The 1039203-nt window shown below is 33.9% G+C and overlaps 64 protein-coding genes and 2 non-coding genes across 105 annotated transcripts; 29 read left to right on the forward strand and 37 right to left on the reverse strand.

The window, feature by feature from the left end:
• The first annotated feature begins 3500 nt into the window (after positions 1–3500).
• LOC129802670 (uncharacterized) lies at positions 3501–157814 on the forward strand. Of its 3 annotated transcripts, XM_055848665.1 has the most exons (12): positions 3501–4238; positions 64941–65017; positions 116612–116874; positions 117208–117338; positions 121488–121758; positions 121959–122467; positions 130217–130511; positions 130582–130701; positions 145136–145484; positions 150216–150497; positions 150570–151038; positions 153716–157814. In XM_055848665.1, the coding sequence occupies exons 3-12, from the start codon at positions 116625–116627 to the stop codon at positions 154046–154048; spliced, it is 3009 nt and encodes a 1002-aa protein (XP_055704640.1). In that variant the 5' UTR covers positions 3501–4238; positions 64941–65017; positions 116612–116624; the 3' UTR covers positions 154049–157814. The 3 variants fall into 3 exon arrangements, with proteins under 3 accessions (XP_055704640.1, XP_055704639.1, XP_055704638.1); XM_055848664.1 differs by lacking the exons at positions 3501–4238; positions 64941–65017 and having other exon boundaries at positions 116550–116874; XM_055848663.1 differs by lacking the exons at positions 3501–4238; positions 64941–65017 and having other exon boundaries at positions 116550–116874; positions 130217–130489; positions 130557–130701.
• Positions 157815–177024: 19210 nt separating this feature from the next.
• LOC129802672 (BLOC-3 complex member HPS1) lies at positions 177025–183669 on the reverse strand. Its single transcript, XM_055848669.1, has 2 exons — positions 183539–183669; positions 177025–178913 (listed from the first exon to the last, which is right to left on the reverse strand). Exons 1-2 carry the CDS (start codon positions 183659–183661, stop codon positions 177303–177305), a joined length of 1734 nt encoding a protein of 577 aa, XP_055704644.1. The 5' UTR covers positions 183662–183669; the 3' UTR covers positions 177025–177302.
• A 106-nt stretch (positions 183670–183775) lies between these two features.
• On the forward strand, positions 183776–189229 carry LOC129802671 (TBC1 domain family member 16). 2 transcript variants are annotated; one of them, XM_055848668.1, is made up of 4 exons: positions 183776–185690; positions 188332–188476; positions 188534–188822; positions 188897–189229. In XM_055848668.1, exons 1-4 carry the CDS (start codon positions 184090–184092, stop codon positions 189094–189096), a joined length of 2235 nt encoding a protein of 744 aa, XP_055704643.1. In that variant the 5' UTR covers positions 183776–184089; the 3' UTR covers positions 189097–189229. The 2 variants fall into 2 exon arrangements, with proteins under 2 accessions (XP_055704643.1, XP_055704641.1); XM_055848666.1 differs by having other exon boundaries at positions 183927–185690; positions 188317–188476.
• Positions 189230–190657: 1428 nt separating this feature from the next.
• On the forward strand, positions 190658–198666 carry LOC129802674 (eukaryotic translation initiation factor 2 subunit 1). The gene is made up of 4 exons (XM_055848673.1): positions 190658–193140; positions 193308–193367; positions 193522–194179; positions 198250–198666. Exons 2-4 carry the CDS (start codon positions 193326–193328, stop codon positions 198561–198563), a joined length of 1014 nt encoding a protein of 337 aa, XP_055704648.1. The 5' UTR covers positions 190658–193140; positions 193308–193325; the 3' UTR covers positions 198564–198666.
• LOC129802673 (reticulon-4-interacting protein 1, mitochondrial-like) lies at positions 198647–210301 on the reverse strand. 3 transcript variants are annotated; one of them, XM_055848670.1, is made up of 6 exons: positions 210064–210301; positions 209649–209729; positions 209428–209584; positions 208986–209371; positions 208618–208930; positions 198647–199285 (listed from the first exon to the last, which is right to left on the reverse strand). In XM_055848670.1, the coding sequence occupies exons 1-6, from the start codon at positions 210109–210111 to the stop codon at positions 198780–198782; spliced, it is 1491 nt and encodes a 496-aa protein (XP_055704645.1). In that variant the 5' UTR covers positions 210112–210301; the 3' UTR covers positions 198647–198779. The 3 variants fall into 3 exon arrangements, with proteins under 3 accessions (XP_055704645.1, XP_055704646.1, XP_055704647.1); XM_055848671.1 differs by having other exon boundaries at positions 209649–209810; positions 210064–210129; XM_055848672.1 differs by having other exon boundaries at positions 209649–209834; positions 210064–210128.
• LOC129802675 (farnesol dehydrogenase-like) lies at positions 202033–203115 on the forward strand. Its single transcript, XM_055848674.1, has 2 exons — positions 202033–202331; positions 202392–203115. The coding sequence occupies exons 1-2, from the start codon at positions 202283–202285 to the stop codon at positions 203093–203095; spliced, it is 753 nt and encodes a 250-aa protein (XP_055704649.1). The 5' UTR covers positions 202033–202282; the 3' UTR covers positions 203096–203115.
• Positions 210302–214718: 4417 nt separating the features above from the next.
• On the reverse strand, positions 214719–238664 carry LOC129802676 (uncharacterized). Of its 2 annotated transcripts, none has more exons than XM_055848677.1 (10): positions 238524–238664; positions 229930–230227; positions 228622–229317; positions 228149–228556; positions 227958–228091; positions 227588–227899; positions 222229–222456; positions 219731–220281; positions 216328–216577; positions 214719–216034 (listed from the first exon to the last, which is right to left on the reverse strand). In XM_055848677.1, the coding sequence occupies exons 2-10, from the start codon at positions 230152–230154 to the stop codon at positions 215974–215976; spliced, it is 2865 nt and encodes a 954-aa protein (XP_055704652.1). In that variant the 5' UTR covers positions 230155–230227; positions 238524–238664; the 3' UTR covers positions 214719–215973. The 2 variants fall into 2 exon arrangements, with proteins under 2 accessions (XP_055704652.1, XP_055704651.1); XM_055848676.1 differs by having other exon boundaries at positions 238333–238658.
• Positions 238665–241423: 2759 nt separating this feature from the next.
• On the forward strand, positions 241424–245550 carry LOC129802677 (medium-chain acyl-CoA ligase ACSF2, mitochondrial-like). The gene is made up of 2 exons (XM_055848678.1): positions 241424–242544; positions 244598–245550. Exons 1-2 carry the CDS (start codon positions 241429–241431, stop codon positions 245252–245254), a joined length of 1773 nt encoding a protein of 590 aa, XP_055704653.1. The 5' UTR covers positions 241424–241428; the 3' UTR covers positions 245255–245550.
• Positions 245551–249604: 4054 nt separating this feature from the next.
• Positions 249605–317283, forward strand: LOC129802683 (calpain-A-like). Of its 5 annotated transcripts, none has more exons than XM_055848688.1 (10): positions 249605–249990; positions 259473–259864; positions 289908–290164; positions 295546–295748; positions 301811–302016; positions 302077–302443; positions 312774–313092; positions 313152–313427; positions 316348–316810; positions 316879–317283. In XM_055848688.1, exons 2-10 carry the CDS (start codon positions 259801–259803, stop codon positions 316959–316961), a joined length of 2238 nt encoding a protein of 745 aa, XP_055704663.1. In that variant the 5' UTR covers positions 249605–249990; positions 259473–259800; the 3' UTR covers positions 316962–317283. The 5 variants fall into 5 exon arrangements, with proteins under 5 accessions (XP_055704663.1, XP_055704665.1, XP_055704664.1 ...); XM_055848690.1 differs by having other exon boundaries at positions 249605–249973; XM_055848689.1 differs by having other exon boundaries at positions 249605–249845.
• Positions 270636–536356, reverse strand: LOC129802702 (parathymosin-like). The gene is made up of 6 exons (XM_055848721.1): positions 536353–536356; positions 274614–274682; positions 271931–271960; positions 271841–271858; positions 271113–271160; positions 270636–271036 (listed from the first exon to the last, which is right to left on the reverse strand). Exons 2-6 carry the CDS (start codon positions 274675–274677, stop codon positions 270915–270917), a joined length of 282 nt encoding a protein of 93 aa, XP_055704696.1. The 5' UTR covers positions 274678–274682; positions 536353–536356; the 3' UTR covers positions 270636–270914.
• LOC129802680 (glucose dehydrogenase [FAD, quinone]-like) lies at positions 302544–312034 on the reverse strand. Its single transcript, XM_055848681.1, has 3 exons — positions 309234–312034; positions 308881–309166; positions 302544–303903 (listed from the first exon to the last, which is right to left on the reverse strand). The coding sequence occupies exons 1-3, from the start codon at positions 310129–310131 to the stop codon at positions 302571–302573; spliced, it is 2517 nt and encodes an 838-aa protein (XP_055704656.1). The 5' UTR covers positions 310132–312034; the 3' UTR covers positions 302544–302570.
• On the reverse strand, positions 317217–323254 carry LOC129802687 (SET domain-containing protein SmydA-8-like). The gene is made up of 3 exons (XM_055848699.1): positions 322508–323254; positions 320037–321093; positions 317217–317568 (listed from the first exon to the last, which is right to left on the reverse strand). Exons 1-3 carry the CDS (start codon positions 322787–322789, stop codon positions 317318–317320), a joined length of 1590 nt encoding a protein of 529 aa, XP_055704674.1. The 5' UTR covers positions 322790–323254; the 3' UTR covers positions 317217–317317.
• Positions 334454–357649, forward strand: LOC129802684 (SET domain-containing protein SmydA-8). The gene is made up of 4 exons (XM_055848692.1): positions 334454–334721; positions 354854–355534; positions 355596–355963; positions 356878–357649. The coding sequence occupies exons 1-4, from the start codon at positions 334689–334691 to the stop codon at positions 357431–357433; spliced, it is 1638 nt and encodes a 545-aa protein (XP_055704667.1). The 5' UTR covers positions 334454–334688; the 3' UTR covers positions 357434–357649.
• Positions 352294–462055, forward strand: LOC129802697 (tRNA N(3)-methylcytidine methyltransferase METTL6). The gene is made up of 3 exons (XM_055848716.1): positions 352294–352298; positions 461197–461822; positions 461888–462055. Exons 2-3 carry the CDS (start codon positions 461197–461199, stop codon positions 462042–462044), a joined length of 783 nt encoding a protein of 260 aa, XP_055704691.1. The 5' UTR covers positions 352294–352298; the 3' UTR covers positions 462045–462055.
• On the forward strand, positions 360819–368643 carry LOC129802690 (calcium uptake protein 3, mitochondrial). Of its 4 annotated transcripts, none has more exons than XM_055848705.1 (9): positions 360819–361045; positions 361114–361354; positions 365810–365857; positions 367103–367185; positions 367284–367346; positions 367528–367593; positions 367656–368058; positions 368115–368272; positions 368341–368643. In XM_055848705.1, exons 1-9 carry the CDS (start codon positions 360950–360952, stop codon positions 368413–368415), a joined length of 1233 nt encoding a protein of 410 aa, XP_055704680.1. In that variant the 5' UTR covers positions 360819–360949; the 3' UTR covers positions 368416–368643. The 4 variants fall into 4 exon arrangements, with proteins under 4 accessions (XP_055704680.1, XP_055704681.1, XP_055704682.1 ...); XM_055848704.1 differs by having other exon boundaries at positions 360847–361045; positions 361090–361354; XM_055848706.1 differs by lacking the exon at positions 367284–367346 and having other exon boundaries at positions 361090–361354.
• On the reverse strand, positions 361087–362699 carry LOC129802692 (sialic acid synthase). Its single transcript, XM_055848709.1, has 2 exons — positions 362475–362699; positions 361087–362405 (listed from the first exon to the last, which is right to left on the reverse strand). Exons 1-2 carry the CDS (start codon positions 362595–362597, stop codon positions 361362–361364), a joined length of 1167 nt encoding a protein of 388 aa, XP_055704684.1. The 5' UTR covers positions 362598–362699; the 3' UTR covers positions 361087–361361.
• On the reverse strand, positions 368538–375701 carry LOC129802703 (protein anon-73B1-like). Its single transcript, XM_055848722.1, has 3 exons — positions 375600–375701; positions 370442–370623; positions 368538–368863 (listed from the first exon to the last, which is right to left on the reverse strand). The coding sequence occupies exons 2-3, from the start codon at positions 370616–370618 to the stop codon at positions 368759–368761; spliced, it is 282 nt and encodes a 93-aa protein (XP_055704697.1). The 5' UTR covers positions 370619–370623; positions 375600–375701; the 3' UTR covers positions 368538–368758.
• On the forward strand, positions 374323–375606 carry LOC129802698 (L-xylulose reductase). The gene is made up of 3 exons (XM_055848717.1): positions 374323–374661; positions 374726–374978; positions 375039–375606. The coding sequence occupies exons 1-3, from the start codon at positions 374610–374612 to the stop codon at positions 375460–375462; spliced, it is 729 nt and encodes a 242-aa protein (XP_055704692.1). The 5' UTR covers positions 374323–374609; the 3' UTR covers positions 375463–375606.
• Positions 382002–399913, reverse strand: LOC129802689 (E3 ubiquitin-protein ligase Kcmf1). Its single transcript, XM_055848703.1, has 5 exons — positions 399672–399913; positions 390715–391139; positions 386909–387169; positions 386487–386821; positions 382002–382820 (listed from the first exon to the last, which is right to left on the reverse strand). The coding sequence occupies exons 1-5, from the start codon at positions 399685–399687 to the stop codon at positions 382454–382456; spliced, it is 1404 nt and encodes a 467-aa protein (XP_055704678.1). The 5' UTR covers positions 399688–399913; the 3' UTR covers positions 382002–382453.
• On the forward strand, positions 399995–411887 carry LOC129802682 (protein lines). The gene is made up of 4 exons (XM_055848686.1): positions 399995–400269; positions 400845–401210; positions 406314–407561; positions 410773–411887. The coding sequence occupies exons 2-4, from the start codon at positions 400962–400964 to the stop codon at positions 411595–411597; spliced, it is 2322 nt and encodes a 773-aa protein (XP_055704661.1). The 5' UTR covers positions 399995–400269; positions 400845–400961; the 3' UTR covers positions 411598–411887.
• LOC129802696 (uncharacterized) lies at positions 416487–418306 on the reverse strand. The gene is made up of 3 exons (XM_055848715.1): positions 418182–418306; positions 417975–418047; positions 416487–417586 (listed from the first exon to the last, which is right to left on the reverse strand). The coding sequence occupies exons 1-3, from the start codon at positions 418221–418223 to the stop codon at positions 416769–416771; spliced, it is 933 nt and encodes a 310-aa protein (XP_055704690.1). The 5' UTR covers positions 418224–418306; the 3' UTR covers positions 416487–416768.
• On the forward strand, positions 418322–418959 carry LOC129802699 (peptidyl-prolyl cis-trans isomerase FKBP2). Its single transcript, XM_055848718.1, has one exon. The coding sequence runs from the start codon at positions 418486–418488 to the stop codon at positions 418900–418902; it is 417 nt and encodes a 138-aa protein (XP_055704693.1). The 5' UTR covers positions 418322–418485; the 3' UTR covers positions 418903–418959.
• LOC129802688 (allantoinase) lies at positions 423984–430121 on the forward strand. Of its 2 annotated transcripts, none has more exons than XM_055848700.1 (6): positions 423984–424350; positions 424453–424526; positions 426093–426170; positions 426242–426503; positions 426584–426729; positions 429283–430121. In XM_055848700.1, the coding sequence occupies exons 1-6, from the start codon at positions 424201–424203 to the stop codon at positions 429977–429979; spliced, it is 1407 nt and encodes a 468-aa protein (XP_055704675.1). In that variant the 5' UTR covers positions 423984–424200; the 3' UTR covers positions 429980–430121. The 2 variants fall into 2 exon arrangements, with proteins under 2 accessions (XP_055704675.1, XP_055704676.1); XM_055848701.1 differs by having other exon boundaries at positions 424060–424279.
• On the reverse strand, positions 430105–435333 carry LOC129802691 (probable cytochrome P450 6g2). Its single transcript, XM_055848708.1, has 2 exons — positions 434052–435333; positions 430105–430639 (listed from the first exon to the last, which is right to left on the reverse strand). The coding sequence occupies exons 1-2, from the start codon at positions 435136–435138 to the stop codon at positions 430206–430208; spliced, it is 1521 nt and encodes a 506-aa protein (XP_055704683.1). The 5' UTR covers positions 435139–435333; the 3' UTR covers positions 430105–430205.
• LOC129802679 (uncharacterized) lies at positions 435371–457239 on the reverse strand. The gene is made up of 7 exons (XM_055848680.1): positions 456213–457239; positions 451758–452612; positions 448750–448816; positions 447510–448447; positions 439687–439817; positions 439155–439611; positions 435371–435682 (listed from the first exon to the last, which is right to left on the reverse strand). Exons 1-7 carry the CDS (start codon positions 457062–457064, stop codon positions 435605–435607), a joined length of 3378 nt encoding a protein of 1125 aa, XP_055704655.1. The 5' UTR covers positions 457065–457239; the 3' UTR covers positions 435371–435604.
• Trnak-cuu (transfer RNA lysine (anticodon CUU)) lies at positions 439862–439934 on the reverse strand. Its single transcript has one exon. It is a non-coding gene; the product is annotated as a tRNA-Lys (tRNA).
• Positions 440841–440913, forward strand: Trnak-cuu (transfer RNA lysine (anticodon CUU)). Its single transcript has one exon. It is a non-coding gene; the product is annotated as a tRNA-Lys (tRNA).
• Positions 457328–458425, reverse strand: LOC129802694 (zinc finger protein 814-like). The gene is made up of 2 exons (XM_055848712.1): positions 458316–458425; positions 457328–458255 (listed from the first exon to the last, which is right to left on the reverse strand). Exons 1-2 carry the CDS (start codon positions 458423–458425, stop codon positions 457388–457390), a joined length of 978 nt encoding a protein of 325 aa, XP_055704687.1. The 3' UTR covers positions 457328–457387.
• LOC129802701 (39S ribosomal protein L55, mitochondrial) lies at positions 458618–459066 on the forward strand. Its single transcript, XM_055848720.1, has 2 exons — positions 458618–458795; positions 458858–459066. The coding sequence occupies exons 1-2, from the start codon at positions 458619–458621 to the stop codon at positions 459002–459004; spliced, it is 324 nt and encodes a 107-aa protein (XP_055704695.1). The 5' UTR covers position 458618; the 3' UTR covers positions 459005–459066.
• On the reverse strand, positions 461816–463827 carry LOC129802686 (protein Red). 2 transcript variants are annotated; one of them, XM_055848697.1, is made up of 4 exons: positions 463733–463827; positions 462560–463661; positions 462057–462477; positions 461816–461959 (listed from the first exon to the last, which is right to left on the reverse strand). In XM_055848697.1, the coding sequence occupies exons 1-3, from the start codon at positions 463811–463813 to the stop codon at positions 462059–462061; spliced, it is 1602 nt and encodes a 533-aa protein (XP_055704672.1). In that variant the 5' UTR covers positions 463814–463827; the 3' UTR covers positions 461816–461959; positions 462057–462058. The 2 variants fall into 2 exon arrangements, with proteins under 2 accessions (XP_055704672.1, XP_055704673.1); XM_055848698.1 differs by having other exon boundaries at positions 462560–463666.
• LOC129802695 (protein FAM151B) lies at positions 467727–469257 on the reverse strand. 2 transcript variants are annotated; one of them, XM_055848713.1, is made up of 3 exons: positions 469041–469257; positions 468440–468792; positions 467727–468381 (listed from the first exon to the last, which is right to left on the reverse strand). In XM_055848713.1, exons 1-3 carry the CDS (start codon positions 469078–469080, stop codon positions 467818–467820), a joined length of 957 nt encoding a protein of 318 aa, XP_055704688.1. In that variant the 5' UTR covers positions 469081–469257; the 3' UTR covers positions 467727–467817. The 2 variants fall into 2 exon arrangements, with proteins under 2 accessions (XP_055704688.1, XP_055704689.1); XM_055848714.1 differs by lacking the exon at positions 469041–469257 and adding an exon at positions 468908–469032.
• Positions 472542–476152, forward strand: LOC129802693 (guanine nucleotide-binding protein subunit beta-2). The gene is made up of 4 exons (XM_055848710.1): positions 472542–472949; positions 473007–473172; positions 475454–475785; positions 475857–476152. Exons 1-4 carry the CDS (start codon positions 472601–472603, stop codon positions 476048–476050), a joined length of 1041 nt encoding a protein of 346 aa, XP_055704685.1. The 5' UTR covers positions 472542–472600; the 3' UTR covers positions 476051–476152.
• Positions 477660–526814, forward strand: LOC129802681 (N-acetylneuraminate 9-O-acetyltransferase). 3 transcript variants are annotated; one of them, XM_055848685.1, is made up of 9 exons: positions 489547–489649; positions 494862–495072; positions 506405–506524; positions 510055–510191; positions 510259–510446; positions 510531–510802; positions 515276–515835; positions 523150–523773; positions 526556–526814. In XM_055848685.1, the coding sequence occupies exons 1-9, from the start codon at positions 489620–489622 to the stop codon at positions 526679–526681; spliced, it is 2268 nt and encodes a 755-aa protein (XP_055704660.1). In that variant the 5' UTR covers positions 489547–489619; the 3' UTR covers positions 526682–526814. The 3 variants fall into 3 exon arrangements, with proteins under 3 accessions (XP_055704658.1, XP_055704657.1, XP_055704660.1); XM_055848683.1 differs by lacking the exons at positions 506405–506524; positions 510055–510191; positions 510259–510446; ... (2 more) ...; positions 523150–523773; positions 526556–526814 and adding exons at positions 477660–477899; positions 477960–478044; positions 478170–478908; positions 484306–485156 and having other exon boundaries at positions 489041–489649; positions 494862–494920; XM_055848682.1 differs by lacking the exons at positions 494862–495072; positions 506405–506524; positions 510055–510191; ... (3 more) ...; positions 523150–523773; positions 526556–526814 and adding exons at positions 477660–477899; positions 477960–478044; positions 478170–478908; positions 484306–485156; positions 489731–490336 and having other exon boundaries at positions 489041–489649.
• Positions 532530–539460, forward strand: LOC129802678 (WD repeat-containing protein 35). The gene is made up of 8 exons (XM_055848679.1): positions 532530–532692; positions 532751–533459; positions 533516–533658; positions 533724–534127; positions 536144–536765; positions 537107–538239; positions 538311–538828; positions 539318–539460. The coding sequence occupies exons 1-8, from the start codon at positions 532669–532671 to the stop codon at positions 539389–539391; spliced, it is 3627 nt and encodes a 1208-aa protein (XP_055704654.1). The 5' UTR covers positions 532530–532668; the 3' UTR covers positions 539392–539460.
• A 3890-nt stretch (positions 539461–543350) lies between these two features.
• On the reverse strand, positions 543351–556219 carry LOC129802685 (eukaryotic translation initiation factor 5A). 3 transcript variants are annotated; one of them, XM_055848695.1, is made up of 4 exons: positions 556121–556208; positions 554446–554824; positions 545436–545637; positions 543351–545354 (listed from the first exon to the last, which is right to left on the reverse strand). In XM_055848695.1, the coding sequence occupies exons 2-4, from the start codon at positions 554652–554654 to the stop codon at positions 545283–545285; spliced, it is 483 nt and encodes a 160-aa protein (XP_055704670.1). In that variant the 5' UTR covers positions 554655–554824; positions 556121–556208; the 3' UTR covers positions 543351–545282. The 3 variants fall into 3 exon arrangements, with proteins under 3 accessions (XP_055704670.1, XP_055704671.1, XP_055704669.1); XM_055848696.1 differs by having other exon boundaries at positions 556018–556160; XM_055848694.1 differs by lacking the exons at positions 543351–545354; positions 545436–545637 and having other exon boundaries at positions 547593–554824; positions 556121–556219.
• A 261-nt stretch (positions 556220–556480) lies between these two features.
• Positions 556481–569497, forward strand: LOC129802706 (dynamin-like 120 kDa protein, mitochondrial). 2 transcript variants are annotated; one of them, XM_055848737.1, is made up of 11 exons: positions 556481–556659; positions 556870–557122; positions 557183–557435; positions 557565–557609; positions 557750–558038; positions 561911–562520; positions 563787–563932; positions 563992–564344; positions 564404–564876; positions 568651–569068; positions 569152–569497. In XM_055848737.1, exons 1-11 carry the CDS (start codon positions 556631–556633, stop codon positions 569214–569216), a joined length of 2934 nt encoding a protein of 977 aa, XP_055704712.1. In that variant the 5' UTR covers positions 556481–556630; the 3' UTR covers positions 569217–569497. The 2 variants fall into 2 exon arrangements, with proteins under 2 accessions (XP_055704712.1, XP_055704714.1); XM_055848739.1 differs by lacking the exon at positions 557565–557609 and having other exon boundaries at positions 556490–556659.
• LOC129802705 (toll-like receptor 2) lies at positions 569444–579338 on the reverse strand. Of its 2 annotated transcripts, none has more exons than XM_055848736.1 (7): positions 578389–579338; positions 578292–578330; positions 573549–573987; positions 573134–573469; positions 572773–573077; positions 569882–570740; positions 569444–569817 (listed from the first exon to the last, which is right to left on the reverse strand). In XM_055848736.1, exons 1-7 carry the CDS (start codon positions 578930–578932, stop codon positions 569544–569546), a joined length of 2796 nt encoding a protein of 931 aa, XP_055704711.1. In that variant the 5' UTR covers positions 578933–579338; the 3' UTR covers positions 569444–569543. The 2 variants fall into 2 exon arrangements, with proteins under 2 accessions (XP_055704711.1, XP_055704710.1); XM_055848735.1 differs by having other exon boundaries at positions 578091–578330.
• LOC129802704 (dystonin) lies at positions 571240–721819 on the reverse strand. Of its 11 annotated transcripts, none has more exons than XM_055848726.1 (18): positions 721634–721690; positions 704212–704642; positions 701092–701243; positions 697407–697577; positions 680347–682822; positions 675153–675783; positions 674926–675061; positions 652572–652718; positions 645507–652504; positions 641349–643700; positions 637021–637757; positions 636721–636950; positions 636512–636629; positions 630978–631153; positions 627060–627202; positions 626882–626988; positions 626669–626795; positions 619559–620581 (listed from the first exon to the last, which is right to left on the reverse strand). In XM_055848726.1, exons 2-18 carry the CDS (start codon positions 704396–704398, stop codon positions 620452–620454), a joined length of 15018 nt encoding a protein of 5005 aa, XP_055704701.1. In that variant the 5' UTR covers positions 704399–704642; positions 721634–721690; the 3' UTR covers positions 619559–620451. The 11 variants fall into 11 exon arrangements, with proteins under 11 accessions (XP_055704706.1, XP_055704707.1, XP_055704701.1 ...); XM_055848724.1 differs by lacking the exon at positions 721634–721690 and adding an exon at positions 712779–712992; XM_055848723.1 differs by lacking the exon at positions 721634–721690 and adding an exon at positions 712732–712992.
• Positions 579493–580311, forward strand: LOC129802714 (39S ribosomal protein L22, mitochondrial). Its single transcript, XM_055848749.1, has 2 exons — positions 579493–579696; positions 579772–580311. The coding sequence occupies exons 1-2, from the start codon at positions 579529–579531 to the stop codon at positions 580201–580203; spliced, it is 600 nt and encodes a 199-aa protein (XP_055704724.1). The 5' UTR covers positions 579493–579528; the 3' UTR covers positions 580204–580311.
• On the reverse strand, positions 580251–581577 carry LOC129802711 (zinc finger protein 665). Its single transcript, XM_055848745.1, has 2 exons — positions 581346–581577; positions 580251–581284 (listed from the first exon to the last, which is right to left on the reverse strand). The coding sequence occupies exons 1-2, from the start codon at positions 581496–581498 to the stop codon at positions 580322–580324; spliced, it is 1116 nt and encodes a 371-aa protein (XP_055704720.1). The 5' UTR covers positions 581499–581577; the 3' UTR covers positions 580251–580321.
• On the reverse strand, positions 584914–586113 carry LOC129802713 (proteasome subunit alpha type-3). The gene is made up of 3 exons (XM_055848748.1): positions 585881–586113; positions 585357–585812; positions 584914–585280 (listed from the first exon to the last, which is right to left on the reverse strand). Exons 1-3 carry the CDS (start codon positions 585899–585901, stop codon positions 584984–584986), a joined length of 774 nt encoding a protein of 257 aa, XP_055704723.1. The 5' UTR covers positions 585902–586113; the 3' UTR covers positions 584914–584983.
• On the forward strand, positions 586171–587410 carry LOC129802712 (caspase-like). Its single transcript, XM_055848747.1, has 2 exons — positions 586171–586360; positions 586506–587410. Exons 1-2 carry the CDS (start codon positions 586275–586277, stop codon positions 587302–587304), a joined length of 885 nt encoding a protein of 294 aa, XP_055704722.1. The 5' UTR covers positions 586171–586274; the 3' UTR covers positions 587305–587410.
• Positions 590800–596236, reverse strand: LOC129802708 (tRNA (uracil-5-)-methyltransferase homolog A). The gene is made up of 5 exons (XM_055848741.1): positions 595961–596236; positions 595024–595895; positions 594749–594954; positions 591203–591427; positions 590800–591133 (listed from the first exon to the last, which is right to left on the reverse strand). Exons 1-5 carry the CDS (start codon positions 596144–596146, stop codon positions 590916–590918), a joined length of 1707 nt encoding a protein of 568 aa, XP_055704716.1. The 5' UTR covers positions 596147–596236; the 3' UTR covers positions 590800–590915.
• On the forward strand, positions 596307–607126 carry LOC129802709 (protein disulfide-isomerase). 2 transcript variants are annotated; one of them, XM_055848743.1, is made up of 5 exons: positions 596307–596489; positions 596755–596992; positions 603430–604462; positions 604533–604791; positions 606240–607126. In XM_055848743.1, the coding sequence occupies exons 2-5, from the start codon at positions 596839–596841 to the stop codon at positions 606288–606290; spliced, it is 1497 nt and encodes a 498-aa protein (XP_055704718.1). In that variant the 5' UTR covers positions 596307–596489; positions 596755–596838; the 3' UTR covers positions 606291–607126. The 2 variants fall into 2 exon arrangements, with proteins under 2 accessions (XP_055704718.1, XP_055704717.1); XM_055848742.1 differs by having other exon boundaries at positions 596371–596489; positions 604533–607126.
• LOC129802707 (uncharacterized) lies at positions 610181–619526 on the forward strand. Its single transcript, XM_055848740.1, has 5 exons — positions 610181–610431; positions 610499–610595; positions 610664–611293; positions 615219–616040; positions 619067–619526. Exons 1-5 carry the CDS (start codon positions 610292–610294, stop codon positions 619346–619348), a joined length of 1971 nt encoding a protein of 656 aa, XP_055704715.1. The 5' UTR covers positions 610181–610291; the 3' UTR covers positions 619349–619526.
• Positions 689070–693396, reverse strand: LOC129802716 (uncharacterized). The gene has a single exon (XM_055848751.1). It carries the CDS (start codon positions 692906–692908, stop codon positions 692396–692398), a length of 513 nt encoding a protein of 170 aa, XP_055704726.1. The 5' UTR covers positions 692909–693396; the 3' UTR covers positions 689070–692395.
• A 2314-nt stretch (positions 721820–724133) lies between the features above and the next one.
• On the forward strand, positions 724134–733978 carry LOC129802710 (uncharacterized). Its single transcript, XM_055848744.1, has 4 exons — positions 724134–724572; positions 724678–724793; positions 728181–728756; positions 732768–733978. The coding sequence occupies exons 1-4, from the start codon at positions 724554–724556 to the stop codon at positions 733374–733376; spliced, it is 1320 nt and encodes a 439-aa protein (XP_055704719.1). The 5' UTR covers positions 724134–724553; the 3' UTR covers positions 733377–733978.
• A 226-nt stretch (positions 733979–734204) lies between these two features.
• LOC129802715 (cyclin-dependent kinase 2-associated protein 1) lies at positions 734205–735093 on the reverse strand. Its single transcript, XM_055848750.1, has 2 exons — positions 734915–735093; positions 734205–734849 (listed from the first exon to the last, which is right to left on the reverse strand). The coding sequence occupies exons 1-2, from the start codon at positions 735070–735072 to the stop codon at positions 734444–734446; spliced, it is 564 nt and encodes a 187-aa protein (XP_055704725.1). The 5' UTR covers positions 735073–735093; the 3' UTR covers positions 734205–734443.
• A 2232-nt stretch (positions 735094–737325) lies between these two features.
• Positions 737326–742683, reverse strand: LOC129802717 (probable ATP-dependent RNA helicase DDX27). The gene is made up of 4 exons (XM_055848752.1): positions 742499–742683; positions 741618–742427; positions 737539–738536; positions 737326–737473 (listed from the first exon to the last, which is right to left on the reverse strand). Exons 1-4 carry the CDS (start codon positions 742625–742627, stop codon positions 737419–737421), a joined length of 1992 nt encoding a protein of 663 aa, XP_055704727.1. The 5' UTR covers positions 742628–742683; the 3' UTR covers positions 737326–737418.
• A 4515-nt stretch (positions 742684–747198) lies between these two features.
• LOC129802718 (uncharacterized) lies at positions 747199–756560 on the reverse strand. Its single transcript, XM_055848753.1, has 7 exons — positions 756160–756560; positions 753006–753292; positions 751897–752944; positions 751472–751822; positions 749508–749966; positions 749058–749441; positions 747199–748019 (listed from the first exon to the last, which is right to left on the reverse strand). The coding sequence occupies exons 1-6, from the start codon at positions 756182–756184 to the stop codon at positions 749083–749085; spliced, it is 2529 nt and encodes an 842-aa protein (XP_055704728.1). The 5' UTR covers positions 756185–756560; the 3' UTR covers positions 747199–748019; positions 749058–749082.
• A 3723-nt stretch (positions 756561–760283) lies between these two features.
• LOC129802719 (mitogen-activated protein kinase p38b-like) lies at positions 760284–765622 on the reverse strand. The gene is made up of 4 exons (XM_055848755.1): positions 765424–765622; positions 765223–765334; positions 764622–764953; positions 760284–760964 (listed from the first exon to the last, which is right to left on the reverse strand). Exons 1-4 carry the CDS (start codon positions 765525–765527, stop codon positions 760439–760441), a joined length of 1074 nt encoding a protein of 357 aa, XP_055704730.1. The 5' UTR covers positions 765528–765622; the 3' UTR covers positions 760284–760438.
• A 2533-nt stretch (positions 765623–768155) lies between these two features.
• LOC129802722 (microfibrillar-associated protein 1) lies at positions 768156–773390 on the forward strand. Its single transcript, XM_055848758.1, has 3 exons — positions 768156–768349; positions 768419–769723; positions 772985–773390. The coding sequence occupies exons 1-2, from the start codon at positions 768277–768279 to the stop codon at positions 769690–769692; spliced, it is 1347 nt and encodes a 448-aa protein (XP_055704733.1). The 5' UTR covers positions 768156–768276; the 3' UTR covers positions 769693–769723; positions 772985–773390.
• LOC129802721 (translation factor GUF1 homolog, mitochondrial) lies at positions 773021–775493 on the reverse strand. Its single transcript, XM_055848757.1, has 5 exons — positions 775320–775493; positions 775071–775257; positions 774665–775006; positions 773400–774602; positions 773021–773146 (listed from the first exon to the last, which is right to left on the reverse strand). The coding sequence occupies exons 1-5, from the start codon at positions 775373–775375 to the stop codon at positions 773021–773023; spliced, it is 1914 nt and encodes a 637-aa protein (XP_055704732.1). The 5' UTR covers positions 775376–775493.
• On the forward strand, positions 775481–814651 carry LOC129802720 (AP-3 complex subunit beta-1). The gene is made up of 4 exons (XM_055848756.1): positions 775481–775737; positions 808095–809115; positions 809187–809675; positions 812995–814651. The coding sequence occupies exons 1-4, from the start codon at positions 775601–775603 to the stop codon at positions 814546–814548; spliced, it is 3201 nt and encodes a 1066-aa protein (XP_055704731.1). The 5' UTR covers positions 775481–775600; the 3' UTR covers positions 814549–814651.
• Positions 780938–787297, reverse strand: LOC129802723 (venom allergen 5-like). The gene is made up of 4 exons (XM_055848759.1): positions 786852–787297; positions 781963–782163; positions 781631–781889; positions 780938–781563 (listed from the first exon to the last, which is right to left on the reverse strand). The coding sequence occupies exons 1-4, from the start codon at positions 786931–786933 to the stop codon at positions 781131–781133; spliced, it is 975 nt and encodes a 324-aa protein (XP_055704734.1). The 5' UTR covers positions 786934–787297; the 3' UTR covers positions 780938–781130.
• A 10149-nt stretch (positions 814652–824800) lies between the features above and the next one.
• LOC129802724 (astacin-like) lies at positions 824801–829302 on the reverse strand. Its single transcript, XM_055848760.1, has 4 exons — positions 829093–829302; positions 828875–829027; positions 825211–825647; positions 824801–825145 (listed from the first exon to the last, which is right to left on the reverse strand). The coding sequence occupies exons 1-4, from the start codon at positions 829175–829177 to the stop codon at positions 825062–825064; spliced, it is 759 nt and encodes a 252-aa protein (XP_055704735.1). The 5' UTR covers positions 829178–829302; the 3' UTR covers positions 824801–825061.
• Positions 829303–832914: 3612 nt separating this feature from the next.
• LOC129802725 (dolichol kinase) lies at positions 832915–838659 on the reverse strand. Its single transcript, XM_055848763.1, has 6 exons — positions 838455–838659; positions 838200–838387; positions 837864–838117; positions 837186–837796; positions 833234–833588; positions 832915–833176 (listed from the first exon to the last, which is right to left on the reverse strand). Exons 2-6 carry the CDS (start codon positions 838325–838327, stop codon positions 833034–833036), a joined length of 1491 nt encoding a protein of 496 aa, XP_055704738.1. The 5' UTR covers positions 838328–838387; positions 838455–838659; the 3' UTR covers positions 832915–833033.
• Positions 838660–842243: 3584 nt separating this feature from the next.
• On the reverse strand, positions 842244–849456 carry LOC129802726 (gamma-aminobutyric acid receptor-associated protein). Its single transcript, XM_055848764.1, has 2 exons — positions 849248–849456; positions 842244–843119 (listed from the first exon to the last, which is right to left on the reverse strand). The coding sequence occupies exons 1-2, from the start codon at positions 849335–849337 to the stop codon at positions 842850–842852; spliced, it is 360 nt and encodes a 119-aa protein (XP_055704739.1). The 5' UTR covers positions 849338–849456; the 3' UTR covers positions 842244–842849.
• A 339-nt stretch (positions 849457–849795) lies between these two features.
• Positions 849796–879307, forward strand: LOC129802727 (nuclear factor 1 X-type). Of its 2 annotated transcripts, XM_055848766.1 has the most exons (10): positions 849796–850212; positions 855855–856135; positions 864398–864637; positions 869311–869466; positions 871445–871820; positions 871881–871940; positions 872002–872112; positions 872191–872367; positions 872432–873475; positions 877897–879307. In XM_055848766.1, exons 3-10 carry the CDS (start codon positions 864557–864559, stop codon positions 878058–878060), a joined length of 2169 nt encoding a protein of 722 aa, XP_055704741.1. In that variant the 5' UTR covers positions 849796–850212; positions 855855–856135; positions 864398–864556; the 3' UTR covers positions 878061–879307. The 2 variants fall into 2 exon arrangements, with proteins under 2 accessions (XP_055704741.1, XP_055704740.1); XM_055848765.1 differs by having other exon boundaries at positions 871445–871940.
• A 6727-nt stretch (positions 879308–886034) lies between these two features.
• Positions 886035–892958, reverse strand: LOC129802728 (60S ribosomal protein L22). Its single transcript, XM_055848767.1, has 3 exons — positions 892882–892958; positions 891744–892496; positions 886035–886388 (listed from the first exon to the last, which is right to left on the reverse strand). Exons 1-3 carry the CDS (start codon positions 892891–892893, stop codon positions 886122–886124), a joined length of 1032 nt encoding a protein of 343 aa, XP_055704742.1. The 5' UTR covers positions 892894–892958; the 3' UTR covers positions 886035–886121.
• A 2404-nt stretch (positions 892959–895362) lies between these two features.
• LOC129802731 (general odorant-binding protein 56d-like) lies at positions 895363–896046 on the reverse strand. Its single transcript, XM_055848773.1, has 2 exons — positions 895903–896046; positions 895363–895842 (listed from the first exon to the last, which is right to left on the reverse strand). Exons 1-2 carry the CDS (start codon positions 895957–895959, stop codon positions 895492–895494), a joined length of 408 nt encoding a protein of 135 aa, XP_055704748.1. The 5' UTR covers positions 895960–896046; the 3' UTR covers positions 895363–895491.
• Positions 896047–899712: 3666 nt separating this feature from the next.
• Positions 899713–929296, reverse strand: LOC129802729 (dynamin). 5 transcript variants are annotated; one of them, XM_055848770.1, is made up of 13 exons: positions 928882–929290; positions 928144–928367; positions 923334–923537; positions 918366–918768; positions 917931–918276; positions 917711–917868; positions 913881–913987; positions 913619–913806; positions 910038–910157; positions 909842–909856; positions 908979–909419; positions 905713–905879; positions 899713–905553 (listed from the first exon to the last, which is right to left on the reverse strand). In XM_055848770.1, exons 1-13 carry the CDS (start codon positions 929043–929045, stop codon positions 905544–905546), a joined length of 2547 nt encoding a protein of 848 aa, XP_055704745.1. In that variant the 5' UTR covers positions 929046–929290; the 3' UTR covers positions 899713–905543. The 5 variants fall into 5 exon arrangements, with proteins under 5 accessions (XP_055704745.1, XP_055704743.1, XP_055704744.1 ...); XM_055848768.1 differs by having other exon boundaries at positions 899713–901223; positions 928882–929289; XM_055848769.1 differs by lacking the exon at positions 909842–909856 and having other exon boundaries at positions 899713–901223; positions 928882–929296.
• Positions 929297–929799: 503 nt separating this feature from the next.
• On the reverse strand, positions 929800–984773 carry LOC129802735 (coiled-coil-helix-coiled-coil-helix domain-containing protein 7). 2 transcript variants are annotated; one of them, XM_055848779.1, is made up of 4 exons: positions 984770–984773; positions 930206–930255; positions 930038–930136; positions 929800–929975 (listed from the first exon to the last, which is right to left on the reverse strand). In XM_055848779.1, the coding sequence occupies exons 2-4, from the start codon at positions 930248–930250 to the stop codon at positions 929868–929870; spliced, it is 252 nt and encodes an 83-aa protein (XP_055704754.1). In that variant the 5' UTR covers positions 930251–930255; positions 984770–984773; the 3' UTR covers positions 929800–929867. The 2 variants fall into 2 exon arrangements, with proteins under 2 accessions (XP_055704754.1, XP_055704753.1); XM_055848778.1 differs by lacking the exon at positions 984770–984773 and having other exon boundaries at positions 930206–930310.
• On the forward strand, positions 976021–1010972 carry LOC129802736 (liprin-beta-1). Its single transcript, XM_055848780.1, is given in 15 exon segments — positions 976021–976445; positions 978644–979233; positions 981725–981901; positions 993318–993620; positions 997195–997357; positions 1000611–1000710; positions 1000713–1000738; positions 1000741–1000881; positions 1000884–1001132; positions 1001135–1001353; positions 1003596–1003606; positions 1004885–1005178; positions 1005242–1005376; positions 1006611–1007056; positions 1009941–1010972. Coding segments are annotated over 14 exon segments (2901 nt in total). The 5' UTR covers positions 976021–976054; the 3' UTR covers positions 1006713–1007056; positions 1009941–1010972.
• A 42-nt stretch (positions 1010973–1011014) lies between these two features.
• LOC129800255 (testis-specific serine/threonine-protein kinase 3-like) lies at positions 1011015–1012092 on the forward strand. The gene is made up of 2 exons (XM_055844523.1): positions 1011015–1011557; positions 1011623–1012092. Exons 1-2 carry the CDS (start codon positions 1011015–1011017, stop codon positions 1011977–1011979), a joined length of 900 nt encoding a protein of 299 aa, XP_055700498.1. The 3' UTR covers positions 1011980–1012092.
• Positions 1012093–1034873: 22781 nt separating this feature from the next.
• On the reverse strand, positions 1034874–1037998 carry LOC129802732 (four-domain proteases inhibitor). The gene is made up of 6 exons (XM_055848774.1): positions 1037930–1037998; positions 1036104–1036250; positions 1035674–1035838; positions 1035446–1035610; positions 1035199–1035372; positions 1034874–1035136 (listed from the first exon to the last, which is right to left on the reverse strand). The coding sequence occupies exons 1-6, from the start codon at positions 1037976–1037978 to the stop codon at positions 1035093–1035095; spliced, it is 744 nt and encodes a 247-aa protein (XP_055704749.1). The 5' UTR covers positions 1037979–1037998; the 3' UTR covers positions 1034874–1035092.
• Positions 1037999–1039203: the final 1205 nt, after the last annotated feature.

Below are 1039203 nucleotides of genomic sequence, written 5' to 3' on the forward strand. Positions count from 1 at the left end.
GCGGCGATCGGCAAAATAATGCTGATTTGAAGTTAAAATCGGAGATCGGTATTATTTTTCTATGAAATTGACAGATCGGCATAATTTTAATGAAAGATCGACAGATCGGCACTCGAGTGAACGGTTAGCGGCACAGTTATCTACCCCTTGATTATGACAATGTCATATGACGAATTTTCACGATGAATTCGGGAGCAGAACGATCTTAAAGGCCAGAGAGCATCGAATCACATTGGCATAGAGTTTAAATGAAGCTCTCAGTCCCCTCAGTAATTGACATGAATCGTATTTTCGAATTGTTTTCCTAGTTTTTCTGATCTTACCACATAAAAACAACTTAATTTGACATATGACATTGTCATACCTTACGATTTCCCTACTGGTAGGGAAAGTACCCTCTCTTCGAACGTTCATGTGTTCGAATAATGTGAATTTTCTTTCAGATTTCATAAGAGACTCACACATTTCTATTAAATATTAGTTGGCTTATCGTCAGTTTTTGATAATTTAGTGTAAATCTCTTACGAAAAACAAAAGAAATTCACATTATTCGAAGGCAGGAACGTTCGAAGGGAGAGCACTTTCCCCTAATAAATTGTTGTAAGAATTTTTGCGGAGTGAAATTTTGATTATTTTTTTATTATGGTACACCAAGCCAAAAATAATTGATTGTGTGCACCTTGGAGGTCTGGCGAGCGCTAGTGTTTGCGCGGTGGCTTCTAAAGGGCGGCAGCGGGAATGTTTCTGGGACTGTGAGAGGAACTGGATGGGGTGGAGGACAGCAGCTCTCTCTAGCTGCTGCTTCCTGCCGGAATATTAAAAGATTTTGACAGAATTGTGCTGTTGCGCAATGTTCCGATTTATTGTTATTTAGTTTTATTGGCACGGTCAGCGCGTTCGCAGAATCTGTGCGAGATTTTTTGGGGGTTGAAAAAGGCGCCAAAGAGATGGCCAAAGTTTTGGTTTTTCTGGTTGTTCAGGACCAATTCTATTTATCCTTAAGCCTTTCTATTTTCACTCCAAGCTTATGCCTCGTGAGTTTGCATTCCTCATAGGACTTGGCTTTGGCTCTGAAATTCCGGGGAAGGGGGATCATTCTAAAGGTATGGGTGAGATGTAGGGGGGCTGATTGTAAGGGATTTTCTCTAGCTCGTTTTTTCTTGCCTCATTCTCTCATTATTCGCCCACGGTGCTGTGTGCTGGGGAACATAAATTGGGAATTAAGATAAAATTTATTGAATTGATTCTTTTTTTTTACAGGGCAATCAAAAAAGTATCTTACAATCTTGAAGGGGTATTTTTTGCTATAGGGGAATGGGTAAAGTCTTTAACTCAATTTTCTCCCACTCTTTAATTCAATTACTTTTTATGATACTCTGGATTCTGAATTGGTGCTTTTTCTGCTTGTTCGGCAAATCCATTTGTGGTCAGGGGAGCTTTTTCCTTCTTTCCCTTCAGCAAAATTCTGGGGATAAAAATTGATGTATAGTTAACTGTAAACCCAGGAGAAAAAAAGGAAAACACAATTTAAGTTTCTATTTGCTTTACATTTCTTTTCTAGTTGCTAGTTCATTTGATATGAATTCAATTGCAAATGTTGGTTGTTTATGTGTTTACTTGAGGAGATTTACAATCTGTAATGGCATCATTCGCATATGTTTTCCTTCCGTCTAGTTTACTCACTCCCAATTTTCCAGATCAATCTTTCAAATTGGGGTATTTGGTGCGAGAAATTCTGTATGATTTTCAATTTGGAAATCTCTCCTGCTCAATTTGGTATGAGGTTGTATATACTTGGGTATTATGTATGCTCTTCATCTCCAATTTGTGGAATAACAAGGAATAATTTCACAAATTTTCCCCTTACAATTTTTCCCCATTTGCCATTATTTCTCCTGTGGCCACTCTCTCTCATGCTGGGAAGCTCACTCTCCCTGTGTCCTGGAATCTTCTGGGTTTCCTGTATTGGTAGCTTTTTTGTTCTGCTACTGTTACACTGCTGCTGAACGAGGGAAAATTGCTCTTCATCTCGTCATATTTTTACTGATGCTTGAATTAGCAATTGTCGTATTGTAAAATTAACATTTTCTAAAAATATTTTTGAAAGCTTCTTGCTCTAACATTTTGCTTTAATGCTTTGCTTTCAGGCTTAATGGCTAAAAATGTGCCGGAAGTAAGTAAATATTTGTACGATAATTAAGTGATGTGATGCTCTTCAATGGACTGAAGTTATGAAGAAAAATCTCAAAATTGGTAAGTCTGCTATTCTTTATACTTTTTTTTTTAAATTTGTATAAAAAGGATGTATAAAAATTCGTACTATTCGAACTTAACGAACGTTAAGGGCTAAGAGATTCACTGAGAAAAAAAAACGGGGGTGCGATTAACTTCTTTTCCTCATAAATTTAACAATTTTTAGGTGTAAAAATATATCAACATTTTTTAATGTTAATTTTACACCTTTTTAAGGGGAAAATTAACATGAAAAAGTCTAACTTTAACCCCTAATATACCTAAAAAGCATAATATTTACACCGATTTCGGATCAATACTGCAGGGTAAAATTAACATATCCGGAATGTTATTTTAACTTTTTCGGATTTCTCTCACTGTGTAGAAGCTCTTGAGAATAGTAAAGATCTTCTGCATTATCGACTTTTCTTGGTGTTTGATCCTATCTTGATTATTTTCCACAGTTATCTCCGAGTTTCAAAGTCACTATAATGGTGCTGTTGCAATAAAAAAATAACATGTTTTTTCAGCACTTGACTGTTATCAAGTCCTTCTGGATTATCGACTTTTCTTTGTGTTGGTTCCTGTCTGGACTATTTTCTACAGTCCTCACAGTGTTCTAAAATTATCAAACAGGCGAAACATGTTACTTTTTCATTGGAATAACACCATAACCCTTTCGCGTTCTTTCGGATTCTGGCAGAAACATTTTATATAGAATCGAAAAAAATCGATTCTTGTGACAAATTACAAACTGTTACAATGTCCAAATCTAGGATATTTTTTAAAGGATTCCGATTAAAATCGTACCAAAAATATTTTTGATTAAAAATTCTAAAATTGGTTCGCTGGATATTTCACGGTTTGGAAAGAGTATACCTAAGAGATAGCTTAGTGGGAAATTGATGGAAATAAAATTTAATATTCGATCATAATCACATCGATCCTTAGATGCTCTGTGCAATTTGATAAGCACTGTTCTCATTGAAGTTTATTTATTCAATTTTTTACTCTCTCTGTTGATGGCTTATTGAGACGTCCATCCGATAACCTTTCCAGAGTGTAAGAGCACAGTGAGAGTAAATCAACATCCCCTAACTCACTGCCCTCCTTCATCAAGTGTTACTGTATTTGTGAATTTTCCTCGCTCTCTCATTTTCCGTGCTCTATTCTCTCCCTGCGAGGAAATTTCCCCTGTACGGCGAAGGGAGTCCCAGTTCCCAGTTTTTCGCTGATTTACATCAAATTTAGTTGGTTCTTGAGTTTGATCCTGTCTGCAAGGGATTTCTCAATTGCGGTAGCTGGAAAGGTTGATTGAATATTGAGTGTGTGGAAAAGTGTGTGAAACTTTTGTGTGCATCATTTTCACATGAACTTGACTATTTTTCACTTTTCCATGGATGAGATGTGAGAAAGGGACATTTCTGCGGAAGGTGCAATTGAGGTGAACATTTTTTTCTTGCCTCTGCAGAGGTCCTTTTTTTCTTGAGTTCTCTTCCCAGAATTTTTTGGAGAGGAGAAGAAGGTGTTAAAAAAAATGTTGGTTTTGAGGTTAGTGATGATGGTGAATAAAATCAGGACAATGTATAAGGGATTTTCGGTTATTTTCTCATTTTCGTCCTTGCGCTCTCTCAATGAACAGTGAATTGTCTCAGGACAGAATATTGTGTTTTTTGCGCTGTTGAGAGACACATTGGCGTAGTCTGCAAGATTTCTCATTCCCTGTGTGATGTGTTGCAAGATGCACCATCGTATGAGTTGTCTGGTTTAGAAGGAGAATCCAATAACAGAAAAATCGAAAGAATTATTCATATGACTGTTGTAAGAAAATTTACTCAGTGAAGGACACAACAAAGGAGTGAGAAATTGACAAGAGATTGTGAGAGAAGATATTTGTGTGCGGTAGAAATAAAGAGAGAGAGAAAGACAGATACTTGAAGAAAAACAAGAACAATTTACATGAAACCTGGGAATACATAATTACAGAGCCTTTTCTCCTCTTCATTGTGAGTATCTCGTTGAATTTTACTCTTCTATATTGTCACTCGTAGATTTTTTTTTCGTCCCTGGCATTGTATGTTGAGGATGGTGGTATAAAGTTGTGGATGAAAGCTGGAAAATCATATGTGTATGTGTAGTGAATGGGAAAAATTTTCCCGTGTGAATAGATGTGCTAGCTAAAGGGAAGTGGGTTTTTCCAAGGGACAACGACTTTTTCCCTTTTTCAGCTTACCCCCATCTTTCCAAAATATTTAACAACTCTACACAGTAAAAAAAAGAATGGATTTTTGACCCAAAATATCAAGAATTATTCAAAATTGCAAAACAAAAATATGCCGGTAAGCTAAGACACATACCATTTTTTACCAAAAACTATTATAATCTACGGTAATTCATTTTTAATACTTAAATCAGAAGCAACATTAGATGTATCTTTTGGTCTTACATAAATTGCAATTTATAGATTCAAAGTGGCAAACAAAACTGTTGATAGCAGGGCATTTATTTATTTTATGGAGCGTGTATTGGCTAATTTTGACAGCAGTGCTATTTGCATAACTTTGTTTTAGTGTTTCAATTTTTTCAGCTTAATCCCTCCCTAACTAATTGAAAAATTACTAAAAAAATATTTAAACAATTTTTTTTTGTCTTTTTACTTAATAAATCGAGTTTATTAAGCTTATTCTCGCTTATAATCATCAACGATGCCAACATACTATATTATTTTCGGGGAAAGTGTTTCTATTTTGGTAGTAAAAACAATCTCTTTTCTTGTATTTTCTCAAATTAGCTGGAAAAATAATTATGATAACAATAAAAATAAAATAACAATATATAGAGTTCCCTTTTGATTAAATGTAGGGGAACTGCTTGTAATTTTGGACACTTTGAGGCTAATGTTGGACATTACGAATACAGTAGAGTCTCTCAAATCTGAATCTCTCAAATTCGAACGCCGTTTGGATTCAAAATGTCAATTGTGAGGTTATGTTAGAAAGTTCGTATTCTTTGGTTAATGAAAATAATATTTATGTGCTTCTTCCTGAATGTTTACATACAATATGGTCATGTAAAATGAAAAGGAAGTATGTTACCACTAAAACTTGTGAGAAAGTACGAGAATTTGATTCAAAGTACAATTAAATCTCACACAAATTTCGTTAGTTTTGAGAAAAAAAATCGTTCGAATTTGGGAGGTGAGAAATGTCAAAAATACCCCCCGAGCGTTCGAATTTAGGAGACTCTACTGTAAATTGATCAAAATTATAAAATTTTCTTCGAATGTTTAATGAATAATGTATTCATCTAAATATTCAGGAGAACTGCTTGTAATTTGGGACAGCTTGTAATTTTGGACACTTTGAGGGTAACATTAAACACTACAAATAATTTGATTTAACTACAAATAAGTTGATTAAAATTATAAAATTTTCTTTGAATGTTTAATGAATAATGTATTTTATATAAATCTTCAGGAGAAGTGCTTTTAATTTTGGACACTTTAAGGGTAACATTGAACACTATAAATAATTTGATTAAAATTATGGAATTTTCTTTGAATATTTAAAGAATAATGTATTCTTTTTAGAAAATATTAACACTAAATTCGTGTAATTTGAATATTATTTGAATTAAAATTGCTCTGTTGACGTATCAGTGTGAGCAATTCCTTACAAGAAATATGACAGAACATTGTAATATTATTAAATATTCATTGAATGTTGTGTTAATTCATGTTGACAGTGATTTGTTCATTAGAAATGAAGTGAAATATGCTTTGAGAATTACGTTTTCCATGATAAAAAAAAACAATTTAGTCACAGGTTTATCAGTGAGATTGTGTTGCTTATTTCAGGCAGTTATTAATGTTTCCCGTAGAGCTGTGCATTTTTTCGACGAGGTTATGCAATGCCTAGAGAAATACAGAAGCATTACATCTACAAAGAGATGCTATGCTAGAAGATTTAGAATAGTTCTGGAACGGTAAGGCATTGCGTGAATCTGCGCATACTTACTGAGAGTGATGAAGTTTATTCTATTAAAACAATTATATGAAAAGTTTTTAGGCTTCTTGAGACCAGTTTTTTCACATAAATAAGTTGAGTTTTTGAAATTCACGAGAATGATACTTCTATTGCGAAATATCAAATGTCCAAAATTACAAGCAAAGGGTCCAGAATTACAAGCAAGGTGTCCAAAATTACAGTTAAATTTTTGTCTAACCCAATTGACATAAGGCTTTTAATAAGCACCCAACTATGGGTATTATTTAGTGACTTAATTCTAAGATTTTAACTATAGGTCTTAATTAACGACGGGATTTTTCACGGATATCAATGGTGGACGACTTAAATTGTCAAATACACCTCCTATTTTTAGTTCCAAATATTGTATAAACGGTTGAAATTACAAAGACAACAATTTGTTTTTTATTTAACATTTCAAAAACCTAAAAAATTTGTATAAAAAAACAGTTTTTCAATAATATTACTGAAAAATAATTAAGAACACGTATTTTAGGTTAGAAAGAAATTTGCATACATTTAAAATCAAGAAAATTTGGTAAATACTTCATTTTGTCAGTAACAGCTGAGTAACACAATTTTATAAGTTCCGATGCTTGTCACTACAAACGCAAAACGGAATGCTTAACATACATTTGATAAGGGAGGATTTTTTATGGGAGCTTCTTAAAAGTAAGGCGTTAAGGGTTAATTCTGGTTTTAATTTACGGCTGTTTTTTTATTTACGGATCTTTTTATTTATTTGTCAGCGTATTAAAAATATTTTTAGAAAAAGCAAAAACGATAAACTATTGTTCAAGATGCCAAATAACCCTCCCGAAAAGGAAATAAGAAAAAACTTCAATTTTTATTGAAAATATTGCACCTTAACCCTTTAACGACGAGACACTTTTTGCGGACCGAAAATCAACTATAAAAATTTAACCGATAAATAAAATCAATGAAACGTGTTACATCTGACTTTGAAAAATCCAACAGAATCTGATTCGGCGGTACATTTTTTACCTCTAGGAGCGATAGGGACAGAAATAGTCCAAAAATTTAAATCAATTTTCTGACAATACCAATGAATAATATTTTTTAGTCTAATGAAAAATTTTATGTATGAGTATTGTGGTTTCTTTTCCCAAAACGGTTTTGCTTAAAAAATTGAAAGTATAAAAAATAATTAAGAACATTTTTCAATATCAGAATTTAAAAATTCGCCATTTTTAAACTTAAATATTTACTATATAGCAAATAGCTGGAGTGTTGCAAAAAATATCCTAGATTTCTTCAACCTTCTACTTTGCAATTACGTACAAACGTATGAAAAAAATAACTTGGAGTAGTAAGGAAAAATTATTTTCTCCATGGGACACCGGTGTTCCAATCGTCCTTAAAGGGTTAAACTTTGAACATTGTCCAAAATTTCAATTAATTTCCCTATGAAATGTTAATTTTCATTATTTATGATTTGTTTTTGTAATTTGATTTAGGTAAAAATGTGGGATTTTTTGACAAACATTTTTTTCGAAAATGTTCGTAAACACACCAAAAACATACGTAAAATTTTGTCATTTGTTCGAAAATTTTTGCTAATCAAACAAAAATGTATAAACAAATATTTGTGAAAGAACAAAAATGCCCCTCAAGTGATCATGTTACAAAACAAACAAAGTTAATGAAAAATACAAACTTTTTAGTGCGTTATCCCTTTAAGGACGATTGGGTCACCGGTGACCCAAAAATGAAATTATTCCTACGGCCATCTAAAGGTATATTTTGCTCTAAAAAGTCAGAAAAGGTGATTTATTCCTACCGCCGATTTTTGACCTTGTCGTCCTTAAAGGGTTATACAATTTAGGGCAGAATCACATTGACAATAAAATTCTCGCCGTAGCCTCACCGTATTTCGTTAATTTATGCATTTTCATTGCAATTCTTACTCAAATTCTCGATTACCGTATTACCTTGTCTCATACTCGGTGGCACTAGATGAAAATAATGTAAGAAAATTGAAGAAATAAAACGAAAATGCGATAAAGGGTGAACAAAAAAACTGTACGATTAATTTGTCTTACAGTTTTTTTGCTCTCCGTTTATCGCATTGTCGTTTTATTTATTCAATTTTCTCATATCACATAGGGCCACCGAGTATAAGACAAGGTAATACGGTAATAGAGAATTTGCGTAAGAATTGCAATGAAAATTTGTAAATTAACGAAATACGGTGAGCATTTTACTGTCAATGTGATTCTGCCCTTACGAGCATTTCGTAAATCCCCAGTAAGAATTTACAAACATTTGCGAATAATTTTACGAAATATTTTTTTCTGTGTGACACTATATATCGAAATATATCAAGTTTTTGAGATATTTTGCACTCTATAATTTATTTTTAACTGCTTATCCCTATAGGGGTCGCGAGCCTAGGGTATTCAGGTTAGCAGCCTAAGCCTATCGATCCTCCATTACTTTAGAAATATTTTTTGTGCTCGACCCAAGGCGCTCCAAGGCAAGATTTTGAATTTGATTCAGCCATATTGTCCTAGATCTGCCCCGATAAGGAGATACCTCCGCAATGGCTTGCACAGATTTTTGGGGAATTCTTAATTTTAATTGAATCTTTTTGTCCAATTTTTGAAAATTAATTGTTCTATTTTAGAACCCATTTTATTTGGATGGTTTACGAAATCCCTTAATTTTATTTAAAATAAAAAAAAATCATTTTTGCATTTCATAATAAAATTGAGCATTTTTTCCTTTTATTCTATAAATTTTAAGTAATAATACTATCGCGATAGTAAATTTGGTACAAAAAAATAGGGCCAATTTATGTTGTTTAATTTATTTTTCTTTTTGTTTGTTGGAAAGTTTATACTAATTTTATCTCTGTTTTAGTTGGATATTATTTTTTTATGATAGCAATTTTTATTAATTTTTAATTTAACCGTGTATCCTTCACTATATGAAAATTCATCCATTACCATTTTTTGTACGTTGTAACACAGTTTGTGGGACCCGAGTGAGTAAGGGGTAAAGAATGGAGGACCCTCATAGAAAATAACATTTTATCCACACAAATCACTGTGTGAGTGCGATTTTACATAATATTATTATTATAACTCTACTGCTCCTAGCTTTTCCTCAGTTTTCACATTGTTCTGTGGGTGGGAACCATCTAAGCCCATTTTCCTCCCAACTTCCATTCTTTTATCACCTCCTGTGTGTTTGTTTGGTGCTTGTGTGGAAAATTGTGTTGTGTAATTTTGTGACTTGTGACATATTTTGTGTTTTAAAGAGATAGTCTATATCATATCTAGTTTTTTTTTTATTATTCAGTATTCTGTGTGAACATATCTCTTTGTCACGTTTTTTTTTAAAATTTCTTTTGCTAATTTTCCCGCACTTTTCGTGCTTTGAAAGTCATAACCATGTGGTTTTATTTTAAAGTTCTTTCAATTTTCTATCATGTTTCTGCTCCTTTTCTGAGAGATGAAAAATCTCAGCTACGTGGATTTTCTGTCCAGAAGAAAACTTGGGGATTGGGGAATGAAACAAAAATTCATAGAACTTCTTTTCATCAGGATTTTTTTACTGTATGAAAATGGGGAAGGGGTGGCTGAGTGTGTTAGAGAAGGGGGTGGATTTTACAAAAATGATGATTATGGAGTTTTGCTCCCAAAGGTGTAGTTGCACCCTTGAAACGATGTACTTCTTTCTCTTATATTCTCATTGTGTATGGAAAATTTCCCAGAGACAATACGATGGTTATGAAAGGGTTGTAGTTGTGAATTGTGGGAAAGATATTAAATCCATATGAAAGAGGAATTAAAAAGTTGAGTTTTCGCAATATTTGCCCTGGACAAAAGTCATCACAATGTCATTAAGAGATTAGAAAGATGTTGTTTTTAGTATTCAATAAGTCATGTTTATGTTTAACCCTTTTAAAACGATATAAGATCGAAATAGAAGCCACGTAAATTTACAGATTTACTTTACCGTTCTAGAACTCACAACTTAAAATGCTATGTACCTCTCAAAAGTAGATTTGCATTAATTATTAGGATTGGGTAGTAGGTGTGTATTGTAATATAACACATAAGGCTTAGTCATGTGGCTTAACTGCTATAATTTTTCAATTAGAAAGATTTTTGCGGAAATTTTGCCTATTTGGTAAGAGTGGGCTAAACCTTTATTCCGAAGGTTGTATTTAGATCATTTCAAAATTTGTCTGAAATTGCATAGGAGAAACTGGGGCACCACTAAACACGGGATAGCACCAAACACTAATTTTTACTTCTAAACTACTCGGACTATTTTGACCATTTCTTCAGTGGACAAACATTCCTAGAATGCCTATAAATTTCTATAAGTTTTGTCCTCTGAAGTTGAATATCTGATTAAGAAATCGCAGTGTTTGGTACTACCCCGTGTTTGGTGGTGCCCCAGTTTCCTCTAGTTTTAATAATTAGTTTATTACAACTAGCAAGTGTTCCTTGCTTATTTAACTAATCGGCGCTACAACAAATGGCTGGTCTTGGCCAGGCTTGGAACTCTTTGCCACTCGAGACTATTACGCGACCCCGGAATTTCTGAATCGTTCCTTTTCACATACGAGGCCATAAATCCGTCGTAGAATCCTCCTCTCAAACGCCGGTAAGATTTCGCAAGTTTACAGAGGTTCTACGTTTCAGACGAATACGTGAGTATTGGCAGAATCATAGACTTATGCCCTAGACTCCCTAGACTAGACACACTTACGACTTAAGTCGAGAGACGGCTTAATGGAAAATAATGGAAATGTACTTTGACCGTTATTTCTAATATAATTACGTTATGCCGTCTCTCGGCTAATCCTCAGGTCTGTCGAGGCTCTTACACAGTAGTAGCTTATACGAGCTTCAGACCTAGGGTTTAGCTATCTGTCTTAATTCCTCGTCAAGCATGATATTTTAGGAAATTGTTGTTTAGGATTGGATGTTAAGGGCAAATGATTCAATAGGTTTTGAAAAATTGTTCGTTATTAAGATTTTTGAGACCTTCGGAAACTGGGCTAAACCTCCAGTCTGAAGCCGCCATTAGTCTTTATGCTTAAGGTTCTGGACCAGACATCTGTTGAGATGTTGTTCTCGGCTGTGATAGTTGACCCAATGTAGGCAAAGGAGTTAACAACTTCAAAGTTGTAGTCCCCTATCGGATACCTTGCTTGACCGATGCTCTCCGTAGATGTTGCCAGAGTTGCTGCTGACGAGACACTATGTAGGGTCGGAGGAACGTCTGTTCGACAGGGAACCCCTATTGACACTTTTGTCAAAACATTGAAAATTATTTAATGTATTTAGTAAAATATAAGAAATATAACGTTTTTTCTGTAATACACCTTTTACTATAAACAGAGATGTTCAAATTTCATATCCCAAATGGTACAGAGTAGGGTGTCAATAGGTGCTGACACGAGTTCTTAAAGTGTCAATAGACGTTCCTTTCACCCTACTTTGTTTTGCCTTCACTTATCTGCAGCCCTTAGTCCCAGACTTCATGCCATAACTTTATTGTACACCTCTGAGATTGCGTCCCATGATATACATATCGTTAGCATAGGCTAGGAGTTGCGTGGAACTATTGAAAGTGACCCCTCTCATGCTTTCGACTTTTAGATTTGAAAATCCACGATAGGCCGTCCCCCTGTTTGAGACTGATGTTCACACGGAACTCCCGTGACAACGATTCGTAGACCTTAACTTTGATCCTCATATCGATCATCGATTAGTTTACCCTGATGACTATGCTATCATAGGCTACCTTTCATCTTCTCCATTAAGAGCTGAATGAAAATGATTTGGTTTATTGTTGATTTGTCTGAAGTGAAAACACATTAGTATTGTCCAATTTACAGCTTTTCCAGCGAATTAAAATTTGCCCAATCGGCTAAGAAATAACCAGACATACGCTCTCTCGAGTCTCTTTGATTTTTGACCTTGAAAAATAGTTATTAGGAATGATTGAAGGACATTTTTGTCTACGGAAAAAGATGTGGCAATACAACCTCTAAAAGCTCGACGCGAGCAATTTTTTCACAATTTTATTAGAGGGACGAGGAAAAATTGAAGGTAATGTCAGTGATCCTTATTAATTCGAAAAATTACTATACTTAAAACTTTTTTTTTAAACTTCTGATGAGTTGTGAAGATGTCCTAAATTTGATCCTTGAGGGCTCAAAGTTAAAATTTCCAGGGGTCAAAAATTAAAGCTATTATAATTAAATACTACTTTCTCTGTAGAGTTCAAGCAATAAATTCGATGCTATACCTCGAAAGTATTTTTGCATTATTTACCGTTTACCAGTTCTCAACCGATTTGAAACTATTCATAAATCACTGTAAAGATAACACAAAATAATTTTAAAAATAATAAAATAGATTTTCGGACAAAAATTACTTCTTGCTTCATAACCGTCTCATTACCGGTTCACAACCGGTTTGAACCGATTTAAAAATCATTCAAAATATTGCCCAAAATACTGAAGGAGTAACATAATTGAAAAATCACGATTTTCTATATCTTTTACGTTTCTACGTCTGTGCAAAAGTTTTTCTCAGGATTATTAAAAGGTTTTTTCTTCTTTAGCTTTGAGAAAATGTCTTTAATGTTTTTTTTTTAAGCGGAACTTTTAGTAGAAAATTAAGTTTAAGAGTTACCATCTGCTCGCCCAACAATTTTAAGGTTTTTAGACGTTCAAGATTTTAGAACTGGCTAGGATTTACTTAACTATTCTTTTCTGTTATTCCTAATGTTGGAATAAATAATGTCATTGGCCGAAAATCAGTTTGTATTGAAAAGAGGATACTAAAACGCTTAAGTTATATCGCTGCTTGGAAATTACAAGAGATCAACTCACTTTTTTGCGATTTTGAGATTCTAATGCACTTAGAAAGTCAATTTAATAAATTTTCAGATGATATAAGTCATTAAATTTCGTTATTAGAAAAGTTTTCAAAATTTTAATCTTTTTATTAACTTGCATAATTTTGTTTGAAGTAAAGGGGCACAAAATATATTCATCGTTCAAATTTTTGTGAAACAGGGGACTAACTCAAGCAAGTTGATCCCTTGTCATTCTTATTTCAGCAAAATTTGCACATAATTTAGAACGACAAGGAGCTAACTCATTAAAAAGCCTATTTTGAAAGGTAAAAATATAAAAGTTTCGATGTTTACATTAGTGCTCATACAAATAGAAAAGAAATAAATTGTTTTTGTTCAGTCATTTAGGGTGAAAGGAACGTCTATTGACACTTTAAGAATTCGTGTCAGCACCTTTTGACACCCTACTCTGTACCATTCCGGATATGAAATTTAAACATCTCTGTTTATAGTAAAAGGTATATTACAGAAAAAACGTTATATTACTTATGTTTTACTAGATACATTAAAAAATTTTCAAGATTTTGGCAAAAGTGTCAATAGGGGTTCCCTGTCGAACAGACGTTCCTCCGACCCTAATTGAGATACTTATTTACACAAAGTTGAATCTTTTATGCTGTCTCCTGAAAAATGGCCGAAAATTAGTTGGCGCCTTGTAATTTCCAAGGAGCGATATGTAGAAAGTTTTTTTCGAGGCACCCCAATTAGAAAATTATCCTTTTTGTTTTATACATCTATACTTTTTATTTAGCAAAATTATTGATTGAAATAAAAAGCGAGTTAAAAAAAGTATACTAAAAAAGTGCAATACTGAAAGCTCAGATAGTTCGCAACAATAAAATATTTCTAAATTTGACTTTTTCAGTTTATTGCGCAATTGGGATTTATTGCACGCTGATCTTATACTTACCATAAAAGTTATGTTTTTTTTTATATATTATACAATATGCAAACAAGTCATAGAGTGGTGGTATCGTTGGCATCCTTTATTGCACTATATACCATTTACTATGATTTTTTTTAAAATAATATTTTAATATTAAATTTAAGTATTGAAGTATTATGAGCATTTTATTTTTTATTATTATTCCCGTAGAATATTTCTTGCTCCTATTAAAAATTTTGCAGTTTTTTCGATATCAGCAATGTTAATATCTGGATTGAAAATCTTATTTTATTATTAATCTTCAATCTATTAAAAATTTTTATGTCCATCATACAACTCTCTCAAAGCTTGCTCATAATTTTATGTATTTTACTGAAATGACAACTGTTCATCATTTATCTCGTACTGCAGGGCCAGGGCTATATTCCTAAAATACGAACAGTTCAACATTATGCAAATTAATCCATGTGAATTTTGGTGGAAAATGTTTGGTTTTCTGATTTATCGTTGGGGTTATTTTCTTTAGACGAAAAGACATGCACTTTGCCTCCCATACTCGAGACTTCTCCTATATAGTGGATGAGGAAAATCCCAACACCTCCTCTGGAGTTGATATAAATGATTTGGGAATTGTGGTGGATGTATGTAAGTGCGTTTTTTCACCATCCACTATGTCTCTCGGGGTTTTCCATATTAAATACAGAGATTATCCCTGAGTGTCGTATAGGTTTTCTCTCCCTGAATATTTAACGATGATTCTGGGGCGGAGATCTTGCATGGGAATATGGTTTGTGTGGGTTGAAGCAACCCCTGGATTCTGCCTGATTTTCATCCACTCTCTCCCTCAAGCTCCAGACACCATTAATGTGAAAAGTATCTTTAATTAAATATCACTTTTACCCCCATTTCTCATTGTCCAATAAGCGAAACACTTTAAATATACACGAAGGGGGTGGATAGAGAATGGTTTTTGGTTGAAGAAGGAGACTGCGTGGGTTCTGGGGCCGTTGCTGGAAAATTCGTGGGATTAAATTTCACAAGAGAAGGTAGAAAGAGAAAAAGCGTTTCTCTTTCACCATAGAATATTGCGTCTCTTGATACAGTTTATTCAATTTTTATTTGCATATGTTCTCATTGAAATACAAAATATTTTATCCCGTATGACCACGGTCTCCTATGAAATAAATCCTGAAACTTAATTGACTCGCGAAGTGACTAACGAAATCAGAATTATTTTCAAAGCATATTCAAACATGATTCTGAGAGTCTTTCATAAATGTAATTAACATTTTAACTCTTTAATCCTCTAACGTTGTTTACTTTAAAATGCAAAAAGTAGTGAGGTAATTTTTTCTACGCTAATAAATATATGGTCTAATAAATTAGAAAAATGGTTTGCGGTTAAATCTAAATTGAATTCCTTGTGATGCCTATAAGAAAAAGAAGAAGAAGAGTGCGAAAGAGTCAGACATATACACTGTGTTTGAGAGAGAAAGTAATAGAAATTTTGATTTCATGAAATTTTCTTCAATAAAAATACATTAGGAAAGACGGAACACATACAAAAATTTCCCGCCAAAAACTTTCCCGGTTTTAAGACTTTAGTTAAATCATCTGAAAAAAATGTATTTTAATGATTACAAATAATCATAATAGTAATAAAAAGAAAACCTTTAGAAGAAAATCGAAAAATAATTTATTTGAAATATCGGACCTCGTTTTCTGACAATACATACCCCGATGATAAAATGAAACATTCGTGGATCAAAACCATTCCTACACGCTATTTTCCACCACGAAACGACTAAGTATGGAGGATACAACGGGGGTAGTGGTAGTGTATCCTAGTTTAGCCTTTTAATGTCCTGTACCGTTCAAGTATTATTCCATGAAACATTGCCGTGTTGCAATATTACACACTTGTGCTTTTCTTCTTTTGATCGATTTTCATCGTTTTTCGCCTAATGAAGGATTCAAATCAGTAAAAAGTTGTTAATAACAATCCCCATTGACAGTTTCTCTCAATTTTAGTAGCTAATAATGCATAATTCCTCGTCAGTCTCCCCCAAATGATGAGCATTGTTTTCTTCCTAGAGATAATTGGCTGTTTTTCCGATTTTGATCCTTTACAGGGTAAAAAAACTACGACGTTTTGGGACCAGGGCTAACTCATTTCCATTTTTTCTGGGAAGGGTTTCTGGTTTCTCAGGTTTCGCGATGCAATTCTTGAGTTTCTCGGGCTTCGCAATGCAAAAAGTGTGTTTCTCGGGTTTCGCGATGTAATTCTTGGGTTTCTCTGGTTTCACGATGCAATTTTTGGGTTTATCGGGTTTCGCGATGCAATTCTTGGGTTTCTCTATTTTCGCGATGCGAAAATTGCGTTTTTCGGAATTCGCGATGCAAAAAGCGGGTTTTTCAGGTTTCGCGATGCATTTTTTGGGTTTCTCGAGTTTCGCGATGCAATTTTTGGTTTTCTCGGGTTTTGCGATGCAAAAATTGGATTTCTCGGGCTTCGCGATGCGAAAAGTGGGTTTCTCGGGTTTCATGCAGTAAAAATATGTTTTTTTTCGGGTTTCGCGATGCAATTCTTTGGTTTCTCGGGTTTCGTGACGCAATTTTTGAGTTACTAGGGTATCGCGATGTAATACTTGAGTTTCTCGGGGTTCGCGATGCAAAAAGTGGGTTTCTCGGGGTTCGCGATGCAATTTTTAGGATTCCCGGACAATTGACGAGGGTTTCCTTATATGAGTTACCCCTTGTTTTGTGTATAAGATATTCAAACAATATCCATTTCTCATCGCCTGTACCACTTCGATGCTGAAAAATCCATTGTTCATACCGCGAAGGCAAAATTTTAAAAGTGAATTTTTAAATTTTTGCTTGTTTTTTCGTCAACTCATGCGGCACCCATTTTCTTTCATTTTGATTTTTTTTAGTGACATGCAAGAAAATATTTTATCAAGTCACGTTTAATGCCCCGTAAGCTAATTTTACAATCTTTATTCAGAAACGCTTACAGATAGGCGCCATTAATTGTTTTTGGTCTTTTGGTTCTTTATGTTGAAAATACCATTTCCGATGAATTTAACCAATTTCTTGAGGTGATTTTCTGGTACATGTTCCCTGGAGAGATATTTTTGCACTAAACTCGACATTTTCTTAGTTGGCATTTTTTTAGTTGCGACATCTGTCGGTAATGTAACTGAGAAAAAATGCTCAAAATGAGTTAGGCCCTTGTAATATCCCTGGAGTGGAATGTAACGATTTTATAGTTGTTCTTTTTTTTAGTTATAAATTACAAATGTTTCATTTTTATTTACTTTATAGGAAATTGCTCAAAAAATGCAAAAATGATTGATAGGTAATTTTATGTTTCTATTTTTTTAATTCTTTGTGCCACGTAGCAGATGATTTTTCTGTTCATCTATTTTATATGGAAATATTCTTTTGAATATTACAGTAGGGTAATTGGCCTAATGCGAGACAGTTTGGAAAGTTGGACAAAGCAGTGTGGAATGTGAGACACCTCCTTAAAAACTTGATAATAAATCAATTAAATATTTCAATTTTCGATAAAAAGATTATTAAACCTAATTTTATGATTATTCGAGAAGTTAAAAATGCAAAAATCGTTATAAAACAATCAAAGGGTGACTTACATGAAGAATTTAAAAAGTGTATTGCATGCGTGATATTCATAACCTTGACACGGTAGTTGTCATTTTCACTGTTTCTTAGGGAAGTTGCTAGGAAAATATCAAAGTGTTTTGTTTGATTTTTCGTCATATTTTGTGAACTGTTAAGTCCGCAGTGAAAATCGAAGGACACACATCCATTTAAAAGGTGAATAAAAAAGATTTGTGAAATATTACATTTAAAAAGGATAGAAAAGTGATTTAATTTCGCGTTGCTTTCAAAACAAGTTTTATGAAATCCTGGACAAGTTGATTTTGTGAATGAATTTGGTGGTTTTGTGCAGTGAAATAATGTTAACAAGAACAACAAAGATCCTAAAGTATCCGGAGAAATAGTTGCAACAGCAGTTAGCAGCTGATAAGGAGAAAATCTCATGGAGAAAGGCTGCAAAGATTTCCAGATTCCGAAGACCACTTTTTCTGACAGAATGGATAGTAAATATCGCAAAAAATCCTAGAGAAAACAAATAGGAGCCTCTGCAGAACTCTCAAAGCAAGTGGAAAAGATCCTGGCCGGATGAGGAATCCAAATCTGCTAAGAAGTTGCATCCGCTTTAAAGCTATAACTGCTGGACAGCGCGAGGCGTCTGTGAAATTTACAGAACCTCTTTTTGGTTGGACGTCCAGGAAGTCCTTGGTAATTAGCGTTCCTCAACTGTTACCCGGCCATAAAGGAGGGATTAGCATAACCATCAAATGTGCAAGTATACAGAGAAAACCCTCAACATTTGATTATCTACATATTTTGTATAATATTTTGTCATTAATATCACTATGTCCAACTTTCCAAAAGTTTTTGTCCGACTTTCCAAAATTTTGTCTATCTTTTCAAAATGTGTTATTTTTTAATTTCCGTGAATTTTCCGATTATTCGGTTGCAATATTTAATAACAACTGTTAAGATTCTGTTAAAATATTTGTCAAAGAATCCCATGATACAAAAAAATGGTAAAAAATAATTATTTATTCAGTTTAAAAATGGATTTGAAATTGAATTTTTTCTTAAGTGTCTCGCTTTCCACCATTTACCCTAAATATGAAAATGAACTCTACGAGAATAATTACAAAACATGTGTAAAAAAAAATACCTTCTTCAGGATAAGAGGCAATAATGAGTTTATGATCAATTGAGAATTAATTTGCGGTCAGTCGAGTATTTGATTTTATTTGCATATGCGCTTTCTTTAATATTCAAAGTAGTACGGGGACTAGGGTAAAGGAGGGTAATTTTGAACAGAGTTTAATTTGAAGTTCGAAATGTCTTCTTCACTGTTTTATATTGGGAAATAAAAAAGGTCTTGAAGGAGTACTCTTCATGATCTTTTTCTCTTTTCCCATTTGAAACAGTGAGGAAATCACTAAGCTTTTTAGATTCTGTTCAAAGTTACCCCCAATGTACCCTATATGAGTCAATTTTGTATTCATTTTATTGTTGTTCCTCCATCAGAGACAGTTCTTGCCAGTGGCACAAGAAGAGTAGAGATGAAAAAAAGAGTAGTTGTCTGAAAGATTTTAAATTAAAATGAGGAATTTTATCAATTAAAATTCAGTTTAATTTTTATTCAGTATTTTAATTAATGCAGCACTAGCTGAAGCTTTTGGTGGCGTTCTTTTCCTACTATTCTTCTTTGGCCTCTTCAAAGCATTTTTGAACTGATTCAATTCATTCTTGGTTCTTCATATATTCAATAGACTGTGTTATGTATTAATATGGAAATATATGATATATAGAGATTTTTTCTTTCCTAATGAAACTCTGTTTTTTTTTTTATTTCAACCCTATACATAAAAGTTCGCGTTTTCCATTTCCGCTAATGACACTCTTTCTGATTGTGTTTAATTTCCCACTCAGTTTTTGCTTGGGTTTCTTGTTGGCTGCTTTCAACAGTATAGAAAACGTTCAAATGGCATTTAGTCGTACCTATATGACCTTTTTTTAACTCTTGACAAATATGCCATCCCAGTCAAAGATTTTTACATCCTTTTGCGGGAGGAATTGCATCAAAAAGTCAATTGCTATTTCAGTATATTTTCTAAAATGCTAAAAGTCATCCATCTCGTTCATTTTCACCGCAGTTTCCCCATCAAAAAGGAAGCAAGAAGGGAAAATAGCCATCAAATATAAACTCAAGCATCATTTCCTTGTTCGATGTTTTGCGTGATTTTCACGACATGTTTTCCTATCTCCATTTTCTGCCCCAACCCTTGCCCCTCTTAGAAGTCCATCTGGTGTAATTTTAAAATGACGAGGGTTCAAATGCGAAAAGGCAAGAGGTTTGGTGGAGTGAAAAAATCGTGTGTAACTAATCTGAAAGATGAGCTCGTTGGCCCTTGAAAAGGAAGTAAGAAATGGGAGAATGAGTGGAAGAACTATTGATTTCAGCAATTAAGTTCTATGAGTTAACGGGGGAAAATGCTGAGAATTTTTTCATTTACTCCCACTTTGTTGGTGGATTTTTTTTATTATGACCTTTTCCGTCTGTCGAGTGGTGGGAAATTGGTAAGAGTGTTAGATGTAGTATAAGAGAGAGAGAAAATAAAACAACCGGCCGAGTAGGAAACTAGAGCCAGAAACAAGGATTTCCCAAAGGGGTTTCACCAAGTCAATGTCTGTAGAAAATTTGTGTCACACATCTCTGACCAGTGTTACAAGATTAACGGTCTGTAAAACATAAAGATTTGTCAGTGAAATGTTAAAAATATGGCAGTATAAAATTTGCAATGGGCCTCTTTAAACTACGATATTTTGAAATTGGAGGCAGCCAAAATGCCGATAGCCAAAATTTCGAAAGATCCAAAATCCTGAAAGGGTCAAAATCCAAAAAAATCGCGAATGTTCAGAATCCTGACAGGGGTGAAATTATATGGAGGATAATGTGTAGAATAATTTCCCAAGACTCAGACAACTTCCCTTTGCCAGCAAGCTCGGGTGCAATCGTGGGAGTAGCTATGACACTTTTAAAAATTCGGAATTTTGGCTTTCGGGATTTTGGCTTTCAGATTTTAGCTTTCGGGATTTGACCGGCACCCTTTGAAATATATCCCGCTGATCTGTACATCAGTGTCTCGCAAAATATCTTCATTAGTGGTTTGTTCCTTGGATAAAATCTCCCTGTTGTCTGTTATAATCCCCCATGTGTCTTGGCTAATATAGGAAGTTTGGCAGAGTTGTGAATTTGTAGAAATATGTAATTTATAAAGAGAAATTTAATTATAAAAATTTAATAAAAAAGAGAATTAATTATTATTTCTGAATAATGGTGTCTACACACTAGAAGCAATTTTCGTCAAAAATTGCCTTTTTTTAAATTCTGACGTTTCTGCCTACAAGGATAGGGGAAATTTTCTTTAAAATGGCATTTTTTAAAGAAATTGCTCCTAGTGTGTAGAGGGCTTAACTAAATTGACTGAGGAAAAGCTTAATGGATGTGTTTTTCAAAAGATAATGCACAATGCACAATAACTTTTATAAACATGTTTTCGAAACTGCCTCAGAGAGTGTTCGAGATGAATAGGTCTATATTTTATTCACTCTCACTGAAATGCCAAAAAACAAAAGTAATTTTGCGAATAGCATTATGCCCAAAGCACAAACCTTCCTTATGAGAGACCGGGGTAGAATTAACCACCAAATGAAATTTTTCATTGCGTATAATTTGTACAAAAAAAGTTTGTATCAGACTGAAGAATATTTAAATGAATAAGAAGGGAAGTATAGATTTAGAATAAAAAGTGATTTCCTCAATATTTCTTCGCAGGCAAACTATAAGATACCACTATCTTATACTATACGTGGCCAATGCTGCCCCGGTCTTCCTTATTGCCCAACGCACAGACACCTGGAAAAGATCTAAATCACAAGACATGTTTTGTAAGACATGTTCACAAATACAAGGTTTTTGTGAGTTGGTCTTTATGTCTAATGCCCAACGTACAATAACTTTTGTTTTTTAAACATGTTTTTGACATTTCAACGAGAGTAAATGAAACAGAGCTCTAGTCATCTCTCCCACTCTTGTAGAAAATTTTGAAAACAGGTTTACAAACAAAAGCTATTGTGCGCTCTGCATAATGGTCAGCGCACAATAACTTTTGTCTGTAAACATCTTTTCAAAATTTTTATGAGAGAGAGCGAGATGACAAAATTTACATTTCATTCACTGTCATAGGAAATTTTAAAAACATGTTTATTTAAACAAAACTTATTGTGCGTTGGGCATAATGCCCTACGCACAATAACTTTTCTTTAGTAAACATCTTTTTGACATTTCAATGAGAGTGGGTGAGATCTAAAACATGTTTACTAAACAAATGTTATTTTGCGTTGGGCATTATGCCCAACGTATAATAATTTTTGTTTAGTAAATATGTTTTTGACATATCAATGAGAATAAGTGAGATCTAGATCTAGTCATCTTGCTCATTCTCATAGGAAATTTTGAAAACATATTTACAAACAAAAGTTATTGTGCGCTGGTCATAACGCACAATAACATTTGTATTGTAAACATGTTTTCGGAATTGCCTATGATAGTGAGGGAGATGACTAGATCTTAATCTCACTCACTCTCACTGAGATGTCAAAAACATGTTTACAAAACAAAAGTCACTGTTCGTTGGACATAAATCTTGAATTTAAATTATATTGTGATTTATTTTGACAAAAATAAAACATGACAAATAATGTGATTTGATTTGTTTATATCAATGCCAATGGGATAAATTAACATTAAACCAAGATTTTTTGGTTTCTATTATTTGGCTTTTGTGGTAAGGATAAACATAACCTCACTTTTCAAAATAATATCTCTGCCAAAAGTCAGTGATGTCACACATGACAATTTTGTGTCAATCAATCTCTTTCAGATTTCAGTAAACATGAGCTTTATTGTTGTTGTTTTGTATAAAAACATCAATTAAAACTTTTAAAAATTTGAGGTTAGAGTATAACGTAACTACAATTTGATAAGATATTTTAACAAAAATGTTGCGTATTGGAAAATATTGAATCACATTATTTTCCTAATCTTGACAAAGTAAATTCGTTCTGGTAATTATGAGAAAAGTAAAGACATTGTACTGATTGTTTTGATGATACTTAGGAACCCCTTCAAGATTTTTTTTCCTGATGATCCCTGGGCACTTTTTTTTTTCTTTAAAGCTATAGCTGACAATGAAACTCGGCAAAATGAGTCTATGAGGATGGATTTTAGCAAGGAAAGTAAATTGTGTAGTAGGGGTTTTCAAGTGGGTGGCAGAAGGGCGGAGAATGTACACATTGGAAAAGTCCACAAGTTAATTAAATTTTCCGTCTTGTACGGTTGTGCTTTCTCTCTTTCACTTGGAGGTCGTTTTTGACTCCTTCCTGTGATTGTGATTAAGAGTTTTACCGGATTTTCAGGGGGAGGAATCAGATCGTTCCTGGGCTGTGAGAAAAGGCCGATAAAATGGGTAAAAATGAAGCTGTGAAAATGCTTTTCTCTGTTTTTGCCATCCACTCTTGGTGTGTTTTCTTCAAAATAACACAGAGGAAAAGGGTTTTCTTTTTTTTTCATTCTATCAATCTCCTTTTTGTCTCGCATCTCTTTGTGGATTTAAAAATACAAAATGGATAAAATTGTTTGGTGTTGGAAAAAGGATTTTCACGTCTTATGCCATCACATTTCGTTGTCTTTATTTTCACCATGAAGAAAATTGAGTAATTTGGTACGATATGTGGTAAAATATTTCTCTTTATGGATATGTATCTAGAAAAGTTGTGAGATAGAAAGAAAATTCTTTGTGCAAGAGTGAGAGAAAGAGAAATTCGTGGAAAAAGGTCCTTTTGCGTCACTTCCGTACACAATAATTGGACAGTTTTGGAGCAAAACAGTAAATTGGGGCTCGTTCAATGTGACATTTCAATACTTTATATCGCATATTAGGTCATGTGTTGGGGTTTTCCTTCTCAAAAAAGCACCAGAGAGCCTCAATTTTCTCACTCCTACGAAAAAATACGGTCACCATATCGATTGAGATACAATTTGAAGACATGAATTGGATTATCAATTTTTACGATGACCATTTCAGACCATTTTATTCAATTTTCCTTTCCCGCACGGTGGAAAAATATGGTTGTAGAGGGACAGGGATGGTTTTCTATAGAGTAATTTTCATTAAACCTGATTTTTAATGTGGCAATTGTCATAATTTTTCCATTAATAATGACGATGGGGAAGGAGATAATTTTCAGTGGGGAAATTTTTGAGTTCTCTTGTGGCTACACTCGGAGAAAATCACTGTTACACGCGAAGAAGCTTAAACAGGACTTATTTTAAAGAAATAATGGGAATTTCAATGAGGTTTAGGTACGTTATGCCCAACGCACAATAACATTTGTTTGTAAACATGTTTTTAAAATGTCCTATGAGAGTGAGCGAGATGACTAGATCTGTGTCTCATTCGCTCATATAGAAAAATCAAAAACATGTTTACAAATCAAAATTTTTTGTTCGTTGAGCATTAAATTCCAATAAATATGATTTATTATTTTGTAATTACTCTTTCGAAATTTTTATATCTATTTAATATTTATTTCTTTATAAAAGAAATGTTTAAAAAATAATTGTCAGTTAAAATAAGTAAAGATGAAACTTGTTAAAAAGTAGGAGGCGTTTTCGAAATAATTAAAAAAACATGGTTTTGGTGGGGAAGCAGGGGATGGGGGGAAAAATAAAAAAAAAACTGTCCCAGATAATGTTGACTTATAGGGGGGGGGGTCGTCGAAGACCGTAAGTCGATATCTCGTACCGTTTGGCCTTTAGCCGTGTTACACATTGAAAAAAAGGTAGATTATGTAACTACTGCTCTCTCTTTGAGTTCGAACAGTAAAATGAGAAGTGTTTAATAGGCAATAAAACGGTTGCTATATATAAGTATTTGGTAAAATCTAAGAATTAATTAGTAAATTCTACTATTTCATTTTTTCTTTATTCTAAATATCTGCCTTTCGGTGTTTTATTCCTGTTTTATTATTTTGATGCTATTATATTCTTTATGAGCACATTATATATAAGTTAATGTAAAATAAATTATATAATATATTTTATATTAAAAAGTTCTGTGCGAGGTCTATAATGCGACTGATATTAAATAACAAAACAAACTAAAACAACTTCTAGCAACTTTTAACAAACTAAAACAAACTTTATTTGGAAATTTATGTATTAAAGTAGCTTGTTAATCTAAACCGTGAAGAATTTTCGTGTTTTTCTTTATCGCTGTGTGAATATTATACTTGAGTGCTTGAGTGAGAAAAATTTCCTGCAAATGAATGTAAAATATATTTGCTGAATGTTTAATTTGCTCTTATCTCACCCAGTCTGTGGCTTCTTTTCTCAGACCATTTCTTCATCATCTTTTTTCCCTTGAAGCAATTGGAGCACATTTCAATGTAATTTGTTCCTTGTGTACAAATTTGTGGCGGGAAAAGTGATAATTTTCTCGTCTTTGAGCCAAAGGGGCCGCTGGGGGGAGGGGTGATGGGAGACCCAAGGAAAAAGATGGAAAAAAGGTGAAATCGAGGGAGAGTAAATGATAAAAGTAAGACGTGAATTTTTTGACTGAAAATTGTCTTCTTTCCATCTTAACGACCTTGTCGTGTGGGTGTAGGATGGGCTTTCTGGGTGACTCTGATATCATCCTCCTTCTACGTGCCGCCAGACTCGTAAAAGATCGAAAGAGGATGTCAAGAATGCTGTAATAGTAAAAATATGATGTATGATAAATTTGTTTTTTATTACAATAATATTTTCTCTCACCTCCTGAGTAAAATTGGTGTCTCCACGATGCTGAGGCAATTTTGAGGGTTGCCGTACAATATCGTATTTTGGTGAAGGTTTACTACACTGAAAAGAAAAAATGTTTCTAATCTTTGCGGGAATTAAATATAAAGTCTGTTTTCAATATAATATTCTCCCTTACTTTTGCTTTCTAATTAGCATGAAGAGGCAAATTAGGACTTTAAACGTGATGCCAGGAAGTTCCTAAGCATTAAACTGCATTTTTTAATCAAAATATTCCCAAGTAACATAAATATGAAAAATTGTGTTTTAACATTAGTAAATGAACAAAGATACACCACTTTAACCCCTTAAGAACGATTGGAACACTGGTCCTCATAAAAAGTCATAAAAAGTGAAGAATTACTTATTGGTTATGAATCGGTTTATTACCGGTTCAAAAGGTATTAGAACCGGTTCAGACTTATCATAAATTCCAAGACCCTTCCAACGAGCCCAAATATGACCCCATTCTGTTGATAAATGCGCACTCTAGAGCCTTTTTAGCCTTTGACCTTGAAAAACGTTATTAGGAATCATTCAACGTTATTTTCGTATGACGAAATGTCCGCTTGGGTTATCTCTAACACATATCCAAAAATGAAAAAGACTTCTAAGACCGCCACCTAATTTATTAACGTGATAATTATGTAAGATTTACCTCAGTAGTGTTCATCTATAACGAGAATAATTTTAATAACGTAAAAATTACGTTAACAATGAATGGTATTGGATGCTAATATAGGGGAAAGCCCCCTACTTTCGCACGACTCAAGCTTTGAACTTTTCATTCTTTTCAATATGTTTTTCATGAATTTCAACTAATATTAAATTATAATTTAATGTCCGGTGTTTCAAATTAAGTTGTCCGAAGGCAGCGCGTTTTCCCCTATTTACCTTTTCGTCAGCTGGATCAGCAATTGTCGTAAATTCCTCACCTCCATGTTGTTCCTCACCATGTTGTTAGAAGAATTGCTGGTGAGATGATGAGGAAGTTACGATAATTAATGATCCAACTGACGATTTACTAAACATGACTTTTTACGAAAGCATCTTTTTGAAGTAACGAGCAATTTCTTTTACTACTTGAACTCTAGAAAGAGTTTGTAGTACATATGATAATCTCTTAATTTCATTACCCCTCACCTCAAATTTCCATTTTCCGGGGATCATTTTTTCAACATACGATCGTGTTTTTTCTAAAAGAAAAATCTAAGGCTGTTTGTCCGCATCTTCGTACGGTCCTCGCCAGGTACAGTGACCAAACGGTTAGAAATAGCGACTTGGGATCTTCAGGAAACCTTCCTCCCCCCTCAGTAAGTCTACGCAGGGACCGTTAATATATCTCTAATTTTCCCCCACCTCTCCTCTTTTTCAGCAAAACCATATTTTTGGGATTGTTCGAAAACACGTCGTGAGATTTTTAAAAATTCTTTTAGATAATGTTTTTGAGGTTACCCAGGCGAACATTTCGTAACCGTTGTATTACAGTAGATTCTCGCTTATCCGTAGACTCTTTTTCCGGGTGACATAAAAAAATCCGTGAGGCAGTTGAATTTTCAAAATTTTGATGACATTGTTCCCGTTTTGGGTTTTTTTTTTGTTAAGCAAATGTGCTCTATCTACTGTAATTCTTACTCACTGTAACTTTTTTGGACAGTACGCATGTTTAGAGAGACTGTCGGATTCAGTCAGGTCAGGATTCACTCCATAAATTTTCAATGTAAACAAAAAAATCGTAGGACTTCAAACAATTTGATGGGTATCACTCTCAAAATCCGGGTGACATTTTGTTCCCGCTCTCACGGATAAGCGAGAGTCTACTGTATTCCTAATGTTGATCCAATTTCTTTTTTATCTAAAATATTTAAAATGACCTTTTTATGTTATTTTTTAACGAATACTGTATCTGACGCAGTTGTATATTCTCTTCAGTTTCTTCCGGTGTTCGTCAGAGGATTGTCTTCTTCTCAAACCAAAGACTAAATCCGAACTAAACCGAAGACCCATACCAAGGGTTCAAAGCTTTGGTATGGGTTGGATGGTTTGGATTTTCTCTGACGAACACCGGAAGAAACTGAAGAGAAGTTATTTAATAACGTCCACTCTGTTCAGCGTCCAATCCAAGTCTGTCTATCCTTCGTTGTTCGTCCATCTTCGTCTGTTGTGAATACCATCTCGCGGAAATTATTCTAAGTATCGTCAGTCTCGTCCAACCACACCAATAACGAATTTCAAGGTCAAAGGTCAAATAACGGTTTTCCAAAGTCAGTTAAATAAAAGCTTTATACAGCGTATTTCTCAACCGAACCGGGTCATATTTAGGCTCTTTCGAAAGGTTTTGGAATTTCTAACAAATCTAAACTCATTGCAATAGGTTATGAAGCAGTTATGCAACGATACATTTTATCCAAAAATAAAATGTATTACTCCTAAGCTATTTTAGGCGAAGTTTTCGAGTGATTTATAAATCAGTTCAAATCGGTTATGAACCGGTACACGGTAAATGATATGCTAAAGTACTTTTGTGGTGTAGCATCTAAGTCACGAGTGTTTGAGGATTTCGCTTGTTTAGTTAGAGGTTACGCTTGTTAATCATTTGACGGAGTGTGTAAAATATTATATATACCATTGCTAACCGTGTTGCTTAACAAGTAGGATAGGGTCTAGAGAAGTTCTCTGGTTTCTCTTGGAGCAAAATTCACGTCTCTCTGTGTTTTGTTTCAAGATCGGGTATGTGTTTGTGGACTGAGGAGGAAAATCGAGCCGAAAATAATGCATGTGTGTGTGTATCTGTTGTGTGGAAAATTCTCATAGAGAGATCTCGAGGATATTTGAGAGTGGGGTGGAAACTTACGATACTTTACCTAATGAAATATGCTTTTTCCCCGGGAATTTTCTGTCCTGAACTTATATGAGATGCCGTAAAATAAACTTTTTCGCTTTTTTTGCTCTCTTCAGTTTTCTATAGACAGGATATTTATTTCTGTGAAGTATGCTCAGTTTATTTTGTTTATATATGAGTTTATATATAGCTGGACATCTATGTAGTTGTTAGTTTGTTAGGGTAATTTAGTTTATGTTATGCTCATTTTTTGATACCAATGTCCCAAGTTCGAAGCACATTTCAGTTATTAGAAAATTTCAGGAATTGAAGGTGTTTGTTTGTGTTCATTGAGCTTCACTTCACTTAATGCTATAAACTTTGGCGTTCAATCCACAGATGTGACAAGAGATTGATTTCAGTAACTAATTATTGGTAAATTTACGAACATTTGTCTTAATTTATTAAATTTTTATACGGTGATTTTAGGTGGTTTGGTTCTTTGTGGAAAAGAAATCATTTTTGCAATGACGTTGGGGAAGGTTTTGCACCTTCGTAATGTTGCAGCTTCGTAAAAATTGATTTTTCTCCAAGTTACTAAATGAATTTCATCCATGGATACATAATCTATAAGCTAGTCCTATATCCCACATTTCCTGACAAACTTGGAAGCCTAGGCCTTTTTTCTTGGGTCCAAAAGGAAAAATAAAAAATTGACCAAAATCGTAATTCTAATCTGGAATATTTTGTGCATTTCTGCACACTTTAAGTGTCTTTTCGAAAAAACAACTATTCCAAGATATAGAGAGTTTATTAGGGTTATTGTTTACCGTGAAAATCTTTTGCTTGAAGGGGGTTGTTTTTAAGGGTGTAGGAAAATTCATGAAATTTACCACCCTTGCAGCTCAGGAAAATTGAATTTTGCAGCTTCGTAAAAACATCTGTCAAAATTACTGACCATCGAATTTGAGAATTCACTGTTTTGGGTCACACTGCGCATGCCACTCGGGATATTTAACCCATCAGAGATTCCACTGAATAAATTCACAAGAAAATTGGGATATTAAACAATTTTCACTAAAATCTCGAAGGAAAGCACCTCGCACTTCCCCATCAAAATGAGACTTCATCAGATGTTTTTATTTCACTTCTGTCAAATTAAACATTAAGACTGAATCTGGTTATGGTATGTGTGATTCTTTCATTGCCCATGCGGTGCGTTTTGAGAATTTTTCATCCTATTTTGCTTTTTTTTTAAGCGGAATTTTTACATTTTACTTTAAATTAATCACTGGTAATTCTAAGAATCATAGATGTTCAAAAAATGTTTTGTAAGACAATTTCGAGACGTTAGAGAAAAAACAAGGATTACAATAGGTGTGATTACTACTTTCTGATTTGTGCAGTGATAAAACTAGACTGCTTATTGTAGATGTGATTCTTTAATTGCCACTTCGATGTATTTTGAGTATTTCTCATTCAATTTTCCTTGTTTTAAAGTGGAATTTCCCACATTTCACTTTAAATAGGTGACTGGTCATTTTTGAAATCAGTTACGTCCGAAATATGTTCGGTAAGACCAATTGGAGGCGTTAGAGAAAGTCTGAGGATTACAATAGGTGTGATTATGAGAGAATCATACCTAACCAAACTCTTAACTGACACTGTCAGAATGCAGGGAAAAAATGGTTTTCCGAGTTTTAAAAAACATGTGTTAGAAAAATAGCTTAAAATTGATTTTTAATGCGTGATACCTCCTACATATGGTGAAAACAAGTAGATGAAAGTTCCATCTAAGTAGTGATGCCCAAATTTTTGTGTCCAATGTAATGTTTTCGAGGAAAATGAGGCCTACAGAGGTGGGAAAAGTGGTACGACGCTGAGTTAACCAGGGCACATTCGTAAAAAATGCCGCTACATTTTCATTTTCATGTAGAGGAAAATCCAAGGACTTCCAGAAATTTTATGAGGCAGAATTATGAACCCAATAAGTAAGAGATTTTTTTGATATAGTGATATAATTGATTCGGTTTGTGTGGCATTCAGTAAAAAATCTTAAATCTTGGACTTCTTTTTTAATACGAACCTTCAAAACCTTCCCCTAGTAGGGAAAGGTTTTTATGCTTCGCACACACTCTGGCTTCGAATATTTTTTTCAAAATTCCTTCAATGAATCTGATCTAATTTTTCAGAAAATATGTGACTTAGAACTAGCTATTGGGAAAATATCAATTGTTCGAAACCAGAGTGTGTGCGAAGCCTGAAAGCCTTCTCCTACCAGACGCGCTGCGCCTATAAGATATTATACATTCGTGCAGTAACAATATATTTTCCTTTTTTCCCTACTTTTCTACTATGTGTTTTTTATGCTCTGGTTTTCTCTATGGAAAAATGGGAGAGAGACTTTATCTACAGACCTGATGGTAGATTATACATATAAGGAATGTTTTATTTTTCCTCCGTACAGCCATTCGTGTTTTCTTTGTGCCTTGATCTCAAAAGTTACACCACGAAAATATAGCATTTGCTTGTGCAAAATATATAACAACAAAAGAATATCTCTTTCGCCTTGCCTCTTGTGTCCGATTTCCTATTGGGGTGTCAGTGAATATTTCGCGCTAAGAAACATGGATAAAGTTGTGTGACGCGAGTTTATTTTTGTACCATTTTCCTGGTTCTTTTTTTTCTTTTCCTTTTTTTCCTGCTGTGTCTGCTTTCTGCACAGTCAGACTTGTGAATTTTCTCGGATTATTAAAGAAAAAAACAGCGCCTCATATGGATTCAGAGGAAGTCTGGGGGGAAGGTTTATCTCTGGTTTGGATGGTATTAAAGAGAGATAATTTGTGAAATGTTTTAGATGAATTTAATATATTTCGGTTATTACGGTTATATGACTGTCATATGACAGTTATTTTTTTTTAAACTGACAGGCGCTCTTTTGTTTTTGCTGTAAATGAAAATCAGCTAAATTTATTTTCTTAAGTATACCCACCAATTATTACACCATTTTCTCCTAAGAAGAAAAAGTGATGCTTAGTAGAAGACAATTCTACTGACTCTATATCAATCTCCTTAATTCCTCAATTATTTTCTTTTGCTGAAACATCTTTCGTGTCTCCGTTGTCGCACACTTTTCACGGGGGAGTTGTTGGGAGAAGTGGGGAGAAAAAGATGGTAAAAAAAAAACACTTTCTAAAAGTATATATATGTGGGTGTGAGTGAAAACTGTGAAGAGAAAGTTTTGTTAGCTGCCAGACTTTAGTCTAGGCTTCAAATTCTCTTCTAAAGTTCTGGTAAGCTTGTCTATTTTTGGGGTTTAAAAGTATCCGGCAGAAATATTTTATTTTAATTATGATTAATTAAACACAATGCATTTACATTGGAATCTCAACTTTGTTTTACTCTGCTCCGCATTTAAATTTTTCAATATTTTCCCTGGGCACAATTGTTGAAGGTATTTCTCCGTGGAATATTGTTTTTCCCAAACAAGAGAAAAAAAAAATTCTCTCCATTCTGACCAGTAAAAGGTGAGCTTCTATTTTGGTGGGTGGGGCTGCATTAAATGGAAAAGCGTTTAATTATGAAAAATGGGAAAAGAAGTAATATACTCGGGAGGAGAAAAATAAAGTTGAATGGGATAAGTGTGTCGCCATTGGGGGAAAATTATCGGAAATGACAACGCCACTTTTGAATATTTTATTGTAAGTTGGTTGGAGAAAATTTTCATAGCCATCCTCTTCAATTTATACCTCTTCCTTATCGTCTTTTTCATACTGTGTGGGTGGGATGTGTCGAAAAAAAATAAGACGAAATGTTAGGGAAATTTCATTCTGTCACACCTGGTGTTTTTTTCCTCGTCTCCCTTTCCCAAATTTTCTTCAGGGGTAAAATTCACAAGTAACTCTTTTATCGAGTGAATTGAATTGATGCTTAGAAATAGGGGTATAGAGTTTACCATCGAAAAGCCACAGATTTAAATCAAATTTCTCGCTTCTAGGGTGGAATAACCACTTCTCACCACTTATTTGATAGGGACCAAACTCTCTTATTGTTAAATATTATTAAAAGAATGCATTCAGCGTTGTTTTAATTGCTGATGACTTTTTTTATCACTCACTTTATGTGATAAGTCACGAGAAGTAGATCACACCACCATAAGGATGGTCCAGAGACCGTAAAGTGGTCTTCAGACTAGAGGTTTAGCCCAGTTCCCGGAGATCTCAAAATCCTAAATAGCAAGTATTTTTATTGCTCTTTGTGAACCTAATAGGTCAATTATTTTCAAAACTCCAATTCTAATTTCAAATTTTCCAAAAAAAATGTGAATGGCCCGAATGACTTAAGAATGGTTTAAAGATCATCCTTAAGTGCTAGAATTAAAGAAAAGCTTACGAAAACCAGGAGAGCAAAATCACCCCCTGAGTACAAAGTCCCCTGCCTCTACAGTAATATTTCTATATTCGCGATAATAAAAAAAGACCAAAAGAATTAATCATAACGGATTTTGGGGAAGTGGGGTACTACTGCTCACTTTTGGGAGCTACGAATTGAGTAATGATGTAATTGCAAAGCTAACGTTTTACTTTTGATTACTGTAAAATTTTAATTGTGACCTGCTTGTGCAATCGATTGGTGTGGGTTCCAGGCTGTTGCGAGCTGTCTACACTAGGGGGAAGTGGGGCACTTTTGAAAGTGGTGCACCTTTGAAATTGGGATTTTTCTCCTATGTTTAAGTGGAATTGAGCCATATCATAATGCAATTTAGCTTCTCAATCTGTTTGTGCAGCTAAATTATATCATTACAAGGCTCAATTTTATTTAAAGATAGGTGAAAAATTCCAATTTCAAAGGTGTTCCACTTTCAAAGGCACCCCATTTCCCCCTACAACCTACTATTTTTACAAAAGTCACTTCGTACTCAGTGATATATTATGATCGACTATAATGATAATACAGTCGTCTCCACAACAATCAGAGACGCTAGTATCCTAGTTATTCTTAAAACACCTAGTTGTTCAGGTTTCCTAATTTTCCCCCTAAGAGCAATGATAAGTAAGTCTGCAGCAGACGCACTAGAGCCGTAGGTGCTGACAATACGAATACACGAAATACATTCATATGGAGGCAGTGTATGTGTGTATATTGAACGAATAACTACGGTATTTGTCTTAAGAAAATCAATTTTCTTGAATCAAATCAAAAACTTGTTATCATTGATCCTTAATGTCACAGATTGAGTGATGAATTTAACTCAGAAAACAGAAAGAAACAGAGATTGTCAGTTGGCAAAAGAATTTCTGAGACATTCTCCTCTCTCTATCTCAATTATATTCTCTGAAGAATTTTTCAACGTTAATTCGCTGTCTCTGTCAGTTCGCTTCACCATCTTTGATCTATATTCTTAAAAATTGGGACATAGAAATAAGGCTACAGATACAAGCCCTTGATATTTTTTTCTCCATCAGAAGAATTACCATTTTTATTGACAGATTTTTCGAATTTAATTTTCCAAGGACTCAAATGGGTGAGAGACATTCACGAGGTTTTGGGGAAACTTTGAGGGAAAGAAGGTGGAAAAAAATTTATTTCACTCACCGACGAATCATCTTCATGGCAGTGAAAATTCCTCAAGTTTCACTCCTCAAACTCCAAGAATATACCACATTTTTTTTCTTTACCCAGTACTCTCTGTCCCCCTTTTTACCCACAACTGAAGACGTGAAACACCAAAGTGGCTCAAGAGAGGGATGGTTTGAAAGTGAAGAAGGTCTGTGTACAGCCATAATAACCATTCGCACCATTCGCATATAAAATAAACTAAAAGCGAATATGGGTGGGTGGATTTGTTGTTTGAGGGAGCCTTTTGACGGCATTTACACCTGACCGGAATTTCAATTGAAATTTCGTTAGATGCGCGAATATGGGATGATGTGGGAAATGTTGCCACGTGAGGTGGCTTGACTTACCATACCATCATATTCTCAATTCAGCATGGAAAATTTTCAATGTAAACCATCCCCCTTTCCTACCATCTAGTCAAATACGCACAAAATGTATACAATTTTACCCAGCCCATACCACCCATTGTGATGTGACACAACTCAAGATCATGACTTCGAAAATGGTGACGATATAAAAAGAAATCCCTAACACGAACATTTTCCCCAAATTCCAATCACAAGTTTGGCTTCTTTGTGGCATTTCTCTCTCCTTCGTCTATTTCTTACGTAAACTTCTTCTACGCAAATTTTACACACATCTCCACCCCCTGCTTACACCCCCTAATTGATGATTTGACTCCAATAGCTCTTTGTGCTTTCGCGTACCAATTCAAAACAATTGAGAAGAATCAAGAGTGAGAGTAGTAGAGTGATGAAAATAGGCTATTCGCAGCTCACTTTCAACAAATTTCTCAGCGGGAAATTCTTATGCTCAATGACAGGGATTTTTTTTAAGAGATCTCTAAGATAAATGAGGTCTTCCTCCTAATGCGTGAACTCAGATTATAGGAGGAGCTACAATGAACTATACATAGCCCTTTAGAGACGGTTCAGTGAATCATATTTGTACTATTTATACCCAATAGAACAACCTATCGCATAGTGCTAATGTTGTTCTCGTAAAGCGCAAGAATGATTGAATAGAAAACCTCTGCAGGCTATCATGGAGGGTCGTAGACTATGCAACAGACCTAGGAGAAGGTGGATGGTCAGGGTTGAAATCAGCCTATTTGATGGAATTTGTCCGAAGAACTGGGTGGCTCGATATACCCTGCACTCAATGGATCAAGTGGTAGAGCACTCGCTCTATGATGCAAGTGTCTCGGGTTCGAATCCCTTTTAGGTCACCAGGAATTTTTCTGACGTTAAAGGTGTTTGGATTGCATCCAGTGAGCTTTCACTGCACTTGATTCCATGGGCATGGGACTGACAACCTCATCCCGTACAAGAAAAAATAATAATGCATGTCTAGAAATCCCCTTGCGGGAAGGCCTTGTTTCTTCGTGGAATGTTGTGCCATCATTATTATATTATTATTATTAATGAGAGTAGTCTGGGGGATGCATAATGGGCCCAGATAGAGAGGCCTGGTTGCAGCGGTACCAAAAAATTTGAATCACTTCCTCCTTTTGTAATATAATTTAATCTAATTTAGAAGAAGGTGGCTGAATCAAAGGGAGCGCCTCGCATCGACTCCGAACACTTTAATGTAGTAACGAATAAGAAAGAGTTATGGAAGCCTAATCTAGCTAGATGTTCTAAGTTTACTACTCCTTAAGGGAGGAGTGGTTGAAAATGAATGTAAATCAAATGGTGATCAAAACATTGTAAATTTAAAAATCATAAAGTTTAGCTGAGATGCAAACTCGGGTTCGAAACTCGGCAGCTACACATTTTTTAGCCGTATCGAATTAGTCCAATGAATGGATGAAAAAGTAATGCCTAATGCATTGACAATGAACCGCCTAAAACAAGAGAGGCTGCACATTCACTGCAACTGATCCAACCAAGGCTGGTCTGCCGCAATATAGAAACGGCACTGTGTGTGTACCTCAGGCGCATAGAAGCCGAGATATGGAGCTGGAGGACCGTCTTGGGGGTTAAGATAAAGGTTTAAGCCGACCCATAGACAAATCTTAATCTTAATCCTCCATATAATTTCATCCTTTTCAGGATTTTGAATATTCTGGATTTTGGCTGCCTCCGGTTACGAAAAATGGTTTCGAAAGCATAACTTTGTTTTCGAAATTGAATATGACAGTAAGTGAAGCGCGACTGAAAGATTTAATTCACCTTCACCCAAAAGAATCAAATCACATATTTCCAAATAAACACGCACCTTATGCAAGATCAAACTACTTATGCGATGCGTATAAATTTTAATAATATTTTTGCAAGACCAAGTATTAGTCACATCCGGCAACCCTAATACTAGGGGAAAGTACTCTCCCCTTCGAATGTTCATGCCTTCGAATAATGTGAATTTCTGTTACGTTTCCTAAGAGATTTCCACATGATTGTCACATAATTATCAATCATCGATGACAAGCTAACTAATAATTAATAGAAACGTGTAAGTGTCTTAAGAAAAATAAAAGAAAATTCACATTATTCGAAGGCATGAACGTTCAAAGGGAGAGTACTTTCCCCTACCAGTTTACAACGGTACATATGTGCCTTTTTAAGAATGAAAAATTTAATGTATGACTATGTTCAAGGACGCCCTATTTTACCATCGGTCTGTTTCAAGATAGAGCAAAAATATATAAGAAGAAAGGACCGATAGGGGGAGGTGGGGCTACTTTGAACTCTGGGGCTACATTGTTATACGAGTTTTTCGCATATTTTCAAAGAAAGCTGGGTTTTAACATGATGTAATTTGGATAGACAAAATAATATTGTGGATCTACTAAATAAAATAATTGTAAGAACCAGCTTCATTTAGAAATAGGCGAAATAGTCGTATAACAATCTAGCCCCATAGCTCAAAGTAGCCCCACCTCCCCCTAGTTAAACTTTTTTTTTGTATTTCCCTATAAATTTTACATCTTTTATTGGCAAAAGTGTCTAAAAAAATTGAGGATCTGTTAATTAGAGCTACTTATTGACAGTTAATTAAGTGTGTGGGGCAGTTATGTACATTTCCTTTAAATGTACATTTTTTACACACTCATTTAATATTATATTTTGGAATTTTACACTATATTTTTACCCTAGAGAAATTAAGTGAACGAATAACTCATTTATTAAACAATTTATTGAACAAACGAGTAATGAAGGAAACTTCAGGTATATGAAACTGCCCCGTCATCACCCACAATTAAATTCTTCAATTTTCCTAATAAATTTTATAATGACTGTTTATGATTAAAATCAATTTTATGATATACACGTATTTATTAGGATTCAAAAGTGTGATACTGACAGTTTAACAATTTATGCCTAGATAGCAGTCAATTGATTCCAATTACAATGCAAAATGTTATTTTTTTGCTCTATTCATGCAAATATTTCAAATATACATCCAGTTAAAAATAGTTTTCTATAATCAAGAGTGAAAGGTTTAAAGTAAAGTGTCACAGTGACTTTCAATGCACATTGTGTCACTTTTGTTAGACAACACAAGTCAAAACAATATCCATATCAATTTTCATTTTATTGAGGCAAAACAATGCGATTGTTCTACAAATAAAAGAAAATTCCCCAGCATAATCATTAGTAGTCTGTTTATTAATAAAGGACTTAAGTAATACCAAACCCCTAATAAATTACATTCGAGCTGGAAGATTATGCCAGAGGGGAAATCGTGTTTGGGAAACTCTCGACTAACAGTTGCCCCAATATCCCCATTGTCAAGTAATCGGATAATAATTTAAATAGTCTCTTTTTTCAATGAGAAAAAAAAACTGACCCATCAAGACGACGATTATTATTGCACATGATTAGAGAGGATTACTCATTCTGATGCAACAAAAGACTTTCAACCCTTTCAGTCTAACTTTTTTTTTTGTTGTTTTCACCCCAATTGCTAGAGGGTGAAATTTCTACATTCAATTTGACATTCATTTGCGTGTTATTTCCACCCTAGTACATTTTCCAAATTCAACCCCTATATCGCTTGTAAGTTACAATTTTTGCAATAAAAATCATTTTACAATACAATTATGGTGGAAAATGGTCTCGTGCAAATTGGTTGCCTTTTCATCTATCGCTTCATTTTCCTCTGACAAATTGAATTTTAATTGAAGAATGCATTTTACGTGATCGGTGCTTTTTGACAGGGACTGTGCTTGTCCAACTGTAAATTTTCCGGGCATTTAGAGAAATTTCATAAAGGAATTATGAGTCCAATAATTTCATCAAGAGAACTGAAATTAAAAGTTCATAATATATTTTAGTTAGTTAGTGATAGGCTGTGGATTTTTTTTGGATTATTCCATATTATCGATTCTGGGATCATTCATAAAACTTTTATACCTTTTCCATTTGACATTTTGTTTTTCGTTTATCTTAAATGTATGTTTCAATGATTTCTTTCATATTTAAATATGTTTTGGAGATTGTCCAGACAGACGTTTTAGTTATATTTGCCAAAGACCGCTATCACTTTACACAATTTCTCGTGGTTTTCTTCTGTTTTTCTTCTGCTTTTGATAGGGTCGGACATTTAACTGATTTCTCAAACCCAATTTTCCAAAACAAAAGATTAAAGAGATGACAAAGCATCCCAGGTTTGCGAATTGATCGATTTCACGAGATAGAGATATCCTTGAATTATTTTTTTCTATGTTTTTAGGATGTATATACCGGTTTATTAACGATTAAATTCATTCACAAATCAGAAAATTATTCTGAACGAAGAAATTGACTAAGAAGTGTGCATGTTACAATATTCTTGACATTAGTAACATTACAGTCACTTGACCAATTCATTACTGATTGAGACTGATACACGCGGATAAAGAATGTTAAGACCTTTTCAAAAAATCCAAATTTAACCAAAACGGGTAAAAAATGAGCCCTCTAAAGTGACAAATCTTTGACATTCAATAATTCAAAATGGCGTTATTTTGATCATACACTGAGAGAAATCCGAAAAAGTTAAAATAACATTCCGGAAATGTTAATTTTACCCTGCAGTATTGATCCGAAATCGGTGTAAATATTACCCTATTTAGGTGTATTGGGGGTTAAAGTTACCCTTTTTTCATCTTGATTTTACCCTTAAAAATGTGTAAAATTAACATTAAAAAATGTTAATATATTTTTACACCTAAAAAGTGTTAAAGTTATGAGGAAAAAAAGTTAATCCCACCCTCTTTTTTTCTCAGTGTAGGTATGTTTGGACGAAATGTTTGCCTAGAGATTACCTCTAAAACATATCCGAAAATTATTGAAAAAGCTTGAGCCGATTTTGAAAAAAAAAAGGCCAAAAACATGTTTTTGATGAAAAAGATGGAAGAGGTCAAAGGAAAAGAAAAAAGAGCGTCCTAGATAATGCCCACTTATGGGGCGGACATCGAAGACCGGCAGTCTATCTCTTACCGTTTGACCTCTAGCTCGGGAATAAACTTAAGGTCAAGTAAAACATAATAATTTCTGGAAAAATAATTCAATTAACGGTATTTATTGATTCATTGCCGATAACAACCGTTGCACCCAAGTTCGAAATTTCAATACATTTTCAAAATCTTAGCTAAAAACCGAATTTAACCAAATCGGTTAAAAAATGAGTCCTCCAAAGTGAGTTACATTTAACCTCCAATAATTCAAAATGGCGATTTTTCTGGTTATAGGTATATATTGGCGAAATATTCACCTAGGCTACCACTAAAACATTCGGAAATAAAAGAAATCTATATATTTTAATTTCAGAAACAAACTAAAAACAATCGTTTTAGAGGGGTAGAAGGAGGCTATACTTTCCTGTCTTCCCGCAAAAGGGAACTTGAAAAATACTTTGTTAGGGCCTTGACAGACTTGAGGATTAGACGAGAGACGACTTAGCGTAATTTTATTCGAAATAATGTTTAAACCTCATTTCTATCAATTTCCACTAAGCCGTCTCTCGGCTTAAGTCGTAAGTGTGTCTAGGGCATTATTTTGCTTTACGCAGGGATGGGGTTGCCAGTCCCGTATCTCGCACTCTTACAAAAAATTAGTTCGTACAAGCTCATATTCTGTTATTAGAACTATAAAATATAGTAAATATAGACCCAACTATATATTTAGTTTGGGTAACTAAATGAAATAGTTGACCACAGTTAGTTAAAGTATCCTTTTCATTTAGTTATCACAACTAAATCAAAATAGTAATGGGTACTATAACATATTAGTTCCAATTCCTAAATAAATGGGGTTGATACCCATCTTATTGGCTGTAATAACTATATCATATTAGTTGTGGTTACTATATAGCATTCATTGTGATGCATATTTCTTATTAGTTGCTTAAAATTCGAAAGAGCTTCAACGCATTACTAAAATAAAAACCACTCTTTACTATTGGAAAAGTAGTCATAACTTTATGAAAATATAGGCCCATCTATTTACATTGGTTGTGAGAACTAAAAAGAATTAGTGACCAATATTAGTTGGGATAATGATTTCATTTAATTAACACAAGCAAATATAATTGTATGAAAGCATTATGAAATAATTGCCGCAACTTATCCACGTAAATATTGTCTTATATTCTCACTACTAATAAATTTATTATGAGTATAATGTTTTAAGAATATAAGAACTATTTTAAATAGATTTGATAATAATCGCCCGAACAACTAATTTTCATTAGTAATCACGTCTAAACTTTTCTAAGAGTGCGTGGAATCTAATGCTGTGAAGCTTCTGTGTATGCAATTTGAACACCTTTAAAGTCAGAAAAATTCTTAGTGACCTTAACACACGTGCATCATAGAGGGACTACTTAATCATAATATGAATAATTAGTTTGTGAGGTCTTCAAGTCCTTCACAGATTCAAATGTGTTATAATCGGTTGTGAACCTGTAATGAACCATCAGTAAATCCGTCTTTTACTTAAGAAATTTTTTTGACTTCTATGCAATTTTTTAAATCTTTTGAGGGTTATATATTGATTTAAGACGGTTTGAAGTTTCTTAGAAGAAAATTTCATTGATATAAGAAATTATAATTGAATTATATTATTAATGGCTTTAAAGTTCAAAAATGCTTTAGAAAGCTCATTTTCTCAACCTAATGTAGTCAAGTTTGATCTGGTTGGCAAAGTTTTGGGATCATTGGATAACTAATGTTTATCCGAAATTCAATTGGATTGTTTCTAAGCTCGTTTTGGCCATTTTTTAGTGATTAATAAATCGATTCAAATAAACCAGTAAACACATAAAAAAATCCCAGTAGTGGAAAAACGGGAAAAACCTTGCAAAATTCTTGAACTCGTTCGTGAGCATGATGCTTTTCCACATGAGTTATAGATTTCTAAAGAACTTTAAGAATACAGGTAAATTATACGAAGCTATTTTCGGAGTATTATATTTGAGTCTTGAGTTGGAATATTTTGTAGAGCTGGGACGCTTTACAACCCCTTTAAGTTTGTGTATATATTTCAAACGATTTCCAAAGAATTCATAAGTTTTTCATGAAATTCAACGTTAAATTTCTCAAAGTTTTGATGTGAAATGGTTGCAAAAACCCAAAGAGAAACCTCGAAACCACAACAAGTCAGAAGAAACCTCAAGATGATTCGGCATGTGAACAAAATGGCAAAATAGCATGGCTTGTAAGATATGGAGGTTTGAATGTGAATTCAAGTGTGAATATCTCTCCATTTCATATAAATATTTCTTGTTTAGTTTCCCTTTTCACCATCGATATGGGATGTGTTTGGCAATTGAAACAATAATTATTTTAATGCCTTCACTCCAATCGAATGCCAAAACCAAATGGGATTCTATATAGTCGAGTGGTGCTAACGAAGTACTTCTTTTTTTTGGAGGGTGGATGTGGGGAGGATTAGGAAATTGAGAGAGCATGGCTTTTACTTCAATAACGATAAATTCAATTGATGTGTATATTTTGTAAGAACGTGGCTTACCAATTGCTTTTGCAGACGATGAAGGTACGTGGTGGGAAAATTTCTAAATAGCCCATTTTAGGTAAAGTAAAAAAGCATCCTCAGGGGGATAACTTATTGAAAATAAAGAGAAAATGTTGCTCGATCAATAGAGCCATATTTTTTTTTTGCCAAGAAAACTTCCAACATTTTTAAGCTATTGTTGGTTGTTGTATGATGAAAAATAAAACTTTGTACTTTCTTCTATTATTCATGAGACTTTTTCTTGAATTTCCCTAAACTCCACTTAATGGATGGGTGTATGAGGTAGAAAATTAGTAATTTCTTATTCAACATATTTCTTTGCTTTTAAAACAAAATTCTCTAGTTTCAATTTTTAATAAAGTTGAGGAAATGGTTTCTTCATCAACCATTCCCGCATTGATATAGTCCTGGATTCTAAGAACAATTATTATAGAGTTCCTTAGTGATTGATTTATTAAAATGTGTGGGAATTTTCTCGTCTGTTGGTCAATGATTGGCTTTAGATTGAGCCATTTTTAGAATTAAAAATTCAAGTTAGAGTGTGATTATATTGCACTGTCTTTAAAATGATAAATCAATTCAAGCCAAAGGTTTCAATTTGTGGTATAGAGTGAAAGTGTTCTAAAATATGTTGGGTGTGTGATTATTTACTAATTTTTCAACTTTACCTGATCAATACTTATAAAACACGACGTGGAAAAATTAGAAAACAAATTTCAAAACCTTGTGTCTTTCGAATGACCTATGCAAAATCAAGGGGTAGATAATTGTGCCGCTCACGGTTCACTCGAGTGCCGATCTTTTGTAAAAATTATGCCGATTTGCTGATTTCGCACGGATTTGTCCATCTCGTTCCGGTATGCGCACAATTTTAACGAACGGTATACTTCATAAGAGCGAAGTGACATTTAAATATGCCGAGTCTTCGCTAAAATCGTGACGATCTGACGATTAATGCTAAGTAACATACCGATCTGTCAATTACTGGCCAAATTGCGCCGGTCTGTCAATTTTTAGCTCTAGATTGGTCAATTTTGTCGATCTTGTGCAAAATCCTTATACACCAATTTCCACTGAAGATGGATATCAATGTTACGGCGGCGGTGGACGGTATAAGTAAATAGTTTTTATATCTGTAAAACGTTGCATTTTGAAGCATTTGTCTGTAAATCAGATATCTTAAACGTAATAAAACTACCCCATCTAATATTGCCACACTTCTTAGACATTTTTCAGGGGTTCACATTTCTCAAAAAAGTTTTTATCTATTTAATTTTATGGTTTGCTTCTATAATACATATTTACGTTATATTTGATATGTGGATGGAACTCGAATTGTTCTTCCTTTAACGAACTAAATCACGCTCACTTATGCACATTGTTCCCATAAAAAGCTCTTTATTTTTATCTGCCACCCTGCAATACATTAAAAGTACAAAATATGGATAGGTTTGCAAAAGTATAGCGAGATAATAAAATGAATAGGGAAAACTGGGGCAAAAAGTCACAAATCAAAAATTTCAAAATTCAATATCTGCCAAAATAAATAAGATATATCAATTATTACCTACTTATTATTCAAAATTTATGCACTGATGATTATTTCCTAAATGACTTGAATTCTTTGAATACGAAGCCGCTATTTATTTTAGAATTTTACAAAGATTCTTCTCTCAATAAATCTTTTGATTAAGAACGACCATTTGGGGTAAAAAGTAACAAAAGCTATGGAGCAAAAAGTAACAAAAACCGATACAATTTCTTATGTCCCACGGTGAAAAGAAACGTCAATGCTATGTGTCGCCGCTTGTTGTTTGTCAAACGATTTGCAGTCTTTTGTGTGTTTTTTGTAAAATAGTTTAAAAAGCGCTTTTCTCGCTCAGATAGAGAAAACGGTGTTTTACAAAGGTGTAGAAGAATAAATTTCCTATGAAAATATGTCATCCAGGTATTTTACTTAAATTTACGGAATCTCGTATAAAGCGAAGCAAAATGTTATAGTATCTCATGCCTGATACTATTTGCCCCAGCATTTTTGAGAATGATCACAAAATTACCTTTTAGAAAACGGCTCGATAAATATATTTCCTTACAAAATAGAGGAAAATTACTTTCATAGAGTTGTAGAGTGGTAAATTTCCTATAATACTGTGCTAATTAGAAATTTCAGAGGTACACGGGTAGTTTGTAAAAAAATAAAATCTCCGTTTTGTGACTTTTTGCCCCAGTCTCTCCTACTTCATATTTCAATATTTACTCAAATCTCATTGGGGAGTTGTCTAATTTTTACTAAAAAAAACTTTTTTACGCTCCGCCTAAAAGTAAATTGACGTTAGTAGTTTACGTTCGTGGTGTTATAGCAGGTTATTAAATACTGAAGATGCAAAAAATCTATTTTTCAAATTAATTATATTTAATGAGAGCGTTTGCCCCAGCTTATGCAACATCAGATGAGTACTGCTAAGTAAAGCGATACTGTCTGATGAAGACCTATCAAGATTGAAGCCGCCCTGTTTAATGGAGTTTATCCCAAAAAACGGGCTGGCTTGAACCATCTTGCCCTTAACAGGGATTAATTTAACCGGGGGTGCATAATGGGCCCAAAAGGAGGCCTGGGTGCAGTGGTTCCGCGAGGAACCGCCTCCACTGTAATCTAATCTAATCTAATGGGAGCGTTATCTAAAGTTATTTTGGGTTGAAACAGAGGTCCAATACTATATTCAAGCAAAAGATAAAGGAGGACTTTCACACTTCGCACACATTCTGAACACTTCATATTTTTCTCAGATTTATTAATAGCATGAATTGTTCGAAAGGTGTGTATGAATCCTGGAAGCCCTCCCCTATGCCAAAAAATTGAGAAAAAGAAGTTTAATAAACTATAAAGCAAAAGCATCTAGGAAAAAGAATTTGCAAGAGAATAGAAATTGCAAAGCTTGAACCTCTACTGTTTATTCAGACATAAATGAAATTGTTGTCAACCGCAAAACTTGGAATTGTGTGACCTAGAAATAATCCGCATACGTCATACCATTCAAAATTCAATCCCATATCTTTCTCTCGTAACTTCGATTTTGACTCGAGATTAACCAACGAGGGACGCTCAATCTTAAATCTCAATTCATATCTCAATTGAATCTTTTTCATCTAACTCAAAGCTTGAACCTTTTCCAAAATATTCCCTTTCACAAAAAAAAAAAATTGATTCCGTCGGATTTCCCAATCAATAACGCCAAATATATATTTTTGGGAAGAGTTATAGGGGTTAGAAAACGGGGGAGATATTGGAAAATTATCCCATTTATATCACTTTAAAAAAAAATTCTATACCCCTTACTCCAATATCCTTTGATGTACAGCTCCAGCTTCCGTAATCGATGTGAAATCCTCGGAAAGCCCTTTTCCCTAGCATACAGACGCAAATGTTCTCCGAAAATTTTATGTGTATTGGCTCCTGAAGCAGAAAATCTCTTCGGTTTTTTTTTTCTGCTTCGGTTTGGGTCATTTGTCGAATCGAATATTTCAATTCTCATCATGTGTGCGTGTGCGAGGGTGGTTTTTGGTAAAACGACCAGCTTGGGTATATGTATATAATGCAACATATATATGGGGTAGTTCACCTTCGATGGTCTGTAGGGTATGGTAGGTGGATGCCGCCCAGACCGGTCGTCCGCTCGATAAATAGGATCCGACAACTCGGGTTGGGATTAAGTGATGGATTTAGTTGTGGGAAAACTTTTCAAATTGGTGGGTATATGATGGGGCTGAGTTGTATTTACTCCATACTGGGAAACGATCTCACTTTTTTCCCTTTGGTCACTCATTCAACCAAACCTCACTCTTGTTTGCCGTAATGCTTTAATTTCATAATTAATTCATTGATTCATGGTATGTTTTCTCCTCATCAAGCTCTCCATTCCACCGTTTTTTTTATGGTACCTCCTCTTCGGCAATTTTCTCCCTCATTCCTTACTTCCATTTTGGGGTCTGGAAGGTTTCTCTAACTAAGCTTGAGAAAATAGTGTCTCAATTGATTTTCCACTCAATCGGTGTCATTTCAATTGAAATGCTCCCTCAGCAAATTGGTGAGGCAAGAAATATGTTGATTTGGCTCAAGCAGAAACCATCAGTAAGACCACTGAAATTTCCTTTCCGCGCAATGTGTCAGCCCCAGAAATTCACCCTATATTCTCTGCCTTTCGATGACTTGGACATTTTCTCAAGAATCAGCGCTTTTAGCGTTAATTATCACCAGTAAATTTCACTTCAAATTATCTACTCAAGTGATCAAAAAACACATGATTTTGCAACAATATTTTCTGATTGAACATTCACTTGACTGGTGATTTAATATTTAAAGCAGAGTGTTAACAAAGTATTTGTTAAGCTAGAGAATTCCTTGAAAATTGATTTCAAATGATTTGTTTCTGTTTATAATATTGCAAAAGGTTAAATCATATCGAGATTACAAGCTAATCATATTATATTGATCCGGTATGGGAAGAATCTGATAAGTTATAGATCGCCGAGGAGCATTCCTCTGCAATGGAGATACGGGAGATACCTACTTTTGTGCTCCTGGATTTCGTTGGGCAAATGGTACGTTTTATTACGCTATGCAATGTATGAAAAAGTCTTATTTGTAAGATAAGGTTAAGGTCTCTGCCGTTATTATGAATACTCAAAACCTGATTGGGTACGTAATGTGCCTTGTCCCTATGTGAAATTTATGTCTATATTGAAGAGTTTTTCCTACATAAGCGTAGGGAATTTGCTTCTATATGTATAATATACATAAATTTCTCTAGTGTGTGTGTAGGGGCTATTAGGGTTAGCCCTCTGAATGAGGAGTGTCTTCCGATGAGCATAAGACTTTAGGCAGAGCTAATATGTTATAAACTAAATAATAAACTAAAATTTCACTTAACCGATTTTGATAATTTCAAAAGCAAAAGAAAGACAAAGAATAAGTCTAAAATCTCATTGATAAAATGTTTTGAGGTTATAAAGTTTAAAATCTGAATTAATAATATCTAAACATTGAGGAAATTGTTGAAGTTACAAGGTTTCAGGAAAACCTTTCTAGCTAAGCTTCTACATGACCGATTTTGATAATTCTACATCCAAAAGGGCGATTAAGAAATTGTGAAAGAGATGCTGATGGTGCGCTGCGCTCTCAATAGACAGTCAGTAGATCCTAAGCTACGAGTACTGCACACCCTTAATAAGAGGAATCTTATCGGGCCACCACCATTTGTGCTTCCCTCCCCGTTTTTAAAGTTCTCGGTTATTTTGATCTCACATATCCTATATTCAAAATGATCTGTGTCACACAAAATGATCTGTGTCAGCCTATTGGATGATGAACTTCTCCGTGAAAAATTGTGGAAAAGTCCAAGTGAAGTGCAACAGTAAAATTTCCCACTTGTACGTGATATTTCCTCCAATTCGAAACCTGATGAAGAGGACATTCATCCTCGAAACATCATGAAGAATTAAAGAGTAAAAATCAAGAGGGGTCTATCTATCCGTCGACTATCTGATACTGATATATCTTTAAATCGACTAGTTCAAGTATTTAGCGAAATGCTATCCATTTCATTAATCATATTTTAATATTCTTATTAATTTTAAAGCCTAGTTCGATATCACCTATAAATATTTACAAGATTCATAACCTCAGTATACACACTACTTATACTTGGCCGTGATCCAAGGGTTTTATAAATGGTTAAATACCCCTTGTGATATTCAAATAATTCGCGGGGCGTTTAACATTCTGTAGAATATGTTATCAATTAATCTGAAATCCATTAAGATCATTAAGGCTATTTACACCGCCGCATTAGATTGGGATTGAACTGTTCCAAAATCGGATTTCGGATATTTAAGTCTTAATCTAAGGCCGCAGTCTAAACGATTTCATTGAGGTCATTTAGACTGTCGTATTGGATTTTGACTGAATTGTCCCAAAAACCGATTTTGGGATAATTCAATCTCAATCCAATGCGGCGGTGTAAATGGCCTCATTGACTTATGCCGATAAAACGTCTGTTTTGATATTATGGATTAAAAACAAATTGTGATGGACCAAACGTAACTCAAAAGTATCGTTCGTTTGATATTAGATTAAGACTATTCTAGCTATAAATTTACACCAATTAAAACACTTAAATTTAAATAATTCTTAAGATAGAACACTTGTCCTGTAATATCAAATGACCGATATATTATTGAGGTTGTAATAATGTTTGGATGCACGGCCAGCTAAATATTGTGCTTTCGTTTTACTATAAATGTTAGTTAATCTAAAAATATATATTATACATCAAGTTTTTGTATCTTTACTTTTTTGCATTATAAATGACAGGTAACAAAAATAGGGCATCTATAAAGTAATTTACTAAACATAATTTCTAAATAAAACTTTTATTCATTAATTTTAAACCTATACTAAACATTACTTCCTTTTAGTGCAAGCAATAAAAGTATCATATTTAAAATTAATGTAACGTCGCGTTGGTCGTTTTGATTTGCAATTTATTGTACCTATCTAATTACATAGCAAATACAAGAACTGCTGGGGATAGTGATGGTACATAATTTTACGTTATGATTACTAAAATATTTAAATAACGTATCAGGCATTTAAATAGCAGGTTTGTCAGATTGAAGTATTTATATTTGATACATTATATTTCAGTGGGGCTCTTTAACTTGCCGACATTATCAGCAAAACATAGTATGAAGATTTGCAATTAAATTAGTGACGTTTTTCGTTACATTGTAACTAAAATCAATCGATAAATTATAAGACTTTTTTAAGGGTATTACTCATATCAAAAATTGCTTCTCTTAATCCTGTTAATAGACGAGAGCTTAAAAATTATTTTTAAAAAAATTCAAAATGCTATTTATACGTTGGATACCTTTACAATCTACACATTGAATAATGTGTAAAATTATTACACTCTACTAAAGGGCAACTGAATATTTAAATTGTTTTATTGCAAAATGTGTTAAATTTTCTTTAATTCTATAGTCACTAATATTTTCATCAAACTGGTGTTAATTTAAAATTGTTTCAAAATGTTAAAAATTAACATCATGTTTATACACTATTATGTTGTAAAAGTTGGTGAAAATATTTCAATCAAAATCGTTGATTTTTTAACAAAATTTTGTGCAAAGTATTGAATTTTCATCTAGGATGTATACTTCAGTCGAGATGTTTTTCATTAAGCAAGATTCAAATATTTAAATGCATGAGTATTTCGTAAAGACGCGAGGATATGGAGCTCGTGTCTCATATTCGGAGTGGTCATTCGGAATTAAAAAAAAGTATTCAAAACGTAATATAAGGAATACACAAATTTTTATTGTGAAGTGAGGGACTTGCAGTATTGATGTGCGTTGATGTGTATTGGAGTGTTATGATGTCATTCCAATGTAAAATGTAAAGGGGAAATCCTTTTTCCTCTACATTTTTAAGCACTTTACTGTTTTCAAGTGATTCTGCATTATCGACTTTGCTTTGTGTTGGTTCCTCTCTCGACTGCTTTCTTTAGACCTCGTCGTATTAAAATCACCAAGGTGTGATTATTAACGAATTAAGGTTAGGCTTCGCACTCACTCTGGCTTCGACCATTTTATATTTTTCCCATATTCCTTTAATGTTTCTGATGTATTTTTTCAGTAGATTTGTGACTTAAGAATATATTGCCATAGCTAGGTTTATTAAAGAAATATGGGAAAAATATGAAGTGTTCAAGGTCAGAGTGCGTGTGAATCCTTGGAAGTTTTCCCCTCTAATGTCGAAAAGGTTTAAAGTAGAAAATTAAAATGTTTTATTAAAATAATTAGAAAATACATTTTATTTTCTTCATTCGTTTAATGTAAGCCAACACCTAAATCACTTGTATCACCTGATAAGTACGAACACATCTACCTGCACTCTTAAGTAAGGATAAAGTAGAAACTATATAGAAACACTTTGATTACGAGGTTGACAAAGTTTTCCATTGAAATGAATTTCTGGGTTGAAATTTGCTTAGTTTTGAATTGGTACACTTATACGTTAGTTCCTTCACTTTTCATGCTAATCAATAGACTTTCTATTGAATCCCTTTTCCAGGAGAATTAATCACAAAATTTCGTTCCTATAGTATCAAAAGCGGGAGGAGATTAATGTTTTCTCGAAAGTGTTTTCATCACACCGAAGCACCAAAAATATTCAATTAACTTGGTGCTATTTTCAAAAACATCACAAAATTGGGTGTTTTAGGGCAAATGATTGGATACAATATTGATTGAGTCTGACCTCTGCAACCTAAATCTCGCAACCCAATTCCTATGTAGAATGTAAAATAAAAGCCTTCTGCACTGTGATTTGAATCTCACTCAAAAGTGGATGAATAAAAAAAAAAGTTGATCTAACTTTTTGGTAGAGTTTTACGTGAAAGAGATTAATTTTATTCAAAGCACATGTGTATCATTTCTCATACTTTTCCTACATGGTTAGTGATGAAAAAAAAATTGGATAACTTCAAGGAATACATTCCACCGATTTTATATTAAAAAGACTTTTTGAATAATAATCTCTGCAGAACTTGAAAAGGAACTTCCATAATAGAGATCTCAATATTTCTCTGAGTCTTTTCCATTAAATGTATTTCTCGATTCTTTTGAGAGGATTATCCTATAAATATTCATTAATTTCACAAAAGAAGAAAAAAATATCCTTGTGTTGAAGCTTTTTAGTTCGAGACAGTAACGAATTGCAACCGCAGTGGAATTTTACCCAAAATTCAAGTGAGGAAGATTTAGTGTTGAACGCGGTTGGTATTATGATTATTTATAAATGCCATTGAATGATGAAAAGCCAAATTAATTTTATTTCATTCGTTGTGGTAAAATGGGGATATGACGTATAATACTGTAGGCTTGACCTCAAACCCCTATCGCTCTTTTTGTGGCACCCAATAAACATTTATAGTATGTGTTGTAATTCCTAAATACATATTTGCTCACTGGACGTTTTAATCTATTAGTGATGTAAGGTTTAGTTGGTAGTGAATATGGAAATAATTCTTGGAAATTTTTGCCAAGCTAAAACTCGAAATTTATTATAAATTATTATTTATATTGCTCTTACGAAATTACAAGTATCTTTTGAGAGAAGGTCAATTCGTATATTGGATATTTTACCCTTATTAATGGGGGATCCATGTGTTAAGCTTCTTTAAGGCTTAGTGACTACATAAAATTCCATTAATTTAAAAAAAAACCTCTTTTGAATCAAATTAGAATATTACGCAGAATTTCATAAGCAAAAACTTGAATCTTATATCTCATTCGTATGACGCAAAGTTGTATAAAATTTTTCTTTTTAATTCTAAAATTAGTTTTCAAAAATTCCAAAATGTTTCATTCTAGTACAACTATGTGAACTTTCAGTTATTGAATATATCAACAAATCTATTAATTGTTTTTTTCTCATGTGAAAAAGGATAAATTCTTTATACACTGTGAGATTAATCTGAAAAAGTTAAAATAACATTCCGGATATGTTAATTTTACCCTGCAGTATTGATCAGAAAACGGTGTAAATATTACCCTTTTTTAGGTGTATTATGGGTTAAAGTTACCCTTTTTTCATGTTGATTTTATCCTTGAAAGGTGTAAAATTAACATTAAAAAATGTTGATATATTTTTACACCTAAAAAGTGTTAAAGTTATGACGAAAAAAAGTTAATCGCAGCCTCTTTTTTCTCAGAGTATGACAAAGAAAATCTTAAAAAAAACATCTTTAAAATTGTTGAAAAAAGAAGTCTCACAATTAAAAAATAGCGCATTCGCACTATGAGGAGTAATTTGGAATGGTTAAGAACTAATATGAAAATTGAAAAATAAAAATTCTATACAATTTTACATAGAGAAAACTGGGGCAGTTGTAAACGCGGGGTAGGTGTAAACAGTGATTTTTATGTCTATGCTAATTGGTTTCATGTCGACTATTTATTCAGGGAAACAAGGATCTCTATACTATTTATAAATTTGTATAGGTTTCACTTTCTGAAATTTAGGCGGTTACGTGGATTGCGCATTCTAAGAAAAAAAAAACAGTATATTTCCTTGACATATTTTTTCAACATAATGAACCAAAATTTGATTCAAGTTCTCAGCAAATAATAGTATAACATTTTAACTAATTTTTTTTTGAAATTCTCATTTCAAAATTTTAAAAATTCAGCCTGGGACCTGATTTTTAAAGACAGTTTTTGAAAAATTACATAGTTTTTGGTGGACGAGATTTCTCAGAATGTATTTTCTGACATCAAAACACTAAATATTTCCTGTTAGCTGATGAGTTATGCCCAACGCACAATAACTTTTGTTTAGTAAACATGTTTTTGACATTTCAATGAGAGTGAATGAGATCTAAATCTAGTCATCTCGCTCATTCTCATAGGAAATTTTGAAAACATGTTTACAAACAAAAGTTATTGTGCGCTGGTCATTAAACTCGTACTTAAACAGTGGATTTTTTTTATCTTGATCACAGCTTATTTTACAAGACAAAGCGTTTAAATTGTATTTATTTATATAAAATTCTGCCAAAAATCCAAATTTTATAAAAAAAAGTTCTACCATTCAAGTAACGAGTTTAACTCATAAGCTAACAGAAAATATTTAGTTTTTTGATTTCTGATAAATATATTGGATGATTGCATAAGTTCGTAGGACTGCCTAAGACAAATTTCAACTGATATTTTCTCTTAGAAATATAATTTATTTAATTAAGGATATAGTCTCCATTGATCTTAACACTTGTCCTCAAAAGATGTATATACTTATCAATCCTATTTTTTTTTTAGAAAGAACCTGTTTTTTTCTTGAAGAAAGTTTGCAAGGTCGTTTTAGACAGCTTCCAAGGACTCCATATTTTCGGGCACTAAACTATTCTGTAAAGATTAGAACAAATGATAATCTGAAGGGTCAATATCTGAAGAATATTCTTGGTTCAGGAGAATTTCCTATTGTAACTCCTGTAATTTTGACAGCGTCTGCTATTCGATGCATGATTTAGTGTTGTCATTTTGGAAAATCATGGCCTTTCTTTTGGCCGAAATCGGAAGTTTCTATTAAATAGGCGAATTGAATCTAATGAAATTGTCACGGTACTTATGTTTTATGATTGTTTCATCGTGTTGGAGTAGCTCAAAGTGATTAATTTCTCTAAAATCCTATCAAATTTACAGCAACTCTTTCAATAATAATAGATTCATTTCTTATCACCTATCACCAATCGATCCAGAAAAGTTTCTTCATCACAACATATCAGGAGAGAAATGGCTACATTCCCTACAATCATATGGTTCTCCTTATTCCTTTCAGTCAAAAAAATGTGACAAATCTATTAAGCTTTTAAACGTATCAAAGCTTTTCTAAATAGCAAAATACGATCGAATTATTATTTTTCCACAATCTTAACAATCTGTGTAATTGTTAATCACAAATTTTCTTCCGCTAGTATACTCACAATAATGCCATTAATGTTAGAGGCCATTTAAAGTGAAGATGATGTTTCAAAGGGTAAATCCTTATTTTGAAATTTTCAAAGACACCTTTTAATCATTCTAAGAGCAAGAACTTTATCTAAATAAATGCCAAAAATGCTTTTCCGTGGAAATTTATCACTTGAATTTTCCTAAAATTTGCCTAAAATTAAATGCCGCAAATGTAACTTTTTGTTCCACTTTTTGGAAATGTCCTCCAAGGGACATATCGACATATTTAAAGGATACTTGGCATCAGATGGATATAAGACACTATAGTCTTACCAGTACAAGCAGAAAAGTAAACATGAGTGGTGGAGGTAAGCTACGTTATAACCCTTAACGACCTGCGTGAAAAAGTCCCACGAACTTATGCAATCATCCAATACATACTCTGAGAAATCTTGTCCATCGAAAACTATGTAATTTTACAAAAGCTGTCTTCAATAATCAGGTCCGAACGGCTGAATTTTAAAGATTTTTAAATGAAAATTTCAGAGAATAGGGGGAGGTGGAGCTACGTTGTTATACGATATTTTCGCTTATTTCTAAATAAAGCTAGGCTTTCAAATTATTTTATTTAGATTCACAATTGTCTTGTCTATCCAAATTACATCATCTTAAAACCCTGTTTCCTATAGAAATATTAGTAGTGGTGATTATGAGAAGTTATGCAATTAGGCTGAAAATAAATTGCCATACAGCTGACTAGATTAGCTTGGCAATCTTGCTCTCTCTTTTTGACTGACCTATCCCCAATGAAATGTAAAACATATTGTAAAATCCGTAACATACAACCAGAGAAAGGACATTTCCACCGTTTAGTCCTGGAGGTTGGAATCAACGCTAAGACGGCGGTGGCCGCATGGGGGGGGGGGAAAGATCAAGAATGAGATGAAATAAATTCAATTCAATTCAATTCAATATTCGAAAAAATTGTATAACAATGTAGCTCCACAGCTCAAAGTACCCCACGTCCCCCTATAGTTTAAATGTTGTACTTTTATATGCTTAAGAACTTAAATTAAAATTAAATTTTTTTAAATCGAAAAAATTAGAGAAAATATGTTGTTTTTCAGTCTTTTTTGACCCACGTAACTCCTTAATATTTAATTAAGAGTATCTCAGTGTTTTCATCTACCCCATGTTTACAACTGCCCCAGTGTCCCCTAATAAGTATTCCACTTTATGTTGGATTCATATGATCAAAATATTGATTTTGTATATTTGCAATTTGATTTGATGATAGTTCAAAATCACACGTCTACACTAATGGCTAGATATTTAGAACTTTTGAGAATTTAATTAAAAATTACAATTTTCTTTATGGAAAATTTCTATGCAGTCTCACCCTCCTTTCAACTGGTTCTTTTTTAGTTTGTACATTTTTTTTTTCCTTTTCATCATATGAATGAGGCTTTATAGTTAACATTTATTTGTAATTTATACCTGGAAGATAATAAATAGAGCGATAAATTGTTTAAGTAGGAAAATATCGACTGTTAAATTGGAATGGCTAGGAATGATTTCTTGTGAAGTGTTTCTACCCGAAATGACCTTCTACACAAATGTATTTCCATGAAAAACCCATTGACTATTTTGGCTTTTTCCACGAAAGTCCTAAATTATCTATCATCTTCTCGTATCTTGCTGACTGAGACGACAATCTCATATATCATATAATATAGAAAGAGTGATGAAATAAATAACGTATGTTGTGTTTGGTACGTCCCTTACATCTAGTATATAGGCATGATTGTTGAAATGGTGAATTGAATGAGTATGTAGTGAGGAGGATGGGAGTATGGATGATTTAGGATAGACGGTATGAGGTGGCTTTTGTATGGAATTTTCATTCGTCTATGAAATGAGTTTGTAATTTGAAGTGTAGGGGCTTTCAGAGGGGGCTGATGTGAAAAGAGAAAAGCTAGATGAAGCACTGACCGGATTCAGAGCGAAGCATCCTGATGAGCTTTTCACTGTGCCAGCTAAAAAGTTCATGGGGGTAAATAAACAAAAAAAAAAGTAAACTTAACACACGAAAAACACATTGAGTGAGAATTTTGTGAATAGGATACTGCATAAATTCCTCGTTGAGTTAGGGCTTAAACTCTTCTTTTTTTTCTTATAGCATCATACATAGTATGTGGATATGTAGAGAAATGTGCAATATTGGAATTTCCCAGGGAGAGAGTTAAGGAGAGGCAGTGGAAAAGGGGAAAAAGTGAATTGTGAGAAAAAGAACTCAATTTACTGCCATATGCATTTCTTCCTCGTCTCGAGGATTTGCTCCTTTCTACACTGACATTTTTTTCCAATAAAGCTTTCCCATACCTTGTTCAATTTTCCGCTAAAGGGATCTTGTCTGTGCAACTTTTTTCCTTTTATTCCCGATTCTCAAGATGACTTGTAAGGAGATTTTTGCGACACTAATCGATTTATTATCTTAATAAAAAAAAATCTGCTTTTTTTTACCAAAAAAAAAAAATTCTTTTTTATACCAAAACCAGACCACGAAATTGCTAAAATTTTGGTGAATAAATTTTCAACAGGCAAGAAAAATTTCCCAGACTCGTTGAGCTTTAAATGTTTTGTGGTGGGAAATATAAATTCAATGTGGTGCATTTAGTCTGCAGAGGACTATAATTGTTTTCCTCCAGCATCTCCTTCCCTCATGGGCTTTTTTTAGGGTCTCCATTTTTCACCATCTCTGTGTCTGTTGTGTGTACATTTTGGATTCTGAAGGGGTGGCTTTTATTCATGATTCACTTTTAAGAGTCCCAGGTGAAAGCGATAGCCATTAACCACCCAGTAAGGTAAATACAGGGGATGATTCCCACTTTCCACCCTCAATTTTGCATCAGGTTCTCTCGCGTTCTTCAGGAAAAAAATCCACACTGAAAATTTATGTGAGGAAAAAAGCACAGTTACGTGCAAAAATATTTGTATCCAAATGGATTTCAGTTCAGACTTATGCCCAGCACACAATAACTTTTGTTTGTAAATATGTTTTCGGAAATTCCTGCGAGAGTGAGTGAGATCTAGATCTAGTCATCTCTCTCAATCTCATAGAAATTTTGAAAACATCTTTACAAACAAAAGTTATTGTGCGTTGGACATTATTCTAAGTCAACAGCAAATAAAAACAGTTCAGCCATTAGGCCTTAAAATAAAATTTTTACGGCCCTAAATTAAATACTTGAACTCGTGACTTAGATTCTATGCCCAAAAAGTATTTTTGAATTAGGAGTAGTACCATTCAATTTTAAATAAACCTTGAAATCAGTTCATATTTAGTACAGACTTGTCAGGAATTCCAAGACCTTTCTAATAACTCTGAATTTGTTTAAATCGGTTGAGCAATACCCTCTGTAAAACATTTTAAATTTTTAATTTTGAAAAAAATATTAGGAATGATTTCAACGTATTGTCTTGTATGAACAAAGCATCCGTCTAGGCTTCTCCCAAAAATATTCTACATTTTTTTGCGCTGCTGGGCAATAGTTTTAACATATTCTTCCAACACGGGGTATAGGACATACAGCATAAGTGGTTCATTTTCCATCCTTTCGGACTTTAAAATGAGCCAATCAGAGCAAAAACAGGCTATTTTAATAAGAAAATGCCCAAGAAGCAATTTTTTCTTAATATAGTCTTATGGAATTCCTTAAGTAAGGCACTATAGAACCAAAACTCTTTTTATTTGCTTAAAACGCTATTGGTTTCATCACTGAGATTACTATAAGTAAAGTGGTGCACTTTTAAAGAACTTAAGAGCTTCTATAGGAATTTCAACAGAAAATTTTTACTTTAAGTCTTTTAAAGGTGCACTAAAAGACTTGTTTAATACTCTTTCCGTACAGAAGTAGATCTTGAAAAATTCGAAAATCTATTTGAAGATCCAAAAAAGAGACTTTAGATAATTCCGCAAGGTGGCTGAGATACATTCTGTTCGAATTTCGAAGTGCTCAAGTGTCAAAATGTGACGGTCTTCATATTGTTGTCAGGAATAACACAGAACAACGACGCTTACTGTTCTTGCCCCATTACTTAATTACTCCATAATCACTGAGTAACTCTTTTGCCAGCTTTTTAGTGTGATATTTGATAAATTTTCCCCATCTTGTTCGAAAATTTAGTATGAAAATTCGAAATTGAATTTGAATTCTTCGATCATCAACGACTTTTTGTGCAAATGAAGTTCCGTTTACCTTTTATCCAAGACACTATTGGAGAATCAAAATCTACTTGTGTTAAGGCTCACTCGGTTCTGTAAGGCAGCTATTTTGCTTCTTGAGTGAATTGTTTTTACTCGCAGGATTTATCTTTTCAAAAGATTTATTTTGTCCATTTACAGTTTGATCAAATATGTTATGATATATAGGTTTCACATTTTAACACTTTCAAAGGATTACCCTAATATTTGTTTTATTTAAAAAAAATTCAGGGATCGTTTTTTTAATCAATTTTATCACTTAGGTTTACTTTCGTTTCTGCTAAGCAAGACTCCCACAGGGGAATTCTGTAACAGTATCACAATGTCATACGTCAAATTTAAAAATTTTTATGTGGTAAATTCAGAAGATATTATTAAAAATATAACTTATATCGGTTAGTGAGAGCTTCACGGAACTGCTTACAATGGCCATTAGATGCTCTCACTGGGCTTTGGCTTTACTGTTGTCCTACTCCAGAATTTACCATGGAAATTTGTCATATGACATTGTCATGCTATTATAGAATTCCCCTACTGGATTCGCGTAAAATTCTGAGCAAGAATTCTTCGCTTGTAGATTTTCGTTAAGCGCTTAAAAACCATTCAAGAATAAATCCGGAGGATTTAATCTGGAACCTTTGACTCAGATATTTTCCCTGTCGTGTAGGTGATATGGCACTGTACCACAAAGGGGGCTCTTCGGGGAATTGTCTAGGGGTTCTGTATGGTTTTTTCTCCCGAAGTATAGATTTAAAAGATGACTTGTTTCAAATGATCGAAATATGGAAGCTCTCAGCTCTCAAAGCGTTACTGTATAGGGTCGTTTACTGGAATCACTAAAGTGATACTTTACGAAGGATTACTTTTCAAAAGTGTTGATAAAAAGCATCCTTTTGGAACATGGTTCTTTTGGATGGATTCCCTGTAAACTTTTTATTTTTACTAGCGTACAAGGGGAGCAAGGAAGGAACGTCCACGCATATTTAGTGCTTTAATCGGAACTAAATCGGTGCTCCTGGACAGTCCCCGGGGACTGACTGATCCTTCCAGCACGAGGCTTAAATTTTGTGTCAAAAGAACATCAACACGCTTAATAAATAAGAACTAGCGTACTAATATATACTGCATTTATAAATTTTGGAACTCAATTTTGGTTAAGTTTGAGTGCACCATAAATGGATAGTCTTTATGGACTCAGTTTTACTGAACATTATACTTTGCCAAATTTACCACTAGGGACCGTTGAAGTCATGTACTCAAGACAATATGACTGGCATAACAAGTTCATTTTTATGCATGCCAGTGTCCACTTGAACCACATATAGAGAGACACGTGAAATTCAGCGTGGGGAGCTATCCATATAAATAAGGAGCAGCAATGGTTGGAATGGGGAATCCATGGTGAAGTGGAATGAGGATGAATTTGAGGATTGAGGTAAAATTCCCTCACACAAAAATCTACCATATATCACTGAAGCTACAACGATAAATAACACTGCGAATGAATCTATCATTCTTCCGTTTGCATCATCGAAAAGTGTAATATGGGGAAATTGAGGAGGAATTGGATGGGTGAATGAGGTAAAAAAAAATGGACGAAAGGAATGTATATCTTGGAAAGTAAACTTATTGATTCAGAGTGGGATTTAATATTTAAGTTGAAATTCGTGTGAAAGTAGACGAGTACATATAGTGGTCAAAAGCGCAATTTCTTCAACGATAGCATTGAATTGGGGTGAATGCTTGAAGAAAATGGTCCAAAGAGCTTTCTGCTGTATTGAGTTGGGATTTTGCTATTCAGCTGGGGAATTGGAAATTTTCCTCAATACATCAATTATTTTGTCAGGTATTTTATTAGCAAATTACTCCAAAAACTTTCTCATCTCGAGAATTTTCGCTCAATGGGTCTGCTAATGATGAGAAAACTGTTTCTGGAGACGTCAGCGCTTTTCCCTATATTTAGTCGGGTAAAAATGTTTGAAGGAAGTGCTTGGAAGTCTTTAGAAAATTATTCTAGGGAAAATTTATTAAATTAAATTGACCAATTAGTATCAATACTCTTGAAGGTGGACTTCTCACAGCTCAAATTCCACTGACTGAGCATAATTCCTCTATTTCGAATTATGAACTCTTCACAAGGGGTTACTTTTTGGAAGAATTTTGAAAATCTAAAGTTTCAGGGTTACTGAAATCACGATGTTTTCTATGTGATCTGTTTATTCCATCTGATTTATCTATCCGTCAGGCAATCGCCAGGCCTTGAGACCAAACCCTTAGAGTTAGCGACTTTGTATCTTCGTGGACCCCCCCCCATTATTTGACACAAATTGAAGAAACATGGAAAAGATTTGAAGTGGCTGAAGTCAAAGTATTTGCGAAGCCTGAAAGCCTTTCTCTATTACTCTTAGATGTTTTAAGTAATTTTATAAATCAATCCAAATCTTTTGTAAATCGGTGAACGTGAAAAAGCTCCATGCACCGAGAAAAATTTAGATGGTATTTTCTACAAATCGTGTCTTTAAATTCTACTGCCTCAAAAGATAGTAGAAAATACCATCCTCCATAGAAACTTTCCTTTAGAATCTACCATCTTGACATTTTAAAATTTACTATCCTATGGATAGTAAATTCTAACAGCCGGATAGTAAAATCTACTATCCTCCTTTAGATTTTACATTGACCTCTCTTAGATTCTAATATCCGGGAAGTAAATTTTACTGGCCGCATATTTTATGTTAAAATTTAACTGGAAGACAGTAAATTTTAACGGAGGATAGTAATTTGGATTGAAATTACTATCCAAGCCAATAAAATTTGCCATCCTGCTGTTAGAATGTCATTTTGGAATATCGTGGGTGCTGATGCAATGGTTCCCGATATGCTTTGAATACATTATAGCAATTCGTGGCGCAGCTGGAAGATGCTGGACTGTCATCACAAAGGTCGCGTGTTCAAATCTCGGCTGAGTCGTCAATGTTGGAAAAAGATTTTCACGCATCAAAATGGCTTGAAATACAGAGAATGTCATCCAGGAAGGGCCCCAAGCCCTCAAACAATGGCCAAAAATCAATGAAAATAAGGAAAAATAAATTTTTCCGACATTTTTCATTCTAATATCCGGCTAGTAAAATTTACTATCCTGCCAGTAAAATTTACCATCCGGATAGTAAAATCTAATATCCGGGGATATTAGAATTTACCATCCGGCTATTAGAATTTACTATCCATGCAATAGATTCTACAATTTTTGACAGTCCAATTTAATATCGCGTTTGCTGGGTGACTTTTTTACTATCCGGCCATTAGAATTTTGTATGGAGGATGGTAAATTTTACCATCCACATTTTTCTCGGTGTGGGAAAAAAGGAAAACAAGTGTACTTGTAATGCTCAAATTGATGAACACAATGATTTTTCTCATGAGTTGGATGGATTTCTAAAGGACTTTGTTAATAGGTAAAATATCTCACGATTTCGAGCATATCGTAAATCTGGGACATTTTTCCACCCCTTTTATTACTACAAAATAATTTCATGGTTTCTGGATAGAATTATTTCACCATCCTTATTCTTAACCTTAATTTCTTTTCTAAATCATCTTGTGGTCTTTATCGTACTTATCCTTAAGTGCGATGTAATAGAACAATCAATGTAATGTATACTGACAATGTGCTTATTAGTTTAATATACAGTGGCGGCCAAAATAATAGAATCAACTCCGCAAAGACCACTATTTTATCTTTAAAATTCTTGTATTTATTCCAAATTTGTTGAAATAATTTTGATATAGAAATGTTCAAATAATTAGTTCACGTCAAATAAGTATTGTTTTGGCCGCTAGGTGTCTCTATTTTTTCACAGAATATATCAATAGTGAAATTTGGTTTGAACAATACGATATGACCACTTTCGTTTAAATTTATGAATGTGGTCTATAAAACGAATAAGTTTAAAGCCATATTTAGAAACCATAAATGACAGTTTTCCAATTTTTTTGGCCGAACTGAATTTCACTATTGACGTATTCTGTGTAAAATAGAGACCTCTAGCGGTCAAAACAACCCTTATTCTACGATTCTAATAATTTGAAGATTTCTACTTCAGAATTATATCAACAAAATACAAAAGTTAAAAAAATATAAGCTTTGCAAAGTGATTCTATTATTTTGTCCGCCACTGTATATCCTACTTTGCAAGTAGAGTAGTAACATCATTTAGTGTAAATAAAATGATAATATTTTAATAAAATCTACACAGTAAAAAAATATTGACCGTTTTATCATGATTGCCATTGTGAAGTCATTCTCTAATGCGGCACGTTTATGTGATATTTACACATTTTGTGTAAAATCAATAAAAATTTTACACAAAATGTACATAATTGTGTAATCAGATGGTACTTTTGACATCTAATTACACATGTTTGCCATTACATTAAATTTATCATCATCATCATCGTCATTTTCAAGTGCGCTTATACCTATGGAATCGCGGGCCCATGACATTTAGTTCTGCAGCTCACGCTTGTCGATCCTTCGCCACTTCAGGAAGATGTTCGGGTTCGATTTCAAGGCCCTCGAAGGCAAGATTCTGAATTAGATTCAGCCACTATGTCCTAGGTCTGCCCTGAGGTCGAGGTATACTCACAACGGGTTGCAGAGCTTTTCTGAGGAATAATTCTCTCAACTCGAATTAAGCCACTCCTCGATTCTTAGCTCCTCACGAACGGCTACGTTCCTCACCAAGGGGAAAACAACTCGCGAGTCTAGAACATCTACCAACGTGAATATTGCGAATATCGGCATTTTTCGTGAATATTGCGAATATTTCACAAACATCGTGAATATCGCGAATAATTCCTGAATATTGCGAATCTCGAATATTTAGTGAAATATTCGAATATTTTCTTCTTCTCATATAAAACTGTGAATATTTTGTGAATATTGATTCTACGACATGAAATTTTGGTCAGTTGTTTGCCCCTCGTTCCTCACTCTATCTCGGCACATGATTCCCTTAAACGCCCGGAGGTACCTTATCTCCGCAGCTTGTACCCGCGATTTTAATTTTTCAGTCATTACTCAAATCTCATGACCATAAGTTATCCTTGAGGATAGGAATTAACACAGTTTTGAAAACCGATAATTTTGCCAAATGACTAATCGGCCTTCCTCACCACGCTTTTGCCAAACTCCCTCATTACTGCAGAAACTTGAGATACATGAACTCCTTCATCTTTTTCAATGAGACCCCACTAACATTAAGTTTATATTACACAACAGGGGCATTACGTTTCCTATGTTTCCCATATGTTTTTAGCGCGCCGAAAAAACTTTTGAGTTTATTAGATGTTTTCTGTCAATGTAGAATGATTTAGCAAATAATACTAATACAAAATAAAAGCCAATTTAATAACGAAAAGGCAACCGAAAACCTTAAATCGGCAAGCTACGTAGTTTTGGAGATATCTCGTGAAATGTGTACGAAAACAGGAAAACATTTACACTAAAACTGATCGCATTTTTCAGAGCTAATGTCACCCCCCTGTTACACAATTTTAATTACACAATTCGCTGAAGTACATTTTGTGTAACTTTACAACAGTAACTGTGTAAAAAAAAGAAACCAACGAATTATCGTTGCAATACAGTAGACTCTCTCTCAATTGGGCATTTGGAGCGAAATGTCATCCGGTTTATCGATAGATTTGGGCGTCAAAGCCTTTGAAAATTCCACAATAAGCGCTCAATTATAAAAAATCACGATAAAGTAGGAGGAACTACAGCGAATTTGAGGAAATTAGCTTCATAATTGAACGTGAAAATTGTCAACAAAATTTCCCGGCCGATTGAAAAAGAGCCGATTGAGTGAGAGTCTACTGTATTTCTTTGCTCTGTAACTATTAATCATTTTGTATATAGGAAAAAACGCGCTACCTTCGGACGACTCAAGCTTCGGACAACTCAATTCTTTTCCTATGTTCTTAATGGATTTTACACATAGCTATTTTTTGTAAATTTTAAGGCATTGGATCAGCTATTAAAATATAATATTATAATCGGCAAAATTAATTTAAAACACATTGAAAAAATGAATTATTCGAAGCTTCAGTCGTCCGAAGCTAGCCCGCTTTCCCCTAGCTATTTTCAAATACTGGAATATTGAAAAAAAAACCATTATTTATTTGAGGTCACCATTAAGAGGGTCACTGACTGAATGTATTTTCACTACTCTACTTGGAATTTCAGTAACTTTACATTTAATAATCTTTAATGTGTAGGGGTGCTGGTTTAAAAGGTTGGAATGCTTAAAATTGCCCCATTCCCTTTAATCGCAGTGAAGTGGAAATTTTCTTTCATGATGCAAAAAACAATTTTCAATGGAGCGTGCTCCAAAAATGTCAACTGTGCAATTAAATTCACAAAATAGATTTAGCATCAATGAAATATCGTATCAACGTCTTTGGATAGTGAAAAAGCTTTCCATTGAAAACCATTGGGAAGCAAATTATGCAGTTTAAACATTTTTTTTTTGTGTTCAAATTGTGTTGAAAACGTTTGCAACTGGTATTCACTCCTCCATCCTTCCGAAAAATGCAAATCTTGTACGTTTCCTTTCTCTCCTGATTGCCCCTTTTCTGAATTGAATTGATTCTATCAGTGTAAAAGCTCTGCCGGAAAATCTACCCTCATCATTTGGCGTGGTGTATGTGAAAATTGTTGTAGAGCTTTTTAACATAAAATTCACATGTGTATGAAAAAGGGTTATATGTCATTCACTATTATGGTGGTTTGGGGTGCTAGGTAGGGTATTGGTGGGTAAATGAATATTTTATTATTGGTGGAAACTTATTACTTTCCGCATTGAAAAGTGGCTCCATTTTCATCCTTTCGCCTTCTACCTTATACAATATCATCATATTGCGAGAAAAGCTCTTTCTCTACCTCACTTTTCTCCATCCACCAACAATTTTCCATTTCTACTCTGTGCACCACTGGTGGGCGCAAAATATAAATGCGGGGGGGGGGGGGGGGGTATATGGAGGACTTCTGGGTGTTTCCATACTGTGCACACCATGTGTATGAATTAATTAAATAAGAATTCTTAGCGAAATCATTAATTATTCCACCGCGAAAATTGTATAAAAGGCAACGTCTAATCTTATTTTGTATTATATATTTTTTTCTATTCATAGGATGTCTCCACCTTTTTGGGGCGAAACTTTCTTACACAGGCCCCGAGTGTAGTGAATTTTGATCCGCCAGTTTCGGGGTGAGTATTTGAAGATTTAAGGATGTTATTTATTGATTTTCACACATAAATAATAGAGGCAAAGAAAAGAAATAATGAAAAATGTACATGAATAGGAGAGCCAGTGAAAACGTGGTTGGAATATTTTTCTCGCCAAGCACAAATGATGAATGAGAAAAGTCGATAAATGCACAAGCTTTAATACTTAAGCTCCCAACTTGTTTGACTCTCTCAGGGGTGAAATTGTTTGTTCGCTGTAATTATGTTGGATTAACTACGGAGCATTTGCATAAGCTTCTGATTTTTCTTATCTGGGGGTGAATGTGACGTGAGAAATGTTGGGAAATTATTTTGAAAGTACTTTTCAATTGCTAAAACCATTTAATAAACACCCTACACAGTCTGCCATTCAGTTAATTACGATTTTATTTGATAGAGATGTAATAAAACTTCTCATTGAATGCTACAAAATTAATCACGGTTGTAATTTTGTACAATGCATTAAGTCAGTGTTGTACTTTAAAATATATGAATTCTTTTTTTTCTAATTTCCTTCACTTTTAAAAGTGAAAAATATAAATTATAAAAATTCAAATTATTTTAAAAGCTTAACTATGAAAATTTTATAAGTTGTGAAAAGTTTTCCGAAGAATATTTTCTTGAATATTTAAGTTAAATGAAACATGATGGAAAATTTGTCGTATAGAGAATATCCGTATTAAAAAGGAACTATTTTGAATAATATAACAAGTAATTTCAATATGAAAGAGTGTGCAAAAACGTTTCATCTTTGCGTAATGCCCGGACTCGTGACTTAGTTGCTATACACTTCAAGACTAGCTTGACAATCTTTAAAAGTTCAATTCATTGTAAAAAGCTCAGTTTCACAAGTTCGACGATTATTCAAAATTGTTCCGGTTCACGGCCGATTTGAACCTATTTATGAGTCACTGAAAATATCTCCCAAAATCCCATAGAACTAATACAATTAAATTTTAGATAAAAATCAGTTAGGGGACACCGGAGCAGAATAGACAACAGTAGAATTAGACATTGGGGTGTTACAGGTTTTCTAAGAAAGAACATTGAACAAACTAACTATACTCCCTTCCTATACAGGGCGAGTCAATTGAACTGTAACTTTTGAAAGTGCTGTAGGAGAGACTGGGGCAAAAAGTCACAAATCGAAAATTTCAAAATTCAATATCTTCCAAGATAAAGAAGATAGCGGCTTAAATTTTTTTTCAATAGATAGCTTTCACAGACCTTCTTCGATGTTGTATGTTTCTTACACCGAGAAAAATGTGGATGGTAAAATTTACCATCCTCCATACAAAATTCTAATGGCCGGATAGTAAAAAAGTCACCCAGCAAACGCGATATTAAATTGGACTGTCAAAAATTGTAGAATCTATTGCATGGATAGTAAATTCTAATAGCCGGATGTTAAATTCTAATATCCCGGATATTAGATTTTATTAGCCGGATGGTAAATTTTACTGGCAGGATAGTAAATTTTACTAGCCGGATATTAGAATGAAAAATGTCATAAAAATTTATTTTTCCTTATTTTCATTGTTTTTTGGCCATTGTTTGAGGGCTTGGGGCCCTTCTTGGATGACATTCTCTGTATTTCAAGCCATTTTGGTGCGTGAAAATTGACGACTGCGCCGAGATTTGAACACACGACCTTTGTGACGACAGTCCAGCATCTTCCAGCTGTGCCACGAATTGCTATAATGTATTCAAAGCATATCGGGAACCGTTGCATCGGCACCCACGATATTCCAAAATGACATTCTTACAGCAGGATGGCAAATTTTACTGGCTTGGATAGTAATTTCAATCCAAATTACTATCCTCCGTTAAAATTTACTGTCTTCCAGTTAAATTTTAACATCTAATATGCGGCCAGTAAAATTTACTTCGCGGATATTAGAATCTAAGAGAGGTCAAGGTAAAAGATGAGGATAGTAGATTTTACCATCCGGCTGTTGGAATTTACTATCCATATGATAGTAAATTTTAAAATGTCAAGATGGTAGATTCTAAAGGAAAGTTTCTATGGAGGATGGTATTTTCTACTATCTTTTGAGATAGTAGAATTTAAAGACACGATTTGTAGAAAACACCATCCAAATTTTTCTCGGTGTAGAATTCGAACAAGGAATTTAGAAAACAAAAAATATATTAAAATTTTTAGCCCTATTTTTGAAATATTTTCCTTGAAAAATATATCAATTACTACCCACTTATTATTCAAAATTTATGCACTGATGATTATTTCCTAAATCACTTGGATTCTTTGAATACAAAGCCGCTATTTATTTTATAATTTTTCAAAGATTTTTCTGTCAATAAATCTTTTTATTAAGAACGACCACTTGGGGTAAAAAGTAACAAAAGGTATAGAGCAAAAAGTAACAAAGACCGAAGCAATTTCTGATGTCTCACGGCGAAAAGAAACTTCATTTACATGTCTCGCCGCTTGTTGTTTACATTGGTCAAACGATTTGCAGTCTTTTGTGTGTTTTTTCTAAAATAGCTTGAAAAGCGCTTTTCTCGTTTTCTTACATTTCTCGAAGAGAAAACGGTGTTTTACAAAGATGTAGAGGAATAAATTTCCTATGAAAATATGTCCTCTAGGATTTTTTTTAATTTACGGAATCCCGTAATAAAGCGAATCAAAATGTGATAGCATCCTATGACTGATACTATTTGCCCCAGCATTTTTGAGAATGGTCACAAAATTACGTTTTATGAAACGGCTCGATAAATGTATTTCCTTACAAAATAGAGGAACATTACTTTCACAAAGTTGTAGAGCGGTAAATTTCCTATAAAACTGCGCTAATTAGAAATTTCTGGGGCGTTCGAGTAGTTTGTATAAAAATAAAATATCCATTTTGTGACTTTTTGTCCAAGTCTGCCCTATTCTTTTATTTGAAAAAAAAAAAAAAATTATTGGCGTAAACAAGAAAAATTCAGAAAATAGTCAACATTTGAGACTCTATTTAAAATTTTGAATAAAATCACCTTTGGAATGGATAATAGCCCTGTGTTAATCAATGAGCGCATCGCACGCTGCCGGAAGATGAGACTGTACTTTTTAGTCATGACATTGACCAACAAAATGCCTGTTTTGGACAACTCGAGTGAATTTGCATTCGCTGATCGTGAAGGCCAACGTGCGCTCGAAATCAATAACGAAACGTTATTTTTTAGCCAATATTTTTTGACGCGCGATTTCTGTAATGGTTCCGAGGCTTATTGGAATCTCCACTAATTCTAACCGATTTTTTTGTGTACTCAGAGCTTCTTCCAGGACAATTTTTCCCGATACACATTGATATTCATTTTGACCCCGTTGTCCAAAAATACCAAAGGAAAGCGATAATTTGACATCATGGAAGTCCATACCATAAAAAATGATAGTATTTGACTTCCGGTAGATGTTCAAATGTTGAAATTATAGTATGACCTTTCCCATAGGTAGACACAACCATTTCACTTGTTCACGGATTGCTCAATTGGATAATTTTGGCCATTAAAGCAGCTGATCTTCGGCAATTGGCCTCTAACGGCCAAGCGAAGCATCTCATTCACCCAATCGAACATAACTTTTTTTCTTTAAACATCGATAAAATCTTATGCTTTTTGGAATCTTTAAAGCTTCATATAGAGGTCTTTTTCGGATATTTGTCTCATTATTATTTGCGATATGTGCATCTCAGGGACTGTTTGCCTACCCTACAGCTGTGATGCGAATTTCGTTCAATTCGCTTCTTCACATTAAGAACGATGGTGGACAATGATGCAATTTTTTTCGACATCCACCATAGAGTTTTATAATACTGGCAGTAGCCCTGTATCGAGTTATAATTCAAGACTCAAAAGATTTCATCCCATTCAGGTTTTGAAGGGACCTAAAGATAATCGTTGAAACCTTTCCGGTCAAATATAGAGTAATCGCGCCATCATGTTTGAGTGCCATTACGGATAAAAAAAATCACAAAAAATTCATAAATGCTTTTGTTCCCTTGTGACCAATAAAATAAATTAACTTTATGCAAAATTTGAGCATGCTGTCCCGAACGGTTTCAAAGTTATAGCGATCTAAATATAACTGCAGGTCAATTAACTCACCCTGCACCCTGCACATTGAAATATTTTTCAATATACTTTAAAGATTTTTTTAAATAAATTATAAGCAAAGAAAAATGTCCTTTGCTGCCTAATTCTGCCCCGATCTCCTCTATTCATATAAAACCGAATCATAATTGATCGGAAACGGTTTTGACCTGTTAGTGGTCCATGGATCAATAGTTCTTTCGGTAGAGTTTCAGCACTAAAAGATTCAATTCGAGAAAAGGTAGGGGAAGGCTTTTAGGCTTCGCACAGTTCCGGCTTCGAACATTTCATATTTTTTCCATACTCCTTTAATGAATCTGCATTTCTTGAAAAAAGGACAGACTTATTAAATGAATATGGAAAAAATATAAAGTGTGGGAAGCCCGATAGCCTTCCCCTGTATAAATTGCGCATTTCTTTTACTCAGACGCAGTTTAAAAAGACAGAATAGTTAACAAAACTTTATTGGAAATACTGTGAGCTCAAAATTATTTATTCCTAGAAGATATGCCCTCCTTGATGTAGTAATACTGTGCGTGCAAAAGAACAATATAATTTCTCTGCGTGTGGAAATTGTTAGTCTTTTGTTGGGCCATTTTGTAGGGGGTTGTTCCCATTAAGATGCTGAAAAATATCTTCACTGTGAGAAAAGTATCTTAATTCAATCAATCACCATCCTGTTGTAGTATAATAATGGTAATATTAAATTAAATGTGTCCTCTGTGCTTCATGAGGAGCAGACCATTTTCCCAAGATTCTCTGTTCCGTTCAATGTTAGATTGAGATTCCTGCTGAGGACATTCGCGGAAATTGTGTGAAAAACAGGGAGAGACGAGAGATGGTTCCGCGTGGGAACGGTGGGGTTGATTAATTTAATTATGACCAGCTAAAGCTATTAATCTTTCTCTACATAATTGACCAAGATTAGGAGCGGATTTATTTCCGTGTTTTACATAATCCACCGACGCGAGAGTGCGGCAATTGGCCAGGTAACAAATTTCCCGCCAAATTAACCATGTGCGCGGGAGGATAAGTTTTTTTCCACACCATTCCTTCCCATTTTTATACCTTTCTGGTGTTTCTCTGATTAAATTAAACCTCCTGAGCTATTTAATTTATATTCCTTATGGGTGAAGAGTATAAGAGATAATATTGCTTTCTCACACTCTGCTCAGATGTTTTCTTTTTTTTTGTAAAATTTCAAGCATTATTTTGCATTAGTTCAATCCCTCAGCTGGAGGGACAGCTTTTTAGAGAATTTTGGATTCCAAATACTTTCTCTATATTGTGTTATATTGTACAATTCAGAGCTACCGAGGGGACTGTGAAAAACCATTTGGGAGTAATTTCTCCCTTTCTGAAAATCTCAATTTGCCAGAAAATATACGCCACAGTTGCTATTGATTAAAATGTTAATGAATGTTGGTGAAATAATTGCATTTTTAATGGGAGAATATTCAAATTTGAAAAAAAAAATAGAACAATTTTAGTCAAACACGCTTTGTAGCCTTTGTGTCATAATTGAAAAAAAAAAGCGAATAAAAGTCACCATCGGGCAATTTTTTTTTATTTTTTAACGAATAAAACTATTCAAAATCTTTCCTAATTAATATCTAAATATATTTGCTTTTTTATTGGTTATTTTATTCTACAGGAAGAATAGGATAGGCTTGTATTTGAGATAGTTTTGCACGAAAATAAAACATTCTTAACCAGTAGAATAGCAAATTTTGTAAGAAAAAAAAACATTTGATCAGTAAAAAATAAAATGCTTCATACTTTTTTTTTTAAATTATCCCTGTGCCATTTATGTCTCACTACCTATTTATTTTTTACGGTTCATTTTCACTAGAATACTGCCCAATCTTCTGCAACCGTTTTGCATTTAGAAGTTAAACGGCAAAAGATAGCTACTTGGAGTTTCCAAAGTCTTCCTTCCAACAAGTTAATGCGATCCCAGGGAAAGCTCATCAACTTTTTCCAGAGCTTCATTCCAGGAGTTGCTGGATACCTCGAAAAAACCCAAGAAAGAAGAAAAGTGGATAAAATTGTGAAAAATGGTGTTGGAGAAATCATAAAAAATTATAAAGAAGTGCCTCTATTTCCTCTACGTGCCATGTGAACATCCTGATCCAATTAATGAACGTATCTCAGAGAACATTTGACAGCATTGACCACTGATGGAGGCTTGGAGACCGAACCGAAAGCTCTGGAAAAAGTTTATGAATTTTCCCTGAGTCAATTGTATTTTCTCGACGACTTCCGGAATCCCTACCTCGTTAACTATGTTACGTCGGTTTGTGTTTTACAATTAATATGCGATTTATTTCTCACAAAACCTTTTTTGTAAGTACCGTAAAGCGGTCTTCAGACTAGAGGTTTAGCCTAGTTCCCGAAGATCACAGAATCCTAAATGGCAACCACTTTTATTGCTATTTCTGAATCTAGTGGATCATTTGTTCTTAATAATTCAATCATAAGTTAAATTTTCCAAAATAATCTTGACTAATAAGAAATTGTAACAGTTAAGCCATATGGCTAAGCCTTGGGTCTAAAGCCTGTATAGATGTCAGGGGATGATCAGCATTTTCACTTTTATTTTTCATAAGTTTTTCTTTAATTCTAGTTCTTAAAGATAATCGTTAGATCATCCTTAAGTATTTTTGTGATTTCTGGACCATCCTAAATTTCAATTTAAAGAAAAGCCTACGAAAAGTAAAGGTTCAAAATTCCCGCCGCCGGAGTAAAATGTACTATTTTTTGTTTTTAGAAGAGATGAGATCTTACGAAAAAAGAACTGCAACTGAATATCTAACCCGGATCCTGATCAAAAATCTGAAAACTAAGTTCCTAAGAACCGAAGGGGGAGATATTAGGGTCAGAAGTAGTGTACAGTTGAGAAAGAAGTGCTTGGAAGTCTGGAAGTGGGAGTACTCGTATATAAAGTCTTTTCTGTCTAATTTCGTATTTTTCAGACTACGTTACTTTTAGTTGAGATTTTTAATTCGGGCGGCAAACTGAAAAGGTTTGTTGACATTTTTAAGTTCGATTATGAGAATAAATGGAGCAAATATACTCAAATTTATTATGGCTTAATTGTGTTGCAATTTTTCCGAGGAAAATACTCAGTTAAATAATAATTTTCCTTAATTTTTCGAGGAATTTCAAATTCATTTAGTGGCTCGCAAATAATAACATAGATATTGAAATTGACTTTCAGTCAATTTTATATAATTTTTTTTATAACTTATAGTATTCGTGGGACTTTTTTGCGAATGTCGTTAAAGGGTATCCCATAGGTTACCTCCACCATTTTTTGTTTACCTTTTTGCATATACTGGAAAGATTTTAATGTATTACATCTCTTCAATGCCAAAAGTATTCGACAAAAAAGTAGATTTGTGCTTTTGAGGACTATTACAAAGAGGAACGAAAAGGTGCATTTGTAATATTTAATGCTAGACTAATTTTGGAAAGGTCTAAGTGATGAATTTCCATTAAAGAAACATATTGGGGGTTTATTTAGATCTCGTCCTTGCCCTAAGGATTGTTAAAAGTGGCTTTGAAAATTTAGAAATAGGATTTATTCTTCGAAATATCAATTCCATTTTAAACAGTCTCTAATATTGATGCCAATATTGTGAGTACTTAGTGGAAGAAAATCTGTGAATAACAATTGAAAAGATTTTTAGAATGTTGGAAAACAATAATTAAATCGTATTTCACTATTTAGAAAATCTTGAATGTGTTTGAAAGCTCAATACATGGGTGCCACATTCTTTCACTGAAAGGTATAAGGAGAACTTTAGTTGTTGCACTCGTACTTTTGGACTCTAATGCCCTAGACACACTTACGACTTAAGCCGAGAGGTGACTTAGTGGAAAATGATGGAAATGCACTTTAACCATTATTTCTAATATAATTACGCTAAGCCGTCTCTCGGCTAATCCTCATGTCTGTCAAGGCCCTAACAGACTTTCCAGCCCAGTTTCAATTTACAAATGGCAATACATTTTTTTTAGATATTCAATTTTCCAAAAGTAGCTTTGCTGGTCTCTTAGGAAAATTTAAAATATGTTGATACCCCTTCGTAAAATGCATATAATATTAAAATATTGAAAGTATGCAAGAATATCTGACGGTAGAAATTCAAAATATAAGCAAAATGTTAAAAATAAAAATAAATTTCTTGAGATTTTTTAAGAATTTTTCTAATTATATTTTTCATCAGATTAAGTAAATTATTGATTACTAAATATGAGAAGTGCAGGAAGTACTGGAAGTATTGCAACATTTTTGAGAGTGTTGCTAAGTTTTGGAAGTGCGAAGGCCTCTTCCATACAAGTTATGGAAGTGCCTGGAAGTGGTGTACACATTTTCACTAAAATATCTCCTCCTTGTAAGAACCAAAATCCTGAACGCCAAAATCTCGAAAGACCCAAAAGTCCTAAAAGGATTTTAATCATTCGCGATTTTGGCTTTTAAGATTTTGAGTTCAGGATTTAGGCTTTCAGGATTTTCGCAACAACAGATTTAAAAAAAAAAGAGTAATTTTAGAGTAAAAATTAAACTTATAAACTAATTACTTTCTTAAAACTTTACCCATTCAAAATTTGACTTTTTCAACAAAACCTTTAGTCATAAGTTATAAATTTTTGGTACATATTCAAAGAATTTGGCTCATATAAATTTCATGAAATACTTTTATAACCTCCATAACTTCTCATAAATTTGAGGTTAGATGTACGACATTTCCTGTATTTGTCTATGGGCTTACTTTTGCAATTGTTTTTTATTCTAAGGGTTTGGGACAAAAAAAATTGTGAGAGCTATACTTGGCAAATATCTTATTCGAGAAAATATAATGCTATATGGAAATGGTAAAAGTAAACTTTTCCACTCGTATCCACTCGATTCAGGATCTTTTACTACGCACAAAAAAAATGAAAAAAAAATGCGTGGAGGTGAGACAAAAGGAAATGCGAGGCGTAAGTTTGCACACATAGCAAAAATTTTTGTGAGAAAGATACATGAGCTCCATAGGAGAGCAATATTTGAGTTCCTTTTGCTTTTGGGGCTTTCCCTTGTGTGCTTTTTGGGGGAGGATGAGGTTAGGAAAAGTCGTATGAAGAGGGAAAATTATAATAAATGACAGTGTTACTCTTTTTCACTCTCTAGCCATTTTCATCTGAACCATTGTGACTCACTTGGGGTGTTTGTATTTTCTCCGTGATCTTTCTCCTCTCATCCAAAAACAGTCCCCATCCCTCATAAGACGACCCTGAAAGATGATGAAGAATCCTAAGGGTGTTAAGAATTATCCTGCGTGAGTGGAGATTCTATCAGTGGCTCCCAATCTTTAGGGAGGTCCTTTGCGCCCCCTAACTTATATGGTAAAGTGCTCAAGATATGGATCCCTTTGCTCAAGTGAGACACAAACATGAAAATTTGTCGTGTGGGATTTCCCTTTTCAAGTATCTCTCAATCTTTTGGGTTTCAGGCAAAGACCTTGCCTTAAAAAAAAGAGAAGAAAATTCTTAAGATTAATGAGATTCCTTGATGAGACAGTCAATTAATTATCGTAGGAATCTTAAAAAATTTCTCCCACCAAATTTAATTGAATTTCCCTCAAACATTTTGTAGACTTTAAGAAAATTTTATATATACACATTTTCCCATCATCTAATTAATATCTCCTTGGCAATGGATTTCTTTCATCCACAGGGCTAAATTTAACACTGATTTGATTAGCGAACATTTACAGACTTTTTCCTCCTCTGCCTTCCTCCACCTTATCTAATTAGTTACTTTAGCATTTTATTGTTAAAGTTTTTCAATTTTAAATCTAAATTTAAAATTCATCCAGACGTCGCAGTTTTTTCGTTTTTTTAGTTATTTGTTTCCCCTACTTTTTAATTGAGAAAACTCATCTATTTTTTTTGGTTTGGTACTTTTTTTTTACATGATTTCCACAGAGTTTTCGAATGCAGAATTGGTAAATGGTAAGGTGGGAAAATGTAAAATTTTCAGAATTTACCTGAAAAGTTTATTTATCGAGAGTTTTTAAACACCAGTATTTACTACATTGAAATGTGATATACTTGTCCTCAGGGATATGTACATATTGAGAGTTTTGTGTAACTTTTTGGCATGAGAACAGGCAAAAATTGAAACACATTTTTGTGCATTCTCATTAAGGTCAATACACGTACAATATTCAATCATTTTAACAGCAACCACCTACTAAAGATACCTATAGAAATGCAAGGAATATTTTAAATTTAAAGTTTATGAGGGAAATTGGGGCACCACTAAATACGGGGTGGCACCAAACACTGCGATTTTTAATCAGATATTCACCTTCACAGGTCAAGACTTATAAGAATTTATAGGCACTATAGGGATGATTGTCCACTGAAGAAATGCTCGAGATAGTCCAAGTAGTTTAGAAATAAAATTTAGTGTTTAGTTCTACCCCATGTTTGGTGGTGCCCCAGCTTCGCCTACTATTTTTTTATGTTTACAGTTCTCAGTATTTCACCTCATCAGATACATCAATAAATAATTGTAGATCACACCCCTTTAAAAACTAGTTTTATCTTAAAGTATCATCTCCGGTTATTTCATTAGTAATACTACTCAACAAATTTAAATAAAGAAACTCAGCCAAAGAATATTCAGGTGGCAAAGCATTTCTATTTTGGAAGATTTTGAAGAGGACAGGGAGATGTGTGAGAAAAATTAAGTTCATGTTAATGATACTTGAGTCGCATTATGGGGGTCCCCTACAGGTCCCAAGTCTCTATCTCAAACCGTTTGGCCTCTAGGTCTGATGATGGTCGAACGGATTGACGATTAATAGCGTGACTAATTTGTCAGAAATTAGCTGAAAAAAGGTGAAATGTAGAAATTTTGGGAGTAAAATAATCATGCTACACTACTCTTTCGGAAAAGTTCTAAATTATTATTATTAATCGGAATACTGCGTTACAATGTAATCATGTTATATTCCTGTTGTATTCCGCGGTGAAAGAATCCACTAAGTCCATGTGTAGACCGCCTATAGGAGCGCCTTCCCCGCAGTGTGGACGCTTCCTCCATGCTCCCAGAGTATTTTGGGCGAGGCGGTGCATTTATATTATTACGTATTATCACAGTGAAAATGTCTTTCCTGACATTCAGTTGCTCGCTCCAGACGGAACTCGAACTCACAATTTTGAGAGTTGTGTCAGAGATATCACCCGCCCAAGACCCAACGGTCTTACCTATTGCGCCACTGAGATCCCCAGTTCTAAATTATATGAAAAATACTGCAAGTAGGGGAATTATGTAATTTTTCTGACATTGTCACACATAACACTGAGAAAAAAAGGGGGTGCGATTAACTTTTTATCCTCATAATTTTAACACTTTTTAAGTGTAAAAATATATCAAAATTTTTTAATGTTAATTTTACACCTTTTTAATGGTAAAATTAACATGGAAAAGGGTAAATTTAACCCTTAATTACACCTAAAAAGTATAATATTTACACCGATTTCGGATCAATACTGCAGGGTAAAATAAACTTTTCCGGAATGTTATTTTGACTTTTTCGGATTTCTCTCACTCAGTGAAGTTCGAAGGCCGACAATGCTAATCTAGCTTTCTTGATTTTGTTACAAAATCTCTTTTCTTAGTGACATTTTGAAAATTCAGTCTTGTTTTATAAAGTTCTTTATCAGTTTAATTGCCACAAATTTCAAATACATGACTTCTGACAATGTCTCATAGCAATGTCACGGCTACAGAATCACTTTTATGAATAAGATCTTCTGAGATTTGAATGAAATTTGTCATAAATGGTATTGCCATAGTGTTACAGAATTCCCATGCAGGTTATATAACCTAACACGCCACTTTTAACTTAACCTTTTATCGTTTATTTGATTTCTTTGACGTTTACATATGGCTGTTTTACCATGATTCTGATTTAAAAGAGATGGCAAAACGTAACAGCTTTGCAGAATGCTCGAACTCACGAGATAGAGCTCTTGGTGAATTAGTTTTTCGCATGATCTTTTGGTGTTTACTGGTCTACTAGAGATCAAATTGATTCATAAATCACAAAAGCATTTGAGAATTTCAAAAAAAGGTTTTCATTAGCGATGCACTCCGATGCAGCCGGGTTTGAAATTTTAATACCTATCGAAAAAATCCAAATTTAATCAAATCGGTTAAAAATTGAGAACTCCAAAGTGATTATCTTTTGACTTTCAATAATTCAAAATGGCGAATTTTTCGGTCATAGGTATGTTCGGACGAAATGTTCGCCTGGGGTTCCTCTCTGTGCTATCACATTAGGATTTGTTTCAATTTGTAAATTCAATATAATTTTCAGATGAATTGTTCCTATGCGTTATTTTGCATTAAAAATCATTTGAACTGATAGATTATCACTTATTTATTGATATAAACTAATACTTGGCCCGCCAAAACATGTTTAAGCATGCTAAAATAGCATAAATGTGGTTGTTCAATTAAATTTTAATTCAGCAAATTAAAATGTTAAAATTGCTCATTATTTTCAATTTTTATTGCAGTTAAACAAGTAGCCTTTTGTACCAAATTGTTATTATTAAATTTATTCACTCGAAATTAATTATTATTTGTGGCTAAAAAAATAAGTACAGAGATTAGTGATAAACTTGTACGCGAGTGAAGCTTCAGTATCGGGAGTAATTTGCTGAGTTCCTCTAAAGCAATTCGAAGGAAATTGTTGTGTCAAGAAATCGCAGATGGAATGTCTTCATACAGATTTTCAAAAAGACTTTATGGGAATCTCTTCATGATCCCCTTGCCTGCAACCCTTTCTTCTGGCTTGGGGTTTTTTTGCACAACAGATAAGTGACTTGTGAGACATTTTAATGACTATCACACATTTTCCAGAGTCATTCACAATCAAAAATTTCGCGTCACTATTTAAAATTGAGCAAATTTCTTGCAAAATGTGTCTTGGCTGTGAGAATTTTTAAGTAAATCCTAGAAATCTTATATAATGCTCAATTGGCTCAATTGAATTTAAAATTAAATTATGAAAATCCTAGTTTGATAGCACCGTAAAGCATATCCGAAAATCATTGATAAAGCTTGGATCAATTTTGAAGAAAAAGCATGGTTTTAGAGGAGATTAAGGGGAGATAGGGGAAAAGGAAAAAAACCGTCCGGGATAATGTCCATTTAATGGGGCGGGGGGGGGGGGTGGTGTCATCGAAGACCGGAAGTCGAGATCCCTTACCGTTTGACCTCTAGCTAGGGAACAAACTTAAGGTCAAGTAAAAAGATAATTTCCGAAAAAGTTATTTCAGAATCGGTAATTAATTGATTCATTACAGGTGAAAACCGATGTAGCCGCGTTCAGAATTTCAATGCCTTTCCAAAAAATCCAAACTGGTTGACCATGGTATTGTTTGGACAAATTTGGTTTAAAAAAAAAAGCAAACCAATGGTGATCGTGCCATGTTCATTCCTATAATTAATTTGTTTTTAGTTCATTTTCTATAATATGGGAAAGCTCGTTTTGATATGTATGTATAGAAATTCCATTAAACTTTTTGAAAAGTTGTTTTGAGGATTCCTAACCTCAAAAACATTCATGTGATTTCAGCTTGGTTGAGATAGAAGTAAAATCTATTATATAAATGAAGAATCTCAGACAGAAAATCAAGTTGTGGTAATGTATAAAGACTTAATCTATTGTATTTTCTTCAATTTTCTCAAGTTTTCCCCATGGAACCTTTGCGTGAAAATATCCTTGTGAATGTTTACCCAAAAAAGAGAATCTGTGCTGTGGTGTTTTCGTGAGGAAGAAGCCTTATTATCCATTTTGGAAAAGTCACTTACAATTTCCTGCAATTAAAAGGGGATTTTCTCGAGGATTATCCTGGAGGTGCGGAATCCGGATTTTTTTTCTTCTTTCTATCCCATCCGGAAGTGGAGCTGGAGAATATCCCTCTTACCTCTCACTTATCAAAATCATCCTTAATCGTGTGCGTGCGTGCTTGGATTGAATTGAGGGTGAAATTCCTGGGGATGTTGGTGAAAAAAAAGAAGGGTATAGACTTACAGGATGGATAAAAGTTTGACTGACGCTGATACAAAAGTGTCGTGAAAAAGTGGGGGAAAAAATTGTGTCAAAGTATGGGAAGGAAGATTGTCAGGGATGCCTTAAGGGCAAATATCAATTTTTGTTGAGGGGGACAAATGTCTCCAGCTAAAGAAGACATTTTCTTCCCTCAACTTGCCATCACTTCATCTTTTCCCATTTTTTTCTTTGCCAATGCCATATACTTTTCCCCATTTGGAAAAGTCTGGTGGACGGTTATTTCAATCCCCAGGCGAATCATCATCTTCACTCGCACTGAGTATCTCCGTGGGGGATTTTTCCATTCAACTACATCCCGACCACATCTCTCACCTTGCTGCCCAGGGACCGGTAGATTTATATACTTAAAATTCTAGCGAAGTTTGATGAATTTGCTATGATTGGCGATATACGTGTATGTTGGTTTCGAAGTCGTTAAATCTCTCCTGTGGCCTGTTTTTTCCCCAATTGCTCTTCGCGTTTTTCTCAATTCAACATTCCCTGTCATCCACAAAGGTATACATATATATGTTCTTTTGGTAAATTCTAAAAGGAGAAAAAAAATCACCCTTCTCGGCACGCACAATCAAATCTCCAATCTAATTTCATCCTCTGGCATTTTCGACCCCAACCAATTTCTCTATGGTCCACCACAATCTAAGGGGGTTAGTAATTGTTGGAAAATTTCTGTTACGTATTAACACTTGTGCTTGACAAACTGTTAATTTGGCAGAAAATTGGCGCAAATAGGCAAACTGTCAAAGTTGACAGTAAATATTCTGTCATTTTAATACTTCAATTTTAAATTTGTGTCGTTCTATTTCTGTCAGTTGCACAATTCGGAAGCACGATAAACGACTGAAGACCACTTTTACATTAACAAAAATATAAAAGAACCCTTTCAGAAACTGGGGTGACATGATAACTTATTTTCGACACTATCGACTGTCGATTCTGAAAAATTTAAACAATAGCTGCACTTCCTGTAACTAATATAAATGTTTATTAACAGTTTCATTCTTTTAAGAATGTCACAATGAATGGTTCAACAATGCGTAAAATGTCGAGTTTCACTTAATCTAACAGATATTTATCGATACTATCGATTCGATAGTATCGAAAAGTTATCATTCCACCCCTGTTCTTTCGTTTGCAACTTTAATTATTTTTTAGTGTAATATTACTGCAGAATTTTCCATAGAGAAAAAGCTGACTGTGAATCAGTGCTTCAATTTTTTAACTTTACATTTTTTTCTTTTGGTGATTCCACTAAATCAGTATTAGAATTCAAAAAAAAAATAGTAGGGCGAAGTGGGAAAAGATGGAAAATGAGGTTATTTAGCTTCGCAACTTATTGTTATTAAGGGAAGAGTACCCCGGATCGGAATGTTAAGAGACATGCCCGATATTTAGTTGAAAATATGAGCCTCAAAATACTATTTGTTTTTTTTTGTGTATGCTAATCGGTATATTAGTGATCCATTTAACTATATCTTGCGTTTGAACTTTAAAATTTTACAATAAATTAATAAAAAATAGATGTATTTGCTACTGTGTACTCTGTACCTCGGATCGTCACGAATTTAATCAGGTGTCTCACGGAAAATTGGTTTTATAAATTAAATTTACACCAATGCACTGTCTGCACTGTATTCTTGTGAGAATTAAATAGTAAAAAGTAGCTAATAATTTTTAAAAGTTCATTTTAATTGGTGCAATAATATGACAATAACTTGACGATCCGAGGAACATTGCCGATCGCTGGTGCTCTTCCCTTATTATCATTATCATAATAAGGTTTAATTTCATTTAACTCTTTCCGGACCACAACATATCCAGCGAACGAATTTCAGTAAAACTCACTTTATTGTAAGTCTTACTGGTCAAATATGATACTTTTGTAGAGAAAGAATTTTCTCCGCCTCTGGGAAATTGGAAAACTCATGGGAACTCTCGGGTTCGCGGAAACCTCGTATTTTACATTTCGTATTTTACATCTTCGTATTGCACATTTCGTATTGCGGAAACTTCGTATTTCAGCACATTTCGTATTTTACCATTTCGTATTTCACATTTCGTCTTTCATACATTTTGTACAAAAATTGAACATTTCGTCTGCCATACATTTCATACAAGCATATCAACCAATAAAATAATAGAATTGTAGTTTTATAAGGTCAAGGGCGCTATGCGCCTCGGGTCTAAGTTTGAAGTCGAACATCATGCTTTTTAATTATTCATTTATTTAAAAATTTTATGTAAATTTCCAACTGCTTCAGCAAATATTTCAAATTTTACCACCAAGTCTGAGAAATATTGGTAAATGTTTACAATATGCTCTTAAAACCCATTTGAGCCTTTTATTCATAACTTTATCAAGACATTAGATGGAGATTTTATAAAAGGGAAACGTGACCATTAAAATGGATTTTATAATAATTCCTTAAGTTTTTTTTTGTAGATATATCTTGTGTAGCCGGGCTTTTGCCCTGAAAGATTCTTTATGGAGACCAAAGCTTTTCGCGGCCAATTGCCCAGCACCGCCCAGGCTCTGTGCCTCCATCCGATCTCTTCCAGGCCATGTTACCGACTGACTGACAGTTATCTCTTGTCTTTATCTCCTGTTATCCTGTTAACCAAGGCCAAGCTCATAGACGACGAGCAACCGAACCAGTAAAAGGCCTTGCTTGGAGCGGGAGGCGGGAAATATGAAGTTGCTGCGAACAGGGAAGGGATAGCCGAGCCATTGCCCTTAATTCGGGCCTACCCCCAGCAACGAAAGTTCCCTGTTTGAACACCATTTACCCTGTGTCAGACGTGTCGTTTTTATTTATTTTTTTTATTTTATATTCTTTTTATTTCTTTCGTTTTGTTTTTCTATATTTTTGTTTCCGTGCCTTATTGGTTTTTTTCATATCTGAATGTGGAATACGACGAAGTTGAAAGAAATTAAAATTCGTAAATTTTACTTTATATAGAAAAATTTTATTGCTAAGATAGTGAAAACTGAAAATTTTGAGAAATTCCGCGCAAAAATTTAATTATAGATCGGTTCGAATTGTCGTTTACGACTACTTTAATGCAATTTTCGACAGCCGCATACTTTTTCTTGTACGGATTTCATTAAAAAAAATGTTTGGCAAAAAAACGTAATATATAAATAGGCTGCAGTTTTATGTGATAAAAAATAGAAATTTTTAAGTGTTAGAGAAACTTTCCTCCTGATAGCGAAATTGAGCTCGGCCATTGCCGCTCTGAATAAGGATAGGGAAGTGAGCGTGTATGACAGCCTGCTGATGATAGCTGCGTTAGTGTGCGACTTTGAGAATGCTCAGTTGTTTGCATGCGAAATGCTCCCACATTTTCTTAGTTTTTCGATAATTTCTTAAGTTTTGGTGAAAAAATAACATTCAAATGTGGAGGTAAAATCCACTTTTGCCCGCCCTATAGGCAGAACTGGGGCTTGCTCTCGCTTGCTCGCAACCCCTCCTCGCTTGTTCCCGAAACTAATCTGACTGAATGGGCAGTAAGAGAACTCCTTTCTCGAACTTTTGGAGAGAATGTCTTCTTCTCTCGCTGTCTTGTGATCAACTAACACTGAGGGTGAGCGAGGATCGAACCGAGCAAGCGGCGCTAGCCGGCGATGATAACATCACGAAACGGAAGAATGCCACAAGCGGGAGATTTTAAGCTTTAGGTGTCGGGGGAACTACCACACAAATTCCTTAAAACAAGTAATTTTTTAACATATAGTGATGAAAAACTAGTGAAATCAGTCCAAGAAATGATTAAAATCGCTAAAAGAACGAAACATAACCTAAATTTTCAAATGTCAAATGGACTCCGATATTTTGCTTCGAAAATGGGGCTTCGAAATTGGTAAAACTTGGTTCTGTGATTCATGTCCAATTAGTCTTCAGTGATTTTTGCTCGAAATCTAGTCAATTTTTAATAGTTTTAACGAAATCAAAATACACGGTGTCAAAGGACGAAATGTTCACATGGACTACCTCCATCTCATATCCAATAATAATAATACAGAGCGGCAATGGCTCGGCTATCCCTTCCCTGTTCGCAGCAACTTCATATTTCCCGCCTCCCGCTTCAAGCAAGGCCTTTTACTGGTTCGGTTGCTCGTCGTCTATGAGCTTGGCCTTGGTTAACAGGATAACAGGAGATAAGACAAGAGATAACTGTCAGTCAGTCGGTAACATGGCCTGGAAGAGATCGGATGGAGGCACAGAGCCTGGGCGGTGCTGGGCAATTGGCCGCGAAAAGCTTTGGTCTCCATAAAGAATCTTTCAGGGCAAAAGCCCGGCTACACAAGATATATCTACAAAAAAAACTTAAGGAATTATTATAAAATCCATTTTAATGGTCACGTTTCCCTTTTATAAAATCTCCATCTAATGTCTTGATAAAGTTATGAATAAAAGGCTCAAATGGGTTTTAAGAGCATATTGTAAACATTTACCAATATTTCTCAGACTTGGTGGTAAAATTTGAAATATTTGCTGAAGCAGTTGGAAATTTACATAAAATTTTTAAATAAATGAATAATTAAAAAGCATGATGTTCGACTTCAAACTTAGACCCGCGCATAGCGCCCTTGACCTTATAAAACTACAATTCTATTATTTTATTGGTTGATATGCTTGTATGAAATGTATGGCAGACGAAATGTTCAATTTTTGTACAAAATGTATGAAAGACGAAATGTGAAATACGAAATGGTAAAATACGAAATGTGCTGAAATACGAAGTTTCCGCAATACGAAATGTGCAATACGAAGATGTAAAATACGAAATGTAAAATACGAGGTTTCCCAATCCCAACTCTCGTCCCCTAAAGAACGCAAAAGATAGAAACTTGGACAAACTTCAATTTTCCAAAAGCCAATAATATCAATTTTGTGAATTATTTTTGCATGTCAAATAACTCCTTTACAATGTTGATCACTAAAACAAGAAGAATTATTGACCAGTATCTTGTGGGATGTCCAGGAAGTGCTGAAAAGGACACTCAGCTCCTGCTTGCCAACAGATTCCTCAAAATATTTCACAGAATAGCACTTTAACACACATTTCTCTCAACAGGATGTTATTGCAGACACATTAAGCTTTCTCAAGAGCCAAAAAAACACTTCCTGGACAATCAGAATTCACCAAAATCTGGAAGAATAGGAAAAACTTCCCCGAAAGCAATCTCCTTCGCTGCCAAATGTCAAAATTATCGGCCATATTGACAAAAATTTCGCTCCCGCTTTAATTTTCTTACAAGGTTGGTGTCAAAAAGCAAATGGCGGACATTGGCGGGATAACCTTACATTTGACCTCTAGATTTTTGGGGACGAGAGTACCCATCAACTTTGAACAAGTTTTTTGAAAATTTATGAAAAAATTGTTTTTCGAATTTATGTAATCTGTAATTGATAGTTATCATACTTATTGGCCCCGAGAGGTTTTTCCTTATTCGGGTCTAGAAATATGAAAAAAGTCACAATATGTGCAAGGAAGCAGAAAATCGAAAATTCACGATTTTTGACCAAGAATATCTTAGCTCAGGAGTTAATTGGGATCCTGCAAAAAATATCCTAGATTTGGACATCCTTATAGTTTGTAATTATCCAGAAGAATCGGATTTTTATCGATTCTAGATAGTCTAAAAAAATTGTTGTTTCCATGGGTACCCAGTGTCCCAAAGGAGACGAAAGAGTTAAAAATAAGAGAAACAGCGCAATTTTAAAATTTCTCCAATTCAAAGGTGCCCCATTTCCTCCTTGTATGAAATTATTTTTTTACGTTATTAACGTGTGTAGTTTGCATAATAGGGAAAGGTGTGGTAGTTTTACGTAACATAACAACTCCTTCGTGAAATTAGTATCAATAGTATTCAGGTTACACTGGAAAAATAAAAGGATCATTGGGGATCCTTCTAAATGGGCCATTGTTTAAAATGTTCAATTTCATCAAACCAAGGTAAAATTATCTATATAAAATCACTTTAGTGATTCAAGTAAAGGATACCTTGCATTGGGCTTTTAAAGAGCTTTTGAATTCAAACCTTTCAAAGAGAACAACAGGAGCTTTTCAATGGATGAAATTGTGTGGAGTGTACGGCCTATTTGACACATGTCAACCCAGTCGACGGCTGTAACCCATCAGTCCTAATCCTTTATTTCTTTGATACGCCCAACCTCTACCATCCTTATGGGTACTGAAGGTTGCTTTGGAGCTCTTATTGTCAGGTAACTGTCCTCATTCTTCAGTGACTGAGTATCATTTGGCGTAGATGGTTCAGCAGGTGTTCATTTTGAAATGAACCACTTGAAAAGGTGGACCATATTTAAACGTCCGTTCTATACCCTTACGAAAGGATCGCGATAGGGTCAATTTAACCCTTTTATTTTTACCAGTGTCTTTTGAGTTCTTGATACTAACTTACTCCTGCAAAATTATGGTAATGGGTTTTAGTAGTGTGAGATGGCGTTAGAATGTAGATCAGTAGGGGAATTCTGTAATATTTGAGGCTTTGCCACGCGTGAGTTCGAAACCTGACAATGCCATTCGAGCTTTTTTGTCATAACATATGAGTTCGAAAATGTAATTCATTGATTTTTTAATGAAATCCCTTTGATGATTTTATGAAAATACAGTACGTCTTGATTGATTTGTTTAACAAAATTCATTGTCATTTGAATTGCCAGAAATCTCAAATATGTGACTTCTGACAATGCCACGTGAGCTGAAATGGGAATGTCACGGCTACAGAATCGCACTTTCGAAAAAGCTCTCCTAAGATTCGCACCCAATTTGTTATATGGCATTGCCAGAGCGTTACAGAATACCCCTTCAGGGGTGTACAAGAACCGCTGAAACCGAATAAACGTCAAAATAAGTTTGTTCAGGTAGCGTTTTGACCATTAACGTACAAATTTGATTTGTCGTTTGTTCCGTTTCACACGGTTCTTGCACGCCTCTGATGTAAATCATTAGGAAGAACGTTATCGGTTCTGGGATTATCCCTAATAGGATGCATCAAAAATTCCAATTGTCTTTTTTCGCGTTAGTTGTTCTTTTCCAGATCTAACAATATCATCACTGAGAAAAAAAAGAGGGTGCGATTAACTTTTTTTCCTCATAAATTTAACACTTTTTTGGTGTAAAAATATATCAACATTTTTAATGTTAATTTTACACCTTTTAAGGGTAAAATCAAGAAGAAAGAAGTGTAAATTTAACCCCCAATACACCTAAAAAGCATAAAATTTACACCGATTTCGGATCAATACTGCAGGGTAAAATTAACATTTCCGGAATGTTATTTTAACTTTTTCGGATTTCTCTCAGTGATTTTTTACAATGGATGAAGGAAACATAGTGTGTAAAATTGCCCCGCTTTCCCCTAAATAACTCGCTAATTTTTCTTCTGCAAGATTGATTTTCATGTAATTTTTACGGTACTAAATGAGAGTAAAGCTCAGCTTTGGAAAATATTCATCATAATCATCTCTTTCAGTGTAATTTCACTGAAAATCTCATTAAGTCTGTGAGGTGGTGAAAAATCAATTAATAATCATAGCGCAAAATGAGGTAGATTAATTAATCACAGTGATTAATTAAGTGTGAGCCAACAGCCGAAAAAATGCGCGTGAGTGGTGAAAATGTGAAGAATTCCATTTAAAAAATTCCTCGAGTTTTCACAATTTTTGGACTGAGGATGGCCAAATGAATTTCCCCTCGTACTTTTTTTTCATGGTCCTTCCCTGCAATTGGGGCTGATTGTGTGTGTACGGCCGGGATTGAGCCTTGGGTGATGAGAGCCGGAACGAAAAAGGGGAGACGTCCATTGTTTAATTGCGAGTCCAATTAGATGGAATATATCTCACTTTGTAGAGCACCTCCGGGTGCGGAGGTGGTTGTAGGAGGATTTTCGAGATATGAACAAATATCTCCTCATTCTTTCATGAATCCCTTCAACACGAAAATGTACCACTTGGGGTTTTACAGAGCGGTGCCCCTTTTCTCTTTACAAATGCCACAATGTTGTGTTTTCTCTTCTGAACCTTATAGCAATCCGATTCTGACTTCTCATTCGCATCATTTGCCAATGGTTTGGCACCCTTTTTCGTAAAACTAAGAGAAATAGGGGTACAAAGAAGGGAAATTGAAATGAAGGATGAGATACAATGAGAAATGAGTGAGCATGATGGAAAAATAATAATTGAAGCTCAAAATTATTGCCAGATATGCAGCCTGGAGAGCAAGAAAGTGCAAATGAACTTTTAGCTCTAGCACAAAAGTGATGATTCTCAATGATCATCACTTGAAAATATTGAGTTTTCTGCAATCAGACATGACGAGGGTATATATTAAGCTTTTGGTGCAAAAACCCGAGGGGAAATGATGGTGTGAATCTTTTGAATGTGTCACGTCTTTTTGACTTTGAGGGGGAACACATAAATGAGGACGCGTCAATTAAATGTTGTCGAGAGGATGCTTTGTGAAACATCAATATCCATCTTCAAATGGATTTCTAGCTGAAGAAGCAGTCCCTAGTGGAATAATATTCACCATGGGAATATTAATGTGCGATTGGAAATTCGTGGATATACGTCAGATGGGAATTGTTAAATTTTCCTCAATCACTCAAGCTCAAAATGTGTTATATGGGATTGGAAAGTAAAACAGGTATTGAGTGCACCTTAAGCTTGTAACATATCTTAGAAATATGGTAAAGTTAGAAGAAAATAATAAAAATTGTACATTTCACAATCTTGTTGAAAATTTCTTATCAGTGTAGTGTAGGGGAAGTTTGGCATGCTTCGCACGCGCGAGCCTTCGAACAATCCGAATTTTCTCTTTGTTGGGAAAGAGATGGACCCTAATTTCTTAGCCATAATATAGGTAATTATAAGACACATCTTTAGGACAAAAATAAGCAGTCTAACTCTTCTTTCCTAGGGTCTAGGATCATAAATATAAAATTGGTCCAAAATTGGTAATTATGATGGCGTACATTTCATGTGATTTCTTACAGTTAAGTTCATTTTCAGAAAAAAAAACCACTTACACCAATGGATGAAAGGTTAATGTGGATTGATATTAACGTAAAAATGTTTTGCATCGGAGGAAGTTTTTCCCTACTGGCGAAAAACTCGCAAATACTACACTGCGTATTGGTTCAACAGCTGAAAGTGTTATGGTTCGGCAACCCATTAGGCAACTCCAGCAGCTTGAAAATCAGAACCTAACCTCAATGAGTAATCTCAAAAAGTCTCAGGCTCTTTTAATTTCCTAAAATCCCTTAGGAGCTTCTCTCAATATCTATGAGCAATCCATCCCACTTTTTGATCGGATACGCAACCTAGGTATTATTTTAAACTCCTCCTTTACCTGGTCTGATTATCTCTATCATATTCTATCATATTCATCAAAAGATTTAGTGTACTCTCCGCACACTCCGACGCTTTCGTGAGATCACGTCGATCAACACTCGCCTGCTCCTCGTCAGATCTCTTTTCTTCCCAGTGATGACTTACGGTGCTTAACTCTTTTTCACAATTGACTGTGAAACACTACGGCGTTTGTAGTCTCGGCTCTCGTGATAATATCTCTAGACAACGCAACATGCTGGTGGCTTGTGATCTCCCATCGCACCTCCGTCAGAGAGCGGTTTCTTTTCTGTTTCGCCTGATATCATCGGGAGGGCTGCATTACTTGACCTCACTTCTGATTCCTATGGCCTCGACCAGGCTGCACAGACTCTTGGTGACAAGAGGTCACTCTAATCAGATATTCCGAACTATCCTTGTCGACAGGGTTCTTGTTCAACTCCCTTCCTTTTCATGCAAGATCATCACTGATTGGTATCGCTAGATTCTACCAGGCTCGGTCAGGTTATTCTTTTTTTCTTTGCTCTAATTTTTTGATTTTATATTTTCTTTTCTCTACCTTTCTATCTCTATTTCTATTTTCATATTTCCATAGATCAAATTCATTAAATGAATATGGGAAAAGTGAGAAGTGTTCGAAGCCAGAGTGTGTGCGAAGCCTCAAACCTTTCCTCTACTTTATATGGTTTTTAGTTGGATTAACTGCTCTAAAATGTTTCTATAAATATTTTTATTGCAAGAACTTTAGTGAATAGAACACATTTTTTTTCAAGTTTATTGTTACACATTTGATGTGCATATTTAGTAATTTTTTACAAGAAACCAAAGCTTGATCTATTGAGTGTCTTATCCAGTGTTTATTACCCATGATACAATAATTCCAATCCCTTTGTATAAAGGCGTGTTGTAAAAGGAAACAATTTTCATCAAAGATTGCATTTTTGACACAATTTTGTCGGTTTCTATATATTGTAAGGGAGACTTTAGCAAAAGGTCACAAATCGAAAAATTCAAAATTCAATATCTTCCAAGGTAAAAAAGATAGCGGTCCAATTTTTTTTTCTATAGATAGCCTCCATAGATATTCTTCAATATCTTAAGTTTCTGAGAATTCGAACAAGGAATTTAGAAAATAAAAAATATCGAAATTCTTAGCCCTATTTTTGAAATACTTTCCTTGCAGAAGATAACAATTATTACCTACTTATTTTCCAAAATTGATGCACTGGTGAATATTTTCTAAATAATTTGGATTTTTTTGAATACGAATCCGCTATCTATTTTAGAATTTCATAAAAGTTCTTTTGTCCAGAAATCCTTTTATTAAAAATGGCCACTTGGGGTAAAAAGTAACAAAAGGTATAGAGCAAAAAGTAACAAAAAAGCGAAACAATTTCTGATGTCTCACTGCGAAAAGAGACGCCATTATCATGTCTCGCCGCTTGTTGTTTGTATTTGTTAAACGATTTGCAGTCTTTTGTGTGTTTTTTTCTAAAATAGCTTGAAAGGCGCTTTTCTCGTTGTCTCACTTTTATCGTAGAAAAAACGGTGTTTTACAAAGGTGCAGATGAATAAATTTTCTATGAAAATATGTCCTCTAGGTATTTTTTCAAATTTACTTAAGCCCGTAATGAAGCGCATCAAAATATGATAATACCCCATGTCTGGTACTATTTGCCCCAGCATTTTTGAGAATAGTCACAAAATTACCTTTTAAAAATTGGCTCGATAAACGTATTTCCTTACAAAATAGAGGAAAATTACTTTCACAAAGTTGTAGAGCGGTAAATTTCCTATAAAACTGCGCTATTTAGAAATTTTTGAAGCGTTCGAGTAGCTTGTAAAAAAATAAAATATCCGTTTTGTGACTTTTTGCCCCAGTCTCCCCTACTGCAGGCAATTTCTTTCAAAATAGCAATTTTTGACAAAAATTGCTGCCAATGTGTAGAGGCCTTAAATCCCAGTTGAGATTTGAAAATTATCAATTTGTACTTCCGACACTTCTTGATGAAAGTGTCAGTATGTCCTGTGAGAGTGGAAAATATGTAAGTCAGGAAATCAAATTATAATCTAGCACAATTCTCCAAAGAGTTGCTGGGTAACTGATGTTCTTAGTGCGGAGATATGGTTCAAGGGAGCAGGAATGGGGCGTTTTAGTGGCCAGAGAATGGGAGTAATTTCACACGGCCAGGATTTTAATGGGTGGCTGGGAAAATGAAGGTCTTCTTTCTGCTCCTTTTTTTCATTTCTCGCCGGAATATTTGCATTTTTTCGTCATATAAGAATCCACAGGAGGAAATAATATCATGGTGTAGATGGTGGAGAAAAAAGAATTTATATTCATTGCTTCTTGTGAATCTTTTTTTATTTCTTACTGCTTGGGGGTGACTTGAGCGTCGTTTCTGGTCGCACGACTCGCGCGGGAAAATGCGTGGACGAGAGGAAAGTGTGGAAAATTGGGGTGGGATAAATTGCGAGATGTTTATAGTGAGAGATATTACAAGTGAGAGCCATTTAGGCTGTGGTTTTGGCTTTTTTTTTTGCTGGATCCTCTTCTCTCTTTTGATGCAAAATTATTTGTTTCTCTCTAAATCATTTCGGCCGCAATTTTGCCCGCCACTTTTACAACCATAACGCACACACTCTCGGAAATATAGTGAAATTAATGGGAAAAAATATGGATGGATATAAGAGAAAAATGTCTCTTTTTTGATTTAAACAATTTTTATTGATTTTTCCTTTCGATATTTTTCTGGGAGCAGTGCTTCACATTGTTTTCTCAATTTATTCTCAGTGATTTATCCTTCCATTTTCTCCTTTTTTTTCCTCGTAGAGAGCTTCACTTTCCATCATACCCAATGAAAATCAATTTATTTTTTTTGTATCCCTTTTGTATATCTCTTCTCAAAACTAACAAATTCCCACACGATGATATTAACTGCTATATAAATTGTAATTCAATAAATAATTGAATTGATTATCTACTAGTTGTATGTTATGTTATGTCAGGGTATGGAGGGCTTTTATAAAGTGAAAAAGCTCCCATGCAAAAGGCAGTGAATTTTGTGTAAATTCATGTATGTTTTGTGGATGTGCACAGAAGAGTGGGAAAGGATGAAAATCAACATTGAAAATGATTTAGTGGTTTAAATATTAATTGAAATATTGAAATAGCACACTGAGAATGTGGTTTATTGAATATCCTGGGAGATTGTCACAGGATATTTTACTTCCTCTCATACCAAAAGTGTTTTCCTATACTTAATGCCCTCTATATTGCACCCATACTTTCCTGCCTTACAATATGGTATTTAAAGCTGATTATTCAAACCAGCTATCTCCCTATCCATTGAGTAGTGCTTTAGTATTTTCTAAAATGTGTTTCCATCACGACAATTCAATACACTTCTCTATAAATACAGTTCTACAAAAGAACCCTTTGTAATTATTACAAATCTCACTATTGAGGACTTCCTCAGTTCAATCTTCAATGAAATCTGCATTGTACTTTATCGTATATTGTAAATTTAGTTTGTAGCTTACTTAGGAGTAACTTGGTATTATTGAGAATTGAAAACGTAGAGTGGAGTAAATACTTTACAGACATTATACACTTTTTGGCAGCTTGCAAAAATCTTAAATTTTTACCTAAAGCAGATTTCGAAAATTCATAAAATTTGCATCTTATTGTGTGATAACATTTTTGTAATTCTTCGAAATCATTTTAGGTAAAAATTGAAGATTAGTGGAAGCTGTCCAGTCCATAAGTGATAGCTCCACTCTTGAAAAAATCGTATTGTATCGATATCAGTCCTTAAAAATTTCCTGGCTAACATCACTTACCGATTTTCTATCGGATTTAAATCCTGAAAAAGCCCTGACTAGTTAATATCCTTCAATTCCATTTCATAAAACAATTGTAAAGCCGAACTGAAACTGCCATATAATGGAAGTAGAGTAAGTTTTGAGTTGAGACTCTTCAAAAACGATACGTGAGTATAACAAAACGCCTCCAGAATATTATTTTAAATAAGGATGACAAAAGGGGCCTCTCGACATTTCATTTTTCCATACGTTTTTGCATAAAGGCACTGAAGACTATTGGCAAGTTTATTCCTAAAGAGAATTGACTTATCAGTCTGATATATTTCGAAATCGTGCACTAAAAGCTATTTAAAAATACATATTTTATAATGCTCGCCGAAGTAATACAAGAACTACGAGCAGATTTGTTTAAGTCGCGGTGCAATAGCTGCAAAATTTTTACAAGGAAAAGTGAAAAATAGCTTCACTTTTTATTAGGCTTGATAGGCCCCTGGATGACAATAAAGAATTAAAACAAAAAACATAGGGGAAAGTAACCATGCTTGATACTGTAAAATGATGTCCAAGGTTTGTGATTTTTTTCTGATTAACATACAAACCGAAGCGATACTTCCACTATGACAAAAAATGTCTCACTTATTAGGTTCATAATCCCACCTCAAATAGTTCCCGGAAATCCTTAGATTTTCCTCAAGAAGAAAATAGAAATTCAGTGGCGATTTTTATACAAGTTGGGTCCGGGGCCTTCTTGTATAATAATTGTTTCGACAAATCGGAGGCCTATTTTCACTGCAAAAATTTCACCGGATACAAAAAATTGCACATCAATATTTAGACGGAACTCTAATCTATCTGCTTAAATCGTTTGTACGACTGGTTATTAGTTTTAAAATCACTTTTATGTAATTTTTGTAAGCCATGTTTTTATGGCATTTGGGCACTAACGAAAACCATTTTTTCACTTTGAGTCCATGAAAATGTCATTCTGCAACCTTAAAATTCAGGCAACAGGGTTTAAGGCTATGTCAATTGTCGATAAAATTGGCGGATTGCAATATGTGTAATTATGAAATAATCACATCTAATGATATAGTTGCCACATTAAAATTATCATTCATGGACCCTTCTTAGAATAGAATGGACACAAGTAGAATTTATGAATTTGTTACCACCCACAAAAACAGTGTCCCCAAGTAAAATTATTTTTACATAAATATTAATACTGATGAACCTTCTATGTGCCTATGATAGTAGTTTTCCTGAACAGCGACATTATTTAAGAAATACTTATAAAATATCATGTATCAAAATTTACTGTTTTGGACCTATTTTTGATTTTTGCTTCGTGAAACTAGGAAAAAAGAGCTAGGATCCTAATTTTTTTAGGAAATGTGAGGCTTAGCACCAGCTATTGAAATATATTGCGATAAGTCATAACTATTGATTAACATAGAAAATAAATAGTTATTATTAAGCTTGGATCGTATCAAGCATGGGCACTTTCCCCTATTTATAACATATTTTAGGGAATAGCTTACCTCGTGAACGGAAGAGGGAGCTTATCCTCAGATTTGAGACTGCTACGCACTCCTTAAATCCCTGACAATTAAGTGTATAGGGACAATTATTGTACAGAGGACAGTTTGTCCTATTTGGTAATATAATAAATTGAATTGAATTGAATAACTTTTCATTGAGTTTTGATTATAAAATTAAAAGCTGTATAAAAATAGAAAGTGTTCTTACACATGTCTTTTTTATACAAAAAGATTTTAGACTGACCGGATCGACTTAACACCCATTACGTGCATGTTTCTTAAACAAATTTCACTGGGTGTGTTATAAAATTGAACATTGATTGATGACACAAAAGATTTAAGTTGTTGATCAAAATAGTAATTTTTTATGTCTCACTTTTCCTCTTGGAACTTGGTATTTAGACTACTTCAGAGGTCATAAATACAATGGGAAATTTCGATGAAATCGTAAGCGGTACTCCAAAGGTTTTACTGTCAAAAAAGGAGAGACAGTTCTTTAACAATTTAAGTATTTTACGTAGTTTTCTATTGCCTGAATATGCGAAAAAATATGGAAAAAAAATGAGAAAAGTGTTCTCTCAGAGACGGTTGTTAAAACAGACTTAAAGAAAGTGTTGTAAAGATTAAAAAGCATCCGAAAAACTTCCAACTTTTCTGGATGGTGTATGGTATTAAAATATATGACTCTAGGAATAAGACTAAAACCAAGAAGCAAGTTTTTCTTAATATAGCCTTGTAGAATTCCCTAAGTAAGGCATTATAGCACCAAAAAACTTTTTATTTGCTTATAACGCTCTTGGTTCCATCACTGAGATTACTATAAGTAAAGTGGCACACTCTTAAGGATCTTAAAAGCTTCTATGAATTTCAACAGAAAATTCTCACTTTAAGTCTTTTAAAAGTGCACTAAAAGACTTGTGTAATACTTGGTTCTATATGGCAGCTGTTTTGCTTCTTGGGAAGTGATTTATAGTGTAATCCATGGATGAGATTGACCCCGAGGTCGTCCTTGACCCAGGACTGCAGCATCTTTTAGCCATAAATGCCGAATTGTGGTAAAAAATGCTTTTTTCTGAGCAACTCTTTTATTGTCTCATTTTGCCCCAATTCGGGTATTGAGAATAAAACGACAGACTAAATAAGTTGAGTTTATTAGTTTGTAACGTTTTGGGTATACCAATGCAGTTTCTTAGGTCTTAGGAATATTCTTATAAAGTCAAAACACAACAAAAAAAAACCCAAACATTCCACTCTCCCTTATAGGGGCAAAGTGGGGTACCTTTAAATTGGAGCAGCTGTTAAATGGAGTTTTTTTTCAGGATATCGCAATGGTATAATTTAGCTCTACAAAGCGTTTGTGAAACTAAAATACATCTTGAAAAAGCTCAATTCCATTTAAAATTTAAAAATGGTAGAAAAGTAATCCAATTCTAAAGCTGCCCCACTTTCCCCTATAGAGTTTTGCACAAAATTCCGGTGATTCTTTTGTGCTGGACACACTTGCGGCTTAAGCCAAGAGACGATTTAACGTAATTATAATTAAAATAATGAATAGTCTACATTTCAAATATTTTCCCTCTAAATCGTCTCTGGGCTTAACCCATTAACCCTTTAAAGACGATTGGAACACCGCTGTCCCATAAAAAAATAATTTTTCCTAACTACCTAAAATTATTTTTTTCTTATGTTTGTACGTAATTGCAAAGTAGAAGGTTAAAGGAATCTAGGATATTTATTGCAAGTCTTCAGCTATTTCCTATATAGTAAATTTTTAAGCTTAAAAATTACGAATTTTTTAATTTTCATATTGAAAATTGACTTTAATTATTTTTTATACTTCCAATTTTTTTTAAGCAAAACCGTTTTGGAACAAGAAACTACAATACTCAAACATAATATTTTTCATTAAGGTGAAAATTATCAGTCATTGGTATCGTCAGAAAAGTTACTTTAATTTATTGGCTATTTTTGTCCCTATCGTTCATAGAGGCAAGAAATATACTGAATAGGACTCTGTTGGCTTTTCGAAGGTTATATGCAAGACGTTTACCAAGTTTTGTTTATCGGTTTCATTTTTATTGCTGATTTTCGGTCAGCGAAAACTGTCTCGTCGTTAAAGGGTTAAAGATGAGTGGGACACTGGTGTCCCAAAAACAAAAACATTTTTTCAACAATTGAAAGTTATTTTGCACTCTAAATAGTCAGAAAACATTGTTTTTGTATTTGGGACACCAGTGTCCCACTCATCCTTATAGGGCTAAGTCCTATGCCTGTGTAGGGCATTAGGGATAAGTGGGGCACCTTTGAAATGGGACAGCTATAAAATTCGGCTCTTTCTTTTATTTTAAAATGGAATTTGACCTAACTATGATATAGTTTAGCTACATAAACAACTTGTAAAGCTAAATTACATAATGATAAGCCTTAATTCATTTTAAAATTAGGAGAAAAAAGTCCAATTTCAAAAATACCCCAATTCAAAGGTGCTCCACTTTCCCCTAATCTTATTGAGTAACTTTATAGGCTGGGTAAGGCAAGGCACGAGCACAATGTGGAGTGGAGATATCATCTTTCTGTTCTCCCTTTGATTTTGAACAATTAGAAGAAGATAATTAGTAATAGGGGGAAGTGTGGTACCTTTGAATTGAGGTATCTCTGAAATAGGGATTTTTTTCTCCTGTTTTTAAATGGAACAAGACTACCATAATTTAGGTTGAAAAATCAATTATGAAGCCAAACTGGAGTATGATAAGCCTCAATTTCAATTTTAAAAGTAAGTATCCCAATTCAAAGATGCACCACTTCCCCCTACAAAAGCCTAATAATCGCAAAAACCTAGATATATGATTCTAAGAAAGAACGTTTTTAGGACATTTCATAAAATTTAGACGATTCCAGAAAGTCTAACGGCAGCTGATTATATAGATATGAAGCAACTTAAAAGAATTTACTTTATGGTTGTATCTTGAGAGTTTCACACTTATTTCCCTGCCGTCAGTACGTCACTAGACAAGGACATTTAATCCTTGAAATCTTTAAAATCCAGTGAAAATCTTTAGATCCAGTTAAATCTTTAGACATAAACCCATGTGAAATTGCAAATAATCTGTTGAGCCTTCTGAAACTGAAAGATTAACTTTATGGTTTAACTTTTCTTACGAAACAGGAGATACTCTAAAAAAAAGTTTTGTATTAAATCTCTATCTTATGATACACATTTTTATTGCACGTTTTTACTGCACTAATGCATTCTTGTTTGCTGCTTAGAGTACTTCGGAAAAGGTAGTTAAATCCCCAGACTGAAGCCCGTATAATAGTTTGTGTCTAAAAGTTCTAAAGAAGCCAGGCATGAAATTTGATGACCTACTGCATTGTATTTAATACAGACTTGTCTTCCCATGTTCTATATTTTAGCAGAATGCTAATCTGTGAACATGGTAAAAATTTTTCTTGGTTTATTCGTTAACTTTTGGGTATGCTAACTCATAATCTGTTGCCTAGAAAAAAAAATTCACCTGTCTTGAGCTTATGATTTATGCAGATTTAAAACATTCACCGATGTAAATATTTATAATTCTTTGAAATGTTTATGTGCGAATTTGCGGGAAAAAACAACTGTTTTTAAGCCTTGATTCTCAATTCCATGGGATTAAAAATTACACTTTTTTTGTTGTTAGTGTTCACCTCATGCTCATTTCTGTTCTCTTTGTAGTTTCGCAAGTAGAGAGAAATAAATATAAAATCCATTTAATTGTGATTGGATTTTGCATATGTTGAATATTCAATTTCGTGTATATTTTGTTATTTTACATTTTGACTGTTTATTTATTTATTTGTTCATTCTGGTTATGTTAGTTTTTTTCCTACATAGTGGTCTTTTCCATATGTGGTGAAAATCCTGTATATTTTTGTTCAAGTGTACTGATTGTTTATAGGGAACAATTGAATGGAGATTACAGAAATTCGGTGCATTAGGTCATGTGTCGAATAAAAAGTGTATATATGCGAGCTTTTTTTTTTACTGGGATGAGGTAAAAATATTTCTAAAGTGAAAAGCTTTGCCAAAGAAAAGCTCTTTTGTTGTGTTATGCTTCAGTATATTTAAAACATGATTCTTTCTTCTTTTCATTGGGGAATTTTTACTGTAAGGTGGGTATTTATTGTGATTACACTTCCCTGGGTTTTCCCAGATGCCATTCTTCAGTGTGCAATTGTTGGGAAAGTATGGTGAAAATTCGGTTGAGGCCCATGAATAGAAGGGGGTACATAAGAAGCTTTTTCCAACCTTTTTTTTCCATTCAGACCAATTTTGATGAACAGATGCATTCGCCAGAGGATTTTTCATCCTTGCATATTCCTGTCGCGCGCACGAATCAAGAGAAATTGGTGAAACTTTTCACGTGACTCTTCCTCAACTTTTCCCTTCAAAGTCATCATTTGAAATATTTCACTGGTTCTCTCCTGTAATTTTTTCTTGTTCCACCATCTTAGGAGATGAAGAGTGTCTTCGTGGGGAAAAATGTATGAATGGGAAGAGAATTATAGCATAGTTTTTTTCTTCTTCTTACTCTGAAAAAGCTTTTGTGTATACATTTTGGGTGAAAAGGATTTCTCCCGCCTTTTTTGCCCCACCCATCCGTGAAAGTATTTGTATTTCACGTGATTGTCGTCTTTGGTGGAATTTTTTCCACTCCCAATCCAAAAGGAATTCCTTCGGTAGAGCATGCCAATTTTCAATAAAGGTGATTGAATTTTTGAATTTTCTCCCTCACTGGATGAATTTTATTGGAAATCCAATGATTATTTTTCAAGGGAATTCATATAAAGAAATTCCTATGAGGCGATTTCTTTTTTTTAATAACATAAAAAATATAAAAATATCTCGCATTAATGTGTAACTAAACGCAAGATTTTTTCCAATCTTATTCAAACAATTTCTGCTTCAAAAGTTGTTCTTTCAAAATATTTTCAATAGATATTCCATCCATTTTGCTTAATTAAATGTGTTTTTTCATGAAAATAATAAGATAAACAAATTTATCAAAATATATAGGGTAAGAGCTCATAATTTTGGACAGTTTCTAAATTTGGATACTTTGAGTATAAAATTGGACACTATAAATAAATTGATTAAAATTATGGATTTTATTCCAATATTTGATGAATAATGAATTCTATCTAAATATTTGTTCTTTTTGGAAGATTTTAACACTAAATACGTTAAATTTTGAATATGATTTGAGTTAAAATTGCTTTGTTGAAAATTCAGTGTAAGCAATTGCTTACGAGAAATAAGACATAACATCGTGTTTGGTCTTATTTAGCTGTGGTGAAGTACTAACAATTTTTCTTCGCTATTTTTAAGTGATATTATTAAATCGCTCCTTGGAAATTACAGGGGGCCAACTCACTTTTTGGCGATTTTTAGGTTTTAATGCACTCAGACAGAGAATTTAATAAAATTTCAGATGATATGAATCATTAAATTTCGTAATTACAAAAGTTTTTCAAAATTTTACTCTTTATTATTGCTTACACGGTTTTGTTTGAAGTCAAGGGGCACAAAATTTATCGTTCAAATTTTTGTAAAACAAGGGACGAACTCAAGCAAGTTGATCCCGTGTCATTCTAATTTCATGAAAATTTGCGCATCATTTAGAATGACAAAGAGCTAACTCATTAAAAAAACATATTTTGAAAGGTAAAAATATGTATGCTTCGATGTTTATAATAATGACCAGCGCACAATAACATTTGTTTGTAAATATGTTTTCAAAATTTTCCATGGGAATGAGAGAGATCACTAGATCTAGATCTCACTCACTCTCATTGAAATGTCAAAAACATGTTTAATAAACAAAAGTTATTGTGCGTTGGGCATAATGCTCATACAAATACAAAAGAATTAAATTGTTTTTATTAACATACTTAATTGAGATAATTATTTATACAAAGTTGAATCTTTTATGCTATCTCCTGAAAAATGGCTCAGATTGATTTGGCCCCTTGTAATTTCCAAGGAGCGAAATATTCGTTGAATATTGTGTTGATTCACATTTATAGTGACTTGTTGATTTGACCTGAAGTGAGATCTGCCTTGTGAATTACGTTTTTCGTGTGAAGAATGGGCAATTTTCTAAGAGATTCACCAGTGAGGTGATGCCCCTTATTTTCGACAGGTGTTTTTCTTTCGAAATTTCGTGAATTTTTAGCTTTTGTGATGACCAAGTTGTATAAATACCTGAAGAAACAAACGAGCATCATCTCTACGAACGAGATGTCATGAGAAAAGCCTTGAAAAGCACTTGGAAAGGCCAGGGAATGCGCGAATCCGCGGAGTACCGAAGTCAACTCACTTTACTGAATGATATGGAAAGTTTCCGGGCTTCTAGTGGCATTCTACGGTTCCCTTACATAAACAGGAAGAGGACTTTGTAAGATTGGTTCTTTAAATGGAGAAGAATGGGCATCCTATTGAGGCGGATTAACTGTCCAAATATAAGGCCAAGTTGTCCAAATTAAAAACCAAGTTGTCCAAAATTCGAGTTAAATTTACCTCTACATATCAATTCATTTTTAAAAGTATTAAGACTAATTTTAGTAAAAACAAAGACAATAAACCCTTACCAAGTTTCAAAACAACCCTTCTGAAAAGAGAGTAACAAAAAAAGTCAATTAGTATTGAAAATATCACACTTCAAACTCAGTACATTGATGCTTATAAGCACCCTGTCCAAAATTATGAGCCCTTACCCTAATCCTTCCTTATTAGCGGTTATATTTAGAATTTTCAGATTCGCAACTGATGCGTATGATTCTGAGAAAAGCTTTTAGCTGAAATTGTTATTTTGAAAATTATCCAAGCTGAAATTGCTTACTATTGAAGATACTAACTCATAAACTAATTGATTAAATGCTAAAAGCAAAGTAATTAATTAGAATATTTTGTATTAAAATAATTGAATTTCCAAAAAAGACACGCTTTCAATTGTCATGCTGGTATTACGAGTTGACCCAGTCTAGGGTGTAACCCTCAGATCGTATTAGCCTAATCCTCCTGAGTGACATTCGTATTCTAAATTCGTTATCCAACTGGAAAAATGATAGTCAAGTCATATCATAATTTACAATGAAAATATCTTTGTGGCCCAAGACTTATCTTTGAGAATAAAAGATTAAAGCTACTTCAAGCAAGCAAACTCTGACCAGCAAGCCTTTAGCTCTAGGGAAGATTTGTTAAATCGTAAAAGAGTAAAATTTCAATCCTTTTAATCGTTTAGTAATTATCATTAACTTACAAACTGTAAAGCAGTCTTCCTTCAGATTAGAGGTTTAGCCCAATTCCCGAAGATTTCAAAATCTTAAATGGCAACCAATTTTATTGTTTTTTCAGAATCTAATAGGGTAAAGTAGTACAAGTTAGACCATGGTACAAGTTGGACAATGGTACAATTTGGACAGGGCTTTTTGTCTTGATAAATTTAGTACTTCATTCTTATTTGTATATTTTTAATGCTTTAGTTTTATAATTTGGTTCCTTTTGCTTAAAAACAAATTTTGTACTGTATTTATCAAGAAAAAAGCCATGTCCAACTTGTACCGGCGAATTGTCCAACTTGTAACACTAATTCCAAATTATATCACTTTACCCTAGGTCATTTGTTTGGTCATTATAACAGTTAAGTTATATGGCTAAGCCTTAGTTCTGAAGCCCGTATAACTTACAGTTTTAGGTCACGCCTCAAAAAATCATTAACAACAAACTGTGTGAAATTCTTCTCAGTGAGTCTGACTCATTGAATCACGTTGCTGAAATAATTTCCATGGAATTTCTGTCTTAAAATTCTAAATGAATTTTCACAGCAATTTCCCACTGGGACTTTGGCATTGAAATTCAGTTGGATTATACCTCATCCATTGGTCATTTCTCCGTGGGATCTTGGGTTATTTCTCTGTGGACAATTGTGTGTACAAAATGTAATACTTTGTATGTAATTTTCGTTCTACGTGGGTGGTGGGTAGGTATGGGTAAAGAAAATTCACCAATCCCCCTTATTGTATTATATTGTATCCCCCTTGGAGTTTTCTTCGCCAAATCCACCCTGGAAAACTCATGTCTTTCTTGGCATTGTTGTCGCTCGTGGTTGAATGAGGAGGGCAACAACATACAAAAAAAAGGAGTTAGCTCGAGGAGCAACTTGATTATCCGTCACGCACGCTCGCACGAATAAATCCCTTGTGATGGGAGAGGGTGGCGGGAAATTAAAACGAGCGAAAATGCGAAGAAATTGCTGTAAGAGTTTGGGGGGAAAAAGAAGAAAAATCCAGCAACTTACTCACGGAGTAGAAGGAATTCTTGTCGATAATGTTGGGGAGGACTTTGCACGTATTTTGCGTCTCTTGCTTGTACCAATGATTCAAATAATCTGTGTTAAGGTGGTCTGGGTACCAGAGAAATATGGGAATCATGATGAAAATCACGGATGAAGTTGCTGGGAAAAATATGCACAAGGAATTTCTATTGCTATTTTATTAATATTTCACGTTCATTTTGTGGATAAATTTATTTTTCATACAAAATCACGCGTTGGTTGGCAAAAATATTTATTCTATTTTTAATATTTTACATTATACGAGGAACTTTTTTATTGCTGGAACTATGTAGATATGTAGAGAATGAAACGTAACAATTAATTTTTATTATACCCATTTAATAAAGCTAGGTCAAACGGTGAGAGACTGCTACTTAGAGTCTTCGAAGAATCTTAAGGTACTACTGTTTCTGGAGAGTTATTGGGGGAAGGCTTTACGGCGTTATCACACTTGCACATTAAAATTTTAATGTGATTCACATTAATTGTCGCTTGTGAGCGTCCAAATATGTTATTTGTGTCTTTGAGTCACTTAATATTTGGGGTTTTTCTATTTATTGGTAAAGAAGTGGACTTGGCCTGCAAAAATAAGTTTAAATTTACCTAAAGTATAAATATTTTTCACATTAAAAAATTAAAGAAAAAATCGCATTAATATTACGCATTAATGCTATAAATTAATTTATATCAAATTTTGCGGGCCAAGTCTACCTTTTTATCAACAAATAGATCAAATTTTGAATATAAAATGATTCAAACACACAAATTACATATTTGGATTCTCACCAGCGACAATTAATGTGAATCATATTAAAATTTTAATATGCAAGTGTGATAACACAGTTAGACTTTGCACATACTATAACTTTGAACACTTCATATTTTTTGCCATATTCCTTTAATGAATCTGAACTTACTTTTTTAGGAAATGTGTGACATTAAAGAAATATGGGAAAAATATAAAGTGTTAGAAGCCAGACTGTGTGCGAACCCTGAAAGCCTTCCCCTACCTATATTATTGAATTTATAATCAAATTGAAGAAATTAAAAAATGTATCTATAGGGTAAGTGTGCCAAATTTCGGCATATTTGCATATAAGCACTGAAGTCCTAAGTTTGAAATGTAATATTTTTAATTCATATTGATATTTTTTGTTACTTCCTTTTCGGGAAGGTCGTGTGGAACCTTGAAAACTAGCTTATCATATTTGTTTTCTTTAAATCACTTCCTAAAATATTGAAAAATTAATAATAATATGGACATAGCTTTGGGTAGTATCCCGGCCACTTTGAGTGAAATTCCGGCCACCTTTTTTCTGACCATCTTTTGTGACGGAACGGATAGAAAATTTCAAAACGTCAAGCGGAACGAGTTTAATACTTAGTTTAATACGTTTACATGACCCACAAGCCCTGAGATCTTCCGTGTAATTTGTCCTGAAGACTTGAAGAGTAGCATCTCAAATTTACGCGCAGATTCCCGTAGCAATTTGCCCTTCCTGAACTCTTCCAAGGCTTTTTCCACATCATCTTTTTCATAGAAGCAATGGTTTTTTTTCTCTGGACATTGTAGAACTCAGAAATTAAAAAAAAAACACACAAAATGAATAAGAAATTTAGGAAAGCAAAAGATGTTGCCGGAATAGGCAACAATACCTCACCGGAGAGACGCTGATAAAGTATATACTTTTTATAAGTATATACTACATCACCGGAGAGACGCTGACAAAGTATATACTTTTTTACGCGAAATACAGGATTCAGCTGGGAAATTTCACCCGAAATTTAAAGATTGATTCACTATTAATATAAACAGAAACAATCTTTAATGAAAACTAATGAATTTTCATGAAAAACACCAAAGGAAAACCTCTTGCACTTCACCACAAATCGTAAGACAGAAACACAATCGATCTGTCACATTTTTTGTAAGACTTTTTCTACACTGAGACAACGCAATTTAAATTCAAATTATGCCTAAAATTTAACAGTCTTTGTGTCAATACATCCTAAAATGAATAAATATTTAAAAGCAAAATGAATTCATTGACTATTCGAAGATAACATACATAATTTTAATTAATTTATTTGCATGGCCGAAATTACACTCAAAGTGGCCGAAATTAGAACCTGGCCGAAATTTGGTACACTTCCCCTAATTTCTTTTCTAAAAAGAAGCTCTTCTCATTTTATTGATCAAAAACTAATTATAATATTCATTAAATAATTTATTTAATCCACTTGCAACTTTACATGACAAAATGATCATTTGCAAGTTTTTTTTTATAAGTGTAATTCACATACATTGTCCTTTTGTCGACAATTACAAGGGCAAAGTAGTGAAATTGCTGAAGAAAAAAGCTGATGAAAAAAGACCATTGGAAAAAAGAGAGAAAGTATAAATTGTGCAAAGAAATGAACGAGTCGTTTGCCTTCTAGCTTGGATTGGATTTTGTCAATTCATTCTTCTCCTATCTCTCACTTCTTGGGGATTTTTCAGTGTGGAAAATGTGGCAGGAAGTAGCAGAAGAAAAAAAGGCGAAGCTTAGGGATCAAGAGGATGATTGCAAATCTTCAACTTGTTACCTTTTGACTCACTTCCATCTCCACTCACAATCTATGGCATTTTGCTCCAACACCAAAATGGAATTACAAATTGGACAAAATGTACAACAATGCAAAAGACTTCCCTGAAGAATATTTATTGCCGTGAGAAGAGAATTTTTCATTCTCCATTGGGGAGGATTTTCTCCACAGAGAGATATACTTTTACTACTGGCTCGCAATTGAGCAACAATATTGAGGGAATTTATATGCAATGTCCTGCATTTTTTCATAGGGATTTACTCCTCGATTTTTCAGCATGGATTTCATTGAGCTTTTAGGGTGGTTTACATGAAGAACTTTATGCTCATTTTACACGATAAATGTGGACTATTTGTTCCGGAAATTTCACAAGTTATCACCCTTAAAGAAAAAAATCTTTAATATATACCAAAGATCTTGTATCTCAAAATCATAAATAATACAGAACAGAAAAGCTTCGTAGTTTGTTTGTTCTTTAAAGTGGTTCTTGGAAATGATTTTACTGATTGATAAATTTTGTATCTTTAAAAAGATATATAAATTCTGTACAAAAGACATATTTTCCCTAATCACTATATGATACTTTCTTGAATTTTAGCTGTAATTTATATTTTTGATGTAAATCATATTAATGATTCCACAAAAGACTAATGGAATAGGGGTTTAAGGGTCTATTAAAAATTCTAAATCGAGTTTAAATTCTATATTGCAAAAAAGTGGACGGACAGGCGTGCTAACAACTTTTTCTCAAAACTTTTATCATTCACAAATGAATTCAAACTTATAGCGGGATTGAGAAGGATGCAAGTTAGCACAAGCAAAACTCGACACTATAGTTTTCCTTCTACGACTGTATACCATCAGACTTATAATAACAATAAGTACTTAATTCACCTAAGAAGATGACAAAAGTAAGTGTATAAAATATAAGGTATAATAGATATTAAGTGTATCAAACGTTTAGTGATGGTTTCTACAAAGCTTCAGATTAAGTAAGAACTATCTTAGATGTTCTTCTCTATAATCTTACTTGCTTTATTAAAGCCTCAAATTCCGCAGACCAATCCTCTTTGTAATCATTTTCCTCAATCTTAGTACGATTTTCGCTATAACTTGATTGCTTGTTTTGAAGTAGAGAGCTATACTAGGGTAAGTGTGCCAAATTTCGGCATAATTGCATGCAAGCGTCAAAGTCTCAAGTTTAAAATGTAATATTTTAAATACAAAATGTTTTTTTTTATTCTTTCTTCTGAAAGAGTGTTGCTTGGAACCTTGTAAAGAGTTTACCATCTTTATTTACCCTAAAATCATTCTTAATACATTTTAAAATGAATAAAAATATAGACATAGCTTTGGTGCCCTATTTTGGCCACCTTCATTCTCATAGTTTCTTGCCCTTCGGGAATTCTTCCAATGCCTTTTTCACGTCATCTCGTTTGTCGAAGCTACATTTTTTGTTATTCTTTTGCATTGTATAATCTCTAGAGTACGTAAAATCTAAAAGTTCATGGAAATTCGAGGAACAAAAAAGGTGGCCGAAATTGCAAGCTGGCCGGAATTTGGCGCACTTACCCTACATCGTAAATTTCGATATTTTCATTCTTTATCCCTGAGTTTAAATTCTAGCTAATTTTGTAACATTGTATAAGTTACTTAGAAGGCATACAATTAATTAAGTCTCAGCTTGTCTATTTTCTGATTGTTATGAGAGACCAAACGGTTAGTGATATTGATTTTGTGAGTCATTGATGACCCCTCAAGGGTCAAGGGCCCTCAAGGAGAGAACTTTAAGGCTTTGCATACTCTCTGGTTTCGAACACTTCATAGTTTTTCCATATTATTTCAATGAATTTGACCTATCTATGGCAATATATATTAATAGTTAAACTTAAATCACATATTTCTTTTAAAAAAATGTCAATTTCATTATAGGTGAAAGTATCAAGTGTGCGAAGCCCGAAACCCTTCTCTTACAATGATAAAACTGCTCTCTTTTAGTGATAAATTGATTTTTTTGTGGGAAAAAATTAAAGGATAGTTAACGATGCTTTTTACGGAGTGAATTTTATTAAAATTTACATTTTTCTCTATAATTCATGCGAGCAACTTATACCCACTCGGGCACTCAATGGGTCAAATGGTAGAGCACTCTCTCTATGATGAAAGTGTCCCGGGTTCGAATCCCTTTTAGGTCACCAGGAATTTTTCTAGCGTTAAAGGTGTTTGAATTGCATCCAGTGAGCTTCACTGCACTTGAAAGAAAAAATAATTATGATTGTCTAGAAATCCCCTTGCGGGAAGGCCTTGTTCCTTCATGGAATGTTGTGCCAGCATTATTATATTATTATTATTATAACTTATACCCACAACAAAGTAATTCGACTATGTGTTTGAGCTTGAAACTGTGGTGTAATCCTGTACTTCACTCACTTCTGTGTACACTATTAACTCCTTTAATCTATCCACAAATATACTTGAGATAGAATAGGGGAAAGTGGTCTGCCTTTGAATGCGGCAGCCTTTAAACATTTATTTTTTTCTCTTATTTCCCTAAGCAAAAATTCTATTTTGTTAATCGAGGTTGATAGAAAATAGTTTGTTGTATTGACTATAAGAGAATAAGAGAAAAAATGAATTACTCACAGGCTGCCGCATTTAGAGGCAAGGCCACTTTACCCTATTTATTTATTTATTTTTTTTGTAACTTTTTTTACATCATTTCAAAATGCATTTAGGCGTTCTCGAGATATCGTACTTAGAAAATTGAATTTTGATGAAATTTTTCAATTTTGGACCTTAAATTCTGATATTTGAGTTATTCCATCAAGTTGCAAGCACTTCGAGATTTTCTGTAAAACTTTTCGCTGCTACAAACCTATAAAATTTTCATGTTTGCAAATAAGTAAATCAACCCTCAAACTAAATTTTGTTTTAAAAGAATCACATCTACCATAAGCCGGCGTTGGCTTGAGTGATTAAGAGCCCAAATAGACTCAAAATAGTTCTCGAGAATATTTATCTTGTAAAATTTGGCAGTGAAGGGTTAAGTAAAGGAAACTTATGCAAAAAGCTTTCAATCGATGATCCTCAGCTCTCAAGTGTATGATACTTCGGGATAAATCCTTATCAGCCTGAGTCTATTTGAGTCCTAATTGTACTGAATTTCAATTTTTTTATTGCAAATTTACATAAATATGTCTAAGTTTTGTATACTGCTACATATATTTTAATTGTTTGTATACATTTTGTCTAAAATTTATGAAGTGTGACACGTAATGAGTAACAAAATGTATGTATATAGGCGCCAGCAGTGTAATCAGTTGTTAGTTTCGTTGTCTAATTACACAGTTTACTATTACATAATTTAGTATTAAACATTTTTGGATTACACATTAAAAAAGATTACGTAAGTTAAGTGTGCCAAATTTCGGCATAGTTGCATGCAAGCGCTAAAGTCTCAAGTTTGAAATGTAATATTTTTAATACAAATTGAATTTTTTGCTACTTTTTTATAAGTAGTGTTGCTTGGAAGCTTGTAGACACTCTATCGTCTTTATTTTCTCTAAATTCTTTCTTAATACATTTTAAAATGAATAAAAATGTAGACATAGCATTTGTTGCCTATTCCGGCCACCTTCAATCTCATAGTTCCTTGCCCTTCCGGAATTCTCCAATGTCTTTTTCAGATCATTTTGTTCGTGGAATCGAAATTTTTTGTTATTTTTTGAATTGTATAATCTCTAGAGTGTGCAAAAAACTAAAAATTCATGGAAATTCGAGTAATAAAAACTGTGGCCGAAATTGCAAGCTGGCCGGAATTTGGCACACTTACCCTATTTGTAAAAAAAAAACAAATCAACATTTAGTGTTGTAATATATTTTTCTGCTTACGAGCAATTGATCTTGAATAAACCCTTTTATTGGTTTTGAAGGTCAGAAGTAAAATCACTGAAAAATAGGCATTTCCATTACTAGGTCAGAAGCATTCACTGGTAAAAATAAAAGGATCAAATTGATCCAAATTTCATCCTTTTGCAAAGGATAGATCAAATTAACATGTTATATTATGATAAATGTGCATTCAGGGTTTGAAATTTGATCCATCTTTTGCAAAAGGATCAAATTTGAATCAATTTGATCTATTTATTTTTACCAGTGTTTTCATTTTTATTCAAATGGGAAATTTTAAGATAAAGCACAGTAAATGTATAATTATTACATGTGTTTATTAATTTGCGATTGACTTTCCTTGTTCGTTTTTTTTTGGCATATAAAAATTTTAATGTAAATTAGTTATTTTCAGGTTAAAAAATTCATTAAAATTCACTGTGAATATTCACATAAAACAGAAAAATTTTCACGCTCTTTCGTGCTTACAATTTTCCCTGCTGTTTCATGAGTTATATATAAATGTGTGTATTTTTACGAGTGGAAAATCATACATTTTTCCGCAGGGGGAACTTTTCACGCTTTTTCCCACGACGGCCCCAAGAGGAAAAAAAAAAGTTCGTTCCCTTTGAAATCACAAAATCTCACCTCCGGGCATTAGCCATTTCCACTGAATTTTGTATATACCATCAACTGATTGTGAACTTGCACTGATCAAACAGTCCGAGATAAATGGTGTGATTAATTGATAGTCAATGGAATCGGGTATCAATGTGACTAAACGGATAATTAATTGATTTAGAAATTAGATAAGTGGACGGAATTCATTATAATTATTGCCATTATTGGAATATTATTGCATTTCATCATTGAGTGTTGAGTTACTTTGGGGGCAGCTGTCGCGCTTGCTGGCTAAGAAATCAATCCAATTAGCTCGGTGATTGAGTTTCCGGTGGACATTCTTGCATGTAGCCCAGCCACCCCAGTCCAAGTGAACTTGTCTTTAGGGGGGGTTAGGGTGTTGGCGAAGAAATTAAAAAGGCAACCACCCATGAAACAATCACTCATAACTTGAACACAATAAGTGGCTATATAGCTGAAGGAGGAATTGGTCATAACGGAAAATTGTTACAGTGATTCGTTTACATTTTTCCCCTTTCTCAATGGCTATTTTGCACCCAAATGGGGAGAATGTGTGAGTAAATAGGGGATCTGTCTTCCGACACGCAATTCTCTTTCCACTGAAGAAAATGCACTCTAATTGAGGCATTTTCCGTGTTGCCTCCAGCAAAACTTCCCTTCGTGAGACGCTCTCCTTGCCAATTTTCCCTTCGACTTCCACCACTTTTCTTTCCTGGTCCCGCCACCCACTCGTTTGGGGGCTGTGTGGACGGTACAAGTACAAAAAAAAATCAGCCATCCAGAGAGAAATTGAGTAAATTAAGGGTTGTTTTGCTTGACTGATTGTTCTCCCCTTTTCTACTCGGCCATTGATTACACTTTACCTCACACTTAACACACCACACACTTCACAAAAAAAATTGGATGAACAAGTTGAAAGAACTTTGCAGGATACTCAAACTTGTAAATACGATCAATGGTGCCTTCACTTGGTTTCACAAGTTTCACATTGTTCAATTGCTTGATCAAAATCCTATTAGAAAACAAAATATAAGAGGTATACTGAATTAAACCCTTACACTTATCGAAGTATCTTAAACTTCGCTATAGGGGAAAGTACCCTTTCTTCGTACGATCCCAAGTTTTGTAATGACTAAAGTTTTCCTATGTTTCTCAATAAATGTGACTCATCGCACCCATAGGGGAAACTGGGGCACCACCAAACACGGGGTAGCACCAAACACTGCGATTTTTTAATCGGATATTCGACTTCAGAGGATAAGATCTATAGGAATTTATAGGCACTATAGGGATGCTTGTCTACTGAAGGAATGGTCGAGATAGTCCAAGTAGTTTAGAAATAAGAATTAGTGTTTGGTGTTACCCCATGTTTGGTGGTGCCCCAGTTTACCCTATTTTAAAAACCAAGGGGAAAAGTCTGAATTAGAACCATTTTTCTCAGGTGCTTCCTCAAAATTATCTTGTTATAATTAATTTCGACAAATTTCATTCATTTAGCAATAAATTGCAAAGATATATTCTCTAAACTTATTTTTCCTGATTTAGAGTAAATGCATTTCATATGAATGCCGTAATATTTATGAAAAAATCGCATTTGAGGATTGACGAATGTCATATATACCCCCAATCATTCATATTTAAGGAACTTTACTGTAAATATTGAGTTTTAATTCAGCAAACAAAAAATAAAGCGTATGGAAACTGAGGCGAATATCGGACAGCTTGCATTATGGTACTTGTTATGCCTTAAGCACACGACTTAAGTCGAGAGACGGCTTAACGTAATCATATTCCAAAATAATTATTTGACTAAATTTCTATCAGTTTCAGCCGAGAAACTGTCAGAAACTGATAGGAAAATTTGATTATAATTAGGTATGTTAAGCCGTCTCTCGAGTCTTGACTTAAGTTATAAGTGAGTCTATAGGGCATTAGATTTCTGAAGATTCCGTAAGTTTTGTCACTCTCTAAAGATTGTACAAAGCCAAAAAACGTAAAAGCCTAGCATCTACGAACAAGATGCCGTGTAAAAGCATTAAAAGACTTCCAAATGGGTAAGATGCAAACATTGTGTCTGATATTGCACATAAAGTATTTTTATATTTTTATTAATATTTAAACGTATATTGAGCAATATTTTAGAGAACACTTTAAACTCAGATCATGTTACTTATATGCAGCCTGTTGGCTCCAGACAGGCTACAGGAGCCAATATAGAGAAGGAAGATTTTTCAGATCTCGTCAAGAAATTCCCTGCTCTTTGGACTGTTGATTTATTGAAAGTTTTCTACCCTTTTGGTGTCGCTCAGCGTCTTTGAAAGACAGCCCCTGGTAACGACAATTGAATGCCACTGGGATACAGGCAGGAATGCCCCTCAGTGATGGCGACCAGACTAATCTGATGCCTCCAGAGCGTAAAACAGAGACTTGGTCTGTGCACAGGGAATGCCTCATGGAGAAAATATCTTCAATTCCTCAACGTCCGAGCTGCCACTTAAGATAGGTTATTTAAAGCCGCAGTGGTAGACAGCGGAGCCTCTTCTGGCTGCTGAAAGTAAGCAATCCTAATGCCGACGAACAGAGCCAGAAGATGTTGCCACTTTAGTCCTTAACCTTTATGTAAAGCCGCTGAGACAGGTAACAGAGCCGAGTGTCTGGCTACTGAGAGAAAGGCACTTTAGATGCCGCTAAAGACAAAGCCAGACTCTTTAGCCGCCGAAGTGGAAGGCACTGGAGTGCCGCTGGACTTGGCCAAAGTAGTCCTGAGAAATTGCAGAAGAGACAAAGGCAATTAAATGCCGAAAAGAAACGCTTGGTTCCCTGGTAATACGAAATCTGAATTTATTTACAAAAATGTTGGGCTTAAAGCATATTTGGATCATATATCTGCTTGATGAGACGGATAATTTCTAATATGGATCAATTATAGTGCAAAAAATCTAAGCCTAAACTTTATCATTTTTGCTCGTGGGATTTTACATACAATTTCTCATATATTGAAGAAAAGGTATGTTCCTATCCGGAACACAGCCTGTCCGAATTTTGGCACAGTATCCTTGCCAATTAGCCGTTTAAGGACGAGTTAATTAATATTACCCATAAGAAAAAATCACATTACACTCAGTCAAAGATTTAAATGTTCTTTACGCAAATGTTCAGTATGCTGATGAACGATTTAAGAAAAAATACATAACTAGCACAGTCGTAGCCAAAATCTCGAATGTTCAAAATCCTGATAGGGATAAAATTATACGGAGAAAAATGTTTAGAATAATTTCCCAAGACACAGAAGATTACCCTTTGCCTCCAGCAAACTCGGGTACAATCGTGGGAGTAGCTATGATATATTTAAGAATTCGGGATTTTGACTTTCGGGATTTTGGCCCTTTCGGGATTTTGGCTTTCGGGATTTTGGCGTTCGGGATTTTGGCTTTCGGGATTTTGACCGTGACCCAACTAGCACTATAAGTTACAATCAACACAATCTTATGTTACAAAAAATCTTCTAAACTTGATTTTTTTTTAAATTCATTTTATCTAGTTAAAGTAAATCATTTAATGACAAGATAGTTTGTCCACGAAAAACTTGAATTTCCAAAATTTGAATCGTTAAAACGGTATGAGTAGTTTGGCACTGTAGATGCTGGAAGCTTTGCCCCTCTGCTGTTCGTAAGCTTTTCTTTAATTTTAGCACTCCGTTCGTCTACGTACGATCAGTATAGGAAGACAGCTGTACGTACATAGAAGTTTTTCGAACATTTAAGTAAAAGAAATTTGTAATTTTATGATATCTGTTTTAGAAAAAAATCTTTTAGTATCGTTTGTTCTGGTAATAAGTAGTTTAAACCGGTGTGTATTTGTTAATGATTGAAAGACTTTTTAGACAAAATTATTTTGGTCAAATCTGATAAGAACTGTTTCTTTTAGATGAGCTGGCCTTTAACATTGTAGAACTTTGGAGCTTAGGAAGAAACACATAATCTCACTTATGATCTTAATATCATTTTAAGGGAAGATTACTAAAGGACTTTTGTTGCTATCTTTCATTGTTTAGCTTCAACATTTTTTATCAGGCGAAGAAACATTATTTCTCCCAAGGGTACAGGTTTCTAAAATTATTTTTATAATATTATCACATAGAGAATGGAAGTCGATTATATAGAGATGTAAATCAAGTATATTCTTCTTTGAATTCAAGCAATAAAAATAAAGAGTCTAAGCTAAATCTCTAGCTAGATTGTTCTGCGAGCAAACATTCTCCATTTTTTTGACGCGGCGAAAAATGATGATATTATAAAAAAAATAACAAGAGAAGAGTGAGATACATAAAAATTGATAGTCGATTATCAGTGTTTCGTTCCACTATGTGATTTTCCACCTCCCAACAAACGTAAAGAACAAAAAAAAATAACGCCTCAAGTCTTACTTCCCCTCCATCTTTCTGTAAATCGAAAAATTCCTTATCAGAAGTCCAAGAAATATCTTCCTGCAAGCATTTGGGTTCTATGGCAAAAATCGCTGTAAGGCATTAAATCAAAATCCCGCCTGTACTTTACACACCCATTTCACGAACAGCGGAAAATTTTTCTATTTTCCCAAGAAGGGAAAAGCGCCAAGTGATTTTCATGAAGTTTTCTTCCCCCCTTTGCTGCCCCTTACTCCTCCAGACTGTTGAGCTTTTCTTTGCCTTGACGCTTGTAATTTACACGCAAAAAAGAGGAACGACAAAAAAGATTGAGCATTATTTTAGCATTAAACATCGTCATGGTAACATAAAGTCACTCATTAGTTTTCTCAATAGCTTGAAATATTCCACAGAGATTTTCCCTTTAGCATTCAGCTCATAACAACTTTTTGAGCATGATTTCCATGGAATTTTCTCACGAAATTAAATTCAGTGCGGAATGTTGTACTGAGTCAATAAAAGGCGAGAATACTTGCCTAATTGAAAGTTTATTAATAACGTCTTTAAGAAAATTTAAAGGTAGATATTTTTAAATATGAAAAGAATTTCATAACATCATAACTGGTCATGATGAGTTTCATAAAATCACGGTGTGATATAATTTTATATGTACTCTTGGTATTACCGTAACAAGCTGATTAAATCATTCGTCGTATTTATTTAAGAAGAGATTTCTTTAAAAAATACTTCGGCAATTGATATGACTTCACATCAAAGAAATAAAATACTTCAATTTTCTATATAATTTCTGAGAAAGACTAATTTTATTTAAAATAGATAATAACAATTTTTCAAAGTGAAAAGTTTAAAAGGTATATAGATCATATTTTTCAATCTAAGGTGTTCGTGTTTGAGCTCGTTGGAAAGGTCTTGGAATTTCAGATAAGACTGAGCCGGTTAAAATCGGTTCTGAACCGGCAATGAACCGATTATAAATCGATAAGTACTTTTTATCCGAAAATCAATTCGTGCAGTTTTTTGAGTGATTTATGACTCGGTTTAAGTCATTTATGAACAAGAACCTATACGGTAAATGATGCGAAAGTACTTTTGAGGTATAACCTCTAAGTCACGAGTTCGATCATTTCGCAAAGCCTGGGACGCTTTGCCATTGCTTTATTTGAAAATTAATATTCCTATAGTTGCATTGTATAGTATTCTTTTGACAAATCAAATAAATTGGAAAAGTTGTTCCTTACGTATTCATAACCGTACTAAAATTTATTATTTCTTTTTGTGAAAAGCAGTGGTGTTAGGGGAATAAATTGAAGTTATTGGAGTATAGGGTAAAGGCTCATAATTTTGGACAGTCTGCTTATAATCATCGATGTTCCAAGTTTGAAGTGCGACATTTTCAATACTAATTTACTTTTTTTGTTACTCTCTTTTCAGAAGGGTTGTTTAGAAACTTGTCAAGGGTTTATTGTCTTTGTTTTTACTAAAACTAGTCTTAATACGTTTAAAAATGAATTGATATGTAGAGGTGAATTTGACTCTTATTTTGGACAACTTGGTTATTAATTTGGACAACTTGTCTGTAAATTTGGACAGCTAATCCGCCTCAACAGAATGCCCATTGTTCTTCATTTCATGAACCAATCTTACTAAGTCCTTTTCCTGTTCATGTAAGGGAAACGTAGATAGAATGTCAGAAGAAGCCCAGAAATTTGCTATATCATTCATTAAAGTGAGTTGACTTCGGTAATCCAAGTACTCGCGGATGCGCTCATTCCCTGGCCTTTCCGGGAGCCTTTCAAGGCTTTTCTCACTGCATCTCTTTCATAGAGATGATGCTCCTTTGTTTCTCCAGGCATTTGTCCAACCTAGTCATTACAAAAGCTAAAACTTCACGAAATTTCGTGGGAAAAACACCTGTCCAAAATAAGGAGTATCACCTCACTGGTAAATGTCTGAAAACATTTCCCATTTTTCACACGAAAAATCTAATTCACAAGGCAAATCTCACTTCAGGTCAAATGTACAGATCACCACTAACGTGAATCAACACACTATTCAATGAATATTCAATAATATCACTCAAAAAAAGCGAAGAAACATTGTTAGTACTTCACCACAGCTAAATAAGACTGAAGTAAACACGAAGTTCTGTCATCATTTCTCGTAAGCAATTGCTTACACTGAATTTTCAACAAAGCCATTTTAACTCAAATCATATTCAAAATTTAACGTATATAGTGTTTAGGTCTTCCAAAAAGAACAAGTATTTAGATGGAATTCATTATCCATCAAGTATTGGAATAAAACTCCATGATTTCAATCAATTTATTTTTAGTGTCCAATTTTATCCTCAAAGTGTCCAAAATAAGAAAATGGTTAAAATTATGAGCCTTTCCCCTACTACACACAGGATTTGCATTTGAATAAAAATTGATTTTTTATGTTATAGTTCTAATATGTACACAAAAAGAAGCTGATGATTGACAGATCAATATATAGATAGGGTAGTTAGAGCTTACGACCTATTTTCTTTCTATATCTTAAAAGACCTTTAATAAGATATAGAAAGAAAACAGGTCGTAAGCTCTAACGACCCTATCTGGTAGTTTTCATAGCAAATCGCTCACCTTTTTATTTTGTTGTTTTTTCGTTGAATTTATTTTTCAAAGTTATTTTTCATTTAAATTGCAGGACTCTCTAGCGGATGGATTGGTGGTATCGTTGGCTATTGGTCTTCTGGGCCCTCCTGGGCATCCCGTCGCCACCATTTAGTGACTGTCGGGCAAGCAATTTGGGTGGAAATGGGAAAAATAGTGAGACATCGACGATATCCTCGCGAAAATGCAGAGTGACAGAGTTTCCCTGTGAAAATGGGGGCTGTATACCGCTGTCCAAATACTGTGACCAGAAATACGACTGCTCAGACCGATCCGATGAGCCTAAATTGTGCACAGGTTAGTTGAAAATTTTTCTCTCAGGAGATTTCTTTTTCCTGCATCACCTTACCCCCTTCCCCACATTAGTTCTCTAACAAATCCACGATGTTCTTCCATCACTATAATACATTTCCGGAAACGAGAAAATGGATAGTGAAAGAGTAAGCGAATCTGTATCAATTGGAAAAAATATCTAGGTTGTCTTTTTTTTCATACCCCAGCCTCTTCATTCTCTTGGGTGAAAGCCCCCTCAGATGGCTCATTTTCCAAAGCATACCCCATCCACAGTAAGCCCCCAAAAACGTCCAACTATCACTAACACTCTGTTTTTCCAAACCATAAATATTCCAGTGTGCAATCGAACACTGTACGGCGAAGTAGGCAAGACTTATGAACTCGATGTCCGGCAACCGAAGGAGCTTCCATTTATTTGTGATTTCAATTTCACCGCTCTGGGCAACGAGCACGGAGACATAATCCAGGTAAGGGCATATATTGACTGTATTTTTCAAACCTCACTCCCCTAATGCCCTAGAAAAACACATTTATTCTCGGATGCACTCAGCCTGGTTACCATGGTCAAATTTTTTTATACTAGAGGATCTCTGGTGTGAAGTGTGCATGAATTACAGGGGGCAAATTTATCAGAACTTTTTCAGGAGATTTTCTTGGAAGACCCTTTTTTTTCAGTGAAAAATTTTCTCACATGAATCTTTCATTTAACAAGGGAGCTCTAATGCTTCCATTCGCTTTAGTAGTTTATTTTCTGTCAGGAAAAACAAAAAAAATATCCAAAAGAATGAGTGCAGGAATAACTATTCTGAATTAAATGCAGCAATATTCCAAATGATATCTCAGACGGAGTTACATATTTAGCACCATATAATAGAAATTTTATTTTTTTTTAATTTTAATAAAGCTGATGAATAATCATTCTATGATTATTTATAAACAACAATAATATTATGCTATAGAAAATAAACCTAAAATTTATTTCAGACTGAATTAATCCAGTTCTCAAAATAATTGATTTCTTCCTTTCAAAATCAATTGTTTTTTTAATAGTTGATCATTTTTTATCTTCCAAAAGTTTCTTGACACATTTGAATAGTTACTTAAAATGGTCAAATATGTGCAACGAATATGATGTCAACCAGTTAAATTTTGAATCAAACTCTGCTGTAAGCACATCATATCAATTATTAAAATATCTTTAGTATTTAAAAATGCAAAATATCATTGTGACCTTGATTATGACCGGATTTAAAGGGACAGATAATCCTAACCGGCTTATGTAGGTAAGATTCTTAACGTGAGCTAACTCGGAATGTATGCAAATTCGATTTAGAGTTAAAGTTGGGGGACGCCATTAGGTTATCTTGAATCAAATTCGTGGAATTATACAAATTTTGTATTTAAACCAAAATATAAAGGATTTGGATGGACTGACAGAAAAGTGATATATGGCTGAAATGTAGACCAGAATATTCTCTATAATTTTGCCATAGAACTTGATCTTATCGATTAATCAGAAGCCGAGATAATCGAGGTTGTTTGTTTCTGAACTCGTTTTTTCACCTAGAGCGCCCCAAGTGTTCATTTAATGAACTTCAATTATATCAAAGAATTGTTGTATTTTGTGACACTTTCCATTTAAAACTTTATTTTGTGTCTTGGTCGAGTAGAAGCAGTCAAATTGGCATCTAAGTGGTTTCAAAGCGTTATTATGGGAAAAATCAAGATCGCATTATCTGATCGAAAAATGATGTGTGGACGAAATGTAGACACAAATGTCTTCTACAATTATGTCGAAGTAATCATTAAAATCGGTACAGCGACAGTCGATATAATTAAGGTTATGTGATATTGAAATTGGTTTTTCGATTGTGGCGCCAATCGCGTTGGTCCTATGAAGTTCAAATGTTCTAAGAAGTTGTAGCATTTGGTGAGATCTTTCGTTTAAGCCCTCATTCATCAAAATCGGTCACATAGAACCGGAGATATGATTTTTTTGAATTTCGTGAAATTTGACCTTTCATATCTTCGGTTCTATTGTAACCACAGCGCACTTGCGCCCCATATTGGAAACGCTATAGACTAGACTACAACACTCTAAAATTTGATTAACTTGCACAAAGGAGTTTTTGCGAAAAATGAGTTTGAATTTTGATGGATTTTGACGCTATCGCAGCGCCACCTGTGGTGACTTTTTGAACTTTCATCTGAAAGTGCTCATCGATGCGAAATCAAAAACCCAAAATTTAACTCAAAATGTCTAATTAGAACCGGAGATAGAGGCCGGTCAATTTTCGAACTTTGACCCCTTATAGCTGGGGTCAGGGGTTATGGATCGACTTAAGTATGTTTTTGTTTGATAGGTATAATCAGCGGTTATAACATACTAAAATTTCAGCCCGATACACAAAGGAATTTTTGAGTTATTTAATTTAGAAAATTGAAAACTCTTCTTTTTAAAAATGGCGCCCCCTAGCGGTTGTTTTATGAATTTTCGATGTTAGAAGGGGAAGTGTCATTTCACGAGAGCTTTCCAGCTTTTCCTTCTATTGGAAAGATATTAGTCCAAATGGAGACAAGGGAAAGTTTCTAATTGGAGACAAATAGTGTAAGTGAAACCGTGACGAAAGGCTTCCAAAACCTTGTTGAGTTGCTCCTGAGTGCAGGATTTGTTCTTATTCCTGGTCTTTTCTCCTTTCCCATCTAAAATAATAAGAAAATCTCTCCAATACAATCATATTTCCGGGGTTTCCTATTGAAGCATTTGCAGACACTTCAGAAAAACCCTTTTTGTTCACGAAATAGGTAATTATTTCGTTTGAAAACTTCTCGTACTATTAGCAATAAGAATTTGTACTTAATTTAACTAAAATGATCCAGAAATATGACATAAATGTTAAACAAAACGAATAAACAAGAGTCACCTCATTGTGTTTTTCATTGGAAAACATGGTCGATCGATGAAAAATTCAATGGTGAAAAGGTACACTTTTAATTTTTCTTAGAAATTAATAAATTAAAATTTGTGAATGTGAATGGATTTTCGCTGTATTTGAAGGAAAATTAACTAAATAATGAAACTGTGGTATAGAATATATAAAATATAATAATTTAGTGCTGCATTTATCATGAAAACAATGACGTTTCCATTTGGAGTAGCGAAAAATTTCCATTTCGCTCCTTGGAAATTACAAGGGGCCAACTCAATCTGAGCCATTTTTCAGGAGACAGCATGAAAGATTCAACTTTGTATAAATAACTATCTCAATGAAGTATGTTAATAAAAACAATTTAATTCTTTTCTATTTGTATGAGCACTAATATAAACATCGATACTTTTATATTTTTACCTTTCAAAATATGTTTTTTTGTGAGTTAGCTCTTTGTCATTCTAAATGATGCGCAAATTTTCATGAAATTAGAATGACAAGGGATCAACTTGCTTGAGTTAGTCCCTTGTTTCACAAAAATTTGAACGATAAATCTATTTTATGCCCCTTGACTTCAAACAAAACCGCGTAAGCAATCATAAAGAGTAAAATTTTGAAAAACTTTTGTAATTACGAGATTTAATGATTCATATCATCTAAAATTTTATTAAATTCTCTGTCTGAGTGCATTAAAACCTCAAAATTGCCAAAAAGTGAGTTGGCCCCTTGTAATTTCCAAGGAGCGATTTGAAGCATGTTTTGAATTAGCTTAATTTTCCTTCCTTCATGAAGAGAAATCGGAGACAGGTCCGTACACCAGTAGAAGGTCGAACGGCAATAGACTCTACGCTGCGAAAGTACATCGATACTAATATGATCGCTTTCACTCAACCACGTTATTTAAAATTAGGTTTAAAAAAAAGTTTTCACAAATTTCGATTATTCTTTAATATTGTTGTAGTTCGTTACATGGCCACTGGGGCACTGTGGTCAAAAACGTGTTCTAAAACCATTTAATTGTATTATCTCGGCTACAGAACATCTGATGTTCATCGTTCTTTTAGTTTATCCTTTTCCTAGATATTTTGATTTAAATAGGAAATTGTAATTATTTTAGAAATCTAGTCTTGTAACCAGTTTTTTTTTATGTATTTCAATTTCTTTCCAGTGATATTTTATTAATTACTTTGAAATTTTTGTCTGAGGTTTTAATTATTGTTCCATTTATTGTTTCCCAATTATTGTTTAAATAAAATGTCGTAATTACATTTCGCGTTACGTTTAATTTTTATTTTTCATTTAATATGAATTCAGCAAAATTGCTAATAGAGAAATTGATATGAGCTCACTTATTAATCGCCGAATAATTAAAATAATAAATTAAAGTAAGTAATATAACAATTGGTTTAAATTTTATAGGATTTATTAATCTACTTTGGCCTTAATATCAATTTCAGTTACAATTTGAGTCTGCTTTTTGGGAAAATTTATAATGGAAAATCCAAAATTATGCAGATGGTGAATGTAGAATGAAAATTTCAGGGATAGATTACATAGTTTTCCTGTTCATAATTCAAGTGTTAAGTACATAGGTTTGTTTGAGACTTTGGGCAAAAGGGGAAGATGGAATTATTTGTCTGGAAATTTGTAGGCAAATCATCAAAATCTAAATTGTCTCTCTGTCAGATCAACTTTAATAAATTCAACGTGGGTCGCTTCACATCCTTCAAGGAGACTGGGTGCCATGATGGCTCTATGGCAATCCGGGAGGCACAATTGCCCACATCGGGTGGTGTATGGTGTGGTACAGCCTGGGGATTCAATTCCTACTACAGTGAGACACAATCCATTAATGTGTCACTGAGATTGTGGCGTCTGCCGGGAGGCTTGACCGCTGCATCGGGTGCATCTGCTGGAAACTTTGAGTTTGCTATCTCCTACAAGTTTCTCCGAAGGGGTGAGGAGAGACTTTGACCATTTTTATTTGGTTCTGTATATCTTTTTATATCAGCTTTTGTGCCATACTTTTTTTTATTGTTGTTGTATTTTTTGCCGCAACAGTGCGGACCTGAACAATAATTCACTCGGTGGATTAATCCATATGGAAGAGGGATTTCTGCATTTTCTCTCCGTGATGAATACCCTCTTATTTTTCAGGAGATGCTCTCTTGCGAAGCGATGTGGGTGCATGGATGGGTGAATCGGTGCCTGGAAGTTACTGCAATCGCCATCTCTATGATTGCGATCAACGCCGTGGGGGATGTGTCATAAGATCTCCCAATTTTCCAGGCATCTATCCCCGTAACATCACATGCCTCTATCGTATCAGTCAGCGCACAATCCCCAATGGATTGCATGCAATGATTGTCCTGAGGCAGAGTGATCGCCACAAGCTCCATATTAAGGATCAGGCACCGCAGATGGAGCAAAATAATCGGATGCTGCGGAGCTGGGAGCAATGTGATCTGGTGCAGGATTATATTTCTGTGAGAGATGGGAAGACACTCGATGCCCCGGAAATTGCAAGATTTTGTGGTGGAGATACTCTGCCAGAAATCATTGCCAGTGGCCCCGATATGGCCATTGAATTCAAGACATCACCATACGACAGTCTCTTCCACAATTTCCAAGCACCCAGTTTGATGGGATATGAATTGGAGATAAATGTAAGTTATTTAACGTTTTTTTTTTGATACAGCATTTCAGCATTTTCCTCCTCACAGAATTAGGGAAAGATATTTATTTATTTTTTTTTTTAATTTAAAATTTTATTATTAGAATGATTAGAATAGTCCTGGATAACAAAGGCTTTGCGAAGTGCTTGAACTCGTGACTTAGATGTTATACCTCAAAAGTATTTTCGCATCCTATAAATGGAGTATGAGTGCTTTCGCATCATTTACCATTTACCGGTTTTCAACCGATTTGAAACGATTTATAAATCATTCAAAAGATCCTCCAAAATTGGTTTTCGGATAAAATTTAGTTATCGGCTATGAACCGAATCATTACCGATCCAGAACCGATTCGAACCGGTTCGGTTTTATAGGAAATTCCAAGACCTTTCCAACGAGTCCAACATGATCCCATTCGCTTGATAAATGCGCTCTCTAGTGGCTCTTTAACCTTTGACCTTGAAAAAACGTTTTTAAGAATATATTCAATGTGTATCTGGCCAGTTCTACGTAGTTGCAGCTCTTCCGGTATTCGCCAGAGAATTCGTTTCTTTTCAAAATGAAAGACTTCGAAATTTTACCAAAGCTTTCGACCCTTGGTGTGGGTCTTCCTCAGTGGGTCAATTAAAGTCGTTTTACAATTTGAAATTTCGTCTGTCGTCTGCTAACAATTACACTTTGCCACTTAAACATTTATTTGGGATTTTTTCACTGGTATTTTAATGTATTACTAAAAATCTTTTAACTATTGGCGTTCTCTACGTTGGACGGTCTTTGTTCAACATTAATTGACCCTCTGAGGAAGACCCACATCAAGGGTCGAAAGCTTTGGTAAAAGCTTTGCGAAATACTCGAACTCGTGATCCTTCGCATAATTTATAGTTTACCGGTTCACAACCGATTTGAACCGATTTATAAATCGCTCAAAACGTTGCCCAAAATACCTTAAGGGTAATGTTTTGAAATTTTGGATAAAAATTAGTTTTCTTTTGTAAATCAGTTCATTACCGATTCATAACCGATTGAGATCGGTTCAGGCTTGTGAAGAATTCCAAGACCTTTCCAACGGGCCCGAACATGATATCATTCGGTTCAGAAATACTCTCTCTAGAGCCATTTTTAATTACAGTGAGAGTGAATGAAATCGATCTAGCCATCTTGCTCGCTCATATAGGTAATTTAGAAAACATGTTTACAAAACAAAAGTTATTGTGCTTTGGGCATTACTTGAGGAATTAATTCGAATTAAAGGTGTACAAAAATTAATTACTTTTCCTATTTTTGTGCAACAAAGGTAAACTGGTGAAACTGAAAGGATCACAGAGGATCCTTTGATAGTTATCCCTGTTTTGACGTTTATTTGAATCCAGAATAAATGAATAAAAACAATGAAAAAGGCATCTTTGATGTTCTCTCAGATGAGAGAAATATGATATAAATAATAATGACCAGCGCATTATAACTTTAGTTTGTAAACATGTTTTCAACATTTCGCATGAGAATGAGCGAGATGACTAGATCTAGATCTCACTCACTCTCATTGAAATGTCAAAAACATGTTTACTAAACAAAAGTTATTGTGCGTTGGGCATAAGTTTACAATGAAACAAAATCCATCCTTTTGAAAAGTATCAAATATCATCCAATTTGATACTTTGATTTTTGCCAGTGTACAACTCCAACGAGCTTTTACCCTATCACTCTTGATCCAGACAAGTGCCCGTGTCCAATATTTGTAATTAAGGTACACAAAAACTAAAATATAATATTCGAGAATTAAGCATTTCCAAATTATTCTCCTCAATGAATAGGGGAAATGCTTCTAATTTTGTCCAGTTTCTTATTTTGGACACTTTGAGGATAACATTGGACACTAAAAATAAATTGATTAAAATGATGGATTTTTATTCCAATATTTGATGAATAATGAATTTTATCTAAATATTTGTTCTTTTTGGAATATTTTAACACTAAATACGTTAAAATTTGAATATGATTTGAGTTGAAATTGCTTTGTTGAAAATTCAGTGTGAGCAATTGCTTACGAGAAATATGACAGAACTTCGTGGCTTACTTCAGTCTTATTTAGTTTTGGTGAAGTACTAACAAAGTTTGTTCGCTGTTTTTGAGTGATATTATTGAATATTCATTGAATATTGTGTTGATTCACGTTACTGATGATTTGTACATTTGACCTGAAGTGAGATTTGCCTTGTGAATTATATTTTTCGTGTGAAAAATGGGAAATTTTTTAAGACATTCACCAGTGAGGTGATGATTCTTATTTTGGACAGGTGTTTTTCTCACGAAATTTCGTGAAGTTTTAGCTTTTGTGATGACTAGGTTGGACAAATGCCTGGAGAAATGAAGGAGCATCATCTCTACGAAAGAGATGCAGTGAGAAATGCCTTGAAAGGCTCCCGGAAAGGGCAGGGAATGAGTGAATCCGCACGTACTTGGAGTACCGAAGTCAACTCACTTTAATGAATGATATGGAAAGTTTCTGGGCTTCTTGTGACATTCTACGTTTCCCTTACATGAACAGGAAGAGGACTTGGTAAGATTGGTTCATAAAATGAAGAACAATGGGCATCCTGTTGAGGCGGATTATCTGTCCAAATTTACAGACAAGTTGTAAAAATTAATAACCAAGTTGTCCAAAATAAGAGTCAAATTCACCTCTACATATCAATTCATTTTTAAACGTATTAAAATTAATTTTAGTAAAAATGAGATGATAAATAGCTTGCCAAGTTTCTAAACAATCCTTCTGAAAAGAGAGTAACAAGAAAAGTCAATTAGTATTGAAAATATGGCACTTCAAACTTAGGATATCGATGCTTATATGCAGACTGTCCAAAATTATAAGCACTTCCCCTACAACAGAAAAAAATCGAGAATCTTTTTTTTCTAAATTCAGAGAGTTCTATTACATGAAGTGAATATATTAAAGTAAATTTATAATCATTTAATTGGATTGAATTTTATTTTATCCTTCAAAATATCTTCCTCAAAGCATCACAGAGATTTTCTATGAATTTCCTTCAATTTATGATGTCTCATATTAAGACGACTTTTCCCATGTTTTATTCACCATAAAGCATCTTTCTCCTCCAAGTAATTTATCAAAAAATATTTCTCAACTTGTCGATGAATTTTCAATGAATATTCTCTCTATATAGTGGAAAATCCTTCAGCACTTAGGGTGTCCCCTTTTCTCCTTTTCCAACTAGAAGGAAAATCTTGACACATACATACTGGGAAGAAGCTGCAAGAAAAGGCAAGATACAAGAGACTTTGTAATTCAAAATGATTCCAAAAGTGTCTTTTCGGAGAAATCACATCGTATGTGCGTTCTTGGAACTTGCCAAAACTTTCTCTCACGACCATATTCTCCACTATAATACCATCTCTCGCACCCCCTAGAATGTGAGCAGATGTCCCGGGAGTTGGAAGTTTTAGATAAAGTACACAAAATTCCCATATGAAGGAGAGTATTTGGTGAATTGTGTCTTCTTCAACTTTTCCCAATGACTATCATTGAGTTGTCTTATCATCCCTTCCTTGATATTTTTTGTGGGTGTTTTCTCTCTTCTTTTTTTTTATTCACTGTAATACTTCTGGATTAACTCGACGAGAAATTCAACAGTCAACAAGAGTTTTCATACTCACTCCAACATTTGCTCAACTTTTCTTAGATGATTCTTCTGAGACTTCTTTTTTTTTTGCTTTTATACGCAATACTTTTATTGCACAAACATTAAAAGACTTAACATACATCGATGCTTGTATTAGGAATTGTCGTAAACGCAGTTATCTAATTTTCATCTTTCATTTGATCTGTAGTCTTTTAATAGCTTACAAATAAATTCAAAGATGCAAAATTTCTACCGGGGACTTACGAAATATTCCTAAATCGTATAACCCACAAAGAAGTTTGTAAAAGTTTGTACATTTTAACAAACTTTGTTCGTAACATAATCACATGACAAGCATTTTTTGTATAAGGGAAGAGCACCCCGGATCGGAATGTTAAGAGATATGTTCGATATTTAGTTGAAAATATAAGCCTCAAAATACTATTTGGTTTTGTGCATGCTAATTGGTATATTAGTGATCCATTTAACTATATCTGTGCATTTGAATTTTAAATTTTTACAATAAATTAATAAAAATTAGGTTTAATTGCAAACTTGCAATCTGTACCTCGGATCGTCACGAATTCAATCAGGTGTCTCACGGAAATTTGATTTTATAAATCAAATCAGAGCTAATGCAGTGCATTCTTGTAAGAGTTAATTGGTAAAAAGTAACTAATAATTTTTAAAAAATCATTTGATTTGGAGCAACAATACGGTAATAACCTGACGATCCGAGGAACACTGCCGATCGCTGGTACTCTTCCCTTATTTTTACTAAATTTGTTCGTAAATGTTTGTAAACACACAATCATCTTCGTACAATTTCGTCAATTGTAATTTGTTTATATTTAGAGTAGACTCTCGCTTATCCGTGGACTCTTTGTCTGGGTGACATAGAATAATCCGTAAAACAGTTGAATTTTCAAAATTTTATTGACAAATGCGGTTCACGTTTTGGAGGTTTTGTTAAAGCAAATGTGTTCTAATCTACGGTGATCCTTTCTCAATATGACTTTTCAGGAACGTATTCATACTGAGGGGGAATGTCCAGAATGAATAGAAGGGGGTGGGGAGGGGAAATTAAAAAAAGACTGTCCTAGATAATGTTGACTAATAGAGGGGGTCGTCGAAGACGGGAAATCGATATCTCTAACCGTTTGGCCTCTAGCCGTGTCACAAGCTTTCGAACAAATAAAAAAATATTTGAGAAGGATACATCAATTACGGGTACTATACTGTGCAAATTCAAGACACTCTGTAGCCTCGTGGTGGAAGGATTAGTCAATCCAAGAGAGTGTCCAGGAGGGGAATTGTGCAACGTTCTGGCAATGCCATATGACAAATTGGGTTCGAATCGTAGGAGAGCTTTTTCGAAACTGCGATTCTGTAGCCATAGCATTGACATTTCAGCTCATGTGACATTGTCAGAAGTCACATATTTGAGATTTCTGGCAATTAAAATGACAATGAATTTTGTTAAACAAATTAACCAAGACGTAGGGGAAAGTGACCATGCTTTATACTGTAAAATGATGTCCAAGGTTTGTGATTATTTTCTGATTAACAAACAAACCGAAGCGATTCTTCCACTATGACAAAAAAATGTCTCACTTATTAGGTTCATAATCCCACCTCAAATAGTTCCTAGAAATCATTGGATTTTCCTCAAGAAGAAAATGGAAATTCAGTAGCGATTTTTATACAAGTTGGGTCCGAGGCCTTCCTGTATAATAATTGATTCGACAATTCGGAGACCCATTTTCACTGCAAAAAATTCACCGGATACAAAAAATTGCACATCAATATTTAGACGGAACTCTATTCTATCTGCTTAAATCGTTTATATGACTGGTTATTAGTTTTAAAATCACTTTTATGTAATTTTTCTAAGCCATGTTTTTATGACATTAGGGCGCTAGCGAAAACCATTTTTTCACTTTGAGTCCAAGAAAATGTCACTTTGCAACCTTAAAATTCAGGCAACAGGGTTGAAGATTATGTCAATTGTCGATAAAATTGGCGGATTGCAATATGTGTAATTATGAAAGAATCACATCTAATGATATAGTTGCCACATTAAAATTATCATTCATGGACCCTTCTTAAAATATAGGATGGACATAAGTAGAATTTATGAATTTGTTACCACCCACAAAAACAGTGTCCACCAAGTAAAAATATTTTTACATAAATATTAGTACTGATGACCCCTCTATGTGCCTATGATAGTAGTTTTCCTGAACAGCGACATTAATTAAGAAATACTTATGAAATATCATGTATCGAAATTACAGTTTTGGGCCTATTTTTGATTTTTGCTTCCTGAAACTAGGAAAAAAGAGCTACGATCCTAATTTTTTAAGGAAATGTGAGGCTTAGCACCAGCTATTGAAATATATTGCGATGAGTCATAACTATTGATTAACATATGAAAAAAATAGTTATTATCAAGCTTGGATCGTATCAAGCATGGTCACTTTCCCCTACTGTATTTTCATAAAATCATCAAGTAAAGGGATTTCATTAAAAATTCAATGAATTGCATTTTCGAACTCATATGATATGACAAAAAAAGCTCGATTGGCATTGTTAGGTTTCGAACTCACGCGTGAAAATGCCACGAAAATTACAGAATTCCCCTACAGGAGTATCGACTTAATTTTAAAACCTAGCTCTAAATACGCGTGGAGATTCCTTCCTTTCTCCTGTAGGGGAATTCTGTAATTTTCATGGCATTGTCACGCGTGAGTTCGAAACCTGACAATGTCATTCGAGCTTTTTTTGTCATATCATATAAGTTCGAAAATTCAGTTTTCCTTTTACTTTCCTTTTACTTGATGAATTTATGAAAATACAGAACATCTTGGTTGATTTGTTTAACAAAATTCATTGTCATTTGAACTACCAGAAATCTCAAATATGTGACTTCTGACAATGCCACTTGAGCTGAAATGGCAATATCACGGCTACAGAATCGCATTTTCGAACTTTCCTAAGATTCGAACCCAATTTGTCATATGGCGTTGCCAGAGCGTTACAGAATTCCCCTCCTGGTACTACATTGACTCATGACCGATAAAGTCCGATGCAGTCGAATTCAAAATTTCAAAGTCTTTCAAAAAAACCAATTTTAAGGAAATCGGTTGAAAAATAGGCCCTCAAATTGATTAAACTTTGACCTTCGAAAATTCTATATTGCAATGTTTTTCGAACATAGGTGTCCAAGAATAAAATATTCGCCTTGTGACTAACTCTAAAATATATTCGAAAATGAAGGAAATCGTAGGAACTGTCTTCGAAATAAACCAAAAAACATGGTATTGGAGGAGAAGTAGAGGATGGGGAAGTAGAGGGATAAAAGTAAACTGTCCTATATAGTGTTTATTTATGGGACGAGGGGGGGGGGGGGTCGTCGAAGACCGGAAGTAGATATCTCTTACCGTTTAGCCTCTAGCCGTGTCATAGGTTGAAAAATAAGTGGATTACATAACTGATCTTTCTTTCTTTGAGTTTAGAACGTTCAAAGTGTTTTTTGCTTTTTTTCATGTAACGTTCCATTTGTTTTTCCATTGCTTTTTCCTTAAAATAAATTTCCAAAAGAGGTCTTTTACAAAAGAATCCCCGCTCTCATGTGCCAAAGCAAGCTTATCACTAGTTTTTAGCATATTTTATCAGCACTCTAGAGAGCAAGTCTGTTTGTGATGTGGCTATAAAATTTCCTCCTGTTTTTGGTAAAATTCTAACAACATTGCAATGAAGAGAAACATGCCGGAAAAGCATCGGAAATTAGTACATTTTATGTTTATATATTTCTTCCTACTAAAATCTCACCTGCATAACTGTAAATTTCTCTTGAAAAATTGAATTTACCTGAAAGGATGGTGGTAGTGGGCTAAAAGTGTCTTTTTCATGCACAAATAATATCGAGTTAAGTGAGAAGAGGTATTGAAAAGGCAAAGGAGGAAAATGTCTGAGATGGTGACTTGGGGGTATATAAACCTATGGCGGAATTGAAGGTGCATAAAGTTATGAGATTGTTCTCTTGTGTCATTTCCGGGGCTTCTGTGGACGATACACGTGCGCTCTATCCCAACATCAGGTGAAGTACGTGAATGCAAATTCTCAGTCCTTCGTAGCACCCGACAGTCGCTGTGAATTTACGATAAATGCTTTTGAAAATCCATTTGGTGAATTGGAGTCACCACGACATACACTGCCACCAAATACCCTCTGCCGCTATTATTTCCAAGGAAGACACCACGAAACTGTCTGGATATCATTTCTAAAATATAATTCAGCTTTGGACACAAGTGCTGTATTTGAGGCACAATCCGATTGTGCCCCACAGCTGAGGATATGGGATGGAAAACTGGTTACGAGCAATCGAACTCATGGTATTTCTTCATCATATACTAAATTCCCTTATTCATTCTTTCCAGATTAACAATCATTTTGTTACACTAGGCTCCCAGTATGACTTCACGCCAAATTCCAGCCTCTTGGCGGAGATTTGTCGCGAGGACGTGCCCAAACTCTGTTCTAGGTCACTGATCACCAAGAGAGCAAGACCATGTACAGCTGATGGTAAGTTTAAGCATGAATTCACCCATATAACCTGTAGAGACTTTCTGAATTTTCAATTTAGAAGAAATCTTTGAGATTTTAAGTGGGATAAAAAATCTCTAGAAAATTTTGATAAAAAAGAAATCAACTTAAAAGTCACGTTAGTTCTTTTAATCCTCAATTGATCTCAGATAAAACTCTCCATAATATGAGTGTAGAAACAAGAACATCCCATGAATTCAATATAATCCAATAAGTATGCTCTTTGTTTATTGATTATTTATATAATAGAAAATGCATTATTCACTTTCAAAGCTTTTCAGAAGATTCATAGTTCCTTCAACCAAAGAAAGTGGTAGAAGTCATAATAAAAAAATGAATATTATTTTAACTTTCTGCAATGCTTTTTAGTGCTATCACACTATTAAAATTTACATTTATTGTCATTAATATGTCTCCAAATATGCTTTATTAGGCTTTCGCTGTTATTGACTTTTAATTTTAGCTGAAATTCTTTACAATGTCAGCTTCTGTGGTCCAAGGTAAAATGCAACCTTGTCAGATCGTTGTACCTGTTTTGACTCTGATATAGGGTAAGTGTGCCAAATTCCGGCCAGCTTGCAATTTCGACCACTTTTTTTGTTCCTCGAATTTCCATGAATTTTTAGTTTTTACATACTCTAGAGATTATACAATGCAAAAGAATAACAAAAGATGTAGCTTTGGCAAACGAGATGACGTGAAAAAGATATTGGAAGGATTCCCGAAGGGCAAGGAACTATGAGAATGAAGGTGGCCGAAATAGGGCACCAAAGCCATGTCTATATTTTTATTCATTTTAAAATGTAATAAGAATGATTTTAGAGTTAATAAAGACGGTAAACTCTTTACAAGGTTCCAAGCAACACTCTTTGAGAAGAAAGAATTAAAAAAATCAATTTGTATTTAAAATATTACATTTTAAACTTGATACTTTGATGCTTGCATGCAACTATGCCGAAATTTGGCACACTTACCCTATTACGAAAATCATACCCCACAAAAAACCGATTTTCATGGCCGTTCAGCCGGTTCTACGTAGTACAAACGCTTCAGGCGAGAGAACGAAAAGATATATCGACAAGCGGTTTTCGGCGAAGGTTAAATATCGGTTAATCGTTATCAGATGGTGATGATAGATCTCAAATTTTGATATGTTATAGCTTCGTTTAAAAAAAAAAAACTTAAAAACCTCCGACTCCTCTGACCCGAGCAAAATTTTAGAAAATTTTGGTGATTTAGAAAGCTCTCTGTTGTGGTCGTCGTCAAAAGTGTCAAGTGGACTGTATTTTTGAATCTTTTATTGACGTCTAATTTGGCGAGACACGGCCTGATCGATTTTTATATTATTTACAAGAATATTAAGTATTAAGTATTAAGTATTAAGTATTAAGTAGTGGTGGTTCCTGAAATATAATTCCTCTTTAAATTCTAATTTTCCCAATATTATTCTAAACTCTTACTTTGAATTAACTGCTTGGACTTTCTAGCAACTAATTTCCACTCACTATTTTTCTCTCAAGGCAAATTATCTGAAATAAAGCTTCTGTTAAATCTCTAATCTTAATTCTTCTTCTTTTCCCATACCTATAAACTTCAATGTCGCCAGAATATAGATATCAATCTAAATGTCTTTTAGATCGTCTCTATGCCTATAAATCGATCACCTATCACAAGAAACAATGTCACAAATTAGAGTGAATTACATAAAAACGCTTAAATTGCTGACTTACTCAAGAAATATAAGAAATCCTAGGAGCTTCACAAAACGTGTCTCGCCATTACAAAGCACAGTTCCAAAAGAAAGACAAAATGCCGGAAGGGCTCAATTACAGGGTTGGAAAATATTAATTTCAAATAATTCCGCTAGTTGGCGTTGTCGCGTTTCCAACATTTCCCCTCTCTGGTGCTCCTGCACCCATCCCTAATCCTGTCTGCTGGTCTTCCGCTACATCCAATAATGCCAGCTTCGCCACGGGTCGTCGGTACAAGCCCTGAGCTGTCTTCACCATAACAGACCGGATCTTCCCATCGGGAGCGGTAAAGACATCAGTGACTCTTCCAAGAGGCCAGGAGTTTCGTGGAAGTTGTTCATCACAAATCACCACTATGTCACCAATCTTCAGGGGCTGAGTCTTCTGATGCCACTTCGTCCTACGTGTGAGCTCAGGAAGGTATTCATGAACCCATCTGTGCCAAAACATATCAGCAATCCGCTGACTTTTCCTCCAAGCCTTCCTGAGCACGAGATCTCCATCGTCAAAATTTCCAATAGGTCTATTGGCAGCTGAACGACCGATCAGGAAGTGATTTGGGGTGAGAGCCGTATCGTCCTCTGGCTCCACAGACACGTACGTCAGGGGGCGTCCGTTCACAACAAACTCAACTTCCGTGAACAAAGTCAAGAGCTCCTCATCGGTGGGGACATGATTTTTCAATAAATCTTTTAGGACATTTTTCACTGACCTGATTAGCCTTTCCCATGCTCCGCCCATGTGTGGTGCTGCAGGAGGATTGAAATGGAAGTCAATCTTTCGCTCGGAGAGGGCTTCTGTCATCCTGTCTGTCTCTAGAGCTTGGTACAGATGACGAAATTCATTATCTGCACCCCGCAGATTGGTCCCATTGTCACAAACCAAATCACTAATCGGGCCACGGCGTCCAAGAAATCGTCGTATAGCCATAATGGCTGAATCTGTAGTCAGGGAGTGTGCTATCTCCAGGTGCACAGCTCTGGTTGCGAGGCATGTAAAGAGAACACCCCACCTTTTCTCGTGTCGACGTCCAACTTTCACCATCAGGGGGCCGAAGTAATCCACACCACTTCTCACGAAGGGATACACTGAATCTGTCACACGGAACCTGGGTAAAGCTGCCATCTCCGGAACTACTGGGCGAGCTCTTTGATTCTTACACTGCTGACATTCATGCCAAGCTCTTTTCACTGCCACACGAACTCGCGGAATATGAAATCTTTCTCGCAAGTAATTCACCACTTGCTCACGTCCCTGGTGATGGTGTCTCTCATGAGCGTCTTTGATCAATAACTTGGTGGCCGGATGTTTTTGAGCTAAAATCACTGGATATTTCTCCCCCACATCACTATTCACAAGACGTGAATCAATTCGAAGGATTCCGTCCGAATCCAGGGTTGGTGAGAGAGTGAGCAGAGGGCTCTGTTTGTCGACGGATTCTCCTCTCTTAAGAGTCTCAATTTCAGCCCAAAATTCTGTCTGAATCTTCCGGAACCACTGCTTCTCAGCTGCCAACAAGTCTTTTACTGTCAGTGTAGGCCTTTTCGGGGGGCATCCACCAGACTTCTTGACCTTCCATCTGTCTATCCAATATTTCGCACAAATCATAGCTGTTGCCGTCACACGAATAAGACGATTCCACTGAGAAAATCTCTCAATTTTTGGCATTAGCTGGTCACCGCGAAACACTTCAACACTTGTCATAACGGTAAACACTTCAACGTCATTTGTCATAACCGGAAACACTTCAACGTCATTTGTTTTGTTTTCAATTGTCTCACTTTTCTCCTGGGGCCACCCACTCTCAAGTTGTCTGAGAAAGGGAGGTCCACAGAACCACATTGACGATTCGCTGAAATCACTTTTCACCATCCTGGTAGCCAAATCAGCTGGATTGAGTTTTGTGGGCACCCATCGCCACTGCCGGAACTCTGTCAACTCATCAATTTCACTGATTCTGTGACCAACAAATTGTTTGAAGCGTCGAGAATCACTTCTAATCCATCCCAGGACAGTCAGGGAATCACTCCAAAGCACTACGTCGTCAATCTTGACATCCAAGGTAGCTCGAATTGCTGCACTCATTCTAGAACTCATCACTGCGGCTTGTAGCTCAAGCCGGGGAATGCTTGTCGACTTCAAGGGGCTCACTTTTGTTCTGGCGCACACAAATGACACTTCAATTTCACTGTTAATTTCACTCACAATCCTCAGGTAAGCCACGGATGAGTATGCGTGTTCACTGGCATCGCCAAAGATGTGAAGTTGAACGGAAGTTGCTTGAGGCAAATTTGGAGAATAGCACCTGGAAACTCTCACTGTGCTGATCGTCTTCAATTCGTCTAGAAAAGTTTTCCAGTGCTGTAGTGCAATGCCCTCAATCGGATCGTCCCATCCAATTTTTAACCTCCAAATTTCCTGCAAGATCATTTTTCCCTTGACAGTGAACATGGCCAGAAACCCCAGAGGGTCAAATATAGACATGATGAGTCGCAGCACGTCTCGCATCGTCGGGATCTTCTCTCCAGAGAGTATTTCAGCAGGAACACGATGGAATTGTGTCTTAAAGGTGAAGATGTCAGCCGTCGAATCCCACCATAGGCCAAGAACACGGTCCAATTCGTCCAGTGTTTGAGATGCCAAATTCTTCATGGAGTCAGTGAAGGTATCCAAAATTCTCGAATCGTTCGCTGTCCAATTAACGATATCGAATCCTCCAGCCTTCTGGACATAGACAATATCTCTGATTAGCTTTCTGGCGTCCTCAATGCTGTCAGCACTGCCAAGATAATCATCACAATAGGTATTGTCTAATATTCCCTTCACAGCTTCCGGATAGTCCATTGCATGTTCCTCCGCATTGACATTCTTCACATAAGAGGCCAAAGTGGGAGAACAGGAAGCCCCAAACGTCATGACATCCATTTTGTACTCATCTGGTTCGACATCTCTCCTCATACCTCTGTAGAGAATTCTCTGATAATTTGTGTCGTCCTTTCTCACGTGAACACGGTGAAACATTTCACGGATATCACCCGTAAATGCGTACTTCCCTTTTCTAAAATTCTCCAGCACACCCGGAAGTGACTTCAAAAGATCAGGTCCCTTAGTCAGAAAGTCATTAAGGGAAAATCCATGAGACTTGGCAGCGCAATCAAAGACAACCCTAATCTTCTTTTTTGCAGGATGAAAGACTGAGAAATGCGGCAGATACCAGACATTCTCCATTGGCACTTGCAAATCTTCCTCTGTGAGCTTCACCAGATATTTCTTTTGTATGTGGTCTTCCATCTTTGCACAATACGCCTCTGCCAGCTCTGGGTCTCGATCCAACTTCCTCTCAGTGGCATGGAGTCGCCTGAGAGCTGCTTCCTTTGACTCAGGAACAGCCGGTTGCTTGCCGTCCTTCCACAGTAGCCCTGTCTCAAATCGTCCGTCATCAGTTCTGTGTGTCGTGCGCTTCATTATCTCTAGGGCTCTCTTGTCTTCACGAGAGGGGGCTTTCCCAAGAGACTCGGCGCCAAATGAGTCAATGGAGAAGGAATCCTTCACCATTTCGTAGAGATCATCACGTCGCTCCCACATAGAATAGTTTTTGGGGCCATTTATGGGTCTGCCGTCTATTTTCCCCATTACCACCCATCCCAGCCACGTTCTTACGAGGTAAGGGGCATTCCATGGGCCATGGATGATCTCTCGAGACACAATAAGGGGTGTATTGTCTAGACCTATCAACAACTCTGGCACTGCATCCTTCAGAGACTGTACTTGGCCGTCCGCCAAGTGCCTCCAGTCTCTCGAGAGAGCTGACATGTCCACAGTCTGGCTTGGGAGATTCAATTCAAAAACTGTTCTCACCCTTTGCATCAAATACTCCTTCGCATTTGGTAGCAACCCACGAACTCTACATTCGACAGTCTTGGATGTGAGATCGGTGTTTGCCACAGGACCTGCTCCTTGCCAGTGTAGAGGTATTTTAGGTCCGTCCAGTCCAAGTCTCTCTGCCAGAGAGGAAGTCATCATGGTGATGGTTGAACCCTCATCCAGAAAAGCATAAACCTTCTCAGTCCCTTTCGGCCCTGTCACATAGACTGGAAGAATCTTCATAAAGATTTGGTTATGGCTGCCGCCATGACCATGAGCCACAATTTCGCCGTCAATGGCCCCTCCCTGTGACAAAGGTGCATCCTTTGGAGCAGGCTTATCCTCTACTCTCGTTGGGGATTCTTCTGGGTTATCTGTCTCATTCTGTGCAAGTGTTGTATTTCTGACAGAACTTACATCACCGTGCAAAAGAATATTGTGTTTTCTATCGCATCCTGTCCTCGAACAAGTCTTGCTCTCCTTGCACATCCTTAGAGAGTGCTTGGGCTTGAGGCAGGAGAAGCACAAGCCCTGTCGTCTTACTTGTGCCCAGCGGTCGTCCACGGAAAGCTTCTGAAACCTCTCGCATTTGTCTAGAAAATGTTTTCCCTTGCACAGGCTACATTCGGGGGTTTTCTCCTTGACTTCCCGCAGCTCACTACTGACTACCGTTGCCACTGTCTTTTTATTTTTCATCTCTGGTAGCTTCTCCACCTTCGCTGCCTCTATCGTCCGGAGACGATAATTAGCGGCCTTTGCCTTCAGTCCAATCCATTCCGCAAAGGTTTTCACCGTCACAAATCCCCTGGAAGCATGAATCTCCGACCAAGCAATTTGCATAGTGAGGGGAAGCTTCGTGATCAGCTCGTCTAAGAGATGAGGATTGTCAACATAACCATTGTGGTTAAACGTTTCAATTGCAGCAATCATATTGGTGAGTGTCACGGAGAAGTTAACCAAACTTTCCGGTGTGTCATGCTTGACAGCCGGCAGTGCCTTCACCTGCGCAATCATCGTGCGGATTAAGTGCTCTGGCTGACCATATCTCTCTTGCAGAGAAAACATAACCTTATCCACATTGCATGGGGAAAACAGCAAGAATCTGACAGTCTCTCTTGCCTCTCCAATCAGACTTTTTTGCAAGACGGTAAGCTTTTCTGTGTTGTTGTATCCACAACTGTCACTCAGATTCTCAAACCATGCCTTGAAAATGGGCCATTCTTGTACATTTCCTTCAAATTTGTGCGTCTCATCACCCACAGATTGGCGCACCAAGAACTTCTTCATGATGTCCATGTACTCAGGAGTGGGTGTATGATGTCTGGTGTCGTCTTTGGCAACCTTCATGACCGTATGAAGTGCCGTTTCAAATTCATCAGTCGTCATGGTCACTCTCTTCGGCTCTGGTGGTTTCTCCGTGAACCCAAGAAACTTCTTCCTGTCGTCTGCTCCAGCTCCTCTCTGTGCAATGTCTCCGGCGGTCTTCCTCTGCAGCCTCTCTCGCAAGATGTCCTGGTCTAACTTCTTTTGAAAGTGCTGAAATCTATTGACCACTCCCTCCAACTCATCGTCACTTGAGGAATCCTTCAAAGTAGCCTTTTCATTGCCCGTCTGGCCCAAGATGTTTTTGTCGTCTACATCCGGGATGGGCTCGTCAGTTCCTTTGGCTTCTGGCTTGCCGGCCTCGTCCAAAAGAGGGTACTTCTCCAGCTTCATCAATGGAGTGGAAGTCTTGGCAGGTAGATCCTCATAGGAATCCGCAGAAATGTTTGCCAGAGATGCAGCTTTCGCCTCAATCACCATCGAATGACGAAGTGACAGTTCCTTTTCCCTCAAAGAGAGCAATTCCATTTCCTTTTTTGTCCTTTCCATCTGGGTCTGGACAATTGTGAGCTCCAGCTCAGTCAAGTCATCCCCGAATCCTAGCCGCTTCGGTGGCTGACCCTTATTTGCCCTTTCACTCCGCCTGAGTCCCTCCATGTCGTCGTCAGGGAACTCAGGAGTTAATCCACAGGCGCCAGTGCCGTCTATTCGGCGAGTATGGACCAGAATGTTGTGGTCGTCGTCAAAAGTGTCAAGTGGACTGTATTTTTGAATCTTTTATTGACGTCTAATTTGGCGAGACACGGCCTGATCGATTTTTATATTATTTACAAGAATATTAAGTATTAAGTATTAAGTATTAAGTATTAAGTAGTGGTGGTTCCTGAAATATAATTCCTCTTTAAATTCTAATTTTCCCAATATTATTCTAAACTCTTACTTTGAATTAACTGCTTGGACTTTCTAGCAACTAATTTCCACTCACTATTTTTCTCTCAAGGCAAATTATCTGAAATAAAGCTTCTGTTAAATCTCTAATCTTAATTCTTCTTCTTTTCCCATACCTATAAACTTCAATGTCGCCAGAATATAGATATCAATCTAAATGTCTTTTAGATCGTCTCTATGCCTATAAATCGATCACCTATCACAAGAAACAATGTCACAAATTAGAGTGAATTACATAAAAACGCTTAAATTGCTGACTTACTCAAGAAATATAAGAAATCCTAGGAGCTTCACAAAACGTGTCTCGCCATTACAAAGCACAGTTCCAAAAGAAAGACAAAATGCCGGAAGGGCTCAATTACAGGGTTGGAAAATATTAATTTCAAATAATTCCGCTAGTTGGCGTTGTCGCGTTTCCAACACTCTCGTAGCATATTACAACCATATTGACACCCCAATCTTGTCCGATTTAACCAAAGGCCCAATTAATCGAAAAATCGATTTTTGAAAATGCGATATCGAATTGATCGGAACTTCTATTTTCAATTTTGATGAAATTTTAGTATATTGTAGCTGAGGTCAAGGGTTTTCCAACAGTGGGTCGCACTTTGCTCTCGCTCTACCCTGACCCAAGCTATAAAAGAAAATAACCTGACTGGTGACCGAAAATAATATTTTCGGTGTTGATGAAGCAATTTTGGTGAAATTTCAGTATTAGATATTGCGATGTTATAGTTTGTCTTACAAGGAATTTTGAGGAAACCATAAGTTTATCGAAGTACAGTAGACTCTCTCTCAATTGGGCATTTGCGGCAAAATGTCAGCCGGTTTATCGATAGATTTGGACGTCAAAGCCTTTGTAAATTCCACAAAAAGCGCTCAATTATAAAGAATCACGGTAAAATAGGAAGAACTACAGCGAATTTGAGCAAATTAGCTTCATAATTAAGGATAGAATCACATTGACAATAAAATGCTCGCCGTAGCCTTACCGTATCTCGTTAATTTACGCAATTAAGAATTACGCAAATGTAAGAATTGCAATTATTACATAAATTTTTTATTACCGTATAACCTTATCTAATTCTCGGTGGCACTAGGTGAAAATTATATAAGAAAATTGAAGAAATAAAACGAAAATTCGATAAATGGTGAGCAAAAAAAACAGTAAGAGAAATTAATCCTACATTTTTTTTTGTTCACCGTTTATCGCATTTTCGTTTTATTTCTTTAATTTTCTTTTATTATTTTCAACTAGTGCCACCGAGTATGTCAGATTTTTTTTCAATTCTGACGTTTTTGCCTACAAGCATAGAGAAAATTTTCTTTAAAAAGATATTTTTTTTTTAAATTTCTCCTAGTGTGTAGAGGCCATAAACATGAAAATTGTCAACAAAATTTTTCGCCCGATTGACAAAGAGCCGATTGAGTGAGAGTCTACTGTAAACACCTGCCTTCATATTATTTAATATATTTATAAACCTGATACTAACATATATTTGCAAATAGTCTTTTGATAGCATTTAAGCTATGAGAACAATGCACTAGATTACTGGGAATACAATATAAATTTTGGAATTTGTTAAATAGAGATCATTGAATGTTTCGGCTCTGAACAACTGAAGAGATGAAGCTAGAGGGAGAGATTAATCCGAAGCTCATCAAATTGTTATTTCACTGATTGACTCTCGACCTCGACTGTTTTCACGACTTCTAGTAACAGTTCTTCCCACCCACTGGGCTTAAGGCAATAATGCTCCCTTGCGTAGGCCACCCCCACAGGGTTATCAAGAAGAGTTTTAAACCAATATGTTAAATAAATTCCAAACGTTGCAGTTCGGAATTGAAATTACTCAACAGTACGGGATAAATTACTCAGAATTTTCCTCTAGAAATATTTTCAAAATTCCGCCCTACGTATTAAGGCTAAAATTCCTGGCAGTAGGGAACCAATTAGCCTCTGGTAGTCTTTAGACAAAAGAATGCCACTGGTTATGACTAAATGTGAAATGCGATTTTACTGTTACCAAGCACAGACAAACTTATGCAAATCTTTTGAGAAAGAAATGGACACGAATTTTGATTTCATGAAATTATACCGAGCTCAAAAATGTGCCAGAGGCTTTACCTCTATCGAACTACAGTGGGTGTCAAAGTTTGTTACGGCTCGTATGTTTGGGAAACCAGGTGGAAAAAAAGATAGAAAAAAATACTTTTTAAAATTTTTCTTTTTGCAAATTGGTTGCCTGTCATCCGTAGATCTTATATATGTATTTTATAAAGTATTATAAATCTTATTTCATATGAAAAATAATTGTTTACCAAATGTTGATTTTTTTTTTTGCGTCAAAAGTTTGTTACGTCAATTGGAAAAGTACCTCAAAAAGATGAAATGCGTGCAACTAACTTCTTTTAATACAGTTATATTTTAAAGTTATGTCATTTGATAAGAAAATAGTACATTCACACATTTTTAAAATTTTCATAGGTCAATATATGCATGTAAACAAAATGATAAATAATAAGAAATAAAATGTTTTTTTGTTAATTTAAAATTTAGGCCAAAATAGCAAGTTACAAAAATTTAAAAGAAGAGAAATTGTTCAGAAACACTCCCGGAATGAATCTGCGTCATAAATTTTCGGTATGGATGGAAAATCCCTACAGGATGTACATAAAATCGTCAAAATTTATGTTGATAAAATATAAGTATATGTGGAAAATGCTACTGGCCAGACCCAGGGTTTGACTCAGAAGGTTTATAACTGTATTATAAGTATCTCTGATAGTGACCCCATGATATCTGTTCCATAAATTCAGAGTCAGTTGATTACCGAAGACATACAGGTCGCTACTATTACAAAAATCAAGATGAAATTGAAAAAAATGTCGAGAATGGTTGACTAACTTACGGGATTTCATGGGTAAGCAAGTCCAATATGACTAAAAAGTTGTATTTCTACTTAAAACACGTTAAAAAGTTAATTTGCAACATTTTAACCACATTAGTCTTGCCTACCCGTGAAATTTTAAGGACCAGTCAAACATTCTCACGATCTTTTGGAATTTCATATTGACTTTTGTAACAGTAGCGACCTGTATGCCTTCGGTAACCAACTGATTCTGAATTTTTGGAACAGATATCATGGGGTCACTATCAGAGATACTTACAATGCAGTTATAAACCTTCTGAGTCAAACCCTGGGTCTGGCCAGTAGCATTTTCCACATGTACTTATATTTTATCACAATGAATTTTGGCGATTTTATGTGCATCCTGTAGAGATTTTCCATCCATACCGAAAATTTATGACGAAGATTCATTCCGGGAGTGTTTCTGAACAATTTCTCTTCTTTTAAGTTTTTGTAACTTGCTATTTTGGCCTAAATTTTAAATTAACAAAAAACATTTTATTTCTTATTATTTATCATTTTGTTTATATGCATATATTGACCATTGAAAATTTTAAAAAAAGTGCGAATGTACTATTTTCTTATTAAATGACATAACTTTAAAATATAACTGTATTAAAAGAAGTTAGTTGCACGCATTTCATCTTTTTGAGGTACTTTTCCAATTGACGTAACAAACTTTTGACGCAAAAAAAAATCAACATTTGACAAACAATTATTTTTCATATGAAATAAGATTTATAATAATTTATAAAATACATATATAAGATCTACGGATGACAGGCAACCAATTTGCAAAAAGAAAAATTTTAAAAAGTATTTTTTTTCTATCTTTTTTTCCACTTGGTTTCCTGAAAATACAAGCCGTAACAAACTTTTTACACCCACTGTATTTTTCCCGCATCTTTGAAGGATTGAAGGTACTAAAAATCCTTTCCAGGCCACAATTGCTCAGAAATAAATTATCAAAAATTGCCTAATTCCGTATCATGTGTTGCTCAGCATAGTCACTAATGGATAAGGGGGAAGTACTCTTCCTTCGAACGTTCATGCCTTCGAATAATTTGAATTTCTATTACCTTTCCTAAAATATTTCTACACGATTGTTACGTAATTATCATTAATTGATAATGAACTACCTAATATTTAATAGAAATCTTTAAGTCGAAGAACGAACGTGCGAAGGGAGAGTACTTTTTTCTAATGGATTATGTCACGACTCCCAGAGTTCGAGCATTTCACAAAGCTTAGGGGAGACTGGGGCACATGTAACCATTTTCGATAGATGCGAATTTGAGGTGATTTTCCAAGGACACCGTGATTTTTTGGAAAATATTTCTTAGCTCATGTTTTACCCTTGGGTATAGGCAATTCGTCGAGGGTAGCGGATGCTGGAAAACAATTGAGTTTTCCATAAAAATAAAATTTGTGTCCCTGTGCATTTTTCTCTTTTCACAAAATACCTGGGGTAGAAGTAACCACTTTCTGGGGAGGAAGTAAACACCTTTTTTCCCACCCTTGAAATTAACTTTGCACCACTTTCGATTATTTTAATTACTTAAGAGATATATAAAGACTGTATATTTTTCAAAAAATCACGACACTTTTTACAAAGAATAATTAAAATAGCAAAAAAACTAAAAGCATGCATATCAAAGACATTTTTCAATGGATTTTCCCCATATTTTGACATCATGTGACTTTTTATTGAACACAGCGCCACCAATGTTTTTCGTAATCTATGAATTATAGATATTTCGCATGAAGGTCAATTTCCCGCTCTTTTACCTACTCATTTTGTGAAATTGAAATTGCCTGGTTACATCTACCCCAAATGCTGTTTTCTGACCAATTATTAATTCTTTTGAAATAATGAGAATCTCAATTTGTCTAGTAAATCCATAAATATAATCCTAAAAGATGTAGGAAAGAACTGGTATTGCTACATTTCGATTATTTTACACAATTTTTAATTTCCAGGTGGAAATCCAAATGATCAAAATAATCGAAATATCAACATTTTCAGGAAAATGATTTTTATTTTTAAAGTATATTAGGATTTTATTGACCAATTTATCTGTGGACATACATCCCCATGGTATCTATGAATGCTTATGGGTTTTATCCTCTGGAGTCTTAAAATTAATGAAAAAAATCACAGTGTTTACAACTACCCCAGATTACTACTGCCCCAGTTCCCCCTAGATGTTTTTCCACCTCTATTTCCTTATGATAGAAATATTCTTAAGCTTAAATTTCGAGAAGCAAACCTCATCTACTATAAATTTCTCAATATTTGATACAAATAAATGTCAATTAAATTGACAATGTTTCTTTAAAATTTCTTGGAAATTTAATAAAGAAAATATGGAATGTTATTTATAGCAACTAATTGGTTTTCACTGATACAAATATAGAGACAAAACTTTATCAAAAGGCACATTTATTTATTTATTGGTAGAGCAGCAATATGACGCAGAATTCTCCATCAATTAGTGCAAAAATAATACCATGATTATTGTATCTATAATTCACATTTGTTTTGCTGTTTTTGCATATTAAATGAAATATTTCTGAGTTACCGCACGATGGCAAACTTACAATCCGCAATGGTGGAGGCGGAAAAGTTGTTCCTCATCTTCCACTTTGAGCTTATTTAATTGTTCGCGCAAGATATATTTTCCACTCTCAGTGTCATCATGAAAGTTTTTCTATATGTAGAGAAATCTGGTATGCGAAATGAAAAGTTCCCTGGAACATAAGACAGATTTATATTTTTGGTTTGAAGCATCTTTTTTACAATTTCATACGTTTTTTTTTATATCACAGTTTTGAAGGATTGTTTTTTTGCCGTTGCGCTTAGTTTTCCTTCTGTGCTTTGAAAGAATGGGTTTTTTTTTTGGTTTTAAAAAAAAAAAAAGAAGTGATGTAAAAACTAACTGAGTTGTGAAATTTTTCAAATAAAACAGAACGCAGATCGTGTTCTATTTGGAGTTGGTGAAAAGAAAATTTCTTTTTCTCTATCTTTTCCCAACAATTTGCACAACTCTGTACAAGAGGGAAAAATGAAGGACAGGGAAAAATGCATTTTCCGCTCTCAACACTCTCTATCGTGTTGGGTATAATAAACAGAGTAGAGAAATTTTTCACAAATTCGACATGTCAAAGTTTTCTCGAGTGCACTGCAATGGATATTTTTGGAGTTGGTAAAAATGAGAATGAGTGAGACAAAGAAAGAAAAAAATTGATGTGGAAACTGAAGAGAAAAATTCACAAACTTCCTATTGCATAAAGAAAAAAGAAATCTATGTCACATAATTTAATTGGAAATTTCTCATTAATTTATTTAAATTATATTTTAAAAATATGTTTTGTTTTAGGATTCTATGTCTATCTTGAGAAATTGCATTTTTTTTGTTTCTCAACTATATCAAGGTAATCAAGTATCTCTAATAATCAAAGTTGGTAAAGTTTACTCCAAAATTGGTGTAATATGAGGAAATTTATTAAAGAGGGAAAATTTGTGAGGAATTCTTCCCCAGGAAAATTCCAGAAAGTCTCTCTCCCAAACCCCTTAAAATACCTTAAAAGCACTTCACTAATTGCCTTTTGCAGAGAGCTATCTTTCGAGTGGATCTGACCTAACGATGGAGTATAAGCCGAATCCCAGTGGCCCAGCAAGACTCTATGGGCCTGTGGCGGCATTTAGGCTGCGCTATGAATTTGTGGACACATCCCTGGGTGGAACACCGTTGGATCAACCATTCCAGGCTTCCCTGTTCGCCCCAGAACCAGCAGCCCTCACGCAGTCCCATTCAAAGTCATGCAATCGACTGTATCGCTCCATTTCCACGACTCGGGGCATCTTCCGGTCGCCCACGAATGTATTCTTCTATGGACGTGGCGGATCTGAGAACATTTCCTGCACAATTCGATTTGAGGCTCGACGTGGAGAGAGTGTTAGGTAAGTTTTCTCTGCATGCTCTCCTACCAACACATTTCTTCATGCAGGAAGAATCGCACTTTTCGCCAGTCGTCTGGCCCTTTTTTTTCAAACGTGCATAAAGGGGGATTTATCTTGAGGACAATAGTAAAAATATTGAGTGACTATTGAAATATGAAATGTGAAAGTACTCTTGAAATACATGATAAAATAAGGTAATTTTAACAATACAATTTTAAAAAGTGAAAAAATATTCAGTGATATTTTTATAGGTCAGTGACATACTCGTCTTTAATTCTTCGTATTTGTTCGTTTTTTTTTACATTCAGTACAATTTCATCCTCGGTTTAATATAGGTGCGACTGGGGCAAAATGTCCCAAAACGGATGCTTTATCTTTTTTTTTACTGGTTTCCATAAGACTACAGAAATTTGTAACTATAAAAATCTTATAGGAAATTTACCACTGAACAATTTTTGTTCAGTTGTTTTCCCTATACCTACCCCCCTAATTAAGGTCTAAGGCCTTTAGGCCTATTTTGACCAGTATCCTATGTTGAAAATCCTTTAAAAACTAAATAATCCATAAAAAAATATATACCAAAATTATCAATCTATAAAATTAATTTATGAAAAATGGTGAGAAAAAACAATAACAAAAAGGGGGACCTTACACATTAATAGCTGTAATGACTCACTGGTAAAAAATGTGGATCATATTGATTCAAAAATGGATCATATAGTCATTCAAGGAGAGTTGGAACAGTGGGAAAGATGGACCACTTTGCTATGCACGATCTCCACCTCATTTGGTCTATTTGTGCCCTTCAACATTCTAATAAAAACCCTCAAGTTACAGCTTTCTATTTTTAAAATTGTACGAGAAAATTGAAATCGAATTTTTTGGATGTCTGAAAAAAGGCCAAAAATTTTTATTTCGCCATAAGAATACGTGTGAGGGTTGGGTAGAGATGGAACTTAATAGTTTTGGCAACACTTCCTGTGTGAATTTTGGTCAATGTTCTTCAAAATCTTTTCAAGAAAATCTTAGAAATTATTTTCCCTAAATTTCTGGTAAAACTAACTTGATACACTCAGCGAAATTGCCATCGAAGTATATGAGCCACATATTCCACAAAATAAATCATTTATACTGAAAAAATAAAATAAACTCCAATAAATTCAATGAAATAGCGTTCATGTCTAAAATCACTTCCCTCTTATTCTAAATTAATTAAATAAACTATAAATATTTTGCTTTAATTAGGAGTGTTCCATCTCACTCTCACTTTTTTGAGTGCCTCAAAATGCAACTTTTTTTAAATCCTATTTTTCAAAGTGACTATTTTCATCTAGGCTTTTCTAATATTGATATCTTAAATTTAGAGTCTTCAAATGATAAACCAGTGAGATTCGTCTTTGTCTCGCATTCAAAACGTATCCGCAATATTGAATATATAAAAGGTGTTCCATCTCTCCTCGAATGACTATATTTGATCCATTTGCAAAGGATGGATCAAATGTGAAAATATAATTTTCTAGATTTTCTATGAAGTTAATTTGGGGAGACTCTCGAAATTTTTGTGGTTTTATTCCCGCAAATTAAAAAAAAGTTATATCCGGTTAACATATTATTACGAATTTGGGTAGCGGAGCTCCCACCTGAATAACAACTGCACCCTGACAGACTGAATACACCCTAGAGCGTGAAGAAACTCATTCATGTCTTCCATTGAGTAAAAATACATTAGCTTCCATACTGATTGCCTAGCTCTGTTTTAATTTGGATGATGTAGCTTGAAGATGGTTGAGGGAAAGCCCCAAAAATTACTTCACGAAGAGATGTCCTCAACTCCTACGACTCCATTTCCATATACATAGTAGCTGGAAACATTGGGACAATCTCCAAAGTGTTCAAAGTCTAATGCCCTACAATGCCCTAGTCATAGACACACACACGACTTAAGCCGAGAAATGGTTTAACGAAATTATATTCAAAATAATGATTAAATTACATTTCCATCAGTTTCTGACTAATTCGTTTTTCGGCTTAACCCGAGAAACGGCGTAGTTAATGGGAAACTGATGGGAATTTAGTCAAATAATTATTTTGATTACAATTTCGTTAAGCAGTCTCCCGGCTAAAGTCGTAAGTGTGTCCAGCACATAGGGTTTCATCTCTGTATATAGAAGAGGTTTCGATTCAACTTCCAATTAGCCCCAAGGCGACTCGCCTAGCCAAATGCTCTCTCGGAAGGCGAATTGAACCTGAACCGTAGAATCGTCGAGACTCGATTATTAGGAACAAGGGGATATGCGTGTCTAGTAAGGGTTGTCACGGTTATTGCAGTCCCAGTGAGCACATTTTGCTATTCAGGAGTTTATCACATGAATACAAAAATCAAGAAACACACTAAGTTTACTAAGGAATAATCGAGTAAACCTCACTTAAATAATGCACATTTCTCGATTTTCGTTCTCACGTGAGAAACTCCCGAATAGCGCAGAATATGCGCCCAGAAGCTTCGCCATTCACACATGACGTCTCCTCAAAATGAAACTGTTCTAATCGCATTCTCTTTCTATCCACAATCGTACCAAACGACGCTTCATGATGCGTCATTAGCAACAAATGCTGATACAAATTAAATGCAATTAGGACAGTTTCATTTTGAGGAGACGATGAGACGATTCACCATAAACGATGATTGGTATCACAGGTGATACAGGTGGTATCAAATGATTTGGTTTCCCTCTTCTGCATCAGGCTCATTTGGGTGAATAAGGTGGGGTTTTACGATAGACTTACTACAGAATACAGTGTGCGCAGTGTGCCATACTGTGAGCGCAACAAAATTAGGTCAGATTAATTAATGAAGCATGGAAAAAACGAAATGTTCAAAGCTACAGTATGTACAAAGCCTGAAAGGCTTCCCGTACTGAAATTTTCGCTCGGAAACAGGTGTTTGGAATCTGTCCTGAATAATTCACTACGCCTAGCTATATAAGAAGCAAATCCCTCACAATATTTCGCAAAATTATTCGTAAGTGTTTGTGAATTCCTACTGGGGACTTACGAGATATTCGTAAATTGTATAACCCACTTAAAAGTTCGTAAATGTTCGTACATTTTCACAAATATTGCTCGTAACATGATCACTTGACGAGCATTTTTTGTTCTTTAGCAAGCTTTTATACGTATATTTTTGTTAGTTTGGCAAAACTTGACGAACAAATGACAAAGTTTTACAAACATCTTTCTTTATGTTTACGAACATTAACAAACAAATATTTATGAAAGAACAAAAATTCTCATAAAGTGAACATGTTACGAATAATGTTTCTGAAAAAGTACAAACGTATTTTTACGTTTCTTATTGATAACAAATATATGGCAAAATTGCAAATTGAACTTGTTTTAGTTATTTTTAAGACAACTTGGTGTGTGGCTCAGCTTACTGTTTCCTTATTTAGATATTTAATATTTCCGTACAGAAGTAAATTTTGAAAAATTCAAAAATCTATTTGAAGATCCAAAAAAGAGACTTTTTTACTTTTTAAACTTTCGCAAGGTGGTGGAAGTTACATCCTGTTCGAATTTCGAAGTGCTCAAGTGTCAAAATGTGACGGTCTTCACATTGTTGTGAGGAAAAAAACAGAACAACGACATTTATTGTTCTTACCCCAGTGTTTAATCACTTCATAATCACTGAGTAACTCTTTTGCCAGCTTTTTAGTGTGATATTTGATAAATTTTCTTCACCTTGTTCGAAAATTTAGTATGAAAATTCGAAATTGAATTTGAATTCTTCGATCATCAACGACTTTTTGTGCAAATAGAGTTCCATTTACCTTTCATCCAAGACACTATTGAAGAATCAAAATCTACTTCTGTTTGGGCTCAATATGTCTTTGAACTTTGAGTAATAAAAAATCTTTAAGATAAGGATTTTCAGCAACCTTGAAATTTTGATAATGTCTCCACAATAATTCCAAGAAATTTTCAAACTATTCTAATCCATCCAAAATATTTTTTGTAAGTGGAATCAAGTTATGTCGATTGCCTTTGTGGTAGCGAATTTTTCAACAAGATATAAATCCCCCTTGGGATACGAATGATGGTGTAGTGTAAATGGCAAGAAAGGGCGGTATAGTCATACTTGGCAAAGTGAGTCTGAATAGAAAGTTTTCACTGGGTTTTCCCCCCTTTTGCCCTACACTTCTGTATTTGCAACTTTATCAAAATTGTGATAAATGGGAAAATGTTGGTAATATCCCGAGGGATGCATTAAAAATTTCCATAAGTCGGAAATCTTGGAATATATTAGAATTAATGTGGGGGGCCACGCTTCAGATATATATTTTATTTATTCATGAAAATCTTCTTCTATATTTTCCAACTCTATACATTTTGTCGTCCCTTTTTTTGGTGTGTTTGGGGAGAAAATTGGGCTTTTTGCGAAAGCAAGAAATATTCTCCAAGCAAAAGAAAAAAAAAACAAACTTTTCGATATCGCACACAATTTTCAATCAAGATTGTCGTCGAAGAAGAAGTTCAAGAGGAATGGGAAATACGAAGATCCTGAGGATGTTTCTCAAAAGTAGAAAGGGATTAGAAGTTGAGTGGTTGGAGTGGTTGTTTTTGGCAAATAAAACTTGGGTAATATTTTTAATTTTGCGTTACATCTTATTTTGAAGAATTTATTGTGAAATTGGGAAATATTGCAGTGCAATTCCCTTTTTCTCATTTAAGACTGACCATCACACGTGCCCGTTTTGGTGGCCGATCCTGCCAGAATGTCCAGAATCGTTCTGGACGCTGGCACTGTGACCACCATGGAGGTCCTGTAGCTGACCTTCGGATCGGTGAAGTGCCCTGGCTGGACGTGGGACCCCTTCCACGAGACTGTATTTGCTCAGATGTGTCCAGGTCTTTAATCCTGGCTCCCCTGGCTGCCAATGTAGTTGAGGTGCAGTTTAATACGCACAGTATGAGTGTGGATCAGGACTTCCGGGATTTCTATTTCGAAGGAAGGTGAGTTTACTGGGAAAATATTGTCAAGGAAGGATCTTTTGCATCTGAGAGATCTTTCCTTAAATGTTTCAGGTACGAGTTCACAGCTGATGGTTGTGCCACTGACTGGAGCATGAGACGGTTGAAGGGTCGCAGTGGAAATGCTTCCCTCTCAGCCTCAGAATGTGCTCCACTTATCCAACCATGGCTGTTGGAACCAGAAACTCCCGAAGGATATCTGGTGCTGAAGCTGAAAGGCTTTTGGATGCCTACGGTGATGCAATCAGTGGCACCTTGTCCAACTGATGCCAGGATCACTGTTTATTCCACCAATAATCCTGGCTACCAACGGGATTTGTGCCCAACGAGTGGTAATGACGTGGTGGCCTTCTCAGATGGCTGGGATAGTGCTTTTGAGTACAGCCCTGTGGAATTATCACGAAGTCTTGTGGTAGAGTACAGATCACCATGGAAGTCTGGGATTGATAACATGGAGTACAAGTTTGCCTGGATGGAAGTCTATCCGGCAATTGGATGCCACCACAAATGCACGGAATTGCAGGTAAGAAACTCGCATATATTCATTAATATTGAAACAATTTACCCCAGTTTGAGGTTTTAGAACCTATTGAATCAAACCCTTTATTAAATATAAGTATTATATTAAATTATACTGACGTACCATTAAATACGTTTTAAACACGTTTTTACGACCTCTTAATGACCTAAAGTAATGTTATACCTCTAGTTATCAAGTTTACAATTTTAAAATTGTTTTGAATGTTTTGAATCCTTAAACACGTCATTCATGATAATTATAAATAATTAAATGATTTTATGTTATTTAATTTCCATTTCATAATTTTCTACGGAAAGATGAGGCAATTCTGGGTTATTCATTCATGATTTTAAGGAAAAGGGCCAAATTTGAAATAATGTCAATTGGGTATTTGAGGAAATGTTTTTGGATATAATATCCCCTTAAGAAACATTTTTTGATCGAAAAAAACAACAATATTCTCTAAAATAATTTTAATTTAATCTCTATAAATTTGAGTTTATAGAAAAGTCATTAACACTAAACCTACCAAGACACGGTCAAAATGATCGGTTTAAAATTAATACAAATTTAAAAGGTGCAATGTCACTATCAAACTTTATTAATTTCTTAAAATATGCATGTAATATATTTTTCAGTGTTTAAATTTTAATTTTTTGCTCTTTTCCAAAACAAATTTGTTGAGTATCCTACCCTACCACGGTTTGTCATTTAACCGAAAAACGAACAAAAACAATCGGTAGGTTTAGTGTTAAAATCCTTTACTAGGGCTATGACCTTAATTTTTAGTAATTCTGTAAAAAAAACTTCACTTAGGAACTGGGCTTTGAGAAAATCCTGCTATTTGATTCATTTCATGATTCATTTATTTGATGATTTTAAAAGATTTAGATTTAGACAAAAGTAAAAAAACGTTCTCGTGGATTTGAATAGCTTTTCTTTTAGGAAATTGTGCTTTCATCTTGAGCATTATAACCTATAAGAAACGTTCTTTAAAAAACGTTTAGAAACTTAACTTAAAAAATCAATTTTGATGATTTTAATTGGTTCGAATTGTATTAAAATTGAAAATTGATAGGGGGAGGGCGATTCGACCAGTGTTTAAGAACTCATATTTCCTAAGGGCCCAAATAGATTCAAGCTGATCATTGAGAATATTTTGCTCGTAAAATTAGGCTCTCACTCGTAATATTTTATTTCAAACTGTGATACACCTAGTTCTTAGGATAATCGTTTAGAGGTCTTTTGCATAGATTTCCTTTACATTAACCATTTACTGCCAAATCTTGAAGCTTAAATACTCTCGAAGATCACCCTGAGTTGGGTCCTAAGGTTCAAAGAACGTCTATCGATCACTCATTGTAAAGGGCGTCACTTTATTTAATTCAATTCCCGGTAATGGCAGTTTTTTAGCGGCTGTAAATCCTGGATCCTGAAATATCTCTAATTTTAATTTAGTTTTTAAATTGATAACCTTATTTTTGTGATTAAATAAATGTTAATCTAAAATTTATTATAAATTCACTTTCACTTTGATTTTTTGGATCTCAGATTTTAGAAAACATTTTCAAATGATGGAAATTGCGATAAAAAATGTTCTTTATTTTATCATGTTAAGGAATCTAATTCAACCCCAATCTTAATGCGCCTTGTAGATTTCATAAGCTGGAAGCTTGCCAAAGCTAACAAAAAAAAGCTTTCTTGAAGAAAAATGCAGGAAAATTCATGAAAAAATTAATTAAAAAATAATCTTTAGATTAGAGCCTCAAAATTTTTTTTTTTGATAGTTTCTTACAGAAGTTCACAAAAATCAATACTAAAACAATTTTAATTATTTTTGGAGTCAGATGTGGAAAGCTTGAGAGATTTCCTGAAAGGTCTTCCAAATCAACATTGTAAACATTCTTTGAAGAAAGTTGATCAAAAGCTACCAAAAAGCTTCCAAAAACCTATTTGAAGTTTATAATTAGATTTTGTGAAAGATTTTTTCAATAAATTCACAATAAATCCATTTTTAATCCAAATTGAATGATTTCGGGTTTTTTGGAAACATTATAAGATTCAACAAGAGATCTTTCAGAAACGGTAAAAACGCTTTCTTTGGTGAGAATGATCTTAAAGTGAGCTAAAGCTTGAAGTTCTTGATTATTTTTAGTCTTATTGTTTTTTTCTAATTATTAAACATTGGAAAGAGAGGGGACTGCCCTTGTTTCGCTACGCCCTTATTTTAATATGCTGTTTATTTTTAAATATAATTACAATTAAGATTTAACTTTATTATAGTTTATTTATACCAAAATAAATGCGGAAGCAATAAAAAGCTGACCAAAACCTGCTCACTCTCAACAAACATTTAATGAGTTCAATGCTTGTGTTCTACCGTTATTAAATTTTTTAAATTAATTTTATTTATTTATTTTAAATGTTATCCTCTGTCTATCTAACTATAATACGGTTTTATTATCTGTAATTTAATGTTTAATCGATAACCAGAGTAATTGAAATTTACTCAGATTATTATTCGTATCAGATTTATTTAAAGATTATTTGAATGTTATTCGGTATTGAGTAAAATATATCCCTGGATTATTCGTTAGTCGGTTGGATTATGTCTGCGTACTCTTCGGATTAGTGAATTGCCATTTGATATTGTATCTTACGAGTATTATGATACTCTCAGGCCTGCATTGCGCCGGAACTCTGGTGCGACGGAGTCAATCACTGTCCGTCGGGACAGGATGAAAGTTCCGTGGAGTGTGACATAAACCTGCCTCTGTCTCCACTGTACGTGGGCATCGCGGCGGCCACATTCACGCTGTTGCTGTCGCTGACGGCGGGTCTGGCAGCGTGTGCCAAGCGTAAAAAGATCGAAGTGAAGCAGCACTATGATGCTCATGCGGATGCCAATGGCAGATTTCCGCCCCATCTGGCAGCACATCATCACCATCACCTGCCTCCGCATGCACTGCCGCCCATCTTCATCGACACGCCCGCCAAGGACAGCTTCTGTTGACAGGAGATCGAGACTTCGGTGTAGCTGCCGGAGTCGCGACAGCAACCGCCAAGACTCCTTCTTGCCACTGCTGTTACACTTCGTCGAGGTGAGTGAGCCACATTAAACTTATGCGCGGTAATTTATTAGTGTCACAATCCCCATCAACCAGTCACACTTGCTGCCCCAAAATTGCACATGGTTACTTATTCCAAAGAGGAGATAGAAATCCCCAAGCAATGATGATAAAAGGGCAAAAAACATAATGCAAATACTGTTTCAATTTGAATTTTTAATTTACACAGCGCGTGTTATTATTAAAAAAAAACCTAAAAATACATTTTAAAAAAATTAACCCGGAAAAATTGATGTAACCTTTTCCTTTATAGCCTCAAGTAAAAGGATGATTTTCATATCATTGTCATATCCATAATCAAATTACATTGTTCTGTTTTTTTCTCATAGTATAGTATTGCGTGTAAACTTCCATTCAATATCTCTATTAATGTTTCACATTTTTTATACATTGTACCTTTATATACATTTATGTATATCTCTATGTAGGTCAAATATTTGGATTATTTTCAATGAAGCATAGTTTGTTCTTTGTCTATCGAAAAATGAGACGAAAATGCAATGAAAACATTGTTTTACGTCATATAGAATTAGTTTGGTGTTTTTTTTTATTTAAAAAGGACAGAGGAAAATGTTGTCAATTTTAAAGAGGTTTACCATAGCATGAAATCGGAGACTGAAAAGTTTGAAGAGAATAACAAAAATTCCTTCCGTTCAGATGTAATTATTCGAAATTGAGAAATCGAGCAGAATCCTATTCGAACATTATTCGAAATTGTGGATGTCGCTTATATTTCAAAAATGAATTCATTGAAAACATTTTCGAAAGAGAAATGCTCCAGTCATGGCTAGAGTTTAAAAAATTTGAAGATCGGCTTTGAATGTCAAAGACTGACATCTCGTTTCATCCGGCATGGTGCTCGAAGTACTGCCTGTTCGAATTTCTAAGTGTCTCGAGTGGAAAATCAAAGCAACAAAGCTCATTTCATTATAATTCTCCTTTTAACAACTTCGAATTTATTTTGAAAATTCGAATATGATTTTGAATTTTTCGAACATCGACTACTTTTTGTGTAAATAGAATTCAAATTACCTTTTACCTAAGACACTATTGGAGAATCAAGCACCAGTTGTGAATACACTGAGAGAAATCAGAAAAAATTAAAATAACATTCCGGAAATATTTATTTTACCTTGCAGTATTGATCCGAAATCGCTGTAAATCGTTAAAAAGGTGTAAAATTAACATTAAAAAATGTTGATATATTTTTACACCTAAAAAGTGTTAAAGTTCTGAGGAAAAAAAGTTAATCGCATCCCCATTTTTTCTCAGTGTATGAAGAATCCTCTCGTTCAGTAATAATCTTACCGATTTGAAGGTTCCTTCTGGTTGAGGTTTTTCTCAAGGGTATATCAAAGAGAACTAACCTAACAACTCGTTCGAAATTCGAAAGTTTAAACCGACATTTACATAAAAGTGAGAAATTTCATGAAAAAGACATTTATTTGATTAAAATTGCAATTAAAACGTTCTGACATCCTTAAATTCCACAAAACTACACTAAAATTCTCTTTTTACAGCAAATTTACTCACTGTTTTTGACATTGTTGACAATTGAAGTGTCAAGTATACCGAAATTCGAAATAACAGAACAATCAACGTTAAAGCGGCGAATACGTGAATTTTCCCTTTAGGCTTCCGATGGATTTTCGAGCTGGTTTAGCTTGGCTTTAAAGTGAGTCTAAGAAAACAACATTGATAATCCCAAGTCGACATCTCTTACCGTTTGGCTTATAGATTTAACAAGTAAAATTACTTCGAATTACTTCAATTAAATACAAAACCGATCAAATTAAAACGGCAAATTTTCCAGACTAGTTTCCAAACATCCTCGAAAATGAAAGTGATCTGCAGGGCAATTTTGAAAATAAAAGACAGAAAATCATTTTAGAAGGGGAGTATATGGAGCTGAAGCAAAGGAGAAAAATGGTTCTAAATAATGTTGCAGTCAACAGGTTCTAAATAATAACGACTAATGGGGGGGTCACCGAAAACCCGATGTCGATATCTCTTACTCTTATCACACAGCCCCCCAGAAGAAAGTCGAACTTAGATTGTTCGAATACGATTCAATTTCTTGGAAAATGATTCTTGAAAAATAAGTTCATCTACATGAGACTACCCCACGCTACCTTATTTCAAAATCAATGGATTATATTGCTCTCACTTTGAGTTCGAACAAAAAACGTATAAAACGTGTTAGCACTAGCTTCTCCCCAAAAGTTAAACCTCCTGTTGATATTCAAATTAACATCATTAATGCCCCGAATGTGGCACTGGTTCTCCTTAAGAGCGCTCCTAACGCCCTTATACTTAAAAAGAAATCTACTATACGGAGAGGAGTATCTCAGCGAAGTTAGCCGATGAGACTTCAGTTCGTGTTAATGTTAAACCGTCAGGAGGTGAAGACACAGGCTAGGAGGAGCGCTGAGGGTTCTGGTTCTGGGAGAATTACTAGTGGCCAATGTACACATCCCCGCCTGTTGTCTTTGGGCTATCCGGCCTCTTTTCCTTAACGGTTCTAACAAACGGTTTGAACAAAAACTTCGAAAGATTACGTCTGAATGCAGGGATAATGTGTTACAGTAGACTCTCTCTCAATTGAGCATTTGGGGCAAAATGTCATCCGGTTTATCGATGGATTTGGGCGTCAAAGCCTTTGTAAATTCCACAAAAGGCGCTCAATTATAAAGAATCACGATAAAATAGGAAGAACCACAGCGAATTTGAGCAAATTAGCTTCATAATTAAACGTGAAAATTGTCAAGAAAATTTTTCGCCCGATTGAAAAAGAGCCGATTGAACGAAAGTCTACTGTATTTCAATAAAAAACGGAAATCTTTCACTTGGACTTTTTTAGTACATGACTGTCCTCATGTGCTTTATGTACAATAGACTTTTTTGAGTTGGTTCCTGTCACGACTATTTGGTGGTTTTGAAACATAACGAGAATTAAGAAAAACAGTCGAGATATGAACCAATACAAAGAAAAGTTGATAATACAGAAGCACAAGAGAATAATCATGTGCTAAAAAATTTTTTGGAGATAGATTTCCAATTTTCATTGGAAAAGAACCATAAGAATTTCAATGCCAAAGATAAATTTATCTATTTAATTTATCTATACTCTGAGAGAAATCCGAGAAAGGTAAAATAAAATTCCGGAAATGTTTATTTTACTATACAGTATTGATCCGAAATCGGTGTAAATATTATGCTTTTTAGGTGTATTAGGGATTAAAGTTACCCTATTTCATGTTAATTTTACCCTTAAAAATGTGTAAAATTAACATTAAAAAATGTTGATATATTTTTACACGTAAAAAGTGTTAGAGTTATGAGGAAAAAAAGGTTAATCGTACCCCTGTTTTTTCCTCAGTGTACATTATATCATCATTGCTTGAAGAATTATCTATCCCTCTTTCTTCCCCAAAATTTCCTCATATTCATTAACAGTGGCAGTGAGCAGAAGTTCAGGAGGTAGAAGGATTGTATTATGATAGAAGCTGAAGGGTTGTGAAAATCATAACAATTAAGTTCATCGTGGTGAAAAAAAATCAATCTAAATATAGTGAAAAAGAAAAGTGCGAAGCATTATTGAGAAAAAAAAATCATGTGAATTCTAAGAAGCAATACGTATTAATTTCAAAATTGAAAAATATCCATACTAGATGGATAAATATTTAAAAGAAAAACCGATAAAAAAGATATATTCTAATGCAGAGAAATCGCACATTCGATGAAAATGAAAAATAAAAAAAAAATTGGGAAATTGGGGAATATTTAGAACAGGATTATATTTTGAAGGTCTACCCTGTAAGGGTTTTTCTTCTCCCAAATCGACTAGCTAATGACTCTCCTTTGACCTACAATTTATAGAGTATTACATATGGTGCGAGCATAATTTTCTCAAGCACAAAAAAGGGGTTGCACATGAGAAAGACAAATTAGCTATATATTAAAGCTCAGCATTTCACAAGTCACGTTTTGATATTCTTTTTTTTTCCTTCTATTTTCCCTCACATGTGATGGGTGCGGAAGGCAAGAAAAAAAATCCTCAAGAACACGCATTTTCCTTTCAATTTAGCTCAAAAAGAAAAGCAACAGAAAAAATCCTGCTCAAGTTTTCCCCAATTTTTCCTCACACGCAAAAAAAAACCAAAAGGAAATTTGTGAGATAGAAAGAAAAGTGTGAGAAAATATTCAAAAGAGAGAGCACAACGAATATTAACTATTTGAACTTGTAAATAGAAAAAAAAAGAAAGAAGACACTTGTAGTCTCGAGAGTGATAAATTTTACTAAGAAAAAAAAATGTTTTTGTGGGTGTATAAAAAAATCGTAACTTTAGACGGAAAGAAAAAGTAGAAAAAAAAGTTTTTCTATTTATCTCCACAGAGAGAGAAAAAGAGAAAAAAAAATTATGTTGAGCAAAAAGGAAACTTACATAATTTTTTCACCTTTACATTCCATTTTCATTTTATGCCCCGCCCCCTCCTCTTGACACCTTTTTCACACGCAATTTCATCTCTCGGCAAAGTCAAAAATTTTTCATTAAACAGCCTTTTCCCAACAATCCAATTTAATAGAGTGTTAAATTACCCCAGCAATTCACATTTGTACACCAAGAGTCCCCCATTATCCATTGGCGAAGAATGAGAAATTCTGAATGAAATGGAATTTTATTTATTTCTACTACATTCCCTTTTTTCGATTTCGTCCGGAAAATTAGTTTAGTCTTTATTGACAATATTTTTTTCGGAATGAAATTTTCCATTGGCCAATTTTCTTTCTTATTCCGCAAAGAAAATCAATCTGCAACTGTTTTTCTTGTTTCCATCTCAAGGTATTGAAATAAATATATGAAATATTCATAATATAAATACCATGAATGGTAGGTAAATAAATTATTAATGGATAAATGAGGAGAATAGAGAAAAAGTTATTGGAAGATGAGAATGTGCCTAGCTAGATGTTTTCCCTAGGACACTCCTGGCAATAATTCTGAGGTCATTTTCTCTCATTTCATCGCATTAGGATCAGCTCAGAAAACGTCTCTTTCTATTAATTTTCTTGGTCATAGGGTCGAAGGAACACTTCTTCGACAGGGAACCCTTATTGACACTTTTATCAAAATCTTGAAATTTATTTAAAGTATTTAATAAAATGTAAATAGGGTAACTGTGCCAAATTTCGGCATAGTTGCGTGCAAGCGCAAAAGTCTCAAGTTTGAAATGTAATATTTTTAATACAAATTGATTTTTTTTATTCCTTCTTTTTTAAGGAGTGTTGCTTGGGACTTTATACGCAGTTAATCATCTTCATTTTCACACAAATCATTCTTATTCCATTTTAAAATAAATGAAAATGTAGACACAGTTTTGGCGGCCAATTTCGGCCACCTACATTCAAAGTTCCTTCCCTTTCCAGAAATTTTCCAGTGTCTTTTTCACATTATCTCGTTTGTCGAAACGACATTTTTGTAAAAGTTTTTGCATTGTATGATCTCTGGAGTACGCAAAAACTATAATTCGTCGAAATTCGAGGAACAAAAAAGTGGCCGGAATTGCAAGCCGGCCGGAATTTGGTACACTTACCCTAATATGAAGTTACGAAATGCTCGTGAATCATGTAACTCACAAACATGTTCGTAAAAGTTTGTACTTTTTTCACAAACATTGTTCGTAACATGACCACTTGACGAGCATTTTTTGTACTTTGACAAACATTTGTTCATAAATGTTTGTAAACATACAAAAAATGTTCGTAAAATTTTGTCATTTGTTCGTAAATGTTTGTTTTCCTGTCGAACATTTTACGAACATTTACGAACAAATGACAAAATTTTACGAACATTTTTTATGTGTTTACGAACATTTACGAACAAATGTTTGTAAAAGTACAAAAAATGTTCGTCAAATGATTATGTTACGAACAATGTTTGTGAAAAAAGTACAAACTTTTACGAACTTGTTTGTGGGTTATACGATTCACGAGCATTTTGTAACTACCCCATTGAAATTCATAAATATTTTCGAACATTTTTACAAATTATTTTTTTTCTGTGCAGTGTATGATAGTGGCCCACTGTCCCCTATAATCTTTTAAGTAATTTAACCCTTTAAAGACGAGACACTTTTCGCGGACCGAAAATCAGCAATAAAAATGAAATCGATAAACAAAATCAGTAAAAGATCTTACATCTAACCTTAGAAAATCCAAAAGAGTCTGATGCGGTGTATTTTTTACATGAGCAATAGGGACAAAAATGGTCTAAAAATTTAAGTATTTTTTTCTGACAATACCAATGATTGATAATTTTCACTCTAATGAAAATTGAGTATTGTAGTTCCTTTTTCCAAAACGGTTTTGCTTAAAAAAAATTGGAAGTATAAAATATAATTAAAATTAATTTTCATTATGAGAGTTTAAAAATTCGTCACTTTTGAGCTTAAAAATTTACTAATTACAAATAGCTGGAGATTTGCAAAAAATATCCTAGATTCCTTAAACCTTCTACTTTGCAAAAACGTACAAACATAAGGAAAAAATAACTTTAGGTAGTCGGGAAAAATTATTTTCTTTATGGGACACCGGTGTTCCAATCGTCCTTAAAGGGTTAAATGAAATTTCTTCTTCCTCTAATCACAACCATTTTTTTTTGCAAAATCTTAAGTACTTTTTTTCTGGGTAAATTTAAAGGAACTCTTTAAGTATCACAGTGAATAGCAATCTCCTATTCTTTCTTGCACATAACAAAATTTTAACAGACAATTTTCTTGCTCATATCGTCGTACATTAGTGCAGTTTTTCATGCAGACCACTTGGTGAAAATGCACCAAGAGTTCAACTGTGGATGTCTGTAGGAAAAATGATAATTTTTCTCCTCTACTGCTCAGCTAAATAATTTTCCAATTATCTGTTCACTTCTTTTGTGGTTGAATATGCAGAAAGAATTGAATGCAATGATGCTGGAAATGTTGCCACGAGTGTTCACATAAACATAGAGTCATTCTGAATTCCATCGTGTGTTCAATCATCAGAATTGTTGGCGTAAATCACTCTTTTTCGCCTCTTTCTCATTCTGCGATTCTTTCCCAAAGTCTCCTGAATTATTTTTTTTGTTTGTGGCAAAAACAGAATAATTCACAAAGGGGTGGAGGTAAAAAAAACTTAGTCAAGACGAAAGAGTTGATGTTGTGTGATAAGAAATTGCCAAGTTTGTGGAAGCAAAAGACAAAAAAAAGCACTTGAGGATTCTCTCGGTCTATTTATTTTATTTATATTGTGTCATATTGGCTATAATAAAATGGAGTGAAATGAATAATATAAAAGTTAAATTGCAATGAATACTGATATTACTTATCATGTGATTTTTCACATGTTGAAAAGCAAAGAGAAAATGAAAATGAGCCTGTGGAAAAGTCAGTTTTTTTTCTGCGAAAATTGAAGAAATGATTACAATTGTGATGAAAATAGGATGATTTAGAAATTTTACAATTGACTTTAAGAATTGTGGTAAATTCTGCATGTTTTCACTGTTAAATGTGTTAAATCGACAAAATTTTGTAATTTAAAATCATTAATCAAAAAGTCAGGATGGTGAGAGAAAAGAGACGAAACGGATCTTTGGTGGTATGAGAAGAGAAATTAATATTCCTTGTTAATTGTTTGTCTTGGATTTGGAAATTTGGGGGCACATCGTGTAATTCACGGGGTGCTTAATAGGCGAGAGAAATGGAGAAAATGGATAATGCAGCAATTAAGATCATTTAATGGGGTGAAAATGCAAAAAAAAAGTCTCAAGATCGAAAATGACTTTTAGTCAATGGAACTTACCTGTTTGGCTTCTGTTTCCTAAAAGCTGAAATGTTCCATTTAATTTCACCTCAAATATAAAACCCAGAGAGAATCACCAGACGCGTAATTAGGGGTTAAACCGGTTAAACGGTTAAAATTTTTAGATTTTATTTAAATTTTTTATGTTAGGTAAACGATTATATTAGAATTTGAGGTTATGTCAAATATAACCACAAAATATTCAAATAACTATTCAAACTTTCGCAACAAGATTTTCTACCTCTTTTAACGCATGGAAGCATATTGCACTGATAAAATCGACAGTATCCCGATAATTTGACGATAGTTTGATAAATAATTTTGTAATTTGGTGACCGAAATGTCACTCGAATTAGAGAGAAATTCGGGCGACAGAGTTTTTAGAATTTAAGGTTATGTCATATATAACCACAAAATATTCAAATAACTATTCAAACTTTCGCAACAAGATTTTCTACCTCTTTTAACGCTTGGAAGCATATTGCACTGATAAAATCGACAGTATCCCGATAATTTGACGATAATGTGATAAATAATTTTGTAATTTGGTGACCGAAATGTCACCCGAATTAGAGAGAAATTCGGGCGACAAACTTTTTGACATGCAACGATTTTTCATTCATCTGCGTACACATATTGAGTTTACACATTCGTATATATCGTAAATTGCATGAAAATCTCTTAATAATGCAAAATCACATCAAAACTAAGACAAATTATGCCAAATTTGAGCATATTTGATTCATTTTATAATCATAATCAAACTTGAAAAATGCCAACAAACTTTTTTCAAATGTTACTGCTGCCCGAATTAAAAAGTAGCCCGATCTTAAAAGAGCCGATTTAGCGAGAGTCTACTGTAATTATTAATTTAGAAAAATACTAATTTTAAATATTGTCAAAGGACAAAAACGATCCAAATTAAATTTTATACTTGACAGTCATCAACCGTAAAACGTATTTGTAATAGCAAGAGTAAGTGTGCCATATTTCGGCATAATTTTGCAAATTAGCACCAGTCCTAAATTTTATGCATAATATTTTAAATATATATTGAAATTTTTTGTTACATTTTTCGTGACGGTTCGTCGGAGCCTTAAAAAGTAATTTATCAACTTTGTTTTCTTTAAATCAATTTCTGCAATATTGAAAAATGAATAAAAATATTAACATTGACCACCTTGTGTGAAATAACGGACAGAAAATTTATCAAACGTCAAACGGAAAGTGTTTAATGTCCTGAGAAGTTGGCCTTAGCATCCCAAATTTACGCGTAGATTCTCGTACGAACTTGCCGTTCCTGAACTCTTCCAAAGCCTTGTTATTTATTTATATATTTGGTTATTTTGTGACCTAGACATTGAAAAAAACTAAAATAAATGAGAATTTTGGGGAAACAAAAGATGTGTCCGAAATAGTAAACATTACCTCTCTAGAGAGACACTCATAAACTGCCTATTTTTAAGCAGAATTTTTTTTCAAGAAGAATCTTTAATGAAAACAAATCAATTTAAATGAAAAACCTCGAAGGAAAATCATTTGTACTTCACTACAAATCACTGTTAACAAGAGAATTTTCATTCAAATTGTACCTAAATTTTAACGATTTTTGTGTTAATACTGAAGTCAAATCTCTAGAAGAGAGGATCTCAGGAGCAAGAGAGGCTTATGGTCGATAATTGTAGCCACAAACCACTGCTTCGATCGGGATCCAAGAGAAAACTGACTCCAATGTCTCGGGCCCGACTCGGAAGGAGCGAAAGGAGGTCACTGCTAGAACTTTAACCTCTCTTTCTAGCGTACCAATACCTACTCTCAGCGCTCTCTTGCGAAAAATAACGATTTTAGTGCTACAATAGAATCTAAAATAATAAATATTTAAAAGAAAAAAAATCATTAATACCTAATTTTAATTAATTTAGTTTCTTAGGCGAAGTTACACTCAATGTGGCCGAAATTTAAAGCTGGCCGAAATTTGGCACACTTACCCTAATTCAAATTTGCTCTTTTAACTGAAACTAACAGTTGGTACAACAAAAAGTCTTTATATAGCTTATTAACAACAAACCATAGGTCTTTTTTGTAATCACGATTTTGACACTTTAATGAGAGTAATGGCCTCTACACACTAGAGAAATTTATGTCCATATTGAAGCAAATTGCCTACGTTTTTGTAGGAAAAACTGTCCAATATGGACATGAATTTCTCTAGTGTGTAGAGAGGCCATAAGTGACATTTATCTTGTCATAGCTCATTCTAATGGCTAATTTCGAAAAAATGTGTTTACAAACAACTTTTGTTTTGTAAATATGCTTTGAAAACTGCTAATAAGAGTGAGTGAGATGACTAATCTAGATTTCACTCACTCCTATTAAAATGTGGAAAACATGTTTACAAAAGAAAAGTTATTGTACGTTGGGTATTATAATGCGCAGAGCACAATGATTTTTCTTTTATAAACATGTTTTTTGACTTTTCCATGAGAGTGAATGAAATCTACATCTAGTCATCTCGCTCATTCTCATGGGAAATTTTGAAAAGATATTTACAAAGAAAAGTTATTGTGCGCTAGACATTATAATGTCCAACGCATAATAACTTTTGTTTGTAAACATGTTTTTAAAATTTCCTATGAGAGTGAGCGAAATGACTAGATCTAGGTTTCATGCACTCTCACTGAAATGTCAAAAATATGTTTACAAAACAAAAGTTATTGTACGTTGGGCATCATAATGCGCAGCGCACAATGACTTTTCTTTTATAAACATGTTTTTGACTTTTCCATGAAAGTGAATGAAATCTACATCTAGTCATCTCGCTCACTCTCATAGGAAGTTTTGATAACGTGTTTACAAAACAAAAGCAGTTGTGTGACACTCATTGCAGTCATGATTTCGACCCTGTTAGCAACATAAGTTCCAAGTGTTGGAATGAACATTTTCTGCGATGCTTGGTAGGAAAATTGAAAGATTTAATTGAATTTTAATTGCAGGTAATTAAGGGATGCAAAATGTACCCTAAACCCACTCTTCCAAATTCATATGTGGGTGGAAAAAGGGGAATGTGGTTGGAAAATTGCAGAGGCTGGAAAAGTTCTCGTGTCGATTGAAATCGATTTGCCATCCAACGTCATTCTGGCAAAAGCCGGAAGGTGCACTCAAACCTTCCAATATTCTCTTCACTTGCAATTTCCAAATGGGGCATTGCAAGAGAGTAGAACAGAGAATGATGTAGGTCTTCAACCTTCCTCTTCTTCTTGAAAATAATTATGTATTCTATGTCTCTGTGTTGCTATGCTTCCTTGAGAACAATGTAGAGTTGAGGACAGAAAAAATTATCCACTCCATGAAGAATCCTCCTCGAATTTTCTTGTAAAATTTGCAAGACTCAATGGGGTGGTGCTCCATGTGAAGGTAAAATGAGGGAAGAAAAAAAAGCGTGAAATGCTCATACAATTGAATCTTTGATATTGGACGAAATGATGGGAAGACGAAGAAGAGAAAACGAGTGGCTCTTCATTGAATCACTTTTATCATTTTTCCCGCCATTGAAATTTCTTTGGGAATTCGTTCTTTTCCATAGTCACTTCATTGCTTCTCTTCACCATGAAGACATTTCAACTTTTTTCTGCTATTTTTTTTATCAAAATTCTCTTCGAGATCTTGACAATTTGTATTTCTGCTCATTTTCCATCAATTGTGACATAAAATGAGAATTTTTGTGTTTCCAAATGTTTGGGCAAAAGACAGGAGGAGGGAGGTGGAATCTTGGCTCAATTTGATAAATCTTTTTCTTCCTATACTGGCATATTTAGCTTTCAAAGTTACAATTTGATTTGCGCTATCCCTCATTCTCTTTAGTCAATTGGTTACTTTATAATATTTTTGGTTATGCTAGGTCTAACCTCGAATATTTACATTATGTGGCATTATCACTTAACCCAGCGTTTATACGAAATTTTCATTAAAGGATATAGCTATAGCATATTGGGCAATGGCATACAAATAGTAAAATATTGTTGGAAAAGGAAAAAATAAGAAGTTTTGAACTACCTTAACAGTTCAGATAGGGTTAGAAATCCTGTCTGATCAATTTTACATTTTTTACTGACCAACATGCAATATTTTACTGACAACAAATATTCTTGCCTTTGGCTAATCAATTAGTCATGATGAAAAATTATCCATTTTTTAATACATTCTATCAGATTCTAACCCCACAAATCTTATATTTCTTAATTTAAAATATTTCCGTAATGTTTACCAAATTCCAAAGATTTGCGAATTTATTGTATCGTAGATTTGCCCCCTGCTGTTCCTAAGCTTTTCTTTATTTCTAGCACTTAAGAATGGTCTTCTACCATGTTCGATCGGTATTAAATTATTCTAGAATGAAAACAAAGCTGAATAACAGCAGAGGGCAAAATCACCCACATCTACGGAACTTGGAAATTTACTTTCGTAAGATTGTGTTTTCTAGGTTATATCATACATAACCTCAAATTCTAAAATAACCTTATTCCCAATTAAGATATGTATTCCAAATATACGCGGTTTTATAAGGATATTTTCAAAATTTTGGATTAAAATAAACGAAGCAACTAAGAACTAGAAAAAGAACAGATTAGATTCTGATTGCATTTTTGAAGACATTTCTATTACAAAAATATTCTGGTTCGTGCATTATCGGAAGCGTGTAAACTGGCGGTCAATAAAATAGGACCACCCCTGGAAAGCTTACTTTTTTGCCTTTTGTATATTTTTTTATTAGAATTTGTTGAAATAATTTTTATATGGGAATGTTTAAATACTTACTTAAAGAGTTCCTGAAGCATTGTTGTAAGACATTTATTTAGGGGAAGTGATTGCAATTTTGGACAGGATATATATATATGCACTATAATGTCCTAAATTTGAAGTGCAATACTTTCAATACAAATTTAAGATTTTTTTCTTAATTCCGTTTTAGAAGTGTTGTTTGGAACCTTGAAGATTACTTTTCGTGCTTGATTTTGAATAGGATATCCAATTCTCGACAATTTCAAGAAGTCAGTTTAGCAAGTCTTTCTCTTACTTATGAAGAGGAACCGTAGAGTGCCCCCCCAAGGAGCCAAGAAATGTTCAATATAATTTATTGAAAAATGTTCAAGCTTTTTTTTTAGTCTCTTTATACCCAGAAAAAAATATTTCGTAAAATTGTTCGTAAATGTTTGTGAATTCCTACACACAGAAAAATGGAAAATTCTTAAACAAAAACACCCAGGAATTTAATTTCAAATCCCATCCAATGAATGCCAATGCCCTAATTCTAAATCCTTGATCGTTTAGTTTTAGTTGCAATTTGCAAATCTGTAGACATTTTTCATTTTCCAACTAATGCTGAACTTAAGTTCCCGACCTCTTAATTTGAGAGAGCTAGGAATTCTAGCACATTTCTTTTGCTCAGAGCTTCTAAACTTAAACGCCTCGGGTATTCACGTCCAATTTAAGTTCCCAGGATCTTATATATTCTTAAATTTAGAGACAAATTTTTTCTGTGTGTACTGGCGACTTACGAAATGTTCGTAAATCGTATAACCCACTAAATTAAATTAGTACTAGTTTAAATTTTTCACAAACATTGTTCGTAAAATGTTCGTAAAATTGTGTCATTTGTTCGTAAAGTTTTCGAAGTGTTTGCAAAGTGATCATGTTACGAACAATGTTTGTAAGAAAAAAGTACAAACTTTTACGAACTTTTTAGTGGGCCATACGATTTACGAGCACTTCAGAAGTCCCCAGTAGGAGTTCACAAACATTTGCGAACAATTTTACGAAATATTTTGTTCTGTGTAGGGGAATATTGACATGGTTCGCTCGCAGTGAGCCTTCAAACTATGTGAATTTTCACTTTGTTTATAAACATTTGTTTCGTTAATTCTCAGCCATAAAATAGGCAATTATATACCTCACGAGATCAGATGAGAAATAACTAAATAATCTTCACTTTTCGAACCAAAATAAAACTCATTAAAAACTTTTTCGCATATTTCTAAAATTATTTAGGCCTCAAAATTATTTTTCTTTACTTCCCCAATAATTGTTTTGTAGATCTAAATTAGGGGAAATCTTTGCAGCTTCATAAAAGTCGATTTTTTTCTATTTTACAAAATAAATCTAACTCATATACAAGGGGTCCCTAGATAAGGCCTATTTTCGGAATCGACAACAACTGAGCGAAATAGCTTTACGGCGTTATCACACTTGCACATTAAAATTTTAATGTGATTCACATTAATTGTCGCTTGTGAGCGTCCAAATATGTTATTTGTGTCTTTCAGTCACTTAATATTTGGGGTTTTTCTATTTATTGATAAAGTGGACTTGGCCTGCAAAAATAAGTTTAAATTTACCTAAAACACAAATATTTCTCAAATTAAAAAATTAAGGAGAAAATCGCATTAATTTTTCGCATTAATGCTATAAATCAATTTATATCAAATTTTGCGGGCCAAGTCTACCTTTTTATCAACAAATAGATCAAATTTTGAATATAAAATGATTCAAACACACAAATTACACATTTGGAATCTCACCAGCGACAATTAATGTGAATCATATTAAAATTTTAATGTGCAAGTGTGATAACACAGTTATGCATACAGAAATTTATTTTTATTTTGAATACTTCCTACAAACGGTTAAAGCAACTATAAATGGTTGAAAGGTGTAATGTTTACTGTGAAAATAAGGCGTACGAAAGTGAACAAATTTTGTACGTAGCTGAGCAAACCGGGGCAGCTTTAGAAAAATTGCCACTAAATTTTCATTTTGCTTTAGAAGAATATCCAAAGATTTTCAGAAATTTTGTGAAGTGTGATTACGAACCTAATAAGTGAGATATTGTTTTTCGATACAATTGATTCGACTTGTGTGGCATTCAGTAAAAAATCTCGAAACTTGGACATCATTTTTTGTACGAAGCTGCAAAGGTTCCTCTTATATTACGTTAAAACCCAGAAATATGCTTAGAAAAAAAGTATATCAATGCAGTCTCACCTACATTCACATATTTCAACAAACTGGAAAAAATTACATAAGTTGAAAAATAGAATTTGCAGGGTGATTCTATTTTATTGACCACCACTGTACGTAATTTACTTGTTTTTTTCGACATCTATCCAATTAGAATACACGTCGGAACTAAAATATTTAATCAGATTCAACATTTGATTGCATGGTTAATTTAAAGCACAGTTTCCAAGTACGATTTTGCTAAATTATCTATACCTCTCAATCTATGATACTATTATCCAGGAATTCATGGACAAACTGCTTGATGTAAAGTTTTCTCAAAACTTTAAAGTTGTAAAATCCTACCAAAGTATCACTTCTTTGACATTCCTTATGTACAAGTTAATATCTTTGAAGACTTCAAACTGAATTTAAAAAACACACGAAACTTTATGTTAAAATTAGGTCATTTACTAAAAAGAAAACATAGTCTTGAGAAGTAAATAAAGCGCAAAACTTAAGAAATAAAGAGGCTATCTTCATATTGCATTTCATTATTATTCAGAAAATAAACTTAACGTTGAATAATAACAATTTATTTTGAAAAATAAATTTTTAAAAGTTAAATATGCCTGTTAAACATTTTTTTCTCTTTTATTAGTAATAATTTAAATTTAATAATTTTAATTAAATATCTTTGCTCACCTTTTCTTCCACAAACAAAATATTTCCTTCACTTTGTGTATTAGAATGGAATTTATCCCAACCATCTTTCTATCTTTAATATTTATTTTCATTCTCCTAACGAAAGGAGAAAGACAATCTCAAAGAGGTGCCATAAAAAAAAAGATTTAGAAAAGAATTCACGATAAGTTATATTTTTGTGACTTATTTTTTCCTAAAATATTGGTTTTTAGGAAGAAAGAAAAAAAAAGAGATTTATGAAATAGTCAGACTAAAAATTTAGATGCTAAATACAAAAATGTAGGATGGAAAATCTCAGCTAAAAAGCTATATAGTGCTGCATATTTCCATCAGAAGAGAAAAAAAATTAGATAACAAAATGCATTTTATTTTTGAGATACTCCCAAAACAAAATATAGGATCGATAAAATATAATTGAAAAATTTAATTATAAAAGAACCCTAAAAAAACACGAGTATCATTGCATTTAGAGTAACCATGATAATCACTAAAGAAATAAAATAAATGAAAAATTAGTAAAATTAAACTATCAATTTAACTTTTTGTATATTAAGGCTAATAAGGCAAGATTCTGATTCTATTAGACATTTTACCTAATAGAATTGTTAGAACTAAATGAAAAAAAGAGATGATATTAAGGTAATAATTCATGTAAACGAAAAAAAAACATCTTTATACGCAGAAAATATCTTGAAATATTTGCAAGATTTTTCCCCCATTTTTTGTGAAAAAAAAAGAAAATAAAATGTATTTCAAGTGGTACACAGCAAATGAAAATAATTTTAGTAATTAAAATTAATTGTACTATAGGTAATAAAAAGTAAATAAAATCACACCCCAAATGAATGATGACTAAAAAAAGACGTAAATATACAATTAACAAAAAAATTTTTGCATGTTACACAATGTAAATATTATTGAAAAAGTATTCCCAAAAAAAAGAACACAATAAATGAAAACACTACACAAATGTTTATGCAGAATCACCATTTGGCGTTATTCCAATGGGCAATGCTGGCAAATTCAATGTACTGTGGAGTCTTTTCGTGGTTCAAGTGGATTCGCAGAAAACTTTCTCCAATTTGGGTGAGTATTTTTTTTCTTCTTTTTTATTATTTCACTTGAAACATTTGTCTCCTGAGCAACAGCAAAACGATTTTGAAAATTATTTAAAATTGCTTCAAAATAAAGATGTATATTATGCGATTTTGGGTCAAGAAATAAGTACAAAATAGAGGAGAATAGAGTAAGTTATAGCAATGTTATGGAGAATTTTTGGTGTAGGGGAAAGGCTCATAATTTTGACCAGTTTCTTATTTTGGACACTTTGAGGATAAAATTGGACACTAAAAATAAATTGATTAAAATTATGGATTTTTATTCAAATATTTGATGAATAATGAATTCTATCTAAATATTTGTTCTTTTTTGGAAGATTTTAACACTAAATACGTTAAATTTTGAATAAGATTTGAGTTGAAATTGCTTTGTTGAAAATTTAGTGTGAGCAATTGCTTACGAGAAATATGACAGAACTTCGTGTTTACTTCAACCTTATTTAGCTGTGGTGAAGTAGGGGAAAGTGGTCTGCCATTGAACGAAAAATGATGTTCACAATTTGAGATATTTTTCAGAGTAAACTACAACATGAGTTCTACTTTGCACTACACCAAAAAATTCTCTTGTTCATTGAGCTTCGATGCTTACCCCATTCAGGACTCGCAAGTCCTCAATTTTTCCTGGTGAGGAACTTGAAAATGTGATGTCGATATATTTAAAGGCAGCCTGCATGGTCTGCCTTTGAATGTGATTGAGGCAGCCTTTGAATCTTAATTTTTCACTGAGAATATTAGGGCTGTAACATTAAACGGCCCATAATTGATTAGTATGAACCCTAATGCACTCAATAAAGCCACCACTCTAGTCAAAAGTCATTATACAACAACATTTTTTATATTTTTCTGAAGCACTGTTTTTCACTTGAAAATTTATAAGAAAACGCCATTGAAGTTGACAATTGTCAGTTTGAAACATCCCGGCCGGAGCAAGATAGCATGTTATAAGTATTTATATGACATTCGTCAGACCAAAGTAGGAGTTCTATTCTGCTCCCGGACAGGAAGCTGTTAGATGTTTCAATGTATGAAAAGAGAGGGTTCAAAGGCACACAACATTAAAATTCAAAGGCTGCCGCAGAGCAATATTTGCAAACTTTTATCACCCACAAAAATTGTCTCATCTGAATCAAAATCACATGAATTGTGGAACATCAAAATTACAGTATAGAGTTCAGGCCAGGGAATGCGCAAATCCGAGCGTACTTGGAGTACCGAAGTCAACTCACTTTAATCAATGATATGGAAAGTTTCCGGGCTTCTTGTGACATTCTACGTTTCCCTTATATGAGCAGGAAGAGGACTTGATAAGATTGGTTCATGAAATGAAGAACAATGGGCATCCTGTTGAGGCGGATTAGTTGTCCAAATTTACAGCTAAGTTGTCCAAATTAATAACCAAATTGTCAAAAATAAGAGTCAAATTCACCTCTACATATCAATTCATTCTTAAACGTATTAAAACTAATTTTAGTAAAAGAGAGACAATAAATCCTTGCCAAGTTTCTAAGCAACCTTTCTGAAAAGACAGTAACAAAAAAATCAATTAGTATTGAAAATATCGCACTTCAAACTTGGAACATCGATGCTTATAAGCAGACTGTCCAAAATTATGAGCCTTTACCCTATTACATTGTATTGCCTCATATTTTCAGCCAAGGAAAATTTTACTGAGGCAAAAATTAATGTTGTGTGTTTTCCTTTATTGAGGTTTGCGCGAATTTTCGAAATATTTGTAAAATATCCGTAATATTTTCAGTAATTGCATTCTGTACTCACCAATCCTGGTCGGACAAAGTAAAAAAAGGCAGATCAACCAGTTCGCAAAGTCGGACAACCCCTTTAAAATTCTTAATAAAACATAAAGTAATATGTTTTAATTTTCCATCAAAAAGTTATGAATACTGGGGTGACATGATAACTTATTTTCGATACTATATCGACTGTCGATAAAAAATCAATATTCACTTAATCTAACAGATATAGATTTACCGATACTATCGATTCGATAGTGTTGAAAAGTTATCATTCCACCCCTGATTTTGATAATTTTTTAGAAGTCACTTTTAAGTTACCAATCAAATAATAACTTGCAACATTTGAAAAATGCGGTGCGTAAATGGCGTAATTGAGATTCATAATGAAACAAAGCGTCAAGGAGTTGTGAATTTCTCTGTTTTTCTTATGGAAGTTTCTAAGATAATTTCAAAGTGATCAAAGTATTTTATTTTTCTTTGTGAGTTAATAATAATGTTAGTTGCGCAACGAAAATCGAAGAAAACATGGTCTTTTATAAAATTGAATTTTACGTCGCATTCATATCATCTTTTAAAAACAATCTCGCATTAATTGTTTAAGAGGTGCTTTCATGGTTTCAGTGAATAAATTTGGTTTTTTTGTGAAATAAAAACTTTTTTAATGAGAAGAAAAAGACCCTTTATTAATTGGAAGTACATTTGAAATACGCAGTAATAGGTCTTACGGGGTTTCCTTAATTAGGAAGCTAAAAACGAGCTGTTTTCCACGATTTCTTTACAGAAGGAAACGACGAAGCTTCATAAAATTTTTGGTATGAGTTTATACATATTTAGAGTAGGGAGACTGGGGCAAAAAGTCACAAATTGATAATTTTAAAATTGAATATCTTCCAAGATAAAAGACATAGCGGCTTAAAAATTGTTCCATATATGGAATCCATAGACCTTCTTTAAAGTCGTAAGTTTCTTAGAATTCGAACAAAAAATTAAGAAATTAAAAAATATTGAAATTTTTAGCCCTATTTTGAAATGTTTTCTTTACAACAGACATCAATTTTGACTTACTTATTTTCAAAAATTGATGCGCTGGTACATATTTCCTAAATGATTTGGACTCTTTGAATACGAAACCACTATCTATTTTAGAATTTTACAAAGATTCTTTTCTCCAGAAATCCTTTTATTAATGGTAATTTGGGGTAAAAAGTAACAAAAGGTATGGAGCAAAAAGTAACAAAGACCGAAGCAATTTATGATGTCTCACGGAGAAGAGAAACGTCATTACCATGTCTCGCCGCTTGTTGTTTGCATTGGTCAAACGATTTGCAGTCTTTTGTGTGTGTGTGTTTTTTTTTCTAAAACAGCTTGAAAAGCGCTTTTCTCGTTTTCTCACTTTTCTCGCAGAGAAAAAGATGTAGATGAATAAATTTTCTATGAAAATATGTCCTCTAGGTATTTTTTTCAAATTTAAGGAAGCCTGTAATTAAGCGAATCAAAATATGATAATACTCTATGTCTGGTACTATTTGCCCCAGCATTTTTGAGAATAGTCACAAAATTACCTTTTAGAAAACAGCTCGATAAATGTATTTCCTTACACAATAGAGGAAAATGACTTTCACAAAGTTGTAGAGCAGTAAATTTCCTATAAAACTGCACTAATTAGAAATTTATGGGGCGCTAGGTTAGCTTGTAAAAAAATAAATTATTAGTTTTGTGAGTTTTTGCCCGAGTCTCCCCTACTTAAATAATTTTTTTCGAAAAAAAAATATTACAAAATGTCGGACTAATGAGTAGTTCAATGGGGCACCTCGTCGCAGTAATGGGAAGTGGGGCACCTTTGGGATTTTTCACCAATTTTTTAAATAAAATTGAGCCTTATCGTGATATAATTTAGCTGCACAAACAGATTGAGAAGCTAAATTACATGATTATATGGCTCAGTTCCACTTAAACATACGAGGAAAATCCCAATTTCAAAGGTGCCCCACTTCCTCCTACAAAAGTATTACATCGCACATTCGTAGTTAAAGTGGCAAAACTTGATTTTTTGCGATTTTAAATAAATTTTAGTACTCTTACAAAGTTTTTTTTAACCCTCTAACAGGTAAGACCGCCTTAGGGCGGTCATTCTATAAATCGCATTTACTGCGGTAATATTACTTATTTGAAGTTAAAATATCTACAGTGTCCTCATTTATAGTCTTACTAACTTATTTTCTGAAGCTGAACTCATTTTGACCTTTCGTTTTGCTTACCATCTTCAGTTTTGTGTGACAGGTCAGAGAAAAAACAACAAAATATCGTTCGCGACATTTTGCGTTTTCAAGTGCAAAAAAGATTGTTTTAAAGTAATCTAACTATAGTGAGAGTGTTATTTTCTGAAATATATGCTATTCTAGTTGTTCTTCTATTCTATTCTTGTTCTGGTAAAATATATTATTATTTTGCAAGATATTAATCATGGAAAGCAATTGAGATTGCACGAAGACTGTCCAGATTGAGTAAAATGGTCGATTTCTACGAATTAAGCGAAATTGATAAAGAAGCAGACTTCAACAGTGATGATGAATTCCCTAATTCGTCCTTTAATGCCCCAGATCGTGAAATAAAACCAGAAAATGAGCAATGTATTTCAAAGGACCTTCAAATTATACAAAAAATGACGTTTTCATAGGCGATATGTGACTTATTCGGTAAAAATCAGTCTTATTGAAACACCTTGAGCTTCATTAACGTCTAATTATAAAAATTATGAAAGTTTTTTTTCCTAAAAATTATCATTTCTTAGATAATCATACAACATTCATCCATAAAAAACGTTTAAAATTCATTTATTTTACTATTTGTTTACTATTTTTCAATTAAAATATTTCAGTCTGTTTATGCCTTAAACCGATATGACCGCCTGAATGCGGTTTTTACCTTTTCTCACCTGACGCCCAAACCGAAAGAGATGATGAAGAATGGATGGTTTTTTTGAGTTCAGTGGACCATTAATTACCCTAGACAAAATTATTTAACTACTTTTTTGCATATTAAAGAAAACACTGTTACTGTTTTATCACACTTGCACATTAAAATTTTAATATGATTCACATTAATTGTCGCTGGTGAGAGTCCAAATGTGTAATTTGTGTGTTTGAATCATTTTATATTCAAAATTTGATCTATTTGTTGATGAAAAGGTAGACTTGGCCCGCAAAATTTGATATAAATTGATTTATAGCATTAATGCGAAAAATTAATACGTTTTTCTCTTTAATTTTTTAATGTGAAAAATATTTATGCTTTAGGTAAATTTAAATTTATTTTTGCAGGCCAAGTTCACTTCTTTATCAATAAATAGAAAAACCCCAAATATTAAGTGACTCAAAGACACAAATAACATATTTTGACGCTCACAAGCGACAATTAATGTGAATCACATTAAAATTTTAATGTGCAAGTGTGATAACGCCGTTAGAGGGTTAATTCTCAAGAGACACTAAATAATTATTGACATCACACTAAAATTTTGTTATTTTTTAAATACTTGAAATAAATTTGAAATTATTACAGTGGTCCTATTTTATTGTCCGAACATATCACCATTCACATATTATATGTCAAAATAGAGATCTCTAATAGCCAAAGCAACACTTATTCTATACGTATGGATATCATTTGAAAATTTGTACATCAAAATCATTTCAACGCATTCTGGAATAAAAAATTACAAAAGTTAAAAAAAAAATATCGCACTTCAAATTTGGGACATTGATGCTTATAAGCACCCTGTCCAAAATTGTGAGCCTTTACCCTAGCTGTTAAATAATTGGCTAAATTGAAACACATTGAAAAAAAATGAATTGTTCAAAGCTAGAATCGTCCTACTTTAAAAAAAATAAGAAATCTTGTGAGAGAAGGCTTAGTTTTTCTATGAACCAAAAATTTATAAGGCTTTACATTCCTTCTGGGGCTTTTGATTGAACTACCTACCTTGAGCCAATTTTGAAAATTTCATTGGTTGATGTTTGACAAGAGCGATATGTCCTCGATTTTTCAATTCTTCTTATGACAATTCTCCATCCATTGAAAAATTATCGACAATACGTGATCAAATATTTAACCTCATTTAATATTTGAGTCCAATTGTATTCTCATTGTATTCTCATGGTTAGTTCTGCTTTTGAATTCTTTAGGATGCTTTCATGTACCTTCCCCAGAGAATCAAAATTTGCTTTTCTTACTGACCAAATTTAATAAATTACTTACCATTTTGTTTAATTTTGTTGATTGAAGACATCTTAAAAGCTCTTACCACAAAAAAAACATGACTAAAGCTGTGCATATTGCCCGTATTCACCTTATTAAATCTCATTGGAATTGATCTGAAAAGTTGTGAATGAGCATCATTTCAGTGAATAACTTATCATTGAAGTTTTACCATTGAAAATTCTAATCAAAATCACTTTTAGTCTGACTGGATAAAAACTTTATTGAGAAGACACAAATGAAATTTTGCACTCATCTTTGGTTTGCTTATTTTGGCACAATTTTCACTCAATGTTGGGGAGTGCTTTTGGGGGGGAAAATTGAATGTGCTGAAAGATGCAAATTCAGTTAAATGCAATATGCTGTACCTTGGTATATTGGTGGGATGGAATGTGAGTTTCAATTCAATGAAATACTGTGGTATTTAGTAAATAATTGGCATTATTTTCGCTTATGTGCACTTGTCTCTGTTTGTTCAGAGGATATCCAAAGGGTTCCCATTGATGCCAATTATATCATTGATTGTCACGGCAATTCGACGTGAGTGTTCCAAGCACAAATTTGAATTAACAAGACCCAAATGGACAAGATAGAGATCATAGGATTTAATTCTGGCCATTGGTGTCTTGGGAAACAGAGTTTCTGTGATTTTCTGGTAGTAATTGGCCGAAGTTGATGGATTTTCAACACTTGATGGTACATCCTTTGGATCCAAATACTGTCCACATTCATCTTCGTACCAGGTGAAGAAGGAAAAGGATAGAGCAGGACTTTTCCAAATCAATGAACTCCTTCCCTTTTTCCTGTACTTCAACATTAGGTCAATGGTAGTGAAGAATTTTGTCCTGGACAGCAATTTGGTATCTTCCCAATTGCGTTCAGGCGAAATAATCCTACCATCGCTGTTGTCCACGAAAATAAAATGAATCAATCCAGGATATTCATCAATATAAGCCTTCATTGCTGTTTTCTGCTGTTCCAACGAGATATTCCCGAGGATGCCCTCGAGGAAGGATTTAAGGGCAACAGATACTTCCATGAGAAGAGGATTGGAAGCTAAAGGATGGAAAGTGTCAAAGAAAAGGGTCTTGAACAAGAGTTTTAGACAATCTATGAGTCCAGGCAGGGAAGCTTCGAAGAACTTTGTCACTTCTCTGTACGATGAATTTTTGGCCAATTCATTGAATTTCTTCTTCATCCCACTCCATCGCATCTCCACACTCTTTCCCATCCGTTCAGACTCCACCTTGGCCATTCGATTCCCTTTCAATGCTTCCAGAATTTGCTTTATAGCCATGTCACTCTTCTCAATCATCGCTTTAATATTATCAGCATCCAAAGGATAATTGTGAATCTTACAGAGAAAAGTTAGAGTATCAAAAATTACATCAGCCACCTCGGCATTGTCATACTCAATGGCCAGGAGGAAGATCAAACTCTCCGTGATCCTATAGCCAAAGACAATGTGCGGAAGACAGGAATTCTGTGCTCCAGTCAAATAAATCAAATAGCAATTTGATGAATTTATCTGTGTACTCAGAATTCTGATTTGCAGCAAATCCCGTGATGACAGATCCCTAACAGAACGACTAGAATAAACCGACAGGAGTTTCCCATGGCTAAACAGAAGGGCATGATGCCGCGAAAAGAGTTGTTCTTCCTTGAGATTCTTCAAACTCTCCTGCACATTTGTCACTATCTGACTCCTAATCTCGCGCGAAATTAGAAAATACTCAACTTTCTCCAAATGCGTAGCCTGATCCTCCTCATCCATCTTCATCCACACCCTCATTAAATTCCTCAGCAGGGTTGATTTCTCAAAGTCCATCCTCAGCAACTGAATATCCGGTCCACAAATCAACTTACTAAACTCCCGACAAGCTGACAGGATTTTCTGTTCCTGCTCAGGCTCCCCAAAGCCCATTTTGAGGTAGAGAAAACCAAAGAATTCATCATAGATGACACAGAGACTCCCCATGGTCTGCAATCTAGTATATTTGTTGTCAAACTGACTGCACATGACCCTCTGGGACGTGACGATGGGATTCAGAACTTGCATTACGATATCACTGTCCAAGTCACATTCCTGCAAATACCATCAACGTCGAGAAAATTCAGAACTGTATTCAAATTTACTTTTAAAATAAAATCACGGATTAGAGTTGTAAAGGCTAGGAAAGGGCTTGATGGCTTCTTCTGGATTCTGGAGTCTGATGGAAACTAGGGGAAAGTACTCTCCCTTCAAATGTTCATGCCTTCGAATTTATTACACATTTTTATCAAATATTAGTTAGCTTATCATAAATTCTTGATAACTATATGATAATTGTGTATAAGTCTCTAGGAAAAAAGAAAATTCACATTATTCGAAGGCATGAACGTTCGAAGGAAGAGTACTTTCCCCTATATTCTCTTCTCAATACTTCCAGTGTTCATCAGAAGAGTATTTCTCTTTCAAATTAAAAGAATCAGGTTTTTCTCCAAACCTGAACCAGAAGAATTCAGAAGAGTTTCCAGGCTTCGCACACATTTTCTGGCTTCGAACACTTTATATTTTTCCTATATTCCTTTAAGAAACTTAGACATATTTTTTTTCTAAAAGTATGTTACTTAAGACTAGCTATTAAAATATATTTAGGGGAAGGTTTTGCAGGTTCGTAACGTCGCTGCTTCGTAAAAGTTGATTTTTTCCAAATTACACTGAGAGAAATCCGAAAAAAGTCAAAATAACATTCCGGAATGTTCCGGATGTCCGGATCATTTCCTGCAGTATTGATCCGAAATCAGTGTAAATATTATGCTTCTTAGGTGTATTATGGGTTAAAGTTACCCTTTTTCATGTTAATTTTACACTTAAAAAGGTGTAAAATTAACAATAAAAAATGTTGACATATTTTTACTCTCAAAAAGTGTTAAAGTTATGACGAAAAAAAGTTAATCGCATCCTCTTTTTTTCTCAGTGTACTAAATGAATATTATCTATGGTCATATATTCTAATAGCTAATCCCACATCTCACATTTGCTGTCAAACTTGGGAGCCTAGGCCTTTTTTCCTGGGTTCTAGAAGCAAAAATAAAAAAATGGGCCTAAAATCGTAATTCCGATGTGTATTATTTTATGCATTTTTTCACGCTTTAAATGTCTTTTGGAAGAAAAACAACATTCCAAATTATAGAGGACTTATCAGGGTCAACCTTTTAGCGACGAGACACTTTTTACGGACTGAAAATCAACAATAAAAATTAAACTGAGAAACATAATCAATGATAAGTCTTACATCTAAACTTAGAAAGTCCAACAGAGTCTGATTCGGTGTACTTTTTGCCTTTATAGGGACAAAAATAGCCCAAAAATTTAAGTAATTTTTCTGACAATACCAATGAATAATATTTTTCGCTTTAATGAAAAATATTACGTATGAGTATTGTAGTTTGTAGTGGCCAAAAAGGGTTTTGTTTAAAAAAAATTTAAAGTAGGGTAAAGTGATATAATTTGGAATTAGTGTTACAAGTTGGACAATTCGCCGGTACAAGTTGGACATGGCTTTTTTCTTGATAAATACAGTACAAAATTTGTTTTTAAACACAAGGAACCAAATTATAAATTTTCAATTGTATCCGTAAAATTGTGAATATTGAATTTAATAAACGGGAATTTAGTTGAAAAAAAAATTCCTAATTTAAAAAATTATTTATTCTCTCATTGCTATCCTTCAATTTTAATTCATCTTCCTTATTTCGAAATGAATGTTTTATATAGCAATTTCCCCGATTTTCGCAGCCAGATATATCACGCATATAATCCTCCAAGTTGTTCCTTTTGTAATGATAATGAAATATTCTCGATTAAACTAATTTATAAAATACGAAAATGAAATTAATTAGTTTTAAAATGAGTAGCAAATATTGTGGATTATTAAATTACCGGTGCAATATTGTAAAAAGTACGTACCAGAGAAGACCAAACACAACAATAAATCTAATTATCCTTTTTACATTGGTTTATTTTGAACATCCACAAAATCGACTTATTTTTAAATAAAAGATTTTTTTAATATTTATTATCACTGTTCTGAACACGATGAAATTTGCAACTTCGAGGAACATTTAAAAGATTTAAAATTGCACAATAGTTAATTAATAAATAATACACTCAATTAAATTTAGGTTAACCCTCTTACCGTGCTATCACACTATTTTTTTTTTCAATTTAATTTTCAGATGAATTATTCCTATGCGTTATTTTGCATTAAAAATCATTTGAATTGATAGATTTTCGCTTCTTTATTGATATAAACTAATACTTGGCCCACCAAAACATGTTTAAACATGCCAAAATAGCATAAATGTGGTTGCTCAATTAAATTTGAATTTAGCAAATTAAAATGTTAAAATTGCTCTTTAATTTCAATTTTATTGCAGTTAAACAAAGTAGCATTCTGACGAACATTATTCTTATTAAATTTATTTACTCGTAATTAATATTATTGGTAGCCAAAAAATAAGATAAGTATTTAAGTACAGTAGATCTAGTGATAAACTTGTACGCGAGTGAAGCTTCAGTATTATAGGAATAATTTTCTGAGTTTCTCCAAAGCAATTCGAAGGAAATTGTTGTGTTAAGAAATCGCATTTGGGATTACAGTAGAGTCTCGCTATAAGTCATCGCTCTATAGTCCACAATTTATCGACCGTTGATTTCAAAACACTGATTTTAAGTTAGGTTATGTTTTTTAGTATGCGACATGCATAATTATTTTAATATTTTTGTCAAACTTTATTAAGTAGTTGTGATAATTGTGATCCATAATGAAGAGAGCGAGGACAAGTACCACAATCGCAAAGAAAGTGGAAGCCGTCGAGCAATTTCAATACTAAAAATCGTTGATAATTTTAAAAAATGACATGGACTATAGTGCGACCCAAGTGTCAAATTTGAACCAAATATGGACTATAGCGAGACTCTACTGTATACAGATTTTTAACAAGACTGTACGAAAGTCTCTTCATGAGCCCCCTTGCCTACAACCCTTTTTTCTGGCTTTGGGGATTCTTTTTCATAACAGATAAGTGACTTCTAAGATATTTTGTATTATCACACATTTTCCGGAGTCATTCACAATTCAAAATCTCGTGGCACTATTTAAAATTGAGCACATTTCTTGCAAAATGTGTCCTGTCTGTGAGAATTTTCAAGTAAATTCTAGAAATCTTATAATGCTCAGTTGGCTCAATTGAATTTAAAATTGAATTGTGAAAATCATACTTATCCGCCCATACAACCCGTCCTCTCTACAATCCTATTTGAAAGGGGTGGTAAAGCGCCCAAAGCTTTGCGAAATGCTCGAACTTGCGATTTAGAAACTATATCCCTCAAAAGTACTTTCACATCATTTACCGTTTAGCGGTTCTCAACCGATTTGAACCGATTTATAAATCATTCAAACGATTCTCCAAAATTGTTTAAAAAGCAATAGAATTGATTTTCGGATAAAAATTATTTATTGGCTATGAGTCGGTTCATCACTGGTTCAAAACCGATTGGAACCGGCCCATTTTATAGGAAATTCCAAGACCTTTCCAACGAGCCCAATATGACCCCGTTTTTCTTGAGTAAAGCGCTCTCTAGTGCCTTTTTAACCTTTGACCTTGAAAAACCGATATTAGGAATGAATCAACGGTATTTTCGTATATGGTGGAATGTTCGCATGGGTAATCTCTAAAATATATCGTCTTTAGCAATTGTGCTAACTGTATTTGCATTGTGTCTGCATTCGTCGCAAAAGCCGCTCAGTGATGCATCGTTTACAACGAACGCTGACACAAAGAAAATGCAGTTAGCACAGTTGTTGATCCAACCGACGATATCCAAAAATGAAAAAATCGCACGATGCGTTTTCGAGCGTAGCAGTAATTAGTTTTTAACAAGATATAACCCAAGTAGGGACGTCAAAGGTTGTTTTTTTAAATGAAATTAGACTCTCCTAGCCCTCCTAGCCTTCCTTAAAATTTAGACGTTTAGTAATGTATTACTGTACGCGTAAAAGGCTAACCTAACTCTTCGAGAGAAGACATAGGGGAAAGCGCGCTACCTTCGGACGATTTATATTTCGTACAAATCTTTTTTTTTTTCAATGTATTATTAAAAGAATTTGGCCCATTATAATACTACATTTTAATAGCTAGTCCAATGCCTCAAATTTTCAGAAAAGGGCTATGGGTGAAATCCATAAGAAACATAGAGAAAAAAAATTGAATTGTCCGAAGCTTGAGTCGTCCGAAGGTAGCGCGCTTTCCCCTACATGTTGCCCAGACTCTCCTAAGACCTTGGCCAGGTAAAAGCAGTGAAAGCTTTTTGTGCTTATTTTATCAAAAGCTAAACACATTGCTCTCACCAGAAGACAGCTGAAGATAAAAACTCTTCAATATTTCTCTTGAATCCTGCATGAGATTTGTTAGGGCGTCTTTGAGAAAATAATTGTAAATTACCCCCGAGAAGCCCCAAAACAACAAAACATTGTGGCATTTCTACAACATCTCACAGCCAGAATCTCAAAAATACCTCAACATAATCAACATAAAAAGCCTCTAGAGCTAATTCTTGGGCAATGTGTTCAAAATATCTTCTTCTCAAAGCATGATTTGGGGCTCAAAAAAGAGCCCCAAATGCTTGACAAATTTTTCCAATCAATAATAAACAATGAAACTAACCTCAAAATTCTCCTCAAGCAATCCATTCGCTTTTCCCAGCTCTACAAATTTTTCTTTGAGAGAATCATTGTAATCCTGATAGAGGATGATATTCTGATGCCCTATGATGAACAATCCGTCCATTTTTTTCCAGGATTTCCACACAAAAACACAAACTTTTCTTGGGGGGCTTCAAATGACTTCAAGACAGCTGGAAAAGTTTTCTAGCACTTCACTGACGTCACGATTTAAAGAGCCAGAGGTCGGTGGCCTTTAAATTTGTTGTTTTTGCGCGTAAGTTTTTGGAACAATTTCCTGGACAGGAGACTTCCGAGAATTGTTTTTGCTACGTCAATTGATTGAGTGGGATGTGTCAGTGATTGTGGGTTGATGATGAATTGCGAGAATGTGTTTTTGCGCATGAATTTCGAGTGATGACATCTCCGGGTAATGTCAGGGTATCGATCGATAGACTCCTTGCCACACAGAATTGATTGATTTTGCTGGAGTAAAAAAAGGTGTTAGGAAGGTTGGTATAGTGCATAAGAGTGACTACTGGAAGATTTTGAGAGATGCCACTGGTGAGTATCCTGAGGAAGGCTTCCAGCTATGTTTTGGGTGGAGATGAGGAGGAACAAATTGATGAGGGTGGTGCCTCAGCTGAAGACAATGAAATTATGTTCTGCAAAAACAATGTATGTGTCCATCCACCTGCTGTTGTGAGGAGTGAATATGATGTACTGCATCATCCGGGATATTTAACAGTGGCCAGCAAGACATTCATTGATCAGCACACAAATGCAAAGAGGCATACCTTACTCCTGACCTGGATTCCCAATTCCACTCTTCGAAAGTGTCCAGCTACAATTGAGAAGGTCAGCCTGAGGGGTGAGATTGATGAGCAGGAACTGTGCAGGGAATTGAGTCAAATGAGTGAATCCACGGTGACATTCAACAGCAAGAATCCCTTTGCCAGTGACCTGATGAGTGTTAGCAATGGCTACACCTCAGATTACTCCGAAACGGTGAGTGTCAGCTCCAGCAGTGATAAGATGGAGAGGGATTCTGTGCTGGATTCAGAAATGGACAAACCCGAAGGTGAACAGGAAACTGAGGAGTCAAAGAAAGCTGAAGGGGAGATAAAAGAGTTGATCAATGAACTCCAACCACTTTTGGACAGTGCAGACCCCAATTTGGCCAGTATTCAGCTCAAGCCACCACCACCGCAGATGACTTCGGTGAACATCACAATAGCTAATCCGAGAATTGAGAATGTGGACATCTCTCCGACTGATGGATTGATAGAGAATCCGCAGCTAGCAGCGAGATTTGCCAGATCAATGAGTGAAGAAAGCAACAATCCCCATTGGATGACACCAGAAATGCTGGCTTTTAGGCACAATCTTGCCTTTCCCGAGACTTCAGCCACAAACAGCCCGGTTATTCAGCGTCGGACACCAATAGTGCTCAAGTGTCGACGATTCTCCGTCGATCTCAGCCAGATGCGCTCCCTTAGGCTCTTCTTCAGCGACACAGAGTGCACTTCGGGACAACTAGTGATCGCTTCGAGGGAATCTCAGTACAAGATCCTCCATTTTCATCACGGTGGCCTGGATCATCTGGCACAAGTTCTCCATCAGTGGCACAGTGTTCTGCACAACATCCGCCTGGCCCAGGAGGATCTCACCTGTCCCTATCGGCAGTTCATGGTATGTCGTCCTGAAGTCCGTAAATCCGAACTCCATCCAGAGGAAGAGAATGTCAGCAAAATCACCACGGACTACTTCTACGGGACACTGCTGAACAAAAAGGGTCAGATTGAGGATGATCTTCTGCTGAGAAAATGTGTCTTTTTCGGTGGACTTGAGAAGAAGCTACGAAAGACAGTTTGGCCATTCCTTCTGCAGTGCTATTCCTTCTATTCAACCTTCGAGGATCGCGCAACTTTAGCTGAGATCCGGAGGCAAGAATATGAGGAACTCACCAAACGACGTCTCTACTCAATGTCTCCTGAGGAACATGCTCATTTCTGGAGGACTGTGCAGTGTGTGATTGAGAAGGATGTTGTACGCACAGACAGGGGCAATCCCTTCTTCGCTGGCAACGATAATCCCAACATTGAGATAATGAAGAACATCCTGCTCAACTATGCTTTCTACAATCCCAATCTTTCGTAAGTTTCATCTCAAATTTTCAAGCTTTTTCCCCTTTTTCCCATTTGTGATCTTTAAATTTGGCAGATAATGACTTTCTAGTAATCACAGCTATTGCAATCGTCATGAAATTTTCTCTTAGGACTCAAACTTTGCCAAAAAAATTTTTTTACATATTATATTATTTTATTATTATTGAAAATCCCTTGGGAAAAAATATGACAATTGTTTGACTTACGATTTTCAGTGATAGTTAAATATCTAGAATCTAGATGAAAATTTAAATTCTTATCTAACTTGACATCGGCACATCCAACAATTTTAAGGATACTGGATATAGATTACATTACTCTCAGCCCTCAATACGGAACATTCGTGGAAAGAATAATTATATTATACAAATAAATATAGCTTAGTATCTGCAATTTTCTATTTGCCTAAGCTGTCTACATAGGCAAATTATTGAAATAATAACATTTCAAAGTGACATTGAAATAAAACTTCAATATTGAAGAGAATATTGAAACCAATATTTCAATATTCACCTACACAGTGAATAAATTGTCTTCAATTACAACTGAGTAGGTCTCTACACACTAGAGAAATTTATGTCCATATTGAAGAATTTTTTCTGGAAGAGCGTAGGGAATTTGCTTCAATATGGACATAAATTTCTCTAGTGTGTAGAGGCCATAATATACCATTCTAATCAGAGATTCAATTCCTTTCAAACATCGAAGAACTCTTGGAATTAACATGTTTATGAACAGGAAGACATCTCATAATATCATCGTAAACAGGACCAGATATTCTGCTCTATATCCTACTCAATTCTTCTCAGACACCCATCTTTGTCAGGACTTTTCCCCTACTTTCTCCAGAAAATCTCAGATCTTCTGGGATTTTGTTGTATCTTTTGTCGAGTGCGCCCGGAATACTCATGTTGGTCAGAAAATTTCTCCTAATTCCTCCAAGAAATCACAGATCTTCTGGGATTTTCTTCTGTATTTTATCAAGTACACCCAAAATAGCCAAGTTAATCAAAAGATTTCTCCTGGTTTCTTCAGGAAATCATAGATCTTCTGGGATCTACGAAACCAAGAGAAATCTTCTGACCAACTTTCGATAAATAAGATGGAAAAGATTATAGAAAAAAGAAAAATTGCTTTTTCAATTTTTTTCTGGACGTAATTAACAAAAAAAATAGGAAAATTCCAGAAGATCTGTGATTTCCTAGTGAAACCAGGAGAAATCTTCTGACCAATTTTGGTATCTCAAGTGTTCTTGATAAAATACAGAAGAAAATCCCAGTAGATCTGTGATTTCCTGGAAGAAGCTGGATAAATTTTCTGACCAACTTGAGTATTCTGGATGTATTCGACCAAGTGCACAACAAAATTCCAGAGAAACTGTGATTTTCTGGAGGAAGAAGGTAAAAAGTGCTAACAAAGCTGGGTTCTTGAGAAGATTTGATAAAATGTACAGCGAAATTCCAAGAATATGGGATTTTCTGGAGGAAACAGAAAGAGATGTGTCCTGACTTGGATTTTGATCTTGAATGTGTTTTCATTCATGAACAAGGAAATCCCAGGTGTTCTGTGATGTGTGAACGAAGAAGATTCCTGACCATTAAAAAATATTGAAGGAAATATCAAATCAATTTGATATTTAGAATTTCTTTCAAATTTTATTTCAATGTCACTTTGAAAATTTTTATTGACATTATATTTGGCCCAGTGTGTAGCCATTCCAAATAATGAAACAAAATATTGAAAAAATGCTTCATATTGAAACAAATATTTCAATAATTGCCTACACACTGGGCAATTTTCTTCAATATTGAAACTTTTATGTCAATAAATCTTTGCAATGTGGAAGCAATTCTTGTCAATATTGGATATTAAAAAGAAATATTGCAATAAATTTTGTTTAGTGTATAGCTAGCTTAAGAAAAATACTTTTATCTACTACATTTTTAGATCCGACTACGGAAGGTATGATGTCAATTTTTAAATACTAGCAGAGAATTTAACGGTTAGGGAGACAACATTGTGCTAACAAGTACAAGTTCTTTACATTCAATGAACGACGTTTTTTGTTCCTACTTAAAATTCTTGAGAGAAACTCAAACTCAGGTCCCAGGGGGCACCTTGGAGCACGGCTGGTAAAATAAATTTCAGGTGAAATTTACTCAAGAGGTCTAATACTTTTACATTTCAATGTAGTATAAACCTTAAACCTGCTTATATAATCGTTTGAAATATTTAAAACTTGTACCTTGAATTTTTGTTCGTTATAAAAAGTTTTCACATAAGGGAAGAGAACCACATTATATCGGAATGTTAAAATTAATGCTATTATCAAACGAATTTTTACAGGTCAAGTCTACCATCAATAAATAAATCAAATTTTGATCGTGAAAAATTAAATTTTAATCATGAAAATTTCTACATAAAATATCTCAGTATATGTGTTGGATCGAATAAAAATCTCATCTGCAATATGTTGATCTAGGTTTATCATTCGCTTTAGCCAAAGGATCACAGATATTTTAAAAGCTTTGCAGAGCTCATTTTAAGCTTTTGCTCATATTTCATCTGCTTTCGTGCTTTTTCCTCGATGTCTCACGATCACTTGCTGCTACAGCCAGGCCAATTTCAGATACACCCAGGGCATGAGTGATCTCCTGGCGCCAGTTCTCTGTGAAATCAAAAATGAATCTGAGACTTTTTGGTGTTTCGTTGGACTAATGCAACGAGCTGTCTTCGTCTGCCAGCCTTTGGACAATGACATCGACAGGAATCTGGTAGGAAGACTCCATCAAGCATCTTTTGCAGAACTTCTCTGACCAAGTGTCTTTCAGAGCTACCTGAGGGAACTCATCAGGATCATGATTCCTCAGTTTCATAGTCATCTGCAGAAGTTTGCAGATGCGACTGAGCTTCTATTCTGCCATCGATGGATACTCCTCTGTTTCAAGCGAGAATTCACCGAAGCTGTGGCCATTCGGATGTGGGAGGCATGTTGGTCAAATTATCTTACGGATTACTTTCACTTATTCCTCTGTCTTGCGATTATTGCTGTGTATGCAGATGATGTGATTGCCCAGAATCTCCGGACGGATGAGATGCTTCTCTATTTCAGCAGTTTGGGTGAGAATAATTTGATTTATATTTCTCACAGGAATGTTCTTTGCTTTGCCCACTAACCCATTCATCAATCCCAGCAATGTACATGGATGGGCAGTTGATTCTGCGAAAAGCTCGTGGATTGCTGCATCAATTCAGGCAATTGCCAAAGATTCCATGTACTCTGTCAACGCTGTGCAAACGCTGTGGTCCTGGAATGTGGGATTCTGGACATCATCCGGCTATTGAATGCATTGGACACTTGGACAATGAACACTGTGCTTTCGCTTTTGATTAGATACAGACACCAAACGCTTCTTCAGGTATATATACTATATAAAAAAAAAAAGAGTTCACAAAGTGATGGAAACACGCATTAATGTCTACTCTCTGTTGCTATTTTAAATTAATAAAACTATATTTCAATTGTCGATTGCGTTTCAGATGGATTAAGTTGCTAATAATTGGTAATATGGGTAATTAAACTCCTTGATTTTGCCATTTCAATGAAATATTTAATCTCGTCAAATATTTTGGGTTTATCGTATTTTCTGATTGGCTAGAGCTAGAGCTTTCAATCCTTTGAATATACTTTTGAGCACTGGCCAATCAGAGAACACGGATCGAGAACTAAATATTTTATGAGATGAAATATTTAATCAAAACTCGACATCGATTTCTCAATTTGAAATAAATCAATAGTTGTATATCAGAAATATCGCATGTCTATTTTTAAACATTGGTTTTTGTTTAATTTTTCAACTCTTACACTTATTAACTAAAGCTTATTGCTATTAACTTTGGAAATAAACTCATTAATTTTGCTAGATTTGGTAAAAGGGTTTTTGCATATTAATTAATGTAAAATTGGTTTTGGGAATGAATGTTTTCAATTCTGGAACTAAGACATTTCAGAAAATGAAAAACATTTTATAATTTACTAAAAACTAAAAAAAAAATATTAGGTCAGGTAAAAAGTTCTCAGGCATTTTCTGAGGCTTTGGTTTGTGCACCAAATACAGTATCAGATGCAACAGCAAAGAGGCGGTTCAAACGATTCCGTTCTGGGAAAATGGATGACAAAGATAAGGTACACTCCTAGTAAGCCCAATTGCCGAAAATGTCGATAAACTCATAGAAATCGTTGAATTCGTTGTGTTGGACCAGCACACGAGCACTTATTCTTTTGTCCAAGAACGGAAGATTAGCGGGAAAACAGTTTGGAACCATTTGCATAAAGCTAGCTATACACTAGACAAAAGTTATTGCAGTATTTCTTTTCAATATCCAATATTGACAAGGATTGCCTCCACATTGCAAAGACTTATTGATATAAAAGTTTCAATATGGAGCATTTTTTCAATATTTTATTTCATTATTTTGAATGGCTACACACTATGCCAAATAATGTCAATAAAAATTTTCAAAGTTACATTGAAATAAAATTTGAAAGAAATTCTAAATATCAAATTGATTTGATATTTCCCTCAATATTTTTTTAATGGTCAAGAATCTTCTTCATCCAGAACATCACAGATCTTCTGGGATTTTCTTCTGTATTTTGTCAAGAAGACCCAAAATACCCAAGTTGGTCAGAAGATTTCTCTTGGTTCCATAGATCCCAGAAGATCTGTGATTTCCTGGAGAAACCTGGAGAAATCTTTTGATTAACTTGGATATTTTGGGTGTTCTTGACAAAATACAGAAGAAAATTCCAGAAGATCTATGATTTCCTGGAGGGACCAGGACAAATCTTCTGACCAACTTGGATATTTCGGGTGTTCTTGACAAAATACAGAAAAATCCCAGAAAATATGTGATTTTCTGGAGGAAGTAGGGGAGAAGTCCTAACCAGCAGAATCTCTAGTCCTGTCTACAATGATATTCTGAGATGTCTTCCTGTTCATAAACATGATAATTCCAAGAGTTTTTCGATGTTTGAAAGGAACTGAATCATTGACCAGAATGGTATTTTAATAAGTTGTAATATTGAAGTCAATTTGTTCATTGTGTAGGCGAATATTGAAATATTGCTTTCAATATTCTTTTCAGTATTGAAGTTTTATTTGAATGTCACTTTGAAATGTTATTATTGCAATAATTTACCTAGTGTGTAGATAGCTTAAGGTTGGTTTCACGAAGAAGCTAGATGTAGGGAGGCCACACGAATTGTTGCGAAAGAACTTTTTGGACCGAATTGATGTCCGCGATCCTTTACATTATACTGAAAAGCAATAACAGCAACCGAATTTTGAAACGAATGATAACTGGCGATAAAAATGGGTCCAACAGTTAAAAAAAAAATCGTGGTCCTAGCATAACCGGTACAAACAATCGCCAAACCCGGATTAATGGCCAAAGACACCAAAACGGTTTTACTGTGTGTTTGATGGAATAGGGAGGGAATCATGGTTATCATCCACTATGAGCTACGGCCCACTGACACTAGCCAGATGCTCAAATCGGATATCTATTGTCAATAACAGATTGATGTAGGTAATCGACCGGAAGCGCTCAGAATTGGACAATAAGAAGTCTTGTGTTCCTTCAAGACATCGCCAGACCACACACATTTTTAACGACGTACCAGAAGCCCCGAGAGCTTTGATGGGAGGTTCCACCGCGTATCCGTCGTATAGTTCAGACCTGGAACCAGGCGATTATCACCCTTATCAGCCTTATACGCCTTATCATGGTGTATTTTAGCTTTACAAGTGCTTTGTGGAGCTAAATTACATCATATTAAATAAATTATACTATGTTAGCTCTATTTTAAAGCTGCCCCAATTCAAAGGTGTCCCACTTCCCCCTGGAGACGATGACTTCTTCAATCGTGAAATTATGAAATTGCTATCAAAATGGAAGAATCAAGCGCCTGGCATGTTGGCCTTTTTATATGGAGCTATTTTAAGCCAGTTAAATTGATCTCGGACTCAGCTCACAGTGCTCCAAGGAAAAAATTTACTTAAACAAAAATTTAGTATATTTATCCCTCCATACGGAAAGGTATCTTATAATACGGAAAAACTTCTCACTTTTTAAATATTTAGCATAACGATCACGAGTGCAGGAAAATGCCCATACGCATTTGTATGTGAAAGTAAGAAATTGGCTTCAACTTTGAAGGCCACTCGCCGGGGACTAGGGAAGAATATTTGATTTAATTCAGATAATTCTAACTACAGAACGACTACAAAAGAGTCAACCCCTGAAAATTTTAAACATCGTAAAAATTATGTGAAATTCCAGGTTTAGTGCTAACTTTTAAACGACTTTTGTTAAGTATATGAATCAGAGACAATTTTTTACGAGTGAAATAGTAACTACAACAATTTATAACTTAACCCTTTAAGGACGATTGGAACACCGGAGTCCCATAAAGAAAATTATTTTTCCTGACTATATCTAAAATTATTTTTTGTAATGTTTGTACGTCATTGCAAAGTAGAAGCGTTGAAGGAATCTAGGATATTTTTTGCAAGTCCCTAGCTATTTGCTATATAATAAATATTTAAGCTCAAAAATGACGAATTTTTAAATTCTCATAATAAAAATTGATTTTAATTATTTTATATACTTACAATTTTTTTTTAATCAAAACGGTTTTGGAAAAAGAAATTACAATATTCAAACATAATATTTTTCGTTATAGTAAAAAGTATCATTCATTAATATTGTCAGAAATGTTACTTGAATTTTTGGGCTATTTTTGACCCTATCGGTTATAGAGATAAAAAGTACACCGTATCAGACTCTGTTAGATTTTCTAAGGTTAGATATAAGACCTTTTACTGATTTTGTTTATCGGTTTCATTTTTATTGCTGATTTTCGGTCAGCGAAAACTGTCTCGTCGTTAAAGGGTTAAAATATTGCAGGTATATAAGAATCAAATATGTGGACTCTATTGGAGTCGTACTGTATGTTAATTTCACCTTCAAAATAAAACATAAAGTGCTCAGAACTTTTTACTTGACCCTCTCATAAATTTTAAGATAATGGATCTTAAAGAAAAATACGTATTTAATAATTGCAAATTTGCAATGGTTGTCTAAAGATTTTGCACACCACATAGTAATATCTTTATTTATCTTTTTAATTGAAGAAAGATTGCTAAAATCCCTAAAATCTCAAGAAAAAATTGAACAAAAACAACAAAATTCACACCACGAGCTCTTGTCCGTTACTTTTCAAAACTGCTAGAAACCCATTTTGAAGTGGAGGGCGACTACAGTGCACCAAGCGGCAATTTTCAGTTGACATTCGCCCGGTTGCCACATGTGTATTCGTGGTGCTTTGCCCTAAGAATTTTCGTGTTTTTACCTAGAAATTGCGTGAGAAAAGGTGAGTTTTTGCATTAAGCCAATTCCTGATATCCTTAGTTCAGAGATAAGTGCAAAATTTTTGGTGTAACTTGAGATTTTACATTGTTTTGGGAGGTAGAAATATTGGGTGTTTTCAGAGAAGTCCCCATCAACATAACCTCACAGTTTCTTTTTGTTGCATTTCAGTCTCAAAATTCCACAAAAATGGTCCTGTCGTGTAGATTCTACAAGGATAAATATCCTGAGGTTAGTATTTAGTGTTTCAATGTACTTTTATTAATATTAGTTGCTCGTAAATTAAGTAAGAAGCAGAAAAAAGTAGGCCAGAGATATTGCATATGTTTGCAATATTCCGGATGTCTTTGCAGCAGGAATTCTCAATGCTTTTATTTGTTTTCAGGTGGAGGATGTCGTGATGGTCAATGTACGTTCAATAGCCGAAATGGGAGCCTATGTGTATCTCTTGGAATACAACAACATCGAAGGTATGATATTGCTGTCAGAGCTCTCTAGACGACGCATTCGTTCAATCAATAAATTGATCCGGGTGGGAAAGACGGAACCTGCTGTGGTGATCAGAGTGGACAAGGATAAGGGCTACATTGATCTGTCCAAGCGACGAGTGTCCGTGGAGGATGTGGAGAAGTGCACAGAGAGATTCTCAAAGGCCAAGGCAGTTAATTCAATTTTGCGCCATGTAGCGGATATCCTGAATTTTGAGTCTGACGATCAACTGGAGGATCTCTACCAGAAGACAGCGTGGCACTTTGAGGAGAAATACAAGAGCAAAGCGCATGCTTTTGATATCTTCAAGCAAGCTGTCGTGGATCCCAGCATCCTGGCGGAATGTGGACTGGAGGAACGGACGCTGGACGTGCTTCTGGACAATATTAAGCGAAAGCTGACGTCGCAGCCCGTGAAGATTCGTGCGGATATTGAATGTGCATGCTATGGATATGAAGGAATTGATGCTGTCAAGGAGGCCCTGAGGTCCGGATTGGAATTGTCCACGGAGGAACTGCCCATTAAGATTAATCTCATCGCACCGCCGCTCTATGGTGAGTCTTTTACACTTTTCCTTCGGTTATCGTTTCTCCTGAAGTCATTCTGGTCACTTTCAACTTATTGCCATTTAATTGCATTTTAACTCAGGTAAAATTTGAAATTTAAATTCATACAGTAAAAAGATTATTAGCATGACAGAAGACTTTCACTTTTTGTACTCTGCAAAACTAATTTATTTGACTCATTGAGGAAAAATGATAGTTGAAAAAATTAAAAAAAAGATATGTTTTATTAAATTTTTGAGCTTTTAGTCCAGGAGGTAGTACCCTTTTAGTCCATCATTAAACTGTAGCTTAAAAATTGAAAAACAAACAGTCTTTTTGGTTTTGAGAAGAAGACAATTTTCTTACGAAAACCGGAAGAAATTAAAGATAATTTTTGGAGGTGGTCGAGGCGAAAATTTCGTCCAAACAAACCTCTTGAATTTTCGAAGAAAAAAATTTTTACTACTGGTTCAATCGATTTGTATAAATTTGGATTTTTTGGAAAGGTCTTGAAATTTTCAATTCGATTGCATCTTCACTTTTTACTGACTGAAAATCAACATTAAAAATTAAACTGAGAAACATAATCAATGATAAGTCTTACATCTAACCTTATAAAGTCCAAAAGAGTCTGATTCGGTGTATTTTGTGCTTCTATGAACGATAGGGACAAAAATAGCCCAAAAATTTAAGTAATTTTTCTGACAATACCAATGAATAATATTTTTCGCTTTAATGAAAAATATTACGTATGAGTATTGTAGTTTTTATTGCCAAAAGAGTTTTGATAAAAAAAATTGGTAGTATAAAAAATAAATAAAATCAATTATGAATTTGAGAATTTAAAAATTCGCTGTTTTTGAGCTCAAATATTTCCTAACATAGCAAATATCTAGAGACTTGCAAAAAATATTCTAGATTCCTTCAACCTTTTACTTTACAATTATGTACAGACATAAGAAAAAATAACTTTGGGTAGTCAGGAAAAATTATTTTCTTTATGGGACACCGGTGTTCCAATCGTCCTTAAAGGGTTAAGTACCCGTAAATGACCAAATTTTTAAAACATTCTTTTTTTCTGTCCGAAATACTTGTTACCCATCTAGAGGCCAAACGGTAAGAGATATGAACTTCTGATATTCGGATGACCCTCTATAAGGTCGGCCCAAGGAACATTATTATGATTTTTATTCCCACTCTCCTCCGTCACTTCCAAAACCATGTATTTTTTTTCTTCAAAAGCGGCTCCAACGATTCCTTTATTTTTGGATTTATTTTGCAGATAGTCCAAGTGAACATTTCGTCCAAACATTCCTACACTGAGAGAAATCCGGAAAAGTTAAAATAATATTCCGACCCTTTTCGTGTTAATTTTAACCATAAAAAGATGTGAAATTAGCATTAAAGTGTTGATATATTTTTACACCTAAAAAATGTTAAAGTTCTGAGGAAAAAAAGTTAATCGCACCCTCTTTTTTCTCAGTGTATGACATAAAAAAGGCCATCTTGAATTTTTGATGCTCAAAGTTTAAATAGTCTAGCGGGCATACTTTTTAACCGATTTGGTGAAATTTTGATTATTTGGAAAAATCTTGATATAATCCGTAAATTACTTAAAAATGTTAATTTTACCCTGCAGTATTGATCCGAATTCGGTGTAAATATTACCCTTTTTAGGTGTATTAGGGGTTAAGTTACCCTTTTCGTGTTAATTTTAACCATAAAAAGATGTGAAATTAGCATTAAAGTGTTGATATATTTTTACACCTAAAAAATGTTAAAGTTCTGAGGAAAAAAAGTTAATCGCACCCTCTTTTTTCTCAGTGTATGACATAAAAAAGGCCATCTTGAATTTTTGATGCTCAAAGTTTAAATAGTCTAGCGGGCATACTTTTTAACCGATTTGGTGAAATTTTGATTATTTGGAAAAATCTTGATATAATCCGTAAATTACTTATCTTTCTCGTATTTACATTTTTTGTTTTTTCGTATGTTTGTAACTCATGCCAGAACATTCTAGACTAGAATGATCACTTTCCCTAAACCCTATTCCCTAATGTTTGATTTTGAAATGCTTTTACAATTTATGAATCGATTTAATCGCTAGTAATTCACGGAGAGCTCTATATCGTGAGTTTGAGAATTCCGCATAGCTGGGAAGCTTAGCCACCTTTTTTTTTAACCAAGAAAAACTAGTACAACTTACTGCCTAATTCCACCTCGGTTCCCCTAATCTTCTCTAATTTAACGTACAGTAGACTCTCGCTTAATTGGTTCTTTTTCAATCAGGCGCAAAATTTTGTTGACGATTCTCACGTTTGATTTTAAAGCAAATTTGTTCAAATTCGCTGTAGTTCTTCTTATTTTATCGTGATTCTTTATAATTGAGCGCTTTTTGTGGAATTTACAAAGGCTTTGACGCCCAAATCTATCGATAAAACGGATGACATTTTGGCCCAAATGCCCAATTGAGAGAGAGTCTACTGTACTGTGAAATTACTTATAGACATCCAAAAAACATTGCCAGTGAGTGAATCCGATTCGGAGCATTCGGAGTACCAGGAATATTCGATAAACTAAGTTTAAAAATGTAGTTTTGTAGTGTATAGAAGTATATAATAATTTTATTTCCTACTGAATACGCTTCTTAAAAAATATTCAGCAACCTTTATTTAAGTTGGGCTATTCGAAAAACTAGTGTTTGTGTGTCTGTACGTTAGATTATCACCAGCTCTAGAGGCCAAACAGTTAGAGATAGAGACTTAGGACCTTCGGGGCACTCCCTCTCCGCAGTCGTTCCCATCCCACCTCTTTCCTTTCCCTCCAAAACCATGTTCTTTGGGACTGGGACTGATCAAAAACGCGTCGTGCGATTTTTTTTTTCATTTTTTGGATGTTTTAGAGAAATTCCCAACACTGAGAAAAAACGGGGTGCGATTAATTTTTTTTCCTCGTAATTTTAACACTTTTTTGGTGTAAAAATATATCAACATTTTTATATGTTAATTTTACACCTTTTTAAATGTAAAATTAACATGAAAAAGGGTAACATTAACTCCAAACATACCTAAAAAGCATAACATTTACACCATATTTAAATGTTCGTAAAATTTTGTCATTTGTTCGTAAATGTTTGTTGTCCTGTCGAACATTTTACGAACATTTACGAACAAATGACAAAATTTTACGAACATTTTTTATGTGTTTACGAACATTTAAGAACAAATGTTTGTAAAAGTATAAAAAATGTTCGTCAAATGATCATGTTGCGAACAATGTTTGTGAAAAAAGTACAAACTTTTACGAACTTGTTTGTGGGCTATACAATTCACGAGTATTTCGTAACTCCCCCATAGAAATTCACAAACATTTACGAACATTTTTACAAAATATTTTTTTTTCTGTGCAGATCTTTATTTATCCATAATATTCAATGCTAAGTCATATTTTCCAAAAGAAAAATCTTGACTGATAAGAAATAAAAGAATTTAGCCATATGGCTAAGCCTTAGACAGTCTCCAGACTATAGGTTTAGCCTAGTTTCCGAAGGTCTCAATATCCTAAATAGCAACCAATTTGATTTGTTTTTTTGATTCAAATAGATTAATTCCCCTTCTAGTCCATTTCTAAGTCAAAATTTTCCAAAAATTTTCGACTGATAACTATTTAAAGAAGTTAAGCCTTATGGCTAAGTCTTAGGTCTGAAGCCCGTCTAAGTCATGAGTTCGGGCAATTTGCAAAGCCTGGGATGCTTTGCTATCCCTATTTTATTACAAGGGATTTTGTGAAGGACAAAAAGTAAAGAATACATTAATTTCGAAAAGTAAAGTCCTGTGGGTTTCCTGGTAAAATAGAGTAAACTGTTATTCTTATCTCAGATTCTACGACAAAAAATAATCTCTAGCTCTACAAAAAAATAGTTTTATAAATGTGAATGACTGGAAGAAAGACATTTTTTAGTCATTGTCCTGATGGGTTCCTTGAATTCAAGAAGAAAAAAAAACGAGCTGGAATATTTGGATTTTTAATGATTGTCGTCTGATTGTTTTTCAAATCAAAATGGATTTTTTCTCTTCAAGTGATGACGACATCTACGCCAGAGAAAGCAGATGGTCTGAAGGCATTAGAGGTGGCGATTGACAAGATCAAGGAGACAATTACGGAATTGGGCGGTGTCTTCAATGTGCAAATGCCTCCTAAAGTCGTCACAGCGATCGACGAGGCTGATTTGGCGCGGCGCCTGGAGCGTGCTGAGCAGGAGAATGCCGAGATTGCGGGCGATGACGAGGAGGGCGATGAGGAGGGAATTCGCTTCGAGGGGGAGAATGATCGTGAGGAGGATGAAGAGGGGGAAGGTGGTGAAGAAGAGGAGGAAGAACCCAAGAAGAAATAAACAGGATGCGAGTTTTCCAACAATTCTTTCTAAATAAAACAAAAAAAAAAATAAATATGCGTAAGATTGAAGAAAGAGACACATTTCTTCTGTACATTTAAAACACGACTTTTATTTGTCCTTTCAACAATTTTTTCTTTTTGGATCTTTGCTAAATTGGTCCTAATAGCATCAAGAATCCTTTTTTTTTATTTGAACACAAAACACCAATGCACATTATTTGCTGTCCCGGAAAGTTACAATGGTGCTCCCAATGGCTTTTTCACTGCAAATGTGTTCGATGGCACGCTGAGCATCCTCAGGAGTGAACACCTGGTCCACAACAGTCTGCAGCAGGCCCTCATTGACATAGCCAGCAAGTCTGTCGAGGGTGAGGTGACACAGATGGGGACCACCCCAATCTGGTGGACTTCGTATCACCCATCCGGCAAATCGTCTCAGAGCCACAAAGCACGATAGAAAGCACCTGCCCAGAAAACCCAAATCATCCGACAGCAGCGGCATTTCGCACGTGTCAATGATCCTTCCGCCCGGTGACAGGTACTTGTGCAGGAAACTCTTGTCGTAGCTGACGAATGTGGTGAAGAAGATGACATCGAAGGTGACTTCGCGAGTGGCCAGAGCATGGCTGAGGTTAAATTTCTCCACCAGGCTCGAGTCGGTGGACAGGAAGAGGCCATCAGAGGGACTTTCGCCTCTCAGAGTGATAACATCATCAGCTCCTGCAAAACAAAGAGGAAAGGGGAGATAGAAATGGTCAGAACCTTCAAAGAAAAGTGTTTAAAGATAATAAATCAACCTTGTTCCTCTTGATTTTTTTTGTGTGGCAAAGACATGAAAAAATCATCCAATTGGTGAGTAAAAAAAATCATTTATAAAAGTCCTGCTGAAAATTATTGGCACATTAAAAATAAATAGAATTATTGTGCATTTTGTTTTTAAATTTTTATCAATTTATTTAATTGATTGGATTGCATTTTTTTATCTAAATAATTTTGCCTGCCAAAAGAAAAATATAAGAAAAGGAAATAGAAGAAAAAGACGAATGAGAAAAAAGGAAGTTTTTTTCATGATTTTTTTTTCTTTTCCTGATACAAAACGTACACTGAGAGAAATCCGAAAAAGTTAAAATAACATTCCGGAAATGTTAATTTTACCCTGCAGTGTTGATCCAAAATCGGTGTAAATATTACCCTTTTTAGGTGTATTGAAGGTTAAAGTTACCCTTCTTTCATGTTGATTTTACCCTTATATGGTGTAAAATTAACATTAAAAAATGTTGATATATTTTTACACCCAAAGTGTTAAAGTTATGACGAAAAAAAGTTAATCGCACCCTCTTTTTTTTCTCAATGTACAAAACAGAGGGGTTATTCTTAAGAAAATAGAGTGGCTTGAGTTCTCGGTTCCCCGAAAAAAATGTATGGGTTCCCTGAGTTCCCCGCGAGTTCCCTAAAAAAATATAAGACTTCTCCGGGTTCCCTGAAAAAATACATGCACTTAGTTAGAGAAATCCGAATATGTTAAAATAACATTCCTGCAATGTTTATTTTACCCTGCAGTATTGATCCGAAATCGGTGTAAATATTATGCTTTTTAGGTGTAGTAGGGGTTAAAGTTACCCTTTTCAATGTTAATTTACCCTTAAAAAATGTTGATATATTTTTACACCTAAAAAGTGTTAAAGTTATGAGGAAAAAAAAGTTAATCGCACCCCCATTTTTCTCAGTGTGGGTTCCCCGGGTTCCCTAAATATATATATGGGTTCCCTGAGTTCCCCGGGTCCCCCGTGGGTTCCCTGGTCAGATTGGCTCGAGTTCCCCGAAATGTGTTACCCCTTGAAATTATCCCATTTTATCCTAATGCCCTAGACAGACTTCCGACTTAAACCGGGAGACGGCTTAAAGGAAATTACCGAAATTACAATAAAAATTATGATCAGTAGGGGAATTCTGTAATTCTGGTGGCATTGTCACGCGTGAGTTCGAAATCTGACAATGCCATTCAAACTTTTTTTGTCATATCATATGAGTTCGAAAATGCAATTCATTGAATTTTTAATGAAATCCCTTTACTTGATGATTTTATGAAAATACAGTACGACTTGGTTGATTTGTTTAACAAAATTCATTGTCATTTGAATTGCCAGAAATCTCAAATATGTGACATCTGACAATGCCACGTGAGCTGAAATGACAATATCACAGCTACAGAATCGCATTTTCGAAAAAGCTCTCCTAGGATTCGAACCCAATGTGTCATATGGCATTGCCAGAGCGTTACAGAATTCCCTTCCAGGAGAAATGACAGTAAATTTTGGTAAACAAATCAACTAAGACGTACCGTATTTTCATAAAATCATCAAGTAGGGATTTCATTAAAAAATCAATGAATTGAATTTTCGAACTCATACGATATGACAAAAAAAGCCGGAATGGCATTGTCAGGCTTCGAACTCACACATGACAATGCCACGAAAATTACAGAATTCCTCTACAGATTATATTTCCATCAGTTTCTGACTAATTAGTTCTTCGGCTTAAGCCAAGAAACGGTTTAGTTAATGGGAAATTGATAGGAATTTAGTCTAATCATTATTTTGATTATAATTACGTAAAGCCGTATTTTGGCTTAACTCTTTCGTCTCTTTTGGGACTCTGAGTACACAAAGCAGCATATGAATGTTCTGTGAAAAATAATGTTTTTTTAATTATTCAGAACTGATAAAAATCCTATTCTTGTGGATGATTACAAACTATAAGGATGTCCAAATGTAAGATATTTTTTGTAAGACCTCAATTAATTCCTGAGCTTAGATATTTTTGATTAAAAAATTGTGAAATTGGCTTGCAGCATTTTTTAATCAAAAATATCTAAGCTCAGTAGGTTCTACAAAAAAAAATCTTGCATTTGGACACCCTTATAGTTTATAATCATCCACAAGAATAGAATTTTTCTCAGTTCTGAATAATTAAAAAACATTATTTTTCACAGAACATTCATATGCTGCTTTGGGTACTCAGAGTCCCAAGAGACGAAAGAGTTAAGCGCAGAATCACATTGACAATAAAATGCTCGCCATAGCCTCACCGTATTTCATTAATTTACACATTTTCATTGCAATTCTTACGCAAATTTTGCATTACTGTATTACCTTATCTCATTCTCAGTGGTACTATGTAAAAATAATAATAAAAAAAATTGAAAAAATATAACGAAAATTCGATAAACGATGAGCAAAAAAACTGTAAGAGAAATTAATCATAGTTTTTTTGCTTACCGTTTATCGCATTTTCGTTGTATACTTCTTCAATTTTCTTATATTATTTTCACCTAGTGCCACCGAATATGAGATAAGGTAAGTAATTGAGAATTTGCGTAAGAATTACAATGAAAATGCCTAAATTAACGAAATACGGTGAGCATTTTACTGTCAATGTGATTCTGCCCTAAGTCGTAAGTCTGTCTTAGACATAATACAAACTTCAGTTAAAATTTTCGCAAAAATCTCGCTGCTTGTAAAATTACAGAAGTTAAGCTACAACACGACCAAAGCTTAGATACTTAGAAGATAACAAGATCTTCTTGCGCAAAAAAAAGCCGAAATTTGTCGTCCATAATTCGCTTTTCACTCGACATCTTTATCATCAATTTTATGTAAGAATATTCTAATAATTCATCAAGTCGTTTTTTGGACGTCGTATGAACCAGTGAAAAAAATGGAACAGTGGAAAAATAGAGTGGCTGTAGTGACTGGGGCTTCTTCAGGTAGAAAAATCAAAAGATAATCCGTGAAACATCCATTATTGAAATTATTACAATATTTAGGGATTGGGGCTTCTATTGCAAAAGAACTCACGAAGTCAGGAATGATAACAATTGGATTAGCTCGAAGAGTTGAAAAAATTGATGAATTGAAAGTAGATCTCCCTGAAAATCTCCAAAATAATCTTCATGCGGTGAAATGCGATGTTTCCAAAGAAGATGAAATAATCGCAGTGTTTGCAGAGATTGATAGGAAATTCAATGGGATTGATGTCCTGATCAACAATGCTGGAACTGGGAAATTTGGAGGACTCCTTGATAAAGATAACTCGAGCTTTATGCGTCATGTGATTGATACAAATATTCTGGGCATTGTTTTCTGCACTAGAGAAGCCTACAAATCCATGGAGAAGCACGGAAGGAATTCCCATATTATACACATTAACAGCATCTTAGGCCATACAATTCCTCCAAGTGATCAACTATCACCGAGCAGTATGTACATTCCAAGTAAATTTGCCGTAACAGCAATGACCGAAATCCATCGGCAAGAATTTATTCGTAGTAAGCATCACATCAAAGTGACGTCAGTGAGTCCGGGATATGTGAAAACTCCGATTGTACCGCAGGAACTTCTTGAACAATATCCAGATTTGCCTTTACTAGAGCCCGAGGACATTGCTCACAGTGTTTTGTATGTTTTAGGAACTCCACCTCATGTTCAAGTTCACGAATTGACGATTAAGCCATTTGGGGAAACATTTTGAGGACGATGCATAACAAAACCTTTTTTTCTAAATTTTTCCCAAACTGAAAAAACGATACCCAGCTCATTTCTGATTGGCTCTGAAACAATTTTACCAGCCTAAAGAGCAATTTTCATCAAAAATTACATTTTTGACAGAATTTTGACGTTTCCATTGCATGCAATTTCCTTAAAAAAAAAAGCATTTTTGACAAAAAATCTTCCCAATGTATAGAGGTCTTTATGCCCTAGACACACTTACGATTTAAGCCAAGAGACGGCTTAGTGTAATTAGGTATAATCAAAATAATAATTTGACTAAATTCTCATCAGTTCACCACTAAGCCGTTTCTTGGCTTAAACCGAGAGATGAATGAGTGAGAAACTGATGGAAATGTGATCTGATTATTATTTTTGATTATAATTACTTTAAGCCGTCTCTCGGCTTAAGTCGTAAGTCTGTCTAGGGCATAAGGCATTAGACTGTCAAGGAATTTTGCGTGAAAATTTTTTGCAACCAGCTGGAAAACTCGAATTAATTTTTCTTTTAAGGCCTCTCTACACATTGAGAGCAATTTTTGGCCAAAAATTGCATTTTTGACAGAATTTTGACGTTTCCACCTACAGCATTGCATACAATTTCCTTAAAAAAAAAAAACAATTTTTGAACAAAAATGCTCCCAATGTGTTTGTAATTGTCAAGGGGTCATTATTTCAATATTCCAGAAAAATCTAAAATTTCATTTATGAAGTAAACGTAAAAAGTCAAGTAGGGGAAAGTCGTCTGCCTTCAAACGAAAAATGGAGTTCCAAATTTAAGATTTTTTTCTGAAGAATCCACAAATTGGATTTTATTTTCTACTACACCAAAAAATTCTCTTGTTCATTCGGCGTATATGATTACCTTATTTAGCACTTGCAAGTCCTCAGTTTTTCCCTCTGAGGAAATTAAAAAAGTGATGTCGATTTGTATGAAGGCAGCTGGCATAGTCTGCCTTCAAACGCGAGGCAGCTACCTTTAAATGTTTTTTTTCACTGAGAATATTGAATCAATAAAACTAAATGGGCTATAAATGATTAGGTTGAAGCCTAACGCACTCACTAAAATCATCACTGCAGTCAAAAGACATTACACAATAACTTTTCTTCACATTTTTCTGAAGCACTGTTTTGCACTTGAAAATTTGGAAGAAAAAGCCATTGAAGTTGACAATTGTCAACTTGAATCATCCCGGCCGGAGCAAGATAGCAGGTTATAAGTATTTGTATGACGTTCGTCAGAGAAAAGTAGGAGTTCGATTTCACATGTTTTGATGTATGGAAAGATAGGATTTAAAGGCACAAGACATTAGCATTTAAAGGCTGCTGCAGGGTGATATTTGCAAATTTTTGCCACCCACAAAAATTGTGTCATCTGAACCAAAATGTATTAACATAAATATTAAGCCTGATTAACCTTCTATGTGTCACAATGGAAGATTTATTTGTAAAATGATTTTTACTATGAAAAATCACATGATTTGTGGAACATCAAAATTACAGTATAGAGCTCATTTTCATTTTTTTTATCTACCATCTAGGAAATAGAAGCTAGGCTCTCCATTTTTTGATGATTTGTGAGGATGATGGATAGTTACCTAATAGTTAATAGAATATAATTTATGCTTTTGAGAACAACGAAAAAATCGCAACATTTGAAGGCTGCTGCATTTAAAGGCAGACGACTTTCCCCTAAATATTACAAAGTGCAATTTTTTGTCACTACAAAAGTATTGCGAACGGATTTTTCATAGTTAAAAATAGATTAATCAAAATTGATATCTCGTCGATAAAAAATTAAATAGAGGATTCAAGATTGACGCCAATCTTGAACAATTGATTCAATGTTGGAACAATGATTCAATCTTAGAAAATATCGAATTTCAAAATTTTCTATTTGTTACCATTTTACGCCGGGTTAACAAGGATTAAATTGTAGTTTTAATTAAGGTTTAAGACAAAAATAATCCATACGGTGTGCTGACCAAAATCCTGAAAGTCAAAATCCCAAATGGGTTGAAATCCAGAATAGCCAAAAATCCCGAATGGGTTAAAATCCCGAATGGGCCAAAATACCGAAAGAGCCAAAATCCCGAATGGATTAAAATCCCAAATAGCCTAAATCCAGAATGGACCAAAATCTCGAAAAGCAAAAATCCAAAAATTACAAAATCCTGAAAGCCAAAATCCTGACAGGGATGAAATTATTAAAGAGAATAATGTGTAGAATAATTTACTAAAACACAGAAAATTTTCCTTGGCCCTCAGGAATCGCGATTGCAATCGCGGAAGCAGCTAAATAGAACACTTTGAAATATTCCAGATTTTAGCCCTTCCGGAATTTTGTCTTACGGGATTTTTGCCTATACGGGATTTTGTCTTTTAGGAACTTTGGACGATTCCGGATTTTGGTTTTTCAGTATTTCAGCTTTCTGAATTTTGTCTTTTGGGATTTCGCCAATTCGGGATTTTGGTTTGGAGTTCGGAATTTTGGTGATCTGGATTTTGGCTTTTCGAGATTTTGACCCATACGGCTTTTTGGTTTTTTGGGATTTTGGTTTTTCGGGATCTTGGCTTTCAGGATTTTGTCTTTTCGAAACATTAGGTGATTCGGGATTCTAGCTTTTTGGGGTTTTGGCTTTCTGAATTTTACCTTCCGCGATTTTGGCCTCGTGATTTTGGCTCTTTCAGAATTTAGTCTTTCGTGATTTTAGCCTATGCAGGATTTTGGATTTCAATATCTTCGAGTTCGGAATTTTGTTGATCGAGATTTTGGCTTTTCGAGATTTTGACCCATTCGCCTTTTTGGTTTTTCGAGATTTTGTCTTTCAGGATTTTGGCCTATTCGAGATTTTAGCTTTCAGGACGTTGGCTTCCGGGATTTTGGTCTTCGGGATTTCGGCTTTTGGGGATTTTAGATTTCGGGATTTTGGAGTTCGGGATTTTGGCTTTCGCTATTTTGACCCATTCTGGATTTTGGCTTATTCGGAATTTTGGCTTTCCGTGATTTTGGCTTTCGGGATTTTTACCTATTCTGGATTTTGGCTATTCTGCAGTTCGACCTACACAGTTTTTCGGCTTTTGGGGATTTTACCAATCCGGATTTTGTCCTTTTCGACATTTTGGCTTTCGGATTTTGACCGGAACCTAAACCATAATTTTAGGTTTAATCTGTGTACATTTGAAGTAACTTGAAAAAATGCGTTTTTTTTTACTTATTTAATCAAAAAAATCCTTGTTGTCCTTTAATGATTAGCATTGCTATATTACAGAAAATACTTTCATTACATTTTAGCTTTTTTTAAATGGGCACAAAAATAAAATTTTGGACAAATATTTACTAGAAGAGAAATTTAGAAATATTGTTTTCGGATGAGTCACAATCCTTTAAAAACAAGGAATAAAAACAAAACAAAAAATTCTCAAAACTTTCGGGGTTGCAAGTAAAGTTTGTAACAAAAAAAAGGATGAACACCCCTGATCTCACGCATCTGGAAGGAGTCCGTCTCTCATTTTCCTGAATTATTAGCGTCACTGCAGAATAATTGTCAGTTTTACAAAACTTAAGCCACGCCCCTTTAGAAAAAGAAATTAAAAAAATGTAATTTGTATGTCGTGTTTTTGCAATTTTTCCACGTAGATACTAATTGATAAAATTTGAAAATTACTCTGTGACGTTCATTTCAACAAGTAGGCGTGATCTCTAAATAGGCGTGGCTTATTTTTCCATAGACGTAACATTTGGATACAACTTATAACATATTTGAAAAAATGAGGATAATTAGTGTACCAAATATATTAAATATTTAAAATTTTGAATTTCTGACTTTATTTAAATATTAATACTTAAAACAGGCGTGGCCTAAAATTATTTAATGGGCGGGACTTATACACTAAAAGACCAAATATCAACTCTACGATACAAATGCAATAAATAAATTGTTATTGGAGAAAAAAATCATGTTTAGCGCTCCAGAAAGATGATTAACCCTTTAAGGACGATTGGAACACCGGTGTCGTATAAAGAAAATAATTTTTCCTGACTACCTAAAGTTATTTTTTTCTTATGTCTGTACATAATTGCAAAGTAGAAGGTTGAATTAAACTAGAATAATTTTTGCAAGTCTCTAGCTATTTCCTATGTAGGGTGGAATCACCAGTTCTCGCCAGTGCCCCACTTCTCGCCACTTACATTGAAATCGCTATTTTTCGCAATTTATGAAATAAATGAGTCGCAATTTTTTTGTATTGTTTCTGCTTCTACGCATAGAATCGAAAAATAATAAATATTCGTTTTGGATTCACGATTTTGATCACTTTTTAGAGCAATATTTTAAGCAAGTGCATCGAATCCAACATCTCTTACCAAATGTACTAAGTGTCGTCAAATTTTCATCAGGCCAAAAATACCTATTTGGGTAAATAATTTGTCTATTGAATATTTAATTGCACTTATGGAATACATAAAATTTGTATTTAGTCAATTAATATTTCATTTTATATTATTTTTGTATAAAAATGAGGCATGGCGAGAAGTGGTAATATTCTGGAATTGATTTTACCACCTGTCGCCATATCTATTCAATAGGCGACGCTAACTTCACTTCGTACATTCTCTGTTGTCAAATCTGCATTGTTTACTTTGTGCAAAAGCCCCATAATTTGATTTCTCAAATAAAAGTGAAGAAAAATCATTTAAAGAGAGTAATAATAAAGTGATAACAAGGAAAGAGAAATGGTGAATGTATTCTTTTCATAGCATTGCCTAAAATAACCGAGTGTGGTTCTTTTTCAAGTGGGTGGTGAGAAGTGGTTACTAAACTGGCAAAAAGTGGTAAAAGATGGCGACGAAGTGGTTATTTTTGCATTATTAATAAAAATCAGTTTTTTAAGTAGTCCAGCGTTATGTTCTAGGATTATTGTTTTCACGTATCTAGAGCCAATACATCGAAGTAACTTTGTGTCAAATTTGACTTATCTTGTAACAAGGATTCAAAAGTTATGATTAAATGAATTTAATTTTTTCCTAAACATGGCGATAGCCGGTTATTCCACCCTAGTAAATATTTAAGCTCAAAAATGGCAAAATTTTAAATTCTCAAATTCATGATTTTATTTATTTTTTATTCTTCCATATTTTTTTAAACAAAGCCCTTTTGGCAATAAAAACTACAATACTTATACGTAATACTTTTCATTAAAGCGAAAAAAATTATTCATTGGTATTGTCAGAAAAATTACTTAAATTTTTGGGCTATTTTTGTCCCTATCATTCATAGAAGCACAAAATACACCGAATCAGACTCTGTTGGACATTCCAAGATTAGATGTAAGACTTATTGATTATGTTTCTCAGTTTAATTTTTATTGTTGATTTTCAGTCCGTAAAAAGTGTCTCGTCGTTAAAGGGTTAACATTAGGATTTGAATTAATTCAGTAAAATAGATTAGATAATGTGCCAATAATTCAAACCAGGAGTTTTTCGCTGAGGAATTTTTTACTTACCAAGAGCCCGGATGACAGGAACTGATCTCACGTAGCATGTAGCTGTTACAGTGGCTCCCCATTTCTTGGCCAGTTGAGTCAAGACACATCCCACAGGTGAGCATCCGTCCTGCACGAGAATGCGCTTCCCGGCGCAATTGTGTTCCCCCAGATCAGCCTGCTTGAGCGCCCCCATCGCCACGCAGCCACTGTAAGGGAGGCTGGCAGCCCCCTCGAAACCCGTGATGAAGGGTTTCCTTCCCACGCGACTTTCTGGCACCACAGCCACCTCTGCAGCCACTCCGGGAGCATACCAGGGAGCCACTAGCCATACCTGCAAGTTTCCTGGAATTATCGAGGGAACCGTCTTGGGAAGGAATTGCCTTTACCTCATCCCCAATCTCTAGGCCACTGCGACAATCTCTGCCGACAGCCTCAACGACCCCGGCGGCAGCGCGCCCCAGAACCAGAGGAGTTTCTGGAGTGTTGCTGATCATCCGCCGGAGAGTTCTGCCATAGCCACGGGTTATTTGCTCATCCAGTCGATGGAACGAAGCTGCTCGAATACGAATGAGGATATCTGTGTCTGAGAACATCTGTGGAACTGATACCCTGGTCAGGGAGACACTTTCCGCGGCACCAAAGTAGGAGCATGAGATGGATTTCATAACGGGAGCAGAGACTGAGGGACGTGCTAGCCAGAGGCCCAAGAGAAAGCCTCCAGCTGTCCCAAGACCCAATCCCACGCACACGAAGAACATATTATTTCTAGAGACTGAGATTTTAAGATTTAGGGACTTCCTGGAAAGGAAAAAAAGCTCTAAAACTTACTCTCATCTCTGAAGTAGAGTTGGAGTTGATCATAGAGGAAATTAGGATCTGCCATATCCACTGCTGAGTGTCTTATCCTTTCAAGAAGTTCAAGACAGCTGGACCAGATACTCTGGAAGGAATTGCGCACGCCATCGAAAGAGGGATCCCTCAGAGCCTGGAAGAATTTTAGGATTCTGTGAAAGAAGTCCAAAAGGTAAGCTAAGAGACAAATTGTTTACCCTCAGTGCCATATTTCTGCCCTCATCCGATGCCTGTCGAACAATTCTCATCCCACTCTCAGCCGCCATTCCCATTCGAACCTTTATGTGGAGTCCGGGAGTGGGATTGTTTGATGGAAGAAACTATTAGTGACTGTGTCCGGGAGATTATGAGGCTACACCCTAAAAGATCAGTGTTACATGATCCTAGAAATATTGATGCACAGACACCACACTAATAAGAAAAATGCCACTAAATGAGATAGTTTTCAGGTGGATAGTGCCAGGAAATTCCCTCTCAAGAGAGGTTAGTTACATAATACCATTCACCAGGCCAAGAAAAAGATGTATATGGATGTACACTCTGATAACTATCACATTGTATCTCAATAGGATGATTCCTTGAGGATTTATAGCCCTGGGAGAAGATTTCTACCTGGAAAGCCTCCAAATTTTGCTCCATCCGGAAGACAACTTCATCCATTTTATTGCACTATTTGTAGCCTCTGGAACTTTTCAATGCCATCCATCTATTCTCCTGCCAATGACTGGGATGATTTAATTAACTATTTTTACGTACACAGCCAGGAAAGTCACATAATCAGGGTTTTTCTCATCTTCAGCCCAGTCTCGGACAACACACTTCTTCTTCTTCTTTCAAACTTTTTTAGGCTAAGGCGCATCTACACAACGTGAAGTTTGCAGAGTAGATAATTTTTGAATTTTTTTCATGTAACTGAAACTGATCGTCTATTCGCTCTTGTCCCGGTTGTCCCGTCTTGCACCTAGTTAACACATTAAGAGTACATAATAAGCACTTAAATAAGTCATTAACTCAATGATTTAATTTCAAGGAGTTATGGAACATTAAACTACTTAAAAAATTGAAAAACTTTGTGTGGCTTCTGAGCTAAAAGAAAAGCCGAAGTGAATTTGGTGGTGCCTGTAGGCATTCTTCGAAATGCCGCAAAAATTCACGTAGAGAAAATGAGAGTTTTTTTAATGTGAAAATTGTTTAATTCCTTCGAGTTAAGTCATTTTTACAAGAAAATACTTTTAATAATGTAGTTGAATACAGTTATTCGGGTTAATTGTGAATAATTGTCGATATTACAACAAAAACAATAGGATGAAATTTTGAGCTGGAAGACACATATTCTTTTGAGCTGTCCCAAAATTCAGGATAGGTTTGAGAAAAACCCTTTTGTACAACACTATTTTGGTTAATAAGGAATGCAAAAGTATATATTACAAAAAGGGATACGATCTGCTAATAAGGATAAAATAGAGAAGAAAATATTTTGTCGCATTTCGGAGATTTTTTGCAACCGCAGCGCCACCAGACGTTTGTCAAGTGAGTTATTTGTGTCTCTATCTCTTTCTCACAGTTGAATTGCGCGCGATTTAACCCTCTAACTGGTAAGACAGCCTCCAAGCGGTCTTCACAAAAATCACATTTACAGCGACAATAAAGATTTTATTTATTTAAAAGTGCTACAGTGTCATCGGTAAATGCCCAGCGCACAATGAAATTTGTTTATTGTTTACTTTTCTTGTTTTCTACCTATCCTTTTTCCTCTGACACTCGGCCCTATATGCATATGAGAGAGAGGAAAGATTGTCAAATGCACACCCAGTGTGCTTTTATAGTTTAGACACAAACCTCAATTGGAGCTTTTATGGTTTTTTGTCAGTGCATTTTGTCAGTGAGACAGTGATTTTGTCAGTGTTTTTTCGCAAAATAAACTCAAGTTATTGCTGAATTTATTAATTAATGTACTGAGTTACTCAAAATTAATATGCCCAAGGTGACAAAAGGTTCCAATTTCACGGAGACGGAGTGGACGATGAGTAGGCCTTTTGATAAATTTTTCGCGATTCAAAAGAAGTGACATATTGCTTGTGTTTCAGCTCAAGCTGACGGACATTTAATCTCGATTATTCAGGAGAAACCCATTCTGTGGAACAATAAATTGCTTCAATACAGGAATATCCGTGCCAAGGAGCAAGTATGGAAAGCAATCCGTAAGGATTTGAGAAAGCCTGTTGGTTCTTCCGAAAAAAGATTTTATTCTTTGCGTGAGAAGTACCGCGTGTATATCAATAAAGAAAATCACGCTCACCTCAGCGGTTCCGGACAATACGGGAGTAATTCTACCTTGCAGACAGCATGGAATTTTTGAAACAGACTATGTATAAATGAGCTGCGCACACAGATTCTCTGAGAGGAACGACAACCACATTACGGAGGCTTTCGGATCTAGGAGACTCTGTGCTTTTATAGCAAGTGCTGATCTCACAAATGATGAGCAAGATTTCGGACTGTGTCGTTCAAATGCATTTCGGTCAAGTCATCCATCCAGTGTTTCATCATCTTTTCCAAACAACCTAATAACCTCCAATGTGCTGGTTGCAATTCCACAAAAAGACTCTCAAGTAAATTTGTCATATTTTTATTCTTTTGAAATTCCCGCGCAGCAATATTTCGTTTTATAGTATTCTTTGGTGCTTTTATAGCATCTCTTGTTTCTATTCACAGGGTGTTCTATTTACATAAATAACTTATACAAGGGCTTCTGTTTCTTCAATTTTCACTGAAATTACTCCTTTTTCGGTTTTCACGAATATTATTTGAAGTATTCTTGGGTTCCGTGCAAACTTCCGTGGTTTTCTAGAATCGCATGAAATATTTCTAGGGCAAATGCCAAAATAACCTTTATATGAGTCGTCCTATATTTCTGTGTACTGTGTCACTATGTCAAAGATAATTCAGAGTGTCAATTTTCGATTTTGTCTTCACATCCACATAGTGTTTCGTGTAGCTTCTTAGTTAAAATCAATTCATGTGTATTCACAGATGCCAAATCTATTTCAAAAGGCAAGAAATATGGATTATCATTATTACAACAGCCGTAATCTGATATTTCTCAACATGATTTCGATTGTACGATTGGAGCTTTTATGGCACCTAGTTCCCAATCCAAAGCTCTTTCCAAAACAAAAACAAATTTTATTGTGCGTTGGGCATTAATAGTCTTATAAACATCTCTTGAAAGTTTGAACTCATTTTGACTCTTCGTTTTGTTGCTATTCCCAGTTTTGTGTGACAGGTCAGAGAAAAAGCAACAAAAAATATTTGTGCAAAAAAACTCATTTCCAATTTCCATAAAAAATACCGATTTAAAGTTATCTGACTAAAATCAATTTATTTTTTACTGAAAGATATGTCATTCTACTTTGTATATTTTATTTAAAAAATTTGAAAAAACTAAAAATGTGAATTTTAGAAGCAAAAAGAGTTTCAAAAAATTGTTATATTTTCTCACCTAGCACCTAAACTAAAAGAGATAATGAAGAATGGATGGTTTTTTCGACTTTATTGGATCATAATTATCATAGAAAACATTGTTTTAGAACTTTTTTTCGCATATTAAAGAAAACACCGTTAGAGGATCAAATATTTACTAACATAGCAAATAACTAGAGACTTGCAAAAATATTGTAGATTCCTTCAACCTTCTACTGTACAATTATGTACAAAGAAAAAAAAAACTTTAGGTATAGTCAGGAAAAATTATTTTCTTTATGGGACACCGGTGTTCCAATCGTCCTTAAAGGGTTAAAAAAAAATTGAAAATAAAACAAACCTTGAGTTTGGCGGATAAGGGTAATAACAGTGGTAAAACGGCATGATGATACAGAGTAAATTTTAACTAAGTACTCAAATATGAACCTTTGAAAGTCCTTAATTAAATACTTCATATTACAACATGATAAGTACTTCCGAGAATAAGTTGTTTTAACCCTTTAAGGACGAGAAGGTCAAAAAACGGAGGTCAGAAAAAAATCACTTTTTCGGACTTTTTAGATTTAGATGACACAACTTTAGATGAACATAGGAAAAATTTCATTTTTCAATCGTCTTTAAAGGGTCTTTAAAGGCGCCGGCAGCTTTGAAACATTTTTAATTTCCTAATTTCTTTTTCATTTCTCCAAAAAGAAAAACTTAAAAATACTTGAAAACATAATAAACACATTGGAACTCACACTATGCTTGAGGTAGGTTCAACTGGTGCCGGAGAAGCTCTTCAAATTCCTGTGTATAAATTCCAGATGCGTCTGGATCTGAATGACGGGATAAGAGGAAAAAAGACTGTCCTAGATAATGTTGACTTATGAGGGGAGGGGGTCGTCGAAGACCGGAAGACAATATCTCTTACCGTTTGGCCTATAGCCGTTTCACAAGTTGAAGAAAAGTGGATTATATAACTACCATCTCTTTGAGTTCGAGCAGTAAAAGAATAATATAATGAAAATCTAATAAGTTAAACTCTCAGAACATGAGTTTATTGGGCATCATACACTCCTGAATAATGTGGTGATGGGACTATAGAGAAGATTGTCAGAATTTAGGAATCCCTTGGACACAGGTTCTCTATTGGCTATCTAAAAATATAGAGCATATCCTACCTACATAATCATTTATTTTCCCAAAAATGTGTATTTTTGAAAGTAATTCATTCGTCAAACGTCCCGAACCACCCCTATGTCTCGGTAGCGCTCATGCTCATATACTTCAATGTTGTATAGGCTCCGTAATCGTCCTTCTTGACATCTTGACATACAGAGCCAAAAATCCGTCGTAGGATTTTCCTCTCAAACGCAGCCAAGAGTTCACAATTCTCTTTGCTGAGAACTGAGCACTCAGATCCACGTTTTAGACGAATACGTGAGAGACGTGAAGACTGGCAGGATCATATTCATAGTCCTATTCAGTAATAGTTTTTATAACGTCTTATTAACCATTTAACAATGGTTAACACGTGCCCAACGTATTTATTACTCCAATTTCCACATTCTACCACAAGATGTCAATGTTTTTTTTTCCCAAAAATGCCTTAATTAGGCACTTAATAAGTACTTATTAAAAACTTATTTTATTCAAAGATCTTATTTAATAAGTGCATGAAAAATAATTTTTTATTATAGCACTGCGCTAGTGACTTTCTTACCTTGTATTAGCCAGACAAGAAAAAAGTTGAATACAACAAAAAAAGGTTTTCTCAAAAATTTGTAAAAGAAAATAATTGCTTGAGCTTTATATTATTTTTATTTCATCTTGTTTTTACACCCAATTCTACTTTTTCCTTCATTTTTACACTCAATGATATTTCTCTCTCACATGAACCATTTCTCTCTAAAACATTTAATTATATATACACATTTATTATGTTTTCATATTTGATAAGATATTTAACATTCTGTTTCTTTACATTGATTTTTACTTTACAATCAGTTCCCATTATTTTTTTTGTGTTGATAGAATTTAGGTTCAAATTGCAGAATGTGCATTTGCATTTGAAGAAATTCACTTTGATATGCGTTAAATTCGATAGAATGAATTCTATCAATGTACGCAAACAATGCAAACCCAAGATATTGTAATTTGGCATTTCCTTAATTTTAGGACTTACAATGATGGCAAATAGCATTGCTAAAATCTCAGATGGTGGTTACGAATTTAAGAAAAAAAGCAAATAATTTGTAAAATGTACAAAATATATCTGAATAACATTTTAATATTTGTCTTTTTAAGGATCATTGAGAATCTTGAAGTATTTTGCATTTTTTACTTTTTTCTTTGCTTGCAAATGATTTTACTGAGGTCAGTAGAAAGATTTTTATTATTGTAAAAAAACGTGTAATAGCAATTACAGAATTCTTTTCTTTTTCTATTTGATTATGACAGTGAGCCTTCGTAAGTTCGTGTTTCATTTTTTTCTAGTTTTACATTTATATGGAATATTTTTTAGTATAACATCTTGTTCTATTGTTTTTAAAACTACATGTGTATAGCGATTGTTTGTTCTAGTTATTCCATTTCTCCAGGGACACAAAATGCCACTTAAAGCTTAATTTTATTCCCTACAACTGCAGTTTAGTATTAGTTAGGTATTCCTTGTTAAAAATCAATTATTAAAAAACTAATTTCTAAATATCACACAAATCATATAAAACTGTCCTCTTTGTTCAAATAAAACATAAAATTAAAATCTTACGTATACAATTGGCAATAATGCTGTGTCATATGTTAAATAAATTAAATTTTATTATAAATTTACAGAAAAAAACTATAAGATATTGCTTTAAATCTTCAATTTTATGTGAAATGTACAGACAAAGTTGTGCCATTAAGATGCTAAAATTTTTTTCTATGCTTTTCATAACTAAATATCACACAAATCATATGAAGAACACAATGCAATAGAGAATAATAGTTTTACAGGATCAACCACAAAATTTCATTTAACACTCTCCGGGTTGTTTTTTGGCAATGAGGGGATATTTAAGCTGACCACGCCATAATTACCTTCTTAAAAGGTACAAAAACTCCATGAAGTGGATCACTAGGACAAGAGATATAAGAAATCAATCTAAAATATTCATAAACTAGAGTTTATAGGGTAAGTTGGGGTAATTTGGATCACGTCTATTTTTGAATTTTGAGCTTTCTCACTTTTAGATGGTAAAAGGGAAAAAGACAACCAGAAAGAAATACAAGCCTTTACATTCGAGAGTACTCCTTCGTTGTTTTTTTTTCCTTTCCCCATTTAAAACTGTTAGAAGATTTCAAAATTCCGAATTAGACCTGGTTCCAAATAACCCCAACTTATCATAACCAGATGGAATTCTGACTTACCAATCAAAGAATTTCTTTCCATCAATCGTGCCATCGCAATCACCAAAAGTGGTAGCTAATTGAAGACCTACAAAAGTTTCCTCTCCGTTATCACCACTGGATTCCACCATGGAAGCCACGGGTCCAATATACCGGATTTTTCCTATGGCTACACGACCATTCTTTAAGATAACTTTAGCTAAATGTCCGGGTTTGAGACATTTTGGGGTTCTCGGAAGAAAAGGAAGAGACTGCTTCGGTGGGATAAAATCTTTAAATACAAAGAAGATAAAAAAATTCATGAAGTTTTAATTTAAAAAATCTAAAGTCTAGTCACAACATAGGGGTCAATTGCAAATTTATGCTTTATCAATGCGAAATTAAGTATTTTTGTATCTTGGCTTTGTCTGATTGGTTACAACGTGGAAGTATTCAAAATTCTATCCCAGCCCATCAGAGAACACGACAAAAGATTAGGATAAAGTATTTAATTACGTGTAGAGAAGACTTTAACCTTTGAGAACTGTAATTTAAAAATAATTAGCACATGAAATGATCTCTTACATTTATTAGAAAAAGAACTTTGAATCAAATTAATAAATAATATGAATAGTGATCGAGGTGTTTATTCTGAATAAACAGTGATTTCCTTAATATTCCTTCTAAGGTAAAGCCTCTAAAATACCAAAAATATATTTAGGATAACACAGTAAATCCTCAAAGAATTATATATTATCCAAATTTGACTTTATAAAATATTTTAGTTCCATCGAGTTTTCTGATTGGCTTGAAATTTAAACCATTCAAAGCTGCAAAGTTGTAGCCAATTGAACAGCAGAATGGATTTAAAATATTTTATGTTAATACAGTAGAGTTCCTCAAATTTGAACATTTGGTGGGTATTAGATGACATTTCTCACTCCTCAAATTTGAACAATATTTTCAAAGACATAACGGAATTCAAGTAAAATTCACTTTTCCTATATTAAGGAAAATAACTTTAATGAATTTTATCAATTGAATTTTTTGTTAAATAGGTGGAATGTGTTGAACAAATTAATATAATTCAACAATATTGGGGAAACACCATACAAAAATAATTCTAATTCAGAGTCCATGCAAAATTTCTTTTACATAACCTCATATTTTACATTTTGAATGCAATGAATAGAACCATAATGCCTTATTTAGTCTGAAAAGATAACGACTATTTAATACAGAGGTGTGTAAGAACCGTTTGAAATCGAACAAACGTCAAATGAAACTTGTACGTTAATGGTCAAACGCTACCTGAACAGACTTACTTTGACGTTTATTCGGTTTCGAACGGTTCTTGCACACTTCTGATTTAACAAATGTTCAATTACTAACTCATTCCGATTCATCGGTTGAAAATATTTTAGACTTTCTCAGAATTTTTAGAGTTATAGACTTTCCAAATGAATTAAAATGTAACCTACATTGATTGCTAAATATTGATTGGTAAATAATTTAGTATTTTGACTTTTCACTTTAAAATTTTTTAGAAATGGGCTGGCAAAGCATTCAAGGCTTTGTGAAGTGCTCGAACACGTGACTTAAATGTTATACCTCAGATTTCTTTCGTATCATTTACCGTTTACCGTTTCTGAACCGATTTATAAATCACTCAAAACATAGCCCAAAAAACCTTAGGATTAATATAAATTGAATTTCGGATAAAATTTAGTTATCGGTTATGAATAGGTTCATTGCCGGCTCATAAAACCGATTGGAATCGGTTCAGGCTTATGAAGAATTTTAATATCTTATCAAAGAGCTCAAACATGATATACTATTCCGTAATTAGGAATGGTTCAACGGAATTTTCGTGTATGGACGAAATGTTCGCTTAAGGTAAATCTAAAACACATTCAAAAATGGAAAAAAAAACTCACGACGTGTTTTCGAACAATCCCAAAAACATAATTTTAGAGAGCAAATGGTGGGGTGTGGGGATAACGGGCATGTTAATGGACCCAAGATCGATTTATATGGGATTCTAACGAGTGTCCAAAGGGTCCAAAGTCTCTAACCTTCTAACCGTTTGGGCACTAGACGTGAAAAACGGTCGGATAGATAAATAGACAGGCGTGCAGACGGACAAATAAGGTGATTAATTTCTCATAAATAGCCTGAAACGCGAAGATATGAGAAAAGTAGTGTCCGATGGATAGAAAGTGGAAATTTTGGAAGTTAAAAAAATCGAGAGATCATATATAACGTCTCTGGAGTAAGAGCAATAAGAAAAAAGAATTAAAAGAAACATCATCAATTTCAAAGAAATTGATTTTAATATGGGTAGGGTTAGGGGGGGAATGTGAAAGCGTCTCTGTTTGATGGACACTAATAGAGGGAAAAGGGGTCATCACCGTTGATTGAAAATCGATATCTCTTACCATTTGACCGTTTTGACCCATTCGACCTCTATTCCTGGAATGGCATTATACACCTTTTGGATCAGGAAAATTTCATGAAATCTAAATTCATATCCTTTCCTCGCTATAACGTTTTGCATATGTCTATTCTGCCCTTTCGCATTTTTCTTGTTCTTTAAAACATCACAACAAAATTAATTTTATTTTATCCAATTTTAGAAAAGAGTAAGATGGACATGTAAAAGTTTTCAGTGAGACGGAGATGTGGATTGTCAATTTTGATTTCATGTTCCTAATCTAAAAGGCTGGAAGCATAATGAATCCTAGCAAAAATAGACACACAAATGTGACTTAATTCATAAATCTATAAAATTTCTCTAGGATATCATTTGCGAAATGAGAAGTTGAAGTATTTATGACCTTCCGAAGCAAAAACATACAAATATAATAAATTTAAAAAAAAAACAGTATTATTTACTATTATACGCACTCTAATTTTAAATAATTTAAATTCAATATGGATTATTGATTTATTTTTGAGTTCGAGCATTAAGAGAAAAAATTGATAGAAGATTTAGAGAATTTAAATCATTTTAATGGTTATCTGCAAGAAAATTTTATTACGTTTGAACGGAAAATTAGAATAAAGTACAATCAATATATTTTCAGTTAGGAGAAAGATACATTTCACAGTTGGGTGCTTATCAAAGATTATAAAGGGTTCTATTTGGTGAAAATTTGCCGTTCTTAATATTTTTCTCACTCCTTTCTCATTTCACAACTTCAGAAAATAAAGATTTTACTTCATGACGCAATATGAAACCATAAGGTCAAAGTGTAACGACTAATTAAGAGATATTAGTTTGCTTAGTGTTTCTCTTTTGGCAGAGAAAATTTTGGGTCGTTAAATATACCCACGTGTCTCATTTTCTTGCAGATATAATTCTCAAATGAAATTGGTTAAATTTTGGGAGAAAATTTACTTTTATTTAATTTTCACAAAATGTAGTAATTATTAGATAACTTACCTCTGGGAATGTCATTCTCTGAACACCTTCGATTAACTGCTTTAGTTTCGGGGACCAAGTGCATTGGTTCATGATGGAATATCCCATCGACTGAGCGTTTGAGGAAGTCTTCAGCTTCATCAAGAAGACTATCAGTTGACCCACTAGAGTCACCGTGACTTCTGGCAAATGAATGAGCATGATAGCGTCTTGCAGGACATAAGCACTCATGTCGAAGATCAGGCAGGGATCCTTGGACACCACGACATGATTCCTGGATTGCCACACGAGGTGTATAGTGCATGCTCTCTGACAAGCGCATGTGAGAAGATGGAGGTATCCTCGTTTGTCGACAAATAGCACATCTTACTGAGGGCACACTCCGAGAGCGATGATGTTTTCCAATAGGACCAAAGCATTTAGAACCGGAATAACTTCTTGTGGAGTCAAAAGAATCCCCTCGGGCTGCACCCCAAAACATCCCAGTGATGGGTGTTTGCGTACCAAAGCTTGTCTCATTCACTGTCCACTGGGATGCTTCTCTTGAATTCAGACTAGCACTCGGTGTGATCCTGTTAAAAACATTTAATTAACATTTGAGAAGAGAATTATATTGGAAAATCTAATTTCAGTATGAAAATATTATTATAATAAATAAAGAATAATAATTTCAATAGGCATTAACCGATTTGGATTAAATCGAAATACCATAATATTGACGTTTAAATCCTTTTATTCGTTACTTGGGTAGTTTTTAACTATCACTACCTAAAACTGTCACTACCCAGGTAACTCAAAGTAAGGTATTAGTCTTAAGTCCTAAATAAGTACTTATTAAATCCTTAATTAATGCGACAAACGTAATGACACCTGGCTGCAAAGGATGGAAATTGAAATAGAGAATGAGACTGATACATGTTAACCATGTTCTACAACCGTTCCTTAAGTCAGTCCTTAATTCAGTACTTTGTGAAAGTACTTTTATTACTGTGAAGTATACCCACAGAATATCCATCACGCCAGCTCATTATCCAACAATACTTTTATTACTTTTAATTACAATTTACTTAATTAAGAGCACATACAAGGGCCTTAACTATGTGCTTACTGTTAAGGCATTCATATAGGGGAGACTGGGGCAAAAAGTTACAAAGCAGATATTTTATTTTTTTACAAGCTACTCGAGCGCTTCAAAAATTTCTAATTAGCGCAGTTTTATAGGAAATTCACCGCTCTACAACTTTGTGAAAGTAATTTTCCTCTATTTTGTAAGGAAGTACGTTTATCGAGCCGATTTCTAAAAGGTAATTTTGTGACTATTCTCAAAAATGCTGGGGCAAATAGTATCAGACATTGGGTATTATCATATTTTGATTCGCTTCATTAAGGGCTTCCGTAAATTTAAAAAAATACCGAGAGGACATATTTTCATAGAAAATTTATTCATCTACACCTTTGTAAAACACCGTTTTCTCTGCGAGAAAAGTGAGAAAACAAGGAAAGCGCTTTTCAAGCTATTTTAGAAAAAACACACAAAAGACTGCAAATTGTTTGACCAATGCAAACAACAAGCGGCGAGACATGATAATGACGTTTCTTTTCGCCATGAGACATCAGAAATTGCTTCGCTTTTTTGTTACTTTTTGTTCTATACCTTTTGTTACTTTTTACCCCAAGTGGCCATTTTTAATAAAAGGATTTCTGGAAAAAGAATCTTTGTGCAATTTTAAAATAAAAAGCGGATTCGTATTCAAAAAATCAAAATTATTTAGAAAATATTCACCAGTGCATCAATTTTGGAAAATAAGTAGGTAATAATTGTTATTTTCTGTAAGGAAAATATTTTAAAAATTTCATGTTTTTAATACAATTTAATTAATTAAGGGCATACACAGAGGCCTTAGTTAAATGCTTAGTGTTAAGGCTTTCATATATTTTTTAAGTAGTTATACTTAAAACTTAGAATTAAGTCAATGGATTAAGAATGTACTAAGAACTTATTAATCTTAATGTATTAGCCAAGTCAGCCGAGTAATAAATAATATAGGTTTCGAAACGAGAAAAGTCATGAATTAATATTTTATCAATTCATGAATCCGAAAAATCAGTTTTGCAAATGTGATCAAATTAATGAAACATAAGCCTTAATTTGTTCATGGAAAATAACTTCATTCTCGTACATTCTAAATTTAATACTTTTTTCCTCACAGATAAAAATTGCTATGAGAGACTTGTCATAGGCAACCCATTCATATTTTCAAAGGCTTTCGTGACTCTTCTCACCAAAATATATCGTATAATAATCCTTACATTTGGAGTTTATAATGAAAACGAATTTATTTTTGAAAAAGCATTTTAAAGGTTATCTATTTACAATATAAATCACATAATTTTCGACAATTCAATTTTTGGAAAAAGAACAACAATTTAATTAAGTGTATCTTTAGAGATAATTTAGATAAATTGTCTTATAGATAATAAGGAACCGAATCTCAATAGTAGATAAAAGGCAAACTCACCCCCTTGTGGTATAGTCGGGAGTGCGTAAGAAAGGACCCTTGTGGTAACCCGGAGACAGATTTTCAACGTCTGCAGCAGCTCCATGGTTTGGATTGTCCTTATTCTCACCTTTCGTCTCACCTTCATGGCAGAGATGATCAGCAGAGCGTGAAAGTTCAGGTACCATACTTGTGAAGTGGATGTCGCTTAATAGAACCCTTCGAGCTTCTTGCGTTTTCTCTGATGGTCTGAATGGATAAAAAAATTCATTGTTATTTGAAATTATTGTTTGCCAATAGTAAAAGTATTGTTGAATCAATAAAAGATATTTATTGCCACGCTACGAAAAAAAATCGCTAAGTTGAATAGCCCCATTAACTTCATTTTTACTGATTCATTTTATCTGTTTAACACTATTGTAACCCACTGATAAACAATAATCAGGCACAGATTGGAGGGTAATACAATGATAAACAGCGGTATATGTATCAGGACAACCTGAGTTGATTTATGACTTTTTTGTTTCTTGAAGAAAAATAAGGATATTGGGGATTTATGAAAAATTAGGTCACCTCCTAGTTTTCACACCAGTTATTTTCAAAGAAATTTTTATATAGGGGAAAGCTTTCAAGCTCTGCACCCTGGCTGCGAACACTATATTTTTTCCCATACCACTTTAATGAAGCTGACCTGTGACAATATATTTTAACAGCTAGTCATAAAGCATACATTTCCTGAAAAAAAATAGATCAGATTCATTAGAATATTGGAAAAAATAAAGTGTTCGAAGCCAGAGTGTTTGCGAAGACCCTTCCATTAATAAAAATATTACAATTTTTATCAATAAACAAACAAAATTGTTATTCATAGTTATCTAGATACTGGCCCTTTTATGTCAATAAGGGAGAAGCATTATATTGAGAGCAAAAAAAAAGAGGAAATAAATTGCTCTTTTAATAGAATTTTAGCAATAAAAGGAAATAGCAAGGGCGATTAAGCCATTTTTTTAGTGAACTAAAATGGGAAAATCAGCAATTCTGCTATTAGTCCATTGATTATTTTCGAAAAATCACAAAATTGTTAATCACATCATGATCTGATCATTAAATCAGAACTATTCACTGATCATTTAAACTGATCATTTTATGATTTCTCGAAATGTGTTTTAGGTAAGAATTTAAGATTTCTGCAAGCTGCCTTAGATCTAAGACTTAGCCATATACCTTAACTTCTTTAATGTCTTATCAATCAGGATTTTTTGGAAAATTATGGCTTAGAATTGGATAACCAGAATAAATGGTCCTACACATTATCAAAAAATTCTGTAAAAAATGACATTAAAAAAAGTTCTTTAAAAAAATCGCCTCCAGACTAGTGAAATTTTTTTTAAAAAAACTGGATTTTTTACAGAAATTTGTATAGTGTGTAGGCGATTTTGTAAAAAAACGACCCATTTTTTTAAAAAATCAAGGTTTTTTCTTTAAAAAAAATCTTTTAAAAAAATGCCTCTACACACTGGGACAATTTTTTACAAAACAGTTTTTTAAAGAATTTTTTAAAAAATCACAGCAACTCGAGACATTTTTCATGAAAATTTGTCATTTGAGTGGTGGAAAAAGTGTGAAAAGTGTTTGTTGGAATTCCCTGGGATAGTTGTTAGTGAATGTTCGTGGAAAATTTTCCAAAATTGCGAAAGTGCAGTGTTTTTCTACAGAAGTTGTTCCCAGTGGAATCAAAGCCAGCTTTGGAGGAACACTTTCGCTGATTTTTCTTTTGACGTTGCCGAAAGTTGTGATGTCTGTGTATTCTGAAGATTGTTATGGTACAGTAACCTCGTGCACCATATTAAAACATGAATGGAAAGAAGGAAATTGAAGAATTTTGGAACATGAACCTGGTAAATCATTCAAGACAATAGACCTATTCAGAGCCACTGAGGAGATCCTAGTACATACAAGAGTCATCCGTAGTTACCACAGCCCATCACTTGAAGCCCCAGAACCACCTTCCATCATTCCTCCTTTTCAACCACGATGGAAATGTTCCCATCCGGAAGCACAAGGATGAGATGGCTACAAACTTTTGCTTCCTCCATGGGACTCCTGCTTGGACAGTAGTGGATAGAGGGAGAAGGCTTTAATGTACACCGGATAACCAATAAAAGATTTCGGATTGGAAACCAAGATATGAGAATTTATTTTTCATAAAACTTATCATAATTATCACCAGTGTCCGGAATCAAATCAGTGTCATCCAGTATCCGGAATCAAATTTGTAGAGTTGCACTGGATCAATTTTTGCAGGAATTTTGGTGAAGCACTTTCTAATTATTCCTCAAAGTCCTTCCCCTCATCCACTATCATGCTCTTCCAATTGTAGTCCTGAATTTTTTGCAGGAATAGCTTTGCAATAAAATCAGCGAGTTTTTTTTTAGCATATTCATAGTACTTACGTCAATGTTCTTGGTTACAAATACTCCTGTTCATCCAAACGTATCCATAAGTTTTCCTGAAGTCCTGAAGCTTTTCCAGAAAGAGCTGCTGATCAATGGAATCTAGGATCTTTTGAGCTGCACACCTTCTTCTCCACTCTACCCATTGTTCCTGGTAACAAATTTGTCCTTCCGAGTAATTTCTGCGGTTCTTCTGATGAGCATGTCTTGGTTTCCAGATTATCGCAAAGAAAAACAATTTCTGTACATAAATAACTGCGATAGTCACACAAAATTTTTAGGGAAAAACAACATTTTGAGGTTATGTTCACACACTCCGGAATATTGATTCCACTGGGAACAACTTCTGTAGAAAAACACTGCACTTTTGCAATTTTGGAAAATTTTCCACGAACATTCACTAACAACTATCCCAGGGAATTCCAACAAACACTTTTCACACTTTTTCCACCACTCAAATGACAAATTTTCATGAAAAATAATCCCAAGCGAAATGCTGAGAGTAATCTGTCAGAAATTTTTTACAAAAATTAAGTCTAGTGTGGAGGCATTTTTTTTAAAAAAATTTTTAAAAAAACAGTTTTTTTTAAAAAAATTTTTAAAAAATTTTTTAAAGAATTTTTTTAAAAAATGCTCATAATGTGTAGACAGCTGATTCTGATGACCCAATTAAATTGTTTGTTATTTATAATTTTGAGACCTTCGGGAACTAGACTAAACCTTTAGTCTGAAGACCGCTTAAGTGTATAACGTCTATAAGTGATGACTCCACCCTATATATATATATATATATATATATATATATATATTTTAAATCGCAGTGTTCATAGCTATTTCATATTTACTACGCAGTTCGCCCTGAGCGATTAATTGGTTTCCTAAGACTGCGAAAACGGGAAACCGGTTTAAAAGTGGTTAGTACGAAGAAGATGATTGGGATAGAATAGGTTAGTGAATTCTAATTCATTTCTCGACGCTTAAACTTAAAGTTCAACACATTTTTTTTCAAAGAGGTAGGGCTCCTTATACGGGCTTCAGGTCCAAGACTTAGCCATATGGCTGACCTACCCTAAGTTCTTACCATTTAAAATTTTTCAGGAGAATTTAACTTAGGATTAGATTATTAAAGGCAAATGATCAATTAAATTCTGAAAAGCAATAAATTTTACTGTTATTTAGAAATTTGAGATCCTTGGGAACAGGGTTAATTCTTTTAGTCTGAAGACCGTCTCATTCGTCTGAAACGTAAATCCTTTGAATCTTTGGTCCTGAATGTGAGGAAGAACGATTTCGGAGCTTAAATTTTGTTAAACATTTACACAGGGGTCTCTCGACATTCATTTTTCCGTACGCTTTTGCATAGAGGCACTGAAGACTAATGGCAAGTTATTTTCTCAAGAGAATTGACTCGTCAGTCTGATATATTCCGAAATTTTGCATTAAAAGCTATCTAAAAATACATATTTCATAATGTTCGCCGCAATAATACAAGAACTACGAGTAAATTTGTTTAATTCGTGGCGCAATATCTGCAAAATTTTTACGAAGAAAAGTAAAAAATAGCTTCACTTCATATTAAGTTTAACGGGCCCTGCAATTATATTAAATAGACTGCGATAGACTGGACATCTGATTTGTCAGGATAACGAGGAGGATTTGATCAGAAAAGTCTGTCTGTAGGGGTAGATCAAATATTTTAAGGGAACAAAGATGATCCAACCTTAGATGGACCTACGGCGTGGATTCAACGGATTCAACGTCAACTAGCCCGTAATTAGAAATTGATAACAATAATAATAGAATTATTTAATAAAGCGCCAAGCATGAAATTTTTCAATTAAGAAACCATACAACAATTTTGGAAAACATAATCAGATATAGGAAAATTTGAGTGTGTAAGAGATAAAGAGGAAGAGAAGATTTTATTTAAATAGTAATTTTAAATTTTGCACTTTAAACAGATTTTTAATATTTTAGGTAATCAGGGTGCGAAAAATAATTAAAGAGCTTTATTGAGGCGTATCTTAAGCTTCTTGAACCAAATTTTTGTACTTTGCTGTTTGATGATTTGAAGTGAATCGGTGGATCTAGAAATTCTCTGTCTCTTGTTTAAAATAATTAAATAAATCTTTAATTTTAAATATGTGGTAAATCAAAATGGTCTTGATCTTAAATCGGGTTAAAACCAGATAAATAAATATTGAGTTCTAAAATCTGCATAAATAACAGTCGTATTGAACATTTGTACAATATAGATTGACTCGCTGCTTGACAAAATCATGACTAATGCACTTAATCACCCCTTTGGAAAAGGCTTTAATGGAAAATAAAATTCAGTAAACATTAGGAAGCAAATTGAATTGAATATAAATTATAAGAAAAATGTTTCAGCGGAATTCTATATCTTGTATATTTTATTTATATGAAATTGACTTAAGATTTGTCCTCGAAAGTCCATATTCAATTAGTGGAATTTGCAGTCAATTAAATTTCCGTGACTGAAAGGATTTAACTCGGTTTCCTGTCAATTCCCATTTAATTGAATATTGCGTGATTCAGAGATGGGAATGGCAGTTGGGGTACTTTCCCTTGTGGCTGTGTTTTTCTCTCTCACAAGATGGGATTGTTTTTGGTTTAAAAATAAACTGTCGTTTATTTTTAAAACACTAATGTAAAATTTAATCCAAGATTTAATCTCAAAAGTGAAAGTTCTTCTGCCCATGTTTAGGTATGCCTTTACCTTCTATATATATTCAGCAATGTATTATTCTGTTATGTAAAAATTATTGAATGTCTATTTTCCAATGGAAAACCTCCTTCCATTTACCCCCTAATGCTGCATTAGTGACTTGCTTTTTGTGCTATTTCAAATCAGAATATTCTCAATTTCCTGGTTTCATAATATTCATAATTGATGTCTCACTCACCTCAGAGGATAGCGTCCGGCGGATGTTCCAGGCCGAGGGGTAAATCTCGAAGGTAGGGTGTAGAGTCCCTCACAGAGACCACCGGCAAGGTGACTTTCTGATTGCCAGTGTTCAGGAAGAGCAGATATATCAGTTTGAGCTGAGCTGCTTCTTTTAGGACCACCCTGAGTCATGGAGGTGTCCATCAGAAGTGGTTTCGTAGTACGATATTGATTTCCATATTGACTCCTAGCTGCAGATCGGGAAAATTTCACCCCAAAAGGACATCTGGTATATCTCGAGTGTAGGAGAGCTTCTCGATGAGCCATTGGTCTAAAATTATGCAGCAAGATTAGCAACGTTAGTTCAAAAAGCAGGACTGATGTCTTACTTGTAGGCTGGTGGATTGGGGCATGTGTTCCGGCGTCCTTTATCCAAGATACCTTCTTCAGAAATGCCACACTTTGAGATGTCTGTCTCGATTAAAACATTAGTATTTGTCCATTTTCGACTAAACGGTGGGACCTGTAACCGGAAACTCCATCTCAGTCAAGTGCGCTAGAATTACAAAGTCCTACTTACATTGTCAAAAGTGTCGAAGCTCTCGTCGCGACGAATATCATCGGACTCCTTCAAATCCAAACTTACTCCCTGGTCAAAACTATTCGAGTATCTATTTTCTGAAACTACATCTGAATCCTCCGTACTCTCATGCTGGAATCGCGTGTGCTTTTCTATGACACTTGAGCAGGATTTAATCTCTCTACGTCCAGTTACATTAGGAGTTTCTTCATCAGGAGGTTGCTCTTCACTCGGCAGAGAAGAGAAGTTAACAAGTACTGGAGTTCCTGAAGATCCTGGTGCTTGCCAAGGTTCATAGTCTGATATGGACACAAGATCCTCCTGCAAGAGGTCCTTGTTGTCATCTGAAGAAAATATCAGCTCGATGTCATCGACTTCTTCTTGATCTTTATGTTCAGGATCCTTTTTCTGAAAAAATGAAATTGGATCGGTTTCTTAAAATTATAAAAAAAACGAATGTAAAAATCCTTTACTTTTCCAGTGGGATTTTCTCCCTCTCCTGTTGCAACTTCATCAATTGGACCAGCAGCTTCCGCTGGTGTTAGGGCTCCTTCTGTAAACACTGAATTATCCCCATCTTCAGAATTATCATCGATATCCAGGTGAAGATTTTCATTGGAGTTCTGTGTGATATTGATTTCATCTCCTGACTTCACAAGGGTCAAGTTCTCTTCAGACGTCACATGTATCTTTAGAGATTTCCCATCAGTTTTGAAAGTTTCCGTCCGTGCCTGACCTTCTTGCTCTTCTTGACCACCTACATCTACGGGAACTTTCTCATCAGTTGTCTTATCCTGGACTTTCTCATCTTTTCCATCATCTTCTTGGGAACTCCTATGGGTATTCTGTTCAGAACTACTGCTGCTGTCCACTTGAATGTTCGAAGATACTTTAATTTTTACATCTATTTTAGAGGCCATCCCTCTAATTCTTCCCTCGTGAGCGTCTTGTGAGGGTTCTGTAGTAACACTTACAACAGGATCAATGGTGACCCTTGGTGTTTTATTTTCATTTTCTTTTGCAGATTTAATAATTTTTACGTGATGCGAGGTACTTTCTGTATTCCTCGCTTCACTTTTTAAAACCTGATCATTCTTTGGCGTGGTTTGGCTTGTGTCCTCTGCCCTTGTTGGTGTTTCATGAGGAGAGTCCTGGGTAATATTTATGGTCTTTGAAGAAGAAACGGTTTGCATGTGTTAAATAAAAAGTTGAATCAGAAATAGGGAGGAATTAAAGCTTTAAGGACCAGTGGATCACAGAAGATCCAAAAAAGTAATTTCATTTTAGTTGAAAGCGCACTACCTTCGGACGACATACGCTTCGGAAAGCTAATTTTTTTCTATGTTCTTATTGGATTTGACCTATTACCCTTTTTAGGAATTTTGAAGCACTGGACTAACTATTAAATTATAATATTATAATTAAGGGAAACTGGGGCACCACCAAACACAGAGTACCACCAAACACTGCGATTTTTTAATCGGATATTGGATATCAGAGGATAAGACCGATAGGAATTTATGGGCACTATAGGGATGGTTGTCCACTGAGGAATGATCGAGATAGTCCTAGTAGTTTAGAAATAAAAATTACTGTTTGGTGGTACCCCGTGTTTGGTGGTACCCCAGTTTCCCCTAGATCAAATTCATTAAAAACGTGCTAAAAAAAATTAGTTGTTTGAAGCTTGAGTCGTCCGAAGGTAATACGTTTTCCCCTATAGCAAAAAAAATGTTTTTAGGAAACGGTGACTCACTGGTTGTTAAAGGGTTTAAACGACTTACAGGGTTACTGGAGCGAAATAAACGTCCCTGTTCGATATCACTTTGCACGTGGATCTGCCTCTTGAGCTTATCAATTTCACGCCTAGCGTCGTCTAGGGCTGTTCGCAAGGACACAACCGTCTGATGGAGGGCCCGAACGGTATCCAGGGAGTGAACAGCTGGACAGATGTTCACAGGAGTTCCCACTGGGCAGCACACCCCCTCACAATGTATTCTCCCCTCCATGTGATCCACCAACCAGTCCTGCGGATCATCCGCCTATTCATGTCTGATGCCCACACAAGAAATTTGCACCTGTCTTTTTTTTTGGAAGAAACAGGAATAGAGGAAACTTATTGATTTTCTCTCCGTTTGCGAGGCAAATAATTATTAAGATATGAATCGTCTTTAACGGCGCCCAAACAAACAATAACAGGGAATCGTTTGCGTGTTTCGAGGATTTTTTTTGTACTCTAATTTATTCTATGTGGATTTACCACCACTATTTTCATAGGCCTATGCTTCTAATGAGGCTGCATTGTACATTTAATTGACGAGAAAACCGCAGAAGGGGAGGATTTCCAAGAGTTGGGGTTTCGCAATCCAAATAAATCTCTTCAAACACTACATATGGAAATGTATAATTCTTGTCTTTAACCCTTTGAAAACGATTTAACCATAATGAGTCATAACAAGGGAATGCAGGACCTTTAAAATTCGAATACTTATTCTACAGTAAATTTCATCTTTCATTCTATTTTTTGCGGTATAATCTCCAAAACACTTCATCTATATATGAGAATAACCTTGGACCATTCCTAATAAGATTTTTCAAGGTCAAACTTTAAAATCAATCTAGAGTGTGTATTTCTCAACCAACTGAGGAAAGGGTATTTTTGAAAAGGTATTCGAATTCCTGATAGCATATGGGTAAAATATTTGCTTAATAAATCTTTATGACATACTGAAAATTAGAAAAAAATCACAACTCTATTTCTTGTAATCAAGAAAAAACACCATTTTGGAAGGAAAGGTAAAGTCAGCGGGGATGAAGGTCATATTAATAATCGGTGAGGCTGTCCAAAGACTCCAAATTTCTATCTCTATAACCACCCAGCACCCAGATCCCAGAACTTATAAAAAAATAGAAAAATTGGGGCTTTATAGCTCTTTTTGTAGAGCTAGAAGCAGTTATAATATGACGAAAATGACTATGAATCCCTTAAAGAAATTCCAATTAATAACGTTATTAAAGCAGAATTTTTAGTAATCAAACATTTACCAGAGCTTTTTTAATCTATCAGTTCGTCTTTCTCATAGGATCGAACCGGTTCCAAATCGTTTATAAACCGGAAATGTACCGATAGCAAAATTTTATCAGAAAATCAATTTTATCAGGAAATCTTTTGAGTGATTTATGAATCGGTTTAAATCGGCTGTGAACTGTTTAACAGTAAATAATGCTAAAATGCTTTTGATGAGTTAATAGGAGTAGGGTAAGGGTGCCAAATTTCGGCATAGTTACATGCAAGCGCTAAATTCTCAAATTTGAAATTTAATATGTTTAATACAAATTAATTGTTTTATTGCTTCTTCTCAAGGAGTGTTGGTTGGAACCTTGTAGACAGTTTATCGTCTTTATTTACTCTAACTCATTCCTAATACATTTTAAAGTGAATAAAATTGTAGACAAAGCTTTGGTGCCCTATTTCGGCCACCTTCATTCTCATAGTTCCTTGCATTTCGGGAATTCTTTCAATGTCCTTTTTACATCATCTCGATTCTCGAAGCTACATTTTTGGTTATCCTTTTGCATTGTATAATCTCTAGAGTATGTAAAAACTAAAAATTCATGGAAATTCGAGGAACAAAAAAGATGTCCGGAATTGCAAGCTGACCGGAATTTGGCACACTTACCCTAATAGCATCGATGTCAAGAATTCGAGCATTTTGCAAAGCATGGGACGCATTGCCACCCTTTTGAATTAAGGAATTGTTTTCGAGCTTAACTTTAATGTGAGAAAAATACCCATATGTTGAATTGAAGTGTGTAAAAAATAATAAAATAAATAAATAAAATTTTCTTTCAAATGTTCAACACCCCATTTAGTAATTTTAAATTGATCAAGATTATCTTCTTAAGAAGATATTTGATTTTATTATATTTAAAGCTTTGGATGAATAAACCACATGGGACGAACATTATCTTTTTTACAATAAAAGCTTCCTCAAACTTTTATAAGTTTCTTAATTTCTAGTCAAAATGTCCCAAAGAACTAAAACAAACTTTAATAATTAGAAGAGTGTTTAAATTTTATTTGAAATTAAATTAAAATACTGTTGCAAAGCCCCAACTTTTATCACTAATTAAAGATTCTTTTACAATTTACTGGCTAATTTCCTTTCCGGTATTAAAGGGTTAACACTTTCATGAATAAAGACAATCACCTTGACGATAAAACCAAGAAAATTATAATATTAAGTTTCCGTAGGAATTTCAATTCATATTTCTTTACTCTAAGAAAATTCAGTATTCTCTATTCAATAAGAACACTTTTAAAAGCTCAAATCAATATTGGCTTATACCCCTTATTCATCAAGATGTGTGCAGAAAATTTATCTTCACTGGGGAGAAATTGCTACTGGTTGTGTGGAAACTGTTCTAGAAAGTTTTTCCATCTATTTCATGGAATGATGGCAATATTGATCTCTACAATCAAACTTCTGTTGTTCTCATAATTAAATCACAATATATCACTCTTTTTGTTATTGAGTCCATGAACATTTGTGGGGAAAAATTGAGTTGGAAAATAGTCTAAGAACAGTCTAAGGTTGAACTTAGAATGAATTCCATATGGAAATATTTATTCTTATTCTAAAATTCAGCTTCATATAAATTATTCGGATAAATAAAATTGTTAGGCAGTCGTGTGACATGAACACGAGTTTGAGCATTTCGAATTTAGAAAAGTTTTTTCAGCACATTTCGTTTTATTGTGTCGAAACCGATTGGAATCGGTTTCGAATTATGCAGGAGTCAAAGGCTTTTCTATTACATCCAAACATAAATCAATTTGTTGAAAAATACATCCTGTAGAGTTGTTGAATCATTTGACCACCCAAAATGTATACTCTGCAACCTTTTAACGTAAACATACGCGTTTCTGGAATTACATCAAAATTTGATAAAAATTTGACGAAATGACTCCATATCGCTATTCCCGAGATTAGAAAGCTAGTAATATTAACAGGGATAAGAATAAAATAATAAAATCGAAAAAGGTCTAGCTAAAATCCAATACAATTGACTGAAAAGTATTCAGTAGTTATACTTAGAAATCTTTCAACATGCTAGTTTCAAAGCACTTACCAATGCCCTTCTTTATTTTACTCTACCCTTTATGAAAATACTAACTGACTCTAATTGAGTCTGATGGAGAAAGTGCAACTAAATTGGCGCCAAAAGGGGTGGTTTATTAAATTGGAACTTTGAACTCCAATTTCAGGGTTACACTTTGTTAATTGCTACACCTTTACGATTTGCCAAGAAACTTTCTCAACTCAAAAGGATAATTAATGACGAATAGGGCAAAAGGTAATTCTATCGTAAGTCAAATTAGATCAAACTTCTAAACAAATAAAATCAAAAATGCAGGAAATCCTCGATTAATGATATTTTCGATTGATTCATTTTCTCAAACTGCAATGAAAGCAAAATATCACTATATAGCATTCTTTGTACATCATAACGATAAAATAACATAAATAAGGTTGTTATCATTGAAAAATCCCTACATAGTGTGTTAGACGCATTTCAACCCCAATTTGTATCCCTTTTTAATGGAATTATCTCAACACGCAAAAACTTAAATTGGTGGAGTTGCGGCAAAAGTTTCAAAAACGACTTTTTAGCAGGAATTGTGAGGCCTCTTGCAGCACAAAATGGAGTGTTTCGTCCCTATTAATCCTTATCAATGTCCCATTTTTGGTGGTAAACAAAGGCATTTGGGGAGGATCAGGAAAGTAACAACATTTCATTTTCATGGTATGAAATGTTGCTTCAATTGCCTTTAGAAGTTCGTATATGCAAATGAACTTCATTACATAATATTTAATATTCTGTTGATTTTTCGAACACCTGCAACATACTACACAAATTTATATTTTTTTTAGTGTGTCTAAAACTGCAGAAAAATATTTATCGAGATTTTATCAAATTTAAACATGTCTTTTTATGCGGTTATAGTTCGTTTAAGGGTACACATTGTTGATTTTATATTCATCTGAGATTCTTTAGATAGAATATCAAATCTTATAATACGAGGTTTGATTTGTTCCAAAACTTTATTGACACAGGTTTTAAAAATTAATTGAAAGCTCAATTTTGTAACCTTCAGTTTTACACAGAAAAAATATTTCGTAAAATTGCTCGTAAATGTTTGTGAATTCCTTCTGGAGACTTACGAAATGTTTGTAAGTCGTATAACCCACTAAAAAGTTAGTAAAATTTTGTTCTATTTTACAAAGATTTTGCGTAACATGATCACTTAACAAGCATGTTTTGTTCTTTAACAAACATTTGTTTGTAAATGTTAGTAACACACATAAAAGGTCCTTGGTGTATCTTGAACATATCACCCGAAGAAACTTAGTCCATCACGTCAACTTTTCAGATATCTTAAAGCAAGGGTTCTTGGGTAGAACAATTTTTATGAAACTTGCTTTTTTAAATAACGGCATATCTTAAGTTGTTGGCACCAAAGAACGTTTTCTAAAAGAGAACTGAACTCAAGGAACATTTTCCTAAAAGTAACTGTATCCCTATCACTCCATTTTTCTTGTATTCAGATTTTCCTCAAATATCCTTGAATATTCTTTAATTCTGTTAAAATTATTGTCACGATTGCATCCTTTTATCGTCTTTAGAGAAATATTCTCTTTAAAAATAAGCTAGGATTGCTTAGGTTCATAGGGTTGTAAAGGTACCGTTACTAAAGAATTTTAACAAAAGGCTCTCAATATAATTAATTAAAACATTTTTTCTCTGAATTTATTACTCAAAGTATTTAAATAACGGTATATTTTAGGACCCTGCGATCTTTAGAAGTTTTAACTCTTTTTTCAAGAAGAATATCACTTTAAGAAATATTTCTCTAGATACAATCCTTTGTTTATGAATTTGAAGGATGGTAAAAGATTTATAAGGAAGATCTGAAAAATTGCAGGGAAAATGAAGAGGAAGTTCCAGAAAAAATTTCTTTGAGTCCTTATTTACAAATTATTTTTAAAAAGGACAAATATATGATTAACCGTTATTGTATAAAAGGAGTTTTGCATAAAAAATTATTACAATTCTTATACATATGTTTCATGTTTTAGTGCTTTTTCTACATACTTTTTGGATCGGTCCCAGAACAAAAGTTGTTACCATTGCCAATACCTATTCGATGGTATTAGAGGTCTCATTCGTGGCGAAAGGTTGGACCATTTTGCACATTGTCCTTTATAATTAAAAAAAAATGTTAAGAGGTAATGACTTGCAGTTACTTGCTAAGATAAAATATGTGGCGCAAGCTAGTGAAATCAGATCAATTCCCCTTCCGTTACATAAAATTACAAAACGTTTTGTTACTTTCGTTCAGTGAACCCTGCTCATGTGTCGTGATAGAAATTGGACCAGTTGATTTTTTTCCAACGATAGAGAACTGATTTTATTTCTTTGTTAAATGATGTGGATAAGTTGAAATCCACCCCTTTTCCACTTTTCTCAGCAAATCTTCGCATTTCAGGTAATTTATAAGAAATATCGTCACGCTATTTATCCGTCACTCCGTCTGTCGCCAGGTCTAGAGACCAAACGGCAAGAGATAGAATCTTGGAACTTTCGGGGGACCCCCCATAAGTCGACCCAAGGATTGTTAATATGCTCCTCATTTTTTTTTTAAATAAACTCTTTTAACTTTATAATTTTCAATTTTCAATTTATTTAAAAACCACTACAAACAAGGTACAACCCTCTTACAAATGCGTGGCAAGCAAGCAAAAGATAAAATTTTAAAAAGAAAAAGAAGAAAGAAGGAGAAAGGGAAAAGATAGGAAAGCAAAAAATAAGAAAGAAAAAAAATGTCACTGGTTAAGCCCAGTCTGAAAGTGTCTCTGGATTCCTTGTGGTACCGTACGGGCCTCACGGGGAAGAGAGTCTCTTTTTATAGCTCAAACCTCAGAAAATTAGTACTATAGAGTCCTTTGAATTTTTAATATAAAACGAGTTTTTAACAATTTGGAAATGTAATCTAATCATAATTTTGATTATAATAATGTTAAGCCGTCTCTCAGCTTAAGTCGAAAGTGTGTAGGGCATTACTCTTCGTATTAATTGTTTTCTGTATCACTTTACAAGCAACTCGAGTAATTCTCCGTGCATACCAATTGTGATTCGAAAACTTTCGAGGTATAATATCTTACTGATCGTATTACTCTACAAGAGTGCACCTAAAATTTTGCGAACTATACACTTTTAGCTCTCTCCTTGTTTCCCTAATGTGACACCACGATATGCATAATGAAGTTGAGCTGTTTCTTAAAAGTTCTACCTTTCCAAATTTCACCCTAATTGAATATGTCGTTTTAATATATGGTTTTTTTGTACATTATATTTAGCATTGCACATACACAAATTACACTTAAAGTACGTTTATAGGGGAGGATGGGGTAGTTTCACGTATGATTTATTTTCAAAATATAATTTTTTAAGAAAATAAATTGATACTAATTTACCTATGAATTGTGCTGTATATTCTATGTATAACCGTGTATAACAGCCAGTACTCAAGAGAAATTGACGGTATTTAGGTTAGTTTGAATATATTACTCTTATAGTTGGATGAAGAACTGGCGTGATATGTATCAATAGAAGGCTCTCCGGTGATGGTCAGTGGATTTGAAGCCACTTCACAAAGAAAAACAACACTTCTTCAATCTTGCCCAGAGCTTTCGGTCCTGAATATGGACCTTCTTCAGTGACTACAAGGATTTTTACATTTATTTTAGAATTAGTTTTAAAATACAAGGTCGTTTTTTCGTTGGACAATTCAAACTTCTTCTGACGGCGTTATCACACTTGCACATTAAAATTTTAATGTGATTCACATTAATTGTCTCTTGTGAGCGTCCAAATATGTTATTTGTGTCTTTGAGTCACTTAATATTTGGGGTTTTTCTATTTATTGATAAAGAAGTGGACTTGGCCTGCAAAAATAAGTTTAAATTTACCTAAAGCATAAATATTTTTCACATTAAAAAATTAAAGAGAAAATCGCATTAATTTTTCGCATTAATGCTATAAATCAATTTATATCAAATTTTGCGGGCCAAGTCTACCTTTTTACCAACAAATAGATCAAATTTTGAATATAAAATGATTCAAATACACAAATTACACATTTGGACTCTCACCAGCGACAATTAATGTGAATTATATTAAAATTTTAATGTGCAAGTGTGATAACACAGTCACGCGACTAAACTATGTATTTTGTACTTTATAAGAATCGTTATTTTGTGTGGGATTGGGAAATATCATCTCTTTCAAGTTATCAATTGGAAAGGTTTTTTTGGGATTTTTTTTTCATTGATTTTAAACTTTTTTTTTATAGCAATTTTCTTTTAGGTACGGATTTGATATGATGTGGTTTGGGGATTTTTGTTAATAATTTTCTTTGTGTTATCAACTGATCTTTCTTGTTTTCCCCTCTTTAGCGTGAAAAAGATGAAGAATCACAGGAGTCTTGTATCGATTACTCTTATAGCAAATAAATCTTCAGCCGTGTAAAACTGCCCCATCCTCCCTCACATTTGCCATCGAATCTTTAAGTGTTCAAAGCCGTAGTATCTTTCAAGTCTTTTCACCTTCCAAACTCAAACGACTAATTATTAATATATTATGCTTTCTGACTAAATATTCAATTAATTTTTCACTTGTCATATTGCATTTTTGCAATTTGAGTGTTCGAGGTGAAATAGTGAGTTTTTCAATAGGAGGGAATGAATTTTAGAAAATTTCCAGTGTGTACAGAACAGTTTGAAGTAATAATATCGCGCAAAAGGTCTGCGACATGGTTGGTTGCTCTCACTTTACACATGTTTGGTTTGGAAAGGAAAAAAATCAATATTGTGGGCAGAGAGGCACCCCAATTCGTTCAACAGCCCCAGACAAAATGTTGTCTAACTATTAAATTCTCTACACGCGTGCTTGTCGCTAAGGAAAATATTTGGTGTGTCTTCGAGACCAAGTTGGAATAATTTATTTTTATAGTATTTCTTTCTACACATATTTTCCCCTACTTTTTAAATAGTTTGTGTTGAGATTTAATTGACTGTCTCATGGAAGATTCTTGTCTGAGGCAATGTTGAATATCGTCTTACCTCGTTGAGGACTCTCTCTCTCTTTATTGTCTATATAGCACAATTTATACTTGACTTTTCAAGCAGATGATACAATATCTAGTGCATACTAATCATAATCACTATTTGTGCAAAAACTGAAGTAGTTTTCATTTTAATCACGTCACTATAAATTTGTTTCATTTTGACTACTGTATTCTCAAAACACAAACCTTTTTTGAGTTCCACTAAAAGTTCCTAATTGAGAAAATATGGGAAGGAAAGTATTCACTGAAAATTCTCAGTGAAAATATTTTCAAGCTTTTCACTAGCAGTGTCAATGGTTCGAGAGCTCAGTTCAGACTGAGTTAGTCGTACGCAATCAACTCGGAAAAGTCTCTTTCATACCCCTCTTGAATTCACGGTAAATTGGTATTTGTGAGTCTGGGAAAATTCGTCGATGTAAGCTTTTCCCTTCCAATTCCCATTGGTTGGGAGAATCAGGGAGCTTAGTATAGGACATCGTATATGTAGGAGAAATATTCATTGAGTGGCCTTCACAAGTAATTTATTACAGGTCACCCAAATTTTTCATTAGATTTGAATCTCATGGATTTTTGAAAAAGATGAATTATTTTGTATCACAGAATTTTACGTTTGATATTTTTATAATTGAAAATTCAATGCATTTTTTGGATATTGTACCATATATCTTGCACTGAATTTCAAACCATGAGCTATTAATATTTTTATTAACTATACAATTAACTATAACAAATTTGCAAATTACAACTAATTTCTTTTGTAATAAATTTTGTATGCTGAATATATCATTCTTTGATTTTATAGGTCAGGTACATTTTCTTACATCTTCAATTCAACACCTCTATCGGCTAATTATGAATTTGTGAGAGAAAATTCTGTGGTTCATAAGTCATTCAAATACGTAATTTCTGGATAACGGTATATTTTACGACCCTATGATATTCAGGAGACTATTTTTGTAAAGGATTCAAGTCGTCCCACGAATCCTTTTCATGGGCTTGGAGGACATTTAGGAGTTTATGAAACAAATCTAAAAAAATGAAGGGATAGCGATATCCAATGTTCCAGGAAAATTGTCCTTGAATCCTCATCTACACATCCTTCAGTTATCCTTTGATACCAACATCCTAGGACGTACCGTTATTGATTATAAACAACTTTTTTCAAATTTTTCAACAAATTTCATAAAGATCTTTTTCTTAAGATATCTCAGAAACTTGATGTGATGGACCACAAGTTTCTTCGGGAGAAATGTTCAGGACATACCAACACAGAGAGAAATCCGAAAAAGTAAAAATAACATTTCGGAAATGTTAATTTTACCCTGCAGCATTGATCCGAAATCGGTGTAAATATTACCCTTTTTAGGTGTATTGAGGGTTAAAGTTACCCTTTTTCATGTTGATTTTACCCTTATAAAGGTGTAAAATTAACATTAAAAAATGTTGATATATTTTTACACCTAAAAAGTGTTAAAGTTATGAGGAAAAAAAGTTAATCGCATCCTCTTTTTTTCTCAGTGAAGGAACAAGAAACTACTCATTATTTTCTATGCCAAGAAAAAAAGTCCCATTTTGTTGCGCCGTCTTATGTATAGGGGAGATTGGGGCAAAAAGTCACAAAACGAAAAATTCAAAATTTAATATCTTCCAAGGTAAAAAAGATAGCGGCTCAAATTTTTTTCTATAGATAGCCTCTATAGACCTTCTTCAAAGTCGTAAGTTTCTTAGAATTCAAACAAGGATTTCAGAAAATAAAAAATATTGAAATTTTTATCGCTATTTTTAAAATGTTTTCCTTACAGCAGATATCAATTTTGACCTAATTATTTTCCAAAATTGATACACTGGTAAATATTTCCTAAATGATTTGGACTCTTTGAATACGAAACCACTATCTATTTTAGAATTTTACAAAGATTTTTTTTCTCCAGAAATCCTTTTATTAAAAACGACCACTTGGGGTAAAAAGTAACAAAAGGTATGGAGCAAAAAGTAACAAAGACCGAAACAATTTCTGATGTTTCACGGCGAGAAGAAATGTCATTTCCATATCTCGCCGCTTTTTGTATGTATTGGTCAAACGATTAGCAGTCTCTTGTATGTTTTTTTTTTTCTAAAATAGCTTGAAAAGCACTTTTATCGTTCAGATAGAGAAATCTATGTTTTAAAAAGGTGTAGAGGAATAAATTTTCTATAAAAATATGTCGCCTAGCTATTTTTTTTTAATTTACGAAAGCCCGTAATAAAGCAAATCAAAATATGATAATATCCCATACCTGGTACTATTTGCCCCAGCATTTTTGAGAATGGTCACAAAATTACCTTTTAGAAAACAGCTCGATAAATGTATTTTCTTACACAATAGAGGAAAATGACTTTCACAAAGTTGTAGAGCAGTGAATTTCCTATAAAACTGCACTAATTAGAAATTTCTGGGGTACTAGGGTAGCTTTGTATAAAAATAAAATATCCGTTTTGTGACTTTTTACCCCAGTCTCCCCTATTAAATGCAAAATATATACCACAAAACTTTATCAACTTTCCAGTATGATAAGAAGAAAAAGATAGACAATATTAGAAGTTTGACAAAGAAACTTTAGATTTAGTCATCGTGTCAGAATATTTATAATTCAAATACAAACAATATTTAAGTATTCCCGCAATATTGACCTTCCCTACTGCTATTAAAATTTACGCTTTATTTACAATAATACAATATATATACTAATCAAAGGTGAGTTTATAATAAAAAAAAAACTAATTATCAAATAAGTTTGTAAAATCACATGAAAAGTGTGTAAGTGTAGTATGATTGTAAGTAAGTTATCATGTAACTAATAATGGGGATCATAAATCTTGTTAAAAAAGAGATTGCAAAAAGTCTTATGTAAAAAATAAAGAATTGCTTGTTTAATTAAATGAAGTACTTAATCTATTTAATCAGAAAGTCAGAGAGACAACAATTATACGATAAAATAAAAGAGAGATAGCAGATGTTGTTTGAGACAGATATGAAAGCTACTACTGTTGAGATTTTAAATAATTAAAGAAAAATTACAACATTTTAGTATCTGTTTTACTCTCAACCAGAATGGAAGTCGTACTACAATCTGTGAGAACCTTTCTGAGGGTTCCGAAAATTCCTAAAGTAATCCGATGGTGTCATACAAACTCCAGTGGATTGAGTTACTTTCACAAAGTTGGGAAGTACCCTCTGGCCTATAGAACAATTGGCCAGGAGTTGAGCCGAGTAGTGAGTGAATTCGGTGATCGCCAAGCTTATATTTGTGTCGAGGAGAATAAGAGGTTCACTTACGGTGAGCTAAAAATTCAAGCAGATCGCTTGGCAGCAGGATTTCAAGCCATCGGTTTGACCAAAGGTGATCGCCTTGGAATTTGGGCTCCCAATGTTTCAATGTGGCCAATTGTAATGTTCGCAGCTGCAAGAGCTGGGCTCATCCTTGTAGCCCTGAATCCAGCCTATGAAGCTCCAGAGTTGGAGTACTGCATTCACAAAGTCGGAATGAAGGCTCTAGTGACCTCAGAGAGTTTTCGTACTAAGGATTACTATGACAAACTGTTGCAGATTATTCCCAATCTCAACACATTTTCTCCTGGGAAGATTCACAGCAAGAGATTCCCCTTCCTTCAAAGTGTTATAATTAACTCTGAAAAATACTTTCCGGGCACTCTTCGACTCTCTGATGTTGAATCTTTGGCAACTACTTCCCAAATTGGTAAAATCGAAGATCAACAGAAATTTATCAGTCCAGATAGTGGATGCAATATTCAATTTACTTCTGGAACAACAGGAAATCCAAAAGCTGCCTTATTGAAACATTTTGCTATAGTTAACAATGCTATTGACATTGGAAGACGTGTTGAATTAGAAAACAAGAAAATCTGTATGCCAGTGCCATTTTTTCATGTATATGGGGTAGTGGCAACAGTCATGGCCGGTTTATCTGCCCAAGCAAATGTTGTTGTTCCATCGGCTGTATACAGTCCAGATAAAACACTTCTTGCGATTAGAGATGAAGAATGTCAAGTGATTTATGGTACGCCAACGATGTACGTTGACTTAGTAAATAAACAGAGAGAAAGGAAGTATGATCTTAAGGCAGAAATTGGTGCAATTGGTGCAGCAATGAGCACTTCCCATCTGTGCAGAGAAATAATAAACGTTTTAGGATTAAAAAAATTAAAGGTATGGTTAGTTTGGATACTTTTTATGAATTTATGTTTTAAGTAACTATCAATTTGCAATCTGTTCAAAACGGTTTCAATTTATTTTTCTAATTCATCAAATTCAACTAAATCAAAATTTAGGGTAGTTTTCTAAAAGTCGGACAGTGTTGAAAATCGGACATATCGAAAGACGAGCTATGAAAGGTGGCATCAGTACACAAAATGCATATATCGCCGGCTGCATCGACTGTTGCCGCATTTCTTTTATATCAACATAAGATTCAAGAAGTTATGCTTTTATTGTAGCGCGCGTCCGCTTGCTTCTAATTCAAATACAACAATGGTCGATGCAATCGACGCGACGATATGAGAGTCGTTTCGCTAGTGTCCGCCTTTCAAGAATTTACCCTATTCAAATTGCTTTAGACACACGGATTCTACAGAGGATAGAACATAATGACCTTCAAGTAACCTTAAATGGATTTTTCAAGGACTCTGGCATATCGACGAGTCAGAATATAAGTCGAATAAATCGTTTTTTGCAAAATTCATTTTTTCGCTTTTTGGGTACTTCTTGACACTTACTATCTACCCTGTGAATATTATATTGGATAGGGGTTTTAAATCTTAAAAATCCTAGGGTAAGTGTGCAAAATTCCGGCCACCTTTTTTGTTCCTTGAATTTCCATAAATTTTTACTTTTTACATACTCTAGAGATCATACAATGCGAAAGAATAGCAAAGAATGTAGCTTTGACAAACGAGAAGACGAGTAAAAGACATTGGAAGAATTCCCGAAGGGCAAAGAACTATGAGAATGAAGGTGGCCGAAATAGGACACCTAAGCTATGTTTAAATTTTCATTCATTTTAAAATGTATGAAGAATGATTTTAGAGTAAATAAAGACGATAAACTGTCCAGAAGTTTCCAAGCAATGCTCCTTAAGAAGAAAGAATAAAAAATCAATTTGTATTAAAAATATTACATTTCAAACTTGAGACTTTTTCGCTTGCATGCAACCATGCCGAAATTTGGCACACTTACCCTATACTCCGCATGTGAAATCTCAGCTTAAAATTACTCTAAAGTTCGCCATACGCGACATATTCATTTTATATTCTGAGCCGTCGATATATCGTCACTAGTTGGATCATCAACTATGCAATCTGCATATGCTTTGTATCTCTATTTCTTCCAAACTACAACTCGCTACGTAGCCATTTGTAACAAGTGCAGATGCAAAGGAAATGCAATAGCATAGTTGCAGATTCAATCGTCGATATGACGAAATAATGTTTTAATATCTCTAAATCTCGTCGATCGATGAAATAATTTGTCCATCTGTTATAAAGGTATCCAAATTTCTAGAAAAAAACAATAAATTTGTAGAAAGTTCTTAATAGGGTAAGTGTACCAAATTTCGACATACTTTAATATGTCAGTTTGTATTAACATATTTAATAGAAACTGAAGTTTTTGGTACTTGTTTTTAAGCAGAGTTGCTTGAAGCCTTGTAGATAGTTTATCGAATGTGTTTTCTCTAATATCATTATTAATGTTAATACATTTTAAAATGAATAAAAATATAGATGTAGCCTTGGGTAATATTCCGCCACCTTAATTTTCACAGTACCTTACCCTTCCAGAATTCTTACAAAGACTTTTGCATAATCATCTCATTCGTCGAAGTGATATATTTTTGTTTTTTTTTTGCAATGTATAATCTCTAGAGAATGTGAAAAAACTAAAAATTCATAGAAATTTGAAGAAAAAAAGAAAGGTGGCCGAATTTGCAAACTGGCCGAAATTTGGTACATTTACCCTAATCTTTCCTTTTAAAAACATAGAATCTGGTTCTAGAGTCTAATGGCCTCTATACACTAGAGGACTTTATGTCCATATTGAAATTTTTTTTCCTGCACAAGCATAGGGAATTTACTTCAATATGGACATAAATTACTCTAGTGTGTAGAGGCCATAAAATTAGTTAAAATTTTGATTGTCTGTTAATTAATTTTACATATTTCTTTCTTGCGAATCCTCTGCTGCTCACAAATTTTTTGGGTTCAAGGCACTTTATGGTATGACAGAAAAATCCGGTCTGAGCTTTGGCAGCCTTCCTGAAGACACCAATGAGCAAGCATTTAAAACAGTTGGTCAGGTTCAAGATCACATTGAGGTGAAAGTGATTGATAGTGCGGGATATCTGGTGCCATTTGGGGTTCCAGGAGAGCTCTGTGCCCGCGGATATTTACTAATGTCAGGATATTGGGGTGACGAAGAAAAAACAAAGGAGACACTGGGAGATGATGGATGGCTGAGAACTGGAGATCAGTTTGTGCTACAAGCTGATGGATATGGAAAGATCGTAGGGAGGCTAAAGGAAATGATCATCAGGGGAGGAGAAAATATTTTTCCCAAAGAGATTGAGGATTTCCTAGCCTCATGCCCTCAAATAGCCGAAGTTCACATCGTGGGAGTTCCGGATAAGCGTCTGGGAGAGGAATTGTGTGCTTTTGTACGTCTCCGTGCAGAATGTGAATCCTTTACTGAGAAGGACATCAAGGAATTTTGCAAAGGGAAGATTTCCTATCATAAAATCCCAAAGTACATTGAAATAGTCACAGAGTTTCCTAAAACTCTCTCAGGGAAGATTCAGAAGTTTAAGCTGCAACAATGGTTTGAGAAGAAATATGACAAGAAGAACATGTTAAGAACAGATTTGTGAAATTTTCTTTTGTGAATTTTGTCACAATAATTTCTACTATATGTAAGTGTGGTGCAATTTGAAAATGCAATAAAGTAACAAAAATAATCTACAATTTAACAATGGAGATGTTAACAATAGTTTAATCGTATGGCTACAAAATTAGTATTAATTTTAATGCATAATTTTTAAAGTTTTATTTTGAGGTCAGGGCTGTTCTCATTAAATTTATTTGTGTAACAATTCTAATTGATTCGCTTAATTTGGTATTTTCATCCAATTTTTTAAAATTGTGAATGTACAGAATTATTTCAAAATTCTATAGAGGAATTATATTATTATAATATTTATAATAAAAGAAAATACTGAATAATATCAAAATATGTTTTTCTTTTATTTGTCCCAATTCATATTAGTGAATTTTATTACTTTTATATAAATCTTAATTAATTTAAAAACAATTATAATGTCCCGAACAAATATTAAATATATTTAAAGAATTTTAGCATCCTCTTAGGTTTCATTACATAATAGAAAAAGAATTTCCAACAATTTTATTGACATTCTTGGGAAATTGAGGAACACATTTGAGCTAAATATTAATCAAGACATTTCTCTATAGATTCTTTCTCATCCCACACACATTCAACAAGGATAAGGAAACGAACAGGATTTTCTTTGTCTGGGGAATTTAGACGATATCCTTCTCTTATCAAACATACGATTTTTCACTTGTATTACTCTGTGATATACAAGAAGTTTTCTTTTAAATAATCAAAAATATAATTAAATTTACCTTCCCTATTCATTGATTGCCAAAAATTATAATAGTGAGCTATTTAATTATTTCTTTTGTGCATTCGATCATCTGTAGAGATTGTTGGAAAATCGACCTGGAAGTTGTGCGCATTTGCAATACAAGATAATACGCATTTAAACATATACATACAACAATCACTGACACAGCTACAAAAAGTCTGTGAAAAGCTTATTAGATGGTGTATGTATTCCAAGTTCAAGTTCACTGGAAAGTGTACATATCCAAAGGAATGGAAAGAAAATTCAGGATTCAAACATTTAAGGATATTACTTGAATCCAGTAATAGTCGATGTTTATCAATTTATTAATTAGCAATCATTCGGTAAATTATTGATGCATTTTCATTAGAAAATATTCACATTAGAAGCATTTGCAATTATTTTTAAATATTTAAAACGTAAAAACTAAATATTTAGTCTTTGAATAATGATTATGTAACACAACATCCTTAAGAAAAGCTAGGTTTTTTAGCAAGCATTAGATGTGTAGTCACGCATTCTTATTTTTTTTATGCAAAGTCGGAATTGGGATTGTCAGAACCATTCTCTGTGGAATTAAATTTAATAAAACAATTGAATTCATATGGAAAATTTTTAAATCTAGAAAATTTTTCCTGGCCTTGAAATTTGAATAATAGAATATGTTCGAACATGATAGAGCAACGAAAAAATATCCTAGTCTTATTATTTGAACTTTCAATTTTAAAACTAATTTTATAGGGTATTCTGCGATTAGTAATATTTCCAAGATCGAAAAAGTCGCACCAATTCACAAATAATTTCATAAAAATCAGTTAATAAATTACATATGCGTAGGAGTTACACAATATTTAGTTTCAAAAACGCAATGTACGCAAAATATTTTCAGCACCAGTTTACAATCTTTCGCAAATCATTTTAAAAGATTTTTGTGAAAAAAATCTTTTTTGTCCTTAGTTCCACAAGAAATATTTGAACATTAAAGACAAATATAGGGGAAGTGTGCCAAATTTCGGCCAGCTTCTAATTTCGGCCACTTTGAGTATAATTTCGGCCATGGAAATAAATAAATTAAAATTATTTATGTAATCTTCGAATAGTCAATGAATTCATTTTGCTTTTAAATATTTATTCATTTTGGGATGTATTAACACACAAAAACCGTTAAATTTTAGGTATAATTTGAATTTAAATTGCGTTGTAACTCAGTGTGGAAAGAGTCTTACAAAAAATGGGACAGATCGATTGTGTTTCTGGCAATCTTACGATTTGTGGTGAAGTGCAAAAGGTTTTCTTCGGTGTTTTCCATGAAAATTGATTAGTTTTCATTAAAGATTGTTTCTGTTTATGTTAATACTGAATCAATCTTTAAATGTCGGGTGAAATTTCCCAGCTGGATCCTGTATTTCGCGTAAAAAAGTATATACTTTGTCAGCGTCTCTCCGGTGAGGTAGTGTTGCCTATTCCGGCAACATCTTTTGCTTTCCTAAATTTCTTATTCATTTTGTGTTTTTTTTTCAATTTTTGAGTTCTACAATGTCCAGTGAAAAAAAAACCATCGCTTCTATGAAAAAGATGATGTGGAAAAGGCCTTGGAAGAGTTCAGGAAGGGCAAATTTCTAAGTAAATTTGAGATGCTACTCTTCAGGTCTTCAGGACAAATTACACGGAAGATCTCAGGGCTTGTGGGTCATGTAAACGTATTAAACTAAATATTAAACTCGTTCCGTTTGACGTTTTGAAATTTTCTATCCGTTCCGTCACAAAATGTGGTCAGAAAAAAGGTGGCCGGTATTTCACTCAAAGTGGCCGGAATACTACTCAAAGCAATGTCCATATTATTATTAATTTTTCAATATTTTAGCAAGTGATTTAAAGAAAACAAAGATGTTAAACTAGTTTTCAAGGTTCCACACAACCTTCCCGAAAAGGAAGTAACAAAAAATATCAATATGAATTAAAAGTATTGCATTTCAAACTTACGACTTTGGTGCTTATATGCAACTATGCCGAAATTTGGCACACTTACCCTAATAAGTATATATTTAGAATCCTAAAAAAAAATCAACTTAAACTAAATCAAACTAATCGTGTTATGTTACTAATACAAGTTTACCCTAGAAATTTACTGAGTAACTTCTTTGATAGCTTCTTAGTTGTGGTATTTCATAAATTTTTATAACCTTGTGCAAATTTTTAAGCCTTCGGCACACCTTATAGATCAGAAAAATTTCATAAAGTAAAAATTCATATCTCTTTCTTTCTGAAAAGCTTTGCATATGTTTATCCTACTCTTTCACACTTTTCTTCTTCTTTTGAACATTACACCAAATTGAATTTAGTTCAATAAAATTTTGAAACCGAAAAAGTGGGATAGAAACAATTCGAAATTTTTTCAACATCAACGACATTTTGTGCAAATAGAAAGTTTACCTTTTATGAGTTGTACACATTAGAGAAATTTATGTCCATATTTGATAGTTTTCCTTCTCTAAGTACACCCATTGAGTCATACCCCTGGTCTAGTTCACATTATCGAACCATTGGATATTGAGTTTATTGAACCTCATTTTCGTTTTTATCCATTAGAATCCAACTTTAGATGTTTATTAAAACGAATTAGGGTAACTGTACCAAATTTCAGCATAGTTGCATGCAAGTACCAAAGTCTTAAGTTTGAAATGTAATATTTTTAATACGAATTGAATTTTTTGTAACCTTTTTTTAAAGGAGTGTTGCTTGGAACCTTTTAGACAGTTTACCGTCTTTATTTTCTCTAAAATCGTTATGAATACATTTTAAAATGTACAAAACTGTAGACATAGCTATGTTGGCATATTTCGGCGACCTTCATTCTCAAAACTCCTTGCCTTTCCAGAATTCTTCCAAAATCTTTTTCCTATCATCTTGTTCGTCGAAGCGACATTTTTTGTGATTTTTGTGCATTGTATAATTTCTAGAGTATGCAAAAAATAAAAATTTATGTATATTTGAGAGGCAAAACAAGTGGCTGAAATTGCAAGCTGGTCGGAATTGGGTACACTTACCCTAAGTAAACAAAAATAATAATAATTTAAATTATTCATTCATTTTCAACCGCTTATCCCTATCGGGGTTACGGGTCAGGTCAATGAGGTTAACAGCCCACGCCTGTCGAACCTCCTGCACTTCAGCAAGATGTTCGTGCGGTCGATTCCAAGGCGCTCCAAGGCAACATCCTGAATTTGATTCAATCACCTTGTCCTAGATCTGCCCCGAGGTCGACGCTTCCTCACGATGGTTTGCATAGCTCTCCTGAGGAATCTTAAATACATGTACTTCAAACAAATATTGACTCACCTCCTGCAAATAGAGTACAACAAATCAAGTGCTTTGTTACGAGTGTGTCTTCGCTTAAAGAGGTGCACTGACTTCCGCAGCCGTACTACTAACAGGTGTAGATACTGCACTTGTATGTGTGTTCATTCTTAAAATTGAAGACAATCTCTTGAGGCGCACGAACTTCCCATTAGAGAGAGAGTCTATTTGGTACCTCTCCAAACTATTCTGCGTTCCGAGAGGCAAATCATATTCAGTGAGTGTTTGCGTGTCAACTGATGCGGTCAGGAAAATCTTATTTCCCGCGCTTTTTTGCCATCTCAGCCTGAGAATCACCTGAGATTCTGTGAGACACAGAAATTCTTTGCCTCCTTCTTTTCCTCGTTCGCCTCTTACGTAAGATCTGCTAATGAGGATTTTTTAACAGTGATTTTTTAATGTGAATACAGTGTGACTTTTGTTACTGAAAGTGATGCCTAATCGCTTTTACGAAAGAGTTGAGTGATAAAGTTAATTTACGTGAAGTGTCGATATTCTATTTAAAAGGGGTTCTTTAGAACAATTTACAGCTCTTTCTTACCACAAATTCTGCTATTTTCTGTCTTTCAAGTGCATTAAGTGAAGGTGGAAAAGATCGTAAAGTAATGCTCCTTTATTTGCTTGGAAGTTGAAGTTCTTCGCGTTCATAGCAATTTTACAATAACTTCCAAGCAGAGATTTCTTTATTTCTCAAAGCAATTCCCATTATGCTCAGGAAGTTGAACAAGGACAAAAAATGTGCAAGTGTATGCTTTACTGGAGACGAATTTTCAATTATTAATGAAAATGATTTGTACCCGTAAATTCTCTCGGCCGTGCATTTCGTGTTCGCTGTTTCACTTGAATAGTTGGGTCAGGAATAAGACAAATCCCCGAAGTGGGACTAGACAGTTTCATGTCAATTGTTGACACGTAGAGAATTCTTTATTAGATGCTAAAGTTGTGGTCAATGGTTGAAAATTCACTAATATCAAAATTAAAAGAAGATTTTATTACGAACTTTAAAAACGTTTAGAAAAGAAAAAAGATATCAATGTCGTAATAGCAAAACTAAGATTTAAGAGTTGTGAGTGCATGGGTATAATAGTTAATTAAAGAATACATATATTGGTTTGTTGATATTTTGAATGATAAGGAACAAGTGAGCAGTAAAATATCGAATTTTGGTTCGTTAAATTGAAAACCTTATTTTTTAAGAAAATCCTCAGTTCTAACTGTATTATCACACTTGCACATTAAAATTTTAATATGATTCACATTAATTGCCACTACTGGTGAGAGTCCAAATGTGTAATTTGTGTGTTTGAATCATTTTATATTCAAAATTTGATCTATTTGTTGATAAAATGGTAGATTTGGCCCGCAAAATTTGATATAAATTGATTTATAGCATTAATGCGATTTTCTCTTTATTTTTTTAATGTGAAAAATATTTATGCTTTAGGTAAATTTAAACTTATTTTTGCAGACCAAGTCCACTTCTTTTTCAATAATTAGAAAAACCCCAAATATTAATTGACTCAAAGACACAAATAACATATTTGGACGCTCACAAGCGACAATTAATGTGAATCACATTAAAATTTTAATGTGAAAGTGTGATAATGTCGTAAGATATATATTGAACCATTAAATCTTTAAATAGGCTTAAAAGAGTGATAAGTATAGTTAAAGATTTTTAATTTTAAAGTGTTAAATTTCTTTAAGCTGTTTTCAATTTTAAAGGTGGTCGACAAGAATTTTTAAACCTTTATATCCTGAAAATCATAATAACATAAAGGGGATTCGAACGGGGGACACTTGCATCATAGAGCGTGTGCTCTACCACTTGGACCATTGAGTGCCCATATTTACTGGATGCGTTTCGTATATTTTGTTCGATCTCGGTATCCGACAATATTACATAACTTGGATCAGCAATTATCATTGGATCACCACGAAACAATATAAACTAATCTAGCTTTCATTACTTCTTCACACAGACTCCCTCTCAAGAGGTAAGTCCTTCTCTAAAACGGACTTCAGACTGACAAGAAGCGTAGGTGCTCGATATACTTACGACATAAGCCAAGAGGCGGCTTTATATAATTGTAATCAAAATAATGATCGGATTTTATATTACCATTAGTTTCAGACTAAGCCGTCTCTTATCTTATGGTTTAGTTAGTGAGAGACTGATGGGAATTTAATCTAATCATTATTTTGATTATAATTACGTTAAGCTCTAGACACACTTACGACTAAAGTCCAGAGACGACTAAGCTAGTTCATAGCCAAGTCAGTTCCTGACACACTACAAACGAGGATTAGCATTCACTGGTATCCACAAATCATAACTTTCGTGGGTTTTTATGCAGATATATTCTACTGAAATGCACTAGTAGTCCTTTAAAAATGAAACTATTTGTAAATTCATGTCTCAGTACACAGTGCAATAATTATTGTTAATGGCAATTATTTGTGAGGTGGAAGCTAACTCGCGACTTAAGCTAATTTAGGCGATTCTAGTGAATAATTCTTGTTATTATACGTGAATTATGAAGTAAATTTAAAAGTAGTTCATTTTCAAAGGACTACTAGTGCATTTCAGTAGAAATATCTGTATAAAAACCCACGAAAGTTATGTTTTGTGAGTGCCAGAAAATGTTAAGCCTCGTTTGTAGTGTGTCAGGAACTGACTTGGCTATGAACGAGCTTAGTCGTCTCTGGACTTTAGTCATAAGTGTGTCCAGCACTTTACGTTGTCTCTCAACTTGAGTCATAAGTGTATCCAACACATTAATCTAGTTCCGGAGGTCTTGATTATCTAAACAACAAGCAATTACAGTGATCTTTCAAAATTTATTAAGTAAATTGCTATAAATATACCGTAGATGCGGATGACTTTGACCCCTTACTGTTCGTAAACTTTTCTTTAATTCTAATGTTTAAGAATGGCCCTCACCGATTAGACATAGTGGATCGGATCGGTAAAGACCATCATCAAGTGCCAGAATTAAAGAAAAGCTTATGAACGGAAGGGGTCAAAATCACCCACGAAGGTCAAAGTCACCCGCATCTACGGTACAAAATTAAGTAAGAATTACATAATTTAATAAGTCATATAGCTAAGCATTTAGGTCTGACGCCCGTATAACAATACGAACCTTTTAACTGCTCGAACTCCAAGAGAGAGAGAGCAGTTTTAACAATCGCGTTTTTTCTCAACTTCTCTCCATCCTAGCTGCCAAACGGTAAGAGATATTGACTTCCGGTCTTCGGTGACCCCCTCACAAGTCAACATTCTCTATCTAACTAACTTATTTAATAAGGAATCGGTGTCACTCCGAGAAATATTAATCAATTCAAAACAAATTTTCATTCATTCATTTATTTATCATCTCTCTCATAGGTCATAGTGGTTTATAATAAATATGTGAATGTACAAAAACAAGATTTAAGAATCAATTGGCCAGACATGCAAGAAATGCAGAAAATGCAAGAAAATTTATAATAACTTAAAGGGAATTAAAACCTGGTTCAGTTACGTTGTAGACGAAGCTTCTAACCGTTTTACACATTACATGACCGATAACAGCCAGTTTTATATATTTCAAAAATAATAAAATTTAAAATGTATGCAAAATTAGTAACTTGAGCAACCTGGTCAGGAAGTAGGGTATGGCTAATTGGTTAACATTTGACATTACTTAAAGCGCTATTCTGCTATTCAAGTTCATGCATATATCAAAATAATAAATATATCAATTATTATAGTACTATTAATGTGAAAATGAATTTATATTCTAATTGTTAACAGGTAGACAATAGATCAAGCAGTGTCATTTGTACATGACTTCAATTGCGATAAGCATCAGTGGTGACGGTAATTTTATTACAAAATATATCTCAGTGTGTCTTTTTCTTACGTCTCATTCCTCCAACATTCAATTTTAATTTACTATGTGAATATTGTTGATTCAATTGGTCGGAACGTTCGTCATATGATAAAGTGCGGAGAAGCATCGATGAAAATTTCTGTAGATATTGAAATGATGGAGGAATTGTAATATTGGACTCAGGTTCTTCATTTGATTTGACGATGAGAAAACTTTCTGACTTCCCATAACTTCCACCGCGCGTTTCACGCCATCATCAACGGTACATTATTTTCTTGTTCTTCCTCAACTTTTTCGTTTTTTTTTTCTCTCGCGGGGCATTTTCAGCGTTGCAGAAGGTACAAACAGCTAAAAAAGAGCCACAGATGCAAGAAGCAACACGTTTGCTCTCGTGGCTTTAGAGGCTCTTCAACTTGGCTTCTCGCTCGTACATTTAAATCTTGCACATTTTATTCCACTCTATCACATTTATTTTTCTATTTCACTTTATTGCTTATAATTTATTTATTTATTTATTTACGATGCTCCCTTCCTTACCATTTACGGAACAAAATTTTCTCTGTATTTCTGCGTTTTTGCGTTTGCAGTTCTATCCAGATATTCTTGATAGATCACTGAAGTAACCAAAGAATCTTCCGGGTTTCACTTCAATACTGTAAAAGTTAACTAAATATAATGCTTCCCCAATAATCCAGTTTTAGTGGACAGAAAATTTACTTTCTTTGTCTATATGTAATTTATTTGATGGTCGCTTTGAAAAGATGCGCTCATTGAGTTTAATTCATTAAGAGAAATCACGATATGAGTGCTTACATGCACATGTAAAAAGGAAAAAAAAATATGATATGAATAAAATATTCTTTATAATTCTTCATAAGAATATACCATTGTCTGTCAACCCGAAAACAATGAATATTGTACTATAAGAAAAAAATCTTTATTAAGATGACCAAAAACGAAAACAATTCTCACTTCATATTTTTTTAAGTATGTTACTTCAGGATTTTAACTTTATTTCAGTTAGATCAAAATTTGTAATTTTTAGGGACTACACTTTGAAAGGTTAGCCAATTAACCTTTTGGTCAAACAAATTCGTAATGGTTTCTTTTCAATCTGATCAGTAAAATATTGTAATTGTGAGTAATGCAAGTCAGAATCTAATAAAAATTACCAAACACTTCAAAAATAGTTCATAATTTGTATTTTTTTCTAAAAGTATTATTTCATTATCTTTAATTTTCATTATTTTTATTTATCTACTTTACTTACTAAATTAGTACTACTTACTAAAATTTTTGCAGCCGGCGATAATCTTATCAATAGTAAATCTTGAATCTCAGACTTTTATTTACTTGTTAGGACCTCATCAATATTGTCTAAAAGGTACAGATCTCTGTGAAAATCAGGATAGGATGACTTAAGTAGCGAAATATTAAATTATTTTTAATTCTAATCAATTATATTCTTATTATTACTACATTTTTTTAAATTATTCATTCTTCTTTCAAAACCATTTTGTTTGTAAATAATCAACTTGGTCGGTAGATATTTGGAAACAGTAAATAAACAAAAATGAAAGAATATTTTTGCTCAGTAAATTAAGAAAGTCATTAAATTTTAGTCAGTAAATAATTTAAAATTTTTAGTAAAGGACCAAGTTTGGTTAGTAAAATGTTCTATTTCGGTCAATAAAAACAAAAAGCGATTGTAAATATTTAAATTAGAATATTAATTAAAATTAAATTATAATATATTATTGTAAATATTTAAATTATAATTATAGTTCATACGGCTTCTTCATTTTGCCTTTGCCAGGAATATTTCACTATTTGCTACTACCTTTTTATTTATACGCTGATCAAAATTTATTTTGACTGACAATTCTTACCAAAATTTCACAAAATTTGCTGAAGCTAATAAAAATGCCATTTTGGACAATATTAAACAGTAATCATAATTCTATCTTTGTTTATACTAAAAAGTTTGACAATAAAATAAATTTATTTATTTATATCTAACTGTGTTATCACACTTGCACATTAAAATTATAATATGATTCACATTAATTGTCGCTGGTGAGAGTGCAAATGTGTAATTTGTGTGTTTGAATCATTTTATATTCAAAATTTGATCTATTTGTTGATAAAATGGTAGATTTGGCCCGCAAAATTTGATATAAATTGATTTATAGCATTAATGCGAAAAATTAATGCGATTTTCTCTTTAATTTTTTAATGTGAAAAATATTTATGCTTTAGGTAAATTTAAACTTATTTTTTTGCAGGCCAAGTCCACTTCTTTATTAATAAATAGAAAAACCCCAAATATTAAGTAACTCAAAGACACAAATAACACATTGGGACGCTCACAAGCTGCAATTAATGTGAATCACATTAAAATTTTAATGTGCAATTGTGATAACGCCGTATGACTAGCTATTCGTATTCATTAAAGGAATATGGAAAAAATATTAACTTTCCGAAGCCAGAATATGTCCGAAGCCTCAAACTCTCCCCTACTAAAGGTTTATTATAAAGAGTTACGATACGACAGTAATTTCAGATTAGAATTGATAGGTTTTTGTAAACAATCAAAATTTCGAAAAGCTTCCTTTAATAAAATAACTTTCAAATCATAATTCCTTTGTTATTATTATTCTCATCAAAGACTTTTCGATTGACGGAGGCGAAAATCACCTATTATCAAATTAACAATTTTTTTTTTCAATATATAATATAGCTTGGTAAGAGTTCCTCCTCCACGATTTCTTCTTTATTAGTTTGAGGCAAAAAAAAACTTCCAAAGAATGCTTCTTCAGTTTCATCGTTGATTTGGCTCTTTTTCCAGTCCGACAAATTATTTCCATCGCTTCGGCTTGTGAACAAACAGTCACGACAAAAATGGATAAAAATGTGCACAAGACAGTTAGGTATATGTGAGGCACCTTTGGTTTGGTTTCTTATACTCAAACTCAAAAGCAATTCATTAGTTGCCAGACTCCACATATAGTAGCTTGGTATACATCATAACAAAAAAGCTTGAAGAAAAACTACTTCACAATTTTAATTACAACGAAAATCTATAATCCATTGTGTCAGTTTAAGAAGCCCAAGAGGTATAATTTTTCGCCAAGTCTGACATAAATCAATCAGATATTGCCACTCAATGGATATATTGTTCCGAAGAACATGAAAGAAAAGAGATGGTATAACAAGGTGGGGGGAAAACTATCATCACGATCATGTGAACAGTTTCCGTGGGATTGAAGATGATTTGAACAAAAAGAGAAAAAAAAGAATTCTAGAGCAAATTGATGAGAAGAAATTGAGAAGTCATCTGACTCACATTTCTTCCACTGTTTCATATATTAATGATGCTCTGTGTGGCCTATATGAGTCTTCTCAGTTTGGTTACTTGTTAGCACTAACTATGTTTTAACGGTTAAACATGTTACATGCTACGTTAAAAACGTTTCTGGTCAAATAACATCTCATGTGTCAGTCAGGTGTGGCATTGGTTCCTCTTATTTGGGTTCTAATTCTAGATTAAAAAAAAAAGAAAGCCACCCCCTGAGAGAAGGTATAGTAAGTTGAATTAAGTACGATCGAGTGGTTTTAATGAATTTAAACTAAATCTGTTTGTATAAACGTAATAGTCCAACACTGAAAATTTTTGGTATTGTCCCAAAATTTCGCAATACAGCAATTAGATTAAGAATAAATTGTCCCAAAATCCAAATAATCTTACTATTTAACTCCATACTTCGTATATCACAATTTTAAGATTGAATTAGTTAGCTTGCGGGATAACTTTTTGTGAGGTTAGAAACGTTGCTCAAAACAACTACTTGATTTTTTTTTATTTCCGTAGAATAAAGGCAATTAGATAAAGAAATACTTTCCGCGATTTCCTTTAAATCATACAAATATTCGTATTTACGACCGACGACTGTTTCTAGTTGCAACTTTGGTAGTATTTTTAATAAATTCTATTCTAAAGGCCTAAATAAACTCAGGCTGATTCTCGAGAATATTTATCCTGTAAATTTTGGCAGTAAAAATTCATTCAAACCTTTATACACTAAAGCCGATAGTAGATTTAACATATTTAGGGGAATGTTGGCATGGTTCGCACAGAGTGAACCTTCAAAAAATGCGAATTTTCTCTTTGTTTGCATTGATGACCTACCATTTCTCATCTTGTTTCATGAGCTTAATAATGATCTATCTTATGGCTAAGATATGACGAACTAGCTCCTTCCAAACAAATAGAAAATTTGCGTTGTTTGAAGGTTTACTCTGTGCGAATCATGCCAATATTCCCCTATAATCAAAATAATAATAACGAAGCCGTCTCTCTGCTTTATCCATAAGTCTGTCTAGGGCATAAGAGTTTAGGGTCAACCATTAAAGATCTTTTACATAATTTAAATTTACCTTATATTGTACTACCAAATTTTACAAAGTATTCCTAGGATCAGCCTGAGGCTATTTATGTCCTAAGTAAGATTTAAACAAAAAGTTTTCTTACCCCTTTTTATTCTCTTCTATTTATTATTTTTGAATCAATAAAAGAAATAAGATACGTGTTGCCATCAAAAAACCTCAAATAAGGTTAGGCCTCAAATAAGATACTTTGCCACCAAAAAGCTTCAAATAACAAATGCTACTCCGCATTCCTTTTGGTGCTTCGAAAATGTTTTGGGACAAATGGAAAATGGGACTGTTTGAATTCAGCCTAAATTAGTAGGTCATTTGCATACAAATTAAAAATTAATCTTAGGTTTAATTTAATTGGCATCTTTGTTAGGAATTTTGCAGTAATTTTTGACAATTTGTGTTCTTAGTATTTTTTAGTATTTTTTTTAAAGACAGAAACTGGAAAAGCGTTAGAAGTATACTTGCGGAATGGAGATTTTCAGTCTCTAGATAATTTTTTCGAGCTAATTACTAAACTTTATAGATAGCTTTCAGTTCAAACTCCATGTATATAAGAAGATAATTGAAGTTCAAATTTTGGGACAAGTCTTTATATAGCCATTCTAAATTTGTACCGATGATTTATTAGTTCATATACGAGGTACGCGAGAAAACAAAATTTTTTGGCATTGCCCTTGATCAGTCTATCCTAATTTGTGTTCTGTTGGCAAAAACACATTTCTTTAAAAGAATATTTGCAAAATTCTATAATTTAGTATGATCAGAATGGGGCAAGATTTTTTCTCAACGCGTAAAGAATGAACTAAGTGCGATCGTTCTATGATGCAAATGTCCCGGGTTCAAACTCCACTTAAGGAACCATAAATCTTGCTGTTTTCAGGACAAGTTTAACCCTTTAAGGACGAGTGGGACACCGGTGTCCCAAAAACCAAAAAACAAGTTTTTTTTTACTATAAAACGTTATTTTGTCCTGTAAATAGTCTGAAAAAAATAGTTTTTATATTTTGGACATCGCTGTCCCATTCGTCCTTAAAGGATTAATTTAATGAAAAACTAAATTATACACTCCGCAACCACGGCCAGTAATAATTTAAACTCACAGCTACAGAAGCTATGATTTATCAACAATCCCAACAAACTGCTAAAAACTCATATGAATGTTATCTTGAATTCAACATTTCACTTGGCAATTAGGTGTTTGCCTTAGAAATCAACAAACCTCACCAAATAAATTCACCTTTTTCCATCTGATGAAGTTCATTAGCGCAAAAAAAAGTGTAGCAAAGAGAAATGCGTCAAATCTCAATCGTGAGATCACCTTGGTCTGAAAACTTCCGTGAAATTTTCAAAAGATGAGAGAATGATGTATATGTTCTAATATTTTGAGATAGCCAAATTAAATCACCATATAAATTTGTATTAATATCTTCAAGGAATTTTTCTTGCCATAAAATAGATTTTACATTGACGGTAAATAAATCACTCTATCGTCTCAATAGGAAAGTGGAATGTGATTAAAGTTGAAAGAACGGTTTTTTCCATGGAATAGCTTTATATTAAATAATTCCTTCCATCCTACTCTTCTCATTCTACGTATAGGGAATTCTCTTAAAATGATAATTTTGCTAAAAATAATTTATTTCACTATGTTTTGTGATTTTAACGAAGAGAAAGGAAAATAAACATTTTTAGTGTTGAGCTTTCGCAAAGTCATCTTACATTAAAATTGACGTTAAGAGTGATGTCTTACATCCATATGGATTCAGTTACTTTGCAGATACGAAGCAATCAGGGATGAAGTGCAACAAACAAGTGTGTAAAACATAAAATTAACAAAAAAAACTGTGAGATAAGAAAAGTGCGATATTGAATAAGTTGAATATAATAAGTTAAAGAGATCGAAATGTGCATCTTCTACATAAATCGTGAGATGGTGGTAAATGAGTAAAAAGACGACGCAAATATGTGATTATGTGTCGGCAGGGTGGATAAATCATAAGGAAAGAGAGAGGTGAGAACCTGTTGATTGATTGAGGGAATCTCTTTCATACCAATCTCGGTCACTAGTCATCTATTGGCCCAGAGCTAGACAATATGCCATCAGGATTCCGATCTAATGGGATTGCTGCTGCTCCAAACACACCGAACGGCCACCTCAGTGAGTATTTTTTTCTTCTTTAATATCTGTTTTTTGTTACACTATTGAAGTCGTGTTTTTTTTTAATAATTCAACTAACCCATGTGTCGGATGACTTAACCCATATTCGTGCTTGATTCCATATTGAAATTTAATTATATTGATTTTTTTAAAGAATTTCTTTCTAAAAAAAAAGTTTTATCAATTTTGTTAGCCGCAAATAATTTTGAATCATAATTTTTACAAACTTTTCGAAAATTCTGTATGAAAGAGGAAACAAACTCCACTTTACAAACCTTCAACAAATTTTTTTTAAATATTTTCCGTCAGAAAAATTGTTTTTAAGTTTACATAAAATGAAATTAACATTTTGTCTCCTGTTGAAGTACAGTAGACTCTCCTTCAATTGGGCATTTGGGGCGAAATGTCATGCGGTTTATCGATAGATTTGGGCGTCAAAGCCTTTGTAAGTTCCACAAAAAGCGCTCAATTATAAAGGATCACGATAAAATAGGAAGAACTACAGCGAATTTGAGCAAATTAGCTTCATAATTAAATGTTAAAATTGTCAACAAAATATTTCGCCCGATTGAAAAAGAGCCGATTGAGGAAGAGTCTACTGTAGAAATTTTTCCTGACTTCATTCTGATGGGAATCGTAATATATGCGCATCACTCACGCTGGTCAATGGATCTTTGTTGAATCTTCGTACCAATTAACACTCAAAAGTAATAAACTGAAAATTTATGGCTACATGTTAAGATGTACCAAACAAATAATGAACATGAAATACGTTAAGTGTTAGAACGTCCGCTCTAAAGATGCAACAGTTCCGGGTTCGAATCCCCTTTAGGTCATCAGAAATCTTTCTAGAATAGCAGATGTTTTGATCTTTTCTAGTTAGTGTCACTATTCCTTATACCACAGAGCATGAGGCTGATAAATCCACCCGTCTGTATATACTGAGAAAAAATGGGGGTGCGATTAACTTTTTTTCCTTAGAACTTTAACACTTTTTAGGTGTAAAAATATATCAAAATTCTTTAATGTTAATTTTACACATGTTTAAGGGTAAAATTAACATGAAAAAAAGTAACTTTAACCCCTAATACACCTAAAAAGCGTAATATTTACACCGATTTCGGATCAGTTATGCAGGGTAAAATAAACATTTCCGGAAAGTTATTTTAACTTTTTCGGATTTCTCTCAGTGTAAGAAAAATCTTAATTTATATCTAGAAACCTCGAAAATTGAATAATTAGTTTGTCACATTGTATGTTAAAAAATTTGTTAAAATGTTTTTGTTCTATTTTAAATGTTAAAGTTCTAACGAATCGCAATGTCTTACATGCGTATCTTTTAAACAAGTTTGCAGAAATTCATATTAACACTAAACCTACCAAAACCCGATCAAATCAATCGGTTTAAAAACTTTTTAAAATTAACAAATATTTAAACGGTACAATGTCGCTATCATACTTTATGAATTTTTTAAAATATGCATGTAATATATTTTTTAGTGTTTAAATTTTAATTTTTTCCTCTTTTGCAAAAAAATTGTGGAGTATCTTATGCCCTAGACTAGACACACTTGCGTCTTAATCCGAGAGACGACTTAGTGGAAAATTATTGAAATAAAGTTTAACCATTATGTCGAATATAATTACTCTAAGCCGTCTCTCGTCTAATCCTCAGGTCTGTCAAGACCCTTACCCTACTGTGGTCTGTCATTTGACTGAGCGCACTAGGAAAAATGATCAAAAACGATCGGTAGGTTTAGTGTTAAACAATATATAGCAAAATTGTGTAAGGACTAGACTTATGGTTCTAGTCAGATTTACGGCTTAAGCCGAGAGACGGTTTAATGGGAAACTGATGGGGATGTAGTTTAATCAATATTTTGATTATAATTACGTTAAGTCATCTCACGGTTTAAGCCGTAGGTCTGTTCTGCACATTAGATTAATCCTCTACAATATTTAGCTCTAATAGTAGAGCGATTAAGTATCAGGTAAAGCAAATGTATGTACGAACCTGTAGCTGTGATCCTGAACTCAAGATGAAGGATAATTTTAACTGATTTTCTATCACAAAATTTTACACGGTGTATATTCTTGCTTGAGGGTCAGCCTAATCTGATGTCGGACCTTAGGAGAAGTGGGTCATTTTTGAACTTGGACAGCTTTGAAATTGTTTTTTTTTCTCAAATTTCTAAATGGACTGTACCTTATCTTAATGTAATTTATCTCTGCAATTGGTTTGTAGAGCTAAATTAAACTAAGGTCCCGTTTCATTTTAAAATAAGAGAAAAAAGCCCTATGTCAAAGGTGCTCCAATTCAAAGCAGCCCCATTTCCCCCTAAATTTCTTTTCAAACGAGACTTTTAGTGCACTGTTATGTCTAGAAATATTCCTTTTTATTATTAAAAATTAAAAAAAGGAATCAAACCATTACTTTTGGATAATCACATGATAATATGCAAATCACACAAATAATTAATAAAATCAGAAATTGTGAAGAAGAAAGAAGATGTGTCATTAATAGAAAATTGAAATCTCAAAAAATAAACCATGTAAACGAAATGAACTAGGCGGGGGTTCTCAAAAACCTTTTTCTAATTGCTTGGCCTATCCTATAAGTCTTATGAATTGATAGACGGCTTTACATTTTTTATAAATTTTTAATTTGCAAAGCCGTGGTAAAATTATATACCATGGGAGGTAAGAAACTAATCAAGAATCCAAATATCGATAATAGTGTAGATTATTTCCATATTATTTGTAGAGTTGGTTAATTTATTACTTAACATAATTGTCGGAATTGTATTGGAATGTGATGTGAGGTAGGGCACATGAAGTTTCCCAATTTAAGGATTTTCAGTCCGTATTTTTCCCTCGCATGGTATAATTCGCATGGAAAACATAAGAAGTTCGAGAGACTGAAATTCCAGATTAATTACCTCGAGAGAGAAAACATCATTAGGTTTACTAGAAAAGATGGTCAAGTCAGTCACAAGTTGGAGGCTAATATTAAATTTAATGATGTTGCTGCTCACTTTTCAAATGAGGAGGAAAAGGCCATGGAGCAAAGATTCTCTGTGGTGGAAGATTGTAGAACCGGTTTATTGCTTACATGAAAATATGTTCTATGCCAACTCAGAATACTATTAATGCACAAAATATGTTACATATTAAAGATACCTTGAGAGAAATTTTGCGCTTTTCTTAAACATTGCGTCGCATCATATCACTGCTTTATATTCAATTTTTATTAACCAATACAACAATCAAAAATTGCCAAAAATTTATTGAATATGGGAGAAGTGGGGCATCTTTGAAATTGGGATTCTTCTCCTATCTATGTTTAAGTATGGAACTGAACCATATGTAATAGCTTCTCAATCTGTTTGTGCAGCTAAATTATATTACGATAAGGCTCAATTTTATTTAAAAATAGGTGAAAAATCCCAATTTCAAAGGTGCCCCACTTCCCCCTATAATTAATTTCAGAAGAACGTTCAATTTATACTGTTATTCATAACTCCTGAAGTCGTGACCTAAAATAATTCTTATTGAACTTACTAAGGAATTTAAGTCCAGTACTGCCACAATACAATGATTCCATTAAAAAACAAACATTACGCTAGCAAGAATTATGTCAAATTAATGAAAAAAATATAAAATTGATTTAGCAATTTTCTATTTTTTAGCGTTTTTTTTGGTTAGAATTTGTCAAAGAGCGTCTTGGAATCTACTTTGAACATCTTCCTGCAGTAATGGAGGATCGACAGACGTGGGCTGCTGTGTCATAAGCCCGCGACCACGATAACGATAAACGGTTAAAAATTAATGAATGAGCAATTTCAAAAACTAATGTGATTTTAATACTACTCATTTTCAAAAAAAATGCCTAAAGATTTTCTTGGACCTTAATGAGAAATAATTCTTATAGCGTAAAGGCGTCTACAGACTGGGAGCAGTTTTCGTCAAAAATTGCGTTTTTGATAGAAATTTGACGTTTCCACCTACAACGCTGCAGGGAATTTCCTTCAAAAAAGCAATTTTTGACAAAAATTGCTCGCAATGTGTAGAGGCCATAAAGTGGTACAAGTTGGACCATGGCACAAGTTGGACAGGTCTTTTTTTCTCGATAAATTTAGTACTTCATTTTTATTTGTATATTTTTAATGCTTTAGTTTTATAATTTGGTTCCTTGTGCTTAAAAAAAATTGGCAAAAAACAAATGGTCAGTAAAAAGTCAAAAGTGGTCAGCAGAAAATCAAATTTGATCAGCAAATAATTCGAAATAATCAGCAAAAATTTTCAATTTTGTCAGTAAAAAGTTAAATTTGGTCAGTAAAAACTTCGAATTGATCAGTAGATATATTCGAGTTGATCAGAAAAAATAAAAAATTAATCAGCAAAAAATTAAAAATGGTCAGTAAAAGAAAATATAGTCAGTAAAAAATTAAAAATGAGCAGTAAAAATATTCGAGTTTATCAGGAAAAAATTAAAAATGAGCAGCAAAAAAAATTTGAAAAAGCAGTAAAAAATTAAAAATGAGCAGTAAAAAATAAAAATTGGTCAGCAAAAAATTAAAAATGATCAGTAAAAATATTCGTATTGATCAGTGAAATATTAAAAAGTGGTCAGCAAAAAATTAAAAAGGAGCAGTAAAAAATAAAAATTGGTCAGCAAAAAATTAAAAGAGGCAGTAAAATATTAAAAGTGGTCAGTAAAAAATAAAAATCGGTCAGTAAAAGATTAAAAACGAGCAGTAAAAAATCAAAATTGGTAAGTAAATTAAAAGTGGTCAGTAAAAAATAAAAATTGATCAGTAATAAATTAAAAGCGAACAGTAAAAAATTAAATATGGTCAGTAAAAAATTAAAAGCGGTCAGTAAAAAATTAAAAGTGGTCAGCAAAGAATAAAAAGTGGTCAGTAAAAAATAAAAAGTGATCAGCAAAAAATTAAAAGTGATCAGTGAAAAATAAAATATGGTCAGTAAAAAAATTAAAAATGAGCAGTAAAAAATAAAATTTGATCAGTAGAAAATCAAAAGTGGTCAGTAGAAAATAAAAATCTTTTACATTTTACTGATTATGTTTAATTTTTTGCTGACCACTTTTCATTTTTTACTGACCGCTTTTAATAAAGTACTGCTCTTTTTTAATTTTTTACTGATCTTTTTAAACTTTTTGCTGCCCTTTTTTATTTTTTACTGACCATTTTTTTATTTTATACTGATCATTTCGAATTTTTTGTTGAACAAATTTGACTTTTTACTGCTCGTTTATTCAATGCCAAAAAAATTTAGTACTGTATATATCAAGAAAAAATCCCTGTCCAACTTGTAACACTATGTCTAAATTGTATCACTTTACCCTAATTTTCAGCTTGAAACATTGAAATTTTATTCAAAGTGAGAATTCACAAAAAAAACTATTACAAAATTTACTTTTTTATCAATAATTATTTTTTTATTTTCTTTTTTTAACATAAAAAAACTGCGTTGAATTTTAAACTTTAACATTATATTAAACTAAAATATTTAGCGAATAAGTTTTGAGTTTCGCCTATAGTCCAACAAGAACAATTTACTTAAATTGGTAAATAAATGCTAAAGTATAGCAAATAGTCAATATAAGTGAAACTTTCACAATTTAATTTTAATATGACATTTCTCCATGCAGAGGATGGAGATCAGCAAATTGACTTGCGGTATCTAACGCTGTGAATCTCGCGGTGATCACGAATCTACGAGCTTTTTCCCATGGATGATCATCACAATTTGTAGCTCTAGATACATATTAATTGACATGTGGATGATATTGATAGCTCATGTGAAAATTCTTTTGAGTGTCCACTCTCACATCCTGTGATTAAAGTAACGTTAAAAGAAAAATTAAACGAGCTATTAATACTGACATATCAAAAACTTACACACCCTCAGCAACTTTCTTAACGTGTGGATAATTAGATATTAAAAGAAAATCGTCCCATTTTTGCACCAAATGGCGCGAAAGTTCAATTGATAAATCTCGCGTAATTTGCTCGATAATTGCTTAAACCAGCCTAAGATCTTTTTTATCATTATTTATTTATCTGTTGTCAATTTTTCAATCAAGTGTATAATGCCCAGTGCACAATAACTTTTGTTTTGTAAACATATTTTTGACATTTTAGTGAGAGTGAATGAAATGTAGATCTAGTCATCTCGCTCACTCTCATACGAATTTTTGAAAATACGTTTACAAACAAAAGTTATTGTGAGTTGAGCATAAGTAACAAAATTCATGCGTATTAAGACATGATAGGAGTTTCATGCGAATTTTGTAAACAAGCAATATTATATTTTACTTCACAAATAACCTTGTAATTTAAGAAAAATGCTTATATGTTATTATGAATGGTTTTGGGGATATTTACGTGAAGTCAAGACAAACATAATATTAGGCTGTTGCGTATAAAATGTCGCGGTCATCCTCTAATAAAATAAATTATACCAAAAATTTTAGTGAGCAAAATTGAACAAATATTATTATGGTAGGATCGTTAGATGATTGGCTTAAACACTGATAAAAAAGGGGGTGCGATTAACTTTTTTTCCTCGTAACTTTAACACTTTTTAGGTGTAAAAATATATCAACATTTTTTAATGTTAATTTTACACCTTTTTAAGTTTAAGTTTATAGCCCCATAGCTCAAAGTAGCCCTATTTCCCCCTATATAGAATAAGAAAAAAGTAGCGTAGAATATCCTAATTCAGAGCCTGCGCTTTATCTTAATTAAGCATTCTACTAAATTTTTATTATTATTTATGTCAAAATCTTATTATTTTATTCTTCGCGAACCAAATAAATTGAAAATCCATTCATTTAGTTTAGATAATTTTTAATAAAAAAATCTGATTTGTATCAGGTTCTGAATTACGGTGCTATTCCAATGAAAAATGAACCTGTTTTCTTAGCACTTACTCTTCTCAAGTGATTCTGCATTATCGACTTTTCTTTATGTTCAATCCTGTCTCGACTGTTTTCCTCAGTCCTCGCCGTGTTCTAAAACAACCAAACCTAGTCATAATATGAAGCAACACAAAGAAAAGTCGATAGTGTAGCAGGATGTGGAACCAATGCTAAAAACATGTTAATTTTCCATTGGAATAGCACCATTACGCTATTCCACAGGGTGAGTCAATTGAACTGCAACTAAATTTAGATCGTTATAACTTTGAAACTGTTCGGAACAGCATGCTCAAATTTTTCATAAAATTAGTTCATTTTATTGGTTACAAGAGATCTCAGTGGCGCAATAGGTAAGACCATTGGGTATTAGGCAGATGAGATCTCTGACTCGACTCTCAATGTTGTGAGTTCGAGTCCCTCCCGGCGCAGGCAACTGAATGTCAAAAAAGACATTTTCACTGTGATAAAACGTAGCAAAAATGCACCGCCTCTGTTCAAAAAACTCTGGTCAAAATGAATATAAATGTGTATCGGGGAATTGTCCTGGAAGAAGCTCTGAAGCCGTGAGTATACAAAAAAATCGGTTAGAAATAGTGGAGATTCCAATAAGCCTCGGAACCATTACGGAAATCGCACGTCAAAAAATATTGGCTAAAAAACGTTTCGTTATTGATTTCGAGTGCACGTTGGCCCCCACGATCAGCGAATGTAAATTCTTTCGAGTTCTCCAAAAAGGGCGTTTTGTTGGTCAGTATCATGCCTAAAGTGCCAATCCGCTGAAGGGAGCCGTTCGTCTTGAATGGGATCACATGCCGGATTCTCATTTTCGGGCAGCGTGCGATGCATTCATTGATTAACACAGGGATATTGTCCGTTCCAAAGGCGATTTTATTCAAAATTTTAAATAAATTCTCAAATGTTGACTATTTTCTGATTTTTTTCTTGTTTACATCAATAAATTTCATTTTCAAATAAAAAGATAAATAAAATTAGGTAAAATGCCCTCGAGTCGACCGGTTCCTCGAGTCGACAGGTACCTCAACTCAACCGGTGGGTCAATTTTTGAATGTTTGATGGTGAATTTCTATAAAAATGTCACTGATTCCTATTTATTTACGAAATAATTGACCTATTAATGTTAGATCATACGCCAAATATTTGTGCAAATATAAATAAATTGAATAAATAACTCTTACGGTCGAATTGAGGAACCGGTCGACTTGAGGGCACTTTACCTTACTTTCAAAAGTTGCAGTTCAATTGACTCACCCTGTAATATCCTAATCTTGTTCCACTCAAATTAATTCCTGCGTAGAGTGTAAGTAGAGTTATGTCCCTTTAATTCATAAAAACGAATGTGTTTGGACGGTTTGGAATAACATGGTGTTATACATATATATGTATTGATGCTACATATAAGTACATGATATAAAGTAACCCTGGTCACATAATGAAGCAATGATTCTATTCTCTGGTATGTGTAAAGCATCCAGAGAAACGTGCTTGATAAGTTGATGGGTAAGTGAGATGGCGAGAAGCGATAAGGCTGTGGAACAGAATGGCGGGAATTGAAGGTGAGAAAGGCAGCAGCAACAGATGGGAATATTAAATATTACGGTAATCGTTGAATAGCACGTCGCACGCATCATTCAGTAGGGCACTTGTGCGAATCCCCATGAATGTTTCCAATCGATGCACTCGCCAACACAGCTCAAGTGATTTTAAAACCTCTTAAACCAGATAAATCCACAGTCATAAATCTTTCAGTCAACAATCGCAATGGTAGTTGCTGTCGAATTTTCATTTGCAAGTATTGTAGATGTGAATCTTTCAAAATCACAGCTACTGCATTGTTCAGTGCACTTAACCATCTCTGATACAGCTCATATTTACTAAGTATATGCTTAGATAAACCGTAGAAAGATAATTTGACCAATTTTTCCAGTACAACTTACTACGAAAGCATATTCTGAATTGTTTCTATAAAATTTGACCGATTGGACATAGAACGAAATATCCCAGTTCAATCTAGATAATTTTCCTATGACATGAGTTTTTCATCAGGGTAAGTATGCCAAATTCCGGCCAGCTTGCAATTCCGGCCACCTTTGTTGTTCCTCGAATTTCCATGAACTTTTAGATTTTACATACTCTGGAGATTATACAATGCAAAAGAATAACAAAAAATGTAGCTTCAACAAACGAGATGACGTGAAAAAGAAATTGGAAGAATTCCCGAAGGGCAAGGAAATATGAGATTGAAGGTGGCCGAAATAGGGCACCAAAGCTACGTCAATATTTTTATTCATTTTAAAATGTATTAAGAATGATTTTAGAGTAAATAAAGACGGTAAACTCTTTACAAGGTTCCAAGCAACACTTTTTCAGAAGGAAGAATAAAAAAAATCAATTTGTATTTAAAATATTACATTTCAAACTTCAGACTTTGACGCTTGCATGCAACTATGCCGAAATTTGGCACACTTACCCTAATCATTTTTTCATGTTGTGAGATTTTGGGAAGATCTCTATGAAACTCGGCTTATGTTAACCTTACTTATCTACTATATACTTATCTTAATCTTTATCCTAACCACGTTTGAGTAGGGTCGAAGAAAAACTTATTGGCACTTTAAGGAATCATATCATGACCTATTGCCACCCTATTTTGTACCATTTTGGATATGGAATTTAAACATCTATATTGTTATAGGAAAAGGTAAATTAATGAAAAAGTCATATTATGGATATGTTTTGATAAAATTGTTAATTGGTGTTCCCTGCCGAACAGATGTTCCTTCAACTCTACCTGAACATATTCGTAAGCGTATATTTTTTAAGTTGTTTTCCAAATATTACTGATAACTTCTTTCAAGTTGGTTCAGAAACCAATTAAAATTAAATCTCTGAAGTAGAATAATGTTTATTACTGATTCATTTAACATTAGACAAATTAAAATGGCAAAAAACAAACGAGCAGTAAAAAATTCAAAATGGGCAGTAAAAAATCAAAAATGGGCAGTAAAATATCTAATTATGGTCAGTAAAAACTTAAATCTTTACAAAAATGGGTCTAAGTTATATATTTAACATTTAAATCTGTTGCAGTTAGAATGAAAAACCCTTTGATTTCCCTTTGCCGAAATTTGGACGATAATATCACTGTATCAAATTTGTTATGTTACTGCTCAATTTTTAATTTTTTACTGCTCATTTATACAATGCCAATTAAAATTCTCTGTATTTGAAAATTAATTGAGATGATTGAGATTAATTATGATTATTCGAAAGTTTGGCGTGTTTCAATCATTACTTTGAGATAAGTTTTGATAACGTAACTGATAAGTTTGATAACGTGTATTTTTTACTTCTATAAGTGATTGGAACAAAAATAGCCAAAAAATTTAAATAATTTTTCTGACAATACCAATGAATGAAAATTGTCACTCTAATCAAAAATATTATGTTTGAGTATTGTAGTTTCTTTTTCCAAAACGGTTTTGCTTAAAAAAATGGAAGTATAAAAAATAATTAAAATTAGTTATCATTATAAGAATTTAAAAATTCGTCATTTTTTAGCTTAAAAATCTACTATATAGCAAATAGCTAGAGACTTTCAAAAAATATCCTAGATTCCTTCAACCTTCTACTTTGCAAAAACGTACAAACATAAGGAAAAAATAACTTTAGGTAGTCAGGAAAAATTATTTTCTTTATGGAACACCGGTGTTCCAATCGTCCTTAAAGGGTTAAATCGTAAGTATGTCTATTTCTTGCTGCAGCTAATACTTACTTTTGTATAGTAATCATTAAATCAAAAAGTAATACAAAGTAAAAGAAATCAATTTATTTTCCAAATTACATAAGGTAGTTTAAGAAATTTAGTGACAAAGATTAGCAGCAATTTAATAACAATTAAGAGTGTTTCCGATCTGTAGGGAATGAAATAAAATGTTAACATTTTAAATAAAAGTTTTATTTAAAATATCGTAATTTGTGATGTGAAAAATTACCATTTTCCCAAAAGTGCTGTTAAAACACATTGAAGCATTATGTGTTTTTTTTTTTAATTGTGGATAATACACTAGTAGTCTAGTTATTGGTTTAGTCCTCATCTTCGGGTTCTTCCTCATCCTCATCATCCTCCTCATGATCCTCATCTCCATCCTCTTCAACATGGAAATCATCTGTAAGGTATCCTACCCAAGACGACTCCTCACTCTTCTCTATATTATTATACATAATATGATATATATCAATCTTGTTATTATGTATACTTTATTTGTATAATTTCAAACATACCTCCTTTCGACGGTTTTTTACTGACAGTCTTGCTAGCTGTGCTTGCAACTATAATTATAGTAAAAATAAATAAAAGTACACATTGTATACAAAATAATATGCGTCATTTAATGCTCAACGCACAATAACTTTTGTTTGTAAATATGTTTTCAAAATGTGCTATGAGAATGAGCGAGATGACTAGATCTAGGTCTCACTCATTCTCATTGAAATATCAAAAACATGTTTACTAAGCAGAAGTTATTGTGCGTTGGGCATAATTCGAAAAAAACATTTAATGCAAAAAATTTTGGGGAAATTATTTTCCAAAATTATCAGATACACAGGATATACAATAATAAAAGAAGATTTTATCATAAGCATAAGATTCAAAGTCAAATATGAACTTTCTTATCGCAATGAATAATTGAAATTTAGTAAATTATCTTGTAATATATAAAAGTTAAAACACCGAATTCTTTAAATTAAAGTTCTTATTTTTGTTTTAATCTATTACGGGTTTAAATTATTGTATTTAAGGAGACTGGTATTTCTATTATTATTAATTAATAAATACTTATAACATTTTATAATTACTTGATTATTTATGAGATATTTGAAAAATTATTCAAATCCTTGGATTTTTGAAATCTTAATTTTAAGTATGTAACCATATGGAAGTAGCTCAAACATAATTTTCCAGAGAATTCATATAATATACTCAAAAAATATTTAAGTAAGTTGCTTACCGTCTTTGAAAAATCCAGCTAAAATAGATTTTTAAAAATAAAACAGATTACAATTTAAAAAAAAATCATTTCGTAAATAAGTGCACTCACCTCTAGCAGCAGGAACCGCATGTACGGTTTCTGAAATTGAAAAAAAAAACAGAATTGATATGTATTACATAACAAAAAACTATTTTTGCATTTGCATGGAAGGCCTGTAACCCTTTTAAGAAGTTTGAAGTATGGGTTGATCAAAAATAATTATTTATAGGTGAAATTATTTATTTTAGTAGGAGAGACTGAGGCAGAATTTGCCAGCAAATGAAATTTTTCTTTGCCTAATTTGCGAAAAATGTGCTTCAATCAGACTGATAAATATTTCAATTAATAGGGAGGGAGTTAATTGTTTCGAATGTTAATTTGCTCAGTTTGCTCAATATTCTTTTTAAGAAATACTATAACACACCTCTGTCTAATTCTAACTCTGGCCAATTCTGTACGGGAATCCCTTATTAGATTCTTCTTTAAAACATCTTTTTCGATCATTATAACATTTTGATCACAAGTCATAAATGTGATAACCAACAAATTTTACTCATAAAAGAGAGAAGAAAAATTGTATATTACCGAAAACTATGAGAATATGGTGCCACATTAACTCTATATTTTGGCGTTTGCAGAATCTTTGTTTTTTTCCATTTTGTTTTTACACTTTTGTTTTTCCCAGTTTGTCTTTGGAATCTTTGTCTTCGGTAATTTTTGTTTTTTGGAAACTTTGTCTTTGGAAAGCTTGTCTTTCATATGTTTTAAACAAGTTTTATTAAATAAAATAATGATATTAGGGGAGACCGGGGCAGAATTAGCCACGTATAATATTAGATAGTGGTATCTTATGGTTTGCCTGCGAAGGAATATTGAGGACATCACTCTTTATTCTAAATATACACTTCCCTTACTATTCATTGAAATATTTTTCAGCCTCATACAAACATTTTTTGTACAAATTCTATGGAATTGAAAGTCGCATTTGGTGGCTAATTCTACCCCGGCCTCCCCTACAAAAGTGTTTTTTTGAAGTTTTTAGTTTCATCCTTCAGGGCAAAGGGAAATTTTCTATGTTTTGGGAAATTTTTAGTTTCGTCCTTTGAGACAAAGGGAAATTATCTGTGTTTTGGGAAGTTTTTAGTTTGTCCTTTTTGGGGCTAAGGGAAATTTTCTGTGTTCTGGGAAGTTATCAGTATGGTCTGTCAGGACAAAGGGAAATTTTCTATTTTTAGGAGGTTTTTAGTTTCGTCCTTTGGAGCAAAGGGAAATTCTCTGTGTTTTGGGAAGTTTTTAGTTTCGTTCCTTGGGGCAAAGGGAAATTTTCTGAAAAAAGAGAAATTTTTAGAAAGTTATAAAATATACTTGTGCAAAATGTGTTGCAGACAAAATTTACGAAAATTGTGCAAAATGTAAGAAAGACAAGATTTCCAAAGGCAAAGTTTTCAAAAGACAAAAATTACCGAAGACAAACTGGGAAAAACAAAAGCGTAAAAAACAAAATGGAAAAAACGAAGATTCCCGATCCCATATTTTGGAACAATCTTAAAATGTCTTCTATAAATATATTAGCCTGGGCCTCGTCAATTTCGATGAAAAAGTAACTTCCAGTTCAAACCATTCTTACAGTATTATTACACTTGTACATCAAAATTTTAATGTGATTGATATTGATTGTCGCTGATAAGCGACGAAATGTGTGTTTTGTGTATTTGAATCACTTAATATATAATATTTAGAATTGAATCAATTTGTTGATTACAGGTAAACTCGGCCCAATTAAATTGGTTTAAATTGATTTAATATAATTAATGCGATTTTCACATGAATTGTTTAATCAATGGATAATTCGTTTATCACTAAATAGAACAAACTATAAATATTAAGTGGGTCCAAATAGACTCAGGCTGGTCCTCAATAATATTAAGCCAGTAAAATTTGGCGGAAAACCATCATCACAAACTATCAAACACTGCAAATTTAGGATCATCGATTAGTAAATTAGGAAATTGCAAATCTCCTTTACTGCAAAATTTTGTAGACCAAATATTCTCGAAGATCAGCCTGAGTATATTTGGGTATTTAGAATGGTAATAATTAAAGTTTTTATTGATGGATTATGTTTAATAACGAAAGCCATAAGGCCATATGTCTTCAGAATATTACAACATCTTGAGATAAATCGCTCGAAGTCGAACAATTTATTTTTGAAAGTATTGACCTAAAAATTTCTTTTAGTTTTAATAAATACCAACGACGAATATTGCACTTTTTTTTATGTTTTTCATAATAAATATTTAAAGTAAAAAACTAGCGGATTTTGCAATTTTTTCTGCCACATTAATATTCTTCACTGTTTTTGTCGCCAAAAAGATTTAGCATCACTCAATGATTACCTTAACACTTATCCAAAAAAAAACTTAGATATAGCGTAGAATAGCCTAGTTCAGAACCTGCTCCAAATGATAATTTTTCAGAGGATATAGAATTTTTCCTAAAAACAGTTATTAAATTTTTATTTAATAATATATCACAATCTTATTATTTAGTTCTTTGCGCTCCAGATAAAATCTATTCACACTGATCAATTTTAATAAAAAAAATCCTTATATAGCAGATTCTGAATTAGGCTTTTCTACTCTACTACAATTGATATAAAATTATTATCTTTTGCACTATTTCCACAGTTTAGAAACACTTATTCGTTTAATTTTTCGTTTTTAAAGTATTTTATATATTTTTTTATCCTTACCAAAATCCTGAATAATAATGGCTAAAGCCACAACAATAGCTACACAAAGCAACACTTTAGACATTTTTTTCCGTTACGAACTTCACTTGATATAATCGATTCTATGCAAAATGTATCGTATTTATAGTTCAACCATAGAATTGTTTTGTACTTAAAACGTGATTCGTGTGTAATATTTGTCCACGATACTCTACTTGTCTATTTCCAACTAAATTTAGTCATTATAAACATTATAAAGATTTAACCACATATGAGTAGCACGTGAAGTACACCTTACTCTTTGTAAATTTCATGGGATAAGTTGCTAAGTGCAATTATCTTATAAACTAGAAAAAGTTCTAACAATTGGTTTACAGCGTGAGGCACTGAAGTATAAAAATTTTTATACTTGGTAACAGCTTCTTTCAGAATTATTCTATTCGATCTATCTCTAAGTCACGATATCGGTATATTTGACAAAACAAGGAGTATTTTTTATAGAGAAAATTACACACGTAACATACAAATATTTTAATTTCAAATGGTTCTTCTAAAACGTAGTGATATAGACTAAGATTTAACAGGCTAGGTAAGGGCGGGGCAGTTTCACACATGCATTACTTTTGGAAATAAGAATTTTTGGGAGGAAAAATCATTATTAATGAATTGTTCTTTCACTTAGTCAATACTGAAGATACGCTAGAGAAAAATAGTGAAAACATGAAAAAAAAACAGCTGCGTGAAACCGCCCCACTTTGCCCTATAGGGTAAAATTAAGAATTCCGGACAAATGAATGTGAAAGTACGGACTTTGAAAATCTAGTAATAAATTTAGTAATTATGCAATTCTAGAATACTTTTAAAAATTATTTATTTATTTAAACAAGCGTAGGGAATTTGCTTCAATATGGACATAAATTTCTCTAGTGTGTAGATGCCTTTAGTTTTGGAAACAAGTCCAAAAGTAAGACATGTACGCTCCTCTATTGTACATTCATGTGTCCGAATCAAATCCCTCTTTTCATCCGCACAGTTCTGGTTATAAGAAGGATACAAGAAGCATATATTATCGTAAGATGCATTCTTGTTTTGTAATACCTCCACCAGAGGGCGGTGCACCCTGGGAAGGAGATGAATATTGATTTAATTTATTAATGGTTCAAGTTTAATTGGTTTGAAAAAAAAACACACTTTATTTTTAAAAGGTAGTTGGCATACCTTAGTATTTGACCTATGTCTGCTGTTGCAGATAATGGGCTGATTGTCCCAGACGATAATCACTCAAAGTCTAATGTATCTTCACTCCCACAGTTAATAGGTTTATTGTGGAAATTTTGCAAACTGTTTCTTCAACATCAATTGTATTGATGTACGATGAATCGTCAATCAGATAACGATACTTAAATCAATGAGTTTACCTCCACCAAGGATCTCTTGTACCAATGCTTTACCAATTAATTGGGTTAATTGTATGGACAATAAATTTTCCCTTTTTATAAAGATTTTATCTTAAATTTTCAAATTTTCTTATTCTTCTGTTCTTTTAAAAAAAAACTAAAGCAATAAAGGACATGAAGAATGTTGAAATTTCTTTTGACAGAATGATCCCATGAACTCAGATAACAATATTCCTTCTTGTGTATTTCACTATATTTGATAAAGTGAATATTTTGTCAATAACATCTATTTATTCTTTCCTCAGCTATTACCATTAGTTCTTTTTTGTGGCCTTTGTGAAGCAACTTTTCATGTAACTTCTCATGCTTAAACACATACAAGTTCTTTGCGGCAAATGCGCCTTGTTTATTGTTAAAGCGAAAAAAAATACACTTTGAAACGAATTGCGGGACTTGAGAAGATGGAAAATGGGACAGAATTTTTCCGGGAAATGTGTCACAGTGCGATCTACCTTTGTCTACTATCTCATCGTTTTTATGGGAAATAATTTTTATAGTGTCCTATTGACTCAAAAAAATAATTGCAGATGATAGACGAGTGAGCTACATTCTCGAGACACGAGGGAATGAAGTGCAACCTTCAATCGGGAACAATTAAAATAAATCTAAAATATTCTACCAACATTCTTCACTGCGAGTAAAGAAGTTGATGTGAAGTACAGTTAACATACATAGCAAACATCACATTCTCAATCTCATCCCATTCTTTTTGAGGAAACATCACTCTCTGCATTTACGAAGAAATTAATTGCTCTTGCACACAATTAAACTTAATTAATGAAAAATTCTAGACACCTAAAACACAAATTACTGCATACTGTAAATAGGTAAAAAACTGAAAATAAATCTACCTTCCATCCTTACAATCTTTAATATTAAAGACCTTTTTAAAAAGTTTAATTTTGCATTATAGGGTAAGTGTGCCAAATTTCTACATAGTTGCATGCAAGCGCCAAAGTCTCAAGTTTGAAATGTAATATCTTTAATAGAAATTGATTTTCTTATTCCTTCTATTTAAGGAGTGTTTCTTAGAACCTTGTAGACAGTTTATCGTCTTTATTTACTCTAAAAACATTCTTAATACATTTTAAAATGAATAAAATGTAGACATAGCTTTGGTGCCCTATTTCGGCCACCTTCATTCTCATAGTTCCTTGCCCTTCACGAATTCTTCCAATGCCTTTTTCACGTCATCTCGTTTGTCGAAGTTACATTTTTTGTTATTCTATTGCATTTTATAATCTTTAGAGTATGTAAAAAATAAAAATTCATATAAATTCGAGGAACAAACAAGGTGGCCGAAATTGCAAGCTGGCCGGAATTTGGCACACTTACCCTATGAGTATGTAATTTAAAGATGTGCAAGAACCGTTGAAAACCGAATAAACGTCAAAATAAGTTTGTTGTGGTAGCGTTTTGACCATTGACGTACATGTTTTATTTGACGTTTGGTTTCAACGGTTCTTGCACGCCTCTGATGTAATTGTTTTATGTAGGGGAAAGCGCCTTACCTTTGGACGACTTAAGCTTCGGGACAGCTCGATTTTTTCTATGTTCTTAATGGATTTGGCTTATAGCTCTTTCTAAGAAATTTGAGGTATTGGACTAGCTATTCAAATGTAATATTTATTATGAGTCAAATTTATTTAAAAAAAAAAAAAAAAACATATAGAAAATTCTGAGTTTTTCGAAGTTTAAGTCGTCCGAAAATAGCGGGCTTTCTCCTATTACAATTCTCACTAATTACCTCTATACACTAGATCCGAAGCAAATTCCCTATAGTTGTGCAGAAGAAACTCTTAAATATGGACAAAAATTTCTCTAGTATGTAGAGGCCATAAAGGTGGAGTATTTATTAATTCTAGAATTTTCTCTATTACCAGAGATACGGAATTTTATGAAATTGAGCATAGTATATTTATTGTAAACTGAGGAAAATCATTTTAGGGGAAAACACGCGACCTTCGGCACCTCAAACTTCGAATTACTCATTTTTTCAACACATTTTTAATTAATATTATCTATTAAAATATTAGAAGTTAATAGCTAAGCCAGTCAGTGCCTGAAATATCTAGAAAAGAACCATAGTTTAAATCCATTAAGAAAATAAAAAAAATGAGTTGTCCAAAGCTTAAATCGTCTAAAGGTAGCACGCTTTCCCCTATGAAAAGTAGTTCCAGATTGTTAATGGGAGTATCCTTTCCGTAATAATCTTTCAAGAAATGCAAGCATCTAATTATCTTTATTGTATTTCAAGCTTTAAGATTCTTAATTTGCATTCTCTTTTTGAGGAATACAGAACAATAGTGAAAGTACGAAATGTCCCATAAATCTCTCATATACCCTGAGTTTATTCACATTGAATTGTGCGAGTGATTTTAATGCCAATATCACATTCACGGAAGCTCATAAATATCATATTTCCTGTCTAATATTCACACCTTTAGTGTTATGTTACCTACAAAGCTTATTTGTACAGAAGAAACACTTCAAAGGTGACTGTTCTATGGTAATTCTTTAAATTTTCCTTTTGCAGAAATATAAAATCGTTATGTGGTTTATGTAAATTATACTGATGTAAAAGGAAGATAGAGCGGAAGAATCTTTCACAGGTTTCACATAGTACTCTTATTCATGAGTTCTGTACTGTTTATTGCAAGTCCATTAATTTCATTAACTGAACCGCGTCTACCGCCGACTTCAGAACCGGTCTCTTCAAAGAAATGGTAGAAAATCCTGTTAATGCATCGTATATGCACAGTAAAAATTATTTGATTATATTACCATAATTTTAATTGTAATATTTACATAAATATGTAATTTTATAATAACGATACACATTTATGCCCAGCGCACAATAACTTTTGTTTGTAAATATGATTTCAAAATTTTCTATGAGAGTGAGCGAGATTAATAGATCTAGGTCTCAGTCACTCTCATAGAAATGTCAAAAACTTGTTTACAAAACAAAAATTATTGTGCGTTTGGCATTATATAATTTGTACACATTTTTGCGTACAACTGTACAACCAGACGTTAATTAACGACACTCTTATTTCAATTTTCTCAAATTTAAGTAGAAAATAACAATAAAATCAATTAAAGCAGTAAATTATTCTTGTTATTTATTGCTTAATAATGCTTTATTGAGAATTTAGAAGTTATAAATGGACGTGAAATATTCATAAAACAAACTACTGAATATTACTTAAAAAGTTCAATTACGTGCAAAAAATTACATCTTTGTGTAATTTTACAACAATATGGTAAAAAAACAAACAAACAAATCGTTGTAATCTTTTTTTACTGTTTGTCAAATTGTTAAAAGAATGGATCGCGGGAAAATCTCTCTTATATTAAGTCCTGGGGATTTCGTGAAGCAGTTGGTAAGAGCATAAGTGAGCTCTTTAATGGCTAATTCCTTTCCATTGACCTTAAATTAACATATTGACAGTCTATGAACTTTATAGTTAACTGTGAGAATTTTACGAACTTTAGTTCAATGGTAATTGTATTTATGTACAGAGAATATTTATCTATAGTTAACCTTTCGATCTTCTATTGACTTTTTACTGACCATTTATTGACCTATTAACCTCCTATTGACCTATTGAACTTCTATTAACTTCCTAAAGTGTCCTAGAGGGACTCTCGCAGTTGCGAGTTCGATTGCCGCCTAGTGCAAGAAACTAAATACCGGAAGGCGCTCCTGGGCGGTCTACAATGGTCTTAGCAGATTCCTCCAATACAGAATTATGGTATTGCATAACTGATTACTTTCTGAAACAAATATCTCGATATGAGTAATAATAAAAATTTACATTTTTTAAGGAATGAATTTTGTGTAGAGCGTGTGGTCTATTCGACACATGTCAACCCAGTCGACAGCCATAACCCACCAATCCTAATCCTTCATTCCTTTGACACTCCCAACCCCTACCATCCTTATGGGTGCTAAAAGGTTGCTTTGGGGCTTTTATTGTTAGGTAAATGTCCTCAGTCTTCAGGGAGTGAGCATCAATAGCTGTGGACGATTCACTCTCATGAAGTGAAAAATGGGTGGCACCTTCAGTTCTCTAATTTCCCTCTAAGTTTGAATTTTAAGTAGGTGAGTCCCATCTGGGCTTACATTTGTATGTTTTTAGTTTTTATATGCAAAACCACAAGTTCGTATCTATAACCGTTTTCAAACAGAAAAAAATGTACTTTTCAAGAATATTACTAAGCAACATACTTATGGACAGTTTCAGAATCATTTGACATATAACGGTTTAACAATTATTTTTATGTATATTAGAGAAAAGCTCGTCAAAATACTTGCATTTTATAAGATACATAAATTTTAAGTATTTTAACGAGACGATCAATAAAGGTATCATGACAAAAAAGCGTTTCTTCTACTCTATTAAAGCAAAATAATTAAATTTCAATTTCTAACAATAACAACAAAATTTATGAGAGCATGTTGATAATAGGGCGATAAATACTGATTCTAAAAATCAATTGTTTTCCTTACAGAGACAAATACTTTCATTCTTTTTCGAATGGCAAGCATTTAATATTAGCACCGTAAGAAATATAGAAAATATAAAATCACTTATCAAGTCTTTTTTTTTACACTTCTTTCTCACCTGGGCGCAATATTGCTAGGAATGCACTTCGTGACATTTTCCATAGTTTACTCGTAGCCAGAGATACTTATGTCCATAAAATGCCCATAAAGAGTTTGATGAGTGTTAGATGAGATTGTATAGGAGAGTAAGAGAAACAATTTGAAATTGAATGCGATGACCACATTCATGGAAAATTCCTCGTTTTTCCTTTTCTCAACATAGAGATCCAAGAAGTGTTAAGTAGACGGTCTTATAAAGGTTATTTTGAACGTAATTTAGCTGATAACGGTTTCAACCAATGTCTCTCACCTGAGATTCTTCTCACAACAAGAGTTGGTCGTTTCCACAACACAAACCACACTCTGTGAAATTGAAATTATTCAACATTTTGCCAATCAATGAGGTAAATCTCTCCCTGGAGAGTACTCGGCAGTTATACCATTTCCCCTCTTGTACAGCTTTGAAGCAAAAGAATTTTTAATATCACTCCAAGTGCTGGCATTTATTGTATACCAACCAACTCAGTAAATGAAACACTTGAGTCGTATTACCTATAGATATTCTATCAGTTTGCATTGCAACCCATAAATGTATTTTGTGTACTTTTTTCCACATATTTTACTTATACATCTTTCTTGTTAATTTACTTGGAAAGTGTGTTTTTTTATTACTTTAGTTACTGAAAATTGTGACATTCAACTTAGAGAAAAATACGAACTAACCTAACATGGGCTGAGAATGATACAAATTAGAATATTTTAGTAATAATAAAATAAATTTATGCAAAATAGCCTTTTTATGAGATTTTACAAAGAATAGTGAATTAAACATTGTTGCATTACATATCGCACTCGAGAATTTTATGTACATATTTTCTGATTTTTTTTTAAATCAATGAAAAATGAACATATTTTTCTTTAGCACATGACTGTTCTCAAGTGCTTCTTCATTATCGACTTTTCTTTATGTTGCTTCATCGACTATTTTCCACAGTCCTCGCCATTTTCTAAAACCACCAAACAATCGTGACAGGAATCAATACAAAGAAAAGTCGATAATACAGAAGCACTTGAGAACAGTAAAATGCTAAGAACTGTTCAGGAGAAAAATGTTCCCTTTTCATTTTTCGTTGAAATAGCACCACTGTCCTATATTAACTAATTTTATAACAAATAAAGAATAACCTTAAATATCAATAAAATAAATAAATTAATTAATTAAGTAAATAAATGACAATTTTTTCATTTAAGATCATATTTTATTCATTTTGCACCACTACTTTAAATTTTTCTTTAATTTTAGAACTTAAGGATAGTGTTCACCGATCAAACATGGTAGATCGGGTCGATGAAGTGAAGATCATCCCTAAGTGCTAGTAGTAAAGAAAAGCTTGCGAAAGACAATGGAAATAAGTAATTATACAGGGAGTCTCGGGATTATGCATATTTTCAGGACCGAAGAAAATCGCGCCAAATTACTTTATTCACACAGAAAATTTGCATATTTCAGGAGATTTCTTTTAAATAAATTGCAGAAACCCCATAAAATATGCAAAATATATTTGAAACCAATTCATCGGACTATTTTCAGCTCCAATGGTTCATAAAAAGCAAATTTCAAATCGACCGTGTCAGAAAATTGCATATATTTAGGAGTATTTCAAAAATGATTTTACAAATTTTCTCCTAGTGGTAGGCAAAGATGCATAGATATGTTTGCATTATCCCGGGATCCCCTGTATAACAAAAGTTATCCTTATCTACTGTATTATGGTGCTCTTCCAATGAAAAAGGAAAAAAATATTTTTTAGTACATGTCTGCTCTCGTGTTCTTCTGCATTATCGACCTTTCTCTGTGTTGGTTCCTGTCACGGCTGATTTAGCGGTTTCAGAACACAACGAGACTGGGAAAAATTGTTGTGATAGGAAACCACGCAAAGAAAAGTCGATTATACAGAAGAACATGAGAGAGCAGTTATGTACTAAAATAGGGGAAACTGGGCACCACCAAACACGGGGTAGCACCAAACACTAATTTTTATTACTTAACTACTTGGACTATCTCAACTATTTCTTCAGTAGACAAGCATCACTGCCTATAAATTCCTATAGGTCTTGTCCTTAGAAGTCGAATATTTGATTAAAAAAATCGCAGTGTTTGGTGGTGCCCCAGTTTCCCCTAAATGTTTTTCCCGTTTGCATTTTTCATTGGAATACCATCATTCAATGTTGTAATTAACAATTTTTCTAATTTGAAATTAAAATGTACTAAAATTTCGACAGTTTCAAAAGATTGATATTAAAAGGTTAGTTTTTATTATTAAACTCATACGTCAGTAAAGAAAGAAGGCACTCAATGAGCCCGATCACAAGTAGATTTTGATTCTCCAATAGTGTCTTCGATGAAAGGTAAATGGAACTCTATTTGCACAAAAAGTCGTTGAAGTTCGAAGAATTCAAATTCAATTTCGAAATTTCATACTAATTTTTCGAACAAGTTGGGGAAAATTTATCAAATATCACACTAAAAAGCTCGCAAAAGAGTTACTCAGCGATTATGGAATGATTAAATACTAGGGTGAGAACAGTAAACGTCGTTGTTCAGTTTTTTCCTCACAAAATGTGAAGACCGTCGCATTTTGACACTTAAGCACTTCGAAATTCGAAGAGGATGTAACTTCCGCCACCTTGCGAAAGTATTAAGAAGTAAGAAAGTCTCTTTTTTGGATCTTCAAATAGATTTTCGAATTTTTCAAGATCTACTTCTGTACGGAAAGAATGGATCAAGTGGTAGAGTGACTACTGATGTAAGTGTCCCGGGTAAAGGGGTAGATAACTGTGGTACCCACGGTTCATTCGAACGCCGATCTGTTGATTTGTTCCAAAAATTGTGCTAACCTACCGAATTCGCGTCAATCAGCCGATCTCATAGCGATCTGCCGATCTCGTGTCAATCTGCCGATCTTTCAATTTCTTAGCGAAATAGTACCGAATTGCCAAGTTTTAGCTCCAGATCGACACTACTTTGTTGATCGCCGCTCACAGTTCACTCTGAGACCCACTTATTCACCCCTTTTCTCGGGTTCAAATTCCCTTTAAGTCATCATTCGAAAATCTATTTGAAGATCCAAAAAAGAGACTTTCTTACTCCTTAATACTTTCGTAAGGTGGCGGAAGTTACATCCTGTTCGAATTTCGAAGTGCTGAAGTGTCAACATGTGACGGTCTTCACTGTTGTGACGAAAAAAACAGAACAACGACGTTTACTATTCTTGCATCAGTATTTAATCACTCCATAATCACTAAGTAACTGTTTTACCAGTTTTTTTAGTGTGATATTTCATAAATTTTCCCCACCTTGTTCGAAAATTTAGTATGAAAATTCGAAATTGAATTTGAATTCTTCGAACATCAACGACTTTTTGTGCAAATACAGTTCCATTTACCTTTTATCCAAGACACTATTGGAGAATCAAAATCTACTTCTGTTTGGGTTCATTACGGGGCATGGGACTGACAACCCTATCCCTGTATTAAAACTCCCCTTGCGAGAAGGTCTAAGTTCCTCTATGGAACGTTGTCCCACCATTATTATTAATATTATTAATAGTTAGTTAAGAAAGATCTTTAAGACATTATAGAGACATCAAGTACTTATACTTCAGTAAAATGTAAAATGCAAATTCATTCAAGTGTACTGTTACCTTTTTAGGCCTATTATATGCTATTTCATTCAACGTATCATCCTGTCAGATAGAATAAAAATCTCTTTATAGTGTTCTCATTTTCCGAAGGATGAACAATAGCTGAAATAGTGAAGGCAGACACCACATATAGATATCACCAAAGAGTCATAGTCGTGCAATTTGAAAGGGAAGTCGTTCAAAATGCGCGGAGAAACCTCAGAAGAGCTAACGCAACAGATTGTTAAAATGTTAAAGTTTGCATTCAACTTTTTAAAAGTATTTTTCATCTCTTCTACCCTTTGAATCATCTTTAGAGTTGTTACTTTCTTTGTTGAATGAAAATATTTTGATAATAGATGAGAATTCATGTGCATCGATGAGAACAAAAAATTCTGAATATCTATAAACTGCACATATTATTGAAATAAATTACATCTTTATCTGAGAAAATGTACTTTCCACGTCAAATATTCTCTAACAAGAGCCCACATAAAACTATTCACACTACTCATTTGTGTCAATCACAGAAGAGGCTATGTACTGATTAATTGGTCTAGCGAAAAGTGAATGAGCCATTTATGGTACATAATAAGCAATTTATTCCAACCAAAACCAAGAGTCACCAAATGCGATCTGTCGTCATATTTCACCAGCAGACAGGGCAGACACAAACAATAAACCACGGTGTTTATTATGTATATTGCGGGGGAACAATGTGGAAGTAACTTTCACTGAAACATTATATTTTTTTCATATAAAATCTCAAAGTGTTATATATTAATTTTATATGATTTCAATGCTTCAGTAAAAATTAACAAGTACTCGCTAATCTTCATTTTTAGTGTGTACTTTACACCACTACTATCTGAGCTTTAATCTCCAAATAAATAGGGGCAGGCTTTCAAACTTCGCACATATTCTGGTTTCGAACACTTCATATTTTTCCCTTATTCTTTCAATGAATCTGACGAATTGTTCCAGAATATGTGACTTAAGACTGCAGCATTTAAAATATGTTATACCATAGATAAGTAAGATTCAATAAAGGAATATAAGAAAAATACGAATTGTTTGAAGTTAAAATGTGTGCGAAGCCTCAAAGCCTTCTCCTACATATAGATTTATATAAAAAGATACATGTCAGAAATGAAAACAATTATCAAAATATATAGGAACTGTTTAACTTCTCAATTTGCTGTGAAAACGATCCGCAATCAAATTTTTTAAACAATTTTTTTCTAGCGCAGAAAAAAATCGTGAAATATAGTATTACAAATTTCACGAAATTGTAAAAGGTGCGTACAAATGAAAAACACTTCGTGGAATGTTCGAATTCGTACGTTCGATACTATTCCCTAAAAATTCGTTTTTCAATAATTAAAGCCATTGAGTTTCGTAGAAAAATAGAGCTTCGGCAAACTGGACTTATTTTTTGTAAAAATGATCAGAAAAAATTAAATTTGTATCAATACACAAATGAAACGGAAATCATAAATTGTAAATGTCTAAAAATAATGAAATATTCTTGGCAAAAGGAAATTGAAAAAGTTGTAAATCGTCTTGGCATTTTTTATCTAATATAAAGTGATTTATGAATTAACGATATGAAAATTTTTAATAACCATTTTGTATTAATTACTAACTATTTCGAACAATTTTCAAAGATTTTCCACAAAGTTAGTCCTTTCTATGTTTACACAGTTTAATGGTGCTACTATTCCATTGAAAAATGAACATGATATTTTTTAGCATATTACTGTTCTCAAGTGCTTCTTCATTATCGACTTTTCTTTGTGTTGGCTACTGTCTCGACTGTTTTCCCTAGTCCCCGACGTGTTCAAAACAACCAAACTGTCTTCACAGGAACCAATATGAAGAAAAGTCGATAATACAGAAGCACTTGAGAACAGTATATTACTCAAAAAAACACGTTATTTTTTCATTGAAATAGTACCACAAAACCTGCCACAATAAAGTAGCAACAAGAAGTTATATTTAGAGCAGAGGTGAGCAAAAACCCTTTGAAATTGAACAAATGTCAAATGAAAATTGTACTTGTACGTCAACAGTCAAAACGCTACCTGGATAAACTTATTTTGACTTTTATTCGGTTTCAAATGGTTCTTGCTTACACCTGATTTAGATATTCTATATTGTTCCAAATGGTAATCATGACCTTTCAAATTAATTTAAGCTCGTATCAAACGGGTAAAAATACACACCTTCAACCTGTTTAATTTTTAATTCTGAAAAATTAATAAAGAAGAATAATTCAAGGTCATTAGTATATTATTATATTGTAGATAAAATTGTCATTTCAAGAACCATTAAGTGTATGAAACTTCCCGGACTTAGTTAGTTTAAATACGTAAAATTCTTTTCACAAAGGAGTTTTTAAATAAATGTTTAGCTGTGCAAAACTGCCCCCTTATTTCCTATACTAAAACGACTTAGTTCTAGAGAAGGTGGTAAAAGGGAAATAAGAGACATATTTATGCAGTAAAGATCGATTTATAGTAGACTAAATAGACCTAAACCCCTAAATCTCTATCTCTAAAGCGATTTTCCGAGTAGAGGTTTATCCCAGTTCCCGAAGGTCTGAAAATCCTAAATAACAACCAATTTTATTGACTTTTCAGAATCTAATAGGTCATTTACCAATAATAAATCCAATCCTAATTCAAATTTTTCCAAAAAATTTTGACTGATAAGGAATTAGGGGAATTAGGAAGTTAAACCGTATGGCTAAGCCTTATGTCTGAAGCCCGTGTAACTGCTTGGCCTTTATTTTAGCGGTCGAGGGACATACTGTCAAACGGTGATATAGTTTTTATAAAAATATGATTTCATATTATTCCGGGGTATTATATTTAAAATATAAAAAAAACCGATTTTTTTACCCTCTCTGAAGAGTTTGAGCAATTAGAAATTGATTTCCGTGATCTTCACTATAAGGGAGATTTTCTAAAAGGTAAATTTTAATTTTTCCTGAATCCAATCAAATAACGCTCCAATTTCACTCTTAAAATCCATTACAGAAAAGCTCTAAAATTTTATTTTCAGTCAAAATTTTATGTACTCTACAAAATAAGATGCTGCGGATGAATCTTCAAGTAAATCTCTCCTAATTGAATTAGCACAAATCACACCACTCTTCCGCAAAGTGAATGTAAAATTTATCGAGCACAAATATTGTTGGGTTTTGAGCAATTAACTGAGCCTCAACTTGTGCCATGGAGCAGCGTTTTTCCTTAGTCATTTTTTCTTGTCGTTGGAGCGCAACGAGCAACTCTTCATTTGTGGCTTTGCATCTAATTTTTCAGTCTCAGAATTTCTTTGTATAACAGCATCAATGACTTTTTTTGCCACAGCTCTTCATACACATTTGATGGTTGACTTAGGAGAACTGTGCCAAATTTCGGACGCATTGCATATAAACCCCGAAGTCCTAAGTTCGACTTGAAATACAAATTGAATTTTTTATTGCATCTTTTTCTAGAGTGTTGTCTCTTAAATTATTCTTAGTTTATATTTGAAATTGAATTAAAAAAATGTTTATTTTTTTGTATGCTATATCGGACACCGAGTTTCTCAAAGTTTCTTGGCCTTATGGAACTCTTCAAAAAAAATTCCACAGTATCTCTTTCATAAAAACGACTCTTTTTTGTTTGTTAAGTATTGTATAACATAGAGAAGTTCGAAAAAAAATTATGGAATTTTAAGAAACAAAAGAAATGTCCGATACTTAAAGCTGTCCGAAATTTCGAACAGTTTCCTCGTTTAATAATTTTCTTTAATTTGTGTAACCAACATTTATTTTAAAATCTATTCCTATTAGTTCATTTTTAAGAAAGTTACATTGTCCGATATTTCAAACTGTCCGTAATTTGTCACAGTTCCCCTATATGCAAAATATAATTATGAGAATAACCTAATTTTGATGATGAAGAAATATACCATCAATACTTGCGACTTTTGACCTCATCTCCACACGAGAAATTCGGAACGCCACAGTCAAAATAAATCACCGCGATTAATCACAAATAGTACTGACGGAAAAAATGTGTGAAAACATTTGATGATGATGAGACAAGAGCTTTGAAACATCAAATTGCAGGGAAAACGACTGTCTTTTCGTAGAATTTTCATGTTGGATAATTAGAAGAATCACAGAGATTTCTATCTAGCAATTGTGTCCATGACGTTCTCGTGTCGTCTCTCATTCACATCTTATTCATGTTCTGTAAGAACAAATGGAAAAAAGAATATGAAGAAAAAAAAACTTCAGGGGACTGATGAATGAGAAACACTTGTTCTCATCGCCAAGAAGTGGCTCAAAAAATCACGAAAAGATTATAAAATGTGAACGTTTATTTAAATGTTTTGATGTCATGATCAATTATGCAGATCACAATCGTGAACGGGAAACAGCACTTTGCTCAGTGTTAGCAATTATTTAAAAAAGATCTAACTTTATTGTCAAATAGAATATTTTTCAAATTCCCACGATTTTTGCTGAGACTTTGCCTATCATTTTATTCTTGAATTGCAAAATTTAATTCCCGAAACGTTTGCTATCCTTTTAAATTTAATTAAAAGCCCTAACGGAAAATATTCCTAATTTAGGTGCTAAATGAGATTTACTTTAAAGATATTTTTGCTTTTAATCTCTTAACCAAACTATTCAATTCTATATATTAATTTCCAGCAGATTCCAACTTTTCTAATGTTATAAAAAATTTAAATATCCCATTATTGGCAGAAACAGCTAAAATTGCTTTTATATTCTTAAAACACTTTGAAGATAGTGATAGGCCTATATCACCTTATAGGAGTTGTGATTTTTTCACTATACATGGTAAGGTTTCGAGAGTACTGCCAATGCTTTGAAATATTAAGTGGGAATTACATTATGTTAAATTTTTTTTCTTTTGTGGAACAATAATGCCTAATGCTTTTATACTAAAAAAATTGTCATACAATATCTTAATATTGCGAAAAAATTTTGCAAACATTTGTAGATGTAGGGGGGGTGGGGCTACTTTGAGCCATGGGGCTAGATTGTTATACGACTTTTCCGCCTATTTCTAAATGAAGCTGGTCCTTACAATTATTTTATTTAGATCCACAATCATTTTGTCTATCTAAATTACATCATGTTAAAGTCCAGTTTCCATTAGAAATATCTGAAAAAAAATCGTATAACAATATAGCCCCACAGCTCAAAGTAGCCCCACCTCCCCCTACACACGATTTCAGCAGAAGCGTTTATTTACTAAATCACAGAAGCAGTGATATAAAAGATTGATACCTAACACCATTTCACAAAGTAGATAATTTATGACTGGTTGCTTTTTCAGGCACTTATCCGATAATTCACTATAAAGCTGTCGCATTTGATTAGAGTTCCGAATGAACAACAAAAAATTTCTATTTTGTTTAGTGTCACTTAACTATGTGACACACCTTAAAATACCAAACGTGTGCAACAGAGATTTATAGTTAATTTTTGCAGAAATCCACTGATCGGATGCCCATTGACCACAATATTTTCTTTCAGATGGTGCTAAGGTGAGGCAACCTTGGGCAACGGTTCAGGGACTAGATCATGCTTCCACACTCTCGCGCACACGATCGATTGAGCCACAATTTCAAACTACCACACATCATCAGGGAAATGGAACACTTCCATCTGGCAGGACATCCCTCAATGGATTGCTCACACGAAATCAAAATGGTCTGCACGAAGACATTGATTTTCCACTCACTACACGAACCATTTCACGCAAAAAGAATATTACATGGATGCGACCTCACGTAAGTTTACCTTTTGAATTTATCCTTTAACTCTTTTTCAGATCCTTTGGGACTCTGCGTGCCCAAAGAACAATGTAAATTTACTCGGAAATACATTTTGTAATCCTATCTTTGCGCATGATTTTGATTATAACTATAATCTTGGATCTTGGTTAATCATTGAGCTAAGATATTACTTACTTAAAATTTAGGGAGGAAAGGCAGTATAAGCAGTCGCCCTATCAATCTTAAACTTACGTTATTTTTCACAAATTATAAAAATTTAAGGGAATATTAAAGTTAGGAGAAGGTGGGTCTATTTTGAACAGTACACACAGAAAAAAGGTAAATTCTTAAACAGAAACACCCAGGAATTTAATTTCAAATCCCATCCAATGAATGCCAATACCCTAATTCTAAATTCTTGATCATTTAGTTTTAGTTGCAATTTGCAAATCCGTATACATTTTTCATTTTCCAGCTAATGCAGAGCTTAAGTTCCCGATCTCTTAACTTGTAAGAGCTAGGAATTCTAGCCCATTACTTTCGCTCAGAGCTTCTAAACTGAAACGCCTCGGGGATTCACGTCCAATTTAAGTTCTCAGGATCTTACATATTCTTAAATTTAGAGTCAAAATTTTTCTGTGTGTAGGGCTAAATTTACAAACAATTTTTTTTTGTATATTTTTAAATTAATCTGGGTCTTGCAATTATTTTACTTTTAGTTCCAGAATTGTTTTGTGCAACTAAATTACATTACATTAAAGCCCAGTTTCCTTTATAAATATACGAAAAATCGGATAACAATGTAGTCCCGTCACTGAGAGAAATCCGAAAAAGTTAAAATAACATTCCGGAAATGTTAATTTTACCCTGCAGTATTGATCCAAAATCGGTGTAAATATTACCGTTTTTAGGTGTATTAGGGGTTAAAGTTATCCTTTTTCATGTTAATTTTACCCTTAATAATGTGTAAAATTAACATTAAAAATGTTGATATATTTTTACTTCTAAAAAGTGTTAAATTTCCGAGGAAAAAATGTTAATCGCACCCTCTTTTTTTCTCAGTGGTGGTTCAAAGCATCCCCACTTCTCCCTATACCAAGTTACAGGGACGTTAAAATATTTTTCTGGGGGAAATTTCAAGCAACATTAAGGATTATATTTCTTCACGACAAATATTTTCTTTCTAGATTTTGTATAAAGAATTTGTATGTGATTTTAATATACTGATCATACATATTTATTGAAAAAAAACTTCATTATTAAAAGAAATATAAAAAAGTAGTTATGGAGAAATAAGAAACACACTTCCATTTGCACAATAGGCGTTATATTTTATAAAAAAAAACTAAAGCAGCATCATCTATAAATATTGATCATGCATCATAAAACATCTACATAATATAAATAATAATAGTGTGCTATTTTTATAGCCGACGCTGTATATAATAACAGTATTTTGCGCTTTTATTTTATGCAGAAATATTATTTGTGTGTTAGAAAACTCTTATGGGAAAGTGGTCAGTTTATAACGTGTTAGCCTTCCAATAATGCAGTTCCCAAAGGAAATCTAGGGGGGAAAGCTTTCAGGCTTCGCACACACTCATGCTTCCATATTCATATGATAAATTTGACTTATTTTACTGGAAGTGTATCAATTCTTAACCAGCTATTAAAATATATATTGCCATAGATAGGTCAGATTCATTAAAAGAATTTGGAAGAATTATGAAGTGTTCGAAGCTTTCAAGTACGTGCAAATCTATTCCAATTGCAAATTTATTCCATTATAATCTATTATTTATGTAATAAAAGAAAAGAATTATTGATTAGAGAAAACAAGGAAAATATTGCAATATTTCAAGTCTGAACGTTCAAAGCCATATTACTTTCCCCTAGAACTTAGAATGAAAAGATTCTGCTTTTCTTATGAAATTCCTTTGCTGTATAAACACCTCAATCCCAGTCGAAGTTCGATATCCGAAATCCTGAAATTCAAAATTTCGAAAGAGCCATTATCCCGAATGAGTCAAAATCGTGAAAAGCCAAAATCCCGAAAAACTAAAATTTTCGAAACTTAGTTTCCCTTGTTGGGGCAAAGTAATATCATCTGTGTTTTGGGAAATAATTAGTTTTATCTTGACCCATTCGAGATTTTGACTTTTTTGGGATTTTGGCTCTTCGAGCTTGTAGCGTTGAGCACCGCAATAAATGTATTTTAAAGAGAATCTATCTAACAAAGTTTTCAAAATTATATTAAATAGATATTTATTAAATTTCGTATTTCGTCAACGACATACGCATCTGTAATATAAGAGCGATATAGAGGACTTTGATAATGAGATTACCAAAAATGATTATTCCTGGACAAAAAAAAATTAAAAAAAAAACTTATCGTGAACTAGGCGTAGGGCAATAATACGTTTGTAAAAAAGGAATTTATTTTTATATTAATTTCAAGTTTCAAGATGTCCGTTCAAGCTAGAATTCTATGGAAAGTTATTCGAAGAAAAAGCTTTAGCCCTTTAAGGACGATTGGAACACCGGTGTCCCATAAAAAATAATTTTCCTGACTACCTAAAGTTGTTTTTTTCTTATGTCTGTACAGAATATAGAAGGTTGAAGGTATCTAGAATATTTTTTTGCAAGTCTCTAGCTATTTGCTGTGTAGAAAATATTTAAGCTCAAAAATGGCGAATTTTTAAATTCTCAAATTCATAATTGATTTTATTTATTTTTTATACTTCCAATTTTTTTAATGCAAAACCCTTTTGGTAATAAAAACTACAATACTCATACCTCATATTTTTCATTAAAGCGAAAAATATTATTCATTGGTATAGTCAGAAAAATTACTTAAATAAATTTTTGGGCTATTTTTGTCCCTATCGTTCATAGAAGCACAAAATACAAAGAATCAGATTCTGTTGGACTTTCCAAGGTTAGATGTAAGACTTATCATTGATTATGTTTCCCAGTTTAATTTTTATTGTTGATTTTCAGTCCGTAAAAAGTGTCTCGTCGTTAAAGGGTTAAACTGCTCAAACTCCACAAGAGAGCAATTTCCACAATTCATGCATTTTTTACGTATCTCAAAATTGACCCTGATTGAAGATTTCGTTCATTTTTGGATACGTTTTGGAGATAGCCATGCTGAGCATTTCGTCCATATACTAGACAACTTGCACCGGAAAAATCACCATCTTAAATTATTCAAGGTGAAAGTTCAATAACCCTGAAGGGCCTAATTTTGTAACGGATTTGATCAAATTCAGATTTATTGAAAGATTTTGAAATTCTAAATCTGAATGTACCGGTCATAATCGGTTTGAAAAAATAACGGGAATAGCTCTATTTTAAAAATACTGTTTTTTGCGTGTGTTTCTGCCTCTTGATCCATCTAAAATGCAAATGCTAAGAGATATCGACTTCCGTTCTTCTATGACTTCTCCTAGAGTGTCTTATCTGGAATCTCAGCAACTCGGAAAGCCTCGGACGCTTTACTACTCCTTTTTGAATAGCAACAAAACTATAAAACTTTCTTTTTAAGTATATTCTTTAAATAATGATATTATTGATCATTTAAAACTTATCAGAGCTACGTTTAAGTACCATTTTGTTTTAAGAAGATTACAGATATATAACTTATAAATTGTGAAGAATAATATTGCCACACTCTTCACGAATTTTCTATGAAGTTCATGTTTTTCTTTTTTTAATAGGGTAAAGTACAATGATGAAGAATATAACAAAAGCACTCCGATTTCTCTCTGTTTCTAAGTACTAACAATCATAAGGGGGTACACAGGCCTGACACTCACGATTGGCGCCGATCAGCCGATCATAGCGAATGATTGCCACTGATCAGGCGATCTGTCACTTACGTTTCTCTAGTTGGTTATACTTATCCACCCCTGGATGATCCCCCCTCAAATTAGTAATTCTTAGCACTAAATGCCTAGTATTTAGTTACGGTAAAAATTAATTCAAAGCGTGACAAATAACCTTGAAATAATCCTTAAAGGACTTTCAAGGTCAATTTAATGTTAATGAACATTGAAATGATTTATGAAATAAAAACTATTTTCTTACGTCTTGTATGACCCAAACAGTGCTAAAGGTTTAATGAGTTTTCATCTTCCATATATATTGAACTTGTTTCTAATTTCAAAATTCCCATTACAATAGACACAAAAGAAAATTGATTAGGAATATGAACAATAAACTAGAGAGAATGCAATGAATTGAATTTGCTCTATCAAATTGATTCTTTAGTTGAGATAAATTTTTCTAATGAAACATTGTAAGCTTAAAATGAAAAGTGACTTAGAAAAATAAAACAGGGTTATATAAAGTGAGAAAAATTCCACGTTAATTTAGAGAGAGACTCATCAGCTCGGTCATCAGAGATTTTTCAATGTGAAAGACAACAGGAATGGAAAAGAATGGAATTTCATGATTTTTCATCTCACTCTCTCAGTATCTTGGATTTACATGGACTTCTTCTTACTAAAGAACATTAACTTTATCACTCAATTTTTATGAACTATACACTGCATTTTCTTTAAAGCTATTCATGCTACCTTTACCTCCTCTCGCAATCACGATAACACCGCTGCAATGTAGAAGAATATTATATTTATCTAATTGTGAAACCTCAATGTAAAATCAAGACTTTATTAGCTAAATGGTTAGAATGATTTTGGTTCCCAGATGTCGTGGGAAATATTTCTATCGATCTCTTGTCCATAATATAAGGAAAAGTTAATTATAGTAATTTATAATACGGAAAATAATAAATAGGTTTTTACAAAGTTGACATTTTATACGAAAAATACCACATATTTTAGTTTAAATTATTACAGCAATTTTGCTATCCATTAACCAAAACAAAATTGCACAAACGAATTTGAAGAACAATTCTCTAAATTGATTCTTTTTAAATATGAAATAATATTTCAAAAATAAAATTTGAAAAAAATCTAGGGGGAAGTGGGGCTACTTTGAGCTGTGGGGCTATATTGTTATATTTACGATTTTTTCGCATATTTGTAAAGGGAACTGGGTTTTAACATGATGTAATTTGAATAAATAAAACAATTGTGAATCTGAATAAAATAATTATAAGGACCAGCTTGATTTAGAAATAGGCGAAAAAGTTGTATAACAATCTAGACCCACAGTTCAAAGTAGCCCCACCTCTCCCTAATTAAATTGCAACTGACATATTCTAACCCAAAACGCCTAAAATTCAAAAACAATATTTAACAAAAAACTTAAAATTAATTTCTATAATCAAAAATATTACCATATTTTGTTTGACAAAATATTTTTTGTGAATTTTATTACAAAAATGGGTTTTAAAACAATTATTTGTATATTTCCTTCCTTTTTATCAGGATATGTGTGCCAGACCACAGTTTCGGTTATCCCCTAGCGGTTGTGTCTTGGCCGCCAGAGAATTACCTGAACCACATGGACCAGGCGATCCTAATCTTTTGGCGGCCATCGGATGCCTGTCGCAATTCCCGAAGCTGCTGGAGCGCGTGGCCCCGTCGGATCAGAGTTTTGACGTGGCAAACGGGTACATTGGAATGTTCAGGTGAGTGTCACGTTCTTAAACTACTTCGTCACGACTTTTTGACTCGAAAGGTATAGCATTTTATGTAAAAAGGTCTATATAGAATTTAGAAAGTTTCACAGAATAAAGGGCAAATATCACAAGCAAAATTCTTTAAAATGTTCAACAAACATAAAATATCATTTGGGTATAGTATGGCTCTCAGACTTTTGAAATCGATTAGATTAGTATTGGTTGATTAGCACCAGGGGCATCTCGACATTTCATTTTTCCATACGTTTTTGCATAGAGTCACTGAAGACTATTGGCAAGTTTTTTGCTAAAGAGAATTGACTTATCAGTCTGATGTATTTCGAAATTGTGCATTAAAAGCTATCTAAAAATACATATTTCATAATGCTCGCCGAAATAATACAAGAACTACGAGAAAATTTGTTTAAGTCGCGGTGCAATATCTCCAAAATTTTTACAAGGAATAGTGAAAAATATCTTCACTTTTTATTAGACTTGATGGACATTCCTAAGGATGCTAAGGGGGATTAGCACACTATCAATGCTATCAATATGGGAAAATGGGACAGTTTCAGGCATGTTTTACTTTTGAAAATATAACAGATTAATCTGTCGTATACTTTCAAATATCTGATGCTCAAGAAAAACTAGACTTAGCATGATTTTAATTTACAAAAGTTTAACAAATAGGATTTGAAAATTTTAGTTAAATTTTTACAGTGTCAAAATTAAGGCTTTTTATATTTATTTATATATATTATATTAGGGCTGTTTATATTTCTTTAAACCAAAAGATATTTGGCACTTTATAATCAAATACTTTAGTACTCTAACTCGAAAAGAGAGAGCAGATATATAATCCCTTGTCATCATCCTGGAGCACAAACGGAAAGAGATATTGACTTCTGGCCTTCGATGACCCCCTCAGGCAATATTGTCTAGGACAGTCTTTTTTTTTCCTTTTTCTCATCAGTCCCTCTTGGTTTTTTGGTTGTTTTCGAAAACGGCTGATTGAATTTTTTTTTGATTTTCGAATATGTTTTAGAGTTAGCCCAAATACACATTTCATCTTTATAGCTTCTACAGACTAGAGAAAAATATGTCCATATTTTACAGTTTTTCCTATACAAGAATAGGGAATTTGCTTCAATATGGACATAAATTTCTCTAGCGTGTAGAAGCCATAAGAGCCTAGATAGACTCAGGCTGATCATCAACAATATTTAAATGAAATTTATGCAAAGAATTTCTAATCGTTAATAATCCCATGCCCTCAGTGTATGACAAATTGGGATAAATCTTTACTGCAAAATGTTACTGACTAAATATTCTCGAGGATCAGCCTGAGTCTGTTTAGGCCTTTAGACCCATGACCGAAAATCATTTCGATATCGAATTTTTAAAAGTCAAAATAAACCGTATTCCCCTAAGTCGAAATAAAATTTCTAAACTAGACTGTACTTTTTCTAATGACTAACCTTTGCTCATAGTGGTCATACAAAAGACAATAGTTTCGAGGAGAAGTCGTTGTTATGCGGGTCGTTTTTAAGACTATTTCCTAAACACAATAATTCTGTGACTTATATTGCCTCCCTCACTCCTTTGCTTTTCCCGGGACCTCTCTCTCTCTCTTTCAATGCACTTCTAAAGCATACATTTCAATACATTCATGTTTTAATATCTTTTGTGTCTGGAGATTCTTATGGGAAGCCACCGCACTGGGTTGAAGACGTGTGCAACACGTGACAAGAAAGTGCTCTCCTCAATCAATGTGCGATTCACGGTTTTATTCTCTCGTTGGTTCGGTCTTTTCGTGAACCGCCAGCGGTGTAATTTGAATTTAATGCTTTTGTTGAGCTTGTAAAGTTTGAATTAATTTCTTCTCGCGGAGAAAAACGAGAGGAGCCACCATTTGTGGGTGTGCCGCAAAACAATGAGATATATGTAAAGGAGATTGAGAGACAAAATGTGAATTATTTTATATATTGAGGGAGGCCTCTATCTTTATTTACGATGGTAACAAGGTATTTATGGCATAATCATCGACACGGAAAGAATTTTACTTTCCCGCGCAAAATTGCAAATTGAAATTTATTTTGTTTTTGTATATATTATGATTGCCATCATTAAGACGAATCGAAAACACAGTGCATTTTCTTTCATCTTCACTGATTTTATTATGGATGTCTTAATAAATCAATTAGCAGTAATTGTTAATTCTGCAAAATTTATTTGACAGTAATTTTATATTCCATTGAATTGCATAATTTTGGTTTTTGCAATACGTCCACCGCGTCCACCGCCATCTTAACCACACATCGGACCTTCAAGGAAAGGTCCCTAAACTGGTTGTATTGTTCTAATATTTTGCATTTATATACCGGCACACAACAAATAAGATTTTGTTGAAAGTTTGCCAAAAGGATGTTATTTTGCAAATATTTTGGCAAAACATTTTCATATTTTATCCGTGAAAACTTACTTTGACCAACTTTTTACACATAAATCGCACTTCAACTGTTTTAGTGGCACTTTGAGGGTTTTTAAATGATTTTTCGATTATTACAGAATTAGAAAGAGAATTTTATGCACTATCAGAATCCGGTTTTAGATTTTCCCAACCTTTGTTTACTGTATAAGTGACGTTTTTAAGATTTTCTCATAGGATCTCGGTGGCGCAATAGGCAAGACTGTTGGGTCTAGGCCGGACGAAATCTCTGACTCGGATCACAAAGTTGTGACTTCGAGTCCTGTCCGGTGCAATCAACCGAACGTCAGGAAAAGACATTTTCACTGTGAGATAAAACGTAATAAAATGCACCGCCTCTGCCCAAAAAACTCTGGGAGCATCTATACTGCGGGAAGGTGACAAACTATAGTCCAGTATTTGAGGACTTCTATCTTTAAAACCTAGATTCTAAAAGTGCCAGTAAAATAGCGGAAGTCCAAAATGACGAAACGAATGAATCCCCCTTTTCAAAGAACGTCACATTGAGATCGAATGAGTAAAGGTTTCTATAAATTATATTTTAGGTTTTAAGATTGCAACTCTAAAATTCCACAATATTAAAAAAAAAAACTGGCACTAGGGTTTACCACAGCCCTACCACAATATTATGGAAGAAATTATTTGCATTGCTTAATAATATGATAATATTCATTCAATGAATTTATTTTAAACATTTTACCATAGCGGTACGACCAAAATTCTGAACGCCAAAATCCCGAAAGCCCAAATTCCGGAAAGCAAAATCCCGAAAGTCGATTTTGGCTCTTCGGATTTTTAGCGTTTGGAATTTTGGCTTTTCGAAATTTGGGCTATTCGAGATTTTGACTTTCGGGATTTAGACCGTTTCCGAATTTTGGCTATTCGAGATTTCGGCTTTCAGGAATTTGGCTTTTCGGGATTTTCACTTACAGGATTTTGACCCTTTCCCGATTTTGACTATTCTAGACTTCGGCTTTTAGCGTTCGAGATTTTGCCGTTCAGGATTTTGGCTTTCGAAATCTTGACCGTAACCCGTTACTAGTATTACAAATTCTTTTCACATCTTTTTTGAAACATTTTCTAGTCGAAAATAAATTTAAAATACAAATTGTAATGGTTCTGCCATTTAGATCAGGAAAATTTCACTAAATCAAAATTCCTATGCAGTTCTTTCTCAATTGTATTGCAAGTGTCTATCCGACTCTTGCGCACTCAGAACTAAATTTAATTTGTTGTGATATTTTAAAGAAGAAGAAGAAAAAGAAGAATGCGAAAGAATGGGACAGACATAAGAAATAGACTTGAGAAGGAGAAGGATGGAAATTTTGATTTCATGAAATTTCCCTAATCAAAAAGATGTGCCGGAGGCATAATATTTAAATCCAAAAATATTTGATAACAAATAAAATAAAGAATCTCAGCTAATATTGAATGAAAGAACCAACAGCTCTCATAAGCTTAAACAAACTTATGAATATTTAATGGTGCTGAATTTTATAGAGAAAAAAATTTGTTTCAATATCACTTCAATTGAATCGTGATCATATTATTTTTTTTAGTCAATTGCATAAATTAATTCACTAAAAATTGTCCCCCGCAATTTAACACCTACTAACTATTCAAATCTTTATTTTATCGTATTTATTGCTTTTGTTTCCTTATCGAGAGCCTTTCAGAAGCACCATAACGTCATGTAAAATAAGTATGCAATGTTAAAGTTAATAAATTTATTCTGCAGACAAATTTGATTGTTTTTTTTGTGGGGATAACAAATTATCAATACTGAATATTGCTGAAGCAATTAATTGTATTTTACGTTTACAGTAGAGCCTCTCTATAGTCCATATTTGGTTCCAGATTTGACACTTAGGTCGCACTATAGTCCAATTCATTTTTTTTTTAAATTATCAACGACTTTTAATATTGAAATTGCTCGACGGCTTCCACTTTCTTTGGGATTGTGATACTTATCCTCGCTCTCTTCATTATGGATCACAATTATCACAACTACTCAATAAAGTTTGCCAAAAATATTAAAATAATTATGACAACATTGCATGTCGCGTACTAAAAAACATAACTTAAAATCAGTGTTTTGAAATCAACGGTCTATTCTATAAATTGTGGACTATAGAGCGATAGCCTCCCGTCAAATCATTGCTCTACCTGCCGATTTTACTCGGAGGTTTTTGAATTGTAACGGTATATTCTAGTACATTCAGAGGAAATCTGTAGATTTTCTGCAGAATTTCTGTCAGAAAATCTGTAGACTTTCGGCAGAAATTCTGCTGAAAATCTGCAGATTCTCGGCAGAATTTCTGCATAAAAAATCTGCATAGTCTCCATTTTCTCAACAAAAATATTGTTGATTTATCAAGAAACTGCAGCAGTTACAAAGAAAATGGTATGCTCTGCTTAACAAGTATTACCGATTAAACATTTTTGATGAGTAAAAAGATTCAAGCCAAAAATACTAATTTCTTAAAAATCGCCCATGAAATAATACAAAAACACGAAATTTAGATCGACACTTAAAGTTTTCACTTCACTATTCTCTACTTAAAACACGGCGTCGCAGAATTCTTTATTTTATATAAACACTGTGATATCACTAAAAATAACTCTATAAAATTTTACGAACTTCAGTGAAAAATATTTCATCTTTTCTGACACATCTTTCTGGAAAGTCTGGAATGTAGAAAAATCTACAGAAAATCGACAAAATATCTACAGAAATTCGTCAGTGTGCACCAGGATTCGTCAGAAAATCTGCAAAAATTTCTGACGAATTTTGTCCCAAGCCCAAATAAAATTCGTAGAAATATCTACAGATTTCTCGGCAAATTTTCTGCAGAGATGTAGATATTTTCTGCAGAAATCTTAAAGATATCTGACGAAATTATTTGACGGGGCTATAGCGGGGCTCTACTGTATTAATATTCAAATTCGTTTTATTATGAATTATTCTTTTAAGTTAAATATTATCGGAAGTTTTTTTTTTTAAATTAATATGCTTCAAAGTCCCATTTGTGGAAAATTGATCAACCCTTTATGCACTCACTAATAAACCTGGCATGTGGGTGGCAGAGGATGTCTCAAGTTTTACCACAATTTAAGGTGTTCGCAGAGAAATGCACTCCGCTAAATATGACCGTTGGTGGCTTGTTAGTTTAACGCTCTCTGGCGCGAACGTTAGTCGTGCTCACCGCCAAATAGGGGATAGATCTTTTTATTGTTTTTTCAGCATCATTCACGATGATCTGGGCTGCAAAAGAGAAGTCTAACAGACGAAAGATGCTGGTGACAGTCCAGTCATTTGTCTAAATGTGCCGCTTTCAGGGGCACTATTATTTATCTGCATCTCCTGAACTCCATTTGGAGGATGATTAATTGTACCCCTGAAGAACTCGATGCAAATAAACATTGTTATATTTCTCTTGAGAACTGCCAAGATTTTTGTTGAAATGAATAAATCAGAAATGAACGAAAAGTGCCTGAATAAAGGCAAAACGCAAGTGTCTTAACACTGCCTGATAAATTTATCTGACCGCAAAAATATAAATTGATTTAATTTTATTTGCAGATTCCGATTCTGGCAATGGGGAAAATGGGTTGAAGTCCGTGTGGATGATCGTCTTCCGACACGGGGTGATCGTCCTGCCCATATGCACTGCTCTCAACCGGATATATTCTGGGCAGCATTGCTTGAGAAGGCCTACGCAAAATTATATGGGGGCTACGCTTTCCTCAAGTACGGCAGCGTAGGTCGAGCCATTCAGGATCTCACGGGTATTTCCACTAATTTTAGGATCAATTTAGGATTCGACTTACTTGGATGTTTATTTTTAGGGGCTGTTGTGCAGAGTGTTCCACCCAGTGGACCACTTCTGGGTGGTGCAGTACCTAGGTCCACCCTTCTCCTGGCCATTACACATCCTGACAAAGGCACCAAACATCGACGATCAGGATTACTTGCCGAACATCCTTATTGTATAACGGGACTGGCACGTATTAGAACAACCCCATCAGATGCCCCACCAACTGCAGCTGCTACACACGATACCAATCTTATTCGCCTCAGGAGTCCATGGGCAGGAGGAGAATGGGGTGGAGTATGGGGAGGTGCATGGTCTGAACGAAGCTGGGAATGGAATGCCCTGAGTGAAAGAGATCGAGATCTTTTGGCATCTAGATCACAGAATGAAGGAGAATTCTGGTGAGTATTTTTTTGTTTAACTTAAATAAAAATCCTGGAAACTCCTTGTGAACTTTGCTTTTTGATCACCAAAAAAATTAAAAAAAAAAAACACAGTAAATTCATAATTTCTATAAATTTATTTATTTCACCATTCGCGATCTTTTCCTGGATCTAGAAATTTTCTAAAGAATTCTGACATCTGATAAATTCCATCATTTGTAGCCTTCCATGTATTTGAGAGAATTTTTCTAAAATCATAAACATCCTCCTGATTCAGTGAATCGAAGGATCTTTTGGTTTTCTTTGGGATGAGTCGCGTAGCGTAGGTTTCATTATCAATTGATAGGTCTCTGTCATCGTAAAATGTAGTTGTAGCCTGATCAAGGGCCTCACTTATTGCCCGGGGGTGTCCCTGACCCTTTCCATAGACAACCCCATCTGGAAGAGTTATACTCTTTATGCTGTCTTCATCGGCTGAAGGGAAGTCTCTCATTATCATTTCCATGATATTTTTATCTGTTAGATTTTTGTAGTCTTCCGTATCTGGCCTCAGGATGAACTTCAAGTCACTGGCTTCCGTTGCAATTGAACTGGATTCTACCCTCTGAATTTCTGTTGTTACCTCCTGAAAAATTTCCCAAAACGGACTTTTCTGACTTTGAGACTCCTGTACAGAGTCATCTTTCTGCCAATCAAATTGTGACCTCCGATGTCTTGACAATCGCTGATTCCTGGTCGATCTTATCTTGTTGGAATTTCCTCGCCAGGAATTTAAAATAAGATCCGCTGCTTTTTCTCCAATCATCAAACTGTATGCATTTGTGTGTCCGGAAGGACTTTCAGGGATGATGCTTGTATCTACAACTCGAAGATTCTCAAATCCATGGACCTTTAAGTGATTGTCCACAACACTCTGGGCATCCTGACCCATCCTACACGTCGCTACTTGATGATGAAGAGGAAAAGATAGGTACTTTATGTAGCATCTCCAATAGTCTTCAGTCCCTTTCACTGTTCCCTCGCAACCTCGTATTGTAGGCATGTAGAGAGATACCCCCAGTTTCTGGAACTCTTCCTGTTGTCCAATCTCTATCCCCATTTTAATTGCCTTTAGAAATGCCTGAACATCATTTTCATGGGAGAGGAAATTGGGGTAGAATTCAGGATGTCTAAAAGGGTCCTTAGAACGAATCTTCATAAACCCACGACTTTTAGGGTGGAGCAACATGGGCAGGAAGAGAAAAGCCCGGAGATTTTCAAGTGGTGCAAAAACATCTTCATAGAGGGATTTTGTAAGACCAAGACCAAGTCTTGTTCCACTCCCAGAATCAAATGCCACCGTTGAAAAAGCTTGCATCATTTCAATGTCCGGAATATTAGGATCACTTCCAGATGAAGAATTAGTGTTGAAGTACATTAAAGACTCTACGCCGTTCATTGTGAAAGGACCTTTGCCATAAAAGTAATCAACAATTGTCCTAGAAACATAAAATTAAGAAGAAAAATTTCAAAATTATGACTGCAAAAAACAATAAACTTGCAATAAATTCAATAAGATGCCAAATAAAATATCAAACCAAAAAGCGTTAATTTGTAATCAATCTATTATGTACATTCCCGTACCTTAATGGTGCGAAAGTCCCCCAACTCAGGGTTATTTCACGCAAAAATGGTCATTTATAAAAGAAATAAAACTGCATTGATTTCAAATGCTGGACTTTAAAACATAAAAACATGTTTTATAAAAACGAAAACTTGATACTGTTATAATTCCCTATTAATTGTTTGACTTTGATAATTTTATCGTGAATACAAAGTATATTTCACAGTGCTAAATTTTTTCTAATCATTAAAAGATCATTATAATGCTTAAAATCTATATCTTTTTTAGTATATCAGTCTTTTTGATGAATTTTAAAATATTGAAGTCTCATAATACTACCAAAAGCATAGAATGTTTCGCGAAAAATATTGTCTTTGTTTTATCCCACCTTACCTATAAGGTCTTATTGGTTTATAGCCCTTTATGACCGCAGACTGAAAAATATTCTAAATCTAAACAATTAGGGTAAGTGTGCCAAATTCCGGCCAGCTTGCAATTTCGGCCACCTTTTTTGTTCCTCGAATTTCCATGAATTTTTAATTTACATATTCTAGAGATTATGCAATTCAAAAGAATAACAAAAAATGTAGCTTCGACAAATGAGATGACGTGAAAAAGATATTGGAAGAATTCCCGAAGGGCAAGGAACTATAAGAATGAAGGTGGCGAAATAGGGCACCAAAGCTATGTTTACATTTTTATTCATTTTAAAATGTATTAAGAATAATTTTAAAGTAAATAAAGACGATATACTGTCTGCAAGGTTCTAAGCAATACTCCTTAAAAAGAAGTAATAAAAAAAATCAATTTCTAATAAAGATATTACATTTCAAACTTGAGATTTTGGCGCTTACATGCAACTATGCCGAAATTTGGCACACTTACCCTAATTTATTAAATAGCACTTGAATTTTCGAACTCAATCGACTAAAACAACCAGCAAAGTCTTTTCATTAAGCATTTGAAATTGTTTTAAATTAAGTAGAAATAATTAAATTGGGATTTCTAAGAAATGCTATGCAATGCCATTATTAAGAGAGGCGTCAAACTCGGGGCTGACCTAGGGCAAGGAGGTTGAATCTAATTTGAGATCTTGCCTTAAAGCGTCTTGGGATCAATCGCGAATATCTTCCTAAAGTGGCGTAGGATCGACATGCATAGGCTGTTAATCTGGGGTGTCCTAGGTCTGAGACTCCAATAGGGACAATAAGGATGATTGATTAAAAATGAATAATTATTATCGGTCACAGGAAACTTCCCATGACCCTACATAAAATTGCATCTTTAAAGCTTTCAGAACTTAAAGCAAAACTGTCAGAACTACCTTATTATTTATTTAATGTTAAAGACCTTATTATAATCATAAAACCACTAGTAAATTATTATTATTATTATGTTACTTTGATAGAAACTTACAATAAGATTCGGAAATTAGTGAAAATAAAGCGATCCATAGTTTTGTTTTGATCCAGTTTTTTAAAATAAATTGCAGAAATCAAATAAAAACCTGATGGAAATTTAATAACATGGATTATGACCTGGATTAGAATTTATTCCTTCTATAGCTACACACTACGTTTCAAGGATGTTTGTCCCCTTCTTCAGGTATGGAGATACTTGGGATAAATCGGGTCAAAGGGAATTTTTGCTACTACTTCACTATTAAATTTCCATCAAGTATAACTGACCGAACACTTTCCAAATAAAAACTCTTACGAAATTAATGATTTTTAAGAGCATACGGCTTTGGTATGACTTAAGTGATACACCAATCCTTGCAGAGCAATAACTAAAATATGCAAAAATTAAAATTTCCCCTTCGTTGAACTGTCGACTCTCTTCTGTAAATGCCAACCAAATTTGATGTTACCCTTAATAAATTAGTATCATCATCATCATTTTCAAGTGCGTATCCCTATTGGGGTCGCAAACATAAGACACATAAGGTTAGTAGCCCACGCCTCTAGATCCTATTCCACTTTAGCAAGATCAGCAAGATGTTCGGATTCGATCTCAAGACGCTCTAAAGCAAGATCCTTAATTTAATTAAGCCACCCTGTCCTAGGTCTGCCCCGAGATCAAGCTCTCCTCACAAGGGGCATTGTTTCTTCATCCATGAGCTTAACATGATCATACGATCGAAGTTGTGGTCTCTCAACTCAAAGAAGCAAAAACCGACAATTTAGCAATGAAAACCGATAATTAGCAGAACGACTAAACTCGGTTTAGTTACTGAAAAAGCCTGACCGATCCGCGACGAAATTTCTGCGTCCATCCTACTACCACTCGTATACATAAAACCCCGAGATACTTGGACTCCTTCACCTTTTTTTTATGTTCTTAGGGGGAACTGGGGTAGTAGTAAACAGGGGTAGTTGTAAACACTGTGAATTTTTTCATTAATTTTAAGACTCCAGAGGATAAAACCCATAAGCATTCATAGATACCATGGGGATGTACATATGTCCACAGATAAATTGGTCAATAAAATCCTAATACTTTAAAAATAAAAATAATTTTTACCGAAAATGTTGATATTTCGATTAATTTGGTCATTTGGATTTCCACATGGAAATTAAAAATTGTGTAAAATAATCGAAATGTAGCAATACCAGTTCTTGAATAATAAACAGTCTTTATATATCTCTTAAGTAATTAAAATAATTTAAAGTGGTGCAAAGTTAATTTCAAGGGTGGAAAAAAAGGTTTTTACATCCTCCCCAGAAAGTGTTTATTTCTACCCCAGGTATTTTGTGAAAAGAGAAAAATGCACAGTGGCACAAATTTTATTTTTATGGAAAACTCAATTATTTTCCAGCATTCGCATTACCTTCGATGTATTGCCTATACCCAAGGGTAAAACATGAGCTAAGAAAGATTTTCCAAAAATTAACTGTGCGCTTGGAAAATCACCTCAAATTCGCATCTATTGAAAATGTTTACATGTGCCCCAGTCTCCCCTACACTATAAACTGTAATGAATTGGCATTTTATATTAAAATATTTTGATATTTTTTCATTTCATTCATTTCATTTCATTTATTTAAAAATGCATTAATAAAATAAATTTTAAAAGTGCATTATAAAATAGTAATTAAGTACTTTGATTTTGCAGTGCTAAATAGCCAAAATATTGAAAATATATATATATATATATATAAATTTATTAGAGGTGGCATCAAACGAAGTATTGCATTAAATGGTCTTTCTATCGTATAAGTTATTTAGCACAGATTCTTTAAACTATGCAGAATCCGAAAGTTGCTGCCCTATCTCTCGATGATTATGATGATTTAATTTAAAGGTTCAGTCACATTAATCATCAAAACTTCTTTTTTTTAAATTTGCTCATTTTATCAAAATTTCCCAGACACATTTGAAATTATTAAATTAGCACATTCTGGTAATTATGAGCCAGACTGTTTTCTATAAGCTAAACAATGTATCGGGGAGACTGGGGCAAAAAGTCACAAATCGAAAAATTCAAAATTCAATATCTTCCAAGAAAAATAAGATAGTGGCTTAATTTTTTTCCATAGATAGCCTCCATAGGTGTTATTCAATGTCGTAAGTTTATTAGAATTTGAACAAGGAATTTAGAAAATAAAAAATATCGAATTTTTTAGCCCTATTTTTGAAATGTTTTCCGTGCAGGAGATATCAATTATTAGCTACTTATATTAAATTTGATGCACTGGTAAATATTTCCCAAATTATCTGGATATTTTTTGAATACGAATCCGATATCTATTTTAGAATTTTACAAAGATTCTTTTCTCCAGAAATCCTTTTATTAAAAACGACCACTTGGGGTAAAAAGTAACAAAAGCTATGGAGCAAGAAGTAACAAAAAACGAAACAATTTCTAATGTCTCACGGCAAAACGGCAAATTCCTAATGTCTCACGGTGAAAAGAAACGTCAATGCTATGTGTCGCCACTTGTTGTTTGCATTGGTTTGCAGTCTTTTGTGTGTATTTTGTAAGATAGCTTAAAATGCGTTTTTCTCGCTCAGATAGAGAAAACGGTGTTTTGCAAAGGTGTAGAAGAATAAATTTCCTATGAAAATATGTAATCTCGGTATTTTACTTAAATTTACGGAATCCCGTAATAAAGCGAATCAAAATGTGATAGTATCTTATGTCTGATACTATTTGCCCCAGCATTTTTGAGAATGATCACAAAATTACCTTTTAGAAAACGGTTCGATAAATATATTCCCTTACAAAATAGAAGAAAATGACTTTCACAGAGTTGTAGAGCGGTAAATTTCCTATAAAACTGTGCTAATTAGAAATTTTGGAGGTGCTCGGGTAAGCTTGTAAAAAAATAAAATATCCGTTTTGTTACTTTTTGCCCCAGTCTCCCCTACTCTTACAACCTCTTTGTTTATTATATTTTTTTATTTGTTTTTCATTCATTTTATCAAATTTTGATATTATTTTTGATCCTTAAAATTTCGAAATTTGTATTAGAATCTTGATAAATAAACGTAATTTTGAGGATAAAATGATGGAGGCGTTTATTATTTATCGATCAATATGATTCTACCTCTAATTAAATTCTTTTTCTTCAGAATTTTCTTACCTACTGACCTATATATGATGTATTGCTACCCATTAATTGTATAATATTTATGCAATTCAGAGCACATCATCACTATGTAATTTAAGATCATAGTACATGACTTTACATCACACCTGATCACCTCGAGATCAAGACACACTCGACAATGGACAATCCCATCAGGGTCAATAGCAAGATTCTCTTCAGAATCTTAACATCTTATTTGGTGAAACCACTGATCTTCTTTCTTTTCTTTCTCTCTTGTCTGTTTACCAACGTATTCTCACCTTGCATTAATGATCCGATCGAAGTTGATCAGTCCATCGTGCATTGGGTTCATGGTAAAAATTGGCCCAAATACTGAGAGGTGCTCGTACATTAGTTTCCCTACCGGAAGATCTCTAACCACAGGTATGCCCAGGTCTCTTAGATCATCTTTAGGACCAATACCAGACAGAGTGAGAAGCTTGGGACTCTCAAAGGATCCAGCTGAGAGAATCACTTCTTTCTTAGCACGGATTTTTCGCACATTCTTATCCACGAGTGCAAAAACACCCCTCACGCGATTCTTTCCTGGAAATAAATTATGTTGTAAAGAAAATTCACTAAATAATATATTAAGTAAACTCCATCTACAGACGATCGAATTCCAGTTTTAAGACAGGACTGCTTGTGAAGATATGAAGATTTTTCCTGTATTTTATTGGCTCCAGGAAGGCTCTAGCGGCTGAAATTCTTCTGCCAAGTCTTGTATTTTGCTGCAGGAAGGATACTCCGATTTGCTCTCCAGAATTGTAATCGATTCTGTTGAAGCCCATTTTTTCCACTGATGCTACGAAAGCTTCAGCCACGGGGGTTCTGAAAGGATTGTCCTCCACAGGAGATTCACCGGAATGTCCATGGAGGGGACTGTTCAAGAGATCTTGGACCGTTGAATTTTCAGATCGAATAAAAAGCGGGAGAATATCTCGGTAACTCCATCCTTCATTGCCAGCTTCAGCCCAGGAATCGAAATCCAGGCGATTACCTCGTGTGTAAATCATGTAATTTATTACACTAGATCCACCAAGGACACGTCCATGTGGAAAGCGGCACCTCCTGCCCAAAACCCCAAAACAGGCATTCTTCTGAGGTTCTGTGGTGTATCCGTAATTGAATGGTGTGGATTGAAGATTTGGAGATCCCATAGGAATGTCCGAAGTGAAGGGAATTTCCGGACGTCCAGCTTCTAAGAGCAGTACTGAAAATCTCTTGTCTGCTGATAAACGATTTGCCAAGACACATCCAGCTGGACCACTACCCACAATCACGAAGTCATAAGATTCTTGAAGCTTCCTCCGTGGAAATGTCAATCCAAACATCGTTTCAAGATCAATATTGGGCACTTCAGCACCATTCTTAGTCACATTCACAATTAATTCACTCACGAGTTGTATCGAAGAGGGATTGAGGAAGGCATTAGCATGGGAAATTGGTGGGAATGTAAGGATAGTGATCCCTAGGAAGATTCCAATCACTTTAATCCGCGTTAGAAGCATATCTGAGAAACGATTTAAACTCACTGGCAGTTACTTTGCAAATGCCTTTCGATAAGATGATCATGTTGTTGCGAGGTGGATGCCTTGGGAGTTACAACCACATCAACATCTCCTGCACAGAGATTTCTTTTTCTACCGTAGGAAAAGTTGGTGACAGGCAAAAATTTACAAGTTCTAATTATTTTTTTTTTAATTTTTTGAAATACAAAAATAGCTTTTGGCTATCACGAAAATTAGTCACACGTTTTTGTTATTATAAAGCTTTATTTAAATCAGGAAATCAACATATACAGATCACCACTAAACATCAACAAACTAAACTAAGGAAGTCATTAACTTTTTGAAGAACCGTTGAAGTTAAAAATTTCAATTGTAAAACCTTTTCAATATATTTACACTTTGCATTGTTTGCGAGCAAAAAAGTTACTACAGGGAATATAGCCACTTCAAGTATTTTCAAGTACAAGGTGATCTGGGTACCAAAAGACTCTGAGAATTTATTTTATAACTTTATATGATTTTTTTTGCGGTAAAATGCGCGATCGCGATTATTCAATTCATTGCATAAGTGTGCGAGGGGAAGAGATTTATATGATTGCCGAAAGGTCAGGTTCAATAGATTATGATGACGTTCGTCTGTGAAGCCAGGTGGGGAAAAGGCGTCAATTTTTCTATGCGTTTTATTTAATTTATTTCTCTAATATTTTAGGCAAAAAAATTAACAGTTTTTTCCTGATTTTTTACATATATATTAGGTGAGATTCTTAACAATCTCACCTACTATAATCCTAACAAAATTTCATGTCGTCCGATCGACCTCAAACTTGGCCAAAACGTGTTTCAGCACTTCCTGATCACGAATATATATGTGGCTAATTTACGTTCCCGGCCGGCCGGCCGGCTGGCCGGCCGCTCTTTGGAGCTTAATAGCTCCTAAACTAAAAGAGATATCGACTTGCGGTTTTCGGCAAAGGTTATATATCGGGTGAAAATTGCAACTTGGTGCATTGACCCCCCACCCCCCACCCCTCCTTCCGCCATTTTGAAGACCCCCCTTTTTTTGTTTTCTCAATAGCTCCGCCCCTATGGCATCGAGCGGGCTCAAATTTTAGTATGTTATAGCTGGGCCTTAGAGCTTTCCATCAATACCAAACTTAAGGTCCCCCGACCCCCCTGACCCGAGCTATAAGGGTCCAAAAAAAATTTCTTAAAATGGCCATAACTCCGGTTCTAATTGTCAGAATTTAAAAAGTGGGGGCTTTTTGGAAAGCTCTCGTGAAATGCCACTTCCCCTTCTAACATCGCAAGTTCATAAAACCACCGCTAGGGGCGCTATTATTAAAAAGAAAATTTTTAAATCTTAAAAGTTAAATAACTCAAAAATTCCATTGTGCATCGGGCTGAAATTTTAGTATGTTGTAGCCGTTGATTATACCTATCAAACAAAAAAAACCTTAAGTCGATCCATAACCCCTGACCCGAGCTATAAGGGGTCAAAGTTCGAACATTGACCGGCCTCTATCTCCGGTTCTAACTAACATAGCGACCTAAATTTTACCTTTTTGGTTTCGTCTCGATGAGCACTTTCAGATGGAAGTTCAAAAAAGTCACCACAGGTGGCGCTGTGATAGCGTCAAAATTCATCGAAATTCAAAGTCACTTTTCTAGAAAACGGCATTGTGCAAGTTAATGAAATTTTAGTATGTTGTAGTCCAGTCTAGGACGTTTCCAAAATGGTGCGTACGTGCGCTGTGGTTAAAACAGAACCGGAGATATGAGGGGTCAAAGTTCACAAAATTCAAAAAGTCATATCTCCGGTTCTATGTGACCGATTTTGATGAATGAGGTCTTAAACGAAAGATCTCACCAAATGCTACAACTTTCTAGAATATTTGAACTTCGTGGGACCAACACCAGGGGCGCCACAGTCGAAAAACCAATTTCCATATCACATAACCTCAATTATCTCGACTGTCGCTGAACCGATTTTGATGATTACTTCGACATAATTGTAGAGCACATTTGTCTCTACATTTCGTCCATACATCATTTTCCACTCAGACTACGCTATCACTCCGATTTCGCCGTTTAAGTGTGAAAAAATTGATTTTTCCCATAATAACGCTTTGAAATCACTCAGATGCCAATTTGACTGCCTCTACTCCACAAAGACACTTAAAATAGGGTTTTAAATGGAAAGTCCCACAAAATACAACAATTCTTTGATATAGTTGAAGTTCATCAAATGAACACTTGGGGCGCTCTGGTCGAAAAAACAAGTTCAGAAACAAACAACCTCGATTATCTCGGCTTCTAATTAATCGATGAGATCAAGTTCTACGGCAAAATTATAGAGTACATTCTGGTCTACATTTCACCCATATATCACTTTTGTGCCAGTTCATCCAAATCCTTGATATTTTGATTTAAATACAAAGTTTGTATAATTTCACGAATTTGATTCAAGATAACTGAATGGCGACTCACAATTTCAGCTCTAAATCGAATTTGCATGCACTCCGAGTTAGCTCACGTTAAGAATCTCACCTACATAAGCCGGTTAGGATTATCTGTCCCTTTTATCTACATAACAGCCTTTTGTTTGAGAATTTAATTAGTTTTGCACAATCTCTATCTATTAGGATGGCAGTTCCTGAATTTCTACAGCGTTTTTCCGTCATCTGGCTGGCTCACATCTCGCCAGATGATTGGGCACTTGAACCAGCTTTACATTCCCGATCTCCATGGAGAGCTGCTCTAGCACTACGCCAATGGAGGCCAGGCTTCAATGCCGGTGGACCACATAGGCATGTGGAAACCACAGCAACAAATCCTCAATTCAGGATTCGTGTTCCAGGAGCAGCATCAAAAGCTCATGTGGTAGTGGCTGTGGCACAAAAGTACGAGTGCTTTAGAAGTCGCCACGATGAGGAAGCAGAAATTGGATTCACTATCTATGAGGTACGGTCCAGCAAAACCACAAAAATCACTCCCTTTCACAGAAAGCTTTCATGTTGTAGGTTCCCCCTGGAATGCCTCGTGTCACTCCACAATTCGTGAGTGAACAGATGCCTCTGGACTTTGCGCCAATGCAGAATGTACGAGAAGTGGTCACGTTCTTTGCCTTGCCACCGGGAGATTTTGTCGTTCTTCCGCATAGCACTCAGCACCGTGAAGGAAAATTTCTAGTACGCATCCTGGCAGATCAGCATGCTGATGTTTGGGAAGTTAATGAGGACAATGTGGTCATCCAGAACATTGCAGCAGAATTTATGGAGGAAAGAAGTGTCGATTGTGTGAGTTTTTCATGTCTTACTTCCCGCTTATTGCCTATTTTACACGTGGATTTTTTTTGGATTTTCTTTCAAATTTCAAAACATTAAAAAAAAACCTCAATTCTATCCTAATCAGTTGAGAATTACCTCATCTAATCATTCTTAAAGCTTTAACCCTTTAAGGACGAGAAGCTTTCCGCTGAGCGAAATTCAATGAAATCAATTTTCCCTCGATAGTTTAGCCTAAATAACAGATTTATGGTTAGAAAAAAATTTTCCTATCCCTAGAAGCCCTGGAAAACTATGGGTCATATATGACCCAATCGTCCATAAAGGTAAAAAAGCACAAAATTTTCTAGACGACTAGTTTACTCGTTTGCTCTGTTATTTTTGTAGGAGGAATAACTTGAATATATTTGTGATAATAAAATGAGTTATTTAGAGTACGAGTAAAAATTAAAACGATCAAAAATTAATTTAAAAAATATATCATTCAATTTTTGGTCTCAAATAATCTTGAGACAAAATCTTGAAAGAGTGGTACACAAAAACAATAATTTTTAATGTTTCCTTCATTTTTTTTATTTTTATGGTATTAATCGAAACAATTTCGAGTACTGGTAACACAGAGATAAATGTCGAATGCCTTACAAATACAATTGGTCTTATAATCTTTTTTTCTAATATCACCATGTGCACCTGCGCCTTTCCTCAATTTTCTTCAATGGGTTTCATGGTAATGGGTAGGTGCAATATTAGTTTTCTCTGCGAATTTCAGACGTAGTTGCACATTGCTGTGAATCCGGGAGTTCTTCCGGCGTTGATGCGTTCTCGATGAAACTTCAAAGTCCACTTCATCCACGTCTTGTTCCAAGTATATTTTGTCGCTTTCGTTCAGGACAAAATTGTCGTCTGGGCATTATGTGGATGATTTCGTGGTCATTGATCTTGAAATTTTTTTCCATTTTTGAAGTCATCTACAAGAGTAAAAAGTTATGAATTTACAACATTTACGTAGAAGTATTTTATAAATTATCAAAATATTACCTGCTTCAGTCAGTATTTCACTGTGAAATCTGAGCTAAATGATATTATCACACAATATTACATGAATAATTGACTATTTTGCGCACACATAAACAAAAACATGAAACATTCTGACCTCAAAACTTTGAAAATCCATTCGGTATTTTTTTTACCTTTATGGACGATTGGGTCATATATAACCCATGAAAATTATAAAGCTATTCTGAAAATACCAATGAACTATAATTTTTACTTTGTTGAGAAATATTATGTATAGTTATTACAATTTTTAGTCCTAAGAGGTTTCTGCTTAAAAAAAATTAAAAATATTAAAAGTATTAAAATTCAAGCCCCACTGTGAAAATTTGAAAATTCGTCATTTTTTAGATTAAATATTTTTTATATAGCAAGTAGCTGGAGATTTGCAAAAAAATATCCTAGATTCCTACATCTTTCTACTTTGTGATTAGGTACAAACATTAGAAAGAAATAACTCCAAGTAGTCAAGAAAAATTATTTTTTCTATGTGTCACGGGTGACCCAATCGTCCTTAAAGGGTTAACCCGAAAAAAAAAGAAGGAAAAAGCGCGCTCATGAGAGGTAGATAGTCACGTAATAGTGTCCAGGACAAATTCAAAATGTGTCCTAAAAAATAAATTTGAACTAATTGAACTGATACAAATCCTAGTAAAATACTTTAACTTTTTTAAGCTTCATAATTTCCCGCAACTACCAATAGAGGCGCTGTAATAAACACGATATTTTTAATATTTTAAATTTGAATATCTCAAAATTGTCATATTCAATTTTACTGAAAACTTATTATGATATAGCTGAGCTTGAGACCTATCCAACAATAAGTCATAATCTCCTGTTGGATTGCCCTGCCCCGAGCTATAAACGTTCAAAGTCCAAAACTTTACTGCGGACTATACCTTAGGTCTTAACAGATTTCATTTGATTTTATTAAAATTCAAGTGGGCGTTAAAATTAATCGTAAGAAGCTTCTAAAAGGGATCATATATTGTGACCAGTGATAAGCCCTGATAAGCTTATGGTAGCCTATACCTTACTATGTGCGCGAATAAAAAATAGAGATTAATTGAATGAAGGGGCTGTTCCAATGAGAATTGAACTTGTCTTTTTTTTAGCATATTACTGTTCTCAAGTGCTTCTGTATTATCGACTTTTCTTAATATTTGATCCTGTCACGACTGTTTGGTGGCTTTAAAACACGGCAAGAACTAGGGAAAACAGTCAAGACAGCAACCAACACAAAAAAGTCAATAATGCAGAAGCACTTGATAACAATAAAGTGCTAAAAAAAAACATGTTCATTTTCATTGGAATATCACTTTTAGCACTTTACTGTTACCTAATGCTTCTGCATTATCGACTTTTCTTGTATTGGTTCTTGCCTCGACTGATTTCCCTAGTCCTCGCCGTGTTCTAAAAATACCAAATAGTCGTGACAGGAACCAATATAAAGTAAAGTGCTAAAAAAACATGTTAATGTTTCATTGGAATAGCACCATAATTCCTAAAGACTTGAAACACTCACAGGCCTCCGAGGTTGCCTGTTAAGAATCCCAGCTCCAATCAACTCGTCAAGGTTTCTCTACTGAAAGGAATTCAGGTTAATCGAAGGTTATATCCATCTCTAGAATATTTCATGCTAAAAGATTCACTTAAAACGTCCATTAAATTTATCTTTTTTAATTTTCTCTGTATTATAATCCTATATGATTTATTATAAATTAATGATCAGCATTAGACGATAATTCATCACACTGGAAGTTTCATTGTCGCTTAAAAACCGCGAAAATGGCACAACAAAATATTTATCACGCAAATGCAGAAGTACCAAGACAGAACAAAATTTAGTGTCATCATTATAATTTCTTTTACTTTTTAGCGACTCCTATATAGACTGAGAACACGGTATCCAGCTGAAATCGACGCAGGACAATTGCAATCGATCCTGCGAACAAACGGATGCACTTTTGGGCGGACCCTGCGTGGTCTATCGCCTCTCGGTGGTCCTTCATTGGACCTCTGTAGAGCATTACTGGCACTTAGGGATCCTGCTCTGGGTGGTCGTCTGTCTATTGAGCATGTTCCAACTCTTATGAATCTTCTGCGATTTTGGAAGGCGGCATTTAGACGCTGTGGCCCTTCCAGTGGCGGAACACTGTCATTCAGTCGGAGTACTTGGGGCTCCAGGGTGTCCTCATACAGTCTGAGGGGGCTGCTGTGGGCAAGCGGGGCCACAGCAAGTAATAAAGTGCTAGAGGCCCTTGTTGGGCGGTTCTGTCGCAATAAACAGATCACTCTCGAGGGTTACCTTATGTCCATGGCACGTTTGCACCTGGCACATGGTTAGTAGCGCTTAAATTCAGCATGAAAAATCAATTCTGAATATTTCTTTGCAAATAAATACTTCCAGAACGCTACCACAGTTTGGACACAAAGGCAAAAGCAAATCCACTGACCTTAGAAGAGATGATTCTAATGACGATCTATTCCTGAGACCTTTATCGGCGGCCGCAACATTTGATTGTGCAAACACCCGCTGACTTTTGAGCCAAAGAGCAACAACAATTGAACTGGATTTATGCAATACTATATACAAACATAATTTTCTTTAGACAAAAACTAAAAATTACGAGAGCAAAGACCCCAAATATTTAGCTATTAACTATCACTCCACAGACAAATCTAATTTATATCCGTCCTTTTCCTTTCCCTGAAATTGTTTTAATATATTTACAAAAAAAAAAAATGTAATTTTTAAATTAATATATTTGAGAGAGATTTTGAAATAAATCACTTTTTTGTTAGTATTTTGCGACATAATGACTTTTCTTTCAAAATCTCAGGAAGTTCTACATTGAAAGATTACGCATTCTTAGAACAATCTTTAGGGAATCAGCATTAATTTTTGATTGAGCGTAGATTTTGCCCTCAACCAGAACTGAGGGCTCCTTCTCGAGCCACTGAATGGCTTTTTCAACATGAAAGAGAGACTTTTCCAGCAATGCTTGGCACTCCACCTCGTACTCCACGCCTCTTCGTGCCATTTCAGCCAGAACAGCATGCAACTCAAAGTGCATGCACCCACGAGAACGATTTTCAGCTGAGGAAAGAAAAAAAGTAACTTTTATAGCTCACATAACTTTATAATAATAAGTTCTTATTAGAAAAACCTTGTGTCTTCAAAAGATGCACGATAACTACTTTTTATTTAAAAATTAAACTTAATTAAAATTTTATAACCGATTTTATTTTCTTGTTTATTTCTTTTGAGATTTCTCTAAAATTACGTTATGCAAAAATATTTGGTTTCACATATACACGGAAATAAAATATTTTGCAAAATTGTTCGTAAATGTTTGTGAATTTCTACTAGGAAGTTACAAAATGCTTGTTAATCGCATAATGAGCAGCTCACAATAACTTTTGTTTTGTAAACATGTTTTTTGACTTTTCTGTGAGAGTGAATGAAACCAAGATCTAGTCATCTCCCTCACTCTCATACGCAAATTTGAAAATATGTTTACTAACAAAAGTTATTGTGCGTTATGCCCAGCGCACAATAACTTTTGTTTAGTAAACATGTTTTTGACATTTCAATGAGAGTGAGTGAGATCTAGATCTAGTCATCTCGCTCATTCGCATGGAAAATTTTGAAAACGTGTTTACTAAACAAAAATTATTGTGCATTGGCCATTATGCCAAGCGCATAATAATTTTTGTTTGTAAACATGTTTTTGACTTTCCTATGTCAGTGAATGAGACCGAGATCTAGTCATCTTGCTCACTCTCATAGGCAATTTTGAAAGCATATTTACAAACAAAAGTTATTGTGCGTTGGACATTAGGCATAACCCACTAAAAAGCTCGTGAAAGTTTGTATTTTTTCATAAACATTGTTCGTAACATGAGGACGTAACGAACAGTATTTATTCATTTACAAACATTCGTTCGTGCATTTGTTTGTCTAGCAGAAATATACAAACAAATGACAAAATTTTACAAACATTTTTGGTGTGTTTACGAACATTTACGAACAATTTTTTTTATAAAAGAACAAAAAAATGCTCGTTAAGTGAACATGTTACGAACGAAATTTGTTAAAATGTACAATCTTTTACAAACTTTTCTTGTGAGTTATACGAGAACAATTTTATGAAATATTTTTTTATGTGTAATTAGAGTAAGTGTGCCAAATTCCGGCCAGCTTGCAATTCCGGCCACCTTTTTTGTTCCTTGAATTTCCATAAATTTTTAGTTTTTACATACTCTAGAGATTATACAATGCAAAAAAATAACAAAAAATGTAGCTTCGACAAACGAGATGACGTGAAAAAGATATTGGAAGAATTCCCAAAGGGCAAGGAACTATGAGAATGAAGGTGGCCAAAATAAGGCACCAAAGTTATGTTTACATTTTTATTCATTTTAATATGTATTAAGAATGATTTTAGAGTAAATAAAGACGATAAACTGTCTAGAAGGTTCCAAACAACGCTTCTTAAGAAGAAGGAATAAAAAAAATCAATTAGCATTAAAAATATTACATTTCAGACTTGAGACATTGGCGCTTGCACGCAACTATGCCGAAATTTGGCACACTTACCCTATAGTTATTTTGCTTAAAATTTCGAAATTTAGAAGGTAAAACTATTTTTATCGGGTTTGATACAAGTGATCATAATTCCAATTCTCTTGGACCGATTTTATACTTCATGAATTAAAAATTAGAATATTCAGAAATAATTTAAATAAATTGTTGAAAAAAGTCTGTCTGATGTGAATTTTAAACAGAGAAAGTTTGACGAAAAATAAAATGCAATTTCCACGAAGGAAAGTTATACTGAGATCGATGAGAATGTTTTTGTACCTTTGTCTAAATCGATTAAAATCGTTAAAATCGTTGCAGAAATGTATCAGAGAACTGATTTTCCCGATTTTCCTCAAAGAACTCTCCCAATATGATGTTTCCCATAAACGCCTCAGTAAAGGATTGCATTAATTCATTAAGAAAAATACTCAAATTCATAAAGATTAGATTAAAATAGGATTTTTTGTAATTTTTTGCGGGGGATAATCGCCCAAAAATATTATTTTGCATTTTTTTCATCTTCTAGAGAGATTTTACAATGCAAACTGCAACGAAATACTGCAGAAAAATTTTTGGAACAGCTCCAGGAGGACAAGCAACTTCGAAAGAATTTGTGTCCGATATTGCATACAAAGCAATACCAATATATCCTTATTCATTTTCAAATGCAGTAAGAATTATTTCAAAGAACAAAATATGATAAACTGATCTTTAAGTTGCCATCAACTTTCTTGAAATAGAAGTTACAAAAAATATCAATAATTTGTATTGAAAATATGATGGTACTAACTGAGAACTCTGGGAAATGCACTCTGTCCGAAATTTGGCACAGTTCCCTTTATATGACTAATTATTTTTTCTTCATATAGATCGTACAGTTTTCTGTTTTGAAATTAAGAACCTTTCGAAAGATTTTTAAATCTCCAATTCGCAATCCAGGTAATGATAATTAAAAATAAATTATTTTTAAGAGCACTTACCAGGTGCCAGAAGAGATATCAAGTCTAGCATCTCATTGCACAGTTCAGCTTTCATCACCAGTAAATCCTCAGAAATTTTCTGTAGCTCTTGTGGATCTCCTTCCCCAATTTTCTGTACCAGGACACACTTTACATCGCACATGATGAAATGCTTGGGTGGGAAGATTGTTGAATAGTCTTCAATAAATTGAATACAGCTCTGAACATTCCCTTTCATTTTAGTCGCATCCTTTCCTGCTTTCTGCAAAACCTTTTGAATCTCCTTAAACTGTACACATCGAGAACATTTTCCGCATTTCCAGTCATTCTTCCAATCTTTATTTCCTTGCGGGAGAAATAGTCCATCGCAAGTAAGTGATGAAGCTTCCGGAAGAGCTCCACATTTAATTGCACTAAAATTAGTGCCCAATTCTGTGATGTCCAAGCACCTTTGGCAGTTGCAATTGAACATTTTGGTTTCCTTCAGATGCTGCTGACGCTCTAGAGTGCCCCATAGTGCATCTGTGTAGCAGATACTGAGATGATCCCCCTTTCGGATCTCCCTTGCGGCCCAGAAGACAACATCCCCAGTCTCTGTGAAACTTTTGGCCACATTGGCACAGCAGGAGTGCTCGAACAGGGATGCAATGGCATATATGGCTACATAGGGAGGATCTGTGAGCGGAACTTCATGTCCATTGATATACACAATTCCCAGAACTCGCAAAATCTCTTCCTCTGTCCATTTGTGTTCCATTTTGAAGAATCTTGGGATGAACTTAGCTACATGCTCACGATCACTGAGCCACTGCAGTGAATCTTTTCTCACATCATTGTGGCTTTCCAGTTGAGACAATTTATCCCATTTTTCTGGACAGGAGTTCTGCATTAGGAGGCACCTCAGTGTCAAGATACACTGATAGATTGGATGAGGAGAGACAAAGTGCTCGATTGAAACACCTCCACGAGCAGCGGACACTTTGCACTCTTCTGCATGACTTTCAGCTTCCTCACACTCCTGACTACACATTGGCCAGCCACATTTTGAGCATTTTCGCATGTTCTTTTCCTGAATTTCCTGGAAAGAAATTTTTTTGAGAGCACATAAAGCTATTCATAGATTTCCTCCAGCATTTTTCTTTTGACCAGTAAAATAATATCCACATGAAATTAATTATTTAATCCCACAAAATATTTTAGAAACATTACTAGTCACATTTAACAGAGTACATAGAAAAAAAATATTTTGTAAAAATGTTCGTAAATGTTTGTGAATTCCTACTCTGAAAAAAATGTTTTGTCAAATTAACAAGACAAGTTTGTAAAAGGGATGTTCTTCCATACAGAATATGGAAAAGTTTTGTAAAATCGGCGGCTAACTGGATCTTGTTAAAAGTTTGTGAAAAGGGTGTTTTTCCATATAAAATGCAAGAAAAGTTTTGTCAAATTGGTAAATAACATCCTTTGACAAAATTTCAACAAAATCCATTTGTTCGTTTAACAAAACATTTTTTTCAGAGTATGGGGGAGTTACAAAATGCTCGTGAATCGTATAACCCACAAACATGTTCGTAAAATTTTGTACTTTTTTCACAAACATTGTTCGTAACATGATCACTTGACGAGCATTTTTTGTACTTTTACAAATATTGTTCGTAAATGTTCGTAAACACACAAAAAAATGATCGTAAAATTTTGTCATTTGTTCGTAAATGTTTGTTTTTCTGTCGAACATTTTACGAACATTTGCGAACAAATGACAAAACTTTACGAACATTTTTTTCTGTGTTTACGAACATTTACGAACAAATGACAAAATTTTACGAACATTTTTTTCTGTGTTTACGAACATTTACGAACAAATATTTGTAAAAGTACAAAAAATGCTCGTCAAGTGATCATGTTACGAACAATGTTTGTGAAAAGTACAAATTTTTACAAACTTGTTTGTGGGTTATACGATTCACGAACATTTTGTATCTCCCCCATAGGAATTCACAAACATTTACGAACATTTTCACAAAATATATTTTTCTGTGTAAGGAGAAGAGGGTCACCTTTGAATTAGGGTACGTTAGACACTGGACTAATAACCAGGGAATAAAGCTTATTATAATGCAATTTAGATTCACAATGGGTTTGTAAAGCTAAATAATATTACGATATAGTCCAGGTCCGTTTAAAAATATGAAAAAGCCATTTTTTAAGCTGCCCCAATTCAAAGGTGCCCTACTTCCCCCTAAGTTTTTTAAGGAAAAATCAATATTGATTAAACAAACACGATTCATTATGGTATGTAATTGATTAATCCTTTGTTGTAATCCCATCGTGTTTTCTGTTTAGCTCAAGCTTTAAGCACTTTTGAATGCTTTCATGTTCTAGTTGATCAAACAACTTTTATAGAACATTTTTTGTGAGACGAAATGTTTAATTAATTGCAGAAGATATGTTTTTCGCCTGGTTTAGAATTTTAACAAAATATTTATACACACCTCCAAGCATCCTAGACAAACAGGTGCTGTGAGTTGCGATGGTCCAGTAACAATTGGAGCTTCCTTGAGAACTATTTCACCAAATTTAAGATTTCTATTGGCTACAAGAAACCTTCCCATTTTCACATCCTGACAAATCGTAAAGGCAGGACAACACTTCTTGTGATTTTTCCAATCTTCACGCTGATGTTTAGCACTACAGTAAAACACTTTATGGCAACTAGCACATTTTTTGTCACATTTTATACCACAAAAACCACACAATCCCGATTGATGATCCATTGAAAATATCACTTTTTCACTAAAATCTTTATCTAATTTCAAATTAAACCTCTATCGAAGGTGAGCTCTAATAGTGAAATGTTAAAAGATATCTTCCCTCTCGTGCCGCCAAATCTCCTCTAAAATTAGGTACGAATGATATTTTTGGTCACTTCATCGAGCACACACCGCGCAATTAATCATCCAAATAAATAAATTCAGGAGATTATAGAGCAGATTTGAGTGAGTATGAAGTTTATGCGGAAGAAAATTAGGCAATTAATACACGCGACGGTTTACCCGAACATTTAATGATCAATAAAATCTCTCAATCGTTCAGCGTTTACTAGAATCTAATTTTCACTATAGGGAAATCTGAGAGTTACTTTGAAGATGAGATGATTTTCACTTCATTGAAACACTTTTATATACTAGTATAGAGAAGAAAATTATGTGATCTTTCCTGACGACCGCTGAAAACGAACTAAACGTAACGTGGTTCAAACATTTTCATCCTCATCCATGTCCCATATATACATAACTCTCCAACGAGGGGTTCACGTATTCGTTGTCTAATAATTTTAGAGAGAGATAGTCAGTCGCAGAATTAATAATTTTCTGATCTTTTCTGATAAAAATAACATTTCTTTAGAGATAAAAAGACAGCGAAAAAGCCAGATCAGCCTGTGGTACATGGAGTTCTTCACGAGTCAAATAAAAAAGCCTAGTAAGTTCGGGATGGAACCAATGTTGAAAAACATAAATATATTTTAAAAAAATCAATAAAAATTATAAATTCAGAGAATTTTAATAAAAGCAGGGGTTTTAAATGGGTTTACAAAACATATTAGAGGACCATGGGACAGTTTTAAACATTTGTTACTTTTGAAAATATATCAGCTCAGAATATAAAACGAATAACTCGCGTATAGCCAACTTTACAGGGAGGCATTTTCAAGTTGAGATTTTACAGGCTGAGTATAGGATTTTTAAGTTTTGAAACCCCTATAACTTTGGGAATAATTAACTTTCCGGTATAATATTTACGGGGAAGGTAGAGGGTGTCAAGGACTACTATTTTTGCAAAAAATCGACTTATTCGACTTATATTCTGACAAATCGATATTCTTTCATGCTAATTCTTGATAGGGTAGGGGATACTGGGGCAAAAGTCACAAATCGAAAAATTTAAAATTCAATATCTTCCAAGGTAAAAAATATAGCGGCTCAAATTTTTTCTATAGATAGCCTCCATAGACCTTCTTCAATGTCGTAAGTTTCTTAAAATTTGAACAAGGAATTTAGAAAACAAAAAATATCGAAATTTTTAGCCCTATTTTTGAAATATTTCCCTTGCAGAAGATAACCATTATTACCTACTTATTTTCCAAATTGATGCACTGGTGAATATTTTCTAAATAATTTGGATTTTTTGAATACGAATCCGTTATCTATTTTAGAATTTCATAAAAGTTCTTTTCTCCAGAAATCCTTTTATTAAAAATGACCACTTGGGGTGAAAAGTAACAAAAGGTATGGAGTAAAAAGTAACAAAAAAAAGCGAAGCAATTTCTGATGTCTCACGGTGAAAAGAAACGTCATTATCATGTCTCGCCGCTTGTTGTTTGCATTGTTCAAACGATTTGCAGTCTTTTGTGTGTTTTTTCTAAAATAGCTTGAAAAGCGCTTTTCTCGTTTTCTTACTTTTCTCCAAGAGAAAACGGTGTTTCACAAAAGTGTAGATGAATAAATTTTCTATGAAGATATGTCCTCTAGTTATTTTTTCAAATTTACGGAAACCCGTAATGAAGCGAATCAAAATATGATAATATCCCATGTCTGGTACTATTTGCCCCAGCATTTTTGAGAATAGTCACAAAATTACCTTTTAGAAATTGGCTCGATAAACGTATTTCCTTACAAAATAGAGGAAAATTACTTTCACGAAGTTGTAGAGCGGTAAATTTCCTATAAAACTGAGCTAATTAGAAATTTTTGAAGCGTTCGAGTAGCTTGTAAAAAAAATAAAATATCCGTTTTGTGACTTTTTGCCCCAGTCTCCCCTAATATTTGAAAAGATATGATTTATTTATATAAATAAGGAAAAAATAATTAACTAAAATTAGTGAAGAAGAGTTCATCTCGGAGTAAATAAATGATAAATGGAAGTTCAATATACGAGATGAACAGTTATTCTTTAAATTGACCAGAAATTTTAATAAGAAAATTAATTAAATGTATAGGTAGAAATTTTCAAAAAAAAGAACCATTTTATCTCGGAGAGACCATTAGAGCTATCGATATATGCTTCTCTTATCTTATGTATTTTTGTGATTAAGCCGCCTTTCATAATCCGACTTTCAGTGTGTCCGACGTTCAACACTGTCCGATATTCAGCGCTGTCCGACTTTAAACGCTATTCTACTTTTAACAAATTAGTCTATATTTCTGATAATAATAAAAAAAAGCGAATAAAGCATTAATTAGATTATATTCTTCTCGTAAATCGAGCTTACAAAATATGACATCACATTGTTTATTCGTTTAATTTGGTCGTTACCACAGCTAAAGACCATGCAATCTGTTAATAATCTGCTAAAGACTATGCAATCTGTGTCGGGCTTCAGACATGGCTTAGCCTTATGGTTTAACTTCTTTAAATTCTTGTCAGACTTCTTTGGAAATTTTTGAATTAGGTTTGGATATTGAGACTAAATGTTTAATTAGATTTTGAAAAACTTTTAAACCTAGCTCACTCGAAATATCAGGGAGATACAAAATCTGATTGAAATTGAACGAAATTAATTTATGATGAAAATGAAAGAACATGCTAATAAATGCCAGAACATAACAACTACTTAATGCTGTTAAATATTATGTACTTTAATTCCCACTTCAGCTAGTTTGAACTTCTTCTTCGATCTTTCATAACCCAAAACAAGGACGGTCAAATTTGATAACTTGACAGGAGTCTATTTTTAAGTACGCGTGAGGTGTGCTCAAAAAGTAAGGTGACTTTTCACGTTTCTCAAGCTAATCACATTCGATTCTTCATTTTTTCTTTTCTAATATCTTGGTGGACATGTCCCCAATATGTTACCAAAATCAACCCTCTTACACTTTTAGTTAATCTTTTATAGATATAAATGTTATATGTGCTTGGAGATTTTTTGATAAAAAAAATCATCAACTAATCTGTATTAAATTTTGTATTATGTATTAAATGTTAGTTATGCTATTTAGAGAGCCTATTTTAAGCATATCGAATTTTTATAAGTGGTACAGTCTGTTCACAGAAGGCCTAAAACAATGATGATGTTCGCCCTGAATGTCAAGAAACCGATGAAAAGTTGAAGCAGTGAAGAATTTTTTTTGGAAAATTTTTGGATCACTATTAAAGAAGTTCTTGAGGTTACCGGCATATCAACTCGTTTATGTCTTCAAATTCTTTTAAATGTTTTGGGCTTGAAACGTGCAGCAGGGAAGTTTGTTCGCAAAACTTCTTCACGCATCCTTGTTCGCGGTTTTTCTTTGCCAAAAAAAAACGCCTTAGGGGAATGTAGGCATAGTTCGCACAAAGTGAACCTTCATACGATGCGAATTTTCTCTTTGTTTGCAAAGAGCTGACTTGCCATTTCTCATCTCGTCTCATGAGCTTAATAATTTTCTATCTTTTGGTTAAGAAATGACGCACTAGCTCTTTGCATACAAAGGGAAAATAAGCGTTATTTGAAGGTTCACTCTGTGCGAACAATGCCAATATTCCCCTAATCATACCTCAGTTATCGTTTTTAATGCTAAAAAGCTCTATGGAAGGATGGCATTTTGGTACAATTAAGGAAGTTGAGACCCTACAGCCGAAACAGCTCGAGGCCATATCAAAGAGCCTATCAAAAGGACTTCAAGAATTGAAAAAAGGTTAAGAACAAGTGTATTACATCTGCGGGGGATTATTTTGAAGGGAATTAAATAGATATTTATATAATATAAATAGAATTTTTTACCACACAGAAAAATCTTCGACTAAAATTAAGGAATTTTTACTTAAATCATACTAAAATTAGGATAAATTTTGCTCCAAGTAAATCGATTTCTTAATTTTAGGTAAAATTACTAAAAGTTGCCTAACAGTCCATAGGATTAATTTAAGTAACTTGTGGATCAAAAATTTCTAAAATCTTTATATCATTTTAGAATATTACGGATTAATAATAGTTTAAAATAGGATTATTTCTAGAATATCGAGAGGATCAATTTCAGTAACTGGAGGATTAATATTAGAAACTATCAGGATTGCTTTTAGAATATCCAAAGGGTAAATTTTAGTAACCTGATGGGTCAATTTTAGTAATTTTCGGGATTGATTTTAGAATATCTAAGTGATCAATTTTAGTAGCCTGGGGGGTTAATTTTAGTAACCTGTGGGTTAATATTAGTAAATATTAAGATTAATTTTAGTAACTTTCAGGCTTGATTTTAGAATATCGAGGGGATCAATTTTAGTAACCCGATGGGTTAATTTTAGTAATTTTCACGATGAATTTTAGTAACATTCAGGATTGATTTTAGAATATCGAGGGGATCAATTTTAGTAACCTGGGGGGTTAATCTTAGTTAGTAACTGTCAGGATTAATTTTAGTAACATTCATGATTGATTTTAGACTATCGAGGGGATCAATTTTAGTAACTTGATAGGTTAATTTTAGTAATTTTTAGGATTAATATTAGTAACATTCAAAATTAATTTTAGAATATCGAGGGGATCAATTTTAGTAACCTGGGGGGTTAAAATTAGTAATTTTCAGGATTGATTTTAGAATATCGAGGGGATCAATTTCAGTAACCTGGGAGTTAATTTTAGTAACATTTAGGATTGATTTTAAAATATCATGGGGGTTGAATTTTAGTAACTCGGGGCGGGGGGGGGGTTTAAAATTAGTAACTTTCAGGATTAATTTTAGTAACATTGAGGAATTATTTTAGAATATCAAGGAGGTCAATTTAAGTAATCTGTGGGGTAATTTTAGTAATTTTCAGGGTTGATCTTAGACTATCGAGGAGATCAATTTTAATAACCGGGGGGGTTAATCTTAGTAACTGTCAGGAATAATTTTAGTAATATTCATAATTAATTTTAGAATATCGAGGGAATCAGTTTTAGTAACCTGGGGGTTATTTTAGGAACTTTCTGGATTAATTAATTATAGTCCATAAAACTTGAACCACAATATTTCATTAGCATCTCATAAGCTCAAAATATCATCAAACTCTCATTCAGCTCAAAATATTTCTAAAATTGAACAATAATTTCTTCTCTCCTATGGAGCTAGAGAAGTTAAAACTAGCTAAAGTTTATATTAAGCTCCATAGGGGTGTTTTTCATAATCGCACACATTCTGGCTTCGGACTCTTCATATTTTTCCCCTATTCCGTAATGAATCTGATCTAACTTACTTGAAAAAATTAATTCAGATTCATTAAAGGAATACGGACAGACTGAAAAGTTTGAAGTCTGAGTGCAAATCCGGCAAAGCCTGAAAGACTTTCCCAAGTGTTTTCTTATCATTCAGCAATTTCAATATTATCCCCGCAAAATTGAGTTAAGCGAGTTATGAGTTGAGGTATATTTACATTAATTTATTTAGGTAATTAACCCCTCGTTATCATACGAAATTACTTTGTCACAAATTAGAGTATATCGTATAATTTCAATAGGTTAAATTTGGAGGATGCTGCGAATGGGATTGAACCAAAAGTTCCTTCATTCACACAATTTAAGTTCTTCTTCGCGAAAATTCATCAGTAATGAGCCAAGTCCAACAAATTTAAAGTGAACTAACCAAAATTCTTCACGCACACTTTGGGTTAAATTTCACTTTTACTGCTTTTAAATGACATGGTGCCCTCGGTTCTGCAATAGGAACCCTATTCTATTCGTTGAGACATTCGCGTGTCTTGCCTATAATTAACCAAGGCGCACTTTAGCTCAATTATGTGCCAAGAGACGAACAAAATAAACAGATAAGCCTTTTTGCCGACTTTCTTGTGTATATAAGTAAACTATTTTTAGAACAATTTCAGGTGTAAATTATATGTAGAATTGTCCATTTAAGATAAACGGAGAATATATAAAAGACAATGATAAACCTGTATCAGATAAAGGAGTTAAAATATTCAATATAAGACGCACGTAAACAATCATTTTAATAGGTTAATTTATTAAGGATAAATTTACAAAGAAAGTGTTTAAAAAATTGCAAATTAGATCAAAAGTATTTCTCTATTCCATTTTTAGAGAAAATGAAAATATTAGAGAAAGTAGTCTAGCCTAGATGAAGTCTCTCTAGGGATTGCTTACATTTAGGCTAATTCCCAGAAAACTTCTTGTTGGCACGCAGAAGTGAAAAGGAAAGCTCATATACTAAGCGATATAACTGAGGTAATAAATTCAATTTATTGGGTATTTCTTCGACAAGTAATGTGACGATTAAATGGGAAAAATAAACACAAAAACCACAGAAACAATAGATACATATTTATTATTCTTTTTCCGTTTTTTTGCATCACACCTGCTCAATCTAATTTCGACAAGGAAATGACTCAGAACAATAACTTTCACATTGTAATAACATCCGGAAGGAAATTTTTGTCAGAGATAAAAAAAATCTTTTCACAAATTTGTATTTTATCCGAAAATTCATATTTTATTTGCATAAAGCAACATCTTTGAATGGTGTGGGCAGGAGAAAAGATGGCCTATTGAAGAAAATAAACACAAGTCCCGCATCTCTTCCCCAAATGTTTATTAATTTTATTACAAACCAGACAAGTGGGCATAAAACAGCGCTTTTATGGAATGATCATGAGAGGACTCAGTTGAATGATTTATTCGGTATTTTTCAACCCCTACACTTTATGAATTAAACTGCCTAAATACCAAAAAAAATTCTCATGAATACCGCGAAAATTTCTCTCAATGGACTTTCCAAACGACGTCACTTCTGAGACTTTTCTGGACAATTTCAAGAAAATGCCTCAGCCAACATTACCTAAGTAAACAAATTAATTATAATTTGCGATGATTCCCAAGAAATTCTAGTATTATCCCCAATTTCTAAAAATAATTTTTCATACAAGGACTCATAAAGATGCAATCTTATCTCTCGAAGAAAGTCTAAACACATACAAAACCGTACAAGTCACATATTTTAACCAGAAAAATTAACCTACACTGAGAAGAAATATTCAGAAGAGACATGAAATTAAATTCTGCTTTTCTACACAAATTTCCCAAAACTTATTTGGATAAAATTTAAACAATAGCGGAATGTTGGCATGGCTCGCACACAGTGAACCTTCAAACAACGCATATTTTCTCTTTATTTGCAAAGAGCTAGTTCGTCATTTCTTAGCCATAAGATAGATAATTACTAAGCTCATAAAACGGGATGAGAAATGGTAAGTAAGCTCTTTGCAAACAAAGAAAAAATTCGCATCGTTTGAAGGTTCACTCTGTGCGAATCATGCCTACATTCCCCTAAAAAAAAATTTACTCATATAATTGCATATTAATTTCGTATTTCTATCCTAATTTTAACTTTCTTTGTCTTTTAAATTTTGCAATTGACTCCTTAAAACTATTTAGAAATCAAATTTTCCATGATCGTAAAAAACCTTATCATAATGCAATTTAGTTCCAAAATTAGTTTGCGGATCTATCATAGAAATGTCCAGTTGCATATAAAAGTAAGAGAAAAAACTCAATTGCAAAAATGCCCCAATTCAAAGGTGCCACACTCGCCTTACTCTCATACCCTTTTACAAATAAGTTGTTAAGGTTTATACACTAGAGAACACTAATTAAAAATAATTCATTTACCTTACAATGTTTATTTTTATAAGCGAAATAAAAGAATGACTAATATCTGTTTGATTGCATTAGGTAGTAATTTTACATAATCTAATAATAAAAATTTAATAGACACGGAGAGGTGAATCTATACTTGATAAAGATATTTTTGGTATTTTTTTAACGGAAGCTGAGCTTTAACGTAATGTAATTTAAAATATGCAAAACAATTATAAATCTAAATTAAATTATGGCTAAATCCAGCTTTTTTTACAAATATGCAAAAGAAAGTAGCAATATTTTAATGTAGCCCCTGCTCAATGTAGTCCTACCTCTTCCTGCTAAAGAATTTAAAATGTTTTCTAACTATTTCAAAATAATAATTTCTGTGAATTTAATTTTATTGGAAGAATTCCAACCTAAACACATTAAATTCCAAATATACGTGCGATTTCTAATAAAATACGATAAAATCGATAAAATACGTGCGATTTCTAAAGCTAGTAATCGACGTTAAGTTGGTGGTGGATGCATTTTTTTTAAATGATTTCCTTTTGTAAATCCCTAGACACACTTATGACTTAACCCTTTAAGGACGAGAAGCTTTCCGCTGAGCGAAATTCAATGAAATCAAGTTACCCTCGATTTTTTAACCTAAATAAGAGATTTACGGTTAAAAAGAAATTTTCCCATCCCTAGGGGTCCTGGAAAACTATGGGTCATATATGACCCAATCGTCCATAAAGGTAAAAAAGCACAAAATTTTCCAGACGAGTAGTTTACTCGTTTGCTCTGTTATTTTTGAAGGATAAATAACTTGAATATATTTGTAATAATAAAAAAAAATATTTAGAGTATGAGTAATAATTAAAACGATCAAAAAATAATTTTAAAAAATCTCATTCAAGTTTTGGTCTCAAAGAATCTTGAAGACTGGTACACAAAAACAATAATTTTTATGAAAAAATGTATTATTTTTTACTTCATTTTTAATTTTTAACACATTCATCGAAACAAATTTCGCATACTGTTAATGTAACACGGAGATAAATGTTGCATGCCTCACAAATACAATTGGTCTTACAATCTAATAAACTATAATTTTTACTTTGTTGAGAAATATTATGTATAGTTATTACAATTTCTAGTCCCAAGATGTTTCTGCTTAAAAAAAATTAGAAATATTAAAAATATTAAAATTCAAGCACCACTGTGAAAATTTGAAAATTCGTCATTTTTGAGCTTAAATATTTTTTATATAGCAAGTAGCTGGAGATATGCAAAAAAAATATCCTAGATTCCTGCATCTTTCTACTTTGTGATTAGGTACAAACATCAGAAAGAAATAACTTCATGTAGTCAGGAAAAATTATTTTCTCTATGGATCACGGGTGACCCAATCGTCCTTAAAGGGTAAAACCGAGAGACGATTTATTGTGAATTATAATTAAAATAATGATTTGACTGTTTTTGTTTCTTAGCTTAAGCCTAGACACGGATTAATCAGAAACGAATTTGAAATATAATTATTTGGATTATAATTACATTAAGCCGTTTCTCGGCTTAAGTCGTAAGTGTGTCTAGGGCATAAGTACCATTTGCACTTTTTTAGGTTTTATATGGCTATATTAAATCCTCAGCTTTTGATGGGGTAATATGGCCAGTTTATCGTATTTTAAATATATTTGACATAAATTATATTCCTTACACTAATATGACTAAAGAAGTTGAACAATTGAAGCAAATATCCACAGAAAATGGAATAAGTTCCAACATCTTGAAAAATACTAAGAATCTTTAATTAAAAACTCTTGATATTAATGTTCTATTCAAAACTGCTATGATGACTATTTATAGATAACTTTTCATCAAATAATGAAAAAGAAAGATTATTTCTTCAAAAAATAACAACAGTGTATAAAATATAAAATACCAGGAAGAGATTTTTTCACCAATTGTCTTGCGAAATTTATTGTCAACCTCTCAGCGTAAAAATAATAAATTTGTTAATTTTAGAATAAAAGTGAATGGTTGTTTTTTTTAACTTCGCCATGAGCACTTTGGTACATTGTCCATCTTTTGATAAGCTACAATCGCTGCAATAAATTGGCCAGTAGATTGATAAAAATGATTAAACGAATTATTGTTGGAAAAATGACAAAGGTAATTAAAAATCATTTTGATATCTTAAATGTAGTTCAAGTTAAAAGTCATTTTTGGTTAATTTAACCTTTCTTACTGTAATATCTGATAGGGCTCACTTAATTAATATTATAACCTTTAGAGGGAAGTTGGAAAACTGCAGGTGTCACCCATGTTTCACTTCATAAATAAAAGGGAGCCCTTCACTGAGATTCATGTACACTCACTGAAGATTGCGTACAGTTACCTAACAATAAGAGGCAAAACCAACCTTTCAGGACCCATAAGACTGGTGGGATTGGGCGTGTAAAAGGAATAAAAGATGGAGATTGATGGGATACGGCCCTCGACTGGGTTGACATATGTCAAATAGGTCGCACACTCTACATTACTAACCAAAGTATTTATAAATGTCTTTCTCTAGAAATACTGGTGAAAAACAAACATTTTATTTAAGTTATCGTCAATATTTTTGATAACCTATACCCAACTATGGCCAGCAGGATACAGTAAAGTTCCATTCATCTTAACTTTTTTTGTAAAATGTCGTAAAGGAGGATTAGTGACGATGGTTAAGTTTGATGGTTTCAATTGAGCAATTGATGTGCAAACAAAATGATTGTGTCTATTTGAAGGAAAGATCATACGATAATTTAGACGTTCGAATAACCACCGGAAGTCAAGGACCACCTATTTGAAGGTCTGGACTTCCTTGAAAGACAAATTATCGCTTTCCATTGGGTTTTTAGGCTATATCGTCAAAACGATTGCCAATGTGTTTCTACAAATTGTCCTGGAAGGAGAGTTGGAATCGTGGACAAACAAAAATTTTAGTAAGAAGTAATGGAAGTTCGATCAAGACTCGACAACGTCGCAGAAATCACGCTCCGAACAAAATTTGGCTAAAAAAATGTTTCGCACTTCATTTTCGCAAAACAATGACCTCCACAATTTTTGGATGCAAAATCGTTTGACTTCTCCAAAAGTGGCATTTTGTTGGCCAAGGTTAAGACTAAAAAGTAGCAAAGTGTCGATGATCTGAAGGCATCCCTTCCTCATAAATAGCAGGACATTCAGAAGGCTAACATTCGTGCAAACTGCGATAGCACTTTCGACAGACTTATTATATTCTACACAGACTTTATTATATTCTAAAATTTTGATGTATTTACTACCTTTATCTTTATTTCAAAAAAGTTAAACAAAAAATGAGGATAATACAGCGGTTTATTTTGTTGCATTTCTTTTCAGCCACCCTTTATAAAATTGTTCCAACTACGAAATCCGTAATAATTAGTGGAAGTAAATAAGTACCTAATAACGAAAATAATTAAATTCTATTGGATTAATCGATAACTTTGCTTGAAGCACGTTAAATGCATTAAAAAAAACTTAAACTAATTGATTTATTCGTTATATACGAGCAGTCTGTGAAGTCTACTCGACATCATATTTTGTATGGACTATATATCATTTTCGTATCTCATCAAGATCATTAGAGAAGAAAAAAAATGCGAATCTTCGCCACTTCTTGAAATAATTGTTGCAGTGTTCATAAACAGCAAAGAAATCAGTGTGATGAAAAGTTGTTAAATTATAGTAAAATTTACGGTGTATAGCCTCTTTCTCACAGTGAATCATTCTCTGTTTCTTCCACACTAAGAAAAAGACTTTTCTCGCGCGAATTTTCTTTGAGCTCCTGCGAGAGCAACTCTTTCAGTTGCTCGACGATCACCGATCATAAGAGACGTTCTTAAGTGAAAAATTCGCGAAAATTTGGTGGTTTCGGTAAAAAAAAACAACCAAATTATTACGGAAGAGATTCTCGATGAACAATTTTTTTTTGTGTACAAGAATTCTGAGTGATTGTAAATGATAATCAATTGGTGGATTAAATTCTCATAATTTGTGGAATAAATTCAACTAAAATGCCTCAGAATCACCAAGGACATAAGAAGAAGGTTAGATGAAACACGTAATTCTTCAATATTATCCCTGTGATTCATTTTTAATTTGTAACATTGAAAAAAATCTACAGACGTCTTTTCATTTGATTTGATACAATAAACTGTGAAAAAATTGATAATTGCTGAAAATCCACGTGTTTTAAGATGTGCGAGATCAAGAGATTCCTCGCCTTTTTGTTTAACTTACTCCTTCCATCTTCTATTTATAATTTTTTTTGCACCCTCGCGACTTATCAAGTGACCAAACAGGAGGCAGAAAAAATCGTATTATGAATTTTATTAGTAAGACTTTATTGTTCAGCTGCTTTGTCCTATCTATTCTTGATACATCAAGAGGAATTCTGAGGAATTTTTCAAAAGAACCTCATGAGCGCCAAGAATCCACAATTTTAATTTCATCTTATTACTCCCGTTAAAAAAAATATATAACAAAAAATATACAGAAAAAAACATAAGAGATTTCAACAAATTAATTCCAATACTGATATCTTTTTGGCACTAATTAATTTAAGTTTAACGAAACAAATAAATGGACACAAGAGAAAAAATGTATCGCATTTTATTGCATGCTTTCGGTGGAGACATAGCCAGAATGTTTAAATAAAACATTGTCAATTCGACCTTCTTACTCCCCCAACATTGAGTTTTTTGTCTTGTAGCACAAAAAACACAAAACCACATTAAAAAAAAATCTTAGAGAAATGAGCAATTTTTCATTCTCAAGAATAGACAAGAGAATAATATAGAATCTGCAAAACTATGTGATATATCAACTGCAAATTGTTGGAGTAAAAATAAGGAAATAATCAATTAATGTCTTTTAAAGATAAATATTCTAAAAAAAAAAACAATAATTATTCAACAACAATTTGATTATTTTCCTTTTCAATTTCTAAATGAAACACCACAGGTGTTTGTATATTCTACAATTTATGAGAAGAAAATAAGATTCAGGTGAATTGAGATTATCATAAACAGAAGCATTTGCTTTTCAAACATAAGTTTACTCAATAGTTTAATGACTGCATGAAATATTCCCAGAAACTTTGAAAGTATACTCCCCATCAAGTTTGCAAATCTCTTTGCGTCAGGAAATAATTACTCATAAAAATCATGTGTCGATGTTCAAAGATAATTTAATGATGATTTAAGTCTTCTGAAATAAAAGACACGCCATCGAGGGGTTAACAAGTCATAAATTCGTGTTTGCGTCTATCATTTCATTCATCAAAGATTTGTTACAAATTTAAGACATTACAAAATACAAAAACCATCATTGTAATTTTATACAAAAACGGCAATTTTAAGCTAAAACAAATAATTTTTACTTAAAGTGTAAGCAAAAAATCTTTTCACTTTACTGGATGCGCTTTATTGTTTATTATTTTAAGAATTTGCTTCACAATTATAGCATTGTAAAATTAAACTAAAATGTAAGAAAAAGGACAGATATTCCTAACCGGCTTATGTAGGTGAGATTCTTAACGTGAGCTAACTCGGAGTGCATGCAAATTCGATTTAGAGCTGAAGTTGGGAGACGCCATTCAGTTATCTTGAATAAAATTCGTGAAATTATACAAATTTTGTATTTAAACCAAAATATCAAGGATTTGGATGAACTGACAGAAAAGTGATATATGGGTGAAATGTAGACCAGAATGTTCTCTATAATTTTTCCATAGAACATGATCTCATCGATTACTCAGAAGTCAAGATAATCGAGGTTTTTTGTTTCTTAACTCGTTTTTTCATCCAGAGTTCCCCAAGTAGTCATTTGTTGAACTTCAACTATATCAAAGAATTGTTGTCTTTTGTGGGACTTTCCATTTAAAACCCTATTTTAAGTGTCTTGGTGGAGTAGAGGCAGTCAAATTGGCATCTGAGTGATTTCAAAGCGTTATTATGGGAAAAATCAATTTTTTCACACTTAAACGGCAAAATCTGAGTGATAGCTTAGTCTGAGTGGAAAATGATGTATGGACGAAATGTAGAGACAAATGTGCTCTACAATTATGTTGAAGTAATCATCAAAATCGGTTTAGCGACAGTCGAGATAATTGAGGTTATGTGATATTGAAATTGGTTTTTCGACTGTGGCGCCCCTGGTGTTGGTCCCACGAAGTTCAAATGTTCTAGAAAGTTGTAGCATTTGGTGAGATCTTTCGTTTAAGCCCTCACTCATCAAAATCGGTCACATAGAACCGGAGATATGATTTTTTGAATTTTGTGAACTTTGACCCCTCATATCTCCGGTTCTATTGAAACCACAGCGCACATACGCACCATTTTGGAAACGTCCTAGACTGGACTACAACATACTAAAATTTCATTAACTTGCACAATGCCGTTTTTGAGAAAAGTGACTTTGAATTTCGATGAATTTTGACGCTATCACAGCGCCACCTGTAGTGACTTTTTGAACTTCCATCTGAAAGTGCTCATCGAGACGAAACCAAAAAGGTAAAATTTATGTCGATATGTTAATTAGAACCGGAGATAGAGGCCGGTCAATGTTCGAACTTTGACCCCTTATAGCTCGGGTCAGGGGTTATGGATCGACTTAAGGTTTTTTTTGTTTGATAGGTATAATCAACGGCTACAACATACTAAAATTTCAGCCCGATTGCATAAGGAATTTTTGAGTTATTTAACTTTTAAGATTTAAAAATTTTCTTTTTAATAATAGCGCCCCTAGCGGTGGTTTTATGAACTTGCGATGTTAGAAGAGGAAGTGGCATTTCACGAGAGCTTTCCAAAAAGCCCTCATTTTTTAAATTCTGACAATTAGAACCGGAGTTATGGCCATTTTAAAAAAAATTTTTTGGACCCTTATAGCTCGGGTCAGGGGGGTCGGGGGACCTTAAGTTTGGTATTGATGGAAAGCTCTAAGGCCCAGCTATAACATACTAAAATTTGAGCCCGCTCGATGCCATAGGGCCGGAGCTATTGAGAAAACAAAAAAAGGGGGGTCTTCAAAATGGCGGAAGGAGGGGTGGGGGGTGGGGGGTCAATGCACCATGTTGCAATTTTCATACGATATTTAACCTTTGCCGAAAACCGCAAGTCGATATCTCTTTTAGTTTAGGAGCTATTAAGCTCCAAAGAGCGGCCGGACGGCCGGCCGGCCGGACGGACGGCCGGCCGGCCGGCCGGGAACGTAACTTAGCCCCCCATATATTCGTGATCAGGAAGTGGCGAAACACATTTTGGCCAAGTTTGAGCGCGATCGGAGGACATGAAATTTTGTTAGGATTATAGTAGGTGAGATTGTTAAGAATCTCACCTAATATGGTATAGCCTATAAAAAACAGCAGAGTTTTTGTTGTTAAGGTCGGCGTACAAAGTGATTATAATGACAATATAGTTACAAAATATATAAATACTAATTTAAAACTCCTTACTTAAATTGTTTTATGAACACTTAATAAAGTACAAAAAATTACATCGCACATTCGTAATTAAAGTTGCACAACTTGAGTTTTTTTGCGATTCTGAATAAATTTTACTGCTCCTACAAAGTAAATTTTTTTTAAATAATAGGCAATTAAATTGGTTTTATCATGAATATTTCTGGGATTAATTTTTTCTTCACTTACTTGCCCAATTATTTTGAAGTTAAAGGGGCACTAAAATAATTCTCTTTTGCTATATTTTGGAAACAAAGAAATAGCTCGTAAAACTGATTCCAAAAAGATGTGAAACATTTTGGAAGTTTAGATAATTAAGTAATTTTAAAATTCAAGAGTGTTGAAGTTTGTTTAATTGACTTTTAGTAAAGTTTTAAGAAAATTATTTAATCTCTAAATTGAAAAAAAAACAGTGTAATTCAAACGATAATTAGATTCACAACGATTACCGTTTGACATGAATTGACAGAGAGCAGAAACGAGTTGAATTTTTTAGATGAATCGTTATGGAAATATTATTACGATAATCGTAATAATTCCATTACACACGATAAACGGTATAATTTGTTTTACAGTAGAAAATTACTTCAATTAACCTTTTATTTTGGAAATTTATTTAAAGAAATTTCATTTTTTTTTCATGGAATTCTTATATTTAAAATTTTAATTTTTATTTAATCTTACAACGGTTATTTACGGTTGAACGCAATCGTACGGTTTTGGAGCAAGGAAGAAGCCACCATGCGTATTTAGGGATTTCATCGGAACTAAATCGGTGTTCCTGGACCTGGACAGTCCTTTGAGACTGACTGATCCTTCCACCATGAGGCTTTGACACGATTAATAATAATAATAAGACGGTTGTAAAAAAATCCAAAGAGATGGCAGAAAATCAATTTTTTTAATTTTGCCGTCTTAAGGGCCTATGTAGGTCTCAAAGACTAAAAAAATCAACATATTTTCTCTAAATTTCTTTTCAAAAAAATGTTTAATTCAAGCTCTGAGACATATAAAAAGTACAACATTTAAATTATATTTTTTTGAAATTTTCATTTAACCCTTTAAGGACGATTGAAACACCGGTGTCCCATTTTTCCTGTCTACCTGTCCCAAATAATTTTTCCTGACTACCTAAAGTTATTATTTTCTTGTGTCTGTACATAATTGTAAAGTAGACAATTGTTGATTTTCTGTCCGTAAAAAGTGTCTCGTCGTTAAAGGGTTAATAATTTTAAAAATTCAGCGGAGGGAACTTATTTTTGAAGACGATTTTTGAAAAAAAAGTTTGCGGTGTTCAAGATTACATAGAGTTAATTCATCTAACGCCAAAAAAAACTATGCAATTCCTGTTAGCTTGGACGAAGAATTAAAAAAAAAAGAAATTTGTCAATTTAAGTCAATTATACCCAAAGTTTACCATTTTTCATATTTTACATCACATTTTATCTTGTACGGAAGATTTTTTGTGAAAGGAAACAAAAAATCTTTCGTCTAAGTATGAGTCAATTTTCCTTCTAACAGGAAATATTTCTTTCTTTTTTGTCTTTCGATGAACCTACTCTGAGTAATCGTGACTACCGCAAAGTAAGGTTTTTCGAAATAAGTCTCCGAAAATCATGTTAGGGGAAAGTGGGGCACCTTTGAATGTAGGGCAGCTTTAAAATTGGAATTTTTCTCCTATGTTTAATGGAACTCCCAGTCTCTTTGTGCAGATAAATTATATCATGATAAGGCTCAATTGTATTTAAGAATAGGTGAAAAATTCCAATTTCAAAGCTGCCCCACATTCAAAGGTGTCCTACTTCCCCCTACAATGGCTAAATTTTTATAATCTATAAACGAAAATTTTAGAAAATATAATTTAATGTTGTACTTTTATATGCTTTAGAGTTTGTACTATTTTTTTTTTTATTTTGTTGAAAAAATATAAGGTAAAATGTCCTCAAGTGGACCGGTTCCTCAATCCGACCGGTAGAGTTATTTATTCAATTTATTTATATTTGCACTAATGTTTGGCGTATGATCCAACATTAATAGGTCAATTATTCCATAAATAAATAAGAATCAGTGACAGTTTTATAGAAATTCACCATTAAAATATTCAAATATTGACCACCGGTCGACTCGAGGGCACTTTACCTTACGTGAAGAAATAGACTGTTTTTAGATATCCTAACACATGTAACTCCTTTTAAATTACGGTGCAGCACACGATAGAAATTTTATGTCAATTTCACCAGTTAAGTGTACAAGATGTCGTCGCTTGGATCAGTAATTGTCGTAACTTACTCGTCACTTAAATCAGCAATTCTTATAATAGTCTGTGTCTGATGAGGATATTATGAAAATTGCTGTTCCGTAAAGATATAATGTTACCCAAAAAATATTGTTTTTGCAAAGAACTTTGTCATTTAAAATAGAAGTTCAAGTGTATATTGTTTTTACATAACATTCCACTTTCGCATATGATAATTAGTCATATTTAGAAAATACAGTGGGCAAAAATAGATAAGCCACAATGACTAATTTTCATTTCTAGAAAATAAGTTTGAGGTGAAGGCACGAATAGTAACACCCGAATTTATCTTCACAATTGAACAATAAATAAAAAATTGAAGACTTTTTTTTCGTGAAAGACGTCAAAGACAGGAATTGTTTATAAATCCTCAAATAAGGATGAAGATAAATATCAGTTAAAAGACCATCTTGCGAATAACCTCATTTCTCAGTTAATTTTTCACGAAGAAAAAAATTGTGAAAAAAAACATTATACGGTGAGGTTAACAGACACAAGGCATATAATGAAAAAGAAGCCCAAGTGCAAGACAGTGGAAGAAAAAGTGCTAAAAGTTGTACCAAATCTCTTTCTATTTTTTCCACCAAACTTCTAAAAATATCCCAATGTGAGCTGATTTCTTTTAATTGTATTTAGGATAAAAATGAGATAATCACCAATTTATTTGTATCGTCTTGATTATATAAATAAATTTCCCACAATTTGATATTAAACGAATTATCTGTTCACCTCCTTTCCTCTCACACTTTCTGAAATATCTTAAAGTGTGATTTCAATATATTTTTTTCAAAACCACAAAAATCCTCGAGACTTTGTTGCAAAATCAACTCAAAAAGTCAAATAAAAATGTTTACATTTCATTCGACATTCGGGCTTTCCTTGGCAATGGTTTACTTATTGCAGAACAGTATGAAATAGTCAAAGACTCGATAAATTCTTCCTGCAATATCAAGACAACTATGATAAATTTCCCTTAAACACAGTACAAAGAATATTATATAAAACATATATCATTCCTTAGTGTCTTCTAACATGTTTATTATTCCACTTTAGTTATCGTCCAAACACATAGACATGAATACAAACCACAGAAAATTCTTGGACACATGGTAAAGATTTTTTTATGCTATTAACCACAGTTGAACAATCATCTATTTTATATTTCCGAAAAACATAAAAATTTACATTTCAAGTAAAAAAAAAAAGACTTTGCCTTAGTGCTCAAATTAGATTTGGTAAAAAAAACATTAATGTTATTTATATAAAAACACCAACATTAAAAAAAATACTATCACAAAGAGGCAAAATTCGCGTTGTGCTGGAATTTAAAAGTTTCTGCATTTTACGTTTACAGGCAATATTCAATTTAGAAGGGCCAGCGATATTTTAAATTCAATATCTCTAACCATTTGGCCTCTATACAACAATCAGTTGTAAAAGAGAAAATCGCACATATATGGCAAGTCTTCCAGCCTTCGCACGCACTGTACCTTCGAACACTTTGTATTTTTTCTCATATTTCTTTACTGAACTATTTAAATTAAAATATATATTCCAATAGATAAGTCAAATTCATTAAAGGACTCTGAGAGAAATATTGAAGTGTTTGAAGTCAACGTGTGTACAAAGCCTGAAACCTTTCCCCTATGAGAATTGTCGCTTTTATTTTTATGCACAGCATAAAAATAAAGCAAGGTAAATTAATTTCGCTATAGATTCTAAATATTCAAATTGCCCTAAATATTAAAAATTATACGTATCAATTAACTAATGATGTTGCTTCTGTAAAACTTCATTAAATTAATGATCCACGGGCTTCAGTTATTAATTTTCCTGCTCATCTAAGAAGCAAAAATAGCTCATAAGATGATCAAAGATGTAACATCTTGATGCAATTTTCAAAATGTATTAATGAAATTATGAAGAAGTCAGTGCAATTAGTCAATTAATTTTTATGTAATTTCTTGCAAAATATTTATTTATTTATACACAACACTTACGATGCCCATCCTTTTTTTTTCGAGGATGTGTCAAATATATTGAAGCTGTATATTTTCTAAGCAAAGTTGAAGCATTGTGCTGGCCAAAAGCGCTTTTCTGGCAACATTCACTAATTTATTACATAAATATAAACACATTAGTTGTCTTGTGATTTTCTACGCAACCTTTTTCAAACAATATTAATTAATTGCACAAAATTATATGAGATAATTATACGTTTACTGTATCTCTCTTTCAATGTAATTTACAATGCCAAACAATTATCACGAAAAATTTCAAGGCAGAGTGTGGTTGTGTCATTAAGAAATCGCTTTTCCCAATTTTGAATAAAATTTTTCAGTTTGATATTCATTTTCTGAGGTAAAGATCTTTAATCTTTGATTTGAAAAATTTCTTGAAAGCACTAAAAATATAACAAACTTCGTATTTATTGTGCTAAATAGAAATCTTAAATTCCTAAGTGGTAATTTTCAAAACCAGTCAAGATTTTTGAAATTCTTAAATAAAGAAAAAATTGAAAGTATTCATTTTAACAAGATTTTAAATATTTAAAAATATATTTAATTTTAAAAAACAATTAAAATTTATTTCGAATCTTTAAAAATATTCAAATATGTGAAGGAGTTTTCCATCGGTTTCATTATGGAGGTTGGTCATCAACGCTAAGACGGTGGTGGCTGTAGAAAACACTTACAAACTCTTGAATCCTAACTAATTTTTACTTTTAAGCCATTGTGATAATTAAATTATCGAATAACTCAGTTTTATTAATATTTCTTGACATTGATTTTGAATAAATTTATTAAAAAATAAACTACAAATTCTTCACCATAATTTATTCTATCTGTGGATTTTTCAATTGATTTACTTTAAACTAAAATTATGATCCGAGATTTTCCTGGATTCACCTGAATGTATCAGACTATTATCATTATAAATATTGATTTTTCAATTCTCTAAAAAAAATACTTAATATATCTTAAAATTCTGAAATACATCTTAAAACTCTAAATAGGGTGGAGTAACCACTTATCGCCATGTTTAGGAAAAAGAGGAATTAATTTTATTAGAACTTTTGAACTCTTATTACAAGATAAGTCAAATTTGACACAAAACTACTCAGAAGTATTTGCTTTTGAATCGTGAAAACAATAGTCTTAGAATTTAATGCTAGACTACTTAAAAGACTAATTTTTATTAACAATGCAAAAATAACCACTTCGTCGCCACTTTTCACCACTTTTCGCCAGTTTTGTAACCACTTCTCGCCACCCACTTGAAAAGGTCCAAACTCGATTATTTTAGGCAATGTTATAAAAAGAATACAATTAGCATTTCTTTTTCCTCATGATCACCTTATTTTTACTCACTTTAAACGATTTTTCTTCACTTGTATTTGAGAAATCAAATTATAGGTCTATTGCAGAAAGTAAACAATGCAGATTTGACAATTGACAATCTGCGAAGCGAAGTTAGCGTCGCCTATTGAAAAGAGATGGCGACAGGTGGTAAAATCATTCCAAAATATTACCACTTTTCGCCATTCCTCATTTTTATATAAAAATAATAGAAAATGAAATATTAATTAACTAAATACAAATTTTATGTATTCTACAAGTGTAATTAAATATTCAATGGACAAATTATTGATCCAAAAAGGTATTTTTTGCTTGATGAAAATTTGATGACTCTTAGTATATTTGGTAAGAAATATTGAATTGAATGCACTTGCTAAAAATATTACTCTAAAAAATGTTCAAAATCGTTAATCCTAAACGAATAATTATTATTTTTCGACTCTATACATATCAGCAGTAAAAATACAAAGAACTTTGCGGCTCAGTTATTTCACAAATAGCGAAAAATAGCGATTTCAATATAAGTGGCGAAAAGTGGGGCACTGGCGAGAAGTGGTGATTCCACCATAAACTTTTAAAACTGATTTGTTTTCCACAATAATGATTTTTAAATTGATGAAACATCATATTTCTTTATACTCATTTAAAAAACTTTGCATAACCTGAAGTGTATGTTAAATCTGATGCACCTGAAGTATATGTTAAATTTCTTCATTTGTCTTTTATTTTAAGACTGGTCAAGAGGACATTTTATAATCAAATATTTACACACCAAATAGCATCTCTCAATTCCGTCCTACTCGTTCTTAAAGGGTTAAAGTTGGTGAGGGGTCTTTTAAACTTTAAAATGCGGAAAATGTCCTAACCAATTATTAAAGAACATTAATTAATTACAGGTGGCATAAAATGTGAAATGGTACTAAACGGCACTTCTATACAGTGGTATTAATCTTTATTTCATACCGTTTTAAAAGTAACATAGAATTTTAATCAAAAATTTCCATATCTTAAAAGAATCATTCCAATAACTTATAGTCTTTCATTAACATCCTTTCTTTTACGAAATTTGCCCTATGATGAATAAATTTTGATGTAGGGGGCTGTGGGGCACCTTTGAACTTGGGATTTTTTACCTATTTTTAAATAAAAGTTAGCCTTATCACGATATACTTTGCTGCACAAACAGATTGAGAACCTAAATTACATTATGATATGGCTCAGTTCCATTTAAACATAGGAGAAAAATTCCAATTTCAAAGCTGCCCCACATTCAAAGGTGCCCCACTTCCCCCTATGCAAAAATAAAGCAAAATATTTTGATGTTTTCCGAATTTTCCAAGTCCTCACCTCTTTAACTTTTATCAAGCATTACAAATAAATCCATCCAGTCTATAAATACTCCCACAAAAAAATCGTTAAATTATATGTTGATGCAATTGAAATGCAAATTCAATATTGCGATGGATAAAAGTAATTGACTCAAAATGTAACTTCATTAAATTTTAATTGATACACCCCACACAAAAAAGCTATCTCCACCCAAAAATAATTACACACATGATGCAAAATATGGAAAGCATTTTCTTCGGGAAGCTATTTCTGAATATTCCAGATGTTCCTCATCAAGCAAAAAAAGCACACAACTAGAATACATAAAAAATGTGCGAAAATTAGCCAGAAAGTCGACATTCACTATTTATTTTGACGATAATAAAGCACGCAGAAAAAAATGAGCCACGAGAGATTGAAATTGCCAGGAGAGAGTCGTGGGCAAATGTTTAGAATTGATGCTTGTGAAGAGTGACTGGCGTTTGTAAACTCAAAAGCTCGAGGATTATTTGCATTCCAACAATTCCAATGGAGAAATTTATTGATCTCTCATGCGTTCAAGTGCACTAAAATTTATATCACTATTAAGTAGTGTCCATATGAAAATTAATATTTAAAACCTTAAAATATTTTAATCCTTTCTCACTCTCTGATTGGTTAGAAGCTAAAGACAAATCAAACTGTAGCCAATCAGATAATACGATGAGATGAAAAGCTTTTACAGAGTGAACAGAATAATATATTTATACAGTGCTGTCTCGCTATATGCACAGTTTGGGTACTTTTTTTGACAGTTCTCTCTCTGAATATGCACAACTTTTTTTGAAATTTCCAACGGTTTTTTTCTTTCTTTTAAAACATTATTATTTTTTTATTGTTCTAGAATTCCCCGTGTTATTTTAACTATAATATAAGACAGAAAAAATAAAATTAAGATAATTAAAAACGAGAAAAATTAGTTACCAAGAAAATAATTTTCTTTATTACTTTGTCAAAATGTAAACAAATTGATTTTGAATGCAACCGACACAAAAGCTGTGCATATAGAGAGTGTGCATATAAAGAAACAGAACTGTATAAAAATAATACTTGTGAATCTATTGTTATTACTCACAAACATTTTTCCAAAAGAATCTAAGGCAAAATTTTAAATATCCAATAGCTTAATTTGGTAGTGACAATACTTTTTTTAATTAACAAAAAATCAATTAAACAATCTTCAAAGTAGGGTAAGATAGGGTAATTCGGAATGATGTCTATTTCAGAATTTTGAGATTTTCTTACTGTTTCAGATCGTTCAGATGGTCAAAGGCAAAAAGCAAACCACGAAGAAGTACCAGACTTTAGATTCGAAAGTAATTATTCATTGTTTTTTTCTTTTGCCATCTAAAGCTATCAGAAAATCTCAAAGTTCCAAATTAGACATGATTCTAAATTATCCCTTCTTACCCTACTCTAGAACAACGTCGGTTAATATTTCGAATGCCCAAATCCCGAATAAACAAAATATCAAAATGCTAAAATCTCGAAAATCCAAAATCCCGAAAAGTCAAAATTTCAAAAACCAAAATCCCGAACGCTAAGATCTGGAGTGATCAAAATTTTGAAAGGGACGAAGTTATATGGAGGATTATGTGTGGAATAACTTTCCAAAACACAGAAAATTTCCCTTTGCCTCCAGCAAACGTGGATGCAATCGTAGGAATGACTATGGCACATTTAAAAATTCGGGATTTAGGCTTTTAAAATTTTGTCGTTCAGGCTTTCTGGCTTGCAGTAGGGTAGAGTCAGTCCTTTTGGCCACCTTTAGGCTTTAATGGCCTCGTAAGGTATGAATTTTTTGAAAGATTAAAATGAATTGTTGTACAGATATTCTTTGAAACAATATCTATCTATATATCTACCATTTGTCTCGAGAATTTTGGTGAATCTCATTGAAATATATGCATTTTCCCCAATTACGCTTGTTTCAGAACTTTTAGCCTTTTGTTTTAAAATGAATTTTAAATAATTACAAGACGTAATAACCTATTAAAATAGTAGAATAGAACATATTGTGAGTGTTGAGGTACAACTTATTCTTAAATTCCTTAAATTAGTTGATTTAATTAGGGTGGCCGAAAAGTGCTTACATGGCGAAAAGGGCTGACTCTACCCTATTTTGAATTTTCGGAATTTTGACTCATTTGGGATTTTCGCTATTCTAGATTTCAATCAAATTTCAAGATTTTGACCGGGACATATCTAGAATTGCATTTCTAAAATATCGCTAGTCTTGTCTGAATTCCCGAATTGCTCGAAATTCCATGTTTTCTGGAATTCCGCAAATGCTATCCGAAAAATGATCTACTTGTGAGTTACACAAGTACGTTTCGAAAGCTATCACCGCTAGCACTGAAAATAATGGAAGGATCGCAATATTTTATGAGTTCTTATCATAAAATTGTAGGTTTAAGTATTATAGTGTTCTATTTCGCTCTTTCTCAGTATCAATAGCTTATAACTTTAAAGACAAACACTTATTTTGACAACAAAAAATTGAGTAACTTAATTAATAATTAGAATTGTAAAGAATTACAGTTAAAATGTTATGTTTTAAAGACTACGTTTCCAAAAGGCTAAAAAGACCGATTGCATTAGCTCTGTCATAAAGGAAAAATAAGAAAAGATCTCCAAAAATCTCGACTGATCTTAAAATAGATTGAGCATAAAGCGCATTACAAGTTAATTTTTTATAGAATATTCAGGATACTTCATCATTTTTGACAGATTTCTGCCACAAAATGATCACTTAGTCATAAGCTGAATTAGTAAGTCGTATTTTAGTGCCTCAATCAGACCATTTTTGGCTGAGAAACTGTAAAAATATCATTTGAGAAATCACAGATAATATTCAGAAAATATTTCATATAATTTCTGTTAAATACCATAAGAATGATTTCAATATTCTGATTAACTCTTTAAGAACGATGAAAACAAACTTAATAGGGGATGATGGACACCAGCATCAGCCTGTGAATATTGCAATTTTTTCCTCTTTCCCAAAACAAAAAAAAACTATTATAATAATTCTTTTCTTTGCTATTATTCCTAATCTAATGCATTAAAAGAATAAAATTCTTGCTTTAAGAAAAAAGAAAAAAAACCAAGAAAACTGTAATATCCAAAGCTGATGATAAATCGAAGGCTAAGAAAACAATCTTACTGTTAAATAACCCTTTAAGGACGAGGACTAAAAACAGGAAGTCAGAAAAAATATTTTTCTGGTTTTTCAGTAAAACATAGCTTTTAGATGGCCGTAGGACAATTTATTTTAGGTTAACCGGTGACCCGAATGTCCTTATAATTGGTTAATCAAAATCGATTAAGTTATAATAACTTTTAAAGTCTTAGAATCCAAGAAAAACCTCGATTTTTGTACTTTTCTCGTCATACAAAAATTCTAATACCGCACTTTAAGGGTTTAACTCCTTTTCAATTTAATATTTAGCAAACCTCTTATTATAAACACTTTGCTTTTAATTTAAGAAAAACTAATGTTTCAAGGATAATTAAATTTTAGAATTTCCCACGTTCCTCAAAAAAAACCTTGCCAAGAACTTTCAATTTTTTATATTTTAGTTGTGTTAAATTTTAAATCCAGTTGACATATTCGTGTAAGAATATTCAAATACACTAGTTTGAATAAGAGAATTTTTCGCATTCTTCTTTAAAAAGGGTTTACACAAGTAAATATTTATGTATAATACCAGTATGCAAGAAGAAAATAGTAATAATGCATTTTATCTGCAAAAACTACAACTTAATTAATCCCATGAATTTACCTAAAACAAAAAATACTATAGAATAGAATAGAGAATACTAGAGAATAGATTATAACAAAAACGATCTTCTAGCCAAGAAGATAAATTGATTGATTGACACTTTGACAAAAGTGTTGAAAGCTCTGTGATGTTCCTCAATTTCAAAATTGCGAATAAAATGGTGCGTTGAAAAAGCCAATGAAAGAAAAATTTTGCAAGAATGTGTAATACAATGTATATGAAAAGATGTGTGTAAATAATATGACATAGCCTTCACCCTAACCGTCTACAAGGGCCAAGAACACTTCAATCTTGGGACTCACCTCACAGCAGCTAAATTTATTCCCTCGCAGATGGCATGGATCAATAGCGCGTGCGGCTTAAGAAAATCAGTGGATTTTCACACACATTCACTAGGAAAATTGTTTGAGAAAGAAAAGCCATCAGCTGTATATCTGCTTGAGTCAGAATGACCACAAATTTTTCTGTGCGTAAATTGTCGTCATTAGCATTACACACGAATTTTGAAGTGACGCAACCAACTGAATTTGAATTCCAACAGACAGAATTATATTAAAAAATTCTTCGATTCTTTGCAACCTCAAAGTTTTAACTTTTCACCCTCTTATTTTTTTTTAACGTGCAAAGGTTTGTAAAATTCTTTGAGATGGCAATATGGTGTTCGAGGCACATTGAAAACAAAAACTTTATACTTATAACCCTGGTAACACAAGGTAAGGAGTTAGTACCGCAATACTACTTAAATGCATTTTTCTTAAAATCTTAACTACATAAAATAAGCCCTTCATAAGGACTTATTACGTCCTTAATTAAAGGCATTTTTGGGCTACAATAGTGACCTCTGTAGGAAAAAAATTGAAAATTGGCATAGAGAATGCAATAGACGCACGTCAACCATTGGATAGACAGAGATGAATTATATCAGAAAACATAACCTCATTCATTTAGTGATAAATCTACAGTTGACTCTCGCTTATCCGTACGAAAATGGGACCAGAATGTCATACGAGTTAAGAGATGCATCAGGAATACTTCTTTAGATAGACTTGAAGACTTCGTTCAGCAAGAGTACAAGCTAGTGAATATGGTCTGAGTCCGGACTAAGTAACAGAGCTGCGAGCAAACCTATTCATTATGCCAAGGGGGCAAAAGAGTTTTATAGTTTTTTTTTTTTTTGAGAAATAAAAAATGAATGAGGAATTGAAAAAAAAAAGTTTTATAACCGTTAGGGTAACTATTTAAAAAGTACTTAGTCTAAAGTCCTTAATTAAGTACTTAGTGTAAAGGAGTTACGCCATTTTACTTTCACTATTCGTTACCAAGCGCTGACGTCTGTCTCTTCTTCATATGTTTTTTAGAAGTTGGATGTTATATCACTGCTTAAAATTAAACATTGGACGAACTTAGTAAGTTCTTAATAAGTACAGTAGATTCTCTCAAATTCGGGCATTTGTGATTGAAATGTCACCCGAATTAGAGAGAAATTTAGTCGTCAAACTGTTCAAAATGCAACGATTTTTTGTCCATCTTGCATATTCATATTAAATTTACTTACTAATATTTATTGTAAGTTTCACGAAAACCCCTTAATAACGCAAAATCATACTATGACTATAAATCATGGCAAATTTAAGCATATTTGCTTCATTCGATATCGATAATCATAATCGGACTTGAAAAATTCCAACAAACATTTTAAAATGTAACTGCTACCCGAATTAAAAAGTAGCCCGATCTTGAAAGAGCCGAATTAGTAAGAGTGTATGGGATATAACAATAACTCACACAACTTTGCTAATCTACAGTGCCCGCTTTGTAATTCGAATTATTGGGGGACAATTTGACAGATGTCCGCTTCGTAATCCGGTTGAATTTTTTGAATTTGTTCAACGTCTCGCAAATATAATACAAGTTTTTTTTGTAGAATTAGAATAAAAGTTTTAAAAAAAGATTAAAAAGACATAATTAGAGAATTCTGTGCTATTACACTTCATTTATTAAACAAAAACATCACGGGATAATTCATTTTCATTGCTGAACACACATGCATACATGACCTCAAAATTATTTTAAATGTAACCGTCGATAACTCGTCCGGATTACGGCGATCCGGATTAGAGAGCTGGCACTGTACGTAAAATCAACGTTAGAGAGCGCAACTCACAGTAACTTGTCAAAATGTTTTTATTATTTCAATAGGAATGAGTGAAGTCTTTATCTAGTCAACTCGCTCACTCTCATAAACAGTTTTGAAAACATGTTTACAAAACAAAACGTAGGGGAGGGTGGCGTAGGTTCACGCATGTATTAATTTAGAAAATAAACATTGTGTTTTAAGTAGTCTTTTTCATATAGTCACACTCAAGAGACTTGAAACATAATGTAGTTAATTTGGATATGCTTCATATTTGTTTAGCAAATGAGTCCTGTAAAAAATTCAGCTGCGTGAAACTACCCCACCCTCCCCTATTGTACATTGTGAATAAAATGTTGAAAACACATTTATAATGTTGCAACAAAATAAATATCATAAAATTGGAACATATTTCAAATTCCTATACGTACGCTCGTGAATGTGTTCCAAAGTGTGAAAATAAATGAAAATAAATTTTCCGGAAATTGTGACCATGTTGAGAAAATTTCTGTCACATACTTATACGACCTCGTTCACAATAATCTCTATTAATATAATGTTTACTATTCTTAGGCATTTGAGTGCAGTATATTTACTATTATTTGCCAAAAAGACGTCTTATAACTTGGCTTTGGGTGCAAAGAAAAATTTTTAGTGTTTTGTTTTGGCTTGAAAACACACAAAATTGCCCAAAGTAATTATTGTTTATTTCCGTTTGATAATTTTATTTGCATTTTTTTTGAAACACTTGACCAATAACCACAGAATCTTGCGTTTTTTTTTTGTAACACCACTGTATTAGAGTGTTTTTGGCACTAAAAGACAGATTTAAATTGTTTGAATGACAAAAACAAACTCGAATATGTCCCATAGAAATAAATCACAACAAAATGAAAGATGTTATGGTATATTTCTCATCCTTGCATCTCAATAAATGTCTCCATCAGTTCATGATCTTTCCACGACATGCTTTGAGTAAATTTAATTTTAATTGTGTCCTCAATACCGAAAAGCAGCTCAATTGGATGTCTATATGCACAAATATGTATTTATTATGAAGAAATAGGTCATAAAGATGAGCAGTATTTATGTATTTTGGCTCAAAGACAATAAATATAAATATAACAATAATATTTTATTGAAAGATCTGAACAAGTTGGGAGTAACCACAAAATATTTGTCACTATAAATATTTTTTTCCAAATCTCTTTCCTTTTTTAAAGCCCCTCCTCGTGCAAGTGATGAAGAATTGCGTTATTTATAGAATTCACGTGTGAAAATGTTTCAATTTCCCATTCCCCAATAAATTCTAACACTGAACTTGAATGAAAGAGTATACGAAGAGTGTTAGAAAATTAATTGTGAAGAGTACGTGGGTGATGAGAAAATAGATTTAAACACCTATTAGAATTGATCCAGGATTATGGCAATTTTCGTTACAATTAAATATTCTAAAAATAGACCATCATCGTTTCATCTTCAATCAAGCAGGAATTTCAAATTCAATTTAACACACAAGCCATATTAATATAATCAGTCAATTTATCAGAAATGTAAAGATATATATGCCAGTGATATATATCGATTAACTTCCGTTAATTAATGTTCCTACTTTTTCTATGGCAAATACACCAAAGACTTACAAAGCGATTTTCCGGGAAGATCACCCAGGCGTCTGAATTGCCATTGGTGACGCCTGGTGATCTTTCCTTTTCTTACTAATTTTGCGCATAATTTAAACAACAAAAAGCTGGGAATTTTACTTTGTAACCCAGTGTGTTACAATTTTCATAGAAATAGTTCACAAAAAACATATTGATTGACTACACTAAAGATGTAGGTAGCAAAAGCAGTAAAAATATAACACCCACCTGATCTTATTTTTTTCAAAATAGATTTAAAATTGCAAAACAGAGATAAACATGTATAGTTCATAAAAAAATATCTTCTTAGAATTCAAAATCAGTTAAAGGCCGACAGCACTGAAAGTCGGACTATTAAAAGCAATCTTAGCAAAGAAATGCATGGGAAGTTGAGCTGTTTTTCCAGTGTCCGCCTTTCGAAATTTTACCCTATCAATTGCAAATCTTTACGAAATTTGATGTAGATAACAGTGTGGCAGTTTAATACTAAATAGTGACTAAATAGTGTATTCTTTTTACTTGATTGAAAGTCATAAAATATATTTAAGAATTCCAAAATATTAAGTAATTTTAGAGATGTAGGGGGAAGTGGACCACATTTGAAATATGATAGGGGAGACTGGGGCATAAAGTCACAAATCGAAAAATCCAAAATTCAATATCTTTCAATCTTAGAATTCGAACAAGAAATTTAGAAAATAAAAAATATCGAAATTTTTAGCCCTATTTTTGAAATATTTTCCTTGCAGAAGATAACAATTATTACCTACTTATTTTCCAAAATTGATGCACTGGTGAATATTTTATAAATAATTTGGATTTTTTGAATACGAAGAATTTCACAAAACTTCTTTTCTCCAGAAATCCTTTTATTAAAAATAGCCACTTGGGGTAAAAAGTAACAAAAGGTATAGAGCAAAAAGTAACAAAAAGTCTCGCCGCTTGTTGTTTGAATTGGTCAAACGATTTGCAGTCTTTTGTGTGTTTTTTTTAAATAGCTTGAAAATCGTTTTTATCGTTTTCTCACTTTTCTCGTAGAGAAAACGGTGTCTTACAAAGGTGTAGATGAATAAATTTTCTATGAAAATATGTCCTCTAGGCATCTAGCGAATCAAAATATGATAATACCCCATGTCTGATACTATTTGCCCCAGCATTTTTGAGAATAGTCACAAAATTACCTTTTAGAAATTGGCTCGATAAACGTATTTCCTTACAAAATAGAGGAATATTACTTTCACAAAGTTGTAGAGACGTAAATTTCCTATAAAACTGCGCTAATTAGAAATTTTTGAAGCACTCGAGTAGCTTGTAAAAAAAATAAAATATCCGTTTTGTGACTTTCTGCCCCAGTCTCCCCTACCTTTAAAGTTGTTTTTTTTTCCCAATTTTTAAAAAGAATTGAGGCTTATCATAATGTAATTTAGCTTCACAATTGGTTTGTCGAGCTGAACTCATGGTAAAATCCAGTTTCATTTAAAAATAGGAGAAAAGCCCGATTTCAAAGTGCCCTAGTTCAAAGGTGCTCCACTTCCCCCTATATGGCAGTAGCACACAACTCAATATTAGAGACTTCATTGATTGAAATTTCAAAGCATTCAATTTTGCAAGCTCAAAATAGCCCTACCTCCCCCTAAATGCAAAACAAAATTTATTGTTCAAATTCAGAGAGTAAATTTATTTATTTTGATATAACGGGCCATGTTAGTCGTATATTATTCAGCAAATTATGGCTAAGGATTAGCAAAATTGAGCTTAAAAGTGATGATTTTTCAGCACTTGGTGTTCTCGCTAGGAATGTCCCTTTAAATGTTTAAACGAATTACAAAATGAGACCGCCTAATTCAAAGAATAAATCCTCCTTTTCGAACTCAAATTTTTAAATAGCATTGAGAAATCTCAGCTAAAATGGAACAATTAGCAATGCACTGTTTGTACACTGTTTGTACTATCACTGAACATTACTTAAAATAATTTTTTTTTCTTACTCGAAAAAAGGAAAAAGAAATATTAATATTAATTTACAAATAATATAAAACTTCCCAGTTGGTTAATTAGGCAATACCTAATTCCGGTACCCTATCAACTTTATGTCCTATTTATGATTAATTTTATTTTTAATTTGGATTTCCAGAAACACCATAAACATCATCATCACGATAAAAATAACAACAATGCCAGTACTTCGGGGGATTCGGGAACTGAGATCTCTTCAATTGGATCTTGGGAAAGCTCAAGTGATTCCGACAAGAAGAACAACAATGCTAATCTACCATACAGTGTAGCTTTTTCTGCTACAATGGGGCGTTACTTAGTGGCTGCTCGAGATCTAAAGCCGGGAGATATTATAATTCAAGATCATGTACTTACGATTGGACCAGCTGTGGACAGTGGAATGGTATGCTTGGGATGCTATACACCAATTTCAACACGATCTCCAAAATGCCTGGGCTGCGGATGGCCATTGTGTTCAGCAAAGTGTCCAGGTTACCGGGAGAAATTTGGGCACAGTCGCACTGAATGCTCCCTGTTGAGGGAGAAAAGGGTTGCAGATGTCCTGGAAAAATGTCCAGGCAAGGCTGAAATGAAGCAAATCTATGAGTGTATCTTACCATTGAGGTGCCTCTTACTCAGAGACACAGATCCTAAACGTTGGTCTATATTGATGGGCATGGAAAGTCACAATACGGTCAGGAGAAAACTACCAACTCTATGGAATAGGAATCAGGAGGTGATTGTTAACCGTTTAATAAATGATTGGGGAATGAAACAGTTTTCAGAAGAAGAGATTCACACAATCTGTGGTATCATTGAGGTGAGAAGACATTTAAAATCCCTAAAAACTCTTCAATTAGTACAAGAAATGTCCATTCCAGGTCAATTGCTTCGAAGTAGGTCACAATGAATCACGTGCCAGAGCTCTATATCCATCCGCTTTTCTGCTGGCACATGATTGTCGTCCTAATACAACACACACCGATGATCCCATCACTCATGAATTGCACATTCGAGCTACAACACCTATTTCTAGGGGAGAAACCATCACCCTAACGTATGCCTATACCTTGCAAGGCACCTTGAAGCGTAGGGAACACCTGCAAGAGGGAAAATTCTTCTGGTGCTGCTGCCAGCGTTGCATTGATCCTACAGAATTTGAAACCTTCTCCAGTGCCCTGGCATGTCCAAAATGCGCTAGGGGAGTTATCCTAGCCACTGAACCACTCAACCAGACAGCTCCTTGGAAGTTAGTATAATTTAATATAAGATTCAATCCTAATACAAGAACAGTGTCTTTTAAAGAAATCGGAGTAATTTACTTAAAGTCGGACAGCGCTGAATATCGGACAGACTGAAAGTGGGACAACGAAAGACAGATTTAACGGATTTAACAAACAAAAATTTGCGAAGTTGAGCTGCTTTAATGTACGGTTTTCCTAATTTTACCATTATGTCTTCTTGTAATGGTCATAATCGATATTTTTAGAAATGCCTTACATTTTTTTAATAAACGAAATGAGGTTTTTATTGCCCTAGCTAGACAGAAACAGCTAGAAACTGATGGGAATAAGTTTAATCATTATTTTGATTATAATTACGCTAAATCGTCTCTTATTAAGCCGTAGGTTTGTCTATACATAATCCTTTTAATATCAAAAAGGGATTAACTCTTTCCGGACCGCAGGATATGCTGCAAGCCAATTTCACAATTTTTTAATCAAAAATATCTAAGCTCAGGAATTAATTGAGGTCCTACAAAAAAATCTTACATTTGGACATCCTTATAGTTTGTAATCATCCACAATAATCGGATTTTTATCAGTTCTGAATAATTAAAAAACATTGTTTTTCATAAAATATTCATATGCTTCTTTGGGTACTTAGAGTCCCAAAAGAGACAAAAGAGTTAAGAGAAGCTTACTTGAATGCCTTTAATATCAAAATAAAATCCAATAAATTAAAAGGATATTCGAACCCGGAAAACATGCATCAGAGAACGAGAGCTCTGCTGCTTAACGGATCACGTTCACGTATATTAAATTAAAATGGGAAAATTCTGCAAAAGATTTTGCAATACTCATTCAGAATCAGGAAAACCATTAAGTACTAGTTTACTAGAAGTTTCTTTATTAATCTTTTCTTTTTCAATTTTAATTCCAGATGTCGAGACTGTGGCTACCTTGTAAGTGCTAAATCTATGAACATCCTAGTGGATCGGATATTTGAGGAACTTGAATCGCTTGATGTCAATAATATAGAAAACCTAGAGGAATTCCTTGAGAAATACCGCAATGTCCTTCATCCAAATCACTATCTTAGCATTTCTGCTAAATACTCCCTCTGTCAATTATACGGGAAATTTGAGGGATATCTTATTCGTGATCTCTCAGCTAAGGACCTCAAAGTCAAAGAAACCTACTGTCGTGATGTTCTACGTGTTGTGGATCAATTGGAGCCAGGTATGTCCCGTCTTCGAGGTGTAATCATGTATGAACTTCATGCACCCATCATGATCCAAGCCACAAGGGCATACGAAAATAAAGAGATCAATGCTGAAGAGCTGAGAAAGAGACTGATGGAAGTATACCACTTGCTGAAAGACAGCGAAGCCATACTCGCAATCGAACCTGAAGGATCGCAAGAGCAAACAATGGCATGGGCCGCTAAATTTGCTCTACAACGACTTAAAAAGTCCCTTACGAAAATCAACAAATGATCCTGATACATATTTTATTAAGAATAAAAGAACTAAAATACGAAAGCTAAAAGTCAAGAAAACAATATTTTTTATTGTTTTTTTTTAATTAATTAATAAAAAAAACCTTACTTTCCTTCTTAATTCTTTTTAAGAACACTTTAATGTTAATGGAATTAAAAAGTTTAGAAACGGTAACAAAATGTATTTATAAATAAATGGTTTATGATTGGTGTTTTTATTTGTTTTCGTACTTTGTCTCATGCAGTATTTTTGATTCATTAGGAACATACGATAGGACCTATTAAGATAATTTACGTGATTAAAATTCACGTGATACAGGACTGCGTGAATTTTTTTTGCAAGTTTTTGTGTAATGCTGTTTACTATCGAATTAAACTGGGTTTTAATATTCTAACAACATCTTAAACTTGAAAATTTGTAAAGAAGTGAGTATTTTTTGATTTAATTTTTTACAATGAAGCAACACTAATCTATTTGCCTGTGAAGAGAACTTAAATATATATACACTAAGAAAAAAACTGTAGAGTTGAAACAACTCTATCGCCAAGTTGAATTAACTCAAAAAAATATCGACGTAATTGTTATTCTTTTTCGTTGTAAATTTTAGTAAATATTATTCTTTTTCGATGTTAAAATTTCATTTCAACTGAAGTAATATGCTTAAATGATTTCGTTTTATAATAATATACTTCAGTCAAGAAGATTTTCGTGTAACAAAGTTCATAATGGACTAACAATCATGAGCTTAATAATGATCTATCGTCTGGCTAAGAAAGGACGAACTAGCTCTTTGCAAACAAAGAGAAAATTTGCGTTGTTTGAAGGTTCACTCTGTGCGAACCATGCCAACATTCCCCTAGAAATATGCCCATCAGTGTTTCATGAAGGTGAAGTACATCAAGTTATGTGATATTTCGTTCAGAACATGGAGAGTTTGAGATCAAAAAGAAAATTAATAAAGGAAATGATAAAAATAAAAAAAATAAATAAAATTACAAAATCTATCAATCCATTTTGGGATTTCAAAAAGTTACTTCATCCCTAAAAAAGAATTATTTTAACTCTTAAAACAGTTACTTTCACTCTTAAAAAGAGTTACCTTCACTCTTAAAAACAGTTATTTACATGTATATATTTACATGTCCTTTGACATGTAAATTTTAGGACAAAAAATCGGCAAAAGGGATGAATTGAGGTCATTGGCTAAAGATAAAATAATCGTCTGCCTAAACACTTAATCGTGATGGATAATGTAGTTAAGTTTGGGAGGGGATCACCGAAAAACGGACGTAAATATCTCATACCGGTTATTCTCAAGACCGAAAGAAGGCAACAACAAATAAATCTGTTCAAAGAAAATAAATTAATTACCGATTTGCTAGTGATTGGGACTAATGCAATTGTGTTGAAAATTTTAAGATCTTTAAATAACAAAACAAAAATTTAAGCAAATCGATTGAAAAATCAGCCTTCCAAAGTGGTTGAACATTCACCAAAAAATTCTAAATAACGAATTTTTCGATCATTGGTTTGTTTTGCACGAAATAACTAACTAGGTTACTTCTAAATCCGAAAATTGAAAAAGCTTGGATCAATTCTGAGAAAAATCAAAAAGGTGGTTTACAAGAAGGAAAAGATGACTGTCCAAGATAATGTCCACTTATGGGTTAAGAACACCGAAAAAAAGTATTTTCGAGTTCAATTTTTAAATAATAATATTTATTATATTCGAGATTAATAAATAAAGTTATCGGTATTTAACCGACACATTGTCGATTAAGATCAATGCAACCGCAGATTGTAAATTTCAAGACCATTCTAAAAAAATCCCAATTGAGTTAAATATGTTAAAAAATCAGCCTTCCAAAGTGGTTGAAATCTTAAAAAATTTAGAATGACGAACTTTCCGCCTGAACTGTCCAAAACATACCCGAAAATCATTAAAAATCCTTAAGCCAATTTTATGAAAAATATGAGCTAATGATAAAAAACGTTTTTTTTTCTTAATACTCCGTTCTTAAATACTTACAAATTAATAAAAAATTAAAGTATAATTGCATATTATATTATTACCTCATAGGACAATGGGTATAAATGTAAGCGAGCTGATCCAACCGTTCGCCGGAGATTGGATTAGGCCCATTGTGTACACACGGCACTTCATTATCCGGGTGACAGCTGCCAAACACTATGGCGATTGATGTATTCAAAATTATTTTTACTAAACATGAAGTTTGTCCAGTGTGAAGTATTATTATCATTGTATCGAAGTTTTTAATACATAATTGTGATAAAAAAAACGAAACATAAGCACACCACGAAGAAAATTCTCTTGTTCTTTGTCAGACAGAAAATAAACTCACACAGCACAAAATATAAAAACTGTTGATCATTCAAAAAACCTAAATGTCATTTTGTCCCCCAGTCAGCCGGATAACGAAGAGCCGTGTGTAGGTATTTATGATTTAAAAATTACCAAGAACCTAGCAAAAACGACTCAGAAGCACTCAGTGGGTCAAGTGGTAGAGCACTAGCTCTATGATGCAAGTGTCCCAGGTTCGAATCCCCTTTAGGTCACCAGGAATTTTTCTGGCGTTAAAGGTATTCGAATTGCAGCCAGTGAGCTTCACTGCACTTGATTCCACGGTGCATGGGACTGATAACCCCATCCCTGTATAAGAAAAAAATAATAATGGATGTTCCGAACACCCCTTGTGAAAAGGCTTAGTTCCTCTATGGAACGTTGTGCCACCATTATTATTATTATTAAAGCAAAAACACTGTCAGTCTTTGGGAAATTAATGATATCTTTCTGAAAATTCACAACTTTAACAGGAAATTTTCTTCAATATGGACATTAATTTTTCTAGTGTTGTATAGACATAGAGGCTAAAAATGATGTTGATGATGATGATGTGTAGAAGGCAATATGAACATAAATTTCTTTAGTATATAGAGGCCTTAAACGAGTCGTCTGACAAAATCTTAAAAGATGATCCCTACTGTAGCAGAAACTGGTCAAAATCAAAAGGGTGGTAAGAATTTGACCAAGGATTTTATCCTTCCTTAAACCGAGTGAGATTAAATTTCTGTTTCAAAAAATTGCTTTTTTGCATTTGTGTTTTCTCGGTTATATCTTCTTCAACTATGAATTATATGAATTTTACCTACTGCTGTATTAATGTTCTGTATAATAAATTAAAATTACTTTAATACAACGCCAACGGCAATAAAGTGACACAGAGGGTGAAAAGAATATCAAAAAACCAAAATATTAAATATCTTATTAAATTATTCTAATCTATATTTCGTCTATTAAACAACTCTGATGCGTTTCATTTGAATTCAAATAAAATCTGCAGAGAGGTCTGCAGATCTCACCAAAAGCTTACCGCCGATATAAACACACACCAACTCATCTTTCTTATTGCTTATTTTTGACAATTTTTGCACGGCACAGAAACAAAAATATCGTGAAAACTCGAATTTCCCTGAAAAAATAGGAAAATAAAAATGTGGCGAAGGTGCTTAGCAGGTGGAACAGTAGTTGTTGCAAGTATAACTTTGTGGAAAAGCCATGTCGTTGTTACAGAACCAAGGAGGATGAAGGTGAGGAAATGGCTTAAGAAAGAGTGAAAAATATTGCGAAGAAGAATTGGAAAAAATCTCTATTTCAGCAAGAGAATTCAATCAAACTGACCTCCCGGGAAAAGAGATTTATAAATTTTGCTTCAGTTGAAATCGATGGGCAGCTATACATGACACCACAGGACTTCCTGGACTCCGTGATTGAGCAGGAACCACGTCCCAGGTTAAAGAGGAAGTTTCTGGGATTGACAGAAATAGGATTCGTGAAGGATGTAACTCCATCCTTGAATAAGGGATCTTCCCAATTGTTCAGGAATCTCAGGGATAAAGGTGAGTCCTATGGTTGAAAATGTTGATCTTCCACAGGAGTTTCAAATTGAACGGATTTGTATAAAGTTTTCCCGACAATTCTGTCCATAATCTCAGGCTCAAGCCCTTTCGGTTGACTGACTTTGATGGCGAGGTCTTTTTCTGTCAGGACTTCATTGGCATCAATATCTCTAGAGTACACCAGAGATTTTCCCAGCTTTTGGAAGCAATCCTTCTCACACTGTAGCAACCGTCTCTGCTTCTCACCTTTCATTGCCTTTTCCAAATCCTCTTGGATCCCCTGAATTTCTAAAGAATTTCTTATCTGGACAATTCCCAAGGTTTTCAGAGCCGAAATAATTTCACAACTTTCATATAATTTCGTTCCTTTAAGAAATCCCTCCAGCTTTCGCACATTAATCACGAGTTCAGCCATTTCCTGAGGTTCAAGAGAACATTTATGATCCGATCCTTTCAAGGCTCTGTCCACAGTAAAGTGTCTCTCTAGGATCTTTGCTCCCATTGCAACAGCAGCCAGGGATATTGTTTGACCAATTTCATGTCCAGAATACCCAATAATTGCTTTGGGAAATTGGTTCTGATACTCCCTGATAAGCTGGAGATTGGCATCTTGTGGTGCAGTCGGATAAGCAGATACGCAGTGAAGTAGACCAAAGGGTTTATTATCCATCAAGGAATAAATCCTTTCGATAGTTTCTTGATTTCGCATTCCAGTTGAGATTATCAAAGGTCTTCCCGAATCTCTGGCTTTGATCAAAAGAGGAAAGTTATTGCTGTCTCCGGAGCCAATTTTGACAAAAGGCACTCCCATGCCAAGTAATTCCTCCAGAGAAACCTCATCCATCGCGGAAGCTGAGAAGATCAGTCCATTTTCTTCAGAATAACTCTTGAGTTCCTTAAAATCTTCATCAGAAAATTCTAGGAATCTTTTGTGATCTCCATACGTTGCCCCAAATGAATTAGAGGAATTATAGGGCTTGTACAGAGCACTTTTGGTAAATTTTGCATTAAGATTTGACCTCTGAAACTTTACACAATCTACTCCACAATCCTAAAAAAAATGTTTTTTTTCTTAAGAAGTCATCAAGAAATTCGAAGGGAACAATTGAAGATGCCTAACCTTTGCTTTAAGGATTAAATCCTTGGCCAAATTCACATCACCCTGGTGATTCTGGCCGATTTCTGCCACAATGAAACATGGATTATCTCCTCCTAAGACTTTGTCTGACACTCTCAATTCCATTTTGAATATTTTAAAAGTATATGTGTTAATAGAATATACAACTATAAAATGGAATTAACATTATTTTGATGCTCCTCTTCTCAAACACTACTGCCCAGAATTGAAAACGAAAATGGAGAATTTATTCTGAATGTACATAATATTAATTTACAGTACCTACTCAAACTTGTATCAACAGAGAAAGTTCAATGACTTCTTTTTATCTTAATTTATTTGGTCATTTGTCTAGTGATCAAAATCGATTTGAACGCTTAAAAAGTATAGGGGAGACTGGGGCAAAAAGTCACAAATCGAAAAATTCAAAATTCAATATCTTCCAAGGTAAAAAAGATAGAGGCTCAAATTTTTTTCTATAGATAGCCTCTATAGACCTTCTTCAATGTCGTTACACACAAAAAAAATTTGACTCTAAATTTAAGAATATATAAGATCCTGGGAACTTAAATTGGACGTGAATCCCCGAGGCGTTTAAGTTTAGATGGTCTGAGCGAAAAAAACGGGATAGAATCCCTAGCTCTTTTAAGTTAAGAGATCGGGAACTTAAGTTCTGGAAAATGAAAAATGTCTACAGATTTGCAAACTGAAACTAAAACTAAATGATCAAGGATTTAGAATTAGGTCGTTAGCATTCATTGGATGGTATTTGAAATTAAATTCCTGGGTATTTCGGTTTAAGCATTTTCCATTTTTCTGTGTGTAGTTTCTTACAGTTTGAACAAAGAATTTATAAAATAAAAAATATCGAAATTTTTAGACCTATTTTGAAATATTTTTCATGCAGTCGATATCAATTATTACCTACTTATTTTCCAAAATTAATGCACTGTTGAATATTTCCTAAATAATTTGGATTCCTTGAACACGTATCTGCTACCTATTTTAGAATTTCACAAAGGTTCTTTTCTCCCGATATCCTTTTATTAGAAATGGCCGCTTGGGGTAAAAAGTAACAAAACGAATAAAGCAAAAAGTAACAAAAAGCGAAGCAATATCTGATGTCTCACGGCGAAAAGAAACGTCATTATCATGACTCGCCGCTTGTTGTTTGCATTGGTCAAACGATTTGCAGTCTTTTGTGTGTTTTTTTTTCTAAAATAGCTTGAAAAACGCTTTTCTCGTTTTCCCACTTTTCTCGCAGAGAAAACGGTGTTTTACAAAGGTGTGGATGAATAAATTTTCTATTAAAATATGTCCTCTAGGTATTTTTTCAAATTTACGGAAGCCTGTAATTAAGCGAATCAAGATATGATAATATCCCATACCTGGTACTATTTGCCCCAGCATTTTTTAGAATGATCACAAAATTACCTTTTAGAAATCGGCTCGATAAATGTATTTCCTTACAAAATAGAGGAAAATTACTTTCCCAAAATTATAGAGCAGTAAATTTCCTATAAAACTGCGCTAAATAGAAATTTCTGAAGCGCTCGAGTAGCTTGTAAAAATTAAAATTTCCGTTTTGTGACTTTTTGCCCCGATCTCCCCTACCGTGTTAAAAGAGCTCAAGTTTGGGCATTTGTATTCTGAAGCCACTTCTCATAGTCCGATTTCGAAGTGTCCAACTTTCAGCATTGTCCGACTCTTAGCAAATACCCTGCTGTAATTAAAGATTTCTATAAATCATTTACACTGTTAGGTAGTTACTACGTCAAAATTCTGTCAAAAATACACTTTTTTGACAAAAATCGTTCCCAATGTGTAAAGGTCTTAACTCAGGAGTTTTTTTTAGTCAAAAAATGTTTTGTGATATATCCAGTGAAGAAAATTGCTTAAATTCTATTAAAAGGGGTGCCGTAGGTGCCGTAGATTGAGCAGTATATTTTGTAAAACAAAGTTTTAGTGTAAAACTTGTAATACCAATCGATTCCGCGGCTTAAACTAATTCAAAATAAATTTCATTGTTTATTTAAAACTAATAAGTGACTAAAAATAATAAATGGTAGTATTAAAATTATTAAGAAGTAAAATGGGTATTTTGTATTCTCTTTTCCTATTTTTTGTCAAATTTTATTAAATTAAAAAGAAAACAAAATATCCACCATATTTCCAAAAAAATGTTCTGAATTCTTCAGTGAAATTCCTTTTTAAAAAAATGGAAAAGTATTTTTTTAATGCCCAAATTAGCTAATTTACTACCCAAAAGTTTTTTTCCTTTTAAAAACAGATAGGATAAGTGTGCCAAATTTTGGCATAGGTGCATGCAAGTGCCAAAGTCTCAAGTTTGAAATATAATATTTTTAATACAAATTGAATATTTTTGTTACTTTTTTATAAGGGGTATTGCTTACCCTTATTGCAGCTTATTGCCAGCTGGCCGGAATTTTATACACTTACCCTAAACAAAGACTTTTTTCAAATTTAAAACTAATAACTAAATAAATCTAGCAAGGGGAAGTATTTACGTATACTTATTTAAAATGGATAAAGGAAGGCTTTCGGGCTTCGTACACACTCTGTCTTCGAACATTACAAATTTTTCCCATATTTCTTTAATGATTCTAACCTATGGCCATATATTTTATTATATAATCTTAAGTCACACATTTTCCGAAAAAAATGAGTCAGGTTGATTAAAGGAATATGGGAAAATATGAAGGGTTAACTTATAGGGGGTTCCTCTACCTTGAATTTAGTATCTCACATCATTTCGTCTATAAAGATCTTGCATTATGCCCTAGACATATTTACGACTTAAGCCGAGAGACGGCTTAGCGTAATTATAACCAAAGTAATAATATAGTAGTAATAAATAAGGGATCTCAGTGGCGCAATAGACAAGACCGTTGGCTCTTGGGCAGTGAGATCTCTGGCTCGACTCTCACAGCTGTGAGTTCGAGTTCCGCCCGGTTCAGGCAACTGAATGTTAAGAAAAAGACATTTTCACTGTGATAAAAACTTAATAAAATGCACCGCCTCTGCCCAAAAACCTTCAGGATTCTTCCAACAGATTCTTCCAACACGAGGCACATTGTAATGATTACATTGTAATACCTAATAAAGTGTCTCGATACGATGAATAATTCCAAAGTAATTATTTGGCTAAATTCCAACCAATTTCCCACTAAGCCGTTCCACGGCTTAAGTCAGAAAGTGATGGAAATGATTATAATTACATTAAGTCGTCTCTCGGTTTAAGTCGTAAGTGTGTCTTGGGCATTACATTATTCTTTTAGTGGAGTTCAAGTAGTAAAAAGCATTTTATTCGATTTCAGGCATTGTTTCATACACGGAATATCTATTTCTGCTCTCCATTTTAACAAGTAAGATACAGTTTTAAGGCTGAATCACATTGACCGTCAAATCCTTGCAATTTTTTTTTTAATTTTAGTTTTATTGTTATTTTCAAATAAATTCGCACTTATTAGGTTTTGTTATAACACAGCTACAGTAGGTAAGGGGGCAAAGTCACGCTTGCTTTTCGAAGGCTTTTCCTTAATTTTAGAACTTATGGGTGGTTTAAAGATCATCCTTATGTCCCAGAATTAAAGAAAAGCTTGCGGAAAGTAAGTTTTCGAATTCGCCCCTGAAGTGTAAAGTCACTTGCATCTACAGTAAGTCTGTGATATTATGCGTAAATGATATAGTAAAGATAATATAAAAAACAACAATATTAGTAACGGTGAGAAAAGTTTGTACCTCAGATAAAATGTATGATCTCAATAAGCGTTCATTATCGACTTTATATTTCTTCTATTCACTTAAGTAAAGAAACTTTTCAAATTAATTTACGAGCAATACTTTTAAATACATATAGTTAAACTTCGAAAGGGACAACTTTTAAGCTTGGTAGTAGTGTGTTCTATTTAGTGATTTTTATGATTATTCCCCCGAAGTATACGCTTAAATGTTAATCACTTGAAAAGAATCATGTTAAGTAAACTTTTGTAGTATAATTGCATTGGCATTTTTACTTGGCTCATAATGAAGGATTATTTTAGTCCAAATATTTCGATGAAAAGCATTATATTTTAAACTATGATCGTTTTGGAATATTTTAGACTTAGGGGAAAGTACCCATGCTTTACACGGTCCCAAGCTTTACAATGACTAAATTTTTCGTATGTTTTTTAATAAATGTGACTCATCTCATCCATATTTTAAAAACTAGGGGAAAGTGTCTTGTTTTTAAAATATATTGCGGAGTCGCATTTATTCAGAAACATAGGAAAAATTTAGTCATTATAAAGCTTGAGTTGAGACCGTTCAAAGCATGGACACTTTCCCCTAGTCTTTTAGACTTTTTAAAAGTCTGGATCTGGATGTACTAAATAAGCAATTGCTGTTATTTTTCGAAATTATGTTAAATCAATTGCAATTAATATAAAATCCTAAGTTAAAATTTTCAAGTTAAGCCACCTGAATAAGCCCTAGGTCTAAAGCTCGTTTAAGTTTTAGAATAAACACGTGACATTAATAATTTGACGGATAATGTGATTCTGCCCTAAGAAAATATTCACAATTCATTAAATTGAAATAAAAAAAAATAATAATGTTGTTTTTTTAAGAACCCCATTCTGCGTTTCGGATTGCATTCAATATGTTCGATACGGATGGAAATCAACGCGTTGATAAACACGAATTTCTTGTAGTGAGTATGCAAAAATAGTCATAGAATTTCCATTTTAGTTTTCCTAATTTATTTTTCTTTTTTTTTTTCACTTTAAATATTCCTAATTGTTTATTTAGATTCGTGAACTTTTAGGTGGTTCCTTGAAAAATAGGGATTTTGATGCAGAAACGAAAAAAACTGTAGGTTTTATTTTCATTCTGAGGTTTTTTTTTTCAAAAGCAAAATCTATTCTTTTTTTAACAATTTTTCTTCTGGTTTTTACTGGTTTTTACTAATATTGTGGAAGTGGAAATAATTCGTTGTGTGTTTGGAAAATGTTATTTGAAGTAGATGATCAAGGGGTTTTACTCATTTTTCCAGATGGAACGCATTTTTAGCTATGCTTGGCGGGAGAAGAGAGGCATTGGGAGTGATAAGGAACAAAATGTGAGACAGTTTTTTTAGTATTTTATTTTTTTCGCAAAGCAAGGTGATGTTATTTATTTAAGGAATATATGCTAACTAACGACGAGGGCTTGCAAAGGCGTCACAAGATTGATACAACTCTGCAAGTGCATTTTTTCGGTCCTAAGGGTAACAAAGATCTCCACTACGAAGGTTTCTACAAGTTCATGGATGATCTCCAGACGGAAGTGCTGGAGTTGGAATTCAATGAATTCTCAAAGGGAAAGCCTGCAATCTCAGAGATTGATTTTGCCACAATTCTCTTGAGATATACTTACTTGGATGTTGATGATCATGATAAGTATTTAGATCGACTGTTAGATCGTGTCGAGGAGAAAGGGATTACTTTTAAGGAATTCAGGGATTTCTGCCAGTTCCTAAATAATCTCGAGGACTTTAGCATTGCTATGAGAATGTACACTTTAGCCGATCGTGCTATATCAAAAGGTTGATTGAATACCTCAAAAAAAATTCCGTTTTTTAACAAATTCCCTCGTTTTTAGACGAATTTTCTCGAGCTGTTAAAATCTGCACAGGATTCACACTTACTCCGCACATTATAAAAACGGTTTTTGCCATTTTTGACGAAGACGGAGATGGTTTGTTGTCCTACAAAGAATTTATTGCAATCATGAAGGATCGCCTTCATCGAGGATGCAAAGTATTTCGATTCAATATTTTTACCAAATTTACAACAATTCCGCTAATTTCTTATTTATTTCTTTTCAGTCTGCACAACGAACAGAAGGATGGGATGCTTTTAAACAATGTTTGAAGAACGAAATCAGACAAAGCCGTCTCTAAGTGCTCAAATATCCAAAAAAAAAATTATAAAATGCATTTCTTGCTTGAATTTTTGAAAACCAGCAAAGACAACGTAAAATCTAGTCTCTCTGATCTTCCATATATTTAAAAAAAAATACCTCTTTTTCTTTGAGAATAATTTTATTTATCCTGAAATCTTGTTAAATACTTGTTACATTTTAACCTGGCGTGTGTTTTCTCATTAAATAAAACTCTCAACATCACAAATGTGCCTTTTGTGCTCCTTGGAGAACAACATAAAAAAAGGACAGAAAGCAAAGAGAAAAAGTATCAAATAAAAGCAATTTAAAAAAAAATCACAGAACTGAAAGTAATAGGAAAATTATTTGCGCTTTTTCTTCTCCTGCTTCCGCCTTTGATGATGTCGCTGTTTTGGATCATTTTGAGGTGTTGAATGTTCCGAGCTCGTGTCATCACTATCATCAATCTAAAATGTATAAAAAAGCTAATGATAAGCTTTTACGAGTCTATGGAAGGTGCGATTCTTTTATTGCGAATTTGGTATGTGTGCAAAGTTGAAAAAGCTTAATAATGGTGCTATACCAATGAAAAATGAACATGCTTTTTTAGCACATTACTGTTCTCAAGTGCTTCTGCATTATCGACATTTCTTTGTATTGGTTCCTGTCTCGACTGTTTTGAACTGTGTGACTGTTGAACCAACACAAAGAAAAGTCGATTATGTAGAAGCACTTGAGAATATTAAAGTGCTAAAAAAAAAGCATGTATATTTTTCATTGTAATGAAACCTTGTATTAGTTGCTGTCACGATTATTTCGTTGTTTTAGAACACAACGAGGACTGAGGAAAACAGTCAAGACATAAACCAAACTAAAAAAGTCGATAAAGCATAAGAACTTGAGAACAGTATACCGTGACACACCTTTTAGATCACACAGAAAAAAATATTTTGTAAAAATATTCGTAAATGTTTGTGAATTCCTATGGGGGAGTTACAAAATGCTCGTGAATCGTATAACCCACAAACATGTTCGTAAAAGTTTATACTTTTTTCACAAACATTGTTCGTAACATGATCATTTGACGAACATTTTTTGTACTTTTACAAACATTTGTTCGTAAATGTTCGTAAAGACACAAAAAATGTTCATAAAATTTTGTCATTTGTTCGTAAATGTTCGTAAAATGTTCATCAGGCAAACAAACATTTATGAACAAATGACAAAATTTTATGAACATTTTTTGTGTCTTTACGAACAAATGTTTGTAAAAGCACAAAAAATGCTCGTCAAATGATAATGTTACGAACAATGTTTGTGAAAAAAGTACAAACTTTCACGAACATATGTTTGTGGGTTATACTATTCACGAGCATTTTGTAACTCCCCCATAGGAATTCACAAACATTTACGAACGTTTTTACAAAATATTTTTTTCTGTGCAGGAAAAGTTCATGAAATTAAAATTCACATCCCCGTCTTCCTCAAACGTTTTGCATATGTCAATCACACTCCTTCGTTCTAAGAATTAGATTGAACAATATTAAATTTATTTTGACATTCAAAAGAAAAAGAAGAGTACGAAAGAATGTGATAGGCATATGGAAAAGTTCATGAAAGAGAAAGGGCTGTGAATTTTGATTTCATGAAATTTTGCTGATCTAAAAGGTGTGCCAGAGGCATAAGCAAATATTGCAATTTGATTTCATAATTTCTGAGATAATCAGAAAATGGTGTAACATAAAAATCTTCAATAAAACCTCTTTACAAACGATTTTTAAATAATTTCCTTTTAGTGCATAAAAAATGCTAACGAGATATTAAAATCAAATTTCAAAATTAAAATTGAGTTTTCGATATAACCGAAAAAAGTGAAAGAAAACTGGGTTAAAAACCTAATAATAGAAAAAATCACCTAATTTACAAGTTCAAAAAAATAGTTTTTTAATAATCCTGAATTTGTTCACTTAAGCATTTTATTTAAACTTTTTTAAAATATAAAATAAAAAAATCCTTTAAAAGGAAAATTGATTAAATGGACTTACCTTTTTGCTCTTTGAGTCCCAATTGTTGAAGCACTTCATAAAAGAAGTGGGCAAGAAGATTATAGTCGTGAGACAAATCACCTGAAATGTGGCACTTAAATAGAGTCCAATTCGAATGGCTTTATTCAGAAAGTCCTCAGATGCTCCTAGAGCTAGATTTGCATCCACAGTCGACATTATTTCTGGAATAAAAAAAAACGAATTTTTAATAATTTGTTATTAAAAAATATATTTTTGTAAAACAAAAACAAATGACAATGTACAAATGAGCAGTGAAAAAACTAAATTGGGTCAGCAAAAAATCAAATTTGACCAATACTCAATTTAGAACTTAAAAAAAATTAAATTTTGATATAATTTTTGGCAAAGGAAAAATAAGGAAGTTTTCATTTCACCTGGCCGATTTTTCTAAAGAGTTACGTACATTTCTTGCTGAGCTAATTTTAATATTTGCTTGATCAATTTTAATTTCTTATGGCTTCCAGCACACCTTTTATATTAGGAAAATTTCCTGAAGTCAAAATTCTCTTACACCACAGCGAATTAAGGTCCAATTCAATTTGAATGCTAAATAATGGGATAGACATATGCAAAACATTTGAGAAACAAGGCATGTGAATTTTGATTTCATGAAATCTTTCTCATCTAACTGAAAAATTTCTTGATGTTCAAAAGAAGAAAAGGAATTTGATTTCAGGAAATTAGGTAATATTCTTAACAATCACACCTATTTTCCTAATTAAAAAGTTGTGACGGAGCCATAGTGGCTCCGACACACCTTTTAGATCAAGAAAATTTCATAAAGTCGAAATTCGAATCCCTTTCTTTCTCACATTCTTTGCATAATATGTCTATCTCGTTCCTCCACACTCTTCTTCTTCTCTTACACATCACTCCAATTTTAATTTAGCTCAATGAAATTTGGAGTGCGAAAGAATGAGATAGACATGCCAAGCGTGTGGACTTTTAATTCCATGAAATTTTGTCGATCTAAAAGGTGTGCCGGAGCCAAAAAATTTAAATTTGATTGGGAAAATATTAAAATTAGATCAGTAAGAAATCTAAGTCTTTACAAAAATATACCTAAAATCAAAAATATTCATACCGAAATTTTAATATTTTCCTAATCAAATTTAATTTCATATGGCTCAGAAGACACACATTTTAAATCAGGATAATTTCATGAAATCAAAATTCTCATCCTTTTCTTACTCAAATGTTTTGCGTATATCTATCTCAATCTTTCGAACTCTTCTTTTTCTTTTGAACATCACAGCAAAATTTATTTTAATTCAATTTGAGTGCGAAATAGTAGAATAAATTACGCAAAACAGTGAAAAGAAAAGAAAAAGTTGTGAATTTTGATATCATGGAATTTTCCTGATCTACAAGGTGTTCCAAGGCAATTACTGGGTATTTTAGGTGTGAGAATCGGTGGGGTTGAACGACGACTGGGATAACAATTGTTAAATAGGTCGCACGCTTTCTTACAATAAAAATTTTCGATTAGTTATTTATGAAACATAATTTTAAATTTTTATCTGTTTTTTGTTATTCCTTAATTTTAGACTATTTTGGCTATTTTGCAATAAAAAAAACAGGGTAAATTAAGCTAATTCAAAACCTGCTCCAAATGGAAATTTTTCGCTACTCCAAATGGAAACGTCATTGTTTTTAAGATAAATACAGTACTAAATTATTATATTTATATATTTTCTATACCACAGTTTCATTATTTAGTTAATTTTGCTCCAAATAAAGCAAAAACCCATTCATGTTCACAAATTTTAATTTGTTCATTTCTCAAAAAAATTAAAAGTGTACCTTTTCAATCTCGAATTTTTCATCGATCGACCGTGCTTTCTAATGAAAAACACAATGAGATGATTGTTGTTTATTCGTTTTGTTTAACATTTATGTCATATTTCTGGCTAATTTTAGTTACATTAAGTGCTAATCTTTATTGTTAACGGTACGTGAAGTTTTCAAATGAAATAATTACTATTTCGTGAACAATAAGGGTTTTTCTGAAGTGTCTGCAAATGCTTCAATAGGAAACCCTGGAAATATGATTTTTTTGGAGAGATTTTCCTATTGATTTAGGTGGAAAATAAGAAAAGACCAGGAATAAGAACAAATCCTGCACTCAGGAGCAACTCAACAAGGTTTTGGAAGCCCTTCGTCGCGGTTTTCATTTACACTATTTGTCTCCAATTAGAAACTTTCCCTTGTCTCCATTTGGATTAATATGTTCAATAGCAGCATTTTACGCTCGCGTATTTTTCTTGTATTTAAGAAGTTTTCAAAATATATTTAAAGAGTTAGACTAAACAGTAACATTCTAGAAGAGTCAAGGAGCAAATGTATGTAATTCTCTTCAGAAAAAATATGTACTTAATGTGTTGAATCTTCTGTCAAAGTTAAAGTGTCTGGAAATGGTTTTGAATTAGGACATTTACCCTATCTCCAAGTTTTTGGAAACATTTCAAGTTCACTTTTGAAAAACAATTCATACATTAATAAACACTCAAAATTAAGATATTCTCATGAATTTTCTCGTCTCCATGCCGCTGATGAACTCTATACATTAACCATAAATTATTCTTTCCTGGTTCTTTAGGACACTTATATGGGTTTTAGGCTTTCAATAGTGGTTTGAAACCGAAAAAAGGATTCTTTATCCTGTTTTTCAAAAATTTGATAATTTTTGGCCTATGTAATAAGCAGAAAATTTCTGAAAACCTAAAAGTGACACAGAGCTTGTGTAGGATAGCGGCATGACAGGGCCGTCCTACCACTACGGAACTACCTAGCTTATTAAAAGTACCCAACTATTAAATGTGATTATAAAGGAACTTGGTTATAAAAAAAAAACTAAAAAATATATCGTAGCTGTTTCAAGCAAAGTATTTTGAAGAAAAGTTTTGTCAAAAAATATTTTGTTTAAAGGCGACTACACATTGGGAGCAATTTTCGTCAAAAATTGCGTTTTTGACAGAAATTTGACGTTTCCCCTTACAACGCTGCAGGGAATTTCCTTCAAAAAGAAATTTTTGACAGAAGTTGCTCCCAATGTGTTATAAAGAGGCCATAAAGTTTGTCAAAACGATGTTTATCCACATAAAATTCGAGAAAAAAATGTGTCAAATTGATAAACATCCTTTTGACAAAATTTTACCAAGATCCATTTGTGTGCTTAACAAAACTAATTTTGCAAAGTATTTTTGGCCGCAGTAATACTGATAAAACAAAGAATAAACTTTTAAATTCAAGTACTATTCCTGTCTGACACTTTATTTTTACAAAGTTAATTCTTTAAAATATTACGGCTACTTTTTCAAAAGTTTTACATAACTTACAGTAGACTCTCTCTCAATCGGGAATATGGGGCGAAATGTCATCCAGTTTATCCATAAATTTAGGCATCAAAGCCTTTGAAAATTCCACAAAAAGCGCTCAATTATAAAGAATCACGATAAAATAGGAAGAACTACAGCGAATTTGAGCGAATGAGCTTCATAATTAAACGTGAAAATTGTCAACAAAATTTGTCACCCGATTGAAAAAGAGCCGATTGAGTGAGAGTCTACTGTACAACTTTTCGTAACATTACGTTTTTGTATTTGCACCGCTAGAGGCGCTTTGGTTTCAATTCAAAGAGAAAGCATCATTTTTATTTTGAATTTATTTCCAGTATTTTTTAACGGATATGATTAAATTTTTTTTTTGATTTGCACTTGATTACTTTGAATATTTAGTTTGTGCAAATTTTATCAAACAGTGTAATAAATTGCCACTCTTGCTTTTTAATAACAATTCTAATCATGTTTTGGGACTTCAAATGAGACACAATAATATTCAGGGTCACATTGACTCTATGACGTGATGGGTGTATCTGCTGATAACGCCACGATTATCTCATAGAGAGGATTTGTAGGAAAATTCTCATAAAGAGTAAAATATTGTAGAGTAGAGGAGCTAATAGAGAAAGCCGGTTTATTGTAATATTTTCCGCTGAAAGTTTGTGCCTAAAATTCAGCGAATACCATCTGTTAAACACAAATACACCCACATCTCAATGACTACTTCCCGCTGAGAAATTTTTTGAGTGAAAACAGAGACGTTCAGTTAGTATTTCTGTGAGGAAATAGCCCGAAAATCGCCAGAAATGGAGGTATCGCTGAAGAATAAAATCATCTTGGTTACTGGAGCTGGTCAAGGTTAGTTTGTTATCTCCGGTTTAATCCCAGAAGTGGAGTGTTGAGGCAATTAGAAGTCTTTCAGGGATTGGAAATGAGCTTTGTAAGCGACTATCTTCAGCTGGATGTCATGTAATTGGTGTCTCACGGTCTGTGACTCCACTTCAGGACCTCAAACGTGACTGCCCGAATATTGAGACCATCGCAGTGGACTTGAGCGATTGGAAAGCTACCAGGAGGAGCTTGGATCATATTAAGAAAGTCGATGGAGTGGTAAATAATGCTGGGATAGCCATAATAAAGCCATTTGAGGAGTTATCGGAGGAGGATTTTGACAAGTGAGTAGCAGAATCTGAGAGAAATACTCAATCTCATGTGAATTCCCATCCCTTTCCCAGGACATTCTCCATCAATGCCAAAGCTGTCTTCAATGTCTCCCAAATGATGGCTTCCCGGATGCCCAATGTAGGCGGGAGTATTGTCAATGTGTCCTCTTTGGCATCTCTTCGTTCCTTCCAAGGACACTGTGTCTATTCAGCCAGCAAGGCAGCTGTAGACTCGATAACCCGAAGTCTGGCCCTAGAGCTTGGTCCACGCAATATTCGGGTAAATTCTGTGAATCCCACAGTGATTCTAACTAGAATGGGGCGCGAAAACTGGAGTGATCCGGCAAAAGCCAAACCACTTCTAGACAACATCCCCCTTCACAGATTTGGAGAGGTTTCTGAAGTTGTGGACGCTATTATTTATCTGCTCAGTGACAAGTCCTCTTTCATGAATGGCCACAGTCTCCCACTCGAAGGAGGCTACTGTGCCTGCTAAGCACACTCCTTTCCATGAAAAAGGAGGACGCTAATTTTATCTTCTTCAATTTCTCCCCAAAAAATCACTTTTTCCGGCAGATTTTCACTTTCCCAGTAATACACAATATATCAAGAAGAATAAAACATAATATTTACCTGGAAATAATGGATATTTTACTGCATTCACTGGATTTTACTTTTTACACCCACACTTTGTTTTTGTAACTAAAAACTGACAGGTTGAGGACATTTGAAAGGTTTTTCCGATGGCACGCATCATCCCAGGAGCGTACTCAGGAGACAAATTGAATTTACAAAATTTACAGGACTTACCGGGCTTACTCGCTTCTTACCTTCTGCTTTTTACAAGTCCACTAAAAAAATTTCAAAATTTATAAACGAATATAAAAATAAAAGGCAAAGAATACTAGTTTTTTTTAAATACTAGTTTTTTTCAATAAAATACATTTTCATTTGAAAAATCAAAAAATATTTTTTTTTTCAAAAACGCGTTTTCGAAAAATTTTGATTTTTTAACTATTTATAAGTTATTGTGGAGTACTATATTCCCTGAAAATTTGAACTGAAAATTTTGAGTTTAACTGGTATTTTTTCTTTTTTGAAAATGTTATGAAATTTTGAATATTTAAAAAAAAATAGCGCAAAAGTGGAAGCTCGCCTTTTCAGGGAATGTAGTACTCAATGTTACTGATCAACAGTAAAAAACTGAAAATGTTTGAGAGTAGGGTTTTTGAGAAAAATTAATTTTTAAATTTTTTCCAAAAAAAAATCAAAAGACCGTTACAAAAAAACTTGAGCAGATAATACGAAAAAGAGTATATCGTTTTAAAGAGTACAAAATTATCTTTCAAATAAAAGAAAGAATAAAAAGAAATCTCAACCCGTTCGCGAGATAGAGCATTTTGAAATATTTGCTAAAAATATCAATTGACGAATGAAGCGCGAGGCGCCATCTTTGGCGTCATGTATCTCCGGCCAGGATTTTTTTTGAGCGAAAAAAATAGGGGTGTATTATTTTATCGCATTAACACTATTAACATATGTAAAATTCAAAAACATCTGAGGCCATGAACCCGCGATTTGCAATTTTTTCGGTCGTCTTGAGATGGATTGGCCCACAAACTTATATTTTTTCTTTAATAAAACATTAATATCTCCATTAAAGATAGTAAGTTAAGAAAAAAGACATTCAACCTACTCCTAGTTGTTATTCGTTACCTATAATCCCTATAATAATACAGGAGATCCCGGAATAATCAATTTAACCCATTCCTTACCATGGTATTATACATCATACGCAAATTGAGTGATTTTTGATGATTTATTTCTGGGCAATTTTTATCCGAATTGCTGTCGGGAATGGATTATTAATATCTTTAGTCCTTCAATTACTTGGAAAAAATAGCCCGACAGAGATGAAAATACATTTTGTTATTGTTTTCTTGCTTCGCGGAGAATCATGCAAAATTTTTGTTCAAAATGGCGGACGGAAAATACGACATCCCGTCGAATTTGTTAAAATTGGCCTCTTTTCTCTTTCCTGATTTGAATTCTAGTTGCCAATATGTGTTCTTGGATAGTTATTCTATCTAAATTAATAGAGTTTGTAATGAATTAATGCACAGAATTTAAATTCAGTGACCGTTAAGACGTGTGTTTGACAGAGGCTCCCCGCGCCCCCATATGAGATAAAAAAAATTTCTTTTCAAAAAATCCATCTACTAATCTGTAGGAAACTAATCCCAAAACATGAACATTCTATCTCAAGTATTTCTGGTACATTGACTGAATGGGTTAATACAGTAGAGTTCCTCAAATTTGAACATTTGGGGGGTATAGATGACATTTCTCACTCCTCAAATTTTGAATAATATTTTCAAAAACGTAACGGAATTCATCTAAAATTCACTTTTCGTAAATTTAGGAAAATAACTTTAGCAAATTTTATCAATTGAATTTGTTGTTAAATAGGTGGAATTTGTTGAGGAAATTAATATAATACGACAATATAGAGGAAACACCTGATGCAAAATTTCTATGACATAACCTTATATGGTTCAAATTTGAGAAACTCGACTGTAATACATACAGGGCATACATTGCCTGTTTTGTAAACCGATACGCAAATCGGAATTTTTTCATTTGGATCTGTTTAATGACAAATCAAAGAACTTCAGGAAAACACTTTGGCCAAGTATGAGCCTGATCTGAGGATATGAAATTTTGACTTGCAATTTCTCAAGAAATCTGAGACCCTGAAATCAAACCCTTCAAAGGTCTTTTAGAGAGAAACTTGGGAAACCTTTCAACTTCAAACTCGAGAAACGGTCAAAAGGTTCAGAAAAGGTTTCAAGGAAATTGAACAAATTTCGCAGCTTACCCAAAAACTTTTAAATTTTCTAGAAGACTGAAACATGGAAACTGGAAACACAGAAACCCTTTTCAGAGATGAATTGTTAAAAAACAGAATTTTCAACAATAAACAAAACCACAAAATTGAAGACATTTTTGAAAAAAATAATAATAAAAACACTTTTAGTTTCATCTCTTTTTATATTAATTAATTAAAAGGATATAATAGGGCATATATATCTAACTACACATTTGTCTCATATTTAAATCTCTCCTTATTTACTGCAACCCCTTTCTTCTGCATCCTCCACACTTCATTCCTATTATCTTTTCTACACAGTTTTTTTCTCTAGAGATTTTCTCTTGATTAGTGTTTTTTCTTCTCCTGAACGAACTCAAAAAAAATTAAATAAAATGTAATAAGCGAAACAATAAAATGATATACTGTGTTAAATTCTCTCTTGCTTCCTTCATTTTTTCATACAATCCTGATATCACATTAATTGTATACAGATTTTATCTTCTCTGCCTCGTTTTTCTTCACCTCAATTTTTCTGCATAAGATTTTTGTTTTTTTTTTTTTTATTTAAATAAGTATTGTTTTGATAAATAAAGTCGAATTGCATTTTTTCATATCTTTGTTCACAATATTGTCTCTAAAACCAATAAATCCCTTTTGTTTCTTTCAAAGAATCATTCTCGCTCTCTCTCTCAGCAATTTTTGTCGCATTAAGTGAAAAAAATTATCACAGAGCTGATTATTTTTTTCCCTCTTTACACATCCATTCCTTTTAAATCGTCAATTTTTGGAAAATGTTTTTATTCTCTCTTTTTTTTTTTGAATAGGAAAGTAAATAGTGCATTACCTTTTATCAATTGAATCTTGAACAATTTTCGTGTTGAAGGGGAGTGATTATTACTTTTTTTTGGCGCATCCATTGCTACTTATTAATCCTACTTTTTTTTTAGACTCCTCTATCTTCCTTTGGATCTCCAAATTTGGGCGATAACACCAACATAAATTCTCATTGATGTCCACTGATGAAACAAAACAACTAATTCACATACACTCAATGCCTCAAAATTGTTTATCAGTGTATCAATTTCTTTTATACATGTTGATGTAGCAAAAGATGAATAAATTAAAGTGGTAATTTTTTCTTTAATATTATTTCCTAATTCTCTCACTATAATATTTTTACCGAAGAAAAAGATATAAAGTAGACATGACAAAAATTTGAAAAAATCCTTTGACTCAAAATATTTGTCATTCATTTCTGGAATAATGCCATTAAGTCGTGCTCTACAACATTGATATGGCATATCTCATCCCTTTTAAACCATATTTGGTTGTTTTTCTAGACGAAAATAAAAAACAGCCTGTGAAGATAATAAAAGCGAAAATAGTTGTTCTTTGTTTGAACCAATAATCTGTTTATTAAAATTATAGAGAACATAGTAAAGCGTATCTTAGATAAAATCATATTGCCGCTTCTATCAACAAATGTCGTAACTTCCCTCTGAACATTTTCAATTCCGATGTATTCTCATTATACACTCAGTCCCGGCATTATGCACTTCGGAATTATGCACGTGACGAGATTATGCACACACAGTTATGCAAGCTTGCCTACTTTTGGGCGTCAATTTATGAAATCATTTTTGAAATACGCCTGAATGTATACTATATTGTGACGCGGGAAATTTGAAGACATTGTGCTTATTTTAAGGTAAAATTTTTAAATATTCTACCAATTTATTGAAGAACTCTGGCCATAGAGTACTGTTTGTTGATGAATTTCTTTTAAACAGTTGAATCTTTTTGTTTGAACTACTTTTACTCCGCGCGAAATTCGTTCTACGGCCGATTCATTCAAAAGAAATCGCCTGTGGATATGCAAATTTTCTCGATGCATAAATCCATTTCGCGCTTTTTTTCGGTCTCCAAAATGTGCATAATTCCGGAACAGAGTGTAATTCGTATAGAGATATTTGCAACAATGCAATCCATGTTTGTATCCCGTATTGAAAAAATCTGCTAAGACCATTGTAGACCACCCAGGAGCTCCTTTCCTGAAATATGTATGCTTCTATGCTTCGGGAGATCTTGGATAAAGGCGGTTAGAACAGGAGAACTATTTGAAGTTGGGGATTTCCTTATACTGCTCGTGTAATATTTTTTGGCATTGCATAAATGAGCAGTAAACAGTTAAAATTGAGCAGTAACAAAAAATTAATAAAATAATAATAATTAAAAGTACAGAAATCTCTAAATAGGTCATTTTCGTTCTTGTCTGTTGTTCTTTGTCCGGAACAAACAGGAGAGCTTTCAAAAATGTGATTCTGTAGTTGTGACGTTGCTATGTGACATTGCGATTTCTAGAAATTCAACTGATAATTAATTTTATTAAACAAATCAATCAAGACGGACTGTATTTGCATAATATAATTAACAGAATTCATTAAAAAATTAATGAATTGCTTTTTCGAACTCATGTGATATGAGAACTCATATGTAACAATGCCACAAAAAATGTAAAATTTCCCTAAAGGCTTTTGTCCTTTAGAAACATAATGTTTAGACATATTTCAAGAACTAAACCATCAATTCCCTCCAGTTTTGGATATTTTTTAGACATTATTCTAACGGACACTTGACTCATACATTCTTAAACCCCATTATTCCTTCTTCCAGATCTAGATATCCTTGAGATTTAAAGTCAAGTCGCATTATTCCTGGGTGCACTTTCATTCGAACATGGAAATTCCTATCTACTATCCATAGAAAAGTTATCCGGGGACCTCTCATCGTTTTATTTGTCCATACCTTTTTGCATAGAGGCATTGAAGACTATTGGCAAGTTGATTCCTAAAGGGAATTGACTTATCAGTCTGATATATTTCGAAATCTTGCATTAAAAGCTAAAAATACATATTTCATAATGTTCGCCGAAATAATACAAGAACTACGAGCAAATTTGTTTAAGTCGCGGTGCAATATCTGCAAAATTTTTACAAGGAAAAGTGAAAAATAGCTTCACTATTTATTGGGCTTGATGGGCCCCTGAGTTTTCCACGTTCCCGGTCAAAATCCCGGAAACTAAAATCCTGAATTCTGAAATGTCATTTTAGGATTTGACAAAAACGATTTCACAGGATTAGCTTTCCGGTTTAAATTTATTGACTTTCTTCAAACTAAAATAGACTTATTACTCCCATTTTAAACATTTTTTTTATGTATTTTTCGAGAAGTGCACTTTGTCGCAACATTTAAAATCTTCATACACTTGTAGTTACGTTATTATTGTGGATACCAGTTACGATAACATTATACTGAGCATTTTCTGATAAAAGTATTTTTTTAAAGAAAAATCGATTTTTTTCGAACTAATACACTTTTTCATTCTTTTCTCTCTCATAGAAAAAAACACTGGTGTTCAGAATGTTGAAAAAAGCCGAGATAAGCTTATAGTAGCTGAGATTCTGTACAGGTGACTTCGAAATGCGTGCAACTCGGGGTGCTTCCAACTCGAAATACGTGAATATTCGATTTTAAGTTGAATTTTCAGGGTAAAGAATTGGGTCGAGAAAACTATTCTCGACGGCAGAAACTGATAAAATTGGTTAAATTTCTGAAGTTGTTAAGACGAAGTTACGATATTTGCTGATAAAAATGACGACTCGTAGGCCTTTGTATTTATTAAATACGCCATCTTAATGTAGAAAGTATTTAGCATTTTGGTTTAAAATTCCATGAGATTAAAAATTTAACGAAAAAAATGTACTGGAAATTTTCATTGAAATAAATTTAGTTGAATAAATCGTCATAAGGCATCGAAATTTATCGTATCTGATTTTTTTTCGATTTTCTGACTTTAATTACTTTGAAACTTATTAAAAACAATTAAAAGTCTTACATCGAAAAATATTCAGGTACGACAACTGTCGATCTATACGACGAAATCGCATGTTTTTTAATATTAAATCAAACTCACCACCTCGCTGAAAATCCTGTGAAAAAATAACCTGCTAATAAAAAAATTGATAAAATACTAAAAACAAGCAAGAAATTTAAAATATTTTCTAGTTAATTTCAAGTCTTCGGGATTAAATCAAATCTTTGCTGGCTATTTTTACCTAATTTTTCTCATCATCTTACAAAACTACGAAGAAAGAAATTAAAAATTTCCCAAGGAAAAGTAGCATTTTTCTATAATGTTTCAAAGATATACATAAAGTATTTAATGAAAAATTTTGTGTATCTCACTAATAAAAAAAAAGATAGTAAAAAATGTGATTTCGATTAAAATAGAAATTAAAAAAAAAACTCGGTGAACGGATGGATTTTACCTTGCAGGGCGACAAATATATCATTTACAGATTTTTGTTTTTTTTTCTTTATATCGACAGATGTCCTAGTAAGAATTCTAATCTCGAATATATCCTCCATATCGTCTCATTGTTTTTTTTTTTCTTTCTCTCCTTTCATATTTCCATTTTTTTTTATCAATTATACTTCAATTAATCGTAATTGTTAGGTAAATTTATTTGATAGTTGATAGTTTTGCGTAATTCTTGTGGTGTTCTGCGCAGCAATTTGAATAGTTGCAGTGCCTACAATTTCTGCCCATACACCACTACCTAGTAGAATCTGGGGTGACTTCCTTTGATGACACGGTTGACGTACTCGTCTTGATCTCGCGCGACTTACCGGGAATGGCTTGCCGGCCCCGTTGCGCCGCACTCAGACTTTGTGGCACACTTTTAGCTGTTTTTGGTTTCGTCGACAGCACACCACGATTCTGTGGCTGCTCCGTCACACTCTCCTCACGCACTTCGCACTTCCTCTCATCCTCCTGTGTTGTTGTTGTTGTGGTTGACCTGAGTGTCGTATCCTCTGGCGGCTCTGTCACGCTCACCATCGGCTCTTCTGTCCTCTCGGCCACCTTAAACGCTTCCAGATTGGCCAGTGTGGACAGCATCAGTGCCTGAACAAACTGGGATCTGCAATCAAAAAATACCAATAGCTAAGTCAAAAAACACTTTGCAATACGCTCGAGCTCATTATTTAAATCCGACTTCGAGCATTTTGCAGAGTTTATTTGCACGGAGGCGGCATTCTAAAGTTTACAACTTCAAAACCGATTGAAGTGAATTGCAGAAAACTATAATAAATTTTTGGCTCATAACCGATCTATTACCGATCCATAGTGGAGGCTGGGGCAATTCACGCATGCCTGATTTTGCGAAATATAAAATTTTTGGATGATAATTTAATAATGTAGAGAAAGGAAAGTGCCCATGCTTTAGATCAGAGGCATGACGTTTCCTATGTTTCTCATATGTGTTTAACGTGCCGAAAAAACTTTGGAGTTTATTCGGTGTTTTCTTTCATAGTGGAATGAATTAGCAAATAATACTAATACAAATTAAATGCCAATTTAAAAACGAAGAGGCTACCGAAAACCCCACTAGAGTGTACTCTTTTCTAACACACGTGATATTCCATTTGAAATTTTGCACACTAGGGGAAGGTTTTGCACCTTCGTAACGTTGCAGGTTCGTAAATGTTGATTTTTTTCCAAGTTGCTAAATAAATATCATCCATGGTCATATATTCTTATAGCTAATCCCACATCTCACATTTCCGGACAACCTTTGGAGCCTACGCCTTTTTTCCTGGGTTCTAGAAGCAAAAATAAAAAATGGGCCTAAAATCGCAATTCTTATGTGTATTATTTTATGCATTTTTTCACGCTTCAAGAGTCTTTTCGAAGAAAAACAACATTCCAAGTTATAGAAGGTTTATCAGGGTTAATATTTACCGTGAAAATCTTTCCCTTGAAAGGGGGTGGAATTGTGGGCGAAGAAAAGTTCACAAAGAATGCCTTCAGTGCAGGTTCGTAAAAATATCAGTAAAAATCATTGACTACCAACTCTGTGAATTCCAGACTGTTTTGGGACACACTGTGCACGACGCTCTGGATATTTTGACCCATCCAGAGATTCCACTGAACAAGTTGACAAGAAAATTGTGATATTACAACGATTACAACATTTTTCAAGAAAATCTCGAAGAAAAACACGCACTTCCACAGCAAAGTGAGACTTCATCAGATGTTTTTGTTTCGCTTCTGTCAAATCGAACATTAAGTCTAAATCTGCTTATGGTAGGTGTGATTCTTTCATTGCCCATGCGGTGCGTTTTAAGCATTTTTCATACAATTTGCTTTGTTTTCAAGCGGAGATTTCCTCATTTAACTTTAAATTAAACACTGGTAATTCTAAGAATCACTGATGTTCAAAAAATGTTCTGTAAGACAGATTCGAAGTATTAGAGAAATTACGAGGATTACAATAGGTGTGATTGCTTCTTTCTGATTTGTGCAGTGATGAAACTAGACTGTTTAAGGTAGATGTGATTCTTTTGTTGCCACTTCGATGCATTTCGAGTATTTTTCATAAAATTTTCTTTGTTTTAAAGTTAAACTTCTCACATTTCATTTTAAATTGGTGGCTGGTCATTTTTGAAATCAGTTATGTCCGAAATATGTTCTGTAAGACTATTTGGAGGTGTCAGAGAAAATCCGAGGATTACAATAGTTGTGATTATAAGAGAATCACACCTAACCGAGCTCTGAACTGACTGTCAGAATGCAGGGAAAAATGGTTTTCCGAGTGTCAAAAAACATGTGTTAGAAAAATAGCTTAAAATTGATCTTTTAATGCGTGATAATTTCTACAAACAGTGAAAAGAAGTAGATAAAAGTTCCATCCAAGTAGTGATGCCCAAATGTTTGTTTCCGGTGTAACGTTTCCGGGGAAAATGAGGCCTTACAGGGGTTGGAAGAAATGGTACGAAGCATTCCGGTACCGGACACATTCGTAAAAAATGCTACTACATTTTCATTTTCCTGTAGAGGAAAATCCAAGGACTTCCAGGAATTTTGTGAGGCAGAATTATGAAACCAATAAGTAAGAGATTTTTTTGATATAGTGATATAATTGATTCGGTTTGTATGGCACTCAGTAAAAAATCTTAAATCTTGGATTCCTTTTTTAGTACGAAGGTTCAAAACCTTCCCCTATATACCTCTCTCTCCGGCTTTTCTTAATATTAAATATTAATCTTATATGTGACACCATGGTGAGAGACATCTTAAATATTTTCTTAGCTTAGCTTTTTGACTTATAGTTCTTAGTGTCGCCTAGCATTTCTTATTCATTGGCTCTATACGAACTTTAGACCTAATGCCGGCTTCAGACTGGGGGTTTAGCCCAGTTCCCGAAGGTCTCAAAAATCTAAATAACAAGCAATTTTATTTATTTTTGAAAATTAATGAATTATTTGCCCTTATAATCCAATCCTAAAGAATAATTTTCTAAAATATCGTGCCTGATTAGGAATTAGAGGAGTTAAGCCAGATGGCTAAGTCTTAGGTCTGAAGCCCATATAAGGCTTAGCCATATGTTTTAATTGGTCTAATTTTTTATCAATCACGATTTTTTGGAAAAATTTAATTTAGTATTGGATTATTACACTCAGAAAAATATTCGAGTGAAATTTACTCGAATCGATGTAAAATTAACTCTTTTTCGTTGTGATTTTCGATTAACTATATTTGAGAGTTGATTTTACTTCTATATAGGTGTAATATTCGGAAGTGTTGTTTTAACTTTTTTTCTAAAATTTACATGACAAAAGAGTGTAAATAACTCTTTTTAAGACTGCAAATAACTCGTTTTAAGAGTTAAAATAACTCTTTCAAATCCCAAAATGGATAGATTTTGCAATTTTATGTTTTTTTTCTAATTTTATCATTTTCTTTATATTAATATTTTCTTGACCTCATCTTACCTATAATCCGAGCGAAATATCATGCATGATGTACGCACATGACTTCATGAACCATTGTTAATCATATATCTAGTTGATGTTCTATATGAACTTTGTCACACGAAAATCTTCTTGACTGAAGTATATTCTTAAAACGAAAACACTTAGGCATATACTTCAGTCGAGATGAAATTACACATCGAAAAAGAGTAATAATTACATCGATATCCGACGAATTAATTCAACTCGCACGAAAAGTTGTTTCAACTCTATTTACTAAAATTTACAACGAAAAAGAGTAACAATTACATCGATATTCGTAGAGTTAATTCAACTCTGCCATAGAGTTGTTTTAACTTTTTAGGTTTTTTCTCAAATAGCAATAAAATTACTCGCTATTTAGGATTTTAAGACCTTCGGTAATTGGGCTAAACCTCTAGTCTGAAGACCGCTTTATTAGACCTAATAGGAAGCTTTGCTAGCCTTTTGCTTTGGAGATTGGTCATCAACGCTACGACGGCAATGGACGCTCATTAATTTTTTTTTTCTCGAAGTATGCCTTCTCTCTATTTTTTATGTAAATTTGCCTTTAAACCTGCTTAGTCTTTAAAAGCCGTATTTTTTAAATAATTGAATAAAAAACATTATAGTTTATTTTATAAATGTTTAACACTTGGTAAACTGCATTAGAAAAGTTTAGATGAGAGAAATCGATAATTTTAAAGCATTTTTGAATAAAAGCCCCAAAATTCTAAAGAGACATTATAATAATTCAAATATTTTCACTAAAAGCATTCTACTCTGTTTCACGCGATAAATTTTTTTCCACTCACCTGTCAGCCCTATCGCGCTCCAGGACAGCCTGTTCAGCCTCCTCGAGTGTGGGCGTCATGAAGCGTGCCAGAAGAAACTGGGATTGTCCCGCCACTTGAACTGCAGCCGAACCAGCCGCAGAAGCTGTCATCTGAAGTTGTGATGCCGTGGCCAGCGGTGCATCGCGACCATTAAGTGTGGCCACAGAAATACCCGCCTGCGATTGCTGCTGCTGTGACGACGAGGAAGCCCCCGCTCCTGAAGACGTCAATCCATTAGAACTCGTGGCGCTTGAAGAAGAGATCACTGGATGTGCTTGACGCCGCGGAAGACGCTCCAAGTGAGCACGAGCCGCCTGTTTATGGCACAAAATAAAATCATCAAAAATGATTTATTTAAAAAAAAAAAACGTTTTTCCTATAAAAAAGTTTTAGTAACTCACGGAGACTTGTTGCCTCTCGAGCTGAATCTGCATCTGCAGCTGATGAAGCTGTGATGTCTGAGGTGCCCGTCGGACTCCCGACAGTTGCGACAGAAGTTCAGCAATGGGATCCACAGACTCACGTCCGGATGGTGACATGGCTGACAGACCACCAGATGAATTGAAGTGCATGTTGGCGCGTCGAGAACGGGGCCCATTGATAGCCCGCCCCGAATGCGGAATTCGCCTGACGCCACCGTGACGAATGGCAGACGGTTCATCGTGCACGAAGCAGTTAAGGAAACTTTCTGATAACACTTTTTTTTTTAAATGTATTTTCAAATAGTGCAAGAGGTTTGACTCTCTGAGGAATTTTCTTTGCAAAGTATCTTTGAGACTCCCCCTTTCTCTCTTTACCTCTCTCACTCTTTCTAAATTTAGATCAATACCTCAAGTATTAATGTAATTATACGAAATTGAAGGTTGCTTTTCGTGTGATTCTCTTTGCCAATAAATTGAAGACTATGTCACATCTGAGGGGAAAATTGTGCCAAATTTTCGTAATTTTTCAATAAACGAGCAACTTGGTCAAAAATTAATAAAAGTAATTTAAGTGTTTCAGTCTATTAATAAAATTAATTCACATAATTAACAAAATTCTGATAATTCTTTCCAATATTTGGAAATTCTTTAATTAAAACTGGGTCATATATTTGTGGACACTATTCTTCATTCTTAAGCATTTCATTGGCAGAATTGATTTTTTTTAACTTGTGTTATGAAAAATTAAAAAAAAACTAAATGAAGGATGTAAATCGCAATATTTTCATTTTTTTTTCTTGAGACAGAAAATTAATATTATTAATAAATTTGGTAAATAAAAGGCACATTTTAACATATTAAATTAATCTTAAAGTTGGTCATCAGCACTAAGACGGCGGTAGTCGTAGAAAACAGTACACAGTCTTGCATCTTCAATTTGTACTTTTAAAATATTGTGATGAATAAAATTATCTATCTATATATCTTGAGGTTTAAGGGTAATTTGAAAACGTCGAAATCGATCAATGGAATAGACCTTATAAAAGCGGATATATAAACAAATCAAAATGATCAGGTTACAACACATTTTGTAAAAAAAATCAAAAAAGCTTCTAGGAATGTGTCACCCCGTAAGTTAATAATTCAACAAAAACTTATTCGAAAACACTATTCTCAGCTTTACTTTGGATAATTTTAACGAAATATTCTAGTAAGGTACGTCCAAAACGGGTCCCAGTCAAATTCCCGAAAGCCAAAATCCCGAAAGGGCCAAAATCCCGAAAGCCAAAATCCCAAATTTCTAAAAGTGTCATAGCTACTTCCACGAAAGTACCTGCGCTTGCTGTAGGCAAAGGGAAATTCTTTGTGTCTTGGGAAATTATTCTACAGATTCTACATATTATTATCCATATTATTTCATCCCTTTCAGGATTTTCAACAGTAGGGATTTATGGTTTTCGGGATTTTGGCGTTCGGAATTTTGACTTCGGGATTTTGGCTTTCGGGATTTTAGCTGGCTCCGGTCCAAAACATATTCGGAAATTAAAAGAAATCGTAGGAGCCATTTTCGAAACAAACCAAAATACATGTTTTGATGGGGAAGGAGGGGCGTGAGAGGAATAACGTCTTGGAATCTCGTTTTCGAACAAATAAAATCAAGATATTTATAGAAAGATATTTATTACCGATTGGGGCCGATACAGCCGAATTGGAAAGTTAAGACCTTTCCATAAAATCCAAATTTAAGTAAATCGGTTGAAAAATGAGTTCTCCAGATTGGTTAAACTTTGACTTTCGAAAATTCGATGTCGAAAATTTTTACGGTCATAGGTATATATGAACGAAATGTTCACCTGAACTACTCTAAAACATATCCAAAAAATAAAAGAATTCGTATTAGCCGTTTTTAAAATAAACCAAAAAACGTGGTTTTTTAAGGGAAGAAAGGGAATAGGAAAAATCATCTCTGGAGATAATATTTTTTATTGAGACTCACCGAAGACCAGAAGTTGTTATATCTTACTGTTTAAGCTCTAGATCGGTAACAAGTTCAAAAAATCGGATTGTATATACTGCTCTCTCTGTGAGTTCGATCAGTAAAGACCGGTGAATTTTTGACATTTCATAATAAATTCTTCTATTACTAACCATGTTGAGAAGAGAATTTAAAATATCCAAAGAAAAAATAAAGGACTGTGACACTTAACACTTTATAAAAACGAGTATACGTCATCGATGGCATAAAAAAACTTTCTGACTAGAAAAAAAATAGAAAAGAATTTTTGGGTCACCGTTGACCCAATTGTCTTTAAACTAAAAACAATTTTTCGTTGCTTTCAAATTAAGATAGGTCAGAACGTTTTAAGTTATACAGACGAAAAGAAGTCGATGTCGATACATACAAATATCTATGCTTTTTCTATGTATCGAGTAAAACAAGTACTTTCCGGAAACGAAATGTAATTCAACAGGTTTTGCTATTTTCCCCCAAATTCCGATAAAAAACTGCTAAAAACTTTATTTTAAAGTTTAAATAAATTTGACATTTTAAAATTTTAAAGTAATTAAAAAAAAATAATGGCTCCGTCGGCTCCGTCACATCTTTTAGATCTCGAAATTTAAATGAAGTCAATATTATCTTCACCCTTTTGTTTCACAGACATTTGCCAGATGTCTATCACACTTTTTCATACTCTTCTTCTTCTTTCAAACACCACAAAAAATTCAATTTATTTTTAGTCTATTTTTTAAAGCGGAAGTATCCTGATCCAAATGAGCTTAATGCTTCCGGCACACCTTTTAGATCTAAAGATTTGAATAAGTTTATCCCACTCTTTCGAACTCAAAATTGGGCTGAACTAAATTTAATTTGGTTATGATGTTCAAAAGAAGAAGAAGAGTGCGAAAGAGTATGATAGACATATCCAGAACTTTTGAGAAAGAACGAAATATAAAGTTTAATTTCATGAAATTTACCTGATACAATAGGTGTGCCGAAGGTTTAAAAAATCTCAATTGGAAAATATAATTTAGCATCTAAAGGTCGATTTGAAAAAATTTAACACTTAAAAATTTTTCTTAGAATTGAGAGATTTCAATCAAAAATAAAAAAAGGAAAAATATGCATTTTCGTATGACTTATATGGGCTTCAGACATAAGGTTTAGCTATATGGCTTAACTACTTTTATTTTTAAATCAATTACGATTTTTTGGAAAAATTTAACTTAGGATTGGATTATTAATGAGAAATGATTTAGAGGGAAGTGGGGCACATTTGAAATTGGCATTTTTCACCTATTTTTAATTAAAATTTAGCCTTATCGTGATATAATTTAGCAGCACAAACATATTGAGAAGCTAAATCACATTTTGATGGCTAAGTTCCACGTAAAAATAGATGAAAAATCTCAATTTCAAAGGTGCCCCACTTCTCCCTTTTAGGCTCTCAAAAAGCAATAAAATTGCTCGCTATTTAAGATTTTGAGACATTCGGGAACTGGGCTAAACCTCGAGTCTGAAGTCGACCTTATAGTGGGCCTTAATTGGTTAATCTGGATTGGTAAAAATTAGACAATTTTACACTGGTTTCAGTCTAAAGGCTCAAGTTTGACCCAGAATGTTCAAATTTCTAAACAGCAAGCAAAACCATGGGGATTTCACATTTTGAAGGGGGTTTACTTACCCTAAAGACACTTTTACAGAAAAAATCCCCAGAGTTTCCCACCATCCTCTCAAGTAAATCGCCTGAAAAGGAAATTATATGTAATATATTTGAAAAGGATATGAGAAATGCGATGAGATCGCGATGGCCGGTACGGTGCTCAAGTGTTAGATGTCCAGCAAAGTCGTCAGTGACGAGATTTGGCTCTCCACCGGGAATCGCTGCACACACTGGACACACAATTTCCAATCCCGTATCTGTATGTTCAGCACCCACATGCTCCACCAGCGCAACATCACTCAATCCCATGCGCTTGCAGTACGGACATGTGAAACTCTGAGGCTGCTCTGGACTGAGCACCTCACCCCCATAATATAACTCAAAGTCTGTCCGTGTGAGGATGCACTGCATGGGATGATCAGCTGAGTGTCGAGTGCTAGTGGCATTCTCTTCATAGCAATTGGCGCATAGATCGTAGTCGTAGCAGATGAGACATTTGTAGCGACGACCACGGAAATTGCTTTTCAGGCACGAGTCACAACTGACACCTGTAGCCAAGAGATATTGCCCAGAAAAATGTGTTAATCACGATTGGAAAATTTACACAAAGAAAACAACAAAAAAACACTCTTTCAACAATTTTCAGAAATGGAAAGCTTCATTTACAATTGAGCATCGTAGATAAATATCAATAAAAACAAGAAAAAAAACCATCCTTGATGGTACAAATTATTCGATTACTGTACATTTTGTTTGACCATTGTTATAAGTTTGTCTTCTAATACTTCAACAGTTATAGTAGGAATGCAAATTGATTCCGGCAGAGTCACTGCCCCAGTGCTTTCAATCTCTTGAATCTATTAACAACTCGAGCAAAATCAGCTGAGAAAAACATATCATTTTCTTTTCTTTTTTAACTAAATTGTAAGTAAGTTTTCGTAAAACGTAGTTAGTTACAATTTGGTTAGTTTTTTTTATTTTTTTAGAGTAAATTCGCGAATGTTAACCCTTTCAAAATAATGGTGGTATAAGACCCGTGGATCTCTGTGATTTGTCTATAGGAAAAGCGGGGATATTCATGAGTCTTATTTGTACTTTATAGGAGTTACTTCAAAAATCCAGAAAACTGTAAAAGAATTTCATAGTATGTAGTAGCTTCTTTAGTAATGTAATTTATAAATAATGCAATTTGTGATTTGCAAAATATTTTTTTTTCTAAGATTGGATAATCGATAAAACGTTTCCTTGTCAACTATAAATCTGCAGTTGATTCACAAAAATAGGAGAAAAGTCCACTTTACCCGAAGAAATACAATCTGATTTTTGAACATAAATTAGTTTAAAAGACATATAGTAATATGACAAATAATTATGTCAACGCTGCAATATACCCGATAAAAATCTCTGCCGCATATTTTATTACATTTAAAGTCTGAAATTCCCTTTTGAATAATAATTAATAAAATATGCACCAGATAAATTTTATAGTATTCCTTATCACAAAAATAATTATAATGGAAATTACTCGTGAAAATTAGACATGTTCATAGGTAAAATTCACATAATTATATGTCGTATTATTATAATTATATGTGTTTCAAAATTTATCTATATTCAAAATACAGAATAGAGTAAATTAAGCTAATTCAAAACCTGCTACAAATAGAAATTTTCTGCTACTCCAAATGGAAACGTCACTGTTTTCACGATAAATACAGTACTAAATTACTATATTTATATATTTTCCATATCGCAGTTTTATTATTTGTTAATTTTGTTCCAAATAAAGCGAAAATCCATTTATATTCACAAATTTTAATTTGTTTATTTCTCAGAAAAATTAAAAGTTATTTTCACCATCGAATTTTTCATCGATCGACCATATTTTCCAATGAAAAACACAAATAAGGTGATTGTTGTTTATTCGTTTCGTTTAACATTTATTTTGATATTTCTGGCTAATTTTAGTTAAATTAAGTGCTAATCTTTATTTTTAAAGGTATTTAAAGTTTTCAAATGGAATAATGACATATTTCATGAAGAAAAAGGCTTTTTCTGAATTGTCTGCAAATGCTTCAAAAGGAAACATCGGAAATATGATTTTCTTTGGAGAGATTTTCTTATGTTTTAGATGGGAAAGGAGAAAAGACCAGGAATAAGAATAAATCCTGCACTCATGAGCAACTTAACAAGGTTTTGGAAGTCTTTCGTTGCGGTTTCACTTACACTGTTTGTCTCCAATTAGAAACTTTCACTTGTCTCCATTTGGATTAATTTGTTTCCAATTGCAGCATTTTACACTGGCGTATATTTCTTGTATTTAAGAAGTTTTCAAATTATATTTAAAGAATTTTCACTAAAGAGTAACATTCTAGAAGAGTCAAGGAGCAAATTTATGTAATTCTCTTCAGAAAAAATATGAACTTAATGTGTTGAATCTTCTGTCAAATTTAAAGCGTCTGGAAATGGTTTTGAATTAGGACATTTACCCTATATATATATTTTTTCTAAAACTGCTTTCAATTTTAACCGAAATTTACGTTATTTCATTTAACTCTTTTGCATCTTGAGGAATTCTCGAATACCCAAAGAAAATATGGATGTTCTGGGAAAAACCATTTTTTGAATATTGAGAATTTATAAAAATTCGATTTTTGTGATTACAAACTTAAAGGATGTTCAAATTTAGGATATTTTTGCAGGAGTCTGATTAATTCGTGACCTGAGATATTTTTATTCGAAAAAATCGTGATATAGGCACGGTGGATAGGGGGAGACTGTGGAGATTTGGGACTAGTTTAACAGCCGACTCTGATAGAACATTTCTCTCACCATCAACAATAGCGAAATCCGGAAGTCGTCGGAAAGGAACAATCACTCAGGGAAACACATCAACTATTTTTTGCTAGGCGTTTTAAACCCCACCAAAACCCAAGAAGAATCGAATGCAAACATATGACTAAAAAAATCGCCATCTTAAATTTTTGAAGGAAAAAGCTTTTAGTACTTTAGAAAGGTATATTTTGTAACCTATTTGGTAAAATTTGGATTTTTTGGAAAGGTCTTAGAATTTCCAACCTGATTGCATCGGTCGCAATCGGTAATGAATTGGTTAAGTACCCGTAAGGGCAGAATAACATTGAAAATAAAATGCTCACCATTTTCATTGAAATTCTTACGCAAATTTTCCTCATACTCCGTGGCACTAGATGAAAATAATATAAGAAAATTGAAGAAAAAAAAAACGAAAATTCGATAAACGGTGAGCAAAAAAAACTGTAAGAGAAATTAATCGTGCAGTTTTTTTTTGCTCACCGTTTATCGCATTTTCGTTTTATTTTTTCAATTTTTTATATTATTTTCACCTAGTGCCACCGTCCTAGGTGGTACCTAGTGCCATTCCCTCTTATGACCTCTTGTAATCCTGACTAAAGCCCTGAATACGCCTCAGAAAAAAATTCCAAACTTAACCACTTATGAAGGCTTAGAGTCCGAGCCGAAAGCTCTGGACATAGCTGATGTTATTTAAATGAGTAATCTTTCTTCCCGAGGACTTTCGGATTTCCCGATTGTTGATGATGAGAGAAGTGTTCCATCAGGGTCGGCTATTAAATCAGCCATAAATTAAGAAAGGGATATGAAACCATATCCTGAACATCTCCTATCTTGTCGCACGGTACCCCGGATTGGGCATATCAAAATTCTCATGACATGACAAATTCTCGTCTAATCCAATAGCGTTACCGTAGATGGTGTATTATTTTTTTCATTAATAGAAAAATTAGGTTTGTTTAACATAATTTTCAACAATTTTTTTGTAGGCTCTACTCTACTTTTATCAGAATCTTTCTTCATTAGCTGCTTGGGGAGATCATGGAAGAAAAACTTTTCTTACGATCAGTAGAACTGACCAGAAAGAAACTTGAAAAGCTGGACAACGATTTTAAAGGAAACATTGCCAAAATGGATCAACATAAGAATGATTTGATTATATGTGTGAGAAAATATCGACAGCTTGAAAAGGATTTTAGTCGTATAAAATGTGATCCTAAGGAACATGAAGTTGAATTTTATATTAAAAAAATTCATAAATTAGAAAGGCAATTCAAAATCTATGAAAAAAAGCTTGAGAAACACACAAAAGTTATTAAAGAATATTTAAAGAAAAATAAGCAAATAAACATCGAAAATCAAAAATTGAAAAGGGAACTGGAAGAAATTAGCATAAGGTATGCCATTATTCGATGAGGAGGTAAATGATTGTAGAAGTTGTATATGCCAATGGTTAAATTTAATAATTTTTGAAAATCAAATAAAAATTGTATATCATCGAATAATAAGTGAATTTACAAATGAATAAGAAAAATACTTTTTGTTAAAAATATTTGCTTAAAATTTTCAAAAAAGATAATACGAAACATTTTTAAATTGTGTCAAAGAACAAGACATTTCCACCGTTTGGTCCTAGAGGGAATCAACGCTGAGACGGCGGTAGACGCATGGAAGTGAAAAAGGTCAAGACTGAGATGAAATAAATTCAATTGAATTATAATATTTCAATTGCTTGTTGAATTACTCAAATTTCCTGAAAAAATCCATGGATCAACTTCAATAACAACGTTAAATAAAATTGAGTTGCCTGAAACTTGAGTCGTCCGAAGACAGCGCACTTTCCCATACCTTCTTAAACGAGCAAATTTTTGAGAGATTAGTGGAAATCGAGAATTATGGAAAATAAAGCATTGAAATGAAATATTGGACTTTACTCCCATAATCAAAATTTGGATTTATCCGGAAACCCAGAAAAATGTTGATTCTACTCCTAAAATAACAAAATAAGGATTTATCTTGAAATTTGAAAAAAAGTTCTCATTACCCTGAAATAGGAGTAATTTTAACATGGTAATCATATTACCCCGAAATAGAAGTAATATTAATCCGAATAAATGTTAAATCAAATTCACTGCAAAGAAAAGGCACTGACATGACTAAAAAATGTTAAATTTACTCTCTTTTTTATGCTACAAAGAACCAGGCAAAAGGACAATGGGCAAAAATGTATGGGAACTAGTCCAACCCTTTGCGAGAGATGGGACTAGGCCCATTTTGTACACTGAGAGAAATCCGAAAAAGTTAAGATAACATTCCGGAAATGTTAATTTTACCCTGCATTATTGATCCGAAATCGGTGTAAATATTACCCTTTTTAGGTGTATTGGGGGTTAAAGTTACCCTTTTTCATGTTAACTTTACCCTTAAAAAGGTGTAAAATTAACATTAAAAAATGTTGATATATTTTTACACATAAAAAGTGTTAATGTTATGAGGAAAAAAAGTTAATCGCACCCCCTTTTTTCTCAGTGTATTGTGTGAGTTTTCTTAATACGATTGACCCGTGGAACCGGTAGCAGCCAAAATTTAGAGTCTTATGTCCACGTAAACACTAAATTGTGTTATGGATTATTGATTCTCGTAATTTACTGTGGTCATACTCCACTACTTCCATACTTTCGTAGCCTAAAAAATCGAATAGAGCCTCTAACAAGAAGTTCTACATTTTCTTCAATTTCTCATACTTTCATTTATCCAAACTTGGAAAATTAATTGTTAAGACACTAAATAATTATTGACGTTACACTAAAATTTTGTTATTTTTGAAATACTCGAAATGAATTTCAGTTTATGACTATAAATGAAAGTGATTCTATTTTTTTGTCCCAGCAGAACATCACTTTTGACGCATTTTCAGTAAAAATACAGACCTTTTGCGGCCAGTACTGTACTTTTTCGACGTAAGGCCATTAATTTAACATTTCTAAATTAATTTTTTTTTCAAATATACTTGAAAAAAGTTACCAAAAGTTAAAAAACTCAAGTTTTAAAGGATGATTCTATTTTATTGGTCGCCACTGTACATTTTTATTAATTTGATGGATATTCATAGATTGATTAGGTAAATCTGAAAAATTGCAGTGAAAATGAAGAGATAAGGATATGGTCTGTTATAGAAAAATCTGCCTTGAGCACTACTTTACAATTCTCTAAAACGACCAACATAAGATAAACCGTTATTGTATAAAAGGATTTTCGGTAAAATTTTCTTAACATTTCTTAAGAATTTGTTTTATGCTCTAGTACAGTAGACTCTCGCTCAATCGGCTCCTTTTCAATCGGGTGCAAAATTTTGTTGACAATTTTCACGTTTAATTGTGAAGCAAATTTGCTCAAATTCGTTGTAGTTCCTCTTATTTTATCATGATTCTTTATAATTGAGCGCTTTTTGTGGAATTTACAATGACATTGACGCTCAATTCTATCGATAATTTGGATGACATTTTGCCCCATATGCCCGATTAAGAGAGAGTCTACTGTACTTTTCCTAGATGCATTTGAGATTGGTCCAGGAAACAAAAATTGCTACCTCTGCCAATAACAATTCGATGGTATGTATCTCATTCGTGACGAAAAGCTTGACCATTTTGCCCATTGTCCTTTGTCCTAGCAATTTTGACAATTTCCACAAAATAGACGTTTAGTTTAGAAAATGTGGCTCAAAAAGCAGATTTTACTTTCGAGATAGAGAAATGAACAGAGGTAGATTTCCTATAAGAATATGCGTATCAGAAGAATTTCTTATAGGATTTTTTTGGGCTCTTAAAGTAGTTAAATACCCGTTTTAACAAATTTTGCCCCAGCCTCCCCTAAAGTTAAATGAAATTATTTGCCTAGATATGTTATACAGGCTTCAGCAGATACAAGGCTTAGTCATTTGACTTAACTTCTCTAATTTTTTATCAATCACGATTTTTGGAAAAATTTAACTTAGTATTGGATTATTAAAGATAAATGACCTATTAGGCTCTCAAAAAGCAAGAAAATTGTTCGCCATTTAGGATTTTGAGACCTTCAGGAACTGGGCTAAACCTCGAGTCTAAACTCTGGAGACCGCTTTATGCGGGCTTCAAAAGATATAAGGCTTAGCTATACGGCTTAACTTCTGTAATTGTCACCTAAGATTTCTAGAAAAATTTAGATTTAGGATAGCATTATTAAAGGTATACCTATAAGATTCTAAATAAGCAATAAAACTGGTTGATATTTAGGATTTCAGAGCCTTCGGAATCTGGGCTAAAGCCCTAGTCTGAAGACCGGTTTACGGTCCGGAAGGAGTTAAAGAAGTTTTTAGTGTATTTAGTTCAATCTTTCAAGATCAATAGAGTAGCCTGGCCAGTTTATTTTAGTCCAGTGCATAGCCCCAAATATCCCTTCTTATGGTAGGGTAAGTATGCCAAATTTCAGCAGTTGCATGAAAGCGCCAAAATCTCAAGTTTGAAATGTAATAGGGTAAGTGTGCCAAATTCCGGCCAGCTTGCAACTTCGGCCATCTTTTTGTTCCTCGAATTTCTATGAACTTTTAGATTTTACGTACTTTAGAGATTATAAAATGGAAAAGAATAACAAAAAATGTAGCTTCGACAAATGAGATGACGTGAAAGAGATATTAGAAGAATTCCCGAAGGGCAAGGAACTATGAGAATGAAGGTGGCCGAAATAGAGCACCAAAGCTATGTCTATATTTTTATTCATTTTAAACTCTTTACAAGGTTCCACACCACTCTTTCAGAAGAAAGAATAAAAAAATCAATTTGTATTTAAAATATTATATTTCAAACGAGATTTTGACGTTTGCATGCAACATTGCCGAAATTTGGCACACTTACCTTATTTTTATTACAAAAAGATTTTTTTTAAACTTTTTTATAAGAACTATTGTTTGGAACCTTGTAGACCGTTTATCGTCTTTATTTTCTCTAAAAATCATTCTAAAGACTATTTTAAAATGAATTAAAATATAGACATAGTATTGGTGGTCTATTCCGGCCACCTTCATTCTCATAGTCCCTTGCCCTTCCGGAATTCTTTCAATGTCTCTTTCAGATCATCTTGTTCGTCGAAGCGACTTTTTTTTGTTATTTTTTGCACTATATAATCTACAGAGTATGCAAAAACTAAAAATTCATGGAAATTCGATAAACAAAGAATGTGGCCGAAATTACAAGCTGACCAGAATTTGATACACTTACCCTAATAGATCATGTGACCATCTCATTTTAAGCAAGATATTGCCTAATATCAATTCTAATTTGCAAAAGTAATTAGTCCATGAATCAGAAACGTCTAGCATGTTAATATTAAACAGGTCAAATGGATGTTTTTATTTCTAAAACCTCCTCTCCTTCATCCCAGACTTGGTGCCAGAAAAAAAAATTGAATATTTCAAGATAAACTGGAAAAAAATCTTGATTATTCTAAACAAATAAACAGAACAGTTTTCTAAGAATTAATCCAATAAGAATTCTTGACATTCTCCGTAATTTTTGACCTCAATTCCCCTTACAAAGACTTGGCATCTTTTACTCCCTCAGAGATCCCTCAACCACGATGACGGGGGGCAAGGGTGGTTAGAAAATTACTCAATTGATTATGCCACAAAATTGTGGATCCCTTTGTCATCCCCTTTGAATTCCACAAAGAAATTTTCCACATAACTTTTCTAAGTATGTGATGTCTTCTGGTCAGAAAATAGAGTCTTCCGGACGAAGTTTCTGCCTGATCAACTTTCACCCCCTCTGGGTGGGCACGAAAGGTAATCCCTCCAAGGTGGGATAAGTGCAGAATAGAATGAGAAGATTTTTTCCTGCGTACGCAATTGTTCGGTGAAAAATTTTCTTCTTGTGGTGTAAAAATAGATAGCATTTTTCTTCGTGAAAATATGCTGAAAATTTTCCCTGAAACGTCACATTTTCCGATGTGTCAGTCAAATGACAAAGAGTCCCCCAAAAAGTACACGGACTTTTCGCATGGGGTTTTCTCCAAAATACCCCGCGACAACATATGACTAGACACATTTAGCACATTGCCAATGATCCCAAGAAGACTTTGTCACAATTTTCCATGGTATTTTCCCCAATTAGAGCCAGGAAAAACAGGTCGTCGAAAAAATAAGTAACCAAAAGCATTTTCGAAAGTTTCCATCCATCTCTTTCTGTCGCTTATTCGAACATCAAAAAATATCATACCTTCATGGCGACTCATTATTTCACTGATTTTTCACAAATTTCGATGTACTCTGGGTGCAATACACAGTATAATCCAATGGAAAACATCAAGTGGACACACTCTTTTGTACGTTTATGTACAATTTTATCACCAATATACACTCTTCACTGCTTGAAAATTTATTTTATTTTTCACACACAACTCGCAATTTCGCGAGAAAATTTTTCTATAGCCAACTTATTCATCAGACAACACCAAAATGACAAGCTATTTTGCAGCCCACCTGGTGGTCAACACTGGCAAATATCCCACTGCAATGGAAAATGCCAATAGATGGCAGTGTAAAATATCAAAAACTGCAGTATCGACCCCCCAGCGTCAACCATTTTATTTTTCCGTGGCTCGAAAAAGAAAAATTACTCAATAACGCTGATTTTCCTCAAAAAATATCCTTCTACGTGAACCCATTTCAAAGGTGAAGAAATAGACTGACAAAATAAGTTAAAAATTCACTAGGAAAGTGTGAAAATTGTGAATAAGTAACATTAAAGTGGAGTGAGCGTGTTTAAACATCGAGTGACAATTGCCCATATTTTTACGGATTATTCCTCATAAAAGGTAATTTTTCCAAGAGATCCCACTGAAATTATCTTTCCCAACTCGTATAGATTTTCCCTGTGTGATAATATCTTCAATTTTCTAAAGTTTTCTTGGGGGTTTTCTCAAAAAACTATTCAATAGACGCGACATATCCACAGGAATGTCAACACCAGTAGCAACAAGTAGCAGTTTCATCACATTTTCTCAATTTTCTCCTTTATTACGGTCACAAAACCAGGAATATCTCTATAAAATCATTAAGAAAGTCAAATAGAGGGGTTTTGCAGTGCATTCAAAGAGAAAATGAATAAATTTACAGTGTGATTGTGGCAAAACAGTTAAAGAATGCAAGGAATGCGTAACAATGTCGCGCGTGTTGGAGCTTTTTTTCTTTTTTCTCTTTTTCTGGATGGTTTTCTTGAAGATCTTCTAGTGAAATATAAAAAAAAATCTTATTACCTTCCGATCTTCAATTTAATCCCTCCCAAAAACTAGATAGATGAGCAGTTTGTTAAATTTCTGGGAAAGTGCAATTTCATGTCCGGAAGTTCAGTTTGAGAGCCCGTTTCTAAAAGAAATCTTCTCAATTTCAGGTCATCGGGTTTCGTGTTAAGCAGAGCCAGGGACTGACCAGGCAAAAGATGTCAAGATGGGTGTGGTGAGAGTTAGAAAGGATCTAAGGTGAAGATAGTTTTGTGTGGGTTTGTGTTATGGTTTTGCGGCGGGATCTGGCTGTGTCCGGCGGTGCGAGAGACTCCAATCCAGATCGTCCAGCTGATGAGTGTCCAGCCGCTGCAATGGCCAACGAGCAGCCCGTGATGAAGAGGCAGCGTATTGAGAGCAAGAACACCACGGCAGAGGACACAAAGTCAGCACCACCAGATATTATTGCATCTCCACAGCAGTCCATCAATGGCAGTGGATGCTCCAGCTCAACCTCATCACCGTCCGTATCATTGGTAAGTTTAATTGCTATCTTACGTCCTTGACAGATTCACAATTTAAGCCGGGAGATAGCTTAACCCTTTAAGGACGATTGGAACACCGATGTCCCATAAAGGAAATAATTTTTCCTGACTACCTAAATTATTTTTTCCTTAGAGTAAGTGTGCCAAATTCCGGCCAGCTTGCAATTTCGGCCATATTTTTTGTTCCTCGAATTTCCATGAATTTTTAATTTTTGCATTCTTTTGAGATTGTACAATACAAAAAAATAACAAAAAATGTCGCTTCGACGAGCAAGATGATCTGAAAAAAACATTGAAACAATTCTGAAAGGGCAAGGAACTATGAGAATGAAGGTGGCCGAAATAGACCACCAATGCTATGTCTACATTTTTTTATTCATTTTAAAATGTATTAAGAATGATTATAAAGAAAATAAAATTGATAAACTGTCTGCAAGGTTCAAAGCAACACACCTTATAAAAGAGTAACAAAAATATTCAATTTTTATTAAAAATATTACATTTCAAACTTGAGACTGTGGCGCTTGCATGCAACTATGCCGAAATTTGGCACACTTACCCTATGTTTGTACATAATTGCAAAGTAGAAGGTTGGAGGAATCTAGGATATTTTTTACAAGTCTCTAGCTATTTTCTATATAGTAAATTTTTAAGCACAATAATGACAAATTTTTAAATTCTCATGTTGAAAATTGATTTTATTTATATTTTATACTTAAAATTTTTCTTAAGCAAAACCGTGTTGTAAAAAGAAACTACAATACTCAAACGTAATATTTTTCATTAGAGTGAAAATTACCATTTATTAGTATTGTCAGAAAAAATTATTTAAATTTTTGGGGTATTTTTGTCCCTATCGTTCATAAAGGAAAAAATACTCCGAATCAGACTCTGTTGGATTTTCTAAGATTAGATGCATGACCTTTTACTGATTTTGTTCATCGGTTTCATTTTTATTGGTGATTTTCGATCACCGAAAACTATATCGTCGTTAAAGGTTTAATGGAAAATGATGCAAATGTAGTTTAACCATAATTTCGAATATAATTACGCTAAGCCGTCTCTAGGATAATCCTCAGTTCTGTCAAGGTCCTTATTAGATAACCCAAAAGTGGAAATTTCGAGGCAGTTTAAAGAAGAAACAGTATCATCTTCTGCTATTTTTACTTACCCTCTATACCGGCTTCAGGTCTGTAAAGCGGTCTTCGGACTAGAGGCTTAGCCCAGTTCCTGAAAGTCTGAAAATCCTAAATATCAACCAATTTTATTGTTTATCAGAATCTAATATGTAACTTATCCTAAATAATCCATATCTAATGTAGCCGAGCTTCTTGTATTGCCCGGCCGCGACCCAGTTCTGTGCACCCATCCGAACACGTCCAGGCCATATTACCGGCTGACTGTCAGTGTTTCTTGTCAGCCACTCCCCGCACGGCGGGCAAAAGAACTATACCACCAGTAAAATACCTTGCTTGGAGCGAGAGGGTATCAATCAACCGGGCTCTATTTCGCTATCAGGCGAAAAATCTCAACAACACTAAGTTATTTTTCCATAACATCTTGATTGAGTTGATTGATAAGAATTTAGATGAATTAAGCCATATGGTTAAGATCGTCTTCAGACTAGAGGTTTAGCCCAGTTACCGAGGGTCTCAAAACCTTAAATAGTAACCGATTTTATTGATTTTTCAAAATCTAATAGGTAATTTGGTCTTCATTGTACAATTCTAAGTCAAAATTTTCCAAACAATCTTGACTGATCAGATATAAAGGAAGATAAGCCATACAGCTATGCTATAGGTCTGAAATTTGTATAAGCCTTAGGTTTGAAGCCCGTATAAGGTTTACCCGTGTGCCATATAATACGGGCTGGAAACCTAGGACTTAGCCATTTGGCTTAACTGCTCTAAATTCTTGCCAATCAAGATTAAAAAAATTAATTCAGAATTGAATAATTAAGAACAAATGTCGTATTAGATTATGAAAAAACGGAAAAAACAATAAAATTGGTTGCTAATTGGAATATTGAGACCTTTCAGAACTGGGCTAAACCTCTAGTTTCAAGACTGTTTAATCCATGAGATTTTGAAAAACCATTAAAATTATTTGTTTATGAATTCTAAACTCTCGGAAATTGTAGACTAAACCTTGAGGCTTAAACACGCAGTAGGGTAAATTAATCTAATTCAAAAGCTGCTCCAAATGGAAACGTCATTGTTTTTACGATAAATACAGTACTAAATTATATATATATATTTTATATACTACAGTTTCATTATTTAGTTAATTTTGCTCCAAATAAAGCGAAAATCCATTCATATTCTCAAATTTTAATTTGTTAATTTGTCAGAAAAATTAAAAGTGTACCTTTTCGCCATCGACTTTTTCATCGATCGATCATGTTTTCCAATGAAAAACACAAATAAGGTGATTGTTGTTCATTCGTTTCGTTTAACATTTATTTGATATTTCTGGCTAATTCTAGTTAAATTAAGTGCTAATCTTTATTTTTAACGGTATTTGAAGTTTTCAAATGGAATAATTACATATTTCATGAAGAAAAAGGATTTTTCTGAATTGTCTGCAAATGCTTCAATAGGAAACAGCGGAAATATGATTTTTTGGAGAGATTGTCTTATTGTTTAAATGAGAAAGGAGAACAGACGAAGAATAAGAATAACTCCTGCACTCAGGAACAACTCAACAAGGTTTTGGAAGCCTTTCGTCGCGGTTTCACTTACACTGTTTGTCTCCAATTAGAAAATTTCCCTTGTCTCCATTTGGATTAATATGTTTCCAATAGAAGCATTTTACGCTCGCGTATTTTTCTTGTACTTAAGAAGTTTTAAAATTATATCTAAAGAATTTTTACTAAACAGTAACATTCTAGAAGAGTCAAGGAGCAAATTTATGTAATTCTCGTCAGAAAAAAATTGAACTTAAAGTGCTGAATCTTCTGTCAAAGTTGAAGCGTCTGGAAATGGTTTTGATTTAGGACATTTACCCTATATGTTTGAGGAATATTTTAAACAAGTGCATCGAATCCAATATTTCTTACCAAATATAGTAAGTGTTATGAAACTTTTATCGAACAAAATTTACGATTTTGAATAAATATAATTTGTCTATTGAACATTTTATTACATTCGGCGAATTTGTATTTAGTTAGTTAATGTTTCATTTTATATTATTTTTATGTAAAAATGAGCCATGGCGGAAAGTGGTAATATTCTAAAATTGATTCACCACCTGTCGCCATCGTTTTTCAAAAGGCGACGCTAGCTCTACTTTGTAGATGCTCAGTTGTCAAATCTGCATTGTTTACTTTCTGCAATAGACCTATAATTTGATTTCTCAAATAAAAGTGAAGAAAAATCATTTAATGTGAGTACAGTAGACTCTCGCTAATTCGGCTCTTTTAAGATCGGGCTACTTTTTAATTCGGGCAGCGGTTACATTTGAAAAAAGTTTGTTGTCATTTTTCAAGTTTGATTATGATTATCAAATGAATCAAATGTGCTCAAATTTGGCATGGTTTGTCTTAGTTTTGATGTGATTTTGCATTATTGAGGGATTTTAATGCAATTTACGTTATATTAGATGAGTTCATATATTCTGTCAGTAGAAGAGATAAAAAGTTTGGAGTGGTATATCTCAGCTCCTGATGAACATAATTGGATGAGTGAACTATTGTTGGAAAGCTTGGTTCATTAGATTTCAGAATCTGGTATATGTAATTGGCTATGGGTAAATCATGGTCATCCAGAACCATTTATGTCGAAGAAGACACTTTTTGCAGCGTCTTTTTGACCATCCACTGCTGGGACCAGGAGTGACCCACGATTATCGCACAAGGACTATTTGTTAGAGGAACTCAAAGGGTATAATTTGTAGAAGAAACTGTTTTTTTGGACACCTTACTTTTTTTTATTCATCGACTTTTGCAAGAATTTTAACATTTTACACGCATAGAAAAAAATGACAGAAATCCTTCTATCTCATTTTCTGGACAAACTAATGAAGATATCGACTTGGAATGTTCTAAGTACTCCCCCATAAGTTGATCTAAGGAATCCAAATATCACATCAATTTCATCCCTACGTCTATCCTTCCCCTCCAGAAACCACTCTTTTAGGATTTCAGTAATTTTTTCCTGGGGTTTAACACTTCAAAATTCTTGCAAAAGTCGATGAACAAAAAAAGTAAGATGTCCAAAAAAAAAGTTTCTTCCACAAATTATACCCTTTGAGTTCCTCTAACAAATAGTCCTTGTGCGATAATCGTGGGACACTCCTGGTCCCAGCAGTGGATGGTCAAAAAAGACGTTGCAAAAAGTGTCTTCTTCGACATAAATGGTTCTGGATGACCATGGTTTACTCATAGAAGATTATATATACCAGATTCTGAAAGCTAATGAACCAAGCTTTCCAACAATAGTTCACCCATCCAATTATGTTCATCAGGAGTTGAGATATACCACTCCAAACTTTCGACCTCTTCTACTGACAGAATATATGAACTTATCCAATATATGAGTGTGTAAACTCAATATCTATATGCACATGAATAAAAAATCGTTGTGCATTTCAAAGTTTGTCGCCCGAATTTCTGTCTAATTCGGCTGACATTTCGGTCCCATATGCCCGAATTTGAGAGAGTCTACTATACTAATAAGGTGGGCATGAGGAATAAGAAATGCTGAATGTATTCTTTGCATAATATTGCTCTAAATAATCGAGTTTGAACCTTTCCAAGTGGGTGGCGAGAAGTGGTTACAGAACTGGCGAAAAGTGGTAAAAAGTGTCGACGAAGTGGTTATTTTTGCATTATTAATAAAAATCAGTTTTTTAGGTACTCCCGCGTTAAATTGTAGGACTATTGTTTTGACGAATCTAGAGCAAATATATCTAAGTAACTTTGTGTCAAATTTGAGTTATCTGATAATAAGGGGTCAAAAGTTATAATACAATTAATTTCACTTTTTTCATAAAAGTGGCGATAAGTGGTTACTCCACCCTATAATGTATTAATTTTACAAAAAAAAAATAATATTTTTCTCTAAAACAATTAACAATAATAAAAATATTTTGCAGACTCATTCCTGCACACCAGAAACTGCCACCCCAACTTCTGGGGATGAATTGGACAATGTGTCCCGAATACTGCCAGAGGAAGATATCCCACGGATATCACCGTCATTCCCAGATCTCCTCAAGGTGACGCCTATCGATGGCGATGTGGCAGATCTTCACAGTCACCTGACAAAGCAGTGTTTGTGCGGGGTGAATGAGAATTTGCTGAGGCGGCTGTTTCAGCCGGAAAATGGGAAATGCGGCGGCAGAGGGGAGAGCCTGAAGGAGTGGCCTCCAGTGAAGACAATGCAGTTCCTGTCCAACATCCAATTGCTCTTTGACGTTTATCTGCCGCAGAATATCAAGGGTTTCATCTGTGTGGGAGTTCTGGAGGCATGTGAGATGCTTCTGCTGCAGGAGATTACCCTAATCGATGAGATTACGCAGTTGTGCGATCATGAGAATAAATTTGTGAGATTTCTGGCTGGAAGGGTACTGGCCAGTTTTCTGCTGGTGGCCATGAAGTACATGAATGTGGCGAATGAGAAGTTGCGACCAATTGTGGAGAATTTTCGGGCACTGGAGAGAATTGATGAGGGAAGTGTGCGAAAAGTGGGTGTAAGTGCGGAAATTCTGAGGCGAATTGTCGAGTGGAAGAATGCTGTGGAGCATCCGTTGGATGAGGAGGAGGAGGATGAAGAACCAATGGATTTACCACCACCAGTTCAACCACCACCAATTGAAACCAATTACTTTGCCACTCACTACAATCCCGACATGGTGGCAGCTGCACAGACATCTTCTGCGTCAGCCAGATCCCCGGCACCTCGTCCAGTCATTCGAGAGACAGAGAATGGATGCCGGCAGATGAGACTAACGGATTCAGAGAGCTTCGACACGGGCAGCCTGAAGCTGGGAATGATTGAGACGTTGAAGGAGGAATGGCCAAGCATCGTGGAGAGTATGTCAATGGTGATTAGGAATTGGCGAGATATTCCGGGAGCTGAAGAATGTGTCGTGGCTTTTCTCACCTTTTGGGAGAGTGTCATCTCGGTGCGGGCAAATTTGCCCATCAAGGAAACCCTGCCCTTCCATGTGCCCCTCAATGATTTGGAAAAGTTGCTGAGTGCTCATCTGCCGGGAACTATTTACAAACAAATGCTGACACTCTTCAACGAAGCCCTCTGCTATGGCAGTACGCTAGCACTGCAAGATCATCCACCCGATGAATCATGCCTCATTATGTTTGCCGCTCAGATTGTCCAACAGGTAAGTTTGCATTTTATTAATTTATTAATTTTTTTTAATAATAATCAGTGAGCTACTTAAGTCTTTAAAAAAATCAACTTTCATTTCTATCCGTGGAGAATTTAAGGGGTGAGTCATAAGGAGAAATCAGTGACAATTGACAGAAAACCATAGAAACGTTCAAAAGGTTTCGCGAAATGTTTATAAGCTTTCAGAAAATTTTGTGAAACTTTAGAAAACTTTATAAAGTTTTCAATAAAGAAAAAAAAACAATAAACCGTCAAAAAGTTTTACGAAACTTCAGAAACAAATAACCCCTTTTGTGAGAACTGATAAAATAAGGATCGACGGGAAATCTAAGTTAAAAAAATGAATCTCATGAGAAATGAACTAAAATTGGTTGTAGGGTAGAACAGCCTAATCCAGAACCTGCTCCAAATGAAAATTTGTTAAACAGCTTCAAATGGGAATACAGAATTTTTTCTCGTATTCAATTTTTATTTAGGTATGTCACAATATTATTTGATTCTTTGCGCTTCAGTTAAATCGAAACTCAATGCAATTTTGAAAGAATTCATTTGAAGTAGGTCCTAAAGGTTCTAAATTAGGCCATGCCTTGAGCAGCGACTGCCCTGACTCCCGCGTTGCCAAGTGTCAAAATCATCGGCCATATACAGTGCTGTCTCTCTATATGCACACTCTCTATATGTCTATATGCACAGCTTTTGTGTCGGTTGCAATCAAAATCAATTTGTTTACACTTTGACAAAGTAATAAAGAAAATTATTTTCTTGGTAACTAATTTTTCTTGTTTTTAATTTTCTTAATTTTATTTTTTCTGTCTTATTATTATATTTAAAATAACACGGGAAATTCTAGAACAATAAAAAAAATGATAATTTATTAAAAGAAAGAAAAATCCATTGGGAATTTCAAAAAAAGTTGTGCATATTCAGAGAGAGAACTGTCAAAAAAAGTACCCAAAGGCGTCTCTATACGGGGGGATTTCGAAATGCACCCCACTGTGCTATGCACCGGTGAGTCTCGGGAAATCTCCCCTAGTGGTTCATGCCCGAGATAAATTTTCTCCACCCTCTGTTATAAATTCTCCAAGTGTGTTCTAACTAAAATAGATAGTCTGGAAGACTTTCTATTTTATTTCGAAACGTTTCGAACGTCATTCACACAATGTTTTACAATCAAAGAATTTGTTTAAGATAGGTAAAGTTAATATTTATGCCTGGTGACGAACAATTTATAAAGAAGAGGAGATGGGGCATTCATCCTCTATATCAAAACCATCCTACCGCAGGATTTTATGCTAATATTGTTAAGACAATATCGTAAGTTCTTATTTTCCTATAAATCAACTTTAACAATTCGACCATTAATGAAGATTAAACGATGAATTCAGAAGAGTGATCGATATCTTGTCCCCATTTTATCTGCTTTTCGACTCTTGATATCTTTAAAAATAGTTCACGAGAAAAACATCTCTTGAAATACAAAAAAAAGAGTTTTAAAATCGTTTGAAATGTCAAAATATTCGAACATAAACAAATTGAGCTTTCGAAGAGGGAGATTTTAAGCGCCGAAAGATAGGCAAAAATGCACCGGTCTAAAGCTCAGTGGGAGATTTTTGTGTCAAAATGGCGGTTTCGAAATAAAATCCCCCCGTTTAAATGCTGCCAAACTGTGTATATAGAGAGACAGCACTGTATTGTCAAAAATAAATATGTTTTTAAGAACTTTACCGTTCTCAAGTGCGTCTGCATTATCGACTTTTCTCTGTATTGGTTCCTGTCACGACTGTTTTCCCTAGTCCTCGCCGTGTTCTAAAACAACCAAATGGTCGTGACAGGAAGCAACACAAAGAAAAATCGTTTATGTAGAAGAACTTAAGAACAGTGAAGTTCTAATAACTGTTGATTTTTCATTAGAATCGTACCATTCTGCCTACTCCCTTTTTTATCTTTGGTACTTATACTTTTATGATTTTGTATATTATGATGATTATAATCCTTCGGTAATCGAGAGACACAGCATGACAGCATCTCTTTCTTGTTGAAATCTTGGGTCTAAAGGGATTAGAATTCAAAATGTATGGACTCTACCGTCTCTTCCTCAATTCTTAAGAGTATTTCTAGTAAAATCAGTTAATGATTTTAATTAATTAATTTTAATTAATGAAAGGCCTCTACACACTAGGAGCAATTTCTTTAAAAAATACATTTTTAAAGAAAATTTCCCTTATCCTTGTAGGCAGAAACGTCAGATTTTTTTAAAAAAAAAGGCAATTTTTGACGAAAATTGATTCTAGTGTGTAGACATCATAAGTAACGAAGAGAGCAGGAAAGAAAGTATCAGTTTACAGCTTGAATTCCACGGAGAAAGCAGTATATGTACATAATCCCTCGATTTTTCTTACCCCTCCACAATTTCCACCTTTCACCTCCCGGAACCCAATTTTCTCAACAAATCTTCGCAGACGATTTCGGAGAAGTCACGCTGTTTGTCCGTCTGTCCGTCTGGTTGTCGCCAGCTCTAGAGGCCAAACGGTTAGAGATAGTGACTTGAGATCTAAGGGGGACCCCCCAATATGTCGACCCAAGGATCGTAGACATGCCTCTCATTATCCCTCATCCCTCCCCTTCCCAACTAAAACCATTATTTTTTGGGATTACTGTTTTTTTTGGTCAAAGATTAAAGAGAACGCGTTTAACAGGCGAATGGGGTCAAGTTTGCGCTCGTTGGAAAGGTCTTGGAATTTTCTATCAAACTGGACCGATTTCAATCGGTTTTGAACCAATAATGAACCAGTTCATAACTGATAAGAAATTTTTATTCGAAATCCAATTATATTAGTCCTAAGTAATTTTGGACAATGTTTTGAGTGATTCATAAATCCGTTCAAATCGGTTGTGAACCGGTAATGAACCGATAAGTAATTTTTGTCCGAAAATCGATTATTTCTAGTACTTTTAAAACAATTTTGGAGGATCTTTTGAATGATTTATGAATCGGTTTAAAATCGGTTGAGAACCGGTAAACAGTAGATGATGTGAAAGTACCTTTGAGGGATAGCACCTAAGTCACGAGTTCGAGCGCTTTCACAAGCTTTTTAGAAGGATGAGACTGATGAGCCCCTTATGAATATTTTTTGTCTAATACTCTAAAAACCAGTTATTGGAACAATGATGTGAAAGACGTTTTGAAATATTCCGTATTTCAGGTGAGGAGTCGGTGGTTGCTGACGTCGTTACCGCAGGAGAGAGCGGAGAACCCAGTATGTTTTATAGGTCAACGTGGGGAGAGTGTGGAGTACGAGGCAGATCGTCTGACGCCTAGAATGGCCAGGAGGGAGTCTGGTGGTGTAGATAGGGCGTTAATGCAGAAGTTTGTGCTGTTGGTGTTGAAATCTGTGGCTGTGACAGCCAAAGGAGTCCGTTGTGACTCCTCGGATTCTTCCATTGAGAGTACAGATTTCCAAGCGGATCAGGATCTGAAGACTATTGAGGAGAGCATCAGGGATGCTTTGAAAAAATTGGTGGATTTCATCAAGGACACATTGCAATTTCATCCGGAGACGCATTACAGCAAAATTCTCATTCATCTCTTTGCTGATCAGGATAATTATTTGCTGGAAGCGATGCTATGTACACTCGATGTCACAGCTAATATCTCCTTTCGCAATGATGCCTTTCCGGAACTCGTGGCCATGCTCAATCCCATTTTCACTTTTCTTGAGTTTCTCAAACTCATTTCAAATAGCTCAACACTCTTGCTGGACTTTTTGCTGGGCAATGAAACGTGCTTCCTTTGGTATCTTTTGCGAATTCTCAAGTATATCAGGAGAAATTGGAGTATGTTTGTGACATCTTGCCAGGAATCCAGTTTTGGGAATAATTGCCTCGATGACACAATGAGTGTCCTTATTCGATTGAGGCTGCAAATTCAGGCACTTGTGGCCAATGCAACATTCCCCTACAGGATTCAGCCCATTCTCAGGCTTATGGAGAATTGCGAGGCACTCTATGAAGGTGATGAATTCAGCTAGAAGTTCAATGTTTTTTCCTTGCCACAGAAAACAAAAAAAAACACATTTTGCAACTTTCACACTTCTTGCCACATTTTTGTTGACATTGGGCATCTTCCTCAGTCAAATCATCCATGAAGATATCCCCCTCTATCCCACACGATAGGAAAAAAAAGTGATGTGAAAGTTAATGATAAATCCTTGACTGAATATCTGAAGAGTGTACTCAATTAAAAAAAAAGAAAGAAATTGGAATTGTCCAGGAAAAAAAAGAGTAAAGGATGTAAAACGGCACAGCCGTCGACTTTTATTTCAGACGGAAATATAATATTTAGCATGAATGAAAGAAAAAAAATACTTTTTACCCAATTTAATTTAATTGTCATTCTAAATTAACATTTTTTCTTTAGGAACACATTTTTACAATCAAGAAAAAAATCATTCCATGCCCCAGAGATTTGGAGTAAAAAAAAACATCAGCCCTGTATAAATACGAAATCACTGAGAAGAATTGTTAAATAATTATTTTTTCTCTGTGATGAGGATAAAAGTTACGTACATAGAAACTATGAGTTTAAATTGAATATTGCGATAAGATTGTCTGTAGTCTACTGTACTTCTAATAAATTTACAAAAAAAAAAATCCAATGTTTAAGTGCCTTAGGTAAAGAAATAGACTATTTTATTTATAAGATTTCTCTAAACAAAACTAAATAAACAACTTTTTCGAATAAATATTGTCTTTCAATGTTCTGGATGGATGTCCTCTTAAGATTACAAATTTTTAAAATTTGAGCTTAGAGAACCGGGATCGAAATTGAAACATTACCTACATGTAACTAAATATTTAATCCGATAAAATATTTTAGTCTCACAGCGTTGTCTGATTGGCTAGAGCTTGAAAGCATTGGAAGCTGTCAAAGCTTCAACCAATCAGAGAGAGACTGCTATAACGCTAAAGTAAAATATTTTATGTGATCAAAATATTTATTTACTTTTTAATATGTAATGCCCAGCGCACAATAACATTTGTTTTCTAAACATGTTTTTGACATTTCTATTAGAGTGAATGAGACCTAGATCTAGTCATCTTGCTCACTCTCATAAGAAATTTTGAAAACATATTTACAAACAAAAGTTATTGTGCGTTGGGCATAATGCCCAACGCACAATAACTTTTGTTTAGTAAACATGTTTTTGACATTTCAATGAGAGTGAGTGAGATCTAGATCTAGTCATCTCGCTCATTCTCATAGGAAATTTTGAAAACATGTTTACAAACAAAAGTTATTGTGCGCTGGGCATAATGCTTAATCCTCTGATTCAAAGACATATATGTATTTATTAAATCTATATAATAATCCTTAAATATTTAAAATTTCAATATTTTAAATCGGCTTTTGCTATGTCCTTGACTTTCGATATAAAATGCACGGAACATATTAAATCGAAATGGAATAAGTGGTATGACAACCAAAAATGAACATAATTTTGGACAGTCTGCTTATAAGCATCGATGTTCCAAGTTTGAAGTGCGATATTTTCAATATTAATTGACATTTCTTGTTACTCTCTTTTCAGAAGGGTTGTTTAGAAACTTGGCAAGCTATTTATCATCTTATTTTTACTAAAATTAGTTTTAATACGTTTAAAAATGAATTGATATGTAGAGATGAATTTGACTCTTATTTTGGACAACTTGTTTATTAATTTGGACAACTTGGCTGTAAATTTGGACAGCTAATCCGCCTCAACAGGATGCCCATTGTTCTTCATTTCATGAACCAATCTTACCAAGTCCTCTTCCTGTTCATGTAAGGGAAACGTAGAATGTCACAGAAGCCCGGAAACTTTCCATATCATTCATTAAAGTGAGTTGACTTCGGTACTCCAAGTACGTGCGAATTCGCTCATTCCCTGGCCTTTCCGGGAGCCTTTCAAGGCATTTCTCGCTATATCTCGTTCGTAGAGATGATGCTCCTGTGTTTCTCCAGGCATTTGTCCAACCTAGTCATCACAAAAGCTAAAACTTCACGAAAGTTCGTGAGAAAAACACCTGTCCAAAATAAGGAGTATCACCTCACTGGTGAATGTCCTAGAAAATTTCCCATTTTTCCACGAAAAATCTAATTCACAAGGCAAATCTCACTTCAGGTCAAATGTACAAATCACCATTAACGTGAATCAACAGAATATTCAATGAATATTCAATAATATCACTCAAGAAAAGTGAGGAAACATTATGCTAGTCCTTTACCACAGCTGAAGTAAACACGAAGTTCTGTCATATTTCTCGTAAGCAATTGCTCACACTGAATTTTCAACAAAGCAATTTCAACTCAAATCATATTCAAAATTTAACGTATTTAGTGTTAAAATCTTCCAAAAAGAACAAATATTTAGATAGAATTCATTATTCATCAAATATTGGAATAAAAATCCATCATTTTAATCAATTTATATTTAGTGTCCAATGTTATCCTCAAAGTGTCCAAAATAAGAAACTGGACAAAATTATGAGCCTTTTGTAGCATTTTACACAGTTCTCAACATCTCAACGTTCTCAAAAAGTGCATCTATATCTATATAATCGACTTCATTTCAATTGGTTGATATCACGGCGGTCACGACTGGTTTTAGAACACGGCGAGGACTGATAAAAACAGTCGAGACAGGAACCAAACTAAGAAAAGTCGATAATGCCAAAGCACTTGATAACAGTAGAGTGCTCAATACATTTTTTATTGGAATGACACCATGAAACATTTTAAATTCTTTACTTTACAATAAGCAAGATGGTCTAGTGGTAGAGCACTCGCTCTATGATGCAAGTGTCCCGGGTTTGAATCCCCTTTAGGTCACCAGGAATTTTTCTGGCGTTAAAGGTGTTCGAATTGCATCCAGTGATCTTCACTGCACTTGATTCCACGGGCATGGGACTGACAACCTCATCCCGTACAAGAAAAAATAATAATGCATGTCTAGAAATGCCCCCAAGCATTATTATTTTTATTGATGGTCTTTTAAATTTTAAAATATAGGAAACTTTGAAAGTGGTTCACAATATTTAGAATAGAATACTTTACTTTATTCTAATAATTGGTTTTAAATTTCTTTACCATTTATCCTCAGATTTTTAACTACTTTTTTCAATTTACTTCTTGAATAAAACTTAAAGTGAAAGCTACCAAATAACATTCCTAATTGTTTCAAATCTTTCAAATAGTTAAATAACTTATATTTTAGCATTGATACAAAGCCCATAAAACTAATAGAAGACCAATCAAGTTGAGATGGAAAAAGTGTGTAACGAATAATTAGTAATTATCCTTTGAGGTACACTTACCTTAATTTTCCTAATTTGAAATCTATCGGTTTGTGCACGACATCATAATGGAAGGATGCAAGATTCTTGGCTAATTTTCTCAAGACTCCAGATATTCAGGAAAAGAAAATATTTGAGATCAAAAATCACTAATTTCGAACTTTGTGAAATGACTTTTCTTTTTCAATTTTTTTTTATATTAATTTATTTTTTTCAGCAAAAAGTTCTTTAGAAACACAAAATGGAATATCCAAAGATTGCATATTGCATATTTTGATATAATAAATCACTCTCAATTTTCCAGAAAAGCGTGTAGAATTTTCCGGGTCATATATGACCCTATAGTCCCCAAGGGTAATAGTGTTTTCGTCCCAAACCTATAGCGAAATGTAGTTGGGACATTGTTTTTCTTTGTGAAATGCAGGTGGGGCATCTTGCTCCTGGACATTTCATCTTATATCTGATGAATTATAACATATTTTGCAATATTTTAGAGTATTCTGCAAGCGTCCCATATTGTGCAATTGTATTGTGTGTGAATAATCGCTCCTTGGAAATTACAAGGGGCCAACTCAGTCTGAGCCATTTTTCAGGAGACAGCATGAAAGATTCAACTTTATATAAATAATTATCTCAATTAAGTATGTTAATAAAAACAATTTAATTATTTTCTATTTGTATGAGCATTATTATAAACATCGAAACATACATATATTTTTACCTTTCAAAATATGTTTTTTTTATGAGTTAGCTCTTTGTCATTCTAAATGATGCGCAAATTTTCATGAAATTAGAATGACACGGGATCAACTTGCTTGAGTTAGTCCCTTGTTTCACAAAAATTTGAACGATAAATCTATTTTGTGCCCCTTGACTTCAAACAAAACCGTGCAAGCAATCATAAAGAGTAAAATTTTGAAAAACTTTTCTAATAACGAAATTTATTGACTCATATCATCTGAAATTTTATTAGATTCTCTGTCTGAGTGCATTAAAACCTCAAAATCGCCAAAAAGTGAGTTGGCCCCTTGTAATTTCCAAGGAGCGATGTAGATAAGTTTATTTTTGCCAAATACCACTCAAAATATTGTGACAGAGACTGTTCAAAGGGATTACCAGGAAGATTCCTTGAACACCAGGAGTACAGTGTTCATCAAGACAATGCAGTTTGTCATGGTTTTGGCCAAATTAATAACTTCAAGCAAAAAAACTCTTAAAAAGCCCGTGATATAGATTTTGAAAATGAACACTTCCCTTGAGGACAATAGGGTCATATATGACCCGGGGTTTTTCTGAGTTTTCACGCAAATTCGAAAATTTTTTTCCTCTCTGAACTATTGTATTTGATCATAAAGCATTAGGAAAAACTCAATTTTACATGAATTCATCTGCTGAATAAAAGTGGGACGCGAAAGAGCTAACCTGCAGGAAGAGTGATCTATACTGAAAGTATCGATGGTCGAAATACATAGAATGTTAACCTAGGTGTCCTCTCCTGAATTTATATGGCTTCATTAGGAACGACCGGTTCTTGGGAATTTCTTGTAAATGAGACACTTGCGAATTAGCAAAATCAAAACTCACATTTAATTACTTAAAAATTACAATTTATTGGAATATAGATAATAATCTTTTCACGGACTTAATTTAAAAAAGAAGAAAATGAATAGAACAGAAAAAAGTTAAAAGTCACTCGCTTAAAGGATCGATTGGATTAAAAGAATTCTCGGCCAAAGGGTCAATATTTGTACCATAGGGTCTCCTACTTACAAAATAAACCTTCATGTATCCCGACGCCAAATCGACGTCCGGAACAGATGATGATAAAAAAAAAATAGAGAGAAAGGGATGAAAAATGAGCTTACGTTCAGATATTATCGTAGTCCTCGTCGAGTTCAGAGGCAGCCGGAGGTGCCGGAAGTGGTGTTGGAGCTGCCACATTGAGCGGTGGCAGGTGGCTGTAGTCAATCTTGACGACGGGAGTGTTGCAAATGTCAATCTTGAGGACGGGCGGTGGAGTCATTGCAACACTCTCCCGTGTCACATTTGTGCAGGAAGTCACTGTGGAGGTGACCAGAGGACTCTGTGGAGCATACTCTCGCTGAGGCTTCTGCTTCAGGTCAAAGCTGAAAATGGAGCTATCGTCAGGACGTGGAGGGGCACTGTAGCAGCCCGGGGAAGAGTCCAGGCGGGCCATTTTGGACGGTCGCAGGGAAGATGAACTTGGAGGGTGACAACTACTTGTGGACTTCTGACTGCTCATCCCAGAAGCTGTATACCTAATCACTGAATTCCCTTCACTTCCTCCCGGATAAATTACATTCGGTGTTAGGCATTTGCCTTCGTGGGAAACACTCTGCTGGCCAATTTGGGCAAAGTCCATGGATACTGGACGCCCGTACGTCCTCAGCCATGTGTCCCCTTTTGTTGATCTCCCATTCCGTAGGCTATTTCCGCCATTCCTATCTTCCGGTGTCTCCATTGACGACACTGGTGAATTGTCAATTTCCTCAGCGACACTGATGTCCGGAACATTCTTCACCAATTCCCTGAGAAAGTCAAAGCGACTCTCTGACATGATACACTGCTTCATATGAGATGGTGAGAGAGTTTTGGCGTGACGGGCATTTGTGATGCGAACTGTCTTGGTCAGGAGGGACTCCACAAACAATTCTAATGTCCTAGGTGTGCTTCAGTTAAGGAAAATCTCATTTTTTTTAAATAACAATTGATTCTGAAAGAAATCAAAAGCGGATTTCCCCATAGAACTCCCATAGAACCTTTTCCCGGAAATCTTTATAACCGAAGCATCTTTCTTCAACATTTTTTCTATTTATTTTTACAACATGCACACGTCACAGATAATTCCGATCTTGTGCGCAAAAAACCATTAATGGAAATTGGAAGAGTCATGAATTATCATGGAGATAAAAACAGGTGTAAAAATACATAAAATAAAAATAGAAAATTTATCAAAATTGCCCCATCCCTGTCACAATTTTCTAACCTCACTTTTCACTAGGGTACTACAAATCTCCCTTTTTTTTAGATTAAAAATTCTTTGAAAGGATATAAATTATGATTGGCACAGCCTGGGCGACTTTTCCCACTTCCTCGTCTGTTTGCATGATCTTCTTTATCCTGCCCTGCAAGGAAAAAAGAAACCGTCAAAGACAGGAAAAGAATTAGTGTGAGTTACCCAGGGAACAATCACTGGGAAAATCCCTTCCTGACTACATTTCCGGCATTCTATGTAGCCCAAATATCCATTTATACTTACTGGAGGGAATCTGGCATTGTATTTCTTCTTTTTTGATGGCATCTTTTGGAAATTAACACGACAAAAGGACTCTTTTTCACCACAAAAACACTTTCAGACGTTCAGGAGACTGACATTTCCCCTCTCTCTCAATAGATTTCGAAACTTCGAAAAATCCCCTCTCCAGCTTTTCGAAATCACAAAGTGAGGTTAGGAAGAAAAACAACAAACAAAAATCTGAAGATTTATTTTTTACCATTCTCAGAGGATTTACAACAATTTTAGAGTAAAAAGTGAATTAAAAGCAATACCAAAGCCGAACAAAATGAAAAGAATATTGACAGGAGCTATAGCCATTTCAATTATTGCACTATTTGCTGTCGAAGTCAGCACTGAGAGCAAACTGAAGATTGGGATAAAGAGACGTGTGGAGAATTGTTCCCTGAAGACGAAGAAGGGAGATCTGGTCCATATGCACTACACTGGCACCCTGGAAGACGGCACTGTGTTCGACAGCAGCGTAGACAGAGGCCAATACTTCACATTTACATTGGGAACTGGACAAGTAATCAAAGGATGGGATCAAGGATTGCTGGGTATGTGCGAAGGTGAGAAGCGAAGGCTAGTGATCCCTCCTCATCTTGCCTATGGGAAAAGAGCCATGGGAGACAAAATTCCAGCTGATTCAACGCTAATCTTTGAAGTGGAACTCTTTAAAATTGAACGAAAAACCGAACTTTAAGGAAATACAAAAAGAAAATGCCCCAGATAAAGCTAATAAAGCTCACATGCTACAAAATTATTGCATATTTTATTACCCATGCTGTTACCATTCCTTTGCCTCCACATTATCAGTACAGCAGCATGCTGCGTTTTGCATTCAGCTTTGGAGGTATTTTCGCTCTGTTTTGTTTACCAATTGGAAACGAGAAAGAATGGAGATAAGACGTTATCACATGGATTATTTTGTTAAATATTTGAGTTCTAGAAATTACCATTTTCATGTCAACGTCTATTTATTGAACTTACCCAAGACTGACGGTTTTTATTTAAAAATCCACTTAATGCCGTTCAGAGATGGGAGTCGAAGTGGCTTTGTTGACCCAAAGCAAATAGCCTCGCAAATTGTTGCTTTGCAGCACGTACGTAAATTAAGCCTAAAAGTACGTACGCTGACCCAGGTTAATCCTAATGAGCTCAAGTTTTAATGCATAAAGCCATTCATGATAATACAATAGCAAAAATACTCTAAAGGATGATTATCTCGGAAAACAAAAAAAAAATCTTTAAAAAAAATTAAAAAAGTGTTGGTAAGGTAAAGTGCCCTCAAGTCGACCGGTTCCTCAATTCGACCGGTAGAGTTATTTCTTCAATTTATTTATGTTTGCCTTAATATTTGACGTATGATCTAACATTAATAAGTCAATTATTCCATAAATAAATACGAATCAGTGACAATTTTATAGAATTTCACCATTAAAACATTCAAATATTGACCACCGGTCGAGTCGAGGAACCGGTCGACTCGAGGGCACTTTACCTTAGTATAATCTTCGTATGATTCTTATATTTTTATTTTAAATTATCAAGGAGTAAGACAAATTTTTCAGAAAGTTTAGGTATGTATCATAAAGAGATTATTTAAATTTTTGCTAAAAATAGATAAAAATTGCTTATTAAGCATTTAAATGTAATTAATTCCAGGGGCATAGATTGTAGAGTAGAATAAAATCATCTTATAAGGACGAAAAAATTATTTTCTTTTCATCTTTTGTAGCTTACTCAGACCTATCCTTTGTTAATTTTTGCAAGTACATAATTTCCTTAGCAAAAAGGTTACACAATAAAAAAATGTGTAAAATTTTACTACTATAATAGTGCAAAATCGATTATTTTTGTTGTTTAATTTAAAAATGTTTGAAAAATGCACAAAATTTTGATAATTTATTGTCATGTGATTGAAAATTACCACTATTATAGTTGAAAAATTTTCAACAACGTTATTTAATTTGAAAATGAGTAAAATTTTAACACTATAATAGTGTAAAATCGGATAAATTAATTATTTAAATGCGATCTGTGTAAAAATTTCTCACTGTTATAATCATAAAAATTTTTCAACAATGTTTCGTGATTTAAAACAAATTCTAAAAATTACCACTATTATAATATGATTACAGTTTTTCACATTATTATAGTGTGAAAAAATACACAACTTTATAGTATTTTTTGTCACATGATCAAAAATTAACACTATTATAGTTTGATCATAATTTTTAACACTATTATAGTGTGAAGCCTTGTGTATTTGAACCAAATTTGTTGAATTTTTAAAGAGAAGTTGTTGAATTTTTAAACAAAAGTTGTTGAATTTTGAGACAAAAGTTGTTGAATTTTTAAACAAAAGTTGTGTGAAAAATTGTTGAATTTCCAAATAAGACTTATACTCGTCGCGATGCTTTTCATTGGGCAAAAGTCATATAGAACATCAAATATTTATATGCATAATAAGTATATCGTGAAGATCCGAGCATCAGATGTAATCATTTCGCATCAGAGCGGATCCCGAGTACAGGAAAAAAACATTAGAAATGTCTAAAAAGGCAAAAAATCTAAATCTTCGAAATGAAAAGACATTTTAACAATAAACAGAATTCAACAATTTTTGAGTTTACACATAAAAATTCAACAATTTTTAAATTCAACAATTCCAAATTCAACATCTTGAAATTCAAGAACTTTAAATTAAACAATTTTAAATTAAACATTTTTTTCCAAATTTAACACTATAATAGTGAGGTTATATATGACCGAACCTCGAAGAAAGGTTATCTTATGAATTTTCCAAAGTGTAAACATTAGTGTTGAATACGTTGTTTCCTATAATTCAAATTTTGCTGTCTTTTGATTTCAGAATTTACGGAATTTATCTTATCCAGAATAAAATATATCTGGATTTTTTTAAGCTTAGACTTGTATAACCTAAAACATTTTATATTAACCTATTGAGTAAATAAAATAGAAAAACGTCAGAAATTTGTACAATAAGACTTAAACTTTGAGGTTTCATCCTGAAAAATAAATAATGTTAGATCGATTTTATGATTGGGATTTTATGAAGTTGTGTCATGACCTATTAGCACCCTATTTCACACCATTTGGCATATAAAATTTGAACACCTATCCCTATAGGAAAAGGTAGATTAATGAAAAAACCTTATAATACTTTCATTCTATTAGATACATTAAATAAATGCAAAGCTTTTGGCGAAATTGCAAATAAGTTTCACTGCAGAAGCCGAACAGGTGTTCCTTCGATCCTAATTCAAAACTAATATCATGCAACTTTAGTGACGTAAAATACTCCAGTATAGGAAGTTCCGGCTTAAGTGAAAACGGATTGATAGAATTTTATATGAATTGCCTACTATTGGGAGGTCCTTTACAAATAATTTTGAAATGCCCTTAAATGTATGCAAATATTTTTTTCACGCGGCAAATTTGAAATATATTTCTTATGAACCGTTGGCGCTGAAAATATGCTGAATCATCACATCGTTTTCCGTAACTTATTTAGAAGGCCTCTCCTGTGGGTATGCAATTTTTCTGTGTCACTGGAATGAATTCGCGGGCTTTTTTTCAGTCCCGAGAATTTCTTTGAAAGCGGAACTTCCTGTATTTTAAAAGACTAATCTGTTTAGTTCCATTCTATTTGTATTTCTTTTATTATTTTTATTTTATTTCTATTTCAATTTTATTAAATACTCGTATAGAATAGTTCGTATGCTTTTAAAATTGTTGAAAATAAAATATACATAAAATTTTCTGACATAAAAGCTATGTAACATTAAAAACTCCCACTTATAATTAACTCCCACTTATAATCCCGTGTAAAACTAGGAAAATTTTTACTCGAACAGTCTCATATTCATACGTTTGGTAAGTATTTATTTGTTCTACAAATTACATAAAATTAAGTACTTATTAAGTACTAATATGCTAGCCGGAACCCTATGACTATGATGCAGTAAAAATTACACTGTGAAGTACCAGATCATGAAACGAAATAAACTTTTAATTCAAAAATATTTAGTGGATAGAGTTCTGGATCTTTCGCGCCCAGTGCTGAAAAAAAAATGATCGTCTCGATGCATAGTTTCAGGCGCTCTGTCTCGATCCAGCTGATTACTTCCAGCACTGCCACTAGCCGTTCATATACTGATGACTTCCTGCATTACTTACTGGAATAAGCCATCCATTCCACAGTGTATCTCGTATCTCTCAGGCATCAGACAGACTCAGACATCTCACAAAACCACTCTACCCCTACAAAATTGATCAGCATGGTTTACTTCTCAAATAGTTGAAGTTTGTAAAATCTCTAACCGTTGTAAAAATATTGTACCTAGGCTGTATTCAGAGGCTCTTAAGGCTCTTAAGCCTAATTTACAAAGCAAAATCATTCAATTCAAATTACAGGGACACAATTCTAGCTACTTTACTAAATGGGACAGAACCGATTTTTAACATCCTTATTTTTTATATTTGTTTTTGGCCTTTTTTACAGTAAAGAAAGGGGTTGTGATAAATTTTAAAGCCGTCTCACCTAAAACAAATCTCTGACTAGAATTGTGCCCCTAGGGTAATTGTCCTAATTCAAAACCATTTCCAGACGCTTTAAATTTGAAATTTCCTTCTTGACTCTTCTAGAATGTTATTGTTTAGTCTAATTCTTTAAATATAGTTTGAAAACTTATTAAATACAAGGAAAATGCACAAGTGCAAAATGCTGCTATTGGAAACAAATTAATCCAAATGGAGACAAGGAAAATTTTCTCATTGGAAACAAACAGTGTAAGTGAAACCGCGACGAAAAGCTTCTAAAACCTTACTGAGTTGCTCCTGAGTGCATGATTTGCTCTTATTCCTGGTTTTTTTTTTTCTCATTTTCCATCTAAAACAATAAGAAAATCTCTCCAAAAAATCATATTTCCGGGGTTTCCTATTAAAGCATTTGCAGACACTTCAGAAAAACCCTTTTTGTTCACGAAATAGGTAATTATTTCATTTGAAAACTTCACGTACCGTTAACAATAAAGATTAGCACTTAATTTAACTAAAATTAGCCAGAAATAAAACATAAATGTTGAACAAAATGAATAAACAACAGTCACGTGTTTTTCATTCGAAAACGTGATGAGTCGATGAAAAATACGATGGTGAAAAGGTACATTTTTAATTTTTCTGTGAAATTAACAAATTAAAATATGTGAATATGAATGGATTTTCGGCTTATTTGGAGCAAAATTAGCTAAATAATGAAACTGTGGTATAGAAAATATATAAAAATAGTAATTTAGTACTGTATCCAAATGAAAACAATGACGTTTCCATTTGGAGTAGCGAAAAATTTCCATTTGGATCAGGTTTTGAATTAGCTTAATTTACCCTATGTCACCTCTGATTTTAAACATCCTTATTTTTTATATTTTTTGGCATTTTTTACAGTAGAGAAAAAGATTGTGATAAATTTTAAAACTATCTTCTCTAAAGTAAAATTGTGATTACAGTTGTGCCTGTATCAAATTAAAAATTTTCAAATAGTCAAATAGTGAAAGTTCAAAGGAAAAGGAACTCGGAACGTTTTTAAATACTTTTCCTTCACATAAAAAATCGGAAGAAAATTTTTGATCTACTTGAGAAACCAACAATACCTTCTTATCATTCCTTTTGTCGGCGTAGTGTGGAAATGATTTATATCACAACGGTGCGCAGTGGGATCACAAATGTATATTTTAGCCTAAGTGGCGGCCAAACCACCGTCGACTCCCACCTCGTTTCAGACGTTGTTCGTCACGTGACCCTTTGGAGATCGTCCAAACACAATAAAAATAGTCAATTGAGCCTCTTGGGTCAGTCTTGAGCGACTTTCCGTGCGCGACACACGGAACAAGAGAGAGAAAGTGCTCCTATTTGGGCTACACACAACCCCTTGCTATTGCGACTAGAGTGAAAGTATAAATTGAAAGTGGAAGTGACGATGGATACCCTGTTCGTGAGTAAGAGAATATTTGTGGATGGTGAACTGGTTGAGGGAGGAATCCTTGTGTCGGACCAAGGTAAAATTACAGATATTTTTACAAGAGCAGGAGAAGTTAATTCCTGGATATATCAGAATGGATCTGGAGAGGTGATCTCAATTCCTAAGCATTAACACATTTTAAATTAGAAAAAAAATGTGTTAGCGAGATGCAAGTTCAGTACTTTTCTAAGCATTAACCCTTATTCACAGATTGTGGATTTTGGTGATCTTATCATAATGCCTGGACTGGTGGATTCTCATGTGCATATCAATGATCCTGGAAGGTAATGTGATTTACCTTTTTATATCAAAAATCTTACAACATGATACACTATTCATTTCTTTTTTTTTTTGCTTTTTGATAAAAAATTGAAAATTAAATTTACGTCTGTTTAGTGGCTTTTTTTTCAAAAAATTATCTCTTTTTGTAGTTTTTTTCTGTTGACAATGTTGTTTATTAGTATATGCGCCTAATTATTCAACTACGCTTCCAAGTGATTTCTCAAGAGCAAATTTATAGTGTCAAGTGTTGATCATAAAAATACTACCTCGAATGCAATTCATTTAAAAGTACACTGAGAGAAATCCGAAAAAGTTAAAATAACATTCCGGAAATGTTTATTTCACCCTGCAGTATTAATCCAAAATCGGTGTAAATATTACCCTTTTTAGGTGTATGGGTTAAAGTTACCCTTTTTCATGTTAATTTTACACTTAAAAAGGTGTAAAATTAACATTAAATAATGTATGTATATTTTTACACCTAAAAAGTGTTAAAGTTATGAGGAAAAAAAGTTAATCGCGTCCCCTTTTTTCTCAGTGTATAAATAATTAAAACAGTTTTTAAGGTTTTTTTTCTTCAAGTTTATATGCAAATTTGTATTTAATCAGATTTAGATTTGCAATTATTGACCGTAAGAGCACTAAGTACTTCATTCTTTGTCCTAAGAATTTATTCTTTATTCCAGTTCAATTCGTAATCTAAAGGAAATAATATGAAATTTTTGGTCAAAAATCACATGTACATTGTAATCTCTTGTTCTGGAAACCCATTTCAAAATGCTGTTATTCTAAACATTTTCTATTCTCCTTATCACCAATAACATTCGACCTTCACTACTTTTTTTTACAATTATTGAGAATCACATACGATTTAATTTTATTGACACTATGAAATGCCATGTGCTCGATGTATGAAATTAATGCTTCAATTTATCTTTGTTGGCTATAAATAGCGCCTAAATAACGTAAAATTGTTTCTACAGCATATAATAATTTTATTCTATGTAGATTGAAACGCAACTTTGCGAAATATAGATAACATTGCAATGTATATTACGTACGTTAAATTGGTATTATCCAAAAATATTATTTCTGTAAGATTTTTTTCTTTCAAAAATAAATAAATAAAATAATTGAAGCATAGAAAAAAATTTGACGAAGGCTTACGCTATGGATCCTATCGATTTTTTAAGGAATTTCCGGCTCCAAATGAGCATCAGAGCAACACACAGCCACCAAAAAATAAACCGAGTTATATCCAAGTACCAACTATAAAAATTGGCCGAGTAAGTTTGAGAAGATTTAGAGGATATTTTAAGGATTAATCTGGCTCCTTATTGCAGATAATACAGTTATCATTCTCAATCAAAAAAAAAACCAAAAATCTCTCACACACCAACCAAAAATTCCGCACGACTTTTTCAATCTTAACAAAGAAATCTTTGTCCGTTGAAACCAAAATTAATGTATTTTAAATGGGGCATTTGGCAAGTAGTGCGATGGAATGCAAGGAATAAGTGGAACTTTCTCAGTTGAAAAAGTGAAACATTTGTTTTGGGTCGTTCCAGATCAGAATGGGAGGGATTTGCTACGGCTACCAAAGCCGCTGCTGCTGGTGGATTCACCACAATTGCCGATATGCCACTGTAAGTTTTTCTTTCTTGTGTCTTTTTTTTTCTTTGAAAATGTGGGTGAATGTCTTGCGGTCGTATTGCAGCAATTCCATACCACCCACAACAACCGTGGAGAATCTCAGGGCCAAAACCAATGTGGCTCATGGGAAAGTGTATGTTGATGTGGCTTTTTGGGGTGGGCTAATCCCTGGCAATGCATCGAGTCTCATGCCACTCGTACAAAATGGAGTGATTGGATTCAAATGCTTCCTCTGTCCAAGTGGCGTTCCAGAATTCCCTCATGTCAACGAGGAGCAGGTTGAGGAGGCTTTTAAAATCCTCGAAGGCACAGAGAGTCTTCTTGCGGTGAGAAACCAAAAACACTGCACTTTCCCAAAATGGTTTTTTAGCATTTCTCCCGTTTTCTTTCATTTCTATTTCCAAAGTTTCACGCGGAACTTGAATGCGGATCACATGGAATGAGCATCATGGAAGAGAATCCAAAGAAATACTCTACCTATCTCCACTCTAGACCATCAATAATGGAAAAGAAAGCCATCGATATGGTTACGAGACTATCAGCCAAATACAAGTAATTAAGCATAAGCATTTATTATTTCGACGGTTTGAGAATAGTACTCGAACAACTCGCAAATGGTCAACTTTGCAGGAGAGCATTAACAAAAAAAAACCAAAAAAAAATAATTTTGTGAAAACTCGAGTTGTTGGAGTCTTATTCTGAGCCGTCGATTTGTAGTTTGAGGAATTGCGTTTGATCAAAAAGAAATTTTAATTTTACTCTAGGATCTCTTTAAAACTTGACGAAAAACTCCAATATTTAACGAAAGTCATTCGCTTTTCATCAAACATTTAAATTAAAAGGACTTTGAGGAATTTTATTCTAGGATCCGTTTACGACTTGACGAAAAACTCTAATACTTATGTAAATATGTTAAAAAAAACTATATTCTTTTTAATACTTAACGAAAAGTTTTTTAAAAAACATTTGAATTAAAAGGACTAAAGAATTTTATTCTAGGATCCATTGGCGACTTGACGAAAAAGCCGATTATTCAACTTTTATCCACTAAAAGAGTCGTTCGGTAATACTTTTAGAATATTTGAATTCAAAAGACGTTTAATTTCAATTTAGACTAGACACCCTTTACAACTTAACGAAATAAACTGAATACTCAAACAGCAAACGTTTGAATGTGAAAATAAATCTAGATTGTCCTTATTATTTAACGAAAAAACCGTTTATCTGATCATAAAATATTTAATGTCAAAGGAATTTCAATTTTATTCTAGGATCCCTGTAAGACTCGAAGACTTGATGACAAACTGTTTTTTTAATATCAAACACATGAGTGTTAAAAAAATCTAGGTGCCCTTAGTGATATAACGAAAAAATCATTAGGATTTTTTTAATAAAGGATTTTTATTATTATTAAAAGGATTTTAAATTATTATAGGCTTCGTTTAGGACTTAACGAAATATCTGATCACTTTAAAAGCAAACCAATTAAAAGAAATACAGGCCAATTCTATTATCCACAAAAAAATACCGTTTTGTAAATCTTAAAATATGAACGTTTAATTCTAGGCTCCATTTAGAACTTAACGATATAATGGATTACTTTAATTTAAAATATCTGAGTCTTAAAAGAAATCTAGATTCTCTTTACTATTTAACGAAAAAATGTTCAGATATTGTAAATTATTCAATTTCAAAGGAATTTTAATTTTATTCTAGGGGGTCCCTTCTAAATCTAGATAAAAAAAAACACGATTATTTCACATCAAACATCTGTGCGTTAAAATAAATCTAGGTATCCGCAATTATCTGACAATAGTTTAAGATTCGTTAGCTTTTTTTATAAATTTGAATTCTTAGAAATTTGATTGACTTGACTTGATCTGACTTGACGAATAATCCGATTAGCTTAATAGTAAATATCTGAACGTTTAAACTAGGTTCTCTTTTTTATTGAACGAAAAAAGCGTTCTGTTCAAATAAATTTGATTATTTTTAGGATCTCTTTAGAACTCAACGAAATACTCGATTATTAATAAATATCTGAATGTGAAAATAAATCTAGATTTTATTTATTGTTTAACGAAAAAAATCATTTGCTTTACGCACTTTTTAAAAGTTGAGAAAGCTTATTATTTGATAGAAAACGTGCAAATGTTAAAAAATCTAGGCTGTATACTTGACGAAAGTCAATCGCAGGTCAAAAATTGGGGAGTCAGAATTTTTTTCTGATTGTTTATGGCGTTTATATATAGTAAAGCAATTTAGATGGTCTTAGAAAAAAAAACTATTTTTGGGTCACTAGTGACCGTATCGTCCGTCCTTAAAGGATTAAGAGTAAAGGAATGTTAATTTTCTCCCCTGTCTTTGACTTGACGAAAAAAAGACATCCCTAAGATGCGAGGAATCACTAGATTACTTTGTTTAAGTATTAAAGAAAATCTAGGCTCCGTTTAAGTCTTAACGAAAAAATCGTTTAGTTTTGTGCAAAATACGAAACTAATTAAACTTCAAAGAACTATTAGTAAAATCTTATAAAAAGACAAGACGAAATTTGTACTAAGCTGAAAATACTAAGGAATCTTTTTTAGTAATATACTATAAATATTTTTAAATAAATCAAATTTCAATAAATTCTATTAGGAAATAAATCCTCCAGTGTTATAGCTTTTTGACCTTGAACACTGACTGGCACACTTTGCTTTTTAACCTTTTTGACCTTGAAAAACCATAAAGATATTAATACCAATAATTCTGTGGATTAATGGATTATCTAAACATAGTTCAAAATAAAATAATTAGTGAGAGTCGTGTGCAATAGATAACAAAATAATTTTAGGTAGATTAAAAAAGGTAGAAGTGAATATAAAAACGTATACTACATAATTTACGACTTGATAGAAAAAAACGTTCACATCACTATCAAATCATTGGATGTAAAAAGAATTAACATTTTTTGTAAAGACGAGGACTAGACTAAAAAGTCTGTATGAGACATTTAGATTCTCTTTAAAATAGTAACAAAAAATTGGTCCACATTTTTATCAAACATCAAGATAACAGATCATACTCATCAACGAGATTTTTTTGTTTGCCTTTTTTTTTAAGTGTCCGCACGCACATTGTACACCTTTCATCAGCTGATCCACTTCCAGTGATAAAAGAAGCTCGAATGAATGGCGCCAGACTCACTCTGGAAACATGTCATCACTATCTCACACTTTCTGCTGAAGAAATTCCAGATGCACACACCGAGTACAAATGCTCACCGCCAATTCGTACTGCTGAGAACAGAATGAAATTGTGGGAGGCTATAAAGGCACGGGATATCGATATGATCGTATCGGATCATTCTCCAAGTACTCCAGGAATAAAATTGCTGACTTATGGGAAAAGCCGTGGGGATTTCATGCGTGCTTGGGGTGGCATATCATCCGTGCAATTTGGTCTGTCGCTCTTCTGGACCCACTGCCAGAGTCATGAACTTACTCTAAACGATCTCCATCGATTACTGTGCCAGGAACCGGCTAAACTCCTCGGTATTGACAGCTGGAAGGGCCGTATTGCTGTAGGATATGATGCTGATTTTTGTGTCTGGGATCCGGATGCATCATTTGCAATTACCAGCGATATCATCCACTTCCAGAATAAAGCCAATCCGTATATGGGAAAAGTTGTTCGGGGAAAAGTTCATGCGACTGTTCTACGTGGATTAATTGTCTTCAAAGAGGATGAACCCTTTGCCAATCCCATGGGCAAGTTAATCCTCAGGAAGAAAACTAAGAGGGCTGTTCAATTTCACTAACAGTGATATTAAATTAGGAAGGTAGACTCTTTTTTAGAAATAACTATTTTTTTTTTTTGGGGATCTGAAAGGGTTTTCTAGTTGTAAATAAATTTGTTCCTTAGCGATTTGAAAATACAAAGTGATTATTTTCCAAAGAAAACATTTGTTTTATTTATTTTATTCCACATTCCCTTTGCTATAGCATGAAATATTTCTCATCAACCTGTGAAACCTACAAGTTTCTTTAAATTTCTGTAAAATTGAGGATGATGGGATCCTCGGAAAACAACGGCACGCTCTTTTTATTAAAAACAATCGTCTCTGGAGTCCTCTTGCAGACTGATACTCTATATTTGGGAAGAATTGTGGCAAGAGCCATTTTAACTTGAAGCATGCCAAAGCGAGATCCTAGACAATTTCTCGGTCCATGTCCAAAACCCATCACAAGATTGTAATCAATGGGTGTATCTGCGTCTGCGGCAAAGCGCTCTGGATGGAATGTCAAAGGATTTGGGAAAAACATTGGATTCCTTTGGACAGCAATCACTGGAATGTAGATAGGCATTCCACGCGGAATAGAAAATTTATGGTAAGGTTCCAGGGAATAGGAATCATGTCCTTCAGCAGGTTGACAAGTACGCTCCAGGAAAGGAACACTGGGATACATTCGTAGAGTTTCTAAAAGATCGTAAAGAATTTCAGTGAAGGACTCTAAAAACTGTTTATATGTCTTTAGAAATTCTTTGAGAAATGCTTCTTTACTGAGAAAAAAGAGAGTGCGATTAACTTTTTTTCCTCGTAACTTTAACACTTTTTAGGTGTAAAAATATATCAACATTTTTTAATGTTAATTTTACACCTTTTTAAAGGTAAAATCAACATGAAAAAGGGTTAATTTAACCCCTAATACACCTAAAAAGGGTAATATTTACACCGATTTCGGATCAATAATGCAGGGTAAAATTAACATTTCCGGAATGTTATTTTAACTTTTTCGGATTTCTCTCAGTGTTAATACTATTTAAAAACACCACCGATTCCCGATTAATTTAAATAAAGAACGTCAATCTGTTCTGCTCTTTATACTGGGTTTAGATTGGACGTTTAACCCAATTCCCGAAGATGTCAAAATCCCAGTTAATAAACAATTTTAGAGGGTTTTCTTTTTCAAAAAGTTGTTCAAATAAATCAAAATTTTCCCAAAAATCTTGCCTATAATGAGAAATTAGTGAAGTTTAACCAAATGGCAGAACCTTAAGTCTCAAGTCCGTATAATTAAAATCGAAAATTACGTAACTCCTGAGAATTTTTCGAAAAAAACACACTTTTCCCTACTTGAAATTATTTAAAGTGGAATAGTACCGTCGATATGGTCAATAGATAAAAGAAGACACAAGACTGTTAATTCAGCTTGAATAGAATTCCATTTTGCAAAATAAATATGACAAAGATTAAGTGTACCAATGCAAAGAGTCTCACTCAGACATTTCCACTGACCCTTATTTATTTATTTTTGTGATAAATTATTCATTTTCGCATCTAAACTCTCATCTGATTCATCGCAATATCTAAAATTAAAAAAGACACGACTAAATACCGCACACAACATACCGTATTAACTTAAAAAGGGGTGGCAAAGCGTCCCAGGCTTTGCGAGATGCTCGAACTCGTGACTTAGATGCTATCCCTCAAAAGTACTTTCGCATCATTTACCGTTTACCGGTTTTTAAGTAATTTAAAGTGATTTGTAAATTGAGCGAAAGAACCCTACAAAATAATTTTACATAAGTGTAATAGAATTGATTTTCGGACAAAAATTACTTATCGGTTCATTACCGGTTCATAACCGATTTGAACGGATTTATAAATCACTCAAAAAATTGCCCAAAATAACTTAGTTCTAATATAATTGGATTTCGAATAAAAATTACTTATAGGTTATGAACCGGTTCATTAATTGGTTCAAAACGGATTAGAACTGATTCAGTTTTGTTAGAAATTTCAAGACTTTTTTCCGTTTTGATAAATGTGCTCTCTAGAGCTTTTTTAAGCTCTGACCTTGAAAAACCGTTATTAGGAATGCTTCAACAATACTTTCATATATGGTCAATTGTCCACCTGGGTAATCTCTAAAACATATCCAAAGGAAGGGGGAGGAGAGCGGTGGGGGGAAAATAAGGAGCATGTTATGGGGGGTCCCCAAGGTCGCACGTCGCTATCTCTAACCATTTGGCCTCTAGAGCTGGCAACAGCCGGACGGACAGACGGACAAACAACGTGACGGCATTTCTCAGAAATCGTCTGAAATGAAAAGATTTGTTCAAAAGTGGTCTCCGGGGGGTGAAAGGTGGAATTTTTTGGGGAGGGGACGGGGTGAAAATCATGGGATTATAACAGCTCTCTCCATGCAGGTCGAGCAGTAAAATACAATATGGAAATCTTGCAGACATCTTTTTTTTTCCTAGATTCTTTTCAAATCAAATCATTTATACAGGTTACTTATTTCGGGGCACTTGAGGCCAAGGAACCCATGAGAAACTAGTACATGTTTTCAGGGATCCTAAGGAACCCACTGTATTTTACTGCTCGAACTCCACGGAGAGAGCAGTATATATAATCCCTCGATTTTTCACCCTCCAAAATTTCCACCTTCCACCCCCCGGAGGCCACTTTTATCAACAAATCTTCACGTTTCAGACGATTTCTGAGAAATGTCGTCACGCTGTTTGTCCATCTATCCGTCCAACCGTCGCTAGTTCTAGAGGCCAAACGGTAAAAGATAGTGACTTGGGACATAAGGGAGACCCCCATAAGTCGACCCAAGGATCGTTAACATGCCCTCAATTTTCCCCCACCCTTTCAAAACCATGTTTTTTGGGATTGCTTGAAAACGTGTCGTGTGACTTTTTCATTTTTGGATATGTTTTAGAGATTACCCAGGCGAATATTTCGTTCTTAGATGAAAATACCGTTGAATCACTCCTAGAGAGCGCATTTATCAAGCGAATGGGATAATGTTTGGGCTCGTTGGAAAGGTATTGGAAATTCCTATAAAATTGTACCGGTTCCAACCAGTTTTTGAATCGGAAATGAACCGGTTCATAACCGATAAATAATTTTTACACGAAATTTAATTAATTTACTCCTAAGGTGTATTTTGGGAAATATTTTGAGTGATTTATAAATCTGTTCAAATCGGTTGTGAACCGGTAATGAGCCGGTTATTTACCGATAAGTAATTTTTGTTCGAATATAAATTTATTACTCTTTAAACTATTTTGTGGAATCTATTAGTGATTTATGAATCGATTTAAATCAGTTGTGTACCGGTAAACGGTAAATGCGAAAGTACTTTTGAGGTATATAGCATCTAAGTCACGAGTTCGAGCATTTCGCAAAGCCTAGGAAACTTTGTTTTTCATAGCACCTAGAGAAAATAGAAACACAATTTTTTTAGAAAACCTGGAGAACCTTCATAATTAGGTGTGATTTTTTTCTGGGCACCCGAGACACCCGTGAGAATTTGGATCAATATCCGTATTACGGATGGCTTTAGAGTTAAGGTTTTTTCATTTGATCCATTAGAATTTAAAGCCACTATTGCAATTGTTTATTTTTTATAAATTTCGAAAGGTTTTTCGATTGTAGTGCCCCTGTGTTAACTCTTTCGTCTCTTTTGGGACGAGAGTACCCAAAGCAGCATATGAATGTTCTGTGAAAAACAATGTTTTTTAAGTATTCAGAACTGATAAAAATCCTATTTTTGTGGATGATCACAAACTATAAGGATGTCCAAATGTAAGGTATTTTTTGTAGAACCTCAATTAATTCCTGAGCTTAGATATTTTTGATCAAAAAATGGTGAAATTGGCTTGCAGCATATGCTGCGGTCCGGAAAGAGTTAATCCTAGAACTCTTTCGGATAAGTGAGATGCATTAGGGGTTCAACAATATTTTAGAATTATTCTCTAAAGACTGCTTAGGTCTTTTGTTTGAGAGTTTTAATTCCCTCAAATTCATCGTTACTTTATCAAAAAGCAAGCAATTCCCAAAGAATCAAAAAACTACTCCAAGAAAATTAATTGTAAACCTTGAAAAACCATATGAAGATATTCCAAATTGGTGAAAGAATCGTAAGTCATTTCTTTTTGGGTCTCTTGATGTTCCAAAAGCTCCCTCCTCAGCTTCTCCTGAATCTCCTGATTGCGTGCCAATTCGTAAAGTGCAAAGGACAGCACTGAAGAAGATGTTTCATATCCAGCAGCCAGAAATACTGCCGCCTGTGCAATTAGTGCATCAGTATGAAAAATTTCTTTCTGGGTATTTTTCATTGTGATGAGAGCATCAATTAAATCATGCCTCTTCTCGCCACTCTTTTCCCTCTCGCCCATTACGTCCAAAATAGCACTTCTTAGAAATTCATCTGTCTCCTTCGAATAGAATTTCAGCTTTAATACGCCAGCTAGTTCAGGGAAGAAGAAACAGGCTGCAAGTTCAATGACCCTTTTAAAGTCTGTTGGATCTACAACTCTTTTGGCCTTCTCCAGAAAATCCGATTGCGGATTGTGAAAACAATTTGCTTTAACACCAAAAGCACAAGTTGCAATAGTTTCAACGGTATAAAGTCCTGCCAGATCCTTCACATTGATTTCCACTGAACCCTGCGAAGGTATATCTTCAGCTAATTTGGCCTCAAAATCTTGACAGACTTCAATCAAGAGTGGAAAGAAGTTCTTGAGTTTATGAACGGTAAAAACTGGCGTAATGTGATTTCTTATATTTCTCCAAGTCTCTCCCTTAACATTCACTAAAGTATTCATCCCGATGGGATCACTTTCTGGATCAGCAGCCATTCGCCTATCAGGAAATTGGGCAAAATCTTTTACCAACATTCTCTTAAAAAGTTCAGGCTGACGAATTAGGAGACATGCTTTGTGAAAAAAGTAAAATCCTGTCACTGGATCATTCCTAGTTTTAGGATGATTGTACATATCGATAAAGAGTTGGCCAAAACTTGTCCTAGTCAGCACAGCATCTTTAAGAACACCAATTAGTGGAGGTCCCGCGATGTAGGACACTCCCTTAGATGTCCAATAATTTTTCAAATATTTCTTTAGAACTCCATATAAAATCAAAATAACGAGAATAGCCCACAAAATCACTCCAAAAATAGCCATTTTCTAAGGAAAATGTCCTCACAGTTTCACTCTTCACTTCCAACTATTCAGAAATGTGCCCTGTATTTCAATGTAATTGGCAGAAGTATTGCTTATAAAACTTATTTAGGTACTGCTTAAAAAACCCGAAATTTACATCATAACTTTAAATTACTCTGTTTATTCACCTTGTGAAACACTGAAAAGCGTCATTAATTAGAAAAAAAATTCTTAAGCTAAATAAAAGTTTACGTTGCTTGTACAGAAATTGTTTTATTTCTCATTTTCCTGACGAATATTCAATTCATATTGTATTTGACGCATATTGCAAGAATATAACATTGTTATTTGATAGATAAAACACCAAAAAGCACAAATAAGAATGCGTAATAAGTTTCTTCACTATTATTAGTTTTCTAAAAATAATATGAAAGAATGAAATGTAATTTTGCTGCACTTACATGGGATTCAGCCCCAGAGCCTTCTTCTACATGAACTGCGGAGGTCCTACGTCCATTGGTGCCATTGGTTCATATTCTCCCTGAACCTGTGGTGTTGCCAGGGACTGAAAAAAAAATTTTGGTCATTTAAAAAACAATGGAAATATATTTAAAAAAAAGAAATATCCATCAATTTTTGGCATAAAGGAATTTCTGAAAATAAAACCTTAAAAGAATGAGGACTCAGAAGTATAAAGATCTCTTTGTTACGGATTCTATTATTTGTGATAATTACAATTCCGAAAACCGACAAGTTATTTGCTTTTTTCTTGTGCCTTTTTAATATGCCTCAAAATTCCGAATGGTCAAAATATTGAAAGGGACAAAATTATACGGAGCTTAGAGAGGATATTGTGTAGAAGAATTTCCTAAAACACAGAAAATTTCCCTTTGCCTCAAAAAAATGCGAATACAATCGCTGGAGTAGCTATGACACTTCGAGATTTTGGCGTTCGAGATTTTGGATTTTTAAATTTTAATTTTCGAGATTTTGATCCATTCGGGTACTTGGTTATACGGATTTTCGACCCATTCGGGATTTTAATTTTCGGGATTTTAGCCCATTCGAGATTTTGGTTTATAGGCATTTAGACCTATTTGGGTTTTCGACTATTTGGGATTTCGACTAATTCGGGATTTTGGCCTTTTCGGGATTTTTGCTCATTCGAGATTTTGGCTTTTAGGCGTTTAGCAACCCATCCTACCTAAACCATCTCCATCCCCGCTCAGTTATCCAAAAACATGTTTTTGGTTAAATATGTTTTCTCGGTTTATCTTAAAATTCCCCAAGGTTTTAGATAATTTTTGGATGTGTTTTGTAACTCGTCAAGGATCAAAATCGGAGACCTATTTTTCAACCAATTTGGTCAAATTCAGATTTATTTAAAAGTTCTTTAAATTCCAATCCCGAATGCATCAGTCTTAATCGGTAATGAATCGGTAAAATACCGGTAACACATTTTTATTTTATATACTTTTGGTCTTCTTTCTGACCCACCTAGAAGTCAAACGGTAAAAGATATCGACTTCCGGTTTTGACGACCCTTCTAAAATGACACTATCTCAAAACTAATACAGTGCTCACTCTCAATTGGGCATTTGGGGCAAAATGTCATCCGAAATATCGAGAGATTTGGGCCTCAGTGATTTTAAATTCTACAAAAAGTGCTCAATTATAAAGAATCACGATAAAATGAGGGAAAATCCAGTGAATTTGAGCAAATTTGCTTAAAAATCAAACGCGAAAATTGTCAACAAAATTTTTCGACCGATTGGAAAAGAGCCGATTGAGCGAGAGTCTACTGTTTCATTCGTTTCATATCCCTATAAAATACGTAAATTTAACGTTTTTAAATTTCTCTGTAAATTGGCCCAAGATTTTTCAATGATTTTCAGATATGTTTTGTAATTAGAATGCAGCTGAAACATTTTAAGACAGTTTTTCGTTGATTTCTGACCTTAAATTAGTCGTAATTAAATTGATATGCACCCAAAAATTCTAATGAAACGAATATTTACAGAAAAGGTCCTTCTCGTAACTTTGAGCACTTCAATGGATGAATAGTAACGTCAATGGTGCACATTAACCAGAAAGCGAACCACACGAATCGCTTAAAAACAACAGAGGCTTGTACTATAACGTGTTTCGGCACTAAAGTGATTACTTCAATCAATACAAATATTCACTGTTACTGATCCAAACAAACCCACGGAGATGCACTACTGTGATAGCGGCACTGAGGGAGTATACGGAAAAAATGTGATATGGAGCAACTATCTGTATCGGGGGATAATAAGATAGATTAGGAATAGGGAAGCCATGTGCCAAATTATGGCCTGAATGCATCGGTAATCCGGAATGGAGAACTGGCTCCTAGCAAAATCTGAAAATCCCAATCTATTTTTAAGAAATCGATATTGTATTAGAATGATTCAAGGTAATTGTCGTATATGGACAAAAAGTCAGCCTAGGCAACCTTCGAAATATTTCCAAAAATTAACAATATCGCCCAATTTCGAGATATTCTGATGATTTTGAAAGGAAGGGCCAGAGTGAAGGAAAAATAAAAGTCAAATAAAGGGGGCCTTCTAAGGGCCTTGACAGACCTGAGGATTAGCCGAGAGACGGCTTAGCGTAATAATATTAAAAATAATGGTCAAACTACATTTCAATCATTTTCCACTAAGTCGTTTCTCGGCTTAAGATCGTAAGTGTGTCTAGGGCAGACCTGTGCTCGTTAAAAGTCGTGTAATATCGGAAATTTTGTGTTGATAATTTTAATGGATAAATTACAGATAGCCATACTGGTAACACTAATCCCGCTCATTCACGGTGCCATGATAAATATCTTTGCGCCAAAAACACATAACAGACATAAAAACTCATATAGAAAGAAATTATCTTCTTGATATCTTTGTTGGAAGACGCATATCTGTTCTCTACACATCCTTTTACTTGAATCTTGCAGAAATACAAAGAAATTAAATGCAAATATCACTTCAAATGGAAAGTTCTTAAATCGCGCGCAATTCAACTGTGAGAGAGAGATAGAGACACAAATAACTCACTTGACAAACGTCTGGCGGCGCTACGGTTGCAAAAAATCTCTGATATGCGACAAAATATTTTCTTCTCTATTTTATCCTTATTAGCAGGTCGTGTCCCTTTTTGTAATATATACTTTTGCATTCCTTATTAACCAAAATAATGTTGTACAAAAGGGTTTTTCTCAAACTCATCCTGAATTTTGGGACAGCTCAAAAGAATATATGAGTCTTCCAGCTCAAAATTTCTTCCTAATGTTTTTGTTGTAATATCGGCAAGTATTCACAATTAACTCAAATAACTGTATTCGACTAAATCATTAAAAGGATTTTCTTGTGAAAATGACTTAACTCTTAAGAATTAAACAATTTTCACATTAAAAACCCTCTCATTTCCTTTACGTGAATTTTCGCGGCATTTCGAAGAATGCCAACATGCACCACCAAATTCACTTCGGCTTTTCTTTTAGCTCAGGCCTGGTCTAGGGTATAAGATTTCAAATAATATGTCTTTAATGTCTTAAGAACATTATCCCTCAGACAGACTTACGTCTTAAGCCGAGAGACGGCTTCAGGGGCCTCTCGACATTTCATTTTTCCATACGTTTTTACATAGAGGCACTGAAGACTATTGGCAAGTTTTTTCCTAAAGAGAATTGACTTATCAGTCCGATATATTTCGAAATTGTGCATTAAAAGTTATCTAAAAATAAATATTTCATAATGTTCGCCAAAATAATACAAAAACTATGAGCAAATTTGTTTAAATCCCGGTGCAATATCAGCAAAATTTTTACAAGGAAAAGTAAAAAATAGCTTCACTTTTTATTAGGCTTAATGGGCCCTTGGACGGCTTAGTGTGAAACAGATGAAAATGTAGTCTAATCGTTAAGCCATATCTCGACTTAAGCCGTAGGTGTGTGCAGCACATTACCTTCTCTAATATTCTCTCCGTGGGGAATTCAATCAATAAATATTTAATGCGTAACTCACCTGATATTCATCTCGGAGTTGTGGAGTCCTGTCAGGTTCCTGCTGTGGAGGAAGCACCGATGGCGGTGCCAAATCATCCAGTGAAAGTTGTGTATTGAACTGATCTGGCTGCTCCAAATTTTCCTGAGCCGGAGCAGCTTCCTCCATTGGCTCATCCGGAGGCTGTTCCGGTGTAGAATCTGGACGTCTAACCAGATCCAACATATCCAACATGTTGCGCTTCACCGTATTCTCATTGGCATCATCCATTGTAGCATAGACACTCTTGCGCTCACAAGCAACCATGTGGGATGCCACAACATTGCCATCATTACCCACAAATCCACAAACACAAACCCAATCACCTCCCAGTGGAGCGGCATTCTGTGGAGGTCCCGAGCATAAATTGTAGTGATCCAACATGGCACGCATGCAGCATGTCTTGTATTTCGTACACTTTGTGCACTTCATATAGCCCCTATTAGTTGCGAGAGAATAATCATCAATTAAATTCGATCCAGAAATTTGATCGATAAATGCGAGTATCACTTACACAATGTGATTGTCTTCTTCAAAGTCGTAGTCACATTCGAGGCAATGTCTCCCATTAGGAACACGGATGCTTACATTCTCATAAGATGGATTAGCCGTGTATGGACGGACTAATGCGCCTTCCACTTTAGGCTGCAAGAAAAAAAAAGATGTAAAGAAAAAAAGTGAAAAAAGATCGCCCAACGTGGGGCTCGAACCCACGACCCTGAGATTAAGAGTCTCATGCTCTACCGACTGAGCTAGCCGGGCTATGCGTACAGTTGGCTCTATGTTGAACCCTTATTGCAAAGGTATCTAAATTTATTACAAAAACAAACGCATGGTGCAAAGGCAACAACTTTGCTAAACGCTCGCTGCATTTTTTTATAATGAAAATTATAAAATAATAAAGACAAAATATATTTTTTAATTAAAATATAACCTATCATGTAGCATTTTGCTTTTCTTAAACAATTTTAATAATACGATTGTGTTAAAAAAATATGTTTTAGACAAAAGAATAGTCTGCAAATATTTTCTTATCATTTTATAATTATTTCTTAATGCATTCCTGATAAGTTATAGGGGGTTCCTCAACCTGAGGATAAGGCTCATTTCATAAATTATTGGAACTTGAATTGAACTTTGAAAGATGTTAAACGAGGGAGACGCGCTTTTAAAATACAGAAGTGGCATTATTTTACACGATACAAAGGGGATACAAGTTTCTCTGTTAGTGAAAGATTGTTGAAGTCCTTAATAATCCCAACATAAACAAAACTTTTCATTTCTCTCAATTTCTTCAAAAAAAAAAATAAAATAAACTTCTTATAATTGAAATTAATAATTAAAATTATGGGAAGCAAAGTTGTGTTGTTTAAGATACCTATATGTCTGAATGCATGAAAAATATGCGCAGAAAATGTACTTTTTAAGCAAATAAGAATTAAATATTTTAAGTGGTTTTAACTTATCTTTTATTTTATGTCACTTTTTTTAACTAAGTTTTGGATTTAGGATGTTTAAATATTAAACTTTTTTATTTTAAATGTAAATACTATAGATTAAAATTGAAGTTCTATTGCCAATGATAGTAAACTTTGCTAAATCATTGGACAAGGATCGAGTTTAAACATCAAGCAACCACCGAGCTCCTTTTGACTGGATCAATATCAAGCCCGGCTAGCTCAGTCGGTAGAGCATGAGACTCTTAATCTCAGGGTCGTGGGTTCGAGCCCCACGTTGGGCGAACTTTTTGTTTCTTTTTTTTTTATTCGATCAATGACAATTAAAAGGTAAAATTAATTTATTACACAATGTTACTGTGTTATCACACTTGCACATTAAAATTTTAATATGATTCACATTAATTGTCGTTGGTGAGAGTCCAAATGTGTAATTTGTGTGTTTGAATCATTTTATATTCAAAATTTGATGTATTTCTTGATAAAAAGGTAGACTTGGCCCGCAAAATTTGATATAAATTTATTTATAGCATTAATGCGAAAAATTAATGCGACTTTCTCTTTAATTTTTCAATGTGAAAAATATTTATGCTTTAGGTAAATTTAAACTTATTTTTGCAGGCTAAGTCCACTTCTTTATCAATAAATAGAAAAACCCCAAATATTAAGTGACTCAAAGACACAAATAACATATTAGGACGCTCAAAAGCGACAATTAATGTGAATCACATTAAAATTTTAATGTGCAAGTGTGATAACGCCGTTTAGTGTAGGAAAAATTTATAAATTTATAAATTTAATAAAATTATTAAATTACAATTCCGCTATATATTATTTCATTTATTTAAGATTCGTGGGTAGTTTCGAAAACCAATCACTATGGAAACCTGTCTGCAAATGTGCTTCAAATATCAAAATAATAATTTTATCCAATTCGTTAGAAAATTCATGAATTAGATCTTAAAGGTGTTAGAATAATTTTTATTCCCTGAACACAAAACCGTTTTAGGATTTTTCAAAGAGTTTTATTTCCCAGAAAATTTTTACTCGGCACTAAAAAGTAATGAAAATTTGAAAAAAAAAAATGTTTACATTGCCCACTATTTGTCCCTAGTTCACCTTTTCTAAACCACACCGAGGAGACTTTTCTTGTCAGAAACAATATTTAAAAAAAATTGAAATGCACATTTCTCGTTAAAGCAGAGAATGATTGTTTGCGACAAAGTTATAAAGGAGTTCAAGGAACTCTGAAATAATCTTCTAAGCGCTCCTAAAAAATTGCGCATTTGAAAAAAATGCGATTTTTTTGTTATTCGTAAAAGTCTTTAAAAGTTCATAGAAGAAAGTGCCCATGCTTCGTACGATCCCAAAACTTTATAACGCCTAATTTTTTCTGTGCTTTTGAATAAATGTGACTGCAACATATTAAAAAAATTGGGCACTTTCCCTTAGTTTTTAAAATATGAATGCGATAATTTGCATTTATTGAGAAACATAAGACAAACTTGGGACTGTACAAAGCATGAGGCGCTTTTCCCTATATCAGACATTTGCAAAACATTAAACATCTGCTTAAAAATCCTAATTCTTAATGGCCTCTACACACTAGTAGAAATTTTTTTTAAAAAAATGCCCTTTCAAAGAAAATTCCTCCTATCATTGTAGGCAGAAACGTCAGAATTTTTTAAAAAAGGCAATTTTTGACGAAAATTGCTTTTGTGTAGTCATCATAATGGCGCACGACTTCATTCACAATTAGGAGGATATCTTGTAAAATCTTGTAAAAGACGTTGATTCATATTAAAAGGATATAAACTATAAACGTCTTGCTCGGTGTCGGCCAAAATCCCAAAAGCCAGAATCATTAAAGCCAAAATTCCGAATTATTAAAAGTATCATATCGTCTTTCACGATTGTCCTCGTGCAAAGACCCGGACTTTCAAGATTATATCCGAGGCCAATTTTGTATTTTGGAAAATTAATCTACACATTTTCCTTCGTATAATTTCGTCTCCTTTAGAATTTTGACTTTCGGGATTTTGGCGTTCAGGATTTTGGCTCTTTCGGAATTTTGGCTTTCAAGGTTTTGACCCATTCGGGATTTTGACTTTCTGAATTTTGGGTTCCGCGATTTTGACTTTTGGAATTTTAGTGTTCAGGATTTTAGCTGCCAGTATTTCGACTCATTCGGGATTTTGGCTTTGAGTATTTTAACAGGGACCCATGCTGCTACCCATGTCGGCCCTTAGAATTTTTGGAAAATGTTGTTACTTTCAACAAGATATCCTGCTTAGACTGGTTTAGTTTTTGGACTGATTAAATTCTTTTTTACTTCTTCTAAATCCATAGAATTATTCACTGTTTCATTCAGAAACATAATATAAAAAAATTATCGAAAATATTAAAGAAAATTTATAAAATAATGATAATACTGAAATAAGTCAGCATGCACTAACTGGGTCGCCTTTTCAATAAAAACAATAAATGTTTTAAATCAACCAGCTGTCATTAGCGAAAATATAACTGCTAAAAAATTTTTAGTGAAGAACCCAGCTGGCACAAGATTGAAATGAGTCGATTGCACTCACTTATTTATTGGATAAAAATATTATTTTTGCTTTTTCTCAAACTTGAATAGTTATTGGTTATTATTATGTTACTGTAGTGACTATATTACGGAAATAAAAATAAAAATATTATTTTAAGTAGATTAGTCATAAACGATCCAGATAGCGAAGCGCCCGGATTAGCACACTTGACTATATTAAACGAAATATCGACTTTTTTAGTGAATAAAAAATCCATGTAGCAATAGGGATAGCCAAATATATTTCGTTACTTTTCTATATAGCACAAGATTTTGCAAGATTTTAACGAACGATTTTTTTTCTGAGAACAAATTTTCTTTAAAAAATATGTCAACCGGATATTTATTTATTTTATTTTTTACAAAAAACCGTAATAAAATTAAAGAAAATTATCCAGTTGTAAATTTCCTACAAGAATGTGCTGATTAGAAATCTTTCAGGAAAATAAATATCTCGAAGCAATTTTTGGCCCAAGTTCAATAAATCTTTAATTGTGTAGAGACAGTGAAGGCAGAGTTTGCCTAAAATAAATTAGGCAAAATTTCCTTATCTGCTTTTCTTCCTTTTTAATTAATAAAATTATCGCTTCTCCTTCAAAAAATTCATTCAGTTTGCGAGTTCACAATTGTATTTACAAATGTGTTTTTTTTTCTGGAAAAAAGCAGAATCTTATCACGTTTAAAACGTCCAATAAAACATTTTGCCTGTTTGAAATTGAAGAAGCCGCATTTTGTGACAAAATAAAACGTGCTTTGTTGATGTTAATCCACAAAAAAAATTGCAGGAAAAAATATTTTTTTTAATGAGATAAGATTGTCATATTTCAGACACAATAGGAAATAAATTATTCTCCTAAAATAAATAGGGTATTTGGTACATTGCCTTATCATTTGATGAACTGATTAAAATGCGTATTGAGTTTTTTGCTCTCCATAAAGTGGACAATAATATTTTTTTTTCGTCTTGGACGCACTTGAAAATATTTTGACAGACTCAAAAATAAGTAGATTAAGGATTTCAGTCAAATAAATAAATAAAAAGTTAGTCTACTGACTAATTGTGTTATTCCAATGAAAAATGAATATGTTTTTTTTTTTAGAACATTACTGTCCTCAAGTGCTTCTACATAATCGACTTTTCTCTGAATTGGTTCCTGTCACGACTGTTTGATGGTTTTAGAACACGGCGAGGCGGGGAATCAACACAAAAAATGTCGATAACGCAGAAGCCTTTGAGAACAGTAAAGTGCTAAAAAAAATAACTACTTTTCAATCGAAGGAGAACTTTTTCTCCTGAACATTTTTTTAGCTCTTTACTGTTCTCAAGTACAGTCGAGTTCCTCAAATTTGAACTTCTCAAATGTGAACGCCCAAAAAGCAATTTGGAGTAAGATTACCGTTGGATGTATGTATTCTGGATTCCAAAATTGGGTCCTATGACGGTCGTCAGAGAGTCGAATGACATAAGTGGGGAATAATATGACGGTAATTACGGAAATCATTTGGCGTCATAATAACTCTGAAATTACCCGCTCACGACTAAAATATGACGTCGACTTCCAGTATCTTCCAGTGTCGCTATAAAAAATCTTCCCCTCACGGGGTATATCTGAGGGGAAATTTCACTTGTCAAATGGCAAATAGAACTATTCAGTGCTGTAAATTCGCAAAGCAATTGATATTTTCGCGTGTTTTCTCAACAATATTATAGTGTGCATTGGGAGGAAAAGCTCTCCCGGTAGAGATGTGTGTTGTGATTCGAAAAAGTACAGCGCCGACAGGAATTAAGTGAAAATTAGGCAATTTTTGGCATGATAAACACACAAACATTTTTTTGTAAAATGAAATATTGTGGTTCAGGAGTTTGCTCGTTTCTGTAGTGACCTGTGATTAAAATTTTATGTCGAAAAGACCTATTTAGTGAAAATTTTAAAAGATTTTTTTTTGTGTTGTTGCTATTCAGTTGGAAAATTTTCGACATGTCGGATGGCTCATTCAGCAATAGTCGAACGACAAAAATCTTCGCGAATGTGAGTAGTGAATTAGGGCAAAATTAGAGAAATTTACATAGAACGTTGTAGAAAACGATAGAAAATGTAAAGAATTGTTGAGAAAATAGTGTCTATGGTAGTAATGCAATACAAAGTTGTGAAGTGCACTTAACGTCTTCATTCAAAGTGCATACATCGATTTGGTACTTATGCGGTAGAGAAGGACGACAAATGCATTCTTTTTGTCGCGTCTTTTTTTGTACGGAAAAAGACCGTCGTTTGGAGTCGCTTTTTTTTACTGCATCGCAGAGTAAACTTGAGAACCGTAAAATAACGATAATATTACTAATTCAATCTTGAGTAATGCTGTGACCAAAATACGACGCGAATACGACTAATTTTTAAGATTCCAATTAGGAGTAATTTTTTTGACCATTTCTTGTATACCAAATACCAGTCATTTTTGAGTCAGAGTAATTTTTTGCGGATTGGGCGACAGTTGCATTCAAAATATAAAATATGAGGTTATGTAAAAGAAATTTTGCATGGAGTCTGAATTAAAACTATTTTTCTCTGGTGTTTCCTCAATATTGTTGTATTATATTAATTTCCTCAATAAATTCCACCTATTTAACATCAAATTTAATTGATAAATTTCTTTAGTTATTTTCCTTAATGTAGGAAAACTGAATTTTACATGAATTCCCTTACGTTTTTGAAAATATTGTTCAAATTTGAGGAGTGATAAATGTCATCTATTCCCCCCAAATGTTCAAATTTGAGGAACTCTACTGTACTTTTACATTGGTTCCCTTCAGTAATAACCTTTCGAAGAGACAAAGCCACTCCAAAGTCAAGCCAAGCTTATTCGCAAATCTACCGAAAGCCTAAAGCAGATGTGTGCAAAAACCGTTTGAAACCGAACAAATGTCAAATGAAACTTATGCTCAACGCAAAATAACTTTTGTTTAGTAAACATGTTTTTGACATTTCAATGAGAGTGAGTGAGATCTAGATCTAGTCATCTCGTTCATTCTCATGGGAAATTTTGAAAACATGTTTACAAACAAAAGTTATTGTGCGTTAGGCATTATACATCAATGATCAAAACGCTAGCTGGAACAAACTTATTTTGACATTTATTCGGTTCCGCAAAAGGTCCTTGCAGAGCAGTGCAAGTTCACGTACTTGCCGCTTTAGCGCTGATGTTCCACCATTGCGAATTTCGTTGTTCTTGACACTTATCGTCAACAATGTCAACAACAGTGTAATCGTTTGCTGCAAAAAGTGAATCTTTGTGCAGATTTATGGAATTTCCAGATGGCACAACGTTTCAATCGCAATTTTATTAAAATAAATGTCCTTTTCATTAGCTTGCTCACTTATGTATAACTCGTCGGTTTAAATTTTCGAACTTTCAACGGGTTTTGAGCTAAGTTCTCTCTGATATACCTTCAAATCGGTACAGAAACGGTACAGAAAAACCTCAACCTAAGGAAGCTCCCAAATGAGCCCAAACAGAAAAGGAACTCTATTTGCACAAAAAGTCGTTAAAGTTCGAATAATTCAAATTCAATTTCGAATTTTCATACTAAATTTTCGAACAAGGTGGGGAAAATTTATCAAATCACACTAAAAAACAGACAAGAGAGTTAATTAGTGATTAAATACTGGGGCAAGAACAGTAAACGTCGCTGTTCTGTTTTTTTCCTCACTACAATATGAAGACCGTCACATTTTGACACTTGAGCACTTCGAAATCCGAACAGGATGCAACTTCCGCCACCTTGCGAAGTATTAAGAAGTAAGAAAGTCTCTTTTTTGGATCTTCAAATAGATTTTCGAATTTTTCAAGATCTACTTCTGTACGGAAAGAATCGGGAAGGTTATTACTGAATGAAAGGCTTATGGACTTTTCTTTGTGTTGGTTCCTGTCTCGACTATTTTTCCCAGTCTTCGCTGTGTTCTAAAATCACCAAACAGTCGAGACTGGAACCAACACAAAGAAAAGTCGATAATGCAGAAGCACATGAGAACAGTTCAATTGCTAAAAAAAATCATGTTCATTTTTTCATTGGAATAGCACCATAACTCTCTTTCGCATCTTTTAAGACTCTGAGAAAAATGTTATTCGAACTATTTAGAATTGACAAAAATCCTATTCTTGTGGATATCATTTTGCAAGAGTCCGATTAATTTCTGAGCTAACATTATTTTTGATAAAAAATGAGAAATTGTCTCACTGGATAAGTTACAGTTTAGAAAGGGTTATAAATCATAATTTTCCATTCTCTAAACTTACCTTCGGCTTGGAGATATTCGTGATGCCTTTGTTCACCGGCAGCAATTCATTCTGATGCCAAGCATGAGAAATGTGTCCGTAGGAAAGATGAATCTTCAGTGCAGATTTTGTGACAAAATTCATCGCACACCTTCCACATTTTTTAGCCATTGCCTTCAGCATATGCTGCCGCAGATGCTTAAGATAAGCCAGGACATTTCTATAGAGCGTTTGCTCAGGCGTAGCAGCCAGATAGATCTTGAGACAGAAGGGGCACTGAAGCATTCCTGACAGCTTATGCTTCGTGTAGAAATGATCAACGGTCTGACGCAGAATTGAGCTTCGGTACTCACATCCACCGCATTTGTAGGGCAGCTCAGAGGTCACATGACGGATACTCATGTGACTCAGGAGAGTTGCCATATTAGCATGCCTCTGCTCACAAATCAAACAATTAAATCCTCCACCTTGGCTCATGTACTTGGTGTCAATGGGATGTGACAGCAGAATATGCCTCGTCTGACCCTCAGGCGTGGTAAATCTGTCCAGACAGTACCGACAGATTTTCCTGCCAACACTCGTGGTCACATGCGAAAACAGATGATCCATCAAATCCGTATTGTTGGTCAAAATTTTGTCACAATCCGGACATTTGATCTCAAAATTCACCATTTCGCCCGCCTGCAGTGTCGTCCCTTCCCCCTCATAAATCCCATAGTAGTAACTCTCCAAAGCAATCTTATCCCCCGTATCCTTGTCCTCCTTCTTGGGACGCCCCACTTTCCCTGCACTCGGAGGCGTTGCTACTGGCGGTGGTGGAGTTGGTGCAGCAGCCGCCTGACTACGTCTCGTGGTGACTGGAGTTGTCTGCTGTGGAGTTGATGCCTTCTTCTCCGGTGGCGATGCCGCCTTGGGCGATTCAGCAGCTGCTGGAATGGGAATCGCCGAGGCGGATGGCACTGCAAACAATTAAAACAAGTGATACTGTAGGACAACATCTCCTCATATCCCTCAAATATTCTTTCTCTAATTCATTTTCTTCGTTTTTTTATTTTCAGTTAACAAATTCATTTTTATTTCTCTTTTAGAAAAATTCAAAATTAAGAAAAAAAGACATTCTTAGAAATGCACTAATTTTGGATAGTTCGAATGTGTGTTTCTCAAGAGGTGTTGAGGAAAAGTAGACACACAGTTTTATTTTTTTCTTCTTTAAGAAATCACTGAAAAATTTTGGCATAGTTCTTTTGTTTTGTTCACATACTTTTGCGTTTTCCCTTGACATTGCTAGCTGAGAAGTGCTGCCAATTCTGGAATGGATCAGCTGCCACCTGTAATACAATGCAAATTTTACATAAATTAATGTTATACAAGAGACGAGAAGAAAAAAATCTAATAAATATCCCAAAATATTGGACGCAAAAATCTTAAATGGTAAGGTATTTTATAGAAATTGAGGTTATGTCCTAACTAACCTCGAAAAAGAAAAGGTATCTTACACAAAAAAATTATAAAATTTTAAAACAACAATTCCTTTTCAGAATTTATCAAATTTAAAAATGTAGGGGAAACTGGGGCACCATCAAACACTGCGATTTTTAATCGGATATTCGACTTCAGAGGATAAGACCTATAGGAATTTATAGGCACTATAGGGATATTTGTCCACTAAAGGAATGGTGGAGATAGTCCAAGTAGTTTAGAAATAAAAATTAGTGTTTGGTGGTACCCCAGATTCCCCTAAACTATTCTGAAAAAAGTGTCATTAACAAGAAAAGTTTATAAAAAGAATGTTGACTGAGAAAAAGTTTTGTCAAATTGGTAGGTAGACAATACCCTTTTGACAAGATCTATTTGTCCTCTTAACTTTTCTCAGAATAATCAGACCCATTATGAGCCGGTTATTGTCTATTCAATTCAGCGAAACCAGTAAAAATTCGGTAATCAACAATACCATTTATCTCTTTCTTTTACTATTCAGAAAATTTGAAAAAAAGATAAGAATCATTTAATTCGTTCACGAAATTTTGAAGATTTTTTTAATTTTTCCATTCACAGCTATAGTATTTGATTCTCCAATAGTGTCTTGGATAAAAGTCAAATGTAACTCTACTTGCACAAAAAAAAAACACTGATGATCGATGAATTCAAATTCAGGCCTCAATTCTGAGACCAAGATCAAGATCAAGAAAATTTCAAGATTTTAGTATTCTGAAATCAAAAAATCAAGATCAAGATGTCAAATCTGTCAAATGTCTTGAAATATCTTGAAATCCAAGACACAAACCCTGTGTATACCAAGATTTGCAATTCTGGAACCAATATTTCAAGATTTCAAGACGTCAAATTTCTTGTTTTCTTGAAATAATTCCAAGAACCTCTCGGAGGTGCTTGGAATTTTCAAGATAGTAACAATTTGAACAGTTTCATGCGGAAATAGTTTTTGATGAAGAATGTTTCTATAAGAGATAATACAAAAAGAGAATGAAAATTACTATGTTTGATCTTGTAATTTAATCGTAATGGTTCAAAACGTTCTAGATGTACGACTACTAAAATGCTTTATACTTTATACTTTATAAAATTATTTAAAAGCTGAGATATTGAGATATATGTTAGAAGAAACACAATAATACTTTGTCGTAACTACCATCGTTTATAAAGCCGTAACATCCAATGTATGGATATCTTGGAAGTTACAACAATTTTCAAAAATGCATTATATCAATTTCAATGGCTCTAGTGATAATAACCGCCTTTATTTGACTACATTAATCAATTAAACTGTTATCCCTGTCACTAAAAGTTTCTATTTCGTAACTTTTATTGAATAAATTTTGTGCGCCACGCCGCTTGTTTTGTTTTGAATTAATGACAGTTGGGCAGGGATTTTTTCTTACTTTTTTCACACAAATATTAAATTAAAATGATTTAAGGTTGCATTAATCACACTGTCTTTGGATATTTGGAAGCGTTTGTGAACATTTTAAAGAGAAATATTACATTTTTGCTGCAAATTACAAGCCACGCAAAAGAGCAAAAGAAATTACGGCAAATGCTGATTAGAGAAAATTTTGTATGGAAATTTGTCGTAACTTCACCAAAAATGGAATTTATGACAAATTCTGATAATTTTTTAATTAATTAAGGGCACTTACAATAATTTTTGTTTAAAATTATTTTTATTAGGCTTATAAAAGTTTCTTTTTCTCAAGTGCGTTTAATAAACAAAATTACGCAGATTCTAAATATGTATATATATATATCTCAAAATCGCAAAAATGAAGTTACCCCAGATCAATGTCCAAGAAGGAGTACCCGCGACGAATTCCCAATTTTCTCTGTAAATCCTCAATTGGAGTAGTGGAAATAGAGTGTGGACAAAATTTCAGAGACAAATCACAGATTTGACCACTGAGGAAGACGCGTTGAAGCGTCGAAAGCTTTGGCAAAGAATTTTGTGTTTTCCTGTCCTGAAAGGATTGCACCTCCTGACGCATCCGGAGGGAGTTCATCTCCTTGACTTTATTGATTATTATATTCGTGTAAAAATATCTTCCTGTAATTTTGAGATCAATCACTACAGGCGTCTACACATTGGTAGCAATTTTAATATCGATGTAATTATTACTCTTTTTCGATGTAAAATTTAATCTCGACTGAAGTATATGCTTAAGTGATTTCGTTTTAAGAGTATACTTCAGTCAAGAAGATTTTCGTGCGACAAAGTTCATAAGGAACATCAATTAGAAATATGCCTAATAGTGTTTTATGAAGACATATGCCTACATCATACATGATATTTCGCTCCGACCATAGGGAACTTGAAATCAAGAAAATATTAATAAAGAAAATAAAAAAAAACATAAAATTGCAAAACATATTCATCTTAGAATTTGAAAGAGTTATTTTAACTCTAAAAAATATTTTTTAACTCTTGAAACGAGTTATTTTACCTCCTAAAACGAGTTATTTTCATTCTTAAAAAGAGTTATTTACACTCTTTTGTCATGTAAATTTTAGGAAAAAAAATTAAAACAACTATTCCGAATATTACACCTAAATAGAAGTAAAATGAACTCTAAAATATAGTTAATCGAAAATCACAACGAAAAAGAGTTAATTCAACATCGATTCGAGTAAGCTTTACTCGATTATATTTCTGAGTGATCACATGTATACTTGATTTTCCCTTCAGACCAGAAAAAGCGGCTATTCTAAAAAAATCCTAACTAAAAAATCAAAATCAAATTTGAATATTTTTGTCTTTACCTTATTGAGTCGACCAGTGAGCGAAGCTTTGTGATCCAGACGCGTTTGCTCCGCCAAATGTGCCACAATGTTATCAAAAGCCAATCCAGGAGACGTTCCATACCACTCCCTCCACACCAACTCATCCAGAAATTGTTGAATAATTGCTCGAGAGAGCAGTGACAAAGTATTCTGGAACATTCGTGGCACAATGCGCCTCAAGTAGTCCATGATGGTGGCATTACTGTTGCGACTGGAGTCTGATGGCAGTGCCTGGTGCACAGTTTTGAAGCCCAAAGTGTGCAAGCAACCCTTGTCCACGGTGAGATCAGTCAAGATTATGCTGTCACGATTGACCCATTCCTTCAGGGGCTCCAGAATCCGCTCAAAGCGCTTCTTGTTATTCTTATCTGGCCCAGTGTAGGGCTCAATTGCTCTCAAGCGGATCAATTTACCTTCTGGATCATACACACCCAGCACTTCAACTTTCACTTGACGCTGTTGACCATCTTGAGTAGTGGTTCCCAGTGAGATGACTCCCACTTCAATCTTCTTGCCCGGACCACCCAAAAGGGTAATGTGATAGTACAGAGCCACTGTACAGACTGCCCTCAAGAAGGTATAGATACCTTTGACATACAAATTATCCACTTTCACCCATTGCACCACGTTGGGGACATTAGTCTGACATGCCCAGTGATAAATCAACTTCAGGATCACCGATGGCGGATGAACAGATCCCTCAAAGATTGAAGCATTGAATACTGAGACATATCGTGTTGGACAGCAAGAACTAATCCATACGTATCCCCCAGAATAGGGAAACTTTGAGCTGTCTGAATACATTCCCAGTTTCAGGGCTGTATCCGCATGAATCTGGCAGGGATTTTAGAAATAGAACAAAATATACACTTGCTTTTTAATAATTCCAATTTTGCTTATTGTGAAATAATAAAGAAATTTTTTGGAATTATGGAATTGTTTTATATTATTATTATTGTTGAATTGTAAAAAAAGGATCACGGAAATAAAAAACACTGGGCGAAATAGAAATATTAAACTCATGAGTTTAACATTATAATGAAAAAGCAGAACCATATCTATCAAAGCTTTATATAGAGAAGTTTCAAATAGCCCTCGGTTTATTGAGTAAACAGTAAACCTCTTTAATTGAAATAAGCATTAGTTCACTGAAGAATTTATTATTTACGAAGCCAAATTACATTATGATAAGGTTCAATTTATTTAAAAATAGGAGAAAAAACCCTATTTCAAAGGTGCCCCACTTCTTCATACAAACAACTTGCCGAAAATTTAACACTTTTACCTGAAATTCATTTTAAAAATTCATAAAATTAGTATTTTATTAAGTGATTCACAATTTTGTTATTTTTCAAAATCCGTTTTAGATATAACGTGAAAATTACTGCGAGTTCTCCATAAGTGAAGACTCCACCGTATACAAGTGAGACCAATTGAACTGTAACCAATTTCAGGTCGCTATAACTTTCATGGTAATCTTAGCACCGCCCCTATATTTTGACTAACAAATAATTCTTTTTGTTGGCTACAAAGTGTTGAAGGGCACAGAAGCATTTGCTAAATTTTTTTATCAGTAAACGAACACGAATGTGGTACCGTGATTGCGTAAATATTTTGTAGGCTATCGTAAGAGTTAGAGCCCTTCAACATTTGAATGTTATTAAATCTTTCATATTTCAAAACATAACTTGGTTCAGGGATATTAGCAACGTTACGAACCGCTGGAATCTCAGTGGCGCAATAGGCAAGACCGTTGGCTCTTGGGCGGTGAGATCTCTGACACGCTCTCAAAATACATTGTAAAAAAATATCCCGATACGATTAATAATAATACGAACCGCTATTGTGGAGGTAAAAAAAAATAAATTATTGCTCGGCATCGTCCTTAAAGTGAAGAAGCTAATTGAAAGAAAATCGGCGTGGTACACTCAGTCCCGGGATTATGCACATTTTCGGGAACGAAAAAATGCGCAAAATGGCTTCACGAACCGAGAAAATTTGCATACCCGCATGCAATTTCTTTTAAATGAATCACCCTAGAACGAATTTCGCGCGGAGTAAAAGTAGTCAGAACAAGATACAATTTTTTAAAGGAAATTCATCAACACAGTAACATAACATAAAAAAGACTAACATAACCGAATAATTTGTGAATAAGTAAAACGGTCGTAACCACTGAAAGCAAAGATCACATGGCTATTATTTGTACATTCTGATGATCATCGGAAGTCAATGATCATCGTAATGACTTCCGTGATAGCAAATTATCCCCTAGTTTTTGAACTCTAGCGTCAAATTGAACGATGATGTGTATCGGAGATAGGGTAAGGAGTCCTATAATGCCATGGGCATTAGAAAATTTAGGTAAAACTTACTGGAAGTTACAAGACACAGCGCGAAACGTCTAAAACATAATTTTGTTGTTCATTTCGAGCACACAATGTCCTTCACTGTTCCCGATTGCAAATCTACTCGAATTTTCCGTATGGGACATTTTTTTGGCCAAAGTCAAGACAAAAAATACCAGAATGTGGAATCGCTGAAGGTAGCCCTTCGTTCTTTATATGCTTGTATTTCAAAAACTCACGTTCGTACGCCGTGCGTTCATCGACAGGCTTTGGATCGTAAAATTAGTTTTGAATAAAAAAAAACAGCGTCTTGAAAAGGTAACAGTTCAATTGGGTCACCAGGTATTTAAACTTGAAAACTCATTGAATGAACATTTGAAGGTCATTTTCAAAAAAAATCTTGGTAAAGTTTTCAACTAGAGGAAGGTGGGGCTACTTTGAGCTGTGGGGCTACATTGTTACACGATTTTCTCTCGTATTTCTAAAGGAGACTTAGTTGTAAGATCATGTAATTTGGATAGATATAACAATTATGGATCTAAATAAAATAATTCGAAGGACCAACTTCATTTAGAAATAGGCAAAAAATCAGATATCAATGTAGCCCCACAGCTCAAAGTAGCCCCACTTTCCCCTATATTCCAAAAATTCAAAAATTATAAAAACGGTAATAAGGCAAAGTGCCCTCGCTCGACTGGTAGATTTATTTATTCAATTTATTTATATTTGCTAATTTGCTTTATTTATATTTGCAAATTGCTATAATACTTTGCGTATGTTCTAACATAAATAGGTCAATCATTCCATTAATAATACGAACCAGTGACAAATTCATAGCAATTGACGAAATTGACCATGAAACGTTCAAAAATTTATCTACCGTTCCAGTCGAGGAACCCGGTCGAGTGAGGTTACTTTACCTTATATTGTTAACTATGTGGGCTTCAAGCCTAGATTTTCCTGCAACATTGTTTAACTGCTCTAATTTCCTAACTCTTTCATATCTTTTGGAATTCTCAAAACAAATATATTTTAAAAATTATTTAGAATTAAATAAAATGTTCTTTTGGATAATTAAGAAGAAGAAATATATATGTCATAATTCATTAAAATTTCAATAGATCTTTGAAACTAAGTAATTTTTATATAAGATTAATATTATTTTAAAACTTTTTAATAAGAGAATTAGCGGTATAAGATCTTTATAATCTATACTTAGATTATACATTTTTCTGCTTACCCCTAAATTATGCACAATTTTTGAAAGCTAATTAGTTCGGAAAACAAAACCTTTTCCACTATATATTTCTTATTGAGAAGCTAAACCTCTTAAAAAAGAAAACTTGAATAAAATTGGCTTGCAGGATACCATACGATTCGGAAAGAAAAAGACAAATTCGTAAAATTTTCTAGTAAAATTGTAAAGGACAAAAATGATCTATCGGATTTAAGACATTTCACTGCAATTTCTTGTTTTCTAAAAATTTAAGACCTTCTGAAACTGGACTAAGGGTACGAAGTCCAGATTGATTCAGGTTGATCCTCGAGAATATTCAATGTAAAATCTTACAGTAAATATTTATTCCAAACTGTCATACATTGAAAACTTTGGATCATCGATTAGAGGTCTTTTGCATAAATTTCCTTCGTGTAATCCTTTATTTTACAAATTTTACATGTTAAAAATTCTGGAAATCGTATTACGGTTATCATTATGTCTATTTTGCCCTTACACTTGAGAGAAATCCGAAAAAGTTAAAATAACATTCCGGAAATGTTAATTTTACCCTGCAGTATTGATCCGAAATCGGTGTAAATATTACCATTTTTATGTGTATTATGGGTTAATGCTACCCTTTTTTCATGTTGATTTTATCCTCTCAAAGGTGTAAAATTAACATTAAAAAATGTTGATATATTTTTACACCTGAAAAGTGTTAAAGTTATGACGAAAAAAGTTAATCGTAGACTCTTTTTTTCTCAGTGTATTAGTTAAAATATTAAAATTAAATCAGAACTAATCTCATTTCGGATAGAATAAACTAAAATTGGATTCTGGTTAATTAATATAAAATTTTCCACTCACCTGACAAGTCTGTGCACTCCTTACGAGTCCTTGCTGAATGAGCCACTCTGTAAACTTGGTCGTGGGGTATGTTAAAACACTCTTAACCTTTGTATCAAGTGTTCCTCTGTCGGATTGGGCATTTTCCTTCACCTTTAGAGATGGTCTAGCAACAACTACGAGGGATGGATAAGTTTTGCCTTGGAGCTTATTGAACGTAATCTCCCTACTGTCAGCAGCTGCCTTTCCACCATCATCCTTCGTCAGATCAACAACTTCTTTTGTTTTTCCTGCTGGAGCATCCTTTACAGCTGCCGGAGCTGCATTGTTGAGGCACAAGCCACCAATGGAACTTGCTTCTGATGGACGCACTTTGGCCACAACAGCCGGAATCTTCACAGGAGTCTCTGCCTTAGGTGACTTTTTACTAGCAGCCACAGGAGTTACCACCGGGCTCTCTTTTTTCTCCTTATTCTTGGACATTAGAGCCTTCCGCTTGGCCAGGGGCATGTAATCTTCATCATTGAAATCATCATCATCATCATTTATCTCAATATTTTCCGTAGGAGCATTTGTATATCTCCCTGTCTTTGAGTAAGACTTCTGAACTGCAGCTCGCACCTTCTTCCCTTCATTCCGGAGAGCTGACAATGGCTGAGCCACTTCTTCCAATCCAGTAACTAACCCTGTCAGTTGGTATGCTGAGAAAATATTTCCATTGAAAATATTCTGACCAGAGCTATCTTTGATCACATCAGTGATCTTCTGCCGGATGTCATTGTGCTCCTTCTCGGCCTTTTCGTATGCCGCCAACTGGACCGGACTCAAGTCGTCCTGCCAGCACTCCATGTCCAAAGTCACAAACTCCGGCATTTTGACGTCCGCAAGCACAATTTCACATGCACCAGATAAAAGAGATTCTCAAGAATAGTTTGAGCGTCTTTTTCCACGAGGAAATTCACTACTTTCACGGGAAAACCTGTTTAATTTTTGGCACAAACACCCCAAATGCACATCAAACACAACAATGGCGTCAGTTCGAATTTCGAAAACATGGGTGAGCTTTTTCGAAATTAAAACCGGAAAGGGGAAGGGCAGTATTTTAGGCGCGAAAATGAAGAGGGAAATGAGGAAAATTTTTAATAAATTTTATTTTTTATTAGCATTATTTTAAGTGTAAAAATTAAATTGAAATTTCATATATTCTCAGGTATTTTTCTGCACCTTTTTTGGTGCTTCCTCAAATAAGAAATCAAAGCAAATCCCTCTCCACAAAAAGAACATTTTTGGTCCTTCAAAGATCCTGTCTCATGAATCTTCATGTGAATTCTCAAACTATTTCTATGGGATAATTTCTTCCCACAGATTGAACATTTCAGATAAATTTCCTTATGCCAATTGAGATGATCTTTGAATCTAGAAGCGTCTGGAAATGATTTTCCACAGATTCTGCAACTGAATGGCATTGCATGGAATTTTTCATGCATCCTCAGAGCAGCTGAAGTGGCATAGGATTTTCCACATAAACGACAGAGGTATGCATATGGCTGATCTTTACTGTGAAAGCTCTTCATGTGACTCTGAAGATTGAAGCGACTGGAGAGGATTTTTTGACAAATGCCACATTGAAAATTGCCCTTGGAAGACTTCTCGTCAATCTTTGTGGATTTTTTCTCAGGATTATTTGCCTCTAACATGTGACTCTTCAACTCATGGACTTTCAGGCCATCTAAACGCTTAAAAGTTGAGCCACAGTGCTGGCACATGAACTTCCTTGAAGATTCATGAACTGTCTTCATGTGGAAATTCAATCTGTATTTCCCTTTAAACTTCTTACCACAAATACTACAGGAAACAGATCCTGAACTACTTTTTACATAACAATTATCCTTATTCCTCTTATCTTCAATGTTCTTACGAAGATTCTCCAATTCCTGGGATTTCCTTGAAATTTCCTCAAGGCAAATATTTAGAGCTTTTTTGAGCATCGGATAGGAATACTTCACATCCAGCCGGATATCATGGATTGAATTTAATTTACTGACATCCTGCACATCCAATAAACTAGAAAAAATTATAATCTTTCATGTCTTGCAATGAGTAATGCCGAATTTTTTTTCTTACTCTTCATTGTTCAGGAGGAACTGGAAGTGTCTCTGGCAGATTCTTTTGAAAGATTCACCTTTGGAGAAATTCCCTACATTGCAATTAGGCACCTGGCACTCAATATTCATGGTGAAATCCTTCACTGGATAATTTTCTTTCTAACCGACTTGGGAAAAGCGTGGGAAAACTATTTGGATTTTCTGACTACCCCGCGACTACTGTCAAAACATAACCTCAAACCGTGGAATTTCTCTTGAACGGAAAGACGGAATACACTGGACATTCTGGACCACATTGCATCCGGCTAAGAATCAAATCAGGATGCTGATGCCGAAGATATTCAGTTTCCTAGCACAATGTCGATCTCTTTCATCTACCACAGCCGGAATAACAAAAACCCATCGAAGTGTCTATGCTAGAACGTATCCTACAATCGTGGTACTTCCGGATGGATCCAGTTTTAGTATTCGTTACACAGAGCCCCGAGAAATAATCAAGGTATTACTGAAATCTTGTATAAAAATCTGTAATTTCATAAATATCTTCCCCAATTCTTAAAGCTTCCTTTGGACTTGAATACCCTGTCTGAGGAGGAGAAAAAAGTGAGACTGGACAAGAGGAAGCCTAAGAAGAAAATCCGTGTATATGAGGAAGTTGATGATTCCTTCAGCTCTCAGAAGTATCTTAAGATGTTAAAAAAGAAGTAAAATTGGAATTTATATTTTCAATAGAAATTTTGAGGTTATGTAAATAAAAAAGTAGGGTTAAATCTTTTAGGAGTGATTCCTTCTAATCACAGCTATTGTAATCTTCGGATTTTCTCCAAGCGCTCCGATCGAGCTGAAATTCACAGGGTATATGTTTTGAACATCCCTGATGCCGAAAATCATAAGCCGGCAATTTCAGGTCCGGCCGTCCGTAGTACGCAATATCTCTGGTTTGGATAGATATCTTCATATTTTTTTTAAATATATTGACGGCTCCATTCCATATGCTAAGTTGACTTAGCTTTATATTACTTCGAGAGATGTGTTGTTCCTGGGACCGAGATCTACAACTGGTGAAAATTTGGTGGTCATCCGGCATTCGGGCAACGAGATATTCAACTTTTTCGATAAAAAATTACACAAGCAGCATAAGAAATCGCCAACTTCAAATGGCTCTCCTGAAAAGTTGTCATTTTGAGATAGCATAGTATGAAATAGAAGCGTCGATATCTACTCGCGCGCACGACGATTTCTGTGCTATTAGTTTTTTGAAAAACCGATTCTAAACCGGTTAAAAATCACCTTTTGTAGTTTATCTCGAAATCTAAGCATGCGATTTTGAATTTCTTATGTTTGTGTTGTAGTCCAGACCAATTTAAAAAAAAATTTAAGACATTTGTCAAACAGTTCTCGAGATATTTCACTTTAAAGATTTCAATTTTAAGAAAATTTGCTAATTGCGTCAGGTGGAAAAAAAACGGGAGAAGCGGCGTCGGACAAATTTTTGCCATATTTAAGATATTTATTTGCCATATACCTATTTTGTGGTTGCGACTGCTGCCGACTTATCAAAACCGGCCTCACCAGGTAAACGGCAGAAACCCTGGATCACAGACCGTATATGCCAACTCATATAATTGAGCATAAATATATTTATAAATACATAAGTAAATACAATAAATAGGAGAAAATCATCATTTGGCCTGGTAAGGAAGAAGGAAGCAGTCACAAAGGATAGGCATAAGATCAATAAGTGACAACGGGCTCCAAGAGAGAGCACGTGTAGTTGCCACTGGTTCAGTCAGGAAAATGGAGTCACAAAGGAAGAGACATAAACGTACTTAATTCAAGGTGGAAGAAAAAAAGAGAAAATTTATGAAGAAAAAGGAAAAAAAGACAGTCAAAAAGAAGGAGCGCAAGTGGAAATATCAGAAACAAGAGAAAAGCGGCAATGCAACAACTACAGAAAAAGTGTATATTGGAAAAAGAGAAAAAATGAGACGAGAAGTGAGTGATGTTCAAAGGAAAAGGGCAGGAAGCGATATCAGCCTATAACATGGGGTAAGCAGCATTTTTCTAAAATTCACAGTTTTCTTAGGAAATTCAGTCAAAATCGCATCTTTCAAAAGTGTTTGGTGGTACCCCAGTTTCCCCTATATACAATTCGCGATCCACGATTTTTTTCGCCGATCTTCGCGGGTCCCGATTTTTTTCACGGATTTTCGCGGGTTGCGTATTTTTTCACGTAGTTTCGCGGGGCGTGAATTTTTTCGCGGATTTTCACGGGGTATGACTTTTTTCTCGGACTTTGCGGGGCGCAAATTTTTTCGCGTATTGTCGCGGGGCGCTTATTTTTTCGCGGATTTTAGCGAGGCGCGATTTTTCTCGTGGATTTTCACGGGGTGTATATTTTTTCCCGGATTTTCCCGGGTCGCGAATTTTTTCGCGGATTTTTGCGGGCGCGATTTTTTTCGCGGATTTTCGCGTGGCGCGAAATTTTTCATGGATTTTCGCGGATTCTCACGGGTCGCTGACAGAGGTTCTAAACGAACGTAAAGTTTGAGGCCTCTATCTATCATAGTTTCCGAGATAATCGACTTTAAAGATTTTCAGACACATTTATGCATTTCCCATCCAATTTTCCTCATTAATAACAATAATAAGTTACATACAATTTAAACTAAATTTGCATTATTTATGTTAAATATCGTTCAAGAGTTTGCCACAATCCGAATTTGCAACAAAAGAATCACACCTCTATAAGCTGATCTAGGCTTATCACTGGTTTTGTTTTTGTTTTGGTCTCGAGAGAAAAGGGATTTGGGGGATTTGTTGTGTTTCTCAGCGGGATTTTTTTTTAAGTTTTTGTTATAAAAACCGCAGTTAATTTGCCATAGAATCATCTTTTTAAGATGAGCCAGGAAGTTCCACCTGAACATCGTGAAAATCGTCGGAAAGTCTCTTCACATGGTTTCCGTCCCAGTACCACCTATCAATCCCAAAAACTAGAGAGAGAATGTCGAAAGAATTGGGATTTATTCTACAAGAGGAACAAGACGAACTTCTTCAAGGACAGAAACTGGACAACACGTGAATTTACTGACCTTTTGCACTTGGATAGTAACAAGATCCTCCTGGAAGTTGGCTGTGGTGTTGGGAATTTCATATTCCCTTTGTTAGAAGTGTGTCAGGCTAAATATATATACGCATGTGATTTTTCCCAGGAAGCTATTAAGTTACTGAAAGAGAATACTCAGTACACTGAGGATAAGATGAAAGCCTTCACTTGCGATATTACAACTGATGATATCTTCAGTACAATCGCTGAAAATTCCGTGGATATCGTAACGCTTATCTTCGTTTTGTCCGCTATTCATCCGGATAAATTCCGGAGAGTTGTTGAAAATCTCCATCGGATCCTCAAACAGGATGGTGTGGTGTTATTCCGAGACTACGGATTGAATGACATGGCTCAGTGGCGATTCAAGGATACAAATATGATTTCAGAGAACTTCTATGTGCGCCAAGATGGAACGAGGTAAAATATTTATTCTTCTACAAAGCCTAGAAAGTTCATACAGAAAATTCTATTTTGTTTTTCAGGAGCTATTTCTTTTCCGACTCAGAAATCCTGGAGCTTTTTGAGGGAGTTGGCTTCCGAGCCCAACAAAACAGCTATGTACACCGACAGACGATCAACGTGAAGGAAAATGTAGATGTGAAGAGGACATTTGTCCAGGGAATCTATCAGAAAACCTAAGAAACATCTTACCTCTAGTACTTGCTGGCCTTGGCTTTGGGTCCATCTCCCGATGGCTTAGCCTTTCTCTTCTCAATAATATTCTGAATCTGTTGCCATTCTCTGTCCAACTGTGCCTTTTCTGACTTATCCGTCTTGTGTTTCCTCGTCTTCCGACCATCCTGCATCTTCACACCGTACTGGAATGCCGCCTTGGGCATTGCTTCCTTAGTACTCATATAATCCGAGTATTCTTCCTGCGTATCGAAATCCCATCGTCCAATTGGACCCTTTTTATTTCCCAAATCCATTTTGGTGTAATCCACTTCTTCGTCTGAGTCATCAATGGCTTCATTCATCTCTTGCAGGCCAGGATAGCATTCGGCATATCCTTCAGGCTCAGCCGTAAGCCTAGATATTAGACCCGTTGGAAGTTTCACCGGGGGCTTCGGGACTAAAGAAACAAAAAAAAGACATATTAAAAAGGAAATGGTTGCTTGGTTTTTGTGTTTCTTCTTCCTTTTCAAATTACTCACAGTTTCCTGAGGATTTTGAGCTCTTTGGCTCCTTGGATGGCTTATCGAAATATCCTCCATCGGGATTTCCAAAGATTGTAGATTTCCCTGTCATAGATGACTCTCCATGTTTGGTTGCCTCATAAACTTCATCCCGCGTATAGATCGAATCCGGATCTGCCTTCTTGTCAGTGTCCTTAAACAAAGGCCTGTCCTTGTCCCTCCTCTTGTTCTTCTTATTCTTGCCTCCTTGCCTCAAATATCCCAGGATCTGGGAGAGTTTATTGATGACAATGTCATTTGTAGTCAATGTCTGAAGTTCAACACTGGACACTGGGACATCTGCCTTTGAACGAATGAGAATTGTGGGAATATCATTCTCCAAATTCTCATCCTCAAGCTCAATCACGTACGCCATTCGTCCTGGCAGGAATAATTCATTCCGTTCCACCACTTTGGATTTTTGAGCTGCCACAAAAGACTTAATATTGCTCCCCATGACCGTCTTGCATTCGAATTCTTCGCGTTTTGGTGCCCTTTCTGGTTCAACGGCTTTCGGTTCTGGAGCATCCTCATCCACAATTTTTTCCATCTCCTCCTCCTGTTCATGCTCCTTGGCCACAATCTCACTGCGCACCTTCTGCAGCAATGCATAATCCAGACCCTTCACCAAGTGAGTGTGCTCCATGTCACCACCCAAGAATTTTGACTCCTGAATCATCTGACGTCTCCGTTCGGCTGCATCAATGCCCGATTTGAGATCCGGAGCTACAGTCCTATATGCACTACTCGAATTGCCCGTAGTGTCGATATTTTGATAGTCTGGATTGACTCCATCTCGTCTCTCTCTGGCCCTGTCTCTGTATTTCTCCGCCAATTCGCTCATCTTGTGATCTTCCTGCTTCTTCAGGGCAGCATAGAAGTTTTTCTTCTTCCTCCTGGCCTCATATCGCTCAGAATTGCTGACTTTTGCTGTAGTTGAAGCCTTTGCTTGAGTCTCACCCCGACTGGATGCTGAAACGTAGGCCGGAGCCGTACGGGGGGTCATCAGGAGCTTCCGGAAATCATCATTTGTCAGCCGTTGACTGGCGTCGTCATGCACATCATCAGACGGCATTTTGAGCTACTCTGAATAAATAAAACAAAAAAAAATCAATCTTCGGGACTTGATAAAGGAATTTTAAATGTTTTTACCTTCAAGAATTCAAGATTTCTTGCAGAAAAATGAATTTTCCTTTTAATAACAATAATCGAAAACCTTTTGACAACTTTCATAAAATTCCAGGGGTATACTGGGACTTGTACTAAAAATGTACTAAATTCGAGCCAAGATTCTCTACCTTCAAGGGCCGTACTTGTGAGAGAAGATTTAACGCGAGTTTCTCTCCGTGATGTTTTCGCCTATTTTTCCCACCTGCCTTCTCTCGTATCCACGAATATCGGTGAGAATCAGCCCGTCAAATAATATCTGCAGATATCTTTAAGATTTCTGTAGAGAAAATCTACACCTCTACAGAATATCTGCAGATAATATCTGTAGATATTCTTACGAATTTTATTTGGGCTTGGGACAAAATTCGTCAGAATATTTCGGCAGATTTTCTGACGAATCTCTGACGAATTTCTGTAGATATTCTGCCGATTTTCTCTACATTCCAGACTTTCCAGACAAGATGTGTCAGAAGAGATGGAAAAATTTTTCACTGAAGTTTGCAAAATTCAATAGAGTTATTTTTTGTGATATCACGGTGTTTATATAAAATAAAGAATTCTGCGACGCCGTGTTACAAGTAGAGAAAAGTGAAGTGAAAACTTTAAACAGAGTGTCGACCAAAATTTCGTGTTTTTGTATCATTCGATTGGCGATTTTTAAGAAATTAGTATTTTTGCTCGCAGTTTTTTTACTTATCTAAAATGTGTACTCGGTAATGCTTGTTAAGCAGAGCATACAATTTTCTTTATAACTTCTACAGTTTCTTCATAAATCAACAATATTTTTGTGAAGTAATGGAGGTTATGCAGATTTTCTAGGGAGAAATTCTGCCGAGAATCTGCAGATTTTCTCTGAATGTACTAGAATATACCGTTAAAATTCAAAAAAACCTCCGAGTAAAATCGGCAGGTAGCCCGTCAAATCATTGCTCTACCTGCCGATTTTACTCGGAGGTTTTTTTGAATTTTAACGGTATATTCTAGTACATTCAGAGAAAATCTGCAGATTCTCGGCAGAATTTCTCCCTAGAAAATCTGCATAACCTCCATTACTTCACAAAAATATTGTTGATTTATGAAGAAACTGTAGAAGTTATAAAGAAAATTGTATGCTCTGCTTAACAAGCATTACCGAGTACACATTTTAGATAAGTAAAAAAACTGCGAGCAAAAATACTAATTTCTTAAAAATCGCCAATCGAATGATACAAAAACACGAAATTTTGGTCGACACTCTGTTTAAAGTTTTCACTTCACTTTTCTCTACTTGTAACACGGCGTCGCAGAATTCTTTATTTTATATAAACACCGTGATATCACAAAAAATAACTCTATTGAATTTTGCAAACTTCAGTGAAAAATTTTTCCATCTCTTCTGACACATCTTGTCTGGAAAGTCTGGAATGTAGAGAAAATCGGCAGAATATCTACAGAAATTCGTCAGAGATTCGTCAGAAAATCTGCCGAAATATTCTGACGAATTTTGTCCCAAGCCCAAATAAAATTCGTAAGAATATCTACAGATATTATCTGCAGATATTCTGTAGAGGTGTAGATTTTCTCTACAGAAATCTTAAAGATATCTGCAGATATTATTTGACGGGAGAGCAATGATTTGACGGGAGACGAGAACTCTTTGTTAAAATCGCTTTTTGACTTTCCGCGCGCTGGTTTTTGGTCGCACTGGTCGCAATAAAACTTAAAATTCGATGTGAAATCCCCGTTGGATGTGAGTTTGAATTTGAATCGAAATTTGTCGACATCAGCGCCAACGGTCAAAATTTAGAACATGCATGTTTGAAATTTAATTGTATTTAATTAATTGAATTTGTTGAAAATACTTTGCAAAAAAGAAAAGAAGAGCTCTACCGCCAACTCTTTCTACAAAAATCAGCGTCACATGTGACGCTGATTTTTATAGAAAGAGGTGACGGGAGAGCTCTTCTTTTTTGCAAAGTATTTTCAACAAATTCAATTAATGAATAACCCGAATAAAAAATTAAATAACATTGTTGTAAGCTTTGATTTATTCATCGCGACTCCTCTTATCACTTAAATGACTACAACGGCATTTCATGCCAAATTTCTTTTTTTTTAATATTTTACTACAGTAAAAAAAAACTAAAAATAAAATCCCTTTGCACTTACAGTACTTCAATTATAAATACGTCTTTATCTTTATACGTATAAAGATTTTCTCATTTTCTTTTGGTTTTGTATAAATTTTCTGAAGATTGTCAAATAATGCTAAAGTGAATTTTCAAAGATTTTTATAACGAAAAACCAATTTTCATTGAATTTTCCTTTTTTTAACAATTTGACAAGGATTATTGGATTCATATCAATATATATTTTCCTGTAAAATTTAAAAATTCTCATTCTTTGCGTTTTTTTTTTCAAAAATAATAAGTAAAATTCCAACATGAATTCAGAAAAGAAAAAAGGTGCAAAGTTAATTTTCGCTTTATTTTTCTCTGCAATATTATTCTGCAACAATTAATTTTTTTTCAATATTTTCACATTTTCTTGTATTTTTTGTGATTTTTCGAACCAATTTTCAAGCGACGAGGCATATTAAATGTTAAGAGGTTACGAGTTTTCGCCAAGAAAAGTTTTTTAGTCGCTAACTTGGTATTTTTTTCGGATTTGACGAGTATTTTTGTAACATTTTTGAAATATACTTGAGAATTGAGAACTTCGTCAAATATTCATGATATTTTCGCAATATTTGATAAACAACTCCCACTTCCGCTTTTTTAATGGCAGTTTGAGGATGTTTTGATTTTTCGATTATTACAGAATTAGATATAGAATTTTATTCAATTTAGTCAATTTAAGAAAAGTACAAAGATCGTTTAAAATTTTAAATTTAGAAGATACTGATATATACATAAAATCACTCTCAAGAATAAAAATTCAAAATTGATATGTTTTTCGCGTAAAATTCTACACATTATCCGTTTTTTTTTCTATTTTACGTAGAGTATTTGAAGAAATTTTCTCAAATACAGACTTTACTAAAGAAAAACGTTTGAAGCATTGCAAATAGTTTTTGAATAGAGAAGTTATAATTTTTCTTAGATTGTATGTGAAATAAAAAAGGATAATATAGATGCGAATATCAAGAATCTCACTCAATATATATATTTAAGGAAAAACACGTAACTACACAATTTTTAAATATTTTCTCAATTATTATTATCCGTTTATTAATTTTATAATAACTGTTAATATTTTACTACTTAAAATATTTGTTTTGTTGGTTCTTGAGATCTAACAATTTCAACTAACTAAAAAAGAACCTTTTCCCGATAAAATCCCTATATGCGATCTTTTTCTCCGGTTTTAGCTAAAGCAAAAATTAAGAGTTTTAAAGAGTTCACGCACGGACAAGTAAACTGCTAAAAATCTGTTCAATTTTGTATTTATTAAGAATATAAATAGGTTAATCAAGGATCTAATCATCAAATGGCCACAACCGTTTTCTTATTTACGAGAGCTGAAACAAAACAATATTAAAATAAAAAAAACAATTTGGAAAATCATTGGTTTATCAAACTCAAAAAATTAGTAAAATAATAAGAGATAATAAGAAAAAAAGTTTGAAATTCCCGCAGTTTATTAAGAAAAAACTTCATTGAAATTTATAATATACGGAAATTGTATTTATTAAGTGAAATAATCATTTAAAAACCATTTCAAAACTTAAAAAAAAACGCGATATTTTAATTTATTTGTTTATTTTCTCCCCGGTTTTTGATGAGAAAATTTCGCATAATGATGAGAAAAATAGGCGAGTTCCACACGGAGAGTTGACTTTTCCCACAAAATCAAACTCTCACATCTGGAGGATACGGCCCCATTCCGTCTAAGTACGTTTATATGCACTGCAAAGTTTGGATCGTTGTTTGGATTATTTGGATTAGAATAATCTCAGAGATCAGAATTTCTCTAGCCTTAAAAAAAGTCCTCTTGATTTTTGGGGGTTCTTTGGATTTATTGTATAACCATTCTTTGCAGAAATATACAGTAGAGGAATACAGAATATTTTCCTTGAGTTTTTCCTTTTAAATTGAGCGCGATTGTCCAAGATAGAGGCAGACAAAGAAGAGTATGAAACATCCTAGAGTGAAGGAAGAAAGGTGTTTTGCACTACTTGTTGGATTACCCAAATCCAGTTGATCTAGAAGATCTTTTGGCACATCAATGTAAACTTTGTCAATGCCTACTGCGAAGATTAACGTCCTCAGCTTCTCCACATCCACCCGATCATTCTCACTGGACCAAATCGTGAGACTGACGGTGTTGGTTTGGTTGAATGCCTTCATGAGCGTTGTTAGCTGTGGGAGACTGTGAGCAGCTATTCCTGCCCTAACAGGGAAGGTAATTGGATGACTAGAAGATGGGATTCCGTTGTTCCGGATTGAATCGCTCATAAGAGCAATTTGATCGTCAGTGTAAATCCCCTCGGTGAAATCGTTGCCCCATCTGGTGGTCCAGCCAATTGAGAGAACAGCTTGAGGAAATCTTTTGCAGCCACGCAAAAAGGAATTTGAGTCCACAGGCGTAGTTCCCGTGTTATTGACTGGTCCCCGGATTATATCAGCATTTAGCCATACCGGATAGTCCATCTGCAGGTTGACAAAATGTTTGTGTCTAGCGTCATTTCTCCATGAAGAATATACTCACTGATGCCCAAATGTCCGATAGCATCGCCAGGGATCCATCGAATACTTCTGTAGACTTAAAGTCCAACTTTACGCCCTTCGTCTTTTCCGAATTCTTACGATTGTACTCGAGGATTTGAGTCAGGAAGCTCTTGAGAGAAACGTCTGAAATGTTGACTGGTGGATGACCCATAACAGGAATCTCTGGTCCACTAGGATCGTCCACCAAATGTCCCAAAACGATATCTGCTTCAATCATATCGATGTCACTGGCCAGGGTCTGATCTAGCAGATCTTGGCTATTAACAGCATGGGCCCATGTGATTGCAGTGAGATTTTCCCTAGCAGCAACCATCGCAACCCGCGAGAGCATTCCTGGAAAACCATCACAATTGTACCAGGCATTCCAGGACTTCTTTTTTTTTTGAGAGTTCTTTGCCCTTTCTAACATATCACAACATTGATACAACAATTACACCAGTCATTTTACCTGTCGTGCCATTGGCAGATATATGAGACGCAATAAATATTAAAGAATTGAAGAGAAAAAAGATAAGAAAGGTGAATTTGTTTGGAAAAGATAAGGGATTTCTTTCAGGGAGAGGAATCAGTTGATTGCTAACCTTGTACAAGGAGGACCAAAATTCCAGCAATAATACTCATTCTGATATGGATATCAATACATCTGCTACAGTAACACCATGTCTAATTACCAAATAATTAAATTTTATGCTGTGCAAGCACTAAAATACACAAAACTGTGAAAAAATTTTGAAAAGAAAAAATATACAAATACACTTGATGATTTGTTTTGATTTATCTACGGCGAAATCCAGGGGTTGCCAACATTTTATTGAATTTAGCGCCTCAAGTGGACAAAAGTGAAAAACATATATTACTCGAAATTTGAAAAATAAAAATGTAACGGCGGTAACGGCTATCGCTACCCAGCAAAACTTCGATCTGCAATTCTGCACTTTTGAAATTTTAACGTTTCTTGTCATTCAATCGGATACTTCGTGTGGCTTCGGGATAGTCGTGCGACTTCGTGAGCATAGCGAATTTCTTTCGTGTTTTCTAACCATTTCCTTCCCCTTCGTATTTTCTATTACGGCTGATTTAATAATATTGTATTATAACATCATAATAATATTGTAAAAAAGAGAGTATTCACGTAAAATTGTTGAATAAAAATTGAATTTTAAATAAATTGAAATACATATTTTTATGTAGTTAAAATAATGTTTAGAAACATTAGAAAGGGTAGAAGAAATGTAGAAATCATCTAAATACTCTAAAGAAATTCTGCCGATAATTTTAAAATTTTCTATAGAAATTCTGCAGAAAATTCTGCAGAATTTTCATACAACGATCGGATCCACCTTAGAACAAAATTCTGCAGAAATTCTGCTGATTTTTCGGCAGTTAATAATTCAAATCTGACGAATTTCTGCAGAATTCTGCAGAATTTGCCGGGTGGGTACTTCCTTTAACTCTTTCGCGTCCCACTTTTATTCAGCAGATGAATTCATGTAAAATTGAGTTTTTCCTAATGCTTTATGATCAAATATAATAGTTCAGAGAGGAAAAAAAAATTCCATTGCGTGAAAACTCGGAAAAACCCCGGGTCACATATGACCCTGTTCACCCTGTTGTCCTCAAGGGAAGTGTACATTTACATACCATTTTCAAAATCTATATCACGGGCTTTTTAAGAGTTTTTTTTTGCTTAAAGTTACTAATTTGGCCAAAATCATGGCAAACTGGATTGTCTTGATGAACACTGTACTCCTGGTGTTCAAGGAATCTTCCTGGTAATCCCTTGAACAGTCACTGTCACAATATTTTGAGTGATATTTGGCAAAAATAAACTTATCCACATATTTATTCTTACACAATACAATTGCACAATATGAGACGCGTGCAGAATACTCTAAAATATTGCAAAATATGTTATAATTCATCAGATATAAGATGAAATGTCCAGGAGCAAGATGTCCCACCTGCATTTCACAAAGAAAAACAATGTCCCAACTACATTTCGCTATAGATTTGGGACGAAAACACTGTTACCCTTGGGGACAATAGGGTCATATATGACCCGGAAAATTCTACACGCTTTTCTGGAAAATTGAGAGTAGTTTATTATATCAAAATATGCAATATACATTCTTTGGATATTGCTAAATTTGGATATTGCTAATTCTAAAGAACTTTTTGCTGAAATAAATAAATGAATATAAAAAAATTAAAAAAAAGTCATTTCACAAAGATCGAAATTAGTGATTTTTGATCTTAAATATTTTGATTTCTATTATGATGTCGTGCACAAACCGATAGATTTCAATTAATGTAAATAGTCAAAAAAAAATTGTTTTTTCCCCGGGTCATATATGACCCTAATGACGCGAAAGAGTTAATCAATGTAAAAATAATGCCATCATGCTCTAACCCTTTAAGGACGAGAAGCTTTCCGCTGAGCGAAATTCAACGAAATCAAGTTTCCCTCGATATTTTAGCCTAAATAAGAGATTTAGGGTTAAAAAGAAATTTTCCCATCCCTAGGAGTCCTGGAAAACTATGGGTCATATATGACCCAATCGTCTTTAAAAGTAAAAAAGCACAAAATTTTCCAGACGACTAGTTTACTCGTTTGCTCTGTTATTTTTGAAAGATAAATAACTTGAATATATTTGTAATAATAAAAAAAAATAGAGTACGAGTAAAAATGAAAACGATCAAAAATTAATTTTAAAAAATCTCATTCAATTTTTGGTCTCAAAGACTCTTGAAGACTGGTACACAAAAAGAATAATTTTTATGAAAAAATGTATTATTGTTTACTTCATTTTTAATTTTTATGATATTCATCGAAGCAAATTTCGCATTACTGGTAAGGTAACACAGATATAAATGTCGCATGCCTCACAAATATAATTGATCTTATAATCCTCTTTTCTGATAGCACCATGTGCACCTCAGTTTTCTTCAAAACATGTTTGATGGTAATGGGTAATGGGCAGTGTTGCTTGTCTCTGGGAATTTAAGACGTACAGTTGCACATTGCTGTGGATCTGGGAGTTCTTCCGGTGTTGATGCGTTTTCGATGAAAACTTCAAAGTCCATTTCATCCACGTCTTGTTCCAAATATATTATGTCGCTTTCGTTCAGGACAAGATTGTCGGCATCATCGCTATCTTCCGAGCATAATATGTGGATGATTTCGGGTTTATTGATCATGAATTTTTTGTTCCATTTTTGAAGTCATGTACAAGAGTAAAAAGTTATGAATTTACAACATATACGCAGAAGTATCTTATAAATTATCAAAATATTACCTTCTTCAGTCAGTATTGCACTGGGAAATCTCAGCTAATTGATATATCACACAATATTACACGAATAATTAACTATTTTGCGCACACATAAACAAAAACATGAAACAGTCTAATCTCAAATCTTCGAAAATCCGCTAGAGAAAAATTCGGTGTTTTTTACCTTTATGGACGATTGGGTCATATATGACCCATGAAAATTATAAAGCTTTCTTTAAAATACCAATAAACTATAATTTTTACTTTGTTGAGAAATATTATGTATAGTTATTATAGTTTCTAGTCCCAAAATGTTTTTGTTTAAAAAAAAAATTAGAAATATTAAAAATATTAAAATTCAAGCACCACCGTGAAAATTTGAAAATTCGTTATTTTTGTGCTCAAATATTTTTTATATAGCAAATAGCTGGAGATTTGCAAAAAATATCGTAGATTCCTACATCTTTCTACTTCGTGATAATGTACAAACATTAGAAAGAAATAACTTCAGGTAGTCAGGAAAAATTATTTTCTCTATGGGTCACGGGTGACCCAATCATCCTTAAAGGGCTAATAAAAGATCAGTAATTTACTCAAAAGCCGGAAGTGGGTAACTGACAATATTTTAAATCAACTTGTTGAAAGAACTCCTATCAAATTACTGATTCAATCGATTTTTGTAAACTCGAGAAGAGTGCCAAAACCATACAAATGCTCTCGTGCTCCTCATTCAAATCTCTTTAGCTAATTCAATTATTCCCTCAATAATTTTACGCTTACCCTCCAGAGAGAAAATATACTTCGCAGAAAACTTTGCAATAGTTTTCATCCAACTCTTGCTTCGGAAACACCTCTCTGTGCCAAAAAAAATGGGAAAGGACGATGGAGAAGTGGCTGCTCTCAGGGAAGAACTAAATGGATTGATTGGGAAAATCAAGGAGGATCAGAAAAAAGTTGCTGATTGTTCCCTGCAGGATAAGTGTGGAGATGTGGGTGGTGCTCCAAAACTCCATATAAGTACGAAAAAATTCCTAAAAGGGCACATTAATAAAGTAAATTCCGTGCACTTTGCTGGAGACTCGCGCCACTGTGTTTCCGGATCTCTGGATGGAAAACTCATCATCTGGGATACTTGGACAGGAAATAAGGTTCAAGTTATTCCTCTGAGATCATCTTGGGTCATGAGCTGTGCATTTTCTGCATCAGGCAATTTTGTTGGTGAGTTTTTTGTAACTTATTCCAGAAAGTAAGTTCTTAATGCAATTTCCTGGACAGCTTGCGGCGGGATGGACAATATGTGTACCGTGTACGATCTCAACAATAGGGACGCAACAGGAACGGCAAAAATTGTCCGAGAACTTGCAGGATATGAAGGATTCCTAAGCTCATGTCGCTTCCTAGATGATAGAAATATCCTCACGGGATCAGGAGACATGAAAATGTAAGCAATACTTAGTTCTGAATCAATTTAAAATAGGATAAATTGCTTAATTCAGAACCTACTTTAAATAGGAGTATTTTGCAACGCCAAATGGTAGGGGAAAGCACTCTCCCTTCGAACGTTCATGCCTTCGAATAATGTGAATTTTCTTTTAGTTTTCCTAAGAGACTTATACGTTTCTATTAAATATTAGTTAGCTTATTATAAATTATTAATAATTATGTGATATTTATGTGTAAGTTTTTTAGAGAATTAAAAGAAATTCACATTATTCGAAGGCATGAACATTCGAAGGGAGGGTACTTTCCCCTATACAGACGATACAGAATTAAGGTGATTCCTTCATAATCACACCTTATTATGATTACTCCGATTTTCTTAAAGTGTTCAGATCGTTCTGTCCTTCACAGGGTATATGATTTGAACATCCCTGATATCGAAAATGATAAGCCGACATTTTTATATCCTGCACGCCGTCCGTAGTACGCAATATCTCCAGTTTGGAAAGAGCTATCTGCATAGGGGAAAGAGTGCTACCTTCAGACGACTCAAGCTTCGAACAACTCATTTTTTTTCGGTTTGTTCTTAATGAATTAACACAAAAGTCCAAATTCTTGAAATTCCCTCCATTTAGGAGCCTAGAAAAAAATGGGTCGACCGAAGGTAGCGTGCTGTCCCCTAAATTTTCTAAAAAATAGAATTTAGAGAGCAATAAAAAAATGGACATTGCTATGATTTCTCGATATATTTCGAGTTAAAGATTGCAATTCTAAGAAATTTTGCTGATAGCGTGCGGAAAAAAAGCGTCGTGGGTAATAGGACCGATTTTTGTGAGTCGTGAAATTTTTTGCGGATTTTCGTAGCCACGAAATTTTTCGTGAATTTTTATGGAAACGAAATTTGTCGTAGATTTTCGTGGTCAAAGATTCTCCGTGGATTTTTGTGGTCACGAAAGTTTTCGTGGATTTTCACGGGCTATGAAACTGGACTTTCGTGGGCACGAAATTTTCCGTGAATTTTCGTGAGCACGAAATTTTTTGTGGATTTTCGTAGACTATGAAATTTTTCGCAGATTTTCGTGGGCTAGAAATTTTTTGCTCATTTTTGCAGGCTACGAAAGTGGACTTTCGGGGAGAACAAAACTTTTAACTGATTTTCGTGAGTACGAAATTTTTCGCGGATTTTTTGCAGGCTACGAAATTTTTCGTGGATGGTCGTGGGCACGAAAGTTTTCCTGCTTTATTGTGGATACAAAATTTTGCGAATTTTTGTAGGAACGAATTTTTTCACGGGTTTGCGTGGACACGAAATAAATTACGGGTTTTCGTGGGTACGAAATTTTTTGCGGTTTTTGTGGGCACGAAATTTTTCGTGGACTTTCGTGCGCACAAAATTTTTCACAGATGTTTATGGGCACGAATTTTTTCGCGGATTTTCGTGGGACACGAAATTTTTTACGAATTTCATGGGCACAAATATTTTCGCGGATTTTCGCAGGCTACAATTTTTTTCGAGGATTTTCATGGGCACATAAGTTTTCGTGGATTTTCATGGGAACAAAAGTTTTCGTGGATTTTCATGGGCATGAAAGTTCTCGTGGATTTTTGTGGGAATGAAATTTTTCGCGGATTTTCAAAGGCTACGAAATTTGTCATGGGCACAAAATTTTTAAAGATTTTTCGTAGGCACGAAATTTTTGCGGGATAGGCACGAAATTTTTCGCAGATTTTCATGGGCTCGAAAATTTTCGTGGTTTTGTTTATCATGGGCAGGGCACAAAAGTTTTCGTGTGTTTTCATGGGCTCGAAAATTTTTGTGTATTTCTGTGGGCGCGAAATTTATCGCGGATTTTGGTAGGCACAAATTTTATCGCGAATTTTTGTTGACACGAAATTTACGTGGATTTTTCGTAGGCACGAAATTATTCGTGGTTTTTCATGGGCATGAAATTTTCCGTGGATTATCATGGACACGAAAGTTTTCGTGGATTTTTTTGGGAACGACATTTTTCGCAGATTTTTGTTGGTAGTTCCTAAAAGTTTTCGCAAATTGTTGCGGAACACGGGATTTTTTGCGTGCATTATTCAGGCCCACTTTTTCGAATTTGCAATGAAAGAATCACACCTCTATGTTGATTAAAGCTTTTCACTATTTTTTCTTATGATTATAATCTGTGACACATCGAAAATCAATTAATTTATAATTTTTAATAAAAAATAACATTTGGAGCAGAGTTTGATTTAGGCTCCCCTATATATACGTCCTTTCAATTTATTTTCAGATGCATCTGGGATTTGGAAAGCGGCAAGAAAACATCAGACTTTGAAGCTCATGCTGGGGACGTGGTGTCAATCTCACTGTCTCCCGATGGTAAGCAGTATGTGACTGGATCTGTGGATAAGACCTGCAAACTTTGGGATGTCCGGGAGGAGAGTCCGAAGCAAACATTCTTTGGTCATGATGCTGATGTTAATAGCGTATGCTTCCATCCAAGTGGACAGGCTTTTGCTACAGCTTCAGAAGATAAGACAGCACGTCTCTTCGACATTCGCTCAGATCAGCAACTATGCCAGTTTGAGCCACCCAATAAATCCTGTGCCTTTACATCTTGCGGTAAGAACAACTCTGCATGTAAATGGAATTATTTAGCTTCAAGTAAGGAATTTTTTTTTGTGTTTCTTCAGCTGTTTCACTGAGTGGAAGATATGTACTGTGCGGAAGTGATGATAATAACGTGCATTACTGGGACTCCTTGAAAGGGAATCATCTCGGAATTCTACCAGGGCATGAAAACCGTGTTACTTCCATCTCTATGGCTCCGAACGGCATGGCTCTAGCTTCATGCAGCTGGGACAACAATGTTAGAATTTGGGTCTGAAGCAGATCTTCAGTGTTGGATTTCCAAAAATTGAAATTAAAAATGTTTCTGGATTTTTTCCTCACAAATAAAGGAATTCATCTGTTTTTTTAACCCATAAAATAAGAATTTTTGAAAATGTTTCTGCAGTTCCATCCTTTAAGCTGGCTATACATTAGGCATAATTTATTGAAATATTTCTTTTCAATGTCAAATATTGACAAGATTGCCTCCACATTGCAAAGATTTATTGACATAAATGTTTCAATGTTGAAGAAAATTGTCCAGTGTGTAGGCAAATATTGAAATATTTGTTTCAATATGGAACATTTTATTCAATATTTTATTTCATTATTTTGAATGGCTATAATGGCCTCTACACACTAGAGATATTTATGTCCATATTAAAGAGTTTTTCTTACACAAGCGTAGGGAATTAGCTCCAATATGGACATAAATTTCTTTAGTGCGTAGTGGCCATAAACTAGGCCAAATTATGTCAATAAAAAATTTCAAAGTCACATTGAAATAAAATTTCAAAGAAATTCTAAATATCAAATTGATTTGATATTTCCTTCAATATTTTTTAATGGTCAGGAATCTTCTTCCTTCAGAACATCACAGAACTGCCGGATTTTAATTGTTCATGAACGAAAACACATCCAAGATCAAAATCCAAGTCAAGACACATTTCTCCTGCTTCCTCCAGAAAATTCCAGATTCTTGGAATTTGGTTATATATTTTGTTTAATCTCCTCAAGAACCCAACTTGGTCAGCACTAATCACCTGCTTCCTCCAGAAAATCTCAGAACTTCTGGGATTTTCTTGAATATTATGCCCAAAGCACTTCAGATACTTTCTGTAGTCAGCGGATTCCTGGAGCTTCCTCCGGATTTCTGGGATTTCCTGGAGGAAGCTCCAGGAATCCTCTGACCACAGAAAGTATAAGAAGTGTTTTTAATATAATTTACAGGAAAATCCCAGAAGATCTGGGATTTCTGGAGGAAGCTCCAGGAATCCTCTGACCACAGAATGTATCAGAAGTGTTTTTAATATAATTTACAGGAATATCCCAGAAGATCTGGGATTCTGGAGGAAGCCGGAGAAATCTTCTGACCAACTTGGGTATTTTTGGATGTTTTTGACAAAATACGGAAGAAAATCCCAGAAGATCTGTGAATCCCTGACTAGACTGGTGGTTTTAATATTGAAGTCAATTTGTTCAGTGTGTAGGTAGGCAATTATTGAAATATTGGTTTCAATATTCGTTTCAGTTTCTTTTCAATGTCACTTTGAAATGCTATTATTTAAATAATTTGTCTAATGTGTAGACAGCTTTAAGGAAGAAAGGGTCAAAAATTGGGGGTCAGAAAAATCATTTTTACCTGGCAGGGCAGTGCAAGATAACTTTAGATGACCGTTGAAAAAATTTCATTTTTGGGTCATCGGTGACGGTTCCCAGTGTGCCCAATCATCCTTAAAGGGTTAAGAGTTAAGACGATCCTCTGGCAATCCCAATGAAATATTTTTAATTTAATTTTTAATAAATCTCAGTCAACGGACTAACATTTGAATTCAAACAGTTGCATTTTCACTACTATCCACATGAACGCTGCAGTCGATTTTCGCCGCAGTAAAGTGGACGCCCGAAGGAAAACAACAACACCGCCAGGAGATCCAAGAAAACCCAAAATACCTGGAAAAACCGCTATCCTCTTTTGTGATTTTCGTGGATTTACACCACCATGGGTGGAGAGTCGAAGGCAGAGTACATAATTCAGCAATTGAATGTTGGCAATGCCAAGAAAATTGCTTTGATGATGGTTCTGGCTTTCATGGCATATCACGGATTGCTTCACTTGCGCTACGGTGAGTTTATGCAGTTTCCGGACTGGGTTCCGGATGTTTAATATATGGTTAATGTTTCAGGCACGGATTCGTGCAAGTGGCTTCTGTCGAATGGTAGATTTAAGGGAGACAAAGAGTGGCAACCGTACGGATGCATGATGCACAGGTGGGTGCGGGCAGACAGATACCCCAAAAGTGTTTAATGACTATCGATTTCATTTAAAAGCTATAATGAAAAAGTTCTAATGAAACAAAATTAGTCTAAGGCGTCTAATTGGTCTCATGCAACAGGTATTCACAGCAAGACACCCGTCGATGTTTCCGGTATTTGGCTTTCTGGGGCAATGAGAATCACTTTGTTTTCATCGGCGACCAGCGTCTGCGAATGCTATACGAAGCCTTTATCAGTCATCTCCATCCCAGCGATGATGACAATGGCTCTCTAGCTGACTCTCCGGTTCCAACAAATCTCGAATTTCACGATTTCAAGCTCAAACTTCGCGTTAACTATGTCCACACGATGGATGTGGCCCGTGGGATGGTGGAAGAATTTTCTGCATGGTGCAAAGATGAGGATCCACCATCTCTGATCGTTGCAAGTTGCACGCATAGCAACTTCCTGAGCGGAAACACTACAGATGACCTTCTGAAGAGCTTTTCCAACAACATGACACATCTGGTGCGCCCGATTGAGGAAGTACTGGCCAAGAAAGTGAGAGTTCTGTGGAAATTGCAAGATCCCATTGTGGAGGACAAAGTACCCAAGGAGTGGAAATCCCTGACGAATGATGATATTGAAGCGCTCAATCGAGCCACTCAGATGGTTCTCAAATACTCAAGTGTACCAGTGTGGGCCTCCTCGAGGCTCATTGCACAGGGGCTCCTTGATGAGGCCACTGAGGGCGTTCAACTGGGACCGCTAGCTCTCAGGCACGACGTCCAAATTCTCCTCAATATGTACTGCAATGACTACATGAATTTCAACGATGGGACATGCTGCAGCAGCGCAGAGCCCTACACTATTCTGCAGGTAAGGATGACTTATTCTCTACACTGAGAGAAATCCGAAAAAGTTAAAATAACATTCCGGAAATGTTAATTTTACCCTGCAGTATTGATCCAAAATCGGTGTAAATATTACCCTTTTTAGGTGTATTGAGGGTTAAAGTTACCTTTTTTCATGTTAATTTTTCCCTTAAAAAGTGTAAAATTAACATTAAAAAATGTTGATATATTTTTACACCTAAAAAATGTTAAAGTTATGAGGAAAAAAGTTAATCGCACCCTCTTTTTTCTCAGTGTAACAATCACTAGAACCATCCATCTTATCCTGGGCTCCGCGTGCTTGTGCCGAGATCCCGAAAAACGGAATCCTACACTGAGAAAAAAAACGAGGGTGCGATTAACTTTTTTCCTCATAACTTTAACATTTTTAGGAGTTAAAATATATCAAATCAACATTTTTTAATGTTAATTTTACACCTTTTTAAGTGTAAAATTAACATGAAAAAGGGTAACTTTAACCCCCGATACACCTAAAAAGGGTAATATTTACACCAATTTCGGATCAATAGTACAGGGTAAAATTAACATTTCCGGAATGTTATTTTAACTTTTTCGAATTTCTCTCACTCAGTGTAAAGTCCTGGATTTTAACCCTGGGATTTTCGAAATCATACTTTTATCTAAGATTTAGATTAGATCTTTCTGATAAAATACGGGATAAAATAAATTAATGTCTTGGCTAACACGAAATATCCAAATACAGTGCTGTCTCTCTATATGCACAGTTTGGGTACTTTTTTTGACAGTTCTCTCTCTGAATATGCACACCTTTTTTTTAAATTCCCAACGGTTTTCTTTCTTTCTTTTAATAAATTATCATTTTTTTATTGTTCTAGAATTTCCCGTGTTATTTTAAATATAATCACATCGAACAGACTGGGCTTTTTTACATGGTCATTGCTTTTTTACTCCTTCATTGCTTTTTTACACGTGGAAAAAATATTCAAAAAATTGAGGCATCAAACCAATTTTTGCATCAATTTGATCTTTTTCCGTTCTCTGAGACAATATTCTGTAAAAAGAAAATGATATTTTAGTAAAATTAGCCAAATTTAAATACCTTGAACAAAAAGCAAAAAGCAATTGCCCGGTCAATTGCTTTTTCTTGACACTTCCATATTACATAGTCCGTTAACATTCTCTATTTGAATTCACTGTTCGAAATTTCATCGATCACCATCGAAATCAGCTGATGCCAGGAAAAATCAAAACAAAGGAAATTTTGCTCATAAAACTCTTGTGAAAACTTTTGAAATACATTTAAAATGACTCTAGGCTTAGTGAAATTAAAGTTTAGTATAAAATACATGTGAATAATGTGAACTACATTGTTTTGAACAACTGAAAATATTTACCGCCTTGGACAATTTACTTACACTGGATGGCGCTGTTCTCAGTGAGTTATCTAATCGAAAAAAATGAAGGTGTCATATCACTTCTCCATTGCTTCTTTGAAAATCGATTAAAAGAGCAATGGCCCAGTAGCATCGAACAGACTGGGCCATTGCTCTTTTAATCGATTTTCAAAGGAGAAATGGAGAAGTGAATATGACACCTTCATTGTTTTCGATTAGATAACTCACTGAGAACAGCGCCATCCAGTATAAGTAAATTGTCCAAGGCGGGAAATATTTTCAGTTGTTCAAAACAATATAGTTCACATTATTCACATGTATTTTATGCTAAACTTTAATTTCACTAAGCCTAGACTCATTTTGAATGTATTTCAAAAGTTTTCACGAGAGTTTTATGAGTAAAATTTCCTTTGTTTTGATTTTTCCTGGCATCAGCTGATTTCGATGGTGGTCGATGAAATTTCGAACAGTGAATTCAAATAGAGAATGTTAACGGACTATGTGATATGGAATTGTCAAGAAAAAGCAATTGACCGGGCAATTGCTTTTTGCTTTTTGTTCAAGGTATTTAAATTAGGCTAATTTTACTAAAATATCATTTTCTTTTTACAGAATATTGTCTCAGAGAACGGAAAAAGATCAAATTGATGCAAAAATTGGTTTGATGCCTCAATTTTTTGAATATTTTTTCCACATGTAAAAAAGCAATGAAGGAGTAAAAAAGCAATGACCATGTAAAAAAGCCCAGTCTGTTCGATGTGAGTCTGTTCAATGCTAATATGAGACAGAAAAAATAAAATTAAGAAAATTAAAAACAAGAAAAATTAGTTACCAAGAAAATAATTTTCTTTATTACTTTGTCAAAATGTAAACAAATTGATTTTGAATGCAACCGACACAAAAGCTGTGCATATAGAGAGACAGCACTGTACAGTAATAAATGGTAGCTGAGATTCTTTCCAGGCAATCTCGGAATGCTTGTAATTCGGAATTCGCGAAAATTCGATTTTGAGTTGAATTTTCGGGGTAACAGTTTTGTCGTCGCGATACTTTACCCCTAAAATTCAACTCACTGTTGAATCTTCACAGATTCCGAATTGCAAGCATTTCATGGTCGCCTGTAAAGATTTTCAGCTACAATAAGGCTTATCTGGGTTTATCTTTGATCATTTTCTATTCTAAATACAGTGAGCGAAATTCAAATAGGGACAGACCTCTAAGTGGATGGTGGGTCTGTAAGTCTGATCGACCCGATACATTGTTGTATATAATATAGGCCTATCTAACAACACTTTTTATCCTAGTGACCCACGTGCATCTGCACACGTGCGTGTACGCGAGCCAAAATATTAAATTTTTAGGTGATTTTTGAGCGAAATTCAAATAAGTTTGAGTACAGAAGACTAACAAAAGAAAAAAGTTAATTGAAATCGGATAAAAAATATTAAAGATAGAGTCCGTTCATTTTCGGTATAGTCATAGGCGTACCGTGGCGGGGGCGAAGGGGGCAATCGCCCCGGGCGCTGTAAAAATAAGGAGCGCCGTATGGCAACCAAAAAATTTAAGGACCTAAAAGATTAAAGCGTTATAAATGAAGACGCTTTAAAAATGAACACTTAGAAAATTAGAGTTCCTAGACGCCAAGAAATTAGAAAGAATGAAAACAAGACGCAAAAAATTAGGAGTATTTAAAAATTGGACATTTAAATTTAGAGCGCCCAAAAAATTAGGGGCACCAAAAAATTAAATTAGACGGTGAAAACTTAAGGCGTTAAAATATGTAGGCGACCCATTTCTAAAAGATTTTCATCTCAAACTAATTCAGAAACTCTGCTAGATGGACCATAAGTTTCTCTGACAGATATTCTCAAGAAACACCGAAAAAAAACCTAAAATACCAGTCCTTTGAAAGAACACGAGAAAACTTTGCTGCACAGTGTTATACAATGAATTTTAGAGTCAATTTTGTCGGAAACCGTAAGAAATGGAGGTCTAGAATTTTAGATCTGTTTGGAGCACCCATTGTGCTTATACGGGCTTCAGACCTAAGGGCCTTGACAGACATGAGAATTAGCCGAGAGACGGCTTAGCGTAATTATATTAGAAATAATTGTTAAAGTGCATTTCCATCATTTTCCACTAAGTCGTCTCTCGGTTTAAGTCGTAAGTGTGTCTAGGGCATAAAGGCGTCTACACATTGGGAGCAATTTTCGTTAAATTTGCGTTTTTGACAGAAATTTGACGTTTCCCCCTACAACGCTGCAGGGAATTTCCTTCAAAAAAGCAATTTTTGACAAAAATTGCTCCCAATGTGTAGAGGCCATAAGGCTTAGCCACAAGGCTTAACTTCTCAAATTTCTTATTAATCGAAAGTTTTTGGAAAATTTTGACTTAGAAATGGATTTTTAAGGAAAAATAATCAATTTGAACCAAAGGAACAACTAAAATTGGTTGTTATTCAGGATTTTGAAACCTTCGAAAACTGGTATAGCCTAGTTTAGTAGCTCTAGTCTGAAAACGGTTTTACGATGTGCATATAATTCCTCTTGGGATAAGGAAAATTCTATGAACAAAAAATACAATCCGCGAATAATTTCACAAAAGTCCGTAATTGTTGTAAATATAAAAAAAAATTAAACTTTTTTTGCTTTCAAAATTCACATTTTAACATTTCTCAATTTTTATAAAATAAAATACACAAAGCAGAACAACATACCTTTCAATAAAAAATAAATTTATTTTAGTCAGATAACTTTAAATCGGTATTTTTCTTAAAATTCGAAATGAGTTTTTTTGCACAAATATTATTTTTTGCTTTTGTTTGACCAAAAACTGGGGATAGCAACTAAACGAAGAGTCAAAATGAGTTCAAACTTTCAAAAAATTTTAGTAAGACTATTACCGAAGACACTATAACACTTTTAAATTAATAAAAACTTTGTAATCGCAGTAAATGTGATTATTGTGAAGACCGTCTTGAGATGGTCTTACACTCAATCACGGTATTATGCACATTTTCGGGACTGAAAAAAAACGCGCGAAATGGCATTACGCATCGAGGAAATTTGCATACCCGCAGGGGCTTTCTTTTGAATAAATCGACCGTAGAACGAATTTCGCGCGGAATAAAAGTAGTTCAAACAGAAAGATTCAACTGTTTAATAGAAATGCATTAACAAACAGTACTTTTTGGCAAGAGTTCTTCAATAAATGGTTAGAATATTTTTTAAAAAAAATACCTTAATAAAAGAAATTACAGTTTTATTCTGAAAAAGTAGCAAAATGTTTTCAAATTTTCCGCGTCGCAAAATAGTATGCATTCAGGCGTATTTCAAAAATGATTTCATTTGACTCCCAAGGGTAAGCATACTTGCATAGTTGTATGTGCATAATTCCGTCAGATGCATAATCCCGAAAGACTTAATATCGGGACTGAGTGTACCTGATAGAGGGTTAACCTAGCCCGAAAACAGCTTGCCGATATCTCGTTCCATTCTCTCTCCAGAAGTGGTTAAAAGTCGGTAGGATCGTTATCCCATGCTTTTTTATGACTTTGATGTTATACCTCAAAAGTACTTTCTCACCATGTATTGTTTACCGGTTCAGAAGCGATTTAAACCGATTTATGAATGGTTCAAAAGACCGAGCAAAAAAGCTTGATAGTAATATGATCGAATTTCGGATAAAAATTAGTTATCGGTTATGAACCGCTTGATTATCGGTTCATAACCGATTGGAATCAGCTCAGGCTTGTTTGGAATTCCAAGACCTTTCCAATGAACCCAAATATGACCTCATTTGTTTGGGAAATACGCTGTCTGAAGCCTTTTTAACCTTTGACCTTGAAAAATCTTTATTAGGAATAATTCAAGAGTATTTTTGTATATGGACAAAATGTTCACATAGGCAACCTCTAAATTCTAAAACATATCCAAAAATTGAAGAAAATAACGTATTATGAAGATAGGCCGGAATGTTATCCAAACGCAACCGAATTTCTGTTTCAGGTGGTCACATATGCAATTTTAGGTGTTTGTGTGGCTCTGTCTGTGGCAATGCTTCTGCGACGATGGATGCAGAACTTTCGCGGTCAGACACTGTATATGCCCCTCAATCAGCCAACTCCAGCAGATTCCATCTCACCCATTCACGCACTCGCCACTCTTGCCTTCATCATGGCCTATTTCTACCTCTGTGATCGCACGAATTTCTTCATGAAGGAAAACAAATACTACTCAGAATTCAGTTTCTGGATTCCTGTTGGCTACGTCTTTGCCCTGGGGCTTTTTTTCACCGAAGATAGTAGATTCACGAAGGTGCTGCACCGTGATGAGACGGATGAACTCAAAGGATGGATGCAGCTGGTGATTTTGGTGTATCACATGACTGGAGCTGAACGTGTTCTACCGATTCATATGCACATTAAGGTGCTTATTAGTGGCTATCTCTTCCTTTCGGGATATGGTCATTTCACATACATGTGGCAGACTGGGAATGCGGGTCTGGTTAGATTCTTCCAGATCCTCTTTCGTCTCAACTTCATCACCATTCTCCTGTGCTTGTGCATGAATCGTCCTTACCAGTTCTATTACTTTGTACCCTTAATCTCTTTCTGGTACTGTATGATTTATGTGGTCCTAGCCCTTCCGCCACACATCACAGCTGCAACAGTAGACGCTAATCCCTATCAGTACCTTTATCTGGCTGCTAAGTTTGTGACTCTGCTTGGCGTTATCACGATACTCTTCATGTCGGAGGTATTCTTCGAGCGCATCTTCGTCACGCGACCCTGGAAGGCACTCTTCGTCACGACAGACGATGACATCCACGAATGGTGGTACCGCTGGAAGCTCGACAGGTGAGATACTACACATTCACTTTCAGCAACAGGTCAATCCTCAAGCGAAATGCCCCAACTCGCTTTTCTCAGCATTTCGGAGAAACGATATTGAAATCAATTAATTTATGAATATTCGTTTCATTAGTTTTTTTTATGAAGAATTTTATTTAAAATAATTATCAATCCTATTCTGACGGGCGTTATATAAATCTGTGTTCAAAAGACATTTTATTAATTTTATCTCTTTTTAAATACGAAAATGAAACTGGGCAGTGTAAAAAAATTCTTGAATCGTTTAGATTTAGAGGTAGTAAAAGCGCACAAATTATAATAAAATCACCAACGACATGTCAAAAATCTCGCGTACCCCTGTATAAGACCCTAAATTTTTAATATCACCTGCAGGGATCCTAGTTATTTAAGTCCTTGTGAAACTTTACTATACCGGGCTTGCTTAAACTAAGGGCCGTAATGTCTCATAGAGGAACTATGTCTTTTCACAAGAAAGTTTTCTAATGTGCATTATTATTATTTTAGAGTATAACGGGGTAATTTACAATGGCATTAAATAAACAAGCAGTAAAAAGTCAAATTTGGTCAGCAAAAAAATTTGAAATGATCAGTAAAAAATAAAAAAATGGTCAGTAAAAAATAAAAAAGGGCAGCAAAAAGTTTAAAAAGATTAGTAGAAAATTAAAAAAAGAGCAGTACTTTATTAAAAGCGATCAGTAAAAAATGAAAAGTGGTCAGCAAAAAATTAAACATGATCAGTGAAAAATAAAACATGATCAGTAAAAAGCAAAAGATGATCAATAAAAAATAAAAAGTGGTCAGTAAAAAATTTAAAATGAGCAGTAAAAATATTGAATTTGGTCAGCAAAAAATTAAAAATGATCAGTAAAATTATTTAAAAAAGCAGCAAAAAAATTAAAAATGAGCAGTAAAAAATAAAAAGTGGTCAGCAAAAAATTTCAAACGAGCAGTAGAAATATTCGAGATGATCAATAAAAAGTTAAAAAGTGATCAGCAAAGAATTAAAAATGAGCAGTAAAAAAATAAAAAATGGTCAGTAAAAAACAAAAAGTGGTCAGCAAAAAATTAAAAAGTGATCAGTGAAAAATAAAATATAGTCAGTAAAAAATTAAAAATGAGCAGTAAAAAAATAAAATTTTATCAGTAGAAAATCAAAAGGGGTCAGCAAAAAATAAAAAGTGGTCAGCAAAAAATTAAAAGTAATCAGCAAAAAATTAAAAGCGATCAGTGAAAAATAAAATATTGTCAGTAGAAAATTAAAAATGAGCAGCAAAAAATAAAATTTGGCCACATTTATTTTTTTATTGTTTACTTTTAATTTTTTACTGACCAATTTTTATTTTTTACTGACCACTTTTAATTTTTTACTGACCGATTTTTGTTTTTTACTGACCACTTTTAATTTTTTACTGACCTCTTTTAATTTTTTGCTGACCAATTTTTATTTTTTACTGCTTTTTAATTTTTTGCTGACCACTTTTTAATATTTCACTGATCAATACGAATATTTCTACTGATCATTTTTAATTTTTTGCTGACCACTTTTTATTTTTTACTGCTCATTTTTAATTTTTTCCTGATCAACTCGAATATTCTTACTGCTCATTTTTAATTTTTTACTGACCATATTTTCTTTTTACTGATGATTTGTAATTTTTTGCTGATTAATTTTTAATTTTTTACTGATCAACTCGAATATATCTACTGATCAATTCGAAGTTTTTACTGACCAAATGTAACTTTTTACTGACAAAATTTAACTTTTTACTGACAAAATTGAAAATGTTTGCTGATTATTTCGAATTATTTGCTGATCAAATTTGATTTTCTGCTGACCACTTTTAACTTTTTACTGACCATTTGTTTTTTGCCAAAAGAAAATAATTCACACTCTGAACAACGTTTAAATTAAACTATATTTTCTAAAATTTCTCGGAATTAAAAAAAAAAATCTGTTATCAGATTAGTTAACCTAGTCCTTGAACGAAGGATTTTATGTTTGCTTCATCACAACTTATTTTACAAAACAAAACGTGGCGTAAAATACATCAAAAATGGTATTGTACGAAATTCTCCCAAAAATTCAAATTTAATTTTTTTTAAAAATTCTTCGCTCAAGGAATAGTTTAACTCATTAGATAATAGGAAATATTTGGTTTTTGGATTTAAGAAAAACCTACTCCGAGAATTCCTATTCACCGAAAAGTATTCTTTAAAAAAAAATGTCATTAAAAATGAGGTACCAGAGTCTGAATTTTTAAATAAATAAAAAAAAATATTTCAAATAATTTTTTTATTATGTTGGAAAAAACTAATCCCTTACATAACCACTTAATGCATATTTTGGAATATATTGGATGATTGCATAAGTTCGTAGGACTCCTAAATGTAAATTTCATCAGATATTTTCTTTTAGAAATACTATTTGTATAATCAAGGATGTACTCTCCATTAATCTTAACACTTGTCCTCGAAAAATGTATAAGTTTACAAATTCCATTTTTAAAGGGAGAGTCTGTTTTTCTCTTGAAGAAAGTTAGTTCGCAAGGTAGTTTTTGACAGCTTGAGCAAATCCATATTTTTTGCACACCAAACTTCTGCATAGATTGGAACAAATGATATTCTAAAGGGACAATATCTGAAGAATAATCCAAGTTCTGGAGAATTTCCTATTGCAATTGTCATTTTGGAAAATCATGCCCTTTCTTTTGCCCAAAATTGGACGTTTTTAAAAATAAGAAAGTTTTTAAAAATAAAAAATAAAAGGTTGGTGATTTTTTCCAAGACTTTTTTGGTTGAATATTGTTCTATTTGACCTATTACTTATTACCTGTCACCAATCAATCCAGAAATATTTCTTCATCGAAATAAAGAAATAGAGAAATAAAGAAATAAAGAAGACGCGCTTAAAAGTTTTCGGTGTTCTCCCGAACGCTTGCAAACCTATTCAGTTATTCTAGAAAAGAGTTTATCTTTCGATTCAGGCAATAAAAAATAATTTTTTTACCTTCTAATTCAGGCTTCCCCTTTAAGTAAGTAAAAAATTACAAGGACTTAATTAACCCTCTAACGGTGTTTTCTTTAATATGCGAAAAAAAAGTTCTAAAACAATGTTTTCTAGGATAATTATGATCCAATAAAGTCGAAAAAACCATCCTTTCTTCATTATTTTTTTTAGTTTAGGCGCTAGGTGAGAAAATATAAAAATTTTTTGAAACTCTTTTTGCTTCTAAAATTCACATTTTTAGTTTTTTCAATTTTTTTAAATAAAATATACAAAGTAGAATGACATATCTTTCAGTAAAAAATAAATTTGTTTTAGTCAGATAACTTTAAATAGATATTTTTATGGAAATTGGAAATGAGTTTTTTTGCACAAATATTTTTTGTTGCTTTTTCTCTGACCTGTCACACAAAACTGGGAATAGCAACAAAACGAAGAGTCAAAATGAGTTCAAACTTTTAAAAGATGTTTATAAGACTATTACCGAGGACACTATAGCACTTTTAAATAAATAACACCTTTATTGTCGCTGTAAATGTGATTTTTGTGAAGACCGCCTGGAGGCGGTCTTACCTGTTGGAGGGTTAAATGTGTTATATTAATTATAAAAAATAATTCTGTACATTTTATGGTGATCCCCAATTGGATTTTATAATTTGATCAGTTTGTCAATATCAAAAGTTTCCGTTTAACCCGATATTAAATCCATAATGAATTAGTAACTAATTTTTTTTTCTAAAGACAAGTCAGAAAAGCTAATCTAAGAGTATATTTTTTTAATCCAATTTGATATTCTAAAGAAAATCAAGCATACAGTAAATTGATCAGCATCTTGAGTTGTACTAGCAAATGCATTTCCCTGCAGGTACACAATAACATCCGGAATGATATTCGCGGCGATCTTTCACGTGGCTCAAAAGTACGCTGTGTTCGATGACAACAACCATGGGAATCTCTTCTCGCGACGGATCTCTCTGACAGCTACACTGGCTGCCGTGGGTGGTGTTGGCTTTTACACCACTTTCTCCTTCCTCTGCCGCAATAAGCAGGAGTGTGAGGAGATTCATTCATATATTGTCTTCATTCCAATCATTGGATATATTGTACTGAGAAATATCTCGGGAATCCTTCGAACGAGGTACTCATCCTTTTTTGCCTGGTTCGGACGAATATCACTGGAATTGTTCATCTGCCAGTATCATATATGGCTGGCTGCTGATCGACATGGTGTATTGGTGCTAATTCCTGGTTTTCCCACACTCAATGTCATCATAACGAGTTTCATCTTCATCTGTGTGTCCCATGAGGTTCATCGGCTAACACTGGTCCTTCTGCCATATGCTGTACCCAGTGACTGGAAGTTAGTTGTGAGGAATTTTGTTGCGTTTCTCATCATCCTCATCCCCATTGCACGGTATGATGGCATGTTTTAAAAGGTCTCAATATGGTGTGTTTCCGCCAATTTGGAAATCAGGTAATATTTATTGTTTCTCCGCGACAAAAGATTATCCCCTTCCATTTGGTGCATTTCTTCTTTCGTTGCCAACAATGCCAGAGACGAACTCAGCCTCGAGGGATCTTTTTTTATTTCTTTCCTACTCTGTTGTCTATCACAGAGGGGTCTCCAGTGTTACTCAACGCTTATGGTTCCCAATTGCACAATTTTATAGTGATTTTGTTTTTAGGCTAGTTGACTTTTTAATCTAGTTTAAGTGAAATTATATGAATGACCAAAGCATTTTTTCACGAGGAAGTCACATAAAAATTTATTAGTGATCTTAAGAGAGAAAGAGAGCAAGAGAGGGCGAATGTTGATGTTTTTTTTCAGGTGCTGATGATCGGAATTTACAGAACAATAATCCTTTAAGATAAATAAAGGGGAGTAGGGCAGTCTCATGCTGTTGAATATTTTTTCACAACTCTTATTTTTTAATATTTAACTTAGATTTTGAGTATCTGAAAATATTATCCACAATTGTTAGATATCAATTAATAATCCTAGAATTATCTTTTTTCCGTAGTAAATAATGTGTGAAACTGCCCCAAATCTCTCATAGGTCTAATTAAAAATATTAGGAAGCTCGAATCAAAAAGCAGCAAACTACCAATGAGGATTTTAATTGTAAAATTCTGCTTATTAAAAAGAAATTGAGAAGTTTAATTCAAGTTTATTCATCTTCATGTAATGTTTGCAACCACCGCCGTCTTAGCGTTATTTTCATCTTTTACATGCAGTAAAAAAAATCATCAGTTTATGCCTTTAAATCCAGCGACTGATAACGAAAATAGAAATAAGAACTGTGTCTTATTGGGCATCATATTCTTACCGGTACAGTAAAAGCATTAAACCGTTTTTCTCAAATTTATACATTGTTATCATTATTATTCAAAGCAGGGGGGTGACATTAGCTCTGAAATATGCGACCGATTTTAGTGTAAATTTTTTCCTGTTTTCGTACACATTTTACAAGATATCTCCAAAACTACGTAGGTTGCCAATTTGTAGTTTTCGGTTGTCTATTCAATATCAAGTTAGCTATTATTTTGTATTAATATTTTTTACTAATTCATTCTACACTGACAGAAAACAGTTAATAAACTCAAAAGGTTTTTCGGCACGCTAGAAACATATGGGAAACATAGGAAATGACATGCCCCTGATTCAAAGAATGGTTGAGTGTTTACTAAACTGTTCATGATTTATTCGAGCTGAGATCTAACAATTTTTAGGCAAAAGATACATAAATAAAAAATCGTGCGATCTCGTGATTTCTGTAAATTGTGCTATATTGTGGTCTTTGTACTAAGATAACGCAATATGGCGATCTCTATGCAAAAAATCGATCATTATTGCATTTTATCGACGAAAATCTCACGATTGTTTCTTATTCTCACGATTTCGTACGAAATTCCATCGATCTCCTGATATTTGTACATAAAATCTCGCGATCTTACAATTTATGTACAAAAATCGTACGATCTCGTGAGCTCTCTGCAAAAAATCGCAAATTTTTGCCATTTCTGTAAGAAAATCACTCGATCTTGTGATCTCTTTGTGAAAATCGTGCGGTCTTTGTATGAAAATCTTCCGATCTTTGTAAAAAAAATCGCTGAAACTAGAGATCTATGTATAGAAATCGCACGGTCTTCCGATTCCAGTTCAAGAAATTACGTGATTTTGTCACTTAAGTCTCACTCTGCTTAATCTTTTGCAAAAATCACGCGATTTTACCATCTCTGTACGAAATTCACGCGATGTCGCGATTTTTGTGCAAAAAAATCGTGCGATTTTGCAGTCTACGAATATCGCGCAATCACTTGATCTCTATGCAAAAAAATCAAGTGATTTTGTCATACGCGATGTCGCGATCTTTCGATCTTTATGTAAAAATTGCACAATATTTCGATCTGTGTTCGAAAATAAAACGATATTGCGATCCCCATGCAGAGAATAAAACAATCTTGCAATCTCTGTACGATAATCGCGCGATCTCGTGATATTTGTGCAAAAAATCGACCGATTTTGTCATACGCGACCTCGCGATCTCTGTGTAAAATCGCGTGAACTTGCAATCTCTACGAATATCGGGCGATCACGTGATCTCTGTACATTGTGTTTTTCTACACACGATCTCGCGATATTTATGTTAAGATCGCACAATATTCCGACCTCTGTCGGAAAATTACGCAATTTTGCAATCTCCGAACAAAACCATCGAGTAATCTTGGAATTTCTGTACAAAAATTGCGATCTCGTGGTCTCTGTACGAAAATCATGCAATCTTCGGATTCTTGTACAAAAAATTGGTCACTGACGTCTCACTCTTTATCACTCCTTTTAATTTATTTATTATTAATATTTTTCTCGTGGATTTGTCAGTTAATATTGAATTATAAATTTTTGGTAAGGGAAGAGCATCACGGATCGGAATGTTAAGAGACATGCTCCATATTTAGTTGAAAATATAAGCCCCAAAACACTTTTTGGTATTTTTATTTTTGCTAATTAGTCCACTAAATATCCATTTAACTATATCTGTACATTTGATTTTTGAAGATTGACAACGAACTAATAAAAAATAGAGATCATTGCAAACTTGCACTCTGTACCTCGGATCGTCACGAATTTAATCAGGTACTCAATGAAAAATGGTTTTATAAATTAAATCTATAAGTTAATGCACTGCGTTCTTGTGAGAGTCAAAATGGAAGAAAAGTAGTCAACAATTTTTAAAAATTCATTTGAGTTGGTGCAACAATATGGTATTAACCTGACGATCCGAGGGACACTGCCGATCGCTGGTATTCTTCCTTTACTTGGGATATCTTATAAATGAAAATCTTTAGAAGCGATGAACGAAGACTCTGTACGTATAAAAATTGTTATGCCTGCCTCACAATAACTATTGTTTTGTAAACATATTTTTGACATTTCAATGAGAGTAAGTGAGATCTAAATCTAGTCATCTTCCTCACTCTTATAGGAAATTTTGAAAACATGTTTATAAATAAAAATTTTTGTGCGCTGGGCATTATGATTATTCCCCAGCGCACAATAACTTTTGTTTGTAAACATGTTTTCAAAATTTTCTATGAGAGAGAGCGAGATGACTAGATCTGCATTTCATTTACTCTCACAGGAAATTTTGAAAACATGTTTAAAAACAAAAGTTATTGTGTGCTGGGCATATCGGACACATAAACATTTTTTACTATATTTTTCGTTATTTATCTTAATTATTTATTTAAATTATATTCATATAAATACGAATTTATTAAGAAATTCCGATAAAAATATATAAATTGAAGAAAAACGGTGTAATTTTGAACCAATATGCGTAAGTATTTAACTGAATGAATTTTCGGTCTGATGAGATGTAGCAGATAGTGGACGGAAAAATAGACCTCTCTTGATTTTTACTCTTTAATTTATCACGACGTTTCGAGGAGGAATGTCCTCTTCAACAGGTTTCGAATTGGAGGAAAAATCACGTACAGATGGGAAAATTTACTGCTGCACTTCACTTGAACTTTTTTGCGATTTTTACTTAGATGTTCACCATCCAAAAGGCTGACACTGACATTCTGTAACCTGTACGTGATTTTTCCTCCAATTCGAAACCTGATGAAGAGGACATTCATCCTCGAAACGTCGTGAAGAATTAAAGAGTAAAAATCAAGAAAGGTCTATTTTTCCGTCCAGTATCTGCTAAGTATTTAACAATCAATGTGAATCTGCCCTATAAGTATCACGGTTCTGGTGTCTGGCAGCTAACCTGATTTTATCAGGAATATTTCATGAAATCAAAATTCACTCTTCTTTTTTTGAACGTCATTACAAAATCTTAATTCAATCCAATTTTGAGTGCGTTAACACCTAATTTTTCATTTTTTAAAGTAAATCTGTCTTTTGTGACTAAAGTAAATATCGGTTTTAAGCAAGTTTGACTATTTTGCAAAGGTATTGAAATTATCTACAACTTCTCAGAACATCTCAAGTTATAAGATTGAAGCAAGAGACATTTTCAGATCATTTTTTTTTTGAGATTATGGTTTCCTAACATCACCTATTATTTCGAATAAAAATGTCACTGCAATATTCATCAAGATATCACCTGTTTTGTAACTATTTGTCACAAAACTCATTTTCTTAGTTAATAATACACTTAAATTGTCATTGAAATATGTAAATATTGTTCATATTAAAACGTATAGTTCCATAAATATTTTTTAATTTGTAAATCCTCAAAGGATGATGAAAATAAACTGCATAATATTGATATGTCTGACCTTTTGCTCAATAAGACAAAAAGAATAGTACATTTCGTATCGATGAGTTGCTTGGTAATCCATAATAGTTTAATAGTTGATTTTATGATACATGATGGATACATGGTGATGGAGGTATGACTTCCTTTGAAGAGTGCACCTCTGGCATCCAAAGAGTCGCTCGCCAAAGAGACTTGGCGACGCGCGACGGAGCAGTATGCACGATTAGGAAAAAGAAAGTTTATGTGCTTTTTCTGCCAAGCACCATTATTACGTGTTGTGTTGAAGAGAGTAAAGAAAAAAAAACGAAGGAGGATCGTCGACTGGTGGAAGACGCAAAAATTGTTCAGTTCTCACTTTCATTCGGGCCAAACGAGTCGCTCCATTCAGCCAGAGACCATTGAGTCATGATTGCCAGTGACTTAATATTTTCCGTTATGCGCGATCGTTTTACTTTTCTTTGAAATTGTGCTCAAAAAGTAACTGATTGAGTTTAAAGAGATCACTTAAAAGTTGCATCATTGAAAGATGTTTAGGAATTTTTGAGGTTTTTGGAGCATTTATTTTTTTTTAAATATTCTGTGTTGGAGAAGAAAAGTATTTTTTTTTCGCGGAGATGATTAAAAACTGGTCAGAGTGATTTGAGATTGAGAGTATGAAAAAATGTGTATTGTTGAAGTTAATAGAAGAAAGTGATCCTGAAGTGTGAGCCCTTTTTCAAGTGGGGCTTGGAAAAAAAGAGATCCCTCAGTGGCTGAGCAGAAATTAGATAAGAAGAACGTGGGAAAGTGCTTGTAGGAAAGAAAACTCACAACATCATCATGATTCTCAGAATTTTCCTTCCCATAATTCTTTGGCTTTTTGTGATAGTGCATGCAGAAGTAACTGATGAGAATTTTACTATTCACAATACACAGCATCTTGAAGAGATAAGTGATAATGCGACGGATCATGTTGGTGAATATATATCGCATAATCGTGTACGTGATCTTCTCGATCTCTTCAATATTGCCTCGGTATCCCTCGCCTGGCCCAAAATTGCTCATGATGTTCGAACGCCTAATTGCTCGCGCCACATGATGGAATATTTCAGAGGACTTGCAGCTGAAAAAATCTGGGCCATGAAAAGTGAGTAAATATCAAATTAATTATCATGAAATAAAATAGTTGAAAGATTTCTAGGAAGGTAGATTTCTAGGACATGTTCCTCTTTCAATTATTTAAAACAAGAAATAAACGATGCTTATACTCAATTCCTTGCAAATAGAGCATTAAAAGATCTTTCAGCTATAACTGAAGATGTGCTCAAGCCTTGAAGGTTCAATCACTAGTGTCTGAGTCTCTTAGTTAAGGTTCGTTAGAGAATTTATTATAGAAAAAGAAATTCTATTATTTGATTCGGCTTTCTTTAACACAACTCTGCAACACACTCTCTTCTCTTTTAGAGTCATATCTGCGTGTCTCTACACCACAATAAATGTGAATTTGTGTATTAAATACGCTACGTAAACAGAATTATATAAGGTGAAATTTTTAACATACAATATTATGCATTAGTCTGCTGAATCAGCTAACATTAAACCACCGTCCACCAGCTTTACTTTGTGCCGGATTTTTTTTTTATTTTTTTGAAATTGACGATTCAACCTAATCCCACAATATCAACTGAAAACAAGAGTGTCTCGAAAGGGAAACCCCAATGGGGATATAATTTTGATGAAGAGAAAAAGACAATTGGGAAAGAATTCAACTGTCCATGACCACTTTTCCTTCCTTTCAAGTCCACTGCCGCCCAATTTATTCTCTCACCTGTGGTATTTAACATTTTTGGTGAATCGAGAATATTATTATTTTGTGCAAGAAGCTTGCACAGGTAAAAGTTTTTTTATTTCTTTAATTTGTTGCATCCTAAAATGAGATAATAATAAATCTCTTGATTTCAAAATTTTTATCGTATATCAGTTGAATGGCCAAACAGTTAAAATTTTGGCACACCTTTGCTAATAAGGTGGGCTAAAAAAACAAAATGAGAATTTATTATGTTTATTTCAGAACAAAAAAATCAAATTAAACGGTGTTATCACAATTGCACATTAAAATTTTAATTAATGTGATTCATAATATCACAATTAATTGTCGCTGAGCGTCCAAAAATGTGATTTGTGTCTTTTAACAAGATTTAGAAACTGATCTTGTTATTGATAAAAATTTACGACCTACAAAAATTAGTTTAAATTGATTTATAGCATTAAATACGAAAAATTAATAGCCCTTCAGGTTTCGCACATATTCTAGCTTCGAACATTTCAGATTTTCCCATATTCCTTTAATGAATCTGATATAATTTTATTCAGGAAATGTGTGCCTTAATGACAGCTATTAAAATACAGTAGGTGTCAAAAGTTTGTTGCCTCATGTATGTTCGGGAAACCAGGTGCAAAAAATGATAGAAAAAAATACTTTTTAAAATTTTTCTTTTTGCAAATTAGTTGCATGTAATCCGTTATTTATGTATTTCGAAAAAAAATATTTCATTTTATTTCATATAAAGAATTATTGTTTTCCAAAAGTTGTTCATTTTTCATGCGTCAAAAGTTTGTTGCCTCATTTGAAAAGTTACTCAAAAGGGTCGTCAAAAACATGCAACTAACTTAAAATAAACCAACCATATTTTGAGTTTATGTCATTTGAGAGGCCAATGGTGGGTTTGGACATTTCTAAAGTTGTATATGATTAATACATGTGTTTAAAAGTGATAATAAATAACAAGAAGTAATCTGTTTTTTTGATAATTCATAAATTAGGTTAAAATGGCATGTTAGACGGAGTTAAAAGGTGGGAAATCATTCAGAGATACTGCCGGAATGAATCTGCGTCGTTAATTTTCAAATTTTATAGAAAATCACGAAAGGTTATACATTAAATTTTCGAATATTATATTAATTAGGTACGAGTACATCTGAAAAACGCTACTGGCAGACCTAAAGTTTCGACTCAGAGGGTTGATAACAGCGTTGTAAGTATCTCTGATAGTGACCCAAGACCCAATTATGTCTGCTTCATAAATTGAAAGACAGTGGTTGGTTACTGAAGGAACACAGGTTCCTACAGTTACAAAAACATGCTCATATTGAAAGAAAATGGTAGGAATGTTTGAGTGGCTCTCAATGTTCCATTGGTAAGCAAAACCAATGGAATATTGGGAATATTGCTTGTCAGAAAGTGCCCATGCTTTAAACGGTTCCAAGCTTCATAATTACTGATTTTTTCTTATGTTTCTGAATAAATGTGACCCCGAAATATTATTTTAAAAACCGGTGACTTTCCTCTAGTTTTTAAAATATGGTTGCGATTAGTCACATTTGTTGAAAAACATAAAAAAAATTTGGTATTTATGAAGCTTGGTACAGTGCAAAGAATGGGCACTTTTCCCTACACAGAAAAAAATATTTTGTAAAAATGATTGTAAATGTTTGTGAATTCCTAATGGGGGAGTTACAAAATGCTCGTGAATCGTATAACCCACAAACAAGTTCGTAAAAGTGTACTTTTTCACAAACATTGTTCATAACATGATCACTTGCCGAGCATTTTTTGTACTTTTACATTAATTTATTCGTAAATATTCGTAAACACACAAAAAATGTTCGTAAAATTTTGTCATTTGTTGGTAAATGTTCGTCAGGCAAACAAAAATTTACGAACAAATGACAAAGTTTTATAAACATTTTTTGTGTTATACCATTTACGAGCATTTCGTAAGTCATTCATAGGAATTCACAAACATTTACAAACATTTTTCAAAATACTTTTTTTTCTGTGAAGGAAAAATATGGTGTGTGCGAAGCCTGAAAGCTTTTCCCTATGCTTTAAGTCAATTTAAACCTATTTTTCAATAACGAGTCAACCTTTTTATCAATAAATAGAGCAAACCCTAATTATTAAATCAATCTAACACATGAATCAAACATAAGGGGAAGTGGGGTATCTTTGAAAGTGAGATATTTTTCTTGGAATTGATTTCTACTTCCTCTTATGAACACTAATTCTCATTAGTGACAATTAATGTGAATCTCATTAAAAATTAAATGTAAAGTTTGACACCTGGGAAAGACTAGAAAATGAAAAAAATACTTGAAAAAAAAACTTAAATAAGTACTTTACTTTTTTCTCTTATAAACAATACACAATTAATTTAAAATTGAAGTTCTTGCTTGTGAGATATTATTAAAAAGTTTTTATTTTACTTTATACTTTTTAAGTGCGCTGACAGAATAGGATTTATTTGATTTAATCCTTTAAGAGTGAATAAAGTGACAAATGACGAGAACGAAGAGAAAAACACTTAAGCTTTAGAGGTTTTTCACTTAATGTTCAATTAAAATTCATCTAGGTAAAATATTATGCAACTTAAATTTCCTAAAGTCGTCTTCCTAAATCTTGTATGTTTTTTTTTACTCAAACCTTTTTTCTAAGATTGGTTAAATATTATAAAGAACTTATAGATTCTAATATTTTCAATTTATTCTGAATTTTCATGATTAAAAAGCCTTCTTTGTCTCGAATCACCTCCGCATTTTCTGTTTCAGTTAATCTTTATTCTGATTGTATTTTAAAGTAATTATCATTGTATTTGTATAGTCCCTTAATTGTAAAATGCTTTGCTTGGGGCATGAATAAATGTTTATTATTATTATTATTATTATTATTATTATTATTATTATTATTATTATTATATTAAAGGTTTGTTGCAAAACTTTATAAACTGAGAAGATCATAATGTTAAACTCTCAATATTTGGACCAACTGATGGAAATTTTATTTCGCCAAGTGTTCGTAGGAGTTCCCAAAAATGGGGTACCTTTTTTGGAACTTCACATTAACTTCTTATTTTATGGATAAAACCTTGAAAATACACAGTACAATGTAGGTTATGCAATGGTAATATTTTCGAAAAATAATTAAAACATCATGCGATGCAAAAATATTACATTTGACTTATAGGGAAAGACTGAGCGATGCTGTATTTTTATTTATTATAACCCATTGTAACTCAATTGTTTAACTCAAGGGACAAAAATTTCTTACGTATATAATCCCTTGTTCATATTTTTTCATCCTACTCCACAGATGAGTAATACGAGTTTTACGAATTCGATTGATGTACTTAATCTAAAGGTTAAACAGTTAAAATTAAAGACATTGATTTATATTTTCCTGGACCCTCCTCAGAATGAATTTTTACTTAAGAAATACGATAGGTGTTATTTTTTAAATGTTTACTAAGCAACTACAGCTTGTATTAACTTCAAATATCCATGACTCTTAATATAACCAGCCTGATTCTAATTTGATTATAACTCGATTTTTTAAATGAATATCTCGGCAAATCGTAATTCATCAATTTTGAGTGTTTTTCTGGTTAAAATTGATTTTATTGACCATAAATGTTTATCTTATTTTAGAATAACTTTTAAACGACAAGTATTCAGTGATGTATTTATTATTTTTATGTCCAATGTGTATAACATAAAGAAAATCAATTAAATCCTAAATCAAATAAATTGCAATACTTTCCTAATACAGGTTTCAGGCCAGAAGTTTAGCCCAGTTTTCGAATCCCTCAAAGTCCTTAATGAGTAATTTTAGTGGTTTTAAAAATCTAATGAATCTTTTGGTTATACATGAAACTATATCAAAATTTTATTTAAAAAAATCCTGGTTGATGAAAAATGAGAGAAACTAAGCCATTTAATCTTCAGAACGATTTTCAGGCTAGAGGTTTAGCATAGTTCTCGAAGATTTCAAAATCCTAAAAGCAATCGATTTTATTAGTTTCTAAGAATCTAACAGATTATTTATCCTCAATAACCAATCTTAAGTCAAAATATTCCGAAAAGCCTTGAATGGTAAAAAATTAGAAAAGTTAAGCCATATGACTAAGGCTTCTATCAGAAACTCGTATAAAAAGTAATTCTTCAGTCCTTTGTAATTCGAAAAGATTTTATTAACTAATATTTTAAAACTTGCAAAAATCACAATACAATGTTAAAAACTATTGTAAAGCGGTCTTCAGACTAGAGGTTTGGTCTATTTCCGGAAGGCTTTAAAATCCTAAATAGCCTAAATAGCAACCAAGTTTGTTGGCTTTTTATAATTTAACAGGTCATTAATTCTTAATAATTCAATATCCTGCATTATTTTTCCCCCAAAAAAATGTAATTGATCAGAAATTAGAGCTGTCAAGCTTTATGGCTAAGCCTTAGGCGCCTTAGGTCTGAAGCCCGTATAACCTAAACACTGAGCATCCGCTGTTAAGCTATTTACAAAGAATATATGAAGAAGGATTTCTTTTTAATGTTTACGACTTCCAATACTGCGATAATTTAGGATAGGCTTTTATTTGTCTGTTAAATTAATTCAACCGAACGTTTACATTCAGATCCTTCTTAAAGCCCAAATTTCTTCAGAGCATGTTTGTTTATTTGACCCAAAACCTCTTCTAAATATTCATCTTGAACTTGACTGATGGCTCTTAAATTGTGTATTATACAAATTGTATAAATTATACATATAGGTACAACAATTCTCAGCATTGTTATGAATTTATTTCATCACTTCTTTTCTCTTTGCGGAAAGCTATCCACATTTGTCTGGAACTTACTTTCTCAAGTTCAAGAATATCTCCTACTCTACAAATTGTTTACTTTTCAACTGAAAAAAAACTCTTATACTTGAGGAATCTTCTTTCAAAAATGCTAATTAGTTGCCATTCCAATGCACGATGTCTTTATGATGGATTTTTTTGGGCGAGACACACCATCTTTAAACAAACTATTTTCATATTTTTTTAAGCTTTAAATTGGCCATCTCCAGTGTCTCGAGTTAAAGATTATGAAAATAATAAATTTGGCAATCCAAGAGATTTATTAAATTTGAGAATATGGTTTATTTCTCGAAGGGAAAACGTGTTCAGTGACAATTAAAAAAATATTGTCGTTACGTGAAAATGACTACCAGTGTCTTCTTCATAAAACTTATTTGGTCATGCCGTGTACTTTCTCCCAAAAAAATATGTGTAACTCTTGAAAAATTTAGCTTATTTTTTGGCGTAAATGCACAATGAATATTCCGGAATCGTCTCGTGCAAATTGAAAGCCCAAGAAGAAGGTGAAGAAAAAATATTGAATGTTGGTTATGCAATTGTTGTCTCATGAATTCACTTGGAAGGTATAGTTTTTTTTTTTTTGTTGCCTCTACTCTCGCAAGTCTCGCTTTTTTTTACCTCTATCTACCTTCGTGGGCCATTGAGGTAATTTTCGGACAATATTGATCTTTTTTTCTGACCATTCATGTACTATATAAGTTATTTCTCGCAGCATTTCTAATTTTTTCATTGATCACGTTTTTGTGATGATTTGGAACCTAGTTGATTGCTATCTTCGAAAAGTAACGAGATATGTTTTTTCTTCTATATGTTTCTGGGTCAAAATTCATGGATAATATTCATGGTAATAAGAAGTATATTTCCGACTAAGAGTTACTTAAAGTGAATTAAACCAAATTGTTTATTTATTGAAAGTTAATAATAGATTATGTTGATGTGATAAAGTTGAACAGTTTCCGAACTGCTTGAATAACGTAAAAATTAAAAGTTGTCTTTAAAAGTTGGTTTATGATTTTACAATATTTATTGATAAGTAAAATTGTTCTGCTAAATCTAATTGCAGAATATAGGATCATATTAAGCTTAGAAGTTCGAGTATACCGTGAAATCTTTTTAGCTCCGTCACACTTTCGATTAAATATCAATCTTTCATTGGCAATGAATGAGTATCATGTGGTGTTATTTGAATTTAAAAGTACCGCAAGCGGGTAACTGTGGCCTCCGGAAGTGACTGTGCCCCTTCTCTAGGACTTAACCCTTTAAGGACGATTGGAACACCGGTGTCCCATAAAGAAAATAATTTTTCCTGACTACCTGAAGTTATTTTTTTCTTATGTTTGTACGTACTTGCAAAGTAGAAGGTTGAAGGAATCTAGGATATTTTTTGCAAGTCTCTAGCTATTTTCTAAATAGTAAATTTTTAAGCTTAAAAATTACGAATTTTTAAATTCTCATAACGAAAATTAATTTTAATTATTTTTTATACTTCTAATATTTTTTATACAAAACCGTTTTGGAAAAAGAAACTACAATAGTCAAATATAATATTTTTCATTAAAGTAAAAATTATGATTCATTGCTATTGTCAGAAAAATTACTTGAATTTTTGGGCTATTTTTGTTCCTATCGTTCATAGATATAAAAAAAACACTGAATCAGACTCTGTTGGATTTTCTAAGGCTAGATGTAAGACCTTTAACTGATTTTGTTAATCGGTTTCATTTTTATTGCTGATTTTCGGTTCGCGAAAACTGTCTCGTCGTTAAAGGGTTAAGGATGGTGTTCACCGATCCGATCTACAACGTCCGATTAGTGTAGACCATCCTTACAAATGCTTGAATTAAAGAAAAGCATGAACAGCAGCGGACAAAGTCACTCCCGGGGGCCAAAATCACCCTCATCTAATGATACTATTTATTTTCTCAGTTTCTAGTATCTTGAAAACAAATAAATGAACATCATTTTCTGAAGTAAAGGAACCTAGAACAAAACACGTTCAATAGAAAATTACAAAATTCAACTTATTTTGTTTATACGACAAAAGGAATATCTCAATCGAAGAAAATTTCTTCTAAGTTGATATGAGATTGCTGTGGGAAGTGTAATGCAATTTGCTGTGGATCAACTAGGATGATCAGATCATAAAATATATTTTTATTAAATTGGAAAAGTCATTCGTTTTAAAACTTCCTCCAATGAATAAGAGGATTTTTTTGTGAGTAAGCCACGAAGTTGTAACAGAGTGTGCCAGCATTTTTAAGGATAGGGTCTTAGCAAGCGCCTGACAAGTTGGCCTTTTTATATGGAGCTATTTGAAGCCAATTCCTAAATTGATCTCGGACTCAGCTCACAGTGGTCCAAGGAAAAAAATTATTTAAACAAAAATTTAGTATATTTATCCCTCCATACGGAAAGGTATCTTATAATACGGAAAAATTTCTCACTTTTTAAATATTTAGCATAACGGTCACGAGTGCAGAAAAATTCCCATACGCATTTGTATGTGAAAGTAAGAAATTGGCTTCAACTTTGAAGGCCACTCATCGGGGACTAGGGTCTTGGGTCTTTGGTTAGCAGGTAAGACAGCGGCAAACGCATGGTACATAATACCGGCTTCAGACCTAAGGCTTAGCTATATGGCTTAATTGCTCTACCCAAGAAGCAAAATAGCTGTCTTATAGAACCAAGTATTAGACAAGTCTTTTAGTGCACTTTTAAAAGACTTAAAGTGAAAATTTTCTGTTGAAATTCCTATAGCAGCTCTTAAGATCCTTAAGAGTGCGCCACTTTACTTATAGTAATCTCAGTGATGGAAGCAAGAGCGTTATAAGTAAATAAATAGGTTTTTGGTTCTATAGTGCCTTACTTAAGGAATTCTACAAGACTATTTTAAGAAAAAATTGCTGCTTGGGTAATTTCTCATCAATCACAATTTTTTGGAAAAATTAACTTAGGGTTGGATTATTAAACATAAATGACCTATTAGACTCTCAAAAGCAATAAAATTCCTCGCTATTTAGGATATTGAGGCCTTCGAGAACTGGGTTAAACCTCTAGTCTGAAGACCGCTTAAGATTAAGCGAAGTTGAGTAATAAATTATCATTAATATAAAATGGTCCACCTGAATAAACATTTAAAGCGTATTTAATATTCCCTACAAACAAGTGATTTTCTTTCGTAGAGGAAAGTAATCTTCTAAACACCTCAAGTAGTTAATCTATTATCGTTGGATCTCTAGAAGTGGTAATGGAGGCATGCACATTAATAATAAATAAAAATAAAAAGTAGAAAGAATACAAAAAATAACAAAAAAGCTCTCTTTTATGGCCTCTACACACTAGAGTAATTTATGTTTATATTGAAGCAAATTCCCTACGATTTTGTAGGAAAAACTCTTCAAAATAGACATAAATTGCTCTAGTTTGCAGAGGCAGAGGCAATTAAAAACATATTCGCATTTTACGAATACGCAGTTTTTAGATAAGATGCTGTATTTCATCAGTTTCTTCCGCTGTTCGTCAGAGGATTGCCTTCTTCTCAAAAACGAAAAGACTCAATTTTCTCCAAAGCTTTCGACCCTCGGTATGGTTATTCTTCAGTGGGCTGAGGACATTCCTGATTTTTAATAAACAACCATCATAATATACATTTCAATTGGATAAAAAAAATCACTTTTACGATAAGAATGCAATAATTTCTCAATATTTTTTTTCTATTAAAATTTATAATTACACAGATTTACAGTGATCCAGTTGAGCACTATATCATTGTCTATGATTTTTTCTCATTCAATAGTAGAATTTTGAATATTTGTCGTCAAATTATTTAAATAAGCCTCTGAATTTTAAGATAAATCTAAGTAATAAAACTTTAAAGGTTTACTCGTAGGGGGAAGTGGGGCACCTTTAAAAGTGGGGCACTTTTGAAATTGGGATTTTTCTCCCATGTTTAAGTGAAACAGAGCTATATTATAATGTAATTTAGCTTCTTAATCTGTTTGTGCAGCTAAATTTTATCACGATAAGGTTCAATTTTATTTAAAAATAGGTGAAAAATCCCAATTTCAAAGGTACCCCACTTTCAAAGGTGCCCCACTTCCCCCTATTGTCTAATAAAGATTTTGAATTATTGTGAGAATTTTACGAACTTTAGTTCAATGTTAATTGTATTTATGTACAGAGAAATCGTCAATCAGAGCAAATGACACTCAAATCATCCAATTTTTTCTCAGTGGAGACAGGAAAAATTCCTGCCTCCACCCAGAATCGAACTGGAGACCTCTCGTTAACTAGACGAGTGCTCTACCAACTGAGCTATTAGAGGCCACATGCTCTGCTTGACTTGCTACACGACCTTGAAGATTTTGAATTTCAAAGTGTTAAATTTATAGACCTGTAGGGCTTCTATACACTAGAGAACTTTATGTCAATTATTAGTTATTTATTATTACATTAAATGTAAAAAATCGAAATCGAGGCTGAAATGCAAATCTTAAAGTTCTTTAAGATTTCTTTAATTATAAAGTTTATTCTTTAAAACCTTTACAGAAAATTTTGAACTAAGATTGGACTCAGAACTGGAAATCTTTGATTTTGATACAAAACATTTATTTATTTATTTATTTATTTATTTATTGTGCTTACACTCGAGTCCTTTTCAAGTAATTATATGCTTTGCGTTTATGCGGCCACCGCCGTCTTAGCGTTGATGACCAACCTCCAGAGTGAAAACGGTGGAAAACTCCTTCACAGGTTGTATATGCCAATCATTCACAGGATACATAGTTATAAATTTTTATATATATGACATAACAACAATCCCTAAACACCGTTATGCAAAATTTAAATACAGGATCTCGAGGGATAAGTAGCGACTTAAAATTTAAGTAATTTTGTGTTGTCGCTACTGAGTTCAGTAATAAAACATATTGAACTTAAATCTTAAGGCTTTATTTGTCCCAGAATTGGAGGGGACACTTCTAAATATTTTGATGGTACGCAAAATTTCGTGTTTGATATTTTTCCTCGTATTGCGTTAGTGGCGTTAGCATTAATGGAGTTACTTCACTTTGTAGGCCCACTGAGCATAAATTTTTTATTCATCTAATAAAACAAACGTTCCGACTATAATTTAACACTCTACTTATAATCTCGTTATTTGTCTATTTTGTCTCGATTGCATCTGACTAGTTACAAAAATATGTGTTGTTATATCACCGAATAATAAAAACTGCGAAATATTAACCACTTACGGAGTGATCTAATATACTTCCAAATGGTTTTTTTAAAAGAGATATAATATAATATTAACTCTCATCTTCTGCGTGATTTATTAACCCATATTTCTCAACAAATGTGCACAAGAAAAACATTAAATTTGTCTGATATGGTGTTTTGCATCGTCTGCGGCATGTCTAAAAGTTTGCGGAAATTGGAAATTGTTTGGGTTTCCCCCGTATTTCCACTTCATTAATCATGCAATTGATCTGAATGGCTCTTCTGCTTTGGAATTGAATGTATAGGCGCAATTTTTTTCTAAGACGCAAGACATTTGCGAAATTTTTTTTTTCACAATAGTGCGTTTTGTGAATTAAACATCTTTCGCGATATTCTTTGTCTTGTCTCTGCACTATGAATTGAAAATTAAAATTTATTTAGTCTGCCTGCAAACGTCCTCCAAAGTGACATAAATAGAAAAAAAAATGTTGCGAGAAAGCATAAAAATTGTGTCAATTAGCACGTGTGATTTAATTACTCAAAATTATTTTCCTCATCTTCTCTGTCTCTTTGCAGTGGATGATGCAAGTGGACATTATACAGCTGGCTTCTTCTACGGCAATAACTACTGGATGGGCTCAATAAATCTCTGCTCAGCTATTGCGAATGATGATGCTGAAAAAGTAATGAAATTTGGTAATTTACCCTCTTTTTTTCTCACAAAATTTTTATACCCAAATAGTATAATTTGTATGTATATAATGATTTGAGAAGTTTTCATACAAAATCAAAATTTAAGAAGGAAATATCGAATAACAGGTAAACTTAAAACATCGTCATTTTGAGACATCAAAAGTTTAGAATAGAACCGTTGATTTGATCAAAGTGTTATTCCTTTCAGGACAATTGGGTCATTAGTTCTAACCGTGGATAAATTAGCTAAAAAAATGAAGTTCTCATTCACTTAATTTTTGTGAAATTACTTGGATTAAATAGATAAATATTTTAATGAATATCAGGATAAAATATCACTTTAATTAAACAGGGATTTGCTCAATATTTTTTCTCATACGAAGTAGAACATTCTGCTGTATAACTATTTTTTATCCCTTGGCTAATATAGTCTCGTTTTGCCATAATATAATTTTTTTCACATGCAACATCTTTTCTTCTACACGAATATAATAGTGGAAGGAATAACAATTTAAAGAAAAACTTAACCATTTCCTGGGAAGCTCTAGAAGTTCAACTTCCCGATTTGAAAGTCACGACCCTAACGACAGTCATGAAATTTTTTATGGGAATATTTTTAGTAGTTGAAACACAAAATTTAACCCTCTAACGTCCAATTTTTAAATATGCAAAAAAATGTAGTGTGATAATTTTTTCTAGACTAATTACGGTTTAATAAATTAAAAAATACCATCCGTTCTTCATTTTTTTTTTAGTTTAGGCAAAAAATGCAAAAATATAAAAAAAATTGAAACTCTTTTTGCTTCTAAAATTCACATTTTTACTTTTTTCAAATGTTTTAAATAAAATACACAAAGTAGAACGATATATCTTTCAGTAAAAATAAATTTATTTTAGTCAGATTACTTTAAACCGGTATTTTTCTTGATTTTGGAAATGAGATTTTTTCCACAAAAAAAATCATACTTTTTCCCTGACCTGTCACAAAAAACTTTGGATAGCAATTAAACGAAGAGTCAAATTGAGTTCAAACCTTGAATGGATGTTATATTGAGGATATTATAGCAATTCTGAATAAATTAAACCTTTATTGCCGCTGTAAATGAGATTTTTGTAATGCTACCCTGCGGTGACTCTTAACCGTTAAAGGGTTAATTTTCTGCAGAAAATTTGATTCTAATGACGCTGACATACCTGTATAATTTATAGAAATTCAATAAATTGAAATTTTGCTTCTAATCCCATCAAACTGAAATCAGGGGTGGAATGATAACTTTTCGACACTATCGAATCGATAGGATTGATAAATCTATATCTGTTAGATTAAGTGAATGTCGACCATTTACGATAGGATGTGACTGTTGATGAATTTAGTATGTGACTGTTGATAAATATCTTTATTAGATACAGGAAGTACAGCTATCGTTTATTTTTTTCAGAATCGATAGTCGATAGTATCGAATATAAGTTGTCATGTCACCTCTGTATTTTATTAAATTTAGTGAACGACACATTTTTAAACATTATTGTGTCATCTTTATATCAATATGACTGTTGATAAATATTTATATTAGTTCTTATGTGGTTACCGACGGATTATTTGTATTGTGAAGAAACCGGTGAGCGTCGGGGATATAGTGCAGCTCAGAAAAACAACGTTTCTTCCCAACTTCCGTGTGTATTGTCAGCTCAATTTTTACCGCTTTCATGATTGAACTGTGTGTGTTTTCAGCGCAATCTTAACCCTTTTATACTTCATCTGTGCGTATTTTGCCCATAATTTTAACGAAATTAATTTAATTCTAATGACATAACATGCTGAATTTGATCAAAAATATGAGTATTGGTCAATTTATATAGCCAGATATTAGTGGACTATATAATAACTGCTCTACTTTCATATATTTATCAGTGAATCACATTTTTAATTAAATAAAAGTCAGTTTTTCTAATAATTGAGAAGATCTTTTATGACAAGAGTAAATTTGAGCTTATTTTTATGAGAAAATGTTTCACAGATATAATTTAACAAATTATACTCATAAACAAGTCTAAGAATTCATAATACAAAATAATATTGTCGCTTTATTAAATTTTAGAAAATATAGTTTTGGGGTAGAAGTCCGATCGTGGTAGACTTAAAAAGTAGACTTGGGAAGAATTGTTGGTTTTCTGAGCTGCCCTATATCCCCGACGCTCACCGGTTTCTTCACAATATTTATATTAGCTACAAAAAGTTTATTTCGCATTTAAATATTTCAGAATTGACAGTTAATAGTATCGAAAAGAAGTTATAATGTTACCCCAAATGTAATTGTCTCTTTCTGTCGAATGAAAATTTCAATTTCAATTTAATATTCAAATTTTTATTCAATTTCATTTTACAGAAAAGGACAGTTATTCTGTTTGAAGAAATAGGAAGTAAAATTTCAATCGGTTGAATTTCACTAAATTGAAAAGATGTGTCGACGTCATTTGATTTTACCCAAAGAGTTTGTCTCTGTTTTGTCAAATAGTTCGTCAAAAGCATATTCTTTTGTAATAAAAAAATAGTAAAAAATTTTGTAAAATCAGCTACCATCTAGATTTTGTTAAAAGTTTGTCAATAGGATGTTTTTCTATATAAAATATCATTTTGAGAAGAATATACTTTCGACAGATATTTAACAAGATCCAGTTGGTCGTATTGGAAACTTTTTAGAGTATAAGTTCTTCATTTAGAATTTTCTGAAAAATAAAACATTTGTAAACAAAGAAATTGTAGCCTTGAAAAAATATCTGTTATATTTCAGAAAAGTTTGTGAATTTCCAACAGAAACTCACGAAATGCTCGTGAATCGTATAACCCATTAACAAGTTCGAAGTTCGTTAAACGTTTCACAAATGTTCTTTGTAAATAGAAAAAAAATTGTAGCTTTTTGCCATTTGTTTGTACATTTTTGTTTGTTTAGCAAAACTTTACGAACAAAAGACAAAATATTACAAATTTTCTTCTCTTTGCACATGAACATTTTCGAACAAATATTTGTAAAAGAACAAAACTATTCATTAAAAAATTATTTTACGAATAATGTTTGCGGGAAAAGTATAAACTTTTACGAACTTGTTAGTGAATTATACGATTCACAAATATTTTGTAAGACCTCATTAGGAATTCACAAATAGTTACGAATTAATTCACAAAATCGGTCTTTAAGATTCCTTTCGATCTTTACAGAGTTTAAGAAGTGGAACTTTGTATTTGAATTTTTAAATTAGTTAATTGTGGAGCTCAGAGGCAAAATGACACATATCCTATGGTTAAAGCATAGGATATGTGTCATTTTGCCTCTGAGCTCCACAATTGATAAAATGATTTTCAAAGATTAAAAAAAATCAAGCTTTGCAATCACAATTTATACCTAAAATTTAAAATATTTTATGAATTCTTCTATATTCATTATATACGTAAAACGAGAATGCATATGTAATTCTTGCAAGTATTTGAATGACGTTAAGTCGTATGTCTGTTCTAAATATTTTTCTAATAACAGGCGAGGGCAATAGTGGACTATCGTCAGGAATTAATTACAAACATGACGGACGACGGATAAGAAACGAAAAAAGTCCTTTCGTTCCAGGCTTTTTCGTCATTAAACTCCTCTTTCACATGCAAAATTTAACACATGTGGTAAGTGTGAGAAAAAAAAACAAAGTTTTTACACAATCTTATTAATATGGAAAATGCATTTCCTCAGCCTCGTACACTTTATATAGGTATGTGTCTACCATCATCGTGTTCAGAAGAGGATGTTCAAGCGATTGCAAAACGTTTGAATGAAGACAAGAATGATTTACATGGACAACGGACGACAATTTTAGATGTACGATCACCTACAAAGAAACGCTACGAATTCACATCAGATCCTACATTCTATATCCTGTTGTGAGTTTATTTCCTAATTCTTAGCACTATCTACTTCAAATTACTTTGCTGAAATTTACGTTTATTGCTTTGTTTTGTTTTTAGAGTAACCGTGATTTGTGTATCATGCTTACTGATCGCAGGAACAATATACGATCTCATTCTCACTCAGCATATCAAGAAACGTGCTGAACTTAAAGCCAAATCTAAGGAATTGGCTACTGATCTTACAGCTGGAGGATTGGGTTGTATTACATATGATCTCACCAATGTTATGCCTAACAGGGAGAAGAATGAAAAGTCCAGAGGACTAAACAATAACAATTCTGACGAGAATCTGGCTGTAGAGTCGCTGGATCATCAAGAAGAGTCTCTTGGTGAGTTATATTGCTAAGCATTTCCATTAAAAAATATATATTACATTACATTGCTCCTTGGAAATTATAGTGAACCAATTGAATTTGTTCAATTTTTAGAAGACAGCATTAAAGACTTTTTGTAAATGAGTAAATCCCTGTAATCCCAAACTATGTGCCTATTTTTCTGAAGTAAGAGTGACAGGTGTATAATTCGTATGAGTTAGGTCCTTGTTTCACGAAAAATAGCAAGTCAAGTTTTGTGTTCCTTTACTTCAAATTTACAGTGATATCGCAAGCAAGCACAATATAGTAGAAAAAATTGAAAAATATGCCAAGCAGTTCATTGATTTATTTTGAATCTAATTATCTTATTTTCTAAAGAGACTATTTTAATGTTTGAAGTCATCTTAACCTAATTTCTACTAATTTCGAAATTAAATTAAATCGAAAAATCATTTAATCTCACAACAAAGAATTCCCTGGTAAAATGCAACATGCAAATTATCTCTTACATTTCAGAAATCTACAATTTTTAAAATATTATTAAATTGGGGAAGTGCTCATAATTTGGGACAGTTTGTAATTTTGGACACTTTGTGGGTTAAATTGGACACTGCAAATAAATTAATTAATATTATGGAATTTTCTTTGAATATTTAAAGAATAGTGTATTCAATCTAAATATTTATTCATTTTAGAAGTAATTGACACTAATTTCGTTCAATTTTGAATGAAATTTGAATAAAAATTGCTTTGTCGAAACTTAAGCAGTTTGAGCAGTTCCTTACGAGAAATACAACTGAGCTTTATGATTACTTTCAGTATCAATCCTGTTTAGCTTTGGTGCAATATTAATAATTTGTCTTCTGCTCATAACATTTTGAAGCAGGACAATATTAAAGCCCAGTGAGCATCCAACGGCCATTGTAAAGAGCTGTATGAAGCTCTTAGTAACTGATATGAATTTGATTTTCTATTATTTTTTCGAACTTATCTCATTACAATTTTTAAATTTGTCTTATGGCATTGTCATACTGCTACAGAATTTCCTTACTTTAGGGAATTTCTTCTTGTGAATAACGTTTTTCGTGTAAAAACAGACAATTTTGTCAGAGGCTCACCAGAGAGCTGATGCTTCTTATTTTGGACAGTTGTTTATTTTTATTTAAATTTCTATATTTTCGTTTTGATTAATTGCCTTAAGAAATACAGAATTACCGTCTTTACGAACGAGATACTGTAGACAAAGTCTTTAAAAAGAGACGTTGAAAAGTACCGGAAGAGCAAAACGAGTAAAGGAGTCTGAGTGAGCGTATTTAGAGTATAAAAGTCAACTCTATATAAAACAATGTATGAAAAGTATCTGGACCTTCCGGCTTTTTTTCATAAACAAGAGGAAATCTTGGTAAGTTTTGGGTTCAGGAAAAATGGAGAAGACTGGGCATCCTATTATGATGGATCAGCTTTCCAAAATTGCAAGCAAAGTGTCCGAAATTACAAGCAATATGTCCAAAATTACAGTTAAATACAAGACTATATTTTTATTCATTTCCAAATGTAATTTAGGGATCCAAACAACATTTCTGAAAAAAAGTTAACAAAAAAAACTTGAATTTTTGATGCTTAAATGCGATCAGTACTGAATTATTAGCACTTCCCCTTCCCGCAATATTTTAAATAATCAAACGATCTACTATGTTTTAGGCTAGAAAAAATTCAGGTCAGTGTTTTTGTTATTAAACAAAAACTTATCTTCTAATGTCAATTGAGAGATTATTCCTCGCAGAATACAATATTGGATTGACGAGGTTATGTTTGACATAACCTATTTTCTTTCAAATTAGCCTCTTAATCAAATAATAAAATTAAGTATCTTATCTCAAATTATTAATAAATTATTTTCTATGAAAATCTCAACATAAATCACAAATAATCGAGTTGATCTCCTGTGTTTTCCAAAGAACGGAAAGAACTAAAAGAGAATCAGAAAGATGTTATATGATGGAGAAACTGGGGCACTACTGAACACGGGGTAGGACCGAACATTGTGATTTTTTAATTGGATATAAGACCTGTATTGTATGCCCTGTATGAATTCATAGATACTATAGGGATGCTCTTCGACTGAGGATATGATCGTCATAGTCCAGGTAGTTTAGAAATAAGTATCACTGTTCGATGCTACCCTAAGTTCAGTGGTACCCCAGTTTCCCCTATATATCGCTCCTTGGAAATTACAAGGGGCCAACTAATTTTCGCCCATTTTTCAGGAGACAGCATGAAAGAATCAACTTTGTGTAAATAAGTATCTCAATTTAATGACTGAACAAAAACAATTTATTTCTTTTCTATTTGTATGAGCACTAATATAAACATCGAAACTTTTATATTTTTACCTTTCAAAATATGTTTTTTAATGAGTTAGCTCCTTGTCGTTCTAAATGATGTACAAATTTTGCTGAAATTAAAATGACAAGGGATCAACTTGCTTAAGTTAGTTCCCTGTTTCACAAAAATTTGAACGATGAATATATTTTGTGCCCCTTTACTTCAAACAAAATTATGCAAGTAATCAAAAAGATTAAAATTTTGAAAAACTTTACTGATAACGAAATATAATGACTTATGTTATCTGAAAATTTATTAAATTGTCTTTCTAAGTGCATTAGAATCTCAAAATCGCAAAAAAGTGAGTTGACCCCTTTTAATTTCTAAGGAGCGATATGTAAAGTTCTTTTTGGTTCTATTTTGGTTATCCCCATTTGTCCTTTTGTGTGACTACAATTCGCTATGACTCCAATTTCACAATGATAAATTATTATTGATTTTAGACCATTTTAACTTAGATTTATCCACAATTAAATCTAATTTACTGAGTATTTGCTATAAATCCATTCTTCAGAACTATTTAATCTTTGACCTTGAAATTTTCTTGGAAGAAATGGTTCAAGGTCATTGACGTATATTGAAGAAATATCACTGCAATCTTCAAAAATCTCACATTGATGGTCTTTTCAAGATAACTCAAAACCCCAATTCTTGGAGGAAGAAAATAAACAAACAAAAAACCATCCTGTCGTTAGACGTTTTTTCTTGTAAATGAAGATTGGCAAATTCGTAACAAAATAAAGCTTGATGAGGTTGAGGAAATGAGATATATATTACACGTATTGAATAATCGAGGGATTATGCATTTTCTTGTGTATTATTGCTCTTTCAGCTGTTCGAGTAATAAAAATCTCAACGAACAAATGAGCCTTTGCACTTTTAATAATATTAAGTCGACTTTCAGAAATATCACAAATAAAACAAAGTTAAAATTAATTTTTGACTTGTAATACGATACTTTCCTATATTTTTACTTCACTCAGTTAACGCAGGAAGATTAGTTATGTACTAGCATCCGCAATTAATTTATCATTTGTGAGTTTGTGAGTGATTTATCCTTTTTTCTTCTTAATAATGTTAAATGGAGCAGTTTACTTGAAAGTTTTTTTTTAAATAGATTTCCTCATAGAATTGAGACAAAATTGCAAAGTAAATGCATCAATACTGATGATTTTTTTTAATCTAAGAAATCAGGAAGAGAAATTTTCAAGCATTTGTAATTGCAATTTGGGGCAAATTGAAGTGCTTCTTTAATTTCTATCATTATCGGTGCGTCGCTATTGTTAGATTGCAACATTGACGGTAAATATTTGGTGTTCCATCATAAATCACAATGCAATATCTCTGGGTGCGTTCATAATCGTAAGATAATGAGAGTGATGCTCGTATTCCGGAACGATTTCAGAATAATATCTTACCCTATTGCATTTAATATGCATCTGAAGACATAATAGCTATGAGAAAGAAAATGCAATATATACTCTGCATTACCTTTTCACACATATTTTTATTGCGTCTATCAATTGCTGATTGTAAATATGGAGGATTTTTTGTATAGTATAAACATTATGAAAAAAGGGGAGAGAAAAAATCTATTAGATCATAATGGTTGACGTTATATTTGAATATCTCATTACTATTAATTTTTACGCTCTAATATACATGAATATTGGAAGTGATGGAAGTAATAGTACCTGTTAGATAATGCGCAACGGTTATTTTAATAAGTGAATTAAAAATTATTGTTAGTCGCTATGAATCAGTGCCTTTAAAATTCGCATTATGTTATATACCCAAAATTGGTCAAGTAAAAATTGCTAAATTTTCGAGATGGAACGCAAAGATCAGGTTGTTGTGTAAATCGATCTCCTCCATTACATCACTTGACCGGGATTAATAATTTTTGGAGAGGGTTTGATTGCAAATGCATATATTTACTCCACTTTGAATGTCATTAACTCGCAGGCGGTGTAATATATTATACTTGATATTCCAATGAGCAAGGTGGACAAATTAGGAAAGACCGTAAAATATAAATAAATGTGTTGATAACAAACGCAAATGTAGCATAATGCGTGAGTGATGCCCTACCTCTCCCTCCAGGTATCTTTGCCGAGATGCTTCTATCCTTTTCTGTGGTGACGAACTTCAAGGCCATTTGCGACAGCAGTGTAGGTAGTGACACAATCCCCTCGATTCACGGTCTTCGTGCAGTATCTATGGCCTGGGTGATACTGGGTCACACTTGCATCATCGTCTTCAAATACTCCGACAATATGGACCTTCGAAAGACTGTCGAGAAGGAATTTTGGTTTCAGACTATCTCCAATGGTGCCTTCAGTGTAGACACTTTCTTTTTCATCAGTGGCTTCCTTGTGGCCTACATCTACTTCCGTACCAATGCCAAGGGAAAACTTGAAAAATTATCAAAGGGAGTGAATGAAGTAACGGCTGGTGCTCTGCATTTTGTAGGTCTCGTAGCCTATCGTTTTATGAGACTTACAGCACCCTACCTCTTTGTGCTGGGCTGTGTGGAGCTGCTGATGAAATACTTCGAACAGTACTCAGTCTTTGAACCACCCACAATGGACCATGCGAATTGTCCAAAGTTCTGGTGGCGAAATGTTCTGTACATTAACACTCTGTTTCCCGTAGAAGAAATGGTAAGTTGGATTTAGTTTTATAAAATGCATATTTTATACAAAGTCTAGGTCAATTTCACATCATTATTTAGATTTTTTATTTGATTTAAATTTAAATTTAATTTAATTTAATTCGTACTTTTGTTTCCCGAGGAATCATTGATTTTAGAGGTCTTTAATACCCATTTACATCCTAAGTACATCCTCTCAAAATTACATTCTACTTCTACCTTGTATCCCAAACAAAAAGATTGTTAAAATCGACGAAAGATTATACGGTTAAATAAAAACCACAGAGAACCCTCGCCACTTTTTGGAAAATTCGTAGGCTAGTTATGAAGTTAGTTTGAATTTTATCAGTGAAAGTGGTCATCGAAACGAACCTTCAGACAAAAATTTAGGTTAAAATGTTAATTAGAACTGGAGATATAGGCCGGTGATTTTTTCAACTTTGACCCCCCTGGTCAGGGTTAGGACTTTCCGAGCGACTTAAGTTTTTTATTTGACAGATATAAAGTGCAGCTATAACATACTAATTTTCAGCCCAATCTGTGCCATAGGGCTGGAGCTAAATAAATTTCACAGGAAAAAATATTTTGTGAAATTATTCGTAAATGTTTGTGAATTCCTACTGGGGACTTACGAAATACTCGTAAATCGTATAATCTACAAAAAAGTTCAAAAAAGTTTGTTTTTTTTAAAGCATAATAAGTTGAGGACCTTGAGAAGCTTTTTCTGGTCCTTTATAAACATTTGTTTGTACATTTTTTGTTTGCTTGACAAAACTTTACGAATAGATGACAAAATTTTACGCGTTTTGTGTGTTTATGATCGTTTACGAACAAATATTTGTAAAAGAACAACAAATTTTCGTTAAGTGATCATATCAAGTTAGTCCTCAGTAGGAATTTAGAAACATTTACGAACAATTTTAGGTTTCGTTTATAAGTTGATCCGTTTCCTCTGTAGAAAATTTTAAAATTTTCTTTTTAATAATAGCGTCCCTAACGATGATTTTGTGAACTTCCTATTGAAGCGCCCCAATTCCTTCCCGGACTCCCGGAACACGAAATTTCCCCTTGAAAGAGGCACTTACCACGAACACTGGTGGTGGTCCTCTGTGCGAGCTCCTCGCACACCCGATGTGCACTGGCGAAGCTCTCGCGACGAAGTAACTACACCACTCGTGTCGCTACTTGTCACCTTCACACACTCAGCGGCTGGCCGGAGGGAACCGTCATGGTTCGAATGTAACGGACGTTGCCACAGTGAGGTTGTAGAGAACGACCCTACTTTACTGTGTTGGCGGGAAAAACGACTACACTATGTAGAAGGAGATGTGACATTTTGCGAGAGCTTTCCAAAATGCCCTTATTAATCAAATTCGAACAATTAGAAAGGAAGTTAGAGTCATCTTGGGACTTTAAGTTTGTTTTTAATCGTAAGCCCTAAGGTCTAAAGTTAAGCTATAACATACCAAAATTTAAGCCCGATCAATGCCATAGAGGGGCTGAATAATTGAGAAAACAAAAAAATGAAGTGCAATAGGTTGCTATTTTCACTTGATATAATCTTTTCTGAAAGCCGGAAGCTGATATCTTTCTTAAAGGAGATATTCAATGACGAACTTCCTCCTGTGGCTGGTAATTGAGCTCTAAAGAACTGGCGGACGGACATACTGACGGATAAGTTTTTAGCCATCCATATATTCGTGGTCAGGAAGTGGCCAAAAGGGCCAAACACATTTTGGCGAAGTTTGGGCCCGATCGTAGGACATGAGATTTCGTGACGAAATTATAATAGGTTCAATCCGGTAAGCCGGTAACTATATAGATAAATGACAGCAACACGTTATTTTTTTGACCAAGCTGACACTCATCATCCTTTCATCAGCAATTTAAATTGTAATTCTAAACATAAAATATTGTAAAACTATTAGGGGAAAGTGGCCTGCCTTTGAATGCGACAGCCTTTGAATATATCAATTTTTCTCTTATTTCCCAAAGCAAAAGCCCTCTAAACAAACTATAGTCAATACAACTAAATATTTTGTATTAACTTCGATTAAGAAAATAGAATTTTTGCTTTGGGAAATAAAAGAAAAAAATAAATGTTCAAAGGCTGCCGCATTCAAAGGCAGACCACTTTCCCCTACAAATTTTTGGCATATACGATCTGCGGATTCAGGGTTTCTGTCATTTACGTGATAAGATCGGTCGTAGTAAGGCGGCGGCAGCTGCATCCAAGGATTAATTAAGGAGAAATATATTGATTTAAATTGAAATTGATTGTTGAAAATCTCATCTAAATATGCAAAACTATGTAATGCACTGAAGAATGATTTTTAGTCCAAGAACTTGTTTTTGTCAATTGTTAGCTCATCCGTTGTACGTCAACAAAGCTTGCATTCAAGTTTAAATCTTAAAGACTGACGCGAATATAGCTTTTCAGTTTTTTCACTATTTATTTCAGGATTAAATAAAAGTTATTTAATTTTCTTTTAATAGAAAAATAAAGCTCATTAAATTCTCTTGAAATGTCGAAATTGTAACGTAATTCAAATGGTTTTGTTTCTTAAAGTATAAAAACGGAAATTAACAAAAAATTACACTGCAGTCTTTTAAATGTTGAAAGAACTTTTGAAGAGAAATTATTTTTGGTGAATTCCTGAAGTGTTGAAAATTGAACATACATCAGATAATTCAAATTATAAGCATCATCACCTTCTTCTTTGTATTTCATTAAATTTTCTTCTAAACCGCGAATAATTTAAATTAATTATATTGAATCTGGCAGTATATTGATTACTCTTGGATGAAAATTTTATGCCCATTTCAATATTTGTGTTTATTGGCCAAAGAAAATTGTTCATTCGTCCCTCCTAATATTAAAACCTAATTTTCCACTACATAATTTCGATAATACCACGCTGAGATATGTACAACATAAATAAATAAGTGTAAGCATAAAAAGTGAATACCAAGAAAGTCTTTTTTTTAATTACAGCTCTAACTGCGATTACAAAATATTGAGTAATTCAGATTTTTATTAACGTATAAATTCCACATGCAGGCGTGAAAATACTCATGAATTGTTAATAGAAATGATAGAAATTATCATAATTTTAATCAATTCTTCAATTTTTTGCGTCTTTTTAAGTGATTCTTCTGAATAAATTTATTGTAAGTGTCTGAACATGCGAAGATAGTTCGTGTTGTTACTACTTGTATGCAAAATTGGACACTATTTGTATTTAATTGGAAAAAGAGGACAAGCACATTTGATTAATTTATTAAAAAAAAGCACTAATTTTACAATAATAGAAATGATTTTACATTGATGGTCACAGGCAAACAAGGAAGTATTAATTCGGAGTTTAATCAGTAATTACTAATATAAATATTTTAGGATGTTCATCATGTTCCATCTAATACCACAAATATTTGCATGTAAATGCCGACTAACTTTAAAGTTTACCAACATTCACTAAACATCTCTAAATAATCATAATATTTCTTAATATTTGAAGACATAATTAGTTTTGATGATATATCCGTATCCGACGGTTTTATTCCGTCGCATATTAGTCTCAAAATTAGAATTTTTAGAATTTTTCAGCAGAACTAATTTGACGAACAGAGTTTATCTACTGATTTTTTTTATAAAAAAATTTACATTATTTCTGGGTAGTAATATTTCTTACAATAACGTGATTTTAAGTCAATTTAGAATAACACGGAATGAAACCTTCGATTTGTTCTTTGTTGCAGCCTTAGAACGCAGAAAAGCATTTTTGCATTAACTTTCGTCACATTTTATTTTGGTTAATATTTTCTTTACTTAACAATTGACAGATCTTTTTCACAGAGAATAAAGATGATGGATAATCAGTTTTTTTCAAGTCACGCCTTTTTTCTTCTCAAATATAGATCTACTCATTAACACCGAATTGTGATTTCGCAATTAAATCGCAAGTAGACACCAAAATTGACTATGGGGTCACTTTTCTGACTGATTTATTTTATTTGACTTTGAATTTTAAGCGACATTTGCAATCATTTCGATTATTGATTTCATCCGAAAAAAGTCAATATTTAGGCAATCTTTATTTAAATACAGCGTTTTGTGTATATTTGTTGCTCTAACTCAAAGAAAGAACAACGTATTTCCATGGTTTTGGAACCTCGGCCTCTATCATTCGAATTTTGACATCATTTGGAAAGTGTTAGAATTTGAGAAAAAGTGATACAGAAAGTCCCGGGATTATGCACATTTTTGGGACCGAAAAACACCTCGGGAAATGGCACTGTTCATCCAGAAAATTTGCATATCCACAGGAGATTTCTTGCGAATAAGTTACAGAAGTGCCGTAAAATATGCAAATATTGTAGACTGTAAAACGAATATCGCGCAGAGTAGGGGAAAGTGCCCATGCATGATACCATTGGAAGCTTCGTAATGACTAAATTTTCTATGTTTCCACAATATATATGTGATTCATCGTAACCATTTTTTAAAAGAATAGGTAAGTAGCTAGTTTTTAAATTATATTGCGGGGTCACGTTTATTGAGAAACATAGGAAAAATTTAGTCATTACGAAGCTTCCAATATGGTATCAAACATGGGCACTTTCCCCTATAAGTAGTTAGAACGGTTAGAACAAAAAGAGTTTTTACTATTCAAAAAAAAAAATACATTAGGAGAAAGCGCGCTATCTTCGGACGATTCAAGCTTCGAACAATTCATTTTTTATTAAAATATATTTTTGATAAATATAACCCATTATAAATATTATATTTCAATATCTAGTTCAATACCTCATATTTCCTGTAAAATCCAAGGATCAAATTCATTCAGAACATAGACAAAAATTGAGTTATCCGAAGCATGAATCGTCCGAAGGTAGCACGCTTTCCCCTAGAAATACTTCTTGTTAACCTGACTTCCTGAATACATTGTTAAAATATTCCAAAATTTTATTTTAATAGAAGTTAGGGGCTCAGAGCAAAAAAACAGTCGTATGCATTTCCCTATTAAAATAGAGTTTTTTTTTGCTCCGAGCTCCTCATGTAATCACGAAGTTTTTTTTTTAAATCCTCTGTCACATAATAAGGCGTGTTGCAAAAATTAGCTCCCAATCCTGTCAGGTGTATAATTCCGAAGTGCATAATCCCGGAACCGAGTGTAGTTTTTCTCTTACTACTTTAATAACATTTATCTATATAGAACAAATGGTTAAAAATAGCAACTTGAGGGTTTCAATGACCCCTACAAATCGGTATTTGCTGAAGAAGGATTGCTTTCATTTTTCTCACGAACTTTTACTCTTCTCAAGAAACGTGTTTCCAGGTCTTCATAGGGGAAAGTACTCTCCCTTCGAACGTTCATGCCTTTGAATAATGTGAATTTTCTTTAAGTTTTCCTACGGGATTGAAACATTTCTATTAAATATTAGCTATTTTATTATCAATTATTAATAATTATGTGACGATCTTGTAGAAATCTCTTAGGAAAAGTAAAAGAAATTCACATTATTCGAAGGCATGAACGTTCGAAGGGAGAGTACTTTCCCCTATTGTATTAGCACTTTTCAAAGTTTCCTACATATTTTTAAAATTTCAAAAAATAATAAACATTTAAATAGCTTAAGTTTTAAACTTTAGCTATTAAGAAATGCTCTTATTAGCTTTAAAGTTAAGAAAGTCATCAATCTTCGGGGAATTATGTTACTAATTGAATTACTGTTCGATATTCGTTTAAAAATTATGTAAAAAATTAAAATAAAATAAATAAGCACTGGAATTTTTCCATATTTTCTTTTGTACGGGAGAGCTGGAATATTTAAGGCACTTTTTTATGTTTTGGGCTACTCAGTATACAAGTATAAATTTTTTTAAATACCTCTATTACTGTTTTTATCACATTTATTAATCTTAAGTATATTAAAAATTATAATTAATTATATTAAAAAATAATCTACCGCATCTCAAACATGCAGGCTCTTCTCTACTCTCGAGTTTATATTCATTTCACAAACTTCAATTGTTTTCGGGATTTGTAGATTATTTTAGAACAATTATTTTTCTACACAGAAAAAAATATTTTGTAAAAATGTTCGTAAATGTTTGTGAAATCCTATGGGGGACTTACGAAGTGCTCGTGAATTGTATAACCCACAAACAAGTTCGTAAAAGTTTGTACTTTTTCCACAAACATTGTTCGTAACATGATCATTTGTCGAACATTTTTTGTACTTTTACAAACATTTGTTCGTAAATGTTCGTAAACACAGGAAAAATGCTCGTAAAATTTTATCATTTCTTCGTAAATGTTCGTAAAATGTTCGACAGAAAAACAAACATTTACGAACAATTGACAAAATTTTACGAACTTTTTTTTGTGTGTTTACGAACAAATGTTTGTAAAATTACAAAAAATGCTCGTCAAATGATCAATGTTTGTGAAAAAAGTACAAACTTTTACGAACATGTTTGTGGGTTATACGATTCACGAGCATTTCGTAACTCCCCCATAGGAATTCACAAACATTTACGAATATTCGTAAATGTTCGTAAATGTTTGTAAATATCCTATAGGAACTTACAAAAAGGTCCAAAAAGCTTGCAAATCATATAACACACTAAAAAATTTGTAAAAGTTTGTACTTTTTCAGAAACATTATTCTTAGAACACTTGACGTGGATTTGTTTGTAAAATTTTATTATTTGTTCGTGAAGTTTTACCAATAATATTAAGTATTTTTAAACCAGTGTGTATTCGCGCAATATGCGAATTATTCGTTGCCATTGCCTTTTTTGGATATGTTTGCTCATAAATTTTCCTATTTATTTTTTTGATTTGCTTAAAAGTATTAGCAAGTGCTATAAAATCGCAATATTAGTTAAATTTAAATATGAACGATAATAAATCAGTATCCTAATTTTTAGTTTGATTATTAAGCAATTGATCAAATATTTTAATAAAAATCGTAAATTTTAGTACTATACATAAAATCATACCCAAATAGATTCAGGCTGATCCTCCAGAATATTTACCCTATTAAAATTTAGCATTAAAAGATTTACCCCAAATTGTCATATACTTAAGGGCTTAGGATAATCGTTTAGAGTTCTTTTGTATAAATTTGCTGTATCTACCTAATCCTTTACTAACAAATTTTACTGGCTAAATATTCCCTAGAATCAGCCTGTGTCTATTTGGGTCCTAAGTCTATTTGGGCTCTTAATCCATTCTGATTTAGTGGATTTGGTAATTTAATTTTTATTTCTTTGAACAGTTAAATTAATTCAAAATGTGCAAAATTACTATTTTAGTGCATGCTGTGGAGTTGGTATCTGGCGAATGACACTCAGTTCTATATCATTGGGGCCGTAATCTTAATTGTGGCCGTAAGACATCTACGTATCGCAGCAGCCGTAGTTTCAGCTATAATGGTTTCATCATGGGCCATCACTGGTCTTGTTGCCTACAGTAACAATCACATTCCAAATTCAGATGACCCCCTGGCCCTGTTTGATATGATCTACGACAAGCCCTGGACGCGCATTGGACCCTATATGATTGGCATGTGCGTGGGTTGGATTCTGTTTCGCACAAACTGCCAACTGCGAATGAGTAGGCTGACAGTGGTGTTGGGCTGGATGATGTCCAGTGCTGTGGGTCTCTACCTCATCTACGGGTTATACGGTCAGGAGCTGAATAAATTAGGTGGAGCCGCCTACAGCAGCTTAAGTCATTCAGCTTGGGCATTGAGTCTCGCGTGGATCATCATTGCGTGTTCAACAGGGCATGGCGGATATGTTAACACTTTCTTGTCGGCTCCATGTATCTATCCTTTCTCACGAGCTACCTACTGTGCCTACCTCGTACATCCCATCGTTATTCGCATCATGGCACTCAATTCCACAGCGCCTCTTCATCTCGGCACAGACTCCATGGTAAGTTCAAATTAGAAATTTTTTTCAGTATTTCACCTAAAGGGTAAAGGAATTCGGTTAAACCTTTAACTACGAGACAGTTTTCGCGGATCGAAAATACGCAATAAAAATGAAACCGAAAAATAAAATCAGTAAAAAGTCTTACATCTAGCCTTATAAAATCCAACAGAGTCTGATTCGGTGTATTTTTTACCTCTATGAACGATAGGGACAAAAATAGCCCAAAAATTTAAGTAATTTTTCTGACAATAACAATGAATGATAATTTTGACTTTAATGAAAAATATTACGTTTGAGTATTGTAGTTTTTTCCAAAACGGTTTTGCTTAAAAAAAATTGGAAGTATAAAAAATAATTAAAATTAATTTTCAAAATGAGAATTTAAAAATTCGTAATTTTTGAGCTTAAAAATTTACTATTTAGCAAATAGCTGGAGACTTGCAAAAAATATCCTAGATTCCTTCAACCTTCTACTTTGCAAGTACGTACAAACATAAGAAAAAAATAACTTCAGGTAGTCAGGAAAAATTATTTTCTTTATGGGACACCGGTGTTCCAATCGTCCTAAAAGAGTTAAAAGACAAATTGAGAATCCCCTAAATATAGGGAAATTGCTTTGGTTCAGATAAAATGTGTTTTTCTTCAGGTGATAGTAATAGGTAATAGGATAGGCAAATATATATGCTCAAATGTAGCCGTAAGGGTATGCCCTTATTATACAGTGGCGACAAGATAAATAGCACACCTTCAGCGATTTTCCTATTTTGATGTTTTATAATACAATATCAATTTTTTACCTGATCACGCTTTATTTTTTAGAAAATATAATGCCTATTATAAATAAAAATGATAATTATTTAATATTTGTGTCTGTTAAGACCAGGTGTCTTTGTCATTTTATGAATTTAGGTATAATTCGTGCGGCCAATTTAAATAGCACACTTTCATTTTCTCTGAAAATATTACTTGAAATTTACGTTTATTTTAAAATTCATTATATTTTTGTATTTTTATCATTTATGGGCATTAATGCCACAAATTTCGTAAAATAAAGTTATTAGAATTAAAAAAAAATCATATAAATAGAGCCTTCAGTGCAGATGTACGTACAGGCTTTACGTAAAAGAGTTTAGGATAACTAAGATTTTTTTTGTAAATTATATTCTTCAAGGAAGATAACCATCAATTCAATAATTTTTTATGATCAAACATACAAATCACGCAAAAACTCTAAAATATCGAGAAATAATTACGAATTCTAGAGAAGATTCTGCCATTGTTCTTATAGTAAAACTGAATTTATTTGCCGTCGGTCGTGCCAAAAATAAAGGAACAAATTGAACAAAATTTGAAAAAGTAACTGATGTGAGCATTACTGAAAGCCAATTATGTAAAAATACCCGGTTTAGAAGTGTTTCCAGACGTACAGAGCTAGTATTCAAACGAAACCGTACATATTGTTTGATTTTTGTTAAAGAACATATGCATAAGGACCTGTAATTCTGGAATAATATTCTTTGAACAGATATATTCCTGTTTTATATCACAGGATATGACATAATAAAATATTAGATGTCCCAAAAGTCGAGAATATTGTCCTTGATACATAACTAAGAACGTAAAACTTAGCGATGGTAATTTTATAGTATGGGGTTACATTTTACGAAGTGACGTATGGTCTGTAAATGGAATATCAGGCAATATAAACCAATTTATTGACAAGGACATCTTTGAACAAGACATGTACTTTAAAATCGAAAAGAATTTGCTTTTGGTTTTTAAGTTTTAACCAAGCTAATAATCCCAAACACACTGCCAAGAGCTTTAAAAAGTGGTTCAATCAGAACAAAATCGACCTTCTGGAGTGGCCAGGACGATATAGGGACCTCAATCCTGTTGAATTTCAAGGAAAAGATTGACCAGAACATAAATCTCTCGAATATGACTAATTTGGAATAGTTTTAAGCAGATATCCACACTACATGAAAATACAATCACATTAGATTTCCTTAATAATCCTTCGTTGTCAAGCGCTTATTTTTTCCAGAAGTTACTTAACTGAATATTAAATTATCCAAATTTAATTTTTAAATACAATTCGTAAGTTATTAATTGCAGTAGAAGCCAAAAACTATCAATTCCTATAGGGTGTGCTATTTATATTGTCTCCTTAATATGTACCATTTCAAGAATTTTTTTTACCGCACTAAATTTCTTGATAGAACTTTCAGGTTTTTTCTTCATATTCAAAATATATTTATATACAAGAACATTTACTATTATTAGTTTCATCATTTAAAAGCATAATTTTCCGAAAAATAAGGCATACATTACAGTGTCCGAAACTGTGCTATTTATCTTGTCGCCACTGTAGTTACTTAAATTTTGCGCGTTTACGGGGAGATGAGGAATCTTTGATTTAGGGCACTTTTGAGCTATTTGACAATGTAATTTAGCTTCGCAATTGGTTTGCGAAGCTCATTAATTTAGCTTTTAAATTAATTAATTTAATTATTTAATTAAATTTTTATTGTAATATTTTTAAATTAATTAATAATTTTAAAACTGGGAGAAAAAGCCTTATTTCAATAGTGTCCCACTTAACTCTATAGTTATTAGATTGAAAGTTACTAATTACAAGATACCGCGGATTCTTTGTTAAAAGTTTACCGTTCATTTTATTAGAATTCTTCATCAATAATGCTAGTCGAGTTACATTATTGTTAGGAAGTGAAAAAAAGGTCTAAATAGTTACAAGTTTCTTTAAAAACAAATCTTTCAGATGGTGTACTTCTTCGGTCAGTTGGTGTGCTCCTATTTGCTAGCCTTTATTGTTTCACTATCATTTGAGGCACCTGTCGTCACGATGCTTAAGATCCTATCACCCAGCCGAAAGAAGCGAATATAGGTGACCACCTAAGCTGTGTAGTTAGCATATCCTTTGTTATTTTGTAATCATCCTTACAAAGTGTAATGATATTTTATTTTTAAGACAATGTATTAAGGTAGAAATAGTGAATAAAGTGAATGAGTCCGTCCAATGAGGTTTCTTTGATGCTCAACGATGCGTTACCATGGTGAGTGGCAAGTGACAAATGACAACGTAGCTGATTAAAAAAGACTCGCAATCAGTGGTTTAATTTGCAAAGAAAGTGTGAGTGTGTAAATATGATTTTGTAAGTTCATTTGTGCAATTACTTTTCCTCGACTTTTCACACTTGCAATCCAACGTCTGGAACCTCAGGTAACAGTATCATTAGAGGCGTAGTAAATGTTGTATAATGTTGTTTGCACCTAAAGTGATATTTTGTAAGGAAAGGGGGGAATTATATATACCAAATTTACAACTTTTTTTTGGCGAATTAATAAATAAAATGTACTTAATTAATTTATATTGCACCCTAATTAGAGTTCAAGGAACATAGCTCCTTGGTGAATGGTTGCTTAATGCATGTATCTTGAAATCTTTTGAATTGCGCTTATTTTTCAGTACGGACAATAAAATCGATAGTTATAATGTAATGTAAGTTAACGTACAGTAGACTCTCGCTCAATCGGCTTTTTTTCAATTGGGCGGAAAATTTTGTTGACCATTTTCACGTTTGATTTTAAAGCAAATTTGTTCAAATTCGCTGTAGTTCCCCTTGTTTTATCATGATTCTTTTTAATTAAGCGCTTTTTGTGGAATTTACAATGATTTTGATGCCAAAATCTCTCGATATTTCGGATGACATTTTGCCCCATATGCCCGATTGAGAGAAAGTCTACTGTACAAAGCAACAAAAAACTTCTATTATTTTTGTAATTCATATCTGTAATTATTTAAATGAAACTCTAAATTCTAAAGACTTCTACACACTGCTGGGCCAAAATTTCGTAAAAAATGTTTGTTTTAAAGAAAACAGATTTCAGAATTTTAAAGAAAACAGTTTCAGATATCATTCAAAGTGGATACATCAATATTAAAAAAAAACACAATTGTTGACGAAAATTGCTTGTAATGTGTAGAGGTCATAAGGTAAAAAACAACTTTTAATTATGCAAAAAATAAATGAGCAGTAAAAGAGTAAAATTGTTAAGCAAACAAATTTAAATTTGATCTGCAAATAATTTTAAATAATCAGTGTAAAAGTATTCAAGTGCTCATTTATATTTTTTTGCTTACCAATTTTAATTTTTACAGACCACTTTTTAGTTTTTACTGCTCATTTTTAATTTTTTGCTGATCACTTTTTAATTCTTCATTGACCAAATTGAATATTTTTACTGTGCTGACCAATTTTTATTTTTTACTGATCGAGTTTTTTTGTTTATGACCACTGATCATTGTTTATTTCGATTGATCACTTTTTTTTATTAATCAAGTTTTATATTTCCTCGTTTACAATCATACCATTTTTATAAAGAAATTATTTTTATTAAAAAAAGGAAATTGGAGGAAAGCTTTCTGTGATTGGTTGTTCAATTCATTTATCATTTTGAAAATTTAACTCTTTCACATCCTCTGGGACTTTGTGTATACCAAAAAAATAAGGATACGGCAAAATAAGGATAAAAAGCTTATGAAAAGTTATACATTACATTAGCTTTTTAGGAAACTTAGCATCTTTTAGACATGAAATAAACTTTAAATTGAATTGAATACTCTGGGAAGAAACATTTTTTGACTATCTAGAAGAAAATTGATAAAAATCCGATTCTTGTGGATTAAAACATATAAGGATAGCTAAATCTAGAATATTTTTTGTAAGAGATTCATTAATTCCTGGGCGAAGATATTTTTGATCAAAAAATTCTGAAATTGGCTCGCTCACGATCCAGAACCACTTATTACAAATTCAAATGCCTACCTGCATGTATTTTTTTATTTTAGTCATATATTTCCGAATTAACATTCGTCTGTCGCTATCTTAGCTTTTATAACTATCCCTGTAAAGCAAAAAGATGAAATAGTTCTTTTATAGATTGTGTAAGCCAGCATGAATCATTTTGTATAAGATTTATTAAATTATTGAAATAATTCGATATTTCCTTCTAAATTACTATTTTATTGTGATAGACTGAAAAGTTTTTATAATTTTAAGAAAGGTTTTCCTTTAATCTTGGAAAATATAAGAATAAATGCTTCTTTTGTTTAAATGAAATATCCACTGGTTACCTCTAAATCAAATTAGGAGAGAGTGGGCAATTTCACATACCTGAAGTTTTTTTTTCAAAACTGGTCTGTCAAAGATTTATTAATTATTATATTTAAGCTAACTAAGTTTAGATCCTTCTACTTGGGTATTATTTGAAAATACATAGCATATTTCCCAGGTCAAGGCGGGACTCCTGTCTATTTTTTTTGTTCTTCAATTTATTTTCTAAGCGCACGTTTAGATCCGAGATTGAATCTTCTTCAGGGCATAAGAAATATGAGAGATCAAGGAAATAATTGCATACTAACATTCTGCTTTCAACACTTCTTCATTCATCACTAGAGGAAGTGTTGAAAGCGAAATTGTTAAAAAGTAGTGCTCTTTTTAGTCTTTGTTCTCTCAGATTTTTGATTCTTTGAAGAAGATCCCACTCAGGATTGAAACGTTGGCTTAGAAATTAAGCTAAAGAACAAAAAATAATACACTGAACTTCCGCCTTGACTTTCATTGAATTTCCAGACGGTCGAAAACCAAAACTGAATTTCCCATATAATATTATAATATAATTTCCCATATAATAATTGATTATCCAAAAATTTTATATTTTAGAAAGTAATGCATGCGTGAAACTGCCTCAAACAACGAAACGTTGATATTTTTTTGGAAATATTCTAAAATACTTGGTGTTAAAGGGAAGGGAGGAGTGGAAAAGTTAGATTGATGGCCTTATATTATAGGGCTTCAGATCTATGTCTTAACTTTTCAAGAGTTTTTATTGGTAAATTCTAATTTTAGATTGGATGCAGTATAACCCGACGAGGGTTACTTTCAATGACAAAATTTATCATCTTAGGATTTTTCTAGAAATACAACTTGCAAAATAATTAAATTTAATCATGAAATAGTTTGACAAAAAAATATAATTAAAAAAGTGTTTGTCACACCAAAAGTGTGAAGTAATTAAATAGAAGTGACAATCTTATCGCGAAATAATGGTTCGGAGTCTGAATACCGCAAAAGTTGAAAGCAAATTGTTTGGCCAGTTTGGGCACTAAGAATAAAATAATACGATAAGAGTGGAGCCTCCGAAAATAATAATCACAACATTGCCAAATTATAATCTATCGGGAGAAATTATAAAAGAGGTAAAAGAGGGGTGAGCTGGAAGGAATAGTCAGTCTACTCTCACCACTTTTGTACACATGATGCATGTACTAGAACGAGAAATAAAAACCTTTAGCTATACCAACGACTCCTTCATATTATGGTACATATACAGGAGTCGTTGTCTATACTCTCACCGAGAGTTTCAATGCCTAGTGATAGTGTCCCGAGTCCATTCAGTGAATTCATCACTACCCTACATGGATTATTAAGAGCAAATAATCTATTATAAATATTTTGAAAAGTCAATAAAATTGGTTACAATTTAAGAACATATGACATTCGGGAACTGGGCTTGGTCTGAAGACTGCTTTAGGGTCCCAACCCAACTCCCAACTTATGAGGGATAAAGACTCTAAGCCGATACCTCTTACCGTATGATCTCAGGAAACAGTTTAATTAATGCAGAAATTAACAGTATAACTGTTAAATATAATTTCTCAATAAGCAAAATATTTGGGAAAATTTTGACTTTGGAATTGTGTATTAAGCCTTTAACGATGAGACACTTTTTACTGACTGAAAATCAACAATAAAAATTAAACTGGGAAACATAATGAATGATAAGTCTTACATCTAACCTTGGAAAATCCAACAGAGTCTGATTCGGTGTATTTTGCGCCTCTATGGACGATAGGGACAAAAATAGTCCAAAAATTTAAGTAATTTTTCTGACAATACCAATAAATAATATTTTTCGCTTTAATAAAAAAATATTACGTATGAGTATTGTAATTTTTATTGCCAAAAGGGTTTTTTGCTTAAAAAACATTGGGAGTATAAAAAATAAATAAAATCAGTTATGAATTTGAGAAATTAAAAATTCGCCATTTTTGAGCTTAAATATTTACTACATAGCAAATAGATAGAGACTTGCAAAAAATATTCTAGATTCCTTTAATCTTCTACTTTACAATTAAGTAGGGGAAAGTGGTCTGCCTTTGAATGCGGCAGCCTTTGAATATTGTAATTTTTTCATTTTTCTTTAAAGCATAAATTCTTTTCTATTAACTATTAGATAGCTATTCATAATCCTCACAAGTCATAAAAAATGCAGACCCTAGCTCTTATTTTCTAGGTGCTAGGGCAAAAAAACCAAACTGAGCTCTAAACTGTAATTTTGATGTTCCACAATTTATGTGTTTTTTCATAATCAAAATAATTTTTCGAACAAATCTTCTATTGTGAGTCATAGAAGGTTATTCTTGGATGGTATTTTTCCAAATACATTTTGATTCAGATGAGACAATTTTTGTGGGTGATAAAAGTTTGCAAACATTGCTCTGCGGCAGCCTTTGAATCTTAATGTTGCGTGCCTTTGAATCCTCTTTTTCCATACATTGAAACATCTGACAGCTTCCTGTCCGGGAGCAGAATAGAACTCCTACTTTGGTCTGACGAATGTCATACAAATACTTATAACATGCTATCTTGCTCCGGCCAGGATGTTTCAAACTGATAATTGTCAACTTCAATGGTGTTTTATTACAAATTTTCAAGTGAAAATCAGTGCTTCAGAACAATGTAAAAAATGTTGTTGTATAATGACTTTTGACTACAGTGGGTGGTTTTATTGAGTGCATTAGGGTTCATGCTAATCAATTATGGGCCGTTTAATGTTACAGCCCTAATATTCTCAGTGAAAAATTAAGATTCAAAGGCTGCCCAACCACATTCAAAGGCAGACCATGCAGGCTGCCTTTGAATATATCGACATCACATTTTCAAGTTTCTCACCAGGAAAAACTGAGGACTTGCGAGTCCTGAATGGGGTAAGCACAGAAGCTTAATGAACAAGAGAATTTTTTGGTGTAGTGCAAAGTAAGACTCATGTTGTAGTTTACTCTGAAAAAAATCTCAAATTTTGAACATCATTTTTCGTTCAAAGGCAGACCACTTTCCCCTACATACATAAGAAAAAATAACTTTAGGTAGTCAGAAAAAAGTATTTTCTTTATAGGACACCGGTGTTCCAATCGTCCTTAAAGGGTTAAAGGCAACTGATAGACTGATTTTGGAAATTCTAAACCTTTGGGAACTCTAGTCATAACATCTAGTTTAAAGACCGTAAAGATGAAATCGTAATACCTTGCTGTACACTCTCTCAATTGATGCAAAATTTGTAAAAATTTCAATTCTAAAAAATTAAGTATTACCAAAGAGTATATTTTAAATTCAATAATAACTAACTTCCAATAAATTAATTCCTGAATCTTACGTTGATTAAAAACCTTTCTGACCTTCCAAAAAATTACTGTCCAATAAATTTAGTACATCAATTTTACCAAGTAAATTGCCTTATTTTTTAAGGGAAAGGCAAATATTTGAGACTTGAAAATTTTCAAGAAAATTTAATCTTCACTCACCTGGGATTTTTTTCTGCTGATGATCGTGTCTCAAACATCATCAACTTTAGTTATATGCCTCATTATCTTAGACTTCGAGAGTGAAAAAGCGCGGCAAACGAGCTTATTGAGCAGCAAGTGCTCTCAAGAGTGGAAGAAGTCATCCGATTACGGCCCTGATCTTCACCTTTCCTCTGTGCCTTCTTGTTCGCGATCACCTGTCTTGGAGAACGTCAATTGGAAGCGTGATGTTTGTCTACCTCAGTAAAAAGGTAAATTTTCTATTTTCATTTTCCATTAAATTTTGCTTAATTGGACAACATTTACTAGATTGCAATACCCAACAACACCCGGTTGAATTGCATCTCATGGAATAGAGATCAGGGATATGTAGCAGTGGGTGGAGATGATGGTCTGCTGAAGGTGCTGAAACTCGAGGCAGCGACTCAGGGTGGACAAGCACGCGGGGGTCTTGCTGCACCAAGTAATTTGTCCATGAATCAGACCTTGGATGGACACAAAGCTTCTGTCCAAGTGGTCTGCTGGAATGAATCTCAAAAGAAATTGACCTCATCGTCAGCTGATGGGGTCATAATGGTCTGGATGCTGTACAAGGGGTCTTGGTACGAGGAGATGACTAATGATCGTAAAAAGTCAACGGTCAAGGGGATGGCTTGGACGAAGGATGGCCAGAAAATTTGCATCGTTTACGAGGATGGAGCTATAATTGTGGGTTCTGTGGATGGCAATAGGATCTGGGGAAAAGAACTGAAAGGAACACCATTAACTGGTGTTCAGTGGAGTCCAGATGGACGCCTCTTGCTCTTCAGTGTTCGAAATGGAGAATTGCATCTCTATGATAATCAAGGAGCTTTTGTGATGCGCCTTCATATCCAGTGCGTGAATCTTGGACCCTCCAGAGCTATATCAATAGCTTCCTGTGTCTGGTATTCTGGAGAAGCACCTGTAAATATACCGGTTTTGGCTGTTCTCTATGAAAATGGGAAGATGCAATTGATGCGCAATGAGAATGATGACTGTAAGTTTAAAGATCTCATTAAATCCTAATGCAAATGACTATAAAAATTTTTTCAGTGCCCATTATAGTGGACACTCAAATGCAGGCTATCGCTTGCCAATGGAATCATGATGGATCAATCTTGGCCGTTTGTGGAATGAAATCTTCAATCTCTGACAAAGAATCAAATCAAGCCATGTTCTACTCAGCCTATGGAGTTGTAAGTTCTTTGCTGGAAATTTCAGGACATTCTTGAACTCAAATAAATTTGTAAAATTTTTCCAGCATCTCCGCACTCTTAAAATTCCTGGAAGAGAAGTGACGTCATTGGCATGGGAAGGAAGATCGCTTAGGATTGCTTTTGCCGTAGACTCCTTCATTTATTTCGCCAATATTCGACCAGATTACATGTGGTGCTCCTTCTCACGCACAGTGACCTTCCTTCAAGCGGAATCTGGCCGAGATGGAGCTACTTTCACATTCTGGGATACTCTTTCAAATCAGTCATTCAGTAAGAAAGTCGATCCACCTTTGAGTATTGCTGCTTCGGCGGATCATTGCGTGATTGCTGTTGAAGCACCTCAATTGAGCACCCGCGATACAAATGTATCAGTTGAAAACAATTTTGCTGAAAATTCAATGTTCCAGCTTCTTGTTTGCAACTCCATGAGTACTACGGTGGATTCCAGGTACGTCCATATTAATTTGCGAATTAGGGGGAAGTGGGGCACCTTTGAAAGTGGAGTACCTTTGAAATTGGGATTTTTCACCTATTTTTAAATAAAATTGAGCCTTATCATGCTATAATTTAGCTGCACAAACAGACTAAAAAGCTAAATTACATTATGATATGGCTCAGTTCTACTTAAATATAGGTGAAAAATCCCAATATCAAAAGTGCCCCACTTTCAAAGTTGCCCCACTTCCCCCTATTCTCATTTGTAATTCTCCTATTTTCATTTTAACATACCCGAAAATTATAGTCCTATTAGTTAGAGAGGTATAACTTTTTCCAACATCACAACTTTCTCTGACCACTGATGAGGGCGCTGTATTCTCATGTTAGATTTTTGAATTTTTGAAATGAAACTGCTCAAAATTCTATAATTGCATTTAAGTAGAGTTTTTCAACATTGTACCCTTGTAAACGGTAAAAAATTTCGGCACATATTTGTTCCAAAAATTAGCTCGCCCACGAACACCGAAAATTTTTAGAATAAATTTGTATCTTCTAGGACAGGAGAAACAAAAAGATACCCAATATTAGTAACGAATTTGTTCCAAAAAATACCTCGTCTAGTATAAAATCGTATCCCTTCCTCTCACACTCAGTCACCCGTAACCGAAGCGAGGAGGACGCCAAATCTGTGGCAATTTTCGTTCTACATGATTTCAGTTTTTTAATTCGAGATTGCTTTCCCCTCCTGCTGCCAGCACTCGCATATGATTTCGCCATGCACGCGTCTGTATAAAACACTCTCATGTTAATTTTTATTTGATGTTCCTTAAGAACTTTCGCCAACGAAATCCATCTCGACTGAAGTATAAGCCTTAACTGTAAGACGAAATCACTTACACGAATTTGTTCCCGACAATGGGAACAAAAAGATTCCCCATATGAGTAACAATTTCGTTCCAAAAATAACCTCGTCCACGGACACCGAAAATGTTTGGAACAAATATGTTACAGATGTAGGAATAATATTGTTATAAAGAAAATGTACCAATTTGCTCCTGACATTGGGAACAAAACAGCCGAGTGCAACAAATTATATTCCAACTTTAAGGAACAAATTTGTATAAAACGAAATCAACTCAAATTTGCAGACATTCCACCGTATCAAAACGGTTCCAAAAGAAAACTCTAACAAAATTGTAACTATATTTCGTAGCAAAACTGTAAAAAAAAACTTTTTGAAAACAAACAAATATCTTCTCTAGGTACAAATTGATTCCAAAAAAAATTGTTAGAAGGAAAACTTGTTCCAATATCTTGGTCAGTGTCCAAATTTTTTTACAGTGTAGTACCGTCACAATTTATCCCTCTCTATGATGTCTATGATCATTGCCTCCAGCCTCCAGGGCAAAGTAGAAGAGGATGGATTATCTTATTATCCCTGCCTTAGTCCATTACCTATCTCGAACCTTCGTGAAAAACTGCTATCCACTATAAGCATGGCATCTGTCTTTTCCAGAGTGGCCTGCGCCATTCAAATCGATTTCTTGAGGACATAAAAGACCTTAAAGTTCTTCATTATTTCCCATAGCTTATACTCCATTGATCGTATCAAAAGCTTGTTTAAAATCTACAAACTTTTCAAGACTTTGCAAAAAAGTTCGTGAAAGTTTGTAGTTTTTCCACAAACATTGTTCGTAACATGATCACTTGACGAGCATTTTTTGTTCTTTTACAAACATTTATTTGTACATTTTTGTTTGTCTGCAAAACTTTACAAACAACTGACAAAATTTTATGAACATTTTTCTGTGTGCGTGCATTTACGAACATTTACGAACAAATATTTGTAAAAGAACGAAAAATGTTTGTACAATGTTTATTAAATAAAAGTACAAAATTTTACAAACTTTTACGAACAAGCATTTCGTAAGTCCAAAGTATAAATTCACAAAAATTTACAAAAAAAAATTGCGATTTTTTCTGTGTGCCTTTCCTTTAAAAAATATTTGCATCTTTCGCTTTTAAGGTACATTGACCTCTTGCCCCATTTTGTGGCCATGAATAGCAGCCACGTGGTTGTAGCATCCAAAGAACAGTTCCTTCTCTGGCCATATCGAACTCCAAAGGGCGTTTCTGCCCTACCCAGTACCAAGGCACGCAAGGAACGTCGTTTCCATGTAGATGATACGCCTTCCGGTGTCCTTGATGTGATCAATGATCTTGGATACGAAGATCCTGTTACAAAGGCATCTGGAAATACCACCACTACAGATGCAATATGTTCCTTGGCAATGTCTGATAAGATTCTCCTGGTGGGCAGAGAAAGTGGCGCAATTCAGGAGTATAGTATTCCAAATGTGGCCCTCTTGCATCGATACAAAGCTCCTGGTCGGGCATATAAGATTGCCGTGAACAGCAATAGTACTCGAGTGGCAATAATTGACTGTACCGGAACTCTCACAACACTGGCTTTAGGTGGTCGAGAGACTCCTGGGGCACAAGTGGAGCGCAAAGATGTGTGGGCTATGAGTTGGGCCAGAGACAATCCCCAACTCTTGGCTATTATGGAGAAAACACGAATGTATGTCCTCCGTGGAGCTGATCCTGAGGAACCAATCTCATGCTCAGGCTACATCTGCAATTTTCAGGTAAATAACTCTCACTGGCCACTTTTCACTTTCAGTGGCTCGAACGATTCATTGCAGACAGTTTGTGGGACGCATGAGTTGAAACTGGGTAGACAATGTCTTTCAAAATTGTTTTATTTTGTTATTTTGGGCAACGCTTCGTGAATAATTCAAAGAAATTGAGTCACTGACATCGCAATTTTTGCTCGGAAATATCTAGCTCATGCTCATCCAAATCATATCTGGCAATCTTTCGCAAGACTATAAGGTTTCTCGCTTTATTGAGCATTGAACTCTTTTGATTTGACTCACAAATCACAATAGATTTTATCAAATGAAACCATTTCTTTTCACCAAATTAGGATCTAGAAATCACCGGAGTACTTTTAGATGATATTGTAAGTGGTAATGCAATCCCCAATAGTGCTGATCATCTCCTCCAGCTTCGGGTGAAATCCTTAAGAGATACAGAAGAGCTACTCAATCATGTGGGTATTGCTGAAGCTAAGCAATTTATCGAAGATAATCCCCATCCTAGACTATGGCGTCTTCTGGCTGAAGCCTGTCTCAAGAAGCTGGACCTTGAGACAGCCGAAGCAGCCTTTGTGAGATGCACTAACTACCCTGGATTGCAGCTAATTAAACGTCTGACAACTATTCAGAGTGAAAATCTGAGAAAAGCTGAAGTTGCAGCATTTTTTGGGGACTTTGATGAGGCTGAGAAACTCTATACAGATGCTGATCGGAGAGATTTAGCCATCACACTGCGACAGACACTGTGTGATTGGTTCAGAACAGTGCAACTGTACAGAATGGGTCCTGGAATTTCTGACCAACAGATGGAGCAGGCCTGGAGGGAGATTGGTCACCATTTTGCTAATCTGAGATCTTGGGAAAATGCTCGGGAATACTATGAAAAAGCCCATTATGTAGAGGGCTTGATGGAGGCTCTATATCAACTTGAGTTGTATGAAGACTTGGAAGCTTGCGTAAATCGACTTCCTGAAGGATCTCCGCTTCTTGGTCGCTTGGGTCACATGCTTTCCTCAGTGGGAATGTGCGATGCTGCTGTTGGTGCATTTTTGCGTCTGGGAGATGTTAAATCTGCAGTGAATTGCTGCGTGGCTTTGCGACAGTGGGGAGCTGCCGTAGAATTGGCTCAGAAGTACCGAATGCCTCAAATTGGAGCACTTTTGGCTAAGCATGCAGCTCAATTGCTCCAAGATGGACGACTACCAGAAGCTGTGGAGCTTCAACGAAAAGCCGGAAGGTATTTGGATGCAGCTAGGCTTCTAGTGAGTCTAGCAAGTGACGAAGTGGCACGGAAGGCTGATTGTCTCCTTATCAAAAAACTCTACGTACTTGCGGGTCTTTTGACTGAAGATCATTTGAGTGTCCAGTGCTCACTTACGGGTAACAGTCGCGCTACAGTCATGAGCCACCTGGCCCCAGAAGATGCTCTACTGATTGAAAAGATCTGGCAATTTGCAGAAGGGTAACTATCCTAAAATTAACCTTCCCTTGCAGAATCTTTTTCCGTTCCTAACTTTAAATTTTCGTTTAAAGATACCATTTCCTCTTACTGGCTAAACGTCAACTAAAATCCGGATTGATTAAATCTGCTGTTCTAACGTCCCTCCGACTACGCGATTACGACAATATCTTAGATCCCGAGGAGATATACAGTCTCCTAGCCCTGGCAAGTTGTGCCGATAGATCGTTTTCCATTGCAAGTCGAGCTTTTATTAAACTTGAAGCCCTGGATCTGCCAGAGACTAAAAGGGCAGATTTTGAAGAACTTGCAGTTGAAATTTTCTCGCGAAATGAACCGAAGGATTCTCAATCAGACAAAACGACCTGTTTCACGTGTGAAGCACTTGTTGCGGACACATGCACATCCTGCCCACATTGTGGCACGCGGTTTCCGGCATGTGTGGCCTCAGGAAAGGCTCTAGTGAATCCCACGGAAGCCTGGTTGTGCTCTGTATGTCATCATCTAGCCAGTCCAGGCGATATCGCCACGAGACGATCCTGTCCATTGTGTCATGGTATCATCGGAGCTACATCTTCGGGGGCGAGAGACAGTACGGATCTCTAAATTTTGCTTAATTTCCTAACATCTCAAAAACTTCAAAGATTACTTTAACTGTGTTATCACACTTGTACATTAGAATTTTAATATGATTCACATTAATTGTCGCTGGTGAGAGTCCAAATGTGTAATTTTTTATGTTTGAATCATTTTATATTCAAAATTTGATCTATTTGTTGATAAAAAGTTAGACTTGGCCCGCAAAATTTGATATAAATTGATTTATAGCATTAATGCGAAAAATTTAATGCAATTTTCTCTTTAATTTTTTAATGTGAAAAATATTTATGCTTTAGGTAAATTTAAACTTATTTTTGCAGGCCAAGTCCACTTCTTTATCAATAAATAGAAAAACCCCAAATATTAAGTGACTCAAAGACACAAATAACATATTTGAACGCTCCCAAGCGTCAATTAATGTGAATCACATTAAAATTTTAATGTGCAAGTGTGATAACGCCGTAAAACTGCGAATTTTTAGTAATTGTAGGATATGAAAAGTGGCTAGATCTCAAAGAAAATGACCAATACGAAAAGAACCACTATTATACTTAGACATGTAAAAAGAATCATAAAATGTTCTTATTAAATGTTTTAAATTTTAAATAAATAAAACATAGCATACGTGTTTGAACTTTTTAAATCCTACCGGGTTGAGAGTATTATAAGACCTCGTATTAACTCTTTCACGTCATTAGGATCATATATGATCAGGGGAAAGAAAGCTTTTTTTTGACTATTTACATTAATTGAAATCTAGCGGTTTGTGCACGACATCATAATAGAAGGATGTAAAATTCTTGGCTAATTTTCTCAAGACTCCAGATATTCAGGAAAAGAAAATATTTGAGATAAAAAATCACGAATTTCGAACTTTGTGAAATGACTTTTCTTTTTCAATTTTTTTTTATATTCATTTATTTTTTTCAGCAAAAAGTTCTTTAGAAACACAAAATAGAATATCCAAAGATTGTATATTGCATATTTTGATATAATAAACTACTCTCAATTTTCCAGAAAAGCGTGTAGAATTTTCCAGGTCATATATGACCCTATTGTCGGCAAGGGAAAAGTTTATGAAAGTGTTTTCGTGCCAAAACTGCACTTGGGACAATTGGGACATTGTTTTTCTTTGTGAAATCCAGGAGGAAAATATCTTGCTCCTGGACATTTCATCTTATATCTGATGAATTATAACATATTTTGCAATATTTTAGAGTATTCTGCAAGCGTCCAATATTGTGCAATTGCATTGTGTGTGAATAAATATGTGGATAAGTTCATTTTTGCCAAATACCACTCAAAATATTGTGACAGAGACTGTTCAAAGGGATTACCAGGAAGATTCCTTGAACACCAGGAGTACAGTGTTCATCAAGACAATCCAGTTTGCCATGGTTTTGGCCAAATTAATAACTTCAAGCAAAAAAAAAACTCTTAAAAAGCCCGTGATATAGATTTTGAAAATGGTATGTACACTTCCCTTGAGGACAACAGGGTCATATATGACTCGCAGTTTTTCCGAGTTTTCACGCAATGGAATTTTTTTTCCTCACAGCAATATTATATTTGATTATAAAGAATTAGGAAAAACTCAATTTTACATGAATTCACTTGCTGAATAAATGTGTGACGCGAAAGAGTTAAAGCGTTTGTTACTTGTTAATAAATTGGTGTCTGGCGTAATATTCCATGAAGGAACTAGGCCTTCCCGCAAGCGATACGTCTGATATGCAGATTATTCTCAATAATAATAATTTATCAAAGGACACTCACAAATGTTTTGAATCTCTGTCCCACGTGAAAATTGATGGTTGGTTCAATAGTTTTCAAAAACGAGAATTTCAACAAGAATATAGCTTAAATAATCTTAAATAAACTTACCTCTAGCTGCCCTAAACCTCCTAAATGATCAGAATAACACAGATTTCAAATCCTAAGCAGTCTTCTCGGACATTTCTAAACAAGCAATCGCAAAGATTTTTCAAAATTTTTGACCAATTGTCTTTAATATTCCATCCTAAGAACCTTGACAGACCTGAAGATTAGTCAAGAGACGATTTAGCGTAATTGTATTTGAAAGAATAGTTAAACTGCTGTTACATTATTTTCACTAATCCGTGTCTCGGCTTAAGTCGTACGTCTGTCAAGGACCTAAGTAAATATTTTCACAAAAAATCGCATGTAATAAAATTAGAGCAAACTAGTGCTGGAAACCGTAAGGTTTATCCATATAGCTTAAATTCTTCATTTTTTTATTTAACAAGAAGCGGTTCAGCTTCACAAGAATTGGTGCAGCTGCAAACCTTTAGTGTGGAGACCGTTCAAAACCAAAAAAGACTATACAGCGTGAGAAGCATTTCCTGCTAAACCGTTTCCTGCTAAAAACGCTGAAACCACGGTGGAATATACATGGTATGCGAGACTATTAGGAAACTTATAGATTCTTAAATCTTTCAAAAATTTTAACTGCTGAACTTCGACTTATGAATGGACAATTGAACTCAACGCAGGATATTCGGTTTAATACCTATTCTGGGAATCTTAGGAGCGCAATAGGCAAGACCGTCGTCTCTTGGCCGGAGAGATCTTTGATTCGACTCTCACAGTTGTGAGTTCGATGAAGTGTTCGAAGTCTGAATGTCTTTCCCTATAGCATTCAACACTCGCACATAGCGCTGACTAGTCAAGAACCTTCAATTCCTTCTCATAAAACCATTAAAAACGTGTGCTTTTTTGTAAAATCATATCTTCAAGGGACCCAAACGGTTAGAGAAAGAAACTTGGGATCTTCGGAGGACCTTTTCCCCCACAAGTCGACTCTGAGACCATTAACATGCCTCTCATTTCCACTCCATCGCTCCAAAACCATTTTTGGGGTTATACGAAAACGCGTCCTGTTATTTCTTTCATTTTTGAATGCTTTTAGAGATTACCTAGGCGGATATTCATCCATATACAAAAATACCTTTGAATAATTCCCGATAATAATTTTTTATGGTTGGAGAGAGTTTTCTCGACCGAATAGTACCATTTTTGAGCTCGTTGAAAAGGTCTTGGGATTCTGGACAAGCCTGAACCGATTCCAATGAGTTATGAATCGGTAATGAACCGGTTCATAACCGATAATTAATTTTTATCCGAAATTCAATTCAACTCTTAATCCTTTAAGGACGAATAGGACACCGCGGTGTCCCAAAAATAAAAACTAATTTTTCGGACTTAGATTTAGAGGACAAAATAACTTTCTATAGTCAAAAAAATGTTTTTTTTGTTTTTGGGACACCGGTGTCCCACTCGTCCTTAAAGGGTTAAGGTATTTTAGGCAATGTTGAATGATTTACAAATCGGTTTAGGACTGGTAGACGGTACACTATGCGAAAGTATCATTGAGGTATAGCATCGAAGTCACGAGTTCGAAGACTTTGCGAAGCCTGGGTCGCTTTGCCCCCCCTCCCCATTTTTAATATCTAATCTCTAATACTTCACTTGGCCTCAATATCCAATCCTGAATTAAAATTTCACCAATAATCATGCCTGATAAGGAGTCAGAAGTTAAGCCACATAGCTAAACCTTCTGTATGAAATCTGTATAATTTAAAAATAAATTTACTATTATACAGATTTTTTCCATTATTATTAATCTTATCGAGATATAATTTTAACAATGTAATCATGCTGCAAAGTCTTATATCCCGGTGTTGAAAAAATGTGCTAAGTTCATTGTAGACCGCCCAGTAACTCTTTTCCCGCGATGTTTGGGCATAGGCGGTGGATTTTAGTTACGTTTTATCACAGTGAAAATGTCTCTTTCTAACATTCTGTTGCTTTGTACCGGGCGGGACTCGAACTCACAACTTTGTGAGTCGAGTCAGAGATCTCATCCGCCCAAGACCCAACGGTCTTGCCGGTCTTGCCTATTGCGCCACTGAGATCCCCGAGTTTTTTGTCATGATACAGTAGACTCTCTCTCAATTGGACTTTTGGGGCAAAATGTCATCCGGTTTATCGATAGATTTGGGCGTCAAAGCCTTTGTAAATTCCACAAAAAGTGCTCAATTATAAATAATCACGATAAAATAGGAAGAACTACAGCGAATTTGAGCAAATTAGCTTCATAATTAAACGTGAAAATTGTCAACAAAATTTTTCGCCCAATTGAAAAAGAGCCGATTGAGTGAGAGTCTACTGTATTCAGGTAATTTCTAATTGATCTCTAAAGAAAAATTAAAATTACATCGAAATAAGTTTGAATGTCCCTTCTAGACTTCTTCCAACAAGCAAATTGTTTTCAAATATCCTTGGAAATAAGACAAAAAACGTTGCAAAAAATAAATATGGAACATAGTGGAGAGGCAGGGGATACCCGGGGGATATACCGTAGTAAAAGATGTTCAAGATTCATGATGAGCAACTGAGTAAAAAATCGAATGATAAATTATTATAAATGCTGGTATATTATTATTTGTATCAAAAAGATTTTGGGAACCAACAAATTTATTTATATTCATTAATTTCTGTGATTTCTCGTTTATTTTTGATAAGTAAAAAAGTATAAGAAACAGAGGAGGGAAAATGAAAAATACAAGATTATAGAAGGAAACTCCCTAAAGTTCTGTGTTTAAATCACTCTTACTTTTCTTTTCTTTTTTTTTAATAATGTCATCCACTTTACAGGCTTTTAGTTATTTTCGCGTTTTATTAAGTTGATTTTTTTTTCTTTTGTATTGATGATTCACGATTTTTTTTTATTTCATTGCTATTATGTTCTATTTGGAAAATCACACTATTTATTTTGTTCTATTGTGGTTTGAAACTGATTGAAAAAAAAATCCCACATTTTCTTTAATTAATTAGTCTAATTAATAAAAAAAATATAATTCCTATCTATTCCCTTAGTCTTCAGAGCTCATTCTTCGCCTTTGATCTTTTCACTTTTGCTGTGGTTATTCTTATTTCCTTTCTTTTTTTTTAGCATTTGTGGAAAGAGCATTTTAAGCAGTTCCAGGAGGATAAACAAATTGAATGTGATTGAAAAAGTTCAATGGTAAGGTTCATAAGTAGAATTTCTACGGAATTTTTAGTTGACTTTTTTTTTTTAAAAACTGTAATTTGTGCCTGAAAGTTCATCTAGATCTCAAAAGTTTTCTTTTAGTGCTATTTGCAAGCATGAATACGTGAAGGAATCATCAATCTTTAGTACCACAAAAAATACCCATTTGTGTTAATAAGGACAAAATTTCTAAGGTCTTTAAAGGTTAACAATCCCAGAATGTAAAAATAGCTTGAACTTTAATAAACATTTTCAATCACATCACGTAAATTGAGATTGATCTCGGTGTTATTTCAAAGGGGAAACATGCATTAAAAGAATTCTAAATTTCTTGGCAATTCCAATATTTATTAAGATGCGCCTCTTTTCATATTTTTTTCGATGATTTGATTTTTTTTTAGGAAAAAATCCAACACTTGATTTACTGTAATTGTGGTGTTAAAAAATGTTAGGGAACAATTATTCTTGAACATAAGAAAATGCTTTGTCATTGGACTCCTTTTTTTTTATTTAAATACTATTTTTTTTTTAATTTTAATCGTTTTTTTTTATTTGGATTGCTTCTTGATTTAATATTTTAATCATCCATTTCTGCTACATTTTACAGATACTATTTTTTTCATTTATTCTCTTTTTTTTAAGTTTTCATTAATCTTTTATTTATTTATATAAAAAAAACAGCAGATAAACTTAAATGTGATTAAAAATTGTATTTTTTTTTCTTAATTTCTCAATAATTTCTCTTACGATTTCGTAAATTTTTTTTCTCATCTTCCTTTCAGTAATATTCTTTAAGATTAGAAGATATCTTGTCACGTTTTTTTTTTCAATCTATATTTTTCACCTACTTTTTTCCTTTCTCTCTCCCCTCACTTTTCTCCCATTCTTCACAAATTTGATTTCTATACGAAAAATATTTTTTTTTCTTTTCATAAAAATGCCCTTTTAATCATTAAAATGTGTCGATATATATATTTTTTAAATTATGTTTTCCTTCTTTTTTTTTATTTGAGAATCACTTTAATTTACGGCGTCTTATTTTTTTTTCTTTTCTGGGGACGACAAATCTATTATTTTTCGTCATTTTCACAAATTCTTTCTCTATTTTTTTTTCATTTTAGGAAAAGAGTTTAAAAAAAATCTTGTTAAATAAAAAACAATTTCTAAAGAACAACTGTAATATTGATCATAGAAGAAAAGCGTTGAAAAGAAAAGGAAAGAAAATGCGAGTGACTTGCGATTACAATTTTTTAGTGTTTTTTTTTTTTTGGAATATGATTCTCTTTATTTTCTTTTTTTTCCTGTGTGTTTTTCCTCATCTGTGTTGATTTTTCATGTTCCTCAACTTCACACCTTTGTCCAGCCTTTTCCACAGAAATTAAGAAGCGCCTTTTTATTTCTCGAGGGCAGTGTTTGTTTTGATGGCAATCACGCATTCTTCGCCACAAGAATGCAATACGGTGCACTAAAATTTTCCCCCAGGTTATTTTTATACGTCTTTTCCAATAAAAACAAAACCAAAAAAAAATAAATGGGCTTTACTTACCAAAAGTTCCTTGCCACTCTCGAATTCAGAACGCAACTGAGCACCAAGTTCGCTGTCCGGAAGCTTGAGATCCTCGCGCAAATCTCCGTTTTCGCGCAACAACGTCAAATACCCGTCATCACTGATATCAGTCAATTGATAATCTTCGCGTTTAACATGTGGCACATCCATATTGTGAGTGGAAGGACATATATCCTCGTATCTGAGATAGAAAAAAAAACAGCAAACAATTTTATTAATATCTCTCAGGAAAAAAATCCATAATGGAATATTTATAATTTAAAAACCAATTTTATATATTTATTATTAATAACAATAAATGCTGGCACATCAATCCATGGAGGAAGGGCCTTCCTAAGCGGCATTTCTAGACAAGCATTATTATTTTTTTCTTATACAGGGATGGGGTTGCCTTCTAAATTCTACAGAATTTAGAAGACAGAAGAATTAACAGAAAAATTCCAAGAATTTTCCTGTAAATTCTTATTGGTGACCTAAAGGGGATTCGAACTCTGGATACTTGCATCTTAAATTGAGTACTCTATCACTATTAAGTGCTCATTTAATATCCTCTCAATTTTAGGATTTATTTTTAAATCGGGCCTTTAATGGCTAAATCAACGCAGAACTTAATTCAAAAAAGGCTATTTGTTGTTATATTTTCCAATCCTGTCATATGTACATATATGTATCATTGTTGTTTTTCGTCATACGGAAGAACGAGAAGCAGGCTAATCATATTCTGGATGGCACTATTCTAATGAAAAAATGAACATGTTTTTAACACTTAGTGTTCTCAAGTACTTCTACATATTCAAACTTTCTCTGTATTGGTTCCTGTTATGACTGTTTTGAAAGTTTTAGAACACGGCGGAGACTGGGGAAAGCAGTCGCGACATGAACCAACACAAAGAAGAGTCGATAATGCAGGGACACTTGAGAACAGTAAAGTGCTAAAAAATGTACATTTTACTGTTCGAAAGAGAGAGCAGTTATACAATCGATTTTTTTTTTCAAAATGTCACCGCTCTGGAGCTTAAACGGTAAAAGATATCAACTTCAGGTCTTCGGTGACCCCCTCATAAAAAAATATCTCCAGACGTTTTTTTTCCTTTTCCTTTTCCCCTAACCTCCAACCCTTCAAAACCATTTTTTTTCAAAATTGACCAAGCTTTTTCAATGATTTTTGGATATGTTTTAGAGATAGGGTAAATTAAGCTAATTTAAAACCTGTTCCAAATGGAAACTGGAAACTTTTCGCTACTCCAAATGGAAACATCATTTTTTCCATGAGAAATACAGAGTATTACATTTTTATTTATATATTTTCTATATCTCAGTTTCATTAATTTTGCTCCAAATAAAGAGAAAATCCATTCATATTCACAAATTTTAATTTATAAATTTCTTAGAAAAATTAAATGTGTACCTTTTCACCATCGAATTTTTCATCAATCCAAATGAAAAACACAAGAGGGTGATTGTTCTTTATTCGTTTTTTTTTATATGTAATATTTCTGGCAAAATTATGTAAAATTAAGTGTTAATCTTTATTGTTAACAGTACGTGAAATTTTCAAATGAAATAATTACCTATTTCTTGAACAAAGGTTTTTCTGAAGTATCTACAAATAGTTCAATTGGAAACACCGGAAATATGATATTCTTTTTAGAGATTTTCTTTTTATCTTATATGGTAAAGGAGAAAAGACCAGGAATAAGAACAAATCTTGTACTCAAGAGCACCTCAACAAGGTTTTGGAAGCCTTACGTCGCGGTTTCACTTAAACTGTTTGTCTCCAATTAGAAAATTTCCCTTGTCTCCATTTGGATTAATTTGTTTCAAATAGAAGCATTTTGCACTCTTGTATTTTTCTTGTATTTTAAAAAATTTTGTAGTTATATTTAAAGAATTTTCACTAAACAGTGACATTCTAGAAGAGTCAAGAAGCAAGTTTATATAATTTCCTTCAGTTATTGTGTTAAATCTTCTGTCAAAGTTAAAGCGCCTGGAAATGGTTTTGAATTAGGACATTTACCCTATTCCAGACGAAAATTTCGTACAATCATTCCTACAGTATTGACCATAAGTTTCTTGACAAACATATGTCCGAGAAATTAGGTGGAAAAAATGATAGATAAAATAATATTTTAAAACTTTTCTTTTTTTCGGATGAGTTGCTTGTAATCCATAGATGTTATTTATGGTTATGGATGTTATTTATGTTATTTTCATTGGCCATAAGTTTCTTGACAAATTTACTCGAAATAGTCGAATACGTGCAACTAACTTCTTTTAAGCCATTTATATTATAAAGTTATGTCATTTGAGAGACAAATGGTGAGGTTGTACATTTTTTAAGTTTGCAATGGTCAATTTATACATACAAAAGTAATGATAAATAATTAATAAAAATAATAGCCGTACTCACTATGGCGTTGTTGTAATAATTTGTTATAATTGTTATAATAACTTGTTATAATTTTTCATTTATAAAATACATTACGAGAACATAACGAGATAACGAGATAACGATATTACAAGATAACAGCGCCATAGTGAGTACGGCTAATGTATTTTTTGTTATTTTATTATTTAGGTTAAAATGGTTAGTTAGAAAAAGTTAAAGGATGGATAATCGTCCAGAGATACTGCCATTACTACGTAACGTAGGTAGTCACTAGACTTCTAAAATAAGTTTAACCCCCAAAAAAATTAAATCACGTGAAATGTTTCGGTTTGCAATAATTCAATTAGAACATTATTACCCTCATTATGATTTTTTTCATTGCGATAAAAATATACCCAAAATGTGCAAAATATATTGATTGTTCATAGATTTTATTGTACAGAATTTTGAAATGAACTCACTTTCTGTTCAACGTGAGATCACTGTGTTAATTCTGACCCAGAAAACTGGTTAATTTGCCTCCTTTTAGTAACATTCTCGCCTAAGGACATTTTCAGTCTCGGAAGAATGTGTGCCAATAGAAAGAGGCTAATATGCAACATTAATCTATTAATGACTATCATATCAATATATTAAGCTCCATTTAAGCAATTTTCGCTAATTTATTTCTACGCAATCTATATATAGTAATTCGAGGAGAGATGGAACACGTTTTTTATATTCAATAGTGCGGACACATTTTTAACGGGAGATAAAAACGAATCTCACTATTTTGTCATTTAAAGACTCTAGATTCATGTTATCACCATTTGAAAACTATTAAAGAAAAAAATCACCTCAAAAAATTGATTTTAAAAAAAGTTGCATTTTGGGGCATTCAGAAAAAGTGAGGGAGAGATGGAACACCGAAAATTTTATCAAAATATGCAGTTTTATTGTATTAATTTATAAGAAAAAGACACATTTTTAAACAAAAAAACTAGGGTGGAATAACCGGCTATCGCCATGTTTAGGAAAAAATTAAATTCATTTAATCATAACTTTTGAATCCTTGTTACAAGATAAGTCAAATTTGACACAAAGTTACTTAGATGTATTGGCTCTAGATACGTGAAAACAATAATCCTAGAACATAACGCTGGACTACTTAAAAAACAGATTTTTATTAATAATGCAAAAATAACCATTTCGTCGCCACTTTTTACCACTTTTCGCCAGTTTTGTAAAATTTGTAACCACTTCTCGCCACCCACTTGAAAAGAACCACACTCGGTGATTTTAGGCAATACTATGATAAGAATACATTCACCATTTCTCTTTCCTTGTGATCACTTTATTATTACTCTCTTTAAATGATTTTTCTTCACTTTTATTTGAGAAATCAAATTATGGGACTTTTGCAGAAAGTAAACAATGCAGACTTGACAACTGAGAATGTACGAAGTGAAGTTAGCGTCGCCTATTGAAAAGATATGGTGACAGGTGGTAAAATCAATTCCAGAATATTACCACTTCTCGCCATGCCTCATTTTTATACAAAAATAATACAAAATGAAATATTACTTGACTAAATACAAATTTTATGTATTCCACAAGTGCAATTAAATATTCAATAGACAAATTATTTACCCAAATAGGTATTTTTGGCCTGATGAAAATTTGACGACACTTAGTACATTTGGTAAGAGATGTTGGATTCGATGCACTTGCTTAAAATATTGCTCTAAAAAGTGAACCAAATCGTGAATCCAAAACGAATAATTATTATTTTTCGATTCTATGCGTAGAAGCAGAAACAATACAAAAAAATTGCGACTCATTTATTTCATAAATTGCGAAAAATAGCGATTTCAATGTAAGTGGCGACAAGTGGGGCACTGGCGAGAACTGGTGATTCCACCTTATTTTATTGCATTTCTCAGTTTTTTCAATGAATTTGAAACTGATTTTTTAGAGGTCTTGGGAATCTGTGTAATACTTTTTTTGCGTTCTTGGGATTTGCGCTCAGTTTCTTTCTGTTTTTCATTTTTCATGCGCAAATTTTCTCTATTTTCGGTAGAGGTGAGTACAAGGGCTTTTCCACGGGTTCGATTCGATTTCTTTACTGCAATGTTAATTTCAGGAATTGGAGCAATCTCTTGCAAAAGTTTTTCTGACGTTTTGTTCTCAATCTCTTCCATTTTAATTTTAACCTCCTCCGGAACGACCTTCTGAGTCTTTACTGGTGCTAATTGTTGGGCACCAATCACTTTTGCTGCCCCATCCGCAGGAATGACTTTTCCTGCACTCGGTTCTTTCTTGATCTTATCCACTATGGCGAAATGATCATCACGCAGAGTTTGGCGATGCAGTGGGTAAATTCCCGTTGTCCTAAAGCCGTTCACAGCATTTTTTGCCGTAGCAGTTTTTAGCCACGCCTCCCGTACCAAGGGACCTAGCTGATAACGCGTTATATTGCGACCCGGGTGGCTAAAAATCCATGCATCAGCGGTAACCCTGAATTGATATTTAAATGGCTGGAAGAACGATGTATCCAATGGCTGGAGTACATGGATTGTGTGAGGAGGAAGACAAAGAAGCGTCACATTTTCTGCCGCAGCCCTATCCAGCAGTTTTAGAGATCCGCAGTGAGAAACATGTCCATCCAAAATCAGAATATTTCTGCCCTTCACTTTTCTTGGCAAGAACACTTCCTCAAACCAACGTAGAAAAATTTGTCCGGTAACATATCCTGATTTTGGATTCATAAAGACTCGCGATCCAGGAGGCAGTCCATCTGAAAATTCAGCTTTCATATTTTTTCCTTTCAGAATCATTGTGGGAGGAAGGAATCTGCCCTCTGCTGAACAACACGCCAATATTGTTACAGTTTCTCCTCGTTCTCCTGTTGTAATCTGATTCACATTCTTTTTCCCTTTTTTTGCAACCACTTCTCCGGTACTGTTGATGAGTTGAAGCCCACTTTCATCACAGTTCCAGATATTTTCAGGCTTATCCTGTAAATTGAACTTTTCGATTTCATTGAAAAGAAGATCGTAAAATCCATTTACAGATTCCCTTGTGAGATTTTGTGCTCTTGAAATGGATAGTCCTGCAGAATGCCGAATTGAAAGACTTGGATTGCGGCGCATAAATGACTGGAACCAAGAATATCCAGCTATTTGTTCTTCCTTATTGAATCGATGAGCGAGACCCAAGTTTTCAGCGAATTCATAAGCCAAACGCCTGACCTTCTTTCTATTAAGAGAAAACCCTGCCTCATCCATATTTATGATGTGCTCAACCAACAATATCTCATTTTCTTTACCAAGACAAGCTCCAGGACCAAATCCATCACTTTTCTTCATTACCTTCATATTCCTGAATAGTGTAGTTTTAGGAATTTTATAGAATCGCGAGGCTTCCCCGAGACTCAATGTCTTGTTTTTTACTTTTGAAATGGCTTCATCTAGGTTATGTTTGGTCCACGGATGTCTAGACAAATTCGCCTTCCTTTTATATTGTGTTGGCATAGCTGTCACATAGAAATGAAAACATTCTAAATAGAATGTTCTAAACAAAGTTATAAAGTCACTCTTACCCGAAAAGTTCTCTTCTTTTTGGAAAATACTAAACAATGCGTTGCTTAACTTGGTTATGTGTATTTTAATAACGTCCGGATACAAAATATTTAAAAGAAAGAAGAAGAAGAATTGCTGTGAGAAAAACGTTCCAACTCTCCCTCAAAAAATTGTTCCAACTCTCCCTCACTTTCAAATGCACGTATTCTTACGGAGAAATAAAAATTTTTGGCCATTTTTTAGACATCCAAAAAATTGAATTTCTATTTTCTTGCAAAATTTTAAAGATAGAAAGCTGTAACTTGGGGATTTTCCTTAGAATGTTGGAGGGCATAATTAGACTAAACGTGGTGGTGATCATGAGGAGGATGTGGGCAGGAGGCGAAGTGTTCCATCTCTCCCACTGTTCCATCTCTCCTCGAATTACTATATGAATTGTTAGCTACCGGGGAATGACTTTTACTTAATCTAGCCCTTCAATGATGTGGGCAAAATAGCCCAACAAAGGTAGACATACATTTTCTTGCCTTTTTCTAGCTTCGCAAAGAGTTATACAAAGTTTTTGCTCAAAATTGCGTACGGAAAGTTTGATGTAGCGCTGATTCTGATAGTTTTCTTCATTGTCTTTTATGATTTGTATTTTGCGTGGTCAATTCTTTTCTTAGTTAATTGTAATGTTTTAAAATTTAATGTAGTGAATTTAAATTCAGCGACTTCAAAATTCGTGTTTGAAAATTGGTCCCCGCATCCTTCTAATAGATTTTTTCATCAAATTTTATCTATTAATCTGTAATATCTCCAGTTATACATTTTAGATCAGAATAATTTCATGAAACAAAATTCACATATTTTCCTTTTCACAAACCTTTTGCATTTCATTCGCAATTAAAATTGAATTGGAAATATAAATATAAAATTGAGTTTCAAAAAATGTCAATGCAATAATTTATAAATTCCTGATTTTTCAGCTTTTAAACCATTTACAGTAGACTCTCGCTCAATCAGCTCTTTTTCAATCGGGCGACAAATTTTGTTGACAATTTTCACGTTTAATTATGAAGGTAATTCGATAAAAATTCGCTGTAGTTCTCCCTATTTCATCGTGATTCTTTATAATAGAGCGCTTTTTGTGGAATTTACAAAGGCTTTGACACTGAATTCTATAGCTAAACCGGATGACATTTTGCCCCATATTCCCCAATGAGAGAGAGTCGACTGTAATAGAAAATAGCTGAAGATTTGACGATTTACAAAAAATATTCCAGGTTTTTGCAACCTTCTACTTTGCGATTAGAGAAAATCAGAGCAGAATTTTCTGCAAATGGCATAATATTGGCAATATTGAGTATAAATTGTAAAAAAAAATAATGTTTCAGGCTGATATTTCAAAGAGTAGTAAGGGTATTTACTTTGAATAAATAGTGGTTTCTTCAATATTCCTTTTAAGGTCATTTATCTTTAACTCATTCAGTCAATGTACTAGAAATACTTGAGATAGACTGTTTCTTCTGATTTGTGTATGATGTGCAATACCATGGTAAGGAATGTGAAGCCTGTATATGGGACACGTCACCGGTAACGCAATCATCCTTAAAGGGTTAAGAGAAGACGCTGTCGAAAGAGTGGAACAGACATTATGAAAGATTTTTGAGAAGGAAAATTATGTAAATTTTGATTTCTTGATCCTGATTGTCGAACCGACAAGGAATAAGTTCCAAAATATGAACATTATGTGTCCAGTAATTCTAGTGAGTTATGTATTATTCCATATTTAATTAAATTATGCCAAAGAAAACAGTAAAAAAAATAAATTGGAAAAATTAAATGCGGCAATCTTTAAATATTTCAATTTTTCTCTAATTTCCCAAAGCAAAAATTCCCTACAAAATCTTCTTTATAAAATTTTCACTCAGAACGGTAGAATAAAAGTTAAATTATTCTTCTGAATTGGCTTGTTATTTAGAAATTTAATTTTTTATGAAGTACGATAAAAGGTTTAGTTTGAAATGTGTACTCTGTTATTATTTCTTAGTTCATTTTACTTGCTCTTTGAACAATGCATTATTTATTTATGCATTTCCACCGCTCGGTTCTAATTAGGTAGCAGACTTGGAACATTCAGGATAACTATTCACGTATCCTGATCCTCTGTATTTTCAAAAAGGTATTTAGAGTTAATACTGAATCCTTTCCAGGCGAAATTAGGAATGCAATTCTGTAACCTTTGCTTAAAGGTCAATGCCCCTTCATAAAGGATTGCAAAGCTTTTATCGGTAAGCCTTGCACAGTCTTCATTAACTTTTTAATTTTTCTTCAATGATTTTCACATAGGATTTTTAAAGGTTTCTTAAAACTGCTATCGATATAAAGACAATTTCATGAAATTTTCCATGAGGGCTTAAAGAGGTTTAAACACATTAAAATTTATTGCCTTATCGCGAACAATATCAAATTAATTTTGACCTTACAAAATAGAAAAAAAAACAGACCAAAGAATCTTTACCTAAGATTTTGTTAGGATTTTTTTGCATTTGCTTTTTAAAATGATTCATCATGAAAGTAAATTTAACCATTAGGTCATCCCTGAGTCAGGGGCCTCTCGACATTTGATTTTTACATACGTTTTTGCATAAAGGCACTGAAGAGTATTGGCAAGTTTTTTCCTAAAGAGAAATTACTTATCAGTCTGATATATTTCGAAATTGTGCATTAAAAGCTATCTCAAAATACATATTTCATAATGTTCGCCGAAATAATACAAGAATTACGAGCAAATTTGTTTAAGTCGCGGTGCAATATCTGCAAAATTTTTACAAGCAAAAGTGAAAAATATCTTTGCTTTTTATTAGGCTTGATGGGCCCCTGCCCGAGTAGTAAAAATGCTTCATAGAAATTATCTACAGACGTAGAATGCACTACAAAATCTGTCTTATAAATCAGGTAGTCTAGGACATTTTCTTCTGTTTTTTTACAAGTTACAATTATGCGGCACAAAAAAATCAATGCAGGGGTAAAAAAAATAATAAGATTCTTGACTTACTTCTTGCCTGAGAAAATATCAATGCCAACCAAGTGGACTTTGGCGTGTCCGTGTTTTCCGGTCTTCGAGGTGGACATCTCGACGATTTTGCATGGGCGCGACTTTAGCATGACGAAACCGTTCTTGCGAAGAGCAGAACATTGCATGGGATAAGTGGCAGAGGCACCAGAATCTCCGGTCTCAAAGTGGGTATCATCCATATCAGTCATTTTGCCCAGAAAACAAAGATTATTCCTCGGTAGTTGAAAAGTGTGGTTAGACTTTAACGTTCAACGTGATAAGAGATTGGTTCCACTCGCGACACAATCAATTGACGCGATTACTGTGCTAGGGCAGGAGACTGTTGACTCTGCCAGGTGATTAATTTGCTAAGGAGTAGCTGCAATGAGAACAAAAAAAAACATAAGAAAAATTTAGTATGACGTTTCATCATCCATCTTGCGGAATTGCGAAAATTCATTCTAAAGTCACAGCTAGTGTAATTTATCTAGAGAATTTATAATTAATAATCTCTATTTTCTTTTGGGATTACGAGTTGGATTTATACTTATTTAATCTTTGGGATATTGAATATTTCAAAGGAGAGGAATTTGAAAGGAATTGTGTTAAATATTTCTCGAGATTCCGAGGTTTTTCTTATGGAAGATACTCTTAGAATCACTATCAGCATAAGCCAGAGAGTGTTTACTATGGTATACTGTTTTTTTTTGCTCGAGTTTCTGCAAATTCACTCTAGAAATACTTCGAAAGTTCCTTTTAGAAGCAATAAGAAAGCTTTGAAACATTCAAATTATCTGTTAGGTAGCATTAATCGACCTTCAGGTGTTTTCAAAGCTGATAAAAAGCAAATAATCAGCCGCCAGATGTTTCGCCTACGTGTCAGAAAAATCCGTTAAAGTATACCGGAACGCCCATTTTCTCAATTTTGTTGCAATTTTTCACAGAAAAAACCCTTCAAAGGCACAAGAAGGAATACTTGCAAGTCTGCAGAAAAACCCCCTGGATGATTTTTGAGATGAAATACAAGCCTCCCAGGGATTGGGATGGTTTGCAAAACGTAGGAACACGCGGCTTTTTCAGTGCCAACACACACGCATTTCGCATGACACGAATCTGTCAGGCGCCTCGGGGGAAAGGGAAATTCTTTCGACCCCAAAATCCTCACTATCCGCTTCCGGAATGTTTCACTGCTGCTGGCAAAGGGGTTCATTAGCACCTATCGATGGTGCTTGGGGACCTGAAAGAGCCCCATCGTGGCAGAAAACTGGATAAATAAACCACTTTTGCAGCACACCTTCCGATGAGTCAATAAACCTTCCCATGCGATACCTCTCTGCCAGAGGCAAATTTGCAAAATGGGGCGCTACACGTAGACATATTCTCCATAGTCTGAGTCACAGTATATTGATTGTATGATAGGCTCTGGAGGGGCACATTGAATAGATTCCCCAAAAGGTGAAAAATTGGCAAATGCTCCCGACAGAATGCGGCAAATTGAACGCGACCCGGGCTAAGAAATCTCACACTTTTCTTCTCTAGAAAATAATTCAACGTGTTAAAAAAATATCTCACACAATAGTAGGGCACACAGTGCACGAAAATCAACAAATATATTATGTACAGAATATTTAGCACCACCAGTAAAGTAAATTTTCAGATAAAACTCGCTACTCACATGTGACTAAAATGGTTGTCGAAACCAAGAGGTCTTATGTAAAAAAAAAGCAAGATGGCTCCACGAAAAAATATATCCACATCCGGAAAGTTTTGCAACTTTTCCCGCTAGAGGGCTCTTGCTCTTATTTATTTCGAAAATATTGAATCTTCGAAAATTGGATAAAAATTATGTTTGATAAATCAGAAATCATACATTTTTACAGATAAATCACACAAAAACATTCTTAAAAAATCGAAATAAATAATTTTGAAAGTCGGAATCATAAAAAAATTCGGAGAAAATTAATTTGCATCACAGGAAAACTGTCTCAAAAATTTTAGCGGGCTTTTTGGTTTATCCAATATCCAACCCTGCGCACTCAATCGGCAAATCGAGTTGTCAATTTTTTTTCAGTGAAAAAAGTGCTTGATGTGGAAAAATAGTGGAAAAAATATAAAATAATGCTGTAAAATACTTAAAACCTTACCAGGAAACAACTAGATAGTTCGCATCGCAAGAAGAGTCACAATGGCACAAATTCTTCAGGGAAGATTTGGGTAAAAAGCAGCTTTAGAAAGAATTTCTCTCAACCTAACCTTTTTGCCATTTATTTTTCCAAAAAATGCTTTTCTTGAGATTCTGTAGTTATTTACAATTGCTATTAGCGCAGAAAAAGCACATAAATATTACAGAAAGAATATTTAATATGGAGAAATTGACTAACATTGCGTGGTGTGAAATTTACATAACCATTGGGATTATTGCAGGTTCAACCTGAAGACCTCTCGTTCACTGAGGCCTCTTGTGTTGAATCTCTCTCGGATGAACTTCTCAACCCTCAATGGGAACCATGGCATCCGGCATCCCCAACGGAGGATTCTGCAACCAAGCAATGTGCCTCTATATATGACTCCAAGGCGAACTTATGCAATGATTGTGGCCAGGATTCTCCGTGGTGCCCTCAAATTACGGTATCTTGTTCTGGGCGGAGCCATTGGGGGTGGAATGACTCTGAATAAGGTAAAAAACTTAGTAGAATACCCAGCAAATCTGCTTTTTGTAACACAAATCCCCTCGTAGAAATATGAAGAATGGCGTGATGGACTTCCGGACATGAAATGGCTAGATGATGTCCTGCCCGACAATGAGCAGTGGCACAAATTCTCCAAGAGTTTAATGTCTGTGGGTGAAGCTGTAAGAGATTCAATTGAGATTGATCCACGTCTGAAGAAGATCAGCGAAGAAAAACTTGCCGAATGGCGTGCGTGGTTCGACAATCGTCTGGACAATGCCATCGAAGCAGCAGAAACCACAACAAATCCTACAGTTGAAGGTAAGCCTACCTCACGACCTGCAAAAAAAGTCCATCTCATCGTTTCAAGAATGATGAAGCTCATTGATTCAGTCCATTTCTTTTCTGTCTTCTAAATGGAATGAAAACAATTTTTCTCTCTTGTTTTAGGTTCATTCCAGACACTCTCTGATATAATTTCCGATATGTATGGAGGTAATAAATTATCCCAAAAAAAATCCAAAACGTCCCAAAAAAAAAATTCCCAACATCATTCTTGAAGCTTTCGAGGTGAAGAACTACCTCGGATTTCAGAGAGCGTTGAAAATTTCACGGCATTTTCTCTTCTGTGATAGTAACTAAGGAAGAATTGAAGGCGAAGCATCTGGTGGAGACTAAGGGGATGTCAGGAGCTGAGGAAGCTCACCGGAAGCATCAGACAATGCAGCAGCAGATTGAGGAACTTCAGGCAGAAATGATGACGGTGCAGCTCAAGTACCAGAAGGAATTGGAGAAGCTTGAACGAGAAAATAAGAATCTGAGGCAGCAGTATTTGATTCTCAAGTCAAATCGGAAATCTGGAGCGAAAAAAATCAAAAAGAGCCTCATTGACATGTACTCTGAAGTCCTGGATGAACTATCTGGGTGAGTTTCTATTTTTTTTATAATTAATCCCATGTAACAAAATTGGATAATACCCAACGCACAGTAACTTTTGCTTTGTAAACATGTTTTTGACATTTCAATAAGAATGAATGAGATCTATATCTAGTCATCTCGCTCATTCTCATAGGAAATTTTGAAAACATGTTTATAAACAAAAGTTATTATGCGCTGGGCATAAGTCATAAGAAACATTGACGTAATAATAACGTAATATTATATTTTGCACTATGCGATTTATCAAGTAAGACTTGATAAATCGCAAGCTTATTTTCCTTGCATTTTTATTTAAAAAAATAAAAAAGTTAAAGGGATATTCTGCATTTATGTAAATAATCTGACTCTGGTAGAAAACTGAATTAAAAAAAAAGAGGTGGCAAAGCGTTTCAGGCTTTGCGAAATGCTCGAACGCGTAACTTTCTAATCATTTACCGTTTACCGGTTCTCAACCGATTTAGGGGCGACTGACTGGGGCAAAATTTGTCAAAACGAAAATTTCAATATTCACTATTTTCTAAAATAAAAGAGACTCAGGCTTGAAATTTTTATTATAGATAGGGTAAGTGTGCCAAATTTCGGCATAGTTGCATGCAAGCGTCAAAGTCTTAAGTTTGAAATGTAATATTTTAAATTCAAATTGATTTTTTTTATTCTTTTTTCTGAAAGAGTGTTGCTTGGAATCTTGTAAAGAGTTTACCGTCTTTATTTACTCTAAAATCATTCTTAATACATTTTAAAATGAATAAAAATATAGACATAGCTTTGGTGCCCTATTTCGGCCACCTTCATTCTCATAGTTCCTTGCCCTTCGGGAATTCTTCCAATATCTTTTTCACGTCATCTCGTTTGTCGAATCTACATTTTTTGTTATTCTTTTGCATTGTATAGCCTCTAGAGTACGTAAAATCTAAAAGTTAATTGAAATTCGAGGAACAAAAAAGGTGGCCGAAATTGCAAGCTGGCCGGAATTTGGCACACTTATCCTAGCCTTCATGAACCTTCTTAAACTTGCAAAGTTTCAAGGGATTCGAGGAAGGATTATGTAAAATAAAAAATAATGAAATTTTGAGCCCTATTTTTGAAATATTTGGCTTACAGAAAATATCAATACTGATTACCTCAATTTAAGCACATTTCTCGTTAAGATAGAGGAAAATGATCTTCGACAAAGTTGTAGAGGAATAAATTTCCTATAAAAATATGTCTATTTGATATTTTTATCGTTTCCGAGAGTAAAACGTCACAAATTATCCGAAGACTGACAAAATTTGCCCCAGCAATTTTGAGAATCTCCACAAAATCGACTTTTAGAAAATGATTCGAAAATCACATTTCTTTCGAGATAGAGGAAAATAGTCTTCTGCAATGTTGTAGAGCAGTAAATTTCCTATAATAATATGCTCATTATAAAATGTTTAAGTTTTCTCAGAGCTCGTGAAAGAATTAAATATGCGTTTTGACAAGTTTCGCCCCAGTCTCCCTTAAACCTATTTGTAAATCACTCGAAAGTTCTCACAAAATAATTTCAAGAGTAATAAAATTGATTTTCGGACAAAAATTACTTATCGGTTCATTACCGGTTCACAATCGATTTGAACGGATTTCTAAATCACTCAAAACATTGCCCAGAATAACTTAGGACTAATATAATTGTATTTAGAATAAAAATTAGTTATCGGTTTTGAATCGGTTCATTACCGGTTCAAAACTGATTCGAGCCGGATTAGTTTTGTCGGAAATTCCAAGACCTTTCCAATGAGCCGAAGCATGACCCCATTCTCCTGATAAATGAACTCTCTAGAGCCGTTTTTAATCTTTGACCTTGAAAACCCGTTATTACGAATGATTCAATGGTTTATTCGTATATGGACAAATGTCCGCCATGGTAATCTCTACAACATATCCAAAAATTAAAAAAAAATCGTACGACGCGTTTTCGAGCAATCCCAAAATACATGGTTTTGGAGGGGTTGGGGAGGGGTGGGGGAAAAATGAGGGGCATGTTAACGATCCTTGGGTCAACTTATGGGTGGGTCCCCCGAAGTTCTCAAGTCGCTATCTCTTACCGTTTGGCCTCTAAAGCTGGCGACAGCCGGACGGATAGACGGACAAACAGCATGAATATTTCTCATTCAAACTAGGGTAAGAGTGCCAAATTTCGGCATAGTTAATTCATATTGATATTTTTTGTTACTTCCTTTTCGGGAAGGTTGTGTAGAATCTTGAAAACTAGTTTATCATCTTTGTTTTCTTTAAATTACTTCCTAAAATATTGAAAAATTAATAATAATATGATGGACATAGCTTTGGGTAGTATTCCGGCCACTTTGTGTGAAATACCGGCCACCTTATTTTCTGACCATCTTTTGTGACACAACGGATAGAAAATTTCAAAACGTCAAACGGAACGAGTTTAATATTTAGTTTAATACGTTTATATGACCCACAAGCCCTGAGATCTTCCGTGTAATTTGTCGTGAAGACCAGAAGAGTAGCATCTCAAATTTACACGCAGATTCCCGTAGCAATTTGCCCTTCCTGAACTCTTCCAAGGCCTTTTCCACATCATCTTTTTCATAGAAGCGATGGTTTTTTTCTCTGGACATTGTAGAATTCAGAAATTGAAAAAAAATACAAAATGAATAAGATATTTAGGAAAGCAAAAGATGCTGCCGGAATAGGCAACACTACCTCACCGGAGAGACGCTCACAAAGTATATACTTTTTTACGCGAAATACAGGATCCAGCTGGGAAATTTTACCCGAAATTTAAAGATAGATTCAGTATTAACATAAAGAGAAACAATCTTTAATGAAAACTAATCAATTTTCATGAAAAACCCCAAAGGAAAACCTTCTGCACTTCACCACAAATCACAAGAATCCTAGAAACACAATCGATCTGTCACATTTTTTGTAAGACTCTTTCCACACTGAATTTTACAACGCAATTTAAATTAAAATTATACCTAAAATTAAACGGTCTTTGTGTTAATACATCCTAAAATGAATAAATATTTAGAATAGAATAGAATAGAATATTTATTTGGTTAATGCCCCGGTTGAATGCAACAAGTTGGGACTATACAATATTATACATTTTAATATAAAAGACAGATATGTTTACAACAAAAAGTATACAATCAGATGCTTAACAAGACGAAAAAAATGGAAGTGCTACAGAGTTGTGATAAAAATTAATTAAATATTTAAATTTTAATATTATTAATTTAGCGTTTGATTGGCAGATGATATCAAGTGTTGAATAAAGTTTCATGTTAAAAGCAAAATGAATTCATTGACTATTCGAAGATTGCATACATAATTTTAATAAATTTATTTGCATGGCCGAAATTACACTCAAAGTGGCCGAAATTAGAAGCTGGCCGAAATTTGGCACACTTATCCTACCCGGATTGTAAATTTCAAGATTTTACCAAGAAATTCAAAAGAAATCGAAAATTCAAAATCGGTTGAGAAATAAGCCTTCCATTATTGAGATTTTACCTTCAAAACCGTAACGGGAAAATGTAAAAAAAAAATTCCTCTAGAAAACTTTGTAAATAAAATTTATGTTTTTGATTAGAAAAATCTTCAATGTTGAGTTTTCCGAGGAAAATTTCTGATGAGTAAATTCACAATACCATTTCTAACTAACGCTTTCAAATACTTAAAATTCTTAATGAAAACGTAAAATTAACGGTAATACAAATAACTGCCATCAAAGTCATTTTAAAACGTAAATATTACGTTTCTTACATTAAAAATGTTCAATTTGGTCAGAAAATATTTGCAATTGTTCTTAGAGTTTACTTGAGAAGCAGACTTTTCAAGAAGTTACCCGGAAATTTCAGATACGATACCAATTACACGATGGCTGACCATTTGCCACGAGTGGTTGTTGTTGGTGACCAGAGTAGTGGTAAAACTTCTGTGCTAGAATCTATTGCCCAAGCTAGAATCTTTCCCCGTGGAAGTGGTGAAATGATGACTAGAGCGCCAGTTAAGGTCACCCTTTCAGAAGGTCCCTACCACTTGGCCAAGTTCAATGACTCAGAACGAGAATATGATCTGACGAAGGAATCAGAATTGGCTGAATTGAGGCGTGAAGTAGAACTGAGAATGCGTCATTCGGTGCGCGGTGGAAGGACAGTGAGCACAGAGACCATCTCGATGACGGTGAAAGGTCCGGGATTGCAGCGAATGGTGTTAATTGATCTGCCGGGAATTATTTCGACAGTGACAGTTGATATGGCTGCCGACACAAAGGATTCTATTCATCAGATGACCAGGCATTATATGAGCAATCCAAATGCTATTATTCTTTGCATTCAAGATGGTTCAGTGGATGCTGAGAGGAGTAATGTAACAGATCTCGTATCACAGTGTGATCCTTTGGGGAAGAGAACAATCTTTGTGCTGACCAAAGTGGATTTAGCTGAGGAGTTGGCAGATCCTGATAGGGTATGTTTATTTTATTTACAAATACAATTCTTTTTCGCAGCTTTCGCAGAGAATAAGTGTTTAAAATTTGTGAATACGCTCAAAAAGTAATTTGGTCACTCCTTAAAAAAATAAGCCACGCCCTTTTAGCACGTTTATAAAGCAGTTATTGCATTTTTAATGCAATAGGGTGGAGTAACCACTTATCGCTACTTTTAGAAAAATGTGAAATTAATTTGATTATAACTTTTGACCCCTTATTATAAGATATCTCAAATTTTGACACAAAGTTACTGAGATGTATTGACTCCAGATTCGTCAAAAAAGTAGTACTCCAATTTAATGCTGAACTACTTAAAAAACTGATTTGTATTAACAATGCAAAAATAATGAAATTTGTCGCCACTTATTACCACTTTTCGCCAGTTTTGTAACCACTTCTCGCCACCCTCTTGAAATCGTCCAAACCCGATTATTTTGGGCAATATTATGCAAAGAATACATTCAGAATTTCTTTTTTTCTCATGACCACCTTATTATTACTCACTTTAAATGTATTTTCTTCCGTTTTATTGGAGAAATCAAATTATTAGACTATTGCAGAAAGTAAACAAATCAGATTTGACAACTGAGAATCTACGAAGTGAAGTTAGCGTCGCCTATTAAAAAGCAATGGCGACAGGTGGTAAAATCAATTCAAAACATTACCACTTTCCGCCATGCCTCATTTTTACATAAAAATAATATTAAATGAAATATTAATAAACTAAATACAAATTTTATGTATTCTACGAATGTAATTAAATATGCAACAGACAGATTATTTATCCAAAAATGTAAATTTTGTTTGATGAAAATTTGATGGCACTTGTTATATTTGGTAAGAAATATTAAATTCGATGCACTTGCTTAAAATATTGCTCTAAAAAATGCTTAAAATCGCAAATCCAAAACGAATAATTAATATTTTTCGACTCTATACGTAGCAGCAATAAAAATACAAATAATTTTGCGGCTCATTTATTTCATAAATCGTGAAAAATAGCGATTTCAATATAGGTGGCGAGAAGTGGGGCACTGGCGAGAAGTGGTGATTCCACCCTATTTCTATGGGAACATTCTTTTATCTAGTTTTTTTATAAATTGCACAAGAAAAAAATATACAAATCGGAGTTTCTGGATGGAGAAAGAAACATGATAAAGTGGGCGTGACTTCTGTGGGGAGTGTTTTGTCTAACATTCCTTGGAGAAATGGGAGCAATATTTTGCATCTATCCTTCCTTTTAGATTCGTAAAATCTTGGCCGGAAAGCTCTTTCCAATGAAAGCCCTAGGATATTTTGCCGTTGTAACCGGAAGGGGTAGAAAAGATGATTCAATAGAAACCATTAGAGATTACGAGGAGAGATTCTTCAAGACCTCAAAGTTATTCCAGTAAGAATCTTCAAATCCTTGGCCTTGTCTTTTTTCAATTCAGAATGTTAATATTTTAGTCGAAGTGGAACAGTAATGCCTCATCAAGTATCCACGAGAAATTTGAGTCTTGCCGTTGCCGATAGATTCTGGAGGATGGTACGTGAGACGATAGAACAACAAGCAGATGCATTTAAAGTGACACGTTTCAATCTCGAAACTGAGTGGAAGAATAACTTTCCCAGACTGAGAGAATCTGGTCGGGATGAGTTATTTGAGAAGGCTAAAGGTGAAATTCTCGATGAAGTGGTCAACTTGTCTCAGATTTCGGCCAAGAAGTGGGAAGAGGTTATTCTCAATACTCTCTGGGACAAGCTCTCGAGTTATGTCTTTGAGAATATCTATCTCCCAGCTGCACAATCAGGATCGCCAAGTAAGAAGCCTGCCCATTTTTTTCAGATGACGTGTTGTGTGTAGTGACTGCTTTTCCAGATTCCTTCAATACCATGGTGGACATCAAGCTGCGTCAATGGGCAGATCAATCACTGCCAGCTCGTGCTGTAGAATCTGGTTACGAAGCCCTTCAGAAGGAGTTTTTGGAGCTTCTGGAACTGGCTAAAAAATCTCCAGATCACGATGACATCTTTGATAATCTGAAAGCTGCAGCTGTGGATGAGGCTATTCGCCGATATACGTGGGAAGATAAGGCTATAGATATGCTCCGAGTGATTCAACTTAACACTCTGGAAGATCGTATTGTTACTGACAAAGGTGAATGGGATCAGGCAGTGCGTTTCTTTGAGGCTTCGGTGAAGGAGAAGCTGAACCTGACAGAAAATACCATGGCTGAGATGTTTGGACCATCAGCATGGCAACGATGGACCCAGTGGAAATATGCAACAGATGAACAGCAGAAGAGACGCAATGTCAAAGGGGAATTGGATAAAATACTCGTCAGTGACTCGGTAAGTCAAGAATTGATAAACTGTTTAACTTTATCCTTGATTAATTCTCCCTTGCTTTACTGCGAATTCAACTAGAATGTTTCTCCTGAGAACGAATCCTCTTTAAGGTATAAGACCAATCCAATCCAATTCAATCCTCTTTTAAGCTGATTAAATATTTTTTACTACTCGAACTTAAAGAGAGGGCAGTCATAATCCACTTTTTCTTTCAACTTGTGACACAGTTAGAGGCCAAACGATATGAGATATCGACTTCTGGTCTTCGACGACCCCCCCCATAAGTCAACATTATCCAGGACAAAATCTAATCGGCCCTTGTTTAAGGGGCGTTTTCAACCGATTTGCTTAAATTTGTATTTTTTTTTCCAAATATTTTGAAATTTCTAACCCAACCGCATCGAACTTAACTGTTTCCGGGCCGCAGCATATGCTGCAAACCAATTTCACAATTTTTTATTCAAAAATATTTAAGCTCAGGAATTAATTGAGGTCTTGCAAAAAATATCTTACATTAGGACATCCTTATAGTTTGTAATCATCCACAAGAATAGGATTTTTATCAGTTCTGAATAATTAAAAAAACATCGTTTTTCACAGAACATTCATATGCTGCTTTGGGTACTCAGAGTCCCAAAAGAGACGAAAGAGTTAATCGGTCGTGAGTCGCTACTATACCCATAATTAATGTATCTTTCTCAAAAATTTTTCAAACAGATTTTTTATTTATTCGAAATCTTGTGACACAGCTAGAGGCGAAACGGTAAGAGATATATACTTCCTGTCTTCGACGACCTCTCATATCATTGATTGGTCATTTTCTATTTTAAATAGTTTGAGTGGGAAAGGCCAACAAAAATTAATAAAGTTCATTTAAACCGGTTAATAAACATTAGGATTAGAGATACAGTCCGGTCCATTTGAAAATAGTAAGGGTTGGAATACAGTGGGTTGGTGTAGATACGGGACCATTAGAAAAATTTCAATCTCAGATACAATAGGGGAGACTGGGGCAAAAAGTCACAAAACGGATATTTTATTTTTTTACAAGCTACCCGTGCACCTCCGAAATTTCTAATTAGCACAGTTTTATAGGAAATTTACCGCTCTACAACTCTGTGAAAGTCATTTTCTTCTATTTTGTAAGGAAATATATTTATCGAGCCGTTTTCTAAAAGATAATTTTGTGATCATTCTCAAAAATGCTGTGGCAAATAGTATCAGGCATGAGATACTATCACATTTTGATTCACTTTATTACGGGATTCAGTAAATTTAAGTAAAATATCTAGATTACATATTTTCATAGAAAATTTATTCTTCTACACCTTTGTAAAACACCGCTTTCTCTACCTGAGCGAGAAAAGCGCATTTTACGATATTCTACAAAAAAAAAACACACACAAAAATTGCAAATCGTTTGACCAATGCAAACAACAAGCGGCGACACATAGCATTGACGTTTCTTTTCACCGTGAAACATCAGAAATTGTTTCGGTTTTTGTTATTTTTTGCTCCATAGCTTTTGTTACTTTTTACCCCAAGTGGTCGTTTTTAATAAAAGGATTTCTGGAGAAAAGAACTTTTGTGAAATTCTAAAATAGATAGCGAATTCGTATTCAAAGAATATCCAGTTAATTTGGGAAATATTCACCAGTGCATCAAATTTAATATAAGTAGCTGATAATTGATATCTTCTGCACGGAAAATATTTCAAAAATATGGCTAAAAATTTCGATATTTTTTATTTTCTAAATTCCTTGTTCAAATTCTAACAAACTTACGACATTGAAGAAGACCTATGGAGGCTGTCTATGGAAAAAAATTTTAAGCCGCTATCTTATTTATTTTGGCAGATATTGAATTTTGAAATTTTCGATCTGTGACTTTTTGCCCTAGTTTCCTCTATATATTAAAATTTCATCGAAATCGCTTTATAAACACCGAAAATGTAGTCCTGTCAAGTCATTTTTGATCATAGTACGGTTCAGGGAACATCGAGGGAGTAATGCGACCCACCGTTGGAAAGGTCTCGACCTCAGCTATAACATGCTAAAATTCAAAGAAAAAACATCGTCTAGTTTTCGAAATATTCGACATTGAATTTTTGGGGAATCTATTTTTCGATAATTCGGCCTCTTGGTTATTATCAGATGAAGTTAAGGTGTCGTAAGAGTTGTAGTACTCCACGAGAGGTTTCCAAAACACCAAAATTTTACAAATTCTGATAATTAGAACAGTAGATATGGAAAAAAATTGAAAATTCAATTTTGGTCCCCTTATAGCTCGGGTCAGAGGGGTCGGAGGAACTTAGTTTTTTTTAATCAAAAGCTCTTAGGACCAACTATAACATACTAAAATTTGAGATCGATCGATGTCATAGGGGTTGAATCATTGAGAAAGAAAATTTTGGGTATCGACATTTAACCTTTACGAAAACCGCTTGTCGATATTTCTCACCGTTTTCTCTCCAGAAGTGATTATACGATGGACGGGATGGGACGGGACGTCCACGTAAATCGATTTTTAGCGAATATGATTTTAGTGATATATGAGTGTCAAAACGTGTAAATCCAAAATGTGCACTTGATCTGACGAGGTCGGATTTCACCTGTGACCACAAAAGCTAAGATTGTAAAGAATCACAGCTAAAATGATTAACTAAATCTTGAAAAAAAACACTAAAATTGTTTATTATTTAGGATTTTCGAGATCTTTGGGAATTGGGCTTTAATCTTCAGCCTAAGGTCCATATAACTTGGGAAGGTTCCCTTCCTTCGACAAGTAGGCCTTCACTTTATTAACTTTACTTCCTTCTATCCTTTCAAAAACATGTTTTTTGGTATGTTCAATAATCATATAGTTTTTATTATCAGATCCATCAGATCTCTTTGAAGGTATTTTGAAGTTAATCATCCTAGATCTAGGCTTACTTTTAGGATAATAGTCTTGAAGCATTTTTAATAAAATGGTTCTTAACTCTTTCCGGACCACAACATATCCAGCGAATGAATTTCAGAAAAAACTCACTTTATTGTAAGTCTTAGTGGTCAAATATGATACTTTTGTAGAAAAAGAAATTTCTCCGCCTCTGGGAAATTGGAAAACTCATGGGAACTCTCGTCCCCAAAAGAACGAAAAGGAGACAAACTTCAATTTTCCAAAAGCCAATAATATCAATTTTGTGAATTATTATCATACTTATTGGCCCCGGGAGGTTCTTCCTTATTCTGGTCTAGAAATATCAAAAAAGTCACAATGTGCAAGGAAGCAGAAAATCGAAAATTCTCGATTTTTGACCAAAAATATCTAAGCTCAGGAGTTAATTAGGATCCTGCAAAAAATATCCTAGATTTGGACATCCTTATAGTTTGTACTTATCCAGAAGAATCGGATTTTTATCGATTCTAGATAGTCTAAAAAAATTGTTGTTTCCATGGGTACCCAGAATCCCAAAGGAGACGAAAGAGTTAAAGTGGTTAAAGTAAAAACTAAACTGATTGACGAACATTTGGCTTCGTTGAAAAGGTCTTCTGAATCACTGATTGTTCTTATCACTTAAGATACTTAATAAACATTAGCTGCAGCAGAACAGGCAGTATTTTAGCAAAACCGAAATCAATGACAAAGGAAATATTAATATTTATAACTTTTTTTTTATTTTTTCATTTTATTTTATTGAGGAAATTGATTTTTTATTGACAAAAAATTGATCTTCTACACACCATTTTGAATAATAATTTAATTTTTTACTGACCAATTGTCATCTTGCATTAGAAACATCCACCAACGCTCAGCTACGATGAATTGACAACGGTGAGGAAGAATCTTCAGCGTGCTGGACTCGAAGTTGATACAGAATATATACGTGAGACATGGTATCCTGTCTACCGACGTCATTTCCTGCAACAAGCTCTCCTGAGAGCCTATGACGGTCGTAAGGCCTACTACCTCTATGTAACCCAAAATCGAGATCGTGGTGACTGTACTTTAAACGTCAATGACATCATCCTCTTCTGGCGCATTCAACAAGTGATGAAAGTAACAACCAATGCACTGCGACAGCAGGTGATAAATCGTGAGGCTAGGCGTCTGGATAAGGAAATCAAAGCGGTTCTGGATGAATACAGCGAAGATGAGGACAAGAAAATTCAATTGCTGACGGGAAAACGGGTCTCTCTTGCTGAGGAATTGCGTAAGTATCTTTGCCTTTTTTTATTTTTCAGAATATTTTAAAGTAGAATTCTAAGTCCCTTCACTGTTTTTTTTTGGAATTAGTTCGAGTTCGGAAAATCCAGGAGAGACTTGAGGAATTCATTAATGCCCTCAACAAAGAAAAGTGAACATAATTCCTGAGACAAACAACATCGTTTAGCTTCTCTTATTTGAGTATTGTAATTTTTTATGTTTTTTTTTTATAATTTCCTTTTTTTTTCGATTCACGCGCCAAGTGGATCCCGATGTGGATTTAATCTTGATCCAATTATCGAGAAGAAAATCCTCTACAAAAGTCACACAGCTTAAAGTAATGATTTAAAAGTCCGGGAGATATACAATTCCCAACAGTTAATTTGTTAAAATTCAACAGATTATTTAATTAATAAAAAAAATTGTAGCTTATCAATTAACCAGGTACTTGAACACACATAAATCCTATTTTTGTCCACGTCTTAGACACTTGAAGAGTCACCTTCCCATTCGTGAGCGATTAGGGCACGTCTGAGTCGCTTCCAGAATAACTTTCGTTCCTCCTGGAGGGATTTGTCGGGTACTTCCTTTTCATCTGATCCCTTTACGTGTTCTTTTCGGCGACGCTTACTCGGTGTCGGCCATCGAATGTAGGTTTTGGTGCGCATAAGAAATTGCAATGTCTTTGGGCGCTTCCTCTTAGGAACATCTTCCAGAAGGATGAGTACAAGTTGCTCACGGCACGTTTCTAAAAGCCTAAAGAAAAAAATTGGGGAAAAGTACGGTAGATGCACAAATTTTGTTAAAAGCGTCCCCTTACCTGTGTTGAGCAAGATGCATCTCAAACTGACACCATTGACTGAGTAGGAAGCTCTGACTGATGACAAGGAGGAGGCATCGCGATCTGTCCATGCAGGAAATGATATTTTCCAATATACTAACGCCCACCTGGAAATCTCTTTCGTGCATACAAACACTGATTTCGCGTCTGCCTTCGATGTTAGGCAGAAGCTCCTCTAGCACCCAGGCTCTGTTCTCATCGCAGAAACTCACAAAGACATCATACGTGAAGGCATCAGTTGACGTTCCCTGACGCACTTTTTCCTTTTCTTTATCAAGGAAACTCAAAATTGTGGCATTCTTGATGATGATTAGGAAATATCTAATGTACCACCATTTGTAGTAGCCAAAACAGAAAACCGTCAACAGGACAAAGGCAACAATGAGGATGGTGACTAAAGAATTGTTAGCCTGTCTCAGACCACTGACCAAGTTTGGCCAATTGGAACGATCTGTGAGGCAACTTTCGATTTCCGAGAAGAAATGTTCCCTATTGGTGCTCGAATTGATGCAGCGATAGTCATTCTCCTGGAAGTCCAGAAGTTGAAATGTAAATATGATCTCTGTGGTTGTTCGAGGCTGAAACCGTTGAGGGCATCGTCGAAAGTATGACGGTGGAGTCTGACTCGTGCAGTTTTCATCGTCTTTCAACTCAACTGCCCGGAAGCCATTCCTTTGTGTTTCAGCACCAAGACGATCAAATTCAGCTTTTGAGATGTACTGAAGATCATATTTCACTTTGGCATCGATCATGTTAACGTAACTACTGTTCATTGACTTTACGTACTCGTAGTACATTCGTGAAGGTAGGTCATAAATGGCCAGGGTCGCTTCGAATACTAAAAAAAAGAATTTTGGAATGTAATGAACAATATGAATGAAGAATCGTTATGATTCAGAGAGAAGTTAGACACCCGAAAAACTCGAAATAACTTTAAAAAAATAATAACACTCAAAAAAAAAGTAAAGAGTAAAACATATTCGAATCGATGTTAAATTAACTCTTTTTCGTTGTGATTTTCGATTAACTATATCTTAGAGTTGATTTTACTTTTAAATAACTCTTTTAAAGAGTGAAAATAACTTGTTTTAAGAGTTAAAATAACACGTTTCAAGATTTAAAATAATGCTATTTAGAGTTAAAATAACCCTTTCAAATCTCAAAATGGATAGATTTTGTAATTTTATGTTTTATTTTATTTTATCATTTCCTTTATTAATATTTTCTTGATCTTAAGTTCATGAAACACTGTTACGCTATTTCTAATTGATGTTTTCTATAATGAACTTTGTCACATAAAAATCTTCTTGACTGAAGTATATTCTTAAAACGAAAACACTTAAGCATATACTTCAGTTGAGATGAAATTTTAGATCGAAAAAGAGTAACCCCATATGCCCGAGAAACGCTTCGCGAATCTGGAGAAAGTTTAGTCAGTAAAAATAGGAATGAGTTACGCTTTGAAATTATATAATATTCATTTAGTTTATTTTCAGTAGGTCTTCTAAAGACCGTTCAAAACCAGTATATTGTAAATGTATTAAACCATATTCGAGATTATTATTTTAATATTTATTTTTTTAAAGTTTACGACTTAAGCCGAGAGACGGCTTAACGTAATTAATCCAAAATAATAAATATTATAATCACAATAAATTAATTCTCAATGGAAAACATCGGCTTCTGATTCAATTGTACGCATGATACCGTTTCTTGGCTCGTAGTGAGTAAAAAACGAGTTGAAGTGCTCATGGCAATTGGTTAAGATCACTGGTAAAGACAATCAGAGGCGGTGCCTTCATAGCTCAATTGGTAGAGCATTCGCCTAGATAGCGAAAGGCCCCCAGATTAAGCCTGAGTTGAGGCAAGAATTTTTCCTGTCTTTATTTAGGTGAAAATTGTAGAGTTGGGTATCACTAGTTCTGATTGTCGCCTCTCTCTCTCTACGCACAAATACAAAAATGTTTACATTTTTCTATCAATTTACATTTTCTACAAATCTAGATGACATTTTCATCAGTTTCTGACTAATTCGTCTCTCGGTTTAAGCCGAGAAACGGCTTAGTTTGTGGGGAAACTGGTGGGAATTTAGTCAAATCATTATTTTGATATTAACTACGTAAAGCACTCTCTCGGTTTAAATCGTAAGTGTATCTACGGCATAAAGCCCTAAGTAAACTTAGGTTAACTCTCGGGAATACTTAGCCTGTAAAATTTGGATTGACTAAAGGTTTAGCCGAGTTCCTGAATGTCTGAAAATCTTAACTTGCGAGCAATTTTATTGCTTTTTGAGAGCATAATAGGTTATTTGTCCTTAATAATCCAATCCTAAGTTAATTTTTTCCGAACAAATCGTAATTGATAAAAAATTAGAGTAGTTAAGCCATATAGCTAAACCTTTAACTAAACCTCTGAAGCCCGTAAAAGATTTATCCCAAACTAGCTTAGGATCCTCAACTACACTGAGAAAAAAAGAGGGTGCGATTAACCGGATTAACCTTTTTTCCTCATAACTTTAACACTTTTTAGGTGTAAAAATATATCTACATTTTTAAATGTTAATTTTACACCTTTTTAAGGGTAAAATTAACATGAAAAAGGGTAACTTTTACCCCAAATACACCTAAAAAGGGTAATATTTACACCGATTTCGGATCAATACTCCAGGGTAAAATTAACATTTCCGGAATGTTATTTTAACTTTTTCGGATTTCTCTCAGTCAGTGTACACGTACCTTGCATGAATTTCCTACATCTAATCCTTCATTGCTACATTTTAGAGGCTAAATATCCTCAAGGATCAGCCTGAGTTTATTTGGGTCCTAAGAGCACCATGGGGTCCTACTTTAGTTTCTTTTTGATTGTCTTACCTTCTTCCATCTTTTCGGGCAGTGGCATGGGCTTTATTTCAAAGCTAGGAGCCTCACGTTTCGAACGATTCTCATCAATATTATCATGGTAATGCTGAATGACTTCTTCAATGAGAAAGTCATTAATGTCTGGCATTGGATTTACGTAGATTGTGCAATTGATTGGGCGATTGTTATTGGCAGCCATATCAATAAATTCTCTCAGGATGCAGTTACAGATGAAGTCATTCTTGCCTAAGCCCAAAAATTCTAGCCTCTCGAAATCATCTAGCATCTGATGAGTCATCATATTGATATTGTTCTCTCTGTAAGAAAGAAATCAATGAGCCGTGGCATAATTTAGGGCAATTTACGGTCTTACCGAAGATTCAGGATACGAAGGAGTTGGTTCTTCTCAAAAACCCGAAAGTACCAATTTCCAATGTGATTCGCACTGAGATCTAGAATTTCCAGTTGAGGCGTATGGATAAATGTTGTGTTGGTTAGTTGATTTATGTTATTTCCACGTAGCATCAGCATTCTTAACTTTCGAAGATGTTGAAGCCAAGAAAGGTGTTTAACATTTGAGTCCTGGAACGACAGGATTTCTAGCTTATCTTCGAGGCCTTCAAATGTATTGACTTTCATGTTGCTCGTGAGAGCGGGATTTCCCGATATATCCAACACTTGAAGATTCGTTCCGTTGAACATTCCGTACCTAAAGTTCAGAAAAATAGGCGAAGAGTTACATGTAACTTGTCATGCATGAAAATATTCGTAGAATGAATTAATCTTACCCAATAATTTGGACGCCAGTATGACAAAGGCTCAACTGCTGGACAAGTCGAGGGAGTCTACTGAAAGCATGGGTACTGGCCGCTTCCACTCTTGTGTGTGAAAAATCCAGGAACTTCAACTTTTCAAGTCCAGCAAAAGTATCTGGAGCAAGTCGAACTCCACCAATAGCTCTCTCGAGGGCATCGTCCATGTGATATGGTGTCTCCCATAATTCTGGCGTATTAAATGCCACATCGAGGTGCATCAGACGAGGCAGAGATGAAAAAGTCTCCCCAGATAGCTCTGTTATTCGATTGTGGGACAGATAGAGCTTTCGGAGGCTTGTTAGGCCCTCAAAGGCCCCATTTGCAATTGTCTCAATGAAACAACTTCGCACATCAAGCTCCTTGAGTTGCTCTAAAGCTGGAAATATTGGGTGCTCAGAAGAATTGGGCTGGACTGTAAAAAGGCACACGGATAAATTCTCCGAACTGTAGGTACTTATGAAAATTAAAATTACGTATAAATAAAAAGAAAACAAAACGAAGAAAACACTTAAGTGGATTTGTTATTGCAATACGAGATACTTAACAATTTAATAAGTGGATCTTACTTTGTTATCACACTTGCACATTAAAATTTTAATATGATTCACATTAATTGTCGCTGGTGAAAGTCCAAATGTGTAATTTTTGTGTTTGAATCATTTTATATTCAAAATTTAATCTATTTGTTGATAAAAAGGTAGACTTGGCCCGCAAAATTTGATATAAATTGATTTATAGCATTAATGCGAAAAATTAATGCGATTTTCTCTTTAATTTTTTAATGTGAAAAATATTTATGCTTTAAGTAAATTTAAACTTATTTTTGCAGGCCAAGTCCACTTCTTTATCAATAAATAGAAAAACCCCAAATATTAAGTGACTCAAAGACACAAATAACATATTTGGACGCCCACAAGCGACAATTAATGTGAATCACATTAAAATTTTAATGTGAAAGCGTGATAACGCCGTTAGAAAAATTCAATCCTAAGTTTTTTTTTTTTTTTCAAAAAATCGTGATTGATAAGAAATTAAAGCAGTTAAGCCATATGGCTAAGCCTTAGGTTTAAAGCTCGTATTATGCTCAGTGCTTTTCTTACAACTTTTGAGTTTGGTCCCGGAGAAAAAGCTTTTAACCTTTGCCAAAGTTTGTAGTAATTGGCCTTATTTGCGGCGGAATGTTCGACTGGTTTTGCCTATTGCCTCTTTTAAGATTTAACTTTTTAAATATTTTAATAATTCATATCTTTTGCAATTTTTCAAAATTCTGGATAAATGCAAAATTTTTTGAAAACGTTCTATAATCTCTATTGCAACAAATACAATATCAACAGTGTTTCAACTGGTCATATTATTGGGAAAAATCTTTTATTCCTCTCTTCTATTCCCTCCGTTCCTTCCTTCCTTCAGGTCCCACGTTCGGGGCAAGGACTATGTCCCACACTCCCCTGTGTTCTCCGGTGAGAACACTCCCACGGAGGTTGAGATGGGAATTTGGGAGAGGTGGATGTGGCAGAGGTTACTCCGGAAAGCTCAGCACTGGGCTTGGTGTTCTTGGGGGCTCCCGGTGGCTTCAGTGGCTTCAATGCTTGGTGGTGATGATGGTGTTGCTGCTGGGGATTGGGCTGGTGGAGATGGGCGAGGTGATTGATGTTGCCTCCTCGGCGGTCAGTGGTGAAAGAGACCGATTGGCGCTCTTTTTCTTATCAGCTGCTACTGATTTTTCTACCTCCTCTCCTCGTCGCTAGCGCCCTCGTCGCCTCAGCAGGGCAACACACTCCACAGTTTTAAATTTAAATATGTTGCGCTCGCAACAATATTAAAGAAATGGCTAATTCATTAAGTTATTAAAAAATCGTCCTAAAATCGAAAATTGTTCAGAAAGTTCGTTTTTTTGAAGATTTGATTTTTATGCTATAAGTAACCTTTATCCATAATGCCTCTAACATAATTTTAGAATACTTGAGCATTTGAAATTAAAAACTGAATAGAAGGAATGAATTGTGGTCGTTAGCATATGGACAAAATTATCATCTGCTAATCCTATCTGAAAATAAAAGAATCCGCGTTATCGAATTTACATCCTATAACAAATCAATTAGAAAAAAAACTTCTTGAGCGGTTGAACTTTGACTTTACTAAAATTCGACGTGAACAAATTTTATCGGTCACAGGTGTTTATAAACGAAGTATTCACCTAGGTTACCTCAAAAACCTTTTCCTAGGTTACCTCTAAAAGCTGCCATTTTAAAAAAAAAACCCAAAAACATGATTTTGAAGGAGTAAGAAGAGTAGGGTAAATATCCTAATTCAAAACCATTTCCAGACGTTTTAACTTTGACAGAAGATTCAACACATTAAGTTCATATTTTTCTGATGAAAATTACATAAATTTGCTCCTTGAGTCTTCTAGAACAGAGGCGTGCAAGAACCGTTGAAACCGAATAAACGTCAAAAGAAACATGTAGAGTAAGTGTGCCAAATTCCGGCCAACTTGCAATTTCGGCCACCTTTTTTGCTCCTCGTATTTCCATGTACTTTTAGATTTTACGTACTCTAGAGGTTATACAATGCAAAAGAATAACAAAAAATGTAGCTTCGACAAACGAGATGACGTGAAAAAGATATTGGAAGAATTCCCGAAGGGCAAGGAACTATGAGAATGAATGTGGCCGAAATAGGGCACCAAAGCTATGTCAACATTTTTATTCATTTTAAAATGCATTAAGAATGATTTTAGAGTAAATAAAGACGGTAAACTCTTTACAAGGTTCCAAGCAACACTATTTCAGAAGAAAGAATAAAAAAATCAATTTGTATTTAAAATATTATATTTCAAACTTGAGACTTTGGCGCTTGCATGCAACTATGCCGAAATTTGGCACACTTACCCTCTACATCAATGGTCAAACGCTAACAGAACAAACTTATTTTGACGTTTATTGGGTTTTAACGGTTTTTGCACACCTCTGTTCTAGAATGTTACTGTTTAGTGAAAATTCTTTAAATATAATTGGAAAACTTCTAAAATACAAGAAAAATACACAAGTGTGAATTTCTGCTTTGAAAACAAATTAATCCAAATGGAGACAAGGTAATATCCTAATTGGAGACAAACAGTGTAAGTAAAACCACGATTCCAAAGTAGGATTTGTTCTTATTCCTGGTCTTTTCTCCTTTCCCACCTGAGGCAACAAGAATATCTCTAAAAAATATCATAATTCCGGTGTTTCCTATTGAAGCATTTGCAGACAGTTCATAAAACCCTTTTTTATTCACGAAATAGGTAATTATTTCATTTGAAAACTTTACGTGCCGTTAATAATAAAATTTTACACTTAATTTAACTAAAATTAGCCAGAAATATTACATAAATGTAAAAACAACGAATATTGTGTTTTTCATTGGAAAATATGGTCGATCGATGAAAAATTCGAAGGTGAAAAGGTACACCAAGTGAGAAATTACCAAATTAAAATTTGTGAATATGGATGGATTTTCGATTTCTTTGGAGCAAAATTAACAAAATAATGAAAATTTAATACTGTATGGGAAAAATGATGTTTCCATTAGGAGTAGCGAAAAGTTTCCATTTTGAACAGGTTTTGAATTAGCTTAATTTACCCTAAATGAGAAATTTGGAGGGATAATATTTTTATGGGGGGTCACCAAAGAGCGGAACTTGATATTTCTCACCGTTTGCTCTATAATTCGATGACAAATTTAAAAAAAGCAAATTGTATGTACTGCTCTCATGAGTTTGAGCAGAAAACAAATCTGAAAAACATTTAAATTTTCATGGACTTTACCCAAGAAGCCTAATGTTATCATCTAGCTGGGGGGTATATTTGGACTCTCTTTTATGTGTGTCTCATTAAGTACAAAAAGCAACCGACTCACGACGTTTTACTGGCATGATTTGCTTAATTTTTCTAATCAGCGCGAAGTTCGCAAATTGAAAAATATACCCCTTGCAAAGTATAGGATTTAAAAAAAAAGTATGCGATATGCTAATCGTATCTTAAATTCATATATGCAAAGAGAATTTATATAGCGATAATGTCCTATCAAAAAGTTGTAAAACACTCAAAAAATCGTAGAAATTTTTAGGTAAGGTGATTTTTTTTTGTTCATTATTCTTATCAATTTTTTGTTAACGGAAAAAAAATATTTTTTTGAGATTATTTTGTGTGTCTACGGGATCTGTTTACGCAGATAGTCAATGTTATCTCTTATCTAAGGATTATGACACTCTCTGATAATTCACAAGAAACTATTGAGTTTTGAGTCCATTGTAATATTCAGAATTTTTCTTTCTAAATCTTTGGAGTATTTGTTAGAAATCGAGTGCTTCTTGAAGTGGATGGAATCTTTATCATGGAGGTTCATATAGATTATCAAATTTTCTACATTATTTTTCAATTAATCCTATCGTTAGAGAAATTTGCAATGAGTTTCAGTATCTACGCATGGCGCTTCATAAATCATAGAATGATTAAAAATTTATCAACTCACATGAATAAATCTCATTATCGAGAGTTTTAAAGTAATTTCCAGTCAGTGATAGGTATTCTAGACTTCCCGTGACCAATTGTAGACTTTCAAATGGTATACGAGATAATCCATTTTTGGCAATCGATAGGAAGACTATGGGGAAGCTGCCCAATTGTCGCTCATGGAGGCGTTGTAGAATTTTCTCATAGATTTTTGACTCACTCAGTCTCATGGCTGATAAATCCAGGAAGAGGGAATTCTCTGGAATATGTTCATTGAGTGCAATAGCTTTGAAAATTATTAGCTGTAGGCTTCTTACCGGGTCTTCTGGGTGCACTTGTTCTCAGACTTCCATCGTTGTGTAGCCACCAAGATAGGTAAATTTCTGCCGGCCCAAGAATACAATCCGGACGACTAGTCTCAAGCTCTACTCCTAAATATTCTCCAGACCCTTGATATTCCTCCGATTGAGGTCCCTGTTGAGATGTTTCACCATATTCCACTGGAAGTTTTTCAGTAGTCACCAAATCCGCCGGAGACGCAAAATGATCAATTGTTTGTGCGGAATTGTCACCACTGGCACCCACCAATAATTCATCAACTAATCTGTTGTCCGGGATAAAATTTGTCGGTATTTTGCTATCTAAATTGTGGCTGTTGATGTGATAACGTTGGCCTTGGCTGTTCACATTTTCTAAATCCTCAACGTGACGTTCACCAGACCGTTCTTGTTGATGCGTTTCCGTGCCAATTTCTATCACAACGTGCCTCTTTCTCCTCCAAATATCCGGACACTCAATCATTTGTACAAAAGTCCCCACAAACACCACTAAAATCACTATATCTCTCACATTGGGACTCATTTCGTTCTGATGATTCACTCTTATAAGAAAATCATGCACAAACACTTTTAATAAAATCAGCCCTCAAGTGCCCTCAGTGCGTCCCAAAGGACAATCTCCGGGATCTATTCCTGGTTAAAACTGTTCAAGTTGTTCTCATACACATCTTTTTATTAATTTTTTTTGATAATTATCTCTATACTGGATTCTAGAATCCTAAAAATCGTGTTATTCGCAATATATTCCCTCATTGACTGACTCTAACTTGCGAACATACACGTTTTGCTATCAATTCTTTCCAAAATTATCGGTTTTCTTATCGTATATAGATGATAAGGGGATAATTAATTTTATTGTTTCACCGTTTCCTTTTGTTAGCTACCTGTTTTTCTTACAAATACTGCACACTCACGAATTTTACACCTTTTTTGGGATTTTAAATGGAAATTTATAGTAAATTAAACGTTACTTTTTGACTTTTTGCGCGGGAAACGAACAGGAAGTTCGAAAATTTCTTCCGCCGCCCAGCGCGCCGGCGGGAAAAGTTTTCTATTTAATTTGATAGATGGCGCATTCACCACAAAAATGGGCAGCACATAACCTAAAAAATTGTGAAAATGAATTTAGTGAAAAACTTGCTAAAAATCGTGGTAAATGTACCCCAAAAGTCTCAAATTCACTCAACTGCTGCCCTAGCTGCTAATTCATTCAACTATGGCCCTAGAAAATGGGAGGCATACAATAAAACCATCTTTCCTCCCGAAGAAGGAATCAGTCGTCCTGCGGTAAGCAAATTGCATCCGGACAGTTCTTGCTTAATACAGCAAATATTTAATTTTTTTTTAATGTTCTCCTGGCAGTATGTATGCCACGTGAAGAAAAACATACGGTACAGCCCGAAAAAAATGTGGTATGTTGCATGCCTGGTCCGTGGGATGTCTGTCGATGAGGCTGTGAAACAGCTCAGCTTTGTGCTGAAAAAAGGCGCCAAGGATGTCAAAAATGCCATTTTGGAGGCTCAAAAATTAGCCGTGGAGCAGCACAATGTTGAATTTAAGAGCAATCTCTGGGTGGCAGAGAGTTTTGTGGGAAAAGCCAAATATTTTAAGGGAATCCGGAGGCATGCCCGGAAACGAATTGGGGAAGTTGAATACAAGCATTGTCACTATTTTGTGCGCCTCGAGGAAGGGCCCCCACCGGCAAACTACTACCCGGCTGATTTGACTCCTGAACAGCAACTGGATAAGTGGATGGATCAAATGAGAAAGAGGAGAGTCACGGGATCTCTGTAAAATTGCTAACCGGAGAATGTTCTATGAAGGATTTCCTCCAAAAGAGCATTTTGATTCTTTTTTTTAAAGATCCTTATCTATTCAGTAAAGACTTTAGTTTAATAATTACTTAAATGCCTTAAATGTGTCCCTTGACTGTTACCTTTACTCCAGAAACTCCTGAAATTGCAAAGTTCTTCTCAGATTCCGTATCCGTGGCGGATCCACTTTTGTAGACAGGGGAATATTCTACTTGGAGAATGGCTCCATCATTTCTCAGCAGGATCTCCTCTACTTCCCGGGGTGCAGATATTCCTGAGAGTACCGAAGCCATTGAGACTCTAGGCTTACCAGCATCCTTTCGCCTGTTCCGTGGTCTCTGTGGTATACTTCGAGCTTCCCTGGGATTCTCTGAATGTTTACTGGTCATATGAAGCTGTAGTTTTTTCTTTGTTGACAAAGCAGCATTGCAGCTTGTGCAGGAATATCTTTGGTTCTCATGAGCTGAACGAATGTGTGCCAAGAGATTGGATTTTCGGGTGTACTCCCGTCCACAGAAGTCACAGATAAAATTTGGTCGCTCTTCACGAGCCTTATGGATGACTTCGTGGCTTCTAAGGCGGCTCTTGGAGTGAAATTGCCTATCACACGATGAACATTTGAAGACACTTCGATGTTCCTTTTTCCGATGAGCTACCAATTCCGTCCAATTAGGCACCTCCTTATCGCACTGGGAACACTTAAGGAGTCGATGGCAAACTAAATGACTCCTCAGTGTCTTTAGATTGACGAATCCCTTGCCACAAGTCTCACAGATATGCGGAAATTGTCCCGTGTGATCCATCCTATGCTTCCGGAGTTGATCTTTTCGTCTGAATGTCTCTGAGCAGTCTGAACACTTAAAAATCCTCGGGTTTTCATGACGTCTCCGGACGTGCCTCACCATATTGCTCCTGTTAGTGAAGATCATGCCACAATTGGGTTCTGAACATAGTATTTCTTCGGACAAAATGGTTTCATGGGTTATTCTGGTGTGTCTCTTGAGGTGATCCCTAATCGTGTAGCTCTTGAGACAGCCTTCCACATCACAAGTGTATTTTTTCTGAAAATTACCATGTGTTGGTCAAAAAAGGGGCCCCATTTAAGAGCACTTATTTACTTACAATACCCGTGTGGGTGAAGTAGTGTCGGTCAAATGAATTTTCCCTGCGAAATCCCTTTATGCAGTTATGCCAGTCGCAGATATAATTGATTCTCTGCTTCTTGGGAATAGATTCCGCATCTGTATCTGATTCTGTGCATTGATTGGGCTCCATAGCTAATAATTTTTAGAGAGCTAAAATCTTTCTGTAATGATTTCTTCGCGCACACATGGTCAATGACAGTCGAAAACTGAAAAAAAAACCAGCAATATGTTGCGATTTTCGATGTTTCGTGAGAACATAACCTAGATTTTCGATGTTGTTTTTGGTTATGTTTTCTTTAAAAAAGATTTCCGTTTCCCAGCGAGAGAAAAAGATTTGCGGATTGCGGAACTAAATTAACTTTATGACGGGGACCAGCTTCATTTATGCAAAAAAAATCGTGTATACGTCATAGGTTAACTTGAAGAGTTTGAGGTTATGTTAAGTATAACCTGAAAAAAATGTGTGCATGGGACGTTATCCTATCACTCCCGATGCTCCCGATAGATGATTTCCCATGGAAGAATCTCTCTTCTATAGCGCAGATATTTCTAGATGCCTACACTGAGAAAAATACAGGGTTGCGATTAACTTTTTTCCTCATAACTTTAACACTTTTTAGGTGTAAAAATATATCAAAAGCATCAACATTTTTAAATGTTAATTTTACACCTTTTTAAGGGTAAAATTAACATGAGAAAGGGTAACTTTAACCCCTAATACACCTAAAAAGCATAATATTTACATCGATTTCGGATCAATACTGCAGGGTAAAATAAACGTTTCCGGAATGTTATTTACCCTGTTAATTTATAAGTTAAGTTTGATTCCGGATAACATTCCGGAAATGTTAATTTTACCCTGCAGTATTGATCCAAAATCTGTGTAAATATTACCCTTTTTAGGTGTATTGGGGCTTAAAGTTACCCATTTTCATGTTAATTTTACCCTTAAAAAGGTGTAAAATTAACATTAAAAATGTTGATATATTTTTACACCTGAAAAGTGTTAAAGTTATGAGGACAAAAAGTTAATCGCAGCCTCTTTTTTTCTCAGTGTGTATGACCAAAAAAATTTACATAGAATTTTCTAACCAACGTCTGGAAAATCGGAAAGCCTCTTTCTCAACCAATTTTGTTAAAATTTATATATTTTTTGTAAAATCCTTGGAATGCTTAAAATAACACGACTTCACCGGTCTCAATCAATCAGCAATGAATTTTCAATTTTAGAGGCTAAACGGTAAGAGGTTTCAGCTTGCGACCTTCGATGACTTTCCCAAAAGTCTATTGTATAGGTCTTAGGAGATATTATTACACTTAATGCTCATAGTAGTCCTAAAGTGGCCACAAAGAAGTCATAAAACGGCCCTAAAGTGGTCATAAAGCAGTTATAAAACAGTCACAAAGTGGTCATAAAGCAGTCATAAAGTGGACATAAAGCAGTCATAAAGTGGACATAAAGCAGTCATAAAGCGGTCATAAAGCAGTCCTATTCTGAATAAATGGTTGCTAATTTAATAATAGGTTGAATTCTCAACAATTTCAACTACTATAATCCTACTAAAATTTCATGTCCTCCGATAAGGCCAAAATGTGTTTCGCCATGATCACGAATATATGGGTAGCTAAGTAACGTTCCCGGCTGACCGGTCGCTCTTTGGAGCTTAATGCTCCCGAACCAAGAAAGTTATCGACTTGCAGTTTGCGGCAAAGGTTATATTATTATATCGGGTGAAAATTGCAACTTGGTGCTTTAATTTTAGTATGCTATAGCTATAGCTGGGCCTCAGGGTTTTCGATCAGTACCAAACTTAAGGTCCCCTGACCCCTCTAACCCGAGCTATAAGGGTCACAAACAATCTTAAAATGGCCATAACTCTAGTTCTAATTATCAGAATTTAAAAATTTTGGAAAGCTCTCATGATATGCCACTTCCCCTTCTAACATCGCAAGTTCATAAAACCACCGCTACGGGCGCTATTATTAAAAAAAAAGTTTAATGTTCTAAGTTAAATAAACTCAAAAACTCCATTGTCCATCGGTCTCAAATTTTAGTATGTTTGTAGCCGAAAATTATACCTATCAAAAAAAAAATACTTAAGTCGATCGATAACCCCTGACCCGAGCTATAAGGGGTCAAAGTTCGAATATTGACCGGCCTCTATCTCCGGTTATAATTAACATTTTTAGCTAAATTGGGTTTTTGATTTCGTTTCGATGAGCACACTTTCAGATGGAAATTCAAAAAGGCACCACAGGTGGCGCTGCGATAGCGTCAAAATTCAAACTCTTCGCAGAAACGCCATATTGTTCAAGTTACTAAAATTTTAGAGTGTTGTAGTCTAGCCAGCCTATGAAGTCTACAAAAAATGGCGTGGGTTCGCTGTGGTTTTAAAATAGAACCGGAGATATGGGGGTCAAAGTTCATGAAATTCAAAGCCTCATATCTCCAGTTCTATTTGACCGATTTTGAAGTGTGAGGGTGCAAATTAAAGGTCTTTCAAAGCGCTACAACTTTCCAGAACATTTGAACCTTATAGGACCAACAAGACAAGGGTGACCAAGAGGGGACACAACACAACAGTCAAAAAACCAATTTTCATATTACATAAACTCAATTATCTCGACTCTTGCTCAACCGATTTTGATGATTATTGCGGCGTAATTGTAGAGGACATTTTATATCTATATTTCGTACAGACATAATTTTTTGCTCAGATTATGCTGATTAAACTCAGTCCCGGGATTATGCACATTTTCGGGACCAAAAAAAAACGTGTGAAATTGCATTATGCATCGAGAGAAAATTGCATACCCGCAGGGGCATTCTTTTGAATATATCGGCCGTAGAACGAATTTCGCGAGGAGTAAAATTCAAATAAGCGAAAAGATTCAAATTCAACTGTTAAATAGAAATGCATTAACAAATAGACTTCTTCAATAAATATAGTTAATTATTTAAAAATTTTACCTTAATAAAAGGAATTAAAGTTTTATACTGAAAAAGAAGCACTTTGTTTCCAAATTTCCCGCGTCGCAACATAATATACATTCAAGCGTATTTCAAAAATTATTTCATAAATTGACTCCCAATGGTAGGCAAACTGCATGATTGTATGTGCATAAGTCCGTCAGGTGCATAATCTCGAAGTGCATAATGCCGGGACTGAAGTTTTGATTTAAATAAAAACTTTGCAATTTTTAAGAAATTTCATTCCAAATTGCTGTATTAATCCCTCATCTTATGTTCCCAATCGAATTTGCATGCAATCCGAGTTTGTTCACGTTAAGAATCTCACCTACAATAAGCTAATCTAGGCTTATCACTAGCTTTTCTAATGCAAAAAACGCCCGTTTGCCTAATTCTCCCCTTGATTAATCTGCCTCGTTTTTCTCTATACTGTTGCATCTTTGGAACTCAACCGATATAAATTTAAAGGATCGTAGATCTCGTAAATATAATTCTACAAATGGGGTAGAATTGGCCAGGATATGCCACGAAATGTAATTTCAATGGATAAAGGGCTAATAAAAAAATCAATAAATATATTCCGAATGAGAATAAAAAGATGATTTATTGAAATAATATTGGATAATCCTGCTGTGAAAGTTCATTTACTTTCCTGGCTCCTCTTCATCACTCGAGCCACCATCCTTGAGGGCAGATTTGCCAGCTTCATTGCACTTCTTGTAAAGTGCAGGAGGCACATTCTGATGAAGTTCCTGAGTTTGATCACACACCCAGCTTAATTCCAATTTAAATTCTTTATCCTTGAGATCATCATGGAGTTGGTAAATGATCTTTGAGGCGTGCACCAGTAAATCCTCCATGGACACCTCAGAAAGTGCAATTTTCTCAATTTCCGTCTTTGCTGCCTGTTTGGCCTTGCCCATGGCGCATCCAAAGTATCCCTGAATAGTCATTAGTGTATAGGAGATTGTCATTAGTGTAGGGAAATTATTAAGAGTTAGGGTAAGATAGGCTTACAGAAGATACTCCGGATGGATCAATCATGTACATCTCCGGACCAGCCTCTTTCGTGTAGGAGCAAATAATGAGAGAGACTCCAAATGGACGTACAGCACTGTACAGAGTGTAAGCGTGCAGATAACTGGATAGTCGATCATTGAGGATTTGCAGTGGGATCAGCCTGTTGAATTGCTGCTTATAGCTAGCCGCTTCCTGACGAGCAATATCAGCAATATGATTTCCATCAGCAATCATTCCACACACTGCCAAGCCAATGTGCACATCGACATTGTGAATCCGGGAACCACAGTCATCCTCATACAGATGATTTGGGATGAGCTTCTCAACAGCCAGGACTACCCCATTGCGCCCCCTAAGGCCAATTGATGTCCCACTGTTCTCCACGGATTTTGTAGCATACTCAATCTGGAATACTCGTCCGTCCGGGGAGAATTGTGAAGCGGACAAGTCATACTGGAAGAGGGAAAAGGGTATTCCTTGGAAATACGTAAAAATTGGGGGGCTCTGGAGATGACACTCACCCCAGTTCCGATTGAACTCATTGTTTTTTACACCTTTTACACTTGAAGGAGCAAAGGAAATTCACTAAATTGATATTTATTAGGTAGAGGGATAACCACTGGTGCTGAAGAGTGGGAATTCAGGTGTACCTGGACAAATTCACTGAAGAAATTATGAAAATTCTGGATGAAGACACTTAACCTTACTTGTTACCAAACAAAACTCGCGAGTCATCGATCGAGCCGGGATTTTGCGATGTTTTTTTTCGACAAACTTACATGCAAGTTATCCAGGACACACACCATAAGAAACCCATATGACGCTTGACAAGTGTGATTTTTCCGCCGAAGTCGAAGTGAAAAAGAGTGCGTGTAAATGCTCGTTATTTTTAGCAAAAATTGACTGAAAAAAAGCATGGATAATTGTAAAAATAACCGTGATGCTGTGCACTCAACAAATGCAAAAGGGGGCGACGAAGGAGACGCCTGGGGCGTACACGAGTGAGTGTTTATTTAACTTGAGAATCCCCAAGCTAAGAAATCCTCTGTTTACAAAGGCGTCTGAGGCTTTGTTTGCTTTGGAGATGTGTGAATTCCTAGAATTGTTGCATCCCATTGATGCTAAATTTTCCCTTCTTTTGAACAGAAACAACACGAAAAATGTGTCAGCTTGGATGCCCGTGGAGCGGTATGCATCTGAGTATAATATGAAGCACAAGAAAAGGGGAAATGCGATAATTTTCAACCACGAGACCTTCACCAATCACACCCTCAAGGCTAGAGCTGGAACAAATGTCGATGCTGAGAATCTCAGCAATTGCCTCAAGAAGCTCCACTTCAGTGTGGAAATCTGCAAGGATTTTATGTTCAAGGAGATCCATGCAAAAATTGAAAAGTTAGCTAAAACTGACCACAGTGATTCCGATTGCATTTTGGTGGCAATTCTATCCCATGGGGAATTCGGCAGCATATACGCCCGGGATATACCCTACAACCTGGATTCTATTTGGTCATTCTTCACGGCTGATCGTTGCCCTACTCTCGCTGGTAAGCCCAAACTCTTCTTCATTCAAGCCTGCCAGGGTGATCGCCTCGATGGCGGCGTGACAATGCTTCAGCGCACAGAAACTGATTCTGGCAGCATGTCCAGCATGTCCTACCGCATCCCCACGCATGCTGACTTCCTCATAGCCTACTCAACCATTCCGGGTTTCTATTCGTGGCGCAACACAACCAAGGGTTCTTGGTTCATTCAGTCCCTGTGCACAGAACTCTCAGCCCATGGCACCAAGTATGATCTACTCACCCTCCTCACCTTTGTCTGCCAGCGCGTGGCACTCGATTTTGAGTCCAATACACCAGACTGTGAGACGATGCATCAGCAGAAACAAATACCCTGCGTCACCACAATGCTCACTAGACTCCTGCGTTTCCAGGACAAATGAATCTCTTTTTATTTTTTAAATCTCAAAAAGGACAAGCGATGGATTACCTTCCCAATCGCATGCTTAAATCAATTTTATCTAAATAAAATAAATTTTGATACAAAAATGCATTTTTTCTGGCAATTTTGAGGAAGTTCTTTCCGTTCAGGAAACATTATTTTTCCCTCTAAAAGCGATGCATCAAAATATTCAGCTTATCTTTTTCCCAATCAAATCCTTGATAATGATGTACGTAAAGTATTTTCCACATGAACAGAGAAATTGAAAAGCGTGAGAAAACTGAAGGTTAATAATAAATTCCGCATCAAATATTGATGTATACTTCCATAAATTGTGCAAAGAATAGAGAATCAATTAGCAAGAATTTTGCATTTTAAAAATTCTCGATTTTATACACCAATACAGACAATTCGTCGATTGTTTTTTTTAATTTTTTATCTTCCACATTCTCAAGTTTTCTTAGTGTAAAAGTAGTGAAACAAATATTTCATAGGGAAAGTGTACCAAATTCCGGCCAGCTTGCAATTTCGGCCACTTTTTTTGTTCCTTGAATTTCCACCAACAAACGAGATCATGTGAAAAAGACATGGGAAGAATTCCGGAAGGGCAAGCAATTATGAGAATGAAGGTGGCCGAAATAGGCCACCAAATGTCTACATTTTTACCCATTTTAAAATGTATAAAAAAATATTTTAGGGAAAATAAAGACGATAAACTGGCTACAACAAGGTTTCAAGCAAAACTCCTTAAGATGAAAAAAAAAATGATTTTTTTAAAAAAATATTACATTTCAAACTTGAGACTTTAGCGCAGACCTGTGCTTATTAAAAGTCGTGTAGTATCGGAAATTTTGTGTTGATAGTTCTAATGGAAATTGCAGATAGCTGTACTGGTAACACTAATCCCGCTTATTCACGGTGCTATGATGAATATTTTTGCGCCAAAAAGACATAGGGTAAGTGTGCCAAATTCCGGCAAGATCGCAATTCCGGCCACTTTTTGTTCCTCGAATTTCCACCAACAAACGAGATGATATGAAAAATGCATTGGAAGAATTCCGGAAGGGCAAGGAACTATGAGAATGAACGTGGCCGAAATTGGCCACATTTATTCATACATTCATATATTTTTACCCATTTTAAAATGTATAAAAAATGATTTTAGGGAAAATAAAGACGATAAACTGGCAACAAGGTTTCAAGCAAAACTTCTTAAGAAGATGAAATAAAAAAAATCAATTTGTATTAAAAATATTACATTTCAAACTTGAGACTTTGGCGCTTGCATGCAACTATATGTCGAAATTAGGCACATTTACCCTATACAGTTGACTCTCTCAAATTCAGGCATTTGGGACCGAATTGTCAACCGAATCAGAAAAAAATTCGGCCAGCAAATTGTTTGAAATTCAACGATTTTTTGTTCATCTGCATACTCATATTGAGTTCATATCGTGCATATGCTCATTGCTATTATAAATTTCATGAAAACCTCTTAACTCTTTCCGGACCGCAGCATATGCTGCAAGCCAATTTCACAATTTTTTAATCAAAAATATCTAAGCTCAGGAATTAATTGAGGTCTTACAAAAAATATCTTACATTTGGACATCCTTATAGTTTGTAATCACCCACAAGAATTGAATTTTTCTCAGTTCTGAATAATTAAAAAACACTGTTTTTCACTGATTATTCATATGCTGCTTTGGGTACTCAGAGTCCCAAAAGAGACGAAAGAGTTAATAATGCAAAATGACATGAAAGCTAAGACAAATTATGGCAAATTTGAACATATTTTCTTCATTTGATAATCATAATCGAACTTGAAAAATGTCAACAAACTTTTTTCGAATTTAACTGCCGCCCGAATTAAAAAGTAGCCCGATCTTAAAAGAGCCGAATTAGCGAGAGTCTAACTGTATTAGTTTATGATCCAAGCATGTGGAAAGTTGGCTTTTTTATATGGAGCTATTTGAAGCCAATTCCTAAATTGATCTCGGACTCAGCTCACAGTGCTCCGAGGAAAAAATTTATTTAAACAAAAATTTAGTATATTTTATCCCTCCATACGGAAAGGTATCTTATTATACGGAAAAACTTCTCAATTTTTTTTTATTTAGTGTAACGGTCGCGAGTGCAAAAAAATTCCCATATACAGTAGACTCTCGCAAATTCGGCTCTTTTAAGATCGACTACTTTTTAATTCGGGTTAAATTTGAAAAAAGTTTGTTGTCATTTTTCAAGTTTCATTATGATTATCAAATGAAGCAAATAATGCTCAAATTTGCCATGGTTTGTCTTAGTAATGATGTGATTTTACATTAGTAAGGAGATTTGACTAGATTTATCATAAATATGAATATGTAAACTTAGTATAAGTATGCTGATGAACAAAAAATAATTGCGTTTCAAACAGTTTGTCGCCCGAATTTCTCTCTAATTCGGGTGACATTTCGGACCCAAATGCCCGAATTTGAGAGAGTCTACTGTAAATTTAAATCGAAGTATGAGAAAGTGGTTTCAAATTTCAGGCAACTTGCTAGGGGCGTGTAAATAGCGGTCCTGTAATAAATTTTTGTCCATCGAAATTCCTTTTTTTAATTTTCTGATAAATGGCTAAACCGGCTAAATCGATAATAAAATAATTGGTAACATTGGAAAGGTCTTGAAATTCTCTAAAAACTGCTAGTTTGCTTGTTTCTTTAATGATAAATATAGAAAATTTATAATAAAAAGATCTACTTAGAATTTCATCTTTTGTCGTAGCAAATATATTCTTGGTCCAGTTTGGATAACTTTAGTATAGGATCGGCAGTACACGCATGAGCAATCTATAAAAAATATTATCGTGTCTTGTTTTTTACACGATAATGATCTGAGACAAATCATATCTGGGATTTTCAAGGGATATTTTTTTAGGAATATTCCCAAAAGAAACGTTTTTCGAAGACAAAGAACAAGAGTTTTCCAAAAAAAATAATTCTGTTCTTTAACCATTTCAGAACCGATTTTAACGGATTCAAATAATACAAAACTTTCTCATGATTCTTAGCAGCTTTTCTTGGGAAAATTGCACTAAAGAATTTCCAAAAAAATATATTTTTAAACATAAAACGCTTTAAATTTTTTTGTCCGATTTTAATGATTACAAGTAGCTCAGATAATCGCTAAACATTTTCATTAACATTTTCAAAGATTGAATATTAGCTTCTTGTGTTTGAATGGAAAGGAAATGCAGTATAGTTTCAATTTTCTTTTGAAACTTTCTTTAGAGTTTTTTAAAACTCGAATGGGTAAAACAATTCTACCAACTCCCATTAAACTTCAAGAATAAATCTCTTAAAATGCGAAATGCGGTTTAAGTTTTGAAATTTTGAAAAACTTAACAAAACTGAACGATAATGAAAGGTCGGGTATTTTAGTTGAGAATATTTTTCTAACCGGGAAATCAAATGTCTTCGATGCATCATGCCCTTGTTCAGACACAGAACAAATATTAGAACAGAGATATATTTTTTTTTATTATTTATGAAAGAGAAAGAAATTAAAATTTCTTAACTTTTATTACCTTTTATGCCATTAGTAGTAGATCCCACATTGATATTCTGTACTTCATCGTTCGAAAAGAAGGATAAGCTCCATATGGGGCGTATGAGGAAACATATCCACTGCCACGGCTCTTTTTAGCTTGAATGGATCGCCCTTCATTGTCTTTGAGCATGGTCGCATCAAATCAATCCAGTTCTTCGTTACAAATTTCGGTGCACATGATACATAAATCAATCTATTAAGATTTTTTGCATTCCTTAGTTGGAAAATCGACTTATCATCTGAAATTAAATTTACGGAAAAAAAGTAGTCAAACTCTTAATCAAAACCAAAGATTTTAATCAACTTACGAAGTCCCGCTCGCGGAGGATCAACTATTGCTAAAACATCTCCGGTTGAAACACCTGGTCGATTCATCAGATTGAAAATAAAATCATCCGAATTTCCGGCGAAGAATTCACAATTCTCAATAGAATTGGCATTCGCATTGAATTTAGCATCCTCAACAGCTTCAGCGATAATTTCCACTCCCAGGACTTTTTTGCAGTATTTTGCAAAGCACAATCCAATTGTACCTTTAATATTTTTATCAAACAGAAAGATTTGAGATAACTATGTCTTGTGGACAGAGGAAGAGTGTTAAAGCTTGTAAAGGCCCAAGAACCCTGACAATTATATGGGCTTTAGACCATCTTCAGACTAGAGGTCTCAAAACCTTAAACAGCAAGCGATTTTATTGATTTTTCAAAATGTAATAGGTCATTTGCCCTTAATAATCCAATCCTAAGTCAAAATTTTCCAAAAAATCTTGACTGTAAGATATTAGAGAAGTTATAAGCCATATGGCTAAGCCTTATGTCTGAAGCCCGTATTAGACTTAAGGTTTAGCCAAATGGCTTAACTTCTCTAACCGGTTATTATTAAATTTTAATTTAGGATATTGAAAGCAAATGATCCATAAGATTTTCAAAAACCAACAAAAATTGCTATTTAGGCTATATCAAGTCTAAAGACCACTTTAGCCTAACGGAATTTAATCGACACTTTAGATAAAAGTATTTCAAGCTTATAGGACCTGATGTAAATCTTAACTTGTAACGGAAGGCTTTTAAGCTTCGCACATTATCTAAATTTAAACAATTCATATTTTTCCCAAATTGTTTTGTTGAATCTGACCTATTTTTTTCAGGAACTGTGTAATTTAAGACTTAGTAAAATTGCCATAGGTCAGATTCATTAAACATGGAATATGGGAAAGAAATTAAGTGTTCGAAGCCAGAGTGTATGCGAAGCCTGAAAGCCTTCCCCGAATTCGGTTTGTATTTAAAATTAATTAACTGACCCATTATGCTCAGATGAAATTATTTTATTAGTTTAGTTTAGCTTTATAAGTATCATTTATTTAAAAAACATATTAGACCTCATTCATGTATATCGTGCGTCGGTTGGATCAACAACTGTAGTAACTGCATTTGCTCTATGTCTGCATTCGTTGTAAACGATGCATTTCTGCGTGGTATTTGTAACATTACAACGAATGTAGATACAAAACAAATGCAGTTAGAACGTCAAAACGAAGCATTTTGAAGTGAATCGCTTGCGTACACGTAAATAAAGTGAAAATGCTTGATTTTTATGAAAATGTTTAACAATAGACCTCTGATTCTCTTTATTTGATAAAAAGGTTATGTTAGAATTTGAGGTTAAGGTAAATAACCCTAAAAATATATTCACTATTACAGAAAATTTCCAGATTTAATAGAAAATTTTAAAATTTTTCTTTTTTATAATTAAAAAATTGATGATCATTTGCCAAATAAAATGTTAGGTCTAGCATTCTTGAGGTTAGGCATCATATAACCTAAATTTAAATTAACCTATTAACGAAATAAGAGGAAAGGACTTAAGTGTGTAGAGCAGGGAAACATTCTCTTATCTGACCAATAGGACAATTTGAATAATTTGTAAAAAAAAAGTCTATATGCATATGCACTTCTCTATTAAAAAGTCCGCGTTTGCCCTGAACTTGCCACGTTAAATTTAACCTTTAAATTTTTGAGATATAAGGTTTTTTTACTATGATATGGAATCTTTTTATCTTATTGTATTGAAACATTTTTGGTGAATAATTTATTCACGACGAAAAATAACAAATCTTTTGACCACATTTCTAGAGTATTTTTTAATTTATGAAACAAAAAGATTATAGATTCAGGAATTATTGTAGAAAATTGCTTATTATATATTACGTTGAACTTCGAAATTTACTATTCAATAAATTCAAATTCTAGAATTAATTAAAGCAATTAATCTAAATGGAAATGTTAGGTTAAGCTGAACATAACCTTCAGGAATTTATTTAAATTTTCTCCAAATAATCATTTTGATAAGTTTATCTATTGGAGAAATGAAAAGAATAATTTGAAATATAATTGAGATTAAAAAGACTAAAAAGCACTTTAATCTTTAATTCTACATTTGCTTCTTTTGAGATTCTGATTACCCAATGGAAAATATAGATATTCTGGGAATTTTTTTTTTTAATTATTTAGAATCGATAAAAATTCAGATCTTGTGGATTATTATAAACTACAAAGATGTCTAAACCCAGGATATTTTTGTAGGACCTTTATTTAAGGTGCTATTCTAATGAAAAGAGAAAATCTTTCTCCTGAACATCTTTTTAGGACATTACTGGTCTCAAGTGCTTCTGCATTATCGACTTTTCTTTGTTTTGGTTCCTGTCACAACTGTTTGGAGGTTTTGAAACACGACCAGAGACGATTTTTGAGACGCGCGAGCCTTTCAATGGCCGAGAGAAATTGACTAGCACACCCCGCGAATTCTTGAGTACGTGCAACGAGTATTTTATGTTATTAAAGGAGTCGTTACAGAAGGATTTAAATCTGCGGGTTGTGCCAGTTGATTTCTCTCGGTAAAAAAGTTGATTTCTCTCGGATTCTGTCGCGAAAACAGTCGCGACAGGACCCTACACAAAAAGAGTCGATAATGCAGAAGCACTTGAGAACAGAAAAATTAAGATGTTCATTTTTCATAGCACCATTAGGGTAAGTGTGCCAAATTTCGGCATAGTTGCATGCAAGCGCCAAATTCTCAAGTTTGAAATGTAATATCTTTAATAGAAATTGATTTTTTTTCATTCTTTCTACTTAACTCTTTCCGGACCGCAGCATATGCTGCAAGCTAATTTCACAATTTTTAATCAAAAATATCTAAGCTCAGGAATTAATTGAGGTCCTACAAAAAATATCTCACATTTGGACATCCTTATAGTTTGTAATCATCCACAAGAATCTGATTTTTATCAATTCTGAATAATTAAAAAACATTGTTTTTCATAGAATATGCATATGCTTCTTAGGGTACTACAGTCCCAAAAGAGACGAAAGAGTTAAGGAGTGTTGCTTGGAACCTTGTAAAGAGTTTACCGTCTTTATTTACTTTAAAATCATTCTTAATACATTTTAAAATGAATAAAAATGTAGACATAGCTTTGGTGCCCTATTTCGGCCATCTTCATTCTCATAGTTCCTTGCCCTTCGGGAATTCTTCCAATGTCTTTTCATGTCATTTCGTTTGTCGAAGCTACATTTTTTGTTATTTTTTCGCATTATATAATCTCTAGAGTATGTAAAAACTAAAAATTCATGGAAATTCGAGGAACAAAAAAGGTGGCCGGAATTGCAAGCTGGCCGGAATTTGGCACACTTTATTCCTGTATTAAGATATTTATGATCAAAAAATCGTGAAATAATGGCTCTTTGTAAAATTTTCGTAAAAGGATCGCCTCGTAAAGAAATTAAAATTAAAATTAATGTAATGAATTAAATTTTTTGGCCTGTAAAAGCTTCACAAATCAATCAAAAATTACTTACCCGCTCCACAGCAAATATCGAGGATTGTGGTATCCTTGCTGACTGCTCCTAATTCAATGATAGCACTGTACAGCACTTCAGCAGCCGGAGTGTTGATCTGGAAGAAGGATTCAGGACTGATGCGAAATTTCAATCCATGAATTTCGTCTGTAATGTGAGTTTGTCCATGAAGATGCACCATTGCATCTTTCTTATTATCCTTGTCCCTGTTGAGAAAAAGCATCGTAAGGCTTACAATCAATTTTCATCTTGCTCCTAAATAATTATTTAATTACTTTTTGCGCATTTCCTGGTAGAAAAGGGAATTTACATTGACAAGTTTTCCCTCTTTCTGCGTGAAGAATTCTTTGATATCGTTCTTGAGTTGCTCATTGTCTTCCTCTGTTAGATTCTTTGCATTGACCCCAACATTCAGCATTATCTCGTTTGTGGCAAAGGATAGTCTGGTGACAAATTGCCTGAAGACACCCGTTTGTTGTTCAGGATTGAAAACTTCGTGCTTGGACGAGCGTACAAATTGCTGAAACAGTCTCACAGCCATCTTAACACGGTCAGGAATGTGCTTAAGTTCATCGACTGGACAGACTTCGACAAATCCCGTTGCATAGCTGCCCAAGCGGAAACCCACAACATTCTCTCCAGAAGGATCCTTCCCCACTGAGAATTCACATTTATTTCTGTAGCCAGATACCAGCGGGGATGCCCTGATTTTTTCAAGTTGGCATGGAAGTCCTCCAAATTCCTTCCTTAGCTCCTCAATTTCCTGCCTTTGCGCCTTGCAGGCATGCCATTGGTCTCCTGAAAATTTCTTCAGCAAATTCTCGACTTCTGACTGTTTCTGCACTAACTGGGCTTCGTACGTCAGATGAGCAAGGGCTGTAGTACATTCTGCGATTGTTCGCGGTCTTTTCCCAGCATTCCCTTGTTCCCCGTCGGCATTTCTTTTCTTCACAAGAGGATCTGGAGCTGGTTTTGCCTCGAATGCTATCAATTCCTTACCTTTCCACTTCATCCCATTGAGTACTTTAATTCCAGCATCTCTTGCCTCACTAGAGCGGAAACAGATGTAAATCCAGGGATTGTTCTTCCTCACCAATTTCACTTTGGCAAAGTCCAAATTGAGTTTCTGCAGCAGTTTTCTCAGTTCCTGTTCAATAAAATACCTCCATGAATTGTATATTCTTTACAGCACAGGGTATATCGTGTATTTACCCCCATTCCATAATGTTTTGGAAGATTTTTAACTTCAATCTTGAAAATTTCTGAAGTGAAACCTTGATTGATGTAGGCAAATTCATTGTTTTCTGCCGGTTCCTCTGTTTCTTTGGGTAATTCGGGTTCTGCTTGCAGTGGTAAGTCCTCTGATATTTCCTCCGTGGGTTTCTCTACACTAGTCATTTTAAAATTAATGATAATTATGGAAAAATAAACTAAAAGTTGAATATGAAGTCCACGTGTTTTTGTTTGTTTTCAAAATTTTGACGTGATTGCCAGCGCCAGTGGAAATAAATTGAATTAAATTCAGGATAGAAAAAAATCTGCAGACATTTTTTATAGGGACGCGTGATCGCAAAGAAAAAGCGTTATGTTGTTTATTGGCGCTGCAATCGGCCAATCAGAATTCCCCACGATAATACAGTTGAATCCCCAGTAGTCGGAAAGTTCCTCGCCTTCTGTCCACATCATCGTTATTTCGTAGATTAATTCCTGAACAGTTCTTTAGTCATTCAGTAGGATTCAGGTAAGCAATAGTAGATATGGAAAATTACCAAAAGAACACAATTTGAATGGGGGGAATACTGGTGGAAGAGAGGGAGGTTAATCGGGGTTTATCTGTTGCTTTGCGGTGCCACGTTTGATTCCCACGTCCTCCCGAACCATTTTTATCTCCTTCTACACGATTTCTCCACACTTTCACGATATTTCATCAGTGTTGGAAGCAACATTCGTGGCTTTGACACCGGTGTGACACGCTACATTAACACGGGCACTCGTGCTTATTTCAGAAAATCCATCGAACCGGCCGGTTGTGTTGAAGGTGGACGTTCCATAGTCCGGGAGTGAAATATTTAGTGCTTTTACAACTCATCATGAAGATCTTTGTACTGCTGGGAGTCCTTGGGGCTCTTCTGGGTGGAATTCACTGCGAAGAAGAAGTCAAAGTCGAAGATGGTGTTCTGGTGCTCACCAAAGAAAATTTCAAGGATGTCGTCACAAAGAATGACTACGTTCTTGTAGAATTCTGTGAGTATTTTTTTAATGAAATCCACTGCAAAACTTCTGCCAACCTTCAGATATATTTTTCATTAAATTCCATTCATCATTTAACTAAGAAAACCTAAAAAAAATGCAAGAACTTCAGTCAATAACTGACCATTTTCTCTACATTTTCCCCATTTTACATCCAATTTGTAGAAGATCTTTCCTTTTTATCTCATTTGCAATCTCTTTGTCATCTCTTCCCTATCCCAGTATTAACATTTATCAAGAAATTCCTTTAGAAAAATGCCCTTTGAAATATTTCTTGAACATCCCCATCCATATTGTTTGATGATGAGACGATGAGAAGGTGACGTGTCAATTCTCAGAGAGAAAGAGAGAGAGCTCCCAGAGAAAGATTTTGCAAAAGCGACATCTCTCTGTATCAACCCACAACGTTTTTTCAAAAATCTTCTCATTAACATTTTTTCCAATTAAATATTCGTCCGTTTTGTCCATTTGCTTGATTAGAGAAAAAAGTCCAGATTTTCCTGTTTTCTTCTCCTTTTTCTAAATATTTCTTCTACACTCATCTCTTCATCTCTTTTCGTTCTCTCTCCTCTCATCTTCTCCTATTCTCTCTTTCTCCCTTTCGCTCTGCTGGCCAGAGAGAAGACTGATCGGCCAGATCCGTGACTAAACCAATACACAACAATTATCTTTTAGAGTTCATTCACAAGAGGACCACGCGATGACCGTGATCGGTTTCAGAGATTTCAGTGGCATAGAAATACATTTTTTAATTTGCGGATTTTAATTTTAAATAAAATTAAATGATTTTCAATCCCAAAATTAAAGACAAAATCTGAACTAGTTCAATAAATTCATTTATTTATTTTAAATCGCTTATTCCTATTGGGATTGCGGACCCAGGAGTTTATAATGATGTTCGTAGTCACTCTTGGGCCCAAAATTTTATTGCTTTTTGAGAACCTAATAGGTTATTGATCTTTAATAATCCAATCCTAAAATGAATTTTTCCAAAAAATCTTGATTGATAAGAAATTAGAGCAGTTAAGCCATATGGCTAAGTCTTAGGTCTGAAGACTGTATAAGTCTATTTGAGCCTAAGGCCGGCTTCAGACCTAAGGTTTAGTCTAGTTTCCGATTGTCTCGAAATTCGAAATAGCAACCAATTATATTGGTTTTTCAAAATTTAATGAATCACTTGCCCATGCTGACCAATCTTAAGTGATAATTTCCCAAAAAGCTTGATTGATAAGAAATTTTAGAAGTTAAGCCATGGCTAAGCCTTAGGTCTGAATCCCGTATTAAGGCGCAACAAAGTAAGATCTTGAATTTGATTCAGCCACCTTGTCCTAGGTTTGCCCTGACGTTGCATAGCTTTTCGGAGAAATCTTTTTAGCTCAAAAGATTGAAAAGAATTTGAACTAAAATATACTTAGGAATGGTTTTTTACTTAGAATTTTATTTTCTATAGTCTCTTTTAATTCATTAACTTATTTTGTCAAGAGTGCAGAAAGATTTTGTAGTTTTTATTTTAATTTCCCGAGATTAATTAAAAGTGGGCTACATGTCCAATCTTGATGCATCGGAAGCATATTCACTATCAGGTTTTTATAGATTACATCCTTCCCCTTAAACTCAGAACTGACTCTAGGGACAAGGTACATTGTGTACCCAATTTTTTTGGGATTTTTTTGGGGATTCATAACGACAGGGACGCGACTTCATCCGCCGAAACGATTCGCCACTATATAATTTTCCATTTTGGAAGCTTAAGTTGTCTCTTAATGACTGGGTAGTGTCTTGTGCAGCGTTTCTAAGATCTTTAGCTAGATCTTGGCTTAGAATGATGGATTTTTTTCTTCAAGGACTCCCTACCTAATGAAACCCTGATTTTTGAGATCACTTGATCACTGAAGAAGACAAGGAGAAGAGTTGAATTTTTGATTTATTAAATTAAAAGCTCTGCAACTTATGGGTATTTGGAAAACTCTTTTATTTAATTGTAATCTGGAAGAAAAATCTTTAACGCTATTTGTTAAAAGGAAGAAAAAACCAACGTAGAAAATTTTAATTGATGAAAACTCGAGTTCTTTGGGAAAGTGAATTCACTTTTAGAAAAACAGCGTCTGTTTCCAGAGCTTTCGGCTCGGTTTTTAAGCCTTTCTCATTGATCGAGTCATTAGAAAATTTCCGGTTTTTTGTCTGCGAATCGGTCTTAGAATTTATAGGGCATGACAGAGGATCTTTAGGCGCACTTTTCCATACAATAAGAGTTCACTTTTTTTTATAAACACTTGGCACAATTTTATAAATTGTCAACTTCTTTCAGTTTTTTGAAGCTCCTCTGGTAACTTTATGAAACCGTATGAACAAAGTTTTGCGAGAGACGCTTCAAAGAATGAAGAAAAAAAAAATAATGAAAAATTGTAGAATTGTACTAAAGTTGCATATGAAAAAGTAAATTCTTTTTGTATGTAAATATGCCCCTACATCCTCTGCTATGACCTATATATTCTTACACTGAGAGAAATCCGAAAAAGTTAAAATAACATTCTGGAAATGTTAATTTTACCCTGCAGTATTGATCCAAAATCAGTGTAAATATTACCCTTTTTTAGGTGTATTGGGAGTAAAAGTTACCATTTTTCATGTTTATTTTACACTTAAAAAGGTGTAAAATTAACATTTAAAAATGTTGATATATTTTTACACCTAAAAATGTTAAAGTTACGAGGAAAAAAAGTTAATCGCACCCTCTTTTTTTCTCTGTGTTATGGTAAAAATTTGAAGCCCTAGCCTCTTTTACTTTGGCCACTTTGGCAGTTAGCAGATTTTAAATCTCTTAAATTCTCACAGGTTTTGCCTTGCGTTCCCATATGTTAAATATTTCTAACATTCTTAAACAGTTTAATAAACTATACACAGTTTAATTGGATTTAAAAGTTTTTTTCCTTGCCAGTAATTTTCTTCTGAAAAAAATCAAGGTTAATAAAATAATAAAAAGTTTCGCAGCGGAAGCTGAAATAGATAGACTTATTAAAAGGTCAAGATAAACTTTATTTTTACACAGAATACACAATTAAAGAAATCGTGTTAATTGGTGTGAAGAAATATCTTTATCTTTTCAAAAAGATAGGCCTATAGATGGGAAGGTAGTTATTCTATTACCAAGGAAAGAATATTAAAATGATACTTTTATTGCATAGGGTAAAATGGGGTAATTTGGAATAATGACTATTTTTGAAATTTTGAGATTTTCTCACTGTTTCAGATGGTGAAAGAGGAAAAGGAAACCACGAAGAAGTACAAGATTTTACATTTGAGAGTAGTTCTTTGTTGGTTTTTCCTTTTGGCGTTTAAAACTGTTAGGAAATCTCTTTGTTCCAAATTAGCTACGATTCCAAATTAGCCCATCTTACTCTACACGATTTTTTTTTAAATCCGCTTTTTCGGACGTCCATCACCGTCTTACCGTCGATATCAATCTCCGAGAGAAAACGATAGATAGGCCCCTTCACTCACTAATATCTTCCTTAAATACATTTGCAAACATTCATCCATTTCAGAGTTAAAGAACAATGGATATGCTTTTGTAATCAAACTTGTAATAGCCAGAACTGTGTTAGAAATTATTTCTAAATCAATGAAAATGTTGAAAAATAATCGAAAATAGGTGAAATAGCATTAAAATGTTCCTATTTTCTTATCATATTTTTGTTAAGGCTATATATTTCATGCAATTGTACAGCGCTATTTTCAACATTACCCATTGCTTATCAATGAGTTGTACGCCCGTGTGATTTCACTTTGATAACATTTCTCCTAATTGATGGTGGCATGTGTAGTTTTATTGGTTTAATAGACACGAGCAAAATTGTACGAGATCACCTGTGTTTATTTTTTTAGCACATAAAAATATCTTATCAATTCAATTCTGGATAAGTTTGCCGAAAATGTTACAAAGACACGTCAGTTGTCAAAGAAGTTTCATTTTTTTGCATTCTTTCTTAATGTGATTGATCACATTCTTTTATTAGACACAAGAATGAATTGAATTATGGGGCGTTATCTTTATGATGCAAATGACGAAAATTTGCAAGATAAAATCGTTTTTAGGTTGCAAGATTTTTCGACTTTAAAAAAGTTTTCGAATTGCATTCAATGAAGCCAATTCTGAATAATTTTTTCACAATCAAAGAAATGTTTAGACTAGTCCAAACATAATTAAATTTAAAAAAAAAAAACAGATTGGTTTTTGAATATAGAAAAAAAGCTGAGAGTAACTTTGAAAAGAAATCAATTTTAAAAGATTTCGTCTAACTAGAATCAGAAGTCGATATCATGAAACGAATTGGTTCATGCCAGAAACCAATTGGTTTTTTGAACCCAAATAAGGCACACGAGGGTTATATTGCAGCCATTGCAATGGTGGTCGAACTTTCCTGTTACTTGTGGCCTGGTGACCTTCGAGATAGACTGAAAGCGAGACGGGGCGGCTGTAGCGCTCATTGCCCTGATTGCTGTGCCTTCAGTGAGACACATCGCCTATTTGCCGATCCCCCCTTCGCCATACTTCATAGCTCAGATATACTGGGTATCATCCTCGTCTTTATCCTCCCGGGACTCGGAGCGGAGTAGAAGAGCGTTGCCTAGGTATCAGATCCTCGAACATTTCCATTAAGATTTTAAATAAATTGAAACGCGTCGCTAGCCTAAGTTTGTTTGGACCTTTATATGGGTTTCAGAGGTTTCAGATCTAGGCTTAGCCATATGAGGCGCTCGGAGCAAAAAAACTAAGTCGTATGCATTTCCCTATTAAAATAGAGTTTTTTTTGCTCTGAGCTCCCCATATAGCTTAACTTCTTTAATTTCGTATTAAGATTTTTTTTTTGCAAAATTTTGGCTTATGATTGGATTATTAATGGCAAATAACCTATTAGATTGTGAAAAATCAATAGTCAGTTGCTGTTTAACCCTTTAAGTACGAGAAGGTCAAATATTGGGAGTCGCAAAAAATCAGTTTATCTGACTTTTTAGATCAAAACACAACTTTAAAAGGCCATAGGAAAAATTTAATTTTTGAGTCACTGGTGACCCAATCGTCCTTAAAGGGTAAAGGTTTTGAGATCTTGAAAACTATGGGCTAAACCTCTAGTCTGAAGACGGTTTTAGACAAGGAGTTTACACTTTCAGAGGAGTATCGTAGAAAGTACCTAGTCGATGTTAGTTAATTTCATATTGGATTGCGGTAGGTAATAAATTGTTAGGAGAAATGCTTAGGTTCTGGAGGAGTTCCTGATTACTAATATGGATTTCAGACCTGAAGTTTAGATACGTTACTTAATTTTTATAATTTAAAAAATAGGAAAGTTTTATTGAATTTTTGATATAATATAAGGAATTATTCCTGTACACTATTTAAATTCGATGAGCGTGTTTTTATTTGAAATTAGAAATATTCAGGAATAAGGTCAAACCTCCAGTCTGAAGAACGTTTAAGTCCGTTTAACGCACTCATTCCTCGCGATTGATGAGGGCTTCGCTATTATATAGTTCCTCATCGGATCAAACAGAATTTATTTACACTGTTCGCTCTCTAATCCGGATCGGCGTAATCCGGACGAGTTCTCGACGATTACACTTGAGGTGATGCATGCTGTTCAGCAATGAAAAATAATAAATGAAGTATAATAGCATAGAATTTTCTAATTATGTCTTTTTAAGATTCTTTAAAACTTTTATTCTAATTCTACAAAAAAAAAACTTTGTATTATATTTTCGAGACGTTGAACAAATTCAAAAAATCCATCCGGATTACGAAGCGGACATCTGTCATATTGTCTCCCAATCATCCGGATTACAAAGCGAGCACTGTATATTATTATCAATAATTATTTGACTATTTAATATTTCCATTAGCTTAAATGGTTAAAATTTTAGATAATTAAAAAAAGAAACATGTTTAAGTATAAAAGAAAAAAAATAGCTTGTTTATGCCACGTTAGAGTCTCGAAAAAATTAAATATTGTAATAAAAGAAGCAGACGTTAATTTTCTTATCTGAGAATAATTATTAATTCCTTTGTTTCCTCTTTATTTTAATCATGCACATTTCCGGAAAATAGAACACAATTCTCCCAAAAAAATGAATATCTATTTTTTTTGTTTAAATTAAGAACTATCGTGTCAGGGGAAAGCATTAAATTTGTCTGAAAAATTTTGGAGTTTATCAAGTGTTTCCATTATTTCTGAAATCTTGCAAGTCACATACACCTGTCGACTATCTCTATTCATTTGGTCAGTCATAAAATTTCTTATCTTATTATTTCAATATGAACATTTGGCAGAAAAAGAATTTTTACTTATTCCACTTTATCCATTTGCTTGTTTAAGAGTTGAGTTGAGTAGTAGTACATTTTGGATTTTTTGGGTGTATTTTTTTTCAATAAAAAGATGCTCCTTGGTGTGGACATTGCAAATCTCTGGCTCCAGAGTATGCCAAGGCAGCTCAGACATTGGCTGAGCGTGAGTCAAACATCAAATTGGCCAAGGTAGATGCCACAGAGGAGACTGAATTGGGTGAGGAGCATGGAGTTAGGGGATATCCGACATTGAAATTCTACCGAAAGGGTAGTATCATTGACTACACGGGTGGTCGCAAAACCGATGATATCCTTACGTGGTTGGCTAAAAAAACAGGACCAGTTGCCGTTGAACTGGAAACTGTTGAAGCTGCAGAAAAACTCCTTGAGGACAATCAAGTGGTTGTCGTTGGCTTCTTCAAGGATCGTGAATCTGATGATGCTAAGAATTTCTTGGCTGTTGCCAATTCTGTGGATGAGTACAACTTTGGAATTACCAGCAATGAGGATGTCTACAAGAAGTACGAAGCTTCATGTGGTCAAGTAATTCTGTTTAAGCAATTTGATGAGGGCAAGGCCGTTTATGAGGGTGGAGCTGATGAGGACAAACTGAAGAAGTTCATTCTCAGTGAATCTATGCCACTTGTTGTGGATTTCAATCATGATTCGGCCCAGAGGATCTTTGGTGGTGAAATTAAGAATCATTTGCTATTCTTCCTGTCCAAGGATAATGGTGATTTTGAGAAATATGCCGTACCAGCGAAGGATGTTGCCAAGAACTTCCGTGAAAATGTCCTCTTTGTCTCCATCAATGCTGACGATGAGGATCATCAGAGAATTCTGGAATTCTTTGGTATGAAGAAGGAAGAAGTGCCAGCAATGAGGCTTATCCATTTGGAAGAGGATATGGCCAAGTATAAGCCTGAGAAGAAGGATTTGACACCGGAATATGTGAAAGAATTTGTTCAGGCCTTCTTGGATGGAAAACTCAAACAGCATTTGTTGAGTCAGGATCTGCCAGAAGATTGGGATAAGGAGCCTGTTAAGGTGCTTGTGTCCAGTAACTTTGATGAAGTTGCCCTCAACAAGGAGAAGGATGCCTTTGTCGAATTCTATGCTCCATGGTGAGACAGAGAGGGACTTTTGTCGGGAAAGGTGGTAAGACGGGATTTAAATGAGAAATTCTATTTTCAGGTGCGGTCATTGCAAACAATTGGCTCCAATTTGGGAGCAATTGGCTGAGAAATTCAAGGATAACGATAAGGTGGTCATTGCTAAAATGGATGCCACAGCTAATGAGCTAGAACACACGAAAATCAGCTCATTCCCCACGCTCAAATTCTACAAGAAGGGCGACAATGCCATTGTGGACTACAATGGTGAGAGAACCCTCGAGGCTCTTTCTAAATTTGTCGAATCTGGCGGCAGTGAACCTTCCACCACGGCTGAAGAGGTACGTTTTCTTCATTACGAATTCACGAATCCCGGAGTTATCACACTAGAAAATTTCAGGACGATTGGGACACCGGTGTCCCATAAAGAAAATAATTTTTCCTGACTACCTAAAGTTATTTTTTTCTTATGTCTATTAATTGTAAAGTAGAAGGTTGAAGGAATCTAGAATATTTTTTGTAAGTCTCTAGCTATTTGCTATGTAGTAAATATCCCATTCCTTACCATGGTATTATACATCATACGCAAATTGACTGATTGTAGATGATTTATTTCTGGGCAATTGATATTCGAATTTCTGTCGGGAATGGATCTTTAGTTACTTTAGTCCTTCAATTACTTGGAAAAAATAGCCCGACAGAGATGGAAATACATTTTGTTATTTTTTTCTCGCTTCGCGGAAAGTCATGCAAAATTTTTGCTCAAAATGGCGGACGGAAAATTCGACATCCCGTCGAATTTGTTAAAATTGACCTCCATCCTCTTTCCTGATTTGAATTCTAATTGCCAATATGTTTTCTTGGATAGTTACTCTATCTAAATCAATAGAGTTTGTAATGAATTAATGCACAGAATTTAAATTCAGTGACCGTTACGCGTGTTTGAGGGCGAATCTCCGCGCCCCCATAATGGATAAAATTTTTTTCTTTTCAAGAAATTCATCTATTAATCTGTAGGAAACTAATCCCAAAATATGAATATTCTCTCTGAAGTATTTATAGTACATTGACTGAATGGGTTAAGCTCAAAAATGGCGAATTTTTAAATTCTCAAATTCATAATTGATTTCATTTATTTTTTATACTTCCAATTTTTTTTAAGCAATAACCGTGAGAATAGTGCCAAAAATTTTTTTTCCTAGTTGAAACGCTCTAATGCACAGCCCCAATTAATTCGACCACCATCTCATTTGACCACGAAATCGTAGAAGTTTATGAAGGAATATAAAATGTAGATCGAACAAATTTTTGTTTAGTTTTTTTCTTACTTATTCTCTGTACCGATCTTTTTCAACGTCTTTTGTCCTTTCTCCATCTCGTGCGCGATAAATACTAGGTATTAGCACTACATTTTATCACAATTTAATCACGAATAAATTAATGAGAAAATTGTGGCGCAGAAACTACCCGAATGACTGCAATAAAGTAGTACCTGATGAAAATGTAATGAGCAAATTTTGCTCATAAATTTGCTCAATTCTTATTAATTTGCTCATTAATTATCAATCGTATTTATGCTATTTTAATCTATTTAAATCAATTTTTGTGACTCGACTCCACTTTTTTATCACTAAATGAATAGATTTCTTAAATCTCTTGACGAAAATTGCACATGAGGACACATATCAGCAACAATTAATGTGAATCACATTAAAATTTTAATGTGAAATTCTCTAGTGTGATACCACGGTAAAAATGACACTTTAATTGTTTTTTTTATTCCCTAAAGGAGGAGGACGTAAAGGTTGATGAGCAACCAGCTGAGAAGGACGAATTGTAGACTCCCGGATGCGATTTGAGGAGCATAGAGCCAGAGAGAGAGAGGGATATATTTGTGTGTGAATGCGGAAAAAAACTTAGATTAACGTGTGAGTGAAGAGATAATCTTCCCCTCCCTGAATTTAAAAACAAAAAATAAGAAAAAAAAACTTGTAATCCTTGTTATCCCTCTCGTGAGGTATTCTCCCCGTATCTTTTTTTTACCTCTTCCCTTTTCTAATTGTAAGTTTAAAAAAAGAAGAGAGAGAAAAAACAATTGTAGAGTAATGAAAAAAAAATAATGGAAAGAAAACTTATTGTAAATTATATCTAACGAGACTGTTGAGATGAAAAATCACACGATTTATTTTTCAATGAAAATTATTTTTCCTACAAATTGTGACTATAGCTGGAATACAAAAAAAAGATATCTCGAGGAAATTCTCTGCTAGAATTTCTTGTTTTCTCCAAGAAATTATATTGGTGGAAAATGCCTCGTAGAAAAAAAGATAATCAGTGTTACTAACATTCCCTCACTGCAGAGTATAACTTTTTTTTTAAATTGATATTCTATCTCTTAACTTATTTCTTGTAAGAGGAGGGGTACAGTCGAGGGGAGAAATTTTCCCCCCAAAAAGGAAAAAAAAGGAAATGGCACAAAAAATCTGATCGCAGAAACAATATCTTGGGTGCGCATTTAAATTTTGTAAATGAAAATAAAATGGATGGGAAACTTCTAAAAATTCAACATTTTTTTTTAAAGATTTTTATTGCTACAATACAGTAGTTTCTAGTGCTATTTATGTACTTCTGGATCCAATGTGAAGCATTTTAAATAAATTTTTATTAAACTTTCAATTGTTATCTATTATTATCTGCTTTAGGTCATCAAGAAAGGGTGATCACATCTCAAGGCCTATTTAAACGAGGATATTTCAACTTGAAATAAATATTCTGCATTGAGCTTTACCCAAGCTAATTTTGCCTAATTTGCGGCGTATAAAATCTTCTCTGAGAAGCTTTAAATTTGAAATATTTTCTAAAATATCTAGGGGAAACTGGGGCACCACCAAACACTAATTTTTATTTCTAAACTACTTTATCTCAACCATTTCTTCAGTAGACAAGCATCCCTATAATGTCTATAAATTTCTATAAATCTTATCCTCTGAAGTCGAATATCTGATTAAAAAATCGCAGTGTTTGGTGCTGCCCCGTGTTTGGTGGTGCCCCAGTTTCCCCTATGCCCTATGCTTTTTAAATATTGCTAAGGGAAGAGCACCACGGATCGGAATGTTAAGAGATAAATGCTCCACATTTAAGTTGAAAATATAAGCCCCAAAACACTTTTTGGTATTTTTATTTTTGCTATCATTTACAATGAAGTTATAAAAAATAGGGGTGATTACAAGTTTGCACTCCGTACCTCGGATGGTCACGAATTTAATCAGGTATCGAAAAAAATTGGTTTTATAAATTGAGTTAATGCTCCGCATTCTTGTGAGGTTAAAATGGTAAAAAGTGGGCAATAATTTTTAAAAATTAATTTGAATTGGTGCAACAATATGGTATTAACCTGACAATCCGAGGAACACTGCCGATCGCTGGTGCTCTTCCCTTATAACTCAGTCATTAATAAACAGAAAAAATAAAAGAAAGCATTTAGCACTGTAACAAAATCTGATTTTAATCAAAAGGTAATATTAAAAAAATCTACATGTTCATTTTTAAAGAAGATTCTGATATTTTTCACATTTCGAAATGAAAAAAAAATTTCTCTTTCTATTTCATTTCAACCGAGACACAATTGAGAAATTTCTAGTGGACAGCAATGTGATTTTATTTTAGAATCAAACCATATGCTAGACTTTTTATTTGTGGAGCTCAGAGGCAAAATGACACATATCCTATGCTTTAGCCATAGGATATGTGTCATTTTGCCTCTGAGCTCCACATTTCAGTCAAGACACAGATACGATTATTATAACAGCCAACTCAGATATTTTATTCAGACACAAACCACAAATAGGAAATACCACAAACCAATAACCACAGGTAGATAAGTTATAATTATATAACAGATAGTGCAGAAAGTTTATTTCAGAAACGAACTATTGGGAAGATATCCCGAGACTGATCGGTACATAGCACACATAGGTGTATTTCGAAATCCCTAGTATAGTGACGGTGTTTAGAGAGAATATCTAAACGTGGGAATTTAAATTCGAACACCAATTCGAAATTAAAGTCCTCACTCAGCTTTAATCTGGTGTAATTGAGCTAATACTTAGACATCTTTAACGCGTAAATCCCTTTTCGAAAGGTCTGAGTAGTTATGTTTGAATAAAATCTTAGACAAACATTCACGGTTCTCTAATACAGGGCTTGACAAGGTAGATGATGGGTACCCCCCATATCCTTTTCCCCCTGAAGCTTTCGCAACTAGACATATCGACGGTTCCATTCCATACTACATATTCTATCTCAGAATGACAAATTTTCAGGAGAACCATTTGAAGTTGGCAAATTCTTATGCTGCCCCCGTGTAATTTTTGTTCGAAAAAATTTAATATCTCGTTACCAGAACGTCGCATGTCCACCAAATTTTCACCAGCTGTAGATCTCGGTTCCAGGAACAACATATCTCTCGGTGTAATATAATTCTAAGTCGACTTAGAATAGTATGTAATGGAGCTGTCGATATTTATTATCACTTTTTCAATTCATTCCCTTTTATTGTAAAACATTATGCGAATAAAGTACAAAACGTTTCTCAATATAATATTACGTTTGTCAGCAGAGTCCCTGTTTTAGCCAAGACAGAACTTACAGAAGTTATTATAGAAGGCGGAGAAAATGTATCTCAGAAACAAACCGTCCAAGGGAGGTTTTCGAAGACTCACCCAGGTACAAATGAGGTGCATTTCGAAATAATCCGTTTAGTTAGAACAGAACCTTGGTCTCATTTAAAGGTAGGTATTTCGAAATATACTCCACAGTTTGATATAGGTAATTGAGTAGGAGTCTACCTTGGAATACCTATTGGTTCGTGGATATCCTCAAGTGATGTGTCTCGCTTAAAATTAATAAAAAACGGAGAATATTCTATCTATTTAATTTCGAAACGTTTATGAAGATGTATGGTGAAAAAATTGTTTTTTTTTAAGAATATTATATTGAAAAACCCTTAAAGAAACTTTAGTATTGTTCTGGCGGTTCTGGCACTCCTACTACTGCTAAAAATTTAAGGTAAGAAAGTAGGTCGAGCTTTCCAGGATAAAGAACCTAGACACACTTACGACATATATAAGTCGAGAGACGACTTAGTGGAAAATGATGGAAATGTAGTTTAATCATTATTTCTAATATAATTACGCTAAGCCGTTTCTCGGCTAATCCTCAGATCTGTCAAGGCCTTAAGATTGAGTTACAGTAGACTCTCGCTCAATCGGCTCTTTTTTAATCGGGCGACAAATGTTGTTGACAATTTTCACGTTAAATTATGAAGCTAATTCGATCAAATTCGCTGTAGTTCTTCCTATTTTATCGTGATTCTTTATAATTGAGCGCTTTTTGTGGAATTTACAAAGGCTTTGACGCTCAATTCTAGCGCTAAACCGGATGACATTTTGCCCCATATTCCCGATTGAGAGAGAGTCTACTGTAATGAATATTTTTGATTAAGGTAGGAAGGGATTTTAAATAGGTCTTCTTCAATTCTATTTTTGAAATCTTTCTTTCCAATGGCTGGCGATTTCTTTTTATTTTCCTGAAAATGTTTATGAGTGTTTTCTTGCACAAATAATTCGTTCATTGCGGAAAAGGCAAATAAAGAACAAAAAGCCTTTTGGATATCGAAGACAAAAACCACAAAATCGTTATATTTGAATATATAGCCTTTTGAAATTCTCTACTTTCAGGCGCTTGCGTCTGGTGGAATGTCAAATTCAGGAAAAAAAAACAATCCCTTTTGTGTGTATCGGGCAGGTATGTTTATTTTTGTGAAAAAGTGATCTTCTGACCATGGTAGGGCGCAAAAAGAATGATGAATTTGATAGATTGAACTACCAACTGCAGAGATTTGATAAGAAAGTAAAGGCTTGGTGCCCAATTTGCCAGAAACTTCTGGCCAACACCTCGGCTAAGCGTTTGAGGAGCCATCGGTAAAGGATATTTTATTTGAGGCTTCCCTGTAGCCTGAAGTCCTGACCAATTTCAATTGTTTTACAGGAATAAATGCAAACTAGGAGGTGATGAACAGAATTCACACGGAAATATTGACTGCGAAGATGATATAGATCAGAAAGTTTTCAACAAAACACCAAAAGTATGGTTATGTTTATGTTAATATTTTCCTTGTTTACTAATTGGGGCAATGTTTGGATTGTTTTTCAGTTCCAAGTCATCAATCTCCCGGCTTACACGAATGCGTCTCACAGTGACGGGGACCACGTAGAGGAAGGGGAAGCAGGAAAACGAGAGGAATTTGGTGAGTCAATTGCTGTAGCCGGATCCGCTAGGAAGCGTCATATGCCACCTCCGCGGAAAGTCTCCACAGACGACAGTTCATCCAGCTCTTCGAGTGACTCAGAACCATCCCCAAAGAGACTTACTTCACTGATGCTGTCACCCAAGCAACTCAGAAAATTGTCCAAGGAGAAGAAGAAGAAAAAGAAGAAGTCTGCGGATCTCACTGGACTGGAAATTACAGAGATCACACGATCTCTGGCAGACTTTATCTTTGAGTGCAACTTATCATTCAATGTTGTGGAATCTGAGGCTTTTAGGACCTTCGTGAGAAGCTTAGAGCCTGGGTATGAGAAGAAAATACCCACAAGGCGAGCTCTGTCGTCAACCCTCCTCGATGATGCATACAACAGGTGCATCGAGAGGAGTGCTTGCAGTTCAGAGAGCATTTTATTCGTCTACAGCTGCCGGAACTTCCTCACGAAAGCCAAAAGCATCATGTGCACATTGAGCAGTGTTGAGGGAGGAAGTGCCTTCGTTGACACACAGGATTTTAAGGTCAGTTTATTTTGTTCAATTTAGCTTAGATCATGTGAGATTAATTTTTATATAATTTGAGATAATACTATTTTGATTATGAAAAGAAGATTATGTTCTCAATAGGGGAATCTGGGGCAAATTGTGACACAAACAAATGCTTTCTTATAATTTTTTCTTCTCTCAGAAAACATAAGAGATTTCTAACCAGCACATTCTTATAGGGAATTTACTGATTCAGAATTTTTCCCTAGATCATTTTCTTTTATGATGAAGAAAAATGTGCTTTCCGAGACATTTTTTAAAAGCTGGTTTTATAGAAATTCTCAAAATTCGAACGTTTTGATTCGCTTTATTACGGGTTTTCGATACTGAAAGAAATAGGGGGAAGTGGGGCAGTTCGTGTTGCCGTCAATTAATCTTAGCCTACCACACAGAAGAGAAAAAGTAAATAAGAAAATATATTGGAAAAGGATAAACACAGGAAGAAAAGAAAATAATGGGAAGGGCAAGAACCAAATTAAAGATTACCAAGTTTACTAAATCTAAAATCACAAAAAGACAGGAGAGAATCATTATATACAATTTACAGGTTCACAACCTATTTGAGCCGCTTCGTAAATCATTCAAAGTATCACCCAAAAATAACTTAGGAGTAGGGTAGGCTAGGGCAATAGTAATTGTAAATATGAGGTAGCACGAAGCACTGATATTTATGTCCACACTACTTGGGATTTATATTTAAGTTCGCCATTCCTTCAATGGAAAAGAAATTCTATAGCAGCTATGAATTCATATAGGGGAAACTGGGGCACCACCAAACGCGGGGTACCACCAAACACTAATTTTTATTTCTAAACTACTTGGACTATCTCGACCATTCCTTCAGTGGACAAGCATCCCTATAGTGCCTATAAATTCCTATCGGTCTTATCCTCTGATATCCAATGTCCGATTAAAAAATCGCAGTGTTTGGTGATACCCCGTGTTTGGTGGTGCCCCAGTTTCCCCTAGGTCTCGTTCTCTAGTCTAATATTTAATTTAAAAAAAAAAACAGTATTTACAGTATTTAAAATGGCCCAGTTTCCTTTAATATAATTAAATTTCGGGCAAAAATTAGTTATCGGTTTATAATCGATTAATATAGGTTCCGACTTACCAGAAATTCCAAGACCCTTCTAAATGAGTCCAAACTTTGTCCACTTACGTTAAAAAATATGCACTCTAGAGCCCTTACTTTAAGGAAAGATTCAAAGGTATTTTTATTTATAGACGAAAGGTCCGTATGGGCAAACTCTAAAACATTTCTTTTTAAAAAAAAATATTTTGGGAATATAGGTTTAGAAAAATTGTGGAAAACTTCAAGATGTTTCTAATGGATAGGTCTAAATAGGGCGTCTTAGACTTTTCAAAAGAATCCTCTATACAGAAATTATTTATTCCGCTTAATAAAAATCTGTACAGTGGGACTTCAGTTCAGCCCTTATCTTGTGCCCAGTTCGCCTTTTCTGACTTTTTGTACGAGGTTTTTTTTTCTTGTCGAAAACATCTCTTGCAAAATAACACGAAGAGCGTGTTTCTCGGCAAGACAACAGAGGAGGATGCTCGTCAAGTAATCGAACGACGATTGAATGTTATGCCCTAGACACACTTACGACTTAATAAGCCGAGTGACAACTTAGTGGAAAATGATGTAAGTCGTCTTTCGGATAATCCTCAGGTCTGTCAAGGCCCTTATGAACAATGTTTATGAAAAAGTAAAAAAATTTACGAATGTTTTGCGAGTGGAGCACCTTTTTGAAATTGGCCAGCTTTGAAATTGGCCAGCTTTGAAATTGGTTTTTTTGCTCCCATTTAAAATGGAATTGGGCCTTATCATGATGTAATTTCATAATAGGTGCCATCTTTTACAATTCCCTAAAAGTGTCATAGCTACTCCCACGATTGTACTCGCGCTTTTGCTGGAAGGGAAATGTTTTGGATTTTGAACATTCGGGATGTTTGGGATTTTAGCTTTCGAGATTTTGTCCCGCATCACAAGTAATAAATATCTAATGCAAATTGTTCTATAGAGGACAATCTATCCTATAGGGGTATAGAGGCAAGCACGCTACCTTCAGACGGTTCAAACTTCAAACAACTCATTTTTTTCAATATCTTTTTAATGAATTTGACCCATTAGAATATTATATTTTATTAGCTAGTCCAATGTCCCAAATTCCTCTATAAGAGGTATGGATCAAATTCGTTCAGAACATAGAAAAAAATTGATTTGTCCGAAGCTTGAGTCGTCTGAAGTTAGCGCTCTTTGTTCCCGCCCTTCTTGCGAAGGTTGATTTCTGAGGGGAATGGGTATCACCGAATAACTAAAGTCCCGGGTGTAAAATACAAATGAAAACATCTTGGCTGGCTTACCGTTCGTTTGTGTTTAAATATTTAATTTATCATTCCTGTTTGAAGGAGAGAAAAAGTGTCTCAGATAAACGGAAATGGTATGTTGTATGAGATATTCGGTGTTGATCATGGTCAATTTATTTATCCACTAAAGTCAACATTTCTACATATTTGTAGACAATGATTAAGGAAAACTCATTTTACCTAGCCTAGTAGGTAGTCGTGAAAAAAATTCTGTTGCTTAAACTGCCCCACTCTCTCCTACTCTAATGTACAATACAAAGCAGTAGAGTGAGTTGTGTTGTTTTGAGCACAATATTGACTTAAAATCTTAAATTATTTTTTATTTCTACGAAACATTTTGCAAGAATATAAGTACAAAATGAATTTTTTGGACCAGAGTGACGCCAAGAAAGCCTTGGGAAAAATTAGGAGCCCTCATAAAGTTTTAGACAGAAGTATAAAGTGTTTCCTCTCTTCTTATCTATTTAGGTACTTTAGTTCTCCTATGAGCTGTTAAATAAAGTTTCTATCATAGAAGCTTACATCTCTATTTCCTCTATTTTTATCGGTTTTCTTTGAAAAAATATTGCATTTCTTTCAATTTTAAAATCATAGGGTAAATGTCCTAATTCAAAACCATTTCCAGACGCTTTAACTTTGACAGAAGATTCAACACATTAAGTTCATATTTTTTTCTGAAGAGAATTACATAAATTTGCTCCTTGACTCTTCTAGAATGTTACTGATTAGTGAAAATTCTTTAGACATAATTTGAAAACATCTTAAATACCAGAAAAATACACGAGTGTGAAATGCTTCTATTGGAAACATATTAATCCAAATGGAGACAAGAGAAAGTTTCTAATTGGAGACAAACGGTGTAAGTGAAACCGCGACGAAAGGCTTCCAAAACCTTGTTGAGTTGCTCCTGAGTCCAGGATTTGTTCTTATTCCTGGTCTTTTCTCCTTTCTCATCTAAAACAAAAAGAAAATCTCTCCAAAGAAAATCATATTTCCGTTGTTTCCTTTTGAAGCATTTGCAGACACTTCAGAAAAAACCCTATTTCTTCACGAAATAGGCAATTATTTCATTTGAAAATTTCACGTACCGTTAACAATAAAGATTAGCACTTAATTTAACTAAAATTAACCAGAAATAAGACATAAATGTTAAACGAAATGAATAAATAATAGTCCCCTCATTGTGTTTTTCATTGGAAAACATGGTCAATCGATGAAAAATTCGATGGTGAAAAGGTACACTTTTAATTTTTCTGAGAAATTACCAAATAAAAATTTGTGAATATGAATGGATTTTCGCTTTATTTGAAGCAAAATTGACTAAATAATGAAACTGTGGTATAGAAAATATATAAATATAATAATTTAGTACTGTATTTATCGTGAAAATAATGACGTTTCCCTTTCGAGTAGCGAAAAATTTCCATTTGGAGCAGGTTTTGAATTAGTTTAATTTACCCAATAAGAATGCGATCAATAAAGATGTAAACAGAATAAGTGCATTGCAAATCTTACAATCTTCCTGCAGGAGGACACTGAAACAGGTGACAAATTGATGGAGATTGTGTGCGAGGCGACTGTTAAAGCTAACACTCTGTACGGCACCAATATCTACTGCCTGATGACAGACAACAGCCGGGAGATGGGTCAATTGGGAGAAGCTGTGAATGTGTGGCATTGTGTCTGTTCCAGTCATGTGGCCAATCAATTGGCTGACTCTTTGCTTCAGCCAGAGTTCACGGAAAAAGTCGTGGAAATCGTTCGGGAATTCAAGACGCCACAATTGGAAACTCGAATCATTGCAAATGGTGGCCGGAGGCTGGAAATACCGCGCGAGGGTCGCTGTGGTTCCACCAGGCTCACGTACGAGTGCCTGAGGGACAATTTGGCTCATATGAAGATGATTGCAGCTGAGGCCACATGGACACCGGCCAGAGGACGTCACAGTAACTGGCAGAGGGCTACAACGCTCCTCTTCGATGAGGCTTTCGTGCAGGAACTGGAAGCCAATGTGACGGTGCTGGAGGCCATTGGAGAGGTGCTGAGTGTGTGTCAGAAAAGACAGAGTTCAATTGCAGATTCAGTGGATGCATGGTTAACACTGGGCGAGAAATTTCCTGCCAATTCACCTCACATGGCTGCCATATTCAATCACCATCGCGAAGTGGTGTTCAACAAATATGCCCTGGCAGCTTTTATGCTTCATCCATTTCACGATAAGCAACGCCTTGCTCAGGAGCATGCATCAAGTGCTCATCATTTTTTGCTGGAAGAACTGAATGCCGATGGACTGCAACAGCTCTATGACTTTCAGCATCAAAGGGGTCTCTTTCGTGTCCTCTACTCAAAGGTGAGTCACGTTAAAGAATGATTGATTACCAGGTTTAAATTTCAAATTTAAAGGGGCCTTTACAATTCAAATTTCCAACATACCTAATTTTGAAGAATTTACCATAATAGCAAAGGCAGGGTAGTTGGGATATATATATAGTACAATCTGTCAAAGATTTGAGAGGGTTTTTATCAGGAAAAACCAGTGAAGAGAGCACCAAGGCGCTACTTCTGTTCAACTGGGGGAAAATCCTTATAATCTGAGCGCGAAGGCAGCTCATTCACATAAGAATTGGGAGGGTTTTTTTTTTCAAAAATTGTTTCTTTGTTAATTTACCTGTCTTGCAATTTTCCTATTTAAATCCCTTTGGGTCCTTTTGCACGGGAAAGTATTGTTTTAAAAGTGGATTGATGTGACTTGCTTTTTTCATGAAATTGTTTTATTGAAAAAATGATGGAATGTGCGATTTCATTTCAATTTTTTGGCGCAGCTTTCTTGGTTCCTTGGAAAAAACTTGGTCCTGTTGAGACATTCTCACGTTAGCCATGCAAGGACTGCCGCATTTTAGTGAAATTGCAAATTTATTAAAGGGGGATCCTGCTTTAGCTGCAGATTTAAAAATTTATTCTTTTATTTTTATTTTTGACCAATAATTAAAAGTACTGATCTCAAATTTCAGAGCAATGTCTCTCAACTCTTTCGTATCATCTGGCACTCTGAGTACGCAATCGATAAGTTTTCCCGATAGAAGACCAATTAGTTCTTGTGCTATGATAACGTGAAATTGGCTTGCAGAATGTTACCGATTTTCGATCAAAAATATCTTAGCTGAAGACTTAACCCTCTAACGGGTAAGACCGCCTCCAAGCGGTCTTCACAAAAATCACATTTACAGCGACAATAAAGGTTTTATTTATTTAAAAGTACTATAGTGTCCTCATTATAGTCTTATAAACATCTCTTGAAAGTTTGAACGCATTTTGACTCTTCTTTTTGTTGCTATTCCCAGTTTTGTGTGACAGGTCAGAGAAAAAGCAACAAAAAATATTTGTGCAAAAAAACTCATTTTCAATTTCACGAAAAATATCGATTTAAAGTTATCTGACTAAAATAAATTTATTTTTTACTGAAAGATATGTCATTCTACTTTATATATTTTATTTAAAAAATTTGAAAAAAAACCAAAAACGTAAATTTTAGAAGCAAAAAGAGTTTCAAAAATTTTTTATATTTTCTCACCTAGCGCCTAAACTAAAAGAGATAATGAAGAATGGATTGTTTTTTCGACTTTATTGGATTATAATTATCCTAGAAAACATTGTCTTAGAACTTTTTTCGCATATTAAAGAAAACACCGTTAGAGGGTTAATTGGATTCCTACTTCACTTTAAATATTAAAAAAGATGTACCAAAACTTCCCTGAAACTCGTTCTTTTTGCTTTCCATTATAAAAAAAATCGTGATTTTTGGTCTCCTAATTCAGGAAACCCCCTTAAATCTTACGGGATTCTAATGGCCTCTACACACTACAATTATGTCCATATTGGAGAAAAGTACCTACGCTTGTGTAAAAAAAAACTTCAATATGGAAATAATTTTCTCTAGTGTGTAGAGGCCATTAGAGTCCCGTAAGATTTAAGGGGGTTTCCTGAATTAGGAGACCAAAAATCACAATTTTTTTTATAATGAAAAACAAAAGAACGAGCTTCAGGGAAGTTTTGGTACATCATTTTTAATATTTAAACTGAGGTAAGAATGAAGTAGGAATCCAATTAAGTCCTCAGCTAAGATATTTTTGAGCAAAATTTTACATTTTGAATTAAATTTTGAGTTTTTGGTTTCGCCTCGATGAGCACTTTCAGATGGAAGTTCAAAAAGGTACCACGGGTGGCGCTGCGATAGTGTCAAAATTCAATTCAGCAGTCAAAATTCATGCCAATTTGACTGCTTCTACTCGACCAAGACACTTAAAATAGGGTTTTAAATGGAAAGTCTCACAAAATACAACAATTCTTTGATATAGTTGAAGTTCATCAAATGAACACTTGGGGCGCTCTGGTCGAAAAAACGAGTTCAGAAACAAACAAACTCGATTATCTCGGCTTCTGATTAATCGATGAGATCAAGTTCTATGGTAAAATTATAGAGTACATTCTGGTCTACATTTCACCCATATATCACTTTTGTGTCACTCCATCCAAATCCTTAATATTTTGGTTTAAATACAAAATTTGTATAATTTCACGAATTTGATTTAATATAACTGAATGGCGTCCCCCAGTTTCAGCTCTAAATCGAATTTGCATGCATTCCGAATTAGCTCACGTTAAGAATCTGACCTACATAAGCCGGTTAGGATTATCTGTCCATTTTAAAAAAAAAATCATTAACATTTTAATTATTTGACCTAATCGGGGGAAAATTAGGCCCTTTAGGGTGGTTGACTTTTTACGTTGAATACATCAAGATGACGATTTAACCGGTGAAAGGTGTTGATGGATTAATGTTCAACTGGAATAACTATAAATCATATCCAAAACTCATTGAAATCGCTTGGGCCAATTTTGAGATAAGTCAAAAAATCATATTTTTGGAGGAGTTGAAAGGGGGGGGGGATTTGGATAAGTTGGTTTGCTAGAGAATTTTGACTTGTGCGAGGGGGGTCATCGAAGACCGGAAGTCAATATCTCTTACCGTTTGGAAGCCAAGATGGTGAGAAGTTGAATAAAAAATGGATTGTGGAAACTGCTCTCTCTTGGAGTTCAAGCAGTTAAAAAATAGATTTGGTTCTGAATTAGATTATTCTACCCTAATCTTAAAATGAAAAATTTCACGGAGCATTTTTGAGTGTAGCTATAAAGGCGAAATGGAGATCATTTTAACGATCCTAATAATTTAGTTGAAGACCTAAGTCGTTTTTCTACCTGTATGGTCTCTCACTCTGGTAATAGGAGCACAAAAATTATGGAAACACTTTTAGGAAAAGTGGTTTAAAGATCTGCATTGTAATGAAGATTTTTTTTCTGAAATTTTGTTGTTTCCAGGGCCTAAAGTCAACAGATGCCCTTCTGTTCTGGAATCTCGCACGGATGGACTATCCTGTGCTGGCTAATATGGCCACTCGTCTCTTGCGTATTCCTGCCTCAGCCGCTAAAATCGTCACTGCTTTTGGACAAAGCGGCGACAGTCAGAGGATACCTGTCCGAAATCGCCTGACACCAGACAAAACGCGCAAACTTATGCATATCCTCTATGCAGCGAAACTCAACAAGGGACGTGCTCGAGAGGACGATGATGATGCCGGAGAGGACATTGAGGATAACTGAGTTAGGGACTTCTCTGTGTTTCTAATTTTACTCCACACTGAACAAACACAAGTCCCAGACGGAGTTTGCAAATAAGGAGAAGGATGAGATCACATAAGATCTTATCAGAAGCCCTCCTTCTATTTTTAATGTATTTCTATGAATGTAAAGAAACAATAAATATTTCCCAAAAGTTCAACCGTTTTTTTTAAATAAAAAAAAACAAGCATATTTTTTTATAAGAATTGTTTTATTATTTATTAAACTTTCATTAATTTGCTTTATATTTTTTTGTTTGATAAGTAAATTTTAAATTTTATTAAATTTTCTCTCCTTCGTCACTTTATAAAAAATTTACTTTAATATAAACCTTTTTTTTAATTAATTTTATAATTTTTTTCTCAATTATTTTGCAAATAACTTTTGGTATGAATTCAAATTACGATTAAAAATTTGTTAAGTCGTTTTAGGAACACGTTAAGGTGTCTTGATTAAATTATTTTCTTTATCTTTAATTTTCTCTGCAGTTTCTTTTATTTATATCTTTCTCAAAGGATTGCAATTCTGTTTTTTGTTTTCTGTATATTTCATTTTATCGTACTTTGATAGTGCATTATAATTTTTCTTCACAAATAAATATACAATTTTTTTTTTATCTTGCAACTATATAATTATCATTTTATGTAGCAATTTTTTTTCTACTAAAGAAAAATAAAATTGTAAAAATTGCCTTAAAGTGCTGCTCAGATAAAGAAAAAAATAAAATAAAGTTACGAAAATACCTTCGAGCGGAAGTTTTTATTCTGAGAACCTTTGAGATTCAGCAGCTTAAATTATCTTCCGCTACGCAAACCTTAAATAATTCGTTGGATGAGTGGTTTTTTCTTCAGTTTTGTTTCACTTTTTTTTTAGCTTAAGGATGAGGAATCATGGTCAGTTTGGTGGTTAATTTAAGAGGAAGATGGGTTGTGAGAGGATGGTTTGTGTGTTAGTCTTAACCAGAAGGTAATTAATTAGGGATTAGTATCAAACCTTCTTAAAGGTTCGATCCTTAATTAAACAATCATTTCGTGTCTTTTATGAGCTGCTCAGCTACTATCTTTTCCTTTCGTTGTATTACTGCTTCATCGCTTCGTTGCCGAGTGCGTTGAGGACGTTGTTGTAGTCCTCTTGGTCGATGACGCCGTCGAGAGTCGGTCGACGCTCGAACGAGGCGGCGTCGAGGACAAATGGAAGGGCGCTGAACCCGATTGTCTGCAAGAAAAATTAAATAAAAACTTATTAATGGTTTAATTTAAAATTTCCCTATTGAGTTTTATCGTCTCAAATCTCTGGGGTACATTGGGTAGTTGTATGGCTTTGGTACCATAAGCATATCACTTATTCAATATGAAAAGGGATTGCGATAATAAAAAGTTTATCTAGTAAGAGATCCGTAGATTGGCATATCAAATCAAATTATGAGCAATATACTTCTTCCGTTGCGTAGTCATTTGTAACAAATGCAGATATCCCAGTTGCTGCTCCAATCCACGAGCTATCGACCTAAGCAAGTGTGTAACCAAGACTTTAATAAGGAAAAGGGGCTAAATTTGAAATTATAACAGCTCGTATTTGACGAGAATATTTTTGAAGTATTTATCCTAAAAAAAAAAATTCAAACGCATAGCACAAGAAGTGTAGGCTAACTGTATGGAATGTCGGCATAGTTGCATATAAGCGTCAAGGTCTTAATTTTGAAATGTAATTTTTTTTAAAATAGGGTGAAATGTGGAAAGCGAGACAGTTTGGAAAGTTGGACAAAGGCAGTGTGGAATGTAGGACACCTCCCTAAAAACTTGATAATAAATCAATTAAATATTTCAATTTTCGATAAAAGATTTTTAAACCTAATTTTGTGATTATTTGAGAAGTTTAAAATGCAAAAATCGTTATAAAACAATCAAAGGGTGACTTACAAGAAAAAATTAAAAAATGTATTGCATGCATGATATTCATACAGCAAACAAAAGTTTGTTGCCTCAAGTATGTTCGGGAAATTAGGTGCAAAAAATGATAGAAAAAAATACTTTTTAAAATTTTTCTTTTTGCAAATTAGTTGTCTGTAATCCGTAGATATTATTTATGTATTTCGGAAACACCGAATACATTAATAAGATAAGAATAAGTACCTCATTACTATAATATTTAATTATTTTATGTATAACCTTTCGTGATTTTCCATAAAATTTGGCAATTAACGACGCAGATTCATTCCGACAGTATCTCTGGACGCTTTTTAACTTCTTTTTAACACACTTTTTAACTCCTTATAACTTGCCATTTTAATCTAAATTATGAATTATCAAAAAATAGATTATTTCTAGTTATTTATCATCACTTTTATACACATGTATTTACCATTGACAACTTTGGAAATGTCCAAACCCACCATTGGCCTCTCAAATGATATAAACTTAAAATATAGCCGGTTTACTTTAAGTTCGTTGCATGTTTTTGACCATTGTGAGTAACATTTCAAATGGGGCAACAAACTTTTGACGCATGAAAAATGAGCAACTTTTAGAAAACAATTATTTTTTGTATGAAATAAAATGAAATAATTTTTTCGGAATACATAAATAAGATCTATGGATTACAGGCAACAAATTTGCAAAAAGAAAAATTTTAAAAAGTAATTACTATTTTTTGCACCTAATTTCCCGAACATACATGAGGCATCAAACTTTTGATACCTACTGTAACCTTAACACGGTTGTTGTCTTTGTTTTTTATGGAAGTTGCTAGGAAAATATCAAAGTGTTTTGCTTTGATTTTTCGACATAATTTGTGAAATAACTTTAAAAAAGGACTTAACTTTAACTTTAAAAAAGGAGAGAAAACTGATTTAATTTCGTGTTGCATTCAAAACAAGTTTTATGAAATCTTGGACACGTTGATTTTGTGAATGAATTTGGTGGTTTTGTGCAATGAAATCATCTCAACAAGGAAGACAAAGATCCTTAAGTACCCGGAGAAATAGTAGCAACAGCAGTTAGTAGCTGATAAGGAGAAAATCTCGTGGAGAAAGGCTGCCAAGATTTTCAGATTCCGAATACCACTTTTTCTGACAGATTGGGTAGTAAATATCGCAAAAACATCTGGAGAAAGACAAAGAGGAGCCTCTACAGAACTCCCAAAGCAAGTGACAAAGGACGGGCGGATTGGGTATTGAAGTGTGCTAAAAAATGGCATCCGCTTTAAAGCTATAATTTGCTGGACAGCGCGAGGAGTCTGTGAAATTTACAGAACCTCCTTTTAGTTGGACGTCCAGGAAGTTCTTGGTAATTAGGATTCAATGTGCACGTATACGCAGAAAACCCTCAACAATTGATTTTCTACACGTTTCGTATAATATTTTGTCATTAATATCACAATGTCCTTCTTTCCAAAAGTTTTTGTCCCACTTTCTAAAATTTTGTCCATCTTTTAAAAATGTGTTGTTTTCTAATTTGATTGAATATTCTAATTAATTAGTTTAAAATATCTAATAGAAACTGTTAAGATTCTGTTAGAGTATTTCACAAGGAATTTCATGATACAAAATAAATGAAAAAAATAAATATTTATTCGGCTTAACCCATTCCTTACCATGGTATTATACATCATACGCAAATTGAGTGATTTTAGATGATTTATTTCAGGGCAATTAATATTCAAATTTCTGTCGGGAATGGATTTTTAGTTACTTTAGTCCTTCAGTTACTTGGAAAAAATAACTAGACAGAGATGAGAATACATTTTGTTGTTCTTTTCTCGTTTCACGGAAAGTCATGCAAAAATTTTGGTCAAAATGGCGGACGGAAAATTCGACATCCCATTGAATTTGTTAAAATTGTCCTTCATCCTCTTTCCTAATTTGAATTCTGGTTGCCAATGTGTTTTCTTTGATAGTTACTCTATCTAAATCAATAGAGTTTGTATTAGGGTAGAGTCAGTACTTTTTCGCCAGTAAGCACTTTTTCGCCACCTACAAATAAAATCACTTTTTCAGGGAATTATGAGCTCCTGGAACTACGAAATGACAATTACTTCGTAACCTCTAGTCCAACGAATCAGAAAACCATAACTGGTACTCCACCGACTAGATTATTTGCAAGTTAATTGAAGAAATTGTCGACAAGGTGAACAGTCACCAAAAAAATATGGAGTTCTTAATAAACTTGTCAACGCTCAGACAAATTGTCTTGCAATATTTTATGTTTTTGCAGTAGGGGGAGGCTTTGATGTTTCGCACATACGCTACCATCGGACACTTCGAATTTCTCCGGTATTACTTTATAACTTTCACTGATGGCTATATATTTTAGTAGCTAGTCTTAAATCACACCTTTCCTGAAAAAATTGGGAGTCTAATCCTTTTCCCCTAGTTTTAGGAAACAAAAATTAAAAACAGGTCCAAAACTGTAATTTTGCTGTGCAATATTTCATACGATTGTGCAGAATTAATATCACTTTTCTGAAAAACTACTATCACAGAGGGTAGAAGGGTTATTAGGAATCAGATTTAAGTAAAAATCTTTTGGGCTGAACAGGCACTTTTTGTGGGTGGAACAAAATTCACAAACTTGACTCAGATTCATCGATCGCACATAGAAGACATGGCTTCTCTCACATTTTCCAAGAAACTTCATTTTAGATGCGATCCCTCATATTCACATCTATTGTAATCTACCGATTTGATCCACCACTAAAAAGGAAAACTTAAAAATCGTAAAGTTGATAAACAAGAAGTAATTTGACTCAAATAGGTTGCAGTTGAGTAATTATTAAGCAATTTTGGATTTCTTTGATATAAAAATATTTTTCAAGCTTGCACAAACTGAATGTGCAATGAAAGAATCACATCTGCAATAAGCTCATACAGTTTACAACTGCTTTTTGACAATCTTTGACATAACCTCACTATTGTGTTGTTTTGCATGACAAAGAAAAGAAATTGTCCGTAAGAAGATGTTTTGTGAAAATTTTAGCTTGTTCACCTGCTGAAGCTCAATATCTGTGCTAAATCCCGATTCCTGCAGCTGCAGGAACAGAGAAATCTTCAATGATGCGCATTCAAACGTTTTTGTGCATATCCGGCTCCGTGGAGGAATGGTGGAATCTTGTGTGGTATTCTCGCTTGCTGAGTTTTAGTCAATTTTTAGCTTTAAAAACTTATTGATTCGTGTAAATTTGGTGATATTTGGACTTTTCAAGAAAGTATTCATCAGATTTAACCGTTTCCGGAGTGAAATTCTCGTAGAATCAAGCAAAAAAATGGTTTTTAATGTCAATAAAACATCTCTCAGAAAAGTTCCAAAAAAGTGATATTAAAATGTTTTATTCCTTATAAAAATGGTTTAATCAAGTAGATTAGAGTTCCCTTTAAACAATGATGTGCAACTTTTAGTGTCCGGTGCAAAATTTACGGTGAAAATGGGGTGTTCAATGATGGCGTGAATCGTGTGCGATAATAGAAACTTGATTCATCTATCGGACAAATCGCCATTAAATTTTCATTTTCCTCTGGAGGAAAATCTAAGGATTTCCTGGGATTTTGTTTGGTGGGATTATGAACCTTATAAGTAAGACATTTTTTTGGCATAGTTGGAGAATCCATACGGTTTGCATGGTAGTCAGAAAAACTCACTGAACTTGAACATCATTTTTGTGTGCGAAAGTTCAAAGCCTCCCCCTACAGTATTTGATATTTTTTCACTGAAAGTCACTTTGATATTAACTAAGCTTCGCTCTAATATCATTATTTAATAATGTTTTCCAAAAAAATAAAGAAAGTAGGTGAGATTGTTAAGAATCTCACCTAATACGGATGTGGTGAAATAGGGCTTACTTTTTTCGGTTGTGTAAGTACTTTTCGCCACTCATTTTTCCAAGCATTTTACAAGTGGCGCACCTCGCGGAATTTAGTTGAAACAGACGTAATTGTCAATTTATTTTTGTCGCAAACAAAAAATGTGCAAAAAATCATTCGAAATACTCTAATAATTGTCTAATATAGGTGTTAAATAAGAAAAGTACTGTGCAATGTACTTTTGCGGGTTTTCGAAAGCTGCTGTTTCTTAAAAATCAATTAAAAACAAGTGGCGAAAAAGTGCTTACACAGTGGCGAAAAAGTGTTTACAAAGTGGCGAAAAGTACTGAAACATGCATTGTTGCAGGAAATGTATTTTTTCAACTAGATGCCCAAAAATTCCCGGAAAGTCTCCTGGTTCATTAGAGAGACAATGCTTCAAAGCACTTGTACAGAAAATTTCTTTTTATTTCGACAAAAATTGTAAGAATTACAAGGGTACAAAACCTTAAGGTGGCGAAAAGGGCTTACTCTACCCTAAATTAATGTACAGAATTTAAATTCAGTGACCGTTAAGACGCATGTTTGAGGGCGACTCCACGCGGCCTCATAATAGATAAAAAAATTTTCTTTTCAAAAAATTCATCTATTAATCTGTAGAAAACTAATCCCTAAATATGAACATTTAATCTCAAGTATTTCTAGTACATTGACTGAATGTGTTAAAAATGCATTTGAAATTAAACTTTTTCTTAAGTGTCCACCTTTCCACAATTCACCCTAAATTGATTTTTTTTGTTACTTCTTATTGAGGAGTGCTGCTTGGAATCATTGTAGATAGTTTATCGTTTTTGTTTTCTCTAAAATCACTCTTAATACATTTTTAAAATGAATGAAATTATAGACATAGCTTTGGGTAATATTTCGGCCACCTAGATTCCCATTGTTCCTTTCCCTTCCTGAATTTTTCCAAAGTTTTTTCACATCATACCGTTCGCCGAAACGACATTATTATTTTTTTTTAATTTTGTAATCTTTATAATATTAAAAAAAAAGCTAAAAAAAGTATGGAAATTTGACAAACAAAAGAAGTGGCCGAAATTGTAAGCTGGCCGAAATTTGGTACACCTCTTCTGATTAAAAGAAAAAGTCAGGGGGACTTAATTTTTTATCGAAAGCTCTTAGTCCCAGCTATAATTTACTAAAATTTGAGATCGATCGATGCCATAGGGGCTGAGTTATTGAGAAAACAAAATTTGGGGGTATTCCAAAATGTCTGACATCACCAAAGAATTATTTTTTTTTAATTGTCTTTGTAGATTTTTCTCAATCCATATTTCAAAATTGTTTCTTTTGAATAAAGATAAGGATAATCATTTTATCTGTGGAAGGTTCGACACAATTTTCTTGATTTTTCCGAAAAGTGCAGAATAATTCTTCCAAAAATATATTCATAATTAAATATGAAGCAAGGGGAGAAATGGTTTCATTTGCAAAATTATTCTTACCTTTCCGAGGGGCTCAGTAGAGGTGTTCCATTGGATTTTGGCGTTGATGTGCCACCGAAACGTGACACTCTCGGATAGGAAGAGGTTGGCGTCTGTCTCTGAGGAATTCTCGACGGCGTCGCGTCGTCTGATAGAAAAAAAACAAGGAAATTAGAACGCCTTAGACATGATTCCTCAGTTCTTCGTGATTCTGAAGTTAAGTATTTTACTCACCAGATCCATCGAGTGATAATTGTGATCCCTGTCGCGATGGTGGTTTAGATCCTGGACGACTCGATGGCCTCGAGCCGGGCTTGGAATTTTCCCTTGATCCGGGAGTTCTATAGAATCAAATGAAGTGTTAATTAATTGAAACAATTTCGGTTTGGTAAAACAGACAAAGGACACTCACCTTAGAGATGGTGTGCGTGAGGAGAAACGCCTTCCAAGTCCGGAAGAACTCTCATTATCGCTGAGAGAGTCAGGAGTTGACGCGGACAAGGATGATCTTGTTGGACGTGACATCGCCACAGAACGTTGTGATCTTTCGCGGATCTTTTAAAAAATAAGTAGAAAAAAATGATGCATGATTCAAAGATGCTCAGAGATATTATTTATCTAATAACAAAAACGCTGTTCAACAAAAAAATTAAAAGATTAACAACATAAATATTAAAAAAATAAAGAAAAATATTTTGCTTTTATAAGCTTTGTTAGGAATATTTTGATCGTTTCATTCCATTGTATCCCTAAACTTGTCATTCTGGTAACAAAATAATCAATTTTTCAATATAAAAAGCTCTCAATTTTGAGATAGAACACTATGGAATACAAAGATCAATTTGTCTTTTTGGGTATACAGGTTTGCTGTAAGCATATTCAATTGGATTTCGATTAAAAATATAAAGCATTGTTTTCTTGTTATTTTTTGCTAGCACTGTGTTCATATTTGAAATATAATAATTTATTTAGGACAATATTAGCTTAAAATATTTTTTGTCACTGTCATGAAAATAATAATAATAATAATATTACTAAAATTCTGTGCAGAATTTTGAAATGAACTCACTTTCTATTTAACATGAGATTACTGTGTTAATTCTGACCCAGAAAACTGGTTAATCTGTCTCTTTTTAGTAACATTCTTGCCTAAGGACATTTAAGTCTTGGAAGAATGTGTGCCAATAGAAAGAGGATACCATTAAAAACTTAATGAAATTTTATTGGCTCTTAAAGTGTTATTAAATAAACAACTTTCACTTGTTCTTTGAATTAAAAATTTCAGATGTGTATCATAAAAATATGTCCTGGAGGGGAATTCTGTTACGATATGACAATGTCATATGACAAATTCAAGTGTTTAAACGGTTAATTCGGCAGTACTAATCGAATAACCGATTCATGTCAATCACTAAGACCTTCATGGACTTCATAGAGCCTCTTGCAAAGACCATTATACATCTGATCTTTAGTGTTATCCTGTTTTCGAATTTATTATGAACATTTGTCATATGACATTGTCATATCCTTACAGAATTCAAACAAACTTTTATTTCACTTTACATTTCAAGTTTTATTTTTTGGTTAAAAAAATAAAACGTGGTTAAAAAGAAAATGGTTAAAAGGAACGATAGTATTGTATTTCCTTGCTCCGCCCACAATTAATTTTTAATTGCGCCTCATTAAGAGACTATGTTTAATTGAAACTAAAATTTTTGAGTTTTATAATCGAGTAGTATCATAAGATCTTTTTTTTTTTAAATCAATATTACAGAAAGATGAAAACAGGCCCAAAAGAATCGCTAAAAAATAGGCCACGCCCTCTTGTGATTTTACAAGTGGCTTATGACATCACAAAATTCTCTTTTGGCCTAGCACAAACTCAAAATCTTTCGGAAAAGCTTTAAATACTTAACAAATTTATGAGTTTGATCTTGAAAAATCCATAAAAAGGTCACAAAATGACCTTATAAGAACAAACAGATTAAAAAAATCACACAATATAATTAGCGGTATAGTGCTCGCTGTATGATACAAGATACAAGTGTTGCGAGTTCGACTTCTTTTTTAAAGGCGTATAAATTACATCCAAGGAGCTTTTATGTATTGAATTTAACAGGGCGTGAACTAACAATCTCATATATTAGGTGAGATTCTTAACAATCTCACCTACTATTTTATTTTATGTTTATTACTATCATTGAAAGGTTTAAGAATTAATATAATTCTAAGAGGCGTGGCTTACTTTTCAGAAAAAAATGAATGCAAATAAGGCTAAGGGGACAACTGAGGGTAGTTTACACATAGTTATAATGTATCCCTTTGCTAAATTTCAAATTCAGGGTATAGATTTTGAAAAGCATGTGATCGAGAATATTTCCCGGCGAGGCTTAGTTAGCAAGATAAATATTTTTTCTTTACAAATGTAAATGGGGAGTATTTCATTCTAAATGATTAACAAAAAATTAAATTTTATCTGAAAAAAATCAAAATGACCAGGAAAAAATTAAAAATGAACAGAAAAAATAAGATGTAGGGTAAAGTGGTACAAATTGGACAATGGTACAATTTGGACAGGGCTTTTTGTCTTGATAAATTTAGTACTTCATTTTTATTTGTATATTTTTAATGCTTTAGTTTTATAATTTGGTTTTTTGTGCTTAAAAACAAATTTTGTACTGTATTTATCAAGAAAAAAACCATGTCCAACTTGTACCGGCGAATTGTCCAACTTGTAACACTAATTCCAAATTATAACGCTTTACCCTAGTCCGTAAAAAATATAAATTGACCAGTAACAAATAAAATTAAAATTTAACCATGTGTAAAATTGAAAATGAGAATTAAAAAAATCAAATCGAAGTATTCAAAATTAAAAGTGATTAGCAAAAAATGATAATGAGCAGTAAGAATAATCAATTTCATTAGTAAAAAAATAGTTTCGGTTGAGCAATAATAATAAATGATGGTACAACATTCCATGAAGGAACAGGGCCTTCCCGCAAGAGAATTTTGGTTGAGTGAAACAAGAAAATTCAAAACTTATTGACCGATTTTTATTTTTCACTTACCAAATCGATTATATTTTACTGATTATTTTTACTTTTTTGTTGAATATCCTATTATTCTTCACAGACCAAATTGCATATATTTACTGACCATTTCTATTATTTTACTGCTATTTTTTATTTATTTTTTGCTTACTAACTTCTATTTTACTGAACATTTTATTAATTTTTCTTATTTATTATTTCTTATTGTTGGTATTATTTTTTTGCTAACTACATTATATTTATTTTTTTATTGCTCAATATTTATTTTTGCTTAGGAGAGAGTGGGGCAATTTCACGCAGCTCAACTTTTTCCAGAACTCATTTACTAAAAGAATATGAATCATAAACTAAGTATGTTCTGTTAGTTTCTTTTGACTTTATTTTCAAAAGTATTGCATGCATGAAATTACCCTACCCTCCCCTACCATTTTACTAATCTAGTTTAATTTTTACCTTTCGATTTTATTATTTTACTGACCTTTTTTTTTAATAAAATTCTGCTTTTCTAATTTTGTCTATTTTTCTTTAAATTTTATAAGGGGAAGTGGGGCACCTCTGAATGTGGGGCAGCTTTGAAATTGACATTTTTCTCCTATGTTTAAATGGAAATGAGCCATTTCATAATGTAATTTAGCTTCTTAATCTGTTTGTGCAGCTAAATTATATCACGATAAGGCTCAATTTTATTTAAAAATATGTGAAAAATTCTAATTTTAAACTGCCCCACTTTCCCTTACTGGTCATATTCTTTACTGCTCATATTTTAATGTTTTTACTGACGAAATTTAATTTTTTGCTGACAATATTTTTTTTTACTAATTTTATTTAAATTTATTTTTAATAATTAAATTTAATAATTTAACCCTGCAGTATTGATCCAAAATCGGTGAAAATATTACCCTTTTTAGGTGTATTAGGGGTTAAAGTTACCCTTTTCTATGTTAATTTTACCCTTAAAAAGGTGTAAAATTAACATTAAAAAACGTTGATATATTTTTACACCTAAAATGTGTTAAAGTTATGTGAAAACAAAGTTAATCGCACCCTCTTTTTTCTCAGTGGAAAGTCATGACAGTGACTTACAGCGCAGATTAGGTATAGCATTTGCTCAAAGCTTGCATCCATTGTGGTAATATTATAGCAAGAAATGCATTGTAAATTTACCAATTTGCGCGTTGTTAATTTTATCTTTGCTGCAGAACTGAGAGACTAAACAAAAATAGAATAATGCTAAACCAATTTAAAAAAAAAATCGTGTGAGAAGCAGTTAAACTTACCCAGTGCGTGGAGGGATGACAATGGGGCGCGTGTGGACTTAGAGACGTACTCCAGGCGTCTCCGCGCAGAAAGAGCGTCCCACCGGCGCCCATGTGAAGCGGAAATGCGCACGGTACTTGCTCTTGTGCCCTCAATCGCTCAAATATTGGCATCAACTCGGCCAAATGCTCATCGACTGTGTGTCAGTTGTGTATTTAGAATTTATCCAAATGTCAAAAGACAATCTCTTTATAGACTCTTTATCATTTTTTTTTCTTGTAATACTTCTTTTTTTTGTGGTGGAATGGGATATTGAATGGGACAAATGGAAAAGATAATATTTGTCTCACGATTTACTGAATAATGATTGATCAATGGTGTGTCTTCGTGTGTATACAGAAAATGATCATTTAATTGTCTATATTTTCGTCTGATGCCTCACGACTACCAACATTCTTTTTTTGTTTTTTTTTTTAAACTATTTTTCAAGTTTTATTTCTCCTAATCGAAGAAAAATTGTGCGCTTTATTCCTATTTTGTGCATTTGGAATTATAGAAAAGTTTTGGGGAAGTACCCAAGAGATAGGAAAAGGATATAATTCAGTCTAAGAAATCCACCCAAAAAAACAAAAAGATTTTCTTTCAACCGAGAAGAAAGTCACAAACTAAGAAGGATATTTTTTACTATTCACTCCTTTTCTTCAATCTCAATATCAGTAGATCAGAGTTGAAAAGGCAATAGCGTAGAGAATTTTGATAAAAGAAATACAATTCCAAGTTAAATTGAATAACTAAAATTGTAGCTTTCAACTCTGATCAATTGTCCACCTACCTTAAGATCCTGATGCTATATTTCCTCCAGAATTTACCATATTTTATCAGTGTATTTTACATAATTCCCGCCACCGTGAAGAGTTAGAAAGTATTTTCGTAATTTTTGTTCCCGAAGGAATAAGAAAGAGAGAAAGGTCAAAAGACTTGAATGTTACCTTCATGATGGGTCCTTGGCTGCTCAAGATTGGCGAGGATGCACTCGAATCCTGAGCTCCAGGCGTCGAGAGACGTGGCCTGAATGCCGCCATACTCTGTGATACGCCGTCCGCCAACGTAAACTGCTCCCTCAATTCCACATTCGTTCGACCCTTGGCTACATTCAATTGCAAATAAAAAGGACATTTTTTGTCTGGCTTTTTTCACAACATCAAGACATTTCTCTTTTTTTTTTTTTTGAACACATTAAAAGTGTCAAAAATACAATACAAAAAATACTAAATAGAAAAAAATAACTAGCATTTTTCATTGCGCAAAATTAAAACAATAAATAAATTATAATGTCACACAGAAAATTAAGTTTGTGGCGTATTTAAAGGGTTTTTTCTTGTCTCTTCAGAAATTTCCCATAAAAGAAAATTAAAAAAAAAAAATTGTTAAAGCATTCTGAGGCATTATTTTTTTTAGCGTGCAAATATCACATTAATCACGCAATTAATAACAAGTTAATTAGCTTTCAAACACCTCATTTTCTCATCGTGTTATTTTTTTCCAGTGTTTAAGCAAGTCAAACAAAATTAAAAATCTGTTGGTGTATTTGGCAAAGTCTTCCACTGAAATTCGTCTGAAGTCAAAATACGATTGGCTTCTATTTAATTAAAACAATCATCAAAAGATCAACTTTGTATTTTTTTAAATACATCTAAAAAAACATCAAGCAATTTGCAAACATTTGTGAAAGAAAATAAAGATCACAAAAAAAATCAAACACTTGAAAAACCGAAAATGTTAATTTTTCTCAAACAACATTTCTTACCTCTTTTTCCCCTCAACATTCATTTTTTTATGACTATTTTTTTTTAAACTACAAACGGAAATTTACGAAAGAAAGAAGGAAGAAATTTTAGAAGTAATCGTTTGTGCGTTTTCACATAGAACTAATTAGACATATTTACAAGGTGATAAAAATGACCTTTGAACTTTTTCTCTATACAAAGAAAATATTGAAAAATATCATCGCTTGCATCGACCACTGCAGTATCTACACTTGATGCAAACAAATGACAGAAAAGTCGTGTCTTGCATGAAATACAGATACAACAGAAATTCAGGGTTGATGCAACCGACGATATCTTCTAATCACATTTCCTAATTTGTATTTTAGATCCAAAAAACGAAATTCTTAATCTCCGTATTATAAATTCATTAAAAAAACTAGAGGATCTACCTGATTTTAATATAATAAATTCTTTCTAAATACCCTAGATACGGGTAAACTTTCCACCCTTGGTACTTATTCATTATTGAAAGATTAAAAATTTACTATGTTTTCAAGTGGCGTAGGTTATGTCTAGAAGAGGATCTTTTGAGATTGAAAGATTCTCCAATTCTAGCGTTTAAGCCTTTAAGGACGATTGGGTCACCGGTGACCCAAAAATTATTTTTTTCCCTACGATCTTCTAAAGTTATGCTTTGCTCTAAAAAGTCAGAAAAAGTGATTTTTTTTCTGACCTCCGATTTTTGACCTTCTCGTCCTTAAAGGGTTAAAAGGAATCAACACTTAAGCGTATACTTCGGGAGAGAAAGTCATTAAGACTTAACAAAAAAACATTGTCAAGAGAGAGACATCTGATTAATTCCAGTCGTCAAATACAAACTGGTAAGAATATGTAAATAAGGTAAGCTTTTCTTTAATTCTATAACATAATGATAGTATAACTGAATGGACATAAATAGATCGAGTCGATAAAGACCAACCGTAAGCGCTAGAATTAAAGAAAAGCTTACGAAGAGCAGGAGTACACAACAAAGTCACCCGCATCTACGGCATTTAAGTGATAAAACTCCCGTATTATTTTTTAAACTGACGTATTAAAAAACAAATTGAAAGCTGGACACCAATATCTCTTTTGAAAGCGGTAGTGTAAAGATATCAATTCAGAGTGAAACTCCTCAATTCTTCAAAGCTTTCGGCGTATCAGTGGCTACAGTGTCTTTTTCATTTGACGAAATTTAGCGATAAAAATTATATTCAGTCAGTAAATGTATGGAAGACACAGAACAAGTTACTCAACTTGTACCTCCTTAGTGTAATTAAGTAAAATATGCAATAAAAATCTCTCCTCTCTAGCCACTGATGAAGGTATGCAGTACAGTATGCCAAAAGCTTTTTGGAAAACTGAGGAGTTTCACTCAGAAATTGATACCATCTCACTAAGGCTTCCGGAAGGAACATATGGTGTTCTGCTTTCATCTTACTTTACGGAGTTATAATCTAGGAGAACGTCTAAAATTAGCGTGAATTTTTTGTGACTTTGCTAATCAATCGATCAATATGAACTTTTCAAGGATTATTACATATGTCTTGAGGAACAAAAAATAATTTTTTATTTCAACTTTAAATACAAAATGGCAACACAGCAGTGCGTGGACTCAGGCAGGGACGATATTGGTCGATATTTTTGAGGCTTGGGGTTCTCCACGGCGAGCAGTAGAACTGAAGTAATTTTCATTGAATTGACTTGAAATTTTCAGGGCAGCTGCTTAAATAGATTCTCTAGAGAAGTTCATAGGATTTTTAAGAGCGATAAACAGTTACATTTATTATAAATAATTAAAGTCAATTTTTTGGAGAAAAAATCACGTTTTTTTCAAGTTGCTGCCAAAATAAAATCAATATTACTCCATTATCCTATATACTTCTCTAGAGAATCTATCTAAGCAGCTGCACTTTAAATTTCAAGTCAATAGGATGAAAATTACTGCAGTTCTACTGCTCGCCGCGGAGTGCCTCAAAAAAATCGACCTCCAGTGTGCATACTGCACTGGTGCGTTGCATTTTGTAAATAATTTCTTCCCTAATTTTATTAGTTTATACGCCAAATAAAGCTTATTCCAGATGAAGTCAAAGAACTTGGATTGCTTCCAAAAATATGATTGAAGCGTCATTTACGACTGCTTGAGGGATTTCTCATGATCCAAAAAGTTCTCGGGCACTAATTAATTGTCTTTTAGTGAAGTTTTAGGAAATTACAAAAGTTTGGCAAAAACTAGAAATACAGATGGATCGATTTTTTATTTTCGTGGAAGCTAATAAAAACTGAAGAATTTCCCTTTTTGTGGTTCCTTACGAATTAAATTTCCTCTAATTTTTATTGTGAGAAATTTTCATCAAAATGAAGCTTTTTGAAATAAATCTTTTTCACATGTATTTGTAATGGCCTGTGCATACGTAATATAGGAAGTTTCCGTCTACATTTGGCACATTGAATCAAACTGTTTAGGTACGGCTGTATAATGGCAACTACACACTAGAGAAATTTATGTCCATATTGAAGATTTTTCCTAGACAAGCGTAGATAATTTGCTTCAATATGGACATAGATTTCTCTAGGTTGTAGAGGCCATAAGGGAAACTCAAAAATTTTTCAATGTCAAATATGGACATAAATTTCTCTAGCTGTACACACTAGAGAAATTTATGTCAATATTTTACATCATTGAACAAATTATTTTGACGATTTACTTCATTATCCTAAATATTGATGAAAACCATGAAAACTTCCTATAATAAAAGTATGTAGCAGCCATCATAACCTCTACATAATAGCGCTAACATACTAGAGAAAATTATGTCCATATTTGACAGGTTTTCCTATACAAGCGTAGGAAATTTGTTTCAATACTGATATAAATTTCTTTAGTGTGAGAGATCATAATGGAGAAATTTATGTCCATATTTTACAGTTTTCTTGTGTAATGTGTCCTACATAAGCGTAGAGAATTTGCTTCAATATGGACATAAACTTCTCTAGTGTGTAGAGGTCATAAGTTTTTATAGGGAAAACTGTCAAAATTTCTTCAATAATTCCAACCATGGACATAATTGTTTCTAGTATGTAGAGGCCATCGCGTCAAATTACATTATTTTGACGAACACTTCTCACAATGCTTAGAGGTCTTAAAATCAGTCGACCAACTTTCAGTAATATCCCAGAAATTCTTTCCATAATCGTTGCTTGACAATCTCAATCAAATTTGTCAAATTGTAGATTCATTTTCTATCCTGTTAAACCAACAAATCTTTCAACAAAATAGCTATTTTAGGAGTAGAGAAAATTAGTCAGCTAAAGTATTTAGGAAACCTTAGATAACCCTCCAATATAAAGCGTAAGAGTTAAATATTCAGTTCAAAGTCACCTCCCCATGCATTTATCACTTCTATTTTGTGTAAATTGTAATTATATTTAGCAAATTATTTAGCAGAGAGAGAGTGGTATTTGGAATTAAATGACCATTTCTTGTAAAAATAAAAATAAATTAAAGAATTAATCACTTGGGTGTTTCTCGTCCAAAATCATTAGATGGAAAAATCTGTTAATATGAATTATTTGGGGTTTTAGGAATTGGATTTTTATCATCTTATCTGGATTGTGTAAAAATGTGAAATTGGTGTATTTTTTTGTGTTTTTTTTTCGCTTGTGTGAAGATGATATTTTGAAGGTAGCACAATGAAAAAAGAGAAAAATATATATATAAATGATTGGAAGAAGAAAAATGTTACCTCTGCAGGGATCATTCTTGACGAGGAACTCATCGAGAGCTACCCATCCTCCTCCCACACGAACCATCACAGTGCTCCGGAGGATTCTCACCAGGCGCAGTTTCTGTGAGTCTCCAAACTGCGATGAAAAATGAAAAGGATGATTTTTTTTTTATTGAGAAAAAATACTTTGTGGTGGATTTTCTGAACGTGATGATGATGATACTTACTCGATACTTTCCTTCGCCAACCTGGAAGACACGGAACTTCTGGCGACACGTACAGAGCATCACCAGTCGTTTCACTTCATCGTGTATCTTGTCGGAATCTGTTGCAGGTTTCCTCTCTTGCCAATCAGGTCGCAAAGCTGCAATGAATTCCTGCCAGTCAATCAAACCTTCGCCATTCCTGTCAAACAGATCAGCCACAGTTTCCATTTCCAGGCGAGATGTTGGGAATTCTAATGAAATTGCCAAGAATGAATTAAATTTCTTGATTTTCACCTCGGATCACACTCAAAATTAACTCACTGGTTGAAATAATTCCATCGATAAAGACATCCCTTGGGATGAGCCCATTGTTGTCCTTATCCATCTTCCGGAACAGATCTGTCAGCCGAGACTTCTTGTGATTGTTGTACTTGAGGAATCGCTTCCTCCACTCATCCCAGCTGAACTGTTTCACCCTCTCGACATCCTGGAGATAGAGCAGATGATCATGCAATCGCTTCTGCCTCTCCCAACACATCTGCCACACAATTCTCCACTGTTCCCAAAGTGTCTGAGCCCGTGGGGACCTAAATTGCATATCAGCGGAACTCGTGAGGAATCGTGGCCCAATATGTGGTAGTCTGTCTTTTTCGGGTGTCTGATCCCTACTCTGACTGGACTTTGCCAATCGTCCGCGACTCTGCTTTCTCGCATCTTGAATTGTCGTTGGTTTGGGCTTGCACACAACTTCAACTTCCTGCTGGCGTGCAGCAATACTCTCCATGAACTCTTTATGCTGCTCAATGAGACGCTCAAGTGGCGGAATCTCATCAGGCAGAGGTTCGTGTTGCAGTTCAAGAAGGCGATTTTCGAGACTACGCAACCACGCCAGAAGGTTATCAATGGTCTCATCGAGATCCTTGAGGGACTTAAGGTAAATCTCGAGCTTGTCTTTGCGTCCTCGTGCCCATTGCAGAACTTCGTCCCAGCGTGATTCAATTATTGTAATCCAATTCTTGATGATTGGAACAGCTTCAGGATGAGCCTTAGCCAGGATTCTTTGCACCAATTACAACAAACAATTACATTTTTTTTCCCAGAAAATACCAATAATAAGCCATGATAAACTCATGGAAGCTGAGATTCTTTACAACAAAGATTCTTTACTACTTTATGTCCATATTGAAGCAAATTGCCTACGCTTTTGTAAGAGAAACTCTTCAATATGAACATCCGAAAAAATAAAAAATAAAATAAAAAATAAAAAATAAGAAATCCGAAAAATTTAAAATAACATTCCGGAAATGTTAATTTTTCCCTAAAGTATTGATCCGAAATCGGTGTAAATATTACCCTTTTTAGGTGTATTGAAGGTTAAAGTTACCCTTCTTTCATGTTGATTTTACCCTTAAAAGGTGTAAAATTAACATTAAAAAATTTTGAAATATTTTTACACCTAAAAAGTGTTAAAGTTATGACGAAAAAAAGTTAATCGCACCCTCTTTTTTCTCAGTGTAGAGACCAATAGACACGAAACTTTCCTCAGTGGTCACATTACTTCTTTTTCTAGATTAGTGTTTTTTTCTAGACTTATGATCTCTACACATTAGAGAAATTTATGTCCATATTGAAGCAAATTCCCTACGCTTGTGTAGGAAAAGCTCTCCAATATGGACATAAATTTCTTTAGTGTGTAGAGGCCCTTATATTGTAAGTTTCAAGGACTTATCCAGATTCATTTTAATTTGAATAAATTCACAAGGTTCTTTACCTCTGCACATTATGAAAAATTTTCGTCAAAATGAAGTTTTTTGACACATTTTGGAGCGATTTTACGTGAAAATATGCAAGCTGTTCAAGCGGTTTACTCAAATATTGACCAATTTGAAAAAAAAAAATTTGAAGTACAGTAGACTCTCGCTCAATCGGGCGAAAAATTTTGTTGACAATTTTCATGTTTAATTATGAAGCTAATTTGCTCAAATTCGCTATAGATCTTCCTATTTTATCGTGATTCTTTATAATTGAGCGCTTTTTGTGGAATTTACAAAGGCTTTGATGCCCAAATCTATCGATAAACCGGATGACATTTCGCTCCAAATGCTCATTTGAGAGAGAGTCTACTGTATACCGTTTGCATAAATTCCAATAAATCATTTTAAAAACGATAATTTTTTTTCCAGTAAATCGCGCCAAAACGAAGCATTTTGAAATTAATCACAACAAAATTCGTCAAAAAGAAAGCATCTTGAAATAATTCACTTATACCTGGGGATGTAAATTGCGTCAAATTGAATCATATTGAGATGAATAATGTCAAAATTTATCGAAAGGGACTAGCTTGAAGTAAATGACTTGTTCACGTGCACGTAAATGGCGTCAAAATAAAGCATATTTTGAAGTATTGACGTCAAAATTCGCCAGAATTGAGAAATTCGCTGTAAATCACATCGAAATTTGGCAAATGGAACATTTTGAAGTAAATCAAGACAAAGTCATCCAAAAGAAGTATTTTGAAGTAAAAATTTGTACATGTGCATATCAGCTTCGTCAAATTAAAGCATATTGAAGTGAAAACCTCTCGCCTATCTCGAGTAATTTTTATCGAAAATTCCATTTTTTGACAGAATTTTGACGTTTTCACTTAGTATCACTGCTGGCAGTTTCCTTCCTAAAGGCAATTTTTGACGAAAATTGCTCATTATCTGCATAGGCCACAATTGCCTCTACACACTAGAGAAGTTTATGTCCATATTAAAGCAAATTCTTTACGCTCGTGTAATAGAAACTATTCAATATGGACATAAATTTCTCTAGTGAGTAGAGGCCATAAGTCTTAATGAAATTCGTCAAAATGAATCATTTTGAAGAAAATCACGTTAGCATTTATCAAAATGGAGTAAGGAACTTTTTTTGTACAAATGCACGTACATTGAGTCAAAATAGAGCATTTTGAATTAATTTTGTCAAAACTCGTCAAAATTGAGCATTTGTATATAAATCATATAATAAAAATTCGTTGAAAATTTTACATTTCGAAGTAAGTCATGACAAAATTCGTCAAAAAGAAGCATTCTAGAATAAATCACGTCAAAAAGAAACATGTTGAAGTAAATCGCCTGCACATATCTACATATATTGCATCAAAATAGATAATTTTAAATGAATGGCGCCAGCATTTATAAAAAAAAATGTAAAAAAAACATTTTGAAGCAAATATCTTCTGTATTTGCACGAAAACGCATTGAATTTTTAGCATATTGAAGGAAAATCCTTCGAAATTCGTCAAAATAAAGTATTTTGAAGGAATCACGTCGAAATTCGTCAAAAAAGAAGCATACTAAAGGAAAGTGCCAGTACACATACAAAGATATTGCATCAAAATAGAGCATTTTGAATGGTGCCAAAATTAGTCAAAAAGCATCTTGAAGCAAAGCTTTTTTTTGCATTTTCACATAAAATCGAATCAAATTGAACAATATTGAAGTAAATCACGTCGAAATTCGTCAAAATAAAGTATTTTAAAGGAATCACGTTAAAATTGGACAATATAAAGCACATTGAAATGAGTCACGTCTAAATTCGTCAAAAAGAGCAACTTAAAGCAAATCTCTTTTTTATCTGCAAGTAATTTGCATCAAATTGGAACATATTGAAGTAAATCACGCCGAAATCCATCAAAACGGAGCATATTGAAATAAGTCACGTGAAAATTCGCCATGAAGAAGCATGTTTAAGTAAATTGCTTGTACATATGAACTGAAATCGCGTCAAAATTGAGCATTTTGTATTAATTTCGTCAAAATTCGTAAAAATTGAGCATTTTGACATAAATGTCGTTGAAATTCATCAAAATGGGAAGCGTAGAAGTAAAGCACGGCAAACTTCGTCAGAAAAAAGCATCTTGAAGCAAATATCTTCCGTATATTCACGTAAATCGCATCAAATTGTAGCTTGTAATGAAGTAAATCTCATAAAATGCGTCAAAATGACCAATTTTGAAGTAAATTACGTCAAAATGGGGTATTTTAAGTAAATCGCTAACACATTATGCATGAAAATTTCTCACAATGTACACAAGCCATACATTTTTAATTTAAAATTATTATTAAACAAATCTTAACAAAATAAAATAGGTGATAGTTCATTTCTCGTGATTTTTGATCACCTGGATATTTTGACAATGATCAATTTCTGATAATTAGAATCGGACTTGGCTGTTAAAAAAATATTTCCAAAAAATATTAAGGATCTTTCTCAATCTTTCGCCAGTTCAAATTTCTAAAGTCCAGCTGGAAAATAGCTTTAGTATTTGATTTTTGTCAAAACCGCAAGTTGATATCTTTCACCGTTTTTTCTCTCTAAAATCTCAGCATTGATCCGAAATCTGTGTAAATATTACCCTTTTTAGGTGTATTAGGGGTTAAAGTTACCCTTTATCATGTTAATTTTACACTTAAAAAGGTGTAAAATTAACATTAAAAAATGTTGATATATTTTTACACCTAAAAAGTGTTAAAGTTATGAGGAAAAAAAGTTAATCGCACCTTCTTTTTTTCCTCAGTCTTTGCATCTCAAATGCAAATAGCTCTTTTTTTGTAAAGAATAACAGCTCAAAACTTGAATAAGAAAACAAATGCATCACTTACCTGTGTGCCAAATCGAGAGTATCCCTCTTGTTAATTTCCTGCTCTCTCAACTCCTTGAGGAACTGCTCACTTTCACGCAGCAATTCCAAACTCTGGGCTTCGTTGTTCGGAGCTGAGGCAAATCTCAGTTTCTGCTCAGCTTCACCCAACCACTCTAGCAACATGTGAACATTCTTGTGCAGTTTCTCAGCTTCCCTCTGGGCATCTTCCAGTTTGGCACTTCTTACTCTCGCCAGATCCTGCACTTCTTCCCACAGCGACTGCAATTCTGTGAGATTACCAGAAATATCTCTATTGTCGGCTGTCGCTTCGAGTTGTCGTCCCGTCTTGAGGACACTCTGCATTTGGGATGATCGACTGTTGAGTTCACTCTTTAGAGCATTGTGGGCATCAATGAGCTTAGATACTGTATCCAAATCACCGTAAACTGGTGTATCACTGGACAACTTCACTTTAGACTTCCTCAGCCATTCGAGAAGTGCATGGAGCGCCTCGGAAAATTGACCAGAAAGCAAGAGAGTCTCCTCAAGTTTCCTCTGACGATCTGTCAGAACTGAACAAACTCGTGTCCAGAGTTCCTTGAGTTCTCCCAACATCTTCGTTAAGGCAGGTTCATCACTCTTGGGAGCACGTTCCTTCAATTGCTTCCCATTTCTCATCACAGTGTCATATTGCCCTTGACGCTGAGAAACATTCCTCTGGATCTCTTGCAGACGCTCAAGGCACCTCTTGGCATTTGTGGGCTTCTTCGATGCCGCCAAATCAGCAGTCAGGGTATTAATGGCATCATCTGCCTCCCTGAGATATTGCACTAGACTGAACCAGGCATCATAGAATTCCTGAGCCTCTTTGTATCCATGATCCAGAGCTCGGGTTCTCTCAGAAGTCTTGGCCACAACCCGTTCCCAGCGATGCTGAACGGACACCAAAAGATTCTTTATCAGAATTACATCTTGCTTCTGACTGAAATACTTCAGATGTGTTCCCTTCTTATCCAACAGCAGCATGGTTTCTCTGTGATTTGACACATCCTTCTGCAATTCCTTGTGATCCTCCATTTGCTTCTGAATTGTCTCCAAAACCCGTGAAACAGGACCGAGGTTCTGTAGTGTTTTCTCTGTCTTTGTCAACCATTCATTGAATTGCTGAAGGGCATCATGGAATTCTGTGGCTTCCTTCAGGGCAATCTCAAGTTTAATCTTCTTGTCCGACGCTCTAGCCAGAATGGCATCCCATCGCTGTTTCAGCGTTCTCAGAATATGCTGAAGATTGTTGGACGGTACTTTGAGTTCATTCTGTTTCTGAATGTATTCCTTGCCTTGTGACAGTAGAGTTTCCACTTTCGGCCGCGTCTGTTCCAATTCTGTAAACACCTCCATGAATCTCTGCAATTGTTCAGATGAAGTCTCCGGAAGACCTCCAACGGGCTTACTTGCTCCAATAACAGCATCAACATCTCCAAGGTAACCCAACATATCCTGAACATCTGCAAAATATCTCTGCGCCTCTTTGAGGTACTCTTCAAGTTCATGCTGTCGATCAGATGCCTTTTGCAGTAAATTAGACCATTTCCTGTTCAATGTTGACAACTTATCCTTGGTCGTTGAAGCTTCATGGGAAGCCTTATTGGACTCAATAAGATGCCTTCCGGCGTCATTTAGAGTATCAACTGAACTCTTATGTGCCTGAATATCATTGGCCACAATCTTCAATTTAGCCAGTTCAACTTCAATCAACTGTGGATCACCCAAAACAGGTTTAAGCTGATCCAGTGTCTCAGTTGTGCGTTCAATCCAAACCAGGAGTTCATTGAGGGCATGCTGGAATTGTCCCAGATGCAAAAGTGCATGCTCCAAATTCTTCTGCCTCTCCACCATGTTATGCAAGAGATTTTCCCATCTCCTATTTACACCATTCAACAGATCCCTAATGGACTGAGCCTGCTCAGTACCTGTCTTCTCTGTCAACTCCATCGCTTGCCTATTCAACGAATCAACTTTGACCATGTACGGATCAACGTGATTCTTGAAGTTCTTCAATTGCTCAATTTGCTTCTTAACAGCATCCACATCTGTTCCAATGGGTCCTAGTTTCTTGAATTTCTCCTCATACTCATTCAAGAAGTCTGTGACACTCTTCAGAGTATCATAGAACTCCATTGCCTTCTCCATGGCATCAATGAGGTTCTCCTCTCGCTTGGCATAGAGCACTGTGATGTTATCCCAAGCACGATCGAGATCTTCGATGTGCTTCTTGACTTCGGGCTTCTCAGGTTCTCCACAGAGTGACATGAGTTTATTACCAGTCTGCCTAACATCTTCCACGCGTGGTTTGGTCTTATCGATGTCATATCTAAGTTAGGGAATTAAAAAATATGTTTTCATATACAATCACACTAGGAGTACTAGCGTAATACTCCCACGATCGGTTCCTAGATAGTACAAGATCACACGAATAAAGTTAATTTGCAAAATCGAAAGTGTACATTAAAAACATTATGTTAAAATTGTCGGTAAACGCATAGCATATAGGACGCCACAAGGGACCGAGGCCAAACCTATCTCGGCTTCGATCTTCAATCGCACTCCGTTACTCCATGAATCGATAATATAACTAAATTGAGGAACAAACGACGTGATGGAGGCGGTGGTTTAGAGTTTCGAGCTTTAGGGTGTAAACTCCCAGGCATTTTAACCCTTTAAGGACGATTGGGTCACCCGTGACCCAAAAATGAAATTTTTCCTACAGTCTTACAAAGTTGTATTTTGCTCTAAAAAGTCAGAAAAAGTAATTTTTCTGCCCCCAATTTTTGACCCTCTCGTCCTTAAAGGATTAAACCCGTCACGGTTCCCGGGGAGATTGCTACCCTGGTGCCCACTACGAAAGGCACAACCGCCGCGGAGGTTGCTCCGTATGCATCGCGGACGGTGGGTAGCAGGGGCGTGTATTTGGTGATTTTGTCTTCCTCTCCTCTATTAAATCGGTACTCATGGCGAACTATTACATCGACCACGAAGACCCCTTCCCGGTTCTTTACCACCAGGCTAGAAATTCTCTAACTCTGTGAACACTTTCACGATTCCTAGAAGTTATTCTGTAATTTTGCGTGAAGCAGAGAAGGGAACTGTGTTGAAATTTTCATTAAATTTAACGGCGTTATCACACTTGCACATTAAAATTTTAATGTGATTCACATTAATCGTCGCTGGTGAGAGTCCTGAGTCATTGTCGCTGAGAAATAGCATGAACGACGTCCGCTTGCGAGACGCAGTTACAGCTAAAACCCTCCCAGGGCGTGAGGGGAAGAGACGGGGAAGCCACAGTCACAGCGGAGGAAGAGGAGAAAAATGCACACAATTCATGAGCAGTAATGGAGAAACTGTCACTAGGTGAAACAGAAGGGCGCAAACCTAGTCTTTTAATGTTGCTCCAGAGAGTTTTTGGGGGAAGCTTTAGATTTAGGCAACTATTAAAGTGCTTAGTATTTGAACAAAATAACTATGGAAAACTTTAGAATTGAGTATTACAAAGGATGTACTGTTGTTTCTAAGCTGAATATGGAAAGATTTTACACTGGATTCACCGAATGATAACATCATCTTCACGGAAAAATTGGCAAGTGAGACACATAACCACAAAGTGATCCTTTTACGTGAAGCTACTGCAAGTTACAGAATATCTTTTGCTATTACTTCAGTGAAGCGTCCATCAATTTTGACATGTTATCACTTCACAGAGTTACAGAATTCCCCCCAGATTGGGTGGCAGACAGATACCATTATTGAGGTCTGCTCTTTGGAGAGCGTTGCCCGTGGGACCTTTCACGACACTTCGTCCGTTTCGTCCGGGGAATGTTTTTTCTAGATTCCTTCAAGATTCTATACCTACGTACGTTCATTCCTTTCTTTATGTGCAATGTTGACACTTTATTTTTACTTCAAAATTCCGTCCACGTTATCGAGAATTATTTTTAAGCATTGCATACCCCCAAGATTAGAACTGTAAACGTACCGCGATAAGCAAAAGAGATATTTCTTCTGTCTCATCATTATGTTTGAGACTGCACGACAATCACAAACTAAGCACCTTGAAATTCTTAAACATCGTAAATCCCGCACTTTCTCCTATCTGATTTTTGAAAAAAAATTGAAGCGTTACCTGATTTCCTGGAGTGCCACTTGTTGTTTCTGAATCTCTTGTGGTTGAGCTGCGGGAGCTTCGAGTGATCTCAGATTTTCCTGAAGGTCCTTAAGAGCCTCCATGGTAGATTTGAGATTTTCCCAGAACTGTTGAGCCACCTTAAAGGTGTCATCTAAGGCATTGCCACGTTTGTTGATCTTCGTCTGAACATCATCCCAGAGCTTGGTGAGTTTGTCCAATTTCTTGCTGATATCCTTGACAACAGGATCACTCTTGTTGGGAGCTTTGTTGATAACATCAGTTGCAATCTTCTGGACAATACCAAAAGCATTGCTGCGATTGTCTAAGTCATTCTTCAGGGATTTGTTCTCCGAAATTTGTTCCTTGATCTTCGGTGGATGAGCTGAAATTGGTTCAGCCTGATTAAGTTGATCAGTTGTATTGGTCAAGGCTCTCAGCATGCCATCAATCTTATCGGCAAATTGACTTGATTCCTGCATAGCTTGTTCCAGAGCATGTTGACGGTTCAGCAGTTCATTCTTCAGAGCTGCATAGCGAGCGTTCTCTTCTTCAAGGATCTCATAGACCTTCTCGACATCTTCTTCACGCACAAGCGTTCCAAGGGTCTCGCCCGTTTTGTTTTGTTTGCTGAGCAGGGGCTTGTGATCCAGAACTGACTGCAACAGTCGTTCATTTGTATCCTGCTGGATGGCAATTTGATCCGATCGGATGGCAGGTAAGCCTAGGTTGGATATTTTTAGTTCAAGATCATCCATCCAGGTCATCAGGGTATTGTGGGTGTCGGCAAAATGATCAGACAATGAGAGTACTTGATCCAAGATACTTAGACGATCAGAACTCAATCCAACAACAGTTTCTACGAGATCCTTGAGATCTTCGAGTTTTTCTTTGAGTTCAAGATCAGCTTGATTTGGCTGGAAGTCTCTGATCACCCTTTTACCGGCTGCCAGGGCATCCCTTACCCTACCTCTCTGACTGGAGATTTCATCATTTACCTTCCTGTGATCAGATAACTGTGTCCTGACAATCTTGGGATTTAGTGCTGGTGCATCTGCATCCCTCAAATTCGCTTCCATATCTCTGAACCATTCAAGGAGTTCATCAACGTCGTTTCGTACTTCTTTGGATCTTTGCTTACTGAGTTGAAGTCGTTCAGCTCGGCGTTGAATCTGATCTACAATTCCGTCAAAGCGCCTATTGTCCCTGGCCACAAGACTCTCAATGGTTACGGCACCTTCTCCCGGAGACAGGGCACTCAATTGCGGTCCAATGCTATTGATTGTGTCTAGCACTTGACGCATCTGTGGAATTTCACTTTCCATCCTAAATAGTTCTGGCTCACTGATATCCGTGGCCACGAGGATATTTTCTGTATCTTGCATCCATTCCACAAGGCGCTGATGTGCCTCATTGAATTGTTGCACCAACGGAAGGGCTTCCTGAGTATGCTTTAGAAGATCACTGCCACGATTGACAATGTCTCCGTAGCGTCTCTGCAGTGAATCAAGTTTGTCTTTGAGCTGAAGTGCTTCATCGGATGTAATGTGCTTCATCAATTCTGCACCAGTGTCCACAATGGCTTCGATCTGTGGAGCATGATTGGCGACGTCCTCGTTAATATCCACAAGATTGTGCATTTGCTCGAGAATACTGTCAGCTTGGACAGGAAGAACTTTGTACTGATGAAGTTTACCCTCGACACCTTCCATCCATTCCACAACATCCTGATACGATAGCACCAAATTCCTCAGACCCTGTCTCGATGACGCCAGAACATTGCCAATATTCTCACTGGCATCCACAAGAGATGTATACCGATCTGTGATATTCTTCACCTTATCACTGAGAATGACGCCCTCATCTTCTCCCACGAGATTCATCAACTGAGCCGCAATGTCTGTCAACTCAGTGAAATCTCGCTGTTTATTGAGAATCTCTTCATGGAGTTTATCATGCTCGCGAATTCGCTGATGAATCAATTCTTCATCAGTCGGCACAAATTCCATCCTCTTAACTGCTCTTTCGGCATCACTTAGCCATTGGGCGAGTGGAACGATCTTTTCATGGAATTTCTTGGCCATTCTCATGGCTTCCTCGAGATCAAGTGTTCTTGTCTGTGCGACATTTTGCAGATTGTCAAAACGTGTCTGAAGATCCTTCAACTGCCTCTGAATACTATTCACTTCAGCCGGATCACATCCTTCAATCACTTCCTGACCCAGATTGAATAGCGATGTCATTGAATTCTGCCTGTCCAGGAGCATCTTCGTGAGGAATTTCTGTTCTTGCAATTGGGCTTTAACCACCTTGTAGTCAGCACTTGGAGGTTTCTGGTTAGCCACCATTTCCTCAGTATCCGCCATCCACTTAGATAGCCCATCGAGAGCTTCTTGGAATTTACCCGATTGCAGAAGACCCAAATCAATCCTCCTTTCGCGTTCATTCCACTTAGCTTTGATGTTATTCCACAAATCATTCAACTTCTCAATGTCCTTCTCGAGAACGACGGTGGATACTCCACCATGAGCTGATCTTATGAGTTCCTGACCCAATTGATTGCATTCAATGACATCATTATTCAGTGGAGTGATTGATTTCCTCGTGAATTGCTTGAACTCTTCATGCTGCACACGAATCTGTTCAAGATCTGAACTGATCGGTTTGAGGGATTTGATCTGACTGTCAACATTCTTCAGAACGGTCGTTACCGTTGAATAAACATTGTAGAAGTGTTCAAGGGAAGACAGTGTTCGATGGAGTGAATCTTCATGGACACGCACCTGATTCCTCAATTTATCCAAACTCCTCAGGAAACCACTAATTTGCTCCCTAGTCTGCATGGCATCAATTGAGAAACTTGATTCATAGTTTGCCTTGACGGAATCATGAATTTCTCCAATTGATTCAGTGAGATCTTGAATTTGTCCCTGAAGATTGGCATCTTCATGGATTTGTTGCTTGACCGTGGGAATCTCCCTTGCCGGAGGCTGCAAATGACTCACTCTAGCCTCAATCTCTGACAAATCCACCGAGAATCCCTTGATCCTCTCATTCAATTGCGATGATATCAATGCAGCTGACTTCAGTTCATCATATCTATCACCCAATTTAGCCTGAAGATCATCAATTCGATCTCCAATTGCATCAACATCACTGATCAAATGATCAGCATTGCCGCCGACATCCATCACTTCCCTGGATACATTTCTCGATGTTGCCTGTAGATCTTTGAGGGGCTTCACGAGACTCTCAGTATCGGCAATAATTGTTGAAATTCTGTCAATTAGTTTGGGATCCTTGGAAGCACCACCCAAACCATCAAAGGCACTCAAACGATCTTCACATCGTCTCGTATTCTGATCCAGATTCCTAAGGTCATCCTGGAAATCTGCCAATTTCTTCAGGTACGTATCGAAGAGTTGATTTTTGGCATTTAAATCACCATTGAGTTTCTCCCAGCGCGATTTAATGTTTTGCAGTTCACCTTGAACTGGTTCCTTGTCAATGTCACAGGCTGATAGGAATGTATTGCCGAGACCTTTGAGAATTTCATATTCTCCACTCTTTTTCCACACTTCACTCCGCAGGACATTGAGTTCCTTCAGTTGATGATCCAACTGAGATTTTTTCAGAACACCCAACTTAATGGCTGCTAGTTTTTCTTCGGCAGATCTTAGCCAATTCTGGAAGTTCTGAGCAGCTGAATGATACTGTTTGCAGTGTTCCATGCAAGTTTGAAGACGCGTATGCCTATCGACAACATCTCTTCTGACACGTTCCCATTGACTGGAGATCTTATCGAGATCTCTCTGTAAGTTAGGATCATTGACTCTGTTGTCTTGGAGATCTCTTCCTCTGTTGATTAGCATCCTCACTTCGTGTTCTCTGGCCATTATTTCATGGTAGACCGGTTCATGGGTATCAATTTGATGTTGGAGAGTTGGACGATGAGCGGATACTAGGAGTTTCTCCGTCAAACCAGAAGCTTCACCTGATAGCCAACCCAAGACTCTGGCACAATTATCTGCCAACTGACGTCCTTCCCGGAGGGCTCTTTCTGCCTCAGCACGACGATTGTCCAGCTTCTTCTGTAGCGTCTCGTACTGTTTCGCCAATTCTGCCACACGATTGTTAACGTCAGCACGTGAATTGGGATCTTCGAGAACTTCACACAGATTAGCTGCAGCTGCTTCTGCATCTGCCAACAGGGGTCTCTGTCCCTCAAGTTGCCTCCCTAGATTTTCAATCTTCCTCAACAGCTCATCCTTGTCCATGTCATAGGGCAAAGCATCGAGATTGTCATTGATTTGCCTTAGAGACTCTCTCAGTCGACTGAGTCCAGCATCAAATTCCTTGGACGTATTGGCAGCAGCACCCAAACTATTTGCCCTCTCGCTGAGTTGTCCATAGAGATCATCCCATTTATTCTGCAGAGCATTCAACCGAGCTGTAACTAGCTCATATTCCGGTGATCTAACCTCAAAATGTTGCACCAGATTCTTCCCAACATTCTGCAAATGATTCAATTGAGGCAGTTGTGTCTTGAAATCTTCCTTTAGCACTTGCACTTGCTGCACCTGTGTCTTGACCATTCGCGGATCAGACGAAATAGGTCCCAGCACCGTTAGCATCCGCTCCTTACCCAGAAGCCATGCATGGAGATTATTGTGGGTATCGAGGAAATCTTTCAATTGTTCCGAAGCTGCAATCTTCTCCTTGCACAAATCACTGAGTACCTTCCAACGTTGACCTACTCCATCCAATTCGGACTTGAGTACTTCAACACCTGGTGATTGACTCTTACGCACGGCCAAATTCTTCACCATTGCCTTGGCTGAATCCAGAAGATTCTGCTTCTCGTACATCTCTTCGAGAATCTTCCTGCACTGATTGATGCATTTTTCTGCCTCGATATTTGAATCAATTGTCTCCTTGGGAATGCGTTTCTGGATCTTATCGAGGAATCCATTGAGATTCTTCATATTGTCACGATGACGACGAATCTCATCCCTCAGGGAATCCAATTCATTTTGACGGTCACTCAAACGAACTCCAGCCATGTTGTAGCGATTGTTGATCTCGGATAGTTGAATCTGAATGGGAGTATTTTCAGTCACTCTTCCGGATTGTACATCAATTGATTGCCGTCGAATACTGGTGACGGAAATCTTCTTAGCCGTTCCCGATTGAGCAGTTCTCTGTTTATCTGCAATCTCTGCCCTTATCAGGGAATCATACTGCCCACCCAAATCATTCAATTTGTCAATTGTTGACCCGTAGTCACGATGTTCCCGGACAACTGCCTGACATTCATCCACTTGATGCTGAATCACGTCGAAATCCACCGAAACCGGAGCTAGCTTGTTGATCCTAACCTCAAAACTCTCCAACCAGGAGCGTACTTGATCCCTGAGTTTATTGTAGGCATTCAAATGCTCAGATTTCTGCTTGTACAAATTACTCTTCTCCGTCGTAGTCACCACAAGATTCTTCCATAGATTCTCCAAATGCTTCACCTGATCCCTCACAACGCCAACATTTGTCACATCACGCTTGGAAATGAGATCTTTTCCGAGTTGTACGCAATTGTGGAACATTGGTTCAAGTTGATGCTTTGTATTGAGAATTTCTTGCATGTGATTCATGTATTCAGCCGGGAGATAGTTGAATTCAGCTCCATCGACATTTTCCTGGAGATGGTTGATCTCTTTCTCGAGTGCCGCGTACTCATTGTTGAATTTATTCAACTCGCCCAGAGTCTTCTCCAGGAAGTCTCCATGTTCAACGGCTCTGTCATGCAACTGTTCGAATTTTGTCTTTGCATCCATCAACTTATTTACCAGGACCTTTGGCACATCACTGGACAACTTGAAACTATTGATGCTGGCCTTGTGAGAGTCCAGACTCTGCAGGAAAGCCTTGTGTTCACGTATCTGATCAAGAAGTTGCTCTTTAATCAGAGAAGCCGGCCTCCAGTGATGCTTGAACTGTTCTTCAGCTTGCAACACTAATCCCAGAAGTTTATCCAGAGATCCCTGAACACTCTGAGTCTGAATCAGAGTCTTCTCCAGGCCATTTGAACGATTATTGAGTGAACTCTTGAGTTTCTCATAGCGATCTCGCAAATTTCTCACTGGCATCTCAAGTGACTGAATCTCCAAGCTACTGGTATTCTTTGGCAGTACACGCAGCAATGCCTCCAGACTCTGTTGTGCATTATCAATGAGTCGTCCATTGGAAACCACCTCACTGTACAACAATTTTGTCTGTGTCATTTGACTCTGAATGATCACGGGATCAGAACTACTTGGTTCAGCCAGAATTCCATCAACTCTCGGCTGAATCTCACTCAACCACTTTTTAGCCGCCTCAACAGCATCATTGTACTCCCTATGGCGATTTCCAAGTGTCTGCATAGCATCCTGAAGATGATTGACTCTCGACAGCAAATCCTTATACTGCACCGTAACCTGCTGAAGATCCTGCTCAATCGGACTATTGACAATCTGTTCCACATGGGACAATCTATTGGGCAATGATGTTCGGAAATCATTGAGATAGTGCAAAAATTCTGCCTTATCATCAAAATATTTCTGCACACTGATTGTAATGAAGCGCAAATCAGCTTGATGTGCAATGACATCACTAACAAAATCACGAAGATTGTCCTGATGTGATGGAACAATTCGCAATTGATGCAAACTCTTTTCCTTCTCCTCAAGCGTATGCCGTGCACCCGTCAACCACGATGAAAAACCATTCAATTCAGTCCTCAAACGTACCAATTCATCCCTCAAGTACACAATCTTCTTGGCAAACTTGTAGCAAACTTCATTGGCACGATCAACTCGGGACTTTAGTTCATTTCCACGGCGTTCCAAACTGGCAATTTCTGGAGCACTGAAGGCATCTCCACCGGTCAGGGAGATACTTCGAACTTGTTCAAGGCACGATACAACAACCCGAGAATGAGAATCAATCTCATCCTTGATGGACTGAAAAAGAAGGAAAGTCATTATTTTCTTTCTCTTTCAGAATATATATTTTTTTAGATTGGCTTACATTGAGCATGTTGACTTGATGACGAATGCCCTCTTCAACATCTGAGGGGCCTCCAATATTGGCCAATTTTGCCTCCACAGCTCCAATCCACTCCAACTGTTTGCCCAATTCATCTTCACACACAGAGTACTTCTCGAAGATGGCTTGCTACAGGGAGGAAAAGAGACAAAGTCAAGAACAGAACCAAGAGTTTTTAGAAAGGAAAATGTGTAATTAGTCTAGGACATTCAATTTGAGGTTGATTGGTCGAATACACGCTCTAAAATGCAACTGTCATGAGGTCGATTTACTGGCATTCTGTGACCTCGGTGACCTTAAGACTGCGTTCATAGGAATGTACATGGTATAACTTTTGTGTCCCATGGGACAAAAAAGTTCGCTATAATCGCATGTAGTGATGGATTTTTCCCCTCTTTCGTTGCACCAATGGACTTTTTTGTACAGCTAAGTACTTTTTTGTACATCGAGATAAGATTTTTGTCCATTAGAAAGACAAAATGATCCTCTCCATGTTCCTTTAGTGCTCCACGGAGGAGGAAGTGATCCATGTGATCCTTTTGTGTTTATATTCGCCCTAAATATGATACCCCAGAGCTACTAGAATCTTCCTATATAATAAAGAATAAACTAGAAGAATATAGATCTTCCAGGATCTATATTTATTAGTTTTCTTTGATAAATCGATAAAATTTATTATCTCGCTAAAAATTTACAATTGCGCCTGAATGTATGCAAATCCATTTTAACCGATTTATAATATAAAAATAATCACAACTTCTATTCTACTAAACCAATTTAAATCTTTATTATGAAAAATGAAAGGCCTTTATTAGAGCGTCAGTCAGAGCATGAGACAACCCATTCCCAATTTTTACCAGAGTAGAAATAGGAAAAATTCCTGCCTTCACACAGGCTTGAACTGGGTCAGTTCAAGCCTGGGTCTTCTGGCTTTAAGTATGTCCGACATTCAGGGCTAGTCTAATTTTAGCAAACTACCCTACACAGTCACCAGAAACGCTAGAAACACAATGACTATGTAGGGTAATTTCCTAAAAGTCTGACAGAGCTGAAAATCAGACATATATGTAAGTGGACCAATGGTAGGTTTTTATATCACTGGAAATTCTATAGAACTACTGAAAAATTAAAAATAAGCACTAGAAGTACAATGATTTGGTACACAATAAAACAAAGATTACAAGGATAATCGTTGGTTTGCGTTTTTACCACGATTATTATTGTAAAGTTACACAAATATGTTTCGCAGCAAAACGTGTAATCTTAAAATGTGTAATTTAAATTTTGTAATAGTAAACTGAGTAATCAACTACGAATGATTACACAGTTGTGTGTGTACATTTTCTTACATATTTCGTGTGAAATTACATAGTTTTCAGATAAAATGTGGACAAATTGTACTGCACAGTTTTCAGACAAAATATGTACAAATTACACAAATGTGTATCAATACACACGATTACATGTTTCTGTAAAATTTACAATAAATGGTAAAGTAACTAAATACTTTTTTTTACTGTGTAGGATATTTGGCTAAAAGTCGAACAGCGCTGAAAGTCGGCCTATGAAAGACAATAAATGGTAAAGCAACTAAATATTTTTTTACTGTGTAGGATATTTGGCTAAAAGTCGGCCTATGAAAGACGGTTTCAGCACAGGAAGAAGTAGCTGATGCATGAAAATATCCGGAATTTAACTTTTATTTACTCAATTATGTTGTAGCTTTTTATGGAAAGTAGGACGTGTCCAAAAGTTAAAGTGTATAAACCTATCAGTTACTTAAATATTTGTACGATTTTAAATCATATATCTGTAAGGTTTTAAAAGCGAGTTTGATATGAGTATCGAACATAAGACCCTTGTATTACAAACCAGTTCTTTGCCTTCTTCGTTATTAAGGACCCTGCGAAATCGTTTAGGAACTTCTTATTAATATAGGCTATCCATACTCGGTTAAAAGAAAATATCAAGCCAAAAACTTCAGTTTGTGTATAAACGAAATAGGGATCTCGCGAGGTAATTGATAAGAGCGTTTGACTCTTGGGTGGTAAGACCTCTGGCTCGCTGTTTGAATTGTGGGTTCGAATCCCGCCTGGTGCAAAGAATTAAAATGTTTGAAGAGACATTTTCACAAACAGATTGAAAGGAACGTAGGATGAAAAGGATCCCTAGCCAAATAAATAAGGTTACATAAATTTTTTGAGTGATTTAGAGAGAAAAGATCTTACTGAATAAAGTCGCATAAGAGTCAATAGACGTTCTTCTAAACTGAAAGAATATTTTTGAACTGAATAAAATTGTAGTGATCAGCAAATTATTATGAATTGTTGTCACTGCAATTTTATGTATTAAAAGAGAGAAGAAATAAATTTGGTCATTCAGTTTGGCGTTATCGAGGAAACAGAGTGTTTTATTAAGCAACTTCTTTGCGCGCACCACATGGCGATCCTCGCCAATCGCGAATCGAATAAAAAACAGAAAAGTTAATAAATAATTATGACGGAAAATCTATGTGGAATTGGTGATATTTGTGCACCTCAAGAACTAATAATTGAAGTTTTGTGTATATATCTTGGAATCAGTGCTCTTGTTACTTTTGGATTATTGACCCTAATAATATGCTGCTGCAAAGGAGATCAGTTAGGAATAGATAAATTGACATATGAGTGAAATTGTGGTTAAAAAAAACAATGATTTAACAGTCCAATTAAAATCTAAATAAAAACATTAAAATCGCAATCATGGGAAATAATCAAAGCACTGCCGATAAAGAGACAATAATTGTGAACAACAGTGATCAAGCTTCATCAGCGCCATCAGCTAATCTCCAGGAATCTGAAGCATTTTTCGGAAGCCACATCCGACTTCTAGAGACAATATTTATAATAATTTTGGTTGTTATTGTGGTGTACGGAGTCATAAAAATCTATAAGAAATTAAAAAAAGACATGATGAAAAGTGTACGTGAAGAAGTTCTAAATTCGGTAAAAGTAACAAATGTTTAAAAAAAAGTTTAACCCCAACCACCGTTAAATAAAAGTTTGTAAAAAAAATGTAACAATAATACAGTAAAAACTTTCCAATAATGTGTATAATTAGTGATCAAAGTCGAATCATGTGCATTGACCCCAATAATGAAAGAGACAATTTGGTGAAGACTTTGCACTAGTTATCAAATTTCGGCGCGCTCAAGTTAATGGATTGCTTATGCAAGAATTTTTGCATTTCCTTTCGCAATAGCAACCTAAGCACCAATATTTTTGTTATTGACGTCAATTGATTTTATTGACGTGTGATCATGAGTTAGAGTAATGACCTGAATGCCACGACATTATGATCGATAACCAACAACCCTTTTATGAAGATAAAAAAAATCATCGGTTCCTGTAAAATTATGTGGAATGAATGCTGTTGATACACGGATTCACGGATGATACACGGATGCATGGATGATACGCGGATGCTGCATGATGATGTATCAACGCAGATGCTGCTGTAGATGCTGTGCTGGAACTGCAGGCACAAACTACAATCAACAATCCCACCGATACTAAATCCATTTATTCACGTGTATATTCACCATTTTTTTTTAAAATTATATTTTGTTATGAGATAATTTTAAAATATCATTCAGTATATCTAATTTTATAACAATAATTTCTATGGAATCTCTAGATAAATTAAAAGATTTAAAGACGCTTTTAAAAAAGAACGGTCCCAACAAATTGTTCAAGAAATCTTACGTAGATGGAAAAAAAGAGGAAGCTTTAAAATTTAAACGTGAATGTGATCTTAAATTTGAATCATCCTTCGCGAGAGCTTCTCCTGAAGAAAAAGTTGTTATTTTACAGTTTCAAGACGAATATGAAAAAGAATATAAAAAGTGTTTGGAATTAATAAATCGCATTAAAATCGTAGAAGATATTGATGAAGACATTGAGATTTCTGATTTAGATTCTGATATTTCAACACAAGCAAAGGGACAGATAATCCTAACCGGCTTATGTAGGTGAGATTCTTAACGTGAGCTAACTCGGAGTGCATGCAAATTCGATTTGGAGCTGAAGTTGGGAGACGCCATTCAGTTATCTTGAATAAAATTCGTGAAATTATACAAATTTTGTATTTAAACCAAAATATCAAGGATTTGGATGAACTGACAGAAAAGTGTTATATGGGTGAAATGTAGACCAGAATGTTCTCTATAATTTTTCCATAGAACATGATCTCATCGATTACTCAGAAGTCAAGATAATCGAGGTTTTTTGTTTCTTAACTCGTTTTTTCATCCAGAGTTCCCCAAGTAGTCATTTGTTGAACTTCAACTATATCAAAGAATTGTTGTCTTTTGTGGGACTTTCCATTTAAACCCCTATTTTAAGTGTCTTGGTGGAGTAGAGGCAGTCAAATTGGCATCTGAGTGATTTCAAAGCGTTATTATGGGAAAAATCAATTTTTTCACACTTAAACGGCAAAATCTGAGTGATAGCGTAGTCTGAGTGGAAAATGATGTATGGACGAAATGTAGAGACAAATGTGCTCTACAATTATGTCGAAGTAATCATCAAAATCGGTTCAGCGACAGTCGAGATAATTGAGGTTATGTGATATTGAAATTGGTTTTTCGACTGTGGCGCCCCTGGTGTTGGTCCCACGAAGTTCAAATGTTCTAGAAAGTTGTAGTATTTGGTGATATCTTTCGTTTAAGCCCTCATTCATCAAAATCGGTCACATAGAACCGGAGATATGATTTTTTAAATTTTGTGAACTTTGACCCCTCATATCTCCGGTTCTATTGAAACCACAGCGCACATACGCACCATTTTGGAAACGTCCTAGACTGGACTACAACATACTAAAATTTCATTAACTTGCACAATGCCGTTTTTGAGAAAAGTGACTTTGAATTTCGATGAATTTTGACGCTATCACAGCGCCACCTATGGTGACTTTTTGAACTTCCATCTGAAAGTGCTCATCGAGACGAAACCAAAAAGGTAAAATTTAGGTTGCTATGTTAATTAGAACCGGAGATAGAGGCCGGTCAATGTTCGAACTTTGACCCCTTATAGCTCGGGTCAGGGGTTATGGATCGACTTAAGGTTTTTTTTGTTTGATAGGTATAATCAACGGCTACAACATACTAAAATTTCAGCCCGATTGCATAAGGAATTTTTGAGTTATTTAACTTTTAAGATTTAAAAATTTTCTTTTTAAAAAAAGCGCCCCTAGCGGTGGTTTTATGAACTTGCGATGTTAGAAGGAAAAGTGGCATTTCACGAGAGCTTTCCAAAAAGCCCTCATTTTTTAAATTCTGACAATTAGAACCGGAGTTATGGCCATTTTAAGAAAATTTTTTTGGACCCTTATAGCTCGGGTCAGGGGGGTCGGGGGACCTTAAGTTTGGTATTGATGGAAAGCTCTAAGGCCCAGCTATAACATACTAAAATTTGAGCCCGCTCGATGCCATAGGGCCGGAGCTATTGAGAAAACAAAAAAAGGGGGGTCTTCAAAATGGCGGAAGGAGGGGTGGGGGGTGGGGGGTCAATGCACCATGTTGCAATTTTCATACGATATTTAACCTTTGCCGAAAACCGCAAGTCGATATCTTTTTTAGTTTAGGAGCTATTAAGCTCCAAAGAGCGGCCGGACGGCCGGACGGCCGGCCGGCCGGGAACGTAACTTAGCCCCCCATATATTCGTGATCAGGAAGTGGCGAAACACATTTTGGCCAAGTTTGAGCGCGATCGGAGGACATGAAATTTTGTTAGGATTATAGTAGGTGAGATTGTTAAGAATCTCACCTAATATGTCACTTTTCGATTTTCAAAAAGCTCTTAAGGTGATTCCAGAGTTCAACGGAACTCCTGAAAAATTATCTAATTTTCTTGAGCTGGTCGAATTTTATTCTCAAACCTTGAGAGATGCTGAACAAGTAAAATTGTTCTTGTCTTTTGTCCTGAAAGTGCGAGTATGTGACAAAGTCAAGAATAAATTATTGTTGGAAGAGAATCCTAATACATACGATGAATTTAAATCGATCCTTTTGGAAAAATTTAAAGGAAATAAAACTCCAACTAAAATTCTAAATGAGTTAAATTCTTTAAAGCAAAAATCTTCCACAGTATCAGAATTTGCAACCAAAGTTGAGGGGCTTGTAGCAGAGCTGAATATGTTACAAGTTGGAAATTTGGGTGCATCAAGTTCTAAAACAGTAAAATTACTCAATGATGGAATTGGACTCAACGCTTTTAAGTCAGGGCTTAATAATCCTATGAAGGATGTTGTTTTCGCTGCGCGTCCTGAAACACTGAGTGATGCAGTAAGTGTTGCTTTAGAACGCGAGGAACAGAATCCGAAGTTTGAATCGAATGTATTTAACATGAAAAAGCATAATTCGAAAAATTTTCGAGGACATTCGAAGAATTCTCGTGTAAATTTTCGAGGAAGGCAATTTTCTCGTGGAAATTCTTCGAGTCATCAAAACTCACGCGGAAATTCTCATAATAATTCTCACAGAGGTAGAGGGAATTTCAAACAAAATTTCAATCGAGGACATGGACAATTGCATGGGAATTATCGTGGAAATTATAGTTCTCGTGGAAATTACTACACATCTCGTTCAACTTATAATGTCCCAAGGAATGCTCAAGTTAATTACATGCAAAATCCTGAGTATTTTCCAAATCAATCCAATGCAGGACTGGGGTTTCACGATCAGTCAGTTCCTCAGAACAGATTGGAACACTCCCAAGCAGATATATCGAATCACCATCGATATTTTCTTTAAACGTTTCACATGGCACTTTTATAAAAATCGTCATAAATAACATTCCTACAGTCGCATTAATTGATTCAGGTTCAGATATTTCTTTATGTAAAATACATTTGGCTAAAAATTCAAAAATTGATCAAAGTAAATTTTGTTTAATTTCTGGTGTGTCTGAAAATAAATACAAATCTCTAGGAAAAGCTTCGATAAATCTAAATTTTGGATCTAATGTTATAATAAATTGTAAACTTCACATAGTTGATGAAAATTTTCCATTGCCAATTGATGCAATTTTAGGAAGAGATTTCCTTACAAATTTCAATTGTGTCGTTGATTTTAAAGATTGGAAATTCAAATTCGTTAGAAATGGCTCATATATTTCTTTACCACTTTTTGATTACATTGATGATGATGAATTTATTATACCACCACGATGTGAAGTTGTTCGGAGATTAAATATACAACCTAAAGAGGATTCAATCATATTGTCTACACATATTCAAGATGGTGTTATGTCAGGAAATTGCATCATACGTGATACTGCGTATGTACGTTTCGTTAACACTACCGAACAAAATGTCATTATAAAGGATTTTCATCCCGAAATCGAACCACTTTCAAATTATAATATCATCGAACTTAAAAATAAAACACTAAATTTAGAAGATCAATCAAGAATTTCAAAATTGCTTAAAGAATTAAATTTTTCAAATGTTCCAGAGTATGCTAAAGACTCTCTTTTTAAAATTTGTGCAGAATATAACGATATTTTTCATTTATCCTCTGACAAATTAACTTGCAATAATTTTTACAGACAAGAAATTAAAACGAATAATAAAAATCCGGTCTAGGGGGAGGCTTTGAACTTTCGCACACAAAAATGATGTTCAAATTCAGTGATTTTTTCTGACTACCATGCAAACTGTATGGATTCTCCAACTATGCCAAAAAAATGTCTTACTTATAAGGTTTATAATCCCACCAAACAATATTCCAGGAAATCCTTAGATTTTCCTCCAGAGGAAAATGAAAATTTAATGGCGATTTATCCGATAGATGAATCAAGTTTCTATTATCGCACACGATTCACGCCATCATTGAACACCCCATTTTCACCGTAAATTTTGCACCGGACACTAAAAGTTGCACATCATTGTTTAAAGGGAACTCTAATCTACTTGATTAAACCATTTTTATATAGAATAAAACATTTTAATATCACTTTTTTGGAACTTTTCTGAGAGATGTTTTATTGACATTAAAAACCATTTTTTTGATTGGTTCTACGAGAATTTCACTCCGGAAACGGTTAAATCTGATGAATACTTTCTTAAAAAGTCCAAATATCACCAAATTTACACGAATCAATAAGTTTTTAAAGCTAAAAATTGACTAAAACTCTGCAAGCGAGAAGACCACACAAGATTCCACCATTCCTCACGGAGCCGGATATGCACAAAAACGTTTGAATGTGCATCGCATTGAAGATTTCTCTGTTCCTGCAGCTGAAGGAATCGGGATTTAGCACAGATATTGAGCTTCAGCAGGTGAACAAGCTAAAATTTTCACAAAACATCTTCTTACGGACATAATTTCTTTTCTTTGTCATGCAAAACAACACAATAGTGAGGTTATGTCAAAGATTGTCAAAAAACCAGTTGTAAACTGTATGAGCTTATTGCAGATGTGATTCTTTCATTGCACATTCAGTTTGTGCAAGCTTGAAAAATATTTTTATATCAAAGAAATGCAAAATTGCTTAATAATTACTCAACTGCAGCCTATTTGAGTCAAATTACTTCTTGTTTATCAACTTTACGATTTTTAAGTTTTCCTTTTTAGTGGTGGATCAAATCGGTAGATTACAATAGATGTGAATATGAGGGATCGTATCTAAAATGAAGTTTCCTGGAAAATATCTGAAAGAAGCAGTCTTCTATGTGCGATCGATGAATCTGAGTCAAGTTTGTGAATTTTGTTCCACCCACAAAAAGTGCCTGTTCAGCCTAAAAGATTTTTACATAAATCTGATTCCTAATAACCCTTCTACCCTTTGTGATAGTAGTTTTTCAGAAAAGTGATATTAATTCTGCACAATCGTATGAAATATTGCACAGCAAAATTACAGTTTTGGACCTGTTTTTATTTTTTGTTTCCTGAAACTAGGAAAAAAGGATTAGACTCTCAATTTTTTCAGGAAAGATGGGATTTAAGGTTAGCTATTACAATATATAGCCATATGTGAGATTTATAAAGGAATATGGGAGAAATATGAAGTGTCTGAAGGTAGCGTATGTGCGAACGATCAAAGCCTCCCCCTATATAAAAAATTACAGAATTCCTCAAACCCAAATCCCGGAAGTTAATTCTCAAGTTCAAGACTTATTGAACAATGGATTGATAGAACCTTCGGTGAGTCCTTACAACTCTCCGTTGCTGTTAGTCCCGAAAAAGGCAGAGAATGGACAGAAAAAATGGCGTTTAGTTTTGGACTATCGGTCGGTTAATAAAAATATAGTCGCAGATAAATTTCCATTGCCACGCATCGACGAGATCCTAGATGGACTCGGAAGAGCTAAATTTTTCACGACTTTAGATCTGTCAAGCTCATTTCATCAAATAGAAATTGAAAGCTCTTCACGACCCATTACTGCATTTACTGCTAATGGAAATCATTATCAGTTTTGTAGATTACCTTTCGGCTTAAAAATTTCAGCAAACAGTTTTCAAAGGATGATAAGCATTGCTATGAGTGGATTATGTCCTGAAAGTTCATTTTTATACATTGACGACATCATTGTTTTTGGATGTAGTATCAAACATCACAATGAGAATTTATGTAAAGTTTTTGAACGCCTACGGAAGTATAATTTGAAATTGAATCCAAAGAAATGTAACTTCCTTAATTTTGAAGTGACTTACTTAGGCCATAAAATTTCTCATTTGGGTATCTCACCCGATCCAAAAAAGTATGACGTCATCAAAGTGTATCCGAGACCAACAAACAAAGATGAAGTGCGAAGGTTTGTAGCCTTCTGCAATTACTACAGAAGATTTATCAAAAAACTTCGCAGAAATTTGTGTTCCATTAAATAATTTATTAAAAAAGAATGTTAAATTTATTTGGTCTTCGGAGTGTGAAAATTCATTTTTAAAATTAAAAGAAAAATTGATGAATAAAACCATATTACATTATCCTGACCCGTCTAAATCTTTTACACTTACTACCGACAGTTCAAACTTTGCGTTTGGAGCTATTCTTTCTCAAGGAGATAAAGTAATTGCATTTGCCAGTAAAAGCTTGAATAAACATGAAATCAACAAGCCTATCATTGAGAAGGAATTACTCGCGATACACTGGGCAATAAATTATTTCAAACCGTATCTCTATGGAAGAAAATTTTTAGTAATAACGGATCACAGACCATTGGTTGGATTATTTTCACATCGTAATCCTTCTACAAAATTAACAAATATCCGTTTAGATTTATCAGAGTACGATTTTGAAGTAATATATAAGCCTGGATCAGAAAATCCCGCAGACGCTTTAAGTAGGATAGTGGTGGATACAGATTACTTAAAGTCCCTTATACCAGAAAATTCAGTAAGGGTGATAACTCGTTCAATGGCTCGTAATCAGAATTTGCCATCTATTTCTACACCTGATATGAATTCTTGCGTTACAGAGGTACAGCCTGATCACCTGTATATCTGGGAATGCACATCTCAAACTGAAATTAAAAATTTGACCAGAATTCAATTTCACATTTGTCATAATAATCAAGAAAATAAAGTTGATGTTGAAATATCAAATCTCGCGAGAACCAAAAAGAATATAAAAATTATACACGTGTATTGCACTATAAATATTATGCGGATGCGCCTAAGGGACATCTTGAAAATTATTTATAAAGAAATGAATGATGAGGGCATAAATAATAATAAAATAGCGCTATCTAAAAAAGATGAAATGTTTGACTACTTCCGAGTAGCCGAATTTAAAGAGCATGTTCAAACAATTCAAAAAGATAATAACGATGCATCGAAAATAAAAATTATTTTATATAACCCTCCATTAAAAGTGCAAGAAAAAGACAAAATGCTTGAAATTATTAAAGAATACCATGATTCGCCTTTGGATGGACACTTTGGTGTATTGAAAACTTTTAAGAAAATAAAAGAACATTATGAATGGAGAAATATGAAACAAATGATTAAAGCACATGTTAAAGCTTGCTTAAAATGTACTTTAAATAAAACAACAAGACATACTAAAGAAAAATGGACACATACAGATACGGCTTCATCTAGTTTCGAAGTAGTAGAAGTAGATTTAATTGGTCCTTTAGAAACTACTCAAAATTATAATAAATATGCTTTGACAATTCAATGTACATTAACTAAATTTCTTGAAATTATTCCTTTAAAATCGAAAGAAGCAAATGACGTTGCAAGAGCAATGGTTGAAAATTTTATTCTTAAGTTTGGAAATTTTAAAATTTTAAAATCAGATTTAGGAAAAGAATTTGTTAATGATATTTTCAAAAATATTTGTGAAATTTTATCTTTGAAACATGTTACATCTACTGCATATCACCACCAAAGTCTAGGAATCATAGAACGTAGTCATAGGGTGTTGAAATCGTATCTTTTGAACTTTTGCGAAAGGGGTGAATGGGATAAGTGGATACCATATTTTGTATCTGCATATAACATCACACCTCATACAGATACGAATTACACACCTTATGAACTCATTTTTGGTAAACTATTTAATTCAATCAATTATTCAGCAAATAGAATGCCAATATATAATCTAGACTCTTACGCAAATGAATTGAAGGTTAGATTACATGAAGCACATCAAAAAGCTAAAGAAATGTTAGATGATGTTAAACAAAAGAGAATTTTAAAACAAAATAGAGAACCAGTAGATTTTAGAGTAAATGATAAAGTAGTAATTAAGAATGAAAGTTTAATAAGATTTAGTAATCCATATTTAGGTCCATATGTAATTTTAGAAAGACTAGGATGTAATAGTAGAATAAAGAATGTTAATACTGGAAAGATAAGTTTAGTTCATAATGATAGACTTAAGCTATATATGCGTGAATGAAAATAAAAACTTATTAATTGTTAATTGTAATATAAATAAGATTAAAATTATGTAAAACGAAGAAATCAAAATTCAAAATTTAAAAATTCAAAATTTATAAATTCAAATCTTAAGGGTGAGGGTGTAGTGATCAGCAAATTATTATGAATTGTTGTCACTGCAATTTTATGTATTAAAAGAGAGAAGAAATAAATTTGGTCATTCAGTTTGGCGTTATCGAGGAAACAGAGTGTTTTATTAAGCAACTTCTTTGCGCGCACCACAAAATACAAAATGGTCAAAAATGGTCCAGTGCATAAAAATAAAAATTAAATACAAACAAAATAAAAAGCCATTAAAAGTAGTAAAAATAATCATGCAAAATCCGTATTTCTTTTACAAATAGCTCAATTTAAAGTTGCAAAATAAAACTATTTTTTATATTAATTTTTTCGGACATTATATTCTCTGATATTATACACGCTTAGCCCTATCCTTGGCCCTATCCCTATGGGTTAAGTTCTCCAATTCCTTGTCAGTCAAAATTTTTTACAAAATTTTGACTTAGGATTGGATATAGAAAAATGATTCATTAGATTCTGAAAAACCAATATTTAAGATTTTGAGACCTTTGCGAATTGGGCTAAACCTAGTCTTACGACCATTTTAGATTTAAAGGCCTTACTAGTTCTTGAAGATTGTACACCATTCAAAGGCGTCTTACATTCTCTTTAATGAAGAACAAAATTCTCAGTAGAAACGGAATTATGGCCGCATATAGCTTCCAATAAGTGACACAAATAGTTTTGCCTAGATTAAGGCAAAAAGCAGATTTTTAGCAAAATTATAACCATTTTAGTAAATACCCAAAGAAAAATTTAAAAAAAAATATTGAAAATGTATTCTTTTGCTTAAATTGTTTGCTCTCCAAGATATTTTTAACCCGTGAAAGGCTTGGATAGATCAATTGTCCGAACAATTGAGGCGCTCGGAGCAAAAAAAACTCTATGTCGTATGCATTTCCCTATTAAAATAGCGTTTTTTTTTTGCTCTGAGCTCCTCAATTAATGATTCGAATTAACTTCCGACGTTATCACAAAAACAGGTCCTAGTAAAAATTCCGAAAGCCAAAATTCTGAACCCCAAAATTCCGAAAGGTTCAAAATTCGAAAAACCAAAACTATGAAAAGGCCAAAATTCCGAAAGCGAAAATTCCGAATGGGCCGAAATCTTGAGTAGCCAAAATCCGGAACAGGGAGAAGTGGAGCACCTTTAAAATAAGGCAGCTGTGAAATTGGACATTTTCTCCTGTTTACTTTTTTAATGGAATTGAGCCTTACCATAATGTAATTTAAATTCGAAATTGGTTTATGGATCTAAATTACATCATGATAAGGTTCAGTTTTGTTTAAAATCTCGAAAGCTAAAATCCCGAATGGGGGAAAATTATGAATAGGTCATAATCCGGAATTCAAAATTCCGATCACCAAAATTCCGAAAGGGTTAAATTCCGAAAACCAAATAACCGAATTCTTAAAATTGTCAAAGCTATTCCCATTAGTGCACCCGTTCTTGTTGGAGGCAAAGGTGTTTTGACCTTTTCAGGATTTTGGAGTTCGGGATTCTGGCTGCCACCGAAAGCACAATGGTGATTTCTGCACATCTTGAATATCTTCAAACAAAATTAATTTTTTAAATGTAATTTTGCTAGTCAAATGAATACCCCTTTAACATCCGTTTGAATTGGTTCGTGCGTAGGCAAAAAACATTTTTTTGCCTCAAAAACTATTGGCGACAGTATTGAGTGAGAAAAAATTAGCAAGAAATTTGAATAAAATTCAAGGTTGTTCGTTCAATAAGTGCATTAAAAATCTGGCAAGATCTGAGCAAAAAAATAAGCAACACCATCATAGTCAAACAAACCTCAGATAAATGACTGAATTCAGAGCTTTGGACACTCTCAACAGTTTCAATCGCCTTCTGTTCATCGACAATCTCATTCGTGGATTCGGCAACTAGTTCAGGATGCCAAAACTTGAGAATTTTGTAGAATGTAAGGATGAGTTTTGAATCAATAACTACGGAATTATCCGAGGAGATGATGTGTCTGAATTGAAGGGCACGATCGAGGGATGTTACAATAATTGTCCAATCAACATCTGTGAGCATCTCAAATGCAATTCTTGGACTTGGTTGATTGTAGATACTCAGGAAATTTCTCATGATTTTGTAGTTTCTCGGATTGGACGTTGAAGAGAACTTCATTGTCGTAACCTTTGAAAATGTCAATGTCCTGGATGTGACAGAAACTTCCTGAGAGACTGTCTTTGAATGATAATTAGAAATTTTCGCCATGAGAGTGCTTTTGGGATTTTTCTGCAGAATAACAGATAAATCATTGGATTTTCCATATTTTTCTGCTAATAATTTCTTTCCATAAACCTTTCCATTATCCATGAAAATTTTTGTATTTGAATACATTGCATTTGTAGACTTTTTAGGACATTTTGTATTGATTTTCTTCACTTTTTGCACTTCAAATGACTTCTTTTGATCATTGAAACCCTTTTCAAATCTTGTGGTCCCAGTTTTAATGGTCAAGTTCATTAGACTGTGAATTAAAATTGCACCATCAACTGTTAAAATGTTCTCATTGATGGCTTGTTCATAGGAAATGACCTCATTTTGCCCTCCACGGACGAGTCCAGTGTCAATGTCGAGCATTTCCTCACGAATCATGCTGAGTATTGATTTTCCCGCCAATATTTTAAGCCTCCTCGTGAGAATTTCCATTAGATCTCGCCGCAAAATCAATCCGAGGTCAATGCAATCAACTAAATTTATATCTTTTCCATGATATTTCAGCATAAATTCACTGTCTCGCCTAAGATCCAGTATATGGCGCTCAATAGCCTCCCTGAGTGATAAAAATGTCTCAAGATGCCGAAACAAGGGTACATTGAAGATACTTTTGTGTTCAACCGACACCAAAAATCCATAATCAATAGCTTGAGAAATGGTCAGAATATCACCTGACACTGTATTAATGAATCTTCCTGTGCTCATTTCAATAATTCCAAGGTCTATAGCCACAGTCAGCGTCACATAATCACCCGAATCCACCTTTAAGATACTCTTGAGGTGACTTCCATCCAATACTCCGGCTTCCATGGCTTGTTTCAATGTCAACTTGCGCTTCCGGAGCGGTGATAATATTTCTGTATTGCTCACCATCCATCTTTCCTCAAGTAAATCCTTAAAAGTCCTTGGCTTCCGTATAAAATACTTCTTTCCAGCCAATACAAATGGGATTTTCTCATTCCCCTCAAAATCTATGAAAAATCCCTCAAAGGCATCCACAATGCCACGTTGAATCGCCTCTACAATTGTCACCTTAACATCTGCTTTTGTATCAACAATTTCCTGAATATTTGGATCAATAATCCCTCCTTCAATTGCGCCCCCCAAACTCAATCTCCTTCCGGTAATTCTATCCAAGATTTCACCATTTTCATTCACCAATTCCTGTGCCAGAGCATCTGCCAAGGATATCCTTACTGGTACAATTCTAAACTTTTTGATCCTCAATGTGGACGGCGAGACAGCCACTCCCAGCTTCTCAATTTCCACTTTGTTTGTAGACGCGGAAAACACTTTTTCAGGCATATTCGTTTGTTCTTTTTCTTTCTTTTTTTTTCCTAGAACTATTCACTTCTATGTGAGAGAGTCTGCAAGATATCCTAAATTGCATCGATAAGTGAAAATTGATTTTCCGTCATAGTGAATTACAAGGGGCATTTAACTCAACCATTCAAGGATAAAGCTCTACTGTAAATACATTATTCGAATAACTCAAGTTATTTTAAGAGCTCATGCAACTCTTTCTCTCATCTTCTAAGAAAAAAGAAGATGAATTTATCATAAATCAAACGTTTCAAAAAATATGTATAACTTCTTAAACCCTAAACTACCCGATCTTTAGAAAAAGGAGTTTAAGAGTTTTAAAAATTAGAGGCCGAACTTTTAAAGATATCAAGTAACCGGTTAAAATTGGTAAGAAACAGATAATTTTAATTTTTCAAGTTACAGAAATAAAAAAAATAGATATTTCTGCTTTGTTTAACATTCAAGTTTTTTTTTTGTTAAAATATAAATACAAGTATGAACTCATTCATTGAGTTTCTTTATCTAAAAGTGGCTTTATCACTTAGATTATATTTGTTTCATTTTTAATGCTTCTACAATGATATCTTGAAAACATTCCGATAGTAAACTTATCATACAATCTTCCTCTGACATGTTACAAAAATAAGGATTGAATCACATTGACCGTTAAATGGGTTTCAGTTTCAGATTTCAGACTAGAAGTTTTGCCCAGTTCCTGAATAACTATACCCTAAATAAGAAAACAATTTTAATATTGTTTTTTCTTTCTCAAAATCGGATGGGTTACTTGCCCTTAACCTAGTGTTAAGTCAAAATTTCTCCAAGACTTGCCTGAAAAGTTAAGGGAAGTTAAGCCGTATGGCTAGACCTTAGGTCTGAAGCCCGTTTTAAATGCTTAGACGACTTTAAGCCTTAGGTTTAGGTATATGGCTTGACTTCCCTAACTTTTTTCAGGAAATATTTTTGGGAATACTTAAATTTTGGATATTAAGGGCAAGTGATCTGATGATGAAACTGCACTAAATCTCCGGTCTGAAACTCGTATTACCGTCAAACCGCTTTTTTTTCTAAATTTGAGCTTCTCACAATTTTTAGTTAAATTTAAAAGTGATGAGATTGGATATTAAGGTCAAAATGATCCACTAGATCTTGAAAAGCTAATAAAATTGTTATTTATGATTTCAGAACCTTCGGTAACTGGGCTGAACATTCAGTCTGAAGCCCGTATTACTGTCAAACCGTTTTTCCTTCTAAATTTGAGCTTCTTTACAACAATTCTTAGTTAAATTTTTAATGTTATGATTGGATATTAAGGGCAAATGATTCACTGCTCTTGAGAAACTAGCACAATTGTTTGTTATTTAGGATTTCGGACCTTCGGAAACTAGGCCAAACTTCTGGTCTGACATCCGTATTACCGTCAAACCGTTTTTCCTTCTAGATTTGAGCTGGTTTATCACAATTCTTAGTTACATTTTAATGTGATAAAATTGGATATTAAGGGTAACCAACTAGCTCTTGAGAAACTAACAAAATTGTTTACTTTTTAGGATTTCGGGATTCGGGACCTTTGGTAACTGGGCTAAACACTGGTATGAAACCCTTAATACGGACAAACCGTATTTTCTAAATTTAAGGTTTTTGCTCAGAGTCCCTAAATTGGTATTTATTTTTACAAAAACAGCAAAAATGAGTCAGTCTAAGAAACATGAACAAAGTTTCTAAGGAATTTTGACGATCAATGTAATTCACCCTTAAAACAGCTTCAAAAAATGATGATTTAAATGCCCCTTGTCATTTTTTATCGCTTTAAATTTTTCTTCGTCGAAAATTATTTCTTTAGACTAGTATTATTATTTTTTTCCACGAATATATATGTAATCCGGCCGGGAACTTCACGCTTCACTATTATCACACCAATTGGCGATGCGTATGAAATATACTGATAACATTTTCTTACAGTTGAATGTTGTGAGTACGAGAGAGAGAGTGAGTTAAAAACAGACTTGGCCGTACATTTTCACACAATATGGAACACACTATTGATTTTCAAGGAAAAATATGAGCAAAAAGACCAAAACGAAGTTCAAAAATTAATTAAAATTCGCCTTTTTGGAGTATTCTTGGAGGTTCCACAATTAATTTTGAAATTTATATGATAATTAAGTCACAGTAAAACTTTTACGGATGAGAGATTATGAATGGTCTTTTCTTTTGAGAGAGGTTTTTCCACTGTAAGGTGGATTGTTCAATGGATTGTCAAGAGACTACTGAGGAAAATTCTGCGAGCGCAGAAAATTCTCGTATATATTGTGAATTTCTATCTCTCTCTCTCTGTCTTTTACATCTACATCCAAAGGCTATTTTCCGACTGAAAATTTTCGTATTTGTGAGAGAATGATCCACGTGACTTGGACTTTTCTCATGACGAAGACAATATTGTCATTTAAATTGGGAGAAATTGAGGGAAATCAATACCCCAAAAAGAGAGATACTCCATTGAGATATAACCCCTTGAATTAGCCGGAATAGCTATGGATATTGGAATGTTAACGATGAGTGGCGTAATCGCGATGGAAAAAAGAAATGATGTCACACACACGATAAACTACTTAGAAGTAAGAAAAAAAAGTGGGCAAATATATGACGAAAGAATTAACTATTGAGATAGTTGCGTTGTTCCTCGAAAAAGGGGTCTTTTTATAGAATATTTCACGGTTTTGCTAACTCTCTCTCTCTCTCTCTGCCTCAATTAAACCCGGAAAATCTTTAATATTGTTTTTTTCTTCTTTGAAGTGGTTCTTTCGGCCGAAAAAATCTTCACTAAACCATATCGAATCTTTTTTAATTTGCAGCAATATTTTGAAATTTTTTTTTCAACCATTTATCCAAGTGAGGAGCTAAAAAACCGTTCACGGAGGTAAAAAGACACGATAAAGTAGCAAGAAAGTTGACAGAGTACTGAAATGTTATTCGCTCACTCAAATGTCTCATTCCCACGCAAATACACTTGGGCAAATTCAACAATACACTCAGAAGAATATCTGCTCCCCAAATTCACATACATATAGCCCCCAAACACTCTCACTCTCAAAATAAGCCCCACTCAAACACACTTCCCCTGCTGCCTATCTAGCTTTTTTTTTTAAAGAAATGATAATAGGTAAGCTCTATAAGTAAAGGGGTATTTATCTTTTGACCATCTATAATCAAAGGAATTATTGTTTTTCAAATAGTTTGTTTTATTTTACTAAAAATCCAAATACCTTTTGACTAATTTAAATAACATCTAGGGGAAAGGCTCATAATTTTGTCCAGTTTCTTATTCTGGACATTTTAAGGATAAAATTGGACACTAAAAATAAATTGATTAAAATGATGGATTTTTATTCCAATATTTGATGAATAATGAATTATATCTAAATATTTGTTCTTTTTGGAAGATTTTATCACTAAATCCGTTAAATTTTGAATATGATTTGAGTTAAAATGGCTTTGTTGAAAATTCAGTGTGAGCAATTGCTTACGAGAAATATGACAGAACTTTGTGTTTACTTCAGTCTTATTTAGCTGTGATGAAGTACTAACAACGTTTCTTCGCTTTTTTGAGTGATATTATTGAATATTCATTGAATATTGTGTTGATTCACGTTAATTTGAAATTTGCCTTGTGAATGAGATTTTTCGTGTGAAAAATGGGAAATTTTTGTAGACATTTACCAGTGAGGTGATACTTCTTATTTTGGACAGGTGTTTTTCTCACGAAATTTCGTGAAATTTTAGCTTTTGTGATGATTAGGTTGGACAAATACCTGGAGAAACAAAAGAGCATCATCTCTACGAACGAGATGTAGCGAGAAATGCCGTGAAAGGCTCCTGGAAAGGCCAAGGAATGAGCGAATCTGTACGTACTTGGAGTACCAAAGTCAACTCACTTTAATGAATGATATGGAAAGTTTCCGGACTTCTTGTAACATTCTACGTTTCCCTTAAATAAACAGGAAGAGGACTTGGTAAGATTGGTTCATGAAATGAAGAACAATAGGCATCCTGTTGAGGTGGATTAGCTGTCCATATTTACAGCCAAGTTGTCCAAATTAATAACCAAGTTGTCAAAGAGCCAAATTCACCTCTACATATCAATTCATTTTTAAACGTATTAAAACTGATTTTAGTAAAAATAAGACGATAAATAGCTTGCCAAGTTTCTAAACAACTCTTCTGAAAAAAGAGTAACAAAAAAAGTAAATTAGTATTGAAAATATCGCACTTCAAACTTGGAACATCGATGCTTATAAGCAGACTGTTCAAAATTATGAACCCTTACCCTATTTCAAAATTATATGATTTCCCATGATTTTTCTCAAGATAAATACCCCTTAAAGAAGTAGCTAAGAAGAACCGAAAGAACTCCCGTTGAGTCTACACAGCAAAAAGTAATTAAGAAGGTGTACCTAGTAGAAAAAGCCAACGTCTAATTAGCAAAAATACCGCGGGAATACTTATGTCATGATTACTTTATAGCCGCGGATTATTCTACATGCACATCACCCCTCGACAATCTACCTTTTTACCGCATTTATTCTTTTGGGTAATTGCCATTTTCCCAGCGAGCGCCACTCGAAAGTGACACACAAGACCCAAAGCGACAGAGAGAGAGAGAACCTTCCGCTGAGTGTTCTAGAGTCAACAAGACACTCTATAATTAATTTCAATTGTTATTTAACAGTGGTCAAAAGTGCCATTTGGGAACGCGTATTGCCTTGAAGATTCAACAAAATTGCTTGGAATTTAATAATAATGTTCTTCGTGTATGGAATTGTAAGCGTTGAGCGGAACAATCTTTTCAGCACAAAAAAGGTGTTAAAACAACCCACATTCCCCTGAAATTACAGTGCTAATTGACTATCGATATTTCACGATTATAAAAACAAAGCATGATGTATTCATGTAAAATGTATTAGCACTAACGCAGTTTTTTTCTCATTCGATAAAAAATAAATATCTGCAGAAGAATATTTGTATTGATGTGTAATTTATAAAAAAGCTAATTTATATAAGCTAAACGCGTAAAATCCATAAACGTTTTTTTTTGGACTATCAATCTTTGAAATTTGCGAATAGATCTAGAGGAGATTAGAGTACCAGGAAAAATTATTTTCTTTATGGGAGACCGGTGTTCCAATCGTCCTTAAAGGGTTAATTAGTTTGGCCTATTTATGGAATATTTTAATAGATTTTTAAGTCACACATTTTCCGAAAAATTAAGTCAGGTTCATTTACGGAATGTTAAAAAAAATATGAAGTGTTCGAAGCCAGAGTGTATGCGAAGTCTAAAAGCCGTACCCTATAATCAGCTTCTATTTCAGCTTATTACTGTTTTGGAGCTTAAACGGTAAGAGATATTAACTTCCAATCTTCGGTGACCCCCCCCCCCGGCTAAAAAAATATTATCTTGACATGTTTCTTCCCCGTTTTCCCCCCGCCTGTTCCCCTCCATCTAACTACAAAACCATGTTTTTGGGTTTATCTCGAAAACAGTTCCAGCTATTTATTTTATTTTCGGATATATTCTGGAGATTGTCCATTTGAATATTTCGTTCATGGACAACCTATGACCGAAAAAAATCGATATTGAATTTTCGAAGGTCAAAGTTAAACCACTTTGGAGGGCCTATTTCTAAGATATACAGGATATAGGGATTTTTTTAAATTAGATACAATCCTCTTGAGAAAGCAAAAAGATCAGTGAACAACCCCATTCTGGAAATACCTTTGAATTCCCAAACGAGAGTTTTGATATACACGGAGAAGTGCGTTATCACTGAGAGAAATCCGAAAAAGTTAAAATAACATTCCGGAAATGTTTATTTTACCCTGCAGTATTAATCCGAAATCGGTGTAAATATTACCGTTTTTAGGTGTATTAGGGGTTAAAGTTACCCTTTTCATGTTAATCTTAATCTTACCCTTAAAAAGGTGTAAAATTAACATTAAAAATGTTGATATATTTTTACACCTAAAAAGTGTTAAAGTTATGAGGAAAAAAAGTTAATCGCATCCCCGTTTTCTTCTTAGTGTACTTAATTAAGGCCTTAGTGAAAGTCCTTAATTAAGTACTTACGTTTTAAGCTGGGTTATGTCAGTTCATTTTCGCGATTCGTCATAAAGCCCTGACTTTTTTCTCATTTTCATATATATTTTAAGTATTTGGATGTTCCACAACTCTTTAAAATTCAGTCATTAAGTAAATAAGTGTTAGAGGGGGGTTTTATTCTTTGAATAGTTCTTCTCGCAAGCCTTATTTCCAGACAAGTGTTTTTATTTTTGTTTAATCTTTAATCACTAAAACACTTTTAATGCTAGCGAATTTCCGTTGGCCTAAGGAGGACGCGAATCCAAATCACTTGCAATATGAAGCAAGCGTTCTACTAACTTTAATTCAGCGCATGCTTATACAAGTGTTAAATTTAACCCTGTTTTTGTGCTGAATTTTTTTTGGAAGTGAAAAAATTAAAAGAAAATCATCCTGACGGCTTAAATTACGCCTCCGATTTGAATGGGTTTTCAAATATTTTCCCCTTTTAAAATTTCCCTCCCAAGTCCATCCCATATTTTTCCTATTCTCCACGCAATGTAAATGCGATGTATAAAGAGCATCAAGACTTCTGCCCACTTTTGCACTATTTCACCTTCCTCATAAGTGTGTCTTGCGCTTTAAAGGTGAGTCACTTTTTGCCAGAAAGTGAGCGAATAGCCTCAAAATGTCCAATGAGATCAATGCAAACAAATACTCTACTTACATCAAGTTCCTGGGCAGATGTTGGTGGTGGCATTGCCATAAGCTCCTCAGTAGCACCATCAATCCATGTCTCCTCCTTCACCTGGCTGGATCGCAGATTCGTCATGAAGCTCTGAGCGGATTCACACTCACGGATTCTGCGAAATATGAAATATTGGTAGAAAAAAAAGAACACAGGAAGGGATTAGAGTAAAATCAATTAGCTGAGGTGATTTTTAATCGGCTTACCTGGTGTCCAATTTTCGTTCTAAATTGTTCCATTTGACATTGAAATGTTCAACAGTGGAATGTATGCGTTTGAGATCACCCACAACCTTTGTCGGTACCCCCATTCTGCCCAATTGATCCACAGCTGTATTCATCTTGTCAATGTGGAACTGCTGTGCAGACACCACGGATTTGAGCTTATGGAGTCTCTGCAGGACATCTCTGAGTTCTTCCAAGCGATTGGGTATCACCGTGAAATTGGACAGATCCGCATCAACTTCTTCATAAACCTGCTCATTGATCTCCAATTCCATCAGACCCTCCTCCAGCAACTTCAGTCGCTGTCCATGGAGTTTACTCTGGGAATTAATTTCTGTCCAGAGATCCAAGAGATTGTCCAGACTCTTCTTCAACGCTGGTGTCTTAAGGGGAATATTGCGGAATGTTTCTTGGAATCTCTTAACAGGAACCTCCTCCTGAGCCAGTCTCAGTTCAAAGTCCGAATGAATACGCTTGGCATACTCCAAAGAGTCGCGATCCCTGGGCAAGGGACTCGAAATGATGTGTTCCAATTCCCTGGCCAGAGATTCCAAATTGGTTTTGATTGCAATGCATTGCTCAAGGAAACGTTGACTCGCCTGCTTGCTTTCCTCTGCAAATAAGTAGCAATTCCTCCTTAAAGAACCCACTCAGAATAGACTACTAATCTTTAAAAAAAAAGAACCTGTTTCTTGATTGAGATACCGAAAAACCTTCTTCATAGTCAACACGGATATATGTGTGTCTATTACTTGAGATCTCAGGGAAAACTGTGATGGCAAATTTCTTAGTACAGCCCCATCAATATGTCCCAAGAAAAACCATTTTTATATAGTTTTAATTTTAACTAATTGAATAATTGCACAACTGTCTTAATCAATTAATTAATTGTAGACACTACAATTCATATAAGTCGAACAATATTTTGCTGATGCGATCGTAGATCAATTTACAAATTGATCGAAATGTGTGATCTTGATCTCATTTTCAACCATGATCTCACATCCCTAAAAGATTAATTAAACCACAAGAATGTGATAAAACTATGTCAAAGAGTGATTGACATTAATCCGTTGCACTTTAAAAAAAATCATTTGACATTCTTTCGATCTAGAAAGATTTACAATTTTGTTTTAAAAAGTTCTTTAGACCAAAAATATAAAAAGTGTTTTAAGGAAAGTCGAATATATTCGCTTTTAAATTTATGTAGGGGAAGATAGGGCAGTTTCAAGCGGCACAACTTTTTTTTCAAAACACTTTTATCAATAAAATACAAATTATATTTTAATGAACTAATTCAAAAATAAATGATCAGTAATGCCTCCGGATCCCTTTCTTTCTCACATCTTTTGAATATGTCTATCTCATTCTCTCGCACTCTTCTTCTTCTCTTAAACATCACTCCAAATTCAATTTAGCTCAATTGAATTTGGTATTCGAAAGAATAAAATAATCATATGCAAAACATGTGAGAAAGAAAGGGTTTCGAATTTCGATTTCATGAAATTTTCCTGATCCAAAAGGTGTACCGGAGCCATAAAAGTTTAATTCAATTGAATTGAATTCTAATGGCTCCAGCACATCTTATAATCAGGAAATATCATGACATCAAAATTCACTTCCCTTTTATTCATACGTTTTGCATAATGTTTATCTCATTCTTTCACACTAAAAATTAGATTGAACTAAATTGGATTTGGCGTGATGTTCAAAAGAAGAAGAAGAGTACTATAGAGTAGGACGGACTTATACAAAGAATTTGAGAAGGAAAAAGATGTGAATTTCGATTTCATAAAATTTTCTTGATCAAAAAGGAGTGCCAGCACCATAACAAAATAATTTTTGGTCACTCTCTTTTAGATGTTATGACCTACTTTTTTAATTAATTCTACATTTTTTTTGAAATGCAGTAAGCTAAGCAAGTCAGAATAGTAACGCTGCTATACCATTTTTTTATGATCGAGACTAGAATAGCGCAATTCACGAAAATTCGCACTGTGAAATGAGGATAACAATTTAACAGTTTCAACGATATTTGTTAAAATGTTATTGAATACAATTTCCACAAAATATTTTTTTTCAAAAGGAGTAACAAACATTTAGGTCAGTAAAGTATTCAATTTTTGTCTATAAACTATTCTATTTTCGTCAGAATATAACTCAAAATTGATCTGAAATCCGTTTAAGTCTTTTAACAAATTTATATCGGTAAATTTTCATGAAATCAAAATTGACATCTCTTTTTCTCTCAAAACGTTTCGTATATCTATTTCACTCTGAGACACTTAAATTGGATTGAACTAATTTCAGTTACGATGTTCAAAAGAAGAAGAAGAAGAATACAAATGAGAGAAGTAGACATTTACGCAAAAATTTTGTGAAAGAAAGCGATGTGATTTTTGATTTCATTGAATTTTTCTGATCTAAAAGGTGTGCCGGAGCCATTTATCAATTAACTTAAATTACTTTTTACTTACAAAACTTATTGAAATAGTAATCAAATTATTGCAGTTTATGGTTTCAAAAAAAAAAACGGATTTTAAAATGTGAAAATAATGTTGCAAAATAAAATTTCTTAAACCGCAAAAGACTTTAGACTTCACTTGAGCAAAAAATCAGCATAAATACTATTTTAATCCAATTTTGATTTGTTTTAATTAATTCGAATTGGCTGATAAACTTTTTCTCAGTTTTCCAAATATATGTATTTTTTAATAGGAGCTTTTGAACAACATTTCTTTAGAAAATTCGCCAAAAATCCATTTTTCATTCAAATTAAATTATTTGGGCTTTCTTTAAAGCTTTTCCATTCAACAAAATATATTTCAGAAGTCAGAAAAGGGGTTTTTTCTGATTGAAAAAGTCTTTGAGTGAAATCTTAGTATTTTTGAACTGAACTATTTTTAGTTTAATGTTATTTTTTTTAATTTTTTCTTACTGCTCAAACTCAAAGAGTAATCATTTATATAATCCACTTTTTTCAACTTGTGACATGGCTAAAGGCCAAACGGTAAGAGATATCGACTTCCGGTCTTCGACAACCCCCCGCTAAAAGTCAACATTATCTAGGAAAATCTTTTTTTCTGTTCGCCCACCCCTTCCTACCATACCAAAATCATGCTTTTCGGTTTAGGGTAAGTGTACCTTATTTCGGCCAGCTTATAATGTCGGTCACTTCTTTTCTTTCTCAAATATCCATGAATTTTTAGTTTTTGCATACTCTAGAGATTATACAATGTAAAAAATAAAAAAAAATAACTTCGATGAATGATACGATGGGTAAAAGACTTTTGGAAGTATTCCTGAGAGGCAAAGAGCTATGAGAATGAGAATGAAGGTGTTCGAAATATTACCTAAAGCCATGTCAATATTTTTATTCTTTTTAAAATGTACAATAAAAATTATTTTGGAAAAAATTAAGACGATAAACTGTCTATAAGATTCCAATTCCAAGCAATACTCCTTAAGAATAAGTAAGAAAGAAAACAATTTGTATTAAAAGTATAACATTTTTAAACTTAAGACTTTGGTGCTTGCAAGCTACTATTCCGAAATTTGGCACATATTACCCTATTTCGAAAACGACTTCTAGAATTTTTGTCATTTTCGAATATGTTTTGGAGGTAGCCAAGACGTATATTTTGTCCTTGGATACCTATTAGGGTGTTTCAAGAAGGAAAAACATTTTTTGGCACTATTCTCACGGTGCTGTATTTGATGAGACAAGAAAATTTTTCTTCGGCGACCATATGATCAGATGCCGGCGACGTTTCGAGGATGGATGTCCTCTTCATCAGGTATCGAATATGACAGAGAAAATCACGTACAGGTGGGAGTTGTTATTCCACCATTCGACTGGTTCTGTGTCAGTCAGTCGAATGGTGAACATCACGGATCAAGTTGTGATCAAAGTCCAAGTGCAGTGTAACAACTCCCACCTGTACGTAATTTTCCCTGCCATATTCGATACCTGATGAAGATGACATCCATCCTCGAAACGTGAAAAAATTGTGAAAATCAAGAAAGGTTAAGTGTCTCCGTCTATTTCCTGCTACATTCTGTCGAAACGAAATTCTTCTGGGACCACTTTTATTTAAATTAAAGAATGTGGTATATAAATCGAATAAGTTTAAATAAAGCCATATTTAGAAACCATAAATGGCAGTTTTCCAATTTTTTTTGGCCGTACTGAATTTCACTATGACGTATTCTGTGTAAAGTAGAGACATCTAGCCGCCAAAACAACCCATATTCTAAAAAAATAAAATGCAAAAAAGGGAAAAAATGCAAAAGTTAAAAAAAATGTAAGTTGATTCTATTATTCTAAGTGATTCTATTATTTTGGCCGCCACTGTTTATTGCTCTCTCTTTCTCTGAGCTCGAGCAGTAAAATGAGCTGCGTACAACTGCTCCAATCTCCCCTATGCGCAATTTCCTTTCAAGAAACTGCAATCCAAGTAACCTTTCATTACTTTTAAGCGGACTTTTGAATCTTTCCGGATCGTAACTTTTTCAGCGAATTAATTTCACGATTTTTTTAGGGGGTCCGTGGTGCAATTGGTAAGAGCGTTCGTCTCTTGGGCGGTGTGATCCCCGGCTCGACTGTCACAGTTGTGAGTTCGAGTCCCGCCCGATGCAAACAAGCGTCTGAATGGACATATTTCTCATATACAATATAATCTGAATAATAAATTTGTAAACCGAAAAATGTACAAAATGGCAAAAAAGCCCGGTATCAAAATAAATAAATAAATAATAATTTCACGATTTTTTTATCAAAAATATCCTACTCCAGGAATTAATATTGTAAGGGACAAACCAACAATCCGTTCTAATATCTATAATAATTGGGAATGACCTGCTTATGCGGGTTTTCTTTTGGATGCTGTAGGGTAAAGTGGTACAAGTAGGACAGTGGTAGAAGTTGGACAATGGTACAATTTGGACAGGGCTTTTTGTCTTGATACATTTAGTACTTCATTTTTATTTATATATTTTTAATGCTTTAGTTTTATAATTTAATTCCTTGTGCCTAAAAACAAATTTTGTACTGTATTTATCAAGAAAAAAGCCATGTCCAACTTGTACCGGCGAATTGTCCAACTTATAACACTAATTCCAAATTAATATCACTTTACCCTAAGTAACTAATGTTTCAAGAAAAAAAGAGACTCACCTTCTGCTCTAGCACGTTTCTCAAATTCATCGAAAATGGCATTGACTTCATCCATTTCCCTGCGAAGACGCCGGAGTTGCGGATCATTGGGATCTCCTTCGGCAATGAGTTTGTCTGCATCATCATTGAGTGCTCGCCTAATTGCATTTCTCTGTTCTGGACCCATGGCCAGGAATTGCTCAAAGTCCCAATCTTTGACCACCTTAATTGTGGCAAAAATCATATTCTGACGCAGTCTCAGCTGTTTCTTCTGCCACAGTGCAATCAATCGATCAAAATGCTTCCTTAGCCTTTCAGCATCCTCAATAGCCTTGGCATTGGGCGGTGGTAGGGTGAAACACACCCCTGGAATGAGGGCTTCAGTTCCCCGGACCTGAACACGCCACTTGACACGACCGTACGTGTCCAAAAGGGTGTGTGTTTGTCCCTTATCAATGGAAATCTGACCCTGTTTGTAGGAGCAAATGGAATGGACGGGTTTTGGCTGTAGGACACCCTGTTTCCTCTCATGCAGGGGCACAATGGTGTGAGAACGTTGAATGAGTGCTTGGACGACATCACCGTAATTATTGAATTCTTCACGCAATTCCTGCATACCACGCAGAAGTGCTTCACCTTGATCCAGACCAAAGTCACTCTGACTGTATTTACTATTGAGCTTCTCTTCTTGCTTCGTCAGCCAGGATTCGGCTTCTTTGACCTCTTGGAAGAAGGCATGATGCTCGGAGGTATGTTTTAGGTGAATTTCGAGGCACAGGGTGAGTTGTAGCAACCATGACCATTTGTACTGCAATGCACTGAGATGAGCTTCAATGCATTTGGCTGCAGGATGAGCTTGAGAAATTAACTTTTCACCACGATCCACAATATCTGCAAATTGCATCTCTCTCGTCTCCAATTCAGACATCAGAGTCTCGTAGTAACGATGTACAGCTGATAGATCTAAATTCTTATCTGCCCAATCCCGATTGATCTCAATCCTTTCCTTCTCATTCAACCAATTGAGCTCATTTGTCGCCGCCACGAGGAAATCTTGGAGTGCATCCAAATCCGAAAGGCGCTTCGTTGACGTACTCAGGAGATCTGCATACAAATTCTGGAGTTGATTGAGTCTCTGTGAGTACAAGGTGTATTCATCTCCTGAGAAATTATTCTTCTGACGTTCAGCATGAACAATTTTCGAGTGAAATTGATCAATTGTTTTATGTTCCTGCTGATGCTTATGCAATTCACTCTTCACCGTGGCCAAATCCGTGCCATATTCAGCTGCTAGGAGCTTCTTCAATTTATTCTGACACCATTCAGTATACTCCTGCAAATCCCTAAAGTACGGATTGGTGTCAACTTGACGTGTCTCGAGCACCGTTCGTGTTTGCCGGGTGACCGTAGTCTCCTGAATGGGATAACTCAATCCAGCCAATTTTTGCACCATATTCGTGTGGAAATTGGCACGAATTTGTGACCATCTCTGACAGAGTTTATTAACTTCTTTCCTCAATTCTCTGGCTTCGGGACAATTTGAATTTTCCAAAACACTCACATCAGAGCTCACTTGATTCAATGGTTGCTCCAGATGCCTCAAATCCGTCTCAATACTCTCAACAACATTTTTCGCATCAATTGGATGCATCCGATCGAGATTGCGACTCTCCTTGGCAATTCGGGACTCAATGTCAGTGAGTTTAAAGTCAATTCGCTTAATCTCTCTGAACACCTTGTCCACCAGACGATCGTAACTGTCCAGACGATCAGTCTCCTGCTGAAGCTGACGCTCACGATCACCCAGAGCACGCATCAAGCGTTCCCATGCAATATTGAGTGCCTTTGGCCTATAGGCAACATCAATCTCTTCCTCAGTCACAGCTTCAAAGTACTTCTTCAACTGCTCATAGATGACATTGAGATTGGAGAGATCTTGATGTTTCTGAGCCACCTCTTCAGTACGGAAAGTATGTAAATCCGCCAGCAATTGCTTCAACTCAATCAGTGACGCTGGGAATACTCTCTCTTGCAGCAATGATGTCTTCTCCTTGCACCAGTACAAAAACTCCTGAGCTGCCTCCTTGTAATCATGCATACGACGTTGAGCATCAGAATCATACAGTGGATGCATTGCCGGTGGCTCCGGGAAGACATCATACAGGGAACTGATGTAGGTAATAAGAGACTTCTCATCGGGTTCATTGGTATCAACATCTTCCGGATCCAACAGACGTGTCACCCCATATTCCTTTTCAACCACATGAAATGCCGTTTCGAGACGTTCGCGCGGCTTTGAAGCCTTTGCTTCGCGCCAATTGATAATATCCGGACGATTGCGATGGACAATTGCCGAGAAGGCCAATCCATCGCGCCATGATGATGTAAAATCATTCACTTTCACGCCCGGATACCGAGCCGTTGACTTTCTGGCCCACTGCAGAAGTGCCTCCTTTGCGGTCAGATTGTCATCATGTCCCACAACGATGTCGCTTATCTATTTAAAAAAAAAATTATTGTACAGCAATTCAGTCAAAATAAACACAATGTAAAAGTAGAAGCCTAACAGCTATGCTAAAAATTTATTATTGCACGTAAAAGTTTGCAGAACAATGAATAATGGGGATTAACGTATGCGGACTGAAGAAGCATATAGACAAAGTTTCATAAATCGATTCAGTCATTCGTACAATTATTTAGAGAACTTCCTCATATTTCCTATGAGCTCAAATTGGATAAGAAATAACTGCTGCAATGCTTGGAAGAATGTCTGAAAGTATTGCTAAAAATCTTAGGAAAAAGTTTTTAAAATTTTACGATTCACATTAAACGTGAAGAGCTTGTAAAGCATTCTGTTGAAACGAGAATGTCTCTCGTAAAATGGTACATTATGTAAGAATATTAGAATAATAAAAATTGTATGATTTTTTCTATTTTACGTGTTTTTTTTATATAGTGTAAAGTGATATAATTTGGAATTAGTGTTACAAGTTGGACAATTCGCCGGTACAAGTTGAACATGGCTTTTTTCTTGATAAATACAGTACAAGAAACCAAATTATTAAACTAAAGCATTAAAAATATACAAATAAAAATGAAGTACTAAATTTATCAAGACAAAAAGCCCTGTCCAAATTGTACCATTGTTCAACTTGTACCACTTTACCATATTTTTAAATATGTAACAACCAATACTTAAATGAAACAAACACGATATAGGTTTTTTTTAAACTTTTGCAAAAATTAAAAAAAAAGAAAATTGTAAAGCATTGTTAACACTAAACCTACCAAGACACGGTCAAACTGACCGGTTTAAATAAAACTTTTTAAAATTAACATATATTTTAACGATTTTAACGGTACAAACTGTGTCACTATCAAACTTAATGAATTTCCTAAAATATGCAACTGATAATATATTTTCAGTGCTTCAATTTTATTTTTTTTCGTCTTCCAAGAAAAACTTGTTGAGTTTGTATCCTACCGCGGTCTGTTACCCAGCAAAACTTCGATCTGCAATTCTGCACTTTTGAAATTTTAACGTTTCTTGTCATTCAATCGGATAATTCGTGTGGCTTCGGGATAGTCGTGCGACTTCGTGAGCATCGCGAATTTCTTTCGTGTTTTCTAACCATTTCCTTCCCCTTCGTATTTTCTATTATGGCTGATTTAATAATATTGTATTATAACATTATAATAATATTGTAAAAAATGAGAGTATTCACGTAAAATTGTTGAATAAATATTGAATTTTAAATAAATTGAAATACATATTTTTATGTAGTTAAAATAATGTTTAGAAACATTAGAAATGGTAGAAGAAATGTAGAAATCAGCTAAATACTCTAAAGAAATTCTGCCGATAATTTTAAAATTTTCTATAGAAATACTGCAGAAAATTCTGCAGAAAATTCTGCAGAATTTTTATACAACGATCGGATCCACCTTAGAACAAAATTCTGCAGAAATTCTGCTGATTTTTCGGCAGTTAGTAATTCAAATCTGACGAATTTCTGCAGAATTCTGCAGAATTTGCCGGGTGGGTATTTGACCAAGCGGGCTAGAAAAAACGACCAAAACGGTCGGAAGGTTTAGTGTTAATTATACTTATTATGGATAATTGATGTTTTTCCAGTGCCCACCGTGAGAGGGCACAAAGGGTACTAAAAGAATTTGGACAGGTTTCTAAACTTAACACTTCGTACAGTAGACTCTCTCTCAATCGGGAATATGGGGCGAAATGTCATCCGGTTTAGCGATAGAATTGGGCGTCAAAGCCTTTGTCAATTCCACAAAAAGCGCTCAATTATAAAGAATCACGATAAAATAGGAAGAACTACAGCGAATTTGAGCTAATTAGCTTCATAATTAACTCTTTCGCGTCCATAGGGTAATGTCATGACTCGGGGAAAAAAGTTTTTTTTGGGTATTTACATTAATTGAAATCTATCTGTTCGTGCACGACATCATAATAGAAGGATGTAAGATTCTTGGCTCATTTTCTCAAGACTCCAGTTAGATTTCAATTAATGTAAATAGCCAAAAAGAAACTTTTTTCCCCGGGTCATATATGACCCTATGGACGCGAAAGAGTTAAGCGTGAAAATTGTCAACAAAATTTGACGCCCGATTGAAAAAGAGCCGATTGAGTGAGAGTCTACTGTAGAACGACCCTAACTAAAAGTGTCACGAAAGGACCAAGTGGCAGCCGCTGCCATTGTTCGGATTTTATAAAATAATTTGACATTTTTACTTATATTTTAAAATTCGGAGCCTCAGTTCTTTTCTGGTCTCTGAACCAGAAATTTCATCTCCTTGGTCACTGTTTCTAAGAATTTCAAACCATTCGATGTTTTCATCTTCATCAGAATCATAGAAGAATGCTTTTTCGTCGAGCGTTTTACGGAAACAATACTTCACTGAATTTTCATTATTTTTCTTCTCAATAATTTGCAAAAACACTTTGAAACACTTCTTTTAACACTTATTCTTATACACATTAATAATCAAGAAAATTACATTTGCAAAACGGAAAACTCCCATATAAAATGCATATGGCAGTAACTGCCACTTGGTCCTTTCGAGTACAGTTTTTTGTTTTTACAATATTTTTACATTAATATTTAATTTTTATTAAAAATGATATAACGAAAAAATAGCCAGATAAATTCTGCGCGCATTCAATCAGGCGTCCAAGCGAAATGATATATTCTTCATTATAAAAAATAAAATTGGCAGCGGCTGCCACTAGGGTCCTTCCAAGTGTTAAAGAATTATAAGCAGTTCATTTCATTTCAATTCAATTGAAATTTAAAACAATGAATTTAATAAAATCCCGTCCGATTAGGTAAGCGTGAATTAAAGCATGGGGTGGAATGATAACTTTTCGACACTATCGAATCGACAGTATCGATAAATCTATATCAGTTAGATTAAGTGAATGTCGACTTATTACGGATTGTTGGGCCATTCATTCTGACATTTTTAATAGAAGGAGACTGTTGATAAACATCTACATTAATTACAGGCATTACAAGAAGTGCAACTATCGTTTAAAGTTTTTAGAATCGACAGTCGATAGTATCGAAAATAAATTATCATGTCAACCCTGAATTATAGTGCTGCTATTCTAATGAAAAATGAACATTTTTAACATTTTACTGTTCTCAAATGTTTCTACATAAACTATTTTTCTTTGTATTGGTTCCTGTCACGACTGTTTTGCGATTGCAAGTGCTGCCAGAACTGAGAAAATAGTTGAGACAGGAACCAACATGAAGACAAGTCGATAATGCAGAAGAACTTGAGAACAGTAAAGTGCTAAAAACATGATCACTTTGTAGGAGAATAGCACCAATAAACCATGTCTGTACCTTACTTTTAAGAAGCTTCCACAGAATATATCCCTTACCGCGAAGGACACTATTTTGCGCTCATATAGTGGCAAATATCTGAACTAAACAATAGTGTTTCCGACCGTGGTGCTAATCTGTCATTGATAAAATGAATTATTTTGCAGGAGACTTTTTTATTTCCAAAATTGTGAATAGATTTTTATTGTAATTTCGTGCAATTTTAGTGTTTTCAATCATAATATGAATAATGCGACACTATGTTTTGTGCAGGCAATATTGTAGTGATAACATTAACAAGAAATACTAGAGACAATTTCATTTATGTGTCATTTATGTTTTCGGGAAAATCGACCCCTGAATAATGTCCTAACTTCCAAATCTTAGCGTAAAAGCCATGAATAATTTCTAAAGCTGGGTTTTATTTAAAGCCTTACTGTAAAGCTCCCCTTATTTATGCTGAATCATACGGGTTACTCAACTCTAAATTACGATTTTAGGGTTTACCATTCCACTGTAAGGCTATATAGGACTTTAATTTTTGAACTTCAAAATAGTTTCACTACACAATTATATCATATAGCTAAATCTTGATCTGAAGCCAGTATTATACCCATAATTATACTGAAAACAAATCACATTTATTCGTCAAGTTTTAGGAAAAAATATTGAGTTACATGAAACTGATTCTACGATAAAAAAAACTTTGGAGGTCTTCGAAATGTTTGATTGAAAGCTCTTAGATTAGATCAATCTTGAAAATGAGTAATATTGTAATATGAACATAATATTCCAATCTGTAAATCCGGGGAAATAGGAAATTCCTCAGCAGAGTTGGGGAAAATTTAGTAGCTTTCTCCGAGAAATCCTTATAAAATTTATTTTAACTTAAGAGATATACTTCAGTCGAGATGAATTTCTTTAGACAAAGTTACATATCAATCAAGGTTTAATTTTGTTTACCAGGCTTCCCTGCTAGCAGTCAGGTGATTTACTCAGAGTAGGTGAAGAAAATTGCTCATGTATTCCCTGGGTGTTATATGAGAAACATCCTATAGATTTCTATAGATTTTCTAGATAAATCTTGGAAAATTACTTAAAAAAGAGAGGAAAATATCTCTGGAATACTCATTTTATTCCTTACAATTTTCTTTTCCGCAGTATCCTGGAACTTTACCCGGGGGTCATGCTCTCGACTTAAATTGAAAAAAATTCTAACTTCGTTATTTCGACAGCAATGATCAAAATTCCTCTGAGCTACCGTAAAAAATCCCACCTTATATTCTATTTTTTCTAAATAAAGAGTACCTAAATATTATATGTACATAAAGAAAAAAAATACTAGAAAAGTTCTTAAAACTTTGTTTACTTTTCCGCCCACATACTTTAATTAGAGGAACAATTGCATTACATATTCTAGTGTTGCCATTGTGTTTCATAAAAAAGAATACAATTTTGTAAGAAATATCTAAATACACCCATTGTTAACATTATTTCCCAAAACAACACCAAATTTATCTCTATTTTCGAGAAATTAAAAAAAAGAAACTTTTTAGAAAAGACTAATCAATATGTTTCTTATCAGAGCTAATCAGACTTTTTCCTCTAAAAAAAAAGAGCCATAAGAGCTTCTAATTAAAAATACCATGAAGGTGTAATGAGGAAGGAATTTTTATTGACCTCCAAATTAATCCATCATCGTGTGAGTATGTGACAGTTCTTTTTTATCACACCGAGAAAGACAACAGAGCATTATAGATTCACACAACAAAAATTTTGTTAAATTTTCCCACTGAAAAAATATTCCTTTAAATTCTTCTTAGAACTCGCTAGTGATATATAGAGCATAGGAGTCACCCCAATTAATTGCATGATAATTAAAAGATTTTAAATGGAAATAGATGAGTGTTCTCTGTATAAGAACATTTTTTTTTTGTTTTTGGGAGTGTTCCCACACAATTTTCGACAGAGACTTTCTGCCACCTCCAACAACAAAAAAAAGTTAACCGACTGAACATAATCAACAGATGGCCACTTGTTCCTCCTCTTCATTTTAGCATACAATCCACACCCGCAACTGTCGAGGAAATCTCTCTTTCGGAGCCTCTTAATAAAAATGTGTGTTTTTTGGGAGGACTTTATCAGTATATATGGTTTTCTTTAGTTCTTTTCTATGTTATGGCTAAATTGAAAGCAAACACTGTTTCCCCTCAATCAATGTGACTTCCTCTTAAATTTTGAGTGTGAGAAAACATTGAAATCAGATATTTCTTTGAATTATTTTTTTCCCTGACCCAATCTCCTCTTTCCCTTCTTTCGAACCATATCGGAATACTTTTCAAGGGAATAAAAACAACTATATCATTACTCTAAATCAGATATTGCCCAATCATTCCCCAATAAATCCTCGGATTGTACCAAAAATGGTCAAACAAATTCAATAACACTGAAGATTGGTCAAAAGATTGCTAATGATCGCCAAAGATCACATTTCAAAGATCACTATAGAAAAATAAAACAATAATAATAAAATATTTATAAAAAATGATGTGATCTCTGTGATATTTTTTTCCAGGAGAAGAAGCACTAGACTTCTCATGAACTTGCATGGAAAGCCACAAGATTTCACAGACGCCCATGTGCCTTGGACAAAAAAGGCAAGACAGACACTCCGTGTCTCATTCGATACCATCCAATTTGGATGGATTTTGATGATGTTGATGGTCAAAAATAAATATCTTAATCTCAAGCAAAAAAAATTCCTAAAGGTTTGCATAGAGAAAAAATTTATTCATAGAACTCTTATCAACAGTTTGTCGTCAATATATATTTTTTGCATATCTTACGAATGCAGAAAATTACGTATGAAAACTATTTCTAGTCTGAATGTTGTAATATAATATAAACATATCGGGAAATTCGTTCCATACTTGACAACATTTTATAAAATTTCTATATCGAGGTCTTTTTCTGTTTTTTTTTTTTCTTTTATTTACTTCTTTTCTGCAAAAGGCCACCACACGCTTTCATTCATCCACCTCTTTACAAGAAAAGAGAAGAAAAAAAAAACTTACGTTGAAATATTTGCACTATTTGCAAAAACTTGGGCATAAACGAGGCATGAGAAATTATTGACATATCAAATAGTTAATCTCACATTTAAAAACACCACCAGTTAAAAAGAGATGGAAAAAACATTAAGGGGGAATATATATTTTAAACCAATTCTCGTCAATTCTCCAACCTCCGACGTGTCAGTTCTAATCCCACACAATTTTGCTATTTAATCGCGCGACCAACCAGGTAAAAATGCAAGAGATGTATAATAAAACAACATTACTTAATCCATGTGTAATTCCTCCACAGAACAGACATGAAGATGTCAGTAAAAAAAACGCACAACAAATGGGTGGGTGCAGAAGGTTGAGGAGGGTTTTTATTTACCCATTTATTCATGTATTAAAAATCCAAAAATGGACTTTTTTAAGCAGTTCAAGAATGTCCAGTGTGGGTGTTTTTTCACTCTCATTGGCAATTCATTGTGTCTCTTTTTCGCGCACATCGTATCGTAAAACACTCACGCAATTACATTTTGCCTGCTCATAAATATTACACACTGCAAAGGGGCTATTGAGTACCCAAAAGAAGTGATATTTTGATTTAGTCACTGAGTCAGAGAAATCCGAAAATGTTAAAATAACATTCCGGAAATGTTAATTTTACCCTGCATTATTGATCCGAAATCGGTGTAAATATTATGCTTTTTAGGTGTATTAGGCGTTAAAGTTACCCTTTTTCATCTTAATTTTACCCTTAAAAAGGTGTAAAATTAACATTAAAAAATGTTGATATATTTTTACACCTAAAAAGTGTTAAAATTATGAGGAAGAAAAGTTAATCGCACCCTATTTTTTTCTCAGTGATTAAGAATACCAATCAATCTGGCATTTAATTTTTCATATAAGATCTTTTCCTAATGCTTAGAATTATTTAAAATTCAATACATAGATGTACAGTTTCATTTCAGCTTAGAATACAAATATTTATAAGTATTTAAAATGCCCACAGCACTTAAAAAGTGTATGATTTAGAAATTAAAATGTTTCCATTTTATATTCACCCTAAAAACAATCTTTTCATAGTTTATTCTAAATATTTGAAGCATTTTTGAGTAGAAAATTGAGATTTCTTGACAAAAATGTTTTGATATTTTGAACAAATATACTACCCGGAACTCTCCATGGGGACCAGCTGGATATTCTTCTTACAAAATGGATGAAAATTTCGAAAAAATATGAAGCGATTTAAGCTAAAAACAAAACTTATTGACTTCCGCTAGTCAATGCTTTATTCATCAAACTTCTAAACGTTTTGTAATCCATTAGATCCTAATTTATCGCTTTGAAGAATGAAGGTATTTTGCTTATTCTAAACTTGTTCATATTAAAAATTAGTAAAATCGTGCAGGATTTTCAGCTTCTTAAATTTGCGTACACTAGTGCCGGTCAAAATCCAAGAATCGAAATCTCGAACGCCAAAATCCTTAAAAGACTAAAATCTCAAAAGCCAAAATCCCGAAAGAGAAAATTTCGAGTGAGTCGAAATCCCGAATAAGTCAATCCGAATGGACCAAAATCCCGTAAAACCAAAATTCCGAATGGGTTGAAATACCGAATGGGTCAAAATTCAGAATGGACCAAAATCCCGAAAGGCTAAAATCCCGAATTTGAAAAATCACTAATGGGTTAAAATCCCAAACGCAAAAACCCTAGAAATCAAAACCCTGAAGGAGAAAATTCCGAATGAGTCAAAATCCCGCATAACCAAAATTCCGAAAGGCCAAAATCACGAATGGGTGGAAATCCCGAAAGCCAAAATTCCGAATTTTTAAGTGTCATAGATACTCTAACTATTGCAGCCGCGCTTGTTGAAAGCAAAGGGAAATTTTCTGTATTTTAGGAAATTATTCCACACGATATTCTAGGTATAATTTCGCCCCTTTCAGGATTGTAATCCATTCTGGATTTTAGTTTTTGGGATTGTGGCCGTTTCCGGATTTTATTGTTTGGGATTTTGACTTTTTTGGAATATTGGCCTTTTAGGGATTTTCGATTTTCGGGATTTCGACCCCAAAATTTTGACCCATATCGATAGTATGGATAAATCTATATCTGTTAGATTAAGTGAATGCCGACTTTTTACGCATTGTTAGGCCATTCATTGAAACCTTCTTAAAACAATGTGACTATTGATGAATATCTATATTTGTTACAGGAACAGCAGCTATCCCTTAAATTTTTCAGAATTGACAGTCGATAGTATCGAAAATTAGTTATCATGTCACTCCAGGATTTTGGCTTTCGAGTTTTTGACCGGCACCGTTGTACACAAGTTACCTCTATCTGTGATTTCTTAGTATTGGGAAATTCAGAATCTTCAAATTAGTCTAAAATTGCTTAGGGAGAAGCTCAGCTAAATTCAGGTGAGCCTACACTGATATAGCTGGGTCTTACCACAATTTAATTTAGTTCTACAATTGTTTTGTACAGCTAAATTACATTAATTTAAAGCCTAGCTTCCATTAAAAATATTCGAAAAAATACTGTACATCCAGTTTCCTGTTAGGCCTGTTTCCAAAATTAGAAAATTATTACTGGATTATCCAATTCTGAATTTCCAAATTAGTTTGTCCGAATCCATGTTGTTCAAAATCCTAAACTTTGCCCTATATGTAAGTTTATTGACAAAATTATCTCATCCTAAAATGTATGCCTTTTTAGTTTTGTACCTGAACTTATGCACACTAAATGTTCAGGTACGTAATTTCCAGGAACGAATTGTATCAGGTACGAAGTTTTAAGGTAGGAATTGTGAACGAATTGTTCATGATCGAATTTGGGATAAGGACTTTTGTATTCTAACATGACTCATATCTCTTATCTCTAAGAAACATTAATCCTATTATTTTAAATTAGCAATGTCTAATGAAACTTTCCGTAATTTCGTTCTGGGACTAGAAGGACTAGAAGAAGCGCTAAAACGGCAATGGACACTTTAATGAATCAATGAGATCCCAGTACTTAGAAGAAATCTTAACTATTTGACCAAATTTCCCATTTTTCAATGTAAACATCGTTAAAAGCTTATATGATCGTCATTTGTTAACCCCTCATTATATCGCTCAGGTTGTACGACAAATCAATGCCAAACCGCTAAAGTTACGTCATCGATCCACACACATCGTCGCGTTTCATTGAGAAGTGAGATTTTTCATCAATGATTATGGGTGTCACAGTGAAAAAGCCATCACTGAGACACCTGGTGCATTCTTTCATGGAAAGTGCGTTAGAACAGTGCACAAAATGCACCAAACCTGTCACTATGAATTCTGTATAACTGGAAAAAGAGGTTCTTCTCACCATTTTCTTGGACTCTATGGCCGGATAATTGTGACGGCGTACAGTGGAGATGTCCACGGGATTGACAAACTCCTCAAATCGCCCCATTGTCACCACTTTCTTAAGGGTATGTTTCGTCACATGGCGATTCTTTCCCGGTTCGCGCTTTCCCACATATTCAGACTCTGAGGAATTTTTCTGCATCTGAATGTAGTATCGTTTATTGCGCTCCACTTTTGCCGCCACCTGCCTATCCGATGAATTGGTATAATTTGTCAAATGCAAATTATCCTCATCGATATGCATCGGCACTAAATCACTTGAGTCCGCCATGGTTGTGGCGTGTCTTCCTTTATTTTGAAATTAGGATCTTTCACAACTTTTGTCACTCAAGCCAAAAAAGAAAAATCAAAAATCGTAGAGTTGAACTAAGTTTATGTCCTCAAAACCAAACACTTTCACAGAGTTTTTACTATTCTTTATAAATTCATCAGTCTAGCTAATTATTTGGTTTTTCCAAAAAATTCCAGGAAAAATCCGTGGAATGTTTTGTTTGAAAACAAATATAGTTGGAAAAGACAAGAAGTCGGAATGTAAATAAAATAAAATTGAAAAATGAGGAAAAAAACAAGGAGACACGAACACAAAATACACAACTCAAATCTGACCACTCGATAAACCTCTGATCGATTGATCCGCTGCGATTGTTCAAGTTCAACTAAAAAGCTCGATGTGGCGATCGCTTTTAAAAAACACGATATTGTACTTTACATATTATATGGACAACGTCGAGCTTCTCTCGCTCTCTTTGGCACAGATCAACAAGCAAATCCATCGGCGCCGTGGCTTTTTTTTTTGTTCAACATCATCCATACTATACACCCAGAGTGTGTACCTCTTTGGTATAAATTGCAAAACGCGTCTCTCACTTATGCACACACATGGATCATATGGCGATATTATGTTGGCCGATCAACAAGGTTGACACGCGGATTTCATGAAGTTAAAATCTACCAAAGGATTCCTGTGGTTCACAATAGGCACCATTGAAACCCAATTTCTCATCAATATTCTGAGCTAGTTAATAAGAGCGACACATAGAAAACTAAACTAAATATACTGGGGATCTCATTTAAAAACAGTGATCTCTTGTTTCATGAAACACAACACCATCTCTCTCTCTTATGATGGTAATTATTAATTTAAACATGGCATAACAATGACGATCGTAGAATTAAAGAGGTACAGCAGAAATTGTTGAAGGTACCTTTTTTATGGCTTGTGTCAGGGTGGAGTCAAATATGATCATTATCAGTTGATGCGATTGTCATTTGGACGATAAACATTTTATGCAAAATTGTGTGCAGGTTGTTTAGTTTGAGGTCAGTCTTTATATTCATTGCAAAATGTATATTTGCTTAAATTGTTTTTTTTTAAATACAAAACTTTTGGACAGTATTATTATTCATTTTGGCGAAGAAATAAAAACTCTAAAATTTTATGTGATCAGAAATTTCGTCAGTAAAATAATCTTTCTCTGCAAAAACGTAATTTTTGTGGTTAGCGAAAAAAAACAAAATTAGGTCAATAAAAGGTAAATTCAATTAGATAAAAATAAAATTTGTCGAGTATTTAATTTTATGAAGAAAATAAAATGAAATGAAAATTCTAAGCAACTAGCAAATGATGGTTGTAGAACTATTGAAATTAATTATTTAACAGCTTTACTTTACAAGTAAACTTGGTTTTTACTGACCAAATTATTGAAGACTAAACGGTAACAGATATCGACTTTCAGTCTTCGATGACCCTCCTATAAATCTATATTGTCTAAGGAAATCTTTCCTCCTTTTCCCTCAACCCCCTCCCTCTCTACCAAAACTAAATTTTTGGGTTTTCTCGAAAACGGCACCAGTGATTTCTTTTATATTCGGATATGTTTTGAAGATAGTCCCTAAATAGGAAGGCTTACATATCGGTGGCAGCTAAAATCCCAAAAGCCAAAATCCCAAAAGCCAAAATCCCGAAAGCCAAAATCCCGAAAGCCAAAATCCCGAAAAGACCAAAATCCCGAAAGCCAAAATCCCGAATTTTTAAAATACTGAAAGGGATGAAATTATATGGAGGAAAATGTATAGAATAATTTCCCAAGCCACAGAAGATTTCCCTTTGCCTTCAGCAAACGCAGGTGCAATCGTGGGAGTAGCTATGGCACTTTTAAGAATTCTGGATTTTGGCTTTCGGGATTTTGGCCCATTCGGGATTTTGGCTTTCGGGATTTTGACCGGGACTCCTTACATATATCTCAACCGATTCGCTTAAATTTGGAAAATAAACAGAAGGTGAATGTAAGTAAACTTTAATGGACAATAAACCGTAACTTTTCATTACAGTTTTAAATTAAATAATATACAATGGAATAATTTGTAACCAGACTTAAATTTGAGTCTTGGGATTTCATCCCATTTTTAAAACTGACAAAAAAGCGCAAAGTACTCTTGAATAACTTGAATGTAAAAGGCCATATGGCTAAGGCTTAGCCATATGGCTTAACTGCTCTAATTCCTTATCAATCAAGATTTTTTGAATAAATTTAACTTACAATTGGTTTTTTACGGACAAATAACCTATTAGATTCTGAAAAAGTAATAGATTTGCTATTTAGGATTTTGAAACTTTCAGGAACTGGACTAAGCCTTTAGTCTTAAAATCGCTTAAAGCCGTCTTCAGACTAGAAGTTTAGTCCACTTCCCGAAAGTCACAAAATCCTTAATACCAAGTCTACCAAGCAATTAAATTGATTCTTCAGAATCTCTAATAGATCATTTGTCTTTAATATCGAATCCTAAGTCAAAATTTTCTAAAAAATCTTGACTGAAAAGAAATTAGAATAATGAAGCCATATGGCTAAACCTTGGGTTTAAATCCGTTTCGTGGTCTTCTCACACATTTGAAACAGTGAGAAAATAGGGGAAAGTGGCCTGCCTTTGAATGCGGCAGCCTCTGAATGCTTCAATTTTCTGTTATTTCCCAAAGCATAAATACCATTTTGTTAATTGAAGTTAATAGAAAATAGTTAATAGTATTAACTATAGTTTACAAAATAGAATTTTTGCTTTGAGAAATAAGAGAAAAATTGAAACATTCAAAGTCTGCCGCATTCAAAGGCAGACCACTTTCACCTATTAAAATTCTAATCTGAAAACGATCTCATATTACCCCAGTGTATCCTACTATCCAAGAAACTAGATTCTTTTCTGGCCGAATTAGTTTTTCTAAATAACGTGCCACTCTTCAAATATAGTTATTTTTCGTATGTCGCCGAGCTTTGAAACATTGCAATTTTCAAAGTAAAAATTCTATTACTTGCATTCTATTTTTTAAAAGACCTTCAGCTTTGGAAAAAAAATTGCAATAATTGAAAACGGTTACGTTTGGAAGTCAATCAATTCTTTTACCATTTTCTAAAAGGCGTGGTCTAATTCTCCATGTGCCGAACTTTGCGGCACAGGATCGGATAAAAGTGGTAAAACAGATATTCTTCCGAAAAGGTCGGAGTATTTCTATTACCAATTTCTATTTCTATTACAAAAAAAGTCTAAAACGGGTTTCAGATCTTGATTTTATCCATGTGGCTTAACTGCTGTAGTTTTTAATAAGCAGTTTGTGAATATTTTGAGTGAGAATTGACTGATCATATTTTAGAAATTTTAGACGTTCGGGAACTGGGCTGAAACTTTAGTGTGAAAAGTACACAACATTTTTGGCAGTAACCACTGAAAGGGGCGTGGCCTAATATCATTATAGGTGGAGCTTAAATTAGTTACTTTCATGAATTCGAAACAACAAACTTCATACAAAAGAATCCGATTTGTTAGAGCAAAAACAAATCATTGCCAATTTTGCCGTTCTTTCAAAGAAGTTTACTCCAAAAAACATAGCGATTCCTTTTCTTCCTTTACCAAAATACTAACATTAAAATTTGCAATCACAAACAAGCCCATTCTATTTATCTTTTTCTCTCCGGGCAAACTTGTCTCCCTCCATTTGATTGCGTAACACATTCTCGGTGATCTTGTCGCATCCCACACTTGCAAATAAAACTCCGATGCTTTCATCATATATGGAAACAATCATTGTAATTATGGTAGAGGATTTTTTTTTAAATAAATTAAAATGTACTAATTGTTGCTCTACAAATTGCCATTACAATTTTATTATGATCTATACCATTCAGATCGCAATAATTCAATTGAAGCGTGTGCATTAGTACAATTTGCTGCATTAATGATCAATTGAATATCACCTTTACGAGAGAGATCCACACAATTGATCTCAATATATAGAGTGTGTGATATCTTTATGGATTTTTGAATACTGATCGTTTTTTTTTTGTCACACATCCAAAAGATGTTTGCCATAAAATCAACCCACATTGATACTCCTTTTCCTCTCTCCTCTCTCCTTGATCACACAATATTATATTGTTTCAAGTGATTTTCTTCATATGTTTTATTTTTCTTGTCTCACTCACAGTGTTGTCTTTCAGAGTCAACTTATCGATTATCCAAAACCCACTTAACAAATATTTCCATCGGAATTACTAATCAACACATATTTAAAAATGATCTCGAGCTGATTGAGAATTCATTCGAGAAAAATCTTTCGCGACAAACATGTTATTCTTCTCCACCGTAGGAGTATTTATTCACCTCGAAGAAGCTTCTTCTTTTTATGGTTCGGCGAAGAAAGATTACCAAAAATGTTTTTTTCTTAAATTTCTAAAAATCTTAAGCATAAGTTTGTGATAAAAAAAATAAATAAAACTCACCTGGAAGTGGAGAATTATTGTCCAAATAAGTCCGAGAGTTAACTTTGGATTCCCATCAACAATATCCTCAGCACGAATGTTGACCAATTTAATTTTCTTGTACCGGAGAAAATCGAGAGCCATTTGAGCATTTTGGAGCATGTGAAAACGCATATTGCCTTTTTCACGTGGCTGTTGTAGAAGAAAAACAAAAAAATAATGAAGGATATGACTTTTGAAAAAAATAGTCATTTTGAAAGTATTCGCGATATACCTCTCTTTATGAAATTAACTTAAATATTTATGCCTCTGGCAGACTTTTTGATCAGGAAAATTTCATGCAATCTAAATTCGCATCCCACTCTTATTCAAACATTTTTTACACTGGTAAAAATAACAGGATCAAATTGATCCAAATTTGATCCATTTGCAAAGTGCATTCAGAGTTTGAAATATAATCCATCCTTTGCGAAAGGGTCAAATTTGGATGATTTTGATCCTTTTATTTTTACCAGTACGTATATCCGACTCTTTCGCAGTCTTTTTCTTCTCTTTTCAACATTACAACAAATTCAATAAAATTCAATCCAATTTTGAGTGCCAGAGACTGGGATAAATGTCTATAAAAAGTTTGAGGAAGAAAGAGATTTGAATTTTGATTTCACGCAATTTTCCTGGCCTAATGTCTCTGTCGCACTTTATTAGATCAGGAACATTTAATGAAATCAAAATTCGCATCTCTTCTCTCTCCAACATTTTATATATGTTTATTCCCCTCGTTGCCACTCTTCTTATTCTTCTTTATAACATCAAAATAAATTAAATTTAGTTTAAGTCTAATTTCGAATGCGTGCAAGTGGGATAGACATACGCAAAACTTATGAAAGAGGGAGTGTTGTGAATTTTGATTTCATTAAATTTTCTTGATCTAAAAGGTGTGCCGGAACAATTAAGTTTAATTTTCGTGCCAATAATAAAAGCTTCCTAATCTTAAAAACTAATGACACTATCTTAAAAACCTACATTTTCTTTAAATAAAGGGCTCCATAATCAATTTTAAAAATAAAAGACAATTAAATCAATTAAGTTTGTTACAGGTCGAATAAAAAGTTTCTTTGATGGACATGAGAAAATAATAGGGGAGACTGTGGCAAAATTTGCCAAAATGTTTAGGGGAAAGTACTCTCCCTTCGAACGTTTTTGCCTTCGAATAATGTGAATTTTCTTTTATTTTTCCCGAGAGACTTAAAAAAATTATCACATAATTATTAATAATTGATAATAAGCTAACTAATATTTAATAGAAATGTGTAAGTTTGTTAGGCCAAATAAGAGAAAATTCACATTATTCGAAGGCATGAACGTTGTAGAGTACTTTCCCCTATTTATTCTTTTTCACGAGCTCCGTCAGAAAACTTTATCGATAATGAGCATATTTTTACATGAAATTTCCATTCTACAACTTTCCTGAAGACAATTTTGCTCTTTCTCGAAAGAGAATGTGTTTTTTGAGTAATTTCTTAAAGACGATTTTGTGGAGATTTCTCAAGAATGCTAGGGCAAATCTTCTCAGATGGGGGTCAATTTGTGATATTTCAAATCTATATTATCAAATTGACATATTTTTTATAGGAAATTCTTCTACAACTTCCCCACAGATCATTTTCTTCAACAAAGAAAAAAATATTTAGTAAAATTGTTCGTAAATGTTTGTGATTTCCTACTGGGAATTTAAAAATGCTCGTAAGTGGTATAATCCACTAAAAAGTTTGTAAAAGTTTGTACTTTTTTTGCGAACAGTACCTATTCATAACTTGATGACTTGACGAGCATATTTAATTCTTTTAAAAACATTTGTTCGTGCATTTTTGTTCGTCTGATAAAACTTTACGAAGGAGTGACAAAATGTTACGAACACTTTTCTGTGTGTTTACAAACAAATGTTTGTAATTTAACATAAAATGTTCGTCAAGGAATAATATAACGTTTAATGTTTGTGAAAAAATATAAAGTTTTACGAACGTCTCAGTGGTTTATACAATTTACGAGAATTTTGTAAGTCTCCAGTAGGAATTCACAAACATTTACAAACAAATTTATGAAAGATTTTTTCCTCTCGAATTGTTAGAATCTCTTCACTGAGAAAAAATGGGGGTGCGATTAACTTTTTTTCCTCATAATTTAAACACTTTTTAGGTGTAAAAAATATATCAACATTTTTTAATGTTAATTTTACACCTTTTTATGAGTAAAATTAACATGCAAAAGGGTAACTTTAACCCATAATCCACCTAAAAGCATAATATTTACACTTAAAAAGCATAATATTTTGCACGATTAAGAGGGTTCACGAAGGCTATCAATGGTAAAACTGTGAAGCTCCTGTGTCATTTATTTTACAAAATATTGAATTTTGATTTAAAAAATTTTGCTCCAGTCTTTTCAACATTCCTCTACACAAATTGACTACAATTTACAATTCTATTGATTGCTGGCTCTTAAATTGTACTCGACCTGTATTTTAAGCCTGTTAATAATTTGTCGCTTTTTACATTCAATATTTTCAGAAGTTTTACACTTTAAAAATACAGTAGACTTTCGCTTATCCGTAAAAGCGGAACCAAATTGTCACACGGATTAAGAAATTGATGCACATTAAATAAATCGTTTAAAATCCAACGATTTTTTCGTTTACATAGGAAAATTTTGTGAAGAGAATCCTTATCTGATCGAATCGATATTCCTCCTGAATATGCGTACGTTCCAAAAGAGTCAGAGTAGGGAGAGATGGGGCACCTTTGAATTAGGGCAACTTTGAAATTAGACTTTTTTCTCCTAAAGCCATTTAGGTTTAGTCAAGTTCTTGAAGATTTGACATTTTCAAAAATCATGCAATTATTGCATTGAATTTCGAGAATCACTAGGATCAATTGCCTTTAATATTTAATCCAAACCAAAATTTTGGCAAAAATTCTGCTTATTGATGATTTAGAGCAGTTAAGTCACATAGTTACATCTTAGATCTGAAGCGTGTATAATTTTAAATAAAATTGACCCTTATCATCATAATGTAAATTATCTTCACAATTGGTTTGTAGAGCTAAACTATATCATGATAAGGCTCAATTCTATTTAAAAATAGGAGAAAAGGTCCAATTTCAAAGCTGCTCCAATTTTAAGGTACCCACTTCCCTCTAGATCCCCTTAGAGCACAATTGCTTTAACAAAAACACGGGCCTCTCGACATTTAATTTTTCTATACGTTTTTGCATAGAGGCACTGAAGACTATTGGCAAGTTTTTTCGTAAAGAGAATTGACTTATCAGTCTGATATATTTCGAAATTGTGCATTAAAATCTATCCGAAAATACATATTTCATAATGTTCGCCAAAATTATACAAGAACTACGAGAAAATTTGTTTAAGTCGCGGTGCAATAGCTGCAAAATTTTTACAAGGAAAAGTGAAAAATAACTTCACTTTTTATTAGGTTTGATGGGCCCTTGAACAAAAACCTCTAAAACATGAACAATATGTCAACAAAATTTCTGAAACTCAATTGTCTCATTTTATGTCTACTCTGCATTGAGCTTTGTCAAAAATGATTGTAATTTAATATCGAAATTATTTTAAAAAAAAATTGAACAGTATGTTTCTAAATGATTGAAATTACTTAGTTTAAAAAAGTATATTCTAATCAACTCACCAGATTCTCTCCGGAAAGCACCTCAAGGAGTGTGAGCAAATTTCTTCCATCGCGAAGATCCTCGAAAAGATCGTGAATCCTCTTTCCTGCCTTGCTCAAATGTTTGTTAACCCATTTCGTGAAGGTTTTCTTTTGAATGGCGTCGCGTTCATCTGGTTTTTGTAATTTATTCCAAGAAGGAACAAAAAAGGCAAATATGAGTATTATTCAATCAAATAAATTACAATTAAAGCAACAATTAAAAGACAGCGATAAAAAATTAATTTTTATGATTCCACAGCATATTGTTAAAAAAAAAAGAAACCAACATACACCAAGTTCTCGAAATTCTTTCAAAGTGTATTTTTCACCCAAGAATCCCCCCTCCCACCAACACTATTTCACACACCACATTCTCGAGCGTTTCTTTGCCTCGAAGATGGCATAAAATTAAAATAATAATTAAATAAGAATAATTTTCTGGTGACATTTGATGTGGAGATCGAGATACTCGTGTTGGGTGTTTAATTGAAAAATCGCTTTCAAATATAAATTCCGCACCATTTTTCGCCAACAATTTTTGCATCTCATTGGAATAATTTCTGAATTAATTTTCTAAATTTATTTATATTAAGAGAGCATTTGTCAATGAATATCCCACACAAACAAATACCAAAATCATACAAAAACACAATTTTTTCACACTGAAAAATAAAGACTATAATTTGAAAAAATGTGAAGTATAGCAATTGAAAAAGATTCAATTCAGACTTTATGGCGTAAAATTAAAAAAAAAAAATGTAAACATTTATATCTTGAGTGCATTTAATTGATTGATAACGTCTCACGTTTTATCTCTTCAAATTCGCTAGGTATATCTAGGGGAAAGCTTCTAGCCTTCGCACATTACTCTGCCTGCAAACATTTTGTATTTTTCGCGGATTCCTTTAATGAATCTGATCTAGGGTGGAATCACCAGTTCTCGCCAGTGCCCCACTTCTCGCCACTTACATTGAAATCGCTATTTTTCGCAATTTATGAAATAAATGAGTCGCAATTTTTTTTGTATTGTTTCTGCTTCTACGCATAGAATCGAAAAATAATAATTATTCGTTTTGGATTCACGATTTTGATCACTTTTTAGAGCGATATTTTAAGCAAGTGCATCGAATCCAACATCTCTTACCAAATGTACTAAGTGTCGTCAAATTTTCATCAGGCCAAAAATACCTATTTGGGTAAATAATTTGTCTATTGAATATTTAATTGCACTTGTGGAATACATAAAATTTGTATTTAGTCAATTAATATTTCATTTTATATTATTTTTGTATAAAAATGAGGCATGGCGAGAAGTGGTAATATTCTGGAATTGATTTTACCACCTGTCGCCATATCTTTTCAATAGGCTACGCTAACTTCACTTCGTACATTCTCAGTTGTCAAATCTGCATTGTTTACTTTCTGCAAAAGCCCCATAATTTGATTTCTCAAATAAAAGTGAAGAAAAATCATTTAAAGAGAGTAATAATAAAGTGATCACAAGGAAAGAGAAATGGTGAATGTATTCTTTTCATAGCATTGCCTAAAATAACCGAGTGTGGTTCTTTTCAAGTGGGTGGCGAGAAGTGGTTACAAATTTTACAAAACTGGCGAAAAGTGGTAAAAAGTGGCGACGAAATGGTTATTTTTGCATTATTAATAAAAATCAGTTTTTTAAGTAGTCCAGCGTTATGTTCTAGGATTATTGTTTTCACGTATCTAGAGCCAATACATCTAAGTAACTTTGTGTCAAATTTGACTTATCTTGTAACAAGGATTCAAAAGTTATGATTAAATGAATTTAATTTTTTCCTAAACATGGCGATAGCCGGTTATTCCACCCTATGGCAATATATTTTAAAAACCTAGTCTTTAATCACACATTTCTTTAAAAAAAATAGGCCAGTTTCATTAAAAAATATGAAATGTTTGAAGACAGAGTGTGTGCGAAGCCTGAAACCTCTCTCCTATATAATATTTTCTAATTTCACTTGGGATTTGTTGTTTTGTAGTGCTCAAGGTTAGATTTGTTTAAAATTCAATCCTTTTTTATTTATTATTTTTCATTAAAGGTTATTCCGTATTAGGCATGTTACACAGGAAAAAAATGTTGCAAAACTGTTTGTAAAAGTTTGTAAATTAGTATTGGGAACTTATGAAATGCTCGTAAATCGTATAACCCAGAAAAAAGTTCGTAAAAGTTTGTACTTGTTCAAAAAACATTGTTCGTAACATGATCACTTGACGACCATTTTTTTAACAAACATTTGTAAATATTCTCAAAAACATGGAAAAATGTTCGTAAGATTTTGTCATTTGTTCGTAAAACGTTGTCAGACAAACAAAAATATACGAACAAAATGTTTGTAAATGAACAAAAAATGTTCGTCAAGTGATCAAGTTACGAACAATGTTTATGGAAAAAATACAAACTTTTACGAACCTTTTTGTTGGTTATACGATTCACGATCATTTTGTAAGTCTCCAGTAGGAATTCACAAACATTTGCGAACAGAAATATTTTTTTCTGTGTAAATACTTTATGCTTATCTACTCTAAAAAAAAGTCATGTAAAACGAACAAATGGAGTTTGTTCAAATTTTGTCAAAAGGATGTCACAATGTGACTTTAACAAAACTTTTTCTTTCATTTTAAATGAAAAAAATACCCTTTTGACAAATTTTTGACAAGATCTAGTTTATTATTAACAAACAGAAATATTTTTCTTTGTCGATTTGACAAAACTTTTCTGTATACTGTATCGAAAAAAAACATCATTTTGACAAACTTGTATTGTTAATTTGACAAAACTTTTTTTAGAGTAGTTCTAGCTTGAAATAAGCATTATAAACTTTCCTTAAAAAGAATTATGAATTTCATAACATATTAGGATTTTTATTTATTTTATTATTTTAAAATAAAATGCAATTAATGCGTTTTATTAAATTTCTTATCATCATTTAATTAAGCCTGTCATAAAACTCTTTCTAGTCATTATTTGCAGTTCACAATTCCTATTGTGAAATTTTTTAAAAAAATTTATTAGGTGCTTGTAATCCTTGTATTAGCAAAAGCCTGATAAAAGATCAAAAGATAAACCTTTAAATTGTGTCAGAGCATCTTCGTAGCCGCCGTGTTGGTCTTTGAGTCTCTTCGGCGGACTATCCTCCTTGAAGGGGCTTCCCTCATGCAATTTTGCCTTGTGTCCACTCCTCGGAACATTGTCAATGATATCCTCACGTGGATCGAATCCCAGGCGATCCTTGTAGTAAATTTGCGTAGACATCCTTTTCACTCTCTTACTTATTTATTTATTTTTTTTCACAAATGGCACATGAGTATAGATCAGCAAAGGATTCGACCTAAATTCTCCAGATATATTCGACTTTTCCTAGACTATTTTTATCCCCACTTTTATGGCCACTGATTGATAAATACTTTCAGTTCGACACTTTTTATCATTTCATTGATAATTCCTTCTTTTCGGCTTCCACGTTTCTTTTCTTTTTTTTTCTTCTGTAAATTGTGTTCTATATTGGTGAATTGAAAAAGAAAACAAACCTAACAATAATTTTAATTCCAATACAAAGCACTATTATTAATTAATTTTTTTTTGTAGATAAGACTGCAACTAAACTACACGGAATTCACACCAAAGTGTTTGTTATTATAAACACAGCTATGGAATTACTGTGTTAAGAAATAGTCTTCACAACTTCTGCCATCTGAGACTGTCTTATTAAACAGTAGATCTTGAGATTTGAACAAGTGCTAAACGAGTTGACAAATAGATCATCGCTTAAAATACGATAATCCCTCTCTCTCTCTCTCTGTCCATATCATGATGTTTATGGTAAAAGTATGATTTAGACTCCATCTCCACAAAAATAAAAAAACAAACAAAATCCTTTGGAAATTGCTAGTGAAGAAAGCAAAATTCAATTTTTTGCAGACCAGTAAAAGATGAAAAAACTCCTACGTGAATTTAATCCATTTTTTCGAGAGCAACACAACACCCATAATGCAATTCATATTTCCAGTATAATGTGACTCATGAAGCTTTAAAAAAATATATGTGGAGATTTATTGAGAAATTAACAAATCTAAATTGCAAGATTGTCGCCCTCTCTGAGAAATTATAAATCAAATATTGTCTGCAGAAATTAACCAAGTCCGCCTCGTTGAAAATACCATTATGAATTTCTTTGGAGCATAAATTTAAGAGCAAAGAAATACTACTACCAACATTTATCCAGCTTATATGTTCTTTCAAAATCAAAACATTTGGTAATAAATTGCAAATTCCAAGTTAAACACTTATATATAAATATAAATGCTATCAACGCTTAAATCACTTCTACTTTAGAACCGTGAAAATTTGCATAGTTATGCTAAATATGAATAAGATTCATTGATTAACATTGAAGATAAAAAGGCTGGTCAAAAACATACATTTCGATGCTAACATTTCCTTCAATACTTAAAAAAAAGTTTTGTCAAGCAGAAAAATGGATCTTGTTAAAATTTTTGCCAAAAGGATGTTGTTTATCAATTTGACAAAACTTTGTCTCCTATCTTGTACGGAAAAACATCCTTTTAACAAACTTTCTACAAAATCCAATTATGGCCGTCGATTTGACAAAACTTTTTTTTTCAGAATGTGCTTCGTATTCAAGATATGATTTTAAAATCTGAGAAAGGCGAGTTCGCAGGGAGAAAGAGTTATGGTTGCAAATGATCTAATTCAGAAGTAAGGGCACTGCGCTAAATTTTAGACAGTTTGCAATATCGGACACTTCTTTATTTCTCAAAATTCGTGCTCTACTTTATCCTATCTTTTCCTCTAGACAGGTGTCTAAACTCGTATCCTAAACTGTACTGAAATTATCAAAAAGCAGAAAGAATATCTTGAACCTTCTTTTTATACAGAATGTTGGCCAAAGAACAAAAATTATGAAAACAACAAAAGATATTAGTAAGCAAAGTCACAAAAGTTTTTAAAGTGTTAATAGGCGTTCTTTCCATCCTAGCATTGAAAGTAAGAGCCTTAATTTTGAATCACTGTCGATTAAAACTTAATGTTTTCCTGATGCCGAGTGTTTCCTTTTAAATCTTTTTCACATTTGAAATAAAGTCATTATTATTTTATATTAACCAAATTCAAAGTGAATTGGATTAAAATGAAAACGACTTTTTAGTCATATAAATACACTTGAATTATTTCGTAAATTTGGGATTAATTTACGTAAAGGTTTATATTGAATTGAAATGTAAGGGAACTACACCAATTTCGAGGCTGCTTGAAATATCGGACAGTTCATTGTTTCTCAAAATTTCATATTATTTTTAACACAGATTCTACGACCAAAATATTGTAAAAATTTTAGGAAGAGTTCAGGACGGTCAAAGGACTTCGAGAAACTGAGTGTTCGATATTAAACACAAGAAATATCTATGTTTTTATTCAATTTTACAGAATAACAAAATCATTTGGGGCTTATAATCCTTTTTAAAATGAATAAAAATGTAGACATAGCTTTGGTGGTCTATTTCGGCCACCTTCATTCTCATAGTTCCTTGCCCTTCCGGAATCCTTCCAAAGTCTTTTTAACATCTTCTCGTTTATCGAAGATACATTTTTTGTTATTTTATTGCAAAATATAATCTCTATAATATGCAAAAACTAAAAATTCATGGAAATTTGAGAAATAAAAATGTGGCCGGAATTGCAAGCTGGCCGGAATTTGATACACTTACGCTACATATCTTTTAATTTTCTATGTTTATTTAAAAAACGTTGTCGCAGTTTTGTAATACAGCAAAAAGGTTGTGCATTATTTTAAATATTTCGTAAGAGATTTCTTTAAAGGGCAAACTGTCATTAAATGAACTATATTATCGATTCTCTAAAAGAGGTTTCATTTAATCTTAAGTGAGCCCTTTATGCTCACAAAGGAATCATACGCTTGTAAGCTGTGATTATTTTGCTAGTAAAGTCAAAAACAAATTTCTAAAAATGATATCAACGTACGAACAAAATTAATATTATTAATTTTTAATAGAAAGACACCACAATGTCCAAAATCGACATATGTCCGTGTAAAACTTAATGGGTGGTATAATACCAGCATAAATTTATGCAACATAAAATTGAAACACTTTTACACATTTTATTTCTAATATACCCAATTAAATTTTTGCATATGTCTTTGTGGCAAAATATTTAATTCAGCACTTAAATAAAAATCAAAATGCAAAAAAGTGCGTGGAAAAGATCCAAGTACGAATTGTCATTCAAGATTAGGCCTTTTTTCCAGTGATCTTCAAGGTATTTTATTTCAATATTCCTTCGACAAATTAACAAATTAATTACTGATATAAATAATGTTGATAGAGCTTTTTTACACCAAACCAAAAAAAAAGCCCGTATACTTTACGTGTGATCCTCTCATGTGGAAATATTTACCCACACTTTTGGGTGATGATCTTGAGTCATTAAAATTACGATCTTCATGGCTTAATCGCGACACAATATATACTGCGAATTCGCTTCATGGTTCCTCCATGGTGACAACTATGCAAAAATATATGATGAAAAAAAATATCTATCCACTTCAAATAATGAAAAAATGACGAAAATTGCAATTTAATGTCTTATTTGATTATTTAATAAATATTTAGATAACCACATTCCTGGTAATAGTTTGGTGCGATCAGCTAGAGATCACTTTTCTTCCAATGGAAATTTTCACTGTATTATAAATTCTTTTATATATACTTATTTCTTGTACAGGCAAAGACAAGTCCATGATCGCAAAGAGCTTAATATGTACATAGTCTCTGCGTAGGATGGAAGCTGGCAAAAGAAAGCCAATCGAATGGGGAGAAATATCCAGCATTGCTTGAATCCCCATAAAAGCAAGTAGAACAAGGCTGTATTAAATTAACGTGTCATACGATTTTTCTCCTGAACACTCTATATTTTTCTTAACTTCTCTCTCTCTCTCTCTTTCTTAAAATACCTTTAATTTTTAATTTAGTGCACTTTTCTTGCACATTGAAAAATTTCTAAGAAAAATCATCATGAATTTCTGGGGAAAGCTCCAGCATTTTCAATAAATGATTTCGCTTTGCTTGTACTCTTACATCAATAGTATCCGTCTGTTGTAGAAAGATATCCACATTGTGGAGCCACGTAATATGTTATTTGTAGAGTTGTAATCAACGAAAAAAGGCACTACGTCACCTCAAGATATGTACACAATGGAATAGGTGTAAAATCAACGGATACCCCCACCTCACCGTTCTTCCGCGATAGAATTCTCAACAAATTTGAATCTCACAATTTTATTACAATCACGCTCTTTAGAGTACATTACCTAACTCTTACTTGCTCAATCAAAATGTTCTCAAGATCAAGACACAATTTATATACACTTATCCCTCTCCAGAACATATACTATTTTCGACAAATTTCTTCCAATCACACTAACCGATAACTACTAACTGAAATAGTCATCGCAATGAAACGTTCATATTCGATAAGTAAATCGTGAATGTAACACCATAAGAGTAATCATGAATCATTTTGATTTGGAAAAAAAATGACGAATCATACAATATTGTAGTCAAATTGAATAAAATTCTGCAGTAACTTTCACACGCAGCTACTCTGAGGTTTTGTAGAAGGAAATCTCTGATGATGAGGTTTGAATGACCAGTCTACCTACATTTTAGTGCTTACTTTATTGCAACAAAGATGATTAACAGAAACATATTGCTATTGATTATTTAGATATTGCTTAGCATTTGCTTTCAAATTCAAATACAGCCGGTCGATTTCTGCCGGTATATTACAATCCAATATCTAATAAGGTAAGTTATTACGAGTGGGCGTTACAAGAAATCGATTTTTGCATATCGTATAACGAATATCGCCTTCTTCTTATGGCCACTTTCCGTCAAAAACTTCTGTTTTAACCGGATTAAATCAATATAATTTTGAAAAAATATAAACTGGTGTGTGACAGAGGAATATACTTTACTGGGAACTTCAACCATTATAAGTCAGATCTTCGAGGAATCACAAATTAGATCATTTATGCTTTCACTGAATTCCTTTAGTGCTTTTTCGGAAATTGGTTTTTTGAAAAAGTAGCTTTTCTTAAATAGCTGAAGATCAGGAGTTTATTTACCTACATCTACATCCTGTGAAATTTACATACCTAAAACTCCGCAGGAATATACATACACAAGTATATAAAATTAATGATTATTAGGAAAAAGGGGTCAGCCAGGTGCCTACACTCAATTTTTTTTGGAAATATTCCATTGAAAATGTGTGTCTTGTACTTCTTATTTTGCTTAGTTTAAAGTTGACCTGGGCATTGAGCTCTTGACCCAATTAGGGACAGAAGATTGTAAATGGGTTGAGATAATGGTATGAAAAATCAAACCGGTGTTCATAATTTTCTGAGTTTAAGCTTTTTAGACTGGTTTTAAAAGACTACATTACTCATATAAAGGACCCATTCAAAGGGTAGTATAAAGATTTATCCCAAACTGTCATACATTGAGAACTCAGGATCATCAATTAGAGGTCCTTTGCATAAATTTCCTTTATCTTAATCCTTTACTATCGAATTTTATAAGCTAAATATTCTCGAGGACCAGCTTGAATCTATATCGGCCCTAATGTGCTAGACACACTTACGGTTAAAGTCTAGAGACGACTAAACTCGTTCAAAGCCAAGTCAGTTCCTTACATACTATAACCGAGATTTAGTATTCACAGCGACTCACTAAATATAACTTTTCAGGGTTTTTAGACAGATATATTAATTGCAATGATGATGAAACTATATAAAATATTATTATGCCTTATACAAGACACATTTACGACTTAAGCTGAGAGGCGGCTTAACGTAATTGTAATCAAAATAATGATCAAGTTACCTTTTCATCAGTTTCTGACTAATCCCTATCTAGGCTTAAATCAAGAAATGGCTTATTTAGTCGGAAACTGAAGGGAATTTAGTCAAAGTATTATTTTGATTATAATTATGTTAAGCTGTCTCTCGGCTTGAGTAGTTGGTATGTCTAGGGCGTAACTCTATTGCCGGCTTCAGACTGGAGGTTTAGCCCAGTTCCCGAACGTCTCAAAAATCTAAATAATAAGCAATTTTATTGATTTTTCAAAATCAATTGCCCTTAATATTTAATCCTAAACAACAATTCCCTAAAAAATCATGCCTGGATAAGGAATTAGAGGAGTTAGGCCAGATGGATAGCCCTAGGTCTGAAGCCCATATATGAATGAAACCCTCAAAAAATGATCTTTTGTGAGTGCTACTAAATGTTAAACTGCGTTTGCAACGTGTCAGAAACAGACTTGGCTAGTTAGTCGTAGGTGTGTCCTGCACATAAGGCTTAACCGCAAGCTTTAACTTCTATAATTTCCTAACAACAGAGATTAAGAGAGATTAACAAGTCGAAGAGATTAAGTTTAGGATCTTCAAATAGGGGCAAATGATCCTTCAAACTTAAAATTCAGTAGTACTGATTTCCGTCTGAAAATTCAAGATGTTTTGGAGTAAAATTAAACATCTGGCTAAAGCCGATATAATCCCGAATACACTAGTTTAAGTACTCCCGGATTTTTTTTATTTACTTACAAAACCAGGGGCATGACATTTCCTATGTTTCCCATATATGTTTCTAGCGAGCCGGAAAAACTTTTGAGTTTATTAGGTGTTTTCTGTCATTGCAGAATGAATTAGCAAATAATACTAATACAAAATAAAAGAAAATTTAATAACGAAAAAGCAACCGAAAACCCCAAATTGGCAACCAACGTAGTTTTGGAGATATCTCGTGAAATGTGCACGAAAATAGGAAAAAATTTACACTAAAACTGGTCGCTTTTTTTAGAGCTAATGTCACCCCCCCCCCTGTATAAAACTATGATTTTAAAAAAATCGCTTTAAGTATATTGTTATATGATGGAAATGGGATGTTATAGGATGGATATTAAAATTTATTTATTGTATCTAATGAAGCACGAGTATACCTAATATGACGTGCTTTTCTTTAATCTGCGCTTTCCTTTAAACAGAGGTGTCCCAATCCCATATCCCAAATTGTACTAAAACAGTCAAAAGGCATGAATATTTTGAACTTTTTTTTTTATACAGAATGCTAGCCAAATAAATTGATATAAATGAATTTTGAATGATAAATTTTTAAAACCACAAAAGATATTAGTAAGCAATCGAACATAAGTCCTTAAAGTGTTAACAGACGTTCTTTCCTTCCTATTTTGTATTTAAATTAGAAGTCTTAACTTTGGATCAATGCCGGTTAAACCTCCATGTTTTCCTGATGCCGGTGTTTTGTTTTAAAACGTTTTTACATTCAGAGTAATCATTTTTTTTAATAATAGTAAAATTCAAACTGAAATAAATTCAGATAATTTTTTTTTTGCAATATAAGTAAACTCGGATTGTTTCGTAAATATGGGATTGACTTACGTAAATACCTATATCGATAATACACCGGTAAGTTAAAAAAAAAAACATGGCGACAAAGCAAAAATTTGCAGTTCGACTTATGATAAAATTTGCAATCTTTAATACGATTTTCTTATACGGAGGACTTTAATATGGAATTTTATTCAAAAATTTTTCTTTTGATAAAAAAACAAAATATATTGTTAGTGTTAATGCTAAACCGCGCCAAAAAGCTCAATCTTTATTCAAAAAATTCCACGCAAAATAAGGTATCTCATCGCATAATCGTATCGTATCGTATAATTTGCCTATCTGATAAAGTGATAAAGAGTAAATATGTATTATGTATGTAAATGAATTGTTTTGAAGAAAAAAAATAACACACAGAATCCTAATTTAATTAATTATCAGCATCTATACGACATAACAGTCTACTAAACTGGCTTCGACGGTGTCTTTCGACGAGTATTTCGTAATATATATTTCTCGAGGTAAAACTTTAAGTGGAATGTACACTAAGTACAATGAATTTAACTCCAGATAGAAGACTTTTCTATATTCTTCCCCACATCTGAATCATCTTTGTCTATATTGTAATTAGAAACAGAAGATTCTTTCTTGTCTGTCTAGTCTCTTAATTGAAAAATGAAGAAAAATTTCTTCACATTCTCTATCTCTCTCTCTATAGCTCTATCCTCAATATTATTTGCTTGGTTCTTTGCTTTTTCTGTTAACCCATCTCTCAAATACATAGGCAATTGTTAAAGAGTTTCTTGTCTTTCCAAACCTCGCACCTCCTTCATCCGATTCATCACTGTTATCTTCTCTCGCCCATATGAGCTTACACAGTAAATATATCCAAAACAGGCCACAATACATCATCACATGGTGAGAGAACAGTGGTTCAAAAATGACACAGAAAGAGAAGAGAGATTGACATACTAATGAATCTCATCAATGAATCAATATCATCGAACAATTGACATTCTCTCAACAATAATCTAATCTCTAACCACTCTTATTCCCTTTTTCAGACACGATACTAAAATATAAAAAACTCAACCTTCTATAATCTCTCAAGAGGTAGAAATAAAGAAAAACATCTACTAACTACAAAATTGATGAGCAAAACACACTGTTGTAAAAAAAAAATAAAACCAATCAGAGAACACAATCCAGGTGGAATCTAGGATGGACGGAATGTTTAAGAGAGATTGTCCCTTAAGAAAACTGCACAGAAATAAATGAGGGAGATGGAAATACACCCTCTAATTCTTTAAAAACACTTTGCAACTACTTGATAGAATAACAGTTTTGTGTGATGGAGGAGAAAACGCAACAATTTCATTCGACACTCAAGTTGAGACTAAACCTGCAAACCTGTTGATTGAAAGTAAAATTTGTATGCTTTTAGCGGCTCTCCAGTAGTATAGCCGCAAACACATTCATATTTTCATGTATTTAATTACAAACACATTGCTACTAGTCAACAAAAAAGCCATACACAAATCTCTCCAATATAATTAAATGTGAGAAAGGTCCGAAGTCGCCCCCATAGAACCAGTCATCGTACGTTTCTCCTCCTTTACTTCGTTCAAATCGTTAAGATTCGGCTTATCATACACATAAACAATCATAATACCATACATACAAACCTTTCCAGTACACCTATTAGAGACATTTATACACACACACTAACCCCACGTATTAAAATATTCAATGACGGAGGTTGAAGAATTTTTCTTCTCACTCACACCGCACTCCATCGAGGTATATCCACAAGAGGAATGTCAATTTCCACAATTCTAAGAATGAGACATAGCGAGAGCGCCACTTGACGTCATTGCGTGCGAAGGTGTCACTTAACCCCTCGAGCTAGGCGCCCCATCAGTGACACCCGAAAACACAACTCTTTTTAGCAGTGTAGATAGTAAACGTAGTAGAATCCTTCCTATGAATCCCTACCCAACATTCTGTAAATTTTCTTTCTAAATAAGGAATTGTTTTGAATTGAATTTGAAAATAGGACTAGAGCAGGATGGGGCAGTTTCACCCAAAACCATTTTTCTATGAATGGCAAATGAAATATGAATTGTATTCAATTTTGAAATAGGTTCTTTCGCCTATTTTTAAATAGAACTAGCCCTATTTTATAATGTCATGTATGTCTAAAGCTACCCCATTCATCCTATAATACAAAGGTGAGAAAAATACTAAATTGTGGTAAATATGGTCAACAAATTCATCCGTTGCAAACTTCATGGATATGCGGATCTAATTAAATTCCGTGTCAATTCGACATGATAACAAAACCAATAAATTGTTTACAAAATATCAATATACGAGATTGTATAGTGAGAGAGAGAGAGAGATCATTGTAGCAGGCTACATTTCTTTTCTATTTCGTTATTGGTATATCAGAATTCAATATATTGTCACTGCTTAGCAAGTTTCCAATTTAAAACCAAGCTTTTGGATTACATTTAAGTATTTTGTAGCTATAGCTAACCCTTTAGATTTTTTAAGATAACAAATATGACTGTAATTTGAATAATGAAAGGTAAAAGTGTAAGGAACAAGCCAACAATCCATTCTAATATCTATAATAATTGGGAGTGACCTGCTTATGCATCGACTGGTGTGGGCTCCAGACTGTTGCGAGCTTCCGCGCTACGTCCTAACACTTTCACTACTCACCAAGTACTGACGTCCGTACTTACTGAGATCGTATAATCGACTAACTCTAACACAGTCGTCTTCTCCACCACCAGAATCGCTGGCCTAGAAGAGAGACATTGCTTCTCGAATATTCGGGTTGCCTTAGCAGAGCATTTATTGCAATTAAGCGGGAAATTTGACTGCTATAAAAGCTTAACTCGATTGCACTTTAATAAACAATTTCCAGGATTTCTTTTTCGCATAAGGTGTGGCAGTTTCACTAATGCATGATTTTTGAACATATAAAACTTAAAAATAATAATAAAATATCCGGGAAATGTGCCGAGTATTTTCAAAGAGACAATACTAAAGAAGAATTATCTGGATGTTGTTAGCTTGAACATAAACCCAAACGTAGAAGGCAAGTGATAAAGAAATATATTTCGTTGATGATACAAAGAGAACTTGTTAATAGAAGGGCCAAATTACATTAAATTAAAAAAATCCTCAATTGTTAGTTCCCTGATAGAGCTAATGAAGAAAACCGAATAGAAATACTCCTAGAACTACTGAAGAAAGCCCATATCCGGACCGAAAGCCAAGGGCGTAGATAGGATTTTAGTAAAAGATGGGTTAAATTTGAAATTGTGAATACGCAAAAAATCCAACTTGAATTTAATTTTTATAAATTTAAAGTTCTTAAAAACGCAATGAAATCCTTTACTGAGAACTGAGACTTTTGAAAAAAAAATCACTTATTAAAAACTGTTTTATGAGGAAATTCTACTGTCTGATCCATTTCTACATCAATTTTGATGATTTCAGATCTGAGTAGCTGGAGTAGCTATTCTTGCTGGAAATTCCGCTTAAGTTTGATAATAATGTTCCAAAAGAAACGTTCTTAGACCAAGAAAGGTTCTTAAACTTTACCATAAACAATCGGAATAAATCCCTATTTTAATCCGATTTTGATGATTTTAAACGGTCCGGATAGCTCATAAACTCTTTTCATTTAAAGAATGAATATATTAGCTTTATGAGTATTTTCCGATGATAAATTTCAAAATAGGGAATCGGTAAGCGCCGGGGAATGGGATAGCTTAGAAAAAGACGATTTTTTACAAAGCTTCCGGATCGGACTTCAAGCCTTCCTCACAAAGAAATCAAAATCAAAGAAAGCAAGCCAAAATGAAGGATAAAAATATAAATAATTTGAAGTGCAGATCTTTTTTTCTAAGTTACCCCATTCCTCGACGGTCACCGGTTCCCTATTATTTACTTTATTTTTTTTTCTTAAGGAAAACTGATTAAAATTAGTTCAATTTCCTTTTGAAATTTTACTTAAAAGTTTTCTCATTTATTTTTCTCTTATACGACTCAACAGAAGACCTTTCAAGTCTGTAGGGGAAACTGGGGCACCACCAAACACGGGGTACCACCAAACAGTAATTTTTATTTCTAAACTACTTAGACTATCTCGACTATAAATTCCTGCCTATAAATTACTATCGGTCTTATCCTCTGATATCCAATATCTTATTAAAAAATCGCAGTGTTTGGTGGTACCCCGTGTTGGTGGTGCCCCAGTTTCCCCTAAGAATCGTAAGTGTCCTTTTCTTGAGTTAAAAATGCCCTTTAAGGCAAGCTGAATCTTAGAATTTTTTAAAATTTATTTTCAGTTTAGTTGTTCTTTAATTGAATTTCGTGTAATGGGGGAGGCAAGGACCTTTTCCTTCTCCTCCCTCGCTTTGCACTTGCCTAAAGCTCTGGGGAAGATTAAAAAGTATTTTAATCTTGAAGTGATTTTAATCCCACTGGCGATCATCGGAAAATCTTGAAATACACTAATCACACCAGTCCAAAATTTCTAAAATTTAGGACTTCTGCCTTACGCCTTTTAGTTAATAAACCTTTTCGATAGTCATAAAAAAATATTTAATTTTTTATTCCCTTAAATTTATTTACTGATCAAAGTTTACACTAATCAAGAGGAAAATACTTCTTGGAGGTTGTGTATTAAGGCTAAGACGGCGGTATAGTATAGTATAGCATACTCATTTTTCTCTTTCGTGTTGCCCTTTATTAGCAATATCAATGAATCTTCATCTTTAAAGTTGCATCAAATCGATCCCTATTACCAGAAGCTGGGTTTGTCCCTGTTGCTTTTACTGAGCTATTTTTGTACTTTCATTATATCATACCACAAACACAGAAAACCAACAAATCAGCGTAATATAATTAAAAGGTTTGTGGTAATTAGCATTTGCAAAAAAAATCTTAATAGTTTTGCATGAAACAATTCCCCAATTGGACTCTAAAACACCTTTTCCTCTTCAATTTTTAATACTTCCCTCAAAAGAAAGTAATTTCACCATCTAAGACTAAGTGACGCTTTTCTGTTTCCAACCGGCAATTACTCCACAAAATGTAGCGTGTCACGAACTAAATTTTATTAGTTAAATGTACCTAAGACACGCTACTCTGTTAATCAGAAGAAGTGAACAATAGTGCGATAAAGTATTTAAAAGAAAATTTGCATTAAAATAATTGCATTTCGGATACTCTATCCACCACTAAAATCCTTCTATATCTATCGTGGGGTGTTGATGTGGAAAAAAAAATAAAAACGATCTGTGGTTTGTGTATTACAACTTGAAAACATTAGATCATGTTTATTTCGTCACACGTAACACTTCTATATCTATATCAAGGCAATAAATGCTATCAATAATATTTTATCTAAAAAGAGTTAAGATTAAAAGAGAAAGAATGTGATTTTCTACCTAGATATAGGTATATGAATGTATAGGTACTAATTGATATTTAATTTTCTAACAATTGAATTTGAAAAAGAAATTTCAAGTATCGTTGGATATGATTCGTTCGGTCATGTGTGTGATCTTAATGAACCAAAGTACTCAATGTTCGAGATGGCTAATAATTCCGACATGACTTTTAACTCAAAGTCCACCTACGAAAGAATTAATTTATGTAAATTTATTTGAGACCACTCGAATGGGTTAATAGCGCCTATTAGTCATCATTTAAGGTGAGTTTTGACTTTATACAGTCAAATGCGAAAAATTCCGCCTCTGCATTGAGAATTGGAAGAATTCTTTCATCATCGTCCATAATTTTATTCTCTTGGCTCTTATATAGTGAGGAGAAAGGAGTCTATAAATGTAGTTTCGAAATGTCTACAAGTCATTATACACCAAAGTCATATATATGTGTTCAATTAAATTTTGCAAAAGACTTACAAGAAACGAAACAACACTGTTAAACACGAAACACCGTTAAAAGGTGTTGTTCTTTCATCTACTTTTACTTTGGCAGCTTCTTCTTCTTCCAATTACCTTTCTTCTCTGTGTTTTTTTTTTCTTATTCTCCCTCTTTATCTCACTTATTCAAAAAGTCCACCTGACTATGTACAAAAGAATCACTGGCCAACATCTTTCAAGTACAAAATCATCTTCAATCTTATTTTTTTTTCTTACTGATCACAGAGTTAGGTCTTCCGCATGGCTAGCAATAAAGCTAAATATTAACTGAAGAGGTCAGCCATAAAGCACAGTGCAGTGTCTCATTTTTTCCGTCTTGATGTTAATCTTGTAGCAATCAGAGTTGATAAGAAAGATTGCGTTTATTTCTCAGAGATATCACATTGATATTTATTGTTCAAGGACTTCCAATGCCATTGGAATGATGAAAAGCAATAAAAAAGGGGGGTGGCAAAGTGATCCAGATTTCGGGAAACGTTCGAACTCATGCAATCTTGGATGATAACCAGTTTACAACCGTTTTGGAACGATTCATTGATTACCACAAAAGTTGCTCAAAATATAATCGAATTAGCTTTCTAGGATACAAAAACATCAAATTGTTCGTGCATTAACAAGATCAAAATTTATCTGGTATTTAAAGACTTTTTAAATTAATCTAAGACTTGTTCTAAATCAGATCGAACTTTTGATTTTGAAATTCGTATACGTAAAAGGAAGGGATATGGTGCTATTTCTATGAAAAATGAATGTGCTTTTCAGCAGATCACTATTCTGAAATGCTTCTGCATTATCGACTTTTCGTTGTGTTGGTTCCTGTCTCGACTACTTTTCCCAGTCCTCGCCATGTTCTAAAACCACAAAACTGTCGAAAAGTGAAAAATGAAAAGGGAAAATCTTTGTCATGAACATTCCTTTTAGTACATGACTCTTCTGATCTGGTTATACAGGCTTCTACATAATAGACTTTGCTTTGTATTGCATCTTGTCACGACTGTTTTCTCCAGTCCTCGTCATGTTCCAAAACCACCAAATAGTCGGGACAGGAACCAAGACAAAAGAAGTCGATTACGCAGAAGCACTTGAGCCGCAGACATGTACTAAAAAATGTTCCAGCCAATGATTTTTTTTTTCATTTTTTTTCTTTTTCGTATGATGCTATCCAATTAAAAATGAACATGTTTCTTTTGCACTTCTGTTCTCAAATTCTTCTAAATAATGGACTTTTCGTGATTAGTGATAGAAGACTCCGTAACTGACCCCAGTGGGAAGTCACGATCCTGAGGCTAAATAACAAAGGATCTGGTTGTTCTAGAGAGTTGGACGAGGCACTAACAACTCCTCCCCGTAAAAGCAAAATTGTTACGAAAACTCGCAAGGAGCCTCCGATAGGACGGACTTTTCGACAGCGACCTATGCTATGTTTCTGGAGCGAACTGACGGAGAGTTGCCAAGGCTGGAGGAGGTCAGTGCGAGAAGTCTGGTTCCCTAAAGGTACGTTGCAACCACCTAGTAATTAAGTATTTGAAAGCACTTCTACTTCACACTCTTAGATCTACCATGGCCATTACAATCTAGATTGACAAGATTTACATTTAACCTATAATTAGGGAGGGCAACGCATATCACCATAGTTTGTAGTATTACAGTCTGTCTCGGATCTTGGCTTCATTCGCAATCAGTCTCCATTTTGGCCTGTCCTCAGCCAGCCTTATCCATTTTCCAATACTTCATTTTCTCTATCTTTAGCGTATTTTTCTGCAGGTTTTCACAGTGAACAGTAAATAACGGTTAAGAACAGTGCGTCCAGTAATGCGATTTGATGCTTAGAAATTAAGTGTTGAATTTGCGATACATACAGTCTCGAGAATATTTAGGAAGGATGAAGTGATTTGCTTAAACTGAAACTCTAAATCGATTTGCATAAAACTCATATTTCTCTGAAGTCTTGAAATTTTCAACTCGGTTGTATCGGTCCTAAATCGGTTAAGTACCCGTAAATGATCTAATATTTCTTGAAGATATTTTTTTTTAATCTTTTTTATTTGTCTAAAAGTTTCTCACAGGACTGGGGATCAAACAATTCAATTTATTCAATCTTTAGGAACAGACAGTTCAGAAAGAGTGTACTATATGGTGAGCCATTCAGGCTGTTTTTATGTAATAAAATGGGGAAGAAAAGATAAATAGAGTAAATCAGAATATTAATTATATCTCGATTTGAGAAGACTCCTGATAGTGTCTCCAGAAGCGCTGGACAGAAATAACTTGATATTGCTCCATGTAAATTCTGGGACGTGGTCACGGAGATTATTGATCACTATTGGAGCAAGATAGATTAGTGACCTTGTGAATGCTGCAGTTGAGGGCTTAGGAACTTCGAGCATTTCACTTCTCCGCGTGGAGCGGGTGTTCTGCCTAAAACGAAGTGAGTTGCTTCCTGTATCCTTTAAATAAAGACTAGCGACTCTCAACACATATAAGTGAGGTAGTGGCAAAAATTCCCATTGGGCAAAAAGAGGAGTAGTGTGCTCCCTCCACCCAGAAAATGACAAAAAAGAGTGAGACAAAATGACAGAATTCAGAAATGACAAAAAAGACAAACTGCAAAAGATATCGTCTTCCGATCTTCGATGACACCCCCCTATTAGTCAATATTATCTATGACAATTGCTTCCTTTCCCATTCTATCTTTTCGTCCTTCTTCCCCGTAAAACCCATATTTTTTTAAAGGTTTAATTAGTAAATGATTTTCTTATTTCTGGATATGTTTTAAGAAGTGTCTTAACGAATATTTCATCGATTTCATCCATAAATTAGTTCTTCTATCGGTTTTATCAATGTCAAATATTAAAAACTTCTAAAATTATTTCACAACTATACGATTAAAGGCTCTTTAAAAAAAATGGTTTTTTTTAACCAAAATTGCGCACTTCTTAGCCAGTTTTGAATTTTGGAATGATTTTATCGTTTTTGAAAAAAAAGGAAGTTTGTTTTTATCAGCTTGTACTATTATCCAAGATTCACGCAAGGCATTACTTTGTCATACACTGAGAAAAAAAGCGGGTGCGATTAACCTTTTTCCTCATAACTTTAACACTTTTTAGGTGTAAAAATATATCAACATTTTTTAATGTTAATTTTACACTTTTTTTTAAGGGTAAAATTAACATGAAAAAAGGTAACTTTAACCCATAAAACACCTAAAAAGGTTAATATTTACACCGTTTTCGGATCAATACTGCAGGGTAAAATTAACATTTCCGGAATGTTATTTTAACTTTTTCGAATTTCTCTCAGTGTACATGCTGTAAAGCATAAAAGGTCCGACTTCCTTGATTGGGTAAGGCATATTATTTCTGGTCCTATATCCCTTTCCTCAAAGGGATATTAGGACCACAACGACTAGAAGTTGGTCATTAATTAACAAGAAAACTACCTCCCACTCTCACCTACCTCATCAATAAAATAAATGAACAATGAATGGTAAAAAATTAAATTTAGTGTTACTGAGCAAATTCTTTCATTTATTGCTCACACGCCCCCGCTTCATGAAGTAAATAAAAATCACTTTTCCATTGGCAGATGACTCACAAACAAGTCCTCAAAAGGATAAACCACCTTCAATTTATTTACCTATCACTTCTTATAACGAATGAAAGAAGAAATGTTGCATTAGTTATTGCAAAGAGTTGCATTTAAGAAACAAAAACAAAATGTGATTTCTAGGACATTAAATTTAATATGCTCTCAGTAGAGTTTCATTAATCAAATGATCTTTTGTCATTCATTATTTATTCATTTAATTTCTATCAATTATCTAAAAGAATTTCAACTCTGTTTGATATTTTGCTGAGCACCTGTCTGCCTGATATGTAGCAAGCAACCCCTTCAAAAAGAAATTAAAACAGAAACCGCGCAAATGCTCAGGTGTCAATAGCATTGCAAAGAAAAAGGGAAGTAACACACGCAGAGAATATCTTTTAAAGGTCAGTGAATGCGTATATCTCTCTGACAAAATACACAACTTTGAAAGAATTTCACACAAACACGAGAAAATAATAATTAACTGACCTGCAATTTTAAGAACGGCACGATCAGCTGCATCGAGCTGAAGAATGCTGATCGGTTTGTCTCTCACCCACTCGCACAGCGCATCCTTCTCCATCATCTTCGCACCAAATTGAGATTAATCACTGTACTCCAATGCGTCCCAGACTCACACCGTCTCTGTGCTTCTTTTATCAAATCACTCAGCGACTCATCTGCAATTTAAACATCACATTTATCAACTGATGTGCAAATTCTTTACTCAGGCAAATTCTCCTTGCTTTCTTTCACGCGCTACTTTTAATACACTCTGTGTATATATAATCTTTATGAGTTGCCATCATTTGTGTTTAATAGGGAAGCAATGGAGGAAAATGTTAATATTGGGAAATTTCAGTAGAAGGCACATTATTGTGGAACTGTTAATCCACAACTGATCATGGAGAATTAGGGTGGAATGAGCACTTTTGGTCATTTGATGTTTAAGCAAATTTTGTAATTCTTAATGCATTAAACGCGTTAAATTTTTTTTCCAGAATTTAAAGGGAATTTGCATTTTACTGCTCGAACTCTACAGAAAGAGCAGTATTATAATCTTTCGATTTTGAGTTATATATATTTTTCGAGGGCCATATTTTAGCACAATTTTGTAAATCTAATATTTCGAGTTTTTTTTGGTGTCACGCTGTTTGTCCGTCTGTCCGTCCGACACAGACCGATCACCAGTTTTGGAGACTAAAAGATTAGAGATAGCGACATAGGATCTTCGGGGACCCCCCCCCCCCATAAGTCGACTCAAGCATCGTTAACGTATCCCTCATTTTCCCCCACCCCTCCCCTTCTCCTTCAAAACTCTCCTTTTTGGATTGTTCGAAAATGTTTCGTGCGATTTTTTTTTCATTTTTGGATATGTTTTAGAGATTATCCATTATCCAGGCGAACATTTCGTCCTCGTACGAAAATACCGTTGAAGCATTCCTAATAGCGTTTTTTTTTTCAAAGTCAGAGGTTAAAAAAGACACTAGAGACTAGAGGGCGTATTTCTCATCGGAATGGAATCATGTTTGCGATCGTTGGAAAGGTCTTGGAATTTCCGATAAAACTGAACCGGTTCCAATCGGTGCAATCGGTACCTAATTTTTTATCCGAAATTCAATTACATTACCCCTGACCGATTTATAAATCGGTTCTAAACCGAGAATAAACCTGTTATGAGCCGATAAGTAGTTTTCGTAAGAAAATCAATTCTATTACTCTTAAAACTATTTTGGGGGATCTTTTAAGTAATTTATGAATCGGTTTATATCGGTTGAGAACCGGTAAACGGTAAATGATGTTAAGATACTTTTGAGGTATAGAAGAGACCGGGGAGGTTTGGGACAGGGGTAGTGTGGGACAAGGCGATTTTTTATGAAATAAAAGATTAAACATTTTTATTTCGATTACAAATATTTTTATTCTAGTATTTTAAATTAATTAATGTGCTCCAATGATGCAAATTATGCGAGAAAAAATGCGTCCCAAACATCCCCTTTTGCGTCCCATACTGCCCCAAATCGGGGAGGTTTGGGACAAAGCGTCAAGTTAAATGTTTTATCTTCTCCAAGAAAACTCAGTTTGTTTTCCAAGTTCTATCGAGTACTTTTTATAAAGTCAATACCCATAAGTATCCTATAGACCGCATGAAATTGTAATACATTATCGTGATTTTTTGGAATACTGTCTCAAAGTCAAAACATGAAAAAGTGTCCCAAACCTCCCCGGTCTCCCCTATCATCTAGGACGATAAACGAGCTGAGGATTCACACACTGAGAGAAATCCGAAAAAGTTAAAATTACATTCCGGAAATGTTAATTTTACCCTGGAGTATTGATCCGAAATCGGTGTAAATATTATACTTTTTGGGTGTATAAGGGGTTAAAGTTACACTTTTTCAAGTTAATTTTACACTTAAAAAGGTGTAAAATTAACATTAAAAAATGTTGATATATTTTTACACCTAAAAAGTGTTAAAATTATGAAGAAAAAAAAGTTAATCGCACCCCCGTTTTTTCTCAGTGTATGATTTCGTCCTGTAGGCAATATCTCAATTTTTTTTGTTAATAATTTTAGTAATTTCCAGTTCCCCTATGAAATTTAAAATAATAGAAAGGGTGGCAATTGTATCTATAAATTCAGCAGAATTAATATTGTAATAAATAGCAATTTCCATAGGTTAAAATTAAAATTCCACAAGAAATATTTAAAAAGTGATTTACCGCATCCAAAAATAAATAAATTTACCCTAGGAAAAATAAACAATTAGACCATTTCACTTTGATACTGAGCAATCCCCAGAGCCTCCAGAGCAATAGAGAAACGAGAATCATAAATGAAAGTCCGTTTGGTAGACTAACAATAATAAACATTCCAATCAAAATCTGTGAGGAGCAGCACATTTAAGAAGAAAAAAAAATACACCAAGGAAAAGAAAGAAAGAAAGAGAGAAATACATTATAAAGCAAGTAGTATAAAAACGGTAAAATATTTAGAAAGTTCTTATCTTAATAAAATTTCGCACCAATGCAAATAAAGTAGCGGCAACCTAATGCGATCACCATGTTTGAGGTGTCTCTATCAGTGAAAATTATCACAATTTCCTCATCTCCAGCCTCTCTCTCTTTTGCTACTATAACACCCAGACTCCGCATATAAAAGGCAACAGAAATTGAATTAAAAAAAAAAACAGATCATCGACTCTTTTGTGCGACCAACAATCATGGACACGAACGACCCACCGTTCGAGGTTATCAGCTGTATTCTCAAGAGCCTGCCTTGCAATTTGACGAGGGAGAAATTTTTAACACAATTTGCCTGCAAGCTGACTTGAACAGTGAATTTTTTTGTCTCTTCAATGCACTTTTGCCTGGGATTTTTCTAATGTGAAAATTTGTGCTGGTGAAAATGGTTCTGGAAATTCCTGGTGAGGATCACAGTCATTGGAAGAATATTTTAGTGAGCTTTTGATGCATTTTAAGTGATCCTGTTTGTTTTTTTTCCTCATGGCGTTTTTAAATAAAACAAAAAGATCGTGCATCACGATCAATGCCCGGTCTCTCAACAAAATCAGTGAACTCTCCAACAGAAAGCCTTCAAGATTCCGAAGATGATTTTGACAGGATCTCAAATACCTCATTTAACCAGGTAAGTTAGAGGGAGGTGGGGCTAGGCTACTTTGAGCCGTATACGATTTTTCTGAATATTTCCAAACGCTCTTTAACGTAATTTAATTTTGATAGGCAAAACAATTGTGAATCTAAGTAAAATAATTGTCAGGCTCAACATCCTTTAAAAAAATATGAGAAAAAATTGTATATCAATGAAAAAATAGCCCCACCTCCCTCTAAGGGTACTATTTATCTGCCTTGGAAATGATCAAGCATCTTCTTCGAAAACAAAACAAAGCACGATCCAGGACAATAAAAATGAACTTTCTAATTTTCAACACAGAGTATTTTAAGTCACGCCCTGTAAAGAATTATTGCCAAATACAGTTCAAATTTTAGCATTTTGAATGTGTAATAACCTCAGAGTAATACTACGGAGAGGACATTCGAATAAAAAATCTGTGCCAGTTTTCATATAAAATAATTTTCCTGAAATTGAATAAAATGTATGTAACCGACTCTTGTTTTTCGAACGATACACGCACTTTTATAACGAATTCAATCAATTTACGCTTTTTTAATTGACGGTCCGTTATCAAAAAGATGTCCACCAAAAAAAAAACCTGGGAAGATATTCTCTTTCCTTTGTGGAAGAACATCTTTTATAGCGGTCCACGGTGGTTGAACATCTAAAAAGAAAGGTCAAGATGTACTAAGAAACCCTCAGATTCGAGCTTTATACTGATCATATAAATTTATTTTTTCACTCCCTAGATCTGTACTTCATCCCTAAACACTAACCACTCCTGTACTTGGCCAAAAAAGTCATCTTGACCTTAAAAACTGTTCACCAAATTTAGTTTACACTCTGGAGAACAATTAAAAAACTTGATTACTTTTCAATTTTTTAAGTTGCTTTACTTTCTCCATAAAAAAAGGTTCTAGCGTGTCCTCTCCGTAAGTTTAACTCTATGGTAATAACGCAATGCTCAAATAAGTTCATTAGAACCCCATAACCATAACCATTATTTCAATTTTAAGTGAAATCAGAAAGGGCACTCCCAGTAAAAAATAGACCACGCCCCAGTAGTAAGACTTGTAAATTGAATAGGAGTTTTCGAAATCTTCTGTATCTTCTAATAATATACCACAAGAACAACAGATAAAAATTAAGAATTTTGTAACAGGATTGGCAGACAATGTAAAAAGTGGGCGTGACATCACTGTCTTCTTTTTCCTCCCACTTCCCCTTTTATTACTTAGCGGGCGGATTTTATAATCGTTCTAAAGTCTGCTTATTAGAAATTAAAAACTTTGCAACAGGTTTGAGAAGACAATGTAAAAAGTGGGCGGGGACTATGAGTGGGCGTTCTCCGAATTCTCCCTTTTAGCACTCAGCAGGAGGTTTTATAAACGTTCTGAAGTCTACTTATTAGAAATTGAGAACTTTTTAACTGGGCTAATAGGATAATGTTAAAAGTGGGCGGAGACTAAGGGTGGGCGTAATATTACCATTTTTTCCGTCCAATCTTTCACTTTCTTCTACTTCGCAGAAGGATTTTACAAGCGTGGAAGTTTATTTATCCATTATTTACGATTTTATTACATAATCCAGTTTATTCACTACTCTATTCAATTTTATTATTTATTATTCTATCTATGACCAAAATATGCATTAGACTAATGATAAAAAGATCCCATTTCAACCATCTAACAAGTCAAAACGAACAAATTGAAAGCTTTGATGTTTAAAATACTTCTCTTTTCACACGATAAAAAAAATAATGAATTTTTATATTTTATTACTTTTCGTGAAGCCCTGCTCACACAGAGTGGGTCCCCTTACTCCAAAGGTGGATAAAAAATTGGCATGGTAAAATAATTTTCCCTTCGCTACTTGGATAATGATTATCTACTTTTATCTGCGAGATTTATTTATTTATTCGAGTCGAGAGCCTCGTGATGGAAGGATTAGTCAATCCCCAGGGATTGTCCAGGAGCACTGATTTAGCTCTAAAAAAAATAGCTCTAAATACGCGTGGAGGTTCCTTCCTTGCTCCTATCTGCGAGATGATGATATGATAACTGAAACAGACCTATAGGGGACAGATATAACTAGTCTTCCGTAAAAGTCAGTTTTTCCACTAGTAAATGGATATTAGTTAGGTGAACAACTAGGGGAAGGCTATCAGAAGGCTTCGCACACTCTAGCTTCGAACGATTTAAACTTTTCCCATATTCCTTCAATAAATCTGACCTTATTTTTTCAGGAAATGTATGACGTAAGACTGGTTTTGAAAATATATTGTCATCAAACATTAGATAAACTTTGTCATTATTTTAACAAATTATACGGGAAGAAAAAGCTTGATTTTCTGGCTAAATGTACCCCAGTCTCCTCTAGTTTTCTTTTCAATAAGTCCTATAGAGGACGTGATTTATTTTTTTAAGATCGCGGTATGTATAGCCTCGCCCACAATTATATTTGTAGACGTGACAATAACAGTTTTACGTTAAGGGCGTTACCTAAAATACTTTTCAGTAAGAATTTATCCATTAGGTGAAATACTACTATTTGCAAAATACAGAGAGTTCCGGCTTAAAGCTGTCTACACATATGAGCATTTTTTAAAAAAATTCTTTAAAAAATTTTTTAAAAAATAAGAATGAGTCGGTTTTTTTTACAAAATTGCTTACATACTAGGCAAATTTCTGTAAAAAATCCATTTTTTTACAAAAATTTTCACTAGTGTAGAGCCGATTCTTTTTAAAAACCTTTTTAGGGTTATTTTTTAAAGAATTTTTTTAAAAAATGCTCATAGTGTGTAGACAGCCTAAGGGAAAACGGACTGAAAGAATTTGATATTAATTGCCTACTATTGGGAGCTAATTTATAAAATTATTTTCGAAGTGTTCCCAAATGTAGGGAAAAGCACTCTACCTTCGGGCGACTCAACCTTCGCACAATTAATTTTTTCCTCTAATTTTGCTTATGGATATTACCCATAGCTCTTTTCTGAAAATTTGAGGTGTTGGACTAGCTATTAAAATATAATATTACAATGGGCCAAATTCATTTATAACACATTGAAAAAATGATTTGTCCGAAGCATAAATCGTCCGAAGATAGCGCGCTTTCCACTATGCAATTTCACGCGGCAAATTTTAAATGCACTTCTTATTGTTGGTGCCGAAAGTAGGCTGAATAATTGGCACCAAAAATTTCTTGCATACATCACGGCGCTTCTGTTACTTATTCAAAAGATATCTCCTGCTGATATGCAATTTTACTGAGTCACTGGAGTGAATTCGCGGGTTATTTTTCGGTCCCGAGAAATTCTTTCAAAGCGGAACTCCTTGTATAAAACAAGAAAGAAGTGGTTCACTAAAGGGATACTCAAATAAATTTCACTAATCCTTTCAGGCTTTAGCTGAGCCAACATCAGCAATTCTTGAGGTATGCAAACGCAAATTCATTTCCCCATATGTCAACCTACTTGGAGCTGCTGGTCTTCGACCTCGAAATACCGATTCCCGGGATTGCCTAACATTCTTGGGACATGTGCAGAGCTGTATTATCCTAATCCTCCTGATCGCAAGCTACACTCTCCAATACCTCTGTGGCTTTCGACGCGATCGTGGTTTCAGTGCCTTTGCCGAAAGCACCTCAAATTGGAGTCATGTACGAAAGTTTCAACACTTAACTGAGATCACCTTCATCTACGCCATCCCAAGCTGCCTACACTTGTTTGGCTACCTGGCTGCTTTGACTGTGTTCCGCATCGTGGCCAATGAACAACTCCAGAGTCTCATTGAACGCGTCTTCATCGTCAACAACCACTTTCCGCGACGCCTGGTGGCTCAGTGCTGGATGTACAAATTATTTGCTCTCATATGGCTCCTGGGTACCATGAGTTTCGTGATTTTGATCACAGACAAGCAGACAGCCACCAGTGAGTGGTTTACCAAACTCTCCGGAACCAGCCAGCTAACTCTTACGGTGATTCTTTTTTCCACATAGCATTACTCGTATATCATACAACTATACATGACTCTTTTACTAAATCCCCCTCCATCCAGTAAACGGAAGAGATGATGGTGTATTAGCCTAAATTGAATTTAATTCACAAGTTTTCGAAATATTTACACGCATCATTTGTGACTGAATTTTCACGATAAAAAATACCTTTTAGCGATAGTTTTTTTTTCTGATCGAATTTGTGGAAGGTTCTGGCTAAGATTTCATCAGCTCCAAAACACTCCCTGACTTATCAAAAATATTTATTGACTATCGCGATTTTATCAATTGACGTTCCCGGAACAATTTTTTGGTGATAGCGTTGTGGAATATTAGGTGTGATTCCTTCATAATCACACCTATTGTGCTACTCCGATTTTCTAAAAGTGCTCTGATCGAGCTGAAATTCACAAGGTATATGTTTTTAACATCCCTGATGCCGAAAATGGTAGTCCGCTATTTTCGGGTCCGGCCGGCCGTTCGGCCGTCCGTAGTATGCAATATCTCCGGTTTGGAAAGAGATATCTTCATAATTTTTTTTTAAAACATATATAGTTGCGCGTACGACGATTTCTATGCTATTAGTTTTTGAAAAACCGGTTCTAAACCGGTTTAAAACCGGTTTTTCTAGAGTTTCTCGAAATCGGTCTATGCAATTTGAACCATTTTATGTTCATGTTGTAGCGCTACTTGAGTAGACCAATTTAAAAAAAAATTGGAGATTGCTCCATGATTTCTCAAGATATTTCAAGTTGAAGATTGCAATTTTAACTCTTTCCGGACCACAACATATCCAGCGAACGAATTTCAGTAAAACTCACTTTATTGTAAGTCTTAGTGGTCAAATATGATACTTTTGTAGAGAAAGAATTTTCTCCGCTTCTGGGAAATTGGAAAACTCATGGGTACTCTCGTCCCCAAAAGAACGAAAAGGAGACAAACTTCAATTTTTTTAAAAGCCAATAATATCAATTTTGTGAATTATTTTTGCGTGTCAAATAACTCCTTTACAATGTTGATCATTGAAACAAGAAGAATTATTGACCAGTATCTTGTGGGATGTCGAGCAAGTGCTAAAAAGGACACCCAGCTCCTGCTTGTAAACAGATTCCTCATAATATTTTACACATAACACTTTAAAACACATTTCTTTCAACACGATGTTATTGCAGACCCATTAAGCTTTCTCAAGAGCCAAAAAAATACTTCATCGAGAATCATAATTCATTAAAATCAGGAAAAACATGAAAAACTTCCCCGAAAGCTTCTTCTTCTTCTATTTTATGTAAGGCTGTCGGACTCACTCGGGTCCATATAGCCACTTTTGTTCACTTACAGTAGACTCTCTCTCAATCGGGAATATGGGGCAAAATGTCATCCGGTTTAGCGATAGAATTGAGCGTCAAAGCCTTTGTAAATTCCACAAAAAGCGCTCAATTATAAAGAATCACGATAAAATAGGAAGAACTACAGCGAATTTGAGCGAATTAGCTTCATAATTAAACGTGAAAATTGTTAACAAATTTTGTCGCCCGATTGAAAAAGAGCCGATTGAGCGAAAGTCTACTGTACTTCAAATTTAAACTTTCCGTTATTCCATGTACTTCACTCGATTTCACTATTTTATTTATTTTTATATTTTTAATTTATTATCACTTTTTTTATATCACTTATTATTATTTATTATATTATTGTTATACGATCACAGTTTTTGAATTATTATATGCTCACTTTTATTTCTTTGATATATTTGTAGATCTCTTTATATGTTTTTTCGTTTGCTATTTTAAGAATATTTTTTATGCTCACTTTTTCATTATTAATGCACTTATAGTTTTCTCTTATCTCATTAAATTTTCTGCATTGGATCACTATGTGATTTATATCTTCCATGGTTTCGCACTTATCGAATAATTCTGTGTCCTCTTTTTTTATTAGTTTTAGAAACTTCTTGTCACAGCAATGTCCACTTCTAATCCTTTGGATTATTTTTATTTGATCACTTCTTAAATTTATATTTTTGAATCATAGTTTTTTTTCTAATATTCCCTGTCTGATTTCATGGTTGAATTTTCCTTTAGTTTCACAATTTTTTTTCCACAAATTTGTCCATTTTTTCCACATTAATTCTTTTCTTGTTCTGTCCTTCCCTGAAAGCAATCTCCTGCGCTGTCAAATGTCAAAATCATTGGCCATATTGGCAAAAATATCGCTTCCGCTTGGAATTTTCTTACAAGGTTGGTGTCAAAAAGCAAATGGCGGGCATTGTCGGGATAACCTTACATTTGACATCTAGATTTTTGGGGACGAGAGTACCCATAAAGTTTGAACAAGTTTTTTGAAAATTTAAGAAAAAAATGTTTTTCGAATTTATGTAATCTGTAATTGTTAGTTATCATACTTATTGACCCCGAGAGGTTTTTCCTTATTCTGGTCTAGAAATATCAAAAAAGTCACAATATCTGCAAGGAAGCAGAAAATCGAAAATTCACGATTTTTGACCAAGAATATCTTAGCTCAGGAGTTAATTGGGATCCTGCAAAAAAACATCCTAGATTTGGACATCCTTATAGTTTGTACTTATCCAGAAGAATCGGATTTTTATCGATTCTAGATAGTCTAAAAAAATTGTTGTTTCCATGGGTAGGGTGGAATAACCGGCTATCGCCATGTTTAGGAAAAAATTAAATTCATTTAATCATAACTTTTGAATCCTTGTTACAAGATAAGTCAAATTTGACACAAAGTTACTTAGATGTATTGGCTCTAGATACGTGAAAACAATAAACCTAGAACATAACGCTGGACTACTTAAAAAAAACTGATTTTTATTAATAATGCAAAAATAACCATTTCGTCGCCACTTTTTACCACTTTTCGCCAGTTTTGTAAAATTTGTAACCACTTCTCGCCACCCACTTGAAAAGAACCACACTCGGTTATTTTAGGCAATGCTATGAAAAGAATACATTCACCATTTCTCTTTCCTTGTGATCACTTTATTATTACTCTCTTTAAATGACTTTTCTTCAATTTTATTTGAGAAATCAAATTATGGGGCTTTTGCAGAAAGTAAACAATGCAGATTTGACAACTGAGAATGTACGAAGTGAAGTTAGCGTCGCCTATTGAAAAGATATGGCGACAGGTGGTAAAATCAATTCCAGAATATTACCACTTCTCGCCATGCCTCATTTTTATACAAAAATAATATAAAATGAAATATTAATTGACTAAATACAAGTTTTATGTATTCCACAAGTGCAATTAAATATTCAATAGACAAATTATTTACCCAAATAGGTATTTTTGGCCTGATGAAAATCTGACGACACTTAGTACATTTGGTAAGAGATGTTGGATTCGATGCACTTGCTTAAAATATTGCTCTAAAAAGTGATCAAAATCGTGAATCCGAAACGAATAATTATTATTTTTCGATTCTATGCGTAGAAGCAGAAACAATACAAAAAAAAATTGCGACTCATTTATTTCATAAATTGCGAAAAATAGCGATTTCAATGTAAGTGGCGAGAAGTGGGGCACTGGCGAGAACTGGTGATTCCACCCTACCCAGAGTCCCAAAGGAGACGAAAGTGTTAAAGATTTTCAGACATTTTTATGCATTTCTCATCCAATTTTTTTTCATTTTCAATTGAAATTTTTAACATATCAAGCCTGAAAGAGGCTCTAAATAGACGTAAAGTTTGAGGCCTCTATCTCTCATAGTTTCCGAGATAATCGACTTTAAAGATTTTCAGACACTTTTATGCATTTCTCATCCAATTTTCTTCATTAATAACGATAATATGCTTCATCTTCATACACTTTACATAAACGAAATTTGCATTATTTATGTATAAATATCATTCGGGTTTGCCACAATCCAATTTAGCAATGAAAGACTCACACCTCTATAAGCTGATCTAGGCTTATCACTGGCTTTTTTGTAGGTTTACTAAAAGGTTTCTTTTCTTTTTGGTTCATTTACAGAGACTTCTCCTGGTAACAATATTTGTTCAGGATTTTATTCAGAGCATTGTCTTGTCTTCGTATGCTGTTCAGTGTTTCCTGTTGAGGCACTTTCTCAGGCGGATTAAGGAGAAACTCCTGGAGAACACAATTGATCCTCTGGAGTGGATGAGAGAAATGACAGAGTTTCAGAAGTTACTGGAACATCTCAATCAAAGGATGTCAACTCCAGTGTCTCTCTTTGTCATCTTGAATTTTATATATTGTCTCTCGGGGACGTATCATATTGCCAGGCAGGAGGATTTTATTGAGAATCTCGAGGTTAACCTCCTGGAGATTTGCAATGCAGGCTTTTGGGTGTTGGGAACCCTTTTGCCACTGCACCAGGCAGCTTCTCTGACAACAAAATGCAAGGAGATTCAATCTTGTGGTCATGAGATTCGTATCCGTCCATTTTTGCATCACAACACCTCAACGGAGGATTTAAATTCCGTCCTGATTTATGCCTCATCGCTCAGGATGTCTGCTCAATTGCTCAAGATGCCCATAAAGGGTGGGCATCTGTTTGGGATTCTCATTCTGGGAGCTGTGATTCTTACAACATTCGGAATGTGCCTCCCTGTGGCGTAGAAAATCCCCTCCACAGCAGTTTTTTGACCTCCCGGATAGTTCCGGCATAACCTCAATCCCACAATCTCTCCCAAAGTCCCCTACTCTCCGGACCCAGGTTGGTCCTCACCTGAGGGGCTTTGTCTTGGGATGCCGTCATTAGAGTAAACACAGTAACTTGGCCACGGTTGCGCCATTTAAAGTGGAATTTTAAATGAGTTTTGCGTGGCTGACAATTAATTTCCGACCGCGACCCAGAAACAACCCAAAAATCTATTTCAGACCCATTTACACCCCCAAAAACTCTATGGACTTATTAAGGAACACTACATACCGTGGCTTAGACTGTTCCTCAACACAAAATCACACTGAATCAGTCATTTTTTGCAATTATTCCACCAGATAATACGTGTAATATGTAAATAACAAACTCACTCACACAACGCACTACCGATCGCCATGACAGTTCAACGGTGACTGAGGTAGTAGTGAGAAACACTGCAAGAGTTGCGCAATTGGAGGGTTTCTATCTCCAGATTTATGAATAAATTACAGGGTAAAAAAATGTGGAATTAATGTTTTTCTTGTTGAAAAAATAAAGAACAAAAAGTTTAAAGATCCAATTAGAAAAAGAGATGATAAAATCCCAAGAAACCCTGATAAATCCAATAAACAACTTCGTGTAAACAAATCGAGAGGAAGAAATCAAGGGAACTCACTTCGATGGAATCACCTTCCTTTCCTCTCTAGCACTCAACTGACCAATCCACGCCAATAATCACTCCCCTAGCCCCAGTTTGTCCAACAATACAAGCGATAGAAGCCTTTCTTATCAAAAGCCAGACACCATGTGATTTCACGGACTTTTTATTGTACATTTAACACGTTAGCCGTATCAAGAATAACTGCTCCAAATCGCAGATGGATGCCCCAAGATTGGAACAACAATTTGATAGAAAATCCATGGGACTTAATTAAATGATGTCTATCTGGCCACTGACCGCTCCAAAATGTGATTGGAGGGTGGGAATTTTTGGCGCCAAGACCTGACAAAATGGAAATTTCTGTGTTTCTTCAGCTCCTGCCTCTCAATTTCTTGCCGATCTCTCTGTCTCCAAGAGACACTCCCGGACTAGGATTCGTGCATGAACAATAACCCGTTTGAGGCGTTCGGCTGAAGAGCGACTTCCTGAGTATGACGGTCGAATATCTCTGCCCATTTCCTCAATCACCGCCAGCAATTGGGCATATTTCGACAAGCCGGACGTATTACTCGTCGCTGGGGGAATCTGTGATCCACTGGCTGAAGCCATTGCAGTCGAAATTGTTGCTGAAGATGTCCCTGCCATATGACCATGGCTCATCTGTGGTGGCTGGTAATGACTCTGAGGTGCAGACTGTGCAGGTCTCACCATCGGAATTGGCGTGACCGTGACATCAGAGAGCTTTGACTCCACACTATAGATGTCCATTGGTTCCATGACCAGAAAGCCCCTGAAAAAAGCAAAACAATTTCATCCATCCCTCTATCCCATTTACAATAAATTTTCAAGTTTTACCTTGAGAAGAATACTTTAGGAGTGGAAAAACTGTGAAATTTGTCCCGAAAAACTGCGGAAAATGAGGAAAATAAACCAAGAGAAGAAAAGGAAAACAAACCCAAATTGACAGTAAACACCCAGCTGACCTTTCCAGCACAGCTGAGCTGAACTTGCATGTCAGTTTAAATATTTTTTTATTATCCAGTACCAGTTTTATAGGGCTAAAACGCCCACTTTTGGCCACTCCCCCTTTGTGGTCAGGAACAGACATAAAATGGGTTAATCACTAAAAGTAGAATCATCCCTGTTACAATTGTGATAAAAAAAACAAATAGATACATTTATTTTTTCAGCAAAAAGTTCTTTAGAAACACAAAATAGAATATCCAAAGATTGTAGAATGCATATATTGATATAATAAACTACTGTCAATTTTCCAGAAAAGCGCGTAGAATTTTCCGGGTCATATATGACCTTATTGTCGGCAAGGGAAAAATTTATAAAAGTGTTTTCGTGCCAACAATGCAGTTGGGACAGTTGGGACATTGTTTTTCTTTGTGAAATCCAGGAGGAAAATATCTTGCTCCTGGACATTTCATCTTATATCTGATGAATTATAACATATTTTGCAATATTTTAGAGTATTTTGCAAGCGTCTTATAATGTGCAATTGTATTGTGTTTGAATAAATATGTGGATAAGTTTATTTTTGCCAAATACTACTCGAAATATTGTGACAGAGACTGTTCAAGGGATTACCAGGAAGATTCCTTGAACACCAGGAGTACAGTGTTCATCAAGACAATCCAGTTTTCCATGGTTTTGGCCAAATTAATAACTTCAAGCGAAAAAACTCTTAAAATCCCGTGATATAGATTTTGAAAATGGTATGTACACTTCTCTTGAGGACAATAGGGTCATATATGACCCGGAGTTTTTCCGAGTTTTCACGCAATGCAATTTTTTTTCCTCTCAGAACTATTATATTTGATCATACAGTATTAGGAAAAACTCAATTTTACATGAATTCACTTGTTGAATAAAAGTGTGACGCTAAAAAGTTAATGTGAAACTGATGAGAATGTAGACTTGTACTGTAGACTCTCACTCAATCGGCTCGTTTTCAATCGGGCGACAAATTTTGTTGACAATTTTCAGGTTTAATTATGAAGGTAATTCGCTCAAATTCGCTATAGTTCTTCCTATTTTATCGTGTTTCTTTATAATTGAGCGTTTTTTGTGGAATTCACAAAGGCTTTGACGCTCAATTCTATCGATAAAACGGATGACATTTTGCCACATACGCCCGATTGAGAGAGAGTCTACTGTAGCATGATTGTACCATACAGAGTTCAGTTGAAGATTACCAAGATTCTTTTTCACTTGATTGATGCCTTCACCGAGCAGGTTAATCGACTGACATATTTCTGAGGTATAGAGTCGAGTGGGAAACATTACGGAAGAAATTCTGATTCAAATCCAGGTGAAGTGTAACAATTCCCGTCTGTTACGTGATATTCCCTGCCATATATTCGATACCGATGTAGAGAACATCCATCCTCGAAACTTTGTATAGAATAAAATTGTGAAAATCAAGAGAGGTTCAGTATTTCCGTCCATTTCCTGTTACATTTGATCAGTTCTAATAATTTTACTTTCAAAGAAAAAAAATATTTTTAATGAGCCTCCTTCTCTTTGAAAAATTTTAGGTTATATTAGACCTAGCCTTAAAAATCTAAGACGTTGTTTAAGTATCAGAATCTTCTACATAATCTGCCTTCCTAGCGAGCACCAAATGCTAACCGATTTCAATTCAGCTGAAAATTATTTGCATTTTCAGCTGAATCCTGCTAACCCTAAACAAAAATTCGTTAGGCAGGTCCATTTCCATCCATATATTTGGTTAGCACTTTTTGTTCAGCGACTGCTGACCAGTTAGCATATTTTCGCTGATGGATTCAGCAAAAATATGTTGAACACGTACCTTTTTTCAGCTAACTGTGCTCGCTGGGTTATAAGAGATTTTGTAATAACGAATTTAGGTTATGCTTAGGTTAACGCTTAGCTTCCTTAGCACACTTATAATACAAAAAGCGCAAAAGCATTCTATAATAATGCTTTTCTTTCTTTTTCAAACGATTTGCATATGTCTGTCTCACTCATTTAAACTCTTCTTCTTTTGAACATCACAAAACAAATTCAATTTAGTTCAATTGAATTCTGAGATATGCATAATGAAAAACGTAAAAGAACATTTGAGAAAAAATGGGACACATGGGACATGAATTTTGATTTTGTGAAATTTTCCTGATCTAAAAGGTGTAACCTGATGCTTAACCAATTTTCATTTTTTACTTACCATTTTTACCAAAATACTTAGCAATCCGTTCCAGCCGAATTTGGCCTGATACCCGACAAATAAGGCAATATTTCCTTAATTTAGCGGAATTTATTTACGAATTCATAATTAAATTCTTTACTTTTATTACCATTTTTTTTGTTTGTCCAAATTTATCCACTATTTATCGGTTCTTCTTGCCTTTTTGCTTCATTTTCATAGCATGGCTTGCTTCGTGTCTGCAAAACAAAATTAAAATTAAACAATCATTCTTAGGAATTCACAGCCTATTCTTTTATCTTACCTGAATTTTCTCGAATTCTTCACGTTCGAGATGGCTTTCGTGAAGCTTCCTGTTCGTCGTTCATGCCTTCCTTTCTTATCCCCTGATCCTTTCTTCTTGAAAGATTTTTCTGATTTCTTCGTCTGATGCTTATTGACACCCATAATCTTCAGCGGGAATTCTCGCTTCATTGAAGCACTGCCCTCAAGCCTGTCCTTCGTCCTATTCAGCATATTTTCCGTCCTAGCAATGGCCTTCTTCTCCAACTCCTCTTTGTATATATTTTCAATATCTGGCTCTAAAGCTGTAATGCGATTCTTGTACTTGGTAATCACATTCGCCGGAATAATCCGTTGCTGCAGTTCCTTATTCCGATGCTTAGCAATATCCTTGAGAATCTTCCGTTCGGTTTCACCAACCAAAGAAATCGAGAATCCTCCGCGTCCAGCACGAGCCGTCCTTCCAACACGATGAATATAGTGTTCATAGGTCAATGGCATCACAAAGTTGATGACCGTGCGAATCCCAGAAATATCCAATCCACGCGCCGCCACATCCGTCGCCACGAGAATATCAATTTGCTCATCTTTAAAGTTCTTCAGCGCTTCCAGGCGCTGTGCTTGGGTCAAATTACCATGCAACTCTCCTACTTTCTTATTCATCAAACCCAGGAGGATTCTCAAGCGATGTGCCTGCTTTTTCGTCTGCACAAATACGATCACATGATCGTGGAAAGTACGACAAATAAGTGCTGCTAGAATTGGTTCTCGATCTTTCTCACTTTCACCACGAATCCGAATAAATTGCTGCTGAAGATTCTCAGCTACGGCCTGATTGCTATCCACAAAGACCTTTACAGGCTTTGTGAGGGACACTGTAGCGAGATCCTTTACTTTTTCAGTCATTGTGGCTGAAAAGAGCATCGTTTGACGCGTTCGTGAACAATGATCGATAATCTCTTTCATTTGATCCGTGAAATAAGTATCCAACATACGATCAGCTTCGTCCAGGATGAGGATCTACAAATGCGATTTGGTTTCAGTATTTCCTTACTTCCCTTTTGTACTTCGTGGAGAATTTCGTAAAGAAATATCTATCAGATCTTTGCCTGTTTTCTCACTCATTTTGCCTCCTAAGGAGAGCATCAGAGCGCAAGGATAAGATGATCTCATCATGATTGGCTAATGTTCTTTATTAAATTCGTGAATTCACTTGTTACAGGTATATTTTAATCCCAATAATTATAAATTCTTCAATTGAATTTAATTATACTTAAGTCCGAAGAGAGTAAAATAAATAATCCGTAAATGTTCAATCGTGCTAGAGGTCAAACGATAAGAGATATCGACTTCCAGTCTTCGGCGACCCCTACATAATGTCAATATTATTTCGATCATTCTATCTTTTTTTTCTTCAAAACCTTTTCCTCCCAACAAAAAAAAATGTTTTACGGGTGCTTCCAAAAGCGGTTCCAGCGATCTCGTTTATTTTTGATACGTTTTGACATTTTTCATTCAAACATTTCGTCCTCCTAAAAATCCTAAAATCGTCCAAATTTTTAAACCTTGGAGACAAAATTTTGACATAATCATTACGAATCACATGATTTTTGAGGCAATGGTCAGGCTATTAGTCCGTTTTCTTTCCATCTGTGCATCTGGCTATTAGCAAAAAAAACTACGAATACGAACTGTTTCCAAATTCTGTGAAAACTAATTTGTATTTTTTAGTAGTTCATAAATGGAGACATGTTAATTTTTTGTATTTACGACATGTAGGGCTATTTGAAAGCATCCAAACCAAAGCCAAATAGTTTACGTATTTTAGTTTTAAAATTTAATTTCTAATTTTAAAAAGTTTCTCAACCCAGCGAGCACTAAATGCTAACCGATTTCAATTCCGCTGAAAGCATATGTATTATCACCTGAATTCTGCTAACCTTAAAACGAGACTCGCAAAACAGTGCCATTTCCATAAACTTGGTTAGCACTTTTTGTTCGAGAACTGCTGACCAGTCAGCATATTCTTGCTAACCGATTCAGAAAAAATATGCTAAAAACGCTGCCTTTTTTAGCTAATTGTGCTCGCTCGGAAATGTGTTTTTGAAGGAATTTTCAAACTATAATTTAATAAAAATTTTGAAAAGATGTTTGTAATATGATTGCCTGTGCCAATTATTATTGTTGAACCATTTTCAAATACGCTTTACAATTTTGTTTTTAACTTTATGAAAAGCATGTTTTCCAAAAATATGAAGTGACGATGAGAAATCTCTCTGGGAATATCATGATTAAAATAATGGGTATTAATTTATCTTCGTCTTAATAGGAAGGATGGGGCTACATTGAGCTTGGCCTACATTGAAAACTATAATATTAGCATTTTCGTAAAGGAAGCTAGACTTTAACGCAACGTGGTTTAGATATAAAAACAATTGTGGATCTAGGTTAAATTTTATCTAGGTTCAGCTCCCAGTGTTTTCAATGTTGTTGCACTTGGCCATCGTGAGGCTGTATTTAAATTAAATCCAGTTAATAATTATTTATTTTTTATTTTTATGGACATGCCGGTGTTGCTCGCATGAAATATAAACTTAAGTGAAAACCTCTTGAATTCAATTAATTTGAAAACCATTTGCAAACCCGGCTTTCATATAACTCTAAAATTTTATTTCTGAACCAAAATTAAAAATTGATAATTGATATCGAAATCGAAATGGCAGGCAAATTATTTATAAACTAACGTACTCGTTTTCACATTTTTTTTTACAAAAAATTTGTATGGAATTCAGAAACTCTGTTTATATCATTTTAAAAACTAAAGTTCGCATATTTGAGTCACTTTTACTAAACAGTGCTACAAATCGCCGAACGGTTAGAGAGTGCAACTTGGGTCTAGATAGAAGGATTACTCCGATAAGTTTACCTTCGGTTAATAAACATAATCTTCATTTTTCTCTCTATTATTACTTCTTGACTTGGTTAAAAATGCAAGGCGCATCCTTTAAATAAAGCAATCGGATGGATGAGCAACTTGGCTGCCAGGGTTTCTCCAGAAACTTGAGTTCCTTCTAACGATCTATTTGCTGTTGCTACGGCGATCTGGCAAGAGGGCAAGACCTAGCTCTCAATGCTAATCTTCTCTACGATACCCCTTCCGAAGCAGTAACTTACAGACTACAGTAGACATTCGCTCAATAGGCTATTTTTCAATCGGGCGCAAAATTTGTTGACAATTTTCACTGATTTTAAACAAAAATTTGTTCAAATTTGCTGTAGTTCCCCTTGTTTTATCGTGATTCTTTATAATTGAGAGCTTTTTGTGGAATTCACAAGGATTTTGATGTCCAAATCTCTCGATAATTTGGATGACATTTTGCCCCATATGCCCGATTGAGAGAGAGTCTACTGTAACACCAGGAACGCTCTTAGGAGAAATCTACGCCGCTCTGAGTAACATCTATGATGTCAATTCAAATACCAACGAGGTTTAATCGTTGGCGTGAAGCTAGTGCTAACAGATTTTTTATGTTTCAGAGGTTTCCCTGGGGCCGACACATCGTCCATACACAAACGTGCTTTTAAATAAATCCTCATAAGGATTTTTCAAGATCAAAGTTTAAAAACGTTCCAGAGAGCGTATTTTTTGACCGACTGGAGCAAATTTAAGTTCATTGGAAAGGTCTTGGAATCCCAAATAAATCTTAACCGGTTATAACCTATATTTTTTACATTTTTTTGCAAATTTGGGAAGATATATGAAGTCTTTGTAAAGCAATAAAAAAAATAGCAAAATGGAATAGGACTAAAAAGAAATGTCGAAATTACCACTGTGATTGTTTTTTTTTCTCTGTAAGTTAGAGTGCTAAACAATTTTATTAAAGTGATTAAAGTAATATAATATTTTGAATTTTCATTTAGGCTTCATAGGGGAGTCGAGCTTTTCGCAATCTTCGCCATCAAAATGTTTCATTTAAGTAAAATGTCGTACAAGTGTTAAAAGATTTTAAAATAAACATTTTCAGGGTAAAAATAAGTTTTCTTCACGAATTTTTAAAGGATTTAGGATCAGCATAAAAATATCAAGTAAAAAAAACTTACCTCAACGTGAGATAGGGAAAAGCTGGGAGTATTCTTGAGATGATCAATTAATCTGCCCGGAGTAGCGATGACAATGTCAGGTCTCTGTCGCAGCTCAGACTCTTGTGTCTTGAGCTCGAATCCTCCAATGGCCAGACAGGTTTCGATTTTTGTATGCTGAGCCAAATCTCTGGTCACAGTAAATACTTGAGCACCCAACTCCCGGGTTGGCACCAGGACCAGAACTCGAGTAACCATCTGGTTGGAAGGTCTATGGAGGAGTCTCTCGAGTGTAGGCAGCATATAAGCTGCCGTCTTACCTGTGCCAGTGCCAGCACATCCACAGATATCCCTTCCCATTAGAGCAATTGGAATTGTGGCTGCTTGAATGGGAGTTGGATGAATGAATCCCAGCTGCCTGATGGCTTTCATTAGTGGTCCTGAGAGATTCATCTCATGAAAGTATGATGCTTCATCCCCCGTCGGCAGTACAGCATCCTCCATTTCCAGCTTCTCTCCAGTCTCCATGTCCTCCACCAGTGTTTCTTCTTCCTTCACTGCAATCCTCTTTTTTCCTTTCTTTTCCTTCAGCCTGAAGTCATCGTGCACCAGATCATCATCCGACAGATCCACTTCATCCTCTTCCTTAACATTTCCCTCACTTTTGAGCTTCTCAATAGCATCATCTGCATGTGTTTTCTTTCTTCTCTTCAGCTGTTGCATCAATTCATCCCATGAATCTTTGTTATAGTCCGCCGTGGAGATTGCAAACTGGAAATCAGAGCTAAAATCTCCTACTTTGCGGTTCTTGTGCTTAGAAGGTTGCGGTAACTGGAAGGAGAGAATCAGAAGTAAACGTGTTAGAAAGCCCCATGAGATTGATGTTCATGTGCAACCATTACCTCAATTTCCTTCTCTGAATCTGAGGAATCATTGTCATTTTCCGCTGAATCTACATAAAGGAATCTTTTAAGGTCACTTTTATCAGATTTAAGGAGATCACTTGAATTTGAAGCAGATTTTAAAGCCATTTTACTGAATAGAATTAGAACTCAATGCACCCAAAACAAAAAACATAACCTCACTAACTAATCCACGTGAGGGTTGGCATGATAGTACTACAAAGCTATCACGCTAGCATTCAGTGCTGGCATGATAAACGATCGCGATGAGCGAGGAATTTAAATTTTTCTGCAAAGTAACCCGGTGTGAAAATGGTCTTTTATTGCGCAATATTAAGGAAAATCAAATAAAATCTAAGTAGAAAAGTTTGCAAACAATTGAACGCAGAGCAGTGCATACTTATAAATGTGAATTTGTCTTTTATCGATGTAAATTTGAGAAGTTTTTAAGGGTCAGAAACGCGTTTTTATTATTTGTAAGTTCGTGTTTTTCGTTTCTAAAGAACCTAAGATTTTCTAAAATTAAGAAAATATTTTTGTTAATGAGTGCTACAATGGTGGGCAGGGTAGGCAGACAAGCAACAACTTGTAAATGCAGGATATTGGTAAGTCATATTTTTTTCTCAAAAGAATGGGGTGTTGTACCCGGTATATGGCACCTAGGGGGTGTAAGTGTAAACCTTTTTGGAGAAAAACTGCAAGAAATACTGAAAAACTGAATCTTGGCACTACAATTTCTTGAGAACCCTCCAGTAAGAATACTGAGAAGAGGTTCCCGTGAAGGAAACAAGAAACAAAGTCATGTAATCGAGTTAATCACAGTGGTTCCAGTTCCTGGATCTCCGTTAAAAGAACTGGACTTCTTTACGAGCTTAAGAGCTAAAACTTATACCCTAGACACATTTACGAATTATGCCGAGAGACGACTTAGTGGAAAATTATGGAAAAGCAGCTTAATCATTATTTCGAATATAGTTACGCTAAGCCGTCTCTCGGCTAATCCTCAGGTCTGTCGAGGCCCTTAGCCATAAGGCTTAAACTTCTCTAGATTGTTATCCCTTTCCGGACCGCAGCATCTGCTGCAAGCCAATTTCACCATTTTTTAATCAAAAATATCTAAGCTCAGGAATTAATTGAGCTCCTACAAAAAATATTTTACATTTAGACATCCTTATCAGGGGAGTGACATTAGCTCTGAAAAGCGCGACCAGTTTTAGTGTAAAATTTTCCCTGTTTTCGTGCACATTTCACTAGATATCTTCGAAACTACGTAGGTTGCCAATTTGGGGTTTTCGGCTGCCTATTCTATATTTAAATTTATATTATTTTGTATTTGTATTATTTGCTAATTCATTCTCTAATGACAGAAAACAGCTAATTAACTCAAAAGTTTTTTCGGCATCCTAAAAACATATGGGAAACATAGGAAACGTCATGCCCCTGATCCTTATAGTTTGTAATCATCTACAAGAATAGGATTTTTATCAATTCTGAATAATTAAACAAAACATTGTTTTTCACAGCACATTCATATGCTGCTTTGGGTACTCAGAGACCCAAAAGAGACGAAAGAGTTATCAGTCGAAATTTTTTGGAAAATTTTGACTTAGAAATGGACTATTTGAAGAACAAATTAAGTTGGTTGCTATTTAGAGGCTTTTGACACCTTCGGAAACTAGGCTAAACCTCTAGTCTGAAGACGATCTTAAGGGTCTTAAGGTTCCTAAGCGCTCCTTATGAATTTCTTATACGGACTTCGCTAAGGGTTAACCATATGCCTTAACTTCTTAATGTGCTTATTGTGCTAATTTCTTAACAGCAAACTCTCTCTCAATTGGGAATATGGGGCAAAATGTCATCCGGTTTAGCGATAGAATTGGGCGTCAAAGCCTTTGTAAATTCCACAAAAAGCGCTCAATTATAAAGAATCACGATAAAATAGGAAGAACTCCAGCGAATTTGAGAGAATTAGCTTCCTAATTAAACGTGAAAATTGTCAACAAAATTTGTCGCCCGATTGAAAAAGAGCCGATTGAGTGAGAGTCTACTGTAATCCATTTGTTGTGACGCATTTTGTGCATCACAACTCGGTTTTCAAATATTCATGATCGCGCTGGTTCTTTCGTGAAATATCAAGAAGGGACATGATAGATCATGTCTAGCGCTGCGAGAGTTTTTCTATCCAATTAGTCCTTACGAAATTTATAGTCCAGAGACAAAGTAACACATTAAAGCCATTAGGCAGGTGTTCGTAAAATCACGATGGGCGAGATATGAGTGACCAAAAAGGGGGTGCATTTGTTGGCTTAAGCAAATAAAGGCACCCTCTATTCCTGGAAAAATCGTAAAGTGGGTGATCTATGGTGACAAAGCTTTTAAGATTACTTTCTCTTCGAGACGGTCGCAAAATTAGAGCTCGCGCCAAGAAAGCCATAAAATCCTGAAAAGAAATGGGGACAAGGATGGCAAACGATCAAAAAGTTGTGATCCTCGGTCATCTTAATTAAGCACCCCCTTTCTTAAGGATATAGAAATAGAAAGTGTTGGAGAAAACTCTAGAGATAGCGAAAGTGGATAGTTGGATATTTTAATAGGCACTTAACGATCGTCTCCAGACGATCGTTATCTAGAGGTTCGTTCTGAATCACTAATTGGACACCTTCCCATGGGAAATAATGTCGAATAGAATTAGATTAGAATAGATTTTAGTATAAAAAGGGTAGCTAGATTCAAGAGGTTGGTTCAGTCACTGTGTAAACCTAGCCCATGCCATTGGGCAGTGTAACAATCTTCCTTAATAAAAAGTGTAGCAACTCAAAAAAAAAATAGTGTAATTGAGGAAACAAATCAACTGGATCCAATGCAACAAGGTGGCCTCAGTTGGGGTTACCAGTCACCACACATTAGTAGATTCAGAAAGTACCAATAAAATTGTTTGCAATTTAGGATTTTGAGTTCTTCGGGAACTTTGCTGAACATATAACCTAAACGCCACCAAAGGTATTCAAACATTCGTCGTGGGTTCCTAAATCGTTCTATGTATAAAGATTTCTAGGGCTCCTCGTGTGTTTCTGGATCTTTGTACTTTTCTCAGGTTCTTCGCTTCCCAAGTAGGGTGTTCTGGGTGTTCTAGTTCCTGTACATACGTATTACCAAGCATGTGGCAAGTCAATTTTTTTTTATATGGAGCTATTAGAAGCCAATTTCCTAAATTGATCTCGGACTCAGGTCACAGTGCTTCGAGGAAAAAATGTATTAAACAAAAATTTAGTATATTTATCCCTCCGTCCATACGGAAAGGTATCTCATAATACGGAAAAACTTTTCACTTTTTAGATATTTAGCGTAACGGTCGCGAGTGCAAAAATTCCCATATAAATTTAAATCGAAATATGAAAAAGCGGCTTCAAATTTCAGGAAATTTGCCAGGGGCGTGCGTATTACGATCTCCAAGCAAGAACTAAGTTCCCGACTAAATTGATATGGGTTTTCAGAAATGAATGCTAGGCTTCAATTAGGCTCAGGCTGCTTAAAGAATCAGCCTAAAATTTTATTAGGAGTTTAGGACCAGGATCAAAGAGTACAGGTTCTTTACATACATTTTTATTACCTTATTTTTTACCGCCAAATTTGGTTTGCAGAATAGTCTGTTTGACTCCATATTTGGTCTTCCTCTTCCACTGTCCGGTTATCTCATTACCCGTGTGGTGAATTTAATTTCTATATATATAATAAATATCACTGCTCCAATGTTACATTTTCAGAAATTATAAAATTATTTTATTTCTTGACTTTAATTTATCACTTTTTGCATGAAAACCAGAAAATTATGTTTCCAGTTTTATGAATGCCAACCTAATCGTTCAAACAAGTTTTCCACTTTTACCACTGTGTCTCTTTTGTAAGTTTACTGATTAATAAACTATTTTAACCATTTAATTAAATCGAAAAGATTTATTAGCGCGAGTGTAAGGGAGACTGGGGCAAAATTAGTCACGCACGGTATTAAATTTTGGAATGTTATAGTTTGGCTTACAAGGAATATTGAGGAAACCATAATTTAATCGAAGTAAACACCTGCTTTCTTATTCTTTAAAATATTTATAAGCCTGATACTAATCTTTTTGAGAATAATACATGATGAAAAATTTTATTTGCTGGTTAGTTTTGCCCCAGTCTCCCCTACAAAAAATTGTGACAAAGAATTAATGGAATTAATGATTGTTTTTAAGAACTGATTCACAATTGCTTCAGATGAATCCTTTACTTACCCAATCAGATGAGAAATAGGCATTCCATAGAGTCTTATTTATTTTAACTTTAAAACCATTTCGAGGGCTAAATATTTCTTAAAAAAATATGAAAAAATCTATGTATTTTTGAAATATCAAAAAAACAGTGGAAAGAATTGGTTAAATAAGCGTATTGAAGGTAATATTTATGATGCTAAGGTCAGCTCGAGCGGTACCCTAAAAATGCAAAGTCGCTATCTCTAACTGATTGACCTCTAACTTTGCCAACGACCAAACAGTCATAGTGACATCGGAAAAATCAAAATTTTCAAAATTCTACCAAAATATACTCCCTTGTAACCTTTTGATTTTCGAGCAATAACAAATTATTTTATATTTTATCAGTTGCAATCGTTGCAATGCACAATTCAGGACAAAATCAGAAATTTTCATATACAAAAGAAATTCTTATAATAGATTTTATTATTACTATTTTAAATACTGCACAAACATTTCACAGAAAATTATTCACTATGGCGCTCTTGGATTATTTTCTTCAGAATGAAATATAATTTTTTTTGTTCTAAATTGAAGAATTATGAATTCATGTCTTTCCATTAATTTTGCATTTTTTTATATATAATATTTTAATTACTTAGTTAATTCGTTTATATCAGCTGCGCTTAAGAGTTGTATCTTTTACTGGCACTTCCTCTCGTTTCGTATTGGTCATAGCAATGATTTGTTATAATGTTATCCATTGATATGCCTCATTATTTTTAAATATTTTAACATTTATAGAAAAGAAAAGAGATTATTATTTTTTCTGGTTGTAATCAATATTTTTTGCTGCTGTGAAACTTTTTGTTTTCTTTGTTTATTTTGTTGCTACGACAGTGAAAAGTTCATTTAGTATTCCTATAAATATACTTCGACGCTTATAAATTATTTCGTGTTTTCAGAAAAGGATATGTTACCTGCTGTGAGTTATCCTCCGTTTTTTTTTCGCCCATTTCCAACTATTTTATTGAGTGTCTAATTTATTTTTCGTTTCATAATTATTATTCCAGATCAATTGAAATCATTTACATACGATTCTTCCTGTAGGTCTTACATATCTTAATAATTTTTTACAGTAAATGCATTTTCCATAGGTAATTAAATATTTAATTTCATAAATGTTTTATTGGATTAAATATTTAAATACATGTGGGTAATGGTTAAGATTTCTAAGTCCCATAATCGAGGGATAATGTTCTTTTCTTTCTATAGATTCATGTCCTCGATGTCTGAAAAATATAATAAAAAATTATTACGAAAATTAAAAGCGGTTTAGGATTTCTGTAGATTTATTTTATCGAACAAAAAAACGTCAAGGAATCTACCAAGTTGACATCGAGAATATCTGTGGTAGCTAATACCCAGCGCACAATAACTTTTATTTTGTAAACATGTTTTTGACATTTCAATGAGAGTGAATGAAACAGAGATCTAGTTATCTCGATTTCTCTCATAGTAAATTTTGAAATCATATTTACAAACAAAAGTTATTGTGCGTTGGGCACGTTGGGCATAATGCCCAGCGCACAATGACTTTTTTTTGTAAACGTGTTTTCAAAATTTTCCATGAGAATGAGCGAGATGACTAGATCTAGATCTCAGTCACTCTCATTGAAATGTCAAAAACATGTTTAATAAACACAAGTTATTGTGCGTTGGGCATAATGCCCAGCACACAATTAATTTTGTTCAGTAAACATGTTTTCGGAACTGCCTGTCTCACTCACTCTCATAGAAATGGAAAAAATATGTTGACAAAAGTTATTGTGCGTTTGGCATTATGTGTCCAACGCACAATAGCTTTTGTTTAGTAATCATGCTTTTTTACATTTCAAAGAGAGTGAATGAAACATAGATCTAGTCATCTCATACTCATGGTAAATTTTGAAAACATGTTTTCAAAATTCCCTATAAGAGCGAAGGAGATGACTAGATCTTTGTTTCATTCACTCTCATTGAAATATCAAAAACATGTTTACAAAACAAAAGTTATTGTGCGTTGGGCATTATGTGTCCAGCACACAATAATTTTTATTCTGTAAACATCTTTTTGGCATTTCATTAAGAGTGAAAGAGATCTAAATCTAGTCGTCTCTCTCACTCCTATAAGCAGTTTTGAAAACATGTTTACAAAACAAAAATTATTGTTCTTTGGCAAAAATACAATCATTTTTTATACGTAATTTAAAAGAAAAACGTAAATTTATATGCTCTCTCTATTCTGTATTTAAAAAAATCAGTATTTCTCAAAAAAAAATCACACTTACCGTAAAGTATCCTCAGTAATTCACCCTAAATTGTCCACACTTGAACTTTTTCGGCTACAACACACCACGAAGCTCGCTCATAGTAAGATGAGACTATGTGGAGACTGGTTACATGATGATTGATTAATGCTTCTAGTTCACCCTCTCGAAAAACGTGGTAGTAGCGATGATGAGTTGCAGATCCACCTACGGATGCTGCATCTAGGTCTGTGCCCCTTTTTTCTTCCGCTGTTTCTGTTCGGAATTCCAGAGAGAAGCCACTTCTCTGACCAGTCTTTGACTTTGCACCACCAGTAACTTTTGCTGGACGAGTGCTTTTTACTCCAATTCGTTCGCGATTCATCACAGATTCTGAACTTTGTGGTCCACTCACGCTATTGACACCTTAAAAATAGAAATTAAACTTCAATAATATTACCAGAAGGACATTTAAAAAAATACAGGACATACCTGTATTAAGCGTCAGAGTAAATTCTCGTGGTGAAATTCGGCTTGATGGTGCACATGAAGTTGTGCATTCGGCAGCTGAATCTGTTTCTATTGAAAAATTTTGAGCTGCTAACTTTCCATTGACATCCTTCAGTAATTTTTCTGTCAATCGATCAGCATAATCTACTAGAAATTGCCTAGAAGCCAAATCATCCTCTTCTTTTGATTTTTCCGGCGTATCCTGTATTACTTCGGGTTTTTCGACGACCTCTACTTTTGATTCAGGCGCTGTTTCTCGAACAACAGTCTCTCTTGTCTCTCTGTTCAGACTAAGACTACAGACAGCTTCATCTAGTTTTAGAGCACTTACAACACTATCTACTGAATCCGGAGATGATGGTTCTGTTGAGTCACTCTCGAGATCATCTGTCTCCGGATTATAAATATCCAGGCTGGTAGTTCGAGAGCTGAAGTAGGCTTCTGTAATACCGTAAAATATAATATCTATTAAGATCAACTGAAATATGGAGAACTTCAAAGTACTGTTAGCACTAGCTTCTTCAAAATCGTTAAACCCCCGTTGGTATTTCGACTAATATCATAGGTGCCTCATTAATAAGCTTTAATCAATAAAACGGCGCCGATTTCTCATAATAAGAGCATTCCTAGTATTACCGGGTGAGTTACTCCTTTTCCTTGGAGGGGGATACCTTAGAGAGGTTTAGTAATGAGAGTCTGTTTAAGTTGGATCTCGGTAGGGAGTAGATCATTAGAAGAAACGTTGATCGTTCTGAAGAAATATTTGGTAGTCAAAACGTTCATCTACGTGATTGTCTTAAAGGCCTCCGTCCTTAAAAATTCACAGATCGGATATAACAGTACTTAATACTAAAGTTTGAGGATACATAATGGGCCCACAAGGAGACTTGGGTGCAGCGGTTCCTACAAGGAATCGCCCCCAATGTAATCTGAAGTTTCGTTTCAGTATCACGGATTTGCTTACAAGAGAAAACCAAAATGGCGGTCTTGAAGATCTATTAAAATTAAGAGATATGTTACGAATTTACAACTAAACGCTCACGCCAATCACGGAAAATTTATTATTGTTGGAAAGGTCTTGAAAATTTCTACACACTGTTTGATGTACAATAATGTGAATTTTCTTTAAAAGAAAACTCGTAGTGAAGGTTGTAATAAACAAAATTGTAGAAATGTAGTATCGGGGGAATCATAACCTTATTTACTTTTTGTTTCTTAGAATCGATTGATTCTAAAAGATTTATTAAGACAGCAATGTAGAGGCTCCAAAAACAATACGTTGAAGAAGAGTCTATACAGCACGCACTTATACAGCAAACCCCACTTTGCACTTGTTCCCCGATTACTATATCATCAGCAGTAATGGGAGAGTTCAATTTTCTCGAATATTTGACAAGAACGTTTGTCCTTGGCGATCTATTCTAAGATCTGGTTGCGTATAAGGGTATGCGAAGATCAAATCGAAGCAAGCGGAACTCAACGGTGTGTGATGCAAAATCACGAAAAGAGGCGGGGAGCTATAACAGGAAGATGTTTAGGAAACAGCGCACTACACAAAATTTTTAGTAGTTCTCCTGCCAGAACTGAAAATCAGTCTACTTGTTGTATCCCTTTCTTTTGTGATCGATGACCATACACTATCGGATAGCTTCGCTTATTCCGTTTCGATCCTTGAACAATTCGCAAGAGTTCAGGGTTATCGGTAGATGGTCAAAGGAAGCAGACGTTCATCCCCATTTTTCCCAGAGGCCACAAGTGAGGACCAATTCTCTTAAGTTATACAGTTACTTAGTACAGCACTAAGCGAGGTTGGTTATACGGTTGCTTTGTTCTTGTAAGCCTTGTACTTCCCCAACGAAGTGTTTAACGGAAGACAGGGAGACTAGCTTTCATTACAATTCTTCTGCATTGATAAATTTAGGTTGATAGATTTGGTTGTAACTTACTCATTCTCGCCTTGGTATCCAGTTTTCCTTTTACCAATACTCGATCAATCAGTCTACGTTTTTCGTCGTCTTCTTGAGCACATTGACGAGTTTCCTCGTAAATAAAAGGCATTGGGGGCTTCTTAGTTGTAGCAGCAGGACTCAGTGGCGGGCGTTGTGGTGGTGCACTTGTGACTGGTGACTGCGTAGCTTCTGGTAAAATAAAGGCATCGAATTTTGGTGCCGGTGACTGTATTGGTGGTGGAGATGGGTCTACTTTTAACTCAGCATTGGGCACAAAGATCACAGAGGCGAAACTATCTTCAGATTCGACGCTTGTATCACTCTGTAGGCTACTCTCCTTGGATGAATCTTTGCAAAATTTAAAGATTTTTTTGTTAAATCTTCTAATGAGAACGTATAGAACATTAATCTGGTATGCTTACCTGATCCACTTTCATGAGTGTGCTTAGCGGGTGGTTGCTCCGATGTGTCATTGAGTAACTGGGCAACAGCTGCTGGGGGTGCATCTGCATCTTCGGAAGATGTATGAATTAAATTAGCACCGGTTGAGCGTGTTAATTCATGACGTCCATTGCTAGACATTGTCTTGATGATTTTACCAAGGCTAGTCTTGGTAGCACGTTCTAGGCCTTCAGTAGAGCTTCTTAAAGCACCACCCAGTCCATGTCCTAAGAGTTGGAGTCTCTTCGACAGCGATCGGCACAGAAATGATTCATTGAGAGAGGCCTGTTTCTGAATTCGTCGTCGGACACCATCACGATCTCGCTGTCGACTCTCAGGCATTAGGTCCTCGTTCAAGCTCGCCTGTTTTTTGAGAATTCGAGTTGGAGGACACAATCCAGCGGTTGATGGTTGTTCAACCGGCGAAGGGGATGGCAAGACCTCAGCCAATGGATCAAGACGGAATATAGGTGGTTCGGCTAGGTCGTCAAAATCCTCTAAGCGTCGCAGTTCAATTGGCAGATTTTTGGCATCCTCCACGTCCCAACCCGTGGTGAGCTTATTGTCCTTGGCGTTAATACTATCTAAGAACCACGAGTGTTTCTTACCACTAGCAAGTTTCTGGATGGCACGTCGCATAAAAATGCAGCATGATTCAACTGGGGAAGACGAAGAAAGACTGGAACTATCACCATCACCAGCTGAGCGACTAGAGTTAGTAGCAGAGTCCTCAGAGTACGCGCTATAAGGGGGTAAAAAGTCATCATCGTCATCATCATCTGATGCAGAAGCTGCACTGGATAATTGCCAAGGGATGAGAATGTCTTGGGACTCAAATCGTCGATTACGTTGTTCAAGAGCCCAAACTGTGATGATAGCACGACCTCCAATTCGTAGAACTCTAGCGATTTCTCTAATAGCCTCTACGCGTCTGTCTTTTGTGGCAAAGTGATGCACAACGGCCAGAGACAGTACAGCGTCGAAGGATTCACTGCGAAAGGGAAGTTCAAGATTGTCACACAGAGCCACCTGAAAAAAATATTGCCTTGATAGAAGTTTATTAATATTATAAAGAAAATAGTAAATTGACCTCATTGCCTCGACTCCTAGCTGCTTGAGACAATCTATGACACCGATCGATCCCAATGGAGTAGATAAAGGAATTTGTAGGAGTGAGATAGCGACCATTCCCACAACCTACATCACATACAAGCGATCCAGGCTCCAAAGATGTTAGGAATTGGGTAACACGCGGTCGTAGAGGACTTACAACTTCGTTGCAAATTTCATAGACATCGTGTACGTATGCCTGCTCGAGGGCAGCTGATCGCCCCATCGAGCTTATCCTAGGCTTTCTCCGACCTTCGTCATCAATACCTGAAATTGAGTAGAGATTCGGTTTTGTTGTTTTCTTTTGAATCTTAATCTTGAGGAGTAGACATTTTTTAATGACCTAGAACAGAATCGAACCGGGGAGACTTGCTTACTAGACCCTACACTCTCATACTGAATTCATTACGAACCGCTAAGATCGTTCTCAATCTTTATTACAGAGGAAAATGACTAAAATAATTGGTCCATTTTCCCTTTATTAGTGTTTGATATGACCAAATCTGAAGTTGTTAGATGTGGGAATTCATTTTTGAGCATTGATCGTCATATGGCTTTATATTAGCCTATTTACATCAGGCAATACTACTTATAACTTCATCTTGCAAAGCCATTATAAGCTCTGTAATAGTATAAATCATTTCATTGTTGGGGAAGGCTCTCAGGCTTCGCATATATTATGGCTTCGAACATTTCATATTTTTTTCTATGTTCCTTTAATGAATCGAACCTATTTTTTCAGGAAAAGTGTGACTTAGACTGGCTATTAAAATATATAGCTATTAGGGCAGATTGATTAAGGGGTTACATGGGTCTCTAATGGCCTCTACACATTAGAGAAATTTATGCCCATATTGAAGAGTTTCTCCTATACAAGCGTAGGGAATTTGTTTCAATATGGACATAAATTTCTCTAGTGTGTAGAGGCCATAAAGTCAAAAAATAGGTCTTTTTCTGATAATAATTTATTGTGTCGAAAATATTTTAGAAATTCCAACTTTTGGGATATGAAAGAGTAACTTAGAGTAGCTGATTTTCGGAACCATTACCATGGATTTTTGGAACCATTAGCAGTACCTGAGAGACCTATCTAATCCCTTAAAGGAATATGGGAAAAGAATATGCAGTATGCGAAGCCAGAGTACCATATGCGAAGCCTGAAAGCCCATCCTTACAACATAGTTTTTTACTGCATTGAATACAGTGTTTTATGCTAGGAAAACTTAAATAAAGTACATTGTTTGCTTCAGGAAGCCTATCACGAAAAGGCCCCAACCAAAAGTACCTGTAAAATTTGATTTAGGACTACATCTACCAAGATCCGGTCAAATTTACCGGTTAAAAAACTTTTTAAAATTAACACATATTTAAATAGTACAAAGTCACTATCAAACTTTATGAATTTCTTAAAATATGAATATAATATATTTTTCAGCGTTTAAATTTTAATTTTTTTTTTTTTTCAAGAAATACTTGTTGAGTATCGTATTTTATCGCGGTACACGGTAAAAAATTTCGGCACATATTTGTTCCAAAAATTAGCTTGTCCACGGACACCATAATTTTTGGCACAATCTTGTTCATTTTACGAGACTCAAAAAGATAATCAACATTAGTAACGAATTTGTTCCAAAAAATAGCTCGTCTAGTATAAAATCGTATCTATCCTCTCACACTGAGTCACCCATCACCGAAGCGAGGAGGACACCAAATCTATGGCAATTTTCGTGCTACATGGTTTCAGTTTTTTAATTCGAGATTCTGTATAAAACACTCTCAAGTTGAATTTTATTTGATGTTCCTTATGAACCTTCGCAACTGAAATCCATCTCGACTGAAGTATAGGTCTTAACTGTAAGACGAAATCACTTACACGAATTTGTTCCCGACAATGGGAACAAAAAAATTCCAATATGAGTGACAATTTCGTTCCAAAAATTACCTCGTCTACGGACACCGAAAATTTTTGGAACAAATATGTTACAGATGTAGGAATAATATTGTTATAAAGAAAATGTACCAACTTGTTCCTGACAGTGGGAACAAAACAGCCCAGTGCAACAAATTCTATTCCAACTTCCAGGAACAATTTTGTATAAAACGAAATCAACTCAAATTTGTAGACATTCCATCGTATCAAAACGGTTCCAAAAGAAAACTCTAACAAAATTGTAACTATATTTCGTGGCAAAACTGTAAAGAAAACTTTTTGGAACAAACAAATATCTTCTCTAGGTACAAATTTATTCCAAAAAAAAAAATTGTTTCAAGGAAAACTTGTTCCAATATTTTGGTCAGTGTCCAAAAGTTTTTACCGTGTATGTCATTTGACCGAGTGCGCTAGGAAAAACGCCCAAAAACGATCGGTTTTAATGTTAAAACTCCAGAAATGATGATTTTGTTATTAAGGACGAAAGACCAAAAACAATCTAGGATGCCGATATGCAAATGAAATCTGCCTAACGACTTAATATGCTTTACTATTGTCAACAGTTGTCTCAGCGTCTCAATCTTTTAATTTGAACAAAATCCTAAGGTTACAAAATTAGTTTCGAATATTGGACTAGATAAGAGACTATATTCTATGTAAAAGAGCTCTTTAGGCTCCTCCTACAAATAAAGTTGTAGGCGTGTTTTGTTCCAAACTAAAAAAATCTTGCATGAAAATGAAGATTCAACAGTATAAATACACTTAATTAAATCATTATCAACTTTACACCTCACAATTTCTCCTAAAGGAGTATAATGTACAATAGGGGCAAGTAGGCGGAGCTTATGCAGAAGGTCCTAACTCGTACAAAAAATACAAAATAGTTTTATTTTAAATCTAAAAATTCTATTAATACTGTATGTGGAATTAGTGAATTCCCTGTGATCTATTTATGGCAATTTTTCACTCTGCCTTTTCTTGAAGACATTATGCAGCAGAGGAAAATGTAGGTAAGTGTGCCAAATTTCCCCCACTTAATCACATACCCTCCCCTGTGCGTCGTTTTGTCAATGAATCGTCTATTTTATCTCACCATGGTGCAGGTAGATACGTTTTTCTAAGACCCTATCAATTCCCCCCATGATAACATTTTCCTTTCAATGTTGGTTGCTTCTTGAAACATTTTAGAAACGTGGTCACTTACCAAATTTCACCGGTGCCACATCCATTTTATATATTTTTTTTATTAAAAAAATTTCGTATTTGAGAATATACTGCTACTACCCACGAAAAAACCACCCTTAGTAAATGCGTATACTTGTCCTACTCTTCCACACACCAACCGTCTAACCAGCGTTTTCCACTGTGACTATCTAACTCCCTCGCGTGACAATTTGCTTGTTGGTTCTTTCCAGGAAATACGAAGAACTATCATTGATTTTTTTCCATTTTCTCACACAATTTTCACTGAATTTCCATAGTTTTTCACAAGGATCACTCTTTAGGCAGCCAAAAAGAATAGTTTTTTGGATTTTTGTGCGTTTTTTAATAAACTTTTTGACTTCACTGCGAAATAAGTTCTGTCCATTGCGCGCGTGATCCACAAAATTGCCAATCTTCTGTCATTTTTCCTTTAGTTCTAAATGGAAAAGGATGAAAATTCTTTGGGTTGAAGAGAGATGAATAAATATGTGTAATATAGGGGTGGTAACCCTATAGCTCGATACATTAGAATTTCCATGGATAGGTCTCACGTGAAAAGCTTCCTTAGTGAAAAATGTTCGGGAAATGTTCCCATTTGAATTTCAAATTGCGGTTAAAAAAATTTAAAAAGCTATAAGACTTTTTAGCGAAATTATATACAAAGTGCTGAGAAATACTAATTTATTAAATTTAATGTTAAGTTTTTTAATATCAAGAATACGACAATCTTCTAATCATTTTATTATTATTTTATTTTATTTTAATTCGAATGTACGTTCTGTAAGTATTAATAAATTTAGAAAAAATATCTAGTCAATCCCAAAATTTTTTATACGTAATTATAGTTGTCTAAAAAAGTTAGAAAACCGTTGGCTTTTGATTGGAAAAACACAACATATTTCCAAATAAAATAATAAATGAATAAATGGGGTGAAATCTTAAACTTTATAGTATTTATTGTACTTCATAAATATCTGTTTTGTACATTTAAAAAAAAAGCTAATTCTTGAGAAATGTTTAGTCAAGGAAAATGAAAGCAAAACTTTAATTTTTTGATATTAATCCTTCAATTTTATATAATTCTGAAAAAAAAGTTTTTCAAATGGTATTAGACAGTGGGATGTTATAGCCTGCTTTAGAAGGAATATTGAGGAAACCACTACTTAATTCGAAGTAAACACATCCCTTCCTATTCATTTAAATATTTTTCAGACTGGTACAAACATTTTTTGTACAAATTATACGCAATGAAAAATTTCATTTGCTGGCTAATCTGCCTGCCCCGGTCTTCCCCAATTGGTTTATCAAATTCATTATCATTCTTAAAAATTTAAGATCCCAATTTTCTGAAAATTTCTAGGGGAAAAAGCAGAAAATTCTCTGCAAGGATTCAGTGACAAAAAAAAAAGAAATCGAAATACTTAGGTTTGAAAATTATGCAAAAAATCATTAATCAACCCCTTATTTTGACAAAAATCCAGCTTAAAATTTGTAAGATGTTTATACTATCAGAATCAAAAAATTTAAATTCAGACGTAAGGGAGGGCTAATTATACTTAAACACTTAAAGTATTCTATAGCAATCTTCTCTTTAAATTTTCCGTGTAATAAGATTTAAAAAATAAGATTTAAAAAGTCCTCTCGATTAGATTTAAAATAATAAAAAAACTCAAGGACCTTTGACATATTCACTTCAGCTTCGTTATTGTGAAGTTTATTACTTTTAGCTTAAAACCCTAAAAAAATTTAACTCTTCAAAATTAAAAATCTTTATAGAAAAATACGAATCAACCTTTAAAGTTTAAAGAGTACTTTGAAGATTTCACGCTTAAGGGGTTACGTAGGTCAAAAAGACTGAAAAACACCGTATTTTCTTTATTTTTTTCGACACAAAAAAAATTTGTTTTATTTTAACTTTTTAAGCATATTAAATAGTACAACATTTAAACTATATTTTCTGAAATTTTCATTTAAAAATCTTTAAAATTCTGCCGTTGGGACCTAATTTTCGGAGACTTTTTTTGAAAAAAAAAAAAAAAACATGCATTTCCGTGGTCAAGACTTCTCAAAGTGTATTGTATATTCATCATAAATTCAAAAACCAAATATATCTTGTTAGCTGATGAGTTAATAAACTCTTATTTGAATGGTAGATTTTTTTTTTAAAATAAAATTTGGATTTTTGGCAGAATTTTATGCAAAAGAATACAATTTTCGTCGTATTTTACACCACATTTTGTCTTGTAAAATCATTTGTGATCAAAATAAAATAATCTACCGTTCAAGTACGAGTTTAACCTACTTTAACTCATTAACTAACAGGAAATATAATATTTAGTGTTTTGATGTCAGATGACATACACTCTGACGAATCTTGTCCACCGAAAACTACGTAATTTTTTAAAATCTGTCTCCAAAAATCAGGTCAAAACGGCAAAATTTTTATAATTTTGAAATGAAAATCTCAGAAAATATATATAGTTAAAATGTTATACTTTTATATGCTTAAGAACCCGAATTTAATTTTTGTTTATTATGTTGAAAAAAGATATCAAGGAAATATGTTGTTTTTTTTAGAATGCGCGACCCACGTAACTCCTTAAAGATTTAGCTTACAATTGAGGAGCATAGGGTAAATTAAGCTAATTCAAAACCTGCTCCAAATGGAAATTTTTCTCTATTCCAAATGGAAACGTCATTGTTTTCATGATAAATACAGTACTAAATTATTATATTTATATATTTTCTATACCACAGTTATATTATTTTGTTAATTTTGCTCAAAATAAAGCGAAAATTCATTTATATTCATAAATTTTTATTCGGTAATTTCTCAGAAAAATTAAAAGTGTACCTTTTCACCATCGAATTTTTCATCGATCGATCATGTTTTCCAATGAAAAGCACAATAAAGTGACTGTTGTTTAATCGTTTTGTTTAACATTTATGTCATATTTTTGACTAATTTTAGTTAAATTAATTGCTAATCTTTATTGCTAACGGTACGTGAAGTTTTCAAATAAAATAATTACCTATTTCGTGAACAAAAAGGGTTTTTGTGAAGTGTCTGCAAATGCTTCAATAAGAAACACCGGAAATATGATTTTTTGGAGAGATTTTCTTATTGTTTTAGATGAGAAAGGAGAAAAGACCGGGAATAAGAACAAATACTGCACTCAAGAGCAACTCAACAAGGCTTTGGAAGCCTTTCGTCGAGGTTTCACTTATACTGTTTGTCTCCAATTGGAAACTTTCCCTTGTCTCCATTTGGATTAATTTGTTTCCAATAGAAGCATTTTACACTCGCGTATTTTTCTTGTATTTAAGATGTTTTCAATTATATCTAAAGAATTTTCATTAAACAGTAACATTCCAGAAGAGTCAAGGAGCAAATTTATGTAATGCTGTTCAAAAAAAATATGAACTTAATGTGTTGAATCTTCTGTCAAAGTTAAAGCGTCTGAACATGGTTTTGAATTAGAACATTTATCCTATTCACATTTAAAAAAAAAAACTTACAGTTTCAAATTCTAAAATAAATTGTAGACAGTCGAAACGAAAAGTAGAGAGATTAATAAAAGATAATAATTGATACCATGTCACTTTGATTAGCAATTGTCGTAACTTCCTTATCAGCTATATCAGGATTTCTTGTAATAAAATGGAAATACACCAGGCTATAAAAGAATTGCTGATTCTACAGATATTTAAAGAATTATTTCAAAAGCTTGTTTAAAAATTCCAGGCTTTAGTGAACAGAGCTAAACTCATAATCTGAAAAACGCTTTAAAATAACATGTTGTTGCAAACTCAATTCTGAGTCAATTTGAGGGTAAAGAATCGTATCGAGCCAATTAGCTGAGATTCTTTTTAAGCATTATTACCGTGGGCGTTAATTTTGAAATGGCTTTACTCGACACGGTTCTTTGTCCCCAAAACTTAAATAATTTCAGCTAGCTTCACTAGGCTTATAACATTATTAGTCTTTCTATTCTTTTATGAAACTAAATAATACTGCAACCTTGGTAACCTACCTTTGAGTCCTTACATCCAGAGGTGCTTATTCCGTAGTGTAACTAAGAATTTCACCCAAAAAATCCAGGAGAAATCAAGTAAAACACTGGCTAAATTATCCAAAATTTTTTTATGGCGGATTCTAAAAAGCAGGTAAATGTTCGTCTTCACAGTATTCAGTAAAATTGCAATATTGCCTCGCAAAATACACGTTTGATAATACAGAAAGAAAAAAAAAGAAAACCTTTTTGCAAAAGTCACAAAATTCACTTCTCAGATGATGAAGCTCCTGCTGATGCTTCCATGAAGCTAACAACCTCTTCAAATACCAATTGCTTCCATTTCTCAACTGGTAAATCCATATCCTCGAAACTTTGATCGTAAAGTGCTGAAGTAGGTTCATCAGTAGGATCAGCGTATTTTTCAAGATAACTGTGGGCGAGTGCTTCTTCTGCTTGAATCCTCTTGTCTGCATCTAACTCCAACATTTTTTCAAGTAGATCGATGGCTTTCGGATTAGCTCCCATAAATACCGTTCTGAAGTCCTGCTTTTTCATAATTGGCAGAGATTTAATGTAGTTTCTCGCACTCTCTGAAGATATTTTTGCCATAAAGTCATCCGTTGGTGTGCCCAGCACCTCCATTATAAGGTTCAATTGATGAATGTGATCAGAACCAGGGAAAAGGGTACGTCCTGTAAGCAATTCTGCCATGATGCATCCGACTGACCAGATGTCAACCGTTTGGTTATAGTGCATCCAATTGAGCATGATTTCTGGTGCGCGGTACCACCTAGTCAGAGAGGATAGACATTGTATTTGAAAAAAAAACATGGATAAGGCAACTGAAAAATCGTATCTTAATAACAGATGTGATTTGTGAATTTCGTAGATTGATTTTCTTATTTTCATTCATGAAAAATACCAATTGATTTTTTACCATCAAGCGACTGTACAGGTTGGTTATCAACCAAACAGTAATACGGGCTTTAGACCTAAAGCGGTCTTCAGACTAGAGCTTTAGTCTAGTTCCCGAAGGTCATAGAATCCTAAATGGCAACCAATCTTATTGCTCTTTCAGAATCTAACGGATCATTTGTCCTTAATAATCCAATCCTAAGTTAAATTTTCCAAAATAATCTTGACTGATAAGAAATTATAACAGTTAAGCTATATAGCTAAACCTTGGGTCTGAATCCCGTATAAGGCTTAGTCATCTGGCTTAACTTCTCTAATTCGTTATCAGGTATGAGCTTTTACGAAATCGTTGTTTAGGATTGGATATTAAAGGCGAATGATCTATTAGATTTTGAAAGAAATCAATAAAATCGCTTGACATTTAGATTTTTGAGACCTTCGGGAACTGGTCTGAACCTCCACTCTGAAGTCCGCATAAGAGATATCGACCACTGAACTTTGGTTACCAGATCTTCAAACTTAATATTATCTAAAGACGTGTTCCTTTTTTTGCATCAACTTTTCATAAGTTCTTCCGCTTAAAATTTTGCTTTCTTTCGAAAACGTCTTCAACGATTTTTATAATTTTTGGGTAGGATTTACAGAGATGATCTAGGTCTAGGCGAACATTTCGTATATAATTACGCTATTGTCCGAAAATTAGCTCTACTAATTTTTTGAGGTATAGAAGGTTTACATAACGATCGCTTAGAATAAGAAACGAGTAACTCGCAGTAGGCAAATTTCACAGGAGAACGATTTGAATCTGAGATTTTATATGCAGAGTGTAGGATTTTTGAGATTTAAAATCTCTATAATTTTGAAAATAACTATCCTTCAAGTATAATATTCATAGGGAAGGTAGAGGGTATAAAGAAGTATCCAAAAAGCGAATAAAACGATTTTTGTAAAAAATCAAGTCGTTCGACTTATTCGTCAACCAAATGAAATTTCCCAGAAAATTGCATCGGCCCAAACCGCTTCTCAAATGATTTTTAAAAAATTTATAAAGAAGCTAAAATCTATCGGTAGGTTAGGAGAACCTTTCAGTATTTCTTTTTCTTAAGACGGGGCATTTGACAAATTCAACATCAAAATATTTGGTCGGTTTTTATTAAATAAAACTTAAATTTCAAATTGATATCAAAATTGATAGAAATTATGTTACATTTCAAATTGAAATTAAACAGTTAGGAGAAGTAACTCAATAATATGATTGAAGATCAAAAATTTGTTTCTTATATCAAGAATTGTCGTAAATTACTCATCACCTAAATCGAAAATTCTTGTATAAGTCTTCGTATTTCCATTTAGTTACGAGAATTGCTGATATTGGGAGAGCAAAGAAGGTACAACAATTGCTAATCCAAGCGACGCAATTTAAAGGTGTCTAAAATAAAAAGTGATGAGTACAAAATTTTTAAATTTCAATATTTTTCAAAGGCAAAATGAAGTATTTTGTCGTATTTTGATGTATAGTTTACAAGCACACAAAATCAATCGGTTTAACTTCAAAATTCTCAATTTTAATAAAAATGTGTTTAGAGACCTGAGCAATTTTCGTCAAAAGTGCTTTTTCAAAGAAATCGAATGTACTAATGTATGGAGAAATATCAGAATTGCGCCAAAAAGACAAATTAAGACGGCAATTCTCTCAATACTATAGAAACCTTAACTATTTAAGGACGATTGGAACACCGGTGTCCCATAAAGAAAATAATTTTTCCTGACTACCTAAAGTTATTTTTTTCTTATGTCTGTACATAATTGTAAAGTAGAAGGTTGAAGGAATCTAGGATATTTTTTGGAAGTCTCTAGCTATTTGCTATGTAGTAAATATTTAAGCTAAAAATGGGGAATTTTTAAATTCTCAAATTCGTAATTGATTTTATTTATTTTTTATACTTCCAATTTTTTTTAAGCAAAACCCTTTTGGCAATAAAAACTACAATACTCATACGTAATATTTTTCATTAAAGCGAAAAATATTATTCATTGGTATTTTCAGAAAAATTACTTAAATTTTTGGGCTATTTTTGTCCCTATCGTTCATAGAAGCACTAAATACACCGAATCAGACTCTGTTGGAGTTTCCAAGGTTAGATGTAAGACTTATCATTGATTATGTTTCTCAGTTTAATTTTTATTGTTGATTTTCAGTCCGTAAAAAGTGTCTCGTCGTTAAAGGGTTAATGTAAAAGTGATTAAGGTTTTAAAATTTTGCCATAACTTCATGAATCCTAAATTTTTGTTGAATAAATGGAATTTGTCGAGGAAGTTACGATAATTATTTACGAAATACTAGAGAAAAGCGGCTATAATTCAGACTTCACCCAAAAATTTCTTCACCTAACCTAAAATTTTACAGCATTTAAAATTTAAAGTTAAAATTTAAAATTTGATTAGCATTTTTTTGTTCGAGAAAGGCTGACCGATCAGCATATTTTTGCTGATAGATTCAGTAAAAATATGCTTAAAACTTTACTTTTTTCAGCTAACTGTGCTCGCTGGGATATTTCAGGCATTTGAGGAGTTCATGTTTGAGGAACTTAACTGTAGAAAATATTAAACATTGAAATTTTGAACCCTCTTTTTGAAATTTCACTAAGGCCTCAACACTTTGGGAGAAATTTTCTTCAAAATGCATCATTTTGAAGAAATTAAAAATTGTTAGAATTATGAAGGCATAAGTTTCTTATTCTTATATGCATAAGTTTCATAAGTTTCAATAATCATGTCTTAAATTAGGGTACGGTAATATAAGTAATAGGATCAGACCTCAATTGAAATTTTGTAATTTCCTCTCTTTTTCTGGACAAAGAGAAAAAGAAGATCACGAAGAAGTGTAAGCCCTACACTTAAGAGTACTTCTTCGTAGTCCTTCTTTTTTTTCCTGTCTGAGACAGTGAGTAAATTTCAATATTTCAATTTAGGTCCGATGCCTAATTAGTAGCTTCCACACAATTATCTATTGAGAAATAAAATAAGAATCACATTTTCCTGGGAAATAGAGGAAAATTATCTTTCGTAGATCGGTAAATTCCAGGTGCTAGGGGTAATTTGGAATCATTTCTATTTTGGAATTTTTAGATTTTCTCACTGTTTAAGATTGTCAAAGAGAAAAAAAGGCACGAAGAAGTGCCTTCGAGTAACTCAATGCATTTCCCTATTAAAATAGGCTGTTTTTGCTCTGAGCGGCTAATTTAAAATCACGAGTTAAATAGAACATCTTTAAAAGTTGGAAGATTCGATAAACTGTCTACACGGTTATTTCCCACTGAGCAGGTAATTCTTGTCAGTGGAAAAACAATAAATCCCTGGGAAAAGATTCTTCGTCGCATAAACAGTGAGCAAGAGAGTCACACACTGGCTCTTAAAACAATTAACGACACTCGACCACCTCGCGATTTAGTGACGCAAGTTCAATGTGCCTGAGAGTGTGTGTGGGCTACAAATAGAAAGGTGTTCTCGAATGCCTTGAGTATCGTCATACCTCGTCGCAACGTAGCCCGTCATCTCGTTCTCCGTGGGTCGCGCTAGCCCAAAGTCCAAGATCTTCAGCTCACAGTCCTCATTGACGGCAATATTTGAGGGCTTCAGGTCACGATGGATTATCCCAGCACTGTGAATATATTTTAGGCCGCGTAGGATCTGGTACACGAGGAATTGTACATGATCATCTGAAAGTTTCTGCGTTCGGATGATATTATTGAGGTCGGCACCCATCAAATGGGTTACCAGGTAGACATGCTGGAAGCTTTCCAGGCTCTTCCCGCCTGGATGAAATACATTCAGTAGGCCTATTACGTTTTCATGGTTCATATGCTAATTTATGGGGAAAAATAAGAAAAAATTGTTAGAACACGCCCAAGTTAGAATGGAAAATTTCTAGATTTATAATAGTCTGGCCATGACATGAAGGTATCCTTAAAAAGATATTTAACAGAGAGGTGTGGCTAGTAGGTTGTAAAATGAAATTATTTTGATAGAATTTAGATTTAGGTGTGTCTATTTGTAACTCAAGTACAATAATTACTATTCCCCTCCTTTCTAGACCTTCAGCCAGATTAGGATCTTATTGATTATCCAATTACCTTAAGCATTCGCAATTCCCTGTAAGTTCTCTTTGCATGAACGGCTGTCTGGAAGGGTCTGGCCAATTTTTTTATGGCTACTTTTGTATTATTGAGAGTATCGACGGCCGAACTGAAAGACACCCATTGTTAATAAAAAAAAAATCTTATCATTTATGGGCCCCCCATCAGGGTACCAAAGTACAAATGAATCCAACTCACCAAACCTGACCATAGGCACCTGATCCCACGGGAGTCAGCATTTGATAGCGCCCCGGAACATTCCATTCCGTTTTGTTGATCTCCACAGAATAGAATGATTGCATTTTGTCTCACAGTTTAACCACAATTTTGCAAAAAAGTTGGAGGAAAGTTATTTTTTCAGTATGTTTAGCATCCGCCATCACTGGCACTTCTTGCACTTGCATGCCAAAAAATTACGAATGTTACATGAAAATTTCATGAAACTTTCAAAAAATGCCCTAACTTACTTGACAACTGAAATTTTCATAAATTTTAGAAGCCTAAATTCCAGTGTTGCCAACTCTAAAAGATTTTCCCTAGATTTACAAGATTCTAGTGGGCATTTAGGTCCGAAAATTTTGATCTAGGACTTAGGAGAATATTTTTTTTTTTTTAGAAATAATTATCGAATTTCTGTCAAAAATTACTGTTGAATTTTATTCCAATGTGTAGCGAGTAATTTCTTTCATTTTTTTTTAATGAAAATTACCTTTAATTGAATTGATTCTGGAAGGAAATTGCCTACACTTACTAATTTACTTAAAAAACCCATCTTTTTATCAAAAATTCATACCAATGTGAAGGCAAGTTTTTTGAAGCACACATCTTGATGCTAATTTTTGATATAAATTTCTCATAATGTGTAGACAGCTTTGCGAACACCAAATGTTGAAACGAAACGCAGAAAAATATTACTAATAGTTAGTAACATTTTTATAAAAATGCAAAGTTTTAGCACTTGGTGTACGCTGAGAGTTATAGTCTCGCAAATTTGTGAATTTAGGAGACAAATATCATCCAAATAATGAATTTCAGGGGTGAATGTGAATTGCAAAAATGTAAATATTTTTTTAATGTAACTGCCATTTGAATTAAAAAATATCCCGATCGAAAAAAGAACTAAATTATAAGCAAGAGTTAATTGTATTTCATTCTTAAAAGAAATGAATTGCTTAGAGTTTATATCTAGATTACACTATAAAGACTTATTATTTTTGACCATGTATTCTAATAAAACGTGAAAATTATATATCATAATATTTTGAAATGATTAATTTTACTGAATTTGTATAAAATTTATGAAAATAGTAAAATTTGTTTTGTCAAGTTTCAGGTGCAAATTACAAATATAATAATTTGTGTATCCTCCTCGCTAATTCTGTTCTTTTTCAATTGGAACACATTTTAGCTCAGACTACCGTTGCATTTGAAAAGAAAGTTTGGTTATTTTTCAATTTTCATTATGTTTGCCAAATATAGCGCAAACAAATGTTTTCTGCTCAAATTGGTATTCGATATTTTTTGTTGTGTTCTGATTGTTTGCACAGAAGTTTTCTTGTTTGCTATTATTATTATTATGCCTTTGTAAATTTATATTGATTATATAATTTAAAAAAATGGTTTTCATACTATGTTCTTGTTCTACGTCCAAATTTCTCCATAAATTGGATGACATTTTTTCATAAAATATATATTAAATGGCATAAAAACAGTATTATTTTAGGTTGGCGGCCTATTTAATGTAATCACTTCACTATTATGAATACGAAACGCAGTGTCGCATAATTAATAATATTATATTTCGTCGCAGGAGTCATTAAAAATGTTTGCGGAATGTTTGGAAACAAATTATCCACGTTGTCACAACACCATTTTATTTGTTTGACATTTGAGAAAAAAAATTGGAAAAAACCATATAAAAACCTATGGAAAGATAGTGGAAATTTCCATATGATATTTCCACCTTATTCCGCGGACGTTTCACGTGTGAGTTTCCATATACAGTAGAGTTCCTCAAATTTAAACATTTGGGGGGGGGGGGTATAGATGACATTTCTTACTCCTCAAATTTGAACAATATTTTCAAAAACGTAACGGAATTCATATGAAATTCAGTTTCCCTAAATTAAGATAAATAACTTTAGAGGATATATCAATGTAATTTATTGTGAAATAAATGGAATTTATTGCAGAAGTTACTATAATATGATAATATTGAGAAAGGACCAAATAAAAAGGGTTCCACTTCATAGTCCAAGCAAAACTTTCTTGACTTAACCTCAAATTTTACATTTTGAATTCAACCGTCGTTCAAATTTGAGGAACTCTACTGTAAATCTTCCACGGAACTCCGCGGAATTTAACGCTGGAATTTCAGCATATCGTACTTGAAATTCCATGGAGAGCTAAGATTCCAATGGAATTACCGGCTCCAAATTCCATGGAAAACTTAGTGGAATTTTTTCGTCAAATTCCGGCGAATTTTGCAAATTGGACGCAAGTTTTCCACTGGAATTTCAGTGGAATTTTGCTATGGGGATTCGAGAAAAAAGTGGAAAAAAATCATATAAAACCCTATGGAAGGATAGTGGAAATTTCCATATGATTTTTCCAGCTTATCCCGCGGACGTTTCACGTGTGATTTTCCATATAAATCTTCCACGGAACTCAGCGGAATTTAACGCTGGAATTCCAGCATATCGTACTTGAAATTCCATGGAGCACTATGATTCCAATGGAATTTCAGGCTCCAAATTCCATAGGAAAACTTAGTGGAATTTTTGCGTCAAATTCCGGCGAATTTTGCAATTTGGACGCAATTTTTCCACTGGAATTTCCGCGGAATTTTGCTATGGGTTTACATGAAAAATTCATGAAATTTTACAAAAAATACCCTAACTTGCTTGACAACTGAAATTTTCATAATTTTCAGAAGCCTAAATTGCAGGGCCATTTTAATTTGTCAAAATTGAGAAAAGAAAACATTGTTTTTGTGAAGAATTTATTTTTCTCAGTTAAACGCACGTTAATGTGAATAGGGAATTGTGAAAAATGAGTGGTTTAACAGCAGGATTGAACCCTATTCAGAGTACGGCAGGAGCAGTCCCCGTACGCAATGAAAAAGGTGAGAGATAAATGAAGAATTGAATGGTCAGGAATATGCCCTTTAAATGTTTTTGGATTGTTTTTCCAGGTGAAATCTCCATGCAGAAGGTCAAGGTGCAGAGGTATATCTCGGGAAAACGCCCAGAATACGCCACGTATGACAGTTCCGGAGAGGAAAGTGATGAGGGAGACTTTGTTGATACACGTAGAAATCTTCTGGAAACACGTCCAATTGAAACCTACGAATCTTCCGGAAGTACTACAAAGTACACTACTACGGAGATCAATGATCCAAGACTCAGGAGAATCAATGCAGCTGCCAGTGAGCCAAGAGAACGACGACGACACATCTCAGAGTCAGAAGAGTCAGAGGAAGAAGAAAAAGAGGAGGAAGAACATGGTCAAGTGAATCGGATTCACGTGTCTGGGAGCTCAGACAGTGAATCCGATGCAGAGTTGAGTGACACTGAGATTGAGAGGCGTCGGCAGATGTTGCGAAAGAGAATGTTGCAGCAGCAGAAAGAGGAAGAAATCCTGCAGTTTGAGGAAGAAAAGGCCGAATCATCAGGATCAGAGAGTTATGAAAGTGAGACGGAGAGTGAGGATATGGAAGACAATGAACCCAGGCTGAAGCCATTGTTTGTCCGGAAGCGTGACAGGACAACAATCATTGAGCGAGAGAAGGAACAGAATCAGGAGCGTCAGGTTGAGTATGAACAGAAGAAGAACCTCAAACAGCGACGGAGGCAGACATTGAAGCTAGTGGAGGAGTGTATCAAGGCTGATTTGGCCAAACCCAAGAGTGATAAGCAAGAACCAAGTCTGGAGGATGTCTGTACAGATGATGAGAATGATGAGATTGAGTACGAGGCATGGAAACTCAGGGAGATCAAGCGTATTAAGCGTGATCGTGAGGAACGTGAAGCAATTGAGAAGGAACGTCTAGAGGTCGATCGTATGAGGAATATGACGGAGGAAGAACGCAAACAGGAATTGCGAATGAATCCACGTCAAGTAACAAATAAAATTGCAAAGGGCAAGTACAAATTCCTGCAAAAGTACTACCATCGTGGAGCTTTCTATTTGGATCAGGAAGAAGATGTCCTGAAGCGAGACTTCTCGAGTGCCACTCTCGAAGATCACTTTGATAAGACAATCCTGCCAAAGGTGATGCAAGTGAAGAATTTTGGACGCTGTGGACGTACCAAATACACCCATCTTGTGGATCAGGATACTACACAATTTGATTCCCCGTGGTACAGTGATACCACCACAAATGTCAAGTTCCACACTGAAAGGGCTGCTGCCAGCAAGCAAATCTTTGAGAAGCCCAGCCTCAGCAAAAGGAAGAAGATGGACTAGATGAGCTGTGATTCATTTTACGGATAAATGGGTGAGTTGGATTTTCAAAATAAGAAAAAAGTGACTCCGGCGAGATTTCTAATGGGCAGCGCAGAATATTTTTTTGCTTTGTAAACTTTCGAAATACATCTATTCGAACTACCTCCAAATTCTAAAATTAAAATATTTTAAAATATCCAAAAACATTTTTTTTACTTAAATAATTAGGTGAAAAAGAAAACTGCCCTAGGCGTCCTAGGAAATGTCGATTTATTGAAGGGTCGTTAAAGATACAAAGTCAATATCTCCTATCGTTTGAATTTTAAGAAAAAAAAATTTAATTTGGTAAATAAATAGAAAGGACAATTTGGGACCGGAGACATAAAATTTTAATTTTTGATAAACATTCAAAATATAAAAATTCATATTAATAAAATCTAGATGTGACCCGGGATGAACAGATTTAAGATTTGAGAACCTTGAAGGATCCTCTAACAAATTTTGTCAATTTTGAACGTCTTATTTCAAACACCCACCGTATCCATTGTTGCACAGTGTTATTATTTATTTTCTAGAAAATTACTAAAATACTATAAATTTTGAAAATTTCAGCATTTTTCTGGTATTTTCAAAAATATTTCTCATTACACAAAATTTTGATTTCTTTGAAAATTGTTTTTCTTTCGATTCTAAGTATTCTAACAAGTTTCCAGCGCACAAAACTTTTGTTTTGTAAACATCTTTTCAAAATTTCCCATGAGAATGAGCGAGATGACTAGATCTAGATCTCACTCACTCTCATTGAAATGTAAAAAAACATGTTTACTAAACAAAAGTTGTTGTGCGTTGGGCATTATTTATTTTATGCTATTCTGTGAGTATTTCCATGTTTTTAGAAATGTCGGTTGAATTGTTTTTTTTTTTTTTTTTTTTGAATTGATCTTGCTTTTTAAAGAAACATGTTTTGAGCTAGCCGCGATTCAATCGTTCTTAAATGTGTAAAGCTGACCGGGAGGATTTTTTTTAAAGATGAAGCGTTATTATTCGAATCGTAAATGTTTAATTTTGACATTAAATATTTAGCTTAAATCATTGATCGTCCATTACGTTCATTATCTAAGAATTGCCCGGGATAGGAAGCAACTTATAAACCGTAAAATGTTGATATGAGTTTGAGAGGCTAATCAAATTGTTTCTGGTTATAATCCTAAAGGAAAAAAACCCGAAAATGCCAAAATCTCGAATGGGTTGAAATCCAAAATAGTTAAAATCTCGAAAAGCTAACATCCCGAATATGTCGAAATCTCAAATGGATCAAAAACTCAAAAAGCCAAAATTCCGAATAGCCAAAGTATTAAAGAGTTACGATTTCGGGATTTTCTTTTCTTTTTTTATTTCTAACCTTTCGGGATTTTAGTTATTCTGGATTTTGACCCATTACCCAATCGAGATTTTGGCTTATTCGGGATTTTGATCCTTTTGGAATTTCAACCCATTTAAAATTTTGACTCATTCAGGATTTCGACCCATTCGGCGGGATTTTGATCGTTCTGGATTTTGAACCATTCGAGAATTAGACTCATTTAGGATTTTGATCCTTTCGGGATTTCGACTCATTCAAGATTTCGACAAATTCGAGATTTTGGTTTCCGAGGTTTTGACCGATTCAGGATTTTGGTTTTTGGGATTTCGACCCATTCGGGATTTTGTCTCTTTGAGATTTTGGCGTTCGGAATTTGAGCTTGCAAGATTTTGGTCGACACTGAACCAAATAGAATGTTAAATCCTGAAATAAAAATACTTCGTTATTACGAAGTAATTAGTCTTTTAGGACATTATTTCGGGTTTTAAACGCTCAACTAACGAATGTTTCTTACTCGTTGTAAATTACTTATCTTTTTAACTGGATTTTTAAGATAACAGTGAATTAGTAGTGATTCCAACAACGGTTAACCGATTACCGAAAAATTGGTTGATCGAAACTGTTTTAAAACCAGTTTTTAGACATGAAAACGATTTGAAACCGTATCTTTTAAGAAAATTTAAAATTTCTATTAAGTTCAGGTTTATTTCTTGAAATGCCAACATCACTGCAAAATATTTCCGTGTGGTCTAGGAATATTTGCTTTGTTTAGGGGCATTTTGCCCCAGATTACAGAAGGGAACCTGGAGTGCAATGATTTTATGCGTAATGGATTTCATTAGTGAAATTTCTGTTGTGCGCTATATTTATGATACTCCATTAGAGAGCGTCTCTCTCCCTTTGGAGAGAGATTTATCATACCTCAATTGAATTCATTGGAAGCTGAAACTTAACCGTGGAACCACTATTTGTTTGTCAATATGAAACTTAATCAAGGAATTGACTTTCGATTACTTCTCCAAGGGTTAATGAATCTGGGTTTCCTTAAAACCAGGATTAAGAGAAAATCAGAAAGTTTCAAGTATAGGTAATTTTTCCTCGATTATCTCCTTCGGTGTGCCTAGTCCGAAAACAAAGAATTTTTAAATATAAGTTAGTATGAGTAAAAATTGAAAAAAGAATCTATATGGATCAAAATGACTCAAATGTTGTATAATGATCCAAGAAAACGAAAGTTAACAAAAACTGTTCCTGTGAGCTTCTCAAGAGGTAACATAGACCGTCTTCAGACTAGAGGTTTAGCCTAGTTTCCGAAGGACTCAAAATCCTAAATAGCACCCTTATTCGAGCTTCTGATTCTGATGAGTGACAAATCTCATCTAATCGTTACTGTGTTATCACACTTGCACATTAAAATTTTAATATGATTCACATTAATTGTCGCTGGTGAGAGTCCAAATGTGTAATTTGTGTGTTTGAATCATTTTATATTCAAAATTTGATCTATTTATTGATAAAAAGGTAGGCCTTGGCCCGCAAAATTTGATATAAATTGATTTATAGCATTAATACGAAAAATTAATGCGATTTTCTCTTTAATTTTTTAATGTGAAAAATATTTGTGCTTTAGGTAAATTTAAACTTATTTTTGCAGGCCAAGTCCACTTCTTTATCAATAAATAGAAAAACCCCAAATATAAAGTGACTCAAAGTCACAAATAACATATTTGGACGTTCACAAACGACAATTAATGTGAATCACATTAAAATTTTAATGTGCAAGTGTGATAACGCCGTAGATGAATATTCTATTTTGATTCAAGCCAAGCCAGGCAAACCATTATCGGGATTGAAAAACTCTTGATATATTTTTTTTTTAATTGCAATATTTTCTATCAACATTTATTTAAATGATAAAAACAGTGATGGTATGTCCTAACTCTGTTGCAGGTCCATGGCTTCTTTTTTGCCCTCACATTCACACTTTTATCGCTTGAGGATACTGATAAAAGTGTCCCTTGGAATGGAGATGTTTGCAATGGAGCGCATCTTCTTTTTGCCCTCAGCCTGCTGACGAAGTAGCTTCATGCGACGCGTCACATCGCCACCGTACTGCAAAAAATCAGAGACAAAAACAAACAAAAAAACAAAGAGTTCAATGAGGGTTTCTCTTCAGGATCAACCTTCAGGTATTTTTCTCTCCCTCTTTATACACTTCCAAATCCTCCCTAACCCCCAAAAACTTTTTTCCGTCGCGTCCGGAACACCCGTCTCGTTTTATTCTCATCAATTTTGGAAATATCTTATTTTTTGGATGAAAAATATGCGCCAAATAAAAGAGGTTTCTCACAAAAAATTTACTCACCAGTTTGGCTGTGACATCCTTACGGTAAGGCTTTATGGTTTCTCTGGCGAGGATTTTGCCCCCAACGGCTGCTTGGATGGAAATTTGAACCATTTGCCGGGGTATTATATCTTTGAGTTTGGCTACAAGTTGCCGGGCGAAGACTTGAGCTTTGCTGGCGTGAACAATTGAGCTCAATTCTTCGACTTCTTGGCCATTTAGGAGGATCTTGAGTTTAACGGCATTTGTAACTTGATATCCGTGATCTTCGTAGTCGAAACTTGCATAACCGGACGTTAGGGATTTCAGGCGATCGTAGAAGTCGAGGACAATCTCTGCCAGTGGGAAGATGTAGGTCATCATAACACGATCACTGTCGATATGAGTTGAAGTCTTCTGGACACCTCGGCGTTCAACACAGAGTCCAATAACTGGTCCTAAGAAATCCGTTGGGGTGATTATTGTTGCGAGTATCTGGGGTTCGTGGAATTCCGTGATGTTTTGGGTATCCGGAAGAAGTGCTGGATTGCTTACGGTGATTTCTTCACCTCCATGAGCTTTGATGGCTTTGGCTCCGTGAATTTTGACTTTATAGGTGACAGAGGGCGCTGTGATTATAGGTTCTGTGTCGTATTCTTGCTCCAGACGTTGACAAAAGACTTCCATGTGGAGTAATCCCAGGAAGCCGAGTCTCCAACCTTGGCCAAGGGCCGAATTGGAGTCTGGTGTCACTGTCACGGCAGAATCATTGAGTGTCAGCTTCTCAATGGCTGCTCTGAGGGAAATGTATTTGGACTGATCAGGTGGATAGACTCCTGCAAAGACCATGGCTTGCTGAGGTCGGAATCCAGGTAACTGGGCAACGGACACTCCTTTCAGATGAATAGTGTCTCCAATTACTGCTTCCTTACCACTTCTCATGTTGCACCCTAGGAGTCCCACCTGACCGGAACTCAATCGGTCAATTGGAACTTCTGCGGGAGTTAAAAGGGATAGGCTCTTAACTTCATAGCTTTTTCCTGTGGCTACGGAAGTGATTTCCTGTCCCACTGACACTTCTCCTTCGCGAACATTTATTAAACTCAAAGCACCGCGATACCTATCGTACGCACTATCAAAGAGCAATGCCCGAAAGGGAGCTTCAGGATCGGTTTTTGGACTAGGCAATCGTTCTATGATGTTCGGAATTACATTCTCAATGCCAACTCCCAGTTTAGCTGAAATCTGCAATATTTTCTCTATTTATTTGACATTTTGAACAATTTCTGGGATCGTTTTAAAAATACCTTAAGGACTCCTTCAGGATCGATATCAAACATCGACATGAGATCTTGACATACTCTCTCCGGATTGGCATTTTTCAGGTCAATTTTATTAAGAATGGGAAGGATTTTGAGATTTCTGGAGACTGCCATGAAGTAGTTTGATACAGTTTGAGCCTGAATTCCGTGATTTGCATCCACGAGTAGGATAGCACCATCACAGGGAGCTAGGGACCTGTGAACCTCATTGGAAAAATCAACATGACCGGGAGTGTCTATTAAATTCAAGAGATACTCCTTATTTTCGTGAATGTAGAAGAGTGAAACTGTCTGAGCTTTTACTGTGATACCCCTCTCCTTTTCCACCTGGCCACAAAAACCCAACATTCCTTAGTATTCCACCCTAATCGCCTACAGAATTCTCCCTTACCTGCAAACTATCCAGAATTTGAGGTCTATCAATCTTCAGTCCTGCTTTCTCCAGCAATCTATCAGCTAGAGTACTTTTTCCATGGTCCACATGAGCTATTATGCAAAAGTTCCGGATCCTTTCAATAGGGATATCTCTCAATTTCTCGGGAACCCCCTCATAAGACGAAAACCGTCTTACTAGGAACCTAAAAATTAGGTTATGTTTACCGTTCTGAAGAAAAACTATCAATAATTCCTCAATACTTGCTTTTGATTTCGACTAAAAACACTTCTAAAGTATTTAAAGAAGCTATAAGAAGACATTCCGAAATTTGTTAAACACTTTTAACAGCTAAATATGAAATTTTCACCAACATCATTCCGCACTTGTTTTGATTTGTTGTTGCACTAGGATCTAGGAACCTTCTAGCAAAAGTGAGGTTAGTTTTCCAATACAGTGAAGGGTTTTTGGGCAAAATTTTCGTGCTGGATTTCTCACTGTTAATCTCTTCGAGTTTTGGTGAAAAGCGTGCTAGAAGAAGTGTGAATATGTTTTCTTCAGATTCAGATTCAGGGGTACTCCACCAGAGCCCCAATTCGGCTTTATACAGCAAAGAAAGTACTCCCGTCGAAATTGAGTATGCCAGCGAGTCTATTGGTACATTTTTTGGCTCTGAGGCCAATAGGTGAGTCTCAAAAATTATCAATTGTTTCTCAAAAAGTTCCTAGAAGAAAATAGATTACGAGGAGAGTGATATAAATTGGCAAAATTAGTGATAAATCTGTTTGTTTTGATAACTTTTTTTGTGTCCTATTTGATGACATTTTCTGAAACGAAAAACCTGTAAACAGTGAAATGGAAATTGAAGGGTTTCCAAATTAACCCATTAGTGTTTTATTCATATTTCCAAATTTTACTAAATCTTAGTTATTTTTAATAAAATAAAAAAAAGGATTTTGATTATTATTTTTACAAATTAAACATAAGCTAAAATTGGGAATTTTGCTTTTAACCTTATTGAGACCGGGTTGGACTTGCTATTAATTGCCCAAAATTTATTTGCTAGAATCCCCTAGCAACAAGGAATCCAGATTTAATCTAATTCTTATAACTTAAATTTTAAATTTAAAAAGTATTTCAATTACTAAAAATATAAATATTGGCCTCAATTCTGAGAAAATCTCAAGATTTTGGTATTCTGAAATCAAAAAAAATCAAGATCAAAATGTCAAATTTGTCAAAATGTCTTGAAATCTTGAATTCCAAGACACAAACCGTGTGGATATCAAGATTATCAATTCTGTAACCAATATTTCAAGATTTCAAGACATCAAATTTCTTATTTTCTTGAAATAATTCCAATAACATCTCGAAGGTGCTAGGAAATTTTCAAGATACACTCGACTCTTCATTATCCGGCTGACGTGGGGACAAAATGACATTTTGGTTTTTTGAATCTGGTCAACGTTTTTTCTATTTTCTGCTGTGGGAATTTGTTTTCAGTCGAAAAACAACCGAATTTTCTTTGTGGTGTGTTTATGTTTCATTTTGTAGCACGATTGTGTGTCAAAAACTTTGATAAAATGAACATAACACATTAATTCACTCTGGATAAACTGCATGTTTCGTAAAAAAATCGTTTTGATTACATCAACTGCCGTGTTTCTCAGCTGTCACCCGGATAATGAAGTGCCGGATAACGGAGAGCTGTGTGTACTAACAATTTGAAGAGTTTCATACGAAAATGGCTATTGATGTGGAATATTTCAAAGAGAATTACTTTGAAAAATACTGTGTTTGATCTTGTAATTTAACCGAAATGGTACGTATTTCTATGTACACATCGAAGTACACCACCCTGAGAATACCTGCAAAATAATTATATCTTGCTTAAGCATTTCTTGGTTTGTCATGGGTCACAAGTTTGGTTTGCACTTCCTATACTCCTGTTTATGGCCTCTCATTTATTCTTTAATATACGTCCTATAAATTAATTTTCATATTTTATATGACGGAATTTCAATAGAGAAATGAAGATATTTGTCAGAAGTGATGTTTCGTTAAGTGTGGAAGTCTTAAAATCTTGGTTCTTAGCTAAGACATTTTAACTTCCATAAATACTTCGCGTCAGAATACGAAATCTTGATTTTGGAAATATTTGACAGCTTGAAATTTTGATCTTGATTTTGGTCTCAGAATTGAGGCGATTGTATGAAAAGTTCGTGTAAAAGACATAAAAGAAAAAAATCATAATTCCAAAACTATTTTTTTTAATTAAATAATCTTCTATAACTTCAATGTACTTGACCCAATGTTCAACTAATAATTTTAAACCGCATGGAAAGTGGGTTTCTAGATGATCTGCTGGACCGAAATGGCATACGGATTAAGAGATTGATAAATATCAAATCTTTTGAAATCCAACGATTTTTTTTGTTTACTTAGTAAATTAGAAAGATTAGAAAGAATCACCGTAAATTAGAGCACACTTGCATTAACAAAACCTCCAAAACCTGAACCATTTGTCACCAAAATTTTGAAAATTCTCGTAGATTATTTTATGCCACCAAGACGAAGAGCTCACGGATAAGCGAGAGTCTTATTGACTAGTCTTATTTACTACTTATTTTGTACAAAATTTCTTTACGTTTCTGGACAAATAAAAGTGTCTGGAGGTCAATTCCAGCAAATACGCTGGATGACCAAGGAATTCATAATTCGGATCTCTGAATTTCGACTTTATCGAAACCGCCTTTGTGAGCAGGTGTTTTGTCTTCTTAAAAATTATCTTTTTTAAGAAAACGGAAGGAATATCCGGTCGCATTTGTTAAAATTAGCCTTTATCCTCTCTCTTTCTTGATTCGAATTTTGGTTGCCAATTTGTTTTCTTGAATAGTTACTAAATCAATGGAGTTTTTAATTAATTAATGTAAATAATTTAAATTCAGTGACGCGTGTTTAACAACGGCTCCCCGCGTCCCCATAATAGATTTTTTTTCTTTTTTTTTATCAAAAAATCATCTATTAATCTTAAAGGATTTTTTTTTTAAATATGGATATTTTATGTCATTTATTTATAGTACATTGACTGAATGGGTTAATATACTTAGAATGTTAAAAATTAGGATCAGAAATTTGCACTGAAAAAGGGTTTTGTTGAATTTTTAACGTACACGGTAAATGCCCTTGAGCTCTAAACTTAAACCTTGTAGGAATCGTCTTTCGTATCTTGTAATAAAAATAATGTTACTTGAAACATTTCTCTAATTGTCTGAAAAAGTTATCGCATGAAATGCAAGTTTAGTGAGGATTTAGGCTTTCAATTAATTTTTTTTAAAATTTTATTTAAGTAAATGGCTCAAAATATTATACAGTAATTAGTAATAACGATCATCGTAAAATCTTCATTCCAGAATTAAGACTAATCACAACAAACTATATTATTATTCACACGAGAAAACGTGTCCAGTCCATCATTCTAAATGGTATAAAAACATATTTATTAACCACAAACAGTCTCTTTAAATAGTTATATTTATCGTTCAATCTGCACACGCTTTATTATAAAGCTCAGAAATAAATGTGCAGACTTAATGGTTTCTTAATCGGTTCCCCTGATTAACATTTTATAATTGATTTATTTAAATTGTCCCAAAATGGATTATTTTTTTTGCTCATCAACAAAATGTGTCTCGTGCACAAGTCATGAGAAGAGAATTTGGAATATTTCCACGTGCAACTCAATCTCATTTTCGAAAAAGTAAAATTTTATCTTCTGATCTTGTATTTTAAAGATCTTCACCTTTTCGTGAAACATGGAAGCTTTTAAAATCTCATTTTGCCGATTATACTGATAATTTATTGCCCCTCGTGGAGATTAAGATTTTAAATACACGTAAAATTTTGCAGAAATATGCAGATACACTTACGAAAGAATATGCTTGATAATTAAATGATTCTGGATTCTGGAGTGTCTTAATAACAGAAATAATATCTGGACTCTCAGTATGTTGATATTTAAGAGAAAAGTTTGTGAATTAATTGTATATTTTTTAAGTTTTTAAATCGTAGTTCTGGAATTTTTTATAGGAGGTCTGTAAAATATATTTTTCATTTATTAATGTACTTAATGACACATCAAGATTTAGATTATATCCATGAATATTTTTCATTGAAAATTTTTCTGTCAGTAGAATAAACTAATCTTAAGACCTTAATTTCTCTGACGATAAATACTGTCTTGTCTATGATCGTATTCATTATGTGCAAAATATTTCGTATTTGTTGGGTAGAAAATCGCTAATCGCGTTAAGCAAACTGCTCTTGGCGGCCGAAATGAATAAAATTTATCACCAGTTATGTTTTTAAATAGTTTGAGTTTGAGTACGGAATGCCAACGAAAAAAAGGTTCATTGAAATCGGTTAATAAAGATTAGAGATAGAGTCCGGTCAATTCCAGTATAGTAAGGATCGGGTCGGAATACAGCGGGGTGGAGTGGAGACCTTGTCAGAAAAATCTCGATCTCCGATACAAAATACTAAAACTTAATCGAAATCGCTTCACAAACTTCGAAGTCCGGTCTTGACCTATTCCGGTCAAGTTATTTTCTGTTATAGCTCGGGTTAGAGTAAAGCGACTGCAAAGCTCTTGACCCCAGCTTACAACATACTAAAACTTCATCAAAATTGAAAATCAAAGTTCCGAGATATTCGAGATCGAGTTATAGAAAATCGCTTTTTCGGATAAAAATGGGGTGTCAGAAGAGTTGTAGCATTTAGTGAGAATTTTTTGAAACACCAAAATTTTCAAATTCTGACAATTAGATCCGAGGATATGGGCATTTTAAGATTAAATTTTTGACTCCTTATAGCATGGGTCAGATCAGTTGTGGGGGGGGGGGGGGGGGGCTAGTTTATTTTTTACCGAAAACTTAGGCCCAGCTATAACATTCTAAAATTTGTGAACGCTAAGGACTGAGTTACTGAGAAAACATAATTTGATGATGTTCTGAAATACCGGAAGCGAGTGGGGTGGGGGGGATGGATCTGATATCCTCCACACGATATTTAACCTTTGGCGCACATCGTTTGTTGATACCTCTTTCCGTATTTGCACCAGAAGCGTTTGTACTGTACGTAGAATCGGTCAGCTGGAAGACCGGCTCACCATGAAAATCGGTTTTTGGCGGGTATGATATTCGTGATCTATTAGAGTGAAAAAGTGTACATACAAATTTTGAGCCCAATCTGACGAGGTCGCATTTCACATCGAACCACGGATGCTGAGATTGTAAAGAATTTCAGCTATAACCCGTAGGCTTATACGGGCTTCAGATCTAAGGCTCAGCTATAAGGTTTAACTTCTCTGAATACTTATCAGTCGAAAATTTTTGGAAAATTTTGACTTAAAAATGGACTATTAAGGGGAATTAATCTATTTGAATCAAAAACACAAATTAAATTGGTTTCTAAATATTTACTTTTTTGAGTCGTTCGGAAACTAGGCTAAACCTCTAGTGTGGAAACGGTCTTAGGCTTACTCGATGTTTGTATTGTATAACACTTTTGAAGAATAATAATCTTTTTTAGAACTTCATGTAATCTTCAAAAGGTACAATAAGTTTAGACTTACAAGGGTCATAGTATCTGTTCTGTTCCTTCTAAAAAGTATATTCGGAATTCTTTATCTTTTCCGGATGACATATTAAGTACTTAATTTAAATAACTTCTTTAATTTTAAGTCCAAAAATGAACTTACCTCTATGGAGTGTTATCTTGAACAACATTCGTCATTAACCATTTCTTATAAGTGCAGTCATACAAACCTAATTATATGATGTAGTTTATCATACAATATCATTTTAATCAGTAAAAAGTAATCTCTCTATCTTATGAACCAGCAAAAATGGTTTATTATCTTGTGTCATACAAAAAAGTGTATATAAAATTTGTATAAAATTCCTTAATAGTTATCCAGTCGTTTTCTGCCTTAATCATGCTAAAAGTACAATTTTTTAAGAATTCTAATTAAGTATTAGAGCCTAGCTTAATCTTAGAACATATCCCTTTGTGTTAATTTCAATTGAAAAAAGCATCCCAATTGTAAGTGAGTAAAGCATTGTTACGATCACTCTTGGTGTTCCTTGGGGGTTCAAAGGAAGCAAAGGCATTGTGGGCTGGCTTCTCCTCAACATAAACTTGAGTTTCTGGCTCCTGATAGTATTGGTGGGTTTGGGGCTGTGACCATGCGTAATCTGCTGCGAATTGGTTGGTGAATGAACTCTTTTGGGGTTTGTTGTAAGTCACTCTGGTATATTCGGCCTTATGGGGTGCTGTATATTTGACATTATTGTAGTCAGTGATGTAGTTCTGTTGTGGTGCTTGATAGGTAATTGTTTGGATTGTTGGAGCATCAGTACAGAGACCAGGGTAGCGACTTGATGAGGAAAGTCCGAAATTGTGACAGGCTGGACTTCCAGTTGAGTAGGGATCCACTCCGACTACATTACCTCTGAAAATTCAAATAGGGCTGAATAAGTTGAGGACTTTGTATAGTTTGGAGAATAAAGTGAACTTACCCTGGTCCATAATTGCAGACCCATAGTTTGTTGTACTTGTATCCATCGTAGTAAGACGAGAAACCACACCCCACTAGATTTGTTTCGCCCCAAACCAGCTGTGAATAGTGTCCTGTTTTAGGTGACCATGAAGATCCCCATCCATAATCGTTCACCTCGTTGAACCAGTTTTGAATACGGGATGGGAAGTCCCCTTCGTGCTCTCCTAGTGGTTCTGTACTCCACATAATAGCTAGATTCTGTCCCATTGTGAAGCGATCTAAGTGAGATAAATTATTGAGATGTTAGTGGATTCTGTTGCTAAGGTCTATTTCTCTACGGTGAAAACTTACTCAGATAACGACTGGGATCGTGTTCAAAGGTGCACTGATCTGCCCACTGCTGTGCTTTGGCCGCCAATTCACTGTCCCATTTCATTTCCATCATGTTCTCAGCACCTGGTTGACCACGCACTTGCCCCATTGCTACGGATTGGCGTAGGCGATTGTGTGTCTCCAGAATATCATACTTCTCCTGTTCAGTCACCCCGGTCTCTATAATGATGGGTGGAAGAGCGGAAAAATGTCAAATTCTCACAATAAACACGTGGCACACGACATTTTCTTAATGGACAGGAGCGACAATATGAGAAAATTTATGAGGAAGCCAATGAGACAGAAATGGGTAGTGGTCACAGAGTTGATGATCGCATGAAAATTAAAGATTTATCTCTCTTATAGTTTAATTGAGAAAGTTTTCTCAAAGGATACTGGAATATTTTAATCTCTATTTGGCAATAAAGTTGTAAACTTTTCATTTTGCAACCGTGGGAAAACTGCAACTGGTTTTGCGTTATTTTGCTTTGAAAGTTGGTTTTGGTTTTCAATCTAATGTTGCTGTAGTGCGGACATAGGCCTAAGGTTTCTCTATTTTGCTTAATTGCTCTGATTTCTTAAAAGGTCAAATGATCTTTCGAACTTTTGAAAAATATACTATAATTTCTTGTTATTTAGAAATTCAAAACTTTCGGGAACTGGGCTAAGGCCCTCGTCTGAAGCCTGTACAACTTATTAAGTCGGCAGAGGACGCATAGTGTGAAAGGGAAAAAGCAGAATTTATTAATTTTTATTTATTATTATTAGTTATTTTGTTGTTCGTTATGTATGATAATAATAATAATAATGGCAAAAGTTCCATAGAGGAACAAAGCCTTATCTTAAGCGAGAAGATAACAAAAACAACGATGGATGTTCCGAAAGGACATTCATTATGCCCTATGGCAGGCCTGAGCTAAAAGAAAAGCCGAAGTGAATTTGGTGGTGCCTGTTAGCATTCTTCGAAATGCCGCGAAAATTTACGTAAAGGAAATGAGAGATTTTTTAATGTGAAAATTGTTTAATTCCTTAAAGTTAAGTCATTTTCACAAAAAAAATCGTTTTAATAATTTAGTTGAATACAGTTAATTGGGCTAATTGTGAATAATTGTCGATATTACAACAAAAACATTGGGATGAAATTTTGGGCTGGAAGACTAATATTCTTTTGAGCTGTCCCAAAATTCAGGATAGGCTTGAGAAAAACCCTTTTGCACAACACTATTTTGGTTAATAAGTAATGCAAAAGTACATATTACAAGAAGGGACACGACCTGCTAATAAGGATAAAATAGAAAAGAAAATATTTTGTCGCATTTCAGATATTTTTTGCAACCGCAGCGCCGCCAGACGTTTGTCAAGTGAGGTATTTGTGTCTCTATCTCTCTCTCATAGTTGAATTGCGCGTGATTTAAGAACTTTCCAATTGAAGTGGATATTTGTATTTAATTTCTCTGTATTTCTGCAAGATTCAAGTAAAAGGATGTGTAGTGAACAGCTATCCGTCTTCCGACAAAAAATATCAAGAAAGACATCTATATGAGTTTTTACGTTTGTTATATCTTTTTGGCGCAAAAATATTTATCATGGCACCGTGAATGAGAGGGATTTGTGTTAACAGTATGGCTATCTGTAATTTCCATTAAAATTATCAACACAAAATTTCCGATATTACACGACTTTTAACGAGCACAGGTCTGCCCTATGGAGTCAAATGCAGTACAATTCAAACACCTTTAAATCCAGAAAAATCCTAGTGACGAAAAGGGAGATTTGAACTCGAGATACTTGGATCATAGAGAGAGTACTCCAGGGTAAGATGGGGTAATTTGGAATTTTGATATTTCTTAGCAGTTTAAGATGGCAAAAGGAAAAAAAAACAACGAAGAAGTGCTTTTGATTGTAAAGTCTTGTACTTCTTCGTGGTTTTCTTTTTCTCCTTGATCACCTCAAACTGTGAGAAAATCTCAAAATTCTAAGGGCCAAAATAGACTCGGGGTGATCCACAAGAATATTTAGCCTTTAAAATTTGACAGTACACGTAAGGATTTATCCTAAACTGTCATATGTTGATGGCTTCGGATCATCGATTAAAAGTCCTTCGCATAAATTTCTTTTACCTAAACCATTAGTGCTAGAATTTACAGAGGCTAAATATTCTCGAGGATCGACCTAAGTCTATTTGGGTCCTAAAATGGACATGACTCTCAATTATCCCATCTTACTTAAACTTTCTTAGTTAAACTTTCTATCATGGCACCCATAAATTTTATCAAATCTTAAATATCAATAAAATAATTTAAAATTTATTAATTTTGTAATAAATATAAATTTTAATAAAAATAATGGAATGGAACTAGTTGTAGTAAAGCTACTGGATACGATTCGAGTAGGGGAAAGTTTGTAGGCTTCGTATAGGCTTTGGCTTCAAACCCCTCTGAAAAATGCGACCGGTTTTAGTCTAATTTTTTCCCTGTTTTCGTACACATTTCACGAGATATCTCCAAAATCAAGTAGGTTGCCAATTTAGGGTTTTCGGTTGCCTATTCGTTATTAAATTGGCTTTTATTTTGTATTAGTATTTTTTGCTTATTCATTCTACAATGACAGAAAACAGCTAATAAACTCAAAAGTTTTTTCGGCTCGCTAGAAACATATGGGAAACATAGGAAATGTCATGCCCCTGCTTCAAATACTTCATATTTTTCTGATTCTTTTAATGAATCTAACCCAATAGCTATTACTTTAATAGCCAGTCTTAATTCACGCATTTCCTGAAAAAATTAAGTGTTCAAAGCCAGAGTGTGTGCGAATCCTCTAAGCCTTCCCCTATATTTTGTTCACAGAAAATGTTCTAATACCGCTAAAGGGGGTTTGAACGAAGGATACTTGCATCCTAGAACAAGGGCTCTACCACTTAATGGATTTACGTGCTCCATATGGTTTTTTTTCAATTAAAATCTTTATCTGTAGTATTCTAGATATTAGAAAATCAACTCTGACTGCAAAAATGACCATGATTAGCCAATGTGACTAAATGGAGGAAAAGAGTGGAAGCGCGACTCAGAATTACAAAATTGACCGCTTTGACTTTAAAATTTTGTGTGAATGAGTTTTTGAGATTTTCTTTCTATTGGTTTACAAAAAGAAGAGAGAAGATTTAAGAAAAAAAAACGCGAATTTGAAGAGAGAATCACATTTCACATAATGTTTAGCTTGAACATAAATTTACTTTATGCAAATTTGCCACGCTTCTTTTAGCCGTGTGATTGTTAGGAGTAAAATGGTCAAAGAAAAAAGTTTCTGAAAATACTGGGTGGTTGAAGAGGGACGCTAATTATGGTTTCAGCTTTGGCATATATGTACGTATATAAATTTAAAAATTAAATAATCACACGAATGATGAAAAAAAAGTGACTCTGATCATTAGCATAACTCGAAAGACTCTTCTCATCTTTTTTTTTTTGCTGTGATGTGACAATGAATCTCAATGAAATTTATTATTTTGATTCTGTCACAGAGCAGCAAAAAAAAAACTCGAGTGCTCATAAATTTTAAGGACACTTCCCTTAATCAATTTCTTTTTATTTGTGCTCGTTTTGTTCGGTTTTCTTTCTTTCTGTTACACTCTTAACGAAATATATATTCTCTTATCACTTTTGGAAGTGGACTTGAAAACTCGCCCCTGGAGTTAATGACACTTGTTGCGATGCCGATTTTGGGACCTTCGGTTAAACGATCGCAATATTTAAAATTTATTTTATAACCAAACCGCAATCAAGTGTTAGACGATCTCTTTCCTATTAATATCAAAATGAGAGGCACTTAATATTTTTTTATTGTATTTCACACATCATATTGGAAGAAATCAAACTGTGATCGCATAAATTTAATGTTTTTAAATATTGTATTTGGGAGGAGAAGAAAAAATGGTATGAGTGGAGTTCTTGTTCTCAACTAAATGGTTTCTCACATTGGAGTTATAATGGCTTGATAATCTCTACTTGCTAATGAATGCAAAATAGTTAAATGTCTTCATTCAGAAAATTGGTTTTTTTCTCACAACTGTTGCTAAATATTTCCAATAGTTATTTTTAGAGATTTTCTTGTATCTTGTGAGTTTGGTTAATTTAAATTGATTGCATTAAATTAAATGGAAATTGTCGAGAATATCAAATGAAAGGTCAAATTGAAAAATTTGAAGTTCAGGCGTAATTTAGAAAAGGTATTGTTAGTGATTTATTGTTATTTATAAGGCTAAAAAATGTATTGACAAAATAATTAACAATTTGAATGTCAAATTCAAGGGTCAAATGAGGAAGCTTCAATCTTACAAGTATTCTCAAGACTATCTACCTAAGATCTTTATTAGGAAATTCCTATGACAAAAAAACTAACTAACGTTAAAACATTGGTTTCGATCTCATGTTTTATTGTTTTTTCCTGTATCATTAATTGTAATTTGATATGAAAAGTCGGATGAATTTCCATGAAAAACCTTTTTTACAATGCAAAAAGAATATTTTGATAAATGTGTTCTGTTCTCAAAAAAATATATATATTATACTTCACAGCAGATGAACAAGCAATTAATTTGCTAATTTGATCAAAAAAGAAGACGAAGAGATATATATTCACGAATTTAATTTAAATATCCGAATACATGAATATCGAAAGATGGTCTGATTTAGTATGTAATTTATTCGCGTGGCAACCACAAGATTCTACTTTTAAAGCACTGTTTAACCTTTTTTTGAGTAATATGATCGCGTGAGAAGAAACAGATGAGACAAAATAAGAAGACACAAAGATAAGAAAATCACAATTTTTGTATTTAAAAAAAAGATATTCACAAACGAATTACTTACTCATTAATCGTGCATTTCGACAGGCTGTAGATTCCTTTGAGAAAATTGTTATGAGGATCGCGATCTTGACTATGAACATCATTTTTTCAAAAATATGACTTTATGACTAAATTTAAAAAAAAAACACAATTTTTCCACTGCTTCGACGATTGCGCGCAAAGATAATATATTATTTGCTAATTGTCAGATTTGTTTGACCAACTAATTGAGTGATCGTAGAGAAAAGACAATAAGCGATAAGCGCTAAGACGGTGCTATATAAAAAGTCGCTAGAAGTGACTTGAAAGAAAAAAAAAAGATCTTCTCCGAACTTTTTATTACTCACTCGCGAAGACGCCTGGAAGTCTATTGCGATCAGCCACTTGGTGACGATTGCCTTTTATACTGGCGGAATCGATCGGTTAGCAAATTTGCGAGAGAATATTATATATGTTCTAGCAGGCAGACAGATCAGAGACATGATACCAGAGTCCAATATGAGTTTTCGCGAGCAAAAGGAGGGAAGTTTTACCGGTCATGCAAGATTTGTGTGAGAGAGAGATGAGGAGGTTTCCAAATATCACCAGATGGTTCATTCTCAGAGACCTCTCTCAGCATTCATATCTTTCCGCGATTCTCTTGGATTTATTCTTAATTTTATATTCTTGCTTTGGTTTTATTGCTCAATGCTCATCTCCTCAGGTGGTTATAATTTTCTGTCTCTTTTCGTTTTTCTTTTATAAAATAAAAAAAAAACAAACGATACGTTTCCCGCAATCATGATTAATCTTTATGCTGCATTTTCTTAAGCTTTTGTGATTTTTTATTAACTGCAATTTATCGAATAAATAATGATTTAGAGAGAATTGTCTGTGTGTTGGAAGTTTTATAGCTCAAACGATGAGAGATAGCAATTTTTAGTTTTGGTGAACCTTCCATAAGACGATAACGGCATCATCAAACAATTTGATTTAAAACACAAACAACTTTTACGACATTTGATTTTAGTTTACTTAAATAGTTTTCAATAACATAAACATTTACCCAATAGACAATAACTAATGCTTATTGCCCAGCGCACAATAACTATTGTTTGTAAACAAATTTCATACGAGAGTGAGCAAGATGACTAGATTTATATCTCTTTCACTCTTGCTGAAAAGTCAAAAACATATTTACAAAACAAAAGTTATTGTGCTTTGGTCATAATGCCTAGCGCACAATAACTTTTGTTTTGTAAACATGTTTTTAATATTTCAGTGAGAGTGAATGAAACCTAGATCTAGTGATCTCACTCGCTCTTATAGGAAATTTTGAAAACATATTTACAAACAAATGTTATTGTGCGCTGGACATAATGCTCATCGCACAATAACTATTGTTTGTAAACATGTTTTTAAAATTTCCTATGAGGGTAAATGAAATGTAGATCTAGTCATCTCGGTCTCTCTCATAGGAAATTCTAAAAACATATTTACAAACAAAAGTTATTGTGCGTTGGACATAATGCCCAACGCACAATAAGTTTTGTTATGTAAACATATTTGTGACATATCAATGAGAGTAAGCGAGGTGACTATAGATTTCATTCACTCTGCTCGAAATGTCTAAAATACTCACAAAATAAAAGGTATTGTGCGTTGGACATAATGTCGGACGCACAATGACTTTTGTCAACATGTTTTTTGACATTTCATGGAAAGGAAATGAAATCTAGATCTAGTTATCTCGCTTCTTTTCATATGAAGGTTCGAAAATGTGTTTACAAAACATTTTTGTAAATTTTCGTGATCTAAATATATACATTATTATTATATTATTAAATCTCATACCCAGAGTACAACAACTTTTGCTCTGTAAATATGTTTTTAATATTTCTGTGTAAGTGAATGAAATCCAGAGCAAGTCATCTCGCTTACTCTTGTAGGGAGTTCCGAAAACATGTTTACAAATTTTCTAAGTGAGTGAACGAGATGATTAGATCTAGATCTGTGTCATTCTCATTGGAATCTCAACAGCATGTTTATAAAACAAAAGTCATTGTGCACTAGACATAATGCCCAGCGCACAATAACTTGCTTTGTAATCATATTTTTGATATTTCAATATCTCTCTCACTCTTATAAGAAATGTCAAAAATTTGTTTACAAGTTAAATTTATTGTACGCTTGGCATAAGGGAACATTCTTATTATAAACAAAGCCATAAACATTTGTGCATACACTGAGAGAAAAACGAAAAAGTTAAAATAACATTCTTTAAATGTTAATTTTACCCTGTAGTATTGATCCTAAATTGGTGTAAATGGGTTAAAGTTACCCTTTTTCATGTTAATTTTACCCTTAAAAAGGTGTAAAATTAACATTAAAAAATGTTGATATATTTTTACACCTAAAAAATGTTAAAGTTTCGAGGAAGAAGAAATGTTAATCGAACCCTCTTGTTTTTCTTAGTGTAGAAATTTTCTTATAAGGAATTGCATAGCATTTGGGAGACAATTGTACTCAAATTAATCATATTCCATTTTTAAAAATGGACAGTAATAAAAACGATATCCAAGTTTACAAAAATTAGTAACACTTCATCATTTTTAAACGATTACATGAAGAAACTGAAAAGAAATTGTTTCTCGGATGCCAAGCAATTCTTCTAAAGAAAATTTCTATTCATAAATGTCTGTAAGTTTTTTTCATAACGAGAATTCAGATTAAAATGAGAAAAATGAATAATATTTCTGCAAAGTTAAAAATCCCATCGACTAGTCTATCATATTGCAAAGTTTGTTTTAATATTGTCGGCTAAAGAATTTTTTTTATGTAATTTAAAATAAAATATCTTCATCAGAGAACACGAATCAAATTTTATTAGTTTATTCAAATATTTAAATAAATTAAATAATAAATAAATTGAATTGAATTGAATTGAATTTAAAACTTAGTGCATCTGGGGACAGCTTTTTAGATACGGCATTTTTTTTGAAAACCAAAATTTCAACCCTTATGGCTCTTTTTTAGATCAGGCTTTTATTATGGCTCTTTTTTTAGACATTTTTTTAGATCAGGAAAATTTCATGAAGTCCAAATTCGAATTCCTTTCTTTCTCACATGCTTTGCATACACCCCCCTGGAATGTTCGTTATTTTGGCCAAATTTCTATAGAGAATTCAAATTTGCACCATGAAGGCATGACGCGAGCGACACGCCGCGGTCAAGTCCATAACCGCTTGACAATCGCCGCATTGTTGTGTTTTTATTTTATTGGGAAGGTCCAGAGTTTTGTGAATAAAACAAGTGAAAAAATCAGCAAGTGGTAGAAAAATATAATTTCCAGTGATTACTGAGTGTGTATGAAAATATTCGTGCAGTGAAACGTGTGTAAAATGAAGTGCGCCGTCTCAAATTGCTTCAACTCTAAGCACCGAAATCCCAATGGGGTGACCTTCCACAGGTAAGTTACAATTTTCTTCTTTCTTTTGACGCAGCAATTTTAGTGAAAAATAGTGAGTGAAAGCTTATTTAATTGTGAATGCGTGGGGGTGTAATTTGTTCTAAGCGGCGATTAAGATGAATGGAAAAAAAATCTGAAAAATGTGCTTACGGTGAAAATCTTCCCAACCAGCATATTCGACAGGATAGTATTTAGGGGTAATTTTGTCTTGCGAAAAACATCTTCTATTGCTTTTTTTAAATCAGTGAAAAAATTCTTTGAGCTTATAGAAAATGAGTTTTCGAATAAAAACCAACTCAATATTCGTGTATTTAGGTTTGGTGAATTGACGAAGAGGCTATATTGCACATTTCTTCATTTTTTTTTAAATAAAGAAATTAATTTAAACAAAAGATTAGAAACAAGTGGAAAGTGTGTTAAAAGAAAATATGCTAAAGAATATCTCTGACTTGTATTTTTGCAATTTTGTTTTGGAATTATTATTTTTTTTTTAGATTTCCAAGTAACTCGCAGGTTCGGGAAATTTGGGCTACACGTCTAGAGCTCTCTATGTCCCTTGTAGGGAAGGATAAGTACGTTTGCAGCATGCACTTCAGGCAAGAAGATATCAAACAGAAAAATGCTTCTAAAACGCAGCGCTTCAAATATGTGCATTTTTTGGATCCAACTGCTCTTCCGATTGTAAGTAACATTTTTTCCTTATTGCACAAAATTAGCAGAAATTTTATTGAATAAGATAAATGTAAAGATATATAAAGATTTATAACTAATTTTATATGTGGATCTCAGAGGCAAAATGACACATATCCTATGGCTAAAGCATAGGATATGTGTCATTTTGCCTCTGAGCTCCACATATAGTAGTTTATATAATATTTGTTGCTGATTTTTTTGTTGAAAAACATGTCATTAAGAAAAACATAAATCTTACTAATTACCACGTACCTATCAAATTTTGAGAATTTTCTCAGTAATTTTATACTATGGTTAAATTTATGCATATTTCTCTTCATGACGGAAGAAAGTGGTATCTTAGACCTGGACGTAGAACAGTATTGCAAATGTCCTATAGGGTTGTTCTGATTAGAAATCTCTTAGTTCTTTTAGAAGATCATGGACAAAATAAATAAACATTTATTTCTCCTATATTAAATAAATATCATTTTATATTCAAAATAATAAGAAAATGTAGAGTAAATTGCTACTTTTCTTGAATTTCCTTGAAATCGAAGTGAAAAATTACTAGTATAATATCGCATGGTTTTGATTTTTTTGCTTTTTTTTCTAATAAGAGATGATTGCAAAGATTACACTAATATGAATGTTCATCCATAATTCTAACTTATTTATACGATATTTTGTTGTGTTTGAGAGCTACGAGCGTACTTATATACATTCCATTCTTTTCTAAATTGACAGCACTGTAGTTTTTAAACAGCAAGAGATATCAAATTCATGTTATCGATGACCCCCCAGAAATCAATGTATTCTAGAAAATTCAATTTACCAAATTCACACCCCCCATCCCCTCCATCCCTTTCAAAAAATTACGTTTTTACTTTATATTTTGCCCTACGGATTCGGATCATTTTCGGTATATTTCAGAGCTAGTCCGGGCGAATATTTCGACCATAGACACCCAAGTCAGAAAAAATCGCAATCTTGAATTTATTAAGGTCAATGATTTTGGGGGTTTATTTCTCAAACAAATTGGTCGAATTTTGATTTAATTGAAAGGTCTCGAAATCCTAAACCCGGCTACATCGGTCTCAACCGCTAATGAATTGGTAATGTACCGGTTTTTAAAATATTTCAAAAATATATATTATCGCAAATTTTTGTTTATTTTTTAAATTTCAAATTAAACTTATGTTTATTTTTCTATAGACTAGAATAAGTCTAGAAAAGTAAAAGTTGCAATTAACAAACTTGTCTTACCAGTAAATTATTTAATTAAAAGATTAAACATAGGAAAATCAAAATATACTGCACTTTGGTTTGAAAACATTTTGTTGTTCGTCGTAATATCCTATAGAGTCTTAAAGGTTTATATTTATATGAGCAATTTTATCGCAAAATTTTCATTCTGTTACCTAAAAAACATCTTATTTATTTTTAATCTGAATTTTTCTCAATAACTTTACATTGTTTTGTTTTTGCTTTAAAATGTTACCGAGCTCGAAGTACAAAGATTAGAGATATCAATAGAATGACTAGAATGTAGTGAAATTGCATCATAAAATGAGAAATATATCATTTCACTCATTGCGTACCAATTACACAAGATATTCTCCTGAGAAATTCCTGAAATAAATTTCCTGATCATAGGACTTAAGGCAGACACAATCAGATTCTGGTACTCTACTTGATGACAATACACAGCTTGGGATTGGGAGTCATAGTTCGAAAGTCTGTGCTACAATGGTGGAACTCCAAAAATCATCCGTCAGCGACTGCAGTGCCATGGACGATGATTGCGACGAAGTCGAGTTGCTTGAATTCGAAGATGACATGTCGGAGCCATGCAACACGGCCAGTGATTCGATAATGGACTCCATGGACATTGAATCTCATTCAGTTAATGAAAGTGAAGCTGTCAAGATTGCAAAATTAAACGCAAAAATTCTGAAGTTGGAAAGACGGGTAGAGTTTTGGAAGAAAAAATACCATGCAGCAGATATGCGTCTGAGGCGTCGAGATGCAAGGATTGCAAAACTGGAATACCTTTCTTCCTCCAGCGACAAATCCCTTCCTGAATCTTGCGGAAATTGTAAAAATTCTTTTTCACTTGAATCCCTAACTGGAGTGATTCGCTCCATTGTAGAACGCATTCTGGAGAGGGACCAGAAAGAGTTCTTCAATGAAAAATTTGAAGAAGAATTGAAGCATTTTGCCGTGCAACTTCATTTTATATCCCCCAAAGCATATCGATTCCTGAGGAAGGAGTTGGAGAATGTACTCCCCTGCGAAGAGAGCATCCTGAGATGGCTGAGAGTACTAGACTTGGAGCCCGGTTTTTCAGACGAAGCCCTTAAGTCAGTTCAGAGTTATGTGGAGAGCGAAAATCGTCTAATCTGGTGTCAACTTTTGTTTGACGAGATGTATCTTCATCGCCACATCGATATAGTCGGTAATAAAGTCTACGGATTTTCCTTCCTGGGAGATACCTGCACAGACAATGATGCTGTCGTCGGAGATGATGGTGATGATGAGGAGGCAACACAAGCTCTAGTCTTCATGTTAGTCTCTGTAGACATGCAGTGGAAAACTCCCATCGGATATTTTCCCATGAAGAAACTGGCAGCACCGGAGAAGTCGAAGCTCATATCTGAGGCGATATCACTTGCCGAGAAATCCGGAGTTAAAGTTTTGGGGCTCACGTTTGATGGTGCCCCAGTGAACTTTAGTGCAGTGAAAAAACTTGGTTGCGATCTCTCGATGGATGATGAAAGCAACTACACCATTACACATGAAGTGGATTCCAGCACGAGAGAAATTTATATCCACCCCGACCCCTGCCATATGCTAAAGTTGGTTCGCAACAAATTTGCCACTTATACGTTTGTGGACAGGGATGGTAACGAGATAAACTTCAGATTCGTGCGACTCCTTCACGAGTATCAACAAAGTAGTGGTGCCGGAGTCCGGATTAAAGGCAATAAAATTACCAGTGCCCACATCGAGTATGCCCAAAACGCTATGAACGTTGAACTCGCTGTTCAGGTGCTGAGTAATTCAGTGGCTGATGCCATTGATTATTGCAGATATGAGCTTCAACTGCCACAGTTTGTAGGAAGCGAGTCCACCGCAAATTTTTTGCGGATTTGCAATGGTGCATTTGATGTTCTCAACACGCAGAACTGCTCTCACAAAGGGTAAGATCTAATTTCGATTAACTCAGATTTCCGGTTACAATTTATTAGTCTACCTATTATTTGTTTGGGATTGCGCAGGGGTTAGCCCCCAAATGGGTTACTAGAAGTCGTTGGCTCTTCGCGATAATATTTATTTAATTATCTTATTAAACCGATATTCTTTATTATTTGTAATCTGCTATATATAACATCTGTCTAAAACTCATTTACAGGTACAAGGCACCAATTCTGGATGACAACAGGGAAGAAATCATGAATTTCTGTGAAGAGGCATCCGCTTATTTCACAGATCTGCAAGTGTGGCATCATGAAAAGCTGCAGCCAGTCTCCCAATCCCAAATCAAAACCGGGTTTATTGGGTTAAGGGCATGTTTGAGGAATCTTCCTGCCATGAGTCTAAAAATGAAAGAATTTTCCCCTGCAGGATTCCTCACATACCCTTTACTTCAAGATCACCTCGAGTTTTTTTTTGGTGAGATTAGGACGAAACTTGGCTGCAACTCGAATCCCACCGTTTATCAATTTCGTGCCATCTTGAAGAGGCTCCTAATGTGTGTACAGATGGGAAATCTCCTCGAAAACACCAACTGTAAGCCACATATAGGAGTTATCCCAACTCTGAAGATTAAGTCTGGGATGAAGGTATATAATTATTTATATGTTACAAGTTTTTGTAAAATACTGGTTTTCCGCCTCTTCAAGCATATCGTATTAGTCCCATTTTTATATATTTCTAATTAAGTCATTTTATTTACAAATTAGAAGCTTTTGATACATATTGTTTATTTTTTTATTTCTCTAAGAAGCTATAATAAAGGATATACTTTGAGTGCCAAAAAAATGTAATAATAATAATGAGAAAAGTAAAAGTTTTGGCTTATTCATTATGCATAATTATTAAAATGTTCTATGCTGCAAAGAAGTTATATCCATTAATTTTATCACTCATGCCACTTCCTGTTCATTTTTTGGAAAATATGCTTCATTTCCTCGCTGACTTCATACTACTGATTATGCCAGTATATCAACAATGAATGCAGATATTTGGTCCTGTAGCCCGTTTCGTATATACAGTAGAGTCTTTCAAATGTGAACCTCTTAAATTCGAACTCCCGTTGAATTCAAATTGCAAAATTTAAAATTCTGTGATTCATGTCTTATGTGGGAACATTTGTGTGTTGCTTCCTAAGTTTTTTGTATAAAATTGAAAGGAAATTCATCACCACAAATATTTGAGAGAAAGTTGGCTGGTTATAGTTCGTAATTCGTAGGTGACAAATGTCATTTATAACCTCTAATACCTCGGATTTGGAAGACTCTATTGTATTCATTCGTAATTTAATCACTGCAAAAGCTTTTGTTTTTCAATATGAAACAGGTTGAGCAAAGTGGTAATTCAGATCAGGATGATGTCATCATAGAACCAATTTCTGAATCTTCTAATGAAGACGTTTTTGAGGAAGAGATGTCGACAGTCCATATTGACGCAGGCACATTGGTGTCGCGAATGAAGATGGATTGTGAAGTTTGCGTCGCTTTCCATGAAGCAAACCCTTCATTTATTAGAAACCTTGTCGAGGACGTGAGTGTTTTTGGAAACCATTTCTTTTGCCAAAGAATGAAGCAAATTGGCAGGGCTCAGTTTCTCAAAACATACAAGGAAGCCACCTGTGTCACCAACATTATGAACTGCTTCAAAAATTATTCCAGTAAGAAAAATCTGAGTCACTTCATCGAAGAGAAGACCCACTTCAACAATTTCCTTGAGCCGGCTGCAAAATTGTATACAGAAAAGAGAATGCGCGAAGAGCTGAAATTCTTTAACTCTAGGATATCAGAGCGCTCAAAACTTCATCGTCTAACTCACTTTAAGGGTTTTTAAGTTTAACATCGTGATCGCCTTGATGTACAACTAGAGGATTACAATTGAAGACAACCGTCACGATAAAGAACCTGTTTTGGATAGATTAGTAACAAGCGGTAAAAAATGGATTTTGGGAATGATAGAAAGCTTTTTTTGTTGCAAATGATGCAGATGGCTTATACAACCTGAGAAGGAGCATTTCCACCGTTTAGCTCTGGAGGTTGGTCAGCAACGCTAAGACGGCGGTGGCCGCAAATATTGCTTTCTGAATAACTTTTCTATATGTCTCCTTTCAAGAGCACTTGCTCAAAACATGTATTAATATTCAAAATTAAAAAAAAAACTTAAATCATACAACAAAATTCAGCAAGATTTTGGTAAAAAGGAATTGAATATGCCAGTCTTATTAAAATATCTAATCTGTGTTACAAATGAACATGAAAAAGTCATAAATATAATCTTAGTTTAAAAAAAGCTATATATTTTTGTTTTCTTTCTCATCCTAAACGAACTTAATTCATTCAGCCAATGTACCAGAAATACTTGAGATAGAATGTTCATATTTTGGGATTAGTTTCCTACAGGCTAATAAATGATTTTTTTTTGAAAAGAAATAATTTTTATCCATTATAGGGGCGCGGGGAGCCGCTCTCAAACACACGTCTTAACGGTCACTGAATTTAAATTCTGTTCATTAATTCATTACAAACTCTATTGATTTAGATAGAGTATCTATCCAAGAAAACACATTGGCAACCAGAATTCAAATCAGGAAAGAGGAAAGAGGCCAATTTTAACAAATTCGACGGGATGTCGAATTTTCCGTCCGCCATTTTGAGCAAAATTTTTGCATGACTTCACGTGTAGCGAGAAAAGAGCGACAAAACGTATTCCCATCTCTGTCGGGCTATTTTTTCCCAGTAATTGAAGGACTAAAGTAACCAAAAATCCATTCCCGACAGAAACTCGAATATCAATTGCCCCGGAATAAATCATCTAAAATCACTCAATTTGCGTCTGATGTATAATACCATGGTAAGGAATGGGTTAAGATAAAAAAATGTGAAATATTTTAAAATATCTTTCTAAAGCCTGTGTTACAAATAGGCCGAACAAAGCTTTGAAGCATTAAAATTATTTATTTTTAACTAAATTGGAAAAAGTAAGACGGTGGCAAAACGAGTTGACTCTTTTATATATTTTATAACTATTATAATGTAAAAGAGAAATAAACAAGAGAAAAAATATATTTATAATAAAATTAAATTTGCAAAAATGTGTTACCCCTAATTACAACCCTGAAAAGTGACATCTCTTATTGAGAACAGGCACTTTATTGGTATTTGAAAACTAACGGAAATTTTTAAATAGCGAGTAAAAAATCTTTCATGGTGTAACTGTGAAATCCGAGGGGGGTGTTTGCATATGTCTATCTCATTCTCTCGTATTCTTCTTCTTCTATTAAATATGACTCCAAATTCAATTTTGCTCAATCGAATTTGGTATGCGAAAGAATGAGATAGTCATATGCAAAACATGTAAGAAAGAAAGGGTATTCGAATTTCCACTTCATGAAATTTTTCTGATCTAAAAGGTGTGCCGGAGCCATTATTATTAAAGCATTGCATGCGTCTATCCCTTTCTTTCGTAGTCTTCTTATTCTTCTTGTAAGCATCACAACAAATAAAATTTGGATTTGAGTGCGAAAGAGTTGGAGAAACACGTGCAATACGTTTGAGAATGAAAGGGATGAAAATTTTGATTATTAAATTTTTCCTGATCTAAAAGATGTACCGGTGGGTGAAAAATTTATCTCAGAATTGCAGGGAAAATTTACAAAAATACTCGTAGATACAATAAAAGGTTTATTTACTGGTAATGAAAGAGAAAACAACTGTATGATTATACGTAAAAATGTACATTATATTTGGATGTTTTGTAGATAGGGCAAGTAGGGGAAAGCGTGCTACCTTCGGACGACTCCAGCTTCGAACAAATCAATTTTTTTCTATGTTAATAGATTTGTTACATAGGTTTTTCAAGAAATTTGAGGCATGGGACTAGCTGTTAAAATATATTATTATAATGGGTCAAATTAATTAAAATAATATTGAAAAAATGAATTTGTTCAAAGCTAGAGTCGACCGAAGTTAGCGCACTTGGATGACACTTCGATGACAGCTGTCAAACTCTTCGAGAAATTCAAATAAATACTGTGATTACGATTCTAAGTAATTTTTTGTAACATAAAACATGTTTTTTGTCTTATTTTAATGAGACTAGACGTAGGGGAAGTGCTTATAATTTTGGACAGTCTGCATATAAGCATCGATATCCCAAGTTTGAAGTGCCATATTTTCAATACTAATTGACTTTTCTTGTTACTCTCTTTTCAGAAGGATTGTTTAGAAACTTGGCAAGCTATTTATCATCTCATTTTTACTAAAATTAGTTTTAATACGTTTAAAAATGAATTGATATGTAGAGGTGAATTTGACTCTTATTTTGGACAACTTGGTTATTAATTTTTACAACTTGTCTGTAAATTTGGACAGATAATCCGCCTCAACAGGATGCCCATTGTTCTTCATTTTATGAACCAATCTTACCAAGTCCTCTTCCTGGTCATGTAAGGGAAACGTGGAATGTCACAAGACGCCCAGAAACTTTCCATATCATTCATTAAAGTGAGTTGACTTCGGTACTCCAAGTACGTGCGGATTAGCGCATTCCTTAAGCTTTCCGGGAGCCTTTCAAGGCTTTTCTCGCTACATCTCTTTCGTAGAGATGATGCTCCTTCATTTCTCCAGGCATTTGTCCAACCTAGTCATCACAAAAGCTAAAACTTCACGAAATTTCGTGAGAAAAACACCTGTCCAAAATAAGAATCATCACCTCACTGGTGAATGTCTTAAAAAATTTCCCATTTTTCACACGAAAAATATAATTCACAAGGCAAATCTCACTTCAGGTCAAATGTACAAATCATCAGTAACGTGAATCAACACAATACTCAATGAATATTCAATAATATCACTCAAAAACAGCGAACAAACTTTGTTAGTACTTCACCAAAACTAAATAAGACTGAAGTAAGCCACGAAGTTCTGTCATATTTCTCGTAAGCAATTGCTCACACTGAATTTTCAACAAAGCAATTTCAACTCAAATCATATTCAAATTTTAACGTATTTAGTGTTAAAATATTACAAAAAGAACAAATATTTAGATAGAATTCATTATTCATCAAATATTGGAATAAAAATCCATCATTTTAATCAATTTATTTTTAGTGTCCAATGTTATCCTCAAAGTGTCCAAAATAAGAAACTGGACAAAATTAGAAGCATTTCCCCTATGTCTTTCATAAATTTGGGGATTTTTTTTAAATTTTTTGAACTTCTATGATCTTAAAGAAAAGAATAATTGAAATGTCACTAGTTCGACTTTTAAAGTCACACTGCTGTGTAATGACATTGAATTTAGGAGTTTTTGTATCCCTTTTTTTATAATATGCAGCGTTTTTTTTATACTTATTTCTTTTTGATTTAAAATCTATTAAACTTTTAATTAAAGATTTCGATCGCAGGTGGAAAAAAGAGCAATAATAAATGTTTTTTTTTTCACTAAACCACATCTGTGGACAAATTCAGCGTCTACGTCGTAAATATCTTTGGTGCTTTGGTCTTTTTTTGGACAAATTTAATGAGATGGAAATTGTATTCGTTTGATATAGTTTTCTTCCTTTTGCATCTCATGATTGATCTTCATTGAATATAGGGCGAAGATTTATTTATTATTTATTCTGAGAAACACACACACGAAATTTCGAATAATATTTATGTCTATATCCATAGGAAATATATTTCTAAAATTTTCTGTGTGAGCTTTTAACTCACAATTGGATCTGTTGGTGATTTTTTTTTTTGGAGGAAAAATGATCCACCATAAAAATCTTTAATGGAGAATTTTTAGTGCTCTTGTCTATTAAAAGAACTGAGATCACGTCGATTTATCTTATTCTTGTGCGAAAGAGCTAATTAACCGAGGATTGTCTCATATATGAGAGATTTCTTTAATTTTCTAAACACCTGTGAGGAAATTTTACAAAAGATGGATCATTAAAAGCTTCCCATGGGTTCAAAAGTCTCGCTGTCTTGCATCTTCTCAACAGCACTCTATCATCTTCTCCTTGGGTGATAACCAAAAATTGGTTCTCTTTACTTCTTTTGGATTTCTCAAGAATCCACCAGGCAAGATTTCTTTATGTCAATATCCTCCAAACAGAGGGATGCTCTTCTTTTTTTTGTGTTAAAACACCTGAAAGTCTCATCGTGAGTCACTTTGATAAATTTTCCAACACAAAATTCCAAGCCCATTGACTAAATAAAAGCTCATTCACTTTGAATTTTTAATATTCTGAGAGTCGACACTAAAAGTTGTGTGCCCGTAAACCTTTTGCTGAAAAAAAAATTATCTCACCAAAAGTCTGTATGTTTATCAATAAACCAATTTATATTGTCCATCTTTTTGGCATTTTTTCCACTGCTGAAACTCTGTGTCATCTTCTGGGTTTTAGAGTGGAAGAAAATGAGAAAAAAAGAGTCTCCACCTTAAGAGACACACACCTGATGGCAATTTATTTAAATGTTTCGCCAGATATTGGATTCTTTTGCCTTTTTGCCAGACTGGTTAGTGGGCTAATAATTTGCAAGTTGAGACATTGATTTCTGGGTGCCGATAAAAGTCAAAGAAATTATGGTGGATTCACTCAAAATCTCTTTTTATTTTAATTGGAATTTTGTAGTTAGATCCATTTAAAAAACAACTGTCTCATAATGATTTCCAAATGTGGTTTAAACTTTATAAATCAAACTAAAATTTCGAAAGCGGTATTATGCAAATTTATAAAACCCTTAATTTTTACTTGACCGTCTCTCAACTCTTCGTTAGGCATCAAATTTGGTTATATGTATATACATTTTTATTTTAAATGTAAAGTTTTCAAAATTGATTTATTAAGTAGATTTTTTTTTTGAATTTCACGAATTCGTGAGGAAGAAATCCAAAGCCCAGAAAGTCAGTTTTTAATGTTTTATTGATTGAGTGTTGAGATCAAAGGCATTTTATGCAATATCGATAGCTAAGAGGCTTCAAGCTAGTGAGTTTTAGGATTTCTCTAAGTCCTTCTCATTTAATGACTCAATACACTGATGCATTCCCGATTGAACTAGGTATTTAGAGCTCCCCAAAATTGGTTATAAAAATGGAATTAAAAAGGAGTCGTTAGGTGAATGTGGTGAATGCTTTATTAATCCACTTAATATGACCATACGAATTTTAGACGATTTGGATATCTGGCTGAGATTACAATCTCAGCTTTTGTGAAAATGCGAATTCGACAGATCGGGCTCAAAATTTGTATGTACACTGTATGATTCTCATAGATCACGAATATCGTACTCGTCCAAAACCGTTTTTTTTTCGACTAGCCGTTACTATACGTAGTACAAAAGTATCTGACGAGAGAACGAAAAGAGGTATCGATAATAATTAGTTTTCGGCAAAGCGGGTGGACAACATCAGTCATCAAGATGATCTGGTCATATCCGATCCTGGTCCCGATCAAAATTCCGAAAGCCAAAATCCCGAAAGCCAAAATCCTGAATTCGTAAAAGTGTTATAGCTACTCTTACGATTGCACCCGCACTTGCTGGAGGCAAAGGGAAATTTTCTGTGTCTTGGGAAATTATTTTCTAGACATTATCCTCCAAATAATTTAATTTATTTCAGGATTTTGAATATTCGGGATTTTGGTTTTCGAGATTTTGGCTGCCTCCGATCCGATCCATCCCTCCACTCCCCTTTTGTCATTTTGCAATACCCCCACTTTTTTCTTAATAACTTAGTCCCTTATGGTATGGATAGATCATAAATTTTAGCATGTTATAGCTTGGTCTATAAATTTTGATTAACAAAAAAAACTAGAACCTCCGACTCCCTTGACCTGATCTAGAAGGGGTCAAAAAGAATCCTAAAATGACGCTAGGGGGAAGTGGGGCACCTTTGAAAGTGGGACACCTTTGAAATTGGGATTTCTCATCTATTTTAAAATAAAATTGAGCCTCATCGTGATATAATTTAGCTACACAAACAGATTGAGAAGCTAAATTATATCATGATAAGGTTCAATTTTATTTAAAAATAGGTGAAAAATCCCGATTTCAAAGGTTCCCCACTTTCAAAGGCGCCACACTTCCCCCTAGTTCCGGTAATAATTATCAGAATTTAATTATATGTTTTGGTCTTTTGAAAAGCTCTCATTGGATGCTACAACTGTTCAGAACACCCCAACTTTATACAATTCAATCGAAGGTTCGTTTGATCGGAAAATCGATTTTCGAAAATTCTATGTTTAATATCTTGGAACTTCCATTTTCAAATTTCAATCGAATTGAAAGTTGAAGCTGAGGTCGAGACCTTTCCAACGATGGGTTATAACTTGTCCAGTAGGGAAATTCTGTAACATGACAAATTTTCATGATGAATTTAAGAACAGAATAATATTAAAGTCCAGTGAGATTCGAATGGCCATTGAAAAGAGCTCCATGAAGATCTTAGTAACTGACATGAATCGGCTATTCGACCAGTTCTTCTGAATTTACCAATTAAAACAATTTAAATTTGTCATGTGGCATTGTTATACTGTTACTAAATTCCCCTGCAGATCATTGCATTTGACGCACTTCACTCCACTTTACCTGGACTTTTACTATACCGAAATTGACAGGATTCTATTTCTAACGTTTATTAACGGATTTCAATGAATTTTCTTTTTCTTTTATTGGCCTTCTGTTCTCAAACTTTTTAAAATAGAAAATAACCCAAATAACCAGTGATAAGCCCAGATAAGCCTATGAGCCTGAGATTCTTTGCAGGAGACCTCCGAATGATTACAACTCGAAATACTGAAAATTCGATTGTGAGCTGAATTTTTTACGTAACGGTTTTAGACTTAGGTTGATTATTCGACTTAATCCGAGAGGCGTATTACGAAATTATGTTAAGCCGTCTCCCGGTCTAAGTCGTAAATGTGTCTAGCGCATAAGGTATTATGACAATGGCTTAAGTTTTCGGTCTAGTAAAAAAAATGTGTTGAAATTCTGTAATGAAACCCTTATTCGACATATATTTATGTTTTATAAACTCTTATAGAAAGTCTTAATGTACTAATTTAAATCCAGTCAAATTCTTTAAGATTATTAGTCAGATATTCACTTATAGTACACTAAAAATTCAGTAAAATAGAATCTCTTCTTTAGAATTTTCGTACACTTTTCTTTCAAAATTGTATACTTCTGTGAATTTTTAATTTCTGTTCAAAGCTTCAGGATTCACAACAAAATATTGTTTATATTACCTAGGTTTCTTTATTAAGGTTTTTGTCATATTATTTATTAAACAGAAATTTATAGAGAAATTATTCAAGATCTAACGGATATATTACTCATATTTCGATATCACATTTCGGGCTTTCCATCAAACACTTTATTTCCATTTTTTTTAAAGGGAAGTAATATATTGCGTTTATATGATAGTTTTTTACATAATTATTGTCGTTAGAAGCTCGTTTTGTAATTGAAGATTTTCTTTTGACAAATATATCATATTGATGGGTGATCTACGTAATATTCAAAGGTTTCCAAGTGATTTACAATTGAGTTTCAATGTCAAATATCCAGAATGCAAAAAAGATCATTGAGGAAAATATGAACAGAAGAGACGTAAAACGTAAAACCAATTAATGCAATATAAAATGATGCAAATTTTAATGTGAAGTGAAAAACAATATTTTCTAAAAAGGAAATACTTTTTGGATTTTTTGTTTTGAAATTAGGAGAATTTTGGCATGGGAATGTCTTTATAGGAAAATTCAAAAAGTTGTAAAACGATCAATTTGTAATTGATAAATATTTTTTTGGTTGAAATGACTATGTTATTTTTTGGAGGCTGTAAAAAGATATGAATCAATAAAAAAAATATTACGATGTTGCTTTTCTGAAGAATAGCCAAAAGGTGCAAAATACGCAAATTTGTGCACGTGAATAAATTAATTGTGCCATAGTTCTGGTTATCTATCATTTGAATTTTTGAATATATTTTTCCTCATATTCTATGACTTCATTAATGGACCTCAATAAAGCCAACAACACCCCTACCATATATGAATCATTTTCTTAAAACAGGCAACCCAACAATAAATTAAACCAGCTTCAGCATTTTCTCATGAATGAAGTTTATCCAATAAGATGAATTTTTTATTACAATCGTCAATTTATACAGAAGAGATATCAATAAAAGTGTGATATTTTGCCCCGTCCTCGCCTCCTCGTACGCCAAAAGGTTACACAACATCTCTAAGATTCTTCGCTTCTTTTAGTATTTTTTTTTGCTTCATTCTGAATTGCTGAAAAAGACGATAAAAACCAGAATCAAAATGATCAAAAGCACTCTTATTGAAATTCATCTGTTAATTTATTTGATTTCTGCTGAAGGAGACATTTTCTTCCAAAATTTTGACCACATTAGATCATTTTATTGTTCGACTTTGAGGCAGAAAAATACAAGATCTTCTGTACTCATTGGAATTCAACGAATGCATAGATAAGAAAAAGTGACTAAAGGAGTAAAAGCAGAAGGGGTCATTTCACTCATTAAGAAATCTTTGCAAGATTGTAAAAGCAATAAGACCATTAGCTAATGCTGATACATATTTAAAAAGTTCAAATTCAATTAATCTTTTTGATTTAGTTAATTTTAAATGGTTTCAATTTATCTTAGAAAATTCATATGTATGTTTTTCTTATAAAATGATAAGAGAAAGTTAGAAGCTCTTTCTCAATAACAACAATAACACTAGTAGACAAATTTTTGGTGCAAAAATTAAAATAGGCAAGTTTGAATGTGTTTTGTTAGACCCTATTGATTGTTGGTTTTAATTTCTAATATACGATTTTTCATTGTTCGCAAGCCAATTTTATCTATTTGGACAAATTTAGCTACTTTGAAAAGGTATTGAAATTATCTATAACTTTCTTAGACGTACAAAGTTCGTAGAATTGCCGCAAGAGGCGCCTCCATGTTACTAAAGGACTCAATAATTCTGAGTCACATATTAGCCACATAAATACGTATAATTTTCCAAAAACCATCATATCTAAAGAAATATAATTTAAAGTTCTAGATCTTTTATCACGAGAAGAAAATAGTGCCTACAAAACACTTAAAGTGTTTAATAGGAGGAAATTTCGATGCACTACATAATCCTACATAATTCTTGTGAAAAACCTTGTGCAAATGAAAGAACAATTCGAAATAGAAATAATGATAACAGATTTCGTAATTAATTATATAACATTGGGATTATTGCACAAATATTGTCGTAAAATTACTTCTTGTAAAAAATTTACAGAAAAGATTTTATACTGAACAATTATTTAACTTTGGAGTTTCAGAATTATTTCTTTTTTGAGTCTTTTGATCTCCTGTTGCCCCCCTCTTCACGATATCCCATAGACTAAAAAATTAAACTAAAAATAATTTTAAAAACTTTATGATTTAGCTCTCCCTTACGTCATTTTCACCCAAGCAAAGGGCCTTTACTGACTTGAAAGATCTCTTACGGAGTCTTATAAGGTTTTCAAAAAACTCAAAGTTTTGTAGATGGCTTTTGATCAACTGTTCTAAACGAATAATCTGGTCTTAGAAAAGCTTTTAGGGAATTCATTTTAGCATTGATTTTTTGGCAAATTTTTGATTTATTAATTTTTTTTATTTATTTATTTAAATCAATAATGCTTTTGAGCTTGCGCTCTTGGAAGCATATATAAATTAAAGAAAAAAAGAAAGAAAACCGTTAACAAAGCAAAACGAAAACGATTTTAAAAAAAATATACTCCAAGAAAACTTTTAAGACTCAAAAGAACATTTTTATAAGATTTCTCATCAATTATCCTGGATTTTCTTCATAGAAAAGACTTTTTAGACCATTTTCCATTCGAAAACGGGTGATAATCCTCCAAAAACATTTTCAATAATTTCAAATTTGACCCTCTTTTACTAAAATCCTGTCTACGCCCTTGCCATTTGGGACTTCTGACAAGATAGACTAGGGTTAAAATATCCAACAAATAAAATTTTTCTTTGAGAACATTTTATGAACTGATTTTCAGATCAAAGAGATTAATGTCGTCAGTTAAATCAGCGTTTGTCGTGGCTTTATTTTTGCTATTTTGAGTAGGGGAAAAGCTCATAATTTTGTCCAGTTTCTTATTTTGGACACTTTGAGGATAAAATTGGACACTAAAAATAAATTGATTAAAATGATGGATTTTTATTCCAATATTTGATGAATAATGAATTCTATCTAAATATTAGTTCTTTTTGGAAGTTTTTAACACCAAAAACGTTAAATTTTGAATATGATTTGAGTTGAAATTGCTTTGTTGAAAATTCAGTGTGAGCAATTGCTTACGAGAAATATGACAGATCTTTGTGTTTACTTCAGTCTTATTTAGCTGTGGTGAAGTACTAACAATGTTTCTTCGCTTTTTTTGAGTGATATTATTGAATATTAATTGACAATTGTGTGGATTCATGTTAGTAGCGATTTGTACATTTGACCTGAAGTGAGATTTGACTTGTGAATTAGATTTTTGGTGAGAAAAATTGGATTTTTTTAAGACATTTACCAGTGAGGTGATACTCCTTATTTTGGACATGTGTTTTTCTCACGAAATTTCGTGAAGTTTTAGCTTTTGTGATGACTAGGTTGGACAAATGCCTGGAGAAACAAAGGAGCATCATCTCTACGAAAGAGATGTAGCGAGAAATGCCTTGAAAGGCTCCCGGAAAGGCCAGGGAATGAGCGAATCCCCACATACTTGGAGTACCAAAGTCAACTCACTTTAATGAATGATATGGAAAGTTTCCGGGCTTCTTGTGGCATTCTACGTTTCCCTTACATGAACAGGAAGAGGACTTGATTAGATGGTTCATGAAATAAAGAACAATGGGCATTCTGTTGAGGCGGATTAGCTGTCCAAATTAATAACCAAGTTGTCCAAATTAATAACCCAGTTGTCCAAAATAAGAATCAAATTCAACTCTACACATCAATTCATTTTTAAACGTATTAAAACTAATTTTAGTAAAAATAAGACGATAAATAGCTTGCCAAGTTTCTAAACAACCTTTTTGAATAGAGAGTAACAAGAAATGTCAATTAGTATTGAAAATATCGCACTTCAAACTTGGAACTTCGATGCTTATAAGCAGACTGGTAAAAATTATGAGCCTTTTCCCTAATTGCAATGTGTATAATTTTAGAACCGTATTTTAAACTGAAGTAGCAAATTACAAGATGAACGCAGAACACAAATGTCCTTTCCAGAAGCGTCAGTGAGAAGGTATCAATTCAGATTTAAACTCTTCAGGTCTCACTCTGAATTGATACCTTCTCAGAGATAAAGACTTGGGACTTTCACGGGACGCCTCTTCCCTCCATAAGTCTAGGACCATTAACATACCCCTAATATCCCCTTCATTCCTTGAGCTGGAGCCAATATCAATCGGTTATTAACCGGTAATAAACCGATTCATAACCGATAACTAATTTTTGAGCTCCGATAACTATTTTATTTTGGGCAGAGTTTTGAGTGATTTATGAATCGGTCCAAATAGGTTAAGAACCGGTAAACGGTAAATGATGCGAAAGTACTTTTGAGCGAGGTTCGAGCACTTCGCAAAGCCTGAGACTCTGTCGCCCTTTTTATTTAACAAAACTGTAGCTTAAACAGTAAAAGTGAGATTTAAAGCTTTTCATTAGTAGTTCATTATCTCCATAAATTGATATTGAAAAATAGGGATTTAAGTTAATTATGAAAGCCAACAAAGACATCTTTATGCTTTTTGCTTGTCTATTTAGAGGAGGTCCCTAAATATTATTTACATGTGTATTTAGAGAGGATAGTGGAGACCTTTGCCCCATGCTGAACGGTTTGTCTTTTTGAATTTTAGGCACAAGGATCTCATTGAGATGCTGGACGGTAACAAAGTCGGTCTCAAATTGGAGGCAATGAAGAGAATTATTGGGATGGTGGCTAAAGGTCGGGATGCTTCTGATCTGTTTCCAGCTGTTGTGAAGAATGTTGTATCTAAGAATGTTGAGCTGAAGAAATTGGTGTATGTGTATCTCGTGCGATATGCTGAAGAGCAGCAAGATTTGGCTCTGCTCTCAATTTCGACATTCCAGCGATCTCTTAAGGATCCCAATCAGTTGATTAGAGCCAGCGCCTTGCGAGTTTTGTCCAGTATACGCGTTCCTATGATTGTTCCCATTGTGATGCTAGCTATTCGAGATTCAGCTTCCGATATGAGTCCCTATGTTCGAAAGACAGCAGCTCATGCCATTCCGAAACTTTATAGTTTAGATGCGGAACAAAAAGAGGAACTTGTTGGTATTATTGAGAAGCTATTGTCAGATCGGACAACTCTTGTTGTGGGATCTGCTGTGATGGCTTTTGAGGAAGTGTGTCCAGAGAGAGTTGATCTGATTCACAAAAACTATAGGAAATTTTGCAACTTAATTGTGGATGTTGATGAATGGGGACAGGTCATTATTATAAATATGCTAACGAGATATGCAAGGACACAGTTTGTAGATCCAAATGCTCATGAAAAGTTGCTCAGTGAGGAGCGGAAGAGGAAGAAGAAAGCTCCAAAATTCTCAGATTCAACATCAAATTCTTCTCAAGAGGATGAAGATGAACAAGATGAAGATGATGATGATTATGAGCTGAATCAGGAAAATAAGTGTATTCTAGATCCTGATCATCGGCTTCTTTTGCGTCAAACCAAGCCTTTGCTTCAGAGCAGGAATGCTTCAGTTGTGATGGCTGTAGCGCAGTTATACCATCATATTGCGCCAAAGGCCGATGTTCTTATTGTGGCGAAGGCCTTGGTACGTCTTCTGAGGAATCATAAGGAAATCCAGAGTGTCGTGTTGACTTCAATTGCTTCGATGTCGCAGGATCAGAAGGTAAGTGGAATAACTTTTTTCTTTCTTAATTGTCAAGACGATCACCGGGGAATTTGTATTGGTTTTGTCAGAATCTCTTCGACGTATACATCAAATCGTTCTTTGTGAGAACAAATGATCCTACTCACATAAAACTCCTGAAGGTGCAAATTCTAACGAATCTCACCACAGAGACCAATATTTCTATCATTCTACGAGAATTTCAAACGTACATCAAGAGTAATGATAGAGAATTTGTCATGGCCACAATTCAGGCTATTGGACGATGTGCTACGACTATTAGCCAAGTGACAGAAGTCTGCCTAACAGGGCTAGTTCACATGCTGTCCAGCAAGACAGAATTTGTTGTGGCAGAAAGTGTAGTGGTCATTAAGAAGCTTCTCCAGAGCCACTGTGCCAAACATCGTGAGATCATCATTCAAATGGCCAGACTGTTGGATCATATTACTGTTGCAGCTGCCAGAGCGGCCATCATTTGGCTAATTGGCGAGTACAATGAGTATGTGAAGAATATAGCACCTGATGTGCTTAGGAAGATAGCAGAGACCTTCATCAATGAGGTAAGCCAACAAAAAAAAAGAACATTTCCCTCTCTGAAAAGAGTAAATCATTCTCAGGCAACCAGAAAAGCAATAAAAAAAAACTCCACCAATTGGATTATAATGCTAATGGGACACTTTTCGTATGGGGATCATAAAAGAATGGCATACAAGTTTTCCTTCGATTATTTTACAATCTCACTCCTCAATATCTTTTTCTTACTTATGGCGATCTATGCAAAAGTATATTGCCAACACTTCAACAAGAATCATAAAAAGAAGCACGGGCCAAAATTAGAAATGATCTAATTAGAATTCTAAATGTGATATATAGATTATTTTTTGAAAATAACTTTATTTCTTTAGCGCTTAAGCAGATGAGATAATTTCCCTTTTCATCTACATTTATGATCGGTATTAAGTCAAAAGATAAAAAAAAATCAATAAATCTATTAGAAGATTAAATCAATAAATTGGATCTATAAAATTGATTTATTTGCTAAAGTCAAATTTTATTATTCATTGTTTCATTTTATTATAAACTGTTAAAGATTTATTTAATTCTTTGTGTGTACTATTACCGACAACTTAATTCTTTTCCCAGAATAATTTGTAAGAAAATGAATGGCCAAGACCAATTGGCCGTGTGCTTGAATTTATAAAACTACCAGAACGTTGCGAATACTGTTTCATTGTTATCGACGAAGGGGATAAATTTTCTCTGCATTTACTTACAATTTATCTAAAAATTCTTAATCTTAAAAGGTTTACGTGGGTTCCTTCCAAGAGAATTAGTCCAAAAGGGTGCTTTTCATCAAAGCTTTTGGGTAAAAATGAGCTTTGTTTAAAGTAACACTTTAGTAAAATTGTAAAAGCTTTTAACACTTTTTGTTTTAAAAGAGATTAACACTCAAGCATATACTTCAGGAGAGAAAGTAATAAAGAATCAAATATGACCGTCTGCCAAGAGCAAGACAAGTTTTGTTAGATCAAGGGTGTTCAAGAACCGTTGAAACCGAATAAACGTCAAAATAAGTTTGTTCAAGTAGCGTTTTGCATTGACGTACAAGTCTCATTTGACGTTTGTTCGGTTTTAAAGGGTTCTTGTACACCCCTGTTCTAGATGTAAAACTGTAAGGATAGAAATGCCCTTTGGGGCTACTCTCTGGGCAGAAGTAGCATCTCAGTGTTAGAAATTTCGTCCTTAGTTAGTTTAAAATGTTTTTATTTTAGAAAGAATTATTACTTTTGTAGTCGGATTTGCAGTATTCTATAAGAGGAAAATTCCTGTACAGCTCAAGGGGCTCTAGCAATTGGTTTGCGGAATCTTTGTTTTTTCCATTTTGTTTTTTAAACTTTTGTTTTTCCCAGTTTGCCTTTGGAATCTTTGTCTTCGGTAATCTTTGTTTTTTTGGAAACTTTGTCTATGGAAATCTTAATTTTCATATATTTTAAACAAGAACATTTTATTAAATATTGAAATTAAAACAGTTTGGGAAGTTTTTAGTTTCATCCTTTAGGGTAAAGGGAAATTTTATGTGTTTTTGGTTTCGTCCTTTGGAGCAAAGGGAAATTTTCTGTGTTTTGGGAAGTTTTTGTTTTCGTCCTTTGGAGTAAAGGGAAATTTTCTGTGTTTTGGGAAGTTTTTGTTTTCGTCCTTTGGAGCAAAGGGAAATTTTCTGTGTTGGAAAGTTTTTAGTTTCGTTCTTTGGGCCAAAAGGGAAATTTTCTGTGTTTTGGGAAGTTTTTGTTTTCGTCCTTTGGGGCAAAGGGAAATTTTCTGTGTTGGGAAGTTTTTGGTTTCGTCCTTTGGAGCAAAGGGAAATTTTCTGTGTTTTGGGAAGTTTTTGGTTTCGTCCTTTGGGGCAAAGGGAAATTTTGCTGTATGACAGACAAATTTTCCGATACTTTGTACAAAATTAATGAAAGACAAGATTTCCAAAAACAAAGTTTCCAAAAAACAAAAAATACCGAAGATAAAGATTTTTTTTGCCAGTAATTTTGGACACCTTGTTTGCAATTTTGGACTGTGTCAAAATCTTTAAAATATAGATATTTTGATAGAACACATTAGGGTAAGTGCTCATAATTTTGGACAGTCTGCTTATAAGCATCGAAGTTCCAAGTTTGAAGTGCGATATTTTCAATACTAATTGACATTTCTTGTTACTCTCTTTTCAGAAGGGTTGTTTAGAAACTTAGCAAGCTATTTATCGTCTTATTTTTATTAAAATTAGTTTTAATACGTTTAAAAATGAATTGATATGTAGAGGTGACTTTGGCTCTTATTTTGGACAACTTGTTTATTAATTTGTCCAACTTGGCTGTAAATTTGGACAGCTAATTCGCCTCAATAGGATGCCCATTGTTCTTCATTTGATGAACCAATCTTACCAAGTCCTCTTCCTGTTCATGTAAGGAAAACGTAAAATGTCACAGAAGCCCGGAAACTTTCCATATCATTCATTAAAGTGAGTTGACTTCGGTACTCCAAGTACGTGCGGATTAGCGCATTCCTTAAGCTTTCCGGGAGCCTTTCAAGGCTTTTCTCGCTACATCTCTTTCGTAGAGATGATGTTCCTTTGTTTCTCCAGGCATTTGTCCAACCTAGTCATCACAAAAGCTAAAACTTCACGAAATTTCGTGAGAAAAACACCTGTCCAAAATAAGAGCCATCACTTCACTGGTGAATGTCTTAAAAAATTTCCCATTTTTCACACGAAAAATCTAATTCACAAGGCAAATCTCACTTCAGGTCAAATGTACAAATCATCAGTAACGTGAATCAACACAATATTCAATGAATATTCAATAATATCACTCAAAAACAGCGAACAAACTTTGTTAGTACTTCACCAAAACTAAATAAGACTGAAGTAAACAGAAAGTTCTGTCATATTTCTCGTAAGCAATTGCTCACACTGAATTTTCAACAAAGCAATTTCAACTCAAATCATATTCAAATTTTAACGTATTTAGTGTTAAAATCTTCCAAAAAGAACAAATATTTAGATAGAATTCATTATTCATCAAATATTGGAATAAAAATCCATCATTTTAATCAATTTATTTTTAGTGTCCAATGTTATCCTCAAAGTGTCCAAAATAAGAAACTGGACAAAATTATGAGCAGTTCCCCTATTCACAAAATGTTGTACGAAAATTCCATAATTTTAATAAATTTGTTTCTGGTGTCCAATTTTACCCTCAAAGTGTCCAAAATTACAAGCTGTCCCAAATTACAAGCTGAAAAGAACTTCTTTTGTAGTGTCTTTTTTATAAGTAGTCGCAACCTTATTCCCGGAGCCCAATTTTTTGAATTCTAATCATTTAATTCCAGGAAAATTCCGTTAAACTCCAAATACTCACAATGTCTGTGAAGCTTTTTGCTACGAATCCCGATCAAACTCGCCTCTTGACCAAATACATCTTTGAGCTTGCACGCTATGATCAGAATTACGATGTTAGGGATCGTGCACGTTTCTTAAAGGCCCTTGTGGGAATTGATGGGGAAGGCAGTGTTCTGAGTAAGAATCTGCAGAAAATATTTCTGTCACGGAAACCAGCTCCTGTGATGGAAAATGGGGCTCATGAAGGGGCTACAGCCCTTCAACTTGGTAGCTTATCGCACTACCTGAAACTTAAAGCCAATGGATATCGGGATCTTCCGGATTTCCCATCAGTTGCACAGGATTCCTCTGTGAGAAATGTTCAGAACAAGATTGATATTGTTGTGAGTGGGGAAAGGAGTCTTTTGGGTGCGGAAGTCGATGGGAATTCCAGAAAGACTGGGAAGGAGAAATCTCGGGATTTCTACTCTGAGGAATCATCTAGCGAAAATGAAGACGATGATGAGGATGATGATGAAGATGATAGTGATAAATCCAAGGATAAAAATGATTCTGAAGAATGGACAGAAGATGATGATGAGACTTCGAGTGAAGAGTCATCATCTAGTGAATCTTCTTCGGAATCTGATGATGATGAGGAAGAACAGGAAAATGGGCAAGAGGAATATGGTAATGCGAAACCGCAGGAAAGGGTTAAGAAAGTGTCCAATACGTCAAATCCTCCGAGTAATTTGGATTTATTGTCCGATTTGGATAATTCAATGTTTTCTACACCTTCCGGAGGGGTTTCTATTAAACCTCTGGGCCTGTTGCAGCCCTCAGCAATGACTTCGCCCATGGGGAAACACCAAGTTCTTCCGCCAGTTTTCACATCGTCTGAACATCTTGAGCTTTTGAACAAAATCAATGGATTTGGCCTGGGAATTGTCTATCGTTTCACGAGATTTAATCATTTAACCTCAGCCACTCATCTCTCAGTTGAAGTCATCCTCAAGAATCACAACACTGTCCAGGAGATCACGAATATCCATGTAGACGGGAAATCTTTTGGTAATGATGCCATCCATGTATTTCCGGCGATTTCTCAACTGTCACCAAATGCCTCTCTTACTGAAACTCTTGGAGTAGACTTTAACGATTCCACTCAGCCCATCTCCTTCGCCATTCTGAGTAGCTTGGGTAGATCTACAGTGTCAATTGGAGCACCAGTAGGGGAATTAATTCAACCAATTAAAATCCTTGAAGATGCATTCAGAGTTGAAAGAAACAAACTCAGAGGGATGACTGAGCATTCTTGTACCCTCTCAACTACTTCGGACCAGAAAATGATTCAAGAGAAAATTTTAAGAATGGCCAATGTTGCACCAATAGAGTCCAATGAAGAGAAAATCCTCCAATTTGCAGGTCAAACACTCAAGTCTAAGAGTCTCTTGCTGATTACCGTGCTTATAAAGGATGCCCAGGAAGCACAGGTAACAGTCAACTGTGAGAAAATCGTCATGGGATCTATCCTTCTCAATGACATCAAATCCCGTGGCATCTAATGGTAAGTACTCATCGTTTCTACATTCATGAATTTATAATTAATGTTATTCAGAAATTATATATTTCTTAATTTTTATTTCAATAAAATTATTATCATTATCATAATTATTTATCGTAATTTGAATTCTATTCTTTAACCCTTAAATTCCTATATAAACCTGTTCAAATTTGGATTTCTAAAATAAAAAGGATAATAAAGTGTCCTAGCTTTGCGAAATGCTCTCGAACTTCTAACTTTGGCAAGATGTATAAAGTTGTTTTGTTTGATATTGGCCAAAATTCAGAAAAGCCAGAATCCTGAAACAAAATCCCGAATGGATCGAAATCCCGAAAAGCCAAAATTCCGAAAGCTAAAATCTTGAATGCCATAATCCTGAAAGTTAATGTTTCGAAAAGCAAAGAACTTGAAAGCCAAAATCCCGAAAAACCAAAATCTCGAAAAGCCAAAATTCCGAATGCCAAAATCCTGAAAATTCAAAATTCCGAAAAGTAAATATTTTCAAAAGCCAAAAATCAGAAAATCAAAATCTCCAACGCTAAAACCTTGAAAACCAATGTCTCGAAAATCTAAAATCCCAAAAATCCAAAATACCGAATAGCCAAAATCTTTCAAAAGCCAAAATCCCAAATGGGTCGAAATTCCGAGAAGCCAGAATTGCGAAATCCAAAATCCCCAATGCCAAAATCCCGAAAACCAATGTTCCAAAGAACTAAAAACTTGAAAAGCCAAAATGCAGAAAAACCAAAATTCCGAAAGGTAAAATCCCGAATAGTCAAAATTCTTAAGGGTCAAAATTCCCGAATGCCAAAATCTCGAAAATTTAAAATCACAAAAAGTCAATATTTCCAAAAGCCAAAAACCAAAAAGTCAAAATCTCGAACGCCAAAATCTTGAAAACCAATGTCTCGAAAAGCTAAAATCTCGAAAAACCAAAGTACCGAAAAGCCAAAGTCCCAAATGGGTCGAAATTCCGACCAGCCAAAAATTCTGAAATCCAAAATCTCCGACGCTAAAATCTTGAAAACCATGTTCCTAAAAGTCAAAAACTCGAAAAGCTAATATCCCGAAAAGCTAAAAAGTCGAAAATCCAAAATCCCGAAAAGTCAAAATCCTGAAGACCCAAAATCCCGAATGTATCAAAATGCAGATGCTGAGGATGATACATGCATTTATACGAAAGATAATGTGTGAAATAATATCCCAAAATACAGCAAATTTTGTTTTGTCTAAAGCAAGCGCGGGTATAATCGTAGGAGTACCTAGCTATGACACTTTTGAGAATTCGAGATTTTGGCGTTCGTGTTTTTGGCTTTTCCGATTTTAGCTTTCGAGAATTTGACCGGAACCCGTTTTGTGATCCAATTTACAGGAAAAAAAATGTTGTAAGAAAATTCCATAATTTTTATTAATTTGTTTCCGGTGTCCAATTTTACCCTCAAAGTGTCCAAAATTACAAGCTGTCCCAAATTACAAGCAGTTCCCTTATAAGACAGCGGGCATATGAAAAAATAGTAGGATTTTTATTAAACTGAAAAGAACTTCTTTTGTATACTAAGAAAAAAAGAAGGTGCAATTAACTTTTTTTCCTCATAACTTTAACACTTTTTAGGTGTAAAAATATGTCAACATTTTTTAATGTTAATTTTACACCTTTTTAAGGACAAAATTAACATGAAAAAGGGTAACTTTAACCCTCAATACACCTAAAAAGTAATAATAATAGTCATAGTTAATAATAATAATTAATAATAATAATTAATAATAGTCATGAGGTATATCTTCTACACAATTAGGCCATTTATATCGTTAAAAACATGTCGAAAAATTCACCCTGAAAGTATTTTGCAGATACATATTACGATATTTAATAATTTATTCCAAAGATATCTCTTGTGCGTATGCATTTTTTGCGTCACAGGACAAGGATTTGCAAGCTTTCTTTCGGTCTCAATAATGTTACTCAAAGCGGACTCTTCTGTATTGAAAAAATTTTGACAACTCTGCGTACACAAGAAGCGTGATCAATTTTTTTTGGGCATGGGAAATATTGACCGATTTTTTTTTCGTGTGTAGCGTGTGTAGTAAAATCTAAACTTGCTCCAATCGGTTGAAAAATACGCTCCCTACAGCCTTTATAACTTTTGATCTTGAAAAAAAAACGGTATTAGTAGTACACCAAAAGAATTTTCCAGATATTGACGATAATGTCTGCCTAGACATCATCATTTGAATCAGCAATTCTTTTAACATAATAGGTAAATTCGAAGTTTATTTGAGCTGCTCTGATGATTTACGTAGCGAGTAAGCTCCGACATTTGCTGACCCAAGCGACGTGATGATATCCAAAAATAAAATAGCTGTGATTTTAATAGTTGAGATTGTATCAGCAATGTTATATCGATTTATAAAGAGAAGATCTGGAATAACTATCACCTGATTAGCCAACATTTTTGACAATTCCCAAATGCTCTTTTCTGAGGTTTAACTATTCGTGCTTCCTGAACGTATTTGAACAGAATGGGATAACTGCAATACGTCTGCCGCTAACTTCACAAACGGCCCCCTCATGAAAACACCAAAAGACCTGGTAGTTTGACTGCCTAAACCAGTTTATATGATATAATTAGTTAATGAAACTATATAATATAGTGCATTAGTGATTTTTGTGCAATTTTATCTTTAGAATATAGTGTGCAAAAGTTTTCCAATAAGACATTCTAGTGATAGTGCCTCAAATAGTTTGTGGAAAAATTAGCGTATAATGCGAAATAGGTAATGTATCTTCATTTTGCTGTGGTTGATGGCCTACAAGATGGACCACACAACGAAAGGTAATCAGAAATCTAGCCTTCATAAGTTTTATTCGAACACAAGATTTTTTAGGTACTTCTCGGGTTTGGCTCTTTTACACTAAACGAAATAATGTAATTTCTAGTTTTAAGAGAGGGTTGCCTGAAATCTTTCCGACCTAACAAAAATTCAGAAATCTTCAAGGGGTGACTCGTGTTGAAAAACCCTTGTCAATTGTACGAGAAAGGTTTTACGAAGAAAACCTTTGAGAAACCCGAAACCCGGAACCCGTATCAGTAAAAATCAGAATGTTTTACTTTTGGGGATCTTTCCATATTTTAGATTTAGAATTTATTGGAAACTTTTTACGTAAATACTTTTTTTTTGAAAGGTTATGAAATTCTAAATCCGACTGTATCCATCATAATCGGCAATCAATTGAGAAAGTAACCGTAATTGTTCTAATTTTTAAAATACTCTTTTTCGCGTTTTGTCAGTCTTCTGACCCATATAAAATTCAAATGATAAGAGATATCAACTTTCGGTCTTCGATGATCCCTCCTAAAATGACATTATCTCAAAATTAATCTTGATCTCACCCTCTCCCTTCATTCGTTTCCTATACAGTAGACTCTTACTCAAGTGGACTCTTTCTCAATTGGGCGAGAAATTTTATTGGCAAGCTTTATGCCCTAGACACACTTACGACTTAAGCCGAGAGGCGACTTAGTGGAAAATGATGAAAATCACTTTAACCATTATTTATAATATAAATACGCTAAGCCGTCTCTCGGCTAACCCTCATGTCTGTCAAGGCCCTTACACTTGATTTTGAAGCAAATTTGCTCAAATTCTCTGTAGTTCCTCATATTTTATCCCGATTCTTTATAATTGAGTGCTTTTTGTGGAATTTACAATGATTTTGACGACCAAATCTGTTGATACTTTGGATGGCATTTTTTCCCAAATGCCCAATTGAGAGAGAGTCTACTGTACTCCTAAATTTCTCATGTAATGAGAAATAGGGTAAATTGAGCTAATTCAAAACCTGATCCAAATGGAAATTTTTCGCTACTCCAAATGGAAACATCTTTGTTTTCATCATAAATACAGTACTAAATTATTATATTTATATATTTTTTTATACCACAGTTTCATTATTTAGTTAAGTTTGCTCCAAATGTAGCGAAAATCCATTCATATTCACAAATTTTAATTTGTAAATTTCTCAGAAAAATTAAAAGTGTACCTTTTCACCATCGAATTTTTCATCGATCGATTGACCATGTTTTCTAATGAAAAACACAATAAGGTGACTATTATTTATTCGTTTTGTTTAACATTTATGTCATATTTCTGGATAATTTTGGTTAAATTAAGTGTTAATCTTTATTGTTAACGGTACGTGAAGTTTTCAAAGGAAATAATCACTTATTTTGTGAACAAAAAGGGTTTTTCTGAAGTGTCTGCAAATGCTTCAATAAGAAACACCGGAAATATGATTTTTTTTTTGGAGAGATTTTCTTGTTGTTTTAGATGGGATAGGAGAAAATATCAGGAATAAGAACAAATCCTGCACTCAAGAGCAACTCAACAAGGTTTGGGAAGCCTTTCGTCACGGTTTCACTTACACTGTTTGTCTCCAATTAGAAACTTTTTCTTGTCTCCATTTGAATTAATATGTTTCCAATAGAAGCATTTTACACTCGCGTACTTTTTTTGTATTTAAGAAATTCTCAAATTATATTTAAAGAATTTTCGCTAAACAGTAACATTCTAGAAGAGTCAAGGAGCAAATTTATGTAATTCTCTTTAGAAAAAATATGAACTTAATGTGTTGAATCTTCTGTCAAAGTTAAAGCGTTTGGAAATAGTTTTGAATTAGAACATTTACCCTAGGTGATTTCGTTTCGGATATCTTTTGGAGGTAGTTCAGCTGAACATTTCACCTATTTCACTCATAGACACTGTTCACCGGTTAAATCGTCATCTTGAATTATTCAAGATCAAAGGGGCAAATTTTTACTCAATTTAGTCAAATAAAGTTAAATTAAAATGTTATTAATTTTTTAAATACCTTTTTGAACAATTTTCAATGGTTTTATGATGATTTATGGACAAATTTACATCGACATTAACCTTATAATGCATTCAAAAATTTTACGAAAAAGTATGTAAAGCAGATGTCCTACTCGGAAGCTCGAAAACCTCGTAAAGCCTTGTCTCGAATGCTTTTAGTTTAGTCTCGCCTCGAACCCCTTTTTGTTTTGGATCTAATTATGTTGATAAGTGGTACAATTTTCACATAAAGGGAAAGTGCTCTCCCTTCGAACGTTCATGCCTTCGAATTCCAATAATGTGAATTTCTTTTGTTTTTCGTAAGAAATTTACACTAAGTTATCACGGAATTATCAACAATTGATGATAAGCCAACTAATATTTAATAGAAATGTGTAATAAATGTAAATAGTCTCTTAGAAAAACTAAAGGAAAATTTACATTGTTCGCAGGCATAAACGTACGAAGGGAGAGTACTTCCCCTACGGTTGGAAAGTTTTCAGAACACTCTTATATCAGACTCATGAGTTCTGTTTCAGATTTTGATTTACAAAATTTTGTGTTCGAATTACACATTTGTGTGTAATATTAAGCATTTCGAAAACTTGTTTCGACACTCATTTCAACACTTTGAAGATTTTCTTTGAGTGTAGGACTACAGTAGCTGCGACTGTAAAAGAATCACAGGTAAAATGCCAATCAATTACGACTGATAAAAAAAATCAATTAAAATGCATCAATTAAATACTTCACGTGGTCTGTACTGTTGATGTTACATTGTGTCGTCATTATTCTGTTTATCTTCGACGCAAAGGAAAGATAATCTAAACGTCTCATAAATGTTTAGAACATGTACATTTGTCAGAAAGCCACAAGATAGGAAAATCGCATTTTCTAAAACTCATGCAATGCAAATCAAGTCAAGTTTTTACTTCTTTTGCATAACAAAACAAAATCATGATGCTCATGGATGTTTAGCAAATAATAGAGTTATCAAATTTTTGGATTAGGAGTCGTGTCCAAAGATAGTTTATAATGTAAATAAAAAGATTTTGCCCAATGCTCGCACAATTTGCATATTGTTGATATTAATTTATTTTAGCACTGCAAATCTAACTGTTACTGCTCAAATTTAAATAACATCCATTTCATTCAGAAAATTATGTACTTTTAATATCTCTCGATGTATCATCTAATCTTAAATTGGGAAGAAAAACCGTTCGAATTGATTATTCTAAATGACATTTACTACAAGAATATCTCGCTTCTTCTTTGATCTACTAACCCACTCCTCCCAAGTGAAAGAACTTGAACTATTACGTCAAGAGGGTTCATTCCTATTCATGAAACTCAATGTGCAAAAAAAAATGGGCGGGTGCAGAATAACTTAAGAAGATATGACTTGTGGTGTGGCAAAGTGGCTGTTAAATATTTTCTGGCATGGATTTATTGGAATTAATCAATAATCGATTGAATAGATAATTGAATGTGATTCATTCTCGTAAGCCACCTGAAATTCATTGACATGTAGTATCATACAAAAAAAAGGAGCCTTCTGAATGACAAATGCGTGCAGTTTTTCATCTGCTCACCACAAGATATCTCATCTTTTTGCATGAAACGCGTAAATTTTGCAAATTTATGGGGTAAAGTAATCTTCAATGAATTTCACACAAAAGCAAGAATGATTTTTCACGCAGCATAATTCAAATTTAAATGAAGACTCTGACCTCTCTGTGGATTATTTTATTTTTCAACTCAATTAATTTGTCCACACGCGAACATCACTTCTTCCTCGATGGATACATATATCATTGATCATTGGCAGGTGATGATTTCTTATGGATGAATCATGCCGAAAATGATCAAAGTATTATTTTTTGGGAGGGAAGTATTTAGTGTAAAATTTTATGGTTATTTTCGTGCTTTTGGAATTGATTTATAATTAAAAAATTCCACCCCTTTTTCGGAAAACACGTGGTATGATTATGTAATATAAAAATTATTTAAAAAATTAATTAATTAATTTTATGCAAATTCAATCAAGCCGGTTTAGCTCTTCTAAATTTAAATTGATCAAATTATTTTTATCTTTTCATCAAATTTTTATAACATACTGGAAACGCCACAAGATTTTCAGTTTTTTTTTCTTGAATGAAAAAAAAAACATAAATATTTAACAGTTAGTCAAAATTAAAAATGTGTGAGAATTTTTAATTAGGCTGTAATTTGTTAAATGACAGAAAAACGCTCTATACAATTACTATTATATTTTATAACGATTTCAGTTTGAATAATAAAGAAATTTGTTTAGTGACATGAGATGATTCTTATCACATGGAGATATATTAGCCAGATTTTTTTTTCAACATGTTTGTTGGAAATATTCATATTCGCACAAAATAACAGCAAAATTCCAAGAAAAAGATCTGTAAAATTTTAAGTGGTCTAATTACTTAATTTCTAAATTAAATATTTGATTACCTACCAAAAATTGCGACTCAGTGCGCCAAATAAAATTCAAATCACAGAGATAAGGAACGGTAATAAAGAAGAGTTTCTTTTCAGAGTTTATACTGTGATAAACTATATTACATGGTGAATGAGATGAGTTGTTTTATTTTTGATGTTATTAAGTTTTTAACCCTTTAAGGACGAGTGGGACACCGGTGTCCCAAAAACGAAAACATTTTTTTTAGCTATTGAAAGTTACCATGTCCTTCAAATAGTCAGAAAAATGGTTTTGGATTATTAAGACACCGGTGTCCCAAAAACAAAAACAATTTTTTCACTAGGGGAGACCGGGGAGGTTTGGGACACTTTTTCATGTTTTGACTTTGAGACACTATTCCAAAAAATCACGATAGTGTATTACAATTTTATGCGGTCTATAGGATACTTATGGGTATTGCCTTTATAAAAAAGTACTCGATGGAACTTGGAAAACAACTGAGTTTTCTTCGAGAAGATAAAACATTTAACTTGACGCTTTGTCCCAAACCTTGCCGATGTGGGGCAGTATGAGACGCAAAAGGGGATGTTTGGGACGCGTTTTTTTTCGCATAAAGGCCTCTACACATTGGGAGCAATTTTTGTCAAAAATTGCATTTTTGACAGAATTTTGACGTTTCTGCCTACAGCACTGCAGCCAATTTCCTTCAAAAAAGCAATTTTTGACGAAAATTGTGCTCAATGTGTAGACACCTTAATTTGCATTATTAGAGCACGTCAATTAATTTTAAGTACTAGATTAAAAATATTTCTAATAGAAATAAAAATGTTTAATCTTTTTTTTCATACTTAGAAATTAATATCAATTTTGTTTGTACAGTAGAGTCATTTATTGTCAATCAATTATTCAAAGTATTTTCTTCTTATTTTCCATCTATCTACCTTTCTTTGTTTTTTTTTTTTATTCTAACTATTGCAATCATTATTATCAAATTCCTAAAACGAGTAGATTTTCTTGTAACTCTTAGTTTTGAACTCATTGTCGGACTCCTGTTTGATTTTACGACAACTGCATGGTACCTGTTTTTTCCTTATTTCTTTGAAAGAAAAAGAAAGTAAAGAATCGCGTCGAGTAAACTCTTCTCGGCATTCGAAATGGATGAAATTGGCTCGACGCGATTCTTTACCCCCAAAATTCAACTCACAATCGAATTTTCACGCATTCTGAGTTGCAAGCACCCCGAATTGCACGCATTTCGAGGTCACCTGTAAAGAATCTCAGCTACCATAAGCTTATCTGGGCTTATGACTGGTCATTTTCTATTTTAAATAGTCTGATTGGGGAAGATCAACAAAAGAAAAAAAAGTTCATTGAAATCGGTTAATAAACATAAGTGATAGAGTCCGGTCCATATGGATATAGTAAGGGTCGGGGTACAGTGGGTTGGGGTAGAGACGGATGGGACCCATTATTAGAAAGATCGTGCTTTCAGATACAATATAGACTAAAATTTCATCGAAATCCCTTTATAAATACAGAAAATGCAGTCCGGTCAAGACATTTTTAATTATAGTTCGGGTCAGGTAACATCAAGGGAGGAGTGTGACCCACCGTTGGAAAGGCCTCGACCCCAGCTACAACATATTAAAATTTAAAGAAAAAGCATCGTCTGGTTTTTGAAATATTCGAGATCGATTAATCGAAAATCGATTTTTCGATTAATCGGACCTTCGATTAAATTGGATAAAATTGGGGTGTCACAAGGGTTGTAGTGCTCCACAAGTTGAAGTGCTCCAAAACACCAAATTTTTTTGCATTCCGATAATTAGAACCGGAGATATGACCATTCAAAAATTCAATTTTTGACCCCCTCTAGCTCAGGTCAGGAGGGTCGGAGGGGGTGAAGTTCAGTATCGATCGAAAGCTCTTAGGTCTAGCTATAACGTACTAAAATTTAAGCCCGATCGATGCCATAGGGGCTGAGTTATTGAGAAAACAAAATTTAGGGGTGTTCCAAAATGGCGGAAGGGGGGTGGGGGGGGTGGATTTGACCTCATAAACTTCTAGCGGCCCAATGACTTTTAACCTTTACCGAAAACCGCTTGTCGATATCTCTTTCCGTTCTCTGTCCAGAAGTGGTTATACGATGGGCGGAGGGACGGGACGTCCACGAAAATCGATTTTTGGCGCACATGATTTTCGTGATGTATGAGTGTCAAAACGTGTACTTCCAAAATTTGGGTCCGATCTGACGAGGTCGGATTTCACCTGTGACTACAAAAACTGAGATTGTAAAGAATCTCAGCTAAAAACAAACTACAAAGTTTCCTATGTTTCTGGAAACAGGAAAGGAAAAATTATCCATTGGGGTATCTTATAAAGCTTGACCATTAAGGGAATTCTGCAACAGTGTGACTATCTCATATGACAAATTTAAATTTTTATGTTGTAAATTCGGAATAATCAATGAAAAATCCAACTTATATCAGTTACTTAAAGCTTTATAGAGCTGTTTTCAATGGGTATTTGATGCTCACAGGACTTTATTGTCCTACTACTCTCGATTTTGTCATGAAAATGTCGTATGACATTGTCGCATCGTTACAGAATTTTTGAGAAAAAAAAGAGGCTGCGATTAACTTTTTTCCCTCATAACTAACACTTTTAGGTGTAAAAATATATCAACATTTTTTAATGTTAATTTTACACCTTTTTGAGGGTAAATTTAACATGAAAAAGGGTAACTTTAACCCATAATACACCTAAAAAGGGTAATATTTACACTGATCTCGGATTAATAGTGCAGGGTAAAATTAACTTTTCCGGAATGTTATTTTGACTTTTTCGGATTTCTCTCAGTGTGTCCTTTAAGAAAATGTACCTATATCACTTCGACCCACAATTTCACTTACGAATTAAAGAGACGAATATTATAATGACTAAAATATTCTTTTTAGAATTTATCGAATTTAACTAACTTCAATATCTTGTTTATTGTCTTGAAATAAATCACTTTACAGGTGATTCTATGATTTTGTTTCAGTTATATTAAATTTAACCACTATAATTGTAAAAAAAAATTGTAAGTCTTCAAATAGGCAGCAAGCAAGAGAACCATCTGTTGAATTATGAAATGCTAGTCCTTCCTTTTGCATGCAATCTCTTTTTATTGTCTCACGTAAATGTGCTACGGATTGATTGACTACTACTCCTAGCAGTTGTACATTTTGCGGATTTTGTTGATATCCTTCTGGCTCATTCTATCACGCTGTCCCATGACCTCACCAGTATTGTACTGCAATTGAAAAAAACAATGTAATTATTACAGTAAGGCTTGGCATTTTAGTTTTATATACTTACAATAGCTTCAATGGTAGGAAGGTAGTTCTTGGAGAAGGCATATGGTCCGTAGTGCATGATGCTACCGTAGTCGTAGCCCTCTCCGTAGTCAGTGACGTAGCTGTTGGTGTACACTTCAAAGTTATGCTCCTTTCCATCCATCATATTTTCCCACTTGATGCGAACGTATTTATCACGGTTGACGTCACTCTGGGCATGGAAGAATCCCACAGCATGAATGAGCTCATGAGTTGCAATGCCTTTGGACACACATCCTGCTTGGATGGACAGATTGAGGATCTGGGCATTGCGAATACGTCCAACATATGACCAACAGCCAGAATTGGCGTTCTGAATGGTTAAGTAGTCACGTTCGGTGGTTCGTGGGACAAAACGCACGCAAGTTGAGGCTTGAATTTCAGCCATTCCGGCTGTAATTGTTGCCCGATGAGCAGAATCTGCAAAGAAAAAATAAGAAGTTTCTTCAAACAGGAGCCTCACGACATTTCATTTTTCCATACGTTTTTGTATAGAGGCACTGAAGACTCTTGGCAAGTTTTTTCCTAAAGAGAATTGACTTATCGGTCTGATATATTTTGAAATCGTGCATTAAAAGCTATTTAAAAATACATATTTCATAATGTTCGCCGAAATAATACAAGAACTACGAGCAAATTTGTTTAAGTCGCAGTACAATATCTGCAAATTTTTTACAAGGAAAAATGAAAAATATCTTCACTTTTTATTAGGCTTGATAGGCCCCTGCTTCAAAGGTTGATCAGGGGAAACCAGGACAGTAGTAATCATGGGGTAGTAATAAATACTGCAATTTTTAAAATTATTTACTAGACTTTAAGAGATGAGGGAAGACACCGACTTGAATTTATAAAGGCATTGAATAAACGAGAAGTAAAAAGTCAAATTTGGTCAGCAAAAAATTGAAATGATCAGTAAAAAAATAAAAAAGGGCAGCAAAAAGTTTAAAAAGATCAGTAAAAAATTAAAAAAGAGCGCTATTTATAAATACTATAGGGATCCTTGTCCACTGAAGAAATGGTCAACATACGAGGTGTTTTAAGACCCTTAAATCCCATAAAACTTTGTTTAAATTTAACCATTTTAACACAAATTACGCATGTTATGCGTCTTATAACTTCCCTTACTGTGATACAAAATGTACTGAAGGAATTTTCCTACATTTTGTCCTGAAGGTTGATATTAACGCTAAGACGGCGATGGTCATAATAAATTCTATTCAATTTTCACGCAATTCATTGACAAATTCGCTATTATTATGCTCTATTATAATATTAAATGAAGGTTTAAGATCCTGGGGCAAGATAGGATAAGTGTGCCAAATTCCGGCCAGCTTGCAATTCCGGCCACCTTTTTTGTTCCTCGAATTTCCATGAATTTTTAGTTTTTACATACTCTAGAGATTATACAATGCAAAAGAATAACAAAAAATGTAGTTTCAACAAACGAGATGAAGTGAAAAAGGCATTGGAAATATTCCTAAAGGGCAAAGAACTATGAGAATGAAGGTGACCGAAATAGGGCACCAAAGCTATGTCTACATTTTTATTCATTTTAATATGTATTAAGAATGATTTTGGAGTAAATAAAGACAATAAACTGTCTACAAGGTTCTAAGCAACACTCTTTAAGTAGAAGGAATAAAAAAATCAATTTCTATTAAAGATATTACATTTCAAACTTGAGACTTTGGCGCTTGCATTCAACTATGCCGAAAATTGGCACACTTACTCTATAACCATTATAAAATTTTATAATTCGATGTCTTATATAAGATAAAGGAGACTGAGGCTTCTAATTTTTACCAGAAACGGCTTTTATAGACATCCTTAAATATTCAAAGTTTTGAAAGATAAGGTTTCATAGCAATCAATATTTGACAGTCAATAGGATTCTGGTTTTAACCCTTTAAGGACGATAACAAATCTGGCCTGTCAATCACTAAAACGATCTCTCTTTAGAAATAAAAACCAAAATGTTCCTCAAATTTACAGAATTTGTTCAAAGACTAAACTTTGGAGCATTGAAGTTTTTTTTTAATTTTATTATTTAGAACTCTTTTATTTTCTTCATTGTAACTTTTGAATTAAAAAAATATATAATGGTCTTTTTCATTTAAAAGTAGATATTTTTTGTTAACAGAATATTAAAGTGGTTAAATTAAAAATTGTGTGTGTGCAAGTGTGTTATCACACTTGCACATTAAAATTTTAATATGATTCACATTAATTGTCGCTGGTGAGAGTCCAAATGTGAAATTTGTGTGTTTGAATCATTTTATATTCGAAATTTGATCTATTTGTTGATAGAAATGTAGACTTGGCCCGCAAAATTTGATATAAATTGATTTATAGCATTAATGCGAAAAATTAATGCGATTTTCTCATTAATTTTTTCATGTGAAAAATATGTTAGGTAAATTTAAACTTATTTTTACAGGCCAAGTCCACTTCTTTATCAATAAATAGAAAAACCCTAAATATTAAGTGACTCAAAGACACAAATAACATATTTGGACGCTCACAAGCTACAATTAATGTGAATCACATTAAAATTTTAATGTACAAGTGTGATAACCCTGTAAATGCAAAATATCGTGATTTTGCGATTTTTTCAATCATGGTACACTAAAACCCTTTTTGATTATCCCTGAGAGATTTTGTGTGCTATTCAAGGATCACTAAAATCGCGATCTTTCAGAGGAAATTGCCCGATCTGGTGATCTGCGTGAAAAAATGCGCGATTTCTGTGCAAAAACCAGCCTATTTTGTTATTTTTTTCGATCATAGTGCACTGAATATCTATTTATTTATCCTTGGGAGATCTTGTGTGCGAGCCAAGGATCACTAAAATCGCAATCTTTCAGCAGAAATTGCCCGATTTGGTGATCTACGTGCAAAAAATGCGCGATCTCGCGATCTCTGTGCAAAAACTAGCCTACTATGTAATTTTTGCCGATCATGGTACACTGAATATCTATTCAATTATCCTTGAGAGATTACATGTGCCAATTATGGGTGACTAAAGCTGCGATCCTTCACCAAAAATCGCCCGACCTGGCGATCTCTGTACGAAAATCTGGCGATATCTCAATTTTTACGCGAAAATTGCACGCGTTTGCGATCTTTGTGTGAAAATTACGCGATCTTGCAATTTTAGCGATCGTGGTTCACTGACTGCCTATTTAATTATCCCTGGGAGATTACGTGTATCAATCACGGGTCACTAGAACCGCGATTCTTCAGCAAAAATCGCCCTTTTTCTGGCGATCTTGGAAAATTGGGCGATCTGACGATTTTTGTATTCATTGTCCACTAAACAAACATGATCCATGAATCATTCTCATCTCAACCTAAACACTTAATATATCACAACTTTTTATTGTTTGAAATCAAACAGAAGAAACCAATTAGATCACTAAAAATCAATCACTTCTTGAGTGTTAATCATAACCATTCAACAAACAGCTTTCTTCAGTAGTTTATCTTAAAAGAATTGATAACATTGTTTTTTTTTAACAAACCTCTCAGATTGAATATTACAAAGATTATGTTGTCTGCATTCATAGGTTCTTTTGCAATTTCACAATTGTAGAAATTTCTTTCGTTTTATATTGTAAATTGATTAAAAAAGAATAAGATATACTCACTGAAGTCAGGGGCGAAGACATAGGGGATAACAGCATTTTCCCATCTCCAGTAAGAATCGAGGATTCCAGTATGGGGCGAGATCACTTGATCAGCCGCAAATTTGATATCCCCCTCAAAGTTCTCGCCCATTTCGTCGGCATTTGGTCCAGTAACTGATAACAAATTTCAATATGTACCAAAATCTCTCTAAATTTCCCATAAAGATCTCTAAACTCACTGTTTTGTACATTCGGACGACCAAAAGGAAGGGCTGTTGAAAGTCCCAACACTCCAAAAATCACAATCACTGAAAACACTTTCATTGTGCCCACCTCTTGTTCCTCTTATTCCTTCGTATTTAATTTTTTTCCCCGATATTCCAAGACTCTTTGAGAAGCTGTCTCATTAGGTGTCTTCTTTTATACAACAATTCTTCATTCTTTACCACTACCCCCTCTCAGAAAGCTCGCAATATATATATAACATTTTTTGCTTAAATTGATGATAAGAACAAAAAATACAACCACCTAACAATTACATGGCAAAATCTTTTCCCAGAGTCGGAATTACGCCAAGAAAACCAAATGTAAACACCTTGAGTAACCATCACAGAATCATTAGTCGACTGTCTCTATTTATTTTATAATCGAAATAATTTCTGGACAAATAAAGTGAATTTTCCTTTATCAAATCATCCAACAACAATCTTGTCATTTTATGATATGTTGTTAACAAATTCTTCTCTTCCTGTGTGACGAGTCCCAGTTTGTTGAGTGTTTGTGGGGTATTTTTTTTTCTTGTAAGGGAATGTCAGACGATTTCATAACTTTAAATGCGATAAAAATCTGTAAGATCCAGCGGAAATTTGTCAATACTGATTTTAACAAGTTTATAGATCCACTTGATACAAATAGTAAAACATTGCTCCATCAATTCTGAGATAAAGGAAAATCCAATTTGTTCTATTATTCATGTAAATAATATTTGTTCAGGAATTTGTAAAAAAAAGTCTACTCTTGACACTCTCGATATAGGGAAAAATTAGGGTTTAGAGACTTAAGCTTTTAGACTAGAACTAAAAGCTTAAGAATAAAAAATTGACGACAATTACTAGCGCCACTCACGGGAGAAAACAGTGCCCTCACGCGGTGGAAAACTTTGCCTTGTTAGTTAATCCTCGGCAAACTAAAGCTATTCAGTTCTCTCGCAATTGAATTAGAAGAGATAAATTATTTAAAAAAAGTAGGGGGAGGTCGGGCTACTTTGAGCTGTGGGGCTACATTGTTATACGATTTTTTCGTATATTTCTAATGGAAACTTGGTTTTAACATTATGTAATTTGGATAGACAAAATAATTGTGGATCTAAATAAAATAATTGTAAGAACCAGCTTTATTTAGAAATAAGCAAAAAACTCGTATAACAATATAGCCCCACAGCTCAAAATAGCCCCACCTCTCCATAATGAATAAGGTTAATTTCAATTTAATTTATTTACTTAACATTTGTTTCACGAACTTAATTCAAAAGTGAGATTTTTAGGAGCTCTTATCACCAGCGCACAATAACTTTTGTTTGTAAACATGTTTTCAAAATTACCCATGAGAATGAGCGAGATGACTAAATTTAGATCTCGCTCACTCTCAAATACATGTTTACCAAACAAAAGTTATTGTGCGTTGGGCATTAGATTTTAGAATATAACGAATACAAAAACTGGAACCTTTTCTTTTCGTGAAATAAATCTTTAAAATTAAGTTTTTTCAGATTTGTATTTTAAAATTTTCACTAGGCCAGACCGGTACAGACTGAATTAGCCAGCAACTGAAATTTTTCTTTGCTTATAATTAATGGAAAATTTATTTAAATTATACGGATAAATATTCTAATGGGTTGGAAGGAAAGCAGTTACTCTGAATAAAAATTAATTTGCTCAATAATTTTCAAAGGAAACCCACTATCTAATTTTACTGCTGGAAAATTCTCCCCCAGTCTCCCCTACTCTACTAGGGAAAGAATTTGAACATTTTATGCTTAGGTATGTTCTTTAATAAATTCGATAAAAGGGTGCAAAGCGTCCTAGACTGTTCCTAGACGTGTTCGAACTCGTGCTCAAAAATACTTTTGCATCATTTATCGTTTACCGTTTCCCAACCGATTTGAACCGATTCATAAAACACTTAAAAAATTTCCCAAAATAGTTTTAAGAGCATTTTAAATTTTATTTTCGTATAAAAATTACTTTTGGTTTATACGGTTCATCGGTTCACAAACGATTTGAACCGATTTATTATAAATCACACAAAACATTTCACAAAATACCTTAGCAATAATTTGAGGGAATTTCGACTAAAAATTAGTTATTGGGTATGAACCGGTTCATTACCAGCTCTTTAAAGCCTTTCGAATATTTGACAATGAAAACCAGTTATTAAAGATGATTCAACAGTATTTTCGTATAAGGACGAAATATCCGCCTAGGTAAACTCTAAAACTTATCCAAAAATGAAGAAAAAATTGCACGACGTATTTTTTACCAATTTAAAAAAAAACATGGTTTTGGTGTGGAAGGGAAGGGGTGGGGGAAAATGAAGGGCATGTTGATGGTTCCAGGATCGAGTTATGTGGGGGTGCCCGAAGGTGTAAAATCGCTATCTCTTACCGTTTGAGCTCAAAGCGTGGTAACGGCCGGACGAACGGAAGCGGACAGACGTATGGTTTGGCGTCATTTTTCAGAAATTGTCTGAAGCGCAAAAATATGTTGAGAAAAGTGGTCTCCGAGGATTGAAAGGTGCACATTTTTGGGGTTAAAAATTGAAACCAATCTTGATCTGATCTTTTTGTATAGGACTCGTGAATCGAACTCGAAATCGAACTCGAAACTGAACTCGTGATCTTCAGTGAACCCTGCTCTTTTTTTCTGTATAGGAGGCATGTCCTCAGAAACAATCCTTTTAATGGATTTGAAGGATATTAAGGATTTAAGTGGAAAATCTTGGAAATCGTAAATAAAAAGAAGAGATAGAAATATTAGTTTGTTCTAAAAAATCTTTCTTGAGTCTATAAATTATTCTGAGTATTTCTTAAAGATTTTCATCTTAAACTTAGTTCAGAAACTAGACGTGATGAACCATAAGTTTTTTAGGAGATATACTTAAGAGACACCAGGAAACCCTCATATACCGGTCATTTTAAATCACATGGAAAAGGTTTTCATTTTGTTGCGCAGCGATTTGCAAATTAAAACCGTAGTAAATCCGGAGTAAATTTCTATCTCCGTCTTTTTGATCACGTATCACCTTACTACGTCCTGATTTTGGGTAGTACGCTGCGACTTCCTTTGTCACAAGCTACTGAAATCATAATTCGCATTCTTGAATATCGTCAGCCTAGATCGCCTAGATATAATATCTGGAATTTATTCTTCTGGGTTCATCCGTTAGATCTTCGTGTCTCGTTGTGCCCAGATAGGGGAGCAGCATTCCTCACAACTCTCCCCTTATTGAAGGAGTTATTCTCTGGAATGAACTTTGAAGAGATGAGAAACGATGGCTTATCCAAACCTTCTTAGCGTCTTACTTTGCTTTTAGAAGAATAATAAACAAATGATTTCTTTTCAAATTTTTATGGTTTACTTTCTATTTAAAAAAAATTGATTTACTTACCTTTTCAGTTGTTTCTTCCAAGATCAAGACAATGCAAGTAAAGGTTTATCTCGCAAAACAAAAATTGCAAAAATTATCTTATCAGTTAAAAATCAGATATTAATTTTTTTGTATATTAGGTATTTTGCAGTTTCATGCAAAACAATCCTCCAGAAGATATGGAATTTCGTTATGTATTTTAATATTTAAATGATTGCCCTCGTAATGCGGTAAATCTCCAAAATGTAACATTTTTATGACGTTCTTTTTTTGCACAAATAACAAGTAAAGAAATTTGTGGCTTCTAGTCTGCTTTATGAGACATTTCCCGTATTTAGAGCACCTCTTTTATAATACCCCTCAGCGAGACACTATCTTAATTTTCGCTCTCTCAAATGACAAACAAAGAAGAGATATGACTTCATTCATCGTTTTTTTATTTCACATTCATTCATCAGTGAAAATGTTTAAATAGTAAAGTAATTTTCTGTACAGTTATTATACAAATTATTGTTTTTTATTCGTTTAATAATTCCTAGATGCGTAAAGAAAAGATGAAAAATGTTACAAGGGGCAAAAACAAGTTGTCAACTTGATCTGTTTTTGCTTCCAAAATTGCATTCACAGTAACTCCCACGAAACTAATGATGATCGTATTGAGATTGAGCTCCAAGAATCCTAAAAAAAATGGGATTTGTTAGAAAGATTTTTTTTTAAATATTTGAGGTAACTTACCAACAAAATGAAGAAAGAATATCGTAGCAATTTGACTGACGATGTTAGCTACTGTGCCCTCCACTGTCTTCTGAGAATTAACCAGGCGATGTCTTCCTAAATTGCTACCCACTATTCCGGCCATTGTGTCCCCAATTCCAACAGAAAGAACGCCAGATATTAAAGGCAAGAGGGTAAAGGTAGTTGAATCCGTGAGATCGCAAGGTGAAGGATGCAACCAAAGTGGCAAAGAACAGCCCACAAGAAGATAAATGGGAGTAAAAGCCACTACTCCAGCATCTTTTTCATCCAGAAATGCCTTTATAATCGCCTCCAAATGTTGACCAATCAATGGAAAGTTAATGAGTCTCAGAGTCTGAAAACCAACCATAAAATTCTAAATTCAACGAAAACTAAAGCTTTTACGAAGATTTTTAAACGAAGACCCTAATTAAATTTGGAATTATTCAACAACTATTCTTAATTTATTTTTAGTACTGAAACTTTGAACAAAATATGATAGAAATTTTAAAATTCCAGTATCTTCCGAGATAAAAAAAATTAAGGCTTCAGATTTTCGCCACAGCTTTCATAAATCTTCTGATCCTTTAAGGATGAGAGGGTCAAAAATTGGGGGTCATGTCTAGAAGTAATTTTCGCCAAAAGTTGCCTTTTTTAAATTTTGCCGTTTCTGCCTACAATGGTAGATGAAATTTTCTCTTAAAATGCGTTTTTTAGACGACTTTAATGACAAACATAACTTTAGAAGGCCGTAGAAAAAAATGTTTGGGACACCGGTGAGATTTCAACAAGGAATACGGAAGATAAAAAACGAATTTTTCTAGTCTTCTTAACAAAAATAAAAAGCATCCCAGGCTTTGTGAAGTGCTTGATCTCGTGACTTATACGGGCTTCAGACCTAAGGCTTAGCCATATGGCTTAAAACTCTTTGTTCGTGTTCTTATAATCGGCTTCGAAATCGAAAACTATCACACGAAAGCCAAACAGAGTTTCATAGTCTTTAAGTTGGAAAAATATTCGAGACATGCGAGCTAAAAAAAAAACTTCTGAATGAAAAAAATTCAACAGACTGGTGTCCAAGAAATCAATCACATACTGGAAGAAAAGCTTTCATGGTTTGGGATACGGAAGGCAAAAACATAAATAAGGAATTTTAAGATGATTTCTTTCAGTAATTCGAAAAAATTAATATCGAGCTCTTCACAATTATTTTCTAATCACAGTTTCGGTGGACCTTTGTAGATTGCCACAAAATATTGTTTTAAGAATAAAAAAAATGACAGAAAAGTAAAAATAATATAAGGGTGGAGGAAAATCAGGGACATATTAACGATCCTTGGGTCGACTTATGAGGGGTAGGTCCACAAAGGGTCGCAAGTTTCTGTCTCTTTCCGTTCAGCTATTAGAGCTGTCGACCTCGACAGCTGGACGGACAGACGGTAAGCCGGACAAATAGCGTAACGACATTTCTCACTGAAACACGAAGGTTTGTTAAAAAAAAGTGCTCTCCGGGGGGTGGAAGGTGGAAATTTTCTGGCTGTTAATTCAATTTTTTTGATAATAAGTGCAAAATTCAAATAGATATTTCTATTTTTGAATAATTCTAGAACTATAAGCTATAAATCTATAAAAGTTAAATTGTATTCTCGGTCTTTTGTGGATAATTTTGAGTCAAGAAACACGGTCAAACCGTGCGTTTTCTGCGTCAAACCGTCCAAATGGTGACATCGTCCCAGAAAGTGTTTTATGAAGTCCAAGTATATGTAATTGTTCAAGTAATTCCCCAGAAACCTGATAAGAGCTTCCCCATACCTACCCATACCTGAGGAAGGAGACAACCAATCTCCGAAACGTCATAGCAGGAGGAAATAGAGAAGTTTTTAAAAAGGTCTATACCGTGTTTCTTGACTCAAAATCTATAAAAGTATCAATAATTAAATGATCAAATGAGAGCCTCTGGTGATGGTGGAGACGACTGTAGTAGTTTAGTCGATCGTATGACCTCGGTAAGTACGGACATGAGTTCGTATTGAGTCGTACAAGTGATGGGCGTAGTGCGAGAGCTCGCGACAGTCTGGAGCCCACACCAGTCGATTGCATAAGCAGGTCACTTTCTAAATATATTAAATTTAAGAATAGATATTGCTTGCCCCCTATAGTATATATTTGGTTACCACTTTTTGTTCAGCATATTTTTGCTGATCATCAGCTCAGCAAAAATATGCAAAAATATCAATTTGTCAAGAAAAAGGTCTTCTAGGGATGAAACAATGGTACTTTCTAAGGTAACATTGAGTTATATGATAAGAATTTGGAATGGATTTATTATAAAGCAGTGACTTTAACTTATAACACTTCTTAAATACTGATGGTAGGGTGGAGTCTACACTTACAGATGTTATACACTTATGGACAACTTGCAAAAATCTTAAGTTATTACATTAAATAGATTTCGAAAATTCAAAAAAATGTTAAACATATCATAAACTAATAATTTTATAACTTTTCGAAATCCATTTTACGTAAGCACGTAAGATTTTTGCAGGCTGTCCATAAGTGTATAACGTCCATAAGTGTAGACTATACCCTATATTCAAGTACGAATAACAATACGTCACATCCGACAAATTCTGAGTACTATATGAACTGGATAACACTGTTGAAAAAAACTACTTAACACTAAACCTACCGACCGTTTTTGGTCGTTCTTCGGTCAATGGCAAATCGTGGTAGAGTAGAATACTCAACAAAATTGTCTTATAAAGGAGCAAAAAATTAAAATTTAAACGCTGAAAAATATATTAGGGTGGTGTCTACACTTATGGACAGCATGCAAAAATCTTAAGTTCTTACGTAAAACAGATTTCGAAAAGTTATAAAATTATTAGTTAATGATGTAATTGACATTTTGTTTTACTTTTCGAAATCTGGGGTGGAATGATAACTTTTCGATACAATCGAATCGATAGTATCGATAAATCTGTATCTGGTAGCTTGAGTGAATAACAGATTTTCAAATATTTCTGGACCATTTATTGCACCATTCTTAAAAGAATTTGATTATTGATAAAGATTTGTATCACACATAAAAAGAGTAACTATCTTTTAAAATTTTCAAAATCGACAGTCGATACTATCGAAAAGAAGTTATCATGTGACCCCTGTTTAATGGAATAACTTAATTTTTTTGTGTTGTCCAGAACTGTAGACTCCACCCTACATGCATATTTTAAGAAATTCATAAGAATTCATAAGAAGCACCATTTTGCCTATTCTAAATCTGAACCATGGTAATCCAATTCAGAGTAAAGTTCGTGATCTTTTAACAATTTAACAGGACGACAAAACAACAAAATAGTTTGGGTTTCGGACCACTGCGGAATAAATGGAAATGACAAAGGACAGTTCAATCACTCTGAAGGATCACTTATCATATATCAAGATACAATGGGGAGCAAACAGGGAAAATTTTTAGTAATCACTTCCGGAGCAACACAAAATAAGAGCAGTGTGCAACGCAACAGCCTCAAGAAGATAAAGATTCCTGATGGCACTGATGACCTAAGCAGAAGAGAGCAATGCCTAATAGCCAGAATAAGAATAGGTCATTCTAATATAACTCATAAGTACCTTATGGAAAAGAAACTACCCCATGTTTGCGATCACTGCTAGTGTCCTAAGAATCCTATTCTTGTGGATGATTACAAACTATAAGGATGTCCAAATGTAAGATATTTTTTTGTAGGACCTCAATTAATTCCTGAGCTTAGATATTTTTGATTTAAAAATGGTGAACTTGGCTTACAGCATATGCTGCGGTCCGGAAAGAGTTAACGAGCATTTTGTAACTTCCCCATAGGAATTCACAAACATTTACGAACATTTTTTCTGTGTAAGCCAAGAGTCACAAGGGATATAGTGGAATAAATGATTTTAATAAAAATGCACTTACCTCAAAGATTATGAAAAGTGCCAGAACAAATCCAGATGCCAAAAAGAGCATTGTACACTGGAATAAGATCCCAATGATGTACACGATGACAATGACAATGTGAAAAACCTTCCGCAGTGAGACACTCGTTGAAGATTTCTTGCTGATTTTCCATGCTACAAAGGCTCCTGTGACTCCTGCAATTCCTGCGTAAATCAGGATCACAGATACCCTTCCAACATCCAAGAAAATAAACATTCCCACGAGGATAGCAGGAAAGGGATCTGTGATGGGAGTGAAGCCACTAAGGAGAACCCATAGTGTTAGGAGAAGGGTGAAAATTATGGGTTTCCTCCAAAAGGAAATGCCATGGACGAGGAAGATGAGCAAGAGGACTCCTAGGAGGGAAACAGAGAGGATAGCGCTCATTTCTGCCATTTTACTCATTGGTGGCTCATGCAGACAGGCAGCAATTTTCACAGAAGCTCCAAAGAGAAAAATTGTCAATCCTTGAGTGACAATTGTGGCTTCACCGAGAGTGAAGCTTTGAGAAAAACGCTTCAGGATGTACAAGTAGATGAAGTTAAAGAACAAGGAACTGGGAATCCCGCAAGCAAAGCTCAGGATAATTTCTGGGAATGAAGAGTAATATGAATTTCACTGCTGTAAAAAAAATTAATTTTCAGTATTTGTACTTACTGATATTGAGAAGGTACCATATCAGCAAAGAAGAAGTAATTCCTGGAATTACTTTCGTGAGGGCATTGATGAAGATATTAACTTTTCTGCAGCTTAATTTAACTAAGATATCCACTGATTGTAGAAAGAGCCCAAAGCTGATGAAACTGCAGACTTTATAAAGCAAACTTGAAGATTTCGGATGTGTCCAGCAGTTAATCAGGAGACACAGAGGTATTAAAGTGCATAGCCACAGCCCATCTCCTGCATTTGGCCTATCGATTAAATAAATATAATTTCATATTAATCAATAGCGAAAAACCTCCACAGAACATCATCAGAAACACTGAAATTTACCTTCTGTGGATATTTCTGGATTTGCAGTGGAAATCGAGATTCTTCCGGGAGATGAATCTCCCTTCTGATTCTGCTTCACTTGTCATGTTTTCCTCGACGTGGACACTTTCAATTTCATCTGTCGTCATGAAATCAGACTCTCAACTAATCTTTGATCAACTTTAGCTGACCTTTGGAGCATTTAGTCACTGGCAAAGGCAAGGGACCAAGTGATAAAAAGAAAGATTTTTTGATAAGGATGCAATGTGGACTTACCTCACTGAATCACTGATTTCCTCTGATGATTCTTTTAATTAATGTTTCACTCACAGAGCTATCGGTGGATAGGTACTTAATTAAAGATAATTGTCGGATATTTTATATATAACATTGCAAAAACTTAGGATAAAAAGGTAAACTAAATTTTACTAAAGAGCAGAGAGATTATTTTGGTGATTCCATTGCATTAGCAATGATTTTCTCAACAGATGGCACGAGTGGGTATTTTCAAATTTAACAGACGTGCTAAAGTATTTCGTCATGGAATTCACTAAAAACAAGAAGTTATAAAAAAGTACCTTTAATTTTTACGTGTACGCGGTTTTTTTAGAATCTGTATGCAAATCAAAACTGTCTATTTTGCTCTTAAATCCTTGAATGTCCTTAAAATTAAGAAAAGAATTCCGTATTATCACATTGTACTTCTGTTATCTTTTTAAATTTAAAGATCACCAAGGTCACCGGCTAATCTCAAATTTATGAGCTCACCTTACCCGAAAGTTTGAATAAAAAAATGTTAGGACTAAAAATATTATCTCAGTCTTGATAGTCCATGAATCTATGAAATTTTACTATTATTTTGCTGTTAAATATCTTTAGTATTTAGTAGGGGGGAGGTGGCGCTATTTTGATCTGTGAGCTACTTTGATATATGGTTTTTCGCCTATTTCTAAATAAAGCTGGTCATTACAATTATTTTATTTAGATCCACAATTAATTTGCCTATATAAATTGCAATACATTAAAACCTAGCTTCCTTTATTTAGAAATATGCGAAAAAACGTATAACAATGTAGTCCCACTGCTCAAAGTAGCCTCACCTCCCCCTTCCGCAATAATTCGTCACTTATATCAGCATTTGTCGTAACTCCCTTTTGACAACTTTTCAGGAGACGATATTTTCAGTTCAGCTTAATTTTTCTTAAAAATAAGCCCCGAATGCGATACTTTGAATCAAAATAATAAAATAAATAAATAATTAGGCTGCCATTCAATATTTTCATTCATGATCCGTAATGGAGAATTAGGTAAAATTTTGTGCTACGCTTTCTAGTAAAATATACGGCTTGAGTTTTGGAAGGGTTTATCTTCATTTTCCAAGATTTACAGTAGCTGGCTAGGCTGTCAAAATCATTGGCTAGGGCTTTAGAGATTTTGTTTGGATTTTTGGAAGTGAAATATATGCAAATATCATCTGCGAAAATGGCGAAAATAGCTACTGAGCAAACTTTGATAGCTGATCGGATATCGTAAGAGAAAATATTGAAAAGGGTAGGACTTAAGGTACTTCCTTGGGGAACACCCGCTGGGATCGTTAACTTCGATGAAGTGGCATTATTGAATTTGGTATATAAAAGCTTCTATCAGAAAGGAATGATTTAATAATTTTGACTATATAAAAAGTAAAATTGTTTAACCCTTTAACGACGAGACAGTTTTCGCGGACCAAAAATCAGCAATAAAAATGAAACCAATAAACAAAATCAGTAAAAGGTCTTATATCTGGCCTTCGAAAAGCCAACAGTCTGATTTGGTTTATTTTTTGTCTCTATGGACGATAGGGACAAAAATAGCCTAAAAATTTAAGTAATTTTTTTTAACAATACTAATGAATGATAATTTTCAATCTAATGAAAAATAATATGTTTGAGTATTGTAGTTTCTTTTCCCAAAACGGTTTTGCTTAAAAAAAATTGGAAGTATAAAAAATATTTAAAATTATTTTTCATTATAAGAATTTAAAAATCCGTAATTTTTTAGCTTAAAAATTTACAATATAGCAAATAGCTGGAGACTTCCAAGAAATATCCTAGATTCCTTCAACCTTCTACTTTGTAATTACGTACACATATAAGGAAAAGGTAACTTTAGGTAGTTAGGAAAAATTATTTTTTTTATGGGACACCGGTGTTTCAATCGTCCTTAAAGGGTTAAAAACATTTTGTACACAAGAGCATCATGCCAGACAGTGTCAAAGCATTTCTCCATGTCAAACGTCACAAGACCCGTGGATTTCCTATTTCTGAACCCAAGCGCCTGAGAAGCTGGCCTTTTTATATGGAGTTATTTGAAGCCAATTCCTAAATTGATCTCTTGATTAGTAGAAAATTTATCGAGCGCGTCGATAGAGAAAAACGTTTATCGTTAGTAAAATTTTATTGCTCGAACTCAAAGAGAAAATTTGTCACCGATCTGAAGCTTAAATGGTAGGAGATATCAAGTTCCGGTCTTCGGAGACCCCCCATAAAAAAAGTTAATTATGACTAAAAAAAAAAACGACATCGAATTTTCGGAGGACAAAGTTTAACCGATTAAACCACCCTAGAAGACTCATTTTTCAACTGATCTGTTTATATTTGGATTTTTTGGGAAGTTTTTGAAATGTCCAATTCTGATGCATTAGTCCCAATCAGTCTAATGAGTTATGAGTAGCTAAAGTAGTTGCAATTGGTTTATTTTTCTTTTACACTTTATTTTTCCGAAAATTTGTGTCCGGGCTAGAGCTCAAACGGTAAGATATATTGACTTTCGGTCTTCAGTGACCCCTCATAAGTAGACGATTATGTCGGACGATTTTTTCCTTTTTCCCCAAACCCCATCCTTCGCCTCCAAAACCATGTTTTTTGGTTTATTTCGAAAACGGATGCTGCGATATCTTTAATTTTCAGCATTTTTTTTTGGGATAGCCTAGACTAGATGAATACCCAAAAACCATTTTTGGTCAAAAACTGGGCAAAATGTCGAAAAGCGAGGTCTAGAATTGGATGAGAACTGGACACACACACGGGGCAGATTGTCGAAAATAGGGAATAATCTGTCGACATACAGTCAACACATCACTTTCGACAATATTTCGAATATTTTTTCCCAAAAATTTTCCAATATCTGTCCAGTCCACAAAAGTCAAAATAAATTCCACAGCGAGTGCCAGCTGTGAAAAATATATTCCACATACAAAATGGAGAATTATCTCTGGCACCACGTCTAATGATGAATAATTCCATCTCTCAACATGAATGGAAATTATGATTCATGATTCCTTTATCGCAAGAATACAATAAATATATAAAAAAAATAAAAGATACGTGAAGTTCCTTACCTTTATCCGATCGATACCTAATGAAGGAGACATAAATCCTCGAAGTGTCGTAATCGTAAAGAATAAAATGTGATGATTAATCCATTTAGTCAATGTATCAGAAATACTTGAGATAGAATGTTCATATTTTGGGATTAGTGTCCTACAGATTAAAAGATGAATTTTTTGAAAAGAAAAATATAGCCATTATAGGGGCGCGGGGAGACGCCCTCAAACACGCGTCTTAACGATCACTGAATTTAAATTCTGTTCATTAATTCAGTACAAACTCTATTGATTTAGGTAGAGTAACTATCCAAGAAAACACATTGGCAACCATAATTCAAATCAGGAAAGAGGATGAAGGTCAATTTTAACAAATTCGACGGGATGTCGAATTTTCCGTCAATTGCCCTGGAATAATCATCTAAAATCACTCAATTTGCGTATGATGTATAATACCATGGTAAGGAATGGGTTAAGAGAGGTCTAGTTTTTCCGTCCATTTTCTACTAAATTAACAATTGCATCTTGAAAGACCATGTCCAATTTACTGGCAACAAATGTTATGCACCCGATCCATCCAAACGTGGCTCTATTCGTAGATTGTTCCATCACTGGATCATAGATCCATCTATAAGCCTCAGATTCTGATAATTCGTCACACATAAGTAATCTCAAATTTACCAACAAAAACAGCGATAAAATTGTATTTTAATCATACTTTATTTCTCACTTTTAATCTAGTTATACATAATACATATTACATTAAAAAAAGTCCAATATTGATTCACCAATAACACAATTTTGAATCATAATTCTAGAGCTACTTTTACATTGGAAAACTAATCCTTGCTTTTTTCAGGAGGTTTTCCATCAGAAAATAAATTGCGGCAACAGAATTATCAGTAAAAAATAAAATAAAATGTGTTTTCATAGGTCAAAGTTATTTTGTAAAACTGAAAAAAAAATTATAAAATTTGGGTAAAAGTGCTGCATGATTCATCAATCATCTCTCTCATCTTTCTGAACATACATCATAGATAATATTTTATTTAGTCAAAAAATATTAATTACTTTCTCACCGAAAAATTACTAAAAATTCTTTTATTTCATTCACTTTTTTTTGTTGTTTAAACTGTTTTCAACCTAGCATTCTAACAACTGCCATTATTGAGTGTTGAGAAATGCTAAAAAGTTAACTCGGCAAATCCAAGACAAAATACGAAGAAAAAAAAAGAAATGGAGGAGAAAAAGATTGTTTTTTTGATGTGGTTCATTGAATGATTCTAGAAACACGCGAGGGATACCTTTTAGAACCTCTTTCCATAAACATTTTCATCTGAATAGACAATGTAGAGGAAACAGTCTTCTTCATGGTGCTCCTGGTACAGCGAACCCATTGAGGCGGATGTAGGCGGAATCACATTGTTGACAAAGAAGAAGAGAGCATCCTCGGGACGCAGATGAATCCGTTTGCGAATGAGAAAGTAGAACTGGCCAACGGTTAAATCTGACGGCACAAGGTACTTCTTCTTGTCTAAATCACCAATTCTCGCCTTTGGTGCCTTCTCCACAATCACCTGCAATTTTATTTTACTTCATTTTATTTGTATTTTCTCATTATACATTTTGCCTATTTGACTTGAATATCATCAAGTTTCTAATGCATTTTTTAATGATATTTGCATCTGATAAGAAAACGACGACTAAGCAAGTGTGTCACAGCTGAGCCCATTGTTCCGCTTTCGGGTGAGATTCACACGGTTGATTTATTGCATTTGAATGCTCAAGAAATCCACACAATACTGCAGGTAAGTTTAGAAAATGTCTTAGATAGACATATTCGAAGGCGAGAAAATAAAAGTCCCTTTCTATGATGTCTATCAAGGTTTAACGATCTAGCATAAGGACTTATGTTACATGAGATTCTTAATGGTAGTAAACCCGGAAAAAGAAGAAAGTTGTTTAAAAACTGAAGTTGAAAGGAGTTTTCTACTATCAAATAAGAAAATTAACGCAATTTTATTGCTCTAATTTAGTGAAAAACAGAAAAATACAACGTCATTTATTCTTTCTATAGGTCAAACGTTTCTAGATATCGCCTTAGTGTTTTTGGCGGCCCGTCTACACAGAAAAAAAGTATTTTGTAAAAATGTTCATAAATGTTTGTGAACTCCTATGGAGGAGTTACGAAATGCTCGTAAATCGTATAATCTCTACAAAATGACCAGTGATAAGCCCAGATAAGCTTATGGTAGCTGAGATTCTTTACAGGTGACCTCGAAATGCGTGCAACTCGGGATGCTTGCAACTCGGAATACGTGAAAATTCGATTGTGAGTTGAATTTTGGGGGTAAAGAATCGCGTCGAGCAAACGGTTCTCGGACACCGAAATGGATAAAATTGGCTCGACGCGATCCTTTACCCCCAAAATTCAACTCACAATCGAATTTTCACGTATTCCGAGTTGCAAGCATCCCGAGTTGCACGCATTTTGAGGTCACCTGTAAAGAATCTCAGCTACCATAAGCTTATCTGGGTTTATCACAGGTCATTTTCTATTTTAAATAGTCTGAGTGGGGAAGACCAACAAAAGAAAAAAAAGTTCATTAAAATCGGTTAATAAACATTAGAGATAGAGCCCGGTCCATATGGGTATAGTAAGGGTCGGGGTACAGTGGGTTGGGGTAGAGACGGATGGGACCCATCGTTAGAAAAATCTTGATCTCAGATATAATATATACTAAAATTTTGTCAAAATCGCTTCAGAAACACCAAAAATGTAGTCCGGTTATGACATTTTTGGTTATAGCGCTCGGGTCAGGGAGCATCGAGGGAGAAGTGCGACCCACCGTTGGAAAGCTACAACATATTAAAATTTAGAGAAAAAGCATCGTCTGGTTTTCGAAATATTCGAGATCAATTAATCGAAAATCGGTTAATCGGACCTTCGATTTAATCGGATGAAATTGAGGTGTCATAAGGGTTGTAGTGCTTAACGAGAGCTTTCCAAAACACCAAAATTTTTCGATTTCCGATAATTAAAATCGGAGATATGGCCATTTAAAAATTGAATTTTTGACCCCCTCTAGCTCGGGTCAGGCCATTTACATTAACCTTTACCGAAAACCGCTTGTCGATATCTCTTTCCGTTCTCTCTCCAGAAGTGGTTATACGACGGACGGAGGGACGGGACGAAAATCGATTTTTAGCGCATATGATATTCGTAATTTATGAGTGTCAAAACGTGTAAATCCAAAATTTGGACCCGATCTGACCAGGTCGAATTTCACCTGTGACCACAAAAGCTGAGATTGTAAAGAATCTCAGCTGTTTGTAAAAGTTTTTACTTTTTTCACAAACTTTATTCGTAACATGATCACTTGACGAGCATTTTTTGTACTTTTACAAACATTTGTTCGTAAATGTTCGTAAACACAATAAAATGTACGTAAAATTTTGTCATTTGTTCGCAAATGTTCGTAAAATGTTCGTCAAGCAAACAAAAATTTACGAACGACAAAATTTTACGAAGAACAATGTTTGTGAAAAAATTACAAACTTTTACGAACTTGTTTGTGGGTTATACGATTAACGAGCATTTCGTAACTCCTCCATAGGAATTCACAAACATTTTTACAAAATATTTTTTTCTGTGTATATATCCACACTCTCTAGGCGTCTTTGACTGAATTCGCATCAGTTTCCCACTATCTAAACCGAGAGACGGATTAGTCAGAGACTGATGAAAATGTAATCTGACACTCTATTTTGATTGTAATTATGTTAAACCGTCTTTTGGCATAAGTCGTAAGTGTGTCTAGGACATAAATGCTGAACTACAGCTTTCCGGAAATTAAGACATAAGGGCTTTGAGGCCCATAAAGCTTCTAGATGTCAAGTTCTGGACTCCAGCTACATACACACTAAAATTTGTGCTCTATCAGTACCATTTTAGTTGATATATCGTGGAAAGAAACATATGGAACATAATTTAAAGTTAGAATACTTTTTGAAAGCTTTTGTCCTAAAAAAAAAACAATGCGAACACCTAAAAACAAAGTTCGGATATTTTATCTACCGAAAAACAAAACTGATAAAAATATTGCGAACCTCGATCCAAAAAAAATGCTTCTGTTTCTCATGCCTTATCGCCTAACAAAGAAATGCGTTTATTTATTCAATAAACACGTTCTTCGCGTTCTTTTCTTTTCCTCATCAATCGCATTCACCACTTCCAAAAAATCAAACCAACCGTAAAGCTTATGAAACTGAAGAGACGTGGTTGTTGAGGACCGCTAGACTGATGGTCTAAGAATAATAATTATTAATAATAATTATTTAAATAATTATTTTTAACAAATTCATTGTCGTATTACTTTCAAGTTTACATAAACAGAAGAAAATCATTGCTTTATTGAGAAAAATAGCAAAACAAATTACGTCACAGATAAGACCATAGTATTGAAAAGAGAAAAGTGGAAAACGTACTACAAAGATTGAAGGAAAAAATACTGAGATGCAGAGTATAATACCTCAAAAGTTACCCTGGAATTCAATTTTAACCTCAATTTAATTAACGTGAATGAAAGTTTTTAGAAGTTTTCTTCGAGAAAACCTCAAATTCTCGTCGAATTTCATGCCTTTTTGAGAGCCCAATAGCTAAAGCTCATCAACATTTATGTCCCGAATCAGCTGATCGGATTGCTTCTTACCACAAAAATAGACGAGTATGTTGTTATTTACAGAAAGAGAGAGAGAAGAAAAAACGCCTGTACGAAGCAAACATAAATAAAGCACAAAGAAATACTCGAGATAAACCCAGCTTTGTTCACCGTAAGTGTGATTTTTTTCAGTGGTAAGTAAAGTGCTAGATACTAGTTTTGTGGATTTTTTTTTATATCGCTAATAGCATTTTTTGTATATCAAGTTTACATTTTTAAAAATAAGTATAAAAACTACATAAGATTTTAACTTGTCGATCCTACTTATAAAACTGAAACATTTAAGGCGCTTATCCATATTTGGCGTTGCTTCATTTTAAAATCAATTTAAATGAACCTACAAATTGGTCGCTTTTTGTCCATATTGATCCGTCGATTTGTTTACGGAATTTACGCAATTTGAGGTTACGTGTATCAAGTATGAGTGGACTGTTTTAATAGGGAAATGTATACAAAGGAAACCACTTTTGCTCTGAGCATCTAATATAGTGTTTATTAAGTTATCCTGATAAGAAGGATCAAGGTACACTTATGTGTTAACACATATTAATATTGTGATTAGGTGTAAAAAAAAATATTTTTTAAAAAACACAGAAAGAAAAATTTACACGGGCAGCATAGGAAATCGCCAACTACAAATGGCTTTCCTGAAAAGTTGTCATTCTGAGGTAGCATAGTATGGAATGGAACCGTCGATATTATCAACCAAAAGTTTCTTGACATAGCGATTTTCAAGAAATCATATGGAAAAATATACAAAAAAGAATCTTTTCAAATGTTTATTTTTCCAAATTAGTTTTCTCTAATCCATAGATTTTATTTATGTAATAAAAAAAAGCAAGTTTTCAAAGCCGTCAGTTGGACCAGCACACGTAAATAGATATCAGTTGCTTATCCAACAGACGAACTGTTGCTCTTTTTTATTGGCCCAGATTTTTGAATTGACACGTTGGAAGAAATTCAGAATAGTCAAAGTGCAGCCAATTCGTTTGAATGGTGCACCTCACCTATTCGTCTCCAAACTTTCCCGTGAAAATATGCATAGACAAGTGATAATAATAAGTTTTTTGTGATCAATGGATATCATCCAGAGATACTGCCGGAATCAATCTGAGGTGTCAATTGTTAAATTATATGGAAAATCACGACAGAAAAACATAAAATCGTCGAAGTTTACGATAAGGATTTTCACTCAGAGGGTTGATAACCGCATTGTAAATATCTCTGATAGTAACCCCGCTCCAATAATAATTCAGAGACACTGCGTTTCTGATGGGACACAGGAACCAACCGTAAAAGCGTAGATTGAGAGAAAGTGATAAGATACAGAAGATTCTATTGGTAAGCCAGGTCAATCCTGGTAAAAGTTTGCATTTTACTAATTTGACATTTCTTAAGTGAAAAGGGAACTTTTTAACAATTCAAGCATTGACACTTTTTAAAACTGGTAAAAATTTTCAAAAAAAGCATTTTTCAGATTTATTTTACGAATTCCTATGCTGTTCATATATCTCTTTTATGAATAAAATGACTATATCGTCCCTTGGAAGTCAGATATCCACCAAATTTTCATCAGTTGTAAATCTCAATCCCAAGGAACAACATATCGTCAGTTTGATCTGAAACTGTGCTTACTCATTTGCTTAATGTCTGCATTCATTGTAAATAACCTAAATAATACATCGCTACGTAGCGTTTGAAACGAATGGAGACACAAAGTAAATGAAGTTAGTACAGTTACTGATTCAGCCGATGATATAATAATTAATAATGGTGGCAACATTCCATAGAGGAACTTAGGCTTTCCCGCAAGGGGAGTTCGAAACATCCATTAATATTATTTCTTATACAAGATGGGATTGTCAGTCCCATGCCACGTGGAATCAAGTGCAGTGAAGCTCACTGGATGCAATCCGAACACCTTTGACGCTAGAAAAATTCCTGGTGACCTAAAGGGGGTTCGAACCCAGGACACTTGAATCATAGAGCGAGTGCTCTACCACTTGACCCATTGAGTGCCCAGCCGACGATATCTCTCGGAATAATATAAATCTAAATCGACTTAGTATTCTTTTAAGAATTCCCCCACCCTGAACCAGAAAAAAACGCTCTGCCGAAAATGTTGCTCAAAAATTTCACGTAATCTCAAATTTTTTTTAACTTGAATTTAGTAAATTGTGAATTTTCGTTTTTAAAGCTTTGTTTTCTAAATTTATTTTAAAATTTACCATTTATTTTTCTTGAGTATTTGTCACTCACTTATTTTTTAAATAAAATTTTAATTATATGCGACTATATCTATAGTTACTATACGATTTAATGAGTAACTTCAAAGATTATTCAAATATCTTTTTCAAAAAACATTTTTGCATATCTTGTAAATCTATAATCTTTGTTTTTAAGCACTTCCCGGAAGATTATTCTTTTTCTTAAATCTTGTTATTATTGTTCTTGAATTATAAAAAATAACGACAAATTTTCTTTTTTTAAAGAACGAACTTAAAATCAAATCTTCAGCACCGATTACAATATCTGTGAATTCATAAAAAGCAACAGACCATAAGGCCTTTGGGGACCTTGAACAAAGTGGCTGGTTTTCGCAGTGTTAAGTGATTGCATTCTTTGGTATCTTTCTTAATGATTGACCAACATAATCTTTAACTTCCATAAGGATATTTTTCTCTCCCTTTTCCCAAATTCTCGAAAATAAACCTAAACAGAAGGAACCCTTGAAATTTTTCAATGACCATCAGAGGCGCCACTGTCAAACAAAGAAAATTTCCTAAATCTACCGAAAAATTGAGAAAATCTTCAATTAATGAAAATCTTGTGGAACTGGGCAGCTGTGGGGGACTTTATTGGGGCTCTTGGGGGATGTAAGTGCTTCTATTTCGCAATATTTTTTGTTTTTGCGTCGCAAAAAATGTCCGCCATTGGGGCTGCGACAAAATGAAAAACTTTCTCCAGGATTTTGTGAAACTTACAGGAACACGGTCGGGATATTTCCTGCGGATCTTATCACCCTCAGCACGTCTCTTCTCAAAAGGATGCTCTTCCTTGTATTGGAATTTCATTTTGATGCTTAAAATTCACTTTTTCTTGGACACTGCGACTTTTGTCGATTTTTCTCTGACTCACTTTATTACAAACTGTTAGTGCCTCTCGTGGCCAGCACGAATAGTAAAATCGTGCTATAAAGAGCTTCTTGTGGTCGCCACAGGAGCAGCATAGTCGATGAGGTGGTCTTTTTTCCCGCCAAATTATCATGAAAAAATTTTCCAACACGTGGTTTAGGATTGAAAAACTTAAATGAAGCTTTTCCAAAATGATTTATTGAGGTGAAATTGGGAAGAGAAGTGGTAGAAAAGGGATTGAAAATTGAGAATCTTTAGTATTTATTATGGTAAATCACACATACAATGTTGATTCTGACCACGATGGGATGAGTTTTCCGAATTTTCCCCGAATTACACACGAAAAGTATGTACAAATGAAAATAGACGCTCTTATATAATAACAGTTGTATCTTCAACATCAGTGCAGACCATTTTATCGTTTCGGACAGTTTATTTCGTCAATAAGGAGCGAAAAACTTTTTTTTTCTACATCACTTAAACATCATCCCTCCGTCTCAGAGTCGCGAAGAAAAGACGTGTAGTTAAGTTTGGTCCCTGAATTTTCAATCTTTAACCACCACAAACTCCGCATTTTCCATCTGCAGTCCAGTAAAAAAGTGGACTTTTTTTTCTCTCTCGAGAAAAGTGACTAAGAGGGAGTCTGTGTGGTCTAGGAATGAGTTTTGTGTTCCATTTAGATGTGATTTTTGGTTGAATTTGCAAATTTTCAAAGCAGGAAAATATATAATTTGTGGGCCAAGAGGCGACTTTTTCAGTGGAGACGGATTTTTTTTTCTCTTCTTCCTCGAGCATCGTACAAAAGTTGCAGGAGTGTGAGTGCTTTTTACATCTCAAAATCGAAGAAGAAGCGCCAGAGATGGTGTATGTGTTTGTGTGGTTGGAGCAGAAAATTTTCCTGGTGAGGGTCGACGTCGCGACGCTTAATGGCGAATTTTCACGATTTTGTGCATTAAAGTTGATATAGGGAGAGTGAGAGAGAGGAACTTTAACCACACATTGAAAGCTTACTTTTCCAATGTATGTAGCTCCTATTTATTTATCTTATATAACATATATATATAACTGATTTTTCCTCTTCATGTGGAAGAGACACTGCGAAGATAATCTCGTGGAGACGTCTTTTTTTTCTCTCTCTCTTGAATTTCTTAGTTTTCCTCAGCCAGTAGTTAATCTTCCCGAAAATATATTGTGATATTCCTTTGGATTTACTGGGGAAAATAATTTTTCAACAACTCTAAAAATGGGAAATGAGGAAAAATCCTTCCTAAAATTTTAAAGGCGTCAATGTTGCAATTTTCCTCTTCGTTGATTTTCCCGTTTTTATCCCACTCCCCATCACTTTTCCCACTCACTCAAAAGTAACGACAAAATCTTCATTGAGAGTTGTCTAAAAAGTCTCCAAAAGCGCAATTTCAGTCGCCAAGAAAACGTGCTCTTAAAACATTTAAATGCTTTTTACACATTTTATCACAGTTTCCGTCTAATATTTTGTGCAATTTTACATCCTTCCTTCTTTAAAATATAAAAAAGGAAAAATGACGGAAGACGGAGAAATATTTTAGAAAAAAATCATATTATTTGTGAAAAAGTGAGAGAGTGCATTATTTATAAACTATTCAGTGCATTTTAATAAGCAACGCACTATTTTATTGTGTTTTTTTTTTTCAAAAACAAATTTAAATGGTCGATGAAGTGTGGATATAACTTTTAATAAAATTAAAAAAAAAATCTCCCCAATTCAATTTCAATTAATAGGGTACAGTGGGATAATTTGGAATCAGACCTAAATTTAAATTTTGAAATATCCTTAATGTTTTAGATGGGCAAAAGAAAAATACCACGAAGAAGTATTCATGAGTGTAGGGCTTATTGTGGTCTTCCTTTTCTCTGCCTAGAGTCAGATTTTTCAATGCTTCGATAAAAAAGAAAAGTTATGGCTCCGGCACACCTTTTAGATCAGGAAAATTTCATGAAGTCGAGATTCGAAACCCTTTCTTTCTCACATGTTTTGCATATGACTATCTCATTCTTTCGCATACCAAATTCGATTGAGCTAAATTGAATTTGGAGTGATGTTTAAGAGAAGAAGAAGAGTGCGAGAGAATGAGATAGACATATGCAAAACATGTGAGAGAGAAATGGATCCGAAATTCGACTTCATGAAATTTTCTTAATCTAAAAGGTGTGCTGGAGCCATTAGGATCAGGATCAGGATTGACTATGTTGTCTAATGGATCAGTTTATCTTATGCATGAAGAAAATAGAAAATAATATTTAAGGAAAATTGGATTCTAGAACCTATCTAACAATCATAAATATAATCAGTAAAAAAAAATCAAAAAATACATTACGATACCAATGGTGTTAACGGTGTTATCCCTTTAAGGACGATTGGGTCACCGGTGACCCAAAAATGAAATTCTTCCCACGGTCATCTGAAGGTCTAAAAGGGGTTTTTTTTCTAAAAAGTCAGAAAAAGTGAGTTTTTCGGACCCCCGATTTTTGACCTTCTCGTTCTTAAGGGGTTAACGCACAGCACATATAATTCTAGAGTAGGGGAGACTGGGGCAAAATTTGTCAAAACGAGAATTTCAATATTCACTATTTTCTAAAATAAAAGAGACTGAGGTTTGAAGTTTTTATTATAGACAGCCTTCATGTACCCTCTTAAACTTACAAAGTTTCAGTCGGCGTTATCACATTTGCACAATTTTAATGTGATTCACATTAATTGTCGCTTGTGAGCGTCCAAATATGTTATTTGTGTCTTTGAGTCACTTAATATTTGGGATTTTTCTATTTATTTATAAAGAAGTGGACTTGGCCTGCAAAAATAAGTTTAAATTTACTTAAAGCATAAATGTTTTTCACATTAAAAAATTAAAGAGTAAAACGTATTAATTTTTCGCATTAATGCTTTAAATCAATTTATATCAAATTTTTCGGGTCTAGTCTACCTTTTTATCAACAAATAGATCAAATTTTGAATATAAAATGATTCAAACGATTCAAACACACAAATTACACATTTGGACTCTCACCAGCGACAATTAATGTGAATTATATTAAAATTTTAATGTGCAAGTGTGATAACACAGTCAAGGGATTCGAGGAAGGATTTATGTAAAATAAAAAATAATGAAATTTTGAGCCCTATCTTTGGAATATTTGGCTTACAGAAAATACCAATACTGATTAGCTCAATTTAAGGACATTTCTCGTTAAGATAGAAAAAAAAATTATTAACACGGCTAGTGATGTGTAAGGTCCTAATTCATATCTGTTATTTATTTATTTAATTACTTATTTTTACCAGTTGATATGGGAAAATTTTTTTTTTATTGATCGACGATTTGGTATTTTTGAATACATGGATGAATGTATTTCGGTTCTCTGAACATTTGATTTTGGTCAAAATAGGCCTCAAGGCCTAAGACCTTGGTAAGGGGGGTAGGTAAGGGGGGAAACAAAAAAAAGAAAAAAATTATCTACGACAAAGTTGTAGAGGAATAAATTTCCTATAAGAATATGTCTATTTAATATTTTTAACGTTTGCGAGAGTAAAACGTCACAAATTATTCGAAGACTGACAAAATTTGCCCCAGCAATTTTGAGAATCTCCACAAAATCGACTTTTAGAAAATGATTTGAAAATCACATTTCTTTCGAGATAGAGGAAAATAGTCTTCTGCAATGTTGTAGAGCAGTAAATTTCCTACAAGAATATGCTCATTATAAAACGTTTAAGTTTTCTCAGAGCTCGTGAAAGAATTAAATATGCGTTTTGACAAGTTTTGCCCCAGTCTCCCCTAATTGTCAAACTATTTTCTTTTTTTTTTAAACATGAGACTTTACGATTTAACTGATGGTAACTTAAAAAACCGCAGGAAAGAACTAAACGCATTTACACTGTTAGACTTGAACTGTATTAATCTGAATATGAATTACTTCTGACTTGATGGATTTATTAGAATTAAACTTACAGTATGGGGTAGTGGGCCACTTTTAAAATAGGTCTTTTTTCTCTTATTTTTAAATGGATTTGGACCTTATCATAAGATAATTTTGCACCACAAAGCAATTGTGAAACTGAATTGTATGATGATAAGGCTCAGTTCTATTTAAAAATGGGAGAAAATGACATCAATTTAGTTTAGTCTCAGCCGTAAAAAAATCGAGGCACTAATGTAATTGTTTCACCCTTCCCTATTAAAAAAGAGTTTGCAGGAAGATGGGCAGTAGATCAGTTTGGTCAGTGTTTCAACAAGGAAAAATTTTGTTTGGCACTATTCTCAGGGTGCTGTATTTGATAAAACAAGAAAGTTTTTCTTCGACGACCATATGATCAGACGCCGTTTAGAGGTGGCTGAACGACCCTCTCTGTAGTGTAAAATCAGAAAAATGTTCTACAGAGAGGGTCAATTAGCCACCTCTAAACGGCGTCTGATCATATGGTCGTCGAAGAAAAACTTTCTTGTTTTATCAAATACAGCACCCTGAGAATAGTGCCAAAAAAAATTTTCCTTGTTGAAATACCCTACTACACAAATATACAGAAATTTAGTGATTTGAATTTAGAGGAACTGTGCTAAATTTCGGACAGCTTGCAACGACATTTTTTGTTACTCAATGGTAAAGAAACAAAAGTGCGCAGCCTTTACGGATAAAATATTGTAGAAATCATTGAAGGAGTTTCAGAAGCGCAGGAATCTTCGAGAAACTTTGTGTCCGATATTACACACAAAACAATCTCTATATTTTTATCTATTTTCAAACAAGTTAGTTATTTTAGAGAAAATAAAGACGATAGACTACTTTACAATATATCAAACAACACTCTTAAAAAGAAAGTAACAAAAAATGTCAACTGGTATTAAAAATATGACGCTTCAAACTCATAAAATTGTTATTTATAAGTAACCTGTCCGAAATTTAAAACAGCACCTTTATTTATTTTATTCTTATGGCATATTCATATTAAGTTCAACATTAAAAATTTTATCGGTACAAATAATATCAGATAATTCAATTTTGATTGATTATTTTTTCTTTTAAATTATTCTATTCCCTCTCTGTTCCGAAAAGATTGTACATTTTGGAAAGGAACTAAAGAACGATTTGAAGGATTTTTTTTATTATAGTCGTTATATAGTTAAATAGCTTATGTTATATTTGTCTTTTTCCAAGGCATTTTTAATAATATCCAGTTATTATTAAAATTTGAACTGCAGTTATGGACAAGGGTTTCCTTTAAACTTATAACGTGTAAAAGGAAGATCTATAGCTAATACTTCCGGTATGTAATTTTTATTGTAAGAAGTCTGTAGAGAAAGTAATATTAATTTTGGAAAACTATTAGAAGAAAAGATATTACATCGTTGGTATATATGAACGAAATGTTCATCTGGATATTAGGGTAAGTGTGCCAAATTCCGGCCAGCTTGCAATTTCAGCCACCTTTTTTGTTCCTCGAATTTCCATGAACTTTTAGATTTTACGTACTCTAGAGATTATACAATACACAAGAATAACAAAAAAATGTAGCTTCGACAAACGAAATGACGTGAAAGTCATTGAAAGAATTCCCGAAGGGCAAGGAACTATGAGAAACAAGGTGGCCGAAATAGGGCACCTAAGCTATGTCTATATTTTTATTCATTTTAAAATGTATTAAGAATGATTGTAGAGTAAATAAGGACGATAAACTCTTTACAAGGTTCCAAGCAACACTCTTTAAGAAGAAAGAATAAAAAAAATCAATTTGAATTTAAAATATTGCATTTCAAACTTGAAACATTGACGCTTGCATGCAACTATGCCGAAATTTGGCACATTTACCCTATCCAAAACACATCCAAAAAATATGTTTTTGAAAGAACAGGGAAAAAATGAAAAGAAAATTAGGGTCATTTTTAAAATTTACTGTTACTCGATTGTTTAAAAAATCTTATAAGAACTCTAATAGATGTTATAAAATATTAAAAGATTCTGATCTAGAAATATACTTCAAGAAAAAGCAAAGGAAATCTCACTTGCGGAAAACCCTATCTTCTTTTCATAATATTTGGAGCCGCAAATTAAACATGGGGTTGATTTTTATGAGTTTTTGAATTGTTCTGTATTGTTAAAAAAATAATGAATGATCGTATCAGTATTGTGAATTGACCTCGTGTATTGGGAAAGTCTTTCAGTGGGTGGTGCTTTGTGGCCCGAAAAAGGAATAACTCATGAAGAAATGTGGGTGTGTTAAATTCATTTTGGGTTGAAAAATACAACACTGCACATTTTCCCAAGGAGGACGCGAAAAATCATAAATTTTGGGGAGAAAATTGTCATGCTCCAACACACAAATTTTTCTCTTTCGGCTTTTTTTTTTAAACTTTTATTCTGACTTCTTGCACCTAAGAGCCCCTCAATCTTGGATCTTAATTATCTATTATAAATTTTCTTCAAGGTATACTCCAATATACTTTTCTTCGCCAACTGAAATAATTGTGTGTGTGTTAGTGTGTGTCGAAGCAGGAATTCATGGGGATAGTTAAGTTTTAAATAAATTGCTGCTGCTGAAAAGAATATAGGAGTAGGAGCTAAAACAGTGACTCAGGAAATGACAATACCAACAATTCCCGGCCAAACCTAAAGACATCGAATTAAGGAGGAAAAGAAGCAGGAATCAACTTATAATCTACATCTGCAATGTCAAGGCGAACTGTGATCAACAATTCTGGTTTATTGGTGAGTTCAATCAGTTCATAGAAAAAATTAAGATAGGAAATTCAAAAACAAAACACTTCGTCTTATAATGGATAAATGCGATAAATGCGTTTTAGCTCATGTGTGAAAGGGTCCTTAGTTTAGCGCGAGCCTAGCGGTCGGGAGATTGAGTACCGTCCCTTGTAAAAGGATCTAGTGTCCAGAAATACACTAAAATGAATACGAAAAATGGAGTAAAATCACATTTAAAATCAATACGAAAAATGGAGTAAAAACATAAATATAAAAATGGGATCAAATCAATGCCGAAATACGCTAAAATCAATACCAAAATGGGATAGAATCAACACCGAAATACCCTAAAATCAATACCAAAATGGAATCAAATGAATGCCGAAAAACGCTAAAATCAATACCCAAACGGGATACAATCAAAAACGAAATACTCTAATATCAATACCAAAATGGGATAGAATCAATACCGAGAAACCCTAAAATCAATGCCACAATAGGATAAATTTAATACCATAATGCTCTAAAATGAGTACTACAATGAGATAAAATCAATGGTACAGTACAGTACCCTAAAATCAATATCAATACTGATGGTGATTGAAAATTAATAAATTTATGGTATTGAGTCAATGACAAGGAATTTCTTGAAATGTATCTCAAAATACCTTAGAATTTAATACTCATGAGGTACAGGAGCACTTTTAATACCAAAAGTATCCCATAAATTTATTGATTCTGGGGTATTTTTTTCTCTCTGTGACGGACTCATCAAAGACGTAAAGTCGGTATCTTTAACCATTTAGTTACAAGTCAACCTACAATCAAATAAAAAAGGACAGCCACCGGGATATATTGAATAAATTCTTCAAATATTGTATCTGACGTAGTTGTGTGTTATCTGCAGTTTTTCCGGTGTTCGTCAGAGGATTCTTCTCAAAACCAAATAGATATTATTTTCTCCAAAGCTTTCGACCCTCGGTATGGGCCTTCCTCAACTCACTGACTGAGGAAGACCCATATCGGTCGACAGTTTTCAAAGTGTTCCCATTTGTTCTTAAACGTTAACTTGCGTTCCAGTTCCAAAGTGATTTCCTGTTCTCAAATGATTCCAAGTGTTCCCAGAGATTTCTAAATCTTTCCAAAATACTGTAAAGTGTTTCGTATGTCTCAAATTGATTTCATGAACATATGGAAACCATATGTTCACAAACATTCCTCAATACGTTTTCTAAATAGTATTCCTATCTAAATGTTTTCAAATATTTTTTGGAAAGCTTAAGTTAGGAAAAAAAAGGAAAATTAAGTTTTTTTCCTTAGTTTTGAGAAGAGACAATCCTTTGACGAACCAGAAGAACTTAAGATAGCATAAATATCTTAAAATGTATTTCCTCTATATGTATATGAATAGGAAAATGCAGGTACTAAAATATATTGATATATTTCTCTCTCATTGAGATTCAGCAATAAAACTGTTACGTAAATCTTTTGAGAATGATTTATAAATCTATCGGGTCAGCTATTAAAATTGTTTTTTGCTGATACTCTGAACGAATTTATCAAATGAATGTTATGGGTGGATAAAAATTGCTATTTTAATATAAAAATATCTGAAAACTTGTAAATTTGTTGGTTTGTAGTACTCATCAGCTCATCAGCCTATGCTCTACTTGATTCTTAAACCTTTTAACATGTTGTAGAAAGAAATAATTATAGAAGTACGAAAGATAACTTTTTTTATGCGTTAATGATAGATTTTTCCTGAAAAGGCTAGATACAGTATTCAAATTAAGATTATCTCAAAAGGGCGTTGTACAATTTAAACTGGGTCAGCAAAAAATATAAATTCGAAAATGAACAATAAATAATGTTTACATTTTGTCTACAAATAAATATCTTAGATGTTGATTACGTAAATAAGATCTAATTTTTGCAAAAGTTTCGGTTTTTTTAATGATCAGAATTTAATATTTTATATTGCTAATTTTTGTTTTCTACCTCTTAAATTTATTGTTATCAAATCTTAATAAAAATGAGAAAAGTTCGTGTCACCAATCTTATAGCGTTAGTAACAGATTTTCATTTATTACCATCTGATTTTGAGATAAAAAAATCTTTAAATTGACCTTTAAAGACTGATTCTAATTTTCTGAAAATTATCTTTAGTTTTGAAGTGTAATTTTTTTAAAGCCTTATATTTGAAATGATCCAACAATACAATAAAAAAATAGGCAAAATGAAAACTTCAAAAAGTATTTTTTTTAAATTATAAATCTAGTAGGGAGAACTTTTCAAACCTTTAAAAAAATATTAAAAATAATGAGAGAAAATTGTAATAGATTTAGCGTAATGGCCTTTTAACTCAGAATTCGAAATTTTTATTTTTATTGTAAATATGAAACATAAATCTTTAGACATTTTAACAAAATATCAGTATTTTTGAAGTGTCATGCCTCTCAATCTGAGATAAAGGAAACTTAAGAGTTCAACTAAAATATTCAGTAGGGGAAAGTGGGGTACCTTTGGAATTGGGATTTTTCACCTATTTTTAAATAAAATTGAGCCTTATCGTGATATAATTTAGCTTCACAAACAAATTGAGAAGCTAAATTACATTATGATATTGCACACAGTTCCACTTAAATATAGGAGAAAGATCCCAATTTCAAAGGTGCCCCACTTTTAAAAGTGCCCCATTTCCCCCTATTCATATTTTAAATACTCAGTTCTTTAACTGAGGTTAATGAAGCTTAATTTATTCCAATTTCGTTTTCAATTTATTGATAAACTTCTTTTATGGTAGTGCCCTTGCAAACATATTTCAGAGATATAGTAGAGCTTAAAGAACTTCATATTTGAGCAATAGCGGCCGCTACCGTCTTTAGCGTTGATGTTAGCCATTACAGTAGACTCTTCGATATCCGGCTGACTGGGGGACAAAATGACATTTAGGTTTTTTGAATGATCAACGGTTTTTCTATTTTGTGCAGTGTGAATTTATTTTCTGTCTGACAAAGAAAAAGAGAATTTTCTTCATGGTGTGCTTATGTTTCATTTTTTATCACAATTATGTATTAAAAACTTCGATACAATGATAATAATACTTTAATTCACACTGGACAAACTTCATGTTTAGTAAAAATAATTTTGAATATATCAACCGCCAGTGTTTGGCAGCTGTCACCCGGATATCGAAGTGCTGGATATCGAAGAGTCTACTGTAGTTAGCATGATCAATCTCCAGAGTGAGCCATTTACATCATCTAAAAGGAGCTTACAAAAATATGCAAAAAAGTGAGAAAAGAAAAGGCAGTCTAATGACCTAGACACACTTAAGACTTAAGCTGAGAGACGACTTAGTGGAAAGTGATGGAAACGTAGTTTGACCATTATTTCTAATATAATTACGCTAAGCCGCGTCTCTCGGCTAATCCTCAGGTCTGTCAAGGCCCTAATACTCTTAAGGCTTAGGATAAGCCACTGTTTTCTCCCTCAAGGGAAGTTCGTTCCAATCTTGTCTTGTTATTTTTTACATTTAAAGATCTAAAATAAGATTCATCTGACCAGTTTTTAAACTATTGTAATCTTAAAAAAATTAACGTTTCCATTTAAAATTGGTTATTGTGAAGTTCGATGCATTTGAGCATCAAAGTTCAAAGAAATTGAAATTTTAAAAATAAAGATCTTTAAAGGAAAATACCTGCTTCTAAAAATCAATTTAAAGTTTTAAAGCTTGAAGATCGATTCCAGAATTCAGAGGATGTTTCCTTAAGTCCTTACCAGTAACAGTCGGGTATAATGCATTGAAGTTTTATAAACTTAAAGATATCAAATGTCTGTAAATCGACCTTATAAATAAATGTTGAAAACTTGTTCCTAATGACTTTCAATTAAACTTCTAGGTGATATTCATTTTAGGTAAACGAATACGATTGATGAATTTAGTTTAGACATACCTTTATGGCATTTAAGATCAAAAAAAAGATTAAAAAAAACAACCCTGAAATATAATAAATTAAAAATTACCAATTACTGTTATAGAAAAATTGAGAAGTACGTATTAATGAGACTAATTTTATAAAAATCATTTTTGAAAAACGGAAATATTACGGAAATTAGTCGTGAGATCATTGGAGTCTTACTGTGCGAAGGTTATGAATATAACAACGCATGCAATAAATGTTTTAAATTCTTCTTGCAAGTCACCCTTTAATTGTTTAATAACGACTTTTGCATTTTTAACTTATCAGATAATCACAAAATTAGATTTAATAATTTTTTATCGAAAATTGAAATATTTAATTGATTTATTATCAAGTTTTTAGGGAGGAGTTCCACATTCCACACTGCTTCGTCCCACTTTCCAAACTGTCTCGCTTTAGACTTTTTACCCTATGGCTGTCTTAAATATTTTAGATCAATCGTATTTATCGTTTAACCAATCACAGAGCGGTATTGGACTAAAATATTTAACAAAATTGAGTTTTTTGAGAAAATTATAAGAACATTTTGAAAAAATGCTTAGAATAAACAACAATAAGTCCCCAAGCCCAGCTGTGCGATTTTTGTTAAAAGATTAAAAATAAAGCATCGGTAAAAATCATTAAACTTTCTGTGTATTCATTTAGGAAATGTTGTCATTTTTATTGAACAAATAAAAACTAACACCTGTCACTTCTTGAGAATACCTAAAATCTGATACGATTCAACCAACACTGTTCAATAAATGTTCACATGTAAATTAAATTGAGAATTTTCTGTCGACTTTTAGTTAAATTAGCCGCTCTTTCCCATTCTCTGTTGTATATTTATTTTTATGTTTTTTACACACTATAATACACAATATTTGTACTAGGGCTGTGATCGGTCGCTCAGGAAAATGGTTGTGGTGTGGAAAAAGAAGCGGAATCAACACCGTCTCACTGGCCATTTCTCTGTATTTTATGCCAAAAATAATCTGCTCGTTATGCGCGCGCAAATTGAGCAGGAATAATCGTGGAAAGAGCCTCAATTTATATAAATTTTTCTTATTTCAACACGATAAAGAAGGAAAAAAAACAGGAAAACTCTGACACGTTGCAATTTTATTTTAAAATAGTAAATGCAACAGGAATTGAATTGACCTTTCTCAAAAAGTTCCCTCGAAATTTTAAGTATTTCAATTATTACAATTTTGTGTTATTCAAAAATATATAGTTGGAAAAATAAACCTGGTTGAATTTGGGAAGAGAATTGTTTGTAAATAAGAAGCAAGACTGCATTAAACACTGCAGCTTGTGAATTTATTTGCTTTTATTTAGATAAAATTTTGATTTTTTCTCATTTATTTGAATTTATCAAAATCGATCCTGGTTGAACTTAATTAAATGTAACACGTCTCACCTTAGAATTTTATGCATAAGTGCATGAGGAAAAGGAAATAAATAAAAACAGCGATTTTCCTCTTTCAAAAATTTAAATTGGTTAAAATGAAATATTTAATTTATTTTGGCAAGAAATTACTTTCAAAATAAATAAAGTTTGAACAACTTCCCACGCTTTTTCTACTACAAAAAAAAAAAATTAAAAGTAATGCATTCCAACAAGTTTCCGTCAATCGACACGGATTTATTGAAATTTATTCTCACGCTGCAAATATTTGAAGGAAATTCTCTCTATTTTGGAACTAATTCATGTGCAGAGTCAAAAATAAATACACTAAGAAAAACCAAATGGGAAGAAATATAGAAACATTACCAATGAGTTTATTTTTTATTTTTTTAAATGGGGATATATTGCAGTTTTGAAACAGATTAGATTGTTTTTTTTAGAACTTAGATAAATAATTTACGACTAGTTAAACCCGCTAAAAAACGTTAGACAGTCTTCAAACTAGATTTAACCATGTTTTTATATGTTGATAAATTTCTAAACAATAAAATAGAATCACTGAATTTCGAGGATCTAAAAAGGGATTAGTTGCCTTTAAACTGCATTTAATTTTAGATCGAAATTCCACCAAAAAAATCTCCTATTGTGAAATTACAAGATTAAACCATGTAACCATCAGATCTGAATACGGTTTTACATTAAATTTATTTGATTTCTGTATATTAGGTTTAAACAAAAAATAAAATGAATAGAATATTAATTAAAATTAAAATACTTTGTTTAGCCTTAGGACAGACTTATGTTTATAGTAATTACCCACATGTAATTAAATATTTGATCCCGTAAAATATTTATTTATTGGTTGGTCAGAATTTTCAAAAATTTATAAAACTTTTCCAATCAGAAAAACCTTTTCGAAGTTGGATGAGCGTTACAAAGAACACAATAAGTTTAAAGATTTAAGGTAAATTATTATTTTAATTGGGAATTTAATGGGTCAAACCTTAAAGTTCTCGCTTTAATCCAAATGTATCAGGATCAAATCCCTTTCCGATCACCAAAAATTTCACTGGCTACACAGGTGTTCAAATTTCTTAAACAGGTTTTCATTTGCTACACTTAATTCCGCGAAGTATGGGATTGACCATACCATCCGCTTATCAGGAAAAATAATAATGGATATCTAGAAATCTTGCTTCCAGTAAGACCTAGTTTCATTCCAGCATCATTTTAATATTTATAGGGGAAAGTACTCTCCCTTCGAACGTTCATGCCTTCGAATAATGTGAATTTTCTTTTAGTTTTCCTAAGAGACTTACACATTTCTATTAAATATTAGTTAGCTCATCATCAATTGTTGATAATTCCATGATAATTTAGTGTAAATCTCTTAAGAAAAACGAAAGAAATTCACATTATTCGAAGGCATAAACGTTCGAAGGGAGAGTACTTTCCCCTAATAAACCTCATTCTCTTATTTAGCCGTTACTACAAAAAGTATTAAGTTATATTAAGCCTAACTTTAAATAAATATTTTGTGTATAAATTTAACGTATTCAGTCATTCAATTCCTGTTATGGTACGAGTTTTCTAGGTTAGGTAAAACATAACCTCAAATCCTAGATTAACTCTTAACCTGGTAAGAGAATGAGCGTCGAATGTTTAATTTGATGTGGATAATGTTTAAGATTGACTCATTACAAAACGATATTTACGTGGTATAATTTTGTCCTAATTGTGAAATTCCTATGGTCGACTAGACTATGTTTTTTGATTTCATGAAGTTCGTTATCAAAATAAAAATCGTTATAAAAAAGGAAATCAAAAAACATAGAGGCTATTTATACCGCCGCATTAGGTTCAGATTAATCTGTCTTAAAATCGGATTTTGGGACAATTCATCTCAATCTAATGCGGGGGTGTAAATGGCCTCAATGAAACTGTTTATATTGTCGTCTCAGATTGAGTCTAAAATGTCCCAAATCCCGATTTTGGGACAATTCAATCTCAATCTAATGCGGCGGTGTAAATGGCCTCATATAGTCTAGTCGACCACTGAAGAAGGTCCACATCCGGGCGGGATCGAAAGCTCTGGGCAAGACAGAAAATTTGTTTTACTTCTTGAGGTGAAGCGAAATTTTCACTGGCGATTACCGGAGGTGCCCTCATAGAATATCCATCACGCCAGCTCATTATCCTTCAATTATTGCGAAATTCTCAAACTCGTAACTTATAGATATTATAACTCAATCGAAAGCACTTTATCATCATTTGCCGTTTACCGATGCATAATCGACTGAAACGTATTTATAAATCACTCAAAAGGTCGCTTAAAATATTTTAGGAGTAATGTAAATTCAATTGTGGACGAAAATTACTTATCAGTTCATAACCGGTTTATTGCCGGTTCAAAACCGATTTGAACCAATTCAGACTTATCTGAAATTCGAAAACCTTTCCAACGGGCCTCACTTAATCCTACACGGTTGGAAATACGTTGTCTGAAGGCTTTTTAACCTTTGACCTTTAAAACCCGTTTTTTTTAGGAATACTACGATATGATATTTTCGTATATAGACTACATGTCCGCCTAGACAACTCTTTAAACAATCGTACGACGCATTTTCGAACAAACATTGTCTGGAAATATTGGAAAAAAATACCAAAATTACCGGTTTAAATTGGATTGAGACTTGAAGACCTTTGATATGAATACATACTCATTCAGAATGATTTTTAAATATGCTTTTTAGTGTCTATTTTTTATCTTCAACCGTAAAAAGTCGTTGAAGGGAAAGGACAATAATTTTTGGTATAGGCGAAATATCAAAAATAAAAATAGAAATAGAGAAATTTTGCAAAGAAATTCCATATTGATCCTGGGGGAACTTTCTCTTACAGGATAGTTATCAGCCCTGGCGCACAGGGGACTTGTGGAAGGGTGCTAAAGAATTCACGTGGTGAGTACAGGAGGATTCAGCGTGAAGGGTGTCCTCGTGGTGTTTGGTGATCGTGGAAGTGGAGGACACGGCTGTCCCGGAGCTTGGCGGGAACCGAGGCATGTTTATTCCAGACTCGCTGAGGAGCTGCATGATCGAAACGGACGTCACATCTTACCTGCAGACACCATCCTCAGGACAGGTGCTTGTGCTCTTCTGCTACCAACCAGCTGAAACCCATATCATATGTAATTAACATAATGTCATTAACATAATGATGTTGTACCTTACAAAAGAGAACGATAACACAACACACGTGAATTGCGTCCCGATCAAATCACCATCAATTGGACTTATTTTGCCATTAAGTGCATTTTGAAATTTAGCTGAAATATGATTTTAATTGTCTCGGGCCCAGAGACCGAATTCGCAATCAATGACCCTTCTCAATTTGCACAGTATTTAGAGAGGAGGATGGGGATGGTATGGCCTTTTGCACTTTTAACCCCTTTGGCCGTCGCCGGATTGAATTGAAAAGTAATGCAATGCATGGGGAAATGCATTCAATCACAGCGTTTGCTCTTTATTCAATTTTCATCCTCAATTACTGATTAATGTGACTATTGATCTGGTTTTGGGGGCAAGGACCACTTTGCTGCATGATTTAGATAGACAGTTTTGTCTGCATTTATGATTTTCAACACTGCAGAAATTGATGAAAAAATATTTTTGAAAGGGATGGCTCATATGGAGAAACCCGTGACCATTATAATTGCGCGAGAAAAGTTTTACGAAATTTAAGAAACAGAAGAATACTCTTCTGTTTCTTGAAACGTAGCGGACCTAACGGACCCTGTAAATTTTAATAACATAAATTTTAATAATAAATTTGTAAAAGAACGTATGAAATCTACCGAGAAACATGAGAAACAAGGGGTAACTCATAAACAAAGTTACTTGAATTCCCGGTTTTCCGAAAAATTGTTCAGGTTTCCTGAAAAAATGAATGATTTTCTGGGTTCCTCAAAGAATCTGCGACCAGACTGGTTTGCGTTCTTTGAAATTACATAACCCTTGCTTTGAAATGTTTTGCAAAACTTGAGAATTTACAAGAATCTCAAAGAAACGTTTTTTGAATGACTCAGGAAACCCAAAAAAAATTCTTATCGGAATTGCTAAAATTCACTGAGAAATTAGAGAAACCTTAGAATTGTTTCGTGAAACTTGAGATACAACAGAAACTTGTATAAGAATCCCAGAAAAACATTTTAAAAAACTCAAGAGCCAAAAAAACTCCAGATAACTCAATGTATTTTACAAGAAACACAAGGAAAAACTTTTAACAAAAAAATATGCAAAAGTGGAAAAAGTACAGAAGTATTACAAAAAGCTCCAAGAAATGTTTATTAAGACTGAAGAAACACAAAAACTCTCTGAGAAACCCAAGAGTTTTTACGAAAACTTCCGATATTTACTGAAGAAATGTTCGAAATGTTCTGCGAAACTTGAATGTCTTAAGAAATCGACGAATCTCGAAGCAATATTTTTGAAAACTTCAAGAAACCCAAGGAATTTTACGAGAACTTAAATATGTTTACTGAGATTTTCAACAAACTTTCATAATGTTTTGCGAAACTAGAGAAACAGGAGAGATTTTACAAAGAAAGCACAAAGAAATCTTTCCATAAAACCCAAAAACTTTCTGAAAAGCCCAAAAAAATACTAAATCTCACGTTATTTAACAAGGAATCTTCAAAATGTTTCACGAAACTTGAATAACTAAAGAAATTTCACGAAAAAGCTTAAAGCAAAATTTTTGAAAACTTCAAGAAACCCAATAAATTACTGAACAGCCAGAGGAACCTTCGAAATGTTTTACGAAACTTGAGTAACCTGAAAAATTTTTACGATGAGTGCAAAGAAACGTTTCTACTTTGAGGAACTAGGCCACCGCCACCACGCCTCTCCATCTTCGGAGACTCGCAACCATCGGCAGTCAGCATCGAAGCACATCCAGTTTTTTAAGGACATCATCCATTACGTCTTTCCATCTCCTTCTGGGATGGCCTTTCGGCCTTATTCTCTCCGGTCCCGGATTCCATAGCTTTTTGGATATTCTTTCGTCAGGCATTTGGTACATATGACCGAGCCAACTCATTCTTCTTGCCTGGTTGGGTTCTCTGACAGACTCCGATTCATGATACATTTTGATCCTAAAATTCCCCGTTGTAGCATCTTTCACGGGCCCAAAAATTCTACGTAGGATCCGTCTTTCGAAAACCAATAGTGACCTCTTATCTGTGTCGGACATTCTGGTTTTCAATGGCCAAAAGATGTCTCTTGAGCGGAACACAGATGAAACCAAATTAAAATACCTCTGTCTAACCGCCAGTTTCTCATTTGTCTCTATCCTCCGAACCGAGGTATTTGAAGTGTTTGACGCCTAAAAATTCCAATCGTTCATCATAATGTAATTGAAGAATAACGACTGTGGTTAATATGAGTTGGAAAAATTCGGTATAGCAGCCAAAATAAGAACTGGGTACTAGTTTTTACGCATCTTAGCGACGTTTCGTGATTTATTTGATCACTTCCTCAGGCTCTGTACAAAGAAATTACACGAAACATTGATGAGATAATTTTTTGAAGTGACAAACATCTTTAACTTTAAACGGAAAAAATCAACTTACACTGGTAAAAATAAAAGGGTCAAATTGACCCTTTTCTAAAGGATGGATCATATTTGACTCTTTGAAAGGGTCACCAGGTACCCTTCGAAAGGGTCACGGTTTTGACATCTATTTAATTCCGGAATAAACGAATAAAAAAACAATGAAAAAGTGATCTTTGGTGTTCGCTCAGATGAGAGAAATATGATATCAGTAATAAGTTTACAATAAAACATGATTATTCGTGATAAATGTGCATACTAAATTTCAAGAGATACAAAAGTGAACCTTTCAAAGGGTCAAATACGATCCATCCTTTTGAAAAGGGTCAATTTGACCCTTTTATTTTTACCAGTGTACAGAGCGACACAAGTGGCACCCTGGTCAAGAAAACACATATTATTCACCATCCACGGACGAGAAAATACAATGAACTAGATAATTAGGACGCAGCACAACTAAAAATCACAATTCTCAGAGCTTGTCGTGGATCAAAGGTTCACTGATTCCAAATCAATGGGGAGTACCAGGAGCTCAGGGCACTTCCCTCAGCCCTGTTGTTGACACACTCTCTCTCTCATGCTTTTGGATATAGTATATCTCCATTACATTGAGATGATGTGCCCTCCTAGTTCAGTCCAGAATATCATTTTTCCAGTTCATCATAATGTTTTGCCGGTATCAAAGCGCGCCGCTGCCGGTGAGAGAAATGTTTCGCAAAGCTCAAAAAACCCTCGAACTGTTTACATAAACTCATGAAACTTACTGGGAAAACCGCTGACACTTCAAAATGTTTTGCGAAACTTGAGAAACAAGAGAAATTATATGAGAAATCTAAAAAGGTTTCGCGGAACGTAAAAAAACATCAAGAAACTTTGTGTCACTATAATGTTGGAATGAGTCACCCCTTAATTTTTTAAATTTCTTTTTTTTGTTCAAAGCGTTCAAAGACAAATTTGGATATTAAAAATCGTTTTTTATTAATTTCTGCCCAAATTTTCTCACAGATATTTTTTTTTAAATATGGGAATAATAGTCACTGATTGCGAATTAATGCAATATTCTTCCAGGAAAGAGAGAAGACGTGCAAGTTGGGACGCATGACCACGTTGAGTGTCTCTCTGTCGTAACGCGCTGTAATTGTGATCCGTGTGTTTTGATTACTTATCAATTTTTGACTGTGTATATAAGAAATTCTCTACTCACTGTCTTTCTCTTCTTTTTATCTTCCAAAACACACCAAAGAACTTGAAAAATTCCGCGTTGATGTCTCTCAGTGTTTTTTTCTTAAAACAATTTCTATTGCAAAAAAACCATCAAGTGCATTTAATTTCTAAATTCAATTTGTATAGGGCTCGATGCGTTTGTAATTCAGGTTGGATTGCAGACAATCAATCAATGTGCATAAGACTATCTTCTGGTCTTTCGTCGCACTTTTACTGCCCAATCATAAACCATTTTGACCCACTATTTAATGCACTTTAATCAAATTGTGTATTCCATGGTGAAAAATGATGGAATTTCTGAGATTTGTCACGTTTTTTTGTAAGAGTTTCACCTGCTTTTTGTCGATGGTGACAACTCACGTGCGAAATCACGCAAGATATCAAGTTAACTAACTGAATTCTCTATCAATTCTCCCCTCCTAATGAATCTTTTAAGGATAATAATTTTTTTGGAGCATGAATAGCTATTTCTGAAATTTTTTGTCACTAAAAAATATTGCCTAAACTCCTAAAATATTATTTTTTTTTACAACAATCGACTTAATAAAATTGAATGTACTGTGTATTGTGGAAAATGCATGCGAGCTTTAATATGTGCTTAATGTGCTTTATTTGTCTTTAAATGTTCCTAGAGAGCTTTTTATTATAAATTTACAAATAATTGCAATTTTTTTTATTTAGTTGAACAAAAGATGTGATGGAGGGGAGAAAGTTTTTTAAGAAAAAGTGATATTAAACAAAACTAATACTTAACAAATCCTCTCCTATAAATCCCTGACACGTCCTCCAAATGCTTCTTTCCACGCTGCTATTTTATAAAATCATTTATTTTTAAATACTATTCAACTTTTTTTTTTAATCTATGAATCAGTGTTTGTTAACTTTTTGTGTGTTTTTCAATGTTCAACTATTGATTTTGTACACTAAATATTAATGTTTATTCCATACGAAAAAAATGGACAACATGGTGACAACGTCAGGATGAATTTCATCCCTTTATTGAGGCCCTCCTGCCATTTGTTAAGTCATTTTCATACACATGGTTCAACTTGCAAGCGGCGAAAAGGAAGTACTACAAAAAGCATGAGAAGAAAATGTCCCTGGAAGAGGAGAGACACTGCAAAGATGAACTGCAAGTGAGTTCCTTTACTTATTCCTTTACTTCCAGGAGTGTAATAGGGGAGACCGGGGAGGTTTGGGACACTTTTTCATGTTTTGACTTTGAGACAGTATTCCAAAAAACCACGATACTGTCTTACAATTTTATGCGGTCTATAGGATACTCATGGGTTTTGACTTTGTAAAAAGTACTCGATAGAACTTGGAAAACAACTGAGTTTTCTTGGAAAAGATAAGTAAAGATAAGTGGGGCAGTATGGGACGCAGAAGGGGATATTTGGGACGCGTTTTTTCACGCATAATTTGCATTATTGGATCACGTTAATTAATTTTAAGTACTAGATAAAAAATATTTCTAATAGAAATAAAAATGTTTAATCTTTTTTTTCATACTTACACTGGGAGAAATCCGAAAAAGCTAAAATAAATTTCCGGAAATGTTTATTTTACCACGCAGTATTGATCCGAAATCGGTGTAAATATTACCCTTTTCAGGTGTATTAGGGGTTAAAATTACCCTTTTTCATGTTAATTTTACCCTTGAAAAGGTGTAAAATTAACATTAAAAAATGTTGATATATTTTTATACCTAAAAAGTCTTAAAGTTATGAGGAAAAAAAGTTAATCGCACCCCGGTTTTTCCTGATTGTAGAAATTAATATCAATTTAATTTGTACAGTAGAGTCATTTATTGTCAATCAATTATTTAAAGTATTTTCTTCATATTTTCCATCTACCTTTCTTTGCTTTTTTAATTCTAAGCATTGCAATCATGATCATGAAATTCCTCACGGGAGTACCTAGCTAGATTCTCTTGCAATTTTTAGTTTTGAACTCATTGACGGATTCCTGTTTGATTTTACGACAATTGCATGTCACCTGTTTTTTCCTTATTTCTCTGAAAAATCTCTCGTCTTGCGCTTTTTGGAGAATTTGTGAGAATTGTAGAGGATATTGCTCGAGAAATTTTCGAGAAAATAGTTTTTAATGGGATTGAGCAAAGGTCGAATATCCTCTAAAGAGTAAATTGTTGATTCTTAAAATATTGACGGTTTAATTGTCCCTTGTAGACAACTGCAACTGGTAAAGTTTGCACAAGGAGATTTCCAGTAGAAACTGGGCATTATTCTCCATTTTGACAGTAAAAAATTGCACGCCACCTACAATCTTGTCGAAAATCAATGTCCCATTCATTCCCTTTCAGGTGTCCCAAATATCCCCACGTGTAGTTTTGGCATTAAAAACCTTTAAGTAAAAAACAAGAGCGTATAATCTATGAAGCTTTTATATAAATATGTTCCCAAATTACACTGCTAGCTAATGAGATAAAAAAGTTTTGATTATATATCGCTAATATAAAATAAAAAGAGCAAAACTTAGAAATCAAAAAATACAATTTTTATCAATTTTTAAGAAAGTGTTCATAGAATTAAAACAATAAAACTGAGGATATCCATTCTTTTTGTCAATATACATTTTAATATTGTTTACGATTGAATAGTGGTTAAATCCCATTTATTTCAAAAATTAATGAAAAAACCGCCTTGTCCCACATTACTCTTGTCCCAATCCTCCCCGGTATCCCCTATCTAAGATTTGAGATAAATAGAGTCCTTCCTATAGTTCCTATGAGTTGTACTGAAATTGCTAATGGAGTGCTATTGGCCTCAGTTCAATGACCTTAACCACCTTAACCTATTTAATTATTATTTTTTAATCACAAAATATACGTTCTAAATATTTCTTACGGCAAAATCGGTAAATATTGGTCTATTCGGCAGCATTATCAAATTGAAGACCGTACGGATCGTACTTGCTTGGTTACATTTCATACTCTGACCGCCAGATTGAGCTTTTAAATATGACAGTTTTACCTGCCAAATTTGAATTTAAAAATAACAGTTTTAGCCCTTATAGTTAAGTTTAAGTGTGATTAAAAAACTACAAAACGCGGATTAAATATATAAAACTACTAATTTCGGTTTTTGTAAACAGAATGAAAAGGCTGAGGTAAAGCAAAAATGGGCCTCGCGACTGCTGGGTAAGCTACGAAAAGACATCACGCAGGAGTGTCGTGAGGATTTTGTACAGAGCATAACGGGGAAGAGGCAATCGATATGTGTGCTGTCGAATCCGGACCAAAAAGGCAAGATGCGTCGCATTGACTGTCTACGTCAGGCAGATAAGGTGTGGCGTCTGGACCTTGTGATGGTAATCCTATTCAAAGCCATCCCACTTGAGAGCACAGATGGGGAGCGCCTGGAGAAAAATCCTGAATGTACTAAACCTGGCCTATGTGTCAATCCCTACCACATTAATGTCTCTGTGCGCGAACTGGACCTCTATTTAGCCAATTTCATTAATAGTCACGGTGAGTGGAGGTCCTGGTCGGAGGACCGAGATCCCACTGATGGTGTCTTTCCTTCCGCAGAAGCACTAAGTCCACCGATTTACAACAACAATAAAAAGGATGACGAAGGCAAGCGCAAAGGTTCGCTACTGCTACCTCAATCTCGGTACTTTCTTATTAATACATTCTCTTTTTGTTGTAGAGTCTCCATCGACGGGTTATACTCATAATCCGTACAATGGTGTTGTCTGCAATGACATCATACTGGCGACAGGTGTCTTCTCATCGCGAGAGCTATGGAAATTGTCCAAAGGTCCGTCTCCCGAGCTAATAGGAAAGAATGGACCAAGTATGCGCCTCGATATGCTAATTATCCTCTTTTCTACTTCAGGCTCAATTCTCGATGAGGGCGGAGATGGATCCGGTGGAATCCAGAGCAATGCCAACACCATCAAAATGGAGAATTCAGCTCCTTACTATTGCAATAGCTACTCTCTGTCCACAGCACCTCCTAGTCTTGTGTCAGATCGAAGTCAAGGATCTTCCATGGTCGTCTCGAGTGGATACAGTAAGATGAAAATTACTTTTATTTACAGCTTATTATTTTTCACCATTGTGCTTGATATTTACAGTTGATTTAGTGGATCCTCGAGCTATGCACCTGTCAAATTCACCCCTGCTTCGAGGTCAGGGGAAAAATGACACGTGTTCATCTCCTCCAGATGCATCCAATAGTTTTCCCGTGATCCTTCGATCAGGCGAACAATTGGGTGCTACAACTGGTAATGCGTTGCACAATTCCCTGCCTTTACAACGCTACTCGGCCCATCCTAGGCTCGTGGCAGTTGGTCAGGCCAGACCTGATGACGTGATGATGACGCATGGGGCAATGGGTTCCGTTCCAGCTACCTCAGCGCCAACTGCATTCTACCAACACAGTCCTGGCGATGGTTCTGAGGTAGCCCATGCGGAGCACCATCAACAACCACCTGAGGGTCATTCACACAGCAAGTATCCAGAGAATGGGCACGACACATTGTCAGACTTTGTGACATTTGTGTGCCAAGAGGCTGAAAACTCACCGCAGAATGTCCAAGTGCAGCAGGTTCTATCACGCAGTCCCAAGCCGCAGTATTCGCAGTACAGTTCAATGCTGCCACCACCACCTCTGCCTCCTATGGCCAGGCCTGTTGCCATTATTCGGTCAACAGGTGACCTTACGATGATAACCTCACCACCTTCCTCCATTACACCGCCTGCAGCAGCTGCCCTATCATCACCTCATCAGGAACCTGAAGCTGGTTGTGCGTCTGCAGCTGAAATTGGTTCTTCGCCACCTCTCAGTCCACAACTCGAAGCTTCGACTAGGAAGTCTTTGACGCGAATTTCAAGTCCCTATTCACTGGGCAGGGAGTACGCATTCAATCACTTCCATAGTCAACCAGCACAGCTTTTTAGTTATACGGGAGGAGGACAGTCTGTTGCTTCGTCCACTATGTCAGGAGTCATAAGTCCCACCAACTTAAGCCTGTACTCCTCACCTGTTACCACACCGCGCACCACCTCACGATCAAGGTGGAATGCACCTTTTCTTCTGGAGGAAGATTTTGGTATGATCACTCACCCAGTATCCAACAATACGCCAGAAGCCAACACAGTCATCCTCATGGAAGAAGGTAAGAAAACATCTTGTGATGACATAACAAGATCTACACTTTCACTTTTCTTATTTATTCGGCTCGACTAGCGTATTATACGACCGAATACCTAATGGACCTAAAGTTTACCCTTTTTCATGACAACTTAGGTTATGTTAGGTTTGGATGCATTATGCTTCCCCGATTGACTATTTATTTAAAGTCAAGATGAACCAAGCCAGCCCGTCCTTCATCACAGATCATTGCATTACCAAGCAGCACTCGTTTGATGTCATATAAGTTGGGGCACTCACTATATCCTCTGCACATTATATTCCATTGGATACGACCATACTATTCAGATGTTTGTTTAGCTAGTGACCGGTTACTTGATTAGCAATCTGTCCGACTTTCCAGCGGCTGCCTCACTCCAAAGACAACTAAATCTAAAACTCTCGGTTCTGGAATACGCGTTCCTACTCACGATCAATCATACTTTGATGTCTAAAAACCGGTCCCATTTTCTGCAAAACAATTAGTACGATGGACCAAAACTGTACGGCTCCAGAAGGTCCAAGAAGTTTTTTAACTGAAGACTTTCTTTAAGTGATTTTTTGCGACCGAGTACGTAACTGAAGTATGGGATAGATCAACGCACGCTAAATAAGAGAACGTTGCTCCCAACGATACACTCTGCATCGTCCGTACAGTAACACGGTGCTTAGAGAGCGCTCCGGTGTCCGATGGGCAGACTGTCCCTTAGCAGCAATTGCACCATCGCTGATGAGGAGATAAATCATCTCCAGTAGAGAGATGTTTAAAATCCTTTCTGAACCGATATCTTCTCCATACTTAATTAATCAGTAATCGTGCTACAACCAATTACTGGCCTTGATTTGACTCAGAACCCGTCGCCATTAGAGCCTGTGCAACAATTATATTGCTGTTGAATTCCGTGGTGGAATAATCCGCTAAGTCCATATGTAGTCCGCCCAGAAGCGTCTTCCCCGTAGTATAGATGCTTCTTCACTTCCTGACATTTAGTTGTTTATATCGGGCAAAACTGCAGTTCACAACTGTGACGGTCAAGTAATAGATCTTATCCATCTAAGACCCGACGGTCTTGCGTATAGCACCATTAAAATCCTCTGTATCACTGAGATCCCCACCTCCAATGAACTGGCGCCCTGGTTTACAACATCGCATCGGCACAACGGAGACTGAGTTAGCCTAGTTTCCTCGATGTAACCATCACTTTACTGTTTTAACAGCACTTTACTGTTCTCAAGTACTGTCAAGACTATTTGGTGATTTTAGAATACGACAAGAACTGGGAAAAACGAGCAACTTCTGTCTTTGGAAAATAGGAGTCGTTGGGAAGACAGTCGATACAGAAACCAACACAAAGAAAAGTCAATACGCAGAAGCCGTTGAGTAGCATTTCAATAAGTCCATTGGGTCCATTGGCCCACTCAGTTGCTAAAGATTTTCTAAGCTCTGTCGTCCTCATCCTTAACCACCTTCTCCATGGTTTGAAGAAACCAAGAGCAAGACTGAAGTTTTCCAAGAGCTTCTCAAACTCTATTAAACAACTTCGGAGAATCCCCATCGACGTCTGTTGTCTTTCGAGCGCGCTACGGCGCTTCTCAAACGATTGAGAGACTTTCATGTCGTCCAGTATTGGTCACCACTAGGAAGAAGGCCTTCCCTTAATTCTACAAAATCTGATGGAAAGACTTCCTTCCACAGATTGAGCCTGGCCTCCTCCGGAGATTGGTCAAGTGGTTTGACAGACTGAAAAACGCTCCTGCGAGACTTCAGCCTTTTTCTTGGCTTTTGTGACCATGGAGAATATGTCTCGGTTCAGAGAGAACCTTGGATATCTCTTTACTGGAGATGATTTATCTCCTCATCCATGGAGGAGCAATTCCTGCTAAGGGCTAGAGTTTGTCCACCGGAGTACTTTTAAGGACTCCCTTATAATACGGGCGGTATCGTTAAGAGCGACGTCAACTTGCTTATCGTGCGCGGATCTCTTCCATACTTCAGTTGCGTACTCTGCTACGGAGAAAGATAGGGCAAGTGCAGAGGTACGCATCAGTTTTGGCTGAGCACCCCACTGAGCGTTGACGAGTTTCCGCAGTAAAATATTTCGTGTTTTTACCTTGTTCTTGACATTACTGCAGTGGGTCTTGTATGTGAGATTTTGAGCGAGAGTTACTCCACCCTCTTCAACTAATTCTATCCTGACACTTTATCCGAGTTATCCCAGTTTTTTTAGCAGTGCTGCCAACTTAACGAGCAAAATTGTTGAGATATAGAGTGAAGTTATCAACAAATTGAACTTAAGCTGTCTATACATTAGGAGAAAATTTCATCAATATTTGCAATAAATATTTAATATTGATGAAAATTGCCTACACATTAGCAAAACATATGGACATGAATTTGGATTATTGAAGAAAATTTGTCTAATGTGGAGGCAATTTCTTCAATATTCGTTTCAATATGGATGACTTTTCTTCCATATTGTCTTTCAATATTGTTTACCCCTACACATTGAGACAAATATCATCAATATTATTCTTCCATAATATTATTGAAGTGGAATATGGAAGAAATGGTCAATATCAAGTTCATTAGATATTTTCTTCAATATATTAATTTTCGTTTTCACACAAATTCGAATATTTTGTGTTGCAGAATATTCGAAAAATGTTATTTGTCGATTTTGGTGCAAGTTCAAAAAGAAAAAAAAGTGTGTTTCAGGGAATGTAACTTCCTAGTGGAATTTACCCCAGTTTTGGTGAAAGTTTTTGTTCAGATATAAATTGGGGGTAAATTGAGCATCTGGACATGGATTGAGGCTTCTGAGACAAAGCAGATCTCAATCCCAGCATCCAGATGGAGAACAGATCAAGGTAAAGAATTGAATTGGGATGGAAGTGAGACATTCTATTGCATTAGCAGGTCCCGTGAATTTTTTAGTTGGAACACAACTCGTGGATCTCTTCAATATAAACCTGAACACTGACTGGCTGACAGACAAGGAAAATATCAAGGAATAGATAAGGCGCGAGATCTTATCAAGCAAAGAGACTGGGAGCCACAGTTGAAGTGACACAATATTGGAAAAAAGAAAGAGATTTTTGTTTATTTTTTTGTTAATTTTATTTTTTTAATAAAAAAATTTTAAATAAAAGTCTTCACAATTTTATACATACAATAATTTTTTGTTTCTCTGAGATTTTTCTGTACTTCTGGAGCAGAGTCGTATCCATAATCTGTCTGCAACTCCCTTCTGTGAATCTCAGGAAGAGCTTCTGAGTGTATCCATGAACCTTTGGGCAGCACAAGCACTTACAAGTCAGAACAGTCCCTGCTTGTGAATATATAATTCAACAGCCGGATAAGAGGGTCCCTCAACTTCTAAATGAAGAGAATGTTTATTGGATGTGGAACTAAAGACATCCGGATGTATTTAAACCACCAACTGTTGGATCCTGCATCCAGCTGACACTTTCTACATTGTTATCAGGGACAACTTCGCAGTCTTTGCATCATCAGGGTGATCAAGGATAACTTCTCAGCCGAGGCTGGACTGACAGCAGCCACCCGTCCGGCTCCGGCAGCTGCTGTCAGATTGTTACAATCTTCGGTTTTCAGCACTTCAATACCTCCATCAAGGAAACTGAGCACAGCTAGCAAATCCCTCAGTCAGCAATTCAAACTGCTGCACCACTTCTCTAGAACGACAAACACATCGCACTGATGCTTTTCACTCTTGTGAATTACAGAATTTTCCTGCTGCTGTACACTTTTCAGAAATTTATTTTGAGCAAAGTTTGAGGTTATGTTTTATGTCTCGAAGTTCTGAAAAACTTTATTGTCGTCCGGATATGTGTCGGATCATTTTGGAAATTGGAATATGGTATTAAATAACTCTACAGTGATGCACAAGAGGTTTACTACCAATAATTAAAAAAAAAACGAGTGAAAACTTCTAGTAAAACTTGGTTGAATCCCACTACAAAAAACATCTCTCGAAAACACTTCTCCTTCGCACTTTTGGACAATTTTCCACTAATATTCACTAAACACTATCTCAATGAACTTCAACAAACACTTTCCACGCTTTTCCAGCAGCCAAATAATAAATTTTCACGAAAAATAATCTCAAGCCGCAAGAAAACTTGAGAGATGACACGAACTGTCAATATTGAAACGTATTAGTTCCTGTGTGGAGGCATTTTCTTCAATAATTCTCTTCAATAATTGAAGCTTTTTATCAATAGTATTATTGAAGGGCCACTCATCCATATTTTTCCTAGTGTATAGACAGCTTTACACAATTTTTCAATCAAACGATCAATGTTGGCCATATTCACATTCGTGTAAAATGTGTAAAATTATACACCTTTTACCATTGTGAAGATGTAAAAATATTCTTTTTTTTACAGATCGCTTTTTCCAACAGAGTACGACAGCTGTTGACGTGATTGACAATACGGGTCACGGGATAATAAGCCGTGATCATGGTGTTACGTCAATTAATACAGGGGTAGATGGAAATGTGTCAAAAACGGACAATGTTCTCATTTCACCAAAATCTGAGATCTTGTAGTGTTATTTGTTGCGGCATGAGAGATTTTTCGGTCAAGGAAAAGCCTAAGGTAATGTGCCTTAGTTCAGAAACACACACACACAGTCATTAAAAATGAATTAAAAAAAAACTTGTGAAATTTTACTAATATGTAATCCAATTGCATCTTTTTACAATTAGCAATATGAGAGACTTTCTTCCATATTATGTAAAAAAAAATATCTAAGGCTTTGAAGAAGTTTTGAGGCGAAATTGAAGTAGAAAGATTCTTAACTGAAAGTGTAAATTTTGGTCAATTTACACTTATGATATTTTGGACATGAAACTTACAATTTTGGTCAACAATTGTAAGTTGCATTGTTCAAGATTCAGAGGGATTCTTTCCTTCAGTTTTGCTCGAAAATTCTTCAAAGAACCATACTAAGGAAAAAGAAAACTTTAAAAGAGTTTATTTGTGATTCCAAAGAGCAATTAAAGTTACTCAAAGCGAAATAACCTGTAGAAAACTATCAAAATACTCAAAAAAAATATAATCAAATTATCTTCATTAAGAATCCTCTTTCAATTAACAGAAGAAAAAATATAGAAATAATTTTGTGCTTCCACTTAAAATGGTCACTTAATTTTACCCTCTTTTTGTTTTCTCAAATGTGGTCAATAGTAAATAACGGGAAACTCTAGAGCTAACTTAAAAAAAAAAATTGAAAAATTTACACGAATTAAGGAGAATTTGTAAAAATTATGGTGCAAGAAAATATATTTAAAATTTTAAGAAAAAAAATATTAAACAATAACTGATTAATATATTTACACAACGTAAAACGAAGAAAAAAAAACCCTAAAATTTAGAATTGTTAAATACAATATTAAAAAAAAAAGAGAAAACGGAGAAAGATTACACTGTAGGCTCATTAACACTTTATAAGGTAGACTTTACACATTTAATTACTCTTTATTGAATTTCTAAAGAAGTTTTAAAAAAAAAGTGGTCAATAAGTTAGAATATTTCGCGTAGAAGAGCGGTAATAAAACTAATGGTAGATTGAGAGAAACATTATAAGTTAAAAGAAAAAGAAAACACGAGGAAGAAAACAACGAGAGGAAGCATTAATTAAAAATATATAGCCAAATATTGCCTTGTAGACTTGGTCAAATATTTATACATTAATATATTTCAAGATGATGAAAAAAAAATTACAATAACCATATACACAATACACAAGTTAGAAATTATATTAAAAGAAAAGAAAAAAAAAGAACAGAAAAAATATAAAGATATTCAACGAAAAGAGAGAAAAGTGAAATATTTTGAAATAAGATGAAATGGTGAATTTGAAATGAAAAGAATTGAATGAAATAGGAGAAAATGAAAAGTACGTACCTCGCTATTTTTCGTAACTTTCTTAAGGAAAAAAAATCATTAAAAAAAAAGAATAAAAAAGGAATTGTAGAAATGCAAAAAGACAAGAGTTATTTCCTTTGGAAATGTCATAGTTGTCAATTTGTGGTCAAATAACTTGATTTCTCATGATTTTCCAAAATAATAAAATTTCTGTGTCACAAATTTCTCGTATTATAAAAAAAAGGAATTTAAGGAAAAACAATTTTCAGACAATAATTCAATATAATAAAAGTCAATATGCTTTTTATTTCTTGCACAAACAGAAGTTTATTAAGTAATAAAAATTCTGCAATGCAGTCAAAAATTAAAATATAAATAAATTTGCGTGTGTTCTAACTCGGGAAGTTTTCACAGAAGAGGTAAAGGTTTTCATGCAAGATAACATTTAAAATTAAAGCAATAACTTAATGTTTTCCCGGGCCTGGGGCTTAGCCACTTGGTTTAACTTTTATAGCTTCAAGACATGCGGAATTCTTAAAGACATTTCGATTTTATACATTCTTGAGACTTAAAGTTTAGCCACATGGCTTAAATCTTTCCGGACCGCAGGATCTGCAGTACTACAAACCATTTCCATAATTTTTCGATTAAAATTATCTTAGCTAGAAATTAATTGAGATGATAATTAAATTAATTGGCATGAGAATTGGATTTTTATCGGTTCTAAAAAAAATGTTTTCCCAGAATAACCATATATTTCCAAGGGGTTATTCATAAGCAAATAGCAAATACATAGTAGCTCGAGTTCCCGGTTCGCTGAAAAAAAAACAATGTATGGTTCCTTGAGTTCATAGTGAGTTCCTCGAGTTCTCCGTGGTTTCCCTGGATCAGATTGGCTCAAGTTTCCCTGAAACCCCTTGCATATTCCTTTTTGAACACCCAGAGTTCCAAAAAAATGTGAAAATGTTAACTTCTTTAAATTCTTAACTGCAAAATTTATGGAAAAAAAATCAATTTACGCTAGTTTGTTTCTCTTGGCTATTTGAAAGCTATAGCACATTTCTAATATTCATTCATTCATTTTCAACTGTTTATATTAAACAGGATCGCGGGCTTAGGAACCTAGGTTCGCAATCCACTGCTGTCGATCTTCCGCCACAAAAAAAAAATGTTTGCGGCCATTTCCAAGGCGATTCTAAGCAAGATTTTGTGCAATTGCTTCAGCTTCCTTGTTCTGAGTCTACTCCGAGGCCGAAGTTCCCCCACAATGACTTGCATAGCTTTAATTATCAGAAAATTTTGTATTTTTGAATGTGATAGGGTAAGTTTGCCAAATTCCGGCCAGCTTGCAATTTCGGCCACCTTTTTTGTTCCTCGAATTTCCATGGACTTTTAGATTTTACCTAGAGATTATACAATGCAAAAGAATAACAAAAAATGTAGCTTCAACAAACGAGATGATGTGAAAAAGACATTGGAAGCATTCCCGAAGGACAAGGAACTATGAGAATGAAGGTGGCCGAAATAGGGCACCAAAGCTATGTCTATATTTTCATTCATTTTAAAATGTATTAAGAATGATATTAGAGTAAATAAAGACGGTAAACTCTTTACAAGGTTCCAAGCAATACTCTTTAAGAAGAAAAAATTAAAAAAGATCAATTTGAATTTAAAATATTACATTTTAAACTTGAGACTTTGACTCTTGCATGCAACTATGCCGAAATTTGGCACACTTATCCTACATGCTTGAAATTGCCCAATTTTCTCCTCTTGAATTTTAAAACCTTACAACACTGGGATAAACCTTCAGTCCGTGTAGAACAGTCTTAAGATTTATCCATATAATTCCTTTGTACGTGAGATTTTAGAAAAAAATTTACAAAAGATTGCCTATTAAGAGCAGTAGATCTAATTAATTTAAAAATGAAATCAGTAGTAGTTGCTTATTCTTTATAAACTAAACTAGAAATATTCAGGAACAGGATTAAGCATATAAAGCAGTCTTCAGACTAGAGTTTTAGCCCAGTTTCCGAGGATCTTATTTTCTATACAACAAGAAATTGCAGTGATTTCTCAAAAATATATTAAGCTAATTGCTATATAGTCATTAGAGGAGAGATGGAACACCTTCTTTATATTCAATATTGTGGACACGTTTTTAACGCGAGATAAAGCGAATCTCTCTACTGGTTTGTTATTTGAAAACTCTAGATTTAGGATATCAATATTGGAAAAGCCTAGATGAAAATAATCACTTCGAAAAATAGGATTTAAAAAAAAATGCATTTTGAGGCACTCAAAAAAAAAAATGCGGTAAAAAATACTGAAGATTTACGAAATGCTTGTAAATTGTTTAACCCACTAAAAACTTCGTAAAATTTCAAGAAAGATTTGGTCGTAAATGTTCGTAAACACGCCGAAAAGTATTCGTAAAATTTTGTCATTTGTTTGTTGATTTTTCCAGACAAACGAACAAATATTTGTAAAAGATTCGCCAAATTATCATGTTACGAACAATGTTTGTGAGACAGTACAAACTTTTACGAACAATTTTATGAAATGTTTTATTCCGTGTGTACACCTTTTCTTATGCTTGTCCAATCAAGGTTCATAATGGATTTTGCACTAAAAAAAATTAAACGCGTTCCAAAGATGATTATCAAGCAGAGCTACTGAATCTGAGGAGCTATATGGAAATGTATTTTGCCTTATTCAACTATTCTATGTTTCTTTTTAAGAGAAACATTCGTTTTATGAAATTATAAAAGTTACACCATAAGGGCAGAATCACATTGACAATAAAATGCTCACCGTATTTCGTTAATTTATGTCTTTTCATTGCAATTCTTCCGCAAATTCTCGATTACCGTATTACCTTATCTCATACTCGGTGGCACTAGGTGAAAATAATATAAGAAAATTGGAGAAATAAAACGAAAATTCGATAAACGGTGAGCAAAAAAAACTAAGAGAACTTATTCGTAAAGTTTGTTTTTCTCACCGTTTATCGCATTTTCGTTTTATTTCTTAAGTTTTTTTTATATTATTTTCACCTAGTGCCACCGAGTATGAGATAAGGTAATACGAAAATCGAGAATTTGCGTAAGAATTGCAATGAAAATGCGTAATTTAACGAAATACGGTGAGGCTACGGCGAACATTTTACTGTCAATGTGATTCTGCTCTAAACCTTAAATCTGAAGAGGGTTGTTTACATCTTCTCGTTATTTTTTTTTATTAATTAAGCTGTTCATCGATAATTTCCTGTTTTACCTTTTAAGATAGATACCATAAAATTATCTGAGGTTATTTTAATTTCTAATATATCTGGCATACCTTTTAGATTGGGAAAATTTCATGAAATCAGAATTTGCATAACTTTCTTTCTTAAACTTTTTGCATGTTCCTATTTCATTCCTTCGCGCTTAAATCTAAATTGAATTTAACTTGATGAAAACGTGATTTACGGTTAAGTGCAATAGAGTGATAGAGACATGTCGTCGGTTGCATCGACCTTTGTCATATCTGCAATTTTTTTGTGTCTGCATTTGGCAGAAGCAATAAGAGCAATAATCCCATGTTGCCTCTTGCATGAAATTCTGACATAAAAGAAATACAGATACGACAACGGTCGATGCAAGCGACGATATATAGTACGTATCACAAAGAAAATGATATGAATTTTGACTTCATGAAATATTCCAAAATTGAAAGGTATAATCAAGAAGCATAAGAAATTAAATTTGATCAATAACAAAACTACATTTTTCAAAAAATGGGTTTAGGGTAACTCTGTTATCACGGTTATCACACTTGAACATTAAAATTTTAATATGATTCACATTAATTGTCGCTGGTGAGAGTCCAAATGTGTAATTTGTGTGTTTGAATCATTTTATATTCAAAATTTAATCTATTTGTTGATAAAAAGGTAGACTTTGCCCGCAAAATTTGATATAAATTGATTTATAGCATTAATGCGAAAAATTAATGCGATTTTCTCTTTAATTTTTTAATGTGAAAAATATTTGTGCTTTAGGTAAATTTAAAATTATTTTTGCAGGCCAAGTCCACTTCTTTATCAATAAATAGAAAAACCCCAAATATTAAATATATCACCAGCGACAATTAATGTGAATCACATTAAAATTTTAATGTGCAAGTGTGATAACGCCGTAAGTGTGCCAAATTTCGGCATAGTTGCATGCAAGCGTCAAAGTCTCAAGTTTGAAATGTAATATTTTAAATTCAAATTGACTTTTATTATTCTTTCTTCTTAAAGAGTGTTTCTTGGAACCTTATAAAGAGTTTACCGTCTTTATTTACTCTAAAATCATTCTTAAAACATTTTAAAATGAATAAAAATACAGGCATAGCTTTGGTGCCCTATTTCGGCCACCTTCATTCTCATAGTTCCTTGTCCTTCGGGAATGCTTCCAATGTCTTTTTCACATCATCTCGTTTGTTGAAGCTACATTTTTTGTTATTCTTTTGCATTGTATAATCTCTAGGTAAAATCTAAAAGTCCATGGAAATTCGAGGAACAAAAAAGGTGGCCGAAATTGCAAGCTGGCCGGAATTTAGCACTTACCCTAATTTAATATCTGTCATACTGATTTCAGCTCATGGAGTGGTATAAACCTTTTTTCTTCTCTTTTTATCTTTGAAAATCGTAAAATTGAGTGCTAATCGAATTTAGTCTTATATCGATCTAATTTATTTTTTTACTGACTAAGATAGCAGCCATTTCTATATATATCCCAAAATCGGTCTGACATTTTTTACCGTTCATATTACAATTTTGTATTTAATTATGGCGCTGGCGTACCAAAAATACAAAGATTTGCAATTTCGCTTTGGGAATGTCTAATAACAAAATGTTTTATAAAATATTGCTAAAACGGAGATAGGGGGAAGTGGGGCACCTTTGAAATTGGGCTTTTTTCTCATATTTTCAAATGGCATTGAGGCTTAACATGATGTAATTAGCTTCGCAATTGGTTTGTTGAGCTAAATTATATCATAATAAGATCCAGTTTCATTTAAAAATAGTTGAAAAAAGCTCAATTTCAAAGCTGCCCCAATTCAAAGGTGCCCCACTTCCCTCTACATGAGAACCAAACACATGTTTTAATTTCTTATTTAGAACATAGAAAATAATTTTATTCGCTACATTTGAAGTTTAATTTTGTTTTTTATTAAACAACAAAAAAAATTAAAAAAATGTTGGATAAAATTAAATTTCTTCGTGAAATTCCAGCACAATCAGAACACATACAAATTTATTTATGTAATATTAAATTGACTTAAATCCTTTTCTGATGTTTTATTTTTTGGGATATTCATCATAAAATAATTTTTCCTCGAGTAAAAACAAAAATCGCCAATATTCTTAGATAAACTTTTTGAGAAAATAAGCGCCCATTTAACACACAATATTATTTTCTCTCTTTCGTCAAAAGAAATAAATATATAAAGCTTACAAATAATGGAGAGAGTATGAAAATAAAAGAAAAATACTTAATATATACACACAATTATAAAGACTGCTCAAATATATTTAAACTCTAAAGAAAAAAAAAAGAACGAAAATGGTGAAAAATGTGTAAAAATTCTAGCAATGATGCTTCATTAGAAGACAGAAAGTAAGAACTAAATTAAAAAAAAATAACGAAAAAGAGAAAAAATCGTTGCCAATTGTAGCAATTCTTTAGCATTGAAATGCTCGGAGAAAAATCTGGTCAATTTTTCTCTTAGCCAAATTTGGTTACATCCATTGATTACATTTCTCTGTAATCAATTTCTGTAGCTGCGCAAAAGTAATTTTTCAAAATGGGAAAATTTTGTAGCAAGAAAAGCTTTTTTCACTGACTTTTCGCTGGAAGAAAATTCAATCAGAAATGGTCATTTTGATTGAATTTCCGTGAAAACTCGCTGAAAAAAAGGCAAGGTAAGACGTAAAGAATTGCTTTAAGATCCCCAAAGTGTAGTCTTATTTATAATTTAATAAAGAATTTGTAAATTTTTAATAGGTCAAATTAGTTACATTTTGAAAAGAAGGAAGAAAATGAGAAAAAGAATTCTCAAAATAGCTTTTAAGTAAAGTTGATAATAACCCAAGATTTAAAAGAAGAAACAAAAGATATATACTATAGAGAAACGCATAACAATTGTACTTAAAAAAACCAAATTTACTAAAAGAGAAAAAAATGAAATACAAGAAATTATGAACAAGGAGATGAACGAAAAAAGTGCCAAGCGCTATAGGTTGTAGTTTAATAAATTCATACTCATAATTTAATTAAGAGAAAGAGAATGAGATTAATTACCCAATGTGATGGTCAAATTAGAAATAATTAAAGAGAAAAAAAGGAATGTGAAAAATGGCTTTGTTACTGAACACAATTATTTAGAAAAGGTATTGAGAAAATGTAAAAAAATTGAAAGAGAAATGCGAAACATCAAATCGGTTTTAAATCAAAATTATTTCAAAATCAAAAACAAAAAATACTCATGTAAACTTCAAAAACCTCAAGAAAATCGGTCAAAGTTGCTCAAAAAAAATGGTCAAATTGTTTCCTTATAATTTTAAAACAAAAAAAAAGTGCGAGAGAATAAATAAAATTCAATGAATAGATAAAGAAAAAGTCTTTTTGATTTTGTCACACAAGTCAATAGCTTTATTAACAATCGCGACATATTTTGGGGAGATGAAAAGGGAGATGCTGTTGCTAGGTTCACTCATTGTCCTCCTCATCATCATCATTTGAGCTAATCCGGAAGTAGCGCAGCTCATAGGACTCCTTCTCATTGGACACCACGCGGATCCAGTCCCTAAGGCTGTTCTTCTTCAAGTATTTTTTCGTGAGGTATTTGAGGTACCTCTTGGAAAAGTGAACATCGGAGTTGACAAACACCTTCATCTTCTGTCGCTCCATCGTCACATTCGTGCCCAAGTTGTTAACTTTTCCATTCACCTTGAAGCGCTCCAACAAATACCGCTCCTGCAATTAAAAAGAAACTATCTCAGAGGACCTACAAAGAGAAATTCTTTTTTTTTCTAAAATTCAATAGTGTCTCGGGTGGTGTGTTGTACGTGCTGAAAGACCGTGATGTACAAGTTAACCCTCTAACAGTATTTTCTTTAATATGCGAAAAAAAGTTGTAAGAAAATGTTTTCTATGATAATTATGATCCAAGAAAGTCGAAAAAACCATCCATTCTTCATTATCTCTTTTAGTTTATGCGCTAAGTGAGAAAATATAAATTTTTTTGTAAAATTCACATTTTTACTTTTTTCAATTTTTTTTTTAAATAAAATACACAAAGTAGAACGACATATCTTTCAGTAAAAAAAAATTAATTTTTGTCAGATAACTTTAAGTTGATATTTTTCTTAAAATTGGAAATAGGTTTTTTTTGCACAAATATTTTTTGTTGCTTTTTCTCTGACCTGTCACACAAAACTAAGGATAGCAACAAAACGAAGAGTCAAACTGAGTTCAAATTTTTAAAACATATTAGTAAGATTATTACTAAGGACGCTATAGCACTTTTAAATAAATAAAAGCTTTCCAATCGCATAGTAAATGTGATTTTTGTGAAGACCGTCTTGAGACGGTCTTACCTGATGGAGGTTTAATAGGTACGTAATATCGGTGAGATAGCAATTACAATTTTATTGGAACCGTTCAGTCAGTTCAAAGACACTCCCGCAACATTTTAAGGATTTCTGTCCTCGTTTCCTCAGACATAAAAATGATAGAATTGAGTTGAGGGATTTTTTTTTACATTCTATTAACCTCATAAAACTTCAAAAAATTATACAATGACGGTCAAATTAATGATACATTTAAATTCACGGCCTAATCTCATGCATTAATATTCAGCTTCTCGAATTAAATAATAAAAAAAAAAACACAATTTCTCTTAAAGAATAATAGTATTTTAGAACTTCTTCATCTTGAAATATCGTCAATCAAATCAGCATTTGTCGTAACTTCCTTTTGACAACTTTTCAGGAGACGAAATTTTCAGTTCAATATTATTTTTCCTCAAAATGAGCCCCGAATGCGATACTTTTGAGTGAAAATAATAAAAGTGGCACTAATAAACTGTACGATAACTCGAGAAAATCATCATAAAATTATTTAAAAGCTGCAATATTGAGAAATATGTTAGAAAAAACACAATAATATTTTATCGTAACTTCCATCGTTTATAAAGCCGTAACTTCCAATGTATGGAAATCTTGGAAGTTACGACAAATTTCTAAAATGCATTTTATCAATTTAAATTATTCTAGTGTTAATAAGCGCCTTTATTTGACTAAATTAGTCAATAATACTGTTATCCCTGTCACTAAAAGCTTTTATTTAATAAGTTTTATTGAATAAATTTTGTGCGCCACGTCGCTTGTTTTGTTTTGAATTAATGACAGATGGGTAGGGATTTTTTCTCACTTTTTTCTCGCAAATATTGAATTAAAATATTTCGATATTTGGAAGAGTTTGTAAACGTTTTATTGAGAAATATTGAAATTTTGCTGCAAATTACAAGCCACGCAAGTAAGCAAAAGAAGTTACGGCAAATGCTGATTATTGAAAATTTTGTATGGAAATTTGTCGTAACTTCCCCAAAAATGGAAGTTACGACAAATTCTGATAATTTTTTCTTAATTAAGGGCACTTACGATAATTTTTGTTTAAAATAATTTTTATTGGGCTTATAAAAGTTTCTTTTTCACAAGTGCGTTTAATAAACAAAATTACGCTGATTCCAAATATGTATATATCTCAAAATCGCAAAAATGAAGTTACGATAAATGCTGATTTAACTGACGATATGACCTTAGCTCCTTACTATTCCATCAGTCAGAAGATCTAGTCAGACTACTCGTCAGTTCCAGCACTGAAAATTCTAACAAAGAGGTGAGGTGGCAAAGCGTCCTATCACTTTGGCATATCGTTTACCGGTTACCAACCGATTTGAACCGATTCATAAATAAATCAAAACATTGTCTAAAATGTTCAGTTTAGCACTATTGGAGTCCATAGATTAAAAAAATATCTGTTTACTCTATTGGAGGTTGACTCTATCGAGGTCATAGGGGGAAGTGGGGCTACTTTGAGCTGTGGGGCTAGATTGTTATACGACTTTTTCGCCTATTTCTAAATGAAGCTGGTTCTTACAATTATTTTATTTAGATCCACAATTATTTTGTCTGTTCAAATCACATAAGGTTTAAGTCCAGTTTCCATTAGAAATATGCGAAAAAATCGTATAACAATGTAGCCCCACAGCTCAAAGTAGCCCCACCTCCCCCTACTGTATATTTAAATCTTAAGGGGTTACGTAGGTCAAGTTGATTATAAAAAAAACATAACATTTTCTCTATTTTTTTCAAAATTAAAAATAATTTATGTAATACAAGCTCTGAGTTATATAAAAGTACAACATTTAAACTATATATTCTAAACTTTGCATTTAAAAATTTTAGTAACTCAGACCTGATTTTATGAAATATTAAAAAAAAAAACTTTTCATTGGATAAGATTTTTTAAAATTGATTCACCTGCAATCCAAAAACCAAATATTTCCTGTTAGCTGATGAATATAGTCATTGAACGAAGGATTTTATGTTTACCTGATCACAACTTATTCCACAAGACGAAACGTGGTGTAAAATACGTAGAAATGGTATTTTACTGCTCGAATTCAAAGGAAGAGCAGTTATTAATCGATTTTTTTTAATTGTCACCGTCCTATAGCTTAAACGGTAAGAGATATCACGTTCCGGTCTTCGGTGCCCCCAATAAAAAAAACGATATCTCTAGACGTGTTTTTTTTAATTTCCCCCCCAACCACTCCTAAATCCCCTCCAAAACCAGGTTTTTTTGGTTTTTCTCAAAAAGCGGGTCCTACGATTTATTTTTGGATATGTTTTGGAGGTGATACAGGCGAAAATTTCATCCAAACATGCTTATGACCTAAAAAATCGCCATTTTGAATTTTCGAAAATCAAAGTTTATCTGGCCTTGAAATCAGTATAATGAATCGGTTAAATACCCGTAAGTGACTTATCTTTCTCGTGTTTACATTTTTTTTGTCCATATACTTGTAACTCATGCCATAAAATTCTAAAATGATCATTTTCTTTATCAATTTTTGATTATGAAATGCTTTTGTTGTTTATGAATCAATTTGATCTCTAGTAGACCAGTAAGCACTAAAAGATCACGCAAAAAACTATTTCACGTAAATTCCACCGAAATTTGATTGTAAAATGATGCTTTCTGTTTAGTTTGGTTATGTCCTGATGCTTTTGTCTCAGAAATTAATAAAAATAAATTAATTATTTAAAATTAATAAAAGATATTAACCTAAATTTGGTCAAAAATAAATACCCTAGCGCTCAATTTATTGAGTGGAATTATACTTATTTCCACTCTAAAAACCAAAATTCTATTATATTTCTAAAAATACTTTGTGGGGGCAATGCGGATTAATACTTTATTTAAATGGGGAATGGACCGGCTTGTGAACAATTAACTGGGGTGGGCCCCAGACTGTACGCGAGGAGCTATCCCTAAACACGTCTGCACTGCACGACGGTCCGCCAAGAAGAGAGAGAGTTCTCCCTTTCTCTACTTGCATGCCTATTCGTTACTAATAGTCCTATAAGATACTCGCTTGACAGTCTTCTTCACCACCCTCAGAGGTTCTGGTCCTGGGAAGGAGACTATTGTCTCGAAAAGAATGGGAATTTTGCCAAAGCAGAGCCTTTGTTGCTTATGGCGGGTTTTATTGCTTCTACAACTTAGAATAAAAAACTCAAAATTTCGATTTTTTATGTTGGCATGAAAGGACGTTATGGTCTACGTATGAGTTTTTTCGACATTTCTTTTTTTGTTGAGTTTCTTTAAGGATTAGTGGGTGGAATTACTTACTTCCACCACTGTACTTCAGGACCATGTCAACATTTTCAAGATTATAGAATATTTTAAAAAGCGGTAAAGCGAGAAAATTTAATAATCTCTTGCCGAATCGAAGATTTTGATTCGTAAAAAAATGCTGTCAATCGTTTGGGGATTAATGGATCATTCATCAATTTGCCTTTTAAGGATAATTGGATAACCATGGTTATACTGCAGTATCCCATAGAGAAAATGCTTTTTTTTCTAAATAAGTTTAGTTTTTTTTCTAAAATTTGTACGTAATCGCAAAGTAGGAAGGACATTGTAGGAATCTAGAATCTATTAGGTTCAAAAGCGAGTAATTTACAAATTACGACATTGATGCATTTTATTATTTTTAATATTTATATTTTTTAAGGAAAAACCTTTTGGCACTAAGGGCTTTTCTAGGTAAGTAAGGGCACTAAGGTAACTAGGGTAAAATGAGGTAATTTGGAACCATCTACAATTTGGGACACTTGAAATTTTCTCACTGTTTCAGATGAGGTAAGAGAAAACAAAGACCGCAAAAAAGAAAAAAAGACGATTAAGAAGAAAAGGAACAGATTTTTTTTCCTTTTGAATCTCTAAAACAGTGAGAAAATCTCAAATGTCTCAAATTGTAAATGGTTCTAAATTACCTAATTTTACCCTATGCATTACATTTTCATGGGCCTTATCGTCCTGGTTCCAGTCGTCCTGAGGTAAGAAAAAAATGCCAAACCTGCCTTTGTTATGCCTTATGGCGTCCACACTGGAATTTTTTTTTAAAAAATGCCTTTTTTAAAAAATTCTGACGTTTCTGCCTACAAGGAAAGGGGAAATTTTCTTTAGACATTTTTTTAAAAAAAAATCTACTAATATGTAGACGCCACTAAACACATTTACGACTTAAGCCGAGAGACGGATTGCTCAGGAATTGATGGAAATGTAATCTAATCATTATTTTGATTAAAATTTTGTTAAGCCGTCTCTCGGCTTAAGTCCTAAGTGTCTCTAGGGCATTAGCTTTTCCAAAGAATTGAAGTTTAGGAGTTTTATTGATTTTGTTTATCGATTTTATTTTTATTTTTGATTTTCGGTCAGTGAAAACCTGATTTAAACATTTCTTTAGTTGAGACCAATTATGAGCGGGAAGAACAAGAAAAATTTTGTGGGGAAAACCACCTCAAGGATGCCGGATATTCTTTTTAAAGTTATTACTTAACACATGATTCGCAATTATATAAAATTATTTTAAATAAATTTTTAAATACTGTTGGAGATTAATCAAATTTCTAATTACATTTTTCTAAATTCGTTGAACGTTAAATACGTAAATAGAAAATCTATTCTTTCACTGGAGGATTATACACTTGTTTTTTTTTTAATAAAAAAAAATATAAATGAGATTGTTCAACTTACAAAGTCAGCAACATCCATGATGCTGTCCTCAACAATGTTTGTGCAGTCGATGCCATAGCGAAGCTGGACCTTCTTCTTCTTGATGCCCTTCCCACGGAGAAGTTGCTTCTTGGTCACTTTGCCGGACTTTCCGGATGCCGCAGCTACAGCCGACAGAACACCCTTCTTTTCCTTCTTGGGCTTCACCGCCTTGGCAGCGGGCTTACCTGCAGCTCCCTTCTCCGTTTTGGGCTTCTCAGCCGCTGGAGTCTTCGGCTTGGCCTCTGCCTTCTTTGCCGGCGCAGCAGCAGCTTTTGGAGCATCAGCCTTCTTGGCCGGAGCCTCGGTTTTCTTGGCTGTTGCCTCAGGTTTCTTTTCGTCCTTCTTGGCTGGCTGGGTAGCTGGTTTCTTGGCCGGAGGGGCAGCTGCAGCTGTCGTAGCTGCCTTCTTGGTTGCTACCTTGGGCTCAGCTGCTTTAGCCTTGGCCTCTCCCTTGGCAGGTGCCTTAGCTGGTTGATCCTTAGCCGGAGCAGCTTTCTTAGTGGCTGCTGCCTTTACAGGCTCAGCACCAGCCTTAGCAGCTCCCTGAGGTTTGGTCACCTTCTCAACTTTGGCTGCTGTGGCTACCTTTGCCTTGGCATCTTTCGTCTTCTTCTCTTCTGTCACTTTCTTCTCAACCTTTGTCGGAGCTGGCTTATCGGCCTTTTTAGGCTTCTCAGGTGCCTTTGTGGCTCCACTCTTGTCAGCCTTCTTGGCTTCGGGTTTGGGTTTCGCCTGAAATGAAGCACGTTTAGCACAACTACTTTCACAAAATAAGGTTATGTTTATCCAATTTAACTGCAAAATTCCACGAAAAACCCCACAAAACTCTATACTTTTAGATTGATTCTGCTACAAAAGAGCACCAGATATTAATTTTTCAAAGCTTTTCCTGAGAAAAGTGTGGAAAAACACAACATATTTACAGGAAGAGAAAGGTACACAAAACCCCAAAAACACTCCCACTTAATCATACAAAATCTCAATCATCTGCGTATTTCACCACTAAACCCCTTCGAATTTTCACAAAATAGACACGGGAGATTAATATTTTCGTAGAATATTGCAGCCATTTATCACGATTCCAGAGATATTTGGTATTATTTTCGGAAAAACTTACAGACGGGGCCATGTTTCTATGTGGCTTCAGCGAAAAAGGGAACTGTCAGAGGTTGTCAGCTGAAATGTTTTCGCCGTAAAATTCGCCGTGTCCCTCTAACCAAGTTTTCTTGGGAATTTCTTACGACTTCCTTGGAAATGTCTGCGTTGGTCCATTTGTGAGTTTGGCGCCATTTTTTAAATTGTCGGTAAGCCAACGGATTTTTATAGATACAAAATCTGTAAAAATAATAGGGGAAAATGGGGCTATATTGAAACTGGGGCTATGTTGAAAACGTTATTTTTCTCATACTTCTGAAAAAAGTCGGGCTTTACCGCAATGTATTTAACATAAAACAAAATCAATGTGGATCTTAATTAAATTCTGCTAGGCAAATAAACTTCAAAATTGAAATTGAAATTGACCATGTTTCCTTCAGAAATATGCGAAAAATAGTGTTTTCAATATAGGGGGAAGTGGAGCTCCTTTGATTTGGGGCAGCTTTAAAAATGGGTTTTTTGTCCTATTTTTAAACGGAACTACACCTTACACGGTCAAACTTTTTGGACACTGACCAAAATATTGGAAGAAGTTTTCTTTGGAACAATTTTTTTGGAATGAATTTGTACCTAGAGAAGATATTTGTTTGTTCCAAAATGTTTTCTTTACAGTTTTGTTACGAAATATAGTAACAATTTTTTTAGACTTACAGTAGACTCTCACTCAATCGGCTCTTTTTCAATCGGGCGACAAATTTTGTTGACACTTTTCACGTTTAATTATGAAGCTAATTCGCTCAAATTCGCTATAGTTCTTCCTATTTTATCGTGATTCTTTACAATTGAGCGCTTTTTGTGGAATTTACAAAGGCTTTGATGCTCAATTCTATCGCTAAACCGGATGACATTTTGCCCCATATTCCCGATTGAGAGAGAGTCTACTGTATTTTTGGAACCGTTTTGATACGGCGGAATGTCTACAAATTTGAGTTGATTTCGTTTTATACAAATTTGGAAGAGAATTTGTTGCACTCGGCTGTTTTGTTCAAACTGTCAGGAACAAATTGGTACTTATTTTTTATAACAATATTATTCCTACATCTGTAACATATATTGTTCCAAAAATTTTCGGTATCCGTGGACGAGGTAATTTTTGGAACGAAATCGTTACTCATATGGGGAATCTTTTTGTTCCCATTGTCGGGAACAAACCCGTGTAAGTGATTTCGTCTTACAGTTAAGGCCTATACTTCAGTCGAGATGGATTTAGGTGGCGAAAGTTCATAAGGAACATCAAATAAGAATCAACTTAAGAGTGTTTTATACAGACGCGTGCATGACGAAATCATATGCGTGTGCTGGCAGCAAGAGGGGAATGGAATCTCGAATTAAAAAGTGAAACCATGTAGTACGAAAATTGCCACAGATTTGGCGTCTTCTTCACTTCGGTGACGGGTGACTGAGTGTGAGAGGAGGGATACGCTTTTATACTAGACGAGCTATTTGTTGGAACAAATTCGTTACTAATATTGGGTATCTTTTTGTTCCTCCTAGAAGGTACAAATTTGTTCCAAAAATTATGGCGTCCGTGGACGAGCTACAATTTGGAACAAAATCATTACTAATATAGGGTATCTTTTTGAGTCTCATAAAATGAACAAGGTTATGCCAAAAATTATGGTGTCCGTGGACGAGCTAATTTTTGGAACAAATACGTGCCGAAATTTTTTACCGTGAGATCGTACGTAACCCGTGTTTATAGAATAACTTCTTGACCAAATAAAATAATCAGGTCCAAATACAGGGGGAGGTGAGAGCTACTTTGATCTGTGAGTTACGTTGTTATACGATTTTTCGCAGGAAACTAAGTTTTAACTTGATCATATTTGGATAGACAAAATAATTCTGGACCTAAATAAAATAATTTTAAAGATCAGCTTCATTTAGAAATATACGAAAAATCATATAACAATGTAGTCCCATAGCTCAAAATAGCCCCACCTCTCCCTAAGAAGATTGAATAATTAAATTGAAAACGCGGAAATAATACCTTATTTTAAGATGTTATAGAGGTTATATATAATCTCGAATTCTGCAATGGTTTTTACTAAACTTCATTTAAACTAAACTAAACAAAATTTTGTTCAAAATTTGCTCAAAAACTCCACAAAGTTTTACTTATCATTCTTCTTAGAATATCCTCGAATAATAGTTCCTAAGTGGATTTTTTCCTAAAGGTCCTTGTAATATAAAGGGTTTTATTAAATTTTCAATTAGCATCAATTTAGTAAAATTAGATTTCTTGCAGTTTTTTGAGAAAACTTTTGTCCTTTGCATTTAAAAACTTTTTCTGGATACTCCTCCAATTTGATGCTCTTCTTTTACTTAATTGGCTACACACTCGTTTCTTTTTTTTTAATAAGGGGTCTATCTAGATTCTATCTAGAAGATGATTTCCTCAAAGCTTTGTTGTCTTCTTGTCTTAAAAATAAAATACACAAAGTTTTAATTAAGCATTCAAACTTAATTTTATTGCCTGAATATAATTTTTTTTTTATATTTCTAACAAGTAACTAATTCAAAAGTGCTAGGCCTCAGGAAGAATCAGAACATAATATTTTTAACAATTTGTTTAACCAATAACAGCACCCAAAACAATGTTTGCAATGCAATGGTAGAATGATCCAGTAACTTTGCAACTACCTTCACCAAGTTCGCCATTGCAGCCATCAAAGAATTCCTGGATACGACTCTCAACTACAAATTCAGCCAGTTTTGACTTGAAAGCGTCGCTATCGAAGGTATCGGCATCTGTGACTAGGCCGACCTTCTTGGAGATGCAATCAGAAAAGCATCCATATTGCTGGGGTAAGTCTGCGAAATTTCCAGCTTGGATTTTGGCTAAATCATCTCCAGTAATACCACTCTCTTTAGCACAAGGAATTCCATAATCCTTGATAGCGTTAGACACCAATCCTTGTACCTATAAAAAGGATTTGAAAATAAGAACACTATGCAATTTATCCTTTAATTCCGCACTTACCGAAGTGAACATCATCAAGGCTGAGAGGCAAAACACAGCAATAGCAAAGTTCTTCATTTTTGCGTATTTAGGATGGATTTTTAATAAATATTTTAGGTAAAGATCAAGCTGTTACCTAATGAAACTTTGAAGATGAAATGTGTGAATTGTCAGAGCAAATTCAACCTTTTATACTAAAATACTTAGCAGGAAATTAAGTTTTTGTACAGGGGGAATAGTGTTTGTAGTGTTAACAAAAAAACTAGAAGGGAGATTTTAAATTTAATTAACATTTCTACAGTTTTTAATGTTTAGAATTTAGTGCCGACATTGGTGGAAAAATTTTACAACTGAAATTAATGTTCCTAAATTTATGTGGTACGGGGGAACGTGCATGATAATTCGTCTAAATTTAATGTACAAAAATTTTTAACTTTCATCTTCTGATTCATGATTCATCCAAAGTTATCCATAAAACAATATCAGAAATAATCTTTGTAATAATTTATGATTTATAATCTTTATTTAGCAAATAAACTTTACAACAAATTTTGCAGTAGTTTTATAAAGCAAACTTGCAGGATAATTAAGATAGCTATTTAATTTATAAATACTATAATCATCCGTACTTTTATTATAATCTTGGGTTTTAATTTACCCAGAAGCAATTATTGCAGCGAATGCATCACAAATTTTTTTTAATGAATCTTAATAAATATTTAAAGCTTAATTACGTTGCTTTTGCTTTAAGTGCTTTTAATTTTTGTGTATTACGCTTGTGAATCTCGTGCACATATTTTTAATTAATTAGAGTCTAAGTTAAATGAAGTTAAGTCAATCCATATAGGAGCAGTTTAAATGTTACACTAAAGTCACGGGATTGATGAACTAACTTTTAAATTGTCAGACATAAATTGAAAAAAAAGTTTAATAGCAGAAGAAACCTGTTCTAAAGTCAACTAAAGAAATAGTAAAGTTAGTCCTTGAAGTAGCGCTATGAAGACTATTATGAATCACGAGAAAATCTGAAGTAAAATTACGTTTTTGCATCGTATCAATAGCTCTCAATTTTGAGGTAAATTTTGCTTCAGAATAATTGGCGAAGGATCGACAAGCAAAGCATTAAAAATATACAAAGAAAAATGAAGTACTAAATTTATCAAGAAAAAAGCCCTGTCCAAATTGTACCACTTTATCCTAATTATCATTGATAATAATGCTAACTAATATTTAATAGAAATGTTTAAGGCTCTTAGGAAAACTTAAAGAAAATTCACATTATTCGAAGGCATGAACGTTCGAAGGGAGAGTACTTTCCCTAATTGTATAGGGAAATTCTTCCTCCTTTTTTCCCACCCTCTTCAACCACTCCAGACCATATTCTTTGAGTTCTTCTTTCTTCTCGAAAACAAGATAATTTACAGAGAGTTTTACATCGTAAGTTCGAGCATTCCGCAAAGCTGCGACGCTTTCTCATCCCTCTTTGTAATGGCAGTTAATTGAAATTTTTCATCATTTGAGATGTTTGAGATTAACCCTTTAAGGACGACTGGATCACCCGTGACCCATAGAGAAAATAATTTTTCCTGACTACCTGAAGTTATTTCTTTCTAATGTTTTTACCAAATCACAAAGTAGAAAGATGTAGGAATCTAGGATATTTTTTGATAATCTCCAGCTATTTGCTATATAAAAAATATTTAAGCTCAAAAATACCGAATTTTCAAATTTTCACGTTGGTGCTTGAATTTTAATATTTTTAATATTTCTAATTTTTTTTTAAGCAAAAACCTCTTATGACTAGAAACTATAATAACTATACATAATATTTCTCAACAAAGTAAAAATTATAGTTTATTGGTATTTTCAAGAAAGCTTCATAATTTTCATGGGTCATATATGACCCAATCGTCCCTGAAGGTAAAAAACACCGAATTTGTCTCTAGTGGATTTTCGAACATTTGAGGTTAGACTGTTTCATGTTTTTGTGTATGTGTTCGCAAAATAGTTAATTATTCGTATAATATTGTGTGATTTATCAATTAGCTGAGATTTTCCAGTGCAATACTGACTGAAGAAGGTAATATTTTGATAATTTATAAGATACTTCTGCGTATATGTTGTAAATTCATAACTTTTTACTCTTGTAGATGACTTCAAAAATGGAAAAAAAAATTTGATGATCAATGAACCCGAAATAATCCACATATTATGCCTGGAAGATAGCGATGATGCCGACAATCTTGCCCTGAACGAAAGCGACATAATATATTTGGAACAAGACGTGGATGAAGTGAACTTTGAAGTCTTCATCGAGAACACATCATCTCCGGAAGAACTCCCGGATCCACAGCAATGTGCAACTGTACGTCTGAAATTCCCAGAGACAAGCAACATTGCACCTACACATTACCATCAAACGTGTTTCGAAGAAAACTGAGGTGCACATGGTACTATCAGAAGACCAATTGTATTTGTGAGGCATGCGACATTTATCTCTGTGCTACCTTACCAGTATGCGAAATTTCTTTCGATGAATATCATAAAAATTAAAAATGAGGTAAACAGACAATAATACATTTTTTCATAAAAATTATTGTTTTTGTGTACAAGTCTTCAAGAGTCTTTGAGACCAAAAATTGAATGAGATTTTTTAAAATAAATTTTTGATCGTTTTATTTTTACTCGTACTCTAAATATTTTTCTTATTATTACAAATATATTCAAGTTATTTATTTTTCAAAAATAACAGAGAAAACGAGTAAACTAGTCGTCTGAAAAATTTTGTCCTTTTTTACCTTTAAGGACGATTGGGTCATATATGACCCATAGTTTTCCAGGACTCCTAGGGATGGGAAAATTTCTTTTTAACCGTAAATCTCTTATTTAGGCTAAAATATCGAGGGAAACTTGATTTCGTTGAATTTCGCTCAGTGGAAACAGTGGAAAGCTTCTCGTCCTTAAAGGGTTATTGAAATTATGAGGTTAGGTTTAAAATAACCTTGAAGTTTTGAAATTAACCTTTCTTATTGAAATACAGTGCCCGCTTTCTAATCCGGATCGCCGTAATCCGGACGAGTTCTCGTCGGTTACATTTAAAATACTTTTGAGGTTATGTTTGCATGAGTGTTCAGCAATGAAAATGAATTATCCTGTGATGTTTTTGTTTAATAAATGAAGTATAATAGCATAGAATTCTCTAATTATGTCTTTTTAATCCTTTTTAAAACTTTTATTCTAATTCTACAAGAAAACCTTGTATTATATTTTCGAGACGTTGACCAAATTCAAAAAATCCATCCGGATTACGAAATGGACATCTGTCATTTTGTCTCCCAATCATCCGGATTACAAAGCGGGCACTGTAAGAGAATTAAGTTTATTAGCAAAGTACTTACTGTTTCGAAACTGATTTGAATTGGATTTTTACCCCAATTCCCAATCCAAAGTCCAAAGATTATTCTCAAAGGAGCAATATAAGTCATCTGTTTTCTATCTTTATTATTTATTTTTCTACTAACAAGGTCTCTTACATGTTTTTTTCATTTTTCATTTATCAGCAACAAAGTTTATATATGTTTTTTCTTATATATCTTTTTTTTGTTTTCTGTAAGCAGAAATATAATTAATTTAATTTAATTATATGTACTCTTTTTTTTTGAGGGGGTATTTTCCATGAGTTTTACGCTCTCACTCTCCATTATCATTCGCCTTTTTCCCAACTTTATACAATACAGTGCTTTCTGTTAATTTTTTTTCTTTTGAATTTTCATCAAATCCATTTCTTACCAATGCATTTTTCAACTTTTACGCTATTTTAGTAATTTATAGTTTTTCTTTTGTAATGCATAGATATAGTATTACTGCTTGAATGTATTTTTTTTTACAAGAATTCTCCTAAAAACGATAAAACAGAAAGTTATAAAGAACTCAGAGAACTTCGTTGATGTTCTTTCAATTTAAAATCTACTGACCAAGGGTGGAAAAGAAAACGTAAGTATACAACAGGGATCATTTATGACCTAAATTAAAGTTTCCTCTCAATGTTATTTACAACAAATATGTCACTAAAATTGCATATTTGTCTGGTTGATATGAAGGGACAATAATTTAGCATTTTGTCTCTCTTAATTTTTTTTTTCTTTGTGCATGGGCAATGGAACAAGAATTCTTTTCATTTTGTTTTCTTTTCATTTCAATAGACACCAATAATTTCATTGAAAATTGAATGGTTTTTTTTTTTTTAATTCCGATATTTATAACTTAAATTTACTAATTATCCTTCAATAATTTATGTTTTTTTTCATTTTCTTTTTTCCCTATTTTAGGACACTAACACTCAATTATTACCATGAGATTTTTGCACTCATGAGTAAACTACTTTTTTGAAAGAACTCGGAAAATACTTTTTTTTAGCAACTCTTTTCAACTAGTTTGACATTGACTTTTTTTTCTTGTGCAAATTAGAACATGAAATTTTGCAAGGATATTCTTCCATTCACTTTAATAAGCCATTGGAATATTATTTAAAAATTAGTAAAGAAATATATTTAAAAAAAAATAATGAGAAATAGAAAATGAAAAGGAATTTCAAAAAAGAATCTCAGTTATAACTTTGGTATTAAATTGAAAGAATAGATTGAAAAACAAAACTAAGCGACATTCCTCTAACAAATTATTAAATTCTATATTGTATTTTCCAGCTTAATGCATTAAACAAGTAAACGAGACGCTCAAAATAATTCATACAATTATGAAATATTGCAAAAATTACCTTTTTTTTCTATAACAAGTCTAATTTTTTCTTTATAGTTTTAATTATATGGAACGTTTATACTTTTTTTTTAATTAAAAATTATTATTTCTCCTCATTTGGCATAAGGAAAAACCGTTGGTGATCTTCTTATGTTAGTGTTTTATGTTTTATTTTGTGTTCTTGAAATTTTGTTATGTTTCCGTTCTAATCAAAAAAAACCGAACTAAACCTTCCAATCGCTCAATAATACAAAAATCGTTTTTTCCTCTTTTTTTTTTAAATAAAAAAAATCTTTTCAATTGAAAAATAAATTCCCTTCTATCTTAATTATTTTTTTTAATGTACTAAGATGTGTATGAGTGTTTTATGTGGTGTGTATTTTACTTCTTTCACATATTAATTTCCAGGCGTTGAAAGAATGTTTTAATCTTTTTTTTTTAATTTTTACTTGAATTTGCTGGAAAAGACGCTGGAGAGTTCATTGATGGCCGCATTTGTGACTGCCTGACCAACGGCCTGATTCACCTGCTGACGCATATGGGCAGGAATTTGAGGTCCTCCACTCTGGCCACCACCACCAGGTCGACTACATTGGAAATAATTTCCAATAAAAATTAATGGTAAAAACTATACAGAAAAAATCGCGTCTATAAACAATAAAAATATAAATCTCTCTGTTGCTTATTTTTCATTTTTGTACATTTTCTAATCATCTCTTTCCTCAACCACACAATTTTGTTAGTTTTATTATTAATTGCAATCCTCAAACATCCGAGAAAACTTAATAAGTTTGAAAGAGTTTTGCATTTAATGTGCATATCTCACAGTCACAATTAATTAATGGAATTCCTTTTCTTGGTGGGGAGATTTTTCTTCTTGTTTTTCACATTTTTTATTGAATGTTATTGTGGGAAATGTTAAGAGCCTTTGCGTTAATTGGAAAGAAATTAATAAAATTATCAATTAAAATAATCAAACGATCACAGGATTGGTCGTCAAAAAGAAACAATTTTGCCTTTGGAATTTATTTTATATACACTGACTGAAAGAAATCCGAAAAAGTTAAAATAAAATTCCGGAAATGTTAATTTTATCCTGCAGTATTGATCCTAAATCGGTGTAAATATTACCCTTTTTATGTGTATTGGGGGTTAAAGTTACCCTTTTTCATGCTAATTTTACCCTTAAAAAGGTGTAAAATTAACATTAAAAAATGTTGATATATTTTTACATCTAAAAAGTGTTAAAATTATGAGGAAAAAAAGTTAATCGCACCCTCTTTTTTTCAGTGTATAATATCATGGAGAAAAAAAGAGGGTTAGATTAACTTTTTTCCTCGTAACTTTAACACTTTTTAGGTTTAAAAATATATCAACATTTTTTTATGTTAATTTTACACCTTTTTAAGTGTAAAATTAACATGAAAAAGGGTAACTTTGATCCATAATACACCTACAAAGCATAATATTTACACCGATTTCGGATCAATAATGCAGCGTAAAATTAACATTTCCGGAATGTTATTTTAACTATTTCGGATTTCTCTCAGTGATTATTTGCTTAAATTTATTTTATTCATTATTTATACAGGCCAGAAAAATCAAAAGAAATAAACTTTTTCATCGACTACGTTTACGTGCAGAGACTTGATTTAATTAAATTCGTTTTATTATTTAAATTAATCAGGTTTTTTATATGAATCCCCTCGAATACAATTTCTCATTTTATTATTATTTTTTTTTCAAAAAAACCATCTCGAAAAGTCATCAAATTGTCGTGTTCATCAACGTGTGTTATTATTAGGGGAGGTGGGACTACATTGAAAACGTTATTTTTCGCATACTTCCAATGGAAGCTGGGTTTTAACATAATGAAATTTAGATGGACAAAACAATTATTGTGAATCTAAATTAAATTATGGCTAGGTCCAGCTTCCTTTAGAAATATGCGAAAAGGTAGCGTTTTCAATGTAGACCCAACTCTCCCTATAATTGTTTTTGAGTTTATTCAATATGATCTATTTAACTAAGTTTCAATTAAAAAATTCAATCCAAAACGATGGTATTATAACTTTTCAATCGACCAGTGCATACTAATTTTATAGCATTTTTGGTTTTTTATCTCTTTTTTTTTATTTAATTTAATAAAATGACAAGAGTATAAATTCATAAATTGAAACTTGGCTAAATGAGATCAAATGTACTAAATTCAAAAATATTTAAAATCAGAAAGTAGGAAAAATACAGATACGACAACGGTTGATGCACACGACAATTGAATGACTCTACGAGATCTCTTGTAGGAGTAAAATTGAAAAATCGTTTCCCAGGATGCATAAAAACGGGTGGGATTGGTTTAAATTCAAATGCTATCTCGTATAGTAAACACGAAAAAATTAAAACAATAATCGTATGTAATGGGAGTAACATGATTATCATAGTAATATTTACAACGATTATCAGAAGAAGTAGAGTTCATTTTTCAAGGATTATAACTTGAAATTAAATCTTTTCGGAAAAAATCACGATTATCCATTGAATTCTTCTTCTCCTTTTATTTAATGTTGTATTTATCGCACTTTTTTTAATTCGACTAATTTTAACTGTGTCAACTAATTTCAAATGATAATCGTTGTAAAGTTTAACATTCGTCTGAAAAATGTACTCTTAACTACGATAAACGTTGGAATTATTGCAACAATGATCGTTGTTACTCCCATTATACACGATAATCGTAGTATTTTCTTTTTACTGCGGATTATCGGATTATCCGGATAACGACTGTTAAACACTCGACATATTTTAAAAATTTTACCTTTTACATAATGTCATTTTCACAATCTCTCATCCGGATATTGGAAGTAGTGTAATAGGTAATAAGAACTTAGACCTGCTTCCAATTGATTGGAGTGGGCTCCAGGCGCGGAAATATTTGCATACTTCATGGCGTTCCTGCAACTTATTCGAAGGAAATCTCTTGCAAATTTATGCACAAAGCCATTTCGCGTGTTTTTCTTCGGTCTGGAAATTTTATATAATCTTGGGACTTCTAAACTTTCTAGGACTTTCTTCTTGGTTGCACGTATTTGACTATTTTGAGTAACCTTTTCAAATGAGGCAACAAACTTTTGGCGCATGAAAAATGAACAACAATTGGAAAATAATAATTTTTCATACGAATTAAAACGAATTAATTTTTTTGAAAAACATAAATAAGATCTACAGATTACAGGCAACCAATTTGCGAAAAGAAAAATTTTAAAAAGTAATCTTTTTCCATCGGGTTTCCCGAACATACACGAGGCAACAAATTTTTGACATCTGTAAATGGCGCAGGTCAATGGAAAAATAATGCTAAGCAACTCTTGCAACATAAAAAAACTGAAATCATAATTTTTGGGACGGTTTGATATTAATGTCTCTACACTTTGTGAGCAATTTCGGTTTAATCGAATCTCAGTCAATCGCATGTAAACATAGTCATTTGGCCTAAAAAATGAAAATATACAGATATTACACTGAAATTAATAGTTATTCATTTTGAAAATGAACCTTTTTCGCGTTTTGTTGGAAATAATTGAAGAATTTTTACTTGTTGGTCAATTTGAATAAATTTGGGAATTTTTGAAGGGTTTTTAATTTATATTCAAGTTCGTAATTTCATGGAAAAGGACGATGTTATTATTAAATTGACCGATTTTGATGATTCATGGATAAATGACAGGTTTGTCCAAAAGTAATACAATATGATAAGTTCATCAGGCTGACGCTAGGGGCGCTTTAGTTGCAAACGAAACAAGTTTTGACAGCATAACCTCAAATAACTCGGAGTATCACTTATTCGATTAAAATGATACATTAGGAAATATTTCAAATCTTCGAAATGCATTTTCACTTAAATTATTTGATTCAATTTTTTTTTTAGCATTTTGTCTTCATTTTACAAAATAAAGTGTATTAAAAGCGAGAAGACGAAGTGGTTTGTTGTTAAATACAAGCTGTTTGTTAGAGCGATTAGAACACAAGAAGGAAGATAGAGGCAGCAAGTTAAAGGTGCTACACACGTGATTATTTTAAAAAATTTGGTGTACATTGATTCCACAAAACTCTTAATATTCCTCTGACGACCCAAAATGAAAGGAAACTTAAAAAAAATATTTAAACAAATTAAAAGAAATTAAAATATTTGTTTGATTTTTTTTTAAATAACCGCAAAGGCATTTGTTGTTTTCATTGTCGTGTAAAAATTGTAAAAAATAGCATATGTATATTTTTCTCATGGAATATATTTGACTATAATTTAATATAGATATTTTTTCTTTGAGTATAATTTAGTAAAATAGCTTTTAAACACACAATTATTACATTAAGATTTTTTTTTGAAAGACTTCCATCTCAACCTTTAGACACCAATCGATTTTTTTTTTAAATTTAGCTTCTTTTAAGCATTCCTCAGGATTAATTGCTATTGGATTTTTCTCTTTTTTTGTATACATCTAATAATTTTTGTTTCTTCTTTTTTTGCAACTTGATATAATACTAAGATTATTTATATGCTCCTTTGCTCCATTTTTTTTTATTTAATTTTTAAATTTATCTCTTTTTCTCATAATCAACAATTAATTAATATTAGGTGATTGAATGAAGATAAGAAATAATTTTAAATTTATTCTGTTTTAAGCAAATTATATTGACTTTAGTCATTTTTAACTACAGACTAAAGAAAGCGAAGGATTGTTTCTTTTTAAAGTTAATTCTATAATTTCTTTTTACGTTTGCTTTCATCATGAATATATCTCTCTCTTTCTTTTCCTACAACAAAATGCGGTGCGAATATTTTTGTTTTTTTTATGATTTTCATTAAGTATATTATAATTTTCTTTACTTTTATTTTTTTTTAATATTATTTAACGCCTCCTGAAAATTCATAAATAATTCAAATTTATCCTGTGTTTCTGGTATCATCAAGGATAAGCGGGGAATCATATCTTATTGCTCAATTGAAGCATAGTTTGTTAGTAGATGCGAAAAAGCATGCACATTGAAGGAAAGATCAGACAAACAATTGGTACTTACGATGGAATTAGTGGAGCAGGAAGCGCCTGGCCGCTTGGTCGTCCCTGTGGCAGGGGTGGTGCACCACCGGGTCGATTTGGAATGGCCGGAGCTGGCCTGCCAGCTGGTGGATGAGGTCCTCGGATACCACCTGGAGGTCCACCGCCTCCAACACCTCCCAATGAGCCCTTAATTAAAAATAATGCGCATTAAGTAACTTTTCTACTTTTTCAGATTTTTTGACAATTAGTCATAGGGCGTCTAAAAAACCACACTGAGAAAAAAACGGGGCTGCGATTAACTTTTTGTCCTCATAACTTTAACACTTTTTAGGTGTAAAAATATATCAACATTTTTTAATGTCAATTTTACACCTTTTTAAGGGTAAAATTAACATGAAAAAGCGTAATTTTAACCCCTAATACACCTAAAAAGAGTAATATTTACACCGTTTTCGGATCAATACTGCAAGGTAAAATAAACATTTCCGGAATGTTATTTTAACTTTTTCAGATTTCTCTCAGTGCCCCTAATAATACAATCCGTCGAATTTGTGATTTTTAAGGAATAAAAACCAGATAAAGAAGGTATCGGAATGAAAAGAAAACTTTATAGAACGCTCAACTTCAACCTCACGAATTTTATGGATTTTACAGAACCATTGCTTAATGCGAAATATTTTTTTTAAGGCGTAGCTTCCAACTCATGAGTTAGATATTTTATTATTGATTTCTTTTTGTTGTACCACAAAAATAATTTTATAGCACTCACGAGAAAGGAAATTTAAGTTATAATTTATAAAACGGATCTGCAAGATTCGTCCAAAATTCTGTAGAAGAGACTGGGGCAAAAAGTCACAATATGGATATTTTATCTTTTTAAAAGATACCCGAATGTATCAGAAATTTTTAATTAGCGCAGTTTTATAGGACATTTACCCCTCTACAACTTTGTGAAAGTAATTTTCCTGTATTTTGCAAGGGAACGCATTCATCTAACCATTTTCTAAAAGATAATTTTGTGACCATTTCCGAAAATGCTGGGGCAAATAGAGTGGAGTAAGTACTTTTGGCCATTTTGTAAAATATTGCAAAATCGGTGTAAATATTATGCTTTTTTGGTGTATTAGGGCTTAAAGTTACCCTTTTTCATGTTATTTTTACCTTTAAAAAGGTGTAAAATGAACATTAAAAAATGTTGATATATTTTTACACCTAAAAAGTGTTAAAGTTATGAAGAAAAAAAGTTAATCGCACCCTCTTTTTTTCTCAGTGTAGGAAAAATATGAAATTTTCGAAGCCAGAGTGTGCGTGAAGTCTAAAACCCTTCCCCAACACAGGGAATAATAATTTTTCGGATTATTTAGATAGAATGGATTAAAATTCGATTCTTCTTTTTGATTACAAACTATAAAAAAGTATATTAGCCTGATTAATTAAAGAGCTTAGATATTTTTGATGAAAAAATCATACGGCTAGGATCATATGATGGCTAGGATCGTTATGCCATAGACACACTTATGACTTAAGCCGAGAGACGGCTTAACGTCATTATAATCAAAAGTAGGGGAGGGTGGGGCAGTTTAACGACGGGGCAGTTTTAATTTTTGCACATTCTTCTTATCTCTTTGAAAGGAATGAAATAAAACCTTCATGTTACCGAAGTGATAACTGAAACCCATGTTCATAAAAATAATTAATTTCGTGACGCTTCTCGTTTGAGTTCTGTAATTGATTTTCTAAAACTGCAATAAAATGAAACTTTTTACAGAGTCTTATTTACAAAAAATTTCTGAACCGTTGCATTTATCTTTCGAAGTAACATAATTGTATTAATTTACTAGTGGTTTTATGATTATTATAAGGCATTTAGCGTTGATTGAATTCTAACACGGTTCCGACAATTTTAATTTGAGTTCCGAAAGTGCGTAAGGGGCAGTTTCATGCAAGCACACGAAGAAGTTTCCTGTGTCCAATAATTTACTCTTTTTAATCAAAATTAACTTAAAGCGATCACTGAAAACGTTTTTTGTAGCTGTTTTTGTCGATAAAGTTCGAAATTTTGGGAAGTAGATTTCCTAAAAACTCATTAGCAAAAAAATAAATAAATAAAAACAATCTATCAGTGATTTTAAGTGTTTAAAAACGTTAAAGTTAATTGTTATAATATTTTTTAGAATGTTTTCAGCAAGATGTTATACATTTTTTGTAGTATTATGACAATTCAAGATTTTAAAATACTATTATAAAACTGTTATACTAAAAAGGACATGTTCTAAGGCGATATATTGATCCATTTGTGTTCAGAATTAGATTAGAACTACAAAAGACATTTCTTTCGTATAAAAATTCTAAGAAAATTGCTCAATTAATGAAAAATAGGATTGGAAATTTATGGCGATATCTTATTTTCTCTGTATGATCAATTAGAGTTAAAATTCTGTTATAAAGTTCTTGCTCGATTATATTTTTTTTGTTTTAAATTTCTAGAAGACTTTAAAATAGCAATTTGAATCAATTCTGGTATCGCAAGTTTCATATAAACACATTTTATCTTTCTCAAAAATGGCCTCATATTTATCTTGAAATTGCCCCGCAATGGGGTACTTTCACACATTCTGCCATTCAAATGAAATCATTTTCTCCACAATAGACCAATGAAATTAAAGGATTATTGTTATTATTTTTATTAATCCTAAACACAACTGTAACTCATAGAATATATAAAATTTTATTTCTGTTTATCATATTTTTACAAAATGGTCTCAAGGTCCATTTTGCAACTTAGGGGTGAAAGTGCCCCACCCTCCCCTAATAATAAGATTAATCAGTTTCTGACTAGTCCGGCTATCGGCTTAAGCCGAGAAACGGCTTAGTTAGTCGGAAACCGATGGGAATTTAGTTAAATCATTATTTTGGTTATAATTCCGTTAAGCCGTCTCTCAGCTTAAGTCATAAGAGTGTCTAGGGCATTAGGGCCTTGACAGACTTAAGGATTAGCCGAGAGAGGGCTTAGTGTAATTATATTCGAAATAATGGTTAAACCGGATTTCTAACATATTCCATTAAGTCGTCTCTCGGCTTAAGTCCTAAGTGTGTCAAGGATCTTATGCCCTAGACACACTTACGACTTAAGCCGAGAGACGACTTAGTGGAAAATTATGGAAATGAAGTTTAATCATTGTTTCCAATATAATTACGCTAAGCCGTTTCTCGGCTAATCCTCAGGTCTGTCGAGGCCCTTAGGGTCTGGAAAGAGGTAAAAGTATTTTCAGAATCAAAACAAACCTGCTGCTGTGGCACGACCTTCCTCGGTCCTCCAGGACTAGGTGGTGATAGTCGTGGATTGTCGAGTCCACTCGAGAGCCAATCATTCTTAACTGGTGGTGGAACTGGGGTAGATACGGTGGCCATTGAGACATCACCAATAATCCTGAGAGCTTCCTTGCATGCATGATACATTCTGAGCATCTCTTCACGCTTAGCCGCCTCCTCTGGACTCTCCTCCATCATTTGCGACTGATCAGCATTGGCATACAGATGTGCCAGCAGTTCACCATTAATAAAGTCCTTGGCATTGTTGATGATCATCATCATGAGGGCTTTTGGTACCATATCACGTGTTGTCTTTGTCACAATCTTCATGTACGAATCCACCAAGTTCCTTATCGTCTCCACTTGTCGCTCAAGTTGCGGATCCAGTGAACTTGTTTCGTGATCTTCAGTGCTCTAATATCAAAATTTCGAGATAACATTTCTTTTTTTAAAAAAAGCCTATTTATCAAATTAATTTGACTCTAAAACTGGATTTTGAAAAAAAAAATGTATGTAAGAAAATCACAGAGAAGATCTATAATCTTCTATTGTCCTGAATTTCATTATTTACCGAAACATCACACTGAGAATCTCAATCAAAAAATAACAATTAGATATTTTAGCAATAAAACAAAGACATACACACTGAAACACTCTGAATTGATTAGAAAAAATAGCCCCATAATTAAGTTGCAAAGTAGAGAATTAAAAAAAAATCAGACATTTTAATTGAATTAAAAAATTGGAATAAAAAAAAAGAAAAAAAACATTTTGGAGGAAATGCAAGAAACCAAAGAAGGGAAGTATGTGAGATGTGAAAAAAGGTTGAAACAAACCTCTTGTCCTTCTCCCTAAGCATATTTTTCAACACATCGAAATTAAGAGAAGAAAATTAAAAAAGGCATTTAATGATACATTATATCAATCTTCCTGCGCAAATATATTCTACTGTATTTTTCTCTCAGAAAATTGAGAAACAAAAGAGAGAAAAATACTGCAGATATTTCCATAACAGAGGTCAATGTTACTCACTTCGTCACCATTTGCAGTAGACGAATCCTTCTCCGGATACACGCCAGCACGAAGGAATGATGCCTTCCATGAATCTACGTCATCGACACTCTCACAAGAGAGCTCCAGTTGTTTGTAGTCCTTCAGGAAAGATACATTAAAAGTACATAGTTAGAAAAATAAATATTTTTGAAGGATATGTACATGAAAAATGGAAAATGTATAATAAATTGTCATGGTTTAAGCACTAGAAAGCACAAATGCATATTTTTCCTTCCGACAGAAGCATGAAAAAAGTATTCAGAGAGAATTTCAATAAACAATTAAAATTTTCTTTTAGTTTACACACATTTACATATTTAATACGCGAACGCCCTTCAATATCTGTGCACTTATGTGTAAGATTTCAAAATAAAAACTCTAATGAATTTACTTAAAAGGAAATAATGGAAAAACTTTGAACTTAAACCATCGCTAAATATTGTAAATGATTGTTTTTACAATATTTGACTAGTTCGTTTGACCTCCATAAGGGATATTTGTCTATAATTGAGCAATGACCTTGTAAAATTCTTTTAGGGTTGTTTCAAGGTCAGGTTTAAATTTGTCTTTAAATAGAACGAATATTTCTCAACAACTTTGCACAATTTCGACAATATTACAAAAACAATTAAACTAAGAACAATTTTGGATTTATTTGAAAGATTTTTCGAGAAAAAAACGAAGACTTAATTGACTAAATGCGTTTTCTAAGAAAAGACGTGGATAGACAAAATTAAGGAACAATGAAGGCGAAAATTTAGTCTGAATTAACCAATAGCTATAAAATTTTCCTTCAAGGTTATTCTAAGGTCATTTGTTTAAATCGTTCTTGAAGGTACAGTAGAGTCTCGCTATAGGCCATCGCTCTATAGTCCACAATTTATCGACCGTGAGCAAGAACAAGTACCACAATCGCAAAGAAAGTGGAAGCCGTCGAGCAATTTCAATACTAAAAATCGTTGATAATTTAACGTCATTATAGTGAGCCATATCCCAAGTTATATATAGATCATAACAAGATAAACTGTAACTGTAATTTATTAAAAGTCGGATACAGCTAAAGTCGGAATGTGAAAGGGGGTTTGGACGAAGTAGACAGTCAGAAAATCTGGGGTGACATGATAACTTATTTTCGGTAGTATCGACTGTCGATTCTGAAAACTTTAAGCGATATCTATACTTCCTGTAAGTAATATAGATACTTATTAGCTGTTACAAGTCGACATTCGCTTAATCTAACAGATATAGCTTTATCGATAATATAGATTAGATAGTGTCGAAAAGTTATCATTCCACCCCTGCTTTTTTGTGAATCTAATTACAAAGAGCATCGAATGTAATAGGCGTAACAGCAAACCGGTGGTTCCAACACTGAGAAAAAACGGGGGTGCGATTAACTTTTTTTCCTACACTGAGAGAAATCCGAAAAAGTTAAAATAACATTCTGGAAATGTTAATTTTACCCTGCAGTATTGATCCTAAATCGGTGTAAATATAATGCATTTTAGGTGTTTAGGGGTTAAAGTTACCCTTTTTCGTGTTAATTTTACCCTTAATAAGATGTAAAATTAGCATTAAAAAATGTTGATATATTTTTACACCTAAAAAGTGTTAAAGTTATGAGGAAAAAAAGTTAATCGCACTCCCGTTTTTTTTTGTGTAATAACTTTTACATTTTTCAGGTGTAAAAATATATCAACATTTTTTAATGTTAATTTTAGACTTTTTTAAGGGTAAAATTAACATGAAAAAGGGTAACTTTAACCCCTAAACACCTAAAATGCATTATATTTACACCGATTTAGGATCAATAATGCAGGGTAAAATAAACATTTCCGGAATCTTATTTTAACTTTTTTGGATTTCTCTCAGTGAATGATTTCGGTTCTGGTAAGGTAAATTAAACTATTTCAAAACCTGCTCCAAATGGAAATTTTTTGCTATTCCAAATGGAAACGTAATTGTTTTCATGATAAATACAGTACTAAATTACTCTATACCACAGTTTCATTATTTAGTTAATTTGGCTCCAAATAAAGCGAAAATTCATTCGAATTCACAAATTTTAATTTCTTAATTTCTCAGAAAAAATAAAAGTGTACACTTTCACCATCGAATTTTTCGTCGATCGACCATGTTTTCCAATGAAAAACACAATAAGGTGATTATTGTTTATTCGTTTTGTTTAACATTTATGTCATATTTCTGGCTAATTTTATTTAAATTAAGTGTTAATCTAAATTGTTAACGGTACGTGAAGTTTTCAAATGAAATAATTGCCTATTTCGTGAAGAAAAAGTGTTTTTCTCAAGTGTCTGCAAATGCTTCAATAGGAAAACACCGAAGATACGATTTTTGTGGAGAGATTTTCCTATTGTTTTAGATGGGAAAGGAAAAAAGACCAGGAAGAAGAATAAATTCTACCTTCAAGAGTAACTCTAGAAGGTTTTAGAAGCCTTTCGTCGCGGTTTGTCTCCAATTAGAACATTCCCCTTGTCTCCATTTGGATTAATACGTTTCCAATAGAAGCATTTTACACTCGCGTATTTTTATTGTGTTTAAAGCTGTCTACACATATGAGCATTTTTTAAAAAAATTCTTTAAAAAAATTTTTAAAAAATAAAAATGGGTCGGTTTTTTTTACAAAATTGCTTACATACTAGGCAAATTTCTGTAAAAAATCCATTTTTTTACAAAAGTTTTCACTAGTGTAGAGCCGATTCTTTTTAAAAACCTTTTTAGGGTTATTTTTTAAAGAATTTTTTTAAAAAATGCTCATAGTGTGTAGACAGCCTAAGATGTTTTCAAATTATATTCCAAAAATTTTCACTAAACAGTAGCCTTCTAAAAAAGTCAAGGTGCAAATTTATGTAATTCTCTTCAGAAAAAATTGAACTTAATGTATAGAATCTTCTGTCAAAGTTAAAACGTCTGGAAATGGTTCTGAAATAGGACATTTACCCTAAATGAAATATTCATGAGTCTGTTTCAAAATATTTTTCACAAAATGCTACCGAAAGAAAGAGAAAAATCTATTTTCTGGTTAATTCTGTCCCTGTCTCCCCTACAAATGTTCGTAAAGACACGTTTGTTTGCACATATTTTTGCGACATTTTAAACGTTACAACCTAATGTTTAGAGAAGCTACACTGTTTAACTTGCATGTGCAACATTTTTAACCCTACCAAACTCTTTCATAGACTACACGTTTTGATTCATCTGTGATTGACATTCATTTGTATTTCCCACTTTGATCTCTTTCCCCACACTCTAACAGTCAAATTGATCCAAACAGCTCTCAAAGAATTACTCCTCAAATTGTTTTGAAAATAAAAATCACTTCTGCGTTTTACATTGAACTAAAGAGCATCAATTGATTCATCCACATGTGTTTCTCACTATATCACCATGAAGCAATTTTAATCTCCCATTAGAAACATTTCTGTATCAACTCATTTGTTGCGTTTTATCATCAACCTTGTCCATTTAGAGAGCGTCCACTACAACTTAGCGGTATGCTGGGTGTAAAAGTTTTTTTTTCACATAAATAGTTAACTTACCTTGTAGACATTGCGTCCTTCTGGATTGAAGAGGGCAAAAGTGTGGCGTCTTGACATAAATCCCTGCTCAATATCTCGCAATTTCAATCCATCCAGCGGCAACATGTACTTCTTCTCCTTTTCATCTTCATCCTTGTACCACGATATGCTCTCAGATGTGAGAACAAACCAATAGGGGCGAGAGCCACCTACAATTCCATGAAGTATTTTAGTAAAAATAATTCTGAGATACTTCTGACTGAGATAATAAAATTGTATATACCTTTCATTATGCCCAAATTCTGGATGCACATGTGGCCTTTGCGGATGACTTGATTGCCAATGGCTCTAGTGCCTGTTTTTGAGGCATTTTCAGATTTATTCTGAGCACTGAAATACAAAATTTTCTTATCTCATTTCCGCTGCTCAATATACTTTCTTTGTTTTTTTTTTTTTTTTTAAAGATATGTGATAAAAAATTAATACACAATTTTCTCCAGAAAAAGACTTTATCTCATAAGTTCGATAATGAATCTATTTAATAAAAAATAAAATGCCAACAGACGGTTGAAAATTTTAATTTATAATGCCTCCGGAACACCTTTTAGATCAGGAAAATTACGTGAAATCAAAATTCACATCTCTTTCTAAAACGTTTTGCCTACTATGTCTATCAAAATTTTTCAGTACTGAAGCATCCGGCACATCTTTTAGATCAAGAAAATGTCATGAAATCAAAATTACCATTCTTTCTTTCTTAAATGTATGGTATACGCCTATCTCATTCTTTCGCACTCAAAATTCAATTGAACTAAATCACTGTCTAACCGTGGTATCACACTAGAGAATTTCACATTAAAATTTTAATGTGATTCACATTAATTGTTGCTGATATGTGTCCTAACGTGCAATTTTCGTCAAGAGCTTTTAGAAATCGATTCATTTAGTGATAAAAAAAGAGAACTCGAGTCACAAAAATTGGTATAAATAGATTAAAATAGCATAAATACGATTAATAATTAATGAGCAAATTCATGAGAATTGAGCAAATTTATGAGCAAAATTTGCTCATTAAATTTTCATCAGGTACCACTTTATTGCAGTCATTTGTGTAGTTTCTGCGCCACAATTTTCTCACCAATTTATTCGTGATTAAATTGTGATAAAAAGTAATGCTAATACCTACTATTTATCGCGCACGAGATGGAGAAAGGACAAAAGACATTGAAAAAGATCGGTGCAGAGGATAAGTAAGAAAAGAGTTAAACAAAAATATGTTCGATCTACATTTTATATTCCTCCTTCATAAACTTCTAGGATTTCGTGGTCAAATGAGATGGTGGCCGAATTACTTGAAACTGTGCAGTGTGCATGTGCATCAGGAATCCGTCATTTCGGACTACAACTGCCGGGAATACAAAAATAGAGGCAACCGATCTAATGGTTTTCAGGCCGTTTGCGACAAATTGAGTCACCAATCGCTGGAATTCACACCTCAGTCGGGATTTGGATGATATTGATTCCTTCATTTTCGTAGTTTTTTTTTTTTTGAAAATAAAGCCCTACGATTTGAAGCAGCTCTTTAAATTCCTCCGAAGTCATCCGGAGAAAATTATCATGTCTAAAAAATCGCCCCAGAGAATTTCAACGACACCATGTGAAGGTCGCGTTAGAAGCCAATCTCTCGCCCACATCCTCCTTCTTCTCGCTTGGCAGGTCCTTTTCGTACCCTTTTCGAAAATCGCACATTTTCGCTCAAATGAGTGAAATGCTTAAAAAAAAACAGTCATCGGACAACCCGTGTGCCATCGTGACTAAGAAATTCTAGCAATGTGTCCTGACTAAATCAGCGATTTCGAGTGGTTCTAGAAGTTTTAATGAGCAATTTTTCACTTTAATTTTAATGTGAAATTTTCTAGTGTGATAATTTCGGACTAAATTTAATTTGGCCTGATGTTTAAAAGAAGAAGAAGAGTCCGAAAGAGTAGGACAGACATATGGAAATCTTTTGAGAAAGAACAGGATGTGAATTTTGATTTCATGAAATATCCCTGATCTAAAAAATGTTCCGGAACCATAAGGCAAAATAATTTCGAATTATAAAAGTTTTTAGAACTATCATCTAAATATCTCCTTATTACACTGTGGAACAGCAAAAAATAGGATGGAAAATAATGAGAATTTTCTTGTTCATTGGCGTGTTCTGAACATTTCTCCAGAAACTTCAAAATCTTTAGGGAATTCGTAGAAATATTTTATGAAACTTGTGTTGTGTTAATAATGGTACATCCTAGGATGTTCGTGTCAAAGATTAGTAGAGGAGGATCCCTATGAAAATTCAAAAATTTTCTTTGAACAAATCCTACACCTTTTTTTCATTCTCCGTCAAATTTTCCAATTTTCCTCATAAATCCTTCAATATCCTTCAAATCCATAAAAGGGGTGCCAAAACGTCTTAGGCTTTGCCAAGCGAACTCGTGACTTAGATGCTGCCATACCTCAAAAGCACTTTCTAATCATTAATCGTTTACCGGGTCTCAACCGATTTAAACCGATTCATACATCACTCAAAAGATTACTTATCGGTTCATAATCGGTTTATTACCGGTTCACAACCGGTTTACAATCGATTTGAACCAACTCATGTACCACTCAAAACAAACACTCTCCAAAATGCTTTTGTTTCGGAAAAAATAGTTATCGGTTATAAACCGGTTGAAATTGGCTTAAACTTGTTAGGAATTCCAAGACCTTTCCAACGGGCCCAAATATGACTCCATTCGGTTGATAAATGTGTTTTCTAGAGTCTTTTTAACCTTTGACCTTGAAAAACGTTTTAAGAATGATTCGCGTTCCGATTTCGCGAACGAGGACCGTTTTCGATCAATTCCAAAAAAACATGGTTTTGGAGTGCAAGGGGTAAAATGAGAGTCAGAGTCGACTTGAAGAGGGGGATACCAAAAGAACCAAATCTCTATCTCTAACCGTTTGGCTCCCGACGTAGTAACGGCCACACCGACAGTCGGAAAATCAGCGTGACATCACCTCTCAGGAATCGTTGAGAAAAGTGGTCCCCATGGGTTGGAGGGTAGAAATTTTGGGGGATAAAAATATCGAGGGATCACACTGCTCTTTATGTACAGTTCGAGCAGTAAAAACTAAGCCAAGGGGAAGTCGATAACGTAGAAACATTTGAGAATATTCATGTGAGGAGAATGATTTCCTCTTTCCGTTCTTCATTAGAAAAAGCTCTCTTATTGCAATTTTTCGTGATAATTAGCATTTTAGACTCAAGCGACGTCTAAGTAGGTTCTGTAAATTTAATATGTTCAGCAATTAGACTTTAACGAAAACTATCGATTGGCATCCTAATTTCTAAAATTCTAATAACACTACGACCGATGTATTTTATAGAGGATAAGCAGTAAATAGTTTTATATTGTAACTGTTCTAAATTTAATCTCTGATATCTAAAAAAAAACTATCAAATTCTAAAAGGTTGAAGATAATGAAAACAGATTGTGCAAAAATTAATTGTTGAGTTAAATTGAATAGTAAAAAAATGTTAAGTAAAAAATAAGAAATGGTCAGTAAAATATTAATTATTGGTCAGTAAAAAACTGAAATATATTTACAAAAATGAGTCTAACTTTGGAGAAATAACGAAAATCACATTATTTCTCTCTTGTAAAATTACTTTATGGTTCTATTCCAATGAAAAGTGAAAAGCATTTTTTTAGTACATGACTGTTCTCAAGTGCTTCTGCATTATCGACTATTCCTTGTGGGGGTTCCTGTCTCGACTGTTTTCGAGAAACAAACCAGCGACAGGAGAAAAGTCGATTATATAGAAGAACTTGAGAACAGTAAAGTGCTAAAAAAGAATGCCCAGAGGAGAAAGATTTCCTCTTTTCATTTTTCATTGGAATAGCACCATTATTCTTTGAAAAGAAATCCACTCATTATTATTAACTTTTTACTGATCAAATATGATTTTTTACTAACCAAAATTGAATAAAATACTGACCATGTAGTCGCAGCCAAATTAGTTGTGGAATACCTGAGATTATTGTTAATTTTATAAATTACTATTAAAAAAGAAATATGACTTACTTAGCAAATCCAATAAAGTCCTCATGGTTGGTGTTCATGTATGCCAACTCAAAATCAATGAGAAGAAGGAGTTGCTCCTTGCAATACTGCTCACGCTGGCGAATATGGGTTGTAATGATGCGTTCCGTCTCGTCACGAAGACGCGGATATCGGGACATCTGTTAATGAGAGATTAAATTTAAAAATTGCAACAATATGGGAGGAATTGTTGCAGCCTTACTTTGTCCGTGCAGATTCTGACCACATGGGACAGCTCTTGGACGACTAGATCGACACATTTGAGCACTGGCTCCTTCAGTTGGGCAATCTGCTTCTTTACAATAGCCTCAAAGGCCATATCGGGCGTAAACAAACCCACACGGATACCATGGATGTTGCGAATGGCAAAGGAAATCTCCCTGCGGAGTTCCTTCTCATCACACGACATCTTAACAATCTCAAAACGCAATCTCTCATGGAAGATGCGATTGATCTTGGCGCCTCCCGAAAGTTCATTTGTATTTACAAGTGCCGATCCGGAGCCCTCAATGGTACGCTCAAAGTCCGACTGAAGCTGCTGAATCATCCTACAAGATACAGATGCTTGTCAGCATCTCATCCAAACTTTCCATTCTAGAGAGTCAATAGACGACAAGAAAAAAAGAAAAACACTCACTGAAGCATTGCCTTTGTCTTAATACTTGGATCATCGGGCCTGAAATGTTTGTACTGCTCCACATCCTTTTCCAGTGTCAACATCTGCTTCTGGAGCTTATCCCTCAGTCCCGGAAGAGTATCACGAATGTGATTCGTGAGTTGCTGATTGAGGGTCCGTTGTAAATACGGTGTCCCCAGACGATCAGCAATATGACGATATGATGGATGACTGAGGAAGAATTTTCTTTCGGCCGCCAGAGCAGCCACAATGTCCTTTCTACCCTCAATATCCTTCTGCGATCGATTCACCACACCAATATAGCCTCGACGTAGTGGCAATAACTTATTCTCCAAAATATCCCTTGCATCCGTGCCATCATCCATCAAGTCCAATTTTGTAATCACACCAATTGTGCGAATTCCTAAAGGATTAATTATTATCTTATTGTTCCTTATATTTTTTGTTATAAATCCATTAAAACTGGGTTTTTCGTAGGATTCTTAGGGTAGGGGAAAACGTCTTACCTTTGGACAATTCAAGTTTCGAACAATTCTTTCTTTTTAATATGTTTTGAAAGATTGGGTTGTTCGAAAATTGACTCGTTCGAAGGTAGCGAGCTTTCCCCTACACTGAGAAAAAAAGAGAGTGCGATTAACTTTTTTTTCCTCATAACTAACACTTTTTAGGTGTAAAAATTATATCAACATTTTTTAATGTTAATTTTACACCTTTTAAGGGTATAATCAACATGAAAGAAGGGTAAGTTTAACCCATAATACACCAAAAAAGGGTAATATTTACACAGTTTTCGGATCAATACTGCAGGAGGGTAAAATTAACATTTCCGGAATGTTATTTTAACTTTTTCGGATTTCTCTCAGTGTAGAATAGATATTTATTCCTACACTGAGAGAAATCTGAAAAAGTTAAAATAACATTCCGGAAATGTTAATTTTACCCTACAGTATTGATCCGAAATCGGTGTAAATATTACCCTTTTTAGGTGTATTAGGGGTTAAAGTTACCCTTTTTCATGTAAATTTTACCCTTAAAAAGTTGTAAAATTAACATTAAGAAATGTTGATATGTTTTTACACCTAAAAAGTGTTAAAGTTATGACGAAAAAAATTTAATCGCAATCTCTTTTTTCTCAAAAAATAAAATGATTTTTTGAAAATTAGGGGCAAGCTTTTACGGCGTTATCACACTTGCACATTAAAATTTTAATGTGATTCACATTAATTGTCGCTTGTGAGCGTCCAAATATGTTATTTGTGTCTTTGAGTCACTTAATATTTGGGGTTTTTCTATTTATTGATAAGGAAGTGGACTTAGCCTGCAAAAATAAGTTTAAATTTACCTAAAGCACAAATATTTTTCACATTAAAAAAATAAAGAGAAAATCGCATTAATTTTTCGCATTAATGCTATAAATCAATTTATATCAAATTTTGCGGGCCAGATATAACTTTTTATCAACAAATAGATCAAATTTTGAATATAAAATGATTCAAACACACAAATTACACATTTGGACTCTTACCAGCGACAATTGATGTGAATCATATTAAAATTTTAAAGTGCAAGTGTGATAACACAGTTAAGCTTCGCACAAACTCTGGCTTCGAACACTTCATATTTTTCAGGAAAGGTGTGACTTAAGGCTAGTTGTTAAAATATTTTGCCACTGATTCATTTGAGAAATATGGAAAAAATATGAAGTGTTCGAAGCCAGAGCATATGCGAAGCCTGAACACCTTCCCTTCTTCATTGTTTTTTTTATTAATTATTCTTTGCAAGATATCTTGCATTAGTTAATCAAACATTTGTTGCAAAAAATAATTCGTTAAAATCTATAAATAATTTTTAAAAAATCATTTTATTTTGGCGTGGAGATCCCACTTTAATGATTGATACAAGCTTCACTTTTACGAACTTTTAGACCTCTTTTAAACCCGTATTTTTTAATCGGATATTTTGGAAGAAAGCCGAATTAAACATCTTAAACAAGTTGATATTTTGCAGTGCATAGAAATATGGAATGCACGATCTGATTGGAATTTTCTTTCGTTATCCTAATGAGACTAATCGGGCTAAGTCGGCAGCAGCCGAAATTATGGTATCTATGGCAGACCTGAGCTCGTTAAAATTCGTGTAATATCGGAAATTTTGTTTAGATAAATTTAATGGAAATTGCAGATTATTTTTGCGCCAAAAAGACATAACTGGAAGAAAAACTAACATAGAAAGAAATTGTCTTCTTGATATCTTTGCCGCAAGGCGGATACCCTTTTACTTGAATCTTGTAGAAATATAAAGATAGAGATAGAGACAAAAGCAATTCACTTAACAAACGTCTGGCGGCGCTGCGGTTGCAAAAGATCTCTAAAATGCGACAAAATATTTTCTTCTCTATTTTATGTTTATTAGCAGGTCATTCTTCTTCTTCTTGTAATATGTACTTTTGCATTCCTTATTAACCGAAATAGTGTTGTACCAGGGATCCACCAAGGCAAATAGAAAAATGAAGCTATGTTTCGCTTTTCCTTGTAAAAATTTTGCAGATATTACACCGCAACTTAAACAAATTTGATCGTAGTTCTTGTATTATTTCGGCGAACATTATGAAATATGTATTTTTAGATAGTTTTTAATGCACGATTTCGAAATATATCAGACTGATAAATCAATTCTCTTTAGGAAAAAACTTGCCAATAGTCTTCAGTGCCTCTATGCAAAAACGTATGGAAAAATGAAATGTCGAGAGGCCCTTGGTTGTACAAAAGGGTTTTTCTCAAACCTGCCCCGAATTTTGAGACAGCTCAAAAGAATTTGAATCTTCCAGCTCAATGTTTTTGATGTAATTATTCACAATTAACACAAATAACTGTATTTAACTAAATTATAATAAGGATTTTCTTGTGAAAATGACTTAACTCTAAGGAATTGAGCAATTTTCACATTAAAAAACCTCTCTTTTTCTCTACGTGAATTTTCGCGGCATTTCGAAGAAGCTCAGGCCTGATCTATGGCATAATTGAAAAACAAGTTGTATTGAAAAAAAAAATTTTAGGGAAAATATATAACATTTTAAGCTAGTAATTAATTCTGCATCAAATGCAGATTAAGCCACAAGTCTCGCCGATGGACAAATAAGCCACGCCCACTATCAGACTTACAACAACGATTATCTTAAATGCCAAATGAATGGAAAATAAATATTAGAGAGCACGACAGAAAAAATGATGCTGTTTTGCATATTTTTTATTTTTATGCTCATCAGAAGCCACACCTTTTCTGTGCACTTATCTCTACATGAATTTTATAGCTATTTTCGCATCTGGCTTTCTTTCTTTTAAGACTTTGAAAAGTATTAGACAAATAACCAAGCTTTGAAAACCTTTATGTTTAATTACAAAAATATTTTATTTTTTTAAATACATTTTAATTAAAGGCGTGGCTTACTTTTTAGTGCATATTTAGTTTTTGTTTCCATTCGCAATTGAAATTGCATTACATTTTCTAACTAATTGTTAAGGAAATAAAGAAATGATCTTAATTTCCGAAAAATATATTTTTTTGGTGCAACCCTACCTCAGAGGTTCAATAACATTTTTAGATTAATTAAAAAATCAATTTTTTAACATGGAAACTCAAAAAGAGATAAAATTTGGCACTGGGCAGAGTAATTATCTTTTGGAACGTTAAAATAGTTATCTAAATAGGTCTATTAGATATTAAGATATTGAAGTCTATTTTATTATAAAAACAAGTTTATTGTAGAAACAAAACCTAAACGTTCCTAGCTTTAAATTAAGAATCTTTGAACGGTAGGAGACAGTGGGGTAGTTTTACTCGTGCATTACTTTCGAAACTACATTTAAGACAATAAATAACTGTTTAGGAACTATGCTGCGTATTTTTAGATAGCAAAACTAAAGAGACAAAATTAGGTTCAATATGGTTCATATTCGTTTGACAATAAAATTTTGAAAAAAAGAGTTTAGCATCGCGAAACTGCCCCACACTTCTTTATAGATAATTTCAAAATTATGTTACGTCTCGAATTTGGATTTCAGATGACTAAAATCGATTAAATCGAACTTGAAATTAAGCATCTTAATTTTTGCGACTCCTCATTGAGTCTGATCATCATAAAATTATTTCTTCGCATTTTTTAAAAGCTCTAAACTTTAGATACAACGTAATTAAATTGCATTATCCCATTTCTGAGATATTCAACTTTGAAAGTTTAACTTTATCTATAACGTGATTAAATTTAATTATCTAATTTCTGAGATATTGAACTTTGAAAGTTTATTAAATCTATTTTTAATATGATAAAGTGCTATGTGAATTTCAAACTTATTGACTGATCGAATAAAAATATTAGAAATGAACGGAAATGAACCCTTTTGGGAAATCAAAGAATTACTTTTGAGAACTCTAATAAAAAGAGGAAACAATCTTAAAAGAATACTCTGTTGTATATCGAGATAAGAAAAGCAGAATTGTAAGACAAAACACAGAAACAACATGTAAGATAAAATAGAGAAAGAATATTCAACTGAAACTCGAGAAATTGGTCATTTTCATCTCAATGGAACACAAACTAAAAGTCTGTAAAGAACTGATAACGTATTTTATTGCAACGTAATTAAAAGGCTTTCAGTTAAAATTCTTTTGATAATTGTTGAAAGAATGAAGGGTGCTAACACCAATTTGTAGTATCAATTTTCTTTTGTGATATCATCCAAATTTCTGTGTTTTGAGATAACAAAATATGAATGTGTTTATTTCTTCCAACATTTGAAGAAAATGAACTGCTAAAGGGCACTGTTCTCTTGCGATAAAATCTCCCAGAGTGAGGTTGTATTTCAAGTGGAGAAAATCGATTTAAAATTGGGGTAATTGCAGAAAAATGACACAAAATAATTTGTATGGGGAAAAAAAGAAAGGAATATAAGTAAAAGATTGAGAACTTACCTTGAGGATCTACTTCTTTGGCCAATTTTAGGGCGTCTGAATTGGCCAAGTCAGTATTGGCTGGAGTAACGGCCAGGATTAGGCATGTTTCCTTCTTGATGAACTGGAAAATCATCGCCTTAATCTGAGCCTCAATATCTGCTGGCTGATCACCAATTGGGACTTTAGTCAGACCCGGCAGATCAATCAGGGTCAAATTGAGCACTGAAAATGTGTGATACTAATTAGTAGAATTAAAAAAAAGAACATGAAAAATAAACTCTCAAATATTTATTTTGTCTTGACGATTTATAATAAAATATCGAGTGGAAAATATGGTAATTTACATGCTGAGAATACATCAATTAGCAAATACACTTATTCTTGATTACTGGGATTGATAAAACAATCTTAATTACTTTCTAAGCCTCGAAGAGGTTGTAAAGTATTCAATCCCGAATTACTCCTAGATAAACCTATTGCATTTGAGACCTACCTAAAACCTTAGCTATGTAGTAGCCTCAAAAACATTTAGGAAAACGCTAAAGTCATCTGATAGCTACTAGTGGCGCTGGCATCGCACTTTTGCAATGCAAGAAAAATCACCATGTCATGGGCGATGCAAACGCTAATAGCGGTGGTATGAAAAACATTGCATCTTCTACACTGAGATAAAACGAGGGTGCGATTAACTATTTTTTCCTTACAACTTTAACACTTTTTAGTTGTAAAAATATTTCAACATTTTTTAATGTTAATTTTACACCTTTTTAAAGGTAAAATTAACATGAAAAAGGGTAACCTTAACCCCTAATACACCTACAAAGCATAATATTTACACCGATTTCGGATCAATACCGCAAGGTAAAATAAACATTTCCGGAATGTTATTTTAAGTTTTTCGGATTTCTTTTAGTGTAGAAAATTGTAACTTTACACAGAATTTTTAAATTTTAGTGCAATATGCATTTTTCGAGATTATAATTCACAAAAATGCAATTACTTTTTCAGAATTTATCGCATCCAATAAAATTTTTAATGCTTAGAGAATTTATTATATTTTCATCTCATTTAATTATATTTTGTTAGTTCTTAAATTCTGTCCACAGGAATACTACGCTTTCATAAAATTCTGTGTAGCAGGTTCGTTTTCTACTCTGTATTAAAAAGAACCGTAAATACCTGAGATTTGACATTTCGATATCGCTTGAATGTCAAAATATTCGAACATAAAAAGAGCTCTCGAAAAGGTAGATTTTTTTTCTCCGAATGATAGGCAAAAATGGACCGATCTGATGTTTATCTCTCTGTACATAAATGTGTCTACACACTAGGAGCAAATTTTTAAAATAATGTTTTTTTTTTAATCCAATTTTTGACGAAAATTGTCGCTAGTGTATAGACGTCATAATGGCCTCTACACATTATAAAAATTTAGGTTCATATTGAAGCAAATTGCCTACGTTTGGTTAGGAAAAACTGTCAAAATTGACATAAATTTCTTTAGTGCGTAGAGGCCATAAAGCTCAGTTTGGGACTTTTATTTCGAAATTAAGGTTTCAAATCAAAATATTCGTTTTTAGATTCTCGCTTTAGGACTGTTATACTGTTTAAATGAGGATATCTCAAAATGCACCCAGGCGTATGAACACAGGCGAATTAAAATAAAATTGTGGTTTGTTCTTGAAAGAAAATCTGCCTAATATCTTTTATAATTTGCCCAGTAGGGGAATTCTGTAATTTTCGTGGCATTGTCACGCGTGATTTCGAAACCTGACAATGCCATTCGAGCTTTTTTTTGTCATATCATATGAGTTCGAAAATGCAATTCATTGAATTTTTAATGAAATTCCTTTACTTGATGATTTTATGAAAATACAGTACATCTTGGTTGATTTGTTTAACAAAATTCATTGTCATTTGAATTGCCAGAAATCTCAAATATATGACTTCTGGCAATGCCACGTGAGCTGAAATGGCAATGTCACGGCTACAGAATCGCATTTTCGAAAAAGCTCTCCTAAGATTCGAACCCAATTTGTCATATGGCATTGCCAGAGCGTTACAGATATCCCCTCCAGGTGTGTCTCGGCTAAAATAAAACCTCGGTCAATAAAATCCCAGCGGACACTAAATGTTAACTGATTTCAATTCAGCTGAAAACATATGTATTTTCAGCTGAATTCTGCTAACCTTTAAACGAAACTCGCAAGGCAGTACCATTTCCATATATTTTTTAGCCCTTTTTGTTTGAGCATTGCTGACTGGTTAGCACATTTTTGTTGACTACTCAGCAAAAATATGCTGAAAACGCTGCCTTTTTTCAGCTAACTGTGCTCACTGGGACCATAGGCAGTTTATATTTTATCCACTAGAAAGTACAAAATTTATTTTTTCGTTTGACAAAAAATCTACTTTTTTTCGAGGTTTTCAGGCTTCGCATACAATGGCGGCCAAAATAATAGAATCAGCTCCGCAAAGACCACTATTTTACCTTTAGCATTTTTGTTTATTCCAATTCGTTGAAATAATTTTGATATAGAAATGTTTAAATAATTACCTTACTTCAAATAAGTATTGTTTTGGCCGCTAGAGGTCTCTATTTTTCACAGAATACATCAATAGTGAAATTTGGTTTGAACAATACGATAGGACCACTTTCATTAAAATTAAAAAAAATGTGGTCTATAAATCGAATAAGATTAAATTAAGCCATATTTAGAAACCATTAATGACAGTTTTCCAATTTTTTGGCCGAACTGAATTTCACTATTGACGTATTCTGTGTAAAATAGAGACCTCTAGTGGCCAAAAGAACCCTTATCCTACGATTATAATAATTTTAAGATTTCTTTCCGAATTAGGGGAAGTGTGCCAAATTTCAGCCAGCTTCTAATTTCGGCCACTTTGAGTGTAATTTCGGCCATGCAAATAAATTAATTAAAGTTATGTATGTAATCTTCGAATAGTTAATGATTTCATTTTGCTTTTAAATATTTATTCATTTTAGGATGTATTAACACAAAGACCGTTAAATTTTGGGTATTTTTGAATTTAAATTGTGTTATGAAAACTCAGTGTGGAAACAGTCTTACAAAAAATGTGACAGATCGATTGTGTTTCTAGCAGTCTTACGATTTGTGGTGAAATGTAAGAGGTTTTCCTTCGATGTTTTTCATTAAAATTGATTAGTTTTCATTAAAGATTGCTTCTGTTTATGTTAATAGTGAATCAATCTTTAAATTTCGGGTAAAATTTCCCAGCTGGATCCTGTATTTCGCGTAAAAAGTATATACTTTGTGAGCGTCTCTCCGGTGAGATAGTGTTTCCTATTCCGGCACCATCTTTTGCTTTTCTAAATTTCTTATTCATTTTGTGTTTTTTTTTTTCAATTCCTGAGTTCGCAATGTCCAAAGAAAAAAACCATTACTTCTATGAAAAAGATGATGTGGAAAAGGCCTTGGAAAAGTTCAGGAAAGGCAAATTGCTACGGGAATCTGCACGTAAATTTGAGATGCTACTCTTCAGGTCTTCAGGACAAATTACACGGAAGATCTCAGGGCCTGTGGTCTCATATAAACGTATTAAAGTAAATATTAAACTCGTTCCGTTTGACGTTTTGAAATTTTCTATCCGTTGCGTCACAAAAGGTGGTCAGAAAAAAGGTGGCCGGAATTTCACTCAAAGTGGCCGGAATACTACCCAAAGCAATGCGCATATTTTTATTAATTTTTCAATATTTTAGCAAGTGATTTAAAAAAAACAAAGATGATAAACTAGTTTTCAAGGTTCCACACAATTCTCCCGAAAAGAAAGTAACAAAAAATATCAATATGAATTAAAATTATTGCATTTCAAATTTAGGACTTCGGTACTTATATGCAACTATGCCGAAATTTGGCACACTTAGGGTAAGTGTGCCAAATTTCGGCATAGTTGCAGGCAAGCGCTAAAGTCTCAAGTTTGAAATGCAATATCTTTAATAGAAATTGATTTTTTTATTCCTTCTACTTAAAGTGTGTTGCTTAGAACCTTGTAGACAGTTTATCGTCTTTATTTACTCTGAAAATCATTCTTAATACATTTTAAAATGAATAAATTTGTAGACATAGCTTTGGTGCCCTATTTCGGCCACTTTCATTTTCATAGTTCCTTGCCCTTCGAGAATTCTTCCAGTGCCTTTTTCACGTCATCTCATTTGTCGAAGCTACATTTTTTGTTATTCTTTTGTATTGTATAATCTATAGATAATCTAATCTATTGTAAAAACTAAAAATTCATGGAAATTTGAAGAACAAAAAAGGTGGCCGAAATTGCAAGCTGGCCGGAATTTGGCACATTTACCCTAAGCTTTACAAATTGATTCTATTATTTTGGCCGCCACTCTATATTCTAGCTTCGAACAGTTCCTATTTTTCAATCTTTCTTTAATAAATCTGACCGATTTTTTCGAGAAATATCTGACTTACGACTGGCTATTAAAATATAGTACATTGCCATTAGGTCAGAGTGTGTGCAAAGCCTGAAAGCCTTCCCTTACCCTTACTGAAATGGGCCATAAAGGGTTAAAAATATAAAAAACACGACGTCGAAGAAAGTTTATTTAATGGAGAATTTAATGTGTGCACTTTCCTATTAATGCTAACTTGCAAATTTTCAGTAAAGAAGCTTATTATGGAGCCTTGACGGCCCGTTTACCTTTTACTCCCCCTACAAGGTTCACTCTTTGTTATCTCTTGTGCATTCGCATAATGTTTTTTTGTCATTACATCTATTGTGTATTCTATATAATGCTTTTAAAAAAATAATTTATATTAATTTTTGTGCTTACCATTTGGCGAATAGACGCGCAAATTGATGGGAATGTTTGATATTCCTTTGTTGCTACCAGTGATCCGGTCAGTTTCTCCTTCGATCTCCTTCCTGATCTCATCAAAATCTGTGAATTTCTTGCCTTTGCAGTGCAGGAATTCACCAAATTCAGCCTGACCGTTAATCAACTGGAGGATTAGGGGGCGCCGCGTGACAATGCCAGAGCCTCGTGGTAGGAAATCCCTTTGAGAGAGCAGAATGAGTGAAATGTTGAGGCGCATATAAGTGAGGGAGTAAAAGACGAGTTGAAAGGGAGAAATTGGGTCATCGAATCAAGGTCGATGGTTGTATAACACAGGAAGAGGAAAGAGGACATTTTCCACCCATTTTTCACTGCACATTTTTTTCCTCTGCCATTTCACATGGAGAAATTTGTGAATGTCTTCAAATGACTCACACTCGGTGAGATAAATTATGTGTGGATTGGGTTGTTGGAAGAATATCTTGTATGAATTCATTGTTCTCAAAGGGAGTGTCTCCGGAACATGATAAATCTCAGAAGACCTTGCAGAGTAAAACTCCAATTTGTGCTTTTATTTGATTTTTTGGGCAGAAATTGGGATGGTAGTGAGTAGAGCGGTTCCAGGGAATGTCCAGAGGTACCCTGGAGGGGCTTTAGAAGTGTGGATGATGTGAGAATGGGTCAGAAAGTGGGCGAAATGACCCCCCAAAGTCGCCCCATTGACGCGTCACTTACTTGCCCACAAAATTCTCCAAGACAGAACTCTTTCCGGCCGATTGTCCGCCCACCACGGCAATCTGGGGCAGATCCAATTGCATATGCACCCCCAATTGGGTGAATGCATCCTGGAGTTTATTGACGATGGGAATGAGTTGCTCCATACCCATGTTACCCGACATTTTTGTCGAGGCTTGTTGGGTCTACAACCAGCACCAAGAAAATTCACTTTTTTCACACACAAACTCGCCCACACAAAGTGGTGGGTGGATGATTTAGAATCGAGAGGTGCCCCACACACTTAATTAACAGAGCCTGGAGGACCTAAACCACGATCAGACACCCTTTTTCTCACACGCAGACGAGAAAAACACAAGAAAGAAAAACTCAATCGATGACAAATAAGCCCACGAGTGAGAGGGAGAGTGCAATGCGCAACAGAGATGGCAATATGGGATATTTTGATGGGGAATTTTTCAAATAATTTATTCACCACTAACGGTGAAATGAAAAGCGCCACTATGCGGGGAGCACTTGAATTTGGTTTTTGAAATTGCGAAGCAACTGTTTATTGAGTTTCTTGGATTTTTTGATTAAAAATTTTATATAAAATAAATTTATTTGTGAAATTGAAAGAAAAATGAAAATATATAGTGTTTTTTATGTAAAAGGAACTAATTGAAGTCGTAATTTATTTGTTTCAATGCTATTGATCGCTTATTCTTAGTTGCTCATCAGGAGTCTTTTTCACTTTGATTTTATTGCTTTTCTTAGCTCGGAAAACCTTTTTCTATGCATTTGCAGACTGAGGACAGATGCTTAAGATTCACAGACAAAGAACTGAATATCAGTTCCACAGCTAAATAGTCTGCCGGTGCGGTTTATATCACAGTCCTCCAGATCCTGGAACTTTGCTTCAAACTAACACCATTTAACAATAATATCCTCCTTTATTGTTAATAAAACACCTATATACAGCTGGAAAACGCAAATTAATCTAGTTTCTATTGATTTTTCGTCTTCATATAGGCAGCCTTAATCTCTTCCCGGTCGCTGACATCAGGCAGGTGCGGATAAATACCTTTCCTCCTCCTCTCTGTTTTCACCTTGTTCTACAATAAAGTTCTCTATTTACAGAAGACTCCACTGATAAAAAGAAATAATTAGAACTTGCCCAGAATTCCTTGCAATTCTTGTAGTTTTTGAAATAAACTTCACATTTTTCACTCTCATAGTTGTTTCTATCGAGGCATTTGTAAGACAATTCCTGTTCCTATAAGCAAAATAAACAATAACACCTGTTAAAAAAAAGAATAAAGAAATACACCAAGGTCCAATTTACCTTCAAGCACGGATTGTTCTTCTCAGCATCAGGATTTTTCGGCATTTTCCTAGAAAATTTTCTCAATTTAAAATTATGTAAACAAAAAAGTGTGGTTATGTTTGCCCTCTCAATCAACATTAGCCCCACGTGGCCAATGAAAGAACTAAATTTGGGGGTGCCATGCCAGTGAAGTCTGCGAAGGTGTGTTTACTACACAGTGTGTTTGTGATTTTCTTGTTTTTTCTTATTTTTCGCAATTTTCTTACAATTTTCTCGGTGTAAATCATAGGAAACGGCATAAAAAATCTCCCTAAAACATCTCCAATTGTTTTCCACCAGGAAACTTTCGTAGTTCTTAAAAAAATCGCCGTGTTTTGACTGAACATTCCACAGGTGTTCCCGGAATTTGACATGCCGCTTCGTCAGCACTTTTAATTTACCTATTTTTGCCGTAAATCTTATGTGAGAGTGCTTTAAAAAGTGATCAGAAGGTGCCTCAACATTGTGAATCCCATGGGAAAGGTGACAGATAGTCCGAGTGGGAAGCAGCAGGCCATGAATTCCGAAGGAAAACTTGCCTCTGCTCTCCAGCAAATGGATGGAATCATATCCGGTGAGTCTGATGGCTTCTATTTCTGCCCAATTTGCTTGGCTCCGTGTGTGGGAATCTGAGGGGTATATGGCCTTCATATTCACCTCATTTGCTTTCCCCGATTCCTTTCTGTTGTCAAAAAAAGTGGGTGGTTCAATCTCAGAGATAGTCTCTCTGAAGAAAAATCCCATTCATCACCATTCAAAGCCAGGGATTTGGGGTCGAAGATGCTGCCGGGGGTGTTTTGCAACAGGCAGCCAATGAACTTATGCTCATGAGAGAGATTGTGGGGCTCTCAGAGAGGCAATAAAATGTCTCAAAGGGAGTCTTCAAACGGTCAAAGTGGCGATAATTTTCAGGGAGGATGAATTCTTTAGGAGAAAACGCCCTAGAAATGGAAGCAGAGATTTGTGGAAATCTCAGGAGCTAGATAAGATAAAATTTCGTAGAAAATCCCACAATAAAACGTTTTTAGGCTATAAATTTTGCCATTAGAAATCTTCCAAATTTAAGTACCTTGAAGAAAGTTAGTGGTCAAGTATAATTCAGGAAGGTTATGCTAATTTGCTAGACAAGGTAAAAATATAGTAGCCAAATGACTTGTTCAGATCATTTCTCCAGTTAAGATTGCAATCGGAGAGGATTACAATAATGCAGACACCAAAAGAAGTTGTTTTGCAAGCAGTTTAAAATAATTCTCTTTCGATAATTTTCCTCTTTGTAAAGGCTTCTACACATTGGCCGGCATTTGCTTAAAAAATTGTTTTTTTTAATGGAATTTTGACCTTTCTGTACGGCTAGTAGGGAAAAGTGGGGCACCTTTGAATTGGGGCCTCTAAGCATGTTTATAATTTAGCTCCTCAAACGAATTATGAAAAATGTCTTATTTCTAAAGTACCTCAATTCAAAGGTGTCTCACTTCTCCCTAGAAGTACCTTCATGAGATTAAGAAATTTTTGTTAATAGGGGAGACCGAGGCAGAATTAAATTATGGTGCTATTCCAATGAAAAATGAACATGTTTTTTTTAGCACTTTACCGTTCCCAAGATTTTCTTTATGTTGGTTCCCGTCTGGATTTCTTTTCCCGGCCTTTGACGTGTTCTAAAGGAAAAGTCGAATATGTAGGAACACTTGAGAACAGTAAAGTACTAAAAAACATGTTCATTTTTCATTGCAATAGCACCATTGGCGTTAAATATTTTTTTTAATATGACTAGGGGAAAGCTTTGATCGTTCGCACATAGCTACCTTCAAACACTTCATATTTCTCCCATATACCTTTATGAATCTCACCTATGGCTATATATTTCAATAGCTAGTCTTAAATCCCACCTTTTCTGAAAAAAAATTCGGAGTCTAATCCTTTTTTCCTAGTTTCAGGAAGCAAAAATTAAAAACAGGTCAAAAATCGTAATTTTGTTGTGTAATAATTCATACAATTTTGCACAATTAATATTACTTTTCTGAAAAACGACTATCACAGGGGGTAGTAGAGGGTTTATTAGGGTTCATATTTATGTAAAAACCTTTTGGGCTAAAGGAGGCCGCTTTTGTGCGTGAAAGAAAATTCACAAACTTGACTCACATTCATCAATCGCACATAGAAGACATGGCTTCTCGCACATTTTCCAGGAAACTTCATTTTAGATGCGATCCCTCATATTCACATCTATTGTAATCTACCGATTTGATCCACCACTAAAAAGTAAAACTTAAAAATCTTAAAGTTGATAAACAAGAAGTGATGTAACTCAAATACGCCGCAGTTGAGTAATTTTTAAGCAATTTTGCATTTCTTTTATATAAAAATATTTTTCAAGCTTACACAAACTGAATGTGCAATAAAAGAATCACATCTACAATAAGCTCACACAGTTTACAACATAACCTCACTTTTGTGTTGTTTTTCATGTCAAAGAAAAAGATATTCTTCGGAAGAGACTGTTATGTGAAAATTTTGGCCTGTTCAATGAAGCGCATTCAAACGTTTTGAGCATGTCCGGCTCCGAAGAGGAATGGTGGAATCTTGTGCAGTCTTCTCGCTTGCAGAGTTTTAGCCAATTTTTAGCTTAAAAAACTTATTGATTAGTGTAAATTTCGTGATATTTGGACTTTTCAAGAAAGCTTTCATCAGATGTACCGCTTCCAGGAATGAAATTCCCATGGAAAACAAGCAAAAAAGTGGTTTGTCATGAAAACATCTCTTAGAAAAGTTCCAAAAAAGTGATATTAAAACGTTTTATTCCTTATAAAAATGGTATTAATCAAGTATAGATTAGAGTTCCCTTTAAACCATGATGTGTGACTTTTAGTGTCCGGTGCAAAATTTACGGTAAAAATAGGGTGTTCAATGATGTCATGAATCGTGTGCGAAGATAGAAACTTGATTGAACTTTCGCACAAATCGCCATTAAATTTTCATTTTCCTCTGGAGGAAAATCTAAGGATTTCCTGGTATTTTGTGGGGTGGGATTATGAACCTTATGAGTAAGACATTTTTTGGCATAGTTGGATAATCCATACGGTTTGCATGGTTGTCAGAAAAAATTACTGAACTTGAACATCATTTTTGTGTGCGAAAGTTCAAAGCCTCTCCCTATGATAGGGGGAGAGTTAATTAAACTGAGTAAATAGTAGTTTAATTTATATCTTTTCTAAGAAAAACTATAACAGTCAAATGTCTAACTAGTCTAGTCTACCTCTGCTTAATTCTGCTCTTATCTCCGCTATAGCAGCTATTATTTTTATAAAATTTATCCTAATCGGTCGTAATCGAAGGACATGGAAAAATATGATTCAAGTCATTTAACTTTCTTAAAGATTTCTGCAAATTGAAATTCATTTTTTTTTGTAAAAAATTAATTTTTTTTAAGGAAATCGCTCGTTTTACGTAATTTTCCGTCAAAATAGAGTATTTTGAAGTAAAATATTTGCACATAATAGTCATTCGTGAAATCAACAGAGTAACCCATTCAGTCAATGTAATAAAAATGCTTGAGAGAATGTTCATATTTTGGAATTAGCTTCTTACCGGTGACAGCCAAAATCCCGAAAGTCTATATCCCGAAAGCCAAAATTCCGGACGCCAAAATCCCGAAAAGACCAAAATCCCGAGAGCCAAAATCCCGAATGTTCAAAATCCTGATAGGGATGAAATTATTTGGAGGAAGATGTTTAGAATAATTTCCCAAGACACAGAAGATTTCCCTTTGCCTCCAGCAAGCTCGGGTACAATCATGGGAGTAGCTATGACACTTTTAAGAATTCGGGATTTTGGCTTTCGGGATTTTGGCGTTCGGAATTTTGACTTTCGGGATTTTGGCGTTCGGGATTTTGACCGGGACCCGTCTCTATCTTAGTTTTCTAGTAATTTTTTTGATATTCCTTCGAGTTAATATTACTTTTTCTTAATCAAAAGTATAACGCTCAGCTCTAATTTTTATGAAAATTAAAGCGAAACTGAAAATTTCGCTTTCTGAATATGTAGTTGTTAAAAAGAAATTATCGCAAATGCTAATTTAACTATCGACATGCACCAAAATCTCATCAAAACTCCCAATTTTGAAGAAAATTGTGTAGTAAGAGCTGTCAAAATCTCTTCGAAAATGCTAAATATGGACATAATTTTCCAAGTATGTAGAGGTCTTAGTTGTAACGTCAAAATTATAATTTTGACAAGCTGCAGCTCCAAATGTGTTGAGGCTTTAAGACTAATGGACTCTACATACTAGAGAAATTTATGCCAAAACTGAAGCAAAAAGTCTTCGCTTTTGTGTATGGAAAACTGTTAAATATGGACATAAATTTCTCTAGCTTGTAGAGGCCATAACAGAGTCATAGGAAGTTTTTGCCAATATTTGGAATTTTATGCATTTTTTTTATTTGTGTCCAGTTGAATATGACTTTCAAGACTATCAATTAAATTTGAAATGGTTTACATTGGAAAAGTGTTCCCAAGTTATTATAGCATCATATTATAGATTTGCTTTGAGTTTAAATTTGATATAAAGAATTTTCATACAAAAATATTTACAATTTTCAAGCTTAACCCTTTAAGGATGATTGGGTCACCGGTGACCCAAAAATGATTTTTTTCCTACGTCCATGTAAAGTTGTGTTTTGCTCTAAAAAGTCAAAAAACTTATTTTTCTCTGACCCTCTCGTCTTTAAATGGTTAAAGCTATATTGGTAGATTCTAAAGTATTTTAGGACTTGTTTGAGTACTTTCCTTGAAGTGTAAATCCTAAGTCCTAAATACGGTTATGAGAATGGTAGATACAAGCGACGATATTCATTTCAGTGTTTTCTCACAACAATTTTTCAAAAAATTCATTTCTTCATTGCAGACAAACAAATTAATTAGCGTTCTTATCAGTCTTATCAGAGTCTTGAGGTTGTAACCAATTTCTCGCTTCTTTGACTCTTTCTCTCACACAAACTCCAGTTTAAAAAAAAGAGAGAAACTCAGAGAGTGTTAAGAGAAAATGAGTACATGAAAATATTGAGAGGGAGTATGTATGCTTTTGGCACTCTTTGGGGTTGTTATTCGTTGTCAAGATCCCTTTCATGCTGGTTGGTTTTTCGCGGGTGAAAAAGTTTTCCCTCGAACTGAATTCGTCGTTCGGGGAGCTAACAAGGAAATTAGTGGAAATATTCAGTGGTTTTCTTGGAGTTACGTGACTAGCTTATTTAGAGTTTAATTTCATTGAGAAAAAATGGACTGTTACCCCTAAAATGAGGGTAGATTTCAATGGGTAAAACCTGTTAAATATTGTGAATTTGGTTTACATGTACATTTAAATATGTTCAGTGAATAGTGAAAAATCCCTCTAGACAAGTGGTATATCCGGTATATCTCAAAGTTCCAAACGTATGGTGGCATCCTTATAATCGTGTATGCTTAAATTTGATATCCTGCTCAAAAAAGGCCTCCAAAAAGAAGCTGTTCAGATTGAATTACACCATTTCCTTAATTTAGTGTTATGCTCAGAGATTGAAATTGAAATTGAACCGGGAGCGTTTTTTATTTAGCTCCTCCTAAGCAGATTTGCTGGAATTTTTATAGTATTATTTCACGATCCACCATGAAGGTGAATTTTATGATATTCTCACGATTTTATCTCAGCAGATGATAGCGGAGTGTTCAGTAAATGTTTCATGAATTATCATTCGTTTGATTAATGGATTTTAAGATGAGTTGGGATAAATTGAAGCTCTGTTGATCTAGATAATCTTGAAAGAGATATTAATATTGAATTATTATATTAACCAGTTGATGTCTAGTTTTTTTTTTACATAGATATAGAATTTGGTTTTCTTATTACGTTCCTCCCACAGATTTTGTTTGGTTCTGATCCCTTTTATTTAATATGATAAGGTTGTTTTATTCTGTTTCTTTAGGGTTAATATTGGATGATTATAGCGTCCAATAATTCACAATCGCATTTTCAAATTTACAGATAGGAGGGATCTAAAAGCTACATCCATTAATAACTAGCCACGCCCCCTGTACATTATAATATTAATTCAATTTGAAAAAAGTAACTTTTCCTATTCTAACTTTCAAATTTACTTAATCCATCGGTAGTTGTAGCAGAGCTTTTTTAGGGATCATCGAGTTAAAGTTGCCACAAATACCTAAATTTGATATCTCTAACCGTTTGACATCTCGTATGATACGATACAAAAGTGAATGGAAACAAAATGGAAACGTTTTTCTTTTCAAATCACTCAATTTCAATAGTTTACTAAAATAAGCTTGGTTTGGGAGTGAGAGAGTTTATATGTATATATAATCTAAAATGAAGAGAATAAAGTATTCGCAGATACTTTAGTTTTACGCTTTGGAGCTATGAAATGATAGTAAATCAATGAGTATGAGAATCGTAAATGGTAAATTATGTACGTTAAGCTCTATGGAGCAAAATAAAAGTTGTAGTTCAATTTACTGCAAAAAAACGCCTGATACTATAAATTAACATACTGAATAATTTAGTTTAACATAAAATACTCTTTGAAAAAGTCGTCTGGCCTTTTTTTATCCTTTTTATCCATCAGCTAAACAATCGAATCAACAGCATGCACAAAAATTGGGGGACAACAAAAAAAAAGACGGATGGACTATAAATAGCCAATTTTGTTCGATCTCGCAAAATTTCAACAAATTCCAAGAGTCCATAGCAATGTTCCATTATTCCTATGTCATATATTTGTATAGAGTTGGACACCCTTTCGGGAGTGAACACAGAAGAGATTTTATGAGATTGGAATTTATCACCTCGTATTTACAGGTCCATTTTAACCAGAATCCCGATAACTGAATATATCGCAGTGTACCCATGATAGGAATTTTTATTAAAATTCGTTCTTAGTTTATCTCTTACCATTGTTGGTCGGTTAGGTGCAATCTTTTGAGAGGATTTCGTGAATGTTTCATTTGAATGGAGAGAGTGTCAGATTTCAGCACATCGTCAAAAAGTGTGGTGTTGTAGGGAATGAAAATCGAGAGGTTTGGAGGATTCGAACTTGAAATTCATGGTGCTTTGCATGAAAGTCTTGTTTTTCAAATCCGCTAGGATGGATAATCGTATTCAGAAACGTGTATGTTGAATCTTGAATAAAGGTTTGAAAAATCTATGATAAATCCAGATAAGTTTAACTGAGATTTTTCACAGGCCATACATGAATGTTTGGAAATCGTAGTCCACTTCAAACTATGCACAGAAATGTAGGGGAAAGTACTCTCCCTTCGAACGTTCATGCACTGAGAAAAAAAGAGGGTGCGATTAACATTTTTTCCTCTTACCTTTAACACTTTTTAGGTGTAAAAATATATCAACATTTTTTAATGTTAAATTAACATGAAGAAGGGTACCTTTAACCCCTAAAACACCTAAAAAGTGTAATATTTACACCAATTTTGGATCAATAATGCAGGGTAAAATTAACATTTCCGAAATGTTATTTTAACTTTTTCGGATTTCTCTCAGTGTGCCTTCGAATAATATAAATTTTCTTTTACTTTTCCTAAGAGACTTACACATTTCTATTAAATATTAGTTAGTTTTTCTCCTCCGAAACGTCGTAGGAGAAAATAAAGGAGAAAAAAAATACCAGGTCATATCCGTGTATATTTCATTCAGAAAATCACATTGTTCGAAGGCATGAAAGTTCGAAGGGAGAGTACTTTCCCCTAAATGTTTGAGAATTCCCACATGAGACTTATGAAATGCTTGTAAATCGTATAACCCACTGAAAAGTTCGTGAAACTTTGTACTTTTTTCCACAAACATTGTTCTTTACATGATCAAATTGATGAGCATTTTTGTTACTTTACAAAAATTTGTTCGTAAATAATCGTAATAAGAAAAAATGTTCATATAATTTTGTCATATGTTCGTAAAATTTTGCCAGATAAACAAAAACGTACGATGTTTGTAAAATATTTATAAAAGAACAAAAGTGATCATGTTACTAACAATTTTTGTGAAAACTACTAATTTTTACGAACCTTTAAAAAAAACGCACGAAATGGCATTATGCATCGAGAAAATTTGAATACCCGCTGGCGATTTCTTTTGAATGAATCGGTCGTAGAACGAATTTCGCGCGGAGTAAAAGTAGTCAGAACAAAAAGATTCAACTGTTTAAAAGAGATTCATCAACAAACAGTACTCTTTGACCAGAGATCTTCAATAAGTCGGGATTATGCACCTGACGGGACTATGCACATATTATTATTAATTAGTTGCCTACCACTGGGAGTCAATTTGTGAAATAATTTTTGAAATACGCCTGAATGTATACTATTATATATATTATACTAGTATATATTATATATATTATACTAGTATATATTATATATATTATACTAGTATACATTGAAATTTGAAGACACTATGCTCATTTTTTCAGTATAAAACTTCAATATCTTTTATTAGGATAAAATTTTGAATATTCTATCAATTTATTGAAGAACTCAGGCCAAAAAGTACGGTTTGTTAACGCATTTCTTTTAAACAGTTGAACCTTTTTGTTCTGACTATTTTTACTTCTCGCTGAATTCGTTCTACGGTCGACTGATTCAAAAGAAATCGGGTACGAAAATTTTTTTCGATGCATAATGGCATTTTGCGCGTTTTTTTTAATAAAATGTGCATAATCTCGGGACCCTGTGTATATTCTGGCCATTATACAGAGGATCTCGATATTATGCATCTGACACGATTGTGCATGCTTGCCTACAATTGTGTGCTAATTTCTGAAATAACTTTTGAAATATCCCTAATTGTATGCAAACTTTTTTTACATGGTAAATTTCAAAATCATTTATATGAAAAAGTGACGCCGAAAATTGGCGCCAAAGTTTTTGCATATTATATTACAGAGTTTCTGTAATTTATTCGAGTGAAATCTCCTGCGCCTAAAGCCATTTTGTACGGTTTCCTATGGTCCCGAAAATGTAAATATAATCCCGGGACTCTCTATAATCTTATTGCTCATTGAAAATTAGCGCCCAAAGAGGGATGTCCGGTGTCTTTAAAATAGGGCACCTTTGAAAAGGCTCTTTTCTATTTTTAAAAGTAATTGAGCCTTATAATAACTTCAGTATTAAAATTGGAGCTAAATTCTATCATGAAAAGGTCCAGTTTCATTTATAAATACACTGAGAAAAAAAAGAGGGTGCGATTAACATTTTTTCCTCATAACATTAACACTTTTTAGGTGTAAAAATATATCAACATTTTTTAATGTTAATTTTACACCTTTTTAAGGGTAAAAAGGGTAAAATTAACATGAAAAAAGGATAACTTTAACCCCTAATACACCTAAAAAGGGTATTATTTACACCGATTTCGGATCAATACTGCAGGGTAAAATTAACATTTCCGGAATGTTAATTTAACTTTTTCGGATTTCTCTCAGTGTAGGAGAAAAAAGCCATATTGCAAATGTTCCCCAATTTAAAGGTATCCTACTTTCCCTTTTTTGTTAGATACTTTTATAAAAGCTTTATTTTTTTTTGGGAAAAATGATAAAAGGTTAATGAATTGGTTTTAATCGCAGCTTATTTATTTTGTGCTTATTTAAACTTTGGGAACAAAAGTTGCAAAATACACCCCTATATATTAGAAGATGGGTAATATACTTCTTTCTGCTTTCGATTTTGGAAAATTATGGCTTTTTATAAAGGATTTCTTGTGTTGAATGCAAAAGGATAAAAGCCTTACATACATTTCTGCTGCATTGATTGTATAAAGTGTCAAAGAGGGTCAATGCTGAGGGTTGATAATACTGTATAGAGACTGGGAGCGCATGCCGGAAAAGCAATGTGAGTGGAATAACATCAGACAAAAGGATTGGGGATGGAACGTAATGCGGGGTGACTGAGAGGAGGTTGCATGAAAATTATGTATCAGTTCGATTAAGGAAGTCTATAGTCTCATCCCCATTCAATCTGGATAGTAAACAACAAGAGAGGGGTATAACTGGAAAATATTTTGAATAATCCCTATATTATTTCCCTGGGAATATTGTCCCTATCCCTCTTGTGATTCGTCTTTAGCAATTACAATGGAGGGTGGGTTTGTAATCGGAAATTGTTGTCTTGTTTGTTCAAATATGTGATTGAGAAGCACACTGAAGATTTAGTGGATGTGAGCCAACAGGTGGTTATAAGGGAGTTTCTTTTCTTGTTGAAAATAGAATTTCAAATAATATTAATAGCTTCTCCACTAATACTATTTATATACAAATGTTTGGTTTTTTAATACATATACATATATGAGCATTTTCTTGGGTGATACTTACATATTTTCTTTCCTTCCTAATTTACTTTATGTCGATGGAATTATTCTATGTAAGACATAGAATATAATCCTATCAGTTTTATATACAACTTCTTGTTGACTTACTTGGTTTGCACAGTGTTATCTTATCATTAGTAGAATAGAGATGATTTGAGAATTACATGGCTCGATGTACGTTCTTGCCAACCTTGTAATTTCCACTTCAACTAATCACAAGTGGACATTTTCATCATTATATCTTAGACACTATGTAATTTACCCATTGTATTCTTTGTAATTCAAAACGGGTTGATATTGCTCAAGGGTATTTATTTTCAAGCCACTTATAAATTATAAGTTTTTGTTATAGTTTTAATGAACTGATTATGGTATGTGACTCTTGAAGCTATAATCTATTGATAAAGCTGTATTTAATTAGTATTCGAATTGACCAATGAAAATCTAATTGTATTTGAAACAAACTTTATAAAAAAAGAAAATCACAAGGTTTTTGATTAAGAGAACTGACTGACATTTTAGACTGAGGTTCTTGGAATGAACTAGGGATTGAGTTGAAGTATACGGAGAAAGAAATCTGGACTCTGGATATTTGTACAAAATTCCCCAAATATACGGCCTCTTATAAAGGAGAGATTTTATTTTGTAGAATTTTAATTTTGAATTAAAGAAAGAAGCTACAAATTCACTATGGAAAAATAGTGCCTGATATTAGGCTTTGTTTTTATGTGAAAACTACAAGGGATCGCATTATACAGAAGCAATAATCATTAAGACCCAAAGTAATTAAATATCAATTTCACCCAGACAATTAATATTGACATTAAAAAAAAATGATTGATTCTTAATGATCCTTAATTGGTATAACGAAGCCTCATCATAAAAGCAAAAGCATGAAAAGTTTATGTTTTAAAATAGACAGTAGGACAGAGGGAAAATAAACAACTTTGAACTTATGCGACAAAAAGCATTGTTGAACCGGATCTGGATATTCAAATTTTGGGAATCATCACTAAACAAAATCGCGAGAGCCAATTTTGACATAAGTCAAAAAACATGTTTTTGGAGGGGATGGAAGGTGTGGAGGGTGATATGGGTAAGTTAGTTCGCTAGATAATGTCGACTTTTTCATTTTGAAACGTGGATTGTGAGAAGTTGAAAAATTTTAGATTGTTATATTATTTTGCTCTCTTTTGGAGTTCGAGCACTAAAATGTGAGACATGATCGAAATCCGAATAATTTTCGAAGTTAGATCGCCCCCATAGCTTAGTTCCGAAGATTAAAAACTGGGCACTTTTCCAGGTCAGATGTTCAAAACATCTGCCAAGAATTGACTGCCACAACGGGACGGAATGTCCCTTAGTCCGTCTGGTCGTGAAGACCTCCGTCGAAAGTTACGATGTCACGAAATGGAGAGATTGAAGGACTTCCGAGGTCTGTACTGCTCTGCGTTCGAGAACAAAATGTGAGTTTTCACTGTCGGTCAGCTTATTTATAGTCGTCGTGATCACCGAAGTTTGCCTTATTCAGTTTGTTCGTCCTTCGGCTGCATTCGCTTCGCTGTTTTTCGCCGGAAAAGTAGCGAAGTGATTATTTTCTTTACTTAGCGGTAATTATTCATGTTAAATATTTAATATTTATTTAGAATTTTATATTTTTTATAATTTTTGGAAAAAATATGTGAAGAATGAACATTTTCCTTGTCATTCAATGTTAATTTCAGTAATCCCACAAATAGTGGTAGAGGAATGTTGAATGGGAAATACTTCCTCTCAATTTCCGCTAGATTCCCATGGACAATTAATTGCAATATCATGTCAAAGGTGAAATGACTCTTAAATAGATTCTCCTGCTTTCGGGCTTTCATTCACCATATTCTGACGGAATGTAGCTGACTCTGTATAAACGGAACTGATTGACGGTGGGTGGGAAATCGGAATAAGAGTTCAGTGGATTGCTTTCTAAATAGTCTCATAGGTATAGACAGTTTTGCACTGCATCAGTTGATACATCCGTTCAACAGCCTTATCAGTGGCTCAAAATGTACTATGACACACAAGGTAACTCGCATCAATTTCAACTACCGTTGCTCTTTCGACTTTCGTCTGCTTTTCATAACAGTAATGTGTCCTGATGTTGCGATAAGAGAAGGATATTCCATTGAAATAAGGGGCACCGTTGTTGAAGTATATCATATAAAATATATGAAAATGCAAATATTTGGATTTATTTCATCGTAGGATTTTGTTATGTATTCATACTCAAAAGAGATAATGCGTATGTATAATAATTTTACTATTTTGAGATTATTATACTATCTGATTGTATTTTCGCCTAACATTGCCTTATATTATTTGTATAGTTCTGTAAATTTAATATCATTCTATTTACTTACCTTTTATTGGAGTGAGATAGAGATTAATTGATCTTTTTAGTAGAATGTGAGACTTCTGAAAATATGTCCTTTTTGCAATATGTGGTCTTCGGTATTCTTTCTTCATATGTCAACTGCAATTGCATTGTCAGATATCCTTTGGAGTGGTGTCAGCCAAAATTCCGAAAGCTAAGATCCTGCTGAATGCCAAAATCCCGAAGAGACGAAATCCTAAATGTATCGAAACTCCGAAAGCCAAAATCTAGAATGAGTCGAAATCTCGAATGGGTCAAAATCCCGAATTTTGCGCTTTCTGGATTTTGGATTTTTGGGATTTTGACCCATTTGAAAGTTAAGGATTTTGACCTATCCGGGATTTAGTCTTTTATGGCGTCTAAATACTAGAGGCAATTTTCGTCAAAAATTGCATTTAAAAAAAATTGACGTGTCTTCCCACAATAATAGGGGAAATTTTCTTAAAAAAAAATATTAAAAAAAATACTCCTATAGTGTGTAGACGTAGATGTCTTTAGGGATCTTGGCGTTCAAGACTTTGCCATTTAGGATTTTGACCGGGACCCCTTTGGAGATTGCCTAAATTATCATTTTTTACTCAGTATTATGGCCTCTACACATTGGGAGCAATTTCTGTCAAAAATTGCTTTTTTGAAGGAAATTCCCTGCAGCGTTGTAGGGGGAAACGTCAAATTTCTGTCAAAAACGCAATTTTTGACGAAAATTGCTCCCAATGTGTAGACACCTTTACTTAAAACGCAAAAATTTTCAATTTTATTATATGAATATGTTTGGAGCCTTTTATTTATCAACTTAGTCAAAATTGGTTTTACTTAACATTTAACCTAGCAAGACCGGTTACATTGACCGGTTTATAAACTTTTTAAAATTAACACATATTTAAACGGTACAATGTCGTTATCATACTTTATGAATTTCTCAAAAAATGCATGTGATATATTTTTCAGTGTTCAAATTTTAAGTTTTTCCTCTTTTCCAAGAAAAATTTGTTGAGTATCGTCCCTACTGTGGTTTGTTATTTGACCGAGCGCGTTAGGAAAAACCATCAAAAACGATTGGTAGGTTTAGTGTTAAAAGAATATGAAATACTTAGCACGTCTAAATCCATTCCATCTGATTTTACAAATCAGTAAACTACCAGGGGTTTCTTCTTATTGGGTTTTGTTTTCCTTTTGTCTGCTTGATGACCCCGGATGTAGTGTTAAAATAAGTAAGAGAGATATCTACTGTCTATAGTTGATATTTACGTTACCAGATTGATAGCGTTTAGAGGTATTTCATGTATTTCGAGTAACTCAACTAGCACTAATCTGCACTTATTTTGAGACAGTTTGCTAGAAGACTAGGGTCGAAGGAACGTCTGTTCGACAGGGAACCCCTATTGACACTTTTGTCAAAATGTTGAAAATTATTTAGTGTATCTAGTAAAATATAAGTAATATAACGTTTTTTCTGTAATATACCTTTTACTATAAACAGAGATGTTCAAATTTCATATCCCAAATGGTATAAAGTAGGGTGTCAATAGGTGCTGACACGAGTTCTTAAAGTGTCCATAGACGTTCCTTTCACCCTACGTCTTTTTAGAATGAGAGCCCTTTCATTATTTCTTATATTTTGTAAAGAATTGTAAGAGATAATTGGGGTATCTTTGAATTGGGACACCATTGAAATAGGTTTTTTTCTCCTTTTTTTAAATGAATCTGAACCAAATGAAATGATATAATTTAGCTCCTAAAACCAATTGTTAAGTTAAATTACATTGTGATAAGGTTCAGTTCCAGGCGTTTCAGGTACCCCATTTTCTTTTATCGGTGTTTTTGTAAGAACTTTCATGATTTACTCACTCGAATGCGCAATGTAATGTATAGGGATAAATGCAACAGGGACTTTTTATATAAAATTGTTCCTTGTGGAGTGCCTAATGGATGTTTGTCGTTGGCTGTATAATATTTCTAGGTTGCTGATGCTGTGAGTGGCATGTGAGATACAATAGTCATCCTCCAATAACTGCAGACTCACCGAGAGTTAGACAATAGGAATCGATTTTCCCGATATTGCGCTCCTTTATGAGCAATTTCCACGTTCTTAAAAGGGGGCCATTCAATATAGGAGAATTTTATTGGTTGGTTCTCCTCACGTCATTTAATAATTTAATTTCTCAATCTTGAAAAAAAAATCGACGTAAAAAGAATTGGAAAGAATTTTGTGTTGTAGTCATGATTATTTCGGAAATCGACTTTTTGAAGTTCACAATATTTCAAATCAAATCTTTATTTGATACAATATGCTATATAAAAAGGAAGAGCACTTAATTAAATAGTTATTTAAATTTATATAAAACCACATGGAAATTTTGTAATTCAATCTGTTGTATGTTAACCTCACCTCTTGTACTAACTAAAAATCAATTTCAAGTTATTCATCAATACCATTTTTGTAATAATCCATGCAATCCCCGCACAAAAATCATGAATTAAGTGCAATAACCTTAGATTCCTGGAATCAGGACAAGTGTGACAAAAGAGCAAAAAAAATCTGTTGAGCTTTATCACAAATCACATTGTGCTGTGCTTCTTAGTGAGTGCTCTGTGGGTAAAGAGGTGAAAGGACTTATATAAAGTCAAAACGTCTGATTCTGTGGGTTATTCCTAGTGAATCGACAAGAGTGTCTTGTGGTTAAATCCAGGACACTCTATGAGCGTTTCCTGGCTCTCTTGCCGCCGAAGCCCACCAAAGTTGACCTTCTTCATACATTTCTGGGACCAGTCGGATCACTGGGCTTCGCTGCGATACTTCTCATGACGCGCTGGTGGTGGTTCCGGGCATGCAACAATCCCAGTCCCCATGAGAACGGCAGTGTACCCTCAGCCACGACAGTTGATGAGCTGAAGGGTGCTTCATCTTCTTGTGAGTTAACCCCAAAGCTGAAATCAATGAATAGAAAAATAGACTATCCCTATCTCCATATTTTTTTTAAAGTTTTTTATTTAATTAAACGAAGTTTTAGTACCTCGTATGTGACCGGAAAATCCTTCCAACTACAGTCTCAACTCTTTCTTGTAATGTTTTTGAGCCTAATGTCCTTTTCAGACTAAAGGTTTAGCCCAGTTTCTGAAGATTTCAAAATTTTAAATGGAAGCCAATTTTATTGGGTTCTTAAACTCTAATAACTCATTTGCACGTAATATCAAGTCCTAAGTTAAAATTTTCCAAAAATTCTTGACTAATGCCCAACGCACAATAAATTTTGTTTATAAACATGTTTAAAATTTAATATAAGAGAGAGCGAGATGGCTAGATCTCGGTTTCATTCATTCTAATTGAAATGTCAAAAACATGTTTACAAAACAAAAGTTATCGTGCGTTGAGCATAATAAGAAATTAGAGAAGTTGAGCCATACAGCTAAGCCTTGGGTCTAAAATGAAGCGTTTATAAGTATTTAAGGGTTTAAGTGGTCAAGCACCATTGGTGCTTGACACAGGTTTTAGACTAAAGGTTTAGCCTAGTTCCTGAAGGTTTCGAAATCCTAAATAATGAGAATTTTAGTGTTTTCTTTTCAATCTTACATGATAAGGAATTAAAAAAGTTAAGCTATATAGCTAAGCCTTAGTTCTGTAGGACCGTCTTCAGACTAGAGGTTTAGCCCAGTTCCCGAGGGTCTCAAAACCTTAACTCTTTCGCGTCCATAGGGTAATGTCATGACTCGGGGAAAAAAGTTTTTTTTGGGTATTTACATTAATTGAAATCTATCTGTTCGTGCACGATATCATAATAGAAGGATGTAAGATTCTTGGCTCATTTTCTCAAGACTCCAGTTAGATTTCAATTAATGTAAATAGCCAAAAAGAAACTTTTTTCCCCGGGTCATATATGACCCTATGGACGCGAAAGAGTTAAACAGCAACCGATTTCATTGATTTTTCAAAATCAAATTGGTAATTTGCCCTTAATAATCCAATCCTAAGTCAAAATTTTCCAAGAAATCTTGACTGATAAGATATTAGAGAAGTTAAGCCATATGGCTAAGCCTTAGGTCTGAAGCCCGTATAGCCCGTATTACCGTACTAATATCTGCGGTATTGTCCGATTTTATTGATTTTTTCGATTAAGTATATTTATATTCACTCATCTACTGTCTAATTTAGTTTAATTCATTACAATCGCTGTTGTTAGAAAGTGTGACACGATTTTTTGTCTCCAAAGGCTATAGAAGAATTTGTATTCATTCAGAAGTACATATGTTGATCTATATAAAAGTTACTGGTATATTATCAAGGTTATTATATGTCAAGTTTATTTATTAAATTCGGAGTATGAGTACTGATAATTAAATTAAGATTATTCCTATACTTTAATATACCACAAATAACAATTTATAGCTCATAGGTTTATAAAATCAGTTTTTTTTAAACTGCGCATGAGCTTCAGACTAGCGTTTTAACCTCATTTCTGAGCTTCTATAATTTCTAAACAACGAACCATTTTGGAGTTTTTATCTGCTTATTTGTTTATTTAATTGCCTTTTATATACAATACTCGCCTGATAACAAATTAGAAAAGTTAATCATATTGAGTTTAAATGGGATCTGCAATAAAAATTATTATTGCACATTTATTGTACTTATGGAGGGTAGTTTTGGATCAATAAAGGAACCTGAGTAAATATTTACTAACTACGTATATCAATAATAATGTAGTACAAAAATAGCGTGATAAAAATAGATTTTTTTTGCATCGGTTCATCGCTGTGAAATAGTATATATAAACTTTAAAAGCTTCCTAGAATTTTTTTCCAACAATTACTCATATAATAAAGTAAAAAATATGATAATATATTGAATCACTGAGTAAATGAAAAAAAAAATAAAAATGATTTAGTGCAGTGCGAGATTGCAGGATGTCATGTGCTTTTTAAATTTTCATAGGATTTAATTATTTGGATATTTTTTATTTTCATTTGAAATGGATTAAAATTGTAAAGCTTTAATTTGTTCAGTTCCTAATTACATAGACTTGCGGTGAAATAAAATACTTATTCGATATATGTATACATATAGCAATAAATACAAAGTTTTATAGGTGTTTTATGTGGTATCATAATAACCGCTGTTTTGGGGCTTTGCACATAATCGGTTTTGAATGAATCATTAATGATATTGTCATTTTATGCTCAATTGTACAAATTTAATTGATATGGGAAGATTGTTCATTCTCTTGGAATTTATATGTTTGATTTTAACTATAAACCAGTTAGCAGAGTTAATGTGAAAATTATTGGTAATTTAGTCTTTATGAAAATAGGTAGATTTAAATATTTAAGAATGAATTTAACGTTTAATAATGAACTATTATTTTTGAAAATTTTGTTTATTGTATCGAGGTATTTGAATTACAAGGGAATCATATTACAATGTCATTTCTCGTATTGGAATAATCTGCTAAGTCCATTCTAGTTCCCGGAGTTTTTGGGCGAAGGCAGTGTGTATTACGTTTTTTGTTAGATGTGAAAATTTTTAAAATCAGGTATTTAGATCTGTGTACCGGGTAGGGCTCGAATTTACAAATGTGAGTCAAAAAGCTGAGGACCTATCTGCTTAAGGACCAACGGTCTTGCCTAATGCGCTATTAAGATCCCTAAATGTCCCAAATAGGGATAGGCTTTCATGCTTCGCTCATACTCTGGCTTCGAACACTAACAGATTAGATCACACTAGGTCAGATTCATTAAAGGAAAATAGGGAATAATATAAAGTGTTTAAAGCCATAGTGTGTAGGAATTCTGAAAGACTTCCCTTACTTGAATAAAAGGTATGATAAATTTTAAACTATTCCAAACACTTTTTGCAAAGTTCCTTTTTTAAGAAATCAAATTTATACATATTTTTAAATTTTTATTGGTATGTTTGTAAGCCTGAGTAATAATAGTTAGGGATTATGAAATTATTTTGAAATTTTTCAACAAATCTTTTTTCTTAAAGTTAATCATGCGGTGGTTGGATTTACACTTATAGAATGTTGATTTAAACCTTGCAATTATTTCAGGTGTTAACAACAGTCGATGTCCTTCTTCAGATGGTGTTATTACCAGCTCAAACGTGCTAAATGCTGCCCAAACCCTTTCGACATGCATCCAACAGATGGGAAATGCTACTCCGGCTCCGGATCCCCTTACAGCTGGTGTTATTAACACATGGCTTGACACTCACTTACCGGTAAGTGACAAAAACCTAATTTAAAGTTTGTCGAAGGGGTTTCTACTGCCTTTTAATTTCGTATGAAAATGCAAAGAGAATGTTAGCGCGGTGGTGGCAAGAAAATTGACTTTGCGAATTTCTTTTTTCTTTATGAGTGTGAATTTATGAATACCGCACATATTCTCATCTGTGTTATTCAAATGATGAGAATAGGGTGTATGCGCCTTTCATTTGCTGAGAATGTCGCTTCGTTGTACGCATTCGTATGAATTGCAAGATGCCATGCGAATACTAAACAGTTTTGTATGAGTTCTGAACATATTGAACAACTTCCCAAATGAATGTCGAAAATGACTGTTGGGCAAACTTCCTGAGAGAGAAGGAGAGATTTTGCCGGTGAACAGTGATGATGGGCATCTTTTATCCATTTACTTCCTACTGACCCTCTTGAGAAAACATTTCCTACTTTTTGAGGGAAAATTGAATTGCTGAAAGATGAGAATCAAAACTTGATATTTATCTCGAAGATATGCTTTTTGTTGACTATTTGCTAATTAATTTTGCTTTTAAAGGAGAAATCCTGTATAAAATTCAGGTATTTAACTGAAAAATTCAATAAATTGAAAAGTAATAGTTGAAAAATTGTTTTCAAAATAATAATAAGTAAGCTTCAAAATTGTTTATTTATTTATTAGTTTATTAATTTTTTTGAGCTTATAATGTATTAAGCACATGAAAAGTTTTATTTTGTAAACATGTTTTTGAAACTGTATACGAGGTGAGCTAGATGACTAGATTTAGATCTCAGACTGCCCAACGCACAATAACTTGTTTGTAAACATGTTTTCAGAACTTCCTATGAGAGGGAGCGAGATGACTAGATCTCTGTTCCATTCATTCTCGCAGAAATGTAAAAAACATGTTTACAAAACAAAAATTATTGTTGGACGTTTGCAAGCACTGGAATATTTTCTTAATGCTAATGCCTAATGCACAATAACTTTTGTTTTGTAAACATGTTTTTGACATTTCAATGAGAGTGAATGAGATCTAGATCTAGTTATCTCGCTCACACTTATAGAAAATTTTGAGAAAATGTTTACAAACAAAAGTTATTGTGCGCTGGTCATTAACATACAATAAATTTTGTTTTGTAAACATGAGGCTGACATTTCGGTGAGAGTAAATGAAATTTGGATCTAGTCGTTTCGCTCACACTCATAGACAGTTTTACTAACATGTTTACAAAACAAAAATTAGTTATTTTTAAAATTATTGTTTGTTTTTTTTGTCAATAATGACCAGCGCACAATAACTTCTATTTGTAAACATGCTTTCAAAATTTTCCATTAGAATGAGGAAGATGACTAGATATAGATCTCACTCACTCTCATTGAAATGTCAAAAACATGTTTACTAAGCAAAAATTATTGTGCGTTGGGCATAATGCTCAACGCACAATAACTTTTGTTTTGTAAACATGTTTTCGAAACTGCCTATGAGAGTGAGCGAGACGACTAGATTTAGATCTCACTTCTTCTCACAGAAAGCTCCGAAAACATGCTTACAAACAAAAGTTATTGTGCGTTGGTCATAAAACTTGTGAGTATAATCTATCTTGTAATTTTATTTGAAAATTTCAAGATGTGTGATTTTGTTCATCCCAAAATTATGCTATTTGTGTGTGATTTTCACCTGTAAAATATCTGCCAATCTGGATTCAGTGGGGCTTTCAAAGTAAAAATTCAGTGAACAGAAACAAAATGAATAACTTCCGCTCTTCTGATATTCATGAGGATATTAATCCAACCCCTCAAGTTGAAATACTTTTTATGTGCAGAGCCTTTTTTTTTCTTGGAGAAAAATCTCTGTTTAATTTTTATTCCCATTCAAGAAGAAAGCTTCTTTTCCTTTTAGGAGGTGGCTTGTGATGAAAACTTTCTTTGTACTGAGAGGAAATTTTTATAAGATTTAATGAAGTTTTCTCACTTCAACGTGTAAATTTTTTTTTATTTAAACGTTTATTTGCAGAGAGTACAAAAATAAACAATTTGTTAATTTAAGTTCTACCACACGTTGTGTGATTTTTTTTGTTAAGAAAATTCTATGTTCTTTATTTTATCTTTGTGAAAAAGTTCAAGTTATTTACAGATTTTTTTGAAATATTAAAATGAGGTATTTTTAGTAGGGAAAGACTTTTAGGCTTCGAACATATTCTTGCTTCAAATTTCAAACTCTCCATATTTTTCAATGATTCTTTAATGAATCTGACCTAAGTTTTTTTCAGGATATGTATCACTTAAGATTAGCTATTAAAAGCTATTGCTACTAGGCCAGATTCATTAAAGAAATATGGGAAAATATGAAAAGTGTTTGAAGCCAGAATATGTGCGAAGTCTGAAAACCTTACCCTATTTTGTACATGAGTTGTTATATCAGTTTTGTAATAACTTTTTTGATCATGATTATAATTTATTTAGGTATTATATTTTATTTATCAATATTACAAAACATTATTTCTTTCTACAATTTTTTTCTCGCATTGTTTCTCATATTCTTGCGGAAAAAATGGGGTAGTAAGTATTTTACGTCTTCACAAGGGGAAGAATATAAAAAAAGTGTCGCTTTTACCCTTTTACATTTTCCTCGTAATATTTTTTTGCTATCATTGGGTAAATTCTTTCACAATTTTTCTTTGCTTGGAAGGCAAAAAAAACGCAAACTTTGTGAGGAATTTTTATATCTTTTCCGGTATTGTTTAAAAACGCAGACCAAACGGAAGTTTATTATATTACTTTATGTTTTTCTTCCTCTGAAATTGTGAGTTTTTTTTTCTTAAAATGAATTTCTATAGAGTTTCCCATCAACGTTCAATATCTTGTAATCGTAAAATTGAAATATTATATGTGGCGAATTATTATTTTAAGCCTTGTTAACAAATTTAATTATTAAATACTTAATTACTTTTACTGTTAAGGACAGTCTCAGGACAATCGAATGTCTGCTTTGGACATTCTGTCGAAGCTTCTGATTATATACATAAGTACATTACATTCCTATAAATTTTTGTTCGATTTTTCACATAATTTTTCAAGTGACTGTCATTTCCATTGATTGTGCAGTACTCTGGTCCCCCAGCATCCGTGCAAAGAATTACTAGGGGAAGTCTTTCAAGCTTCACACACACTCTGGCTGGGAACATTTCATATTCTTCCTATATTTTTTTTTAAATCTGGCTTATCTATGGCTATATTAATTTTAAAAGACAGTCTTAGGTCACTTGTTAAGATAAATTAAGTCAGATTCATTAAAGGAATATGGGGAAAAATATTAAATGTTCGAAGCTATAGAAGAGTGTGTGCGAAGCTCGTAAGCCTTCCTATTTATATTCCCTATAAAAATTCTGACCTTACATGTAAGCACTATGTAGAGCATTCATTACAAGTGATGTGTTTTAAAGGAACATGTAGAGGTAAAATGTAAACATTACTTACATCATACATGTAAGTAATTACTTTAGAGTAGTATGTAAGGTTTTTGTAAGGAATACATGTAGTGACTTCATAGAAGTCATTACATGTAAGCAGCATGTATTCCATACAAGTAATCATTTTGTAGCCAAAAAGTAGAAATGACTTCAATTTACGATTACATAGACCATACATGGACATTAAGTAGGGCATTCATACGAAGTGACTTCAAGAAGTCTAAACAAAATGAATAAGCGAAGGGTATACCTACATCTTGTAGACTATATTGTACTACTACATTTCTTGTAATGTGCAATTATGCTGAACTTGTATTGCTTTTGAATGCAATAAATAAAAAATACATTTGCTATAAACAATGTTTACATACCAGTTAATGTTCAATATAATATTCGTATGAACTAAAAACTGGAAAAAGGCCTAAGTAACAAATTCACATAAAATATGTATATCAAATTTAAAGACTATTACATTGTAAATCCATTTCGATGGCTGAGAAATGACCAATTTTGCAAAAGTTAAATTTGAAATGAAGACTCTCTCTCTCAATTGGGCATTTCGGGCAAAATGTTATACAAATTATCGAGAATTCAATAATTTTTTGTTCACCTCTAGAGCAAATTTACATACTCAAAAGGCTCATAATTATTAAAAATCTTACAAAAAAACACTCAATATAGAATCGATAAAACGGATAAAGTATCTTTGGATAGACTAAACACTAGATATCTTTTTGTAAGAAATATATTATGTAGTATGCGTGGAATTAGAAATGCGTAAATGAAGGCAATTTGTATCGACTTCCTGAAACAACTTCATTTGTATATCATAGTTTTGTTTTACCTGTATTGACTATATAAAGTATAATAGGAAGTCGCTTTGTATTTTCTATACTAATACAATACTGGTAAGGGGTTATGACATATCTTTTTGGAAGGTGTACTATGTAGAGAATAAGTATTGCATACAGGAAGGTAATATGTAAGGACTATCTGAAACAACTTCATCTGTATGCCATAGTATAGTGTTTCTTGTATTGACTACGTAAGGTATAAACCTAAGCCATTTTACATGTTCTATACACAGACGTCACCATATTGTAGAACAATAGTACACTAACGGCCAAAACATTAAATACACCCTTCGTAAGCTTAAATACACGTGATTTGGACCGGGAAAACGCTGTAATATCCAGTTCTATTGACTGAAATAGTTTCATATATAAACCTAAGAACAGTTTTAAACAAGATTTGAGAAAATACATGGGATAAAAAATTTATAATTTGAGGATCAGTCAAAAATGAGCTTTTTGGACAAAAATGCAAAAGTAGCCCCACATTCTAAAACTGATCTAATCTTTTAATAATCATTTAATATAAGCTAAATACTATTAGTAAATGTTATTAAGAGTCAGAAAAACTGAAAATAATACCGAGGGAATATTTTTGGTACGGATTGTGGTCGGTTTTCGGTGTGATGTGTTCTGAAAGGGGTTTCTTCTTTGAATATTGAAATTTCCAGCCCAAATTCTACTTTTTCATATATTTTTTATTATTTTTCAAATTTCTTCTTATTATTGTTGCAATTTCATTTCTTTTACTTCATTATTTTATTTAAATAAACATGAATAAAATCATCAAATTTAGTTTTCCTCGAAGAATCCTCCTTTAACTTTGATAAGCGCCTCACATATTCGAGGCATCCTGTTGATCAATTTCTCCAAAATGTCTGAAGGAACTTTGCCCACACATCCTGAAGTATTTCCACCAAGATTAGAACTAATGTCGCGCCTAATCTCCAACCTTGTGGTCGAGAAAATCCAAGAGAATTGCAATGAGGCTACAATCGGGTGACTGGCGTGGCTAATGCATTCGGTTTATTGGGCGTGGGTTTTTTTTTCAAGAGGATAACGATCCCAAGCATTTCTTAAAGCTTTGTAGAGGTTTCGTTCTTGAGAAAGAGAAACGCAGGGTCCTAAACTACATGCATTAGCCACCCCAATCACCCAATTGTAACCAGATCGAAATTTTCTGGAATTTTTTCGACCAGATGGCTCGAAATTAGGCGCCGACATCAGTTCCAGTCTTGGTGAAAACACTTCAGGATATGTGGGCAGAGTTCCTTCAGACATTTTGGAGAAATTGATCAATAGGATGCCTCGAATATGTGAGGCGCTTATCAAAGTTAAAGGAGGATTCTTCGAGGAAAACTAAATTTGATGATTTTATTCATGTTTATTTAAATAAAATAATGAAGTAAAAGAAATGAAATTGCAACAATAATAAGAAGAAATTTGAAAAATAATAAAAAATATATGAAAAAGTAGAATTTGGGCTGGAAATTTCAATATTCAAAGAAGAAACCCCTTTCAGAACACATCACACCGAAAACCGACCACAATCCGTACCAAAAATATTCCCTCGGTATTATTTTCAGTTTTTCTGACTCTTAATAACATTTACTAATAGTATTTAGCTTATATTAAATGATTATTAAAAGATTAGATCAGTTTTAGAATGTGGGGCTACTTTTGCATTTTTGTCCAAAAAGCTCATTTTTGACTGATCCTCAAATTATAAATTTTTTATCCCATGTATTTTCTCAAATCTTGTTTAAAACTGTTCTTAGGTTTATATATGAAACTATTTCAGTCAATAGAACTAGATATTACAGCGTTTTCCCGGTCCAAATCACGTGTATTTAAGCTTACGAAGGGTGTATTTAATGTTTTGGCCGTTAGTGTATGATACTTGAAATGTATTTTCATTGTATGAATGTATTTTTAATCAATTTTTGAACTGTTAAAGTAAAAACAATACTATAGCTTTTCTTAGGAAAAAAGTTGTTACTTAGATTTCTTTTAAAGACTCTGTCGAACCTGCAGAACGTGCAACCATAACTATATTCATGCAAGTTTACTGCTTTAACGATTGATCCCTTGGCAGATCTGTTAAAGTAGTGTAAAATGGTTTTCATAAGCTTATTCCTTTGTATGTCATATGTAAAGAAATAGAAAGGGTATCAAGAAATGGAATTTGGAAATCGTAAAATCATTAAAAACTGCTTACGTATGCCATACATTTCACTCATGAGACGCACCTTATGAGGAAACTTTGCGAAGTAGATCTCATATGGGAATTGGCTCAGTGGTTAAGGCAGTGGACTCGTATACGGAATATAGCAGGTTCGAATCTCATCAGCGGCAAGGTAAGGAAGAGTTTTTCTCTAACTAAAAATGTGTTAGATTGGTAGTTAGAGTTCTGTACAATAATAGTAGAGAGGTGGGAGGTGGTTGGTGGGTGGTATTACCACTAAAAAAAAGGACGAAAGTTGTCTTTTTATTTTTGTAATATTGACTTACACATTACAAGTATAGAATACATAAAACTTACAAGAATACCTTACGTAAGACTATCATGAGCTACACGTGAGCCTTACTTTATAACAAAGTAAGGGTTAATTATGACCTATGTAAGCCATAATATGTAGGGCCTATGTAAGGCATACTCATATGCCTTAATTAACTGAGATATAACTATACATTACATGTGTTCTATACATATGCCCTAGTGGTAAGGCATAAGTAAGGGGGACCATACTTATGCCATACCGGTATCCAATAGGTATATCTTACGTGAAGTCCTGACGGCTAGGAGTAAAATTAAGGGGTTTTGTTCGAAAAATTCCCTTTAATTATGGACTTCGTATTGTATACTAGTAATGCCTACAACCTCCTTACCAGTAGTGCTTACGACAGCTCAGAATTTTTATAGGGTTGTAAGTGTCTACCATCAATGTCCTTTTCAATGTAATCTAATTATTTTTCCGATAAATACAACGTGTATATGAAGCAAAAATGGTCAAATGGATTTCATCCATCACCTTTTGGTCCAGTAATGGCTTGTCAGTGTAATACCCTGCTTGATGGTTTATTAAAGTTTCCTCTTATTATGCACAATGTTGAACAAAAGCTCTCTTCTTGTCACTCCCCCAGAGCTTTTTTTCATCACCTTTTCCCTTTCCACCATCTATACTGACAATGAGAGTATTTGTTGAATTCTGAATTCTCTATATACGATGTTTGCTCTTATGTTGGACTTAACACAAAAGGACACTCTTGCATTCAAACTATCCTGACTAGTTGTGGTGGAGGAGTTGATTGCCTTTTGTTTCCACCAGCACATTCTTTCACCTGTTTAGTCCACTATTTACCGAGAGTTTCAGTCTCGTGAAGCATGAAGACACAGAAATTACAGATTTTCCTTTTTTCTCTCTACAAATCTTTTTTTTTTGTTGAACTCGGCTGAGAAAAAGGGAAATACCTAAAACGTTTTTCGATCAGATAGGACTTTAAATTGAATTTAAGATTACTATATTTTGCGCGACAAAACTGTTACGTCTATGCTTATAAATTCGATTAATGGTTGATGTATATCTATAAAATGTCCTTCTGTAGCCGATCGTCAGCAAGTTTATATTGCGGAAGAACTTCAGCGAACTTACTTCAGCGAAGATTGTCTTGACGAAATTCCAAAAAAAATCCGCTGACTTATAAACTTAGAATCTTACTTATAAACTTATAGCTTTCCTTGATAATGGATTCTAAATTTCTAAAAAATAATGAAGTATCATCGAGTATTATTATGTGGACATTTTTATATGAATTTTCTAATAAAAGTTTTATGTAATTTTTAACCAATTTTAGAGATTTTTTGGAGAAATATGTCAGTAAATAGTCACTAAAATCGCACTTCTGCGATTTGAGTGGCACTTTTTGCATCTGGTTCTTGAAATAGAAGGCCTCAAACATTAAACTAGGGGAAGACTTGCATGTTTCGCATATACTCTGGCTTCGAAGACTGCATATCTTTCCCATATTCCTTTAACCCTTTAAATACGATTGGAACACCGGTGTCCCATAAAGAAAATATTTTTTCCTGATTACCTGAAATTATTTTTTTCTTATGTCTGTACGTAATTGTAAAGTAGATGGTTGAAGGAATCTAGAATATTTTTTGCAAGTCTCTAGCTATTTGCTATGTAGTAAAAATTTAAACTCAAAATGGCGAATTTTTAGATTATCAAATTCATAATTGATTTTATTTATTTTTTATACTTCCAATTTCTCTTAAGCAAAACCCTTTTGACAATAAAAACTACAATACTCATACGTAATATTTTTATTAAAGCGAGAAATATTATTCATTGGTATTGTCAGTAAAATTACTTAAATTTTTGGGCTATTTTTGTCCCTATCGTTCATAGAAGTACAAAATATACCGAATCAGAATCTGTTGGACTTTCCAAGGTTAGATGTAAGACTTATCATTGATTATGTTTCTCAGCTTAATTTTTATTGTTGATTTTCAGTCCGTAAAATGTGTCTCGTCATTAAAGGGTTAATGAATCTAACCTATTTCTTTCTGAAAAATGTGCGACTTGAGACTAGCTCTTAAAATATATTGCCACTAGGTTACATTCATAGGAACATGGGAAAAATATGAAGTATTTGAAGCCAAAGTATGTGCGAAGCCTGCAAGACTTCCCCTGAAGTTTTTCATATAATAATTATTATTTTTTGAAATGGAACTTTGCTCTAGTAACGTGTTATCTTGGAATAAGCTTGAATTTCTAAAAATTTATATAATTTTCGCTATAAAAATGTTTATGTTTCCCTATTTTATTTCTTGCAAAAAATTGCAAGAATCTGTAGTTTTGAGAAGAAACTAGAATATTTTGATTCAGTATTATAACATTAAAATATCCCTAAATCAAACTTAGATTTTTATGCGACACATTAAAGATTTTTTAAGAACAGTTTTTAATAAATTTATTATTAAGGGAAATTGAATTTTGTGTTTATTTATCAAATATATTATCATTATCCGAGTTGTGTGCCAAGTATATTATCCAAAAATTTTATTCTTTTACTATTATATTTTTTTAATAAAATCTTATAAAAGTTACTTATATACAGCAAGAAAGGGTCTTAAAAATCTGGCGTCACGGAAAATCGGTAATACCAAACCTTTTGAGATAAAACCGGATTAAAGAAAATGCACAACATTGTCTAAAAATCCTAAAAATGCCACTAAAATCGCTAAGGTGCCAGTCTTAGATAAATTTCTTTTTAGTCCATGGAAGCCTTGAAAATTCATTTAATGGAAAATTATGTGGAGAATTTTCTGGAAATAAATAGGAATTGTTTGCAATGTTAAAGAGAACAACTGCAGATTTTTATCCGCTAATTAATTGTATATAGTCCCAACTTGTTGCATTCAACCGGGGCGTTAACCAAATACACTAGATCCCGGCATTATGCACAATTTCGGGACCGAAAAAAACGCGCGAAATGGCATTATGCATCGAGAAAATTTGCATATCTGCAGGGGCTTTCTTTTGAATAAATCTGCCGTAGAACAAATTTCGGGCAGAGTAAAAGTAGTTCAAACAAAAAGATTCAACTGTTTAATAGAACTGCATTAACAAACAGCACTTTTTGGCCAGAGGTCTTCAATAATGGTTAGAATATTTAAGAAAAAATTACCTTAATAAAAGAAATTAAAGTTTTATTCTGAAAAAGCAAAATGTTTTCAAAATTCCCGCATCGCAAAATAGTATACATTCAGGCGTATTTAAAAAATGATTTGATTAATTGACTCCCAAGGGTAGGCAAATTTGCATAATTGTATGTGCATAATTCCGTCAGGTGCATAATCCCGAAGGACTTAATGCCGGGACTGAGTGTAAATATTCTATTCTATTCTATCCGTATAAAATTGTTATTCTTGCAAAAAATGTTATGGAATCTCACGAAAATTTCGAATCAAATTCTTCCTTGGAAGACTAAGCGGATTTTACGCAGTTTTATACGAAACACAATTGAATTTTTTCAGTGGTCAAATCCGTGGTTTTTGCGAAAAGCGCTATTAATGAAATTTTCTTATCAAAATTTGGCATTTTGAAGTAAATTGATTTAAATTTACTGCCGATTTTCTTATGTTTCAATGTTTCAAACACTGCGTGTACGTTAAATTCGAAAAACTATGTTTGAATAAGAAAATCTTTTTATAACAAAGTCAAACAAGATGTTTGCTCTTGAGAATGATGAGTTTTGATTAACATAAATCCTTTCTGCGCGTATTTAAATTTAAAGTTAAGATCATATCCAGATATGTCATCTGCCTGTCAGACTATTAGATAATTCTGTAAATAAATATTTACGATGTTGAAGAAGCTTTGAGAGTTATTTGTTCACAAAACTTAAACAATTTGCGTCAAAATACCAAACATTGATGAAAACTTCTTATAATGTGCAGGAGCTATTAGGCAAATAATTTAACTTAAATAATTTCACAACAGTCGAAATGTTTTGAATTAACAAGCAAGCGAACTTTATTTATTTCAGTCGTAAAGGCCATTCTTTCGCCGAAGTGTTCTAATCAATGAAATCAATTTTTCTTGTGCGTGAAATGAAGGAGTTTTTTTTTAATTATCTAAGAAGGATCTCAATTAAGTTTAAAGTTTAAACTATTAGGATTGATTGTCAATTATTATTTTTGTTGAGATTCTGTCTCATTAGCAATGGTCCTAAATTTTCTAATTATTTTAAGAAAAGAACATTTATCTTTTATTGATTGAATCGAGGAAATTACATCTGAAATAATAAAACCGAAAAATTTCTGTATATCCTAGGAACAGTGTTTGCGAATTTCCCAAGAGGGATTAAACACATTCTGATATATACAATTCCCAATGAGAGTAAGTCGGAAAATCAGGAAAATATAGTGTTGAAATACCTTTGACTGCAGGAAGCTCTACAGAGAGATGAAAATGTGCCTTGTAAGTGAGACTATTTAGCAAGTGTAGAACATAAATCATTGCTGAGAACCAAAAATAGACACATCCTTCTGATATACACTGTGTCTTTCACATAGATATTTCCATCTCTAACCACAATTTTGTATGTTTTTCCCTCAGACTATTTTGTACTTACTTTGTTTCAATGTAGGAATGGAAAAGAAAAGAGTTCTAATTTGATCCTTAATCAACGATTTCTGATTTTGTCATCTCTAAGTGATTTATAATTTGTTTAAATTAAAAAAAAAATAGAAAGAAATAGTAATTTCGTTTTCGAAAAGAAATTAGAATTAGTTAATTCGGTTATTTAGTGTACTCTTTAAAAATCATTTATTCACGATCCTCATGCTGTTTTTCTTCAAGTTCAACAAACTATTTTTTATATGGAATATTTCTCCAGTGGTATTTAAGATAAAAAAAAAAACAGAAAACAGTGACACCTTATTGCCCGGTCATAGCAAATTAGCCAAAAAGAGCTTAGGCAACAATTTAAACATTTTGAATTGAGAGAGGTTTTTTTTATTGTACCACAACATCCTCCCACATAATTAAACACAGATGAGGAATTGTAATCCATAAATCCCTCCTATATACATATTCCTCATCATTTTCTTTTTATTTTTATACACATTGTGTCCCTCGGTCTTCGGTGTGGTTTCGCATTGAAATTTAACCCAAAGCGGGAAAATGAGACCACAGAGGCACTTTAATTCAAGTTAAATGCAAAGAATTATGTTGGATGTGGAAGTGCGGTGAACATCTGAGACTGGGTAATTCAATTGGACCTACACTTAACATTGCAATTGAATTATAAATTGTGAACAAGTTAATTTTCTAGAAAGTCGGGTTGAATGTTAAACTATAAAATTGCATTTTGAAAATTCGACGATTTAATAAAATATTGACGTCGACTGCAACGAAAACTTCAATTTCTGGATAAAGTAACATAAATGAACTTATTTATAAATAGGATAGGGTAAGTGTGCCAAATTTCGGCACAGTTGCATGTAAGCGCCAAAGTCTCAAGTTTGATGTGTAATATTTGTAATATAAATTTAATTTTGTATTCCTTCTTTTTAAGGAGTGTTTCTTGGAACCTTGTAGATAGTTTATCGTCTTCATTTCCTCTAGAATCATTCTTAATACATTTCAAAATAAATAAATAATATAGACATAGCTTTGGTGGCCTATTTCGGCCACCTTCATTCTCATAGTTCTTTGCCCTTCGGAAATTCTTTCAATGTCTTTTTCACGTAATCTCGTTTGTCGAAGCTACATTTATGTTATTCTTTTGCAATGTATAATCTCTAGAGTATGTGAAAACTAAAAATTCATGGAAATTCGAGGAATAAAAAAGGTGGCCGGAATTGCAAGCTGGCCGGAAAATGGTACACTTACCCTAATTTACAAAATAAATAAAATATACTAAAAATATTATATAAATTTGCTGAATTTTCCTGTGAGCATTTCTTAGGGGAGTTCACGCACTTAAGAACCTTTTAATGTGCTCCACGTGTAAATTAAATTCAGCTAAATTTGCATGGTGGAAACACTGTAAATGTATATGAACAAGAAAATCTAATTATAGTTTGAGGTATTTTATCTTTATTAAAATAAAGAAGCCTATTTTATCAGGCCTGAGCACGTTTTGTGTACAAATTTTTGGGTTAATTAGGTAAAATTCTGTGGACTTTTGCATTTTGCTTCCAATATAGAATTTTCATGTAAATATAATCTCGGAAAATTCTTCGATGGAAAATATTCTTTGCTAGAGTGTGTTCTGCTGAATAATTTAATATATAATACTAGTCCAAATACCGTTCCTGTGGAAATATTTATCTTTGTGCCTTACCGACATAGTTTCATCGCATTTTTTGCTGCAATTGCATTTTGGTCGAAATAATTCACAAAGTTAATACTGCAAATTCCTGAACAATCTCACATTGAAAGGGACTAAGTGAAATATTCAGCATAATCCTTCAATTTTCATTTCAATTATCTACCTCAAGTACATACCTTTAGCTATATTATCCTAGTAAAATTGTCAATTATCATTAGACCATTCATTCTTAACGTGTGAAAATGTTACTATAAAAAAAATACCGCTGATTAGGGAAAATTCAACGAGGTGCCGGAAGTGGTAATGTTTCCTGTGGTCCGAGTCCGAGGGTTTTACCCACCCATAAAAAAATCAACGAAAATTTTTCGAAAAGAGGATATAAATGAACGCCGAGGTATGCTAAAATTTGATGAGAGACGCCTGAACAAACAGAAAATTTGATATGAGGGAGTTAGTGTGGAGTTTTATGGTTTTAGGGAGAAAGGAGATGTAGACGGGAGAATTAATCAATCTATTAGACTGCTTATGTTGAATGAAAAACTCTAGCGTGCCCTTTTTCACCATTTGCTCGCTTTTATAAATTAGGGACAAGCTAATGCACTTGATTTCGTGATTTTGCAAATTTGTTGGAATTTAATAGGGATGCAATAGCATTTTTAATACATAGAAACATAAAATACTAAGGGAAAGTACTCTCCCTTTGAACGTTCATGCCTTCGAATAATGTGAATTTCTTTTATTTTTTCTAAAAGACTGATACATAATTATTATGTAATTATCAAATAATTGATAATAAGCTAACTAATATTTAATACAGATGTGTAAGTCTCAGAAAAATAAAATAAATTCACATTATTCGAAGGCATGAATGTTCGAAAGGAGAGTACTTTCTCCTATTACTACTTTTATTAACTAGGGTAATGTGGTACATTTCGGAACTAGGTTATATATAGGAACCTAATGTGGGATGTATCATAAATATATCACTTAATTATATAAATATTTGTTTTCTCTTTATGTACTATATAATCATAAAACTTCTAAATTTTTTATTTAATTTAGAGTGTAAATACGCGGGAAAATCGTCAACACAAATACTGCTAAGTTTTTTTTTTAACGATTTAAGCCATTTTGTCAATGAAATTGAAACGTAATTTTTATATGATAGATCCGTCAGGGAATGTAGGGCGGAGCCCTTAAGATAATCGCGTGGATGAGCACTTTGGCCGCCAGAGATTTCTCCAGAACCCTCAGCGTTCTTCTTAACGATCTAGTCCCTACGATGATCCAGAACTAAATCTCAATATTAATTCTCTCTATGATGCCCCTCCTCCCCCTCCTGAACCCGAATCCAATAGCCAAAGATCAAGCGATTGATATCATATATACGAATACGCCTTGTTTCGAAATACCTAGAGCGTTTTGAAATGTACCTTTTTTACTTCTTTATATTATATAAAGAATTATTATATTATTACATTTTATAGAATTATTATATATTTATATAAAAAATATTGTTTTTTTTCAATAATTTTCAATGTGTGTTTGAAAGTTTAAAATGCTAAAACGCGGTCCGAAATGTATCACATTGCCTTAGCGATTTTATTAAAAAAAATTTAATGAAATTGATAATAAAATCGAGATAATAAGATTGAGCTGAGTAAAGCTTAATGGCCATCACACAATAACTTTTGTTTTGTAAACATGTTTTTGATTTTTCCATGAGAGTGAATGAAATTTAGATCTAGTCATCTCGCTCGCTCTCATATGGAATTTTGAAAACATGTTTACAAACAAAAGTTATTGTGCGCTGGTCATAAGTCTAAACGATATAATAGACGAAATAAAAAGAATAATAAAGTTGGTAGATTGTATCATCAATAAGTTTTCACAGTTAAAGGCTTAAAAAGTCCTAGAAAGCGTATTTATCAACTGAATCGTAACATGTTTGGGATAATTGGAAAGGTCTTGAAATTTATGAAAAGTCTGAATTGGTTGTGAACCGGTAATGAACTCGTTATGAAGCGATAAGCAATTTTCGACAGAAAATTCGTTTTATTATTCCTCAGCCATTTTGAGTGATCTTTTGAGTGATTTATGAATCGTTTGAAATTGGTTATGTACCAGTAAGTTATGGAAAAATACTTTTGATGTATAGCATGCAAGTCACAAATTCGAGCACTTCGCAAAGCATGGGACGCTTTGCCATCCATTTTGTTTTAACACAAGGATGGGATTGTCATTCCCATGCCCTGTGGAATCAAATCCATTAAATATATTAGTGGATGCAATTCGAATATTTTTAATGAAAGATTAAGAAAATTAAGTGCTATACCACATGATTCATTAAGTTCTGTCAGACTGAGTATTCTCAACAATTAGTAGCGATGATTGTAAAATTTAGTTCATCTATAGTCGAGGTATTTAAAATTATTTCTTGATTGTTACGACTAAGAAGCCCTTAGTAGGTTCAGCAAAGTTTATTACAATTATTAACAAGTCTTTCTATATTGAAAAACCAGTTAAAAGGAAAGGTAAAAAAAATATAGTTATCGACCACTCAGAATAAGAAACGAATAACTCGCAGAAGGCAAATTTTACAGGAGAGCGATTTGAAGCTGAGATTTTTCATGCAGAGTAGGGGAAACTGGGGCACCACCAAACACGGGGTAGCACCAAACATTGCGATTTTTTAATCAGATATTCGACTTCTAAGGACAAGACCTATAGGAATTTATAGGCACTATAGGGATGCTTGTCTACTGAAGAAATGGTTGAGATAGTCCAAGTAGTTAAGAAACAAAAATTAGTGTTTGGTGCTACCCCGTGTTTGGTGGTACCCCAGTTTCCCCTATAGGATTTTTGAGATTTAAAATCTCTACAACTTTGAAAATAATTAACTTTCAAGTGTAATATTCACAGTGAACGTAAATGGTATAATGGATTATCCAAAAAGCGAATAAACCGAATTTCGTAAAAAGAATCTAGTTGTTCGACTTATATTCTGAGCCGTCGATATAAAACCGAAAATATGACGTAAAATATAATTGCAAAATCATAAGGATCTTTTTTCTATAAACTTATTTTTTTCCTTTAATTCGTGTTATTTAGTTTTCTTTTTATTTAGTTTTCAGTAGAGAATCTCGTGTTGTCCACCAAAAGGCTCCCCGTTAAATTCATTGTTTGACTTTAGTTTTCTAATCCCTCCCTTTTATTACTTTGTCTCGTGCATTTGTCTTTCATCACTAACAAATTTCATGTTATTTTTCCGCACAAGGAGTTGGGTGTGAGATTGTTGGAAATGTCGTAATTTCTTGACTTTTCTTCTAAATGTGCCTTTAAAACTATGTAGAAAAACAAAATCCCAATGAAATTTTTCATGAGGTGCAGAATGAGTAATAATGAATCTTCCTATCGCGTGCCTGAAAAAGGGTTTCATGTCGACAGATTTATTTTTGTATGTGTGTCTCCCCTTTCCTATTTTCTCGACATTTTCCCTCCTCATTTGGAAAATGCAAAATACGCGATATATTTGTGTCTCTCTTAACACTCAAGTGTTTTGGAGTTCGATGCTCTCGCTTTTTGTTGTTTAATTTAGGTTCTTTACTTTTTTTGCCATTGCGAATGGAAATCGATCACATTTTCTGTCTAATTGTGGAAATTGTTTACGGGATTTTTCTCCAAAAAAAAAGGGTGGGGAAAATTGTTGGTAGAATGTGGGGATAAGTGGGTGGAAAATGTCTATATGGCATTGTGTGCTCTCTGGACTCCTCCGCATCTTTAACATTGTGCGCGAAAAGTTGCTTAAGATATGGGTTCGAACGTTGGATTTTCAAGCTATGTTGTCTCGAGGGGAGCAGTCGATTTAATTGATATTCTCGTCTCTGGTTGAGTCTGTTGAGAAGAAACCATATGTTTACATGAACCATCTTTCAGATCGACCAACTCGCGCCACGATCAAGAACATCAGTTCCACTTCGGCCGCCGGAATGAAAATCCGGGAAAAAGAGTCTCTCTCCTATTGAATTTCCGAGTGTTTGTTTGACTTATTTTCTTTCCCCTTCCTTGGAACGAAATAAATGAAAAAAAAATCTCCAATTATTCCATTAAATGCAATTAAAAGTGGTCGTAATCAGCCCAAAATATAGAATTCCATTTGAAATAATCCATTAAGTTTATTTGGTGATTAATTAGAAATGCCCCAAACCCAGCGGTTAGATTTGTAGTGTTTTTGTAGCTGTTCACTTTTAATTTTTGAAATGGTTTAGAAAATAAGACAAACAGATTATTAACTCCACTGAAAATGTTTTGAATTATATATAGGCATATATGGTGGCGTGAGAAATGCTATTAAATTTCCGAAGAGGTGCTACACTTTTTGGAGGTGATCATGAAAAAACTTGACATTCTATTTTTTTTAAAAATATATTTAGTCTGAAAAGTTGTGGGAAGAATTTTTGAGTGAAATGCGAAAAACGTTTCGATTGATACAAATCTGACATTTTTAATTAAAATATTATTGGCAAAGTGTAATTCATTGAATTCTCATAGTGACATTACTATAATACAACTTGTTGTGGTATAAAATTTTCGCATTATTGATTAATTAAAGAGATAACACGCGTGTTAATTGAATTATTCACTTTTAAATTTTGTAATAATATATTAGAGGGACAAATTTCTAATCAGTTTTAGGCTTTCAAAATTAAAAACAGCCTAAATGAAATTCTCTTTCAAATAGCTTTTCTATTTTTTACTCAATATACAGTCCAGCAATGAAGTCACAAATAACTAATCACTCCTCTAAAATCTCACATGGACATGACTTTTCCAGACATGGATGAAAAGTCATATCTGATAGAAAATAGAATTTTTATTTTTCATTTAGTGAATCAAATAATCTTTATCTGTTGAAGTTTTCTTTTGACAAAACCTCCTCCAGCAAAATTGTTGGACAGATTAATAAAATATCTCAAATTGCAATCGCCCACATACAAAAAAAATCATGTGACGGCATTTATTTTCTGCGAGTTCACAGCAGTGTTCAAGTGAACACTCGAGATTCTCAAGTGGAAATTTAATGAGATTTCTTCACGGTGTTTTCCAATATATTATAATTATGAAGGTTTTTTTGCTCTGGAAAAATTGTGAATATATAAGTGCGGGAAAAAATGCGTGAACTTCCACGAGGATTGAAAACGAGTGAATTAGTAGCTGATGGTAATCGTCAGAAACCACCAAGAGTTGTGTCATGTCAGAGGAATCTTCCTAGTCCCAATGCTAGGCAGGTTTCGGGAAATCGAGGAGGAAGTGGTGAGAGGGAGGATAGAGCCGGAAGTAGCGTTTCAACGGAAGGAAATGCCACGGATTCAGAGGAGGAGGATAGGAACTGTTCAACAGAAGTGACAGATTCTAGTTCGTCGGATTCAACGTCAGACTCTGAAGGCCAGAGACAGCCGTTGGAACCTATTTCCGAGGAAGCAACATCTACCAGGAAACGCACGGATGATGAAGAAAATGGTGAGAGTTGGGGTTTGATCAATTTCCTCCAGTTTGACACACTTTATACCTGGAAAATATGACTGATATTTTATGAAAATAATAATATCTTTCTCTAGCAACGGTAATTGAATTTGATATTAAAATGTTTGACATGACATATTTATTTCCTACAATGTTAAATTTTTTTTATCATCCCCCCTATTATTGAGGTATTAGACCTTAACCCATTAAGGATGAGTAGGTCGTGTATGATGCATAAGTGAATGAATGTTTCTTCTTCTTTTCCTCACACTTTTTAATATTTACATTGTCTTATCTCAAGAAGAATAAGGGAACTTTGCTAAATTTCGGACAGTTTGCATATAAGTAGCAATTTTCTGAGTTTGAAGTGTTTAAAATACAAATTGAGTTTTTTCTGCAACCTTCCTTTCCAGGAGTGTTATGAGAAACCTTAATTTAATATCTTTGTTTTCTATAAATAAATTTCTTCGTGTGTAATATCGGACATTAGATTTCCCTAAGTTTCTTGCCTTTCTGCAACTCTTCCACAGATTTTTCTACGGCATATCGAGAGAGAGAGAGACTTCGTTCTTTTGTTTATTCGGAATTATCGATCCTCTCTAGAAAAAAAGCGTAAAAATTTATGGGATTTTGAGAAACAAAAGAAGTGTCCGATATTTAAGGTTGTCCGAAATTTAGCACAGTTTCCTTACCTGTTCGATCTACTATAAGGATTAAGAATTTGAGAAGGAATATTTAACAAGAGCATGTGACCTCTAATAGATCAGTCGGTAGAGCACCCGTATAGTTAACGAGAGGTCTCCAGTTCGATTCTGGGTGGATGCAGGAATTTTTCCTATCTCCACTGAGAAAAAACTGGATGATTTGAGTGTCATTTGCTCTGATTGACGATTTCTCTGTACATAAATACATAAATACAACAGATGTCCGCTTCGCAAATCCGGATGGATTTTTTGAATTTGTTCAACGTCTCGAAAATATATTACAAGGTTTTTTTGTTGAATTAGAATAAAAGTTTTAAAAAGGATTGAAAAAACATAATAGAGAATTCTATGCTATTATTTCATTTATTAAACAAAAACATTACAGGATAATTCATTTTGATTGGTGAAGACACATGCATGCATAACCTCAAAATTATTTTAAATGTAACCGTCGAAAACTCGTCCGGATTGTGCCGATCCGGATTAGAGAGCGGGCACTGTAGGAAAAACATGGTTTTGGAGGGGATAAAGGGGTGAGAGAAATAGGAGAATAACGTGTGGACATAATGTTTTTTTTTATTGGGGGCTCATCGAAGACCGGAAGTTGATATCTTTTACCGTTTAAGTTCCAGAGTGACATATTTGAAAAAAAAGCGTGGTATATAACTGTTCTTTCTTTGAATCCGAGCTGTATAATAATAATTAGGTAAATATTAATGTTTATGAGAGATTTTTTAAAATAAAATTATGACATGTACAAAAATAAATATATCAAATTATATTAATATAAGACGTTTATCATCTGTTATAACGAGAATAAAAAAGTAAATTAAAATCTAATTCCAGCTATTTTTGAAAACAATTAAAATAAATTTAAAAATCTCTTTACTTTCTAAATTAAAAGTTACTATTTCTAGGAAAGAATTTTCAATGATTTTAAAGACAACAACTTTTTAAAATTTAATTGACAAGTAAGCAACTTACATAGCTGTACATGGATAGTAGATATTTGAACTAACAAAAAAAAAACAATTTCAACATTTTCAAAACATTAAATTAATTCCATCGTGAGTTTCAATTGAGTAGAATACAGGGTATTTTTACCCAGTATTGGATATTTGCCAGAAATAATTGGAGGCATGTATGATACGAATTTATATACAAAAAAATGGAATAGAGTGAAAACAATTTTTATGGACTCCGAAGAGATAAATCCCTGGAAACCTGTGGTTTTGGTTTTAGCTGTTATATACCTATATGGTCAAATTGAGAGGGAAATTCCTGTCAGTATATTTAGAAATCGTATTATATTCGTATTAAAATATATTATAAGATGAATGGACGATGGTATGCATTTGAGAAGACTACTGGGGAATATTTCAGTGCGAGTCGATGAGAAAATAAACATTGTCCATGTAGAAGGAAATATTTCAACATTTCTCTCTACAAGAAGGCATAATATGCTAGCAGTAAATATATACATGAAAGACAGAGTTTTTGCGTCAAAGACATTCTCTAAGATGATAATTTTAGGATAATATATCCAGAAGCTCAAAATATGCTTAGAAGATTCATTTTTTCTTTTCCACAATTAATCTTTTATTTATTTTAAAAAGAGATTTTCGCACTTAACCTCTCTTTCAATGAGAGGTTAGTGTATGGAAAAGTTGCTTAAAATAAATTTAGATTGGAACGGAAATGCATTATCTTCGATGTCACTGTTCTTAGTGATGCAAGCACATGAAGCACATTTTCTAATTAAGGCAGCATCTAAAATTAAAATCCTCTCGAGGATCAGGATTGGTATATGGGGATTTTAGTAACGAAGAGAAGCAACTGGAAGAAATTTCTTGTGTCATTTCAAGTCGGTTCCCTCTCGAAAATTCACCTCAGTAGAAAAATGTGGCTATAAATAGTTTTCAACTCTCGAGTATAGAATTTGTCCATTAACAGATGGAATTCTTAGTTCTCGTGGCCATCAGAAACGCAAAAGATATAAAAGAAAAACTAATACCGAAGTCAATTGAGAGCAAAATGTGGTTGAATTGAGGGAAAATTCGAGTAAGTTGAACATGCCAAAACAATGCTTTTTGAGAAAATCAAAGTTACTGATAAACTTGGTGGTGAAAAAAATTGGAAATTGCAACTTGTTTTCACCAACAAATTACATGATGAAGTATTTCATGTTTCTCACGCTCGTTTCAACATCAATTGCACCGGTGGATTTTCCTCTTCACGGAAAAGTTGTTAAATTTTGGGAAGGCACACAAAAAAAGGGAAGGGAAATTCTCTGACCTGGAAAATAGACTTTTCACACATGTAAAAGCTTTTTCTCAGTACGTGAAAATGCTCTGCAGTGGCTATTTTGGGAACATAATTGCCCAACATAAATTGCTTAACCTGCATAATTGGGTGAATTTATTGTCATCAGGGGTTAGATTGAGCAACGATAGGGATTACCTTAAAATTCAACATGTTCTGGAATACCGATATAGCAATATCTCCTTTAATGTACTCGTGCCAAAATTTAAGCAATAACTCATTATTTTCCTTCCAATTTAACAAAGAATTAAGATTAAATGATGTGCTTAAAATTTCAACAAATATCGAGAAGTATTGCTTAGCACTCAATTTAATTCTCAATAGATTGAATTTATTAAATTATTTGTCTAGCACACTCAACACAATGAATAAGGAATCAAAATATAAAATGTCAAAATAACAAAAAAGTAGAACTGCTCATAAATTATTATTATTTCTTCATTATCTATTCTCACTGAACTATTAGAAAAATGTCAATCTATTTATCTATTTTCTAGATGTATTTCATAATTTATCTTCACTTTAACCAATTCAAACAAAGCAATAACTATGAAATATATCATAAAATATTGAAACTATAGAAAGGTTATTCAAATTTTGAAATATTTTCTCAATTCTGAGATAAAAGATAGTTAAGTAATAATAATAATATTATTTTCTATTTGAAACGCTTGGTATTGATTTAAACTAAGTTAAGCAAATCGGTTGAGGAATAGACCCTCCAAAGTGGTTTAATTTTGTCCTTCGAAAATTCGATGTCGAAATGTTTTTTGGACATAAGTGCTTAAGGACGAAATCTTTACTTTGACTTCCTTTGGTGGAAGGAGGGTGTGGGGTGAAAAAGTAAAAAGACTACCCTATTCTGAAAAAAATGTTTTATCAAATTAACTTAATTTGACAAAAATTGTAGTCAGTCAAATCATTATAGTTTTGTCAAATTAAGGGGTTACATGGGTCTCTCAGGTCAAAAAATAGGTCTTTTTTCTGATAATAATTTATTGTGTCGAAAATATTTTAAAAATTCCAACTTTTGGGATATAAAAGAGTAACTTTAGAACAAAATTTAAAAAAAAAATTGAAAAATTTTGAAAATTCTACCGTTGGTAGCTTATTTTTGGAACCATTCCTCAAAGAACAGACCTTGCGGTAGGCAGGATTTCTCCCAGTAGGTTCATCTGAAATCAAAAAACCATATATACTCTGATAGAGGATTAGTTGGACCATTGGATGACCGAAGGATTTTTGAAAAAAAAAATAACAAAATTTGGATTTTTGCAAAAGTTTTTGTAAAAAGTATCAATTTTACCCTATTTTTTAACACATTTTGTATTTTAAAATGGTTCTGATTAAAGAAAGTGCAAATCCTTCGTTCAAACAGTAGATAATAGTTCTAAAAACAAGTATGCAAAATTTCAGAAAGATCGGTGCAGTAGACTCTGAGTAATCTTGACTACCGCATTGTAAAACAGTGTTTTGAGAAAAACACGTTTAAAGTTTTACAACAATATGGGCGTGCGGGCGTAATGCATAACTAAAACTGCTATACCTCCGAGAGTTTTACTCCGATTGACTTGAAATTTTCAGAAAATATTTTTCAAATGTTATACTATAAAATAAAAAATAAGAAAAATTGATTTTTTTGACCTGAGAGACCCATGTAACCCCTTATTTACATTAATTTGTGAAAAGGATATTCTACCATACAAAATATGAAAAAGTTTTGTCAAATCGGCGGCCAACTGGATTTTGTTAAAAGTTTGTCAAAGGAATGTTTTTTTCATCTAAAATGTAAGAAAAAGTTTTGTCAAACTGGTGAACAATATCTTTTGGCAAAATTTGAACAAGATGCATTTGTCCGTTTAAGAAGAATTTTTTTCAGAGTAGATAATATTGACTTTGGGGGGAGGGGGTTCGTTTCGATCAGGAAAAGCATCTAACAACTCATTTTTTTTTCTATATTCTCAATGGATTTGACCCATGGCTCTTTTCAGAAAATTTAAGGCATAGGACTAGCTATTAAAATACAATATTATAAAGGGTAAAATTAATTAAAAAACATATAGAAAATGTCGAAAACAATAAGTTGTTCGAAGCCAGAGTGTGTGGGAAATCTAAAACCTTCTTCTATATTGCTTCCGAAAATGTAAAATTCTGGGATATTATTTGTTATCAAAACCGGAACCATTAAAACCGGTTTTGCACTAATATCACAAGATATGTTTTCTAAAATATTCTTGTTATCGTGAAAACTTTAATTTTATTAGGGTTTTTTTGGCAAATATATTAGTAAATCGAAATATATCATATCGCTATTTGGAAATTACGGGGACTTACACGTTTTTTTTTTTTGAAATTTTAATATTACTTAGAAATAGATTTTAATATATTTTCAGGTATGGGGAGGTGGGGCTACATTGAAAACTCCATTTTTTCGCATACTTCTAAAGCAACTTAAACCTAGCCATAATTCAATTTAGGTCTCTAATTGTTTTATTTATCTAAATTGCATTACATTAAAATTCCAGATTCCTTTTTAAATGCGCGGAGAAATAGTGTTTTCAATGTAGCCCTAGCTCAATGTAGCCCCATCTCCCCCTAATAAGACATTAAATTTCTATGGCATATTTTAGAAAATTTTACTGTCTCGTGATTCATAGCGCAAAATTGATTTATTTTTCCTATTTTTATAAAACAAGGGTCTAACCCAAACAAATTGATTTCTTGTTATTCTGGTCTGAGGTGAAATTTTTTTTCTAGAACAATTTTCTGGTCATTTACAATTAAAGAGGACCAACTTTAATTACAGAAAAAAACATACATTATTTTGAAAATTAAGAAAAAAGAGAAATTAAGGAGAAAATTGATCTTTTGATTTATTAGAAGCGGGGATGAAGACAGACCCACTTCTGCAATCGAGTGAAAAATGCTAAATCCTTTTTGCACTCACATCAATAAGAAATCATTCATTTTCAACAGTCTTGCCACTTAGGGAAGCTCTCGAAGGACGAGATGGAGTAGATCCTTGTGTAAATTGTTGTTGTTTAGAGTGTGAGTCTCGAGTATTCAATCAATAAGTTTAAGAGGAATGAGGATGGAACATTATGCAGAACTGATTTCAATGTTGAAGATAACTTGCAGTTGCTATATGAATGCTCCAGACTCCACACTATAAATTTTTTACGTAACATGCACATTATTAATTTAAATGTGAGCTGATTCTTAAGTATACTATGCATTTTATCACAATATCATTTAGCCCCCCCCCCATACTCGTCCCTTCAAAACCGTGTTTTTTGAGGATTATTCGAAAACGTATCATGCGATTTTTTTTTCAGTTTTGGATATGTTTTAGAGGTTGTTATTTTATGCGTCTACTGCCGCCTCAGCATTGATTCCACCGTCCAGAATCAAACGGTGCAAACGTATCTTCTCTGGTTGTATGTTTCGGTTTTACAATATGTTTTACATTTCACTTGGAATTCAGTCAGTTAAAAAAGAGAGATCAAGATTAGGGGAGACACTGGGACAAAAAGTCACAAAACGGATATTTTATTTTTTTACAAGCTAGTCGAACGCTTCAAAAATTTCTAATTAGCGCAGTTATAGGAAATTTACCGCTCTACAACTTTGTGAAAGTAATTTTGCCCTATTTTGTAAGGAAATACGTTTATCGAGCCAATTTGTAAAAGGTAATTTTGTGACTATTCTCTAAAATGCTTGGGCAAATATTATCAGACATGGGGTATTATCATATTTTGATTCGCGTTGAAAATTTAAATTTATTCATCTACACCTTTGTAAAACGCCGTTTTCTCTGCGAGAAAAGTGAGAAAACGAGAAAAGCGCTTTTCAAGCTATTTGAGAAAAAAACACACAAAAGACTGCAAGTAGTGCATCAATTTTGGAAAATAAGTAGATAATAATTGTTATCTTCTGCAAAGAAAATATTTCAAAAATAGGGCTAAATATTTCTATATTTTTTATTTTATAAGAAACTTACGACATTGAAGAAGGTCTATGGAGGCTATATATAGAAAAAAAATTGAGCCGCTATCCTTTTTACCTTGGAAGATATTGAATTTTGAATTTTTCGATTTGTGACTTTGCCCCAGTCTCCCCTATTTAGCTAGTCCGTTGTGCGTAAATTGTTTATAATGGCTCTGGCATACCTTTTAGATCAGGAAAATTTGATGAAATCAAAATTCACATCCCTTTCTTTTTCAAACAATTTGCATATGTTTATCTCAGTCTTTCGCACTCCAAATTCGATTAGGCTGATGTAAGTTTGTTATGATGCTTAAAAGAAGAAGAAGAAGAGTGTGAAAGAGTGAGATAGACATATAGATCACGTTTGAGAAAGTAAGGGATGAGAATTTCGACTTCATTAAATTTTCCTGATTTAAAAGTTGTGCCGGAGCCATAAGAACCTACGTTAAATGTTGTAAAGTGGACTGCCAGATTAATCGCCCATCTTTAAAGGGTTAATTATTTATGTGCTTAATTCTACAAGTTGTTCTTGCTAAATTACGTTCTTTTCCTTCTAGTGCAGTAGTATACTGAGAAATGAAATTATATCAAAGCCAAAAATGTAACTTTTTTCCTTTCTGTAATTTAATTGGTGAGAAAATAGCATGCAATACCCTGCATTCTGTTTAGACATCAATCCTATTTAAAATAGTTCAGTCTTTTGAGTCGTTTTTTTCTCTTAATGAGTATTTGTATAATTTTCATGGAAATTGTGGCTTGTCCTCTCATTCTGTACACTTTACTGGATGAGAGTCACCCTGAGTGTTTCTGGAAAGTTGAAGGCATGAAAGTAGGAAAAACATGAGACGCATAGTGTTTAAGATGAAATTGAAATGAGTGACGCCTTTGGATTTAATATTAGAAACTTTAGGCTGTGTGTTAGACACAATAAAAATAATTCTATGAGCCGTTTTTACTAACCATGACGACGGCTTCGCGTTAATCTCGTGGTGACTGTCTCTGTTGGATGTTTCTCTCTGACTTCATCTGCTTTTCATTTTATTTTTGTGTTCTCTCACCAAGTCTCAAATGTGACTTTGGGGGCCATTATTGTGAATTTTCCATAAGAGAAAGCCTTTAGAATTTTCACGTAAAAATGAGTGAAAGTGAATTGAAGTGCAGTGAAGAAGATTTTTCCAGTGATGATACTGAATTTATGGACTTACCACTACCTCCAGTTCCCACAAAAGCCACAGAAATTCACAATGTGGACGTCCATCCGTCTGTTGCCGCATATTTAATGTCCCGGATGGATTATTTTGATCTGAGACATGTCGATTCGGGAGATGAAGCTCAATCATCTGAGGATGAAGAGACTCTTGGGAAAAGAACCAATGAACTATCTACAACACAAGGAAGCAATATTTGGTCAACTTCTGATGAAGAAACTGCTCCTTATGTGGATAAATCACCACTCTTGGGAACATCCCAAGCTTCATCTCTTGAAATTTTGGAGCATTTCCGGGACACAAGGCAGTCATCTTGTGGTAAATTTTTCTTAAATGCAATTTTTCAAGTGACATCATTTGAGGATTTTCTAGAAGAAAATTGTAATAAAAGTATAGATATGTTTCATGCTTCAACTGATTTTTCAATGTACATTCTTGAAGTTTATAGTAATCTCTGTGTAGATTGCGGTTGGGAAACTTCCTCACGAAAAATCTCATTTAGCAGATGTGTGTAGAAATTGTGAAAACCAAAACATATATAAACAGAAAAAAAATCAAGAGAAATATACAGCTAAAACTTTTTTGCTATATAGAATTGAAAATCGTGGCATAAGTATAGCATACGTAAATTAAACTTTTATCATTTGTTTTTCTGATACACCTTTAAGAAGGGAAATTTATAAAATATTCTTACATTTACTTTTATCAATATTGTGATTAGACTAGCACACAAGAGTCTTAAGTCTAAAATGTTATTATAAAATAAAAACAATCACAATTCTGTGGATATACCTTGAAATCTAGGTATACATCAAGCAAAAAAATCGAGCAAAAGTTACTCGAATCAGCATAAAATTGCATAAAATCAACTCTTTTTCAATGTTGAGTTTAACTCTTTTAGAGTTAATTTTACATCTATTTTGGTGTAATATTTAAAAAAGTTGTGTAGAATCTTTTCAGAATAATTTTTGTGCTCTTTTTGTCACTGAGAGAAATCCGAAAAAGTTAAAATAACATTCCGGAAATGTTAATTTTACCCTGCAGTATTGATCCGAAATCGGTGTAAATATTACCCTTTTTAGGTGTATTAGGGGTTAAATTTACCCTTTTTCATGTTAATTTTACCCTTAAAAAGGTATAAAATTAACATTAAAAAATGTTGATATATTTTTATACCTAAAAAGTGTTAAAGTTATGAGGAAAAAATGTTAATCGCACCCTCTTTTTTTCTCAGTGTTTCTAAAAATGTACATGAAAATAAGGGCTTAAAATACCTTATTAGTTTTTACTAAAATTAATTTTTTTCGGTGAAATTGCAAAATGAAGCCATTTTATGATTTTGTCTTTTTATCATTTATTTATTTATTTAATCTGCACACAACACTCTTTAGGTATATTTCTATTTTATATTTCATATGATTTTATCCTCGTCCCCAGAGAGTAGCCTTCAAAGTTGAAGCCAATTTCTTACTTTCACAGACAAATGCGTAAGGGAATTTTTCTGCACTCGTGACCGTTACATGATATTTGTCAAAATTGAGGTGAGCCTTGTGTACAAGACTCTGAGCCTTGTAAAGAGGGATAATATACTATATATCTGCGTAAATGCGGTCTTGTTCTGAGAAGTGTAAGCTGAGTTTCTGATCAATTTATAAGTTGGCTTCAAACAGCTCCATAAAAAAAAACTCTTCGCCGGGGGCTAGAATTTTTCCAAGCAAAAATTATCTCGAGTGAAGTATATTTTTAAATTGAATATTTTTAAATTGAGCATTATACTTCAGTCTAGATGAAATTTTTATTCGATATAGAGTATTAGGTAGGATCATATCCATGGAGTTAATTCAACTCTCCTGTAAAGTAATTTGAACTCTTATGGTGCTGGCACACCTTTTCAATGTAGTGAAATCCAGTCAATTAAAATTTTACCTAATTTTTTTTAAATTTAAATTAGATATAATTGTCTCTTCCTGTCAAATTCAAATCGAAATTGAAATTTCAATTTGCATTTGAAAAAAAGAGACAACTATATCTAATTTCAATTTGAAAGAGTAAGAGGTAAAAATTCAATAGATTGAAATTCACTAAATTGAAATGGTGTGCCAGCACCATTACTTCCTAAAAGTTTCAACAAAAAAAATACACTTTTGCTTTGTCAATTAAATCCTTTTTTTAAATTTCGATGAGGGAGATTAAAATGAAATGAACTCATCAATTTATTTTATTCAACTTTGTAGAACTAAAACCTCTGTATTCTCTAAGGGCGATTTTCTCCAGGGTGTATTAGTTTTTTAAATGGAAGCCTTTTCTAGGGAAATCAGAAAACTTTATTAGGAATGTTACTTTTTTATAGCTCTTTGAAAAAGTTAACAACGCACTAAATTACTTAAAATTCTAAAGCGAATGTTAAAAGTATAGATTTCCCTGGAGAATTATCCCAGAAATGTCTCAAAAGTGTGTCAAATGGAGGAAAAGTGATTCTATTCCACGAGAAAAACAAACACAATTGACTCTTCCAGACGATTCCACATGCTGCGATGAAGATTTCATGTGGGTGCGTTCGGAACGTCTCTCAGAGGAGCCTCAGTCCCTCCCAGCCACACCTTCCACTGCTCCCTCAAATAATGTTCCAAGTGGAAAGCCACCCAGACCAGCTGGGAGTTTGGACAGGAGGCGTCAATTGTCGACTAATCGGCAAGAGAGAGATAGCAAAAGTCGTAGTGCTCATTCTCTGATAAAAGACAAGGCTGAGAAGGAGAAGCATTCGGAAAAACATCTTCCGCGAACTTCATCTTTTGAAGGAGCTGAAGGGAGTTTTGCAAGTCATCGAAGAGAATCTCCAGGATTCTGGGAGCCACCACCTCCCTCATATCCGTACCATTGGGAAACTCCACAGCATCCATTCTGGCTCTCTTGCCATGCTAGTCGTGAGGAATTGAGACTCATGGAGATGCACAGACGTCATCAGGATCAAATGTACAGATATGGGAGCAGTGGAGCTCTCAATTCTGTTCATCATCAGGAAATGTACGGCTGCTGCCAAAGATATCATCCACCTCCTCCTCCTTGCTGTTCATGCGAACGTCTCAGTCACTGGAGTCCAAACCAGGTCCTCATCAGCCTAAAATTTATCCATTTATCCTCTACACTAACAGATTTTCCTAAAAGTGATTTTTGTGTTCAAGATTTCGCATTGCTAATCATGAAATATCCAAGCTATTTTTTTATGTTTCAGCTGGATTTACTATATTATCGAGATTATATTGTTTTTGATTTATTTATCATAAGAAATATTTATGATTGATAACGTTACTGATTGGTGGACTTGACAAAAACTAATACGAGCAGAACAACGTTGAATGTAAAACCCTTATGCCCTAGACACACTTACGACTTAAGCCGAGAGTACTTAGTAGAAAATGATGGAAATGTAGTTTGACCATTATTTCTAATATAATTACACTAAGCCGTCTCTCGGCTAATCCTCAAGTCTGTCAAGGCCCTTTTATGCCGAAAATAGACACAGGCTGATCCTCGAGAATACTCAGCTCGAAAAATTTGGCGGTAAAGGATCAGCCCAAACTATCATACACTGAGGATTTAGGATCAAGGATTAGCGTTTTCAGCTTAAATTTCTATTAAATCTCCACACTTTGAGTGCTGAAAGACTTCTTAAGTGCAATATCAATGGATTTTTCGTACAGAAAGATGCACTCTGACCTTCCCATTACTTCAATCTTAATGCATTTTAAGATTTTGAGACTTCACTAGACCTCACGAATTTAGAAGATCAGCCTGATCCTCCAAATTATGGGCTGATCCGTGAGTGTATCGACACCAATCCTCATTTTTCGGGCTGATCCCTAAGCCGATCCCTGTGTCTATTTTGGGCTTTACTGTCTCCATCAGTATACATTGGGGTAATTTTGAATTTTAAACCTTCTTCTTTGTTTTAAGTAAAAGAAAAATACCACGAAGAAGTGCTTTCTTATTTTTCTTAATATCAATTTTCTTTTGTCTATTTGGATTTTGTGAAATAATCGCAAAATTTAAAATTAGGTCTTGGTAAAAAAACAAAATAGTAATGCAGAAAATTCAAATAAAATACTTTGATGTTTTGTAGCAAGTTACCAAGTGTTTCTTGAGTCAGAGAAAGTTGTAACTCCCCTATTAAGCGGTTTTCAGACTAGAGGTTTTGCCCAGTTCTCAAACGTCTTAAAATTCTAAATAGCAATGAATTTTATTGATTCTTCGGAATGTAATAGACCATTTACCCTTAATAATCCAATCCTAAATAAAAGTTTTCCAAAAATTCTTGACTGATAGGCAATTAAAGAGTTTAAGCCATATGGCTAAGGCGCGTCCCGGTCAAAATCCCGAAACCTAAAATCCCGAAAGCCAAAATCCCGAAAGCCAAAATCCCGAAAGCCGAAATCCCAAACGGGCCAAAATCCCGAAAGCCAAAATCCCGAAAGCCAAAATCCCGAATTTTTAAAAGTGTCATAGCTACTCCCATGATTGCACCCGTGCTTACTGGAAGCAAAGGGAAATTTTCTGTGTCTTGGGGAATTATTCTACACATTATCCTCCATATAATTCCATCCTTTTCAGGATTTTGAACTTTCGGGATTTTGGCGTTTGGGAATTTTGGCATTCGGGATTTTGGCATTTGGGAATTTTGGCATTCGAAATTTTGGCTTTCGGGATTTTGGCTTTCGGGATTTTGGCATTCGGGATTTTGGCTTTCGGGATTTTGGCTTTCGGGATTTTGGCTTTCGGGATTTTGGCATTCGGGATTTTGGCTTTCGGGATTTTGGCGTTCAGGATTTTGGCTTTCGGGATTTTGGCTGCCTGCGGGCTAACCCTTAGGTCTGAAGCCCGTATTAAGGTTATGTATTCAATATCTTTTACAGATGCTTCTTGCAAGTCACTCCTTGATAGCAAAATAAAACTTTTGCTTTTTAGACTTCCCAAATTTTCACAAAATCAAAATTAATAACTTTTTGATGGAAACTTTTTAATGAAGTTTTAAGGGAGGTGTCCGAATTTCAGTACTGGCAAGTTCGACTTTCGGTGCTGGACGAAGTTCCAAATTTTATGTTACAGCTATGCTTAATAATTGCGAATTTGTCTTGGAATTCTGATAAGTACCACAAAGTTGAAAAAAGGCGGTAAGATTTTGAAAGTTGTAGTAAATAAATGTGCAGAATGTATATGTAGGCAAATAAGTCACTTGCAAATAAGTGAGATAAGGAGAATGGAAACCAAACCGATTTCTTCCGTATTGACTACTAAAATTACCAATATTTCCGATACCAAAGGTTTTGGAGAGAATATGATCAGAATAGTAAATTCATAGTATAAAAGTATAAGGCCAATTTAAGTTTTATACTTAAAGTTCTTAGAGCTCTTTGACTTCAAATTACCTTAATCCCGATGGAATATATGTCTTATATATTTTGTGACGCTTTTGAAATTAAACTCTGACAATAATTAACATTCTGTATGAAGCCACCAAACGCTGACATTCCTTTGAAGATGCTTACTAATAAACCACAACACAAAATTGCAAGAAAAATTAACATTGTGGTTAATTTCAGCGCCAGGACATCGATGAACGTCTCAGGCGTCTACAAAGCGACAAGGAGTCTTTGGCCCTTCAAGTGCAAGTGCTGTCGGAACAAGTGGCTGCTCAAAATGAGAAGATCAGCGACCTGGAGCGGATGCTCACGGAAAAAACCCAACTCCTCAGCAATGCCGATGATCTCCTGCACCGAGTAAGCGTATTTGCCACTATGGTTGGCGTCCAGATTGACAAACAAAAAGTACTGCCGTCTTTTCTAAAACATAATTCAACTTTTACCTCACGATACCCACCATCATAATGCACACACAGAATATCACAGACTATATTTTTTTTGGAGGAAAAAGAATATCTGCACGAAGTTGCACGAAATTGTGTGTTGCGATGTGTTAGAATAAATTTTGTGAGGGAAAATTATTTTGAAATAATTTGCCAGATTTCCCTATCAAAAGACACAAGTGATTGCACATGAGTTTGTTAAATATGCAAACAGCCTGTGTTTTAGCAGGATTTTCAACTTTAATTTATTATTCAAGATAATTAAACACATTATCACTTAACTAACTTTCAATGTTCAATATACTTTATGACAGCTATTATTAAACATAGTTAATAGATTCACTAAATTTGATCATAAATTTTTCCTTTTTATTAAACAGGAAATTACTTTCAGATACAATAGGAAATTTTCAGTTTAATTTATTCTGAAAACCCTTCAAAATCAAATCGAAATTTATAGTTATAGAGATGTTGCTAATTTCGCGGTTAAGTTACAAATTGCTTCCCTATACGATTCACGCATTCTGAGTTCGAAATCACTTTAGGTCAACAGAAATTTCCTCATGGAACACATGTTTGAATCGTATCCTGTGAAATTTTAAATGCATTAAAATCTACAGACCTTGAAACTTAACTATTTCTGTATAAGAAGTAAATGCATGTTTAGACTCTTGCGATGAGGTGTGATCACTGAGAGAAATCCGAAAAAGTTAAAATAACATTCCAGAAATTTAATTTTACCCTGCATTATTGATCCGAAATCGGTGTAAATATTACCCTTTTTAGGTGTATTAGAGATTAAAGTTACCCTTTTTCATGTTAATTTTACCCTTATTAAGGTGTAAAATTAACATTAAAAAATGTTGATATATTTTTACACCTAAAAAGTGTTAAACTTATGACGAAAAAAAGTTAATCGCAGCCTCTTTTTTTCTCAGTGATTGCTCTATTGATTTTTGTGCACGCATTTTAATAACCTTTGAAAACCTACTTATATATTAAAACATAGTTTCCTATTTTCGAAATTATTATTTAAATAAGGAAGAACCTGTTAGAAAAGGTTGAGGTATTTTATAAAGTAACATGTGTAACACATTTAACTCTTATTTACAATAATAATTTTGAATAGAAAAAACTTAACACATATTAAGGGGTTTCCAGAAATTCAAGATCAAAATAATCGATTTTTTATCGCTCTTATCAATAGATTAACTGAGGATGTACGGGATGTACCATTAAAAATTCAGAAGTTTATTATAAGTAGTTTTCGAGGATACAGAGACGAAAGCGAAGAAGCGCCGAGTAGGTTTGCTAAGCTTTCCTTTTCTTCACTTTACAATTTTTTTGGCTTTGTTGAATTGGCGGTATAAAAAACTTATCAACTGATTGAAACGAATAAAGGCTTGTTGTCTTCAGAATTAAGTTTTCTCTTAGTTGAACTAAAACGGTTTTTGAAAACAAGTATTTTATATTTTTTCAGCACGTTAAACCTAAATTTTACCCCGATAAAGGTGTCTACACATTGGAGCTGATTTCATCAAGAATTATTTCAAGAATTTTTTAAAGAAAAATTCATATTTTTGAAGGAATTTTTGAAGAAAAATGCCTCCACATTGGGTTTTTTATTTTCCATCAAAAATTTTTTTGACAGATTGCCATCATTTCCAAGCCTCTACCTCTTCTGACTGTTTTTCACGAAAATTTGTTGTTTCACTACTGGAAAAAGTGAGAAAAGCGTTTAGTGAAGTTCCTTGGGATAGTATTTAGTGAATTTGTGAAGAAAATCTTCTAAATATGCAAGGGAATAGTGTTTTTCTGGAGATGTCGTTCCTGGTGGAATCCAACCCAGCCTTTGAAGGAACATTTCCTGTGATTTTCCTCCAGAAATTGCAGGAAGTTAATCCATCTGTGTATTCTTGAGGTGTTCCACAGTACAGTGGCCTTGTACTCCATGGATTGCAAGATGGATGGAAAGGAGAAAATTTACGGGCACTTTGGAATCCCTGCCTTGGTTACCAATCAAAACAAGAGTTAACCAGAGCCACCGAGGAGATCTCAATGCAAACGAGAGCTGTCCGGAGCTACCAGAAGCCATCACTTGAACCCCCAGAAGAACATCAGAATGATCTTTTATATCATTCATTTTCTCAACCACTAGGAACTCTGTGGGATTGCTTCCTTTCGAGAACATCAGAACTGGATAGCCACATGCCTTCAATTCCTCATGTCAATGGAACATGGAACCCAGTAAATAAATCAGTAGTGGAATTATTTTGGAACATCCATGGAATTTTCACAGGAATATTCTTCTATTATATTAATTTAAAAAAAAACTACATTTTTTACATAATAGAGATCCTTTATGTATTTTTTTTTATTTATTAAGGGGTCCATCTGGAAGATGTTTGCCCCGCTTTTATGTTATTTCTAATGATTATTTATTAAAAATTCCTACTTTTAATAACATAATGCAATGTAAAGGACTTTTAATTTAGAAGATTACGTGGATTTTTAAATATTTAGGTTTGCTTATTTTTAGTAGTAGAAAATATATCTGATGTGGGGATGTTATAATATAATACAAGCGGTTTAAAATAAATGAACTAAAAAAAATCTAGTGTTAAGAGCAGTTTCCCAAAAATTAAATAAAATTTATTTCAATTTTAATTTCGCATTAAAATTCAAATAAGAGACAGCCTTTGAAATTTATTGTCTTTTTTGATCAGTAAAAAGTTTCATTCAAGTTTTTAACACTTGTGGAAAGGATTTTATCAATATCAGGAGGATTTTTTTATGAGATCTTAAGAGTATTTTCCAAAAATTACACTTTAAGACTCCCAAAAAATCTAGTTTTAAATCTAGTCCTTTACATTTCATTATGTTATTAAAAGTAGGAATTTTTAATAAATAATCATTAGAAATTACATAAAGGCGGGGCAAACATCTTCCAGATGGATCCCCTAATAAATTAAAAAAAAAAATACATAAAGGATCTCTATTATGTAAAAAATGTAGTTTTTTTTAAATTAATATAATAGAAGAATATTCCTGTGAAAATTCCATGGATGTTCCAAAATAATTCCACTACTGATTTATTTACTGGGTTCCATGTTCCATTGACATGAGGAATTGAAGGCATGTGGCTATCCAGTTCTGATGTTCTCGAAAGGAAGCAATCCCACAGAGTTCCTAGTGGTTGAGAAAGTGAATGATATAAAAGATCATTCTGATGTTCTTCTGGGGGTTCAAGTGATGGCTTCTGGTAGCTCCGGACAGCTCTCGTTTGCATTGAGATCTCCTCGGTGGCTCTGGTTAGCTCTTGTTTTGATTGGTAACCAAGGCAGAGATTCCAAAGTGCCCGTAAATTTTCTCCTTTCCATCCATCTTGCAATCCATGGAGTACGAGGCCACTGTACTGTGGAACACCTCAAGAATACACAGATGGATTAACTTCCGGCAATTTCTGGAGGAAAATCACAGGAAATGTTCCTTCAAGGCTGGGTTGGATTCCACCAGGAACGACATCTCAAGAAAAACACTATTCCCTTGAATATTTAGAAGATTTTCTTCACAAATTCACTAAATACTATCCCAAGGAATTTCACCAAACGCTTTTCTCACTTTTTCCAGCAGAAAATAACAAATTTTCGTGAAAAACAATCTTGAATCGTGATGGTTTCCTTCAAGAATTCTGTCAAGAATGACTTTGATGAATTTTATTCCAATGTGTAGCGGGTAATTTCTTTCAAAAATTCTTGATGGAAATTTCCTTCAATTGGATATGATTTTTGAAGAAATTTGTCTACACATTAGACAAATTTTCTTCAAGAATCCATCTTTTTGTCAAAAATTCTCACCAATGTGTAGGCAATTTTCTTGAAGAACACTTCTTGAAGCTCATTTTTGATAGAAATTTCTTATAATGTGTAGACACCTTAAAGGAACTTAAAAGAAAACCTGTAAAAAACGTTCCAAATTTCACGTTTTTCTGATTTCTTTTTTAGTTTAGCTATGAATTACACTTATGAAAATTGATTTTTTGGATTTTTTGTTTCTGACAAGAATTACGAGCTATATACATTTCCTACCAATGAGGGATTGTTGTAACAAGATACTCCAATGAGCTCATTATTCTGTTATAATTGTAACATTTTTTTTCCGAAGAAAATTATTTAAGTACTGCATATAAACATATACCAAACATTTCAAGAAGCTTGGTCGTTTTTTTGTCGTCCAAAAATATTGCGAAAAACAGCTTATTTTTTGTCTCTTTTAGTTCGGGAAACCCCATTAAAAATATTTAATCTTTATCTCAGAAGCTCAGATTGTACTAAAAGTTTCTTAAGTAAATTAAAATCCGTAAAAACTCATGTTAATATAGTAACTAAAGCTTTAGGAATTATATCAATTTTTCACGATGAATTAATATCATTAATAAACATTATAATTGATTCTTCGCATTTATGAACAATAAACTTACAGATAGGTAGTAACTAAAGTTTCTTTTATGACATTAACCTATTTCGCAATTTTGAGACAATTAAAGATTATTAGGCTAATAATTTAATCTTCAAATTGCCCTTTAAAATGGCGTATAACTTAGCTGGAATGGTAGTATCAAATATCTTCAAATTATCATTAATTCAAGGCAAGGGGTAACTCATTCTTATTTTTACTGACAAGGGTTTCTGGTATATCGGGTTTCGCGATGCAATTTTTGGGTTTCTCGGTTTTCGTGATCCAATTCTTGGATTTCTTGGGTTTCGCAATGCTGTTCTTTAGTTTCTCGGATTCCGCGATGAAATTCTTGTTATTCTCGGGTTTCGTTAAACAATTCGTGTGTTTTTTGGGTTTCGTTAAAGAATTCGTGTGTTTTTTGGGTTTCGCAAAGCAATCCTTGAATTGGTTTCGCTATACAATTTTGGGTTTCTCGGGTTTCGGGATGCAATTATGGGGTTTTTTTGAGTTTCGCAAAGCTATTTTTTAGTTTCTCGAAGTTCTCGTAAATGACAGAAATATCTACATACTTGACATGTTGACTAACAATGAATTCGCATTAGGGCCTGAATCGCCTGAATAGACATAGGCTCATTCTGGAAAATCTTACTTCTTATTACCTGTCTTCCAATGCGTCCATCGCTGTCTTAGCGTTGATACCAACCTCAGTGGATATTTGTTACAATGTCAATTGATACGGATCCCGGTCAAAATCCCGAAAGCCAAAATCCCGAATTCTTAAAAGTGTCATAGCTCCTTCTGCGATTGCACCCGTGCTTGCTGAAGGCAAAGGGAAATCTTCTATGTCTTGGGAAATTATTCTAAACATTTTCCTCCGTATAATTTAATCCCTTTCAGGATTTTGAACATTCGGGATTTTGGCTGCCACCGAATTGATACAATTACAATGGGAATAGGTCAGACTGATAAATCAGAGATAAGAAATCTATTTCCGAGTCAAAAACTGCTTGGAACATGGATGCTTTAGAAACTATAAAGAAGCTTTATGCCCTAGACACACTTACGACTTAAGCCGACACTGGTAAAAATAAAAGGGTCAAATTGACCCTTTTCCAAAGGATGGATCATATTTGACTCTTTGAAAGGGTCACCAGGTACCCTTCGAAAGGGTCACGGTTTTGACATCTATTTAATTCCGGAATAAACGAATAAAAAAACAATGAAAAAGTGATCTTTGGTGTTCGCTCAGATGAGAGAAATATGATATCAGTAATAAGTTTACAATAAAACATGATTATTCGTGATAAATGTGCATACAAAATTTCAAGAGATACAAAAGTGAACCTTTCAAAGGGTCAAATACGATCCATCCTTTTGAAAAGGGTAAATTTGACCCTTTTATTTTTACCAGTGGAGAGATGACTTAGTGAAAAATGATGGAAATGTACTTTAATCATTATTTCAAATATAATTACGCTAAGTCGTCTCTCGGCTAATCCTCAGGTCTGTCGAGGCCTTTACAATAAGAACTACGAAGCTGTGCCAAGAAAAAAAAAACGATAAACGTTCGGGAGTGAAACACTGCAAAAGTCCAAGTAGTTCATAAAAAACACCACATTACACTATCAATGAGAGGTCCTTGCATAAGTTTCCCTTACCTAGTCTCTTAATCCTCTTACTTCCAAGTTTTTCAGGTTAAGTATATTCTCAAAGATCAATCTGAGTTTGTTTGGGCCCTTGAGGTTGCTTCTACACATTGATTGTGAGGAATTTTCGCCAAAATGAGGATTTTTTAAGAAAATTCCTTTCCAGGGTGTTTATAAAACCGCCTCACAATGCATCAATATGCTTAATTTTAATGAACATTTCTTACACTGTGTAGAGATAATTGAGCAAAGTCATATTATTCTGGGAATACTTATTAATATTTACACAAAAATTTTGTTTAAAACCAGTGTTCACTAAGGAAATATTGTCAAAGGACATCTCAATAATATTTCAAAATTTGTCATTTTCCATATTTCTTCTTTGAATCCTTCACTGAGAAAAAAAGAGGCTGCGATTAACTTTTTTTTGTCATAAGTTTAACACTTTTTGGGTGTAAAAATATATCAACATTTTTTAATGTTAATTTTACACCTTTTAAGGGTGAAATTAACATGAAAAGGGTAATTTTAACCCATAATACACCTAAAAAGGGTAATATTTACACCGTTTTCGGATCAATACTGCAGGGTAAAATTAACATTTCCGGAATGTTATTTTGACTTTTTCGGATTTCTCTCAATGTTTAAAAGTAGGATGATCAAGGAAGGAACAAATCAAAACTTTGGTCCCTTGTTATCAAAAGAAATATAGATTTATGAAAATTTTAAATTATCTCACGTTATCCCCCCCTAGTATTCAACGAATCTTGAACTTGAAACATGTTGTGTCTTTTGATGAAGAAAATTTATGGTTTATTACACTGTGCAACAATTTCAAACTTTTTTTTTGTCGCCGGGTTCTCATGCTACTTTTTCTATTGCTAGGGTCAAATGATTTACGAAAATACTTATCATTTTGATTTCATTTGGATTTTGCGACTGGTATTTACGAAAAACGGTTTTTTCCGTTTTTTGATACTTGGGTGCCTATATCTCCGAATCTACTGAACCGATTTATTTCTCACTAAGGAATAATTTGTTCTCCTTTAGATGCCCGATAAATCCTCTGAACAGATGAAGTTCGTACAACCGACACCAGGGGCGCTGTAGTCCCATAAATGTCAGAAAACATGTAAAAATCGAAATTTGTAGCAACTTTGATCAAGAATATCTCGAAAACTAAAACTGTTCTTAACAATCTTATTTATGGGTTTGATAGAGAATTTTATTAGCTACATTTTTGTTCATATACAACTTTTTGCTCAGATTATTTTTTAGCCTCGAAATAGAGGTTCAAACGAAAAATGAGCACCCAGCCAACTAGAGAAAACCCTCATTATTTCACACATTTTGACTTTTTCTTTTCAAGTTGAGGTAAATCCAGGATATTTTCATACTTTTTCTAAATTGCATAAGTTTAATAAATATATACATATTTTTTCTTTTACATCGGAAAATTTCTTAGCCCAAGATACACAGTCTCAAAGATGGCGTGACGCGCTTCATATTTCACTTGTGATTTTTGACAAAAATTTTAAAGTGCTCTATTTCGGGAAGAGGCCAAGATATTTTTTGCTATTTTTTTTTAAATCTGACATGTAATTTTATTCTCTTTAAAGGCGTTTCCAAACTTTCCCCTATCATTGTAGGAAGCAACGTCAAAATAAAAAAAAGGCAATTTGTTTATGAAAATTGATTCTAGTGTATAGACACCATAAATCGACATACTTTTGATTTTTTTTAAATTAAAAAGTATATTATTAACATAAAAAACTACATTCCCTCAAAGAAAGAGGGTCCACTTTTTTGTTGAACTACTTAATTTTTTTTTTTTGGAAATTCCCCAAAACAATTGAGTAGTTAAACTCAAAAATGGATAGACTTCTTTTCAGGGAGTATAGCACCACAATAGTATTTACCAAAAGGAAAAATATTGAAACTTTTGGATTTGGTATTTAAAAAAAAGAGTCCAAAAAATTTTTTTTTGTCAAAAACAAAACTTTAACATATATTTGGCACATATACTCTATTTTGAAAATGTTTTAGACTTTTATTGCGAAATATATAAATAAAAAGTCCAGTACGACTCTGATAGTATTAATTCCTAAAAATTTCAAACACAGTGAAAAATATGTAAAAATATGTAAAATTTCAAATTTAATGTCAAACTTTTAAACTACTTTTGTCGAGTAACAATCTGAGTCAATTTTGAATGAGTGAAATAGTAACTTCAACAAGAAAAATAACTTAGAATATTGCAGACATGACATGTGTTGACTCTATTGGAGTCGTACTGTATTTTTTTCGAAAAGTAAAGTGATCAAAGTCTAAAACATTTTAAAAAAAAATAGCGTATATGTACTAAAAATGTGAAAAACTTTTGTTTTTACCAAAAAAAAAATTTGAACTTTTTTTTCTTTTAAATACCAAATCCAAAAGTTTCAATATTTTTCCTTTTGGTAAATACTATTGTGGTGCTATACTCCCTGAAAAGAAGTCTATCCATTTTTGAGTTTAACTACTCAATTGTTTTGGGGAATTTCCAAAAAAAAAAAATTAAGTAGTTCAACAAAAAAGTGGACCCTCTTTCTTTGAGGGAATGTAGTTTTTTATGTTAATAATATACTTTTTAATTTAAAAAAAATCAAAAGTATGTCGATTTATGGTGTCTATACACTAGAATCAATTTTCATAAACAAATTGCCTTTTTTTTATTTTGACGTTGCTTCCTACAATGATAGGGGAAAGTTTGGAGACGCCTTTAAAGAGAATAAAATTACATGTCAGATTTAAAAAAAAATAGCAAAAAATATCTTGGCCTCTTCCCGAAATAGAGCACTTTAAAATTTTTGTCAAAAATCACAAGTGAAATATGAAGCGCGTCACGCCATCTTTGAGACTGTGTATCTTGGGCTAAGAAATTTTCCGATGTAAAAGAAAAAATATGTATATATTTATTAAACTTATGCAATTTAGAAAAAGTATGAAAATATCCTGGATTTACCTCAACTTGAAAAGAAAAAGTCAAAATGTGTGAAATAATGAGGGTTTTCTCTAGTTGGCTGGGTGCTCATTTTTCGTTTGAACCTCTATTTCGAGGCTAAAAAATAATCTGAGCAAAAGGTTGTATATGAACAAAAATGTAGCTAATAAAATTCTCTATCAAACCCATAAATAAGATTGTTAAGAACAGTTTTAGTTTTCGAGATATTCTTGATCAAAGTTGCTACAAATTTCGATTTTTACATGTTTTCTGACATTTATGGGACTACAGCGCCCCTGGTGTCGGTTGTACGAACTTCATCTGTTCAGAGGATTTATCGGGCATCTAAAGGAGAACAAATTATTCCTTAGTGAGAAATAAATCGGTTCAGTAGATTCGGAGATATAGGCACCCAAGTATCAAAAAACGGAAAAAACCGTTTTTCGTAAATACCAGTCGCAAAATCCAAATGAAATCAAAATGATAAGTATTTTCGTAAATCATTTGACCCTAGCAATAGAAAAAGTAGCATGAGAACCCGGCGACAAAATCATCGTTGCACAGTGTTATTAAATTTTTCTTATTTTATTTATACATCTAAGAAATTACTTTATTCTTCTACCTAGAAGACAAAAATATATCCTTGATGCATTTAAATGGAGTACTATTATGTTTGTCATTGCATGGAAAAAAGACGAAGAGAAAGAATATAATTTTCATTATTTAATGAATATGGAGCATGATATATTTTACACTTTTAATGCTTATTTTCATATTGCTCATTCATATGCCATGAGAAATGTATGTTTTTTTCACGCTTAAAAGCTATTTCTATGTGCAAGAGTGATGCAGAAAGTGATTTTTTTGCATAAACTAAGGTGTATGTTTTAAAACAAATTAAAACAGCAATATATTTAAGCATTTGAAATTAATATTCAGAATGGTATTACGTTCCATTTAATGAATGTCATCTGAATTTCAGCTTTTATTCCGCTTTTCAGCTTTTCCTACTGAACTTTTATATGTGAAATTGTGAATTTAGCTCATTTCCTTTTAATGTTCCGGATTCCTTATTCAAATTCTCTCGCAATGAAAAATAATTCAACATTGGGAGATGAATTTTGAATTGTGCATGTAAAAATTAGCAATAATTTCTTCTCAATTACTGTGAAGTTAATTTAATCTCAAAGTTGAAAATTTAAGATAATTTCGTTTGCTAAGTGGAAAATCATATTTTTGAAGCGGGAAAAATGATCTTATGGATTGACGTTGGAATTTTATCATCTTCAATTACAGCACTAATTATGAGGCAAATGAGCTCTAACGATTTTCCTGAGGTACGGATAATTTTCCCGTAGAGAAATCACTCGTACAGTATCCATATCTTCAAGCCTCCGAGTGATTCAATTAATTGCCTTGACAATGAAACTAATTTCAATGGAAATTGCTTTCCTTATCTCTCGAGCTTTAAAGATTTATTAGAATCTTCCTCCTGGATCCAATCGTCAATCCGCGGTTTTTATAGAGAAAATGACCTACATAATCAATGAAATTAAATAATTTTATGTTTTTGTGGATATGAAGTAAAATTTACTGGGATTTCTTCACAATTTTATCTAATAAAATTCGCAATGGTTCCTCTAGAAATCTCAAAAATTTAGTAATAGTTTTACCTGGATTGATCACTGTTATGTCTTCTGAAAACCATTGTTATTCCCTTGTAAATATTATTTAGTTTTTACTCCAGTCTCTCTTTTCCCTTACTAAAATCGTACTTTCTAGTATAAACAAAGTTTATTTTTTTAAATTCATTTTTCGGTTATAAGATTTCGAAAATTATTAGACTTGAAATTCCCAACAATTTGCCAGCAGAATTTTTAGTTTTATAGACAAAGTTCATCAATCAATTCGTAATTGTTCTTATAAGGACTTGATATGAAAAGTTTTTTAAGCCAAATTTCTCAAAATTTCCCTTTCAAAAGCTTTTCCATTTTAGTGTAAATAAAATAGAATTATCTACCTTTACCGCACAATATTAAATGCTTCTACATAAATTACTAATTAACTTATGTATGCAATTAGCACAGGAGTGCATGATAGAGTATTTTAGTGACGGTGTGAGTTGAACGCTTGGTGAATATTACCCATCTATTGACATAATTATCGCACATCATCACCAGTGCACATTTCCGTTCCAATTAATGCAAAATTTTGAACGTACGCCGCCTGTTGGACACTTTCAGGAGATGCTCTCGCGATCGTCGCTGGAGACGCAGAAGCTGGAGTTGATGTCGGCTATGAGTGAATTGAAGCTTCAGCAGGCAGCACTTGAAAGAGAAAATTTAGAATTGAGGACGAGTCATATGAACAACAACTCCATCATGACCAGAAGGCCACCGATGGCACCAAGTCGAGCTTTGGCAGCGTTTCCGGCCACACCGCCGCCTCACGGAGCGGCGGGAGGTGGATCGCTGACTTCAACGCCGCTTGGAGGGAGTCATGGAAATCTGCAGCAGCATTCGTCCTCCACTCCTGCCACCCCGAAGGTACTTAGTTCAGTGTCTTTGGCGAGACTTTTCCTCCTCTGGCTCCTCAATTCCGAGAGACAGAGGCTGAGTCATAGATATTGCAGAGTTGTTATTTGTGTAAATGAAAGATTATGCATTATGGGCTTCAGACCTAAGATTTAGTCATATCGATTCAAAAGCAAAAAGAAAACTAAAAATTGAAATATTTACCTTACAGTCCTTTATACCCAGAGTTTGTAGCTTAACAAACTTAATTTGTAATTGTGCCTAATTACAAATTCGGCTGCAAAACTACAAACTATTGCCCTCCAAGTTTGTAAGGTAGGGTGAAAGGAACGTCTATTGACACTTTAAGATCTCGTGTCAGCACCTATTGACACCCTACTCTATACTATTTGGGATATGAAATTTGAACATCTCTATTTATAGTAAAAGGTGTATTACAGAAAAAACGTTATATTACTTATATTTTATTAGATAAATTAAATAATTTTCAAGATTTTGGCAAAAGTGTCAATAGGGGTTCCCTGTCGAACAGACGTTCCTCCGACCCTACTACAATTTTTTGTAGCTGAGATTCTTAACTCTTTCGTCTCCTTTGGGACTCTGGGTACCCATGGAAACAACAATTTTTTTAGACAATCTAGAATCGATAAAAATCCGATTCTTGTGGATGATTACAAACTATAAGGATGTCCAAATCTAGGTTATTTTTTGCAGTATCCCAATTAACTCTTGAGCTAAGATATTTTTGGCCAAAAATCGTGAATTTTCGATTTTCTGCTTCCTTGCACATATTGTGACTTTTTTGATATTTCTAGACCAGAATAAGGAAAAACCTCTCGGGGCCAATAAGTATGATAACTAACAATTACAGATTACATAAATTCGAAAAACAATTTTTTCTTAAATTTTCAAAAAAACTTGTTCAAACTTTATGGGTACTCTCGTCCCCAAAAATCTAGAGGTGAAATGTAAGGTTATTCCGGCAATGCCCGCCATTTGCTTTTTGACACCAAATAATTCACAAAATTGATATTATTGGCTTTTGGAAAATTAAAGTTTGTCTCCTTTTCGTTCTTTTGGGGACGAGAGTACCCATATGAGTTTTCCAATTTCCCAGAGGCGGAAAAATTTCTTTCTCCACAAAAGTATCATATTTGACCACTAAGACTTACAATAAAGTGAGTTTTACTGAAATTCGTTCGCTGGATATGTTGTGGTTCGGAAAGAGTTAACAATCTCAGCTTTGGTGGTCCGAGGTGAAATATGCGACCTCGTCAAATCCAGCCCAAATTTTGGATATAACGTTTTGACACTCATAGAGCATGAATATCATATGCGCTAAAAATAGATTATCGTGGACGGTCCGTCCCGTCCGTCCATCGTATAACCATTTCTGGAGAGAGAACGGAGAGAGATATCAAGAAGCAGTTTTTGGCAAAAGTTAAATTTCGATAGGTGGCTAGAAGTTGGTTATGTCACACCCTCCCCCTTGCGCGATTTTGAAGTACCCCAAAATTTTGAATTTTCAAAAGGTTGAAGGAATACCTATTGGTTCCGTTCAGTATATTTTAATTAATTTATTTCCATGGCCGAAATTACACTCAAAGTGGCCGAGATTAGAAGCTGGACGAAATTTGGCACACTTCCTCTATAAAAATTCGGGATTACAGAACGTTGAATTTGCAATTTCATAACAATAAATGTCATTTTTATGCACTTGCTTGACTTTATGTAACTCGTCGCCCGGCCGGAACGAATCTTATACAATATTAGATAAATATTATAATATATACGAATAGGAAGAGTAGGCCTAATATAGTCAGGATAGTAGGGCGATTTTAAGCCTAACCTCCATATAAAACACTGTGTCGTTTTACTAGTGGAAGAGACTTTTTGGCAGCATTAGTATATCACAAATATTTTTTTTTCACCCGATGAGGCAATTTTCTTACAGGAAACGTAATTCTTAAGCTTCATTGGCTACTTTGATGCCCATTTTCATATAAATCTTTGCAAAATAGTAAAAACTTTGCACATTAATATTAATATTAATATATTAATGTATCTGTGGAACATATCAGGGAAACTGTAGAATAAGTGGAACTTATCTCGGACGTCTCGGACAATTACCGGGTACCAATATCATATACAGTAGACTCTCGCTCAATTGGTTCTTTTTCAATCGGGCGCAAAATTTTGTTGACAATTTTCATGTTTGATTTTAAAGCAAATTTGTTCAAATTCGCTGTAGTTCCTCTTGTTTTATCGCGATTCTTTATATTTGAGCGCTTTTTGTGGAATTTACAATGATTTTGATGCCCAAATCTCTCGATAATTTTGATGATATTTTGCCCCATATGCCCGATTGAGAGAGAATCTACTGTATTATTAAAAGAAAAATATAATAAAAATCGGACTCAGAATTTTGTCGAACTAGTACCATGGAAATATGTTATAGCTCCGATTCTGTTCCGGCCGGGCGGTCGAAAGTTCGAACTTCTAACGGGTTTTAGGTAAGTTCTTTTTTGATATACCTTCGAATCGGTAAAGGAAAAACCTCAACCGGAGAGAGCTCTCAAATCGGGAAGATTATTACTTAACGAGATGATTTGGCGATTCTATCCAAATATTAAATTTTCTATTGTGAAAAATGGAAATAAGATTACGTTTTACGTTTTTCAATCAATTATCATTTCCTATACAGTAGACTTTCACTCAATCAGCTCTTTTTCAATCGGGCGAAAAATTTTGTTGACAATTTTCACGTTTAATTATGAAGGTAATTTGCTCAAATTCGCTGTAGTTCTTCCTATTTTATCGTAATTCTTTATAATTGAGCGCTTTTTGTGGAATTTACAAAGGCTTTGATGCCCTAATCTATCGATAAACCGAATGACATTTTGCCCCAAATGCCCAATTGAAAGAGAGTCTACTGTAAATATGGATCTTCAAATTTCATATCGCAAATGATACAAAATTGGGCACCAATAGGTCATGATACGATTTCTTAAAGTGCCAATAGGTGTTCCTTCGACCCTAATTGTCAGAATTTGAAAAGTTTTGGTGTTCTAGAAAGCTCTCGTTAAATGCTACAACTTTTCTGATTCTGACACCCCAACTCCATCTGATTTAATCGAAGGTCCGATTAATCGAAAAATCGATTTTTGAAATTTCGATGTCGAATATTTCGAAAATTAAAAATCTTTAAAATCAACTTTTAGAAAACTTTTAAATCACTTGGTACACCACTAAATTCTTTTATCTTATCTTAATCTTTAATCTATAAAATCATCTGTGTAAAGCTATCAACTCTGATTTACCCTCTCAGTTGGATGCAACACTTTGAGAAGAAAATTCCTCAGCATGATGTACATTTCAATTTGGCACAACTTTAAATACAGAGAAGTCTGTGCAAATTTATTTATCCAACTCCATTTATGGGAATGTAATTAAATTTGTTGAGAGGAAAGATGGTCTTTCTGATCACTTTGGGGCAATCAAAAGACGAGTTAATCAATTTGAACAAGAGAGAGAAAGAGAGAGAGTAATGAGGATTATTGAATTATCAAGATGGTCTTCTTTCCAGACACCTCCGGCTTCTTTTCGACGCCAAGTGGACGTTGTGCACTACAACAGCCTCCCGAGGCAGAGCTTCCCGACAGCAGCTAATGTGACATCTGGTCAGGAGACCCCGAGTCAACCGGCAACGGACACAAACGCCAATCCAAAGCAACGGAATGTTGCATTCGGTAAAGATCTTAAATCAGGCAATACGACTACAGCATCGACACCGGCAATTGGCAATATCTATCACCATCAGCTGGTTCTCTTTCAGCCATCATCACAGTTGAAGGGCATGCAAAGCAAAAGGGGGTTTTCGGTGCCAAACTTAGGTTTATTTTCTCCTTTTAATTTTTCTTTCATAAAAAAAAGCATTTGCTTTGTCTTTCATTTTACTTCATAATTAATTTACATTTCTCTCTTTTTTTGTTTCTTTGTAATCATATCAGTGTCGGAATGTGTCCCTAAACCCAGTCATTTGAAGGCATTTTCTAACAGGACCATTCGCAGTGTCATAGTTCTTTCTGATGCGCCCTAATCTGATAAAACAAAAACAAAAATTAACCAGCTGAAAATTTGCATGATTCGATGTTGTTTAGATTATAAAAATCGCACTTTTTGTGTCTAAGGAGGACTGGAAAGAATTAAGAAGGGACCCTGGATAAAATTACTGCCCAGTTCATAAGAAAGTAAAGACAAGAATAGTAAAGGGACAGATAATCCTAACCGGCTTATGTAGGTGAGATTCTTAATGTGAGCTAACTCGGAATGTATGCAAATTCGATTTAGAGCTGAAGTTGGGGGACGCCAGTCAGTTATCTTGAATCAAATTCATGAAATTATACAAATTTTGTATTAAAACCAAAATATAAAAGATTTGGATGCAGTGACAGAAAAGTGATATATGGGTGAAATGTAGACCAGAATATTCTCTATAATTTTGCCATAGAACTTTATCTCATCGAATAATCAGAAGCCGAGATAATCGAGGTTGTTTGTTTCCAAACTCGTTTTTTCGACCAGAGCGCCCCAAGTGTTCATTTGATGAACTTCAACTATATCAAAGAATTGTTGTATTTTGTGAGACTTTCCATTTAAAACCCTATTTTAAGTGTCTTGGTCGAGTAGAGGCAGTCAAATTGGCATCTGGGTGGTTTCAAAGCGTTATTATGGGAAAAGTCCATTTTTTCACACTTAAACGGAAAAATCGGACAGATATCGTTGTCTGAGCGAAAAATTATGTATGGGCGAATATAGAGACAAATGTTCTCTACAATTATGTCGAAGTAATCATCAAAATCGGTTCAGCTACAGTCGAGATAATTAAGGTTATGTGATATTCAAATTGTTTTTTTTTGACTGTGGCGCCCCTGGTGTTGGTCACACGAAGTTCAAATGTTCTAGAAAGTTGTAGAATTGGTGAGATCTTTCGTTTAAGCCCCCACTCATCAAAATCTCTCACATAGAACCGGAGATATGATTTTTGAATTTCGTGAACTTTGACCCCTCATATCTCCGGTTCTATGGAAACCACAGCGTACTTTACGCCCCATTTTGGAAACGTCCTAGACTGGACTACAACACTCTAAAATTTCATTAACTTGCACAATGCCGTTTTTGAGAAAAATAAGATTGAATTTTGATGAATTTTGACGGTATCGCAGCGCCACATGTGGTGACTTTTTGAACTTCCATCTGAAAGTGCTCATTGAGACGAAACCAAAAAGGTAAAATTTAGGTCGCTTTGTTAATTAGAACCGGAGATAGAGGCCGGTCAATATTCGAACTTTGATCCCTTATAGCTCGGGTCAGGGGTTATGGATGGCCTTAGGTATTTTTGTCTTTGATAGGTATAATCAGCGGCTATGACATACTAAAATTTTAGCCCGATGCACAATGGAATTTTTGAGTTATTTAACTTAGAAAATTGAAAAATCTTCTTTAAAAAAAAAACGCCCCTAGCGGTGGTTTTATAAACTTTCGGTGTTAGAAGGGGAAGTGGAATTTCACGAGAGCTTTCTAAAACTCCCTTACTTTTTAAATTCTGACAATTAGAACCGGAGTTATGGCCATTTTAAGAAATTTTTTTGGACCCTTATAGCTCGGGTCAGGGGGGTCGAGGGACCTTAACTTTGGAATTGATCGAAAGCTCTAAGACCCAGCTAGGGTAAAGGCTCATAATTTTGCCCAGTCTGCTTATAAGCATCGATGTTTCGAGTTTGAAATGCGATATTTTCGATATTAATTGACTTTTTTTGTTACTCTCTTTTCAGAAGAGTTGTTTAGAAACTTGTCAAGCTATTTATCGTCTTATTTTTACTAAAATTAGTTTTAATACGTTTAAAAATAAATTGATATTTGGAAGCGAATTTGGCTCTTATTTTGGACAACTTGGTTATTAATTTGGACAACTTGGCTGTAAATTTGGACAGCTAATCCGCCTCAACAGGATGCCCATTGTTCTTCATTTCATGAACCAATCTTACCAAGTCCTCTTCCTGTTCATGTAAGGAAACGTAGAATGTCACAAGAAGCCCGGAAACTTTCCATATCATTCATTAAAGTGAGTTGACTTCGGTACTCCAAGTACGTGCGGATTCGCTAATTTCCTGGCCTTTCCGGGAGCCTTTCAAGGCATTTCTCGCTACATTTCTTTCGTAGAGATGATGCTCCTTTGTTTCTTCAGGTATTTGTCCAACCTAGTCATCACAAAAGCTAAAATTTCACGAAATTTCGTGAGAAAAACACCTGTCCAAAATAAGGAGTATCACCTCACTGGTGAATGTCTTAGAAAATTTCCCATTTTTCACACGAAAAATCTAATTCACAGGCAAACTCACTTCAGGTCAAATGTACAAATCACCACTACGTGAATCAACACAATATTCATGAATATCAATAATATCACTCAAAAAAGCGAAGAAACATTGTTAGTACTTCATCACAGCTAAACAAGACTGAGTAAACACGAGTTCTGTCTATTTCTCGTAAGCAATTGCTCACACTGAATTTCAACAAAGCATTTCAACTCAAATCATATCAAATTTAACGTATTTAGTGTCAAATCTCCAAAAGAACAAATATTAGATAGAATTAATTATTATCAAATATTGAAATAAAAATCCATGATTTAATCAATTTATTTTAGTGTCCAATTTATCCTCAAAGTGTCCAAATACGAAACTGGACAAATTATGAGCCTTCCCCTATTCGTGATCAGGAAGTGGCGAACACATTATGGCCAAATTTGAGCTCGATCGGACGACAAAAATTTGTTAGGATTATAGTAGGTGAGATTATAAGAATCTCACCTAAGTCACTTTTTATGGAGGTAAATCTCATCCAGAAACTTTTGACGCACCATGTGCTGCTCCAGTCCTCCTTATTTGTCAATTCCCGTCTGAAACATCTGTAAGAAACCATCTTTTCAATTGTTAACAGCTGAGACTGAGAAGGTATTGAGGACAACCATGAGTTATCTCGCAGCTTCACACCGCAACCTCCTCTCTCTCCCAGTGCCAAAGCCAAGAGCAGCTTTCGCAGTATCTTTGGTAAAATCCGACGGAGCAATTCTGCACTCTCGAGGATCTTCCTGCTTCGGATCCTGGTGATTTTCGCCGTGGCGGATTCAGAAGTACTGCAGGTGCTCGACTTGGATGGAGTGGAAATGCCCAAACCAGACCAGAGCGTCCCATTGAGGAATGGATGTGGACAGTGTGTGTTCGTGGTTGGAGGAATTGGGCTTGGGAGGACACGAGGAGGAGGCTCGACGCTGGCTGAAACGCGGTGGTGTGGATTTGGTTAAAGCATCTCCGGTGGATGTGGAAAAGGAGCTGGCATTAGAAGCCACTGCACGGAAGAAGATCATTCTGGCACTCACGGAAGTCACGGGAAAGGAAACAGATGAGCTGTTCAGGAATGCTGGGAAACTCGATTGTGCCTGGATTCTCAGATGGCTGGACGATGTGGACTTCCACAGCACAAAGATACCTTTTCAGCTGCTAGAATGGATGGCAGGATGTTGCATAAGCTCACGATAGAGGATTTGGCTACGTTGCACGTCACCTCGAGTCTCCATGCAGCCAGTCTGAGGAGGGGTATTCAGGTGATGAGGGACAATAACTTCTCCCCAGACTGTCTCATCGGAGATCAGGAGCGAAGGGACAGACTCTGAAGCGAATCAGGTTAGGAATTCTCTTAACTCTTTCGAATATTTTGGGACTTTCTCGATGATTACAAACTTTTAGGATGGAGCTCTCTTAATTCCTGAACTAAGAATAAAACTGGGAACGTAATATAGAAACTTTCAGTCAACTAATTAAAAGTTCTAGCACAAAATTATGACATTTCTTTCCAGAAAATTTCGTACCTGTTGATTTTAATCCTTGTGAATTCACAATATATTTTTATAGCTTTCTCTTCATAAGGAAAGGTATTATTGAACTTTGTAAATTATTGAAATAGTTGTACAGCCATAAATTTATTAAAATATTTCAAGAATTAAGTTATAAAATTTTATCTAATAACATAGTTTTGTTCACGATATTTAACTATAAACAATTGGAATTGTGACCTAATAACAATTTGCAGAATTTCATTTGATTTGGTGATGACCAATTTTGAATATTCAGGGATAATTTAATTTTCCAATTTACTAATAGGTGTCTTAACACGAAATCATTCCAAATCATTCATATTTTTCTGTACACGAATATTTAGCATAGAAATTATAATTTGATCATTTTTCAGAAGTTTTTGGGATCAATATTGTATTTAATTTTTTCCCCGCATTGAGAAAAAGGCTTGGAAAAGAATCCCAGGCTTTGCGAAGTGCTCGAACTCGTGACTCAGATGCTACACCTCAAAATCTTCAGTTTACCGATTGTCAACCGATTTAAACATATTCATAAATCACTCAAAAAAGATTGCCCAAAATTGTTTTAAGAATAATAGAATTGATTTTCAGGTGAAAATTATTTATTGGTTCATTACCGATTGAGAACCGTTTTGAACCGATTTATAAATTACTGAAAACATTGCCCAAAATATACTTAAGGAGCAATATAATTGAATTTAGAATAAAAATTAATTATCCGATAATGAACCGATTCACAACCGATTGGAATCGGTTATGAACCATCAAAAAATCGTCCATAATAACTAAAGAATAATGAAATTAGTTTCCGATCCAAAATTTCTTATCGGTTCAGGTTAATAGCTAGTTTATTACCGGTTCAGAATTGATTCAGACTTCTCAGAAATTTCAAGACCTTTGCAACGAACCCATCATGATACCATTCGGTTGTGAAATACGCCCTTGAAGCGCCTTAATTCCTTCCCAGACTCCCGGAACGCGAAAATTTATTTTACTGTGTCGGCAGGAAAAAATGAATACTCTCTTTAGAGCCTTTTTAACCTTTGACGTTTAAAAATTGTTATCAGGAATGATTCAATGGAATTTTTATATGTCCGAAATGTCCAGCTAGGTACCCAGAGAGCACAGTTAGCCGAAGAAAAGCAGCGTTTTCTGCATATTTTTTGTCGAGTCGATCAGCTGACCGGTCAGCAGTTTTCCAAACAAAAATGCTAACCAACCTTATAGAAATAGCATTGCCTCGCGAATGTCGTTTTAAAGTTAGCATAATGCAGCTGAAGAGACTGTCCTAGATAATATGAACTTATGGGGGGGGGGGGGTCGTCGAAGACCTTGAGTCGATATCTCTTACAGTTTGGTCTCTAACCGTGGCTCAAGTTGAAAAGAAAAGGAGGTTAGTTTGCCATTTCATATACCATGTTTCCCAGGTTCCTTGTCCTACCAATACTCTTCTGAAGCTCTCTCCATAGCATCTCATTTATAGTTTTCAAATTGAAAACGAGAAATCAAAAACAACATAATAAATGGAATTCTGAGAAATTACATAAGTGTCCAATAATGCAAGCTGTCCGGTGTTTAGCACAGTTTTGGTAGTTTTCAATATTTATTAAAGAAATACATGGTTTTGATGGAAAAAAAAGACTAAAGAAAAATGACGGAAGTGAGAGTCCCCAAATTACAATCTGCTCACATTTAGCTTATAGCTTTGATAACGGGCGGAAAGACAAACATTGTGTCCTTATTTTGTCAAGCTATAATTCCAGAGGGTGGGGTAGAGGCAGGGGCATAACATTTCCTATGTTTCCCTTATGTTTCCAGCGTGCCGAAAAAACTTTTGAGTTTATTAGCTATTTTCTGTCATTGTAGAATGAATTAGCAAATAATACAAATGCAAAATAAAAGCCAATTTAATATAGAATGGGCAACCGAAAACTCGAAATTGGCAACCTACGTAGTTTTGGAGATAACCCGTAAAATGTGTACGAAAACAGGAAAAAATTTACACTAAAACTGGTCGCATTTTTCTGAGCTAATGTCATCCCCCTGGGTAGAGGGTGAAAATGTCGACTTTAGGTATACTATTCTGAATCTAATACTGGTAAAAGTAAAAGTATCAAATTGATCCAAATTTGATCCTTTTGCAAAGGAAGGATCATATTAACATGTTCTATTATGATAAATGTGCATTCAAAGTTTGAAATTTGATCCATCCTTTGCAAAAGGATCATATTTGGATCAATTTTATCCTTTTATTTTTACCAGTGAACTAAGAGGATAGTAGACTTTCTCTTAGTACCCTAGATGCGGGTGATTGCATATCTGTTTTTTGTAAGCTTTTCTGTAATTACAGAGCATATGAATGATCTTTAAATCATTCTTATGCCCTAGACACACTTACGACTTAAGCCGAGAGACGGCCTAACGTAATTATAAAATCAAAATAATGATCAAAATTACATTTCCATCTGTTCTTGACTAATCTGTTTCTCGGCTTAAATCGAGAAACGGCTTAGTTAGGGCAAAGTACTCTCCCTTCAAACGTTCATGCCTTCGAATAATGTAAATTTCTTTCATTTTTACAAAGAGGCCTACACATAATTATCACGTAATTATCCATAAAATTGTTATTAAGCTAACTAATATTTAATAGATATGTGTAAGTCTCTTAGGAGAAACAAAAAAAATCATTATTCGAAGGCATGAATGTTTAAAGGGAGAGTTACAGGTAGTTCCGCTATCAAAGAAGTTCTCGGGACTAAAAAAAATCCGCGAATTCACTCCAGAGACAAATGGTATACCCACAGGAGAGGCTTTTGGAATAAGATACGGAAACGCCGTGATGTATGCAAAGAATTTTCGGTGTCAATTTTTCAGTCTATTTTCAGCACCTACGGTTGATAAGAAATGTAGTTCAAATTTACTGTGTGAAAAAAATGCATACGGGCATTTCAAAATTTATTTTATAAATGAGCTCCCAATAGTAGGCAATTCATATTAAATTCTTTCAATCCGTTTTCGCTTAAACCGGAACACCCTGTATTTACCCCTAGTAAGAAACTGATGGAAATGTAATCTGATCTTTCGTTTGATTATAATTACGCTAAACCGTCTCTCGTCTTAAGTCGTAAGTGTGTCTAAGGCAAGTACCCTTATGATTAAAGAAAAGTTTACGAAAAGCAAGGGTACAAAGTCACCAATAATAATACGGTAATAAATTTATACGGTAATAAGTTTATTGGGCTGATTCTCGTTCTTAAAGTAACATACCAGTACGTTATTGAATAGCAATTTAGGCAAATAGCTACAAAATACTGAATGTCCCGGGTCTTCCTTGCATTAGGTGACTCTCTGGACAGCACATCGCGTGATGGAGTGGCTCCGCGTCGTGGATCTTGCTGAGTATGCACCCAATTTGCGCGGCGCCGGCGTTCACGGGGCCTTGATGATGTTAGAGCCGCGTTTCAATGCCGAACTTCTGGCTGATTTACTCAGCATTCCGCCCAGCAAAACACTGCTACGTCGACATCTCGCCACCCACTTCAAGGAGCTCCTTGGACGTGACGTGATTCAGAGCAAACGTGACGCTGAGAATGTTCTTGGCTACACGCCGCTTACACTCACGGCCAAAATCAAGGTACGTGCGAGCTTATTTCCTTTTTTTAGGATTGAGCACAAAATGGTGTATTCATTGTTCTAGACGCCGAAGAAGTCGCAGTTTTCACTGAAGCGTAAGAAGAGTTCCAAAGGGGGCGACGAATGGAGTGACTATGTGTGTCCCATGGGCTCCTCAGGTGACACCACACTTCTCTCCTCTTCTAACCAAGCTGTTTCCGTAAGTTCTAACACTCTCTAACCAGCACTAACGATATATCAGGAACATTATCTACCATTGAAAAATTTGGAACATTAATTAGCTGAGATTTTACAGATTTTATTGCAAATTATGTTTTGAGTTATAACCAAAACGAACAAATTAAAATTTTCTTTTAGTGTTTTGTTACTTTGACCTTTCAAGGTCAAAAGAGTTTTTTTTCAAAATATGAGTTTTCTATTCAAAAATGTTTATATAGAAGAATTCACTGAGACATTCTATCTAGAAATATTACAAAATATATTTTCTAGGACATTTTTTTTGCGTATTGATTTCAATTTGAAATTTAGTGAAATTTCTCGTAAGATGATAAAGAAAAAAATTATGATTCTATATGATTATGATACTATACAGCTGTGTTTCTCTTTAAATTCGAACAATAAAAAAAGAACATTTCAATGCAAATTGCATTTGCACAGGAAATTAATTTTGTACTCTAGCATTTTCAAGCTATTTGATGAGAATTTTAATGCAAATAAGAGATTAAATTCTTATGTTTGCATTTAGAAGAATTATAGTTTTTCAGAAATTAAATTTTATTCAATGGTAGAACAGTCTCTAGCACTTCAATCCTAAATTACTTATGCTAATCGCATAAGTATATTATAGACTATCGTAATAATTTTTAAAAAGTTTTATGGAAATTTTCCATGGTTTTTTTTTCATCGTGGATGTGTATGAAAAAAGTTTTGCTCAAGTTTCAGGTAGTACCAGAGGGAAATATGTTCTCATAATCTTGGGTAGTTCTTTCATGACAATGTGTTAAAGTTTTCAGTCGATACAAAAAAATATCAAATAATTTTGGATAGTTTTATTTAATCAAAATGTGACAGTTAAGTGTTTATTTTTTTTGTTCTCTAAAAAGGCATTCTATGTTTGATTGGAAATGCTCATTGGCTTGATAACTAACTAAATTTTTTTGTGCTAAATCTCTCATTAAAAAGAAATCAAAAAAACAACAACCATCTTCACTTTTTCCTGACAAATTTAATAAGATTAATGAACAAAAAAAAATGGTTTATTTGCAACGGTTATTTGCATTTTTTTTCTATGGCATTTTCTTTGCTTTACGGTTTGGTTCTATCTTTCTATTTTATGTCTTCTAAAATTTGATGATAATATATTATTTCTTGGTTTAAGAATATTAGTCTAACTGTCGTATTTCTTTTGCGATATTGGGATAACAAAAAAAAAGATGAGGAATCGACCGGGTCAGGAAGTCGCAGTCGGGTCAGAGGCTGCCTCTCATCAGCAAATTAACGATTCACCCACATCATCCCGCAGCTCAGCGTCCTAGCATCGAGCTGCGGCGTCGCTACCGATGTCGCCGGCACGTCCGCCGCCCGGTGGGACGTCGGCGTCGGTACAGCGGAGCGCCTCCTTCAACGCCACTTGTACGGTGCCGATGAAGGTGACGGCGCCGCCAAAAGTCAAGAGTTCAGCCTCCTTCAGCAACTGCAGCCTCATTGCGCGCGTCACAAAGTCCGGCCAGCTCAATGCTAACGTTGTCACATCCTCCATCCTCAGACTCGCAGGAGAATCAAAGGCGGCTACTTCTAAAACGCCAGCGGCTCAGCCGCCAGTTCACGTGCAGCATCAACTCACGCCGCCGCCGCAGACGGACTACAAAAACAGTTTCAGGTACTTGATTTTATTGAAATATTGCATCTCATATTCCCTCGTGTCCATCTCCGGCTTAGCATTAGTTCGATTCTTTTTATAAAACTGAAGCGATAGGAAATCAAATTGCCAGTTATGACTAGATTTCCCTCAACGCTACCGGCCAAAATCCCAAAGAGATCCCAAATGGATCGAAGTTCCGAAAGCCAAAATCCTGAAGAGAAGAGACTGGGGCAAAAAGTCACAAAACGGATATTTTATTTTTTTACAAGCTACTCGAACGCTTCAAAAATGTCTAATTAGCGCAGTTTTATAGAAAATTTACCACTCTACAACTTTGTGAAAGTAATTTTCCTCTATTTTGTAAGGAAATACTTTTATCGAGCTGTTTTCTAAAAGGTAATTTTGTGACTATTCTCAAAAATGCTGGGGCAAATAGTACCAGACATTGGGTATTATCATATTTTGATTCGCTTCATTATAGGCTTCCGTAAATTTGAAAAAAAAAATACCCAGAGGACATATTTTCATAGAAAATTTATTCATCTACACCTTTGTAAAACACCGTTTTCTCTGCGAGAAAAGTGAGAAAACGAGGGAAGTGCTTTTCAAGCTATTTTAGAAAAAAACACAAAAGACTGCAAATCGTTTGAGCAATGCAAACAAAAAGCGGCGAGACATGCGATAATGACGTTTCTTTTCACCATGAGACATCAGAAATTGCTTCGCTTTTTTGTTACTTTTTGCTCCAATAGTTTTTGTTACTTTTTACCCCAAGTGGCTATTTTTAATAAAAGGATTTCTGGAGAAAAGAACTTTTGTGAAATTCTAAGATAGATAACGGATTCGTATTCAAAAAATCCAAATTATTTAGAAAATATTCAACAGTGCATCAATTTTGCAAAATAAGTAGGTAATAATTGATATCTTTTGCAAGGAAAATATTTCAAAAATAGGGCTAAAAATTTCGATATTTTTTATTTTCTAAATTCCTTGTTCGAATTCTAAGAAATTTACGACATTGAAGAAGGTCTATGGAGGCTATCTATAGAAAAAAATTGAGCCGCTACCTTTTTTTACCTTGAAAGATATTGAATTTTGAATTTTTCGATTTGTGACTTTTTGCCCCAGTCTCCTCTACTCAAAATCTTGAACGGGATGAAATCACTTGAGTGATAATACGTGGAATATTTTCTCAACACACCGAAAATTTTTCTTTACTTCCAACAGCTATGTTGGAAGTAAAGAAAAGTTGTATGTTTCACATAAGTTTTAAAAGATATTTTCTCAGAAATGTTTAGGAAATTTGCTCTAAAATAGGTACTTCATATTTCTGGAAAATTACAAAAACGAACAAATGAGGCATTTCGAGTGACCAGAGCGCGATGTCTTAGATGAACAAAATTGTAGTCCTAAGTGTTGCCTATCGCTTGGCGTCAATGAATTTTTATTATTTTGTTTAGTTTATTTTATACAAATTTTTAAAACCTCACTTTAAGACAATTTTTTTGGTAATTCTTAGAGAAACTCCAATTTTACACCCTGAAGGAGGTGTTTTACAAAGTCTTTTGTTATTATCAAAATTGAAGCACAGCTAATGAGCTTTCTAACGGATACACACTTTTTAAGTTCTGTTCACTAGAACCTGAGATATAACTGATAATGTAAGGCAAAGCAGAAAAAATATAAAAGTATTAATAAAAAAATGTTACGTGTTGGAGCAAAACCAAGACTAGATTCTTAATCAGGGGACTTGACTCTATCAAACGTACCATGCGAGATCTCTGTTAGTAAAACCGTGTTGCATAGTGTAATACTTAAGGGGTTACGTGGGTCAAAATTGACAAAAAACAGCAGATTTTGTTCTAATTTCTTTTCAACATAATAAAAAATATAATTAATTCAAGCTCTTAGGCATATAAAAGTACAACATTGAAAATTTCATTTAAAAATGTATCCAGTGGGGCATGATTTTTAGAGACATTTTTGAAAAAACATACTTTTCGGTGGACAAGATTTTTCGAAAATGGTTTATCTGGAAACCAAAATCCAAATATTTCCTGTTACCTGATGAGTTAAACTAGTCATTGAACCAAGGAATTTAAATAAGGTTTCAATGGCTAAATTTTTAAGAATTTTATATGAAAAATTTTGAAAATATAGGTTATGTTAATGCTGTATTTTTATATTCCTAAGAGCTTAAATTAAATATTTTTTAATATGCTCAAAAAATTGAGAAATTATCATATTATTACAGTCTTCTTGATCCACGTAACCCCTTAACTATCTTGAGAATGCGTAAATGAGAAAAGGAAATATATTGTGTTTTTTTTTTGTGTAAGAAATGTAAGAATCTGCGCTCATTTTCCTGAGAACCATTGAAAAACATTATTTCATTTAATTAATCGTCGAATAATTGCATTTCAACTCATTAATAACCATACATATCATACTACGAACAGTTTACATAGAACATTATCTTAGTTTCTGGTTTTTAAGGTAGGGCATTGCCCCTCAATGCCCCCCCCCCCCCCCAGCGCTACGGCCCTGAGCACTATTAGTGCATTATTGAACGTTAATCATGATCTTTTCACCGGGGTTGATCGAAGATAATTTGTTCTTCTAATCCTTATCGATTTTTCGAAAGCTTTCGGCAGCATCAACTTCAATTAGTTGTGATTCATATTTTCGAAATCTTCGGGAATTGGTCTAAACACTCATTCCGAATACTATTTTATAAATTTATCTTTTCCTAAAAAAGCCTCTTACTGACTGATCGTGTTTACGAGATTAATATTTAGAACTTAAATTAAAATTTAAGTCATTTACGACGACTGTACATTAGATTATCATTCAAAGTATGGAAACTTCTTGAGTATATGTCACTGAACTTTTGTGTTTGCAGATATGGAAAGTGCGTGGATTACTACGTGTAAACCATTACGCATTGACGACTTCACTAAAGTGTATTTTGATCACTTTTAGACGAGGAAAAGATCGAAAGGAAAGTATGTAACAAAAAGCATTGATGGCTATACAGGAATTTTACAAATACAAAACCTTTAAAGAAAAACCAGGTGATATTTCTCGAATATTTCATCATCAATTTTTTCAGTAATTTCATTGCAGTGGAATTGATGATGAAAAATTCGGAAATTTCGCTTAAAAAAAATCAAGAAATTTGTTAAAATGGTTTCGATATTTAAATTGTAAAATAGAAGAAATTTCTCTGGGCTTCTCGGACGAAACAAGCCCAAAGAGAGATGAGAAAAGTATTGATGAAAAAAAAAAACTCAAGTTTGGACCATTCTAGTGCCAAGAATATATTTACTTGTTGAAGTAAAAAAAAACTTTCTACCATGTTGGACGTTTTTTTTTAAGGAAGACTTTGCTCTTGATAAAGACTTTTTACCAATTAAAAAAATATATATCACGTTTTCTCACACAGAATTTAGGATCGCTGTAAATAATAAAGCCCATTCATTTTTTTGTGTATTGTGTTTTTTTGCCTATTTTTTTTTTTGGTTCTTAAATTACCAAAGACAATATTTCAGAAAATCCTTTTTCTTCATTCCTTTCACAATATTCAAAAGAACCAATTTTTAATACAAAAAAGTTTGCTGGACAAGAACTTTAATTTCATATTTTTTGCCCTTTTACAACACGGAAAAAATGTATTCTAATGCGAATTCATAAGTAGTTATTAAACGGAACATAATTGCTATAGAAATAATAAACTAATCTTTCACTTTTTGTCAGATTTAGAAAGGAATTATACTTACCATTTAAATATCATGCACACGTTATGTGTGCGAAAGTATTTGATAAAGTTAATCAATTGTATTAATTTATTGACAGAATAATATTGATTAAAAAAAAGGAAAAAAATTGATAATGTAATAATAACGTTGAAGGAATAAAAATATATATAAAGAAATTAATTTTTGAATCCTAGTTTGCCTTCCAAATTTCACGAAAAATGTCTGGATCCTCCTGCAAAATTCCCAGTGAATCAGATTCCAAGGTAACTCTTGGACCGCCAATTCTTTCGGAAATAGAACACAAAACTTTGCAACTTCATGGCTTCCGGATTGATGCCCTTCTGGCCACAGGTGCTTTCTCACGCGTCTACCGTGGCTTTCTTCGAAATGGTGACCATGAAGAGGCTTTGGCTATCAAAATTGTGGATTTACGTGATCCTCCGCGCTTTCTTAAGCGTGAAATTGACATTTTGGCCTCTATCGTACATCCCCATATTGTCTCACTACATACCCTTTTCGTATCCGACGGTGCATGCTTCATTGTGACGCGTCTAGCAGCATCTGGAGATCTTTTAGACTACATAATAAAAAATGGAGCAATACCGGAGTATAAGGCCAAGTTCTGGACCAAGCAAATTGCTGAAGCAATTCAATATCTTCACTCCCAAGATATTGTTCATCGGGATCTAAAGTGCGAAAATATCCTATTGACTGAGGAGCTTCATGTTCAGCTGGCAGACTTTGGCTTTGCAAAGTTTCTGGTAGGTGTTTTTTTTTTGTTAGAAAAATATTGTTGCAAAGAATGTCCTTCACAATATTTCCGCAGCCACATGGTCAACTGAGCCATGGATATAGTGAAACTTACTGCGGCAGTATGTCTTATGTTGCCCCAGAAATCCTCCGTGCGCGCCCCTATAAATCCAAACCTGCAGATCTTTGGTCTTTTGGTGTGATCGTGTTCATTGTACTCAACGCCCAAGTCCCCTTTGATGCCCCATCCCTTCAGGGAATTCTACGCTTACAGCTCAAACGTGCATATAAGTTCCGTCGAAGTTTACGGAAGCATATCTCGAGGGACGTCAAGAGCCTTGTGGGGCATCTACTGCAGCCAAAAGTGAGAAAGCGCTATACAATTGAGGAAGTCCTGAGATCGCGATGGCTTACCCTTGAGGAACCGTATTAATCAAAGTGAGTATTATTCTTTGTAGAAAATTTTATGTCTCAATAACACTGACTGAGAGAAATCCGAAAAAGTTAAAATAACATTCCGGAAATGTTAATTTTACCCTGCAGTATTGATCCAAAATCGGTGTAAATATTACCCTTTTTATGTGTATTGGGGGTTAAAATTACCCTTTTCATGTTAATTTTACCCTTGAAAAGGTGTAAAATTAACTTTAAAAAATGTTGATATATTTCTACACCTAAAAAGTGTTAAAATTATGAGGGAAAAAAGTTAATCGCACCCTCTTTTTTTTCTCAGTGAATATGAACCAATTGATTTCTAAGAAAAAAATATTCTGGGTAGGTGATATATTTTACTGCTCGAACTTAAAGTAAGGGTCCCTCGATTTTTCACCCCCCAAAATTTTCAGTTTCCACCACCCGGAGATCACTTTTTCTCAACAAATCATCGCGTTTCGAACGATTTTGAACTGTCCGTCCGGCTATCTTCAGCTCTTACAGGTAAAACGGTTAGAGATAGAAAAATGGATCCTTTGGGGGATCACCCTCCATTAGTTCAAGTACGAATCTACCTAATTTATGTAGCGCTACAATCCGAAAACACACAAAAAAATATTTTGTAAAATTGTTCGTAAATGTTTGTGAAATCCTATGGAGGACTTACGAAATGCTCGTGAATCATATAAGCCACAAACAAGTTCGTAAAATTTTGTACTTTTTTAACAAACATTGTTCGCAAAATGATCATTTGACAAACATTTTTTGTACTTTTACAAACATTTGTTCGTAAATGTTTGGACGGGAATTCAGGATAATTACCTTTAAGTAAATGAGATGAATGGGAAATGTGTGTAAATGCGTGCGTGAGTGGAAGAGTGACTACAATGATGTACCTGGAATAGCATAAATTATGATTAGTGTGAGCTTATGCTTCCATCCGGGCTCGTTGGAGCAAAATTTTCCTTTGCTCTTCCCAACGGCTACGGTCGCTCGATGAGATACAATGATGCCCGCTGGGACAAAGAGTTGGACTGGCAGAGGACTTCTTCCAATTAACACAACTTTCTCACTTTTCTCACTGATTAAGAATTCACGATATTTCAAGAAAACTCAATAATTTATTGACTAATTGAATACTATAAATTATGATACTTTATTAAATTAATTTTAGAGGAAATAGTTTATTGGCATTGAGCACTGATAAAATGATAAGAGGCAAAGAAAAAGAGTAAAGAGTAAAGAGGAGGGATTGGGTCAGTGCACTCTCTTAAATAGTTGATCAGCTGTTGGTGATCACCCGTTAATTAGATTGATAAGAGAATTGAAGGGAAATTTAATGATGGCTGCGCTATATTGAATGATATTCGTTGATATGATACTAGCCAAATTATTTCGCGCCAATATTTTAAATTATAACGATTATTCTATTCGTTGTGCGCGAACAATGTTCGTAAACACACAAAAAATGTTCGTAAAATTTTGTCATTTGTCCGTATTTGTTCGTATTTTTTATTTGTCTGGCACGCACTTTTTTCACCTGCAAAGAACCCATAATTACTTAAATTTCATCTGAAAACACCTTCACTGTTAAATGAAAACAAGTTTTTTTTTATGAAAATTTCCTCAGCTGACAGCTCATTGGCTTTGCAAGTACCAGAAGAAAACTCAATGGATGGCGCTGTTCCCCATAGGAACAGTTTGGAAAACTGTTCACAATTTTTATTTTAAAGCTTTTATGCGTAAAAATTCAACCAAATTGAACTTTTTGTGATAAAAGCACCCTTTTTTTCATATGGAGTTGAAAATTTTCTAACAAATTTCTTGGAAAATTACTCAATGGAAATGGCCCATTAAGGAATAGTTTTATGGGAATGTTTTTGCTAACAGTAAATGTCTTATATATGAATTATTCTCCATCCTGAGTACGGTATAATACTGGGGTTCACTCCCTATTATAAGTTTGAACGTTAACTCTTTCGCGTCCCACTTTTATTCAGCAGATGAATTCATGTAAAATTGAGTTTTTCCTAATGCTTTATGATCAAATATAATAGTTCAGAGAGGAAAAAAAATTTCCATTGCGTTAAAACTCGGAAAAACCCCGGGTCATATATGACCCTGTTGTCCTCAAGGGAAGTGTACATACATTAATTTGGCCAAAATCATGGCAAATTGGATTGTCTTAATGAACACTGTACTCCTGGTGTTCAAGGAATCTTCCTGGTAATCCCTTGAACAGTCACTGTCACAATATTTTGAGTGGTATTTGGCAAAAATAAACTTATGTTCACACACAATACAATTGTACAATATGAGACGCTTGCAGAATACTCTAAAATATTGCAAAATATGTTATAATTCATCAGATATAAGATGAAATGTCCAGGAGCAAGATGTCCCACCTGCATTTCACAAAGAAAAACAATGTCCCAACTACATTTCGCTATAGGTTTGGGACGAAAACACAGTTACCCTTGGGGACAATAGGGTCATATATGACCCGGAAAATTCTACACGCTTTTCTGGAAAATTGATAGTAGTTTATTATATAAAAATATGCAATATACAATCTTTGGATATTCTATTTTGTGTTTCTAAAGAACTTTTTGCTGAAAAAAATAAATTAATATAAAAAATTTTGAAAAAGAAAAGTCATTTCACAAAGTTCGAAATTAGTGATTTTTGATCTCAAATATTTTCTTTTCCTGAATATCTGGAGTCTTGAGAAAATTAGCCAAGAATCTTGCATCCTTCTATTATGATGTCGTGCACAAACCGCTAGATTTCAATTAATGTAAATAGTCAAAAAAAATTGTTTTTTCCCTGGGTCATATATGACCCTAATGACGCGAAAGAGTTAAGGAAAACTAGGGAACTATTAAATAAGGGATAATTGTAAACACTAAAGCCGTCTTCAGACTAGTGGTTTAGCCTAGTTCACGAAGGCCTCAAAATTATACATAGCATCCGATTTAATGAGTTTCAGAATATAATGGACTATAATCTCCTTAAAAACGATCTTTAGTCGAGATGTTCTAAAAAAAATCTCGACTGATAAGAAAATAGAGCAGTTAAGCTTTATGGCTAAGTTTTAGGTCTGAAGCTCGTATTACTTTTATGTCTACGTCTACACTGACTTGAACTTAAGTCGACCATTTGTATTTACGTATAAAAAAAAGTCTACACTTTACGTTAAGTTATGCATTTTTTTTTAAATGTTACTTGGGAATATCTGACGTGTTCAAAATTTAATTTCCACTACAATTTTTGAGAGTAAACAGAATTTAATTTCTTATTTCAAGCATATCATATTAAAATTAGTCAAATAAAAATATTTACAAGAAGATGTATCATCTGTTTAAATATTTGTTTATAAATAATAAGTTTTTAAATGATATAAGGAATAATTTGGCTGCTTAAGTGTTTAAAAGGAAGGCGCATGATAAGAATTTCTTTAGTCTATTCTGTGAAATTTGTGCAAAATATTATTTTCAAGATGAAATTTCTTGTCTGCTTCGCGTTGCTTTGTTTAGTTGTGGTGTCCTTAGGTAAGGCATCTTGAAATTTATAGTTTTTTATCAGTTAAGAATATTGGAAATGATTCTTAGGACAAGACAATGGAAACACTGATGAATGTGCCACGATGTGTCCACTAAATTACGCACCGATTTGTTGTGAAAATTCCAAAGGAGATCAGGGCACATTTGGAAACCAATGTAGTGTTGGTGTGTACAATTGCTACAATAAAGACGATTACGCTCAAATCTACGAAGGGGAATGTGAAGAGCAATAAATCAGATCAGTACATTTTGAGAAGAAAGGAATTTTACAATGAAATAAATATTTTGGTTTCGGACAACACACGTTTTTTTTTCGAACAATTTTTCAAGATGATTTTTTTTTGTTTTTTACAAAATTTTTCTGATTTTTTTTTGTATTTTATTTTAGCAATATTTTTGAACCTGAACAAAGTTCAACTATAATTAATCGCAATTAATTATACGAGGACGATTATGTCCATGATGCTCGAAGTGTATTTTAGCACAGTCTAAATGAGAAGAATAAATTTATATAAGTTTAAAAGATTTTTAGGCAAATTTTAAGTAATTACTCATTTTCTTTTTGCACAAGTGGTTTTTTAAGACACAAGGATTGCTAAATGTTTCAGAGCTTCCATCGTGAAAAAAACAAGTTACTGGATCATTTTCACGAGTACACATTGAATCACAATTTTCTCCAATTGTTGGACAATATCCTAAAAAATAAATAAATTTAATACTTTAAGTTAAAATAAGTATAGCAAAGTGTAATATACCTTGGCATATAGCAATAAAAACGACAAAGACAACAAATAAATACGCGAAAATTGACATTTTTTTCTTTAAAGCAAGCAACTGATTACATAACTTTTGAGCTGATGTTTTTAATCAATCGGAATAAATTTTAATCAACCCCCACAACAACTACTGGCTGCAATTTCCGCCTCGTTTAATGTTCCAATTAATTTTCACGTAATGTTCTTTAACTTTTTCCAAGTAACTTTACCACAAATATAAATTGAAAAATTTAATTGAGATTTTTAAAGCTAAAACTTCACTTTAAAAATTGCCATATGGCGCACAAAGATCATTTCAAGTTATTTTTTGAAATTTATTTGAAATTTTTTGCAACTCTGAATTGGTTTCAGTCGGCTATAAACTGGTTATGAACTGGTTATGGACCGAATACTATGTTTTTCTTATAAATTCAATTGTGTATCTCATAAGTTATTTTAGCCGATAGTTTGAGTTAATTTTTAAATCGGCTCAAATTGGTTGTGAAGCGGTAAACTTAAAAAGATATACGTAGTGGAAAAAAATTGCGAAATTATCAAAATTACGAAATCTTTAATTTTCCACATGAAATTGTTCTTTTCTTGGGGTGTAGAATCTATTTTACATTGGCAAGCTAAAGACAATTTACAACCCTTTTAAGTAGGGAAAAGTGCCCATGCATCGTACGATCTCATGCTCTGTAATGACTAAATATTTATAATCCTTCTAAATAAATGTGACTGCAATAGAGTAAGTGTGCCTAATTCCGGCCAGCTTGCAATTTCGGCCACCTTTTTTGTTTCCCGAATTTCCATGAACTTTTAGATTTTACGTACTCTAAAGATTATACAATGCAAAAGAATAACAAAAAATGTAGCTACGACAAAGCTACGAGATGACGTGAAAAAGATATTGGAAGAATTGTAAACTCTTTACAAGTTTCCAAGCAACGCTCTTTCAAAAGAAAGAATAAAGAAAAACATTTTGTATTTGAAATATTACATTTCAAATCTGAGACATTGATGCTTGCATGCAACTATGCCGAAATTTGACACACCCTATATTAAAAAAACAGGCACTTTCAATGTAGGGGGAAGCGCGCTACCTTCAGACGATTCAAGCTTCAGACAATTCAATGCTTTTCTCTATGTTCTTTATGGATTTCACCTAAAGCTCTTTTCTGAAAATTTGAGGCATTGGACTAACTATTAAAATATAACATTATAATGGGCCAAATTAATTTTTAACACATTAAAAAAAAAAAAAAGATTTATGCGAAGAATAAATCGTCCGAAGGTAGCGCACTTTTCCCTATTTTATATAGGCGAAAGCCCGAACTTCGAATGACTCAAGCTTCGGACAAATATTTTTTTCTATCTTCTTAAAGGATTTGACTCACGACTCTTTTCTAAAAATTTGAGGCATTGGACTAGTTATTAAAATATTATATAATATTATAATAGGTGAACTTCATTAAAAACATATTGAATTGTTTGAAGCGTGAATCGTCTAAAGGTAGCGTGCTTTCCCCTATGTTAGATTTAATTTTTAATATAATATTACGATACAAGTATCAATTTATTAATAAAAAATATACAATATTTTTAATAAATTGATAATTCCTGACACAAATAAGATGTAATTTCAGCAATACATTATACTAGGTCGATTTCCTCGTCTGTTTTGGAAAACTATCGCTACACATTCTAGATAGAAAAAGATAAAATGTTAGTGTAATTTGGTATTTGAAATAGTAACTGAAAAGTGAAACTAAAAAAAAATAATTAAGACTATTTCAGTTATTTCAGAATAGTAGCATTTAATTTTAGTCTACCTACTCCCAATCTTGATATTGATTTACTATAATTTTAAATTTTCAATATTTAATGGGATATTTATAACCAAAATATTCATCACTTAACATTATTTGTGCTCGGAATTTAAGCAATTAAATGCTACTGATCCTTTATTATGTATAACTAGGAAAATTTCGAGTAAACAAATTGAAAGAACTTTTTTCAATATTTACCTTTGCGATAATAGCAGTTGTCAAATTTTAGTTTGCATAGGCTATCAAACTTTCTAACAGTACCTTCTTTATTAATGCACATAGCTGGATCAAAATCTGGAGGACATGAGGCAAGATCACACACATCGTGAAAATCTAAACCACATTGACCAAAACCTAAACATCCAAATGAAATTTACAATATATTTACACATTATAACCTTTAGAATAATATATGTATGTTTTCTTAATGCATTTACTAATTCCAACTGTCTAGGAAACACAATTATAAGGCGTTACTAGTGCAATGTTATAATTAAAAGAGTTGTCATTGCTTTTAAATGAGAGCTTTGCCTAAGATCATAGGGGAATGTAAGCATGGTTCGCACAGAGTGAACCTTCAAACGATGCGAATTTTCTCTTTTTGCAAAGAGCTGACCTACCAATTCTTATCTCGTTTCATGAGATTAATAATAATCTATCTTATGACTAAGAAATGACGAATTAGCTCTTTGCAAACAAAGAGAAAATTTGCGTTGTTTGAAGGTTCTACCTGTGGGAACCATGCCAACACTTCCCTATAAAAGTATCGAATTAGGATAAGTGTGCCATTTTTCGGCATAGTTTCATGCAAGCGCCAAACTCACAGTTTCACAAAAAGTGGCCGAAATTGTAAGCTGGCCGGAATTTGGTACACTTTCCCAGTCATTAATTTAAGGATTTTCTTGGGCAAAATTATCACATCTGGCGGCAAAAAGTGGAAATCGGAATAGAGAATGATGGATTAATGGATAGAAAGAGACGCTTCAATATATCACGCTAGAAACACAAAACCTGAAAATGTTATCAAATATGCGTTTTCAATTTTTCAATAATAAATTTATGTATACGGAAAACAGTGAAATCTATCTAGTCTAGGGGATCTCAGTGGCGCAATAGGCAAGACCGTTGGGTCTTGGGCGGATGAGATCTCTGACTAGACTATCACAGTTGTGAGTTCGAATCCCGCCCGGTGTAAGCAACTGAATGTCAGGAAAAGATATCGTCGGTTGCGTCTACCTCTGTCGTTTCTGCATTTCTTTTGTATCAGCATTTTACGCAAGAGGAGACGTCTGTATTGTAGCTCGCATCAAATGCAGATACAAAACAAATGCAGATATAATAGAGGTAGACGCAACCGACAATATTTTAACTGTGATAAAAGTAACATAAGGCACCGCCTCTGCCCAAAAACTCCGGGGGCGCGGAAGAAACATCCACATTGCGGGGAAGGCGCACCTGGATGGCCTACAACGGACTTATCACATTTTTCCAAGACGGGATATACGACTTTGCAGCATGATTACATTGTAAAAAATATATCCCGATACGATCAATATTCTCAATACAGACAACTTAATTAAGTACTTTTGCAACAGCCTCAAGTGGGTCAGTGGATAGAGTAGTGTCCAAGGTAGTAGTTCTATGACTGTGAGGTCTCGGGTTCGAAGCTGAGCAGCAGCAGAAAAAGATTTCTCATGCCATATCGGCTTTGAATTCGTCCAGTGAATGAATGAATTGTAATGCCAATGGTGGTACTTCAGTCGATACAAATATTCACCGTCACTGATCCAAACACACACCGAGAAGGGCTGCTGTTATATAGTAGAGGCACTGATTGCCCACAGAGCTGTGATATAGAGCGGCTCCCCGTGTCGGGGGATAAGATAGAATAGGAGTGAGGAAGCATAAGGCGCCCAATTGGTGGCTTGGATGCATCGGTAATCCGAAATGCAGAACTAACCCCTGGCAAAATCTTATCTTATCTTAACTTTTGCAGAGTCTTACGGCGTTATCACACTTGAACATTAAAATTTTAATGTGCTTCACATTAATTGTCGATTGTGAGCGTCCAAATATGTTATTTGTGTCTTTGAGTCACTTAATATTTGGGGTTTTTCTATTTATTGATAAAGAAGTGGACTTGGCCTGCAAAAATAAGTTTAAGTAAAGCATAAATATTTTTCACATTAAAAAATTAAAGAGAAAATCGCATTAATTTTTCGCATTAATGCTATAAAACAATTTATATCAAATTTTGCGGGCCAAGTCTACCTTTTTATCAACAAATAGATCAAAATTTGAATATAAAATGATTCAAACATAAAAAATTACACATTTGGACTCTCACCAGCGACAATTAATGTGAATCACATTAAAATTTTAATGTGTAAGTGTGATAACACAGTTAGTCTGGTAACGGCCAAGAACAGACAGACAATCATCAGTCAGGAGATTCAGGATATAGGGATAAAGAGTTCTTATTACAAATTACCTCTCTCTCTCTCCCTTTGTACAATTCGGTACTTTAAACTAAACTAAAATGAATATGTTTCAGTGTAATATACCTTGACATATAGTAACAAAAACAGTAAATAAAAACGCAAAAACTTTCATCTCTTTTTTAAATTAAACAAATAACTAATTTTATAAATTTTGAGCTGATGTTTTTAAGCCATCTGAACAAATTGTAATCAACCTGCACGACAACTACTGGTTGCAATTAATAGCTTTGTTAATTGTTTCAATTAATTTCCACATAATTTTATTAAACGATCAAAATGTAATAGAGGTATTTACGATATTTACGTTACGGAAAACATTACCTCAAATACCTCAAATATAAATTAATAAGCCTTTTTTAAAGCTAAAATAGTTCAAGCTAAACTTTTTTGTAAAAATTGCATATTATCCACAAAGAACACGTCTATATTATTTTTTGCGATAAAAGTATTTTTATCTTTATATACTGAAAATTATGCTTCTTCCTAATTAAAGAAATTAATTTATAAGAGTGATTAAGTGTGCTACTCACGATGCAAAAATCCAAGAGTACAGCAATGTTAGAGCAATATTATATTAATGTGGAAAAACAAAAAGAATTAATTAATTACATATGGATTTTGTAGAATTGGAATATAAATTATATTAGATTTGTTTCTTTTTCAATTTTATTTATCTGAAAAACTTATACAATATATAAATATAATTTTATACTTTCTTATACATATAAACAGATATACTTTCAGCAATATGTCATAACAGGTCGATTTCCACGTCTGTCTTGGAAAATTATCGCAACACAATCTGAATGGAACAAAAATAAATTAATAAGTTAATAAGAAAAAAGTAAATATTTTTATATTTCAATGAGAGTGAATGAGATCTACACTCTAGTCATCTCGCTCATTCTCATGGGAAATTTTGAAAACATGTTTACAAATGAAAGTTATTGTGCGCTGGTCATAATAAGAAAAGTTTCAAGTTTTGAAACTATTCTCAAATGATTTTTTCAGTACTTACGTAAATCTTGAGAACAGTTGTGATATTTTAGTTTACATAGACTACTAAATTTCATAACGGAACCATTCTCATAAATGCACATAGCTGCATCAAAATCTGGATTGCATTCAGAGGTACATCTCTCGCCAATATTTAAACCACACTGACCTAAAAATTAACATACTGATGAAATTTAATTTTAATTACAGCAGACTCTCTCAAATTCGGGCATTTGGGACCGAAATGTCACCCGAATTAGAGAGAAATTCGGGCGACAAACTTTTTGAAATGCAACGATTTTTTTGCTCATCTGCATACTCATTATTAGTTTTACATACTCATGTTTATGGTAAATTTCATGGAAACCTCTTAATAATGCAAAATCACATCATAACTAAGACAAACCATGGCAAAGTTGAACATATTTGCTTCATTAGAAACCTTAAAAAAAACATCCATGAACTTACTTCAAATTTAACTGCTGTCCGAATTTAACTGCTGTCCGAATTTTAAAGCAGTCCGAACTTAAAAGAGTCGAATTAGCGAGGGTCTACTGTATATTCATAGATTTAAGATCCATCACATATTTATATCTAACCATTTAGCCTTTATGATCGGTCGAACAGACGCATGCGCAGGAAGACTAGTGTAATTCTTCGGAAAATATCTAATTCGGCAAGATATGCCAAATATTTGAATCTTTTGTCGAAGGGTGAAATTTGGAAGTTTTGAAGTGTTAAAGAGTAAGGGGTTATCATTGCTTTGTTCTCGATATTTAGGAAGTATGAAAACTATTAAACTTTTCATATTCGTTAAATTATTGAATAGGGGATTTAGGGTAAGTGTGTCAAATTTCGGCATATTTGCATGCAAGCGTCAAAGTCTCAAGTTTGAAATGTAATATTCTAATACAAATTGATTTTTTTTAAATTTTTTCTTCTTAAAGAGTGTTGCATGGAACCTTGTAAAGAGTTTACCGTCTTTATTTACTCTAAAATCATTCTTAATACATTTTAAAATGAATAAAAATATAGACATTGCTTTGGTACCTTAATTCGGCCAGCTTCATTCTCATAGTTCCTTTCCCTTCGGGAATTCTTCCAATATCTTTTTCACGTCATCTCGTTTGTCGAAGCTACATTTTTTGTTATTCTTTTTCATTGTATAATCTATAGAGTATGTAAAAACTAAAAATTCATGGAAATTCGAGGAACAAAAAAAGGTGGCCGAAATTGCAACCTGGCCGGAATTAGGCACACTTACCCTAAATTGATTGTTTAAGTTTTCTTTAAAACAATTTGCAATGTGAAACCCATGTGAATTACACATGTGTACAATGTGAATTTGAAAAGTTTAAACTAATATAACTTGAGAATTTGTTCTTACCAAGGCATATTGCTACAAAAATGTTAAGTATATACACAAACACGAGAGTTTTCATGTTCCTTCTGGAATAATTTCTCATTAACTGTTTAAAAGTTAATCACTTTTCGTCTTTTAAAACATTAATTTTAATTAATCTCCAATAAATACTCAGATTTCTTAACTTCTTGAAGTAATTATAAGACTTTCTTACGATAAGCAGTTCACTCATGTAGTTTTTCATCAAATGCATTGAGTGCACTATTACTTAACCCAAATGGTATTGGCAATATCAATATTGGTTTTATTAATATTTTAAAAATTTTTCACACAGTGAAAGGCCAAAATTAGTAAAATAAAAATTGATTCAATTTATTTTAAAGGATATTAAGTGGATTAATTCTTTTTCGTCATAATACTGTTACAGTTACTTACAAAATACAGAAAAATAGTTTATAATATGAAAAACAGCTTTATTTATTAAGATAGTATATCAAGCGTGTTTTTCTGTTCAAGTCCATTACTTTATTAAACGTAACGTGATAAAAAAAATAGAATTTTATGGGAAGGGATTGAATAAAACCCTAAATCTCAATCGATTTTTTTTTTTCAATTTGTTACCAGGCCATAAGTCGAACGATATGAGATAAAATCCTTCGGTTTTCAGTGACCCCAGTGATTAGTTTTCTTTGAGGGAATGTGCAACCCATATCGTCGGTTCCGAAGAAGACTATTGTAAGTCTACTTACAGTAGTATAAAAAGATGGTATCATTGGGTGCAGAAACCTTAGATCTACATCCCCACAAAATTTTATATTGATCAAGATATTCCTGGAAAAGTTACAAGAAAAAAACTGAAAATCAGCCTGCCCGATTATCGAGTTTTTAGTCCACAATTTTACTGTAAATAACTTAAAAGTAGCGGTAACCAGAAGATATTCAATGCGTAAGTGTGATACAATAGTTTCGAAAGCTAAAAATATATTAATTCCAGTGAAATTAATAAAAATAAATTTTAGCTGTCAAACTTTAAACCTCTCTTCTGAAAAGTCGCATTTTAGACTTACAATAGTCTTATTCGGAACCGACGATATTTGGAAAGATGGGGATCTAAGTGGCGCAATAGGCAAGACCGTTGGTCTTGGGCTCTGACTCGATTCTAACAGTTGTGAGTTCGAGCCCCGCCCGTTCGGTGTAAGCAACTGAATGTTTAGAAAAAGACATTTTCACATGGAATAAAACGTAATAAAATGAACTACTTCTGCCCAACAACTCCGGTCCGGGAGGATTGAAGTAGCATCCATAATGCGGGGAAGGCTCCTGGGCGAGTCTACAAACGGACTAGTAGATTATTCTAACATATGGGATAGAACAACATGATTAAAATTGTAACAAATATTTCGATACAATTAATAATAATAATTTGGAAAGGTCTTGATGGTCTTGACCTAAGCTACAACGTATTATAGTTTGATCGAAAAGCATTGTGTATTTTTTTTAAAAATATTTTATATTAAATTGTGCAAAATCATTTGTTCGGTTAATCTGTTCTTTGACTAAATCGTATGAGGTTGGAGTGTTCTGAAGTGTTGTACCATTATCGAGACCTTTCCAAATCACCATCCAAAAGGAAGTTCTGACAATAAAACCCAAACTACGGCCATTCTTAGATTTACTTTTTTGACACGTTGTAGCTCGGGTTAAAGAGGTCAAAGGGGGTTCAGTTTGTTTTTTAAGCTAAAGCTTTTAAGACAACTCTTTAATTAAAAGGATATTTCACCAAGAGTTTCGTTTAATGATTTCAAGCATTACACAAAGCCTAGGGTAAAGGCTCATAATTTTGTTCAGTTTCTTATTTGGGACACTTTGAGGATAAAATTGGACACTAAAAATAAATTGATTAAAATGATGGATTTTTATTCCAATATTTGAGGAATAATGAATTCTATCTAAATATTTGTTCTTTTTGGAAGATTTTAACACTAAATACGTTAAATTTTGAATATGATTTGAGTTGAAATTGCTTTGTTGAAAATTCAGTGTGAGCAATTGCTTACGAGAAATATGACAGAACTTCGTGTTTATTTCAGTCTTATTTAGCTGTGGCGAATTACTAACAATGTTTCTTCGCTGTTTTTGAGTGATATTATTGAATATTGACCTGAAGTGAGATTTGCCTTGTGAATTAGGTTTTTCGTGTGAAAAATGGGAAATTTTTTAAGACATTCACCAGTGAGGTGATACTCCTTATTTTGGACAGGTGTTTTTCTCACGAAATTTCGTGAAGTTTTAGCTTTCATCTTCAAAGGAGCATCATCTCTACGAAAGAGATGTAGCGAGAAATACCTGGAAAGGCTCCCGGAAAGGCCAGGGAATGAGCGAATCCGCACGTACGTGGAGTACCGAAGTCAACTCAATTTATTGAATGATATGGAAAGTTTCCGGGCTTCTTGTGACATTCTACGTTTCCCTTACTTGAACAGGAAGAGGACTTGGTAAGATTGGTTCATGAAATGAAGAACAATGGGCATCCTGTTGAGGCGGATTAGCTGTCCAAATTTACAGCCAAGTTGTCCAAATTAATAACCAAGTTGTCCAAAATAAGAGCCAAATTCACCTCTTCATATCAATTCATTTTTAAACGTATTAAAACTAATTTTAGTAAAAATAAGACGATAAATAGCTTGCTAAGTTTCTAAACAACCCTTCTGAAAAGAGAGTAACAAAAAAGTCAATTAGTATCGAAAATATCGCACTTAAAACTTGGAACATCGATGCTTATAAAGAGACTGGACAAAATTATGAGCCCTTACTCTACACTAAGATTGACCGTTTGATGTACTAAGTTAGATACTAAATTAGGTATATTTAAAGTTACCGAAAAAGAATCAAATAGATTCCCTGACCTTACTTCCACTACTGGCTAACTGAATCCCTGTGACAAAAAAATAATAATGTAAATCTAGAAATATTTGATCTGATAATGGATGTTGTCCGGTTTCTTATTGATGAGTAGCTCTTTAACGAACTGAATATTTTATCCTTTTATTTCTAAGATATGTTAATTTAATAATTATAAGACGTCTAGTTTAGAGTAGTCCCTTTAACGTACTAACTGATGATGATGAGCATTGTAAGGTCCTCACATCAACAGGTAACTATAAATGGGCGTGACCCGCGTGATTGTTCGAAAACTGCTACAAAGCAAACTGCATAGGAAAAATAGAAAAGTTCTCAAAACCAAAACTTAAGCTGTTATCAAATATTTCAAGAAAATACTCACCTTTTCTTCCTATGCAATTGTGATAATCCAAGTGACAAGGGGTATTGAACCTTAGCATATCTCCATTGGCGTATATACATGTAATTGGATCGGTATCGGCTTTACAACCCATAGTACATTGTTGACTAGATTCTAAACCACATTGTCCTAAAAAGATTCATCCACAAGTATCAATCATAAAAGTCATTTTAATTACAGCTACAAATGTTTTACCAAGACAAACACCGATGTAAAGAACAAAGAAGCACAATAAAACCTTCATTTCTTGCTAGTCTGGAAGAAATTCCTGTCTGCTAACTAATTTAATTTCTAATTTCAAACTCTTTATATCAATATCGGTTTGATTCTTAAGAAATTTTTAATTAACTATTATTTTCACTAGACTCAATCAATGATTCAATTCAATTAAAATAAACTCTATTTATAGGGTTTTATTCAAGATTTCTAAAATATTTAAGAAAACGAGAATTTAAAACTTTGAAACAAAGTGATGTTGTAGCTTAGTGCTGTTAATAGAGTTAGTCAGTTTTACTCTTTATCAAAATTTGCGAAACAGGGATAATTAAAAGAACAGTTAAGAAAAACTAAAAGAATTTTTTCTTTAATTTATTCATTCAGTGATGTGGAAAATAGCTCGAAAGAGGTACATTTTATTGCACGTTTCTTGCTTCATGGAAAAGTACCTAAATTTTATGAACGTAGATAAGCATGAAAAGTTTAACATTGTGCCGATTTTGATGGTATTTTCCTTCATTCTCTTTCCTGATTTGAATTTCAAGTGATAAATTTTTTTCTCAGGCAGTTACACTATCAGATTTTATTAGTAAGAAACCAAAAAATAAGGACCAAGGAGTGTGCCAGGGAAACTAATCTTTTCGGAAATGGAATAGCAATAAAATTTTCGAAGATCGGTGCACATCAGGACTTTTTAAGGCCTGAACTCAGATGGATTAGATATGAATAGATCTCAACTCGTGTTAAATCTTAGTAAGGGGAACTAAGGGTACTTGGGGGAGGAATTTACACAGGTCCCTGGTTAAATTTACGTCTTACAAAGTTGGATGTAGACGTCACCTCAACAAGGATTGGGAAAGAAGTGCTAACACTGGAAAATGTCAAAAGAGCGACAGCTCAAAACATTTTGCAGTTCAGACGATTTAAAAAAAAAATTGAGCAAGGTTTGTTGGCTAGACAGATCGCTAAAGTTGTTTAGTGGATTAACTCTTTTCTCGTTACCATTTTGGCAGATTAATGAAAAACCAAGCTTATGCTGATTAAACTTAAGCTAATTTTTGAGGGTTAAGTCCGGCTTTTCCTGCTTGAATAAAGCTCGTTACCTCGCTTAATATACAAGTCATTTATAAAAAGTGAATTTATCTACTATATTTTACTGGAGTTCTCAGCAAGAAAATAGCTGAATCCTAGAAAAGTTTGCAATTCTGAATAGTTCTAATATCTTAGACCTAGACGTACTTACGACTTAAGTCGAGAAATGGCTTAACGTAATTATAATCAAAATATTGATCAAATCACGTTTCCATCAGTTCCTGACTAATCCGTCTCTTCGCTTAAATCGAAAAATGACTTTAGTGGGAAGCTAATAGGTAAATATAGGGTGCAATCACCACTTCTCGCTAGTGCCCCACTTTTCGCCACTTATATTGAAATCGCTATTTTTCGCGATTTGTGAAATAAATGAGCCGCAAAGTTCTTTGTATTTTTATTGCTGCTACGTATAGAGTCAAAAAATAATAATTATTCTTTTTGAATTTACGATTTTGAACATTTTTTAGAGTAATATTTTAAGCAAGTGCATCGAATCCAATATTTCTTACCAAATATAACAAGTGCCATCAAATTTTCATCGAACAAAATTTACGTTTTTGGATAAATAATCTGTCTGTTGCATATTTAATTACATTCTTAGAATACATAAAATTTGTATTTAGTTTATTATTATTTCATTTAATATTATTTTTATGTAAAAATGAGGCATGACGGAAAGTGGTAATGTTTTGAATTGATTTTACCACCTGTCGCCATTTCTTTTCAATAGGCAACGCTAACTTCACTTCGTAAATTCTCAGTTGTCAAATCTGGATTGTTTACTTTCTGCAATAGACCTATAATTTCATTTCTCAAAGAAAAGTAGAAGAAAATCGTTAAAAGTGAGTAATAATAAGGTGATTACGAGGGAAAAGAAATGCTGAATGTATTCTTTTTATAACATTGTCTAAAATAATCGAATTTGGACCTTTTCAAGTGGGTGGCGAGAAGTGGTTACAGAACTGGCGAAAAGTGGTAAAAAGTGGCGACGAAGTGGTTATTTTTGCATTGTTATTAAAAATCAGTTTTTTAAGTAATCCAAAGTTAAATTCTAGGACAATTGTTTTCACGAATCTAGAGTCAATACATTTAAGTAGTTTTGTGTCAAATTTGAGTTATCTTGTAATAAGGGTTCAAAAGTTATAATAAAATTAAGTCCTCTTTTTCCTAAACATGGCGATAAGTGGTTACTCCACCCTAGTCATAATATTTTGATTATAATTTCGTTAAGCCACTTCTCGGCTTAAGTCGTAAGTGTGTCTAGATCTAGATCTTGAACATAAAACTTTTAATGAGTTAATCATCACAGAGCTGTAATGTATTATAGTTGCCCCCGCGTCCTGAAATAATCCCTTATCTCATTTCCCTAATATGGGCTTCAGACTTTAGGTTTAGCCATATGGCTTAACTGCTTTAATTTCTTATCAATCACGAGTTTTTGGAAAATTTAACTTAGGATTGGATTATTAAAGATAAATGACCTATTAGGTTCTCAAAAAGTAATAAAATTGCTCGTTATTTAGGATTTTGAGACTTTCGGGAACTGGGCTAAACCTCTAGTCTGAAGACCGCTTAAGCCCCAAAACACAGAGCTCGATGCTCCTGTTTTCGTGATTTGACCAAGACTGTCCTGACTCTTTTCGGTCCCACTCTCATGAGGGCAATCGACTCACGAATTTCAAATCATGACAGTTGCAATCATTGTAGAAAAACTGACTTTTTCTATATTATTGCTCAGTGTAATTATAATAGTTAGTATGAGAATAGTCTGGAGCTAATTCTTACAACATTGTTAACTTTCATTTATAATTTTTAAGATGAAAAAATAATCAGCAATTATGGTTTAATTAAATTTAAATGTTTTTTTAAATGAGCTAAATAGCAAATTAAATTAAATAGCTAAATTCTACGAAAAAAAATTATAATTGACGAAATTACCAGTTGCGTGTTCTCACGTCAATAGCGCCAAACGACTAACAGTTTAATTAAAGCGTGGGAATAAGAAAATGAAAAATTTTGCTTCATTTTTTTTTCATTTAAATAAATAAATTTATAAATGAATAAGGTATTATTTTTTATTTCAATTAATGTTTTTTTTTAATCTTTTCCTGCATTATATCCAGAAATATCGCTGGTACTGAAGAATGCATTCATCAGTGGCACCTTCCAACGATAATCTTTGAACAACCTTTATAAATAGAAATATTTTTATAATAACCAGAAATTGGAATTATTGTTGTTGGATATAATTACGTTTGTTCATCCAACAATTTATCATGTTGAGTTTGCAAGGATTTTGAAATCTTTGTCTACTTCCGTCAGGATAAACGCAACACCTTGGATCGTTAAATGGTCTGCAATATCTGTCACATTTCTTGTTTTCAGATAATGCAAATAAATTCAAACTGAAGTAAATAAATAAAAATATTACTATTCGCATTGTTATTGCTTTTCAAGAAGAATTCTAGTTGAAAACTAATTTGATTATTTACTGTATCTTGACTTTTATTCTGTAATCTCAGCTCTTTTTTTATTTTTATGACGCAGAAAATTAGTTATTTTGATAAAGATACTAAATTTGTACTAACTGTTAGCGATAAATTTTTTTCGCAATGTCGTACTCTAATAGCATTTAGGAGTAAATAGTGATTACAAATAACCGGGTTTTTAGGATTGACGGTTAACCGGTTTTGGATGGCTCTGAAACCGGTTAACCGGTTTTAAACCAGTTTCAAATTTAAGGATTAGATTATGGAATTTTGAGCAATTTTTCAGAACTTTAACTTTGATGTAATATTTAACACATAAATATATTCTTTTTTTCAGTTAGTTTTATAACTTATTTATTTTAAAGCTTTATTTTGTATTTAAAATAATTCAGAAAATTTCAGACTGCAGGAAAATTACTGGAAGCAAGGGCGTACCCAGGATTTCAGTTAGGGGGGGGGCTAAGTCTTAAATTTTGTTGGCGGGGGGGGGGGTACATAATTTTTATTTTGAAAAAAAAAGCATAAAAAATAAAATGAGATAAAAAGTATCTACAAACTGGTCCTACTTTTCACAAGAGATTAGCCTATGCCTAATTTGTAGGTATTGATTAAGGAACGATCATCAGTGTTCTTCGGACCAGTAGTGCATTGTCTCCCATATTATTGGCCAAAAATAAAATTAATTTTTAGAAATTATTCGCAACTTTTTACCAAATAACTACAGCAAGGATGCATTCCGTTAGTTCATATTTAATCTATAGAATCAACTACCCGCTGATAAAGCCCCTTCCGATCTGTAGAATACAGTGCATTTTTACTATTACACCTATCTTTATTCATTTCTTACGAAATTTCTAACGAAATTTACTTAAGGCTAATAAACAGAATGTTTTTTTCCAAATTTCTTTTCCAGCATAATAAAAAAAAATAATTCAAGTTCTTGAACATAAGAAGAAGATTTAAACTATATTTGCTGCATTTTAATTTAAGAAAAAAATCAAAATTCAGCCATTTAGCTATGTTTTCTAATATTAAAAACGTTAATATTTCCTGTTAGGTTATGAATAAAACTAGTCCTCGAACGAAGGATTTTATCTTTACTTGATCATAACTTATTCTGTAAAACGAAACATGGTGTAAAATACTTCAAAAATGCCATTCGTTCAAGGACGCAACTTCAATAGGAATATGCTGTTGAAAATGACAATGATGCTGATGATCAAGGACTGGTTCGACTCATTAGTTAACAGGAAATATTTGGTTTTTAAATTTCGGATGAATTTATGTCAAGAAATCTTGTCCATCGTAAAGTAAATTTTTTTCAAAAAGGTCTCCGTATTCCGAAAATCAGATCCCTACAGCTGAATTTTTAAAAGAAAATTTCAGAAAATATACTTTAAATGTTGTGCTTCTGTATGCCTAAGAGCTTGAATTAAATAAACTTTCTATTATGTTGTAAAAATATTAGAGAAAAATGTGCTTTTTTTGGTCAGTTTCACCTACGTAAACCCTTAAAGGGTTACATGGATCACGCAGCCTAATAACAGCACGTTTTTTTTCATTTTTGTCAACGTAATTAAATTATTTCAATTAAAGCACTTAAGTATGTATAAATAAAACATTTGAACTGCATTTCTTTTAAATTTTTATTTAACCTTTACTCCTTGGAACTTGGCACCTAATTTTTGGAAACGTCCTTTTGAAAAAAAAAACTTTTAGAAGTCACGATGACTCAGTGTGGATTAATCTAACGTCAAAAAAAACAAATTATTTCCTATGACTGTGTTATCACACTTGCACATTAAAATTTTAATATGATTCACATTAATTGTCGCTGGTGAGAGTCCAAATGTGTAATTTGTGTGTTTGAATCATTTTATATTCAAAATTTGATCTATTTGTTGATAAAAAGTTAGACTTGGTCCTTTTGATATAAATTGATTTATAGCATTAATGCGAAAAATTAATGTGATTTTCTCTTTAATTTTTTAATATGAAAAATATTTATGCTTTAGGTGAATTTAAAATTTTTTTTGCAGGCCAAGTCCACTTCTTTATCAATAAATAGAAAAAAAACCAAATATTAAGTGACTCAAAGACACAAATAACATATTTGGACGCTTACAAGCGACAATTAATGTGAATCACATTAAAATTTTAATGTGCAAGTGTGATAACGCCGTTAGACTATGAGTTACACTAACTTGAACCATGGATTTTTTGTTGCTTTGATAACAATTTTTTTGCAAGGCGAAACAAAATTACGCCGAAAATCATATTTATGTATTAAATTTCTCCAAAAACCTAATTTAATCTTTATTTCGAAAGTCCTCAAGTTCATAAGTACGCGTTTAACTCATCTGAAGGAAGGAAAAAAACGATTTTGAGGGTCAGATGAATCTACTCTATATATGTAATCGTTACTAACGAAAGCTTTTCAATAAACGTTTCCGACAATCAGGTCCTAACGGCCGAATTTTTATTTATTTTTTAATAAAAATGTGAAAAAAATAGTTTAAATGTTATGATTTTATATGCCTAGGAGCTTGAATTTAATAAAATTTTTATTATGTTGAGAAAAAAAGTTAGAAAATATGCTACTTTCAGCCTTTTTGACCCGCATAGCCCCTCAACAGATCAAAGTTCAAAGTCAATATACGACCTCAGCTTTAATTACACATTCTTAAATTTTACGTCTGACTGCTCCATTTGATGGCTTCAAATAAACTTCCTGAGTCATTGGTGCTTCTTTTTCAAACATATCCCCCGAGGAAATTAGAGGTCCATCACGACAAGTTTTTAAGATTTCTTAAGGCCTCTACACATTGGGAATAATTTTCAAAAAAGCAAATGCTTTTTAGAAGGAAATTTTCTGAATTTCTCTAGGTGGAAACGTCACAATTCTGTCAAAAATGCAATTTTTGACGAAAACACCTCCCAATGTGCATAGCCCAATAAGAAGATTATTAAAAATAATAGATTCGGTAGAATCATTTTAAGAAACTTGCTTTCTTCTCATATGGTGAACCGTAAGTGCCAAAAAAATACGATTTTTAGAAGACTCAAGCACGACTTTTCTAAAACATATTCTAACACTATATTTTCACTTTCTCTGTGGATTTTTAGGCTTTCGTTATAAATTCTTAAATATAACCTTAAATATGTGAAAAAGATTACGTGACAACTTCCTTCTTTTCGTAAAATACATTACTTAAAGAATTTATTACTAAAATTACGTTAGAAAAAGAAAGCAAAAATAGTTACGAAATATTTGCCCATTTTTACATTTTTTTATTCTTAAATGTAATACAGTACGGACAAGAGCCTTGTCCTGCCCCCCCCATTGGGCTTTTAATAGTTTTTGAGTTTTTATAAGTTCATTTTTGTATTGACCCTCTACAAATGAGCAGTAAAACATCAAATTTGAGAAGTGACTAAATTTATAACTTTAAAAGCAATAGAATTTTCATGAAATTTTCTATCTTTATGAATTGAAAAATTAGGCCCATTTTTGGAAAGATTTGGATTTTTTTACTGGTCAAACTAAATTTTTTGTTGAATAAGTATATATTTTTTTACTTTTCGCTTGTTTTTGAATTTTTTTGACGCTTCTAGGGGGGGGCAGCTGCCCCCCCCTGCCCCTTGCTGGGTACGCCCATGACTGGAAGTTTTTCCAATAATAATGTACCACGGAGAAGCTAATGCAATGTAGATTTTCGTAAAAATAACTATTTTTTCACAGAATTTATTTTTCTTAAAATAAATTGGTTATATAAACGTTGTCATGTTTGATAATCTTTAATGAGGAAGTACTTAAAAATTTTATTCTTAGATCTTGGAAATGAAAAAAAAAAGAAAACGTTTTAACGAACAAACCGAAAGAGTTTTCCTATTTATTTTTAAAATCCTATGACATAGTTAAATCTTCTTAAACTTAAGTTTAGAAAATTTGAATCGTGAACTAATATTCGCAAAAATATAAAAAATGAATATTGGAAGGATAGTACCAAAATTTTTCGGTACCTTATATTCGTCATAAAGTTTTTTTTTGTAATATTTGTATTGTCAAAACTATACTTTTCCCAAAAAATATCCAGATTTTTCGATCCGGCATCGTTTCTAAAGTCAATTTTTTTTTAGATTATTCTCTACAGAAAAAAACCCGCTGTATCATAATTATAATTTACACAAAATTCACAAATAATTTCATAAAAATAAATCATAGGCATTTTGAAAAAAAAAAGAAATAAGGTAAAGTGCCCTCGAGTCGCCCGGTTCCTCGATTCGACCGGTAGGTCAATTTTTGAATGTTTGATGGTGAATTTCTATAAAATTGTCACTGATTCGTATTTATCTATGGAATAATTGACCTATTAATGTTAGATCATACGCCAAATATTTGTGCAAATATAAATGAATTGAATAAATAACTCTACCGGTCGAATTGAGGAACCGGTCGACTTGAGGGCACTTTACCTTACTATAAAAAGGAAACCTTTGTTGTTTCTCGCTCCATTAGTTGAGAAACTAATAAATACCAGATTTTGACAAAAAATTTACAAGAATTTTGTATAACAATCTCGGTGAATTTGGTTCTAATAAGATAAGTAGTTAAATTAAAATGTAGCAAGATTCAATAAAGTTCTGATGAGTAATACAGTAATTCAATTTTCGAGTTCAAGAACTATTCAGAAGTAAACAAAAATCAAGCTTATTAGTAAAATATATCACACGTTCAGAATTCCAAATTATTATACAACTTTAAATCTATTGCGTAAACAATTAAAATCTTTCTTTTGTTGATTTCACTTTTATTTTGTTTAATTTTCCGTTCTGCCGATACATATTTTGATTTTAATTAAAGAACTTTATTCACATTATTGTTTTTTCGATAGTAATAAAATTTCTGATGTATTAAAGAATAGCTTCGAATATCGGTATGATCGGTATAAGCCTTATATTTCATTCCAAGTTTTATTTATTGGGATTTAGCACAGTAGATCCTGTGTTTAGGCTGCATCTCTGCATTCTCCTCGTGTGGTTGATATACAACCTAAAATATTTTCGTTTTTCAAAATTAGTTTAGTTAAAGTAGGTTTTTTCAGTAATAATTACATTTCCTCTCCTGGCAGTTTGTAACTGAAGCTACGCAGGAGTTTCCGAAAGTTCTAGTAGTACCATCAGCATAGTAGCAGCAAACTGGATCATACTGCATTGTGCATGCGATGTCAGGGCACTGTGCTGGTTCAGTTTGTTCTGAACATTCTCCCTTTTGCGTAATCCAGCAACCTGTAATGTAGAAAATTCATTAAAATCGGTTAGAAATTCTGTACGTTATGCAAATTTGTTAGAAGAGTCTTACAATCTTTGCGTGGGCAATTGTAAGCTGCAGCTTCGCATGAATTGCCATAAGTAGCGGTAGTTCCATTAGCATAAGTACAACAGACTGGATCATAGTAATAAGGACAAACTTCGGGACATTCCGATTCATCTCCAGGGCACACACCTTCCTCCATACAAGTACATTCTACGACAAAAAGTTTTGCAATAAATTACAAAGTCTGAGGTTTATAATAAATAAAAATCCTACTCATTTCTCGTTCACAATTGTCAGCTGAAGCATAGCAAGGATTGTCATAAGTTACGGTAGATCCATCAGGATAGGTACAACAGACTGGACTATAGTAAAGAGGACAAATTTCGGGACAATCTGATTCAGGTACACGGCAGCATCCTTCGTCTAGTGTAACGCATTCTAAAGGCGAAAAATTTATAAATGTCTCAATAAATTATTTAAATTATCGTCAGGGGGAAGTGGGACACCTTTGAAATTGGGATTTTCACCTATTTTTAAACAAAAATTGAGCCTTATCGTGATATAATTTAGCCGCAGAAACAGATTGAGAAGCTAAATTATATCACGATAGGGCTGAATTTTATTTAAAAATATGTGAAAAATCTCAATTTCAAAGGTGCCCCACTTTCAAAGGTGCCCCACTTCCCCCTATATATGTTCTCACTTGTTCCTCGTTTGCAACTATCAACTGAGGCTTTGCAAGCATTGCTATAAGTTACAGTAGATCCATCAGGATAAGTGCAGCAAACTGGACTGTAAATTTCTTCGCACACTTCATCACATTCTGCTTCGGATGCTCTGCCTTCGTTGCCTATAACGATATGTTAAAATTAACAAATTAAATATAAGTTTAACCCATTTAACCCGTTAAGGGCTAGACGCTTTTCACTGACTGAAAATCAATAACGAAACTGATAAACAAAATCGGTGAAACGTCTTACATTTACATGTTTTTCTGAAACTTTAATTTCAAAATTTTTTTTTTTTTAATTTAATTTTTTTATCGAACATATTACTGAACTCAGTAGCAACAACATAAAATTACAAAAATTTTAAGTCGCTATTTATCCCTCGAAGTCTGATATAGTCAAATTTTGCATAACGTTGTCTATAGGATATGTTGTTATGTCATAAAAGAAAGAATTGTAAATTATGCATTCTATGAATGATTAATATATACAACCTGTGAAGGAGTTTTCCATCGTTTTCACTCCGGAGGTTGGTCATCAATGCTAAGACGGCGGTGGCCGCATAAACGCAAAACATAAAATTACTTGAAAACAACTCGAGTGTAAGCACAATAAATATAAAAAAACAATTTAACTAACCGGCATTCCAAATCTTTAATTTAAAGGGTTAAAAGGGCTTTCCATCATTACATGACTATTTTTCTTTGATTTCTGAACAGTCAAATTGTATAATATTCAAAAGCTATAATTCTAATTATGAATTGTATTAAAAACCCTTTTTTTTTAATAAAAAGTGTAGGATATTGTTGTAGGTCATTAGCAGTCATTTTTCGGTAAATTTGTACTAAGAATTGAATTTCGTAGACCAATTGATCTATCAGACTAAAAACGTACTAAAATTGTATGTTATTTAGCTCTTTAAGGACGAGTGGAACACCGGTGTCCGAAATTAAAAACAATTTTTCTGATCAAAGAAAGTTATTTTATTCTCTAAATAGTCAGAAAAAATGGTTTTTGTGTTTAGGACACCAGTGTCCCATTAATTTTTAAAAGGGTTAACAATTTAAGACACAGGCTTAAACGTCGCCGTCGTAGGTAAATACAAGCAACAACTGCAGGTACTTTTATTGAGCTCGTTAGAAGGCAGTGCGCCCTAGGAAAATGACTTGTCAGATCTTAATTAATTTCGTCTTTTGCAAGAACACAAATATATTTCATCATTAAACGAGATGATTTCATATTTATTGTTGTGCTAATAGATTTATTGTATCATAGAACCTCTACACTACAGAAGTATCATATATAGAGTAAATTATAATATTTTTAATTCGTGCATCGTATTAAAAAGAAATTAATATATATTATTGCAGAACCCTAAAAATTACTTGTGAATAATCTCAGATTGTCTTATTTAAAAAATAACTTGTTAAATAAATCAAAATAATTTTTTTTGAAAATAACTAATTTTTTAAAATTACTTAGAACAGTTCTGTAAGAAGGAAGTTCTTTGAAAATAATTTAAAACGCGTATTGTATTTGAGTACTTGTTTTTGCAAAATCTCAAATAAAATATTTTAATGCGACAGTATTTTCTAATTTTTTTGCTATTTAAAGTTTCCTAATAAATTTCACTTTAAGTACCTACTTATACAAAACATTTTAAACTTGATTAGTTCTCGTACTTTTCAACAAAGATTATTTAGCTGCACTTTACTTAATTTTGGAAGACCACAAAATTTTGTAACAATATTTTAATATAAGGGTGATGAAACTCTATGTAGATTTATTTTTTTATAGTTACCTAGGCAAAGAGCAACGAAAATAACGAAGTAGCACACGGAAACTCTCATTTTTGCAAGTAAAATATTGTACTAAATTTAATTCTTAAAACTTTCACGCTTATATACCTTTTTATAGCGGTTGTTTACATAGCTGTTTATCATTATTTCGTAGACCACTATGAAAATTTTCTTTAATTTCTTTTTTTTATTGTTTTGACAAGTTAAATTTTAAACGTGCCCAAATAATGTGAATTTATTTAATTGAGAGATAATTTTGTGATAGCTTTTTTTGTATATGATAACCTTCGGCTTTGTGTCATTATAATTTGAAGTATTTGAAGAGCAAACTAAAGTGATTAATAGAAGAATATATTGAATAGTTTTGTTATAAGAACTCAAAGGCAGTACAACAATTCGCTTCTATTTTAACTTGTCGTCGGTCTGGAGTTATGAAGATAGGAGATATCGACTTCCCGTCTTCGGTGACCCTCCCATAAGTCAATATTTTCTAAAAGATTTAGGTTACTTCAAAAAAGACAAATCATTCAAAAATACACACACATTATGTCTTCATCAATTTTTCTATTTCGAAATGCCCTTTTTATTGTGTATGAATTAATTTAAATTAATAGGGCTTTATTAAATCCAAATTTAGTCTTTGATTGGTTTCTGATGAGCAAAAGAAAAAAAATCATAAAGATGGTATTCTTGTATAGAGGGCTTGTACTTCTTTGGAGTCTTTATTCAATATGGCCATATGCAACATTGAAAAAATTTCAAACCTTAACTTCAGATTTTTTTTCAAAATTATTTCTTTGCACCTAAAACGGTAAAACGATATTCACTCACATGTGTTAGAATAATTCATGAAGAGCTCTACCTCGTGAGAATGAGCATTCCGCAAAGTTAAGCCGCTTTGTCAACTCTTTTTTTGTTTAAATATTGAACAATAACATTTACGGAAAAAGGTGAAATTGTTCCACGCGCTAAAGTAAGCAAACTCAAGCAATTTATTTTTTATTAAAAAAAAAACAGTCTATATGAAGACATTTAGGCCGTATTTGCATAGATTACGCGTGGAAGCTCATATACATTTTGTAAATGTAAAATATACGAGAACCTACTTAATTTAAATTATTTAATCAAGTGGAAATTCTTAGAAAATAATCCGATAGAAGTAGAGTTAATAAAATTTTGCGAATCGTGGTCTTAGATTTCGTGGTTCTGGTTTTAATATACTCTAAAATTAGAGCATTTCCTTGGCTTGTAATTTTCAAATGTACGATGCTAAATT

Source organism: Phlebotomus papatasi, chromosome 2, assembly GCF_024763615.1.
Source record: "Phlebotomus papatasi isolate M1 chromosome 2, Ppap_2.1, whole genome shotgun sequence".
In the NCBI taxonomy this organism is placed as follows: Eukaryota; Metazoa; Arthropoda; class Insecta; order Diptera; family Psychodidae; genus Phlebotomus; species Phlebotomus papatasi.

Excerpts from the sequence above, each read along its gene's own strand:
- LOC129802670 (XM_055848663.1), top strand. The coding sequence starts at position 116,625 with ATGGATTGGTGGTATCGTTGGCTATTGGTCTTCTGGGCCCTCCTGGGC. Across the intron at positions 116,875-117,207 it reads TGAGCCTAAATTGTGCACAG|TGTGCAATCGAACACTGTAC; the intron begins GTTAGTTGAAAA and ends TAAATATTCCAG. Across the intron at positions 130,490-130,556 it reads GGATATGGGATGGAAAACTG|ATTAACAATCATTTTGTTAC; the intron begins GTTACGAGCAAT and ends CATTCTTTCCAG.
- LOC129802672 (XM_055848669.1), bottom strand. The coding sequence starts at position 183,661 with ATGGACGGATTGTTCATCATAGGGCATCAGAATATCATCCTCTATCAG. Across the intron at positions 178,914-183,538 it reads TGCTTGAGGAGAATTTTGAG|GAATGTGACTTGGACAGTGA; the intron begins GTTAGTTTCATT and ends TGGTATTTGCAG.
- LOC129802671 (XM_055848666.1), top strand. The coding sequence starts at position 184,090 with ATGCCACTGGTGAGTATCCTGAGGAAGGCTTCCAGCTATGTTTTGGGT. Across the intron at positions 185,691-188,316 it reads TTCTACAATCCCAATCTTTC|CCAGGCCAATTTCAGATACA; the intron begins GTAAGTTTCATC and ends TTGCTGCTACAG. Across the intron at positions 188,477-188,533 it reads ATGACATCGACAGGAATCTG|AGCTACCTGAGGGAACTCAT; the intron begins GTAGGAAGACTC and ends AGTGTCTTTCAG.
- LOC129802674 (XM_055848673.1), top strand. The coding sequence starts at position 193,326 with ATGGTCCTGTCGTGTAGATTCTACAAGGATAAATATCCTGAG. Across the intron at positions 193,368-193,521 it reads ACAAGGATAAATATCCTGAG|GTGGAGGATGTCGTGATGGT; the intron begins GTTAGTATTTAG and ends ATTTGTTTTCAG. Across the intron at positions 194,180-198,249 it reads CATCGCACCGCCGCTCTATG|TGATGACGACATCTACGCCA; the intron begins GTGAGTCTTTTA and ends TTTCTCTTCAAG.
- LOC129802675 (XM_055848674.1), top strand. The coding sequence starts at position 202,283 with ATGGAACAGTGGAAAAATAGAGTGGCTGTAGTGACTGGGGCTTCTTCA. Across the intron at positions 202,332-202,391 it reads AGTGACTGGGGCTTCTTCAG|GGATTGGGGCTTCTATTGCA; the intron begins GTAGAAAAATCA and ends TACAATATTTAG.
- LOC129802673 (XM_055848670.1), bottom strand. The coding sequence starts at position 210,111 with ATGGATGAAGTTGTCTTCCGGATGGAGCAAAATTTGGAGGCTTTCCAG. Across the intron at positions 209,730-210,063 it reads AAAATTTGGAGGCTTTCCAG|GTTCGAATGGGAATGGCGGC; the intron begins GTAGAAATCTTC and ends CTCCACATAAAG. Across the intron at positions 209,372-209,427 it reads ACTCTACTTCAGAGATGAGA|TCTCTAGAAATAATATGTTC; the intron begins GTAAGTTTTAGA and ends TTAAAATCTCAG.
- LOC129802676 (XM_055848677.1), bottom strand. The coding sequence starts at position 230,154 with ATGGAGGGGAGAATACATTGTGAGGGGGTGTGCTGCCCAGTGGGAACT. Across the intron at positions 229,318-229,929 it reads TATTTCGCTCCAGTAACCCT|ACCATAAATATTACCCAGGA; the intron begins GTAAGTCGTTTA and ends TCTTCTTCAAAG. Across the intron at positions 216,578-219,730 it reads AGAGAATGACATTCCCAGAG|ATTTTATCCCACCGAAGCAG; the intron begins GTAAGTTATCTA and ends TTGTATTTAAAG.
- LOC129802677 (XM_055848678.1), top strand. The coding sequence starts at position 241,429 with ATGGAAGTCGTACTACAATCTGTGAGAACCTTTCTGAGGGTTCCGAAA. Across the intron at positions 242,545-244,597 it reads TAGGATTAAAAAAATTAAAG|GCACTTTATGGTATGACAGA; the intron begins GTATGGTTAGTT and ends TTTGGGTTCAAG.
- LOC129802683 (XM_055848688.1), top strand. The coding sequence starts at position 259,801 with ATGCCATCAGGATTCCGATCTAATGGGATTGCTGCTGCTCCAAACACA. Across the intron at positions 290,165-295,545 it reads TTACATGGATGCGACCTCAC|GATATGTGTGCCAGACCACA; the intron begins GTAAGTTTACCT and ends CCTTTTTATCAG. Across the intron at positions 313,093-313,151 it reads TTGGATTCACTATCTATGAG|GTTCCCCCTGGAATGCCTCG; the intron begins GTACGGTCCAGC and ends TTCATGTTGTAG.
- LOC129802702 (XM_055848721.1), bottom strand. The coding sequence starts at position 274,677 with ATGTCTAAAGTGTTGCTTTGTGTAGCTATTGTTGTGGCTTTAGCCATT. Across the intron at positions 271,961-274,613 it reads CATTATTATTCAGGATTTTG|AAACCGTACATGCGGTTCCT; the intron begins GTAAGGATAAAA and ends TTTCAATTTCAG. Across the intron at positions 271,037-271,112 it reads TAAAAAACCGTCGAAAGGAG|AGAAGAGTGAGGAGTCGTCT; the intron begins GTATGTTTGAAA and ends ATAATAATATAG.
- LOC129802680 (XM_055848681.1), bottom strand. The coding sequence starts at position 310,131 with ATGCTTCTAACGCGGATTAAAGTGATTGGAATCTTCCTAGGGATCACT. Across the intron at positions 309,167-309,233 it reads CTTAAAACTGGAATTCGATC|GAAAGAATCGCGTGAGGGGT; the intron begins GTCTGTAGATGG and ends ATTTATTTCCAG. Across the intron at positions 303,904-308,880 it reads GATCGGATCATTAATGCAAG|GACAATTGTTGATTACTTTT; the intron begins GTGAGAATACGT and ends TTATGTTTCTAG.
- LOC129802687 (XM_055848699.1), bottom strand. The coding sequence starts at position 322,789 with ATGGATCATCAATCGGGATTGTGTGGTTTTTGTGGTATAAAATGTGAC. Across the intron at positions 321,094-322,507 it reads TTTGTCTAGGATGCTTGGAG|GAAATTCAGGAAAAGAACAT; the intron begins GTGTGTATAAAT and ends ATTTCTTTCCAG. Across the intron at positions 317,569-320,036 it reads GATATCTCTTCTGGCACCTG|CTGAAAATCGTTCTCGTGGG; the intron begins GTAAGTGCTCTT and ends TTCTTTCCTCAG.
- LOC129802684 (XM_055848692.1), top strand. The coding sequence starts at position 334,689 with ATGCCTCAGAATCACCAAGGACATAAGAAGAAG. Across the intron at positions 334,722-354,853 it reads ACCAAGGACATAAGAAGAAG|AAACACCATAAACATCATCA; the intron begins GTTAGATGAAAC and ends TTGGATTTCCAG. Across the intron at positions 355,964-356,877 it reads AACCAGACAGCTCCTTGGAA|ATGTCGAGACTGTGGCTACC; the intron begins GTTAGTATAATT and ends TTTTAATTCCAG.
- LOC129802690 (XM_055848704.1), top strand. The coding sequence starts at position 360,950 with ATGTGGCGAAGGTGCTTAGCAGGTGGAACAGTAGTTGTTGCAAGTATA. Across the intron at positions 361,355-365,809 it reads CAGGAATCTCAGGGATAAAG|GCATTGTTTCATACACGGAA; the intron begins GTGAGTCCTATG and ends ATTCGATTTCAG. Across the intron at positions 367,347-367,527 it reads ATGCAGAAACGAAAAAAACT|ATGGAACGCATTTTTAGCTA; the intron begins GTAGGTTTTATT and ends TCATTTTTCCAG.
- LOC129802692 (XM_055848709.1), bottom strand. The coding sequence starts at position 362,597 with ATGGAATTGAGAGTGTCAGACAAAGTCTTAGGAGGAGATAATCCATGT. Across the intron at positions 362,406-362,474 it reads ATTTAATCCTTAAAGCAAAG|GATTGTGGAGTAGATTGTGT; the intron begins GTTAGGCATCTT and ends CATTTTTTTTAG.
- LOC129802703 (XM_055848722.1), bottom strand. The coding sequence starts at position 370,618 with ATGTCGACTGTGGATGCAAATCTAGCTCTAGGAGCATCTGAGGACTTT. Across the intron at positions 368,864-370,441 it reads GGGACTCAAAGAGCAAAAAG|ATTGATGATAGTGATGACAC; the intron begins GTAAGTCCATTT and ends TATACATTTTAG.
- LOC129802698 (XM_055848717.1), top strand. The coding sequence starts at position 374,610 with ATGGAGGTATCGCTGAAGAATAAAATCATCTTGGTTACTGGAGCTGGT. Across the intron at positions 374,662-374,725 it reads GGTTACTGGAGCTGGTCAAG|GGATTGGAAATGAGCTTTGT; the intron begins GTTAGTTTGTTA and ends GAAGTCTTTCAG. Across the intron at positions 374,979-375,038 it reads TCGGAGGAGGATTTTGACAA|GACATTCTCCATCAATGCCA; the intron begins GTGAGTAGCAGA and ends TCCCTTTCCCAG.
- LOC129802689 (XM_055848703.1), bottom strand. Across the intron at positions 387,170-390,714 it reads GCGATCTCATCGCATTTCTC|GATGAACCGTCTGCCATTCG; the intron begins ATATCCTTTTCA and ends TGCTTCGTGCAC. Across the intron at positions 386,822-386,908 it reads TCGAGAGGCAACAAGTCTCC|GCGGCTCGTGCTCACTTGGA; the intron begins GTGAGTTACTAA and ends TGCCATAAACAG.
- LOC129802682 (XM_055848686.1), top strand. The coding sequence starts at position 400,962 with ATGGTTTTGCGGCGGGATCTGGCTGTGTCCGGCGGTGCGAGAGACTCC. Across the intron at positions 401,211-406,313 it reads CATCACCGTCCGTATCATTG|ACTCATTCCTGCACACCAGA; the intron begins GTAAGTTTAATT and ends AATATTTTGCAG. Across the intron at positions 407,562-410,772 it reads CCGCTCAGATTGTCCAACAG|GTGAGGAGTCGGTGGTTGCT; the intron begins GTAAGTTTGCAT and ends TCCGTATTTCAG.
- LOC129802696 (XM_055848715.1), bottom strand. The coding sequence starts at position 418,223 with ATGCCATCAAAAAAGAAGAAATACAATGCCAGATTCCCTCCA. Across the intron at positions 418,048-418,181 it reads ACAATGCCAGATTCCCTCCA|GGCAGGATAAAGAAGATCAT; the intron begins GTAAGTATAAAT and ends TTTTCCTTGCAG. Across the intron at positions 417,587-417,974 it reads GGCTGTGCCAATCATAATTT|CTAGGACATTAGAATTGTTT; the intron begins ATATCCTTTCAA and ends ACTGAAGCACAC.
- LOC129802699 (XM_055848718.1), top strand. The coding sequence starts at position 418,486 with ATGAAAAGAATATTGACAGGAGCTATAGCCATTTCAATTATTGCACTA.
- LOC129802688 (XM_055848700.1), top strand. The coding sequence starts at position 424,201 with ATGGATACCCTGTTCGTGAGTAAGAGAATATTTGTGGATGGTGAACTG. Across the intron at positions 424,527-426,092 it reads CATATCAATGATCCTGGAAG|ATCAGAATGGGAGGGATTTG; the intron begins GTAATGTGATTT and ends GGGTCGTTCCAG. Across the intron at positions 426,504-426,583 it reads GCACAGAGAGTCTTCTTGCG|TTTCACGCGGAACTTGAATG; the intron begins GTGAGAAACCAA and ends CTATTTCCAAAG.
- LOC129802691 (XM_055848708.1), bottom strand. The coding sequence starts at position 435,138 with ATGGCTATTTTTGGAGTGATTTTGTGGGCTATTCTCGTTATTTTGATT. Across the intron at positions 430,640-434,051 it reads TCTTCATATGGTTTTTCAAG|AAACTCTACGAATGTATCCC; the intron begins GTTTACAATTAA and ends ACGATCTTTTAG.
- LOC129802679 (XM_055848680.1), bottom strand. The coding sequence starts at position 457,064 with ATGCCGGAGTTTGTGACTTTGGACATGGAGTGCTGGCAGGACGACTTG. Across the intron at positions 448,448-448,749 it reads TGTCAAGGGAAAACGCAAAA|TGCCATCCGCCTCGGCGATT; the intron begins GTATGTGAACAA and ends AATTGTTTGCAG. Across the intron at positions 439,818-447,509 it reads CGAATATCTCCAAGCCGAAG|CCTAAAGTGGAAGGCGCATT; the intron begins GTAAGTTTAGAG and ends TTTTTCTTGCAG.
- LOC129802694 (XM_055848712.1), bottom strand. The coding sequence starts at position 458,425 with ATGAATATTGAGTGCCAGGTGCCTAATTGCAATGTAGGGAATTTCTCC. Across the intron at positions 458,256-458,315 it reads TTCCTCCTGAACAATGAAGA|TTTATTGGATGTGCAGGATG; the intron begins GTAAGAAAAAAA and ends AATTTTTTCTAG.
- LOC129802701 (XM_055848720.1), top strand. The coding sequence starts at position 458,619 with ATGCTGATGCCGAAGATATTCAGTTTCCTAGCACAATGTCGATCTCTT. Across the intron at positions 458,796-458,857 it reads AGCCCCGAGAAATAATCAAG|CTTCCTTTGGACTTGAATAC; the intron begins GTATTACTGAAA and ends CAATTCTTAAAG.
- LOC129802697 (XM_055848716.1), top strand. The coding sequence starts at position 461,197 with ATGAGCCAGGAAGTTCCACCTGAACATCGTGAAAATCGTCGGAAAGTC. Across the intron at positions 461,823-461,887 it reads GTGCGCCAAGATGGAACGAG|GAGCTATTTCTTTTCCGACT; the intron begins GTAAAATATTTA and ends TTTGTTTTTCAG.
- LOC129802686 (XM_055848697.1), bottom strand. The coding sequence starts at position 463,813 with ATGAAAGTTGTCAAAAGGTTTTCGATTATTGTTATTAAAAGGAAAATT. Across the intron at positions 463,662-463,732 it reads GAAATCTTGAATTCTTGAAG|CTCAAAATGCCGTCTGATGA; the intron begins GTAAAAACATTT and ends TATTCAGAGTAG. Across the intron at positions 462,478-462,559 it reads CTCAAAATCCTCAGGAAACT|TCCCGAAGCCCCCGGTGAAA; the intron begins GTGAGTAATTTG and ends TTGTTTCTTTAG.
- LOC129802695 (XM_055848713.1), bottom strand. The coding sequence starts at position 469,080 with ATGAGTATTATTGCTGGAATTTTGGTCCTCCTTGTACAAG. Across the intron at positions 468,793-469,040 it reads TTTGGTCCTCCTTGTACAAG|GAATGCTCTCGCGGGTTGCG; the intron begins GTTAGCAATCAA and ends ATGGTTTTCCAG. Across the intron at positions 468,382-468,439 it reads TATCGGACATTTGGGCATCA|ATGGACTATCCGGTATGGCT; the intron begins GTGAGTATATTC and ends GTCAACCTGCAG.
- LOC129802693 (XM_055848710.1), top strand. The coding sequence starts at position 472,601 with ATGGGAAAGGACGATGGAGAAGTGGCTGCTCTCAGGGAAGAACTAAAT. Across the intron at positions 473,173-475,453 it reads GGATCAGGAGACATGAAAAT|ATGCATCTGGGATTTGGAAA; the intron begins GTAAGCAATACT and ends ATTTATTTTCAG. Across the intron at positions 475,786-475,856 it reads CTGTGCCTTTACATCTTGCG|CTGTTTCACTGAGTGGAAGA; the intron begins GTAAGAACAACT and ends GTGTTTCTTCAG.
- LOC129802681 (XM_055848683.1), top strand. The coding sequence starts at position 477,776 with ATGGGTGGAGAGTCGAAGGCAGAGTACATAATTCAGCAATTGAATGTT. Across the intron at positions 477,900-477,959 it reads ATTGCTTCACTTGCGCTACG|GCACGGATTCGTGCAAGTGG; the intron begins GTGAGTTTATGC and ends TTAATGTTTCAG. Across the intron at positions 485,157-489,040 it reads TACCGCTGGAAGCTCGACAG|GTACACAATAACATCCGGAA; the intron begins GTGAGATACTAC and ends ATTTCCCTGCAG.
- LOC129802678 (XM_055848679.1), top strand. The coding sequence starts at position 532,669 with ATGTTTGTCTACCTCAGTAAAAAG. Across the intron at positions 534,128-536,143 it reads AGTACTACGGTGGATTCCAG|GTACATTGACCTCTTGCCCC; the intron begins GTACGTCCATAT and ends TTCGCTTTTAAG. Across the intron at positions 536,766-537,106 it reads GCTACATCTGCAATTTTCAG|GATCTAGAAATCACCGGAGT; the intron begins GTAAATAACTCT and ends TCACCAAATTAG.
- LOC129802685 (XM_055848694.1), bottom strand. The coding sequence starts at position 551,357 with ATGCCAACACAATATAAAAGGAAGGCGAATTTGTCTAGACATCCGTGG.
- LOC129802706 (XM_055848737.1), top strand. The coding sequence starts at position 556,631 with ATGGCACAAATTCTTCAGGGAAGATTTGG. Across the intron at positions 557,436-557,564 it reads AACAAATCCTACAGTTGAAG|GTTCATTCCAGACACTCTCT; the intron begins GTAAGCCTACCT and ends CTCTTGTTTTAG. Across the intron at positions 562,521-563,786 it reads AGTTGGCAGATCCTGATAGG|ATTCGTAAAATCTTGGCCGG; the intron begins GTATGTTTATTT and ends CCTTCCTTTTAG.
- LOC129802705 (XM_055848735.1), bottom strand. The coding sequence starts at position 578,932 with ATGAGTCCCAATGTGAGAGATATAGTGATTTTAGTGGTGTTTGTGGGG. Across the intron at positions 578,331-578,388 it reads AAGTGCACCCAGAAGACCCG|AGAATTCCCTCTTCCTGGAT; the intron begins GTAAGAAGCCTA and ends AACATATTCCAG. Across the intron at positions 569,818-569,881 it reads ATGCATCTTGCTCAACACAG|GCTTTTAGAAACGTGCCGTG; the intron begins GTAAGGGGACGC and ends TTTTTTCTTTAG.
- LOC129802714 (XM_055848749.1), top strand. The coding sequence starts at position 579,529 with ATGAATTTAGTGAAAAACTTGCTAAAAATCGTGGTAAATGTACCCCAA. Across the intron at positions 579,697-579,771 it reads AAGGAATCAGTCGTCCTGCG|TATGTATGCCACGTGAAGAA; the intron begins GTAAGCAAATTG and ends TTCTCCTGGCAG.
- LOC129802711 (XM_055848745.1), bottom strand. The coding sequence starts at position 581,498 with ATGGAGCCCAATCAATGCACAGAATCAGATACAGATGCGGAATCTATT. Across the intron at positions 581,285-581,345 it reads ACTTCACCCACACGGGTATT|AAAAAATACACTTGTGATGT; the intron begins GTAAGTAAATAA and ends GGTAATTTTCAG.
- LOC129802713 (XM_055848748.1), bottom strand. The coding sequence starts at position 585,901 with ATGAGTTCAATCGGAACTGGG. Across the intron at positions 585,813-585,880 it reads TGAGTTCAATCGGAACTGGG|TATGACTTGTCCGCTTCACA; the intron begins GTGAGTGTCATC and ends TCCCTCTTCCAG. Across the intron at positions 585,281-585,356 it reads ATCCATCCGGAGTATCTTCT|GGATACTTTGGATGCGCCAT; the intron begins GTAAGCCTATCT and ends ATGACTATTCAG.
- LOC129802712 (XM_055848747.1), top strand. The coding sequence starts at position 586,275 with ATGGATAATTGTAAAAATAACCGTGATGCTGTGCACTCAACAAATGCA. Across the intron at positions 586,361-586,505 it reads GACGCCTGGGGCGTACACGA|AAACAACACGAAAAATGTGT; the intron begins GTGAGTGTTTAT and ends TCTTTTGAACAG.
- LOC129802708 (XM_055848741.1), bottom strand. The coding sequence starts at position 596,146 with ATGACTAGTGTAGAGAAACCCACGGAGGAAATATCAGAGGACTTACCA. Across the intron at positions 594,955-595,023 it reads TACCAGGAAATGCGCAAAAA|GGACAAGGATAATAAGAAAG; the intron begins GTAATTAAATAA and ends TTTTCTCAACAG. Across the intron at positions 591,134-591,202 it reads TCCTCCGCGAGCGGGACTTC|ATGATAAGTCGATTTTCCAA; the intron begins GTAAGTTGATTA and ends ATTTAATTTCAG.
- LOC129802709 (XM_055848742.1), top strand. The coding sequence starts at position 596,839 with ATGAAGATCTTTGTACTGCTGGGAGTCCTTGGGGCTCTTCTGGGTGGA. Across the intron at positions 596,993-603,429 it reads CTACGTTCTTGTAGAATTCT|ATGCTCCTTGGTGTGGACAT; the intron begins GTGAGTATTTTT and ends TTCAATAAAAAG. Across the intron at positions 604,463-604,532 it reads GTCGAATTCTATGCTCCATG|GTGCGGTCATTGCAAACAAT; the intron begins GTGAGACAGAGA and ends TTCTATTTTCAG.
- LOC129802707 (XM_055848740.1), top strand. The coding sequence starts at position 610,292 with ATGGTAGGGCGCAAAAAGAATGATGAATTTGATAGATTGAACTACCAA. Across the intron at positions 611,294-615,218 it reads TTGACACACAGGATTTTAAG|GAGGACACTGAAACAGGTGA; the intron begins GTCAGTTTATTT and ends ATCTTCCTGCAG. Across the intron at positions 616,041-619,066 it reads TTCGTGTCCTCTACTCAAAG|GGCCTAAAGTCAACAGATGC; the intron begins GTGAGTCACGTT and ends TGTTGTTTCCAG.
- LOC129802716 (XM_055848751.1), bottom strand. The coding sequence starts at position 692,908 with ATGGCGGACTCAAGTGATTTAGTGCCGATGCATATCGATGAGGATAAT.
- LOC129802704 (XM_055848726.1), bottom strand. The coding sequence starts at position 704,398 with ATGTCTACGCAAATTTACTACAAGGATCGCCTGGGATTCGATCCACGT. Across the intron at positions 697,578-701,091 it reads TGCTTTCCGGAGAGAATCTG|CCACGTGAAAAAGGCAATAT; the intron begins GTGAGTTGATTA and ends CTTCTACAACAG. Across the intron at positions 675,784-680,346 it reads GAAACGTGCTAGAGCAGAAG|AGGAAAGCAAGCAGGCGAGT; the intron begins GTGAGTCTCTTT and ends ACTTATTTGCAG.
- LOC129802710 (XM_055848744.1), top strand. Across the intron at positions 724,794-728,180 it reads CAAATACCTCATTTAACCAG|GCTTTAGCTGAGCCAACATC; the intron begins GTAAGTTAGAGG and ends TAATCCTTTCAG. Across the intron at positions 728,757-732,767 it reads CCAGCCAGCTAACTCTTACG|AGACTTCTCCTGGTAACAAT; the intron begins GTGATTCTTTTT and ends GTTCATTTACAG.
- LOC129802715 (XM_055848750.1), bottom strand. The coding sequence starts at position 735,072 with ATGCAAGTTCAGCTCAGCTGTGCTGGAAAGGTCAGCTGGGTGTTTACT. Across the intron at positions 734,850-734,914 it reads CCTAAAGTATTCTTCTCAAG|GGGCTTTCTGGTCATGGAAC; the intron begins GTAAAACTTGAA and ends TGCTTTTTTCAG.
- LOC129802717 (XM_055848752.1), bottom strand. The coding sequence starts at position 742,627 with ATGGCTTTAAAATCTGCTTCAAATTCAAGTGATCTCCTTAAATCTGAT. Across the intron at positions 738,537-741,617 it reads TTTCCCTATCTCACGTTGAG|ATCCTCATCCTGGACGAAGC; the intron begins GTAAGTTTTTTT and ends TCGCATTTGTAG. Across the intron at positions 737,474-737,538 it reads AAGAATTCGAGAAAATTCAG|ACACGAAGCAAGCCATGCTA; the intron begins GTAAGATAAAAG and ends TTTGTTTTGCAG.
- LOC129802718 (XM_055848753.1), bottom strand. The coding sequence starts at position 756,184 with ATGGATGTGGCACCGGTGAAATTTG. Across the intron at positions 749,967-751,471 it reads GGATACCAAGGCGAGAATGA|AAGCCTACTTCAGCTCTCGA; the intron begins GTAAGTTACAAC and ends ACGGTATTACAG. Across the intron at positions 749,442-749,507 it reads TACTCTGACGCTTAATACAG|GTGTCAATAGCGTGAGTGGA; the intron begins GTATGTCCTGTA and ends TCTATTTTTAAG.
- LOC129802719 (XM_055848755.1), bottom strand. The coding sequence starts at position 765,527 with ATGCAATCATTCTATTCTGTGGAGATCAACAAAACGGAATGGAATGTT. Across the intron at positions 765,335-765,423 it reads GGTGCCTATGGTCAGGTTTG|TTCGGCCGTCGATACTCTCA; the intron begins GTGAGTTGGATT and ends GGTGTCTTTCAG. Across the intron at positions 760,965-764,621 it reads ACGGGCTACGTTGCGACGAG|GTGGTACCGCGCACCAGAAA; the intron begins GTATGACGATAC and ends CTCTCTGACTAG.
- LOC129802722 (XM_055848758.1), top strand. The coding sequence starts at position 768,277 with ATGAGTGGTTTAACAGCAGGATTGAACCCTATTCAGAGTACGGCAGGA. Across the intron at positions 768,350-768,418 it reads CCCCGTACGCAATGAAAAAG|GTGAAATCTCCATGCAGAAG; the intron begins GTGAGAGATAAA and ends TTGTTTTTCCAG.
- LOC129802721 (XM_055848757.1), bottom strand. The coding sequence starts at position 775,375 with ATGTCTTCTTATAGCTTCTTTAAATACTTTAGAAGTGTTTTTAGTCGA. Across the intron at positions 774,603-774,664 it reads ATCCTGAAGGAGTCCTTAAG|ATTTCAGCTAAACTGGGAGT; the intron begins GTATTTTTAAAA and ends AAAATATTGCAG. Across the intron at positions 773,147-773,399 it reads AGGATGTCACAGCCAAACTG|TACGGTGGCGATGTGACGCG; the intron begins GTGAGTAAATTT and ends GATTTTTTGCAG.
- LOC129802720 (XM_055848756.1), top strand. The coding sequence starts at position 775,601 with ATGTTTTCTTCAGATTCAGATTCAGGGGTACTCCACCAGAGCCCCAAT. Across the intron at positions 775,738-808,094 it reads TTTGGCTCTGAGGCCAATAG|GCACAAGGATCTCATTGAGA; the intron begins GTGAGTCTCAAA and ends TTTGAATTTTAG. Across the intron at positions 809,116-809,186 it reads CGATGTCGCAGGATCAGAAG|AATCTCTTCGACGTATACAT; the intron begins GTAAGTGGAATA and ends TGGTTTTGTCAG.
- LOC129802723 (XM_055848759.1), bottom strand. The coding sequence starts at position 786,933 with ATGATGTTCATAGTCAAGATCGCGATCCTCATAACAATTTTCTCAAAG. Across the intron at positions 782,164-786,851 it reads TCGAAATGCACGATTAATGA|AGACCGGGGTGACTGAACAG; the intron begins GTAAGTAATTCG and ends CCATCATTATAG. Across the intron at positions 781,564-781,630 it reads GTCTGCAATTATGGACCAGG|AGGTAATGTAGTCGGAGTGG; the intron begins GTAAGTTCACTT and ends TTGAATTTTCAG.
- LOC129802724 (XM_055848760.1), bottom strand. The coding sequence starts at position 829,177 with ATGAAAGTGTTTTCAGTGATTGTGATTTTTGGAGTGTTGGGACTTTCA. Across the intron at positions 829,028-829,092 it reads TCGTCCGAATGTACAAAACA|TTACTGGACCAAATGCCGAC; the intron begins GTGAGTTTAGAG and ends ATTTGTTATCAG. Across the intron at positions 825,648-828,874 it reads TGTCTTCGCCCCTGACTTCA|ATTCTGCTCATCGGGCAACA; the intron begins GTGAGTATATCT and ends TTTTCTTTGCAG.
- LOC129802725 (XM_055848763.1), bottom strand. The coding sequence starts at position 838,327 with ATGACGACAGATGAAATTGAAAGTGTCCACGTCGAGGAAAACATGACA. Across the intron at positions 837,797-837,863 it reads ATGGTACCTTCTCAATATCA|AAATTATCCTGAGCTTTGCT; the intron begins GTAAGTACAAAT and ends CTTCATTCCCAG. Across the intron at positions 833,177-833,233 it reads ATTCTTTCTTCATTTTGTTG|GATTCTTGGAGCTCAATCTC; the intron begins GTAAGTTACCTC and ends CATTTTTTTTAG.
- LOC129802726 (XM_055848764.1), bottom strand. The coding sequence starts at position 849,337 with ATGAAATTCCAATACAAGGAAGAGCATCCTTTTGAGAAGAGACGTGCT. Across the intron at positions 843,120-849,247 it reads AATATCCCGACCGTGTTCCT|GTGATTGTGGAGAAGGCACC; the intron begins GTAAGTTTCACA and ends ATAAAATTGCAG.
- LOC129802727 (XM_055848765.1), top strand. The coding sequence starts at position 864,557 with ATGTTTATTCCAGACTCGCTGAGGAGCTGCATGATCGAAACGGACGTC. Across the intron at positions 864,638-869,310 it reads AGACACCATCCTCAGGACAG|GATGAATTTCATCCCTTTAT; the intron begins GTGCTTGTGCTC and ends TGACAACGTCAG. Across the intron at positions 871,941-872,001 it reads TGACGAAGGCAAGCGCAAAG|AGTCTCCATCGACGGGTTAT; the intron begins GTTCGCTACTGC and ends TTTTTGTTGTAG.
- LOC129802728 (XM_055848767.1), bottom strand. Across the intron at positions 886,389-891,743 it reads TCATGGATGTTGCTGACTTT|GAGCGGTATTTGTTGGAGCG; the intron begins GTAAGTTGAACA and ends TTTTAATTGCAG.
- LOC129802731 (XM_055848773.1), bottom strand. The coding sequence starts at position 895,959 with ATGAAGAACTTTGCTATTGCTGTGTTTTGCCTCTCAGCCTTGATGATG. Across the intron at positions 895,843-895,902 it reads CCTTGATGATGTTCACTTCG|GTACAAGGATTGGTGTCTAA; the intron begins GTAAGTGCGGAA and ends TCCTTTTTATAG.
- LOC129802729 (XM_055848768.1), bottom strand. The coding sequence starts at position 929,045 with ATGTCGGGTAACATGGGTATGGAGCAACTCATTCCCATCGTCAATAAA. Across the intron at positions 928,368-928,881 it reads TTGGAGAATTTTGTGGGCAA|GGATTTCCTACCACGAGGCT; the intron begins GTAAGTGACGCG and ends GCTCTCTCAAAG. Across the intron at positions 910,158-913,618 it reads AAGGACGCAATGTCTACAAG|GACTACAAACAACTGGAGCT; the intron begins GTAAGTTAACTA and ends TCTTTCCTGAAG.
- LOC129802735 (XM_055848779.1), bottom strand. The coding sequence starts at position 930,250 with ATGCCGAAAAATCCTGATGCTGAGAAGAACAATCCGTGCTTGAAG. Across the intron at positions 930,137-930,205 it reads AGAACAATCCGTGCTTGAAG|GAACAGGAATTGTCTTACAA; the intron begins GTAAATTGGACC and ends TTTTGCTTATAG. Across the intron at positions 929,976-930,037 it reads AGAATTGCAAGGAATTCTGG|AACAAGGTGAAAACAGAGAG; the intron begins GCAAGTTCTAAT and ends ACTTTATTGTAG.
- LOC129800255 (XM_055844523.1), top strand. The coding sequence starts at position 1,011,015 with ATGTCTGGATCCTCCTGCAAAATTCCCAGTGAATCAGATTCCAAGGTA. Across the intron at positions 1,011,558-1,011,622 it reads TTGGCTTTGCAAAGTTTCTG|CCACATGGTCAACTGAGCCA; the intron begins GTAGGTGTTTTT and ends ATATTTCCGCAG.
- LOC129802732 (XM_055848774.1), bottom strand. The coding sequence starts at position 1,037,978 with ATGAGAGTTTCCGTGTGCTACTTCGTTATTTTCGTTGCTCTTTGCCTA. Across the intron at positions 1,035,611-1,035,673 it reads CAATTGTGAACGAGAAATGA|AATGTACTTGTATGGAGGAA; the intron begins GTAGGATTTTTA and ends TTTTTGTCGTAG. Across the intron at positions 1,035,373-1,035,445 it reads CAATTGCCCACGCAAAGATT|GTTGCTGGATTACGCAAAAG; the intron begins GTAAGACTCTTC and ends TCTACATTACAG.